Source organism: Lissotriton helveticus, chromosome 4_1 (assembly GCF_964261635.1).
Source record: "Lissotriton helveticus chromosome 4_1, aLisHel1.1, whole genome shotgun sequence".
Lineage (NCBI taxonomy): Eukaryota > Metazoa > Chordata > Amphibia > Caudata > Salamandridae > Lissotriton > Lissotriton helveticus.
This window is the reverse complement of record NC_136063.1, coordinates 974834549-975910203: the sequence shown is the minus strand read 5'-3', so window position 1 is coordinate 975910203 and position 1075655 is coordinate 974834549. Positions and strand designations below refer to the sequence as shown.

Genomic DNA, 1075655 nt, shown 5'->3' with positions numbered 1-1075655 from the left:
ATTGGAACCACTGGTGCTGCCATCGAACCTGGTTCCAAAATAGGGATGGATTTTATGGTTGAAAAATGGGGAGGATGTTCCAAGACCCACTGTTTAGTGTTGGCACGTGCACTTGTTATATGTAGATTAAATAGTAAATATAATTCTTTGTTTAGCTTCCTATTCTGTCAGCACAGCTCAGCTGTTGACGTGAAAGGATTGATAATGGAGAGGCAGTCAAGTGAGGTCCTAACAACTGCATGTGTCAGTTTTTGAAAGTGGATTCAGGCTGGGAAAAAGGATGTACGTGTAGAAATATGTAAACAAGCCTCGACAATGCCAATAGGCCTGGCTTCCAAATAAAAGTGCCTATTCAGTCATTGATGGCCTTAGAGATTCAATAAGGCATTGAACACTCACCAGTTATAGTTATCCCAAGTAACAATAACTTGAGCTGCTGCCGTGAACCATATATTAGATCACTCGTCACATTGATGATGTCACTGATAACATCTAAAAGATCTGATTTATGACAACACTGCGTGGAGGGTGCAGGTTATATTTACTAAATGGAGGCGAATTATAGTTACTATAGTGAAAGCATAGGGGGGTCGAGGGGTGTGCCAAAGCTTGCCGCCTCGGGGGCGTGCCAAAGCTTGGCGCCTCGAGGGGCAGGCCGTGTCAAAGCTTGACACCTTAAGGGGCATGTCAAAGCTTGGCACCTTGAGGGGCATGTCAAAGCTTGGCACCTTGAGGGGCGTGTCAAAGCTCGACGCCACAATGTATCCTCCCATCCAATACATGTAAGATTATAGCTCATGCGTATAAGGTATATACGGAATATGCTCGAAAGAGTAAGGCGGCATGGTCTTGTTTACTGTTGACGATGACCTGAAAAGAAAGTCACGTCCGTCAGAGCCTTCCTAACATCCATTCTTAGAGGTTCAGTGTCCTTAGACTGATAGGCAGCTTCTATACAAGCATTTGCAATGCAATAGGTCTCGCAGTTACGCGAGTTTAAGCTATTGGCATTGTAAATAACAATGCCTTTTAATGGGGTTTTTAAAAAGAAAACAAAAATAAAAAAGCATTGTTATTTGCAAAGTCAATAGCTTAAACGCGTATAACTGCGAGACCTATTGCTTTGCAAATGATTGTTTGTTTAATTTGACTGCTTCCGAGCATGTTTTTTAAAAATAGGCATTTAAGTTTTAAAATAAACGCAGCATAGTAAACAGTGCAAGACCGTTTTACAAACCTATTATTTAAAAGTAAAAACTGAAATGAAGTTGGCTAGTAAAACAATGCAGTTTAACTGCATTGTTATTTAAAAACCTCAGATTGGCCTTGCTCTTATATGGGATACAGCTGTTGCGTATTATTGGCTGTTAGGAACACTTTTTTTTTTAATCATCTTTTATTAAGGATTGCACATATAATGCAGGTCCCGGCACTCCAGAGATCACTGCAGGACTCATAAAACTGCCATACAGAAATCACAATCCATTTTCAAAACAAGCGGTCAAGAAATTATAACAGGAGCAAACATAGAAGGAAACCCCACCCCTCCCTCTCCTCCCTAACCCCCCCCCCGTCGCATGGTCAGCTTTCTTCCTATGCTCGTTCATGTGGTGCAACCAAACCCAAAGTGTGGACACATCAACAATATCTCAATCCTCATTTACCAGGGGATCTCTGTCATCCGGGGGCTCCAGCTCCAGGCCTCTATAATCAGCCCACCTCTTCCAAATTTTGAAGTGTTTCCGTGGACAACCCCGGGCTACAAACACCGGTCCCTCCAGACCCATACAGAAGTCTAGCCCCCTTTTCCATGCTACAATCGTTGGAGCTCGAGTATCCTTCCAGGCTCTGGCCACATCCCGCTTAGCCAGAGTGAGGCCCAACAACAATAAGTGTCGTTTGTAGATGTTCCCTCCCACCCCTTCCATCCAGGAGGCCTAGCTGTGGAGTACGGGGGAGGTCCCATCCCAGGACTTCGGACAGACAATCCCAGATCCCTTTCCAAAATCTAGCCAACACCGGACAGCCCCATACCGTATGCATAAATGTCCCAGGCTCTCACACATCTCAAGCAATCCGGGGAACCTATCAATCCTGCCCGCCACAGCCGATATCTAGTGAAGTATACCCTATAGAGGTATTTGAATTGTATCAACTGGAGGCGCATGGAGATGGGCGCACTCCGGGGCCCGGCCAACGCCTCTCGCCAGTCCTCTTCTTCTAGAGTCCCTACATCTGCCTCCCAGTTGTCCCGCAACTTCTGCAGTGAGGGGGAACAATGCGTGACCAGAGATCGATATATACTGGAAATCTTCTTAGGCCCCAAGTCTCCCATAAAAACTTTGGCTTCCAAGGGGCTAAACTCAGGAAGCGATTCCAAACCTACGAGGCAGGGTGAGATCGCATGACGGAATTGAAGATATTGGAAAAACTGGGTACAGGGCATACAGAATTCTTGACTCAACTCCTGAAAAGACTTCAGTGTCACCCCCGTCAACACATCTCCTAACTTGGAAATACCTATGCTATCCCAACCCCCAAAGCCTCCAAGCGCCGCCAAGCCCGGGAACCTAACATTGCGCCAGAGGGGGGTCTCACCCGTCAGGGTACCCCACCATCCCATCCGCCTCAGGGCCTGTCTCCAGAGCTGGAATATCAATTGCGTGCTAGGCGGCAGGGGCCGCCGCAACCGTGCCGCATATAGGAGAGTATGGAGCGAGTGATCTCCCATTAGGAAACGTTCCAGTGCGTACGCCGGATCACTCCGATCCCCATACCACCAGTCATTAAGAACCAGGAGGTGTGACGCCTGATAGTAGGAGAGTATATACGAAGTCGCCAGCCCCCCACAGTACGTGGACAGGAAGCAGGTACGCACCGCAACCCGTACGGCCCCTGGGGCCCATAGGAACTGACCCAGTGCCGCATTAACCTGCCGGAACCACGAGGCAGAGATTGGATATGGGTGATTTTGCAACTGGTACAATAATCTGGGGAGGGCCACCATTTTGAATATCGCGGACCTGCCATAAATGGTAAGCGATTCAGAAAAGGGGGTGGTGATGGAAAGAGCATCTGAATTAAACAGAACACTCCTACCCAGTCAAAAGATCAGGGCTTGATCCATCACCGTTTTTTAGCTCACTGCACCATCCCAGTTCAGAACCTGGCTTTATGCAAATTAGTCTGGCCCAGTGCAACATGGGAACAGGGCAGACCAAACTACCAAACCAATTCTTTGCTGGAAAGGAAACAAGCTTCCGGGGACCGGTTTCTGGCATTGCAGCCGTCTTCGGCCCGGCTTGCTTGAATCCTGATGGTGCAGTAAGCAAGGGACTCATGTCTGAGCACACCCTGCCACTCCTATAGTGGCCAAAACGATTCAGAAAAAGGGGGTGGTGATGGACAGAGCATCTGAATTAAACAGAACACTCATACCCAGTCAAAAGATCAGGGCTTGATCCATCACCGTTTTTAGGATGGTGCAGTGAGCTAAAAAACGGTGATGGATCAAGCCCTGATCTTTTGACTGGGTAGGAGTGTTCTGCCTAATTCAGATACTCTGTCCGTCACTACCCCCCTTTATGAATCGTTTTGGCCACCACAAGTGTGGAAGGGAATGCTCAGATGTGAGTACCTTGCTCACTGCACCATCAGGATTCAAGCAAGCCGGGCCGAAGACGGCTGCAATGCCAGAAACCGGTCCCCGGAAGCTTGTTTCCTTTCCAGTAAAGAATTGGCTTGGTAGTTTGGTCTGCCCTGTTCCCATGATGCACTGGGCCAGGGACAGACTAATTTGCATGTAGTCCGGGTTCTGAACTGGGATGGTGCAGTGAGCTAAAAAACGGTGATGGATCAAGCCCTGATCTTTTGACTGGGTAGGAGTGTTCTGCTTAATTCAGATACTCTGTCCATCACTACCCCCCTTTATGAATCGTTTTGGCCACCACAAGTGTGGAAGGGTATGCTCAGATGTGAGTCCCTTGCTCACTGCACCATCAGGATTCAAGCAAGACGGCTGCAATGCCAGAAACCGGTCCCCGGAAGCTTGTTTCCTTTCCAGTAAAGAATTGGCTTGGTAGTTTGGTCTGCCCTGTTCCCATGATGCACTGGGCCAGGGACAGACTAATTTGCATGTAGCCGGGTTCTGAACTGGGATGGTGCAGTGAGCTAAAAAACGGTGATGGATCAAGCCCTGATCTTTTGACTGGGTAGGAGTGTTCTGCTTAATTCAGATACTCTGTCCATCACTACCCCCCCTTTATGAATCGTTTTGGCCACCACAAGTGTGGAAGGGTATGCTCAGATGTGAGTCCCTTGCTCACTGCACCATCAGGATTCAAGCAAGCCGGGCCGAAGACGGCTGCAATGCCAGAAACCGGTCCCCGGAAGCTTGTTTCCCTTCCAGTAAAGAATTGGCTTGGTAGTTTGGTCTGCCCTGTTCCCATGATGCACTGGGCCAGGGACAGACTCATTTGCATGTAGTCCGGGTTCTGAACTGGGATGGTGCAGTGAGCTAAAAAACGGTTATGGATCAAGCCCTAATCTTTTGACTGGGTAGGAGTGTTCTGCTTAATTCAGATACTCTGTCCATCACTACCCCCCTTTATGAATCGTTTTGGCCACCACAAGTGTGGAAGGGTATGCTCAGATGTGAGTCCCTTGCTCACTGCACCATCAGGATTCAAGCAAGCCGGGCCGAAGACGGCTGCAATGCCAGAAACCGGTCCCCGGAAGCTTGTTTCCTTTCCAGTAAAGAATTGGCTTGGTAGTTTGGTCTGCCCTGTTCCCATGATGCACTGGGCCAGGGACAGACTAATTTGCATGTAGTCCGGGTTCTGAACTGGGATGGTGCAGTGAGCTAAAAAACGGTGATGGATCAAGCCCTGATCTTTTGACTGGGTAGGAGTGTTCTGCTTAATTCAGATACTCTGTCCATCACTACCCCCCTTTATGAATCGTTTTGGCCACCACAAGTGTGGAAGGGTATGCTCAGATGTGAGTCCCTTGCTCACTGCACCATCAGGATTCAAGCAAGACGGCTGCAATGCCAGAAACCGGTCCCCGGAAGCTTGTTTCCTTTCCAGTAAAGAATTGGCTTGGTAGTTTGGTCTGCCCTGTTCCCATGATGCACTGGGCCAGGGACAGACTAATTTGCATGTAGCCGGGTTCTGAACTGGGATGGTGCAGTGAGCTAAAAAACGGTGATGGATCAAGCCCTGATCTTTTGACTGGGTAGGAGTGTTCTGCTTAATTCAGATACTCTGTCCATCACTACCCCCCCCTTTATGAATCGTTTTGGCCACCACAAGTGTGGAAGGGTATGCTCAGATGTGAGTCCCTTGCTCACTGCACCATCAGGATTCAAGCAAGCCGGGCCGAAGACGGCTGCAATGCCAGAAACCGGTCCCCGGAAGCTTGTTTCCTTTCCAGTAAAGAATTGGCTTGGTAGTTTGGTCTGCCCTGTTCCCATGATGCACTGGGCCAGGGACAGACTCATTTGCATGTAGCCGAGTTCATGGTGCAGTGAGCTAAAAAACGGTGATGGATCAAGCCCTGATCTTTTGACTGGGTAGGAGTGTTCTGCTTAATTCAGATACTCTGTCCATCACTACCCCCCTGAATGAATCGTTTTGGCCACCACAAGTGTGGAAGGGTATGCTCAGATGTGAGCCCATTGTGCTTGTTTTTCGTAGTTTCTGCCCGTCCTCCTTCCTGTTTCCCGCCTTCCTCGCCGCCCCCCGCTTCCCGCCACCACCGCCGACCCCGCCCCTTTTTTCCTTCTGTTCCCTCCCCGCTCCCGCCTCCCAGCTGCTCCGCCCACCCGCGCACTTCGCCTTAAATGGCGACCGTGCGAACGCGCAGCGTTGACGCGCAGCGGGCGCGCCGATTGTGCGCCGAAGGCGCGCCAAAGGTAAGCCCGTCTGCGCCCGTCCGCGCCTGGACCGCGCCCAGTGCCAGGACCCCTGGCCCCCACCGACGGAAGCCGACCCGACGAACCTACAACGCCGCCGATCTCATCGCACTCAACACCGGCCGCATCCCAGGATGTCATCGAGCCGCCCCGAGGCACACCCACGGACCCTTCAGCTGCCACGCCTGCAAGTTCACCTGCATCCGGACTCATCCTGCACCAGCACTCGCCAAGCCGAACATCAGCAGCAACCACCTCAAGTGCATCCTGCTCAACACCCGCTCCGTCCACAGACACGCCGTAGAACTCTGGAACCTCCTCGACACCACCGCCCCTGACGTTGCCTTCCTCACCGAGACCTGGATGAACGCCTCCTCAGCCCCAGACATCGCCATCGCCATCCCGGAGGGCTACAAGATCATCCGGAGGGACCGCACCGCCAACCTGACGGGAGGAGGCATTGCCATCATCCACAGAGACACCATCCGCATCACGACCAACACCGACGACACCCTAACCACCGCTGAACACCTGCACTTCCAGATCCACACCAACCCGAAGACCACCCTCAGAGGCACCCTGATCTACCGACCCCCGGGTCCACGCACACGATTCAGCGAGGACATCGCCGACTTCGTCAGCCCGCATGCCCTCCCCTCCGCCGACTACATCCTCCTGGGGGACCTCAACTTCCACCTGGAGAACAACAGCGACCGCAACACCATCAGCCTGCTCGACAACCTCGCCAACCTCGGACTCAAGCAACTGGTGACCACCCCCACCCAACTCGCCGGACACACACTCGACGCCGTCTTCTCATCCAGCAAAGACGTCACCTTCAGCCACGCAACAGGACTCCACTGGACGGACCACAGCTGCATCCACTTCACCTTCAAAAGAACGACGATCCACCACCACCAGCAACAGGTTGCCCGAAGAAGCTGGAACAAGATCACAGCCGACCAGCTCACCGCTTCCCTGAGCCAGCACCCCCCCGCCAGCTCAACGAACCCCAGCCAGGCCGCCGACAACCTCACGAAGTGGATCAACAACTGCGCGGACGAACTCGCCCCACTGAGAACCCCACCCAACAGACCCTGCAGCAGAAAAACACCATGGTTCACCGACGAACTCAAGAGCTCCAAGAAGAACTGTCGAGCCCTCGAGAAAGCCTGGAGAAGGGAACCAACTACGGACAACATGACCACCCTCAAGCTCGCCACCCGGAAACACCACCAACTGATCCGCGCCACCAAGAAAAATACATACAAAGACCGGCTGGACAACAACGCACACAACTGCAAGGAACTCTTCAACATCGTGAAAGAGCTCTCCAACCCCAACGCCGGAAACAATGACATCACCCCGTCGCAAGACCTCTGCAACTCCCTCGCGTCCTACTTCCACAACAAGATCGCGGACATACACAACAGCTTCAGCAACCAACCAACGCAAGCCACAACCGCAACAACGCCACCCACCACCACCCTCCGCACCTGGACTCCGATCAGCACCGAAGACACCATCCGCACAATGAACTCCATCCACTCCGGATCTCCGACTGACCCCTGCCCTCACCACGTCTTCAACAAGGCCGACGCTGTCATCGCACCCCACCTGCGGGACATCATCAACACCTCCTTCGACACCGCCACCTTCCCTGAGAGCTGGAAGCACGCCGAACTCAGCGCTCTTCTCAAGAAACCCACAGCAGACCCCACCGACCTCAAGAACTACCGTCCCATCTCGCTCCTCCCGTTCCCGGCCAAAGTCATCGAGAAGACCGTCAACAAACAGCTGGCCGCCTTCCTCGAGACGAATGGATCCCTCGACCCCTCACAGTCTGGCTTCCGAGCGAACCACAGCACCGAGACCGCCCTCATCGCTGCCACCGATGACATACGAACTCTGATGGACAACGGAGAAACAGCGGCCCTCATCCTCCTGGACCTCTCCGCGGCTTTCGACACTGTCTGCCACCGCACCCTAGTACAGCGCCTCGGCAAAATCGGAATCCAGGACAAGGCACTGGAATGGATCACCTCCTTCCTCGACGGAAGAACACAGAGAGTCCGCCTACCACCGTACAAATCAGAGGCCACCAAAGTCATCTGCGGCGTCCCTCAAGGATCCTCACTGAGCCCCACCCTCTTCAACGTCTACATGAGCCCCCTCGCGGCCATCGCACGCCAACACAACCTCAACATAATCTCCTACGCCGACGACACCCAGCTGATCCTCTCCCTGACCAACGACCCCGCCACCGCCAGAGCCAACCTGCACGAAGGGATGAGAGATGTAGCCGAATGGATGACGACCAGCCGCCTAAAACTGAACTCGGACAAGACGGAGGTCCTCATCCTGGGCTCCTCGCCCTCCGCCTGGGACGACTCCTGGTGGCCCCCCGCCCTGGGCACCGCACCCAACCCGACGGACCACGCACGCAACCTGGGCTTCATCCTGGACTCCTCCCTCTCCATGACCAGACAAGTAAACGCCGTCTCCTCGTCTTGCTTCAACATCCTGCGCATGCTACGTAAGATCTTCCGGTGGATCCCCACCGAAACGAGGAAGACGGTCACCCAGGCCCTCGTCACCAGCCGACTGGACTACGGCAACGCCCTCTACGCCGGAACCACCGCCAAGCTCCAGAAGAGACTCCAGCGGATCCAGAACGCCTCGGCCAGACTCATCCTCGACATCCCCCGACGCAGCCACATCTCCGGGCACCTGAGAGATCTGCATTGGCTCCCGGTCAACAAGAGAATCACCTTCCGTCTCCTCACCCACGCGCACAAAGCCCTACACGACCAAGGCCCGAGCTACCTCAACAACCGGATCAACTTCTACACCCCCAAGCGCCTCCTCAGATCAACCAACCACGCCCTCGCCGCCGTCCCCCGCATCCGAAGAGCGACAACAGGAGGAAGGTCCTTCTCCTACCTGGCCGCCAAGACCTGGAACTCACTCCCGACCGACCTGCGCCTGACCCAAGACCACCTCTCCTTCAGGAAGAAGCTCAAGACCTGGCTGTTCGAGCAGTAACGGCACCCCCCCCCCCACCCCAGCGCCTTGAGACCCTACGGGTGAGTAGTGCGCTCTATAAATGACCTGATTGATTGATTGAGTCCCTTGCTCACTGCACCATCAGGATTCAAGCAAGCCGGGCTGAAGACGGCTGCAATGCCAGAAACCGGTCCCCGGAAGCTTGTTTCCTTTCCAGTAAATAATTGGCTTGGTAGTTTGGTCTGCCCTGTTCCCATGATGCACTGGGCCAGGGACAGACTAATTTGCATGTAGCCGGGTTCTGAACTGGGATGGTGCAGTGAGCTAAAAAACGGTGATGGATCAAGCCCTGATCTTTTGACTGGGTAGGAGTGTTCTGCTTAATTCAGATACTCTGTCCATCACTACCCCCCTTTATGAATCATAAATGGTAAGCGGCATGCGAGACCATGTTTTAATATCATCCTTGGCGCGGTCCCACACCAGAACAACGTTTCGCTCCCACGGGATCGATGGCACCTCCGTGATGAATACTCCTAGATACTTTATGCCCCCAACTGCCACCCTGAGCTCAGAAGCCCAGGCCCCGGCCCGCGGGCCACTCCCCAGCTCCCATAGTATGGATTTGCCAGGGTTCAAGTACAACCCCGAGGTTTCACCAAATATTTGTATGATCTCAAGTATCCGTGGCCCGGAGCGCTCGATATCCGTTAAAAAGAAGAGGACATAGTCTGCATATAAGGCAATCCTATCGGAAAGGGTTGGAGTCCACTCGAACCCCCGTAGTTGTGCGTCCATACGGACCCACATAGCCAATGGCTCCATGGCCAGGGCAAATAGATAGGGCGAGAGAGGGCAACCCTGCCGGGTGCCCCTCCCAATGATGAACGTACGAGAAGCAACCCCTGCAATCAAACTGATGCCGGTAGTCCCGTGTATAGAAGCCTTATATATGACAAAAAACGGGGACCTAGATTCAGGCGGGGCAAAAGAGCAAAAAGATAGACCCGACTTAGGGAATCAAAGGCCCTGTCCATATCTGGCAACAGGAGGGCCGCATGTACCCACGTGTCCCGGACCGCCGCCACCGCCACATGCGCCCGCCGTATGTTATGTCTGGTCGCCCTCTGGGGCATAAACCCAGCCTGATCCGGGTGGACCAGCTCCGTGATGTAAGGGAGGAGTCGATTGGCCAGTGCCTTAGCTAGGATCTTCGCCTCTACGTTCAAGAGGGAAATAGGGTGATAAGAGGCATGATGCCCTGGCGGACGTCCAGGTGTATGAAAGACAACAACCTCTGCATGTCGCCAGTCGGGAGGAAGGCTACCCCGCTCTCTCGCGTCCTCCACAACTTCCCGATAGAGTTTTCCCAATTGTACATGGTGCTTCTTTAAGAATTCGCTCGGAAACCCATTGGGCCCGGGTGCCTTGCCAGTATTAAGTTCCCCAAGGGCCGTGCCTAGCTCCTCCTCGGTCAAGGGGAGATCCAAGCGGTCCCTCACCTCATCTGTAACAGCATGCGGTGGTATGTCAGCCAGAAATTTGTCTACCACCCCAGCTGGTAAACATTCATGCGGGGCATACAGGTCAGCGTAATATGTGGCGAATCCCTCCGCCAGTACAGCCGGGTCAGTGACCCGTAGGCCCTCCTGATCCGGGGCAACATCTGGGATTGAAATGCGCCCTGACAGAGACGGTGAAGCATAGTCCCCGACTTGTCTCCCCATCGGTAGATCCAGCTTCGGGTGGCCAACCAGATCTGCTTCGCCTCATTCATTAAAAGGGAAGCATAGGACTGCTGCGCAAGCAGGAGCTGTCCCTCCGCACGAGCCCCCCCTTCTGTGCTCACCAACAGTTCCAGTGCCACTATGTTGGCCTCTGCCCGTACCAGGCTTTCTCTGCGCTTCTTCTTCGCCGCCACGCTCCACACTATATCCACTCCCCTGAGCGTCGGTTTCATGGATTCCCACACTGTACTGATCTCTGCCACCGATCCCACATTATCAGTAAGAAAATGGGCTACAGCTTCCCCTATGTGTTTCTGATATTCCGGCTGTTGGAGGTGCCACACAGACAGACGCCACCGGAATGGCCTCCGTTCCTTAATCAGACCAATATCTACCATTATAGGGGAGTGATCGGACAAACCGCAGGGAAGAATATCTGCCGCCTCTATCCTGTGAGTCACCTCACCCTGGACAAACAAGTAATCCAACCTAGAGAAGGAGTTGTGTACTGCCGATAGATATGTGTACCCCCTCGCGCTACCATGCAAATGTCTCCATGTGTCCACCCAATTGAGACCCCGTGTCAAACCCTGAAGTTTAGTAGCCAGGCCCCCTTCCCTACCCTCCTCCCGGGACGACAACCCTCCTCCCGGGACGACAACGATCCATCTGAACATCCATGACATCATTCCAATCCCCACCTATGATCTGTAAACGATCTGACGAGGTGGCCCATACACCAAACAGCTTCTCAACGAAGGACCACTGACGTGGGGGTGGGGCAAATATACTACCAAAAACTATTGGTTCCTCACCAAGCATGCCCCTAACAATGACATAGCGACCATACGTATCTATATGATGAGTGGAATGGACGTAGGGAACCCTACGATGTATTAGGATAGCAACCCCTCTAGAACCTTTCGTGAAGCCCGCATGGAACACCTGATGATACCCATACCTCTGCAAACCGAGCGCCTTCGTACCCATGAGATGCGTTTCTTGGAGCAATAGGACATCTACCCCGGCCCTCTTCGCCTGTTGTAATAGTGCCCCTCTTTTAATCTTGTCCAGGCAACCCCTCACATTCCAGCTCATGATATGAAGGGAGCCCCCCGGCCTACTAGCCCTTTCTCCTGAATCTGGCATTAGGGAACATCAAAGGAAAACGTCCCACTTCTGGGCCCAGCCCGCACACACCCATGCACCATTCTAGCTGCCATGCGACCCCGTGTCCCCTGCTCCGCCCACCCTCCCTTATCCCCAAACTTCAACAACCCCCATCCCGCCCCTCCCCCATACCTCAAAAACAGTGAAGTACCTATCGCGGAATAGCAGGCGCCCGACCCCAAACGTGAGGCCAGCGACCCCCTACCCCAATGGATCCCCAAAAACTCCCAAATGCCCATCGGGCCCCTGCAAGAAACCCTCTCCCCAAAACACCCCCCCGCCCAAGCTCACCTCCCCCCCCCCCCACCCCGCGGCACAGAGCCCCTGCATACTATACTCCAAGCGGGCTTGCTCAAGGTGAACCACCCACTAGACCGGCCGCTTCAAAGTTAAGGAACACATAAGAAGGTAACCAAGTAAAGGCTATCACATAGCAAAGTGAATAAAGTCATCACAATCTGTACTCCGAAAACAGCATAGAGTCCAAATCAAGTTCCATCGACGTGACCGTGGCTGGCTTCTTTCTGACCCTCCGAAGCACTCCCTGAGACTGAGCGCTGCCTGGACCTAGACCGCCAGTTGCCTCTGTGACGAGTCCCCTGGGAGGCCCGCGGCTGCTGCCCCTCCCGATCAGAACCAACATCCAACCCCGGCGGCGTGTGAACCCTGACTGGGACTGTCTCATCGGTCCACCGGAACACTTCCTCTGGGGTTTCAAAGAAATGGGTACGAGACTGGTACACCACCCGCAGGCGGGCCGGGAACAGCAGGGCGTAGGGAAGCTTCAGCTCCCGTAGGCGGGCCTTCGCTGCCATGAAGGATTGCCGCTGCTGCACAAGGCGTGTGTAGTCAGGGAAGATCATGATGCGATGGTTCTCATAGGATTGGTGTCACTACAACGCATGCTTTTACCACGCATGCATTTACAACGCGGTTTTTACCACGCAGTCCATTACAACGCATAATGCTTTTAGGCGCTGGATAGTGAATTATTTAATTTACTATTCCAACTCCAGTCCCCGTGGATAGCAGGGAAGGTGTTGGATAGTATATTAAATACATTCCCTATCCTAGAGCGCCCCCCAGCGCATTGCGTTGTAATGGTTTGCGTGGTAAAAGTTGCGATGTAATGGTAGTGCGTTGTAAAAAATTCGTTGTAACCGTGCTACACCTTCTCATAGTGTAACGAGTCCTTCTCATTTGCCAGTTTAAGGATAGTGTCCCGATCATGGTCGTTCAGGAGCTTGGCAATCACTGGACGCGTCCGCGCTCCCTCTGGGAGTTTCTGCATCAAAGCCCTATGTGCCTGTTCAATTACAAAGCAGCGGGAGAGAGTTCGGGGGAAGCCAGCTCTCCAGCCACCGTGAAAGGAAGCCCTCCATGTCCCCCTTCTCACATCCTTCTGGCAGGCCTACCAAACGCAGGTTGTTCCGCCTAGCGCGCCCTTCTGCATCCTCCACACGAAGCGCTAGACCCTTCTGGGTGGATTCCATGCTAGCCACCTTGCGTTTCAATGTGACAACGTCATCTTCAACCCCGGATATGCGCGTTTCTGCCTCTGTAATACTGGACACAGCATTCCTCAGATCTTGACGTAACAATGTCACATCGGACCCCACCGCTCCAATCTTTGCATCCAGGGCATCTCGAGATTGTGTTATAGCCGCCATCAGTGCTGCGTTGTCGGGACCCGACTCCTGGCGGCCACCAGTCGCCCCTGCGCTACCACCGGGCCCAGTAAATTTGTCAATAGGGCCTTGCTTGGCGGCGGCCCCTTCGCCTCCTCCCCGAGTCATATCCACACGTCGCTCGAGAGGCACCCCCTGAGGAGCTCGGCCACAAGTCTTCTGTCGCTGCCACCGACTCTGTTCCAGTCTGGGCCGGGCACCCGCCCTCCCACAAGGCCTCCGTCCACTTCTATCAGGCCACCAGCCGGGGCCAGGCTAAAGGATCACTGGGAGCGGCTTCTAAGACCCCCTCGTCTCCCACTGCTGCACTACCAAGCCATCGTCCATGAGCCTGAAATGAGGGGCCTCCCCCCTATAGCTGGCTGTGCCGGGGCTCCACCAGGACCGGCACCGCGGCCCCAATAGAACGCCGAACTGCCGCCCTCAGTTGCGCAAGTGTCGATGAACGTGATCCCGCCGCCGCTGCGGCCTCTGCGCCACCACCTCGCCACCCCCCTTCAGGATCGGGGTACCGGCGGAAAAGGATCAACGCCTCCCAGCTGCCTCACTGCCTTCTTCCCGCTATTGTGGGCCTCGGGATACGGAGGGCGTCCAGGCCATGTCGGGGGAACAAGTGTCCTCAAGGTACCGCGCGTCACCACCACTGGGACCCGATCAGGCCGCCGAGACACCTACCCCAGGCCCCGGGGGTCCCGCACCCCTCCTCACCTTCGCCCCGTCTGGCCAGCTATGTCCGGGGCCAAGCACCGCACAGGCCGGTGGGGCACACCAAAATCGAGTCCCTGGCCACGCAGCACGGAGCAGGCCGCGCCGCCCCCTCTCCTCACAGGGCTGGGCTCGCTAATGAGCGCCGCGGCAATGCCCAACTGACTGGTGTAATGGAAGGGCCAGTCCCCACTGCCGGAGCGCCGGGCGTCCCGAGTCGGAGGCAGCACCACTCGCCTCACGTCGCTCGTCCTGGGCCCCAACTGCCGCTGGGCTCACCAAACTCTAGCGCTCCGGCTTCGTCGGCTAAAGCAGGCCGCTCCACTCCGAGACAGGATTCACGGTCTCCAGTGGGTCCCGGAGGCCAAGGACGCACCCGGAGCCTGCCGCCAATGTCCACAGCCGGCCCCGCTCCTCAAAGGTACCGCTGGGTGAGGGGAACCAGGATAATTGAACGGATTAATTAACGGCGGGACGGAGCTCTCTCAGGCTGCGTCCGCCATGTCGGCTCTCTTGGCCACGCCCCCGATATCGTTAGAAACACTTTTTAAATGTATTTATCGTTCAATTTCTAGATTGTGTTAAACCTTTCAACAATTTTAGTTGCTGCTTACCTTTATCATTGATTTATGTGAGAAAGACCGTTATCAGTGATTTTTTTTTTTTTACCTCTGAGTTCTTCATGTCTTCGTTGTTTTGAAGTGTCCTTGTGGTAAGAAGAAACTGAGAAAAGATATTCACAGACCAAGGGTAGGTTCTCTGTGGCCCAATCTGCGTAATTCGGTGTCTCTACACCTGCATTTACAGGGTGTGGGAATACAGGGCCCTGTTTTTCCGAGTGCATTTCCACACCCACGAAAACCACCTGCTGGTCTGCGGAAATGTTCCACCTGCCCAGACTGTAAAGTCCCAGAATTCAAAAACCCAGGTGGAAAAAATCTATGGTCCAGTCCCTGGAATCGGAAGTCTGCCTATTATTCCCTTTTTCAGGGATGTTAACTGCTAATCCCCGGATTCAGGGCTGGAGATACTGGCCAGAATGATTAAATATTGCTGTGGCATTTCCCTCGGCCCCTTGAACTGGGACCTTAGTATTCGTTCTCTTCTGGAAGAAAGACCCCACGTTTTTTAGATGGATACCTACACTGCAAAGAACTCCCATGTGGCGGCATCTTTCGATATCTAAGCCTCTTGCCAAATGATACATCCTCAAGAACAGTAGAAATATCAATATAGGACTAGCTAGGTTGTGTTAGTGAGACTCAGGAGGTACATCTGTGGGCAAACCATTAGGTTTGGTCATGAAGCCCTCACACACCAACCTAGTTGGTGTCATGCTTCATCATCGGGCCCACCACAGTGACACCGAATGTGTCCCGGGTGTGCTGCGACTCCAGATTACTGAGGAGCTGGTATGCTTACTGAGTGTGCAGTGATAGTGAGAATGAACGTGAAAAGTTAAAAGCTATACAGGTGGTCCCAGTTCCCGAGGGTGAAAGGTAAATTTTAATATCTGGGCCCCTGTTAGCAAGATAAAAAGGCTTGTGGACGATGTGGAGTGTATTAAGAGCTCCTACGTCCTTTGTGGTCTACATGTTTCAGCCAGGCCTTTTGGTTAAAACTGGCTTTCCTCAGGACCAATGAGTATGTGTGGGTGACTATAAACTTAGCGAGTGCGACACTTTTTACCACACACTGTCACTTAATATAGTTTATTGTCACCCACACATACTCATTGGTCCTGAGGAAAGCCAGTTTTAACCAAAAGGCCTGGCTGAAACATGTAGACCACAAAGGACGTAGGAGCTCTTAATACACTCCACATCGTCCACAAGCCTTTTTATCTTGCTAACAGGGGCCCAGATATTAAAATTTACCTTTCACCCTCGGGAACTGGGACCACCTGTATAGCTTTTAACTTTTCACGTTCATTCTCACTATCACTGCACACTCAGTAAGCATACCAGCTCCTCAGTAATCTGGAGTCGCAGCACACCCGGGACACATTCGGTGTCACTGTGGTGGGCCCGATGATGAAGCATGACACCAACTAGGTTGGTGTGTGAGGGCTTCATGACCAAACCTAATGGTTTGCCCACAGATGTACCTCCTGAGTCTCACTAACACAACCTAGCTAGTCCTATATTGATATTTCTACATATAATCAGGGGACCCGGACTAGCTTACCTAGTCCTCTCTCTCCCTTTTGATTTGCTGACATCCTCAAGAACCTCATTGTGGAGATAGTTTTCACACGCTTCATTGCCGTCAATAGGAACCAGCATTGACCAGCCAATAGGTCTGGCCTGGGGTGTGTGCTTACACTGTTTTTAAAAAATTTTAATAGCACTTACTACTCCTGATGAGGCGTCAAAGCACTTTTTCGGCGAGTAGCACACTACTCCGGAACCCAAAAAGGATTAGTGGCGATAAGAATTGGGAAATATGAAATTCTTTTGAGTGGTGGACATGTTAGTCTGTTATTTGGATTGAAAAGGATAGTGGAGGGATAGAAAAGGGAAGGGTTTGCATTAACTTTGCGCTTGCTACACCTGATGAGGTGTTGAAACGCTTTTCAGCGAGTAGCACGCTACTCCAGAACCCAAAAAGTATTAGTGTTGAATTAGTATAGGGAAATGTGAAATCATAGTGTAAATACTACATGTGAATACTGTGCTTGTATTGTTCAGTTCAGTTGGTAAACACTGTTGTATAGTGCTACAGGCCTTTTGAGTGTTTGAATACTTTTAATAACTGAAAGTATACACCTGAAACCCACCAGCGGTTATTTACTAGACTGATACTCTACATGACTCACTGTGACTTAATGAATGAATGCTGATAATGATTCATAATTGTTACCATGACACACTTTAAAAGTATAGTATTCTAAATATATTTTTTCTAAGTAGGGAATCGTAGGCACCATGCGTATAATAAGTAGTAAAGAGACCTATAGAAAAACAGAATTGACTTAGCCCATATATCATGAAAGTTAAAAATACCATCATAAAAGTGGAGTAATTATCGTTATGCAGTAAGTTTGAGTCTATGGGGTTGTGTGTTGCAGGGCTTTAAGTGGGGTAGGTCCTTTCCGGTCTCAGACTCGGCAGCAATTAAAACCTGACCTTAAAACATGTCACAATCGGCCCCTATAATAATGTCCCTAGATTTACAGGACTGATCGATTTCTGAACTATAAACCGTTTTGGTGATCCATAACAGCGATGTTGTTCCTGGGGACATTTCACTTAATCTTGCATTCCATTAGGTTGTTTGCTTTTTTCCACCATGTTGGGTTCTAGTATTTTTTTTCTTCATACAGCATATAGTTGCTTCTAGATGTCAGGGGTTAGGTTCAGGTTGTGGGTGGGTGTTTAGAAGGGGCACTCTCGAGTTGAGGCTAATGCAGGGCATGTTTCTCACAGTGTTTTTTCAGTAGGCCATAAAGTGTTCAGCACACATGCTCATGCAATCCTTGGCCTCTCTGGAGTGCACATGAAGCAATAGTCACATGACAGTTATAATTGTCAGTGTATGCAAAAGTGCATGCAGTTGGTACACAGCTGCCAAGAAATTCAGTGGGCTAAAATAAAAGAAAACCACCCTTACAGGAGTGCGAGAGTGTTATCTGTGGATAGTGTAGTGAAGGAAATGTAAGGAAGTGCATGCAGAAGACTGAAAAGAGTGCTGGAGAGGAAAGAGACGAGGAATGAAATATGCAGGTGTAGGATTTCAGAAAGATGTGGGGAATTAAAATTCCCTACGCATATAGTGGGAGGCAAGAAGAGGAGTGATTGAGGCATCCGATGAACACTAACACTTCTACAGGCCTTAGCATTGTTTAATGCACAGTCTCATGTTTTCAGAAGTTCAACCTTTTCAATTCTGATTATTTGGCACAAAATCACTTTACTCATTTATGTTATACTTCTAATAGGCTTTGGTAAAACCAATTAACCTGACCTGTTTTAGGTGTTCTCATGATATGTCCCGATATGTAGTAACACATTGAGGTACCAAAATACTGGCCAAGTGACATGGTGTGGAAAGTAAAAGATTGTAGCTTACATTTTGAATGTTTTTTTTTCCGGCCACGCCTCTTGAAAAGGATTCCTAGTTACCTGCCTTGTGCTTATTAAGCACATCGGAACGAAAATACACATTGTGTTACTAAGTGTTTACCCCAAACTGAGAAAATTTATATACAGAACATCAGAATACATATTTTGTCAGTTTGAGTTAAACACTTTGTAACACAATGCCCAGTGTGTATTTTCGGTTCGATTTGCTTAATAAGCGCAAAAGAAATTGAAGCCCATCTGCTCTCCTTAGGCTGCGACCAACTTCAACATGGCTTTTTATGAATGCAGGTGGTGCTCACTGGGTTTGACTTGCTTCTCCTACAGTTTTAACCAGTTCAATTCAGCTTCCACAACATATTCAGTCTGACAACTTTCAGCAGCTTCTTACATTTTTCATCACTAAGAAACATCCAGCACACTGCATCATACCCATACTAGTCCACCATAGTGTACATTATCCTAAGGTTAAACCACAAAGCACTGAACAGGGGCGGCCAGCACTGCTCGCCAGTGATTGATGGATGGAGGGGTGGGTGGGCGGGCAGGGGTGGCATGGGCTGATTTTAAAAATAAATAAATAAAACGTACCTTGCGGCCACAGTCACCGGGCCGCGTGTCTTCTCTCCTGCTCGCCTGTGTCCGACTCCAGGTCGGAACAGGAAGCAGGCAGCAGGCAGCCTGGCTCCAACCCCTAAGCCAATCACAGTGCTGCAATGCAGCGTTGTGATTAGTCTGTACACCGTGACATGGCGCTCAGCCAGGGTCTGGAGTGGTTGGCATGTTCTCCATGGAGGCTGTAATGCAGCCTGCATGGAGAACAGGGAAGTGTGCATGACTGTTTTGGCAGCCCGAGAGGGCCGACCAAATGGTCATTGCGCACAGGAGTGTTCTACCACTCCTCCCCTGCAGCTCTGCCCTGCCCCCTCATGCACTGCCGCAGGAGGAACAAATAAAATGTTATTATCATTTTTTTTCTTTCTTTGCTGCTCCTGGTCGTGGGGCGACGCTCCTCTGCCTTAGCGGAGGAGCTGTCACTGCCACTGAACAATAGGGGAAGTCGCCCATTACAGTTCAGAGACCATGCTATACACCAGATTACAATTAGTCAGTGGAAAACCTAACCCACAAACGGAACCTTAGAGAGGCTAACAAAACACACTCGCCCACAACACAGTTGTTTATCTCGGGGACACTACACTATACACATTACTTTATTTTAGGGACGTGACCCATCAGAATTTATAGTTGTTGTTGAGAGTATTTTGTCTGTGTTAAAGACAGCATACACCTACCATGGGCACATTGGCAATGAGAAGAAATCTGATAGTCCTTGGTTACGAAGCAAGTTGATTGTATGAACCATTAAATGCCTGTTTAAAGAGTTCTTTATTAGCTTCACAATTCATTTTTTGATGATACATTTTAATTGTAAGTGGTATTTATATAGTTCTTACTACCCCTGATGAGGCATTAAAGTGCTTTGCGCAAGTAGAATGCTACTTCGGAACCACAGATTAGAATTAAAGAGTTGGAAGGTTATTAAAATGTGCTTTTTTCTTTGTGGCTTAATTGAGTTAAGTTTGTGCTCTTGAGTTCTTGTGTATTTAGTCGTTTTTGAGTAGGGCTAGAATGGATTAAAAATGGGTTGGTAGTAAGTTATTGGGAGCAGTAGGCGTGCACCTGTTGGGTGTGTGAATCGGGTAAAAAAGGGGTGAAGTTTGAAAAGGATGTTTGAGAGTTCATAGTAGTCAGAAAGGTTTGGGATAAGTCTGAGGGAAGAGAGGGATGGGACAAAGGTTGAAGGCAGTCGATTTTTTTATACCAATAACTGATATTAATGTATACACATGACATTTAGGAAAGTTTTAGTGCTGTGATATATATATATATATATATATATATATATATCCATATGTACATTGAAGCAGCAATACCTACATGGTCTGATGTACATGCTTATCTTGTGGTGAAGTATGCAAAGTTTTTTTTCTTCAAATAAATGCAATTTACTTACACATACATATTTACCCAACAATTAGTAAAGTTTTAGTCACAGGCACAAACCCTTCTCTATATACACCCATGTGTGCACATAGAAGTATTTACATGGTTTCATATGCTCATGTATAAAGGACCTTGGGAAGGCTGCTAGTCAGAAGAATAGGATGTAGAACTGCATTCTTCATCTGCCTCATAGTATGGTATATTTTAGAAAGGATAAAGTAAAACAAAATTGAAAAATTGCACCACAAAAAAAAATCCTGCAGTCTACTTCACAAAAAACGAGTTAAAAAACAGGTACTTTGCGTACCCTCTGCACGCCCTTTTAACCACTATCTCACCCTGCTCGCCCTTTTTTCTTGGCTACCATAGCTCACTCGCTTCATTACCAGACAACTCACCTTGCCTTTCTCCCTATCTGCAAATCGACTCACTTACCTCCCAGCTGCCCCTTCCTGTTGGCCACCTTATCAGTCAATGCCAGTTCTCTTGACGGCAGTGAGTGCGTGTGTTCTATGACACCTACTCAGGAGTTAAGTCACTCTGGCCTCTTACGAACTGCCTGAAACCCATGATGCTCAAATCGAAGTTGGCTTCACTTCCCAGCAGACTCATTTGCAAATTTGCTGCTGGATGTGAAATGGTGTAGAAAGCTCAATTATATTAAGCTGGAAGCAATCATTTTTGCCCACAAAACCATTTACTGAGCATCGACATGTGCCTAAAGCTTGACGCAGGTTTCCAAAAAGTGTCCACAGTAAAGAACTTTTTTTTTTGTGGAATATTGTTATTGTTTTGTGAAACAGCAGGGCACAAGTCAGTTAAAAGGTGCATACATTGATTGAGGCAGGTCAGAACATGACATTGTTAATACATGACGGAGATGATTAAGATAGTCTATGATAATTTCACTTGGTACATTACTTAAGTCCCTCATTCCCTCCCGTCTCGTACTCCATATCATCCTCTCCATCTTGCATTGGTGGTTCGCACAAATATTCCCTATATTTGTTCCAGGCGCTCCAGATTCTGTCCCATTTCCGAGGGCATCCCCGGTTCAGGTACACCGCCCTCTCCGCCACAATTGCTAAATCCAGATATTTACACCAATCTGTGAGCGCAGGTACCTCTACAGAACCCCAGTACTTGGCTATGTTTCTTTTGGCGTACATTATACCTAAAGTTACCCAGTCCTGTGCTGAGTGAGTTAGATCGTTTGGCTCCCAGATGTTCAGTAAGCAGCGCCGTGGCTCTGGGACGACCGAGTCCTTCACCACCTGTGACATAGTCCTCATGACCTTAGCCCAATATGTCGCCACTTGGGGGCACTGCTATATGGTGTGGAAGAACGTTCCCTCTTCCCCACACTGTTGCAGACAAAGGCGGTGTGTAGCTCTCCCTATCGTGTGTAGGGTGACCCTAGTGTAGAACACTCGGTGTAGTATCTTGAGCTGTACAAGACGGAGTCTGGATGGTATGGCCACTTCTCGGGGGGAAGATAACGCCGTCTGCCAGTCCGCCTCATCAAATTCTCCTAAATCAGTAGACCACGTGTTCTTTAGTTTCAGGGTTGGGTCCAGTAGGTTGTTAATTAGTTTACAGTATACAAAGGAGGTTGCTTTTTTGGGCATGTGTTCAGTTAGTAGCCTGTCTTCTAGCGGGGTGGATTCCAGTACATCCGCACCACGTGGAACAATAGACCCCAGGGCATGGCTGATCTGCAAGTACCGGAATTTCTCAGTGGGCGCTAAATCGTATTGGGTTTGGAGCTGTTCGAATGTCAATATGGCACCTCTTTTCTATAGGTCTCCCAACGTGGAGATACCTATTAAATCCGATGTCCTGAAGCCTTTACTATTGCAAAGTTTACCTAATCGCTACGAAGACCAAAGCGGTGTCATTTGAGTAATAGTGTCTTTACATTTGAGACGGGTCTGAGCTACAAACCAAAGGCTAACTGTGTGTGCTGTTAGACCGATAAGGGCTGAGGCGCCTCTTTTATCATACAGTGCTGCGAATATACCTGCCTCACCCAACTCATACCTGTCTGCCTGGAATGCTGGTTCTGCCTGGGGCGCGTGTAGCCACTGGTCTATTATTTTTAATTGGGACGCCCAGTAGTACAGTTGAATGTCCGGGAGGGCAACCCCTCTGTCGTACCGGCCCTTAATTAACTTTTTCCGCGATATGCGTGCTGGTTTATCACCACAAAGCAGGCCCGAAACCGGTGCAACAATCAATTTGAAATATTTCAGGGGGACAGGGAACGGGGTATTTTCCAATACGTATAACAGTCGGGGGAGTGTCATCATTTTATATAAGGCCGCCTTACCCAGTAGGGTCAGGGGCAGAGTATGCCAATGCTTCACATCATTACGGAACCGCTCAAGAGGGGGCTCCAAATTTTGGCAGAGGAAAGCACTCTGACTAGGCGTCACCCAGACACCCAAGTACTTAAAAGGCTCTTCCGTGACCCTTAGGAGGCAATCAGCCGGGGGGGGGAGGGGGCTTAAGAACAAACAAGACAGATTTGGACCAGTTGATGTTGTAACCGGATACCCGCCCAAAAATTTCGCAAATGTTCAGGAGCACTATGATGGATCGTCTGGGGCAAGTCAAATATAAAAGAATATCGTCCGCATATAGAGATATGCGGTCTTCCCACGTTGCAGTCCAGTATAGACCCCTGATCATATGGTCCCACCGAATCCAGGCTGCCAATGGCTCTAATGCGAACGCAAAAAGCAAAGGGGACAGAAGGCATCCTTGGCGTGTACCGCGACCCAGTGGGAAGTTCCTAGAAATATGGCCATTATCCACGACATGTGCCAGCGGCTGCGAGTATAGTAGTTTTACCCATGCTCAGAATCTGGGTCCAAAGCCGAGATGCCTGAGGACAGCGAACAGACAAGGCCATTCTACCATGTCGAACGCCATTCGAGCATCCAGAGAGAGGATGACTGCTGGCTCATGGAGACTTGGTATTCGTGCCATCACTGCGTGGACCCTTCGTAAATTAAGAGTGGTGTTCCTGTTGGGCATAACCCCAGATTGGTCCGATGTATCAGTGTCTCAAGATGTGAGGTTAGTTGGTTGGCGATCATCTTGGCCAGGATCTTGGCTTCTGCGTTAAGCAAGGATATTAGACGGTACGATGAACACTCGTCTGGGGGTTCACCAGGTTTAGGCACTGCAATTATGGTAGCCATTCGCTGGTCATGGGCAATTCCCCTGTCTCCAAGCTGTTTAGAAACATTGTACGGAGATGTGGGGCTGTTAGGTCAGATGTGTGCTTGTAAAGCTCAATGGGGATCCCGTTAGGTCCCACAGCTTTCCCCGACTGCAGAGGCTGGACGGCGGAAAGGACCTCGTCCGTCATAAAGTCATCTTCTAGAAGTAGGGCATCGTCTTCTGATAGTGACGGCATTTGGATATCTTTAATGTATGTTTGCGCCTCCACTGTTGTCATTTGGGAGTTGGATGTATAAACTTGTTCAAAATAGTCAGCCAGGGTGTCTACTATGTCTTCAGGGGTAGTGAAAACTGCTCCAGCCGGGGTGCGGAGTTGAGCAATCGTCCTCTGTGCCCTTTCCCTCTTGTCTAACCAGGCCAGGAGTTTGCCTGCCTTGTCTCCTACTTTATAAACGGTGTGCCGCGTAGTTTGGAGCCGCAATTTAACTTGTTCCCCTTGGTATTCTCTAAGCACACATTGCCTAAGATGTAGATTTTGGCTGTCTCTGCAGTGGGGTTCTGCTCGTGTTGTGCCTGGAGCACGGCCAATTCAGCCTCAAGCGCATCTAACTCGTCTCTTGCCCCACGTCTATGGCCCGTTATTGAGGCAATAGCCTGTCCTCTTAGCACAGCCTTGTATGCTTCCCATAAGACACCTGGGGATTGTACAGAGTTCACATTATCTTGGAAGTAGTGCTTTGTGACTGTGATTATGTCCTTTCGGATTTTGGGGACCTGTAAGTAGCCAGGGGCAATAGGGTAAATCATTTTTTTCACTTTGATGTGCAACGTATAGGCCATGAAGACAGGTGAGTGGCCGTATATGCCCGAGGACGTATCTCAACCTCAGTCAAGTGAGGAAGGCTGTCTGCGGAGATAAGAAAATAATCAATACGGGAAAGACTATTATGTACTCCTGATTGGAAAGTGTATCTGCGCTCCACAGGGTGTCTGTACCTCCATCCATCTGTGAGGCCCAGGGCATCAAGAAATCCGTTCATACGGGAACTACCCATCCCCACTGTCTTGGAGGGGTAGCGGTCCATTGCCCCATCTACAACTGTATTAAATTCTCCTCCCACAAGAAGTTCTCCTTCCGGTAGGCCCAATACGAATGTGCTAAGCGCCGGGAAGGCCACTGAGTGGAGGGTAGGGAGGATGTACACCGATACAATATTAAATCGTTTACCCTCCCATTGAAATGATATGGCAGCGAACCGCCCCAGTTGCTCCGTCCAAGTACGATGTATGATTAGTGCAAGTTCATAATAATCGCTTTATTGCATGATTAATTAAAACCTTTGCAAACAGATAAAACATATATTCACAGAAAGCAGCTTCAACATTAAATAATGTTAAAAGAAATTGGGGATGTACAGTGGTTCTATAAAATTGGGAGGAATAAAAACTGATAGGGGGGGCAGTTCATCGAAACAATTGTTCTTGTAGTTAGTTACGCCCCGTGAGGAAATGTTTATGGAAAATTTTAAGGTTGATGAACTCGGAGCCGGCACAAGCTGACAGCTGACAGATTGGGGGCCATGGCAGTAGGCTGGATCTGGTCAAAGTCCTGATGGTCGGCGTTGTTGTGCTTGTCTTATAGACCAGATGACATGGCCTGTATGATTAGTGGGAATTGCTTACGCACCAGTATACCAACCCCTCTAGAACCTGTTGAAAACTCAGAATGTGCAACCATCTTGTACCCCCAGCGGTCCATAGCCTTACATGTCGAACCCACCAGATGCATTTCTTGTAATAATGCTACCGCTGGTGCGGAGCGCCGTAGATATTGTAACACCAGCCCTCTTTTGATTTTGTCCCCCAACCCATGCACATTCCAAGTGAGTAAAGTCATGGAAGACACTGGGGTTACAGAAGGGACATCAGTACCAGTGTTGTTGCATGCCGACATTGTTTCTACCGCCATAATTAGTACAGCTTTTCAAACCATCCCCAATGCTGCGCACCCTGTCAGTGATGTGATATGTTCATTTACTTCGAGTCTTCGCCCTGGACATAAAACGTTGAACAAAACGCAAAAACCTTCTTTCCCCACCCTCCCCCCTTCCTGCCTCCCTGCTCTTTCGGCAATCAGAACAATCACCCCTCCAACCCCTTATATCCCCCCAATATCCCTTACCTCCCCCCACCCTGCTCCCCTGCCTGTGGATTTAGAACTACCCACCCCCAAACATGGCAGAGTGCCTCTCTCCCGCCCCGAACAAGCTAGAAACTCTGAGGGCACTGCCCCCCCATCCACTGACATCTTACACTTTAATTAATAACCACAGTCGTTAATGCAGTATGAAAGATTAAGCAATATCATGGCATATCCTTATAGTCAACCGATAAATCACATCATATACCCCGAACATATAAAAAACACAGTATATCTATAAATCAGTAGAATCGCAAGCCCACCTCCCCCGTACTCCCACTACTTGTGCAATATCAGGTCCCCCAGCAGTACACAAAGCTGCATCATTCCTGGTCATCCAATCTACTCGACTCCATCGTGGCCTCCGTTGCCGCCGCTTCCAGTCGAGTATCATTCTGCATCCCAATTCTGTCATGGCGATTTCGGTTCCGGCCGCCCACGGTATTCCAGCCCTCCATCCAGTCCCAGACTGCATCTGGTGATTCAAAGAACCATGTTTTGCCATCCAGTTCTACTCTCAATTTCGCTGGGAAGAGCATTGCGTATTTGACTTCCCTGTCTCTCCATTCCTTTTTCACTGCTTGGAAACTCCTCCTCTGTGCCTGGACCTTGGCCGTGAAGTCAGGAAAGAAAGTCACTTCATAGTTGTCTATCTTCATCGGGGGGGCCGGACCTAGATGTTTGCAATATTATGTCCCTGTCTCGATAGTTAAACACTCTGGAGATCAGCGGCCTTGGGGGCGCGCCAGGCCTAGGCCGTCCGCCCGGAACCCTGTGGGCCCTTTCAATAGAAAAATAACTGGACAGCTTTTTAGGTTTCAGGTGTTTCGTGATTAAATCCTCTACATATAGATCCGCGGCCGGCCCCTCCGTTCGTTCCAGAACGCCTAGGATTCGAATGTTGTTACGGCGGGCCCTTCCTTCATAATCATCCAGTTGTTGCGACATTCTGACCTGCTTTATCTCCATTTCCAACATCTGACGTTGGAGTTCCAAGGTGTCTTCCCGCAATGCATTTGTCACTACTTTCAGCTCTTTCACCTTCTCATCCATTTTTATGAAGTTGGCTCTGAGCAGCGAAACTTCTACTGTGACTGTATCCACCGAGGTGCGCATTCCACCTATTGCTGCCATAACATCCTGGAGAGTTGGCTCTGGTCCAGATGGCGGCGTCGCTCCTGATCCTTCTTTATCCGATCTCGGCGAGTCACCTTTTTCTCCTCCCTTAGTCCAGGCAAATTTCGCCAATTGTTTCTGGGTGTTAGTTTTTGACCCCTGCCGCCCGCCGCCATTTTCAGGGATGCTTTAGGAGTCTCACAGGTGAACGGATGAATCGGCCACCTTTAACACCTTTCGCCTAGGACTGCGACCAATCTGCGTGTGGTCTAGTCTCCTGTCTTACACTCCCCCGTTGATATATCTGCAGTCTCCTTTGGCCGCCCTGTAGTCTTGAAGCACGGCACCCCGATTATCAAATAAGTAGCCGGTCTAATCGTGGCTAAGCACAATATATTCCAGTAGCGTTATCCTCCCCGGGCCACTGGGGAAGTTGCACCAGAGGGCCAGTTAACCTCACAGCCCAGTGTCACGTCCATTCACCAAGGGCTGTACACTGGCCCCTGATGAAGCATCTAGCGCCATCTGCCACATTTACGATTAGAAATGTCTAGTGGGTCCCACAGGCGGGCAGCAAATGCTCACAATTTCTTCCAAGGGGGGGAGGGGGGATCCCAAACAAATGATAGGTAGTCCAGGTCAAATAGTGGCACAGCCCTTTTTGAACATATGAGGAAATGGAGGAATCAGGTAAGCCACTAGGATGTTTGCAACTTTTGTCCAACAGTAACAGCACCAGGTATCATCGCAGGACTTAAACCTCCAGGCTCCAATTTCTCAATGCGTCCTGTAGCTAGTTCCCTTTAATAAGGGAGGAAGGGGGGGCAAGGGGTGAGCGCACTCCAACAGCCCCCCGTTCCCCACTGCACCAAAGGTCTCTGGACTGGCCTCTGAGGTCGGGCCGGGTCCTCCCCAGCACCCAAAGTATCTGATATGGGCCCAAAAACCGGGGCCTCAAGTGTGGCTGTCCCCCGGCTCCACGCCGCCACCAAAATATCTCCGCAATGCAGGGCCCGATATTTCCTCAGCCGGCTCTCCCCTCCTCACCGCCCACTCACCGGTGGTCCGTCACCTGCAGGGGCGATTCGTCGACACTCGAGGCTGCTCAAACCCGCCTCATCTCCCGTGGCCGCCACTCCGACCTCCGCCGCCAGTTTCAGCTAGACCCCAAAACCGGGGCCTCGATTACCTCACTGCCCTGGAGCCGCTACCGCCTCTCACCCGGTGTCTCAGGGAATGGGTCTCCTTGGCGCTCCAGGCCGCATCCGTCAGCTCTCCCGCTCTGCGCTTGAGGTCGTTAGTGCTGCATATAGGGAGCACCGCAAGCGCTAATCCCCCAGAGTCGGCCCGCACCGTGGGCCGATGCCGCCATCTTTACTCCTCCGGCTCTCAGGACTTCGGCGGCGATTTTCTGCCGTCGCGAAGGTGCGGGCCCCTCAAAACACACTCTGCTACTGTGGGGGGTGTATCTGACAACCCTCCGCTCAATTCCGGGCTATGTACTCAGGTTGTATCGGCTGCATCGCATTCAGGGTGCCGTGGATGGGCGAGAGCTCATTCAGGCAGCAGCCATCTCCTCGGCTGCTAGCCACGCCCCCCAGTAAAGAACTTTTTAAGAAGAGCTGGCTAACGATATTTTCATCACATCAACATCAGAGCTGCAATCCTGAGCTGTCCTTTTAACGGTCCAGTCTGAGGCTCCTCTTCAAGTCTGTGTTTTACCAGTGAATGAATGCAGTACTAGCATTAATTTATTCAAAACTGCACAGTCCCGGTGTTAACTCCCTCGGCCTTCTCTGCTATGCTTTGATGAGCAAGCAGCATGTCAAATCGAGAGTGACACAGAATCTATTAAGCAATATGTTATACCTCGGATTTGCTGCTCTTCGCCAATTGCATTTGTTCCAAATGGCCTTGCTGATCATGTGATGTTTCAAGACCGAGAACCTTGTCTTGGCTCCAAAAATGTTATTGGATCTTCCTGTCTCGTGTTAACACTTCTGAGCCACTCCTAATAATAACTTGCAGAATCAGGAAGAGTGTCGGGAATTCCTGGGAAAGTTTATAAAGTTGACATTCTAAGTTAAAAATATTTTATTGAGTTTTATAATAATAGGAAAAATTGACAATACAAAAAAGATCACCAGAAGAGGTACATAGAAGAATACTAAATAATATTGAAGGGAGAAATATATAAGGACATTTGATAAATATATTTGAAAAGAAAAGGACTAAAAAGAAATACCATTGCATGAAAATTTTAGTAGAGCTACTAATTTCAAATACACAGTTCTTAAATAGCAATAAATTATATATATTGTAGTGTAATTTATCTTTAAATGTAGAGCAAAATATTCATCAATCGGTTTCCAAAATAAGTGATACGTTGATGAGTTATGGACTACACCCAACAGAGTCAAATTAGCTCCTCTTCGAGTGGAAATTGACCACCATGCATGAATTGATAGTAATGAAGCATTTGCCAAATGAGTAGTAATTAATTTTAAAGCAGCAAATATCAGAATGTCTAAAAGTTAGTTATTCAAATTATACATTAGTAGACGGTGAAAGAGACTTGCAAATCAACATATCATGAAATATCTAACATTTTTAAGACTTTTGATAACATCCCAAACTTCCTTCCAATACTTGGAGATAAAATTGCATCTGTAAAGCATATGTTTTAACAAGTCTCGAGTCAAATTACAAAATCAACAATTAGGAGACTTTGAAATGTTTGCATTACATAACCTTAAAGAAGCCCACAAACAATTAAATAAAATGAAATAATTTGTTTGCTATAAAGAAACGGACAACCAGCTTGAAATATTAATGAGCCATATTTTCTTCCATAAATAATTAGAGAAAGATATACCTAGTTCCTTATTCCAAAAAAGTAGAGCGAGAGATATATCATCTCCTGTAGAATGCTTCAATTGTTTTTTTTTTATTATAAAACTTTGATACAGCATGTGAGGAAGCAGCTGTCGTTTGAATATGAATCTCCAAATCAGTTGTGACGTTTGAAGCTTTGCACTTTTTAATTTTTTTTATAACTTAGGGGTAGTGTTATTCCAAATAAATTGAGATAAAAGTTTATCCACATCTTTATGAAACTTAGAAAGGAAGTTGTATGGGTACCTTCGAGAGGAGGTAAAATACATTTGGAGCAATGACCATTTTAACAGAATCAACTTTGCCCCACCATGATAGATCTACGGCAGACCACTTATGGCCTTTGTCTTCCATATGGTTAAGAATATATTCACAAATCACAGCAATGGTATGTTTTACTGTTTGAGAAAATAGGATACCAAGATATTTAAGTTTTCCATTTTGCCATATAATCTTATTATAGGGAAACATAGCAGATGTACAATGAACATTCAGAGGAACAATGTCTGTTTTATTAGAATTTAAAGTGTAACCTGTCATCTGAGAGTATTTGTTGATTAAATGTAATAAAGGAGGAATGGAAGAGTCCCGATTACTAATATAATGTAGTGCATCATGAGCATATTCTGGTGTTTTTATAGCAAAATCATTATTATTAAGACTTTCAATTTCAATCGAATTTCTAATGGCATTAATTATTGGCTCATTAGCACGGAGGAAAAGTAAAGGAGATAAAGGACATCCTTGCCTAGTACCTCTAAAAAAGAAAATAAATTCTAGAGATTTGGCCATTAACTCCTTGCATGCGTCGGATGGCCCCCGGCCGTCCAATGCCAGGGTGATCGTGTGCGTCGAACGTCCTGGAGCCGTCCGATTTGCGCACGCGTGAAATTTTCCCCCACGGCGGGAAAATTTCGGCCGCATTCAAGGGGTTAATAAAGATTTTGGCAGACAGATCAGAATAATGTGCTTCGATCATGCAAGAATCACAATGAAATGAAGATAAGGTACTGAATAGATACTGCAGATGAACTTTATCAAAAGTTTTTTCAGCATCTTATGCAAGGACTCCCGAGGGTGTCGGTAAGGAAGAATCAGCTTCAATAACCTGGAATAACAGTCTTTGGTTAATCATAGAATGTCTATGTTTCATGAAACCAGATTGATCAATATAAATTAGAGAGTCCAGCACAGAGGCCAACCTGGTTGCAAAAATGTACGCATACAGTTTACAATCTTGATTAAATAAAGATATAGAGCATTAATTAGAAACAATTGTAGTAAAGTTATTAGGTTTTGGGAGAACCATAATCAAAGCTTCATTGAAGGACCCTGAAGTTGCTCCTACCATACTAAACTGAGTAAAAATCAGAAGTAGAAGGTGAGGGGAAAATTGTTTATAAAATTCAGCAGAAATACCATCTGGACCAGGGGATTTATGCAAGGAAAGGGATTTAATGGCTGACGCAACCTCTTCTATGGAGATTGGTACATCCAATTTTTTTTAACTGATTAAGAAATATCTGAAAGAAACAGTTCGCTATAGATTCCTTACCTTAGAATTACCCCCAGGCGACAGACTGGATCCGGAAAGTTTTTCATCAGCAGTACCCCTGCGCGTTCGTCGGTGGCATCATGGTCGCTGGGATGACATCGCGGTAGCTACGTAGACGCCGCCCTCGCACGCTGATGTCAGTTATTTCTTTTTCCGTGCCAGCCAGCACAGATCTGGAGAGAGTGGTACTCCAGTCACTTTTTGACTGACTTTTTGCCAACTTTTGTCGACATCGTTCTTGAGTCTTTGACTCGTGGTGGACGTCTGGGATGCCCAGCTTCAAGGCTTGCGGTTCCTATATCGCGTGTGCCTCTTCTGCCTGGAACGCGACCACGACCCTAAGTCGTACGCCGACTGCTGGACCATGAATCCGAAGTCTTTGAGGGAGCGGTCCTGAAAGCTACTCAAGGCCCGACAGTCGGCTCCGCATCACTCAAGGTCCCGGTCGCGTAGGACTTTGAGGGACAGGTCACGGAGCCACCACCATTCTTCATCCTAGTCTTCGCACTCAGAGTCAAGTAAGTGAAAGCACAAGAAGAAATCGAAGAAGCATCATCGCTCTTTGACTTTTCCTTGTCTGTTGGCTGACGCGACGAGGGATGTGGGTGGTGCCCCTCCCGCGGCTCCGCATGCAGAGCCCAAAGGGTTGGCTCCGGGTTTCCTTCCTGGGACCGAGAGCACCCCTGCCCAGCTTAGTCAGTTTTGCGAAACGATGCACGTCATCTTTGGGCAGCCCGACTCCACCGACACGCCTTTGTGTCCCATGGACTCGTCCGGAGGCCCTAGGCCTTCGACATCGGCGGCTTCGGCGCCGCAGGGTCCCCTTGGATCAAGGCCTGGATCGTACCTAGTTACACCTCCCCTGGCACCGCTTCCACTGGCACCACGTCCACAGCTGATGCCAGTTGTGTCGCCAGCCAGCGTCAACCCCCAGCCTCCACCTCGAGGTAGACACAGAGCCGGACCGGCTTTGACTGACGCCAAATCCAGCGCCGACGGGTACTTTTGTGCCCCTGTTCTACCTTGGCTCTTTGAGACCAGATTGGCAGCCGGAGGATTGGGAGGGGTCTGGAGACCCTTTAACTGACCAGTTAGGGTATGACCCGGACTGGAGAGAGGAACGGGGGAAGCCAGTGGTCTGGATACCTCACCAGACCTTGGCATGTTGTCTCCTCCTACAGTGGCTACAGAATAGTGAGCGTCTTACGCATTGGTGTTGTGTAGGGCGGCTGAGGCTCAGCCTCGAGCTACCTATGGTGGCAGTCAGGACTAACCTCCTGACAGATGTGCTTCAACCGGCAGCGAGCTCTTCAGAGCCCCTGCTGCTGTTTAATGAAGCCCTGACAGACCTTCTTTTAGGCACCTGGTCCAGGCCCAACACAGGGGCTCCTGAGGATAGAGTGAATGCCCGACACCACCACCCAGCCCCGGGCGACCCCACTGTACTCTCCCAACACCCCACCCCTGGGAGCTTGGTGGTCCAAGCCTACACCACCAACGGCGCATTCCCTACCGCTCCACCTGATAGGAAATCCAGAAAGCTGGACCATCTTGGGAAGAAGATATTTTCATCCTCCAGCTTGGGACTGCGGTTGGTAAACACCGCGTGTCTGTTGGGTCGTTACACCCACTCTGTGTGGGATATGGTTGCGCAAGTGCTGCCTCAGTGCCCGGGCAGTTGCAGACGGGAGAGACGCAGCGAAGTTTACCATCCGCTGTGGTCTAGATACTGCCCACTCACTAGACAGGACGATTTCCACGTCGGTAGCCCTTCAACGCTGCGCCTGGTTGAGGTTGACTGGTTATTCAGGGGTTGTCCAATCCACTCTTATGGACATGCCCTTTATTTATTTTTTTAATTTATTTATTTTGTAAGTTTTATATAGCGCGAACCAGACTTGCGAGTATCAGAGCGCTTTACATGACAAGTAGAAATATATACAGAATGTATTACGATATAGTAAATCATGCAATAAGGAAGTGCTAGATAAGTCTAGAACAAGAAAAGGCAGTGCGATGCAAGTGCAAAATGGCAAAGATAAACAGAAGGACGCATATAAGCGAAGAAAAGCAAGTAATAAAGTACAGTGATTAGATAAAGAGTTCACGTGGATTCTTTGATGGCCGTCGCTTATTTGGTGACAAGGCCGACAACACGCTGGAGTGCTTTAAGGACTCTCGGGCTATAGCCAGGTCCTTCAGCCTCTCCACCACCCGCCCATCGCAGTCTGCCTTTTGCCCCTTTCGTGGCTACGGAAGGGGTGCCCCGCCCAGTTCCACAGGCCGGCGCAAGCTGTTCAGCCTCTGCGCGGCTGGGGATGTGGGAACCAGCTCTGTGGTTCTGTAGGCCGACGGACGGGCCAGTTCACCACAGCCCCCTCTGCAGCAGCCTCCAAACCCTCCTAGTCCTACCTTTCAGGGCCACCAAATTCCAGTGGGCTGCAGGATTCGCCATTACCTCCCCCACTGGTGCACCATCATGTCAGACAGGCGGGTTTTGGGAATATTCCGAAGGGGCTACACCCTCCCCTTTGAGACTACCCCTTTATCCATGCTACTTCAGTACCATCGCAGTTCAGAGGGTCATCTGGCCCTTCTCCAACAGGAAGTTTCGGCACTCTTGGCCAAGGGAGCCATCAAGCACGTTCTTGTCCCAGAAGTAGGTCATAGTTGCTATTCCCACAACGTTCTGGTTGCCAAGAAAGACAAAGGCCTGCGTCCTATCTTGGATCTCAGGAATGTCAACTGCTTCCTCCGGAAGGAGAAGTTCAAAATGTTGACGCTCACTCAGGTCCTGTCTGCCCTCGACCCTGGAGATGGGATGGTTGCGTTGGACTTGCAGGATGCTCACTTTCACATCCCCGTCCTACCGGCCAACCGGCGTTACCTGCAGTTCATGTTAGGCCACAAGCATTTTCAGTTTACCATTCCTCCCTTTGGCCTTACCAGCGCCCCTCGGGTGTTCACGAAAGTTATAGCGGTGGTAGCAGCTCATCTGCGCAGGCAGGGGTTCCAATCTTCCCCTATCTCGATAACTGACTGTTGAAGGCGAGCTCGCCCCATGCTATCGTCTCCCACCTCCAGACCACCTCATACTTTTGCTGGGGTTCTCCATCAACATGCCTAAGTCACACCTGACACCCTCTCAGAAGCTCTTCTTCATCTGAGCAGTTCTGGACACGACTCCGTTTCGGGTTTATCCTCTCGAACAGCGAGTCCGGGATATTCGGGCTATGATTCCGATCTTTCAGCCTCTATCCTGGGTTTCGGTCAGGATGACCCTCCGGCTACTGGGCCTGATGGCCTCCTGCATCCTGCTGGTGGACCATGCCAGATGGCATATGCGGGCTCTGCAGTGGGACCTGATGTTCCAGCGGGCACAACATCAGGGAAACCTGTCCGATTGCGTCCAGTTCTTGGAGGGCAGAGACCTCTGGTGTCCGGCGGAATCTGGTCTCCACATCAACCTTCTGGAGCTTTGGGTGATTCATATTGCACTCAAAGCATTCCTTCCCTCTGTCCGGGAAAGAGTAGGGCAGGTGTTCACGGACAACACCACTGCCATGTGGTACTGCAACAAACAAGGCGGGGTCGGGTAGTGGACCCTATGTCAGGAGGCCCTCCGCCTCTGTACATGGCTGAAACATCTGGGCATATTCCTGGTGATTCAGCACCTGGCAGGTTCACTGAACGCCAGCGTGGACAAACTCAGCCGCAGGTGCATGATGGATCAAAAATGATGTCTTCACTCGTAGGTGGTGCGAGGTCTCTTTCAGTAGTGGGGAGAGCCTTGGTTAGATCTATTCGCCAACGAAGAGAACGCGTAATGTCAGCAATTCTGCACGTTGGAATTTCCAAGGCAGCACTAGCTAGGCGACGCTTTTCATCGCGAGTAGAGTTGCGGTCTTCAATTCACCTTTCCGCCTATACCACTTCTGCCCAGAGTGCTGAAGATCAAGCGTGACCGGGCCCAAGTCATTCTTGTGGCTCTGTATTGGGCACGAAGAGTCTGGTATCCCGAACTGCTACACATCGATCCTCCGATCAGACTGCCTCTTTGGGAGAATCTTCTGTCGCAGCAGCAGGGGACGGTCCTCCACCGAACCTGTCCAGCCTCCACCTCCTTGCGTGGAGATTGAACGGCGGCATTTGACGTCGTTTGACCTGCCTCCCGAAGTCTGTGATGTTATCTTGGCAACCAGGCGTCCCTCCACTAAGACCTTATACGCCTGCAGATGGGACAAATTTGTGGCAACGGTGCACAGCAAAGGCTGTGGATCCCCTTTCCGCCCCTCTTTCTGAGGTTTTCTTGTTCCTCCTTTTGATAGAGCGCGCGAGGTCACCCAGCCAATGATTCCGCCGTTTCCGGCTTCAGGGCCCATATACTTTCAATTTACACTATTCATTGACAGGGCGACTTCACGGGCTGCTACCAATTGTGTGTGTGTTCCCTACTTTTATTACTCAGTGTACCCGACTTACCATCCACCGACACGGGTACCTATGACTTCAATGGATCAGGGGCCTAGCTGTAAAAGGAAAGGCAGCAAATGTAATTTCAAATGACATTCAATACTGTTGTAAATGACCACGGACAACTGGAAGTTTTAAAAATGTTTATCTAAAGTTCGTTATCATCAAGCATTAGACTTACAAGAATAAGGCAATCAATAACCAAGATAATAAAAAGTACATAACTATAGAGAAATAAAGTCAGGGTAACCATTTAAATGCAATTATGAGATAAAGAGAAAATGCTATGTATTCAAGGCAAGGAGTTTTCAGACAGCTTAAGTAAGGCCGTTCTAGACCATATCAGAAAATGACAAACTGCAATGCTAAATATGATTTCCAAGAGGTAGGATACCATAGGAACAATTTAAGAGTATATGCACTTAACTTTATGATTCAATAGTTTGCGGCAAAAGCATGGAAAAATCAACATGTGCAAAGATGTGTCTTTATTGAAGCAAAAGACTGAAATATAGAAAGGTGCAAGTTTAAGGAACTTAGAGCAGTATTTACCTAGACTGGTGTGGAAACCAAACCCTGGCCACGGGTCAGTTAAGGACAGGAAACCCTCAAGGAAGGATACCCCTCAAAGGACAGCAGGTGCAGAATGGACACCCAAGACAGGACAGGATACCCTCAGATTAGGAATCAGGACAGGACCTCAGGACAGGACAGCAAACCCTCAGGACAGGACCGCTCAGGACAGGACCGCACCCGCAGTTTGGAAGCAACGCCTGCGTTCCACCCTCTCTACAGCTATCGATCAAGATCCCAATTGGATCAGCGAACTCCCAGCAAAGTGCTTCGCCAGCACTTTAAGGTTCAATAAAACCTTGGTCTATGGTCAATTTCGGACAGAGTGCTCCGCAGCGCTCTGTATCTTTAGTCACCTATTGAGTACGATGGGTCAGTGACAGGTCAGCTAAACCAGACAAGTCGGACAAATTCCCTAGGTGAACCCAGGGTAGATATACTCTTTTGGGACAGGGTACCACCCCCCAAATGTTGCAAAGTGTCAGAATCCCCAATTTCGATTGGTCCTAAGGTAGGCTTTGGGTAACACACCAATCATAACAGTCTACTTGGATGCTACATTTACATATTTGGGTACCGCCTAGCAAGATTGGGGTTCCCATGAGAAACTGTGCAGAAATACGAGTGACAATTAACATTGTTGCCGAGTTAGGACAACTGGCTCCGCTTTCCTGGGTTTTCAGGTCAGTTCTCAGGAGCTTCTTGCCCATCACTGCCAGCTGGCTAAGTTCCATCAGCCAAAGTTGTCAGGTCCCCGGAAAGTCGCATATGCGCAGAAGGGACCTCCAAGATGGCTCTCGGTACAGACAGACCCACATTTCCCGCAGTACATGAAAAGTAAGCGAGAACAAATTAATACATAGAAATAACATTATGAAAACACATCATTTGGTTTTGAACTTTCAACTTATCACTACAAAATATACTTATGCAGTCTAAATGTTAGCTACATATAACAGGCACAAGAGCAGTGGCACGAGCAGTACCACGTTACAGGCAAAGCTATGTATTACGCATGCGCATAAATTTCCCTCCAATTCTGCAGACACGTCAGGACACGTGAGTGTGACTGACGCATGCGCAGTGACTAAATACAAGCGGCGGCCATATTTTACGGACACGGATTAAATTCATTAGGAATACACATAGGCAAGCTTCATAAACTTTGCTTAAACTAAATATAACGTTAGTAAGACGTACACTTATTACCTTGTTATACATAAATGAGGTTCATGAATACAGCAAGCCGCAAAATATGCGAAGCTTTGCTTCATCAATCCCCTCTTTGATGATATTTACTATCATCACAAAATTTTAATGGAACCAGATGCCAACTTTCCTTTCACACTTTATACAATTCTATCTCTTCTAGCAATCGCTCCAGCTTTTCTCGTTCAGGTTTGGTAGGGTGAGAATTCTTCACCTTTTTATAGATCTGATTATTCATCTCTTCTAATTCGAGCTCATCCACACTCCGTTTCACTCCTCTTGTATGTACTTCTCTTGCATTCACTTCATACTTCTTTGTGTGTTTACGACACTTGCAGCAGACAAATATGGAAAATAGGATGAGACCTATAATTCCAATTGGCATCAGTACTTTGAGCAATAAGCCTTTACCTATACTAGCGAACCAATGACCTACATTTGAGAGACCATCTACCAGTCTCTTCCAAGCACTATCAACCTCGAGTGGTCTGAGTTCCTTTGCCAAATTAGTAATGTTTCTCACATATCTTTTGAGCTGCACACTTTTATCCGGAATATAAGTGCAACAATGTTGCGCCTTCAACATCCGGCAGACTCCGCCCTCTTTCGCCAATAAGGTATCAAGAGCAAGTCGATTCTGCAAAACCATTGATCTGATCGCAACCATTTCGGTGTTGACCAGTAAAAATCCATGAGCTGTCTCAGTAGACAATACATCCACTATAGTGGACAATTTACAAATTCTGTGAGTGTTCAGAACCACTCCCACTCCAGGTATCAGTGCACTGAAAATACTACCCATAATTTCACCTATACTTTCTCTTTTACTACGCACTAAGCCATTAGTATTTTCACTGCTTCCAGCAACTCCATTCACATGGTATATTTTCGGGAAGACAATGCCAAAATAGCAACTTCCATACCAGTGATCCGGCAATTTGAAATAAGCCTTGTCCCCACAAATATAATAAATTCCAGGAAACACAGGCTCTGACCCATTTTTGAAACCCCAACCTCCAATTACCTTGTAATTATGTTCGCATTCACTGGAACCAATGAAAATGTTATTATAATAGCTAGTCTTCTCGCGGTGAAGACATAGCTTGCCTTTCTTTTCAAAATCCAGCAACAGAGCAGGACCCGCCCCACCAGTTGAGGTGCCTTCCATGTTCTCTGCCCATCTTGGCTTTTTCTGACTTTCGTCATTAGCCTTCTTTTGTATTTTAATTCTCCTTTTCTCTGCCATGTTTAGGAACATCTTTTCCTGCTCATGCAAAGAACAAGTCAAGTTATTTCTGTGTGCTTCACCTATGTCAATATCACCAATAGTCAGGAAATAGTCTCCCATATATCGTATCACGTCACTTTTGGTATGTACAGGATTCAAGTTCCCACGTATAGGAAGCTCAGAAAATATCACGTCATTGTTAGAGTAATAGTACTGTAACGGTCCTCTTTTGTAAAATAAACTAGCTAAAATGCTACAGGAGATTCCGTATGTCAGCGGCAAGTGATGGTATGTCACGCCTTCAGCTACAGAGGTAGGTAGCTTCATGCAGACATAGCAATCTTCAATTTCCATAGTCTCTACATAGTGTATTAATAAGTTTGCGAAAACATTTAAGCGTGTCCTGTTTTTAATTCTATGATAATGTAGTTCTTCCTCATCTGATGCTTCTAAGTCTTGTTTTGTTTGTCTCAATGCTCTCTCATGTCTTGCTACACTCTGTGTTGTCAGCTCCTCACTGTCAGTATTTACAATTTCAGTAGGGACAATATTAGTATCTTTGCTTACAGCAAAGGGAATGAAAATTGTTAGTCCTATCCAGAGTAATATCAGGACAACTATACTACAAACACATACCTTGCAGCAAGTTTTACAACCGCTGCGACTAGGTCTACCATTCACGTTTGAATCAGACATTTTGGCTTCAGAAGAAGTTTCTCAACCCCTCTTTGTGTCTCTACACAAGTATCTTACTTTGTGCAAATTCACGGTGGCTCTTCTTCCTCTTCGTCAGAGTACTCAGGGACGGGCTCTCCGTCGCTTACGTCAGTGATATCGAGATCTTCAAGTTCTTCTAACACAAGTGTCCATTCAGGTGACTTGTACTTTTTGTTTTGTCTCTTTATCCGATCACTCCTTCTTTTGGAAGTGTCTTCTGGTTGTTCTGCTATGCGAGCACTTCTCCTTTCTTCTGCACGTTTTTCTTCTACTGTTTTTATTCTCAGTCTTAATTTCTTTATGTATCTAGGCTCAAGATGCTTTCTTTTCTTAAGTCTTTTTGTAGGTACTTGAACTTCGTTCCCTTCTCTTGCCCTTTTGTTCTCATTTACTGTTGGCAATTCTGTTTCAATTTCTTCTTCTTCTATCTGACTAATCACAGGGCTAGCATCTGTTTCTTCTACCTGGGTACTAATCTGGCCTTGTTCAGGTAAATTCTGTGTTTGCTCTTCAAGTGTCTCTGACTCTGTTTCCTGAACACGTTCTTCTAATTCTATCTGATCCTGTTCAAGCACTTCGATCTCTGGACTTTCTTCTGCTCGAACTATTACACTATGTCTAGTCTGTCCCTTCCCGATATCAGGAGTCAGTGGCGGAGTATCAAACACTTGCTCTGTATCCTGCACTTGTTCAGTATCGGGCACTTGTTCAGTCTTATTCACTTGTTCTGTATCAATCACGTGCTCTATCCCTGTCTGACCTTCTCCTTCCTCAGTTTTGATGTGAATCTCAAGAGTCTGAGGTTCTTCGCCTGTGCCTTGCTTCTCCTCACTAGTCCACTCTCTACCTTCCTGTAGTCGCTCACTTGTTCGAATGGGGTCTTCGGTGAGATCAATCAAGGGAATCCACTCTTCTGGCCATATGCTTGGCAGCTCGTCTTCAGCTACTTCTGGCTCAGCTTCTTGGACCCCTTCAGCAGGCTGGACTCTTGGTAGTTCGTCATCAACTATCCTTGGGCCAACGTCTGCTGATTCTGCAGCTCGACTGGTACTGGGCTGTACGTCGTCAGCTACTTCTGGTCTGGCTCCTGCAGAGTCCTCTGCTGGACGTCCTTCTGCTTCAGGCACTTCGTCTGGTGGTACCTTCTGGGTGTGGCTGGCGTGTATCCAACGCGGAACTCCTGCACACTTGACTGCTGTGGTAGTAACCAGAATCACCTGACGTTTTTCTCCCCACCTTGGCTCCAGGCAGCTCTTCCGAGTATGCTTCTTTATCTTCACCCAGTCCCCCGGGACCAGTTTGTGGAGAGGAGTCGTTGGATTGAGGATGGCGTCTTCTCCGATCTGGCGAGAGATAGAACGCACTTGGTCACCCAATCTCTTGCAGTATTCAAGCACCAAATCATCAGTAATACTCAACAGTTTGCTTCCAGGCACCCATGCTTGTCTCATCACTCTTCCCATAATGATTTCATGGGGACTTAGGCCTGTCTTGCGATCAGGAATACTTCTGAGTCCCATCAGGACCAAGGGTAGAGCCTTCACCCAGGTCAGTTTAGTTGCATCACACAGTTTTGCTAGTCTGTTTTTGATAGTTCCATTCATTTGTTCCACTACTCCAGAAGCCTCTGCACGGTAGGCACAGTGAAGCTTTTGTGAAATTCCAAAGGCCTTACAGAGTTCGTCGATCACTGCATTCTGAAAATGTGAGCCTTGGTCTGATTCAATAGTGACTGGAACCCCGAACCTAGGTATCAGTTCTTTTAATAAACACTTAGCTACTGTTTTTGCGTCATTTTGGGGAGTAGGGAAAGCTTCCACCCACTTTGAAAATAAACAGACCATGACAAGGACATATCGTTTCCCTTCACAACGGGGCATAGTGATGAAATCAACCTGTATTCTCACAAAGGGACCCCCGGACCTCCCAATTTTTCCCAGTTCCACCACAGTCCTCTTCCCTGGGTTCATCTTTTGACATGACAGGCACCTCTGGCAGAGGGACTCTGCTACTTTCCTGAACTTTTTACTGTACCAAGTCTGTTGGAACACTAGAATCATGGCGTCCCTACCAATGTGTGATCCTTCATGTATCAACCTCGCCATTGTGCTAAGTAGGTGTCTAGGTAACACAGGCATACCAGTTGGACCTATAATGACACCATCCACACGTCTTGGTCGACACCCATCTTCCTTCCACTTCTCTCTTTCTTGCCAAGGTGCCACCTGCTGCCACTCTTTCACTTCATCCCATGTAGGCACTTCTTCAAACACCTGAAGTTGGCAGCTGGTTCCTGGCCCCCCTCGTTTTGGATTTACGATATACCGATCTCTTGCGCACCATTGGGCCACTCGATCAGCATAATCGTTTCCCAGTGATACCTTGTCCATGCTCTTCTTATGAGCAGCACATTTTACCACTGCCAGTTCCTTTGGTAACTGGATTGCCTCTAAAAGGTCCTGAACAACTTTTCCATTTCGAATAGGGGTACCTGATGAAGTCAGGAACTCCCTCTGTAGCCACAACTGGCCGAAGTCATGCACAACCCCATAACAGTACTGACTGTCAGTATACACTGTTATGCGCAGGTTCTTCCCAATTTGGCAAGCTTTTATCATAGCAATCAATTCGGCTACTTGTGCAGACTTGATATGATATAGGTAACCTGCTTCCTCGATTTTCTCTAAGGATACTACCGCATAGGCAGCACTCAGGCCTCCTCGTTCATGCCTTAGACATGAACCATCCACAAAAAGTTCTTTATCATGCACAGGCAATGGCGTTTCTTTTATGTCTGGGCGTGGCTTAGTGTTGAATTCTGTTAAGTCTATGCAATCATGTTCATCATCCACCCCCCCCTCCATATCCTTTGGGTAGGGAAGTAAGGTGGCTGGGTTCAGAATACTGCACCAAACAATGTTTACATTTGCAGCACCCACAAGAATCCTTTCATATTTAGTCAGCCGACTAGGAGTGAGAGTTTTTGTTCTGGTCAACAAAATTACCACTCCATGTGGGACATACACAGTTACCGGATGTCCCATGACAATGGACTCACTCTGCTCTAAACTTGCGCAGGTAGCAGCTACTGCTTTCAGACAACCTGGTAATCCAGCAGCCACTGGATCCAGGGTGGCAGAGAAATATGCCACAGGCCTTCTCGTTGTGCCATGATCTTGTGTCAGGACCGACAATGCACAATTATCACGAGTGTCACAGAACAGGGCAAATTCTTTGGAATAGTCTGGCATTCCCAATGCAGGGGCTGTACACAGACAATCTCGTAGTTTGGTGAAGGCTGTTAAGCTTTCATCATCCCATTCTACAATCTCTGGTGTTCCTCTTTTGGTCATTTTTATCAAGGGCCTAGCTAGGACTGCAAATCCCAGAATCCACTGCCTGCAGTATCCTATCACACCCAGGAACATTCTGATCTCTTTCTGAGTACGGGGCAACTGCATCTTTTGAATTATTCTCACTCTTTCCGATGTCACTTTTCTGACACCTTTTTCTATCTGGTGTCCCAGATATTTCACCGATTTTGCACAGAACTGTAATTTGTCAGGGGCCACTTTATGTCCCTTCTCACACAGGTGATTCAGTAGGGCAATGGTGTCAATCACACAATCCTTATGACTTTTAGACGCCACCAAGAGGTCGTCTATGTATTGCACTAAGACAGAGTTCCCAGGGAGGACTAAAGTTTCCAAACATTTTTTAAAGATCTGATTAAAGATAGAGGGGCTCTCTGTATACCCTTGAGGGACCCGGTTCCAGCAATACACGTGACCTTCGAAGGCAAATGAGAAAAGAAATTTGCTATCTGGATGCAAGGGAATGGAAAAGAATGCATGACATAGGTCTATCACAGTGAACCACTCAGCATCCCAGGGAATCTGATACAGAATCACTGCTGGGTTCGGGACAATAGGGCAACAGGGAACTACTATCTTGTTGACTTTTCGTAGATCCTGCACTACTCTGTACTTGCCACTAGGCTTCTTGATGCCCATAATCGGGGAGTTACATGGGCTACTCATCACCTCCTGTATGATGTTTCCTTCTAACAATTTCTGTATTTCCACAGTAACACCAGCTTTCACTTCTGCATTCATTCTGTAGGGTTTAGTATTGGGGTACACTGCATTGTCCTTGATTGCTATCTGTATGGGGTCCACATTTTTCATTAACCCTACATCTTTCCCAGTAAAGTCCCACACCTCTGGCTTCACTGCTTCTTGGAGTTCTTTGGGTAAATCCTGCATGGTCATTCGTTTAATTTCCGAGTCAGGTCTGACTAACATTAATTTATAAATGCCGTCTTCATCTGGGGTCTGAATTTCAACACCCTTTGGTGTGCAAAAAATGGTACAGTTCATTTTGCACAGCAAATCACGTCCCAGCAAGTTCACTGGACTGGTGTCGCAAACGACAAATCTATGCATTTCCTTAAAGTTTCCAATTGAGATCTCCATGGGCTTGGTAACAGGAGTACTAATCAATTGATTAGATACACCCACTACTTGGATGGCTTCTCCCGAGAGGGGTAGGTTTGGAACGTCCACTGTTCTCACAGTAGAACGGGTAGCGCCAGTGTCCAACAGAAAGGTGACATCGTTTCCGTCAACCTTTCCTTCAATGTATGGTCCGGACTGGTCTACCGGCAAGGAGGCGCCAAGTACGCACTCCTCGTCCTCCCCTCTCAGGCCCCGTCAGTACTGGTCATCACAAAGGAAGGTATCATTTAGAAGATACTGCGAAGTTGCTGCATTTCTGTTCTCATTACTTTCCCAGACTTCTATCTCATCTCCCTCTGCCTGTTTTCCCCTGTATACTTGCTTTGGTGCTCGGGGCACCTGAACTGTTTTTACCTGTGGTTGAGTCTTTCTTGGTCTCTCTTTCTGCGTCTGTGGAGTTAAATCAGGAATTTTGGGGTTATCTTCCGGCAAGTAAGGACACTCGTTACGCCAGTGTCCAATTTCGCCGCACTGATGGCAGGGAAATTTCTTCATAGCCTCTTCCCTGCTCATTTTGGGCCGGGGCTTTCCTCCTCCCCCTTCCCCAGGGCCTTCGTTCTTAGCATTTTTGACCATGTTACTCAACTGCTTTTCCTGCTGTTCTGCGAGCTTCACCTGAGCCCACATCACTTTTTCCTTGAGAGCCTTTTTCTTTTCTGCCATCTCGTCCTCGCAGTACTTTGCGTACCGCAGGACCTCATCTACCTTTTTGGAGTGCCAACAGATTTTGTTATCTTTTATCCACTGACAAATTTCTGGTCTTAAACCGTTTACAAACCTGTAAATAAAGTGCGTCATATCCTTCATCTCGATGTTATCTATACCACTGTATGTTTTAAACACCTGCAACAGCCTTTCATAATAGGAGTGCACTGTCTCCTCTCTTTCCTGCGTTGTTCTATCTATCCTGGTCCAATCAGTTTCCTTGGCTGGCACCTTTAGTTTCAGATGCTGAATTACTTGCTCATACTTTCTCATGACTTCTTTCGATGGTTCCCCTGTTTCTTTATCTCTTGTGTACTCCTCACTCGGCCAGGCTATGGCTATTTTACACTCGGTCCATAGATCGACCGGGACCACAATGTCGAAAAACCCATCCAGGTCTTTCCACAGGCATTTCTGTACCTTCACGAACCTTTCCACTTGCCGGTACCATTCAACTGGCTTCTCGCGCAGTTTCGGAAAATCGTTAGTAAAGGACACAATATCCTGTCTGGACCATGGAACATGCACATACCTCCCACCTGGTACTTCACGCATGGGGCATAACGTTTCGGGCTTGTCTACTTCTCTCAGAGGGAACTCAGGGGTAGCTTGTCTTGATCGGGCCTCATCTTTCTTACGTGCCCACCTCGTTTTCCACCTTTCCACATCTCCCCATTTTTGCAAAACTGCAAGCAACTCTTTAATCTGCAACTTTCTCCCTGACACATTCAAGTTCTCTAAATCCTTATCTGAGAACTCAGCTCGGTATGGTTTCTGCAAGGGCTTCGATCTGGATATATTTATCCCCATACTAGCTGCAGTGTCGGTCAGTTTTTCGTGGAGCACCCTAGTACTCCGGGTAAGGCTTTTACACATAAACAGCAATTCTTCCTCGGAATAAGTATTCAATCTGTCTAATCCCACATTTCCTGCCATTAATTCTTCTATTTCTACTCTCAGTTTGTAGAGGTCTAAAGGTTTTGTTTGCGGAGCCTGTTTTTCTAATTCACGACTCCAATTTTCAATTTCTTCCGGCGTTACCAAAGAGACACTCCTGGTACCCGTTGCTGATTCTAATTTAATTTCCTTCGTATCGAAAGGATTATGCCTCTTCTGCACTCCCTTCCCTGCTTGTTTGTTTGGCAGGTCCAAGAACACAACTTCGGACTCGCACTCACTGGACTGGTCGTCTATCAGTAGGGGCTCTTGCCTCGGCGGGGCCATTATCGGGTTCATAACTGGAGGGTTCGGACCTCCTTGACTATTCCCGTACAATGGAACCACGGGTCCGATTGTTACCGGAATAGTCAAAGCTTCAGGACTGGTATTTAACTGGGAGATTTTCTGAATTATTTCTGTCCTCTGTCTAGCTAGGGCCTCTTGCTCCCTTTCATCTAGTACTCTTCCTAAGGTTCGGTCAGGTATCATCTGTGGGGTCAGTTGAGGCGTAAAACTCGGGGCAGTAGGATGCGTTTCACTTGGTCCTCCGCCATAATTTGGTTTTGGGAACAAAGTTCCTGTGCCAAATGACCTACGCTCTTCCCCATATGGAGGCTGCAAAAAGGGTACTCCTGAACTTACTGGCTTTTCTTCGTTTTCATACAGAGGTCTGGGAAAAAATGTTCTTTCACGGGAACATTTTTCCTCTGAGCTCTCGGGCATTCTAGGATATATATTGCGTACCTCTGCGGGTCCGGGGTTCTCAAAATAGGGCAACACCTGGCCACCTTCCCCCCTACATAGGGATCTGTCTTCCTCCTTAATAGATGGACGCTGGAGATTCTCTCCTGCACTGGAAGGTCGGGCTCCTTCATTATAAGGGGGCGGACTTCTCGTAAAGATGTCATCTAACAATTCATCGTCTGACTCCCCAAGGGCCCCCCAATGCTTACTTTTTTCTGTCCTTTTCTCTCCCGCAGAAGGGTTACCTGCTGGCATCATGGGAAACAGACCCTCAACAATCATGCTCTGCCTCCACTGTTTCATCCTTTTATCCCTGGTCTCCTGTTTCAGCCTGGGGTACCACTTAGTCAGACCTTTGTCCATTCGGGGTTTCTCTCTTTCAAAAGCCTCAATCTCCCATTCCTCTAATGCCTCATACTGCGTTAGTCTCGGTCTGGGATGTAATTCATTCATGCGGGTTCTCAAATTGAATAAAATCCTACCATTGAAGGTACCGTCTAACGGAAAAGCCAATACTCCGTCATCTTTTGTGTACCTTACCCAATTCTCCAACCATACACAGGTATTGTACCCTCGGTCAAACATCATGAATGAGGCAGGAGTATTCGGTGGCGGGATAGTAACGCCCTCTCTAGATTTAATCGGTTTGTCCGTTTTGAAATAATTCTTTACCCTGCTTACAAGGGACATCTTTCTCTTAGCTCCGTACATAATATCGTATCTATTAGCTTTCCACTGATCCCTTTCAAACCCTTGGTTTCTTGGATCGGGTCTAGTCTCTGGACAATACGAGTGCCACATACAATTTCTACGCTTAACTCTGTTTACAAAGTCACCTCCAATCAGAACGCGTCTTGCAATTCCGTGCAACCAATGAGGTGCGCGCGTTCAAATAATTTCGGCCAATGGGTGCGCGGCCCCTTCGTGAGACTGTCCTCACTCCTCGGCGCTTCACCCCTCCTTTACAATTTCAGCCCCGCTACCCGCCCGCTGCTTCTACCAATCCCAGCGCGGCACGGAGTGACGTCAGAGACGCTTCGCGGCTGACTCCCTCCCTTCACAAGGTAACGGAAACTTTCTTTCTTTCTAAAGTGCTCAGTGCTTGGTTATTTTACAACAAATACACATTCGCCACAGTGCTCAAGTGTCTAGACAGGATAGCTTTGTTTTACTGCAAGTAAACTACTTCCATTTATTTTTCACGCGCTGCGGGTAGATCTCTTCCGCCTACCCTTCACTCTAGCATTGGTGAACCTGTTATTCCCCTAAACTCATCCACTTCTCCGGGATATATCCGAGTCTAAGGTTTCCCAGCGGACCCCTTTGCTTTCACCCAAGCTCCGAGGAACCTGCTACTCTTCCGATGTGACCCTTACTAGGTTACCCCACTATGGGAATTTTGCCAATGACCCCCGTTACTGACATTTATTCACACATGTATTCAGAAAACCCTAGTTAGTGCTTCCCGGTTATCCTAACCTGCACCTAACTTTCCTTAAGCCTGTGACCTCAGGACAATGGATTCTATTCACCACTTGCCCTTTCAATTCCCCGGGGAGTTCGGACAACAAGAAACAATACGGTTTACAAACGCATGGATTAATACATATAACAATATAAGAACAAGAATAATAATGAAAAAACAGTTCATTGATTTCAGCAGCGTATTCACAAGAGAGTGATCAGTCCCCTCGGAACAGCCGCTCTTATAGCAGCATTAATGTACTAGCAGCTCCCGACTTAACTAGTCTAACTAATCCTGCCTAACCTTTAGCTAGTCCCTAACCATCCTCTGATCTACCAGAAAACTGATAGAGCGCGCGAGGTCACCCAGCCAATGATTCCGCCGTTTCCGGCTACAGGGCCCATATACTTTCAATTTACACTATTCATTGACAGGGCGACTTCACGGGCTGCTACCAATTGTGTGTGTGTTCCCTACTGTTATTACTCAGTGTACCCGACTTACCATCCACCGACACGGGTACCTATGACTTCAATGGATATGGGGCCTAGCTGTAAAAGGAAAGGCAGCAAATGTAATTTCAAATGACATTCAATACTGTTGTAAATGACCACGGACAACTGGAAGTTTTAAAAATGTTTATCTAAAGTTCGTTATCATCAAGCATTAGACTTACAAGAATAAGGCAATCAATAACCAAGATAATAAAAAGTACATAACTATAGAGAAATAAAGTCAGGGTAACCATTTAAATGCAATTATGAGATAAAGAGAAAATGCTATGTATTCAAGGCAAGGAGTTTTCAGACAGCTTAAGTAAGGCCGTTCTAGACCATATCAGAAAATGACAAACTGCAATGCTAAATATGATTTCCAAGAGGTAGGATACCATAGGAACAATTTAAGAGTATATGCACTTAACTTTATGATTCAATAGTTTGCGGCAAAAGCTTGGAAAAATCAACATGTGCAAAGATGTGTCTTTATTGAAGCAAAAGACTGAAATATAGAAAGGTGCAAGTTTAAGGAACTTAGAGCAGTATTTACCTAGACTGGTGTGGAAACCAAACCCTGGCCACGGGTCAGTTAAGGACAGGAAACCCTCAAGGAAGGATACCCCTCAAAGGACAGCAGGTGCAGAATGGACACCCAAGACAGGACAGGATACCCTCAGATTAGGAATCAGGACAGGACCTCAGGACAGGACAGCAAACCCTCAGGACAGGACCGCTCAGGACAGGACCGCACCCGCAGTTTGGAAGCAACGCCTGCGTTCCACCCTCTCTGCAGCTATCGATCAAGATCCCGATTGGATCAGCGAACTCCCAGCAAAGTGCTTCGCCAGCACTTTAAGGTTCAATAAAACCTTGGTCTATGGTCAATTTCGGACAGAGTGCTCCGCAGCGCTCTGTATCTTTAGTCACCTATTGAGTACGATGGGTCAGTGACAGGTCAGCTAAACCAGACAAGTCGGACAAATTCCCTAGGTGAACCCAGGGTAGATATACTCTTTTGGGACAGGGTACCACCCCCCAAATGTTGCAAAGTGTCAGAATCCCCAATTTCGATTGGTCCTAAGGTAGGCTTTGGGTAACACACCAATCATAACAGTCTATTTGGATGCTACATTTACATATTTGGGTACCGCCTAGCAAGATTGGGGTTCCTATGAGAAACTGTGCAGAAATACGAGTGACAATTAACATTGTTGCCGAGTTAGGACAACTGGCTCCACTTTCCTGGGTTTTCAGGTCAGTTCTCAGGAGCTTCTTGCCCATCACTGCCAGCTGGCTAAGTTCCATCAGCCAAAGTTGTCAGGTCCCCGGAAAGTCGCATATGCGCAGAAGGGACCTCCAAGATGGCTCTCGGTACAGACAGACCCACATTTCCCGCAGTACATGAAAAGTAAGCGAGAACAAATTAATACATAGGAATAACATTATGAAAACACATCATTTGGTTTTGAACTTTCAACTTATCACTACAAAATATACTTATGCAGTCTAAATGTTAGCTACATATAACAGGCACAAGAGCAGTGGCACGAGCAGTACCACGTTACAGGCAAAGCTATGTATTACGCATGCGCATAAATTTCCCTCCAATTCTGCAGACACGTCAGGACACGTGAGTGTGACTGACGCATGCGCAGTGACTAAATACAAGCGGCGGCCATATTTTACGGACACGGATTAAATTCATTAGGAATACACATAGGCAAGCTTCATAAACTTTGCTTAAACTAAATATAACGTTAGTAAGACGTACACTTATTACCTTGTTATACATAAATGAGGTTCATGAATACAGCAAGCCGCAAAATATGCGAAGCTTTGCTTCATCACTTTCTTTGGCCCAGCAGGGCTCTGCTCTGGGCACTCTAAAGGGATACCTCTCTGCCACTTCAGCATTCTTGGTCAGCCTTCTCTTTTCAAGTCCCCTGTTGTATATCTTTTCCTTAAGGGCTTTACTCATCTTTTTCCTCCTGTTCCCTTCGTAATGCCCCAGTGGGACTTGAACTTGCTTCTTACATATCTTATGTGTGCTCCCTTTGAGCCGTTACATAACTGTCCTGTCAGGCTTCTAACTTTGAAAACTGCCTTCCTGGTGGCCATCACCTCTGCGCGCAGGGTGAGTGAGCTACAAGCTCTTTCTTCCGAGCCTCCCTTTCTGGCTATTCATTCGGACAAGGTCGTCCTCAGAACTAGACATTCATTTCTTCCCAAGGTGGTTACTTCTTTCCACATTGGCCAAATCGTCACTTTGCCCACCTTCTTTCTGCCTCCGCATCCTTCAAAAGAGCAAGAGAGGCTCCACCGTCTGGATCCAAAATGTACGCTTTCCTTCTACTTGGATTGCACCAAACAATTCCAGGTGGACGACCAGTTCTTTGTTGGTTACGTGGGTGCTCAGAAAGGTTGGGCTGTGCACAAACAAACCATCTCCAGGTGCGTTGTTTTGTGCATCAGAGCCTGCTATTCTTTTGTCAAAGAAGTAGCCTCCAGTGGGACTGCGCACCCATTCCATTCCATGCAGCAGCAAGATTGGTTCTCATGCTTCCAAAGAGAGCCTCAGCTAAAAGGGCTTTGGCTCCCCTCCATTGGCTTCCTGTTAGGGAGAGAGTGCAGTTTAAGGCCCTGTGCGTCAGTCATCTAATTTTTACAAAGGAAGGGGCCCTCCTACCTTCATGACTTTTTAACTCCCTATGCACCGACCAGACACTTGAGATCTAGTGGGACAGGAAAGGTGTGTGTCCCTTACATTAAGAGAGCCAGGATGGGTGGCCGCTCTTTTCGTTTTCTGGCTGCACAGCTGTGGAACACACTTCCTCAGAGCCTCCGGTTGGAGTGCTCCGAGTCTATTTTTCATAAAGGTTTGAAGACCCATTTATTTCCTGCTGAATAACTGTAGGCTTGATTTAGTCCATGTGTTGATGCTGTTTTGAGTCTGGTACTTTAGCACGGGGACACACTGGCCCAGTGTAACCAGGCGCTCTATAAATGCAAATATTATTATTATTATGCCACCAGGGCAACTGCAGCTACCACTGCTTTGGGACGGGAAGTCCCCCTTAATCACATCTCTCAGGCAGCTACGTGGGTATCGCTGCACAGGTTCACCAAACACTACTGCCTGGACAGTCATTTCTGGAGAGACAGCTTCTTAAGATGTTCTGTTCTCCAGGACTTTCTGGTGTGAACTTGGTTCGTAGACTCACCTCCGGGGTTGGTATTGATGGGGTATCTATTCTAAGGTATGGAACCTATAACTAACTGTTTCTTTCAGATGAACAAGTTACCGTTGGTAACGATATATCCGACGCCTGAGGGTAATTCCAAGGTAAGGAATCTATAACTAACCTGTGTTGCTTACAGATATATTGTTACTGAAGATACGTAACTTGTTCTTTAGGAAGGCCAGACAAATCTAAATAAAAAAATCAATATGAAGAGTATTAGTAGAAGGAGCATTACTATATGGAGCTGAATAATATTTTAAATATTCATTGACAATATCTTCATGGGATAATGCAATCTTACCGTCTGGACCATGAATTGCAGTAATCTGCAATGCATCTTTTTTATATGAAGATAATTTGCTAAAAGTCTTCCAGACCTATTAGCACTGAAACAAAATTTGGCCTTAATATTAGAAATGCGTATGCCCGCCCTCTTACTAAGTATGGAGTTTAATACGTAACTAAGTTTTTGTAATTGTAGTTTATATTTGATATCACTAGATGTCCTAAAAAGACGTTCATACTTTGCTATCTGCTTAATCAAATATTTAACTTTTGAGTTAAATGACTTATGTGCTATAATGGATATGGTTACACCTCTGATATGTGCCTTAAAAGCATCTCAGCGATTTACAATTGAGGTTGAACCTTTAGGATTGAAAGGAAAAAAATAAATGAATTGCAGTCAAAAGTTTTGATTTGGTTTTTTTCATTGAGGACAGCATTTCTATTCTTACTCCACCTACACTGAGATTGGAGTGTGGAGTTGAGTTGAAAAACACAAGAAATAAGCGCTGATCATAAATATCAACATTCTGAATAATGGGGTCAGAAACTGATTGCTTTAACTGACGAGATACTAGGAAACAATCTATTTGAGAATAGGAATTATGAGGATTGGAAACAAACATAACTTTTTTAAATCTTTTGAGTGGTGTAAGCGCCAAATATCCACCATTTTAGTATTTTTAAAAAAGGTTTTCAAGTAAAAAAAAGTTTTGGGAGGACGATATTTGATTAAAGATATTTTGTCCAACAAAAGGTCATGTATTAGATTAAAATCACCTCCAGTAGTAAGTGGAACATTCCCTAATTTAGGCACTTGTGTAAGAATCGACCAGAAATTATGGTCATCAATTGTTGGACCATAAACATTAATCAAATGCAAAACAGTATTTTTAATTTTAACTATAAGGTAATGACCATCCGCATCAGAACATTTGTTTAGTAATTGAATCTGCAACTTGTTTGTAGAGTATCGAAACTCTATTCTTTTTGTTAACTGCAGGAGAAGAGACAACATCACCAACCCATTTTTTATTCATATAAGTTAAAATTGTATTATCTATATGAGTCTTGTGAAGTGAACAAATATCAACTTTGTCTTGCCAAGTAATCTAACACTTTAACATGCTTAACAGGGTGCCGTAACCTTTTAACATAAAGGGAAACAATTTTAATTTTATTAACCTTATCTATTTTCATAACCGAGCAAAAACAGGAAGAAATAAGAAAAGAGAAAATTGTGAGAATAAAAAAAGTAGCTCCCTAGAATTGACCCAAGAAAGGAAAAAGAAAGAACATAAAAGACAACATGGAAACATAAATAACATTTCTGAATTGCGGACACGCATGTTCAAGAATGACTCATAAAGGTTATGCCCTAGCGTCAAAAATCGTAGGAAAAGGCTCGCTACAGAGAAATATTAGAATAAAAGATTTAGGTATTAGTCTCATTCATATCCATGAAGAGCAGAGCTTGCTGGTCTAAAAAAGCATGAAGATCACCAGGGCAGGAAAAGGACCTCGAAAACCCATCTTTCCATATTCTCACAATGGGCGGGTCAAAAAGGTTGTATTTTAAACCAAAACTACATACTCATGGTTGAAGATCTGTGAAATCTTTACAGATTTTTTTTTTAAAAACAGATTTTGTCGTCAGACTGCACAGGTTATGCAGGGCCCTGTAACACAGGGACGGCTGCAGATCGTAAACATGACAGTATCAAAGGCAATCGACTTTTCACTTTACACGCACAAATTAGCAAGTGGATAACCAAACACTCTTTGAACAACGCCCCCTCCCTCACTCCTCCCACTCCTCCCACCCCTAGCCCCAGACCCCCCCCAACTCCCCCTCCGACCCCAACTACCCCCCACCCCGAGTCGCACAACTACCACCAGGCCCAACCCACTCATATCGAGCAGTATACAGCACAAAAGGTAAAACAGGCACAAGCACACCCACCTCCCCGGCCCCATGTCTCTCAACCCTAAACCACCTGCCCCATCACCCCTCCCGGGGAAGGTCACATACCCCTATAATCTGCCCAGCACTTCCAAATTTTATAATGTTTCCGCGGGCACCCCCTGACCACAAATATCGGCTGCTCCAGCCCCATACAAAAATCTAGCCCCCTCTTCCAGACGGCCACGGACGGGGCCTGTGAGTCCTTCCACCCCTTAGCAATATCTCTTTTGGCTGTCGTAAGGCCTAGTAACATCAGGTGCCTTTTATAGAGATTACCCACCCATTACATGTAGCAGGGCAAACTGTGGCGTACGCGGGAGCACCCATCCCAACACCTCAGACAGACAGGCCAAGACTCCCCTCCAGAACCTATCAAGGGACCCACAACTCCAGAATGTATGCATGAACGGCCCTTCCTCCCTGTTGCAGCGGAGGCAGTCCGGTGAGGCAATCAGTCCCGCCCGCCAGAGCCGAACCCTGGTAAAGTAGGGTCTATGTAAGTATTTAAATTGGATGAGGCGGAGACGCATGGCTATTACGGCACCCCTGGGAGCGGCCAGATCCACCCTCCAGTCCTCCTCCTCCAACTCGCCCACGTTCTCCTCCCATTGCTCCCGGAGCCTCTGCAGCGTAGGGGAACTAGTGTCTGGTAGATGCGGGATATTTTCTTCGTCTCCAAGTTCCCCATGAACACCTTCGCCTCCAGTGGGCTAAATTCAGGGAGGGACTCCAACCCCTCCAGGCTGGGGGATAATGCATGGCAAAATTGGAGGTACCTAAAAAACTGGGACTGAGTCATACCAAATTCCTCCCTAAGATCCTGGAAGGACTTAAGTGTCGTACCCTGCAGTGCATCCCTCAGAGTCGAAATGCCTATGTTGTCCCATCCCCTAATGGCCTGTAGCGTCTCCAGGCCAGGAAACCACCCATTGTGCCACAAGGGGGTCTCCGCTGTCAGGGTATTCCACCACCCCATCCAGCGCAAAGCCTGCAGCCAGATGCGAAACACCACTCGAGTGGCTGCCGGCAGCGCACTCCGTAGCGATGCCGTGTAAAGGATGGTGTGTAGCGTATGGGAACCCATCAAGTCGCGTTCCATGGCATACGCCGGGTCACCCCTGTCGCCATACCTCCACTCGTTCAATACCAAAAGATGGGAGGCCTGATAGTAGGAGAGGATATCTGAGGTCGCCAGTCCCCCACAATAGGTGGAGAGGAAACACGTGCGCAATGCCACGCGAACCGCGCCCCCCCCCCCTCCTCCAGAAAAAATGCCCCAGAGCATAGTTCACCTGATGAAACCAACCCGGTGATATCGGATACGGGTGATTTTGCAGTTGATACAGCAGGCGGGGGAATGCACCATTTTAAAGATCACCGACCTACCATATAAAGTAAGCGGCATACGCGACCAAGTTTTGAAGTCTGCCCGCACACATTCCCAGACCGGCACCAGATTCTGCTCCCAGGACACGGTCGGGACCTCCGACAGGGAAACACCCAGATACTTGAGACCCCCCACCGCAACCTGGAGTGAAGATACCCAGTTACCTACTGCATGTGTCCGTCCCCAGCACCCACAATGTGGACTTGCGAGGTTTCATATAGAGCCTCGATGTCTCACTAAAGATCTGCATTATCCCCAGGAGGCGCGGCCCTGATCTATTAAGATCTGTAAGAAAGAAGAGGACATTGTCCGCGTACAATGCAATCCTGTCGGATGGCCCTTGCGCCCACTCAAACCCACTTAGCTCCGCATCCATGCGTACCCACGCGGCTAAAGGCAAATAGGTAGGGCGAGAGGGGGCACCCCTGCCGGGTACCTCGCTGAATCCGAAATTTGGACGAGACCACTCCTGCCACTCGAACCGAGGCCGTCAAATCAGTATCAAGAAGACTCAGGTAGGACAGAAAATGGGGCCCAAGATTGAGCCGTGGCAGTAACGAGAACAGATAAACCCAGCTTAACGAATCGAATGCTCTGTTCATGTCAGCAAGGAGAAGCGCAGCCCGCTGCCCAGTGCGTCTAACCGCCTCATGTGCCCATCGGATATTGTGCCTAGTCGCCCTATGAGGCATAAAGCCGGCCTGGTCCAGGTGAATAAGCTCCGTAATATGGGGAAGAAGCCGGTTGGCCAATGCCTTGGCCAAGACCTTGGCCTCTACGTTTAAGAGCGAAATCGGGCGATAGGAGGCATGTTGTTCTGGGGGTCAACTCGGCTTGTGGAACACCACCACTTCTGCATGCCTCCAGTCCGAGGGGAGCCTGCCCTGGACCCTGGCCTCCTCCAACGCTGCCCGGTAATGAGGGGCTAAATGTTTATGATATTTCTTGAAAAACTCACTTGGGAATCCATTCGGACCCGGGGCTTTTCCCGAATTGAGCTCTCCCAGGGCCGTGCCCAGTTCCTCATCCGTCAGAGGGAGCTCCAACCGATCTCGCACCTCGTCCGACACCGCTCTAGGAGGCAAGTCAGCTATGAACTTGTCCACCATATATTCCGGCAGGCACTCTTGTGGGGCATATAGGTCTGCATAGAACGCAGCAAAACTCTCCGCCAATTCCCCTGGGTTCGTCAGCGGGACTCCTGCTCCATCCAGGATCCCCGGCAACATCTGCGCATGGAAGGTCCCCTGACGGAGCCCATGCAGCATTTTGCTAGATTTATCTCCCCACTGACAGATTCTGCTGCGCGTAACAAGCCACACCTGCCGCGCCTCATCCAGGAGGAGGGCCGCATAGGACTGTTGCGCCAGAAGGAGCCGCTCACCTCCTGAGTCTCCCCCGTCGACCGTCCCGACGCTCCAACTCCCCTATCTCTGCCTCGACGCGCACCAGAGCTTCCCGCCACTGCTTTCGAGCCGCCCCACAGCAGGCAATATCCACTCCCGGCAGAGTGGGTTTCAGTGCTTCCCATAACGTCCCGGTGCTAGAGACAGAACCAACATTCCTGACTAGATAATCGGATATCGCCTCACGCATATGCCTCCTATAATCAACCTGTTGAAGGTGCCACACTGAGAGGCGCCAGCGGAATGACTGCCTCCCCCTGCCCATCTGGAGCTCTACAAAAATAGCCGAGTGATCTGAAAGGCCACGCAGGAGGATTGCCGCCGATTCCCCTCGTCCAGCCGCTACTCTGGGTACACACATATAGTCCAACCTGGAGAAGGATTTGTGGACGGCAGAGAAAAATGTGTACACCCGTTCCTCCCCATGAAGGCGCCGCCACGTGTCCACCCAGTCCAGCCCCACCACCATATCCCGCAGTTTTGTGGAATGGCCTACACTCGCACCCCGGCCTATAACTATCCTTGGTAATGTCCAGGACATCATTCCAGTCTCCCCCAACCGCCGCAAGCACGTCCGGGATGTCTGCCCAGATCGCGAACAATTTCTCGACCAGTGACCACTGCAATGGCGGTGGGGCATAGACGCAACCCAACACAAGAGGGTTCTCCCCCACCGTACCCCTGACAAACAAATATCTCCCCTGTGTGTCAGCCCATATCTTCGTGTGGATGAAAGGAATGGAGTAGTTCCTGTCCTGTAACTCCAGTTCTGTAGTAGGGGTATCTCTGTTATAGTTATAATCTAGTGAATAGTCCCGCCCATGTGCGTGGACCCCGGCACATCAATTTCCTGGAACTCGGAGCTGTTCACTTGGCACTGAAGGCCTTTCACCCGTCCTTCCAGACCGATTTTCTGCTTGTGCAAACGGACAATACGACCACGATGTATTACCTCAACAAGCAGGGAGGATCGAGGTCACGCACCCTGTCGCAGGAGGCGCAGGCGATCTGGCGCTGGCTTCTGGCTCGAGGACTGACAAAAACGGCTACCCATCTGCCAGGTGTGCAGAATGTTCAGGCAGACGCGCTGAGCAGACTGATTCAGGAAAACCATGAATGGGTCATAAACGACGAAGTACTAGGAGAAGTCTTCGCATGGTGGGGGACTCCAGACGTAGATCTGTTCGCCACCGCCGAAAACAGCAAATGCCGAGGCTTCGCCTCCAGGTACTACCAGCCGTGGACGCTGGGGAACGCGTTATGGATCGACTGGTCGAACAGCTTTCTGTACGCTTTTCCACCCATTCCCCTGATTCCGACGGTTCTCATCAAGCTGTCCCAGTCCAGGGCGCGGATGATACTGATTGCCCCGGAATGGCCCAGACAGTGGTGGTTCACGGACCTGCTTCACCGGTCTCTCCTTCCTCACATTCGGCTGCCGTGCAGGCCGGACCTTCTCACGAAGTTCGGGGGGCTGATGTTGCACCCCAACCTCTCGTCTTTGAGTTTGGCAGCATGGCTCCTGAGTTAGTGAAATATGGTCATCTGAATCTTCTTGCAGATTGTATGGACATACTGAAGGAGTCTAAGAGACCTTTCACAAGGACTTCCTGTGCTTACAAGTGGAAGAGATTTTGTATCTGGTGCAAGTCTAAGAACTATGATCCGACGACTAGTAAGGAAGATGTCATCCTTCCTTATCTTCTACAGTTGGCGCAGTCTGGCCTTAATGTCCATTCTATTAAGGTTCATCTTGCTGCTTTGACTGCCTACAGGAAATGCCCTTCGCAGACTTCCTTGTTCCAGATTCCTGTGATCAAAGATTTCTTGGAAGGCTTGAAGAAAGTGTTCCCTCCTGTCAGGCTTCCTTCGCCTTCATGGGAATTGAATGTGGTGCTGTCCAGGTTGATGAAGGAGCCTTTTGAACCTATTCATAAGGCTTCGTTACAGCACCTGTCCTGGAAGGCGGCGTTCCTCGTGGCCATTACATCGGCCCGCAGGGTGAGTGAAATTCAGGCGTTGTGTTGCCAAGAACCTTATACTGTATTTCATGCTGCTAAGGTTGTTATGCGTATTCACCCTAAATTTCTTCCCAAGGTTATTTCTGATTTTCATGTCAACCAGACCATAACTTTGCCTACGTTTTTTCAGAATCCTTCATCTCCAGCGGAAAGGTCGTTACATTCCCTGGATGTTAGGAGGGTATTGAAATTTTATCTGGATAAGACCAAAGATATTCGTAGGTCTGACCAATTGTTTATCAATTATGGATCTGTCAGGACGGGTCTTGCGACCTCTAAGCAGAATATCTCTAGGTGGATTGTGTCCTGCATACAGTTATGTTACCAAAAAGCTAATAAGACCTTAGGAGGTAAACCTAAGGCTCATTCCACCAGGGGCAAAGCTGCCATGAAGTTCTGTAAAGTTCTCTTAAAGGCACAGTATCCTATTTAAGCCACATAATGGCAGCCTATGGGGCTTGTCTGTCCATGCCTTCCTCTCTATCATTTCTGAGGGTGTTTGCTGTTAAAGCAAGGGAAATCTGGACAGGCTTTGCTGTTTGTAGATTTTTGGTGGAATTTTCTAGTTGAAGTACTGGACAGTGTAGCCTGTGAATATAGGCTGCATTATTTGTCTTTAAATTTTCTCTTAAGTGTCTTTGCAGTTCTGCAATTATCTGACAACTTAAGAGATTATTTTTGATTGCCGGGGTCCACGCACATGGGCGGGACTAGTCACTAGATTATGACTATACACAGAGATCCCCTACTACAGAATCTACGATGTACCAGGATAGCCACACCCCTGGACCCTCTCACAAAGCCTGCATGAAAGACCTGCTGGAAGCCATAGCGTTGCAAGCACAGGGCTTTGGTGCCTAGTAAGTGAGTTTCTTGTAGTAGAAGTATGTCAGCCCCAGCTTATTTCGCATGGCGTAGCACAGCTCCCCTTTTGATTTTGTCTAATACCCCTCGCACGTTCCAGCTAAGAATACGGAGGGTACTGTGAAACCCCGAGGCTTTATCCGTGCAATGTGCCAACAGAAATCGGCCCTGTTCGCCGCACAGACACCGGGGCGTGCGGGCGTGCATAAACCAAATGTGAGGAACCCCCCGTGACTGTGCGACTCAAACCCAACCAGAACAAAACCCTCCCCAAACCACTGGCTCCCCACCCCCTCACCCCATACCTCAAAACAGTTGAAGTACCTGTCGCGGCAAGGATGGCTTCCGACCCCCAACGTGGGGCCCAAAGTCCCCCATGCCAATGGATCCCCACCCTACAGCCCATACTTCCCTGGCCCACCTCCCACCAGTACCAGACCAAAAAGGGGGGAAAACAGCTCATGTCACACCGTCCTCCCTCTAAAGGAATCAAACATAGCTATGGGCCCCCTAAGAGGAACAAGACGACATCACTTAAACCATAGGATACAAGAGTCATGTGTCCACTGTTTGTTGTCCAGGAGCCGGGGACCCCCGGGCCAAGGCCCCCCCCGGATGCAGAGCGCCTTCGGGATCAAGACCACCAGTTTCCCTCACGGCGACACCCCCTGGACGATTTCGATTGGGCCTCGCTCATGGCGGAGTCTGAGTCCAGCCCCGGCGGTGTGTCTGGTTGCACCCTCACCGTCTCATCAGTCCACTTAAAAACCTCCTCTGGAGTATCAAAGAAGTGGGTACGTGATTGGAACACCACCCGTAAGCGGGCCGGGAACAGCAAGGAACGACTGACACTGCTGCTGCACCGGGCGTGTGTAATCCGGAAAAATCATGATGCGACAGTTCTCGTACAGCAGGGGTTCTTTGGCTCTGGCCTGTTTCAGGATTGCGTCGTGGTCATGATAATTCAACAATTTTGCAATCACCGGCCGTAGCCGGGACCCCACCGGAGGTTTCTGGATGAGAGCTCTGTGGGCCCGCTCCACCACAAAGCATCGGGACACAGCATCTGGGGGGGGGAGCCAGCCTTCCAGCCACTGAGTCAGGAACTTATCCATATCGCCTTTCTCACAGCCCTCCGGAAATCCGACGAAGCGCAGGTTATTTCGTCGTGCATGTTCCTCTGCATCTTCAGCCCGCAGTGCCAGGCCTTTTTGGACGCTTTCCATCTTGGCCACCTGACGCTTCAGGGCCGCGACATCATCTTCCACCCCCGAAATCCTAGTCTCAGCCTCCGTAATGCAGGACACGGCGTTCCGTAAGTCTTGCCGCAGGAGCGTGACATCCGCGCCTACAGCGCCGATCTCAGCGTGCAACATGTCCCGGGACTGCGAGATTGCCGCCATCAATGCCGCATTGTCTGGCCTAGGTTCCTGCTGTCCCCCAGCAGCTCCAGTCCCTCCGCCAGGCTCAGTAAATTTATCAATGGGTCCATGGGTTGTGGTGCCACTACTGCCCTTGCCCCTCGTCATGACCAACTGCCTCCAGGCACCCACCGACTTGACTCAAGTCCGGAGCGCTGCCTCCATCAAACCTCGCTTCACAAAGGCGCCCCCAAAGGCAACGCTGGCCGCTATCTACCAGCAGGCTCCCCAGGCTAGGGACCGCTGCCTTCCTGTTGTAGGTCAGCACCCCCTGTATCTCTGCCTGGCTCAGTCCGCTCCCCGGCCCTCCACTAGAGGTCCACCTGCGCCGGGATGGGGACACCACACTGGCCCCTCCTCCACTCTCCTCACCTGTGGGACACGAGCCTGTTACTGCAGGGCTTACTCCAGTCCAGCACCACAAACAAGGCCTTCCCGCGATCACCACTGAGTCCCTCAGTCACCGTCTTGAGCTCTGCGGGCGCCCCGTAGGCCCAGCCAGCCCGCCCGCGATGCTGCTACCACCAGTGCTGCTCTTTCCACCGGTCCCACTGTTCAGCCACTAATGTCCACGGCGGTCGTCACCACTAGGCCCAGCTACTAGGAGACGCTCGGCGGGATCTTTACAGATTTTGACTGTTTCCTTGATGAAGTCTTTTTTTTTTTTAAAACATCTTTTTATTAAACAAAAAGGACATTACACAACTCAAAACTGACCAGAGCGCATTGAGTACTTTCAAATATACATATACAGAACATAGACTTCCAGAGGTAGACAAATAAAGCAAAATATAAAGAATAGGTTTAAGTGTCTTCCAAATCCACACTGGCAGGGTCCACCTCAGATGGTGTGCAAATGTCCCCACGATAAGCGTTCCAGACTCCCCAGATCTTACTCCACTTGCGAGGCCGCCCCCTAGATACATACACAGACCTATCCCGGAACATACACCAGTCGAGGTCCTGCATCCACTTCCCAACCCAAGGTGCCTGAATCGCACCCCAGAGTTGAGCAATATTACGCGTGGCAATTGCACAAGCAAGAGTGACCCAGATCTTGCCATGGCTCGAAAGGTCGGAGGGCTCCCAGACATTCAGCAAAACGCGACGCGCCGCCAACTCGATCCGCACACCCCACACTTCACTCATCTTCAAGTGTATCCGCGTCCAAAAATCACAGACCTTCTCACACTCCCACAGAATATGTAGGAACGTTCCCGGCCCTCCACACCCTCTTCGACAATCCGCAGACACAGCCAACCCCATCCTCAACAATCCAGGACCCGTGGTGTAGGAGCGGTGCAGAATCCTGAGTTGGACCAATCGAAGTCGCAATGGGACCGCCACTATTCTAGGAGATCCCTAATCTCAAATCAAGCCTCTGAGTGCTCCGTTAGTGTTCGAGGTGAGTGCCGGATTGAGCTCCCTGGAGGCTGGTTACATCCCATACTGCCCTCCCACCCCCTCCATGTATTTCATCTTTGCTCATGGCAGGTAAGCTGAAAAGCAATCAAATCATTAAGAGCCCACCCTAATTTGTGAGTTTACCAACTTTAAGACTGCATACATTACCCGCAGAGCACTCCACCGTGGAACACCACACAACCTAGTGCAAAAACTGACAATATCGGCGGTCACTCAGCACGCAGTTGCGAACCAATGTGGCGCCCCTAATTAATAGGGGTGACTCATTGTTTCCCGCTGTTTGATTCCGCATTTTCCAGTATACTTCTTTTTTGTACTCCTTTGGCTCCCTCAAGTGGCTAAGTGGTGCAACAAATATGTAAAAAATCAGTGAGACTCGGTTTAAACCGGTTCAGCTGATTTTCAGTCGGGAGAGTACTGTCGGGTACAGTCGGTTTAGATGTTTGAATTTGTAGTTAAGTTTGGTGCTTTAAATGTAATGAGGAATTATTTTATTCAGAGAGGGCATTTAATGTTTACATAGTTAAGTTTATTAATTGAATATGTTTATTTGAAAACAATTCCTGATACAATGTTTATTCTTTATCTCAGAGATACCCCTGACAAAGGCCGTATCGCCAAAATGCATTGGGTTAAACACAGCATAATAAAAAAACTTTGAACGAAGATGAAAATGGAGTAAGATTGACTACTTTTTGAATTACGATGATTTTTATCATCCCAATGGTGGCTGCGTCTTGGGCTTGATATACCATATCAGCATGTGTAAGGCACCATATTACCATGAATGCGCTTCCCAGAGGGCTGACGCGCGCACTCATGTGCAAACAAGAGCGGCTGCTCCGTGTTTTCACAGTGCAGGCGGCAACTCACCTGCACTTTTAAAGTAGATTTGAGATCCCCTTGCAGGCGGGATGCAGTCACTGCTTCTGTCAGTGACGATCAGCTAGCCAAATATCACGGCGATTTACTCACTTTTCCGGTTGTAAGTATAAACCCGGACATCAGCTTAATATATCCTCAATACAAGGAACAATCTATTGATGCAGACTACTTTGCACCCATGCGGTGAATGACGCATTAATGCGAGTAGTGGACTGACCTGTTTTTGCCACTTTGGACGCTACGTATGGTTGCCTTACTCCTCTCCCAGTAGCGGCTCGCGGAGGGAGTGCTGCGGGGGAGGGGCGGGGTGGAGGTTAGTAAACTCCAGCTCACAGCCGACTGGAGTAATGTAAGTAAGTAAATAAATAAATAAAATGAATTTCATTGCACACACTGAAACGCCAAATGTGTTTCAGCACGCGCAATGTTGGCGTTTCAGTGTGCGCAATGAAATCCGTTTTATTAATTTATTTACTTACTTTACTCAGGTCAGCCGTGAGCTGGAGTTTACTACCCCCCACCCTGCCCCTCTCCCGCCCTGCCCAGCGGCACTCCCTCCACAAGTCACTTCTGACCTCTCCCTTTGTCCTGATGAAGACCCACATGCGGAGTTCTGAATTTACCCTCTTCCACTAAATCGTTTCAAAATGTTGACACCACTTATCCCATGGCCTGAATTATGTTTTGTTAGTCCTCTTTTGTTTTGGATGGTGCATTTTGAGTAGACTAGCACCAATCCTCGAAGCGGACTTGGAAGAATAAGATAAAGCTGATTTGAAGACAAGCCTACGTGCACTGGTTTACAGTTATTAATAATATTCCAGCCAGTGTAATTTGTATAAAATGAGTGAATTATGATTTTCATATCCTTTTCTTTGAAACTTCCCTTTTCTTATTCACTTTGCACACAAGCACCCGTCTTTAGAGCAACCGTTGAATGATATATCTTTGATATTTGTATGTATTATCTACTTTGATATTTTGTGAAATAAGAGAATATAAAGGAGATGTTTTTCTCTGCAAAATACGTTTATTGTGTCTTCCTTCCTCGTGTGCCCAGAATAATTCTCTTTCTCTTGTGTAAACAAATTATTATGTTTGAACAATTTAGTGAGTAACTCAATTTAGTTTAGGAGTCATGGTTTTTTCAAAGAAGGAGCATCAGGACCACCTTGTGTCTTTACCACGTTGTACCCAGGTCCTTTGGCATATCATGGGTTACCCAATTAGTTTGTAATGGTCATCTCTATAATACGGCGCGGGCTCATAGGCAAAGGAATTCCCTCATTTGCATGGAACACGCCCCCATGCAAATGAGGGAACGCCAACTGAAAATAGCGCTGGCACTTTATGTGCGCCAGCGCTATTGGTATTACAGAAGCGGCCCCTCCTGCACTACCAAACACCTGTTGCGCCCCGGGGCATTACGGCCCCAGGACCTGCTCAGAGACTGATGCAAAAACTCAAAATCGCCCAGTTCAAGGCGATAGAAGAACTGTACAAATGATGGTATTGCTGCTCCCAGCATTGCACCTGTGCAAGATAACTTATAGAAATCAAAACGGCTATACGCCGTGGGCCAGAAAGTTCTGCATTGCACCAACCCCTGAGCAATCTGAGCAGGTTTTAAATGCACGTGGGGTGGCAGGAGGGAGGTGCTGAGGGTGCCAGTGGCAAGGAGCTTTTGTGCTAGCAAGACTGGAGGTTTTGGTGGGTTGGTTGAGGTCACCTGGGCTGTGCTGGCTGTCGATTGTTTAGGCGATACCACCCGCCGGATTTTCCATTCGGTGAAATCCACCCCAGTCGTTACTCTGGAAAATCCGGCTGCGAAAACACCTGGCCAGTTAGAATTGGGCGAAGTGGTTACCGCCACGTCCTATTTGTGACTTGATTATGCTCTTTAAACTTTATTGCAGTGCACATTTTGCATAATACAGCCACAAGATGGCAGCATGCGACCTGCAAATAGACGTTGATTCCTATTTAGAGAGATCCTTATTTTCCAATTAAATAAACAGACCAAATAATATAGACATGCCGCATTTATTGTCATTTTTATGCTGTATTGTTGTCACGCATGCTTGATTTTGTTTCTCATAAGTGTCTCAAATCGCTTTACAAAGGTGGCACAGACGGGGTAAATGATCTGCTAACGCTATTACAGCATTTGCTATAGTTACCTTGGACTTTGAAAGGTCAAGTCGAATGGCTTTAAGTAGAAAGCATTGCAGCATTCTCAGCTGCCGCCCTTTGCTGCTGACAGCACCGAGTACGCGAAAACGAAACCCTTCTTTGAGGCCATGATAGGTCTGTACTCTTGTTGCCGATTCAGAAATCTTTTTCCAGCCCTTAGTGAGGCTTGGATCTGGAAAAACGTAATAGTTTGCTCGTGCACGCTTTCTAATTCTGTGAACAACGAATATTTGTGTAGTAAAGCGGGCACCCTTCATAAGTCTTTTTCTTTGAGTAGGTTATTTATTCCTTTTTAAGATGTGAATTACTGTTGGTTATCCAAACCTGATCTGCAAAGAATTGTGTTTCAGGAGTAATCCTGGAAATGCATGCCTTAATGGAGCAAATTATGTTTTAATTGCACCTTGATCTTCAAGAAAAATTCAGATCGAGGCAAGGCGTTAGACATAGTTACTCCTAAACACATATTTGTGATTCAGGCTCAGGTGGTTTTATTCTAATTTGGGGCTGGTGTCCATTTCCACAGGAGTGATAGAAGAGTTAGTCAAGGAAATACAATTGAAATGAGTAGAGTCTATCTTGGTATTTCACACATGACTCTTTTTTAACTAAACATCTTTTGAGCTTCAGAAAGAACCAAATGTAAATGGTGCAGAAGGTGTGGGGTGCGCGCTAATATTTAATGGTATTTTAAAGAAAAGCCGTGTAAATAGTAAATGCAGTTCAAGGAAACCTTTTTTTTAGTTGAAGCCAAGGTTAAATACATATAAAACGGGAAATTCCTCAATCCTATGCATGCATACATTATCTGTGCACTCACCACCCAAAGGCAGAGAAAAAGATGTAATCTAACAACGCCAATAAATAACATGCATTTGTACATGTAATTTGAGCACCTGCAGATCGAAAATGCTTATGAACCATAAACACATTTGACACATAAGGCCATCATAGTGAGAAGGCTGGTAATCTCATAAAGAACAACCTGAACCAGCTAAACATGGAGAGGCATATTTATAAAATTAGTGGCGCAGCCAGTCACCTAGCTGCTCTGCGTCAGTAGGACTGTGCAGGAATGTTCCATATTTATCCAGTAAGAAGCATTCCTTTCCGTTCTCCTTGCGCCAATTTGACAGCCTAGCGCCAATGCAAGTACCCTTGCACCATGGTGCAAGGGTGCCTCGGTTACATGCAGGACTGGTGTTGTGTCAGGATGGGCACCTTCCTCCACAAAAACAATCCTTAGAGGTTTTTCCCTATTTCTGTGTGTGCTATAGGATGCAACAAACTCGGAAAGCGGAAAAAATTAGGAGAAATAAAGATATTACGCCTCGTCTGGGGAGGCGTAAGATTTTGGTGCATTCCCAGATTTATAAGTCCTTGTAAATCTGGAAAAGTGTCAAAAACCATGGCAGTTGCATGGGATTCACCGTCGCCACGCCCATGGAACGTCTGCCTTGCGCATAGCTGCATTGCCTTACTCCAGATTTTGAAGCCACTCAGAGACACGCAAAGTGGCTTTGTGTGGCTACATAAATCTGACTTAGAGGTTGATATCACGTATGTACCACTTTGCATGATGCAAATGTGACGCAAGACTCCCATAAACATGCCCCTGGGCCCGCAGAATGTATGTGACATTTACTTGTTTCGGGATTTGCACTGTTAATGACTTTTTATCCTCCGACTGGGATAATCATAGAAATGGTTGTTCGAGCACTAAATTCCACAGATTTTTTCTTATCCTGAACACTTTTCTTCTGTATAAATGTCATCAGTTTGTGGTATCTGGAAAACCATCTCTCTCCTGGTGGTTCCACCTTCAAATGTGCATAGTTTGAAGTGAGAGAAGGTTCCAAGGGTAGTTGGCTGACAGCTGTTGGCCGAAGGGCCTTTAAATAAACTCTCCTGAACATTTCTCCTGCATCCTGTGATCTCACTGAGCTTAAATCACGGAGTGCTGTGCTCCAGTACCGCGCCACTCTGGCTGCGAGGATGTGATGTGACATCTCAACACACCTGTTTACAATCAATAGTGGAGGCCTTCCCGAGAGTTGCAGGCCAATGTTGTGTCTGTGACATCACTTCTGCTGATTATGGTGTTCCAGTAGCAGCTGAGTGTTAAAATTTTTGCCTTCACTCTTCCATTTTGGCTGAATTGGTTTTCGTTGGACATAGGACTCTGTGCACTGTACCTGTGCTAAAGTGCTTGCTCCATCAAACATAGTAACATTGGCTTATACCCAATTGGCATATTTTAATTTATTTATAAGTCCCTAGTAAAGTGCACTACAAGTTCCTAGAGCCTATAAATCAAATGCTGCTACTGGACCTTCAGCACTGGTTGCGCCTCCACTTAAGTAGCACTTCAGACACGTCTCAGGTCTGCCATTGCAGACTGTGTGTGCAGTTTAACTGCCATGTTGACCTGGTAAAATATACATTTTGCTTGGCTAAAACCTTCTTTTTTAATACACATAAGTCACCCCTAGTGTAGGCGCTGGACAGCCCAGAAAGCAGAGTGCAATGTAATAAAAAAGTAGCACATGTTTTTTTTAAGTTGTACATGTCCTGGTAGTGAAAAACTCTAACTTTTATTTCTCACTGCTGCAGGGCCTACCTAACCCGTAGGATAACACTTACATGACCTTATTACCTTTTATAAGTGTAATTTCCAAATGGGAATAGGTAACTGTTGGAAATTGAGCCCCTTGCTGGCAGAGTTTGCACCCTGTCCAAGTAGGTACCACAATCCTAGTCAGGGTAAGTCAGATACACAACCTAAATTAACCTGTGCTCACTCTCTAGTAGCTTGGCACAGATCAGTCAGGCTTAGCATAAGAGGCAATGTGTAAAGTATTTGTGCACACTTTAATTACAGCAACACAGTGAAAACACCACAATACGACCCACATCAGTTTAGAAAAATAGATAATATTTATCTGAGTAAAACAAGACAACAACAAAAATTCAATAAGTAGAACTTGACATTAACCCTGGGCGTAGTAGTGCTACATGTAGCTACGCAAAGTGCACTTAGCACTACGCAAACTACTTAGTGCGCTGTTCGTGATGAACATATGCACTTTTGGACTGGTTAGCAGTGGTAAAGTGCCCAGAATCCTAAAGTCAGCAAAAATGAAGTCAACCAAGCAGGAGGTCAGAAGTGAGGTTCCGTGAATTCTGAACCCGTTTCATAAAGGTCATGGTTTCGTTACGAATTTGATATTAGCGAACCGTAACTAGTTAGTACGACAAGTATGAGTGTTTTCGTCACGTTAGTCCGATGGATTCACTACTGTTAGAAACGGGACCCCCGGCCGGCCAACGCTCACGCCAAGGTCAGTCAGGGATCGCCATTTCTAAGTTCAGGGCAAGGGAGTTACACACCAAGATAACCCCTGCTCACCCTCTAGGTAACGTGACGCGAGCAGCAAGGCTAATCTCGGAGGCGATGTGTAAAGCATTTGCGCGCGCACCCCAGCGACAGCACCCTAGGCCCACCACAAAGGAAACTCCACACAAGGTTATCAAAAATAGCCTTTGTATTATAATAAAAACACATTAGATAAGACACACACTTTACAATGTGCCAACAGGCACGGGCAAGATTTACATGGGATTATGTACAGGACAGGGCCACCTGGACCACTGTCAGGGGTATGCACTTTTTAGAAATAATACTTGTAGGTATAACACTTAGCACATAAAAATATAATGAATGTAGCACACAAAATAGTTACATGTAGCACACAACCAGGACTTCCTGGTAAAGGGTAAATACCTCCTACGCAACCCTAAACACTGTAGGAAAATCACGCAGGGAACTAGGACCTTATCATCAGGACCTATGGAAGGAAAACCATCACCTAAGCATGTCACATCTAGCAAAGGGAAGGAAACCTAAAACAATCCTCTAAGCAGGTTACTTTTAGCAAAGGGGAAGAACCATAAACAATCACCTAAGCAGGTCACTTTTAGCAAAGGTCATAAAATAAACAATCCTCTAAGCAGGTCACTTTTAGCAAAAGGGATAAAACATAAACATTCCTCTAAGCAGGTCACTTTTAGCAAAGGGGAATAAAAACATAAACAATTACCTAAGCAGGTCACTTTTAGCAAAGGTAATATCAAACAATCCTCTAAGCAGGTCACTTTTAGCAAAGGGGATAAAAACATAAAGGATCACCCAAGCAGGTCACTTTTAGCAAAGGTAATGACATAAACAATCCTCTAAGCAGGTCACTTTTAGCAAAGGGGATAAAACATAAAGAACATGGCAAATGAGGTATAAACACATTCAGAGGTGCAGGTAGAACATTTGCCCAGGAATCACATAAGCAGTAAATCATAAATTGCGCAGGGTGCATGTAGCACAAGACTAGAACTGTCCCTCAGGCCAACTGGCCTCGCCAGGGCTGAAATGCCCTGAATCCAATGTCAGGGAAGGCTGCGCAGGCAGCCAAGAACACAAAGCCTAAACGTAGCAACCGTACACTAAGTGGTGGACAGTTGTAAATCACTGATGGGCAACGTTGGAGCCTCGTGGGCTCAAGAACAAGGGTGAGGGCAAGTACTGCGTGGGAGCCTCGGGGCTCTGACCACACTCGTGTCCCAAGAGCCTCTCTGGGCTCTACATCAACCGAATAGCGATTGAGAGCTTCTATGCTCTAAAACAATAAAAATGGCCCCAGAGCCTCGTAGGCTCTGAAAGCAAATATGGGCGTGGAGCCTCGTGGGCTCAAACAACAAATGCCCCCTCGAGCCTCGGGGCTCGTAAATATGACTAGGGCGGTCGTTGGAGTCCCTCACGGGGGACTCAGGAATCAACTAATGCCCCAAGAGCCTCACGGGGCTCTAACACCAATGGGCCTCTATCAGGCCCGGTCAGCACTCTAAAGGGGAGGGGCGGGCACCGGCAGTGTGCCCCGAAGCCCTCCTCCCTTCACTCGCTCTTCCCGGCCCCACTCACCGGCTCTCTGCTTCCTGGATGGCTCGGCGGGGGCCGTGGGCGGGCTCCTCTTTCTCGAGGGAGCTTCGGACCCGGACGGCTGCTTCCTTCGTCTCCCGCCTGGCCTGGTCTCGCTGCACTCCGCCTGACTTCCGCTAGGGCCGCCAATGGCAGCGCGGCCCTGGGGGTCAGGAGGCGGGACTTCCGGGTCGCACTAGGCAGCGGCCCGGCAACAGTTTTCAATGCTCCCCGGCTGCGGCGGTGATCGCGGGGCAATGCCGGGTGGGCTCGAGCTTTAAATAAAATAACCACGGGGCAATGCCGGGTGGGCACCGGCTCCCAAATTAAATATAAAGCGAGGTAGGCACTCGCTATGCCGAAAATCGGCCAAACACAACGGGCTTCTAGGCGCTCTGGCCAAAAGCAAAGCTCCAGCAGGGTCTGGAGGCAGGCAGGGGAGCAAGGCTGGGCCAGAGCCAGCACACTGGGTCTCCAGGCAGGGAGACAATCCAAGTGGCGGTCCTCCTGGCCCCAGTAGCAGCAGCAGCCCCCTCTGGCAGGATCCAAAAGTAGAACAGAGAACTACTTCTGTGGGGACACAGCCCCTTCTTATACTGTGAAATCCTTTGTTTCAAGGTGCAGGGTGGGGGGAAAACCAGTTGCAGCTGGCTTGGGAGCACTCTTGATGGCCCAACCACCCCTTTCATTCACTGGGGAGGCTAGGGTCATTAGACACACCACAGGGGGGCGGAGCCAGCATTGTGTGGGGAAAACCCAGCCCATCCAGGACACAGGTACACTCCTCCCACACATCACTCATGCTAATCCCGCACTCACCACCGGGCAGACCCATCCAGACTTCCTGGAGCCTGGCATGCCAGCCAGCTCCAGCCAATCACGCTCCAGCACCCTCACTGCACACATACATCAATGTCCAGAAGTAGCACTTCCCTTCTAGACACATACAAGCCGCACATACCATCGCGCAGCATTCATTCTCACGATTTCACACATACCAAACTCGAGCCTGCACTCCCCACACATCAGGAACTAACATGGACACACACATTCCCCATGCATTCCTATGGGAGGGCAGGCCAGCCATACTACACGCACGCACTTTACCCTGGGACACAGGGAAAAAGTGCGCAGAGACCCAAAAATCACTAACACTGGGTCACAAATAAAAGCAAAAATATTAGGGGTGAACCTGCCCTAAGGGCCAAGTCCAACACAACCCCCTTCCAGCCAAAACGCAGGGCAGACCAATCACCACCGTGATGGACTTCCCTGCTTGGGGCGATAAAACACAGATGCGGGCCCGCAACTGCAGGGACACCCTCCTGTTTTACGCCACGGTGAACCCCTAGGGTTCCTTCTAAAACTACTGTAAGGACTAACTGGGGTACCCCACTGGTACTCTCCATCTGCCCTCGGCCAGGACCAGGCCCTAGGCCACCCAGGTGCCACTGGATCCTGCCTACTCACAAAGTGGGGGGTAGTAACCCCTGGCACATAATAGCCATTCTCCACCCTTCCTGTCTGCAAGACAGGGCTAGACTGCCACTGGTTCTCCAGCCTAGGGTCTACAACCTCAGGTGGACCAGGAGTCTCAGGGAAGGCTCTCCTCCCCTTACCTGTTCTCCTAGGGTTCCTCCTCCTCCTGCAAGGGGGCCCCTCTAAACAACATTCTCCCAACCTAGGGTTTAACCCCTCAGGTTGCACCGGGGTCAGAGGTGGGCTCTCCCACCCTCTGCACCCCCTTCCAGAGTCCTGCTCCCTCCCAACCGGGGCGGTACATCTGGATGAAGAACTGGTCAGGACACTGATTACAGTAGTCCCACCCTTCAGGTCAGGCGGATCCTGAACCTGGCCTTCCAACCTCTGGTCTAGAACCTTTGTTGGAACCAATGCCTGGCACTCCAGGACTTCTGGGGACTCACATACTATCCCCCAATCACTCCTTTCGCTGAACTCCTGTACCCTCCCTACCGGAGCGGTACTGCCAGACTCTAGAACCATAGAAGCTCCGCTTACAGAGGCTCCAGGTCCTCTACACACTAGGAGATCTCCCTCAAGTGAACTAACAGGCAAGCCTAGGTTCCCATCCTGGTGCTCCCTAAAGAAACCATCCAGGCTCTGAGGCAGGGCTTCGGGCATCTGGGGACTCTCGGTCTCACACTCACTCCCGCTCCACTGAGACAGGCAGTCAGCCCCTACACCCTCCTCACTATACTGGGACCTAGCTGGGCTACTCTCACCCTCCTCCACCACGCTGGGCTGGAGGACACCTGACCCACTATTGTTGGAATCACTCACTAGTGACTCTAAAGAACCTCTCGCACTGTCCCAGCGCTCTGCTTCCTCTGCAAGGTCCCAAGGACAAAAACATTTCAACTTCAGCAGGTGCTGGCGCAACTCTGGACAAACAACACTGAGCAACTGCTCTTTGAGAATCATATTGACTATTCCGTCCACCTCATTGTCCGAGTTAGCCCTCAGCCAACCCCACATTGCATCAGAACAGTCATCCACAAAATACCCCCACTCCTGGTGAGGTGGTTTCCTAAGGTTCCTGAATTTCACCCTGAACTCCTCTTCTGGGGAAACAGGTACCATACTCGGGGAACTGGGAGTGGGACTGTCTACACTAACATTTAAATAGCTGCCACCACTGGACTCAACCCTCCCCGGGGAATCCAGAAAATCAAAACTGCACTCAGGGGATAACCTACCCTCTAGGGTTACCTTCTCCCTGAACAAGGCCTTTTCAACCTCTAGATTGGCGTGCTCCAACCTGAGCTGTTCCATCGCTAGCTGATGCTCCCGCTCTTCCCTCCTATCCAACCACTCCTCTGGGGACAGGACAAGGGATGGGGTGCTGGTACTGACACTGGACCCAGCAAGGGACTCCCTATCTATGGGGTCCTCACCATCTACTGGTGTCCATTCACTGTCATCCTCATCCACTTCACATTCTTCAGGGCTCCCCACAGACTCACCACCCTCATGGCGTGCGGCCCGGGCCCTCTCTCTCTCTCACTGCGCTCAAGATCCCATTGACCCTTTTGCCATTGGATCAGGCTGTCCCTAAGCTGGGACTGAGTATCCGACTCACTCACCTCCATGCCTCCCTCTTCACAGAATCTGACCAGCTCTGACCTACTGTACCTAAAAAGACCACAGAGATCAAAAACAGGCTCCATTTTGGCGGAGGTTCTCAAGAAGAGTTTGACACAGGGAACCTGGGGGTCTGAGCTTAACAGGAGTACACAATTACAAAAATTCAGCAAGATTCCTATCTCAGAGAACTTGCACTCCTCTATCCAGTGTAACACACCCTCATTCACACCCCCCCCCCTGGTAAGGCAGTTTCTACCACCCCTGATTTCTCAACCTGACCTTAAAGCGACACAGGTACCAATGTGGGAGTAGGGCGGGGAACAAGGTACTGGACAAAAATCACAAAATGACACCTTTCAGGAGAAGCAATACTTAAACTTCACCTAAAAAACAATAACCCCCAAAATGTGTTTATCTAAAATTGCAGAGTTTTGTAGTGTGGCCTGTCGCCACTGTGGTACAGCGCAAACGCAAGTCCAATCCGCACCGCTTGCCACCAATGTTAGAAACGGGACCCCCGGCCGGCCAACGCTCACGCCAAGGTCAGTCAGGGATCGCCATTTCTAAGGTCAGGGCAAGGGAGTTACACACCAAGATAACCCCTGCTCATCCTCTAGGTAACGTGACGCGAGCAGCAAGGCTAATCTCGGAGGCGATGTGTAAAGCGTTTGCGCGCACACCCCAGAGACAACACCCTAGGCCCACCACAAAGGAAACTCCACACAAGGTTATCAAAAATAGCCTTTGTATTATAATAAAAACACATTAGATAAGACACACACTTTACAATGTGCCAACAGGCACGGGCAAGATTTACAAGGGATTATGTACAGGACAGGGCCACCTGGACCACTGTCAGGGGTATGCACTTTTTAGAAATAATACTTGTAGGTATAACACTTAGCACATAAACATATAATGAATGTAGCACACAAAATAGTTACATGTAGCACACAACCAGGACTTCCTGGTAAAGGGTAAATACCTCCTACGCAACCCTAAACACTGTAGGAAAATCACGCAGGGAACTAGGACCTTATCATCAGGACCTATGGAAGGAAAATCATCACCTAAGCATGTCACATCTAGCAAAGGGAAGGAAACCTAAAACAATCCTCTAAGCAGGTTACTTTTAGCAAAGGAGAAGAACCATAAACAATCACCTAAGCAGGTCACTTTTAGCAAAGGTAATAAAATAAACAATCCTCTAAGCAGGTCACTTTTAGCAAAGGGGATAAAACATAAACATTCCTCTAAGCAGGTCACTTTTAGCAAAGGGGAATAAAAACATAAACAATTACCTAAGCAGGTCACTTTTAGCAAAGGTAATATCAAACAATCCTCTAAACAGGTCACTTTTAGCAAAGGGGATAAAAACATAAAGGATCACCTAAGCAGGTTACTTTTAGCAAAGGTAATGACATAAACAATCCTCTAAGCAGGTCACTTTTAGCAAAGGGGATAAAACATAAAGAACATGGCACATGAGGTATAAACACATTCAGAGGTGCAGGTAGAACATGTGCGCAGGAATCACATAAGCAGTAAATCATAAATTGCGCAGGGTGCATGCAGCACAAGATTAGAACTGTCCCTTAGGCCAACTGGCCTCGCCAGGGCTGAAATGCCCTGAATCCAATGTCAGGGAAGGCTGCGCAGGCAGCCAAGAACACAAAGCCTAAACGTAGCAACTGTCCACTAAGTGCTGGACAGTTGTAAATCACTGATGGGCAACGTTGGAGCCTCATGGGCTCAAGAACAAGGGTGAGGGCAAGTACTGCGTGGGAGCCTCGGGGCTCTGACCACACTCTTGTCCCAAGAGCCTCTCTGGGCTCTACATCAACAGAATAGCGATTGAGAGCTTCTATTCTCTTCACTCGCTCTTCCCGGCCCCACTCACCGGCTCTCTGCTTCCTGGACGGCTCGGCGGGGGCCGTGGGTGGGCTCCTCTTCCTCGAGGGAGCTTCGGACCCGGACGGCTGCTTCCTTCGTCTCCCGCCTGGCCTGGTCTCGCTGCACTCCGCCTGACTTCCGCTGGGGCCGCCAATGGCAGCGCGGCCCTGGGGGTCAGGAGGCGGGACTTCTGGGTCGCACTAGGCAGCGGCCCGGCAACAGTTTTTAATGCTCCCCGGCTGCGGCGGTGATCGCGGGGCAATGCCGGGTGGGCACCGGCTCCCAAATTAAATTTAAAGCGAGGTAGGCACTCGCTATACCGAAAATCGGCCAAACACAACGGGCAGACGCCGGGTGGGCACCGGCTGCACACAAAGCGCTCCCAAGCGCTTAGGGGCTGAATAAAGCGTTCCCAGCGCTAGAAATATAAGCAAAGCGCTCCCAGCGCTGAGGGGAGAAATAAAGCGCTTTTAGGCGCTCTGGCCAAAAGCAAAGCTCCAGCAGGGTCTGGAGGCAGGCAGGGGAGCAAGGCTGGGCCAGAGCCAGCACACTGGGTCTCCAGGCAGGGAGACAATCCAAGTGGCGGTCCTCCTGGCCCCAGCAGCAGCCCCCTCTGGCAGGATCCAAAAGTAGAACAGAGAACAACTTCTGTGGGGACACAGCCCCTTCTTATACTGTGAAATCCTTTGTTTCAAGGTGCAGGGTGGGGGGAAAACCAGTTGCAGCTGGCTTGGGAGCACTCTTGATGGCCCAACCACCCCTTTCATTCACTGGGGAGGCTAGGGTCGTTAGACACAACACAGGGGGGCGGAGCCAGCATTGTGTGGGGAAAACCCAGCCCATCCAGGACACAGGTACACTCCTCCCACACATCACTCATGCTAATCCCACACTCACCACCGGGCAGACCCATCCAGACTTCCTGGAGCCTGGCATGCCAGCCAGCTCCAGCCAATCACGCTCCAGCACCCTCACTGCACACATACATCAATGTCCAGAAGTAGCACTTCCCTTCTAGACACATACAAGCCGCACATACCATCGCGCAGCATTCATTCTCACGATTTCACACATACCAAACTCGAGCCTGCACTCCCCACACATCAGGAACTAACATGGACACACACATTCCCCATGCATTCCTATGGGAGGGCAGGCCAGCCATACTACACGCACGCACTTTACCCTGGGACACAGGGAAAAAGTGCGCAGAGACCCAAAAATCACTAACACTGGGTCACAAATAAAAGCAAAAAGATTAGGGGTGAACCTGCCCTAAGGGCCAAGTCCAACAACTACGTATTTAGGGATTTCGTTCTGAACCCTTGGGTTCCATTTTGTGTATGGCAGCCATTTTGTGGTTGCCTTCACATAGGCCGATGACTACGGCCGAACGAGTCTTTAGCACACGTACACTTTAGCTGACTTCTGAATGACCTGAGCGAACTGACCATCTTGCCTGAAGCCAAACTTGTTAAGCCAGTTCCTTTCCCAGTGGCTGATCAAGATTGAGGATCAAAGCGCAGGACATTGTAAATCTTTATTGCACACAAATATGCCTTATCCTACTCACACCTGTTTCTGCTCCTTTCTTTATGGTCTATTTACGATGGGGATGTGCCCTTTTTTATTATGGGTTCGTTCGACCTGTCTTAAGAAGAATGTTGGGTTTGACCGAAAATTGAGATGGGCTGGGCAACTGAAAAGTGGGTTTTACCGTCATGCGATACCTCTGGTGTGAATACATGTGATTGGACAGTTTGTAAATGTAAGGTATTTGTCTGGAATGTGATTTTTGGCATAAAAAGGATGACTGGCTTTGTAAAATTGAGCAGTCTCCTGAGAACTCATACCGTGTTGACTTCTAGGACTTCTGTTACTGGCTGCAGCCAATAAATTTGATCTTTGATGCCACCAAGAAGTTTCCGTGTCTCTGTGTTCTAAGACAGGTGATACCCGAAGACTTTGGGCGTGCCCCTGGCGCCGCCAGGTCTTAAATAACCCGGTTCTTCAGTTGGCGCCCATCGTGGGGCGACTTCAGCGGTACCGGTTCAAGCCTGAAGATCGTGAGGAGCTTCGTGAGGAAATTCTGGAGGACGGCCACCACTTCATCGACCCCGGCATGTCGAATGTGGACTGAAGGTCTTTTCTGCGAGGCTTCCCGCTTTTCTGACAGCTACGAAGGACTGCTGCCCTGACTGTCGCCCTGTCTTGGACCCATTTGTGATGCTTTGTACGGCGAGACGATAGACGGATCTTCTGGTGGGGTGACTGATACCTCAGTTAAGTATAAGTGGGTCGCTCCCAGTCCTTAGTTTTTGGTCCTTAGGTTCTTAGTTTGTTTGGTCCTTAGTTTTGATTTGAAAATTGCAATTTCCAAAGCCGAGGGTCTTGTATATTTACGAGTGTATCGGTAGAGATAATCCCTTGAAGTTTGAAGCTCGATTAGTGAGCGAAGATGCCTAATCGTAGCATATTTGGTACTTTGTTTGGTTGTGGTTGCAACAGGGATTCCCGATTGGAGGATTCGTGTTTGATACCTCCGGTTGGAACTCCGACTTATGAGCTCTATTCTAACCACGGCGTGGGCCCCATTATGTTTAATGAAGTATGGGTTCGCTACACCAGGAAAGATGGTGTTTTACGATGGCCCGAACATGGTAGTTTTGATACTGAGATTTTAGATAATCTAGAAACGAAATTGTTTAAAAAGAAAGCCCGGCCGGCAATGTTTGACTCCTTTCGCCTTTGGCGTAAAGAAGCCAGACAACGAGAAATAAAACAAGCTAAAAGAGATAAGAGAGAAAAGGGGTTGTCAATAATGCAAGCTGCCAGGCAGTTTAAAGAAGACGAAGACGATAAAGCAATTGAGGTGTCAGATAGACAACATAATATGGCTATTGATAAATGTTACCCATCATTGCCACCTATTCTTGAGAATGCAACGAAGGACCCTGAGAAGGATCCTTTGATGTCACATTTGTTGAGATTGCCACCCCTTTATGCACAGAGTGCTATGGCACCTCTGCAACCTCCAGTTGCACAACCTCTTGTTGCTGTTCAGCCACCGGCTCCTGCTCAGCTGGTTCTTCCTCCTACGGCGCAGCCTCCTCTGGGGCCGCCGAATTTGCTATCGGTTTTGTCTGGAACTACTTTGCCTTATTCTCCTGTACCTTCAACTTCTTTTGCTACTAACCCTACGCTTCTATCACCTCAAAATACTTTGTCTCCTGTCCTTATGATAGCTTCTCCTTCTGCTCGACAACGAATGACTGATACTGTTACTGGTCTTGTGTCTCCTTTCTTTGGGTCATTGAGTGTGACCCCTGTTTCTGCACGTAAACAAATGCGTAGTCAGCTGCCTGGTCCCGAAGAACGGGCAGTGTTAGATCTCTTGGCTCGCAGATGGGTTTCGAATGTCTCGAGGTATAACTTAGAGTCAGTTATGGATGTCTTCCAACAGTGGGAGGCACCGAAACAAAGGTATGTTTTTGAAGTTATGTGTACTTTCCTTTGTGAGGAATGGGAAGATAATGATTTGGGTTCAGTCCCCGTAGAATTGCTAAATGTCCAGTCTGAGTTTGCAAAAGGGACGATAGTGGGTCCCGGAATTGAGAATGCAGTTGCGATGGTACTTGTGTTAAGGAACGATTTCCCCTCTCAGCGACTATTTGAGCCTGATTCCGCAGTTAGGAGGAAAGTGAGACAGTATCCGATGAGAGAAGTTCCTCCAGTATGGCGCGACGCGGTAGCTGCTGGTGTGAATAATGTTCCACCAGCTATACCAGCACATTTTCAGCGAGTATGGGTACATGTGCCATGGAAGAGAGCAGAGGTCTTGGCTCTTAAGCAGTCTTTACCTGACCCCCGTAAAAATCCGGCTGGTTATTACAAGGAGTTGTCTCAGACAGTCGACGCATGCATCATGAATTTAGCTGATATAGATATGCTGTTGGGTAACGTGGTACCTCAACCTCTGTGGGCAAAAATTCGTCATGAGGATCATGTGATTGAGTTAGGTGATTCATGGGTCAATATTGCTGCTGCAGATGCTAGACAGGTTGGTGGTGCTAAACCTGAGGCTCTAGTGGCGGATCTACCTGGCAAAATTATAGATCTTATGAAAACAATGATGCCAGCGTTACGAGTCAATTGGGACAAGTTAGCAGCCTGTAAGCAGAAGAAGGACGAAAGTGTGTCTGACTTCTTCACTAGGTTCGAAGAGACGTTTATAGATCATAGTGGTCAGGACATGAGTACGGAGGGTGGACAAAGATTATTTGTGGACAAATTTGTCTTTAATTTGCTTCCTGAACTGTGTAATAAATTGAAAGATTCTGAAAGTTCTTGGGCTGTTTCTTTGTCGGCCCACATATTGGCGACTGCACAGTACTATGAGAATAGGGATAAGGACGAAAAAGATAGGGTAGAGAAAAAGACTAAAGACTTAAAGACAAAGGTCCTTTTGCAGCAGGCGTACCCGCCTCGCTCGAATCAGCAAGAGTCACAGCAACGCCCACAGTTTCAGCAACCTCTGCCATTTCAGAGGCCGCAACAGAACGTTGGGTATTTTCCTCCAAGACCACCCTTGGGCTTGAATCAGTGTGCGTATTGTAAGGAGGAAGGTCATTATAAAAATGAGTGCCCTGTTTTGCGACAACGTGCGAGTGGTATGCCGGCCCCGAGAGGTCGTGGTGGTTTTCAGCAAATGTCATGGGGTAGAGGACGTGGTGCATTTCCTCAGAATGAACGTTCCATTCCTCCACAAAATTCTATGAATTGCTTTGATCAACAGAAAATTGCATCTGGTCGGTCGACTCAGTACTATGCTGATGATTATTATGTTGAGAGTGAGAATGCTGATTATAATGATTGCTAGGACAGCCATAGACAAAGAGAGGGAGTAGTGCTGGTTCCAGTAGATCAGAGTGGGCCTTATGTTGCAGTAGCCACATCGGGTGTAGTAGAGCCTTTTCTTTTGGATACTGGTGCGACGAAGAGTTCTATCATGTACTCTAAACTCCCTGGCGCACCTTTATCTGGCTTAACGAATGTTTCGGTAGGATTCTCTGGCGCCCCAGTTCGTAATCCAGTTTCTAGTCCCTTGTCTCTTTCTATAGGGCCTTGTGAATTGGAAGCACCCCTCATTTTAACGACAGGTTGTGGCGAGAATTTGTTGGGCTTAGATTTGTTGAAAAGGTTGAATGCGACATTGCATTGTTCTCCTTCGGGAGTACAGCTTACATTGGGTAAGAAAGTGATCTCTCCGATGTATTTGTCTAAAGATCAGCTTCCACCGGAATTATGTTCTCTCCCTGATACTCTTTGGGCTACTGGTCCTAATGATGTGGGTCTTTTGGAGATTCCACCTTATGTTGTAACACTTAAAGAAAACGTTAAATTGCCACGCATTCCCCAATATCGGATTTCTAGCGATGGTGAAAGAGCGCTGTTAGCGATCATCTATGACCTGATTGAGAAAGATGTGATTGAAGAGACGAGAGGTAATGTGTGCAACAGTCCTTTTTTGCCTGTCCTGAAATGCACTGACTCTTCTCAGCCACCTGTCTACAGGTTTGTGATCGATCTTAGAGAGGTTAACAAAATCGTCGTGCCACAGTTTCCAGTTGTTCTGGATATTACTGCTTTGTTAACTTTGATTCCTGCTTCACCTGCTTGGTTTTCAGTCATCGACTTGAAAAATGCTTTCTTCAGTATTCCAATTGCTGAGGAGAGTAGAGATATTTTTGGCTTCTCTTTAGGAGGCCGAAGCTTCTGGTTTAAAAGAGCTCCCCAAGGCTATTGCGAAAGTCCTTCTATCTATAGTCAGGCTTTGAAAACCCAACTTGATACTCTTGTGTTGCCTGCTGGTGCTGCTCTTATTCAGTATGTGGATGATCTGTTAGTGGCCGCTGATGATGAGAAAACTTGTAAAGAAGCTACTCTTTCTTTGTTGCGACATTTGTCGGACTTGCATCATAAAGTGTCACCTTCTAAGCTGCAGTATTGTCGACAAGAAGTGACCTACTTGGGTCATCTCTTGTCAAAGGAGGGAAGAAGGTTGACCCCAGAACGAATTCAAGCGATTGCGCGAATGACTGTGCCAAATACGCAGAGAGAGGTGCGCGCTTTCTTGGGTATCACGTCATATTGTAGACAGTGGATACCGAATTTTTCTTTGCTGGCCAAACCTCTGTTGGCATTGACTTGTAAAGATACACTGAATCCTCTCCGGTGGTCTGACGATTGTCAGAAAAGTTTTTCGGAATTACGTGATGCATTGTGTTCGGCTCCTGTGTTGGGTACTCCAGACTATAGCAAGCCTTTCACGTTGTATGTGCACGAGAGAGAGGGATGTGCGTTGTCAGTGTTGACACAATCTTTTGGGGACAAGCAGCGTCCATGTGCGTATTTCTCGTCGACATTGGATGCGGTAGCTAGAGCGTTGCCGAGTTGTTTGAGAGCCACAGCGGCAGCAGCTGTTTCCATTCGACAGTCTGCTGACTTGGTGATGGATAATACGCTGATTGTGATGGTTCCACATGCAGTGGATACCTTGTTAAACAGGACCAAGACACAGCACTTAACTAGTGCTCGATTGTCAGGTTATGAGTTGACACTCTTAGCGAGTCATGTGCACATAAAGAGATGCAATACGTTGAATCCAGCTACGTTGTTGCCGATTTCAGTAAAGACAGATGTTTCTGAACAGCATGATTGTCTTCTTAGGACAGAAGAGGAAACGAAAGGAAGGATAGACCTTAGGGATACTCCTCTTGTGAAGTGTGATGGTACCTTATGGGGGGATGGTTCGTGCTTCAAGCTTCCGAATGGTGATACGACTGCGGCATATGCTGTTACGACTTTGCATACGATCGTTGAAGGTGCTAGTATCCAACATAATTCAGCTCAAGCAGCAGAGTTGATTGCACTTACGAGAGCGTGTGTGTTGTCGAAAGGGAAGAAAGTGAATGTTTATACCGATAGTCAGTATGTGTTTGGTGTTGCTCACAGTTTTGGACGTTTGTGGAGAGAGCGTGGGTTCCTTACTTCTCATGGAACTAAAATCCAGCATGGGCAGTTGGTGAATGAGCTTCTCGAGTCACTTACTTTGCCGAAGCAAGTTGCGATTGTAAAGTGTAGTGCTCACCGGAAGGTTACGGATGATGTTGGCCGTGGTAATGCATTTGCGGATGAAGTTGCGAAGGAAACAGCGAGGGATGTGATGAGTCGAATGTATGTTTCAGGCCCGGCAAGATGGATTGGTGATGTTGGAATGTGTGAGGATACGATAGAAAGTGTGAAGTCTATTCAAGCTGAAGCTACAGAGAAAGAGTTGAGCGTATGGAGAGAGAGTACGAGTAAATTGGATGCGAATGGTTGTTGGGTTGAGTTGTCAGAGCATCAGCGATGGTTGTTGCCTGATGCGTACGTGCTTGCAGTGGTTATGATGGCGCATATCAGTGCGAAAGGGATTTGTAAGTTGTTGGCTCCAGTATGGCAAAATGCTGGAATTCCTAAGTGTGCAGAGAATATGGTCAAGAATTGTATGGTTTGTCTGATGTACAATCCTGGTAAGGGAACTCCAACTCCAGCTGGTCACTTTGCGCCCGGCGTATCTGTTTGAGGTTTTGCAATTAGATTTTATCCATATGGAGAGATGCAACAACCTGAAATATGTACTCGTGGTTGTTTGTGCCTTTTCAAGATGGGTAGAAGCATATCCCCTAAAAGATAATACTGCCTTCTCCACAGCTAAGGCCCTTGTTAAGGAGTTTTTCCCTAGGTATGGTTTGCCGAGAATGGTCTGGAGTGACAATGGGAGTGAATTTGTGGGTCAAGTGATGAAGAGAGTGTGTGATGCTTTAGGAATTTCACGCTGCAAATCACCCCCAATCAGCTGGTCTAGTGGAGTGCTATAATGGCACTCTTAAGTTAAAACTTGCCAAGATACAGGCGAGCTCTGGTCTTAAATGGCCTGATGCTTTGCCATTAGCACTTCTGTCAACTAGGATGACTGTACATTCTCGAGTGGGACTTAGTCCATACGAGATCATTTTTGGTCGCCCGGCTAACATATGGGGAGTACCGAGGCCGACGAAATTCAGCGAGATTGAACACCCTGTATTGCTTGACTATCTGTATGATTTGACGGCTAAATTGCGTGTCTTACACCAACAGGTTCATGACACATTGCCTCAGGCTTCTGAAGATTCAGGAGGACACGCTATCGATCCTGGCTCCTGGGTCTTTGTGAAAAATTTCCAGCGGACAAAGAACGATCAGCCCAGCTGGACCGGACCCTACTTGGTGCTATTATCCACACAATCTGCAGTGCGAGTGCAAGGAAAGAAAAACTGGATCCATGGCGTACATTGTAAGAGGGCTCCTTTGCCTCTGCCGTACGACCGGTGGGTCCAGGAGGGTATTTCTGATTCAGAAACTGACACCGTGCCTCGTTTTCTGCCTTTTAGCGATGCACGTTTAATTGGGACAAGTTCTGAGCGTGAAAGCGACGATCTTCTGCAAGAAGCTGTGCCACCGTCAGTTCGACTGGACACTACTGAGCCTGAACTCTTGTTTCGTGATCAGACATTGCCTGATAAAGACCGTTATAATTTGCGACCAAGAATCGTGGGACAAATAAAGTAAAAATTATTTTCTTTGCTACTTTTGAAAAATTCAGCTCTCCCATCTGAGAAACTGTTTTGACCGATTTTTGTTTTTCGAACCGCCATCCGGGTTCAGCTGTAAGGTCGCGGTGTAAAGACTTGGGAGTGCAAGCCGAAGACACAAGGTCGAGGTTCTGGTTGGTCCTAGGGCATTCCCTGGACTGACAGACGCATTCCTTAGCACAGGAAGAACCAACCGCCACAAACAGCATGGTTAGAGGATTGAGTTTTTCAAGATGGAGAGACCTGTTGAAGAAATGAGTTTTAAGAGCAAAATGTGTCGAATTATGAGTAGAAAATGTTTTCTAATATTATGTCTAATATTATGTCTTTTTATGTTACTTAGCTTGATGATGTTTTTGATGGGATATATTATATTCTCTTTTCAAGTGACGTTTGCACCCACTACACAACCCATACCTTCTTCTACTGTTTCTTCGCATTCTTTTCATCCTCTGCCTGAACATGAATCCATTAGAAGATTGGAATTTGTTAATAACTCCTTTGTTCAGCTTCTGCACCAACACCAGTTAGTAGTGAACACGACTAACTTTTGGGTGTGTGGTCTTATGCCGCATACTACTGATAAAGGTATTCCTTACCTGGTCCTGCCATTCAGCTATAATGGTTCTGTGTGGGCAAACAGAATGATGTTCATCTATGCTCGTGAAGTTTACCCCCTACGTTCTGTGAAGGACAATCCAAAGAATAGTGCTCTAGTTAAGGGTATAGTCAACATGATTAGAGGAGTTAGTTCCTATGAGACGATCCTGAGAGATGAGACACTATCATATATTGGATGGAACGTGACTGGATATGGAGTTAGTCTGAGTGAGAACCAACGAGTGAAAAGATCCTCTCCGATTTGGATCGTACCCCATCAGGGTCATCTTTGTCTGCAAGGTAATGGCAAGAACCGAGAGCTCAGTTAGGGAAGAGTATCTGCACTGAGACGTATGTTTTTGCATCCCAGACTTCCCCATCGTTTCTAGCAGCTAAGGGTACCTATTTTGTCTGTTACGATAGAGCGTACAAATGGTTGCCCCCTGATTTCTCGGGCACATGTTTTGTTTCGTTCCTGTTGCCCCCTACCTATACAGCTGCGGCAGATTACCACAAGACGAGAGTTGTTCGAGGTGTCTTCAATAAGGAAGATACTGCAGGACAAGAATTAGATTTCTTGAAGGGTTTTCTGCCGTTTTGGGGACCTATGGTTAACAGCAGGAACATACGGCAATTGACGAGAGTAGTTGAGTCCACCGTAGTTGAAACTGCCGGTGCACTTAGTAACTTGACTGCTGAGCTCCAGTCGGATCGCCTTATGACTCTCCAGAACAGAGTTGCATTAGATTTCATACTTGCAGATAGAGGAGGGGTATGTAAACTGATTCAATCGAGCTGCTGCGTTTTCATTCCAGACAATGCTCCTACGGTATACCAGGCCATTTCCAAGTTACATAAGATCTCCAAATCTATACATGTGGACAAAGGAGATTGGTCGTTGATTGGATGGTTCTGGGAACTGTTATCCACCTGGGGATGGAAGATTCTGATGATCATTGGGATGGCTTTAGCGATTCTTTTCCTGTTCTGTCTTTGTGTGCAGTGCGCTCCTGCTATATGTGGCCTCTGTGCTACTACGTGTGCAAGGAGACCTGTCCCAAGAGAGGAACTAAGTAATAGGATTATGCTTCAGCAACATCTTGATGATCTGATGAATATAGGCCTGGACTCAGATTGAAGTGAGTGTAGGTTATTGCCTATGTAAGGGCAAAAGGAGGGTCTGAGGTTCCGTGAATTCTGAACCCGTTTCATAAAGGTCATGGTTTCCTTACGAATTTGATATTAGCGAACCGTAACTAGTTAGTACGACAAGTGTTTTCGTCACGTTAGACCGATGGATTCACTACGTATTTAGGAATTTCGTTCTGAACCCTTAGGTTCCATTTTGTGTATGGCAGCCATTTTGTGGTTGCCCTCACATAGGCCGATGACTACGGCCGAACGAGTCTTTAGCACACGTACACTTTAGCTGACTTCTGAATGACCTGAGCGAACTGCACTCGCAGGGGGTGACTCTCTGCATTACTGCTGGGCCTGGTGCAGTGAAAGAGCAATTAGCAGCTCACTGACAAGACAGGGCGCATTTGCATTTCAGAGGCTAACATTTAGAATCGGTAACACCTTGGGTGAAAACACAGACAGCCGCCCATCAGCGCAAGGCAGCACACCAACTCACTGCTAAACAAAGGAAGGAGAAAATGTAGATCAGCTGTGTAAAGACAGGTAGCTTCAGGTCAGATGCAGATCCCCGCGGTCGGTGCATGAACGCACCGAGCTGCTCGACTGGCTGGCTCACCACTCCCCGCTGTGACGCATCCTGGGCGGCTGCGCCTTCTCGCTGCGCCTGGCTCGCACTGACTGCTGTGTACCTGCTCAGGGCGTGGCAGTGCGCAGGTGACTGTGTGATCCCAGCGCCGTCATTCCAACTCTGGAGCCGGCTGCGGCTTGGCGCTGAGGACGTGGCAGCCAGGACCCTAGCGCCTCCTTCCTGCGGTGCCCCAGGAGCCGACCAGATGCTGTCAGAGTGCACAGCTGGGTCCCGCGTCCTCTTTTTATAAGACTTCCACAGAGGGTTGGCGGCGGGCCTACAGTGTGAACGGAGAACCCAAGGAGCCCTGGGAGTCGGAGTGACCGAGCCAGACCAGACTCCACAGAAAGACGCCCTTAGATTGTCGTTTTGTGCCTATTAGTTTCCAACGTAACCATAAAACACAGAAAGAACTTGCACTGATCCGTGTGGGCACCGGTTGGGCTGAATCCAGGTATTAGAGTTTGAGGGCATTGGCTTAAGAAAAAGTCCCATTCTCGGCTATCCAGTTCTGCTTGCATACAAGCAGCCTTGTGTTCGTGTTCGAGGCATTTGTGTAGCGCTTGAGACGGGGTTTCCAAGCGCTTGGCCATCAGCGCTTGCAGCTGGGTGGCAAAACTGTGTGTAGCTTTTGTATATGTATACTGCAGGTGCACAGGAGGCATCAGAAACTGGATGCGGATGGGCGCCTGTCCTCACTCAGCATCTAAGTGCTATGAAGACATAGGTAGGTAGTGAGGGTTAAGAATAAACTGGTGCCCAAAGCGCATCAGTAGGGGGTAACCAGGCAGGATCGGAAGGGGTGCATAATGTGGCACTTTTTTGTTGCAGTATTAATGGACTATTTTGACATTTGTACACACGTTACCTCTTTCTGGGTAGAGTTTTCCCCTCAGTAGTATCAGTGTAATAACTAAATACAACAATCATCAAATGGAAAGTGACCAGATAACCCTTGCAGTAGGCTCGCCATTGCATGGCAACGTGTGGCAGCCTTATTTTTGTTATTAACTTCCCTTTCATTTGAGATGGAGTTTTTTTGCTGGCCTCTACATATTATGCAGTAGATGAATAATTATGTGCAAATACAGTAAATCATTAATTATGTGGATGGCACAACATTTGGTAAATCTCACATTTCCTCTGCAGTAGCTTACGTTTAATTTCCTATGGGACCCCAGCTCCCTGGCACACGTACAAGGTAACTGGGTCCAAGACTATCTGGCCAGGGGTCCTCTTGTACCAATATGGACGCTGTTACCTGATATTTTCATATTGTATGTGCGCCCGGTGTTTGGTCACTCCTGTGTGCAGGCTTGGTCTCGGGTGTCTGTAAAAGAGCCGCCGCATTTCTTATTCACCTGCCATTGTCAAGGTGCTCACATTAGTGCATGTTTTGAAATGTTTATTTTTTGGTATGCGGCCATGCACTGCACACATGGGAAAAATCTGCACGTCTCTGAGTTTTTGTGGTTTTTCAGTTTTGTTTGTCTTGGGGAGAGCAGCGTTGAGGTTTTTTTTAGGTTTCGCACTGCGAACCGATCGCGAAGCAATCGTCGCTGAGAGACTCTATTGTAATAATTTCTGCTTCCAAGGAGTCAAGGGAGACAGGAGACAAGTGATATGCACGCACGCGTAAACGGATCAGGTCACGCGCGCTTCCTGTCTCCCATGGCTACTTGGAAGCAGACACACACGCACGCACACACACACACATACAGACCCCCCCACCGCCGCGCATACACACACTCACACACACACACATACAGAACCCCCCCAACCCCCCGCCCCACTGCCGCCACGCATACACACACACACGCACACACACACATAGAGAACCCCCCCCACCGCCGCGCATACACACACACACACATAGAGAACCCCCCACCCCCCCGCAGCCGCACATACACACATGCATGCACACACACACACACATACATACAGAACCCCCGGCCCCCCGGCGCTTACACACACACATCCCCTACCTCGGCTCGGCGTGTCTTCTCATCACAGCTTGCGCAGAGACAGCCAAAGTGCACGCGCACGGCGACAGCGTCTCCTGCGCTACAACCGTAGTTTCGGTTTCGTGGCCTAACCTTGCCATTGGCTGTACTGCCGCCAACCGGCACTTGATTAGCTGCAGAGCAATTACGCAGCTTTGTCCCTGCTTCTTGAAGAGTTCCCCGAGCGAGCAGTACGGATTCTTCTGGTATGTTGGTGTGTTGGAACCATCTGCGGATGTTAAAATAAACATTCTTTTGTATTGACAAAAAGCAAGGCGTAAATGTTTGAAAGTACTGCATACTTTCATTGTATTGCAGTTTTGTTACTATCCTTTGTTTTCTGTCACTACTGGCACGTTTCTGTACCCGCTCTGTTTGTTTCGTTAATTTGCTATCTAAAGCTGACTGATAAAGTTTAGTGTATGAATTGTAACTGGAAGTAGCTATGGCAAAAGATGGCGCATGCCGGTAGCACACTGCTCCTGCCCCGTATGCCGCTTGTTTACTTCCGGCTCCACTGACAGCTGCTGCCTGACCATGAGCGACATCGTGGGCAAGACTCTGAGTTCTTTACCGGGGCTGCTGGCGCAGGATGCCGGGGCCGGTAAGCTGGCGGGAACCTCCAAGCTGGGCAGCCTGATCCGCAGCATCACTGCGCTCAGCTCCAGGCAGGTGAGGAGAGGAACAATTAGAGTGTAGCATCCTAAAATTCCCCCAGTCATGGTAGGAGGGGCCGCTCGTCTTTACGGGCAAGGGTCAGTGTGGCACAGTCTGGAGCAGTGTCTCCCTCCCACGCAACATTGGAGGGGAGGGCTCAGCCCATTAGGATAGTTTGTTTCATCCTGCTGCTGGTCTGACTGCGAGAGCAGGTTTTGGGGCGGAGTTCTATGTAGTTCTTTCCTAAAAATATGTCAACAAACAGTTGTGTCGCTTCATCTTCACTTCGAGCATCTGGCAACAAGCAGAAGTTGGGCGCGCACAACATAATAAGGTGGGGGGGGTGGGCTCAGACTGTGACATCACACGCCGAAAGGGAGGACGCTTTCTGCTATTATAAAGGATCCTGCATGCTACTACATTTGTATCACTGATCAAATGCAGATGGACATTACTGTCATTATCCCACCTCACAAACTGATATTAGCTGACAAGTGGGTAAATGCATTGGGTGGCCCCTAATGCCAGTCCTGTTCTTTTGGGCAGCAGCGTATTGCATTCTGGGTCTTGTAGTTTCACATTTAACTTTGCAAGTATGGGATTTAACATCCGGTTTTTCAAGAACACTACTACTGGCTATTGTTTTGTTTGTTTAACTGTGTTTGTGCTGCTCTGCCCGTTGGCACCCAGTCCGTTCTGTGACAGATATAGGTATCGTAAGTATAGTAGCCCGACCCATCGACTACTCGTTTCTCTCTGCAATTTGCTCGATCCACTATTACCTGGTCTCAACCTCTCCCTTGGATCACAGCACACCCTCTAGTGTTCCTTCCCTTGTCCTCTCTTCTGCTGAACCTCAAACCTCCAGAGGGAAGCGGGTCCTCTCCTTTGTTCTCGCCCCTCGTCTCAGCCTCCCTCTTTGACGTTACTGTCCCTCTTCTTATGTTGCCGTTCAGACACGCTCGCTGTTACTCCTTCCTTGGAACTAGTTACAAAGCAAAATGCAGTTGTCAGGTGGGAAAATGCAGCACGAGTAAAAGTGGGAGGGGACAAAGAAACAAAAAGCCTGAAATGCTCAGGAGTAATTGAAATTAGGTCAGAATAATTGTGCAGCTACAGATTAAGATGCTCATTTAGGCTCCAATGAAAACAAGCATTTGCAATGCAATAGGTCTCGCATTGACACAAGTCTAAGCTATGACATTGTAAATGACAATGCCCTTTATTTATGTTTTTAAAAAAAATAAACAAATAAAAGGCATTGTTATTTGCAATGTCAATAGCTCAAACTCACGTCAATCCGAAACCTATTGCATTGTAAATGCTGTTTAAAATTATGCAAGCGTGTAGGTCCAAATTTTAGGGCGACATGAAAGTGGCATTATTAATACATGATCTAGGAGCTGAGAACCAGGAAGTTTTGAGTGGTTTGTCTGAACTTAAAAAAGAAATGGCTCGTAGACAATCAATTCGATATATGTGTAAAAAAACTGAACTTACATTGCCTACCAAGGGTTTCTACTATTCTGGAGAGGTATCGTTTAGGGAAACAGAGGCAAGGGTAGCAAAAAGTTGTAGAGGAATATATTAGAGTGTTACAGAAGAGGGTTGCCACATGAAAGTTTGAGCAAGGGACAAATAAAAGAATTTGTGATCAGTTTTTTTAACTGATCCCAGAAAGGGGCATAGGCCATCAGCGTCTTGGACCTTGCCTCTGCATATCACCAGATTATGTTGGATAGAGAGTTTCAAGACTTGACAATATTTATCATGCCATTGGGGCATTCAAACCTCTGTGTATGCCATGCGGTTTAGTGACAGTAGCATCTGTTTTTTAATGAATGATGACAGGTGGCATTCTATCCAGACAAAGGCTTTTATTTATAGGGCATCTTGCAAAGGACACAATTGCAGAGTCAGGGCTATGTTTGCATTGTTTGAAAGTTTCCACCACACTTTCTGTTAGAACTGCCATCCCGGAGTGGTTTCCCCTAACTTTTTGCCTTCTGACCTTGTGTTTTTGACTGCTTTGCGGCCTTAATGTTTGCTGGTTTTAGGACTCTGAGCACTTTACCACTGCTAACCAGTGCTAACATGCAGGTGCTCTTTATCTAAAACATGGTAACATTTGTTTATCCACAACTGGTATATTTAATTTACTTATAAGTCCCTAGTAAAGTGCATGATTTGTGTCCAGGGCCTGTAAATTAAATGCTACTAGTGGGCCTGCTGTACTGATTGTGCCACCCACCTAAATAGCAATTTAAACATGTATCAGGCCTGCCATTGCAGAGCTTGTGTGTACAGTTTTGGACTGCCATGTTGATCTGGAAAGTTAACCTACTTGCCAAGCCCAAATCTTCCTTTTTATTACATATAGGTCACACCAAAGGTAGGCCCTGCACAGACCAGGGGCAGGATGCAGTGTATTTAAAAATTGGGACATGTACTTTTAAGTTTTACATATCCTGGTAGTGAAATTATCTTTTAAATTCGTTTTCCACTACTGCAAGGCCTATCTCTTCCATAGGATAAATATTGAGACTGACTTATTACATTTTATAATTGCAGTTTCAATTTTGGAAAATATAGGAAAACCAAAATTAGTGTCTCTGGAATCACAATTTAAAAATGCAACTTATGGAGAAGTTGATTTTGAAATTGTAGTTCTGAAAGTGCCCCTTTTCAGAAAGTTGGCATTTTCTTACTTAAACCATTTGGCGCTATTCTGCCTGTTTGTAGCATACACGTCTGGGGTGGGTGACAGCTGGCTTTCTGCATTCCTTTTAGAGACAGCTACACACAAAGGAAGGGTATGTGTGACTTCCTAGTCATCTGCATTTTGATGGGTCATCCTAAGCAGGACGATAGGGAGGAGCTGAAACTCTGCACCTCGACGGGAGGGAGGAGCTGAAACTCTGCACCTGAAAGGGATGGGTCCTGTCCCCACACAAAGGACTGCATACCATCCTGGAGTGAGTCTGGAGTCAGGGCAGGAATGGCAGGGTCTTACGCACTTCAAAGCATCATTGTGAAGTGTCCCTACTCCATATGCCAATGGGGTATAAGTACTGGACCTCTGACCACCCCAACTGAGAACACTGCTGAAACTAAGGACATTCTGCGAGGAACATGAGCTGCTGTGCTGTAGGAGAGACTGACACTCTGTTAATTTGCTTTGCTGCATTGGCATGCTGGGCAATAGGACGGACTGCCGCTTTGTTAACTTGCTTTGCTCTGTTGGCCTGCTGCCTTTTGCTTGGGAGTGAGAAGGACTGGACCTTCTCTCTACATCCCTGAACCTAAGTTTTTCCAAGGGCTTGTTGGGTTGCAGCCTGTTGCTGAAGTCTCAGGGATATTAAAGACTTCACCTTTTATCTTTAACCCTACACCTGGACTTTACTTGCTGTAAGTCTTGCTCTGCCAATTCAGTCCAGGGCCCTTGGAAGTGAGTTTAAAGTGCTGCATCTGACAAGAACCTGCACTTCGACATCATGGTGGTGATTAGAGCCAACACATTGCCTGCTGCAAGATCGGGATCAACACTTTGCTGCTGCAAGATCTGGATCTGGTGCATTACACTCAGCACTGCTGCAGTGCCTCCGGAATTGCCGCATTCTGAACTAATGCATCGCCCCCCATAGCATGCAGAAGATCAATCCATCACCTTCAGCATGGAATCAATCCAGCCCATCGCCTTCGGAACAACTGTACTTCAGAATCAATGCTTCCTCCATGGCCTCAACTCATCACCACTACTGCGTGGAGAAATCCAGTGCAACCTCAACTGCATGGGGAGCATCAACGCATGAAATCCCACATTTTGTTGTGCGACATGGGATTAAGGTACTTTGCACACCGGGCCCTGCGTGGATTCTGTAGAAAGCCTGCACTTGATTGCGGGCAGCCTGAACGCTTGACTTTGTCCCGGTCCAGCGCACCCCTGTTTAACCCCTTAATCGCTATTTGCTTCTAAACACTATTTTGACACTTATTTTTTTAAACCTCATATCTTAAATTCTACTTATTGGCATTTTTTTTTTTTGGTCTTGTTTTGTTCAGATTATATTAATCTATTTTTCTAACCTGGTGTGGAGTCTTTTTGTGCCAACCAGAAGCCCAATTTCGAACACCTTCCACCAAGCATTTGCGCTCTACTGACTTAAATTTGTCTGTAGTTCCTCAACCACTTCCTGTCCACCCGGCACTCTGTAGGTTCATTTAATCATATCAGCATATTACAAAAATAACTAAATTAAAATTATTTGTTAACTGCCCATTTCTCAGGGCCATTCTAATTGTTGATCTAACGTTGGGGTCTTTCTTATGTGCTGCTAGTTCAATAGCAAGCATATTCCTTCTTCTTTCTTGGTGCTTGTGAATTGTAGACCTCTGTGCAGTATTGTGGTATACCAGTTTTGCTTTAGGAAACCTAGAATCCTTCTTGTGGATTCCTCTGGAAGGCTGTTGCCATACTTCCACATACAATTAAAAGATCAATCAGCTCCTGAAGTAGGAGAAGCTGCAGAAGCTTTCCTGTCAAAGCTGGTGACTTCTGTAGTCTCCTTAGCAGGGCTTAATTTGAGCCGGAGCTTGCCGGTGCTTAGCACCGGCACTTAATTATCAGTCACGCTGCATTAAGTGCACCTGCCACTGCCGTCAGTAATTGACTTATGAGTCATGCGTGGCACTGGCACTACTGCTGTGGTACTGTAAGTGCTGTGCTGCTGTCATTTAGTTTAAGTTACCGATGCATCATACTGGTTGTTGAGTGGCTGATGTAAATTGTAAACACTTACTGTCTAAATGGTGACGTGACCTGACTGACTCCGATTTTCAATTTCCTCCTCCTCACTCTCTCTTCAAGACTTCCGGCCGCGGATCAGGCCCAGTGGGCGGGACACTGTAGTAGTTGTTATTGGGCAGTGCTTTGCTGCCCTGGGCTGATCTTCTTCTGCGGGGGTTGGGGCAATGCGCGGAAGAGGCAGCGACGCGTGCGCAGATTTGAATGCGCGCCCATTCGCTGCCTTAATTTTGCCTCAGCACGCCCGCCCCAGCATACCCGCACGCCCGCACCACGGGCACCCACCACCACCAACCGTAAGTGTAGCAGCAATTGCCAAACTAACGCTGCTTCTTTCTTTTGTTTTGCGAGTTGGGTGGCGGGAGGTGATGCTATGGTCAAAGTGGTAGCTCCGGTTCCACGTAATGAATCGACGATGCCCGCCCTGTGGGCCCAGGCCTCTGATATGTGCAGTAGAGCAGGCAGGCGCTGACCTAACTTTGCCACTGACAAGCGTGGCAGAGTAAAGTGTGTGTGCGTGCAGCACAGACAAAGCTATTGCTGAATTCACGAGTAAGGGCTCATTTACATTTACTCAGGGTGGTTGGGAGCGGCCTGTGTCAGCACAGGGTTAAATTGCCCCAGAGCCGTGAACCACAGCATAGCCGGGCGAGGGTTCAATGTATTTAAAATGTGCAAAACTGTAAAAAAAAGAAAAAGCACTTGTAGATAGGCAGGGCTCGAGTCGGGGTATCACGCGGGTGGACGGCGTCCCCCCACTTATTTTACCGGGGGGACGCCGTCCCCCCTGCTAAACAGCTGGACATCACTGTTTGGTCTCTCTGGGACGAGATCGGAGCTCACAGCACGAGCTCCGATCGGTAAGGCGGGCACATTCCACGAGCAGATGGGCATTTGAAGGGAGGTGGGGCGGTGTGTAGGAACTGCACATTGTGGACAATCTGCGGAAGGTGGACGCAAGAAGCCACCGGCTGAGCAACAGATACAGGACTGGAGAAGTTAGAAGAATAGAGAGAAGCGGAGGGGGGGAGGAGAAATACGGGGGGAACTAGGGTTAGGGGAGCCAGAAACAGAAAACGGGGGAATGGCAGAGTCCCGTTCTATTCAGTGCGAGGAAGATGCGAATGTGTTCTGAGGAAGGGGCGGAGGGCTTTTAAGTTAGGAATGTGACATCCCCCCTCCCTATGTTCATGCGATCACTGGCACAGCATGGTTGCGCTTATTGGCGTGAGGTGGGGAGGTGTAGGGAGGGGGTGGTTCTATCGGGTTTGGAAACCCACGGGGAGGCAATTAGCTCAATTTTGCGAACCACCTTTCGTGACGTCACTTCCGGTCGTGACGTCACTTCCGGTGACAGCATCCCCCCACTTCTATTTTTAGGACTTGTGCCCTGTAGATAGGGCCTGGCCGGGTTTAATTTAAAGGACCTGCCCGGTACAGGTGACATCAGAACATTCTGGATCTGACTTCCGGTCGGCGGTAACAGAGCACCTAACACTGACAGTGCTATCTTCCGTGGGAGGCTCGCCCTTCCCTTCTGGTCCACTGGGCGAGCGGCCCCCGATGTGAACGAGGCTGCTGCCGGTCTGTTTGGACTCGCACTGTACACAGGCTGGTGCCCCCGACCCAGGGTGCTGTGCTCGGTGGCTCTAGGATCTCATCTGTGTGTGCTCCCACTATTCGCCTGGTGCCTCCACCCTGTGTGCTGACCTAGGTTGCCCGGCCATGTGTTATTCTGTGTACAAGAGATCTTTACTGTGATGTATACAACGAGCGTGTTACAGTGGCGGACAACTGTGTGTGTGCCCCCGCGGTGCCCTGCCAGCCACATGTTGGTTTGTGCACATGTACCTGTGAGCCTCATGTCCTTGTGTTATGTACCCCTCCTGCCCCAGGATACGTTATCTCCGTGGTGTGTATTCAGCTGTGGTTTTGTCAGCTTCCCAGAACCGTAGTAATGAAGCCATGAGCCCGGGTGCAAGCAAGGAAAATTATCCATTGACTGCTGCCAGGTTAGTAAAAATGCAGAAATTATCAAGGTTCGTTGGGCCCTTTAGGAGCCTGGGGCCAGGTGCCACTGCACCTGCTGCACTAATTATAGCTATGCCCCTGTAACCCCCGCCATTTAATACCGCCAACTTGGCATATGCTTCCCCCCCCACTGTGTGCCATCATCATACCGCCAGCTTGGCATATGCATCTAGCTGTGTGCGCCCTTGATATTGCGCCCCCTTCTTGCTCCAGTGCAGTCCCTGTGCCGCTACACTCCCGGCCTGGTGTGCAATATGTATATATGTGTCCCCTCCTGTAATGGAGCCTCATACTCCCAATACATTCACCCGTAGTACAGGCTGCTTGATTTGTGCACCCACTTAGGTGGTAGAGACCTCCCAGCTAAGTAGCACACTTTATGTAGTGTACTCTCTTCCTTTTTACTTCACTTTGTGTGCCCTCCTACCCTACTGGGGCTGTTGTGCTGATTTACACCCGTGGGCCCTTTCTTGGTATCATTTGTATGTTTCCACGTCGGGCTGTGGGCGGCGCCTCTCACATTTTGTGCCTCGGTGATGCTATTGTGAATTCAGAGCATAGGTGGGGGTGCCTGTTGATGCTTTCTGCGTTGCCCATACTCGTGAGCATGGAGTGAGCTACCCATGTACACATGGGTAGGAGCTCAGTTTGTGCTTACTGCCTGCTCTTTCTGACAGTAGGTGTTAAGTGGTTGCTCCTCGTGGGTGAGTGTATGCGGGCTGCTGCCTGTGTTCCCCCCTCACAGCTTGTCTGCTGTGGAGTCCGGCATTGTTCGGCTTGTAACAAATCCCTTGGAGGCGACGTAGGACAACTTCTATGATTATAGGGAACATGTAGAAGAGTGGCCCTCAATAGAAGAGAGGTAGAAAGAAAGGTAGAGCAAGATTGATGAAGGGCAGAAAGAGGAGATGTTGAGAGAAAAGGGGTGAAACAAAAAGACAGAGGTGAGGTAGTGAAAGAGAGCTGAAGGTGAAACAAAACTAGAGAGTGGTTGAGGTAAAGAGGTAGAGAGTAAGAGGTGATATACAAAAAGTTCATAAGGAGAGAGGGAGAAGTAGAGGGATGCCCCTGAGCGTCTTGAAAGTGAGGGAGAGTGGGTTGATACTAGGAAAGGGGCACAGAAAGATGCGAGAGGGACAGAAAAAAAGAGGTAGAGAAGGAGAGGTGTAGTAAGAAAGAAGCAAGTGGAGGAAGTGGGTGGAGCTGGGGGAAAGTAGGTGTGGCCTGTGACAAAAATGTGAGCACCTGTACTTCATATTTTACAAATTAAGCACTGCTCCTTAGCGGAATGAACTTGATACTTGGCAGACAGTATTTCTAACTAGCTTCTGTTGCTGCCCGGCAGCTGCCACACTGTATAAGGTTTATGACAGGGTGCTCTTTGTTGTGGGCAATAAAAGAGAGCCCCCACCCTTTCACATCTGCCTCTGATCTGGGGATGGAATTCTAGACAAGCAAAAGCAACAACCACGCTGAGCTGCTACTGAATTATACATTATTCAGTAGCAGTGGAAGACAGTTCGGTTTTTTAGCACTCCCCCACCTCTTCTTTGTATGCCCAGTGGTGTACAGCACAAGAGTGTGATGAGGGGTCCCCATATTTCCCATGTTTCACAGATACTAATTGGCCTTGTGCTGGTTTGGTTCACCCTAAAGGCTGGTAATCCCTAAAATATTGGAGATCCCCATCCTCGACAGGAGCAGCAGTGGGCTGCATTATGATCGTGTGTGTGTATTTTTCAGAATAGGAGGTGCAGTCTCAAGTGAACTTTGTTGCGTGTGGAGCTCAGGTGAACCTTCACACTAGACCAGTTACTTGACCTCTCCTCGTCCACACAGCACAGCAGATGACAGATACGTGTGGGTAGTAGGAAAACAAATCTATGCTATGCTAACTGGCCCTACAGGGAACTGGCCTTGATGTTAGGCCTGGGCGGTAAATTCTGCTCCGCCCGCGGAATTCATGTAATTTTGGTTGCGGAATTCTGTGTAGCTCGCGGAGATTGTTTATCGTTTCTCTGAACTTTGCGTAACGCGACTATGTAAATTCCGCCCACCCCTACTTGATATTCCCACTGGACCCAGAGCAACCTAGTCATGACAGGCTAACTTGACACATAAGGAAATGGCCTCATGTGCCACCTGATATAGTAGCACACACAAGAACCTTGTGTCAAGCGAATAATAAAAGAGTGCGCAGAGAATCTACCATTGAAATTTCACTCATGTGCCATCTGGCCAGCATTAAATCTGATGGCACTTAGAAATGGCATTACAGGGCAAGATGTATATATACTGGAAACGAAAGTATGTACTACCTATGCATGAAAACAAAATTACATGATATACTAGCTAGGTATAATGGACACAGTGCATGCTGTGAAAACCCGGCCTAATGGCTATTGAATGGGATGTGCTAAGTGGACATAATGGAAATATTCAGTGAGCAGTTATCTGGGCATACAGAAAACTAGCAATGAAGATTACTCCGTTTTGTCTAATGGGATTAGCTCACTGTGCTTTCAAAAGCACCATATGTCAGCAAATGTACTTGCAGGGGGCTTTCACATCCCCGGGAAGATATTATTGAAAGCCTTTGAGTCACTGACCAATGCTTTTGAATAAGTCGTATGCCATTGGATTTTTCAAAAATACATCAGAGTATTTCCAATAAGCCTCTCTGTAAAGCAGTTTTCTCATCCTATCAACAAGTGTGAATGTGCTCTAAAATACAAACACTCCACACATTCTTTAGGATAACAAGTAGGCCTACAACTGGTAAGTTCTAAAAAGAAATTAGACCCCCATGGGCTGTAAAATGCACAATGTTTCCACAATTTCAAGGATGGGAAAACTCATGTGTTGCCGAGAGAGTGTTGGCCGGCTGTGCAAATATCACTGTCATCTTGACTTTGAAAAGTTTACAGGTAATGGCTTACATGAGAAGCAGTTACACTGCTGGTAAGTTACTAACAGTTACACCATTGGTATTGCACTATGAAGACTCAGCTAGTAAGCATAGCAGCACTAGAATTGACACTGATGGTGGTCAGCAATAGCTCAACCTGCGCTGATTTTGAGTAATGGAATACTAAAAATATGTGCGTTTAAAATCATTAATCTTCAGGGAGTGATGTTTTTTTAATGCCAGCTTAATTTGTATATTGGCTTGATGTTCAGGGAACAGCAAAAGGGTCCCTTTCCTTGTATGGGAATGTCCCTTGCAAAGTGTACAGTCCTGTTGCCCTGTGCTGAGTGCCAAGCAGTGAGTATGTGGTGTCCTGGTTTCTGATTTTGGCCCCAGGATCATGCTGATCTAGCATATGCGCGTAAGCCTAGGCATGTTCCTTGGCATGAGTAAGGTCCTTGACCTGCCCACGACCTGGAGGGGTGCAAAAACGTGCCCTCATGTGTTGTAAAGTGGACTACAGTCCCTGTCATGGGATTAGCACATACAGTAGTTGTAGCAGTGTACTGTTTTTTGTGAATCTGTTTATGCTTTTCCAGGTCCTAGTGCTAGCATCCCAGTGCATGTTTGCATGTATGTATGTATGTATGTATGTATGTATGTATGTATGTATGTATGCGTGTTTGTATGTACAAAACAGATGTGAGGTGGTATTCCCAGACAGTGCAAGTGTACTGCAATACTACTGCAGTTTAAGTGAGGCGACCTAGACACTAGAGTGGAAAAAGAGGAGACTGTCTCCCTTTAGAATCTCGATTAAGTCCTTTTGCTGCAAGGACCTGCAAATTAGTCTTCCTGAGCACTGAGGTGAAGATGGTGGGGGTGAAGGTTGGGCCTGCAGTCTCTGTTGTTCAGAGAGTGTGTCGGGTCTTTAGCTAAGGTCAGTCTTTTTTGTCACGTCCTGTTCACTGTAAAAGGATGGTACTGAAACATCTGTTGCTCAGTGTCAAGAGTCTTTTAGGTGAGGCCAACCTTTTGTGTCTGTTCCAGATCACTGTTAAGTGTGGCTGTTGGTAGCCATGTGCAGAATGCACTTACTTCTTTGTACTTTTGTTGTGGGTGCTACAAATTGGAGATGACCCTGCTGTGACAAGCATCTCTCTACAGAACGGAGGAGTGTGGAAAAGAGCCTGGAAAGGACACATGAAACGAGAACAAACACAAGCTGGTTCTGTAGGTGCATGAAGAGCATACACAGCCACTATCTGCGGTACCTGTCTCTGAGTTGGAGCTGTGACCCTACTTGTTGTTCCAGTTCCAAGTTCTCTTGGACCAAGTAAGGGCGTGCTCTGCAGAGTACCCAGTCAACTGGTGTGCAGCCAGAGGCAATGCCCAGTTATAGCCAGCAGAGGTGAGGGGACGTCGCCTTGGGTCTGGTCAGAAAATAAGAGCTATCTCCATGTCCGGAAGCATGTGAAAGCTGACCTACCTGAGGGGCAGAAAGAAGTGGTGAACCAACCCTACAGGGGGAGCTGACCACAAAGGTTAGAAGAAGTAGTGAACTCCGGAGCTGAAGACCATCTACCAGAGTGATCAACATGTTCTTGGATTCGAGGGGTCTCTTTCACCAAAGTGGTTATCCTGTGGCACTGCCCCCAATTGTGCCCAAGTGGTCTGTGCCACTGAATCTCTTAACTTCACTAGCCCAAGGCACTGACTTGAAGTGTGCCTTGTGGCATGCCACCATGACCTGACCAATTGTGTCTCAAAGTGGACTGAGCCACTATAAGTCAGTGGTGTAGTTGGAGCAGGCTGCGCTGGTGTACCTACTGAACAGGTCTGCGTAGGCCAAGCAGCTGGCCCACTATTGTGTGTGTGGAGTTGCTGCCAGGGATTGTGGTAAATAAATAAATAATACCCTATTTTTGACTAAGCATATATCATAGCAGGTAGCTCAATAAATAAGAGTCAAGATTCGAGGTAGTAGGAGTTTCTGCAGGTTTATTACAGCATAAGGACAGGATCGGGACAACCTGCATAGGATGACCCAGCAGCTGCTGGGGCCGGGTCTGGGATGAGCTCGCTAACTTTTAATAACAAAACACAGGCATATATACATAGCGCGAACACATAGCATTACATTGCAGTAGGCGTAGCAGTGGGTGGAGCAGAAGGCGTGACGCGTAGCAGTCGCGAGAGATAACAGTAAAAGTAGGTGTAACTGGGAGTATACATAGACATGTGATGCAAACGTAACAGAATATGTCATGAATGGGGCGGAAACATAGGAGGGGGCTACCTAAGGAGCCGGGACCTCTAACCTAATGGTGCGCGTAAACTGGCAATGACGTGTTACTAGGAGAAGCTGGGGGCTACGAACTCTGTGCTAGGAGCAGAGACTTGAGTCTGGAGGGTCGGAGCGACATGTGCCTGAACCCTATCTGGTATCTGATGTTTAGGGAACATGTTGATATAAACTAGAAGTCATGAGGGGAAAAGCTAACTTGATTCTAAGACTGGACCATGCATTATTCTACATGTAGTGCGTGATGAAGAATATTAAATGACCATTAATACAGTATTTCTCTAAAGTGGAGCCGAATAGGCTAGACAATGACGGAAACTATTGATGCAGTTCAGTAGCTTAGGAATGCAGAGAAGAAGGACTGAACTGATAGCTGGAATCATAACATACTCTTGGCAGACTCAGAGGCAGAGCCAAGCTGCACCGGGCACTGCGAGGCAGGAAGTAAGTGAAGGGTCGAGGATACAGGTGGGGGCTGTATCGCTCCTCAGCGAGGCTTTCAGGAGACAGGAGCTGAATCTGTTGTCCGGGCCCTTTTGAGGCCTGGAAACGGGGACTTTATAATGAAATAACGTGCACACTGAGAAACGTGGCAACGTAGCTTTACATAGGCCTGATATTCGTAGTATTCACGAGGACTGGAAAATGACATACCAGAGGTGGACACAACTGTAATTGCGTCATTAAACAGACATGGGGAATAACATATGCATATTGGTCATGCACACATAACATATGATGGATGAGGCGTAGGGACACAGAACATGGCAAAATTTACTTTTCCACATTCCCTCCTTGTCACTACGTTTCCATCAGGAAACATCAATTTTCATGATACCATCTATCATTTCATACAGTACCATTTGCTCGTCTCGAATTGTCTTGGAACGGGATTTAGAACGGGGCTTGGGACTAGGAATACAAGAGGTAGCACACATGCTGCAAATCGCAGGGCCACATTGTATACAGAGGCAGCAGCTGAATATGATCGCTACTGCAATACCTAGAAAGGACAGGACTTTCCATCCCCATGCGGAAATTATATTCCAGAACCAACCGGACCATGTCCAGGTGCCTGGATCTTGGTGTAACAGATGGGCAATTTTATGGAGTCTGGTTATAGCTGAATAAACAGACGGCGCGTTATTTGGAATGAAAATGCAGCAACTAGATCCGATGACTCTACAGGCCCCGCCCCTATCGGCCAGTATGACGTCAAGGACGAGACGATTTTGCAAAACGACAAATCTCATAGCAGATTGTTCTTCGGTTAGGTTACCTAGAGCAGAGGCAGTCTCATTTACTACAGCTTCAAGGGTTCTTGTTAACCTACGGATCAGTTTACTATTCTGGACAGGTCCTACAAAGAAGAAGAAACCTTTATTGAAATCTGTATACTGTTCTAGAGTAGTTTCAGTATAATCGACAATTGGGGACTCCCTTCTATGTCTAATGTGTACTAGATGTGTGTTTCTGTGATAATCAGATGGGGCTAGGAAAACAGGTGGCAGTAGGAAGGCAATGTAACAGGTTCCCTCCCAATCGAGGGGCAGACGGACATATGCGGTCTGACCACAAATAAAATAAGAATGACGTGAAGCTTTGAAAACAGATTTCCCACTGTCACTATACTGGATAACAGTAGTACATTCACTATGTCCTACATGTACAGAACCATAACTACGGACACATAATTCGCCTTTGACAGGTAGTACTGAAATAGCAGGTAAGCCTGGAGTAGTATCAGACTGAACATTCAGGACCATAAAATTCGACGAATAATTACCTAAATTATATACTTCATTTTCTAGATCTAAACCTGTTCTGTGGGGGAAACCTTGCTTGTCTGAAAAACATGTACTGTTAAGAAAAGACATATCTGTTGAGGATGACGTTAGCGTGGACCATGCTCCACACGAACCATTATGTGAGAATGGATAAGGAAAGAGTGGCAGAACTCCCTTCGGTGTCTGGAAAGGGGGGAGTCGACCACACACCCAACAATTAGTGGCATTGCTGGTCTGGTGTGAGTAATGTAACATACGGATAAATGTGTTGTTGCGCATAGCGAGGCGGTATGAATATTCGTGAGGAGGCAGATCACTAAACGTGTGCTCTACTGTAGCATTAGCAGACATATTTACATGAGGAACTGGAAAATACAGATAGAACGCATAGCTGGTGCAGGAAATCAAGATGCTGATGAATAATACGAAACTCAGAAAAACGATACATTGAATTGAACTTCGACTGACTCTCTCACTATGGGGGTCTATTTTATACATGTCAGAAACAGTCTAACCGTTTCACCTAGGGGAGGACTTATACAATCAAACTGACTGACTTATTAGACCTGAGCTTTTGCTTATACTCCTGCTGCGGAGTTTTCTCTAACCAGGGAGGGGTTGTAGTAATGTCTTTTGCGGGACAGTCCTTTAAAACAATGTTCTGGCAATCTTTCGAATCCTGGGAAATGTTTTTAGAAACGGATTTCAATCCTTTAAAAAGTTTAATATGAGAAAGGTGGATCCATCCTTTTCTGCCTTCCAACTTGACGGCTGTACGGGTGGTGAGGAGGACCTGACGGGGCTCCTTCCAACGAGGCTCCAGCGGACTTGATCGGTCAAAATTCCGGACCATCACTAGGGAACCTGGAACGATTTCATGCGGTGCCACCTCGGTATTGTCTGGAAATGCGGCAGCAACCTGTGAACGACATGAGTTGAGGGCAGACATCAAGGAGGCTAGGTAATCTGTCAGCATATTACATGAAACATCGGTAATACTTCGGGGTCTAGGAGTACCCCACATATTAGGGGGGCGGCCGAATACGACCTCATACGGGGACAGACCTGATCTGGAATGTGCGACCATGCGCATATAAAACAAAGCAACTGGCAGAGCTACTAGCCAGTCCACACCTTTTTCTTTACAAACTTTGGCAATACGGATTTTCAGGGTCTGATTATGTCTCTCGACTAGACCGGCTGCTTCAGGATGGCGTACACAATGAAACTTCCACTGGTACCCTAACAACAGGGAAACGTGCTTCATCAGTTCAGAGGAGAATGGCTGGCCGTTATCAGAATATACGACTCTAGGGAGTCCGTATCTAGGGAAGAATTCACGAACCAACTGCTTGGCAGTGGTCGCGGCTGTGTAATCTGGGACTGGATATGCTTCTGTCCACCTGGACAAAGCGCATACAACTACAAGGACATACTTGAAACCTCGACATCGCTCCATCTGAATATAATCCATCTGGAGGACCTCAAAAGGGTGGTCAGGGGGCTGGAAACCACCTTGTTCCACCGGGACACCTTTACCTGGATTAAACTGACAACATATCATACAGGTACGGACTTTCTGCTTGGCTGCAGCTCGTAAATGCTTGTTGAACCAAATGTTCTGGATACTGTCTAACATAGCTTTTTCTCCTAAATGTGCTGGACTATGTGCGGTATTGATAATGACTTGAACCATAGAATCGGGGAGAAACCATGTGGCTCTACCCTTCGTTAACCATCCTTGATCTGTCTGGACCCCTCCTTGTTCAGACCATTTCTTGATTTCGTCGGGAGTAGCATGTAACTGGATATCTATGACATCTTGTGTAGGGTCCTTAACTGTCATGCATGTAATCGGATCTGGAGTATGTATTATGTTAACTGGAATGTCTGGATTCTGTGCTGTAAGCTTGGCTGTGCGATCTGCTAGATCATTACCTTGGGAAATAATGTCAGTAACTTTCGTATGTGCTTTGCATTTCATGATGGCAATGGATGTCGGTAAATGTATGGCATCTAACAGGGCTTGAATAAGGAGACCATGCTGAATCTTGGTTCCATGAGAAGTCATGAAACCTCTCTCCTGCCAGAGCACTCCGAAGTCGTGTACAATTCCGAATGCGTAACGTGAATCTGTGTAAACATTAACTTTCAGGTTCTTGGCATGTATACAGGCTTGTGTCAGAGCGACTAGCTCTGCTGCTTGAGCGGACAGGGTATCAATACGGTGTGTTTCAATAACTTCAGTGTCAGTAGTCACTGCATACGCGGCGACTAGTTCTCCTGTACTAGTTCTCATACATGAACCATCCACATAAAGTGTCAGGTCGGGGTCTGGTAACGGAATGTCTGTCAGGTCTTGTCTTGGCTTTGTCGTAATGTTAACTACTTCCACACAGTCATGTGTGGCTGGATTTGAATTAACTGATGGTAACAGTGTAGCAGGATTCAGGACGTTGCAGCGTCTAATTTCTATGTGTGGCTGGAACAGTGTCAATTCATAACCTGTTAAACGTGCAATTGTCAAGTGCTGAGTTTGTGTTCGGTTTAAAAGAACTTCTACTGAATGTGGAACTTGTACTGTCAGGGAATGTCCTAAAACTATGGAATCACTTTGTCTGATAGCTAGTGCTGTGGCTGCAACTGACTTGAGGCACGCAGGCAACGCCTGGGCGACTGGATCTAATGTGCTCGAAAAATAAGCACAGGGCTTGTATTGTCCTGCTTGATCTTGTGTGAGAACAGATAATGCTGTACCTTCGCGTTCAGTAACAAAAAGTGTAAAAGGCTTACTGTAGTTCGGTGTAGCTAGAACTGGAGCTTGGCATAAAGCTTTCTTTAACTCGTTGAAACTCAGTGTATGTTCAGATGTCCAAGGGAGGACAGTCGATACGGCTGCCTCCTGTGTCGTTAACTGTATCAGTGACTTGGCTAGAAATGCATACTGGGGAATCCATTGTCTGCAATAAGAAGTAAGGCCGATAAAGGCACGTACCTCCTTCTGGGTTCTGGGCTGGGGAAGACTCGCTATTAACTGGATACGGTCTGGTGTCAACTGCCTACCCCTCTTGGACAGTAAGTGTCCTAAGTATACCACTTGCTGGACACAGAATTGAAGCTTCGAAGGTGACACCTTGTGCCCCATCTCGGCTAGAAAATACAAAACTGTAAGTGATGCTCGCTCGCAGTCACGTTCAGAACGGGCTGTGATCAGTAGATCATCGACATACTGGAGTAGGGCAGTGTCAGTTGGCATGTGAATGTTGTCTAGTTGTCTCTTGAGTGCTTGACTGTAAATACTAGGGCTTTCTGTGAAACCTTGAGGAGCGCGTGTGAACATATAGCTCCTTCCATTTAAACAAAATCCGAAAAGAAACTGGCTGTCTGGATGAATTGGAACACTGAAAAATGCATTCTTGAGGTCTATGACAGTGAAAAACGTGGCTTCGGAATCAATAGCTGTTAACAGGGAAGAAATGTCTGGGACAACTGGGTACTGAGGAATAATACATTTGTTAAGCTCTCGTAAATCAATCACTAATCGATATACTGGAGGTGCATTTGGATCAGTACGTTTCATGACTGGAATGATCGGAGAATTACATACATTGGAGTCAGTTTCTACAACTACTCCCTGAACGATGAGCTCGTCAATAATTTTGGATAAGGCTGCTACAGCCTCAGGTGGCAATCTGTACTGTCTGATTCGGGGTAACACTACACCTGGTTTGAGAGTCACACGATGGGGTGTGATTTGCATGTAACCTACATCAGTTGGACCTTGCGCCCATAAATGCTGCGGAACTTTAGACAATCTTGAATCAAAATCTCGTAATACATAGTGACCCTTGAAGTCACGTAGGAACAGACGTATTCCCTCTGGGGAACAGCAAATAACTGCACCTAATTCTTTCAGTGTCTTAATGCCTAATAGATTTTCTGGACATGACTTCGTAAGTAACAGATCAGTAGTGCGGGACAATGGACCTACTTCTAGAGTGACTGGCTTTGAAATCTCATTAACTATTGGTTTTCCTGAAAATCCAAGGGAAACATTTCTTGAGCCTGAGAGCGGAGCCCCTGGAACTTCGGCGTGACTGATTGTGGTCCTACTTGCCCCTGTATCGATCAAAAACTTTCTGTCTTTCCCTAATACTTGACTGTGAACATAGGGACCTTCTTGATCTACAGGTATCTCGATGAGAGGCAAGCCTACCTCCCTCTCTAGGCTGTTTCATGAATATGGCTGGTACTCTGGATACTCTGTCTGAGCATACTGGTACATCTGCGATGTAACGTGCTGTGTTGCAGCAATGGGCTGCGGTGCGGGAACTGTCTGTTGTGCATTCTGTGGCTGAGGAGTCTGTGAAACTTGTTCTTGTCTAGGCGGACGTGGTCTTTCTTTAGTCTTACCAGTAGCTATATTATGTTTCAGAACTGCACACTCGTTTATAAAATGACCTGGCTGTTTACAATAATTGCAGTTCCCTTTAACGGGAGCTGCAGGATGACTGGCTTGATTCGGACCCCTCTTCTGACTGTCTTGAGGAATAGATTGTGCAACTAGCACTTTCATTTTCGTGTCTTTCATACGTTTTCTTTCGTGTTCTTGCTCTTCCCTGATTCTATTCTGGTGATACTGGAGCATCTGGAGCATCTGGGACGGGGTGTTTGCTTGCCAGGTGCTTTCGACTTTCAGAACTCGGTTTTTAATTTGTGGACTTGAATTCTCGACTAATTTAGTAACGAAAAGGTGAGGGTATGACTCACTACTTGTCTTGAGACCACTGTTAATACTGAAACATTTCTCAAATCTAGAATAAAAATCACTAATATCTTCATCTTGTTTCTGTTTACAGGCTGAGATTGCATCCCAGTCTTCCTTCCTAGTTGTCAATAATCTGGGTAAAACTTGAATCAGTAATTCTGGTAATTCTTTACATTTATCTCCAAGACCGGTACCTGGTACCCGTGCCTTGTCTTCTGCTTCTAGGACTGCCCAATCGATCTTTTTCTCTCCCACCTCCCATTCCTTTTCCTTTAGCTTTTCATACACCCCTGCGGGTAGCAGGACCTTTAACATTTTAACGATATCTGGGTAAGTGTATTCTCCCATACGGAGCATGTCTTTTAATTCTCTATGGAACCCTGCTGGATCTTTGTCATGACAGGGAATTAATTTCTTCATTTCAAGAAGTTCCATCTTTGAAATCGGAGTGTATACAAACACTCGTTGCATTTCGCCACCCGCCCCTTGACTGGGTGGACTTCTCGTAACGGATTCTGTCTGTCTATGTAGAATGATTTGCTTTCTGGGGGTGAAACATGAACAAAATGCGGATTCAGAAACGTTCTATACTTGTGACGCTGTTCTAGAATGACACTAACTAAATCGGTACCTAGACCTCTCCATCTATACTGGAGTAACTCGTTCAGGATATCGTGTAACGGACCTGGATCAGAGTGTTGACCCTCATACAGAGTAATGAGGTACTGGATCATATACATACCCACCAGTCGTTGCTCGGCTGGGGGCAGTTTCAGAAACATTTGTGCCACTATTTCGTCTGGAAAAGTGGTAGAATCAGTAATCCATCGGACTGCTGATCGGGCTAGTTCTTGTTCGTGCATAGTACTTAATTCACTGTAACCAACTCGTGATTTCAGAATGTGATCGGTAGCTTGGAATACTTGTTCTAGAGAACCTTGTTCTGGTGCTGGATGATGAACAATAGACTTGTGTTCTAGACGTAAATGGCGATCTGGAAATCTAGATTTTCCTACATACGCTATTCTGGCGGGATTCTCGTTCTCTTCCTCTTCAGGATCAGAGATACTTTCTTTCTCGCTTACTAGTGCTGCTTTACGCTGTTCGTGTATCTTTATTATTTCTTTACGGATTTTCTTGTACATACTCTCCATAGCACTGACGGTCTTGTGCTTACCCTCGGCTATATTATCACTCCACCTTGTCAGAATTTTCATCTCGGCGGAATCTTTAGACGGGTAATCTTGTTCTCTTATTAGACAATTGATCAGGAACTTTAATATCATGAGCTGGATCTCGGCTTTCCTTTGAGACATAATCTCGCCAATACTTTCTGGATCATCCCCTGTACGGATGAAACGATATATTCTGTCTAGATCTTCTTTCATATTCGGTAAGGTGACTAGGTACTCGGTCACTCTCCTTACACGTAAGGAATATAAAACCATATTATATTCGCCTGGAACTGGATCATAGACACATTCGTTAAGGGTTTGCCTGATTTCTGTAACAGACTGATGTTTAGGCGTGCGCTGTAACGCTTGAGCATGTAATTCGAGTAATGTTAAACGCTTGTGTGGCGGCGGGGTTTGAGGAAGACCTCCTCCTGCGGCCCCTAGACTAGAATCGTCGACTGACATTCTTCGTCCTGGCAGGGTCTTTAATTGTAACGTGGGCTGGACTTGTATGGCGGGCTGGACCGGGGAAGCTGTTAAGGGCACCCCGGTGTCTGGAGGAGCATGAACTACCTGGTTTACAGGGACTGGCGGAGCGCGAACAGGATTTGCATATTCGGGGACTGTGTCGTCCAGATAGGACGAAATAAAAATATCAGCTGCGGTCGGTTTGTGACGTAGCTTGGTCGGAACTAATGGTGGCGGGAAATTACTAGATGCCTCTGGGGTCGCTTTTGGCAAACCTTCGGCAAGAAGAGGATACATACCCTTAATGAGGGCATGCCTCTGTCTGTCTGACTGTTCGGCTTTGACTTGTTCACCTATCTCGATTAATTCTCTTTCTTGGGCTCGTTCCTGGGATTCTCTACTTAACTCTGACTTTCTGACTTCTTTCTCGGTCCTTCTATGGGCTTCCTTACGCCATAACTCGATGGCATCTTTCTGTGACTGTCTGGCTTTCTTTTTCCATAATGCTTCTTCTACTCGCATGATACATTCGGCATCCCATGTACCCGATACGGGCCATCTATACTTTTCGTCTAACTGTTTGGTATACTCTACCCATAAATCTAGATACAATATGGCGCTTATGCCATGTTTCTGATACATAAAATGACCTGGACTGTCCCTGGGCGGGACAGGAACTGCTTCCTCTAATAAACCCTTTCTAGTTTTTAACTGACGTAACTTGGAAAAGAGCGGCATTGTAAACTTGAATCGGAACACAATACAATACACGAAAAACAATAACAATTGGGAAAACAATTCAGGCATACCACGACATTGGAAATACATTGAACAACATTATAAATGACAGGTCGAACAGAATATTACCTGGAATACTGAGAACAGAAACAGAACAGAATTTCTCGAGAACGGAACAGACTAGAGTTACTGGATGCACTGCTATAACAGTACGGAACATACCGGTCCCATAAAGGGACGCATCAAGACCCGTATCCACCTAGGTGAACACTTCGTTTGTGAGTCTGGGCACCACCAACCCACGGACCAGGAGTCAATTTAGATTGGTCCTGTCTAGATACTACCCCAGCAATGGTACTCACCGGGCAGCAAGAACGGAAGGCCTCGGACTGGACTGGACGACGGACGACGAACTTCGGACTTCAGTTACGGGTGGGCCTCCGGATACCTCGGACCTTGGACTCTTGGCTTGGGCTCTGGTCGGGACTCGCCGCGTTCCTCCACCGTCTCGTTCGGATGCTGGACCGCCTCCTCCGTCTCCTCCGTGGGCCTGAGGGATACTTGAGGCAGAAATATCTGCACGTGGCCGGTATGGTTCCGTCACGGCTGCAGAGGGTCAGGGGGTCGGCGTGGCTTCACCGACGCGTGGGGAAAAGGCAAGTCCCTATTCGGGCGCCATTATGTGGTAAATAAATAAATAATACCCTATTTTTGACTAAGCATATATCATAGCAGGTAGCTCAATAAATAAGAGTCAAGATTCGAGGTAGTAGGAGTTTCTGCAGGTTTATTACAGCATAAGGACAGGATCGGGACAACCTGCATAGGATGACCCAGCAGCTGCTGGGGCCGGGTCTGGGATGAGCGCGCTAACTTTTAATAACAAAACACAGGCATATATACATAGCGCGAACACATAGCATTACATTGCAGTAGGCGTAGCAGTGGGTGGAGCAGAAGGCGTGACGCGTAGCAGTCGCGAGAGATAACAGTAAAAGTAGGTGTAACTGGGAGTATACATAGACATGTGATGCAAACGTAACAGAATATGTCATGAATGGGGCGGAAACATAGGAGGGGGCTACCTAAGGAGCCGGGACCTCTAACCTAATGGTGCGCGTAAACTGGCAATGACGTGTTACTAGGAGAAGCTGGGGGCTACGAACTCTGTGCTAGGAGCAGAGACTTGAGTCTGGAGGGTCGGAGCGACATGTGCCTGAACCCTATCTGGTATCTGATGTTTAGGGAACATGTTGATATAAACTAGAAGTCATGAGGGGAAAAGCTAACTTGATTCTAAGACTGGACCATGCATTATTCTACATGTAGTGCGTGATGAAGAATATTAAATGACCATTAATACAGTATTTCTCTAAAGTGGAGCCGAATAGGCTAGACAATGACGGAAACTATTGATGCAGTTCAGTAGCTTAGGAATGCAGAGAAGAAGGACTGAACTGATAGCTGGAATCATAACATACTCTTGGCAGACTCAGAGGCAGAGCCAAGCTGCACCGGGCACTGCGAGGCAGGAAGTAAGTGAAGGGTCGAGGATACAGGTGGGGGCTGTATCGCTCCTCAGCGAGGCTTTCAGGAGACAGGAGCTGAATCTGTTGTCCGGGCCCTTTTGAGGCCTGGAAACGGGGACTTTATAATGAAATAACGTGCACACTGAGAAACGTGGCAACGTAGCTTTACATAGGCCTGATATTCGTAGTATTCACGAGGACTGGAAAATGACATACCAGAGGTGGACACAACTGTAATTGCGTCATTAAACAGACATGGGGAATAACATATGCATATTGGTCATGCACACATAACATATGATGGATGAGGCGTAGGGACACAGAACATGGCAAAATTTACTTTTCCACAGGATGAGCAATAGTGGTCCATCACTTCCGACCCTACTGACTCACCTTGCGTCTGTAAGAGGGCCTGTGAAGCACTGGACACCATGAGTGGCACCAGAGCGTGCAACCAGTCAGCCTTTTTTTTAATCGCACACTTTATTAAGTTTTCCAATTTTAAAACAAAAAACAATTTTCCATATTCACAATAAATCACAATGCAGAACGTGTGGAATGCCATCTCGCACGCAGCTAACACGTTCATTAACAAAGTGCCTGTACAGCATTACAATGTGCGAAGTTCTACAACAACAATACTTCATTGTGTATACATCACTTGACAGCAAGTATTCCAGTCTAAATTTATCTTACATTGTGAACACATCATTATGCTTCAGAAAACAATACAACTAACCTGGATCCCTCCCCCGACCTCCCACCTGCAGTTACCTTAACTGGGGGCACCATCTGCGTCCGCCTTACTGACAGAGTAAAATAGTAACACTACGCAGAAAGACCTGTACAAAATCCATGACTTGGGACATAACTGGGGGCGCTCAGGGACATCATACGAGCAGCCACTGTCCCCATCATATCCTCTCTCAGCTGCAGCCATGCTCACGCTACGTCTACTGGCATTGGCCCCTCGATGGCTCCGTCCATAGCTAATATTTACATGATTGCCTTTGAAACAAAGAATATCTTTAATGAAATGGCCCCTTTCTTCGAGTCTGTTTCCCATTGGTACCGCTACATAGATGATATTTTCTTTGTGTGGACCAATGGGGAACAGACTCTGGAGGAATTCCTCCTGTGGCTGAATGAGGCAGATGTAAACCTAAAGTTTACTGCACATACTAGCAAAGATAGGGTAGAATTCCTTGACATCTTAATCAAAAATGGTGATGGCAGACTACAGGTTGACTTATTTACCAAACCCACTGCCAGGAATACAATGTTGCACTTCAAAAGTTTTCATCCGAAGTGCCAAAAGGATAGTATTCCGTTTTCCCAATTTTTGAGAGTACGACGTAATTGTACAGAGTTAAGGGACTATGATTTACAATCTGAGAACATGAAAATCAAATTCTTACAAAGAGGCTACCCACGCCGCCTAGTACGAGAGGCTTACAAAAGAGCTAGATTCTACGATCGGGATGCACTCCTAAATTCAAACCGAACTAAAAATGCCCCGACCCTGGTTTGTATAACGAAACACTCAACCATAGATGGAAGCATAAGGCAGATTATAAACTCCAATTGGCATTTATTGAACTTGAATAAAACCCAACAAAAAATACCCAAACCTATGTATGCGCATAGGCGCAATAAGAATTTAAAAGATCAAATTGTCCGATCTAGATTCAGCAAAATTTCTGAAAATCCACCATTTGTACAAAGGTCCTTCCATAACAACAACCCAATAAAAGGCACATCAAGCTGTGGCTCATGTAAATCCTGCAATAACATCCTTCTCGGTGAGACAATGACCCTAAATAACGTAGAAATAAAGGCAAAAGACTTGTGGACATGTAACACACAAAATGTGGTGTATCTCATCACATGTCCCTGCCATTTAGGATACGTTGGCGAGACAGGAAGAGCCATAAAAACAAGGCTGACCGAGCATCGGTCAGCAATAAAAACGAAAAAAATATCTGCGCCTCTAGTCAGCCACTTCCTGGACTTTGGACATTCTCCTGATGAAATAAAATGGCGCATTCTAGAAAAAATACAGTTGCCAAATAACACAGGAGGGGAAAAGATCAGGAAGAAGCGAGAACTATATTGGATCTTTACTCTTGATACATATGAACAAGGCCTGAATTTAGATTGTCCTTGGTCAAATGCGATAATATGATGAAATCAATAAATCATGGTTAGAGGGGACAATATCTCAAATACTGTAAGGATGCCATCCATTTGTAATTAGAGAGAACTCGATTTTAATGTAGAGGTCGTTTCCTCCTATTACACTAATTAAGCAACCTTGAAAGATCTTAACTTCTTCATATGAGAAGATAAAGATTTTTAGTGCATGATAAATAAATTACTCATTTGACACAGAAGAACAAAGGGAAACAAATCGTTTTGCGATAAGAATCGGTTGTTTTCACCTTCTCTATGTCTGAAATGAGCCTCAAGGGTAAAACGGTAGTTACAGCTTTAAACATGGGAGGAGCACTTGTTTAATGAGGGGAATAGGTTAGAGTATAAATACCAATAGAACTACGGCTTATGAATCCCTCGGATTCCTGCCGTTACAAGCCGCCTGCTGATTGGACCATCCCCAGAGGGAGAAAGAGCGCGAGTAAGGTGAGTGGAAAAAGAAATGATTCCCCTCGCTCGTAACAGCTTTAAACCATAGCAATAAGATAGCCCATAAACTGATGTAAGTTTGACTTTGAACCTCTCAGGTACTCTACTAAAAGAATAGAGCCCGTCTACAAGTGAACGCGCATTATCAGTCTCAATTGGTCCCCGCAGTGAAAAGGGAACGAACGAGGAAACCCGCCTTTCATGCAGCGCTATCTCTAACAGCGGGAACCCCTAACGGTCCGCGTGTAGGAAACAAGATTCTTTCAAGGTAGGAAGATAGGCCGTTTTTACTAACTCGAGGAGACCTTATTAAAAGCGGGCTGGAAAAATATTTGTCCTAATATATAAACATGTGCGGTATTTCACCTTCTTTGAATAGTTGCCGCTCTACGCTGGAAGCTTGAATTTCCTAGAGAAGGGAACGAACGAGGAAACCCGCCTTTCATGCAGCGCTACCTCTAACAGCGGGAACCCCTAACGGTCCGCATGTAAGAAACAAGATTCTTTCAAGGTATAAAGATAGGCCGTTTTTACTGACCCGAGGAGACTTTATTAAAAGCATGCTGTAAAAATACTTGTCCTAATATATAAACATGTGCGGTATTTCACCTTCTTTAAATAGTTGCCGCTCTACGCTGGAAGCTCGAATTTCCTAAAGGCATTACGGATCTGGGCTGAAAATTACCTAGCAACTGCCCCATGGGTTTTTAATTGCACTTTCGATGCTTCTATTTCACTAATAAGGTGAGGAAAGATGCTACTGTCAGTTGAGCTTTGCATCACTTGAATACTTCTATGACTTATTATGACGAATAGTTGGTTTTATTTATAGTTTCGAGGAAACTCGTTTTAACGAAGATAACCACAGTGTGGTAGAAATACAGCCTGATTGAGATGGAAGCAGTGAACCCTTAAAATTAAGGTAGATAATATACCCAAAAAAAGGATGATGTGAATGAGCAGATGTCGCTCGCTACCATGCCCTATATATAAAATATCGAATAAAAGGGTGTTTAAGAAATATGTAATTATCTCTCTTGCAGGTTACACATGCCGATTTTAGGAAATGATAATAACGGTGCCTCAATCAGTCTGGTTTTAAATTAAGGTTTTGACTGACAAATCTTGAAGAAAGCTCACAGTCAGGTAAAGTTATAGGAAACCTATTATCTCGGTAAAATAAAATAGGGACTCACTTATAAGTAGTTTATATATAAAAATATACTGGTGTGGATAGGGATACAGTACCAGAAACATGAGCTGATAGAAGCTAGGAGACCAGTCTTTAGGTGTGGTCCAAATTAATACCCAAACCCTTATAAGAAATAAATGAATGATCTTTGTTGTTACCTTTTTCTGTAGGTTTCTTTTACTTATCTACTCTTTTCTTAAACTTTAATCTGGGTTCTATTTGCCTACTTGAGATAGAAGGTGGAATATTAAAAAATCATTGTTATCAAATCAAAATGTGAATCAGCTCTCCAATGAATATTAACAGCAAAATAGTTGTAAATCTTAGACAAAACATTCGATATCATGTAAATTGCATTTGTCTAGGCCTTTTCTCCCTACGTTACCTTTAATGTATAAATATATACTATGTGCACTATGCTATGCTATGTATTAAAAAGTACTCAAAGTCAAACAATGAACGCAATCGATATTCCCATGCTAAATTGAAATGAACCAGATATCACAAAATGAAATGGATACTGATCTTTAGGTTCACTACCATCAATCATCAATGTTGATTGTCTAACATGAAACTATAAACTATGACATTGAACTTTTAAACAAATACATAAGAACTAATAGTATTTTGTTCTTTGTAGACATATTGGCTGAACATATAAACTGTCCTGAGGAAGACACCACGACGTGTCGAAACGCGTTGACTCAAACCCAACAGCCACAATAACTGTAGAAAGGATATGTATCAGTGTCTGTCTAACATGTTTTAAATTTATGTTTTCTTTAACTAGGAAATTCATCACTTTTGTATCAATAATCCATTATAATTGTATATTTACATTGTATAAATTTATCTTTGTTTTTATTAAAAAATACTATTTTTGATATCATTATGTTTGTTTGTGTTATGGTTTAAGTTTCTAACTTTGGGAATTATGCAGTCGAATACATAGCTGGTTTTTGTTTAACTGATAGCCTGGGTGTTTACCTTCACATTGTATGTTTTCCCTGACCCAGGATTCTTATCCTTATCAGGGGGCCCTTGTTACTTCACAAAATATTATACCCACGGTTCATCCGTGTGGGGCTTTTCGCTTTTTGAGTCGTATAAATCTGGAGGAAACGTTGGGATTTATCCTTCTATCTCAGTGAATATATCTCTGTGGGATCCTTGACTGTCGCCTATTCTTCTTCTATTTCTCTCACTTTTCTTCATCCTGCCATTTATTATTTGTAGTTTTACGATCAAGCACCTCCAATAACCAATGGCCCATTTCCAAACCTTTGGGTTCTCGGACGAGGACTTTGCCACCCTTGTAGGCACTAGTGCTTCGTTTGGAAACAGCTCTTCAAGTAATTCCCTTAATAATAGCGACACGAACAAGCTGTTAGATCTTCAAAAAAAACTCATAAGGATAGAAGCCCATGGGGAATTCATGCTGAATTATCTTAAGCATGGAATTATCCCCTTGGGACTGAGAGTCAGGGACATTCCTGGACTCTTTGTTGATATCAAGACCTTTCTCAACAAATGGAGCATGATTGCTACTCGCTGCTCCAGAGATTTAATGATCCTGATAATTTCTACAGCAAAAGATCTGGCCGCAGATATACGAAAAGAAATAGAGGAACTTGAAGATAAGCTTAGAAAATCAACAACAGTTGAAGATGCTAATAAACAATTTGACATCGTAAAGCAGGATATTGCTTCTTTTTCAGACTATCTAAGAAAAAGAAAAGAGGAAAAATTTGCCAAGGACAAAAGGTTCTACACCATAGAACGGACCTATCCGTATCTTGTAGAAAGTTTTTTTAAGTCAGATTATCAACATGGGGCACCAAGATACGAAACCCAGCAGAGAATCAATACCTTCTCTGATTCTTCAGATCCCGAATCTGAGGAAGAAGGGGGGATGGGATTCCACGATGATAGACCTTTCGACCCAAGGAATAATCATAGAGGCAACCGTCGACCTTTTTTAGGGAACAGAGGGGGGAGAGGGGGACGGAGAAGAGTGAGATTCCAAAATCCACAGAGAGGGAACTATCAAAATCACCAGTATGCCCAGGAACCTCAACAGTACCTGGAAACCAGAAGCAAGCAATACTGGAGGAACGGGATGTAATCCCGATATTTAATCTCTCCACCTACAACTTAGCACCCTCCGACCTCTCAATTCTATCAAAAGGATTATCCTTTGTCCCCCATACTCAGGTGAATATCTTTGAGTTGTACCGGGATATTCATGCATTTTTCAGAAAAATTAGATTAAAAAGATACTTTGCAGAGAATGACCCTTTAACATTGGATAATATATCCCCTAATATAGTTGCCCTACCATCCACCTTTACACCAACCTTAGACCAGGTAGGTCCAGAGATTGCCATCTTTGAGAAAGCAGTTTTAAGTAAATTAGATCAAACTTTAAAATTTATCCCTAAACCAATCTATAACATCTCAAAAGATGAACATGACTCAATAAACAAATTCAAAACCAACAAATCTGTCACTGTGAAGAGTAGCGACAAAGGTGGAGGAATAGTTTTAATAGACACCTTAAGATATGAAAGCAAAATGTTGGAGATGCTTAACGATCCGACATTCTATAAGAAGATCAAGCTGAACCCCACAAATAAGATAGTGAAAACTATTAATAAGATAACAACTAAAGCTTTAGGAACAGGGATTATAAACAAAAAGGAATTTGACTACCTAAATAAATCTGAAGGAAAAATGTCGTGCATTTATGGACTACCTAAGGTCCACAAAAACCAAGAAGACCCTCCATACCGTCCAATAGTATCAACAATAGGAACGCCTTTGGAGGCTGTCTCGAAATATCTAGACAACATTTTGCGTCCATATATCCCGCTATCGCCCTCCTACATTAAGGACACAGGTGACATTATAAAAAAAGTGGAGAATCTCCAATTTAATCCTCAGAAAGATATTTTAGTGACTCTTGACAACGAGTCACTATATAGCAACATACCACAAATTGGAGCAATAGAGACAACGTTATGGTTCATTGAAGAACATCAGATCCCTTGTTGTAGCAATTTCATTAGGGAATGTCTTACTCTTGTACTTACAGAAAACTGTTTTGAATTTGGTAAACAACTGTTCTTACAAACAAAGGGAGTCAGCATGGGAGCCTCGATGGCTCCGTCCATAGCTAATATTTACATGATTGCCTTTGAAACAAAGAATATCTTTAATGAAATGGCCCCTTTCTTCGAGTCTGTTTCCCATTGGTACCGCTACATAGATGATATTTTCTTTGTGTGGACCAATGGGGAACAGACTCTGGAGGAATTCCTCCTGTGGCTGAATGAGGCAGATGTAAACCTAAAGTTTACTGCACATACTAGCAAAGATAGGGTAGAATTCCTTGACATCTTAATCAAAAATGGTGATGGCAGACTACAGGTTGACTTATTTACCAAACCCACTGCCAGGAATACAATGTTGCACTTCAAAAGTTTTCATCCGAAGTGCCAAAAGGATAGTATTCCGTTTTCCCAATTTTTGAGAGTACGACGTAATTGTACAGAGTTAAGGGACTATGATTTACAATCTGAGAACATGAAAATCAAATTCTTACAAAGAGGCTACCCACGCCGCCTAGTACGAGAGGCTTACAAAAGAGCTAGATTCTACGATCGGGATGCACTCCTAAATTCAAACCGAACTAAAAATGCCCCGACCCTGGTTTGTATAACGAAACACTCAACCATAGATGGAAGCATAAGGCAGATTATAAACTCCAATTGGCATTTATTGAACTTGAATAAAACCCAACAAAAAATACCCAAACCTATGTATGCGCATAGGCGCAATAAGAATTTAAAAGATCAAATTGTCCGATCTAGATTCAGCAAAATTTCTGAAAATCCACCATTTGTACAAAGGTCCTTCCATAACAACAACCCAATAAAAGGCACATCAAGCTGTGGCTCATGTAAATCCTGCAATAACATCCTTCTCGGTGAGACAATGACCCTAAATAACGTAGAAATAAAGGCAAAAGACTTGTGGACATGTAACACACAAAATGTGGTGTATCTCATCACATGTCCCTGCCATTTAGGATACGTTGGCGAGACAGGAAGAGCCATAAAAACAAGGCTGACCGAGCATCGGTCAGCAATAAAAACGAAAAAAAATCTGCGCCTCTAGTCAGCCACTTCCTGGACTTTGGACATTCTCCTGATGAAATAAAATGGCGCATTCTAGAAAAAATACAGTTGCCAAATAACACAGGAGGGGAAAAGATCAGGAAGAAGCGAGAACTATATTGGATCTTTACTCTTGATACATATGAACAAGGCCTGAATTTAGATTGTCCTTGGTCAAATGCGATAATATGATGAAATCAATAAATCATGGTTAGAGGGGACAATATCTCAAATACTGTAAGGATGCCATCCATTTGTAATTAGAGAGAACTCGATTTTAATGTAGAGGTCGTTTCCTCCTATTACACTAATTAAGCAACCTTGAAAGATCTTAACTTCTTCATATGAGAAGATAAAGATTTTTAGTGCATAATAAATAAATTACTCATTTGACACAGAAGAACAAAGGGAAACAAATCGTTTTGCGATAAGAATCGGTTGTTTTCACTTTCTCTATGTCTGAAATGAGCCTCAAGGGTAAAACGGTAGTTACAGCTTTAAACATGGGAGGAGCACTTGTTTAATGAGGGGAATAGGTTAGAGTATAAATACCAATAGAACTACGGCTTATGAATCCCTCGGATTCCTGCCGTTACAAGCCGCCTGCTGATTGGACCATCCCCAGAGGGAGAAAGAGCGCGAGTAAGGTGAGTGGAAAAAGAAATGATTCCCCTCGCTCGTAACAGCTTTAAACCATAGCAATAAGATAGCCCATAAACTGATGTAAGTTTGACTTTGAACCTCTCAGGTACTCTACTAAAAGAATAGAGCCCGTCTACAAGTGAACGCGCATTATCAGTCTCAATTGGTCCCCGCAGTGAAAAGGGAACGAACGAGGAAACCCGCCTTTCATGCAGCGCTATCTCTAACAGCGGGAACCCCTAACGGTCCGCGTGTAGGAAACAAGATTCTTTCAAGGTAGGAAGATAGGCCGTTTTTACTAACTCGAGGAGACCTTATTAAAAGCGGGCTGGAAAAATATTTGTCCTAATATATAAACATGTGCGGTATTTCACCTTCTTTGAATAGTTGCCGCTCTACGCTGGAAGCTTGAATTTCCTAGAGAAGGGAACGAACGAGGAAACCCGCCTTTCATGCAGCGCTACCTCTAACAGCGGGAACCCCTAACGGTCCGCATGTAAGAAACAAGATTCTTTCAAGGTATAAAGATAGGCCGTTTTTACTGACCCGAGGAGACTTTATTAAAAGCATGCTGTAAAAATACTTGTCCTAATATATAAACATGTGCGGTATTTCACCTTCTTTAAATAGTTGCCGCTCTACGCTGGAAGCTCGAATTTCCTAAAGGCATTACGGATCTGGGCTGAAAATTACCTAGCAACTGCCCCATGGGTTTTTAATTGCACTTTCGATGCTTCTATTTCACTAATAAGGTGAGGAAAGATGCTACTGTCAGTTGAGCTTTGCATCACTTGAATACTTCTATGACTTATTATGACGAATAGTTGGTTTTATTTATAGTTTCGAGGAAACTCGTTTTAACGAAGATAACCACAGTGTGGTAGAAATACAGCCTGATTGAGATGGAAGCAGTGAACCCTTAAAATTAAGGTAGATGATATACCCAAAAAAAGGATGATGTGAATGAGCAGATGTCGCTCGCTACCATGCCCTATATATAAAATATCGAATAAAAGGGTGTTTAAGAAATATGTAATTATCTCTCTTGCAGGTTACACATGCCGATTTTAGGAAATGATAATAACGGTGCCTCAATCAGTCTGGTTTTAAATGAAGGTTTTGACTGACAAATCTTGAAGAAAGCTCACAGTCAGGTAAAGTTATAGGAAACCTATTATCTCGGTAAAATAAAATAGGGACTCACTTATAAGTAGTTTATATATAAAAATATACTGGTGTGGATAGGGATACAGTACCAGAAACATGAGCTGATAGAAGCTAGGAGACCAGTCTTTAGGTGTGGTCCAAATTAATACCCAAACCCTTATAAGAAATAAATGAATGATCTTTGTTGTTACCTTTTTCTGTAGGTTTCTTTTACTTATCTACTCTTTTCTTAAACTTTAATCTGGGTTCTATTTGCCTACTTGAGATAGAAGGTGGAATATTAAAAAATCATTGTTATCAAATCAAAATGTGAATCAGCTCTCCAATGAATATTAACAGCAAAATAGTTGTAAATCTTAGACAAAACATTCGATATCATGTAAATTGCATTTGTCTAGGCCTTTTCTCCCTACGTTACCTTTAATGTATAAATATATACTATGTGCACTATGCTATGCTATGTATTAAAAAGTACTCAAAGTCAAACAATGAACGCAATCGATATTCCCATGCTAAATTGAAATGAACCAGATATCACAAAATGAAATGGATACTGATCTTTAGGTTCACTACCATCAATCATCAATGTTGATTGTCTAACATGAAACTATAAACTATGACATTGAACTTTTAAACAAATACATAAGAACTAATAGTATTTTGTTCTTTGTAGACATATTGGCTGAACATATAAACTGTCCTGAGGAAGACACCACGACTTGTCGAAACGCGTTGACTCAAACCCAACAGCCACAATAACTGTAGAAAGGATATGTATCAGTGTCTGTCTAACATGTTTTAAATTTATGTTTTCTTTAACTAGGAAATTCATCACTTTTGTATCAATAATCCATTATAATTGTATATTTACATTGTATAAATTTATCTTTGTTTTTATTAAAAAATACTATTTTTGATATCATTATGTTTGTTTGTGTTATGGTTTAAGTTTCTAACTTTGGGAATTATGCAGTCGAATACATAGCTGGTTTTTGTTTAACTGATAGCCTGGGTGTTTACCTTCACATTGGCCCCAAACAGCACATCCCATGCCATCGCTATTAGAATCTTTCTCAGTCCTCTCTATTCTTCTCTGCGTATCGCAGCACTTTCAGCGAGACTCAATTTTATCACTTCCTCCCTCCAGGATTCTAGGCTGGGCGGTCTAGCTGCCTTCCATCATCTAGTTATTTGCCTCTTCGCTAGTAGGAGCGCAAGGTTGGCATAACGCGCTTGTACCGTAAACCGTTTGTGTTGGCCGTATAGCCCCAGCAAACAGCTCCTCACCTTATTTCAGGTATTATCCCCTATGATATCAGTAAGCACACACGCAATCAGTACCCAATGATGAGATAGCGCTGGATATTACCATAGCATATGTACAAAGCCAGCATCTGCCTCAACGCAGCGCTGGCAATTTGGGGGGGGGGGGGGCGGCAGGGAACATTTTGTGAAAGCTATGTGGAGTGAGGTATGCTCTCTGAAGAATCAAAAATGTAATAAATTTGAACCGCGCATTGCGGGACACAATCTTTGGGTATGCCAGTATTCTTGCCCAGTCTTTGTCCGTCAGTCCCTCTGTTACTTCTGCTTCCCATTTCGTCCAGAGTACCCCGAGGGGCGATGGTACTGCTCCTCTTATGCCCACATAAAGCTATTTTGTTAAATGTCTACCCTTGCCAATTAAATGGAGCATGTGCACTAAGTCATTCACAGGTGGCTCCTGTCCAGTTGGAGCCCAGAGATGTTTCACACAGTGAGATAGTCCTGCATGTAAGAGAAACAAGGTGTCCATCAATCCATTAGTATTGGTGAAGTCTGCGTGCAATACTAATGTACCCTCTTGGAATAATGTTCCCACTGTTGTTATTCCCTCTGCCTCCCAGCCTGCTATCTGCCTCTGTGTGACTATTCCTGATTGGATAGGTAGTCGTATGAAAGGAATATTTGGAGCATATGGTACATGTGAGCGGGTATACCGTTTGGCGCATTTCCAGTATTTCAATGCTATTTGCAGTAGTGGTGAGTCCGTAGTAGCAATTGGGCGCTCGTTGTGTAATTTTGTGTCTAATTTACCTTGCAACAACATCCTGGTCATGTACCCGATCTCCTGCAGGTTACGACCCGCAAGCCAGAATGAAAGCCATTGTAACTGGCTAGCCATGCAATAAGCCCGGAAGTCGGGCGCTCCTACCCCTCCTGCGGTGGGGGGTAGTTGCAACTTCCTAAGCGCCACTCTTCTCCCACCCGTGCCCCACACTAGCTCTATCAGTAAGGAGTCCAGTACCCTAAATATATTCGCCGGGAGAAAAATCGGGATTATCGTGATATAGTACAGCAATCTAGGCAGCACTACCATCTTAGCGATGGCTAGGCGCCCCTTGACTGATAACGGCAGTGTGGTCCAAAATGCTATTTGAGCGCGCAGCATATATATTGCCCTCTGTATATTGCCATCTATTATAGCTTGCTGTGTGCTATGTAGGTGCACACCCAGATATTTAAACGTAACCGAGCCACCTGTAACTCGCTATACCCAAAGCCTACCCTACAGGGGGTCTCCTGATAGTGGAACCAGTCAGCCTTTGAGAAACTTTCCTCTTATCTGCTGCCCACGGGCCGGATGCTGGAGTGATGAAGCACCCACAGCTGGCACGTCTTCCTCCTGGAGGAGGAAGGAGGAAACTGATGCTTGCTGTGAACTGCAAGGAGAGCTCTCATTGGTGAGACAGTTAACACTGGGACTATGCCTGTAGATCTGAACAAACATCCTCTGCATGCTAGGAGTAGCAGTGCATCTGTTTCAGAAACCTATCACACATACTTTACCTTGAGATAGAGGAAGGTTGGGGGGAGCAAAGGAGACCATGAACTCTGGGTACAGTGACCCTGCCCTAGTGATTATTCATAATTGTATTTTGTAACATGGAGAACTTGTCTTCAAGTGTATTAAAGTACTTTCTTTTATATAAAAAAGACAAATGCTGGGTTGGACAATCAGTTATTTTGCTGCTGGGTGATTGATGAGTGCTGAGCTCAATGCACCCCCATGCTACCTCCCTGAAAGTCAGTGACTGCTCGCTATCGCTGCACGGAGAGTCAAGTGCTAAAGGGCCAGTTGGCAGAGGCATAGTAGATGGACAGTGGGACATTAGTGGCAAATGCCCTAAGCCCTCTCAACTGAGGCACAATAACCCTTGCTTGCCCTGCGGCACCTCAAATAGGGTCTGACAGTTATTTGTAGATGGATAATTTTTTTACGTTACGTAACACATTACGATTGTAGTGCTCTCTTGAGACTTGGGAAGTACTTCCAGAATAATTATTACTATTATTTCAGATACATATTTGATCAAATGTATTTTATGTAAATAACTATTCGCTACCTGCATGGCCTAAAATAAGGCCCTGTTGCCCATATTATATAGTTCTTGGCAAATTCAGCCAGTGGCTGAAACTATGCCAGGATTGTCTCCTGGTATTTTGGTGCCAAAGTACAAACTGTTGGCGAAAAGACCTATTGTTTGCTCACATTGGGCTTAGAGCCCTCCCATTACTTGTCATCCTCACTTGATGGCTTTTTATTAATCGGCTTGTGTGGGCTTTACTTGCTCTTCTTGTGTTTGTGCCTCCCCTAAAGCATGGACGCATTACATGTGCCCTTTCACTACTCACATTTGAAGCACTTTTTTTTTTGGTTAAGTACTCGATGAGAGTGCATGTATTTTAAAGCGGTCTACCTTAGATACTGATCTGTTCTCCTCCTCCAAAGTCTGTATTGCCCTCTCTCATCTATGTGCTTCTCACCCACATCCCTCTGTTGTGTTTTCCTGGTGGGCTTCTCCACTTGCATTACTATCTCACTTGTGTGCTTCCCCAACAGTTCCACGTTCCTCTTTATAGCAACTATGTGTAGATAATGTCCCATCTATTTGTTTTCCTTCTGTAAGCCCTTTGAGTCTGCCTCGCTGACCCCATCAGGGGTGACGGTATTTTATTCATGTCTTGATGTAACTGTGACTGACATGACATGTTGTCTTGTGGGGTGATCGAGTATTCTGAGACATTGGTATGAGATATATTGCACTGGACGGGAGGAATGTCCTTTGGTTCTCTTGTGCGTTCGGGTGATTGATCCCATGGACGTTTTTGGGACCATGACTTTGTTAACTCGAGTGATCGTACAGACATGCTTTTCGAATCGGAGGAGTCTTTCGCCGATTTCCTTTGAGAACGTTCCTTTGGGAGTGTCTTGACTGGTAGGTTTATTGAGCCGGTAGTCTGTGATGACATGCTCCTGGAGTCGGAGCCGTCTGCGGGACATTTCTTTGGGTACATCTCTTTAAATGTCTTCTGTGTTATTGCTGTGGAGAGGTTGTTTGCTAACCACGCGTTTACTTCTTTAATTTGGTCCTGGAGCTTTTGGTCTCTGCCCCTCCGTTGTCTCTTCTCCGTTTTCCCATTGTCATGGCTGTCTTGAGTGCACGTGCCTATCTCTTTTCGTCGTCTGAGTGGCTTACCATGCCTCATGTGGTTTGATTCATCTTCTCGTTTGTTGGGTGCACTGACATCTGTGCCATGGGAGTGATGTGTCTTACGGCTTGATCTTTCCTCTGACTCGTCCACGAAATTTGATGAACAAAGAGTTGCTCGGGTGTGGTCGGGTATCGGTTTTCAGGGTTGACATGACTGGCCCCGCTTTCTGTAACTTGTCTTTCCTTCGCACTGGTTGAGCAGGCTGTCATCTGTTCCACTTGTGTGGTCTGTCCCACTTGATACTGCTTCAGAGTAGTTTGTAACATACGTTGACTGACTCCTTGAGGTTATGTCAGATAGACTGTCATAATCCTGGATCGTCCCGGTCTTTTGTTTGCCATCCTCCTTTGTCTGATGTACAGTTGAATCAGAGTGTTTCCTGTCACTTTGTCACTCACGATGTCCTGTCTCTGACTTGCCTTCACCCTCCCACTTTCTAGTGTTCTTGGTTTCTTGGGCTTTATGCTCAGACATGAGAGCTGTTTCCTTTCCTTTGTCTTCCTTTCTTGCATTAAGGCGCAGTTCTCTTGATAATTCTCTCGCTTTGGCCCGTTCTCCGGCTTCGGCCCTCCTGATAATTTCCTTTAGCGAGAACTGCCTTTGAAGGATCTTGCGCTTTGTGTCTGGTTTTGAACATCCCTCAATTATTCGGAGTCGAATTGCTTCCTCATTTGTGAATGTATTGAATTGGCAGTATTGTACCAACTTTCGTAACCTTGTTATGAAGTTTAGTAATGATTCCCCTGGTTCCTGTCGGGTTGCGTTGAAGTTGATACGTTCATGATCTATGTCCTCCTTTGTGTTGAAATGAGCACGTAGCGTCGTTTTGAGTTTTCCATAAGTTTCTGTCTTTTGCTGGGAATGTTCTGACTAGGCGTCGGCCTTCATGACCCACCAGCTGGAGTAGCAATAGTAGACGTTTGCCATCTCTTCGCTCTCCGGTTGTTTCAAGAAAATCATCCAGTGATTCCAACCACCGGATCCATTGGGGACCCAAACTCTGACTGTCGGTCTGCGTCACCGGGGGTGGTACTTCAATGCAGGGACTGGACCGTTGTGTTGCCTTTCCCACCGCCATGAGAGAGGAAAGTTTTAGTATGCTACTGTCACAGGACTGTTCACTATGCTTCCCGTATTATTCGATGACCCTCTGCAGTCGAGGTCTTGTGTATAGTTGTTTTCCTTTGATTTTAGATTTTTTTTTGTTTTTGAACGATTCATTCACCGGTGACCACTGTAATGTGTCAGCCAACTTCACCTTTCCCGTCCACAACCAACCTGGCTTGGTGTCCCCCTTAGCGTGACTGGCTCAGTAGGTTTCAGTGAGTTCAATATGGCCGCCACTCAGCTGCAGCGTGTACGGCTCGTGTCTCAGGAAGTTCCTGCTTTCTTCAATGCCGCGTGATAGCTGCAGGTGTTTTGGTGCTTGTTGCATTTGTAATTGGCATTTGCTTGTGTTTGTTTACATGTGAAACTTGCATTTACTTGTGCTTATTTAGTTCGGTCTTGTCTTGGCTCTTGCTTGTTTCCTTTCTAATTGTCTTTGCTGGTGTCTGTTTGTTCTCACACGTCGTCTTTGCTCGTGGACTTCAGATGAGTGCATTTACTCGTGCTTGTTACTTTGGACCATTGCATTTACTCGTGCTTGTTGATCTCACTCTGTGCACTAGTCTGGGCTTGTGCGTTCTGAATATTGCCTTGACTCGTCACTTGTCTTTGCTTGTGCCTATCTTTGATTTCGCATGTGTCGGTATTTGTTGCGTGTCACCATTGCTTTGGCTCGTGCTTGTTGTCAAAATACATTTGATTCATTGCATCCTTTGTTACTTGCGCTCGTGCTTGTTTTGGTTCAGCTCTTGCATTTGTCAATGCTTGTTGTTCAGCTCAGCTGGCCTGACCTTAAAATGGCCGCTCACAGTCTTCACATAGAGAATGCCTATAGCCGCCTGACTTTAAGATGGCCGCCGCTGTGAGATCTCGTCTTTCACGAGATTTGGCTCTTTCTTCAATGTTGCAGTCACTCGGCCCCACTCGCAACACTCACCGGGTGCAGGGGCTCTTTCCTGGATGCAGAGGCTGCCACTGTTCCTACAACAGCAGCGAATGGCACGGGGATGACCGGGGTGGGCTCCCGATGTCACGTCCTCCCGTCTTAAGACTCACGCTTCGGGGGTGAGCTTCTGGTTCTTTTGCGCGCGACCGCGCTTACTGCTTACTTTGAACGCTCGATTACTGCATACCACGCTCCACGCAGCCTTCACAGCCACGGAGCTTCGGGACAGGCAATACTTCTGGCGGCTCAATCTTCGCCGCGGCGCTCCCTTTGATCGCGGTGGTCGCGAGGGCAAACTTCTCATTCGCACCACCGGGGACAGGGTCATGCAGCGTCACGGGATCAGCGCCGAGTGCACAGTGCGCCCGATCCCACCCTCGTCGCCAGCTGTAGTGTCGTCCTGGCAATAACATGCGGACACTACTTGTATTTCAAAGAGCTTTATTAAACACCTCTGCCCCGTACCTTGTCCCTACTCTAACTGCCCTTGTTCCTGTTCCCTGCTCCTCCCTTTCGTACTCCTCCCACGACTCCACCCCCCGAACACTAGACTGCTATCCCCAATATTACACCTTGCGCTCCATGTTTCTCTCATGCCTGTGATGCTGCCCCCACCCTCCATGTTGCTTCCACCACACGCATTGTTGGTGTTGTGTCTGCCCCTCGTCTTTCTTCACCCCACATTGCTTCCTTCCCCACCCAGCCCCTCTGTGTTTCTTCCCCCCAACCCGCAGACTTCTTTTTGCTTGCCCCCCCACAGGCACCTAAAAAAATCGTGCTACTTTTTATTTTGTATTTAACCGATCCAACATGGATAAGTAAATAAAAATTAAAAAAATTGCATGAGTCGTTTCGTAGGTGCGCGCATAAGTGTGCCTACAAAATGAGGTGGCCAGATGCGTCATCATTACTTTTTTTGTTTACTCTTTACTCATGCTGCACAACATCAGGGATGCTGTCTACTATTGTTAAAACCATTGTCAAAGCCAATAGGTCGAACAATGAGCACTATTGGCTGTGCCACTGCTTGTTTCTTGCCTGCCACTGAAGACCTGATCCCGAACAAACCATTAATGAATATTGGTTGTGTTTGTGGCTCAGCCCCATGATGAGGCACGTGTGTGGACTAGGTATACACCAGGCCTGAGCAGACCCACTCCTCCCATCACCGCGGTTATTCTTTATAACTCTGAAATTAACCTCCCCAAAAAATAATGCAATTGTTCCCAAAACTGCAACTGTATGCGAAGGGAAGTCCATTATGTCTTGTTTTTTTTTTGTTGCACACTTTTTAAAGTGGTAGTGAGTATCATCAGATATTGAAGCTTGGTTATCTTCACCTTTGCAACGACATACTGTAGATGTGATCATAATCAGGAGATCAACAGAAAACTGACAATTTAATTGAATGAAAACTAGGCTAAAAAGGGGAGAGCGAACTTTCTGATAATTGCCCCAGTTGTCCATTCAACAATAAGCAGACGTGACTTTTTTTTATAGCTGTGCACAATGCTTTAACTTTGCTGAGTCATTAGAAATGTTAATACACAAATAATATCTGGGCATATGAAAACGAATATATATGAGAATCATAAAGGTTGCATATGGTTGTATCGCTAGAGTTGTCATCGTGCACTGTAATCAAGGGTCACTGTCGTAAACACAGTGTGTAAAATATTTTTAGGCTGCACAGATCTAGATAGACAGGATCAATATTTTTGTAGACATGGCATGTGTTGGTTGTCTGTTGTGTCGAAGTGGTGCCCTGCCACCAAATTGTGCCCCAGCAGCAATTAGTGTTTTCCCTAGGGCTTGAAACGAGCAGGGGACCCTGTCTGAAGAGCTCTACCTCTGACTTTCTTGGCCTGTGGAGACCTCCAGCGGGCACAGAAATAAACTCTGGCCTCATATTTGAGGTTTTGCCGTAGGGCAGCGCCGCAGGCCTTCCTGCAGAACTGCCCTACCGCAAAAGAAAAGGGCAAGAATGCACATTCCTGTCCTTTTGCCCAGTTCAGGCGCACAATGGGCTGCCATGCATCAATGCAGGCACCTTTGCACCATGGCACAAAAACAATCACAAGAGGCTTTTTCCTCTTTCTATGTGTGCTGTAGCACACTGAGAAAAAGGAAAAACGAGGAGAAATAAAGCTATTTGTCTTCATTGTGCCTCCCTTACGCCTCCCCTCTGGGATAGTACTTTCAAAAGATAATCTCATACAGTATCATACATCAAATTACACACAAATATTAAAAACATTTTTTTTTTAAAACAAACTGGTTAGAACATGTCGACGCGTTTCGGTGGATGTTGCTAGTTCGCACCACCTTCTTCAGGACAATAAAACACAATGATCTTTCTAAACTCCACTCGTGACCCAGATTCAATTGTAGGTCTTCTTTATTAAGCTACGGTGGTATCCTATATTAGACAAGGCTTTCCTATCGGAGGGTATGTCATTATCCGTCTCAGATTAATCATGCTGTGATAAATTCTTTATTGCTGTGGTGTCCCCTGGTCAATTATTTTTCTTGTCTTTCTTAATTCAATTAAGGAGGCTCAAAGGGGTGCTGCTCACTTCACCCTTCTTATAGGATTTCATCAATTGTCCTATATTTAGGTTTCACTTGCGCGGCTGTACTTCTTCTCCTACTGCCCGTCCAAATGAACTTGCATAGATGGACATATACAAGTGTGGGTTTCAGTGGCGGCCAGTAACTTTTGGAGGTAGTAGGGCGGACGGGACACAATCAAACGCACACAAACACATAACACTCACAGCAATGCATTCTCACACACACACACGCACACATGCATGCACACACACACACACACACAAACAAATCCATTTGCAACACTCTTCACAAAACATTAATTCATACATACATGCACACACACACCAAACATTAATTTTTAAAAGAAAAACACAAACTTACTTGCAGCCAGCTCTGCCTCGAAAGGCAGCAGTCCTAACGTCATCTCAGAGTAGGATGGGGTCAGTGAGACTGCTGACTCCACCCCACTCTGTGATGAAGTGTCACTAATTGTGGCGCTCCGGAGGCGCAGTGTGCCGGCCCATATTTCCTAGGCCATGCAAAGCCACCGAGCGTGGCTTTTCATGGCCCTGTAACTATGGAGTATAAAGCATTGCCTTACTCTGTGTGGAAGGGGCGTCCCATGAGTGTTGCTGTGGCTGTTCCCATGCAACACTCATGTTTTTTACACTGTCCCAGATTTACAACATAGCATAAATCTGTAGCAGCGCAGGCGTAATTAGGAGTAATATATATACATTTCAAATTCTTTTCTCTTGCCACATGTGCTGCATTCTGCAGCACACATAGAATTAGGAAAACGCCTCCTTTGATTGCTTTTGTGCAGGAAGGTGTCTCTCCCGCCACAAAAACAATCATTCCAACAACATCGACACCCTTTCGCTATGGTGCAAGGGTGCCTGTGTTGGCGCACGGCTGCAGTTCATGCGCCGTCATAAAGGACAGGAATGTGGTGTTTCTTATAGATACAGCATATTCCTGACCTTTTCTTTTGACGTAGGGCAGCAGAGCTAGAATGTTCGCAGCACTGCCCTATGTCAAAATATTGTAAATATGCCCCAAGGGTTACAATTAGAAATGCTCTCTGCATTGGGTTTGAGGAAGCGGAAGCATTTTATATTCATGGTCATTTGAAAATCAGAACCTTTTCAATGGGTTTGGTTAGCAAAAAAGCGATTTGTGTCTGATAAACAAGGGGTTGCCACGTTCCAAGAAAGCGAACCAGGGCCCACTGGCTACTAAAATGGGCAGGGTTCAAGGTTAGACCCACCAACCATTAAAGTGTCAGTTTTAGCCCTATTCAGGCAGAGAAAGGTTGAATTATTTGGGGTATATATATTTGAGACATTTGGTTATGCTTGGAAGGCTACCCGAACCTTTCATCAGATAGATGAAAAACTTGGTATTGGATACCTACCTATGGAAGTACCAGTCAGATGTTAAACAGTACTGGCCTGAGAGAAGAGCAGTGTTGCATGTATCCTTGCATATTGATTAATCTAAAGAATAGTCCACACCTGTTGCTAAAACAGCATTTTCCGCTTTATGAAATGCTGCAGAGATCAAGAGGTCCATATGGGTGGCTAGTCTACCTTCATGCAGGATGATGAGTCTTTCCATTGATATCAGCTCCAGTGGTTTCTTTTCCCATCTTCAGTTTGATACCGCACTGATGACTATAGAAAAATGAATGGTTCCAGGTTTCTTCTTACAGCCTTGTAGCATATTTTTTCCAAATGTTGCCCAGATTATGTACATTTGAGAATAGTTGTTAGTTTAAAACGTTTTGGTGGTCTGGTTTCAGTTTGTTTTTAGAGAAAGAATCGACCAGAACCTGGTGTAAAAAGCATCAACTTCTACTTCAACTTCTCTTCCCTTGCCTCTCCCAATTTTAACATCTACTAACCTCGGGGTTTCGCTAAACTTCTTGCACTTTACCTGCCCTCACAGTTACCCTCTTAGTAATACACCTCTAATTTCACACTTCTATCCCTCACACCTTAACGCTTTTCCTACATTCTAGTTCTCTACTTCTCTGTTCACTTCTGTTTCACCTTCACTTTCTATATCCATGTCACTGCCTTCATATTCAAGCCAATCTACAATTCCTCTCCTCACATCAACTCGCTTACAGCCACAAGACAGTGAAGACACCTTAGTTCATCATACTTTCACCAAGACTTAGACATTTGAGAAGCACTGGTTCATCGTCTCTACTCACTGTTGCTCTTTTTCCCATTTCCGCTTCCATCATGTGCCTCTCCAAAACTAATAATTTTCAGTCTTGTCTGCTAGAAAAAAGATGATCACCATTGTTAAAATATAGAAAATGTAACCAATATTCCTTCGACTCACACTGCATCTGTTGGACCTGACATCCCTGGCGCGATTTTGCTCAGATTCTTGCCTCCTTTCCTCCTGCTTTTGCTGACTTTATGACTCTGGCACACGTTAAAATGGGAAAAAGTTAACCCCACTCAGATTACTACAGAAGTGATATCAAAGTCCTTCAAATCAATAGAGGCCTGTTTAGACGCTTCCAGCTCGAATCAGGAAATTCTAGCTAGCTTTGAGGTCATCACACGAGAGGTAAAGGATGCTCTTACCATCCAATTGAGAAAGAAAGGAAAACCTAAAGGATGGTTTAACAGGACACGCACCAAAGCCTATTCTGACTTAAAATTATTTCTGAAAAAAACAGTTAGGGACAAAAAAGAAGTAGCACGCCTCAGAAAAGAATATAATAAAGCCATCAAATTAAGGAAAGTATAATTAAAAAAGGAGGCTTGGGAAGGATTACATAAAAGTTGCAAAGAGAAAGATAGTGCAACTTTTTGGAAAATAGTAAGAACCCCTTTCCTAACGGAGAGTAATGATTCCCCAAGGGTAGAAATAGCCATAGATCAACACCTATTGGTAGAACATTTTTCGCGGATGTTTGGGAAAAATTAAAATGACAAAGAGGCTGGCTCCCTAACTCCAGGAAATAGATTAAGCCCAAGTATAAACCCCCCTACCTTCCCCATCGCTTTGAACATCCAACTGCTGGAGGTCGAGCGTGCCCTGAAAGCTAGTAAAGGGGGCAAGGCACCAGGCCCCGACGGAGTTCCAATAGATTTGTTCAAGTTTAACATGGAACTCTGGATTCCAACTCTAACGAGGGTGCTGGAAGCTGCACGTTCAGTAGGCCTCATTGATTCATGGTCTGAATCAATTTTGGTGCCAATATTTAAAAAAGGAGACGGCCAAAGCCCGTCTTGCTACCGTCCTATTTCTTTGTTAGATTCATTAGGAAAGATAGCGGTACGTATTATCCTTGAACGCTTACATCAATAGTCAGAGGACAATAACATCCTGTCTGATCTTCGATTTGGGTTCAGGGAGGGCCTGGGTACTACTGAACAAGCCCTAAACTTGACTCTATTGATGGGGAAGTATAAGAATGCGAAGGGGGGAAACTTTTACATGGCCTACGTAGACCTAACAGCAGCCTTTGACTGCGTGGACCATGCAAAACTATGGGCCATTCTAGAAGAGATGGTTATTGAGCTCCCAATACGTAACTTCATGCGAGAAATGTACTCGAACGCCACGGCTAGATTCCGTTTCGGCATAAGTGGAGAACTTACAACATCTTTTAGAGTGAGGAGAGGGGTCAGACAGGGCTGCGTCCTGTCTCCCTTCCTCTTCTCACTCTATACCAATGGTCTGGAACAAGCTATGCTGAAAGGGAGCCAGGTCCTACCTTGTGTGAAAAATCACCCGGTCCCCGCCTTATTATATACGGACGATGCCGTGATCATAGCACGAACCCCACTAGAACTTCAGCGTGCCATGGTCAGGTATCATAGCTACATTGCAAATCTCGACCTAAAGATCAACATTAAAAAAACTTTTGTCATGTCACTTGAGATGAGTCATAATAAAAAGAGGAGTAACTTCGTAGAACAGTGTAAGCTAGAAAATACTATTACCTACCCATACCTCGGAATTTTAATTGATAATAAATGTTCGTGGAGACAGGCAATAGAAGCCAGAAAACTATTGTTTATAAGGGCCACAACTGCGCTAGTTAATTTTGCACATAGGCTTGGCAAGAGACCGCCTGCAGAGATGATACAAATATACCAAGCCAAATGTGTAAGCATGGTGATATATGGTGCAGGCGGTATGGGGTTATGGAAACGTTGACTCCCTTCAAAAGGTGGAAAACAGCTTTCTTAGGTTCCTTTTAGCGGTCCCAAGAGGCACATCGACTTTTAGTTGTCACATGGAACTGGGTCTTCCATATATTATCGATCTGGTAAAAATTCAACTGATCCTCCTGGGCATCGAATATGGTCTTCACCAAATTTGGCTTTTAATAGAGACGTCCTGAATGATTTCCTCTCACTTGATCATGCGGACAGGATAGGCTGGATCGCATATGTTAAAAAATTCATGTGTGATATGGGCCTGGAAAGATATTTTACCAAACCTCTTTCGATCGAGGAGATCCCAAGGAAAAAGTTAAAGAAATTGTGTATGTCAAATATGGAGGAACTGCGTCTGTCAATAGAGGCAACAAAAAGTTCGGTTCAACAGATACTCCAAGTACAAATCTCCCCGACCATCCAGCCATATCTTACATTCAGTCTGAGTAGTTATGACAGATTGGTGCTTACTCGACGGAGAATGAACACATTTCATCATTTGTTAACCTTTCCTACAACTAACGATTGGTCCCAGCAGCTACCATTGTGTCCTTGTAACGAAATGTCTAGCCAGTCCACGATGCATGTGCTCCTGTTTTGTACATTTTATCGCGAACCGAGGAACCAGTGGGTAAAACCAATATTGAAAATTTTGGGTCTGCGGCATTGCCGCCCAGCGTTCCTCGTGATCCAATACCTAGAGCTGGAGTGTATTGCAAAGAATATTGCCAAATTTTTTACATTTTGTATCAAGCACAGGTCAAATTTGGAATAGTATTGTTGAACCTAACTCAATTAAATCAAATGAATTCTTGTCTACAAACTGATTACATCTGATTTGTTTGTCATGATCCAATCTTGCACTGTATAACTATTTAACCTTGCTCAATGACTTTAAAGATGACATAATAAATAGTTTTTATCTCAATAGTTATTTCTTGTAAAGAGTGTAAATATCATTACCTAGTTTTTAAATTGTATATTTTAAAATGCACTTTTATGGTTTTGTATTCTAAAAACCAAATAAAGTATTTTTTGATTGATTGATTGATTGACTCTGGCACACTTTACCGCTGCTAACCAGTGCTGAACTACTTGTGTACTCTCCTTTAAACATGTTAACATTGGCTTACACCCAATTTGCACATTTAATTTACTTTTAAGCCCCTACTACTGTGGTACTACATGTACACATGGCTTGTACATTAAATGCCTGTAGTGGGCCTCTAGCACTTATTGTGCCACCCACTTATGTAGCCTTTTAAACATGACTCGGGTCTGCCTTGCAGCCTGTGTGTGCAGTTTTATGCTGCCATTTCAACCTGGTAAAATAAACCTTTTGCTAGGCATAAAAGTTCCTTTTTTTAAATGCATATAAGTCAACCCTAGGGTAGGCCCTAAACAGCCCATAGGTCAAGGCACCATGTATTTAAAAAGTTGGACATGTATTTTACATTTTATGTGTCCTGATAGTGAAAAACTCTTAAATTTAATTTTCACTACTGTAAGGCTCTCTCTCCTCTCATAGGATAACATTGGGTTACTTTATTACATTTAATAAGCGATGACGTTTACTTGGGAGCAAGTAGGAATATTGAGTTTGGTGTCTAAGTAATTGTAATTTAAAGCCTTCTTTAATGTTAAAGTGGGATTTTATGTCAAAATTCTGAAAATGCCATTTTAGAAAGTTGGCATTTTATAGTCCCAAACATTTGGTGCCTTCAGCATGTTTTCTGGATCACATGACTTGGTGTAGCTGGCAGTTGGTCTTTGAGTATTGCTCCCAGACAGTGAGACAAAGGGGGAATAGGTGTTGGGCCATCTCAGTCTTGATGAGGGAAAAGAGTTATCATGAATCACACTTGCACACCAGAAAGCTCTCCATGAACACTCAGAAATGGTTTGACACTAGCTCTTTCTGCCCCCAGACAAGCACTGGCAGGGGCAGTGAGGCAGGAAATATGAGACAACTTGGGAGGGGGGGGTGGGGGGGGTGGAAAACTCCACAAACTTCTCTTACTTCAAATCTGGCACCAGGTATAAATATTGTACCCTCAGACCCAACTCTTCAGTACTGCTGGACCTGTGGAAGACTCGGGGACTGCTGTGCTGCCCTGCTGCAAGAAGGACTGCTACTCTGCTGCCCTAGTGCCCTGCTACCTGATTGAGAAGGACTAGACCTGCATCTTGAACACAGGACCACCAGAGTAACTCCAAGGGCTAGTTGGCTGGCCTCCTGATCAGAGCCTCAGGGACAGAAAAGGCTCCAACCACCTTGAACACAGCACCTACACTCTTTCTACGGTGAGTCTTGTGCCCCCCCCCAAGTGGTGCCATCCCAGTTCTGGGCCCTTTGAAGAGGGCTTCAAGGTGTTCTGCCAGCCCAGCTGTGGTCCAAGCAGAACCAATGCAGCGCAACACATCACAGCCCTGCATCTCCTCTGAACTGCTGCTATGTAACTCATCCTCAACACAGAGCCTCGCATCGCAGCCCTGCAGCTCCCCAGAATTACTGCTGTGCGATGCATTCTCAACACAGGACCTCGCATTGCAGCCCTGCAGCTCTCCAGAATTACTGCTGTGTGATGCATCCTCATCACAGGATCTCACATCACTGCTACAGATCATTGGATGTACCATTACATGACACATCCTCCATGCGGGAACTTGCAACACTCTGCAACATGGTTTTAAGGTTCTTTGCACAGTGGGCCTAACTTGGTTCCTAAACCCAACACCCATTCCATCTTGGTTCTGACCTTTCCATCCCCCCCACCTCCACCCCAAACAAGAACCTATTTTCCTACAGCATCCTACTACTCATCCTAAATTGCTGATGTGGTGGAACAACTTAGATCAGGCCTCCTCCTCATTATTAAAAAATACAGGGGCATATTAACAAGATGTGCTTTAAAATACGCACATCGCACATTTCCATATCGCAGGCTATCGCCGGATTTTTTCGCCGTGATAGCGCGTAATTATCAACGCGCATCATGTTGGCGAAATGAAATCCGGTGATTGTCGGCGATATGGAACATTAGCGCATGAAAACAAGCGTTGTTTTCACGCGCTAATGTGTGCCTTGATAATATGGGGGGGGGGGTGGATTCAGCTTTATGATCCACACCCCCATGTTATCTATGCCTTACTCCTGATCAAAGCAGGCGTTGGGAGATCTGCGATAAACTCGTTTATCGCAGGTCTCCTTCTCCCAACGCCTGCCTTGATAATAGGGTGTTAACACCTCCAGCCACATTTTACATGTGGTTGGACGTAGGAACGCCCACACTGCATCCCATTAGCATTATCTATCGCCCCCAGCGCGGGGCGATAGATAACGTCAAGAATACGTCTCTAACTCAGGTTAGAGACGTATTGGTAATAGTGCGATGTGAAAAAAAATGCGTTAGCGACTTTAAAAAGTCACTAACACATTTCTCGCGGGCTTGGTAATATGCCCCACAGTTCCCATCCTCTCCACACTTCCAGGAAAAAAACTCTCAAACGGTTTCTCTGTAATGTAGTCTAACAGACAATACACAATAGGGGGACTTTTGCCAAACTTAATAAATCCTCCCTATGGTGATCAAGAATGTAAAACTCTTTTGAACTCCTTTCCTTTCCTTATCTTGTCAAATCTTTATAGCGCAGCGCATATCCTTTCACCTCATGTACAGGAATTCCTAAACAAGATTACCAATTTGCATAACAATGTGCCAGCCTTTTAATCTCCACGACTTCATACATTCATGCAACCAATACCATGGATACTCTAGACCACTTAACTATTCTCTTTAACATCTTCATGCTTTTACTACCACAGCAATATCAAATTAACATGCACAGCATCCTCACCTGTCCCTTCTATAGCTTCCCATGGCCAACCTAAAATGATCCGACTGGAAAACAACATGACATTCTCATAATTCTCAGTGGCCATTTCTTAACCATACCACAAGATTTGACCCAATTGGAAGTGTGACTCCCACATAAACTAGCCACAATTTAGAAATCGACTCCCACAAACTCTACTTGCACCAGCTTGATAAACTTTAGGATACCCTTTGATCTTCGAGTTTGGTAACAAATGTCAAATTCAAAGATCAAAACACAAAGATCTCATCCTCTTTCTTGAAAAAGAATACCAACTGTGTTATTAATCAATCACAGTCTTTGCTCGCCACCATCAATCACTGTGTGAACGTAATTGTTCAAACGCCTATCCCCACTCCCCAGAATTAGTCACTGACATTTCAAAATATTCAACATCCATGTTGGTACCTCGAATATTTTTTTTTAATCTCACTACCAATCCACATATGGTCAACTTTCCAACCTTTTCTCTCTTGTCGCCATTTGCAATCCTTACCTCGCAAGGCCCTCGTTCTATTTGGATGATCCTATGTTGGCTAGAATCCAGAAAGAAGTGAGTGATGGAGCAGTCTAACCATGCTTTCACATTGATACTACTTCTATACATCAAGCTATGATCCCTTAAAACTGTACAAGTCTACCTTTTATCAAAAAATCTTTACTCAAATCAAATCCTTCAGATCTAAAAAAAAAAAACAACCATCACGTTTCTGTTCCTTTGCAAAATCTGTCAAAAATCAATAGCAACTTAAGAACAGCACTGTTGCACGCAAGCTACTTCACACCTACACATCTGGATAAGCCAGTTATATTGTACTGAAGTAGCAACCTTGATGTTGGTTGGTAATGGTGGCTCTTAATTACTAGGGCTCTTAGGTCTTCCGGCTGCCTTTCATTCTGTTGATCACAACAGTTTTTTCTCAATCTTCAGTCCTACATGGATTGTTAAGGGCTAGTTCTGGATTAGTTCTACACCATCTCTTTAGGGAAGCATTCTAAAAAAATTAAGTCCTTCATCTCCTATGTGGTTCTCCAGAGTTTTACTTTACCACTTGCACTTTTAAACTTTTGAAATGAGTCACAATGAGGCTTGGTGAGAGTGCTATGAGTCAGGATTCTGAAGTATGAATATGAAACCTGCCTAAGCATGAAGGTTACCTCCATTAATGACCCCCTCGAAATAGATATCACCTGGGACTTCATCTGATGATCACTCTGTGCATGCCAAATCAGTTTGATCAATGGCTGACATCTCAACCATTGCAAATGCATCTCTAATATCATGAAAGCCACCGCTTGGCAATTTCTGCTCCTTTATGAACTCCAACCCGTGATCCTCCGACAGTACACCAGCAGCGCAGGGCAGGCCCGTGTTCAAATAGATGGAGGAAGCAAAAGGAATCTGGATGTACACTTCCGACTCTACACTCACAGCTCTAGAGTGTGAACTCTGGGGAAAAATGTATTCCTTACAAGCTCATCTAGATCATTCGTACAGGTGCTGTTTGTAGTAACGTCACTGCTGTTGTCAATGGTAGACTACTAGGGAATATCACTGTGATGTAATTGATGATGTAATTTGTGATGTCAGATGTGAAAGCAGTGCACTTGCGGGGGTTGTGGTCACATAATACACTAAGGCTGGTGAACTTCAGTTTTTTAAAGGTTTTAGTCCTTAACCATAATGTTGCCTCAATGAAATTTTTTAGGAGAATTTTTATGTGCTTTTTTGATTTGACATTGTTTGTTATATTTTAGTTAACAATCACAAGTTCCATATAATAAGGTTTTTTAGTAAATTTCTTTGGCTTTGTTAAGATATTCTTTGGCCCGTACCAAGAGTTTGCACTGGCTGTGCTCCATCCACAACCAATAGCAGAGCTTGCTGACCATGGCGTTGGTCATGCCCAGATGGCTATGACTGTATAGCATGCGTTTTGGCAATGTCATATGCTCAGTTCTCATGTGCCCGGTCACCCAGCTTGATCTGTTGGCTGCTTTGGGGTCCTCTACGGCATATATTCTGATGTGATATTTATGTAAACAATGATGGAATAATTGTTGTCACTTCAGATGCAATTTGCATATGTAAATAATTCAATAAACGTGAAAACGTGTGAATATATATATATATATATATATATATATATATATATATATATATATATATATATATATATATATATATTACCTACTGGCAGTCGCCAGTAGGTATATATAGTTAGGATTTTTTCTCTATGGGATTTTTGAAAATTCTATGTCTAATAACTTTGGCGTTTGTGGACGGAATTGGCTGAAATTTTCAGGAAAATGGAACATTTTGTTTCTGAGCAGCCCCTGAAAATTTGGGGGGGTTCGTCAAGGGGGGGCCGAGAAAAAAGGGGGGTCCCAAAACGCGTTTTTCCCATGTTAATTTCCATAGGGCGGTTGGCCTCACTTTTAGCCCGAACGGCTGAATGGATTTGCACGAAACTTGGCAAAATTGTAGGGACTGTTAGCCCGATGTGCCTTTGCTAGGTCTCAATATATGTGCTCCAGTGAGTTTTGAGAAATTAACGTTCAAAAAAATATATATATCTGTAAGCGCGCTCCGGGCAGCGCCCCGGTTCGCGTACCTGACGCGTAACGGAACTTCGCGAAGCGAAGCTGATTGGCTCTCCGGTGTCTGTCAACATTCTAAACAGTCCGGAGCGGCCGCCATCTTGTCTCTCGGTAGGATCGAGAGACAAGAGGAGGCCAAAACAAAGGGGGAAATGACCATAAGGGGGCATAGTAGATCCTCCCTGACCCCCTAGGTTTGATGTGGAGGCTTTAAAAGGGCCCGCGGGGCAAAAAAAAAAAAAATGTTTTTGTTTTTTTTGCGTGGGGAGCGCCCGGTACGCGCACCGGGAAGCGGTCTGGGGAGCATACTATAAGGAAAAAAGAATGCTAGACTATGATATTTTGAAATATTGTATGTTTATTGATTGTTCTTTTTGTTGTTTTTTTTTTTTTTTTATTTAAGTAGCAGTATTTATGATTATTAAATATAAATTTATTTTTGGGATTGTGCACAGTATACTATAAGTCTGACTTTTAATCAATTTGGTACTAGTTTATGAATTACATATAAAAATGATTAAAGACTCAAACAATTTTTTAATATTAAATATAATTTTATTTTTCTGATTCTTTTTCAAAATTTAATAGAACGTCTAACATTTGACTGTCCGATATGTCTTCTTTTTGACTGAACATAACTTCCCACATTTGACCGTCCTCATATTGAAGTAAGAAATCCACAGATTCTACACATTGTAGAAGATCATGGTCTCGTGATTCATCCATGAATTCCAAGTCAATGGGTTCAATGATTTCCTCATTGTTCATGTCTAGGACAATTTCAAAGGAAACGTTCTGTTCTCCTTCCATTTTTGTGCTGAAATTTGCATAAAAAATAAATATATCAGTAGAGATAGGGCACTGTTGGGTTTAAGTTCAGACGGGTACTTTTTTCTGGCGTGAAGTAGTACTATTAAAAAGTGCTTGTGAAAAAGCCTAAGTAAATTCATAATTATACCACAGAAACCTAAATCAATCCATAATTATAAGAAAGAAGCCTTTCTCAATGTCTAACTCTTACAGAGGGATAGTATATAACTATCTGAAAATGTTTTCAAATTTATAAAATAACATCTTACCTTTTAAAAACAAGTTTAAGTTGTGAGTGAAAATGATCTTGCAATGTAGTTCAGGAAGTAGTAGTCAAAATGGCTGTGTTTCTCTCTCTTTTTTTTATATATATTCAGGTACATAACCAATCAAATGTCAGGTAAAAAAAGTAGAAAATGAAAGTAACATTTTAATTATTTGTCAATTCCAACACTTCAGATGTGTTTTGTGAAGTAATTTACCTCAGGGTATTTAGAGAGGTCTACAGGCTAAATGGCTAAATGGAATTTCAATCAAATTTGTGAAAATGGTAGGGATTGGTATGTAGTATGAGCTAATCTATATTTGGTGAAAGTGTCTCCAGTCGTTTTTCTGTAAATTACTTTCCCACCTTTTTTAATGGAGCGCTTCCCGGTGAGCGCCCCGGTACGCGAACCGGCAGCGTTACGGGAGTCCTCCATTTTGTATTACGGTAGAATTGAGATACAAGATGGAGGGCAAAAAATGTTCAGAATGGGTAGAAGGGGGCACGGTAGACGTATCCTGACCCCCTAGGTTTTCTGAGGGTGGCTGAGGAGGTCCATATGTGCGAAAAAAACACATTTTTTTTTAAATTTTCGCGCGGTTAGCGTCCGGTGCGCGTACCGGGTAGCGCTCCGGGGAGCGTACTTTGGTGAAAATTAGTAAAAAAAAGTTACATTTAAAATTTGTTTATGGTGATCATAGTTAGGGTAGCTCTGAGAAGAGCTTTTGGGTTTATGGTAGATTTAGGTAATTATAAGAAGGTACCAATGCACAGTCTTAAATTCAGAATGAAAATTCTGCTCCCCTCATCTGAGAAGTGAACTCCATCTCCTCTGTAGATATCTTGCATGTAGTAACGCAAGTTATTGTTGTAGATGGAGCCCATTCCATGGTCTCTCATGTAAGCTGAAACAGACTTATTTACATGCTTCCTCGATTTCTCAATTTGTGGACAAAATTGGTTTGACCACCTCCATTTCTGTCTTTGGCATATATTTGAATATACCAAGGCAGTTTGAGGAAAAAGTGCCATCAATTGCTCAAAGGTGTCCTTTAAAAGCATTTCCAGACCTACCCCAGTCAAAGTGCCCAAGTCATTACCTCCACAGTGCACAATTAACAGGTCAGGTTTTGGCAAATGCAAAAAGGTTTTCACCAATGGTATCAATTGGTGACATTTTAATCCTCTGTGGCCAATCCACTTAATTTCCACATTTTGTAAATTGAGGTTAGGTAAAATGTTGTTATCAGCATACCTTTGAGCCCAGTAGATGTAACTATGTCCAACAATCCAGACAGAAAACATGGTGAGAGAAGGTTCTGCTGCAGTCAGATGAAGTCTGGCAATGAAATGGCAGTTGAAAAAATAAGAGTTTAAAATGAAAAAAACTGTGGAGTTTCTGTGTTAATGAAGCAGTAGCAGTGATTGGTGGATTTTGATTGCTGAAAACAGAAAGTTAGGGTGCATGGATGAGTTCTTTGAAAGATGTAATTTGAATGGTCAAGAAAAAATCATTTAATGAAACATTGCACTGGATATGCAGGTGTACTGAGAGTTCAGAGTTCAATTGAAACATTGTTGTGTGAACTTGCAAACATCAGAGGTCTTTCAGGAGGTGGTTGCTATGCAAAAAAGGCAGAAAGGGCAGAGGGGGGAAGGGTGTTGATTTGAAAAAAGTGGGGGAAGAGTTTTGATTGGGTGACATGAGAGATATGTGTGATGAATTACAGCATTTCTGTGCTTTTTATGGCTGCAGCCTCTGGAGTGCATACCTTTTGCTCTGCTAAAGACAAATTGGTGTGTGTTTGAGACTGTTTTGAAAATCATAAAGTATTTGCTAAGGTGAGAAAAGATTCATTTAATTTAGATAGAGAATAGTATGCTTTAGGGAGAAAATTATGAAGAAAGTTGTGTATTTAAAATGTTGCTTTTAGTCAAGTGTTTTACAAATAGATTTTGTTTCTTTGAGTTACATAGCCATGTTAAAAGTGATGCAAAAATAGTGCAAGGGTCTTGCAAAAATACTTTCATGTGTCTTAGGGCATTTTAACTCAGTTCCCTATGAATGTAGGAATATAATTGTTTTATAAGATGTGTTTAAAAACGTTTTTTGAAATCAATTAGGTTTCTTGATATGTACTGCTAGAGTTTCACAGGTTGCTTGGGGCATATTTACAAGGCTTTTGAGTTCTTTTGATGTAAATTATTCTCATTTTATTTTAAGACATTTCCTTGTGGTGCAAGGTCCTTGTAAATACGTCCCCATGTGTGCTTGGCAAATTTAGATTTTGATTCTTTGAGTTACGTAGCCTATGAATGTAGGAATATAATTGTTTTATAAGATGTGTTTAAAAACGTTTTTTGAAATCAATTAGGTTTCTTGATATGTACTGCTAGAGTTTGACAGGTTGCTTGGGGCATATTTACAAGGCTTTTGAGTTCTTTTGATGTAAATTATTCTCATTTTATTTTAAGACATTTCCTTGTGGTGCAAGGTCCTTGTAAATACGTCCCCATGTGTGCTTGGCAAATTTAGATTTTGATTCTTTGAGTTACATAGCCATGTTAAAAGTAACGCAAAAATGATGCAAGGGCCTTAAAAAAACGATTTCATGTGTCATAGGGCATTTTAAGTCATTTCCCGATGAATGTAGGTATATAATTGATTTAGATGAGGTGTTTAAAAACGTTTTTTGAAATCAATTAGGTTTCTTGATATGTAGTGATAGAGTTTCATAGGTTGCTTGGGGTATATTTAAAAAGCATTTGAGTCCCTTTGATGTTATTTTTCCCATTTTAATTTAAGACATTTCCCCGTGGTGGAAGGTCCTTGTAAATACACCCCCATGTGTGCTTGGCAAATTTAGATTTTGATTCTTTGAGTTATATAGCCATGTTCCATACAGTGCTCACCTTCTGCGTAGTCTTTGATATGCTAGACTCCATCTGCACAATGAGATACCTAAGAAAAGGAAACACAGGTGATGTGATTGTGAAATGATGAAAAGAAATTCCACATTTTTCAATTACATCACCTGTGTTTCCTAACTTTACGAATAACATTGTGCAGATGAGGTTTAGGCCTGTACACAGACACAGAAGAGGTCTGGCCTTTGTTCAAGAGTGAAGTGGACATGACTTGCTTCAATGGTAGGCCTGCACATGTATTATCTCCTCTGTACTCTTCAACAAGCTTAAATTTCATCTGCAACCCTGAGTAGGCCTCACCTCAAACAAACCAATGAATAGGCCACACCTTATCGTCATCCTGAATCAATCATTTAAAATGTTAGGGACAGATTTATGATAGCCGTGTGCCTCTTTTGCGCCACTGTGCGTCACTTTTGTGACGCAGCGGCGGTGCAAAAGATTTGCTATGTGGCGACATATTTACAACTTGATGCATCTAGGCAGATGTGTCATGCTGTAAAAAAACGCTTTCATGTGTCTTAGGGCATTTTAGGTCATTTCCCCTTGAATGTAGGTATATGATTGATTTAAATTATGTGTTTAAAAACGTTTTTTGAAATCAATTAGGTTTCTTGATATGTAGTGGTAGAGTTTCATAGGTTGCTTGGGGTATATTTAAAAAGCATTTGAGTCCCTTTGATGTTATTTTTCCCATTTTAATTTAAGACATTTCCCCGTGGTGGAAGGTCCTTGTAAATACACCCCCATGTGTGCTTGGCAAATTTAGATTTTGATTCTTTGAGTTATATAGCCATGTTCCATACAGTGCTCACCTTCTGCGTAGTCTTTGATATGCTAGACTCCATCTGCACAATGAGATACCTAAGCAAAGGAAACACAGGTGATGTGATTGTGAAATGAGGAAAAGAAATTCCACATTTTTCAATTACATCACCTGTGTTTCCTAAGTTTACGAATAACATTGTGCAGATGAGGTTTAGGCCTGTACACAGACACAGAAGAGGTCTGGCCTTTGTTCAAGAGTGAAGTGGACATGACTTGCTTCAATGGTAGGCCTGCACATGTATTATCTCCTCTGTACTCTTCAACAAGCTTAAATTTCATCTGCAACCCTGAGTAGGCCTCACCTCAAACAAACCTCTGAATAGGCCACACCTTATCGTCATCCTGAATCAATCATTTAAAATGTTAGGGACAGATTTATGATAGCCGTGTGCCTCTTTTGCGCCACTGTGCGTCACTTTTGTGACGCAGCGGCGGTGCAAAAGATTTGCTATGTGGCGACATATTTACAACTTGATGCATCTAGGCAGATGTGTCATGCTTTAAAAAAACGCTTTCATGTGTCTTAGGGCATTTTAAGTCATTTCCCCTTGAATGTAGGTATATGATTGATTTAAATGATGTGTTTAAAAACGTTTTTTGAAATCAATTAGGTTTCTTGATATGTAGTGGTAGAGTTTCATAGGTTGCTTGGGGTATATTTAAAAAGCATTTGAGTCCCTTTGATGGTTTTTTTCCCATTTTAATTAAGACATTTCCCCGTGGTGGAAGGTCCTTGTAAATACACCCCCATGTGTGCTTGGCAAATTTAGATTTTGATTCTTTGAGTTATATAGCCATGTTCCATACAGTGCTCACCTTCTGCGTAGTCTTTGATATGCTAGACTCCATCTGCACAATGAGATACCTAAGCAAAGGAAACACAGGTGATGTGATTGTGAAATGAGGAAAAGAAATTCCACATTTTTCAATTACATCACCTGTGTTTCTTAACTTTACGAATAACATTGTGCAGATGAGGTTTAGGCCTGTACACAGACACAGAAGAGGTCTGGCCTTTGTTCAAGAGTGAAGTGGACATGACTTGCTTCAATGGTAGGCCTGCACATGTATTATCTCCTCTGTACTCTTCAACAAGCTTAAATTTCATCTGCAACCCTGAGTAGGCCTCACCTCAAACAAACCTCTGAATAGGCCACACCTTATCGTCATCCTGAATCAATCATTTAAAATGTTAGGGACAGATTAATGATAGCCGTGTGCCTCTTTTGCGCCACTGTGCGTCACTTTTGTGACGCAGCGGCGGTGCAAAAGATTTGCTATGTGGCGACATATTTACAACTTGATGCATCTAGGCAGATGTGTCATGCTGTAAAAAAACGCTTTCATGTGTCTTAGGGCATTTTAAGTCATTTCCCCTTGAATGTAGGTATATGATTGATTTAAATGATGTGTTTAAAAACGTTTTTTGAAATCAATTAGGTTTCTTGATATGTAGTGCTAGAGTTTCATAGGTTGCTTGGGGTATATTTAAAAAGCATTTGAGTCCCTTTGATGTTATTTTTCCCATTTTAATTTAAGACATTTCCCCGTGGTGGAAGGTCCTTGTAAATACACCCCCATGTGTGCTTGGCAAATTTAGATTTTGATTCTTTGAGTTATATAGCCATGTTCCATACAGTGCTCACCTTCTGCGTAGTCTTTGATATGCTAGACTCCATCTGCACAATGAGATACCTAAGCAAAGGAAACACAGGTGATGTGATTGTGAAATGAGGAAAAGAAATTCCACATTTTTCAATTACATCACCTGTGTTTCCTAACTTTACGAATAACATTGTGCAGATGAGGTTTAGGCCTGTACACAGACACAGAAGAGGTCTGGCCTTTGTTCAAGAGTGAAGTGGACATGACTTGCGTCAATGGTAGGCCTGCACATGTATTATCTCCTCTGTACTCTTCAACAAGCTTAAATTTCATCTGCAACCCTGAGTAGGCCTCACCTCAAACAAACCTCTGAATAGGCCACACCTTATCGTCATCCTGAATCAATCATTTAAAATGTTAGAGACAGATTAATGATAGCCGTGTGCCTCTTTTGCGCCACTGTGCGTCACTTTTGTGACGCAGCGGCGGTGCAAAAGATTTGCTATGTGGCGACATATTTACAACTTGATGCATCTAGGCAGATGTGTCATGCTGTAAAGTCCTGTGCCACATGAAACAGATGCAGCAGTGATGCAAAAGATGCACCATGTTGCAAGGCAGGCCTTACTTCATCTCCAACAAGATACCGTCAGTTTAAACTGTAAACATTTAGGACTGTGTAGGGGGCATGGAGAAGCTGAATCTTCTGTAAATGTCAAAATTGTTGTATACAGTGCTCAACTTCTGTGTACTCTTTGATATGCTAGACTCCATCAGCACAATGAGATAACTAAGCAAAGGAAACACAGGTGATGTGATTGTGAAATGAGGAAAAGAAATTCCACATTTTTCAATTACATCACCTGTGTTTCGTAACTTTACGAATCACATTGTGCAGATGAGGTTTAGGCCTGTTCACGGACACAGAAGAGGTCTGACCTTTGTTCAAGAGTGCAGTGGACATGACTCACTTCATTGGTAGGCCTGCACATGCATTATCTCCTCTGTACTCTTCAACAAGCCTAAATTTCATCTGCAACCCTGAGTAGGCCTCACCTCAAACAAACCTCTGGATTGGCCACACCTTATTCCATCCTGAATCAATCATTTAAAATGTTAGGGACAGATTTATGATAGCCGTGTGCCTCTTTTGCGCCGCTGTGAGTCAATTTTGTGACGTAGCGGCGGCGCAAAAGATGCGCTATGTTGCGACATATTTACAACTTGATGCATTTAGGCAGATGTGTAATGCTGTAAAGTCCTGTGCCACATGAAACCTGCGTCAGGTTTCATATAGGCGTTTTGTTGCAGGGTGGGCATTTATTTGCATGAAAGCCCTGTAAAACTAACACAGTGAAATTTAGAAGATTTCACTGAGTCAGCTTTATGGCATTGCTGAATCAAATCCTTACGCCTGTTTGAAACAGGCATAAGGAGTGATGCACCATGCAATGTGTGGCTTGCTCCTGTGCATTGCAGTAGACATGTCGCGCTTACGACGTGATTCCTGCAATGTGCTGCTTTTGCGGCACAGATGCGTGACGCATCTGTGCTGTTTTTACTCAATGGTGCTCCACATTGTAAATGCGGCACACCATGGGTGGCAGAGCAGCGGTGCACATTAACTGGTGCATCCCTGGGGATGCGCCAGTTAACATAAATCTGCCCCTTTACATTTAAGTATGAGCAGGGGACACAGAGTCGGTGAGGCTTATCCAAGGTTAAGAAGAGATGAGTCCTGTTCACTGAAAAATTGGGCATAGGCCTCACCTCCTCAGCATCGCTGGACATGGCTAAATAATAGCTGCAAAATGTTACTCTTGTTAAACAATTTTACTATTATAGTCTCTGAGATTTGTCTCTTACTCTGCAACATCTCATTGTTGTTCACTTTCTTTAAAGATAACGACAACATCAACCATGAGTGATAATGAGCAATCCGTTGATCTCGATCTTATCGTTGAACTTGTCATTGAAACGTCAGTGGAAGTAGATCCCTTAGATGATTTAAATCCTGAGGATGATGAAGAACATGATGAGGATGCCGATTTGTCAGAATTGTATGACATAGGGTGGGAAGCTGACCTGCTTGAGCCTATGGAACTATAAACATTTATTTTTAAAATTTACTGGAAATAAAAAGTAAAAATGTAAACCGTTTCATTTAAAATTAAACACAACTTCAAAAACAGGTTATGTGTAGTGTCTTTAATAAAATAGTATAATATGCTCATAAAATTAGATCAGATTCACATATAAAACAGCACAGGTAAAATGTAGAAGCATTCCATTTCTTTCCTACTATTTGTGAATACTAAATTTGCCAATGCACTAAAAATTATTCTATGTAAAAATGACAAGTAGTGTGTTAAATTTTTGACGACTGTTATTGATTTACTGTTTGGTAATAGTGGTTAATAACATTTTTTATTATATTTTACCACAGATTCAACTGCAGATCATTTCGAAATTAGAGAATGCCGTCTAAGGATAGAATCCGAAAGGCTACAAAACGTCAAAGACAGCAGCTTCATAGATTGTTGCAGCAGTCCTCTACAAAAAAAACTTGTCAAGTCACCAAGAAAGCTCCGAGTAAGACAACGAAATCATTCATAAGAAACATTTGTAGAAAAAAAAGTAGTACTACAGAAAATGTTTTAGTCCAGAAAAAGAGAAGCAATTTAAACGGAAAGGAAAGGCCAATCAAAAATGTTACTGCTAGAGCAGGAGATAACTCTGTGCATGATAGTAGAAGGAAACAACAGTTTAGGGACATTCGTAGACGAATGTTCCGCAACAGGATAATTGGCAATTTGTTAAAAAATATTAAGAAAGGTCAACAGAAAGTGGTTTTTTATAAGAGAAAAAAAAAGTTGAGAAAGTTATTGATCAGGCATTTGAAATTAAGCGAAAGTTATTAATTTTGATAATCAATAGAATTAGGAAGCTAAACAAGGCAATTTATGATTTCAAAAGAAATAGTAGATGGAAGAGAATAGTTAATCGTAGTAATTTTTGTGAAGTTTTTTCTGGAGAATGGATGCATAGTTCAAGTTGTGATTATTTACAACAAGGGGTGGTGATGGACAGAGTCTCTGAATTAAACAGAGTACTCTCACCCAGTCAAGAGATCAGGGCTAGATCCAACACCGTTTTTTAGCTCATTGCACCATCCCAGTTTCAGAACCTGGCTGTATGCAAATTAGTCTGTCCCTGGCCCAGTGCATCATGGGAACAGGGCAGACCAGACTACAAAAGCCAATTCTTACACTGGGAAGGAAACAAGCTTCCGGGGACCGGTTTCTGGCATTTCAGCCGTCTTCGGCCCGGCTTGCTTGAATCCTGATGGTGCAATGAGCAAGGGACTCACATCTGAGTATACCCTTCCACGCTTAGGGTGGACAAAATTATTTACAACAAGGGGTGGTGATGGACAGAGTCTCTGAATTAAGCAGAGTACTCTCACCCAGTCAAGAGATCAGGGCTAGATCCAACACCGTTTTTTAGCTCATTGCACCATCCCAGTTTCAGAACCTGGCTGTATGCAAATTAGTCTGTCCCTGGCCCAGTGCATCATGGGAACAGGGCAGACCAGACTACAAAAGCCAATTCTTACACTGGGAAGGAAACAAGCTTCCGGGGACCGGTTTCTGGCATTTCAGCCGTCTTCGGCCCGGCTTGCTTGAATCCTGATGGTGCAATGAGCAAGGGACTCACATCTGAGTATACCCTTCCACGCTTAGGGTGGACAAAATTATTTACAACAAGGGGTGGTGATGGACAGAGTCTCTGAATTAAGCAGAGTACTCTCACCCAGTCAAGAGATCAGGGCTAGATCCAACACCGTTTTTTAGCTCATTGCACCATCCCAGTTTCAGAACCTGGCTGTATGCAAATTAGTCTGTCCCTGGCCCAGTGCATCATGGGAACAGGGCAGACCAGACAACAAAAGCCAATTCTTACACTGGGAAGGAAACAAGCTTCCGGGGACCGGTTTCTGGCATTTCAGCCGTCTTCGGCCCGGCTTGCTTGAATCCTGATGGTGCAATGAGCAAGGGACTCACATCTGAGTATACCCTTCCACGCTTAGGGTGGACAAAATTATTTACAACAAGGGGTGGTGATGGACAGAGTCTCTGAATTAAGCAGAGTACTCTCACCCAGTCAAGAGATCAGGGCTAGATCCAACACCGTTTTTTAGCTCATTGCACCATCCCAGTTTCAGAACCTGGCTGTATGCAAATTAGTCTGTCCCTGGCCCAGTGCATCATGGGAACAGGGCAGACCAGACTACAAAAGCCAATTCTTACACTGGGAAGGAAACAAGCTTCCGGGGACCGGTTTCTGGCATTTCAGCCGTCTTCGGCCCGGCTTGCTTGAATCCTGATGGTGCAATGAGCAAGGGACTCACATCTGAGTATACCCTTCCACGCTTAGGGTGGACAAAATTATTTACAACAAGGGGTGGTGATGGACAGAGTCTCTGAATTAAGCAGAGTACTCTCACCCAGTCAAGAGATCAGGGCTAGATCCGCCGTTTTTTAGCTCATTGCACCATCCCAGTTTCAGAACCTGGCTGTATGGAAATTAGTCTGTCCCTGGCCCAGTGCATCATGGGAACAGAGTTCAAGTTGTGAGGCATTTTTTAATGAGGAGAGTTATTTCCAGGATAATGATTTGGTGCATGCAGTTGACACCAGTGGTCGAGCTTATGAGGTGAAAGATGGTTGTCCAGTTGAAAAAGAAAAACTTGTGACAACAGAGGCAGAAGAGGTGTTAGGTAATGAGGTTTTAGGAAGACGTCCTAAGGGACCTGTGTACACCTGGAAGTGTAGTAGTATTTGCAGTGTGCGACAGGATTCCATCAATTTGCTTTGTGATTTTGTACGGACATTTAATAAGAGAAGTTTGAAGCAGAAAATGATGTTGTTGCAAGAATTAGATCCTTGCAGAGTGAGAGAAGTGACAGGTTTGCATGGTCATTCACTGGCTTGTCTTTCCAGGAGAGTATGCCAGAGTGTTTTTCATCATTTCAGGATGCTAGCAGTGCATCATAATAAAGTGAGGAAATTAGTTAGAATGTTGTATTATGCTAAGAGTCCAGCAATTATGCTTAAACAATTATGCACTGCTCTTTTGCATGGTTCTGAAATAGATGTGAAGAATATTTGTGAAGAAATTGAGTTTTGTTACTTTGGAAGTAAAGAGGAGAATGTTGAAATTGACCCAGAAGAAGAGGGTAATGTGGAAGATAGTGTACAGGTTTCCAGTACAGATAATTTTCAGAAGGAAATTGCCACGTTTCAGGTGAAATCAAGTGAGAGGCCTAATTTCACTTGTTTGTGTTGTCGACGCACTTATTATAAGAATCAGACTAAGTTAGTGGATTTATATGCAAAAAGTGAAAGGGAAAATAATAGTGAATGGAAGGATTTCGCAACATACTTGATGGTAGAAAATTGTTTTGATTTGGGATCGGATCAACGTGTGTGTACTTATTGTTGTAACAAATTAAATCAAAACCAGATGCCTGCTAGAGCGGTTCATAATAATCTGGAATTGGTTGAGATTCCTTCTGAATTGAAGGATTTAAATACTTATGAATCTATTTTGATTCAAAGTATCCATCCCTTTCAGGCTATTGTAAGAATGGAGCCAAAGACAGGGACATTGCCTCCCTCAGATTTACAGAGAGGATTAAAGGGAAGAGTTGTTTATTTGCCTCTAGATTTGAAGAAAAACATTAATACAATTGGAGTAGAAAAAGTGGAAGAGGAACCTCTGGTTATCTTAGTTAATGGGGTTCCGACAAAGAGTAAGAAAATATGGCAAGATTTAGTGGATGTTAGGAAAGTCAAAAAGGCAACATTGTATTTGAAAAAAAGATAATAAGTACTATAAAGAATGTATATGTTGCAGAAGAGGAAGTAAGTGAAGAAGAGGATAGTGATTTGTGTGCTGGTCAAATTGAGAAAGTAGAACCCTCTAAAAGTGAAGAAATATATGAACATTATAGTGTTCATCCTTTGCATTCCAAGGAAGTCATGGGGAATGCTATTGAGTTGTTTCAAATGAAACAAGCCAAAGGGAGTTCCATCAGTGTTTGGGAGGAAAGTTTGGAAGCTCGGTGTTTCCCACAGCTATTTCCAACAGGTCAAGGAGGAAGATATGATGAGCGACCTCATCAAATTCCTGCTTCTGAATACTTTACGATTGTATGCAGAAGATCCTAGGTTTCGACAATGCATTCCCTATTTGTTTCATCTCCTGTTTGAAAGCGATCTGTCTGGACTGTCATATGCAGTGAACCACATCTTGAAAAGTGGTATACAGATGCAAAACATCTCGGCAAGTGACTTTATGGATAAAGTCAATGTGCAAGACAGTATTTTGGATTCTCACCTGATTAATCTCATGGCGTGTTAGCGTGGTACTAATGAGTACTGGTACCGTCGTCATGGTGATTTAAAATGTATGCTGAGGAACTTAGGAACTCCCACATGGTTCCTCACTCTCAGCTGTGCCGAGTATGGCTGGGAAGACTTACTTGAATTTCTACGAGAGGCAAATGGAAACATTGAAAATATCGAATTCAAGACACCCGGAGAACTGTGCTCTTTGGATCCAGTGAATGTATGCAGGTACTTCAATCATAGATTTGAAGCTATGATGTCTTTCATCATGAATAAGAAGAATCCACCTCTTGGAGAGGTGTTGGATTTCTTCTGGAGAAAGGAGTACCAAGCAAGAGGCGCTCCTCATATACATATGCTGCTGTGGATCAAGGATGCACCTAAATTTGGAACAGATCCAGAAGACTTAGTGATGAGTTTCATAGAACAGTATTCTAATTGTGCTGTTCCAAACGCAAAGGAGAACAAAAGCCTAAGAGAACAAGTTCTACGTTTCCAAAGCCATCGTTGTGGAAAGTACTGTCGTCGTAAATTCAGAAACAAGGACAAGTTCTACACCAAATTTCGTTTCGCCTTTCCACGACCGGTGATTTCTAAAGGAAGAGTAAACAGTTTGATGTCTTCGCTGCGACATAATGTGATGAAGAAATCACCTAAAAACACATACAATTTGAAAAGGAACGAAGAGTCCAAGTACATCAACGACTACAACCCAGTGATTTTGTCCATGTGGAATGCTAACATGGATATACAGTTTGTGGCTGATAACTGTATGGCTGTGGCTCGGTATGTGACATCTTACATCACCAAAAAAGAAAAGACAGAATTGAAGGATATGTGGAAGGACATTTCCCATGAAAAGAGCCTCAGTAAGAAGTTGTACAGTTTCAGTCTGAAGATGTTGTCACATCGAGAAATCGGAGCTTACGAATGTTCTGACCGGTTGTCTTCAGCAAGTCTCTATGCCAAATCCAGGAGTATCGTTTGGGCGAGTCTTGGTCTTGCTGCAACGCGTAATCGAGTTCTGAAACCTGTGCGGGAAATTGAGTATTTGGCGGAAAAGGAGCCAAACAGTACCGATATTTTGAAGACCAACATGTTGGATACATATTATCCAAATAGAAGCAGTCACCTCGAGAATGTTTGTCTGTATGAGGTTCTACAAAATTACATATTCAAGAGGAACATCAAAGAAGATATTGATAAAGGAGTGTATGCTGTAATTGGAAGTGAGGGATGTCTGGTCAAGCAAAGAAAATGCCACTTGGTAAACCATCGAAAATTGAGTGGCGAATCTCCTGAAAAAAAGGAGTTTTTCTATTTAGCACTTTTGCAACTTTTCAAGCCTTGGCGTGCAGAAGAGGAACTGCTTGGAGATTTCCTCTGTTACGAAGACTCTTTCACTGCCGCCAAGGAGACCATAGAATGTCCTGTTATTCCCAAATATCTAGAAATGTTGAATGCGGAAATCGAGCAGGAAGCAACGATTGCAGCCGAGATTGCTAGAGACAGTTCTCAGGACAGTCAGAGTTCTGTTTCATTGAGTCAGGATCCACTAGGAGGACCAGTTATCGAAAATGAAGCTGCCACTGCCATGAATGAAGTGGAAAGAGCCATGGCACATGCTCAGGAGGATGCGGTTAACTTAGAAGACTTGGAAAGACAACTCAACGTTGAGCAGAGGAAAATATATGACGAAGTTACCAACCAAATTGATCATGGATTAAGTCATGAGAAGAAAGAGTGCTCATGTACGTCGTTGAAGCCTGTCCGACTGTACGTGATTGGAGAAGCGGGAACTGGAAAAAGTTTCCTCATTAAAGCAATTTCATGTTATTTGCAGGAAAGGACTGAGTCATCGCTGTCTTGTGTTGTCACCGCTCCAACTGGACTGGCAGCACATAACATTAAAGGTATTACTTTGCATCGTCTACTGATGCTGCCAGTGGAGCATGATAACAAATTACAATACCACAAGTTATCTGGAGATGCTTGTTGTGAAGTTTCAAGAGTCTTGAAGAAAATGAAACTTCTTATCATTGACGAAGTAAGCATGGTTTCCAATCTCATGCTTGCCTTTGTGCATTTGAGAATGCAAGAAGTTCTCAAAACAGAGTATGATGTGTTATTTGGTGGCAAACACATCATTGTTTTCGGTGATCTTCTGCAGCTGACACCAGTAAAAGGACAACCTGTGTTCAAAATGCTCACGCATGAAGACACCAGGAAGTGTCTAGGGAGCATTGGCAACGTTAATATATGGTTAAACTTCAATTATGCTGAACTGCGTGAAAATATGCGTCAGGCGAAGGATGAAGATTACAAGAATATTAGAATCGGAAAAGTCACCGAGCATGGGAAAGAAGCTTTACATGCACGATTACTGTCAAATTTGTATCCAGAACAAGACGTTGTGCCTGAGAATATTTTTCAGAAAATTACTGATAAGAAATCTGGAATATGTTTGATGCCAACTCTTGCAGAATGTGCCATCTTCAACAACAAAATATTGCATTTAGAAAACCAAGAGATTGTGAAACTGGAAGCTATTGACAGAGTAGAGCATATGGGATCAACAATTATTTTGTCTGAGAATTTGAAATCAAAATTGGATTCATTAGAGAAGACTATATCTAAAACTGCAGGTTTTGAAAAGTCTCTGAATGTGTGCTTAAATTGCCGTATAATTTTAAGAAGGAATTTACATGTTGAAAGAGGTCTGGTAAATGGATCAATGGGTAATGTTGTTGATTTTGTGAAATACAGAAATAGAGATGGAATTGAATTTTTAAAAATTAAATTTGATGGCATTGAGGAAGTACAGCTAATTGGTCGTTGTTCTGCTAGGTTTTTGCTTGTAAAAGACTTATATGTTCGCCGTAAGCAGTTTCCTGTTTGCTTGGCATATGCGGTGACAATCCATAAATCGCAAGGTTTAAGTGTAGACAGTGCATTGGTGAATATTGGCAGTTCTGTGTTCAAGGAGGGTATGGCATATGTGGCATTGTCACGAGTTAGAACTTTATCGGGATTGTACTTGATTGAGTGTGATGTCACAAACATTTGTGCGGATCTAGATTGTGTTAAGGAATACAATAGGTTAAGAAGAGAGTATGCGCCACATTTGCCTCAATATCCTTTGTTTGAGAAACGTGTGGTAGGCCGGAAACGAAGAAATGTGACAAATAGTAGGGAGGTTGTAGCAAAAAGACAAAAAGTCGATGAACCTGAAATTATAAGCAGAAAGAAAATGGATTCTGTTGAAGATGTTGTTGGTTTTCAATTTGAAAACAGTTCTGGTGTCAACTGCTATGCTAATGTAGTGGTTAATGTTTTGTTTTCTCTAGAAAATGTAAAAGAAGAGATTGTGGTCAATTCGGATCAAAGATTTTGCAGTTTGTTAAATTCTGTGTTAGAGAAATGTAGCACTGATAGAACAAAAATAGAAAGTGTGTCTGAAATTCGAAATCTGTTAGACAGATGTTCAGGTCAAACACAATTCTCTCAAAATATTCAGCAAGATTGTCAGGAGTTTTTTATGTATATGCTTGATGTATTGCATGCTGAAGGTGTAGATGTAGATCACCTGTTTGGGCTTTCTTATCAATGGCAGCATCACTGCGAGAACTGTAGGGTATCAAGTACTACTAGTGTAGACTCAGAAAGATTTATATATTTAACTTTGCCAGACAGTAAATCAGTGTCCTTTAATAAGCTAGTAAAAGCAGCTGATCACAACATGGAGTGTAGCCAATGTAAATCTGAAATGTTGTCAACATTATTTATACGAACATATGGCCAGTATGTCATTTTAATGTTCCAACGATGTAGGCCTGATGGAACAAAATTGACAACTTTAATTAAAAATTTTGTGGCTTTGCAGTTGTCAATATCAGGAAGGACTTTTGTAACTGCAGCAATTATATATCATGACGGTCCTTCAATAACATCAGGACATTACACAGCTTATTTAAAGTCTAGAAATGGCTGGTCATTCTGCAATGATTCTGTTTTAACTTTCAAAAAAAAATTGCCTTTTGACCTTAAAAATTCTTACCTGGTGTTTTTAAAACCAAAATTTTAGGGAAGGAATCTCGGGATTTGCTCTGAGGAATTTCAAGAGGTTCTAATGGCTCCTACATAATTTGGCCTTGAGGATAAGTGTAGTACAGAGTCAAAAGTTATTTTTGAGTTTTAAATAGTTCCTGGAAAAAAAGAAGGTTTTCTTACAGAAAGTGGTGGGCACGGATTAGTTAAAGGACAACAGAGTATTTCCCAAAGCAAACGGTGTTCTTACCATAACACTTGACGTCATGGAAAAATAACTGCACTTTGAATGAGTTCAGAAAAACTGTTTCTTTTAATAAGCTAATTCAAGCAGCCAATCAAAACATGGAGTAGAGGTAATGTAAGTCTGCAATGCTGTCTAGATTATTTGTCCAAACTTTTGGTTATAATGTCATTTTAAAATTCCAACTATATAAACCTGATGAAAGTAAGTCTTCAACTTTAATTACAAATGTTGTGGCTACACAGTCGTTGATTTTAGGAAGAACATTTGTAACTGCAGCTATTATATGACATGATGGTCCTTTGACAAGATCCGCTTATTACACAGCTTATTGAAAATGTAAAAAAAGCTGCTGTTTCGGAAATGATTCCCATTTGACTACGATACAATGTTGCCTTTTTACTTAAAAATATTCTTACTTTCTGTTTTCAGAAAAGAGAATTTAGGGTAGGTAACTGGCCTATAAGGATTCTAGGGGTTGATATCATTTTATCTACTGTTTTAAATTGCTTTGTGATTAAAAGTGATGTAGAGAATTAAATAATTGTAGTAGTCATAGAGGTAGTGTAAGTCTGCTTCATAGTAAGCAGTATCAGTGTCATAGGAAATGTAGAACATGAGTCAGCAAGAAGGGTAAGATATTACTAGTACATGATTGTGAAAGTGATCTTGAACGTTTTTTTTCTGAAAGTTGCGGAAATACAAAATGACGGGATTTGCTTAGAAGAATTCCAAGAGTTATAAATGGCTCTTACACGATTTGGCCTTGTGGAAAAGTGCGGTAGAGAGCGAGAAGTAATTTATTGTATGTAACATATTTGTCAAAACGATGGAGCTTTTTTTTCAGAAAGTGGCGGGCTGAAAATAATAACAGCACAACAGAGTGTAAGCTGTTCATAGGATATCCTTCGACGTCATGGAAAGTAAGTTACTTTTGAGGAGTTCTGATTTCTGATTGGTTATGTTATATGGGTTTTTTAAACACAATCATTTTGATTGTGTTTTTTTCCCCCCGCTGTTATATGATGAATACCTTCAAGTCACTGTTTTTAGTGAAATTTGATAAATTCTGAGAACAGCAAAAATAAACCATTTAACATGTATAATTAATTCTGTACTTTTTGTATTTATGATATACATTTAGAACTGTGTAGTAGGCAAGGAGAAGCTGATGCTTCTGTAAGTGTCAAAGTTGTTGCATACAGTGCTCACATTCTACGTAGTCTTTCATATGATAGACTACATCTGCACAATGAGATACCTAAGCAAAGGAAACACAGGTGATGTGATTGTGGAATGAGCTTAAAAAATTGCTCGTTTTTCAAATACATTACCTGTGTTTCCTAACATTACACATCACATTGTGTAGATAAGGTTTAGGCCTGTTCCAGGAGACAGAAGAGGTCTGACATTTGTTCAAGAGTGCAGTGCACATGACTCACTTCGTTGGTAGGCCTGCACATGTATTATCTCCTCTGTAGTCTTCAACAAGCCTAAATTTCATCTGCAACCCTGAGTAAGCCTCACCTCAAACAAACCTCTGGATAGGACACACCTTATTGGCATCCTGAAACAATCGTTTAAAATGTTAGGGACAGTTTTATGATGGCTGTGCATCTCTTTTGCGCTGTCATTGCGTCACTTTTGTGAGACAGCAGCAGTGCAAAAGATGCACCATGTTGCAAGATAGGCCTCACTTCATCTCCAGCAAGATACTGTCAGTTTAAAATGTATATAATTAGGACTGTGTAGGGGGCATGCAGAAGCTGAGGCTTCAGTAAGTGTCAAAGTTGTTGCATGCAGTGCTGCACTTCTGCGTACTCTTTCATATGGTGGACTACATCTGCACAATGAGATACCTAACCAAAGGAAACACAAGTGATGTGATTGTGAAATGAGCAAAAGAAATTGCACGTTTTTCAAATACATTACCTGTGTTTCCTAACATTACGAATCACATTGTGCAGATGAGGTTTAGGCCTGTTCCAGGAGACAGAAGAGGTCTGACATTTGTTCAAGAGTGCAGTGCACACGACTCACTTCGTTGGTAGGCCTGCACATGTATTATCTCCTCTGTAGTCTTCAACAAGCCGAAATTTCATCTGCAACCCTGAGTAAGCCTCACCTCAAACAAACCTCTGGATAGGACACACCTTATTGGCATCCTGAAATAATTGTTTAAAATGTTAGGGACAGTTTTATGATGGCTGTGCACCTCTTTTGCGCTGCCATTGCGTCACTTTTGTGAGACAGCAGGAGTGCAAAAGATGCACCATGTTGCAAGATAGGCCTCACTTCATCTCCAGCAAGATACTGTCAGTTTAAAATGTATATAATTAGGACTGTGTAGGGGGCATGCAGAAGCTGAGGCTTCAGTAAGTGTCAAAGTTGTTGCATGCAGTGCTGCACTTCTGCGTACTCTTTCATATGGTGGACTACATCTGCACAATGAGATACCTAACCAAAGGAAACACAAGTGATGTGATTGTGAAATAAGCAAAAGAAATTGCAAGTTTTTCAAATACATTACCTGTGTTTCCTAATATTACGAATCACATTGTGCAGATGAAGTTTAGGCCTGTTCCAGGAGACAGAAGAGGTCTGACATTTGTTCAAGAGTGCAGTGCACACGACTCACTTCGTTGGTAGGCCTGCACATGTATTATCTCCTCTGTAGTCTTCAACAAGCCTACATTTCATCTGCAACCCTGAGTAAGCCTCACCTCAAACAAACCTCTGGATAGGACACACCTTATTGGCATCCTGAAACAATCATTTAAAATGTTAGGGACAGTTTTATGATGGCTGTGCACCTCTTTTGCGCTGCCATTGCGTCACTTTTGTGAGAGAGCAGCAGTGCAAAAGATGCACCATGTTCCAAGATAGGCCTCACTTCATCTGCATCAAGATACTGTTAGTTTAAAATGTATATTTTTAGGACTGTGTAGGGGGCCTGGAGAAGCAGAGGCTTCTGTAAGTGTCAAAGTTGTTGAAAAACTGTTTGTCCTTCAATCTTTTCCCTTGTCTTTTCTAATTTTTAAATACATGTTTTAATATTTTTCAAATGTTTTTTCTCTCTTTCACAGATTGAAAGTATAAAAATAACAAGTGACTAAGTTAACGACAATTATAAGGTAAATGTTTTGTACTCTTTTCGTTACATTTCTATCACATTTAACTTCTATTAGTTCCACTGCTTCATTTCTTTAACCCTCACTTTCCTGCCTTTGCTACTTCCCTCATTCCTTTCTCTATTACTTACTTACTCTACTGCTTCCACTCTTTTTCTCAGTCCCTCTCTTCTCATAGTTCCTCACTCTTGTTCACTCACTCCGTCTCTATTACTCTCACTGTCTCTGACTGATCACTCTTTCACTACTTGTTCATTATGCTTTCTCTGTGTAGTTGAAGCACACTAAGGGGCATATTATCAACACAGCCAATAAAATTATCGCTGCTTTTATCGGCAGAAAACTGCTGCAAAAGCGGCTTTAGCGGCACATTTCTGCCGATAAAAGCTGCAAAACTTTTATCGCCTATGTTGATAATATGCCCCTATGTTATTTACATTTCTTTGCTGTTTCAATCATTCCTTTTCTGTTACTTCTTCTTTTCTGCATTCTGTTTTTTCTCTCTGTTATTCCAATGTTTTAATCTTAATTTGATCATTCAGTCACATTCTCTAAGAAACTCTTGTTTGTTATTCTTCTACTCTCCTTTTTTTCTTTCACTTCCTTATCTATTTTGTTTTTCACAATTATACCCTCTTCCATCTTTTCTTCGGTAAATAGATCTATTAAACAGTATCTCTGGTTTAGTCCCTATAGCTGTCTTTCTTTTAACATTACTCTCTGTTTACTTTCCCTATACTTACTCTTCTTTTTTTAAAATTTTTTTTTGTTGGTTCGCTCCCGGTTCGCGTACCGGCGAGCGAACCGGGAAGCGAACCAAAAGAAATAGAGGTTGCAGAGTGCTAAACATTCTAGCAATTTTTTTAATAAAGGGGAGGTAGTTCTGAAAAGAACTTTTTTTTAAATTATTTTTGTTGTTTTATATTTTTTTTATTATTTTTCTGAACATTTTTTTACTTTTTTTGTATTTTTTGAACGGTTTTATATTTTTTTTGTTTTTTTTGAGGGGGAACAACAAAAAACAGGCATTAGAAAGGGCTCAACAGGAGCAAAAAAAAAAGTTTGTTTTTTGGGGCGTTTTGAGCACTTGTGGTTTTCAAATGCTCTGTTTATCAAATTGATACTCATATTTGCACATGAGAGTAGGTTACCACAATAAAGGCACACTATCTTCATGTGCACAAAATTCTGTTGAATGTTTGGCACTGTTTCCCGTGCCTCTGGCCCCGACAGAGTTACCTGTGCCGATGTACTGGCCACAGGAGTTGGTGGGTTGTCTTGGAGGTGACGCATCTCTGCAACACTGTAATTCAGTGGATGCCACCTCTGCATATGACGGTGCATAGTATAGTTGCCGTAACTATACTTCTTATCTGTGCCTCTAGATAAAACATCTTTACATATGAGGCATGTCACGTGGCGAGCATTCACTTTTTTTTTGCCTTGAGGAAAAGAAAAAAACTGCCAAATAAAACTATCTTTGCGGTGAGATATCCGGGGCTCCTCACGTAAAAACTGTCTTGGCTGTACTTCCTCTTCCTCTTCTTCGTCCTCTTCCTCCTCTGGGTTGGGAAGGAACTGTGGAGGTGGTCCTTCCTTCCTAGGTGGTTGTGGTGGTGGTGGGGGTCCACCAGCTGCAGCTACTACTGAAGCCATTTTTTAGTAAGCAAAATAGGTCTTCCTCTCACAAAGTTGAAAGTCAGAGTGAGCAAAAAGGTGGGGGCTTTCATCATTTTGGAAAAAAAATAGTTCTAAACCAATGAAAAGTGTTATTTTTAGGTCACATGACCTAGCCTTACATCATTAGGAAACCAAAAGTGAAATGAACCAATGAAAAGTTTTATTTACAGGTCACATGACCTGTTACGCTTACGTTACGCGCTGCGGGCCGCGCCCCGGATCGCTTCCGGGGAGCTGCGCTTCGCGCCTCGGTTCACGCTCCGGAGCACTTCCGGGTGCGCTAACGCGGCGCGTCATAAGACGCATTACGCGGCAATGCGATACGTCGCGCTTACGCGACGCGCCCCGGATCGCTTCCGGGGAGCTGCGCTTCACGCCTCGGTTCGCGCTCCGGAACACTTCCGGGTGCGCTAACGCGGCGCGTCATAAGACGCATTACGCGGCAACGCGATAGGTCGCGCTGACGCGACGCGTCACGATGTTGTTTTCTAACGCGGCAGTTGCGCTAACGGAACGTTTACCGGTTCGCGGACCGGGTCGCGGCACCAAACTGAGCTAACTGGAAGCTGCCCAGTTCGCGGACCGGGACCGAATCAAAAAAAATTATGAAAAAAATACATAAAAAAATTGTATTAAAAACATATAAAATATATTTTTCGATTTAAAGAAGAATACATTTTAAAGCTTTTGATATTTGCTATTAAAAAACCATTGAAATTCACTGAAAAAACCATAGGTTATAGACCATATATAGTTAGGAATTAGCATTTACAAAACCTTGAAAATTCACTGAAAAAACCATAGGTTATAGACCATATATAGTTAGGAATTAGCATTTACAAAACCTTATTTTACTCACACAAAACCATTGAAATTCCATATATAGTTAGTTGCACTAACTATATATCGCGCACCCGCAATCCACTGCTGATGATGTCACATATTACATCATTCATGACATGGTCAGTGACATCACTGATGACATCACTGATGACATCTCAAATGACATCACTGATGACATCACTGATGACATCTCAAATGACATCACTGATAACATCTCAAATGACATCACTGATGACATCTCAAATGACATCACTGATGACATCTCATTTGACATCAATGGTCACATCACTGATGATATCATTCATGTGACAATACAATGCATCTCCTCACACTTTAATATAAACTCTGTTACACCCAGTGTTAAATACAGAATATAATTTTTTAAACCATTGACACACCAATACTAGTTACTACATACGCACTCACTGATTCATACGTCTACACACACATTCACTCATTCACCCATACAATCATTCATACATACAATCACTCATCTTTACAACACTATCATATGCACTCATACACCTATACAGACACTCACACTCTGCCACTCCTCCATGGAGTTACTCACACACCTAGTCAGTCATGTAAAGAATCAATCACACTTCCATTTTCTAATCTATACAGTTAAACATAGAGCACCTTACATTTTCAAACATATACTAACACATACTTACTCTCTTATACAATCATTGATACAAGTACACATTGATCTGCACAGAGTCACACACCTCCCAGCCAGCCACACACACACTCAGTCTCCCATACAAATACTTGGGCAATCAATCAATAACCCATATAGTTACTCATATAGCTACTGATCAACACATGCAGCAGTTTACAGAACAACAGACATAATGATGCACAAATTAAGGCAGTTTAGTCACTAACCCATGCACTCAGTGAGACACATTTAATCACTCACTCATACAGTCAGTCACGCACCTACTAAATCCTTCGTCCAGACACTTATACATCTACTCATTCTTCAATATGTAAGACATATTTAAACTTTACAGAAACACACAGTCAATGGATGATGTCATCAGTGATGTCATCAGTGATGTCATTTGAGATGTCATCAGTGATGTCATCAGTGATGTCACTGACCATGTCATGAATGATGTAATATGTGACATCATCAGCAGTGGATTGCGGGTGCGCGATATATAGTTAGTGCAACTAACTATATATGGAATTTCAATGGTTTTGTGTGAGTAAAATAAGGTTTTGTAAATGCTAATTCCTAACTATATATGGTCTATAACCTATGGTTTTTTCAGTGAATATATATATATATATATAGTCACACGTTTTCATTTGATCCATTAACCAAGACTTAAAGCGCGAGGAGAGGAAAATGGACTATTAGAAATGATGTACTCCAAAATATTTAAATACTGTTTTTCTGATATATCAGGTACGCCACTGTTAAACTGATAATGCATATTTTACTTGACGGGCTATAAGCCTCCCTACGTTAAAATTCACTTAATCATCAGTGCTAAACAATTAGAAGTGAACAACTCCTTGCATCATATATAGCACACGAGGCATATATAAATGAGAATTAAATATTTCACTGAAAAAATAAAAAGCACTTTTCAATTTTCTTAACCACTGTTCATTATATTTGGTCATTATACAATATGCAATACATATAAATTTAAATCCATTTTTATCCATAAAATATCCTTTTCAAGTTTTTCATAACATTAATCTCACCCTTTTCAATCATATTACCAAGCATTCACACATTTGCTCAATATCATAGCCTAACATATTATATTTAAATAGAATACTTTTGTCCCCTCTACTTCTTGAAGTAGAATATTAGGCTCTAACCCCACACAAATATTAAATATTTACAAATGTTCTACAAATTCTGCTGCTTAAATACCTTGTCTCGTGTCATATGAAACAAAAGCTTAATATAAAACGGCATTGTTTTCTCCGTTCTGACCAGACACAATTGTTTTACCATTTGTAGGTATGTGTTTTGGAGAATGCAACCTCATGGCAATGAAGCAGACCCTAGACGGGCCTTAACATGAAGACCAACACCAGATTTAAATATAGATTTTTTTGCATTTGAATATTTGTGACGATCCAATGTGTTTTTATACCACACGCATTCTGTTTGAAGGAAAGGCGTCCACAAATAACTGGAAGTATCCATATTGAAACAGCATCAGTTTCATATATGCTTTTTTTTCCAAAAAGCAATGAACTCTCAAGATAAGAAACATAGATGACACTGTGACGTTTCACCTAACGGCATATTAAGTACATTTTTTCTTAACATATAATCAGGACAAAATGGCAAGGGACATTACATGCACTAATACTGAAACAATATGGTTTCCAAGGCACACTGACACACTGGTACTGAAATGGTAAAACTCTAAGAGATTGTATGGCACTTTTTCTTTTGCAGTGCAGACTAGCTAAACAATGAACATAAACTTCAAACAACTTGACTGAAAAAATAAATATTGATTTGAGGGTAGGATGAATGTGGAATTAAAATCAAGGAGCACATTTGGCTATTTTTTATATTTTGCTAATTCCAAGACATACTGTTCATGATAAAAACACAAATATCTTCCCATTTTTAAAACAGTCAGCTTGTGAACTGTGCAACCATGAGAACTGGGCGTGGTTCCGAGTTCAAAAGATCCCATTGGTTTAAAGTGTGGTATAAAAACACGCTACCATGGAACAGTGTAAGCGTGCTAGCGTAAGTGTATCTTACGCATATTTTTCCTGCCACTGACTCAACAGCGTTGTTGCTTCTCAGGGTGCTATTTTAACGTTAACAGAATTTTGAAATGAGCCTTACCATGAGAAGCAGTGCCGAGGTACCCACTGATCATCTCTACTGGAAACTAGCACATGCATCTAAAGAAAACGGCAATTATCTTGCATTATTGACTCATTCCGAATGCCATTATTGCTAGAGTCATTTCCATGAAAGTTGGTTATGGCGTTGTGCATTTCGTTTGCAAGTACAACAGTTGCAGTGGTATCCTGCACTCAACTTCTGCCGATACAAAATGGTGGCTGGTTAGCCCGTCCTCACTAGGCCTCCCACAAGCTCATTGACTTTCAAGACCCAACTATAGCATCACGTGCCTTACGACAGTGTTCATCATCCTCTACGCGAAAGTCAATACACTCCTCACCTTGGCATGTTTGGGCTGGAATGACGCAAAATACTTTGTTTCCAATGAAAGAGAAAAGAATGAACTTCCGGAGGACGTGGTTGAGGTTTCAGTGAAGGAAACTGAAGAAAAAACACAAGGAGGACGGCAGTGCAGCGAATGGCAGCAAAAAGTCAACTAGTGCTTTGGTTGACACGCGTAGCATAGATTGTCCAGTTCTGAAGGGTTCTGTGGGAAGTTTCCAGCAGATGTGACGTACCCATGTCTGCTGTGTTTGAATGGAATAAAAGAGGTTAATGCTTACTTCAAGAGAAGGCCATCAAGGCCCCTAAAATAAAGCATACCCAGTATGCTAAAGAAATTGTCTGAAACCTTGCAAAGTCAAGGGCTCTTGTAAAAAAAAAAAAGAAAGAAAAAAAAACAATAGGCCGAAATAGGAAACAATGCTAAAGTGTCCTCTTGACTGCCACTAAAGAAGGATTTCTGGAACTCACTCTCCCTCTTCCCTCATCTCCACCATGTCAGTCATTTCTTCAGTTTGTGGCATGTCATTCATCGCAGAGCCTTCCCCTTCCACGGCCTGTTCGTTCTCATTTCGTTTCTTCTTCTAAAATGGAAAGGCAAAAGGATGCTGTATTTGAATTTGATAATTCGAAATCAGAGGAAACTTTGTTCAGCACAGCAGGTCTAAGCATGTCATGGATTGTATTACAAAAAGTGAACATGGAGCAAAGCAGGAAATAGCACAGGTTTTCACTACGTGGGGTAGATTTATCAACACTGTGTGCCAGTGCAGTCACCAAAAGAGATACAAATTGGTGCAAAGTGCTGTTTTGTAATTTACTTTCTAGTGCAAAACATTTTTTGCTGTAATGTGTTCTAAAAGTAATACAAATTATATTGTGTGCTACTTTGTAATATTTCGCATCAGTGGTGTGACCAAAGTTGGTACATGGCCTCTCTCACGCTACCACCCATGGTTTTTGATGTAAGTCCTATCTTCTAACAATTGAAGACAATCTTTGCTTGAAAAAAATAAATAATGCCTACTTGAAGCAGGTGTTAACACACCGAGATTTTTAACACCTTGCCTGCGCCGAACGTTCAGCTCCAGTGCTGAACGTTCGAAAAACGGGTGGGGCACCGTCGGCCAACGGACGTTCGCAGCACTACCAAAGTAGTGCATGTGACGACCGTTGACCGACGGCAGCAGCCAAGGGGTTAAACATCACCCATACGCTGTGCTGTACACTACGTATACAATGTTTAACATATTTTAAAGTATATCTTAGCATAGTATTTTTCTACAGAAGGATACTCTTCCAGTACAAAACTTAAGCTAGACATCACACACACATTTGCGCTATGGTGGAAAAATGTGTGCATGATGCTAGGCGAACTAAAAGAGCACCACTGCTGAGGAAGAGAAGAGCAGCAGAACATTTAAGTAGATATGGCACTGTCCTGCTCTCTCCTCCAAGGCCTATGCAGTGCAGCAATTTGTTGCTGTTCTGCTTTGTGCTAGTTTATAGTAAATCTCCCTCAGACCCCAACATAATTTGTGACTGCAGAGAGAATGTCCCATAGTAATAGGGCACCATTTGTACAATTAGAAATATTTAGCCTGATTCATGTACGGGCCGTTTTGCGTGTCCCTAATAGCGATCAATAGCGACTCGCTATTGAGGAAACGCAAAACGGCATTCATGTACTTTTCGGAGAAAAAATAGCGACTCGCATGCGGGCGCTAAAGCCGTTAGCGACCCACAAAAAACGCAGAATAATCGCTATTTCCGGCTACCTGCGATCGGGATTGCGACTCGCAATCCCGATCGCACGAGATTGCGCTCGCAATCCCAATTGCACGGGATTGCGAGTCGCATTCTCGCGGGATCTGGAAAACGGGAAGACGCATTCCGAGCACCGTGATGACATCACAACCAGGAAGCAGCCAAATCCCACCCCCAAACACCACAGTGACGCTATCAGTCGACTGTCCACGACGGAAAGCTGCCACCAACCCGCCGTTTGCGCATCCCGACCCCGCCGAAATAGCGACCGCTATGTCAGACGAACCGCAGCCCGGACCCAGCAACAGCGCTGGCCGCAAGCGCAAATTGAAATTCTCCGAACAGGAGCTGGAGAACCTCATAGAGGGTGTGGTGGCCAACCACGACCAGCTGTTTGGTGCAAACTCCCGGAGGGTCCCAGAGCAGGAGAAGAGGAGGATCTGGGTGGGGATTGCCGCAAGCGTGAACTCTGTGGGCGTTGCGGACAGGTCCCTGGAGGAATTAAAAAAGCGGTGGTACGACCTCCGAGGGCGTGCCAAGGAGAGGGTGGCGGAGCGCCTTGGTGAGGCATCAGGCACCGGAGGTGGTGGACCGACTGTCCCACCCAACACCCCCCTGGAGGACCGGGTAGAGGACACGTTGGAGAGGGAGGCGTGTGTTGGCGTGACCCCTCTGGACTCCTCCCGCCCCACCCAAGACACCCAAGGTAAGTGGCATGCGACTGCGACCCTGTCCCCTATGACCGCCCCTGACCAAATAGGCTCACTCATTGGCCCTTAGTCATGCCGTGCATCAGGAAATGCCCTGAAGCATTGTGGGAGACGTAGTATGTCCACAATGTAGTAGTACCACAATGCGGCCCGAAAGGTTCCAAAGTGCGCAAATACACAGCCACCCAGGGAATGACACCCAGCATGCATGTAACATCTGCACGTCGGACAGTCACATGCACCTAATGAGTATCCACTTACCCTCACAGGTGCGGGAGATAGCAGCGACAGTGAGAGGCTGCTGATCGACGAGGAGGCCCAGGAGGAGGAATCCCTACCTGCTACCCAGCCACCAGCCCCTGCGGCAGCGCCAACACCAGCAGCCAGGCCACCCACCTTGCCTGCTGCATCCGCCTCAGGCCCACCGGCTGCCAAGGCCAGGCCACCCACCTTGCCTGCTGCATCCGCCTCAGGCCCACCGGCTGCCAAGGCCAGGCCACCCACCTTGCCTTCTGCATCCGCCTCAGGCCCACCGGCTGCCAAGGCCAGGCCACCCACCTTGCCTTCTGCATCCGCCTCAGGCCCACCGGCTGCCAAGGCCAGGCCACCCACCACACCTGCCGCACCTGCAACACCAGCTGCTGCAAGACCTGCAGCTCGTCCACCACCATCTGGGCCAGCCACATCCGCTACACAGCGGCCGACCACCAGGAGGGGCAATGGCCATTTCCACGCCTGCATGAGTGTGGAGCGGCGCATGCTGCGTTTACACCAGCGCCAGTCGCAGCAGCAAGGAGCCATCCAGCTCCAGCTGCAGAAGATCGGCCGCAATGTGGCGGGAGTGGGCGAGAGGGTGGACCGCATGACGGCGGCCATTGACCGCATGGCGACGGCTATGGAACACAACACTGCAGCGCTGGTGAAGTACCGAAGTGTTGCTAGCAGGCGCCACCACCAGTTGCTGAGCCGGCTGTCCACCTATAGCCGCTCCAATTATGCCTCGGCAAATGCCACCACCCTGCTTGCGCGGCGCTCGTTAACCCAGCAGCACCAACTCGTCCAGTGCTGCGAGGATATTACCCGGGTGCTGGAGCATTTGACAACCGCCGTCACCGCACTGCACGCACCTGTGATTCCGGCAATTGTGGGGGGTGATGATGCTAGTGAGGGTGCCTCTAGTGTCAGCAGCCACTCTGCCAGGCCCCCCCACCTAGGCGCAGCACAAGGGCTGCCCCAGCTCCAGCTGCCCAGGAAGAGGAAGAGGCTCCCAGGCGCCTGGGAATTGTGCGCCGGAGGCGCCAATGACATTGTGTCAGGGACACAGGCGCAGGCTGAACTTAAGCCTGCCATGGAGCGTCTCATGCAGTATGCATGAATACTGCATTTTGTAAATAGTTGTTACGAAGACCCATTTATTTTTTTGTGATTCAAACAAATACATTTATTTTGGTGCACACATACGCCTTGTGTAATCATTACAGTTTGCATGCAATTGTGATATGTGGGGTGGGGGAAGGGGGTGGGCTAGAAATTGTTAGCTGTGATGTGGTTGCGACGTCTGTGGCCTTCAGCTGGGTTCTCCCCGCGTGCATGGTGCGCATGTGCTGCTGGCCGGTCGTCCCCCTCAGATTCACTGCCTGAGATGTCAACTGGTATCCGGCGCTTGGTTGCAATGTTATGAAGCATTGCACAGACAGCCACAATGCGGCAGCACGCTGCAGGACTGCAATACATGGCCCCACCTGTCTTGTGCAGTATACGGAACCTGCTCTTGAGCAGGCCAAATGTCCTTTCAATACAGTTCCTTGTCCGGATGTGCGCAACATTGTAGCGGCGTTGCTGAGGTGTGGCAGGGTTGAGGTAAGGGGTCAGGAGGTATTCCCGTAGGGCGTAGCCACTGTCACCTGAATGAGAGGAGCAGATGTTGATTGCCTGTGCAGCGCAGTTACTTCATAGCAATGTGACATTGTCGACAAAGTGTACTTACCAAGTAGGTGTCCTTCCCCAAACTCTCCCCTGATCAGTCGTGTGTGGAGTCCGCTGTGCCTGAAGATAAAGGAGTCATGGGTACTCCCTGGGTACTGGGCCACAATGTCAGTGATGATGGTCTTGGCATTGCAGACCATCTGTATGTTGAGGGAGTGGTACGACTTCCTGTTGCGGTACATATACTCCGTGCCAGCTGGTGGGCAGATGGCGACGTGGGTACAGTCTATGCAGCCAAGGACATGGGGAAAATGGGCAACATTATAAAATTGTAGTTTTGTGAGGTCCAAATCCTGTTGGCTCGTGGGAAATGTGATGTGCCGGTGGAGCTGGGTGAGCATGGCGTCAACAAAAGTGTGGAGGCAGCGTGACATGGTGGGCTGGGAAATCCCCCCAGCAGCGGCTACTATGCCCTGGAAACTGCCGGATGCCAGGAGGTGTAGGCTGCACAATACCTGCACATGTGTGGGCACAGAATTGTTTCGCCTTGTTGGGTGCTGCATGATGGGGTCGAGTTCTTGTATCAGCCAGGTGATCATTTCCCCATTCAGCCTGTATTTAGCATAAATCTGTTCTCTGGTTTGCCCCAGCAAGGTGACCCGCTGCCGGTAAATCCTTGCCTGCCTCATGCGTCTCCTCCGTGCTGCTCGCTGTAGCCTTCGCCGCCTCACCACCATGTACATCCCAGGCATTGTGGAACGCCTATTGCTGCTGCTGAATGTCCTTATGTGTGATTGGTCAGGCCTGGACCTGTTGGTGATTGGCTAACAGTTTTTCAAATTTTGGTTAATCATGGCTTTTATGGTTACCACCTGCTTTGAGTTGTCCTTAAATTGCGCCGCGCTAATGTGCGATTTAGCGATTTTTCGCTAATGTATTTCTTTCATGAATGCCGATTGAGACAATATTGCGTTTCGCTATTCAATTCGCAGATTCCGTGGTTGGTCGCTATTTCATTATCGCTAATGCTCGACTTCCCGGAGTCTGCGACTTTTACAGCGTAATCGCTATTCCGCTCGCTATTATTTTTTTGCGATTTCGCTATTTCGTACTTGAATGCCGATTCCGTGTTTTGCACCCGCAATTGCGTTTTCGCAGCCATTGCGGGCGCTATTTCGCTTCATGAATCAGGCTGATTGTGTGTTTAGTTTTAAAAGAATTGTTGCCAGGTACGTGCTAACATTGGGGTGTGTGAAGTAGCCATGATAAGTCTGTAATTTTGTACATGTATGCAACCAGTGACTTCTGAAGTCAATTATTCCACATTTTATGAGCAAGGATTCCCTTAACGTGAGCCCCGCAAATATTTAAGCACTGAAACAAAAGTTGCCCGCATTCTTGGATTGCAACCTTTTGCGAATCATTTCTTTCTAACTGCTGGAGGCCATTTTGTGATGAAAATGGAAACACAAGAGTACTTTTCCCAGATCAGCCTTCAAGTTCTTTTTCAGCCCTTTTCATCCCTTCACCTCTGCTGGTAGCGACCCCCTCAATCTGCTCTCTTCTGTCTAGCTTCTCTCCCCCACTCTTCATGCCACCTGTTTAACTTATCAGCCTACTCACTGTTTAGTCCACTCACCTTGCCTCCCTCCATATCCTCGCATTCAGGTGTGTTCCACTCTTCCTATCTTTTTCCACCCTTAGCCATTTTCATCTGTTTTCCTAAACTCTTCACTTCCGTTTTCTTTTCTACGCTTCAGTTCCACTTCCTCCATCTTCAATTTTACTTGTCTTTTTTCGTCTTCTCAGCCTTGCTACTGTGTTGGCTCTCCACTCACGCTTAAAAAACATAGGTGCATATGTACAAGAACTTAACGTCATAGTAGCGTATATTTTTTGATGTTACGGTGTTTTTTTTTTTAATCGCCGTATTTACAAGTTGCCGCTAATTGTAGTTAGCTGTACTTTTCTGGGGTAAACATGTTTTTTTAACATCGCCACTTCTGTTAGTGTGACTTAACGAAAATGAGATGCAAGGTGGGCATTCCCATGCAAACACTGAAGCTAACCCACCGTCGCCATATTTACAATGAAATTCCCATACGGTGATAACCCACCAAAACTGCTGCTAAGTCCAGTTAGAGGCAGTTTTTTAAGACCAGAAAATAGCTGGTCTTAAAATTGGTGCAAACACTGGGGGCCTCATTTCAGAGGTTTTGGTGCTGGACAGCGCTGCAAAGAATGTTGCTGCGCTGCCCTGCGACAAAACAAAATGGCAGGAATGTGCAGTATCAATAAGATAGGATGCATTCCTGGGCCTCATTCATTAAAAGTGTTGCATCGCTGCGACAAAACAGCATTGCAACACTTTTCACTGCAACCTTCTTGCAATACCATGGATGTGCCATATTCAATGTACGGCGCTCCATTTTGCAATCAATGACAGATACGTCTGGAATACTGACGTAACAGGCAGCACTAAAGTCACGCATTGCTACAGTTGTGTTGCAAGCATGACGCAACTCCAGCAATGCCTGGGGCCAAACTATCCTTATAGCACTGAATCACCTTTATGCCTGCCATGAGGCAGGAGTAAGGTTTTGACGCAGTGGTGCCCTAGAATTGTCACAGTGAAATCTGAGAGACTTCACTGCACCAATCCTACAAGCATTGTTGCGTTGGAACGCCCACCCTGCATTCCTCATACCAGACGTAGGTATAATGTGGCACAGGGCTTCACAAGGTCATGCATATGCCTCGATGCGTCACTTTCTAAGTATGGCGCAACATGGTGCAAGATCCATGCTGCAAGTACGTCAAGAAAATGACGCACCAGCGGCATTAAACTTCCAGAAGGGGCTCAGGATTAAGGCCCCGTCTTTTTGCCTTAGGATGGTGCACAGTGGCTGCCATGCGCCAATGCAGGCACCCTTGCGCCATGGTTGGTGTGTTATATCCTGATCATCTCCTTCCCTGCTGCTCAGCCTGTGTGTGTATGATGTCATTGGAATGTTACTGTGTGCATGATTTGAATGTGTGGTCAGTTTGATTGAGTGGGCTGAGCAGCTGGATGCTGCTCCCGGTGGGGCCTGATTCCTTACTCCTTATTATCTTACTTTTACCTAAATTTAACTAATAAATACCAACTTAAGAATACCAACGTCTACTGGATCTTATTACCTTACAAATTACATTTACTACATTGCAACAATGGCGACGAGGGTGGGATGGAACTACGTGTGCAGGAACTAAATTTACAATATGGAACTACAAGATATGAAGAAAAGTTTATAAATGAAGACAAGCAACGCTTAATGATGCCCCACCGGTGTCATGTCACATCTGACAGCCTACAGGAAACATCAATAAAGGTATGTTTCAAGCGTTGGTCTTTGTGCAGATTATTAAATTTTAAACTAGGAGATTTATTGGCAAGAGCGTCAAAATTTCGAGTTATGACTGTTGTCAGAGAGAAACAGTGGAAAACTTAAATATATTTCGTCAAGATGTTCAGAGCCCAACTTTAATTGACTATCTATTTTTATAAGGGCAAAGATGTGAACTGACTATTTATAATTCAAGGCAAAGATGTGAACTTTTAAGCATTTTATTTGATGCGGCGCGGCTGCTTTCAATTGATCCATAACCTGTGAAGATAATTGTGACAGATATCTGGACTATTTAAAAGTAAATTGCAACTGTGAAACAAATGAGCGCTGCGTTCATAGGAAGACAACTGCCTTTTCAATTCACCATCTACAAGCAAATGTACACGCTGCGATTTTGTTTTCACTCTGTGACTTCCGTTTTCATTAACATTTATAGTTATTTGGAGCAGTGTTTAAGAGGTAATTGGGTGCCAGCGTGATCAACTTAACAGCTGCCAGCGCGCCCAACTTTACGGAGCTGTAAATATTCCTTTCACTAAAATTTCTGACACTCACCGTCCTGTTTGGAGATGACGGTTGAGTTGTCAGTTGATTTACAGCGATCCTTGTCCTTCCCCTACTTCACACTGTGTGATGACGTTTCAGAAGGCTCTGAGGAGTTGGCGAAAGGGAGCTCTCCTCGTGTTCTATTTCCGTGATGTCAGCCTATGACTCACCGCCTTTGTTAAAGCACGTCTTCTCAGCCTATGAGTCATCGTCTTTAATCAAACGCATCTTTACTGTGAACCATCGGGCGAAGACATGACAGCGTGAAAGTTACTGCATGCCATCGTCAAATTTTCAGGCATTTTCCGATGTAAAAGACATTTAATCCGCTGATGTAGTACAGAACGAGCCTTTTCATTCCAACAGCATTTCTGACATGAAGATTTTCTTTCTGGGTGTCTGCCAGCGTTTACATCATCGTGTCACAGCGACTGACACGCTAACTTGTTTTAAACCCTGCTAGTTTCTGGGATGTTTTCGTTTATATTTCAAGAGACAAGGTACTATTTATTTATTTAAGTCTCACAATTCACAACGTCCAGCATGACAACGGTGACTACCTTTATTATTTTAGTTTCTTATTTTCTACAAGTTACTACATAATAATTGTTTTGATGTACATGTTATATTCTGAATAATTTATGGAACTATTAATTGCTGAAATTGATCGATTAATTTATTTATGTTCTGAGTGATGTTCTTATTTACTGTTACTGCAGGAACTGTTATATCCTGTAATTAATGAATTAATTTATGTACACTTTACTTTAAAGGTCGATTTTAATGGTCAAGTTTTAATATGCGGAGTTGTGACAATGTTTGAATTTATTTATGGAAATGAACCACAATTGTGCTCAATTAATTTGAGGTGTTCATTTAGTTGTTGATATTCATTTATACTGATTTTGATGAACCACTTATTTAATAGTGCTCTATTTTAAATAGAGGAGTTCACACTTTACTACGATTAGTTGTGCAGAGTCTACATTTATTGCTGAACTTTGAGGAGTTCAATGTTGGTGTGTATTTTCTTGAACTTTGAGGAGTTCAATGCTAGTATATATTTTGATGTACTTTGAGGAGTTCAATGCTAGTGTGTATTATAGATTTGTTGCGGAGCCACATAGGTGCTCATAGTTTGAGGCGCTCCTGTATTTTCTGAAGTTTAGTTCTCCAGTTTGGAATTTTATGATGCATATGTTGCGGAGCCACATACGTGCTCATGGTTTGAGGTGCTCCATTTCTTTGTGATCAAATTATATGAGGCTGCAGAGTCCTCAGTTAAGTTTATTCATGTTTTATTTTGCTGAACCACGCAAGTGCTCTTTTCAATAAGAGGTGTTCAGTTACAGAGAGTCGTTAGGTAGCCATGTACCCATGCATTAGGTGTTATGCGCTTTGTTCTTTTTACTTTATTTAAGTGTGTTTCGAATAGCGTGGTAACTCCTACATCCTAAATTGGTTATTCTATTGGGACACCATCTTGTTTAGTTTATTTCCCTTTTATTACTTATCGTAACAGTCTGGCCAACTGCCATGATTGGTGATATTTTGGATTTTCTTTGAGATGGGAGATGATTCTATGTGATTACTCTCTGATTTTGTGCGAGAAGATATTATCCCTGAATTTGTGCGAGAAGATATTATTCCTCTTTTCATCTTTCATGATGATATATTACCATTTCATAATATTACTTACAGTTATTCATTTTCTATGTTGACTGCTCATTTCATGATACAGTTACTCATTTTCTATGTTGACTGCTCATTTCATGATATTATTTACAGTTAATCAATTTATATGTACTACTTATTCGTAATCCTGATTTTGTCACCATCAGGACATACTATATTCAGTTTCACTTTCTCTCTTTTATTTTCATTGTTTTAAAAGAGGGAGATATGTTATATCCTGATCATCTCCTTCCCTGCTGCTCAGCCTGTGTGTGTATGATGTCATTGGAATGTTACTGTGTGCATGATTTGAATGTGTGGTCAGTTTGATTGAGTGGGCTGAGCAGCTGGATGCTGCTCCCGGTGGGGCCTGATTCCTTACTCCTTATTATCTTACTTTTACCTAAATTTAACTAATAAATACCAACTTAAGAATACCAACGTCTACTGGATCTTATTACCTTACAAATTACATTTACTACATTGCAACATGGTGCATGGGTGACTGTGTTGCGAAGTTGACTGATGTTGTGGCTCAATCTCTACTCAAGACGTCTGCAGGTGTGTCTGGACTAGCGGAGAGAGGGAGTGAACCAGTTTGCCTTCTTGGATCGTTGTTTGCCTGGTCTTTTCTTGAGGGGTGCCAGGGTGTAGGTGCAGTTGGAGATCTATCGGTGGAGGTTACGCGCTGTGGTACTGGAGTCTGTAAGCATTTGCGGAGTGGTGGTGCTGAGGGAGTTGACAAGATGTTCTTCGCTGGCCTTGATCCAGCTGCGATGGGGGGCGATGATGGCAGTGGTGTACGGTGGGCATGGTGAAGGCGTGACGTATGCAATGATGGTCGGTCCAGGAGAGTTCTGTGATGAGGCTGTAGTTGAAGTTCCCGCTGGTGGAGAAAACGGGCTCGAGCGTGTGTCCAGCTATGTGGGTTGCAGCGATGCCTAGCTGCTTGAGTCCAATGTTGACGAGGATACTCAGGAGGGGGGTGGCGTTCTGGTCACTGGGGTTGTCCAGGTGGAACTTGAGGTCTCCGAGCAGGATGTAGTCCATGGATGGGGGAGCCTGGAGTGCGATGAGGTCTACAATGGTATCGGTGAATGGGGGTTCATGGCCCAGGGGGCCTGTAGATTAGGGTGCAGCGGAGGGTGGTGTTGGGGTAGGTCGGATCTCGAAGTGGAGTAGTTCCATGGTCGCCGTTGGGTCATTAAAGTTTGTGATCAGTTGGATTGTGCTTTTGTAGACGATGGCAATGTTCCTGGATGGTCAGGGTGGTCCTTGCGGGTGATTTTGTAGCCGTCGGGATGGCGATGTCTTGTCCGGAGCAGATGTTGGTCTAGGTTTACATGAAGAAGGCAATGTCTGAGGAGGTGGCATCAAGGATGTCCTAGATTTCTGTGTCATATTTGTGGAGAGACCGCACGTTGAGGATGATGCAGTTGAGCCGGTCAGGTGCGCTGATGTGGCAGGAGTTGTGTTTGCAGTTTTGGCAAGCGCAGGGTGCAAAGGTGTTCTTCTGTGATGCTAGATGGCAGGCGGAGTGGCATCCAGGGTTGAGGGCAAGGAGGATGCTGGCATCACAGCGGTGGAGTGTCTGAGAGGCAGGGTCCCTGGTGTGGGGTAAGTATGGGCGAATTTTGCGTGAAATCAAAAAAATCTGCAAGTTCTCAGAAAAATCTCGCTTATTTTTAGAGTAGAGTAGAGTAGAGTACTTTCTACTGGCTAATCAGTAAGTGCTACCTCGTTGGGTAAATGTATAGTGCTTTTCCTACACTACAGCTGCGTAAAGTGCCAGAAGACCATGTGTGTGTTACTATGCCATCGCGCCGAAGGGCGCAGGGGTCCCTTGGGTGAGCTGTCCATCATAGTGGGTAAATGGCAGGAAGACGGTGCACACAGCTAGTGTGTGGGTGGGGCCAAACGGGCGGGCATCTATGCGAGTTCACATGCCTCTTGTGTGTAAAAAAGGTCAGAGACCGATCAGAGCAGCAGATGAGGAGAAAGAAGCTCCTGGACACAGAACTGCACGGGGATTGCGCTCATGAAAGTGAAGGATTCAGAGGCCTCTATCCAGCATCACAGCTGATTTCCGACGGTAGATATGGGGAGAAAGCACACCTGCCCGGCCTCGACAAAGCTCACGATTGTTTTTGGGCTGATGAATGCGTTACTGAACTTGAGCTTCAACTCAGGTACCTGCTTTATTTATATCTGTAAGTGCTTCCTGTTGAGGTTTAATTTTTGTGACAGGAGCATCGTGCCAGAATGAACCCTGCCCTTCATATTTATCCAAGAAGACGCCATCGTTTTGTGCAATACCTCTACTCAGCTGGAGTACTTTCAACTGGCTAATCAGTAAGTGCTACCTTGTTGGGTGAATGTATAGTGCTTTTCCTACACTACAGCTGCGTAAAGTGCCAGAAGAGTTGTCTCCAATGATCATGTGTGTGTTACTATGCCATCGCCCCGAAGGGCGCAGGGGTCCCTTGAGTGAGCTGGCCATAAAAAAAATCCGCCCGCGCGCGAATTTGTGAATTTTCTGCAATTTCGCAAGATTCGCGGAAAGCGAAATTGCCGAAAATCCGCAAATTTCGCGAGCGTAACAGATTTTTGGCTCATGCTTAGTGCGGGCGTGGTACAGGGCCGGACGGACACAGATGGGCTTGCCTTTGGTGCACCAGTGGCACACACGCAGCGCATGGACATACAGCGTCTGACATTAGGTAGTGCTGCAGAGGGGCTAGACAGCTGTGAGGCGGGAATTGCAAGAAAGGACACTGGAGGGGGCTGGGATGTGGGGAGATCGCAGTGGTAACAAGGGAGAGGCTAGGGAAAAAATTACTGCAAAAAACACTGGAAAAACAAAGCCAAACAAAGCAAAGATCAAAAAAAGACAAAGATAGAAAAATAACGGAGAACAGCAGTAAGATGAACAGGAACAGCAGAAAAGAGGGACAGAAGGGCAGTCAAGCTGTAGAGCAGTGATGCTCTACCACTGGACCACCAGGGATGAGGCGCAGACAGGAGCCTGCGGGTGGAGGAGGGACTCAAACACCTGACCTCCGGGTCAGAGGATCCAGCAGCAGCAGATAGGGACAGTAGCAGCAGCAACCATACGGTGCAGTGCGGTGGGAAGAGGAAGTCCACTAAGGGTTAGTCCCACGTACACCCAAAAGCAAACTAACAGGAGGTAAGGAAAGGCAGCATCACCCACTTGTCTCTTGCGATCTAAGAATGGCAAACAGATTCTGTGTTCTCCAGTTTCCTAGCGAGTAAAAGTGTATCAAGCTGCATACCCAAGGGCCTGGGCCAGAAACCGCCCCTGTGCCCCTGGCACCCACTGCCACCAATAGCTGATCTCAGCAACGTGAGCCAGTTAGTGGAGTCCTCCACCAGTCTTGTGTGGTGCCCTCGGTGAAGTAGGTCAGCCGCAGCGCAGGGATTTCTGAGGGCATGGTGTGCATCACCCACAGGTGCTAGACTTGGGCCCAACCCACCCCCGGGCCTCCTCCGCTACGCGTCCCACCTTCTCCTCACCTGGACGTTGACACTGGGACTCAAACTCTCTCCAAAGCAGGAGCCTCAACCAGGTGGGATTTCACAAGCCTGGGAACAGCAGTCGCCGCCAAGTCCACTGGGGAACCTCCCGATGCAGGTGATGCAACAGTGCCCCCTTAGGTGTGAAGTTGCAGCACTCCCACAACAAAAGTTTGGCGCAGCTCAGGGGCCTCACTCTCCACAGTGTCTGGCCTGCACAGCATCCTCCGGCCTGTGATGCAGAAAGGTGCGGCCCACCATTGGTAATATCCTCCGTAAACCCCGGTGTAGTGGTGGCGCCTGGTATGCAATGCAGACCTCCCTATATTGGTATGCAGGAGCGCCTCTACCGTTCACAGCTCCAAGGTGCGCCAGGCAGTGTTCTCACACAGGTCAGCAACCTGTCTCCATGCGACCTAACAGACTTCACCACCAGGTAAGGGCAATCGCCGACGCCTCATTTTCTACCGCCATGGCCCAACAACTCCACAGCACCTCTGCCTCCCACTCCGGGTCACAGATGCAGGCACAGCGAGGCCTCTGGGCCCCGGGGACTGTCCCCGTTTTAAAGGTTTTCGCTGCCATAGTGTTGCAATGCGGGCGCTATGAAAAGTGATGCATCACTGGTTTTTCCCAGCGATGCACCTCGTTTCATAACTGTAGCACTGAATCTGCAATTCCACTTCCCCTGGGACTCTGTCTGGTTATCCTGGTTGTTGGGGGGTTTGGGGGGGTTGTTGATCTGTGCTGCACTTGGCCTTGGCTGATCCCTTCTGCATACCATTGGTTTTATTTCCTATTTTTCAATGGAGCTGAGCTTATAGGCTATTTTTACTCTAGCGGCAAAAAAAGTCATTTTGGGCTGACTAACTTGAGTTTTTTTGCTGCCAATGGGCCTTTCGTTGCTTTTCTCTCATAAACATCAACATTTTTATCGCCTTGACGATTTCACCGCAGCTAGCTGTTACTATTACCATGTAAATACATCGCTAACAGGGTGATAGTTTTTGATGCCTGGCCACGTTAAGAAAACTGCCGCTCACTAACGCTAACGTTAGTTAGCGGCAGTTCTTGTACATATACCCCATAGTTCTTTTGAACTCATCTCATTTTTGTCACCCACCTCATACATCTCCATTTTCTCACAACAATCCTGTATTCTTCTTTTAACTTTGTTCTTCTCTTTTCCCCACTTTTGTCCGTTACTTCCATCTTACGTACATGCACTGGCCAGGGGCTTTCAAAACTGTGTCACTCTAGTTGACATGCACTCATGCAGTGCATACCAAACTTCACTAGAATACATATACAAATCCAGACGCATTAATCTCAGCGCTAGGATTCTGGGTTCACCATTAGCACCAGAACTTTAGGTGAATGAGCCAGCAGGCTTCCATTCACATGATACAGATAAAGAGGTCTTGTCATACCATAATCACTATAAAAGATGGTATACTGCCACCACCATGCAACAAGTGTGCACCTGTGACACCACCGTGCTACACATGTGAACCTGTGACAGGGACAGTAGACTGCTTGTATCTATGGAGGGAAACAACCTTTACAACGCAGTCATCACATCACACTACATTTACAACGCAGTCATTACATGGCGACATTCTTTACAACGCATTTCACTGCAACGCAACCATTACATTGCATGTCACTACAACGCAGGACACTACAATGCATGATACTACATGCAGGCATTACATTGAATGTCATTACAACGCATAGTACCCCAACACTTACCCTACTGTTGCACCCCCTGGAGTTAAAGTAATAATGTTTACCCCTACACTATCCAACACTTACCCTACTGTTGCACTACCTGGAGTTAGAATAGTAGTTTTTACCCCTACAGTATCCAACATTTACCCTACTGTTGCACCACCTGGAGTTAGAATAGTAATTTTTACCCCTACACTATCCAACACTTACCCTACTGTTGCACCCCTTGGCTTAGAATAGTAATTTTTACCCCTGAACTATCCAACACTTACCTTAAATGCAATGTAATGGTATGCGTTGCAAAGGTATTATGCGATGTAATGGAATGCGTTGTAAATGTAGTTTTAAAACATTTGTTGTAATGGCATTCGATGTAAAGGTATGCGTTGTAAGGGATGTTGCGGTGTAAAAACTGCGTTGTAAAGGTATGCATTGTAAATGTATGCTTTGTAACGTCATACATTCGTCTATGGAGGGTCCACTTGGTGTGATACTCTAGGTACAGGACAGATTCACGACCTTCGTAAATCAAGCACAGATCTAAACCTTCGCGCACAGGCTAGATTAGCATAAGGCTGGTGACCGAATTTGAAAACCATGATACCAGAAAACTTGCAGTCGGACATGCAGGTGACATTGCCCTCCCAACAGGTACAATTACAACCTAAAGTCCAGCTTGTCCGCCACTGACACTGACAGATGAAACAGCACATGATACACTCTTTAAAATGTAGTCTTTGCTGTCGAATTAGGATTACAATAAACGTGTGAAAAATAACTTCAACGGATTTTAGTGGTTGAAAATTGGTTTCCAAATTCCAGAAGTAACAAAGTTGTATTTTCCATTTCTAGTCACTGGAAAATTTGTGTCCAGTGGCATACTGGCCATAAACTAAATCTGGCAAAGTACCTGTGAGTTATCTAAGGCACCCCTACTGGTTCAGGCGCCTTCAATTAAAGTGTTAATTATTAGCTTATTTAAAGGAGCAATGCCCTTTTCCAATCCACGTTACAGCCCACCTTCAGGGCTGCAGTCAGCCCTTGCCTCCCAGTCAGTCACCTCGTAAACAGAGACTGGCCCCTCACAACAGGCACTAACCATTATCAGCTGTTAGGAGCAATGACGGGCCATTCTGCATGTGGCAATGATTGCAGAATTTAAGGTTATACAGGAGCGGTAAGCCAGTCTCTCACACTCTAAAGATTAGAATCAAATGGCCGACAACTGGCCTTAGCTTTCGGGGCTTGGGCAGCATCCACTTACCCACCTTCTGTAGCCCACCGGTTAACAGTTGCTATTTGCAGTCAACATTATACTACAATGAAGGTCCCCACTTCTGCTTTTTCTGTGTTACTAAATGCTTGACTAAGGCCCTAGTTTAACGTTTTCTGGAACTCTTCAACCTGTGCTTGACTGTATATAGCTTTCACTCTAGTGTTCTTCTTTTCTTTAATACAGGGCTCGTTCACTGAAAATCTCAGTAAAAGGTTGCAGATCGTTTGGCCACAGGACACCACCTTGAGCCTCATTACAAATGCCCCGGAACATATTCACCTCCTCTGAATTGCCCTTGCCAAGGATGCAGTTGCGACTGGCGTGTATCAAAGGAGGTGGTTGGGGTGGGGGGGGGGCAACATAAATGTATAATAAAATAGACTTAGCTTTTATCCTGCAGCGCCACCTCTGCCTCCCTCTGGTGTCTTCTCCCCTTACAGAAGCTTTCAATGCAGGAAACTGCACTATCCAATCCTGGCACTGCTTTCAGAGCATAAAAGTATATTACCTTCACGCTGCTTACCTCGCGCCACTGCGCCTCCACCGCGCGGGGATCCGGCCCGATGCTTCCTGCCCCCGCTGTTCTCACCCACAAGCAGATTTCTATCACATGGTATGGCTCTGCTCTGTGATCAGGAGGTATTGAGAGTTGGTAACCGGGGAACTTGCTGAGGTCTTGGGCTGGGAGGTCCCTCTCACTACGTTGAATGTGAATCAGGGCATCTCCGAGGGACTGGACGGCACCAGGGCTGAGAAGCTCTTCCTCAACACTGCCCTGATGGTGGCCATGAGGGACATAGCTGCTCATTGGCTAAATTCAGATCCACCTACGATGGCGCACTGATGTAGGTGAGTGGACTGGTGCGCGGCACAGGAACGGGCCCTATACGCTGCCAGAGGGTGCCCACAAAAGTTTTGTCGAATGGGGCAAATGGGTGGGGGTGGTGGAGGACTAAAGACAGGGGGCTTCTATCATGCGAATGTGGACTGGAGCTGGACCGTCATTACCTTCTCTATGCCTGTCAGCTGTACATGCGGATGTGATGTGTTTTCGTCTAGATTTCGTCTTGCATATTGTGCCCTTGATTGGTGGTGTTATTTTTGCTGCGATTTCATAAAATCAATAAAATTGGTTATAAAAAAACAGCAGCGCCAGTTTTGTATAGAACAGCCTCTCCCAGCGCTCCCTAAGAACACCGGAGGCTTGCGCTTTCTCTAACCCAGCTGTCTAAGACAGCTGGGTTAGAGAAGTTTAAAATGCACGTCTAGCTGGCCAACCAAAGACGGCCGGCCAAAGAGACATGTGCATTTTATAAACACACAGCTCCCTGCTGCTGCCACTTGGCAGCGCTGGCCCCACCCAGTTCTGACACTTAGTTCAGGACAGGCTACAAAAAATAAAACGGTGATCAATGAACTATATTACCGTTTTATTTTTCAGTTCTGGGGCCTGTGGGGCAACGCAAGCTCAAATGGAGGAGCTGCCCCTGCAAGGATGTCAGTAATTCAAGGGGAGTAAGAACACTGTACCCTGAGGGTACTCTCAGAAATGCAAACCTACCTGAGAAATCAGGACTGCCACATCCAATTCAGCCTTTAATTCTCAATTTTCCAAGATTTAACCAGACATTTCGGAAGTTTCACCTAAAGCGTCTTGTTGAAAAACTCACGACCTACAGAGGATATTGTAACTTCAATGGGCAGGAAAGCTCCTAGTACCAGCTCAACCACAATTACCACAGGACTCAAAATGAGGTCCTCAGCATGTGACACTAGCCAGCAGATTTTATGGAATAAATCATGTATTCGTTTTTGTAACCTCATAACAACAACTATCAATCAATCAATCAATCAATCAGTGACACTTATAGAGCGCGCTACATACCCGTAGGGTCTCAAGGCGCTGGGGGGGGGGGGGGGGGGTGCCGCTACTGCTCGAACAGCCAGGTCTTCAGCTTCTTCCTGAAGGAGAGGTGGTCTTGGGTCAGGCGCAGGTCGGTCGGGAGGGAGTTCCAGGTCTTGGCGGCCAGGTAGGAGAAGGACCTTCCTCCTGTAGTCGCTCTTCGGATGCGGGGGACGGCGGCGAGGGCGTGGTTGGCTGATCGGAGGTGGCGTTTGGGAGCGTAGAAGTTGATCCGGCTGTTGAGGTAGCTCGGGCCTTGGTCGTGTAGGGCTTTGTGTGCGTGGGTGAGGAGGCGGAAGGTGATTCTTTTGTTGACGGGGAGCCAGTGAAGGTCTCTCAGATGTCCGATGATGTGGCTGGTTCGTGGGATGTCGAGGATGAGTCTGGCTGAGGCGTTCTGGATCCGCTGGAGTCTCTTCTGGAGCTTGGCGGTGGTACCGGCGTAGAGGGCGTTGCCGTAGTCCAGTCGGCTGGTGACGAGGGCCTGGGTGACGGTCTTCCTGGTCTCGGTGGGGATCCACCGGAAGATCTTCCGTAGCATGCGTAGGATGTTGAAGCACGCCGAGGAGACGTTGTTGACTTGCCTGGTCATGGAGAGGGAGGAGTCCAGGATGAAGCCCAGGTTGCGTGCATGGTCTGTTGGTTTGGGTGCGGTGCCCAGGGCGGGAGGCCACCAGGAGTCGTCCCAGGTGGAGGGGGAAGAGCCCAGGATGAGGACCTCCGTCTTGTCAGAGTTCAGTTTCAGGCGGCTGGTCGTCATCCACTCGGCTACCTCTTTCATCCCTTCGTGCAGGTTGGCTCTGGCGGAGGCGGGGTCGTTGGTCAGGGAGAGGATCAGCTGGGTGTCGTCGGCGTAGGAGATTATGCTGAGGTTGTGTTTGCGTACGATGGCCGCGAGGGGGCTCATGTAGACGTTGAAGAGGGTGGGGCTCAGAGATGATCCTTGAGGGACGCCGCAGATGACTTCGGAGGCCTCTGACTTGTATGGTGGTAGGCGGACTCTCTGTGTTCTTCCGTCGAGGAAGGAGATGATCCATTCCAGCGCCTTGTCCTGGATTCCGACGTTGCTGAGGCGCTGCACTAGGGTGCGGTGGCAGACCGTGTCGAAAGCCGCGGAGAGGTCTAGGAGGATGAGGGCCGCTGTTTCTCCATTGTCCATCAGGGCTCGGATGTCATCGGTGGCGGCGATGAGGGCGGTCTCGGTGCTGTGATTGGCTCGGAAGCCGGACTGTGAGGGGTCGAGGGATCCGTTCGTCTCGAGGAAGGCGGCCATCTGCTTGTTGACGGTCTTCTCTATGACTTTGGCTGGAAACGGGAGGAGCGAGATGGGGCGGTAGTTCTTGAGTTCGGTGGGGTCCGCTGTTGGTTTCTTGAGTAGAGCGCTGAGTTCGGCGTGTTTCCAGCTCTCAGGGAAGGTGGCGGTGTCGAAGGATGTGTTGATGATGTCTCGCAGGTGGGGTGCGATGACAGCGTCGGCCTTGTTGAAGACGTGGTGAGGGCAGGGGTCGGTCGGTGATCCGGAGTGGATGGAGTTCATCGTGCGGATGGTGTCATCGGTGCTGATCGGGGTCCAGGCGTGGAGGGTGGTGGTGGGGGGTGATTGTTCGGTCGTGGTGTGCGTTGGTTGGTTGTTGAAGCTGTTGTGTATGTCCGCGATCTTGTTGTGGAAGTATGAAGCGAGGGAGTTGCAGAGGTCTTGCGATGGGGTGATGTCGTTGTTTCCTGCGCTGGGGTTGGAAAGCTCTTTCACGATGTTGAAGAGTTCCTTGCAGTTGTGTGCGTTGTTGTCCAACCGTTCCTTGAATGCTGTTTTCTTGGCGGCGCGGATCAGCTGGTGGTGCTTCCGGGTGGCAAGCTTGAAGGCGGTCCTGTTGTCCGGTGTAGGTTCCCTTCTCCAGACTTTCTCGAGGGCTCGGCAGTTCTTCTTGGAGCTCTTGAGTTCGTCGGTGAACCACGGGGCTTTCTTGCTGCCGGGTCTGCTGGGCGGGGTCCTCAGCGGGGCGAGCTCGTCCGCGCAGATGCTGATCCACTTCGTGAGGTTGTCGGCGGCCTGGCTGGGGTCCGCTGAGCTGGCAGGAGGGTGCTGGCTCAGGGAGGTGGCGAGCTGGTCTGCTGTGATCTTGTTCCAGCTTCTGCGGGCGGCCTGTTGTTGGTGGTGGTGGGTCGTCGTTCTCTTGAAGGTGAAGTGGACGCAGCTGTGGTCCGTCCATTGAAGCTCTGTGGCGTGGCTGAAGTTGATGTCTGTGCTGGACGAGAAGACTGCGTCGAGTGTGTGTCCGGCGGGGTGGGTCCATAGACTCTGGATGATTTGAATGGTATGCATACAGAAAAGGACACAGCTACGTGCCTGCAACCCAAAGGGCTGGCAGCGATTTCAAAGGTAGCAGGAGTCCGTGTACTAAGCTAAGAAGAGAGAAAAGACAAAAGCAAACACGAAAAAAGAACCGAGAATTACAGTTATAAATTAAAATTCACCAACATAAGAGAGGAATCCTTCCCTCCACCCACCCGTCCCCCAACCCCCTTTTCCCCCGAACCTAGCCTCACTCCCATGTCCTCCAAATGATGTTTATTGCCACCTAAGACTATTGTCCATCACTACTCTGCGTATCCTTTCCCTGGGTAGCTCTAGTCTTGCAGCATTTAGGGTGCTATCTGCCTCCATCTAAGCGAGCGCAAGGGAAAGGTTAGGGGATTGGGGAGACCTAACAATATATAAGCTGGGAAACGCGGAATATCAGTATTGAAGGCTTTGTTTGTATCCTGGAGAATCAAGTCCCAATATCGTACTAATTTGGGACAGTGCCAGAGTAGATGCACCAGTGAGCCCCTCTGCCAAAATCCGTGCCAGCAGGAGGCCGGGCGGTCTCTATTCCAGCAATGTAGTTGGCCTGGTGTTAAGTACCAATAGGACGCAACTTTGAAAGCCACTACTGTGCTCGGGATGTCGTGTGCTGTGTGATGGGTTCTGTTATGAATGTCCTGCCACTCTTTATCTGTGAGTGTTCTGCCCAGTTGTTCCTCCCACCTCAGCTACCCCTTGGACTTCGTACAAAGGTTCTCCACCGAAAGAAAAGTGTCTAATTCTAATAAAATACGTTTATCATTCTTTTTAGTGAATAGGCTTTTTTCAAATTTCGTCAATTTGCGGGAGGCTCCCTCTCTCATCGCCGTTATTGGGGAAGAATAGAGCCCCCATGTCATTTGCTTACGTAGAAGCCAGATCACCCTCCATATATTCGCCCCTGCAATGGTTTGGTCCATAAATAACCAGTATTTCTCAGACAGGGGGCGATCCAATGCCAGGATAAAGTGTAGTTGGGATGCCTAAAAATATCTTGATACCACCCGGACCCCCATGCCCCCTCCCGACTTAGATTTTGTCATCTGTTGATGACTTTGTTTCAGGTGTTTCTCGGCCCATATGAATAAACGGATGGCTCTTTGTAAATTACGTAGGGTAGTCGAGGGTGGGGAATAGTTTGAAAAATATACAGGGCCATAATCATCATCTTGACTGCAGCGATGTGTTCTGCCCACGTGAGGCCCGCTCGACCCCGGGTAGCTAAAGTTTTATTGGTTTGCTCCAGAAGTGGACCATAGTTAGCCGCCAGCGTGCTTTCGGGGGTGCACACCAGAAAGATACCTAGATATGGTATATGTTTGTTAGTCCAGGTAAAAGGAAATTGTTTGCTTAAGGGCGCCACTGTTTTGGGAGTGGCTGAATGATTCAATATTTGCGATTTGGAGTTTACTTTAAACCCAGACACCTTGGTAAAACTCATCCACCAAAGCCTTGAGTGAAATCACGGGGTTCGTCAAGGATAGGACCACGTCGTTAGCGTATAGGCCTATCGTATGTATGTCTTCCCCCAGGCGAATCCCCGATATCGGTGGGTTCTGTCTGATTCTTTGCGCCATTGGTTCCATGTACAGAGTGAATAAAAATGGAGATAGGGGTCATCCCTGTCTTGTGCCTCTGTATATAGGGAAGGATCTGGAGAAAAATCCATTCACTCTTATGGAGGCTCTGGGTTTGTTGTAAATGCATCTTATCCAGTTAAGGAATTTCTCACCAAAACCAAAACGGTGGAGTATGTTGAATAGGAACTGTCAGTGAACCCTATCGAAGACCTTCTCTGTATCCACAAAGAGAAAAAGGTCCTCCTTTTGAGAGCGACTGATAAGGTCTGTGAGGTGTATGAGTCGTTTGGTGTTGTCCCCACATTGTCTCCCCGGGATAAACCTGGACTGGTCTGGGTCAATCAGGCCAGCCATGTATGGATTAATGCGGGTGGGCAGTATGCTCATGAACATTTCGCAACGACATTGAGCAATGAGATCGGGCGATAGGAGGCACATTCTACGAGTTCTTTAGATGGTATTAATATCACCAAAATAGAGGCTTCTGAGAAGGAGTCAGGCAAACACCCTGACTCTATAAATGAATTGAAGAGCGTGTCAGCAAGGGGGTAAGAGTCTGGCAACATTTTTTATAAAATAGCGGGTTAAATCCGCCCGGTCCAGGGGATTTGGAGGTTTTGAGACGGGCTGTTGCTGCCACCACCTCATAGATTTGAATGGGACGGTCAATATGGGATGCGATATTGGGGAGGAGCTTGGTCAGGTTTGTGTCATGGAGATAGACATCGATATCCCCCGTAGGAGCGTCTTCACCCGCGTAAAGCCTGCTATAAAAAGCTCGGAAGGCATCTGCAATTCCTGCATCTGAATATACTATTGCCCCGGAGGGAGCTATAATCGACTGTACTGCTCCTGAGACCTCTCTCTGGTGCAGCCTGTGAGCTAACATGCGATCAGATCTATTCCCACTAACAAAAAACTTATGCCGTAGTCGTAGTAGGGCATGTTTCACTCTCTCAAGGTCCAGGCGACGCAAAAGTAAGCTTTTCTTTTCGAGCTCTCTCCATATGCGAGGAGAGCCTCTACGTTTATGTATGGATTCAAGTTCTGCTACTGCTGCCTTTATCTGGTGTCTGTGTTCCTTTCGGAGCCTATTTTCACCGGTTGAGACCGCTATGAATTCACCACGTATTGCTAATTTGAAAGCTTCCCATATAGAAGAGAGGTAATCGGAGATTGCTTTATGAATTGCCTTTGTCGTCTGGTCAGATTAGAGCATGGCGCCCATAAGATGCCAGCGTGATTGACGTGACTGGAAGGCGCCTAGATTCAGCAATAGTGTGATCAGGGCATGGTCCGAGAGAGAGAAAGGTTCAATTGTTGCTGCAGTTACAAATTCCCTTAAGGCATCAGTGCTTAAAAAGTGGTCTATGTGCGCGTAGGATTTATGTGCCGTGGATAAAGTAAGTGTAGTCTATATCGGAGGGATGCATTTGTCTCCATATGTCCGTGAGGGAACTATTAGTAGGCCACTGATGACCAGCCTGTGAAAGGGTCCCTGCTTGTGTAATTCGTTGCCCAGAGCGATCTAATTCTGTATTCGTTACCAGGTTTAGATCACCCCCTATCTCCACTGCTCGGTTAGGAGTGGTAAGAATCTGTTTGAGATAATTAATCAGGAAGCATTCATGGCGTTCATTTGGTACATAGACTGATGCTACCATGAATTGTGTCTCCTCCCATTGGAACCTGATCCCCAGGGCTCTGCCCCTAAGCTCAGCTACCGTACCAACAACCTTTCCGCTGAACTTCTGGGCAAGCATTATAGCTACCCTATTTTCTTTTGTTGTGTCTGAAGACCAGTACTGTCTGGGGAATCTGGGAGTTTCCATGCATTGGGTGTCTCTTGCTAACAGGTGTGTCTCTTATAATAAGTAGATGTCCCCTCGTGAGTGCTCTAGATAGGAAAGGATTGCCTTGCGCTTCACCGTGCTATTGAGGCCGCGCACATTAACGCTCACTATGCGGATGGTATGTGCCATGCATTCTCTAGTCCCTTTAGGTGCTGATTCGTTTGATCGCAGTCTAAGCTGGCGGGGTGTAAAAGGACGCTGTGCTATGAATTCCCTAGTGCATTTGCGGCCTTCGTGAAGCCTTAGTTGTTGCGGGGGAGCGAGAAGAGAAAGAAGAAAGGTAGATACCCACGTCAAACAAAAAGGATATAACTACTGAAACATCACATGACCAAAGTCTGTCAGATCAAACATGTTGGAGTGAGGTGTGGCCACCCAAAGGATGGCAGTTCCAGCGAGGGGTCTCTGAAGGGACCATGGAATTGTCCCTCGAGCGGACGGCGGACGTAACATCATGAGTATCTTCAGTCCTCTAGCCCCTCTCCCGCTGCCGCAGAATTCACACCAGTCCCTGCGACCCGTGTACAGGGAGTTGTCGTCATACAGTCATGAGGCCGTTGAGAGGGTCGATTCTGCAGACAGGGGCTGCAGGACTGCCTGTCTTTCTTTGCTGATGGTAGCTGGATCAGGACGGGTCCTGTGGCGATTGCCTGTCGCCTTCTGCCATGCTGACCACTGCTGTTTAAGGGGGGTAGGTTGGTCCTCGGCGCCCTTCTGTGCCTCAATGTGTAAGAGCGAATAGGCCTCCTTGAGAGATCTGATGAAGTGTCCCTTCGTAGCGAAAAATAATTTGGAACGGATGACCCATGCATAGGGTATGTTGGCTTTTTGGCAAGAACTCTGTAAAAGTCTTTACTTTTTGCAAGGTAATCCTAGAGAGTTGCTGAGGCTCTGGCTTTCTTAAGGCTGTCCTCATTCATCTGGAAGTTGTGCACACATGCTAGGATGTCTGCTGGGGTGCCCTTTCCGGGCACTTCAGGCCCCACTCTGTTGACCCGATCTAGTTGTATGGTAGAGTCTTCCGGGAGGTCCAGGACATGTCGGAAGAGGTCAGTGACATATCTGTGTATGCTGGAATCTTCCGCTTTAGATTGCACTCCTCTGATCCTGACGTTGTTCCTCCTAGATCTATTCTCCAAGTCCTCATTGTGCGCCTGGAGATCCAACTCTTGTTCTTGGAGCTTGAGGACTTCTTGTTGGAGCCAAGTGATCTCTTCCACCCTCCCAGTTTCTCTGTCTTCCAACTCAGCCACTCTTTCTCCCACCTTGTCTACCTCGAGTCCCATCTCCTGGATTTCCGTTGTGATTTCTGTTTTCATTGTCTGGAAGTCTGCATGCAGGGAGGAGAACAGGGTTTCCAGGAATGACTTAGTCACCGGCCCTTCACCATCTTCTGAATCCGACCTGGCGTCTATCCGTGTGTCTGCATTTTTGTCCTCTACTTGGGAGCCTCCTGGCCTGGTGAACATGTCCTTTAGGGAGCGCTCTTTCTTTGCCCTGTTCCCGGGCATGTTTCAGGGATCAGGCGCGGCGTATGCCCCAGTGCGGCCTCCTCACATTCGCCCTGCATCACGGGCCTAGCCAAGCAGTCCCGGATTTGCCACCGGCCACCACACTTATGAGCCTCCGAAAGAGATGCCATACGCAAATTCCCTGCACCTTCCAATGCTGGTGTCAGCTGCAGGTGTTATGGTGAAGTCATTTAGGGGCTACTGAGCAGTACCCTTAAGGTACTGCTTAGTATGAACTAGGGGACGCAGGGCAAAGCCAGCCCCCCTATCCTCACCGGTGTCACCTGGATCGCTGATTTTGCTCGGCCCAGATTAATGCCGTTCAAATTTCCCGGGGTCCGGTCCAGTCCGGCCCCCACCATTGCATTTTATGGCCTGTTTCTTTGTCCCTGCCTCCCATCCACCACAGTCATGTATGTAGCGCGATTGTCAGGGATCGATGTTTTCAGGAAGGGGGGAGAAAAGGGGGGAGATTGTCCATACAGGCTGCGGCCTCCCCAAAGGCTGCCTGGAGAAACTGGTTAGGGCTTACCTTCTTTTCCCCTGCTCTCGAGTGCTGCAGCCGCGCCCAGACACAGCCACGTCGGAACCACCATCCCACCCACCCCCATAGCCTCCAGGAGCCAAGCAGGATCGCCCACAGTCCGGTGGGTCCCGCAATCCAGGTCCTTGTCTTGGAGCGTCAGCGCTCCTTGTTCCGGGCCGCTAGCTGCACGGGCCAGGGGAAGCCCAGTAATGCCTCCTCATGGCCTCCGCTGAGCTCACAGGCCCCCCGCTCCACTTGACCGATGCAACCGGAGGGGAATCCACTCCTCTGTGTGTTTCAGACCACACGGGCGGCCTGGATGGGAGCTCTTCCCTCAGTCCTTGCCAAATCTCCAGCAGGCTCCGAGGGCTGGCCACAGCCCGCAGGTCTCCGCCGCGCGCTGAAGTCGGCACGCCAATCGATTCACTGGGCGGTGGGGCCCGGGTGTCCCACTTGCCTCGGTGGGGCTCTGATTGTGCTCAGCCTGCTCCGCTAGCTACAGGCACTCCCGGGGACGAGACAGAGGGTCCGGTGAGTTCTTTTCAGGTGCTGTTGGCGGCGGCGGTTTGGAGCGACGAGAAAGCATGTCCTTGCCGTCCACCATCTTGGCCACACCCCCTCATCAGCAGATTTTAAAGGACTATCCGGCAATGTGCACATTCTCAGGTGTGAGTTAGTTGCCTCAGTCTTTTTCCCCGAATGACAGCCAGCCAATTCACAAAGAAAACACAACCATATCTGTCACTGTTGTCGGAATTCTGAGCTGAATGTTCAGTAGTTCATTGTGGTTGATAATATCAAATGCAAGAGTGAGGTTTACACCATTCAATGAGAGATACCATCCAATATCCAAAATGTGACAGGGTATTATGACCAGGAGTTAGCCTTTTCTGAAAGGTGTGACTTGGCCACTTTATGAAGCCCGCGGTTATGTGCCCTGGGTAAGGGAGACACTGAGTGAGGCCAACCAAGCACCAAAAATGCTGGTTAGTCATCAGCTACACAGCTCTTTGATGTCATTTATAACACAGCCATAAAGGAAGCCTCACACAGGGCAGAGGTGAATACTCCTTCTGTTGCTCAGCTGTAACCAGCCATAGATGTAACATTGTGGTCAAAGAGACATAAATGTTTATCCTGAGTCAATAAGATTTTAGTGAAGGTCACTTTTTGTGCAAACAGTAACCAAACCCTGCACGGTGCTAGGCCCGGATGACTGATAATACTCTAATAATAAATAGGAACTGCTGATTGCCGCCTGGACATCTTGGGGCATACTTACAATGAAATGGCTCAGCATGGTGCTACAAACAATTTTACTGCGCTGAGGTGCGTCAATTAAAAAAAACGCAGCGATATGCCGTATTTACAAGAATACGGCGCACCCCTGTGCTCTCTCCTGCGCCGGTGCTAAAACAGCATCCATGCGCCAATGCAGGCACCCTTGTACCATGGTGCAAAGGTGTCTGTGTTGCGGGGGTGATTGTTGATGTGCAGGAAGGGACACCTTCCTGCGCAAAAACAATCATTTATGGCGTTTTGCACCTTCTATGTGTGCTGCAGAATGCAAAAAACGAATAGAAATAAAAGTATTTCTCCTGGTTGTGCCACTTTAACGCCTCCCCTGGGAAGTCATTTGTTTTTGGCACTGGCTCAGATTGACGCATCTTTGTAAATCTGGGGGCAGTGTCAAAAAACCCATGAGCGTTGCGTGAGAACACCCATGACACACCCCTTTGACGCAGAGTACTGCGTGATTGAGGGCCATATACAAGTCCAAGTAAAGCCATGCAAAGTGGCTTTGCATGACCTATTAAATATGGGCTAGCACACTGCGCCACCGGAGCATCAAAAAGAGTGATGCTGCGATGGCGCTAGGGGCTTGTAAATATGCCCCAGTTCCTTCGCCCATTGATGGTTCTTCAGTGCCTTCAAGATCACTTCATTAGAAATCAGTAACCCAAAGCTTTTTAATCAGATTTGGACAACCTCTGGAGAGCTGTGCCCGTCAAACGCTAGGCCCACATTTCCCTGTTTTCCGGCTGCCTTGTATATAGCTCGAAACCAGAATGCACAGAAGCATCTGGGGTGCTACTTACCTCCCACTACATCATCTTTTGACTTTAGTTGCAATCTCTGTCACAGTCATGAGGTTTGCCAGTAGCTTGACTGGCTTACTCCCCCTCATCCATCATAACCTCTATGGAATGAGCTCAGCTGGGAGGCTCCACAACATCATTGTAGTTCTCCTTAATATGTTTAGGAGCGGCCCGTGCAGGTAACAGTGGAGGGGCCAGGTTGGGAGGTGTGGGGGGGGGGGATTTGACAGACGATGCAGAGGGAATATTAAATAAATAATTCATATTCCCTTGTTGTCGTCTGTTGAAATAACCCCCACCCGGCCCCACCGAGCCACCGCTCTTACCTGCATGGGTCACGGTTGAGTATGTTACCAGTATATTGTGACCTAAGTATACACCTTCTATCTACTCAAGGAAAGGCGATGTCTGAGGCAAGCAAACTGGCAGAAAACTGTTAATTATTTGCTTAGACACACACTGAAGACATCTGTCTTCTGATTACGTCATGTCAATGAGCTAACGCATGACCAGCGATGCCACCACCATTGACCAATAAACAACGAATGTCTTTGCAATATAGAAGAATACTTTACATCCTTATTAACATCCTTCTAGGGGTTCCTGATGCCTTACACAAATATCTATAGAACTTTTCAGATACTGGTGCCTCATCAATAATTTTTCTCATAACATGTTTACCTTGTTTTAAAATATTGATTTCTTTTTTTCATTAAGCAAATGATAAACAAGTACAAAGTATGACAAGACCTAAAGATTAGGAATATTAAAGCCAAATGAAGAACTGCAACCATTAGTAACAACATAAAATTGGAAAGAAAGTTTGCGGGGTATTGTTTTCTTACCTGTTTCCGATATACGTAAAAAGCCGCTATTGCGACCATCGTGGATTCTCCTACGAAGCCAGCTAGAAGGGACCCTACTCCTAGAGTGGCTCCATGGACACTAAAATAAACAATTCAATATTCAGCGTGGTGAGCGGAGGAGAAATAGTCTTTTCACTTTCTTCATTGATGTATATGGTTAGGCTTAAAGAAGGATGCCAATTTCCTAACAATTCTTTGGTACATTTAAACATTTTGATTAAATACACATAAACCATTGTTTTCTTCAACATTTGCTTTTAAAAGTGTATGTGGCATAAACTTCTTGATCAACTTATGAATACCTGCAAATGCCCAGAATCCCACATTACACAGTCAAGGGATTGTATAGATAACACATTTAACAGACCCTACTCTCTGTATCTGATGGCACAACCTTCAGTCAGTGTGTAGCACATTTGAGTGTCCATCAGCCTATTCTCTTATTCCAGGTGGGCCAACCTATAATTGTATTTTTGTCTCTTAACTTTACAGAGGTACCACACAAAAAATCCCTCTGCAAGGCTGGTAAAGCCATCCTCAGACATGCTATGAGCATCCACATTTCAATTAACGTTCAGATAACAGCACTTTTATGGATTCTCTTTACTTGACTTTTGTACCCACTAGAAATTAGGATTTTAAATTCTCCATGAAGAGATTTCTTTAACGAGGGTTTACTGAGAAGAAAGTCTTTCCTAAATGATTGTCAGAGCAATTGCATGGAACCCTGGTGGATGATGGGAAAGTATATTTGGAATTACATATTAGTACTGCAAACTGAAGGGATAATCTCAGCTATTAAGGGGCCAAATTACAAAACTACTTATGAGTATGGGAAGGAGTAGTACAGGATTACTCTCTTACATGAGTTTGTGAATCAGACCTGAAATATTTAACTTGCTACTATTAAAAATATACAACGAAGACACTGTCCTTTCTATTTGTATTAACTGTATATGAATAGACACTGGATTTCCCATTTTGTTCTCATTTCGGTTATTTTGGGGCCAAGTCACAAAGACATGTAAGTACTAATTTGCATGCTCCAAAATTGCTTTTGAACATGCCTGTAAATGTTCTAGTTTCCAGATGTCTCGGTCTTTATTCTTAAGTGTACCACTTGCTTATTTTGTGTGAATGGTATATGCCCTGTGGGAGTCAAATTTCATAGTAAAATCACCTGTAATGATCACAAAAGCACATTTATGCAATTTTGAGTTTTGTACTAAGCAATGGAAGAATATTGGCTTCCTCATTATTTGTATCAATAGTTCCAGTCCACAAATTTCAGCTTTTGGAATTTCATATCGTCCGGCTCTTCTATGTTCAGGTAGAAATTACATGTATTCACAATTATTGTCATAACAGAATTGGCCAGCTATATGACGCAGGAGTGTAAATATAACAAGTATTGGCAAAGCCAATATGTCTGGCATTGGCTGCTAGTCTTTTGTCTTTTGTCAGTACTTGTTTTGTTTTGACACTGTCTGAAAGTAAAAATATTTTTTGGGCTCAAAAAGCACACATAGCCATAATAATCACTGTCACTGAATGGAATTACTATGGAGCTGGATGTGTTCCTTATGAAAGTACAGAATGCAGTCACTTATAAGTAAGTTAGCCAGTGACAGTGGCTGACTTTCTGCTTCATGCTGTAGTGTATGGAGAGAAAAATATGAGTGACACAACAACAGCCCTACAAGCAAACAAATTATATATATTTTCAGTAAAATCAAAAGGTACTGGCTGACATCAGACCTAAAAATGAGGATTCCCCTTCCTCCATATATTTAATGTTTACATCAGTAACTTTATTTGGTTTGTTGTGACAGTGCCAATGAGCTTCCCCAGTTTTTACTTGTCCCTTGTTGTTAGCTGGTTATTTATCTCTTTTATGTGGAGAAGTCTAAAGGAAGGAAGTTGAACTTTAAATATGGCGTGACACCTGGGATCAGGTGTGACTTTACTGAAATACTTGTGATAACATATTCAGACAACAGTATGCTGTGACTGTGGTCAGAATTCACCTCAATTTGTCCCTGTTTCCCCTACTACCTGCAGGCACTAGAGCTGCAATTTAGGTTTTCCCAATGCCACCACCACTGTTAAGTGCAGCACCGCACAGGAAGTTTATCATCACCACTCAAACTCCTGCAAGGGATGGTTTAAGACTGACAACCACCACACCGTGCTCAATATTGTAATTGTAAATGGATTTATATAGCACTTGCTACCCCTGATGAGCTGTTGAAATTCTTTACGGTGAGTAGCACGCTACTCCAAATGCCAAGGTTAGTCGTTATTGTTGGTTATTGCGATTATTCAGGTGATCTCCAGAAAAATTGCATGCATTTACTCGAGTTACTTTATGATATATTAATACCAGGTAGGTATAGTCATTAGTGGGGTTCAGGTGAATGGCTGGTGAGAAAGATAGGCTGGTATAGATTAGCTAATAGAGAACAGGGATAGGTTTTTATTGAGGAGAGGTTGTGATCTATGAAATGGCGTATGATCCAACTGTAGAATTTTCAATAAGAAGGATTAAGGCAGGCAGGTAGGCATGAGACTGAGAGGAGGATATTCTCAGAAATGGATGTTATACAGAGAATGGAAGGTAAGAAGCGGGTCACTCTAAAAAAAGGAGAGGAGTCAAGCAGGAGTATGTCAAGGTCAATTTTCCATGCAGGATTTAGGAGTGCAGCGGGTGAAGGCTTTTTGCATTAGCAAGCAATAGAAGAATGTAAGCAGTAAAATAAAACAACATTATACATAGTTCTCCATAACAGAGGCAGAGATGTATGTCAGTTGCTGTGCCAATCACAGAAAGCTAAGAGAGGGACCGTAATACCAGTTGAGTGGTATGCAATGGGAATTAGAGAAATTGTTTACATGCTTCAACCACACCCTTAATTACATAGACCATACCCCTTTTAGAGAACCCCCACTTTTTTCATCCCACTCAAATCCCTGATCCTGGCAGTTAACACTTCCTTGCCTGGAGCAGCAGAGCGGCCCACATCATGTTCGCCACTCTGAGCCAGGAGTAGCTGTTTATCCAATAGCACGCAGCATTCTAAAAACTTGTAGTTTTGCATTAACGATGTAATAAGAACCTCTTGCTGCAGGTGGTTCTGTAGGTAATGATTTATTTCAGTTTGAAATCAGCACACATTAAAAAGATTACTGAGGTCGGTGAAATGACTGGATATACAATCAACAAGTGAAACTTAGCAAAACAAAATCCAAGAAAATAAGAATAATGCTTCTAACTACAGTAAGTGATTTGTGAATATTAACATGAAAAGAAAGCCCACATCCAAAACTTACAGCTAATGATAACACCAGGGAAGAAGGAATTAAAACAACGTTTCCAATCGCTTTAAACACAGATAATCGCGTTTAAATGTATCATTTATTAAAGTACGCATCATATGGGAGAATGTTGGTCATGTGACCTAATTGGTTTCTGAGAACCTAGTGGCCACAGTTCTGATCCTCACTTCTTCACTAAGTCAAATCGTGACATCCTAAACAAACCACTTATTAGACATATATGCCGCCTAGTACAAAGCGCCAAATAACAATATGGAAGCATGCTTGAGCTCCTGGATTAGCTGATAAGACTCAACCAGTTAATGCTCAGTGATCACATCTGCTATGACCAGAGGTCATGAATTTGAATCTTAACGGTCATGAATTTGAACCTTAACAAGGCCAGCTTAACCCTCCATCCTTCCATGGTCAGTAAACTGAGCACCATTACATTGGGTACCATCTGATGTTTAAGGATGCATGAACTGCGAGACAATGTGCTTTGTAAGAAACAAGTTTTTGGGCAGGAAGAGACCAGAATCCATCAGGAGACATGAACCTGTGGTGCCGCATGTGGTACAGTGATTATTACCACGGCCGGTTTCTAATGCATCTGTGGTCTACGTACCATTAAGATAGTCACGTGGCAGACCCTCACGGCATTGTGGTAATCTGGTGCTTACCTTAGGGCAAGGTGCCAGGAAAGGAACCTAAAGGAAATGGAGGAATAGAGATACACTGACCGAAAGCGGAGGACTGTGATGCACCTAAAGAGTGTTAAACGCGTAACCCTCAATCTCCAGCAATTTATTGTGAGAGAATGAAGTGCAAGATTTTAAAGTGGTTAGTTTTAAATTATATTCTGAAAACACCCGCCAACTTCCAGCGGGACGCGGAAGTGAGAGGTGTTAAGAAGGTTGGAAGCTGTGGAGTCACCACCGTCCTTTCATGAAGTTCATTTCCAGTGAAATGTATCAGCTGGTTTAGGTGAGCCACAAAGAAAAGACTGTTGCACATCGGGTGACCTATTCGGGGTTTGAATGCTGACACCATTACAATTTAAAAAAATAATTAAAAAAAAGGTAAACATAAATCTTCCAACTCAGAAGTATGTTATAGACGGACAGTTGTGAAGTTATTATTTTTCAGGATTTGTTCCGAATTTGCTTCTTACACCAGCTTATCAAGTTCCTTATATTTGCAGCATCTATTAACAGAGTGAAATTTCGAGGGGTTTCCGAGCTGAATTTATGTGTAAGAATATATCATGTAATATATATTTTTTTAAAACAAGGGAGTAGCTTTGGGGGATGTATTTTCTGGTAAATAGTTGGGTGCAGGTGCTGTCAGTAGGGTATGATCAGGTGTCTGTCTGATTTCACCACACAGAGAATAACACACACACTCGCTCCCTTTCTCTGTTTCGAAAGTCTTCAAAAAACGTTGGCAAGTTTACAAAATACTGTGTTTCCCTCACTTAGTACCCCTACCAAACCGAATTCCTTTCCCTTTCCACTGCCCCGTAAGCCCCTCTCATATGCCCTGGCCCCGTATAATTTCTTATAACATTATATGCCAGCGTGATTGTTGGAAACTCTGAAGCTTAGACTCCCCCAATCTTACTGACCAAGCTACGCCCGATAAAAATCCTCTTGCTAGACCTGCAGGAAGATGGCCATATGAATATTTAAACTGGAATTTTTAAAACCTTAACTATTATACTGTTTGTATTTCTAAATTTTTAAAAATGACTAAATTATCACTTAATTTGTAAAGTCATCGCCCTTTTACTGTATTACTATAATTGTACTGTATTACTATAATTGAAATGTTATATTGTGCATTCTCTTTTGGTAAAGATTTTAAATAATCAATCAATAAACATTATTATCACTTGAATATATTTCCTTGGATAGGAAACAGTGAATTAGCCCTCAAGCCACCGGAGGTCCATAAAATTACACCAGTATATCGCAGTATAAAACTTCAGGTTTCTAGCTAAAGCTATATAGAACTACAATGTCAATACTGAATTGATTATTTCACTACGGAAAATGTGTTCTTGTCAATGATTGACTAGCCTGGTGATTTCCTTAAAATTATCTACAACAAATATGAGGGAAAGAGGGCACATATGGGGTTATGAAGACTAGAACTTTTTCCTTCAAATAGAGGCCTGAACTGATCTGACTTCAGGAAATCTAGGTGTTTTATTTACAGTGAGGCACACAAATCTAGCAGTGCCATGATGTGCTAATACGGATACAGCTTAGTTCTACCTTTGGATTACTGGAGGAATACCAGAAATGACGAAAAAATTACCAATTTTGATAGAGTATTTACTGAATGTTTAGTTCAAACATTTGCTCAGTGATAACAGCAGCAAAAAAGATGAAGCTGAAATTTCACTGAATTTTGATAATATTGGAAGATTGCAACTCTATAAGGGCAAAAAGAGCCAAAATCCGATTTCTTCACAATTTGCACTCCAGAGCACATCTACTAGAGTGCTCTGAATGGGTCGATGTCTTGTTAAGTGGAAATGATAAGCTATGAGCACATTTAGAGAATGCCCTTGTATTTTGCTTGAACCAATACCCAGGTTTACTACCATTTTACGTGGCAGAGTCACAGCCCAAAATGTACTTCGGTATGTACAAAGCCACGCCAAGCCCAATTTGCATGGGTTTAGGGCTGGTCTAGGGTAGTGCAACCGGTGCCACAGCACTGGGTGCTGACTTCAGGGAGCACTGTGTTTGCCAGGTTTTTATGTTTTAAAAGCATCTGCTGCCACCTTCCTTGCCTCTAGCAATTTCCAGGCAACAATAAAAATGTCAAAATAACCGGTGATTAATGTTTTTCCTGGAGAGTGGAGTTTTGTCTAGTTGAGGTTTTGACTGACCATAAAATAGCACAGAGAATGAACATGCCTGCTGCAAAGAACATGTACCATGCAGATCACAAAGTGCTTGTAATGTAAATAGTTCAGTGGGTTACTTCTTTTCTTAGAGACACCACCTTTTTTTACTTGCAGTTTATAAGCTAAAATCCTACTATAGAACAGTGAATTATTAACTGGGCTCGAAGAACTGTGTGCACACTGCAAAGTATAGATTAATGTTGTAAAAAAGGTTCATTTGGGTAGAAATCGATTCTTATAATTAAAGAGAACCCCCAACTATGGTGTTCCATTTTGAATTCTGACTTTGTGACTCCCAGACCAAGCACTCTTAAACTATATTACCTACCAGTATGGATGACAAGTCACTCCTACACTTGTAGTCCTTGGGCTTATGTAACATTTACTATATGTTGATGTACACATATATGATTGATTTCCTCTGTGTAATGTATGTGTGATGAAAAGTACTCTGACCCCTTACACAGGTATGAGTGGAGCTTTATAACTAATTAAATGCATCTGAAAGAGAGTGGCTATGGAGCCTTGAGGGACGCAGTGTTACAAGGTGGTGGTAAAGGAATCCACAGTGGAGGTAGACACCACCTCCACCATGTATAGGGGCGCCAACAAACATTGTTGCATCGGGCGCCACCGGCGCTAAAGCTGGCCCTGCATGGTTTTGTACAAAAATAAGTAATGCAAAGCAGCGCATGCGTCCACTCATGTATTGTGACACAAATCCTGTCTGTGTGTGTGTGTGTGTATGTGTGAGATCAAAACTCAACTGCTTAAACAAAACATTATTATTATATAATTTAGTGTTATGTTTTTGTTAGCATGCAAAGCGCTTTACAGCTGTCAAAAAGAAGTATGTAAGGCTAATGCAGGGACCCAATGAAATGCAAATAGAAAAAGCAAAATATTCCAAACAGGCTGTCCTACCTATTTGGTTAACTTTAGAGTGAATGCCCCTTGCAAGATTATTTAATTGGGGAATCGGAAAAAATCAGCATTGTGCCAATGCATGTAATTTGTTGTACGTCAAATAAAAGAGGGTTGTATTTAAGTATGTATGTTGCAGGGACAGGTGAAAAAGGATAGAAGGCCAGTCAGGATTGGTATCCAGGAATCTGGAACCAGAATATAGCATTTAAAAAGTGCAATAGGCCATTTTGAATTCCCATAATGATGAAGACAGTTGCAGCCTGCTTTTGAGGACGAAGGTAAGGGAAAAACCACCAACACATGGCAGATCTAAATGTCCAAATGTTTACTAGACAATATAAGGTACCCCAGCTGAAAGAAATGCTTAGTTAGAAGATACCTACAGCTCAGCCATCAGGTCTGTTATGACAATCCACCAAGTGAACTGTGGTAGATGTTCAAGAAAAGGTATTTAGTGTTCCTGACATGCTTGGTCGTGTGCTCAAGCATGTTGGAGTGACTACTATGTGGGTAGTGACACTGTGTCTCCCCTCTCTTGTAGGCATTTTCAGTGTGCACAGGTTCTGGCAAAATGTCCACCATAACTGACTGACATTAGTGGATGTTCTGCTGAAAATAGTCTCTTTAAATGTGTCTCCTCCTATGGTAGATACAGAGAACTGATTGCTGCTCTCGCTGACACTCCTAAAGATGGTGGCTGTTTGAACACCATCCTGGCTTATGGACAATCCACCAACTTTTGAAATTTGACATCTATCAATCTGTTTTTGTCCAGAACCAGGTTGTCTATTGCTACTTTTATTAAAATGTGATGGACCACTGCAGAAAAGAGAAGACAATGGAATATGTATTATTTTGACAATATATAGCTAAATTCTCTACATTGTTTGTTCAACAGAATTTCTTTTAGATTTCCTGGTGCCTCAAGCTCTCAATGTCCGATGGCTGGGTTAGTGAACTTAATAAGCACACTTAGGGGCATATTACCAAGGGTGGCAATAGGCAATTATCGCCGGTTTAGCGGCCGTTTTTGGCCGCTCAGCGGCGATAATTCTATCGCTCTATTAGCAAGCTATCGCTAACTGATGTTAGCGACAGCTTTTAGGCGATAGTGAGCGGTTTGGGGCCCGCTTTGCATGTCAGCGATATTTATCGCTAATGACATGCAAAGTGGGCATACCCAACCTGTTAGCAACTGAAAGCAGTCGCTAACGTCGCTATCGCCTATTAGCAAGGCAGGCGTAGCGATGGAAATATTACCGCTATCGCCAAAAACCAACGCCTGCTCAGACCAGTTCTTAGCCATGTTATCCAATCGGAGGTGGATAACATGGCTAAGAGCATTTCGTCGCTAATGTGTGAATATCACTGTATTCTCAGCGATATTCACGTATTTCGCCGCTATCACTGGATATTTTAGCACAATGGAGAAAAACTTTGCTAATAGCATGTTTTCTCCACTGACATATCCAGCAATAGGCAGCGATAAAAAAATCGTCGCTAAGCTTATTTAGCGATAATTATCGCTACTTGTTGGTAATTTGCCCCAAAGTTCTCTAAAAAAAGTAACTAAAATTTAAAAAAATTGCATTTTTAATCTTCGTATTTCTCCAGATTATAACCAAAATGTTGGGGTCACAAATGTTATGTTAAACCTAGTCGTTGTACTGGAGCAACAGTAAAGACACAGTCAGCTTCTGATAGAATAGGTAGCTGGTTTGTGGACTATTACTGCATTGTGATGCTGTGTTTTTCACAGAAGCTAGTCTTCTGCCCTTTCCTTACTTTGAGCAGGGTTCAGACAGTCTTGAAGAACACATGCCAAAATTGCTTTTTTTGTAGCCGATAGATCTGTGCCCTTAACTCGCTAAAGGTAAAATCTTACCTTTATGTGGGATAATGTACCCCCAAGTGTAAGATACAACAAGGCAGGAGTTCCATGATTATTTACAGGCAGAAAGCTGAATACTTTTTATAATGTAACACGGAATGGAGTAGCTTAAAACATGCGTGTACATTTACATTGGTTATACGCTGTATCTACTACTATGTGAGTGCTCCATCCACTTTGCTCATTGTGTCTAGGCTTCCCTTCCTATCCAAAGTGACTGGTGTGTGGCAAAAGCATTTACTAAGAGGTTATATCTCTGCTTTTGAATCATGGCCTCCTGCCGTTGATGGCATATTTCTGTGCTTTGTCAGGGGCAGCGGTTGGCAGCAGAGGATTTAGGTCCTCTAACCTTGTGTGCAAGCTTGACTGGATCCTATTCGGTGATGGTAACGAGTAAAGCTACAGCTATTCTCTGCATCAACTCATCCAGCCAAGCCTGGGGCCCCTCTAGTTGGGGTGAAAGATAGAAGGAAGAAAAACCCCACAGAAGTTCAAGAGTACAGCATTGACCCTGCCCACTCAAGCTCCAGAAAGTGGACATTTCTTTGGACTTACTGCTTTTTGTGCCTGACAGCCTGTCTCCAATTTTTCTTAATGCACTTTTGAACACGCTATGGCTAGCATACTCCGTTTTGGCATCAATAGTTTACCCCCATCTCTGTTATTTCGACCTCTTTAATTTTCAGAATTATACTACACGGGGATCCATTGATAATGCAGCCCATGCGCTAAACGACAAATAATTTTCTGACCTGTTTTCCAGGTGAGACTTTCAGGTATCCCAGGTTCACCCAACTAATGATTATAATGTATTCCAACAATTAAGTAAAGGTAGCCTGTATTTGACTATGTCTCCATTTTTAGCAGGGCTCTGTTAAGAACACAGAGGAAGATATAAAACAATCACAATTTTTTTAACTCAAGGTGCGGTATGTTTTTGGCTTTCGAAGCAAAATGCATAAAAGATGTTCCCTTTAGTAACTGCGATAATAACACTAGTGTGTTTCTTGGACTAGCAGGCATCCCAGCGAGCCGCCTATAACGATTCTGCCCTAATTGTGAGCGATATAGTCCACATTTCCAGTAAAGCCAAGGCAGCTTACAATTTGAATTGGATACTCGGGGTATGATTATCTCGTTGTGTATGGTCACGACAATATCGCGGTAATACAGGCATATTGGGGACTTTACTGTGTATGTAGATGCAGTATGATTTTTTCAATTTTTTGAATCATACTTCACAATAGGTTGTTGAACAAGACGTCGGAGCCCCCGCGGCTGAATTATACTCCGTTTGGAGATACGCACCTGGCAGGCGTATTCACTCGTCACTGGCACCAGTTTACTAATGGGTAGGTTGGCAATCCCAGCTGGCACAACCCCAGTGGTCACAAGAAGAATGTGAGGTCAGTGAACCACTAATCTCATCCTTATGTGCACACAATGTATTTTCCCAAACAATTAGGAGTTCCAAACTGTTTCATCAGTGATTCATAGTATTTTATTCATTTTTCATTTCATTGGTCAGTAATCATTTACTACTGTTTTTTGCAAGCTTTCGCTCTTATTTTCAGAGCATAACAATATTCCTTATTTTAGATACATCCAATGCATTTCGGGGCCATTTTGCGCCCCTTCATCAGGGATACTGCGATAGAAAAGGAAAAGTACAGTGTAAGTATGGTGAGTGTCAACTCTGTAATGGGGGCGTGGGACAAAAATCAAAGTGTCCGGCTATAGGGTCACCCTTAATAAAGCCAAGGTACCGGTGAAATGTAAGAAAAAGAAGCCGCCTTACGTGTATTCAAAGGTAGCGGTGAAATTAATCTGGGGGGAAAATTACGCTTAGCGAGTTACTTTCAGGTTACAGCAGAAAGCACGTGCACGGTTACATACGGTATTCCGTTCTCGTATATTGAGAAACGGGACTAACCTGTGGGAAAGGTTCTGGGGTTCTGCCAAAGGGGTTCCATTCATCAGCCCTGGTTGCAGCCTGACTGCCGGCTGCGGTGTTCGCTAAGGGTCATGTGTTCGCGCTCACGTGGTCATGAAGAGTGAGGAAAGACTAAGTTGCAGGATAGCGGTGGTGATTCGAGTAATTCGAGTAATGCGTATATGTCTGATGTAGTCATGGGTTGGGAGAAAGAAAAAGGGGGGTGTGGGAAGTTAAATTAAAAGGTGTAAAGTGTTAAACAGTAATAAAAATAGTAATTTGGAAAAAATGGATAATAAACAATAATATACATATATTTCAACGTGGTGGTATCAAAGTGATGCAACACAGTACATTTACACAGGAGACATATTTTTGCTCAGCCGAGCAATTTTTTATAGGTAACAGGAAAGTTCTATTCTGTCGTTAAGCCCAAATGGCTTCTGGGTAGAAAGTCTATAGATCCAGGTGTTCTCACATTGAAGAAGGAATTTGGTGTTGTCCCGTCCTTCAATTTTTGATATTGTTTCAAGGATGATAAATTTGAGCTGTGAAATATTGTGGTTCGCTTCTTGTGATTATTTAACGCCGAGGGACACCTGACGTTACTTGTGTGGCACCAACAAATTCGACGAAACTTTCGTACAAACACTGCTGTGCACCCCAGTACATTGTTTTCAGATTGTTACTCCTTCGTGTCCAAACCAACTGGGTTAGCACGCTAAACATGCAACATAATTATGAAGAAATTGCGAAGAGCACTGAGGCTCGTGCCTCTACTTTTGCATTTAAACCTGACGAAGCTGACTGAATCTATGCACTGATTAGGGAAGAGACCACACAGGAGACTACCACGCGCTCAAAAGAGCAATACATAAGACAACTGATATATCTAAGTAAGAGACGTATTAACCAACAACTACATGCCAGCACACTGGTCAAATACCACCGCAACCAGCGAATACCTAGGGGCCTCAGAATCGCCTTGAAACCATCACTCTGTAAGAACTCTAAAAAATTCCAGGAAAGATGGTATGAAATCTTGAATAAATGCTCTCTGGACTTGATCCTACTAATTATTGAAGAACTCTCCGGAATACTCGAGGAACTCACCACGGAAATTGAAGAAACATCTAATGAACTATCCAAACTGCTATCCGAGGATGAACTAAAGGAAATCCTAGAAGATGTTCAGACACAGATCAAGAAACACTCTAATGAGATCAATGAACGTAAGATACGCAAGTACAAAAGAGATACTACAGACTACAGATTGGGAGAAGTTTACACTTGGGCGGAGATCTACGCTCAAAAAAGGAGAAACAGACCACCAAACTCTCAAACGGAAACTTCATCTTCTGATAGTGATAGCACACAAAGACCGAAGAAGACCACCACAACTCACATGAGCGCCGACACCAATGTAGCGCAGCAACCAACCACAAGTTTCCAAACAGAACCGAACCCTTTTTTAGAACAGGGCCAGGCACAAAAAGGAGACCCCGGAGAGGACAGAATAAAGGAAAAAGAAAAAGAGAAAGAACCACCAATTACGAGAAGCACAACAGGTACCATCAAGGACAAGAAATCCACGAAGAAGACATAAACAGTGAAGAACTTGTCATCAACATCAGTGAATATCGAATGATCAAACATGAAAAGACACTACTACAAAAAGGCACATCTTTTGTGCCTACGACCAACACGACTAACCTGGAACTGGAAGTCAGTCTATTTAAACTGATGCGGAAATTACGTTTACGCCATTTTTTTTTAAAACGTCCTACCGGAACAACCTACCAAAGACCAAGACCAACTGTTAGGGTTAAGACCACACAGCATATTCCAATCACCAGTTAGCCATAAAACCTTGGATTTATTTGAGAACAGAGTCAAGAAGGATCTAGCAAACATCAAACATGGTCAGAAGAGTTCCAGGAACATTACACAAAAAGACAGGGATACTCTCAAAAAATTGTCTCACAATGACCGGATCATATGTACCAAGGCTGACAAAGGGGGAGCGCTAGTTATCATGGATAGAGATATGTATGAACGGAAGACCATGGAACACATCATGGACGCTACAACATACATGAAATTGGATAACAACCCTACAACAGAATACATGAAAACCCTGACGAACATTCTGGAAAGAGCGCACGAAGCAGGCACAATTAATGACAGGACCAAAAACTTCCTGATCAAAACCAACCCCAAGAGCCCCACACTCAGAATGGTACCAAAAATCCATAAAAATCTTAAGGACCCTCCTATGAGACCCATAGTCTCTACGTGTGGAAGTCTACATGAACCGATTGGCCAACTCCTGGATAAATATTTACAGCCAACGGTGCAGTCCATGCGGACATACACCAAGGATACCACACATTTCATTTCAAAGCTCAATGACCTTCAGATCGATCCACAAGACCACCTAATCCTCTGTACTGCTGATGTCCGAGCTTTATACACCTCAATACCTCATTCTCTGGGGATAGAAGCTATTGAGCAAGCGCTCCTCAAAACAGACTTAGGCACTAACTTCCAAACATTCCTGATGGAACTGATGCTCTTTATCCTATACCAGAGCTACTTCAAATATAACGACTGTTGGTACCAACAACTCGTAGGCATGGCAATGGGCAATTCAGCGGCGCCTGTATACGCCAATATCTTTATGCAGCAATATGAGGAAACCCACATTTTCGCCAATGAAGAATGGACAAGAAACCTACTACTCCTAACTAGATATATTGACGATATTTTTATCGTCTGGAAAGCCTCTGAGACTGAACTACAACACCTATTGGAGAAATTCAATCAGATTGACGAACGGATCCAATTGACATGGCAAATTTCTGAAACCACTGTGAATTTTCTCGATGTCAAAATCACCATAAACCAACATAATTTTGAGACTGGTCTCTTCACTAAACCAACGGACCGGAACAATATGTTGCACTTCACGAGTTTCCATGAACCAAACCTCAAGCAACATTTACCATACTCACAAATGGCGCGTGCCAAAAGAATTACATCAGACCCCATTAAATCTAAAAAACGCATTGAGGAGGTGGCCACCAAGTTCCTACAACGGGGATACCCCCAAAACGTTATCGAAGAGTCCAAAGATAAAATTGCCAAAATGGAAAGAACAAAACTCCTACAAACAACTGAGAAGAAGCAACAGACCAGGACAGTGGTAGTCTCAAAATTTTCCACAGCCACCAGGAGATTCAAACTAATTATTAACCAACACTGGCCGTTGTTGAATCTAGAACCAGACTTTGGACAAATCTTTAAAGAACCTCCCTTATTTGCTTTCTCCAGGGCCCAGAACCTGGGTGAACTTATCCGACATAAACCCACCAAAAAACAGAAATTCACAGGCACTAAACCATGCATGAACTGCGGGAACTGTAATTCCATCATCAAAGGCAATGTCATCAACCACCCAATGAGAGGTCACACTATAAAACTAAAGGTGAATGCGACATGCGACTCGAGCAACGTGATCTACGCTGTAAAATGCCCCTGCGGGAAACTGTACATCGGTAAAACTGAGCGCAAAATAAAAACGAGACTTACAGAACACAAATCAAACATCCGATTGAAATCAGTAAAATCATCAATAGCCATGCATTTTTTGGAAGCGAACCACAATATTTCACAGCTCAAATTTATCATCCTTGAAACAATATCAAAAATTGAAGGACGGGACAACACCAAATTCCTTCTTCAATGTGAGAACACCTGGATCTATAGACTTTCTACCCAGAAGCCATTTGGGCTTAACGACAGAATAGAACTTTCCTGTTACCTATAAAAAATTGCTCGGCTGAGCAAAAATATGTCTCCTGTGTAAATGTACTGTGTTGCATCACTTTGATACCACCACGTTGAAATATATGTATATTATTGTTTATTATCCATTTTTTCCAAATTGCTATTTTTATTACTGTTTAACACTTTACACCTTTTAATTTAACTTCCCACACCCCCCTTTTTCTTTCTCCCAACCCATGACTACATCAGACATATACGCATTACTCGAATTACTCGAATCACCACCGCTATCCTGCAACTTAGTCTTTCCTCACTCTTCATGACCACGTGAGCGCGAACACATGACCCTTAGCGAACACCGCAGCCGGCAGTCAGGCTGCAACCAGCGCTGATGAATGGAACGCCTTTGGCAGAACCCCAGAACCTTTCCCACAGGTTAGTGCCGTTTCTCAATATATGAGAACGGAATACCGTATGTAACCGTGCACGTGCTTTCTGCTGTAACCTGAAAGTAACTCGCTATGCGTAATCTTCCCCCCAGATTCATTTCACCGCTACCTTTGAATACACGTAAGGCGGCTTCTTTTTCTTACATTTCACCGGTACCTTGGCTTTATTAAGGGTGACCCTATAACCGGACACTTTGATTTTTGTCCCACGCCCCCATTACAGAGTTGACACTCACCATACTTACACGGTACTTTTCCTTTTCTATCGCAGTATCCCTGATGAAGGGGCGCAAAATGGCCCCGAAATGCATTGGATGTATCTAAAATAAGGAATATTGTTATGCTCTGAAAATAAGAGCGAAAGCTTGCAAAAAACAGTAGTAAATGATTACTGACCAATGAAATGAAAAAGTGAATAAAATACTATGAATCACTGATGAAACAGTTTGGAACTCCTAATTGTTTGGGAAAATACATTGTGTGCACATAAGGATGAGATTAGTGGTTCACTGACCTCACATTCTTCTTGTGATTATTTAACGCCGAGGGACACCTGACGTTACTTGTGTGGCACCAACAAATTCGACGAAACTTTCGTACAAACACTGCTGTGCACCCCAGTACATTGTTTTCAGACAACCCCAGTGGTAGCATTTACGTTAAAGCAAACCTAAGAGAGGTGATTGAAATAGCTCTGGGCCGTCTGTGCATGACCCGTTAATGTTTATGATTTCTTTTATGATCTCCACTTAGGAATACAACCTTAAGTTCTGGGAACCATCAGGATCAAGAATCTATTTTGGTTCATCTCCCTTTGTGTGATAGGTGAGTTCTCACTACACTTTAATGACTCTGGAGGTCACCTCCAATCGCAGTGTTCCACACTCGATATGTCCAGTGGATTGAAGACAACATGTCCTCCCCCTTCCCCTTTTTTAATTATCCACCTGCCTTGTATGTATCAACAAGGTAGCTGTGTACTAAATAATCTTTCAACTGTTTTTTTAGGAGGTTGCCCACCCACAACCATCCCGTCCTGAAGAAGACCCCGTTGTAAGGACTAACATCCTACGCGTCTTGTGGGTCGAAACGTAGACGTTAATATCTTCACCAACTCCTACCCCCAAGCTAGACTAAAGCAGCTGAAGGCGAGCTAGGTGGTCTACACCAATTTTATCGTGGACTCTATAAGAGCACAATATCGTGGACCTTGGATCAAGGAATCACATGAACATTTGTTTTTGAGTTTTGATGAATACTTATCACGAACGAATCTGACCATTTCCCTATTCCTTCTTAAACCTTGGCACTTTCCCTCACTTCACCCCCCTCCTTGTTGTGTATGTGGGCACATATATAAGAATTTTGTATTGTGATGTTGATGAAATTCAACCAATGAATGGTTACAATGCAAATTTGAAATAAATCTTTTTGCATTCATTTATCTGTCTTTTTTGGAAATAATTGTTTAAAATTGTAATTATTAGTTCTCTGTCTGGGACCCCTCTCTTATATACCATGTCTCCAATACACGTCTGGTTGGGTGACAGCTGTACTTTGTGCTTTTCCTCTTGACAGCCACAAACACAGGAAGGTGAGGCTCATCTGTATTCTGAGCAATCATATGCATTCATCTGCATTTTGAGGGGTCTTCCTTGGCAGGGAGGAATAGGATGGGCTGACACACTTCAATAGGTAGTGCACTATCCACACACAAAGCACTGATGTACCCCCCACAGACAGCCTGGCAGACAGGACTGGGTAGTAAGTGATCCTTGTGCACTTTACGGAGCTGCTTTGAATTCACCCACTACATCAAAGGCACTTTTATGTATAAGTACTGGGTCTCTGACCCCTAAAATAAGACACTTCTGGATCTTGAACTAAACCTCTATCAGAAGGACTGCTGGGGTACTTAAAGGACTTGACTAGATTGCTTTTATGGAAGAACTGCTTTTCTGCTTGCTGCAGTTGCACCCTGCCTCTGCTAAAGGAGAGCTGGACTCATTCTGCCCTCCAAGTGATCTCCAAGGGCTTGCCTCCTGTTTTCTGACGTCTCAGGGAAACAAAAGTCTTCCTTATATTTTTGATGGTGCGGCTGGACTCTGCTTTCTGTGAGTCTTACCCTTGCCTGAGGTGCCCTCTCCAAGTTCTGGGCCTCAGAAGTGGATTTTACAGCTATATTGGTACACAACTGATGCATCGTCACCACTCCACCAATCGAAACGATGCATCACCCTTCGACGCAGAGGCTAATGGACGGCTGATGACGATGCTCTGCGTGGCTCGATGATGACACATTGCCTTCACTTCAGCTCTTCAAAGTGTGGTGGTAGCGAGTGGGGCACAGTAGAAGTGAGGATCAACATAATCCAGTGGAGAAGAAATGCAATAAAGAGCATAACTAGCTAGACTTTTATAAGCACGGACATGGAGGCTGCTGGGCTGCAGCAAAAATTTTAGTTCTGTGCTTGGCCCAGCAGTCAACTTAAAGTAAGAGACTCCGCCCCTGAAGGAATTGGAATAAGAAAGCATTGGGAGAGCATCACTGGTGGAAGAGACCTGCGATTTCAATTCCTGTAGCTTTGTCTACAATCCTACCAGGCACAGAAAGACCTTCTGGATGCTGCTCACTCACCCAAGCCGTGTTTAGTTTGCAAATTAATACGATTCTCATTTATGAAATGTGTAGCAGTGCTGTGTGAAAACAGCAATGCAACACCTTTCAGTGCATCCGCCTTGCGACACTATGGATGCACTGGATTTACTGTACGTTACTCCATGTTGCAAGGATTTTAAGATATGTCAGCATTTTTGACATATCTGTAGGCGCAGTAATGACGCATTGCAGGAGTGTGTCGCAAAAGTGCGGTCATTACAAATGGGCAAATCGGATGTACGTCATGACAACGAGGGCTTTTACACCGTGCTGCCATTACGACGCATCCATTACAACGCAAGTCATTACAACGACTTGCGCTGTAGGCGCTGGATTTTGGAATAGTATGATTTACTATTCCAACTCCAGCCTACGCAACAGTAGGGAAGGTGTTGGAATAGTAAATCTACTATTCCTTAGTCTCTAGCACTTCTCAATGGCGGCCGCTGTGCGCCCATGCAAAGCGGACATACCACTCGTGTGCCAAAAGGCCTGCCAAGTATCACGCATCTGGTGTGACGCTCACACATTTCAGTGTGGTGGTCCACATCACCGCACTGAAATGCACTGTCACGCATTCATGCCACTCTGAAACTCTGGCTAGGCAGTGTGCCAGCGCGAGCTGCGCCGGCTCTGCTGTTCCCCGCAGACATGCTGCCAGCTGCAGCTGGGCTCAGTAAGTTAACAGGTAAATCGTCTACTCTCAGCTCTGGAGTGGCTGAGTGTGCTACAATGCAACAAATCTGCCCGGGAGCCAGTCTGTCGTGCTTGGCTGCATATTTCCTGTGCCGGCCCACTGCGCCGCACGACTTTCAGAAAGCACAGCTGAGACTGACTCACACTGCTACAATTATCAAGATGGGGCCCTCAGCAGTGGTTGCTACTGGCTGCGGAAGGCCATGGGGGCCCGGGATTAAATCCGGATGTGACCATAATAATTAGTGCCTCGTCGTGGTCCTGAAGAAAGAGGAAGTGAGGTAGGTCAGAAGCGGCGGGGGACTCAATCTGAGAGTCAACTTCTCGCTGCGCTGCCGACTGTCTCAGTCTGCACATAGAATTAAACCCCCCGGCGTTGCCGTTCGGGCGGGGAGGCCAGATCAAGATGACCAGTGTCAGTGACTGATTCATTTCTGTCACAGTCAGTCTGACACCAGCATGCCGTGCACTCTACTTCAGGCAGGCTTGGGGACGAGTCTGCAGCTATAAGCTGCTACAGGGTGTAACAGAATCCTTATCACTGCTCCTCTGGTAATATTGATGTGCCTACTATAGTGCGCGTGTTTGATTTGAAAAAGCGCAGCACTTCTAGGGAGTGGAAAGTCAGAGCAGCGTATTGCTTTCAATATATAAATGTTATCAGGGGCAAGCAAGGGCGGCGGATTGAGGATTCAAACACTTCCACATTGACACATTGTTGCGGAGGAGCCGTGTCCGGTCGGCGCACATTCTGTGGCAGGATGTTGAATTTCCTGCCTGCCAGCCGGGCCCCAAGGCGCCCAGGAAATCTCCTGCTGCATGGGCCAGAGTTAACCGCATGCGTGCGGCCGCTATTTTCGCGCTGTGCGGCATTTTTTAAAAAGCCGCGTTGCATGACGAGCTGAGCTCGTCATGAGCATGCGAGCGGCACAACTCATGACGAGCTCAGCTCGTCATGAGCACGGAAGGGGTTAAAGGAGGAAGCCGGTCTTCACTTCCTCCTGACCGTGACATGTTCTGTTGCTGTGCCCTGCCCAGGCAGAGCCCAACTTGTGCCCCAGACTCAGCACGCCAGCATGAGTCTCATAGTGAGAGCAGGTGGCACGGACTGAGGCAGGTCAGCATGGCTCGCTCTTTAACTCTCTGAAGAGGAGACAGGCTAGAGATTTACGCGGTGCCAGGCCATCAGCACCTCCCTGTGGATCATTCTGACAGCTGTCAAGAGATTCAGGAAAGTCGGATATTAATTTATTAATCTTCTACTGATGACATTTGGTATGTTTGTTACAAGAATGGGGAGAGGGCAGAGCGCCTTGGAAATGGGCACACTAACGTTGCCTGTCTGTGCTGTAAATGCAGGGCCATCTAAGGTGGAAGTTTTGTCTCAACTAGCAGCTTCTATGATTTATTAGAGCAAAGTTTAATATCCTTGCTTGACAGTGTGGCACAATGAAGCAGCAGCCTTTATTTTCCTAGAGCTGTGAGACTTGTCATGTCAGAGATAAGTCAGGTGATTAATGTTCCGCTGGATAGAGGTCGGGGTTTTATCTAGTGGCACTTTCAGTTTTCACTCTAACTATTAAGTAGCCCAGAGGTTTAATATGCTTACTGCAAAGACAGTCTACCAGCATATTGTATTTTATTGAACTGTATTATATGTGGATAGCTCAGTGGGTTGCAGCTTTTGTCAGAGGGATCCCTTTGTTACATGGGGTCAGCTGCACCTGAAGCTGAGGTTGTGGTGGAGGGTGCTGATTTTTTTAGAAATAAAAAAATAGCTTCGAATTTCTTGTTGCTCAAATGAGTGTGATTTCTGATATTTGTCTATTTCCATGGACTTCATTGCATGATTTTGGTCGTAAGAAAGTGCCACACATTTAGTCATTGAATGATGCTCATAAATCCACTGAATGTATGAAAATGTCACACATAAGCAATCTGAAACATTAGCAGCTATACTCAAGTGGGTGCAATTTTTGCTATCTATACGATTCCCTCATCTTTATTGCTTGATTTTGCTCGTGAGAAAGTGTCACCCATAGTCCCTGAAATGTCACTCACAATTACAACGAAAATATGAAAATGTCACACATAGCAATCTGAAACCGTAGCAGCTATGGCTATGGGTGCAGCCCTAGCTTTTAATACTTTTAATATTGCACCTTACCTCGTTTGAAAAGATATGTGTAATGCATGAAGCATGCGTGTTGCTCTCTTAGAGATTTTGCTAGCCTAATGCATCTTCCTGGGTATTTTTGTTGTCTCTTTGTCTTGTACAGTCCCCCTCTTTTTTAAAGCACAGATTCAATCTGATCTTCTTGAAATAAAGCCTTGGAATATATCACTGGACATCAGTGCTAGAACTGGAAAAGAATTACTCCATAAATCCATAAATTGGGGGACAGAGTGTGGCAGAGGAAAAGAGTGGAGTCACGAGGGGTGGAGCTTAAAACACAGAGTCGATAGTCAAATTATGCATTTATTTAAAAACAAATCTGCTGCAAGAATTCAGCAACAAGGACAAATGTGACAGTGTTCTAGATTACTTAATTGGTCACAAATACCATGCATTATTAATTAGCTTACATGTTTGTGACACCAGCTACTGAGATCATAGTGTACCCAGCAATCTTGAGGGGATTGTATTAGCAGTAAGATAACTCTAGTGGTTAACTCAGGTGTGGGAGCGTTCTCCATTTTCTCCAGTCAGTTTTGACTCATAATGTAACTTAGAGGGTTAATGGGTTTGCTGCAAAACACATCATGTGACATGCAGCTCACAGATTCCATTTTTATATAAATAGGTAAGTGGACCACTGCCTTTGAAACTGAGATCAATTTGTAACTTTGACTTCATAAGTTGCAAGCCTTCTAATATAGCGCAGTGCTCTATCGACGTGAAAGGAGCTTCATGGGAACTTTAAGTCATGGGTTTAGATCCTTTTTGTTTTTTTCAATTTGTTGTTATCCTAAGATTGCAAAGAAAGGTACCTTTGGGAAGTAGTAAGGTTTTATTAGTACAACAACCACAATCACTGTGTTAGGTTTTATATCATGACTTCGTGTTTTTCCCGACCATTCATTCTTGCGGCCAGGTTTCAGGACTGTATGAAGGCAGTCAGCACTTGGATGGAAAGAAGTTGCCTTAAACTGAACTCCTCCATAAGGGAGGTGTTACTTTTTGGCTCCAACACCAACTTTTGGAGCCCTAAGTGGTGGCCGGAAGATATGGGGTCCCCTCCTTCCCCCGCCACGAAGGTGAAGAATTTAGGAGTGCTTATCGATGATCAACTCTCCTTTAAGCCCCAAGTGAAGGCGCTCACCTCTTCCATCCACTGGACTTTGAAAATTATCAGGAAGATTTTCCCCTCCCTTCCCGTAGGGAGCAGAAAGACGGAGGTGTCAGCATTGGTGCTCTCCCGCCTCGATTACTGTAACAGTCTTCTCTTAGAGGCCCAACAGGGGCTGCTTAACAAGCTGCAGGTTTTACAAAATGCGGCTGCCCATCTTATCGTTGGTCTGCCTAAATTTTCATCCGTTTCCAGGGAGCTGGAGAAGCTGCACTGGCTCCCGGTGCGGAAACGGATTATGTTCAAGTCCTTGTGTTTAGTCTATAAGGCGCTTCAGGGAATAGGCCCAACATTTCTCCAGCAGCACTTCCAATGGTACATGCCAGGTAGACAACTAAGGTCGGCCAACAGAGGGCTGATTAAGACTGCCCGTATCAGGAAGGCGTGCTGGGGGGGGGCAGAAGCTTCGTCAGAGGGGCGGCGAATGCTTGGAATGCTCTACCTCTGGCCCTAAAGCAAAGTGCTAACCTGTTGGCATTTCGGAAAAAGCTGAAAACATGGCTGTTCACGAGCTAGACGAGAGGCTTGATACTCAGGGAGCTACCACTTCAGCGCCAGGACACCGGTTGGTAACAGTGCGCTTTATAAATGGTATAAATAAATAAATAAATAAATTCTTAACATGTAATGTCTACAAATATAGAATATATGTGATTCCTACACCTTATAAGTTATGACTCATTGTCTTATGTAACGCTACCTGCACATTGATTTACACATGTGTTTGATTTAATCTGCCACTGTGTGTGATGTGAAGCATTCTGACACCGTACACTGGGATGAGCAGTGATATATTTTTTTTTTAAGTAGATGCTAATTACCTCAATATGTGTGCAATTACTCATACAGACATTAATCTTGCATTCTTACAATCCAAGCATATCTCTTACAGATGGAGTTAAGCTAAGTTAAAAACCTGCCACCAAATCTAAGTTTCTTTTAAGTACTTGTGAAGTGATAACATGTTGTATACCCCTGTTTTCTACCATTGCTTTGGTGTCTAGGTGTTAGGCTCAAGATAGCTCCCATCCAGTATTATGCTCAAACAAAAGGAAGGCTGAGCACTTCAAATCAGGTCTTTGCTTTGCCCCATGCTGGAAATGTGAATAAGAAAGGCTCATGCCGCCTGCACACGGAATGCAGACAAACATGCAGACTCGGCTGCAATGCTTCAGAAAATTACACCAGGACAAATTCAGCAGAAATAGCTTCCAGAACTAGGATCTGGCGTGTTCCCAGTACTTTCCACCGCTGCTGGACATTCTATGGCCTCCCCTACTTCCTTAAGCTTGCATCCGTACAGGTCCCTTCTTTCTGTTGTATAGCGTAAACTCGACCTAAAGGTATCAGGTATCATATCACTTTACACAAGTACCAGTTGTGTTACATAACGACACATTCATTTTTGTTAAGCACAGGGAGATAAAGTGATTTAAACAGAATTACAGGATGTTGCGCGTCCTTGCCAAGACTTGAACCCGGTTCCCCCGATTTGAGGTTGACCGCCCTTGCCGTTAGGCCAACTCTTCTCTTAATTTTTTTGAGTGACTGGAAGATAAATTTTACCTCCAGTTCATTTTAGCCATTTCACCAAGAGTGGTCTCTTCCTGCCCAAGCAGCACCCCTAGATCACCTGAAGTAATGTTGTCTTTGATGAACCAATGAAAAGTGAGGATAAACGTGATGGAACTGGATATCGATTAAAATGGGGAATGGGCAAAGTTAAAGAGCTTTGTTACTAAATAAACAGGAAAGCATTATGTGGCTGCAATTATATTGAGATTCATTTTCAGAGTACCCATAAACACATGACCCTTCTTCTAGAAAATGTATATATTTTTTTTTACTTCTTTTCACTTCTGTATTTTGTAGATACCACAGTGGAATACTTTTACTACCAGTGGGTAAAGGAGGCTCTCAACTCCCATGGCTATCTGCACATGACTGAAAAAATCCCTTCAACGTCTCCGTTAAGAAAATTGTTTTGTTAAATAACAATGCAAATTTCGTAATGTAAAACTTGAAGTTAGTCTCACAGTTCAATACCTGATTCAGACTCTTCCAAGTCTACAACAATAAGTATGGTGGATTGTCCACTGTTGTATGTAGAAAGGTATTATTTACAAAATTGGTGTTACCATTGTAGGGTTTAGGGGTGGCCATCAGGGCCGGACTGGGAACCAAAACCGGCCCTGGCAAAGTGCTCGGCCGCTTTGCCAGGGCCGTTTTTCGGCCGATTTTGTTACAGGGCTGATTTTGCAGCTATGCTGCAAAAACGGCTCTGTAACAAAAACGGCCCCCAGGGCCCAAAACCGGCCCCCACCCTTGCGGCCGACCGGGGGATTGCCCGGTGCACACAACGGCCAGTCCGGGCCTGGTGGCCATTAAAAATGTGGTGAACACACGCAAAGACATATTTTCTTGGATGTTCCCAAATATTGTCCATTACCTTTCATGCCCAATCTTTACATCAATATTTACTGGTAATAGATGCTGGAGAAAGTGTAAATATTGTGTATGAAAGTACCCAGATGGGCAGGTGGACGTTCTCTTTCTTACCGAGACTTGGCTTGCTTAACACTTCGACTCCAGAAATCCTATAAGCTCTCCCCCGGGTATGAAATCAGTAGGATTGACAGGCCAACAGGGAGGGGTGGAGGGATTGCAATAATTTGCAAGCATGAGTTTCAGTGCACCCTGGAGACCGCTGACATTATGGATAGCGAATCAGGGTTTTTCTCAATCTCTGCATCCCATAACCATATCCTAAATGGGTTTTTGGTATACAGACCTCCAGGGCCAGGGGCGCGGTTTGCTGCAAACCTGATTGAGAGCTTAATGCAGCCGGCCCTAAGGTATGAGAGACTTTTACTCTTGGGAGACTTGAACCTCCATTTTGATGAGCCCACCAGTGTGGTGGCGCAGGATATCCGTCGGGAACTAGCAGCAATCCAACTAACTCGGAAATTTGAACTGCCCATCCACTGCCATGGCCATCTTCTCGATCCACTCTTCACAAACTGGGAGATGCTGTCCATTGAACTCCGGACATCCGTGATCTGGTCTGACCACTACATGGTTTCATTTAAGGCAGCGGTACCTGAAATTACAATACAGGGTAAGATGGGAACTAAGAACAGACGCAGGAAATGGGTGAACTTCTCCACAGAGGGGTTTAACAAAGCCCTTGGCCAGGGCGGGACCCCTGGGGGTCTGGGGATAGAATCAGCCTGTGAGGCACTGGACAGGCATATCTCAGAGGCACTGGACAGTATTGCGCCCTGGTCACACAATGTACCATTGAGACAGACCAAACCTGCCCCATGGTTCAATGTTGAACTGCGGGGTAAGAAAGCGGAATGCAAACGTCTAGAGAGGCACTGGAGGAGAAGCTTTTCTGAGAAAGAGAGGAACAAATATGAAGCTGGTCTTAAGGCATATCACGCCTTAATTAGAAAGACCCGGAAATCCTATTACTGCAGTAGGATCGAGGGAGCAGACAACTCGATGAAGGAACTGTTCTTAGTTTATAAAGAGATCTCAGACCTCTCGAGTACTGCGACCCCCATGACAGGGTCGGAGGAATCATGCAATCAGGTGGCAGAGTTCTTTGCTCACAAGGTAGAAATAATCTACTCATCTTTCCCGGATACGGCCAGGAAAGGTTGCAGTAGAGGGGCAACTCCCACCAATCCAGACATGGACTGCCTCAAAACATTTAGGGTTCCACCTAGGGAGGCCTTATGCGGTATTTCAAGCAATATTAAATCATGCTCCCCGAAAGACCCGGAATCGCCCAAAGCACTGAGAGGTAGTATAGAGATCCTAGAACCCTTTATCAGACACTTACTAGAGCTCTCTTTTGTCTCAGGGCAGGTGCCAAAAACTTGGAAGGAGGCAGTGGTGCTCCCCTTGAGGAAAAAGCCTAATATTAGCATGGAGCAACTTGAGAATCTGCGCCCCATCTCACTCCTACCGTATTTCGCAAAGATCACGGAAAAGGCCGTTAATAATCAACTGTCAGCCCATATTGAGGCAAATGGACTGCTCCATCCCACCCAATCGGATTTCCGTGCTCTCCACTCGACCGAGTCAGCACTACTGCTATCTATAGAGACCCTACGGAAATATGCGGACGAAGGCCAAACGGCGGCACTGATTTTGCTCGATCTCAGTGCCGCATTCAACACTGTGGTTCATCACACACTGCTACAGTGTCTGAAAAGGGGAGGAGTGGTGGGTAAAGCATGGGACTGGCTGGAGTCCTTTTTGTCAGATCGTAGTTTTCAAGTGGCACAGGGGCCCTTCCGGTCCAAAGACATCAGCCTAAAGCAAGGAGTGCCACAGGGGTCCAGTCTTAGCCCTACCCTTTTTAATCTATATGTTGCACCTGTAGCAGAGGTAACGGAAAAATTTGGGGTAGAGGTCGTGTCCTATGCAGACGACACGCAACTGATTGTGACCTTGACACAACCGAAGGAGCAGGCTGCCACCAATTTCATCTTGTGTCTGCAGCAACTTGCTGCTTGGATGGCAAATAATTGCCTCAAGCTCAACGGAAACAAGACGGAGGAACTGATTGTGGGGAAGGCTCCATCAGTGTGGACCTCTGCATGGTGGCCTCCAGCGCTGGGCCCCCTACCCATTCCCAGCAATCCAGTGAGAAACCTGGGGGTATGGCTCGATAATCAAATCTCGTTCGAGTAGCAGACTAAACAGTTGGCAAGCACCTGCTTTGGCATTCTGAGAGTCCTTAGGAAAACATTAGATCTACTGCCACTGCCAGCCAGGAAAACCATGGTCCATGCCTTAATCATATCCAGGCTGGACTATGGGAATGTCCTGTATCTGGGGGCCAGTGCGAAGTGCACACAGAGGCTGCAGCGCGTACAGAATGCGGCTGCTCGCCTGATCCTCATGCTGCCCAAGAGGGATTCCTCTAAGAGAGCACTCAAAACATTGCACTGGCTGCCTATTAGGGAGCGTGTGACATTTAAACCCCTCTGTGTAGGCCATCGTATCTTACAAGGGAAAGGACCCACATATCTCCACAAACTGCTGAATCCTTACCACCCTACCCGACAGCTGAGATCAAGCGGGACGGGGCAGGTTCAGGTTCCTAAATTTAGCCGAGTGAGAATGGGAGGGCACTCCTTTCGTGTCATGGCAGCGCAACAGTGGAAAAAACTCCCTCAGAAGCTCCGCATGGTAACGTCAGAGTAGGTATTCCACAAAGAGCTGAAAACCCACCTGTTTCCCAAAGACTAGAACCGGGCTACCGCTTGACCAGCTGTGAAGAACAACATGGAAGGAGTTGAATATGGCTTTTCTATAGCGCGGGGACACACTAGTTAGTGTAACCAGGCGCTTTATAAATTTATTAATAATAATAAAATGCCAGATATTTTTAGTGAGTGTGCAGGAAGGGTATATCCGAACTAAAAATGTATTTATTTTGACAAAGAAAGAGAAATAGAAAAAAGTTGATAACATTTGTACCATAAACCTAACCAGGAAATCTGTACAAATCTTGGGGATTCAGTTAGTTTTAGGCAGAAGATAGCTGTGGATTTTTTAAAATTATGTGGTAAATATCCCTGAGTTTTCTGTTATTTCATTGCTATGTTAATTTTGATTCCAATAATCATCCTTATTTTTATTATTATCATTTCACATTTGATCACACATTTGGACTCTCTCTGTCATCCTTCAAGTATAAAACAGGGCTGTATCTCGTTAGCCTTTATATCACTGTCCTTTGTGAAGGGCGGTTTATTGAAACATAATTCATGGTCGATGTTTCATTCACTGGTATTAGAAATAAAGCGAGGCTTCTGGGTATTTTCTTGCAGTTTATCACCGATTCACTGTAGATGAATCATCTCATTTTATGAGACCGAACTTTCCAAACAATACCAGAAACTTGAACAGACTTCCTACTGTTCGTATCATACATCTTCATATGATCACCTCTCATCTGCTTACAATTATTTTCTGTTCTTTGTTAATAATAGAACCAGGAAGCTACATATATGTGGAACTAAGTACAAAAAGTATCTCTACGTACTTTCCTTTAGATCGTTTGGCCTCAATAGTCTGCTCACAGCATTTTGTTGCATCGAGATTCCGGGTCTCAATATTGTAGGTGAACACCCTGCAAAGGTAAATCAGTGTACTCATGGGGGGATATTTACAGGAAAATGCGGGAGCACTGTGTTACGCCAAATTTGGCAACACCACGCTCCGACATTTTCAAACATCGGAATGCGCAGTATTTACAAAAATACGACGCACCCCTGTGTTTCCCCTAGCGTTGGCACTAAAAAAAGTTGGCAAGAGACAGCGCAGGCACACTGCCCTCATGTTGATAGGGTGCCTGCGCTACAGGAGTGATTGTTTATGTGTCGGAAGGGACACTTTCTTGCACATATAGCGATTTTCTCTTTCTATGTGTGCAGCATACATTGAAAGAGCGGAAAACGAGGAGAAATTAATACATTCTCCTTGTATTGCCATCCTAAATTTTTGGCGCTGCCCCAGCCTTGTAACTCTGGAGCAGTGTCAAGAAGCATTGGGTGTTGCTGTGGAATGCCCATAGCCCAATGCCCTTTAGCTGCAGCGGACTGCTGCAGAAAGGGATATATTTACATGGTTGCTTTAAGCCATGTTAAGTGGCTTAGCGCCACCTTGTAAATATGGAGAATGGCGCAAAGCCACCGGAACGTCAAAACAAGTGACCCTCCGGTAGTGTTAGGGGCGTGTAAATATGCCCCATAATCATTTGCCAATATAGTGCATTGTTAAGTAAATCTGCTCTCAGGGTTTGGGTGTGAACCTGCTAGGGCGGAGTTGTTCTGGCACCTTTACGCACACACAGAAGCTTGTGACTTTGTGGGTTTTCACAAAAACTTTCTCTGCTCATCGCCACTCACAAAATGGTTGGAGATGTACTACTGATAAAGCCAGGCCTAAACCTGTTCCCAGGGTAAGAATCGGCATGGTTCATTTCTAAATTTGACAGGGGAGTACCGAAGAGAGATTTCCAAAGGCAAAATATTTACCCAGTGACAAGAAAAAACAAGCATTGAAAATGCAATAGGTCTCGCAATAGAAGAGTTTAACTTTTTTCGTTTTGCAAATGGATGAGTGGCGTTGCGTGGATGAGTGGCGTTGCGTGGATGAGTGGCGTTGCGTGGATGAGTGGCGTTGCGTGGATGAGTGGAGTGTGAGTGGCGTTGCGTGTGTGAGTGGCGTTGCGTGTGTGAGTGGCGTTGCGTGTGTGAGTGGCGTTGCGTGTGTGAGTGGCGTTGCGTGTGTGAGTGGCGTTGCGTGGGTGAGTGGGGTTGGAATGCAATAGGTTTCGCATTAGAAAAGTTGTAGTTATTGGTCTTGTAAATGACATAATTTATTTATTTTTTCGTTGTTAAAATTGCTAAATTGATGGCTTTGTCATTTACAATGCCAATAGTTATAACTTTTGCGAATGTGACACCTATAGCATTTGGAATGCAACATGTTTTGTATTTACGTGACTTATATGGCAGCTCTGGTCGTTATGCTACATCTCTAGATAGTTTTATCTTTCGCAAATGTGACACCTATTGTAACACAATATGTGTTGTGAGGGTGAGTGAGGGTGAGGGGTTGAGGGTGAGGGGTTGAGGGTGAGGGGTTGAGGGTGAGGGGTTGAGGGTGAGTGAGGGTGAGGGTGAGTGAGGGTGAGGGGTTGAGGGTGAGTGAGGGTGAGGGGTTGAGGGTGAGTGAGGGTGAGGTGTTGAGGGTGAGTGAGGGTGAGGTGTTGAGGGTGAGTGAGGGTGAGGGGTTGAGGGTGAGTGAGGGTGAGGGGTTGAGGGTGAGTGAGGGTGAGGGGTTGAGGGTGAGTGAGGGTGAGGGGTTGAGGGTGAGGGGTTGAGGGTGAGTGAGGGTGAGGGTGGGTGAGGGTGGGTGAGGGTGGGTGAGGGTGAGGGGTTGAGGGTGAGTGAGGGTGAGTGAGGGTGAGGGGTTGAGGGTGAGTGAGGGTGGGTGAGGGTGAGGGGTTGATGGTGAGTGAGGGTGAGTGAGGGTGAGTGAGGGTGAGTGAGGGTGAGTGAGGGTGAGTGAGGGTGAGGGGTTGAGGGTGAGTGAGTGTGAGGGGTTGAGGGTGAGTGAGGGTGAGGGGTTGAGGGTGAGGGGTTGAGGGTGAGTGAGGGTGAGGCTGAGGGGTTGAGGGTGAGTGAGGGTGAGTGAGAGTGAGGGTGAGTGGTGGGTTGAGGGTGAAGGGTTGAGGGTGGGTGAGGGTGAGGGGTTGAGGGTGAGTGAGGGTGAGGGGTTGAGGGTGAGTGAGGGTGAGGCGTTGAGGGTGAGTGAGGGTGAGGGTGAGTGTGGGTGAGGGTGAGGGTGAGGGGTTGAGGGTGAGTGAGGGTGAGGGTGAGTGAGTGTGAGGGGTTGAGGGTGAGTGAGGGTGAGGGGTTGAGGGTGAGGGGTTGAGGGTGAGTGAGGGTGAGGCTGAGGGGTTGAGGGTGAGTGAGGGTGAGTGAGAGTGAGGGTGAGTGGTGGGTTGAGGGTGAAGGGTTGAGGGTGGGTGAGGGTGAGGGGTTGAGGGTGAGTGAGGGTGAGGGGTTGAGGGTGAGTGAGGGTGAGGCGTTGAGGGTGAGTGAGGGTGAGGGTGAGTGTGGGTGAGGGTGAGTGAGGGTGAGGGTGAGTGAGGGTGAGTGAGGGTGAGGGTGAGTGAGGGTGAGGGTGAGTGAGGGTGAGTGAGGAAAGCATGTTAATAAAAATAAAATAAAATACTGGTGGTTGTGAGTGGGAAGCGGTATACAAACGAGGGAGCAAGAAAGCAAATGGTCTCCGACGAAGTGCTGAGAAAAAATTGATATAGAGTAAACACTTGTATAAAATTCAAAATAAGCTATATATAGATTTGTCACAACTACACAAAAACTATAGTTCATCAAAATGTGCTCCAAGTCGCAGCACAGTGCAAGTGAACAAGTATTAGGTGCATGGAGAAAGTTAATTAAAAAGAGAAACAACGTCTCTTTTTTGGCTTCTACAATAAATTATTTGCAAGGGCACCGACTTCACCCAATGTGAAGGCTGCAATGCATAGAATTATTTGCAAACGGTATCAGTGGAAGCATAAGCGTTTTGACCCCTTGCAACACCTTTTCATGTGTCTTCATCAAGACAAACTAAATGTAGCATACTACAATATAAAAAGGTATAGTTATGGGCCCTACCAATGGCAGCTAGAAGACTATGAACTGCTGAGGTAGCTACACATCTTACCTCTACTACAGCAGTCCAACAGTATCCAGAAGATTAAATAAGAAATATGTTTCATAATACACACAAAATGCAAGTGTTAATGATTAAGTGCCAACGGTCACACCAGTAGACTCCTGCTGAAATTAAGCCCCCAGCCCAAGAACGCGCTCATTCTGGGCGCTGCCTACAAAGGTTCTAAGTAGAAGCAGCGCTTACAAACATTATTGTATCTATTAGTTTGAACAGTTCCACCTGTGCCCGTTAAAGGTTTGTTTAGATAAATGAAAACAACTTTTAAATTCAGAAACATGAAAACAGAAAATGAATTTACATCCTTCACATTTACAGGTAACCCGCAATCCACCAGGTGCCAATGTTAATTATTTACAGAGGCAAAAAAAAAGAAGGCCAGAGAGACGTGGAAGTGTGCCTTTGTCACAGTGTGTATCGCAGTTTGTCAAAAGGGAAGTAGTTATAACAACGTGCTCAGCTCACTGTGATACATGTTGGAGTGTTGGATATTTCTATTGCCACCCAATTATTAAAGTAAGTCAGTTATTGCGACCTGCACAGTGAGGGGTACCGAATGTGCTTTATGAATTACACTTTATTATGCGTGAATGTGAGGAGCACAGATAGGCATGAAATTCACCAGTAAAAGAAGCGCGGACACAAAAGTGAAAGCGACCTCGACTGCACTGTGTTAATTAGTGGTAAAATCTTCAACAACAGGGGAGGAATGCAGCTGTGTGCCACTGCTCTCTCCCGAGATCCAAACGCCATGGGAAGGAATGTTTAGAGAGGAGTGAAGGGGGCGGGTGAGGAGCCAGTGAACGGAGATAGATTGCAGTGATAAGAAGCAGTACACAGACTGTTTACTGTAGAGCTGTTTGTTAGAAGTATAGGAGAGGTGCTGGGTCTGCCTCCTATTACAGTGAGGGGGCTGGTGTGCTTCCTGTGTGGGCAGCACAAGAGCACAAATGTTGCCGTGGCCCAGACACCTAGGATGAATAACATAATAAGCAGAACACAGATAACTTACACTTTTGGGTGTTAAAAAACGGAAACAGCATATTCCTTAAGTAATATGTATTACAACATGCCCAGAGTAAGCGCCAGGAATTAAACGCCAATGTGCGCACCGGTAAACCCCGGCTGAAATTAAGCCCTAGCACAAGAACACGCTCAGTATAGGCCCTGTCTACAAAGGTTCGAACTAGAAGCAGCGCTTGCAAACATGATTGTATCCACAGTGAGAACAGTTACAACTGTGCCAGTAAAAGGTTTGTTCAGATAAATGAAAACAAACTTTTAAATTCAGAAACGTCAAATCAGAAACTAAAATTAGATCGCTTCACATTTACAGGTAACCCGCAATACCTCAGATGCTAAATTTTAATTATTTACAGAGACAAATTAAGACGAGGCCAGAGAAAGGTGGGAGCGCGCAATGTACCTTGGACTAGCACTACCCTTCCCTAAGAAATATAATCATAATACGCCCACAATGCAAAAGTAAATGACAAGCTGCGAACAAAGCATCCGAAAGCAGCCTAAAGGGGAGAAAGGAGGGGTGAGTGTAAGCCGAGGTGACAATAAGGGCCGCTGTGGAGGGGGAGGGGCGAGCCAGCAATGCGGAGGAAGATATAACAAACAAGGAAGAGAAAATAAACAAGAGATGTTACCACTGTTGCTGACTGTGGGACTTTTGTGGGGGCTACGGTACAGTACACACAGAAGTTGAGAAAATGGCAGCTTATTTCCACTTTTGGTGATGCAAATGTGTTATTTGCAGATCAGTTGGAACGACAAGTAAGTAATATGCAATGCAGGCGCTGCCACAAGGAAGTACACCGTGGATAACTTACAAAGCCCGAGGAATGCACTTTCCATCTTCATTTGAACACATATAAAGTGCAGCAGAGTGTACAAGGTCGTGCGTGAAAGGGAAATTAATGGCATGTAACGGCGAAATAATAATCGTACCTGCTCTAATTCGTTTTGGCCGCAGGCCTGGATTTTGTGGGGTGGGGCTGGGGTGTTAACCATGCCGGACTGTGCATATCAGAGCAGTGGGCGTGCAGCTGCTACTCTATAAACGCTGGCTCCCGTGAGGCTCCGAGGCCGCCAAAGGAATAGTTGCTCACACTTTTCAAAACCCCAAAATGAAATGATAAAGCGAGGCATATGGGTGAAGGAACGGGTCCTGCTGATGTCAGAGTGCCCCCATCTATGCGCCCATATCACACATGGGAGAAGCTTTGACACGTATGGACCTTGAAACAGCCTGCACCTTAATCGATTGAATTACATTCCTATCCCTTATGAGGTACACATACAATGTTCTACTCTATTGATCATGGCGTACAAGAGTAGAGGCATAGGTTTGACCTTCAACTCACTCAGCGGGGACACTTCTGTCTCCTACTGCTGGCTTAACACTGTCCAATGAAAATAAAGTGTATCAGGTGCAAATCACAGGACCTCCCACACCCCTACCACCGGTACCTGGTGCATATTCTGTGCAAGTGACAAACGCATGTTAGAACAGCAATTTTTGCACATGCGTCTCGCGTGCAGATTCATTTTGTCATTATGAACATGCGTAAAAAGTGCCGCATTTCCGATCTGCGTTAGAGCCTATTGAAAACTACGGCTGTCTGTGGCCTTTTGTGTAAGTCCCTCCTTTTCCATATTCCCCTTTGGAATCATGCCCTTTGTTTTTTGAAGCTGGTGCAGCCATGGCGCACCAGAACTATCTTTTTTTTTTTTTTTTTTTTTCGTATCTGTGTAAACTCCGCTGCTATTTCACACAGCTGCATGCTAATATGGCAGCGGGAACCAAAGCAGTGAACGGCGGGAGGGATAACAGAATCATGGCGCATTTCCTCTACCTGCTCGTAAATCATCTTGGGACAATGTAATGTATTCCGAACTTGACTTTATAAAACTGGCAAGTTATCTCTTTTACAAACAAGATTGAAGCTCGCTCGGGAGAGTAGGTGGAGGAGGGGGGAGGAGAGTAGGAGGAGGAGGGGGAGGAGAGTAGGGGAGGCACGGCGAAGTGAAGAGACAAGACGGAGGGAAGGCAGAGAAGGGGAGGGGGGAGGAGAAATGCGACACGGCGGGCAGGGGAGGGGGAACCAAAGCAGTGAACGGCGGGAGGGATAACAGAATCATGGCGCATTTCCTCTACCTGCTCGTAAATCATCTTGGGACAATGTAATGTATTCCGAACTTGACTTTATAAAACTGGCAAGTTATCTCTTTTACAAACAAGATTGAAGCTCGCTCGGGAGAGTAGGTGGAGGAGGGGGGAGGAGAGTAGGAGGAGGAGGGGGAGGAGAGTAGGGGAGGCACGGCGAAGTGAAGAGACAAGACGGAGGGAAGGCAGAGAAGGGGAGGGGGGAGGAGAAATGCGACACGGCGGGCAGGGGAGGGGGCGGAGCGGGGAGGGGGTGTGAAAACAGCAGGGGCCTGGAGTGCGGCTGAGGGAACTGATGTGCACGCGCTTTTAAGCTCAATGCACATGCGCATTGAGCTTAAAAGTCACGGGCACTGCAAGGAATCGCCACGATTCCTTGCTTCTTAGTTAAACGTTGTTAAAGCCGCAATAGGCTCGCAAGCTCGATGCGCATGCGCATCGACAGGCGAGACCTAAAAATGGTCCAAAAGCACTTAGCTGTATTGAAGATGACATTAAGCATGTGTAAATGCTTATAATTGCTAGTTCTCCTGGAAAGCTGTGAATGTCACAGCACACCCACGCCTAGCCTAGAATTTCTCCCTGAATTCTAAAAATGCACAAATCTGAATTCAAATGTAGGTGTTACCTGCGTCTTTAGATTTCATTTTTTGTAAATATTTCCTCTCTGCTTTGCAGTAGAGACAGATATATTCAGAGCATTTTAATAGAAAGCGAGTTAGTGTAAACAACTCAATAAACGTTTGTTAATATCCCGTGTCAGACTCAACTGCAGCAATAAATGGAAAATGCATTAAGTCTTCTTAACTAGTAGATTATTTGTTCCACTTTTGTTCAGTAGTCATATTAGAAAGCATCCTACTCAATATATGTCTGCCAAGAACCCTCGCCTTACTACGTTGATTGAAATCTATATTAGCTTGCCCTTGATACCTATGGAGGGATCGTTTGGTAAAAGCGATGGTCAGGCACAGATATGTCTATTACATCTAAGGTCTTCTGTGCAATCAATAAACAGAGAGGTTCATGCAGTTTTAAGTACTTAGGCTCATGACTCTCTGGGGCATATTCACAAGGAGTTAGGCCGCGTTAGCAGCACCTTTCAGCCGCTAATGCAGTGATAATTTTATCTCCCTATTACTAAGCTGTCGCTAACAGCTGTTAGCGAAGGTTTTTAGGCATAAACTTCCGTTGTAAAGATCGCTACTTCTGTTAGCGATAATTATATGGAGGATAGGCATTCTCGTGCAAAGACAGCTGCAAACCCCACTACTCCACATTCACAAGGGGATCACTGAAGTTCTGAAGACCCAAAAAACTGTCTCTAACTGCATTTAGAGCCAGTTACTTAAGATCAGAAAATAGCTGATCTTAAAAATGGGGATAACACTTGGGGCCTCATCTCAGCAGGTTTTGGGGCTGGACAGCGCTGCAAGCAATGTTGCAGCGCTGCCCTGCAACAAAACTACAGTGCAGGAATGCGTAACATCAATAGCACACATTCCTGTGCCCCAGTCATGAAAAGTGTTGCAGCGCTGTGACAACACAGTGTTCTAACACTTCTCACTACGCCCTTCTTGCGACAGCATGGATGCGCTGTATTCACTGGAAAGTGCTCCATGACGCAAGTAATGACAGATACGTCAGGAATCCTGACGTATTTGTCTTCACTAAAATCACGCATTGCTGCAGTTGTGTCACAACCATGGTGCAATCCATCAATGCATAGGGCCAACCTATCCCTGTGGCACTGCATCACCCACATGCCTGCCATCAGGCAGGCGGAAGGTACTGACGCAGTGCCGTTCATGAGGGGTGCCCGAATGTCGGCGCTGTTGGAGAACCATCGGTGGTGGTTGTGCGCTTCGGTGTCAACGTTTGGAAGCCTTGGTGGAGTGTTGGTGCGTAGGGATTGATGAGACATTCTTCGGTGGCCTTGATCCAGCTGCGAGGGGGTGCAATGATGGCCGTAGCGTCCGGTGGGCAAGGTGAAGACGTGATGTTACCAATGATGGTCAGCCCAGGAGAGTCCAGAGTTGTGGCTGTAGTTGAAGTTCCCGCTGGAGGAGGTGACGTGCTCGAAGGTGTGTCATGCTATGTGGCTTGTTGATGTGGCTTGCTGCTTGCGTCTGATGTAGGGGACCTTCCCCAGGAGGGGGTGGCATCCAGGGTTGATGTTGAGGAGGGTGCTGGCGTCGTAGCGGTGGAGTGTCTAAGAGGAAGGCTTCATGGTGCTGAGCGCGGTCCAGGGTCAGACGGACGCAAACAACATAGCCTATGGGTTGCCTTTGGCACAGGAGACGACCATTACAACGCAGGCAGTATATCGTTAACAACCCAAATCCGACAACACAGGTGCCTTTACATCGCATGTGATTTCAACGCATTGTGAGGTCAGTAATGGGGCAATTTAACGTTTTTCGTGTGGGTATGGGTTTTGAATGTAAAATATGAAAATTGGGGTGTGTTTTGGGGTAAAATATGGAAATTGGGGTGTGTTTTAGGGTAAAATATGGAAATTGGGGTGTGTTTTGGTGTAAACGATGAAAATTAGGGTTTGTTTTGGGGTAAGATATGGAAATTGGGGTGTGTTTTGGGGTAGACTATGAAAATTTGGGGGGTGTTTTAAGGTAAAATATGGCAATTGGGGTGTGCCTTTGGGTCAAATTTGATTTTTGGGTGTGTTAAGGGGGCTCAAAAGGGGATTCAGGGTTCAAGGTTGGATTTGGGGTGCAAAGGTTAGTTTTGGGTTGCGCTGGAACAGTGATATTATTGTCTCCGCTATGCAACACCTTCTTTACTGTTGCAATGTGCCTAGTATTAGTATTCATTGGAATGGAATGCGATGTTATGACATGCGTTCCAACCACGTATGTGCCTTTGTCACATAGCTGCCAAGGTTTCAGATTGCTTATGTGTGACATTTTCACAATTTCAGTGTAATTATGAGTGACATTCAACTACTATGAGTGACACTTCCTCGCAAGCAAAAATCAAGCGATGAAGACACTAGAAACATATAAATATCAGAAATTACACTCATTGAGCAACAAGAACTCTAAGAACATGCACAACCTACTCACATCCTACATGATTTTACACCTCTTTTGACCACTGCAGCTAAGCTGACTCAGAAGGTCTAAGCACTTGATGAAGGCTAAGTCTGGAGCTCAGTGGATAATCAGGCGGGCAAGCAGCTTAGTTCCTACCATCACCAGCTACCCTTGGATCGCTGGCAAGATAACACTTTACTTGTGCCTAAGTTTAAATACAATTATGCCAATGTTTCTCCAACAACAAGGTGTTGTCTCTGTTTGTGCTCTTGTGTTCTTTTATATGGGTTTTTGTATACATCGGACTGGCACTACAAGTGTGGTCATGGCTGTGGGATATCAGCTCTATGATAGCAGAGCAGGAGTGTCTGCATTTGGAGTGTCGACATGTCAGAGGAGAGAGAATCTGTTACATTATTTACAGATCCTTGCTGTTCCCTCTTAAGTCATGCATAAACATTAAAAAATCTCAAATTACATAAATCACTGGGACAGCTCAGCTTCTTTTACGTTTGCAAAGTGAACATCCTAGCTATAGCGTTCTTTAGCACTCTGGCTCCTACCAGAGTAAACATCTATATATTGTTTCCTCGCCCCTTACCTGCTCTTATATTTCTTGAAACCCCGTAAAATATCTCCACATCTGGCCGTCCCCATAATTAACAGTGAAAGCCCTTCCTGACAGTCCTCGCCCCCTCTGACTGCTGTTCCTGACACACAAACCAGTCTGAGCCACTGGACTCCATGGGTTTTTGACATTTTCCATCAGATGTTTGCTTAAAAGGTCTTACGCCTATATCTCAAGGTTCAGTAGTTTTAAGACAAAACCTCCAATCACAGCCCAGTGCTGCCTATTTGGATAGGCGTTGAAATTATCTCCGACCCCTTCCCAAGAGGCTACCATGGCACGTTCTGAAATGTACCGTGCAGAGTAGAAGGAGGGTAACTGGACAAAATGAGAAATGGAGGGATAGAATGAACAAAAAAAAGAAGAAAAGCAGTAAAAAAAAAAAACGAAAAAAAGCCAGAAAGAGCACGAAAGAGAGCAATAAAGAACGGTTGAATGAATTAGGTTCTGGCTGAGGAGTGCGAGAGTCAGAGATAAGACAGGCAGAAAGGGGGAAGCAAGGCCGAGAGAAGAAGTTGTTTGAAAAGTACAGTCAGGGAGTTGCAGTTTTGCTATTAAGGTTGCATGTGAAATGAAATTAAATTAAATGAAAATTATATTTATATAGCGCATAATCTACCCTGAGGCCTCGCAGCGCTTTGGCTAGAATCAGAGAGGCGACAGGACAAAGGCGCTAACCGGTTATTCCAAACAAATGAGTTTTTAAAAGCTTTCTAAATGCCAGTAAATTGTTGTTCTCTCTGAGGGTAAGAGGGAGGGAGTTCCATATTCTCGCAGCATTGTGTGAGAATGAACGACCACCCCAACGGGCCTTGTTTATCTTAGTGGCGGTGGCCAGGTGTAATGAGCTGGAGCGAAGAGCTCTATGGGGGAGGTAAGGGGTGACTAAAGGATGCATTATAGCTGGACCCGTTCTCCGTATAGCTTTCTGGGTCAGACACATGGCTTTAAACTGTATCCTAGCTGCCACGGGGAGCCAGTGCAGTTTCCTCAAAGCTGGTTTCGCCGACTGCCAGCGTGGAATTTGAAAGAGCAGTCGGGCAGCACAGTTTTGGGTGACCTGGAGCTTGTTGATCACAGCCACCGGAGCTCCCAGGTAGAGAGCATTACCGTAGTCCAGGCGAGAAAGTATCAAAGCCTGAACCATGATTCTTCTCGCCTGGAACAGAAGCAAAGGGAGAACCTTCCGGAGCATTCTCATCAGACCATAACAGGTGGATGAGGTTTTGGTGGCCTGGAATGTAAAATCAAGTGAACTATCCAGCCAAACTCCCAAGCTTTTTATCTGTGGTTTGGGAGAAGGGGGAGGTCCTAGGCACGTGGGCCAGATGGGGGCCAGGATGGTAGGTGAAGGATTGCCCAATAACATGATTTCTGTTTTTTCCCCATTTAGTCTGAGGCAGGAGAGTTCCATCCATCTGGCCACTGCCTCTAAGCAAGGGCTCAGAGTGCTAGACGACCCCTCAGCGTGATTCAGTGAAACCACAAGCTGGGTGTCGTCTGCATAGGGGACAATTCGGACGCCAAATGGATGGACTATCTCCGCCAGGGGCCTCATGTAAGCATTGAAAAGTGTGGGGCTCAGGGCAGAGCCCTGGGGAACCCCACAACTGAGTGGCTGCTTGTTGGATACAACCTCTCCTTCAAAGACCTGAAAGAAGCGCTCGTCCAGGAAGGAGGTAAGCCATGTCAGAGCCGCGCCCGACACTCCCATGCCCTTGAGTCGATGGCATGGTTAACCGTGTCGAACGCGGTGCTGAGATCTAACAATATAATGGCTGCCTTCCCTCCCTGGTCCAGCACCCTTCTTGTTTCCTCGGTCACTACCAGCAGGGCTGTCTCGGTCCTATGTTGGGGACGAAATCCCGTCTGGGAGGCACACAGCAGGTCGTTAGATTCTAAGTATTCCACTAAGATGTTATTAATGTGCTTCTCGACCAGTTTACTCATCCAGGGCAACAGGGAAATAGGGCGAATGTTGGATAAATTATTTTGGTCCAAATTGGGCTTTTTTAAGAGGACCCTAACCATTGCACATTTCCAAGATGTAGGAACTATGCCCGAGATGATTGAGGTGTTAAGAACATCAAGAATGACTGGACGAATTAAGTCAATGACCGAGGTAAGGAATTGTTGCGGTGCTGGGTCCCTAGGGGATCCTGAGGTGACATTGGGAATTATCTTATCCAAGGAAACAGAGTCTAGGAGAGTGAATTTTTCCAGCATGCAGGTGGCCGGGGTGCTGGAACTCGCTGTTATAGCAGCGCTGGTTCCGTTTAATCAGAGGCAAAAGATGCGTAGATAGTCTGAATCTTCTGATATAAAAAGGTTGCTAAGTTGTTACAACGAACAATTGCCCCCTCTCATGGTGCTAGCTCTGGGGGAGGGGAAATCAGTGATTTGGCTATCAGGAAGATTTCCTTAGGAGCGTTTGCAGCTAAATTAATTTTTGTTTCATAAAACTGGGCTGGAACCGCCTTAATTTTGGTTTTATAAAGCCTAATTGCGGCTCTATAATCTTCCTTCCTGTGCTCTGAATGATCTTGTCTCAAGATCCTTTCTAGCTTACGGCATGATTGTTTCATGTCCCTTAGTCTAGGGGTATACCAGGGGGCTACTTTTTGCCTCTTTATGCAGTGCATGGATTCCTTCGGGAGGACTGAGTCAAGGGAGTTTTGGATCCAGTTATCAAAATTACTACTGGCCATGTCAGGATTGGAAGCCTTCAGAGGTTTAAGTTCGACAAGTGCAGATTCCCATTTGATGGAAGAAAGTTTAGACCACTTTCTACCCCAGCGTTTTTTTGGTTCTTGGGCAGGTGAGGAACTCCCAGTTACCCAAGTAAGAGGTATTAAATAATGGTCGGTCCAGGGTAGTGGCAAAGGCGTTTCAGTGTTCAGAGCATCAAGATTGCTGTACACATGATCTAAGAGATGGCCCTTATTATGTGTCGGGAGAAAACCCTTTTGAACCAGATCAATCGCTTGAAAACTCAGCCGAAGGCTATTAGCTGCAGAATCAAGTGGATCATGTAAATGCAGATTTAGATCGCCCAGCACTGTAGTGTGTGGGTTCAGTCAGTGGTAGGCGCATTCAAAGCGATGTTAGGTTACTTTAAAAGCCAGTACTGTCTAGGCAGTCCACATGACATGATCCCAGTCAGTAGCTGTGCTCACTTGCTGTTGTGTGCTTCTCTGCCACACGAGTACACTGCTTTACACTGTAATGTGCCAGGCGACCCTGTTTCCTCTTACGGCCTACCTGGCGCATGGGCGCAAGGACATCTGTATTTGAGGGGACACTGAAAGACTGAATGTGCGCTCTTTTGCATGCCCCATGAACAAACCTGTCTGGAGTGCCCAGGCGCCTTCTAACAAGATATTAAACTGTCATAGTCAGGTGAACACCAGATGGTCCGGATAGAACCCTCCCAGGGTGAGTTATACTGTATGGTCAGCGCAGATTCAGACATTTCTGAGGGGCGGCCGAGTGGGCAGAGTCTCCATTCTGAAAGGTCACAATAGTGGATGTGCTATGCTTAGGAGATGGACAGCTGAGTGGGTGGTCTTTTCGGGGATGTCTGAAATAAAGACGTGATCTCATTGGATTTGCAGGAATAACGGCACGACGACGTTAGGCCATCATATTAGGCTGGTTTATTGACTGCCACGTTGGTGCGAGTGAATTTGAATGTGTCACACCGAGATGTCGCAGGGTGAATGTTATGTTTGTTGACAGCCCAGATTGAGCTGAGTGAATCAGTCCCCTGCTGCAAGCTGCTCAAGGGATCTGCTTTTGTGCGCGCTTCACGTAGGACAATGCGCGCTCAGAGTGAAAGAGGTGCGCGCGCACGTTCGAGGGAACACTGCATAACCATCAGGGCACCAAATCACTTGCAGGTGCGGTTTGTGGCTTTAAATAGACCGTTGTTACTAATTTTGCTTCGGATTATGGACTAAGTAGTTATATGTCATAAAGCTCATTTTCCACAATTTCATTATATCCAATCTTTTGGCCCCGTAGCTCTTGCACTGCATAACTGTCACTGTAATACAACAAATATATTAACTGCAATTTGGGCCTCCTCAAACGAATGTAGTTCAGCTGGTCTGAAAACAATTACAATTTCAATTTTGCACCTAAAAGTTCACCTTTGGTTTAACAACGTGAAATATTTATTTTTTTCAACTCTGACTGAAGAACTTCCACTGATGCTAAAGACAAATTGGCGGTCGCATCACCATAAACATTAACTACCAAGTGTAGCAGTATACTAATCATGATCTCATTCTGGGATTGTTCCACCTAGAGAATTAATGTCCTAGCTCACTCACTATACCTGGTGGTGGTTTCCTCTCTGATTTATCAGTAATGAGTAATTTAGTTTTAGAGCTAAAGTAGGTGTGAAATTTGCTGAAATGTAATTTACCCCATGTAAGGCAACACAATGAGGCTGGTGATGAGGACGATAATTCGCAGCACAGAGCTTGGCGCCAGCACAAACGTCTTCTTCAGTGTCATTAACCAGCCGGTCAAGTGTGCACGAACTGTAACTGTATGGAAAAAAAGGAGGAACAAGGAGTTATCAGAGCAGATTGGCAAAAAATAGATCTCCATTTGAGGTTGAACTATGCTGTTAAAAACATTGCTATTGAGATGAGTAAAGCCATCACAAGTAGTAGTAGTAATATCAAATAAAGTAAATGTCAAAACAGGGTAATAGAATGAAGATACTCTGGAGTGGTAACTAACCACTACTAGCAGTTTAGGAGATTTGGACTCATGTTGGGAGCAGTGATGAATTGATATTATAGGGCAAATGGTACCCTTGTCTGGGTTCTGAGTACTTTCTTTGGTTCAAGTGAATTGCTACCACAGTGTGTCCCACTGGGCAAGTCCTACAATAACATGGTGATGTAAAGAAGCTATGCAAGATTTGTTCTTAGCAATGGCACATAACATTCGGCGTCTCCAAATGAAGTCCATGGTGATCCTGATGAGTTAACGGGGCCACTGGAATCACAACTCCAATGCCATAAACCACTGGTTTCACCTGAAAAATGAGGCTGCTATCTGTGTTATTTCAGATTTCCTCTGGTAATGCATCATTGCTATGGGGTCCTTTAATGTTAATGCCTCCCTTGTAATCTCCGATACGTGTAATGGTAACCTTGCATGGGCAGATTTGACACCCTTTATCAGAAGGTTATAGATCATTGCCATCTCAATTCGAGCTGAATACTCTAAGAGTGATACAATATTGTCCAGATCGTGGAGGACACTATTCTGACACCTTCACTTTTGACCCTTGCAATAAAAGTTACATTCTGGAAACAGGTCTTTGTCAACTAATTTATAAGAACTATTATATCAACTGGATGTAGACCATGCACTACAACACATATATTTCACTGCAAAGATTCAATATATTCTCCAGGTTGCACTATATAGAATTATTGTAAGCATCTGAAGGTAATCTCTATAATTCTGATATACCAAGGATAACAGGAAATTCTCTCCTGTGGGATTATGCATATGAGGTAAATTTAGAATACCATGAAAGTCACAAAGGATATCGTGAATCTTCCCTTTAATCTCCGGCAGTCCAGTTATCTAATAGCGTTTCTGGATCTCATTGTGAAATTGATCATGCTCCTGTGCATAGCCATTTATGAATATGTGAATGTAGTAAGTGCACATATCTGTGTACCTAAATATGATGCATCAGTGCATTTCCACTTAATAATTTTTTTTTTCCTCCACAGAGAAAATATTTGTCTGTATGTTAAAACATCTTCCAATACACCCCAACCAATTTCAGGAGTGTTCTCTGTCCATTCCCACATTTGACAGCAACAGATCTCCAACCGCACCAAGGATGGGAATTTCCCTGTCCAAAGTTTGCGAATGGCAACAAATTTGCAAGTTAATAGATGTTCACCTAGTTAGGCATTTCCACCCACAACCCAGCCCTATGAGCATATTTGCAGGTACATAAAATTATACCATGTGAATGTAATTTTATGTGCGTAAAACCCACAGGGTAAATATACACTTTTGGAAATCGCCGTTGTAAGGTTAGGCTCCCAAATAAAGATATCTGTGCACCAACTTTAAACTTAGGTGTGTAAATACTTTTGTGAATCAAGTCTACAGAATTTATGATATGATGTGCTTGCATTTTTCATTTAACTACAGAACAGTGTAATAGCTTTCACTTTGTATTCAAATTGTAGTTTATTCACGTACACGTTTAATTCTACCTAAAGAACACGTTGACCCATTGGCAGCTTGGCATAAGCTATTCTAATAACATTGGGGCTGAGGAGAGTTTCTAATATTTTCCTGACCAGTTCAAAGTTCGAGAGGTGGTTGAGATCCAATGGCAGGCCACTCCAGAGATGGGGATTTATATCTCAAGAAGGACCGTCTGCAACCTGTAACCCTATGTCCACCAGGGACATAGGGCAACACCAGGTTTGTTAAAAGTAGAAGACCGGTGTGTGGTAAATCTGATACACCATCCTCAAGCAAAAGGCGGAAGGACCAGTAACCCCGCTTTCCCCTGTCTAGCTGTCTAACGTATGCTGTATTTTAACCTTAAGTTAAAAAAAAAATATATATATATATATATATATATATTCCAGCCAAAGTTTCCCCGTTTAAGGAGCCTCAACCTCACAGGGCAGGTGGTGCAGGGGTACGGAGCATCCCCTAAACATCCAGCACAACTTCCTCCACGTTCTTGAAAGGAATGCACCACACACTGGACTGTCCGAAAAACACTTATTTATTCACCATCTATGCCGAGTGCCAGCAAGCAGATAATCTTTTGTAGAAGTCTTGAATCCAAACCTGACGCGTTTCAGCTGTCACAGCAGCCTTGTTCACAGGTAACTTTCACGGGATTTTGCATTTCCTGCGTGATTACGCTAGCATTTTGAAGACTACCGGTCTCCAATGTAGTCTTCAAATACTTCAGTTCCCACAATGCAATGTAACCATTATCGCACATTCAGTCTAATTCTTGAAACTTGCAGTTCATTTTCCCATCATCTAAGTCTTGTTGGGGACATTGCAGTTATATTTAAAGTTCACCAAGTGTGGTTACATGCATATTTTCATTTCAATGTTATTTTGCATTTGCTGCCACCAATAGCACTTAATATCGAACATGTGTTAGTCTTTCAGTCCTTCGTGAACGAAAATGAATTTTCTTTTCTCACTCCCTTGCCTTGCAGATGCCGTTTTTTCAGTCGAAATTAATCGTACCTTCATTTCTTTTGACATGGTGCAGGCGGGTCTGGCTCCTGTTAAATCAATTCCAGACAAAGTTTCCCCGTTTAAGGAGCCTCAACCTCACAGGGCATATATATATACCTGTTTTATAACTAGTCGCATTTTATCATATTGGGCGTCACTGTCCAGCGACCTATCTTATTTGGACTGCGTTTTTGCACAATCAGTATCAATTTTGTGAATCGTTTGGTTTTTATGAGTTGTAAGTCGGCAACTGTTAGTACATCAAACCCCTCTGTATTAATGCTAAGTGTCATCATCGTCTATCATATAAAGGTTTAATCTTTAATGTGCAACAGAAACTGAGAAACACGATTCAGACGACTTTTACTGATTAACTGCTGCAAAACATGCTTCGAAAACTCTTATTCACTGTGCTGACTTGTGGTTTTACTGTGAAATACTTTTAAGGATATTTTTCTTTTATCCAAATAAAGATTTTCTGATACACCATCCATAGTATTTAGAATTACACCAGTTGTTTGACAGAAAACCAGTGCACTGAATGATGCAGTGAACCAAGAGTGTGCAATAACAGATATTCGGAATTTCAGATGAATAAATGTTTTTCGACTGTGATTACACTGATACAAGACGGGTTTCCCCCAAAGCTTTTTGGGGGTTTTGATTAGCGATCAAAAATCAGCTTAGGTTTGCATGCCATTATTATATCTAAATTAAATGTAAACCTCCGCAGGTATATAACAACAAGACTAACCCTCAATATTTCTAATAATTCAAATGATGTAGTAAAAATTGATCAAAACCATTTTTTAAGAAAAGCAACAGTACTTATAACAATGGGAACATGTAATTGGTTTCTTCTAACCTTTGGCTACGGAAGCGTCACTTCTTTAATCATTTACACAAGGTGCTTGGTTAGAAAGGGCTGTAAAGCGGGATTCACACATCATGAAACGAGATTAAAAACGCCCCCGTGTCTGGATAACACTTTATTAAAAGGCACTCAGGAGAAGGCACTGAACGCCTTCAGAAAATCAATTAGATTTCCCTAATCTGTTCTATGTAATCACATTGAGAGAAACCTTGTGTAACCAAGAAAGAGGTGACCGAGTTTACCCGGCCAAATTCCAAGTGCATCATATGCAGGTGTTTTCCAGGTTTGCACACCTAAATTGCCAGTTGTATCATGGAGATTTGACAAAAATGAATAGCTTCCTCACATAACGTGTATTTATAACGTGGACGTTCATCCCATGGCATTTCTTGGTAGCGAATAAAAGGCACTGATTTACAGATCAGGTGACCGTCGCCGTCTGGACCATGGCACACCCTTTATTGGGTTCACCGGTGCTCACCACTGCAGTGTGCCCCATATACAGGAAAACAAATTGCTCTATTGCCCATACTCTGTCTCCCACCCGTCTGTTTTTCAATGTACAAAAATACAGATCTCAAAGATGGAGCTGGGATCCCCCTGCAGGAACGAAAAGTGAGTGGGGATGATGTCAGAGGCCCTAGGACATTTGGCCTTTTCTCCAAGGAGCACCACAACTGTGCAATCAGTGAGCCTCCTGCCCGCTTGCTTGCACTTGCGTCTGTGATACAGCACGACCACCAGGCACTCTCATTTACATTCAGTCACTCTTCATGCAAATCAGGCGGTGGCGTAACGAAAGTTGAGGGGGCCCCTCTGCAAGGTACATGGAGGGGCCCGCCTCTGGATTTAAACTCGGAACTCTTAGGCCGGAGTACTGTGCTGAGGGGGCCCCCTGCAGTTCTCCCCCCCCCCTCACGGCGGGGCTGCAGGGGCCTGTGTTAAGCCTCAGAAATCAGGGGTTCGTCAATTTGAGACCCCGTTTGCACAAATTTTGCACTGCCACTATTCATATTACAGAAGGTGCTGCACAAGCACAGAGAGGGTGCAAAGCAGATATAAATGTCTGTGCGCGCTAGGAGCAATTTGTGTGGTGTCTTGTTCAAAAGTTCTCATTCAGCTGACCTTAGAAGGAACAAGGGCTAAGTGGACTGCTGAGTTTCTTATCTGTATCCATGAGGTGTAGCACGGATTCCACAAGTGTAGGCATTAGTTCACTGACCGACCAGATCCAGCATTGCGAAAGGGATGGGCAGGAAGTGTGACAGACAGAAGGCTCCACATTGAAATCTGCTCTAAACTTACATGTGCAATTTAGAAAACTGCAAATTTACCCTGTGGGTTTAACCCACATAAAACTGCATTAATATTGTATAAATGAATATGTGTTAAATATGCTCATAGGGCTGGGTTGTAGGCGGAAATGTCTAAGAAACTAGGTAAATATATATTAACTTGTAAATTTGTGGGCATTCACAAACTTTGGACATGGAAATGTCTATCCTTGATACACTTGGAGGTCTGTTGCTGTCAGACTTGAGACTTTGGGCCAGATTTATCAAGGCTTTGCTATGGCGCAAAATCACAAAAGGTGATTCAAACTGATGGAATGTTTTGATAAACTATATACCTACCAGGGCAAATCCTGATTTGCTCTGAAAAGTAGCCCAAAAATAAACACAAAGTAGCACTTTACATTACTTTGTGCTACATTGTGTTAAGGAGGTGTCTCATACTGGATACATGGGTGTTTCCATGCAACCACCCATGGTTTTTGACATACATCTCTATCAAATAAAAATAATAGACAGGGCTTTGTGATAAAAAAAATTCAAACCCTAGAGACAGGTGTAAAGTTGAAAGAAAGTTTTCTTTTCTCCAGACTTTTCAAAATGTGTACATGTGCTGTACTGTACAGCACACATACAAACTCGGAAACGTTTTAAACTATTTAAAGAAATAGCCTTTGGTAGAAAAACTAGGCTAGACATCACACACACACCACCTCCCCTTTGCACTAAAGTGCCGTCAGCCTAAGGTGCACCAGTGCCATATTTTAAAAGGTGTGGGCCTGTCCAGCTCTGTTGCTTTTATGCAAAGCAGCACAGCAACTTCAGTTGCCGTGCTATGTCGCATGAGTTCTTAGTAAATTTGCCCCATCAGCTTTTTTTTAGAACCTCATTTCCCCATGGAGTCTGGAGAGCATGATCATGCCCTCTGACTTAAGATCTGGAGTCATTAGGTATATTTTCTACCAAATAGTTTGTGGTAGATGCCGCGTGGACGTAATAAGAAGGTGTGTGCTGAACGGCTCAAGTCTTTGTGGCAGGTATTCTATATTCCACCAATTGTAAAATCATTCATCTCCCATAACTCGCTCCAAACCCACTGATTTCCTCTTTTCCCTGCTCTTGGACTGGCTACTGTTGCTAACCGTGCTATCATCTAAATAACTGCAGGGCTCTCCCTCTCTATCACTATTTGAGTGCAGGTGGTCAGGGATAGGAGAAAACATAAGGGAAGAACCCTGTGCAAAATAAGTCTGATGCCCTTTGCCAAATCTTATGTTCCTTCTTATTTGCTGTTGAGGCACATTACAAAAGTAAATTATCTACAGTTCCACAACATATCATAATTTTAATTGAAATATTCCTTAGTGACAAAAGTTGTTCTCAAACTTCATAACCTATGGAAAGGCATCTATAATACAACAAACAGAATATGTTTTAAATGTGGGTATGACAATGAATGATTTCTTAAGGAAGTAGTTGACTTAAAATTAAGTAGCAAAAGCAGGCTTGTAATATAACAGTATTTTAAATATACACACTTAGTATAGTGCCCTTACCTGGAACTGGGAAGAAAGAGAATACACGCAAAGGTACAACACAGAGCTCAGCAAACGCAAAGTCCACTCCAATGATGTCAATCAAAATCCTCTCGGACGCAGAGGGGGTCCAAAACATCAGAAAACAGAGCTGGGGGGAGAAGCAAAAGGTAACTGGATATAAACAAAGCATCATTTTCGTCTACTGTGCTCATGAAATTGAATCCTTTAGTCTTTCAGAGTTGGGTGCCCTGGCTTGAGCATGACCAAAGCCAAATCTCCCATTTTAAAAGCAGCCATTTATGAAAAGAGAAAAAATTTCAGAAGGGAATTAGTGTGGCATAGAACAGAACAGTGGAATATCTTAATGTCTCCAACAGTCAATACTACACACAAGGATCCAGGACATTATCAGTCGAGATGTCAAAAAACATATATTAAAAACCCTGTAAGTGAATCGTCCTAATTCACAAAGCTTCGTTAATCCAGTCTTTGGGGCCAGATTTACAAATATAAACTTACACTTTTGTGTAAATTTACACTTGCTGTAGTAACTTTACTACTTTTTGCTATTCACAATTTATAAGTGTGATTTTACTGCTGGTAAAAAATTATTAGTAGTAAAATTTAAACTCATACTTTGTCAATACCGAAACAATAGTAAAGTTACTACAGCAAGTGTAAATGTATAGAAAAGTGTACGTTTATATTTGTGAATCCGGCCCCAAAGACAGGATTCACAAACAGTTGTTAATAAGTAGTTGTCTCCTAATCCTATTTTAGATGTGAGGTTCATTTAAATATCCCGGCCTGATTCAAAAAGCATAGCATGAAAGTAATTTTCACGAGAAAGACCTGCTCAAAAAAACCATGAGGGAGCAGGATTTATTCCTGAACATTCATGAGAATATCACACCTCAGGATGGTGTAAGATGTTCCCATTCAAAGAAAAATTGTTTTAAATCAGGCCTGGCTATTCGGGTGTAACTCGACACAAATCAGGTCCCTGGGATTAGGGCAAGATTCCTCGCCTTGTGCTATCGCTCTTACCGGTCAAGAAAGAGCAGCAGGTATACCTTTTCAAGGTACATTTCGAGCTAATTCATGAATATTTTGCTGTGACTTACACTTGGAGTACTCCAAAGGTACACAATACTTCAGAATAAAGGCAGGAGTACTCCAAGTCACCACTACAAACAATAAAATCTCTGTGAATCAGGACTCCCATTTGTCTCCCTCAAGAAGCTTCAGAGTTCCAAACTAGGCTCCACCCAGAAGAGAAGCGTCTTCCCCGTGCCTTCATGGATTAACACTTTCCTAAATCATCCTATAATCCCACTTTAAATTTCATTCACAAGGTTCAAGCAATTCATATACAATAAATGGATCATTGAGATATTAATCAGAAATTCTATGAAATCAAGAGCTAAACAAGAAGCTTTGAGTAGATCCATTTTTAGGTCGAGCATTCGAGACCTCTTGTATATACTTATATGTGTATGTGGGCTCAGGAGATCAGCCCTAGGACTTTTCTGCTTCCGCTTAGAGACATTTTTTTATTTCTGTTCCACTGCCTCTATTTAAAATGACCAGTAGAGGTCAGTAGAATACCAGAATTGCTTTCTGCTTGTTCAACTGCCACTATTTAATTGTCTTGATAGAAAACTACCAGTAGAGGTCAGTAAAATACCAGAATTGCTCTCTGCTGAGGGACTTTCTTTTTTTTCTGGCAACTGCCTCTATTTAACTTTCTTGATAGAAAACGACCAGCAGAGGTCAGTAAAATACCAGAATCACCTTAGTATTCTCTAGAGTCCAGTTCATAGAAATTGTTTTCCACGAGCACCCATATACAATAATATTTGTTTCAAATCTTGTATTTTCAGTGATATGACCACCAAAGGCCCTGATTTTATATTAAAAACAGAGCTGAAAGGCAACATTTCTCTCCATGTGCTCCCATACCTGGCATGGCACGCAGTTTGGTGCTTACTTTAACTCCATGTTAAAGAACAGTTGATGTTTCAGCACCCAGGCTAATGTGATGCATAGCTAAATACATGTAAGGTCCCAAAGGTTAGACCGATTGCATTGCAAATGCTTGTTTTCTTAGACGCTTAGTGGGCTTTGCACATGCCCAGTGCTGCAGAGCATCATGCAGGAAGCCAGCCCCATCACAGGGGGAGCAGCGGGTGCTGTATGCTTGAAGCCATGCGCTCTCCAGGTCCCTTCTCTCTTTCAGCAACCTTTATTTGTAGTATTTCGGTAGCAAGCAAGCATGCCTGCTGCCTGCCTTAATGATGAGACAGCTTACATGGCCAGCCCACTAGATGACACTAGTGTCATTTATTCACTTTCCCTGAAGTGCATGTGTTTTTAACACAACCTGTAAACAGGTGCTTATGCCACAGCGCAGTAATGGAAGAACCACCACAGGGTTCCGCATTAAGGTTTGACACCAGGCTTCGCACTTCTGATAAGCCCCCAGGAGTCCTGTGAATTGCTACAGCATGTGCACATCTTTTGACTTTAAATAGTGATTATTTTAGAAGTTCCACCCTGCAGCACTGCTTTTAGGGACTCTACATGTCTGGCATGTCGGCCGTCAGTACAGCGCCGGCCTCTCCATTAGGGCGGAGGAGCGTCGCCCCCCCTGCTGCCAGCGCAGACCCAAAGGTGAAAAATAAAATGGTAATAAAATACATTTATTACCATTTCATTTCTCCCTTTCCCCAGCAGAGCCGTGTTTGGGGGCGGGGCCACTGCTGCTGACTGGAGATAGGGGAGTGTTGCTCACTGCACATGTAATTTTGTCTGGCTGTCTTGCGACGGCCAGCTGACATGCACAGTGTAAACCTCTCCACCTAGCTATCTAGGACAGCTAGGTGGAAAGCAGGCACAGGCCCTCATTGCTTGGAGAAGCGCCTGCTCCAGCCAATACTGGCATGAAAGCAGAGTTGGGATTTGTGTGGATAATTCCATTGCTTGCATTCAGAGCGCCAAAGGACTCACAAAGAATGGAGAAGGCAAGCCAGTGAAGGAAAGTGCATTTTGATTTTTCATTTTCAATTTTATTTAATTTTCAGCCTTGCCCTCTATGCCACAGCTGTCAGTCGTGGTTGTCAGTAATGGCTTGTTATAAACAGAGTTTCTAACGAGCCATGACGAACAGCCACACGCGGCTAATACGCTAAATATTTGGATGATTGGCTTTCCAAATGTCTGGGGCACCAGCCGCCACTGCATCTATACACTCTGGAGCCCAAAAAATGAGAGTCGAGTTGAGATGGCCTTTCAGTTTGGGCCCTTTTAGGTGTATGTGCACACTCTCAGAAGACACATGACCATGTCACGGGGGGGGGGGGGGGGGGGCGGAGTCTGCAGGATTCACCAGAAAGAGATTTTTCCAAAAAGATGGCAACAAGTAGTTATGAGTCACTAAATACATTTAAAATACCCGCGCTAAGCTTTTGGGAGGGGGTGAAAGTCAACTTGCTAGTGTCCCTAAAGACTGTTTTCTCCACGTTTAATATCCATATGAACAAAATAACTATTCACCCACAAACCACCTGCCCGCTAAGAAATTCTCTAAATATAGAAAGCATGGGCCAGAAATGCGTCCTTGACATATAATTACCCTTAGTATGGCACCCTCTTCCCCCGAAAATTCTCGATAGAGCTTACTGACTACCTTCAAGGCACACAGAATGGGCAGTGCATTAGGAGGAGCACGGGAATGAGCGATTGTGCACACTGCAGTACTTCCTCTTTAAATGTATGTAACGTTTTAAGTAGAAACATCAAGTTAATGACCCGGATAATATGTTTTACAAAATCAAATTACCTCACATCCCTGTATGCTGTGTGATTTTTAAAAAGGGCAAGCTTTGCATGCAGATTACAAGAACATTGAATGTTTCCCCAGTATGACCAGGGTGCATGCCGCTGTTTAATTGAGAAATTCTGAAAATTCCAGGTGTTATTTTTAGATCACCATGTAATGTAAGTTTTAACACACACCCTGTCCACCTATAAACGGGTATCTCAATCTAGTGACCTATACACGACATTGTGTCTTCTCTGTCTTCTTTTTTCTTTCAACTCTATCTATTCAGGAGGTTACTACTGAAATGTGGTGTTGAGAAGACGTATTTATATTATTTCATATATTTATATCATTTTAACAGGTCTCAAATAAAACCACATTGCAGCAAAGGGTTCATATTTGTGTTTCTCGGCAGTAATGGAGCTTTTAGAATTTTAGAATGATGCCAGTTCACCCACCGTGTCAGTATCTTCTGGCTAACAGCTGTAAACGGTGGCAGCTACTTTGGCAAAAAGGATTTGAATAATACAATCTTCAAGGTACGTAGATGTGGAGTTAAGAATACATGGGGCCTCGGAATACATGGGGCCTCATATACAATATTTTGACGCACGGCAGTGCAGCAAACTTCCTCCTGCACTGATGTCTGTCAAAACAAAAGGGTAGGAATGCGTTGAATCTACAATATATGCTGCATTCCTGTCCTTCTCCCCGTGCCGGAGCACAAACAGCAGCCGTGTGCCAGCGCAGACATCCATGCATCATTTTGCAAGGGTGCCTGCACTAAGTGGATGAACGTTGTTGTGCAGGAGGGAACACCTTTCTGCAAAAAAACAATCATTAAAGGCATGAAAGAGGAAAAAACGAGGAGATATAAAAGTATTTCTCCTCGTTGCGCCTCCTTATCCCTCCCCCGGGGAGGTGTAAGATTCTGACGCATTCCCATGTTTACAAAATGTTGTAAATCTGGGAACAGATCCCTGGTTCCATGGATGTTGCGTGGGAACACCCACAGCAACACCCACAAAATGCCCCTTCCGCGGAGGTATGCCTGAAAGGGAAACATATTTACAAGGCCATGAAGAGTCACGCAGAGTGACTTTACATGATCTTGTAAATATGGGGAAGCCCATTGCGCTGCCGGTGCATCAATAAAAGTGACACACTAGAGATGCAATGTGCTTGTAAATAAGCCCCTAAATCTAAACTTCCCTGCTATGTGCTTACCCTTCAATTTTTTGGTTCTCTATATTTTGGCTACGATATTAACGTATCAAGTCAATCCATACTCGATACTCCAGACCGCCATGCTTTAGCCATCAAAAATTGCATATGCCTGTAGATATTCCTACCTTGTCACCTCAAGAGCACACAAGGGAATCAGTAGAGGTAGAAGACTGCAGACGGCATTTTGTGACTTCTTTGTCTTGCATTGAAGACTGTAAAGGGAGGAGGCACCTAAGGCAGGGAGACACAATGAAATGACGCAGCGCAACAGTGCAAACAAATATGCTGCGCCAAGCTGCGTCATTTAAAATGCAGGGATGCACCATATTTACAAGAATATGTCACATCCATGTGTTTTCCCTATTGCTGGTGTTAAAAAAACTGCCTTGAGCCAACAGAGACACCCTGCGCCATAGTGCAAGGGTGCCTACGTTGCAGAGATGCTTTCCTGCAACACGGGTACCGTTGCACCATAATGTAAGGGTGCCTGCATTGCAGGGAATCATTCCTGCAAAGCAGGCACCCTTGCACTATGGGGCAACGATGTCTGCGTTGCAGGTAACAATTGATTATATGCAGGAAGGGACACCTTCCTGCACATAGACAATCTTTAACCCCTTCCATGCTGATGAAGGCCCCCAGCCGTCATGCACTACGGGGCTCGCATGCTGATGACGGCTGGGGGCCGTCATAACCCGCCCGCTCGCGATTCTGCCGCACAGGCGCAGAATCGCGGCCGCACGGAAGGGGTTAAAGGTGTTTTGCTCTTCCAATGTGTGCAGCAGAATGCAGCACACATAGGGCAAAAATTAGGAGAAATACAAGTATTTCTGTTTGTTGCGCTAATCTAACAGCTGCTTTTGAATGTCATTTGTTTTTGGCGCTGCCTCAGATTTACAGATCCTTGTAAATGTGGAGCAGTGTACAAAGCAATGGGTGTTGTGGTGGAACACCCACAGCAACACCCATTGCACGCCCCTTTCACGCAGATCACTGCGTGAAAGGGTACCATATTTACAAAGCAGCGTTAAGCCATGCAAAGTGGCTTACTGTCACTTTGTAAATTTGGAGCAGGGCATTGCACCACCTAAATTTCGGAAAAAGTGACATTCCAGTGGCGCAGTCCCCTTGTAAATATGCCCCTCTGTTGTTATTCTGAATTTTACAAATTTCACAAAAAGATTTTGTGCTTGTTTCAATATCAAGTGCTAAAATGTGAGGCATACGTCTTCCACATGGATGTTGCATGAAACAATAGAGACAAATAGTATTCACAAAAGGCTCTATGTGGGTTGTAAACATTTAAAACGGTGAGAGACATATATGTGTCTTAAAAGATGAGTAACAGTAAAACAAGAAATATACATTGTAAGATCAAACTAAGAAATGCACTGGAATTATACAACACTCAAAGGATAATATGGTAAGGGTTAATTAGTCACCAAAGGAGTGCGGTAGAAAGTTGACATTTTATTTATTTGAAGTAATAGTCCTGAAAATTCACAAGAGTACAACAACAACCCAAACAAATGATGGATGGATGCTGAACACTGTCTAACATTCACCCCCAGTACAGGAATCTGGGCCTACATCCATCGTTTTTTTTGCTCCCCAGGCCATTCCAGTTTGGACTCAGCCATATGTAAATCAGTCTTGACCCTGCACCCAGTGGGACAGTCCAACCCGAACTGCCAGGCCAGGTCCTCCCTGGACCAGAGCAAGCATCCAGCAACAGCTGGTGTGCATCTGCTATTAATAACTACACCTAAAAGCTTTGCATGGCAAATCTAGTTGCACTCACACGTCACATTATCAGTGCAGAACGTGGACAAAACAAAGCTTCCTCTTCGTTTATATTTTTGGTTAGTGAACTTCCTTTTGATGCACCCTTGGAGTCTTACAAAAACTTACATTGGTTTTAGAATCATTAAGCAAAGTTAGAAAAATAAAAGAAACTCGGGCAAAAAAGATTTTCAAAATATATGAAAATGCTGCCAGCCACAAAAGACAGTGGAGCAAGTAAGAGTCAGCAACTGTAAGGAGGAACATGAGACCAGCGAGAATAGCACCTGCCTCCTGTAATCTTCTGTCTCATCATAAGTACAGGATGTCTTTCAAGCTAATCTTCTTAACTTGTGACACACTGGAAGGCACCTGACTGTTTCAGACTGAACTACCCAGTACATTTATTTCAAAGTGAGACACTTTTGATTGCTGATTTGAATCAATCTAAGTTTAAAAAGAGCAGCAATATTGTAAAGTTATGTTCACGATGCTATAGATATGCTAATTTGCCTATGGTCTAAAACACACCGTGAAAGGTGGTTAAAAGGTGGGAGACAGTGTAAGTTCAGAATGAATTGTAAAAGCGTTGTTGAAAGGCCAAACCGCAGCAGAGCTGTGAAATCCATCCAGCGAAAGGCGGGGCCATGGGGAGTGTAGCGTCCTGCTAGGCACGTGCTAGTGTCTCAGCAGGCACTTGTTGTACCAGCCACTACCTCGAGGGAGTGGACACACTCGCACCTCACATCCATCCGCCACAGGCGTCACAAGTGACGTGAGCCTGCAAATAAAAGGGCCCGGATGCACGTGCTCGTGGCCAGTTAATCAAGGATGCATCAGTGTCATACTTTTAGTAGCATATGTGGGCCAGGCGCGCAACACCCATTGGCCTCAAAGGGCTTCAGCATCCCCCCGTCGTGTGTGGCAGCCCGGGTTGAGACACTTCCCGGGCCTGCTCACAGCCGCACCCGAGCACTTCACAGGTCTTTAAAAGACGTTTGCATGTTAATGGGGCTTTGTTGTTGTTTCACTACTTCTAAGAGCCCCTGCAGCTCGACTCTGCCGATTGCCTAAAGATTCAGCCCCCCCGAAATTTTTTCTTAGCTCCCCCCCCCGAAATTTGACTCTAGTTGCGCCTCTGATGTGGGTCAAGTGCCCGCAACACTACAGGGAGGACGGCTGAGGCGGGGTGCCACCGGTGCTGTGCCATCGGAGCGAGACTGATCCACTGAAGAAAACGGACTGCCCTGAAAAACCAGTTGATTTAGGGTCTTGCAAATGCTGAGATGGGACGGCACAAAGACATTTAAAATAGAATAATACGATTTTATTTCACACAAGGTTGGACCAAATTTGAATGTGGTACAGACAAGGTGGGAAGTAGGAGGGATTACAGTCATTATCCACATTACTCGCCCTAATACTCACTATTGAAGTTGTGAGGCCCGAATCGCTCCAGTTGCCCATACCAAGCAACATTTTTCTGTTCCTATGCAGGTATTCCTTCCCCGTTATATATTAAAGGGGAATCCAACACCAACATATCCTGTTTATTTTTGTGCACTCTTGGAGTAACTTTCACATGTTTTTATAGAGCTTGGGCCTGTGGGAATGAAGTGAATATTTTTATAGTGCATTAATTTTCCTCTTTCTGTCACAGTGGTGCTTAGGTAAGTCAGTCTAAGGTTTTGGGTCAAGTGCGTTGAGCCCGCAACAAGGTGGAGCATTGGCCTATTTTATTCGCTTCGGGCACGCTGAGCCCGCAATGGAGAGTCTGCCTTGAATGTATGCCTGTATCTTTCAAGTTAAAGTCCAGGGGTGCTGAGCCTAGAATATTGTCTTCAGACGGTGCCTGAGCCCGCAAGACTAAGCACATGGCTCAGACTCGCACGGCCCGGAGTGTTGGGTATTATAGTTCTTGGGCCCACATCCCTTAGGATTGGAATAGGGTGTGCTAAGCCAGTGATGTCGCATTTGCATGAGTATGGGTCCTCAATTCTATTTTAGTTTTGGTTTGCCAAGACAGCCATTTTTCAGTTATACAATTCATACAGGGTCAAAATGCAAGACACAAAGCTGGAGATGCGGTAGATTTTAAGGTGGAGCAAGGTAATATGTTTTGTTTTCTCCCTCTTCTACAATTTTGACATTCTCATTTATTTACAAACTGGATGCTTTTGTTTTAGGGAAGCCTACCTTATATACTTGAAGCTAGCTCCAAACCAGTCAATTATATGATGACTCCCTCTTTTAGAGGATTACTATTACTCAGCAGGTTTTGCGGTTGTCTGCTCTACTGCCTGGCTGTAATAAAGGGAGAAGGAGATATAGGAATTCATTGGGGTTCTCTTTCTCTGGTAGATAAAGCCCCTTAGGAGCTTGCTCACTTGTGGCAGCAAATCAGGATTGGCAAGCACAGTGAGAAGAAAAGCATCAACCTTCTACTCCCTTTTGGGGAAGACTGACTGATTCAGGTAGGAGGCAGACATTAAGAAGATCAGCTGATGGAGGTCATAGCAAGTCAGAAAACCAGGTTCACTGATGGTCAAGCCTATTTCTGAAGCCTTACATAAACAGCAGCTGTAACAACAAGTCCCCTCCATGAACAGCTTCATTCCAGTTGACCTGCACTTTGTCTTCAGTGTCTTCTTCTGGGTCATCCATGAGTTGTAACACTGACAACAACAAAAGGGGAATTCCTAGAAGAGGAGGAACCAAAAGAATTAGTGTCCAATATTGTCTCTATCTTGCAACTCCCATGAGATGAAGATCAGTCCTCTGCTAGTGGTCTGTGTTTTAGGCAAGTCTGTTGTACCAACATTTACTGTTACATCTGCAGTCTGTGGGTTGTTAAAGAGGGAATGGAAGGACCAAGAGCAAAATCCGTGTCCAGATACCTGGGAGATTGCATCTGTTAGAAAAAGGGAATGTGGAGCTTCCACTGAAGCTATCGATGCTTTGCTCCCTAGTCTTACTGGTCGGACAGCTGATCTTTTGGTGGATGATGTGATCATTGTGAATCTGATGGATAAGGGAGCAACCGCTTCATTTAGGAGGGCATATTTGGGGGTGAATATAATAGGAATGTATCCAGTATATAGGTCTTAAAACCTGGATAAGGATTTCAGTCTTTATCAGCCATCCAGGAGGGCAAGAATGTTTCCACTGCTTCTGTCAGCTACGGAATCCCAGGCAAAATACCTCTGGGATATAACATTTGACTGTCAAATGGCTTCTGTCATGTCAATATGTAGCATTGTGGCTGCAACAAGGCACTTTATTTGCAGAACGGGAAGGTGGATTCATCTAAATAATCTTACATTTTGAAGATGCCATTTTTGTGAGATGATTTGTTTGGGAAGGAGCTGGAAAATGTGCAGCAAAAATCTTTAGAGAGCAGGAAACTCATGCAGCCATCTACTTTCCAGTCCAGAAGCTATAAGAACAAAAAGCCTTATAAGCACTCATGGTGCAGTAGATGTGAGTCATCCTCTAAAAGATACCACATTCAAATCTGGCAGTCAATAAAGATTCCAAGACTTCCCATGGTTCAAAGATTAATAAGCATTTTTGAATATGCTGCATTTGGGGGATCTTTTCAAAACGTTGGAAGTAGATTAGACCTGTTTCACGAGATCTACAAGCAAGAGGTCAATGACAATTGGGCAAATCAGGCAATTTCTCTGTGCTATGATTTAGCGTTTCAGAAGCATCCATCAGAAGATTGTTTTTCAGACTCCTCTACCAACGAACCCTAGAAACAACTGACTTCATCAGAATGTGCTACTGGACAGGGTTGGCGCTCAATGATCTTCAAGGTAAAAACATCATAATAAGAGTACCATCTAATAATGGATTTAAAAGACTTGAATATGTTCCTGTAGGTAATACACCCTAGAAGTAATGCAGTTGGTAGAGGAAATAACCTTTTCAATAGCAATCAATCTTCAGGACGCTTATTTACATGTTCCTAACAGACAAGATCATCAGACGTTTCTGAAATTTGCTGTAGTGGAAAACCACTGGCAGTTTTGGCTTTTGCTGTTTGGGTTGAATGCCTCCAAAAGTGTGTTTACCAAGATTCTAGCCTCAATAATTGCAGTTCTTTACAATAGAACCATTCAGATTCATCTTTATGTGGATGATATGCTGATTATCTGCCAAACCTGCGAAAATCTGATCAAGAATGTACAGGCAGTGGTATGAACATTAAAATAAAAGTGGAATTCTTCTAAGATAAAAAAAAGCGATCGATTCTGTTCTGGAATTATCTCGGAGCCTGGTGTATGTAGGGGCGTAGGTCCCTACAAAAGTGGAGCTGACTGGTCTCCTTTGAAAGATGAAGTTCAAGCTGGTGCAGAGACTCTTTGCTCTCCTACAACAGAGCCTGGTCTCAGAAAGATAGTTCTTGCAAGGTTTGAAAGATATGGAAGTTGTTGATGAATGCACACAAACTGAGTAAGAAATGTTTTACCTTCTTCTGGGTTCTTATTCTCCTTTTCTTTAGAGGCAGCATGCTTGTTTATGGCCTGTTTGACCATTGGTTCTTCACTTTCTGAAATGTTGGGACCCTGTCTCGAAGAATTTCGAAAGCCCGATTCCAGTTTCAAAGAAATTAGGTTTCTGATGAGGTGGTGGTCAATTCCTCTGAAGTTGGAAACTGCAAAGAGTCACTGAAAAGGTCATGACTGGAGAAAGTTGATGACAGTATGGAAGGTCCTTCAGGTTTTTTTCAGGAGGAGATACAAGAAATGCCTGTAGTAGTCAGAGCAGACAATTCACTGGTGGTGTCTTATCTTAACAGGCAGTTTGACATAGGGTCATTATTCCTAAATCATCTTATTGAGATTGTTTGCATTTCAGCAAAACATAATGGTATATTGCACAGGGTCATTCATATAAAGGGGAAGGGAAGTCAAGTGATAGATGCACTAAGCATAGTATTTCCATCATATCAGAATATGAGGTTCTCGATTCGGACCTTTTGAGAGATTTGTTGGTGGTTTGGCAACCTAGAGGTGGACCTGTTTGCACTACAGTACTCTTCTGCCTCAGTTTTCCTCAATGTGCTAAGATCGTCTAATCTTGGGGTTGGATGCAGCAACATGTCAGTAATCACAGTATCTGTTCTCTACCATTACCCAAGTTCCTCACCAGTGATGAAAATTGGGAGGAGGCAAAAGTAATTGTAGTTTGTCTTTATTAAATTCTGCATTTGGTTCTGCTTTTGAAGAAGTTGTTGATGGGTCAAGTGTGGTTTATTCCTCTGAACCCTTATCGTCTGGCCCCTTCACCTCCATTATCTATTCTAGTTTTTCAGCGGTTAAGTCTGGCAGTGTGGAGGTTGAGAGGAAGGGCTTAGAAGATTAAGGCTTTTCGTTTCTGTAGCTAATTTTATTCAAGTCTCAAGGAAAGAGTACACTAGGGAAGCATATAATCATCATTGGGCTTTGTTTTCAAACTGATGAGGGGGTTTTATACCCGTGGGAACATGCTGAAGATTTTACAGGATAGTTTTGACAAACTCTAACTCAATTTTGAATATACAATGGGCCGCCGTTAAGGACTTTTGTCCTAGATGGGCGTCTCTGAGAATGACAATTGGAACTTTAGCCTTTTTAAAAGATTTGAAGTTCTAAGACCTAGGGTTAGAACTATTTTTCCTAACTGGGATATTTTGCTAGTCTAAGTAAACTTATGGAAAGCACCTTTTTAGCCTATGGAGGAAGTTCCCCTTAGGTTCCGGACCTTAAAGGTCATCTTCTCATGGCCATAGTTACGACTAGGCAGATAGGAGAGTTAACTGTGTTGAGGTGCTGTTCTCCTTAACATAGAATGTTCGAGGATTGCATGGTTGTATGGTTGGGGCTGCAATTTGTTCCAAAAGTGAACTTGACATTTCATAGATTGCATGAGATAATTGTTCTAGAATTATCTTCTGACAGTAGGTTAGATCATGAGGAATCCCTCCATGTGGTCAGAGCTTTTCTCTTTGGATTTAACTCTCTAGAACAAACCGACTGAAAAAAGGAGGAAAAGCTCCCCTTTCTCATCTTCAGGCTATTGGCTAAGGAATCAATTTCAATTTGATAATTTATTTTGGGTGTTGAGCTTCTTGTGTAAGTTTAGGATCACTGGACAATAGAAATGGCTGCCTCATGGGCACAGTGGGGTGGTGTCTTTAGCACTCAAATTTGTGAAGCAACAACATGGGCAAGACAATCTACTTTTGTTAAACATTATAGGCTATATTTGACCCAATGTTCTAAATTGCAGTTTGGTGCAGAGGTTCTGAATGCTAGAAATGCATTACTAACTGCTGAATAAATGACAATTTAACATCTATTTGACTAAATTGGTGCGTAGCTTAATTCCCGTTTTGCATGCGTATTTTATTCACAATGGTATTGCTCTGGTACACCTGCAATAGTGAGCAAAAGAACAAGGATTGTAGATGAGGAAGGTAATGACTAGATAACCTATCCGCAATCTTCATTACTTCAACTCCACATTCCTCGTCCCAACACGCTAGGGATTGGACGGGAGGGCTTGTAAAATGAGACTACTTTGGAACTGTATTCCCATTTAAGTGTTAAAGTGGTAGGTATTCCTCTATAGAAACAGAATAAAGTTGCTTGCTAAGGGGGCCTACAGTGCGGTGGGCCCTTCCAACTGCAATAGTGAGGAATGGGAAGATGAACGTGGAATCTGAGTAATGAAGATTACCACTAAGTAATCCAGGCATTCAAAAGTATTGAGTAAAATAAGAATGCCTAATCAGAATAAAATTCAGGCAATCATTATTCCTTCTCTTGATTTGTTACACGACCCTAAAATTTCTATTTCCTTGACAGGTCTCAAATGTTTTGTTCTAGAGCAAGTGCTGTATGATAGTTTTGGAAGTTGATAAACAAGGATTAGCAACATCAACACAACATGTAACTTTAAATATTTTGGACAGAGGAATCAACCACTTTTTCTTATAGGTGTTAAGTTGAATGAAACAAAAACAGATGCAGGAATGTTTGTAAATGACATTGTTAGTTCTGTTACTTCTATATTTTATGTTGATTTCTAATCCTAAAGAAAAGAGCCTTCTACTTACTGTCTACTTAATTTGGGCTGCTCAATCACTTTGTTATCTACAGTGGAGGCGTTGTTTGGACATGATTGCAAGGCTCATGTGCAGTGTACTAGTTCTATAGGGAATATTGCTGCACCTATTTGAAGGCACTGGATCAGACCCAAGCCTGGAAGCTATTGTGGTTGATGTGTGGTGGCTAAATGTGCGTCTTCAGGCTTTTCTGGAGTCAGAGGCCCAAACCTGGTTGCAGCTTTCTGTGATGGGTTGGGTTTCCAGTGAAGTTGATACAGGAAGCTGTCAACTCTGGTGCAATGTTTGGGGAGCAGAAGAGTCAGTGTTTTTTGGCAGAAGAAGTGAGAATTGGGAAATATGGGCTACAAGTGTGTGTTTGATACTCACCTTAGACACCATTCTCACTCTTAAGGAATACATTGCCGAAAAACAAAAATAGCCTGGTACCAGCTCTGCCTTCCAAAGAAAGTGAAACTATATCTTCCATAAGTGACTTCCAAACTACTGTTCAAACCCTCGTACTCTCGTATCTGGATGGTGGTAACACCACACTTTATAGCCTCCAAGACTCCACATTGGCACCCCTTGAAGGGATCCTACATGTGTGTCTCACTCCGGGCCAGAAGAAATATGATCACATGACCCCCATCCTAATGGAGCTCCATTGGCTCCTCTTGCTGGCCAGTACTATCTTCAAATCCAGCTGCATCATATGCAAAGCCGTCACAACCAACACCTCCCTTTCCTTGCAGAAAAGCTCGCCCTCTCGTGATTCCCAGCACATCCAAAGCCGGGATACCATGAGACTGCAGACTAAAAACTGTAAAAAGAAATGACAAGGGAACAAGCCATCTATGCACCCAGGATCCGTAACAAAATGTCTGTATCTGTTAGGATCTCCTCAACACTACTCCAATTTAGGAAAGAGTTAAAGACTCAACTCTTTGAAGAACACGATGCATTTACCGCCCACAACCCAGCTACCTCTCCTGTCACTCATTGAGTCTATGCTTATCTTTGGCTCTGTACAGCACTCTGCTGCCTTTTGGAGCTATACAAATACCATATACATACATAAATGCATGTGTTGAAGTGTTTCCATGAACAAATACCTTGTAATGAGGTGCAAGTGAATGGGTGGCGCTACCTGGGACGGGTATGTCCAATCGCATGCCCCTTGATGTGCATTTAGGGAAGTGAGGCACATAACAAATGTTATGTTTCCGTAGTGAACGTAATAATAGTGCGCAGCAGAGGTTAGAGCTGGACTGGGCAGAAAGGCACCCTGCAACCTTGCTGGTCATGTTCTGGGTTTATCTGGGGCGCGACACTGTGGCTACAGTTGCACATGTTTGACTATGACTGCATGCAGTTATTGAAACTTTTGAAGTACAGGTGATCCATTCATCATTATTAACGGACACAGAGTAAAGAAACCTAAATAAAGCTGGACCTAACAGCCTTTGTCGGCTTCTGAGTGAGGCAAAGATCATAGATACTCAGTCTTCAGTGCAACTAGGTACAAATGCCAAGCACCTTCACAACCCTCACTCAACCTCCCCCTCCCACAAAATATGACATTACTATAGTTAGGTTTTACAGACACAAACTAAAGATTTAAGTTCAGGGTCCATATCATTATCCCACTTTATGTGCAGCGCAGATGCAGAAGAGGAATTTGAGTCACTTTTTCATGTCTTCAGCGCTTACAGTAACTTGAAATATTTCTGAATTAATGCATGAACTGCAGAGAGCACAGCTGTGTGTTTCCGAGTTCGGCTTTCAGAAAAACATGAATTAACATGAAGATTAGATTTAATCTGAGACAGCACGCATGGGCTGTAGGCAAAATCTTTTGTTAAAAAAATTAAATCAGGCTTAGAGCACACCCATTGCTCATCTGTTTTTACCATGGGCTGGCTTCCATGTCACTCACATTTCCTTGCTTCTTATTGGTCACACCTTCTGCTTGCTCCCGGCTGCTCGCCACCTCCTGCTTTTTCCAGGGGTTTCTGTGTGTGCCTGCCATGGAGCATGGACATAGCACATTTTCCTGCTTGTGACCAGTGTCCATCCACTGGCTGCACGTACTTTTAAAAACTGTTTGCCATGCTCTTTATGAGACTTCATTACAATGTAGGGTCTCCCATGCCCCCACCCCACCGGTTGTCCATTGTTGTTTCGCCCTCACGCAACTCCTTTGTGTTGCTTTACCCTGCCTGCTGTCTGTTGTTTCTGTTCCCTCACACCTACCCTGCACCACCCTCATGCTGCTTGGCGCTCCAGTGCTTTATAGACATATTATTGCACAGCAGCAGAGGCTGCTGTGCAACAAGGGTTAAAGTAAAAAAAGCATTACGATGCGGTTGACGCTGGCTGCTTCATAGTGCTTTTTCTTCTTTACTTTAGGCCTTTTTGCACAACAGCCTGCACTGCTGTACAACAGTCTAAACACACATTGACAAAGCCAATAGACCTTGCCTAGGCAAAACCTATTGGCTTGGCCAATGCTTGTTTGAGTTAATATATGAGCTGGAGACGCGATAAAGAAACACACATAATCTTACTGCACCAGCGCAGATGCAGACAACGAGATCATAACACGACCGCAGTAGTGAGAGAGCAAAATCCAGAATGTTTCTTCATATTTATCATGAAGGGAAAGTGAATGCGATTAACAATTAATAGTAAAATTAAAGGAAGGACAACACTCTGTCAATGCCATCGATTGTTCTGAAAATATGCTTTGTATTAAGGACAATAACCGTCTGTGGGACTGACAGGTCGCCCGATCTTACATGCTTCGTTAAATTGTAATTTTTGCCTCCATTCAGTTGCAAGGTTCAAGTTTGAATTCAAAGCACCGGAGTTATCCTAGCCTCTGGCGGATCAGACATGTTACACAACAAGGTTCATCCGGTTCACCGGGGTTCACTGAAACGTGCTCAGTCCAAAAGTCCTAGCACAGTGACTCAGCAGCGCGAGCTGAGCCAACAAGCTGGTGAAGGAATGCTGAAGCAGAGCCCGCTTGACTGAGCAAATATGGCCAGTGACTGGAATTTGCTAATTCTAGGTAACTGAAGTCTGGTTTCCGTCTGCCCACTGCTGAGTACCTGTTACCACCCTGATACAGAGGATGGCTGTGGTAAATGAAAGATGCAAAGTCCACTGTGTAAGTAAGATCCTTATTTGTAAGTTTCTTCTAAGACAAGTTGATGGGTCAAGTTAGGAAGTATAGGTAAAGAAGACCCCACCAGGAGCCAGCTGTTAGCAGCTCAGCCCGAGTTGACCAACTGCCACAGTCAGATAGCAAGAGGCACTGTGAGCCAGAGAGACACCCAGGCATTCTATTATGTCATAGACATCATGGTATAGTCTATCCAGTGAAGAACAGTAGAGAGGACATTTACTACAATGGCATTGCTGTTTTATTTTTTATTCACATCAATGAAATGCTGAAGGGGTTTGGGAACTTCGTGAATAGTCGACTGGAATAGAGAGGGAATGCGAGGCCGGGCTGGCAGCAAAAATCTGAAAAGAAAAAGGCAGGCATGTTGACTGAGCCTAACCATTGTTTGGTGGGATTGAAGGGTTCTTCCCCATAAGAAAGCCGTGCCAACATAAGGACAAATAATGCATTTGGTTTCAGAATTCTCCAAATATTTTGGCTAAACAGTCAGATCACAGAAAACGAACGAAATATTTAGATACATCTAAGTGGCCATGCGAGGAATATGCATGCAGCAGCAGATTACTTATGTGCCAATCAAAACTTTTTAATTGTATGGCCAGTATAAAATATTAGATGCACATGGCATAAATACTGTTGCGTCAAGAGGGGTGCCTATCTGATTGAGCTTACTCCACTGCGAAAATGAACATCGCACACTGTATGCCAGCGGATATGATGCCAGTCCTCAAATAACATGCCCAAACAAAATACCCATCACTGTTTCTGTGTTAGTTATAACCCAATGGAATTGCTGTCCCAGAACATAAAATCCTAATGCAAATATAGTCCAAGACACTGTCATTTTATTCCAAGGTACTCACAATTGGTGATGCATACTTAAGGTGAGATAAGGCAGCAGCATCAGAAACCGCCTCAACGTATTGTCAAATTGCAAGAAAAGTCTAAAAAAATGCCCTTTTTTGATACGAGTACAGGAAGAGGAAGAGCTAGAACTGCAAATGCAATGTCGCCTTCAGCAAAGAAAAGCATTACCAGTGTTGTGAGATCCATTTAGGCCCCACTTAGTTTTTCCTTATTTTAGTCGAACTGCAGGCTGTAGGCTGCTTTGCTTTGCACATGTTACACAGAGTACGTTATTTATGTGCCACAATATAATTTTAGAAATGGAATGCAAATGTTTTTGTTGTTTGGTTATTTTCTCCTGGAATCTGTCTGAAAACTTCGTACAAGGTCAATCAACATCTGGCCCCTGTTTGTCAGTGATCAGTTGGCAATGTAGCCTGGAATTTAGACACAACATGCATCCACATCTGCTGTTTTCGAGTTATATACCTCTTATCATATACTCAAGACTTGCTCTGTGCATACAGAAAGGGGAACAAACTTCTTGCAGAGGTAAAAGTCCTGAGACAAATGCACCAGCTTTGCACAATCTGCTATGCAGATTACCTAATTACTATGCCAGATATGGGGACCGGCTATAACCCCAGAGATCACTGATATATCACTGCGCCCATGTAGCTGGAACAGGTTAGGGCAGATATATCAGTTACAAAGATAGGGCTTCTTATAGTAGTTTACTATTTATGCTAACTACTTTCCTAGCTTGCACATGTTTTCTAGTTGCAGCACAGTTGCTTCATAATAGAAAAAGATAGTTTCAATAAATACTGTCAACTTTCTTTGTATCTTTCTGTTGTTTATTCTGGACATGCATGTGTGAGAAAACAAAAGGTAATGATCTGTTTCCACAAATCCCTGTGGGGACTGAAAAGAGGTTTGTTCTTGGGTGCCAATTCACCTGTTACTCTGGGAAGTTTAGGAGGGCAGGGCAGGAACTATGAGCTAGTCGGATTTGGACTCATAGGTAATGATGTGGTATAGAGACTCAGTCCCTACATTCTAACGTCCTGTGGTCGCAGGCATAGTTATCTTTCTAAGCAAACACAAGGAGATGATGGACAGAGCGCTGAAACTTTTCAGACACTCACCCTCAGTCACAGATCTGAGTTGAATCCATCATCATTCTTTAGCTCAATTTGCCACCCCAGTTCAGACTCAGTCATATGCAAATCAGTCTTGACCCTGTGCCTCATGGGAACACTCCAGCCCTACCTGAATTCCAGGTCTTCCCTGGACCGGAAACAAGCATTCTGGGACCAGTTTCAGGGTACCACCCCTCATCAGCCAGGCTAGCTTGAATCCAGTGGCAAAGTGAGCAAGGGACCCACGTCTGAGCATGCCATGCCAACTTAAGGTGAACAAAGCAAACACAGGAGACATCTCTTTGTGTTTGCATATTTCTGTTTCTAGACAGAATCCCTGCAACACCCGTTCCTGCTTCCAATATGTGTGTGATGTTCCAGTATCATTCATAATGGGAATAGCAGGGTTCTGCTGAAACACAATGTGTGTTGTTTAGAGGAGGTGCAAAGTGCTAATCAATCTGTGGTGCTTCTTAAATCTGCTGGAACCTTCTCAAGGTGGTATGTGTTTTATGTTTGGTCACTGATTGGAAAAAAGGCTACGGCTTCTTATTATGTCATAGAACTGCTCACTCCATGTTCTCTGGGATTGCTGAGTGTACCAGGCCTCCTGCTCAAGGTGATAGGACTGGGGCTGCTTACTCATTTTCTTAAGGACATCAGCTCCACAAACCCAGGCCTAGGGGAGTTACAGAGCTGATAATATATCACGATACATATCAGCATACATTACCATGTCAGTTTCCATGTTGCCACGCCAACCACTTTCAACATTGCACCCATGTAAAGTACCTTTACTGTGGCAGCATTAACAGGGCTCACACATATGTAAAGTCATTAAGCAGAACGACACGCTGGTGTGTAATCCACCAATGTTATGACAGTTTTCACAATTTCAACTCTACCCAAACACCCAAATATATATAGCAGACATTGCCCAAGCAATTTTTGACAATGCCTGATACGTAAGACACCTTTGCTACGGCGCACCTCCTGTCAAGACTCAGTATGCATATTCATCTCCTCATGCCCCCTTCCGGTTATAAACGGCTGTAACATTTTTTATTTAGAGCGCCCTCATTTCGCACTTGGCAGACAAAGGACCATTATTAAGCAACTATTACTTTTCTCAGGCCCTCACTCCTACATTGGCCATACTCAAAGCTGGCCCCATAGCACTGGACATGCTCACTGGCAGTTGGGGCATGGGCCCTCATGAGTGGATGCTAACCAAGGTCTCCCATGTGGGTGGAAATGAAAGTCTATGTGGGTGAGCTGCCCTGGGCAGAAATGAAAGTTCTACTCACCCCTCCTACTTTTCCTGCTGGCGGTTATTAGAGTCTACCATTTGTGAAGGAAAAGTGTCTGCCCTGAATCTATGTGGCTTACCTGCAACACACAACATGAGTGCTGCAGATAAACAAGCAGCTTCCTAAGAAACAGTTCTGATTGCTTTAGCCAGGCCTCTTGTTCCATTAGCATTGTTCTATTTTTAGTGTCTCTGTTTTCCTGTCCCAGTTTCTTCCCTCACTTTACCCCTTCCATGCGCACAACGGCCGCGAGCCGTCGGGCGCTACAGTGCTCGTATGCGCAGGACGGCTCCCCCCATCCCCCCCAAAAAATGCAACAGTCTTTCTGCCCCCCCCCATGGCCAGATGGGGGCAGTAGCCCCTGATCTGCCCCCTGGGGGGCAGAAATCCCACTAGGCACCAGGGATTACATGTAGAGGTGTGGGCTGCCCAGAATAGGCATGCCAATGCCCCCACCACCCCCCAAAAAAATGCCACATTCTTTCTGTCCCCCCAGGAGACAGATGGGGCCCCTGATCTGCCACCCCCGGGGGGGCAGCCAGTCCACTAGGCGCCAGCGATTACGTTGGCTTTTTTATGCGTATGGACATGAATTAGACAGTTAATATCCTATAAATGTACACAAATATAGATTATGCAAATTAGCAAAAATACAATTTATAATTTAAAAGAGAGCATACCAGAATCACCTCCTATAATATAATCAGGCAATGCAATAGCAGTCAATTCTGTGTTAAAAATAAAAATCATGTCAAGCCTGAGGAACAGAACAAAAACCACTTGTTTTAAATACAGAGACCAAATACAATTTTCCAGCCAGCGTGTAGCTCAAGCAACATTAGAAGAGATGCAACAGTTCATTCGGACTGTGTGTTGGAAGACTTATTCCTCATTGAATGTGCAAAATACACCCGTTTGTTTTGTACTGCCCAGGAACCTGCCCCAGATGCATCAACATCAAAAGTCGCCTAAGACTAGGACCTGAAGCAGAGAGTTGTAGGATATAGTTTCCATTATATTCTTGTACATACCTATATAATTGAGAACTATCTTTTTTTGTTATTTTAAAGAAAGGCAAAATAAAATCTCTTTTTCCTTATTGAATATTCTTCAATTTTGGAGTTATACACTATCAATCAAGTATCTTCAACCAAGTTTCAGGAGATAACAGGCCAATTTAAGCCTTCCCCTAGGGCCGAGGCTCATATGCGATCTTCTAAGAGAAGCAAAAGCTTGACCCATTAAGTAAGTTATAAAGACATTTATCCATGCAGATCTAAATAATTCAAAGACTATTTCCAAGCTCCAGGACCAGAACTTCAAAAACAACTGCAGATAAAAGACCAAATTCTGTCCGTAAGTATCTGCTTTTAATTTGGTTGAGATCAAATGGTCCCTCCAAACCTTGGGATTCAGCAGTCTACAGCAAGTTTTGCTTTAAAAGCCTAGAGTAAATGCCTAGCTGGGAGCCTCCATATATTACTTGCTTCTATCTCTCCGTGATGTACAAAAATGATGATTCCTTGTGGCTAGTGCACTTTTTCTATATGTCATCTAAGGTTAGTAATATTTTTTTCTGACTCTTGCTTATATTCATGGTAAGCTTATTAGAGAAGCAGTACACATCTAGCTCAGTTAGCCATGTAATACATCTTAAAATCAGCCTTTTGTGTCCAACATGCAAGGACCAGTACTCTGTACCTTTCTGTAATGGAGGACTCCTGTACTCTGGACCGTACTATCTGCTACATTCACTACACAAAGCATCCACACAGAACAGCTAGGTTGAGGAAACAGTTAAGGAGAAAAAGCAGCTATGCTGAAGTGAAACAGAGGGAAGCGAAAAGTGGGAAGAAAATGTACAGAGAAGACTAAGAAAAAATAGGGGGATGAGGAAACAGAAAATGAGAGAAAAGGGTTGCTTAAACAGTAGAACACCTACATTTTTAAAAACTGTGAATGATGGAAAACTAACCACTTCGCTGCTAGACCTCCGCCCCCCTGTGCTAACCCTTTTTTTGGCTAATTGGGGTATTTTGCGCTTAGGCCCCTGTAATATTTTGACCACATAAGGTATCCACGCCAAATTTGCGTTCTTTTCTTTCAATATCATGGGAATTTTAAAGGTACCCAGGATTTGTTGATTCCCTTGGAGGGGATCCAGAAATTAGCCAAAATACAGCCACATTTTGGGGGGTTTTGGAAAAAGTGGAAAAAAGTGCTGAAGATGAAAGCATCCGTTTTTCTCGCTGCAAATGGTATCAAAAAAGGGTTTGTGGTGATGAAATTACCATCTTCCCTGCTTTCAGGGACAGACTGACTTTTATCAGAAAACCCAAAAATGTTAAACAGTTTTGGCATTTTACTGGGACATAGCCTATTTTTGCTATTTTTTGTGCTTTTAACCTCCTTCCAGTTAATGGTAGAAATGGGTATGAAAGCAATAATGGATCCTGGAAAGCTTTACATTTTGAAAAAGTAGACAACATTCTGAGTTCAGCAAGGCATCATTTATGCAGATCCTTCAAGGTTTTTCCATAGAAACTAACAGTTGAAAATTGGAAAAATTGAAAATAAGTTGAAAAAACACAGCCATTTGTGCCGGTTTCACATGTAACTTCTTCTTAGTATGACAAATTCTTTAAAGGAATATACCGTTATATTTGCTGGACTCTTCTAGTTGTGGGGAAATATAGGACTTGTAGGTTCACCAAGAATCAGACGAACCACGAGCCAATAACTGAGCAGCATCTTGCAATGGTTTTTATTGTGTACCGGGTATATAGCAATTAATTTGGGAAAATATAAACAGTGAAAAATTGGTATGAAAGACACCGATGTATTTCTGAAATGGGAACAAAATATAGAGTTTCGAAACAGTAGCTGTTTGCCAATCTCCAAAATTGTGGATACCCATACTAGCATGTGAATTATAGGAACATTTTCAAAGTGATTTCTTTTTTACACATTGTCTTACATTTGGAAGGCAGAAATGCATCAAAAGTCAATGGGTAATAACAGTTTCCCTACACATCTGTGTTCCCCTAAGACTCCCGATAAAAATGGTACCTCACTTGTGTGGGTAGGCCTGGTGCCTGCGACAGGAAACAGCCCATAACGCAATGTGGAAACTCCACATTTTTACAGTGAAAACTAACCCTTTTTTTTGCAAAGTGCCTAGCTGTAGATTTTGAACTCTAGTTCTGCCGGCACCTAGGGAAACCTAACAAAACTACACCCTTTTAAACACTAGACACACAGGGGAATCCAGGACGAAGTGACTTGTCTGGCTCTCATCAGGTTCTGTTATCCAAAATCCCTTACAATCCTCAAACTTAGTTAAAAAAACACAATTTCCTCACATTACTGTGATGGAATGTTCTGGAATCTGCGTGGTTCCACAAAAATCCTCCCACCCTGCATTCCAAAAGTCTTCCGTGAAAAATGGTACCTCACTTGTGTGGGTAGGCCTAGTGCCCCCGACAGGGAAACGGCCCAATACGCAACGTGGACACACCACATTTTCACAGTGAAAACTGACCCTTTTTTCCGAAGTGCCTAGCTGTAGATTTTGAACCCTAGCTCTGCCGGCACCAAGGGAAACCTAGTAAACCTATACATTTTTTTAAACTAGACACCCAGGGGAATCCAGTATGGGGTGATGTGTGTGGCTTTCACCAGGTTTTCTTACCCAGAATCCCTTGCAAACCTCAAACTTTGTAAGAAAAACACATTTTCCTAGGATTTCTGTGATGGAAAGTTCTGCTATCTGCATGGAGCCACAAAATTCCACCCACCCTGCATTCCCCAAAGTCTTCCGATAAAAGTAATACCTCACTTGTGTGGGTAGGCCTGTGCCCAAAACAGGAAACGGCACAAACACAACATGGACACACCACATTTTTACAGTGAAAACTGACCATCTTTTGCAAAGTGCCTAGCCATTTATTTTGAACCCTAGCTCTGCCAGCATCTAGGGAAACCTCAAAAACCTATACATTTTTAAAAACAAGACACCCAGGGAATACAGGATGGGGTGACTTGTATGGCTCTCACCAGGTTCTCTTACCCAGAATTTCTTGCACATCTCAAACTTTGTAAAAAAAAAACATTTTCCTCATATTTCTGTGATGGCATGTTCTGAAATCTCTGTGGATCCACACTGCATTCCCCAAAGTCTTCCGATAAACATGATACCTCACTTGTGTGGGTAGGCCTAGTATCCGCTACAGGAAACTACCCGAAACGCAACATGGACACACCACATTTTTACAGTGAAAACTGACCCTTTCTTGGCAAAGTGCCTAGCTGTAGATTTTTTTTTTTTTGTAAAATTTTTATTTTGCAGTTTAAGTACAACCAATAACACAAATAAAGGTCATCTAGGCATTACATAGTCCGCCTTGCAAGGGCACTGAATCATGAGCAGTATCCCCACTGATGGCATAACAAGTCCGTGCCACGTGAGCATATCCACAGCACCAACAGTTCGGCGAAGCCAGCAGCAACATCGATCGAGGTGGGTGCCAAGGGGAAGAGTCCCCAATCCTATGCTCTGTACATCACAACCATACAGCTATGGACCCAGCAGTAAGCAGTAAGCACCCAGAAGGACCAGAACAAGAAATTAACAACGTCCCCCCCCTTCCCCCCACCCCCCCCATGGTGGTGGCCCCATCACACATACTCACACATTCTTCCCCCAAACTAAACCTGAAATAGATGCAGCGACCTCAAGGAAGCCGGACACACAGCGGAGGGCAGACCTTTGGATAGGAAGTCAACTAACGGGCCCCATTGGAATTGAACGTTCTCGAATTTACCTAGGAAGATGTCCGCCATCCTCTCCATGCTTAGAAGCTTCCAGAGTCGAGCATGCCACAGAGATATTGCCGGTGCTTCCCTCCGCTTCCAGGCAGCCGCCAGCGTAAGCTTGGCAGCGCCCAGGCATAGCCACAAAATCTTCTTGTCGGCCCGGGTCTGATGTTCCAGGCCAGGTTTACGCAGTCCCAGCAGAACAAAGGCAATATCATCCTCTATGGGATAATGAAGGATGTCCCCGATATGCGATAGAATCTCCTCCCAAAACGGCCTGATCACCGGGCAGTCCCACCAGATGTGGCGGAAGTCCCCAAGTAGCCCACATCCCCTCCAGCATAGGTCAGACGTGGACGGGTAAATGCGGTGAAGCCGAGTCGGGCACATATACCACTGCGTAAGTGTCTTGAGGTGAGCCTCCCGCAAGTGGAGCGAATGATTAAACTTCGACACGTCCCGCCACAAGGCCGACCATTCCGTATCTGAGACGTCTCTCCCCAACAAGTCCTCCCATTGGCTCATGTAGCGATGCCTAGGCGTCCGCGCCGATTTAAGCAGGAGCTGGTATAGGAAGGAGATGGCACCCTTCATGACAGTAGATCGCAATATAAAAGCCTCGAAAGGCGTCGGAGGCCTCGTCGCCGCCTCCATTACCCCAGGTGTAGTGGCCCAGTGATGCAATTGTAAATGATGAAACCGTTCAGCGTTGGTAAGCCCGTAATCCCTCATACAGTTAGCAAAGGTGAGGGGTGCTTGCCCATGAAACAGATGGGTCAATGCCCGGCAGCCTCCCTCCCTCCAGGCATCAAAGACCCCTTCCCGAAGTGCCGGCGGGAAAGCTGGATTGAAGTGTATGGGCGTAAACGGCGATGGGAAGGTAGTCCATCGCTCATCTGCAGCCAAGGAGTCCCAAACCTTCAGTGTGGTACCCGTAGGAGTACTAATGTAGGCGTTCAGCGGACGGTCCTTCCGGGGCTTCCATGCCAAGTCCCAGACCGATCTGCCTGCCACACTCCGGTCCATATGCAGCCAATGTTTCTCAGATGATTACTGCGACCACTCCACCAGCACTCTCAATTGCGCCGCTTTATAGTAAAGCTGCAGATCAGGAAGTCCCAGTCCCCCCTCGGATTTCGGCTGCCGCAGCACCGTAAATGCAAAGCGCGCCCGGCCCCCCTGCCACACAAAGCGCAGTATCTGGGTCCGAAGACGCCGAAAAAAGTCGGTATGGAGAGGGATGGGTAGGGCTTGAAATAAATATAAATATTTGGGGAGGAGAACCATCTTAACAGCATGTATTCTGCCCAGCCAAGATATAAATTTGGGTTTCCACTTCTCCAACTCAATCCGAGTCTTTGCAAACAGCGGCGGGAAATTAGCCGAAAACAGCCCTCCGACCGTCGGGGTTAGGTGAACCCCCAAGTAGACCAGTGAGCCATCCGCCCAAGCCAAAGGGGTCAAGAGTTTCACTCGTTCCACCTCCTCCTGAGAAAGAGTTAGATTCAGGACATGGGACTTGCCATAATTAACTTTGAAGCCCGCTACCGCCTCATAGGCCAGCAGGGCCTCCCGAAGGCACGGCAGTGAGCGCTCCGGCTCCGTTATTGATAATAAAATATCATCCGCGAAGAGCGTGATTTTGTGTTGCTCTCCTGTGAAAGGAATACCCCGAATCCCCTCGTGCTCTCGCACCGCCAACGCCAGAGGTTCAATACTAAGTGCGAACAGGAGCGGGGAAAGGGGGCACCCCTGTCTGGTGCCTCTGGAGTGCGGGAAAAACTCCGACACATGCCCGTTCACTGTTACTCTAGACCTCGGGCCGCTAAAGTTGGCCCGTACCATAGTGATGAATTTGTCAGAAAACCCAAAGGCAGTCAGTGTGTTAAAGAGGAAACCCCAATCAACCCTGTCGAAAGCCTTTTCGGCGTCCAACCCCACTAGCACCGCTGGAATGCAGAACCTGTCGGCCTTTTCTATCAAGTGAACCACTCTGCGAGTATTATCGTGGGTCTGACGCCCCTTAATGAAACCGGATTGATCCGGATGTATGATTGCAGGTAACAGATCCTGCAGTCTACGCGCCAGGATCGCGGAATATAATTTAGCGTCAACATTAAGCAGTGCTATGGGGCGGAACGACGCACACTGGGCGAGATCCTTCCCGGGTTTCGGCAGGACCGTGATAACCGCCTCCGCCAAGGAGCCGACCGAGGAGCCGGATACGGCCATGTCGTTAAAAAGAGAAGTGAGGAAGTCACACAATTCTGAGGCGTAAGACTTATAGAAGACCGCCGCGTAGCCATCCGGCCCAGGCGCTTTGTGCAACTTCAAGCCTTTGATGGCCTCGAGTACTTCCTCCCTGGCAATCGGCGCGTCCAGCAACTCATTCCACTCGGCGGAAATTCGCGGGAGGGGCAATCGCCCCAGGTACTCCCTCTGTTCCTCCGCGGCCAGCCTGTCACCCTTATACAGGCCCGCATAGAAGCGTCCAAAGATAGACGCCTTCACCTCGTCCCTGTGTTGCACCACCCCCGCCTCATCCCGTATTCCCCCAATATACTCGCGCTCCCTCTTATCTCGAAGTTGACGTGCCAAGTGCCGCCCAACCTTATTCCCACCGGAGTAAGATTGCCGCCCCAGTCTCAGCATCGTCAGTTCAGCCCTGTTATTATAATGAGCTCGCAGCTTCCCCCGCACCGCAGTCAATGGTCGGAGGGTTATCCTCGAGGGATTAAGCTTGTGAGCCTGTTCGAGGCGGGACACCTCCTCTTCCAGAGCCTCCCGGTCTTTACGCCGCTCCTTATTAAGACGTGCATTGAGGCCCAAGCACGTGCCCCGAATGGAGGCCTTAAAGGCATCCCAAGTGTTAGCGACCGATGTGTCAGATGCAGGATTAAGCTAAAAAAACTCCCTAATGGCTACCCGCAGGGCTTTATTGGAGGCATCATCCCGGATCACCGAAGCCGGGAAGTACCATTTTCTCTGCCCACCGCCAGTCGACGACCAACGGAGGCTAAGCACCAGCAAGCTGTGGTCCGACACCGAAAGCGGAAGGATGGTGGAGTCTAGGACATCTCCCCTAAGGGCCTGACTAATAAAAATGTGATCCAGGCGTGAGTAGGTGTGATGTACGTGAGAGAAGTAAGTGTAATCCCTGGCAGAGGGGTGATACTCCCCCACTTTCTGCTGCGTAGACTCTGAGAAGACCCCCGCTCCAGCCCTATGAGGCCCCGAGCTATCCACCGTCCTGTCCCACACCAAGTTGAAGTCCCCCAGGAGGAACAAGTGGCCGTCAACAAAGTCCCCCACCTTCTGCAACAATTCTTGGAGAAACTTATTCTGACCTGCATTAGGAAGGTACACCACTACAAAGGAACATAGCTGCCCTTGAACAAGCCCTTTCACCATCAGCCACCGGCCATCCCTATCAGTTCGCACCTCTATGGGCTGGAAGTGCAATGCAGCTCGAAAAAGAAGGGCCACCCCCCTATGTTTCGTTGAAGCAGAAGACCTATATATAAGGGGATACGCCTTATGCTTGAGACGTAGCTCGTCCCTGCGTGCCAAATGCGTCTCCTGAAGCCCCACAACATCCAGCTGGTGATCCAACACATACTTCCACACTTTCTGCCGCTTCTGGGGCGAGTTGAGACCCTTAACGTTCCAAGTTCCTATACTAACAGGCATTTTAAAAAAGAACCCCCAAGCCCTCTATAACCATCGCGCCCGGAGCTCCACCCGCACCCAGACCCCCCCCAAGTTAGAGGCCCAGCCGAGGGTCCGCCCTGTAAATCCCACTGGAAGGCAACGGACGAACCTGGGCCTACCCTCATCCAGTGACCAAACATATCATAATAAAGGCAACTGAGCAGAAACAGCAGCATCAAGGGCCAAATCGACAACCCCCCCTGCAAACCATCCCTCAACCCCCCCTTCAATTCCAAGGGATCCACGCCAAAGGGCCCCACAGCAAATACAGAACCAGAACCTCCGCCGAGCCCAAGAGGAGGCAGCAGCACAGAAGCCAAGGAATAATTCTGCAAGAGGAGGTAACAGGTCACACACCCATCAGACATACCCCACCACCAATCCACCCCACCCCAACTCCCCCCCACACAAAGGGATAACAATAAACAAGGATACCAAAAAACCAGAAGAAGAAGAATAATACTCATCAGTCCAAAGTTCGCGGAGATCCAACCTCTCCGGGGACAGAATAGGGAGACCAACTCGGTTTCTCCCAAGGTCACGATCCGGGGAGTCTCCACCAAAAGTACCTCCATTCTCCCAGACCAGGGGGCCAATGCCCCCTCCAGCGCCGATCCTCCTCACACAATGCGCTGTCACGCCGCTCCCGAACTGGCCTGCGATACCGGTAGCGTCGCTGAGGCTACAGAGGCCACTTCATTTCCCCCTTTCTAGCAGACTGGAATTGCGGTCCGGACGTCCCCGATCTGGGGAGGACCCCACTCTGTGCCAGGATGAGGAGCGACGGCGCCGCCGAGTTGTGGATGCAGTCGCCCCCTGGGACGGTGTAGTATCATTCAGACCCAAGAGATCCTTCGCCTCCTGGAGGGAGCGCATCTGCACCAGTCGATTCTGCCACCTGAAGATGATCCTGAAGGGGTGGCCCCAAGAATATGCGATGTTATTTTCCCGCAGAAAGGCAGTCACCGGGCGAAAATCCCTCCTTTTCTGAAGCGTAGAGGCTGCCAAGTCCTGGAACAACTGAGGGTGATGGCCCCTAAACTGCAATGAGGTGATAGCTCTGGCTTTACGAAGGATGCGCTCCTTCACCTGAAAATCATGGACACAGACAAGGATGTCCGGGGGCGGCCCCCCCCTCTCCTGGGCAAACCAACTCGATGGACTCTATCCATTTGGACGTCCTTCACTTCCTCTTCGTCCAAGATCTGCAGGAACAGTTCCTGTACGTAGCCTCGCAGGTCACCCGCCTCGCCATCCCATGGCACCGCCTTAATGCGGATGTTGTTTCGACGGGATCGGTTTTCAAGATCTTCCGTGTGCGCCTGCAAGTCCAAATTTTGTTCCGTGAGACGGAGAACATCCTGTTGGAGTAAATGGACATCATTGGCCGTGCTTAAATCATGGTCCTCCAGAGTCGCCACTCTCTCGCCAATCCCGTCGACATCCCGCCGTACTTCCCGGAGGTCGGATGCTAGCTGCGCCCGCAGCTCAGAGATATCTTCCTTGATGGAAGCAAAAAGTTCGGACATAAAAGCCTTGGTAGCCGGGGCTTCATCATCGGACATTCTCGGCGAGCCACTGGGACCCGGGGAGGCCGGCTGCTGCGAGGATTTAGACGCTCCGTCCTTCACCACACGCCCCTTGCGAGCTTGGTTAGACATGATGCCGGGCAGCTCTCACAAGTCACTCTCAAAGGCAAGTTGGAGCCCCCAGCCTCCGATGGCAAGTCCCAGAGGGAAGGGTGCAGTGGGGCAACACAGATACCAGCTATCCAGGTGCTGGCGCGAAGCGCTCAAATCGACCAAGAGAGCCAGACAAAATGGCGTCGTCCCGCCCCCGTCCAGATCACCTCCAGACCACCAGGCGTGCACCCCCAGCCTCTCCTCTAGTCCTGCTCCAGATCACCGCCAATGGTCGGGGCCCGCACGATCTAGGCCCCTGGGAGGGGTGCGTGGCCCCACAAGGCCCCCCAGATGCCCATGCACAGTAAGCCGCTGCTCAGTCTCCCCGGGCCCGCACTCCACCCGGGCCCGTGCGGACCGCAACACTCCGGGCTCCTCCGCTCCGTAGGGGGTCAGGTCTGCTCCAAATGCGTTCACCCGGCTCGTGCTGCAGGCACCTCTCACTCTCACTCCCCCCTTCAATGCAGGGTGCAGCACCACGTATCGTGTCCGGGCCACACAGCGCGTCGCAGAAGCTTGCAGCGTCCGGATCCTTCATCACCCCTCCGGGCTGGGACTACGGGTCCCACGTGCCTCTCTGCTTGCAGGCCCTCTCCACACCTCCGGCAGGGAGAGCCAAACCCACCGGAGCCCGGTAGGCTGCACCGCCCTCCGCTGATCGCGGACCTCGCTTCAGGCAGTCGGCGTATGGGACGGACCTCGGGTGAGCCCGGACGAGCCCCTCTCCTCCGCCGCTTCTTACCGAGCTTCCGGCCGGCCCCTCGATCACTCGAGCCCGGGGATTCCCAGGCCTCTCAGCTTCCCCGTGCCAGCAACAGCCACGAGCGGCTCAGCGCTCCGCCGATGGAACAGGACCTCACCGCGTCGCTTCGCAGACCTCCGCTCGTGGTCTGGGGCCAGTTTGCGCCAGTGACACCTTGCAATAAGCCGCTATGTAGGATCGGCGCCGGAGGGACCTGGAGAAGCGTCTTACTCCGACGCCATCTTGGCCACGCCCCAGCTGTAGATTTTTAACCACAGCTCTACCGGCACCTAGGGAAACCTAGCAACCCTACATATTTTTGAAAACTAGATACCCAGAGGAATCTAGGATGGGTTGACTTGTGTAGCTCTAACCAGGTTCTCTTACCCAGAATCCCTTGCAAACCCCAAACCTTGTAAAAAAATACATGTTTCTCACATTTCGTGACGGAAAGTTCTGGAATCTGCGTGGATCCACAAAATTCCACCCATCCTGCATTCCCCAAAATCTTCTGATAAAATTGATACCTCACTTACTCTCTTGTGTGGGTAGGCCTAGTGCCTGCGACAGGAAACGGCGCAAAACGCAACATGGACACACCACATTTTTACTGAAAAAACTGACCCTTTTCTTGCAAAGTACCTAGCTATAGATTTCAAACCCTAGCTCTGGTGGCACATAGGGAAAACTAGCAAACCTATACATTTTTTTTAACTGGACACCCAGGGGAATACAGGATGGGGTGACTTGTGCGACTTTCGCCAGGTTCTCTTCCCCAGAATCCCTTACAAACCTCAAACTTTGTAAAAAAAAATTTAAAAAACCTTTTTCCTCACATTTCTGTGATGGAAGGTTCTGAAATCTGCATGGATCCACAAAACTCTACCCACCCTTCATTCTCCAAAGCCTTCCGATAAAAATTATACCTCACTTGTGTGGGTAGGCCTAGTGCAAGCAACAGGAAACGATCCAAAATGGAACATGGACACACCACATATTTACAGTAAAAACTGACCCTTTCTTGGAAAAAGTGGGTATTTTAAAATATTTATAGCATCTTCTTTCACTATTCGACATCACAACTAGGTTCCTTTTCCCACCCTGTCCCTTCCAGGTAGATTGTCTGCCATCATACTTTATGACTGACACTCGGCTTGGAAGGGGCAGTGTGGAAAAATGAAAAGTTATACAGAATACACAAACTCGGGCTGCAGACAGTTAAGGTAGAACAATACTTAAGGCTCAATAATTAGGTGTGCCACTACAAATCTAACAACCTAGGAATCTAATAGATGTGGCAACAACAATATAGCTTATTAAATAAATATGTATATATAATGGAATGCCTTCATCAATCATGAAATAAAAACCTTTCTAAGAAGACCTCCCCTGGCAACCAAGAAATAACAGCTGTACTTTTCCCAAACTCATCATGAATTGCAACTGTTTTGCCTGGAAATATAATTGTCTTACTTTCTAGAAATATCTGCACTTTATTATCAAATACTGGATTTTCATTTTTGATACAAAACCGTCAAATATCCCAAAATAAGACTACTATTTTCATGAAAAATTATTTAGGCCTGAAATAAACATTTTTTATCTTTATTACATACTACAGATTCAATCTTCGTATATCAGTGTGTCCTACAAGAACAAACACAGCTTTACAGGCATATGTATTACCATTACATGAATGTAATATCCATTGCAAAGCAAGTATTTCAAACCACCACTATTTCAGGATGGGAACTGTCATGCCATGGATGTCTACAATATGCCAAAAATGACCACCAGAATTGCCATGCCAACCAATATGCCAGGGATGTGGGCACTATCATACCCTGGATGCTCACAATAAGCCAAGAGTTACCACTATTACGCAACAATCAGAATTATAACAGGGATAAACACCAAAATGCTATGGATCCACAATGTGCCAACAACTACCACCATTATGCCTGGGGTCGTATTCTGACAGCAGTGGACAGCGCTGTGGCACATGCTATGGATGTCCACAATAAGCCAAAATTACCCCATTATGTCATGTCCCAAAGGGACACAACAGCAAGTTCCAGATACAGGAGATGAGGTTGTCAAGATGAGTTAATGGAGTTAATTTGAGTGGCAAGATAAACACACACTTCTGTCCAATGAAGAGGAATCAGCTGACTCTAAGTCAATGGGATGGACAACTGTTTCTTAGGTAGGTTATTCAAATGTGTCAGAATGGTGATCCTAATACAAATCAACTTCCATGGACTTATTCGATGTAAGATGCTGAACGCCATCTCGAGTGTGGTGACATCCTCCGAGTGAGGTGAGTAGTAAAGAATGGGCACAAGCCACAAGACACAGAACTTTATAGGATTTTTAAATCACTTTAGATGCAGCCACCTCATGTTGGTTTGTCAAGAAATGCACTATCTCACATTTTTTGCCTTGCCTTTCTCTCACTTGATGTTCATTTAACTCTTAATTACCTGCTGTCCTGTCTCTCTTGCTTAATTCAATTTCTCCTCAAGCGGCACAAGTTTTTGGGGGAGGCGGCCAGCACCCCAACGCTCTTACCTGCGGCCGTCGCAAGAATCAGCAGCACCCCCCCCCCCCTTCAATCAACAAACGCAAGGCCCCCACAGGCAGCCTAAGGCCTAGCTACGCCACTGATATGACACCTACACACGTTTTTCTGGCAATATAACTTCTGCAAAAATGTATCTGTGGGTTTGGTTTCGATGCAGAGGCTCACATCCTTTGGTGGACTCCTTGAACATCACAGATATTAAAGGATATTAGAAGACACCCCACCCATGGTTTCATGGTGGCATGCTTCATCTTTTGTGCCTTTTCCTCATCTGAGTAGGGTAGTACGACCCGGTACTACCCTACTCAAACACTGTTGGGAGTGTGGTATAAAATGCTTGTCTCTGTATTGAATCAAGGATTCAGCTGCTTTAAAAATACCTCAAGGTATACCCAGAAGATTTCTCCTTTAATTTAAAGGGTACCCTGGGTAGGGTTAAAAAAATACTGTTTTGGGATGTACAAGAGTCATGTATCTGTTACTATTCTGCCTACATGTTTCAGCAGTTGTACATGCCCATTAGCGTCACTGGCTTTCTACATGGCTGGGGAGGGAACCCTATCTACTTAGTGTAACTCTTTGCACAAAATAAGTGTGGATATGGTTGTCCTACCTTCCCTGGTGGCATATGTAATGACCTATGATGTCAAAAGAACAATTTACATAACATTTTTCCATGAGTAGTTAAAGGATTTTGAATAAATTAATTACATCACCTTCATCACTACAATATTTTACTCTGTTGCACACCTAAAGCACATCTGGTGCTACAGCAATTGTGTAGTTAGAATGGTAAGTGCCCATTACATACAGTAGATAGACAATGTGTTCCTGATTTGAAAGTGTGATAAGGCACTGATCAGAGAACTCAGGAATTGGTTGCATAGCAGAAATGAAACTCTGAAGTTTCATTTGACCATGAGCAGAGAAGAACTGTTCTTCTTAGATCTTGAAATCAGTAGATTCAAATAATCTTTGAAATGCACGACTGTTGGGCCCACCCTCACAGTGCCAGCTGGCAAGCTCAGCCATTAACCCAGGACAGCAATATCTTCCCCGGTTGGCTTGGGGGCCTCCTCCTCGAGGACCCCGTCAACCTCCACCACGCGAACGTCAGGGACCGGCTACACCATGCCTCTTGCCCCTCAACGTAGCAGCTGTCTGGGCCATTGTTCCTGGCTCCAGACATCCTTGACTCCCTTTCCGGGCAGCCATGGCTTGTGTGGTCATACAGATCCACTCAGGCAATACTATAATCTCCAAGTGAGTCCTGAGCTCTCCCTCCCTCCAAGCAGTATGCTTCAGGTCATTGCCTAGCAAACAATCAACAGGCATAGCAGGGCTCTTAGCAACTTTCACGAACAAAGGGATGACCACTGCGCCTTTAACTAGGCCGGGTCACCCCCTTGCCTCCCACGCCTGCCGCCGCCTGCCTCCTGCTTGCTGCCGCTGCTGAACGACCCAGCCGCCGCTGGGCCGCCCGGATCTCCCCCTGCCTCCCACGCTTGACCCAGGGATACAGAACCACCGCCGGACGCCCAGAGGTTCCCGCCCAGAGGTTCCCGCCCAGGGACACAGAACCACCGCTGGACGCCCAGAGGTTCCCGCCGCTGCCTCCCTGCGGCCCCGCCCACCACCAGCCCATTGGCCGCCCCGCTCCCGCCACCCAGCTGACCCGCCCACCCGGCTCCTTACTTAAGGGGTCCTGCGGGGTCAGCCAGGGAGTGACCACTGCGCCTTTAACTAGGCCGGGTCACCCCCTTGCCTCCCACGCCTGCCGCTGCCTGCCTCCTGCTTGCTGCTGCTGCTGAACGACCCAGCCGCCGCTGGGCCGCCCGGATCTCCCCCTGCCTCCCACGCTTGACCCAGGGATACAGAACCACCGCCGGACGCCCAGAGGTTCCCGCCCAGAGGTTCCCGCCCAGGGACACAGAACCACCGCCGGACGCCCAGAGGTTCCCGCCACTGCCTCCCTGTGGCCCCGCCCACCACCAGCCCATTGGCCGCCCCGCTCCCGCCACCCAGCTGACCTGCCCACCCGGCTCCTTACTTATGGGGTCCTGCGGGGTCAGCCAGGGAGTGACCACTGCGCCTTTAACTAGGCCGGGTCACCCCCTTGCCTCCCACGCCTGCCGCCGCCTGCCTCCTGCTTGCTGCCGCTGCTGAACGACCCAGCCGCCGCTGGGCCGCCCAGAACTCCCCCTGCCTCCCACGCTTGACCCAGGGATACAGAACCACCGCCGGACGCCCAGAGGTTCCCGCCCAGAGGTTCCCGCCCAGGGACACAGAACCACCGCCGGACGCCCAGAGGTTCCCGCCGCTGCCTCCCTGCGGCCCCGCCCACCACCAGCCCATTGGCCGCCCCGCTCCCGCCACCCAGCTGACCCGCCCACCCGGCTCCTTACTTATGACGCCCCCAGAGCGACCGCGCAGCGGGAGCACCGATTGAGCGCCGAAGGCGCGCCAAAGGTAAGCCCGTCTGCGCCCGTCCGCGCCTGGACCGCGCCCAGCGCCAGGACCCCTGGCCCCCACCGACGGAAGCCGACCCGACGGACCTACAACGCCACCGAACTCAACGCACTCAACACCGGCCGAATCCCGGGCTGCTACCGAGCCACACCGAGACGCACCCACGGACCCTTCAGCTGCCACTCCTGCAAGTTCACCTGCAACCGGACCCACGCCACACCAACACCCACCAAGCCGACCTCCAGCAGCACCCACCTGAAGTGCATCCTGCTCAACACCCGCTCCGTCCACAGACACGCCGTCGAGCTCTGGAACCTGCTCGACACCACAGACCCAGACGTCGCCTTCCTCACGGAAACCTGGATGAACGCCTCCTCAGCGCCCGACATCGTCATCGCCATCCCAGACGGCTACAAGATCATCCGGAGGGACCGCGTCAACCAGACAGGAGGAGGCATCGCCATCATCCACAGGAACACCATCCGCATCACGACCAACACCGACAACACCCTCGCACCCGCCGAACACCTGCACTTCCAGATCCACGTCAACCCCAAGACCACCCTCAGAGGCACTTTCATCTACAGACCCCCGGGACCACGTACCCAATTCAGCGAGGACATCGCCGACTTCATCAGCCCACACGCCCTCCCCTCGGCCGACTACATCCTCCTCGGGGACCTCAACTTCCACCTGGAGAACAACAACGACCGCAACACCACCACCCTGCTGGACAACCTCGCCAACCTCGGACTCAAGCAACTGGTGACCACCCCCACCCACTACGCCGGACACACTCTCGACCCGATCTTCTCTTCCAGCAAGGACATCGCCTTCAGCCACGCCACAGGGATCCACTGGACGGACCACAGCTGCGTCCACTTCAGCTTCAGTAGGACCACGCTCCACCATCACCAGCAACAGGCTCCCCGCAGAAGCTGGAACAAGATCACTGCAGACCAGCTCGCTACTTCCCTGAACAAGAACCCTCCCACCACCAGCCAAGCAGCCACCAACCTCGCGAAATGGATCAGCGACTGCGCAGACGACCTCGCCCCGCTGAAGACCCCGCCGAGCAGACCCGGCAGCAAGAAAGCCCCATGGTTCAACGACGACCTCAAGAGCTCCAAGAAGAACTGCAGAGCACTCGAGAAAACCTGGCGCAGAGACCCAACACCGGACAACATGACTGCCCTCAAGCTCGCCACCCGAAAACACCACCAGCTGATCCACGCCACCAAGAAAACCGCTTTCAAGGAACGACTGGACAACAACGCACACAACAGCAAGGAACTCTTCAACATCGTGAAAGAGCTCTCCAACCCCAACGCCGGAAACAACGACATCACCCCTTCGCAAGACCTCTGCAACTCCCACGCCTCCTACTTCCACTACAAGATCGCGGACATACACAACAGCTTCAGCACTCAACCGACGCACGCCACGACCGAACCACCGCCCCCCACCACCACCTTCCGCGCCTGGACCCCGATCAGCACCGAAGACATCATCCGCACGATGAACTCCATCCACTCCGGATCTCCGACAGACCCCTGCCCTCACCACGTCTTCAACAAGGCCGACGCTGTCATCGCACCCCACCTGCGGGACATCATCAACACGTCCTTCGACATTGCCACCTTCCCGGAGAGCTGGAAGCACGCCGAACTCAGCGCTCTACTCAAGAAACCATCAGCAGACCCAACCGACCTCAAGAACTACCGCCCCATCTCGCTGCTCCCGTTTCCGGCCAAAGTCATCGAGAAGACCGTCAACAAGCAACTGGCCGCATTCCTCGAGACGAACGGTTCCCTCGACCTCTCGCAGTCTGGCTTCCGGGCCAACCACAGCACCGAGACTGCTCTGATCGCAGCCACCGATGACATCCGAGCCCTGCTCGACAACGGAGAAACAGCGGCCCTCATCCTCCTGGACCTCTCCGCGGCCTTCGACACTGTCTGCCACCGTACCCTAGTACAGCGCCTCAGCAACGTCGGAATCCAGGAGAAGGCACTGGAGTGGATCACCTCCTTCCTCGCCGGTAGGACACAGAGAGTCCGCCTCCCGCCGTTCAGATCGGAAGCCACCGAAGTCACCTGCGGCGTTCCTCAAGGCTCCTCGCTCAGCCCAACACTCTTCAACGTCTACATGAGCCCCCTCGCAGCCATCGCACGCCAGCACAACCTGAACATCATCTCCTACGCCGACGACACCCAGCTGATCCTCTCCCTCACTAACGACCCCGCCACCGCCAGAGCCAACCTACACGAAGGGATGACAGACGTAGCCAAATGGATGTCGCACAGCCGCCTGAAACTGAACTCGGACAAGACTGAAGTCCTCATCCTGGGATCCTCACCCTCCGCCTGGGACGACTCCTGGTGGCCCCCCGCCCTGGGCAGCGCACCCAAACCAACAGACCACGCACGCAACCTGGGCTTCATCCTGGACTCCTCCCTCTCCATGACCAGACAAGTCAACGCCGTCTCCTCGTCATGCTTCAACATCCTGCGTATGCTACGAAAGATCTTCCGATGGATCCCCACCGAGACCAGGAAGACGGTCACCCAGGCCCTCGTCACCAGCCGTCTGGACTACGGCAACACCCTCTACGCTGGAACCACCGCCAAACTCCAGAAGAGACTCCAGCGGATCCAGAACACCTCAGCACGACTCATCCTGGACATCCCCCGCCGCAGCCACATCTCCGGACACCTGAGAGACCTGCACTGGCTCCCGGTCAACAAGAGAATCACCTTCCGGCTCCTCACCCACGCACACAAAGCCCTACACAACCAAGGACCAGGATACCTCAACAGCCGCCTCAACTTCTACGCTCCCAAACGCCAGCTTCGATCGACCAGCCACGCCCTCGCCGCCGTCCCCCGCATCCGAAGAGCCACCACGGGAGGAAGGTCCTTCTCCTACCTGGCTGCCAAGACTTGGAACTCCCTTCCGACCCACCTCCGCCTGACCCAGGACCACCTCGCCTTCAGGAAGCAGCTCAAGACCTGGCTGTTCGAGCAGTAGCGGACCCCCCCCCCCCCCCCAGCGCCTTGAGACCCTCCGGGTGAGTAGTGCGCTATATAAATGCTCTGATTGATTGATTGATTGAAGGACGGGCGTTGGAGCAAATCAAACACTCACCCCCAGTCAACTGATCTGGGTTTAATCCATCATCATTCTTTAGCTCACTCCACCATCCCAGTTCAGACATGGCCATATGCAAATCAGTCTGACCCTGTGCCTCATGGGAACAGTCCAGCCCGAACCGCCAAACTATGTAATCCCTGGACCGGAAACAAGCATCCTGGGACCGGTTTCGGGTTCATAACCCTCATCCGCCAGGCTATCTTGAATCCAGTGGCAGAGTGAGCAAGGGACCCACGTCTGGGCATACCCTGCCAACTTAGGGCGAACAAAGCGATACCAAAGGGGATTTGGTTTGTTCGCCCTAAGTTGGCAGGGTATGCCCAGACGTGGGTCCCTTGCTCACTTTGCCACTGGATTCAAGCTAGCCCGGCTGATGACGGCTGATTAACCAGAAACCGGTCCCAGGATGCTTGTTTCCGGTCCAGGGAAGACATGGCTTGGCAGTTCGGGTTAGACTGTTCCCATGAGGCACAGGGTCAAACTGATTTGCATATGGCCATGTCTGAACTGGGGTGGTGGAGTGAGCTAAAGAATGATGATGGATTAAACCCAGATCAGTTAACTGGGTGTGAGTGTTTGATTTGCTCCAACGTTCCGTCCATCATCCCCTTTGGTATCCCTTTGTTCCCCCTAAGTTGGCAGGGTATGCCCAGACGTGGGTCCCTTGCTCACTTTGCCACTGGATTCAAGCTAGCCTAGCTGATGACGACTGATTAGCCAGAAACTGGTCCCAGGATGCCTTTTTCCGGTCCAGGGAAGAAATGGCTTGGCAGTTCGGCTGGACTGTTCCCATGAGGCACAGGGTCAGACTGATTTGCATATGGCCATGTCTGAACTGGGGTGGTGGAGTGAGCTAAAGAATGATGATGGATTAATCCCAGACCAGTTGACTGGGGGTGAGTGTTTGATTTGCTCCAACGCCCCGTCCATCATCCCTTTGGTATCGCTTTGTTCACCCTAAGTTGGCAGGGTATGCCCAGACGTGGGTCCCTTGCTCACTTTACCACTGGATTCAGGGTAGCCTGGCTGATGACGGCTGATAAGCCAGAAACCGGTCCCAGGATGCTTGTTTCCGGTCCAGGAAAGACATGGCTTGGCAGGTCGGGCTGGACTGTTCCCATGAGGCACAGGGTCAGACTGATTTGCATATGGCCATGTCTGAACTGGGGTGGTGGAGTGAGCTTTAGAATGATGATGGATTAAACCCAGATCAGTTGACTGGGGGTGAGTGTTTGAATTGCTCCAATGCTCCGCCCATCATCCCCTTTGGTATAACTAGCTAAAAGTGGCATCTGCCAAACTGTACTTTAAAATCCAGCCTTACCATAAGTTGTGATTTTAAATTGTGAGTCCAGTGACACCAAATGTGAAAAGTCGATTCTTCACAATTGGGAATTACACTTAAAAGATGCAATAGGGTAATCCCAACTTTATCCTATAGACGTCCCCTGGCATCAAGATCTGCTTCCATAAGGAGGGGATCGAAAATTGCGGGTGAAATAGATGGCAGTACACCCAGTTTGGCTTTAAAATCGCCTTCCAGTATTAGGGTAAAAGGTCTACCGCCTTGGGACTCTCTATCTGAAAAAGAGCCAATCAAAGAAAACAGACCCTCAACTCAAAAAGCAATTTACACCTTTGTGAAAAGACATTGTTGTAGAGGTTCACTACGTAAAACCTTAGCTTATGTGCCCAATTTAGATCAAAGGCTTGTAGCAGGTGTGTTCCAGTTACTATGGGATGAATGTTGCAGCTGATATCAACCTTAAACCTGGCTCCTAATCCCCTTTAGGCCCGACCCACTGGAGAAGGAGTGGCTGAGAAATAAAAACATGAGAATCCATCATACAAAACCTCCGTTGTGGCCCATGTTTCCTGCATGAGCACAATATCATAGCCTTTAACAAAGGATGGCCATCCATCAAGATTAATTTTGGTAGCAAGGCCAGCAACATTCCAACTAAGTAGGTTAATGGTGGATATGCTCAAGCTCGTGCACTCACCCGCGCTACCATCTCTGGATCAATATGAGGCAGCATAGCAGGATCAGAGGCAGATCCCATACACAGGGAGACCTGAGTTGCCATCAGTGGGGAGATCGACACACAACCGTTGGTGCAGTGACACACACAGGTTGGCTCCCAATGAGCTACAACAACTGAGGCGCAAACTCCCTTCCGACCTGTGTGTCAATCATTATCTTCCAAACCTCCAAGACTTCAAACTCTATTTCGATATAATTTTATCAACTTAATTTGCATCTGATTAATAAATGCGAAGACACTATGATACATATGAGACACAGTATAAGAATGCCAAGTATATTTTAAATAATAGAATAATGGGTTCTGATTGGCAATAATAACCCCTCCATTTCTTAATCTTTTGAGTGTCTAGTTTGCGTTCACATTGGTGCTCGGTCAGTAAAAACATTTTAAAAATAAACATAGGCATGCATGTTAACACCTTGAGCAAGGCAGTAGAGCCTTGTGAAACACAACGCTTGTGGAGGGCCGCCCTACGGAGTGCAATCTGGATGAATCTTTATAAATGTGGTTTGATGAATTAAGAATATTCTTGTATCTTATCATCATGTGAGTCTATCTGTGCAGTGATTAGGCAGAGACTAGAACTACAAGGGGTGAGGAAATGACAACTGAATTGTAAGATTACCATCTTATAGAAGAATCATCCATTCAGCCTTATTACAATAACACCAAAAAAAGAGTGGATGAATATTAATTATAATATGTTGAGGGGTGATGGCCAATCAAACTGTCCCTGAAATAATTTCGAAAAAAGGTATTCAGCACCAAACATTAAGTTACAATAAAAATAGGACAGCATTGCAGTAACCTGTATTTAAGCAGGGAGTGCACAGGTTCAAAATATTACTACATATCCCTTAAGTACCTTTCTATGAAGTTTGGAAAGGTGGGGACAGTGACAAGACTAAGATCCATAACTAACAAAGACTTTATCAATCAATTCTGCCTCACAAGAAAACTAAAAAGCATGTGCAGCTTACAGTGTTAACTGATGCAACACTGCTCTAAAATGTTAAACTTTGCCCATGTGACATTGACAAAAAACATAACCCGGCGTACAGTATAATTGTTACCTGGTTTCGTAACTGCTTCCATCAGTCTGTATGACAAGCCGCTTCTCCCCACACTCGCTATTCCTCCCCCAACTTATAAAAGCAACGAAAGCCTCATTACCGTTAAGGACAGAGCCATGCAGACAAAGGTGAATTTCTTGATGTGTGTGCTAGATACTGCACTGCTGCTGCTGTTCTCCAATTTGTTGCTAGGGTTATTCTGGAGAAAGAAGAAACAAGACAGCGAGTTTAAGCATTCAATTGCGTTCTATACTTTGTGGAGCACTGAATTGTGCCTCTTTTTATATCTGTTGAGAGTGTTGGAGCATTCAAATGCTATTTTGTCTGAAGTGCCGAATAAGCATGCACATGGGGAGTCCAAAGAACTCTTGTTATTAGAAGACACTCACCCAACACCGTCTCAATATAATTTTTGTGCAATATGCAAAGTACATTTATTTGAGCACTCAGCCCTTCTTTGGACCAATATCTCTATTTCCCAGTTCCCGTGGGTAAGGATGGGGGATAGAGGCAACTCTCCATGTTAACTATAAATAAAAACAGCGTTGACATGACACCTGTGCTATCTGTCTTACACAGTATAAAATAAAATATAAAAATATTGCCAATTCCAACATATCTGTCAATACCTCTTTCAGAGGGCAACGGAGTAAGAAAGTGCTACTGGGCCCAACCATGGGGGTTGAATCATTTTGCTCCTGATAACCCAGGGCCTCACCTGCTACTAGTCCAGAGAAACCATGCCATGTACTTTCCCTTTCAGTACTTGACTCTCAGTGGTAGCGCCGGTCAGGTAGTCCAGAATTTTTTGAGGGGATGTCAGTGTCAGGCATAAAAATCAAGTTGGGGAGAATGAACCACTTGTCCTGTGTTTCCAGGGTCTATGATAATGCGTGGGGGTCCTTGATAGTAAAAAAACATCATATGCAAGCACTACTCTCAAGCGGTATATCTTGATTCTCCGCTTTTTAGTGTCGCAACAGCATTATCATCGGGTCTTTTCCTTTGTATGTTATGCTGACCTCCACATGGAGGAAGACCGACTGGATTGACAGTAGTGGTCAGAGATGAAAAAGAGGGCGTCTTGGTGTTCCAGTAAATGTGATTTAAAATTCCTTATATCTAGTCTCAAGTGTTTTTATTCTGTAGAGCATAGGTATAGGAAGATAAAAACAGAGGTGTACGTGTTAAGGGCTAGTTACTAGCCTTCCGCACTTATGAAAAAAAGTGTCAGGCATACACAGGCCCAAGACTCAAAGTGGCATCAGTAACTTCAATGAGGTGATTGGCCTGTAAAAGGCTTGCTTTTATTTAATTAATATAAGTACAAAAAGCACAGAGGCAACACACTAAATCATATTTAGTCTCTTACGGTTGGCTCACTAACATCCCTGACAATAAGCCCAGGCCTCACTGACCAGTAACTCTTCCTGGATGCAAACAAACCTTTGATGTACATAGAGGATGCTCTGCTCCCCTTCCTTCAGCGAGTGCTCTGACCCAAGCCCTTAGAAATATCAGCAATGCACATCTCCTGTCTGGGGGATGCACTTGTCACCTCTCTTAGCCACTTCAGGCCTGAGGCCAGAACCCACAGACCTCCATGTTATGTGCCATACACTGGCACACACACATCCCAGCACACATAAATAGGTATCCAGCACAATACTTAATATTTGCCGGTCACGGGCAAATTAAGTACACAACCAGAGAACTTAACATAAATTCTCCAGTAGCCACCAGTCCCATGATACAGGTGAAAAAGCCTGTTCACACTACTGATCACTACGAAACACAAACGTGGTATCCTGCCACCACTATGTTTTTGTCACTTCACTCCTGATAAGGGCGGTAGCCTTCTACCATAATGAGGGTAGAGCTTGATGTACCCCTCCCAGTCCAACAAGAATGCATTACCATGAGACACCCCTAGGTCATGGCACAGATGCATTATAAATGTCCGCACTTGACCAAAGATCATTACCAGGGGTTCAGATATCCCTGCAGCTAGGGAACTCAGGGCTGGGATTCACCTCTGTCACCGTGCAGGGGACTTTTCAGGTCCTAATAACATCTATCGTGTATCGTAATACAAGCTTGTTATACACAGAAGTAGTCACAGGGTCTTTTCATTAATCCATTCATGAGCAATTCTAAAGCATAAATTGACTATAGCAACTCTCTGCATTTGGGTAACCATTCCCAACACACTGTGCCCCTGTATTGACGATATTAGCACTTCTAACAGGCAGCTTATAATAGCTCTAGCCAGGTGCTAAAAAATAGGTACAAAGGATTCTAGAATTCTGAATTCTGATCATTTTATAGGTTTTAAGTGCCATTTTTATAGCCCCAGAATTTTGTTTACATCTCCCTAAAAATTATGTAATTTTTAAGTCTCATTGAATTGCATACATAGTTAAAAGTGAAAGTACAAAAAGAAGACATGGGGTACTTCACAAAACCCAAAAACGCATATTGTTTGAGAGTTTGAGACCTGGAATCAAAGTTACATAGTGTTCCATCCTGCATTCCCATAGAATTCTGAATATCATGATTTAATCAGACTATTTCTTATACATGGTAACAGTGGCTCCATGCCCCATTAATATAGTAAAATACTTTTTCCTGCCCAGCGCTTTTATCTGACATCCACTTGTTACTAATGTGTGATGTAAAGAAACATATGCCTTTACTCAATCAATTTCCATAAACTGCCCTCGATTAAAATAATCCTTATTCCGGTTATGAATTGCTAAATAAACTCCGAATTAAAAAAACTCATGAATTGCCTCATGAATAAAAATATATTTTCGTCAAGAACAACATTTGAATATTCGACTGTAACACACAGACCTGTCCCAGAGTGCTTTGGGTGGATGGGGTGCCTAGGCTAGGACTAAAACTGGCCTGGTGACTCTGACCAGATCTGCCACCCATGGACCCCCCACCCCCCTCCCTCCTCCCCGCACCCCCGGCCACACGTCACTGTGCTTCCGGCTCACTGAAATAAACAAACACTAACTGCCCATTAGGTAATCACACTGACGACTATCCAGCTCTCTAACATTGAACAACAACTTCTTATCTGACCACCAGTCGAACAATAAAACCTACTTATATTTCTTGCATAATGTCAGACGTGAATGATATGTATGTAATTGCAGTTGTGAAGAATTTAAGTTTAGCTCAACTTCCTGTTTCTTTTTGTTGCCACACACTTAAAAGCTGGGGTCTGTGGGATGAGTGCTTTTAGCACCAAGTACATTCTTAAAAAATACAGCCGAAAAGCTGTGTGCATACCCTTGCACGTCTCAAAAGTAAGCAATTGGGGGGATTTTCAAAGCAATGCCCTTTCCCTGATAAGACCATCCTCGTACAATGGCACACGATTCCTTTTTAAAGTTTCAGAGGTTTTACATTTTGTAGTGTAAATCTAGACAATGTACAAAATGCAACAAGTAGGGTTGAAATCAGCTGCGGTCCGTGCAGGTAACAGCGGTGGGTGGTGGGTGGTGGGGCGAGGGGGGATTTCGAGGAACGGCATCGTCCCTCGAAATGCCCCCTCACCGGGCCCACCGCCACACCGCTGTTTACCTGCATGGACCGCGGCTGGTTGAAATGTCCGGCTGCACACAACAGTGGAGACATGGTTGCACCAGTTATAGTTCCACCTCTAGGACCTTGGCTGTCATGCTTGCTGACGTGGCAAGGGTTGGAGCGGTTCTTGGAGGAGAGTCAATGTACTTAATGGACAACTTGCTCCTGGTGGATTGGGGGGCTGGACAGTCACTGAACTCTCTTTTCTATAGTGGCCCACATAAAGTCTTTTTTCCTTCTCTATTGTGATAGCAGAGCTGGTCATTTACGCACAGATAGCCCCAATGCCTCTTTAAGGGGTTTGGAGACCATCCTCAGCCCATCAGACATTGGAAGATATGGGATACGAATTTGGAGTCGTGGTTAGGAGGGCATGCACACTCCACAACTTTTTGGATGAGGCTTTCTGGAAATACTAATAGGTGGGAGAAAGTGATTCATTAGTAGACGACAATTGGGAATCTGCTAAGGTGGTTGAGCAGATAAAAGGGGATTTTAATATCGGACAATAAATGGTGGGAGTGGAAAAATAGCAGGACCATCCTCAAATGTTTGCATTTTGCCTGGAAAACAGAACATCTAGCTAATTCCATGTGGAATGAAGTAAATGATGCCACTCAATTAGATCCACACTTCATTTAGATTACGTAATTTAGAAAAAAATTGCCCTAGCAAGTGTGAAAAGCAAATGAGCTTTCATTTCACACATTACAAGGCTACAAGAGCCGGGGCTGCAACACTTACATATGTTTTATAAGTTTATATAACAAACCTTGTCAAATGCAGGATAGACCGCTCGGATTTCTGTCAACCAGCCATATGGCATGTGTCCGACTGGGTAGGTTGCAGTGAGGATAGCAACAGCCTAAAGAATTAAAAAGAATCAAAGTTAAGGAATGACCATTAAAAATTACTATATGCCCTTTTATCCGGGGTGGGCTGTCCTTATCGGCCTCAAGTTAAGTGTGGAACCAAATTTGAGACAAAATATCACAAAACAAATAATAGCAAAAATAATTCAGGGGGCATTTAAATGATTTGCCTCCAGTGCCACGGATCCCGGATCTGGCAGCTATTATAGAACCGGAAGTGGGATCTGGGCTGGATCCAGTGAAATATGTTGAATTTGCCCCTGTTTAATTTGTCTGCACCAGGGCATATTCAGCAGTGTCTGCATGTTGTCTTCCATTTCAAGCAGCAAAGTGGAAGCGGTGAAGGAGCTTCAGTATTTTCAGTCCCCGCCCAGCCAACAACAAAGGCAGAATTCAAGGGGCAATCACCCCTCTTTTTGTTCGAGCAAGTTCCTAGCTGGGAGCTAGCTGGAGCCTATCACAAAGATGCCAATGAAATGGAGGGACTAAGACACACAGCTTGATATCACTTCATAACTACTTGAGAAACACCAGAAGCAGGTTTCTGACTTTGTTCAGCCCCTGTATATAAGTGCTATGCATATAATGTAAGAACGTCAGATATACCGAACTGTCTGAGTAGTTACACAAATAACAATTTAAATAACACTGATTCGTTTTTTTTTAATGCAATTCTTTGATAGCGCTACTCATCCCAGTGTACGATGTCAGAGCACTTTAAATTACACACACAAATTATACACATTATACATTGAAAATAGATCAAACCTGTGTAAACCAATGTACAGGATACGTTACATAAGATAGTGAGGGTCACAAGGTGTAGGAATCACCGTCTTTACTGGTAGGCAGTATATGTTGAGAGTGCAGGGCTAAGAGAAACCTCAGGATTTAAAACGTAACGCAGTGGCTGAAGTTCTCTGCCCTAATAAGAGTTCACTACTACCTTGAGGAACCCTTTTTAGTAGGTTTAGATTAACGGCTGTTTGAGAAAAAAACAATACGGTTCCCAATCTATCCCTTACTGTTTGCATACAGCTCCTTGATGCCGACTTACAGCTCACTGGGCTATTAGAAAGACTGCAATTTGCGAACTGCACACAATTTGCTTAGCAGGAGACACATTAACCCTCAATGCTACTTTAGGAGTCACAAATATGTGTCTAGACAAACTCTACTCTTGATGACTCCACCCTTCGTTACTCCAGGCCTTTCCAATGTCACTCCTGGAACCACATTGTTGGGTTCTCATAGTATTTTTTTAGGTCTCACCTGAGACATCACATGAGCTGTTGCTTGCAAGGCATTTTTTTAACTAAAAAAACCCTAAAGCGGGCTTTGAGCCCGCCCCTTACTTACCATTGGAAGGCTTTGTCAGTCTCATTTCTATTCTTTTCATTGGTCAGCGGCAGCTGCTTTCAGCTCATGGAGGATTTTGGTTTCGCCTTCTTAAGATTCGTCACACAGACAGAAGCACAATAGGCAATGGGTGGCGCGTGCTTTTACTGCCGCTACAGTTCATTACGAAGATAAGCAGAACTGCCACAACTCTCCTCTGTATGGAAAATAACGTGCTCCTAAAACTGCCCGAGATTTTACAGTAAAACCTCTTGTAATTGTAAACAAACATATTTAGCGCTTTTAACTCTTGCCTTGCCGGCGGATGCTCACCATCCACTTTTCAGCCCATGCCAGGCCAAGCTTACAAGGAAGTCTACTCCTAGAAATATTTGCAACCAGCATCCAAGTACGAATTTTAACTATGCCCTGACTCTTCTGTCTAATACATCTGCAAGGCAATTTCGCAAATATAGATCTGGCTAACTGCTCTTAACGCCAGCACAACCCTAATTGGGCATTGAGGAAAGGAAACATTCTCACTGCCCTCCGGTTTTATGACTAAGGCTTAAAGAGCTTAGCGCCAGGGGCGACTCTAGGCTCATGGCGGCCCTGGGCAGAGAGCGTAGGTAGGGGGTCCCGGAAGAGGGGGTCCGGACGGGGCGGAGCGCGGAGGCCAGTGAAGAGGGCGGAGGGGTCAGGGTGTTTGGGAGTGGAACAGAGCTGGAGGCCGCCAAATCCCTGCCAGGGGCCGCCACGCAAAAATGTTTCCATCCTCAGGGGATTATTATATTAAGAATATATATTGGCGTGGTGGCCCCTGGGGTCTGGTGGCCCTGTGCAGGTGCACAGCTTGCACATGCCTAAGGCCGCCCCTGTTAGCGCGCATGGCACTTTATTCCCCATCGTACTTCCTGAGATAAGAGGCTCCGATAGAAGAGGTTCTGGGCTAGCCCTCAGGGATATTTGAAGCCAGTTAATGACTAAAAACATGTTTTTATAGCTTTTGTTTGGTACTTTGAACAAGCAGCCTTTTAGCGATTCTATTGTAATTTGTTGTTCTCCCCGTTCTTTTAGCTTGAAACTGTGTGAAATGGAGACTGTTTGTAATGGTTTTAATTAACTGCACAATAAAGTTTATTTACTTACTTACTTATTCTTTTCATTGGTCAGCGGCAGCTGCTTTCAGCTCACGGAGGATTTTGGTTTCACACCTTCTTTAGATTCGTCACACACACACACACCGAAGCACTATAAGTAAAATGGGCGGCGCGTGTTTTTACTGCAACTACAGTTCATTACGAAGATAAGCAGAACTGCCACAACTCTCCTCTCTGTATGGAGAAAAACGTGCTCCTAAAACTGCCCGTGATTTTACAGTAAAAACCTCTTGTAAACAAACAGATTTAGCGCTTTTAACTGCTGCCTTGCCGCAATCTGTGCCAGTGCCTCACATGTTCTAGTGTTTATATTTTAAATATTCTGGGTGTATTTTTTTGTATGTATTTCTCTGTTTTCCCTGATAACTCGTTTACTTATGTGACAAAAGAAATCACTGTCTGTATGCCTCAATAATCATTTTAAGATGTGTTAAAGATAGGAGGTGAGACCCAGCGCCCTATCCTTCATTGCTATTAAACAGTTTAAGTGACTCTTTTCCTAGATAATTCACCTTATGTAACAGTCATTGGGGCTTGCCTGGTTGAGCACGCGGCAGTTATTCTAATAATCCAAAAATGTGTTAGTTATGCAGTGATTTCGGGAAAACGCCTTAGAGAGGACATTTTATTAACAATTAGCAACACCGAATTGAAATTGGTGCACAATCGTCCTTCAAGCATGAAAGGCTGACTTCATTTACCGTATCATTCTCGATCCCTCCAAAATGGAATTCCTCCTCTTATCTAGCTCTCTCTCTCCACCTCCTGTTCAATCCTGGATGGATCAATCGAATCTACTCAACAGTAAACCCATCATTGTGGACTGCGCTAAATCCTTAGGTGTCATACTTGACAAAAGACTCAACCTAATCTCACACATCAACTCCATGGCCAAGAGCGCACGTTATCAACTGCACCTTTTATGGGGATTCGCCGGTTCTTCCCAGAGAATGACCTAAAAACCTTGGTCTATTGTACAGTGCTCTGACACCTTCGGGTAAAGTCTGCGCTTTATAAAAATGCATTAAATAAATAAAATAAATAAGTATTCAACCTACAGTCTGCAGGCTGTTGCTTTGGTATGGATGTTTATATGGAGATTACTGCCTTTACGGATGAGTAGCGCGCTGCTCGTGGGAGACCTGTATGAGTCCGAAGGGTTTGCCTTTGCAGGCCTTAACTCGGAGGGCCCCAAGTGGTCCCCAGCTCTCCCCTTCTATGTACTTACCCCCCCACCCCCGACATTCAGTTTAAATTGCTTTCAGTCCTCAAGTTATCCAGACCTTGCTGGTATTCACACGTGCAACCAGACATGTTTTAGTTCTTTCATTTCTATGTTAATTTAATGAAATATATAAGCCCATACTGTACTATAAAATGACAAGCCATACCATGCCATGCTATACTGTTCAATGACATGCCATACCATAGTATACCATACCATAGCAACACATGACAGGCCACACCATACATTACGTTGTCATTTTTACACCTGGTAACAGTTGCCTGGGATAGAGTTCACTTTATTAGTACCAATTAAACACCCAATAATTAATAAGCTACTGAAAGATAACCTGTTAAACGTTGCAAAATCCTTCTGGAGTGCAGGAACTCAAGTTGCTATATTTTATATAACTATTGGTCCGTTTGAGTTAGAAACTATGTTTTCTTAAAACCTTATGCAGCAGGTGATGGGTTATGTGGCAAATCCATAATTATGTGAAAGTCGCTGTGGCTGCAGACTCCCAAAATTCCAGTGGGCCTGCCCATACCACACTATCCAATCAGAGGCCATACCATACCTTACTATCAAATGACACACCATACCATACAAACCACACTATACCATACCATAAGAGACCATAATACGGTACAGCAACAAACCATGCCAGGCCATACAGTACTAGAGAATGACAAGCCAAACCATAACATAAAATAACAGGCCATACCATACCATACTGTACTATATACTTCCAGGCTAAAGCATACCCTACAATGACAAACCATACCATACCACACTATACAATAATAGGACATGTCATACCACACCGTTCTATACAATAACAGGTCTTATCATACATCATAACAAAAAAATGACAAAGCCAATCCAACACGAATAGGCGAGAGCTATTGGCTTTGTCAATGCTTCTTTCTATTCCAGCACTGCACTCAGTGGTGACCCGCGCATATTTACCCACTTTCTTTGGTTTCGAAATGAGGTAAACAATTCCAGTAAGTGCAGCTGTGCAAGGTAAAGAAGGTGTGAACTAGGGCCCACGTTTCTCAGCAACACAGGACATGTTGACCAATGCAAATGGTCAACCAATGGGGAGCGTTCGCATAGACCTGACAAAAGGAGAACGTTTAGCATGGAAAAGGGAAAAGGAGGCGTGTGCAGGACAAAAAAGAATAGCAACGGAAGAGAAAACAGCAACAAAATACGGAGTCTGTACAGCTGGGATTTGGAGGCGGTTCCTGCAGGACAGCGACCCCTCAGCGTAAGAAAAATGTCTTTAAATACAACCTGCAGCTTTGCTGAATCGGCACTTCCATGGGTTATCATGAAAACTGTGAGTGACACAGTCAGTTATTTTCAGCAAAGTAACTCGAACACTCAAAAGCACGGAGTGACGTAAAATTATGCACAAATGCAAAACACAAATAGGGGCTGTGGGAGGCCCCCGGTTTAGATGGAGAGCGTTCCCGACAACATTATTCAGCCAGCGACACTTGAAAACGATAAGCACAATTCTCAAAAGATATCCCCTCGCTGCTGTCTGAAACTTTGAGGTATATATTTTTTCTAGGCATCCCCACAATCTGCATAAACATGCTACAATAATACCATACATAAATGATAAATCGGCAAAGCCAACATAAATATCCTCGGGGAGCTTCGCCATATTGGCCTTTAGACAATGGCAATCTTAAATACTTTCATATTTCCAAACTATCTTTGCCATTATTGCAGTCATATAAAAGGAACCTCGTGCGTTTAGCCGGACGTACTTTTCCCAACAAGGCCTGACGGTCTGACCCACAGAACAGTAAAACGTCAGAACAGAGCAGGCCCTACAGGGATCTAAACTGGAAAGAAAAAGGTTCATAGTGAGAAGGAACGCTCGGGAACGTGAAGTGCAAACGTTTTTTTTATTTTTTTTTTAAATGCGCACTGACGCAGTAACATTAATATGACAGGTGGAATGAATAACAAGCTGTTCTTTCTAATGAGACATTGTTCGATTCCCAGGACCTCGAGCGAACACTGAGGTAAATTCGTTCAATGAGTTAAGAGCTCTGCCTGCACTTGTCTTGCACTTTGCAGGTTCCAGCGTAGCAGGGCTCACTTGAACTTTTATTGTTCCTAGGTCGGAAAAGCGAGTACATTTAACTTGGTTAATATGAACAGCAATTATTTACAGTTCTGTGGAAAAACAAAACGGAGGTGGAACTATATACAAGCATTGAAAATGCAATAGGTCTCGCATCATTAGAGTTAGTGCTTTTAGAATTGTTTATGGGTTTTTTTTGAAAATCTTTAGCATTTTTGTTTCCTGTAGCCAATGCTAAAGAATTACAAATTAAAAAAGCCATAAACATTTCTAAAAGCTCTAACTCAAATGCTGCGAGACCTATTGCACTGTCGGCTGGGGTTTTTTGATGGTGCTGTGCTGGGAGAGAGAGTGGGGAGGGGTTGGAGAAGGGAGGGGGCGAGACCTAAAAAGGCTTTTATAACCAGAAACGTGGATATAGCAGCATGCGTCCTCACCCAGAGTGGTTGGGAAGGGAAGTGCGAGTCTTAGCTCCTGACATACCTTATATTGGAGTGCTGCACAGTTACCACGAGGTGGCACTGTTTGCAGTGTTTGGGGGTGGAAGCTTTAAAAACTCCCCACCTGAAATGTGTAGTCATTCGAATTCATCAGAAGTTATAATCGTTACTGTTTAAAAAGCCTAATGCACGTCTGCCTTGCATGACTGTGACTACCTTCGCAAATAAGAGACCCCAAGAGATGCGTATGGTGCCAGACAAGAATCTCCTGCATTTAAAGTACGAGAGTAAAGCGAAAGGCAGAACAGCTGCGAGGGGGTGGGGGTGGTGGAGGAGACTCGGGCAGCGACTGGGTTTTAAATAAACTCCCCAGTAGCTAGTGGTAAACTCTTTACGAGGCTTTTAGTTGCATCTAGGGGAGTCTTGGACTTACTGTCTTTTATATTTGTTACCATTTTTATTTGCTAGAATTCGAAGCATCCTAATAGGGCTTAACCTAAGACCGGATGTTCCCTCACATGCATTAATTTAGGTTGCATAGAGCAGTGTGTGCACTTTGCTTGACCCATTGAAGTGCCTGGCTAAATGCTCACGGGAGGTGTGTGCTGATGCACGCGATGAAAAACCAAAGCATGCACTTGCTTGATCCAAAACGCTGATGATGTCCCTGTGACAGTGCCACTTTGGCTGAATGCACACGTACTAGAGTTTCTCCTTTACCTGATGGGTAGAGACTAGTTAGTAACGAGACGCACGGAAAACGCGGTGTTCAAGGTACAACATTCACTCATGATCTTCTCTGTCATAATAAACCAGTGACTGCGCGTAAACCGTGTCTTTGTAGTTGTGATCCAGAGTGGAGCTTTCACACGGAGTAGTTCGTTGTCGGTACAGAGATCACACTGTGTTTGTTGTCTTGCACCCCTGTCTGCCTGTTGTTGGTTGGTTTGGTACTCATAAGGAAAAGCAAAAACCCGCAGATTGCGTACCGGCTGCTTAGTTTGTGGTTACTTTGTGTGTTCAGAGTCGCCTCGACAGATCTTTAAACAAATATCCGCTAATGAAAAGCAGAATCCACGCGCTGCAGCTCATGACAAGACCTCAAAATAAGCGCATTAATGCTGCTTTATTATTAGCCTTGTATAACACAATAGCCCGAGTCACGGCAAATATTGGCAGAGCAGTGCTTCAACCCCATAAATGTACAATGTAGAAGGCAGGGTAAATACATTAATTTCAGTTTGTAAACCCGTGTGGGTGTCTCGTAAAGAGCTCGTTTTTTTCTGCTTTTGTAAACGCTCCTATGCGAGTAGGAGGAGGAGGGGGGAGGAGAGTAGGAGGAGGGGGGAGGAGAGTAGGGGAGGCACGGCCTAGCGGCAGTGCAACCAAGAAGTGAGGGGGCGGAGCTGGGGGAGGCTGTGAGAGAGAGAGTGGGGAGGAGAGTAGGAGGAGGAGGGGGGGGAGGAGAGTAGGAGGAGGAGGGGGGCCAAAAGAGACAAGACGGAGGGAAGGCAGAGAAGGGGAGGGGGGAGGAGACGCACGGAAAACGCGGTGTTCAAGGTACAACATTCACTCATGATCTTCTCTGTCATAATAAACCAGTGACTGCGCGTAAACCGTGTCCTTGTAGTTGTGATCCAGAGTAGAGCTTTCACACGGAGTAGTTCGTTGTCGGTACAGAGATCACACTGTGTTTGTTGTCTTGCACCCCTGTCTGCGTATCCTCGCTGGCATGAACTAGCAAAGCGATAAATTGTTTTACCTGCAGGTGCGTATTGAACAGCTGTTTCTATTTAGCGGAGCAGAAATGGGTTGGAAGTTCAAAGCTCTCCGTACTGGATAGAGAAGAGTTAAATTGCCTGTAATCTAGGAACTAGGAAAAATGTGAGAGGTAGTGTTGGGCAGTGTTACAGGCTTCACTTTCATAGGCGTACAAAAGATGAAACCTCGTTTACCTTAAAGCGCACGTGAAACAGACTTCTACTTTTCACGGAGCAGGGAATGATTAATCAAGGTAAAAACTGTGACTCTCCGGGTCGCAATAAAAAGGAGTCAGATTACCGGATGTCTAAAAAATAAAGACAAGAAATGATGTTGAGCAGTGCTACAAGCTCATACATCAAAATGTTACAGGTTAGTGTAGAAAGGAAAGTGAACAATGAAGGAGACACGGCCGGCCGGCCGTGAATAATTAGGGAATGAGCACGCTGAAAAGCTTGTGGGAGGGGGGCTGGGCTACCTTTGATGTGGCAGGCGGCTGGGGGCATGTCACGGCCGGCCGGCCGTGAATAATTAGGGAATGAGCACGCTGATAAGCTTGTGGGAGGGGGGCTGGGCTACCTTTGATGTGGCAGGCGGCTGGGGGCATGTGCACGCGCTTTTAAGCTCAATGCGCATGCGCATTGAGCTTGAATTTCACAGGCACTGCAAGGAATCGCCACGATTCCTTGCAAGTTAGTTAAAGACTGTTTAAGCCCCAATAGTCTCGCAAGCTCGATGCGCATGCGCATCGACAGGCGAGACCTAAAAAACGAACTATGATTAACAATGTATACATATTTCACGAAACTTTGTATGCCTCAAATTTCTTTTTTATTACACTTTCTTTGGCATTCGCGGTGTACTGTCTACCCTCCATAAATGTGCCCTGAATCAGTCCACTTACTATCTGCCCTGGCCTTTTCTCTTCTGGCTAAAGGTGTCCAAAAGACACAATTTGAAGAAAGCGGCATACATTGCCACACATTGGGTTCAGGAGTGATAAACAATTTCATGATGAACGTGACATAGTGAAGCTTGAGCAATATTTCTTATTTATGACTTTAATTATTGCTGCCCCTATGAATTCTGACATCTGTGAAAGGTTCACGAAGAGAGCCTCCTTCCCTTGTATGCACGTGGACTATACACATAAACAGGATGGTACAACGTCATTGCAAAACCTCTCTAGGCCGCACTGCCAGTGCGCCTGAAGCCAGTGGCGCTGGAACAATTTTTAATTTGGGGGCGCTGCCATTAATGTTACATCACTGAACTCATAGGAATTATGATAAACTCAAGCAACCCACAAACGACAAATGCAGAAATTAGCCACGCCCATTCTCCTGGAGAGTGGTAAAGGCGTAGTATGTAGCTGGTGTTGCATTTTGGAGCACACTGTCACAAATATATTACTAGCAGATGCTGAGACAGCCTAGCTTGTATTCACTGATGAGCAAATGCCTTAAGAAGGCAATACTTGGTATTGTTACTATTAGCTAGTATTTATTTAGCGCACAATGTGCCATCATTAATAATTTTGTCATTTTAGTCCCTTTATTTATTTATTTTTATTTATTGAGTTTTTTATAACGCAAACTTGACCCGGGGGTATCCGAGAGCTTTATATGGTTAGCACAGAAGCAGTTACATGAGGTGCAAGTGGCGTACATAAAGAAATAAAATACGTAGCGCGGTAGATATGGAAGCATAGCAGCAGTTACACGAGGTGCAAATGGGGTGAGTAGGAAAGAAAAACATAAAATACATAGTGACACTATATAAAAGAGAATTGCACTTGAACAAGCTCAAACAAAACACATATAAAGTTAGGTATAAAATTATAATGCCTTTTGGGCTTATCTTGACAGCAGCCTCTATTCTGCTGTACGTCAGGTGTGTGCCTCCCTCTAGGTTATTTATGTAATTAGCAACCAATATGTTATTCAAGCACTGTACACCAGAGATCAGAGGAGAATATGGACCTGGCTCGAATTTAACTAAAGGAAAGGTCCTTGGTAGAACACATATACTTGTAGTTTATTCTTCAACATACCTTGTTTGACATTTCCGTTTGGGAGGCTAGGTGAAATCCATTTGGTAGGTTTCACAAAAGGGAAGTATTTGCTGTCTGGGGCAGACATTTGGGTTTTGGTGACCCACCCTGGCAAAAGTCAGTGACAGCACACAGTCAGGTAGGCGTGGCTTCAGTTGTCATGGCAGATGCTTTTAAGTGGCTTGGGTCAATAAACTGAAGTAAAGCCTTTGATACGATGCGGAACTTTTGTACAGTTTAAAAAACACGTCATCCAGGGAAAGTTAACCATCATCTTGCTTCATCTAGTGGTATTAGCCAGGATAGCAGCCTCATCATTTATAAATATGGCAGCTTTGCTTTAAAACATAGAAATAAATATTGCAGCACGAGTTCTGGGCACTTACAAAGCGGTGGGTGGCCTGAGGAAAAATTACGCCCCTGCCCCCGATTTTGACAGGCAGGGCTTCATTTGCATGGGATTACCTCCATGCAAACAACAGTCTGTCACTGCTGTGAGCTTATGCACAAACAACAATTAATGGACAGAATGTTGAACAATGTCAAACATTCACTTCAGTAAAGAGATCTGGATTAAATCCATCGTTTTTTTCCTCTCGATGCCATTCCAGTTTACACCCAGCCATATGCAATTTGGCCTTGACCCTGCTCCCCATGGGAGTGAATATTTGATTTGTTCCACATTTCGTCCATCATTTGTGTGCTGTTTGCTTTCTTGTCCTAAGTGCGCCAGGTATGCCCAGACGTGGGTCCCGGGCTCACTGTGCCACTGGATTCAATCTAGCCTGGCTGATGAGGGGTGAAACCCGAAACCGGTCCTAGGATGCTTGTTTACAGTCCAGGGAGTACCTGGCTTGGCAGTTCGGCTGGACTGTTCGCATGTGGAGCAGGGTCACTACTGATTTGCACATGGCTGGGTCTAAACTGGGGTGGCACTGTGAGCAAAAGAACAGTGGATTTAACCCAGATCTCTTAACTGGGGGTAAGTCTTTGATTTGTTCCACATTCTGTCCATCATTTGTGTGTATTTTGTGAACTAATGACCAAGCAGCTTTAAGTCACCGACAGTGCATATAACACCTAACATTGGATTAGCTCTTGCAGTTATGCAAATGGGATAAGCAGTTTCCCCTGGGACATACCAGCAGGTGTAATTGTCCCCTCCTGGGAAGGAGACGCAGTGGTCCCCTCTCTGTACATGGAAGCGCACAAGTCACTTCTGTTTGCCAAACCTAGAAGGAACTGAGTGGAAAAGACCCGGCAGAGAGAACTGTTCACACGGGCTCTTTAAACAGACAAGGTGGGATTCCATTACGTAATGTTACACTATTCGCAACCATGCTCCATCTGGGCAAAACAGCTGTGTGTTCTGTATTTAGGTAATGGAGGACCAGGTCTTTAAGACATCTTAGTAAGATAGTTTAATAGGCTGAGTTGCTTCTCTGCGATATGCCGTCACAGGTTTCAGTCCAGGCATCGACGGCTCAGACTTTAATCCCTGTGATGTTTATCAAATGACCACTATAAATTAAGTAAAGACAATAACCACAATAATAATTTGTGGGGTTAGAAACGGAGCAGTTTGTTGAGAACTGCACATAAATTGTCCTCACAGATATTTCTTTATGGGTTATACTTCTTGATTTTGATGACCAGGTCAAAGCCATTGTTTGCTCCAAAAACAATCCTGTAAAGTTTTCGCTGTGAAGTTATGTAGCTGTACTCTGTTAATAAGCGTCGTACTCAGAGGTACACTGGTCAGGAAATGCTTAGCACTGCCTAACCCACAAATATTGGAGATATGAATCATACTGTTGTGTATTTCTCAGCCATTAGTGTGAATGACTGGATTCTAAACAGAGCTTGTGGACTACTGGTGCTACGTCATACGTAAATTCCAGGCAGCTCTGTCTGGGCTCTCTCACAGCCTGTCAGAGAGGCTGTGGGGACCAGGAAGCAGAGATCTGAAGGTGAGGGAAGGGAAGGGCACAGGGAGTGGTGGGGTGGGTGGCAGGAGGCCAGGCAGTTGATTTACACTTAGGACAGGGAAGAGAGGTAACTTTATGTAGATTTCTACCTTTATTCCTCTTCAGAAGTGTATTAGTTGTAAGCAGGGGCAGAAGATGTTGGGGGCAAAACATAACATACAATTATAGATGGGTAAAAAGCAAGTCACAGGGATGTATTTCACCTCAGTGTCCTGAGTGACATGTTAGGTAACTTGAGCTCTGCTCTCGTTGTCTATTTGATGTCTAGCAGTGCTTAATTTGTAAGAAAATAGGTGCCAGGGCTCTAATCAAGAGGCCTCTGCAACTTGCAACACCCATTGCCACTGCCAGCGTTGCAAATGACAGTACCTACACAACTACTAACCAGCACACTGCTACAAGTGTGACAATTCAGACTATTCCCGGCCCCCAAAGCTATAAATATAGCTTGGGCAGCAGGTATTGGTTGCTTTTAATGCATACTGAATTATTAAACAATTGCTGTTCTGCTCATTCCTAAATTATACAAACAGTGCCACCATTTGGGAGCTGCAAAAAGAAGAATTGATGGACAGAATGCAGAACAATGTCATACATTCACCCGAGTACAGAGATCTGGGCTGAAATCGAAAACATTTTTGCTCACCATGCTATTCCAGTTTGGACCCAGCCATATGCAAATCAGTCTTAAACCTGCGCACAATGGGAACAGTCCAGACCGAACTGCCGGGCCAGGTCCTCCCTGGACAGGAAACAAGCATCTTAGAACCAGTTTTGGGCTGTCAGCCCTCATCAGCCAGGATAGCTTGACTCCAGTGGCATGGAGAGCACGGGACCCATGTCTGGGCATACCCGTCCCACTCCGGGTGACAAATGCAAAAAGAAGAATTGATGGACAGAATGCAGAACAATGTCATACATTCACCCCAGTACAGAGATCTAGGCCTAGGTCCATCGTTTTTTTGCTCACCATGCCATTCCAGTTTGGACCCAGCCATATGCATATCAGTCTTGACCCTGCATCCAATGGGAGCAGTCCAGCCAGAACTGCCAGGCCAGGTCCTCCCTGGACTGGAAACAAGCTTCTTAGGACCGGTGTAGGGCTTTCAGGCCTCATCAGCCAGGATAGCTGGACTCCACTGGAATGGAGAGCACGGGACCCACGTCTGGGCATAACCGTCCCACTCGGAGTGACAAATGCAAAAAGAATTGATCGACAGAATGCAGGACAATGTCATACATTTACCCCAGTACAGAGATCTGGGCCTAAATCCATCATTTTTTTGCTCACCATGCCATTCCAGTTTGGACCCAGCGATATGAAAATCAGTCTTGACCCTGGGCCCAATGGGAACAGTCCAGCCCGAACTGCCAGACTAGGTCCTCCCTGGACGGGAAACATGCATCTTAGGGCCGGTTTCAGGCTTTCAGCCCTCATCAGCCAGGATAGCTTGACTCCAGTGGCATGGACAGCAGAGGACCCACGTCGGGGCATACCCATCCCACTCGGGGTGACACATGCAAAAATAATTGACGGACAGAATGCAGAAAAATGTCATACATTCACCCCAGTACAGAGATCTGGGCCTAAATCCATCGCTTTTTTGCTCACCATGCCATTCCAGTTTGGACCCATTCATACGCAAATCAGTCTTGACCCTGCGCCCAATGGGAACAGTCCAGCCCGAACTGCCAGGCCAGGTCATCCCTGGACTGGAAACAAGCATCTTAGGACCGGTTTCGGGCTATCAGCCCTCATCAGCCAGGATAGCTTGACTCCAGTGGCATGGACAGCACGGGACCCACGTCTAGGGAATACCCTTCCCACTCGGGGTGACAAATGCAAAAAGAAGAATTGATGGACAGAATGCAGAACAATGTCATACTTTCACCTCAGTACAGAGATCTGGGCCTAAATCCATCTGTTTTTTGCTCACCATGCCATTCCAGTTTGGACCCAGCCATATGGAAATCAGTCTTGACCCTGCCCCCAATTGGAACAGTCCAGCCCAAACTGTCAGGCCAGGATCTCCCTGGACTGGAAACAAGCATCATAGGACCGATTTCGGGCTTTCAGCCCTCATCAGCCAGATTGCTTGACTCCAGTTGTCTGGAGAGCACGGGACCCACGTCTGGGCATACCCGTCCCACTCTTGGGGACAAATGCAAAAAGAAGAATTGATGGACAGAATGCAGAACGATGTCATACATTCACCCCAGTACAGAGATCTGGGCCTAAATCCATCGTATTTTTGCTCACCATGCCATTCCAGTTTGGACCCAGCCATATGCAAATCAGTCTTGACCCTGCGCCCAATGGGAACAGTCCAGCCCGAACTGCCAGGCCAGGTCCTCCCTGGACTGGAAACAAGTATCTTAGGACCGGTTTTGGGCTTTCAGCCCTCATCAGCCAGGATAGCTTAACTCCAGTGGCATGGACAGCACAGGATCCACGTCTGGGCATACCCGTCCCACTTGGGAAGACAAATGCAAAATGTAGAATTGATGGACAGAATGCAGAACAATGTCATACATTCACCCCAGTACAGAGATATGGGCCTAAATCCATCATGTTTTTGCTCACCTTGCCATTCCAGTTTGGATCCAGCCCCAGTCCCTTGCTCACTGTGCCACTGGATTCAAGCTAGCCTAGCTGAAGAAGGGTGACATACCCTGATGCCGGTCCAAGGATGCTTGTTTCCGGTCCAGTGAGGACCTGGCCTGGCAGTTCGGTCTGGACTGTTCCCATGGGGCACAGGGTTAAGACTGATTTTCATATGGCTGGGTCCAAACTGGGGTGGCCTAGTGAACACAAGAACGATAGATTTAACCCAGGTCTTTTCACTGGGGGAGAATGTTGGCATTTTCAGTATTCTGTCCATCATTTGTTTGCTGTAACACTTTTCGCCCTAAGTGGGATGGGTATGCCCAGAGGTGAGTCCCTTGCTCACTGTGCCACTGGATTCAAGCTAGCTAGCTGAAGAATGGTGACATACCCTGAAACCGGTCTCAGTATGCTTGTTTCCAGTCCAGGGAGGAACTGGCCTGGCAGTTTGGTCTGGACTGTTTCCATGGGGCACAGAGTCAAGACTGATTTGCATATGGCTGGGTCCAAACTGGGGTGGCTTAGAGGGCAAAAGAACGATGGATTTAACCCAGATATTTTGACTGGGGAAGAATGTTTGCATTGTCAGCATTCTGTCCATCATTTGTTTGCTACAACCATTTGGAAGCTGTCATAAGTGCAGATGTTGACAGTTAAGTGCTGATTCAGAGCATCAGAAACCACCATCTCAAATTGAGCACTGATAGAAATGCCTATTATGTCACTCAGAACCCTGCGGTGAAAAATCCATCTATAATTCTATATGTTAGGAGTATTAATTAGTGACAGTAATATGAAAAAAAGATTAATTAGGAGAATGGTTGCTAATAATAGCATAATCCCATCACTTAACTTGGGACTTTATTTGTGGACAGAAACATAAACCTGCAGCCAATTTTCTGAAAAAAGCAGCAATTTCTCATTAAGGATCTCACCATTGTTTCCATACTGTCCAGGTTATTGACCATTGCTTATCGGGTAAGAATATTTTCCAATAAATCAGGTGTCTTGCATACTGGGGCACTAGACTGTGGAGTCTGACAGGTGTTCTTAAACTGCCCTACGGATGCTAACTTATTGACCCCTGTCCTTATGATGACCCCAAGATTTATGACCCTGTGTTGAAGCACTGACTGAGGAAAAGCAAACCACTTAAATTAATTTGGTCTAGCTCAGTAGACTCTGTCTCTTTTGGGGCTTTCTCTCAGTAAATTACTGTTCAGTAATGTATCTTTTTTTGTTGTGTTGTTGTTTTCCTGATTATCCAAAGTATCTATAGTGATTCAGATCACTGTGCCATCTACAGCAAAAATACAAATCAACACTTTTGAGAAGTTAGCTCGCAAGGCAACCCAGACTCTCCTCAGTCTGGGTTACCTGGAATAGTTCTCAGTTTAGCTGATCAATGTAATTGACAGCTCTGTCACCTCTGGCTCTCCCTTGGATCCTATTTCTCCCAGGGAGTTTCCGGAATTATCATAACCACTCTTGAATGTGTGCAATAGGTCTTTGTTGCACACTCATGAGCCAGATGTGCGGAAAAAGGCCATTATTGTCCATCTGCTGGAAAAGCGCAATGCCAATTCTCGCTGTTCCTTCCAGCTTTGGGCCAACTTCATTGCTGCCTTTTCCGATAAAAATTCTAGAGAAGCATGTCAACAGACGTATTTCAGATTTCCAAGTGCAACATTGGCTTTTAGATTCCATCCAGTCTGGGTTTTGTCCGAGACACAGAATGGAAACCTCTCTGGTGCTGGTCCTTGATGACCTTAGGATGTCGGCAGATAGAGGGCAGTCTGTGGCCCTGGTGCTATTAGATCTATCCGCTGTATTCATTACGGTCTCACCTTCCATCAATCTGGCTAGACTGGCAGAATTGGTGATCTGTGGGTCTGTGTTGCAATAGTGTAAATCCTATTTTAAGGGCAAATTCCAGACTAACTTTCTGACACCCTTTCAATCAGAATTGAAGGTGGTAAATCAGGGGTCCCTCATGGGTTTGCACTCATCCCCACTCAATGTTGATATGTGTCCATTGGCCAAACTGAAAAGATCGTTTGGCATAAACTGATAAATTACACTGGTGATAACTAGTTGGTTATTTCTATGGCCATGGACGCGATACCCCTTGATACTTTCCATCTTTGCACGATGACAATAACCATCTGGCTAAGGTAAAATGATTTCAAATAAAAATGCAGAGAAAACGGAGATAATGTGGCTAACCAACAACAGGATTGTTAACCCATTTCCCCCATATTTTTGGCCTCCATCTTGGACTAATGCCCCCACCCTTCTGAGGTGATACAGAACCATGGCTTTTTGCTGGATTCAAGCCTTTCCATTTCCAATCATGTTTATCACTACTGCGCCACCTGCTTTTTTCTGCTTTGAGTACTGTTGCCACAGCTCTCATTTTCTGTGCATCTGCTGATGGTTCAGATGACCATTTTGAGTTGGATGGACTACTGCACTGCTCTCTGTCTGGGCTTCCCTACCGGACTCTTGACAAGGCTTCAACATTGGCAGAATGCCGCAGCCCAGTCGGTGTTGGGTCAGCATCATTATGCATCTCCATCTGTCGCACTGGACTTCTTACACTGACTGCTAGTTGCGAAGAGGATCAGCTTCAAATCATTCTAGCTGTTTCAAGCGGAAATTTTCCCATTACTCCTCCAGCAGAAATTTAAGATCCAGAGTATCCTCTTTATTGGTGGTCCCTGGGTTTAAGCAGGAACGCTTAGAAAGCGGACATTTCTGTTACTGCTGGTAAAATGTGGAACTCACTCCCATACCACACTGCGTAAAACGAAAGATCATTTACCTCTCTGAAAGGAGTTAAAATCTATTAACACAACATGGCACTAACATTATCAAAAAATTCTCTTTGCATTGTCTATATGGTCTATTTGTTTCCGACTTTTCATGATCCAGTGTATAAAATAATCGCAATGTGAAATCAAAACAGACAATTGTGTTACCCCAAAAACTATATAATTTAAATGTTTCATTTTAGAATGTATACTTTCCAGAAGATTAGCAACTGCTTAATGTAGAACAAATTCAGCTTGTAAAATGAGTCCAGGTTCCCTTCAGTATCATTTATAACTCTTACTTCGGGTGCAGTTCGGACCCAGAGTGGAGGGAATGGTGGCCGGAGAACATGTTCCCACCTGCAGGTTCATCCCTGGTGGCCAAGAACCTGGGGATTAAGATCGATAATGACCTGACACTGCGATCCCAGATAATCGGTCTTACCGGCACCTGTTTCGGTTTGCTCCGGATGCTTCGCAAGTTTCTTCCCATACTATCGGAAGATCACAGGAAGATAACGCCAACCAGGTTGCGTCGTCTGCCTTCTACAAGCTTAAGATCATTAGAAAAATCCTGCCCTATCTTCCTGAGAGTACTGGGAAAACAGTGGTGAGTTCCTTAGTACTCTCATCACTTGATTACTGTAATGGACTATTTGTAAATGCCCAGGCACGGGTGGTGGCCAAACTGCAGCTTATACAAAATGCTGCCGCAAGGCTACTAGCTGGCATTCCTAAGTTTCAGTCCACCAGGCAAGCTATAAGGAACTACCACTGGTTAACAGTGAGAAATCGCATTAGATTCAAGACCTTGTGTCTCACCTATAAAGCCCTGAAGGGTCTTGGACCAGCATTTCTCAAACAGAAACTTTGCTACTATTTACCAAAAAGATCCTTACGCTCCGAACAGAGACATCTACTGGTAGTGCCACGCACTAGGACGGTGACATGGGGCGATAGAAGCTTTACCAACGCTGCTGCCAAACTTTGGAACACGCTTCCAAAGGAAATAAAATTGGCACCCTCGCTACTTCAATTTAGAAAATTGGTAAAAACCTGGTTATTTGACCAATAAACTGCTCAGGACAATACTTTTTAAGGTAGATACATGTCCAATCTGGGATCTTCAGCAAAGTTATAGCGCCAAGACACCCACGGGTATACGCTGCGCTTTATAAATTTTTAAAATAAATAAATAAATAAATAACGGTGCAGGCTATAATCGGTTCGAGAATGGATTATTCTAACATTCTGTATCTCGGCCTGCCGGAGTATCTGCTACAACGGCTGCAGGTGGTCCAGAATTCGGCAGCACGGGCCATTTTTGGATTATCAGGCCGTGCTAGAACCTCGGGTCTCCTGCAGTCACTTCATTGGCTCCCCATCCGGAAGCCGATAATTTTTAAAGCCCTAACTTTGGCTCATAAAGCCCTTTATGCTTCAGGAGCAAAATACCTACAAAAAAGGGTAGTTTTTTACCACCCCTCAAGACCCTTGAGGTCCGGATCTTTGTTCCTGGCCGCGGTTCCTCGTATTAAAAGGGCACGCATAGGAGGCCGATCTTTCAGACTGTTGGCTCCGCAGCTCTGGAACTCTTTGCCAGTGACTTTGCGCATCACTCCTAATTTACTGATGTTCAGGAAGGGTCTTAAAACCTGGCTTTTTACCTCCTAGATATTAGTTTTTTTGGGATAGTTCGGATTTCTCTCCTCTTTTTTCTGCTTTTTCTTTCTGTTGTGTTGTGATACAGGTGTGCATTAAAGCGCCGGGACACTCTTTGAGTAGCCGTGCGCTATACAAGACAGATATAACATAACATAACATAACATAACTGCATAGTATCCGATGTTTCATCTAGTACACAGGGAAGCTCTTTCTTCCTATACCTTGAATCCTGGAGACCCATACACACCTCTGTGGCTGCACTGCTGCCGCCCAGGTCCCGGGAGACAAAAAGGTTTACAATCGGCCGACTGATCCGCTGCGTTGCTAAGATTAACGCCAGAGGCCACCAGAAACTCAGCATCTTCTTGATTGTAGCATCTCCCTGCACAGTAAAGAGACACACATTGGTTTCAAACTGTGACAAATAGAGCAAGACACTTTGCACTTGGTAACTGACGGTTCACCTTTCACATGCCAATCAATCAATCAAGGTATAAAAGACAATTCTTACAGAGCAGAAATGTAGATATTTCACTGTGAAACTAGCATGCCACTCTGATCTAACCACCAGCAGAACATCAAGCAAATAATGTGGTGATGGACATTTTTACATCACACGCGCTCAACGTATGGTACAGCTCATGGCTACAAGGATTTTTTTTTCCAGCTCAGCTTGCTTCCGTTAATGGCCAGTCAGATTGACTTAGATCTCAATATGCTCTTGTAGAAATAACAATAATTATAATTTTATGCAACTCAGTCCATTATATTAGCACACATACTACAGGTTGGAAAGGATATTCTGGTCAATTTTCTGATTAGTTTCTTGTTTGCAGAGTTTCAGCAAATGTCTTTTGGTTCTCTCACCCATGAATCAGAATAACACGTACCCCCATTTCAGGCCCGCTGTGGTCAGGGATGAGGTCATGAATATTCTTGTAGTAGCCTAGACACAATGTGGTGCACCGCACGAGTGCCCCCATGTACAAGGACAGGATAGGGATAAGAAGAGGCTCCACACATTCGAGGTGACTGTGAAGCAGGATGGCCACAAACACCACCTGAAAAGCAATGCGAGAAAAAAAGGACGTGAAGCAGAAGAATCTTAGAAGCAGTCGCACCAATCTGCAGCAAATTTATACAGTAAATCTGATAATTCAAGTACAACTAAAGCAGGGATCTCAACCTTTTTATAATAAGAGCTACGTATGTTCAATTAAAATCTAATTTATACAGTAGGGTTGATAACTGAAGTACAACTAAAGCAGGGATCTCAACCTTTTTCATAACAAGAGCCAGGTATGTTTAATTAAAATTAAATTTATACTTCAAAATTTATAACTCAAGTCCATCTAAAGCAGGGATCTCAACCTTTTTTATAATAAGAGTTACGTATGTTCGATTAAAATCACATTTATACAATAAAGTTGATAACTCAAGTTTCAACTAAAGCAGGGATCGCAACCTTTTTCATATTAAGAGCTACGCATGTTCAATTAAAATCAAAATTATACTGTAAAGTTGATATCTCAAGTGCAACTAAATCAGGGATTTCCAACACTTTTTGTAATAAGAGCTAGGTATGTTCAATTAAAATCATCCTGAGTATTAACATAAATTATCAGTGCTACATCCCTGGCCACTTGAGACAATATTTAATACGTGCCATTGCATGCAGGATTACTAGCACTGGCCACTTTAGTGCATCAAGGAAGGTCAGTAGTAATAATGGAATGAAAAATCGTTATCAATTTTTATTTTGAGAACCTCTACATTAAATATAATTAATACACGCAAACCCCCAGTCAACTACTTCAGTAATAAGGATCCCCACCACAGCATAAATTAGCATTTAACTAACAGCCTTAAATATATTTTTTCTCAAAACATCAGCTTATCATTTCTGAAAATATACATATTTCACTTTTAAAATACATCCTTTTCAGTTATGAGAACATACCTAATTCATCCAAACAAAAGGTTTTTATTTACTAAGTCGGCTGCACATAGTTGAGCTACTTACAGGTAGATAGAGAGCTACCATTGACTCCTGAGCTACTCATTGCAGAACCTTGTGCTAAAGCTTCTACAACAGGTTTTTAAAAGTACAAAGTCAAAAGTTAATATTGCCTTACTGTCTGACGTAGTGTGCTCTACAAGCCATTAAAGGCCCGCTCCAATATTAAAGGTCCGAGCCGAAGGCGAGGGTCTTTAACAAAGGAGCGGGCCTTTAATGGCCGGTAGAGCACACTACGGGGGCCTCTAAGGCTATTAGAATATTCCGCCCGTTGAAAGCAGAATGTTCTAATGTGTAAAACAAAGGCGTCATGGATTCCGAAGGGGTTGAAATCCCCTCGGACTCCGTGAGGCCTTTGTTCACAGCAACAACTGTGAAAAAACATTGGCATTGTTGCTGCCCCGGGCTTCTACCAGCCATTAGATGCCGGAGCACTCAGTTGTCCTCAATGGAGAACTCAACATTCCAATGCTTTAATTAGTAACTCTTTAATTTCCAGCTAAATTAATTATGGGCTCAGCATAGCACGGTTGTTTTCACTCACTTTGTACTTGAAATGATATCTAGATAATGTGCTTGACACCTACAAAGCGTAATAACAGTTCCAGAAGGTTATCACATTAAGAGCAATACCAAGTGGACAATGGTATAATATGTAGGGGTTTGCGAAGTTCATAACCTGGCGGTTCACGATTCAGCACATTTTTAAAACCGTATGGAGCTACACAGTTTGGTTGACTATCTGTACTTAAAAATAAAATGAATGGTAGTTTTTGCAGCCCTTTCTGGCAATTGCAGAGTGCTTCATCTACTGTTCTAGCTGCTGTAGGGGTCTAACAGTGCAACTGGGGACACCATGGCAGATGTCTAACTCATCTCCTCAACTGAGCCATATCCCATCTGGCCGGGCCCGGCCCACCCGCCTATCCACACATGGAGCTTACTGGCCTGGTCCACCTGAACCCCATAGAACATCCAACCCACCATCATGTTTCATGATACACACTGCTACAATGGCCCAGATATCATACCTAGGAAACTAACATTGAACATGCGAGGATGCAGCCTTAAATACGGAAATATTTCTGCTAAGATCCCACACAAATTGTCTTTGAAGGCATGCCTAATTATGTATCACGTGGTTAGAAAAAAATTCATAAACAATTGCTATTCCCAGTACATAGAAATCTGAAAGTCAGGTATATTGGTTTGGCCATGAGTCATGAGAGACCCCCCCCCCCCCTTTCCTAACAATGGCAACAAACTATTAAACTATGGGCATCTGCATCTGCATGCATAGTTTATGCTACTACATTTTTCAGTAAAAAAAAACAGATAATCATTTGATAGCTAAATATATTGACCAAAGATAAGCAAACTAGAGTCCACATTGGTCTTCTATGTTTACTAGAGAAATCATTAAAGTATTTGGTCACCTTGTCGACACCGTTAAGAGCTTGTAAAGTTAGGTTTTTGGATTTCAAATGCATTCTTTGCAATTTAAGATTGCTGCCAAATGACCACCTCTTGGGGTCTTACAATTAATTCAATAACATAACGTGCATTCTGAAGTCATCCTAAGTGTGACATTTCTCATTGTAATGTTATACTAAAGTGACATTTGGAATTCTACATCTAAGACTGCTACAGCAATGCAAGATGTAATTTTTATGTGTTTTTACATTTTGTGTTTGGTAGCTCTGACCTATGCAGAGACACAGAATTCTGTTCATCACATTCTGTGTTTCGCTTTTGGAATAAAATTCAATGTAAATGCCTTGCTTTCATGTGAGAAAGTGTTGGCAATATTAGTGTATCTAAATGCAATTTCCACATTCGATATGCTCAAGACATGCAGCCAAGCCAATTGTTATATTAGTGTCTCTTGTTGGGTGAGGTTGGTAAGCCTGTGCCGGCTCTGGAAGCACACTGTTCCTTTTAAATTTGTAATGCTCTCAGTGACACTATTAAACTTCCTCCTGTCCGTATGATGACCCATTGATTGACATCAAAGGGTTGAAATGTCAACTTTATGCAGGAGGTGCTAAAATTGTACGGTTCCCATCATAGACCTTCCTTTGGCATAATACTTAGGGCCTTATTACGAGTACGGCCGCACTCGCAGTGGCGGTCTGACCACTGCCACCACTGCGGGTCTGCCTGCAGTATTCAGAATGTGGCAGTCAACCACCACAGGACCGCTGCATCTGCTTGGAATCCAGGATCCCATGACTTTCACGTAGCGGAGGGCGCAGCAATATGCTGGTAGTGCCGCTGCGGCACCGCTGTGCATATTATGAGTTGCCTGTCCACTGCCCCTTTCATGGCGGTGAGCCTGCCATGAAAATGGTGGTGAAGAGGCAACTAATAGGGACTAACAGGGCCCACTGCCGCTCCTGGGCCGGTGATGCATGCGGGGGGGGCACATGTTGTGCAGGAACGTGTGGCGTCTGCAGTTCAGGTTCAACTATAAGCCTTATACAGCTCCACCGTGAGACCCCTGCAGCACTGCCTGCCATCATGGATTACAGTTGTAATCTGGTGGATGCTCGACAGGCTTGTCGATCTTCTTGTCGGCTTGGCATTGGAGGACTGACAGAAGGACCACCAAACTAGTAATAAGGCCCTTAGACTCTTTGGGCTGACAAATTGGATGTCTTGACATTAGTTTTGTGACAGGGCCATAATCTACTAATATAAAAAGATGGCTCTATTTACTAATTGTAGCATTTGTGTTATTCACGCTCAGTCGTAGGCCATATCCACACCAACTATGACACACTTTTGAAATCTGTCTATTTTCAATAATGTAGTGATTTATTTGTGCACTTTGAGAGTGTTGGTGATTTGTAAATCGCATAAACAGTGTGATACATGCATATGTCCACAAGTGAAATCCCCTTTTTTATATACAAAAATATATGTGTAGAATGTATTGCAAGTCAAACTGTCTTGTTTTAATGACTATATTGAAAATCACTGTGATCTAAAAAAAATACTAATATTGTTTATGCTTCTTGTACCTCAGTGGGTACCAGGGAAACAACTAATAATGGTCCGATTTATCACCACAAATTTAAATCAAATTACAAACTACAGCATGTATATTTTGTTACTTTTGTATCACGGTATAAAAAACCTCATCAAACTAGGAGCAATACCACACATGCTTTATGACTGTGTAATATAAAATAGGGGCAATTCATTTTTACAATTTTGCAGCTTGTGAAATTGATTTTGCTTCTATCCCTGTGACAAAAAGACTTGCACCAAAGCAAAAATGGAAGAAAATAATCATGGATACATATGAAACATGTCTAATGCTTGCAAATTATCGTAGATGAGTAAAATCAGTCATAAGAAAAAACACTGACTATGAATAACATTTTAAAAATAAAAATAGAACAAGGTGACTTTCACTGTTTTTCCACTTTTGCATAAAAAATGTAACTAATTTTATTTTATAGTCTCATATTTTACACTTGAAACGTTAGAACAGTGCATTTTCTCCATGTATACACAGCAATTTTCATGTTGAATTCTTTTCTAGGGTGCAGCATAAGGCAATAGTTACTATTTAGCACCTAGCTATGTCTTAGTTTATGGCCATCGGCAAGGGTAAGTAATGCTCACGACTTTTTCTTACATAAGTGTCATAAGTGAGATCATAAACAGCTCATTAGAGGGTTATGATTAAATAAGTCATCACAACTGGCTAATTCCAGTGGTTTTATGTTTTAGATCATAACCACGAGGTCCTTTCCATTTCCATTTCATTTCCTTTTAAATATTAGACATTGCAAACCGTCAAATAGAACCATAAGTTCCCCTAACAAACATTTACTAGTTTTGGTATGTTACATTGCTTGCGCTCCCTTTTTATGCCCATGCTATTCATCACAAATTATCTTTTTTCATACACTGATGCCATCAATGCATCAGGTAAGCGGTATGAGATCAAATCTTGTGCTAATATTGATCATGTGGATCAAATCTTGTGCTAATATTGATCATGTGGATCAAATCTTGTGCTAAAATTGATCGCGTGGACTGAGTATTTCAAACTCCCAACGAAACTGCTGCTGATCCAGTTTAAATTACAAATCCCATAAATCCCACTGCATGTGGCAATGTAAGAGCACTAATGTGCTGAGAAGACATTACAAACATAGGGCTCTGGTATCAGGAGAGGAAGTCATGGTTGTTCTCAGGGTGACACCTGTTTTGGGAAACTGGAGAATGGAGACAAAGAGCGCAGTGCATTTCGTTTGGTGGGAACAGAGGGACGGGCCATGGAAGGTCCCAGTCTGTCCTGCTTGAACCCGTGAGGGAGGGTTGGTAATACTCCCTTGAGAAAGAGCATACAACTCATATCACAATTATGGGTTTATCTCAGCACTAGCATGACTGATCAACCAGGTCCAAATAGACCTCTGTTTCTAGGGCTTGCAATGTGGTGCTGAATGATCTAAAAATATCTTGGTGTATCCCACCTACATACACTGTGGATGGAGCAGAGAAATATAAAGTGCAAACTTTGTTCCATATGGAGCCCATGGAGTTATTTTCAGTGCAATACATATGTAATGAGTGGTTTTTAAATTCGGACAGCGTGTGCCTATATGACTCTAAATTTCCTGATGTTTCTGTTGCTCCTTTTAGGGAGGCCCATGTAGAACATGTTGCGAAAGATCGAACAGGCCAATACTGATCATCGGGTGGATTAAATGAGTGGGAGCACCTTTCTAAGCATGCTGAGTAAAAACACTACCCTTAAAAATATCATTGTGAGGGCAAAGGAACAGTTGGAGTAGAACAAGATGCCCAAAAGTTTGACAGTGTGTTTCAGGGAGACACCTAATTCCTCCAAGTAGGCAAGCCGTAAAGACATGCTGCTACTGTTTAGATCTCCAACCACAAGGGCCTGTGTCTTGGCACCATTCAGGACAGGGAAATTATTTGTCACTGAAAAGCAGATATGATTTAGATTCGCAGGCATGTCATCCTGACTCTCTGTTCCCCTCTCTAGTTGAATGTGGATCTGGGTGTCTAATCTGCATACATCTGGAACTGGGAGTGATGATGCAGATCATCAGTCCCCATGTGACAATGATAAGGACATTCCTTAAAGGGTAGGTGATACTCATTATGGATAGTGAAGAGTCCTATAAATGGGCTGACTGTGATTAAAATGAAAGCATCAAATCTACTTGAGTGACTGAGAACGGTCTGAATGTCTTCCATGTTGGATGTAACAGAGATGTTGAAATGGTTCATGATTGCTGGCTGATCTAGGGTGATAGTAGAAAACTCTCTTGAAAATGGCTGGAATTGAATTATGCTACAGCAACCACACAATAGCTTTTTGAGTTCAGATCGCCGGTTTTGAAGTAGTCTTTGAGAAATACTCCTGACAAACTACAGCTCCCAATGTATTTTATGGCGTAATTCCAGGAAACACAGACACCCTTGTACCTATGCAAAATGTGAGCCTTTGGTAAACTTAGGTTCTTCGACCAAAAAATAGAGTGATTGAAACCAGAGCTTAATTTGAGGCAGTGTTTGCTGGTGCTGGAACCAGCATGGAAAACGTATTGACTGGAGTTCGTTTCCAACTGATAGTGACAAAGGCCTCCAGATTTTACAGTACTAACGGTTAATCTCTCATTCCTGGGGTTACATGGCAATGAAAGCCAACAGTTTAGGAATTCCTGCAGCTTTGTGAATTATCTTACTTTATGTGCATTATCCTGTCAAACGGTATAAAAACAGCATTGTTTTAGATGTGTGATACACTTAATTAAGCATCAACAGAAGGGCCGACCAGAAAGCAACACTCAATTTCCAAAGGATGAAAAGTAAAACATGTAGAAATAGATGCAGTGCTTAATTCGTGCAGGGGCTTACAGTTGCTCTGACAGTCGTAGGGATGAAAATAATCTGCATGAGTGAGATAAGGAGGCACGAAGTGAAGGGTGATGAAAGAAAGAGGCATGACGTGGAATTAAGAGTAAGACTAGGCAGTCGCAGTATTCCACAAACCTGCCATTGAGCAGCGCCGGTGGCATGCTCCCGAGTAAACTCAGTGTCCCCTACACTTATGATTTCTACAAATTAGCACTGATTAGCAGATATGTAAAAAGTATACATCATTATCAAGGTATACGATGTGTAGTTAAGACACTGCATATTCTGAAATTGAGAAATCATAGCGAAAGTGCTTCGCTTACACAAAGGGTCCAACTTTGATGACCTTAGACACACGAAATGTTTATGACAACGTAGGCTTCTTATTCTATGATCCTACCATTATAGTTTGGAGTGGGTAACAATAGGACATCTGTTTCAATTCGAATTCCAGCCTGGGAGTGGACACTACAATAGGAAGCTGAGACCTTGGTAGAAAATAAACACTTCAGAGCTATACCAAAGTCCTACAAAATAAGAGGAAATACAGGAATTGGAGGTTTGTGCAAGAATTGAGGAATTCCGAGTTGTTAGAAATTGGGTTTCTGGTTTGCAGAAGTATGCACCCTGTCCAAGCAGGAGTCACAATCCTAGTCAGGGTAAGTGAGATATACACCCTCTGGAAGGTTGCACGTTTCACACAGTAACACAGTGAAGCATCACAAAAATACTCCACACACTTTATAAAAATAGTTTATGATTTTATAAATAAAACAAGAAAAAAGGCAAAAATGCAACCAGTATAAGTCGAGATATGAATTATTGAAGATTAAATGTACAATAGAGTTTAGAAGAAAATAGTGCTCAAATGGTTAATTGAGCACGATGGACTGGAACAAAGTCAAGAGTTCGGGCCGCCCACAATGGAAAGCAGGCGGGCTACAGGTCCCACGCAGGGCCCCAAAGAGCAAAAGTACCTTAATCCTTGTTACAGCATGAGATGTGCCGATGAGCCCCATGCAGTTGGAGTGTTGCACCGGATTTCTCCACGCAACTGTGATAATGCGTCTGCTCCATTGAGCAAATCGCTGGTTCCAAGTGTGGCGTTACAAAATCAATGGGATGGGTTAATCCACGCTGGAGGGGCTCAGCGTTGATATAGAGATTTGTTGGTTCCGAAGGAATAGTTTCGGGGCACTGCGGCGGTTCTGAGTTTGATGCGCTGATTCTGCTCCTTCAACTACAACGATGCGTCAGTTTTGCTTCCGGCATACAGAAGATGCGTCAGTTCGACTGGAGCAAGCACCTTGATCCACTTCAATGGACCAGGCACAGCAGCAACTGGTACAACTTTGATGTCCCTGAGTCTCAGAAACATGAGGCAAGCCAACAGGTCCTTGGAGATCACTCTGAGTTTAAGCAGAGTCCACTTCTTTCACAGTAGGTGGCAGCATAGCGGAAAATCAGTTCTTCCAGAGCAGCAGTCCAGCAGAGTGACAGTCCTTGAAGCAGCACAGCAGTCCATCCTCCTGGCAGAGTTTATTTACAGGTCCAGAAGTGTCTGATTTGGTGGGGCCAGACTCCCTGTCCTTATACTCAGTTATGCCATTGAAGTTCTTCTCAATCAGGAATTACAGCTTATAAGTGTAATAAGGAATTCCCAATGTTAATGTATGAGAGGAGTAGGCCTCACAGGAGTAAAAAAAAAAAGTATGTTTTTTTCACTACTAGGACATGCGCAACTTAAAAGTGCATGTTCTACATTTTACATACACATCACCCTGCCCTATGGGCTACCTAGATCCTACCCTGGGGGTGACGTATGTGGAAAAAAGAGGAGTTTAAGGCTTGACAAGGGATTTTAAATGCTAAGTCAACATTGCAGTGTACATTGCTCTCACTGTCTCTGCAGTGGGAAGCCTGGGGAATGTTTAAAGTGCTAGTTGTGTGGGTTGCGCAATCAGTGCCGCATCTGCTATTAGCATTTAATTTACAGGTCCTGTGCACATGTAGTGACTTACAGGTAAATTAAATGTGCCAATTGTGGATAAAACAATGTTACCATGTTTAGGGGAGAAGCACATGCACTTTAGCACTGGTCAGCAGTGGTAAAGGGCTCAGAGCACTCACTAAGGCCAATAAAAAGTATCAGCAAAAAGTGGAGGTAAGCAGGCAACACGTTTAGGGGAAGAATAACCTAAGGCTGACAGGTCTAACACAAGTTTTGCAGTAAATACCACTCTTCTGCATTTTCCCAGTAACACATTTCTGCAGGCTAAGCCTGCCAAAATGTAACACGTGGGACAGGTTTGTGTAAAAAACAAGTTTGACGAGTTATTTTCCATTTGGCCTCAAAAGCACAAAATAGGAGATAATTATGGTAACTAGTAATAACTCACCCAAGACTAACAGTATTTACTAGGTGTAGTAAATATCACAAACTATTTTGACCTACTCGCAGTCATGGCTGGATTGATTATCTAGAGCACTGGTCACTTTGCACAGTGGGAGAATATGATGAATGTAAGGTGTACCCCGGCACTTGGTGAGATATTTCTCTGCTGTCTCCACCCACCAGCACAGGAGAGTTACTGCTGGGGAACAAATTTGCTGCACCAGTCTATTTCCTGGGAGGATATTGTTAGCCCCTTCGACGCTGATGACGAGCTGGGCTCGTCATGAGGTAGCCTCCTCGCACGCTCATGACGAGCCCAGCTCGTCACGTAACATGCGCTTTACAAAATCTCAGCGTACGAGCGGAATTCCGCCCGCACGCATGCGGTTAAGGGAAGGATTCTGCAGGAAGATGCATCTATCAGAAGAATTGGGAGGCCCACCAACGTCTACAGAAATAGGAAAATTAGGAATAACGATGGACTCAGCTCTCTCTATGAATCCTCAAGTTAACCAAGTAATAAAATCTACATTTCACATCATGTGTGTGCTATTGCATATATTTCCTTCATTCGACATTCACATAGAAGATCAAAGCAAGTGCTTCTCTTGCTATATCATTATATATCATGACTGGATTATGCAAATAGTCTACATCATGGGATATCAGTCTCACATTTGAAATGCTTTCATTGAATCCAGAAAACAATGACAAGACAACTTATACATGTAAACCTATGAGACCATAACTACCCTGTTCCAAAGGTGCTTCACTGACAGCCTGTCCCAAGGAGAACTACTTTTATGATGCTGTGCACTACACACAAGCCAGTCAATGGCAACAGATCAATATTCCTACAAGAAAACATAAAAGGTTGTTAGACTTGGCCCTTCATGCAGGGTCGTCCACAAACTTGAGCCTTCACCCACCCGTTTTTTTTACCCGTTTTGTTGGCTTTTCGGAGTTTGCACACTATACCACTGATGAACAGCGCAAAAGTGCTTGTGCTCTCTCCTTTAAACATGGTGATATTGGCTTACACCTAATTGGCACATTTAATTTACTTGCAAGTCCCTAGTAAAGTGGTTCTACATGTACCAAGGGCCTGTAAATTAAATGTTACTGGTGGGCCTTCATCACAAATTGTGCCACCCACTTCAGTAGACTTTTTCAACATGGTCAATGAGAGAGAGGGGCCCCTGTAAGTAGTGATATAGGGCAGACAGGCAGGGGGAAAACAGATACTTCAAAATACAAAACATGTCTGCTCCCTATGTTTGATCTAGTGGCTCGACTGGAGTCCTATATTTACAATCAACAATTACAATTCAACATGTCTCAAGCCTGGCTTTGCAACCTATGTGTGTGCAGTTTTAAACTACAGTTCCAACCTGGCAAATATACATTTTGCCAGGCAAAATCCTTCCTTTTCAATTCATATAAGTCACCCCTAAGGTCTGCCCTACACAGTCCATCAGGCAGGGTGCAGCACATCTAAAAACTTAAACATGTACTTTTATCTTTTACATGTCCTGATAGTGAAAAACTCTTAAACTCGTTTTTTACTTCTGCAAGTAGTCCTACCTCTCCCATTGGATAACACCAGGTGACTTACAGCAGTGGTTCCCAAACTTTTGACTCTTGAGGACCCCCATTGAGTCACCACTGGAAGCCGGGGACCCCCAAGCAATTTGTAGGATTTAAATTTCAAAAATGAAAACAGTAATTCGAAAAAAAATGAACACACGTCTGCACACAAAACAAATACTCGAATTACTAATGATTTTAGGGGAATATTTAGAAGCCCCTATCACCATGGAAAATCACTTTTTGCAACGTTCCCGTGGCGATAGGGGCTTCGCCTTATTTACAAGGCAGCGTTAAGCCACTTAACGTGGCTTAACGCTGCCTTGTAAATAAGACCCCCTTTCACCCAATGCTTAGTGTTAAAGGGGTGGGCAGTGGGTGTTGCGGTGGGCGTTTCCCCTGCAACACCCATTGATTTTGACGCTGCCCCCTATTTACAAGGGCAGCGTAAATGGGAGGCAGCGCCAAAATTAAGACCAGGGACAACCAGGTCTCAACTTGGCGAAACAAGGAGAAATGCTTCATTTCTACTCGTTTTTGCAAAACGCCTTGGATTGTTTATCGTCAGGAAGGTGACCATTCCTGAACCTCAACAATCTTTTTTTTTTTTAAATGCCATTTTATAACTTTCATGTGTGCTGCATTAAGCAGCACACATAGAAGTGACAAAACGACACTTCAAGACTGTTTATGTGCAGGAAGGGGGATCTTCCTGTACATAAACAACCTTCCCCTGTTAAGTGTAGCGCCAGCGCAGGGGAAATGCAGGGCTGCACCATATTCTTGTAAATATGGTGCAGCCCTGCGTTTCTGAAGTGCCGGAGTGTGTTGTTAAGCCAAGGAGGCTAGCGACACTCTTCGCCACTTCTGTTGTATTTTATATTGAAAGAATTAGCAAGAAAACAAAAAAAGTTAATGGGAAGGTTGGTGCTGCGTCTCCGTGACTAACTTTTCAATGGTTAGCTTTATTTCGCAGTACGAGGCTCCTGCTCCTGCCAGGGCCAGACTGGAAACCCAAAACAGCCCTGGCAAATGATTTCAGACCAGTCCCCATTCGGTGCACACTGAGTGCAGTGAGTGAGCCTGACCACTACAAAGGGGACTTTGGGTGGCTTTTCCCCCAATGAATTTAGGAAACAATAGTGCAGTCTACAACACATATCATTATATATTGAATTGTAGTAGCTTTTAAAGAATAGTAAATGAAGACCTGATTATGCACCAGAATACGACAATCTTTCTGGGGGTTCTTCAATGATTCCCCCACTATCACCCTCCACTGTGCTTCTCATCTCTCCATAGACCCGCTCTTTCATTTTTTATAGCATCTCTCGTACCATTGTAGGATGTCAGAGCACTTTACATCACACACATATAGAGACAGTGAATCATACATGTAAATAAGTGTATAGAAACTGTTACATAAGGCAAAGGGGACTACTAGGTGTAGAATTCACGTCATTCATACTGGTAGGCATTTTTAAAGAGTGCTTGTTCTGGAGAAGCACAAACCCAGGATTCAGAAAATAACACAGTGGTTAGCATTGACTTTAACAATAAAAATGTATTTCCACCCAAATAAACCTTTTTAGCAGCATCAGGATAATGAAAGACTGGGAAAAAACATAAGTTACTAACTTGTACCTTACAGTTTGCAAGCAGCTCTTTGATGACAGTTTATAGGTCTATTTGCTAGATTACGACTGTCACTTATGAACTGCAGAGTAACAAAAGAATCCCTGTGACAAAAGCAGTAACCCACTGACCTATGCACTTAAAATACTTTTTCTTAAAATTCATGGTACACTTCCTTGCAGTAGGCATATTAACCCTCTGTGCTACATTGGATAAGTCAAAGCTGCCACCAGACAAAACTCTCATCTCTCTCCAGCAGGGACATTAATCACTGGCGTTATCTCAACACTTTTATTGTTCTTTGAAAACTGCAAATTAAACAAAATACTTTGCAGTGCTTTTAAAACTGCTGCCTGCGGACCCCCTGGGAATGTGTCAGGGACCCCTGGGGGTCCGCGGACCACAGTTTGGGAAACACTGCCTTACAGCATTTAATTAGTGATAACTTTCAATTGGGAGTAGATACGAATATCGAGTTTGGTGTATAAACAATTGTAATTTAAAATACTCTTTAATGGTAAATTAGGACTCTAAGTCACAATTCTGAAAATACTACTTTTAAAAAGTGGGTATTTTCTTGTCCTTAACCATTAGGTGCCTGCAACCTGTGCAGTAGGCCACATGACTAGGTGTGGCTGTCAGTAAGTCTTTTTGAATTGCTCTCATACAGCAGAACAAAGGGGGAATAGGTGTTGGGAAGGTAGGCCGTCTCTGACAAGGGACTGAAGAACAAGCTCTTTCAATCAACTTATCAACATGTGCTCTTTAAAGAGAAGCACATGCTGACAAAAATGAGGAAAAGAAAATGTTACTTACCCCTTATCCATCTGTTTGCAGTGTTTAGTGCCGTAGATTCACATGCTCTGCATTCCTAACATTCATAACATACCCTAAGTGTTGTCATAATGACCAAGTTCAGACTGTATGATTTGTGTTTTACTTCCTTTCAGTGACTTCAAGTGGCTGCTCCACTAATCAACTGCTTTCCTTTTGTTCTGTTCTCCAGGTTCACTTCTCAATGTCTGTAAATGACCTGCATATTTCACTGTTATGTTATGGTATGCAGATTTGTAAAGCGCACTGTCGCTAGGGAGGGTATCTTGGAGATGAGCAGGTTTGGGTCTAGGTACACCTAGGGCAAGGTTCTCAGTTTCTTGCGGATTTGAAGACGTGAGGAGAAGGCTCTTATGAATAGAGGCAGATCATTCCATGCTTTAGGAGAGAGGCAGGACAAGGATCAATGGCCAAATCTGTTTTTCCATATGTGTGGGATTTGTGCAAGTAGGAGTCCAGGTGAGCAGAGGTGTCTGGAAGGTTTGTGAAAACAGATGTGATTTTTGAAGTATGCTGGGCTAGTGCTATGTAGTGTAGTGGAAGTGTGGGGGAAGGGTTTGAATTGTGTTTGTGAATGGGGAGCCAGTGGAGCTCCTTCAGGTGTGGTGTGATGTGAGCAAGGCATGGGAGGATGAGAGTGATTTTGGCCACTGAGGTCTGAATGGTCTGCAGCCTTCTGGTGAGTTTTTTTGTTGAACCCTGATTAGAGAGTGCTCTCAAAGTCCAGTATGCTTGTGACCATGGCATGAGTGGCATTGTTCCGGGTGCTGATTGAGAGCTATTTGAAAATCTTTCTCAGCATCTTCAGGTTATGAAAGCATGAGGCAGTGACGGCATTGACTTGGGTGGTCATGTCGAGTTTGCTGCCGATGATGATTCCGAGGTTCTTGGCTTGGATGGTGGGGGTGGGTGTCCGTACTAGCTCTGTTGGCCAACAGACGGATTCCCATAGTAATGTGCTCATTCTGAAGATCACAATTTCGGTCTTGTCGGTGCTCAGCTTTAGACAGTTGGTCTTCATCCAGTGGGTGATTTCAGTCATGCAGGCATTGAACTTAATCTAGGTACTCACCGTTTTGGTCCGTAAGGGCGAGAATGAATTGTGTGTCATTGGCATAGGGCGGAACGGAGGATTCTGGCTAGAGGAATCATGTATGTGTTGAAGAGGGTCAGGCTCAGGGAGGATCCTTGCGGAACTCTGCAGATGAGGTCAGGGTGTCTGAGGTAAAGCAGCATAATTTAGGTTCAAACCTTCCACGTCACAGAAGTGCAATTATATATATGCACTGACATTGTATTTACTGTGTGCCTTAATAATATTAATGTGTGTGACACGATTAAATGCATTACTGAAATGTATTCACTGTAGAAATTAAAGATTTATAAACGTGTGCACTAACGTTCAGTTTAACATGATTCATGTATTTTTTATTTACACTTACACTTCACTATAATTGCATATGTAAAGATGAGGGAACATCCTTTACAACGCAACTTTTACCACGCAGTGCCTTTACGACGCAACTATTACAACGCATGTCATTACAACGCATTGCGCTGGGGGGCGCTCTAGGATAGGGAATAGATTTAATTTACTATCCAACACCTTCCCTACTATCCATGGGGACTGGAGTTGGAATAGTAAATTAAACTATTCACTATCCAGCACCCCTTAGCGCTATGCGTTGTAACAGCATGCTTTGTAAAAACTGCGATGTAAAGGCATGCGTGGTAAAAGCATGCGTTGTAATGTCATACATCCGTAAACATGTATTCTGTTAGCCTGACTAAAGGCCGTGCTTCTGAAATGAACTTTGCTTGGTTAGCGTGTTCTTTCTTTTGCAGGTTCATTCTCAAGGTTTTATTGGCTAGAGAAAGGAGAATTGTTGTTTGTATTAGCTTCTTGATAGTAAAGTCTGTTAAGAGAAATCTTGGCAACAAACATGAAGGCCTAATGAGCAGATGAAGCTTCCTATTCATCGCATATCAGGAACGGAAGGATGTTCAATATTGTAGTAACTGTCCAAGTTCTATGGGATGGAAAAGCCTGGTAATGTTGCATGTGCATAACATGAGGAATTAAATGATTATTATTATTATTTGTGATTTTATAAAGCGCACAGCTACCAAAAAAGGAGTTCTCAGTGCTAAGAAAAGAGAGTGAAACCAGATTTGCAGCTTGAAACAGCCAGGTGTTCTGCCCTATATGGAATGCAAGAAGAGAAGAGCAATTTCTTAGGGTCTTAGGAAGGGAGTTCCACAGTTTCAGACCCAAGACTGCAATAGAACGCCCTCCCATATGGGCTAAACAAAGCCTAGACACGGTACTTAAGGCCTGGTTCAAAGATCTCAGCAAACGTGTAGGCAGATAAGGTACCAGCAGATCCTGAATGTAGTGTGGGCTTACCCTATCTTCGGCCTCGAACATATAGCACGGAGCCTTGAAATGAATATGTTTGGTAACTGTAAGCCAATGAAGCTCTTGAAAGAGATGAGAAATTGAAGCATGCTTCTTGAGTCGAAACAAAAGTCTTGCAGCTGAGTTTTGGATCGTCTGAAGATGTAGAATGGATGCCTAATCTATTCCCAGGTAAAAGATTTTACCATAGTCCAGTCTAGATAAGATCACAGCCTGGATCACTGTCCTCTGGGCTGTTTGGAGACTCATCCAGATGATCTTTTCCATCCACTTAAGCACAGCAACAGAGGTGGAGGTAACCTTCACCACCTGAGGCTTCATGGAAAGATTCTTATCCAAGACAAAGCCCAAGTTCTTAACCTAGGGAGGAAGATCAGGGAGAGTCCCTAAATTTCCTTGCCAATGTTAGTGACCCCAGTTCATTCTCAAGGTTTTATTGGCTAGAGAAAGGAGAATTGTTGTTTGTATTAGCTTCTTGATAGTAAAGTCTGTTAAGAGAAATCTTGGCAACAAACATGAAGGCCTAATGAGCAGATGAAGCTTCCTATTCATCGCATATCAGGAACGGAAGGATGTTCAATATTGTAGTAACTGTCCAAGTTCTATGGGATGGAAAAGCCTGGTAATGTTGCATGTGCATAACATGAGGAATTAAATGATTATTATTATTATTTGTGATTTTATAAAGCGCACAGCTACCAAAAAAGGAGTTCTCAGTGCTAAGAAAAGAGAGTGAAACCAGATTTGCAGCTTGAAACAGCCAGGTGTTCTGCCCTATATGGAATGCAAGAAGAGAAGAGCAATTTCTTAGGGTCTTAGGAAGGGAGTTCCACAGTTTCAGACCCAAGACTGCAATAGAACGCCCTCCCATATGGGCTAAACAAAGCCTAGACACGGTACTTAAGGCCTGGTTCAAAGATCTCAGCAAACGTGTAGGCAGATAAGGTACCAGCAGATCCTGAATGTAGTGTGGGCTTACCCTATCTTCGGCCTCGAACATATAGCACGGAGCCTTGAAATGAATATGTTTGGTAACTGTAAGCCAATGAAGCTCTTGAAAGAGATGAGAAATTGAAGCATGCTTCTTGAGTCGAAACAAAAGTCTTGCAGCTGAGTTTTGGATCGTCTGAAGATGTAGAATGGATGCCTAATCTATTCCCAGGTAAAAGATTTTACCATAGTCCAGTCTAGATAAGATCACAGCCTGGATCACTGTCCTCTGGGCTGTTTGGAGACTCATCCAGATGATCTTTTCCATCCACTTAAGCACAGCAACAGAGGTGGAGGTAACCTTCACCACCTGAGGCTTCATGGAAAGATTCTTATCCAAGACAAAGCCCAAGTTCTTAACCTAGGGAGGAAGATCAGGGAGAGTCCCTAAATTTCCTTGCCAATGTTAGTGACCCCAGTGTGGGGGTTCTTTCTCAGGGCCATGGCCTCTGTCTTATCAGCATAGAGCTTGAGAGAATTGGTGTTCATCCAAGTGGTGGCTCGACTAAAGCCCAGGTTAAGATCAGACAGTCCATGATCCTGTGAAGATGACAGAGAAAAAATAATTTGGGGTGTCATCCACATTAGAAAAAAGAGTCAAACCGAAATCTCCACTACGTCAGCCAAAGGGCAGATGTAGCTATTGAATAACAATGGGCTTAACACCAGCTGCGGTCCGTGCAGGTAACATCGGTGAGGCCAAGGGCCCAGGTGCGGGAGTGATTTCTAGAGCCGATGCAGAGAGAAAATTAAATAAATAATTAATTTCCCCTCTGCATCATCCCTTAATATCCCCCCCAACGCGGCCCCACCGCCCCACCTGCACGGACCGCGGCTGCTTAACACTGAGCCCTGAGGGACTTTAGAGGTTACAGCCCACATCTCAGATCTGACATTAGCCAAAAAGACCTCACATGTACGTTCCTTTAAATAAGATGTTAACCAGGCCATGGCTGTACCCTTGAGACTCAATGTTGCCAGTCTTTCGAGACAGATGGAATGAGATGTAGTATAAAAGGCAGTGCTAAGATCTAATCAAATAAACACTGCATTCCACCCCAAACAGGAGTCGTTCGAAATGATCAGTAACTTCCAGGAGGGCAGGTTCACCAAATGTGTCCGGCACTAAAACCGGACTGTGAAGGATGTACAAGGTTTTGGGCCTCCGTTTAGGTGTAAGCAATGTGTTCACATGTTTCTTGAAAATTCAACCAATTAGTTGGATCAAGGTTAGGTTTTTTTAAGCGCGGAAGAACCATGGCATGCTACCCGCTCTGTGGGACATAACCCTCCTGTACAGAGGAGTCAACACCACCTGCAATAGTGCAGGATCCCACAAGTGTGCTGTCTTTATGCTCTTGTTGTGTGTAACTTATCATGCGACGAACAACAGCCGAGTCAAGAGATTGTATTTTACCCTTAAGGTCCTTAGACAAAAGCAGATAGAGATCTGCCACCTTTTAGATGAAAAACATGGCAAGCTCCTCGCACTGTGTTTGAGAAAGCGAAGGAGCTGGAGTTCACGTACCACATTGAAGAGCATCTTAAGACAGTTATGAGCATTAACTATTTTGTCCAAGTAGAATAAAGCATGTGCTGTTATAGCTTTTTATCGGTATTCTTTACTTATTGTTGGACTCCTTGTGATAAGACTTCCTCCAGAGTATTTCCAGGCTTTTACAACTTTTTGCTTTCTAGCCGACACATTTCATTAAACCAGAGAGCCAGGGGGTGGGATCTAGCTGAGTAAAAAGGTGAGTCTGGTAGAATAACCTCCAAAATGTCAGTGATTCAACTATCTATCAGCCCCTGATTATGATCAACTCTTTGTTCTAGAGCAGGTTTGGTGCTCCAAAGATGCAAATTCAGGGCAGAAACATTCAGGTTAGACCAATGCCTGGACTTAATTGTTCACTTGTTCAGCTCTGTTAAAGGACTAGCCAGGATACTAATAGCAAAATGTATTGCTAGATGATCTGACCAGAGTAACAGTATTGGAGCCTCTGTACACAGATTCTTCATGTTGTAAAAAATAGGCTCAAAAGGTGGCCGGCCTCATGAGTAGGAAGCGAGTTACAGAGGCTAGATTCAGGACACCTATAACCTCCATAAGAGTGATTCCCTGACTACCCTTGGGGGCTACCAAATGGATATTCAAATCTACGAGCAGCGAAGTTAGAAAATGTCAGAATATACGGGGCCAATAAGTCGGGGATGGTGGCACACCAATTCCCACCATGACTTGGCGGCCAGTAAATCAGAGCCCCAGACAAAGTGAATTTGTGTGTAAGGGTGAGAGTAAAATGCAAAGCCTCACAAGAAGCGCATGGGAGTTCTTTACAAGGGTTAAAATGATTGGTTCTTGGAGGGGTGGGAGAAGATATGACGGTTGATGACGTCTCTGTTGTTTTAATTAATGCATGCACTTTTAGGAGTTAGATCAGATTTCCTCAGCGTTTGAGAGGTACTGACCTCTCTGCTTCCTTTATTCCTGCATGGGTGAAGCTTAATGCTACACACTTATTCCAATTCTGGAAGGCTTCTACTGGAGTCTTCACTATGTTGACACCCTCTCAAATTTCCGAATTTCCTGGAGACCCCACTTTAGAAACCATCCTTTTTATAAACCTAGAACCTTGATTAGATGATTTTAGAACTTATTCATGTTTAGGAGAGAGAACTGGAATTTCTTTAAGGAACACCCATTTCTAATTCTCAGTCTTTGAATTGCTGTGGCTGTAATCAATTTGTTGTCTCTACAGAGAGTCACAGTTCCTAAGAAGGAAGTAAGACAAGAGAGAATGTAGGATAGTCGTTCCTATGGGAAGGTCAGAAGGACCTTTACTTGATGCCCTCACACACCCGAAGGATGTCATGCTTCAACATGGGATGGTGCTCCTCGTTGGGCTGGCGCTGCAATGCCCTACGGGTCTCCTGATGGGTCACTTTATCAGAGATCCTTTTAGGAATCGCCCTGTATGGTGTGTGGGGTCTGCGTGCAAAGGTACATGAAGTGTAGATGTTAAAAGGTCACTGGAGGGGTTGAGGCAAAAACATTTAATTAAAAAAAACCTCTGTCATCAATAAAAAAACAAAAGATTGTGTGCTGCTCGAGAGTGGTAATTGCCCTCGGTAGCTAGACAACTGCAAAGTCTTTTGTAGACGGGGATAGGGTCGACATGTTTCGCGCTGTGCTTTTATTTCAAGAGGAGATCATGTGATCTTCTTCAGGACCTAGAGGCAGTGAAATAAGGGGGGGGTGGTTGTTTGGGGGTCTAGTTGGATATCGTAGTACCACTCAATGAACCTGTGAAGTGGTCCTATCTAGAATGACAAATACAAATGGAAAAGAGGTACAACTAGTTAATTGAATGTAAAGCAAAGGTCCCCCTGCGGCTATATTGTCATATAAACACCCACAGAGTATCCAGTAATACTAGTTGAGCGTGAAAGTAAAAATTATCAGGGGAAGGGGTGGAAAAACAAACAGTTGAACATGTTATCAAGAGAGGTAAGGTTGCTATGCCAAGCAATCATAGTGAGTACATAAATGTAGGGCGCTCAATACATTTCGTAGTGCGATCAATGTGCTTGCTAAGTGGTTTAAATGGTTAGGAAAGACCGTAGTAATCTAAAAAGTGTTGTATCAGGCTTGGGGGTTGTATCCATTGATGCAAAACCTCTTGAATCACACTGTGACGATTATGGTAAGAGAGGTAACAGGTCACCTAATCGTTATGAGTGTATAATCCCATGAGTAGCGGCAGAGGTGACCACCATCGCAATCTGTTAAAAAAAGTAAGTATTATTCATTGCTAGTTAGCTATAAACAAAGTGCAATCATGCAGGCGCGGTGGTTGGTCCGTACTTACAGTTACGACGTGAACTATAGGTTCATTGACCTACTCCACCTCTCACCGGCTCGTGAAGTGTTCTGTTGCCGAAACAAGGTACTTGTGTGCTCTGAGTGGCGAGGGGTCGTGGCTGGGCACCTCCGATCGTTACTGCATGGTCACGTGTATTCCTGCCGCTAATGGGCTGGGAGAGGCTAGAAACACGGCGGCATTTCTTGGAGTTATGGTTGGGTTATACATAAAGGGTGATGTACAGCTACTATGCAATAATGAGCCATAAGGGCTGCAATGTTGTAATGGATCATGTTTACTGCCTGCTAAGTAGTAGGCACTGTTAATAGTTACGGTAAAGGGTGTAGCTAGTCTAATAGCTACAAGATCTTGGTACATGTGGAATGAGTAGTGGCTTCGAGGATAAGTGAGTCAAATCTTACAGAGATATACAGTAACTGAGTTAAAGGCCAAACGCTAAGGTTGGACTAAGAGTGTGGAAGGTGTTGTTATTACGGATCATTGAAAGATGGTTCCTCTAAAGAGGGTGTGTGTGGAAATGTATATACTGATAGGAGGCTGGTCCGAGCTAGTCACAACTGTAAGTGACAAACTAGGGTACTAATAGTGTGTACAGTATATTTGGATTAGCTTTGCAGCTCTACCCAAGGCATCTCATCATTAAGCCCATTGATATTGGAGTATAGACGGAACACCCAGCTCTGTTCTTTCCGAAATAGAGCGATGGTGCTCCAGGAGGCGTTAGCTTCCAAGATGGTCCATGCACATTGGTCAGTAGTGTGATTTTTTTCAATGAAATGGTTGCACATTTTTGTAGGGCTGCAGCCACAGCGGATACTACTTTTGTGTTCACTGATACGGACTTTAACTTGTCTGTTGTCATTCCTAAATAGTACATGTTACAAGGGCATCTGATAAGGTAGACACAGATTTTTGTGTTGCAATTGATATGTTGTCGTTGAGTCCAAGTAATATTGCCTATCCGGAGGTCCTAATTGTGGCTAGTGGAAGTACATGCGCTGCAGTTGCCACACGGGTAGTGACTTTTAACTGTTGAAAGATCCCATTGAATGGTCTGGTTGGTTATGGTTCTTTTCTGTGGCTGAGTGTAGAACAGCATGTCCCAGAGGTTGTGTTTTTTTTAAGGCAAACCTGGGCCTTTCTACTTTGAGGTCACCACTGTTAATAATATTCCAGTGTTTAAGAATAATGTTTTTGACTTGGTTGGTTGCAGGAGTTAATGTCGTGACACAGGTCATGATGTCTTCTTGTGTTTTTTGCACGGTTTCCAGGAGTGCTTCACAATGGTTATTGCAAGCTCTCTTCCTTGCATTTCTGATAACCTTTTTAGGGTAGCTAATGTGGAAGAAGTTGTTGCTTGTACCTCGAAATCGCTGGTTTCACTGCATTCCTTCTGAGTCTTAAGAATTGTCCATATGGTATGTCCATATGGTGGTGGCTGTTGAAGGGAAGGTAGCTATTGCATTCAGTGGGTTTTTTGTATGTCTTTGTTTTGAGGGTACCCTGATCAAGTGAGATGAGGAGGTCCAAGAAGGGGAGCTCCATGTTGGATTTGGAAAGGGTGAACTGAAGTTAAAGTTCTCTGGCATTGATCCACAGATGGAATTCCTCACATCGCTCCACCGTACCTGCCCAGAATATCAGAATGTCATCGATAGAACATTTCCATTTGATGATATCTGACAGGTAAGGATTGGTGTTGGCAAGTAGTTGTGAGGATTCAAAGTCAGCCATATAGAGGCATCACTGGCTAGGCGCAAAGGTGCTGCCCATGGATGTACCATGTATCCCTTAACTTCAATTACTGATTCCTGGTGCTAATTGTGAAGCCAAATGAGCTTCACAAAGAGTGATTGGTTTTATTATTGTTAACTCTTTTGTTGTCTCAATCAACTGTAAAAACAAATCCATCAGAGAGATTGGAAATCATGCACCTGCATGCTCTCAAAGATGTATGGTGCCAGGCTGACTGGATCCACTCAGTCAGAAAGGATCAGATCCATCTGATTGCTTGTCCTTGGATTCCATGTAAGCATTGGATGAGGATGGGGTGAGAGACTGTGTAAAATGGTGCTGAGAGGTCCAAGAGGATGGTGGCCATTGTGTCTCCTCTGTCCAGAGTTATGCGAATGTCATCCATGGCAGAAATGAGGGAAATCCTGTGCTGCGGTTAGGTCTGAAACCAGATTGAGTGGTGTCAAGTAGTTAGTGGTCATTCGGTGAAGTATCTGCTGTTGAATTTCTCTAAGACCTCGGCCAGGAATGGTAATAGGAAGATTGGTCTGTAGTTGGCGAGCGTCGAAGGATCAGCATGAGGCTTTGTTAGAAAAGGGAGGACAGCTGTGTGTTTCCAAGCATCTGGGAAGGTTGCGGAAGCGGTGGAAGCATTCAGAATGGGAGTGAACATGGTGTTGATGGGTTGCTGTTTTCTGGAGCAGGCGAGGGCAGGGGTGATGAGGCTGCTGAGTGGAGGGAACTCATGGTGGCAGCAGTTTCTTCTGGGGTGATATAGGGCTAAGTGGTTAGCATTGGTTCTTTGGTTAAGATTGGGAGGCATTTGTCGAGATCTTTTGGGTTCGTTTACGAGCTGAAATTGCTGTAAATGGCAGAGGCACTGAACATCTATTCTTTTCCTTGATAGAAAGTTCATTTACCTATCTCTGTGCCTTAATACATATATGTGAATTACGTAAATGTCAATGGTCATGTGTGTATTAACGTGTACAGTTACATTTCACTATTAAATTGTTATGTTGTTTTTATACCAGCTTAAAGACCACTTTATATGTTTTTTATGTACCGCAGGCATTTAATTTCATGTTATACAGTTGCACATTTACTGTTCTGTGTAAGTAAGGCGTATACTAGTTCTGAGGTTGGCACGACGAAGCAAGGATTTGACAAAATGGTGAGACCAGCTGTTTGTGCTTCTTGTATCAGGTTGTCAAGACAGAGGAGAAGATCTGGCTATCAGTTACTTTGATTTTTTGTCACGTGTTCTTGTTTCCGTTCACTTGTATTGACAAAAATGAAATAAAAAGAATAAAAGAATATACAGATTTTAGCATTGGCAACTTATTAAAGGCGGAAGCTTTGGTCCGTTGAAAAAGGAAACTGCCTTGCATTATTTTTCTTGCAAGCTGGGTGTTTTGGACTGAAAGCATGTTGCACTGTAAAGGCTGCCCAGAGTATTGTGCTTTTTTACTCTAGTAACCTGTAATTTTTGTTCTCCAAACCACTATCTCCTTCCTATCAAATGTAGTGAGTTCTCTGTTTTGCTGTACACCGAACACCGAATTCCCGTTTCCCGCTTGCAGTAGCCCCCGCCCCTACGCCATGCGCCAGTGTCAGAGCCAGCACCAGCGCACCAGCGCCGACTAGGAGAACGTGAGAACGACAAGGGGAGCAGAGTGGAGTTGGCTGGTAGTGGAAAAACGCAAGGAAAACGCCAGACAGCTGAACGGCTAAATGCTCGGCGGCTTCGCGGACATGGATACAGGCACGGTACGGGTAAACGGCATGCACAACAGAGATAAGTGTCGGAGTCCACGATTTTGTGTGAGCCTATGGAATAACGGACTGTGTGACGGACTGCTGGAAGGATTGTTAGTTGCTCTCCCTGAGCCTTTAAAGAGCTAGGACCTAACCTGGGAGTACGAAGAGTTTGTAATCCCAGAGTCGAGCATCGGGGATGGCCCCCAAGAAAAACAAAAGTTCCCATCGAGCATAAACTGAGGTCAAGAGCAATCTCAGTGGATTCGAGAGCCTCTGGAGAAAGTGGAGGGAGCCCAGAGCTGAGACCAGAGAAGGGAACAAAGAAAAAAGCAAAGAGAAGCATGGCCATAAGCAAAAAACGGGGTGGTACTGCCTCAAATTTAGTAAAAGAATTAGTGGGGAAAGACTTAAAAAAAGTTTTTTCACCAGCGAAGGCCGTTGACATAGAGATAATAGAGGCCCCGCCGCAGAATGAGAATGAGAGTAGGAGTGGGACTGGGAATATCTCTCTACCCCTTGAGGAGCATACAACTGAGTCACTAGTCTTGACCAATCAGTCTCTAAAGCTCTTATTGGACCAAAAGGGACTATCATGACCACGGTTGTCCTCTTCACCACGTGGTCTGTTTACTTATGATCCGGAGATAGGATTCCGGGATTGCCCGATCTCCAATGAGGATAGAAGGATAGAAGAAGAGGGTACACCTGGTAGAGAGTTAAGGCCGAAAATAAATGAAAATCAAAATCAGCTTGATAACCAGAAAACAGTGGCAGAACAAAGCGTGGAACTGAACTTAACCCCTGGGTCAAATCTGGAACTTTCTGCAACGCCCGCTTCTTCAATGTTGGACCTTATGTTAATATTACAGAGAACTCTACAAGAGCTTCTAGAAGTTACGCTGTCAAACAATGACATTTTAAAAGTACAAAAAAAGTATCTAGCCAAGATAGAGGGTGAGCTACAGGGGATTAGATGTCAAATGCCATCTATGGTAAGACCAGTCCCAGACCTTAAAGCCCTTAGTAGAGGAACACGCTGAAACAGTTGACTCACCTAAAGAAATACATGTGGTTTACATTTCAAGATGGCCAATAAGAGTAACAAGAGGCGAGGTCCCCAGATTTGGGCTAGCAAACAGAGTGGGACGAGTAGGAAGGAAACCACAAAAAAGGGGAGTGACAAGATAGTGAAAAGATCAAGGGTTGTTGAGGCGAGAGGTGGGGATAGGGTGCAAGAATCAAAGTCACTCAACCCCATTAGGGGAATAACGAGGACGAAAATCCCAAAGAAGCAAGATAAAAGCACGCAATTAGATAGTAACTCATGTACGCAGGAGAAACAAGTAAGGTACATAATTTAACAAGCATTTACAATGCAATGGTTTCGCCTTTGGAAAAGTTAGAGCTATTGGCATTGTAAATGACAAATTTTGTATTTATGTGTTGGTTTTGAAAACAGATAAATAAATGGCATTGTCATTTACATTGCCATTAGCTTAATCTCTCGCAAATGTGAGACCTATTGTACCCTACGGACGAGCTCAGTAGACAGCAATTACTACCACACACACACACACCCAGAGCCACACACACACACCCAGAGCCACACACACACACACACACCCAGAGCCAGCCACACACCCAGAGCCACACACACACACACAGAGCCACACCCACACACCCAGAGCCACACCCACACACCCAGAGCCACACACACACACACACCCAGAGCCACACACACACACACGCACACACCCAGAGCCACACACACACACACACACCCAGAGACACACACACACACCCAGAGGCACACACACACACACCCAAAGCCACACACACACACCCAGAGCCACACACACACACACACACACACACACACACCCAGAGCCACACACACACCCAGAGCCACACACACAGCCAGAGCCACACACACACACACACCCAGAGCCACACACACACACACACACCCAGAGCCACACACACCCACCCACCCAGAGCTACACACACCCACCCACACCCACCCAGAGCCACACACACCCACCCAGAGCCACACACACTCACCCAGAGCCACACACACCCACTTTGCTTTTCTGAAATGTTGGCATGTATGGTAGTGAGCTGTGTGTGGTGAGCTGTGTGTGGTGAGTGTGTCTCGTGAGCAGTGTGTGGTGAGCTGTGTGTGATGAGCTGTGTCTCGTGATCCATCAGTGTGTTGTGAGCTGTGTGGGGTGAGCTGTATGTGGTGTGTGGGAGGCCCGGGTTAAATACACAGTGGTACAGTTTGTACCACCCGGGTTAAATACACAGCAACAAAACCGGCAAGAGGTGCAATATTTACACGTCTGCTTCACTGCTTGCATAACAGATAAATGTTACAAAACGAACTTCTCCGTGCATTAAAAACAATTCCCAAGGACTCATCTACAGTTTGGAGGGGTCTTAAAATCCTTTCATTTCTGAAAGAAAATCTAAATGCGGAGTAGGAGCACCCGGAATAATTTCCTCTTCTGCTTGGATAGCAGGAAAATACACCTGATCGTTGTACCCCGAATTAAGACTGTCCTCCAGAACTTGGGGTATGTCTAGTTCCCGCCAAACTCTAAATGAAGACCATCGAGACGAGTAGTGCTCAAGCACCCGTTAGCATTAGCGATAAGTGTAACTAACACAGCACAGGCATAATCAGACTGACTGTGAAACCTGTTTACCGGTAGACTCAGTGAAATCAGTCTAGTAAAGTAGCTTTACCCTGAACATTCATGTTCTAACTCATTTTCTTCTATTAAGACTTTCAGTCTAGTTTATGCATTTATAAACTTAGAAACACAGCGCATTTTGGGATTGACAAGTGCGAACTGCAAGCCCCAGAACTGAACGCAACACGTGGACTCCATATTCTTATCACATATTAACCTGGGGAACCTGAAAATGCAGTAAACACCTCGGCCACATCCTCGCGGCGCCCCGGCGGAGGGCGCGGGCAGCACTTCCGCACTCACTACCGTCGGCTCAGCACTTTCAACCAGCGCTCAATGCCGAGCAGACATTTTCAGCCTCATGAAAAAATACTCTTGTAAAATAAAAAAGGCATGCTTTCTTTTATGGCGCACGACCAAATAAAACATTGCGGTTTACCTCCAGATGATAATGTATAGACTTCAAATGCGAAACGAACTGTCAGAGGAGCTTAGGGGAGAACCCTTAGTCTGAATTGACAACTGAAAACACGTGAAAAGTGAAAAAAGACTCAACCCACCTCTCCGGTGATGTCGACGACGTCGCCCACTTTAAGTTCCAACTCGTCCTCGTTCTGCGGACCATAGTCGAAGAGAACTCTACACTGCCGGACCTTGGCTTCTGGGGAGAACGACACGGTAAAGATACAAGCCGAGGTGCCTTGACAGCGGGAGGGGGGGCGGGAACGGGCACACGAACAGCGGGAGGGGGGCGGGAACGGGCCCACGGACAGCGGGAGGGGGGCGGGAACGGGCACTCGCTGGTTCAAGACGGCACTGCGGAGCTTCTCAAGTAAGCTACTGCCCGGCCGCCATCTTCGGACAAATGACCAAAACAAACCTTTAAAAAAAAAAACACCGCCCACCGCCGCAATGACGTTCTAAAAGGGGCGGGATGAGTAAAAATCGCCGGAACGCCCACGAATCTGCTCGGGCAATGACTGATGCATCTCTGTTCCAATGGCTAGCCTCCATTTATGGAGCTAGCCAATGGAACAGAGAGGCGGGACAAAGCCCCATACTGATTCTCAAAAGATTTCGCCTGCGCGAACGTTGCTGCGCAGCGAACGCCAGGCGAAACCTAAAAAGGAGTAAGGAAGGAGGGTAAAGAGAATAAGTGGCTATATTTTGAACCAATCCCAGTAGGTAAAGAAGTTAAGGAAGAGGTTGCCGCTAAATAGGTCACAACTTCTGCAAGCATTTGCCCAGTGCCCAAACTTGAATGGTATAGGGTCAAATGACATAAGGCAAGTGGGATTTAAGAAAAATAAGGAAGGAAAGGATGTGACCAGAGTATTGATGTACTCGGATCTGGTAAAGAATATGATTGAAAAAGTGGTGATAGAGGTACATAAGGAAGGGATACGGATAATACCAGAAGAAGAAGTGGAAATAGAAGTAGAAGGGAAGGAGTTGCAAAGAAAGAATCTTCTAAGGTGCCACAGTAAGGATAATTGACCTGGAAGAAGATGAAGGAGTAACCTTGGGAAATTTTAAAATAGTAGCAAATAATTCAGATGTGGAAAATTGGTGGGGAAACTGGAGCCAGGGAACAAGCCACATAGGCCCCTCAAATAGGCAAACTGAGGTGCTTGGGGAGGAAGGATTCTTAGATGACGTTGTATAGGTAGAGGGGACGCCGCATGGCATAAGGATAGCTTCCTGGAACATAAATGGCCTCGGAGATCAATCTAAACAAGAAAATATAAGGGAATTAGGAAAAAATACCGAGATCATCTGTGTCCAGGAAACCTAGCTATGTGGCAAGACCGCGACATTCGATGGTTTCCGCCAGTTCAATCGCTTAGCAAAGAAGCAAAGATTTGGGCACCCAGTGGGGGTAATAATGACATTGTTGTCAACTAAAATAGTGAAAAAGGTGACCGAATTAAATGTAAAATGTAAATGGTTGCTTGCATGTAGGGTAACATTATCTGCCACCGACAAAAAGAATACAATACTGATTCTTTTAAATGTGTATATGCAATGGGGTAGTACAGAGGAATATTTATTTATTTATTTATTTATTTACAGTTTTCTATAGCGCGAACATGACCCGTGGGTATCAGAGCGCTTAACATCCTATGGTATGGGTTACAAACACAATATATATAAAGCAACAAGATTGTAAAAGTCTGATATAGGGGAAAACAATAAACGGGAAGGTATTAATTGAGACTTAAGTTACAATGTTCTGAGGTAGTATTTCTTTGAGGTTGAGTCAAATTCTACTCCTATATTGGGTATACGGTCATACAATCAGCGGCATGTCTTCGGTAGAGTTTGTCCTGTTATGGGAGGAACTTGCTCATAAGAAAGTTCTTGATTTCTTTCTTGAATGTTATAGTGTTTGTAATTTTTCTGATGTTTGCAGGAAGGGAGTTCCATATCTTGGGAGCTACGCCTGAGAATGTTCTCTCATATGTTTTTTTCTTCTTAAAGATAGGTGGTTTCAGGAGTAGATAATTGGCACTCCTGACAAGTCTGTTTCTTCCTGAGATTTCTATTTTGTGGGCTAGATATTTAGGTGTGTTGTGATGAATCGCTTTATGGGTGATACATGCCACTTTCATCTGTACTCTGGCTCCGTACGGTAACCAGTATAAGGCCTTCAGGTGAGGCGAGATATGATCAAATTTCCTTGATCCAGTAATAAGCCTTGCCGCTGAATTGAGGCAAGATTTTAGAGGTGCTGTTGAGATTTTTGGAAGGCCAGCAAGTGTAGTACACCCATATTCTATCCTAGAGACAACCAGTGATTGCACAGCTAGTTTCAAGTCTGTCTCCGTTAAAAAGGATTTCATCTTCCTCAGATAGTTCAAATGGAAACAGGCGTTTTTTGCCATAGATTTAATGTGTGTTTTCATGTCAAGGTTCTCATCCAGTGTGATTCCGAGAGATTTCGCCGAATCTACTAGAGTTGGGATGCAATTTAATGCAGTAATCATTTTGGACCATTCTTTCACTAAGGCCTGTTTTTTTTGTGTTGTGATGATTAAGAATTCAGTTTTGTTAGCGTTGAGCTTGAGATGATCGTTAGTTAACCATTTTAACGATATTTTGAGGGCATCGTTCATTGTGGTTATGTCTTCCAGGCTAGCAATCTTGATGTAAAGTTGCGTGTCATCTGCGTACATGTGGTAGGATATTTTCGAATTCCGCAGAATTTCTGTGAGAGGTTCGATGTATAAGTCAAACAGTGAAGGAGATAGGGTTGATCCTTGCGGTACTCCGAGTGTGTTAGGGCATGATGGCGATAGTGCTTGGTTTACTAGGAATCTCTGAGTTCTGTTCTTTAAGAATGATTCAAACCATTTCAGCACCGTGCCAGAGATTCCCATCCTGTCGTGAAGTCTGTTTAGTAATTTTTCGTGGTTAACTGTGTCAAATGCTGCTGACAAGTCTAGGAGGATGAGTAGACAGGATTGGTTGTGATCAAGAGCTTGAAGGGCATCATCGACAATGTGTAGGATTGCTGTTTCCGTGCTATGATTTGCTCTGAATCCCGATTGACAGTCATCTAGCAGTGAGAAGTTGTCGATATGTTTGCTCAGCTGATTCTGTACACATTTCTCTATGAGTTTAGCCAGAAAAGGGATGTTGGTCACTGGGCGATAGTTGTTTGGATCTGTTGGGTCCACTGTGGGTTTTTTGATGATCGGGACTACTTGTCCAGTCTTCAGGCTTTCTGGCAGGCACCCCTGTGATAGTGAGGCGTTTATGATATCTGTCCATATTGGGATCATAGTATGGCTGGTTTCTTTCAGGCATTTCGATGGTAGTGAGTCATTGTAATGGTTGTTGGGTTTCGTGGTCGCAAGTGTGTTAGCAAGTTCCTTATGGTCTAATAAATTGAAAGTGTTCCAGTGTGCATTGTTTTTAGTCAATTTGTTTGCATAATTCGGGTCAGATAGTGCTGGTGGCGTGTTGTCTTTAATGTTATCTGCGGCGGTCTTAGGTTCTTCTTCCAACTTATTGGCTTTGTTAATGAAGAATGTAGAGAATTCATCGCAACTTAGTTGTGTTTTAGTGACCTCTTATATATAATATGCCACTGGAATGGGATATTTTAAAGAAGACATGGACCTAATATGTGAAAAGTATGGCATTGATTTGACCATATTAATGGGGGCTTTTAATCATAAACTGCACCCAAATAAAGTAGATTTCTGGCTCCAAGAATTGTTGGAGGCTTATGATATAACACAAGCAACTTTCCCAGATTGTGTGTCCACATCCAATGATACTCAGCTGGGAAAGTATTTGGGGACTAAAAGCCTCTTTTGCCTAAATGGAAGATCAACCCTGAACTGTGTGTGTCTGAGTCTGATTTCTTTCAGACATTCCTCTGGTTCTGGACTTCCTTTGTCCTAACTTGCTGTGGGCCTTTCTATCTATTAACTGTAAGTAGCTCTCCTGTGTGCAGCCATGCCTACCAAGTTAGAAGCTTTTGCTTCCATGAATCTATACCAAAATTGAGAGTGTGTATTCAACATAAATGCGAGTATTTTTAGATAACTCATGTGGTAGGGGGTGAGATTATTAGATCAGTACTAGGAGCATTGCATCTTTTTCTGCTATTACCCATGTAGACATATTAAAAAAAAAAACATGTTTACATCACGCCTTGCAACTCTGCCTGATACACTATGGTAATCACTGCTGGTAATCTAGCGTATAGTGGCCACTAATGTAAACTGGTCTAATGTGGTCTCTCTTACAACACTAGCTCAGCATGATTTTCATTGAACATATGTAGCTCTTCTCAAGGAAAAGATTGGAGACCCCTGGCCTAGGATGTATTTGTTACCTCTTATTTTTAATAGAGCACAGAATAAATTGAGCCATAGTTCCTAGTATGTATCACATTACCGTAATGTGGTGGACATTATTGGAATTGCCCTTTCAAACCTTAAAGAACTCAAGGTTGTTTCGAACTGACATCCTCCATATGTGCACTGAGCAGCCACTCTGCTGCAAGACAGTAAACAAACCCTGCATTGCAACCAAACTACTGCATGGAGTGCAGGGCAATATCCATGGTAACATGCATTGGAGCTGAGTCATACACGTATTTAGATTTTTAACCCATAGGTGAAGAATTATGGTGCTGAGATGCTTATATATTCAAATCATTCTGCTGATTAAGCTCTGGGCATATCAGCACCACCCAAATTCACAGGTTTCCCCGCGGGAAATGGTGTGTCTTCTAAGAGCTTTATAAAACACTTAACTTCCCGCCAGGCCGCAGACAAGTGTGGGCGACTAACCACTAATTTGTAGTTCCATCCCACTCAGGACAGTTACGGTTTTAACAGAAAATTCCCCTTTTAAAACGAATCATATTTGAATGAGCTAAGCTTCCATTTTTGACACTTCCCAAACGTCACGCCCTCTCCGCTCCAGAGGGGCACAGTGTTAAAAGTTACTACATTGATAATCTTTCGAGGGCTGCTGTAAAAACCTGAGGCGGGTCGGGGGCAATCGATATTTGCCCGGCGGTATTGCCTCTGTGACCCTCTAGTTATTTAATCAATGAAGAGGCAGGCGCTGGAGACTGGAAAGCAGGAAACAAGGTTTTTATTCTCTCCGGAGGAGAACACAACGAAACGGACAGAAGGTATCGTTCTGAGGTGCTCTAACTGCATCCCTGAGGCCTGGCCTCTTATACACAAGTTTATCTTTTTATTGCATGTAACATATTCTCGTCGATACTTTGATGTACAGAAAGACATCCTCAGATCCCCCTTTGGGCCCGTTCCCACACACATTTACAGTTGAAGTCCCCACCCTAGTCACAACAGGTGATGAGTATCACGCAGCTGGATATTCCGCCGATTCACGGAATGTGGGGGGTTTGATCGGATCTCATGGAGTGGGGGCTTTGATCAACCCGGGGATCCTTTGATGGGGGAAGCTTTCTATTGTACGGGGAGGGGCAAGGAATGGTATCGGCAGAGCTGGGTGTCGGCCTGGGAACGGGGAAGACAAAACGGGCACACAGGGAAAAAGGGGGGTTTGCATCTTAGGGCCGGAGATCATGAAAGGGAAGCAGGGAGGTGTCGCGCTGGGAACAGGATGAGGGCCTGGGGCAGAGCAGCGCCGAAGAGGGGTTTATGACTCAAGGCAGGTGCAAGCAGGGGGTGGTCAGCGTGCAGGCTTAGTGAAGGCGAAGGGCTATGTCAGGGGCCAGCAGCATGCAAAAGGGTTCGCTCTGATCGGGGCATCTTAAAAAAATGGCGGGCGCGCACGACAAAAGTGTGGCATCAGGGGAAGAGGCAAGATGGCGCAGATAATGTTCACCAAAACGTACTAATTTTCAACAGTCCTCCCTTTAACATTTTCAAGACATCTTGCTGGCTCATTTTCTACTCGGTTCTATTGTGGTGGGCATGAGAAAGAAAACGGTAGGAACCCTAGATGAAAAGAGTGTAAACAATACATTTTAACATTTCTAGTTTTTAGGAGGTGAGCCTATTTGATAAACTTTGATCAATTTGTTTAGCAGGAAAGTCATAGGAATGTAATACAAAAACGATTCTGTAGCGAGAGCAGCAGGGATATTTCATACTGGCAGGTTATTACATGTATATCAGGTTCGGATTGGAGCATGATCAATACAATGGCGGCTGGGAGAGAAATGAGGTCTTAGCAGGAACGGCGATTGGGGATGTCAAATGTTCGAAGATTAACGAGTTCTCATCATTCTTTGTTGCCTTTCGTTGGCGCTGTTGAGCACCGGCGGTGGAGCTACAAGTCCAGCTCTGTTCTAAGTTCTGCGTTGCAGGGCACGACCCTTTCCTCGCGTTTCTGGTCGGAAAGGTCCTTTTCGCCCTGTGTCCTTTGAGGTGATTGTCAGAAAGTTCAGATGGAAGAAGAGCGCACAAAACAGTCCATAGGGTAGGTCAGAGGAAAAGGGGGATGGAGCAAGGCCAAATTAGGAACAAACTAGGGGAACGAGAGACTTCAAATAGGCGGGCGTGTGACCGAACTCAGAGAGCGGGGACTTGTCGACAGACACTGGACATCGAGCAGGGGCATCAGGTCGACCCTTTCTTCTCATGTTGTCGAAAACAGTGCCTCGTCCTGCAGCTCTTTTCTGTCGTGGTCTCGCCTTGGCTAATGTCGCAGGTGTTCCTTAGTCTGCAGTCAGGCCTCGTGCTCCCACATCCGGTCCTTCTCTCCTCCAACAGCAGTACCCTTAAACAAGTTTGAAAAGACAGTCTTTAGAGAATTTGCAGATGAAGATAATCAAAAAGTCTATTTCTCTCCCAGCTCCAGGCAAAGAATGAAAAAAATGCCCGTTATATTAGTATTCACAACTGGCATATGAATGACCGGTGACGGGCCTGTTGGATTTACTATGACTTTCCTTTACAATTATTTATCACAGTCACGACAGTTCATCTGATAGTGACCCACCTTTGTGAGACGAACCTGGCAAAGATATGCCGTTCTCTAGAGTTTTACATTTACAAAGGGTACTGTGAGTCGTCAACATAGTACTACACAGGTATTTTGTTGAGAGACGAACATGGCTAAACATTTCCTTTCTATCGATGCATCCTGCCTTTCAACTACTACGGGGTTCATTTCGATGATTTCTTTACCTTGGACTAGTCTGTTAACCTTGTAAAACATCACTCTGGATCCTACGTAACCTTTTACAGCCCGATTACTTAATTAGGAGGGACAGGGGTTTTATGGGGAACAACCAGGGACATAGGAAACTTGTGGTAAGGGCATAAATCGACCCATCTCTCACAACCGGAAATGAGGGGTAGTTTCATAATTCCAGTTTTTGGGCGGCTGATATAGGGGGGGTAACAGGGGTGATCATTTTTCTGGTTTGGGTATTGCGACAATTCGGGGAGGGGAGGGTCGCGTATTCTGAGGTCCTTGTTTTATACCATAGGAGCCGTCGACATGTAGTTCCCTTATTTCGGGCCAGATTAGGGAACCTCTGTCGTCTTACCTGTCCTTTCCCTTACTGCCCAACCTCGGTTCATTGACTTCTAGCGGAAAAGGAGAGGTAATGACGCGGCCTCAGGGTGATTGTATTAAAGACAAGTTTGTGTGCAAATACTGACGGTATTTGAAGCCAATTAGGTGGTGTGCTAGGGGTGGCAATCTGCCAATTTCGGGGCTAATCACTCGGAAGAGTGGGAGTGCAAAAATAGAGGGAGAGAGAGAGAGAGAGAGAGAGAGAGAGAGAGAGAGAGAGAGAGAGAGAGAGAGAGAGAGAGAGAGAGAGAGAGAGAGAGAGAGAGAGAGTGCAACGGCAGGCTAAATAGTACACGTGCAACAGAGAGGGTGGCGGTGTATTCAAGAAAGGCTATTTAGTGCATTACACAGTAAAGGGCATTCACGGGTCTGCGTTAGAATCTTGTAATCATGCAGTTTGAGCATTAGACAGGGTAGAGGGGACGTGCCTTGAGAAAAAGGAAAGAAGAAAGGAGGTACCATTTTGTCGCACTTCTCGCATTCTCGGTCCTTCGACCAGTTGGGTCGACGCCTCAGTCACACACACACATTCCCTCATAGTTTCGCATCATACGTGACATGGGTTCATTCGTCCGGTCTGGTTTAAGGGTGATCACTTTTTATCAGGTTGTGCTAATTTTTTCGGGTTTGTTCGATACGTGAGTAGTTTGCAGGCGCGCTTAGACACCACCTTGCGGCGCTAGTCCGCTTCGTGTATTAGACATGGCAAGGCTTCAGATCTTCGCCACACCTCGGCTGTAATCTCTGATGTAACCTGCAGAGGGAGGGAAAAAGGGGGGTGGGGGAGACAGCATTCGCGCATATTCAAATACATGGATTCATAAGTCCTTTACTTACCTCTTACTCGTCTTTCCTCCTCGGGGCAGGGTCCCCGGGGATATGGTTTCTGGAGTCGAGGGGGGTAGTGTGTCCATATAGGTCGTGTGCAGGGAAAAGTAAAAAGGAAACCAGAGGTGCTTAGTGCGAGGTATCTAGTCAAAGGATGTATCTCACTATCGGGATCCTTAAAACCTCTTTCAACGCTGTGGCGTTCTAAGGTTCTTCGGTTCTTGGGTCAGCTCCGTTCCCTGATACTTCGGAACGTTGTACTTTATCACATTTACATTATTTCATTTCACCCTCCTTTTACATTCCCTCATTTACACCGTTCGTTTTACCCATCCTTGGAAGTCAAGGTCTTCCTCTACGCGAGAGTTCATGAGTCAGTCGCGTACTTTGAAGGCGGAGTGTCGTGTTGTCAATCCGATCCGTCCTCCAGGGCTGGGCAACCATCTTCCTATAACCTTAAAGAGAGAGCAGAGTAGGGTGCACAGAAAAGAACTTTCCCACCGATCCCACATTTTTAAAATAAAGCATGCAATACCCGTTCATAGTTTCAAAAACTTTATTTTGCAAAATCATTTCAGAGTTTGGATTGTGAGGGTGCGGTCGTATTTGGCCGGTCGTGGCAATGGCTAAAGTGCGTACAGTGGGGGGTGTCGTTTGCAGCAATAAAAACATCGGAAAGTTTTACTTATTCATTTGTAAGAGACTAAAACGTCTATTAATTGGCTGGGGGTTCGGGGGCATTTATTTTCATAATTTAGAAGCATAATCATAATAGTTGTAATCAGATTTCCTATATGCATACCGTACGTGTGCGTCACAAATGAGGTTTACATCAGTTATAAAAATATAATACATTGTACATTTGTAATCAACATTTGTAACGGGGATCCTTTCATACTGTTCGTAGAGTGAGTTCTCCTTGTCTTTTCTAGCCAAGTGTACAAAGGATCATATAAAGTCTCAGAACATCAGGTTTATATTAGTGCGAAGGAACACCCCGAGGTGTTCGTAAGTTCCGATTGATACCAGCGCCATTTTGGGCGGGGCCGGCTCAGTCCGGAAGCAGCATCAGGGGGAAATGTTTCCCATTACTGGCAGTTTGGACCAGAGTCCTTTTCGGCAGTTCTAGAATTCATGCTAACAGAAGGAGTGGCAATGTCATGTTTGTTTCGTTGGCGATCAAGGCAGCCGTCCCTTACCGGAAGCCTGCAAAGGCCGAAGGTTCCGCCGGGGACCTTTGCAGGATCTTCAAGGCTGCGGAGATGCTGTCGGAGATGGGGGCTCGTGCTCCAAGGGGCAAATGTTCGAGTTATATTGCTGGTCAAAGTTACTCTAGTGGCCGGGGCCCGCCTTCCAGCGGACCCAGACGCCATTTTGAGGCCCTACAGGGGCCACTCTCGTCGAGTTTGCAAGAGTGGGAGAGATCCTTCGGAGTGAACGGAAGAGGTCCCTGTTGTGTGAAAGCGGGACGTTCAGCTGGGGTGCAGCTGTGATGCCCCCACCTGGGGGGGGGCGAGGGAGACTCGTTCGCATCGTCTCCTTCTCCCGGTGCACTCCATGCCGCTCCTTTTCATCGCCCCGCATGAAGGTCTCTCCACATCCGGCGTTCCCCAAGTCCTGTGCTCAGTGCTGTGGGAGCATGGCCACCTGTGGCGCGCATTCGGCGCGGCACGAGTATCAGTGCAGTCATTGCAGGTTCGGTGTTCCGAAAATATGGTCACCATTGCACGTTCGGTGCTGCGCAAGTACTGGGGTGCCACCATGGTGTGTTCGGTGCTGTGGAAGTATTGGCACCATCGCCTGACTGGGGGTGTTCGGCGTCGGGCCGGGGGCTGGGAGACCTCCTATCGGTGGAGGTGGGAGAGGCTCGTCCGCGTCGCCTCTCCCTCCCAGCCCAACTTGGACAAATTGTTGTGGAGGTACGTGCAGGACATCCCGCCGTCCAGAGCTGCTGCGGCTGTTACGGAAGAGAAAAGGAAAAAAGGTGCCTCGTTCTCCTCTGGACATGTGGCGGGACTACTTAAGTCTATCCAGGCCCGTTGCGGCTGGCTGAGGAGACATGTGGCGGGACTACCTACAACTGCCCCGGCTGCTGGCTCCTGCCTCTCCTCCGGCTCCCCCATACGTTAAGATTTCCTGACCAAGAGTTGGCGGCCGGGCCCGCCTTATATGGGTTGCCGTTGGTTGGGCGTAGCCGTAACCCTGCCCTACTTTGGAAGGTTCCAGAATGAGGGGGGGGGGGGGGGGGCGAATGTTCTGTTTGACTTTCATTTTCTACAGTTTACCGTTATTATTCCTTGTTTGTTGTGTTAAATTAAAAGTTCAAGTTCATTAATGGTCTACGGATTTTGTTTTACCATTTCTTTCTTTTCAGGTTGTTTTTATGCTAAGTTTCTGCTAACAGAGGTTGAGTAACACGGAAACACGTTTAGAGGGATGACGCAGATTTGTACATTACATACACACAAACTCAGACGGGGGGACAGTACAAGTACGACATACAAGGACCCAAGACGAATATAAAACAGTTATTGGTCATAATTATCTCTTTCCGTCTGTGAATTTGAAACGAGGCTGGGTTCCCGTCTTGACGTTGCCCGACCTAGGAGAACTTGAGCATGCCGCTGAAATTGTCCTGGCGAAATCTGTGCCATCGGGCATAATCAAACGTGGTGGTTCTGTCTGGTCTGTCTATGTAAGTCGGGTTCTTCTTTGTCTCGCGCTTTTTCTTGTACTGCCGGTCTGTCGTTCCTGTCGGCCCTTTGCCTTTACTCACGCTCAGTAGAGTCGGGCATTGGGCTTTCCAGTGTCCGACATACCTACAAAAAGCGCATTGGGCTGGCCCTAAGTCTGGTCGTCTTTTGCATAGTGTCGGGGGATAAGTTGTGGGTAGCGATGTCCTGGGGTTGTCCTGTCGGTATATTTCTCTATTTGGTTTGTCCTCGTCTTTTCTCTGTCGTTGCATAGCCTCTCTGCGCCACATACCGAGACTGTCGAGCATAATTGGCGTTGTCTTATTATTTCGAAGGGCTATTTCTAACGTTTCTATTTTATCAAGGTCAAAGGATCCTGCCAGTGGCCACTGTTTGTCTTGACTATCTTCGGTATACCTGTGCCACAATTTATTATAGGCTATGGTGACTAATCCATAGTTTATGAACATGTCCTTATTAGGGGTGCCTTCTAGTGGAGCTATATGGTCCACCTCTAATACACGGTCCGGGCTAAACAGGCTATTAATCAGTGGGGAGAAGACAGACATGACGGCTCGTAACGAGGGACTAAAAAGTCAGCACTGCCTATCTTATCACTAGGTGCAAAGACCGGACAGAATATTTCTATTCAACGTTGTTTGCAGGCAGTGAATACCTCATGGATCAAAAATAATAAAAAGACCAATAAATAACAATGGGGAGAATGAGTAGGTCCGCAAAGATCTGCGTTACCTACCCTTTTCACTATCTGCAAAAAGGGTGGTCTCTTCCCTGTTTGCAGACAGGGAATCTCCAGGAAACAATAGTTTTGCGAACAACAGTTCAGTTTCAAGTAATTATTGAGTGGGGGAGAAAAAATAAGCACGGCTGCTGCCCTACCTATCCTCCACTGCTTGCAAAGAGAGAGCCCGTTGTTTCTCCGTTTGTAGACAGTGAATCTCCAAATAAATAAAAAGAGCAATACTAGTATTTTTAAACAATCAAGCAATCAAGCAATCATTTCGCAACTTGTCGTGATTACACGACCTTACCCGGACCATGTGGACGGTTTCTTGTCTTCCGAATCCAGCGCCCGATCGTCCTCTTTTTCTCGTATTTCTCACGGCACTCCTGATGGTCCCCAGTCAGGACCGTAGATCACTCGAGAGAGGTCTGTTCGGAACTAGTGAAGTTCGGATGATCGGCTGCCAGACGAGGGTCTATTGGGCAAGAGCTCTCCCGATCGTTGCAGTCGTTCACTCTGTCGTCGGGACCTCTCCCACTGGATCCACGAGTCGCTGATGGGCCCCACGCTTGGGACGCCAATTGTAAAAACCTGAGGCGGGTCGGGGGCAATCGATATTTGCCCGGCGGTATTGCCTCTGTGACCCTCTAGTTATTTAATCAATGAAGAGGCAGGCGCTGGAGACTGGAAAGCAGGAAACAAGGTTTTTATTCTCTCCGGAGGAGAACACAACGAAACGGACAGAAGGTATCGTTCTGAGGTGCTCTAACTGCATCCCTGAGGCCTGGCCTCTTATACACAAGTTTATCTTTTTATTGCATGTAACATATTCTCGTCGATACTTTGATGTACAGAAAGACATCCTCAGATCCCCCTTTGGGCCCGTTCCCACACACATTTACAGTTGAAGTCCCCACCCTAGTCACAACAGGTGATGAGTATCACGCAGCTGGATATTCCGCCGATTCACGGAATGTGGGGGGTTTGATCGGATCTCATGGAGTGGGGGCTTTGATCAACCCGGGGATCCTTTGATGGGGGAAGCTTTCTATTGTACGGGGAGGGGCAAGGAATGGTATCGGCAGAGCTGGGTGTCGGCCTGGGAACGGGGAAGACAAAACGGGCACACAGGGAAAAAGGGGGGTTTGCATCTTAGGGCCGGAGATCATGAAAGGGAAGCAGGGAGGTGTCGCGCTGGGAACAGGATGAGGGCCTGGGGCAGAGCAGCGCCGAAGAGGGGTTTATGACTCAAGGCAGGTGCAAGCAGGGGGTGGTCAGCGTGCAGGCTTAGTGAAGGCGAAGGGCTATGTCAGGGGCCAGCAGCATGCAAAAGGGTTCGCTCTGATCGGGGCATCTTAAAAAAATGGCGGGCGCGCACGACAAAAGTGTGGCATCAGGGGAAGAGGCAAGATGGCGCAGATAATGTTCACCAAAACGTACTAATTTTCAACACTGCACTATTTTAAAGGGAGGGGAGAGGTTGTTTACCAGGGCCTTCAACTGGAGAGATGACTCGATGTTACTTTAATTAGCTCTTTATTTAGTTTTTTATGTAGTTGCACAGCAGTTCCATAAATTGTGGTAGTTTTGTAGCAATCCTCCGTACAATAATTCACTGTCGCAATGCTAGCCATCTGTTCCATCAGCTTTATAATAGCAAAACAAAAACAGAACAAAATAACTGCATAAAATCAATTGCCCCATACATGTCAATGACCATTATTACTAAAGAATCCTGAGCTATACATACAGAATCTGATACCAACCATAGCCTGGCTAGTTGCCATTGTGCTTCTGCCAAGTGCTGTCTACAATGCCCGCCGCCTCTTTGGTATACCCCACCTGATCTCGGGCTCACAACCACAGCAGTTACCTGCCCCCCTGGGCGGGAGGTGAGTCCCACCACCCTCCAAGAAATATCTTGCCAATTTTACGCTCAGTGGCAGAATAAGTCCCTCAACCAACATGCCTTTCATTGATTTAAGGCTATGAGACATGCTTAGAGTTTGATGTTCCTGTGTCTTTAAGTTTTTCTAGTTTGAGAATTATTTGTGTGGTATCTGCAAAGCTGTAGCAGATGAGTCCTAAACTGTGGTTAAGTTTTAGTAGTAGCTTCATGTATATATTAAAAACAGAGGTGAGAGAGTAACTTTTTACCAGCGCAAAATGCTGCATTTTATGACGTAATATGGAAGGCAGATGATGTGTTGCTGCTGTAATACTATTTTGTTTCTATGGGGGTTATCCGGTTGTGCTGGACCAGGGCAAAGTGAAGAGTTAAGCCCGACTGCGATAGAGCATGGGCCAGATACAAGAGCAACGCAAGGCGCACTGAACAAAGTATCTTGATCCTAGTCACAACAGATGAATGCAGGGTGCAAACGAGCAAAGCGTTCATGTCGAACCCGCAGTTGCTGAGATGTTTTGATTTTCTTCACATGGTGGTGGCCATGTGCAGGTTCTTAAGACGATGCGCAGACCCAAGAGATGTTGGTTCCGTAGACAATGCACCGGGTTTCTCCACGTAGTCAAGGAGATGCATCGATCGGCCCACACAGCAGTGGATGCCATTCACATGCGTCGGTTCTTTAGATGAGATGCGCCCATTCTGCTCCTGCAACAGCGATAGGGACGATGCGCTTAGAAGCAAATAGCACTCAAATAGTTAATTGATCGCGCTGGACTGGGACAAAGTCAAGAGTTCAGGCCACCCAGGATGGAGCAAAGCCTGGCTACATGATACACACAGAGCCGGTTGAGCAACAGTACCTTAATCCTTGTCACAGCATGAGATTTGTCAATGATACCCACGCAGTTCGGGTGTTGCATCGGATTTAGCCACACATCCGTTCCGTTGAGCAAAGTGCTGGTTCCAGTGGCGGTTTTGAAGGCAATGTGCCGGGTTCATTCACCCTGGAGGGGCGATGTGTCGATTTTCTCCATACAGTGGTGGCGTTCCGAAGCAGTGGTTCTGGAGGGATGCAGAGGTTTTGAGTGTGATGCGCCGATTCTGCTCCCGCAGCGATGCATCAGTTAAGCTTCCCCCAGACAGGAGATGCATTGGTTCAACTGGAGAAAGCACCTGGGTCCACTTCTGATGGACCAGGCACAGGAGCCATTGGTGAGACTTTCATATCCCTGAGACTGCCAAAATAGGAGGCATGTCAACAAGCCCTTGGAGATCACTCTAGGTTCAAACAGAGATCCAGTACTTATACCCAGTTGTGTCTTTGAAGTAGGGGTGACTTCAAAGAAGGGTCTTTGAAGTGCAAAGAGGTAATTTCTTCCTAGCCCTGACTCCAGACTCAATACAGGGGGGTAATCAGCCCTTTGTGTGGGGACAGAACACTGCCCATTCAGGTGTACGTGCCAGCTCCTCCCTCCAATCCTTACCAGGATGAGCCATCAGGATGCAGATGGGCACTCAGGCACACTTGACCTTCCTTTGTGTGTGGCTGTCTAGAGGGAATGCACAAAATCAAGCTGTCTCCCTTTTCAGACAGGCTGCAGGCACACAGAGCTCTAGGAGCAAGAAAATGCCAACTTTCTAAACGTGCAAAAGAAACAATTGATGGACGGAATGCTGGACAATGCAAGCATTCACCCCAGTCACAAGGATATGGGTAAATCCATCATTCATTTGCTCACCACACCACCCCAGTTTGGACCCAGCCATATGCAAATCAATCTTGACCATGTTCTTGGTAGGAACAGTTCAGCCCGAACTGCCAAGCCAGGTCCTCCCTGGATCAGAAACAAGCATCCAGGTACCGGTTTCAGGGCATCACCCTTCACCAGCCAGGCTAGCTTGAATCCAGTGGTGTAGTGAGCACGGGAAAGTGGCATTTTTAAAATAGTATGGTGAAAGTCAATTTTGCCAGCAAAGTTGATTTATCCTCACCAATCCAATGATATGAAACATGATAGATCTACTCCTTCTCAATCAGGAATCATATCTTAAAGTGTTTTTAGGAATTCCCAATGTTAACCTATGAGAGAAATAGGCCTCACAGTAGTGGAATACAAATGTAGGTGTTTTTCACTACCAGCAAAACTTAAAAGTATATGTCCTACCTTTTTACTTACACAGCACCCTGTCTACCTAGGGCCTACCTTAGGGGAGACGTAGGTGTAATAAAAGGGGAGTTTAAGGCTTGGCAAGGGGTTTTAAATGCCAAGTTGACTTAGCTGAAATTGCAATAAAACTGCACACACAGGTTCCGTAGTGGGAGGCCTGAGACATGTTTGAAGGGCTACTGGTGTGGGTGGTACAATCAGTGCTGCAGGCCCACTAGTAGCCATTGATTTTACAAGCCCTAGGCACAGGTAGTGCACTCTACTAGGGACTTACGGATACATGCAATAATCCAATTGTGGATAGACCAATGTAACAATGTTCACGGGAGAAGCACATTAACTTTAGCACTGTTCAGCAGTATTGAGGTACTCAATGTCCTATGGCTAACAAAAAGAATCAGCAAAAAGAGGAGGTAAGCAGGTAAATAGTCTGGGAGAAGACCACCCTAAGGATGACAGGTCTAAAAATGTCAAAGGACTAAAATGCAAAAAATCAATAACTACTCCCAACCCAGGAATCACATTCCAGACTGGAACCAGGTTTAATAACTGGAAGAAAATCACTAGTGGCACTACCTTCTTCAGTCAAGCAGCAAAACTATAGAATTCCATATCTGCAAAGATCAGAGCCTCTGAGAATCACTTAGAGTTCAGAAGAATGAGTGAGACCTGTTATTCCCAATGTGATCAAACAGACAATCTAAATAATCTCTAAAACTAGCCTCTCTCACTACAGCCAGATGCCCCTACATCACTCACTAAGATCTAGGAAGAACAAATCGGCAATATCCCTTTATAACCAACCCTATACATATATAATCACAGAAAATCACAACCTCCCCACTAAAAAAAAACATGCCGACCATATATCTGTCTCAAACAAATATGAACAATGCAAATCCCAGAATTTGCGGAATTCTCCATATTTTAAGAGAGAAACCTAAAGAAACAGCAGCCAGTTCAACATCATGAAAAGCCAATGGAACAGCCGAAGACCCAACAACATATATCACCTGCCCAAAGCTAACCACTGTCAACCTTTCTATTCTACTTCTTATACATCCTCAGATTGCAACCTATCTCAAAACTCCTAACACCACCATATTACTAAAACAGTGCATGCAAATTTACCTTGATTTTTCCTTCCAATTGAATGAGCCTCTCCTTACACTCCATCCTCTGCATACCTTTGCTGCTTCCGAATGTAGGCTACTACGTTTCATGCCTGCATCTCTACTATATATCTGCAAACTTATCTATTCCCACATTATACAAACACTTCCTGGAGCAAAGACTTTCGAATCAAGTCCCATAACTACGTATCAGGAGGTGCCAGTTTTTCCGGGGATGCGTGTGAGGAAGAAAAGTAGGGGTCACCCAGAGCAGGTCTACAGTGTCTGCCTGTCTGTGGATAGCAGGGCCCGACAAGAGTTTTCCCCATTCAGTCATGACAGAGCCCAAAACAGCCGCATTGAATGGAAGTTACGGCTCTGCCACTAAGAACGAGGTTTACATGATGTTGGACTTGGCCCTTTTTGCAGGGTTTACCTTCAGAGTTTGCTTTCTGCTGCTGAACCTATTATTTAGGGTATTAGGATTCTATGCACTTTTTCCCAGCTGATTAGTAGTAAAGTACCTGTGCTGACTCTTCAAAACATGGTACAACTGGCCCTATTCCGACTAACCCTAGTGAATGACACTAATGCACCCAGGGCATCTAAACTAAATGATACTAGTGGGCCTGCAGCACTCACTGTGCCACCAACTAAAGTAGCACTGTAAAACTTGTCTCAGGTCTGCAATTGCAAAATTAAACTGCCATTTTGGCCTGTCAAAATACACCTTTTGCTAGGCCTAAACCTTCCTTTTTAATTCATATATATCAATCCTGGCATAAGCCCTAAAGGGTTATTAGGGAAGGGTGCATTGTATGTAAAACATAGGACATCTGGGTTTGCGTTTTACATGCCCTGGTACTTAAAAACTCAGAAACGTGTTTTTCACTACTGTAAGGCCTTTTTCTCCCATTGGATAACATTGGGTTACCTTATTATATTTAGTAAGTGCTAACGTTTAATTGGGAGAAGGTAGAAATATTAGTATTAGACTCAAACAAATTGTAATTTAAAATCCTCTTCAACAGTAAGGTTGGATTTTAAGTCACAATTCTGAAAATGCTACTTTCAAAAAGTTTGTTTTCAACAAGGGGGAGAGAGAGAGGGCAATTCCCACTCGCCAGGAGTGGTAGGTCCAGCTACAGCGTGTGCCCTGACAGAGAAATGAATACAAAGAGAGCTGAGTTGTTCCTTAAGTGAGAGAAGGAATGTCCGTGTCACCCTAGTGCCCAAGTGCTGTTGGTCTCAGTGAGTCCTACAGTTGGGCATCCATTTTGTTGGATGTAATGCCCTCACACACACTTTCAGGTGTCATGCTTCATCATCTGGGCTGCTCCTCGTTGGGTCGGCGGTGCAATACCCAACGGGCTCACCTTAAAGAGGGGCACTTTACCGGAGATCTTCTATCCAACAGCCGTTAAGTGAAGTGCGGGTATGGGGCCAATAGAGTGTAGACGTGAGAGTGAATTAAAATAAAGCTGGGAGTACCAGTATCGAGTTTATTCTGGGGGTCTCCTGCTCTAGTTAAAATCAAAGAACTAGCTGGTACTCCATGGAATTCAATGTTTCCTACAAGAGACTAAGCTAGTATGTGCTCGTGATGGTCGACATGTTTCTCGCGTTCATGTTTAGTAACTCGCGATTCTTCAGGACCTTAGGGAGAAAAGATTATTACTTTTACAAAAAATGTGTCTACACTAAACGAGGATCTACATAAGTATCCAGTGTAATTGCTAAGATAACACAAAGAAAGTGTGCTTCCTGTGTCTATGCACCTGTGTTGCGCTGGATCCACTTATAGAGGAGACATAAGGGCATATCACAAATTGTACATAAGTGAGGCAAAACATGTTGGTGACTTTGGACATTCTTGGAAATGCGCTAGTCATTTTGTGGTTATACAGTGTGTGACTAGCGTGCGAATTAAAAACCATTAAAACCAATGTGAATATAAACCCTCTGTGGGAAACAATCAAATGTGGGTAAAAGCAGCAGTATAGATGGTGGTTGTATCCTAGGGCTTACCTATTGTGTCTGATTCCCAGGCACCAACAGTACCCGGCGGTCTCCACAACAAGTTGACACTTCCATAAAGTATGGCTGTATATGAAGGGACAGTGTTAACCATTTGATAGTCGCTAAAGTCATGGCATAGTAAATCTCAGATCAATGTTAATCAATTGAATTGTCTAATCGTTGTCATCTCTTCCAAAAGATATTGGATTATAAAATTAAAGAAAAGTTATGTGGTGTACAACAGATGTTGCTTACATTAGCTTGGTGTGTATCATGCTAATGTACTGTGTTGTACATTGTAAGCGTCATATGGCAGTTATGACCGATTGTCAAAACTGGTTATATGAAGGCAAACATGCTTAGTGTGTAAACTAAAGTGTAATGAAATTCCAAGTCCCCCCTGGTTAATGCGGTATTATAAAGCAGGTCGGGATCGAGTAAAGTGGCCACAGGGATGCAAATCCGATCCTGTCGTGGCGTATGCTGCATCGGATCAGTGCGGAGCTCTAAAATACGCGGGTCTGTAATTTGACGAGAGACCCACGTGTTTGTAGACTGGCTCCGAGTTATAGCTGTGTTGGATACTGCGAAGCTACATGTCGGGTCCACAAGGAGAACGGAGTACTCAGAGGCAAAATCTAAAGTTTTACAAAAGAGGTATAAAAGCGAACTAAATAAGCCACGACTTAGCCGCAAAAACTATAAAGAATGTGGCGTTTCTCGTGTCTCTATCATACGCTGCTTAAAGGTAGCCCCTCTGATGGAAAGCGGGAGCGGATGATGACGGCAAGTTACCATCAGCTCTTCAGTGAAGGGACCCCTTTACCTTTTTACCTTTTTGATATCTAGAGAAACTCGTAGTTACACTCAGGTGCTTTGAACGGTGTATTACTCGCGCTACCCATAGTAAAAGTTAAAGTTAAAGTTTAAAGTTAAAAGTGAGTAACAAGGTCCCCGTAGCGCTTACTTATGGTCTGTCTGTTGTGTGTCCTTCCTCTAGACCTACCCACACCGCCTGTTCCGGGAGGTACTGACTCACCGGGTGGCCATTGTTTTCAGCTATCGGTAGAGGCACGTGACTAGGGGGTGTGGCCTACTCTCAGGTCATGTGGAAAGCAGTGTAAAAGCGGCGGCCATCGCGGAATGGAGTAGTATGCATTTTGCCAGCCACCTCAAGCATGGATACTATCTCTCATAGGGGGCATCTAAAGTGGAAGTCTGACTTCAATGCGGGGGTGGTTGTTTTGTATGTTGTTTAAAGTGCGAGGTCGCTCAAATAGGTTAAAAGATGTAAGGTGTTAAACGTAAAGTCTAGAAGGTGCTATATATCCCCTAGTGCATTGACCTTATATTACATGAATCATTATTGGCGTAGCAGGCTTTCTGTACAAATTGGTCAAGTCATCCCAAAAGTGGTCATGTAGATGCGTAGAATCATCATTTCAGCCTGGATAATAAGGAGAATTAACCCAATCCCGAAGGGTAACAATCAGGGATAATAATGTTGTATATGCGATCTGTGCCAGGTTACTCCCACGCTAGATGACGGTGTCTGAGTTGGGGGTATCTGGCTATAACTCACTCCACGGAATCTCTTCGTTCAAGCCAGTACTGTCTGAGGCTAGACGGTGTACCGACCTCTGTTCTTTGTAAAAGAGACTCTGTTTAGATGTTTTTGGGTCTGCCTCAAGCACTAACCAACTCAGGGAGTCTGCTGTGTGGTTGCGTTCTAAGTAGTGTTTACACATTTTTGTATTAGTCTTCTTACAGCGGAAGTTGCTACGGTGTTCTGAAATGCGTATCTTGATGGGGCATGTAGTCATGCCCACATAGTATAGATCACATGGACAGGTCAATAGATAAATGCAGTTTGTGCTGTTGCAATTTGTATGCCCCCTCATTTCCCAGGTGAAGGAGTCATTTAGCCTAATGTTTTTTTGTGCGGTAGTAAAGGGACAGGCACTGCACATCCCACAGGGGTAGTGTCCCTTTACTGCGGGTAAATGCCATAAGGTTGTCTGTCTGGTTGGAGTCTTTTTCTTTGGCCTCGTTTGGACCAGGACGTCCTTAATGTTCTTGGAACGTTTGAATGCGAACCGTGGTGGTTCAAACTTAAGAACGCCTGTGTTGAGAATCTCCCAGTGTCTCTTCAGGATCTTCTTGAGGTCATTTGAAGCAGGTGTGAAGGTAGTCACATATGTCATGGGTTAATTGTCAGTGGGGCTCACAATTTTCTGTTCGAGGAGGCTCTCCCTGTGGTTGTTACGAGCTTGTTTCCTAGCTAGGGCAACAGCCCTGTTTAAGTAGCCTCTGTCTGTAAGATATCTAGAGAGGATTTGGGATTGTGATTTGTAGCTCTCGGTACTGCTGCAATTTCTCCGCACCCTTAAGAATTGCTCAAAGGGCAGGTTGGTTCTCAATGCTTTAGGGTGATGACTGGTGAAGTGTAAGAGACTGTTCCGATCAGTACTCTTCCTGAACATTGTTGTAGTCAGGTGGTCCCCTTCAATCATGATTGTTAAGTCCAAAAAAGCTATTTGGGAAGGGGATGCCGTGATAGTGAAATTGAGGTATGGATTCAATGTGTTAATCCAACTGAAAAATTCATTGTATGACTCACTACTGCCAGCCCAGAAGATCAGGATATCCTCAATAATACGTTTCCATAATCTGATGTTTTTCTGGCATGGGTTGGTGTGATGAAGAATGTGTTTCCCTTCGAATTCCGCCATATAAAGGCAGGCCACACTAGGGGTAAATGTGCTCCCCATTGATGTGCCTTGCGTTTGGTGGTTATATTGGCCCTTGAATTTGAAGTAATTCTCTGTGAGTGCTAGGGTTGCACAGTCCATGACAAATGCAGGTGGTGTTGGCGACTGCCATGGGGTGGTGTTGAATACCTCCTCGATCACCCATAGTGTAGCCCTCTGAGGGATGCTAGTATAGAGGGCCTCCACGTCGAGGGTGATGAGGAAGTCAATCTGTTCGGTATTTTCAAACTCATCCAGCAGATATAAAACGTCCGTCATGTCCTGGATGTAAGAGGGGATGAGCTTTACCAGTGGTTGTAAAAAGAAAAATGATCGCAGAATTGCTCAGCTCAGCTCTCTATGTATTCATTCACTTTTAGAAAGTTGCCATGTTCCTGTCCTAGCCATTTGTTCCTCTGCCAGTGTCCGGGGTTATATGATTGTGATGGCTCTGTTGTTGGGCTTTGTGTATTCCTCCCAGACAGTGAGAGAATAGGGGACTAGGTGAGGGCCGGATGGACCATTCTGGTAGGATGGCTGGGAGCAGAGCTGTTCCCTGTCCCACTTGCTCTTCAACTGCCTTTGCCTCCAACACACGCAAAGGGACCTGACACTGGTCTTTTGTCTTGAAAGGGAAGGGAAGAACTTTCCAGATCCAGATGTGGGGATAGTATAGGGAAGTCCCCTACTTCAAAGGCTGGACCCTCAGAACACCTCTTCAGTACACGTGTTAACCGTCAGACATTACAAAAGAATGATTGCCTTGTTCCCCTTAGGACTGCTCTGTAGCCATCAGAGGACTGTCCTTCTGCTTGAAGAGTGCTTCATCTCAAAGGGGGCTACCTTGCTGCTTGAGGCCTGCCCTGCTCTTTGAGAAAGATGACTGGACCTGCTCCTATCCTCCCAGACTGCCTGAGTGACTCCAACAGTCAGTTGGCTGAGCCGCCTAAGCTAAAAATACACAAAAAGTACCGGAGGCTTCCCTACAACTGACCAGCTGACTTGCTGCACTAAAATCTTATGTCCGCGCTCATGCACAGAAATATCTAAATTTTGGTGGCAGTGGTGAAACAGTGCCACAAAATAACCCAAGCATGTGACAACCATTGGAACTATTGTTGCTCAGGTGTGAAGTCCGCTTGTCTGAATAGCCGGCACAGGTTGTTATATTTCAAACACATTAACAGGGTGTACTATACACCAGCTCATCTCTGCCAGTATGGTTTATGCGATAATTTGTGCTAACTCCAATGTGGTGAAAAGGAAGTGGGGTTCGCCCATGTAGCTTAGTTTTGCCTGGGAGTGCAGAGGTTTTGGGAGGCAGTGCTGGAAGACCTTAGGGAGATAACGGGAGAACACATTGAGTTGATCTTCTTATTAGCGTTACTGGGATATGATAGGGATGTCCCTAAGAGTTCCAGGTGACTAGTGACCATTGGACTGCTGCTGGTGAGGCACAGAATAGCATTGCGCTGGACTCGGGAAGTACTTCTGGCGCTGAAGGACTGGCATGTGGACATGGCATAGTATAACACGGAGTCGGATTCTAATCATGAACTTCTGCTAGTCTTCAGCCATCGGAAGGATATATGGGGGCCCTATCAGGCTTTCCTGGCTCAGCCTAGTGTGGCAGTGACTGATGGCAGAAGAGAAGGTAAGCTAGCTGGCTTGCGGGGAGTTCACACCGGCTGACGAAGAACATTAAAGTTGCTTAGCGTGCATATTGTTCAGTAGGTTGTGTAGTTTGTCGAGGAGTTGGGAATGACTGGCTGTGAATGCTGCTCCACTGTATTAGGTTGGGAACAGTGTATTTACACCCCTTGGGGAGGTGTGATGAACCCTGCGGGTACTGTACAGGAGAATGTTTATGCCATCTTTAATGTGATGCTCATTGACTGTCTTCTTGTACCCCTTACTTTATGCTTTGAAACTCAATCACCTGTACTGTACTGTCTGTGCATGTCCAGTCTGTGCCCATACCTGAAAGTCACGTGCCATTATTCTCTGTATGGTTATTTAAAAAATCAAAATAAAGTTACAAAATGTAAACAAGGATATACCCCAAGCACTCTGGACATTTTGAGCTTGAGAATCTTTGGGTGAGGGTACTTGGTTGTATCTTTAGTCCCTCACCAGACCCCTGCCGTTCTGCCCCTTTTTGACTCAGCACCACCCTCTTTGCCCTTTGCCCTTTGCCCTGAGGATCCCTGGTAATGTATGGGTGTGTCCATTTTTTGTGTAGCGTCCCTTGGACTACAATGCTTCTGAAGGGGTGCATAGAAGACCTCTGAGGCTCCATCATTGGGTTTCGATATATTGCTCGCTGCACTGGAATCCTCTTCCCCCTTCCATGATTGATTCATGAAGTGGTCCACCTTGGTGTGCATCCATTGGACAACTACGCAAATGCAAACGAGCAGGCAGGGTTGCCAGTATACTCAGCTACAATGAAGAAGATACAGCATTTGGGCAGAGTGGAGGAACGGAGTGGAATTATCTTGTAAGCATCTCAGTGTGATAATTCACATGTAAGGAAAAATATTTACCAGGATCCTGTAATTGTTACTATACAAATCCCTGGCGTATACCAAAGTATGCTAATTTTCATGCGTAGTCATATATGCTTTATTGTAATTGCATTTATACATAACATCGCTTACTACCCCTGACAAGCTTTTATGTGCCATTAAAATATTTCTTCTTTTTCAAAGAAAAGATACCGGCTAGGAACTGAGGTATTCATTTTGATGGTGCACGCTAAGCTCTGAGTGTATTGCCCTAATGGACCCATGACCCCAATGCACTTTAGATTACTTGGCCTAGCTTATTTGAGCTTTAATTGCTACAGGGGTGTCCTTGGCCCTCAATTTTGGGTTGAACAGTAAGGTCAGCATAACTAAAAATTCCCAATTGAAACATTTGAAGCTAAGTAAAACCTGTTTGCTCTATGACCCCAACTCTGCCCCCAAAAGAATTTTCCCCACAGTTGAAAAATACATTACCAGTGCAGCCTGGTAGATGGATTTACTTACAAGAGGATTTCCATGTGAGCAAATTATTACTTTTATTTCCACTTATAGAGCGCATAAATCCTTCTGGTTACGGACTGGGCATTCCAGGGCAGGAATTTCTTTCAAGTTTGCCAAAATGCATATGTGGAAAGGGAAAGGAAACAGCACCCAAAATTGGATTCAGAATAGGCAAAGGGTTTTCTCCAAAGGGATAAAAATGTAATTCACAAACCTCTTCCAGGATTACGTTTGGAAAGGTGAGACTGGAGCAGGTGGTACAAAAGGGGGTGGTGATGGACGGAGCATCTGAACCAATCAAACACTCACACCCAGTCAAAAGATCTGGGTTTAATTCATCACCGTTCTTTAGCCCACTCTGCCACCCCAGTTCAGACATGGCTATATGCAAATCAGCCTGACCCTGTGCCTCATGGGAACAGTCCAGCCCGAACTGCCAAGCCATGTCTTCCCTGGACCGGAAACAAGCTTCCGAGGACCGGTTTCTGGCATTACAGCCGTCTTTAGCCCGGCTTGCTTGAATCCAGTGGCAAAGTGATCAAGGGACTCACGTCTGAGCATACCCTGCCACACTTATGGCAGCCAAAAGCGGTACAAAAGGGGGTGGTGATGGACGGAGCATCTGAACCAATCAAACACTCACACCCAGTCAAAAGATCTGGGTTTAATCCATCACCGTTCTTTAGCCCACTCTGCCACCCCAGTTCAGACATGGCTATATGCAAATCAGTCTTACCCTGTGCCTCATGAGAACAGTCCAGCCCGAACTGCCAAGCCATGTCTTCCCTGGACCGGAAACAAGCTTCCGAGGAACGGTTTCTGGCATTACAGCCGTCTTCAGCCCGGCTTGCTTGAATCCAGTGGCAAAGTGAGCAAGGGACTCACGTCTGAGCATACCCTGCCACACTTATGGCGGCCAAAAGCGGTACAAAAGGGGGTGGTGATGGACCTTTTGTACCGAGACTGGAGCAGGTGCCCATGTATGATCAGGAAGAGTTTACTGAATTCCATGAACCAGTAAAATATATACCTGTTTGAGGTTAGGATTTACTTGTTTCTTTAAGAATGTGGAACAATATTTTTACTTGTACAAAAATTCTTTTTTTCAACCAGTGTTCTTTTACTAGAAATAACAAAAGAAAAATCCATATAAAGTGTTAAATTCCCAAGTTAGGCCCATGAAGGGAGGCAGCTTATTCCTTACATTGTCCTAGAAAATAACATTTCAGTGGTGACCTTTTGCACACACTTGCATGCATGACAATGTTGGATTAGTTTCTCTGAAACTACTTTGTTTACACATCCAGCTTCGCACAACATTATCACGATGCCTTGAACATCACTATCACGATGCCTTGAACATCATGTACTAGGACTCTCTATGCACTAGCTTCAAAAGCCGTCCTATCTTCATCCACATGGCGACAGCGTAATCTACATATCCATAACATCACTAATCTAGCTTGCACAACGCGAAGGCTGCTTTTTATTATAAACAATAGGGATCCCGATAGATTGGTAGAGGAGGCACTTCTGCTGACACCGAAGGTCCCTGCCTGCTGAGAAATCACCACACAAGGGTCTGACATTCCGTGAGGGGTGTCCAACTCAAGACCAAGACGGGGTCCTTCACTCTCTCCCATCAGTTAATGGAGTTGGGTCGTCCTTAGGGGGGATTCTTGGCTCTACAACTACACACACTCTAGGTACCCTTAAAGTAGGGTTTGCAGCGTAGGAGTATGTTAGATTACCATATTGCATATATGCCTGCATATATTCATTGCTTCAGCACCATGTTAGAAAAGTATGTACTGTTGACTGTTTTCATGCTTGTAATCTCCTCTATTTGCTTCTGTCTCCTAATCATTGCAGCACATGTACTTTATGCAAGAATAACATTGGTGCAATAAATATTATTGAGAATGTTCCACCGTGTATTCTCTGCTAGAGTTCTCTGAGAACAACTGAGAACGAGTGACTGAGCGAAAGGTCCTGTACTGTTTCCGCGATTCCTAAAGAATCAGGCTTGTCATGTTCAATGGTTGCCAGAAACTACTTGCTCCCTGGTAGGTTAGGGGAGCTTACAGTGACACTGTGAGCTAGCTGGTCTATAGCCCAACATATCTTGCGGGAGTGTCCGGAATCAGTCTTGACACCAAGCCCTTAGTTTATGTTGTCCAAACAATGCGCAGATCCTATGGATCAGTAGGAACTACACAACAAAAGGTCCTCTTGTTTTCCCTAATAATATCTACTTTTGCCAGGCTCACTCCAGAAGAATTCACCACAGCAATGGCAAACTGAGATCCTGAACTTACCTTTGTTTATTTTAATCACAAAATGTGCTGTGCCACATATTAATTTCTGGCTGAGTAGTCATTTGAATTGTTTGCCCGTGGCTATTCCTTTGGCACTGCTGTGGGAAGTAACACCAACTTATTTTGGGTGTCATATATGCTTTCTCAGCATGAATCATGCACACGCCAACACACACACCAATGTGCGTAAACTACTTTTGTAAAAAAAAAATGTAATAGTGTGTATGTTCATCGGCCCTGGTGGCTAATTGTACTCTGTGGATGATATCGATGCTTCAATTCTGTGCTGGTGATTGCAAGTTGTGGTCACCGCTGCTCATTTGTGAGGTCCAGGACTCAGTGGCGGCTGCTAAAGAACAGGGATGGTACGGCGGGAGGGATACAAAAAAATCACGTACCTGGTTAAGGCCGCGGCCTCTCTTCTGTCCTCATGACTCCTGGAAGCAGGAAGCTCTAGGCTCCCCTAATCCAATCACAACACTGCTGTCACAAGATGTCAAGCAGTGTAGTAATTGGTCTGAGCAACCTGTTTGTCTGCTTAGGTAGTGCCTTGAAGCCATGGGACAGTTCTCCACCTCAGCACTGGCTGTCACCCACTGTATGTTCTCATCAGGATCCGACTGGGACAGAAAATAAGCCCAGGAACCAGAATAAAAGTGGCCCCCATTAGTGAAACAGAAAGCTAAAAGAGTGAACCATTTTTGCAAATGGGGCCACTTTTGAAATTGTAAAGACAAGCAGTATAAGTAGCTGGTAGTCTACATGGATTTGAGCTTGCTGTGGGCAATGTTTGTTTTAATATTAGAGAAATGAACAGTAAACCCTGGCCCACCAGACCATAAAACAGGTCCACACAATGCCGAAAAACACAGCCTACAGTAACCTATCAGATATTACGTTGGGAAGTGCCTGGTTGCCCTATATGCCCATCCGACCCTGGCCTTCATCCACACTGTGCTCTTAAACCTGTTCAGCTTTCTCATCCTGTGCACTAGGAACTTAAGATCTCCCATAATGCAATCTTCGTTCCATACCTGCACTTCCCTATCCTATCTTCTTTAGCATGTACTGTGAAGCATGGCGAACAGTTTAACTCTACAACGGCCAAAGCTATTTGTAGTATCTTGATATTCTCTATGCTATCCTTCTCTACCTCTATTGGAATGTTCATGTGATGCATCTATCAGAATGTTGGTGATCTGCCTGAGAGTTTACAGTTGGCTGGGCTGTTCTCCGTTGCTGTTTTTAGCTTTTTGTTTTCCGTTAAAAAGAGAGGATAATGTAGTATCTTGGTATTCTCTATGCTATCCTTCTCTACCTCTATTGGAATGTTCATGTGATGCACCTTTCAGAATGTTGGTGATCTGCCTGAGATTTTACAGTTGGCTGGGCTGAGCACCATGATGGATGCTCCTGGTGGGGTCTCTCTGTACATCTTGGATTAAAGCATCTCTTAAATACTACATCACTTGTGGACTTCCCATCATTACATTTATGGCGACGATCTTAAGAAAGAACCTACACCTGTCAAGTCTGGAAGTACTTCAAACCGTTTCAAATTAAGAAAGGAAACTACAAACCATGAAAGGACCTCCTGCAACAAGAAAAGCTACCCCAACTGCCAGCATGACCCCACCAGTGACCTACAACCGGTCGCCCACAGCAGTCTGGCAGTCGTCCTTTGTAACAGTGAGTCTACAAATTTTAACTTGGAGCTGTGCCCTGACGCTGGGTAAGCCAGTTTGTTTTGACTTTGGGACTCACGCTGTATCCTCACATGAGGGTAAGCATTCCACTTGCCAACTTTGCCTGTTGTCCTATTTACAAGGAGAGCCTACTATATGCTGTGTTAGAGCTGTGCCCTCAAGAGTAAACCCAAATATCTACAATTTTTGGCTCATCCTGTGCTGTGCCTTCACGTGAGAGTAAGCATTAATCTCTCTGGAAAGATGTGTGACTGTTCAACTATGGATACATTTGGCAGTCGCCATAAATGTAATGATGGGAAGTCCACAAGTGATGTAGTATTTAAGAGATGCTTTAATCCAAGATGTACAGAGAGACCCCACCAGGAGCATCCATCATAGTGCTCAGCCCAGCCAACTGTAAACTCTCAGGCAGATCACCAACATTCTGATAGATGCATCACATGAACATTCCAATAGAGGTAGAGAAGGATAGCATAGAGAATACCAAGATACTACACTATTGCCTGTGTCAATGCTTATTTACTCTGTAGGTTATAAACAATATTTCCATTTTAAAGGCCATATACCGATTTCGATTACACGCGGGCAATGTAACTTACCGACTAGTGAAAATGTAGCAAGAAAAGTACACTACTGAGAAATATTCAACTACCATGTTAGAAAAAGTGAAATGATTACAAATATTTACATACGTAGCTTTCTTTGGAAAACGGCAGCCCATTTATATTCATATTATGACTCTGGGAGTGACAAAACAAAAAAGTGCAAACAGAGATTTGTGCCAAATGCCCTCTGCTCACGCTTGTCAATAGCTTGTTGCGTACTTACTCGCGCTCTGTCCTTGGCGCCTAACCATAGAAAATAGCACAGTCCAGATCTGCTAAAACGTATTTATTCTAAAATAAGTTTTATGTCTTACTTACATGATGAGCATTGGCAAAACCAAAAGGTCTCGCCTATCTATGTGTGATTGCCTTTGTAATGTGTTTTAGACATGTTGAACACCAGCTTGGCTGCTGTTCAGCATAGCTAAACGTTAGTGGCATAGAGGAGAGTAGCGTGGCATACAGTGGATTAGAGTGAAGTGCTGTGAATTTGAGTGGACTGTTGTGGAGCGGAGTGCTGTAGAGTGGAGTGCTGTGGAATAGAGCGGAGTGGTGTGAGTGAAGTGACATAGAGTGGAGTAGAGTATGGTAGAGTGGGGTAAATGGGCGTAGACAGGCATAGAATGGAGTGGAGTAAAGTGTAGTAGAGCAGAATAAAGTGTTGTAGAGTGAAGTGCAGTGGGTTAGAGTGTTGTAGAGTGGAAGGGGATAGAGTAGAGGGGCAAAGAGTGGAGCAGCGTGGAGTAGCGTGGAGTGTCATGTCGTAGAGTGGAGTGGAGTAGAGTTGCATAGATAGGAGTAGAGTGGTGGAGCATGGAGTGGTGAAGAGTGGAGTAGAGTGTCAGAGTGGGGTGATGTAGAGTCAATGTGTGTGGAGTGGCGTAACATAAAGTAAAGTGTCATTGTGGTGTAAATTATCGTAGAGCGGAGTAAAGTGGAGTGGAGTGCTGCAGAGTGGAGTTGAGTAGAGAGGCACAGCATAGAGTGTAGTAAAGTGTCATAGAGTGGAGTGACATAGCGTAAAGTGGCTTAGAGTGGAGTAACATAGCGTAAAGTGTCTTAGAGTGGAATAAAGGGGCGTAGAGTGTCATAAATCAGATTGGGGTAGAGTGTCGTAGAATGGAGTGTCAATGAAAGGAGGAGAGTGTCATGAGTGCCATGGAGTGGGGTGTTGCAGAGTAGACTGTCATAGAGTACAACAAAATGTTGAGGAGGTTTGTAGAGTGGAGGGTCGAGGAGTATCGTAGAGAGGAGTGGAATCGAGTGGAGTAGAGTGGAGTAGAGTTGAGTGGTGTAGAGTGGCTTAGAGTGGACTGGAGTAGAGTGTCATAGAGGGGAGTGGAGGAGAGTGGAGTAGAGTGACCTCAAGTGAAATGGCATAGAGTGGCGCAGAATGGCGTGGCACAGAGTGCAGTAGAGTGCTGTAGAGTGGAATGTAGTAGATTGTAGTAGAGTTAGAGAACCCTAGACAGGAGTGGCATAGAACAGAGTGGCGTAGAGTGGAGCATAGACTGAATTGGAATTTCATAGAGTGTTGTATCGTAGAGTGTCAGGCCATACAGATGAGGGGTACAAAGTGGAAGGGGCACAGAGTATAGGGGAGTGGCGGAGAGTGGAGTATAGTGCGTGGAGGGGAGTGGGGTAGAGTGCCATAGAGTGGAGTGATGTTGAATGGAGGGCTGGAGAGTGTCGAAGCAGAGAGTGGAGTAAAGTGTCATAGAGTGGAGTGCCATAGAGAAGAGTAGAGTGACATATAGTGAAGTGGAGAGGAGTGGAGTGGCACGGCGTAGAGTCGAGGAAAGTGTCATAGAGTAGAGTTGTGTAGACTGGAGTACAGTGGCATAGAGTGTTGTAGAGGGGAGTGGCGTAGAGTGCCATTGAGTGTTGTAGAGTGAAGTGTTGTATAGTGGCACAGAGTGGAGAAGAGTCTCATAGAGCAGAGTGGCATAAAGTGGAGTAGAGTATCATACGGTGTCATAGAGTGGCATAGAGTGGAATGGAGTAGAGTGTCAGGGTGTAGTATCGTGGAGTGGAATGTAGCGGAGTAAAGTGGCGAGTGTTGGTGGAGTGTAGTAGAGTGTCATAGAGTGGAGTGGCGAAGGAGGAGTAGCGTAGAGTGGCGTAGAGTGGATTGGTGTAGAGTGTAGTAGTGTAGAGTAGTGTGGAATAGAGAAGAGTGGTGTAGAGTGGAGTTGTGTCGTAGAGTGAAGTGGAGTAGAGTGGCACAGAGAAGAGCAGTGTACAGTGGTGCAGAGTAGAGTGTTTTGGAGTGTAGTGGCTTTGAATGGCATGGAGTGTTGTAGAGTGGAGTGGTGGAAAGTGTCATACAGTGGAGTGGCGTAGAGTGGAGTGGCGCTGCATAGATGCGACTAGAGTGCTGTAGTGTATTGAGGAGTAGAGTGCCTCTGCACCTCTCTTGACTATCCACATTCAGGTCTCTGTAGATCCCTGCAGCCACCAATCACTAACCTTCCACAACTGCCTCTCTCTGTGCTGATATATTCATCATACGCTCCCCTGCTGACTGCTATCCACACCTCCCCTACACTAGGCGTGTATCAAAATTGCTTTGCCCTTACTCAATGCATAACCAATCCCCTATTATTCCTTATCCAAATGCAACTATATACCTTCCCTTACCACTTAAGTTGGTTGGTTGGTCCTTGCCACTTAAGTTGGTTGGTTGCCCCTTGCCACTTAAGTTGACAACTAGTCCTTTTCCGTCGGCCCTTCCATCAAAACGTTATGTGCCCATTTTACAAGGCTTAAGTCAGATGTGATAATACTTTACTATTAGACTTAAAAGTGGCACATCCAACAGTTTGTCGCACCTTTTTATAAGAAAAACAATTTCATTGAAGCAGCTAACCAATCTGTGGCGGCCCTTCACTATATTTCTCACGGTGACCTCAAGGGAAGCAGTGTCTCCAAATATTACAATACAAATTCCTTGTGAAAAGAACACCATCCATCTGGTGGAACACAAAGATTCATGTCCTGTGGGTGTAACTAAACACCCACGCTGACCTGTTGCGCCTCCCCCCCACTGGTTGACCTTACCTGTGCTATGACATCAGTGATGGACGCGCAACCCACCAGGAAACTGTACTTGTGCTTGAGCAGGATGCCGGCATGGGTCCACGCCTGAAAGAAATAGACATTTGAGGATAAGAAAAAATTTGAAATTTTGTAATTTGGAATTGTATTTATATAGCGCTTACTACCCATGACGAGGGGTTGATGCCATTTTTGACCAGTAGCACGCAAATCCGGGACCCAAAAGGATTATTGGGGTGTTAGTATAGGGAAATATGAGTTAATGTGAGCGATGGACATGTGAGTCTGTTAGTTGGATGACGTTCTTTATGATGTCATTTGTGGCCCCCTTCTAGAAGCGTGCTGTACATATAGTTCAAAAAAGAAATATCAATGCCAAGCAAGGAACTGACCAAATGCATTCGATGGAACTTTTGAAGCACTTTTGTGAATTGATCAATATAACTTTGATACAAATGTTTTATTTGAGAAGCGCGCAAGCTGTTACTTCGATTGCTTGCTGCTGTTAAAACGTGCATACAATACATTCCATATATTTTGGCTTTGCTTTTTCAATGAATTAAAAGAATTAATTAGAAACAAACTAAGCATGTGTCCACTGCTTAGTTCACTTAAACATCCTCTATCCAGAGTAACATGACAGAGGCATTAATCATCCCCAAGAAACCTAAATCTGCAACAAGTGTGTTTTTTCGGTGGTGGGTGATGTTAGTAGTTGACACATTTTTCATGTGTTCAGAGCACAAAAGTATTTGTTTTGGTGGGTGGTTTGTATTAGTCAGGGGCGAAATTTAAATTCTGCGTACACAATTCAGTTAGTTTCATGCATTTCTCGTTAAACCTCACGCAATGAAGTCACTACACCACAATAAATGAAATTAGTTTTTATATAGCACACTACTGACCGGGGGCGTCTAGGCGCTGCCAACTGCCAACTGCCAAAAAGAAAATATGGACTAAAAAGGGGTTAAAAAGAAATCTATTGCTTAAAAAGCCAGGTCTTCAGGGCTTTCCTAAGAGGGTGAAGAACTGTACAATTCTTCAGAGAAAGAGGAACAGAATTCCATATTTTTGCTGTACAGTAAATAAAAATTCTGCCTCCCCGACTAGGAGCCATATGTATCATTCAAAATTGCGATCGTAATTTAGCTAAGTGGTATGTATGAAATCAAAACAGCCTCGCAAAATAAGGAATCGCAAATTTGCGATTCCCTATTTTGCAATTGCATTTAAGGAATCGCAAATTGCGATTCCTTAAATGCAATGTATGAGGCCCAGAAAAAGTGCAATTTGGCCATAAGGATAGCAATTTCTTTAAAAAATTCACTTTTTTGCATTTCTCAAAGTGCCATGCGGCGCACATACATGCCCTTAGGGCATGTATGTGTGCCACATGTGCACACATGCACATTTCTGGGGTGCGGCACCCTTGAAATTTCATTCTCAATTTGTGATTCTCTAATTGACAATCGCAAATTAAAAATTTCTTCCCATTCATTCCTATGGGCCTCTAGGCCCATAGGAATGAATGAGGAGGTATTCCTTAATTGCGAATTGCAATTTGCGAATCGCAATTAAGGAATATGTAGGATTCGCAAAATTATTTGCAAATCCTACATACATAGCATTTTGCGATTCTCAAATAGTGATTCTCTAAAAATCGCTATTTGAGAATCGCAAAACGTAAGTTTCATACATATGGCCCTATATCTCTATATTTTAGGAACCGTCACATTAAAGGCTGAGGCAGACTGCAAAGTTCTAGAAGGACGGTACCGGTTACATTTCTGTTTCAAATATTCTGGGCCTAGGCCATTCAGAGCTTTAAAACCAATACAAAGGGCTTTAACATCAAAACGCTTTCAAATAGGCCGCCAATGGAGCTGTAGAGAGTCGGATGATACTTGGCAAGTCTCAGGCACGCATGCAGGTCTTGTAATTTATTTATTCTTTTTTGCTGTAAATTAACATATAATCAATCCACAGCAGTCTAATTTTTACAGCTCAAGTGCAGTAACCACCAATTCCTGCATATCTTGAGGAAGAAATGGAAACATTTTCCTCAACATTTTAAGATAGAACAATGAGGATGTCAGCGCATTGATGTGTACGTCAAATGACAATTTGTCATGAAAGATAATACCCAAGTTTCTAGCTTTAGAAACCGGTTTAGTTAGTGCTCCCAAGACACTTGCTGTTTGCTGGCTGGAGGCGGGAGAGCCCTCTGCGTGTTGTTCTGCCCTCCAAGACTGCTCCTTTTTTCCTCCTGCTCCTTTTCCTCCTGGAGACCTCGCGGTACCCGCTGCGCGGGTCCCGCTTCGCCAGTGTGCCTGGGCGGCTGCTTCGCTTTCCTGTGGATTTACACTCTGGACTGGAGGCGGACAACGGGGCTGCGAGCGCCAGGTGAGGTACAGGGACTCCATTGCCCAGGAGTCCCTGCGCTGTCATCACCTGCACCTGGTCGCTCTCCCTGTTTGTCCCGCCCCTGAGCGCCGAGTCAAAGGTGCCTGCGGATCATCGTTCTGCGGGAGACACTTGCTGTTTGCTGGCTGGAGGCGGGAGAGCCCTCTGCGTGTTGTTCTGCCCTCCAAGACTGCTCCTTCTTTCCTGGAGACCTCGCGGTACCCGCTGCGCGGGTCCCGCTTCGCCCGTGTGCCTGGGCGGCTGCTTCGCTTTCCTGTGGATTTACACTCTGGACTGGAGGCGGACAACAGGGCTGCGAGCGCCAGGTGAGGTACAGGGACTCCATTGCCCAGGAGTCCCTGCGCTGTCATCACCTGCACCTGGTCGCTCTCCCTGTTTGTCCCGCCCCTGAGCTCCTCCTCCCCATAATAGGAGTGGTAGGAGCCGCTGCGCGGGAGCGCGCGGGAGCGTGCCCGGGAGAAGCCCGGGACAAGGGCGGGACCGTCTAAGGCCGTCATAGGCCGGAGTAGGCCGGGCTGGGCCTACTCTCTTGATTTGGTTATTTGAACCCTGGTCCAATTTGCTGTCATAGCCCCTTACTGACTACTATTAAACATCTGTTGATATGCCGTCCCCGGTAAGGGAGGGTACCCCTGTGAAGCAGGGAGGAGCAAAAAATAGGACCTTAGAGAACTATTTTCCCCGGGCTGTGGGGGAGGGGGACAAGGAGGGCACCTTAACCCGGCTAAGGGCAGAGCGGAGACGCTCTATAGATAACCTGAAAAACAGACCCCTTGGAGAATATCCAACCACGCCTAGTGAGGAGTTGACCTCAATAGATGATGTCCCATTCTTGTTGAGGGATGGTACGATCTCCCCATCTGTTCCACCCACGAGTCTAACTCCAGCCACCAGCCCAAGCCCTAGTAGGGTGACTATTGATCTAGTCTCTCAACCCCCCCTAGCTCTGAAAGCTAGGATAGCTAAATCTAAGCCAGCCAACGTACAAGGAGCACAAGTAGTACATGGGCCCCCCCCAAACAAACGTAGGAGAAAGTCGAAGGGAGCCCAGGGCAAAAATAAACCCAAAATCCCTCATTCTGATTTTGGGAGGTCATTAAAACCCTTAATACCGACTGTGAGGCTAGTGGATGAACTACATCCCAAACCTACTGTACAGGAAGGCTTGGCCCCTGCTCTGATAAATGACCCAGGAAATAATATTGCTAATGTCCCCCTCTCGGTTGCCCCACTTGGCAACCTGGAATTCCTGCTTAGGTCATTATTATTACCAATTAGTGAGAGTATCAAAAAGGTCGAGATCAGACTTACCATCCTGGAGGCTACATTAAGTAGCATTAAAATCTCGGCTGGCCATCAAGGAAGATCACCGGAGCTCATTCCCACTCCACTGGCCCCCCACCAACCTCCAAATAGTGCAATGAGCCCAGCCCCCCTACAGGTCGCGAATGCTGCGGCCCCTCCACAACCCTCGAGGACTAATTATGCATCAACTAAGCCCTTTAATTCTAAAAGGCCTATTCCCCCTGTAGACCCCGTCCCCCTGGCACAGCCCGTAGACAACACTATACTGCCTCCCCTAATGCAGCTTCCACCTAGATCACGTAGACCAAATTTACCCCCAGAGTCAAATGATTTTACTGTAGTTATGGCGGGCGTCCCTCCACTTGAAGTAGGTGAACCTGAGGACTTTTGTTCCCTAAAAAGCAGGGTAATCAAGTGGCTTAACATAAACAGACCCCTCCCGGTACACCTAAATAACAAAATTATAATGGTCAGAAGGGTGCCATGGGTGGGGAGAACATATAAATCTATAATAGGGGATTGCATATTGGTGAGCTTCAGGGATGCCGGTACTGTCTCTCACATATGCCAAGGAAAGAATAGATCTAGGGACTCTACCATTCAAACCCTTCATGTGTCTTTCTTCTTTCCCCCTTATCCCTGCTTCTGTACATCCGTTCCAAACCTATGACAACTGGGAGAGGGTTGGTCAGAGGGGGAGACATCACGAATTTAACCCCAGGCCACTGTTTGGCCGCCCAGAGCCATCCTTTCATTCTTTTAACCGGTTTAACTGTCTGAATGGCCTTGAGGGGGTGGATTGACAAACGGATAATGTTCCTCAGGGAGACGGAGAAAAAGGAGCTCTGGCAGAGGAGATGGAGGAGCACAGTCCCCTGGCACAGCAAATCCCATCAAGTTGTGTCGGGAAGTCTGTGCTAGATGGACCTAGGGCGGTAGATATTGAATATATAGGAGGGGGAACTGGGCTGGACTCGCATGAGTTAGAGTGGGAGCCACAAACGAGGCCTCATGGGGGACTAGAACAGAGTGGTGAGGCATTGAGAATGATCTCTTGGAATACAGCAGGTTTGGCAGGCAAATTTAACAACAAAGAGTGGCTGGATTACATTAGAAAATTCCATGTAATCTGCGTGCAGGAGACATGGGCCCCGGTGAATAACTATCACTTACAGGGGTATAAGTGTTTCTTTGTACCCGCGCAAAAATCCAGATCAGGGAGAGCCATGGGTGGACTATCTATTTATATAGATCTAGACCTGCCGGGTAGCTGGTCTTCCCCAGATTGGAACTCCCATGGGATCCAGGTAGTTCGGTTCCTCGGGAAGGGGCTAAGATTTACTGTTTTTAACATCTATAATAACGAGATAGCGGGAAACCATACTACATTAGTAGCTGAGCTGGATTATAGGCTGGGTCAGGAAATAACAGTCCAGAAAAAGGGGCAATCACACGCGCTGCTAGTCATGGGGGATTTCAACTGCCATCTTTGTCCGGCACTGGTCCAAACAAACACAGACTGGTCCCAATGTCCCATGGAGAAGGGGCCGCATTTTTCCCATACGCCGACAGGGTCAGCTTTTAGTACGCTCCGGCTCAAGTATGATCTTGAGCACACTATTAACATGATAGGCACACAGAAGGATGGTACACTCCCACCTACATTTAAGGGTAGGGGATGCACAACCATCATAGACTATATCTTGGCCTCGAGATCCCTGCTAAATAAGATAATTAGTGTAGGGATAGAATGGAGCAGTTTTAGCGACCATAACCCACTTGTTCTGGAGCTAATGTATAGGGCGGGCTCTAGAACTAGAGATCACCGCACAATTACGGAGAGGGTAACAGATCAAGGCAGGAGATTAAAATGGTCCAAAATAGATGGGGAAAAGTTTTACAAAGCCCTGGTAGTCAAGGGCAAATCTGCCATCAATGACTGTCTAGACACAGAAGTCCACGGGTTAAGGTTACTGGAAGCATTCGGTGAGATTGCTAACCTGATCGATGGCCTACTTAAAACTAGCGCGCCCACAAGGAACCACGATAACCCTCGGTGGTTTGATAAAGACTGCTCCAAAGCACTGAGGGAGTTGAAAAGCTGCCTTAAATCTAAACCAAGGGAGCCTCAAAAAATTAAGGTGTGTAGGGAAAAATACAAAAAAGAGACCAAGAGGAGGAAACTTGCCTTGCAGGCAGAAGCATGGGCAGAATTAAGGGAAGTAGGGGAAAGAAAGGATCTAGTGGGTTTCTGGAGAATTATCAACAAACCGACCTTCCAGGAAAACGATACCCCTGAGATAGGGTCCAACATCCTCCCAGAACAGTGGGTCACTCATTATAGGGGTCTATATAACCACGAGCAGGGTACCTCTGCAGAGTTATCTGTAACTCCAACTCAGGCTTCATTGGTTGTATTTACCATTAAGGAGATTACTGCTGGGATAGAGGGTCTGACTAAAAACAAAGCCCCGAGCCCTGATGGAATTCCTCCCGACCTGTTTCTGAGCAGCATAGAACTATGGGCCCCTTTAATGACCAGGGTCATAAATACTGCAATCACTTGTGGTCTCCCACCGTCCTGGTCCAAAGCGATCATTGTGCTGATTTTCAAGAAGGGTAATAGGGACGACCCTAAGTGCTATCGCCCCATCTCCCTGATTGATGTATCGGCCAAACTTTTGGGCAGGGCGATCCTCAACAGACTAACTGAGTGGACCGATGAAAATAACATCTTCTCGGACACCCAATACGGATTCAGGACAGGGAGGTCCACTAGCGATCAATGCCTGAATCTGTATATGCTGACTGCCAAATATACCCTGGCCAGTGATGAATCGATCTACATGGGATTTATGGATTTGGCAGCAGCATTTGACCACGTCAACAGGGAGAAACTGTGGGACATGATGTAAAGCATGGGGATCGAGAGCGGTTTAATTGATATTCTAAGGGAACTGCATAGTGACACCACGGCTAAGGTTCGATTTAACAGGGAGGGGGGATTGACCGACTCTTTTCCCTGTATGAGTGGAGTCCGACAAGGCTGCATTCTCGCCCCTTTTTTGTTCTCCCTTTACATTAATAATTTGGAGCAGTTTCTGTTGGGTCTAAAGGCAGACTCTCCAAGGGTGGGGCCGCGTCATATTCCTGTTCTGCTTTACGCAGATGACGCGGTCCTGATTGCACGCACACCCAGGAGCTTACAAATCCTGATTGATGGATTTGTTAAGTTCATGGGTGCCCTTGATCTCTCTGTTAACCTGGGTAAACCGTATGTGCTCCTGGCTAGCAAAAAAACTTCCTCTAAATTTACCTACACAATAGGCAGTCACACAGTAGAAGAGGTTAAAACATTTTCTTATCTTGATGTAACCTTTGATGGCGCCTTACAGTTTAATTCCCTGGTGGAGGAGCGCTGTAGTAAAATGATTGCCTCTAACGAGGCAATAGCTAGCTACGGCAGGAGACTAGGCAGATGGAGCCCGGAACAGGTGATGAATTTGTACAGCTCCGTATCATGCTCCAAAGTAATTTACGGGGCAGAAGTATGGGGCTTTGCGAACATCACAAGAATCCAACGGGAAGAAAACAAATATCTGAAATCCATCTTGAGGGCACCCCCAAGTACTGCTGGAATTGTAGCACATAGAGAATTAGGGAGGCCATACCTACATGACCTGGTAAAACTTAGGCCAATTGTGGCCTGGTTAAAAATCTGGGCTAATCCTGATGCGTCTCTTAGCAGAGAAATCCTATTGGACTGTTTAGAGAGGGATAAATGTATGCGCATTCCCTGGCTCAATTTTGTTAAGAATACCCTAGAGGAACTAGGCTTTGGGAATCTCTTCACTAACCCTGCAACAATTGTAGCCCAGCATAAGATGCAAGTAAGGAAAACCTTTCTAGAGCGGAAAAGCCAACGTAGAGCTGAGGCTGAAGGGTTTAAACAGACAGTGAGGGCCCACAACTTGGTGAAGAGCGTGGAGGGTATGGAGCCTTATCTATACCTTATGCATAATGCACAGGATAGATTCCTGATGTGCCGTTTCAGACTGAACTTACTCCCATTTATGTTGGCATCACCAGCAGGATTTACACCTTCAATTGAGCAGAAGGGACCCTGCGGCTGCGACAACAGGTCTCCGCAGGATTCCCTTCACTTTGTTTTACTCTGTCCTTTTTTTACAATGCCCAGGCGTAGATTTCTTGTAAATATTTTTAAAAAAGCTAAACAGGAACATGCCAGGGAGGCACTAGTCTTTTTACAAAAAGCATCGGACCCCTTAACCTTGTGCTGTATAATGAATTTTATTAAGGTAGCAGTCCGTTTAAGGCTAACCAGGGGAGACGAATGAAATGTCTTTGATTTTATATTTTTAAAATTGTTATATTTTTTCTGTTGGTGTTTCATGTTAACACTAATATTCTGTATAAGGATCTTGAAAATGTTTAATGACTTTTTATTCATGTATATATGTGTGTGCTTTTATGGTGTTTTTTAATCACCGAATAAAGATTCTTTGAATTGAATTGAATAGTGCTCCCAATTCCTGTGGCCACCAAGAAGGTGACCAAAATGAGATATTGCTGCCCAACATGAGCACCTCGGTTTTACCAGACCTTTGCGTAATTACGCACCATTCTCAATAAAAATTTACAGCAAACACGCCATTCGTGGTAAAAATGTACCACAAATGGACCAACAGAATGGTAGAAGCTGTTATTTGCTGTGCTTTGGGTTTTTTGCACAATTGTTTTAGAGCAAAATACATTCTCACATCAAAAATAGACAAAAGGGCACATTTCGGCCTAAAATATAGCGTTAAATAACGGATTTTCATTTTGCATAATTTCACATAATGTTGTCGAAATGTTGTGTAAAAGCAAATTGTGTGTATTTAACACACCCCTAATCTATACATGACACCATGAATGACATGATTTTAAGGGCCAGATTTACAAGCCCCCTGCGCCACCAATATGTCACTTTTCGTGACGTATGGGTGGCCCAGGGGTCTCCTCCATACTTACAAGGACAGGAAAAGCCACCCTGCGTGACTTTTCCTCTCCTTGTAAATACGGCCCCTTCACACGCAGCACTTTGCATTGAAGGGGCGTTCCATGGGTGTTGCTGTGGGTGTTCCCACCCAACACCAAAGGAACAAGAAACATCTCCAGATTTACGAGAAATTGTAAATCTGGAGATGCGTCTGAATGCGACGCCACCCTAGAGGTGGCGTAGGGAGGCGCAACGAGGAGAAATGTTTTCATTTCTCCTCATTTTTTACTCTTTCAATGCCTGCTGCATTCTACAGCACGCATTGAAAGAGCAAAAAAAGCCTTTAGTGATTGTGTTTGTGCAGGAAGGGGTACCTTCCTGCACAAAAACAATCTCCACATGACGCAGGCATCCTTGCATCATGGTGCTAGGGTGCCTGCGCCGGCGCTTGGCAGCTGTTTGTGCGCCAGCGCAGGAGAGAGCTCAGGAATGCGACATATTCTTGTAAATATGTTGCATTCCTGTGCTCTGAATGTCCCGCTGCGTGGCGCAGCCAAAGGGCTTACATTGCCACGCTGCAGCACTTTCTTGTAGATCTGCCCCTAATTCTTTAGCCATGGGTTCCATTATAAGTGCCTACATAATTTAATTGCGGTATGCAACAGAAAGTTACCCGTCTCACCTGAATTACAAGGTTCGTGGGAATGCATCAGTCACTGTGTATTTCACTTGGAAGCTGACAGCAGCTAAACTCTCCAAGTGGATTACTGAGTGCAAAATGAGGAATTACATATTATTCCAATAATTCCTTGTTTCTTAGAGAACTCTCGACATCTCAGCATGCAATACCCAGTAAACACTTCCCGGAAGTTACCCATGCCTTGGTATAGGTGACGCTGAGGGAGTGAAGTGGTACCCCGCTACTGGGTACTACACCAGGCCACTCGAAACAACACCTCATATCAGTAAGCACACCACAGATGTGCCAAATGCAATAAAAACTTGAACTTTCACCATTAGGTCATGGGGTTGGTAGAAAGCCAGTTGGCCAGAGTTTTCAGTGATTTAGGGAAGTAGAAAAAAGGCTGGATCTAGCTGGTGGATTATGTTAGCATATTAGAATAGCTAAATTGCATGAGGGAATGCACGCAGGATGTTTTTGTTCAAATTCCGATTTGCAGGAAAAAAGCCTCTTCTTTTTGCAGTTTTTAATATATATATAGGCATCTATTATGTCAGAACGCTTCAGACAGAGAGGCTACACCAACAAATGTATCTCTAAAGCTTTAGCTACAGTGAACAACAGGAATCGATCTAGTCTACTTGAAGGTAAAGAGAAGGACTATGAGTCAGAATCCAGTATGATCAGTAGATTCATTACGGATTTCCACTCCCAACCCAAGGAAGTACGAAAGGCATTGGGAACATTTTGGAATGTGCTGAAACTGGATAAGGATCTAGCACCAGGAATCTCTGAATATCCTCAAATCACATTTAGGAGACTCAAGTCCCTTAAGGACCTTCTCTGTACTACACTGATATCAGAGCAATCTAACCGTAGAAATCAGGTGCAAGGATTCTACGTTTGCGGCAGATGTAAAGCTTGCCGCAACAGTAAGAATCAAAAAGAAGTTGAACTGTCGAAAGACACGGACAAATTAAAGATCCTTAAACATGTGACATGTTTGACAGACCACGCGATATATGCACTCAAATGTCCGTGTCAGCTTTATTACATCGGGAGCACTAAACACTCGGCCAAAAAGAGAGTCCTGGAACACATGCGGGCTATTACCAACGGGGATAAACAATACCCAATAGCAAGGCATTTTGCGTTACTTCATAAAAGCAACGCTAATTTACTGTCATTCTGTGTTTTAGAAACTGTTCCGAGCAGGGAAAGAGGAGGTGACAGAATCAAGGAAATGAGGAGACTGGAATCAAGACTCATAATGAAATACAGAACCACACAGCCAGGTGGTCATAATTTGCATGAGGAACTGACCGCACATCTAGGATAGTCCTTGTATGTGGGTCATATAGATTGCCGCCGTCATGTTGTTGCTGTTTTTAATTCAGTTTAATGAAACTGTTTTTAATCTAATTCATGATCACTGTACTCTAGTCACCATCTGATATTATTTTTTTATGTTTACAGAACTTTGTGATGACACATTATGGGAATCTGTTCGGCATTTTGAGAGGGACTGCACATTTGAAAGAACCGTATGACTGTGAAACCCATGCTGATTTTGAAGCATGATAAAATTACGTTTTGGCATTTGGACATGCCGTCTACCGCCATGAGGGGCACTCTACTTTATGAGGTGTCTATTTATTGCCCACTGGGGCAGGATCCATTGGACTGTGATTCATGAGTAACATGATTAATTTTGCCCACAGGGGCATTATGTTAGATGCATGAACATAAGATAGACTCAGGTATATAGCCCACAGGGGCAGTACTAGCCTTGTTTACTTTAATATGTGACATTGCAACAACGTTACTTGCTGTGCGCCACACAATACAGCACGCTTTTCTCTGTAGCGAACGGAGGAAGTTTATTGTTTTTTTACACGAACAATGAGGGCAGGCACTGAATACACCGGTGCCCTTCCACTCAGGAATGTACTCATGTTTACATGTATACAGCAATTTGCAATTTAAAATTTAAACGTAATGCGCACAATATTGTTTAGATTCTTTGCATGTTGTGTTCCAATTTGAAATAGCAATTTGTTTTGGAAAAAGCATCTCTGTTTCCAAACGCAAAAAGCAGTGCTTCAAAACGAACTCAGCCCATTTGTTCATCGGTGAGCCTTTTGTTGATTACCATAGGTATGACGTCAATACCAGGTGACTTTGTATATATTGATTGTAATGCAGTTCACTCGTTCTCGTGAAAAAGCAGGTTTCACCTGCGAAACGCATCGAGAGAAAGCCTTCTGAATTAAACTCGCTTTGCAACTCTAAAGTGGCCCGGACTTCTTTCTTTTAAGGAGGAGAGTGTTTGGCTGAATATATATATATATATATATATATATTTTTTTTTATATATTGCCTACTGGCGGTCGCCAGTAGGTATATATAGTTAGGACCTAGTTACCATAGGAAATTCCGAACATTCTATTGGGAATAACTTTGGCGCCGATTGAGGGATCTGCCTGTAAATTTCCTTAAATTTGCCTTGCTGCGCTCTGCTCCTTCCCTGAAAGTTTCGGGGGGATTCGTCAAGCGGGGGCCGATAAAAAAGGGGGGTCCCAAAACGTGTTTTCCCCATGTTAATTTCCATAGGGACATTCTGACAAGGCTACAGCTCGAACGGCTGAACGGAATTACACCAAACTTGGCAAAATGGTAGGGCCTGGTATGCAGATGTGCCTTTGCTATGTTTGGTGAAAATCCCTCCAGTAGTTCTTGAGAAAATTGAATTTGAAATTTTTCAAATGGCATTTTCTATGGGACCTTTAGACACGGCTACAGCCCGAACGGCTGAACGGAATTACACCAAACTTGGCAAAATGGTAGGGACAGGTATGCAGTAGTGCCTTTTCTATATTTGGTGAAAATTCCTCCAGTAGTTGTTGAGAATTTGAATTTGAGCAAATTATATATCTATATGCGCTCAACATTATATTGGGAATAACTTTGGCGCCGATTGAGGAATCTGTGTGTAATTTTCCAGAATTTTGGCTAGCTCCGCTCCACTCCTTCCCTGAAAGTTTTGGGGGGATTCGTCAAGCGGGGGCCGAAAGGGGGGTCCCAAAACATGTTTTCCCCATGTTAATTTCCATAGGGACCTTTAGACACGGCTACAGCCCAAACGGCTGAATGGAATTACACCAAACTTTGCAAAATGGTAGGGCCTGGTATGCATATGTACCTTTGCTATGTTTGGTGAAAATCCCTCTAGTAGTTCTTGAGAAAATTGAATTTCACATTTTTCAAATGGCATTTTCTATGGGACCTTTAGACACGGCTACAGCCCGAACGGCTGAACGGAATTACACCAAACTTGGCAAAATGGTAGGGACAGGTATGCAGTAGTGCCTTTTCTATATTTGGTGAAAATCCCTCCAGTAGTTGTTGAGAAAATTGAATTTGAGGAAATTATATATCTATATGCACTCACCGTACACGTACGGTACGCGTACGTGCGCGTACCCTTACGTGCCCGAGCGAGTATCCGATTGGCTGGCAGTCGACTGTCAACATTCCAAACTGTCCAAACCAGGAAGTGTTGGCCACCATCTTGTTTTTCAGGAGAACTGAGGCACAAGAGAACCCAAAACAAGAGTGGAAAACACGAAAAGGGGGCAGGGTAGAGACCCCCCAACCCTCTAGCCCTTCTCAAGGGGTCCCAAAAGGACCCCTAAGGGCAAAAAGAAAAAAAAAGAATTAGCGGGGTACGCGCACCGTACCGTGCGCGTACCCCGCGATATAAAAAAAATATACTTTTTTTTGCACTTGGTGGTCCTTCTGGGACCCCCTGAGAAGGGCAAGGGGGTCAGGGGATCTCAACCCTGCCCCCTTTTCGTGTTTTCCACTCTTGTTTTCTGCTTTTTTGTGCCTCACTTCTCCTGAGAAACAAGATGGCTGCTCAGGTGGTCCCAGAAGGATAATAACTTATATAAACGTTATCGGCTAATAGAATTAGCATTTACAAAACTTTTGAAATTTATTGAAAAAAAATATAGGTTTCACGCCTGATATAGTTAGGAATTAGCATTTGAAAAACCTTGCAAATTCACTGAAAAAACCATAGGTTTCAAGCCTTATATAGTTAGGAATTAGCATTTAAAAAATCTTGCAAATTCACTTAAAAAACCATAGGTTTCAGGCCTTATATAGTTAAGAATTAGCATTTAAAAAACCTTGCGAATTCACTTAAAAAACCATAGGTTTCAGGACTTATATAGTTAGGAATTAGCATTTTAAAAACCTTGCAAATTCACTTAAAAAACCATAGGTTTCAGTCCTTATATAGTTAGGAATTAGCATTTAAAAAACCATTGAAATTGCTCCTATATAGTTAGTTGTACTAACTATATTTCGCGCACCCGCAATCCACTGCTGATGATATGACATATTACATCATTCATGACATGGTCAGTGACATCACTGATGACATCTCAAATGACATCACTGATGACATCTCATTTGACATCACTGATCACATCACTGATGATATCATTCATGTGATAATACGATGCACCTCCTCACACTCTAATATAACCTTTGATACACCCAGTGTTAAATACAGACTACCATTCTTGAAACCATTGACACACCAATACCAGTTACTACATACGCACTCACTGATTCCTAGGTCTACACACACATTCACTCATTCACCCATAGAATCACTCATACATACAGTCACTCATCAATACAACACTATCATATGCACTCATACACCTATACAGACACTCACACGCTGCCACTCATCCATGGAGTTACTCACACACCTAGTCAGTCATGCAAAGAATCAATCACACTTCCATTTCCTCAACTATACAGTTATACACACAACACCTTACTTATTCAAACATATACTAACACATACTTACTCTCTTATACAATCACTGATACAAGTACACAATGATCCATACAGCCACTCGCACATTCACTGGCTCTCATGTATAGTCATTTATATATGCCAACTCTCACATGTACTGTGTTTTACATATGTACTTACTTGGACATGTAGCACTGAGATATCCATTCACTCACCAACACACCCATGCAAACAGTCAACCGCCCATATAGCTGTTTCCACATGCACTCTTGAACTCATACACTTAGTGAATCAACTGCTCACACATCTATGCACAGAGTCACACACCTCCCAGCCACTCACACACACACACTCAGTCTCCCATTCAAATACTTGGGCAACCAATCAATAACCCATATAGCCACTCATATAGCTACTGATCAACACATGCAGCAGCTTACACAACAGACATACTGATGCACACATTCAGACAGTTTAGTCACTAACCCATGCATTTAGTAAGACACATTTAATCACTCACTCGTACAGTCAGTCACGCACCTACTAAATCCTTCATCCAGACACTTATACATCCACTCATTCTTCAATATGTAAAACATATTTAAACTTTATAGAAACACACAGTCACTGGATGATGTCATCAGTGATGTCATCAGTGATGTCAAATGAGATGTCATCAGTGATGTCATTTGAGATGTCATCAGTGATGTCATCAGTGATGTCACTGACCATGTCATGAATGATGTAATATGTGACATCATCAGCAGTGAAATCCGGGTGCGCGAAATATAGTTAGTACAACTAACTATATAGGAGCAATTTCAATGGTTTTTTAAATGCTAATTCCTAACTATATAAGGCCTGAAACCTATGGTTTTTTAAGTGAATATATATATGTGGTACCACAGAGGAAGGCGTATGCCGAAACGCGTCTGGTGCGTTTAAAAGTCGAATAAAGATCTTATGACTTTCCCCCCGCGAGTGCTGTGTCTCTTTTGGTGAAGGAAAGGGGACGAGGAGCGTTATATATATATATATATATATATATATATATGTATATATTCCACACTAAATGCATCCGCAGGGAGCATGGACCTCTTCGGGGCGGTCACAGCGCTGGGGGCGGACAACCTCCATTCATATCCAAACAAACCTCCAATTCAGAGAACAGAAGTGCGCCAGACCAGATTTCAAACAACTTGCACTTTTATTTATCGAAGGACAGCCTTTTGTATTCCTTACGCGTTTCAGCCACATTGGTAGCCTTGATCACAGGTGAGCTGCATTAACTGATTTGCGGCGTGACTACATTTTTATACGCCTTCGTCAGACTCTCACATGTCCACGTGAAACTGACCTCCTACAAATCCCAACATGCATTTTGAATGCACAGTCTCTTAATCTTTAAAGTTCACTGTTACACTTTTTTCTTTCCGTTTTATTTTCATAAATATAATAGTGCAGTGTGTCAAATATTGAGTCAATTCAAAATACAACGGCTTGCTCAAATCGTTAGGCTGTAACTTGTTAATAATTCACGATAGTACCTGGAGTCCTTGAAATCCAAACGTGAAGGACGAGTGTACTTCACTTTCCCTTGCCACACGATGTCATCCAATTTTGCAGAGTACCATGAAAAATCCTCACATATGATGTGACAAGACAAAATCTGAAGAAGGAATTATTGGCCTGGAAAAGGGAAGGGGTGATTTCGTTGGAAGAATTCATGTTTTTAAACATTGAACATCCGGTTTTGGCAAAACTTTATTTCATCCCGAAAGGCCACAGAAAAACTACACCAGTTCCAGTAAGGCCCAATATATCGTCCATCAACAGTGTAGGAGAAAATGTCACACAATATGTGGACTTTTTCCTTCAGGAGATCGTCAAGAAATTGCCCAGTTATGTGAAAGATACTGGTGATTTTTTACGAAAGGTACAAGGCATTGAATAGTCAGAGAATTTGCTTTTTATCACATTAGACATTGAATCCTTGTACACCAGTATTGAGCACTCCACAGGATTGTCAGCCATCAAGCACTTTTTAGATATGAGACCTATTGAATTTTATCAACATAATAAGATGCTTTTAAGTCTGATCTCATGGTGTTTGCACAATAATTATTTTTTATTTGGCAATGATATCTATTTACAGAAAAGAGGAGTCGCAATGGGGGCTTGCTTCTCCCCCAGCTACGCATGCTTGCATGTAGGCTGGTGGGAGGAGCAGGTCCTCAAAGTGATGTATGCTAACGTTTTTAATGACAATGTTTTATATTGGATGCGTTACATTGATGATGTTTTTATAGTCTGGCGAGGCAGTGAATTGAGTGCATCTGAATTCATTAGTCAGATCAATGTCAATACTGTTAACCTCAAGTTTACTTCCAACATCAGTAAAGATAGCAATAATTTTTTGGACGTTATGACAATGAGGTGGATCTGAACAGTTGCACAGATGAGGCCTATCTAAGATTTAAACAAAGGGGCTATAGCGATGGTATCCTCAAAAAGGCCATTAATAAAACTAATGAAAGATCTAGGGAATCATTGATTAAAAGTAAGGATGAGAAACCTACTGACGACAACTCTGCCCCTAGGCTTATCACCGCCTTCAGCAAACAAGAAAGAAAAGTGCGGGCAATTGTCAAGCGTCATTGGCTAATTGTGTTAACTGATGGAGTTTTGTCTACTCGATTACCATCTCAACCTACTGTCACATAAAGGAAGGGCATTTCCATGCGCACACAAATTGGAAAGGTGTGCCCTGAATTGGCGGTGGCCAAAACTTGGCTGCAGACTAAAAATGGCTTTTCTAAATGCTCTACTTGTGGAGCGTGTAAATTTGGGAAGAATACAACATATTATTCAACACCATTCAGCCCAAATGAAATAGCCATCCGGGGCAATTTTTCATGCAGGACGGAATATGCTGTTTATGTCCTAACACGCACCTGTGGTCTAAGGTACATGGGAAGTACTAAGCTGCAGGTGCATGTCAGGATCCTATAGCACCTGCGTGCCATAGTAAACAGCGACCTCTCATATCCAGTAGCTTGCCACTTCAAGCAAACTCACAATAAAGATCTGAGCTGCTTGAGGTATTTTGTAACAGCAGCTATCCCTAAACAGCGTCGCGGAGGGGATCCTGAAAAAGCACCCAGACAGCTCGAGACAAAAATGATTTTAGAGCTCGATACTAAATTTCCGTATGGTCTGAAAAACACGGAAGACCTGCACAATTTCCTGTAAAAATAAATTTTATCCTTTGCAGTATGGTACAGTCCACAGGAGTGGGGTTTCCTTCTTGCATGGGACATAACTAAGTTAGTTTGCCATGAATATGATGATCTTTTCCGTTGAATATAGATGTTTAGCTGAGCAGCAACCTAGGATTTTTGGATACACTCTGGATTGGATTTTATTCAGTTTGGGGTGTATTCCATGTTCAAGGGCCTATTCTCTCTTTTTTTACAAACGTTTTTAGTAATATAGATGAAATATATAGGTTAGAACACTAGGTCACCATAATGGCCGAATTCGGCCGTTACCGACCGGTATTTGGTGATTGAGATGTAGGGGCCATTATTTTACAGAATCGGTAAATTTACCGAATCGGTAAATTTACTGATTCGGTAAAATACCGAATCGGTAATTTTACCGATTCGGTAAATCCCAGGCCTTCAGAATTCGGTATTTTATCACCCAATACAATTGGGTGGTAAAATACCGAATACAGGTGTACGTGCACATCTGTGCATGTACACCTGTGCCATGTGACACACAGACATGCCCTTAGGGCATGCCTGTGTGCTACATGGCACACAAGCCTGGAATTGGGGTGCTACAGGGTGTCAAAGTGACACCCCGTTCACCCTAGCAGGATTCGGTATTTACCGATTCGGTAAATACCGAATCGGTATTTCCCATTGATTCCTATGGGCTTCAAGGCCCATAGGAATCAATAGGAAATACCGATTCGGTATTTACCAAATCGGTAAATACCGAATCTTACAGGTTCGGTAATTCTAAAATAAGATTTACCTACATCTGCCCCCTTCCTATTTACCTACTCTTAAATACCGATTCGGTATGATTCGGTATTTAAGAGTAGGTAAATAGGAATTACCTACATCGGGCCCTTAGAGCTTTGGCACTTTAAGAATATTGCGGATTTGCACATCTATATGAAGTTTTTGGTTGCACTTTCGGCTTAGTCTGAGTATAAGTATGGTTGTAGTTTCTAGTGTTGGATATGAAACAATAGATACGTCCTAATAAGGGTGTGACTGATAGTGCATTTAAGCAGGAATGGCAGTGATATAATAGGAGACCCATTTGATTTACTTATGAAGCTCATATATAAGTAAATTGGGATACATGTATATTCATCCCATAGATGAAGTAGTTAGATTCAGATAAAGTGATAGCATGAGATACAAGGACATCAGATTGCGTATTTATATACTGCAATGTATTTATGAACACATTTTAGGATATTTATATATTTTATAGTTATGTGTATCATACTTTCCCCTTTGTTTTTTGATATTACAGATGGAAATAAAAACATGAATTGTACCCCAGTATTTAAACAGTTAAAGCACTTATTATGGACCCACTACCTATTCAAAGGATACATTTATTGTTATAAATTGACCTACAATGGATTAAGGACACTAGATGGAATGTGACAAAGTAAACCACGGGAAAGAGAAAATAAGAAGCAAAAAAGAAATAAAAAAGAAATAAATATAAGAACAAAGAAAGACTGTATGCCGAATGATGGACACATACATTAGTGTTTTTTCTATGTTTAGCACTGGTGTTCTGTCACGAGGTCTAGCATCACATATAAAAAAATGGCGTTTGTTAACCTTTATACATGTGAACAAAGGCAAGTGGTGCCCGAAACGCGTCAGGAGGAAAACAGCAGTCAATAAAGAACTTGCCTGACGTTCCTTTGTTGGTCGAAGCAGCGTGTACGACGCTGGGAAGCAGACGGAGGTTCCATTGTGATGTACATATATATATAAATATATATAAATATATATATATATATATATATATATATATATATATATATATATATATATATATATATGGCGGTCGCCAGTAGATAGTTATAGTTAGGACCTATTATCCATAGGAAAATCGCAACATTCTATTCCCAATAACTTTGGCGCCGATTGACGAATCTTCGCAGAATTTTCAAAACTCGAGGCCCGTTCCGTTACGCTTCTATCTTAAAAGTTCGGTGCGATTCATCAAGCGGGGGCCGAAAAAAAAGGGGGGTCCCAAAACGTGTTTTCCCAAAGCAATTTCCCATAGGAAACTTTAGACACGGCTACAGCCCGAACTGCTGAACGGAATTACACCAAATTTGGCAAAAAGGTAGCCCTTGGTTCCAATAGAACCCTTTTTGTTAAATGGTGTAAATCCGTTCAGTAGTTGTTGAGAATATGAAAATTAAAAAAGTTTAGATATCCATGGCCGCGCAGGATCCGCGCACCCTCCCGATCACGAGCTGAATGCTAATTGGCTGTCAACACTCCAAAGCAGGAAGTGTTGGCAGCCATCTTGTGCCTCGGTAGAACCGAGGCAGAAGAAATAAGTCAAACAAATGCGAAAAAAGAGGAAAGGGGGCAGGGTAGAAATACCCTGACCCCCTACGCCTCCTTAGGGGGTCCCACTAGGACCCCAGGGCCCAAAAAGTTTAAAAAAAATAAAATAAAATCGGAAAATGCGTAACGGATCCGCGGATCTGGCCGCGTAATAAAATAAAATGAAGCGTGTGCTCCCGCACTTCGCTACTATTTAGCCCCGGGGTGGGCCAAGTCCTGGGGCAATATTTTAATTGTAATGCTGGGCCCAGAGGCACCCCAGCCCAGGGGACCGCCACCCCCCGGGGCTTTTAAAGAATATGTGTGGGGGGCTCACACCCCCCGGGGCTTAGAAACTACATGGGTGGGGGGGCTCAAAGGCCGCCCCAAGCCCCGTGGACCGCCACCCCCCCAGGGCTTTAAGAAAATATTTGCAGAGGGGCTCACGGCCCCCCCGCAGCCCTGGGGCCCGCCACCCACCGGGGTTTGTGTTTTTAAATAAAAAAAAAATAAGTAACCTGTGTGGGGGGGCTCGAGCCCCCCCACATGCCCCGGGGACCGCCATCTCCAAAGAGCTCTAAATATAAAAATTGGGGTGTCTGTGACGGACCCCCCCCTGCCCCGGGGACCACCACCTTCCCGGGGCTTTCGTAATGTTGGGAGGGGGGCCGAGCGGCCCCACTCCTGGAGCTCTGTCATGGCTCTGGGGACCGGCACCCCCCAGGGCCGGCTCCTGCAGTGTCCCGGGGTGCCCACCCCTGGGACACTGCGGTTTGCTATGGCAGGGCGGGAGCCTCGCGGCTCCTGACCTGCCATAGCAAACTCTGCTTTGGTTTGGTACAGGGGGCCGATATTGCAGCACTGCTGTAAAACCGGCCCAGTGTACCAAAAACGGCCCTCCAGTCCAAAAACTGCCCCCACACTTCTGACCCACTGGGAAAATGCCCAGTGCCTGCTACGTCAAATCTGGTCCTGCTTTACACAAACCAGAAGTTACAATTTTTTTTCCTTGCAGCAGGAAGGTTAAGGGATTTCTCTGTTATCACAGGATATTGAGCCGAGGTCAGGATTCAAACCTGGCTCCTCAGTTCAGTCAACAGCTGTAGCAACAGGCCACAGACCCATGCGTAGTTTGCACTTTACATTGATCAACGGCTATTTTTCACTTGACCTTGATGTGATTTTACTTTTGTGTAGTGAGTTGCACCACTTTATTGTTAACTATGCAGCCACATTAAGGGCCTGATTTAAATCTTGGTGGACGGGCAACTCCTTCACAACGGATGTCCCGTCCACCGAAATATAAATTCCATTATATCCTATGGGATTTATACTTCAGTGGATGGGATATCCATCAACGTTGTGACGGAGTATCCGGTCCGCCAAGAGGTAAATCAGTCCCTAAGTTAGGGAACACAAAGAAAACATTGCTATCTAAACAAATGCATTGAGAAATATTCTAGCTTGGTGCCAGAATTTAAGGTTGAAATAAATGCTTTCAATACATAGCTGCCAAGGTTTCAGATTGCAATGTGTGACATTTTTGATAATTTCAGTGTAATTTTGAGTGGCCTTTCAACGGCTGTGAGTGACAATTTCTCGCAAGCAAAATCAAGCAATGAAGACGAGGGAATTATAGAAATATCAAAAATTACACCCACGCGCTCACCTAAAAGTAAATTAAATGGGTGACACATCTTTGCAGACTGCAGACAGACTAGTAACTGCTGAGTTTGGTGTACCCTCGAGCTCTGTCTGGCTTAGAGCACTGCAGGCATCAGCTCTCAGCCCTGTGTGCAGCAGACCTCAAACTGTCCAGCAGCCATTGTGCTGCCTTTTGGCAGCAGGCCTTACTGTCTGTGTATTATAGACTGCAGGTTCGTTCTGTGTTCAGCAGTGGGCATCACAGAGTCTGCAGCCGTGTGATGCTTTGTGCTTGCAGGAGGCGTGAGTCTGTGTCACAGTGTAGCAGTGCGGGATGCTGTATGGGTGCAGGAGGCTGGCGTCTGTATGCACAGTGTAGTTGAGTGCTATGCTGTATGGGTGCAGGAGGCTGGCGTCTGTATGCACAGTGTAGTTGAGTGCTATGCTGTATGGGTGCAGGAGGCTTGTGTCTGTTTGCACTGTGTAGCTGTGTGCGATGCTGTATGCGTGCAGGAGTCTTGCATCTGTTTGCACGGTATAGCAGGGTGAAGCAGACTTTAGATAGCATGCCTCAGCCTCATCTCTCAGACTCGTCCTACATGCGGCTGGATGTCTGTGTGTAGCAAGCTTCAGTCTCCTTACAGTGCGCCCAGGCCTCAAACTCTGTGTGCAACACGCCTCAGATTTGGCATCAAACCCCATGAATCAGACTCTGCATGCACAAGACCCCTGTTTGACTGTTAGATCCAATTTAAGGCTTTCGCTGCTCATCAGGCCTCAGGCTATCTAGTGAAGCAGGCCTCATGGTGTTTAAGTTTAGCATTCTGAGGTTTGGTCTCCAAATTACATGTTTATTTATCTTTTGCCTTTTTCTATAGCGCAAACAAGACCCTAATCAGAGCGCTATATATAACCCTAGGCACCCACTTCATTTCAAATTAATTTTCAGTAACGGCCGTGCCGATGGCCAGCACAAGAGCAGCTGCATTCCCGCACACATGACGCCGGCATCCTCGGCATCATGTGTAATAAATAGATGTATCTCGTCCCTCTATTCAATACATGCTGAATTAAATTGTCTTTCAATGTCCACAGATGGCATATCATTTCAACTTAATAAATTCAGGAAAGCACGCCTCTTAAGACCATTACAAGAGCAGACAATTCCAATTGTCACAAGTTTCCTCATTGTCGTGAAGCCTAAGGTCATTCCTCAGGAGAAAGATCATTGTCGTTAGCACTGGAACAGAATTGGAATCAATCGGGAGTAAGTGTGGAACCAACTTGGGCAGGGGATTGAGGAATGATGAAAGATCACCGGGCTGGCTCACCTGTCTATGGTGAAAACGGTCTCCGTCGGCAAACGAGTTCACCGGGGGGAGGGGTGGGGGATTCATTGATTTTAATTGCAGGTCAGGTGTCAGCTGAGCATGTCGCGGCGGCCGGTGAGGGTAATGCAAATCTGGACTGCATGTACCATGATGCAAAGGAGCAAACTTTTCTGGGCCATGATGTCACACCCTTTTCCTTGCCCACATGGATTTTCATGACCTCCTCTACCATTTATCACAAGTTCATAATGTTCCTTTTTGTAAAAAATTGTATTCCAGCCCATTGATTACACTTCATTTGGCCTGACCCGGAGAGTACGGATGGAGCAGGAGCGTGCGGCCCGGATGTGGAGAGTACGGTTCAGGTGCGGAGATTCTGGCCCGACTGCAGATGTAAAGATACGACTTGTAAATGACCTCTATGAATATCTTAAAAGTCATAAAATTAGACTTTTGTCTTAGATTGGCTTTGTGAATCGGGCCCTACGACTTTTAATGCCTGAAGAACAATTATAGTATACCTCATGCACCATCTTCAGGCGGAAAAGGTGATCACATTAGCAAAAATTCAGAACAGCCTGCTCATGAACATAAATAATACAATCTTTTGCTCTTCTCTACATCTGTCTGTTGTCGAAAAAACATCTTGTGGGCCATACCAAAACTTACAGCAGGTTTTGAGCCTGTAATTCTCATTTGATTGTTATTTATTCAAATGCTTTCCTTCTCCGTATTGTGTTTGTAACTCTCTAGGAGTAAACTGTCAGTAGTACATGCTCCCATAGGAAAACAGGAGGTGGTTTTAATCCCTCTACCCCGTGGCATGCATCTCAAGGTGGAGGGATTACCTCGGCCTCCAACCAGAGGGCGTGCACTCAAGGGTCCCCTGCTAGGGGCCCACAAACACGCTTTCCAAGAGGGTTTCCATGTTGGAAAGGCCGGCATGGCAACCCTACTGGAAACCGCAATTCGTAATCCCAAGGGCGGAAAGACCGTCCTTTGGGATTACTGTCAGACCTCTAACTGGCTGACGGACTCCTTGAGCCTATCGGCAGCCAGCCAGAATAACCGGCCGGTTTCATTTCCAAGCTGCTGATTCATAATCTGCCGGTTGGAATTGAAACCAGCGATGGCGGATTTCTAGATCTGACCATTATGCTTATTATGATTGTCTTCAAACGAAGGTAAAACAAAACATTCTATGAACCAGAATAACCAGAAGAATTAGAGGCTCTTGTGGTATCTGCAGCAGACACTTCACAACTAAACAAGAGTGGAAGAAATACTGAAAAACATCCCACCAATAAAGAGAGATGTCCTATTATCAAAGCTGACCTACTAGTTTCAGAACAAGAAAGGCTGGAATCAGTCACAAACAAAATGTGTTGACAAAGACCGGTCTGGAGAGGGATAGGCTCAGAGAGAAAGAGACAAATCCAGATCACCTATAAAATTGCACAAAACACAGTACATACAAGGCGAGAATAGTGCAACATGAACTCTTTATTCAGGGACTTGCTGAAAGATATGTGCTACCATGCTGAATTAAAGAACCAGTAGCAGGGGACACTACAACTTTCTGCTTTTAGAGCAGCAAGTATTCATTTTGCCCATTACACATTTACAACAGTCCTCCATTTTAAAAATGAGTGTGACACTGGTTTGATTCAACTGCTAGGTTGACACTCAGCCTGAAAGTGATTCAAGATTTGAAGGGCGTCCTACAATGATAAGTTATGATACATAAACAATATTTGCAAACAAAGCCCCATGCTAATTGTTAATCTTGACTATTCCTATGGGAAGAGCAAAGTAACAAGACTTGGAAGATGAGTCTTTCTGTTGGAGAAGTGTAAAATCAATCCCACCTCACGAGAGGTGTTAGGAGTGCATTATAGCCAAATCTAGTCCGCACTCATATGTATTCTGTGTGACTAATGTTAAAGATGACATTGGGGGTGTTGCATATTTAAAATGTCCTCACAAACTAATGAAGTCTATGTGTATTTAGAGATGTAACTGATGGAGTTGTGGTGTTTACGTATTAATATTTCATGACACATATTTGCAAACGTTCGTTTACTAAAGGATGAATCATGTTACTACTGTATTCATTACTAAAGTACATGTTGAAATTTTGATTTATTTATGTGTATGATAGTGCGCATAAATTAAACCTGTGCACTTGTTAACTTAGCCTAACATGTGGGCCAGAGATGCATTTGGATGGGAAACAACCTTTACAACGCAACTTTTACAACAAACTAGCATTACAACGAAATTTTTACAACGCAAAAACTTTTACAACGCATACCATTACAACGCAGGATTTTACAACGCAAGTACCTTTACAACGCATACCATTACAACGTAAGTATTGGTAAGTATATAATTATTTTTAAAATATTATATGCTTGTGTTCAGGGTCAGTTTTGGGTTTTTGGGTATGGGGTATTTTTAGGGTTCAGGGTCAGTTTTGGGTTTTTGGGTAAAGGGGTATTTTTAGGGTTCAGGGTCAGTTTTCAGTTTTTGGGTAAAGGGGTATTTTTAGGGTTCAGGGTCAGTTTTCAGTTTTTGGGTAAAGGGGTATTTTTAGGGTTAAGGGTCAGTTTTCAGTTTTTGGGTAAAGGGGTATTTTTAGGGTTCAGGGTCAGTTTTCAGTTTTTGGGGTACAGGGTTAATTTGTAAAAATAAATTAAAAATATTTTTAAATTAAATTAATTAAATAAAATTAAATAAAATTTAATTATATTTTAATAATTAAAATTAATTTATATTAAAAAAAATATTTTTAGGGTTCAGGGTCAGTTTTGGGTTTTTGGATTACAGGGTTAATTTGTAAAAATAAATTTAAATTATATTTAAATTAAATTAATTAAATTAAATTACATTACTTTAATTATATTTTAATAATTTAAATTAATTTATATTAAAAAAAAATTATATACTTACCAATATTTACGTTGTAATGGTATGCGTTGTAAAGGTACTTGCGTTGTAAAATCCTGCATTGTAATTGTATGCGTTGTAAAAGTTTTTGCGTTGTAAAAAATGCGTTGTAATGGTAGTCGTTGTAAAAGTATGCGTTGTAACGTCATACATCCATTTGGATTCAAGCTCACGTTTCAGTTTAACATTTTAATTAGTCTTTTCCCTTGCAGAAGAAATGTTGCATGTATTTTGTGCTCCCACTGCAGGTGGACAAGACGTCACTAGTAGAGAGAACAGGGTCTTTGTTCTTATTAGATAGGGAGGCATGTGAAGTACCAACTGGGATGAGGAGAGCGTTAACAAGATGGAAGGTGAGTTCTCATGGGAGAAGGAGACGAGACCAAGGATGGCTGAAATAATGCATGGGAAAGGCAAGGTGGTGTGAAGAAGCCAATGTGTGCTGATAGTATGGAGATTTACTGAGTACAATTTGTGGGACGTCCTTTAGATGTAACTGATGTAATGAAGGATTGTGGTGAGACACAGAAAGCTGGAAATGATTTTATTCAAAGATTACTATTAATCCCTTCATCAGTCGCCACTTTTATAGCACAAGAAGAACTGGGGTTGGAGTATACTGCGGCTCTTTCACCCCTAGCTCATTGGTTCACAATTTGGTCAAGTGCTGAGCAAGGGCTGAACCAAGCTATCCTAACAGATTGTAATTCCTTGGATAAAGGTCATTCTATCCCGTGGATCACTGTAGACTGGCTAGAAAAACTGGGGTGTCTGGAGTTATATTGGGCACCGGAGAGGATTACCAAAAAGATCAGTCCAGGATTAAAAGGTAATTTATGACAAGAGTTAAAGCAGATAGAGAACTAAGAAAAGTTTTAAAACCCAAGTTAGAGCCCATATACTCCTAAAAAGAAATGTTTTTTCATGGAACCCTATCACCACTTTCTTTTAAACCGTTTTAGATGGAATCTTTTGCACTAGCTTTTAGCAGATCCCCAAGGGCAGCATAAGGTGGAAGACCAAGGGCCCTGCTCATGTGATAACTTTTCGGTCTGAGATACAATGCACCTTATATTTTTTTTCTGATCATTACCAGACCCTAAGGCAATGTTATATTTTAGAGGTGCTCAGAGGGAAGGGATTTTTTCAGGTAACACCAACCCTGGCCCACCTTCAAATGGTACAATTCCCCGATATTTGCTTTAATGTGGCAAGTTTTTTAGTGGGTGCTTTCAGAAGTAAGAAAAAACTTTGAGCAGCTGAAATTATGCAAAGGCGTTTTTAAATTAAATCCTTTTATAGTATTTAAATATTGAAGATATGTATTTATGATGAAATGTACTTTTTATCTATATTTTTAGGGATGTGATGCAATTTTGTGTTTTTCATTTAACCAAATGAAGTATCTTTCCATTGATTGAACTGATGTTATGATGCCACGTAGTGAGGGATAGTTAGCATTCAGATTTAGGGTATCCTGAGGTACAGACCTCTGCTTTGGTTAGAGTGGCTTTATGCTACTTGACCCATTCTGGAGCTCCTTTTATAGAGTGCTCTGACGGCTGATACCTTTCTTATTTTCTTTCTTACGTAATTCTTGCTCGAGTTAAGGGTTGCCGAGTTAAGGATTGCGGTGAGTAGGCGGCTGCCTGACCCCCCAACACCCTCTGTGATTACCACTCGTGCACAGCATACTTTTAAACATTGGTGGCATTATTTCAGTTAGAAAAACGTACAGAATTGCTAGTAAATGTTTTAAAATGATTTAAAATGAATGACGATTTTTAACTTCATTTAAAACTTGATTTTAAACTTGTTATTTGCACACTTACATTTCTACCGCTTGGCTCCCGCCTCGTTCCCCGCAGCTGTCTGCTGTTTGAGTGGAGGGCGTGGAGACCTGCACCTGAAGGCGCAGGGCGGTTCCGGCACCACATGGGGCGGAGCTGATTGCAAGCTCCGCTCTGTATTTAAGCTTGATTACTTCACTGTTCACCGAGGATTGCGGTGAGTAGGCGGCTGCCTGACCCCCCAACACCCTCTGTGATTACCACTCGTGCACAGCATACTTTTAAACATTGGTGGCATTATTTCAGTTAGAAAAACGTACAGAATTGCTAGTAAATGTTTTAAAATGATTTAAAATGAATGACGATTTTTAACTTCATTTAAAACTTGATTTTAAACTTGTTATTTGCACACTTACATTTCTACCGCTTGGCTCCCGCCTCGTTCCCCGCAGCTGTCTGCTGTTTGAGTGGAGGGCGTGGAGACCTGCACCTGAAGGCGCAGGGCGGTTCCGGCACCACATGGGGCGGAGCTGATTGCAAACTCCGCTTCCTATATATCCAATGTGTCAGAGACCGCGCCGAAGGCGCGCCGAAGGCAAGCCCGTCTGCGCCCGTCCGCGCCCGGCCAGCGCCCAGCGCCGGTCACTATGCCCAAAATGACCCAACGATACGCCGGAGCTGGTCTAGAGAAAGTCTCCTAGATCTCAGACCCGTATCATTTGATAACCACCCGAGGTACAACCCAACGCTAATGCTGTATAGCTACACGTGTCCTAACTGCCACTTTGCCCTGCAACCGGCGATCACCAATTCATGTAAGATTTCCAGCGAGAGTTGCCACAGCCCCCTTCTGCGTGAAGTAAAGGCCTGTTTAGTCAACTGCCGCTCCTTGCCTAAACACGCTAGTGACATCTGGCTCTCCCTCTCCACGAATGCCTGGGACTTGCTGTTCCTCACGGAAACTTGGACCAAAGAGCATTCGCACCCGATATCGCCCTAGCTGTCCCTCCGAACTATCAATTTTCGGGGCTTGATAGATCGGGTTCTAAGACTGGAGGAGGAATAGCTATTATTCTCAGAGCCCACTGGACAATCTCCTCTAGGAAACTAGACAACCTGGGTCCCATTGAAGCTATGTATTTTTGCATTTCCGAGGCAGCTCTCCTCATCTGTGCAGGGGTACTTATCTACAACCCCCCGAACACCCCCCCGACTCATATTACCGAATTAATGTCAAGACTAGCTGACCTCTCATTAAAACACTCGCATTTTACTGTCTTGGGGGATTTTAATCTACACGTAGATGACAGTAACTGCACAAAGGCATGTTCCTTGGTAGAGACCTTGGAGGGTTACAACCTTCTGCAGAAAGTTGTTGGCCCCACACACTCTGCAGGGCACACGTTAGATCTGATCTTCACCAACCTACCTGGCCTCTCTACTGGTACCCCTCTCCCTGTGACTTGGTCGGACCATTTTACTATCCCTTTTAACCTAAAACTCGCCACGAATCTGACCTCAGTTTGTAGGCCAGTGAGGACGGATAGAAAGTGGTTTAAAGTAACTCTTGAGGAGCTCGAGCCCGCCTTAGCTAAACTTGAATGGCAACCCTCCGCCAATATCAATGAGGATGTGGCTAATCTAAATCAATACATCACCTCGGCCATTGATAATATCGCCCCCCTCACCACCCTTTCTTCAGCCAGAACCAAGCCCTCTGCTCCCTGGTTCTCTCAGCTGTTGCGGGAAGAAAAAAGCAAATGCAAAAAGCTTGAACGCCTCTGGCGTCGTGCCTATGATCCAGGCGCCAAAATAACGTACAGAGGGGCACTAAAAAATTTCCATAAACTTAAGCAAACTGCCATGAGGGAATACTTTGCTAGTAAAATCAAAGCGGCAGATAACAGCGCCAAGGCACTCTTCCAAGTTGTAAAAAGCTTCACTAATCCCTCTGCCCGTCTACAAAAGACAGAGCCCTGTCAAGAACTCTGCGACAATTTATCCAATTTCTTTTATGAGAAAATCTCTCTCATCTATGCTACTTTTAATACAGTACTTAAACCAGATACGGTTGCCACCCCCCTCTATGACGTTAGCCCCTAGGACAAGAGGCTCATGGCGTTCAAACCCATCACCTTAGAGTCTGCACTGCGCAAACTCCATCTATGCAAATCAGGCTCCCCCCTAGATCCGATGCCTGCTCAAGTTTTCTCCACAGTTGCTCCTGCAATTGTGCAACCCCTGCTATCAATATGGAATTCCTCCCTTGGATCAGGACAATTTCCGGACAGTTGGAAGCAGGCAATTCTCATCCCCCTCTTAAAGAAATCCGATGCAGACCCTGCTGTTCTCAGTAATTACCGTCCGATATCCCTGCTACCAAAACCTGCCAAAATTTTGGAAAAAATAGTACAGGAACAACTAGCGGACTATATTGAAAACCATGACCTGCTGCACGACTCACAATCCGGTTTTAGGACCGGCTACAGCACGGAGACGGCACTACTAGAGGTGGCGGAGACCGTGCGGGAGACTGTGGACAGGGGAGAGGTTGCTATGTTAGTGCTCCTTGACCTGTCTGCAGCCTTCGACACGGTCTCCCATGCCATCCTCCTGGGGAGACTCCGTGAGATGGGGATTCATGGCACCCCTTTGGCCTGGATCTCTTCCTTTCTCACAGGCCGCACACAACAAGTCTGGTGCCGCCCTTTCTGGTCCAAGGACAGGAAACCACTTGACTGCGGGGTCCCCCAGGGTTCTGCTCTTAGCCCCCTCTTTTTCAACATCTATGTTGCACCCCTAGCAAAGGCAATTGAGTCTTTGGGGGTAAGAGTGATATCGTACGCTGACGACACTCAGCTTATCTTTTCTTTTAAAGATCACTCACCTTCCGGCTTCGACAACTTTAGAAGCTGTCTTTCCAATATCGTGGCTTGGATGACCTTAAACACCCTAAAATTAAATACGGATAAGACTGAGGTGTTATTTTTTAATCAGACAACCCCCCTACCCCCCTCTACATGGTGGCCTGTGGAACTCAACCCTCCTCCTGCCCCGGTGAGGGTGGCCCGCAATCTCGGAGTTCAATTTGACAACGACCTATCTTTTAAGACTCAGATTCAGAAAGTCACCTCAGCCTGCTTCGGGAAACTCCATATGATAAGAAAAATTTCCCCCTTTCTTCCCAAGGAAGCTCTGAAAACAGTGACACATGCTCTAATTACGTCACATTTAGACTACGCAAATAGTCTATACGTGGGTCTTCCCGCCTACCTGCTTCACAGACTGCAAATTGTGCAGAATGCTGCTGCCAGGCTGATTTGCAAAGTCCCTTATCGTCACTCAATCTCCCCCCACTTGAAGAAATTGCACTGGCTACCGATCACTGCTCGCGTTAAATTCAAGGCCCTGATACTAGCCTTTAGAGCTCTTAATGGAAAAGGCCCTAAATACCTGAGCCACAGACTAAAACCAGTGCACTCCACTCTCAACCTTAGATCGAACCACCTTCACCTGCTGTCAACTCCCCGATTCCGTTTTGCGAGAAAGGGTGGTAGAGCCTTCACAGTGGCAGTATCCAAATTGTGGAACTCTCTGCCCTTCAGTCTCAGGATGACTGACACTGAATCTCAGTTCAGGGGCAAACTGAAAACCTTCTTATTTTCAGCCAACTAAATTAATATTATAAACTAGCAACTGCCACTCCTCCCTGCATTCCTCAGCGCCGGGACACACCTGTTGGGGGTAGCCGTGCGCTCAATAAATATCAAATATCAAATATCAAATATCACTATAAAATTGGTTAGAGCAAGGACAGATAGAGGGATCAGATGCAATCTGATGCAAAGTTTTATTTCCTTATTACTTACATGGCAATAATCAAATCAGTTGTTTTCTTTTTGTTATATAGAGTGAATCGCTTTCATAGATTTGGCTTCATACTATTTGTATTGTATTTCTATACAATAATGATTAGACTAGTTTATATTGATCTGTTTTTGAATTTGAATATGGAATACAACTTAATAACTCGAGATTTGGTGTTGAACTGAGTTATTGTGTGGCCAGATGACTACACTGTATTTGGAAATTGAAAAGAAGTGTTTCCCTTACCTCTCATGTCGCACAAAAAGATAGTCAACTAAATGTTATGGTGTAAGTGGGCCCAGACTCCATCACTATCCAATGTTTAAATTAGTGATAAATACACAGAACACCATTTATTTAGCCTTACTGTTGATTTCATTTCAGTTGATATGTGAAACTGTCAAAGTGCCCTTAATTTTTGATGGTACATTATTTTTCTCCCCTCTGCCTTTTTCCTTCTCCGTTCTCCTTTTCCACAGTTGCCGACTGGGCTCCTTCATTCTACGATTCAAAGAAAACACCCATCATTCATTTGTGGAGGTAGGGTGACCTACTGGAACTACCACTCCTCTTTTCAGATACGAGAGTGTTACCAACCAGCCCACCCAAACTGTGGGTATTCGCCTTTGATGAAGTTCCAGCCCTTATTTTTTCATATAGTATGGCATCACAGGACAAACCTATACCTCTCATTTTACTTTCACTGAATGTAAATGGCATGAGCCACTATAAGAAGCACAAGACAGTCCTATCATATTTAATTATGAAATCGCCACAAATTACGCTGACTCAGGTAACACATCTATCAGCTGTTGAATCAGAAAAGCAAAAGAGGGACTTGGTCCGAAGTGTCGTCAGCTGAAGAATATCTCGACCCAACAACCTCAACAATGCTTCTGCAACTCCTCTCTTCTCTTAAAGGTGCAGATAGGCAATGCTGTTCCAGAAGATTTTATAGTATACGATCTTGAGAATATGGGTAAATCTGGAGAGATATGTTTTTGATAAAAATGGATACTTTTGGTGCCAAACTCATTATAGGATTGATATACACACATAACACTACCAAATCTCAGTTTCTGTAGTCAATCTCCAGAGCAGTCACTGAATTTGGCCACATGAGGTGGTAATGGACAGGGATTGGAATCTTGAATTAGACCTCATGCCAAATAAGTCTGATCCCATGGACAGAGTTAATGCCAATGATAGGGTCCTGTTGCGAGATGTCATGGAAAATCTCCTGGATTTATGGCATGTAGAACATTCTAGAGACAAAGAATACAACTTTTTATCATGGGCACAAGGCTCCTGTTCTAGGATTGAGTAATACCTTACTGCGAACTGAGCACCAGCAGTAAGAGCCCACTGGTAACATAACGTGTATTTCTAAAGCGACGTTATCCCAAATCATGGAGCCTCTTGTTACTGAAGTAGCAGATACATGTTGTTTAACAATACAATGCTACTCGTTTCATGGCCCTTGGAAGGACGAGTGGCTGAGCGGACCCGCCCAGGATCCAAACCTGTGACCATGAGATCAGACACATATCCCCAGACTAGATCCTTTCTAGATGCAGAGATTTCAGAACATAAACCCGTAAATTCAATTGGGGCTGAAATTGGGTCATGTGGTGCCACCATCTAAACGACAGAGGACAATTACAACTAGAAACAAATCACAGAGACTCTTCTCTAAAAGAATATCCATACACATAGCTTGTCTTAAACAATGTCTCAGTGTCTTCAATGTTGACCCTGTGGGCAGCCGGAACGGCAGCCATAGAGGGAAACCTCCTGACAGTCTCAGATGTGAAGTAATGCAAAATGAAAAAGAGACACAGGCCACCACAGAAAGGGAGTTCAAGAAGGCTCTGGACCATTCTAATATATTTCAACCTCCATATGTTTAGATACTATTAGAATGGGAATTTTTGTTATCGCAATGCACTGTTCACAGCAAAAAGAAGAACACACTGTAAGCCATCTGAGATAGTGCTACTATGAACAAGGCACGTAGATGGGTCATCTTTTAGTGCCACAACTTAAACAAAGGGAATCAGTCTGCCATCTCTGCCATTCTTGACAATGCTCATAAATCAGTCACTCACTCTGTCAAAATCACAAAAATGTTTGCATCCTACTTTTGTCAACTGTAACTTTCTAACCATGTTTACACATCACGGATGGTGGAGTATGTCTAAGGGACTGGGCTCCCTGTGCTTTCTACCGGGGGTAATAAATGCTGGCAAATACCCACGGAAGAGATATTGGAAGTTACATTTGATCTACCAATTAGCAAGGCACTGGGTGACAGTAGACTAGCTAGCAAGTTTTACATGATCATCAAAACTCTGATTGCCCCAGTAAAGCATGCAACATTTAAAGAAGACAAAACCACTGGTAGATTATGCAGAGAATTTATTAATACATTTATAAGGGTCACTCAGAACCCTGCAAACTAAATATGAACCTCATTCATGACTGTCAAGTAGGATTTGTTCCTGAATGTGCATTTAGAAATCATTTGAATCCGGATATGCTGAATCAATTGAGTATTGAACTAGCACTGTGGCCGTCACCTTTACTGTTAGGTGGGGATTTTAACCTACATCTGGACGGGAAAGACGACATTTCAAGCAATTACATGTATGGGGGTAGGAAGAAAAATGTGTTTAAGGCCACCAAAGGGATCATCGATGAATTCGGGTTGGTAGATGTAGTATTTTTAAAGGGAGGAAGTGCTCCTGGGAGTACTTTCTATTCTGCTCCGCACCAGAAACACTTTCGTCTAGATAATTTTTTTGTTACGGCTGGATTTATCAACACTGCCAAAAAACTCAGATTTGAAATCATCCCTAATATAATCTCTGACCACAACCCCATTATTCTTGATTTAGATATTAATCTTAAACAACCCCCAAAGCACTGGTCTTTTGAACGGAAGTTACTTTCTGACCCTCTTTATATTGAGTATATGGGGAAGTGGATACCCGAGTTTTTTTAATTTAATCAAGGCTCAGCGTCAATTGAGATTGTATGGGATGCTTTTAAATCAGGGGTTCGGGGAGAAACGTTAAGCTATTCAATAAACAAACAGCGTGAAATTAGGAAGGTAGATGAGATGGAAATGGCCAAATTGCGAGATATTGAAATTCAGCTGATGACGGCTTACAATAGAGGGGTTAGTACTGAGTTAATTAAAAAAAAATAGTCATACAGAAAGCCAAGATCTACCAGACTTTTGCCACGAAACTGGCTTAACAAATTACCACTTTTAGATCAGAGATGTATGAGGTGGGGGAAAACTCGGGTAAGATTACGGCAGAAGGTGGTATCCGCAAATATCGATAAAATCATGGATAACTCAGGGCAGCTACAGGACAATCCATCGGATATATTGGGGGTTTTTCGTGAATTTTATTCCGAGTTATATATGGAAGAGAATACCAGAGATATTGAAGGAAGGGTAGCAGATTTTATGGATTCCTTACCTAACATTACTCTATCAGCAGAAGAGTCTGAACAATTGGACACCCCTATTACTTGGGAAGAAATAGAATCAGCCTTAATCTCATTAGCTTCTGGTAAGGCTGTGGGCCTGGATGCTATACCTCTTGAGTTTTTCCGGACGTTTATAAATATTCTTAAAGAAGAAATGACTATACTTTTTATGGAGGCCCAAAGAGGTAAGGCTACACCTTCTTGGCAAAGTTCAGTAATTACTGTCTTCCTTAAAAAAGATAAATCCCCATTACCCCCTTCATCATTCCGCCCCATCTCATTGATCAATGCGGATAGCAAAGTCTACTCCAAGATCCTAGCCTCACGCATTTCTAGAATTATTACACCTCTTGTTTCAAAATTCCAACATGGGTTTATTCCCGCACGTGACACAGCTGATCATATCCATTGTGTGATTACATTCTTGGATTGGGCTCAGGCAACAGGCTCTTCTATCAGTCTCACCCTGTTGGATGCTGAGAAAGCATTTGACAGGGTTGCCTGGGCATATATGTGGGATATCTTCACTAAAAAGGGATTTGATCCTGGCATCTTAACAGCTTTAAAAACTATGTACTGCTCCCCGTCTGCTTCGATTCGCCTTAATGGTCAAATATCTACTCCATTTTTAATTACTCGTGGTACGCGGAAAGGGTGCCCGTGCTCACCCTTACTTTTCTCTATATATATTGATCCTTTTGTAAACCGTTTAAATTCTGCTGAGAATATAAAACCAATTCATTTAGCTCATATAAACTATCGAGCCCTAGCTTATGCAGACGATATTGTAGTAGTCACAACCGATGTCGAAACCGCTCTCCCAGCTATTAATGATTTAGCAGCACAGTTCGGGTCTTTTTCAGGATATAAGTTGAATTTATCCAAAATGCAGATTTTGCATGTTGGGGGTTCCCCGCCCATTAATATACCAACAGTGCCAGAAGTTACATATTTGGGAATTAAGATCGCCCTCCGCGTTGCTAATATTCCAGAGCTAAATATAAATCCTGTAGTGGCAAAAGTCAATGCGACACTAGAAAGATTAGACCATCTTCATTTGTCGTTATATGGCAGAGCTAACATATTGAAGATGCTGATCTTACCTACATTTTTATATATGTTTCGTACAATACCAGTCGAATTCCCTCTTGCTTGTTATAAAAAATTAGAGAGGGTTACTTCCAGATTTTTGTGGGGATACAAACGGCAACGTAAATCCTATAAAAAGATGATTCTTCCTAAAGAGTATGGTGGATGGAACATTCCGTATTTCCTATTTTATTATATTGCCGCATCTTTACAACCCATTAGCCCACTCATAATTGGCGACAAAGCCCTAATTACTTTGTGTAATACCCCCTCAATCTATGAGTTAGCTCTGGGAGAAAGGATGAAAGGATGTCTTGTAAGGATAATCGAACCTAGTTACTTTAAAAAGACTGAATTTAAGATTTTAAAAGCTGCTTTTGCAGTGTGGAAAGTAGTTAGGCGACACTTGGGTATACCAAAATTAAATGTATATACGCCTTTTGCTGCATCTGATTTATTAACCTATATTTTTCGGGATCAAGTTGCTATTAGGTGGGGGCCAAAGGAATTTGTTGTCTAGGGGATTTCTTTAAGGATGGTCAATTAGTTTCATTCAATGATTTACAAGCTAACTTTGTTTTATCAAAAAATGACTTTTTTAAATACTTAAAAATGCGCAGTTTTTTGCAGAATGCTCGCCCAGTAATAGAACATCAAATGAATAAAATCCCCCTAATTGAATTTATGGCAAAAAGACACCTATTGGGCAATTTTACTCTAGTCTGATTCATGAATTCCCGGATGACTTGGAAAATTGTCAATTAAAGTAGGTAAACATGCTCGGGATACCTCAAATCAATATCCTTGAATCTATTATCTTAGCCAACCGAGTGTTAATAACGGGGATGATGAAGTCACAACATTTTATGTCTATACATGATCTATACTATACCCCTAGGAAGGTATCTAAATGGAGTATGACAATAGGGTCGAAATGCAATAGGTGTGGTCAATTTGCCGCTGATGCCGTTCATATGTTTTTTCAATGCCCTATACTTTCTGAGTTCTTTTTGCATATTGAACATTTTTTGGCTGTAATTCTAGGACGCACAATTACCTTAACTGCTGAGATGGTATTAGTGGGTTGTAGCTCGGGAATGGCTGATCAACCAATATCAAAAGCTATGACATGTTTTCTTTTTATTTGTATAGCTGTGGCTCGAGTTTCTATTACAAAAGACTGGATTAATCCCAAATCCCCTTCTTTTTTCAGTTGGCGTGAAAGACTATTGACAATATACAATTTTGAAATGGCTATTTATAAACCTAAAGGGGCAAAGAGTAGGGCTATGGGAGTAAAGACATGGGCACCCATCACTGATTGGATTTAGGATAATGAAAAGTGTACAAGATGTATCCTCTTTTTTCTTTTTTTTTCCTTTACCACAAGACTCCTTTTGATGAATGTAAATAATTATGTTGCACTACTGTGAAATAATTGATTTGTATTTGCTGTTTTTTTTCCTTGCATGAAATAAAAAAAGCCTTATAAATAAAAAAAAATAAAAAAAATAGAAATCATTGGTGATTACTTTCTAACATAGCCTGTCATGTCAACAATGTTTTAGAGGTCTAACAAAGAAAACCTTTGACTGTTGTTAGAAATGGGATCCCTGGCTGGCCAGGGCTTGCGCCAAAGTCAGTCAGAGACCACCACTCCTAAGTCAGGGCAAGCGAGTTACACGCCAAGATAACCCCTGCTCACCCTCTAGGTAACGTGGCGCGAGCAGCAAGGCTAAACTTGGAGGCGATGTGAGTTAAGTATTTGCGCACGCACCCCAGCAACTGTGATGTATTCCTATAGGTTCTGAATCGATCCCCCTATTCCTGACCCTATTCTGGTTAGCAAACTAACAAGTTAACTAAGTAGTCAGCCCATGAGGCAGAAAATCCCCATGATGCAGATACCGTTATCTGACGCAGTCACACTACGGCACAGGAACGTGTTATCTGATTAGGTCATAACGCTTGCGATCTAATTAGACAAGCGATATTCCTCCAGCCCCTGATAAGGCATACGGAGTTCTCATAACAAATCAAACCTATGACAACCTGGGCAAAACCCTGCGGCCATTGTTTTGATTTCACCGAGAACTTCAGCAAAAGAATGTGCTAACGAGCAAGTCGTATGACATCCTTATTGACGTATCTATGTCCATCCTTACGTCAATCTCGGCACCTTAAAGGTATAAATATTACCGATATTGCCCTATGCAAACACACGCGTGGTGACGAGACGGAGCAGCCATACTTGCCGAAGCGAAGAGCAGAGCAGACCCCGCTGGCGCAGCCCCGCCTTCCTGACGCGCTGAGAGAAGCTGATTTCTCCTGCCGAGAGATCCAGCACCGGCGTTTCCGGGTAGCCCTCGCAAGCAGCCTGGAATATCGAGACCAGAGACGAGAGATACCATCCCTCATTCAACCTAGATTCCAGGTACAGAACTGAATAACCCCTCACAGAGAATTCTTTAGTTATTCACTTGGCAAAAACAAACTTAACTTAAACTGTAACTTTCTATTCCCGCCCACGTATTAGACTTAGGTCAGGTACACGGGGTAGGCGTATTTAGAAACACCAGTTGAGTACGTTTAGTCAAATGTATATGTGTATGTAATATATTTTATTCATTTTAAAACATCTTATGGCTTAGAAACCATATCAATGTTTTTACAGTATTATTTTATACTATTGCTTTTAATGTATGCACTTTACTTAACTATAAGTATTGCAATAATATCGATCCATTTCTCTTGTATGAGAAAAGAGACTGATCAATAAATAACACCTTTTTATTGAACACGCCCGTCTCTTCCTTTTCTCTACATTCTGATGAGACTAAGAATGCACGTACTGACTGAGTAAAATAAATTGCCTTTTGTTCACACGACTCTCGAGATATACTCTTGATTAGGGGAGAGCAAAGTTGTCATGTTCTATGGTTGTCAGAAACTAAATCCCTTCTTGTCTAATCAGGGAAGTTAAGTCCTCCTTGAACATTCGAGAAAGTTTCTAGTGAACTCTGAGCTAAGCTGGCAAACCCAAAACTTTAAGTCTAGTATCGACAGTAGTAGACCTAGTTAACGTCTGGTCTAGGCCTTTACTGCTGTAGGTATTATTCCAATGCGCAGAGCCTATTGGGATGATAGGAACTACACTACATGGCGCCCAACGCGTTTGGAAAGGGCGATAAAACTAACGTAAGACATTTAGAGTAACTCAGTCGTGCTTTCTCATTCAGACCCCTTTTCCCAAATACTCCAAAAACGTCTGGAGTGGGTGAAAGGTTATATCCGCCAGATATTGCAGGAGGGAACTCCTATGTATGATTCTTGGTACAAGTCAACGTTGAAGGATACACGGTTCCAAAATATTGTGCATCTAATCTTTGTTTCCATAAGAAACCTGATCTGCAAACAAAAGAAAAAACCTTTGGGACAGTAAAATGTCAGACAATGAGGATGAAAGAGAGGCAGTTAGATTAGCAACTGAACTCGCAGCAGCTGATGCTACCATGCAGGCAGCAGACGAGGATATAATACTCATCCCGGTCATCAAAAGGAAATCTATAACCATAAAACTTATAGAAAATGGACTGACACCTAGAGGTGGTACAGTCATATTCGTAATTGAGGCACACGAATATCGGCAGACAGAGGTGTACTATTCATGGATAAATTTTCCAGCAGCAAATCCTGTAACAAAGTACTTCCACTATTACAAAATAGAGGAACCTCCTGAAACGTACACTCCTTTCGAGGAGGTGGAAGTACCACTCAAATTTCAAGAGCATTTGCTCTTATTTGATGGCGCCCTAAAACATAATAATCACATCACCAGGCTCGGTCCTTTAGGTAGACCAGGAGCAACGTGGCCGGTCCTAGCCGGATACACACCACATCCAGACATCGATGGGATGTCTGCACCAAACCTTTTAACACAGCTAAAACAGCTAATAAAAATACACAGACAATTAGTCCAATATGTGATGCGGACTTCAACAATTCAGCCAGCGATTAAACTCCCACAGCTGACCCCTCACCAGGGGAACACAAATAAAATTACACCACAGAACATCCAGTCCTGCCTAGGTAAAGTACCGGCTAAACGGGAACAAATACCATTCTGGCTAGCGCAGAAAATCACCCAAATAGAGGCGGTGTTTCCAGACACCACCCCGCTAGAAAAGCACAGGATTCTGACTATCTGTCTTCCAATGGGAATCGCACCACACATTGAGGACTGTGACACTTGGGGTACAGTCTTTGCTTCCATCTACACAAAAACGCACGGTGTTCCATCCATTTCGGTAATACCAGATGTGCTAAAACAAATTCAAGATGAATATGGTCCTGAACCCGCTTTAACTCTTGGTATGAAATTACTAAAAGACTTCAAGCAGGTCTCGGCTATACTATTAGCCAACATAAAAGGAGAAGCAGCAAACGTGGCGATCCGCCAGAGGTTAAAAGAGACAGATATAGCAGACCAACCAGCTGAAATTGCCAGAATCATAGAAAAATCCTATGAGGAACTAGGTAGAGATAGTTTAGGTGGAATACCAGTAAAACCGCAACTAATTGAAAGTCCTGAAAAAATATTATTTAATAATAATTCTACATCACCAAAAAAGAACTGGGATGGAAACAAACAATCCAATCCTAAAGAAAAGAAATTCCAGTCCCGAGGAAGGTCTCCTAGGCGAAGAGAAAAATCTCCGAACCAAAGACACAGGTCACCTCAGAGTGACCCCTCTGGGAAAAGATATAACCTTAGAAATAGGGATAATATTAAAAAGCCTGATAGATATCAAGACATTGATACACGTCCGTCTCAATCTTTTCAGACTTCCTCGCAGAAATCGGAAAGAAGAGGACGATCAGAACAAAGAGAAGAGCACACCAAGTCCAAAGACAAGGAACCTGCTCAGCTAAAAAAGAAATTACAATTTCCAAAAAAGAAGGTAGCCAGTATCAAGGTAGTTAACAATGCCGAGAATACTGAGGACACAACTGAAAAACGGAGAATGGGCTCAGACAATGCTAGACAGCGCAGCAGAAGTGAGCATAGCTCGCAAAGTCCTTATGAATCATCTGGAGACAGTGGACACAAATGAATATCTTCAAGTGGAAACTGCGGACACCAGAGTTAGCAAACCTCACAAAATATACAAAATAACATTGCGTATAGAGGGAGATAAGACTAGGAAAATAAGGGGACTATTTTGGGATAATCTCTCCAAGGGCTATGATATCCTTCTAGCTGAAAAAGACTGGCCACCAGAGTTTGTCAGGGAGTGCCCTCATGGCGAAGAAGTAATTATGCCTGCCTTCTCAAATCAAATTCCTATTCATAAAAAATACACACTTGCCAGAAAGTGGGCAGTGGCTCTAGCTCCTGCTTTATATAAAAATCACGTGGGATGGGATGAGGACTCTCCTCCTCACAAAATCCAGTTAAAATCACAACCTACTGCACAAAGGCAGTACCCAATTAAGCAAGAAGCTAAAAAACAGGTAAATGAAATATTAGATCAGCTAGAATACCAGGGGGTGATTGAAACTTGCACCTCACAAATGAACAACCCTTTGTTTCCGGTCTCCAAACCAGACAATTCATACCGTCTAGTTTTGGATTACCGACACCTTAACACATGTTGCAAAACTTTTGCAGTGCAAAACTCACATAGTGCTGCACTAATGAATAACATAGTGCGCAAAAAATACAAAACAACATTAGACATCTCTAATGGCTTCTTTTGTCAAAACATAGCACCAGAGAGCAGATATTTAACTGCATTCTCAATAAATGGCACTCGAAAACAATTCTGTCGGTTAGCCCAGGGGTACAAGAACAGCCCGGGAGTATTCTCAGCGAGAGTAACAGAATTACTACAAATATATGATGATGAAGCATTATCTTATGTCGATGACATTTACTTAACAGATGATGACTTGGAGACTCACTTGAAAAGAGTGAACACCATAATACTTGGGTTCGCTGCAGAGGGTTACAAATTCAACTTTAAAAAATCCAGAATTGCCCATCTGACAGTCCTGTTCTTAGGATATGAATTATCAAGTGAAGGCAAAAGCCTGGCTGACAATTTCCTAGAGAAATGTGCCGTAATCCAAGCACCTAGAACACTAAAAAACCTACAGTCGATTCTAGGCTTCCTAAATTTCGGAAGAACATACATTGCAAATTACGCAGAAAGGGTCAAACCCCTTTATGATCTGATAAAACCAGATTTTAAAAGATCCAATTGGACTCAAATACACACAGAAATTTTGAGATCCCAACAAACAGACATGCTAATTAAAACAAAATTAGAAACACGTGATAACACACGCAATCTTGTGATTCGAGTCATCCCAGGGAGATGCGGATTCACATACCTGACCTCTAATGAGGGAGAAAAGGTACCAATTGCATTCAAATCACACTTGTACACTAAGGCTGAAATGAAATTCAGCCCAACGGAAAAAATTCTTACCGCAACACAGACAGCTATAGCAAAAGAACGAGCCCTGGCACAAGGTAAACGAATAATAATCGTGACACCAATACCAGCCCTAGAGGCGGTAACAAAGGCAAGCATTCCAAATGCTAAAGCACTCCATCCGAGATGGATACAATGGGCTAATTCTCTTGCTGCAACAGACGTGGCGTACGAATTTGATCCTTACTTAAAAACACAAGAATTTCTCCAATATGAATTTGAATGTCCTCCGCCGACCGAAATTCTGCCTCTAGACCAGTACGGCTGTATAATATATACAGACGGATCAGCACAACCCGCAGTGGGGGGTAAGCAAGCTTACAGTGCTGCGTGCGCGATCGTTAAAGGTCGCTGGCACGAAGGAAAGTTTAAACCAGCAATCACTAAAACACAATCTTTAGGAGATTGTACAGCTCAGCGAGCTGAACTACTGGCGTTCAAGATGGCGCTTGAAAATACCGATCGAGAATTCCCCACACTCATAGTGTGCGATTCGTATTATTGCGTTCAGTCTTATAATGAATACTTGCAGATCTGGCTTCAGAATGGTTTCAAGGATGCGAAAGGTGGCACAATCAAGCATAAAATGCTCTGGGAACAAGTAGTTCTTTTACAAAAAGAACTACCAAAGACTCACGTGATACATACGCTGAGTCATCAACGTGATGGCGTTCACGTTGCAGGGAATTCATTGGCTGATGAGGCCGCGAAGGCAGCTGTGCAAACGGCTTCCGTAGCTGCCATCACCCGGTCAAAAACAAAAATAGACAGCGAAATATTACAAGCTGTCAGCGCTTCAGAAAAGGATCCGATAGAAACACTCCCGAAAGGCTTTCCAGTAAAATACTCATACATAACTGATGCAAACAATGTTCCTTTTGCTCGAATCCCTGGAGTGGGGGATAGGGCAATTCCAAACATGGAACATAGGTTAGGACTAATAATAGCGGCACACGAAGGGCTTGCTTCTATCCATGCTGGCGTCTCAGCCACAGTATCATTATTAAAACAGAGATACTGGTGGCCACAAATGAGAAGACAAACAAGGAACTATGTTCTAGAATGTGAAATATGTCAAAAAATGAAAGTATCAACGGTGAGACGTCCAGCGCAGACGCTCCTTCTAATCTCGGATAAACCATTAGCCTGTGTTTATCTAGATCACTGCGGTCCCTTACAAAGGGACGGTAACTATAAATATATCTTGGTCGCAGTGGATTCATGCACGAGATTCATATGGATGTGGCCCCAGCGAACGGCTGACGCCAGAACTGTTATAAAAGATTTGCGAGTCTTTATCGGCACATACGCAATTGGCATGCTGCATTCGGACCACGGTCCTGCTTTTAGCTCTAGAGCTTATAAGGAGGCCATGGTCAGCATGGGCGTGGCATTGCGGTACTCTTGTCCATTTCACCCTGAGGGGAACGGAATTGTTGAAAGAAAAAACCGTGACATAAAGCAATCTATAACGGCAAAGGTATTAGGTTCGGGAGCTGGGTGGGTCAAACATCTAATAAGTGTCCAACGTAGTCTAAATAACTTGCCAAGAAATTCTCTGAAGGGATTCAGTGCGTACGAATTATTATTTGGAACTAGGATGTTGATCTCTGACATTGATAGTCAGACTTCAGTGGTAGAAGAAAAAAGCTTTGATATCAAAGACCGTTTGGCGATTTTGCAGGACTTAAACAAAACAAGAAAAGACCTGAGCAACATAAAGTTGAAACAACAGCCAACAACCACTGAAGAACCACCACCTGTCCCAGCAAGACCTGTCTGGATTCCAAAAGTCGGGGATCTAGTCAGGGAAAAGATCGCGGTAAAGAAGGAATTTGGGCCTTCTTACAGAAAAGCAGTTCCTGTCTTGTCTGTCAACGGGACAAGATCTGTTGTACTACCGCCACTTGCTGGTAAAAAGGAGAACCGAGTTGTATCCATCGACCTGGTAAAACCACAACATGTGGCCGATAACAAACCGTAGGCCAAGTGGACTCCCAATAAGTAGCAGAACACCAAGGTTTGCTACCAGTACAGAGGTCCTAACGAAGAGGCTCATCACATTCGAAACGCCTACAGAAGAACAACAAGGACTATGCAGCAATGCAATAGAACTCAGACCTCTGAAAACCCAAATAAAAACATTTAGCAGAGACACACCAATCTATAATGAAGTACCAAGTGAAAATGCAAGAAACAGAAATCCTGAACCAATTGGAACAATTGACAGAACTGCATCCGGCTACTTCATAAACTTCGATGATTCCTCTGAAGGCTTCAGTGAATCAAAGACACAGCCATCATCAAAAACCTTTAAAGATAAAGCTAAAGAACTTTTGAAACAACTGAAAGAAACATATCTGATTTCCCCATGGATTGAATTTTGGGTGGGTTTTGGTGCATTTATCCTCATACTTTGGCTCATCATGGTACTTACTTTGGGACGCTTCATTGAGGGAAAATATGCTAAAATGGACACAGCAAGTCAGAAAATCAACTTGATCCTCAAACCACACACATCTTCACACATCGAGAAAAGAGAACTTTCTTCAGTCAACTTCACAGCCAATCCGATACCGGGTGGGGTAGCCTGGGACAACACTGACTATGAAATTTATGGTCCGGTCGAAATCCTGAAATATCCACACCAAATTAAGATCTCCTTGAGTGACTTTGCAAAACAAAGCTCATTTGCTGATGAGTGGGACTTCGAAAGCATTAATAATATGATGTCTGACTTAGTAATGTCTGCTAAATTTACCAAACATGAATATTTGCAGGGTTCTACAAATTATGATAGTATGTACTGTTATAACCACTATGGTAACCATTTTTTACATAGATCTGCACAACCTAGAAATGTTTTAAATTATAATCAATGGGAACATTGTGCAACCCCTACAAAAGGAAGCTCAAGGACCTTCTATGACAAATATTCATACTTTTCAGGTTTTAACACAAGTAATGCTGAAACATTTTATTTCAAATTGTCAAATAAGACAGGGACAAAGACCATGATAACAAACACAAAATTGATATATTCGGACTCATTCTTTGAACAAATGAATACTTTTGGTTTTGATTATTGGGACAAAAATGTTGAATTGAAAAGTGTTTGGGGTACAAAAGAATGGCAAGTGCAGGGTATAGAATCTTTGTTTAGAGCCTGCATGATCCCAGAACAAATGATATTTTTAAATGACACTGTTCAACAAACTACCTGTCTTGGCCTAGCCAAAATCAAAGACTTAAATAAACCGTCTATTCCAAAGTCTACAGATGAAGAGATAGACGTAAATTATGTATTAAACCAAAACAGAACACATCCTGATTGGAAACAATGGTTGATCTGGCCCACAGATACTAATAACTGTCAAGACAGATTCCTGAAGAAAACACAGGGGTTCAAAATGACCCGGCCAGACCCTAGATATCCCCAAAGACATCACCCCGGGATAATAACCACCTACAGTGTGGGCAAATTATGCCTTCAGTGGCTACAAACTTCCACACTGGCAGAAATTAAACAACACCTAACTTTACTTACTGATGGTGCTGACTTGCGTGATTTCATAATGGGACCGCGCAAACAGCGTCAAAAACGTTTCATAGCAGCCTCTGTATATGCAGCATACAATGAGGCCTGGAAGGTTACTCAAATTGAAACAGCAGAAAGAATACGGGAAATTGACCGTATTAATTTGGAAAAATCACTTTCTGTAGTGGACAATGGGTTAATGACTCTGTCCTCCAGAATTTTTTCTTTGGACAGCATTGTGTCTTCAGCAATCGACATATTGTCGCAAGACTTACTGTTATTACAACACGGTCAGTCACAATTGCGCTCTATTGTACAGCTTGGCTGGACGTTGCAAAATCTGCGTTCAGGCTATGTGCCTTGGCGTTTAATCAACACAACGTCACTATTCCAAATCTTTAACCTTACTGATAGACAAATCAGTATGGCACAAAAGGGTGCTGATTATACAATCTTGAGCATTGAAAAACTCGAAAGATTACCAGTGACAATGTCAGAACGACCTGTCAGTGAATGGATAATACATGGGATAATAAATATTCCAATCTCAACCTTCAGGTTTCAATACTGCCAAAAATATATACAGGCTGGCATGTACGAGAAATTGGGAAAGGGGTACCTTAAAACAACATGGAACCTGCCCTATTCACATGCATGTGTCAGTAATAAAGGACAGAAAGTGTTTCTTAGTGGCAACAATTGTGCGATGTCACTATGTGGCACACTTCTGTGTAACGGAATTAGTTTGCATGGAGCCTGTGAAGGGAATTCATACAACCTTTCATGTCACCAGCAAGGCACACCTGCAACATAAATAGAACCATTCTTTCAAAGACTCTATAATGGGAGTTACATTCTAATTGTAGACCGCAGATGTTGTAGTCTTATGCCCGGGACTCCTTATCTAGTAACTACGACTGCGAAGGTCAAGTGCTGTGGACGCTCATTGTTCCCCAGCTCCTTTCCAGACAGGGAGGCAAGGGCATGGCCCAATTTGAAAATTACTTCTATTCGAATAGATACTTTAAGCAGAATGAAAACAGTGCTTCTTCAGACGCCTACAAGGCTCACGTCATCAAAAGAAACGTATGATCTACAAGTCGCAAGGACGACTGCAGAGATACATTCATTGTTATCAACTAATTCCCCCATACATTTCGCGGAAATTCTAAACGAAATCTTAAATATTTCTGATACCAATGGGGTCTCAAAGGTATTTAAGACAGTATTTTCGATGGCATTAACACCATTCAAAGCCATACTGGGTATTTTTCCAGATTTCGTCCATTCGATTTTTGGCGGACTTCCCCTGATCTTGGGACTAATTGCAGGAATCCTATTCTTAGTCCTTATTTTTCGTTATGGCAACCCATGTCACAGAAAAAACTCTTGCGACAAGGGAAGAAACAATCCTAGCCATTGGATACCGGGACCGGATATCAAAAATCCTGGGACTCTCCCGGCTTAGAGACCTGAACATGACTTGGTTTCTATCATTTCGACCAATGTGGCAAAGATGTGTTTTACCTGTATTAAGGTGTCTGCTATGCGGAGAAGAATGTGTGTTAGACACCTGTCTGACGCTACAATCGGATGCGCCAATGGATGCAGAAACATTGTTGAGCCCGATCAAGGTTCATGCTTTGTGCTGCCCTCAAAGGCTACCAATCCTGATGACAGCATTCGTGGAAGCTTCACCACTACGATTGATGGGTAGTGAAGTTCAAGATGAAAGCAGCATCGATCAGGTACGACCTTCTGTCAGCAATGCGAATCAGAATGTCAATGGAGAAAATCATGCGCACGAATGCATGATTACACCAATATCCGAGTTAGTGGAACTTTCCCAGGAAGCTGTTGACAGTTTTTTCGAAAGCCTAAATGATATGATGTTCTCACCAGAGCAGAAATAGAGACTTTTGAACAAGCTCGCACACGGCGTTCCCTGAATTCGGCCTTCAACTTTAAAAATAAAGTCACATGAACAATTTTCCCTCCAGTTCACGGACAGCAATTTTTCAGCAGCCCCAAAATATTTTTGCATATTTTTCGGGACACTATCTTCTGCTTAAAGTAAGAACTATTCTTAGAGAACTAAGGTTGCTAAATTTTAGATAGCTTATAGACATAGCTTATAGACATTAGCTGCCCGCTGGTATGTTCATAAATATTTTAAATATTTTATTCTGTGATGGAATGGTCTCGAACTTTTTTTTCTGTATTAAGAGCCATTTCATGTGTAATTCTCATATACAAAATAGCAATAATGTATACAAATGCGATTACTTTGGCATTATTCTACAGCTTGAGTGCATACAATACATATGACTGCAATTTTTCCGTATATTTGAAAATTTCAAAATGCATTTATGTATTTTGGGGTGGTAAGGTATACACTATACTCTATAGTATGTTGTACTATGTTATACTATGCATAGATTAGTAAATATGACCATAGTTAGCGTGGAGTGGGTGTGATGTATTCCTATAGGTTCTGAATCGATCCCCCTATTCCTGACCCTATTCTGGTTAGCAAACTAACAAGTTAACTAAGTAGTAGTAGTAGAAAAAGCTTTTATTCGACATTTATGTCATTAAGCCAACATACATATAATACACATACTTTTTCATGAATAAGAATTTGTTACAATGAATAAAAACTTTAAAAATATTCATATTGTACAAAAGCGCTGTTTAGACAAAGTGCAATTCAGGGCATATTCATTAATCATGGATTTTAGGGGATATACATACCAGGGTATCATACTCGACCAGTTCAATCAATTTTTTTGTGTCTCTTTAAAACGATTATATACAATAGTAAAAATGTTAAAAGACTAATATTAAAATCAATTAATCCTAAAATGGTAATCCAAGCTTCTTTCTAATTATACAAACACCATGGAGAAACCTACTCAGACCAAACACTAATAGCCTACTGTTAGAGGATCTGAGTATTCTTTCTGCCTCTTTGAATGAACGTGTCCCCATATTTTTACATAGAGGCATGATCCATTTTTTTCGAAGTTTAACATATAATGGACAAAAGAAGAGGATATGAGCCTCATCTTCTTTCTGGTTTAATACACATGAAATACAATGAGGATCTTTGCTTGCTCCTCCCCACCGGCAGGAATTTAATTTAATCTGTAACACTCCATATCTAAATTTGAGGAAGACAGATTTAGCCAGGGGTGGCTCAATTTCGTCCATAAAAAGTTCAAATGATGGAAGATCCTTGAATTGCAAGAATGTGGACGTTAATTTTCCAGTGGCACGTTCATATATGTGATTATTCACATAGTTCCAGTAGGCAGATTTTACCTGGATCTTACAACTATTAGGCAAGGTGATAGATACAGCTGGTGTTTCCCAGTAATGTGATAGGCCTATTACTGTAAACCAGTAGGATACATGTCTCAGCCACTTAATTGTGTTGTATAAATCTATTTCCATAATTTCCAATAAGCCTGCTCTATAGTTACTTAGTTCTGGGGTAGACCATAATCGCACCCAATAAAGCAATGGTCGCAAAAAACACAAGAAATCAGTACGCTTTACATCAATGTCTAAGTAGAGTGACGCCAAGGGTGTTCTTAGGGGCAGTCTAAGTAGGCGTCTGAAGAACTTGTTTTCTACAACATCAAAAGTTTTTTTAGAATAAGGCCCCCAAATTTCGGCCCCATACAGGGCGGCGGATTGGGCTTTTGCTTGGAACACATCGATCGCAGGTGTAATAGCTTTAGATATACTCCCACCATGAATCTTTAAGATGGGCAATGAATTCTGTGTAAGTATTAACCTGCTTTTGTCGAGTTGGTTCGCCCAAGACATTCTGCTGTCCAGCCTAATGCCCAGATAGTCAAAAGACTCCACATATTCAAGTTTGTTATTATTTAGGACCAAGTTCTTCTTAAAAGATTTGGAGGGATTAATTGCCATATATTTCGTTTTGGTTGAATTTATTTCTAACCCCTTCATTACACAATAACTGTTAAATGTATTTATTAAATTTTGCAAGCCTTTCGGAGTTTGAGATATGAGGATGGTGTCATCAGCGAATAGTAATGCAGTGACTGCCTCTCTGCACAATTTGGGCGAATCATGATTGCATTGAGCTAAGTAGTGGGGGATATCATTTACGAACAATGAAAAGAGGGTTGGTGCTAGAACGCACCCTTGTCTCACACCTCTTTTCACTGGGATGGATCGGGTAAGTTCTCCATTTCTGCCCCACCTTACTTTAGCAAAATTATCTGTATGCAATTTTATAAGATTACCTAACAAATCGTCCGGGACACCCATCTTTTTTAGGCACTCCCATAATAAGTGGCGGGGGACAAGATCGAACGCAGAGCGTAGGTCCATAAATGCAACATATATGCTACTCTTCTTAATATTAACATACTTCCAACATATACACATAAATCTATACACTTGGTCCACAGTGCTAGTCTTGGATCTGAACCCTGCTTGATAGTTAGATAGGATTTCAGAGTCATTAATCCATATTAAAAGCCGATTTAAAATGTGTCTAGAAAAATTTTTCTGTAAAATATCGATTAAACTAATCGGTCTATAGTTCCCTGGATTGTAACGATCCCCTTTTTTATAAATAGTTATAATTTCCGCCCCTTTCCATGTTTCAGGGATCGGGGTGCCCAATAGAATTGAATTGCACAAGAAATTTATGTACGGGCTCCATACCTCCAAATTATGGGTAAACAAGTCGCCAGGTAACTTGTCCGGGCCTGGAGCTTTCCCTGCCTTAACTGCTTTTATAGCACAGAGCGTTTCTTTAATAGTAAATTGCACCGAAATTGTGCACTGAGTAAGAAATCCGGGGTCATTATATACACCAGAAGACCCTACTTGATCATACAAACCCACAAAATGGTCAAACCAAACTTTTTCGTCCAGGAAGAAATCCCTATTAGAACAGCCTTTTTTGTTATTTTTGGCTATTAAATTCCAGAAAGTGCTTTGATCATGTCTCCTAGCTGCACTCAAAAGGTCTTCCCAGTTTTGATCGTCCCATTCCCTTTTTGCATTAAACATAAGGGTTTTATAAGCTTTCCTACACTCTCTAACCCTCATCTGGTCTTTAGATTTCACTGCAGATATTAGGTTCGATTTTGCTATACTGCATTGTTCGTTGTACCAGGGCGTTTCTAGTTCCAGTTGCCTATTTACATTGACTTTTTTAGTAGTGCAACATTTGCTCAGGAGGGGAGTTAGAGATTCCACTAGGTGATTGTGCATTTCCAAGACCTCGTGGGATCCCAGCCTTGTGTTTGCATATTGGGGGACGATATCTGAGAAGATGTTGTAAATTCCCATGAGTGTCTCTTCTTTTGCCAGAATGTGCGGCCATTTGATTGCCTTCCTATTGTTAGAAAGAGCAACCTCAGCTACCCCGCTCTCATTTTCCGTCCCGCAGTCTTGTATCAGAAAAGGGTCAGATAATAATCCTAGCTGTAAGGGGAAGTGGTCACTTTCGGGTCTGTTCACAACCTTGAAGGCCAACAATAGATACCAGAGGTTTATTGAAATTAGCATAAAATCAATCAGGGATTTAGACAAACCTTTACTAAAAGTAAAATTGGCCGGTTTATCTGGGTTTAATCGGCCATTACATGCCCGCAATCCATGCGATACAGTCAATTCATAAATTTGCATAGCAGCCACTGAACATTTTACATATTTTATATTATCTAAGGGGGGGATGTCAAGCGCTCTATCTTCTATTTCTAGTAGTTTTTCGAGCCCCACTATGGGTTCGAACTGGCAGTTGAAGTCCCCACTTATGTATATTTTGGAATCCGACTCTATGTTAGCTAAGTAAGAAGTAAGTTGTTCAATAACCAATGATGCCTTATTTCGTGGGGAAGGTCTATTGTAAACATTTATCATATATACATCACCCATATTTTTCGTGGTTATCTTAACACCTAGTAAATCTTTAGAGGGAAAGTACAGTGGTGATACGACAACGTCCAGGGAGATACTTGTCCATATTATTAGACCCCCAGAAGGTCTACCTCTTGATGATGAAATTGCCCCCTTGAAGAACGTTTTGAAACCAAGTCTGTGTATAATGTTGGTGGCCCATGTTTCCTGCATAAATATGATGTCATGCTCCTCAATAAAGGAGCTCCAGTCTCTGTCGCACAAGTTCCTGGACAACCCAGCAATGTTCCATGACAAGATCTTTAAGTCACGCTTTGGCTTACAGGGTTCGAGACCAATGGCTTCTCGATCAATTAAGTGGCTTGTAGCCGAGAGATCGCTCTCCTTTGGGACCTCCGGAGTTGTCAGTGCAACTGCCTGAGACCGATGAACTTGGTTGTGCAAGGGACGTGGAAGGGAATCGTGGCCCCCAGTGCTACCTTCAACGATAGCGGCTTTCCCTACCTGCAGATCCTTATAGAATGGGTGGGCAGGCGGACCTTTGGTAGCAACCTCTTTGTTTGTTTGTCAATAACCCCACCATGACCAGTTCTTATCTGACCCTACGATTAACGGTGGTATTCTTTCAAGTGGTGTCGGAGGGTCAAAAAAGGAATATTTGTTAGTCGTCATCCCATGGTGAAGTGGAACTCTGCTAATCTGTTCCCCTTGCATCGGGTAAAAATAACTAAGGTCGCAGGTCCCAATTCCTCTATTGTTACTGCATGGCTGTTGGCTAAGACGAGTCGGGCAACAGAGGGATCTTTAAAGTTCACCAGGATGCAATCTCCTTCAATGTCTTTTAATCTTGTTCCCACCCAACTGACTCTTCGGACGTGGATAACCTGGCAATTTACTGTGTGGGGCAGAGGTCTATTTTCTTTTAGCCAGTATAAGGTCTTGTTTTTTAGCTCGTCATATGACTCCCTTTTATTTGATGTTAATTGAGGAACCCCGGTGAGAACTACCACATACGGTTGGCATCCTGGTGGAAGATGTGCATTGTAAGCCCTTTTGGGCTTATGCGGGACAGTGCTACGGTCTGATGTTTGGGCATTGATGTTATTGCAAGTGGCTGCAGCTTGCGTTCCCTTTGTTGGATTAACAGGTGCCTTAGTTTCCAGGGTGGTAGACTTTGGTATTTGTTTAGTTTTACGTGGAGCCGGTATTGGTGGATCAGCCGGTTTCGGTCTATCACTGATTATTGCGTTTTTCGGGGACTCTATGCCTGGTCCTTCCTGCACAGTGTTTGACCTACTCGAGGCCACCTGCTTTTTTGAGTTCATAGCCCTGTCTTTCGTAGCTAGACCAGGTTGCTGTGCTGGTCTAGGTGATATTGAACTTTTTTCCGATCTTACGGATTCTTGATCAATCTTTGAGTGAAGTTTTACCAGCGTTTTCAGGGCAAAAAAATTATCCAAAGATGTTTGTTCAAATTTGTCCAAACGGTCCATTAGCCTTTCCAGTTTTACTGTTACTGGCTGTAGTTGTGATATCATGAGTGAAAGAATGTCTTCCATCAGCTTCCCTGATGCCGGTTTTTCTACAGAGTTGTTGGCTGATTCTATAGTAACAGCTGTGTCAGCGTACTCTCTTGTTTTATTATGCTCCATGGATTCTCCATGCTCATTCCCGTTGTTCATTGGATGGTTTGCTATTTTTTGGCGCTTGGCACCTACATTCATAAAGTTCTTACGTATTCTTTTTAGAGTTTTTAATCTATACGCTTTACGAGGGGTGACCAATCTTTTCCTTTTAGCAGCTGTTCGCCCTATCCTCTTATGAGGTGATTTGAGGGGGTGGACTGATGGAGCATCATGTATCATTACTAAGGGTAAGGACAATGGTGCTGAAGTTTGAGTGTTGTTTATTTGAACGTTCGTAGGAGATTTTTGTAAGGGAACCTGGTCAGATGTAATTTCATAAAAGTCACTAGCCCGTCGTGTGTCAATGACACATGGTTGTGTATCACTGGGAATGGCAGCAGGGTTAGTGTCGACTGGTATGAGGCTATTTGGGGGTGATTTAGCCTGTGCGAGAGACCCCATAGAGGATCGTCTGTGAGCCAGGTATTCCCGTGACAGTCTGCGTTCCGCAAGTATGATCTCCTTTTCTACCACTGATACCGCACGGGTTATGAAATTGTCCATAGTCCCTAACGTGGTGTTTCCCCCCTTACGTGAGCATCTGCCTGAGCGTGTTGCCATTGGTGAAAATGCAGACATGAGCAACTCGTTTTATGATGTACAGGAGGCTTACCGGAGTTGTTAGGGGGGTAGCCCGTCCCGGCCCCTGCTGGCCCCGGACGGCCACAGACAGCCCGCCCTTTGCCCGGGCTTCGCCCGGCGTCCCGCCTGCGTCCCGCAGAGCGTGCTTCCCCTGGTATTGTAGGAAGGGCGGCGTGGGGCGGGGCACGCAGGGGGGCGCAGACCAGATGTCACGTGGTCAGCAGGGACTCCTGGGATAGTGAGTCCCTGCCGCGCTACCCCTGCAGCCTCCACAGATGTTAGCCCGGCTCACAGCTCTTCCGGGAATCAGGCTCAAGAAGTCGGCGTCGGCGTTGGTGGGTCCTCCCACGAAGCGGCTCCCGCGAAGCGGGAGCGGCGAGCAGCGCAGGACAGGCACAAACGGAACAGGTGAGCAGGCAAGCTCCCACAGCGTGTCCAAACTCCAAGTACAGGGTTAACTAAGTAGTCAGCCCATGAGGCAGAAAACCCCCATGATGCAGATACCGTTATCTGACGCAGTCACACTACGGCACAGGAACGTGTTATCTGATTAGGTCATAACGCTTGCGATCTAATTAGACAAGCGATATTCCTCCAGCCCCTGATAAGGCATACGGAGTTCTCATAACAAATCAAACCTATGACAACCTGGGCAAAACCCTGCGGCCATTGTTTTGATTTCACCGAGAACTTCAGCAAAAGAATGTGCTAACGAGCAAGTCGTATGACATCCTTATTGACGTATCTATGTCCATCCTTACGTCAATCTCGGCACCTTAAAGGTATAAATATTACCGATATTGCCCTATGCAAACACACGCGTGGTGACGAGACGGAGCAGCCATACTTGCCGAAGCGAAGAGCAGAGCAGACCCCGCTGGCGCAGCCCCGCCTTCCTGACGCGCTGAGAGAAGCTGATTTCTCCTGCCGAGAGATCCAGCACCGGCGTTTCCGGGTAGACCTCGCAGGCAGCCTGGAATATCGAGACCAGAGACGAGAGATACCATCCCTCATTCAACCTAGATTCCAGGTACAGAACTGAATAACCCCTCACAGAGAATTCTTTAGTTATTCACTTGGCAAAAACAAACTTAACTTAAACTGTAACTTTCTATTCCCGCCCACGTATTAGACTTAGGTCAGGTACACGGGGTAGGCGTATTTAGAAACACCAGTTGAGTACGTTTAGTCAAATGTATATGTGTATGTAATATATTTTATTCATTTTAAAACATCTTATGGCTTAGAAACCATATCAATGTTTTTACAGTATTATTTTATACTATTGCTTTTAATGTATGCACTTTACTTAACTATAAGTATTGCAATAATATCGATCCATTTCTCTTGTATGAGAAAAGAGACTGATCAATAAATAACACCTTTTTATTGAACACGCCCGTCTCTTCCTTTTCTCTACATTCTGATGAGACTAAGAATGCACGTACTGACTGAGTAAAATAAATTGCCTTTTGTTCACACGACTCTCGAGATATACTCTTGATTAGGGGAGAGCAAAGTTGTCATGTTCTATGGTTGTCAGAAACTAAATCCCTTCTTGTCTAATCAGGGAAGTTAAGTCCTCCTTGAACATTCGAGAAAGTTTCTAGTGAACTCTGAGCTAAGCTGGCAAACCCAAAACTTTAAGTCTAGTATCGACAGTAGTAGACCTAGTTAACGTCTGGTCTAGGCCTTTACTGCTGTAGGTATTATTCCAATGCGCAGAGCCTATTGGGATGATAGGAACTACACTACACAACAACACCCAGGCCCACCACAAAGGAAACTCCACACAAGGTTATATGTAAAAATAGCCTTTGTATTACACCAAAACACATTAGATGAAAACACACACTTTACAATGTGCCAACAGGCACGGGCAGAAATTACAGGGGATATGTACAAGACAGGGCCACCTGGACCACTGTTAGGAATCAGCACTTTTAGAAGTAACACTTTTAGAACATAGCACATAGAATGTAAAATCACTGTAGTACACAACCAGTAACTACTGGTAATCAGGACCTCACTAGCACCACCTGCACTAGGAGAAAAACAACCACCTAAGTATCACAATACCTGTAGGGGTGTAAGCACATAACACATGATGCATCACATACATTCAGCGGTGTAAGGAAGGAAAACACATGATGCATCAACAATACATTCAGAGGTGTAAGAACAAGGCACATGACACATAAAAACACATTCAGAGGTGCAGCAAAAGAACAATTGCGCCAAACTCACATAAGTCACCACCTGTGACTGTCCCTAGGCCAACTGGCCTTGTTGGGGCTAGGACGCCCTGTGTCCCAAAGTCAGGGCCTAAACGTAGCAACTGCCCACGAAGTGCTGGGCAGTTGAAGTAGACAAGATGGGGCCACGTGGGAGCCTCGCAGGCTCTGAACAATACACTGTCCCCCTGAGCCTCTCTGGGCTCGAGCAAATGTGGCACCAACATTGGAGTCCCCCCTCTGGGGACTCGAAATCAATGAATGCCCCTTGAGCCTCTCTGGGCTCCTGCAAGAATGCGGGGTCGCTGGAGCCCCCCTCTGGGGCTCGAGATTGCCGAGATGGCCCCCTGAGCCTCTCCTAGGCTCTTAATGCAGAGAAATGGCGCCACGAGCCTCTCGGGCTCTGAAAACAAATGCTGCCCTGAGCCTCGCAGGCTCTAAGCAAACAGAATAGCCCTCCCGAGCCTCTCAGGGCTTGTAAAACAATTGTGCCCTCTTTGAGCCTCTCAGGGCTCACAAGAAAATGCGGCCGGTTGTTGGAGTCCCTCACGGGGGACTAACTCACACTGGCCCCAGGAAATGTCGGCAACGTAGGAGCCCCGCTCGGGGGCTCGAGCACAGAGATATGCCCCCTGAGCCTCAACAGGCTCTACACACCAGAGGGGGGGGGGGCGCGGGCACCGGCAATGTGCCCCGACGGCCCCCCTTTTCCCTCTGAGCTGCACTCACCGGTTCTCTTCGGGAAGGTGCTGCAGCTCCTCTGTGTGGCTGAGATGGTGCGGCGGCTCCTCTCGAGAGCTCCCGCTCCTCGGGGGCTCTCCAATGCTGCGGCCGGACTCCTCTCTCCCCGGGGCTCTCTCGTCACATAGGAGCCCCGGCAGGCAGCTTCCACTTCCTCTTCTTCCGGGCTGACCTGCGGGGGGCGGGACTTCCGGTCCTGGCCCCTAGAGCTTCCGGGTCGCCGCGGGCAGTGCGGCGGCCCTTTTCAGGCAGGCAGGCAGGGGGGATGAATTTACCGAGGGGTGGGCTCCCTCGAAGGTAAATTAAAAATCAGAAACAGCGGCAAGGGCGCGGGACAAATGCCGGGTGGGCACCGGCTCGGTCAATCAATTAATCCCGCATAACACGCAGGGTGGGCACCTGCTATTCCCCACGCAAAATGCGGGGCGGGGGAGCGCGGAGATTATAGCAAAGAGCGCTCCCAAGTGCTATGAGTCAAATAAAGAGCTCCCAGGCGCCTGTGGGGACAAAATACAGCGCTCCCAGCGCTAGGGGCCAACAAGCCCAGCAAAAGTCCTTCTAGGCAGGCAGGGGGGGGGGGGCAAGGCTGTGCCCAGAGCCAGCTCACTGGGTCTCCAGGCAGGAAGACAATCCAAGTGGCGGTCCTCCTGGCGCCCAGCACAGCAACAGCCCCCCTCAGGCAGGATCCTGGAACAGAACAACTTCTGTGGGGACACAGCCCCATTTTTATACACCACATTCCTTTGTCTGTAGGTGCAGGGTGGGGGAGAAACCAGTCGCAGCTGGTTTTGGAGCACCCTTGATGGCCCAACCACCCCTTTCTTTCACTGGGGAGGCTAGGGTCGTTAGACGCACCACAGGGGGAGGAGCCAGTGTTGTGTGGGGGAAACCCAGCCCCATTCAAGACACAGGGGCACTCCTCCCCAGCCATCAGCATGCTAATCTCCACACTCACCACCGGGCAGACCCATCATTACTCAAGGAGCCTGGCATCCCAGCCAGCTCCAGCCAATCACACGCCAGCACCTTCACAGCACACACATATCAATGTCTAGAAGTGGCACTTCCACACTAGACACATACATGCTGCATACATCATCTCGCAGCATTCAATCACACGAGTCCACACATACCAGACTCGAGCCTGTACACCCCAAGCATCAGGAACTACCAGGGACACATACATTCCCCATGCATTCCTATGGGAGGGCAGGCCTATCTCACCACATGCACTCACAGTGCGCATGCACTTTCCACTGGGACACAGTGCGCAGAACCCAAAAATCACCATCACCATTAAAAGCAAAAAGTTTAGGGGTGAACCTGCCAGAAAGGCCAAGTCCAACAACTGTTCTCTGGGGATTCCCTTTCAGGATAGTGGAAAGATCAGACATTGGCCCAAACTTTATAGCCAAGGTGAAATGGCAATGAATTGGTCCATCTGCTCAACCTGAATGCATGGGTTTCAGACACTTTTCCTATCTACATGTACAAAAGGCCCAGTTGTCCCTTTTCCCAGGTCCTATTTGTTCTTGCCCTCGAACCCCCATAGTAGCCATCATATGAGAAGCTGAGAACCTCAAGAGGACAGACACTGCAGGGTGTTGCTCTAACATTATGCTGTGTGCAGATGACATTCTTACTCTAAAGGAACTAAGGCCTCCTACCCTCAACCTAATACCAATATTTGACGGCTTCAAGTCCTTTTCAGGATATATGAGTAATTGGGAATAGAGTGAGGCTCCTCTCCTATCCAGATGCATCATGATGGAGGCGGTCACAGAGGGGTATGGGTTCACAGGACTATTGTCAAACTAAAATGTATTGGTCCCTTAATCAACAGAGAACTGGTGTACATGATTGTCAATAACCTGCAGCCTCCTATTGAAAAACCTATGAGGACTTTGCAAGGTGGCCCTCCATGCAATTATCTCTGTAGATACGAATACAAAGTGTAAAGATGTTAGTGGTGCCAAGGTAATACTATCTGCTGTTCATGCTGCCTCTCCCATTTCTCAAGCTACTATAATGACCACATATAGGAGTATTAAGGACTTTAAACAGGCAGGCAGGAAACCCAGGCTTTCACTTGTCAAATATATTCTGACAAGGTCCTAGGTGGGTGTCTTTTTTCTTCATAATGTGGACCACTAAAACCTTTACAGCTAATTTCCTTGCCCCCCAGATTGCCTAGATCTTCCAAAGTAGACCACTATCGATATGATCTAGACATTGCACGGAACACAGTGCAGATAACCATGGCGAACACTGGGCAGCAAGCTCCAAACTTATGGAAATGATTTATTACATGGTAGACTACATATACCGAATCCAGCTTCTAAAGCCTAGGATGGTTGTTGGATAAAAGTGCACACTCATATGAGATCTGGTGTTCTCCACCTTTCAGATTCCCCTCTGTTCCACTGTTCCCCCTTCTCACCCCTGACACCCGCCCCACTCATGCCCTGTAGGGACCATATTGTATTGACTCTCATCATAAATACTAGTATCACTCACAATCATGGGTCTTTCAAATGTTTTTTTTAGGCATTTTGGTAATTTAACAATGCTCATTCAACTAATGTGACACGACTTCTCTTCATGCTCTTCATGCATCCACTGGTTACAAAACAACTTTGCTCTGTTGTTGTTTCATTACTTTTGCTATGTTACAGGAAGTTCTCTCGATCACCCTGGAACTAGGAAGGGGGTTACTAGGCACGGAAAGCACTTCATGGGTGAGACAGGTGAAGAATAACATATGCGCACAATGCCAGCGGCTATCAGCATGCCTAGCGGCTCTGGGAGTGTTCAGAGGAACAGGAGACAGGAGTTAATGCATCAATTACCTGTAATTGCATTACTCTGAGTCCTACTCCCTCGCTTCTATTCATTACACATACAAGGCATCCCTGCCCAACCCCCCTCCAGCCTCCTGTAATACCACATAATCTGAAATCATACCAAAAGGTTGGCCTGGACTACCAGGGATATAGGGATGTAATGAATAGAAGCGAGGGAGTAGGACACAGAGTAATGCAATTACAGGTAAGTAATTGATGCATTACCTCCTCGTCCCCCCTTGCTTCCCTTCATTACACATACGAGATGTATAAAGCCAAACAGCCTAACCAAATCAGATATGCACAAAACAGATTGATTTTAAAACACAGCCAACAAAGGAAACCCTGCTTTTCAGGAACCATAGCGTAAAGAATCCTGGAAGCAAAAAACTCAGAACCGGCAACCTCATGGCCAATCGGGTAATGAAAGGCAAAAGTCAAAGGTGAAGCCCAGGTGGCAGGTCGACAAATCTCAAGAAATAGAAGCCCCCTGGATCTCTGCACAGGATGTCACCATGGACCTAGTGGAACAACCCTGCACCCCTATGGGAGAAATGTGCCCAGCAGACTTGTAAGCCAGAGAAATCAGAAACCAAACCCACCAACTCATGGAAGAAGTGGAAGGACGCAACTCCCGATTTACCGACCCAAAATTCACAAAAAGGGAATCAGAATGAAGAGAGGAAGTGGCACATTCCATATAGATCAGCAGAGCCCTCTTGACAGCCAACAAGTGCAACCGCACTTCAGGTTCCGAGGAAGTAGACTCAAAAAAGGAAGGCATGATCAATTCCTGGTCCCAATGGAACTGGGAATCCACCTTAGGACGAAAGGAAAAGGGTAGATCTCAAAATACTCCTGTCATCAAAAAGCTTACAAAAGCGAAGCTTGAAAGACAAAGCGTCTAGTTCATTTAAACATCAAGCAGAAGAAATCGCCATCAAAAAGAAGGTCTTAAACGACAAGAAACGTAAATCCACAGAATCCAGAGGCTCAAACGGAGGCTAAATCAAGGCCTTCAAAACCAAAGACAGATGCCAAGATGGGAAGTGCTTCCGAGGGGCAGGGAGAACATTATGCAACCCCTTGAAAAGCCATCCAATCAAACCATCAGAATAAGAGAGATTGTCCTAAGATCTCCAGAAAGCCTTAATCGCAGCCCACTGAAGACGAAGGGAAGCAACCTTCAATCCCAAAGAAGCCCCATCCTGGAGAAATAACATTACCTCAAATAAGATAGAGGAAGCAGGATCCAAACTTGGCACCACCTACTGAAAGAACACCAGTGCCTTAAGTAAGATTTGTTGGTAGAAGAGCGCCTAGTCGCCTGCAGAGTCGAGGTCAAACCTGCAGGAACCCCCTTATGCAGCAGCCCTAAGGGTTTGGCCTCCTGGACAGAACATCCTGCTGTAACATAGGGAACAGCAAAGGCGAGGGAGTCAGGGGCAGTAACCACTTCAACTCTGATCTCAGTTCCACTAGAAGAGGTAACCAAGAGGCCTGAGGCCAAGCTGGGGCATTCTTGACTACCGACGCCCCCAAAGACCGGACCAGAAGAAGGAACTGGAGAATCAGCGGAATGGGAGGGAATGCGTACCTCAGACCTGAGGCCATGGGCAGGAGAGAGTGTCCACAGCCCAAGCTCAACTCTCCTAAAATCTGGACACCTTGGTATTGTCCACACTTGCAAAAAGGTCTACCACTGAAACACACGCACAGTCAGCTCCACAAACAACTCCTGATGGAGGCTAAAATCCACAGGCAATGGGATGGCTCAGCTGAGAGCATCCGCCAGAGAATTGGACACCCCTTAAATATGAGTCACAGAGATTGTCATCAGACAGGACTCCTCCCAACAGAACAACTTTTCCTACACCAGAGCCAGAGAAGGGGACCTGGTTCCCCCTGTCTGTTCACATATGCCATGGTTGTGATGTTGTCTGTCCTTACCAGGACAACCAAATCCCTCAGCAACCGTGAGATGGCCTGCAGCGCCAAACAAACAGCCTACAACTCCCTCCAATTCGAATACCTCCCGCTCTGAGATTGGGACCTGAACCCCCACAATGCCCACCACCCTGTGAGGCTGGTGTCTGTGGTGACCACTCAAGGCGCAGGAGGGGGGAGACACCCCCCCCACAGTAGATTATCCCGAACCAGCCACCAACCCAGATCCTCCCTGATTTGAGAGGACATCGTTATCGGAGAAGAAAGGGGGAGACAATGGGTAGACCATTGTGCCAGAATGTGTGCCATCAGCTTGTGTAAATAAAACCGGACCTATGGAACCAGAAATACAGTGGCCGCCAGATCCCCTTCAAACTGGAGCCAGCGAGTCACCAGCTATTTCCTGTCCTGTTTGGAAAATAGAGCCAGAATGTGATACTGGATCCTGGACACCCGCACCTCTGGCAACGTGACCACCATCAAATCTGTACGAAATCTTGCCCCAAAAAGAGACGGTCCTGGGATGCAACAAGGCATGATATCCCCCCTGTGCTTCTGCAAAACGTCCGCTGACTGTGAGCCAAAGCCACCAACGGAGCCAACAGCTCGGTGAAGAATAGGGGAACGGACTTCAGCCCGAATGGCAACACCACAAACAGGAAGTGACAGTCCCCTATCGCAAAACGCAGACATTTTTGATGCTCCTGTGCCATGGGAACATGTAGTCAAGTGACCTGTAGGTCTATGGAAGTCATTAGGTCCCAGACCCCTACCAACAGCATTATGGACTGTAAAGTCACCATCTTGAAGTGAATGGTCCTGACCCACCGCTTCACTCGTATTAGGTCCAGAACAGGCCTGAACCCCCTGACACTTTTTAAGCAAGAAAAAGAATGGAATAGCACCCCATTCCCTGCTCCTCCAGGGGGACAGTAACAATCGCCCTCTTGTCCAGTAGAGCCTGAACCTCATCCAGAAGAGCCCGCATCTTCCCCAGTTTCCCGGGGAAAGGAGTACAGATGATGCCCCAGCTGGGAGGCAGAGTGACAAAGTTTATACAATAACTGCTCCTGACAACATTCAAAGCCCAATTATCCCTCACATCTCGACTCCAAGCCTCTAGAAAAATATAACAGCCTCCCGCCCACAGGCCTTGAGGCTGCCCAGCAATTGTTGTCAGGACTTCCGCTTGAAGGAATCAGGGTGACCCGTGGTGCCTGCCAAGGAAGAGGCCTTCTTGGGCTGGAACTTTCGCCTAAGGTCTGAAAAGGGCTTGGATGACTGATGGGAGTAGTGAAAGGAAGATAAGAAAGTAGAAGGATTCCAAATGTTAAGGGTGTAGGAAGACGATGAAGTCTTCCCCTAGTAGGGAAGAGCATGGTTTCGATCTTTGAAAGCTTTGGCAATCATGCTCTGCAGTTGCTCTCCAAACAGCATATTACCCTCAAACAGAATTTTTAGGAGAGAAGACTTTTGGGAGAAATCTGCCTTCCAGTCTTGCATCCACAGATTCCTCTGAGCCAGAATCATGAAACCAGAAGCTATGGCAGAAGATTTAATGACATTCGAAGAGATGTCTGCCAATTATTTTGCCCCTTGCTCCATATGAACCAGTTGGTCAGAGCAATCAGTCTCCCCCTGAATAGCCATAGCTAGTTTCTTAAAATCCGATACAAAGGACAGAGCAGCATGACTCTGAGCAGAGTAGATACCTGCCTTCAAAGTCAAATTCTCCGCAGAGAAAGCCTTCTTCAGAGCCCCATCAACCTTCTTTTCTGTAGCATCTGAAGGACAGCAATCCTCCGGATTGATCGCCGTATGACCAATGAGAGTGACCATCATGGCGTTCTCCTTTACAGACTGAGGAAGAGAGTCATCTTCCTCCTCCAAAGAATACAGCTTCTTTAAAAGGCGTGGAAAGAATATCTTTCCAGGTCACGCCATTCTCCAGCTATCAAGTCTTTGATGCAATCATGAAACTGCATAGCAAAAGCAGGGGGTTTAACATATTGGGGAAAAATGCCCTCCATCCCCTCAGAAAAAAAAGGTGAAAATCCCAAGTTCTCCTGGACATCCTGGAGAATATCCGGAACCTCATCGCTACACACAAATTTCCCTGTAGAGGTAGAAGGATGGCTACTTCCAGAAGCCGAAGAGTCTTCAGAGGGTGAATCCACCGGACCCACCGTAGAATGAGAGCCCCTGCTTTTGGACAAAACCCTGGACTCCAGAGCACGAGCCACAGCAGCCTCACTCATAGCCTGCACCTTAGACGCTGAGCGTAAGGTAGAAGAATGCACTGGGCCCCGGGATATACTCCGGTGAGCAGGAATGGGTTCATGATCGTCAAAAGAAGAGGACATGACATGCTTGTGCTTGGATTTACGTTTCTCCAACATAATGGCATACAACCAAGAAACCAGCAGAGAGACACCTAGATATAGGCATAACCCCCTACACAAAGAACCAACCAGAACAGCAGAAATAAACTGGGAGGAAACCACAGTCTCCAAAACCCAACGTGAAAAAACAAACATCCAATCACAAAATAACACGAAGTATTGTTAAATTGATTTTAAAAAACGGCCTCTTTTGAGGCCATTACTGTGCCCAGTATTCCAGAAACGGGCAGCCAAGGAGCCGCGCTGTCCCATCTGCTGCCACGTCTCCATTCTGCCTATTTTTCAACCCGGAAGTACAGCCCCAGCCACGCTGAGCCGGTGACTCCGTCATTCGGACTCAGCCCTCCCTGCCCAACAGCACACCTCAACCCCTTACCCGGCAAGAGAAGGCACTCTGATGATCAGGCCGGCCTCGTCACGCCCAAACAACAATGTAGGAAGAAAGTTCCTGGCAACACCGTAAACACCAGAAGAAGAGAAGTCCAGAAACAACCGCAACACTGCAGTTGGCCGGCGCGTGGTACTTGCGCCTCACGTCAGGTGAGACAACGGAAAACCAGGAGGCTGGGGTGGAGGGGGGGCTTTATATATAAAAAAAATACATCACTTGGCAAGGGTGTTTGGTGAGGCAGCAGGGCAAAAGTCCTAAAAAAAGAAGTGGGGGGGACTCTGACGTCACAACAGGAAGTGATGTCACGAAAGGTGGCTTGCACCATCAGACTCATTGCCTCCCTCAGATAGCCGCCCCTTGGGGGGGGGGGGTTGCTGGGGAAAAAGGACGGTGAGCACTTGAAAGATTAACAATCTACACTGCCCTATGCTGTCAACATAGCTGAACCAAATTTCTACCCACTTCTAAGTATGGGCAAATTTTGTGAATCAGCGGTCCGCGAATTCCCGCAAAATCGCAAAAAATTCAGATAATTCGTGGATTTTCCTACGAAATCGCAGATTTTTTTGCAATTTGCACCATACTTAACTGGAGTACTTTCTACTGGCTAAACAGTAAGTGCTGCCTCGTTGGGTAAATGTATCGTGCTTTTCCTACACTACAGCTGCGTAAAGGCCTAGAAGAGTTGTCTCCAGTGACACCGTGTGTCTGTAACTTTGCCACCGCGCCCATAGGCACCGAGGTCCCTCGAGTGAGCTCGCAATCACAGTGGGGGAAAGGGCGGGAAGAGGTTGCATAGCCTAGTGTGTGTGGGCTGGGGCCAGGCTTCTGTGCGAGTTCACATGCCTCTCGTTTATAAAGGTTCAGAGACCGATCAGAGCAGCAAATGAGGAGAAAGCAGTAAGTGCTACCTCGTTGGGTAAATGTATCGTGCTTTTCCTGCACTACAGCTGTGTAAAGGCCCAGAAGAGTCGTCTCCAGTGACCCCGTGTGTCTGTAACTTTGCCACCGCGCCCATAGGCGCCGAGGTCCCTCGAGTGAGCTGCCCATCACAGTGGGGGAAAGGGCGGGAAGAGGTTGCATAGCCTAGTGTGTGTGGGGCCGGGCTTCTGTGCGAGTTCACATGCCTCTTGTTTATAAAGGTCAGAGGATGATCAGCACAGCAGATGAGGAGAAATCAGCCTCCTGGTCACTGGAAGTACAAGGGGATTGCGCTCGAGAAACTCGTGGATGCCTAGACCCCCATCACGGATTAAAGCTAATTGTAGACGGTAGATCTGGGGAGAAAGCACACCTGCCTAGCATCGACCGTGCTCACTAGATTCTTGGGCTGAATATAATGCGTTACTGAATTTGAGCTTCAACTCGGGCACCTGTTATCTGTAAGTGCTTCCTGCTGAGGTTTAATTTTAGTGACAGGAGCCTCATTGCCTAATTGTAACTATTCTCTGACCCTGCTTCGAGGCCCAGAGCAGGGTCAGAGATTAGTTGCAAGTAGGCAACGAGACGCCGCTCAGGAAGCACTTACAGGGTTACAGCAGGTGCTCAAGTTGAAGTTAATTTCTTTGTAACCATTTTGTAAATGGTTACAAAGAAATTAGCTTCAACTTGGGCACCTGCTTTAACCCTGTAAGTGCTTCCTGAGCAAAATTCGTCCCGCCTGCGGATTCGCGGATTTTGCCGCGATTCCGCGCGATTCGCGGGTCGCGAAATTGCGGAAAATCCGAACGAATTTTACGCCCATGCTTACCCACTTCAGAAACACAAGGCTAATCAAAGAGTTCAAACAAGAATTCTATTAGAACAACATCATCTCTGTGACCATAATGAAACACAACTGTAATCTCTTTTGTATGATGTCATGCTAACTAATAAACCTTATTCTAAAAGGCGGCATCTGCACTGAAGGCTTAAAACAGGTCAGATCAATCATTTACTAGAAAAGTCAGCGTCAGATCTGAATGGACTTGAAACTGGTCAACCTGTCACCAACCTCTTATGAGGGGCAAAGTGATTGAAACACTTAACATATTAATGAAAAATAATCTTATCTTAGTACCATATCAATCTGGATTCCACAAGGTGCAGCACAGAATGTTCCACCTGGAAAATATTTGGTGACATGCACTTGATCTTGGACAAAGGTGGCTGTTTTCTCCTCATTCTTTTCAACCTCTGTATGGCTTTTAATTCTGTTGATTGTGAGGAACACACATGGGGTTCATGGTGTGGGTACTAAGAAGGTTTACCTCATTCCTTTTTGACCTTAAACAGCTGGTTAGAATAGGGAACTCCTTCTCTTACCCTACCCACATCAATTCTGTGTCTGACTGGATTCTAGCTTAACCGCATGCGTGCGGCGGCTTTTCCTGCTGTATGCGGCATTTTAAAAATTACCGCGATACATGACGAGCTCAGCTCGTCATCAGCACACGGCAGGTAACGCTGATGACGAGCTGAGCTCGTCATCAGCATGGAAGGGGTTAACTTCCTAAATGTTCGGCTTGCATATAGAACTCCTGAGAATTGTGATAGAAGAATCAAGCAGCTCCATTCACCTAAACAACACACCAATTTACTAGCAAGCGTCCTCCGTTAAAAATATCAATAAAGCACGAACATGACTTCAAATTCTTTAAAACTAGAACTTGCAGTACTAGTTATTACATTGATGCTTTTCAAGGAAAGAACGAGAGTGCAGTACACTTTTCCTCTCCCTACACAAGCTGGTGCAGCAACCAGTAATGGAAGCACTGAGCACTGCACCATCATTCTGCATGCAGAGGAGTGTGTAAGACCATAGACAGATAAAGAACAACTCCAGTCATTTTAAGCTGAAGCCAATCTTGTTTTCTAACTTAAACAGTGTTTTTCTCTTTTGCAGAGTAGGAGATTCTCCTGCGCATTGCAAATGCCACTGGACAAGTGATTGAGAGCATCAACATGCTCTGTGAAGAACCCACCTCAATGAAGGAAAAATCTTAAAACTCCCTCTGTTCAATCTGGAATTGGAATTATGAAAAATCATACAAACCACAGGTCTTATGGTCCATGCCCTCACAGTGCATGCTGCATAAAGACACCTCACCTTGTAGTTGATGGGGTTTAGGTTCCAGGAAAGCAGTCGTGGTCACTGTTTCTCCACTGCAAAGCGCCCTGAGACCTTACGGTGATTTGTGCGCTATAAAAAAGCATCTGACTTATGACTTATGACTTTACTTGGCCAATTTCTACACCATGTGGCTTTCATGGAGTTTAAAACCAGGTGAAAATACATTTAATGTACCATAATATAATGTAAAATACAACAACATACTATACATACTACTACATGGGAGAGGATGTAGCCTAACAACTAAAGCAGTCGACCTCGAAACTGGGCAACTGGGCTTCGAGTATCGGCAAGGGACACAAAACATCATGTGATACTGAGCAAATCGCTTAATCTCCCTGTGCCTAATAAAATGAATGTGTCCTTCTGTAATGCAACTTGTGCTCATGTAAAGCACTCTGATACCTTCCGGTCAAGTATGAGCTATATACAACTCCCAAAAATAAATAAATAAATAAATGAATAAAATATAACTCAAAGTAACATAGAGCAACTTTGGTGCCCAGAGTTGAGAGGTTGAGGAGTGCTCCAACTGCATACTGATGCCATATTTGCACACAGAGCCCAGATGTCGAGCCAAATGAGTGTAATGTAAAGTGACCTTTTAAACCTGTTATCTAATGCAGACTTGTATAGTGGAATTTGGCTGCATCTGAACAAGTAGACTCAGTCCACAGCTTTCTTTCAATTAAATTACCAAAAACTAAGTCCTGCATTTGTGTGCACCGAAAGCAGGTGAGAAGGAGTGCAGGCTAGGCGCGGGCGGCGGTCGCGCGTCACTGAAGGCCCGTTGCGGCCACCTTTATAATGTATTTGGGGACACTGCGTGCGTTCCCAAATAAATTATAAAGGCCGCCACGGCCGCAACGGGCCTTCAGTGACGCGTGGACGCCTCAAAAATGGTGCCGCCTGGGGCAGACCGCCCTCCCTCCGCACCCTCCTAACTACGCCACTGTCTGAATGAGCTCCGATCTCGCCGAAGAGAGGCCAAAGAGTGAATGTGTGGCTCCATTTGCTCTAGTTATCTAGCTCCCGTTAAAATAAGTGGGGGGGACCCTGTCCACCCGCGTGGTACCCCGACTCGAGCCCTGGGAGGCAGGGATACATTGTATGTGTAATGAAGGGAAGCAAGGGAGGGACGAGAAGGTATTGAGGATTACCTCAAGTTAACGTTAACAATGAGAGCCCTGGACTTTTATCAAACCCTTTTTATTTAAACACAATCTATAACTGCTTTGTGTCGTATCTTCTGTCATGAGCATGACTTGGTTCTATATGCATGTCATGTTCATGTAATGTGCGATGGTATATTTTAACTTGAGCAACATAAGCGGAGCTGCAAAAAATAGAAGGAACATTGGCAGAGCTTAATTTTGCTTTTGGCATTCCACAACAATACTGAACATTTCTCCAAATGCAATCTAACAGCTTGGACCCGAAATTGAAAGACAGATCTTCCTGTTTATGTGCTAAAATAGCTTATTTAATGTCATTTGCTCTTGTTAATTCAGAACATTTGTATGGCAACAAACACTGTGACTGAGGATGCTGGAGTGCGTGCCCCAGGAGATGGTGAAGCCAGCAGCACTAGAGGCAATGACGACATTGGTCTAGCCAATGAAAGAAGCGCAATACTCACCATAGCGTCCATAAATGGGAAGGCTGCGAGGTACAGAAAGGCCTTCCGCGTTTTGCTTCCCACTGATTCGTCAACGTGGTGCAGCTTATTAATAATGTAGTATCCCAACTCGCTGTATGCTGCAGAGAAAAAAGGTTCACAGGTAAGCGAAGGCATACAGGGGCGGGTGTGCAGATTCACCCCTGCACAAAATAAAAGGCAAGCAAGAATAAACGTTTCTACATCTGTGGGCAAATTATCAGTCACGTTTTAATTTCCTGAAAAGGAAAAACATCTTGAACGTGTGCAATAGTTTTCTTTTTAATTCAACCACTTTAATATGATGTAAAATATACCGATCAAATTATTAGGAACAGTAAACAAAATACATTTCTATTATGCCTACCTTGCATCTTTATATCAAGTTAATTAGTTAAAAAGGAGCTCTGCGTATCAAATTCAGTATAGTGGGGTCACAAGGCAATCCAAATAGAAGTGAAAACACAATGTGAGCATTAAAGTGAGGAAACCTGCTCTAAGGTTTTAAAGAGTGCTGTTAGACCTGTCAGTCTTAGGGTAGTTTTGTGACAAAATTGTTGCCTCCTTACCTACATGTTTGCTTTGTGTTAGAAGGTGGTCCGGACACTCTGGGCCGCCGGAATTATTTGCTTTTTGAGCACCTATTTGTTGAGCTTTTACTGTGGGAGAGCCTCATAAGTTGGGACTCACCCACAGTGAACTCATGATGAGAGAGACTGCATGTGGATTTTACTGGTGTCGCCCAAACTTGACTAGGCCGCTGTGCTGCAGCTGGAGTAAGGGGCACCGGGCTGGTTACATGCATACACATGTGTACATGCGTGTGCACAAGTGTACGGGTTGCACAGGAGAGATTCCTAGCATGCGCAGCCCAGGAGCAGCTACAAATTGAATGGTGTGGCAGGGCTTATGCAGAATTGGGTGGTGGCATCGAATAGGCTTTATACAGTGGGAAGAAACATGACAGGCAAAGTCAGTGTGTTTTACTGTTTTCACTTCATTATTCTCCTATGGGGATGTGGAGCCCATGTGCTAGTTTCACTTTCCTAGGGCATACAAATTCCAGACACGCACCAAAGTCCACTGTAACTTGTGTGAGAAGAAGTATTCTGCAGAGTCCAAAGTCATATTTATACTGCTTTTGGGTCATCCAGAAAGGTTATATTTCTCTGAGTCAGCTCATAACCAGGGCCTGCCTGGGGGCTCACCCCAGCAGCCTGGATTGATGACCTTCCCTCCCCGGAGAGAAGATGGGTGGAGCTACAGGCTAATCCATCGGAAGATGTCACTGGGTGTCAGGCACCAAGTTGCATCAGAGAAAAGGCAGCCCTGGGGGGGGGAAGGGGCTCTCAGAGTCGATGTGGCGGGAAACCTGGATGACGCCATCTTAAACTAACCCAGACGTCTGGGCAGGAAGGAGGAAGCAGGGGCAGAGAAGTGATGTGTCGCTGTGTGATAGGGCAAACCGAGACTTCCTGCAAGCCCCCCTCCCCCAATTCTTTAAAAGTGTTTGCACAGGAAGAGAAGCTCTCTCGGGTGTGTCTGCTGAGGCAGAGGGTGCTGGAGCATGGCGCAATGGGCAGTTGGAAGGAGGAACCCCCTGACTGTCCCAGGATCCTGAACAGCGCCAGGAGAAGAGACCAGGGCCAGTGCGCAGAAGCAGGGGCCTCTGCGCAGGGAGAAGAGAAGCCCAGGAGAAGAACCAGGCGAAAAGCTGGCGCAGAGAGCCAGTGAAGACAGCTCCCTGCTAAATCCACCCTCCAGTTGACCGGGAGGGCTAAATAAAGAGCTCCCAATGGCTAGGGTGCGCCACCAGGAGCAAGAAGAGTCCCAGATCACCAAAATCGACTGCCTGGGGGCCGAGATATGCTCCCCAGAAGGTAGGCAACCTTTGACCTCTCGACGACGAAGGGCGTGGGGCTCCACCGCTGGTCCATGATGTGCCCCCGGGGTGGGTCAGGTCTCGGGGGCCGCCCCCAAGAGAAGTAAAGTCTGGGTGAACTGTTGAACACCCCGTGAAGGTACCCCCACAGGGTGCCAGGAGTCCACCCCGGCCCCCGCCAAACATGATGCAGGGGAGCGCCATCGCACTCCCCATGAAGATGTGTAGGGGGAGGGGCCCGGGATCCCAACTCTGGGCCCCGTGTGCAGGGGAGGAGGCGGGGAGTGCCGTCGTGTCCCCCCCCCACGAAAAGGAGGAGGCGGGGAGCGCCATTGCCCGCCCCGCGAAGAGGTCTCCAGGTGCCCGGGACCCCATCTCCGGGCCCTGAAGCAAAGTCAGGTGATGATGACCCCAAGCGGGGTACCAGGAGGCCATCCTGGCCCCCACCAACATTGGATGGAGGGGAGCGCCGTCGTGCTCCCCTCGGAGTTGTTGCTCGGGGGCCCTGGACCCCAACCCCAGGCCCCGGTGTCAGAGGAAAGGAGGGGGGAGTGCCTCCGCTCTCCCCCACTGTAGCTGGAGGAAGGCAGGGGAGTGCCGTCGCACTCCCCCGAGGTACGGCAGAAGCCAGGCAAACCAAAAGAGATGTGCCGGCTCCCGCGGCAGCACGCAAGGGTGCTGGCCTGGCAGGGAGCCGGCAGGGGCAGCCGTGTGTGGGCTCCCCGGGCTGCTCTCCACCGCGTAGGCATGCAGGGGTCCCGGGTGGGACCGGGACTCCGAAAAGGATTGAAAGGAGGTGCGAGGGGTCCAGGTCGGACAGGCCCCCGAAAAACACCAAGAGTGGCCGGGAGTGGGCTCCCCGAACCTAAACACTCACCTGGGAGTCTGGGTGGGGCCGGACCCACCAACGAGAGAAGGCAGCGGCCGGAGGCACACATCGTGGCTCTCCACGATGCAGCAGGAGAGCTGCTGTTATAATATTCACTGAAAACCAGGAGTCACCCATAATGCCTTGCAGGTCTGAACCGGCCTGCAAGGGGAAAACCGCTGTTTCTTTGTTTGTGGTGGCCCCAGGAGAACGGGGTCACCACCAAGTGAGTGCCAAGGTGCAGGGGGAGCTGATGGAGAAGTGCAGCCTCCCTGAGCACGAAAATGGAAGTCCCTCCCTAAGTCTCATGGAGACTTGAAAAGGATAACCTCAAGGGCTCAGCCAGCATTTCAACACCTCTTGCGCTGGAACTTTTGTTCCACAGCTGGGGGTGCATTGAGAAGTGCATCAAGGGATGAAGAGCTGAGTGGGAGATGTCTGGAGAAGGACATCTCCTGGAGGCGAAGAATTGTAATTACACCCATAGTGCATCTACTAATGTTATTACTTTCAGAGGAACTGAAAGTCACATGTGTCATGTGAGTTACCTGTGTAAGGTGATGTCATAAGCAAAGTGGGGTTATGTTGCCAGACATTCCTGCTAGGGTATCTGGCTGTATATGCTTAATCCTGTGATTTCATCTGTGATGCCTTTCTAATGTCCAACAAATGTGAAGAGTACTGACATTCTAAAGTGATGCTTAAACATGTGTTCTTGCTGCTGCGCTTAGGTGAAGAACCCAGACTGGTAGCCCTTAAGATGTAGAGGTGTATACTTCATAATCAGTAGGAAATGCGCCGTCAGGGTTGTGTGTCACCAGGGCAGGTGTCCCTATTTTAAATGCTTGTTGAGGTAATGGGGTGGGTCGCCGCTAGGATGATACCAGTGCGCAGGGCCCTCGCTCCAGGTTAGGTTCAACTAACTCCATTGGGGGCAAGATGATGTGCATACATGGGAGTAGTTGTACTAGACCCCACCCCCCCCTGCGGGAGAGGTGGAGATGTTATGCAATGTCACAAAGTAATTCCAACAGCTTATGTATATTTGTAAATTGGTGCATAGTATTGAGTAGTGTGTGTGTTTAATAAATTTACTCTTACTTTTAGAAAGTTAAGTACAGACTGGACAATCAATTATTGAGTGTTATTGCAGCGCACCTGTAATGGTGATTACTAGCCCACATCACCTCCCTTGAGTAAGCCTCAGACTGCTCTGCAACGCTACCCTCTGAGGGTCAGGCGCTACAATTGGGTGTTTGGTTCCCAGTGAAGGACAAATGTAGTCATGTTATTTGTGCAGGCCTCACAGATACTGCCTCATTTTCCAACACTCTGTAAATCGTTTTTGTTGGTCGTAGGACTTTGTGCACTTTACCACTGCTAACCAAAGTGCTCACTCCCCTAAACATGGATTGATTGGCCAACTCTGATTGGCATATTTAATTTACTTATAAGTCCCTTGTAGAGTGGTAAACCATATACCTATGGCCTGTAAATTAAATGATACTAGTGGGCCTGCAGCACTTATTGTGCCACCCACTTATGTAGCCCCTTAAAACATGCCCCGGGCCTGCCACTGCAGCCGGAATACAGTTTTAAACTGACAAATCGAGTTGGCATTTTTGCCAAGCCCTAAAATCTCCTTTTATTGCATATAAGTCACTCTCAAGGTAGGCCCTAGTTAGCCCATATGGCATGGTGCATTACGATTAAAAGGTTTGACATGTCCTTTTTAGATTTTACATGTTCAAGCGGATGGAATCTGAGAGGACTGCCTGCTGCTGTGACTTGCTGTACACTCTACAAGACTGCTTTGCTGTACCTAGAAGAAATGCTTTGCTGTCTGGAGCATGCCTTGAACACTCAGCCCTGCTGTTTAGTCCTGCAACTTCACCTGAATCCATGACAACCAGAGTGACTCCAAGAGCTAGTTTGATGGTGTCCTGTTCAGAGCCACGGGTACACCCAAGGCTCACACTATTTTGAACTCACACCAGGACCCAGCCAGAGTGAGTCCTGAACTCCCAAGTGGTGTCCCATCAGTCTAGGACCCTTGGTTGAGGTGCTAGGTGGCCAAAACCCAAAACTGAGGACTTAAAAAACTGCTCTGAGAATCAGGAGGAGACCGAAACCAACCTGCTTGTCTATCCTCCCAAGGTGCATCCCCAGTCGGACTGACTTCACGGCTTCTCACGCTATGTTCTTTCCTGCAGCAGCAAATACTGTTCAACGGCCCTTCGCCAAAGGTGTATCTGAGCCCCTGGAAATGTCTTTGGCTACAGCCTTCTGCCTTATTCAGCTTGAGGTTTTCTACTCCCATAAAAATGACTAAGTCCGAAAGTAGGAATCTTCACTGTAGTTTCAACCCATGGCCCCCTGACGAAAACACTCCCTTCTCGGACACCGCCTGCAGCCCGGGCCACTGAACTTTATCTTCTTAGGACATTTTTCTCAACATTTCTTTTAAGTCTGTAGGGAAGCACTGACCGGGCCCAATCCACTTTGTGTTTCAGAATTGCACTCCATAATGGTCGGCCATATTTGTCGACTTTGACCCGGTCTCACGCAACGAGATATCCGTGATTGGTGCTTTGATCTTTTAGGTGTTAGGTTTTACTAAAAATATAATAATCATAACTCCATTTCTACTGATAGTACGTTTGTTGTTTTGGGGTAAACTAATTTATTACAATTTACTCTATTTTTCTAAATTGGTCTGGGATTTTTCTTGACTGGTGTTTTCATTTGGCTACTTTTTGTGTGCTGCATAAATACTTTACACCTTGCTTTTAAATTAAGCCTAACTACTTTTTGTGCCAAGCCTACCAATGTTAAGCCCAGGTTAATTAAGTGACTTTTAGTGATTCACCCTGCAAGGAATTGTGTCTCTTGCTTGATCAGGGCTCACACCCCAGCCACCCAACAACCCACTTCCTCACAAGTGCAAATTTTGTGTCTTTGTTAGCCAAACTCTCCAACCTATCGAACGCATCATCAGTTTACTGGACTGTGGAGAAGTGTGGCTCAGGGGTTAGAGGCAGCAGACCCTGAAGCGGAGATCGGTCCTGAACAAGGGTTCAATTCCCCGCCACGGCGGGTCTTGGGCTAAAAATTCCATGGACTTGATAATTCTTGCCCCGGTGTCTCCTCGACTCACGGGTTCACACTCTGCGACTCTGGGCAATAGCTTGCTTAATCTCCACAACGGCCCCTTGTGGTGGGATTCCTGACTTTCACCTTGTGGATACCCTGCTATCTCACAGGAGAATACCAGGAAGGGTTCCCTAAGCAAGCGCCGGGAAACCCACTGCGGGTAGCTGTGCGCTATATAAGCTCAACTACATTTACATTTACTTCCCACCAATATCATGCAGGTGCCAAAAAAGGGCATAAACGTTCCTCTCACAGGCCTAAAGAAGCACCTTCTAAAATACATAAACTCTAACCTTCCTTTTACAGAGACTCCTAACCACACAGTGAACACACACCCTCAGGTGAGTGAAGATGAATGAAGGTTCATGAATATACATCACAGTTCTACTGCCTTTTCCTCAAGTTTCATATTTTGCAAGTCTGCCAACCACAATGTCTGACAAGATGCAGGCAGCAGGGAGCATTTCCTGGCCCCATGAACAGTATTACCCACTTTATTCCTCCAGACTTTCTGCCATTTAGCATCATTTTATGGGCTTGGATGTCAGTGGTAGGACAAGTGTAACAGTGCTTAATTTGAGCCTGTGGTTATTGGTGCTCGGCACCGGCACTTAATTTTCAACACTGGCACGTACAACAGTCTGCCACAAAGTGGCGCTGTTTGCCTAATTCAGAGATGAGCACATCAATAGTATTTTAATTCAATACGCTTTAAAAATAACTATTACCTGGTGTCCAAGCCATTCTTACAGCTTTGAGTGCCTGGAATAATCTGATCTGTCACATTTGTAGCAGTGTGATGGTTATCAGTTTTGCTGATACTGCCAGCGGCAGAACCTGCAGGTGCAAGCTGCAGTGTCCTCCTGACAATGGACCTGCTACTCATTCTTTTTACAAATTAAGCACTGCAAGAGACTTCAAACGGCTGTTGACACCTGGAAATTACCCTACATGTGAATGGTGAGCATCTAAATGGAGAGCAGAGGCATTATGACCCAAGTTCCAATGAAGAACATGTGGCAGATGGGAACATTGCTGCAAGCCTTGATATACATTTGCTCTTATTGACCCTAGCGCAAGCAGTGTGAGACATGTACTTCCACAAAGAATACAGTATTAGTCTTCCATGGATGGAAAACATTACCCACATATGGATGTGATATGCTGGGATCCACCATCAGGCGTACTATCTTGTGCCATTGCCAGGCCACGCAACTCAAATCTACCAAAATTCAGAAGAGGGATTTGGGAGAGTGATAGGGGTTGAAGGGTGCAGTACCCATGGGAGACCTCTTTTGGCCACATATGGTACTGCACCCTGCAACATGGCCAGGAGAAGAATTATTTGCAAGGCAATAGGTCTTGCATTTGTTAAGGTTAGAGCTGTTAGCGTTAAATGACAGTGTTTTTTACTTTTGCTTTTTTATACCAATGGCAATAGTGCTAAAATTACTCAACTGCAAATGAAAAAACGAAAGTAAAAAACATTGACATTTTCAATGCCAACAGCTCTAATGCGAGACCTATTGCATTGAAAATGCTTGTTATGAATAAGCAGATCTGTGGTGCTGGTTTGATGAGGGTTTGGAGAGTGTTGGCTTTATAAGATCAGTATTAGGAGTGTTGGAAACAGTTTCAGTTTTTTGCCATTTTATGTTAAAGATCAAAGAGTCCATCCTTCACGAACACCCTGGGCAGGTGTAAAGATATTTCCAGGGGGCGAGCGGGAAAGTGGGAGTGCCTCGAACGGCAAAGTGGGAAACATGGGATACTCTTGTACACAAATGCTTGACATTGGTCAAACCCAAAGCAGACCATGGCTGTGCTAATGCTCACAACCTCAAGATTGTCCAGTTACTTTGTGTTCCTGAAATATCCAATAGTATCCACCTGGAAGATATTTACACCAGGTTGTGTCTGGTCCGTCAGGACTGTGTCTAGCGTTCCCAGATGAGTGTCGATGGAGGACAAGGACCCCTTCATGTTTAGACCTCCATATCAAGACTTGCTTGTTAAAGATCAACCACAGGGAAGCCCTTGCCCAAGCCAATTCCACACACACAAAGGCTTTGTCACTCGGCCACCTTACTGCTTACTCAGGCAACGGTTTATTCTTGGTAGGCTACCACATGGAGGTTGGTGATGGTAGACACACTTAGATTTTTTTGTGGTTAGGGTACGGCTTCTGTGTGTATTGTGTGCTTTGCATCTTTCATGTGGTGTTACTAAAAATTGTAGTGTGTTCCTGTATCCTCCTGAGCTTTGCTGATGCTACGTTAGACACGGTTCCAGTGTTTAAATTTTTTATTTTATTTTAAAATTGTGCAGCGTGTGTGTCTGGGCACACATCTTGTTAATGTGGTGTATGTGATTCTGTCTCTGAACCCCTGTACAACTTCCTGCTGAGGTAAGACAGCAGTACATTAGGAGCATTCGAGAGATGCCGCCAAGATCTGTGTAGCTTCTGTAGTTTCCCACCCTGCTCACTGAACTTCATTTCAGGTAGTTGGCAATTATATTAGACCGCAGGATGGGTCAGTGAGTTGAACACTCACTGCTGAAACATGCAGTGCTCTGCAACTCAGACGTTTGTGTCCCAGTGTATGCTAAATTGAGTGGCAAAAAGGAAAATTTAGGCACCTGTTACTTTCAGGGTTTAGAAATGGCAGACCCATTATAGAGTGCTGTACACAATTCAATTATATTGTAGTGGCACTGTCATGGCACATAATTCAACAAGATGATTTGTTTCTGAATTCACTCCCCTAGAATGCCTCATTGTAATCTTATTTAACCATGCAACTAGTTCTGATGTTGCTTTATGAAAGGTTATACCCTCCCAACTAGGATCGTTTGGTAATTTTTTAATAGATCTATTTAAAACATTACTAATATTAACATCTAGATAATACATTTGCACATGTGGGAAAGTCTACCTTTTTATTCATCTCTAAACATGAAATGTTCATTTTCCCTTTGTATTATTCCTTTATCATCTGAAAACAAATATACTGGATGTGGCATGACTAACACAGGAAAGCAGTTTCCTGCCTCCCACAGCCATAGGGTGGGACTATGGGTAGACAGAGCGAGGGGAAAGGCAGAGTAAATGCTTGCTCAAAGCTCAGCTGTGAGGATTGGGCCACACTGTGTCATTAACAGCAGACATACAATGCTTAAGATACTGCTTCATGTCTGAGCAGGAGTCTGTGGTGCAGACAGGGGGTGTTTTACTAAGAAACAAAGAAAAATATGCTGCCTGAAGGAAAAAAACAAATAACATTACGTTTGTGACTGGATACCACTTTAGCCAATACCAAAGCAGTGGGTAAAAAAATCAGCAGGGCTTGTTTTAGAGCCTTTACGGTAATCCTGCTTAAAGTATTCCAGAGAAACACGCTCCTATCATATAGAAGCCACCACCCCATACCCTATGGGACGGATTACCCTTTGGCCAATTTCTGCGCTTGCACAGAAATTGTACTCATAAGGAAGATTATATATTGGAGGCAGATACACTGAAAGCTAAACTACTGGAAAGAGGCTACCTCACAAGATTAGTGAGAAAATCTATGAAACGCGTCTGGTTCTGCCCAAGGGAAGAATTGCTAACCACCAGAGAAAAACCTACATTAGACAGACTGATTTGTGTTACTACATTTGGTGTACACACCAACAAAATTCGGAAGCTGATAACCAAAAATTGGGACATAATCAAAAGTATCGACCCTGAGATTGCCCCCCTTTGTTTGCATTTAAACGCAGTAAGAACATCAAAGAACACCTAGTTAGATCATCTACAGAGGTCACTTTGCGTAAAAGCAATACATTACAACCCACATGGGGCCTATCGGAAATCCAAGGACACCACAAGTGTGGGAATTGTGTTTCCAGCAACTTTACATCAAACACTAACGTATTTGAACATGGAAGTTTGAAGCACACATTGGAATTATTTTCCAATTGTAATACACGAAACTTGGTACACTGCATATGGCTCCCCTGTGGGTTACCATACATTGGCCTAACACAACAGCCAGTAAAGGCGCGCATTGGACAACATCACAGCAGGATAAGACACTCTGTTGCCAATGCAATGTTGCACTCTAACACCCCTTTGGTGTCCCATTTTGATGAAAAAAATCATACTGCAGAGGACATTAGATGGCAAGTGATCGACGTCGCTGTTGTCCCTCAAAGAGAGGAGGTGATATCTCACAAATTTTACAATGATTAGAATGTAGCTGGAGAGAGAGAAATAACTCTATCAATGATGGCCTGCACTCCGCCGAAGAATGGCGGGGATTTATGACCACACGAATCCACTGATGTGACCATATCTTTATCAGATTTCCTGTCTATAACTGCAGCTTGTAAACTTGTCAATGCATATCTGTAGTCATTAAGCATTATTTTCTCCTATTGTTGTTTACAATGTATGTAGATTGTGAAACAGTAACAAAAGGACATACCTCTATGCTATATATTATATTTCAAAAACAACAGTTGATGGACAGAATGCAGAACAATGTCATACATTCACCCCAGTACAGAGATCTGGGCCTAAATCCATCGTTTTTTTGCTCACCACACCACCCCAGTTCAGACATTGCCATATGCAAATCAGCCTTGACCCTGTGCCTCATGGGAACAGTCCAGCCCGAACTGCCAAGCCATGTTTCCCTGGACCGGAATCAACCATCCTAGGACCGGTTTCTGGCTATCAGCCGCCTTCAGCCAGGATAGCTTGACTCCAGTGACATGGAGAGCACGGGACTCACGTCTGAGAATACCCGTCCCACTATATATATATATTATATTTCAGCACAATAGCATTTCTTCAAATGTCTACCTTTTGAATGCCGGGTAAAATAGGTCCTTCTTACCAATGTCACAGTTGAAGCTGAGTGTGGCTGCAGAATATAGACTATTATATAATATAGGATGTCATCAACAACAGAGAATGTATAATTACGTATGCGCCTCCTTGGACACACTATTTCATGTAATATGCCAACTGTGAGAGAGCCGCTTTATATGCACTACACTAATATACATAGCGCATTAACACTAATAATGCCTTCCTACGCGCATTTTTGGTGCAAATCACAACTGTATTAACATGATGACGTAATTAATCATGAAGTACTAATCCTTATAATAACCACTCATCATTTACTTTCTGTAAAAAGCACACGATAATCTCTATAGGTTATAGAAATTGTGAATTATGTCTTTGCGCAATATTAAAATTCACTACATATAAATGTATTAGTGGAAACACACACGCATCACACATGTTATGAAAACAAACCAAGTGGATAAACTAGGACTTGAAAATGCCCTCCCATATGTCCCTTTTGTTACAATTCCCTCACATGGTTGCTGGTTGCAGCATGGGATACTCATCACTTTTTCAACCGCTTTTGCATCCGTTTTTTTACATAAACTCTGAAAGGACAAGTATCCATTATTTAAAATGCCCCCTTTTCTGTGTAGCAGCCGTTTTTTGCCACAGTGTAATCCTATCCTTTACCCTGCATTTACCTTCTCTTTACTTTTTTACCTTTCAATCTCCAGTCTTTATTTACGGTCTACTTTTTCTACCGAAAAAAGGAGGACACATGTTGCAGCACTCAACTGTGATGCCTGCCAGTCATTCCAGTTTTTGGCGGGAGATTGTGTACTTAAAAGCAGAGTCAGCACATGCTCACTGTCATTTGGCCAACAGCAGACAGATTGACATTGTCGTGCTGCCCACATAGTGGATCGTCACATGCTTTGAGGACTGCTATTATTGAAGGTAAGAATCTGATGATGCTGCGCCAAAAGAGGAACTCTAGTAGCTTCACTCTTCCTGTTGCCTCACTAATCTGTCCCCCCTGCTATTCTCAGGTACAGACCACCATATTGAACATTCGTGATTCACAGGTCAGCGCGACAGCACCGCTTGTGATTAACACCAACTCCAGGTAAAATCAGTCCCCAGAGGTACTCACTTTATAGAGCCACACCTTAAGTGCGCAGGCCCTAATTTTCCCCCCATTATTAACAGAGTTCCTCATCACCGTCTTCATACACGTCCCTGTGTATCATTAACACAGTAAGAGTGCTCAGCTACCCATAGAGTACCAGCCTTCACTTTCACTTGGGGTAAGGTTTCCGTACTATGTATTATCATTAGTACATATAACCCTTACAGCACCTCTACCATATTGCCTGCCGTCCCTATACTTAATATTCTTCTTTTGTTTTTCTTCACACATAATCAATACCCGGCTGGGTGTCCTTGTGAGTATCTCGTTTTCCTTTTCCTCTTTCACCCACTGTTGGCATGTACACCTCACGCAGCTGCACATTCTACCCGTCAGGTACTTTTTGATTTTATAACCTTTTATCCAAATGGTCGCATTTGTGCTGGTACATGGGCCATATGCTTATTTAAGTATTTTTTTCTTTTCCTAGATGTCCCTAAATCCATAGGTCCTGATGAGACCCTAGATCCCGTATAGGATCGAAACGTCATCGACGACAAAAGAGAGCGAACAATTAACAGCTCATATTATTGTATATAGCGGCTGTATCTTATGTATTGAATTGCTAAATAGTTGACTTTTTTGAATACCTTGGAAACCTTGTAATATACTGTCACAATTATGTCACCAATATTTTAGGTTCCTGTTTCTCACTGGGGGCATTACGCACATTTTTCTTTTTCATTGTATATAGAATTTTGTTTGTAAAATATAAAATATGAATGTATCAAACTAAAACCATAGGTGTATGGGGTTTCTTCGCCCTCCTACATAATTTTAACCCGTCTAATGCGATTGTACACCTTATTATCTATATTGATTCTATTATTCCACAGGAACCACTGTTTCTGACAATATTAATTAAAGGTAAAGCAAAGCCTCGGGAATGCTGGCTTGAAGTGCTCTGTGTGTCTTTGGGCGTGTCTGACAAAACCATTAAAGAAAATAGTGCTCTGAGGCTGTAATTAAAACCTACAGAGTAACAACACACGTAACAGGGAGTGTCCTCATAGGAGGTTACAATTAGACAAAAGACCGTACTAAGTAGGGAACTACAAAGCATTTTGTCCAAAGCCATCATTTACAAGGGACAGTGACAGGAGCCAAGTAAAAAGATGGGCAGTGTAGGAGGAGCTTCATGACCATAACCTGAATACAGCATGTTTCGAAGAGACAGCTCAAGCGCTGATTAGGCGAGACCTAAAAATGACCATGAAATTTCCCAAGGAACGTTACAACCACTGAGGCATAGACACACTCAAGGACGGCCCATTTTCCCCAAAGCTAACAGCTTTATACTACTTTTCTTTCCAAACCCCAAACTTCCAAGGGAGAAAATGACCAATCAAATCAATCAATCAATCAATCAATCAAGTCACTTATAGAGCACACTAAATACCCGTGTGGGTCTCAAGGTGCAATTGGAAACCTATATCAGTGACTGAGGAACTAAGAAAGGAAGACTAGGCAGCCAATACATGGTAAATCCAGGCCCCTAAAATATACACAATGAATATTAAAATCTACACTCGGGATATATATTCTGGTGCGACTCCAAATCTCAGTTGTGATTAGCAGGTGTAACAGATACCCCTCTTAAAAGTCTTCTCTACATTAGGAAGCACCTTAACAGCTTCCCACAACAGCAGAAACTCTGTGCTCATCTGATCTAAGGCTTGAGGAATGGCTGCAAAGTGTGCTAGTTCCCGATACACTGAACATCTACACACAACTTTGCATTGCATTGTATCATCATTATTATGAGAAAAACTAATTTCCTGATTTGTTAATGGAGCGTAGTAATAAGATGTGTTCAATAGAATCTTTACCTTATTGGGAATATGAATGATTAGGCATTTTCACTGTCTCTGGAAGGATCCAAGTCAGAGAATTTAACGTATATAGATTACCATGGTGGTTGTAGGCAGGGAGGTGATACTGTGAGCTTCCACTTTGTTTATTGAATGGGGGCTTGACATACACAGCCATTTTGCAATTGCCAACCCTGCGCACCAAATCCATTTTAGAGTTCAGAAAAGTCCTTCTGACTTGCAAAATTGGTTTTGCGATGAATTCTGAGTCACAATTAGGAGGGGGCATGAAAGGGGCATGCCCTTCTAACTGCAAGTTTTAATTGTATGTATGAATGGCTTGCGACTGCAAACCATTGATCAGTTATTGATACCACAGAGGATGCGATAACTGATTCACAAAGGGGGTTACCTAGGGCAGAGGAGGCAGTAGTCCAGGAGACCACTGCTTACTCCTCCCGATGTATTCCCAGATGGGGAACTTTTGTTTTTTTAACACAGCAACGGGCAATTGAGGAGCAAGCGCTGGTTTTAAAAAAAAGTATTCCCTTTCGGACCTCAAACAGGGGGATGTTTGTCAGCTGTTTCTTGCAGGCCACCATTCCTGTGTTTGTATGCAGATAGTGACTTGCCTAAAATAATTAGGCATGGGGTTCTGTAGCCCCCTCCGACTGAAGATTTTGCAACGTGACCTATCAGTACACACATCACATCGCAAATTCAGAGCCAGGTCACAAAAACTCCTGCACAATTTGGGACCAGTACATTGGGCAAAGAGTTTGCTTTTCTCTTGAGCAAGTGCTCCTAAAGAGGATCTACTTGTGCTGTTATAGTGAGTGCATCATACCAGAGTTGAAATATACTAAAATATAACACAATGCAGCCTAGAAACTAAGATGGTGGGCTGTGTTGCATCAATGGGAGAATGAAAAACAGCACCAATTTTACTAAAATATGACACTGTTTTTCTTTCCCCCAGCCCTGGCACACTTAAGGATGTCAAGCGCCAATGCACACAGCCATGAACTATGTGCTAGGCTATGTGCATTCTGTTAAGCATAGGCTTTTTACTAAAAAGGGGAGCCTTCCGGTACAAAAGCCATGCTTTAATATTTTTCCCTCTTTTTATGTGTGCTCTACAATGCAGCACACATGCAATGTTTGAAAAGTATGGAAAAATTAAAATACTTCCATTGGAAAGTAAATTTCGCCACAAACCTGTGCACAGGGTATGTGTTACATCTGGAATGTAAACCTGGCACAATGTATTGGTAAATCTGTGTCTTTATGTGTAATGCTAAGCTCTTTCCCAAAGAGTTAAGGTTTGATTTTGCTCCCACACATTGCTACCTGGGGAATGGAATATATTATCTGGCAAGTACTCTCCTTTACAGTGCTTACATAAAATGTGGGAAGAGGAAGCCAAGAAATCACAAAATTCGAAATGTATCACATTTAAGAATACCTGAATACTTCCATAGTGGCAAACTTTGGCTGGTTAACTTTCCCCTATTTTTCTATTATTTAAGTCTGAGAACTAAAAATAAGAAAGAACATTCAGGGTCAGATTCCCAAAGGGCCTCCGCACTCGTGGCGGGACCTCCATACTGCAGTTACCCATTGAGAAGGTCCCGCCAGGACTGTAGGCCCTCTGCCACGAGTGCGGAGGCCCTGAATGTTATTTCTTCTTTTGAGTTCTCAGACTTTTAGATTTGTAAGAGTTTCAACCAGTGCTTTATTTGTAAAAAACAAAAGTTCCAGGGTACTCATCAGGAGGCCACCACAGCTGCACCACCTATTATCCCTGTCCGCGCTGCCATCACAGTCCCCACCCATCTACTAATTGTCACACTGCTACACGTGTGACAATTCAGACTGTTCGAGGCCCCCAAAGCTATAAGAATGGCTTGGGCAGCAGGTATTAGTTGTTGTTAACGTATATTGAAACAATAAAACAACAGTTGTTCTGCATATCTCTAAATCACACAAACAGCGCCACCATGTGGCAGCTGTCATAAGTGCCAGTGTTGACAATTAGGTGCTGTTGCAGAGAACCGGAAACCACTGGTTCAAATTAAGCACTGGTTTCAAATTGAGTATGGCTACTGTGGGGGGGGGGGGGGGGGTGGATTCAGGAAGTTTTCTTAATCTGGTAGACAACCATTGTACCCTTCAGAAGGGTAAAATGGCTGCCAGACAGATTAGCAAAATGTCAGAAGCTCCTTGTCTGGAAGTGTTTTTATAGCAGTTGTTTTGATATTTCTCGGAAGAAAAAAACATTAAAGTGAGATTTTGAACACACTATAATCTACGGAGGATTTTGACTCAATGCCATCTATTTTTTGAAGTTTTTGATATTTTTCCTGGCCTTAAAAACTCCATAAGGATAAGCCAATATCTCCAGCTTTGCACCATTGCCTCTTGGGACTAAAGAACTCAGTGTACTTCACTTTTAATCCTCAAATTGAATTCATCAGCTTTCCACAAAGGAACAGTTCAATTGTTCGTCATCATTTAATTGAAAACAACACTTAACATCAATTTACACGTCAAGACTTTTTTCAGCACTAACAAAGAACCCTGAGTCAAAGCTGTAAGTATTTTTTGACAGCCAGAAAGTAAACTATTCAAATTATGTTTCAAATAAAAAAATTAAAAGAATCTTATGAGGTGCCAAATGTCTACCCGCAATGACCCATGACCTATGAAATTATTGCCTCTCTGCTTGGCTGTTGTTTATAGGCTCTCAAGTGACTCTAGCCAAAACAACATGCAAAGTAACATGCATTCCCCAGCCTACCATTCACACTTCTTCAATAGACCCCACAGGCACAGCCTTCCCTCTCGTTCCTCCCAAACTGAAAACAAAATTACCTGTAACCCTGCCACCCACTCCACTATGCTCTGTGCTCTCCTGATCCACTCAGCCAAAAGCTGAGCTGCACTCCCTTCTCTCACACTGAGCGTGGAGAGCCGCCACAGCGCCGGCTATGGCTCTATGATCATTGTGAGCTTATTTATTTATTTATTATTTATTGAATTTATAAGGCGCAACAGCTACCCAAAAAGGATTTCCCGGCGCCTGGACGGAACTGGAAGCAAAAGAGAGGAGGTGGGAAGAAGTTACTGATTAAATAACCAGGTCTTCAAAGATCCGCGAAAACAGGTGTAAACGGTTTCTTTACGGATAACGAGAGGGAGACTATTCCAAAGATTCGGGTCAAGATATGAGAAAGACCGACCACCCATCCTAGCAAGTTTAAACCTGGGCACTGTGAATTTTTCAAGAGTTGCGGCACGAAGATGGCAGGTAGGGACATAAGGGCAAACAAGAGAATGCAGGTATTGTGGTGCTGAACCTCGTTTGATCTATCTTAAACATGTAGCTCAGGGCTTTGAATTTTATACGGTTTTCCACCCTGAGCCAATGTAGGTCACGGAGATAGCCAGAGATGGGAGTAATTCTGGGAACTCTGCAAAGAAGTCTTGCTGCAGAGTTCTGAACCAGCTGCAGTCTACGGTCACAGCCTTGTTCGCACCCAGAAAAAGGACACTCCCGTAATCCAGCCGTGAGGTGATAAGGGCATGGACCACTGTTTTCTGGGTTGTATTAGGTAGCATCCAAAAGATCTTCCTAAGCCATTTTAAGATAGTAAAACAAATGGCTGGGACCTTGACTGCTTGATGGACAAAGAGTCATCAATATGGATGCCCAGATTACAGACATGGCTGGAAGGCTGGGGAAGAGCATCCACCTCGGCAGGCCAGTGTAGAGGGCCCCAAAGATCTTTCTCTCAAGGATTAAGACATCGGTTTTATCACCGTTTAGTTTCAGATAGTTCTGGTTCATCCATGTTGCAATTCGCCTGAGACCTGACTGAAGGCAGGATGTGGAGCAGGGGTCAGACCGTGAGAGTGAAAAGATGATCTGAGAATCTTCAGCGTGGGTAAAAAGGGTCAGACCGGCCTGTTCGGCAATGTCAGCTAGAGGCCTGACATACACATTAAAAAGCGTGGGGCTCAGTATGGAGCCCTGGGATACCCCATAAGGTAATGGGTGGGTATTGGAACTATCTGTAGCAGAAGAAATCTGAAATGTACAGCTATCCAGAAAAGAGACAAATGCCAAAGGACCTCAGTGTGTTGACTAGTATGGGGTGGGAGATAGCATCGAACGCCGCGCTAAGATCAAACAGTATGAGCACGACAGTGTCTCCAACATCCAGATGACGGTGGTTTCTGCGGAAAACCCTGTTCTAAACCCAGATTGAGAAGGGTGGAGGATTTTGTTGGTCTCAATAAACTGGGAAAGATGAAGATGGATGTGCCTTTCCAGGATTTTGGAAAAAACAGGCAAAAGGGAGATCGGTCGGTAATTTGCAGGGATATTAGGGTCAGCAGTGGGTTCTTTAAAAGAGGAGTCACCATAGCGTGTTTCCAATGTGAGGGAACTTTAGATTCAAGAAGAGAAGCGTTTAAAACATTCAAGATAACATGCATATGGGAAGGATCAAGTTGCTTAACAATTGAAATTGGTAATGGATCATCAGGAGAGCCAAACTTTACTTTGTCTAAAATAATAGTAAGAGAGTCCAAATTAAGAAGGGGCCAGGATTCTAGAAGGGGAGAGGTAGTGTAGAGCTCCGTAACGAGTTCTAAATGTGATGTGACAGCAGTCAAACTAGGAGAAGGTAGTGTAAGGTTAGTGGTTGAAGAATGTGGTTGCAAGGGCCTGTTCAAAGGAGAGTTGGCAATTTCAAGGTAGATCTTCTCAATTTTATGTGTAAAGAATTGGGCAAGATCTTCGCACTGATTATTGTTTAATGGTGGAGGATTTCCTATGGTTTCTGATCCAGCAAGCTGTTTTACTAGACCGAAAAGTGTTTTTGAACAATTAGTGGCATTAGTGATGGTTTTGGAAACAAAATTGGCCCTAGCAGTATTGCAGAGGTTATGGTATATTTTGTTAGCCTTTTTATAGGCATCTTTGAGATCAGGCGTGTAATCTCTTCACCATTTACGTTCTAATACTTTACATTTAGATTTCTCAACGTTTAAAGTGTCATTGAACCATGGGGCGGGGGGGGGCAATGGTGTGTAAATTTTGTATTGGTCGGGGGAAGACAGGAATCTATGGCGTTAAAAAGCCAGGTGTGAACATTTTTAGAAAGCACGTCAACCTGTGAGTCAGGTGTAGGTACATTAGAGCATACAAGATTGTTAAAAGCATAGACGTCAAATTTTTTCCAATCTCTTTTTGAAGTCATAAGATAAGGGAATGAAGACATCAAGGTGAGAGGGAGAGTGATTTTAAACTTTAATAGAAAATGATCGGACCAGTGAATCAGTACTGCTGGAGCACAGTGAACATAGGGAAGGGTAGAAAAAATGGGATCAAGAAGGTGTCCTGCTTTATGCGTATGGCATGAATTACAGAGGTTGAAATTCATGGCAGCGAGATCAGAAATAAAATTAGTGCATGTGGAATTGGCAAGATCATCTAAATGTAAATTTAGATCCCCAAGTAGTGAGACGTTTTTGGAGCTCACAATTAGAGGGGATAAAATACCAGGCAGAGATGCAACCCAAGAGTTGGGAGGGCCAGGCGGGCGATAGACCAATATGCCAGAAAAGGTGAATTTAGGGTTAAGTGCAATTTTAAACAAGGCGGCTTCACAGTTATGGAAATCCACTGAATCAAGTTTACATTGGAGGTGTTTCTTATAAATGATGGCTATTCCCCCGCCTGTTCGTGTGACTCTACCCATTCTGACAATGGCGTAGTTAGATGGTAGAGCTATTGCGACATCAGGGCCAGCGCTCTCATTTAGCCAAGTCTCTGTGAGGAAGAAAGCATCGGGTAATTCCTCCAGGAGAAGGTCAAAGATATCCCTTTTATGATTGGGGAGAGAGCGACAATTTAAGCTGAGGAACGTAAACTCTTTTGTGGGGGAGACATTAGAAGGTGTGTTTGACCTATTTCCCATGGACGCAGGGTGACATAACTGAGAGGTGGCAAGAGAGCAACTGCAGCCAGGACAGGCTTCTTTAGCTAAGTTATTAAATAAAAGCAGAATGCAGTCAGGTTTAATTGCAGGGCGAAGGGCTAGAAGTTGTTTAGACGAAAATGCGAGTCTATTGGCGAGCTCTGGACCAGAGGTCGTGGCCCCTGGTCCTGGCCGGGCATGGACGGGCGCAGCCGTGCTTGCCTTTGGCACACCTTCAGCGCCCCAGTGGCGCGCCCGCTGCGTGCTTCCACTGCGAGTCAGCTCCATACTGAGATTAAATACATTACAAGTAAGAGCCACTAGAGCGTCACTCTCCCACAATGAGCACTCAGAGTGGCCAAAACCGGAAGTAAAGAAAAACCACCTATAGCGGTAATATGCAAAGAAGGGCATCTCCCTCCACACAATCAGCACGGGTATGCTGCGGTGGACCGGGGAGCATGAAGCCTGAAGTGCGGTGGTTGTGCTTGGCCTGTGTTTGGCTCTGGAATCAATATGCAACAATGGATTTAATCATACGCAGCCCTCAGTATTGGCTGTAATCTTTTGAATATCACACACAAATGTCCACTGAAAATATTGTTAAATCTTTCCTTTATTTAAATACCAGTTAGCTTAATATTTACCAAAACTTTCTGATACTGCCATTCACATAGGAGAACATCTGTTGCCCTATGGATAAATGCGGCCATTATGAGGTAACAGCTAGAGTAGGGCTCAAGACAAGAAAGGTCATACAGTATAAATGATTATATGCAAAAGGCCCTTAATCTGAGACAATATGCCCAGGATGCCCATACATTCCCCTTAAGGCCCTATTCGCATCATTGCACCCTCTGAAACTTTTTGTCCATGCACCACCAAAAGCAAAGCAAGTGGCGGATGGCAAGCGCTGCTCAATTAGAAGACACCAAAGAAGAGTGACAACACTGCAAACAAATGGAAAGTAATGGGCTGGTTCCAACCCCCATTAGAGAACACAAGAGTCTCGCAAACAAGAGCACAGGCTCATGCAGGCGAAAACTAAAAACGGCTTCCAATGGCTCCAGTGCGTCCAGGGAATTGCCAGATGAGGAATATGGAAAGTCTTGCCTTGGGCAGCTGGAGTGTCTAATTTTACAATAATATGTCTACCACATTTTTACTGCCTAAATAAACATGACCCTAATTGTATCTCAAACCAAGAGGTATTCAGTGTAATTTAAAGTGGGAGAAAAAAGATGTGGCATGTAGTGTTAAAAGGGAGAAGGTGTAAGGGACATTTTCAGCTACGTTAGTACTTTGAGTTAAGGTAACTTATCCCTTTATGCATCATGGCACTCATAGGTAGCTGTTGACCAGGGTACCCCAGGGCCGTTTCTAAACTGTGAGGTGGGCAACTATGTGAGAGAAGTCAATTTAAGAGAAAATGTAACGAAGGATAACCAAGCTGCATAACATTTGGCAATTACACAGGCACAATACTGTCTTCCGGTTTCCTAGACCACACTATCAGCAAAATGCTGGTGCAACATGAGGTTTTCTTTGAAATGCTGCGCAGTAAATAGCTGCGGTTCCTTCTACTAGTAAAGATAGGCCTGACCTTCTAGCAGTAATCCTCTAGATTTGTGCTCGGCAGCTATGGAACAAGGTCCTGTTGTATTAATAACGCCTCAATCTATGCAGCAGAATCCATAGAATATGCAGGAGCTGGACACTCAAGCAGCAGCTGTGTAATAATTATGCAGCAACTATACATGCACGAGTTCATTAGTAAATTTGACATCTGTGCCTTCTGCACTGTCAACACTGACCAGCACTGCTTGCTCAGCTAAGATTTTTGAGGAGTGTTGTGAATTGTCTGTGTAATTTGCATAATTAGGATCCACTGAAGAAATGAAAAACTGAAACAAAATCATAGCTCCGTAATTAATATCATAGTATGCCGAACTTAAATGTTTTTTTTTGTTTTTAAATGCAGTTGTACATTTGTTAGAAGGGATGATCTCAGGGGGGACAGAGGATGTTCTCCTGACAACCCTGGGACCCACCTCTCCCAGGAGCGCTGCAGAGCACAGGAGTAAGACCCTCACAGGAGGGGACTTCTCATTCAAGATCGTACGCGCAGAGCTTCCACCGCTCTATACATGGACACCACACAGTTGTGTATTGAGTAACAAGTTCTTTATCAAGCAGTAGTTATTACGTTCTTTCAGGACCAAAGGTCATATATTTACACTTAGTTCAAGGGTTCGTAAGTTCCTGGTTGCGGGGGTGTGGGGAGCGGGACAGTCACAGTACTAGGGCCAGTACAAGCCTATCTGGCGCACAGCTCTCAATCCTCGAGCCAGGGGATACGGGGCTGCTGTAGATGTTGATCGTACTGAGTGTTCCACTCGCCCTCCTTGAGCTCCGTTGTTTCAGTAGTGCCGTCGGTCCAGCCGGACCAGAGTACCCTCGAGCCGCGACCAGGTCAGCAGGGCTCAAGCCAGGATGGTTACAGGGAGCCGCAACCACGTCAGTAGGGCTCAGCAAAGATGGTTACAGGGAGCCGCGACCACATCAGCAGGGCTCAGGCAAAGATGGTAACAGGGAGCCGCGACCACGTCAGCAGGGCTCAGGCAAAGATGGATACAGGGAGCCGTGACCACGTCAGCAGGGCTCAGGCAAAGATGGTTATAGGGAGCCGCGACCACGTCAGCAGGGCTCAGGCAAAGGTTCCAAAGTTCGGGTAGCGTTCTTCTTCGAGTTGGTTGCGCCGCGACCGGGTCAGCAGGGCTCTCTTCGTCCAGGATTCAACTGCCCGCTAGTTCCAGAGCGGGCCTTGTTATAGTCCTTTTTTCCTTTGAAGTCCGGGCCCTCGCAGGAGGTTATCTGGGGCCCGGGGCTGATTGTCGGGGTTTCCTGCTAGCCGGCCTTTTGATCCCTTGAAGATAGGTCCGGGGGTTTTCAGACACCCAGCAGGGAGTGGGGCCAGCTCTCAGGGAGGCCGGAGGTGTGATCGAAACCAGTCTCCAGGGGGAGGCCGGAGGTGTGATCGAGACTACTTGGCCCTATCTCACTCAGGGGAAACCCTCTACCCCCCAGCCAGGCATGGCGCGTCTGGAGCCTAGGTTTCGCTGGGGCTGGAGTCCGGGATCTTAGGGAAGGATGATAGCTAGCGGAGGCCCTCTGGGGTGATGCGGGCTCTGGGCGTCCGGTACCGGGAGGATAGATGGCGGGGGTGGCCGCCCGTTTGGTAGGGTCATGTAGGGAGCGGGGCGGACAGGGGACGGGACGACCGAGGGTTTCTGCTGCGCAGGGGTAACTGTTGGGGTGCTGAGGGTCGGGGGGAACCACGCCACGAGGCCAGGTCCAACAACATTAATAGAAAGAAGAACCGCTATAACACTGTAATGTGAGAAATTGTTATGAATTCAAGGAGTGCATAAAATAATGTTTAATCTTTTAAAATCGTAGATTTTTGGTAACTGCCTGCAGCGGGAAACTGTTTAGAACTGATACAAACTGAAACGTAATCGGTGTGACGTTGAAAGAGATTATGAGAGGAATAGGTTGTAACATAAGCGTCAATTACACGCTCATATCGGGGCACTAATAGTCTATGTTATTGATGCCCTACCCAAAGAACCTTCAGAATATACCATTTCATTCATGTTTTCAAATTATAGTAATCTGGCCTTTTCAAACAAACACATTTTGAACAATAAAGTGGGCCAAAAGTGCACTGTTATGTACCTTGTATACAAATAACTCCCATAATAATTGGTTGCCACACATTACCTACTTTGACTTATGTATTGCAAAGGAAATGCTTTGAAGTGTGATTTTTCACTACATTTGCTGCAAATATTATTTTTGGCAAGATTTGCTGCATTCAAAGAACAGGTGTCTCCAAAATGTAATTGTTCAGGCCAACAAACTGCATAAACTCATAAATAGATGTATGAACAAATAAATAAAACCTAGTCAGGAGAATATTTCTCTGCCCACCCTCCCCAACCCCCTCGCCCCTCGGTCACCCTTGTGATGTTTAAGGAGACACGCAGAGATCACAGTGCCACCCACTTTTGAGCTTTTAATGCTGCTCTGTGGCACCTGGTATAGTAGCCCATCAGTTACTGTTGGACATCATGGAAGGAGAGATGGGCGCCATAAGTAAGCAGGTGAACCATTACGCTCCATAGGCATTAAAGGCCTTTCCTTACTGCTGGTCCTGAAAGGATTCACTTCTGGGAATTGGGCCGAAGCCAGCTTTCTTACACCCACACATGGATTCTGGCTCGGACTGGGGCAGAAAATAGGCCAAGGAACTAAAATAAAAGTGGCCCACAGTTTATTAGACAGCTAAAAAAAAGTGGCCCATGTTTGCAAATAGGGGCAGTTTTGAACTTGTAAAGGCACTCTGTATAAGTATTTTGCAAGGTATGGAACAGTGCATACTTTTGAGCTTTGCTAGGTATGGAACAGTGTATAATGTTGAGCTTGCTGCAGGCAATGCTTGTTTTGATGTCAAGCAAATTAACTAAAAAAAAAGTTTCAGCAGCCCATTAAAATAGACCCACAAACTGCCAAAAAACGCCCTATACCGACCTGTCAGACCGTCCCTTCTGGCACTGCCAGATTCCCCCGTAGGCCAGTCCGATCGTGATTGGATTTCTAATTTCAGAAATGTATATTTGAAATTCAAATAGTAACTCAGGTACAGGCAGCAGAGACAGTTACTATCACTGTAAAGAAAGACTCAATAAAATTTAGCACTAATAGAAGAGAATAGTTGACCTTAGATAAATGGCACAGACAACTTAGTACTTAGAGAATTGCGGATGTGATAAATGTAATCGATACTTTGCACCATTACACATGCCACTTATTCATTTTAGAATATATAAAGAGAGAAAACAGAAGATATAGGGAAAACAAACATTGGCATAGCCAATAAGACACAGCTGTTTGACCTTATAAGTGTTTGGCCATGCAGCACATCATCCTGAGTGATGTGCAGCCAGGGATTGAAGGGCTATACAATAACTACACACTGGGTCATGCAGTGTGATTCAGGAATACGTGCTTGTCTCAGGAAACATTTATAGACACATTCCAAGACTTTTGAACACAGACAGAAAGACAAGTGCCTCGATGCAAGTTAACAGCACTATAATATTCTGTGTCCAACTGCACCACTAGAGTATTGAACAGCCTGTGAAAAAAGTAATAACATGTAAAGTGCTCCAACACCTTTGGGTCACTCAAGTTCACATTATATAATAAAAAATGTCTCACAGTCCCTGGGGAGCTGCCGTGAATGAGCTTTGAAATTAGAACTCTGAGAGGAGGTGGATGAAAAGAAAAGGCAGCATCGCGGGCACGCAGCGACATGGAAGGAGGTAGAAGGGACGAATGCTGGTCCTTATCTGTCAGGTAGAGGAAAAATAATGAATAAACAGGATTGTGTTGGCATCACTAAATATATTCGCGCACCTAAAAACAAAAAAAGTAACTTGAACTTCTGTAGTGTAACTGGCACTCATGTAAAGCGCTCCTACACCTTCGGGTTGTAAGAATTCCCATTATATAAACAGGCGTTGGATAAATTGTGAAGGGAGTTACCCAAGCCCTGTCCTTAATTGTGATGCAAGGTTGGGCTGCTGAAGGTCTGTTGACCGAGACTTGCTAAAGCAACAAGCAGCAAAGTGAGATGGGTTTTGGGAAAATCCTCGCACTTTGAAGTCATAGAAAATGAAAGAGGCAATTTCAAAAACAGTGTCTGAAGCGTCTGACATTTCACCTCAGCATTTGAACTGGATGGGAAGATTAAGTGACTGGCGCCAAAACTGAACCACCGAAGACAGGCAAAACAGTGACATGAGCAGGAATCAAAGAAAAATTGTCACCCAAATGAACAGACAAACACAGAAGCATGATGTGAACCGTAATTGGGCAGTGCTCTGTGGGAGGAAGCCAAAACCAAAAAGGAGGGACAAAGAGGAAGGATTAAGCACCAGGAAGCAAGCATTTCTGAACGGCAATCAAAGGGAGGAATAAAAAGGCAAAGAGCAGGCTGAAAGCCCACATAGTGAATACAGCAGGTCTGGAAGAGACAGTGTATGCACTGGCTAAGCTCGACCTAAAAACAGTAAGACTAGAGGGGTAAGGGGAAGGGTAGAAAGAAAACAGAGACTAGAGCTGGTGGTAATGGAGTATGTCAATAAACTCAGCTTAGAACAGATTAGTGCTTGAAACAGTTTGAAAATCTTTCTTTAGTCTGAGTCATTTGTGTGTCATGGGTGCATGACTTCAACAGTTAGGCCCTTGTGGCTATGAAGACTAGAGGTGGTTTAATATGTAGATATTAAAGCTAATGAGCATAGACATGATCCCTACACCCCATGCTATTTGTAGGTGTGTCATGCGGTAAACACCCTTTACAACGCAACTGTTACAACAAAGTACCTTTACGACGCAACCATTACAACGCAACTTTTACAACGACTTGCGCTGGGGGTGCTCTAGGATAGGGAATAGTTTCCAACACCTTCCCTACTATCCACGGGGACTGGAGTTGGAATAGTAACTTAAACTATTCACTATCCAGCGCCCCCCAACGCAAGTCGTTGTAAAAGTTGCATTGTAAAACTTCCGTCGTAAAGGCATGCGTTGTAATAGCATGCGTTGTAATGTCATACATCCGTGTCATGCTGTTTTTGAAGGGCACTTCCAACCAGAAATAAGTTAAATACGTCTACAGCTTGGATCTGATCCTGGGTAGAAATGTCTGCTCCTACGGCTGAATCCTGCAGTAAAGCGTGAAGGTCTACTCTGTCAAGACCAAGCACTAATGCCTTCCCCTTGTCTATCCTTTACGAGGATATCCCAAAGGACCAGTGGCCTGTTCGATTCTACGATGGAGAACTTGACATTAAAATTATTCTGATGCTGAGAAACAACCATTATTTTATCTGACCTTTATCAGTTTAAGGTTTAAGGTGGATCTTTCACAAACAACAGCTTACTTTAAGAATGCTAACCGAATGCTCCCTTCTAGTGACCAATTGGTTATGTTAAAATAATGTCTGCACGATTCTTAGGACATTTGACTTCTGTATGGGTTGGAATGTGAGGGTTTGCTGGGGATTTATTTTTTAGAATGCACTCAATGCCTTTTGCATGTACAACAAGGAATAAGAATGTCAGCAAGTGATGCTAAAACTAGGGGTGAGGAAGGTCCTACAGCACACACATAAAAGTATGAATGGAGAATGAAAAATAAAGGGATCCATCAAATGTTTTTTTTTCTAGTGGCAGAATTTGTCACATTTTCCTGATGCCTTTAGTGCAATACAGTTATTACCCAGTACCCATTCAAAGAATTGATCGAGCACCACCTATGTTGGCACCTTGCGTGCTGTCCATGCAAAGGAATTAGTATTTGGCTCGCCACTGTGTCACTTTATAAAGGCAATCTGATGTGTATCGACGTGTGCATAAAGGTAGAATATATGACATGGTCTTTGGCTCACCAGAGAGGTTGGGAAAATACAACATCTGCTGCACTCTAAAGTCTGCTCATCTGCTCACCTTAAATGGCTGTTTCTTTAGCAATGCTGAGCTGTAAAATGACAAAAGTTTGGAAGGTATTTTACCAATCCAAACTGTAATACTGTGCTTGGAGTGGATAAAAGGCTTTGATCACTGTGCTAATCCTATGCTTGAGAACTTTACTAGAAAAACAAACATTAAGGTAGAGGCGCAGAAGAATAAACTCACTACTACATTGTCTAGGGATCTGAGTGGTGGCAATAGTATTTTGATAGGAAAGGATGTCTCTAAGAGACCTCAAGTCACTTTCTGGAGAGGCAAATGTATGAGCGACACACTAGTAAGGAGCAATGTCAGAACGGAGAGAAGGACATAGGTCAAATCCAAAGATGGCTATACTAGATGTACGATATGTAAAGCTTGCAAAAACGGTGAAAACATAACTGAATTCAACATGTTGGCGTGGATGTCCACAAGATCAAGCGTCAAATTACATGTAAAAGTGAATATGTGGTTTATATGCTGAAGTGCACTTGCCCCAAAATCTATGTTGGCTGTACCGCCATACATGTACACAAGATGATCTTGCAGCATTTGAGCGCTATTTAAAACTTTGATACTTCTTATCCCGGAGTTAGGCACTTCCACTTTCTACATGACATTACTGTGTAATTGATGGTATCCCCAAGGGGGGAGAAATGGGGAAACAGAGAGAAGAAAATGAGAATAATGGAATCAAGATACATATTAGCACTAGACAGTTATTAACCAAAGGTGTTGAACCATGATGAGGAATTATATCTGTATTTATAACAGGTTGAAGATTACTATGATGGGGAAACACAGTGATATTATCTTATTTATTATGTATCCGCACTGGATATTACTATTAGAGCACGCTTTCTGCTGCCTACTGTTAAAGAAAGCTGCATTGCTTGATTTTAACCCACTTTTTATGTGTGCTTTTTTACAGAGTTTGCACTGGAGGAACAGGAACTTCATGAAAGTGATGGAGCTAAATATATCCAGGACAGCCCCCTTGTGTGCTATAAGAACGTACGCTATTAAGCCCTGTGGCACAGCCATCCCTGACTTGTGGTAAATTGGGTAGTTTTTCATTGTTTTTTTTTTATAGTTTATGGGCTGCACTGATCTTCTCATTTTAGAGGGACTCCCATAAGGTCGTCCGCAGCTATTGGATATTTTGGCCTGTATGTGAGGGCTGGCATGCTCCTGCGCACAGTGAGCATGGGTTCATGGACGAGTGGTTGCCACATTTTTAGGAATCCACTTGGGCGAAAAATGTAACTATATAAGTTTCTTGCAGTATGATATGAGGAAGAGAATCTTATTGTGGCCTCACTGTACTGAGACTCAGATTGTCTATTTTGTTGTCTATACTTGAAGTCGTCCCCAGCCCACTGTGGTTTAATATTTGGATCCATTTCGCTGCCAGGAGCAACTCACTCGAGTTTGAAAAACAATGAACTACTTTTACCAGAATGCCTGGGGGGCGCACCCACGCCCTTAAGACATGAGGTCAGAAGTGAGAGAAAAAAAGAATCCATGCTGTGAGTAGCTGACCAAGATTGCCTCTGAAGAAATGCGCTATGCGCATGAAACGCGTCAGGCTTTGTTAATTTTGGAGACATTTCTGCACAGCGTTTCTGTAGCTCTCTTCAAATAAAACACTGAATTTGAACCTACCTGAAGTGGCTTCTCTGAATTGGGGGCAACTAAGTTTTGGATGTACTAACGGCCGGTCCCGGTCGTAGAGAAGCCCAACCATGGCCCCGTGCAGCGTCAGGCGATGTAGCACAGCAAAGGGCAGGAAGGTCGTGATGGAGAAAGCATCATTGTACAGACCGCTGGTGTTTGAAGTCGTCCCCAGCCCACTGTGGTTTATTATTTGGATCCATTTCGCTGCCAGGAGCAACTCACTCGAGTTTGAAAAACAATGAACTACTTTTACCAGAATGCCTGGGGGGCGCGCCCACGCCCTTAAGACACCAGGTCAGAAGTGAGAGAAAAAAATAATCCATGCTGTGAGTAGCTGACCAAGATTGCCTCTGAAGAAATGCGCTATGCGCATGAAACGCGTCAGGCTTTGTTAATTTTGGAGACATTTCTGCACAGCGTTTCTGTAGCTCTCTTCAAATAAAACACTGAATTTGAACCTACCTGAAGTGGCTTCTCTGAATTGGTGGCAACTAAGTTTAGGATGTACTAACGGCCGGTCCCGGTCGTAGAGAAGCCCAACCATGGCCCCATGGACCCGTGCAGTGTCAGGCGATGTAGCACAGCAAAGGGCAGGAAGGTCGTGATGGAGAAAGCATCATTGTATAGACCGCTGGTGTTTGAAGTCGTCCCCAGCCCACTGTGGTTTATTATTTGGATCCATTTCGCTGCCAGGAGCAACTCACTCGAGTTTGAAAAACAATGAACTACTTTTACCAGAATGCCTGGGGGGCGCGCCCACGCCCTTAAGACACGAGGTCAGAAGTGAGAGAAAAAAAGAATCCATGCTGTGAGTAGCTGACCAAGATTGCCTCTGAAGAAATGCGCTATGCGCATGAAACGCGTCAGGCTTTGTTAATTTTGGAGACATTTCTGCACAGCGTTTCTGTAGCTCTCTTCAAATAAAACACTGAATTTGAACCTACCTGAAGTGGCTTCTCTGAATTGGGGGCAACTAAGTTTTGGATGTACTAACGGCCGGTCCCGGTCATAGAGAAGCCCAACCATGGCCCCATGGACCCGTGCAGCGTCAGGCGATGTAGCACAGCAAAGGGCAGGAAGGTCGTGATGGAGAAAGCATCATTGTACAGACTGCTGGTGTTTGAAGTCGTCCCCAGCCCACTGTGGTATTATTTGGATCCATTTCGCTGCCAGGAGCAACTCACTCGAGTTTGAAAAACAATGAACTACTTTTACCAGAATGCCTGGGGGGCGCGCCCACGCCCTTAAGACACGAGGTCAGAAGTGAGAGAAAAAAAGAATCCATGCTGTGAGTAGCTGACCAAGATTGCCTCTGAAGAAATGCGCTATGCGCATGAAACGCGTCAGGCTTTGTTAATTTTGGAGACATTTCTGCACAGCGTTTCTGTAGCTCTCTTCAAATAAAACACTGAATTTGAACCTACCTGAAGTGGCTTCTCTGAATTGGGGGCAACTAAGTTTTGGATGTACTAACGGCCGGTCCCGGTCGTAGAGAAGCCCAACCATGGCCCCATGGACCCGTGCAGCGTCAGGCGATGTAGCACAGCAAAGGGCAGGAAGGTCGTGATGGAGAAAGCATCATTGTACAGACCGCTGGTGTTTGAAGTCGTCCCCAGCCCACTGTGGTTCATTATTTGGATCCATTTCGCTGCCAGGAGCAACTCACTCGAGCTTGAAAAACAATGAACTACTTTTACCAGAATGCCTGGGGGGCGCGCCCACGCCCTTAAGACACGAGGTCAGAAGTGAGAGAAAAAAAAAACTCCATGCTGTGAGTAGCTGACCAAGATTGCCTCTGAAGAAATGCGCTATGCGCATGAAACGCGTCAGGCTTTGTTAATTTTGGAGACATTTCTGCACAGCGTTTCTGTAGCTCTCTTCAAATAAAACACTGATTTTGAACCTACCTGAAGTGGCTTCTCTGATTTGGGGGCAACTAAGTTTTGGATGTACTAACGGCCGGTCCCGGTCGTAGAGAAGCCCAACCATGGCCCCATGGACCCGTGCAGCGTCAGGCGATGTAGCACAGCAAAGGGCAGGAAGGTCGTGATGGAGAAAGCATCATTGTACAGACCGCTGGTGTTTGAAGTCGTCCCCAGCCCACTGTGGTTTATTATTTGGATCCATTTCGCTGCCAGGAGCAACTCACTCGAGTTTGAAAAACAATGAACTACTTTTACCAGAATGCCTGGGGGGCGCGCCCACGCCCTTAAGACACGAGGTCAGAAGTGAGAGAAAAAAAGAATCCATGCTGTGAGTAGCTGACCAAGATTGCCTCTGAAGAAATGCGCTATGCGCATGAAACGCGTCAGGCTTTGTTAATTTTGGAGACATTTCTGCACAGCGTTTCTGTAGCTCTCTTCAAATAAAACACTGAATTTGAACCTACCTGAAGTGGCTTCTCTGAATTGGTGGCAACTAAGTTTTGGATGTACTAACGGCCGGTCCCGGTCGTAGAGAAGCCCAACCATGGCCCCGTGGACCCGTGCCGCGTCAGGCGATGTAGCACAGCAAAGGGCAGGAAGGTCGTGATGGAGAAAGCATCATTGTACAGACCGCTGGTGTTTGAAGTCGTCCCCAGCCCACTGTGGTTTATTATTTGGATCCATTTCGCTGCCAGGAGCAACTCACTCGAGTTTGAAAAACAATGAACTACTTTTACCAGAATGCCTGGGGGGCGCGCCCACGCCCTTAAGACACGAGGTCAGAAGTGAGAGAAAAAAAGAATCCATGCTGTGAGTAGCTGACCAAGATTGCCTCTGAAGAAATGCGCTATGCGCATGAAACGCGTCAGGCTTTGTTAATTTTGGAGACATTTCTGCAAAGCGTTTCTGTAGCTCTCTTCAAATAAAACACTGAATTTGAACCTACCTGAAGTGGCTTCTCTGAGTTGGTGGCAACTAAGTTTTGGATGTACTAACGGCCGGTCCCGGTCGTAGAGAAGCCCAACCATGGCCCCGTGGACCCGTGCCGCGTCAGGCGATGTAGCACAGCAAAGGGCAGGAAGGTCGTGATGGAGAAAGCATCATTGTACAGACCGCTGGTGTTTGAAGTCGTCCCCAGCCCACTGTGGTTTATTATTTGGATCCATTTCGCTGCCAGGAGCAACTCACTCGAGTTTGAAAAACAATGAACTACTTTTACCAGAATGCCTGGGGGGCGCGCCCACGCCCTTAAGACACGAGGTCAGAAGTGAGAGAAAAAAAGAATCCATGCTGTGAGTAGCTGACCAAGATTGCCTCTGAAGAAATGCGCTATGCGCATGAAACGCGTCAGGCTTTGTTAATTTTGGAGACATTTCTGCACAGCGTTTCTGTAGTTCTCTTCAAATAAAACACTGAATTTGAACCTACCTGAAGTGGCTTCTCTGAATTGGGGGCAACTAAGTTTTGGATGTACTAACGGCCGGTCCCGGTCGTAGAGAAGCCCAACCATGGCCCCATGGACCCGTGCAGCGTCAGGCGATGTAGCACAGCAAAGGGCAGGAAGGTCGTGATGGAGAAAGCATCATTGTACAGACCGCTGGTGTTTGAAGTCGTCCCCAGCCCACTGTGGTTCATTATTTGGATCCATTTCGCTGCCAGGAGCAACTCACTCGAGCTTGAAAAACAATGAACTACTTTTACCAGAATGCCTGGGGGGCGCGCCCACGCCCTTAAGACACGAGGTCAGAAGTGAGAGAAAAAAAGAATCCATGCTGTGAGTAGCTGACCAAGATTGCCTCTGAAGAAATGCGCTATGCGCATGAAACGCGTCAGGCTTTGTTAATTTTGGAGACATTTCTGCACAGCGTTTCTGTAGTTCTCTTCAAATAAAACACTGAATTTGAACCTACCTGAAGTGGCTTCTCTGAATTGGGGGCAACTAAGTTTTGGATGTACTAACGGCCGGTCCCGGTCGTAGAGAAGCCCAACCATGGCCCCATGGACCCGTGCAGCGTCAGGCGATGTAGCACAGCAAAGGGCAGGAAGGTCGTGATGGAGAAAGCATCATTGTACAGACCGCTGGTGTTTGAAGTCGTCCCCAGCCCACTGTGGTTTATTATTTGGATCCATTTCGCTGCCAGGAGCAACTCACTCGAGTTTGAAAAACAATGAACTACTCTTACCAGAATGCCTGGGGGGCGCGCCCACGCCCTTAAGACACGAGGTCAGAAGTGAGAGAAAAAAAGAATCCATGCTGTGAGTAGCTGACCAAGATTGCCTCTGAAGAAATGCGCTATGCGCATGAAACGCGTCAGGCTTTGTTAATTTTGGAGACATTTCTGCACAGCGTTTCTGTAGCTCTCTTCAAATAAAACACTGATTTTGAACCTACCTGAAGTGGCTTCTCTGATTTGGGGGCAACTAAGTTTTGGATGTACTAACGGCCGGTCCCGGTCGTAGAGAAGCCCAACCATGGCCCCATGGACCCGTGCAGCGTCAGGCGATGTAGCACAGCAAAGGGCAGGAAGGTCGTGATGGAGAAAGCATCATTGCACAGACCGCTGGTGTTTGAAGTCGTCCCCAGCCCACTGTGGTTTATTATTTGGATCCATTTCGCTGCCAGGAGCAACTCACTCGAGTTTGAAAAACAATGAACTACTTTTACCAGAATGCCTGGGGGGCGCGCCCACGCCCTTAAGACACGAGGTCAGAAGTGAGAGAAAAAAAGAATCCATGCTGTGAGTAGCTGACCAAGATTGCCTCTGAAGAAATGCGCTATGCGCATGAAACGCGTCAGGCTTTGTTAATTTTGGAGACATTTCTGCACAGCGTTTCTGTAGCTCTCTTCAAATAAAACACTGAATTTGAACCTACCTGAAGTGGCTTCTCTGAATTGGGGGCAACTAAGTTTTGGATATATATATATCTATATATATATATATATATCTACACACACACATGTGTGATATCATGTAAGTGGATGAGTTTGAGTTGTACCTCCAGTTTAGTAGAGTTGTGTAGAATGTGCAGAGTAACCCAGGTACCTCATTTTACTGAGATGTCTTTACTGAGTTTCAAAGTAGGTCACTGCAGTTAAAGTTTCCTGGATTGCTCATGTGGAGAAGATGCTTTTGGACATCAGTCTCAATGACCTGTGGTAAGATCCATAATTTGTTTTAAAGTCTGTACTAGAGGTGTGTGATCTTCCATTCTTTGCACTTGCGTAATTACATGAAATTTCTGAAGAATTGTGCATAACTATGCATAATTACACAAAATAAAAAAACACCATTCAGCACTATATTTAGCCGCAAAATGCATCGACGGGCCTAAACAGCATTTGTCACTATATTTAAGTATGAAATGTGTCCATTTTGGATGTGAGAATGTATTTTGTACTAAAGAAAATTAGCAAAAAAGCACAAGTGCAGCAAACAGGTGCTCCTCATTTTCTGGGCATTCCTTGTCCCCATGTTCTCAGTCTAAATCTTTGCCACGAATGAGGTGTAATTATGCGTCATTGTATAATAACGTACTTTGGGAAATTTTTGGTAAAATTTCTGAAATTCCACGAGGTTGCACGAGCGTAAAGCAAATTTCGCTTGGGCCTAACCAGAACCCAACTATTTAAAACATAATTAATGGGAACACTGGCTTTTGAAGAACTGAAACTACATCTACTTGACTTTTTGGGTCCAGATTACTTGTGCTATCTAGGTCCACCATCCGTTCGGGATTTTAAAACTAGATGGTCATCAGAAAAACTTATTAACTACTTTCTTCTCTGGTGTGTTTCAATGAAGCACATTTTCTCTTTTAAGGCTGCGAAAAATCCAGCTGAAAATGTTCTTAGATAAATTAATACTATGCAAAGAAGAGATGCACTTTATTTCTGCAAGAAAGAAGATATTCCATTTATTCAACTATGTTCTGCAAATGTGATATTTACAGCAAGATTAGATGGGAAGAAAATTGCTTTGGTTAGTGCCAGTATGCTATAAACTGCTCTAAATTTGTTAAGACTGATATTTTATGTATACACATTAATATGTTATAATTTATCTTCATATGGGTTATTGATCAAGAATGCCGAGCACTTACTGTATAAAGATGTTTATATTAATTTGCGTTTCTTTCTTTGACACTTGTCTATCTGTACTGAGAGGTTTTCCTTTTCTACTTCAATGCCAAGTTATGTCTCTTTATAGTGTGTTTGAGTTTGATTTGTAATTTCCTCTTGGATCTATGGTGATCTATTTTAGTCTAAGAATTTCACAACATCCTTTAATCCTGATGGGGCTACCATGACTTTTTATCAAGACACTGATAGTGTAGACCTTTATTAGCAAAATTATGTATTTTATCTTCTGTGTATTTCACTTCCTGAGTTACATGTGCTAATCAATCAAGCAAAAAATGAATATGTGTGATTGATAGAATTCACAATTAGTTTAAACTATTGTGTTCTGCAATGTGATAAATAATGCTTGAACGGACTTGCAGTATTTAAGTGATGGTTCTTCTGTTTTAAACTACTTGTCATTGATTTCTGAATAGTTTCTGGAATGGTTGATAAGTATGAGTCTTATTTATTGTTGTTGTTCAAAAGAACACAGAATGCAGAATGAAAATAGGTAAAAAGAGAATCACGCCACTCTCTGTTAATTGTTTATTATGAGAGGTTTAACAACAGTGAAATAAGGTTATAAAAGACGAGCACAAAGAGTGAGGGGTTAAAGAGGAGACCTTCACACCAGGCAACAGTGGGACATTCCATTCAAAATCATATCACCAATTCTATCTGAAGGCAACTGGGGAGGAACTTGACCTTCACCTTTTCACTGGTTGAACTTATCAGTGCAGCTGGCTTTGCATGACAAGAACAGAAGGCCATTATCGAATAGAAGTACACTTGTTCAAACAGGTATGTGGGTATGAACCACTTCTGAAAATCAACAGAGGTTTTTATTTTCTGATGTGCTAGAATTAAACTACCACAGAGAAGTAGCAGAGTGGGGGTAACATTGCTATAAATATATAACAGCAATCATGTTGGGGTATTTCCGCTTTTTCACACTTTTGGTTAACTTTGCTATTGCCACAATATTTGTCTTCACTATAGGTACAATTCATATTGTGTGCACTAGAGTAGGTTTTTGATTTTAAAATAAATCTTTAAAACGTATCCCTCGTGTACTAGTGTTCGCGAGTATGTTATTCCTTAATGAAAGAGGGTTAGGGTTTCCACTAACTATCCCTATGATGTTTCCTGGGATTGAGAATTACTATACATATCTGACTCAAATATTGCTCAGTGGGTTCTGGGGTGGTTGTAGTACAGCTGGTTTGTGGGATTTAGTTAGTCACAACTGAATCTTTGGTGTCAGGGTGTCTTGAAAATCGCACTCTGAATTTGCAGAAAAATCTAGACAACATATCACATAATTGTAGCATCAATTCACTGCTATCTATTTTACATTTCCAATAATGCACAACATTTTCACTATACAAATACCTGTCTGTATACATTTAATCATACAAATCACTCTTTCAATATCAACTGGAACAATCCTAATAAAACAACTAAAGCGAAATTAAAATAGGGACTATCCTAGCTTACCACCACCCCTATTCCACCCCTATTCCAATCTGATTTCAGACAAGTAATTATCTGGCATAATACAAAGTACCAAACCTTTGAAATTATTTTTGTTCAACATATTTTCACTGTTGGGTCACAACCATACAGTGAATTTCCACACTAACTGAGAGGGCACATGTTTAAATATCCACATTCAGCCCCAAAATGGAGGATGTAGAAAACTGATGATGTCGTTCAGCAGGCTCAGTCTCCATACTACACTATTGCATTCGTCTTTTATTAATCTTGGCCCTAATTACAATTGTGCTGCAAATTGATTTTCGAATGCAAACTCTAATTTGTGCTCAAAACTGTATTACAAGTCGGACGCAAAGTGTGCCCAACATTGTTGTTTGCCCTGCTAGTTTGCAAAAGCAAAAACCAGGGAAAGGAGAAAATTGTTGAAAATTATGATTTGCGAACCCAGAAACTATTGAATTCCTGCTTAATTTGCCTGAAAGTCCCTGTTCCAAGTTGTCAAACTCAGAACTGCATTCAGTCTTTTCACCAACTAACTGATTACCAAACCTTTGCTGTTGATCGGATTGTGATCCATGCCTTGATGCTTCAATTTGTAGAAAAAAGTTTTTCCACTTTACATTTTCCGCAGCTAGTGGTGTATTATAATTCAAAGTTGATGAGTTTTCACTACGTTTTTATGAAATGATTTTCAGACTGACAATGTATTTACCTGCTAACAATATCTTGAATTTCTTATTAAGTCCTCAAGTGAGACTATTGACTTATTGTGGATGGACAAGAAATATTTATACTAGAACTCGAGTCCGGTTGTCTCCTGGCTCAACCCATACACGATTACCATTTACCTTGACATCACGTTCAAAGGTTAGTGGTCAAATCACAAGCACAGTCATCAGTTCTAACATGCTGGAGTATTCTAATGCATCATTGTGATTTACAACTGTACTCTATGGGTAATGGGCAATGTAGTCACATGTAATTTAGGCATGCCATAAATTTGCCACATAAGGCCATGGAAAAGACAAAATTCCCTGAGATGTATCTGTTTTCCTGTGCACACTTAAATGTATCTCCACACGTACACAATCTGCATCTAAGTTATACATACATTTGACGGAACAAGTCACACTTCATCAAAGAAAAAGCGCTGTGATTTGGACCTCAACTTTACTGAAAACAGATCACAGTTGTTTGACCGCACACCAAAAGTGCTAGGTGTTGCCTATACTGGGTTTTACAATTGCTTATTTCCTATTTCATTGTAAATAAATTATCGTGTACTATAGTTCACTTTCAACATGTTTTTCATTTTACTTCTGACCTAGCAATTGTTCTGAATTATATGTACCGTTATTTCTGCCTCCCCTCTGAACTGTAAGCTGTGTTGTACTGTGCTGCTGCGATTAAAGAACTTTATTTTTGTAAAACCTTTGGCATCTAGATTTAACATAAGTTCCTCAAGGAGGAAGAGGGAGAGGAAACAAAAGGGGGGGGGTGTAACAGACACATCAAAGCTTAGCCTGGTTCCACATAATAAGCTTGATGAAAAAGGTCTTCAAGGGCTTGCAGAATTTTCTGTAGTCTGTCTTCAGATGATATGTCATGGGCAGGGAGTTCCAGTGGGCGGAGCCTTGTGACTGTGGTCACGTTCCCTGTAGCATCAAAAGGAAGGACTTGTTAGACTGACTATAAAAGCATTAAATATGAGTCCGCTCTCATGGGTGAGGGAGATGAGGTGCTATCATTAGTGCATACGCTTCAGTGACACTGGACCTCCGGGGCGTAAAGGTACAGCGGCACCTCCATTGTGGCTGTCTATTTCTACGAAAACAAGGGGTGAAGGGTCTCATTTCCATTGTTTGTACTAGGTCCTCTGACACCCTTACTATACAATTGAGGAGAAATAAATGTCACTTCATCTGCAGCGAGAAAACGCTTGCACAAGATTGAGCAGAGAACATCATTTTCCTTCATGATATAACAATTAGCACTGGCAATGTACGATGGCAATCAACTTGAAGTCCTAGCTAGTGCTAAAACCTTGAGTTGCACAGAGAGCACTTAGACTTGCAACCCCACCTTCTCACTATCTTATCCACAGCATTCTACACACACTTGACTCCTCAGACCGAAACCAAACTCCCGGATTCACCAACGTAAATTGTTCACATTGCATCATTCAGGTGAAGAGGCCTGAAGACATGGTAATCAATCCATCATGGTCGCATGGGCAAAATGAGTCAAAAGCACAGCCTAGTGCATGTATACACTTACCTATAAGAGTATGGAATACAGCTGCCACAGCACCAGCCACCATCATGCACAGAACTGCTTTTCTTCGATCCCGCTTGCTGTTTACAAACACTAGACCCACATTCTTGAAGTCGCTCATCGGACCCGTAAAGAACTTCATGAGGGAGTAGGCCAGTCCGTAGCTGGCCAGCATCTCAATTGCATCCTCCTTGACCGCTGCAATACCCCGATTCAAGGCCTGGTGAAAAAAACCAAAAAACAATGTAAAAAACAGAATCAACCACCAACTAAAAAGCAGAGACACTCCTAATTTTGCTTGTCAGTCAACCACTAACTTCCTTAGACTACCCTTGCATCCGGAGTTTTTACCACTACTCTGACCTAGCAGTCTCAAAGAAGTATTGGAAGATTTCCACCATTAAATCCACTTGTCTCATCCATGCACCAGTCTGACTCCTTTATAACCCCACTGCTCCCTCACACCTGCTATCAGTAGCATATAGCCCGGGCCGTCTTAACAGCATTATATGCCTCCGTGCAGAGCAGTTCACTAGGTCCTGCCTTCACAACAGTAATAAAAATGTTAAGCAGAAAATTAGTGTTAAATTCTGGTCTGCATGGGGCCCCTATGCAACTGCCCAGCGTGCCCATGCATTAAGACGGCACTGTATATAGCACTTTACAAAACCACAAAACAAGTAACAAAATAAACATTAAAGAAAATGTACTGAAAAGAAACACAGTACCCGAGGACTAATCAGATTGAATCTGCTCATGTATGCTTTCCTAAAACAGCAGCTGTCAATCAGTGGAGTTAAAGCAACATATGGGTTCTGTCAATGAATGGTGGGACAGCCGCTTTAGGAACTTATCAATTACAATAAACCCGCTTTTTAAAAGGTCATTTGGGGATTATACTTGGAAGATTTGATCAGTTACATCTGCATACATTGCACCAAATCTAAAATGAGTAAGACAGGCATAATGGATGGGATTTAAGGCCTAATTAAAATCTTGGCATAGAGGGAACTCCATCACAAAGGCAATTAAGTTCCCTCTCCGTCAACATTACAGTTAACCCGTCTGATTTAAATTTATGCAGACCATAGTTTCATGACAGTGGAGACTACTCTGTCCCAGCCATTGTTAACCTCCTCTAACGCGACAATGAAGTAAGGCCAGTTAGAGGTTTGGCTATATGTCCATTTGCCTAATTAGATAGGCGGACATATAGCTGTTTTTCAATGCCCGTCACAGCCAGGAAAAACCTGTTGGTAAGGGGCATTGAAAAGTGCAGAATGCACTGCAAACCATGGGGGCATTTTCTTTATTTTCAAAAAGAAAATCACCTTTTAGAATTTTCTTTTTTTAAATAAAAAAAGTTGCAAGTTTCATGTATGGCTGTTTAATGTTAACAGAGCCGTCCGTCAAACGTACAATGCATTGGCAGGAACCACAGTAACAGTGGTTCCTGTCAATGCTAGAAATGCCCGCCGGGTAAACAGACATTTCTAAATCTGGTGGGAGGCACCTCCAGCAGGATGACAGGGTAATTTACTCCGTCGCCCAGGAGAGGGACAGGCCGCCTGCCAAGAGTTACATGAGGTCATTAGCCACTAATGCATAGCCAGTACACTAGTACATTTTTTAAGTCCCTCCGGGGGCAAATCATAAGAGAGAACATGAGGAAGGTTTGGGGAAATCAAACAAAAAAGTATTAACAAACACTCAGTCTGTATTTAGTGATGATCCACAAACATTTGTAAATGTATTCTAAATACTTTTAAGCACATCTAACTTATACCTGGATGTGAAACAGGCAAGCAGATGTGAATTATGACAGTGCTTGTCTTTGTGGTTTTTGCCCCTGGTGTCTGAAACTGGCTAAAACCCTGATGCAATATGTTATGTTTTGGGGATGGACTCCGAAGTGTTGAGATGCCATGAAGGCGTGTTTGTAACACGGACCTCATAAGTGTGAGTCCGATGGTGATGGGTGTGATTTAATAAATACGGCCAGGAAGTGCCCAAGGAGGTCTTCTGAGTGGCCTGTAACACACTTCCACTGTGACGGGCCCATTCTTTCTTTCTGCTGCGGCAACACACCACAAAAGCATATATGACTTGTTGCAGAGACAGGAGGCCAGACCCTCTCCTGGAACACCGGGAAAAGGGAGATGCTCATGAAGGATGACTTCTACACCCGGAAGTAGATCACCAAAGCCCAGAAACACCAGGAGACAGAGGTCAACTACATCACAGTGGACTCCTGGACAGATGACAGCAAAATGGAGGACGATGATGACCCCCAACCGACCCCATAGAAGCTGTCAGACTAGACCTGAAGAGGCTGCACCAGATAGTCAGTGAAGCACCAGATGCTGGAGCAGAAGAGGAAGATGATGAGGAAGTGGGACAAGACGAGTGGGTTGAAGTCCCAGAAGCCACAGTGGAGATCTCCATTGAGATTCCAGAGACATCCCCACCAGTGACAGAGGGCCTACAGGCGGTTCAGCACCCAGCGGTCTAGTAAACCCCCACAGGAAGGTTCAGAAACCGGACACTGACTGCTGGCGCTGAGAAAATGGCTATATCATTGTTAACCCTAAATCTCAGGAGTGTGAAGGATCAGGTTATGCAGGTTGGCACTTTGCGCTTCCTGCCTGCTCAGAATCGAGATATCTACTTTCTGTAGGAGTGTGGGATTCCGTACGCCCAGTCGTACTGCCAGCTTGAATGGCAGTAGACACACGAGCCATCTTTTTGGTCTGAAGGTAACAATTGCACAATTGCAAATCATGTGGAGAGGCCATTCTAATCGGGGAGGCAGTTCACCTTGGACAAGGTCACCAAGCAGGTCAACGGCAGAGTGCTGGTCGTGGACGGCTCATGGACCAGTGAGCCCATTAGGCTCATCAATGTCTATGCCCCCGAAGAGAAGAATGAACAACTCGAGATGTTCAGGCTGCTCAGGATGCAACTCATGACCTGCAGAGCCATTCTGATGGGTGGTGATTTCAACTGCATAGTAGAGTTGGATGGACGCACTGGGTCAGGCTCCGCAGGGATGGATGTGATGTCAGGCTGTTGGTGGAGCGGTGGAGATGATAGGTTAGGCGTCACTTCAGGATGGCTTTGGGAGCATGAGGCCGAATGCCAGGAATTTTTCCTGGAATAGGCCGGACGGATCTGTGCGTTCACGGATCGACTTCCTATTCACCTTCCCAACAGTAAAGCCTGGGCGAAGCTCCATGGTCGCTGTCCTCTTCTCTGACCACAGAGCAGTCAGTTTCAAGGGGGAACTGAAAGCGAAGTTCCCCGCTGACCCAGGATCGTGGAAGCTGAACTGCTCTTTGTTGGAAAATGAGGAGTTAGTGGCGAACCTCAGAACCGTGTATGTAGTGTGGAGGGACATGATTTACCTCTTTCACTCCGCCAGCGTGTGGTGGGAATGGGTGAAGGACAGGTTCCAGAGCTTCTTCCAGGATGCAAGCAGAGCTGCTGCACAGGAAAAGAAGAAGTTGTTTAAGAGACTGCAGGGCAAACTGCAGCAATTGTACAAACTTGAGCTCAGGGGATGGGACGTGGATGACAAATTAGAGGAAACCCGAAAAGGGCTCACAGACCACTTTAGGGAAGAATCTCAGAAAATCATCTTCCGGACCAGAACCGAGAAACTTGAGAAGGATGAGAAATGCAACTTGTTCTTCTTTAAGAAACTTCACTCATCCCACACACCGCTGGTAGAGCTTCGGGACCCGGAAGGCAACCTCCAAAGTGAGAAAGAGGAAGTCATGAGAGTTGTAACCGACTTTTACGGCGGCCTCTACTCACCAAAGTTGTCAGAGAGAGCCCAGGCAGATAGTTTCCTGCAGGGCATCTCAAAGACACTGGGTCCGGAAGAGAGAGAGGGACTGAACGCGCCCTTCACTCTGGAAGAGCTGTACTTGGCTGCCAGGACCTCCAAGAGAGGCAAGACACCCGGGAATGACAGTCTCCCACTTGAACTTTACGTCGAACTGTGGGACCTGATCAGGCCAGACTTGCTGGACCTCTACGAGGAAATGGTGGGCAAGGGCAGTATGCTGCAATTCCTGCCAGAGGGTATGATAACACTCTTGTACAAACAGAAGGGAAAGAGAGAAGACCTAAAGAACTGGGGGCCCATCTCTCTCCTCAATGTGCACTACAAGATTCTCGTGAAGAAAGTGATAGGGAAGATAGTCCACCGTGACCAGTCCTATGGGATACCAGGTCGGCAATTCGCGGACAACCTGGCACCGGTCTGGGACACAACCGAGTACATCAAGGGCCGCAAGGTCCCGACAGCCTTGGTCAGCCTGGACCATGAAAAGGCATTCAACAGCGTTTCCCATGATTTCATGGACCGGACACTCAGAGCACTGGGATTGGGAGACTTCTTGGTGGGGACCACAATGTATAGAGACATCTCCAGCACGGTATTGGTAAGTGGCTGGAGAACTGACCCATTCCCAGTCCTGTCTGGGGTGAGGCAGGGCTGCCTGCTTTCCCCCCTCCTGTTCATCTGCGTGATTGAGTTCCTCACTGAATGCATCAGGCAGAACAAGAACATCAGAGGAGTGAAGGCACCAGAAAGCAGGGGACAAGGTGAAGTGAAGTGCTCCCTCTAAATGGATGACGTCTTACTCTTCTGCACGGACGGATCATCTGTGAAAAAGCTGGAGAGGATCTGATTCAAGTTTGGGAAAGCATTAGGAGTCAAGATCAACAGCGCCAAGACGGAAACCCTACTCTTCGGACACTGGACCCCCACCCGAGACCCACTGCCATTCCCCATCAAGCAGGACTTCCTGAAGATCCTTGGAGTCTGGTTCAGAGGAGACAGTGCAGCGGAGACACATGGGAATAAAGACTGGCGAAGACGAGGCAGAAGCTGGGACTCTGGAGCATCCAGAAGCTGACGATCAAAGGGAAGTCTTTGGTCCTGTGGAACGAGACCCTGCAGGGCTCCAGTACGTCGCTCAAGTGTGGCCTGTGCATACCAGAACGTCAAAGGCCCTCACGAGAATGATCTAAAACTTCACCTGGAGCTCAAAGATGGACAGAATGTAGAGGGCGGTGATGTTCAAGACCCACAACAAGGGAGGCAAGGGAGTGCCGGACATCGCAACCATCCTAGGGTGAATCTTCGTGTGCCACTGCATGAGGAACACCCTAAGGACCGCAGATGAGAGCCATGTTGGCTTTCTAATGGCACGCTTCTTCCTGTTGCCAAAGTGGAGGCGCCTAGGATGGGCAGAGTAGATGAGCACTGTCCTGTACAACTGGGAGACTCTGTGGTTCTACAAGGAAGTGGTGGCGTTCGTGAAGGAGTTCCGGTTGGAGGCTGTCGCCCCCGCCACATGGGCCCGAAGCTTGTCCAAAGCCAGATACGTGCAAGGGACATCAGCGAGCCGATCAGCACCCTCCTCTCAGCCACAGCGGACCACATGTGGGGAAACGTCGCATCCAAACGCCTGACGAACCAGCACAAAGACATCGCCTGGAAGGCCATTCAAGGAGGACTTGCTGTGAGAGCCTTCATGCACGCAAGAGGACTCAATCGATACAAGTCCTACCCAAGGTGGTGGACGAGATGACATACCATCTCTTCTGGGACTGCATGCATGCATAGGACCTCCTGAAGACCCTAGGCACGGAGCTTAGGGCCTGGATTCCTACTTCATGCATCACCACAGACTCTGTGATGTATGGTTTGTTCCCAGGGACACATGCACTAGGTGACCTCCAGGGCTGCTGGAGGCTCCTGTGCTGTTTTAAAGGTGTTCTTCTGTTTTCCAGAAATCGCCTGGTAGTAGGGAGGAAGGAGACATCTACCCTGGTGTGCCGTAAGATCATCCACAGCCTCCTGCGTGACTACGCTGCACTGGACGGATCAGATGATGATGATGACGACTGAGGACCCAAAGGGGTCCCCTTGTACCCTTACATGGGGGGGGGGCCTGGAGGGACCACTAACCTGTTTTTGCCTTTTTTTTTCTTTAACCCAGGAACAAATTGGCGACAGAGGAGAGGGGAAGGCGGATGAAGACAGGTGGAGTATATGTAGTTATTTACTTATGTATTTGACTAACGTGACCTTTTCCCTTCACAGGGAAAAGGTCAATGGGATTGTTGCCAAGTTTATTACGACTGGTTTTTGTGGAAGGTGACAATTGATGTATCTGAACCAGAAAAGACGCCCTGACAAGAGGGAAAAAAATGGTTGCAGAGGGGATGGGGGAGATAAACCAAACCATTCCCGGCATAAAAAAATGCATCTGTTGCAATGCAATCTTAAAAAAAAAAAAATTATTCAAATTGTTTCCTCAGGTAAAAGCATTCAGAGCATTTTGTATCAAAACGAAATTCTACCCACACAACGCTGACAAATGAAGGAATTGGTTTCTGAAATTTCAACAGGCAAGTGGTTGTTGTAGCTGTACCAACACAAACCATCACGTATGAGAAGCTCCTTTGGGATTTCATTCAATATTCTGAAGAAATTCACACCGAGTGAGGTCTAGGCACATTGATTAAAAGAGACAGTGTACTGATGGATATTTTCCCTTATCACCTCGTGCTCTCCGTCCTCTCTTTAAAGAGGAAATGAGCTGCAAAATCACAGAGGAGGGAATATGGCGTCCCTTCATGGAGGAAGATAATGTACTGTTCGGAACCACAAGACTCATTTGCATATATATAAATGGAAAAACTGTGTATAAATAAGCATCATGCATTAGCTGAGAGGGGGGAAGAGGATGGCTTTCGAATGGCATTCGGTGAAAAAAGCCAAAAGGCTTAGAAATTGAAGTTTGGTCTTTTGAGGGATATCTAATAATTTCCTAGTTCTATCCTTTTTTGTAAGTGCAGAGAACGATTTATGGTGAGATAAGAATTCCTTAAACGTTTCTCGGTTTTTAATAACAAAGTATATGGGGTGAACGTCACCCGAACCCCAAGATTGACGTTACAGGTTCGGCATTTTTTGATTGGGCAAATGTTTATTGTAACTAGAATGTAAAATACTGGATTATACTGTTTGGCAACAGAAAAGAGAAAAAACATTCATGAAGTTAAGAATGTGCAATCTTAGAAAAAACACACTCCGCACATTCTATCAGTAAAAAAAGAGAGTGAGACTGGTAAAACGTTTCTCTTCAAGGGGCAGTTTACAAGGGGCACATGGTTTGTTCCATCTTTCATGAAATAGAGTGAGGCTGAAACAATTAATGAGCAATTGTCAGATCCTATGGAATTGTGTCATTCTGAAGCTGGTGCGTTTACGCACCAATAAGCATTTGCTGCACGTGCCATATAATTTGCTGTATAATTTGTAGATTTCAAGCAAAAATTATATTATAAGTTCCAGTGGATCAAAGTAATGCGGTCAGGGAACGTTCGGCATAAGTTGCCTTTTCCTGAGACATAATTTTTAAAACCCTGCTGCTTAATTTGGTCCTCGATTGCCTCTCAATCTTAATGGTCCTGACAGCTGTAAAAGGCTCTGGAGGTTTGAGGGCTGCCATCAGGATGATAAAACACATGTTTTCCAGACTCATGTGAAAAGGTTTTCCTATTTCAGGGGTCCATTTGAAATATGGGCCTTTTGAGCAATAAAAGCACCCAAACATGAGGTATAGCTGGATAGATAGATTTTTTTAAAAACATATTTTATTGGTGAACATCACCTGAAGGTGGATAGTGATCACATAATACAGTAGCAGCAGTCAAGACCTCGCAGGAGGCAATAAACGGGCAGAACAGAATCAATAAACCATTATGTAAGCTACAACTATGTAGACATTAGTTGCACCAACTTCTCAACTGACACCACAATACAAGTTTGACTATAGTATAAGCTAAAACTTGAAGATATACAATATACAACTTGTCATAGAGAAGTCACTAATCCAGGATACCATGTCCTCCAGGAAAGGGAGGGGGAAAGAAAAGAAAACAAAAATATCAGACCTCAAATTGTTATAAACCCTGGAAGGGATCGCTCAAATCCATCAGGGCAGAGGCATTGTAGACAATCGGGAGGGGGATAGGTCTAGTGTGGCCATCACCATCTGGTGCAGGGGAGGTTCCTCCATAGCGGAGGTACCATGTCGAGGTGTGGGGGTTAAAGGTGGACAGTGTAGCGTGAACCGTCCTGTTACTGAGGTGAGATGTGTCTCCAAAGAACCCAGCCCTAATTCAGATTGATGCATGTTCTCCGCCACAATTGTGATCCCCAAGGTAAGGCACCTGTCCTTATCAGATACGCTCTCCTGGTCATCAGATCCCTCAACGAAGTCCCCATCTGGATGTTCCCAAGTGTCCAAGTACTTAGTCCACAACCCCGCTACTGGACGTTTCTGGCATCCCCGGGCCTCCTTCTGAATCAGTGCCCTCTCCTCAGCACTGGCCATTGGGTAACATTTTACACCCAAGTCCCCACTTCTGGTCCCACCCTGGACTTCCAGGCCATTGCAGTTCACCTCTTAGCTAGCACTAGAGCGAGGTCCAGGAACCTGGTGCTCACCTTAAGTTTGGGTGGTCTACTGAACAGCCCCAGCAAACTGACCTCCAGAGAAGGCTCAAGGTAGCAACCTAAAGTGGTGTCAATTGTATCTATAACCGTGTCGCAGAAAGCGCGCATCCCAGGGCAGTCCCAGGTCATGTGTAGGAGATCAGCATCTAAATGACAGCATCTGGGGCACCTACGTGGTTCGCCAAGATAGATAGATAGATAGATAGATAGATAGATAGATAGATAGATAGATAGATAGATAGATAGATAGATAGATAGATAGATAGATAGATAGATAGATAGATAGATAGATAGATAGATAGATAGATAGATAGATAGATAGATAGATAGATAGATAGATAGATAGATAGATAGATAGATAGATAGATAGATAGATAGATAGATAGATAGATAGATAGATATTCAATTACAGGAAACACAGTTCAAGTGCTCCTGTGGTTTATGATTACAAACCGAAGACACACTGAAATTCACAATTTATGTTTAGATCGACCCTCTATAGCTCGCACAAGAGCCAATCAATCATAACTCATTAATCAAATGCAATCCTTGTGACCGCATCATTGATGTGATAGATGCAATTAAAAATGTCATGGATAACCTTACAGGGAAAATTATGTACCACCTTACCATTAGCACCTTGAAAGAGAAGACTATGAATGTAGTACGTTATACTGGTTTGAGTACATGTTCTTATTTAATAATGTTGCGCTTCAGGTATCCCTACATATTTGTACAAATGTAGTGAGTCCATACGCATTGCATTGATGTGAAAGTTATGGTTTGGATGAATTTCAGTTGCTTTTCCGTTTTTATTGAATACATAAGTGTACTTTAACTGTTTATTATAAGACAATAGCTAAAGAATGTAGTCTTTTTTTTAACATATATTAAGGTGTAGCTAACCGTAAGGTAACTTTAATATTTGTTCAGTGAATTTAATGCTTATTGTTGATCATATGATCATATACAAAATCCAACAGTTTAGAGCAGAACCTGGGTCCAACCCACCATGGATGGCCAATTCCAAGAGCCCACAGTCTTAGGATGGGTATGCATAGGCTAGCCACGCTTTCTTAGGATTTGATGCCCCATGTGGCAGGGTTTATAAACCCATACAGACTCTACGACTCCTATTTGAGCTCCTGTGGGGTTTCTGAACTCAGTATTGGATCCATTAGGCATCGTGACTTCACCAGAGGTCCAACAAGGGTTCAAGAACCTGGGTCACAGAGTTCCCAGGCCCCAAGGCAGTGTTCTCAAATTTTCTGGGCTTCAGTGCGGGCCAAAAACCTTGCCTCGGGATCCAGAAACCCCATGGCAAAATGATTTTTTTTCTACATTTTAGTCTCGTGGAAGGGGTCCTTCCCCCTCACCCCCCCCCCCCCCCCCAATTCCCTACTGGGTCAGGAGATACTGTTTCTGTCCTTTTTGGCTCCTTTTCTTTTTCCAGGATGCATGGACCAGGCCTTGCACCCTGTAATAGTGGCCACAGCAAAATGGTTTCTGTTGTTGCCTGTCAACCAGAAAATTTGGGACGGCAGACCCAGCTTTATATTGGCAGACCTGCCATGGACAATGAGTAAAAAGCTCTTCCATACAATCAGATTTTTTGTCTTTTTAAACTTTGTCAACAGATGGTCTGCAAAATTAGGTTAATGAATTTACATTATTATTTTTTAATAAGTAAACAAATGAGCGCCATTAGATTTTCACATATAACAAAAAACACATTCTCTCAATATACATTTATATATATATATATATATATATAAAACATTAGCAACTTATGTAGTTATGGCTAGTTTAGAGTTTGGTTGAAAAGCCATGTTATTACTTTCCTAATACCTTTCGTGTTGCTAGACAGATCTGCATGATACTTTTAAATTCAGTCGCTTTGGATTTGGCATGGCAAATTTTGGGTAGATCTATGAAGGATGAAGGAGTGCCCCAAAAAAGTGACATTTCACATTGTAACTCCCAGAGGACTTTTTGCTCTTGGCAAAGAAAAAAACACTGAACGGAATTACAACAAACTTTGCCTGCTTGGGTTGGTGTAAATAGGTTTAGTAGTTTTCAAGTAATTAGTGATTACAATGGTTGGAGATTAGCATGGGAGGATTACAAAGTTAGAGATATGTGGTCTGTTAGTCAACGGACTATAGATAATGTTAAGTAAAGCATTATAAGTGAAATGGGAGCCCAATATAACAACTTGTCTGTGTTAGAGCTTCCCATACCCTACTTCCTGATTGTCTCCCTTTTTTCATGTATATATTCAACATCCCCTTCTCATAACAAATCCAGTATCCCATTCCTGACAGGTGTATATTTTTTATTTTTTATTGTAAAACTATGGGCCTGATTATGAGTTTGGCGGTTGGGGTATTCCGTCACAAACGTGACTGATATCCCGTCTGCCGTATTACAAGGTCCATAGGATATAATGGAATTGGAATTTGGCAGATGGAATATCTGTAACATTTGTGACCGAGTAACCCTATCCGCCAAACTCGTAATCAGGCCCTTTATGAGGTCATAACATTATTGTCCCTGACCCTGTATTCAATGAATAGTGAGAAGACATACTGCCCCAATCCAATGATTAAAGTTATGGCATTCTCTGGCATTTCCACACTATAATGAGATAGGGATGTCTCCGCTTTTCTACTCTCTCCACACATGCTTCTGGTCCTTTTTTTCAAGAACAGGCGCCGGAATGCAACCAGCATGCATTTCAAATGTCGAGACTTGGTCCTTCTCCCACTTACACTCTTCCCCTTTTCTAAAACGTATTCTTTAATTAAAGAAACTGCACATGGACAACTTCATACATTCTCTTTTTCACAACCCATAGATTAGGTACAGCTCCCTCTTTTCTTCTTAGTTGAAATATATTTTTGAATGGAGGAATGAATGATGCTATCACATTATCTGCTAACGTGTGTGTGTGTGTGTGTGTGTGTGCATGCATGTATATGCGCGTGTGCGCGCATGCGTGTGTGTGATAGTGAGAGAGAGCACCAATTCTTTTTTACAAGACAGAAAAGGTGTTTTGGAAGGAATGTTTTTCTGCAAATGCATTTTTCCACATTTACTAACCATAAACATGTATTCTAGGCAGTGCACAATATACATACAAGCTGGGTTATAAAGCAAGTTGGAGTGTGTTTTGCTTGCAAGTGCCACCCCTTTATACCTGTTTCTTCTGTCAGGCCTACCTTAGTTATCCATTTGTGAGTAAGAAAGTTTCGTGACTTAAACAAATAGTGAGTTTACAACCACATAAAAGATGTATCTTACACATGGCATTTGTGAAACATGTTTTATAAATTGGGTTATGGCAGGCCTTATCCCAAACCAGTCTGAAGAATAAAACAAAATAACAAGTAAAACTCTGTGCCGGGATGTCTAGTGGCCCAAGGTTTCAAAGCTAACTGTCCAGCCTGAAGGTAGGATGTAGAGGGATGACCTGACTTTTTTGTGATGATTGGAGTGGATTTGGGGCATAACCTCTGTCAGCTTTCATTGATGCAGTAAAAGGTAGAAAAAAAGCGGGTGCCATGGAAGAGCAGCGAAAGCCAATAACCATTGGGAGATTGAGATGCAACCTACACTACTTATCCAGACTTAATTACAACATCAGGATCAAGCAGGCGAGAAGATAACGAGTTTAGTTCCAGTGAGAGGTTATTTCTCTTGTGGTTAGCAATATGTGCATCCAACTGGCAAATCTACCTCACACGTTTATCACCGCCAGATGGAGATGACCTAATTTTATGGAGGTTAATTGGACTTTATGCAGCTAAAAAGATATCAACCCAATGTAGGAGCGCTGCAGTAGTTTTACAAGAAAATGTGTACAAAATTACATGAATCCCGCAAATAAATTAGCATTTCTGTTAAAGCAATGTGGTCATATGAAATGATGTGTTCAGGTGGTAAAGCTATATGAATTACTAATTTGTTTGGAAAAGCACAGAGTTATGAACTACTCATTCTACAATCCCATCAACTACACAAGGGCCAAATAATGCAACACTGGGAAAGCAGAATAGTCAGACCTGCCACTACATGGTAGTCACGTGATCTTCTTCCATCTGCACAGACAGGATGAGAAGAAACATTTTAAGTCCTCAATTCACGAAAGCTGGATTGGTACCGATGGGACAGGGCTGGATATCTGCTTCTTTACATGCGCAACATGCAAAAAACGCAAGCATGCAAAATGCCTAATGTATCACTGGCATATATGGATGCATATGGAGGCAGGTGTGGGCGCAGGGGACCCCTTAACTTTGACACCCCAAAATTTACCTTAACAAAACATCCACAATTCAATGAATGGGAGAAAGTGCTGAATATCAGTTTCATGAGGCAATATGTCTCCGAGGTAAGGCATCCTTCAGTACATCAAAAATATCAGAAACATAGTCAATTAGGTAAAAGGGTGCACTCATTACCTGAGGCCAATGTCAACAGAGCTCTTTAAATGATTTATTGCAAACATTGAAAAGTGCAATACAGATTATTTGCCATAAAGGCTCCCAGCAACTAGAGCATTATAGGGAAGTGCAAAATCAAAAATGTGTAAGTCCCAAGTGAGCAGCAAAATCAAGAGAGAAACAGACAGCATCCCTAGTAGCAAAGGAAAGGCCTCTGGTTCCCAACCAAAATGAAGGGTGGGTATACATTACTTTTGCACATGAAATTCCTATCAAATGTGTTACATTTTCAGCAAATCATAGCACAGTTTCATTATCCGTCATATTGCCTTAACACCACAGCACTATCCCACTACATGACTATTGATTCTGCCCACTCTATGCTAACGCCATCGGGAGAGGGTAGACAAACTAGATATCCGAGAAACAGGCAGCTATTATGAATGAATAGGGTACAGTGAGCTAGTGGGAAGACCTTGAATAGTTGCAGTTTTGTGATGGAGCCAGGGAAGAATAATCAAGAACAGCATGAATAATGAAAATGGAGATTAACAGAATTCTGCTTGATTGCGTACTGCAGAAATAACCAACAGTGAAATGTGCTGGGGCAAGAGAAACATCCATTTTGAACAATGTGGCTGCTAGGCCCAAACTGAGGCCTAGTTGACAAGGGTCAGAAAACACACTTCTACACATTATAAGAAATGTGGTTTAAAAACAACAGCACTACATCAACATGTACATGGAAAATCAAGTGTAAAACGAGTTTCTGCACATTTTTAATAATGCACAAACTCAGGCATTAGCCCGTGCAGTGCACAACCAACCCCGCCACCATTTCACAGGCAAGTACTAAATGTGTATGCAGGGTGATAGTGAATGGACTGTGGTGAAAAAAACGTACACAGATTTCATTTAAGAAAGCTTTGCTCAGCAAAAATCAGAGCAAATGGATTGTGGTGCAAATGCATAGGAAGAAGTGGGCAGGGTATTTTGGGAACGGGATCCCAAGCTTTACTTACTTCATAGGAAAAAAGATAAAAGGGTTTCTGAGTGCTCAATACATCATTATTGGGGGTTATTATAGCACAACAGGTATTAAGCACTGTGGAGCACAGACTATAAGTTCAAGAAAGTGTGGTGGAGTCCAACCAAATGTGGGACATGACTCTAATATTCCCCAAGAAGGATGCTTGGTATTAATTGCAGACCAAAATTGATTCCAAGTCTTGAGCAAAACACTGTTCTGAAAAGTTGAGTTTTAAAGAGTTTTTTCGAAAACTGACGAGATTGAGTACTACCCTCAGGATGGAATTTAAGAAATCTCGTTTATTGATTCCCTTGGAATCCTAGCACTGGCCTGCCCAATGCTTTTTTGTGAGAAGAAAGTAATTGCTGAACATAATTCAAGAAACCCCTTTTCTGATTGTATGGTTCCTGAAAAAACGTGTAAGTTAGAAATGGGGACCAGCAATGCTAAAAGCGGCCCAGGAGACACCTATGTGGCTGCCATTGATGGCCATCAACCGCTAATGAGAATTACCACCAAAATATTACCTTTTATAGCACGTTACGTTTACCAATTCAGCTTTCCTAACCTTTGATTCAGAGTCACTGAAACATTTATAATCTCAGTTACCCAGTTATAAGAGGTAAAGTACAATACGTAAAATGACTTTTAAATATTCTTGTCACATTTCTGTGTCAGGATATCTAGTTTTTTTGTATAGGCCTCACACTTCCAAGAGACGGATACCGAGCACTAATAAAAGTGAAATTTACGAAAATTGTTTCTGATAAAAAGGATATTTTGAACTGCATGAAAACAGAGCAACTGCAAAGAGGGCTGCAGGATCTGCTGCAGTAATGAGTTATTTTCCCTGTTTTTTATTCGCCAATAAAAATACCATGTTCACAAACTTCTGAGATACTTGGATGTAAAGTCACGCTGATGTCCTTTGGAACAATTTTATTAATGTATTTGATGAGATACGCCATCATTGATTCCCGACTACAAATGGTTGCAGTATAGAGTTGCATGCCTTCATCAAACAATTCTTTAATTTCTTAGTTTGTGTCATATTCCATGACTGGAATGATTCAAAATGTATGGAACCATGCATTTTTTTGTGAATGGAGATTAGCGCATCATCTCGATCACTGCTCGATAGTGATAGGCAAACAAATATCTATCTGTGTGCCTATCTATATATATCTCTGTGTCATATACCCCACTGAGTCTAATCTGAACAAGCAACCCTCAGAGATGTGAGTGCAACAAATTGGCCACTTGTTCCAATCATAGTGAGATAGACCAGTGGTTCCACACAACTACTGCAGAGATCTGGGTATGACCTCTTCATCCCATTTCCAACCTAGCGAGGTAGCTCCCTCCCAGCAATGCACCAACAAGGGGAACATTCGGTTACCGGTGGTTAAAAACTGCAAGCTTCCCCCATTTTTGTGGGTATGTTTAAATGTATAAAATATCCTTTAGAAGTTAAATAATAGCATGTTTAACTATAAGTTAAGGGTGTATTATGAAAAAATATGAATTTATCTGTACTTAAATGTCTAACACAATATGTACAGTGTATTTTGATCATTTTGACAATGCCTCTGCCCCCCACATCTATAGGTTCCACCTCCAGGGCCAATCGGGATTGGCCCAAGGAACATAGTTGCTGTACTTGTTTCTTTCTTTTTTTTACACTTCAACAACTTTGTGAATATGGTGTTAAATGGAATCATGTTATTTAGCAACCACCACAATGAAGGAAAGGTTGAGGGGGATCTCTGATTGCAAACAAAAACATTTTTGCCTTGTGGAGGTTAAAGGAGACTCTTCCCTCATTATGGGCCCTTACTTCACCCCCAATAATCGGATACAGTGAAGGGAACAGTAACGAAGTTGTTCACAACAAAAAAAGATTCTGGCCTTGCTGCCTTGTCCTATGCGTTTTCCATAGGAGCCAGCCACCAGTGTCAATGGATACTTGTGTTGCCAAATACCAAGGCTGCCTAGTCTTCTTTCCGGGGGCTTTTTCTGGCACTCTTACTGTCTCTTTACCTCACTCTTGAAGGTTATCTTTTTTATTCCCACTTTCTCTTTTCGTTAATGCTTTTCTATATATTTCTCCCCTGTTCTACCATCTGCTTCTCTCTCTCGCTCAGGGTCAAAGTCTTATGATGAACAATATAAACTGGTCACCAAAAGTGAATGCCGGGGTCCCCACTGGCACCCACCCACCTTCACCAATTAAGTACTGCACTGGCATATAATAGTCTATTGTTTTCCATGAAAGAGACTCATTGTGCTTTCCAGTGCGCTCATCGAGAGCCCAAAATTAATAAACCTTCAATCCTCAAAGTATCATTAGTTCTTTGACTTCTAGAGATTTTTGCATTCCGTCTACCTGTGCCAACAGGGGGAAAGTGCTGAATCACGAAGCCCTTTCGAGGGAGCGTCACATGTCTTCGCCGGAAGCGTGCGGCGTGGTATTTTCCATCACAGTTGGGGAGCGTCAAATGTCTTCGCCGGAAGCGTGCGGCGTGGTATTTTCCATCCCATGTGTCAAAGTCTGAACTCCGCTCCCTGTCAATATAAAGAGCGCCCCGTTCCTCCGGTATTTCTACAGCTGCTGTATACAAGTTACAAGTCGGACTGACCTACATTCGATAAAGTTTTGTTTCGGCACACATATTTTTTATTTACTTTGAATTGTTCGGCTAAAGTGTCACGTCTACATTACAATGAAATCACTTTTGACACACTTGGTCTTGCATAGTGTGCACCTGTTGCTTTAAATTTCCAAATGTTCTATTACGTGGTGCAGGCGTGAAATTACAGGCCACACGCGGCAGCGTTTATACATTTTTAGCTTGCAAATCTCAAACTGCTAGTTTGGAATTCAGTTCCGGATTAGTAGCACCCCAAGGGTCCCAAGGGCCCTACTGTTAATATAACAACACTTCTGATCCTCGGTTAGATAATAAAAAAACATCTATATGTGCACTGCATTGGGCCTGTAGAGTCCTAGCATGAACACGGTCTAGTGTTCAAGAGTGTTTGTATTACACTTGACACCCACCCACCACAGACGTCATGGTGTCACATGACGCTGGCAATAAAAGGGGCCGAGCGCACGTGCTCGTGGCCATTCCCACTACCCCTAACTGGTGTCTGTGTCAGGTTATTGCTGCTAGCTACCATGCGGGCCTAGAGCCCTCCCCAACACTACAATGGCGACGAGGCCGGTAGTGCAGCCCATGCGTGCCACTACCCACTGCTCATCTACATGAAAAAGGGGAAGAGAGCTGCCCGCCTAGAGGGCATCCCCTGCAGCGAGGCGCAACGCGCCGAGAAGCCGGTGGGCACATCCAAGCCCCACAGCAAGCCGACCGGAGCCCACCCGCGTCGACCGCCACCACCGAGTGCCACCAAGCAACAGCGGACCGCCCAGAGCCCACCCGCGACGGCCGCGAGGCTGAAGACCCCCACCGGAGAGGTGCACGGGCCGGGCGGAGCCCACCCGCCGCGACCGCAACCAAGCATCTGGCCCGCCGGCCGAAGGTGAGCCCCAGGGGCGAAGTGCCCGCCATGAACTGTGCCAATAAATAAGCAGGACCAGCGGAGCCCACCCGCGGCCTGCCCGAGTCGTCCCCTGCCCCCGCCGCGTGTGTGCTTAGAAGCGGGGCACAGAGACTGAAGATGGCGTAGATAAAGTGCGGCCGGACCCGCAATCACCAACAGCAACGAGGGGGAGGGAGCGGAGTAGCTAACCGCCTCCCGACCCCCCTCGCAATGTGATCCGGGCCAGCGGAGCCCACCCGTGGCCCGCCGGTAGCGCCCCCCCCAAAGGAAGACTCTGCAGCGCCAGCGGAGCCCACCCGCGGCCTGCCGACGGCACCCCCGAGAGGATAAGAACTGCAGAGCCAACGGAGCCTACCCGCGGCCTGCGACGTCCGTGACAGGTCTCCGCCGCGCAGCGTGTGGAATGCGAAGCTGCTGCGGCGGGAGACCGGAGCCTAATTCAGCATTGAAAAGGCAGAGCCGGCGGAGCCTACCCGCGGCCTGCCTCAAGCACCCCCCGCCCAGGGAAGAGCGACCGAGCATCAACACCCCCCCCCCGCGCGAGGACTGCCGAGGCTGCAGCGGGCGGGGAGGGGAAAGAAGGAAGCGCCTACACGCGGCCAGCGCCGCCGCAGATCAGAGGAGCCTCCACCTCGTGGGCTCCATGGAAAGCAGAACAATAGTAAAGCGCCTGGAAGCGGCCAGCGCCGCGGAAATAAACTGCAACTGTGCCCCAGAGACAGCGCTGAACTGAACTGCAACCGTGCCCCAGAGACACTGGCTGCCAGGTGCCTCACATACCGGAGAAAGTGAAAGTGCCGGCAAGAATCATAACATTTAACCCCCCTGACCAACACTCTGCAGTGCCTCACTTACATGCACCGGCACTCCTATGTGCCCCCACCCTGTGAGCAAACACAGAGATGCAAATAAAAGAGACTCACCAGCTCCCAGCAGCAGCAGCTCCAGCCCCCTGTGCACCGAGAGAGCACAGACAATAGAGTGCTCCATCAGCGAAGAAGGTATCAAGCAAGGCAGGCTGCTGACACAGTAAACACTGCCACCCAGTGGCCAAAAGTCAAAGCGCACCTGCATTTCAAAAAAAAAAAAGAAACAAGCATTGCACAAACCCACAAGGGGTCAACAGCATCAAGGGGCAACAGACTGAGTAGCGCCCCCAGGGAAAGCATCTAAACTCCCGCAGCAAGCAAGCATCTGAACTCCCGCAGCAAGAAAGTGCGCAACAGCGCAGAAGACACCCACACACACCAGCAAGGAGTCGGCAGCTGCCACTTCCGACGCGACGTGGGGAGAGGCACCAATGCCTCACTAATCATCCAAGCACTCACAGGACGTCTGGAGGAAACGACTGCCAAGCACCTGAAGAACGTCCAGGGAAAAGACTGCCGCGATCAAAGGACGGAGAGAGCAGCGACGCCTTGTGGCCACAGGCGCTCACCGCAGCATCAACTACTCCCGCCAACGGTCCGAAGCATCAAGTACCTGACGGCAGCCAAAGCAGCAAGTACCCAACGTCACGCAACAGGCGTCCAAGAACCCTGAACCGTAAGTGCGCAACCAACGCGCCACGTGGCGACGCACAGCCACCGCAAGCGAAAGAAGAGCGCAGGCAGCGCCATCGCGCAGAACAATTATCACGCACGACCACACGACGTGGCGCCTCCCAGGAGCCGATCCGCAGAATGATCGCCCATCAAGTGCTGACCCACAACGGGTCCCTAGGAACTGTTGTAGCGCAAAGTCCGACAGGACGACCGAAAGCAACCTGCCCGGCATCGGCAGAAGTGGACCACCAACCGGTCCAGGACGTTCACCCATGAAAAGGTCTACGGACGTGAACCCCCGAACGTCACCAACAAGCATCAAGAAAAGAAAGCATCAAGAAAAGAAGGTTCGCGACACCAACTCTGGCTGCTGAGGAAGAAGGAGAAAGTGTCCCCGACGGGGACAAGACCAGGGGTACACCTGCAGGGTGCGCGCACTGCATGGAGGACCCAGGTCAGAAGAGAAGACACAAGATCGGTCCAAGTGATGTCGCGATGCAGGAGGAAGAAAAGGAGAGACCCGAGTGGCACGTCTGCCACCGCGAAAAGGAAGGAAGAAAAGAAGAGATCTGAGTGGCACGTCTGCCACCGCGAAAAGGAAGGAAGAAAAGAAGTGATCCGAGTGGCACGTCTGCCACTGCGAAAAGGAAGGAAGAAAAGGAGAGATCTGAGTGGCACGTTTGCCACCGTGAAAAGAAAGAAAGTATATCCATGTGGCCTGTTGCCACAGTTAAGAGTAGAAGGAGAAGTCAGTGCGAAGCAACGTCCCCACAGGGAAACAACTAACGAAAGAGAGAGAAGTGCAGGAAGACCACTCACTCCCGAAGAGAAGGAAGGCGACAAGTGCCAGGACAACGGTGCGAGGAACACGAGGCCGGAAGAACACCAGTGGCAAAGAAGACCAGCTGACAGACGATGTTTCCGCACACCCAGGATCTGCGGAGAGGAGCAAGCGAGACCGTTGGTGACATCCACCTTTGGGGTCACACGGACACTGGACACATGCCAGCCGTGGTGGCTCAGGGGCAGAGGCCTCCGGGACGCAGTCCCCGCGACGAGAGACGGTCCTCCGACGCCCATCCGAAAGGTCCGGGGAGGGCGAAGACATCGCAAGCAAAGACAGAAACCAACAGCTACCTCGGGACGAGGCTGCGGAATCTGAGGTGAGGCACATGGTCTGCCCCATACCCCCACTGACGGCGGCGCAGGAGCAACCTGATGTGGCACATCCAGCCCAGCGCAAATCCGAGAGAGAGGACCTCAAGGATATCCCGTGGCAGGGGAACACCGACGAGAGGGGTCATCCTAGTGAGAGGGATACCTTGCAACGGATCTGCCTTTTGCCAAGTAGGACACAGACTACAAGTGAAGCTAAGGCCGAGACCGGAAATCGTGCATCATTCCCCGGCGAACGACAAGAACTCTAATTGCACCCATCGCCATGGAAGTGAGCAAAAGAAGGACTGTGAGGACAATCTGGTCGCAGAGTCGTCAATAGACTGGTTCCATCGAGCACCCCCAAACCGGTGCCACTGTAAACTGAAGTTCCCCGCAGCAGATTGAACACTATCTGTGATGCCAAGCAGTGGCGGATAAAAGGACTCAGCGGAAGTTGAACACCTTACTGCATCCTGATACAGTTTGTTTTTCCCACAGGTTGATTTTCTGTAAGTGGGTTTTTGCGATTAAAAAATGGGAGGGATGTAGAGTCCTAGCATGAACACGGTCTAGTGTTCAAGAGTGTTTGTATTACACTTGACACCCACCCACCACAGACGTCATGGTGTCACATGACGCTGGCAATAAAAGGGGCCGAGCGCACGTGCTCGTGGCCATTCCCACTACCCCTAACTGGTGTCTGTGTCAGGTTATTGCTGCTAGCTACCATGCGGGCCTAGAGCCCTCCCCAACACTACAGGGCCCAGTCCCCTGGTGCCACTGCACCCCAGCAACCTACACCCCTTGTCCGGATCACATATACTCAGTCAGGGCTACTGCAAGAAACCAAGACGGACCACATTATTTGCGAGGGCTGACTAAACCATGCAGCAAGAAAAGCCAACTTATGAGTCATAATTAGGCACATTCTTTTGCAGCATTATCTTTTTTTTGTTATTTTAATATATTGATAAAAGAGGGATAGTGATCGGGTGCAAAATACAGAGGTTTCTTAGGGAACAAAAGTATACACTGTCACTAAATTCAATTGATGTTATTTAGGATTAAATAAGGACAGTGTCTTCTAGAACCCCATTTTATTAAACCTGACCCTTCTAACTACCAAAGAAAAATAATTTGCGTGAAACATGCACCGTTGTTCTCAGCAGAAAAAAAGCTCACGAATGCACACTTCTTGTAATAAAAGGTATACCTCTTTTATTCCAACCTTCCTAATTATGGGTCTTTAATGCTGTACTCATATGATGGGCATCTGGACTAGAAGCAACTCTTTCCATTAGATTCAAGACATCAGACCGAGGTCGGGTGGCGACCTCGTTCTCATTAAGTGTAGTTAGGGAGAGCCATCTTTAGTGCTTTGACAGCACAGAGAACTGCCCAAGTTTCACCCTTTCATATCTTATCAAAGAGGACAAAAACGAAGCACGCTTTATTTGTCCAATACAAACAGCATTTTGAAAACATACATATCAAGTACTAAGCATCTACCAAGTACTAAGCGTTATTATAAAAATATCACTTTTATCCATTTTTAAGCTCATTGACATGTTTATGAGAAATAAAAATGCATATAATTTACAAAAAAGGAACATGACATCTAAGATGATCTTTTATCACTTTTAAGTGTTATATTTATTTTACTTGTTTTCTGTATATATTTAATGAAGTGTGGAAAAGCACTCAATGGGATGTACTTAACATAGGTCTTGTGCGCCTTATGACATTTTAAGTGTTTCAAAAATAATTATATTTTGCTTCATATGTCATTAGTGATGCTAACCCAACGAGTCCGACATGCAAACAATAACACCTGAATAGTTCACAATGTTAAGACCGCATCTGCAGTACTTAACTTACATTTAATTGCATAACAAGTATTGATATTTCATGCTATGCAAATGAATAAATAATTAATTATGCATACATGCGTGGTTCCTTACATAAATGTGAACTTAAGCACTGCATACAAATCTCAGATCTAGCATTGATATGCATAGATGTTAATAGACATTAACGTGACGATAGGAATTTCTATATTACATAAATATATGTTTATTAACTGTTGTTTGTTCAGCCACACATACACACAATTCAATTTGGGTCCTATTCACCAGGGCATTTTAGAGCGCCTAAAGTAGTACTCCTGCAGTACTATTTTACGTACTGATACATGCCTTTGTGAAGAGGGCTCAAACATCTAAAATTGTAATAAAATGGGAATAATCAGGGGATAATCATGTACAGTTCTACAAACAGAAACAACTGTGCTTTATTAGCACTTTTACACACTGTGGGGAAGATTCATAATTGTTTCACGCAGCGCAACACAGCAAGTCACCTTGCTGTGCTGCGTGAACGAGAAAGGGCAAGAATGCGCAATGTTTACAATTATACGGCGAATTACTGTCCTCTCCTAGTGCTAGCGGATTTTTTGCTGCCTAGTGCCAATGCAGGTACCCCTGCGTCATGTTGTAAGGGTGCCTGCACAAAAACAATTCTGAGAGGCATTTTCCTCTTTCTGTGTTCGCTGCAGAATGCAACATGCATGGAAAGAGGAAAAAAGAGGAGAAATAAAGATATTTCTCCTCGTTACGCCTCACCTCAACATTTTGACACATTCCCAGGTCTACCACTAATGGCAAATCTGGAAATGCACAAAAGTCTTAGAGTGGACGTGTGAGAACACCATGGAATGCCTCCCTGCTGCAGAGTAACGCAACGCAAACAAATGATGTACGGAAATCTGAATAAATCATACATTCACCCCCAGTCAAGAGATCTGGGTTAAATCCATTGTTCTTTTGCTCAACATGCCACCCCAGTTTAGACCCAGCCATATGCAAATCCGTTTTGACCCTGTGCCTCATGGGAACAGTCCAAACTGTACTGCCAAGCCAGGTCCTCCCTGGACCGGAAACAAGCATCCTGGGACCAGTTTCTGGGTATTACCCTTCATCAGCCAGGCTTGCTTGAATCCAGTGGCACAGTGAGCAAGGGACCCACGTCTGGGCATACCCATCCCACTTAGGGTGAAAAGTACTACGCAAGCAAATGATGGACGGAATGCTGAATAAATCATACATCCACCCCCAGTCAAGAGATCTGGGTTAAATCCAACGTTCTTTTGCTCACCATGCAACCCCAGTTTAGACCCAGCCCTATGAAAATCAGTCTTGACCCTGTTTCCCATGGGAACTGTCAAGCCCGAACTGCGAGGCCAGGTCCTCTCTGGACTGGAAACAAGCATCCTGGGACCGGTTACGGGGTATCACCCCTCATCAGGCAGGCTAGCTTGACTCCAGTGGCATGGAGAGCGCGGGGCCGACGTCTGGGCATACTCGTCCCACTTGGGGTGACAAATGCAAAAAGAACAATTGATGGACAGAATGCTGCACAATGTCAAACATTCACCCCAGTACAGAGATCTGGGCCTAAATCCATCGTTTTTTTGCTCCCCTTGCTATACCATTACAGTTCAGACCCAGCTATATGCATATCAGTCGTCATCCTGTTCCCCATGGGAACGGTCGAGCCCGAACTGCCAGGCCAGGTCCTCCCCGTACTGAAAACAAGCATCCTAGGACCTGTTTCAGGACATCACCCCTCAAGCCAGTGGCATGGAGAGCACAGGACTGACGTCTGGGCATGCCTGTCCTACTAAGGGTGACAAATGCAAAAAACAACAAAAATAGACTGACACTAAGACACTATTCCTAAGACAGAAACACTGCCACTCATACATGTGGCCAAGTTGACAGACGAAAATAGGGCTGAATGCAAGCGAGCAAAATGTTACTATTGTTGGATCCCCACTGACACCAGAACAGAGTCAGGTGCAATTGGCACACATCACGTAACACCATACCCACAATGCAAGCTAGAATACAAGGGGGCCAATAGTCTCAGAAGTTGGCAAGTCACTGAAAGGAAGAAAAAGGTGGGAGAAGAAAACAAAGATAAATAAAGGTAAAAAGCAGAGAAGAAAAACAATCTATAGGAGTGAGAAAAAGTGACAGGAATTGTATGGTGGTGGAATAAAGAGGGATGTGGTAGTTAAAAGTGGTCAGTCTTGGTAATTGGATACAGCATGTTGGTTGCATTTGGGCAGTGTGTAAAAGACGTGGGGCCTCATTTATGAAAAGTGACGCATCGCTGCGTGAAAACAGAGATGCGTCACTTTTCACTGCGCCCTCCTTGCGACACCAATGATGCATCATATTTACAGTATGACGCATCATGGCGCAAGGAGTTACAGATACGTCAGGTTTTCTGACGTATCTGTATGGCGCAAAAGTGATGCATTGCTGGAGTGTGTCTCAGAAGTGATGCAACTCCAGCAATGTGTCCTTTCACATGGGGCAAGCCCCATGTGAAAGGGCCTGCGTCAGTCTTATGCCTGCTGTGAGGCAGGCGTAAGAAATTGACGCATCTGTGTCCTAGAAGTGGTGCACTGAAATCTTATAGATTTTACTGCGTCACTTCTATGACCCTGTCTTGCGTCAGAACGCCCCCCCTGCATACATTATACCTTGCGTAGGTATAATGTAGCGCAGGGGTTTACAAAGTGAAGCATCTACCTAGATGCGTCACTTTGTAAATATGGTGCAACAAGGCACATTTTTTATGCTGCTGGTGCGTCACAAAAAGTGACGCACCGGCGGCGTAAAAGTGACGCACGGCCTCATAAATGAGGCCCGTGATTTTTATCCTGACCATTTGTTGTGGTGTGACTAAGGCTCTCCTGAGTATCTTAAATTGCAGTAATTTGTGTCTGTGATTGCATGAAACTAGTTTAACTTGTTTGCAGCACCCTTTCCAGATGTCGTCTGTGAGTGGTTGTTGAATATCCACCGCCCAGGCATCCCTGACCTTGCTGTTGTGTTGTGGCATCAATGCAAGGCTGGTTTTGTATAATCTAGAAGTTATATGTTCTCCACTGGTGTCTGAGATTACCAACGTGAGCGGGCTGAACTAAGCCGGATCTAATGGATAGGTTGATACCGTACTTCTAAGTGCGCTCTGTAAGCAGATCAGTACAAAATGGTCCATAAGCGCGGAGGACGAAAAACGAGGGTCCTCAGATTGGGAAAATGCGTGACCTCCAGCAAAGAGGTCTCTGATAGTGTCAAGTCCTAATTGCGAGAACATGCATTTGCTCCCAGCGTTCACTGTAGGGGGAAGCCAGGGATTCGCTGGCAGTGGCAACACCGGGGAGTATAGTATAGAGCCCCCCGTTTTCATAAGCAGTTTTTTCCAAGCCCAGCAAATGGTGGATAATGGCTGTATATCATGAGGGTCCCAAGGGATTCCCACAGGCAGTATAGCATTTAATGGCTTGGGGTCCGCTAGATCCCTCTCTGGTTTAGCGTAAGGTATGCGGCCATCAGGGTGAAACCACTGGTATGCAAACCCACACTGCACTACCAGAAAATAAAGCTGCATGTCCGGAACTCCGAATCCTCCTTTCTCATACGGGAGAGTAAGGGTGTCCCATTTTTTTTGGGTTGTTGCCCTCCCCTTACCAGCTTTATGAGGTGGGTGCGGAGTTGCGTAAAGAAGTAATTGGTCAGCAGGATAGGGATATTTGTAAATAGATAAAGAAAGTGGGGTAATATCACCATCTTTATGATGGTAGTTTAATCCACTGCTCTACTTGGGTCTGTAAGCGACTCAGTGCCGGCCCGTAGTTTAATCGCAGCACTGTTCTCGGTCTCTATGTAGAAATATTCCCAAATATGTTGTTTCCGCTGCACGCCATTGGACCGGATATTCCCCGCACTCGCAGTTCCATATATCCATCAAGGGGAATAACTCTGATTTACCCCAATTAATCTTGAGACCGGACAAGGCTCAGAAGCATTCTATTTTAACTAATATTGGGCTCAAATTGTCATCCGGCTGTCTAACATATAATGCCATATCATCTTCATATAATGTCACTAATAAGGGCCTGTGTTTAAATTGTAGACCTCTAAACAGATGGTCCTCTGAAAATAACGTATGAGGGGATCCATTGCAATGATGAAAAGTAGTGGGGATATGGGGCAGCCCTGCCGGGTGCCCCTGGATACTGTGATTGAGTCTGTTCTTGTACCATTAAAGTGGATACTTGCTGAGGGGCCTGTATAAAGTAATTTCACCAGATCTGTGAAACTCTTGGGAATTCCCATCTTGGCGAGAACTGCATGTAGAAAGGGCCACTCCACTGACTCAAACACCTTTTTGGCATCCAAAAAGGCAGCTACTGCAGGAGTTGGGGGATTTATTCTGTTGACTACTGAAAAGAATGTTCATAAATTGAGCACAGTAGACTTATATTTCACGAACCCCGTTTGAGCAGGGGCTATAATTTGCTCCATTAAAAGAGATGGACGAGTCGCCATCATCTTGGCTAGGATTTTGTAATCGAAGTCCAAGAGAGATAGTGGGCGATACGATCCACATTTTATTTTATTTATTTATTTTGAAGGTTTTATATAGTGCGAACAAGACTCTTGCGAGTATCAGAGCGCTTTACAGGTCATAATTAGAAGGCAAGATAAATATACAAAGAACAACATAATAGGAAAAAAGAATTACGATGGATAGACAGAGTTCAAGTGAATTTACCCATGAGAATTTTGTTTATTTTTAAAGTTTTATATAGCGCAAACTTGATTTCGAAGGATATCAGAGCGCTCTACAATTTGAGTCAATTAAATAACTTCCCACCCTATTTCCCTATAAACCCACATCCCACTATGGAACTAAAAATGCAAAATTAGAACAAAAACATCAGATAAAGCACAGACACCAGCGACAAAACCAATATGGATGGCCACCACAGCAAACCCGGGCATCCATGCCCCAACGTCCAGACACGCATGCCAATCAGGCCATCCAACACAGCCGCCATTTTGAAACAGGCAAAAAGCCCCACCAAAAATATCCATCCCACAAAAAACGATGTCATACCACACAGCCCTCCAACACATAGACTCGATTCAACAACAAGCAAACCAACCAGACACAGCAAATACGACGCCATGTGGGCCCGCAGCGACATGTGCCCGGCCCAAGCAGCGAGCCCCAGAAAAGACACCCATCGCAATCAACAAAAACAGACACAGATCACAACAGGTGCGCCACCCCAAAGAACCCGGCAAGCCATCACCCATGACCGAAAAAGAACAAAAGGAGAGTGGACATAGCAAAAAGAGACAAAAGCCAGACAGAAGACCACGAGCACAACAGCAGTCATTCACATCCCAAAAACGGCAATCAAGCTGCAGACAGGTACAACTCCAGCCGATCCACATGGGACCGCATCAACAGCCCCATCAACGTGCACACCCACTGGAACCCTGATGCTGACATGCAACCAGCACCCAGACACCACGTTTAGCCGTCAACCCATGCCCTCCACACATTCCCAGAGGAAGCAATGCATTTCCCCATCCCTGCCACACCCCCTGTCCAACACAGCGGAGCCCACATATCCAACGTGCCTCGCCCCCCCTGAGGGCCAACTCCCCACTTCCCCCCCTCGGGCCAGCCGGCACGCGATCAATGCCCACAAACCACAGTCCACTGTCACCTGGTTGGCTCCCCTGCACACGAAATGCCATAGGGTATCCACGGCCACCACTGCGCATCACACGCAAGTGACCCTGCACTCCCAACCCGAGCGGTCCCACAGTGCTGCCCACACAGATCCGCCGCATGGGCAGCCCGGGATGCACGCGACACACCCAGCACCACAACTGATCAAATAAATGCTCAATGCAACCCGGCCAGTGTTCAAACCGAAGGACCTGGTTCCATCCCTCCCCACCACACAGACGTCGCAATTCTCACAGGCAAAAAAACCCTTGGTTCAATGCGACAGCCAAGCCGCCGTCCCTGGCGTGGTGATGTAGCTGGGGCATAACAAGTCATTGCTCTGGATCTTTACCGGGCTTGGGAGCAGTACCAGTACCGCCTCCCTGAACGAGGGTGGGAGAATGCCGGTTTCAAGCGCACACTTCTAGGAGATGAGGAGCAAGAAGTGTTTTATACGTTTTGTAGAAAATCCCTGGAAACCCATCTAATCCGGGCACTTCAGATCTATCCATTGCGGCCATGGCTTGCTCTATGTCGTCGACTGAGTACGGTTCGCTCAGAAACTTTCTGTGGGAGTCGGGCAGCCATACTTTTGCTCTCTCGCCCAAGTACTTCCTGATCTCAGTGCTGTTAGCCTCTGACCTTGCCATATATAAATCTGTATAGTACGCAAGCAGTGTACGCCCGATGGCAGTATTTCCCTGGCCTTCCTCATTGAGCAACTTAGTGATGTCGTTATTTGTATACCGGGGCTTGAGCAACCTCGTCAATGTGCGCCCTGGCCTTTCCCCCTCCCCATACTTGTGGGCTGTAGCATATTTCCCTGGGTAGAGCGCTTCTTGCCTGGCTTCGTTTGTGTATTCCGCTAAATGCTCCATTCTATGGAGCATGTATGTCGCACTGTCTCGGGAGTTGTTTGCTCACACTGTCTAGCAAATGTAGGTCCTCCTCTAAACGAGCTAGCCGTCTCCTCAGGTCTCTCAGTACTCCTGTGTGGGTGGAGATGCATACCCCCCAATGCATTCCTTGAAGGCCTCTCAAAGAACTGCCTGCGTAGAGATAGATCTAATATTATTCGTGAAGTAGTCTATTATTGCTGTGCGTATCTCCTCTTTGAAGACTGAGTCTTTTAGTGCCATACATGGAAACCTCCATTGCCTCTCAAACCCTCCTTCTGCAGGGAAATGTAAAGAGGAATGTACCGGAGAGTGATCGAGGAATGTACCGGGAAGAGCCCACCTTTTTGACCCATGCTATAGTCGGTCTAGTGACCAGCCAGTAATCCAACCTCGTCCATGTACAATGCTGCTGTGCATAATGAGTGTATTCAATGTCAGTGGGATTCAAGTATCTCCATGGGTCCACTAAATCTTGATCTTGACATATAACTCGGAGCACCATGACAGAGCGGGGCTTAGTAGCTGGTGACTTTGCATTACTATCAAGAAGCGGGTCTAATAGTATGTTTAAATCTCCTCCCAACACTATGTGGTCTGATGATCATTTGTCTATGTGCGCCTGTAACTGCACATAAAATGCAAAATCATCGGTGTTAGGGGCATACACATTAACCAAAGTTACTTTTTGTCCTGCTAGTGGTCCTGTGATTATCAAGAACAGCCCCCCCCCAAGTCTGCTATTGTGTCTATGGGTATGAAGGGGACCGTGTGTTTGATCAGGATAGCCACCCCTAGGGAATAGGAACTGTAACTGGAAAAATATCGATGCGTTCCCCATGTAGAAGTGAACTTGGATGGGGAGGGGGGTATAAATGTGTTTCTTGCAGAAATATTATATCTGCTGCATGCTAGCGCATATACTGAAATACTAATCTAACAATTCAGGCCCGAATGTTCCAGGTCAGTAGGGTAATGTCAACGCTGTGTCGTATTGCTATCTTGTGGGCCATATCAAGAATCCTGTTTGTTCGTGCTGCACATACATCTTGAATTATATACAGTTCTAACCCCTTCACCCTCCTCCTTCCTCACATGGTGGATGCCCACCAGGCGATATCCCAAACTCCCAACTAATAAAGTGTTGCGATACAAAACGCCAACATGACAACTTTTCCCAGTTCAGTGTCAGTGTCATAGTGAACCCACTGAGGGGGTGGCAATGCCACGCGGGGACCCCGCGCACCAAATATTGGATTTAACATTTACCCTGTATTAATAAAGTCAATGTATAAGACCAAATTATGGGAATAACAGCTAAAGTCTAAGTCCAAATTCGATACCATCAGAACTGGGCTGGCGAAGTCCGCTGCTACACAGGTGTTCATCTGAGCAGCCGTGGGGCCTAACCAGCTGAAAATAAGTCTGCACTCATCCCCGACAGTGCCTCCTGGGAGGCTCTCCCGGGGGACGACCGACCCTTTGCGCCGTAAGTCCCAACATAATGTTTGCAGAAATTCTGCACCTCCTCAGGATTGTCAAAGATTCTCGCCTTACCGTAAACATCAGTTCTGAGCTGTGCAGGATACAACATGCCATTGCGGAGACCCAGCTTCCTAACTGCTGCTTTAGCCCCAACAAATGTACGCCTGGCCTCCTGTACCAGTGCCGTGAAATCCGGGTAAAATGAGACGCTGGTACCCTGCCATTTCAATATCCTCACTTCCCTAGCAAGTCGGAGAACTGTGTCTCTATCCTTGAAGTTTAGCAGGCGTGCTATGATTGGTCTGGCGGAAGACCTGGATTAGGACGGGGGCCGAGTGCTCTATGAACTCGCTCCACAGTGAAGGTGGTCATGAAGTGTTCTGTCCCAAATAGATCTGTCAAGAAAGAATTCCCTATTGGGTATAATACTCTATCACAACACTTCATTCATACTGGAGTAAAAAGGAAAAAGAAATTCTAAACTAAAAATAAATCCCGACAGTTTATTTTCTTCAATACAATTACAAATTATTTACTTCTTGTCATCAGATACAAATTAAAAATTATTCAATAACAGATTATACATAAAATTAATACATTAAAAATTCATAACAATAGACATGTGGGAAATAAAGATAAAGGAAACACTAAATCCTATTCGCATGAGCCAAGTAAGATAGCATATATGTATTCCGACTCCGATATCCAATTAGTAGTTTAATCAGAGTTGCTGTTACAGATACTTAAACAACTCCAGCTCATTGATGCGTTTCGGTGGGCATATTCTTTAGAAGCCAGCACCTTCTTCAGGATATTTGGATACAATCGCACAATAACAATTAAAATGTCTCATAGAGGGACAAGAAGTTGTCTCAGGTAACACTTGTTCTTTAAAGCATACAGAGTGCCATAAAGATAGCTGTCTTTCACTCTGTATTCGGTCCATTACATCTCTATCGTATTATTCCAATACAGCAAAATTCCACAATGGTCACTCTCGATTTGTGGCGGTTCCTGGGAATTATATTATGGTTCCCCTTATAGCTCTCGTTATGCCAATTTGCCGATTATATGTATATTCAAATTAAATGCAGGTTTAAAATCTTCCCCTCCTGGCATAAGGATATTGAGTAATCTCAGTTGCCGTTACTCTCCGAGGTCGGAGAAGGAAATACGGAGTACGGGCACACGCCTCTTTTTCATCAATCAAATTGATCTGTCAGCAGTCGCTCCACAAATTGGCCCAGTCTTCCGGTGTTGGTCGATTTGGGAATGCCCGTGATGGGTAGGTTATTGCGCCGGCTTCTTGCTTCCAAATCTTCATTCTTTGCGGCTACCGTTTTTTGTATACGTCTCAGTCGCTCAACTCGCTAGGTGGTTTGTGCCGCTCCATCTTCTAGGTCTGACGTGCGGCCCTCAACTGTAGTCAGCCTAGCATCATGGCGATCTATCCTCTCTCCCATTCCGTCTAGGCGCCGATGTAGAGCATCAAATTTGGTGTCTAGTGCCTTGCACCCAGAACACAGCTCCAACATCAGGGCCGAAGCACCTGGAATGTCAGTGCCACGGGGGAGCCAGAAGCTCTCTCAGTAGCCATCTCCGCGGGTTGCTGTTGTTTTCCTTTGCAAGAACCTCGAAGGACAGTGTTTTCTGCTTTAGATTCTTACACACCATTCCCAACTGAAGCAGGATGCTTCAGCCAGTCCGCCGCGCAGCCCTGGGTATTACTCAAGCGAGCTGCCAGATTTCCCTTCACAGATTCTCTCACTTTGCATACACAGGTAAATGGTGTACCTGTGCTTTGATCTGATATTTGCTCACGAAGGTAGGCGCATACTCATTGACTGCATAGGCTCAGTCTAATAATGTCCTGACTCTCCCGCAAGCTAGGCAGGCCTTTGACAAACTTTCCCCGACTTCTCACGAGGTCCGGGCCCTCCTAGTGTCTTGCTTGCAGAGAAGGGGAGGAGGGCACTCACCATCTCGTGTTGCGACGTGTGAATACTGCATGTCTGTGCTCCTGTGGCCAGTAACTGTTGGCTCCTGTATGTTGATCACACTGTTCACTGCAGGCACAGCTCTCAGACGTGGAGGGTCTCGCCCGCGCTTCTCCTGCCAGATCAGTGCCTGCTATCCATTTGTCCAGGTGCAGGAACCCAAGCAATAGGGAGGCAGAGGGCCAGGAAAATTGTTCCTGTTTATTTTGCACTTACCGAAGCGTCAACGTGCAGTGCTGTGCTGGCAAAAAGACCCCCAAGCCTCTCATGCGCTGATTCAGGCCAGGTAGTACACAGTGGTTTATCTTTTCAGGGGGCCCAGTATATGCGGGGACGGCGGCGTAGGTGCTCCATATGAGGCTGGAGCCTCAGCTCATATCATGCAGGAGCCGCATTCGGGCCGTACCACCGCGCCCGGTCCAGATCCTCAAGGACAGGCCCCGATTTTTAGAGCATTGACGAGGCTGGGGTGCCTTCAGTTCTCAGGTAGGGCGAACCCACTGTAGCTGCCCCGGGGTCCGCACTGGTGCCAGGGTCACTTCAGTGAGGCCAGGCAAATTCTGAGTCAACAGCAGCCGGGATCTCGATCCACCGGCACCATTCTGTCCCTCGAGCTCCGGATCGCATCACAGCTGATTTTTGGCTTATTTGACGGAGTTAGGCAGCGATCCGGAGCTCCTCCTCACCAGCACACATTCCGATCTTGGATTTCCCATTTCCATCGAGATTGAAGTAGTGTGTACTGTTCTCTAGGCCATGGTGCGTTGAGTCCACACGAGGCTTCAGCTTCAGGCAGCCATTCCGGTTGCCGAGCCGGCCACACCCCCAACTGGAGTGGTGATTTTGATTTGAATACAGGTTCTTGCAGTTCTTTTTATAATGCAAAGCGGCCCAACCTGTAACAAAATGCACTGTGAATATGTAAGTAGTTAATTTAAAATATTGTATTATGCATAGTATAAGATAGATCCATGGATTAATAAATGCGCTATTCACATGATAAGTTAGGCAGCATTCAGTATAAAATAGGCTTCTGCAAAATGTATCATTGCATCCCTCCATCTGACAGAAAGGCTCTGGTACAAGCACTGATCACTTCTAGAATGGACTAAAGTTACCCACTACTGAAACATGTGATCCAACGCCTACTTCTCTTCTGGATGCTGCTGCCAGAGTGATTTTTGGTCTAGAGCCAGATCCTTCCACCTCATCTGCAACAAAGTAAATTGCCCTGGCAGACAGTAAATAAGAACTATTATTTCAAAGCTTTGTGCTATAAGCCTGAGTATGACACTTGCCAGCCCGTCTACATGGCCTCTCTTTTTTTAGGTTTCGCCTGGCGTCCACTGCGCAGCAGTGTTCGCGCAGGCGAAATCTTTTGTTAAGCAGTACGGGGCTTTGTCCCGCCTGTCTCTTCCATTGGCTAGCTCCATAAATGGAGGCTAGCCATTGGAAGAGAGATGCGTCAGTCATTGTGGGAGCAAATTCGTGGGCGTTCCGGTGATTTTTTCGCTCTCCGCCTCTTTTCGTACGTCATGCGGCGGTGGGCGGTTGTTTTTTTTAAATTTTGTCTCGGCATGTTTTTGTCATTTCCAACGTGTGCTTTGCAGGGGTGGGCTGCGCGATTTCACTTTCCTTGATTTGCTAGCAGGTAAGCGGCATTTTGTACTTCTTTTTTTAATGTATTGACTTTGTATGTCTATCTCATTTCCTGTTATCTCCGTGTACCGTCCTCTGGGTGTACCGTCGTCTCTGTGTATCGTCGTCCGTGGCTTGTTTTTGTCATCTGGGTGTCCTGTGGTCTCGGTTTGTTGTCGTGCGTGGCCCCCCTTCCCTCTGCCCGCAGCTCTCCTCCCCGCAGCTCTTCTCAGTCTCTTCTACATCCCGCTCTCGCTTCGCCTCCCTCCCCCTACCTCCCCTTCTCTCTGCCGCAGCCCTTCTCCACCCGGTGCGCGATTTAATTATTAAACAACTAAATAACAGGAGCCCGGTATGCTTTTTGCTCACGAGAGACCCTGGCACTGCAGGCCAGTTGATCCAAAGTTGCAGACTTGCAGTAGGTGTCAGTTTTCTGTCCAAGCGTCGTAGCGACATTCTTTACGGTTTTTTAACTCTGGCTGTGGCAGCAGCACTGGTTATGCGTTGATCATCATGCTTTCTGTTTCATCCTGCTTGAAAGTTTAATCTTGCTCCTTATCTGCGTTTCTGAGTAGGCAGAGGCTTCATGACCTCTCCCAGTATTCCAGTAGGGATCTCCGGCCAGCTGTTGCACAAATATTTGATCTCAAAATTGTGCAGCCCAGGATCTCTTTTGAAACCTACTAGTGACTAGTGTGCTTGCTTCCCTGCCCCCTCGCTGTGCTTGCTTCCCTGCCCCCTCGCTGTGCTTGCTTCCCTGCCCCCTCGCTGCGCTTGCTTCCCTGCCCCCTAGCTGTGCTTGCTTCCCTGCCCCCCTCGCTGTGCTTGCTCTCCTGGGTGTGTGTGTGGGTCGTGGTGGGTGTGTGTGGCTCTGGGTGCGTGTGTGTGGCTCTGGGTGGGTGTGTGTGGCTCTGGGTGTGCGTGTGTGTATGTGGCTCTGCGTGTGTGTGTGTGGCTCTGGGTGTGTGTGTGTGGCTCTGGGTGTGTGTGGCTCTGGGTGTGTGTGGCTCTGGGTGTGTGTGTGTGGCTCTGGGTGTGTGTGTGTGACTCTGGGTGTGTTTGTGTGTGTGGCTCTGGGTGTGTGTGGCTCTGGGTGTGTGTGGCTCTGGGTGTGTGTGTGTGGCTCTGGGTGTGTGTGTGTGGCTCTGGGTGTGTTTGTGTGTGTGGCTCTGGGTGTGTGTGGCTCTGGGTGTGTGTGTGTGGCTCTGGGTGTGTGTGTGTGGCTCTGGGTGTGTGTGTGTGGCTGTGTGTGTGTGTTTGGCTCTGGGTGTGTGTGTGTGTGTGTGTGTGTGGCTCTGGGTGTGTGTGTGTGTGGCTCTGGGTGTGTGTGGCTGGCTGTGTGTGTGTGGCTCTGGGTGTCTGTGGTTCTGGGTGTGTGTGTGGTTGTAATTGCTGTCTGCTGAGCTCGTCCAGTAGGGTAAAATAGGTCTCACATTTGCGAGAGATTAAGCTATTGGCAATGTAAATGACAATGCCATTTATTTATCTGTTTTCAAAACCAACACATAAATATAAATGTTGTCATTTACAATGCCAATAGCTCTAACTTTTGAAAAGGCGAAACCGTTGCATTGTAAATGCTTGTTGTATAGATGACTTCAATCGCTCCTCTAGACATGGCTGTATAGACAAGCTTACGCGTAAGCTTCCAGGAATCCGGCACCTCTTAGAGCAGCGCCATGAAACCAATCCGGTGTACGTGCGCTATACAAGAACGTGTTAACATAACATAATAATCGTTAAATCAAAATGTGCAAATAGCATCAGTGTTTGAGTGCTCCAAGTGCTCCAAAAGTTGGATTTTTATTAAAAGGCAGGCTCTACCTAAACCAAAACTTTCTTATATGTTGCCATGAAAAGTAGAGATGGGTCCAGAATGAGTAAAAGACTTACATTAGCTCTCAAAAACAATAAATCTTTATCACCATGATTCTTCAAATTGTTCTATCAATGAAAGCCTATGAGGGTTCGCAAGCAGTCTTGGATTAGTTGATTAACCTATCACACCTTTTTATTGTCTTTTAGGTAGAAGTCAGACACCCTGACCAGAAGGCTTGTTTCTGCTTTAGCTCTCTGTCCCTCGCCTCCCCTTTACAGTGGATGAGACCCCCTCCTTCATTCTTCGCCAGTGGCCACTCAAGATCCGCATTAACCATATAGAAAGGTTATGTTTTTTGTAAAGTATGGGAGCTGTTTCTGGAAAATTAAAAAAGCTGAGTGTCGTTCCCAATAGATTCTGCCAACGTTGACCCCTGGGTGGGCCCCTAAAAACACTTTGTGTTCCTGTACTTATGCTTTTTGCAAATTTAGCACTGAGTGTGCAGTTTGAGAAACAAAAAGAACACAACACGTGCACCTGCAATTACAACAACAGTGCATTTGCCTTTAAAAGAAAGCTTTTTTGAATGGACATTTTGTCAGGTTCATTCTTCAACAACTTTCTGGAGGCATTTACCTCATATTTACTCAAAGAAGGCCTCTCGCAGCTAAAGTCCAGAGCCCTCTTTCAGTTAAACCTCAGACTCTAGTTACCATAGAATATAGATTCACGTACATCAATACTGTTCATTGGATGCTTGTCGATAAAAAAGCTCCTGTTGAGACTTTCAAGGTCACCCTGAAGCCAGAAGGTCAATAACTTGACTGAAGCAAGTCTCAGCTGACTTCCTTTGAGAGAATACCATATAGGATTAAGAAGCAGGGCCCATTAAAGGACCTGATTTGGAAGAGGCACCTAGGGCCGCATTAAAAGGTCTCGGGAATTCGGCCTGGAAATTCTGCCATACACTAGCGTAACCAATGCTAACCTGGGAGCAGATTTACTGGAAATTCTGTCACTTGTAGAAATGAGGCATTACCAGTTTGATAGTAGCGCTGCATCCTATTCTAGGTAATTCCCCATTTCTCCCTGGTTTTTCAGCAGTCACAATCTCTGGTTGACCATTGAAATGTACTGGAACTAAGGTGTTCTTGCAGATTTTGTAATCATGATGGGGCGGGTAAATTCCTATACCAGCCCCATCGGAATAGTATGAGGGTTACATAAAGAGGCCCTTAAAATCTATATAAAGACTGACTGGGAAGCGTGTGTGGCTCCAGTCTATTCTTAGGTATTTCATTTAACTCAGCGTTATACTATTTTGCCACATTAACGGTATCAACATGTATTAAGTGTGCTTATTTTGACTTTTGACAGTACAACTTATTTTGCTCATGATTTTATTGAAAAATATCCAGTGCATGTTTCAAAATCACTAAAAAGAAAAAGTGTCAATTTCTGATGCTAAGACTATGTGGCATGTTAGAGGTTAACGGCCGCGGTCGGTAGTGGTAGTACCTGAGGGGCGGTGACGTGGAGAGGGGGAGGGGCAGGGTGGGGGGTAGTAAACTATGGATTACGGAGGTTTAAAGGCAAGTAAACATATAAATACATAAAATGAATTTCGTTGAGCGCACTGCATCACATTTGGGGATGCAGTGCATGCAACAAGATTCGTTTTATTTATTTATATGTTTATTTACCTGTAAACCTCCGTAATCCATAGTTTACTACCCCCCACCCTGTCCCTCCCCTCCCCACGTCATCGCCCGGCAGGTGTTATGAAGTTAGCAGGCTAGTGGTTGTGGGTGGAGTCGAGGGGTGGACAGGAAGAGGCGGGGACGGACAAGGGAAGGGGCAGTTAGAGTAGGGACAGGGAAGGTAATAGAAGCATACAATAAAGCTCCAGTAAAACAATAAGCAGAGTCTGTATTTATTTGTAGCACGATGCTACAACTGACGACGAGGGTGGGATACTAAACACCCTGCCTGCAACACCCTGTCCCAAGCAGCGTCGAGAAAAACGCTGCCGAGTGGGGCCACGCTGCCGCCTGAAGGACGAGGCCAGCAGCTGCTGAAACTGCCCCTCCAGAGTCTGTGAGGGAGCTGAGAAGGGCCACAGAAACGAGCGCTGAATCGCTCGAGAGACAAGAAGCCAATCGCGTTAAAACGCGTCTCACGCCGGAAGCGTGTGCTCTGGGTAAGCTGCCCGTGTACAGAGATCGGGAGCCCAATCCGACCCTGTGTTGAGCCCAGAAAACGAAGAAGAAGTGCCCCAGAGCAGCGGACATCGTCCGCGACGTGCTGCCATCAAGCGCCGCTGAGCGCACTACAATTCGAGCCCGGGTGCCGTCGGAGGTCGGAAAACCTCACGCCCGATGTGTGAGGTTTGGCATGCTGTCGGCGCAGGAGAGCGGGAACTGCGAAAGTGAGCTGGGAGCCCACCCCAATCTCACCTGATGACTGCAGTGGCCGAAGAGAAGTGAATTCTGGCGTGGTCTGCCCCTGAAGCCAACCGCCGGTGAGTCCTGAGTGACCTGGGGTGAATGAGCCTGGAGAGCAAGCCTCGTGTGTGCCTGCAGTAACGGCGGCCATCTTGAAGTCAGGCAGTGGGAAAGGACACCCCTGTGTAATGTGAAGGCGGCCATCTTGGAGTCAGGCAAGGGCAAAGAAACAAGCATTGACACCTAAAGTTAAACAAGCATTGGCAACCAAATAAGTATTGGCCAAGAAACAAGCATTGATACCAGAAACTGAAAAAAAAAACAGAAAAAAAAAACAAGCATTGACAAAGAAAAGCATCGACGACTAAATAAGCAGTGGCAAACAAACATATCATTGAGGCAAATAGGAAGCGGGACACCCATCGGACAACATGGTGTCTGACGATGAAGCCAATCCACCGCAACAAGGCGATGTCAAGCCCAAGGTTGCGGGTGGGTCGCACCGACGAGCGCCCGAGCCTCTCAAAGTGACCACTGGGGGAAGCATGGGTCCCAGATGGCAAGAATGGCTGGAAGAATTTGAAGACTACATCGAAGGATCGGAAGTGACTGTGGACAAGAAGAAGTTGATTGCCCTGCGCAACCTGGCGGGGCGGGAAATAGTCAAAATAATCAAAGACCTTCCTGCTGCTGAGGCGGACACCTATGACAAAGTGCGTGACGCACTGAACAAAATATTTCTTCACAAGAAAAATGTGGACTACGAACGCCATACGTTCCACTCGGCTCGTCAAGGGAAAGAAGAACCCATGAGTGCCTTCATGATGCGCCTGCGGAAACTAGCCAAGCATTGTGAATTTGATAACTTCTCAACAGATGCTGCAATTAAGTCACAAATAATAGATGGATGTCTCTCCGATCAACTGAGGAGGCGACTATTGAGAAAAGAACATAGCCTAGACGACATAGAGGAGATGACACGAGTCTATGACCAGGCGGAGGAGTATGCCGCTGATATCGAAACGGGACACAAAGGGAGTCACGAACAAGTGCGACGAGTCCACGCAAAAAGTGACAGTCGACGGAGTTCGAGAGACAGACAATGGAGGTCACGCCCGCCCTCCCGTCAAGACCAGTCAAGATACCAGCGGCGAGAGCCATGGAAGAAAGAGAGAAAATCAGAGAGAGTGAGAAAATGTTACAGATGTGGGTATGATTATCCCCATGTGGATAGCTGCCCTGCCATGGGCCAGAAGTGTCGGAAGTGCGGTCGAACTAATCATTTCGAAGCGATGTGTGGGGAATACAACAAGGAGAGACGAAGTAGTGCAACCAGGACATCTCAGTCTGACACACGAAACAGCACTTCGAGAGTATCCCGGTCCGACACTCGAAGACACCATGCGCGAGCTGTCCAAGAACTGACTGAGCAGTCCTCCGGGTCGTCACACTCCAGCAGAGAGTCACGGCGGTCCAGGTTGGAACGGAGGTCACCATCCAAAGAATCGAGACCCTCATCCAGAGACTCAGCATACACCATCGAATACCAGAACCTAGCTGCAGATCCGGACCAACTGAAAACATATCCTCGTCTGGACATCACAGTTGGCAATCATGACACAAAGTTCGTACTGGACTCCGGTGCATCCTTGAATTATATTCCGGTCACCGAATATGAAAGAATGAGTCCACGTCCTCCTCTGACATTTGCACCAGTGAGAGTCTTCACGTGGATGGCAAAGAAGCCACTCCCCTGCCTTGGGAAGTTTTCGACGACCCTCAAGCACGAGGACACAACCATATCAGCGGTCATCCATGTCATCAAGGGCCCAGAAGCAGACTGCCTGCTGAGCCTTCCGACAGCTGAACGTCTTCACCTAGTGGAAATCCTTTTCAAAGTTAGCGGCAACCAAGATGTGACCCGTCAATTTCCCAGACTATTTCAAGGACTAGGCAAATTGAAAGACTGCCAAGTGCGATTACATATCAAAGAACAAGTCAGACCCATCGCTCAACATCCGCGAAGGGTACCGTTCCATCTTCAGACTGCTGTTGAGGAAGAACTCCAGGATCTGTTAGCTGCTGACATCATCGAGCGCACGGATGGTCCAACACCGTGGGTATCCCCAGTAGTTATAGTACCCAAGAAGGGCACGGCCAACAAAGCCAGACTCTGTGTGGACATGCTCCTGCCCAATACTGCAATCGAAAGAGAACGACATCCGGGACCCCATCTGAGCGATATGATCTCCGCCCTCAATGGTGCAACAGTGTTTTCCAAGTTGGATTTAAATAAAGGTTACCATCAGCTAGAACTAGATGTAAAGTCAAGATACATCACCACATTCGCAACCCATCTGGGGTTGTTCAGATAAAAGAGACTGAGTTTTGGAGTTTCCTCTGCAGCCGAAATATTTCAGGAAGCAATTCGGCAAGTTATCCAAAACATTCCCAACACGCTTAACTATAGCGATGACATCCTTGTATATGGTTCTGATCTACGAGAACACGATATTGCACTCAATCGTGTTTGTCATGCGTTATTGGAGGCCAACCTGACTCTAAACAAAGAGAAATGTGAGTTTCACCAGAACACACTGAAATTCTTTGGCCATATTTTCTCAAGCGCTGGCATGAAACCTGATCCTGACAAGATCATGACCCTGAACAACACCAAGAGTCCCCAGGACGTCAGTGAACTCAGATCGTTCTTAGGCATGGCTAGTTACTGTGCTCGCTACATCAGGGACTATGCGATGATCAGTCATCCCCTCCGCATCTTGACCAAACAAGGTCAACCGTTTGAGTGGACTCCTCAATGTGAACAATCCTTCAAGGAAATCAAGAAGGCGGTGGAGTCTGCGGATCACTTGTCATATTTCCACCCGCAAAGAAAGACTGAGATAACTGTGGATGCCAGCCCTGTCGGGCTCGGAGCCATCCTGGCCCAGTATAACAATGACTCAGATCAACGTCGTATCATTGCTTATGCGAGCCGCAGCCTGACGGACCCGGAGAGGGCTTACTCGCAGCCCGAGAAGGAAAGTCTTGCCGTTGTGTGGGCATGTGAACATTTTCATGTCTTCATATACGGCAAACATTTCACTTTGATCACAGACCATCAGGCCCTTGTCACCATTTACGGAAACCCACGATCGAAAATGCCCCCAAGGATTGAAAGATGGGGCTTAAGGCTACAGGAGTACACATTCACCATAATCCACAAGCATGGCAAATCGGAAAACCCGGCTGATTATATGTCCCGGCACCCACTTGCATCGTCAGTCTCCAAGTCATCCATCGCGGAAGAGTACATACATTTTGTGACTGACCAAGCCCTACCCCCAGCTATCCCCATGGATACCATCCGGGAGAGTACGTCTCAAGACATCGTCCTGCAGAAAGTCCTTCGCAGGGTTCGAAACAACCGGTGGAGACATGATCCTCAGGATGAAGAGACTGATCCCATTATCAAACGAGAAATGCAAGCCTTCCGGCATGTCTGTGGTGAACTGTCAGCCACCACTGATGGCATACTACTGCGAGACCAGCGAATCGTGATCCCCACTCAACTAAGGCAAGGAGTGGTTGCCCTTGCACATGAAGGACATCGGGGGATTGTGTCGACTAAACGTGCGCTACGGGAACGAGTATGGTTTCCGTATCTGGATCAACTGGTAGAAGATACCTTGAAGGACTGTCACCTCTGTCAGCTCACCAGCAAGAGTGATCCTCCCGCACCACTGCACATGACCACTTTGCCACCTGGAGTATGGCAAGAGATCGCCATTGATTTCTATGGACCCCTGTCATCTGGCAAATATGTGCTAGCCATCATTAATGAGCATTCTCGCTATCCCATGGCATACTTTGTACCATCCACAAATGCCTCTAGTACCATCAAAGTCCTTGATGAAGTCTTTGCCACATGGGGTGTTCCCACGAAGGTGTAAACGGACAATGGACCCCCTTTCAATGGGCAAGACTTTGCAGCCTTTGCGAAACACCTGGATTTTCATCATCGCAGGATCACACCTCTCTGGCCACAAGCTAATGGAACAATTGAGAGATTCATGGCCACACTCAAGAAGACTTTTCAACATGCTACCACGGAGGGTAAAGATCTGCAACTGGCTCTCAACGAGGTCCTCCGAGCTTACAGGACAACCCCTCACGCAACGACTGGGCAGTCCCCGGCGACACTCATGCTAGGACGTCCCATGAGGAATCGCATTCCAACGTGGGAAGGGGCCTTGCGAACATCATCGCCCGCGCGAGACCATCAAGAGATGGTGATAACGGACAAACGCAATAAGGACAGAATGAAGTCATATGCAGACCGCCGGAGAAGAGCGAGATCACTGTCCTTACATGAAGGGGACCATGTTCTCGTCATGCAAGAACAGCAAAGGAAGACCGACTGCCTGTTCAAGGATGAACCTTTGCTAGTCACGAAAAAGAAAGGAACGATGCTGACTGCGGAATCGGAGCATCGGCGAGTCACGAGAAACATCTCGCATTTCAAGAAGTTATCACGAGACACCACCGGAACCGTGGTGAGTGAAATGGACACTCCCAGTTCGGATGAACCACGTTCAGATGGTCGCGATAACACTGGTCCAGTCACTGAGACACGGAACAATACTAGTCCGAGAGCCCGGCCACCACGACCTCATCGCGACACACGTCCACCCAAAAGACTTATTGAAGAAATGGACTGAGAAGTCAGTATGTTTGTCTGTTTGTTACAAAGGGGGGAGATGTTATGAAGTTAGCAGGCTAGTGGTTGTGGGTGGAGTCGAGGGGTGGACAGGAAGAGGAGGGGACGGACAAGGGAAGGGGCAGTTAGAGTAGGGACAGGGAAGGTAATAGAAGCATACAATAAAGCTCCAGTAAAACAGTAAGCAGAGTCTGTATTTCTTTGTAGCACGATGCTACAGCAGGTACTCCCACTACCGACCGCGGCTGGAGGTTAATTGAGGTCGTGGGGATGTCTGAAAGTAAAGAAAATAATACAGCTATGATGCAGTCAACGCTGGCTGTATCATAGCTCTTTTTTCTTTACTTTAAGCCATTTTATATGCAGCCCATGCTGGTGTGCAACATGTCTAAAAAAAATGGACAAGTTTATAGATCTCACATAGGCGAAACCTATTGGCTTTGCCAATGTTTGTTATTTTTTCTATTGTCTTTTGTAAAAAGAAAAAGTCAACAGGTTTGCAATACGTGTGGCCCATAACTTTGATCTGCAGTGTACACTGGTCAAAAATGAAGAACATTCTTGCCCGAAGACAGTTTAGAGGGCCCCTCCAAAGCCTCCCTCTTTCAGCTGTCCCCAGCCACCAGGAAGTGGAGGTGTGGAGGGAGAGTGGAAAGGAGGAAGGCGGAGAGTGGAAAGGAGGAAGGCAGAGAGTGATACCGGTGGCAATGAGGACCCAAGCCCCAGGCAACACCGAGTCACTTGCCTCAGTCTCTCTTCTGTGTGTACACAGAAGTGGGCCATGGACAAGGATATTATTTGTATATGAGGGGTCTATTCCAGGAAAAAATGGTAACTTGCTGCCAGAGATCCACAGAAAAGAACTTCTCTCCCAGAGTCCCTGAGAAAGGAAGTGGTGCTATGGGGTGTAGTGTTAAGTGCAGCAGCAGGTGACAGGGTGTGCATCTGCTGTTGCATGGTAGACCGGTATCCTCTGCCACATACAGATCTTGCCTGATCGAGTGCCTTAGAGCTCTCTGGTTACCAAGGCTAGCCACTTTGTGAAAACCCCAGTCAGCTCCTTTTAAGCTGGTTTTCTGCTGCTAATGCTAATGCTGAGCTCTATAGAAGGGCTGGCTGAGCCTGTGTGGAGGTGAAAAAAGAAAAAAGGCATGTGCAAGGCAAAGGTGTGCATGGCAGTTCAGTTTAACTAGAATAAATAGTGCTATAATGCAGCTAGCGTTGACCCTGTCATACCAATGTTTTTCTACTACTATTAATTCACCACATGAGGGTTAGGGGGAGAAAAAACAATAGCCAGTGGGAGTAGGACATGGGTGGGGTGAAGCAGCACGAGGGAGCTGCGGGCGAAGAGGGAGGGAGAAGCAGCAATATACAGCAGAAGGAGGGTGGTAGGTGGGGAGACCCTATAATGCCATGCACTCTTAAAGAGTGCATGGCACAAAGTAAAAAGAAGTACCTGGAGCAGCTTGCGGCCAATGGAAGGATTCTGGCTTCAAACAGGAAGCCCTGAGAGGTCCATTCTCCATGGCAGGGACAAAAGCCCCAGGAAGGATGAAGGAGGTGTGGCCAATAAAAAGACAGAAATAGATTGATGTGGGGGCCAACCAATGATAAGTATTGATAAGTAATCGGTGGGCTCTAGGCCGTTTTTTAAGCTATTTTCTTTTTTTATGTTATGTTATGTTATATGTTATATTGAGTTTATAAAGCGCACAGCTACTGAAAGTGTCCCGGCGCTAGCTCCTAAAAGAAAGAAGTGTCCGATTGTCTAAATTAAAACAGCAAAGTCTTGAGTTTCTTTTTAAAAATCAATGGTTCTTGAATGGACCGCAAGGATAAGGGCAGCAAATTCCAGGCCATACCAGCCTTGCGCACAAAGGAATTGCCGCCGAGACGCTGACGTTTGAACTTCGGGGTCTGCATCAACCACTGGGCGGAAGACCGAAGCAGTCGGCCAGGCACATAGAAAGCGAATCTCTTTTGTAGGTATAAAGGGCCCGTGCCATACAAAGCCCGGTGGGCGATAGTCAGCATTTTAAATTTCAGGCGAGATTCAACTGGTAGCCAGTGAAGGGCGCGCAAATGAGACCGTACACTATCTCTGGGAGAAAGCCCCAAAAGGAGTCTGGCCGCAGAGTTCTGCACCTCCTGCAATTTTTTGATCAGGGACTCCGAGCATCCAACCAGGAGGGCATTGGTGTAGTCCAAGCGGGACAAAATTAGCGCACGGACCACTGTTTCTCTGGATGTGCTCGGCAAAAGGGGGAGAAACTTCCTCAAGCTCTTAAGAATGCCGAAACACGTGCCGGCCAATTTCTTAACCTGCGACACAAAGTTAAGGCTTTGATCGAACCAGACGGCAAGATTTTTCACTGCGCCAGATCTTGCAGAGGGCAGAGGAAAACCCGGCGGCCAAAGCCTCTCTCTGAAATCAGAAGGAAAGGAGCCAAACAACAGCACCTCAGACTTCCCTTCATTGCATTTCAGTTGAGCATTGGCCAGCCAGTGAACGACATAGGATAAACAGTGCTGGGCCAAAATAGCTTTTGTTGACAGATAATGCACCCTGTAGGCAAAACCTAACAAAAGGCAACCTTTTCACCCTCATCTCCAATATCAACAGGTAACACCTTTTTTCTTGAAAAACTTGTAAAAACGTTTAATTGGTGGATGCTCCTAGGTAACTCCCCTACTCTTAACATCAATTCCATCTGGTCTTCTTGCCTGGGACCTGCCCCACACCCAAGGACACAATCAAGAGCCTAGGCATCTGGCTGGACAAGGCCCTTAACCTTAACTGCCAAGAAATCACACTCTCAGCCACCTGCTTCGGTTTTCTTAGGCTCACCCGGAAAACTCTTCCCCTATTACCTTTTCACGCAAGGCAGATCATGATCCAGGGTCTAATTCTGTAACGTCTGGATTTTGGGAATGCCCTCTACCTAGGGTCCCCTCAGGCTACCCTGCGTAAGCTTCAGGTTATCCAGAACTGTGCAGCGTGAACCCTCCTCCAAATCCCCCATCAACTTCCTGTCAAAACTGGACTGAAGAATCTCCACTGGCTCCCAGTCAGAGAAAGAATTCAGTTCAACGAGCCTTCTGGAAAACGGGCGCTTGCATCAATCATTCCCTGATTACCCCCTATCTCCCTAACAGACAGCTCAGATTGTCCTCTCCCTATTTTGTTGTAGTACCCAGAATAAAGAGAGCCTGATGTGGGGGTCGCTCGTTCTCCTATAACCCGGCGAAACTCTGGAACTCTCTTCCCCTCCATCTGTGATCAGAACCCAATCTACTTTCCTTCCGCAAACAGCTAAAAACCCTGCTTTTCAATAAATTAGACTAACAGCCAGTTGTTCCTCCAGAGGCCTGTCCGTAGCGCCAGGACGCCTCAGGGTAGCTACCGCGCTTTACAAATTATCTTGTCATTTCCTTTCAGGGAAGACATTTATATGGCTGCAAATGAAAGCCATCATTGGCATTTGTCAATGTTTTAACATTATCACTTGCACCTACATTTGTTTTGCTCTTTGAAAACTGCCCTTTTTAAATGTAGTAAGCCAGCTTACCCCTAATTTGTTTGAAATCTTGTAAATTTGTATCATTTAAAATCTGAACTACCTCGTAATATGTTCAAAAGATACAAGTAGTTTCACAACAGTTAAGCATCATGTGGCATGCCTGCTTTACGCAGATGTCCTACTTATAATAAATATGACGCAAATTGACATGTAGCGAAAATTAACTGTAATTGAAAGATACATTGAGGACTAACAGCTCTTTGCAAATATGGAAAAAAACAGAATTTTGTTTTTTGGGAAAGAAAGAAAGATTTTAAATGGTTCCTTCGGAAAAAAGCTAGACAAACTGGCTATGTATCGTAATTTGGGCATACATTTTACACCAAAGTTAATTTGGAGGACACATTTGGAGGGAATTAAAGTGAATGCCCTGCCAACAGTCATGGGATTAATTCTATTTCTATTTAAAACATGTATAGAGCGCGACAGCTGCCCCAGCCAAGGGGCGCCCCGGCGCTAACAGCAGAAACGGCAGCATTGCCACAGACAGCAGCCTACTTAGTAGGAAAAAGAAAAGTTTTAATAGCTTTCCTAAAATCAGTGAGATTGTTGAGGCCACGAATATGGGAGGGCAGAGAGTTCCAAAGAATCGCCTCTCTGTATCAGAAAGAACGACCTCCGGCCCGAGTTTTCCTAACTCGAGGGACCAACAACAAATGTTGGCCCATGGAGCGGAGCTGACGGGAAGGAACATAAAAAGAAAGCAGATCTGTCAAGGCGCTGGGGAATCCGAGCTTCAGAATTTTAAAGGCTGTACAGAGGGCCTTAAACTCGATCCGTTGAACCACAGGCAGCCAATGAAGGCGGCGAATAGTACTAGACACCAAATAAACTCTACGCAATCCCAGAAGGGCTCTAACTGCTGCATTCCGTACTCTCTGTAACCTTTGAATTTCTTCCTTGTTTGCCCCTAAGTACAGGGAGTTCACCTAATCAAGTCTGGATATAATTAATGCTTGAATAATGAGCTGTCTGGTCGGGCGTCAAAGAAGCCTAGAATGGGTTTAAGCCCGAATAGTAGACCGCAACAGGTGCCCGCTACCTTCTTCGTTTGTGTCTGGAAACTGTTCCTGGGCCACCAATGCTAAGTAAATGCAGGAAAGAGTTTGGGGGACCTAAGTTAGACAGCGTATAAAACACAAGTCCAGACAAAATGGTTATATGGTTATATGGTGCAGAAATTGTGTAGTTAAGCCGGAAGAGTAGTTGAGATAAAATTGAAAGGCAGTGTCTAAAAAGGATATTGTATCTTCCCAAATCCACTATGATTCAGGCCATAAGGCTGGAAACAGGATTACTATCAAGGTCCTGTCTTTGCAAAGGAGTGATACTGACATTTTGGGATAAACTAATGGTGGCCAATGTTGTAAAGATATCATTGAGGGAATAGAAATGGGCAGTTAGCGTTATTGAGGAAAACATCTATATTAGTTGGACCACCCCATGTGTAATTGTCCAATATACTTGTCCAAAATGGAACTAGATGCCAAAACTTAATCTATCTCCAGAGCCATCGATATTACATATGTTAGTAAGAAGAAGTCTACCTCTCTATGTTGGGTTGCCTAGCAGGATTGTGTTTCTTTCCCCTATCTTGTAGTATTAGCAAATACAACCATGAAACAGGAAATGTTTAAAATTCGAATTGGGATCAATCCTTTGTGTTCTTATCATGTTGCGCCTAGGAGGTTAAAGAAATCTAATGGCTTTTGTAATTTTGGGTTAGGAATGAAATGTTCAATTGTTTATTTTGTAAATCGGAGTGACGTAATGTTTTAAAACCGGTTTAATTGAAATATGGCATGATGGAGCATTAAAAGGCTCTGACATTTTTATCTAGGATGTCGTTTTTTTATGTTACCCACTCATTAGGATGGTTTCTAAAGGCAATCAATGAAAACCTGATAATTGCTGAGATTGTATAGTTTTATTATAGGAAGAAATGTGGGTTAATGTAATTTATTGAAGGGCAGTAGTATTTGAGATAAATAAGAGGCCATTATGTACTTTATAATTATGATTATAGAATTATTATGAAACATTGTTTTTAATTTTTTTATGTACTACAGCCTGAATTAACATATTTTATGAACAGAACTACCTCGTAAAATGCTCAATAGATACAAGTAGTTTTACAACAGCTAAGTGTACTTTTTAAAAAAATGTTTACATACTGCTGTTCACGAGAATGCCTTATTAAGAGCAGTAATAAAAACGTAACATGATCACAATGTTCTGAAATCCATGAGTTGAAAATTGCACTACTGAGCTATAGCACAGTCCCCAAGCCTATTATGGCCCTGGGGACCCCATCTCCCAGGGCCGGGCATATTTTAAAAGGGAGTGGGCAGCATAGCCCCCTCCCTTTTACAGCCCTAGGGACCCCATCCAATAGGGCAATTTTTTTTCTTTTAAAGGGGAGAGGGCCGCAGGGCCCCACAGTCCGAGCCTAATATAGCCCTGGGGGCACCATCCTTCAGAGTCATATCTATTTCAAAATGGGAAGGGGGTTGCATGACCCCCCTCCCTGAGCCTCTTTAGACACTGGACACCCATCCCCAGAGGCTTTTTTGAAAGGGGTGCAGGCTGCAGGATTCCCTCACTAAGCCATTATAGGCCCTGCGGCCAAAACTTACAAAAAAGGGGAGGGGCGCATGACACCCCTCCCCAAGCCTTAAAAAGGCCTTGAGGGCCCCATCCCCCAGGTCGTCTTCTTTTTGTGGGGGAAGGGGACTGCACGGCCACCCTCTCTCTGAGCCTCTTTAGGCATGGGGTACCCCATCCCCCAGGGCCTCTTTTTATTAAAGGGGAGGGGGCTGCAGGACCCCTCCAGAGCCTTTAAAAGGCCCTGGGGAACCCATCCCTAGGGCCACTAGTTATCTTAAAGGCGAGGGTGCAAACAAGGTGTTTTCAGGGCACTTACCATGCACTTATTGGGGGCGGTGGGGGGAGCTCCAGGTCCTCCTCTGCCCCAGTAGGCTACCCCCAAGCTGGCATTGCTCCAGACCACAGGGAGTAGCTATTTATACTACTCCCTTCGTTCTGGAGCAATCTCTTGATCTGTTTTCCTGCCTGCATCAGTGCGGTCAGGTAATAGATCAAAAGTCAACTGCCAGTCAGCGGGAGCATTTTAAAGTTCCCGCCCACTGAGAGCAGACTTTGTGTTTGCTCCAGCATGGCGGTAGATTAGCAAGCACAAGTTTCCCTGCGCTGGAGCGGGCTGGAAACCTACTGTGTCCCCCCGGTGGGCCCCTGGGACACAGTATGTGAGCAAGCCCTGAGCCATGGAAGGCTCAGGTAGGGGGGCTGCGCGACACCCCTCCTCTTTTATTTTATTTATCGCCCCTGGGGTAGCCTCCACAGGGCATTCAATAGGTTGGGAGGGAGGCTGCGATGCCCCCTTCTTTGGAAATTGAATATATTGGCCCCAGGGGATGTGGTCACCATGTTCTTTGAAGGCTCGGGGAGGGGGTCTGGCTTCAATCCCTGAAAATTAATTATATAAGCCCTGGGGAGGGGGTCCCCAGGTCCTTTGAAGGCTCATTGAGGGGGGCCCTTTCTCTTTTTTGGCATTTTGGCCCTAGGAGGACCTCCATGGGGCTTGTAATGGGTCAGGAAGAGGTGCCGCGTGTCCTGAGGGCCCCACCTGGCTTCCCCCATGGGGCCTATGTGGGCAGGGTATTCCTATCCTGCCCCTTATATATATTTTTAATTTACTTCAGGACAGGGAACATGATATATATATATATATATATATATATATACACCAACACTCCCTTGAGGCACCGTGTGAACAGCACTCCGAAGAAGAAAAACGGACACCAATCCGGTAATCTGTGCAGCAAAGTTTTTCTTTTATTATATCATTTGCAGTGTCAAGGGTGCCGCGATCCGACGCGTTTCGGCGATCCTGTCGCCTTGCTCACCAGATGAAAACGTTTATTGGTGCAAACATTTTAAATTAAACATAACCAATCCCTGCACATATATATATATATATATATATATATATATATATATATAATTTTATTTTTTCTCCGCTCCAACAACACCAGCCTGCCGCACTCTCAAGCGGGTGCCTGCTTGACGGGGGTGTACCCGTCACATATACACAGCTCCAAAAATCCTACAGGACTCCGCCTGTTACAGATCAGCAGCACTCACGGGGGTGGTTTTTTCAAAAAAGATTTATTCGAAAAACCTTAACACATCAAAGACGCATTTCGTCGCTTAGCCTTCATCAATTTGTTTCACAGTTGGCGCCACGGCCATTCGTATATTTATACATCACATGGTACAGACATGTACATAGAAAGAGGACTTATAGTTTCTCTTCCAACACACCTCCATATTGTAGTGTGCAAATTACCTTATGAGACACGATAGACATCGCAAACCTTAACGATCTCAAAAGTATCCCATATTATAAATGCGGTCTGTCTTTTGTAATCCCACATTTCCACATAATACAGCCCTGGATGGGCAAAATACTAGTTCATTCGTTCATCACGGCCTACATAATCACGCCCTGGATGGGCTCACACTCATACTGTTACACATTACATGCACATAAGTACCACAATTCATGATTTCAGTGCTAGTTCAAGTTACTTCCCCTAATTCAATATATCATAATCCTATGAACATATTTTTTACTTTTCCAATATAAAAACCCAGACGAGTAATGGGAGAGAAACCATTAGTTACAGAATCATACTCTTCACAACCTTAGCCTAGATGTACTGCCAATTCTTCATGCATATTAAGACCATTAGGCACCTTGCTCTGTAAATCAATGATATAACGTGATTCTAACCGTCTCACTTTCTGCAGTCGATCACCTCCTCTAACACTTACGGGGACATCATGTGACCTTTGAGTCTGCTTCGTCTGAAGAAGTGATGCCACATAACCTTAATCCTGATGACATCACAATAATTAATATTGCTGAAGTTACATAATTGCTTAATTAATAGTATATATTCTTCTAGAGGAGAACACATGGAGGAGGGTTCTCTTCCATGAGAATTTGGTTTTGCATTTCATAAAATATGCCACTGCCAGAATGTTCCTAATACTGCTTCTCTTGCACTATGGAGGTCCCTTATGTCAAAGGTTATGTCTAATATGTCATGGACCACATTTTGTCATAGATGGCCTCATGACCTTGCCACACTTGTCTTCTCATATGCCAAGAATGTCCTCCTATGTGTCATTAGAAGCAATTTGCCATGGGTGACAACTTTGCCAAGAAGTTCCTCCCGGAGGCCAGTGCTGATATTCGTTCATTGGTGCTCCATGCCAAAATATACCTACTGAGTGCCAGCAGTAGCATTTTGTCGAGGGTATCCCATATGCAAGTATTGCCTCCAGTATTCCAATGCCAACATTATGTCAAGAGTGCTTCTATAAGCCAAGAAGCATGCCAGGTCCAACAGTGGATCTGCAAGCATAACAACACTTGCTCACTTCATTCACTTATTCACACTCATTCTATCATTAGCACTGACTTACACTCATTCATTTTCCCTTACTCTTGTGCACTCACTATCACCCTGATCCACTCATTTACACTCTCTCACTCACTCATACTCTGACTCACGTATCCCTACTCACTCATTTTGACACGCACGCACATCCACGATCCCATAAATAAACATACATGCTCACACATATACACACTTTCTCACCCAAACTCACTCTCAACCACATGCACACACACAACATACATTGAAACCATTTAATTTTTCTTATCTAAGATGCTAGTGAAGGTCCAGATCTTGCTGGTCCACTTTTTATTACACTAGTATTTAATGATAATTTATTATTCACTATAAATGCAATAATTATTAGCAGAAAATAAGGTTAGAGCCTGACTCTGATAATGCAAGAGACCCTTGTTTTCAAGGCACTGATTTTGCCACCTCTGAGGCCAGGGGTCGCAAAGACAGTGCCAGGGGTAGCAATGGGCAAGCTAGGGGCTGCAACTGCGACTCCTGGCGACACCTAAATGACATCCATGATTTCTCCCATGGGCACAAATGAGGCAAATCACAGTACAGAATAGAGCTTTAGCACACAAAGGGACCACATAAAGTGAGCACCGGCGCTTTCAATTTAAGACACAGTCTCTGTCACTCTTTTGGGCTGACTAGTGTATTAAATAGTTTAATATGTGGAGCTGCACTCTTTTACCACCTAAGACAGTGGTAAATGGTTGCTAGTCACGGGAACTTTGAAGGCATGTACTGATTTTGGCTGGAAATGTAGAGGCAGTTGTTTATACACATAAAGTAAACCACAGAACAAAACACAGTAACATACTCAAAACAGCATATCAATACAGTTAAAAACAGGGCACAATCTAACCAATAACTCAAAACAGAACACAACATCACTGTACAGCACTGCAACATCACATATGGTAATATGTCACAAAATCATAGCAGCACAAAAACAACAGAATGTATCACCACCACAACATATTTTCACGCAAAGAATATACACAAGCATTCTTGACATACATACATGACCACCTGCAGAATCCTGATTTCATAATAGGGTCGTAAAAGGTGTTTGTATCAATCACTGCCTCATTTTACTGCCAAGGACATGAAATAGCACCAGTCAAAATTGTTTTGTGTATCTCCCCGTGGAGTTATTTTCTTAAACATACATTATGGCAAATCAAGTAGCACCAACTGTCCGACAGCATCCTTGGACAGCACGTGCAACATGTTCCCTACCCGTATGTCCACGAGAATGGAAAGAAACATCCATGGCATAGTCTGAGTCTAGGGAACTCACAGCATAGCAGCAACCAGTGTAGACAGGGCTCAGGTGAAGCCCACATATGAGCCCAGGTGCTCTAACACAACTTGTACCAAAGACTGCTTGCTACCTCCTGAGATTGACTATTTTTGGGGGGACAAGAAAAGCAGTGACTGATTTGCACAGGACACATTTCTTTGTGGAAGGTCACAAGCAAGGTGAATGCAGTAGAATTAAATGGATCCAGGTAATTTCTGCTGGTGAAGATTGATATATAAATGCAAGTACAGTAAAATGCAAAACAATACAATATAACCTTTTACATGCATCGGTAATTTGCATTCTTGTGAAACTTGTCCACGTTTTGTTGACTACAAGGCTCCATGAAAGATACTCCTGTTGGCTTGTTGTCAAGACTAGTTAGGATGTCTCAGGCAGTGACGTTTAGAGTACAAAGACAAATATCACTGGCTCTCCATTTTACTGTTTTCTGTTTTACAATATTTATTGTACATATAACTATACTAGTCTTCTGTAAATAATATGACACTGCATAAGCACTTCAAATCAAGTAACCAAATACATTGCCTGTGAGTGGAATTCAAACTGGAAGAAAGTCTTCAGGGCAAAATGCAAGGCAATTAAATGGTTTGCAAAATGTAACAGAAATATAGAGAAAAGTGAACAGGTACTTCTACAACACTCGATCCCAAGAGTCCTTTCAAGATTAGACCATTGTAATAGACTATATCAAAATTTGCTAAAAGAGATCCATGAACACCCTACAAATTATGCAGAATACTGCAGCACAGGTGCTACTAAATATTACCAGATTTTCAATCAGTAGCCCTGGCCTTAAGTGAGCTACATTGGCTTCCTATCACGCAGCGCATCACCTTTAAGGCCCTTTTCATAGCATTCACAGCTCGCCACGGTATGGGCCCCGACTATTTAAAGAACAACTTCAAATGGTACTCTCCAATGAGATTTCTACGATCTAGCTCCGCCAGAAATCTGGTTGTTCCCCCACAGATGAGTTTTTCCCGAGGAGGAAAGAGCTTTATTAAATGTACTGTTCAGTAATGGAACTGTCTTCCTCAGTCTTTGAAGGCTGTTACTAGCCTATTGGTATTCAGGAAGTCGTTACAAACCTGGCCATATTCCAACTAACCGGGCCTCTGTTAATATGGTCACAGGCAGAGTCAAGATGCCCCCAGGTATTCGAGTGCTCTATACATTTTATAATCATCATCATTCAATCATTTTTAAACAATTCAGTTGGATGGTCTCTCAGAAAGTTGTGGCAGCTTCAGCTTGCCCAGGCAGAAATATTTTGTACCCTATTACGACTAACTAAATAAAGCACACTTTCGTTGGCCCCCAGTAGGGTGATCAGCTTGTGAAAAACAAAAACTGGTAAATTCCACGAACATAGAAGTAGGACAGCAATTTAGCTTCGACCTGGGATGCAGAATGACTTAAATGACCGCACTTCCCAGCTTAGAAATTGAGATATAGGGGCACTATGAGGAATTAAATGTAACTTTTACACAGTTCCATCTGTGTTGATAAATTGCTTTCTGCTAGGGGCTGCTAATTAATACTGCACTGGAACACCTGAAAACATGCGACCATCTGTGTTCAGGTGACTCTCCCTGAACACGGCTTGGCAGTTCGGGCTGGACTGTTCCCATGAGGCACAGGGTCAGACTGATTTGCATGTGGCCATGTCTGAACTGGGGTGGCAGAGTGGGCTAAAGAACGGTGATGGATTAAACCCAGATCAGTTGACTGGGGGTGAATGCTTGCAATGTTCAACACTCCGCCCATCATCCCCTTTGGTTTTGCTTTGACTCTCCCTGAACACCAGCATAGGGGCTAAACCTACTGCCAGGACAGATGTTGAAAAAAGTGACCATCCTAGCATACCAGAGAACCCTGGTCATACACCCCAGTGCAATAAAGGTGTTTCGGAGATTTTGTTGGCGACGGTAGCTGGGCTCACATCCAAGAAGAAGCGCAGTCTCAAGGTCCAAAACACAACCTTGAGGCACCAGAACAGGGATTTAGGTTCAAGTTGAATTCAAAGATGTCAGCGGAGTATTACCCTGGTCAGTGTTACCCCTTCCTCCTCTTTTTAATGCACAGTGCTTAATTTGAGCCAGTGGTTGCAGGTGGTGCCCACCGCACACATTACTTGGGACGTTTATTTTTCCTCATCCCATTCTGACTCAGAGCATGCATGAGAAAAACAGAAAAGGGGAAACAAGGAGGAAGAGGAAGGCAGAAAACAATGACAAAGAAGAAAAGCATGTATTGCATGCTATCCTGTGCTGCTACTCTAGTTTGAACCATTTTCTTCATCCTTTTAGTAGAGTCGCAAAGCTATGCCGAAGGCTTCGAGAAACGTCACGCATTTATATGAGCATTTTCATGAAGAAATAACATTTTTATGTTACCGAATGAATATATTCTTATTTTACGGTGATTTATGAATCTGGATGGTGCTTAATTTATTTCTTAAAAAATTTGGATCGTATTGGATAATTAACTAATATCCAGTAGCCTTGTGCTTGGAACTGGTAGCTTTAAGAAGTCACTGTCCTTCCCTGTCAGTGACTATCATTGACACTTTTGACAAGGAATTTGGATTCACAGTGAAGCGAGGCGTGGACTAAAACTCAACCACTTGGTAATTATTCTGGCTGCAATTCAGTCCATTGTCTTTTTTTTGCTCACCATGCCACCTCAGACAGGAACCAGCCATATGCAAATAAGCACTGGCCCTGCTCTAACAGGAATGGTCCAAATAGAACTGCCAGGCCCCCTCCGAGCGAGAACACAAAGAACACCCAGACCGGTTTTGGCCTACTTGGGTCAGTTCAGTGGGATGCAGCTTGAGATCCTACGGCACACACAGCACGAGAGCCACGTTTGGACATACCCATCATTAATATTGCATTGCACTGAGGAAAACAAAAATGTGATTGGTCGATTGTTTTAGTTAATCTCAGCCATTAGTAGTTACATTAGGCCTCAATGTAGTCCATCATTTCTTTGCCCACCAAGCCACCTCAAGACAGAAACCATCCATATGCAAGCCAGCCTTGGTCCTGCTCCATTAGGACCAGTGTAGCCTGAACTGCCAGGCCATTTCCCCTTTGAGAGAGGACGAAAGCAACCTCAGTCCAGTGTTTGGCCTATTTGAGCTCCTTCAGTAGAATGTAGCTTGAGTCTTATGCATATGACAGGTCCATGTCTAGAAAGGCATAGTGGGTGAAAAAAAGATGGACTGGAATTTAGCCCCAAATGATTGTCAGCGGATAAGATTAATGTAAGCATTTCTCTCACCAATTTGTTGTTTGCTGCAGCTGACACCAAAAGAAAGAAGGATATGCCCAGATGTGGGCACCCTGCTCTCTTCCCTGCAGGACTCAAGCTGTATGTCACTGACAAGGCCTAAGTTGGTCCAAGGCGGAGTTGCTTGTGTTCTCATCTGGAGGGGACCTGGACTGGCAGTAAATGTAAATGTAAATGTATTTGAGCTTGTAAAGCGCACTGCTACCCGTCCGTAGGTTTCCTGGCGCTGTATAACTCTGGGGAACCAGTCCTGGCTTTCCCTGTGGGATGGTCCCTGCTGGGAGTCCCCAAGGTGGAGCCAGGCATCCCCGGAATTGATGGGGCCGTTGTGGAGATTAGGCAAGCTAATGCCCAGAGTTGCCGAGTGGAACCCCTGATTAGAGTAAGCACCGAAGCGAGAATTATTGAGTCCGCTGACCCAAGTCCACGACCCTGCCGCGTCAGGAATTGATGACTTCTGCTCCCGGGTCTGCCGCCTCTAACCAGTGAGCCACACCACTCCACGGCAGTTGGGACTGGTCTGTTTCGGTAAACAGTCAAAATATCGAGTCCAAAATATTGATTGGACATAATATCGAGTTTTTAATATAGTTTGGACTAAATATCGAATGGACAGAATATAGACAGCAAAAATATCGTTTTTAAGGTAAGTAATGTAATATCGAATGTTTAAAATATAGACAGTTAAAATATCAAAGGATATAATATAGGTTATTAAAATTATCGAATTTTTAATAATATCGAATTTTCTATAGTGTTTTTTATGTTATTATATGTGTGAAAAGTGTGTATTTATGTTATAATTAATTTTAAAATAATGAATTTTGTGTTTTTTAATTTTTGTGTAATTTAATTCTGTAGCGGGTTGTGGGTTTATAGGGGAATAGGGTGGGAAGTAATTTAATTATAATTAATTAAATATGTAAATTTATTTATTGGTATTCATTTTTAATTATTTGTTATTTAATTTATATTTGGTAATTAATTAAATTTTAATTGGCAATTCATTTTAATTAATTGATTAATTGCTAATTATGTTAATTTTACTAATTTATTTTCTGTAGCGGGTTGTGGGTTTATAGAGGAATGGGGTGGGAAGTAAATTAATTATAATTAATTAAATATGTAAAATTAATTATTGGTGTTTATTTAGAATTAAATGTTAATTAAGTTTTTATGTGTAATTAATAAAATTTTAATTGCCAATTAATTTAATTTAATTGAATAATTGCTAATTATGTTAATTTTTACTAATTTATTTTCTGTAGGGGGTTGTGGGTTTATAGGGGAATAGGGTGGGAAGTAATTTATTTATAATTAATTAAATAATTACATTTATTTAATTGTATTTAATTTGAATTAATTGTTAATTAATTTTTAATTGTTAAATAATTATTTGTTAATTAGTAATTAATTTACATTAATAGGTAACTAATTGTGATAATTTTTAATTAGTAATTTTAATAGGTTAATTATTATATTATATTAAATTGGTAATAACTTTTAATTAATTTTTTATAGATATTTATTTATATTTTTTTAAATAATATATGAAGTATTTACTTTCCCTACTGTTGCACTCTCGGGAGTGGGAATAGTAATTTTAACCCCTACGCTATCCAATGCTTTCCTTACTGTTGCACTCTTTGGAGTGGGAATAGTAATTTTTACCCCTACGCTATCCAACGCTTTCCCTACTGTTGCACTCACTGGAGTGGGAATATTAATTTTTACCCCTACGCTATCCAACGCTTTCCCTACTGTTGCACTCACTGGAGTGGGAATAGTAATTTTTACCTCTACGCTATCCAACGCTTTCCCTACTGTTGCACTCACTGGAGTGGGAATAGTAATTTTTACCCCTACGCTATCCAACGCTTTCCCTACTGTTGCACTCACTGGAGTGGGAATAGTAATTTTTACCTCTACGCTATCCAACGCTTTCCCTACTGTTGCACTCATTGGAGTTGGAATAGTAATTTTTACACCTGCGCTATCCAACGCTTTCCCTACTGTTGCTCCCACTGGAGTGGGAATAGTAATTTTTACCCCTACGCTATCCAACGCTTTCCCTACTGTTGCACTCTTTGGAGTGAGAATAGTAATTTCAACCCCTACGCTATCCAACGCTTTCCCTCCTGTTGCACTATTTGGAATGGGAATAGTCATTTTTACCCCTACGCTATCCAACGCTTTCCCTACTGTTGCACTCTTTGGAGTGGGAATAGTAATTTTTACCCCTACGCTATCCAACGCTTTCCCTACTGTTGCACTCACTGGAGTGGGAATAGTAATTTTTACCCCTACGCTATCCAACTCTTTCCCTACTGTTGCACTCACTGGAGTGGGAATAGTAATGTTTACCCTTACGCTATCCAACGCTTTCCCTACTGTTGCACCCACTGGAGTGGGAATAGTAATTTTTACTCCTACGCTATCCAACGCTTTCCCTACTGTTGCACCCACTGGAGTCGGAATAGTAATTTTTACCTCTACGCTATCCAACGCTTTCCCTACTGTTGCACTCATTGGAGTTGGAATAGTAATTTTTACACCTACGCTATTCAACGCTTTCCCTACTGTTGCTCCCACTGGAGTGGGAATAGTAATTTTTACCCCTACGCTATCCAACGCTTTCCCTACTGTTGCACTCTTTGGAGTGGGAATAGTAATTTTAACCCTACGCTATCCAACGCTTTCCCTACTGTTGCACTATTTGAGTGGGAATAGTAATTTTTACCCCTACGCTATCCAACGCTTTCCCTACTGTTGCACTCTTTGGAGTTGGAATAGTAATTTTTACCTCTACGCTATCCAATGCTTTCCCTACTGTTGCACTCACTGGAGTGGGAATAGTAATTTTTATCCCTATGCTATCCAACGCTTTCCCTACTGTTGCACTCTCTGGAGTGGGAATAGTAATTTTTACACTTACGCTATTGTACGGTAATAATATAGGATATTATTTAATTATATTATGTTACTATATATATATGTTTTAACAAATATGATGTAAAAATTTGTTTTTATAACTTTCATTAATTATTTAATTATTATAAGTTAATTTAAGTATTTTTAAGTATATTTCAGTAATTAATTTTTAATATTAATTTAATTTAACATTGTTTTTAATAAAGTCGATATTTTTACAAACTATATTTTAGTAAACGATGTTTTTAACTCGATATTTTTGTACTTACCTGTTTGTAGATACAAACTCGATATTCTGTCTGTAGATATTTTGGCAACGATATTCTTGATAGTCGATATTATGTCCCTCGATATTATGTCAGTGATCCGTCTGTTTCTATTGGAGCAGGACAAATACTGATTTGCATATCGCAGGTCTCTGTCTAGAAAGACACAGTTGGAAACAATGGACTGGAATGTGGCCAGAGTGATCACCAATGGCAGAGTTTAACTCAAGCATACCTTCTATCACTTTGTTGCTTGTTGCAGTGGACACCCTAAGATCAACGCATATGCCTAGATGCAGGTTCTGTCACGGTTTCATTTTTAAAGTTAAGAGTAGTAGGGCCCAAAGGTTTGCTCCGAGGCCTGTGGCCGGTGTTATTGAATGTCATGGGTGCCAAATACCAAGGTGCATCACCTCGAGTCCACTTCATGCCTCTGTCATCCCTCACGAGACACTCCCTGCCCCTTTAGCTCACTCTTTCACGTTTTTTTCCATTCTTGCTTTCTTTTTTTGTCACTGTTCTTCTATCTTTCTCTTCCTTGTTCCTTACACCTTTTGTGTTTTTTTCCCTCTTGCTCTGGGACCCAAAAATGAGTGGTGGTGGGCTGTACCTGCAAGCACCAGCTCAAATTAAGTACCGGGTCTTGTGCTCACTGTCCCATATGACTCAAGCTATACCTCTTCGACAAGACATGAGTAGATAGAAGCTGGTCTGGGGTTGCTTGTGTTTTCACCTGGAGAGAGACGATCCCATTGGAGCAGGACCAAGATTGATTTGCATATGGCAGGTCTCTGTCTAGAATGTCAAAGGGGGCAAAAAAAGATGAACTGGCATTCAGCTCTGAGTGATCACCAGCGGCTGAGATTAATTCAAACATTCCTTTCATAACTTTGTTGTTTGCCGCAGGGGCGAATGGCATGGAAATATCATCACCCTGAATACATGTATTTAAGGAGCTTCTGAGGCGTACAGAGATGTAAAAAAGACAAGGGACACTCATCCAATTTTATCGGATCTGTGTGGCGTTTCCATCAAGGACATTGCCACACCGTTCTCTCAATATTAACATTGCTGAGAAGCAAATATCCCATGCAGCACTAGCTTTCCATTGTATATGGTTTTCCCAGCATATCAGGTACCGACGGCAGCACCCTTCTGTCTCCCTTGTAGAATCCCTGGTGGTAGATCTCACTGCAGAAGACCAGCAGCAAGGAGAAGGATGGTCCAATGGCAGTCACCTTAACGCTCTGGCCCCAATGTCCAGGACTCTTCAGATAGGAGAAGAGCCATCGCAGGCAAGATCGCTCACTGAATGAAATGCTTACTACTGCCATGTGGTATGTCCTGCAGGTCAAAGTCCACTTCACCCTTCCGCCATTTTGAAGGCCGTAATATGAGTACCATTAGGTTGTGTGGTAGTAACACCTGTTATTTACAAAGATTAGAGATGGCACAAATTCCGGTATGAAACACTACATTAAAACATTGTGTTATTTGCTTCAAGGCACTCTTCCCAAAACTAGTGGCAGTATCAATTTGACACTAACCAAGTAGGTGCAATGGAGGAATTTGCATTTCACCAGCTTTGTTCAAATTGATTCTAAAACTGCCTCCTCGTGATCATCGGCCTACTGCCACCAGCGGACACACGTTGTGCCTCAGTACTGACATCCGACCCAATGGGCATGCGGGTATGGGGCCCTACTCATGAATATTCATGAGTAGGCCAGCTGTGCTTTGTTGTAGTGGCATTTACTGCTAGCTTCCTGACAGTGCACACTAACTGTTTGTCTTGTTTTGTACAGTAATTGCATTTTTTAGCACTTACTGCCCTGACAAGACATTGAGGCACTTTGGAAACAAGGTCAATTTTCTGCTATGCACAACTCGCAAACTATGTTAATGATGTGTGGTGGGAGTGGGTAGAGAGTGCGTGTGTATTTGAGTGTCAGAGCTCCACAACACCTGGTATTTCATCAGCAGTACTACACATTTGCCCTGCACTGCTTTTCAAAAAGCTAGGTTATCCCTCTTTGGTTATTTCGTGACTCAACAGTAAAATTGCCCCTCTAGAGTTATGTGAACCATATCAAAGGTGTATGACTTTCTCCTGATTTCTTGGCTTACTCAGCCTGTAATTAAGGGCCTTCGCCATCCACGATGAAAGGGGCCACACAAAGCCCAGTTTGTCTCGCACATATTTTCTGTGCTGGAAATTGCAGTGTCGGCACATTAGCTTATGTCTTCATCATCATATGAGCGAGCTACAGTGAGGTTAGCCGCGCTCTGCAACATGAAGTATGGATTTGATGTTCCCTGGGCTGGAAACCTTTCACACTTTCAGGCATGCCTCGTTACAAAGGGAATTTTGCCTGGAATCGACTCAATCAATCAGGTCAATCAATCAGGTGTTTGTTAAGCGCGACTACTCACCCATAAGGTCTCAAGGCGCTGGTGGGTGGTCGCAGGTTCCAGTCCATCAAGGAGGGGGGTCTGTCGAAGAGCCAGGTTTTGAGGTTTCTTGCAAAGATGGGGAGCGATGTTGTCTGTCTGAGGTGGAGTGTAAGGTTGTTCCAGGCTCTGGTCGCTCGGAAGGAGAAGGAGCGGCCTTCCGATCTGGTCCTTCTGGTGTGTGGGACCATGGCGTAGGAGAGCTGGGCTGATCTTAGGGTCCTTTGGGGTGCGTGGAATTTTAGTCGGCTGTTCAGGTATGCGGGTCCTTTAAAGCTGGAGTGGGACTTTAATGGCCAGTATAGCCAGTTACCGTGGGCTATAAAGCTATTTTAAATGTTTGCATTAACATGACATTAACATGACATTAACATGACACAACATGCAACTGGTATTATAGAGAGAAATTATGTTTATTCACATTTAGCTAATAGAGATAATGTATGCATGAATTTTAAAATGGCAAACATTGTTTTACATCTTGCTTTGTAACATGTGAACATTTCATTTTTAGACACGCCGGAGTTCTAATTAACAAAAGCAATGCTCTTTTTCCTTCTTTCTCATTTGAAGAAATGCTTTCTTTGTGATTATCATGGGATTTATTAATGAATAATGCATTTAAGAAGACACCTGAAGTGTGCATACTAGTTTTGGTATCTCATTCTGTTACAGATAGTGTAAGTTTGAAGGACAAGGAGAGAAGCTTGTATTCTGAGAAATCTAACCTGATTTTGCTTTCTGTAAACCATTAGCGTTTAATAAACTTTCATGGTTTGATACTAAAACATTCTCTGTCCTTTCTGTGAAGCCTAATGCGCTTCACATATTATCAAATGTAATAATTTGTTGACCAGACTCAGGAGGGGGAGCACCAAAATCTTTAGGGGATTAACAATGCTCCCGGTCCATTTAATAGCGGTTTATATTACCTAAATTGGTCACAAAGAAACGCGCTAACATTTGCATCATGGTATTAGGTAAGACAAAGTGGAAAAACCATGATCCAGGATGTAGCTCTGTGTATCCCCTCCTTCTGTATTAGGCACTATAAAAACCAACTTGGGCGTACTATCGAACTAGTGTTGTAAATACTTTGGGGAGTAAATTGAAAAGAAAGTGCAGCACAGGGTTTTCACTGTGACATTACCCTGTACATTTCCCCAGCTGCACAGTACCAAATATCCTTTTGACATTGTCAAAGGGTCTCAATGTTATGAAGCAACGGTGTTGGATGGACTTAGACCCACACCGCCGCACTGCTGTGCCGTAGGGTATGGCCTAACTATCTGTGTATCTGAAAGGGGGGGCATTAACCCTAAAATAAATATGATAACTGAATACACTCCCTTTTCGTTGCTCCAATATGGAGTCCATTCCTAGCTGCAGTATGACGTTCAGGCAAGTATTTCAGGTCAAATAAATTACAGTTCATTAGTGAATATTGGGTTCATAATAAATTACCTAATAAGACCAGATTGCACACAGTGCTGATTTGTTACACAAGGGGGCACTATGTCATATTTTTAGATCTGGGCTTGGAGATAACTTTAGCTGTTTCACTAGACTATTGCTTCTCTAACACATGTATACATAATATACATACATAGAGAGGCTTTTTATCAGCCGGCCTAATCCATTGGGTGGTTAACCTGTAATTCACATTTTGCTTCCACTCACCTCAGCATACAGCATGGTGCTACTTGGCCCACTGGTTTCCTTCACTTTGAGTGACTGCATAAAGCCTTTGCACAGGGTTCACAGGCGCCTAAAAATAGTTCCTTTCTCTTCAGTGACACAGCTGGTTCAAAGTGTGTTTTTAACTTACATGAAATACTATCTCCTTAATCGTGCCTGCATTGTGGCTGCCATGCAGATTTATTTTCTGTTGCTGTTAAATAGTGTGCTAGTGACATTGTCATATAGTAGCTATCTGCTATTTGAGAGCTTGGCTAGGTTATTGTTTATCCTTGTCCACATCACAATAAATAATACTGAAAATTGCATGGGGCAGCTGGTAGGCTAGTCATTTAAATGCATTATTAGTAAAGCAGCAACACCCCTGAATGTCCCTAAATTCACTATGTATGGTGCAAGTATAAGGCAGCTATGAAAGACTTATTTTCCTTTTTTCCTACTTCATTTTTTAGGCATATGCTTGCAGTAATTAAAAAAAGAAACATCCTACCTGCCACAGCCAGACTCATTGGCTTTGCCAATGTTTGCTTGTGAATGTCACTAATTTGCGGCTGTGAAAAAGACTGAAATTGTGCTAAATTCATACATTCCCATATCACCTACTTAGAATGTAAATCATGGTATGATTATGAGAAATGTAAGCAGCCACCATTGACAAATGATAAATATTGATGCCTAGTGATGTAAAAATATTGCACATAATTTGGTTTCAGATGCCGGCCCTCTTTTTATTTAAGTCATGGCAAAGGTAGATCGAACATGCAGTATCTACTGAGGAACCGGATCTATTTCTGTTGTTGAAAAACCTCTGCTGAGACTACCTAAATTACAAAGACCTGGTTATGTATCCACCTAATTTATTATGCTTGATCAACAAGTGAATTTATACATACGTCACTAGGATATTGGTACTTCGGGGCATATGTTCAAGGAAGTGGCGGAGTGAGGCATTAGCCGTCATGGATTAACGCCTCACTCCGCCACTTCAGAAGCGCAAGGCTGACCATATTTACAATGATATTGTGCAGCCTTGCGTTCCCCCAGTGTAGCGCCAATTCAGGCACCCTTGCACCCTTGTGCAAGGGTGTCTGCCTGCAGGGGAAAGATTGTTTATGTACAGGAAATTTCCCCTTCCTGTACATAATCAATATTTAAATGCCATTTTGTCACTTCTCTGTGTGCTGCTCAATGCAACACGCATGAAAACCACAAAATGGCATTTTTTTCTTCAAATTGTTTATGTACAGGAAAGGGGACCTTCTTGTAGATAAACAATCCAATGCATTTTGCTTTTTCCATGTGTGCTGCACAAGTAGGCACGAGGAGAAATAATGCATTTCTCCTCATTTCGCCAACTTAAGACCAGGTTTTAGCAGCTTGACTTGTAAATAAGGCTATGCCCCTATCGCCATCACAACGTCGTAAAAAAGTGGCCTTCCTTTGGCGATAGGGGTTTGTACATATCCCCCTTCGTGCGCCCAAAAATAGATGAAAGCCTGAAGGGACTGGAGTGAGTGAATGATCCCCTTTAAAGTAGGGGCAAATACCATCCTCGAATGGTTTAGTCGGTGCTAGTTGTCATGCAATAGCTTCGTTTAACTATTACTTAGGTTTAGTAACGATGAGGTAACCCAGTATCCCTCCGAACCTGGGCAGTTATACAAAAGATACACAATTGGCTCAGTGATTCACTGAATCACTGAGCACAAAATGTCACCATTTTGCACACTATATTTTTTACATATGTTGTTTTGACAGCCTTATGAAAAATTTATTTTGGATATTTATGAATGATGCAATTTATAAAAGCTCATATAATACCATCTATGGTTTTTGTTTGTGTTGTTATGATTAATTGATCTCTCTAATGAACAGACTCTTGATCAAGTTAATTATTTGAAGAAATAATAATTACCCGACAGAACCAATTGTGTATTTTTTGTGTAACTATTACTTAGAGCGGACATTATAAACAGCCATTAACCTCTTCGCTGTGGCGCAAATTCCGTCGCAGTGCGGCGGAATTTGACTCACACGCCCACCGTGAAGTCGAACGGCGGGGGCCAACCGACGCATGGAAGAGGTTAAGAATCTGGACAAAGTTATGACGCTTTCACAATGTGGAAGTGGCACTGACGTAGCAGATACCCAGGTAATGCTGGCCTAAATCCTAGTGATTGGAAAGCTAGGCATTCACCCCTCCAGTAAGTCTTCCATCTTAGATCATCCTTCCGTGCATAGGAGTCCTTTGGACGTAAGAGAAAACAGTTTCAAAGTTCCTCTGTTCAAAGGGAAAAAAAATAGGCAAGGAAAAAAGACTCGTCTTATTAATATTCAAATGGCAGGTGTCCTGCTTCCCAGGCGCCAGTCTGCACAGTCCAATCTCCTGCTTCTACCCCACACTGTACAAAATGTACACTGGTGTGGAACACGCATTCCCATCCACGCTATTCACGTCTTTAAGTTTACAGGCAAAAATACTGATAGACTTCTGAACAATGACTGTAAAACCTCTTGCCTAAAGCAAGTCCCTAACACTGTCCCTGTTTACATTACACGTGTTTAATTTCATTTTGCTTTCCATAAGATTATTTGCTTTCCCAGATGCTGTCTTTGTTTTTCAGCAGCACGTCACTCTCATGTAGAACTGACTTGCCTCCAGCTGTAGGAATGACTTCAGGATGTTGGCTGGTGATTATGACAGCACACTATGGAGAGCTCTGCAGCTGAGGCTGAATGCAGTGTGCTTGTCAGTAGATCATAAAGATATTTGGGCTACAATCCGTGGACTCTGTCAAGTGCACAGAGCCAGGGGTGTAGCAGTAATAGGTGCAGTAGCTGCAGTGGCAGCCTGGCTCACAGCCCTTAGGGGTCCATTGAACCCTGTTAATTGCTGTATTTTATTACCCCAACAGCAGTCAAAGAGGTCATTTTCCTTGCTTGCACCAGGCCCATGGCATCCTTGCTCCACTACTGCACAGATTAATGGCCATTTTTGTAAATTAAATCCTATGGTAAAGAGCCTGAAGGAGGCACACAGCTGTCAAAATACTGGCAGCAGCAAACAACAAAGAAAATGCAGTGCTTACAGGTGAGTGGATGGGTTGTGTATGTGTAGGGCTGGTGACGGTTATTTGATGCAAGGAAGACATGCAGAAGGGCAGAGTAAAAACTGTTATGAAGGGAAAGGGGATGATGAGAGATGCATATGGAGGATTGCGGAAAGATGCATGGGGAAAAAGGATGTGTCTACCAGAGTGACAGACTGCATAGTGGTGAGAGAGCATGAATGGGAGTGATTGACAGAGCCCAAAGACTGCTTGCCCGTCCACAGACCTTAATAATATTTAATTCACAGTTTCCTATTTTTCATATCTTCAGAACTGAAACATTTTCAGTTCTAATTATTAACAGCCAAATCCTAGTTGGTGCTGCTCTGTCTGATGCTGCTAATAAACGCTTCTGGCTTGTTGTAGGCGTATGCTCATTGGATGTCTGGATGCAGTAACAGAAAACTTACTGAGAAACACCCTAATACTGGCCATGTGGCTTGCTGTATCAAACAGATGTTTTACATGTTTTTAATCTCACCTTAATCATAGAGGCCACACCTCTTGGAAAGGATTCCTAGTTCCACTTCTTTCAGAGATCCCAGATCCACCATTTGCATTCCAATTAAAACACTGTACTCTGCATCCTTTCCTCAAAACCACTGTGCTGGATCCCAGGGCAACAGCAGGCTCTCTTTCAAGCTACTGAGATCATCTTAGGGCTACTGCTGGCTTTGGGATTCTGCGTCTATGGGCCCATGTACTGTTGCCTTGTCATATTGCCTTGTCGAGAAAGCCCTAAGCAGCACATAATGGCAGTGGCTGACACCAGTAGACAGATGACACCGGCAAGGAAGGCCACAAGCAGCACACTGCTATGAAACTTTGTGGACCATAACATTTATTTATTTTATTATTTTTTGTTCCCAAATTAAGCACCGCTGAAGTTTATATTTTACATCAGCTCATGGTTATACATTATTTCTCTGCAAACCCAAGGCCTGATCTGGAAGAAAATAGTAAACAAAGGAACTGACATAAAAACATCCACCACTGTTCCATTTTTTTGTAGCAGTTATGTGGACTCAGAATGCCAGGACGTTGGATCACCTGCAACAGTAAAACAATCCAGCCTGCACATTTACCAGGAAATGGGTAATGGAGTGTTACACTGAAAGTCTATCAAGGCATCTGAGCAACATGAAGAAGCAGTTTGATTAAAATGAACTGCTTTGTACGTTTTTTTTTACTTGTCTCTGTAACCTAGCATCTTGAAATCAAAGTCTGTTTGATTCTAGGCAACCGAAATAAGAGATGCTACAATGAATGACCAACATAAAGAAGCACTGTTCCCTGATCTAAAAACTAACTACTACTTAGGCAATCAAGACATGCAATCTCTGCCTTCATTAAATAATCATGCCATTGGGTTGTCAAAGAACCTACATTTTTCAACAGGAAATGCGCTGTTGCGTACTGAGCTTAATACATATATATATATATATATATATATATATATATATATATATACACACACACACACACACACACGCACACACTCACATATATATATATATATATATATATATATATATATATATATATATATATATATATATATATTTATTTATTTATTTAGTGGAATCCAGCAGTGGCACTCCCTCGCCTATGGTACTGAAGCTCTTAGCGGTTGTTGGTTCGTGCTCACTAATGTCTCTTACACTTCCTTTCCCAACACCAGCACTCTGGTAGGGTTCCTGCAATTTTGTTTATTGGGCCACACAGTATAGATGGGAGAGGAACTATATATCTAAATATATGTATAAATATATCTTTCTTTATATCTATCTATATATACATATCAATATCTATCTATCTACCTATCTATCTATCTATCTATCTATCTATCTATCTATCTATCTATCTATCTATCTATCTATCTATCTATCTATCTATCTATCAATCTACATTTATATATCTATATATATGCCATGACAAAGCCCATGTGTGGGTGGAACACAGAGCCAATGAAACATCCTTGGGTCTATGTCTTTGACTCTGGCTTTGCTTCAAGATTATTACGGGACCTGCACCCATAGGAAAAGCGTTTTTTGTTTTGCTGATAATGTTCCAGCCCGCTGGGAGCAGACTTTTCATCAGTTTCCCTGCCCACACTGAAGTGGGCAGGGAAACTGATTAAAGAATTGCTCCTGCCCACATGGAGCAGCATTTTGTAGCTGCTCTCTGTGTGTAGGAGCAATGCTGGCTCCTGCTGGGGGCGGGGAGCTGGCTGGGACCACAGGGGCATTGGGGCTTCACCTGTGGTCCCAAACAAAGATGCAGTGGATGCACAGGGTGGGCTCTATGAAACCCACTCTTTATTAGGAGGACCCCTGGGGTGGGGTCCCTGAGACTGTAATCAGCCAGAGAGGGGGGCTGTGTGACCCCTTTCCCTTTATAATATGGCCGGGCCCCAGGGCATGGTGTCCCCGGCTGAAATCGGCCGGGGAAGGGAAGCAGCGTGTCCTCCTCCCCCATAAGTTTAGTTGTGGGCCCTGGGACCAAAAATGGCCCAGGGATGAGGCCATGTACCCCCACCCCTCAAAGAATGTTGCAGGCCCCGGGGACTAGGATCCCTTGAGCCAAAATCGGCCAGAGGAGAGGGGCTTGGGTTGGCTGCCTTTGGAGGGTTGGCCACAGTGCCTGGCTGTGTGGAGCATGGGGTTGGCTACATGTGGGGGTTGACCTCAGGGCCTGGCCACAGATCAGGCCCTGCAGCCAACTCCCCACCACGCAGGACCAATGGCCTTGCACAGCAGTGGTTGGATTAACGTATGGTCATTAAACATTACTCTACATTTTAAAAACCTAGAAATTCACGAAAAACACAAAGGTTACAGTGACTTTATAGTTAGGAAATAGAACTAAAAAAACTTCAGAAATTCACAAAAAATTCAAAGTTACAGGAACATTATAGTTAGGGTCAGATTTTACACACACAAAACCAGACAAATTCAGCAGTTATAGGTATGTCAAGTAACTATTACTTGCGCCCTAAGGTAACTATAACTCGCGCCCTCACCATGCACTGCTAATTACTCTAGATATTCCAACACTCATGACACCTTCTATAACATTATTAATAAAATCAGTGCAACATTTACTGTAGAATTATTGATGAGTAAACTGTGTACGGCGGGGGCAGAGTTATAGTTACCTAAGGGCTAGAGTTATAGTTACTTGAAATAAATATAATCGCTGAATTTGTATGTTTTTGTATGCATGTTAAATATGAACCTAACTATAACGTCCATGTAACATTTGTTTTTTTAGTTAATAAATATATTTATATATTTATATTATACAGTAAGCAATGGTGCCTGTCTAGTCATGGGTAGATAAGTCTTTCTACAGAAAAGTAAATTTTTATTTTACTAATAACTTTGGTGCCGCTTTGAGCTTTTCAAGGAAAATATTCTGCAGATCCTTGATACTAGAACATGGGGCAAAAAAGGAGGGATCTCAAAAGTGACAATTTCCATTTGAACTACGATAGGATTCTTTGCTCCTCAATACAGAAAAAACGGCTGAAGGGAATTATTGTTGAATCCACCCTTACCCAAAATGGTGCGCTGAGTATCATGCTTGGAGAAATAAAGACAAAAAAGGCATGGGAGGCATAATGAGGCTACCTTTGACCTTGATCCTGACCTTGACCACCACAGACAATCTGGAAGGGCTCCAAATCACCCACCCACCCCTGGCATTATTCCTATTCCTACTGTGGTATTCGCAAATCCTGTTCTGGATTTTTGAACCCTAGACTATACCTGGGTCCCGTGGACCTTCTTGAGGTCTCAGGACCTATTAATCCCATACAGGACTTGGGAATTCTGGAAAAAAAATTGTGCAGTATAGCTGTGCCTTCAACTGTGTGTAGTGGAGGTTGACTGCCCATGGTGATTTGAGTGCTGAGCCTGACTAAAGACAGGGTGCAGCAGGGGTTGCTTGCCCTGGCAGGGGGTTGTCATAGGCCGTATCTGTCTTTTGCCTGATATGGCCATAGTCTGTTATGGATTGTACTTCTAACCATAACTTGTGAATCTCTATTATTTGGTTTTAATTAATAACCATTTCAGCACTTCACCAGTGTTTGTTTAATTGGTTAAAAATGGCAGCCACTAAATAACTCTGCATTTCTTTAATGAGAACAATATTATATTTTCTGAATGATTGCAGTTTAAACATGGGTTGAAACAAGACGAATCTAACCAAAGCCCATAAAGATAGGAATTCCTGTGTCTCTTGTGCATGTCAGTGTTGCAGATACAGTATTGACCCGTAGGCAGGCACACACAAACTGGATGGAATTAAATCCTGTGACAGGTGGTCTGAAACCACCACCTTCCCTAATGACTAGAAACTCGCAGAGATTCATCCCCTGCTGGAAAAGCCAGCCACTGACTCAACAGACTTCAGGGAACATCAGACCCATCGCCCTTCTCCCCTTCCCAGCGAAGGTCATCGAAAAGGCCATCAACACCCAACTCTTATCGAAGCAAACCATGTCCTGGACATCTCTCAATTTGCCTTCCGTAGCAACCACAGCATCGAGACCACACTCCTAGCCTTCAACGACGACATCCGCTCTCTCCTTGACTGGGGCAAAACTGCACCCCTCATCCTTCTGGACCTGTCCCACACCTTCGATGCTGTCACCCACCACACCCTAATCATGAGACTCCATGTTGCTGGAATCCGGGACAAGCCCTTGGACTGGATCCACTCCATTCTCACCGGTCGAACACAGGGAGTCAAAACCACTTCCATTCCTCTCAGAATCCATAAAGATCAGCTGTGGAATGCCCCAGGGCTCCTCCATGAACCCACCCTCTTCAATGTCTACATGTCCCTTCTCACAGCCATCATGAGGAACCACGGACTCAACAGCATCCCCACCAAATCCAGAAAGACATTTACCCACACACTCATCAGCCATACACTCAACTGCGGCAACGCGTTCGACGCAGGCATCACCCAGAAACTCCTCAGGAAACTACAGAATGTTCAAAATGCTGCATTCAGACTTGTCCTCAACATCCCCTGCCAGAGCCACATCATTGAACACCTTCGAGAACTACACGGGCTCCCAGTCAACAAAAGAATCACTTTCAAGCTCCTCACACATGTCTACAAAGCCCTCCACGACGCATAACCTGCATATCTGAACTACCGCCTCTCATTCCACATACCCGCCACACACCTCTGCTCTGAGCAACGGGCCCTGGTCACCGTCCCACGGATTCACAAGACTAGAGCCAGAGGAAAATCCTTCTCCCACCTCACCACCAAGACCTGGAACACCCTGCGTCTCCACCTCAGGCAATATCAGTTGCTAACATAATTCAGCAATGATCTCAAGACGTGGCTCTTCAACTGAACCCCAGTGCCCAGGCAATTCAGCAGCCACACTCAGCACCTTGAGACCCTCATGGGTGAGTAGTAGCACTTTATAAACCCTTGAATAATTGATTGATGACGATTGTTTAACAATTGAGTCGATTATACACACTTTACAGAATGATGGTTCGGCAACGAATAATGAAGAATAGCCACTTTTGATCTAAACTACTCCACAATGCCAAAGCGGAAAGAGCTCATTTTGAAAACCCATCTAGAGTGTAAAATTTGAGCAGGAGGGCATCTGAAAGGGGTCAAGAAAGTCCCACACCTCAAAAGAATACAACCCAAAATGTCCACCCATGTGCACTTTTTTTTGTTGCTCTTAGGCCCTTATTACAAGTCTCACTGTAAACCCGATGAGGCAATTAACATGAACTACCAGCCCCATCAGGATTGCATGATCAGAGGTTACTCCATGGGGTCCAGCAGTTTCCCTGGGAAAGTAAGTGAATTGTCCATGGGAAAATTCTGAAGAAAATGGGGAATCACCAGAGGAATTCTGCCTTGTGTTCCTGATTGCCCATATGATTTCAACTTTTAATAGGGGGCAATACCTCCCCTAATTACTGATATGCACAATGTCGCCAAGGGGGGTTATAACCCCATGGCAAAAATGTGTGGGATTAAGCCATCTTCTAGTCTACTCACCCTTAAGGGCATGATGCATTAGAGACTGCAGAAATGAAAGACAGAATAAACATGTCAGTAGAGTGTCTCAGAATCTGAGTGTCAAAGTGCCTCATCATGATAAAATCTACTATAGTCCAAAGGAATGGACACGTCATAACACATCCCAGCAGAATAAAGGCCTTTTATCTATACCTCAACAAAATATTGTAAGAAAAACATGTTATTAATGTTTATGATTGACAATCCGTGACCACATTCAGCCCTCCAAGTCTCCAGTGGATGGTCGGGGGAGCACAGGAGCAGCATGTGCTACACCTGCCAGGTAATTAAATGTTTTTTTATAACTTTGCCACAGAACATGCACACAAAGGCTTTGGCATTTGGAATCCCACAACGGGTCTGAACATCCATCCAACAAACTCCAAAAAAGGGGTGAAGCCCTAATGAGTATATAGGGAGGCTGTATAACAACTTACATCTAAGATCTGCCCTCCACAGCAGACTTGCAATCTTCACACACACAGCCCAGAGAGGAGCTGATTTGGGATTTAGGATAAATCTCATTGTGGAAAAGCAGTGGGCATCTGAAGAGCTGAGGAAGCTGTTACAGTAATTTTTTTTTTTTTTTTTTTATTTCAACAGATTTTATTAGCAAATTTTTCATATATACATACAGTACAGTATAGTCCGCTGCCGAGGGCTATTTCAGTTGTAACAGGCCCTGATCCCAAGTTATAGGCCCAAGCCGCAGGAGACGGCATATAACAAGGGCGAGGACTTTTAACAAACTGGTAAATCCTGAGGCACAAGGGCTTTAGGCTATTAGAACATTTGACTCACTGAGGATAGAATGTTTTAAATTAAAGAGGGAGAAACAGAACCCAAACATCAGACGGTTGGAGCAGAATGATTATACCAGCCACTGTAAGCCTGGAGCCATTCCATTGTCTTCAATGGAACTCTGAGTATTCTATAGTTCTAATACGTTTTGTGATGTATTCCTATAGGTTCTGAATCGATCCCCCTATTCCTGACCCTATTCTGGTTAAACAAACCAACAAGTTAACTAACAGTCAGCCCATGAGGCAGAAAACCCCCATGATGCAGATACCGTTATCTGACGCAGTCACACTACGGCACAGGAACGTGTTATCTGATTAGGTCATAACGCTTGCGATCTAATTAGACAAGCGATATTCCTCCAGCCCCTGATAAGGCATACGGAGTTCTCATAACAAATCAAACCTATGACAACCTGGGCAAAACCCTGTGGCCATTGTTTTGATTTCACCGAGAACTTCAGCAAAAGAATGTGCTAACGAGCAAGTCGTATGACATCCTTATTGACGTATCTATGTCCATCCTTACGTCAATCTCGGCACCTTAAAGGTATAAATATTACCGATATTGCCCTATGCAAACACACGCGGTGGTGACGAGACGGAGCAGCCATACTTGCCGAAGCCCAGAGCAGAGCAGACCCCGCTGGCACAGCCCCGCCTTCCTGATGCGCTGAGAACGAGACGCGCTGATTTCTCCTGCCGAGAGATCCAGCACCGGCGCTTCCGGGTAGCCCTCGCAGGCAGCCTGGAATATCGAGACCAGAGAGAGAGATACCATCCCTCATTCAACCTAGATTCCAGGTACAGAACTGAATAACCCCTCACAGAGAATTCTTTAGTTATTTACTTGGCAAAAACAAACTTAACTTAAACTGTAACTTTCTATTCCTGCCCACGTATTAGGCTTAGGTCAGGTACACGGGGTAGGCGTATTTAGAAACACCAGTTGAGTACGTTTAGTCAAATGTATATGTGTATGTAATATATTTTATTCATTTTAAAACATCTTATGGCTTAGAAACCATATCAATGTTTTTACAGTATTATTTTATACTATTGCTTTTAATGTATGCACTTTACTTAGCTATAAGTATTGCAATAATATCGATCCATTTCTCTTGTATGAGAAAAGAGACTGATCAATAAATAACACCTTTTTATTGAACACGCCCGTCTCTTCCTTTTCTCTACAATCTGATGAGACTAAGAATGCACGTACTGACTGAGTAAAATAAATTGCCTTTTGTTCACACGACTCTCGAGATATACTCTTGATTAGGGGAGAGCAAAGTTGTCATGTTCTATGGTTGTCAGAAACTAAATCCCTTCTTGTCTAATCAGGGAAGTTAAGTCCTTCCTGAACATTCGAGAAAGTTTCTAGTGAACTCTGAGCTAGCTGGCAAAACCCAAAACTTTAAGTCTAGTATCGACAGTAGTAGACCTAGTTAACGTCTGGCCTAGGCCTTTACTGCTGTAGGTATTATTCCAATGCGCAGAGCCTATTGGGATGATAGGAACTACACTACATGGCGCCCAACGCGTTTGGAAAGGGCGATAAAACGAACGTAAGACATTTAGAGTAACTCAGTCGTGCTTTCTCACTCAGACCCCTTTTCACATAATACTCCAAAGACGTCTGGAGTGGGTGAAAGGTTATATCCGCCAGATCTCGCAGGAGGGAACTCCTATGTATGGTTCTTGGTATAGTCAACGTTGAAGGATACACTGTTCCAAAATATTGTGCATCTAATCTTTGTTTCCATAAGAAACCTGATCTGCAAGCAAACAAAAAAATAACCATCCTGTCAGTAAAATGGGAGACAGTGATGAAGAAAGAGAGGCAGTTAGATTAGCAACTGAACTCGCAGCAGCTGATGCTACCATGCAAGACGCAGACCCGGATATAATACTCATTCCGGTCATCAAAAGGAAATCTATAACCATAAAACTTATAGAAAATGGACTGACACCTAGAGGTGGTACAGTCATATTCGTAATTGAGGCACACGAATATCGGCAGACAGAGGTATACTATTCATGGATAAATTTTCCAGCAGCAAATCCTGTAACAAAGTACTTCCACTATTACAAAATAGAGGAACCTCCTGAAAATTACACTCCTTTCGAGGAGGTGGAAGTACCACTCAAATTTCAAGAGCATTTGCTCTTATTTGATGGCGCCCTAAAACATAATAATCACATCACCAGGCTCGGTCCTTTAGGTAGACCAGGAGCAACGTGGCCGGTCCTAGCCGGATACACACCAAATCCAGACATCGACGGGATGTCTGCAGCTAACTTGCTAACACAGCTAAAACAATTAATAAAAATACATAGACAATTAGTCCAGTATGTGATGCGGACTTCAACAATTCAGCCAGCGATTAAACTCCCACAGCTGACCCCTCACCAGGGGAACACAAATAAAATTACACCACAGAACATCCAGTCCTGCCTAGGTAAAGTACCGGCTAAACGGGAACAAATACCATTCTGGCTAGCGCAGAAAATAACCCAAATAGAGGCGGTGTTTCCAGACACTACCCCGCTAGAAAAGCACAGGATTCTGACTATCTGTCTTCCAATGGGAATCGCACCACACATTGAGGACTGTGACACTTGGGGTGCAGTCTTTGCTTCCATCTACACAAAAACGCACGGTGTTCCATCCATTTCGGTAATACCAGATGTGCTAAAACAAATTCAAGATGAATATGGTCCAGAACCCGCTTTAACTCTTGGTATGAAATTACTGAAAGACTTCAAGCAGGTCTCGGCTATATTATTAGCCAACATAAAGGGAGAAGCAGCAAACGTGGCGATCCGCCAGAGGTTAAAGGAGACAGATATAGCAGACCAACCAGCTGAAATTGCCAGAATCATAGAAAAATCCTATGAGGAACTAGGTAGAGATAGTTTAGGTGGAATACCAGTAAAACCACAACTAATTGAAAGTCCTGAAAAAATATTTTTTAATAATAATTCTACATCACCAAAAAAGAACTGGGATGGAAACAAACAATCCAATCCTAAAGAAAAGAAATTCCAGTCCAGAGGAAGGTCTCCTAGGCGAAGAGAAAAATCTCCGAACCAAAGACACAGGTCACCTCAGAGTGACCCCTCTGGGAAAAGATATAACCTTAGGAATAGGGATAATATAAAAAAGCCTGATAGATATCAAGACATTGATACACGTCCCTCTCAATCTTTTCAGACTTCCTCGCAGAAATCGGAAAGAAGAGGACGATCAGAACAAAGAGAAGAGCACGCCAAGTCCAAAGACAAGGAACCTGCTCAGCTAAAAAAGAAATTACAATTTCCAAAAAAGAAGGTAGCCAGCATTAAAATAGTTAACAATGCCGAGAATACTGAGGACACAACTGAAAAACGGAGAATGGGCTCAGACAATGCTAGACAGCGCAGCAGAAGTGAGCATAGCTCGCAAAGTCCTTATGAATCATCTGGAGACAGTGGACACGAATGAATATCTTCAAGTGGAAACTGCGGACACCAGAGTTAGCAAACCTCACAAAATATACGAAATAACATTGCGTATAGAGGGGGATAAGACTAGAAAAATAAGGGGACTATTTTGGGATAATCTCTCCAAGGGCTATGATATCCTTCTAGCTGAAAAAGACTGGCCACCAGAGTTTGTCAGGGAGTGCCCTCATGGCGAAGAAATAATTATGCCTGCCTTCTCGAATCAAATTCCTATTCATAAAAAATACACACTTGCTAGAAAGTGGGCAGTGGCTCTAGCTCCTGCTTTATATAAAAATCACGCGGGATGGGATGAGGACTCCCCTCCTCACAAAATCCAGTTAAAATCACAACCAACTGCTCAAAGGCAGTACCCAATTAAGCAAGAAACTAAAAAACAGGTAAATGAAATACTAGATCAGCTAGAATACCAGGGGGTGATTGAAACTTGCACCTCACAAATGAACAACCCTTTGTTTCCGGTCTCCAAACCAGACAATTCATACCGTCTAGTTTTGGATTACCGACACCTTAACACATGTTGCAAAACCTTTGCAGTGCAAAACTCACATAGTGCTGCGCTAATGAATAACATAGTGCGCAAAAAATACAAAACAACATTAGACATCTCTAATGGATTCTTTTGTCAAAACATAGCACCAGAGAGCAGATATTTAACTGCATTCTCAATAAATGGCACTCAAAAACAATTCTGTCGGTTAGCCCAGGGGTACAAGAACAGCCCGGGGGTATTCTCAGCGAGAGTAACAGAATTACTACAACTATATGATGATGAAGCATTATCTTATGTCGATGACATATACTTAACAGATGATGACTTGGAGACTCACTTGAAAAGAGTGAACACCATAATACTTGGGTTCGCAGCAGAGGGTTACAAATTCAACTTTAAAAAATCCAGAATTGCCCATCTGACAATCCTGTTCTTAGGATATGAATTATCAAGCGAAGGCAAAAGCCTGGCTGACAATTTCCTAGAGAAATGTGCCGTACTCCAAGCACCGAGAACACTAAAAAATTTACAGTCAATCCTAGGCTTCCTAAATTTCGGAAGAACATACATTGCAAATTACGCAGAAAGGGTCAAACCCCTTTATGATCTGAGAAAACCCGATTTTAAAAGATCCAATTGGACTCAAATACACACAGAAATTTTGGGATCCCTACAAACAGACATGCTAATTAAAACAAAATTAGAAACACGTGATAACACACGCAATCTTGTGATTCGAGTCATCCCAGGGAGATGCGGATTCACATACCTGACCTCTAATGAGGGAGAAAAGGTACCAATTGCATTCAAATCACACTTGTACACAGAAGCTGAACAAAATTTCAGCAACAAAGAAAAAATTGTTCATGCAGTTCAAACCGCAATAGCTAGAGAAAAAGATCAAGCTGACGGTAGACATATCACAGTCAGAACAGCTGAATCAGCCTTTGAGGCACTAACAACACAGTGTAATTTACCAACAACAACATTGAATCCGGAATGGATACAATGGGTGAATTCAATCACAACGGACAAAGTATACTATTACTTTGATCCAGAACTAGAAGAATTAAAAAATCTAGAATATGAAAGAACATTCCCTCTGCCAATCGACATTCTGCCTTTACGACATTACGCCTGTGTAATTTATACAGACGGACATGCTCAACCCCCCGTTTGGGGAGAACAGGCATACAACCCCACATGTGGGATTACAAAAGAAGTGTGGCGCGGAGGTAAACTAAAACCTCTATTAACAAAAACACACTCAGTAGAAACTAATTCAGAACAACAAACTGAAATACTAGCATTGAAAATGGCGCTAGATAATGCGGATCGCGAATTCCCGACACTTATAGTGTCAGATTCCTATTACTGCGTCAAATCATATAACAATGATTTGCAGACATGGACTCAAAACGACTACAAAGATGACACAGATGCACCAATAAAGCAGAAACTGCTCTGGGAACAAATAGCTCTTTTACAAAAAGAGCTACCAAAGACTCACGTGACACACTCACTGAGTCATCAGCGTGATGGCGTTCACGTTGCAGGGAATTCATTGGCTGAGACAGCCACAGCGGCAGCCACTAAATCGGCTCCCGTAGTTCGAAAAAAGCGTACATTAAAATACATTGACGGTGAAACAGTACTGGCAGTGAAAACGTCATCAAAAGGCGACTGGTCAGCGTTACCGATCAACTATCCACTCAATTATACATACATAATCGATGCAAACTCCGTCCCTTTTGCTCGAATCCCTGGAGTGGGGGATAGGGTGATTCCAAACATGGACAGGAGAAACTTGTTAATCGCAGACGCACATATGGGCGAGGGTCTCAGACACCTAACACTAAAAAATTCTCTGGAAGAATTACAATCACGGTACTGGTGGCCAGGCATGAGCCTGCGTCACACCGTGTTTGTAAGAAACTGCCCAAACTGCAACAGAGATCGCAGTGGGGAGAGAAACAGTTTAATACCTCGTCGGTTTACTCCAGAAAAGATCAAGAGTAAAAAAGAAGGCTTGCGATTAACATATACAGGCTAGTTTACACTTATAATGTAGATCACCAGCACTCGGCTGACGTCTGGACTGTTATACAAAGATTTGCGAGTCTAAATGGCATATACGCTAAGAGCATGCTACGTTTGACCATTGTTTTCACTCTAGCCCTCCAGCCTGATGGGAAACATGGCCAAATGAGCATAGCACAGCGGGAATCTTCTCACTTCCTTCCTGAGGGATACGGGATGGTGTAAAGAAAAAACCAAGGCATAAAGCAATCTATAACGGAAAGGATATTAGGTTCGGGAGCTGGGTGGGTCAAACATCTAATAAGTGTCCAACGTAGTCTAAATAACTTGCCAAGAAATTCTCTGAAGGGATTCAGTGCGTACAAATTATTATTTGGAACTAGGATGTTGATCTCTGACATTGATAGTCAGACTTCAGTGGTGAAAGAAAAAAAGCTTTGATATCAAAGACCGTTTGGCTATTTTGCAGGACTTAAACAAAACAAGAAAAGACCTGAGCAACATAAAATTGAAAGAACAGCCAACAACCACTGAAGAACCACCACCTGTCCCAGCAAGACCTGTCTGGATTCCAAAAGTCGGGGATCTAGTCAGGGAAAGATCGCGGTAAAGAAGGAATTTGGGCCTTCTTACAGAAAAGCAGTTCCTGTCTTGTCTGTCAACGGGACAAGATCAGTTGTACTACCGCCACTTGCTGGAAAAAAGGAGAACCGAGTTGTATCCATCGACCTGGTAAAACCACAACATGTGGCCGATAACAAACAGTAGGCCAAGTGGACTCCCAATAAGTAGCAGAACACCAAGGTTTGCTACCAGTACAGAGGTCCTAACGAAGAGGCTCATCACATTCGAAACGCCTACAGAAAAACAACAAGGACTATGCAACAATGCAATAGAACTCAGACCTCTGAAAACCCAAATAAAACCATTTAGCAGAGACACACCAATCTATAATGAAGTACCAAGTGAAAATGCAAGAAACAGAAATCCTAAACCAATTGGAACAATTGACAGAACTGCATCCGGCTACTTCATAAACTTCAATGATTCCTCTGAAGGGTTCAGTGAATCAAAGACACAGCCATCATCAAAAACCTTTAAAGATAAAGCTAAAGAACTTTTGAAACAATTGAAAGAAACATATCTGATTTCTCCATGGATTGAATTTTGGGTGGGTTTTGGTGCATTTATCCTCATACTTTGGCTCATCATGATACTAACTCTGGGACGCTTCATTGAGGGAAAATATGCAAAAATGGACACAGCAAGTCAGAAAATCAACTTGATCCTCAAACCACACACATCTTCACACATCGAGAAAAGAGAACTTTCTTCAGTCAACTTCACAGCCAATCCGATACCTGGTGGGGTAGCCTGGGACAACACTGACTATGAAATTTATGGTCCGGTCGAAATCCTGAAATATCCACACCAAATTAAGATCTCATTGAGTGACTTTGCAAAACCAAGCTCATTTGCTGATGATTGGGACTTCGAAAGCATTAATAATATGATGTCTGACTTAGTAATGTCTGCTAAATTTACCAAACATGATTATTTGCAGGGTTCTACAAATTATGATAGTATGTACTGTTATAACCACTATGGTAACTATTTTTTACATAGATCTGCACAACCTAGAAATGTTTTAAATTATAATCAATGGGAACATTGTGCAACCCCTCCAAAAGGAAGCTCAAGGACCTTCTATGACAAATATTCATACTTTTCAGGTTTTAACACAAGTAATGCTGAAGCATTCTATTTTAAATTGTCAAACAAGACAGGGACAAAGACCATGATAACCAACACAAAATTGATATATTCAGACTCATTCTTTGAAAAAATGAATACTTTTGGTTTTGATTATTGGGACAAGAATGTTGAATTGAAAAGTGTTTGGGGTACAAAAGAATGGCAAGTACAGGGTATAGAATCTATGTTTAGAGCCTGCATGATCCCAGAACAAATGATATTTTTAAATGACACTGTTCAACAATCCACCTGTCTTGGCCTAGCCAAAATCAAAGACTTAAATAAACCGTCTATTCCAAAGCCAACAATGTTCAGCAATAGCTCTACAGATGAAGAGATAGACGTAAATTATGTATTAAACCAAAACAGAACACTTCCTGATTGGAAACAGTGGTTGATCTGGCCCACAGATACAAATAACTGTCAAGATAGATTCCTGAACAAAACACAGGGGTTCAAAATGACCAGGCCAGACCCTAGATATCCCCAAAGACATCACCCAGGGATAATAACCACCTACAGTGTGGGCAAATTATGCCTTCAATGGCTACAAACTTCCACACTGGCAGAAATAAAACAACACCTAACTTTACTTACTGATGGTGCTGACTTGCGTGATTTCATTATGGGACCGCGCAAACAGCGTCAAAAACGTTTCAGAGCAGCCTCTGTATATGCAGCATACAATGAGGCCTGGAAGGTTACTCAAATTGAAACAGCAGAGAGAATACGGGAAATTGACCGTATTAATTTGGAAAAATCACTTTCTGTAGTGGACAATGGGTTAATGACTCTGTCCTCCAGAATTTTTTCTTTGGACAGCATTGTGTCTTCAGCAATCGACATATTGTCGCAAGACTTACTGTTATTACAACATGGTCAGTCACAATTGCGCTCTATTGTACAGCTTGGCTGGACGTTACAAAATCTGCGTTCAGGCTATGTGCCTTGGCGTTTAATCAACACAACGTCACTATTCCAAATCTTTAACCTTACTGATAGACAAATCAGTATGGCACAAAAGGGTGCTGATTATACAATCTTGAGCATTGAAAAACTCGAAAGATTACCAGTGACAATGTCAGAACGACCTGTCAGTGAATGGATAATACATGGGATAATAAATATTCCAATCTCAACCTTCAGGTTTCAATACTGCCAAAAATATATACAGGCTGGCATGTACGAGAAATTGGGAAAGGGGTACATTAAAACATCATGGAACCTGCCCTATTCACATGCATGTGTCAGTAATAAAGGACAGAAAGTGTTTCTAAGTGGCAATAATTGTGCGATGTCACTAAGCGGCACGCTTCTGTGTAACGGAATTAGTTTGCATGGAGCCTGTGAAGGGAATTCATACAACCTTTCATGTCACCAGCAAGGCGCACCTGCAACAGAAATAGAACCATTCTTTCAAAGACTCTATAATGGGAGTTACATTCTAATTGTAGACCGCAGATGTTGTAGTCTTATGCCCGGGACTCCTTATCTAGTAACTACGACTGCGAAGGTCAAGTGCTGTGGACGCTCATTGTTCCCCAGCTCCTTTCCAGACAGGGAGGCAAGGGCATGGCCCAATTTGAAAATTACTTCTATTCGAATAGATACTTTAAGCAGAATGAAAACAGTGCTTCTTCAGACGCCTACAAGGCTCACGTCATCAAAAGAAACGTATGATCTACAAGTCGCAAGGACGACTGCAGAGATACATTCATTGTTATCAACTAATTCCCCCATACATTTCGCAGAAATACTACACAAAATCTTAAATATTTCTGATACCAATGGGGTCTCAAAGGTATTTAAGACAGTATTTTCGATGGCATTAACACCATTCAAAGCCATACTGGGTATTTTTCCAGATTTCGTCCATTCGATTTTTGGCGGACTTCCCCTGATCTTGGGACTAATTGCAGGAATCCTATTCTTGGTCCTTATTTTTCGGTATGGCAACCCATGTCACAGACAAAACTCTTGCGACAAGGGAAGAAACAATCCTAGCCATTGGATACCGGGACCGGATATCAAAAATCCTGGGACTCTCCCGGCTTAGAGACCTGAACATGACTTGGTTTCTATCATTTCGACCAATGTGGCAAAGATGTGTTTTACCTGTATTAAGGTGTCTGCTATGCGGAGAAGAATGCGTGTTAGACACCTGTCTGACGCTACAATCGGATGCGCCAATGGATGCAGAAACATTGTTGAGCCCGATCAAGGTTCATGCTTTGTGCTGCCCTCAAAGGCTACCAATCCTGATGACGGCATTCGTGGAAGCTTCACCACTACGATTGATGGGTAGTGAAGTTCAAGATGAAAGCAGCATCGATCAGGTACGACCTTCTGTCAGCAATGCAAATCAGAATGTCAATGGAAACAATCATGCGCACGAATGCATGATTACACCTATTTCCGAGTTAGTGGAACTTTCCCAGGAAGCTGTTGACAGTTTTTTCGAAAGCCTAAATGATATGATGTTCTCACCAGAGCAGAAATAGAGACTTTTGAACAAGCTCGCACACGGCGTTCCCTGAATTCGGCCTTCAACTTTAAAAATAAAGTCACATGAACAATTTTCCCTCCAGTTCACGGACAGCGATTTTTCAGCAGCCCCAAATTATTTTTTCATATTTTTCGGGACACTATCTTCTGCTTAAAGTAAGAACTATTCTTAAAGAACTAAGGTTTCTAAATTTTAGATAGCTTATAGACATAGCTTATAGACATTAGCTGCCCGCTGGTATGTTCATAAATATTTTAAATATTTTATTCTGTGATGGAATGGTCTCAAACTTTTTTCTGTATTAAGAGCCATTTCATGTGTATATTCTCATATTCCAAATAAGCAATAATGTATACAAATGCGTGATTACCTTAGCATTATTATACAGCTTGAGTGCATACAATACATATGATTGCAACTTTTCAGTATATTTGAAAATTTCAAAATGCATTTATGTATTTTGGGGTGGTAAGGTATACACAATACTCTATAGTATGTTGTACTATGTTTTACTATGCATAGATTAGTAAATATGACCATAGTTAGCGTGGAGTGGGTGTGATGTATTCCTATAGGTTCTGAATCGATCCCCCGATTCCTGACCCTATTCTGGTTAAACAAACCAACAAGTTAACTAACAGTCAGCCCATGAGGCAGAAAACCCCCATGATGCAGATACCGTTATCTGACGCAGTCACACTACGGCACAGGAACGTGTTATCTGATTAGGTCATAACGCTTGCGATCTAATTAGACAAGCGATATTCCTCCAGCCCCTGATAAGGCATACGGAGTTCTCATAACAAATCAAACCTATGACAACCTGGGCAAAACCCTGCGGCCATTGTTTTGATTTCACCGAGAACTTCAGCAAAAGAATGTGCTAACGAGCAAGTCGTATGACATCCTTATTGACGTATCTATGTCCATCCTTACGTCAATCTCGGCACCTTAAAGGTATAAATATTACCAATATTGCCCTATGCAAACACACGCGGTGGTGACGAGACGGAGCAGCCATACTTGCCGAAGCCCAGAGCAGAGCAGACCCCGCTGGCACAGCCCCGCCTTCCTGACGCGCTGAGAACGAGACGCGCTGATTTCTCCTGCCGAGAGATCCAGCACCGGCGCTTCCGGGTAGCCCTCACAGGCAGCCTGGAATATCGAGACCAGAGAGAGAGATACCATCCCTCATTCAACCTAGATTCCAGGTACAGAACTGAATAACCCCTCACAGAGAATTCTTTAGTTATTTACTTGGCAAAAACAAACTTAACTTAAACTGTAACTTTCTATTCCCGCCCACGTATTAGGCTTAGGTCAGGTACACGGGGTAGGCGTATTTAGAAACACCAGTTGAGTACGTTTAGTCAAATGTATATGTGTATGTAATATATTTTATTCATTTTAAAACATCTTATGGCTTAGAAACCATATCAATGTTTTTACAGTATTATTTTATACTATTGCTTTTAATGTATGCACTTTACTTAGCTATAAGTATTGCAATAATATCGATCCATTTCTCTTGTATGAGAAAAGAGACTGATCAATAAATAACACCTTTTTATTGAACACGCCCGTCTCTTCCTTTTCTCTACAATCTGATGAGACTAAGAATGCACGTACTGACTGAGTAAAATAAATTGCCTTTTGTTCACACGACTCTCGAGATATACTCTTGATTAGGGGAGAGCAAAGTTGTCATGTTCTATGGTTGTCAGAAACTAAATCCCTTCTTGTCTAATCAGGGAAGTTAAGTCCTTCCTGAACATTCGAGAAAGTTTCTAGTGAACTCTGAGCTAGCTGGCAAAACCCAAAACTTTAAGTCTAGTATCGACAGTAGTAGACCTAGTTAACGTCTGGCCTAGGCCTTTACTGCTGTAGGTATTATTCCAATGCGCAGAGCCTATTGGGATGATAGGAACTACACTACAGTTTTATTGAGCAGTATTGGCAAAATAGGAGCAGGCGCTAGCGTCCCTAAAAATATTGTAGAAGAAAGCCAAGCTATAATGTCCTATTACTTACCGGTAATCTTCATTACTCCGGGTCCCGTAGTCCTCGACACCTTCATACTAAACAAGTGGAGATGACCATCTCCCGACAGAAAAAAACAAGAGGAATGCTGGGACACTATTACTGCCCCTCCCCCCGGGAGTACATAAGCAGCACTTACCCAGCAGACCTCCTGTACTAACAAGCCCAGACAGGAAGGCCGGCCGCCCGGGAGGGAGGGAGGGGCGTATGAAGGTGTCGAGGACTACGGGACCCGGAGTAATGAAGATTACCGGTAAGTAATAGGACATTACCCCCAGGTCCCTCCGTCCTCGACACCTTCATACTAAACAAGTGGAGAATACCAAAGCAGAAACCCGGCCTACCGCACACACAAGCACACCCAGGAAACCACAACAAAAGCAGCCACCCAAGGGAGCACCGAGAAGGAGGAAAGGAAGACCGCAGGAAACACCCGGCCCGCAACCCAGAACAGGACAGCAGGGACAAGGGCCAGAGAGAAAGAAAACCCAGGGCTCCAAACAAATGAGGCCGCCAACCCGAGCAACCGGCAACCGGGACCCGGACCAGAACAACAAGACCAGCCAAAACAACCCACCGGAGAAGACCCCCAGGCCAAAACCAGCAGGAAGGGACACAGGGCCAGGCAGACCCACCAGGAAGACGAGACAACCCGGAAGAAAGCCAAAGAAGAAAAAGGCCAACAGAGCGCAGGCACAAGCACCCAGCCCAAAAAGGAAGGAGAAGCACAGGCCAGAAACACGGCCAAACTCCCAAAATAAAGGACCCGAGCACAAGAGACCCGAGGAGGTAACCCCGCCGAGGAGGCCCAGGAAGCAACAAGCACCCAGGAGCCGAACAGGACCGAGAACCCGACCCAAAAGACAGGGACGGGGAACAACCCCAGAACCCAGCCGAACGCCCACCAAACAAGGAGAGGCCAACAAGACCGGAAACCAGCCACAAAGAAAATATCAACCAGGGCGGAAACAGAGAAAGCCCAGAAAACCCCAACCCCAAAGGGAAGGAACACAAGGCAGGAGGGTAGCACAGAGCAACCCGGAAACCCCAGCAGCCGCCCAACGAGGCACAGAGGGCAGCACAAAGAAGGCGCCCAAAAAACACAGGACCGCCCAGGAACCCCACACCCAGGCCAGGCAAGCAGCAAGGGCAGGAGCAGCGGAAAAAAAGAAAGCCCAGGGAGCACAGCCCCCAGACCACAACCACAAGGCCCCAACACAGTAACACCGGAGAGGAGCCAAGCAAACTCCCAAAAAAGAGGCCAACAAACCCCAACAGAACCGGGAAGCCAGGACCAGAGCCAAGCAACCCGACCACGCAGGAGGAACAGCAGGCCCAAGCAAACCCCAGAAGAAGAGCAGAGGACCAAGCAGCAGGAAACCACAGACAACCCGCAGCCAGGAGGGAGGGACCCGCAGATGCACGAGCACCATAGAACAGCACCCCAACCACAGCAGGAGGGGCAACCAAACAGACCCACACCGAGAACAAAGCCCGGGAAAGCAAGGGAGGAAGGAGCGAGCCAGGACCACAGAACCAGGAAGAACCCGGAAAAGGCCGGCAACAAACCCCCAGAACAGGCCAAAAAGGGACAGCACAGCCCGAAAACCCAGAAGGCACAGCCCGCAGCCACACACAACCAGCAAGAAGCCGGCAGAACCGGAGCCACAGAACCCCACACAGGCCCACAACACCGGGAAAACAAGCCCGGGAAGAGAACCAACAGCAGGAGAAGGCCCAGAAGGAACCACCAGGAAGCGGCCCCAACGCAGAACACCCCGCCAGGACCCAAAGGGACACCAGCTGGGAAGCAGAGCCCAAAAAGGACCCCAACAAGCAGGAGCGACACGCCCCAGCCAAAACCTCAGCCAGGCACCCACCAAGGGAACCAGACGAGACCAGAACAAGACAGGGAGCAAACACCCCCAACAGGAGACGGACCCGTAAGCCAAACGCCCCCAGCAGCCCCAGAAGGCCAGGCAGGGACCAACCCTGCCCGACCAAGCCAACACAGAGCCGACAGCGGAGCACGGGGACAGCACACCAACCCGGAGAACAGGAGGCATGACAGGAACCGGCAGCAGCCCGGAGGCCCCAAACAGGAACAAACCAGGCAGGCACCCCGGCAGAAACAGGAGGGGCAGACGGCCAAAAGCCAGCCCAGGGGGAGCCAGCGCATAAGCAGCCAGGCCAAGCACACAGAAAAGCCTCCGGACAACACCAGAAGCCCCAAGCGGGAGCGAGGGAAGCCCACACCAACAGGAAGACCCAGGCAGGCACCACAAACAGGCACCAAGCAGGGAACAGACGAGGACAGGAGCAGGCAGAGCTGAAACAGAACAGCCGCACCCAAGGCAGCACAAGCCACCCAAGCGCGGGCAGAGGGGACAGACCACCCCAAAGAGACCCCGGCAAGACACAGGCAAGCACCAGGAGCGGAACCAGGCACAGCCCAAGGGACGGAAGGAACAGGACCAGGAACCAGGAGCCCCAAAGGCGACCAACCACACAGAGGCCAGGACGCCAAGAACCAGGACACCCAAGCAGAGCAGAGGCACCACACCCCCGCAGCGGTCCGAGGAGCCGGAACACCGGCTCACCACCAGGCGGGGCAGGCAGCCCGAAGAAGAGGGGGAACAGAACACACCCCACACAGGCCGTTGCTGAAGAAGAGAGGAACGCCCTGCAGAAGAGAGCAAGGCGCAAGCAAGCACACAGGGAAAAACCCCAATAACACAGGGAACCCCAGGAGCAAGCAAAGGCAGAGCCAGCGAAAAGGAACCAGCCACATAAGAGGCGACAGGATCCCACGCCAACCCCATGCAGGCCACAAGCGAAAGCCAACAGCACAGAGAACCAGCAAACAACACACTGGAGAGGAAACCCCTCAACAGAGCCCGAAAGGAACCCACAGGTACGAGAGGTCAAGAGCAGGGGCACCACCCAAGAAGCGCACCAAACGGAGAAGACCCCGGCAAGCCCCAACCCAGAAAACAGACGAGAGCCGGGGCAAGCGGCAAGGCAGCAGGCCCGGAACAGAAACACGAACCACACAGACCAAGAAGAGAAGCACAGGAACCACAGCGCCCGACCCCCCAGCACCAACCAGACACCCCCGCAACACAGGTGGGGAGGGTGCCGACAGGGAGCCCCAGAGTGCACCAGGACGACCGAGCGACCATAGGCACACAGAAGCACCCGCTACCCATCCCACACAGGAAGCAAGCAGCGCGGGGCACCCAGAGGCAGCAGGACACCCCCAAGGAAGAAGGGACGAAGCACAGTGTGAACACATGCACCCCAAGTAAGAGGCCCCAGCACAAACCTCGGCACCCTCAGGAGGCACCAGAAGCAGGAACAAGGCATGGAACAGAAGGTCCGCCCGACACCACTCCAGGACAGACACCAGCAGGCCAACAGGGTCCTCCTAGAAGAAAGAAGGGGGTGAAAACAAGCAGAGCAGGGGCCAAACAGCTCAACAAGGCCCCCACTGCAACCTGGAGGGAAAAAACAATACAGACACCACAGACCCCAAGAGACACTGCAGGAAAGAAACAGGGCACCCAGCGCACGAGACCACAGCAGCACGCCAGAAAAAAAGAAGAAACATCATGTCACCAAAACATATGTAACGCCAAAAAGCAATGTCAACTGCAGTGCAGAAAGTGGACAGGAGCAGAGAATATACATGAAACACCACTCGACGCCACCAGCATTTCGACAGCTGGATAGATTAGCAGCTGAATACAGCACAAAGGACTCCTGCAACAGAAGACCAAGGAGGCACCGAAGAAGGGAGCGCAATGAGCAAGCCAAACCCATTCCGGTACATATGGAGGCAATTCCACTCCCAGGACGTTAACAAATAGCAAACAAAGAATACATGAGGAGCACAGATTCCTAAAGAACAACATCAAAAAGGAATTCCATCAAGCATGCTGGAAGATTATGCACGTATGCGCTCACCACCTACAGCAGAAACTGGGAGCAACCGTGACAGCCAGCCCTCTTCACACAACGTTGAAGAAGACCTCCACAATCTCTGTTGCAAAGATCACAGGCACCAAACTCAGAACAGAGGCATGGCAGCAGAAGACACAGCACAGCGAAGCCTCCGGGGCAGGAAGAGAAGCGCTGCGAGCAGCGAGCCCAAGAAGCGAGGCCAGGCGCCTGCAGCTGTCAAAGCAAAGTATTTCACCGTTCCGAGCCTAAACAAAGCGTAAAGAAAAAAACGTGTCAAACTCCGTGAGCAAACAACAAGGAAGCAGACAGAATCAGCACAGGAGCCACCGAGAATGTGCAGTTGGAAAACAGGATGAAACACACCCACGGACAAACAGAACCAAACGTCACTCCAGGGCCCCTGAATCACGAGTGCCAGGCAGAAGAAGAAAAAAAGGGATCCCGAAATCGGGACTCACCAGGAGTGGGGGCCAACCCCAGGAACAAGGCCCCCACAGCACCGCCCAGCAGACGACCATCAGGAGCCCATCCAGCAAGGCACGGCTCCCCGGCCAGGCTCGGGAAGCCGAGCCCGCGACCCGGAAGCAATTTTCTTCCAGGAACGTCCGCACCAGCCACAAAGGGCCGGCAGAAGCAGGCATCACACAGCAAAGCCGGGAACACCGGAAACCAAACACCGGCTCCAGAGAAAGACTGACTCCAAGCAAGCCCGGCAGGCCAGGAGGCAGTCCAGGGAACCCCACGCCCACACAGCCAGGCAGCAGGGCGAGGGGAGAATAGAAGCACCGCCACTCAAGCCCAGCAGGAGCAGCACCAGCACACCATCAACTCTGTCGACAGACAGAAAAAAAGAACAGGAGGTCTGCTGGGTAAGTGCTGCTTATGTACTCCCGGGGGGAGGGGCAGTAATAGTGTCCCAGCATTCCTCTTGTTTTTTTCTGTCGGGAGATGGTCATCTCCACTTGTTTAGTATGAAGGTGTCGAGGACGGAGGGACCTGGGGGTAATGGGCAGCAGCCTAAGATATTTAAGCAACACTCATACGCACTTTTGGATTTACACTAACACATGATGACACTACCCTGGCCAGGAGAACAGCTATTCGAAGTGCAGCGGGTGCAGTGGCACCCGGGCCTAGAAGCGAGCGTTCCCCAACGTAGTCTGAACCAGCAGCAGTTTTTTTAATGGGTTGCTCCACCCCTTAAAATATGTTTTAGACTGCCTCCTAGGGCCTGGCTCTCTGTTGACAATTTGGGGATGGGGTGGTTGCCACAGAGAGCGAGAGACAAACTCCAGGCAGGCATTAGCAAATATAAAAAGAAAAGGCTAAAATAGATCAGGGACCTAGTATTTGAAGTCTGTACAAAGGGCTCATTAAAAAGAAAGGTGTCTGAGGAGAAAAAAAGAGTAAATGTGACAAAGAAGCTAGAGGAGGAAAAGATACAATTAAGGCAGTGGAGGCAAAGTAAAGGAGAATATCAGATAGAAGAAAGGCAGGAGGGACAAAAGCAAATACATCAGGAGGAAGTGTAAACAGGAGGGGAGCTTGGCAAGTGACCGATAAGTGAGGGAGGAGGCCTAAAGGAAAAAGTAAGGCGGTAATAGGGATTGTGTGAAAATGGACAAGGGGGATGCAAAGGAGAGACTTTAATGGAAGAGCAGAGACATGGAGAAAAATTCGACAAATTACATTGGAAATATAGAAGTGAACTCTGGAGAAACGAGGGAAAAGGAGAAAAAAATTAACAAGGGCTGAGAAAATTGAAATAAAAGAGAAAGTAGCGAAAGAAGAATGTTATGGAGAAAAGACAGGAGGGCAAATAATAGAAAAAGATTGGAAGTGACAGGGACAGGGGAGATATAGAGGAGAAACAGCAAGGTAGAGGGGTTATTTGACTGCAGAGACAGAAATGGAGGAAAGCAATGTAGAATGCAGAGAGAAATAAAAAAGAAAGTTGGGTGAGAAGAGAAAAGAAAACATTATAAGGACAGAGAGAAAATAAAGAAAATGGATTGTAAGGAAAGGAGAAAAAAATAGGACTGAAAGAAATATGGGGAAAATACACTGATAGAAGGGAGGGCCTAAACGTAGAGTGAATGCAGTGGAAGAAAATGAGAATACGCACAGAAAATTAAACCATTGAGCTAAAAAACTATGTTCTCATGTAGGTGCTGTGGGAAACATCCTTTACAACGCAACTTTTACCACGCAGTGCCTTTACGACGCAACTTTTACAACGCAAACCATTACAACGCATTGCGCTGGGGGGCGCTCTAGGATAGGGAATAGGTTTAATGTACTATCCAACACCTTCCCTACTATCCACGGGGACTGGAGTTGGAATAGTAAATTAAACTATTCACTATCCAGCGCCCCAAAGCACTATGCGTTGTAATGGTATGCGTTGTAAAACTTGCGATGTAAAGGTAGGCGTTGTAAAAGTATGCGTTGTAATGTCGTACATCCAGGTGCTGTAGCCTGGATAATCCCCCTTGGAACAATTTCTGCCCTTCAACGAGGCCCTGATCGACACCATCATGGGCACTTGGTATAACCCCTGCTCTTTCCTACCAGTAAATGGAACTGTTGGCATGTTGTCACAGACCTGCTCCTGAGGACCCTGCTTTTTTGACGCAGCATCCTTTTCCTGTCAGCCTGATAATACAGGCCACAACCAGTTGGGCTAATCACAAGTCTTTACTCACCAAACAGTGTCAAGATGAATTGAGGCATTTAGAAAGAGAATGTTTCTTCTGCTAGCCTCGCCCTTAGGCGTGCCAATGCCAGCCACTTGCTAGGCAGGTATTCCCATGTCTGATATCTGATGGGACTCAGTCACTGAAATACTATCAGCAGTCTAGAGGAGTTCTGCCCAAAATTGGCGCAGACCATTTAAATTCGCCAGGCCTGCCTGGAAGAGCTGTTTATACCAGCGTTAAGCTCAGGTGTCACTCATGGTTGAGATCCACGGGATTTTCAGGTGACATTCAGACATCACTCATTTGATATGTCTTATGAATGGTCTCGTCTCTTTGGCAAGAAGACCAACTCCATAGAGAGGGTCCCAGCCTTAGAGATCTGAACTGGGTCCTACTCCTGATATTTCCTTGAGCCACAGAACAGCAGAAGCCTCAGCCCCATTTTAGACCTTCAACCCCTTAACTTATTCCTGCGGAAGGACACATTCAAGATGCTCATGGTAGCCCGGTGTCTACATGCCATGGATCCAGGAGACTGGATGGTGGCATTGGACCTGCAGAACACAGATTTCCATAACCCTGTCCTGCCGGCCCACATGTGCTCCCTGCAGTTCAAGGTTCAACATGTTCAGTTTGCTGTGTTCCCTTTTGGCCTTACCAGTGCCCGTTGGGTGCTCACAACGGTGATGGCGGTTGAAGACGGTCTCACCACAGTCATTCATAGACCACATCCAGACAACAGTAAACTCCCTTACTTCCTTAGGATTCATGATTAACCTACCAATGCCACACCTGACTGCTTAATTGGAGCAAATCTGGATATGGTGAATTTTCGGGGCTACCCTCAAGTTCAACAAGTCCAGGACATTTGGGCTATTATCCCAATGTTTGAACCTCTTTCTGGGTCTCAGTGAGGATGGGTCTGTGGCCTCTTGGTCTACTGGCCTCCTGCATCCTGCTTGTTGGCCATGCCATGTGGCTTATGCAAGCTCCGCAAAGGTCCTTGAGGCCCTCCCCTCAGTGACGAGGGGTAGCGTCACTGATTGCCTCGCACCTGGACGCTTCAGTTTTGAGCCCTGAAGCGCCCAGGGTAGAGTGCCAATCAGTGACACTTCATCACAGAGTAGGGTGAGATCAGCAGTCTCACTGACTCCATCCCACTCTGTGATGGCGTTGGGACCGCTGCCTTCCCTCAGCAGGAGTCCCAAGCCTCCTGGAACCTCCGAGGCAGAGCTGGCTGCAGGTAAGTGTCTTTTGTTTTCTTTCAAATTAATGTATGGTGCATGCGTGTGTGTATGAATGTTTGGTGAGTGTTGTGAATTGATGTGTTTGTGTGTGTGTGGGCGCGTGTGTGAATGCCTGGCTGTGAGTGTTATGTGAATGTGCGCATGTGCGTGTGTCCTGCCTGCCTCCTCCGTCCAAAACTTACTGGCCACCACTGGTTTATTACAAGGCAAACATAGGTGTAAAGTCATTTTTATAAGCAGGGGAACTGTTAGAAGCCTCCCAATACTGTGGAAGTCTTTCTGCCAACTATCATTCTGCCTTTTGTTTTCAGTCTTCACACAGTGTGCGCGCAGATACCTTTCCCTCTCTGTGATGAATCCGAGGAACTATAGAACGAACAACTATGGAAACTGAAGGTTAAAGACACTGTGCAGGGCCCTAGCAGCAATTGGTGCAGCAGGTGCAGGTTGCACTGGGGCCCAGAAATAAGCAGTCCATCAAACCCTGACAATTGCTGTGTTTTACTATATCATCAGCTGACAAAGTATGCTCTGAGTTGAGATGCATGGAAAATGCTAATTTATACCCTAGAATAAATATCCATTCTGGCAAGCGAGTTGGGAAAGACAAAACACTACCAATCTCAAAGGCATGTGTGATTTTAAGTGGCAGCTGGCATGACTCCGTGTGGCGGGGCAGGCATGGGAGAATCGCTTGGAGGGTTCGGGTGGGGGTCACGCATGGTGAAAATATTTTTTAAAAAAAACCTTACCTTGCCCGCCGGGTCCTGCATCTCTGCTTCTGCTCTCTTCTTGTAACTCGAGGAACAGGAAGCAGGCCCCACTGACCAATCACAACACTGCAATGCAGCTTTGTGATTGGTTTTGAGCAACCTGGTTCGATGCTCAACCAGGGAATGGGGGCCTGGGTGTGTTCTCCATGCAGGCTGTAATGCAAGCCTGCATGGAGAACAGGGAAAGTGCGCATGACTGTTTTGGCTGGCCCGGGAGGGCCGACCAAACAGTTATTGCGCACTTAGGAGTGGGCAAACCACTTCACCCCTGCTCTGTGCCAAAAGCAGAGCAGCCCTTTTCACACACCCACCCGCAAGGCATTACTCAAAGCTATTATCATTTTATGTTTCTGCTTCGCACTGCTTAAAAGCAGTGGTGCAACGTTTCTCCGCCATAGCGGAGGAGCCGCTTAGGTCTTTAAAAAGAACAAGGGCAATCCATCATTCTTGGTATATCTGCTCATCATACTGCAGCTATGGAGGGGTTGGGCTGTGTAAACTGATGCACAAACAACATCAGCCATCTTAATAGAGCTGCTTGTCAACTAGCGTAGACCTTGCCAGTCTACAGCAACTTTACAGACTGAGTACCTGCGTTTGAAGCAGTCAGTCAATTGCAAATGTCCACTGGCTATTATTGTGACATACCCAGCTTCACTTTATGGTGTTTGCCAGACCCTTTAACGTGCAACGTGTAAATCGGTACTTTATGTCACAGCCTGAAGCAGCTACTACGTTTGATCGGTAGATAGACTTTTTTTTACATTACATCATTGCATATTTGGTTGAAAGAATCTAGAATGAAAGGCAACGCAAGCTGTTTTGCCACTAGCAAATGAGCAATCTATTATTGTAAAACCCTTAGTTATACAATGCTCTGGATTATACTTTTGTATGATCTGCATTTTACCGTGGTGCTTGCTGCAAACATTCAAATGACAAGATATCACATACCCAGGCCATGGACATAATTTGACCCCTGGCTAATCCTGGCCCTGCCTTTGAGACCCAGGTCTCAGAGGTGGCAAAATCAGTGCCAGGAACACAGGGGCAGCTCGTCCTTATGGGCTTCATTTAAGACTGGACACTCTTTATATTCTCTCACTTATATTATTACTCTAATAGTGGAATACATATATAAATATATATATATATATACTCTGAAGAGGAAATGGCTTGGTTTCTGGGAGAATAATTAATTCGCATACCAAATCACATAATCATCGAATTGACAGTTAACATTGCCTCTATTTAAGAACTCTTACTGACAGATCCTTGGCTGTTTCTATTTGCTTTGTTCTGGTTTGGGATAATATGTATAATACTGAGTCTGACTATCCCCTAAAGTTTTTTTAACGTTCACTCATTTGCACTTGTTTTTAATGAATGAAGAACAAAAGTCACATCTAGTCTTATGGTTGGTGGTGAACTTTTTGCACGATTATTAATGAGCCTTGGGCATTTTCTTTGCAGAATGGGATAAAATAAACCCGGTGAAATATAAAATTGAATAATGGGTAAAGGAACCTACCTCATGAAAATAAGAACATTGAAAGACATTTATGTGGACTTTACGTGAAAAATTGGTTGGAACACAGAAACACAGAAACTCTCGTGACAGTAACCCACTTGGGCATGATGTTTATTTTATTTATTTTTGTACTTAACTCTAGAAATATATTTTCTATTTTGCAATTTACGATGAGTTTTTCTCACTTATAAATGGACCTATTAATTATGGTCGACTAGATATTGGAAATTGGCAGCATAAGTCTAGTCCCTGTTTCCAGCCTATCAGATCAAGTGACTAGTGTAGCTGCACCGCTTTAGCCCACAGAATTATGATTGAGATGTGTATATACCATAGTATATAAGTTAAAGAAATATAGGTCCCACCCCCACAGACTTTGTCTGGAATTAACCCACTTGGGAATTGGTTATCGAACATGTATTATGCCCAAACTGCTAGTAGCAAATCATTGATTGTCAGAATCCATAGTTCATGAATTGCAATTCACCCCAACCTGTTCTAAGATGGCTGACTCCTAAAAGAAACTTTGTTAGTCCACCCTTTATGTTTTTTGTTGTTGTGTGTAATCACGTGCACCTATTATAATCAATGGCCACACAGCAAGGCTTTACCCGTGAGCAAGGCGGTTACCCGCCGAAACGCGTAGGGTTTTCGTAATTTTGGCTTATGGTTTAATAGCATTAAAAAACCATGTTGACGAGACAGACGGAGTACTGAGCGTTATTGTCTGTGTGGAGTGCGAGGTACTGGTGAAGTACGAGGACGTGCATATATATATATATATATATAACCTCGCAACTTGCCTCGTCGCAGGGGGAGCACTCAGGAGCTGGTGCCATCAGCGGGATCAAGGCAGTGTCCCGTTTCTGTATTCACACAAGTTCGAAATTCGAAAATGACGGCACTCCACTCGGGAAACTTTTCAACAGCATTTTATTTTACAGCTGCGATCACCTACGCGTTGCGAACGTATTGTTCTTGATCACGGTAAATATTCAAACAGTGAGTCCCTTTTCACTTTTACATTATATACACATGTGACACGCAATGCATTATGGGCATTGTAGTTGAATTAATATCATTCAACCAAGATGTGTTTTACAACCAATTTCTGTGTTATTTAACTTTATATATTGGTTGTTTTGACCTGGGTGCCTCATTTTTGGTTTAAAGTCAAAATGATCAACATTTTTTGGACTGAGGGCCCTCTACTGCCATGCATGTAATGTCTATGTTAAAATAATATGTGTCAGTGAGAGTCATTACTTCCAGGTTTATTGTGGTGCAGCGGTGTTGAGCATACCCTATATGCTTATTTATATGTGCAATGTTGTACTGTGAATAAGTGCACTTTTTATAACCCAACTATTGCAGTGTAGCTCAGTGGGTATGGCTCCATGTTTCCTGGGCTGAGTGCCCTTGCCACCGCTAATAGTTACCCCAAATAATGGAAGTGTAGTGCTGTGTACATTTCAATTCTTGTTACTAGTTAAGGTAATATAACTGCATCGATTTTTACAAACATTCCAGTCAATTCAGTTAAAGATGCACATGTAATTCAGCATCTGTATTGAGGCCCATCGGTTGTATAGTTTTAAATCTCATGATTAGTTTTGACTCGAGTCGCCTTATTTCAATCTCCTGTCCCCCCCACACTCATGTGGAGGTATAGCAGCCAGACCTGAGTACGACATATTTGTCCATGTATATCCTGGATGGCTTGACATATGTTTTGCCATGGCATAAGAGAAGTCTTTTTTCTGTATTGCCCGTGTGTGCATTAGGATACGTTTTTTTAAAGGGCACGTCGTACTTCCAATATATCTTTTGCCACATTGGCATTGGAGTAAGTAAACAACAAATGGAGTTTCACACGTTATTTGTTGTTTTATTTCAAATTTCTTTTCAGATGGATCCCACAAATTCTTTAAATTCTTTCTAATTTTGCAAGCCTTGCATACTAGGCATTTAGTAAATCCTGTTTGTTTCGTTCCTAGCCATGGTTGTCCTTTTCGTAGTTCAAAGTGGCTATGCACCAGGTGGTCTGACAAATTGGGGGCTCTTTTATATGTGATCGATGGTCTCTCTCCTATCTCATTTCCAATGTCAATGTCTTTTCTCAGGACATGCCAGTATTTTGTCATGATTTTTTGTATTTTGAAGCTCTTCTTCGTGTATCTGATTATCATTCTCGGTTGTTCCTCCATTGCTGATTCTTCCATCTCACTTATGTTTGGTATCATTTGTTCATTAGTGTTCTTTCTCTTGCCAAGTAAGGATTTTTTGTTTGAAGTTAACATCGCATGTCTGTTTCTGTTTCTCGCCGCTACTTCCCCTCTTATTATGTCAGTTTTTTTATATCCTCTCTGTTGGAAGCGAGTTTTTGTTTCTTCAAATTTACGCTCCATTTCACTCTCTTCAGAGCAATTCCTCTTCATCCTTAGTAATTCTCCGTAAGGAATGCTTTTCTTTAGACTGGTTGGATGAAAGCTCTGTCCATGAAGGAGACTGTTAGTTGCTGTCTTTTTGCGATGAACAGTTGTCTCCAGTTTGTTATCTTTCACGTATACTCTGGTATCCAGAAATTCAATTTCTCTTGGGCTGATGTTATAGGTACATTTCAGTCCCACTGCGTTGTTATTTAGAATTTCAAAGAAATTTTTAAATTCTTGTTCTGTGCCTTTCCAGAGCAAAAAGAGGTCGTCCATGAAGCGGAGCCACAACGCTATGTTCGCCATATATTGGTCGTTTTCTTCTCCCCAAGCCACACACCTCTCCCACCACCCCATCATGAGATTAGCGTAGCTTGGGGAGAAGGAAACTCCCATAGCAGTTCCGCAGCGCTGTGCATATATCTTTTTGTTGAAGATGAAAATATTATTATACAGACAGAGTGTTATCATCTGTATGAGCATTTTAGAATGTTCATATAAATTGATTGGTCTTTGTTGGAGAAAGTATTGGATTGCCTTGAGGCCAATTTCGTGGTTGATGGAAGTGTATAACGAAACGACATCGATCGTTATAAGTAGATAGTTAGGTTGCCATTCAGTATTAGATAGGATTCGCAAGAAATCCCCTGTGTCCTTTATAAAATATGTTAGTGTGGGCACAATGGGAGCAATGAAATTATTCACATATAGTGACAGGTTCTCATACAGACTCCCGCAGCTTGAAATTATCGGCCTCCCTGGTGGTTTGTTAAGTGTTTTATGTACTTTCGGAAGAAAGTATATGGTTGGTACAGTTGGATTGTCAACCATCAGGTATCTTCTTTCATGTTCAGTTATCAGGCCAGCTTTTTTCCAACTTTCTAGTTTGTTTCTCAGATCAGTTGTTAGTTCTTTTATCGGATTTTTTTCAATCATGGTATATTTGGAAGTATCTTCTAATTGTCTCATTGCCTCTTCGATGTAATCTTGTTTTTCTAGAATGACAATGTTTCCCCCTTTATCGGCGGGTTTGATTTCGATGGTGTTGTTCAATTTTAAGGATTGTATGGCCAGTCGTTCTTTTTTTGTGAGATTTTCAATTCCATTGTGGTTTACATTGGTCATCTTGTCAATTTCTCCCAATACTAAGTCCTGATAGATATCTATCTTGTTGCCCGGATAGAGAGTTGGACAAAATTTGGATAGAGCCTTGAACATTGTCATTCAAGAAAAACAAGATTACATCGAAGAGGCAATGAGACAATTAGAAGATACTTCCAAATATACCATGCTTGAAAAAAATCCGATAAAAGAACTAACAACTGATCTGAGAAACAAACTAGAAAGTTGGAAAAAAGCTGGCCTGATAACTGAACATGAAAGAAGATACCTGATGGTTGACAATCCAACTGTACCAACCATATACTTTCTTCCGAAAGTACATAAAACACTTAACAAACCACCAGGGAGGCAGATACTTTCATGCTGCGGAAGTCTGTATGAGAACCTGTCACTATATGTGGATAATTTCATTGCTCCCATTGTGCCCACACTAACATCTTTTATAAATGACACAGGGGATTTCTTGCGAATCCTATCTAATACTGAATGGCAACCTAACTATCTACTTATAACGATCAATGTCGTTTCGTTATACACTTTCATCAACAACGAAATTGGCCTCAAGGCAATCCAATACTTTCTCCAACAAAGACCAATCAATTTATATGAACATTCTAAAATGCTCATACAGATGATAACACTCTGTCTGTATAATAATATTTTCATCTTCAACAAAAAGATATATGCACAGCGCTGCGGAACTGCTATGGGAGTTTCCTTCTCCCCAAGCTATGCTAATCTCATGATGGGGTGGTGGGAGAGGTGTGTGGCTTGGGGAGAAGAAAACGACCAATATATGGCGAACGTAGCGTTGTGGCTCCGCTTCATAGACAACCTCTTTTTGCTCTGGAAAGGCACAGAACAAGAATTTAAAAATCTCTTTGAAATTCTAAATAACAACGCAGTGGGACTGAAATGTACCTATAACATCAGCCCAAGAGAAATTGAATTTCTGGATACCAGAGTATACGTGAAAGATAACAAACTGGAGACAACTGTTCATCGCAAAAAGACAGCAACTAACAGTCTCCTTCATGGACAGAGCTTTCATCCAACCAGTCTAAAGAAAAGCATTCCTTACGGATAATTACTAAGGATGAAGAGGAATTGCTCTGAAGAGAGTGAAATGGAGCGTAAATTTGAAGAAACAAAAACTCGCTTCCAACAGAGAGGATATAAAAAAACTGACATATTAAGAGGGAAAGTAGCGGCGAGAAACAGAAACAGACATGAGATGTTAACTCCAACCAAAAAATCCTTACTTGGCAAGAGAAAGAACACTAATGAACAAATGATACCAAACATAAGTGAGATGGAAGAATCAGCAATGGAGGAACAACCGAGAATGATAATCAGATACACGAAGGAGAGCTTCAAAATACAAAAAATCATGACAAAATACTGGCATGTCCTGAGAAAAGACATTGACATTGGAAATGAGATAGGAGAGAGACCATCGATCACATATAAAAGAGCCCCCAATTTGTCAGACCACCTGGTGCATAGCCACTTTGAACTACGAAAAGAACAACCATGGCTAGGAACGAAACAAACAGGATTTACTAAATGCCTAGTATGCAAGGCTTGCAAAATTGGAAAGAATTTAAAGAATTTGTGGGATCCATCTGAAAAGAAATTTGAAATAAAACAACAAATAACGTGTGAAACTCCATTTGTTGTTTACTTACTCCAATGCCAATGTGGCAAAAGATATATTGGAAGTACTACGTGCCCTTTAAAAAAACGTATCCTAGAGCACACACGGGCAATACAGAAAAAAGACTTCTCTTATGCCATGGCAAAACATATGTCAAGCCATCCAGGATATACATGGACAAATATGTCGTACTCAGGTCTGGCTGCTATACCTCCACATGAGCGTGGGGGGGGGACAGGAGATTGAAATTGAGGCGACTCGAGTCAAAACTAATCATGAGATTTAAAACTATACAACCGATGGGACTCAATACAGATGCTGAATTACATGTGCATCTTTAACTGAATTGACTGGAATGTTTGTAAAAATCGATGCAGTTATATTACCTTAACTAGTAACAAGAATTGAAATGTGCACAGCACTACACTTCCATTATTTGTGGTAACTATTAGCGGTGGCAAGGGCACTCAGCCCAGGAAACATGGAGCCATACCCACTGAGCTACACTGCAATAGTTGGGTTATAAAAAGTGAACTTATTCACAGTACAACATTGCACATATAAATAAGCATATAGGGTATGCTCAACACCGCTGCACCACAATAAACCTGGAAGTAATGACTCTCACTGACACATATTATTTTAACATAGACATTACATGCATGGCAGTAGAGGGCACTCAGTCTGAAAAATGTTGATCATTTTGACTTTAAACCAAAAATGACGCACCCAGGTCAAAACAACCAATATATAAAGTTAAATAACACAGAAATTGGTTGTAAAACACATCTTGGTTGAATGACATTAATTCAACTACAATGCCCATAATGCATTGCGTGTCACATGTGAATATAATGTAAAAGTGAAAAGGGACTCACTGTTTGAATATTTACCGTGATCAAGAACGATACCTTCGAAACGCGTAGGTGATCGCAGCTGTAAAATAAAACGCTGTTGAAAAGTTTCCCGAGTGGAGTGCCGTCATTTTCGAATTTCGAACTTGTGTGAATATATATATATATATATATATATATATATATATATATAAAACTCCAAAATCCTGCGTTCATTCAAAAAAACAAAGAAAACCGCACTCGTGAGGTAACGCTAAAGGCAAACTTTGAATTGCTTATCTTTGCCAAGCAGACAGACGCGTTTCGGCGTGTAGCCTTCTTGGGTGTCAGAATATATATATATATATGTAACCAAAAATGCCCAGAAGCTTGAGGCCGCACAGCACTGCAGGTGAGTAACAACTCTATTTAAACCAAGCAGGCAGCTTAACATCCCTTTGAAGTCCATGGCCTGACCCGTTTCGATGCCGCTGTTTGCATCTCCTCAGAGGCCGTGTCAGCGAAGGTGATTAGTGGCTACCGCATCTCCCCTGCGTGTTTCCGTAATAGGGGGCTTTCAGTGCTCCTCCTTTGGTGGCAGTTCATTTTTAAAAAGAATTGTCCATAATTAGCTGCAGCGGAGGTAACCTACTAGAGGGCATTAATTGGCAAAATGAGACCTCAAATCCCAGCGTGCATTTTATATATATATATATATATATATATATATATATATATATATATATATATATATATATATATATATATATATATATATATATATATATATTTATTTATTTGTGTGTGTGTGTGTATTTATAATATTTTTCACTATTTGTGTTGTAAAAATGGAGTTCAATTAGCTGAAATATGACCCTCTCTGACAGCTGAGATAAAAAAAAGTGATTTTAAATGTATGTTGTGTGTGTGCTTGCGGGTGACAGTGTGTTTATGTGAGAGTGTATGTGTATGCGTGAATGTGTGTATATGTAAGCATGTGTTTATGAAAGAAAGTGATGGTGAAGGGCGTGTGATGTCACTTCCTCTTCCCCTGCCATTTTGATGAATTGATGTGAATGACCCTGGCATGAAAAACTACTTAAAACAACTGTTTCTCTAATTCCTCTTCCACACATTGGTGACAGAGAGCTCAGCATGTTGATCCACAAGGTCGGCCGGATGGCCTTCTCATTCAGTTTGTTGTATTTATCATGTATAAGCTGCAGAATACTAATACTACAGGACTATCTAGTGCCCTCTTTTTGAGTGCCGCAGGTATGGCCAGGTAGGAAATAAAACCCTGCGGCAGATTGTGGGATTCACAGTTGTGATGTAATTTTGCAACCTCCTAGTAAAGTTAGAACTTCATTCCACTTTCTCCACAGTACAGGGTTCCATGTGGAGGCCATGTAATTTTAGTCCTTCATTATCATATGGCAGGTTATGTTTTTTAACACCCCTTTAGCCCCTTCCTTGCCCTCCCTTCTTCACCCGCTGACCCCTGCTGGCCCACATCAACAAAACCATCATCTGCGTGAGGCAGCTGGGCTAACAGTGAATTAGATGAGCTGGGGGGGTCGGGATGTTTGTGTTCAGGGGCCAGTCCCTGCTCATCCCGTCACTGACCAGTAAACACCAAAGGGACCCCCTGTTGCCTCATTTAAATTTACTACCATCTGCAAGGGCGCCAAATTTAGGGTGACCAGAATTTTAAAGCCAAAAGATGGGACATTTCCCAAAAATAGAAGAAGGACTACAATTTTACTTCAACCCAGCGCACAGAATAACAGTGATCCATAGCAGAGAATTACAGAAGAGGCAGTCAGAACATTCATAAAAAGCCATGTTTAGAGCTGGTAGCATGCCTCTTAATTAAAGAGCTTCCTTATAACAGCTGCTAACTAACTTTGCTTTGCCAGCTCTAAAAAGACACCCCCCGCCGTTTTTAGTTAGTTTTTAGCAAAGACTGGCACTGCGTGTCAGAGTCAAACATTCACAAGGTTAGCCCGCGACGTGATTGGGGTGATGCACCGAGCAACCGTCGATTTTACCTCAGAGAACAGTCAAATTACAAAGGCCAAGAGGCGTATCCTTCTCAATCTGCAGAAAATCGATTGAAACACAGCTTGTGTAATCAGTGTTTTTTTTTCAATTTTGGTAGCTACAAAGGTGTGGGTGGAATGCGGCTTTTCAATATCTATTTACAAAAACACTTGTGCTGATAAAGGGTGTTTGCTGTCGCCATTCTGCACCGCCCCTTACCCCCGATTATTCAACATGTAGGCAGCAGTTGCAAGGCGACTGGGCTACTGATGCACACAGGTAATGTTTACCACCTGTTCAAAAAAGCAAAAACAAACGCCACAAAAATAGAGCATTGAAAACAAACCAAAGGGACCTCAAAATTAATGCAAACTACCAAGATATGATAATGTGGTTGTGGTGGGATCAATAAAAAGCGAAAAAATCGACATATTTATGTGTGGCCTTGCCTCGCTGTGAGATTTGGACCCAACATTCAATGTTGGTGAATGTCACCCAGGGTTTTGATTTGTATGCATTCTGTTTTTATATGTCTCTTGAGTTGTGAGTTTACGTGTGTTTAGAAGGACACAGAAGAGTCATATATCTGAAGATCATAGCGAAGCACCCTGCCTGGATTCACAGATATAAACGAGATTACCATTCTACAGACTTCACAGTGAATATTTGGTTCGTATTATTCTGAAAGGATTTCTAGAAGGTAAACAATTTTTGTGATTCCAGTGACAAGTCATCATCTGGAATATACATGAGGAACCGATTTTGTTATAAATAATGGCATCAGGGCAGAGGTCCTAAAAAACAGAGGTGGGGGGGTCGGGGGGGGTGGACTAACCTAATAAATCAGTATGCAAGTGGCATCACGGCGCATGGAATCACAAGAAGTGACATCAGAACTTAAGCCCTCACATATATGTTTAGCAGGCCTGTCATGAGTACATTTGAGCACATTTCGAGTATACTTGCAAACCCTCCTGATTTAGGCAGAAGATTCACACTTTTGTAAGCTTCACATAAACCAACGTTGCCTTTTGTCATTGTAAAGCTTCTTGTACCCATAGTGCTTTAAGAGAAAAATAGTGATATTTAAATTGTTACAACACCTCCTCAGGGGTAGTAAGCGCTATATAAATAGTATTTAGTTTGTGCAAATACTGGGAAAGATCAACACATCTGACATTCTTCCAGTGCATGCATATCTCCTAAACAGAGCCTGAACAAAGTGAAAAGCTGCCTCTCTAAAGTATGTGTGAAGTGCTAACAAGGTGCGAGGTCAGCCTTTGTTTCCCTGCTGCTGGATTTGATTCTAGGTGTGAGGCTCCTGACTGCTGCCAGCCAGAAGACTGATGAGGCCTGATGACCCCTCAAATTCGGCCATTGTTATGGGCCCAGCAGGAGTCCGAAATAAGAGAGCCCCATCCCGTCCTCGCCCTGCCTGCACCTTGTTGCCCCTTGAAAGCAGATATCAACGTGCAGGCTCTGCTGAAAGTGTCCCAGTGTTTGGAAATTACACCGGGACGAATTCAGCAAAGGCCGAACTTCTTGGCAGGGTGGACGGCGTCCACCCTGTGGAAAAAGTGGGTAGTGTTATCTACCGCTTTGCCTTCAACAATTTATACAGTCTCATGTCTATTGGTCATGTACTTTTCTACTATGATTTTAACTGAATGTTGTGATATTGAAAAACAATTATAAGAAAAGAAAACAAAACAGAATAGAAAAACAGAAAAAGAATACAAATATTTGTACCTTTAAAGAAATGATGAATATATATATTATATACCAATAAAATCAAATGTGAAATATTCATTGTTTGAGGTTTTCTGTATACAGTTGGACTTTATATTTAGGTTAGATTAACTAGGAACTTTATATAATCAGAAAATTGCTTGTTGATTGTGTCACTTGGCTATAGACCTTCTCTAAACTCAAAAAAGTGGGTGGATGCTGTCCACCCACGTGTACCCCTCCCCTCCCGACTCGTGCCCTGAATGGCATGATAAATGAATGTATCCGTCTGTAACGCAACTGGTGCTCATGAAAAGCGCTCTAATACCTTTGGGGTGAGTTCACGCTATATAAAACTCCATTTAAAAAATGCTATGGAATTTAGGACTCTTCAGGAGAGAGTCACAGCCAGGACTGGAGACCAGCCAGAACGAGCAAGGGCGAGCAGGACATTCCAGATCAGGACAGAGCAAAGATAGCTCTCCCAGAAGTAGAGAAATAAACGTGATAGCGAGGCCATGCCTAGTAAAGAATACTTTAGCCCCCGTACCTGCCTCTCACTCCTATCATCACCCTGTGCAGAGGGCATTACAGAAACTGTTAAGGTGGTCTAGAGAGAATACAATGATTCCTCAAATGAAGCAACATGCATTCGACAAGACCAGTCAGTGGAAAGATCCAGGTTTCAATCGGTGGAGAATAAAGATAAAGTTAAATTAACTTTTCAAAATGTAACCACTCAGATTAACTTATGGCTTCTGTTTTCTTTCTTCTGCTACAGTACTGACACATAGACAGCTCAATGACCTGGTATCAGTGGTAGGCAGCAAAGAGGTGCTTGGTTTGTGATATTATAATGCACAAAGATTGTATCAGGAACTTCTGGCCAGAGCTAAAGAATGCAAGGTTGCAGAACAACAAGCCTACTCCAGGCACTATTGAGAGTTTGGCAGACAGGGTACTCCTTTAAACAAGCATTTAAATATACAATACAATACAATAAACAATATAAGCATTTAAAATATTATCGCCTGCAACACGAAATACTTTTAAATCATTTATTTGAAACCTAATTGACTGCATACACTCGCACACACTAGCTGAACGCTTATATTGTGTTACCAGCCTCATTGCAGGTCGCTACCTTGCGCTTCCTCCAGTGCCCTGATTCAGAAAGGGTGGGAGGACACCACTTCCTGTTGGCCACCGCTTAGCGGTTAGCGCTCTACCGGTTGAGTTGCTCGGGGCTATTTAGCCCTCGCCTCCTTCCGTACGCGCAGCGGGAGCGCGCAGCGGGGCCGAAGCTACGCCGAAGAGTAGCCAAAGAGTGGCCTGTCTGCGCCCGTCCGCGACGGTACGGGGCTAGGGGCTACTTACTCTGCCCTTTTCAATATGGAACATTCAAAAGGCTCCCGGATCAGGTACACCACTCAAACATTATTAGATCTACAACCTCAGGGGGTACAGAGTTGTGTCCGCGATTATTGGCCATGTCCCGAGGGACCCTTTTCCTGTGCTACATGTAGGTTTCAGGCAACACCAACAACTATTATCGCCGGGTGCTTTAGGGAAAACATACCAGTGGCCAAAGGCTGGAAAAGCTTTCTCCTCAACGTTCGATCATTGCCGAAACACCACTCCGAGATATGGGACCTTATCAATAGTCTCACACCAGAGGTTTGCTTCCTAACGGAAACATGGTTAAAGCCACACACCACCCCGTCTATCACTCTGGGGATCCCGATGGGATATAAAATCTTAAGACAGGACCGTCCTGATAAAATTGGTGGTGGAATCGCCATTATACATAAAGAAAATCTTAAAATATCTGTAATAGAGCAGATCAGTCAATCTTCAATGGAAGTTATGATTTTTAAAATCAAGATAGGACCTAAGGAACACTGGAAAGGTGCCCTGGTGTACCGCCCCCCTGGACCCAATGCTGGCTTTACTCTGTCCTTAACAGAACTGCTAGCACAACACATGAAAGCCAGAGAGAACTTCATCTTACTTGGAGACTTTAATTTTCATGTAGATATCCTGGAACACTCTGAAACAAAGACTCTGTTGGCCGATCTTGCCCTCTTAGGTCTTAACTTACAGAATAGTGGACCCACTCACAGAGGTGGCCATACTCTGGATTTAATTTTCGCTAACTTTTCTACGTTACATTGCCACCCCCCTAAACTTGTAAACTGGTCAGACCATAGCATGTTAGAATTTTCTTTCATGGGCTTGGACAAACCTAATAAACCTCCTATTGCCCTGACTATCAAGCGAAGATCTTGGCATAAGATTACTTCGGATGCATTTGAGAAAGTCTGGAAAGAGCCAGTAATACTAGACTCAGATGATGCGGAGTCAGCTCTGTCCAAACTCAATGCCGCCCTCCTGGATACAATTAACCTTCTGGCCCCACAAAAAATAACTAAACATCCCCCGGTGGTCAAGAGAGAGATATGGTATACCGAATCGCTAAAATTAGAAAAACAAGGGTGTAGGAAATTGGAAAAACTCTGGAGAAAAACTCACACCAGCGACAGTAAGGCAAACTACAGAAAGGCCATGTCCATCTACTATGAAAACATCAAGAAAGCAAGAAAGAATAGTCTTACATTACAATTAGCTGAAGCTGGCAACTCTACTAGAGAGCTGTATAAAATCTTGCAGACTTTTACAAAACCATTGGCATGTGAAAGTCCAGATGAATTTTCCCAAATTCTGTGTAATAATATCTCCCTATTTTTTGAGGACAAAATTGAAACCATTTACAAGAAAATTACTTCAGCTAAATGCCCTAAGGACACTGAGGCCCCCAGTATAATCCACTTTGAGACACAAGGGGACACCCTACTTGCTTTTCCTGAAGCCAGCCATAGTGATATTCTGTCACTAATAAATAATATGAAAACGGGTTCTCCCCTAGATCTGATCCCAGCCAAACTGACTGCCACACTGAGCAAGACACTTTGTCCAATGATTCATAAGATTCTGAACCTCTCCTTTAAAGAGGGGAAACTTCCTCAACAATGGAAGGAGGCAGTTGTGAATCCCATACGGAAAAACTCGGCACTGCCATGGACAGAACTTTCCAACCTCCGTCCCATCTCCTTGCTGCCTTTCCTGAGCAAGCTGGCCGAGAAGCATGTAAACATCCATGTTTCCAGTTTCATAGAGGCGACAGGGGGTCGGGACCCATCACAATCTGGGTTCAGGCCCAACTACAGCACCGAATCTGCACTACTCTCCGTGACCTATAACATCAAGATGTCACAGGAGAGAGGAGGGTCGATGATTCTGGTGCTGTTAGACCTGTCTGCCGCCTTTGATACTGTGTCTCATGACATTTTTCTTGGCCGTTTGCAGAAGATGGGTATTGGAGGTGTGGCACTGTCCTGGCTAGAGAGCTTCCTCTCCGGCCGCTCACAATCTGTCAGCTTGGGCCCCTATCGCTCCAACTCTAGTTTGCTCACTAAGATGGTGCCACAGGGCTCATGCCTAAGCCCCACATTATTTAATGTGTACGTGGCCCCCCTCGCTGAGATTGTGAGAGAGTATGGGTTCACACCGGTGTCATACGCCGATGACACTCAACTCCTCTTTCCTTTCCACTCTATTACTTCTGACGTTAAGAACAACTTTGCCGAGGGCATGAGAGCAGTGTCCAACTGGATGGCTTCCAACTGCCTCCAGTGCAATGTCGGGAAGACCGAGGTAATGCTTTTTGGGAAAGCCAGTATACTCTGGTCTCCCGACTGGTGGCCCTTAGATCTAGGACCTGTACCTTGCCCAAAGCCGTCAGTCAAAAACCTGGGAGTGAAGCTCGACCAGAATCTAACCCTAAAGGAGCATGCACATTTTATTACAGGAGCATGTTTTCGTACAGTTGGTCTGTTGAGGCGAGTCTTCCCTCTTCTACCTGACATCTACAGAAAGACCCTAGTACAGGCCTTGGTGATAAGCCGGTTAGATTACTGCAACGGCCTTTTAATATCAGCTAATGAGGATGCATTGAACCGATTGCAGGTGGTCCAAAACACGGCGGCTAGATTCATTCTTAATGCCCCCACAAGAACTCCGTCTAAACCCCTCCTGAGGGAGCTCCATTGGCTACCAATACGGCAATGTATTAAATTTAAAATTTGTTGTACAGTGCATAAATGCCTCTTTGGAGATGGCCCCAAATATCTTGCTCAAAAATTTCATTTATACAAACCGGATCGTCTTCTACGATCAAGCAACCAACTTCTACTGGAAACTCCATTAATTAAGAAGACCAGACAAGGAGGTCGTGCCCTATCATTTATAGGACCGACTCTGTGGAACAAACTTCCCATCAGTCTTAGACAAATCACCAACCACCTCTCCTTTAGGAAAACCTTAAAAACACTTCTGTTTCAAGAAATATAATTCCTCTATAGCTTTCCCGCAGAAGCACTGAAGTCTGTTATCCACGGCGAACAAAGCGCGGATATACCCCTTACGGGGTCGAGTCCTGCGCGATACAAGAAATTAAATAAATAAAAATAAATTGGCATAGCCAATATGTCTCGCTTTTGGGACCTTATAAGTGTTTAGCCATGCAACAGTTGATGCTGGTGCACCATGCATATTGTGCTTCTTAACTAAATACATATAAGGTCCCAAAAGCGAGACCTGTTGGCTATGCCAATGCTTGTTCATACTAGTAATAGTCTTTAATTTTGATTGCTGGCCTAGTGCAGTGGATTTCAGTACTCAGAGCATATGTGCCGTCTCCTGCAAGATGTGGTGACACTGCACAGAGTGTCCAAGAGTACAGAGCGGTTCTAAATATGCCATTTACATACGAGCCCTCTTGTGGGAAATTAGATGTGTGCAGAGTGTTTAATGTGCTGCGTCAGAATGTGCGTGAATTGTGGGATCCAGCGAGCATAATCAGCACAGGTGTTTGTGCCCAGATTCGCATCAGACGTTAGGTGGAAATTGATGTAATACCCTATCCTCTGGCATACTTCTTTCCTAATCCTCCCACATACTCTACTCTGTTTTTTTTCTATGCTTTAATTTTGAACCTGAACATAAAGGCTGCATCTTGGTTTCCTCTGTGCTACATATTGTGTTGGACTCCGAAAGTGGCTTAGGACAATGCATGAGGTAAATGTGTAAAGGTCAATGGCCTGGACCGTGTTGGAAAAACCACACATTTAGGTTGCTGCTGTAAAGTAGACATTGGGATATTCATTCAAGTAACGTTATGACAGCTGCCTGCTGAATTTCAGCTAAAGTTATTAGCACATAAGCCAGGCAACAGTGCCCTTTCAGTGGGCCTATAAACCAGAGTCCAAGTGTGCATCGTTTTCAGGCTGTTTAGTGACACTGCTGTATTGGATGGCTGTATAAGTGAGTATTTTGGAAGATTCATTTATTTACATAGACAAGCAACATAAGTACTATTTTGCAGCAGTCAGCTCTCTCCAAGATGGCATTCAAATGTGGACTATAACCTTATCTTCTCTACATCAAGGGATGCACATATCCATGCACAATTCTCCACTGCCTCAGTCTTGTATGATGTAATCCTAGACAACTTTTAAAAGCATCAAAGACTGACAATTTTTGGATTTTTCTTTCTTTTAATCAAACGGTGTCAAAGACATCAATGAGCGTCAGCTTGTTTGTATTAATAGGCAGTACTGAAGTGCTTATCCTATGATTCTGCAATGGAAGGGGTTGGCCATCCTCCTCACAGTTTGATAAAAAGGTAGTAGGCTGTTGGTGAGACTTCGCCAATAAAATGATCTTTTTCGACCAGCATATTTGCAAAAGAAGCTGGTTCAATTCAAGGATATTTAACAAGTTTTCCACTCTCATAAAGAGATCTAATCCGGAGCCACCAAAGCTTATGATACTCGATAAAAATACATGACTGTACCCAGTGCTCGTATAATAAGTTTCCTCCTCAGCTAGTCTTCCACAGAGCAACAGCAGTCATGGAAATTTAAGAAGGAACATTAAATAGGATTCCTCTCACCTCTGCCTCCATACACTGGAATATAGCATATGCCAAGGCATGATTTAGAGGTTTATACTCATTCCATGGGGCATGATAGCAAATTAAACCTCCATATTAAAACACAATACGATTAGCTTTGTCAATGGTTGTTAGCTGCATAAAATAAATAAGCAACAACCGTCACGGCACCCGCGCTTTACTTTTAATGTTGAAAGTAAAGCACGGGTGCCGCGAGTATAGCAAAAGTAAAGAAATAGAAAAAAAATCTAATTCTTTACTTTTGCTATAATCGCGTCACCCACCCTTTACTTTTAACATTAAAAGTGAAGCGCGGGTGCCGCGATTATAGCAAAAGTAAAGAAATAGATGTTTTTTGCTATTTCTTTTCTTTTGCTATAATCTCGGCACCCGCGCTTTACTTTTAATGTTAAAAGTAAAGCGCGTGTGCCGCGATTATAGCAAAAGTAAAGAAATAGAAAAAAACATCGATTTCTTTACTTTTTCCATAATCGCGGCACCCGCGCTTTACTTTTAACGTTAAAAGTAAAGCACGAGTGCCGCGATTATAGCAAAAGTAAAGAAATAGAAAAAAAGCAATTTCTTTACTTTTGCTATAATCGCGGCACCCACACTTTTCTTTTAATGTTAAAAGTAAAGCGCAGGAGCCACGATTATAGCAAAAGTAAAGAAATAGAAAAACATCTATTTCTTTACTTTTGATACAATCGCGGCACCTGCGCTTTACCTAAAGGTAAAGCGCCGGTGCCACGATTGTAGCAAAAGTAAAGAACAAGCAAATGGTGCGCGTGATAGTGATCATGAGCAAGGCGGCCAGGAGAAAAGAAAATTGGAGGCTGCGCGCGTGCACGCTTGAGGCCACCAAAAGCCTGTGGTAGCACTGTGAAAACCTGCTTACAAAATGTCTCTCCGTGCAACACATGCGCTGGCTCAGGCGAGACCTAAAAATGTGGAGTATGTCAGACCGCTGAATTACAAGTACATTATATCCACTGGCGTTCTAAATGAGGTGGACAGGACACCCGCTACATTTGTATGGAGTACTCTGACTTCCAACTGTAAACCAGGCCCTTAGGCCTAAATTCTGACTCATTGTGCCACTTTCTTTCATCTTCTTACACTTCCTGTCCCGTTATCTCACACTGAAGATTTCTTTATCACCCCAGCTTTTAGGCCTGGCCAGAAGCACTTTCCAACTAGATGTGTGACAAAAAATAATAATAATAATACATACATGCATACATATGTACACGGGCTATTCGCCAGCCTACTTCATCCACTGATTTTTCAAGTGTCATTCATAATGTGCTTCTACCTACATACAGCATGGGGCAATCCTTCAGTGCACTTTATTCACTGGATGTCTTGCACTGTGAGTCAAGATATTTTTCCTGATCAAATACGCACAACTGCCTGACAAGAAGTAGTTTCACTGCCAGGGCTGCTGGTCACTCCTAGATTTTTCAGCTTTTTGCATGTTTCCTATCATTTCAAGCCACATTTTTCTGTTTTTCATTCTTCTTTCTCTGGGTCAAAGTCTACTGATAAAAAATAATCCCTGGCCCTTTACACTAATGGGCTGCACTGGCTCAGCCAGGGGTCAAAAGTTCAAACATATCACTCAGATTTGTAATGCGAACTTTACACAGAAAAAGCCGGAAACAAGAAGCAGAAATTGCTTATGTTTGAACTTTAGACACCTCACACCCTAAAAAACAAGTGCTCAGCTCTGGGCAGAGTCAGGGCAGGCAATCATGATTAGGCCCCTGGTCTACTAACCTGAAAGGCAGTGCCTCCAGCTGCACAAATGTAGTACTGCAACCAGGTTACTTGCACCAGAAGTCTTATAAACTACAAACACACATGAAGGTAACATTGCTTGGGGAAAGTTTGGTGCTGGAAATATCTGTGTGCGACCTCTTGTCCACGCATTTGAATCCCATCAGGGCCCTCTCAGCCCTTAATCATTCTGATAACAACAAAATGAGTAACTCTGGGCAATGTCACCTGTTATTTACATTACAATGTAGCTGCAAGACTGTGTCAGCACAGCTACACAGGAAACACACTATCATGGTCAGGGCCTGACTGGGAACGCAAACTGGCCCTTGCAACTGTGTATAAACAGAAGAATTTATGAAGTACTTATGGACAGACACCCGCTCATTAACAGAAGTGTTCATGGCATCAACGTTTTTCAAGTCTTCTAGTTTATTTGGGAGACTGAAGAGTTTTCTTAAGGGTGTAATCATAAAGCCTCTGCTCATTGAGCCACACGAGCCAATTCGTGCTCCAGTATCTTGAAAAATGTCAGTTTCCAGAACTTTGAAAAGGTGACCATTGAAGGTGCTGTCACTTGCAACTGCCTTTGAAGTCCACTGTCCAAAGGATATGTTATAAGTCCTCTATACGATGGAAATCCTGAAGCAGCCATAACTGCTACTTCTCACTAGACATCATTTTTAGTTAATGTGCTGCCAGAATTGATCAGTTTAGGCATGTCTGTGATTTGTTTTTGTTTTTGATTTCAACATATTTTTATTGATTTTTCACTTATAGTCAACTGCGCTTTGGTATTACATGGTGGCAGCCCAAACTGGCTGTGTTTGTTGAGGTTACAGTTCCACAGTAAATATGTTAGGCTATAAATAGATGCTTCCTTAATCTGATGAAATGTACAAATGAAGACTCTCTGTCCATGCATAAGTGGTTCTGTAAGGGCTTGATTTATACTGATGAGCAGCTCACTGCTTCCTTTACTTAACTCACTGTATGGCATTTCAAAGAGAAATATTTTAAAGATCTGGAGACTTATGTCCCTGGGGCCCACACCATGTATCCAAAATCTTGCTTGGGAGGCTTCTACTGGATATGTTTTATATATGTGGGCAACAACAGCTGAACCACTCCCCACTTCATGTGTTCTGTTCCATTTATATAACGCTTTACGAGCAAGGCAACTTACATCTTTTAGATTCTTATACAGTATAAGAAACAGAATCATTGATCATCATTTATACTATCAAATAAATATGTGATCTCAACAGAAAGTCCCTGCATTTGTAAATATACTACAATAGGCGGCAATGTAAAAAAAGGTTTATTCTCACAGTAATTCTTGCACCAGTTCTTAATTTGAGCCGGTGGTTTCCGGTGCTTGGCATGGGCACTTAATTGTCAACACCGGCACTTATGACAGTCTGTCAAAAGGTGGCGCTGTTTGTAGAATTAGAGATAAGCGCGACAACAGCTGCTTATTCACACAATATATAATAAAAATGACTAATACCTGTCACCTAAGTGATTCCTATAGCTGTGAGTACCAGGAATAGTTTGAATTGCCACACTTATAGGAGTGTGATGGTGAGTAGTTGTGCTGGTACTGTCACTGACAGAGCTGGCAAAGGGCATGGGGGTGCAAGCTGCAGTAGCCTCTTGAACAGGGCACTGGCACATATTTTGTTACAAATTAAGCACTGTTAACTTTCACCCATTATCTGTTCCTTTGCAAACATTTTGGGTTCTTTCACGGCTCTTCTGCTCCACTAGCAACCAGGTCATTCAAGTGGCCAATTGTGGTGATGCCTAAGGGAACAGCCAGCAGTTGCCTAAATGTGGTGGCGATCCTGACCTTAATGTATAAAAAAACCTCTTCTTACAACTGCATATTCAGTGCTGTGCTGCATAATTCTATCCTAAGTACCCTTGAGGGTCCAGACTGGGCAGAGATTGTCTATTTCAATCCCAATCCCCAAGGTAAGGCATTCCATGGCTTTATTGTTTCTTATGGCTAAATGATTAGATTGATTTAGTACACTGGGGTTAAAGTTTCTGGTTCAGAATGTTTTGAACACTTGTGCACTGTTTTTGAAGATAGTGCTGTCTTTTGGCAGCGCACCCTTGTTGGATAGTTTACTTTCACCTCTTCCAGAGCTGATGGAGAATGTATTCTATGTTATAAAAACTAAGATGACATTTCGGTTTTAAGATGTGTATAGATTACTTTAGAAGCCGTACATCCTGGTTTTTATTATGTGATATGTCGCTTACTGATATAGTTTGATGGTTGTAATAGACCGAATAAAGTTTTATCGAACTGAACTACTCTCTAAGAAGCAGCCATCACTAATGCACACATGCTTTTGGCTCCTTCCAGGTTACTGACTGACAAAAGCTGTACTGAAATATTTCCACCTTTGTCATCAGCGGGTGTAAATGATGAACTAGCCCTCCTCTGCATATAATGCTGCAATCCTGCATCAAACAATGACCACGAAAGCTGAGTGGCATATCAAATTGAAGTGCCCCCACATAAGCAGCCTCGTACTTTGTTATCCCTAAGCAGAATTTAAGAGTGCTTTACTTGGTCGGATAGCATGGGAGGCTTTCTTTATAGTCATGTGCCTGTTTACTATATTGAACGAAGAACAGATGGTAAGTAAGCCTTCCTTAAAATCCCCTTTTTCTTTCTGTGCCCTAGAAGTAAAAACTGGAGTATAATGAAGGCTTCCTTGTTATCAGACCTGTGCTATGTCCTAGTTTCTCTATTGCAAAAGTTAACATTTCTCACTCTTTGCAAATTCTATTTCTCGTGGAATGGACTCCCGTATTTTGTTTGTCCATTTCTCTTCAACATTTTATGATTTGCCTAATAATTTTCCTGCTGTTTTGTCCACATCTCTTCTATTAGAGTTGTTAAAAATGTAGTCTCCTTTGGCCTTTTCTGGACCACCTCCTCCAATTCTAACAGCAAGTGCACACGGATTACAAGTTTTCCAGAAAACCACTTACTGGAATACAGTGCAGCCAATGCACTTGTGCATTGAGCAAATACTGCAGTGATTGTCATAAAAGCTCGCATGACATGACTATTTTGTGAGTTTCACTAACAGTAAGACTCGAAACATCACCATTCACAGGTTAGAGATTGTCTTCGATCCAATGTTTCAATAGACTCTGTACATGTCAGTCTTTGGTCACATATAATTGCATTATGTTAAAAACATCACTGAGTTAAGCAGTGTTCGTGGTTTACACAGTCCATTTGTTCATGATGAAAACAAATTGAATGGAAAACAAGCACTGTCAAAGCCAATAGGCCTGGTTTGTATGTGGTAATACATGCAAAGACCATCCAATACCATACCATAGCACACTCCAGCCAGTACTATTGGCTTTTGTCAATATTTGTAATATACATGTAAACGTTAATACACGGAAGCGTGTTGAATTAGGCACAGTGGAACGGTACTAGATGTTTTACTAATTATTGTTACCATTTATATAGGACACTGATTGTGTAGTGAACACAATCGATTTTTTTGAACTGAGAACTACATGAAGCGTTTATGCGGACGCGACATTTGGCACTCGACACCTGTTTTAGAACAGTTGCGCTACCTGTCCTGACAGATGAACATATCGCCTCAGCTCTGATTCATGCACCAGCATGAACGCTCACCCTGCACTACGCTACCTCAAGCACAGTGTATGTCGACGTCACCACGTAAACAGATCGTTGCCCTATTTTCGTATTCTTAAAATCCAAGTCGCATCTTTTATAAACCAACAAAATGTCCACTTCAGCTACCTCTACAGGTAGCTTTTAAATGCAGCCCCAGGGGAAGTAAGGTCGGCAGACCAGTCTTCCCCTGGGGTGTTCGCGCGAGGCTAGGACAAGGTGGTGTAGATAGGGGTTAGGGTTTAAGGGGTGGGCTTAGGGGTGGGGTTAGAGTTAGGGTTATAAGGGGCAGGAGAGGAAGTCCCATCCTCTTCCTGCCCCCAGCGCCGTTAGGAAAGGGTGTAGTCAGTTTGGACCACCCTACATGTTTTTCAGGAGTGAGAACAAGTATGTACCCAGAATAGCGTGCCAGTTTAGGACAGGTTGAGAGTGGTGTGAGCAGTTCATTGGAGGGGTAGGGAGTCCATGACGGGCAAAATCACCCTTCCACAGGTGTATGATGGGGGTGTGGCATGCAAGAGTGCGATGGCTGAAGATGCTGGAGGAGGGTGAAAGATAAGTGAGGAAGGAAACGGAAGAAGGAAAGAGGTTGCTGAGTGAATTGGGAGAGAGTAACAGAGTGTGTAAGTGGCAGAGGGGTGAAAGATCTGAGTTTGGGGATTGGGATATGTTTATTGATGTTTGGTTAAAGCATTGTTGTTAACCTTGTCCTAATAAAAATGGCCTTTTACGCTAAAACACAGCGCGGAGTGTTTATTGCACGAAAAAGTTTTCTAACAGCTCTTAATCTATAATTTGCACTTAGTAGTGTATGGGTGCTGTACATGCCTTGACAGGTTCATCGTGACTAGAAAGCAGTGGAAGCACGACATTGGCGTCCTCGATGACGTCGACAACAAACTCCCTCATGCGCGTGGTCATACTGATGAAAACAGCGAGGTTAATAGTGAAATAATATGAAAGAAACGGCATACCGAGCGGCCCTTCGTGTAGCGATTTAGCAGCACACTGTCTGTGGAAAAGTACGGCAGATAAAAGAAAACCCACAGAGATAATCCAAAATATGGGGTCGATTATGATGGCGGACAGACCTGCGTCCGTCCGCCACCCCCGATGTGGAGGGACCGTCCGCAGGGGCAGCAGCGTTCCCTCCGTTGTAATTAGGATGTGACTGCCACCCTGGCGGTCACATCCCGTATCTTTAACATTGCGGCAGCACCCGCCGCAAAGTTAAAAATGCATGCTGTGCATTTACATGCACAAAGCGGCAGGCACCGCGTGGTGCCTGCTGCATTGTGCATGCAACTGCAGGGGGGTACCATAGGTACCCCCCATGTGCACCCCCCACCCCACCTTCACCCTGGGGGCCCGAAACGGGCCCCCAAAGCAAGGACCGTATGCCTTTACGTAGCGGCATTGCCGCCACGGAAATGCATAGCCCCCACCACATCCTAATATGGCTGGCGGTGTCTGGTAGACACCGCCAAATGCGGCGGACGGTCTTCAGGTCCGCCACGGTCCCCCCGCCATTGTAATATGGCGGGGGGAAATAGGTGGCGGACGGGCAAGGATGGCGGACGGATCGCCACCGCCTGCATGGCGGTGGCGATCCGTCCGCCATCCTAATTGACCCCAGAGTCAGACGTGAGAAGAGAGCTATTCGTGAAGGGGGTGGGAATCTGCACAACACACACGATAGTCTCAAGCAAATATTTTCACCTCAAATAATTGTTTTTTATTGTTTTTCAGACAGGCTAATGCAGGATGAGCTTTTTCTAAGAACTAAATGGCCTCTAATATCCAGTCGCTCTCTGCCGGAGGCACCCTCTGCATACCTTCTCTGAGCATGAGGAAATCTTGCATAACTGCTGAACCTCCTGCAAGTGAGGGGCATTTTTTCTTGTGTGTGATGTGGGAGATAGCAGTTCTGATGCACGTCAAAACTCATAACAGCTCTTCTTCTGTGACGAACGCTGCACTGCTGCATTCCAAGCCACACCTGACAGGTGTGTTGAGAAAGTTAACACTGCTGCTGCCAGCCTGCACTTTTTCGCGCGTGTGCGTGTTTTGCTGATTGCTGCACCAGTTTTGTGTCTGTTGAGAATACAACATCGCTGCCGTATACATTGCATATGTTAACTGGGTAGCGGTGCTTGCCCAGGTCTTTTTTAAGTGAGAGCAGCAAACCCGTTGGCTCTGTCAATGTTTGTTTTAAGCTGAGTGTCTGAAAAAATAGTACAGAACACATATCAGAAAGTCCAAAACTAGCTGTGGAAACATTATTTGCACACAACATGTTACAGTTTACAGTTCACAGTGAGCCAAAACGGAAGCATTTCACCCTTAATTCAGATTAATGTTTGGACATGCTTTCGTACAACTGACAAAAACATAACATTTTGCAATTATTTTAAATATATTTCATTCAGCCGTTCAACATGTTCAATGCCAACTGGAAGGATTACATAGCGATAAATGAGGCTGTAAGAGCTGTCCAAATCAGAAACAGTAGTTCCCTCCGACATGAACAAGGAAGACAAAACAAAGGCGACATGTCTGATGGTGACAAAGTAAAATGATTGTTACCAGTCGGTCGGCCTAGAATAATTCAAACATACACAAGAATGTGAAGCTGCCACTAATTATGATATTTCTTATGGTGTATGTCTGCGTCACATCAGTGCTTAATTTGTAAGAGGCCACTGCAGCTTACACCACACACTGCCCCTCCTAAAGCTGGCAATGATAGTAACGACATGACTACTAATCATCACACTCCTACATGCGTGACAATTCGGACTATTTCAGGCCCCCAAATATATAAGAATGGCTTGGGCGGAAGGTACTAGTCATTTTTAATCTACATTGAATTATTACTTAACTGTTGCTGTGGTCATCTCTAAATTAGCCCGACAGCGCCACCTTTTGACAAACTGTCAGGCGCCAGTTTTGACAAGTAAGTGCCGGTGGGGGCACCGGAAGCCACCAGCTCAAATTAAGCGCTGCCTTACATATGCACTGTTCATACCGTACCCCAGCAGAGTGGTTGCAGATGCTAATATGAGGAAAGTTAACGCGTTGCGTCCATTTTTAGCACACACTGCGCTGTTTGCTTAAGAAATAAGGTGAGGGTGGCAGTTCTGCGAAATTATTGTGAGAACTGCTGATTATGAACTTAAATATGTTTTACTGCTGTGTGGCATGCTACTGTGTGGAATTCTACTTGGTGTTGCGACATGGTATATCTGTTTTAGGGGTAAGTACACTACTACTGTCTGGTTGTGGTCCCAGATTATCTTGTGATGTACATATGTCCTACATACAAAAAAAGCCCCATTTAAGTTAAGAATGAAAAATGTTTACGCAATGGGACAGTATTCTTCCAAACGATATTTAGGACAATATGTTTATGTTAGGCCATGTTTCTGCATACGATGTTGTAGCATACAAACCTGTTTATCAACGTTCTTATATTATTAACTCTTTTTTTACACATTCTGATGCTAACACAACTAGACTTGCAGTTGCCAATGTTATTAAGACCAGAATTCATTCTGCCTTAGATCTGATAACTGTTTGCGTCAGCCGGTGCTCTTCACTGTTCTATGAGATGCTGAACTCTTGAAATGCCTTCTCCATTAAGGCCTTTGATGTCTACTGGCGCAACCTTTACTGTTTCTCCACAACAAAGGTCTCAGAGAGGTGTTATCACTTCTTCTTGAGGTTTTGCTGAGAACTGCTCTGACTTCCCATCTAGGCCACCACAAAACTCAAGACCTACAACATAACATCCATGGCCGCCAGAAAGAAAAACCCTACATCTCTGGCCCAGAAGCTAGTCATCCTGGGTGGACAGCACAACACTCAATGCCAAGACATCTGCAGACTGAAAAACAGAAAATACACAAAAAAGCAGAACACAAACTTAGGCCTTCTCACTGGGGTCACCCAAGATCTGTAACAACATACCAGCCAACATCAGACCAGCTCTTACTCCCCCAATAATCCTGAAGGAAACTTAAGACACCCATTCACAGACCATTTTGCCCTCACTTTCCATCTACTACTTGTTAATATTCAAAAACATACTTTAGACTCTCACCTTCTGTTTAGTGTCATGTTGATACCCAGATAGGTTTGCTCTATGCAAGTACCCTCTACATGCATACATACACATTGAAATCAACAGTCACTGCGACCATATGTCACCAAAACACTCTTAAGCACATGCAGATGTGCCTGTTGGATATCTCTGAGAAAAAAGTGTTCTGCCTGAAACTAAACACAGACAAGACAGAAGTACTGATCTTTGGCAACAACAGCAATCCCATGAATGACTCCTACTGGCCCCCAGGCCTGGGACCCTCAGACCTCGTTAGAAACCTCAGAATCATCATTAATAACAAGCTCACAATGAAGTAACAGATCAACAGCGTTGCCTCCGCCTGTTTCCTCACTCTGCGCATTCTACGAAAGATCTTCAAGTGGTTACCTCTGCACAAGAGACGCAGTGTGGCACAGGCCCTCATCACCAGCTAACTAGACTATGACAACGCTCTTTACATGGGCAACACTACACACCTCATACAGAGACATCAATCCATAAAGAACACTGCAGGCAGGCTCGTCCTCGACCTCTTTTGATGAACCCACATCACCCCTCACATCAGGCAACTGCACTGGCTCCCCATACAAAAGAGATGCCAATTCAAGCTGCTGACCCATGCACACAAAGCTCTACAAAACCAAGGACCTGCCTACATTGACCACAGCCCTGAACTTCCATTACCGTCAAGTAGAATATGCTGAGCCTCCCTATCACTTGCCCACACGCTCGCATCCACCGAAACAGAAATGGAGGACACTCCTCCTACAAAGCAGCAAAGACTTGGAACAGACAGCTCATGCAACTCCAGACCATCACCTCTCTTCCGGAATTCTGAAGGGTCCTCAAGACCAGGTAGTTCGAATGAGCCTCTGGGACCTGCCAGCGCTGGATACCCTATTGGGTGATTAGCAGCACTATATATAAATCCTTATTGATTGTCCTGGATATCATCCTAAGCCATCGGAATGATTTTTGACAAAATACTTTTGCTTGGCTAAAGTGGTACTCAGAACCCAAGATGATTCATTTTTTTAGCCCAGAGTAAGGTACAGCATTTGAAGAGGAGTCAAAGTTTCTTTTTGGACCTGCTCTGAGCCCTAAAAGATACTAATCAGAGATTTCCACGAAAATGGATAACCCCAACGGGACTGAAGAAACACAAACATTAATCTCCAAAAGTGCTTTCCACTAACTTGTTGGATTCACTGGGTCTACGTCCTCACAAACATTTTAGAAACCCAACTAAGGCACTTATGAAATGTAGTATAGGGCTACCACAACTATGTTTACCATTAAACTTTAGAAATTCGAGTTAGCTTTGCCATTTCTGTATACTTTTCTACAGTGGTATTACCCTCCAATCCTGGTTTCTCATTATATTTATACTCTCACATCTCCTCACTCTGAGCTCATTTTTACATTTATTTTCCAAAGACCATATGCATCCATAATCACTTGCCCATTTTAGGTCACAGAAGCACTGGACATCCAACCAGTAATACATTAAATAATTCAGCCAATACCGGACTGCTTTTCTTACAGAATTTTATACCATTTGTTACTTTTTCTACCCTCTTTGAGAGATTATTCCACATGATTAGGCATGAAACCTACTCCACCTGATTGTCAGGCATCCATGATCTCTGATTCTCTGGCGATTTTCAGGTTGTTATCACAGATTAAAAGGCCCCATTTATAACTACCGCCAAGTTCCAGATTTTCTTTGTACAGCCTTCTTAAAGATTCCTGAAAACCTCCCCAATGGATTCTCCCTGTACAGTAATGTGATTGTTACTTTTTCCCTAAGTTTAGTGATATTATTCACAGATATGGTTACTCCACTCTCCCAAGCTAGCAGTTTCCCGATCTTATCCTTCCTTTCCAACACCTTTTCTGCGTGTGTCGGGTAATTAACTGTTTTAGTGGACTTGATTGCTGTCTCCAAGTCAGATCCCAGCCTGTCCAGATGAATTTTTCCTTCCACCAATAAATTCTGCATAGGAGTGGTTTGTTGGCCAAGCAACATAGAGCATACATTTTCAACCTGGCTCTCTTTACACCTCCTTATTATAGGTTGCTGGGAAACATCCGAACCCCGTAAATATTCTTTTAATATTTCTTATACTAAATGTTGGAGCTGATTCTTCAGGGACAATACACATTTTGTATCTCTGTTATAAGATTCAACAAGAGTATCATAATATACTGAGGAGTCCAGCAAGCAATCAGTTCTACCATTATCATACTGGCAGACGGGTGTCCCCGATGTAGTGCAACCCCAACTAATTTTCTTCATGGGGCATGGGGCTGCCTCAAACTCAAGGCCTACTGGGCTGGGGTGGTGTGGACACTCCGAAGGGACTTCGGTGCTAGGATAGAGCTGATGGCTCCCCACTACCTCCTTGACATTCTGACGGGCCCCAAACAGGGGAGGAAGATGAGGTCTAAATTTGCTTTACTGCGACTGGTGTTAGCTCGGTGCCACCTTGCAACTCACTGGATTAGTCCATAGTATAGAATGGGTGGCGGACTTGCAGGAAAGAACTGTAGGAAAGGAGTGTGGACTCAAAAGAGTGCAGACTGACAAGAACACAGAGCGTGACCTGGAGATATGGGGAGAGATGGTGAAGCAATTGGTGAGGGAGGAAGCGAAGGATGGAGGTCCACTGGGAGTGCGGAAGCGAAGCAGAGTCCCCTTAAGAGGATAGAAGTACTCGGTAGCAGCCTGGAGGTTGCCGGCAGAGCACCCTCCCTCCTTCCACCCCCAGGGCAGACTCTGGAAATAGCTAATAGAGTAGGTCAGCTAGAAGTGTGGTCTTGACTGTGTTAATGTTACGTGTAAAAGATAGGAATGGCCTGGATGAGCACCACATCCTTGTGCCCCCTCCGGTCTGAGCATATTGTGGACTGTATATTGCAAAAGTGTATTGGTGATCATGCTGCAATATTAAACTCTTGTTGTAGTTTAACCTCTTTGTCTCGTCGTGTAAAATGACAATAAAGAAAATTACCATTATCATACTGTGATCTGAAAAGCTTTTGTTTTTATTTCAGCCATAAAAATATTACAGCTCCCCTAAACAAAGAGAGTCTCTTTTAGACCTACTTCAAAAGATTTGTCTATAAAAAGTACAGTCTAAAACACCTCAAATCTGCCAATGGACTTCAGGAAAAAGCTTGGTTTCCAATCCTGGCACATTTCCTTGACGACCACAGAGACCATCTTTCCAGACAGCATATACGTTTTGCTGCTGATTTGTCAAAATGTATCGTATTTCCTGCTACAGTCAACTTAAATCTGGAAAACAGGCCTAAAAAAGCCCTAGGTCAAGAAGACACATTTGGAGAACCTGGATTGCTGATGCTCTGCACACCTACAATAAGCTATGTACCTCAAACATTATGTTATAATAAAATGCCTAGAACAAAATAATCTACAGCCTATTGCTGTGTCGTAGTAAATCGAGACGTGTGACAACAATTACAAGATAGTTTGTTGAACTCTAAACCTATTAATTATCTTCAGACCTGTCAATGAATAAAATATCTTTTTATGCAATATATTTGAAAAATGCTGCTATACAATTAAACAATGGTCCCATTTTAAAAAATTATTTCTTGTGGGAGAACCCTCTTGTTTGCTTGCTGAGTGCAATATGTGACTACAATTGAAACATTTTCCTCCGATGAATTGTGCTCCCAGGTCATCCTTGGTACTAGGAACTGCATTGCTCTGGGTAAAAGAAGGCTAATAAAAGGAGCTAATGGTCTGTTTCCTGCAGAGCAAAATATTGTCCAAGTGTGCCAGGACAGAATAATCAGGAACTCTTAAGAGGCAATGACCTGCAAGATAGTTCATGGAGGACAACTCATGCAAGCCGTCCAATTGAGGTCCGGAGTCCGCTGGGATGTTTGCTCGCTGCTTTTCTCTTCCTGCTGGCCACAGGCTAGATCATGAAGACATCCATAGCAAGGAGAAGAAATAGAATACAATGGACACTTTGGATGTAGCATGAAAACCTGGACTTTGCAGACAACCTGGCCCTACTCCCAAACCCATCTGCAGATGCTAAAGAAGACCAACAATGTGGCAGCCACATCAGCACAACTAAGCCTCAACATTCACAGGGAAAAAAACAAGATCCTGAAGGCTAACATGGCCAGCACAACAGCTGTCACTATTGCAGGCGATGCACTGGTAGATCTTGAGGTTTTCATCTACATGAGCATGGTCTTAGACAAGCAGGGCAGCACAGAAGCCACCATCAAGGAAAGAATACAATTGATTTGTGCATTATTTGGGTAGGTCTTTTGTCACTTGGCATCTTTACCTAGAGTTGGCAATTCTTTGTCGCCTTTTAATAACGGTGTATTGTCTGCCATTGCATTCCTAATGCTCACCTGCATTTAAATGTTTTTCTGTGACACTAATTGCTTTTGATCTATAAGAGCAATTAAACATGAATGTCTTTATGTGAAGGGTTCAAATAATATGCAATAAGAAAACGTGGATGTGTGAACGTGGGTTTATTGTTATTGTCTTGTCTGCGTGTGGTGCAACAATTCATCTTATAATGAGTGTTCAGTTATTGAATAGGTTATAGGCTACAAATAATAAGCTTGCCTCTCTGTGAAATTTAAGACATCTATCCTGCTAGGCTATATCTTGGTTCTCTTGTCAAGGCAGGATTTGTCAAGGCAAGGGCTACCTTGCTACCTTCATTCAGCTAAAGAAGACATGGAGCTCCAAGGACCTAACGCTGCAAACTAAGATCAGGCTTTTTAACAGCAATGTGAAATCGGCCCTTCAGTATGGACCAGAAACCTATGAGGACAACAGTGACCTTCACCAACAAAGTCCATTCATGCATCAACTCCTGCCTGGGGAAAATCCTCCAAATCTGCTGGCCAAAAACTAGCAGCAACAACGACCTATAGCAGCAGACTCCCTGCTTATGAAGAAATCATGAAAAGATGCTGGGGCTGGATAGTTCACACCCTCTGCAAGCCCACATTAAACACCACCAGGCAAGCCCTCAAGCAGAGCCCTCAAGGGAAAAGGAAATTAGGAAGACCAAGAAATGCCTGGAACTGAGGCCTTGAGGCTGCCTGAAAGGAGATGGGTTATACCTTGTGTCAGATTAACAGAAATGTCCAAAACAGAGGTGACTGGAGAGTTCTGGTTGATGGGCTATACCCCAGGAGGAGGAAGAGGAGGCATAGGAAAGTATGCCCGGACTCTGAAAATGGAACAGTTTACATAGCACCATTACCCTGGCTCATCAGCAATAAAACACTTAACAGGGTAAATTAAAAGTAATCGGTCCTTGACTACTTGGAAAGTAGGGTATACATATGGGATAACCTGGTTATTCAACTGGAATGAAATATAGACCCTCGGGCACTAATGGTAAACAACAGTATCCACATTGTTGCTTCACCTCCTCTGCCACCATGTTGCTTTGCAGTTGTAGGGTGCAATAGGCAGACAGGCATGGCAATTTTTTTCCCCACTAGCCAAGGACAAACAAATAGGGTTCTGGCTGAATATCCATTTTCTTAGGTCTGGCATATAGACTGTCTCACCAGCCTTATTTAATAAAAGAAAATGATTTATGAAAACTCCGCATTCATACAAATATATAGAGGCTGCTGGGACAGGAACATCTGTGACCTCGAAAAGAGCACTGAATATGCCCTCATAGTTGGCACTGAACTCCTGTCCATACCCTGAGTGCATCGAATAACGCAGTAGTGGCAGAATATTGTTTTTGGGGATAAGTAGTATGACCAACTTTTATTTCTGTCAAGAAGAGGCGAGAGTACTAGCCACTCTTCTATTATGTGAATCTGAGAACCTTGTACTGACATTCAGTGTGCGTGCGGATTGTGTGTACGTGCAGTGAATGTGTAGCACATGTTTGGATTTAGGACTCTGTATGCTGTGAGTATGAGTACTAGGAACTGAGAGATCCATTTAGGATGCCCGTGATTTAGCATGGCACAAAATGGAGGAAAAGGACAGCTTCTCTCAGACAGTGGAAGTGTAGTGCATGCAAATTGTGGCTGGATGGTGGAGACACAGACAGTGAAGTGAGGGACGATGGGGGTAGGGCTTCCCTTATGAATACTTATGATACAATGAGGAGACCTTATTAGCAAAGGGCTGCAAACAATGGTCGACAAGGGGCATGAGTTAGCCCTCCTCATCCATTGGCGAGGTTAAGCGTTACTTCACATTTTTGCTTCTGACCACTACAGTATAAAGGGCTCCCAGACACTGACTCTGTTGCACTGTGAGTGATGGTGGTTAAGATTATACACAATTGCTATTTTAGAAATGTAATATTTTTATTGCATGCACATGGTTCCAAGTCCAGACAGGAGCGTGGTTTCTTTTTCATTTTTTTGCATGTGCTTTCAATAAAAATAAAAATAAAATAACTATCTCATCAGCTTGGCCAGATCTATTGGCTTTGCCAAGTGCTTTGCGAGGGCTCAGCCTTGGTCGGTTGAGGTCAGATTAGAGCAATGGCCTGCAGCATCTTACTGCTTCTTTCCACACCTCCTTTCTCGGAAAGCAAACCATATATTCATATTTAATGAATTCAGCACAGTCAATATTAGCTGTCTCCTTTTCCTCACAAGAGGCACAAAAACACACACTTTTGCTAACAGAAACGCGCACAAACACTAGCCTTGATAAACATTGCACATTGACGCAACAGGGTTGATGCAGCCTAGCAGATCTTTCTTGTGTTTCATGTGTGGACTCATTTTATGTATATAAACTGTAGATGCCCTATACCAGACTTTGCGACTGTTCCCATGGCTCTTCCACCAACACACTAAGCTCACAAACAGTGTGCTTCAAAGTAATGAGATTCCCCTGTATTTTCTTGCAATAAACCCTCGCTGAAATCCTTTTCTATATTTCCTTCCTCGGGACGCATTCTGCTGAGTTTACTTTGTGTTTTCAAATTTCCTGTGGCGTGCCACTCAAATGAAAACAGTATGATGTGCTGGATGTCAAACATATTTTGTATTGCTGGTGCCTGGTTACCATGGATTCCAGATGGTGATTGTCAGTGTCTTGCATGAGGCACAATCAGCACATGGACAGCTCCTGAGAAACAGATCTAGAGACCGGTGATGGCCAGGGGCTCCGAGGAGAATTCAGGTACAGTGGCAATGAGGTCAAGCGTTGGGACCATGGTGGGCCCATTGAAATCAGCATAAAAAATATCCAGGAAAACAGAAAGAACGTGATTGACAAACACCCTTCTGTTACTTCCAATTGTACTTCTCCTGGCATACTCCTGAGTTCAAAGAGTAAGCCAGATGTACTTCAGGAGAAAGTCACACCTACTGTTCTACAAAATCTTTATGAGCTGGGCCTAAAGCTTCATGCTTTTACTAGTCACCCCAGTGGTGGCTGGGGAGACTAGTGGGAGGGGTGTGGGCGCGCAGACTAAAATAAAAAAGAATAAAAACTTCCCCAAACCAGTGGTCGAGGTAGGGTAAAAAAGTAGGGGAACTGTGGGCGGAGAATCAGAGGGCGGGAAAAACCGGAGAATCGTGTCAGTGGGAGGAGTCAGAGGTGTGGCCAGAAAGAGCACAACATCCCAATTTTAGTGAACAGTTACAGCTTATTACGTTATTTATTTCAACCAATAGATACACATATGTATTTAAGGTTTAAAATGAGTTATTGACATTAAAATATATTCACAAAGTGGGATACGTTTCTAATCACAGAATGTCCCAATTACACTTAAAAGTGAAATCACAAGCTATTTGTCTCCGAGTCATTGATTTTCTGTCACCAGCACTTCTCCTCCCTTTTTCCACAATAGCAGTTCAAATATGAATGGCAAAATAATATACGTTTGCAAATGTTTTCCACATAATTATGGCTCTGTCATAAATGCCACATAATACATAATCTGCTGAATATTCTGATGATTTCACCGACTAAATTGTTTGAGTTTAAATGGATCAAAAGTTACTAAAACATTTGAATTGTGTTGCAGCTAAGTGGAGTACAAAGAAAGACTAATGAGTTTGGGTGTGAATAAAACCAATCTGGCCACTTTGCAACCACTCTGTCTTGCTTTATTTAGGTATTTATTTATTATTCATATTTTGAACCTTTTATTTCTCTCCATCTCGAGCCTGAATTTAGGAATAAAAAAAAATCTGAAAAAGACGCCATTTGCAGTAAAAGTGTTTTTTTTCTCCTTTGGGTCAATTTCAAAGGGGAACAAATGAGGGAAAGGAGAGAAAAGAGAGGGTAAAGGCCATTTCTTGTATCACATTTTTTATTCAGCAAGTGAGGAGGAACGAGACAGAGAGGGAATAAGAGGAAGAAAGAGAGGAGGGGGCTGCCAGCGGCAGAGCAGGAGAAATAGACACAGTCCTTGTCTTCTTTGGGCAAGAAGGAAAGGACAGAGCCATTTTTCTTCTCTGGCCACCCGCCAGTCCCCGAACGGCCAGGAACACTGAGCCTTATCTGTAGGCATTGGCTATTTCTGCCGTCCTGGGACGCATTTTTAAATAAAAAAAGTAGGAAAACGGATTCTATTAAATTTAAAAAGTTGGGGAACTCCATGCCTTCCCAATCCCACTCACATCGACCAATGACCTAAACACGACGCAACGTCCTCCTGGTCCTTCTTATCACCGGAACTAGAGGCAGCAACTTCCTTGACCAATCATGGTGCTGCTCTCATTCAGCATGAGGGCTACGCCCTGATTGGAGGGAGCGGTCTCACTCTGTGCTTCACAGGGCTCTGGAGGCTTTTGCTTGCTCTAATTCAGCTGTCTTCAGACAAATGAGTTAGAGCTGTTTAACATCCACATACCGACGGTCGGCCAAAAAGACGTGCACTTTATACAGTGTACGTCCAGCCTCCCCTCCTCCCTGCTGAGTGACATGCTGCTGTCACTTAGCAGCAATCCCGCCCCGTCCCGATGCTTTGTATGGGACGGGGAAGAAAAATCAAATGGTACTAAATTACCATTTTATTTTTCAGGGGTTTGGGGGGATTTTAAGTGGGGCGATGCTCCGTCACCCTAACGAAGGATCCGCTCCTGGTCGCCCCTTTATTGTTTTACCAGAGTAACAATGCATGCGACACAAACACTTCTCAGGTCAGCTTTAAGTTGTCTGTTTATGCTAAACTGCTTGTGAACTAAACCAAAAACCTACAGTGGGCTTAAATCTAGTCCACCACTTACCATTGGCAGGCTTGCTTGTCACTCTCACCTGCTTGCTTCTTGTTCAATGGCTCTCCTTCCTCTTCCTGCATCTGTCCATCCCCTGGAGCCTAACTTCTTTACACCCTTTCAGATTGGATGACATGCATCATTCCAATCCTCACATTCATGGAACTACAATTTTTATTTCAACACTCCATGATAGGGCATCTGTTTTCCTCTCCCTCATGTGATGTTTTTCCTTGCTGCTACCTCATCCCACCCAGGCCTGTCTATTGTTTTCGCCACTCTTTGTTGGCTTACCTCTTTATCCCCCCCCCATAGTTCCAGCCTAAAGTGTCTCCATTGCTCTCTTGCCCTCTGCCCACTCCCCATTGCTTCACCTACGTGCTCCCACCCAACCAGTACTCCATTGTTTATCCATCCCACAGTCCTTTCAATAAAACTTTTTCCTTTTCCTTTTTGGGTGAGTCTAGCAGCTGCCATTTGCCTCAAGGCCACTGTGCATTACAAGACACTCTTTTACGCTTGTAAATTTAGATTATTTTTATTTACTTATCCAAGTGGTATCTGCCATCTTGTATCAGTAAATAAAAACAAAAAGAAAATGGAACCTTGACAATAAAAACGTCATCCGCATTGAGCCTGAGTTCCAAGTTAAATAAAGCTTGAAATATAAAGCAACAGCCTCAATTGGACATTACAGTTATCAGGAACTCGTCTTGTCACATTGTTTCTAGAGATACATGTAATATTATATAAACTGAGTGACTCTTCCATCTTTAGAAAACTGTAGTATTTCATCAGTGAGATGCAGTAACAACAAATCGATTGATGTTGATTCACCTAAATGCCTGGAGTAGCAGAAGTGACATCACACATTCTTTCACCTTAATCACATCACAGGAAGAGATATTATATCACCTGTGATCCTGAATCTTCCCAGGACGAAAAGAATGAATGAATGAACCAATTTATAGAGCACACTGCTAATCCAAGGGAGTGTCCCAGTGCTATTCTGCATGAATCAGAAAAGCAACTCACAGTAGGTCGAATAATCTTCACATGATGCAGGTCCCCAAATTCACTAAAGCTCGATGTGGAGCCAGCTCCACATCAGTACTTACAGACCGACTATGGAATGCTCTGGCGCTCAAGCTCTGCTGCCTGGCTGATGAGGGTTATGAACACGAAACCGGTCCGAGGATGCTTGTTGCCGGTCCAGGGAAGACATGGCTTGGCAGTTCGGGCTGGACTGTTCCCATGAGGCACAGGGTCAGATTGATTTGCATATGGCCATGTCTGAACTGGGGTGGTGGAGTGAGCTAAAGAATGATGATGGATTAAACCCAGATAAGTTGACTGGGGGTGAGTGTTTGATTTGTTCAAGCGCTCCGTCCATCATCCCCTTTGGTATCGCTCAAGCTCTGCAGGGCATGGTCAGTTGACAATATTAAAAGAGACTCTGAATAACTCTCAAGGTGGCTTTTGTTTGGTATCAGTCTTCCTCTCTTTTGAGTGCCGGTATGCTTCAGTTGGAGCAGCCACGCGCTATACAAAATGTCATTGATTAATTGATTGATTGAGTGACTGAGCAGGTTAGATGAAAAGAGGTGTGTTTTTAGTTCCTTCCCGAAGGGTGCTTCATTCTGAATAGCTTGCAAAGAGAGTAGAAGCTTGTTTCATGCTTTGCCTGCCAACACTGGAAAGGAACGACTTCCAGATCTTGCCAAACAAACCTTAGGAATTTTCCCAAACAGAGGTGAAGCCAATCGAAGAGCTCTGGGTGGAGTATAATGGATAATTCTTCCAATCAGGTAGGGAGGGCCTCGATTATAGAAGTCTCAATGGAAGAAAATTAAGGCTTTAAACAAGACCCTATTCTCAATGGGTAACCAGTGCAATTCACACAGATAAGAAGAGACTGAAGCCCTCCTCAAGAGGCCCAAATTGTGCTAGGCCGCAATGTTTTGGACTGTCTGAAATGTTCTGATCTTGTAATCGGGCGGCACAATGTAAAGGCAATTAGAGTAGTCTAGCCTAGATGTGATCAGAGGATGGAATACTGCATGTGGGATTCAACTTGTAACAAGTGCAAGGATTTCATAATGGATCGTAGAGGCCAGGTACTGAGCTAATCTGGGTGTCAATGGATAGCTTTTCAGCTATTCTTACCCCCAAATATTTAGCTGTCATGGCCAGAGAGAGGAGAGAAGGAATATCCTGAGGCCAGTTAAGATTGGTCCTGACGTCTCTTGTTTACCAAACCTGGAAAAATGTGGTTTGTTATCATTGCATTGGAGGAACCTCTTTTGCATCTAGTGCAAGACATCCAGCAGACAGGAAGCATAAGAAGTGATTTTAGGAGAGGCTGAATGATCAAAGGTGAGAAGCAGTAGGGGGTTTGTCTGCATATGATATGGGATTTAATGAGATTCGTGAGAATCAATTAGCGTTGCAAATGGATCATGTAAATATTAAACAGGGTGGGGCTTAAGGAGGAGCCCAGTGACACACCCAAAGCAAGCCTCTTCTGCGGTAAAGAATATAGTGTGAACCAGATCTCTTGTGTTCTCCCTTCAAGGAAGGCATTAATCCAAAGCCATGCCAAACCCCAAATGCCTTTATCTGCCAGTATCTGAAAGAGCAATGGATGGGATACCATGTCAAAGGCCGCAGATAGATAGAGCAGAATGAGGGTGATACTCTTCCCCTCATTCAGTGCAAATGTAATGGTTTCAGACACTTCAAGGAGGGCCGAAACCGTGCTGTGATGAGGTTGAAAAACTGTTTGGGGGAGATGGAGAAGCCTGTTAGTTTCTAAATAGTTGGATAATTGGCTGTTAACCATTTTCATTATTATTTTCGTAACCACAGGCAGCAGTGAAAGAGGCCGGTAGTTGGAGAGAATGCTTGGATCATCAGAAGGCCTTTTTAGGAGTGGGTCAATTTAGCCCTTTTCCAGCATGCAGGAACAGCAGCTGCCTCCAGGGAATCATTGTCACATGACCTGAACCATGATACTAAACAAACTGGACCATTCTTCTCTTGCACTTATTGTGGATCTTCTCAATACCTCCCTTAAAGCAGCTTCAGTACCCTCTGCATGGAAACATGCAATGATATTGCCCCTGTTAAAAAAGACTAATGCAGACCCTAGCATTCCATCTAATTTTCGCCCAATCTCACTTCTTCCGGTGCTTTATAAAATCATGGAAAAACACATCAATTCCCAACTGTCAACTCATGTTGAAGCAAGTGGATTATTACATCCATCTCAATCCGGGTCTAGACGTGGCTTCTCGACTGAATCCACTCTGCTAGGGGTCTCCGAAAACATCCGGTGCCGAGTTGATAAGGGGGAAACCGTGGCACTCATTTTACTTGATCTGAGTGCCGCATTTGATACGGTTTCCCATCCCTTCCTTATCAATGCCCTCAGATCATCTGGCATTATCGGCACAGCTCTCAACTGGTTTGTTAGCTTTCTTTCAGATCGCACCTTTCAAGTTTTCTCCTCGTCCTCTGCTTCTCAAACCTTCACATCGGCGTACGGTGTGCCGCAGAGTTCCATCTTGAGCCCCTTGCTATTCAATTTGTACGTCAGACCTTTGGCTACTATTGCAGAGCAAGCTGGGCTCACTATTTACTCGTACGCCGATGATACCCAGGTTATCTACTCCCTTTCCTCTGACTCTCACTCCTCCTCCTCTTCCCTCTGTACAGGACTGAGTAACATCGCAGCCTGGATGTTGGACAATAAACTGCAACTAAACGGGGGAAAAACAGAGGTTCTTCTGTTCGGTCACAACACCACCTTATGGGGACCTCGGCAATGGCCTTCTCAAATGGGCCCTTTACCTACCCCATCCAAAACAGCTCGCAACCTTGGTGTCATTTTTGACGACCAACTATCTATGAAGAACCATGTGGTCAAAACTTCATCCACTTCCATCACTATCATTAAGTGGTTGCGAAAAATCATTTGGATGCTTCCCTTGGACACTCAGAAAACCGTGGTCCAGGCCCTTATCAGCTCGAGACTGGACTACGGGAACATCCTTTTTCTGGGAGCCAGTAAAGAGGTGACGCGTAAATTGCAGACAGTCCAGAACATGGCCGCGAGACTCCTCTGCAAATTACCTAATACTTCCCCTACCTCCAATGCCCTTCGCTCCCTGCACTGGCTCCGAATTGAAAACCGGACAAAATTTAAGGCCCTCTGCATCATTCACAGAATAAATTCTGGTCTAGCTCCACCTTATCTCAACCCCTTGGCACAACTATACCATCCCCCTCGTAATTTACGATCTTCTAACCAACACTTACTTTCAGTTCCTAAAATTAAAAAAGCCAGAATGGGTGGCCGTTCTTTTGCCTGGCTGGCCCCCTCACTCTGGAACTCTCTCCCCCTTCAGATACGAACTGAACCCAACTACCTTAGGTTCCGCAGACAGGTAAAAACCTGGCTATTCAACATCTAATAGTTCTCTTCTGACTTTCCCCCCTCACCTTTTGGTTTTAGCGCCGGAAAACCTACGGGTAGCTGAGCGCTTTAGAAACTTAATTATAATAATAATAATAATAATAATAATAATGAAGGGCTCAGGTATAGTGCTGCCTAAATTGAAGCTAGTGAGTGAAGCGAGTGAGCCACACCTCTTTTAGAGGGGGCATCAGGCAGGTTTCCCTCCCTGAGAAAGTTTTTTTTTTTTTAATGTGGTCAAATAGTGCATTTTAAAGAACAATTTTCAAATAAATTCTCTAGAACGCCATAGGCTCTGAAAGGACACTAAGTAAATATTCAAATCCGTTCATGTCGCGACAGGACAATGAAACCACTCAAAATGTGCTATTTGTGCCCCCTACACGTCAACAATTACCTTCATGGTGCCTGGGCCAGCATTTTATCGTTCCTGCCCTCTTATACCAATAATGCCAGTGCCACCATTTTGTCATTGATGCTGTTGATCCTTATGTCAAAAATGACCTCAATATTTCAGGGCCTCCATTTTGCCATGGTTGCGCACCTCCCATATGACACTTTTAGCCTCCCTCATTCCAAGAATGTTCTTGTGTATGCTAGCATTTTCCCACCTCTACCCCATATTCCAGCATGAGTATTTTACCATGGGTACCAATTGAGTCGGGAATTACTTCCAGTTGGCTTGCGCCAATGTTTTACCATGGTTGTCTATATAAGACAGGAATTACTTCCAGTATGCAAGGGCCAACAGCAGACTTGGAAACATAACACCACATTCTCATTCACACTCGCTTACATTCACCCACTCACACTCATTCTCATTATTTACACTCACTAGTCATTTGCATTCACTCATTAATTCTCACTCTTTCTCTTGCACTTAGAGCCTGATTTAGGTCTTGGCAGACAGGTTACTCCGTCAAAATGGTGACAGATATCCCATGTACCGAAATATAAAACCCATTACAGGATTTATATTTTGGCGGACGGAATATCTGTCACTGTTGTTAAGGAGTTAACCATCCGCCAAGATCTAAATAAGGCCCTTAGTCTTACTCCCACTCACTAATGCTTCCTCATTTGCACTCACTCATTCAACCTTTCTTACTGAGACTCATTCATATTTTTTCACTCAGTTGCATCACAATTAACTCACTCCCTCACTCTCACTCAGGCTCACTTATTCTCACTCACTGTGACCCACTCATTTTCACTCATTGATTCATGCTCACTCTCAGTCATATTTCACTTACTCCTACGTACTCATACGTTTTTCAGTCACACTCACTCATTCTCACTATCTTTAACTCGCTCATTCTCACTCAGTTATACTAACTCACTGTCACTCACTAATTTCCCCACACACTCAAACACTCCCTCACATTCAATCTTATTCATTCACTTATGGTGACTCTAACTCACTCATCCTCACATGAAACATATAAAAAAATTTTTTTTTTACTTACTTCATTTGCCACTGAATATCCTGCTCCAGGTAATTGTGCTCTATTTTTTTACATTAATCAAAATAATAGAGTACTATTTACTACTTATCCATGCTTCAGTTCGCCAAAACACAGGGATGAATCACAAAACAGTGTTCGCTGGTGTTATTTCATGTCCTTGATGGTAAGTGAAGGCAGTGCTTGGTGCAAGCACCTTTTACCACCATATTACGAAAGCAGGTTTCTGGAGGTGCTACTCTGTAACAAGAACGTTTGTACAAATTTGTTGAGTGGCATTTTGTTCTGATGTGTTTTTTTGCTTTTTATGCTGTATTTTTGTAATATGATGCTGTGCTGTATTATGGCTGTTGTATTTTATTGTATTTTGATTGTTTTGTTGTGCTGTGCCCGGTTAGGCTTTAATTGGGCTTTGATGCTTTGAAACTGTTAATTTTAATTTGTTATGGTCTGCTGTTTACTTCATGCATGCCACCAAAAGCAGCATATGCGTTAAATGTTCCTGTGACAAGCAACAATTAACTACTGCCTAAGGTGGTAAAACACCACTGCTCTAGCTTTTTCATTTTTCAATTCATCGATCAGTGAAAGACCGGGCACCATATCACATACAGTGGCAATGGAATTGCCAATGATAAAATAGTGGTAGCACTTCTCGGCATTAGGACTAAAATAGGCACAACTACAATTTTCAGCCATTTAAAAACTAAAGGCTAAATGCAGTAGGGGTTGCAAATAACTATTTTACAATATACAGTGGGTCTCAGTAGCTTTGCTATTTGCTAGTGTGTCATGGGCTCTAGTGCACGGAAGGAAGTGGCCCCCTGGCTGCTGTGTGAATTATAAAAAAAAAATCAATAATCAGGGTTCACTGGGCCCCTACAGGACTCTGAGTCCGGTGCATCTGCACCTGCTGCACCAATAGTAGCTACGCCCCTGGTTGGCCTATAGTAAAGCGTGTAAGCAGGTTCCTCTACGATGCTGTTACTGTGACTTCTGCAGCTTCCGCAGCTGTTCGAGTAATCGGGATTTCCATGCGCAAAAGAATCACACCCATGGCGCGCAACAACTAGTGCTTAATTTGTGCCACGGTGATATTGGTGAACATTTTTGGCGACTGAGATTTAATTTTCATTAGATACTGACCCACAAAAAGGGAGAAAGAAAGCGGAAGAGAAGGATAGGAAAACAATGAAAAAAGGGAGAAAGTATAGATTAAAAAAAAAGAACCATGCAAACGTGAGAGAAAGAGACAGGCAGTGTAGGGTGCAGTAAGAAAGATGCATAGGGTGGAATCAAGACTCAGCCAGTCTCTGCACTTATATATTACAAATTAAGCACAGGATAATACACTCAGAGCTTTCAATACTATGCTAAAGTCCTCGTCATGCCAACAGTACTTGGGAAAACACCATCTGCTTGGAACACCTCAAGGTAGCGCGAGCTGCACATCGGCTTGCCAAGGCCTTAGCAACATGTTGCTTACTAGGCCCTGGCAGCAGGAAGCACTTGGCGTCTGGTTACCCTCAGAGTAATTAAGAAAATTGGGGATGATGAGAGGAAGGAAAAATGAAAATAGTAAAAAAAAATAAAGAATGACCGTCGCTTGTTTGAACACACGAGTAGTCACAGAGCAGAGCCTTACAAACAGAAGATCCATGGTTTGTGTGGTCAGGATGTCGAGAGACCAAAACATGGGTGGAGTCCATGAGAGCATCTCTGGGATATTGTGGCATGTGAATTAGCACTCTAAATTTAAAACGTTGAAGAGGGACAAACACAACATGAGTTCCTGCAGTCTGGACTTACGACATTTCTGTTGTTTTTGCCAGTTGCTGAGCTGGAATGATCTCTGGGCAAGAGCATATCTATGGACTTGGGGAGTTTGTGACTGAAAGTTTATGGTCTTCCAATCAGGACTAAGCAGGCTTATGTGATAATCACCATCGCCAGCTCAAGAGGAACTGGAGACAGTTCTCTTTAAAAATGTCCAGTGCATGTTGTGTGTGCGGCTTATGCATTTTTTGAACATGTCATCTAACATGATTTAACACCACTGGTGTTTAAAAATGCCATGACTACTTACCAAATAAGCTTATTTACTCTGAGTCCTAGTCTTGCTCGTCACAGCCCTAACAAAGACAATCGTTAATAGGTCCGACTCGCATAGTATGAGTTTGAAAAGACAACAATATACTGAGGCGCGGCCGACACAGTTAACTGCGGCGGGGCACGGCGGGTGGTGGGGGGAGTGATCAGACGACGGGATAGTGAAAGTAAAATAAACTAATAAAAAAAAACAATTACCGTGCGCTCGCCTGCAAGCGCCAAGTCGACAATGCGGCAAGCACAAGGTAAGTGGATTTTTATTTTTTTTTATTTTACTTTCACTATCCCCTTGTCTGTCCACTCCCGCCCTTTCGCCCTGCCCAGGCCCCACCGTGGTTACCTGTGCCGGCCTTGCCTGAGTATACTCCAGAGGACTTCCTCCTCCATTTTGAGTAATTTCAGGGTTTATGTGAATCACAACAAATCGCAGAAGTGCTCCTGGAAACCAATTATTTTCTGAAATATTGGAAATTTGCTAAATTTACTCATTCAAAGCTTGCATAAGTAAATGATGTGGAATTTTTTTTTAATGTTGTAGCTTTTCGATTATTTTTCTTGTTGTGGAAAAATGGTTTACCCAGTGGAGAAAGTCATTTCCTTACATTTTCCTTTAAAATGGGGGCATTGTTCTCTCCCTCTGAAAAGGCACACATTCATGACTTTGAGAGAATTTTAATTCATTTTAAAGGAGCTTTCAACATTCAAAGCAGCCTTTCATATAGATAGTACTAAAATCAAATATGTATAAAAAAATGTTGTCAAAGAAATTAATAGGTTAAACACATTTACAAATGAAAATTACATGTAAAGTACTTCCCGAGTTCTTCCTCGGTCTCTGTACATATAGATATTTATGTGGATATTATTTTCATCCTGGGCTTTATTTTTTAACCTGTTGGACTTGCCCCTCTCTGCAGGGTCACCCCTGAAATCTTTGCCTTCACCCCTCCAGTTTTTGGAACCGTTTTTTTGTTATGGTTTAGAACTCTATGCACTTTTTTTGCCACTGTTAACTAGCGCTAAAGGGCTTGCCCTCTCTTCTTTTAAACATGATAAAATTGGCGTACACCATATTGGCACATTTACATATAGGCACCTTGTAAAGCGGTAATACCGGTATCCAGGGCCTGTAAAATAAATGCTACTAGTGGGCCTGCAGCACTGATTGTTCCTCCCACTTAAGTAGTCTTTTTAAATGTGTCTCAGGCTTGCCATTGTGGCCTGTGTGTGCAGTTTTAAACTGTCATTTTGACCTGTCAAAATAAACCTTTTCCCAGGCCCAAACCTTCCTCTTCAGCATATGTCACCCATAGGATAGGCCCAAAATAGTCCATGTGGCAGGGTGCAGTGTATTTAAAAAGTGGTGCTTTACTTTCAAGTTTTACATGTCCTGGTTGTGAAAAACTCTTAAATTTGTTTTTCACTACTGGAAGTCCTACTTCTCTAATAGGATAACAATGGGTTATCGTCCTACATTTAATAAGTTGTAACTTTTAATTGGAAACAGATAGGAATATTGAGTTTAGAATCTAAAGAATTGTAATTCAACCTCATTTTAATGCTAAAGTTGGATTTTAAGTCACAGTTTTGAAAATGCCACTTTAGAAAGTTGGCATTTTCTTGCCCAAACCACTTGGTGACCAGCATGCTGCCTCCTGTGTTACATGACTAGGTGTAGCTGGCAGTTGGTGTTTGTGTATTACTCCCAGACAGTAAGACAAAGGAGGAATAGATGTTGCGGGGATGGGCCATCTCTGTCAGGATGAGGGGGGGACCTGTCACCTACCACACTTGCACATCATAAGGACTCTGCCTCAGCACACTCACAAAGGGTTGTACACTAGTCTTTTTTGCCCCTTGTCAAGCTGGGGCTATGACAGGGAGAAAGCAAATTCTAGCTTGAGGTCTTCCTCCTCCTTCAGCCAGCCAATCATCTTGCGATGCTCTCATAGGAACAGGATCACTCCTTGTCCACTAAATGAAAATATGATAGGTTCTACATAACAGCTTTCAATGCTGCTTACCTCTTGTCGACTAGTGGTTACATCTTGTCTATTCGTAATGCATTTTCTTGGTTTAAACTACTGTCTCATGAAGAATTTTCAAAGCCTTTGATTGCCAGATCATCAATGTTTGCCTTCAAGACTTCGGTGCACAGATTGTGTGTAGTGAGAAAAGTAAGGGCACAAATGAACAATCATTTACTAAGGTGGTCATCTTGTTACACTTGACCTTTGATGTTGTATTTCAAGCCAGCATTTCTATCAAAGATAAAATTGACGTATCTAGCCCCCAAATCATTCAGCTTTTTCCATAGCTTTTGCCGAGGCATTAGGTCAAAGACTTATGTGTGGTCCAGATACGCTACACAAATTGACATTTTCTTTACTGTACTGTATTTGTGAATAATATGCAGAATAGTCAAAATTTGGTCCACTGATAAAGGCTTTCCAAGAATCCCTCTTGAATTATAGATATTATTTTTCATTTCAGACACATTCCTCGAGAGCCCTGAGTATACATTTGCAAAAGAGTTTGCAGTTAATTTCAATTGGGCAATAAGATTTGGGTAGTTTTCAGGGCCTTTTTGTGTACAGGTACAATACTGCAGTTGTACCAACATTCTGGGTAGATATGTCTTGCAGTAATTTCAGTGACAATTCAGTTAGTATTGGTTACCACCAATTTTTGGTTTGTTTAAAGGCCTCTCTGGGTGTCATGTTTGACCCTGGCGCCTTACCTTTTGTCAATTCATTTATTGCTGATGTTATATTTTCCTGTGTGAAGATATGCCTTTTACGGGGGACATTTGCATGCCTTTCCAATGCGGAAAATTATCTGCTAAATATTTGCGAACAATGACAATTTTATTCTTTTGTGATTGTTCACTGTGACTGGCCAAGAAACCTAGATAGCTCCCTTCCTCACTCTAATGCAAAATGTATGCCAGCCAAAGCTCTGCAGGACTGATGGATTACCCACCATTGCAAATACAATTTAAGACTGTAAAATTCAACAAATCTTTATGTGGCTCAGGATTGCTTTTCTTCCTGGCACCTCAGCAATATCTGGGTGGCATAAACGTTTTCGAATTAGGAACCATATGTATACAGTGCATGGATACAAATCATGGAGGACTTAAACCTTCTGCCTAATCTTCTTCCAAAAGAATGGCCATGTGCCTGCAGTGCGTCTATATTGCTCCTCCACTGGCAGAATGTAGGTTATGCTGCATTGGTACGCTTATAGGATCAGTTAGATGTTCATCGTTCAACACTGCTGTGCTGATACTAAGTTACAAACTCAACAGGTAACTGAACCCTCAAACAACCGTCACCAACAAGCTCTATCTAAAGGAGCCTATGCTTCTTTCTGTCTTTCCCACAATGGCGCAAGGTAAATCGGTACTATACGAAATGCATTTTATTTGTATTTGTTGATGTTGACATCAGTGATGTCATTTGAGATGTCATCAGTGATGTCATGAGAGATGTCACTGACCATGTCATGAGTGATGTAATATGTGACGTCATCAGTATTGCATTGCGGGAGCGTGAGTTATAGTTAGCTGAACTAACTATAACGGGGGAATTTCAATGATTTTGTACGAGTGAAATGTCCAGCTAACTATAACGCCACCTTTGGTTTTTTCAGTGAATTTGAAAGATTTTTTAAATGCTAATTTCTAACCATAATGTGCCTGAAACCTGTAGTTTTTTCAGTGAATATCAAAGGTTTTTTAAATGCTAGTTTCTAACTATGCCTACAGAGGTAGGACATGTGAAGAAAGAAGAAAAAACACACCGAAAGAAGCAAAAGAAATGCAGAAAAAAAGCAACAGAAGTCCTCAAAGACGAAGAAAAGTGCAGGAAGAAGAAAGACGTGCTGAAAGAACAAACAGAGGAGCAGAAAGAGGCCATGTTGCAAAATCGTCCTGTACCCTCAACTTTTTCTGATGGGTACTGGTGGTAACTGACTCTAACTAATCAGTTCTCGAGCCAGTGCTATGCTAAAAGACACATAGAATACAGTGAAAACACCTACATAGACTAGGGAACACGATGCGTTGCGGTACCCCTTTGATTACCATGGCCTCCTCTGTAAGCCCCTAGTACATAATAGGGCATACATAATAGGGCAGGAGGATTAAAACTACCTCTTAAAACACGCCACAGTACGCGTTTGCATAATGTTGAAGCGCAATGGTGCTTACTGGAACCACCTGGTGGGCTAGTTGGCCCCCAGCGGCTCTCAGGATTGAAGGGGAATTATTTCCCCAACTTAAAACACGCCACAGGGCGTGTTTGCACACGTCACCTCAGGCCCAGTCCCCCCTTTCCCCCTGTGTAAACGCGCCCCGTGTCCGTTTAAGTTGTTAGAGTAAGTCCCCTTAAATCCTGAGGGCCCCCAGGGCCTGAGATCACGTCGCCAGTCGGACGCCACCCTTCCCCCCCTGGACAGTCCCCCACTTTTACCTGCACCGGGGTGGCAAACTTAGGGGCAACCCTGGGTGCCAGTACATCTAGCTACGCCACTGCTTTCTCACTCTCAATAAGAGTCAAAAAGAGAGTCTTCATATTATTCATGAACGGTCTACATTTTGTCACTCTTGTTTTTAATCATGTGGTAAGGAGGCATGAATGAAATAATGTATTCTACCTTTACACATATTTAATGGTCTTATGGTGTCATTTTTTATTTGGAAAGTAGTCTAGCTTTACTTTCATATCCACATTATGGCACATCAAAATTGTTTATTGGGAAAATAGTGTGACCACTAGCACAAACATAGAGCACCAGGGGCTGTATTACACTAAATGCAAATTTTCATTGTTTGCTACGGCGCACCTTTTAAATGGTGTGCCCTGCGCAAACAATGAAAATGCACCGTATTACCATGAATGCTCTGCCCAAGGGCAGCTGGGAACTCGCGCTGCCCTAGGGGCAGCGCATTCCTTTGAAAAATGGAGAGGCTGCTTTGAAGCCGTTCCATGTTTTCATAGTGCAGGCTGCAACCCGCCGGCACTTTGAAAGGGGATTAGAGATCCCCTTGCAGGCGGATGCAGTCAGAGACTGCACCCGCCAGCAAGGGGATGTCAGTGGGTCCATAGGACACTATTTCCCCCCTCCAGTGGGCTGTTCTCAGGAGGCGCATTAACAGTGCATCATCTTTCAGGTGGCGCACTGTCAGTTGAGCCTCCTGAGAGTGTCTTTGCCTCTGCACCAGTATCTGTTGTACAGCATGGGGGCAGAGGCAAAGGGATTTCCTCATTTGCATAGGCCAGGCCTCCATGCAAATGAGGGAATGCCCTCTGAAAGTAGCGCTGGCGCTTTAAGTGCACCAGCGCAATCAGTATTACAGAAGGGGACACACAAGCGTCTGCGGCCTACTGTAATACCAAAGTGCCCTGGGGGCACGCAAAATGGGCACAAACGCCTGTTGTGCTCCCGGGGCACTTCCATAATACGGTCTTGATGGATAAAACACACAGGAATAATGCCAATAAAAAACCTTTCAACATTTGTCCGTAATGTTCAACAGAGAATTCTATGATGAAGCATGCCACATTCTGTGGATGAGAGGGGCAGACATAACACAAAACGGAGATGTAAGCAGTGCCGTCTTACAGCATGGGCACGCTGGGCAGTTGCCCGGGGCACCCACAAGCATAGGGCCCCGATGCTAATCTATGCAACAATTGTATTCCTGTGAAGGGTTCTGTAGGCAGGGCCCAGTGCACTGCTTTGCCCGGAGGCCTACAATGTTGTTAAGACGGCCCTGGATGTAAAAAGGAAAAGGACTTTCAATAAACTGATGTGGGATACCAAACAGTGGTATTATAACCATTCACAGGTTGACACATCTTCGTGCACTGGCGTAACGAAACTTGAGGGCCCCCCTGCAAGGCAAGTGGAGGGCCCCCCTCCAGACTCAATCGGGAGATCTCCGGCCAGAGTACTGTGCTGAGGGGTTCCCTCAGAGTTTGGGCCCCATCCCACTGCAGGGGCTGCGGGTACCTGTGTTACTTCACTGTCTTCGTATATAAGAAAATTGAGGCACCGGTTAAAAAACACACAAGAATGGTATGTACAATAATTTGTGCGCTGTTACATGATAAGATGTGCAATTTACAAACAGCACAGGTTTTCCTTCATTTCGAGGGCAGCTCCTTGGCTCAATAAAATCTCTCAGATGAAGCTTCTTCACAACTCCCAAAATAAATCAAAGTAAATCAATTCTCCCTTGAAAGGAAACTCCCCATGTGCTGAAAATTGGCAAGTGGTTACAAGGTATTCACCAATAGGTATAATTTAGCATTTTGAACCTGACAAGGACAGTGACTTATCGGGGAAAATATGAAAAATGGGTCTGGTGGTCTGATTCTGGCTCCTGCTTCTTGTTTGATACCTTATTCCCTATTTGCTAGTCCACTTCCACCAACCTACACCCACCTCTTTTAGTACATCAGGAAATAATTGTCATGTACTCTAAAGGTATGGAATGTCCTCCGAACAAACACCTAGAGTGACAGAACTAAAAATATATATGTATTTCCTATTTGTATGGCTCTGTCATGCTTCCAGGATAGGAAAACCAGTTTTCACATTCGCATGCGGTAATTCTGCGCCTCCAGAGCCGAGTTAGCCCAGTCACAGGAATGTAGGGCATTTAGCAATCTGCAAGCCAAAGACACTTTCAGAACTAATTCCCTCCTTCTCAGACTCTGCCAGAAAGTTCTCTAGTCATTGTAAATTTGTTACATATGCTTATATTTTTGCTGTACATCCTGTGCTTGCTGTGTTTGAAATTGTTTTCCTTTTGCCTGCGTTGTTTTGATTCTATGGGCTGCTATTGCTCGCCAGGAAGTTCTTTAGTCATTGTAAAATTTGTCATATTTATTCTTACTTTTGCTTGTACACTCTGTTCCTGCTATTTTTGTTTGTTTTATTCCTGCAACAGTCCTCTCATGTAACGTAACTGGTTCTATTGTACAGTGCTCTGACACCTTCGGGTAAAGTCCGCGCTTTATAAAAATGCATTAAATAAATAAATAAAGGAACAAGTTATTGTAACTCTCTTTCATTTCCAGAATGAAGGGACCCGGAGGAGCGACTGGTGTAGCCGGTCTCCCCCTGGGCATTCGTGGGATGGAACAGGCCACAGGGAAAAACGCAGGGGATAGGGCGAGAGGGGTAGGTAGGGGTGGGTGTAGGAAAGGTATTTAAGGACCTGGGTGACGAAAGTGCAGCCTTTTTGCTGATTCCTTCACCCAGGCAGTTAGGGAGAGAAAAGTGAGACACCCACCCACCCAGCTGTATCGGGGTTGGGGAGTGCGGGGTCCCGGCTATGCCACAGTGGGACAGGGATGTTCTGAAAGGGGATAGGGGGGTCGGGATTGGTGGTGAGTCAGATGTGGGAGCATCCACCCCTTGGAGGGAGGGAGAGGGGAACCGGGGGAGGGGAAGACAAGGTTTTGGGCTTTGGATCAGGACAAGAAGGCTACGTTGGAGGGGTGATGGGTAGAGTGAGAGAGAGACTTGGGGATGCGAGCGGGACAGTGAATGGAAGTTGAAGAGTGAGACCGGTGTATGGGGACTTGGTTTGGGAATGCTTGGTACAGCCGAAGAAGGGAGTATGTTGAAAGGGGTTTGTGCAATTAGTTGATGTATTGATCAACGTGATAATATGTTTAGTGTTGCGTTTAATTTACAATCAAGTAGTTAATACAAATCTGTCCTAATAAAGTGGCCTTTTATGCTTCTAGTTTGAGTGTGTGTGTGATTATTTCACGATGTTTCCAGTGAAGCTTTTCTTTAACTGTAGCGTCATGGTGAAAATCAGCTGTGTCATGCTTTGACAAAGACTGCAGACACAGGAGCCGAGGGGCTTAAGATGTGCAGTGAAGCCTGAGGCAGGATGACACACACACACCGCGCGGGAGGACTGCCCGGACTGTAATCCGATGTAGTTCTGACATGCATTTGCCCGCAGCTGTGAGCTTAGTGTAGGGAGATGTAGTTTAGAATAAAACAGCCTCACTGTTAAACGCCTACATTGCCGTTCCCCTTAGCATTGCAACTGCTCCAGGCCTGATTTCTTCTTCACATTGTGGGACTGGAAATGTTGCTCGTTCCATTATTATGCATGGCTTCTATAGGAAGCCTCTATCTTTCATAGCAGATTCTATGTCTGCTATCTCACTGCTATGACCTAGCAACCGTTGATAACAAAACTTGTTAATCACTGATGCTGCGTCATCAAGTGCTTCAGAACAGGCTGACAGGACACTCTGTGAGCCTCTAAGCACTGGCTGCTTGTAAGCAGAAATCACAGCTGCAGGAGGGGGAAGAAAGGCAGGGAAGGTGGCAGTGGTTGGTTGAGGATGGCAGGTTTGCCTCACAGGTACCCACTATGTAAGTGGAGAAAGCGGTACATTGACATGTGGATGCCGCAATGTAAATATGTATATGACAAAGGTACATGATGTGATGTGGTGCAGTGGTGCAATGCTATTAATAAAAACAGTTTAAAAAAAAAAGATGGCAGGAAAGGCATTTTTTTAATCACATTTGGGTGGGGGGAGGTGCCACGTTATGTATGGCACCCGGCCCTTGCGTAGCAATGAAAAGCAGGGGCGGGTCATTTTGGAGGCGTTATACAACATAAAATTACAGATGGGTAAAAAGTGAATTATGGTGATTTTTTTCATCTCGGGTTTCAGAGTAACATAGACAACTTGAGCTTCACTCTCATTATCTATTGATGTTACTCAGAATCCATCAGTGAAACACATTCCTGTAATTTACTGTTTGCCATCTATAATTTTATATATAAAGCCATGGCCAGAAGCCTGAGGTGGGGCAGATAGTAATGCATTGTCCTGGGAAACCTGGCATTGTTGGTGTTGCCTGTCAGAGGACCTGGCTTAGAGTCTGTTGATAATTGAAAACCCCCTAACTTCCAGAGGTGGATTATTCTCCCAGAACTTACCAAGAAGCTTTCAATTGGCTTAAGTGACAATTCAATATTTTCAAGTGCTTCTGGCAAAGGTGGTGCTTTTGAAACGGTATAATGGCTCCAGTCTTTGAGCTTCAGGAGTACTTTGACCCCTTCTTGAATCACTGATGTGATTCCATCAGCTTGACTACAAAAACAGTCCAAACTGTTTCCCTTTGCGCCTTTTACAATCAAAAAGAGCAGACTACACTGAAGCGGCAAATCCTTTGCATGCAAAACACACTATATTTATGGATTTATTTCTCAATATCAAGGACAGAAATAAATCCTCCATTATATTGGCTCAACCATCTTGACTAATGCTATTACATTGTGGTAAGTATATTTAATAAAGTAGCACAGATTTACTATTCTAGCCTCACGTCTTCTTATCTTGATGACATAGTACAAATCACATTTTTGTAGTTGATATTAGTGCATCTCTATATTAGAAACTTAATATTGTGACTCCCACCTAAGTGCATCACATGATAAGCGAGAAAGGGCAAGAGCCAAAGCATGCCACCATGATGGTAAATGGCAATAAACGAATAACGGTCAGAAATAACCTTGCCGCTAGATGTACAAAAAATGCTACGGACTTAACGCCCATGAAAGAAGAGACTGAGGCCCAAATGATCGGACATACAGTGACCTGTTCCTAACGCAATTTTAAACTCCGCCTCAATGGTGACCTTTGACTCGTTTGTTGCAATACATTCAATTTTATCTTCACTAATGAAGTACAAAGTTTTTATTTCTCAAATCACAATAAGGTGCATGGTGAATAATCATTTTGCGATCTAATGTTCTTCAACTGATGTCTGAGATAGCTCGTATTGCCACGATCTCACAGCATCGCCGGTTCTTCTCCCAGTGGATAGCATGGTGGAGTACAAGAGGTGGTTCTTCTTCAATAACCCTTGAGATATCTCTCAGCAAAGGATCCTCCAACATTCCCACTTCTTGAAACATGACAGATCTTGGGTGCTTCGTACATTACTCGGACTGCATGCTTCTTACATTACTTGGACTGCATGAGCTTTTCTCAATAATTAGACTGTAAAATCATTCAGGAAACATGGGTGTAAATCAGAATTCTGTGAAGGGTTTTGGGGTATCTGTTGAACATGCTATTAAGAATGTGGCGTGGTGAACCAAAAGAAGGTCTGACACCTGTTTCAATGGCTTCGAAAGTTGATAAGAAAGAGGCCCACATGGGTAAGTAATTTTCTTTTGTAGTATGTGATGCAGAAGAGGGTAAACTTGCTAGATTTGGTTATTCTGTACTTTCCCAAAGTAGTTCTGTGTGATAAACTACTGTTAAAAGAAACTAGACGTTTGATAATGGAATCACACATTTGGAAATTTCAGAGCCTGATCCTGTCAGGGGGTTGGAAGGCAGATGCAGAACAGTTGTTTTTTAACACAGTCAAGAGGCATCCTTGAAGGCCCTAGAACAGACACTTGATCAACAAGATAGTGATAAACAATTGGGGGGGTCTTGTAGGGAGATGGAAGTCTAGAATTTATTCTAGATGAAAGTAGAGTTCAAGGGGGTGCATATGTTTATTTACAAGTAACTTTACACCTAGAACAAGCCAGGACTATTGGCTTTGTCAAAGGTTGTAAGTTGGATAAGATGAATATACTACATACATAGATGGAACTATGACTTCGCTGTATATAATACTGAAAATGTTTTAGTTCTTGCGTGATCGGTTGTGGCGTAAAGGCTAGAGCTGCCAACTATGGAGCTGAGGAAGCAGGTTTTAGTCTCAGCCTCGGCTCAACATCCTGTGTACTGGGCAAATCACTTAATCGCACGTGCCTACCAAAATATAAATGAATATGTCCTTATTGGTACTCATGTAAATACATGAAAATAAAAGTTACATCAAAAACAGTGAACTGCTGTAGAGTTTAAAAAAAATTCCATCCTGAGAGTGAGGACGAAAATGGAGAGCCCGATAGCGACCCGTTTCAGCACCTGCTTTTAAGAACTCCCGGTGCTGAGCACCGGCAGGGCTGGCCCACAATACAATGCTGTTGATTTACAGGAAGCCTGAGTTCAACCAATCAGTGCCCATGTCGGCTGCAGAGTCCCTTGGCATCAGTAGCCGCTCCTGGAGGGACTGCTGCGTTGCAGCGCGCGCAATTTAATTCGTTTTATTAATTAATTTTTTTACCTAACTCAGATCGGTCGTATGCTGGGGTTTGCTACCCCCCACCCTGCCCCTCCCCCGCCCGCCCCACCGCACTCCCTCCAGGAGCCGCTACTGCTTGGCATGCAGTCTTGTGCCGAGAGGCCTGAATCGAAACTGCCATTTCATCAGCTGGTTAAATAGGACTGATGACGAATCCTTGCTGATGATCACTGAAAAGATGTCTGAAAGGTACAGCATTGTATTTCAACCTCCTTCTATTTCCGTCAAAACAAGTCATCAAAACTGCCTTCGAGACCCTTCACTTCATCTGGTCATCTACGAATAATGTGGCTTGTGCTCACTTGCAGCCATGGCTTCCGTGAGAAAAAATATTGTGGCTCAAAGTGTCATATGTGCGTGCAGGCAGCTAGTGTTTCTTGAAACACTGAATAATTAAATGTAAACTGTGAGGAAATGAACTTAAGGGAGAGGTCTGAGGCACACTGGCACTGCTCACTGGTGCTTGAACATCTTAAAAATATAGCAGTGTTGCTCAAAATTACGGCTGCTACTTTGTATTAAATGTTCCAGAAATAGCAAATGCAAACCAAAACGTTCAATGTTTAATTAATTTGCTGAATTGACCATATTCTCATCCTATCTGTCATAATGAGTACTTGTATTTCTGTTTTTTTAAATGGTATCCTTGTAATTATGTGTTTCTTATATATAGGAACAGGACTAGTTGTGAACCATTGGGCATGATTCTGAAGCCTTCTGAAATGACTGAACTTTAAAGAAAATAAGCACTGACGCTCTCTTACAAACTGCTGCAGGTGTGCCCCGCTGCAAATTCTGCCCTGTCCTCAAAACCCTAACTGATGGTGGGTTTATCCAGTGCCTCGATGCTCTATAGCTCCTCTCCCTCCTTCAACTGCTGTTCTTTCTTCCCCTCTGGCCCTATTTTCAGTGAGTCATCTGAAAAGTGTATATATATAATATATATATACACAGTACGGATGGCCCCGCTGCGCTAAGGAGTCTCGGAGTGTAAACTGGCGCCCAAGCTGCTTGCAGCTTCATAACTGCATCGAGGAATCGATAATCTCCGACGACCGCCAGATGACACAGGCCACTGATGGGAAAAGCAAGGTATTTTACTTTGGAGGAGCGATATAGCCCGCATTGGCTGCCCCGACCCATCACCTTGCCTGGGTTGTTCTGGCTGCAGCGGTACAAAGGGGACCAAGGACTGCGGCTGGTGACCTTTTCTCACTTCAGGGCATTGAACCTATCACCACCTACCTGATAGCCAGCCGGGACCTACTGTCTGCCTCACTCCCCCACGCCATCGACCCAATTGTGCCGGTACCGTGCCTTCTGGGAGTTGGAGTCCGGCATTGTAACGAACTCCAGCAGGATGTGCCGACTGCATTAGGGGGAGGAGCGTCTGGTGCTGGAACAATGATTTAAGCAGGAAGGAGCATTGCGTGACAGGACATGCTGCTATGTTGGGCGCTGAAGAAGGCAATAAATGCCGAAATGCATTCGCCGCCATTGCAGAAGTGAGGAATAAAACCAGCTGTTGCCCTGAAATCCCCTTGGCCTCTGCGTTCTTCTTTTAGAGGGACGGTTTGTTGATATTTTCTGTGCCCGCCAGAGACACAGTACGGATGGCCCCGCTGCGCTAAGGAGTCTCGGAGTGTAAACTGGCGCCCAAGCTGCTTGCAGCTTCATAACTGCATCGAGGAATCGATAATCTCCGACGACCGCCAGATGACACAGGCCACTGATGGGAAAAGCAAGGTATTTTACTTTGGAGGAGCGATATAGCCCGCATTGGCTGCCCCGACCCATCACCTTGCCTGGGTTGTTCTGGCTGCAGCGGTACAAAGGGGACCAAGGACTGCGGCTGGTGACCTTTTCTCACTTCAGGGCATTGAACCTATCACCACCTACCTGATAGCCAGCCGGGACCTACTGTCTGCCTCACTCCCCCACGCCATCGACCCAATTGTGCCGGTACAGTGCCTTCTGGGAGTTGGAGTCCGGCATTGTAACGAACTCCAGCAGGATGTGCCGACTGCATTAGGGGGAGGAGCGTCTGGTGCTGGAACAATGATTTAAGCAGGAAGGAGCATTGCGTGACAGGACATGCTGCTATGTTGGGCGCTGAAGAAGGCAATAAATGCCGAAATGCATTCGCCGCCATTGCAGAAGTGAGGGATTAAAACCAGCTGTTGCCCTGAAATCCCCTTGGCCTCTGCGTTCTTCTTTTAGAGGGACGGTTTGTTGATATTTTCTGTGCCCGCCAGAGACACAGTACGGATGGCCCCGCTGCGCTAAGGAGTCTCGGAGTGTAAACTGGCGCCCAAGCTGCTTGCAGCTTCATAACTGCATCGAGGAATCGATAATCTCCGACGACCGCCAGATGACACAGGCCACTGATGGGAAAAGCAAGGTATTTTACTTTGGAGGAGCGATATAGCCCGCATTGGCTGCCCCGACCCATCACCTTGCCTGGGTTGTTCTGGCTGCAGCGGTACAAAGGGGACCAAGGACTGCGGCTGGTGACCTTTTCTCACTTCAGGGCATTGAACCTATCACCACCTACCTGATAGCCAGCCGGGACCTACTGTCTGCCTCACTCCCCCACGCCATCGACCCAATTGTGCCGGTACAGTGCCTTCTGGGAGTTGGAGTCCGGCATTGTAACGAACTCCAGCAGGATGTGCCGACTGCATTAGGGGGAGGAGCGTCTGGTGCTGGAACAATGATTTAAGCAGGAAGGAGCATTGCGTGACAGGACATGCTGCTATGTTGGGCGCTGAAGAAGGCAATAAATGCCGAAATGCATTCGCCGCCATTGCAGAAGTGAGGAATAAAACCAGCTGTTGCCCTGAAATCCCCTTGGCCTCTGCGTTCTTCTTTTAGAGGGACGGTTTGTTGATATTTTCTGTGCCCGCCAGAGACACAGTACGGATGGCCCCGCTGCGCTAAGGAGTCTCGGAGTGTAAACTGGCGCCCAAGCTGCTTGCAGCTTCATAACTGCATCGAGGAATCGATAATCTCCGACGACCGCCAGATGACACAGGCCACTGATGGGAAAAGCAAGGTATTTTACTTTGGAGGAGCGATATAGCCCGCATTGGCTGCCCCGACCCATCACCTTGCCTGGGTTGTTCTGGCTGCAGCGGTACAAAGGGGACCAAGGACTGCGGCTGGTGACCTTTTCTCACTTCAGGGCATTGAACCTATCACCACCTACCTGATAGCCAGCCGGGACCTACTGTCTGCCTCACTCCCCCACGCCATCGACCCAATTGTGCCGGTACAGTGCCTTCTGGGAGTTGGAGTCCGGCATTGTAACGAACTCCAGCAGGATGTGCCGACTGCATTAGGGGGAGGAGCGTCTGGTGCTGGAACAATGATTTAAGCAGGAAGGAGCATTGCGTGACAGGACATGCTGCTATGTTGGGCGCTGAAGAAGGCAATAAATGCCGAAATGCATTCGCCGCCATTGCAGAAGTGAGGAATAAAACCAGCTGTTGCCCTGAAATCCCCTTGGCCTCTGCGTTCTTCTTTTAGAGGGACGGTTTGTTGATATATATATATATATATATATATATATATATATATATATATATATATATATGGGCGAAATTGCGATTATTGTTCCACATTATCAACATTGTTCTACATGATCTACATTGTATCAGATTTATATGCCCACTGGGGCAAGATGTAATTCTAAACTTAATTTGTTTTTTGTAGGCATGCCACATACAAATAATTTTTGAATGAAATTGAATTCTTAAACTCACTTAGTTAGTGAGTATGAGTAACATGAATGCGTGTGTATAGAGTAACATTGTAGTTATATCACACGGGCATGCCCTGTATTACAAACTGTTTGTTTACACTTATTTACAAATCTGATTTGGTGTTAGAAAATACGTACGAACAGAAACATTGTTGCCTAAATAGTGTGTCTTTTATGTTCATCACACGTGGTGCATGACTGAATGTACCCGTTTCACTTTAAAAGAATGGCGCATTTATATGTACTCCACCCGTGAGCAAGAGGTAGGCTTACCTCGAAACGCGTAGGGGCTGTTTTTTCGCCAATAAACCTGAGCACTGAAAGATTGATATGGGCCTCGACTCTGGTGTCTTTACATACAAGGATTACGCCAGGATTTGAACATTTGAAGGTTTGGCAACCCTGCTGAGCGCCCGCTGTGGAAGCGGCAGAAGCACGCCATCTGTGTGTTTTTGATTTAAAATTGAATGCGTCTGCCCGCCTTGAACGAAATTGCCGAAATACTGGAGGTACGTTTCTTGTTGAAGTAAGAGCGGTAATGAACTTGGTAACCGCAGTCTGTGGATATTTGAATACGGGGCGGAAAAGATTGACATTTTGACTTCGTGACTCCACCCCAGAAGTAAACGTGATCTTACAATTACCTCACAAGCCGAGAGTTGAATCGGCGGCTTTGCGTTGGGCGATACAGAAGTAATTTCAGTGCTCACAGCGATACGCCGGGGGGCACGCTGTATAGGATATAATGGCTAATGTCAGGAATAGCAGGAGAAGGGAGGCGGCTGACAAGTTGTTTACTCATGCTGGGACCAGCAAGGAGGACACAACAAGTGAAAATGTACCACCAGGTAAAACTGTGGACGAACTAAAATAATTATGGGATATGTTATGGAAGGCTTTAAAGCGTGAGCAGTCCAAATGGTGGGAAGCGGCAGCTCTCACGAAATACCTGGAGTGCAATCGGATACCACAGGGCTTGCACATATTTATCATACCTACCTTCCAGAAGCCGGATCCAGAACTAATAAATGAGTGGATGGAAAATAACAACGCATGTTCAACAAATATGTTGAAAATATTGATAAAACATGCAGCGAAAGAGTGTGCTAAACTTGGCGAAGAAATTGAAGCATTAACATGTAAATTAAAGGAGAAATATTCTGAAGACGATTTTTCAATTGAAATGGCAAAAATTAACAAACGTTTAGAAAAAATTGAACAAGAAATACAAGAGAAAAAACAAAGAAAATTCCACCGTGACGAGGTCGATTATAAGAAAGGACAAATTCTGACCTTTGCGAAAAGATTTGATGCCCTAAGAGACTCTACCAAAATGAAACGCAAAACAAAACAAGTTACAAAAAATACTGTGGGTTTGGATGCGACCGCAGAGATAGAGGACGAAGTTGCACCAATAGAAACTGAGAGTGAATCTGGTGAGAGCGATATCTCTGAGGTGTCAGAGTCGGTCCAACCAAAAGACCGAATTTTAAACGAATTTGCCTTAATGGTGAAAGGTCGCCAAATGGGCACGCCCCCAAGGAATCGTGGAAGAGGCGGCAGAGGAGGAAGCAAGGCCAGGGGAGGAGGAAACGTGAAAAGTGTGGCCAGCCCAGTGGGAATGCGCACAAGAGGCAAATCTGCGAAGAAATGATGACAAAAACTGTGGTAAATTTATCTAAACGCACTTTAACATCTGATCAATTGGAGGTATTATCACGTGGCCTATCCTTCTGTCCTACAGCAAGATTTAACTTTACTAACTCGCGCATTGACTTATTCAGGTTTACTCGTAAACTTAAGCTAAAAAAATGGTTTGCAAGCAAAATACGTTTAAAAAAAGACCACATTGACGATAAACCTAGTATGTTGACTTTAAATGATGCAGAAACATTACAGGCTTTTCAAGAATTAGCAGGCTGTGATAATGTAAATGTTGATCCTTTGCTTAACATGGTTGAATCAGAAAGAGTTGACATGTGTAGCAGGAGCGGTTTTAAACCTAAGTCAGTCTTTGTACCCAATATTATGAACAGTTATATTGACAGTTTTGAACAGGGTATGTTGGAGGAAATGCGTAAAATTGACAGAAGGAGACCAAAACTTAATATGAACCTCAGTAGGAAACAATTTCTTGCTTTAAAAGATATGGAAAGTTGGGCGGATGTGGTCATCAAAAATAGTGACAAAGGGGGAAACGTGGTCATCTGGCCAATTGACATGTATCTAAAGGAGGGACAGGCAATTGAGTGATCGTGAGAATTATGTTACGGCTACTAAACATGAGTATAACAGCATGAAGCAAATGTATTTTGACAAATTGTTTGACTGGAAAGAAAAGGGCACAATTGAAGATGAGGAATACAAATACCTCTTGTGTAAATATCCCCTTATACCAGCACTGTACTTATTACCTAAGTTACATAAAAACATGGAAGAGCCACTGGGGAGACCTATCGTTTCCTCGGTAGGGAGTTTACTAGAAAACACATCTAGATACATTGATCACTTCCTGCAGCCTTTAGTACAGGCCTTACCATCTTATGTAAGGGATACATCTGCTTTTTTGAGATTAATCGACAATTTCACATGGAAACCAGATTATTGGTTGATCAGTTTCGATGTGACCAGCTTATATACAAGCATACCACAAGATTTGGGAATAGATGCATGTATATATTTTCTCAAGAATCGGTCTATCTCCCATTTGGTACATACCAACATGTTACTGGAGATGATGCAGATATGCCTCACGAATAACTTTTTCATATTTGATAAAAATATGTACAAACAGATCCGAGGGACGGCGATGGGTACATGCTTCGCCCCCAGCTTCGCCGGGTTGTACCTGGGCTGGTGGGAGGAGCATGTGGTGAAAAACATCTCCCACTTCAGTACCCACGCCGTCCTTTGGATACGGTACATAGACGACATTTTTTGTGTCTGGAATGGCACACGGGATCAAGCAAAGGAATTTGAGACAATTATCAACAATAATGGTCTCAATTTACAATTCACTTGTGAAATGAGTCAAACACAGCTTGAATTTTTGGATGTAAGCCTGGTGGTCAAGGAGGGGGCTCTTACAAGCTCTTTATTCCGTAAAACAACTGCTGGGAATAGTCTCCTACATGCTGATAGTTGTCATCCAACCACACTTATACGCAGTATACCGCTGGGAGAACTAATCAGGGCCAAGCGGAACTGTAGTACAGTTGACAACTACGAGAGAGAAAAACAACTTATGAAGAAAAGATTTTTGGAAAGAGGATACTCAAATAAAATTATAAGGCAGGCTGAAACAAGAGTAGCCCAGAGTGTCAGGGGGGACCTCCTGATCCCAAAAGAACGTCAGAGAGACGACAAAATGTGTTTTATAACGAATTATGACAGCCAGTCATGGGAGATAAGACGTGGGCTGTACAAATTCTGGGATGTTCTTAGACTGGACAAAGACCTGCGTGAGGTAATACATGACACACCGTCACTGACATACAAAAAAGCTAAATCACTTAGAGACACTTTAAGTACTACATTAATTAAAGAATGTCCTAAACCTAATGCCATACAGGGTTTTTTTCCTTGTAAAAGATGTAAGGCGTGTAAAACCAGCAAAAATTGTAAATCATTAAAAATCTCTCAAGACCAGGAGGCACACAAAATTACCAAACATTTAAGTTGTACCACCGAATACGCTATATATGCGTTACAATGTCCCTGCGACAAATTTTATATTGGTTGCACCACCAAACAAGCGAAACTTCGAGTCCTGGAACACCTTAGGGCCATAAAAAATCTCAACCACCAATATCCTGTGGCTAGACACTTTGCCGCAGTACATAACCAAAACCCTAATTTGTTACAATTTACGGTATTGGACTGTGTGGAAAATAAAGAAAGAGGGGGCAATCGGTGGCTTGACTTAAGGAAACTGGAGTCCAAGTACATAATTAAATATAACACAATCCAACCCGTTGGGCATAACCTCGGGGAGGAATTAGCAGTCCACCTTCATGAGTAATTCCAACAACTGATGTTTTATTGTGTGTTAGTTCGGTACATTAACTTGAAAATTGGTAACTTGTTGTCGCATCTCTGTAGAACACTGAAAACTTTTAGAGGAATCTGATTTTAATATGCACTGGTATAACTACGTTTTTTAGGACACACAGGCTCAAACTTTATTGTTTCTTGTTACAGGTACTGGACTTCATGCCCACTTGGGCGAAATTGCGATTATTGTTCCACATTATCAACATTGTTCTACATGATCTACATTGTATCAGATTTATATGCCCACTGGGGCAAGATGTAATTCTAAACTTAATTTGTTTTTTGTAGGCATGCCACATACAAATAATTTTTGAATGAAATTGAATTCTTAAACTCACTTAGTTAGTGAGTATGTGTAACATGCATGCGTGTGTATAGAGTAACATTCTAGTTATATCACACGGGCATGCTCCGTATTACAAACTGTTTGTTTACACTTTTTTACAAATCTGATTTGGTGTTAGAAAATACGTACGAACAGAAACATTGTTGCCTAAATAGTGTGTCTTTTATGTTCATCACACGTGGTGCATGACTGAATGTACCCGTTTCACTTTAAAAGAATGGCGCATTTATATGTACTCCACCCGTGAGCAAGAGGTAGGCTTACCTCGAAACGTGTAGGGGCTGTTTTTTCGCCAATAAACCTGAGCACTGAAAGATTGATATGGGCCCCGACTCTGGTGTCTTTACATACAAGGATTACGCCAGGATTTGAACATATATATATATACACATTACCTACTGGCGGTCGCCAGTAGGTATATATAGTTAGGATTTTTTCCCTATGGGATTTTTGAAAATTCTATGTCTAATAACTTTGGCGTTTGTGGACGGAATTGGCTGAAATTTTCTGGAAAATGGAACATTTTGTTTCTGAGCAGCCCCTGAAAATTTGGGGGGGGGTTCGTCCAGGGGGGGCCGAGAAAAAAGGGGGGTCCCAAAACGTGTTTTTAACATTGATTTTTCCATAGGGCGGTTAGCCTCATTTTTAGCCCGAACGGCTGAATGGATTTGCACGAAACTTGGCAAAATTGTAGGGACTGGTAGCCCGATGTGCCTTTTGTAGGTCTCAATATATGTGCTCCAGTGGATTTTGAGAAATTACCGTTTAAAAAAAGATATATATCTGTAACAGCGGACCGGGCAGCTCCCCGGTTCGCGGACCGGGGAGCGTACCAGAACTTCGCGTAGCGAAGCTGATTGGCTTTCCGGTGTCTGTCAACATTCTAAACAGTCCGGAGCGGCCGCCATCTTGTCTCTCGGTAGGATTGAGAGACAAGAGGAGGCCAAAACAAAGGGGGAAATAACCATAAGGGGGCATAGTAGATCCTCCGTGACCCCCTAGGTTTAATGTGGAGGCTTTAAAAGGGCCCCACGGGGCAAAAAAAATAAAAAAAAAATTGTTTTTTTTCGTGGGTAGCGCCCGGTCCGCGAACCGGGAAGCGTTCTGGGCAGCGTACTGCAATGAAAAATGAATGAGAGACTTTTCAAATGCAGTATGTTAATTGATTGTTGGTTTTGTTGATTATTTTTTATTTTTTTAACTTTTTTAAGCAATTATTTATTATTGTGATTGTGGTTGAATATTTAATAACATTTCTAACATTTAACTAGTTTATTAATTACATATAAAAATGATTAAAGACTCAAACAATTTTTTAATATTACATACAATTTTATTTTTCGGATTGTTTTTCAAAATTTATTAGTACGTCTAGCATTTGACTGTCCGATATGTCCTCTTGTTGAGTGAACATAAGTTCCCACATTTGACCGTCATCATAATGAAGTAAATGATCCACAGATTCTACGCATTGAACTAATTCATGGTCCCGTGATTCATCCATGAAATCAGAGTCATCATTGTCCTCAATATCTTTTTCTGTGTTGTTCTCCAGAACAATTTCAAAGGAAACATTCTGCTCACCTTCCATTTTCTTGCTGTAATTTGCATAAAAAATAAATATATCAGTAGAGATAGGGCACTGTTGGGTTTAAGTTCAGACAGGTACTTGTGAGTTTATAACAGAGAAGTAATCTATGGGCACTGTATGGTTTCAGGCGTGAAGTAGTACTATTAAAAAGTGCCTGTGAAGAAGCCTAAGTAAATTCATAATTATACCACAGAAACCTAAATCAATCCATAATTATAATAAAGAAGCCTTTCTCAATGTCTAACTCTTACAGAGGGATAGTATATAACTATCTGAAAATGTTTTCAAATTTATAAAATAATATCTCACCTTCTAAAATCAAGTTTAAGTTGTGGGTGAAAATGATCTTGCAATGTAGTTCAGGAAGTAGTAGTCAAAAATGGCTGTGTTTCTCTCTCTTCCTTTATATATATTCAGGTACATAACCAATCAAATGTCAGGTAAAAAAAGTAGAAAATGAAAGTAACATTTTCATTGGTTGTCAATTCCAACACTTCAGATGTGTTTTGTGAAGTAATTTACCTCAGGGTATTTAGAGAGGTCTACAGGCTAAATGGCTAAATGGAATTCCAATCAAATTTGTGAAAATGGTAGGGATTGGTATGTAGTATGAGCTAATCTATATTTGGTGAAATTGTCTCCAGTGGCTTTTCTGTGAACTACTTTCCCGCCTTTTTTGATGGTGCGCTTCCCAGGGAGCGACCCGGTACGCGAACCGTTGAGCGCCCCGGTTCGCGAACCTTAAGCGTTCCGGGAGTCCACCATTTTGTGTTTCGGTCGAATTAAGATACAAGATGGAGGGCAAATAATGTTCAGAATGGGTAGAAGGGGGCACGGTAGAGTTATCTTGACCCCCTAGGTTTTCTGAGGGTGGCTGAGGAGGCTTATATGTGCGAAAAAAAAACATTTTTAAAAAAAATTTCGCGAGGTTAGCTCCCGGTTCGCGTACCGGGTAGCGGCCCCGGTAGCGTACTTTGTTGAAAATTAGTGAAAAATGTTAGAGTTAAATAATTATTGTGAGTGATCAGATGTAGGGTAGCTCTGAGAAGAGCTTTTGGGTTTATGGTACATTTAGGTACTTATAAGTAGGTACCAATGCACATTCTTAAATTCAGAGTGAAAATTCTGTTGCCCTCATCTGAGAAGTGAACTCCATCTCCTCTGTAGATATCTTGCATGTAGTAACGCAAGTTATTGTTGTACAGGGAGCCCATTCCATGGTCTCTCATGTAAGCTGAAACAGATTTGTTTACATGCTTCCTCGACTTCTCAATTTGTGGACAAAATTGGTTTGACCACCTCCATTTCTGTCTTTGGCATATATTTGAATATACCAAGGCAGTCTGAGGAAAAAGTGCCATTAATTGCTCAAAGATGTCCTTTAAAAGCATTTCCAGACCTACACCAGTCAAAGTGCCCAAGTCATTACCTCCACAGTGCACAATTAACAGGTCAGGTTTTGGCAAATGCATAAAGGTTTTCACCAATGGTATCAATTGGTGACATTTTAATCCTCTGTGGCCAAACCACTTAATTTCCACATCTTGTAAATTGAGGTTAGGTAAATTCCTGCTTTCAACGTACCTTTGAGCCCAGTGAATATAACTATGTCCAACAATCCAGACAGAAAACATGGTGAGAGAAGGTTCTCCTGCAGTCAGATGAAGTGTGGCAATGAAATGGCAGTTGAAAAAATGAGAGTGTAAAATGAAAAAAAAACTGTGGAGTTTCTGTGTTCATGAAGCAGTAACAGTGATTGGTGGATTTTGATTGATGAAAACAGAAAGTTAGGGTGCACGGATGTGTTCTTTGAAAGATGTATTTTGAATGGTCAATAAAAAATCATTAAATGAAAGAATGCACTGGATATGCAGGTGCACTGAGAGTTCAGAGTTCAATTGCAACAAAGTTGTGTGAACTTGCAAACACCAGAAGTCTTCCAAGAGGTGGTTGCTATGCAAAATAGGCAGAAAGGGCAGAGGGGGGAAGGGTTTTCATTTGAAAAAAAGTGAGGGAAGAGTTTTGATTGGGTGACATGAGAAATATGTGTGAAGAATTACAGCATTTCTGTGCTTTTGATAGCTGCAGACTCTGGAGTGCATACCTTTTGCTCTGCTGAAGACAAATTGGTGTGTTTCTGAGACTGTTTTCAAACTCAAAGTATTTGCTAAGGTGAGAAAATATTTCTTTAATTTAGATAGAGAATAGTGTGCTTTAAGGAGAAAATTATGAATTATGTGGCGCAAATTGCTTGTAAATATGATCCCACATGTGCATGGAAAATTTAGATTTTGAATGTTTGTGTTACATAGCCATGTTAAAAGTGACCCAACCATGCTGGAAAGGCAATCAAAAAATGCTTTCATGTGTTTTAATGACATTTTAAGTCATTTTCCCATGTGCAGTGTTTTGAAATTATGATTTGAAAATCGTTTTTGGGGAAAAGGAATTGTTTTTAAATTCATGACAAGGACATAATGGTGTATGCTTCTTTATAAGGCAATTGACTGTCCCTGATGTTATTTTTCTCATTTTAGTGTAAGACCTTTCTCTGTGGCGCAAATTGCTTGTAAATATGCTCCCACATGTGCATGGAAAATTTTGATTTTGAATGTTTGTGTTACATAGCCATGTTAAAAGTGACCCAACCATGCTGGAAAGGCAATCAAAAAACGCTTTCATGTGTTTTAATGACATTTTAAGTCATTTTCCCATGTGCAGTGTTTTGAAATTATGATTTGAAAATCGTTTTTGGGGAAAAGGAATTGTTTTTAAATTCATGACAAGGACATAATGGTGTATGCTTCTTTATAAGGCAATTGACTGTCCCTGGTGTTATTTTTCTCATTTTAGTGTAAGACCTTTCTCTGTGGCGCAAATTGCTTGTAAATATGCTCCCACATGTGCATGGAAAATTTTGTTTTTGAATGTTTGTGTTACATAGCCATGTTAAAAGTGACCCTACCATGCAAGAAAGCCAATCAAAAAACGCTTTTATGTGTCTTAAGGACATTTTAAGTAATTTTCCCATGTGTAGTGTTTTGAAGTTATGATTTGAAAATCGTTTTTGAGGTAAAGGAATGTTGTTAAAAATTATGTGCGCCATATGCCCCCAAATTTCTTTTTTAGGGGTGCAGCAGGGTGTTCTTGAGACACCCCTGCACCTTTGGAAAAAATTCCTAATTTGTGATGAGCAAATTGTTAATCGCAAATTGCACCTTCATTTATATGAGCCTCCTAGCCCATGGAAATGAATGGGTAATTTGCAATTAGCAATTTTCTCATCGCAAATTTGGAATGGTAAAAAATCGCTATTTATTCCTTAAAATTCGCTTTTTTGGAAATGCAAAATAGTTATATGATACATATGGCGGTTGATGTCTAACAAGATAAGAAGCTTATGGATTCATTTATGCTGACTGGCGCAATGAAGTAGACATCACTTACTTCATTGGTAGAGCTTTACATGTATTATCTCCTCTGTATTCTTCATCAAGCGTAACCTTAATCTGCAATCCTGAGTAGGCCTCACCTTAAACAAACCTTTGGATAGGCCACACCTTATTGTCATCCTGGATTAATCATTTAAAATGCTAGGGACAGATTTATGATAGGTGTATGCCTCTTTTCTGCCACTGTGCGTCACTTTTTTGATGCAGCGGCGGTGAAAAAGATTTGCTATGAGGCGACATTACAAATTGATGCATTTAGGCAGATAAGTCATGGTGTAAAAAAAACATACCACATGAAACCGATGCAGCAGTGATGCAAAAGATGCACCATGTCGCAAGACAGGCCTCACTTGGGGCCATATGTATCAAGCTAATTAGCATTCGCAAAGATCAAAATTCTACGAATTTTGGCCTTTGCGAATGTTAATTAGACAAATGGTATGTATCAAACAAGTTTGATGCAAAATAAGGAGTAGCAAAATTTGCTATTCCTTATTTTGCAATTGCACTGAAGGATTTGCAAATTTTGTGACTACTTAAATGCAATGTATCAAACAAAAACTATGTAAAAAATGACATTAAGGATTTGGAAACTATTGTGGTAAATTGGTGGTAATTTGTGAATTCTTTTCCAAAAGCTTTTTTTCAAAAAAACAAAAGGTGCCATATGACGCCAACACATGCCCTTAGGGCATGTATGTGTGCCATATGCCCCCAAATTTCTTTTTCAGGGGTGCAGCAGGGTGTTCTTGAGACACCCCTGCACCCTTGGAAAAATTCCTAATTTGTGATGAGCAAATTGCTAATCGCAAATTAAACCTTCATTCCTATGAGCCTCCTAGCCCATGGAAATGAATGGGTAACTTGCAATTAGCAATTTGCTCATCGCAAATTAGGAATGGTAAAGAATCGCTATTTATTCCTTAAAATTCGCTATTTAGGAAATGCAAAATAGTTTGAGGATACATATGGCAGTTCATCTCTAACAAGATAAGAAGCTTAGGGATAGATTTATGATGACTGGCGCATCACCAGGGATGTGCCAGTCATCCTGCGCCGCTGTTCCGCCACCCATGGTGTGCTGCATTTACAATGCGGCGCAGCATGGGGCAAAAACGGCACAGATGTGTGACGCATCTGTGCCGTAAAGGTGGCGCATTGCTGGAGTTGTATCGCAAGTGCGATGCAGCTCCAGCAAGGCTCAGGGGTGCCCCATCTCCACAATGCTGCGTCAAGACCTATGCCAGCTTCAAGCAGGCGCAGGGTTTTGACGCAGCTTTCTCCTATCTGATTGTAAATGCGGCACACCATGGGTGGCAGAGCAGTGGTGCACGTTAACTGGTGCATGCCTGGGGATGTGCTATTTAACATAAATCTGCCCCTTTACATTTAAGTATGTGCAGGGGACACAGAGTCGGTGAGGCTTATCCAAGGTTAAGAAGAGATGAGTCCTGTTCAGTGAAAAATTAGACATAGGCTTCAACTGCTCAGCATCGCTGGACATGGCTAAATAATAGCTGCAAAATGTTAATCTTGTTAAACAATTTTACTATTATAATCTCTGAGATTTGTCTCTTACCTTGCAACATCTCATTGTTGTTATCTTTCTTTAAAGATAAAGACAACCTCAACATGAGCGACAATCTGCAATCAGTTGATTTTGACCTCATCATTGAACTTGTAATTGAAACATCAGTGGATGTTGATCCTTTGGATGATTTAAATCCTGAGGATGAAGAAGAGCGTGATGAGGATGCAGATTTGTCCGAACTATATGATATAGGATGGGAAGCTGACCTGCTTGAGCCTTTGGAAATATAAACATTTATTTTTAAAATTTATAATTAATAAAAAGTAAAAAGGTAAACTGTTTAATTTAAAAATAAAGACACCTTCAAAAACAGGTTATGTGTAGTGTCTTCAATAAAATATTAAAATATGCTCATAAAATTAGATCAGATTCACATATAAAATAGCATAGGTAACATAAATATAAATGTCATTTCTTTTCTGGTATTTCTGTATTGTAAATTTGCCAACAACTAAAAAATCTTCTAATTAAAATGTCAAGTAGTGTGTTAAGTTTTTGATCACTGTTACTGATTTACTGTTTGGTAATAATGGTTAATAACATTTTTTATTATATTTTTCCACAGATTCAACTGCAGATCATTTCAAGATTTCACCATGCCTACAATAGAAAGACAGATAAAGGCTGCAAAACGTCAAAGACAGCAGGTGAAAAAAAAAACGCAGCAGTCCTCTAACAAAAAGATTTCTCAAGCCACGAAGAAAGCACCGGGTAAGAGCTCTAAATATTTCATAAGAAATATTTGTAGTAAAAAAAATATTACTACAGAAAATGTTTCAGTCCATAAAACGAGAAGGAAATCAAATGGAAAGGAAAGGACAATGAAAAATGTTACTGCTAGAGCAAGAGATAAATCTGTGCATGATAGTAGAAGGAAACAACAGTTTAGGGAGATTCGTAAACGAATGTTCCGGAACAGGATAATTGGCAATTTGTTAAAAAATATTAAGAAAGGTCAACAGAAACTAGTTTTTTATAAGAGAAAAAAAAAATTTGAGAAAGTTATTGATCAGGCATTTGAAATTAAACGTAAGTTATTTATTTTGATAATCAATAGAATTAGGAAGCTAAACAAGGCAATTTTTGATTTCAAAAGAAATAGTAGATGGAAGAGAATAGTTAATCGTAGTAATTTTTGTGAAGTTTTTTCTGGAGAATGGATGCATAGTTCAAGCTGTGAGGCATTTTTTAATGAGGAGAGTTATTTCCAGGATAATGATTTGGTGCATGCAGTTGACACCAGTGGTCGTGCTTATGAAGTGAAAGATGGTTGTCCAGTTGAAAAAGAAAAACTTGTGACAACAGAGGCAGAAGAGGTGTTAGGTAATGAGGTTTTAGGAAGACGTGGTAAGGGTCCTGTGTACACCTGGAAGTGTAGTAGTATTTGCAGTGTGCGACAGGATTCCATCAATTTGCTTTGTGATTTTGTACGGTCATTTAATAAAAAAAGTTTGAAGCAGAAAATGATGTTGTTGCAAGAATTAGATCCTTGCAGAGTAAGAGAAGTGACAGGTTTGCATGGTCATTCACTGGCTTGTCTTTCCAGGAGAGTATGCCAGAGTGTTTTTCATCATTTCAGGATGCTAGCAGTGCATCATAACAAAGTGAGGAAATTAGTTAGAATGTTGTATTATGCTAAGAGTCCAGCAATTATGCTGAAACAATTATGCGCTGCTCTTTTGCATGGTTCTGAAATAGATGTGAAGAATATATGTGAAGAAATTGAGTTTTGTTACTTTGGAAGTAAAGAGGAGAATGTTGAAATTGAGCAAGAAGAAGAGGGTCATGTGGAAGATAGTGTACAGGTTTCCAGTACAGATAATTTCCAGAGGGAAATTGCGACGTTTGAGGTGAAATCAAGTGAGAGGCCTAATTTCACTTGTGTGTGTTGTCGACGCACTTATTATAAGAATCAGACTAAGTTAGTGGATTTATATGCAAAAAGTGAAAGGGAAAATAATAGTGAATGGAAGGATTTTGCAACATACTTGATGGTAGAAAATTGTTTTGATTTGGGATTGGATCAACGTGTGTGTACTTATTGTTGTTGCAAATTAAATCAAAACCAGATGCCTGCTAGAGCAGTTCATAATAATCTGGAATTGGTTGAGATTCCTTCTGAATTGAAGGATTTAAATACTTATGAATCTATTTTGATTCAAAGTATCCATCCCTTTCAGGCTATTGTAAGAATGGAGCCAAAGACAGGGAAATTGCCTCCATCAGATTTACAGAGAGGATTAAAGGGAAGAGTTGTTTATTTGCCTCTAGATTTGAAGAAAAACATTAACACAATTGGAGTAGAAAAAGTGGAAGAGGAACCTCTGGTTATCTTAGTTAATGGGGTTCCGACAAAGAATAAGAAAATATGGCAAGATTTAGTAGATGTTAGGAAAGTCAAAAAGGCAACATTGTATTTGAAAAAAAATAATAAATACTATAAGAATGTATATGTTGCAGAAGAGGAAGTAAGTGAGGAAGAGGATAGCGATTTGTGTGCTGGTCAAATTGAGAAAGTAGAACCCTCTACTAGTGAAGAAATATATGAACATTATAGTGTTCATCCTTTGCATTCCAAGGAAGTCATGGGGAATGCTATTGAGTTGTTTCAAATGAAACAAGCCAAAGGGAGTCCCATTAGTGTTTGGGAGGAAAGTTTGGAAGCTCGGTGTTTCCCACAGCTTTTTCCAACAGGTCAGGGAGGAAGATATGATGAGCGACCTCATCAAATTCCTGCTTCTGAATACCGGACTTTGCGATTGTATGCAGGAGATGCTAGGTTTCGACAATGCATTCCTTATTTGTTTCATCTCCTGTTTGAAAGCGATCTGTCTGGACTGTCATATGCAGTGAACCACATCTTGAAAAGTGGTATACACATGCAAAACATCTCGGCAAGTGACTTTATGGATAAAGTCAATGTCCAAGATAGTATTTTGGATTCTCACCTGATTAATCTCATGGCGTGTCAGCGTGGTACTAATGAGTACTGGTACCGTCGTCATGGTGATTTAAAATGTATGCTGAGGAACTTAGGTACTCCCACATGGTTCCTCACTCTGAGCTGTGCCGAGTATGGCTGGGAAGACTTACTTGAATTTCTACGAGAGGCAAATGCTAACGTAGATAACATCGAATTCAAGACACCCGGAGAACTGTGCTCTTTGGATCCAGTCAATGTATGTAGGTACTTCAATCATAGATTTGAAGCTATGATGTCTTTCATCATGAATAAGAAGAATCCACCTCTTGGAGAGGTGTTGGATTTCTTCTGGAGAAAGGAGTACCAAGCAAGAGGTGCTCCTCATATACATATGTTGCTGTGGATCAAGGATGCACCTAAATTTGGAACGGATCCAGAAGACTCAGTGATGAGTTTCATCCAACAGTATTCTACGTGTGCTGTTCCAAACGCAAAGGAGAAGAAAAGCCTAAGAGAAAAAGTTCTGCGTTTCCAAAGCCATCGATGTGGAAAGTACTGCCGTCGTAAATTCCGAAACAAAGACAAGTTCTACACTAAATGTCGTTTCGGCTTTCCACGACCGGTGATTTCTAAAGGAAGAGTAAACAGTTTGATGTCTTCGCTGCGACACAATGTCATGAAGAAATCACCTAAAAACACTTACAATTTGAAGAGGAACGAAGAGTCCAAGTACATCAACGACTACAACCCGGTGATTTTGTCCATGTGGAATGCTAACATGGATATACAGTTTGTGGCTGATAACTGTATGGCTGTGGCTCGGTATGTGACGTCTTACATCACCAAAAAAGAGAAGACAGAATTGAAGGATATGTGGGAGGACATTTCCCATGAAAAGAGCCTCAGCAAGAAGTTGTACAGTTTCAGTCTGAAGATGTTGTCGCATCGAGAAATCGGAGCGTACGAATGTTCTGACCGGTTGTCTTCAGCAAGTCTCTATGCCAAGTCCAGGAGTATCGTTTGGGCGAGTCTTGGTCTTGCTGCAACGCGTAATCGAGTTCTCAAACCTGTGCGGGAAATTGAGTATTTGGCGGAAAAGGAGCCAAACAGTACCGACATTTTGAAGACAAACATGTTGGATACATATTATCCAAATCGAAGCAGTCACCTCGAGAATGTTTGTCTGTATGAGGTTCTGCAAAATTACATATTCAAGAGGAACATCAAAGAAGATACTGAGAAAGGAGTGTATGCTGTAATAGGAAGTGAGGGATGTCTGGTCAAGCAAAGAAAATGCCACTTGGTAAACCATCGAAAATTGAGTGGCGAATCTCCTGAAAAAAAGGAGTTTTTCTATTTAGCACTTTTGCAACTTTTCAAGCCTTGGCGTGCAGAAGAGGAACTGCTTGGAGATTTCCTCTGTTACGAAGACTCTTTCAATGCCGCCAAGGAGACCATAGAATGTCCTGCTTTTCCCAAATATGTAGAAATGTTGAATGCGGAAATTGAGCAGGAAGCAACGATTGCAGCCGAGATTGCCAGAGACAGTTCTCAGGACAGTCAGAGTTCTGCTTCATTGAGTCAGGATCCACTAGGAGGACCTGTTATCGAAAATGAAGCTGCCACTGCTATGAATGAAGTGGAAAGAGCCATGGCACATGCTCAAGAGGATGCGGTTAACTTAGAAGAGTTGGAAAGACAACTCAACGTTGAGCAGAGGAAAATATATGACGAAGTTACCATGCAAATTGATCATGGATTAAGTCATGATAAGAAAGAGTGCTCATGTACGTCGTTGAAGCCTGTCCGACTGTACGTGAGTGGAGAAGCGGGAACTGGAAAAAGTTTCCTCATTAAAGCAATTTCATGCTATTTGCAGGAAAGGACAGAGTCATCGCTGTCTTGTGTTGTCACTGCTCCAACTGGACTGGCAGCACATAATATTAAAGGGATTACTTTACATCGTTTACTGATGCTGCCAGTGGAGCATGACAACAAATTACAATATCACAAGCTATCTGGAGATGCTTGTTTTGAAGTTTCAAGAATCTTGAGGAAAATGAAACTTCTTATCATTGACGAAGTAAGCATGGTTTCCAATGTCATGCTTGCCTTTGTGCATTTGAGAATGCAAGAAGTTCTCAAAACAGAGTATGATGTGTTATTTGGTGGCAAACACATCATTGTTTTCGGAGATCTTCTGCAGCTGACACCAGTGAAAGGGCAACCTGTGTTCAAAATGCTCACGCATGAAGATACCAGGAAGTGCCTAGGCAGCATTGGCAACGTCAATATATGGTTAAACTTCAATTATGCTGAACTGCATGAAAATATGCGTCAGGCGAAGGATGAAGTTTACAAGACTATTCTACAAGATGTTAGAATTGGAAAAGTGACCGAGCATGGGAAAGAAGCTTTACATGCACGATTACTGTCAAATTTATATCCAGAACAAGATGTTGTGCCTGAGAATATTTTTCAGAAAATTACTGAGAAGAAATCTGGAATATGTTTGATGCCAACTCTTGCAGAATGTGCCAAATTTAACAACAAAATGTTGCATTTAGAAAAGCAAGAGATTGTGAAACTGGAAGCTATTGATAGAGTAGAGCATATGGGATCAACAATTATTTTGTCTGAGAATCTGAAAACAAAATTGGATTCATTAGAGAAGAGTATATCTAAAACTGCAGGTTTTGAAAAGACTCTGAATGTGTGCTTGAACTGCTGTATAATTTTAAGAAGGAATTTACATGTTGAAAGAGGTCTGGTAAATGGATCAATGGGTAATGTTGTTGATTTTGTAAAATACAGAAATAGAGATGGAATTGAATTTTTAAAAATTAAATTTGATGGCATTGAGGAAGTACAGCTAATTGCTCGTTGTTCTGCTAGATTTTTGCTTGTAAAAGACTTATATGTTCGCCGTAAGCAGTTTCCTGTTTGCTTGGCATATGCAGTGACAATCCATAAATCGCAAGGTTTAAGTGTAGACAGTGCATTGGTGAATATTGGCAGTTCTGTGTTCAAGGAGGGTATGGCATATGTGGCATTGTCACGAGTTAGAACTTTATCGGGATTGTACTTGATTGAGTGTGATGTCACAAACATTTGTGCGGATCTAGATTGTGTTAAGGAATACAATAGGTTAAGAAGAGAGTATGCGCCACATTTGCCTCAGTATCCTTTGTTTGAGAAACGTGTGGTAGGCCGGAAATGAAGAAATGAGAACAATACTGGGGAGGTTGTAGCAAAAAGACAAAAAGTCAATGAACCTAAAATTACAAGCAGAAACAAAAAGGATTCTGTTGAAGATGTTGTTGGTTTTCAGTTTGAAAACAGTTCTGGTGTCAACTGCTATGCTAATGTAGTGATTAATGTTTTGTTTTCTCTAAAAAATGTAAAAGAAGAGATTGTGGTCAATTCTGATCAAAGATTTTGCAGTTTGTTAAATTATGTGTTAGAGAAATGTACCACTGATAGAAGAAACATAGAAAGTGTGTCTGAAATTCGAAATCTGTTAGACAGATGTTCAGGCCAAACACAATTCTCTCAAAATATTCAGCAAGATTGTCAGGAGTTTTTAATGTATATGCTTGATGTATTACATGCTGAAGGTGTAGATGTAGATCAGCTGTTTGGGCTTTCTTATCAATGGCAGCATGACTGCGAGAACTGTATGGTATCAAGTACTACTAGTGTAGACTCAGAAAGATTTATATATTTAACTTTGCCAGACAGTAAATCAGTCTCCTTTAATAAGCTAGTAAAAGCAGCTGATCACAACATGGAGTGTAGCCAATGTAAATCTGAAATGACGTCCACATTATTTATACGAACATATGGCCAGTACGTCATTTTAATGTTCCAACGATGTAGGCCTGATGGAACAAAATTGACAACTTTAATTAAAAATTTTGTAGCTTCGCAGTTGTCAATATCAGGAAGGACTTTTGTAACTGCAGCAATTATACATCATGACGGCCCTTCAATAACATCAGGACATTACACAGCTTATTTAAAGTCTAGAAATGGCTGGTCATTCTGCAATGATTCTGTTTTAATTTTCACCAAAAAATTGCCGTATGACCTTAAAATCTCTTACCTGGTGTTTTTAAAACCAAAATTTTAGGGAAATAATCTCGGGATGTGCTCTGTGGAATTTCAAGAAGTTCTAATGGCTCCTACACTATTTGGCCTTGAGGATAAGTGTAGTTCAGAGACATAACTTCTAACCATAAGACTGGACATCATGGAGAAATAAGTGCACTTTGAATGAGTTCAGAAAAACTGTTTCTTTTTATAAGCTAATTGAAGCAGCCAATCAAAACATGGAGTAGAGGGAATGTAAGTCTGCAATGCTGTCTACTGTTTTACATTGCTTTGTGATTAAAAGTGATGTAGAGAATTAAATAATTGTAGTAGTCATAGAGGTAGTGTAAGTCTGCTTGTAGCAGTGTCATAGGAAAAGTAGAACATGACTGAGCAAGAAGGGGAAGATATTACTATTCCAGGATTGTGAAAATGATCTTCAACATTTTAATTCTGAAAGTTGCGGAAATGCGAAAAGACCGGATTGGCTAACAAGAAATCCAAGAGTTATACATGGCTCTGACAAGATTTGGCCTTGTGGAATCTTGTGGTAGAGAGCAAGAAGTCATTTATTGTATGTAACATGTTTTTAAAAACGATGGAGATTTTCTTTCAGAAAGTGGCGGGCTGAAAGTAATAACAGCACAAAAGAGTGTAAGCTGTTCATAGGACATCCTTGGACGTCATGGAAAGTAAGTTAACTTTAAGGAGTTCTGAATTTTGATTTCTGATGTTGTATGGGTTTTTTAAACACAATCATTTTGATTGTGTTTTTTTTTCCCCGCTGTTACATGATGAATACCTTCAAGTCACTGTTTTTAGTGAATTTTGATACATTCTGAGAACAGCAAAAATAAACCATTTAACATGTATAATTAATTCTGTACTGTTTGCATTTATGATGTATATGTAGAACTGTGTAGGAGGCATGGAGAAGGTGAGGCTTCTGTAAGTGTCAAAGTTGTTGCATGCAGTGCTGCACTTCTGCGTATTCTTTCATATGCTAGACTACATCTGCACAATGAGATACCTAAGCAAAGGAAACACAAGTGATGTGATTGTGAAATGAGCAAAATAAATTGCATGTATTTCAATTACATCACCTGTGTTTCCTATCATTACGAATCACATTGTGCAGATCAAGTTTAGGTCTGTCCAGGGAAACATAGGAGGTTTGGACTTTGTTGAAGATTGCAGTGGACATGACTCACTTCATTGGTAGACCTTCACATGTATTATGTCCTCTATTCTCTTCAACAACTCGAAATTTCATCTGCAACCCTGAGTAGGCCTCACCTGAAACAAAACTCTGGATAGTAGACATCTTATTGGCATCCTGAAGCAATTATTTAAAATTTTAGTGTCTTGCAACACTTTTCTGAAACAACAGCAATGCAAAATATGCACCATGTTTTAAGATAGGCCTCACTTCATCTGCATCAAGATAGTGTTAGTTTAAAATGTATATCTTTAGGACTGTGTAGCTTCTGTAAGTGTCAAAGTTGTTGAAAAACTGTTTGTCCTTCAATCTTTGCCCTTGTCTTTTGTAATTTTTTAATACATGTTTTTATATTTTTCAAATGTTTGTTCTCTCTTTCACAGATGAAAGTATAAAAACAAAAAGTGAGTAATTTAACGACAATTATAAGGTAAATATTTTGTACTCTTTTCGTTACATTTCTATCACATTGAACTACTATTAGTTCCACAGCTTCATTTCTTTAATCCTCAGTTTCCTGCCTTTGCTACTTCCCTCATTCCTTTCTCTATTACCTACTTACTCAACTCCTTCCACTCTTTTTCTCAGTCCCTCTCTTCTCATAGTTCCTCACTCTTGTTCACTCACTCCGTCTCTATTACTCTTAGTGTCTTTGACTGATCACTGTATCACTATTTGTTCATAATGCTTTCTCTGTGTAGTTGAAGCACACTAAGTGGCATATTATGAATACAGCCAATAAAATTATTGCTCTTTTTATTGGCAGAAAACTGGTGCAAAAGCGGCTTTAGCGGCAGTTTTCTGCCGCAAAAGCAGCTTTAGCGACACATTTCTGCCGATAAAAGCTGCAAAACTTTTATTGCCTATGTTGATAATATGCCCCTATGTTATTTACATTAGGGCTATATTGTCCAGTATAACAATCAAAATTGCTCTCCAAAGACACCAGGCAAAGCAGACGCTCCCTCAAACAGATCACCAAGCGCAATTTACCCTACTTACAGCCTAGCCTGTTCTCTGTCGAGACTTTAGCAATCTTTAGAGCACAAGATAAGATCTTTTCACATGGAAGAGTCAGACGTATTGCAATTCTACTTAAGAAACAAGCATTGGCATAGACAATAGGTCTCGCCTTTGGGACCTTATACGTGTTTAGCCATGCAACAGTTGATGTTGCTGCACCAAGGATATTATGCTGCATAACTAAATACTTAGAAGGTCCCAAAGGCGAGACCTATTGGCTATGCCAATGCTTGTTTTTCTTTCACTTCGTTATCTATTTTGTTTTTCACAATTATACCCTCTTCTGTCTTTTCTTCGGTAAATAGATCTATTAAACAGTATCTCTTCTTTACTCCCTATAGCTGTCTTTCTTTTAACATCACTCTCTGTTTACTTTCCTTATACTTACACTTTTTTTTTTTTGTTTAATTTTTTTTGGTTAGCTCCCGGTCCGCGTACCGGGAAGCTAACCCGGGAGCGAACCAAAAGAAATAGAGCTTGCCAGAGTGCTAAACATTGTAGCAATTTTTTTTGAAAGGGAAGGTAGTTCTGAAAAGAACTTTTTTTTAATATTTTTGTTGTTTTATATTTTTGTTGTATTTTTTTTGTATTTTTTGTTTTTTTTGTATTTTTTGAACGATTTTATATATTTTTTGGTTTTTTTGGGGGGGGGGAACAACAAAAAACAGGCGTTGAAAAGGGCTCAACAGGAGCAAAAAAAAATTACTGGGGGCGGTTAGGGCAATCATGGTGTTCATATGCAAGGTTGAGTGCATTGATGCTCATGTTGCCACAAGCTAATAATGCACGACAGTGCATACATAAATGTATCATATGCCCAAAATTTGGTTGGATATTTGGCACAGTTTCCCGTGCCTCCTCTGGTGTTAAAGAAACCGATGTTGTTGGTCTCGCCACAGGAGTTGGTCTAGGATTGTCCATCATATCCCTTAATTCCGCCCGGCTGTAATTTAGGGGATGTTTCCTCGTCATGTGCCTATGCATGGTGTGATTACCATAACTGTATTTTTTGTCCGTCCCTCTGGACAATTGTTCCTTGCATATGAGGCATGTTGCGTACCTGGCATTGACCTTTTTTTGGCCAGGAGGGATGGAAAAAAACTGCCAGATGAAACTGGCTTTCTTTCTTGAAACCCGGGGCAACTCTTCCAGGAATTGTGGTTGTTCTCCCTCCTCATCCATTTCTTCATCTTCCTCCTCAGTGTTGGTAACCACCTGGGGAGGTGGTCCTCTCTTCCCATGAGGAGGTGGAGGTGGTGGTGGGGGTGCACCAGCTGCAGCAATCAATGAAGCCATTTTCACACAAGCAAAATAGGTCTTCCAAGAAGCAAAATAGGTCTTCCTCTCACAATAATGAAAGTCAGAGTGAGGAAAGAAGGAGTGGTTTTCATCATTTGGAAAAAACAATACTTCTCAACCAATGAAAAGTGTTATTTTTAGGTCACCTGACCTAGCCTTCCATAATTATGAAACTAAAAGTGAAATGAACCAATGAAAAGTTTTATTAACAAGTCACATGACCTCTAACGCTCATGTTACGCGCTGCGGAACGCTCCCCGGTTAGCTTCCGGTTCGCTGCGCTTCGCGCCTCGGTCCGCGCCCCGGGACACTTCCGGGTGCGCTAACGCGATACGTCACAAGACGCATTTCGTGGCAACGCGATACGTCGCGCTTTCGCGCCGCGGATCGCTTCCGGGGAGTTGCGTTTCGCGCCTCGGTCCGCGCCCCGGGGCACTTCCGGGTGCGCTAACGCAGTACGTCATAAGACGCATTACGCGGCAACGCGATACCGTCACTATGTTGATTTCTTACCAGTTCGCGGACCGGATCGCGGAATCAAATTGAGCTAACGGGAAGCTTCCCGGTTCGCGGACCGGGAGCGAAACAAAAAAAATATTTAAAAAAAATTATTAATAAACATATAAAATATATTTTTGGATTTAAAGAAGAATAAATTTTACAGCTATAGATATTAGCTTTTAAAAAACCAATGAAATTCATTGAAAAAACCATAGGTTATAGACCATATATAGTTAGGAATTAGCATTTACAAAACCTTGAAAATTCACTGAAAAAACCATAGGTTATACACCATATATAGTTAGGAATTAGCATTTAAAAAACCTTATTTTACTCACACAAAACCATTGAAATTCCATATATAGTTAGTTGTACTAACTATATATCGCGCACCCGCAATCCACTGCTGATCATGTCACATATTACATCATTCATGACATGGTCAGTGACATCACTGATGACATCACTGATGACATCTCAAATGACATCACTGATGACATCACTGATGACATCTCAAATGACATCACTGATGACATCACTGATGACATCTCATTTGACATTACTGATCACATCACTGATGACATCATTCATGTGATAATACGATGAAGCTCTTCAGGCTCTAATATAACCTTAGATACAGTAAGTGTAAACAGACACTCACAGACTGTCACTCATCCATAGAGTTACACACACACCTAGTCAGTCATGCAAAGAATCAATCACACCTCCATTTTCTCAACTATACAGTTATACACACCTTACTTATTCAAACATATACTAACACATATTTACTCTCTTATACAATCCCTGATACAAGTTCACAATGATCCATACAGCCACTCACACATTCACTGGCTCTTATGCACAGTTATTTATATATGTCAACTCTCACATGTACTGTGTTTTACATATGTACTTACTTTGACATGTAGCACTGAGATATCCATTCACTCAGCAATACACTCATGCACACAGTCAACCGCCCATACAGCTGTTTCCACATGCACTTTTGAACCCATACATCTAGTGAATCAACTGCTCACACATCTATGCACAGAGTCATACACCTCCCAGCCACCCACACACACACTCAGTCTCCCATACAAATACTTGGGCAACCAATCAATAACCCATATAGTTAATCATATTGCTAATGATTAACACATGCTGCAGTTTACAGAACAACAGACATAATGATGCACAAATTAAGACAGTTTAGTCACTAACCCATGCACTCAGTGAGACACATTTAATCACTCACTCATACAGTCAGTCATGCACCTACTAAATCCTTCATCCAGACATTTATACATCCACTCATTCTTAAATATGTAAGACATATTTTAACTTTACAGAAAAATACAGTCACTGGATGTTGTCATCAGTGATGTAATTTGAGATGTCATCAGTGATGTCATCAGTGATGTCATTTGAGATGTCATCAGTGATGTCATCAGTGATGTCATTTGAGATGTCATCAGTGATGTCATCAGTGATGTCACTGACCATGTCATGAATGATGTAATATGTGACATGATCAGCAGTGGATTGCGGGTGCGCGATATATAGTTAGTACAACTAACTATATATGGAATTTCAATGGTTTTGTGTGAGTAAAATAAGGTTTTTTAAATGCTAATTCCTAACTATATATGGTGTATAACCTATGGTTTTTTCAGTGAATATATATATATATATATGTGTGTGTGTGTGTGTGTGTGTGTGTGTGTGTGTGAGTGCGTGTGTGTGTGTGTACAGAAAACGCTGCACTCAGTGAATTTGTTATTTTTAACCACTCCTCCACCAACGCGTTTCTACCGCACAGGGTCTTTCTCACCTGTGTGGTCGAAATGCATTGGTGGAGGAGTGGTGTTCGCCATTAAATCAATATAATGAATTCACTGAGTGCGCGTTTTCTGCACCAAAGGAGTATTCGTCTCTAAGCTTCAGCCCATCGCCAGCACCCGCAGTTGAGCGCGCCAGGCTTGAACTTAATAGCAGTGGAATATATATATCTATATCTATATATTGACCCCTCTCTCCGCACTATTACTGCAGCTGAAAACTACAAAATGGAATGGAGGTGTATCGAGAGCATTTCCTGTTGTGCTACTCTTTTGATGTCAGGCTCCCTTGACCAATGAGACAATGATAGCCACACCCCGGTGGAAATGTAAAAATTAGTCCTGTTGGTGGGGCCGGGCCCAGGGCTGTGTAAGTGCAGGAAACCTATTGCAGGGCTGTGGATACAGGAGTTCCTTGTGCGGCTGAATGTAAGGGAAATAGGCTCTGCTGCTGTTCCTAGTCCACTACTGCCTACCTTGTACCTGTGCTTTGTATAATGAAAACGAGAACTATGGTGTCTGCCCTGTCTGTCTTCTATGAACAAGTGAAGCTTGAACTATTGCTGTATGTATTGCATTTGTACTACTTCTTGTGGAAGATTATACTGCTACTGCCTTTTTGTACCCGATGTGCATATGGAAAGCTTGCATTACCTGTAACATTTCTATGTAATTGCCTGACTTATTCTTGGACGAGGCATATGACTCAGGATTTCCTTTCATCTCAAATCTCTGCCAGGCTTCCAATCCAAAAACAGTGCACGCTCAAAACATTATGGTTTTCTTATAAAACGCCCCATGCTCTTTGTCTCCTTATGTGAGATCTGGGTGTCCGTTTCCAGTAAAAGTGAGGACTCTTTGTTCCAGTTCTGCCTCTCTTCTGGAAGTCTTGGGGTTCAGAAGATCTTATCTGAGTGTCCGTTCCTTATGAGCAAGGCCTCTGGAATTATGTGATTCTGCTGTGATTTTCGCATACTTGTAGCTGTGCTGCATTTGCCATTTGCCACACAATCCCACATCTGATGCATAATCTACAGGTTTGAACAATAAAATAAGTTTCTAGCTCAAACATTACAAAAATATGGTGCTCTAGTTTGGTTCCTGCGCACCACAAGGCTTTTTGCAAAGGTTGACTAGTCCTCTTTTAGTTGCTATTTGCTGTATTTGGGTGATACATTGGTACTAATAAGTTGAACTATTTTCCCAGACCCTATTACCAAGTGAATAATAATAATGGAGTATCGCAAATTGTGCCGCATTATGCCGCATAATTCGACTTTTATTGCCGCATAATTTAGTCAGCCATGACGCATAATTTAGTCTCCTCTACCACATAATTCCAGTGGTCTGTTTATGGGTCATCATGGCTGAATCTTAAAACACTTTTCCTTTCAGTCTTTAGTCCATTATCTCTCAGTTATACCAACTTCTGAAAAACACATTTTTGCTTCTTAAGCTGCAGCTCCTCCTTGCTTCACCCTATCATTGCCCGGACACCCACTTCTTGATTATTAATGCACGTTACAACATTTTTAGTCAATTTCTACATATGTCTGTCCATCCATACCCTTGTTTAAGGTTAATGAAACACCCTCACCCAGTGATTATCCAGGCACTCAGTCACTCATCCATATCCCGCTTGATTCATTCTTACATTCTACCACACAGCCATCCCGACAGCAACAAGCACAAACATGGCAATAAGTAATTAAGCTTCTCTACGTATGAAATAGCTAGTTTCTTGGTTTTGGTTGTGCTAGAATTGTTTTGCTTTTTCTATCTTACACTTACAGGTGCTTTTGGTCTGCCCTCTTTTACCTTTGGTCTGTTCAATAGCAATTGCATGTTGCTTCTGCCTACCATAAAATGCTTAATTTGTAAAAAATAAGTGCCAGGGCTCTCCTCAGGAAGCCACTGCCTGCAGCTTGCACCACACATTGCCCTTTCCAGCCCTGGCAATGTTAGTACCAACACAACTATTAACCATCACACTCCTACAAGTTTGACAATTCGGACTATCTCAGGCCCTCAAAGCAATAAGAATGGCTTTTGTGGCAGATAATAGTAATTTTTAATGTATACTGAATTAATAATTAACTGTGGCAGACTGTCACCAAGCGTCGGTGTTGACAATTAAGTGCCGGTGCTAAGCAACAGAAACTACCAGCTCAAATTAAGCACTGCCACCGTAGCATCAAGTGGTGGGCAGCGGGTCAGTGCATTTCATCCATTGACTCTCTTCATCATGAGCAGCTGCATTTTACTTGTGCACATCTGGCTAATGAAGCAGTGAATTTCAGACACAGGGCAGGTAGTCAATCTCTACTTTGTTTGCTTGCTTGTTTTTATTATTTTTAACTTGTTTTGGGCAGCGTTAACACAGCTTTTAGACAGCAGAATATTTACTTTTTATTACTTCAAAACTTTTAATACTTTTTATATAATTGAGAAAAAAAGGAAAAACATGCTAGCTTCCAAAGGCAGACTTTGGCTTTGCCAATGCTTGTTTTTTTAAGTTTGAGACTGCTCTTGCTTATCAGTTATATATTATATTTACACATAGTGGCACACATTTATTGCACATTGTTGCAAACTTTGTTTTATTGCAAGGGCCAGAGGTTGATGTGAGTGGGGTTGCACATAAACTGAGTCTCATCACTTTCATTTTTTCGTTAAATAATTTGACTACACCCATTTACCCGCTTCAATTCTTTTTATTTATTTTTTACAGAAAAACCTTTGTTTTTATTTTACAACTGTACCTGACAGTTGCTACTCTTGCAACTGTGCTGCTCTTCCTGCACTCATGTTGCTTTACTATAAATGAAAAATGGCACAATGGGAAGAGAAAAGATTGCCCAGCACCACTCTGTGTTACAGTCACAAGCAATAGGGTGCAAAGCGTGGGGCAGGCTGCCTTATCTAACAGCGAAGCGAATGCACATGATGTGTGCGTGAGCCTCCTTGTCTCTCTGACGCCTTTGCAATATATTCAAGAGATCTGAATCCTGCTTACCTAGCCTTTTTGAGGTGACTTCGAACCAACATCTAGTGAGCCCCAGCAGCAAATGTGGTGGCATTTAATCATACCATCAGTCTTGTGTGATTGGCAGCCCTTGAACCTCTTGTAATGCTAAAAAAAAGGATCAGCTTTTTGAAAGGCAGGTTCTGGTACAAGTCATACTATCAGAAATCCAAGCACCCTGGCAACGCAGAGCAATGTGGACAATGTGGACAATCCAATGTTTATAGTGGATTTTCAGCTCGTTTTCCCTGCCACTGTGTGATTTCGACTCCTCACCGGGTGACCGTGTGAAGGGAGTGAAAATAGTTTGACATACGGTAGCACCGTGTGATTTGGCAGGTCTGTTTAGAGCCTTCCTTTTCTCAGTCCTCGGCACGATAGACCATGGGTTTCCAGTGTAGGTTCAGGAGAGCCGGATCCATCCCTGGTTGTCAGGTTAACACAGATAAGAAATGCACATGCCAAGGGTCTATGTCATTCACCCTGAACCCTGGCATGGCACTGACCTTCCTGAGCCACACTGGAAACTCTTGAGTAACATTTATGTTCAGTAGAGTGTGGGGTGTTGTTGTGCTCCTTTGTAGTTATTTGTTGACCTGCAGGAGCAAGCTGGTGTCCTTAGCGCCTCCGTGGACGCAAACTGCAGCTGGAATTGTTTACCCAGCTGCACACGGTGTGCTTCCCAACCAATAGCTGGCTTATGGTTCTCTCTGTGTACAGTGCCTCCTAAAACACAAAAGTCACCTTTTCACTCAATGGGGCTGCTGCAGCACACAGACCAACAGGGCACACAACACACCTACACCTGTTTGTGAACACCTTTCGCAGTGTGTATTTGTCATCGGTTCGCTGCAGGAATGAAATTTGCACCACAAAGTAGTGTGGTTTAGGCGCAAAAACCCATGGGCGTGAAAGGGCTTCAAACCCCCTCCACCCACACCGTCGTGTGTCTCAGCCCGGGCTGCTGCAGCTTGAGCTGCTGTGGGCTCCGCTGGGCAGTGTCTGGAGTCTTATCTACGGCACACCCAAGTGTTTCACAGGTTTTTAAAGATCATTTGCATATTTACATACCTTTGTAAAGTGGTCACCAAGGCTTAGGATTTTTTCTGTTTCCAGTACCCTCTGGGCCCCCACTCTGCCTATTCCTTACATTTGCTTCCATAGTGTTAGAATGCATTTAATGAAAAGGAATATAAAGTTGGGTTGCCAAAAGAAAAATGCCAGCCATGTGTTGATTAAACAGCCTGCAAAGATCTCTTCTTGACACTAGATAGGGTTATAAATAAAAATATATGTATTCATTTGGGTTGTATGTGATAACAACTAGTTTCTTTACAACGCCTACCTGAACACCAGCTGATACTTTCCCTCACCAAAGACCCCAACACCGCCAAGGACAACCTTCACGAAGGTATGAAAGAAGTAGCCGAATGGATGAAACAGAGCCGCCTAAAACTCAACTCAGACAAAACTGAGGTGCTCATCCTTGGATCCTCCCCCTCAGCGTGGGACGACTCTTGGTGGCCTTCCGCTTTGGGATCAGCGCCCACACCCACTGACCATGCACGTAACCTTGGCTTCATTCTAGACTCCTCTCTCTCAATGTCCAGACAAGTCAACGCCGTATCGTCCTCCTGCTTCAACGTCCTTCGCATTCTCAAAAAGATCTTCCGCTGGATGCCCCTCGAAACAAGAAAGACTGTCACCCATGCACTGGTCACGAGTCGACTGGACTATGGCAACACTCTCTATGCCGGAATTACAACAAAATTGCAGAAAAAGCTCCAGCGCATCCAAAACGCATCAGCGAGACTCATATTAGACATCCCGCGCCAAGAGCACATCACCGGTCACTTAAAAAACCTCCACTGGCTTCCCGTCAACAAAAGAATTACTTTCCGCCTTCTTACTCACGCACACAAGGCCCTTTATAATCTAGGACCAGAATGCCTCAACTCCTGACTGTCCTTCTACTATCCCACCCGCCAACTAAGATCATCCATTCAAGCCCTCGCCGCAGTCCCGCGCATCCGAAAAACCACCATGGGCGGCAGATCCTTCTCCTTCCTGGCTGCCAAGACCTGGAACTCACTCCCCACCCACCTCCGCCTTACTCAGAATCACATCTCCTTCAGAAAAGAATTGAAAACTTGGCTATTCGATAAACAATGAACCCCTCCCTCTAGCGCCTTGAGACCCTCTGGGTGAGTAGTGCGCTTTATAAATGCCTGAACTTGAACTTGAACTTGAACAACGTAGTCTGTACTACGACCATGTCTTAACCACGACTAGCTCTACAACACATTCCTTTACCACAATTTTTCATGGTAAAGTCATGCATGGTAAACAGCTATCCATGTCTTAGTTTACCAACCCCCTCCTTCTCCCTCTGAGCACTAAATACACCCCAACCTCCTTAAAACTACCCCAAACCCCGCCACCCCCTAAAAACTAACCCGAACCCCCACCTTCTAAAAACTAACTCAAACTCCATCCCACCCACAAAAACTAACACAAACCCTCCCCCTAAAAACTACCCCTTAAAACTACCCCAAACCTCTCCCACCCCCTAAAAATTAACCAGATCCCCTGCCCCTCAAAACTAACCCGCACCCCCACCCCCTAAAAACTAACACAAACCCTCCCACCCCCTAAAAACTACTCCTTAAAACTACCCAAACCCCTCCCACCCCCTAAAAACTAACCTGAACTCCCACCCCCCAAAAACTAACTCAAACCCCCACCCCCCAAAATCTAGCACAAACCCTCCCACCCCTTACAACCCTTAAAACTAACCCAAACTCCTCCCACCCCCTAAAGATGAACGCAAACCCTCCCCACCCCCTCAAAACTAACTCAAACCCTCCCACCCCCTAAAACCTAACCTGAATCCCCCAGCCCCTAAAAACTAACCCAACCCCTCCCACCCCCTAAAAACTAACACAAACCCCCCTTCCACCCCGAACTCCTTTTACCTGTTCATGTCGAATGCTCCTCTGAACTCTGCCCTGCCCGAACACTAGACTGACTTATCCTTAACCACTCATATGCGTGGTTAAGGCTAAGTCGTTGTTTGCGGGCAAGTCATTGTTCAGCTTGCGTGACTCTGTAACTCGTTATTCCGGAGTCATTGTTGAGGATGTTCCCCATTCATTGGCAATCTGACTTTTCTCTCTTTGTTACCTTTAATTATCAGTCATGGATCTTTCAAGCAAACCTAGAACATAATTAAAAGAGCTTTCAAGTTATATTTGCTGTTCCAAGTATGCACAGATAAGTGCTGAAAATAGGCTTTAGGTGACTGCTTATTTTTGTAATGTCTGGAACTTTAATATATGACCTGGCAACCCTAATCACAAGACTGGAAGTTTGTTGCAGGATGAGCACAATATTTATCTCCTCCACCCTCGATACCTGAACAGGGCCAGACTGGGAACGCAAAGCGGCCTTGGCAATTGAGTCTGACTGGCCGGGTGGAGGGAGTGGGGCCTGTGGGGTGGCGGGGTGTGTGTGGAAAACACTGCAGCAGCTTTTGGTACAGGGGGGCGATATTGCAGCTCTGCTGCAAAACGGGCCCCCTGTATCAATAACGGCCTCCACTCTTCCTGCCCACCGAAAAAAGTGCCTGGTGCCCTCTATGGCCAGTCTGGCCCTGTCCCTGAATAATGCCATAATAGCAATAGTTTAACTTATATCTGAAACCCTACGCCAGCCTTCAATAACATGCAGAGTTAGTTTAAGTGTCTGGGAATGCACCCTGTATTCAGACAACTCACCCTCATTCTCAACCTTCACTTTCACACTCAACCTGCGCTCACAGCAATCACAATGCACTCACAGTGATCACCATGCACTCACACTATTCACCCTGCACTCACAATGACGACACAGCACTTATGCCAAGCTCTGTGAACTCACACTGTTCTCCCTCCACTTACCCTACCGCTCCCTCTGCACTCACAGTGATCACTCTGCCCTCAAAATGCACTTGCGCTGTTCACTCTGCAGTCACTCAAGCACACTACTCACCCTGCACTCATGGGACACTTCACTCATCTGTCCGTCTCAGTGTTCGCTCTGCAATCTCATTCAAAAAGCCCACCACTAACCATACATTCTTTCGTTACACTCTGCACTTACATCCACACCCAAATTCATATGGTCACCTCAATAACCCTGCAGTCACTCCTCTCACTCTACTCTCACACTGTTGCATCACTCACCGTGCACATGGGCACCCCTGTCACCCACACAGCGCAGAGGGTTAATCTGCCTGCTACAAAGAACGCGTACAAAGCAGATCACAGAACCGAGTGTGAGTGAACGACGAGTAGCCCTATAAAAAAAATGAAATGTTTGTCAGAAAAGGGCTATAGAGAGATGAGGAGCATTGTTGGCGGGTGGTAGTGAAGGAATTCATGGAGAAGAAGTAAATGGGGGAGGGGCACCAAAAAAGACTGTTGCACCGTGTACGACCAGTGCTAGGGCAAACCCTGGCTGTTAGTCATAGGGCTCCCCCCTCCCCACGAACAATGGGTGAAAAATATACTGCAGAAGGAAACACGTGCCTAAGCAGACATGCAGCAAAGGAAGAACAGTGCACTCATGGGGAAGAAACACCTACAGCATACACAAAATTCTCTCCAGATGCATGATTTGTCAAACCACACACCACTGCGCGTCCTGCTCCCAACTGGCTGCATAGTAAAGTGTGCAAAATGGAAAACACACTGACAGCAGGTTGTGTGTAGACGCCATCCTTTCACACCCGCATTCTTAGACCCCCACAGCTGCACTCAGGGCCTGATTGGCCATAAGGCACCAGGGCATTTTCCCGGCGGGAGTTGAAGCTTAGGAGGGGCTTCCTCTAAAACCAAGGTGGGCTTACATCATCCAACCACGCTCTCGGTGCTCCATTCTGGTCATGACTCCTGTAGTGTGTGCGCTGGTCTGGACCATTTTTCCTGGGCTGATTTTGATATTAAGTCCGACCCTGCTACTCGCCTGGCAAAGCACACCTGTATAAGTGTGGACGCAGCTTGACAGTTGTCACAGCAAGAAGCCATCAGAAGTACAATGTTTACGGCCCAAGAAGATCAAAGGACTAAGCCATGGCCATTCCTGACCCGAAGTGAGACTCACGCAGGCTCGTTGATAATTGAACAACAACTTTGTAGCCGCTCCCTTAAGAGAAACTCAGATTGTGCGTTATCACTTGCTCTGCATAGCACACGATACATTTGCAGTCATAAAGTGTGATGATAACAAGCCAAAGCATTTTTTTTTTACAATGCATTGCATGTTTTTACAGAAATCACAGGGTCACGCCTGGAATCACAATGTGTCACACTAAAATACCTTCCTGTCATAAAGTTGATAACACTGTAAAAGATGAGCCATGCACACAAAGCAAACAAGTTCCTCCTTACAGAGCAGTCCTGAATGACACAGCATTTCTAGTGAGGCAGGCTTCTGAATGGGGCAACGGGTGAGGGCAAACTATTAAAAAGTGTTCATTTTACATACCTTGATAAAAAGCTGTTCAGGGCCCAGAGGCTGGCAAGAGTGACATGGGTGGTAGAGCAAGCAATGAAAATAGACCCCCTAGCCACTATTATATAAAAAAAAACATTGTAACAATCTAGGTTCAGTGCCCCCTTCAGGCATGTGGGCCCAGTGCAACTGAACCTGCTGCACCACTGAAAGTTATGCCCCTGTCAGGGCCTGATTTTACTTGTGCTTCCGGTTTCACTTGGGTTCCACTAACTGTTGTGTTTCTGACTCTGGTGTGGGAACTAATCAGTGCTGAAATCATGATTTTAAAACATAAAGCTAATTCACTGTAAAGGTGGGTGCTTATTGTGAAGGTTTGGGTGCGTAATGACCTACCTTTCCTTTTTATGCATTACAATTTCCCCTGGGCCGGACTGTGTACTGACCTCATTGGGTCTGCCCAGGCTGGGGCCCAGGTCAGTGCACATCATGTACACTAGGCCATTCTGGGGAGCTCAGCGGATTAGAGGAAATCCAAAACAAGGCTGCCTAGATTGTATAGGGTCTCATATGTTGGTATAGAGTTGGTATCAAAGCAGTACATCATTAGAACACACAATACAGCATGTCCCAATCAGATAAAATAAATTACCATTTCAAGAGTGCGTCACGTTCCAGCTAGGCCAAAACAGTTGAGTCATATAATGACATCATTTGTTGTGCACTTGGGTGGAAAGAACAGATCTACGCTTCACCTTACAAGTGACTGTACAGGAGTATGTATTGGTGTGCTTTGTTTTGGATGTCTACATTTAAAGTAAATCTTGTCAATCCTTCAGCGATAATTTGGGGCTCATTTACAGTTTGGCGGTTGCAGACTTTTCAACGAAAAGCGGTGGATGTCTTGCCCAGCAAACTCACCGATCCTCCACCCTGTATGAAGCAGGGGAAGTACCATGTTTCCAACAGTGGAGCTTACACCAAAGCAAGCCTTTGACCGATGGCCCATGTGCACCAGCCCATTCGCCTGATTTATAGATTTTCCCTGTTAGCGACTACCTCATTGAGAAACGGAACTCAAAGACATTACCCCTGTACACTAAAAGAAAACTCCCAGCACGCTAGGGTGATATCTTGTTCTGTTTTTCAGTAACAAGTCCTGTTTGGAAGTTTGTTTCTAAAAAAGTTAATACTTTGCAGAACTAATGCGTCCAACATGGTGCCGGCTCAGCAGAGCTCCAATCTCTTCCACAAAGTTGCTGTGGATCTGCTAAATACACAAACACCACTCTGTGCCTGACAGGGATCTTCTAGTATGGAGGGTGGCCTTATGTGAAGGGAGCAGAGGACATCCCTCTGTTGAGATGGTGGGGCGGCGGCATCTTCTAGTATGGTGGCTGATCTTATGTCAGGGGAGCAGGGGAAATCCCTCTTCTGAGCTGGTGGGGCGCCGGCATCTTCTAGAATGGCGGGTGGTCTTATGTCAGGGGAGCAGGGGAAATCCCTCTTCTGAGCTGGTGGGGCAGCGGCATCTTCTAGTATGGTGGGAGGCTTTATGTCAAGTGAGCAGAGGACATACCTCTGCTAAGCGGTTGGGGCGTTGGGATATTCTAGTATGGCGGCTGGTCTTATGTCAGGGGAACAGGTGAAATCCCTCTTCTGAGCTGGTGGGGTGGCGGCATCTTCTAGTATGGCGGGTGGCTTTATGTCAAGGGAGCAGAGGACATTCCTCTGCTGAGCGGTTGGGGCGGGGGGATCTTCTAGTATGGCGGCTGGTCTTATGTCAGGGGAACAGGTGAAATCCCTCTTCTGAGCTGGTGGGGTGGCGGCATCTTCTAGTATGGCGGCTGGTCTTATGTCAGGGGAGCAGGGAAAATTCCTCTTCTGAGCTGGTGGGACAGCAGCCAGCCAGCCAACCTCTAAAGAATCCCTGATGTCCAAAAACAGAAAGAGTGAGCGAGTGAGCAAAATATGGTGTTGTTGGGTTTGTTTGCTCCACATGTAAAATGAGATCCGGCTGAACTCACTTTTCCATAAATTATGGTCCAATCTAAACTTTACAGCGGTCTGTTTGCATTAGTCCTCAGTGAGCAGTGCTTCCAGCTTTCCCACAATCATAAAATGGATGGTATTCACAGACTTTATGCAGGGCCTATGAAATGTCAGGAATGGGGCAGAATGCAATATAAAAATATAATTGTGATATGCACAACTGCAAACTGTCATGTGGCCGATCCAGACCAATCATATGGCATGATAAGAGGCATTATAAAATATAAATACATAAGTACATAAGTCTAAGAAATCTAAAATAAATATGCAAGATATTCAAAAGTCTCATAGGAGAGGCCAGTGGAAAATACAATAATTTAGGTTGAGAATGATACTAGCATGAAGTTTTTGGTGAACTGTTGGTGAAAAATGCACGATACTCCCTACCCTTTTTTGACAATGAAAAAAATTCTCAAGATTTTATCCTTGGTTAGAGCGAGCCTTCTTAAACCACAAACTCAGATTGTTTATAGGGCCGGGGCCAGGGTTTTTGGGCTCAGAGCGGAAGAGATGGGGTGTGATCTTTACCACACATCCCTTTAACAATCATGCCTTTATCATGAAACTATCACGAAACTGTGTGGTAAAGGCATGGGTGGTAAAGGAATGCGTTGTTCAGACACATTCGTTGTTAGGGCTGCGCTGTAGAGGCAAGCGTGGTTTAGCGGAGCCTGCCTCTGCCATACAACCGTCGTGCAGACATTCAAAGGGTGTGAAGCCCTCTCCTGTTCCCTGAGTCATCCATATCACAGGTGTACAACAATGTCTAGATGGGTCTTTATAGTGTTGACATTCATAAGTTGCCACTAGTGTGTTAGTGAGGGTGAGTTTGAGCTTTCACTTCAATATAAACCGGAAAAAGCAGAACACCATTCATTGAAGGAGAAATAAAGAGAAGGGCGCTCTCTCTTTAATGAAAAATCTGTAAAGGCTCGGTCTCAAAAACAATAAACGAGCTCTGGAAAGATAAGTGTGAACACATAGGCTGCTGCACTGATGTTAGGATTCACGTTCTTTAATCTTTGCTATGTTTTGAGGTTTTCTGTTTCTCAGTTGCATTGTGCAAACATCTTAATAGGAGTGTTTTTCCGTTGTGAAAGCCGCTGTTTCTTAAATCTGAATTTGGTAAATGAATGGGTCCCAAAGGATTCCCATATGTTTTCAGATTCTTTGTCTACTTAAATGCAAGCAAATATTTAAGTGCCTTCTGTTGAACGACGCCCATAATACATATGTTAACATGCAGCCCTGCGGGGCTGCTGCTTCGGTATGAGAAATGAAGTCTTTTCAGTAGACTCACAGTGTGAACATAGAATAAATCACACAGGCACATCATCCAACATAGCTGAAAGGATAAGGACGTGCGCCTTTCATTTCATGACGGTTTATGTTCTGCTGAGTAAAACGTTGTATGTGACCTACACAAATAATTGACACCTAGTGACGCAGAAGAAATATGTAAGACGCAACACAATCATGATTTATTGACGAAACATATTTAATGTATTTCTTAATGTATTGAATCTGTGTTTTACTAATATGTAACAGATCCAGTTAGAGTTTAGCTAGTAGAATTATTGTCAGATTGTGTGGTAGAAGGAAGTCCTTGTCCACGCTGTTGGTGGAGATTGCACCTCAATTTTTATAATCCTCTTGGGAAACTCTGCCAATGTTGGGTAATGCAATTTTTCACCACCACTAGTGTCTCTAGAAATGAATGCCCAAAGTTGGGGTGTGTTGTCCATACCAACATAATCATGTCTCCTTAACACGTTTAGGGGGTTGGCCTGTTATATACAGAACATTCACCTTTCAGTGAAATTCCACCAAGCTTCTCATGGTGCTCTTTCACAATGCTTACTTTGCTAAACATGCAGAAGGGTTGGGAAGACATACCAGTATCTCTAGTGACACGTGAGCACCATAGTGAAGATGGCAACGTCTCTGTCAGCGAGTTGCCTTCCAAGTAGGAAACTTCTAATACTGTTGCTTGCCTGCCAGAGGCGAGAATGGATTACCTACCATTTTTGGAGGACCCTCCGTTACTATTGTCTTATGATGTAGACCCTAACTGTGTCACCATCCTAAATTAAAGCGCCTATTACTTTGCTTTTAGTTGCGCAAAAAAGCAGAAATATTATTTTTTCTGTTGCAGATGTTTGCAAGTTATGCAACATAAGTGATAAGTCGTGTACTGCTGCATGATTCTATCGGCCCTGTGAATAAATCTTGTCAAAACAGACATTTCCACAGAAAAATACCTGTGACAGCATGTTTTCATCTGCATTAAACGGATTACAGAGTTACAGCAAGAAGCCTTGAAGCATTTATTACTATCGACTTCAATGCGATGAGGCTACTATATATATATATTTTTTTTTAAATACGTTCTGTCACACTGGCCAGAATTAAACAGGATGCCTTACCTAATTAAATGTTAGTGTGTGTGGAGTATTTTGTGGTCATTCAGCAGGTAAAGTATACTCAAGTACACAAAGTACTAGGTCCACAGTAATGCAATTCTAAGGGGTAGGCTTGGGCCGACCAGATGCAAACATGGCACGATACCTATAGGGAGGAGTTGGCAAAATGTCTCTAGTCTGTCGCGACAAAAGTCCTTACACTGTATCCACCACTAAACTAGTTAATTTCCTCATTCACTTTACTGATGTAAAGTGCACCCCCACCCCCCTCCCCCGCCCAAAACTAATCTTCTCAGCAACACAGATCTTGGAATCCAGGATGCCCCTTCGGGTAAGAGGGGTTAATGGAGGGCGGATTTGGCCCGTTTGTGAATTGGGCCCTTAGAGTACAGTATCTGGGCGCACGTAAAGTTCAACTAATTTACGTACTCAAAAATGTTTTGGTGAATAGGGTCCACTGATTTTAAACAAGAAACTAAATGTATCATGTAGTTGAGTGCTTGAGCATGTTTTGGGAGCTTTTCAAGGTATGATCCATTTACAAAATCTGTAATTTGTAGAGCACATGACGAAATGTCTTAACCGTTAGAGGGGTCTATTGCAAAGCACTCGTTGATGCAAACCTGTTTTTTAAACAAAAAACAGAGCATCACTCGTGAACAGTCAGAAAAAGTTACCCGGTAGGTGAAACAAAAAGTGATAAAACAATGTTCAATTAAAATGTTTGGCTCTATTAATAAAATCTTGAAAAAAAAATGTTTGGCTCTGATGCAACAGTGTAATTCGTTTACAAAAGCTCGCGAATAAGTTCTTTGATAAGTAAAGGATTAAACACTGGTTGAGGATGTGACGGAACAAATGGCTTGGAAATTAGCAGAATAAAGTTCAACGAGTTTTCACATGTAAAAGTGGTAGCAAATATCTCTGAGAGACCGTGGCTGGTATGAACATTTAAAGAAAACACTATTGTAAGCTAAAGCATCGCACTCAAAGAGTCACCCGACTCATCTGGGATGCTCTGCACACAATATGTAGAACTGGTAGGTAGCAAAGAATGTGTGCCTGTATAAACATAATCATGCTCTCCATCACACAAGATGGCGTCGCAACACTGTTCATAACAACAGAGATCAAGAAATAATTGTGTTCTGTCATAATAAAGCTGTAAAACAAGAACAAGGAGCAACAGAACTAAGCAAAAGCCAAACATGAGTCTTGCAAAGCTATGTAAGTTGTATTAAAACTCCAAATGGGTAGCAGTAACAGGCTAGAAAGGTATACATACAATTATAAATTACTTCAAAAATGGCGACTTTTAAACCAATTATACTCTCTGCAACGACATCCCATGAAAAACATCACCAACAGTTGGCCCCGTTTTGCCGTCACTTGTGCTCCCCAGTGCCACGGCCCTCCAATGTGCACTGCTCGTATGCCCTGTTGAAGCATTTACTCACTGTCCTGGTAGATTCCAAGCCTAGGTTTCACCCTTACTACAAACCAATTGTTTAATTTGTTAAAAAACAAGTGCCACTGCCAGGTATTGCTTACGAGACCACTGCAGCTTACGCTACCACCTGCTCCTACAAATGAGGCAGTTTCAGTTTCAATACTTTGATTTCATGTATGTATGTATTGTATTGTATATAGCTTTATTTCGAAATATTTCATTTCATAAAAGCATTACAGTAAAACAAATACAGAATAAAAACAATTGTTGAGGTTTAAAATCACAAAAAAGAAATCATTTAAAAAGTGCAATATACAACAGTGCTAAAAAACGTCCATTTTAGGACGATCATAGGGACACATACTTAGTCGACCTTGGGGAATGGAATGGGACACACAGTAGGTAACTAAGCCGCTGAATTCAAAAGAATGAAGCCATTTACTGGAGGATCATCATCCTTGCGGATCTTATCCTCCAGGCCCACCCCAGATATTTCGCCAGGCCGCATGCGAACAAGGGTTGGGGGTCTGATCTTAACAAATGTAGTGCCTCCACATATGACCGTGTACCCAGCCTCAGACAAAGTGGTTTCAACCACCTGCGGCGAGGGCTAGAATATGCGGGACACACAAACATTAAGTGGGAGATGGATTCGACACTGCTTACACAGAAAGGGCAAGTTGATACCGTTTGCCAGGGGGGTTTCCAATTTGCTGTCCATGATCCCAGGGGCAGAACACCAACCCTGAATTTAAAATACAACGCCCTATCCGTTGGGCTAGAAATCACATCCAAATAGTGCTCTCTGTAGGGACGACCTTTAAATGACAAAAACTCCACCGCAGATCTACATAGGTTGGTTTGATTAGATCTCTCGTTATCCACCCACGCCCAGAATAATTTCTTTAGTAATTGTTTTGGAGGTGAAGATCTGTTGGCCCAGGCGTCGTCCAGGCCAAGTTCACAGAGCAGACGCTTTACTTCCAAGAGCCAACCGATCTTATACCAACCCGAGGTGGAGAGAAGCTCGCGGAGGGCATCTGCATAGCTCGCGAGTTCAGGCACATTCCATATGCGAGCCCACAGGAGAAGGGGGCGTAACTTCGCCTGCTCAGCTATGGAACGTGTACCAGTGTCAAATAAAAGAGGGAGAGTTGGGGAGCTGTGAGGGAGCCTCATTAGATCTTTATGGAATTTGTTCTCAAGATGGAATAGAGTGTCAAATTTCTGGGTACCCCACAACTCCGCCCCATACAGAGCCGCACTCACAGCCTTTGCCCTATAAATGTCAAGTATCACCCCAATAGGCTTGAGCGAGGAGGCACGATGTTCTTTTAGTAGGGCGCCCGTGACCCTCCTATGAGCCAGAATAATCTTTTGGCGGTGTGCCTTCCAGGTCATAGAGTCACAAAGGCGGATTCCCAAATAATCAAATTCCCTTACCCTTTCTAAGGGAACTGAATCCAGGGATGGAGGATGGACTGTCTTTCTAGGGGGATTCAACACCAGGAACTTGGTTTTGCTGATGTTGATAGCCAAGCCCCTGGTGTCACAGAAGCCCTGGAACCTAGTTAGCAAGGTTTGAAGGCCCGCCGGGGTTTTTGAAATTAGCAGGGTATCATCTGCAAACAGGAGTGTTGGTATCTTCCTGCCTGCCAGGGAAGGTGCGTCTGCTGGTAGCTGGAGCAGATGCTCCACCACTCCGTTTAGATATAATGAAAACAGAGTGGGGGCTAGCACACACCCCTGGCGGACCCCCCTGTCTACAGAGATGCGAGATGTTTTTTCGCCCTGCACACCCCATCTAATTCTGGCAAAATTTTCCTCATGGAATTTAATAATTAATGCCAGCAAATAGGCGGGCATACCTAACCCCTCAAGAACAGCCCACAGTTGGTTACGTGGGACTAGGTCAAAGGCAGTCCGCAGATCTATAAAAGCAAGATACAGACTGCCCTTGCCCAGTTTGACCACTTTCCAATACAACATAAGGAAGCGGAATGTCTGCTCAATTGTGCCGGTACCAGATCTAAAGCCGGCCTGAAAGTCAGACAATACCTTCGCTTCCTCCGCCCATTGGAGAAGCCTCCCTAAAACCACCTTCCCTGCTACCTTCTGGGTGGAATCAAGCAGACTTATGGGACGGTAGTTAGCAGGGTCATCCCTACACCCTTTTTTAAAAATTGGGACAACCTCTGCGCCCCTCCAAGAGTCTGGAAATCCACCGCCCTCCAAGGCCTCATTTAGGAGTTTGGCAATAAGTAGGCTCCACTCCTCTATATTTATGCGCAGCAGGTCACCAGGAACTCCATCTGGGCCCGCTGCCTTATTGGGCACAATACACCTAATTGCTACTTCTACCTCCTTGGCTGAAAAGGTAGAGTCAGAGTGTGAGCTGTTGGTCGGTATTATGTGACTTTCGCCCCTATAGTGACCCCTATCCCCCATAGAATTAGTGTAAAGTTTTGAGAAGTGGGCCAGCCAAGCATCCCCTGTAATGTTGCAAGTCAACAGTGAGTCAACCGGCCTGTCCCTAGCTCTAAACAAGGCCCAAAAGGCCCTTGAGTCCTTCCTGGATCCCGCATCCATTAATTCATTCCAGAAATTAGTTTCGTGAGTTGCCCTAGCCACCTCTTGGGCTTTTCTGTATTCCTTCCTAGCAGAGGAAATCGACCCGGGATCTTTCAGGCCTACTGCTCGAATAAGGTTGCTTTTGGCCAGTCGGCAGGCAGGTGAATACCATTGATCTCTGCCCCTTAGTACAGTTCTCCGCCTAGCCCCGCCCCTTCCCAGGGGAACTAAGAACAGGTTGCCAAGAGAAGCAATAATCTCCGTGAAGGTAGTTAGAACTGCTTCATCGGGGTCCAACATACTCAAGGTACCCTTGGCTTCCAGCATTATGGTTCTTGCTTGGGCCATTCTTGATTCATCCAAAGCAACTTTGGCCCATTTCAGCCGTCTACCACAGTTAGATGGGACGACTTCATTGGATGATTTCCAAGTGGGTCGAGGCGATACTAGATCGCCTGCTTCCCATGGGAGAGCAAGTGATAAAACCAAGGGATTGTGATCACTGTCCGCTGTTTGTTGTACCTCCATATCAAGAAAATGCTCCCACAAATTGTGGTTCAACAATATTCTAGAGGTGTGGCCCACCCTATTATAGGTGTGCACACCCCTAGTGTCTGATTTGGAGCGGCCGTTTGTGGCTCTTAGGGCATATTCCAAGCAGAGAGAGTTGATATCGATAGCATTCTGAGACCATTTTTTGATGGGGTCGAGATTAAGCAAAGGGATACCTCTTTTGGCATCATCCTCCCAAGTGTCCAGAATATCTTCACAGTCCAGCGGTTCGAAGCAACAATTAAAATCACCAGCCAATAGGATAAAGGAGTCAATCTCGCAACCCCGAAGCTCTTCTTCAACTCCAGAGGAGAGTAGAGGAGAAGAGTCCCCCCCCCGACCCCCCCTGACATACAGGTTAAACAATTCCAAAGTCCTACCCCCCGAGCACCGAATGGAAAGTCTCAGCAGGTCTGGCGACTGGATGTTGATTTGTTTTATGGTGAGCCCCAGAGAGATACTGACCCAAACAAGAAGGCCACCAGACGGGCGTCCTTTACTGCCTTTTGGCCTGGAGGCCGGCACATGGTATGTCGTGAAACCAACCCTGTGCACGGGCTCCAGGCACCAGGTTTCCTGTAGGAGACAGATCCCAAAAGGCTCCACAAAAGAATTCCAGTCAGGTTTATTCAAATTGCGCACTAGCCCCGCCACATTCCAACTTAAGATTTTGAACGAGGAACTGCCTACCGGGCTAATGCAAGGTTGGGCGGCAGTAGCCGGGTACACAGCATCGAGACCGTCGGGCTCGAGATGCTGCGAGTGGACCTCAATTTCCAGCAAGTCCTGGGCTAGCAAGATCGCTGCTGAGGAAGAACTAGCATTGCCATCGAGCGGGGGAAGGTGCGGCAAACCCCGAGCAGTGGTGGCCAGGGGCGTGACCTGGGTCAAAGGACCAATGCCCCCCGTGTCCAAGATAGTGTACAGTGGTGGTGAGTCAACCTCCACCTGCGGGATATTAGGTTTGAGAAGTGAAGCCGGCGCAGGGGGTGTTGTAAGTCAATCCACATCTTCAAGGCTGGCAAACCTGTTAAAGGTTGTGATACCAGGCCAGCCACTGTCTGGATTTTGTGCCCTGGGGGCGAACCCCCAGCTGGGCTGCCGGGGAACCAGAGTCCAACTGCCCCTCTGAGGGGGCGCCACCCGGGGTGGATAAAAGAATGACAAGGGCCTCGGGGCAATAGAAGAGCCCTCATTCTGGCTCACCCAGGAGCAGATGTAATTGGCCGTATACACATCATCAAAGGTTACGACTATGCAGTCCCCAGGGATTGATTTCGTGGTTGTTCCCACCCACGGAGCTCTGCGAACCATTGTGACTCTACTCTTCCTACCATTAGGGATGGGTCTGTAGGAATTGAGCCAATGCATAACTTTATTATGGAGGGATTGCTGATGTTCGAAGAGGCCGTTCTGTAGCTCAGGCACCCCCGTCAATACTGCCACATAATCATTGGCTTCAGGTGGAAGATCAATATATCCCCCTCGGAAGTTGCTCTTAGCACTAGGACCCCCCCAAGAACGAGTGCTAAATTTGTTTTGGGAGGTGTGCGCAGAACGAGAACTAGACCTAGTGGGATTCTGTGTTCTCGCGTTGACCGGGTCGGCACGAACATGTGATTGAGTAGTAGGGGCGTTTGAGATGTTGGCCCTAGGCTGTGGGGCCGGGGTTGCAATGTCAACTCTCTTGGTCCGTGGTTTGGGAATGGGCTGAGTGGAACAAGGCACAGTGAGATTAGGCTGAGAACCTGAAGTGACCGTGGGGGGGGGGGATAGCTGCCTGGACAACTCTATTATTATCTATCAGACCCTGGTGTTCAAGGCCTCTCAGGCCAAGAGTGGCCAAAGCAATAATGCTTTTCTCCATCTCTAGGAGGTTGTTCTCTATTCGAGAGAGCCTTAAATCCAGGGGAGACAATAGGCTTTTTAGGGTGTCCCAGACTACTCCTATAAATTCTGTTTCCCTCCCTTCTTGATCATTTGGGGCAGAGTCCAATCCCCTGCTAGGCGAGGAACCACCAGATACCACAGAAGCAGTCCCCTCATTAGCAGCACACCAAGCGGTCTGTGGGGCAATGGGGGGCGTCCCTGTGCTACCATTAGCTGCTGTGTTACCCATGTTACCCATATCAGACAAATTACCTCCCCTCTTTAGGATCTTTTTGTGTGGGGGGGATATGCTGGGTGAGCGTTTTCTTTTATTGGTGTTGCCAGGGATGCTATCTAGTCCTCCATAGGTGGTGGAGGCAAAAGAAGAATCTGACGTATTTAGGATAGAGGTAGAAGCAACAGAAAGACTACCCATAACCGTTGTTTGACCCTCGGGCAGAACAAATGGACACAAAGGGGAAAGGGGAGTAGGTGAAACTGGGATATTATGGACATCCACCTTGATTTCAGTTCCCCCTATATTATGAGCCCGGGTAGGAGTAATGGCAGATGCAATATGCCCAAGGGAAGATTTTTTAAGGGTGGCAAATTCCAGAGACAATTTTCTAGCGGCTTCTAAGTCCAGAGACACTCTTGATTGTAATTTAATAATTTCATGGTCTATGGCAATGTTCGTTCGCGTGATGAAGTCATCCATAGGTCCATTCGAAGCTGGCCCCGCCTTGGCCGCCCTGTTGCGGGTTACACGAGTACACATGTGGGCTAATAGTGTCGACCCAGTAGGACCCTGCTAAAAACAATCCCAAATACCAACAGCAACCGGATGGTGAAATATGGGTGTCAGAGGAGGGGTCCAGACCAGACCGCTCAGACCTCGAACGGCCTCAAACGGGCCGCTCTTAGCCCGGTCTTCGCTCCGGGCTGCGTCCCGCGCTGCGGGAGGAGTTGCCCCGGATATAGCAAAGACTGAGAGCGGTGGGCGGGCCGGCAGGGAGAGCGGACCGGAAGTGGTCAGCGGTCACTCAGGGACTCCTGGGATTTGGAGTCCCTGATACGCTCGCAGCCCTGCAGCCCTCTGGTGGTGTTAGGCTCCCACTCCTCCTCACTTGTCGGCGAAGCGGCACCCGCGGAGCGGGTGCGGCGAGTTGCTGGCTGAAAGTCCTCCACGCAGTAAGCAGCCAAAGGTGAGCGCGTCCCAGCAAGCGCTAAGCAGAAAGGTTTCCCAAGAGTCTATGCAGCTGGTGGGGCTTTAACGAACCCTCAGGTGGGCGGTGGGCGGGCCGGCAGGGAGAGCGGACCGGAAGTGGTCAGCGGTCACTCAGGGACTCCTGGGATTTGGAGTCCCTGATACGCTCGCAGCCCTGCAGCCCTCTGGTGGTGTTAGGCTCCCACTCCTCCTCACTTGTCGGCGAGTTGCTGGCTGAAAGTCCTCCACGCAGTAAGCAGCCAAAGGTGAGCGCGTCCCAGCAAGCGCTAAGCAGAAAGGTTTCCCAAAAGTCTATGCAGCTGGTGGGGCTTTAACGAACCCTCAGGTGGGCGGTGGGCGGGCCGGCAGGGAGAGCGGACCGGAAGTGGTCAGCGGTCACTCAGGGACTCCTGGGATTTGGAGTCCCTGATACGCTCGCAGCCCTGCAGCCCTCTGGTGGTGTTAGGCTCCCACTCCTCCTCACTTGTCGGCGAAGCGGCACCCGCGGAGCGGGTGCGGCAAGTTGCTGGCTGAAAGTCCTCCACGCAGTAAGCAGCCAAAGGTGAGCGCGTCCCAGCAAGCGCTAAGCAGAAAGGTTTCCCCCTTTGATTTCATGATAAAATCATTAAAGTGGAGTGCATTACATTGTAAAATCTTAATAAATTGAAACTGACAGTTTAGTCAATTTCAGGCCACTCAATGCTGTAAGAATGGTTATGACGTGGGAGAATAACTTTTTTGATGTATACTTAATTGTTAAATGTATTTGCTCTCCTCAAAATTAAACAGACAGCGCCACTATGCAGTGGCCTCTCCAAAATAAGAGCTGGTATTAAGAATTACACTTTGCTGCTGAGCACCAGCAGCCACCGGCACAAATTAGGCAATGCTCAGACTAGTGAATGCAGGTTTGACTGATAGTTGAAAAGAGGAGTCAGATTATGAATGGACCAGGACGAAGAAGATGGTATGGCATTAATATAACACCCTTGTTCGTAATCCTCCATTCCTCGACTGACCCTGCCGGGACACAAAAAAGGTGATACCTCAGCAGGAGGGATAGTGAGATTAAGAGTCTCTTATACCACTGGGCATTTCCCCGGTGGGCTGGAGCACTTGGAGGCGGGTTTTGAAAGCAGGGGGCTGGTAATGGTGCCTCTGTCACTTTCCCCTCAAAGGCACAGTGAGGCTTCAAGAGAGGGAGAAAAATAGAGAGGGGCATGGGGAAGACAGACAGCAAGCAATCAGATAGGGAAAAGAGAGAGGAGAGAAGGAAAAGATGAAATGATGTATGTATGTATGGATGTATGTATGTATGGATGGGTGGGTGGGTGGCAGGGTGGCTGGTAGGGTGGATGGATGGTAAGAGAGAGACTGTGCGAGGAAACAAAGAGAGCAGGGCTGGTTTGAACACTTTTGCCAGGGCTGCTTTTAGTTCCCCATTCCGGCGCTGTACAGAGTGAACTAGCTTAATTTATCTGAGGAGCTCATACTGATGAAATTCTATTGTGTAAGTCGGAGATTTGGGTATGATAGAGGACAGGCCCCCAACAACAGATAATATAATGTAAAGTAAAAAAAATAAATAACTTCTGTCAATTCCCAAGGACAGCCTATAAGCCCTGGTTAAAGTAAACTGAGTGATAGCCGAGCAGTGCTCACCTGCTGAAAAAGCACAATTTCCCCAAAAATGGGCCACATTCTCCCTTAATCTCATTCACGAATGTCCAAAAGAACTAGTTTCACCTCAGTGTAACTTTGTAAAGAAATACAAAATCTTGATAGATGCCCCCAGCAATTTGTTTCTGGTCAGACTGATTTGCATATGGCCATGTCTGAACTGGTGTGGCGGAGTGAGCTAAAGAATGATGATGGATTAAATCCAGATCAGTTGACTGGGGATGAGTGCTTGCAATGTTGAACACTCCGTCCATCATCCCCTTTTGATTTGCATTGTTCGCCCTAAGTTGCCAGGGTATGCCCAGACGTGGGTCCCTTGCTCACTTTGCCATTGGATTCAAGCTAGCCTGGCTGATGACAGCTGATTAGCCAGAAACCTGTTCCAGGATGCGTGTTTCCTGTCCAGGGAAGACATGGCTTGGCAGTTCTGGCTGGACTGTTCCCATGAGGCACAGGGTCAGACTGAATTGCATATGGCCATGTCTGAACTGGGGTGGCAGAGTGAGCTGAAGAATGATTATGGATTAAACCCAGATCAGTTGACTGGGGGTGAGTGCTTGCAATGTTCAACACTCTGCCCATGATCCCCTTTGGTTTAGCATTTTACACTTCCAGTCCTACAAATGAAAAACACAATCAAAGATGTCTGTTTGGATCGCAGCAGTCACTTATGAATGGGCTCTGGAGAAGTTAAAGCACATTTGCGGAAGAATGTCTTTGGTGGTTTGTAACTGATCAAGACTGATAAAACATCCTTGCTAGACCATAGGATAGGATAGGATATACAGTCACAAAGCGCTTGAATGCTGTGGCGTCTTGGCGCTGGTGTATGTGGAAGTAGTGCAGCCTACGCTACAGGAGCTATATTGAGGCAAACTGCCAGGTCTTCAGATCTTTCCTAAAAGATTGTCTGTTAGACTGAAATCGCATGGCTGTTGGCATTTTATTCCGCAACTTTAATGCACAATTAGAGAAAGTCCTTCCACCCCATCTCACTCTCTTAATCCTATCAATGTGGAGAAGGCCTAACTTACTGGATCTTAGGGCACTAGCTGGGGTATAGGACCTGAACATTTTTGGATGTCTTTAGCTCCTCCCCCTTAAAATGCTTTATGGACCAGGCACAATGCTTTGAATTCCACAGGTTGCTGTACGGGAAGCCAGTGAAGTGCTCTAACTCCAGCAGAGGTTAGTTGGCCTCTAGGATTATTTAGAAGCAGCTTCGCGGAAGAGAAAGCAAGTCTTCCTGCTGGCAAGATTTTAATATTTTTTATACTTGGCTCTGAACATAAAATGGATCCACACCAGAGACCTTTTATGTCCAAGCCGGGGGCAATAAAAAGAAGATCAGCACCCCATTATGTTTTTCTGGAGCTGATACAATCTCCTAAGAAAGCCTCTAATTCTGACAACTTGCTTACTTCTGGAGAGGGAGTAAGTCAGCATCTGTCTGCACCTGTTTTCTGTGATTGGGGAAGTTGGCTGAATGATAGGCAGATGGGTCGATAAATGATCCATCAGTAAATAAGAAGACATAATGTGATTTTGCTACGCATTAAGACATAATCTAATAGGCACCTGTCACAGTGTATGCATGTGATCAGATATGGGCTAAGTACTACAGGGGGTTTTTGATTGAAAATCAGCAAATGTTTTATAGGATAAGCCAAAACTGAAACTAAGGGGTTGCAATGGATTCATCATGTGTACCCAAATTTTGCAAAAGAAAGCCGGGCAAATAAAAACCTGTCTTTTGAGCGCCAACCTACCGCTACTATAAAATTATGTTACTGAATATTAACTAGTGCCTCTTTTTGGTGAACTGAGGTTGGAAGCCTGGTAATAATACCTCTATTACCTCTCATACTTAGACTACTGCTGGGCCTTCCTTCCTTGACTTTCAGGCGCTTCTGAATAAGCCATAACGTTTACAAAATAAAGGCGATGAGCAAATCTTTAGTCATAACCGTGGGAACCATACAACCCAGTTCTTGGGTGCGGGCAGGGGGTATGGGTTGTCATTCAACCAGAGATTTGTAGAGCGCACTAATCCCCCCGAGGGGTATCCAGGCGTTTCCGCGAGGTGGAGCTACTCGAACAGCCAGGTCTTGAGTCTACTCCTGAATTCAGTGAGGGAGGTAGAGGTTCGGAGGTGCATCGGGAGGTCGTTCCAGGCTCACTGGAATGTAATTTCGATTAAAAGATGGCCTGTTCTCTTTTATAGATTTATTTATTTGACAGAATTATACAGTGCATGTTTACAAATGGTACTAATGCGCATAGTAACATAAACTGTGGCGTAAAGTTTTACATAAAACCAGTCAAAGTGCAGGTGTGGAGTAAGTGCGACTAGATATAAGAAGAATGTTGGGGAGAGCACAAGGGATGAATTGATAGGATAAGGAAGAAGGAGCAATGGGGTATACTTAACTTTTTTGAAACTTTTCTTCAAAACTCTTTATTTTTCAGTGCTAGTAAAAAATGCAAAGAAAGTATATATGCATGGTACATGTTTAGCAGGTAACCAGTGACTCATTTCGAAGCCTTCCTTGAATGTGTAGCCTATGTATGCCTAACTCGAGCATATCAATAATCGTCCTGATGTGTAATGCGGGCTTAGCATCACTCCATTAGTGTCGTCCTTTAAGCTACGGATGTATGTTGTTGCTTTGTAGGGTGAAGAAGGTCAATGGGGATATCTGATCTCAGAGGTAGACATTCACCCCTTCTTTGGGTGAGTTGGTGTTCCCGGTTTCTTACTCCTTATTTAAATCTTGTGTCTACTCGAGATGTGTTGGCAATTTATCTCTTAGAGTCCTCCAGAAATGCATTTAAGGTTGTCATCTTTAATCACATTCCTGAAAGATTGCACTTTTTCTTCCAATCCAAGTGTGCTGTCTCTGTTACCCTTCCCTTTAGATTTCTGACCAAAGAACCTCCCTAGATTTCAGGCCAAACACCCACTCGTTGCCAGAAGCCATGGTCCCTTGGTGACTACCATACATCTTTTGGCGATAACCAGTACCAGATCCATGAATCTGTTCACTCGCATCTTGCCTTTAGGTCTGGTAGGCAAGCACAACAGGCATGTTTCAAGTTTGAAGACGCCAGTTCTGTTCAGTGTTTCCTCTAATGGGATTGCAAAGTTTGTCCAATAGTAAGTTATTACTTGGTACCCCCAGACATGTGGTAAAAGTCCATCTCCCATTATTTGCATCTGGGGCAAGTCAATGCCACCATTGACAGTGGCGTAACAATAGCACCAGAAATCCTGCGGTGCGGGGGCGCCCCGAACTCCAGGGGGGGCCCCTCCGGGACTGTGCACGGGTGGGCCATAGAGGTCCTGACTGGGTATAGTGCATGGCGGCCCTCACATGCATTTTGCAGGGTAGCCCTCTCAAGTTTCGTTATGAAACTGACTATTGGATGTATTCTGAACAGTCACTCACAGGAGTCAAATATATCCTACGCAACAAAATTGAATTGTAGTTTTAGTCTTGGGTTCCTGTGTAGGTCTGATCAGAAATAAAAATGATTCAAGCCAGTTAACATGCGGTTCTCAAACATGTCTGAAGCTCTTGCACAGCTTGGTCAAGGGCTTTGTTTCCCCTCTGCTTATGCACCATTACATACCCATAGGTAGGTAAATATATATAGTGGTCTATATCTCCCACAGTAGGACACGCCACATTGTTCCTTGAAGGATCACACATTGCTACATTTCTAGTCGAGGAGTGGATCAGTGTATCATTGACTAGGGTGCCAAAATTACATATCCCAGTTTTAGCTACTCTCTGCTCTCCTACCTTCTCAAGTCAGTCCTTAGGACCTGATTTAGGGTTTGGTGAACAGGGTACTCTGTCAGAAAATATGTAAGTGTTCTCTAATAATCTCTTAGTGCGCCTTAACTCTTTCCATCCCCAAAACCTTACAAAAACACCTAATGCTACCCCCACTGAACCCTGAAAGCCCTAACTACCCCTTAATGCTACCAATCCCTGAACCTTACCAACCATTTAATTCCTCTTAACGCGATCCTTCCCTGAATCCTAAAAACAAGTATGTAGCTCGCACATAGTACTTCCAAGCTCACTGTAAATGCTCCTATCTACTTTAGTAGGAGAACGCCTTCTTGCCGCTGCTGCCAGTATGCTTACCTTTGCCCTATAAGGCACAACATTTTTCGATGTGTTTGTAGCCACTGTAGAAATTTTTCATTATATTTTTGCAGTATACTACACTTTTAACACAAATTTCTCTCAATCTGCATTTTTCCTCGTGATATTTTTACTGAAAACCCAAAAAAGGTGTCCTGCCAACTCTGATCAACTATAATAGGCCCCCAGTGGCTGCAATAACTGACGAGACAGAATGTGTTCTTCGGCTATGCAATTGACCGAGGAACCTAAATATCTAGGTTATAATCCCAATATTTTGACCATTCACGAACATGTAATTAAATTAGGTCTAATCCCCCTCGTCGCTAGTTTGCACAGTCATTCTGCAGCCCGTGACTTTTTTAACCTTTTTAGGTCTCGGGACTAGCGTACACTGCACAGCAGTGTCGCGCATCAAGAGTCCTTTTATCGGGGTTTTGAAAATGGACCTAGGAATTCCACGCAGCTCGTGCGTGTTATTTCCTAGGTCCATTTTCATTGGCCTTTGCGTGCGTGTACTTTTAAAACAGAACACGCAATAGGCCATGGGCAGTCGCGTAGCTCCGCCCATGGCCTATTGGTGTCTGTTACGCGCACCAGAGGCCATATATCTTCAATTAGAAGACACATGCTCGCAGTGGCGTGCACGCGCACCACTAGCGGGCTTTTTTTTTACAAGAGAATCGCTTTCGCGATCGCTTGTTTTTTAGGCAATCCAAATGCAGGTATTGTGAAGAAACCCATCCTTCAAATGCAAAAGTAAGTTGGGATTTCTGTAGGGAACTCTTGTAACCATCTAAAGTATATTTGAGGTCTGAATCCTTCCTTAACAGCACCTTATTTAAACATTGTGGACATAGCCTCTTCTTCTCCCTGATGAAGATTGGCCTTGTTAATTCTGATATGATCTGTAACTCCTGCTAAGGCACAGATGGAATTAATTCTCTGTCCTATCTCATTCGCTTGACCTTCCTTTCTCCCTTACAAGGACCCTGCCCTGGTATCCCGCTAGCCGGGCCTCACCGGCTTTTTTGGAGTAACCCCTGGCCTGTGCCGCCCCTTGTGTCCAGCCCGAGCTCGCATTGAAGCCCGTTGCCCTAAGGAGCAAAGCCGCCCTGCACAACAAACCCATGCCGGTTACGGGCATGGAGAGCAGGGATGCAGCGCTGGGGAAGCACGTCACTTCCGGTTACGTAGCACGCAGCGGCACGCTGGCATTGTAGTTAACCACTGCTCTCGTGGCATCGAGGGTGCTGACTTCCCACGCTACCTCTCCCCGTCGGACGGATGTCGTGGCCTGTTTGCACAGAAACTACACGCCCCATGATGCACCTCGAAGAAGAGTAAGATGGTAGAAGATAGAGGGAGCAGGGGCTGAGGCACAGCGAGAAGTTCAGCCGCAGGACAAGGACGATCGGAGGGACACTTTCCTGTTCCCGACACGGACGCCGCTGCCAGTGAGTTTAATTCCACCCTTAAAGGTTTTTACTGCGCTCGTGTCATGGGATCGTTGCACGGTGTTTGGCTGACAGTGGCGTCACTGTAAAATGTAGAGTGAAAGTGAGGATATGGTAAAGTTTATAAAGAGCAATCATGTGGTGACTGTTGGGGACAGTGGCGTCATTGTAAGATCTGTCGATATTCCTGACGTCACATGGCAGTTTTTTTGAGTGCAGGTATAGTAATAAGATAGCATGGGTACAGGATATAACGCTAGGGGAAAAAAACGGTTATCCAATCCACTGGGGAAGCAGGGATAGCTCAAAATTAAGCAACAAATTAATTGTTAAAGCACTATACCCAATACTAAAATGCCTAAGCGATAGTCCAACCCATGAGGAAGTCTTAACCGCGTTCCAAAATATTACTGAGGTGGTCAGAACCACTCTATTTAAAGACTCTAAGGGTACCCATAACACAAAAAAAGGATGGTTCAACAAAAACTGTACCAGTAGTTATGGCAGGTTGAAGAAGGCACTACACAGCGAGGTTAGAGATATGCCCGTGATAAGGGAGTGTAGAAAATTGTACCAGGAAGCTCGAAAAAATAGGCTATTGGAGCTGAAGGACAAAGCCTGGAAGGACCTTACTGAGGCCGCTGAGTCTAAAGATAGTATGAAGTTCTGGGCCACTGTAAACGCACCTTTCTTCGCGAATAAAATAGATGAACCCACCATTGAACTGACAATAGAAGAACAGGCCTGGATAAACTTTTTTTCTGAAGTCTATGCAAGACAGAAATCAAATGAGGATACAGCTGAGAGATCAGACATAAAGACCACACAACAGCCCTTTTTACCCATTAAACTTGACATTACACTAAATGATGTTGTTATGGCAGTTAAAGCAAGTAAAAGCGGTAAAGCAGCTGGTCCTGACGGGATACCGATTGACTTATATATATCAAATTTGGAGGTATGGGGTCCCGTTTTAGCAAGAGTTTTACAAGCTTATTGCGAAAAAGGTTTTATTATTACATGAACCGAATCCATCATTGTACCCATTTTTAAAAAGGGCGACCGCGAGAACCCTGCGTCTTACCGCCAGATATCCATGTTGGACTCTTTGATGAAGGTGTCGGGCAGGATTGTTCTTGAAAAATAACAGGGATGGACCGAAGAAAACAATATTTTAAGTGACGTCCATTATGGCTTTAGAGCCGGTCCAGGTATAAATGAGCAGATTTTGAATTTAAGTATTTTAATCGATAAATATACTAAAGTAAAAGGAGAACATTTGTATTTGGCCTTTGTAGACCTTTCAGCGTTTTTTGATTATGTGGTTCAAGAGAAACTATGGGGGATTTTAAACGAACTGAAAGTCGACCCTGTTTTAATTCAGTTTTTAAGACAACTGTATACAGGAGCTACCGCGAAGGTCCGGTATGGTATTGAGGGTGAGTGCACCGCCTCATTTAAAGTCGAACGAGGCGTCAGGCAGGGATGCATGTTGGCACCACTCCTGTTCTCTCTATACACAAATGCCTTAGAACAGGAGTTAGTGTCAAACACAAGGGATCCTCCATTAGTGAATTTCCGCCCTATCGCTTCCCTCCTATACGCAGACGATGCAGTCCTCATGTCCCAAACCCAAATAGGACTACAGAGGGCCCTTTCTTTTTATACAAGTTTTATGGACAGCCTTGGTCTAAAATTAAATGCCAAAAAGAGTTTTGTGATGTCATGTGGTTGGAGTAGAAATAAGACCAGAAGTTTTTAGGCGGGGAAACAAGGTTGAAACTACCCCTGCATTTAGTTATCTGGGAGTGCTCTTTGATAGATCTGGTTCTTAGGCTCCAGCAGTAAAGGCTAGGTCCCTACTCTTCATGAAGTCCATCGCAGTACTTTTTAATTTTTCTAGAAAACTGGGGAAAAGGCCACCAGAAATTTTATTAATAATATACCAAGCAAGGTTCGTGAGCATAGCGATCTACGGGGCAGGAATCTGGGGGTACCAAGATTGTAACATAATTCAATGCATTGAAAACACCTTTTTGAGATCCCTTTTATGTATTCCTAATAGTGCCCCTGTTTTTAACTGTCACTCAGAATTGGGGGTTGTATACATTACCGATTTGATCAAGGTACAGCCAGTATTTCTATGGCACAGAATTTGGACCACAGAGAACGCAAGATTAAATAGAGAAATAATCAGGGACTCTATGAGATTAGACAAGGTTTGCAAAAACTTATAGTTGAAATATGTTAAAAGTTTTATGCAGGACATTGGCCATCCAGAGTATTACACCAAGTCTGATTGTATGAACTTTATAAAACGCATAGATTTAAAAAATATGGTTATGTCCCATTTAGAGGAAAACAGATTAGCATCAGAGTTGAGTAAACCTATGGTGATTAGTCACCAATTGACCCTTACGACTGTATCTAGTCAACCCTATTTGCTTTGTGTTCAGGGTGGTTATGACAGATATCTTTTGACCAGATTTAGGTTTGGGACTTTTCATCATCTAATCACATACCCAATTGTAAATGACTGGTCAAGAGAACTGTGCCAATGCCCCTGCGATAATGTATCTAGACAAAGTACTATGCATGTGGTTTTATTCTGTTGTATAATAAGGAGAGGAGAAGATTGTTAATACCTCTATTACATCAGGGCAGATGGAGAAAGTGTTGCCCCGCTTTTATACATTTACAGATGCTTGAACATCACTTCTGTATTGGGTCTATGGTGGGCTTTCTAAAGAATGATACGAGGACAAGGAAAGCAGTTAACAACTGAACTGTGGGAGATACATTCTGGAACGCTTATCGAAAGGAAGAATGAAATCCCTCCAACTACTAGTCTAACTCTTTTAGAAGTTTTTATAATGATGGCTGTCCACAAACGATTATTTTTATGAAATGAGTATTCTTATGCTATGTATGATGATGTATTGTTGGATAATGTGTACGCTTTTATGATTTTAATCTTTTAAAATCGAATAAAGCTCATTTTGATTGATTGAGTGCAGGTATGACGTCACTACATGGACTTCAGGCATCAGAGATACACTACCATGGGAAGACAGTAAAACAAGACCTTTGATAAAGAGTGCAGCCAGCATTTTGTTCAAGCTGTAATGGTATTATGGGACCTGAAGAATTCCAAACAATTGCCAAAGAATAAAAACTTGAAGACATTCAGAGTCCTTCTGCTGAAAGGGCAATCAATACACGTTCAAGAGGCGCTAGACAAGGGTGAAGATTGGTGGTAAAAGTTATGGTCGTCATACTAATGACAAAAAAGCAAACTGCAGCACCGTGTGATGGCGGAGTAATATGTTCCAGTGTATTATAGTCGGGCAGATTATTTAGAATATGTCCAGGTGGGCCCATCATAGCACACCACAGTGCTCAAAGTCTGCACTCCCTGCAAACCGCTTCCAGAGCTCTTTGAGTATAGGCTGGTGTTACCATCCACTAAATCGCACCCCGTCGGCAGTTCTTGACGTCCACCCATGGTTCTGCAATTTGGCTGAAGCAATAACAGAATCCTACCCCTAAATCCGCACGAGATGCAAGGCATCATCCCATCTAGGGGTCTGCCTTTGATTGATTGGTTCCTTCCTGCACTATATATTGTAAGGTGATGACAAGTCCTCTCCTGCTAAATTGCCATGCTATGATGGCAGGCAGGGTATCGTGATCATGTTCTCTAAAGTCAACTTAGATGTACTCTTTCATAGTTACCAAGAATTCTCCTTTATTAGATTTCTGTAACCCAATCTTAAATTTTTAGCCAGCATCACTTTGTTTAGTAATTTTAAATCCCAACACGTAGTGTTAAAAGTGAAAGTGCTCGCCTCAAAATGCTGGTACGGCCTACTTAGTTTTGTGAAAGAAGCTTGCCCAATAGATCTGTACGCGGTGGGATTGAGTGGTGCTGTAGGCGTTGCGGGATGAGTCGTGCTGTAGGTGGTGGGGATTGAGTGGTGCTGTAGGTGTTGCCGGTTTAGTGGTGATGTAGGCGTTGCGGGTTGAGTGGTGTTGTAGGTGTTGCGGGTGGAGTGGTGTTGTAGGCGTTGCGGGTTGAGTGGTGCTGTAGGCATTGCAGGTTGAGTGGTGCTGTAGGTGGTGGGGATTGAGTGGTGCTGTAGGCGTTTCAGGTTGAGTGGTGATGTAGGTGTTGCGGGTTGAGTGGTGATGTAGGTGTTGCGGGTTGAGTGGTTCTGTAGGCGTTGCGGGTTGAGTGGTGCTGTAGGTGTTGCGGGTTGAGTGGTGCTGTAGGCGGTGGGGATTGAGTGATGCTGTAGGCGGTGGGGATTCAGGGGTGATGTAGGCATTGCGGGTTGAGTGGTGCTGTAGCCATTGCAGGTTGAGTGGTGCTGTAGGTGTTGCGGGTTGAGTGGTGCTGTAGGCGTTGCGGGTTGAGTGGTGCTGTAGGCGGTGGGGATTGAGTGGTGCTGTAGGCGGTGGGGATTGAGTGGTGATGTAGGCGTTGCGGGTTGAGTGGTGCTGTAGGCGTTGTGGGTTGAGTGGTGCTGTAGGCATTGCGGGTTGAGTGGTGATGCATGCGTTGCGGGTTGAGTGGTGATGTAGGCGTTGCAGGTTGAGTGGTGCTGTAGGCGTTGCGGGTTGAGTGGTGCTGTAGGCGTTGCGGGTTGAGTGGTGCTGTAGGCGGTGGGGGTTGAGTGGTGCTGTAGGCGGTGGGGGTTGAGTGGTGCTGTAGGCGTTGCCGGTTGAGTGGTGATGAAGGCGTTGCAGGTTGAGTGGTGCTGTACGCAGTGGGATTGAGTCGTGCTGTAGGCGTTGCGGGTTGAGTGGTGCTGTAGGCGGTGGGGATTGAGTGGGGCTGTAGGCGTTGCGGGTTGAGTGGTGCTGTAGGTAATGCGGGTTGAGTGGTGCTGTAGGCGTTGCAGGTTGAGTGGTGCTGATTGAGTGGGTCTGTAGGCATTGCGGGTTGAGTGGTGCTGTAGGCGGTGGGGATTGAGTGGTGCTGTAGGCGTTGCCGGTTGAGTGGTGATGTAGGCGTTGCAGGTTGAGTGGTGATGTAGGCGTTGCGGGCTGAGTGGTGATGTAGGCGTTGCGGGTTGAATGGTGCTGTAGGTGGTGGGGGTTAAGTGGTGCTGTAGGCGTTGCTGGTTGAGTGGTGATGTAGGCGTTTTGGGTTGAGTGGTGCTGTAGGCGGTGGGATTGAGTGGTGCTGCAGGCGGTGGGGATTGAATCGTGATGTAGGTGTTGCGGGTTGAGTGGTGCTGAAGCCGTTGCGGGTTGAGTGGTAATGTAGGCGTTGCGGGTTGAGTATTGCTGTAGGCGTTGCGGATTGAGTGGTGCTGTAGGCGTTGCGGGTTGAGTGGTGCTGTAGGCGGTGGGGGTTGAGTGGTGCTGTAGGCGTTGCCGGTCGAGTGGTGATGTAGGTGTTGCGGGTTGAGTGGTGCTGTGCGCGGTGGGATTGAGTGGTGCTGTAGGCGTTGCGGTGTGAGTGATGCTGTAGGCGGTGGGGAATGAGGGGTGCTGTATGCGTTGCGGGTTGAGTGGTGCTGTAGGTGTTGCGGGTTGAGTGGTGCTGTAGGCGTAACGGGTTGAGTAGTGCTGTAGGCGTTGCGGGTTGAGTGGTGCTGTAGGCGGTGGTGATTAAGTGGTGCTGTAGGCGGTGGGGATTGAGTGGTGATGTAGGCATTGCGGGTTGAGTGGTGCTGTAGGCATTGCGGGTTGAGTGGTGCTGTAGGCGGTAGGGATTGAGTGGTGCTGTAGGCGTTGCAGGTTGACTGGTGATGTAGGCGTTGCAGGTTGAGTAGTGATGTAGGCGTTGCGGGTTGAGTGGTGCTGTAGGCGTTACGGGTTGAGTGGTGCTGTAGACGGTGGGGGTTGAGTGGTGCTGTAGGCGGTGGGGGTTGAGTGGTGCTGTAGGCGTTGCCGGTTGAGTGGTGATGTAGGCGTTTTGGGTTGAGTGGTGCTGTACGCGGTAGGATTGAGTCGTGCTGTAGGCTTTGCGGGTTGAGTGGTGCTGTAGGCGGTGAGGATTGAGTGGTGCTGTAGGCGTTGCCGGTTGAGTGGTGATATAGGTGTTGTGGGTTGAGTGGTGCTGTACGCAGTGGGGATTGAGTGGCGCTGTAGGCATTGCTTGTTGAGTGGTGATGTAGGCGTTGCGGGTTGAGTGGTGCTGTACGCGGTGGGGGTTGAGCGGTGCTGTAGGCGTTGGAAGTTGAGCGGTGCTGTACGCGGTGGGGGTTGAGTGGTGATGTAGGCGTTGGGGGTTGAGTGGTGCTGTAGGCGGTGCACGTTTTCAGCAGGAACACTCCTCCAGCCGTCAGTGCACACTTTCACCAGGCACACACTACTATCCGTCACTGCACGCTTTCACTAGACATACACACCAGTTGTCAGTACACGCTTTCACCGGGCACAAATACCACAGCCGTCAGTGTACGCTTTCACCGGGCACAAACACCACCACACGTCAGTGCACAGTACCACCAGGCACACACCACCAGACGTCAGTGCACGCTTTCACCAGGCACACACACACCACCAGCCGTCCGTGCATGCTTTCAGCTGGCACACACACCACCAGCCGTCAGTGCACGCTTTCACCAGGCACACACACCACCAGCCGTCAGTGCACGCTTCCACCAGGCACACACACCACCAGCCGGCAGTGCACACTTCCACCAGGCACACACACCGTCAGCCATCAGTGCACAATTTCTACAGGCACACACACCACCAGCCATCAGTGCACACATCATTTGTTAATGCATCCACAATTAACTATTGTAGCAATCGCAGTATGGCGCACTTTACTTTTAAACCTATTCATCTAAAGCTCAGCATGCGACCATTGCTACAAAAATAAATACACATTTTTATGGCCTACAATTTATAGACTTTTGTTGCAATTGGTGTTGCAATATTAAGCAATGCCAATAACTCAAACTTAATTAATGCGAGATCTATTGCATTGCACTGGGTGAACTCTCCCCTGCCTTTAGGACTGTAACTACTTGATAATCAGATATCCACACCTGGATGGACTTTTTGACTAAACTGCTTCTACAAATTGCACTTCATCAAAATTGTGGACGCAGATGCCATACTGAAATGGTTTGTACGCAATTAACCAATTTCACGCCACACAATTCCACAACTAACAATTCCAATCCAACCCACATAATTCCACTACACACCACATGCATACACTCCATAACACATGGCTAAATGACATTGCCATTTACAATGCCATTAGCTCTAACTCAAATAAATCCGAGACCTATTGCATTTCCAATGCTTGTTCTACAGTGTTTCTGGTTCAAATGCTTTACTCGCATCAACTGTCATAGGAGTCAGCAGCAACCTCTAAATTGATGTGGTAGAGGTCAGCTTCTAGCTGCTGTATTGGATGTCAACCCCCAGAATGTGCAAATGAAATCTTCAGCCGCTGGAATGTTAACTGTCTGAGCGTCTTCAAGGTTTAATGGGAACGCTATGAACGAACATGCAGACTTCCGTTCTGAACCGGTAGCAATAACTTTAATTGCACGCATGTTTATTTTTACAAAAACACAGTTGCCTTTTCAAGGCTTAGAGGATCTCAGACTTCAGTCATAACAAAACATTTGCTGAAGTGAACCTAAAACTGTGGGGCACTGTTCCAGCTCCTGGAACAAATATAGTTGAGCAGACTGTGGCTGAAAGCATAAACAATAATCATAGCAGGTAAAGGGACCAGACATGCAGAGATGTTTTAAGGCGTGGCCAAAGTGGGCCACTGCCAAGGGCCCCCTCCTTCAAGGGTAATTGTAATGTGAGCGGGACTGCCAAGCACACTGACAGAAGCTTAGGGCCAGTTTTATTAAGGGTCTTCACCGGGGTAAAGGTACAAAAGTAGCACAAGATCTTGCAAAGGTATTAATTTTCCAGTGTAAAAAGTATTTCTAAGAGCAGATACCTCTTTGAGCCGCTGTGTGGCACTTTGGTTCGTATGGGCATTACTCAAGGGTAACTTGGGCAGATAAGCACAAGCACCCACAGTTTGTGATTCAAAGATTGATCTATTAAAATAACGAGGCCGGGCTTTTCTTAAAACAAATAATGCCTTTTTGAAGTAGGCGCTAGCATGGTGAAATGTTTTCATTCCTCCAAACATTGCACACATTACATGTCTACTGCACTGTACAGTGCACATACGATGTGAGGAATGTGTAAGAATGTGTCTAGATTGAGGAATTTATACTAGAATGGTATGCTTCCAATCCAAATCTTATATTAGACAGCACATTCAAACGTCTACGCTACAGTGCGAAGATTTTGTGTGCTTAGAGGCAGACTGTTTGTGCACTAGCACAGGGGTAAAAAGCAGCAGCAAGCCTGTTCTTGGCAACTGCATCAATATTAAAACATTATAAAGAATCATGATAAAACAAAACAAGCATTGACAAAGTTACAAGGTTGTCAACAAACCCAGACCCATTGTTTGGCTATTGTTTGTTCTTCCATGTCTGTCTGAATCCTTCCCATTGTTGCCCTTCTGCACAACTCTCTACTTACCCTGGTGAACTAATGTTCTTAAACCACTACAAAGCATCAAGTTGAAAGCAATACCATTAAGACAAAGTTTTAACAATTCATTTACTTTTAAGGAAGGAAAGGTAAGTTGAAATGCATTACAATGCATTTTTTAAGGAGAAATGTTTAGAAATGACTAGTGTATAGGGGTAATAAGAGGTTATTTAGTGTTCGGGGATGGCTAGTGTGTAGGAGGAATCATGCATTTTTAGAGCACAGGGGTAGGTGTTGCAGAGGGGCAGTAATAGGTTTTAAGACCTCAGGAACAGATAGTGTATAATGGTAGTAAAGGGTTTTTAGGGGTCAGGGATGGGTGGTGCTAAGAGGAAGTAAGTGTTTTTTAGGATTTGGAGATGGGTTCTGTTAAGGAATCGTATGGAGATTTTAGGGCTCAGGTATGGTGGTCATTGGGTAGTAAGGAGTTTTTAGAGTTCAGGGATGAGTGGTGCATAAAGATAATAGAGAGCATTTAGGGCTCAGGGATTGGTGGTGCACAGGGAAAGTATGTTGTTTTTATGGTGAGGGATGAGAGGTGTGCAGAGACAGTAAGAGGTTTTTGGGTTCAGTGATTGGTGTGCTGAAGCGTAATAAATGATGTCTTGTCTAGGCCAGGGCAGTGTTTTTTTACAGAGTTTTATACAACACAAACTTGACTTGGTATCGGGTATCAGAGCGCTTTACATAGCACCAGTTGTGTTACATAAGGACACATTCATTTTTGTTAGGCACGGGCATATTAAGTGATTTGCCCAGAATCACAGGATGTTCAGGGTCCTTGCCAAGACTCTAACCCGATTCCCCAGATTCGAGGTTGACTGCCCTAGCCGTTAGGCCAACTCCTCTCCTCTCTGTTGAATGGTAGTAAGGATATTTGAGGGTTTATGGGTGTGTCATGTTCATGGTTAGTATGGATTATTTGTTTTAATAGATTGGCCTTCTATTCACAACTTTAGATTCACTTAATTATTCAGGCACTGAAAATTAATTTCCTGTGGTGGGATTAGATATGAAAAAATATGTCAGTCGCCCTGAAGTACAAAAAGATGCCAGAGACATTGGGTTGAAAACGTCAGTAGCATTGTTCTTTCCATCAATCTGTTCTAAAAAGTATAATGAGCATTATGTGTTTCAGTACAACAATGTGTATATTCCAGTTTTCAAAATGGAAGTACCAGTATAATTCCCTACTTACTGCTCCATGCCAAATCCTACTCCTTGGTGAGTGTGTGTGCCCTAACAGAATTTTCCTTGGGTAGGCTAACAAAAACACTTTTCTCTATTATTTTCTCTGTGGGAGAGGTCTGACCCTGAAGAGTATTTTGCTTCTTCTGTAAAGCTTATAGCTCCCTTGTCCTTTTCCACATATGTGGAGCAGCCACGGCCCGTGGAGGGAGTTACGGTGGGGCAGGAAGGCGGGGTGGGGGAGGGGCAGGGTGGGGGATGCTAAAAACCGGAATATGGATAATTGGAGGTAAGTAATCAATTTAATTAATAAAACGAATTTCGTAGCGCGCACTGCATCGCATTTTGCAAACATGCATGGCCCTGTTAGTTACTTGTTTTCACCCTAGTCCCGCCACCTGAAGTAACTGAAGCTGGGTCTGGCGGCTTAGTAGACTATTACATTCCTCTCGAAAAAGAACCCCGGGAGTACTTGAAATAATATAATGCATGCATGCTTCTTTTCTAAGGGGAGTATGTGCATGAAATCCAAGGGTGCATCGGTGTTCACCAGTTCTCTTTCACCGTCCTAAAATGACTTGCAAAGTCGCGAACAGAATGAAAACTGTGAGCGTCTATCAGGCACGCAAAGCCCATTGAGATGAAAGGGCTCCAGCCCTCCCCCGCCCCCCCGTCGTGTGAGTCAGCCCGGGCTAAGACAGCTTCCCGGGCACACACACAGCTGCACCTGAGTACTTCACAGGTCTTTAAAAGACCATTAACTTGCTAACAAGGCTTTGTTGCTTTTCACCCCTTCTTAGAGACCCTGCCATCTTCACTCTGGCTATGGCTGGAAGAATAAGCCCCCCGCCGAAATTTTTAGTAGCCCCCAAAAATGTGGCATTAGTTGCGCCTCTGGCATCTATATCAGTCCATACCCATACTATTACATGCTTACATATACACTACAGTGTGTCAGGAGGAAGATCACATGTTGCACCATACTGCTTTTGCTTTTTTTTAATATTAACCGTCAAAGGGATTTATCCTTTCATACCTAGAGCTCTTTTAGGAACCCTTTATTATTGGAACAAATAATATTAAACAACAAGCATTTGCAATGCAGTAGGTCTTGAATTTTCAAAACTTTTACCTATTGGTATTGTAAATGACAATGCCTTTTATTATTGCAGGTTTTTTTAAACACATAAATAAAAGGCATTGTCATTTACAATGCCAATAGCTCAAAATCTCATGGATGCGAGACCTATTGCATTGCAAATGCTTGCTTCTTATCCTTTTAATTGGATGGTTTGTTACCTTCCATTGCTGACATTCAGAGAACTACTTTTTTCTTTTTCATTCAGCACTCAATGAGAGCGCATGTTTTTTCTTGTTTTCTCCCTTGTGCGATACTTCTGCCCCGCTCAAATACCCCAACTCACACTCTTGGTCTTGCCCTATACTCCTCCCAGTTTGTCTGTAAAAGCCCAACTACAGGTATAATTTTGCCATATATGACCAGAGGAGAATATAAGGGTTGTTTTGTTTTATATTCTGCACATATTGCCAAAAGGACAGACGGGCCTTGGTATATAAAGAACTTTATGGTGCTTGGCAAAGGGCTGGCTTGTGTCCTCACTCAGCTGAGGCACAAGGTGTAATTGTTATGACTGCAGAGGACCAAATGGCTGGAGCATGTTTCAGTTCTCAGTCCTGTGGAAAGTAAATTAGGCATTGGTAACATTTTCCTTTAAATTCTTACACTTCTTTAGTCTTTTTAATTTCTGTTCAGAGTTTCCTGCGTGAAACGTATTTGAGAAATAAACCTTAAAGATTGAAAATATTGAATTCAGTGTATTGTTTTGAGGTATCTTAAGATATGGTTTTGATCATCAGCCAGTATTTTTAATGTTGTTTCCTTTCACGTCTTTAAAAAATAATTTACAAAAAAAAGCATTGGCAAAAAAAACAATAGCTTGGCACTCATATTCTAAAGATGAAACCTATTGCCTTTGTAATTGCTTTATTTTGTTTCTCTGGTGTGCTGCAGCTCCATAGGGAGAAAACATCCGATTTGCAAATGTGTAGCAGGAAGTCTTTCCCTCCATGCATTTCAATACCTCCTATAGACAGAAGTCACCAGGGATGACATGAAAGAGGCAGGGAGAGGGAATACGGATGAACTCTCTATGTAAAAGATTCACCAAGGAACGATTGGTGTGTATTTGTCTTAATCCACTTCAGTGCTTTGTTCTGAATCGCACTTGCTTTCTTTTCCAACCTAATGCTGTTTGCAAAGAGTGGGAGATGGAGAGGTTCAAACTCCCACAGTTTCCCAAGACATAACAGGGATGTTTGTACTAAAGACTGTGAAGACACACATGGTGTTTTGCGTTATGCTAGCTATTGCTTTTCAAGACTCAGCCACTGCCGGCTGCTGCACAGATCAGTGCTACTGCCAAAATCGACATGCAATGAAAGCCTATATTAATTAGTTGACATGTTTAAATTCGATTAACAGCCACTGGAAACGAAAGCCCAGAGACAGGTGGAACAGGTGAGGTGCTAAGAGGAATGGAGGTGAATGCATAGGAAAGGCGGGGCTTGAGAAGGGGGACTGGCCAAGAGGAATAAGGGCGCGGTCCATGGGAAGAGGTGGGCCTTAAAACATGGAGGGGAAGATGAGGAGACTGGGGGAGGTCAAGAGAATGTGGAAGATCAGGAGAGAAGGTTCTAAGTGAAGGAGATGATGGGGAAGAGGCACAACCATGAGAGAAGAGGCGTAAAAATAGCCCCTGCTGCACCTGCAGTGCAGGGGACCCTAGCTCCAGGGGGCGCCCTCCAGAACAGTGCATGGGTGGTGGGGCCCCTAGCCCTAAAGCTCCTGACTGGGGCCGGAGCATGGGGGGCCCCCTCCGTGAACTTTGCAGGGGAGCCACTCAAGTTTTGTTATGCCTCTACATGAGGGGAGCATAATACAGAGGGAAAGGGTAAGAGGTAGGTGAGGCTGGGTTTAGGGTGCCTTAGGACAGTTTAGGACATTTTGTTTTAGCAATCCCTTATTGCAGAAGATGCTGTGCTTCAGTTCTACAGCCTCCTTGGCCTTGCCCTAGTTCAGTTGAGCAGCGCTGATCAGCTCCTGTAAGTTAGGGTAGAGGTTCATGGCAGAGCTGGCTCACTTTTTCAACAGTTGGGTGACATGCTCGTGTTATCTGGGACCCACATATTACAATCCTTAGTTCTTTAGTTGCAAGCGTAATTCATTTCAGGAGCTGCAGACGCAGACCACTTGAATGCGAAGACACCTAAAAACAATGGTTTATAAAATAACGCATCTGAAGTAGATTGTACTTACTGACATGTACAATACAATAATTCCCTCAGGACTGCAGATCAAGATTAAGGCACGCTGACAGAGCTGCTGGACAGGGCCACGTATTATCATTCATTTGTCATTGTATCCTGTATCGTGTAGCAGGATTTCAGGTGGGGGAGCTAACTCCTGAGTTGCATAGGATGTAATTTCCTGTGATTACATCACGGTGGTAATGGTCCTACGAGGTTCTTTCTGATGACAATATCTAGTTTGGAAAACCTGAAAAACCCCACATCTTATTATTCAAATATATCACAATATTGACATGTATGGACTCGTAGCAATCGAGTGTGCGTCCCTGGCTTCTCTGGAAAGGGCAGGCATCTGTGAAGATTTGTGGTGGCCCAGGAAATATCAGTTTTACTCCCTAATTCTTGGCAAAGCTCGAGAGATGTCCAGGGTAAAGGAGTGGGCAGCCTAGCATGCAGGCTGCGTCTCCATGTCACAGACCTGGCCATGGAGCTTGTGATAATCCCTCCCCATTGCAGCAGGCTCTGGTTGGAAAAGGACTGGGTACAGGGAATAGCTAAGGCCAAAGGCCAGACCCTGCATCCAGGGATCATGTCGAGGTTCAGGTGAATGCCATGCGCACTGGAATTTGTTGGATAGGGGGTAGGCACAAGACACAGATAAAGGCCATGACCAGAGAGCACAGAGAGAGGCATTAAACAATGGGTTCATTCTATTTCCACAGTAAAAGTACATTATAAAAAAGCACTCAAAAGACAATTTAATGGCAATTGAGGGGCTTTACCCAAATCAGAAAATATCATATTGTTATAAAAAAATAACCTAGAAATTCTTCCAAAAATATTTCAGTTGAAGGGACATTATGGTTACATTAAAAAAATATATATCACTTAAAGTCTCCAAAAAAGGTAAACTAAAAATTTAACTCACACTAATGTTCTGCTCAAGACCTTATAATGAATAGTATTACATGACAAATAATATCATATGTTTTTGATTTGGTGCAAATAAGTTCAGTAGTTTTTCAAAATTAAAAAGTGCAAAATTCCAAAATTAGATATATATAATGCTGAGCTGGTGAAGCAGCTTTTTAAACCCAACTTAATGGCAAATTGGTTGAAACTCACTGCAGTTTGAAAACTGGTATGGGTAGCTTATAAGCTCAAAGGCCTTGATCGGCTGAAAGAAGGATGCCGTTTTCTGAGATGGACACCACTAAAGGGTTTGTGAATAACTCCTGATTGTTTGCAAACCATGCTGTATGCTGGGAAATCAGATGTTGTTAGATGCGTATGAAATCTGCATATTAATTTTTGCTCTCTGTTAGAGCAATGACTGCTAAACAGATATTCACTATTTTTGGCTTGGAGATAGAGTTCGCATCAGAATAGATCTATTTTGACATTTGATGCAAATCAGCTAATTTATTTTTTAGTTATTAAAAAACTATATAAAACAGATTCAGAAAAAAGAAGCACACCTATAGAGTTATGTTCACAGAGTGGTTTGGATACGTTTAAATTTGAATGGCGGAGCTGACTTCAAGGACACAAACTCACAGGATCAGCACAAAAACCAAACTTCTGCTGGGTGGAAAAGAAAAAAATAGATATTTCTTTCAATCCACAATCATGTGGTTCACAGACCAGGAACTAATGCTAGCTAACTGGCTCCTGCAAAAACCTATTGGAGCACCCACATCAGAGCAAGATGGCCACAGGTTCACTCTAGGGGGTTGAAGACACACTCAAGAGGGGTGAGCAAGCCGTCGTTCCTCAATAAAAAGCATCAGAAAATTGATACATCTTCACAAAATGCATCCTTGGTTAGAGAAGCAATGCTGATAATTTTGGACGGGTCAAATAAAATACAAATCAGAAGGTACGGTTTCCCAAACCAGATTGTGACTGCAAAGACATTAGCGTTACAACCAGAAACTCAAGTTCCTAAGCAAACCGTCTCATTACATTGATTGAAATCAGTTGAAGTTGTCCTATTGCTAGACATGGCTAGACATGGTTTGCAAACTTCGATAAAATTAAGGGAACACTATTGTGATAGCAAAACTGCACCAAATGTCAGGGAAAAAATGTATAAAGGGCTCTACGGTTTAGATATAAAAGCTAAAAAAAATAATGAAAACGGTGTGCTATGGTTATCCACACAGTTAAGACCACAAAATACAGGGACATATCTTAGAGATTTAAATTGAGGGGAGATAAATCTGAGATCACTTTACAATATTGGTGGTTCAGCAGTGTATCCAATTAAAAAACAATATTTTGAGCACAGAAGGGTAAACCGTTTAACAACAGGTATTCCAGAAGAAGTGGATCAGAGGTTTTAAGGTGCCATTGGGAGTAGAAGGGTTAGTATTCTGTAAAGTAAACATCTGTAAAGCTCCTCAGTAGTTAGGTAAGGTTACCAGATGGTAAAGGACACAATGCTACCATCCAGGGCTTTCCTGTTACTCAGTACCGCCATATGCCTAACTCAAATTAACATGCCACAGAAACTGTGCCACTTGTAGGTTTCAGGTTCTAGCCCCAAATAGATAGTCCAAGGGGGTTGAGTGTATGCTTCTGTGGTCAATAGGTAACCTTTGGGTCAAAAGTTTCAGTTAGGGGAGAGAATGTGATTTAATGGCTTTGGCGGTCGACCTTGGAGCAGGGGAACCAGGTTAGAATCTTGGCAGGGACGCTCACCATTCTATGATTCTGGGCAAATCACGTAATCTCCCCGTGCCTAACAAAAAATGAATAAGTCCGTATGTAACATAACTGGTGCTCATGTAAAGCGCTCTGATACCTCTGGGTCTAGTAAGTGCTACATAAAACTCCACAAAAAGAAAAGGGTGGGTGGAACTCGCACAGCAATCAGTAGCCTGAGCAGCTAAGAAAAATCGGCATTAGGTGCGCAAGAGCGCGCAGCCAATTGAGTTGATATTGCTGCCACTTGAGTTGAAAATCTATTTGAGCGGCAGCAAATCCACTCGAGAAGCAGCCTAGTCACTGCGACCGAATGCAACTGCCCACAATAGAAAATGGTGCTAGGGAAAGCCAAATCTCTATTTCATTTTGGAGCCTCACAGTAAAAAATTCTACCACGCGGCAATTGGCGGAATTTGGCCAGAACTCCACGTCACAAGAGTAACATGGGGTTGCCAAATTCCGTCAATTCCGCTGGCGGAATGAAACACTCTCCCAACCCTTGTTTAAATGCAAGAGAGCTAATAATGGTCTCAAAATATAATAACCTCTCCTTTGTTTATCCATGCCCTGTGTAATGCAGATTGGTGTAGGGTTGGTTTGAATGAGCTCTTCACAGGTTCATGGAAACATATGCATGTGTTTTGAAGGATACTCACTCCTTGGCAAACCTGCAAACACCACAACTGCACTTGACTGGAAGTCTGTGGTCACAACTACCAAATCCTGAATGTATGTGGTGGTGGAGGTGAATATCCAAGCATCTCCCCTACCTGAACCTACGACCCAATTACATACCCAAGAAAGAATAAAATAATTATTGAACTAAATCAATGGTCTCCTCTAGTTTAAGTGTTATCTTCATGTCAATTTGGAGTAATTGTATAAAGCAGTTTTCGCTGTATCATAGAACACAAAGAACTATGGGAGTCTTAATTTAGATTGCAACTTTTAGGATCTCCACTTCAACCCTTGCCTTACTGACCAGGTTGCATGACAGAATTAATCTGTATATATTTGGCAAATGCTGCCAAAGTCATGAGCTACCACAAATGCTTTTGTTATGGACTAACCATCGTCACCATAAATAGTGTTACTCACCCTGGCTTAGCAATGTATGTACATATATAATTTATATACATACAGAGATATCAATTGATAACAATTTGCTTTTATATAGTACTTAAATATATGCAAGTAGCAGGTATTAGTATTACTCTATTTTATTGTACTCAATTTAGAGACCTTGGAAGATTGAAAGGCTGAGTTGCCTCTATTGAGATTCAAACTGATGATGTGCAGCTCACACCAGATAATAGTACAAAGCCCTAATCTCGCTGTGTCGTCTGTCCAGATAATACAAATATAGTGGAAACATCCTGTACAATGCAGTTTAACCACGTAATGCCTTTACCCCGCAGCTTTTACCACACATTCATTTTTGGTGCTTTTAAATGCATACCTTTACCATGCATGGTAAGTCTAGTTAAGGTAAGTATATATGTGTGTGTGTGTGTGTATATATATATATATATATATATATATATATATATATATATATGTATATATATATATATATATATATATATACATTTACATATAAAATACATTTAATGGTTTAGGGGTGGGTAGGGCTAAAGGGTGGTAAGGGTATTTTTAGGGTTCAGGTCAACATAAGGGTATTGGGTGGCAAGGGTATTTTTAGGGTTTACGGGTGGACAAGGGTATTGGGTTGTAAGGAGTTTTTTAGGGTTGGGGTGGGCAAGGGTATTAGGTTGTTAGGGTATATTTAGAGCTTAGGGGAGAGTAAGGGTATTGGGTCGTAAGGGAGTTTTTAGGGTTTAAGGGTGTGTAAGGATTTTGAGTGGAAAGGGTATTTTAGGGTTTATGGAGTGGGAGAGGGTATTGGGTTTTAAGGGTGTTTTTAGGGTTTAGGAGTGGGTAGGGATATAGGGTGGCAAATGTATTTTAGTGTTTATGGTTGGGTATGGGCATAGGGTGGTAAAGGTATTTTTAGGGTGTAGTGGTTAGGGGTATAGGGTAGAATGAGTATTTTTTAGGTTTAGGCAAATGCTTAATTTTTAATCAATTAAGTGCCAGGGTCCTTCTCGGAAGGCCACTACAGCCTGCACCACGTATTGCCACTGCCAGCCATGCCGATGACAGTACCAACATAACACCAAACCATCACACTCCTGAAAATCTGACAATTCAGACTATTTCATGCCATGCAAAGCTGTAATAAAGGTTTGAGAGACTGGTATTATTAATGTTCAATGTGATTTGACTTAATAAACACAGTTGCTGTGCTCAGCTCAAAATTAAACAGACAGTGCCACCATGTCGTGGACAATCATTAGAGCCAGTTCGGGCAATCAACTGCTTGTGCCGAGCACAGGAAATCCCCGGCTCAAATTTAGCACTGGGTTTACGGGCTGGTAGGGGTATAGGGTGGTAAGGTTATTTTGGGGTTTTGGGGTGGGTAGGGGCATATGATAAAAAGTGTAACTAATAAAGGGGGGGGTGGGTTTGTTCCCCCCCGAAAAATAAAATGGGTAGTTGGGGTTTACACCCAAAAAATAAACAAAATTATATATAATATATATACATAAAATAAGAAGAGAACTCTGGGTAGTTCCCACGTTTAGGTGGAAGCAGCTCCTATATAGATAGAGCACCGTGAACACCAGCAACTCTCTAGATATGCTCACCTCAAATGTCTGCTTTTCTATAAAAGTCTTTAAGCTAAGGATTAGCACAGTGCCATCCGCGCCAAGATGGAAAGGGACAAAGTATTTTGCCATTCCTACAGCAAAGTATTTAAGCATAGGACTAGCACAGTGCTGTCCATGACAGGCTGTAAAATAACAAAAACCTTTAACCACTCCACGCACATTATTACAGCTTTGAATTGGTAAAATACCAACCAAGCCAACCTGAAATTAATAAAAGCAACCCTTGACATGTGTTTTGCTCTCATTAGAGCACTTCAGAGAGGTATAGCTTTGTCCAGACACAAGGGATCACCAGTATAAGTCAAAGCAATACCCTTTCAGGCATAGAGTGATGCATAAGTTATGGAACAAAAGAAGGAGAGAACCATGGGTAGTTCTCAAGCTTAGGTAGAAAGCAGCTCCTGCATAGAGCACCCTCAACACCAGCAACACTCTAGATCTGCTCACCTCAAATGTCTGCTTTTTTATCAAAGTATTTAAGCAATGGATTAGCACATTGATCACATGTGATCAAGACCATGGCTATACAAAACAAACCTTTGTTTTAAATGCCATTTTGTAAATTACATGTGTGCTGCATGAAGCAGCACACATGTACTTTACAAACTGGCATTTAAGGTTTGTTTATGTGCAGTAAGGGACACCTTCCTACACATAAACAAACCTCCCTGCTTGCAGCTTGCAGACACCCTTGCACTCGGGTGCAGGGGTGCCTGCATGGAGCTAAATTGTGAAACTTAGCGCCATGGCAGGGGGAAACGCGAGGCTGCACCATATCCTTGAGAATAAGGTGCAGCCTCGCGTTTCCGAAGTGGCGGAGAGAGGTGGTGAGCCAAGAAGGCTAACGCCTCTCTCCGCTACTTCCTTGAAAATATGGCCCTGAGTGTTTTGGTGAGATGGGAGGCAGATGGCATTTCATCAGTGCACTTACGTGTTCCAGGATGTTTTAGGAACTTGAAGTAATAGTAATGACAAGATGTACCACGCCCTCTCCTGTGTTGTTCTATATAAATCCTTTAAAGCTGAATGACTACCGATGACACCCATACCACGGCTTTAGTATGCACACCTGTTAATAAAACCATAAAGCATTCTGCAAATGACTGCCCTAAGAGAATTCTGACTCTCCTGCCGTGTCTAACTAAGGCTGTAGTATTAATTATCAGTACAGTACCTAACGTTCAAGGGGTGCATGTACAATGGGGTGAACAGTACATTTATGAAAAGATACTATAATAAAGAGGCAATTCTAAATCGTCAAAAACACAAAGCTTAATTAACACTATTTGGACTGGAATCTGGACTATTCTTTAACAAAATGTCTGGTGAAGAAAATGTATGTGTGCATCTTCACGCATACTAACCCTGCCTTTACACTAATTCTAAACCTTAGCATAACTATTTTTTACCTACCCCTGACCTAACCCTGATCCTAACTCTATCGCAATCAGGAACCGTTAATTTTTTTAACATCATTACCTGCTGTTTTAATGTCACTATGCTTTTTGCTATTTTAGTTTTCGTCATAGCTCCCTAATGTGGTATAGCGCATACACAGCTTTAAATGAGGTATCTGAATACATAAATAGTAGAATCCACTCATGAGATATGGAAGAAGAGCTGCAGCTATGGTGGGTGGAAAGAGGGGTAAAGCATCACAGCTTTTTCTGCTAGTAAAAGAGTATTCAAGACTCTGCACAGCATACATTCATTAGGTCTGCAATAGACTATGTGCAATGTATACAATTGGGACTTGCTGATTACTTTTTTCAGATTACTTTTTTTTACAATTCAAAAGTAACCTTTATTTGCAGTTTGCACAAACCATACCTTACTTTAAATATAAATGATAAGGTACTCTCATTATTCAATCAATTATAGCATTCCTAAATACTTGCTACTTTTCATAAAGGTTTATAGTACTATCCCTCTGTTATTTAGAACTGGGGCGACGGAATACAAATCAAATATTTTATTCCTAGAAGCTGCACCGGACATGAACACTAATGAACCATGATCAAAATATATGATGGTAATACCATACGTCTAAAATTATTTATTTGCAGATAAGCTCTTAAGTGTTGCCCTTGTATTCATTGATAGTGTTTTCACTCAATTGTATCTCTTATAATTAAAATGGGGTGTGGTTACTGTAAATACTTGCATCTCGGCCACCAGGATAAGGTCTGCCACTCATTATATTTTAAAAACAGGCTCTAGGGCCCAGATTAATAGGCGGAAGATAGACCCCATGTGCCACTGAAATGTTGAGGTGTGTTACAAATGTTCTTAAAATATTTAACCTTTGTGCTATTAGCTGCCTCACAAGTCAACCTGGAAACAAATTGCAAACATAACTATTTGTATTTGATAACAAAGTCCAAACCTCCGTAGATGTACCTTATAACAAGAGCAATTTCAGTGCCATTGTTGTACCTTATTTGCTCGAACAAGAAGTCACTGCTTGCATTTTGTTAAGATTAATCTATAAATCATTCTAAGGTGGGGTATGTATTAGATGTATAGCGATTCGTTGAAGTCTGATCAAGAATCATCAAGTCACCAGCAATAAACCTTGATCTTTGGCTGGGTCAGGCTTTCAGAGGAAATTATTTGAAGCAGGTACAAAGGGGTCACAATGACTCAAGAATGTATTGAATAATGTAAGATTTAGTATGCAACCTTGACATACAGCGAAGTTAATTAGTGTATAAAGTTATGAGCCTGAAAAACAGTCCAGCTTTCACTGTTGAGATGACTTACAATAGTAGCTAGTGACAATAAAAGTCTAGTTTTATCAGCTTGCTCATCAGTAATCCGAGCTCAATGGGGTCAAATGCCTTAGTTAAATCTACATACACCCAATGGGGCAGTACTCAACCCTATCTGGAAATCAAAATGCCTCTTCATATGCATCAGGGACTGCCCTTTCCAAAAATTCATTTGTGTCAAATGAACAACATTTCCAGATCAGTTGAGAGAAATAGCTCATAGAATAGTCCCCAAGATTTGAGTGGTGCCTCTTTTAAGGTCTAGCTTGACAAAGGCAGTTGTCGGCAAGATAATATCACAAATTCTATCATCACCCAACTTAAGTCTGGGAATAAGTCATAAGGAGCTAGCTGTATCATGGAAAGTGCCCGGGGGTACAACAGGCATGTGCGCCTGCGTAGACGGCCCCTGGGGCACTTTGGTATTACAGAAGGGGCAGCTGACTCTTGTGCAGCACATTTTGTGTAACAGAGAGCGCTGGTGCACATACAGCACCAGTACTATCACCAGAGAGCGTTGCCTCATTTGAATGGGTCAGAAAAGGGGGTGGGGCAGTGAGCTAAATAACGGTGATGGATCAAGCCCTGATCTTTGGACTGGGTAAGAGTGGTCTGCTTAATTCAGACACTCTGTTCATCACCACCCCCTTTTCTGAATCGTTTTTGGCCACTATAGGTGTGGCAGGGTATACTCAGACATGAGTCCCTTGCTCACTGCTCCATCAGGATTCAAGCAAGCCGGGCCGACGAGGCTGAAATGCCAGAAACCGGTCCCCGGTAGCTTGTATCCTTTCTGGTGAAGAATTGGCTTGGTAGTTTGGTCTGCCCTGTTCCAATGATGCACTGGGCCAGGGACAGACTAATTTGCATATGGCCAGGTTCTGAGCTGGGATGGGGCAGTGAGCTAAATAACGGTGATGGATCAAGCCCTGATCTTTGGACTGGGTAAGAGTGGTCTGCTTAATTCAGATACTCTGTTCATCACCACCCCCTTTTCTGAATCGTTTTTGGCCACTATAGGTGTGGCAGGGTATACTCAGACATGAGTCCCTTGCTCACTGCTCCATCAGGATTCAAGCATGCCGGGCCGACGAGGCTGAAATGCCAGAAACCGGTCCCCGGTAGCTTGTATCCTTTCTGGTGAAGAATTGGCTTGGTAGTTTGGTCTGCCCTGTTCCCATGATGCACTGGGCCAGGGACAGACTAATTTGCATATAGCCAGGTTCTGAGCTGGGATGGGGCAGTGAGCTAAATAACGGTGATGGATCAAGCCCTGATCTTTGGACTGGGTAAGAGTGGTCTGCTTAATTCAGACACTCTGTTCATCACCACCCCCTTTTCTGAATCGTTTTTGGCCACTATAGGTGTGGCAGGGTATACTCAGACATGAGTCCCTTGCTCACTGCTCCATCAGGATTCAAGCAAGCCGGGCCGACGAGGCTGAAATGCCAGAAACCGGTCCCCGGTAGCTTGTATCCTTTCTGGTGAAGAATTGGCTTGGTAGTTTGGTCTGCCCTGTTCCCATGATGCACTGGGCCAGGGACAGACTAATTTGCATATAGCCAGGTTCTGAGCTGGGATGGGGCAGTGAGCTAAATAACGGTGATGGATCAAGCCCTGATCTTTGGACTGGGTAAGAGTGGTCTGCTTAATTCAGACACTCTGTTCATCACCACCCCCTTTTCTGAATCATTTGAATGGGGGCATGGCCCCTATCAAATGATGGAATCCTTTTGCCTCTGCGCCTGCGCCGTATTATAGACACGGGCGCAAAGGCAGTGAAACACAGTGCGGCTGCTTCAAAGCTGCTCCGTATTTCACTTGTGCACGCTCCTTCTTAGCGCCGGGCGCACCCACCTTGCAAAAGGCGAGCCCAGTGCTAACAAGGAAAATGTCCTGCATTCCATATGGTATTAAAGTTACCTGCCCAATTACACTGACTCCCAGAACGTGGTAAAAACATCCTACTATGGATATGGCTCATCCAATAAATGAAAGGGTTCTCTGCCTCTTTCCCTTGTGGTATATATATAGATGTAATAACAATTGATGGGATAAACAGGCACATTTAATGGCAGACATATAAATTATACTTGCTGCTGCAAAGTTGGATGAATAAATGACAGTGAACTGGTATACCGTAACGATAGATTTTAGATAGCTTGACCTCGGAGTGCTCGACCATACATGCCTGTACTAGATTGGGAACAAAATATTTTCAATGAATAATTTTAAAGGTGTCAATCGTCCATGTTTCCTGACCCATTCCTCTGTCAAAACTTTCAAGAAACTCCAAAAATGTGTTATATTGTTACATTCTAGTGGTTTTCTTAATCCTGGGATGTTCAAGGAGACCAACACCAAATGTACTTTCTTAAATAAATCAGGATCAGATTATTTTTTATATGCAAATGTTGTTCTAGTTAGGACCAATCAGACTCTGGTTCACAAACAGAGCAGTTCCAAAGTTCACTGTAATGTGCTCTGTTTGTATCCTGACTGTAATATTCCAGTACACATTTTCAGCCTAGGAGTTGCACCAAAAGCGAATAACAGTTGAAGTGCAGTTTTTTGCTGGGAAGAACATCCTCGAAGATTAGTGAACTTTGATCTGTGACACACTTGTGTCCACTGCTATTACCAATTACCATTGACTGCTATTACCAATCACCATTGGAGGTATGGTTCTGATAATAGAGGCTGTGGTTTACATGGAATCTAGTGGCTACCATATAATATGCTTCAAACTGAGGAAAGTATCAGAGTCAGCAAATTTTACAGGAAAAAACACAGACTATAGGAGGGTTTCCACCTACACAGAGGTTATTTTAAATATATATAGGGCCCAATTAGAAGTGAAGGGACTTGATGGAATGGAGGATGTGTGAACAAAAATAAAAGAATCTGTTCTGGAAGCTTTATGCTAGTCAAGAGAAAAAATGCAAGGATGAAATCTTATTATCACATCTAAAAGAAGTAGAAAAAACAGATATAGAAAAATGACTCAGCAATTCAGAAGTACAATGAATCATGGAAGTGGTATACCTTTTGTATCACTATTGCACACACACACCAATCAGACACACACAAATTATTCGAAAACGTCATTCTAGCTGTTGAAAAAAATCCAGAATCTTACACTTACCTACACTTCACAATGATGCAAACACAAATGAAAGTCATGCAAATGTAAATTTGTGGTCATTGCACTAGACAAATACTAATCTGGGTTCCCCCTCTGGATTTGGCATGATGAGAGCAGCTGTTTATTCATGGAATCCTAGATCCTGCAGAAGCATGCCTCTTTGTACTTCTGAATCATTTGGCAGCCTTTAACACGGTCGGCTGCGTTAGGTTGCTCCACACCTTAGAGGTCCATGTGGGACTAACTGGCCAAATTCTGTTCTGATTTTCATATCAAATCGGGCCACTGGCACAATATTGTGGTGAACAATATCGTTCACAACAATATCATGTCAAAAATATTGTTTTCCACAATATTGTGCTCCTATACTTATAATGGTCAGTTAAAAAATATCTGGAAAAAAATATTGTTGACACTAATATCAAAAAATTGACAGAAATACCTATTTTTTTAATATAAATTCAGGTTAAAGTATTAAAGTAGTAAATTATACATAATCTATAGATACATTTAATATAATGAAAAATAAATATATCCCACTAATATTTAGCATAACAATTGATACAAAATATTTACTTCACATCATATTTTAATATTTTAAATGCACTACTATGAAATTATATATAATATAATGAAATAAAAATGTTTTTTCATTATATTATACTGTATAAATATGAAGTATATATATTCATTGCAATGAATGGAAAATATTAATAAAATTAATATTATGTAAAATAAATATTATGCTAATATATATAGATATATATTCGCCAAATGTTTGCAGGAACGTTATAGTTTAAGAAATAGATTTAAAGAAACCTTAGAAATTCACTGAAAAAAACGAAGTTTACAGGGACATTATAGTTAGGCTCAGATTTCACTTGTACAAGAACATAGAAATTTAGCAGTTATAGTTACCTGAGCTATTATTATTCATTAGTTGTGCACCTAGTGTAATAATTTAACTTTTGTAGTAGCTTAGTATATATGTTTAACAATCCTAAACTCTTAGAAAATACTTACACTCACCAGTGATGTCATTTGATACGCCATCAGTGATGTCATCAGTGATGTCAGTGACCATGTCATGAGTGATGTAATATGTGATGTCATAAGCAGTGCATTGCGGAGGCGTAAGTTATACTTAGCTCATGTAACTATAACTGCTGAATCTCTAAGTTTGTGCAAGAAACATCTGAGCCTAACTATAACATCCCTGTATCCTTTTTTTCAGTGAATTTCTAAGGTTTTTTCATTCTGCTTCTTAACTATAACATCCCTGTAACCTTTGTTTTTTTCAATGAATTCCTACAGGTTTTTACATTTTATTTCCTAACTATAACTCCCTGTAACCTTTCTTTTTTTAAGTGAGTTTCCAAGGTTTTTACATTGTATTTCCTAACTATAGCCTGTAACCTTTGAGACTTGGTGTGTGAGTGAGTGTCTCAATGGGTGTGTGAGTGTTTGAGTGGGCCCGGGAGTGGATGCATAAATGTATCACTGGGTGTGTGATTGGGTTTGTGATTGTCTGAGTAGCTCTATGAGTGGGTGTGTAAGTGTCTTCGAGGGTGTCTGAGTGGGTGCATAAGTGTGTGAGTCAGCCTGAGAGTGGGTAAATGTGTGTCTGAGTCGGTCTGTGGTGGCTCTTGAACCAAAAGTTTATTTGGCTTGCTTCAACACAAAAGAAGCGTTTTGGTGACTGCCTTTGTCAATTTCCTGTATATATATATATATATATTCAAAGCTCCAAAGTTGCCCGCAGGCAAGGTCGCATACTCCTGCAGCTTGTCACAAGCATATTCCTCACAGCAACTTTTCAGGGTAAAAGCAGCATTCCGTCCTTCTGTGATTACAATCCTTGTGTCGCATAATGAAGCCTGACACGTTTCTGGGCTAATGCCCTCATCAGAGGCTCAACAGGAGATTCGTGGAGTAGACACACCCACACCTTTTGTATTTAACCGCCCTCAGATGGGCTTCCTATGATGCCTCGTGACTCCCTAGATATCTTCCATGACCGCATCACAGAAGAATTAAGGATTCTTCATCGCAAAACACTGAACAGCCAACGACAAGTGAAAAAAGTAAAGATCAACAATATTTCCGTTTGATGGAAAAACTGAAAAACAACAATTCATTTGTTGTCAACAACTCTGACAAAGGAGGTAATCTTGTATTATGGGACAAAACAGCCTACAAAGAAGAGGCTTACAGGCACTTAAACAACAAGGAATGTTACGACCTTACCAATGGGGCTGCAGTCAACAAAGTCCACAAGGACTACAAAGAACAATTGACCAAGTGGAAGAGAGAGGGCCTCATTACAAAAGATGAATTTGGCTTTCTCCATAAAGAATTTCCCGTATTACCAACTTTTTATCTAATCCCCAAAGTGCACAAACAAATAACACCTGTCCCGGGACGTCCAATAATCTCAGCCAGAGACAGTGTCTTTGAAAACACTTCACGATACGTCGATCACTATCTACAAGAACATGTGACCACACTTCCAACGTATTTAAGAGACTCAAAGGACTTCCTAAACAACTTGAGTACCATCCAATGGTCCAGTGACTATTTGCTCATGACATTAGACATAACATCGCTCTATACGAGCATTAGACACAATGAAGGGCTAGTGACGACTGAATATTTCCTGTCCAACAGATGTATTTCTATGTACAAACATAATGCCATGTTATTGGATATGATGTGGTGGTGCCTTCATAATAATTTTTTCCTATTTGAAGGAAAGGTATTCAAACAACAGCAGGGTGTTACCATGGGTGCATGCTTCTCCCTCAGCTACGCGTGTCTGCACGTTGGCTGGTGGGAGAAGCATGTACTCATGGAAGAGCACAGAGAGTTGATGTCTCACCATGTAATGCACATATGGAGGTACATTGACGACATTTTTGTCGTCTGGAAGGGTACCGAACATCAAGCCCGTCAATTTGTTAACACCATTAACAACAATCTGTCAAATTTGCAGTTCACTGCTCACATTGATTCCAGTTCAGTGAACTTTTTAGATATCAATGTATACATAGAGGACAACAGAGTTGAAACTCGGTTGTATCGCAAGCCGACAGCGGGCAATATGCTGTTGCATGCGAGTAGCTTTCATCCTCAACATACGGGTTTACCGTATGGTGAATTCTTGAGGATCCGTAGGGCCTGCAGTACACCAGAGGCACTAGCAGCAGCACAACAGTTGGCCCGAGACAGGTTGTTGCAAAGAGGATACAGAGCCAAATCATTGGACTCTGCCCTTAGCAAAGCCAACGCACGTGATAGGTCAGAGCTACTACAAACATCAGCCACACAGATTCCAAAAGATATGGACCTTAAGGAGAGTTTGTCGCAGGACGATGCTCCTTCACCAAATGCATCCATCACATGTAGGTTTATTTCTACTTACAGTAGGCAAGCTAATTCCATCAAAGGCATTATCAATGCACAATGGCCTATAGTACAAACAGATTCAGTCTTAGTGCCATTATTACCAGCAAGGCCGAACTTTACCTACAGAAAAGCGCGCTCTATGCGTAGTGAGCTAGTATGAACTAGCCCAGAATCCGATCTCAAAAGTGGGTGGCTTAGTGCAAGTAAAGGTTTTTATAAATGCAGTACTTGCCGAGCTTGTAAATTCGGCAAGAATATGAAAACCTACACAAGTCCGTTTTCAGACATGCCTATCAGTCTGAAGGGTCACTACACCTGTCGCACCGACCACACTGTCTATATTCTTCAATGTGTCTGCGGGCTCCGTTATGTTGGGAGCACTAAACTGCCAGCATATCAGAGAATCCTTCAGCACCTGCGTGCAACTGTCAATTCTGACCCCACCTATCCGGTGGCCCGTCATATCAAAACTGAGCATGCAAACAACCTGAATGTTCTGACATACTTCGTTATCGATAGCGTCCCCCCCAATAAGCGAGTAGGAAATCGCGAAAGACAACTTAGACAGCTAGAAACTAAGTATATAATTGAGCTAGATACCAAGTCCCCTAAAGGTTTGAATATATGCGAGGATTTGCATCATTATCTGTAACTAGTTCACAGTCAGCACTTGATTTCTCTATCTGCACATATTCAAGAGGATGATAAGTATATTTTAACCTTACCATTCCAGTTGTTTCCTATACTGATGCCTTTATTTATGTGCCATAAACTTCTTTTCATTGGCATGCCTGGCCATTCTAACTACTGTTCCTGATTATGCATATAGACGACTATCATACAGCAACAAAGTTTTGATTTCCTGTAGTTATCCTGTGGTTAACCATGGCAAGGGCTGTCATTGCTCATTTCTATGAGTATATATGTTATTCACCAAAGAATTACGCATAGGTTTCAAAAGAGGGGTTTTTTATGGTACTCGTTTTGAAGCCGTCCTCCCTGCTCCTATAGGAGAATTAGTTTATGTCAGTCTGACACACTTTTATCTTCACGTACTAGTCACATTTTTAACACTACCACCACTACCACATATCAGGCTGTACATCCGACAATTATGACTTAGGCATATAAGTATTGCTGGCATAGGGGAAGAAAATAGAATTTCTTTATTCAGCTTCTCATGTAATATACTTCAGGGGCATCAATTGTTTATTCGTATGTATTAAGGAATGTGTAAAATTGTCCAGGTTAAAGATCGGATGTATAAATATCTTGGATTTTATCTGTTCAGTGTTATATTTTGAAAATGCTAGACATATTCACTAGAGTAACTTATATAGCCCAACTATAATTTGAAGTAGCCGAGCTCATGGATATTTTAAGTTTGGAATCAGGAATTTTTACAGCATTTGAGCAGATATCTGAGTATATTAATATCTATCATTGGGATAATATGAATTGCCCCTACTTTTTCATTAGATTGTATCTAATTTGTTTGAAGTACTGATATGTATTTGTACCTTTGTATAACCCTTCCTTCCCTTTTCTGTTCTTGCGACACATTAATTGCATTATTGCTTCTTGTATTAATGTCAGCATCTATGAAATATTATTCTATGTCACAACGTAGAAATGTACTTGTTAGGAGATTTACCCTGTTAGTTATATCGTGCATTGAGCACAAGATCCAATAACTGTCAAAATTAATTTTGTGTAGTTTTCAGTTGGTAGTGTTTTTTCACTTTCTATCGGTATTGTAGTTTCACTAGCACGTGATGGTCACACATGTGTATATAATCATGTATTTTCAGCAATGCGAGTATGTGAGCAAGGCCACCCCGTTGGCCAAAACACGTCATCTCGTGCTTCTTTTGCGCTGATGAAGAATTTAAAATAAAGAATTACTGCAGTCAGCAGTGAATTGAATTGCAAAGTGTCAGTTTTCTCTTTGTGGTGGATCTCAGCACCTGGAGCGGTAATTGGATATATATATATATATATATATATATATATATATATATATATTCCCCCCCCAGCTCCCAAGTACATCAGTACAGCATTCTCGAGAAACTCTTGAACCAAAAGTTTATTTGGCTTGCTTCAATTAGAGGTGGCAGACCCGGAAGCAGAGAACGGTCCAGGACCAGGGTTCAATTCCCGACGCGGCAGGGTCGTGGACCAGGGTAATTCTCGCCTCGGTGCCTACTCTAACCAGGGATCACACTCGGCAACTCTGGGCATTAAGCTTGCCTCATCTCTACAACGGCCCCCCACAGACGCCGGGGATGCCTGGTTTCACCTTGGAGATACCCAGAAGGGACCATCTCACAGGGAAAGCCAGGACGTGTTCCCCAGCGGTCTTCAGCACCAGGATGCTTACGGGCAGCAGTGCGCTTTACAAGTCCCACACATTTACATTTACATTTCAACACAAAAGAAGCGTTTCGGCGACTGCCTTTGTCAATTTCCTGTATATATATATATTCAAAGCTCCAAAGTTGCCCGCAGGCAAGGTCGCATACTCCTGCAGCTTGTCACAAGCATATTCCTCGCAGCAACTTTTCAGGGTAAAAGCAGCACTCCGTCCTTCTGCGATTACAATCGTTGTGTCGCATCATGAAGCCTGACACGTTTCTGGGCTAATGCCCTCATCAGAGGCTCGACAGGAGATTCGTGGAGTAGACACACCCACACCTTTTGTATTTAACCGCCCTCAGATGGGCTTCTCTCAGGTGAATAACCGCAATGGCTTATGGGCTATGCAGTGCGAGTCCGCCACAATAATTAAACTGTATTAGGTGCCCTGAAAATTTGCTGCGAGGAATATGCTTGTGACAAGCTGCTGGAGTATATATATATATATATATATATATATATATATATGAATATATTCGCCAACTGTATTAAATTGAGGAGCCAGCACACGTTGTTGTGGGGGTTCTCTCGTTTATTGCGTTGGTTACAGCATACACAAGAACAGGGATGCGTTTTAGCAGTCAAGCTGCCTATATATATAGTATTTAAAAGGGGAGTAGCCACGTGGCTCCCCCTCCCTGGGCCGATTCCAGAGACTTCATCACCTGGGACGCTGCCAAAAGTTAATGGAGGAAAGGAAGAGGCCACATGGTTTCCTTTCCCGGACCGATTCCAGCCCTGTGGACCCCATCCCCTGGGGTGCAACTAAAATACAATGGGAGATGGGGGTTGCGCAGCCCCCTTCTCAGGGCCAATTTAATCCATGGGCACCCATCCCCAGGGGTCCAGCCATGTGTTCCTGGGTACCCTGGTCCCAGCTAGGGCACCAAGTGAGCAGTATGTGGACTACAGGGGAGCCTCAAGGTCCCGCTGGAACCAGCCAGCTCCCCACCTACTGCGGGAGCTGGCATTGCTCCTGCAGGTAGGGAGCTGCTGAAAATGCAGATCCCTGCATGTGAGAGCAATAGTTTCATCTCTTTCCCTGTCCAAATGTTTGCAGGCAGGGAAACAGATGAAACCTCTGCTTCCAGCAAGTGGTAGCACTTCAACAGCTCACACCCCCTGGAACCGGAGTGTTTTCTTTTGCTTGGTGTGATCTGTCAGCTCCCACCAAGCAAAGGCAAACAACAGTGCCCCCGGGGTGGGCACCCTGGGACATAGCAGGAGTGGGCCCTGGGGGGTGGCGGTCCTCCTATATCTAAAATAACGCCCTGGGAGGTGGTGGTCCCCTAGCTCAAAGAGCCTCAGGAAGGTGAGCCCTTATAACCCTCCTACTTTTATTATAGAAGGCCCCTGGGACCTGTTCCACCTGGGAGCGTCTTGAAAAACAAGTGTGGGAGAGCACACTTATTTTTTTATTTTCACAAAGATACTTGTGAATATTTAACGAAAATCGCAGTGAAAAAAAATATGCTTTTTACCCTGCCGGGATCCCTTTGAGACCCGTCCAAGGATTGGAGGTCAGGGTATTTTTCGTGTTTTTGAAGCCAAGTCTCACTATGGCTACCAACCCTTCCGAGTTGAAGGGTTGGCAGCCAATCAGAGATCTGTAGATCTGTGCTCGAGCTAGTCATTATTTGCAAAGGCTTTGCAATCTTAGGTATACAAATCTGGGTTTTCTTCAATGTCTCTCAAACTACTGAAGGGATTTAAAGCAAATAACAAAAAGTACAATCTGCGGACCAAACACTAGTTTTCTGACATATTTGGTGTAATTCCGTCCAGCGGTTTGGGCTGCAGGTGTGTTGTAAGAGTGTACAGGAATTAACATGGGAAATACACTTTTTTTTGCATCCCCCTCCCATTTCTCAGCCCTCGCTTGATGGATTACCCTGAAAATTTCCATTTGCAACTAGAATTACCAGCTCATTTTTTTTGAAAATTTCACAAAGATTCGTCAAACGTCACCAAAGTTACAGGCAAGTCAAAAAATGCTTCTCCTATGGCAATGTGGTCCTAACTATAACTACCTTCTGGCGACCACCAGTTGGTAATATATACATCATCACAATGAAGTCAAGGTATAGCAGCATGCACTTTCAGCCGGTGCCAGTATGGGAGATGGACCCAGCCTCCCTATATTTTCTCTATCAACAAAATCTGCTGAGCTTAGGAAACAAAGATTCACAACTTTTTATTGCATTTCCAAGGTTCTTGTTGGAAATGCAATAAAACGTTGTGAATCTGTGCTTCCTGAGATTTTGTTGAAAGAAAATATATATATATATATATATATATATATACAAACAATACATACAAGATAAAACCATAAAAAACATAAAACATTGAATGAGAAAAAATATATAAGTTTGTTTAGACAATAAATAACACATTAAAAATTGAATCAATAAAACCACATTCACACAAAAACACATTTACACAAAAATATTATAAAAATTACAATCAATGCTATAAAATCTATTTAACCAACATTGTGAAAACAATTGGAATCTAAGAATATTGCCACTCTAGTTTATGCAAAATTAGGGAAAGAGTTGGACTATGGAGGGGTTAGATTTGCTATTCTACTCCAGTCATTGTAATAATAAGGAAAGTGTTGGACTTTGAAGGAGGTAGATTTACTATTCCTAACCCAGCCAAAGCAACACTAGGGAAAGCGTTGGACTTTAGAGGGGTGAAATGTACTATTTCCATTCCAAACACGGCAACAGTAGGGATAGCATTAGATTTCGGAGAGGTAAGGTTGACTATTCCTACTCCAAACAGTGCAACAGTAGGGAAAGTGTTAACAGAGAAGAGGTTAATTTTACTATTCCTACTGTAGTCTAAGCAAGAGTAGGGAAAATACTACACTTCAGACAACATACATATGAGTAACCCTGTGAATATAGAAAAAATATAGTCTTAATAAAAAAGAATATATTAATTAACATAATATATATGTATTAAAACAATTAATCAGTTTACATACCTACTATTCAATTAAAAAATGATCAATAATAAATAATTGTTATATAATTATTAATTAATTAACTTACCATTTGTAACCCTACAAATTTAATAGCCCACACATAAAATATAACTCCAAAAATACATATTCCATAACTTACATATATAAAATTAATGAAATGATAACAAAATAATAATTGATTGGTAATTCATTATTACTTACTTAACTTCCCACCCTAGACCCCTACAAACCTAGCATCTGGTAACTAAAATAAAATTAAATAAGTATTCCACAATTTACATCTTAAAAATTCAATAAAATACATAGTTTACATATAATAATTAGTAGTTAATTTATTATGACCTAATTTACTTCCCATCAAATACCCCTACAAACATATCATCCCACAACTAACGTATCAGTAAAATAAATCAGTATTCCATAATTTACATAACCAAAAGTGAATTACATAACTAATTAACAATTAATAATAAATTGTTAATTATTATTAAATTAACTTCCCACCCTACAACCCTACACATCTAGCAGTCCAAAACAGCAATATAAGTAAAATGAATAAGTATTCCATTATTTACCTCAGTAAAAATCAATTAAGAAATTAACAATTAATACTTAGTTGCTAATTCATTATTATTTAATTAACTTCCCACCCTATACCCCTGCAAACTAACAGCCCATAAATAACATATAAGGAAAATAATGCAGAATTACATAATGAATATCAATCATATTATTAAATAATATTTAATAAGTGATTCTTAATTATGAATTACATAATAAACTTTCCACCGTATCCCTCTACAAGCCCTACAACCCACTACAACAGTATAAATTACTATTAAAAATGCATTAAAAAATCGAAATCACTTATAATTACAAGCTATATTAATATATATATATAATTTATATAAACAGTAATTGCATATAAAATTAATTTCGCAACTAAAACACATGAAAATTATCAAAAACGATAGTTTTATCCACTATATTAGTGAAATCGATATTGAAACTGATATTATTTACAACCATATTTCTTACCTCAAAAAACAATATTCATGTCAATGATATTTGTGCATCAAGATATTTGTGTGCCAAGATATTTAATTTCTGATCTTTCTGTCTTCCGATATTTTAGAATTGATATCTTGTCCAAACATCTAACAAATTGTGAAAGATCAAAAAGCCCATCTCCAACAAGATTTCAGCGCTGGACGGAGACCCCTAAGACTCCATCCTAAGAGCCTATCATTGGCAATCTATACCTTGAACCTCTAAGATTAATTCTTGAGGAATCAGATGCATCTATCGACCAGAATGCTAATGATAGACAAATGTACATCAAAACACCTCCATGTCATTCATATCCTCAGCCCAGTACCTGTTAAAATCAAACCTGGGTGCCTAACAGGGCCGGACTGACTACCAGGCAGTTTGGAATGCTGCCGAGCTGGGGGCTGATTTAATTTCAGTGGGGGCTGATTTCATTCATGGAGACCTGCGTGTGCTTCGGAATAATTAAAGCAAAACTAATTTTGTTTAGCACAAGCAGGTCTCCATGAACGAAATCAGCCCCCAGCTCAGCAGCATTCCACACTGCCCAGTAGCCAGTGTGGCCCTGGTGCCTAATAACTCCTCCAAAACTGAAGTGATATTGTTTTCACATAGACACAGAAATAACCTGCACTTCAATTTAACTAATGAGTACAAACTAGAAATAGTCAGTCTATGTTTAACTCAGTAATGCCCCTGTTTTCTGCACTTGACCATTCCCTATCCCTTATGCCACATATAAACAGTGATGCCATTTCCACATTCTTCAACTTTCAAAAAAAATCAAAAAGGACTCTCTCCACCCCCGTTAAACACCGCAGGGCACAGACTCAATTTATCATGCTTAGATTGTGAAAGTGTGATTCTATGGGAGGTCCCGAAGTCATCAAGGGTCCTCAAAAAAGTGGTCCATCTCTCTATGGCATGTTGCCTATCCAACACTAGAAAATTCAGACGCATAACACCTGCACTTCGAGAGCTTCACTAGCTTCCAATAGAAGCTAAGATTACATTGAAAAATAGATGCCTGGTGTAAAAACAATGTACATGCCCCACCCTTCCTAACTCACCAATCTACTCATAGTATCAGGGGGTGAAAAAAAGTGTAAGAAGCGAGAGCTACCTAGTCTCGGAAACACCTAGCAGGCATTGCTTGAAGCTTAACTTGAGTTAAACCGAGGTAGTGCTTTTTGGAAACCTTTCTCCCCTTTGGTACCCAGTTTGGTGGCCAAGTACATTGGGCCCCCTTCCTACACCAGTAGTAAAGGCAAAAAATGTGGGGGTCATAATAGATGAGAAGCTTAATTTTAAATCGCAGGTTTCTAAGGTGGTGTTGTCCGCGTTCTTGACCATTAGAACTGTGTGTAAAATTCTTCCATTTATTCCGAAAAACACAAGGAAAATTGTTTTAACCTCCTTGGTTTTATCTAAGTTGGACTACTGTAATGCTTTATATACAAACCTACAGTCTAATCAACGTAGATTAGAAGATTACAATCGGTACAGAATGCTGCTGCCAGATTGGTGCTAGATGTCCCTAAACCTCAGTCCATTAGGGACGGGATACGAGAGCTACACTGGCTGCCAGTCACCCAACGAGTGAAATTTAAGGCACTTTGTATCGCACACGAGGCACTTTACAGAGAAGGCCCACAATTTCTATGGCATTCTTTGCGTTGGTACTCCCCCAGCAGACTATTACGTTCGGCCAATGCCTTTCTGATGCCCACCTCCAGAGTCAGGACGTTGAACTAGGGGGGGGGAGGAGCTTCAGACATAGCACCATTAGGATATGGAATTCTCTTACGCTTGCTCTTAGGAAGATATCTTCTCTGCTTGAGTTCAGGAAAAATCTTAAAATATGGCTTTTCAGAAACTAGTTTCCCTCTACAGTATGCGGTCCGTAAGCGCCTAGACACCTGAGGGTATTAATGCGATATAAAAATTGTTATAACATTACATAACCTAGATACAAAACTTCAAGCTTTGAGCCAACTATGCTTTGGAGCCATCTTGCCATTCTAGAGCTCTCTACCACTAATATCCGGAATGGCTCCCAAACTGTAGCCATCAGGAAAACACTAAAAAGCTACCTGTTTCGTCTTCATCGGAATATCTAGGGATCAATTTCTCCTCAATAGACACTAAATCTCAAATATGAAGTTAGCTCTGAAGTATCTTCCTGTTAAATACTATTACACAACTCTTCTTCATTTTTTTGAATTATGAATTACTATTTCCGGCTGTTGATAGCTTCTCACTGTGAGGGAGAGCTATAGGAAGCTGACAAATAAATTGTGTGTGTGCATCCCCCAAAAATGTGAGTTACAGAATAGAGAGCTAGACTTCAGATTCCCTCTCAGAGTCTAGTGGGAGTGTCAGCCACCTTAGCAGAGAAGCCCACCATTTCCAAGAGGTGGTTAGTTGGAGGGATATATTCGGGGCCTTCGATACTGCTACGTGCCTACTTCTGGGGGATTTCAAAAGGCCTTAAGAAGATCAGGAATAGTCACTGAAGTTGCTGCCCTGTGCTCCTGGTTGGTTGGATCATCCTAGTCCCTACAGAATGTTACTGACATACAAGAGCAAAGACATGCGCTGGAATAGCGGGCTTCCTTAATTTGGGCACGGAGGCAGCACACCAAGACTACCATCTTATTCGGTACTAGAGAAGGGTCTTTGGGAAATTAATGTGTAAATGGCTCCTAAAGTGCTGATTTATGTGCCACAGCATATGCATGTAAGAAAACTACACACGTCCCTTGAAGCACTACGTCAGGTACTGTGAGGACTCTCCACTCTAATTAATATTATCATAGTTTCATTCCATCTGTCTTTATAACCAAAAAGTTCCAATTTTTCGGAGTCATTCATTTTATTAGTATTTCGTTTCCACAGTGTGACAAACGTTCAGGTGTGTAACCGCTTCATTCCTGATATCCCATCATTAACAGATGGCTTTACAATTCCGTGCTCCCCCATCCCTAAAGTATTTCAGGCCTGGGAGGCCTTTTGTCAGAGGTAAAGTGTACTAAAATAAAAAATACAAATAACACAATTAACTATCTTAGATGTTGTACATTTTAGCAATATTTTCCAATCGTAAATTTACATTAGCGCTTAACAAATTAAATAATCAAAATCCACTATTTATATAAAAAATGTGCATATTTCTTGCATATCAGTATTATTCCTAATCAACAATTTAAATCACTCCGACACAAATCAATATTTACGTAAATACAAGTGCTATCCTGCACCCATGTGTAGAGAGTGGTACCCACTCAGTACAGCAATTTTGATTAACTATTTATAAATTTCCAGTACATTGATGAGTGTGCTGGTTTTCGTCTAATTACGTGCCACAGCAACAGATTAGTAAAAATTATGCACCCCCCCCTCCCCCTCCCCCCCCCCCGCTAACCCTCATAATAAGAGGATGGGGGCCTGAGACTCCATTAGCTCACATGTTAATAAGCCTTAAGCTGAATTGGGCACTTCTGTAGGTGTTTGCCCCACCCCGACACCTCATGGGATGCAGGGGGCTAAACACCCAACTGACAGGGCATGTACACTTTTCAGGGTAGCGCTTATACACAGTACTCGCATGCACTGAACATGTTATTTTTACTCGCATAGTTATGAAATACTACAAAGACGCTGCCAGATTGGGCTGATAAACTCACATATAACTTCTACTATTCAAACAGCATCAAATGTATAATAAGACACCCTCGTCATTAAAATGACTATGCATGTTCTTATTTACGTGAATCATGCAAATATGAGCCCTACAAAAACAAAGGGGTTGGGCACAGCAGGCCACCGTAGGACAAAAGGTCCCCCGACCTGGTGAACTTGATAGAGCATTCTCTGACAGCGCATCTGACCTACAGTACCATTCTCTACAGTGCCCTTTTTGTGCCCTCGTTGCTCTGTCATTATACAGCAGAAATCACCCCACACCCGGTGACAATGGGATCCGTGTCACTGTTGTTTACTTTGCTTGTGGTAACCATGGTGTTTTTCTTCCTTTTTTTGATCTGGGTGCTATCAGCATCCCCCGTCATGGTTGCTCGAGCCAGGTGCTGAAATGAAAGCTATATTCTCATGACTGATTTGGGGAATTTTTGTATCACAGAATGAAAATTAATAATAAGGAACAAGGGCAAGACCTGTGCTCACGAATGCCCAAACTCCGCCTCGGTGACGCTCTAGTGTAGTGCCAAAATCACACTAGGAACTGTTTCTTGCTATATGGAGGGGCTGACGTTGCTTGACACTGCAAGGGAGGATGAGAAAATGAAACTGTGCACATTCGGGAGCTGGCAACAAAGAGGCAACTGTGGGAACGGAAGCCAGGGAGCAGCAGGCAGTCGGCAACCTCTCGCCCCATCATTCAGCACATTATCATTACATCGAGTGCAAAGAATGAGCGGCGGCGGTACCAGCCTGCATGTTGTCACGGTCGTGAGGCAAATGATACATAAACCATGTGCTTTGTTTTAAGGCAGCGTCGGAGGCAATAGTTTATTTTTGAATTTGCTAGGTTGCTGCGTGAACATCTGCATTAAAGCACCGATGGTAGTGCGGGGTATTTAATGTACAGCGCCCCGAAACCGCAGAGCAGGTGCTTTATAAAAGTAAATTATTGTGAGAGTTATTACTATGCCTTTTAATACTTTTATTATATGTGTTATCACTTCTAGATGTGGAGTCAGTAGTAGAGGTATGAATATTAATAGAGGTAGTAGTGATAGTCAGGGGGGTGTATTGGGTGGCAGCAGTGCTGAATTTGTTATTAACAATAACAGTTATCGTGCTGTCGGTAGTAGTTACAGTTATGACGGTAGTAGGGATGTTGGTAGCAGCAGCAGTAAAAGTAGTAGTGTGGTTTTAGTGGTAATGGTGATGCAGTAGTTATGGGGTGATAATGGCTGTAATTATGGCACTGATAGTGTTAAAGAAAGTGTTGGCTGTGATTGCAGTAGTTGCAGTGGTGGCGTTGAAGTAGTGGAAGTCACCATGCTAGTGATGATGGTGGTACTAGTGGGGGGGGGGGGGGTTGTTGGGATGCGGTGCCGGTGGTAATAGTGGGGATGTAGTGGTACTACTAATAGTATAAGGGAGCACCGCAGTGGTACCATTCTTTGGAAACATGAGTAAGCATTCCACTTCAAAAGTAGTCAAGAAGAACAGTAATCCCGGTAATTAACATACTCCATTCAGCTTTCCCATGCAAATAACACGTAATGCGTTGAAAAAGAATGCTGTGCTCATAGTTCCCGCCTTTTTTTCTGACAGAACTATCATTCTGTGTGGAAAAAGAAGATACGCCGGATGGCGCTTTAAGTGTGACCTCTGGCCTGCTGCCTTTGTTATCTGTGAGATCCGCCGCCGCGCCTCGGCGGGGGAGGGTAGCGCCTCAGGGGTGTTCCACTGCCTCGACAAGGCCACGTAAGCCGCCGCGGCCTCCGTCCAGCAGTCACTGTCACTGTATGAGCTTGAAGCAGCACTGGATGCGCGCAAGAGACAAGGTGGCACATCAACCACGAACTGTTATCAACATTTCACCATGCATGGCACATTTACCGTGTTACTAAAACACCAGGGCAAGCTAGGCAAGATGATGCAAATGTCTTCAACTGAAATGACGCCCACTTCCAAGAGGTCTGCATTATTGATTTCTTTAAGAATAAATTATGAAGATGGCCCCCCATCTGCTACAACACTTTTAATTATGGAAGTCTAGCAGGTAGCAAAGACAGCACCGGTCAACTGGCTGCCAAGTCTAAAATAATCAAACACCGGTCCTTAAAGGGGGCTGCTAATGCCGGTGTAAGACACGTGGTTATTAAACGGGCCATGGGATTGGCTGCCGAGCCGGGGGAAGTTGGTGGTTCTGGGTGGACTACTAATGTCTATCGCACCCCAGCGCAAGCGTCAGTGTCAGACCAGCCTTAATGACAGGGGGTGTAGCCAGGTTATGACAACTAGGGTTGCCCATTGCACAGATTCTCGACCACCTTCTATGTGTGTATGCCAAAATATAATGCCTTTTTATTACCATCAGATTGGCAACTTGTGCTAAAAATGAAAGCCATGATATCTACGCCCCCAAACTCCATCACTTTCACTCGTACGCCCCCAAACATACATTTTGAAGCATGACAGTGCTATACCAGTCATTCGACTAATGCCAACCTCATCCTTCAGCAATCCCAAATCCAAGAATGGGCCGGCTTTTGTTCGGGCAGGTGCTCTGCACTATTTGTACTACTTTGGCTTGATCATGCACGTGGATGAATGATTTATTATAACGCCAATACTTTTAATAAAGCAGTATATTTAGAAAAGTTCCTGTGTTGAAGTGTAGTGCCATTTGATATAAGAAAGCAACATTCTCGGGGGGAGCACGAGCATGTAGTTACGTAAATAAGCAAACTGATGGATGAATGGGTAGATGAAAGGCAGTGTAGAATATATGTTATAAATTCGTGCCCAATTCAGCATAAGCAGCAGTCTCTCCTCTGCTACCCTTCAGGTAAATGGAAGGTGTATCCCCCCACCCATGCCCCTAGATATTGTAACGGATTGATTACAGCCAAAGGAAGGATGTGACAGAACAGAAGGGTCCACTCTCGCTGTACATTACCTGCTCCCCGAAGTCGATGGCGATATTGGTGATACCCAGCGGCACCAGGAAGCGGATGAGGGGCAAGTAGGGCGTGAGGGCTGTGAACTGCACCATCGCTCACGGCAGGCTTCTCCTCGGGGTCTCCCGGCACTGGCGCACAGCGAGGAGGAAGAGGAGGCCGGCGGGTGCGCTGCGCCTCGGCCAGGCAGGAATAACGGTGCTCCCCGGCGCCTGCCCTCCTTTAGCGGGGAAGCCCAGAGCTCCGGCCCGGCCCCGCTGCCCTCCCACACAGCAGTGACCCGCAGGAGGGGCACGGGGCAGCCGTGACGCCAGAAATTTCTGCTGACAGCTTTTCCATTGTGAGCCCGGGAGAAGGGGGTTGGGGGAGCGCTGGTAAGGTGAAATCACCGACAACAACACATGGCTGGCACAGGGAGGGCGGCGGAGGAAGGCAGCGGCCGGGGCTGGGGTAGAAATAATTGAGGATCGCCGCTGTTTTCAGTGCCTCTGCGGGCAGGATGTGCGCCGCGCAATGGAAGAGGATGAGGAGGAGGAAGAGATGCCGCTTGGCGCTGCAGACAGACGGCTGCGGTGAGACACCAGCCCCCACCCACAGCCAACCACCGAATGTGAGCCCTGCCGTTGCTGACACGTGGGGTCGCACACAAACATACAGCGACTGTATGCACAGAGGCAAGGAGAAGGTTGCAGCCGCGAGGAAGATGACACTGCTCCCTCTAAAGCCTCTTCCGAGGATTGCAGCCTGTCATTACTAATCTTACTCCGAGTCCAATGACTAGGAGACTTCAATGCAAACAATCTTGGACAGGATGGAATACTCACCCTCAATGCACACCCTTACGGTTATTTTTTATTGACCCAGAGTACGTTGAGATGTGCCATAAGATATGCTGATTAGTATGCCACATGATTGGCCCATTATTGTGCCACAGATTGTGGCCCTCACAGCGCTACATTGTACACCCTCCACTGCCACACAGAGCAAACTCACCATTGCGCCACATAGATGCCAATACAGCCTGAATTCGTAGCTTGAAATACAATGCCAGTTTGGTCGCCGAGCAGTGGATGGAAGGCCACAGTAACGACCATGCCTCACTGTGAAGCAATGTGACAATGGTGTTGAGTGCACAATTGAGAGAATCCGTGTGCGCAGCCCAGGGACATCTTAAGGATTTTGGGGGCCCTGGGCCAAACATGTTTTGGGGGCCCCTGTTCAGAACAGCTTTGAATTTATGATTCAATTTGAGCCAGTTTTCCATGCCGTTTTCACTTCCTCAGCTACGTTAGTGATCCAGTTTGCATCATAGGCTTTAGCCTATATATTGCCGATGTAAACGGATGCGCGCAGCTGACAGCGGTAGTGTTTAGTGTTTCCTGCCCTGCTACTAGGTTTTTAATACTTTTTAAATTGTCTATGTGTGACTGAATTACTCTGTGCTTTTTACAATTTCTCCTACCTACGCGCACTTGCACTTTACTTTATTCTGCTTACCTACACCTCCTTAGCTGCTCCGATGAGCATCTCGCTTTTCCTCCTGTCCTGGTACGCCACTGCTGATACACCGATTGTGCGGAGGGCTGGGGCTACTATCAGGCTCCTCACTTCCACCAACAAAGCATATTAAAAGTAATTAAGAAAAGTAGGCAAGACAGCGCCCCAGTCCCAAACGGCGTTCCGCAAGCTATTTACAAGGAGGACCCAGAGTATTGGGCTAGCAAATTCAATTCATTGTTCCGAACAGTAAGCAACACGGGTGGTATCCCAGAGAGCTGGAGGGGGGCGATCATAACTCCAATCTATAAAAGTGGAGACCGTAAAGATCAAAATAACTACCGTCTGATCACCCTCATTGACGCCGAAGCAAAATACTATGCGTCAATGACATTAGCAGACCTGGATCGATGGTCAGAAATGAATAACAAAATACCACTGAATCAGACTGGGTTTCGCCGTGGTATGGGAACAATGACGAACGCGATGGCCCTATGCCTGATTGCAGAGAAAAGCCTTCAGAACTGCCAGGAGCTTTACACCTGTTTTGTGGACTTTAAGGCGGCGTTTGACCGCGTCAACAGGCAAATGCTATGGGCAAAACTAAAACATCAGGGCCTACCAGACTCAATTCTTCTGCCCATTATTGACCTGTACACTGACACCTGGATGCAGGTAAAAATCGACAATGGGCATCGCTTGACCCGGAAGATCAATACCGTCGATGGCCTAAAGCAAGGCTGCGCCTTGGCCCCACACTTATTTAATCTATTTATGGGTGACCTGGCAGAAAGTTTAGACAAGGTCAATGCACATCCGCCCCGGTTAGGTAACCTCCGTGTAACGCATTTATCGTATGCGGATGACGTGGTACTGTTGAGCCAGACAAGAATCGGCCTACAACGCCTGCTGCATGACATGTCTGGTTATACAAAAAAGAACTTGCTAACAATAAACATCAGGAAAACAAAGATAATGCTCATAACGCGGTGACATAAAACTCCACCAACCTTCCGAATAAACAATGACCAGCTTGAAACTGTAAATAGCTTTAAATACTTGGGGGTACATCTAGACAAGCGCCTTAACTTCCAAGCGCACTTTAAGGACATGGAAAAAAAGGGGTCCACTTTATTGTATGCCTTCACTAGTTTGGCAACTGAGCAAAAAGGGCCTCTTGTCTCCCCCTTGCTAACTGCAATGAAAGCAAAATTATTACCCACAATAGCATACGGGAGTGTACTACATCACGGGAAAAGCGAAACTCTCATAGACAAAATACAAACTAAAGTCTACAAACAGGTTTTCTTCTTACCAAACAGTTCTTCACCAGCGCAAGTAAGACTTGAATTCGGATTACAATCTCAAGTACTACTGAAAAAATATGAGGCCATCAAATTCTGGTACAACGTTTGGAGGAACAAGGAGAACAAAATAAATGGGTCATTGTGGGAAGTAATCCACACAAGCCCGAACTCCGAGTATGCAAAGTACCTAAAACACTCACTAGATACAACTGAGCTGGGAACATTGTGGGAATCAAAATTGCCGGTTTCCTCGTTCAAACAGGTGGTTAAGAGGATTGCTAAGAAACACTCGTTCCTCAACGACAAAATAACTTTAAGCGCCCGAACCCACGCTTGGATGACTATCAAATCGTACATAAAGCCCACACCAGCAGCTTACTTAGACATTGCATTCTCGTTGTTCATCAAACGTACATTTCTCCATCTAAGACTGGGCAATCTTCCCACAAGATTGGACCAGCCAAAATGGAGACCACAAGAAACAACAGAATGCGACCTTTGTGGTGCAGGCAAACAAGACATTATTCACATAGTTTGCATCTGCCCAGCCATGGCTCAAGGTCGGCGGCATTGGCTAAAGGATAAGCTCAACGAGCAAGGAGTACGCACCTGCCAGACTGCGATACTCCAAATCCTATGTTCAGCGGACCCACAACTGATTTGTAGATCAGTTAAATTCCTGAACAGCTTTGTGGAAAAACGAGGTCAATTGTCATAGGCACGACCTTCATTTGACTTAAGAACCCTGCTATTAAAGACAATTTTGTGCTTTGAACAAGTTTACTGAAATTTACGACATACTCTTGGCCACACAGACTTTACACTTTTTTTATTGTGGCATTAAAAGCTTGTTTTAAATATGTGTAATATTATATATTGTAATGGTTTTGATTAACCGAACAATAAAGAATTACTTACACTTCCACCCACGCAGTTTCCGCTTCCTCAGCTGCGTTAGCGATTCAGTTTACATCATAGGCATTAGCCTATATATTGCTGATGCAAACGGACATGCGCAGCGGGCACGCCACTGGCGCACCAAAGGCAAGCCCGTCTGCGCCCGTCAGCGTCCCGGAGGCATATAGCGCCGGCCATGCTGCCCAGTTCCCCTCCAGTGAGTTTCTTTCACTATATTACCATAGGGAAAAACTGCTTAGCCGTAGGTGGCTACCATTATGTCAGTGTACTGTGGCTGATCCGAGTTTGGAGGTAGACGTTCAATGCAATAAGTGCAACTGATCTCTCCTCCAGCCAGGAAACTGGCACCCAAAATTACCCCCACGCAACAATAAGTGGAAAAACAATAAGAAAACAGAGGACTTAAAGGCCACCCTTTTAAATTGTCACTCTATGCAAAAGCATGAACCACACATTTATGTTCTTCTTTTAGACAAACAGCCTGATCTTTTATTTCTCACTGAGACCTGGCTGTCTGAAGCCTCCAACCCTACTATCTCCTCGGCTATCCCTACGGGTTATAAAATCCATAGGAGGGACTGACCTAGTGGGAAGGGGGCGGGTCACCATAATTTACATTAAAAACCTAGACTGCTCTCCCATCCCAATGGAAAACATCGAGGGCGCAAAGTCCTTAGGCTTCCACTGTACCTTATCCCCCCATCATAGCATAGCTGGTTTTCTGGTTTACAGACCTCCCGGTGAAATTGGAAATGTTATTACGACGCTTAATACAGCCACCATATTCCTGGCCTTAAAATACAACAACTACACCCACTTTGCCTCTCTTTTACTTCCTCATCTTTTATCACTTTATAAATATTTTGTAAAAGAAGGTTCCTCTTAAGGTTTTTTTCAAGAGGCCATGATCTGGTTAATCCCCAAAGAAAATAAAGATCCTTCTTTCTGTAAAAATTATCGTCCGATCTCCTTAGTTAATTTAGATTACAAAATGTTTGCAAAAATTCTTGCTCTTCGTATTGATTCTATCCTACCAAACATCATTGCTCCGGAGCAATCCGGCTTTGTCAAAGGTCGATTGTCTTTCGACAATTCTAGAGTTTTCTTTAGTATTTTAAGTAAAGCTTCTTCCCTTGATTATCCAATTGCTGCCATAGCACTAGATGCCGAAAAAGCATTTGATAGAATAGGATGGGACTTCATGTTCCAAGCTCTTAAATGGATTGGCTTTCCTGCTAAATTAATCTCTCTCATTTCTTTATTATATTCTAACCCCAGAGCCTCTATTTTTGTTAATCGGAAATCTTCTGAATATTTCTCTCTTTCTAGAGGGGTTCACTAAGGATGTTCTTTATCTCCTCTTTTATTTATAATTGCATTGAAACCTTTTTTAACGAAAATTCGGCTTAACAAAAAGTTTCTGGTTTTAAACTTGACACTACCCATGTTAAAATGTCTGTTTAGGCTGATGACATTCTTCTATACTGTTCCAACACTTCTCTTCCAGCTTTTCTATCTCAAGTGGATATTTTTTCTCAGTTATCCGGATATCGCCTTAATTCAGATAAATGTGAAGTTCTCCCTTTAAATATTCTTTGTTTAAAACAAGATTTTATTTCCTCTGGTTTCTCCTGGAAAACTTCTAAAATCAAATACTTGGGTTTATGATTTACTCCTTCTATTCCGGAAACTCTAAAAGAAAATTTTGATAATCTTTCCAAATCCTTGTCTGCATCTATTGACCGATGGCATCCACTTTTTCTCTCCTGGTGGGGTCACTTAGACTCAATTAAAATGTTGCTCTCTCCGCTTGTTCTATATCTTTTATCTATGATTCCAATCCACATTCCTGGTTTTTATTTTAAGAAAATTGATTCTATATACTCAATAAATTCCTCTAGAAAAATAAATCTCCTCGTATAGCTCTTAAAGCTCTCAAAGCTGATAAAGTCTCTGGTGGCCTTAAAATCCCTGATTTCAAATCATATCATCATGCTTTTTCTTTGAGACAATCCTCTCGCTGGCTGGATCAAGCTCATTTTATCCATCCTCCTCTTTGGCTGAACATTGAGAAGCATTTTATAGCTCCCTTGCATTTTTGTGAATCTATGGCCTTTACTAACAATAGTTCTTCTTTTCGTCCTCAAGTGATTTCTCATACACGTAAAATATTGATACCTCTTCTCCCGTCCTCATATCCTGCTCTTTCATCACTTATTTGGCATAATCATTTACTACGTATCAAAGGTCGCACCATCTACTGGAAAAAGTGGAGACTCAAAGGTTTATTCTGGATTTCGCAACTAGTGTCTAATTCCCTTCCCCTCTCTTTCTTAGAACTTCAATCTAATTTCTCCTTACCCTCTTCTTGTAAATCTCAATAATATTCACTTCTTCCTTCCCTTCATCAATATCTTCTTTCTTTACCTCATAACCCCAATATCCCTTCCAGAACGTTTTTTTTTTTTTTTTTTGAGGTTCAACACTGCTTTATTACATGATATAAACCAGAGTACACAGCCGTTCGTGCCTACAACCCGGAGGCTGGCAGCGTAGTAGAAGAATGTGAACACAGCCTTGAGGTCGGCATCCCTGAGGCCCGACGGCAATGTATATAAGCAAGTAAGATAATAGTAGACTAGCTGGCGTTGTAGGGCTGTTAGAGGATGAGCAGCAGCAGAACAGTGTTATTCATTTCAACAGATATTGAGAGAACAGTAGTAAAAAACTTCCCAACATAGAAGAACCTAAGAGGCATTTCAATCTTCCTTGAAGGATAAAAGAGGATATAAGAACTGACAAATCAGTGAGGTAGTGCAGGTGAGCGATGTAGTGTAAAGTCTAATGGTTATAATTCCATACTTAGACAGGGTCCCTAGTGGGTCCGGAAATTATGATATGGGCCATGTGTCATATGTAATGCATCAAGGTGAAGGATGGGTCCACAGGCCTGCACGGCATGGCGTGGAGGGCAATTGCGTGTCTCAAGGAGGAGATAGGGGAGGGGAGAGGGGAGACACCAGCCATATAGGGGGGGGGAGCCTCAGTGGTATGTGTAGGGGCATCAGATACGATAGTTGACTATTCCAGTCCATCCATAGTAGGAGAAGCATGGCCCGTTCCAGCCTCTGTGACATGTGGATGTTGTAGTCAGAGTACAATTCTGTTCCAAGGCCGTACAGCGTGGCCTCAGGGAGGGTCAGTGTCCCTCTCAGGTACGTCTTCAGCAGTCGATCGTTGGAGCATGTAGCATACCAGGGGACCCCATATGTCTCTAGGTTTACAGGATGTAGGCAATAAGTCAGCAAACGTGTTGTATTGATCTTGACAGTAAGTCAAGTCTGCTAGCCAGTTCTTAAATTTGGGCGCCCTGCCCCGGCCCCATCGACAGGCCACTTGACGTTTGGCCAACAGCAGCGCAATGTCCACAAATTTTCGGCAAGAGCTAGGGATCTGTTGTGTGTATCCGAGTATCGTTACCAAGGGGTCCACGGGCACCGTGGTGCTCGTCATGTCTGTAAGGGCATCCGTCACTTGCTGCCAGTATTGTGCCACCTGCGGGCATTCCCATGCTAAGTGTAGGACATCCGCATGGCTTGCATGGCAGCGCATGCACCGGTCGTCGTCCGCCAAGCCAAATCTGAGTTTGCGCACGGGCGTATAGTACATTCGTTGTAGGTATTTGTAATGTATGATTTTGAATCTGCTGCTAGCAGACAGGCGAGAGGTGAGCGCACTGCAATATTGCCACTGTTCATCAGTAATGTCCGCATCCAATTCAGCCGCCCAGCGCGCTCGAGCAGTGGAGTCCAGCATTTGCGTAGCGTTCCTGAGCTGTCGGTAGAGGCCAGAGACCAAATGTGTCCCATCTCGGGAGTTCAGCAGAAAGTGGAGCGGGGGCAAAATCTCAGGTTCGTCCGGAAAGTTGGGGAGTATGTCCCGCATCCCTGCACGGAGACGCACATAGTAAAAAAGGTCTAGTGGGGTATAGGCGTGAGACTGAAAGAAAAGGTCCTTCGTTTTAAACTGACCATTGAGAAACAAGTCGCCCCAGCAGGAAATACGTAGTGTAGCGCACAACATACGGAATCCCTGCTCCTGCAGTAACGTGAGTTCCGGATGGTAGGTAAGCGGTAATTTCGGCGAATAAGGTAATTGGCATGCTAAGCTCTTGGCTATTCGCCGCCACGCATCCATCGTGCACGAGACAGATGTATTCGGCGTGGTTATGGATGACTCCGGGCAGTGAAGTAGTCCCGACAGCGGGAGGGGTCGTACTATCCAATCCTCAACTGCTATATGCGGCATGTAAGGTGTAGGAGCCATCCAGTGGTAGGCAAAGTGTGCCTGAGCGCACTGGTAATATTTCTCGAAGTCCGGTATATCGAAACCCCCTTTGTCATAGGGCAAGGTTAGTGTGGTCCATTGAAGCCGTGATTGCTTGCCTCCCCAAAAAAGTCTGCGCAGTTCAGCCCTTAGCGTCTTAAAGAAGAATGCGCCGGGAAAATAGGGGATGTTGATAAAAAGGTAGAGGAATCGGGGAAGGATGACCATTTTAATTAGGGATGCCCTACCGGCCATAGAGAGCGGCAGGGTGAGCCAGCGGTCCACGGTGGCGGTTAGGTTCGTGATAGCGACTCCGTAATTGGCTCGCAACGTCTCTTCCCTGTCTCGGGAAATGCGGATCCCCAGGTAGCAGAGATCCGTCCGGCACCATTCCAGTGGATAATCTAGAGGAAAGTCGCCCACTGCCTCAGTTAGGGGGAAAAATTGGGACTTGGACCAGTTGATGTGCACGCCTGTCATGCTGCCAAATACGATGAACTCTCTGAGCAAAGGATTGAGATTCATCTCAGGGTGCTTGACATATAGTGTGATGTCATCCGCATAGAGGGACACATCAATTTGTCGCTGCAGGCATTGGACCGCGCCGTCCCGATGAAGCTGACGTAAACGGCAGGCCAGTGGCTCAACAGCTATGGCAAATAATAAGGGCGAGAGCGGGCACCCTTGGCGTGTGCCTCTAGTGATGTCAATGGACTGCGATAAGTGACCATTGATCAGCACTCGCGCCGTAGGCCGGGTGTAGAGCAGGTGTATCCAGGACATGAACAAGGGTGGGAAACCCATGCGCGTCAGGACAGAGAATAAATAGGGCCATTCAACTGAGTCAAACGCTTTGGTCGCGTCGAGGAAGATCGCTGCGACTGGCGTTTCGGGGTGCACGGTTCGCAGAAGAGAGAACAGGGTGCGGAGGTTGTGCGATGTAGATCGACCGGCAACGAATCCAGACTGATCAGGTAGGACAATTCTGGTCATTAGCAGCGATAGCCAAGTGGCCAGGACTTTAGCGAGTATCTTTACATCGCAGTTTAGGAGGGAAAGTGGGCGATATGAATTGCAGGAGCTGGGATCTTTATTAGGTTTCAGTAGGGATGTGATTACAACCTCCCGCATAGAGCAGGGCAGAACACCTTCGTCGAGGGACTCTGTGTAAACCTCACGCAAAACAGGGGCCATGATATCAATGTATGCTTTATAAAATTCGGCAGGAATGCCATCTAGGCCGGGGGCCTTACCATTCTGTAGAGACATGATGGCATCCCGGACCTCATCGAGCTTGAAAGGTGCAGCTAGAAAGGCCCTATCTCCATCGCTAAGCCAACACAATGCCACATCCTTCAGGTAGTCAGTGTAAGATGGTGTGGTCCCCACAGTAGTAGTGTATAATGAAAGATAGTGTGCCGTGAAAGAAGTGAGTATGTCATCCGAGTTTCTAAGAGTGGTGGCATTAGTGTCTGTAAGTTCAAATATGATTTTGCGATCGCGTGTTGGCCGAGTGAGTGCAGCCAGTACCTTCCCAGGCCTGTCCCCCTCACAGTATTTTCGGGCCTGCCAGTATTTGCCACGGAACTGAGACTTTCTAGCAGCCTCTTCCTCAAATTTGGACAGCGTGTCCCTAAAGGTAGCATGCAGTTCCGGGTCGGGGTTATCCACCATGCAGCGTTCTAGAACGCTCAGCTCATTCTCCAGCTTGCTAATAGTGCGACGGATATGACGTAGGACCCCACAGCTCTTGGATATACAATAGCCCCTTATAGTGACTTTGAACGCCTCCCAAACATTTTCCACTGAATCCACAGATCCCTTATTTCTGGGGAAAAAAGCAGCTATCTCCTCCCCCAGTTCAGTTCGAAACAGAGCGTCCAGTAGAATTTCAGGGCGAAGTCTCCAATGAGGTCGTTGGTTATCCCACCAAGGAACTCGAAAGTGAAGGACAACGGGGCTGTGATCAGAATGCGTCCTAGGCAGGTGAGACACCCCCTCCAGCTCCGCGGCAACCCCCCTGGTAATCAGGAAAAAGTCCAAACGCGCCCATGTCCCCGTGTGTGAGGTGAAATGTGTGCCCTCTCTCCCCACTGGATGCACGTGCCTCCAAGCATCCAGAAGGCTCCCCTCGGCAATCACTCCCTCTAGCGCCTCACGAGCCCTAGGTTTATAGGAGCACACCCCGTCAGCTCTATCTAAGTGTGGTACCAGTGCCAGATTGAAATCACCTCCCCAAATGATGTGTCGGGAGCCCGCAGCCAGGATTTTGCCCCATAGTGTGGTAAAAAAAGTAGGTGTGTCTACATTCGGCGCATAGACCACAACAAATGTGTAAGTGTCTCGGCCCAGTCTTCCCCACAAGAGTGCATATCGGCCCTCCTTATCAGCAAGGTCCCCATATCTATGAAACGGCACATTCCGGGCCACAAGGATAGCTACCCCCCTCGCATATGTGGAGTAGGAAGAAAAAACACGGGTCCCAGCCCATCTACTGGCAAAGGTGTCCCTATCTCGTGGCGGCAAATGGGTTTCCTGTAACATAACCACCTGAGCGTGGTGCCTATCTAGATAGGCAATAACATTGCGACATTTTCTAGCATCATTCAGCCCCCGGACATTCCAGGACAAGCAATTTAAATGTGCATTAGCAGTTGGTAGAGTCATTGTTCGATTTAAAGCAAAAATAGTAGTAGCAGCCAGAGCATGAAGCCCGGGTCTGCAGCGACTCTCCGCCATTGATTCTTCGCCAGGTCCATGCATAACCTCGTACAATCTGCCTGCAAAGTTCAAGGAAGTATAGCCTCAACAGTAAACAATCCAACCCCCCTCCCACCCCAGCATCCCAATCATGCCAGTAGCCAATGAGTCCCACCCAGCTTTTCCCACCCTTCCCTGTCACATCTAACCCATGTAGTGACCAAACAATTAGCAATAACTCAAGGGGGAGTACCCTGAGGGGGTAAAACATAGAGTGCGCACAGCCAACTCTCGGCTCATAGCTCCTGGTCGTGCCGCCCTTGGTGGAGCCTAGAGCTAAGAGAGTGGGCCTTGGTGTACATTACCACAGGCGTGCAGATGCCATGCGACGTCGGTGTCTGTGTCCAATGCAGGCGCCGCAGACCATATGATGAGTGAATTTCCAACAATGCAGGGCAAGTGGCCTACAGAACCCCCGGGGACAAGCGTCATTCGTCCTGTTCCGGTGGCAAATCATCACGTTCCAGCTCTTCTGCAGCATTCTGTTCCCCCTGTCGCGCCCTTCGGAGTGATTTCAGGAAGTCCTCTACCTTTTGCGGGTTGGTGAAGAATCTCTGCCGTCCCTGATGAGTGATGCGCAGTTTCGCTGGGTATAAAAGAGCATAGTCCACTTGGGCTTCTCGCAGTTTTTTCTTCACGGGTAGGAATTTACGGCGCTCTTCCTGCACCATCGGCGTGAAGTCCGGATAAATGGAAAAAGTGATGCCGTTGTACTGTAAGTTACGTTGAGTTCGGGCTGCTCTCAATGCTGCATCGCGGTCGCGATAATTCAACAGTTTGGCAATAATAGGCCGAGGCGGCAATCCGGGCTTGGGTACAGGCGCAAGGGAGCGATGCACTCGTTCCACGATGAACTGGGCAGAAAAGACACCTTCTCCGATTGTCTCCTTAAGCAATTTCTCAATAAACAGTTCCATCCTGCCCGTGTTTGTAGATTCCGGTACATTCGTGACGCGTATATTGTTGCGATGGCTGCGAGCCTCCAAGTCCTCATTTTTTGCCGCTATGATTCGGAGTAAATTGTCCATTCGTGCCAATTGTGTCGTGTGCGATGCGGCAGTATCCTCGGTAGTAGAGATTCGCTGTTCTGCAGCCGTGAGTCTCTCCTCATGACGATCCACCTTATGGACCAAGGCGTCCAGACGAGCAGTGACTCCATCAACCTTTTCAACCACTGTCGTAAACCCCTGTCTCATTTCCTGAAATAGAGCTTGAAGATCAAGGTCCACAGTGGGGGGTGCAGTGGCCGTCGGAGGTGTCCCACTGGGTCCAGGGCCGTTAGGTACCGATTTTGCACCCTTTTTGGCTCCGTCAAAGCTTAGCTTCGCCTGCCGTCCATCGAGGCGCCCCATGGCTGTGGAGGAGGGCAGTCCGTCGACACTGCGCGCCTGAGAAGCTGGATGAGTCTCCGGAGGGCGCGAGCGGGCCGTCGGGCAGTGGGGGACACGGTCAGCCACGGTAGCCCCCGGTGTGGTACCTGTAGACAGGATCATATGTCGCAGTGTCTAGCAGGAGCAGGGTGCACGTCCGGCGCAGTCTCCGCGGGTCCAAGTATGTCTGCACCAGTGGAAGATGAACAAGGGTATGGTGAGGCCCTATAGCCCAGACGATGACGCAGGATCACAGGAATCACAGTGCAGGCAGATCAACACCCATGCCGCAGCACATTCACTAGGATAAGGCACAGAGCAGTCCCGTACTCCCCATGGGGTGGTGTTCAATGTGTGCCAGCACTGGCCCCGGGGTCGATATTGTCCGGTGGGGGTACAACGTGAGAGGGGTGCCAGCACAGAGCTCTCTACACGTTATGCGCGGGGCCCATGGGAGCGACGACGTCCTCCTGCGTGTTGCTCCCCACCGCTCAGGGCCTCAGGCCAGATTCGATGCACTGAGCCAGCCCCAGCAGGATGGTGAGTCGGCCTTCTCCCCAGGCGACCCCCGGCCGTCACATCTCCTCCCCACTCACCGGGCCTATCAAGGAGGTCTCACCGTTGGCCCCGGAGTCGAGGACCCGTGTCAGCGGGGGGGGGGGGGGTCGGCACCAGCAGCGGATCGATCGTATCACTCCTCCGGCAGGGCGGCCCAGCCCCTCGTGGCCAACCGCGGCCTCGCGTAGGCCGTCCCCCCCACGCTCCTCGCCTGTCGGCTCCAGTGCAAGTCTCGGCAGTCACGGTGGTCGTGATATCTCCGGCCCCGGAACCAGCAGCAGCCCCAAACTTGGAACGGAGGCAGAGGGTGTTATCCTGCAGGCAGCGACGGGCTTAATTGGCGGTCTGCACCCTGTAGTGGAGGATTGTAAGAAGGATAATTCACCAAGGCGCGGGAGCTACTTGTTCAAGCGGCCATTCCGCTCGTGCGCCCTCTAGCGCCCCCATCCCTTCCAGAACTTCAAATCTCTTTCCTCTCCTATCTATTAATACATCGGCCTCTTCTCTTTACAAAAGTCTATTTTTCACCCTTGATAGATCCAAGGGAAAATCTGAATTGGCCTGGGAAAAAGATCTTGTAGAATGTTGGTCTATTCCTTTTTGGGACAAATTATGGTTAAAAATTCATAAAACATCAAGAGCAGCTAATACCTCTCAGACCCTATATTTCATTTACAAACGCCTTCTTTTTACTCCAATGAAATTGGCTTCTTTCTCCACAGACCTCTCCCCAGCCTGTTGGTCGTGTAATAACACCTCAGCTGATTTAAAACATATGCTTTTTGATTCTCCTTCCCTCTCTCGTTTTTGTCTTTTAGTTTTGGCCCAAATAAATAACATTTTCAAAACCCAGATTCCCTTTTCCATTTCCAATATCTTTCTAGGCTCCTTATCACCCTCCTGGCCTCATCCTACCCCCACTCCCTCATTAATTGACTTGTTATTAGCGATAGCCCTACATTTAATAACTTCTAATTGGAAACAGGCTGATAAACTTACTTTCAGAGCCTGGTGGAATGCTGTTTGTTTTCATCATAGATTGGACACACACAATGTCACCCCTTTATCTTTACGTATTAAAAGAGATCTTTTATGGCTTCCTCTATCTTCCTACTTAACAGATTTAGCCTCAACCTCTGCTACCACAGTTAATACTCCAGATGAAGTTAGGAAACCTCCATAAATTTGCTATTGTCTCCTCTCCTTATACTCCAGTTGTTTTCTTGTATGATAATACTCCTTTTTTCCCTTTCAATTATTCTATTTCAATGTGTATATTGTATAATATTCTTAACTACATTTTTCATTGGTAATTTAGAAGTAAGATTCAGGTAATGCTTTTACTTATAATGTTATATATGATACTCCCCCCCTCGTTCTTTCTTTTTCTCTCTCCTTCTCTCTGCACCCCTCTTAACCCCTTACTAGATATGGATTATAATTTACTATGTAATGTACATCTCCATTGTAATTTTTCTTATATGCTATTTCTTACTATATTTGTAATGATTTTCTCTGTCAATAAACTTTAAACTTAAAAAAAATACAACTGCCTTATTCTGGTAGATTTCAGTATACATATGGACAGTGGAAAAGACCGTCAAATAATTTCCTTGTTGGAGACGCTGCAGGCCTGCAACATGTTTCCATCTATTTCTTTGGCTACCCTGAGAAGGGCCATACCCTAGATCAAATCTTTCACAACTTTGACATATCAGTAAGCCTACCTCTTCCCATTACCTGGTCTGACCATATCCTATTAAAATTCATCATTCCCAACTATGCCACATCCCCTCGGGCAAAAATAGGACAGAGGGTCCCTAATTACAGAACGTTCCATAAAATATCCATCCCGATGTTAGGAGATGCCCTCGGTTATTCCTCACCAGAGGTGTCTGGCTGCTCCAACTCGGGTGCCCTCTCAATTGATTCATGGCTCCAACCCAACATTGATGCAGCGGTACAGGTTGTTTCCCGCTTCTCAAAGAGGTCGGCCCCACTAGCTCCATGGTTTAACAATTCCCTTAGATCTAGCAAAAGAAATTGGAGAAAAATGGAACGGAAATGGCGTAAATCCTTTCTACCTGAGGACATGAAGGTGTATAAAGACACCTTAGAAGCTCATTACATACTCGTGAAGGCAACCAAGAAAAACTTCTTTCAAACCAAGATAGAAAATTCTCAAAATAAGAGTAAGGAAATCTTTAGCATAGTTAAATCCTTTTCTGCCCGAAAGCCGGCACAAAGGAAGGGCCATGCACCGAAGAATGTCCTAAGCAAATAGCTCAATTCTTCCATAAAAATATCTCTGTGGTCAAACATGCCTCCACTAACATCTAGGAGGAAGAACTGTCCTTCTATTTTAGTTCTAATAGCAAATTTCACCTCTTGGATCCTCCATCCATACCAGCTTTCCCTGAGTTTCAGCTTGAAGAGTCACTCACCCTACTCCAAAGCATTGAGTCTGGCTCTCCTACCAACCCAGGTCCAGAAAATATCCTGAACCTATTAGCTCCCACCATAAACCCCACGGTAAACCAGCACTTTCATGCTTCCCTCTCCTCAGGCAACATGCCAAAATTATGGAAGAATGCTAAGATTCTTCCACTGATAAAAAAAGTCTAACGCAAAACCGACGGACCTGTCCAACTACAGGCCAATCTCCCTTCTTCCGGCCCTCTTCAAAGTATTAGAGAAGCATGTAAACAAGGCCCTCCAAAAACACATTGAAGATGGGAAGCTCCTTCATGAATCCCAATACGGTTTTAGGGCTAACTACAGTACGGAGTCCGCTCTGCTGGAAGTGACTGAATTTCTCAAGAGTAAGCTGGCTCATGAAGGCAAGGCTGTTCTGATACTGCTCGATCTGTCGACGGCCTTCGATACAGTCCCACATGAGAGGGTCCTGGAGAGACTTGCTAACATCGGCTTGGGGGGACCGCCTTAACATGGATGTCATCCTTCTTGGCAAATAGATCTCAGGACATCTGGCTTACCCCTTTCTCATCCCCGGTTCCGGCCATGAATGTAGGTGTCCCTCAGGGCTCCATTCTCCGTCCTACCCTTTTTAATATCTATCTATCTCCCCTTGCATCTCTGGTAGAGGAAGAGGGCGCCAGAATTGTTTCATATGCTGATGACACTCAGCTTATTTTTACATGTGAAAAAGGAACCAACTTTGACTGGGCAATGATTAGGTCTTGCCTCAAAAAGGTTTTTAACTAGCTTAAGATCAATCAGCTGAAGTACAATCCTGACAAAACTGAAGTTGTTTTCTGTGGTAATCCAGAAATGCCTGACTAGAGCTCTTGGTGGCCTAAAGATCTGCCGCACCTGCCCGCAGAAAAGGAGAAAGTCAAAAACTTAGGAATTGTCAAGACACTCTCCATGTGCTTTCAAATCCAAAATCTAACTGGTGCTTGCTTTGGCATATTCCGGATGCAAAAAAAAATCCTGCCACTGTTTGAGAGCAGAAAGATCGTGGCGCAGGCTCTGGTGACATCAAAGCTTGACTATGTCAACAGCTTGTACCTCGGTCTTCCCAAATCCCTTATCCAGCACCTACAAGTGGTACAAAACGCAGTGGCCAGAGCCATCCTGAGACCTAAACCCAGATCTAGTATGACCCCTATTCTTAAGTCTCTACACTGGCACCGCATAAAAGAATAGATCGACTTTAAAGCGATGACCATCTTCTTTAAAGAATTCCACGGCTTAGGAACCAGCTACCTAAATACGCTTGTTACTTGCTACACAACATGTAGACCCCTAAGATCTTCCAATGCCAACCTGGCCATTGTGCCTAAAATATTCTGTGCCTGCACTGGAGGTAGATCCCTGGCTTTCTAGGTGCAAAATTGTGGAATTGACTCCCAGAGTCTCTGAGACTAACCACAGACCTACTCACTTTTAGGAAGAACTTAAAAACCTGGCTTTTTAATAACTGATGGGTCTTTCACGCATGTTTTCCTCCCGCTGTCACGCGCCAGGACACTCTTGTCTGAGTAGGTGCACGCTTTATTAAATACACTATTTATTTTCATTTTATTAGGTCCCTGACAGTGCAAAGGAACAACTTATTTATGAGGCCTTGCTTCACTTTTATGCCGCCGGTGCGTCACTTTTTTTGACGCACTGGCAGCATAAAAAATGTGTCAAGCTCCGCCCTAGTTGCAAAGTGACGCCACTTTGTAAACACCTACACCACATTATACCTGCTCCAGGTATAATGTATGCAGGGTGGGTGTTCCCCCGCAAAAAACCTTGTAGAACTGGCAAATTGAAATCTATGAGAACTTAGTACGCCACTTCTAGGATGCCATTGCGTCAATATCTTACACCTGCCTCACAGCAGGTGTAAGACTCATGCAGGCCCTTTCACATGGGGCTTGCCCCTTGTGAGAGGACATATTGCTTGAGTTGCGTCTATTTTCAGACACACCCCAGCAATGCATCACTTTTGCGCCTACAGATACATAGAAATACTGACGTATCTATAACTCCTTGCGACATGATGCGTCATACAGTAAATATGACGTATCCATCATGTACCAAGGAGGGTGCACTAAGAAGTGACGCATCCCTGTTTTCACACAGCGATGCATCACTTCTCATAAATAAGGCCCTAAATGTGTTTACATCTAATATTCAGGGATAGTTATGAGTGTTTTCAATATTGTAACACAGCAGCAGCTCACAAATATTACTGCACATAATCTCTGTGACATCCTCCCATTTCTTATATGTTAGGCCTTGTTTTGATCTAAAAGAAACTTATTTTATGTATATTGCATGAAACATAAACACAACATTTCTCTGCAAAATGGCTGTACTAGACTCTCACACATCCGGTACATAAAAAATAAATGAAAGGAAAACAGTATTTAAAAGAATCTGTTTAAGAAATATTCAAGGTCATTAGGGCAAAACTGTGGATAACGGAGCTGACTCTGTCAGGGGGCCCCCTGAAAGGCTGGGGCCCTGGGCCAGAGCCCACTTTGCCCATGCATTAAAACATCTCATCATCAACAAGCAGAGCTATGCCCAGTGGTGGTCTCGGTGTAGTGTAATTGTGCATTTGGGTATGGGGGGGGTGGAGGTTAACGGTGCGGATGGATCATGTAGGAGTAACTACCTGCAAGCCGTAGAGGTTTGGTCTCGGGTTTAGTCTATGTCCAAGATCCTGTCACCAGCGTCCCGTCCGCAAGTGAAGTACCGCTAGTATTGAGTGATTGTCGAATAAGTGACAGCGACGCAGAGTCACACCGTAGGTATATGTGTGTGTTATTGCCATCTATAGTGGTCTAGTCCTGGCTGGCACAGGTGTACTATGCGTTTCCGAGCAAGGGGAATGGGGTCCCTGACGGGGTTTTTGGAGGTCCATAAGTATGGCGTCCCAGACGGATGCCAGGGGAATTTTGCCCAGTTCCAGAGCATCTCCCATCTCAGCGCCAGTCATGCTTTCTGCTTAAGCCCAATTTATGAAAGAACGGAGCCAGTCCTCCCATGTTGGGGGTTCAGGGTTTTTCCACTGCCTGGTGACTAGTTTTTTGGCGACAATCAAGCCCAAGTCTATGAAGTGCGATGCCGCCTTGCGCCTTTTGGACCTTTGGAATAGGACTGGGATACACACCTCCCAAATGTTTGCCACTGTGCGCCCAGTACTGTTTGTGAGGTGAGTGGTGATCACTCACAAGTAGGTAGCCAGAGCAGTGCAGCTCCAAAAGGTATTGATGAGGTCAGCATTCACTGACTGACAGCTGGGGCATTGAGCATCTGTGCAGTGAAAGTATTTATTTATGTTTTCTGGTGTGAGATACGCCCTGTGTGTTATGTGAAGTTGAATGAGGCAGAACCTTACATTCCTGGGTACATAAACCAGCCTTTCCCACTCCTGGTCAGTGCTGGGGTGCTGTAGGGCAGCATCCCAATGCCCTTTAAGTGAAGTCAGATGATGCGCTGTGTGTGTTCTCACACAGAGAAGAATTTAATAATATGCCTCCCCGTGCCCATGGTGTGAAGTATTGGAAGGTGTAATGCGTTGCAAGTTCCTGTGATAAATCACCCAACTGCGCCCTCAGCTCCGCAATCAGGAAGGCATGAAGCAGAAACTGTCCTTGTGGCAGCCCATCATCTTAAACAAGTTCTATGAATGGCATCAGTTGCCCATCTTTGTAACGATTGCCTAAAGTTTGAAGTCCCACTTCTTCCCAGGCGGGAGGATCCGCACTTGTAATGCAGTCCTGTCCTCTTGGTGTGCCTAGGATGGTCAAAGCAGGTGCCCACGGGGTAAGTCCCTACTGAGAAATAATGCATGTTTAAAACACCTATGGGCTACCAACTACATCAGGTGCTCAGGGGTCTTGTCCTAACTCCCAGGGTGGAATAGCCGTGGAATGGACAGGCACGACCAGGTGTGGTTGTGTCCTCTATGTGTTGCCCACCCATCCATCTGGCCACCCATTGGAGATGTGCTGCCAGGTAATTATAATCCATGTGAAGCACTGCTAAGCCTCCCTGGTCTACCGACAAATACAGCTTAGACAGCCCGACCTGGCAGTGAGTGCCGTTCCAGATGAAGTCGCGCATCGTGCACTCCAAAGAGGGGGGGGCGAATGTTAAGTAGCAATTTCGCAAAGAAGTATAGGAGCCTGGGCAGCACTACCATTTTCAGTAGGGCAATACAGTCCATGACTATCAAGGGAAGGCTCCTCCAGAAGGACATCTGTGACCATATGGCAGACACCGCATGCGTGATATTGCCATCCAATAGGTAATCAGGTTGGTGGTAGATCCTGATTCCGAGACAGCGAAAGGTGGCGGAATGCCATCAAACACTCTGCCCAGCGATGGTTAGCTCTGGGTCGGTAGCAGATGGATCAAATGGGTACAAGCATGATTTTTCCCAGTTGACTCTGAGGCCGGATATTGACACAAATTCAGTGAGTGTTTCAGTAATATCGTCCCGGGTGCCCTGATGTTCCTGACATAAAGTAGGAGGTAATCGACATAGAGCGATAATGAATGCATTCCGATACCAAGCTGTGTCCCCCACGCTGCACCTCAGTGTCTGAGGGCCACCGCTAATGGTTCAATGGCTAAAGAAAACAGGAGGAGGGATGGGGGCAACCTTGCCTGGGACCACCCTCAATGGACACTGGGCTCGACAAGTAGGGCCCTGTTTTCACTCTTGCCTTTTGTAAGGTGTATAAAAGTTTTACCAGGCAAAGGTAACAGTCGTCTGGGCCGTATCTGGAGAGGACAGCAAGTAAATAATCCCATTCTAAAGCATCAAAAGCTTTCTCTAAATCGAGAAGCATGCACCCCGAGTGTGGCCATTCTTTCGTGAATACCTGGCCACTCGAAAGAAGCAGCGCAGATTTAGAGTCGTACTGCGAGATGGAACAAATCCATTTTGGTCTATGTGGACCAAAGTAGGGACCAGAGGGGCCAAGTGTTATGTCAATATTTTGGAGAGGATTTTGTAGTCTGTAGGAGAGTAGGGTCTGCAATCCTATGATCACCCAGATTTTTGCTTTTTGCTGCACTGGTTTACGACTTTCCCTGGCTGTGGGCCTGCTAATCAGACCCACAGCCTAGCTGTTCTCTCTATCCAAATTGTACTCAGGTACTGAATTGGCACTGGGCCCTCTCCAAGTCCCTGTACCCAGGGCTGAGGTGCACCCAGAAGTCTCCCAGGGGCTGAAGCATGTATTATGCCACCCCTGGATTGACTAACTAAAACTGACACAACTGGCTGCACGACAGCTGGGGCAAGGTGGTGTACTCACCCTTTGCTTTAGATATAGTATACCTATATCTAACCCTAAAAATGGACACACAGATCTCCTATCAGTCACTCCTATAGCAGGCCTTAACAATCCTGAAGGCAGAGTGCTTGGAATCGTGTGAGATGGTGCTCTAGCATGAGCTGAGCCTGTCTGCGGCTTTCGGGATCCATCCCTTAGCCGTTTCCATGATATCGCATACCATATACTCTTAAGTGCATTATAATCCTCGCGGTTATGTGCCAACTCTGGTATCGCTTTATCAAAACATGTCGAGTAAGGTGTCATACGAATTGGAATACTAACCCCTCGCCAATTCTGGCGACGGGGTTAGCATTCCACCCTTCTAGAGGGACACGACATGCCTGTAACCTATAACCCGGTTAAAAGTCAGACAGAGCCTTAGCATCCCCAAAATGGATGCTGCCACCGAGACACAAGTCTGCCCTCCTGCTGCTGGGAGTCCTCCCAGAGCAGGAGATAAGGACAAAGGGTTTCCTGCCAGGGGCGGTGCCAGCACCGTCCCAGACAGGGTTTTGTGTATTGTAGGTAGGCAGGGCTTTAGAGGAAGGTGACTGCACGTGGCACCCCGGTGCTCACTGTGCATAGGCTGGCTGGAACCAGTTCCAGGGTCACTCCAGACCCTGTGCTGGGGAAAAGCCCGCCAAGGAAGTGGGTGTAACCACCCCCCTCCTAGTCCCACCCATAGGGCAGGACTTAGTCGCGTGCCAGCCCCTTTTTACAGGATAGAGGTAGAGACTGGCCCCCTTCCAAATCAGATCATCTTTGAATCCTGAAACTACTTTCTGCGAAAGGAACTCAAGACTTCTTCCTAAGATTTCTCCCTTGTGACTAAGGAGTAGTCACCCTGCATCCGCAGGCACCATCTAAGAACACTGCGGTCTGCTGCAAGTCCTTCCTCCGGAATCCGACTGCCCAGCTCGACGAGAACCGGCTTCCCTGGCACCTCTGACCTCTACCCACCTCTACAGCCCAGCTGAGAACCGTGGGTGCGACGAGACCTCAAGGGACCGGCCATCTGCAAGACTGCACGACTTCTTTCCAGCAAGCCCGCCGAGTAATCTACTGGTGAGTGCTTTGGGGTCCGAGAAGCCCCGACTCTGAGCAGCTCCAGCTCCGAAGTGCAGCCCCCCAGCATCTCCACGATCTGCGTGGGGCCCTTCTGCTTTCCGCTGCTCACCGCGTTGTTTGGCTACTAGCCCGTTGGCTTGTGGCCTTCCTGACGACGCCCGACGACATTTCTGCTGCTGGTCTGGTTGCTCCAGACTGGCCCTTGCTCCCTTCCAGAAGAGGAGCACCCCGGACCCTCCTGGTCCACTCAAGACGCCATTTTGAGTCCACCGCGTGGGCTTGAATTAGCCAAGGCTTGTTGCCCAATCCTGGGTAACTTCGACGCCAACGACTTCATCCTTCGTGGGACAGCTCGCACCTCCATCCTGGTCGCCGACAACGCCTCCTGGTCCGAGAGACTGCAGAGCCCAGCAGCGCCCACTCACCTGACTGCGGTGACTTCGCCCGGTGCCATCCTGGTGCCCACTTAATCACTGGCTAGTGATTCAAGAACTTGGTCCCCTCTGCTTTCAGGTTTTCTTCTTCCTTGATCCAGGCTTGGATCCATCGAACTTTCCTTCACTGGTCGCCTGCCAGCAACTTCTTCCTTCCAGGCTCCTGGTCCGGCAACGAGATCCCCGACGTCTTTTCAGACCTATGCAGCTGCAGCCCCTGGGCTAGGTAACTTCGGCACTCCGGTGTCCCAGCATAGCCTCACTATCCAAGGGTCAGGATCCACTGTCGTTTTCTCCCTACCAGGTCGGGTTCGCCCGTGAACACTAACTTTGTGAATTCTAGCGTCCATAGACTTTGTCCCGCATCCCGCGTGAGAGTGCACACTCTGCACCCGAGTCCCCTGGGCCTCCTAGTAGTAATCTAACGATTCCCTAGTCCAGTCCTAGCGATTCCAAAGCCTATTAGAACTGTTACTTACCTGCTAGTAATTCGCATTCCACTTTTAGCGTATATGGTTTTTCGTGCCCCTCGGGCATTTGTGTAACGTGCTAACTTAAAAGTATTTTCGTAAGAGTTTTGTTGTGTGCTTAGCTCCCTGTCTCATAAAGAGCCAGGGTAGTCTTGTTATAAATAAATACACTGTTTATTTTCATAACAACTTGTGTGGTGTCCTTTCACTGGGTGTTCAAGGGGTAATGTGATGGTAAAACAGCTGGCTTAACACGCCCTCTAGAGTCTTAGCCTTAGACTGCTCGTATCCATGCTACTAGGATAGCTGGTCTATAAGGTTGACTTACAACCAATCATCAATAAGGGTTGTTTGGACTGATATATAGTGATCACTAGAATAGTGAGCACTGCACATCAGGCCAACTTCTCACATTGGTGAGCAGCGGTTGGGATTTGAGCTTGCTGTTGTTTTACCACACATATCCTAAGAATATCTTGTGAAAGATCACATAAGTACTAAAGGTACATATAACTTAGCTTAGAATACTCTGAGTTCTACTGAACCAGCTGTTGTAGCTCCTAGGGCCTAGCACACCCTAAACTACAACTCTAGCAAGGGATCAGTAGGTAAACATATAGTGTAGGTAAGTGCACCACTTACACCTCACTAGAAAAGCATGTCGACTCAGGAGGACTCTACTGAGACTCCCCTGGTCAGTGTTGACCCTCCACAGGTCACTTCAAGATATGCAGCTCTCAGTTTCCATGAGATGAGACAGATCTGTGTCTCCAGGAAACTGAAGCAGGGGTCTAACCCCACCACTTCCTTTCTGATAGGTCTCTTAGAGACATATGATGCCAGAAAGCTTTCTCAGTTACATGAGAACATGCCAGCCTTAGAGGGAACCTCTGGGGATCCAGATCTCCACAACACTGATTCAGCAGTTGAGGAGGAGGATCAGGAGGTACTCTCTGGGGATGAGGTAGACAAGGGTCTTGAGGTAGTCAGAAGGCTAACTAGGACCAACTTAGACTTACTTGGGCTAGGATCTGGGGGCCCCCCAGTACTAACCCGAAGTGGGCCTAACCTTGGAGTTAGGAGAGATAGATCTCTTTCTAGGGACTCCAATAGATCTCTGCACTCTAATGCCTCTTCTCAGGGGAGAAGGAATCCTCCACAGAGGAGATTTACTTCCCCTCAGAGAAAGGAGCATGAAGCTAGGATGAGACAAGCTGAACTGAGGATTGAAAGGGAAGAAATTGCCCTGGCCAAAGAGAAGCTTGCCCTGGCAAGAGAGCAGCAGATGAGTGGGCTAGCTCCCACTGGTGGCAGCAATCTCCCAAGAGATAGAGAGAAGGGTTTAGATACTAAACACCTGACGAAAATAGTGCCCCCCTTTAAGCAAGGGGATGACATCCAGAAATGGATGGCTGCTCTGGAGAGGGCCTGCACTGTGCAGAACATTCCCCAGAGTCAGTGGGCAGCTATACTGTGGCTCTCCTTTGATGGTAAAGGTAGAGATAAGCTCCTCACTACAAGAGTGGAGGATGCTAACAATTACCAGGTCCTGAAGAATACACTGGTTGATGGGTTTGGTTTAACCACTGAGCAGTACAGGTTGCTGTTCAGAGACACCCAGAAAACTCAGTCTCAGGACTGGTCTGATTTTGTGGATTGTGCCACTAAGGCTTTGGAGGGCTGGTTGCTGGGTAGCAAGGTTACAGATTACACAGGATTGTATAATCTAATGATGAGAGAACAAATTTTGAACAATTGTCAGAACCAGTTGCTGCACCAGCACCTTGTTGATTCAGATCTGACCTCTCCCCAAGAATTGGGAAAGAAGGCAGACAAATGGGTCAGGACAAGGATCAAGCAGAACCAGAACCAGAACCAGGGTGGCCAGAAGAAAGCAGACCAGAAGGGTAATGTTAAGAATGAGCAAAATGACCAGAAGTCTTCACCAGGTCCCCAACAAACCAAAGAGGGTGGGGGTCAGGCTTCCCAGAAGAAGAAGACTCAAGAAGGCCAGTCAAAAAGGTGGTGCCAGTACTGCAAAAGTAAATCTCACTGGTTTAGTGAGTGCACCAAAAGAGGAGGACAAACTCCTGCCACTACAGCTCCTAAAGCAACTGCACCCCCTAGTACAGTCAGTAGTGGTAGTGTCACTCCCAAGGCATTAGTTGGGTTAACCTTGGGTACTGAGGGGTCTGACAACTTAGTTGGCACACTCACTCAGGCTGTCCTTGTCTGTACAGGGGATATGGATATGTCCCCTGAAATAAGTCCCAATACTTTGGGCAAATACAGGCAGACACCTTTGATTAATGGCAAGATGGCTCAGGCCTATAGGGACACTTGTGCCAGTGTCACCATGGTGACACCTAACTTTGTGGACCCTGGACAGATCATGCCAGGTACTGATTTCCTGGTGACCAATGCCAGCAATGTCACTACTAGTCATAGTGTGGCAATTGTAGCTTTCTCCTGGGGTGGAGTGAAGGGACAAAAGAAAGTTGTAGTCAGTTCAGACCTCCCAGTTGATTGTTTGTTGGGCAATGATTTGGAGTCATCACAATGGTCAGAAGTGGAGCAGAGGACTCACATGGAGATGTTAGGCTTGCCAGCACATGTGCTTGCTGTGACTAGGTCACAGGCCAGAAGATGCCCCACTGAACAGGTGCTGGATCCTGAAATTATGGACCAGACACCTTCCAAGAAGAAGAGCAGTAAGGGTAAGGCTTTGCCTTCCCCCTTGCCCCAGGTTGAGGATCAAGTCTCTGAGGAGGCTGATCTAGAAGAGCTGAGGGAAACTGAGCCTAAAGAGCTTGAACTTGATCAAGTTGAGTTTCTGGGCTCAGGGGGACCCTCCAGAGCAGACCTGGGGAAGGAACAGTTGAGCTGCCCTTCCCTTGAACCCCTCAGACAGCAGGCTGCTGCTGAGGCTGCAGGGAATGCCACAGGTGCCCACAGGGTATACTGGGAAGATGGACTCCTGTACTCTGAGTCAAGAGACCCCCAAGCCTGGTGCAACCAGGAGGCTGGTCATCCCCTTGTCTCTGAGAGGTTTCCTTCTCACCTTGGCCCATGAGATTCCCCTTGCAGGTCATTTAGGTCAGACAAAGACTTGGGACAGGCTTGTCTCACACTTTCACTGGCCCCATATGAATGAGAATACCAAGGAGTTTTGTCGCTCATGTGTCACTTGCCAAGCCAGTGGTAAGTCAGGTGGCACAACAAAGGCCCCCCTCATACCACTACCTGTGGTGGGGGTTCCCTTTGAAAGAGTGGGGATTGACATTGTTGGTCCAATGGAACCCCAGACAGCATCAGGACACAAGTTTATACTGGTGGTGGTGGACCATGCCACCAGGTATCCTGAGGCTATTCCCCTTAGGACCACTACAGCCCCTGTAGTGGCAAGAGCCCTAGTTGGAGTGTTCTCCAGAGTGGGTTTCCCTAAGGAGGTCGTTTCTGACAGAGGTACAAACTTCATGTCAGGATATCTGACTGCCATGTGGAAAGAGTGTGGTGTGAACTACAAGTTCACCACACCCTATCATCCACAATGCAATGGGCTTGTTGAGAGATTCAACAGGACCCTGAAAGGGATGATTCATGGACTACCTGAAACTCTTAGGAGAAGATGGGATGTCCTGATCCCCTGCCTCTTGTTTGCTTACAGAGAGGTCCCACAGAAGGGGGTTGGCTACAGCCCTTTTGAGCTTCTGTATGGGCATCCTGTAAGAGGACCCCTGTGTTTGGTGAAGGAAGGATGGGAGAGACCTCTCAAAAAGCCTGCAACCAACATAGTGGACTATGTACTTGGTCTCCGCTCCAGGATGGCTGAGTATATGGAGAAGGCATCTAAAAACCTTGAGGCCAGCCAGGAACTTCAAAAAGCTTGGCATGACCAAAAGGCTGTACTGACTGTGTACCAGCCAGGACAGAAGGTGTGGGTGCTGGAGCCAGTGGCCCCAGCAGCTCTGAAAGACAAATGGTCTGGGCCCCACACCATCATTGAGCAAAAGGGAGAGGTTACCTACTTGGTGGACCTTGGAACTCCCAGGAGCCCTCTCAGAGTGCTCCATGTTAACAGGCTCAAGGCATATGTTGACAGGAAGGACATGAGCTTGCTCATGGCCACAGATGAGGGACAGGAGGAAGAGAGTGACCCTCTCCCAGACCTGCTCACTCAGAATCCTGATGATGGGTCAGTTGATGGTGTTGTCTTTTGTGGCAGCCTCACTGAACATCAGCAACAGGATTGCAGGCAAGTTCTGCAATCCTTTCGACATATGTTCTCTCTGACACCCAGCCAAACTGATTGGTGTACCCATGATGTTGACACTGGAGACAGTCTGCCTGTCAAGAGTAAAATCTACAGACAGCCTGATCATGTTAGAGACTGCATCAAAACTGAAGTGCAGAAAATGTTGGAACTGGGAGTCATTGAGCCCTCAGATAGCCCTTGGGCTAGCCCAGTAGTTCTAGTGCCAAAGCCTCACACCCAGGGTGGTAAGAGAGAGATGAGGTTTTGCGTAGACTACAGAGGCCTCAATGCAGTCACTAAGACTGATGCCCACCCAATACCAAGAGCAGATGAGCTTATAGATAGATTGGCTTCTGCCAACTTCTTAAGCACATTTGATTTGACAGCTGGGTATTGGCAAATCAGGTTAGCTGAGGAAGCCAAACCTAAAACAGCATTTTCTACCCCTGGAGGGCATTATCAATTTGTGGTAATGCCCTTTGGACTGAAAAATGCACCTGCCACCTTCCAAAGGTTGGTGAATCAAGTCCTCACTGGGCTGGATGACTTCTGTGCAGCTTATCTTGACGATATTGCTGTCTTTAGCTCCACCTGGGAGGATCACCTGGTCCACCTGAGGAAAGTGTTAAAGGCCCTGCAAAAGGCAGGCCTCACTATCAAGGCCACCAAGTGCCAGATAGGGCAGTCACAGGTTGTATACCTGGGCCACCTTGTAGGTGGAGGCCAGGTTCAGCCACTGGAGAGTAAGATACAGGCCATCAAGGACTGGACTCCTCCAATCACCCAGACTCAGGTTCGAGCTTTCTTGGGCCTGACTGGGTACTATAGGAAGTTTGTCAGAAATTATGGGTCCATAGTGACCCCCCTTAATGACCTGACAAGCAAGAAGATGCCAAAGAAAGTTCAGTGGACAGCAAGCTGTCAGAAAGCATTCAATGACCTAAAGCAGGCCATGTGCACAGCACCTATCCTCAAGAGTCCAGACTACTCCAAGCCATTCATTGTCCAAACAGATGCTTCTGAGTTGGGTGTGGGAGCTGTTCTGTCTCAACTGAATTTTGATGGTAATGATCAGCCTATTGCTTTCATTAGTAGAAGGTTGACACCCCGAGAGAAAAATTGGTCAGCTATTGAGAGGGAGGCCTTTGCTGTGGTCTGGGCCCTGAAGAAGCTGAGGGCCTACTTGTTTGGCACTCACTTCACCATTCAGACAGACCATAAGCCCCTCTTGTGGCTAAATCAGATGAAGGGTGAAAACCCCAAACTGCTTAGGTGGTCCATTTCCCTACAGGGGATGGATTTTACAGTGGAGCATAGACCTGGGACTGATCACAGCAATGCTGATGGGCTCTCCAGGTATTTCCACTTAGAGCAAGAAGACTCACCTGGTCAAGGTTAGCTTATTGTCCCAAAGTTTGGGGGGGGGTCATGTAGGAGAGTAGGGTCTGCAATCCTATGATCACCCAGATTTTTGCTTTTTGCTGCACTGGTTTACGACTTTCCCTGGCTGTGGGCCTGCTAATCAGACCCACAGCCTAGCTGTTCTCTCTATCCAAATTGTACTCAGGTACTGAATTGGCACTGGGCCCTCTCCAAGTCCCTGTACCCAGGGCTGAGGTGCACCCAGAAGTCTCCCAGGGGCTGAAGCATGTATTATGCCACCCCTGGATTGACTAACTAAAACTGACACAACTGGCTGCACGACAGCTGGGGCAAGGTGGTGTACTCACCCTTTGCTTTAGATATAGTATACCTATATCTAACCCTAAAAATGGACACACAGATCTCCTATCAGTCACTCCTATAGCAGGCCTTAACAATCCTGAAGGCAGAGTGCTTGGAATCGTGTGAGATGGTGCTCTAGCATGAGCTGAGCCTGTCTGCGGCTTTCGGGATCCATCCCTTAGCCGTTTCCATGATATCGCATACCATATACTCTTAAGTGCATTATAATCCTCGCGGTTATGTGCCAACTCTGGTATCGCTTTATCAAAACATGTCGAGTAAGGTGTCATACGAATTGGAATACTAACCCCTCGCCAATTCTGGCGACGGGGTTAGCATTCCACCCTTCTAGAGGGACACGACATGCCTGTAACCTATAACCCGGTTAAAAGTCAGACAGAGCCTTAGCATCCCCAAAATGGATGCTGCCACCGAGACACAAGTCTGCCCTCCTGCTGCTGGGAGTCCTCCCAGAGCAGGAGATAAGGACAAAGGGTTTCCTGCCAGGGGCGGTGCCAGCACCGTCCCAGACAGGGTTTTGTGTATTGTAGGTAGGCAGGGCTTTAGAGGAAGGTGACTGCACGTGGCACCCCGGTGCTCACTGTGCATAGGCTGGCTGGAACCAGTTCCAGGGTCACTCCAGACCCTGTGCTGGGGAAAAGCCCGCCAAGGAAGTGGGTGTAACCACCCCCCTCCTAGTCCCACCCATAGGGCAGGACTTGTCGCGTGCCAGCCCCTTTTTACAGGATAAAGGTAGAGACTGGCCCCCTTCCAAATCAGATCATCTTTGAATCCTGAAACTACTTTCTGCGAAAGGAACTCAAGACTTCTTCCTAAGATTTCTCCCTTGTGACTAAGGAGTAGTCACCCTGCATCCGCAGGCACCATCTAAGAACACTGCGGTCTGCTGCAAGTCCTTCCTCCGGAATCCGACTGCCCAGCTCGACGAGAACCGGCTTCCCTGGCACCTCTGACCTCTACCCACCTCTACAGCCCAGCTGAGAACCGTGGGTGCGACGAGACCTCAAGGGACCGGCCATCTGCAAGACTGCACGACTTCTTTCCAGCAAGCCCGCCGAGTAATCTACTGGTGAGTGCTTTGGGGTCCGAGAAGCCCCGACTCTGAGCAGCTCCAGCTCCGAAGTGCAGCCCCCCAGCATCTCCACGATCTGCGTGGGGCCCTTCTGCTTTCCGCTGCTCACCGCGTTGTTTGGCTACTAGCCCGTTGGCTTGTGGCCTTCCTGACGACGCCCGACGACATTTCTGCTGCTGGTCTGGTTGCTCCAGACTGGCCCTTGCTCCCTTCCAGAAGAGGAGCACCCCGGACCCTCCTGGTCCACTCAAGACGCCATTTTGAGTCCACCGCGTGGGCTTGAATTAGCCAAGGCTTGTTGCCCAATCCTGGGTAACTTCGACGCCAACGACTTCATCCTTCGTGGGACAGCTCGCACCTCCATCCTGGTCGCCGACAACGCCTCCTGGTCCGAGAGACTGCAGAGCCCAGCAGCGCCCACTCACCTGACTGCGGTGACTTCGCCCGGTGCCATCCTGGTGCCCACTTAATCACTGGCTAGTGATTCAAGAACTTGGTCCCCTCTGCTTTCAGGTTTTCTTCTTCCTTGATCCAGGCTTGGATCCATCGAACTTTCCTTCACTGGTCGCCTGCCAGCAACTTCTTCCTTCCAGGCTCCTGGTCCGGCAACGAGATCCCCGACGTCTTTTCAGACCTATGCAGCTGCAGCCCCTGGGCTAGGTAACTTCGGCACTCCGGTGTCCCAGCATAGCCTCACTATCCAAGGGTCAGGATCCACTGTCGTTTTCTCCCTACCAGGTCGGGTTCGCCCGTGAACACTAACTTTGTGAATTCTAGCGTCCATAGACTTTGTCCCGCATCCCGCGTGAGAGTGCACACTCTGCACCCGAGTCCCCTGGGCCTCCTAGTAGTAATCTAACGATTCCCTAGTCCAGTCCTAGCGATTCCAAAGCCTATTAGAACTGTTACTTACCTGCTAGTAATTCGCATTCCACTTTTAGCGTATATGGTTTTTCGTGCCCCTCGGGCATTTGTGTAACGTGCTAACTTAAAAGTATTTTCGTAAGAGTTTTGTTGTGTGCTTAGCTCCCTGTCTCATAAAGAGCCAGGGTAGTCTTGTTATAAATAAATACACTGTTTATTTTCATAACAACTTGTGTGGTGTCCTTTCACTGGGTGTTCAAGGGGTAATGTGATGGTAAAACAGCTGGCTTAACACGCCCTCTAGAGTCTTAGCCTTAGACTGCTCGTATCCATGCTACTAGGATAGCTGGTCTATAAGGTTGACTTACAACCAATCATCAATAAGGGTTGTTTGGACTGATATATAGTGATCACTAGAATAGTGAGCACTGCACATCAGGCCAACTTCTCACATAGTCTGTGTTAAGAAGCACTAGGAGGCGATATGGTCCCAATAGTTCCAGGTCTCTATCTGGTTTTGGCAGGGAGACCAGAAGGAATTCCTATAGTGACGGCGGCAATCTAGACGCCTCCTGCGAGGCCTCATAGGCGGCTAATAAATGGGGGCCAGGTCTGCGGCATAAGCCTTGTAGTACTCCGCAGACAGACCATCTGAGCCAGGAGCTTTCGCAGTGACCAGTGCTTTAATGGCCTCCTGCACTTTGAAGAGTGTGATTGGTTCATTTAGCTCGGCTTGTTGTTGCGGTGTGACAGTGGGCAGAGGGAGGGGGAAACTCCTCCAATGTGTGTGGGTCTGCAGCAGTGAGGGAGCCATACAATGCTGTGTAGTGCTAAAAAAACTCAGGGTGGAGTTCCATTTGATTATGAAGTAGTTTGCCAATTCTTGATCACAGCACAAGGACTGGCCGGTGTGGTTATTCAAGTCTGATTAGCCATGCTAGCAAGCAGCCGGCCCGTCTGTAGAGCAGTGAGTGCGGGCTGAGTGGGCGGTGTAATTTAGGCATCAAAGATTCTCAAGCAGCTCAGCATGCTTGTGCCTTGCAATGGATAAGTGTTGGGCACCCATGGGATCAGATATCGAAGAGGATTGAAAGAGGAGAATCATTCAATTTGTGTCACTTCCTTGTCCAACTGTTTAGGGATGCCCCAGCTGAGGCCCAGACATTGGCCACGAATTACCGCCTTATGAGCCTCCCATTCCGACTCTGCATCTGTACTTAGGCCCGTGTTAATGTTAAAAAGGTGCGTATGGCATCCCCCAGAGCCATGAGGTAAGGTGGATCTTCCATAGCCGCCGGTTGGGGTGCCATGAGCGCGTAGTTTGGCCAGCCAGTAGCCACCTGATCTTGAGAAGATGTGGTTTGTGGTCTGAATGTGACTGTCCCAGGTGATCTATGTGGTGGCATCCAGGAAGCAATGCTGCTCAGCCTACAAAGCAGTCAATGCGGACATACAAGTTGTGCTGTACGGAATAAAAGGAGTATATTTTAGTCTTGGGATGTTGTGTGCGCCCGATATCTGTTAGGTGCCAGTCCCCTAGTGACTGAGCATTAGACATTGCTGTCATGCGCGATAGAGGGCGGAAGGACTTGTCCAAGGAAGTGTCAAGTACTGCATTGAAATCCCCTTATATAAGCCAGGGGAGGGAACTCCAGTGTGCCAGAACGCCCAACAGTGAGTGCCAATCTGCTGCCTGCTTGGTGTTAGGAGTGCATATCACCCCTATTATCATATGCCGCCCATCAAAATGGCCACGCACGAAGACATATCGCCCATCCGTGTTGGCCAGTGATTCCTCAGCTTGGAGGGGGGTTCCTGGGCCCACCCTTATCAGCACCCCTCTGGCGTGTGATGAATATCCAGTGGTGTATACATGTCTGCGCCACTTGGGCTGAAAACGGTATGCCTCTGGCAGTGGGAGGTGTGTTTCCTATAGCAACAATATGTGTACTGACTGACGTTTGAGGTAAGTGTATGTATCATAACTTAGGAGGGGGTGGGCGCACACTGCCTCACACTCCAGCACTCAGTTCGCCCCAATGCATCATAATAAATGCAGTGCATGATAACACTTTCTTCAGTGTTAGGCTTAGTTTTTCACCCTTGTTGGTGCTGCCAGTGCTGTGTATCTCTAGACACGTGTTTTAGAATAATTGTCCTTCTTCAGTAGAGAGCAACACTTTTTTTGGGGGGGTGCTGGAGATGCTGCTCAAAGTCTTCTCAGGTCTCAGTACCACTCGCTGGGCACAGGTGCATCAACCAGAGCTCGTCAGTATCATAATGTCTTGAAGGGGAGTGCATCCCCCTCACGTGCTAAGACACTATGTTAATAGATGACATGAGTGACGGGGGCAAGCCTGGGTGTAAGCGTGGCCCGCATTTGGAAAGGGCAGAGTTGGTGGACAGGGGAGCAGGCAAGCAACTGCACCAACTGACGTTTGTACCGTTTGAGCATGGGCAATGTCGTGTTGCAGGTTTTAGAACGAGTGTTGCAAACAGGAGGAGAGGGCAAAAGGGGAGAATGAAAGGGAGAAAATGGGTAAGCAAAACATGGGGTAACAGTCTTAGAGCAGAAGGGCAATGTATCTACCCAAACTGTGGGGTTAACGTCCCACTACACCAACCGGCTGATTCTGCCGAAGGGGTAGGCGATGAAGTGTGTTAAAGGTGTTGGGGCACTTTACATGCGCTTGTGCTGTAGGCCTCCATGTGGCATTGTGCTGTTAGTTCCATCAGCAGGGACTTGGAGGTGGGCTGGGAAAAGGAGGGAGTACGGGATGTCCAGCTTGCGTTGTTGCCTTTTTACTTCTAGGAAGGAACCCTTCTTCCTCTGCACTCCCACGACGTAGTCAGGGAAGAAAAGGACAGCAGCGTTGTCAACCCGAATCCCCACCAGCCTGCGGATCTCACGTAGCAGAGCATCATGATCCTTGTAGTTGAGGAGGCAAAAGAAAAATGATCTAGGCCTTGAGCCGGGTGGTGGGCACCTGGCCGGAACACGGTGCACCCTTTCAACTGCAAAAAAGGGGGAGAGCAACCCCAGCGGAAGCAGGGTGTGTAACCATTTCTTGGGTGAATTCCACAGCATCACAGCCCTCCGTTCCTTTAGGCAGGCCAATGACTCGCACATTATTTCTGCGAGAGTCCCCCTCCGCATCCTCAGCTTGGCGTTCTAGGAGGTGGACTCGTCTAGACAGGGCATGCACCATGGCGGTTGCATCTGCGACAGGCTCCAAGTCTCACCTATGTCCGCGAGCTTGCGGTGATCATCGTGCAACAGGGTGAGGTCCACAGTGATTTTATCAATGCAGTCTTTGAGGTAGGTGCGAGTCTGAGCTAAGGAGGTGTCCAGTCTCTCTACAGCTTAAAGCACTGAGTCTAGTTTTGTGTCTAATGCCTAGGAGGACACTGCATCTGGAATGTGCTCCTCCCACTCAGGGTGTGTGGTCAGTGTGTCTAATTGCGAGTGGGTTGAGGTCACTCCACCACGCTGCCGGCCCATCCTTTAATGGTGTGGTGCAATGCTGGGCGTGGAGGATATTAGGTGTGATCCATGACCAAATGGTGCCAGACCTGGTGCGGTCTACAGGGCCGTAGTGGAGTAACAGTGAGAGAGGTATGAAAAAGCATTGTAACTACTTAAGAAGGTGTATGGTCGTGACTACATTCACCGTGTCATGTCCAATAGCAAAGTACCCGCATGGAGCACAGCACCCCAGCTGTTGGGGTCCATCTTTCAGGGAGAGGGGGGCAAGGTGGGAGTTGGATGCACAGCAGGGAGCGCCTGCTGCAAGATATTGCCACCATTCCATCTGAATAACCCACTGAACTTGTGTCGTGGTGTGACCCAAGTGGGTGTGAGAAATGAAGGCCAAGCTCCATAACACAGTTAGGCCTGGGCCAGATAAGACCCCCGGTTCAGCAATACACTCTCTTCCCCCCCGCCCATCAGAGTCACCAGATGGGAGCAAGAATGTTTGGTAGGCTGGTAAAGAATATCAGGAGGAAGACCATAGAGAAGGGGCATGTGGCCTTGTTGGTATTTTCAGCACAAGCCAATCTCGCACAGGAGGCTCTAGTGGGACTCTTGGTGAGTGGGGGATTGGGTTGGGACCTGACACTGTCCCCTTACCCGGCAACAGGCACTCACGGCCAGACCCCCACTCGGGCCACAGAGTACAGGAGGAATGCCTCATCATCCTGGGCGGGCGTAGAACTCGGCAATCGAATACAGTCACCAATGTGGGCCTGGGCCCTGATATGGTCCCCAGGCCCAGCAGGATCTCCCCCCTTACCCCGGTCACCCACCCAGTTGCAGAATGAATGCAGGGTTCAGAGCGGACGACCAGGTCATGCCCGGGGAGGGGGCCTCCAGGAGAAGAGAGGCAGAGTATGTAGGACTCGCCACGCAGGTCAGGCGTGCAGAAGGAGTTCCAGCAGGGCACTCGGGTAGTATGGGCCTAACCCGACACAAACTGCAGACCCAGTAGCTCCTCTCAGTCCCGCTAGAGCTCCCCAGGTCACTGAGTGCAAGCGGACCAGCATACAGGTGTGCATTGGGGAAGACTCCACACCCTACATGGGCACCCAACTCTCCAAGATTCACGCCTGAGATGGCATCACCGCCGTGGTGTCCAGCCTCCACATGATATAGGACCTCACAGTGACATAGTACCGGTGTAGTCTGAGCAAGGCAAGCAACTTCCACCTGCTGGCAGTTCTGGGCAGCGTGAGAAACCTGGCCCCTTGGTGCAGTATATTGCAGGTTCCTGGAGTGAGGTGTACCTCCTGGGACACCTCGTTGTAAGGATGTTGATTTAGCAAGGCTGCAGGAGTGTTGGGCCCATGCTGCACGCATGCAAAGCTGCCGGTCCCGTCCTGCTGCTCGTAGGTGCAGCGATGCAGTTCATTAGAAGCTCTGGGTGATCCACATAGTTTAATGTGCCTTAAAAGTCAGCCGAGGCACACAATGACAGTGTTAGAATATTAATGTGGTTGGATTGATGGGACCAGAGTGCGGAGTGCTCTCAGAACGCATCTACCATGTTAGCCAGTTGGTCATGCCCCCTCCTCCTTTGGCTCCTTTGAACCACTTTTCCACTTAGCACACTCTCTCACTCATACTTTGCACTGCTTTGACTTTGGCCTCGTCCACTTTTTCCACCTTTCACTCTGCTCTACATTGACCCCAGTGGCTTTCTCTTTACATCTTTTTGCCCTTTGCGTTTTCACCTTTTTGTCTCTTCTGCCTGATTTTCACCTCTTTACCACCATTTGCGCTGCACTCTTACCCGCTCCTTCCCACCTCCTGCATTTCCTTCCACCCACTCCTGGGCCTCTCATCCTTGTACACAGCCCTTAAGACCTCCTTCCCCTGCCGTATTTTTTCAGTGGCAGTTGCAGCATAGACACACAGCAGACATGAGCAGAGGGCACTGCAAATCTAATCTCCGCCTGTCAGAGCCCTGCCCGCTCCCAGTGCCAGGACCCGTGGTCTCCCACCTTGTCCTTGCAACCTGAGACACTACTCAGCCACAGCCCTCTGCATCATGAACTTAGGACCACCATCCCACTGCTGTACCATAACCTCCCCCGCCAGCACTAATTGTGCTTCTCCAGGGTCTCGCGCTGCCTGTCCTGCACATTTTCGCATCAAAATCACTACTATATGCAGCAACTTCACGCCCCAGCTGGACCCTGCCAGGCTTGCCTATCTCTATCCTGATGAGCAGCACACTCAAACTTCTCTGATGTGCTATCTAATCATCACTCCTCAGGAAACCACCACCATGATGCATAGCATCTTCTCAGAGACACACTGAGAGCATTGCCCCCATTTTATCTTCCTCAAATGGCTCAACCCCATCTGCTAGGCCCTCAAGCTGAGACTCACAGATTTTGTCACCACAGTCATCTTCCCGGCCTCATGGAAATACACCACCATCTTATCGCTCCTAAAAACTCTCAGTGAACCTTTAGACTCTGGCAAACTACAGACCCATTTCTCGCCACCCCTATCTGGCAAAAGTCTTGGAAAACTCATCAACAAGCAATTGGCTAACCATCTCAATGCCAACCATCTCCTGGACCACTCCCAATCAGGATTCAGAGTGAGACCAAGCACTGAAACTGCCCTCATCATTGTCATGGATGACAAGTGTCTTATCATGCTCAGAGAGGACAAGGCAGCACTCATCCTACTCGACCTCTCAGCCCCCTTTGAGACTGTCTCCCACCCCATCCTCCTCCAGCACCTCTGTGACACCAGAACATTAGGAATCGGTGTCTGCTGCATCAGCTCCTTTCTCACAGGTCGCACAGTTACACCTAACCTAATAATGGTTTTCGACCTCCAACCGGATATGCGGCATTCCTGAAGGCTCTTGCTCAGCTTATTGCTCTTCAATGTATGGCCCTACTCGCCAGTATCATCATGTCCCATGGACTCGAAATCATGTTCTTCTCCAATTGCACCCAGATCATCCTCTCATCCCCAAAGACAGCTCCAACACCCAGATAAGGTTTACCAGCTTGTTGGCCTGAAGTAGTAAACTGGATGGGGACCAACTGCCTATAGTTCAACATTGACTTGACAGAAGTGGTCATCTTCAGGAAAGACACCTCCCTCATGGCCCCTACCCACCTCGTTGAATCCTGCAAGGAATCTATGGATCATGATCAATAATCAAATCTCAATGTCTAAGCATATTAACATGGTTGCTTCCGTCTGCTTCCACATTCTCAAACTTCTCAAGAAAGTCTCCTACTAAGCGCCCAAGATTCATTACTCAAGGACTGATCATCAGCCAACTGGACAGTGGTTGCAGAGGTAACTTGTGACCATTTTTTATGCACGTACACGCCTCACTTGACTCCTGACTGCAAACGTAAATTACATCCACACACAGAACTCTCACAAAAGGCCTTATTTTCACTTGAAAATCCAGTGTGCTTGGAACTTAGCAACATTGAAATATGTTTTTTATTTTTTTGAGAAAACCATGAGGTAGGGAAAATAAATCTTTGAAACTTCACACACCTCTACTTAAAATCTGACGTTGTACACAGTGTGTTTACGAAAGCTTCAGAAACAGATGTTTGGGCACTCGCCAGTGACTAAATAAGATATCCATCCTTGGAAGCATTGTCTACCAAGTGTACAGTTTGTATACATCGATATGTGTACCTGGTATTTTGGGCCCAAAACAGCTGTAATCATGTGTGTGAGAGCCCACTTACACGTGTAGGTTTTAATGAATAATCACAGAAAATGTTCCTTTGTTTAGCAAGTCAGATAAATAATCCACAACTTCAAAATATTATTCTGGATGGCTTCATATAAAAATAACTACGAATTTTAACATTCTTCAAAATCAAGAACGAATTAGAGTTTAAGAACTGACTCCCCATTGTAGAAGGCAACAACAGTCTTTTATATGCATGATGAATACACAGCCTATCTAACCCAATTAGAAACTGTTTGTCAGTATATTAGAAAACTTTTCAATTAAACTGTGTTAAACTATGCCAGCCAATAATTTCTTTAATGGCCTGAGAGAAGAAGCTGAAGTGTGAAAACTAAACTGGCAATTTTAGAATGTATGCACCTGGCTTCCAATCCAGAAACTCTTGTGATTCAGGGAAAATCCTTATCTCCCTGTGCTTAAAAATGAAATTACTGCCATTGTGAAATGTGACTGTGAAATTCAAAAATGTAAGCTTCAACTTTATGTACAGGACCTTGTATTGTCTCCCAGCACCCACTATCTAGGTTGGTGCTACGTAAATATTAATACACATTCATACATTATAGGAACCTCAGGGTTTTGAAAGGTCAGTTCTTCAGTGATGCAAACATTTTTAACTTGAAATGGATATGAGGGTCATAGAACTGAAAGAAAATGGAAGGATAAGCAGATGTCTGTGAATCAACTATTAATAAGAGTCCAAAGTCAAATTGTAAACTTGTCTGACCCATGCCTGTGAAATAGGTATATAAATGGTAGACAGTGTGTGTCACAACTATATGAAGTGCTTCACGCATGGGGTGGGGCTTGACCACTGCAAAAAATGGCCACTTGTGAACTTCATGCCGCGGCAGTATTCTACCTGTCAGGATGCCATCCATTCCATCATAATTGCCCTGCAATTAGGTGATTTTGGCTTAGGAAGGTCTCAAGACCAACAGGGGGCCCTTCTTATCTTTCCTAAATGCCCCATTCCACTGTGGGCATACAATGGTCATATTTTCTCCTCACAGAGTGGTGTGGCCACCATCTTAATTTTATCCAGCGCTCTTGAGTGGATGTTTTTTCTCCTCATAACAACACTAAAATTATTTTGTAGGTACAGCACATAACTTGTACTTTTAATGGCTCTGGTTACTTTTCCTAAAGAGAGCATATGGTCCATTTTTCTTCATATAATAAGAATCCTCAAAATTGCAGTTCTTTCACAAACTATACATTTCTTGGAATTGCTTAAGTGGCTTTTTACTTTTCACTACTACATTACTTGCCATTGGTTGTTAATTGAACAACGGCCTTCAATGTGGAAGTCTAGAAACCTTAAATTATATTCTCTGACGTCTGTGCACCCCATAAGCAACTAATCTCAGTCTAAGCAAATGCCATCTACCGTTCCTAAATCCACCATAACTTCACCTACTTTGAAAACACAAACTCTTCCTTCCACTCATAAAAGAATAAAAGTAGACCCTACTTCTCTGATAAAGTCACAGTCACCAATTTCATTGGAACTCTTGCTTGATGAAATCAGAGCATTACATATCTTTGTAGAAGAAACTAATTCTCGCATACATTACTTTAGATTACAAATGGTCCAATATTGAGGCAAGGGCCTTGATGATGAAGCAACGCATTAGCGAAGTACAGGGTGAAACCCATAAAACAACTACTTTGGAGAAGGAGGTGGTTAATCTCAAATTTTAGATTGAGGATTTGGAAAACAGGAATAGGTGGAACATTCAGCACCTTTATTGCCCTCTGGAAGGCATTGAAGGCACAAATCTGGTACCTTTCTACTCATCCCTTATATCTCAACTAGTGGACTTTCACAACGTTCTCACATGGCACATCTAATTAGGCCAAGAGCAGTCATCTCTTTTTTTCTGAAATTTACTGACCTTCTGAAAGTTCTTAATGCTGCAAAAATGAAAAAAACTAATATTTTGGTCAGGAAATAAACCCTTCTCTACCCAGGATGTAACCAGAGTTACATGTTTCAGAAGAAAGGACTTCCTTGACCTTCGCCCACAACTACGAGCCATGGGTGCCAGATATGGCTTGCTCCAGCCATATCTCTGTAAAGTCACCATTCAAGATAACACTATTACTTGTGAAAATCCTGAAGACCTTAAACTTTCTAAAACATGTTTCTCCTGATACTATGGATATTTCAGTTCCTTATAGGAATTAATATTATGTTTTTATTTTATGAACGGCTGCTGTCTCCATCTCCCCTATTGTAGTTTATTTGCATTTTAAATAGTATTATACTTGTTGTGTTCAGTCTTGTTATGCCTTTCTACTGAATTCCAATATATTTGTCTTCACTGCAGGTTTCCTATTTGTCCTTGTCTTTTCAAATTTGTTGCCATTTGTTGTTGCATCGTGTTTCCCTGCTGTACCATCCTCACCCTTATGCTGTTACCACCCCATCCTTATTTATGTCCCACTATCAAGGTTTGTTTCAGTCGCCATTGTTTTGACATGTACTACCTCTATTTCTCAGACCCTGTTTCCCTTCTTTTCCTTCTTCTCCATCTCTTCATTGTTTACTTTTTTCCTCTGCATTCTCCTCTCTACTGCTTCCTTGTGTAGGACCTCCTTTTCCTCAACTTCTTTTTGGACATTTTTATGCTTTATTACTCGTGAAGACCTAACAAATTTGTATTATGTTATTGTTTATAACATTTACATCACTCACATGAAATGTCAAAGGATTTATTAATCCTATAAAGAGAAAGAGATTTTTGTCTTATCTGGCCAAATTTGATCTGAATTTGGTTCTCCTTGAAGAAACTCGCCTCTCAGAACTTGAAGTTTTAAAACTCAAGCCTTGGTGGGTACAATTTTAACATCACCATATTCCCATAAACGAAATGGTGTAAATTATTTATAACTATATATTTGTTATATCACAAAACGTTGAATGTTACGATTGTATCTTAAGCAACAGATACTAACAATAACTGGATCATGGTGAAATTCCTTATTAATAATGTCCTCTTAACAGTTTTTAATGCTTATGGACCCAAACAAACAGACTTCAATTTTTGGCTGGATATATCTAAGCATTATTTACAGTACAATGATGATTACTTCATTTAAGGAGGTGATTGCAAGCAGATTAAAGATACTTTTCTTGACCATCTAGCCACTATAAAATTATACCTTCTAAAATGCATAAACAAATACACTCAGGTATTACTCAACCACATCTGATTGATTAATGGAGAATTTAAAATCGCACTTCACAAACTATAACTCCTATTCCATGGCACATGGTGCTCTCTCTGGTCTTGGCCATATCTTTATTAGTAAATCTCTATTCCAAAATATGAAAAGATCTTTCCTAGGTCCTATTTTAATCTCTGACCATGCTCAGGTGATTACAGGCTTTGATTTTTCCCACTCTCACCTAAACCGAGTAGATGGCGATTTAATAATTCTCTCCTGTAAGACCCCAACTTTGCTTTGTATTTACACAACTTTGCTGGGGAATTCTTTACTATTCATGACGATCCCAAGATCTCCCCTCGACATCTTTGGGACACTCATGGTTTTAATATTGATTTTGTGGCTAAAAAGAAGAGACATCTGGATAAAGAGCATAAGTACCTTTTATCCACTACTAAAAGAATAGAACATCAATACTATACAACAAAATCTGACAATGCCCTAAAAGACCTCATCAGAGCCAAAATACATTTCAATCAACGTTCTACAAATAATACTCCTTTGATTTTCCGTAAAATAGCGCTTGTTACTATGGTGGTAATAACAAAGTTGGCAAACAATTCGCTGATTATCTTCAGATCAAAAAACAACACAATCATATTGAATCTATATGTGATTAACAGGGCTCTTATTTATTTAAAGATAATGACATACTGAAAGAATGTGCTGCATACGTACTCTAGAAGCTCTCCCACTTTCTTCCAGTATTGACTATTACTTAGATACTATTCCTAAAACTGCTCACACTAATCATGATTTTTTTCTACTTGAGACAGATATCTCTTTACAAGAAGTCTCTAGCGCTCTTAGTACACTTCAGAAAGGAAAGACCCTTGGTGCTGATCGTTTCACAGAATTCTTTTTATTTCCAAGATTATTACAATTATTTAACATTTTCTCCACGACTGGCTTGACCCTATGCACATTTCAGGAAGTCACCATTTGGCTTGTTCATAACAAAGGGAAAGACCCTTATACTGTAAAAACTATAGACTGATATCTCTTGTAAATGTAGATTACAAACTTCTTTGGTAAACTTCTAACTATACTCATAGAACAATTTCTTCCCACATTTATTGGCAAAGAACAGTCAGCCTTTATATAGGGATAACTTGCTTGGGGAACACTAGATACTACTTTAATGCCCTTAATAAAGCTTCCATTCTCCCTTATCCATTAGCAGTTATAACAGTAGATGCAGAAAAAAACTTTGATAGTGTTGATTGGAATTTTATGCTCAAAATCAAATCAAATCAAATCGGATCAAATCGCGACTACTCACCCGTAAGAGTCTCAAGGCGCTGGGGGGTGTACGCAGGTTCAAGTCCATCAAGGAGGGGGGTCTGTCAAAGAGCCAGGTTTTGAGGTTTCTTGCGAAGATGGGGAGTGATGTTATCTGTCTGAGGTGGAGCGGAAGTTCGTTCCAGGCTCTGGCCGCCCAGAAGAAGAAGGAGCGGCCTCCCGATCTGGTCTTTCTGGTGCGGGGGACCATGGCGTAGGAGAGCTGGGCTGATGGTAGGGTCCTTTGGGGGTGCGTGGAATTTGAGTCGGCTGTTCAGGTATGCTGGTTTGTTGTCGTGGACGGCCTTGTGAGCGTGGGTTAGCAACTTGTTCATGTCTTTAGTTTAGCTTGGCCTTGGCCCCAATATTATATCCCTTATCTCTCTACTATATGATTCCCAAAAAGCCTCAGTTTTAGCAGTGGGGCAGCCTGCCCTTACTCCTCTCTCTAAAGAGTGGTACAACAGGGTTGCCCTTTATCCCATTACTATTTTACTCTAGCCCTTGAACTCTTTTTCTCCCATGTAAAAATAATTACTCAGTTATTGGTTTTCAATATGGGACTAACCAATTAAAATTATCAGTTTATGCTGTTGAAATCCTTTTCTTCATCTTGAATCCTGATTCTTCCATACCAGCTTTACTCACAGCAATTTCTTTTTTTGCCTCGGCGTCAATTTACCAAACAAATTCAGATAAAACTGACATTGTTCCCCTCAAATAATTATCTTTCAAACATGCATTTGAATCCTCTGGATTTCATTAGAACTCATTGAGGGGTAAATGTCAGAGACTTTGGTTTGCCTAATCTCTTAGTGATTCAATTAACCTTAATCTCAAGGAACGTTTACCTAATGTTCAATTGTTACTATCCTCCTGGAAAACTTTGTTTCTTTCTTGGTGGGGACGTCTTGGCTCTATTAAAATGATGGTTAAACACATGTTATTATATATCTTATCTATGATTCCTGTACACATACCTTCCTTTTATTTCAAGAAAATAGTTTCTCTTCTCTCAAAATGTTCATGGAGACAGAAAGAAAACATGTTCACGTTTTGTAAAACGGAACCAATCTAAGAGAAGCGGGGTATACCTTTTCCATACCTACATCTATCATAGAGCCTCTTTATTTATGACAAACCTCCTTGTAGATTTCTAAAGTTCCTTACACATTTCTTCCCTTTTGGCCTGATATTGAAACATCATTTAGTCACCCATTTTCCATCCAAGAGGCCATTTCTTTTTCATATATGATTTCTATTTCCCTTTTTAAACACACTTCCTGGTTGTTGAAACTTTGCTATTTTCTGATTGTCCCACATCATACCACATTTCCTAACTAATCTCTATGATAGTATACATTTCTTACAGTGAGTAACATACCACTTTATTGGCGATCTTGAAAAAGAAAGGTATTACCTGGATAGCAGATTTATTTCTTGAAGATGCTCCTATTTCTTTCTCACTCTTCCCAAAAATATGTAATTGCCCAAACGACTTCCGAAGGAACTTCTCTCCTCTATTAAGTATTGTATTAGATATTTTTACTCATTAACAGAATTGACCTTTGCCTGCACCACCTTCCTCAGCACATTTATGTATATTAGGATCCTCACCTAAAATCTCCCGCATATATAAATCGTATTTCTGTACCTCTCTTTCTCGTTTTCAATCCAAGTGGAACTTCTGTGGGAATCTGACCTGAATTGCTCCTGGTCTGTTGCGCTCTGGGACAAGCTATGGTTTAGGCTTCACAAAGTGTCCCAAAATGCTAGCACCACACAACCATTACTTTTCCTTTATATTAGGATTTATATCACTCCCTCCCTTACTGCTCAATTCTGTTTAGATAGTACTAGTAAATGTTGGTCTTGTCAATACCCTAACAGTAACATTATGGACGTATTATTTTAGTACCCGAACACACTTGCTTTTTTGACTTAAAAGTTGGCCCCAAATTACAAAGATTCTTCATATTCAAAGCCCTTTCTCCATTTTACACTTAATTCTAGGGAGTCTGCTTGATAATGCTTGCACTAATATTAATAAAACTACGCTATTAAGTTTATTGTTGCCTTTAGCTTTTAAGCAAACCGCACTAATTTGAAATGTTCTTCAAATATTTCATGTAAAGCTTAATAGTTTAATGTTTGTCATCATTGTACACTTGATACAGTCTTTGTGTCTCAGTCTCTTTCACTAAGAAATAGAGATTTATTTTGGCTTCCGTTGAAGCATTTCCTGGATAAGTGCTGTATAAACCTTTTAAATACGATTTCTAGAACATCAGAACATTTTAAACTGCTATGAAATGTTGAATTTACTATCCTTAAACATGTATGCATTATTTGTATCTTGCTGTAGAAGAGTTAATATGCTTTCAAATGTTTAAGTTTACTGGCCTTCATTTTCATTGATACCGTCAATACATTACACTTCGTTTAGCCCTATCTCCCCTTTCGGGCTTACGGTTCCCTTCTTAAAGGAAAATGGTTAAAGGGTTATCTGGCAGATGCATCAACGTAGCCTTTTGCTATTCCTAACTAGCGATTCCTAAACATTCCTTAACTGCTACTCGCAAATTGCTAGTCGCAATTAAGGAATGCTGTACCATTCATTCCTATTGGCCTACAGGCCCATTAGAATGAATTGGAGATTGCATGAGCAATTTGCGAGTACCAGTAGGTACTCGCAAATTGCTCATGCAATTTCAAGGGTGCAATGGTGTCAAAATGACACCCTGTTGCACCCCTGAAATTGATCTCTTCACATATGTTGCACACAACATGAACATTTGAAAAATGCACAAAAGTGCTTTTTTCAAAGTTTTAGCAAATTACTATGAAGTTCAACTTCACGGTAATTTGCTACTCCTATTAGCAAATTCGCTATTTTTTTTACTTTCATGCATTGCATTTAAGGTATCTCAATTTGGGATTCCTTAAATGCAATCGCAGTTTAAGGAATCTCAATTTAGAGATTCCTTAAATTGCAATTTTTGCATTTGGGCTGATGCAGCCCAAATGCAAAAATACCGGTCGCGAATCTGCCCATTTGCGACCGGTATTTACTTTGATGTATATGCCTGTATGTTCTTTATGTTACATTTTTCGCATTATTATTTAAATGTTGTCCTTTTTATTCACCCATCACGATGCCACTGTTGTTGTTTTTTTGGCAGGACATTTTATACTGTATTTTGTGATGTTTATAATGTCTGTTGATCAATGAAGCTTATTATACTAAAATAAAAATGTTTCACTCACAAGCCATAATACTTCTGCTTTGTTAAAGGTCACTGAAGCTGTCACACTTCGCAATCAACAGTGTTTTGATGGAGGGCGTTTTGAAATCGTTAAGGACTAATGTGTTTTCACCTCCGCTGTGAACTAAAAAACACCTACTTGTTCAAATATGATAACTATTTTTGGAACTCATTATAAATGTGAATAGCTCTGTCGGTTTGGTAACCACCCAGTATTTGCAGCCCGTTAAGCCCCTGCTCTTTGTCCTCAACAATACTGAAATTAAATTACAATTTTACTTGCATTGTTCTAAAGTATTTCAGAAAATCCTTTTAACTCCTAGTAAAATAGCAGGCATGCATTGTTGGGAGCACAGAAAACCAAATGGTATCTAAAAGTTCACCAAGTTACACATACCTAAAAGGGGTTGTTTTAGACTATTCACTTTGGTCTAATATATTTTTTCCCTACGGCTTATAATATTATAGCTATTTGCTGATCAACATTTCATTTTATTTTGTTATGCAGACTAATTGCTTGATCATGAATTCCCCTTTAATTCTGAAGGGAGTTTCCATCCTCATCAGAATTGCGAGATCCACTGTCATTCTACAAACCCTGCCTTCCACCAGATTTCATTTGCTTAAAGCAGCTGTAATCTATAGTTGAAATAGTGGGTTGAAATGGGGATTTATTGTGGAATCTTCGTCGGAATTATACATTGCCTTCATAATTTCTTATTTCTAAGTGGCCCTCAGAATCCTAAAGGCAATCCTTGGAAACTCAGAGTTACGATGCACTAGGTTCGATAACTCTCAGTCGCAGGTTGTTACGCCTGGCATTTCTTGGAGTGATTACCCCTGACTTTTTGCTTCTACCTCCTCTATGTTTGGTACTGTGATGGATATAGTGTTGCCAACTTAGATCTTTTGGACACTTTGCCACTGCTAAACAGTTTCAAAGTGCAAGCGCTCCCTGGGTACAGTGCAATGGTAATTGGTTGTCCAAAATTGGTATGTTGTATTACTAGTGAAGACCCTAGTAAAATGCACTATGTGTGCCAGGGCTAGTAATGCAAATGCTACTTGTGGGCCGGCAGCACTTATTGAGCCACCCACTCAAGTAGCCTTGAAAAGGGAACTCAGGCCTGCCATTGCGGGACCTGCGCGCAGTTTGTGAAACTGCCATGTTGTTCTGTCAAGTGCACTCACTTGCCAGACCTTAACCTTCCCTTTCTGTGCACCTAAAACACCCCTATGGTAGGTCTAGGGTCCCCCCTGGACAGGGTGTAGTGCATGTGAAAGGTAGGACATGGACTAAGGTGTGTGTCATGTCCTGTCAGTTAAATAATCACCATTTTGTTTTCCCTTTTGAAAGGCCATCTTGCTTATTAGAGTAGAATGGGAAGACTGTGTAATATGTTTTCCAGCCTATCTTCCCAAAGGCATAAGATGGAAAGGTGAATTTTAGTATGCCTGAACTCACCCTGCAATAACACATCTTTTTATGACAATGATTTTTGCATTATGAGTTTGTAAGCCACTCTTTTAGAAGTGGCTGGGCTTTTGTGTGTTAAACATTTCTGTGTGTCTCTGCCTGGTTGTGGATTGACTGGCTGGATTTGAAAGCGATAGGATCTGGGGAATGTCTTGACCCTGGGGAGGAAGTGAGACAGCACAGGCTGACCTGCTTCTGGAGTGTAGGAGGAGGAGAAGCCCCTAGAGGTGAAGAGGCCTGGGTTGCTGCTATAAAACAATGGTCCCATCTCCTGCTGAGTGATTGAGAATCCAGACCTCCACTAATCAAAGGAAGAAAGGTGACACTGGTAGGGAGGCACGCAGAACTGGTTTGAGCAGGGGTCAGTGCCCCCTGTAACTCAAAGACTTCAAAACCATTGAGGAGTATAACTATGCGAGCTATAGCCTCTGAACGTTGGAGAATGGCTTGATCAAGTGTGAACAAGATTGGAGCTACTTCATAGTCAAGAGGACCTTTGCCAAGGAAGAAACAACTGAATAGACTGATGGATAGGACTGCTCTTGCTGTGTGATCTGGGGCTGGTCTGCAGTTTGCTCTTTCAACCAGGCTTAAGGGGGTTTGCTGTGTGTTGTGTTCCCCTGCTTGAAGGACTTTACAGTGTGCTGTGTCCTGAAGTAACTGTCCCCAAGGGCCTGAGGTGAGCTGGCTCCCTGTTTGGAAACACAGGAAGATAAAAGTTTCCAAAGAAGACTCTCAGAGACGATGTGTGTGTGTGCTCTGTCTAGCCTGAGACCTTTGTAAGTTGTGTCCTGGGCACGTGGAGTTCCAAACGAGACTCAGAGACGCAGTGTTCGTGTGCTTGGTGCAGCCTGAGTCCTTCGAGAGGATCGTCCTGTGAACATGTGCACCGGGAAGCCAAGTAAGTCACAACGACGCAGTGTGCGTGTACTTGGTGCAGCCCGAGAGTTTCCCGTGGATTGGCCTGTGATCGTGCACACCACAAGGGCAAGTGTCTCTCAGTGTCAAGACCTACTAACCTTCAGAAGACTCCTCAAATCCTGGCTTTTCAAACAGTAGCAGCATTCCCCACCCCCCAGCGCCTTCAGACCCTCCCGGGTAAGTAGCGCGCATTACAAATGCCATGATTGATTGATTGATTGATTGATTGAGTGTGCGTGTACTGTTTGCATGTTTTAGGAAGATTAGGGGCCCCTGCCTTAAAGGATAAACCCTGGCAAGGAGAAACTGTTTTTGAAAATCACGAAGTTAGCACCGAGCTTTGTGCATATTTTTAGACATCATATAGACGCATATCTTTAACTAATTTGATTCAAATGACACTTATACTTCTGATTCAACTTTCTTTTTATTACATTCTTTTTTTTCCTTTTTTTCACTTATATTATTTTTTCTTCATTAAATAGGGAATCACTTCCTGCCTTTTATAACATATATATATATAATGAATTAATTTATATACAAATTTTTATGATTACTCATACAGGTTCATTGATAATACAAAATTCATAAAATACAATACTGTTGTCCATGATCGTATACAGATAAAATTCCATTCAACGTGTTTCGGCAATGCCTTCCTCAGGAATTCTGTATATTTCTCATGAATGATAACTATAAAATGAGAAATTGTGTCAATTAGTTCATTGATTCTTTACAAGTTATCAGCGTCTAATAGATTGCTATCATTTATATCTATACTATTTGTACTTCATTATCCCACAAGACAATAAACACATTATTGGGGCTAGGAATGGTCACTTTCTCACGATTAGTGATGCACCCTTGTTCCTCATTCATTACTATACAATAACATTCTAAACATGTACATATTATATTTACAATTCCTTTCATATTTGCGGTAGAATACCATATTTTCTAATATTTTACAATATATATTCCAACACAAATCATGTTTTCCTATTCATTCTATTTCCTTCTTTTGTACACTATATACAAACATTTCTAACACTGTATATATTTACAATTGAACATCTGAATTGGCATCGTACATACTTCCGGAGAGCATATTATTACCGCTAAACAAGCTTATACAACATTGTTGCTAGCTAGTATCTAATATACTCATAAGGGTTTATTTAAGCCACTATTTTTTCCTTTGTCCTTGTCCTAGATCTTATCTTGTATTCCCTGTTGTGAGTTTTCCTATTTCTAGACATATAATATAGATACGTTTTTTTCCATTTATAACCGATCCCGCAGGTCAGAGAGCTATGTCTGTCCTTCTCTCATCTTTGCCTCTTATTTAACACAAGACTTGGCTCTTCTATAAATTAGTATCAATTCCTAACCTTTATATTCATGGATCTGGGGTACTGCAATAGGTGGGCCCATTACTATATGAGACCTAAGTAATTTATTGATGACGTCACTATCGTTTAACCTATTTATTACTTCACATTAGATTACCTGTTTGAGATTACGGAACACCGGACCCAAAAATATGTTGATATACAGACGTGATATGTCTTTGTGCATCGCTCAATCTTCTTCCATCTAGGTCCACAAACGAGGTAAACCCATAACAAGATCTAATAAGTAAGGCACAAAAGATCCTATTGAAATGGGACCATTTAAAATGCCATAAAGATTAAGTTCTTTCCATAACCTACTCTGTACATACCTATTATTTGTTAATGTAGATACATCTACGTGACGTTAGAATTATGTGTAAGGACAGGTATCTCAAGTCTCCTGTTTCTTTTGATCCATTATTTTATCTATGGGACAAGATAGATTACAATATTAATCAGGGGTATACTAATAATTTAAGCTCTTTCCTGTGCCCTCATGTTGATTTTACATCATACCTGTTAGTATCTGCAGCAAAGGCCAACATTCCAAAGGTGTGTTGCTGTCCTGAGGTCAAAGCGTGCCACTATAAAGTTGTGCCCTTCACCTGTAAAATATATAATATGCACATGCTATAACGCCTATGTCCAATTCTATATAATGGCGATGTCTTAAACGCGCGCTCATCTTCTCTACACTCTTTATTTGGAGCGGCAAAACTGCGTATGTCCTCTCGATGGTACCCATAGGTATGCCCCATATTAACATCTATTTATCCGAGACCCCTAAATCCTACATGGGTAATTATAGTGGTACATGAGGACCCGCCCGTAATTGGCTCCCCTTCCCCGATCTAAAGACTACATCGCAATATGTTCATGTAATTTATTACTAGATATGCCTGATTACGCATTGTATTGTATCAGATTACGACATAGTTTGCTCTATAAATGTACGCTGAATAAGGTCCCACACTCCTATACGGTTGGTTCTAATAGTGCCAGAAATACCGCTTTAATCCAATGTCCTTGATTTAATTAACCCATGGAGACACTTATGTGTAAACTAAAGCAGTACCTGAACTGATTCCGTGCATGATCGCCAGTTTAAACGCACGTCAATCCCCGACGGTAAAAGGCCCTGGCAATCCTAACCACTTCAGTTCCAGAAAAAATCTACCCTACTTACTTCATTCTCAGCAATATACGTCCCGTTATTTCCCAACGTGATCCCGCCTCAATTATGGCGTTCTTATCAGGTCGATCTTTTTAAAGGCGATCATTTTCGCGCCACTACATCGAAATCTCGCGATATCTTCTGGAGCCCTGTTACCTAGTAAAGATTTAATGCGGATAAGCCTAATGGCGCCGCCATCTTAAGAAGGGGCATACATAGTAGTCTAAACCATAGTTTCCCTATTGATTTCTTATATCTTGTATTCTTTACGTCTAGATAAAGACTTTCGGTGCAGATTATTTAGTTTCCTCGTATCCTCAATTGTGTCTTAAAGAGCCTATCACAAAGTGAAAATTCATATTTCTGTGAAAATAAGACTATTGAGATTTTCTCTCGTTCACTAGCACTACTTATCTGAAAATGGAATGGTTATATGAGAAATAAATGTCAGGAGCCCAATTGGGTCATAACGTGTATCTAGGAGCCTCATTGCTTGTGTTAAATAATTTATTAAGGCAACTGTTGACTACCTGTTATGTGCTATTATTGGTTATATAGTGCTTTACTATGAAGGAGGGACATAGCTGTAATATGTTACATGGTTATTATTTTGCCATATATTAATTTAAGATACCCTCGGACTAATGGGGGAAGCATCTATGGGTTAAATTATTGCCTGGTTCCATGGAATTTCCATATTCAGGCCACACACTGCTGTACCCAGAACAAATATCCAGTAAACTTCACGCATCTTTCTAATTTTTTCTTGGTCTAGTCCTGTTTTATGATGTATCCGTTCTAAAATATACCAAGTCATATCTTATGGTGTGTGATTTAGTTCTGTAAAGTGGCAGACCAAAGGGGCTGTCATTTTGCATGTCCTAATGGCTGAACGATGTTCGGTCAGTCTGACATTCATTGCCCTTCCTGTTTGACCTACATAACCTTTGTGACAAGGGCAAATGATCAAATATATGACATTAGTACTTTTGCAATTGTTCAAGTTCTTGGGTTTAATTGTCTGATTATTAAATTCCAGTGACGGGCCCTGTATTGCAGTATCACATGATTTACAGTTCAGACATTTATATGTGCCTAACACTGGCTGTGCGCTAGTAAGCGTTTGTTGGACAGACATCATTTTTTGAGTCATTTTAGATCTAACAATATGATCTTTTAAAGATTTATTTCGCCGATACGCAAACATGGGCTTAGGCAACCGGGTTTCTCTGGGCGTATTTACATTAAGTATATGCCAATTTGCACATACAGTCTGTCTAATTCTTTCATTTAGGACTGAATGTTTAGTAATGAAAACCAAACCTGGATCTTTCTTGTCATTAGTGGGTTACAGAAGGTGCTGCCGATTATAGAAGCGGGCCCCCTTGTATGAATCGCGCACTAATTGTTTCAGAAAGTTCAGCCATGGCAAAGTTACCTACATTCGGATTTTCAGATGAGCAATTTGCTAGCATGGTTGCTAGCACAGTTACCTTTGGTGAATCAACTTTAGGACAAGACAAGAATGAGGACCTTAATACTTTGTTAGTATTCAGAAAAAAATGTAAACGCTTTGAGCAACATGGACACTTCATGTTGCAATATTTGAAGGCTGGAATAATACCCCAGGGATTGAGAGTAAGGAATATACCGGGGTTATTCACCCACATCAAGGAATTTCTGGAGCGCTGGGCATTAATATCAAACCGATGCTTCAGAGATTACATGAGGTTAATAGTAGAGACATCTAAAGACATGCTACAACAACTGGCGAGGGAAATTGCAGACCTAGAAGAAAAAATAAAGAGTTCAGGAATATGTAAAAAAAAAGTTGGATGACATAGAAAAGGATCTGAACTCTTATTCAGATTACCTGATTAAGAGGAAGACAGAGAAACTACAAAGGGACATTAAGTTCTATAGAAAAGAAACCACATATCCATATTTATCAGATAGTTGTTATAAAAATGCGGATAATACAACCGATACTTGGGGGCAAGAATCGATGAAATATGGTAAAAAGGTTAACACTTTTTCTAAGTCATCAGATTCTAGCGGCGAAGGGACCTATTATGACAGTGGGTATCAAAACTCTAGAACGAACTCATGTTATCAAGATAGGCAGCCTTTTTTAGGGCGCCGCCAGATGAGGCGAGGCAACTGGAGACCGCAATACCACCCGCGTTTCCAGAATGCACCACATCAGGAGTACAACCAATTCCCGGAAAATCCACCGATGACGTACAACCAGTACTTGGAAACACGCAACAACCGGTACTGGAGAAATTAGATACCTTATCCATATTTAACCTCAGCAAATCGAATTTATCGGAGGATACTATTTCTGTCTTATCAAAAGGTTTGACGTTTGCTCCGCATTCTGGTCTGAATAAATTCGACTTATTTAGGGATCTGCAGTCCTTCTTCCGTAAAATTAGGTTAAAATTCTTTTTTCAGGGCCAGGAAGAAATAATACAAGAAGCTAATTTATCTGCCTTAAAACCTAAATCACTATTTACTCCTATGGCAGATCAACTCCCACCTTAGGTGGCCATATTTGAACAAGTGTTGGTAGATAAACTGACTAATATTACATCCCATGTACCTAAGACTCCATTTAACTTAAATCAAGTGGAATACAAAGCCTTAAACCAAAGTAAAGCTGATAAAAATCTAGTGGCAAAGGCATGTGATAAAGGTGGAGAAATTGTAGTATATGATACTGCGAACTACATTACAAAAATGGAAGAAATGCTAGATGACACAAGGTTTTACTTACCCATTATCAGAGATACTACATCCCAAACGTCGATTAAAATTAAGAAATTGACAGACAAGGCATTAAGAGATGGTGAAAACTGTAAAAAAAGAACATGAGTATCTAAATGTAAAAAATCCCAAGTTAGCGAGTATTTATGGGATACCCAAAGTTCACAAAAATACCCAAAATCCACCTTTGAGGCCTATAGTTACAACAATAGGCTCTGTAACTGAACCTTTGGCCAAATATATAGATGCTATTCTTTGTCCACACATCTCACGGACACCAGGACATGTCAAAGATACCAGGCATATTATACATTTAGTAGAAAATGTCAGTTTCTGTGCTACCTCACAGTTATTAAAGACAATGGACATAGAGGCCCTATATAGTAATATTCCAATAATGGGGGCCCTAGAGGCGGTCCATTGGTTTATGCATGAATACAACATAACATGTCCTTCAGTATTTGTTCTTGAATGCCTGAAAATTGTTCTGTGTGACAATATATGTGAGTTCAACGGTAAATTATTTAAACAGCAACAGGGAGTAAGTATGGGAGCATCGTGTGCACCTACGATTGCAAATATTTATATGTCCCAGTTTCAGAACTTTCTTATTTTCAATGAAGTGGCACCGTTCTATGAATCAGTGACCAAATGGTCACGATACATAGACGATGTATTCTTCATTTGGAATGACAACATAGACAACCTCCACCAATTTATTGAATGGATACATTTATATGATGTAAATATTAAATTTACTAATCACATTGATGACAAGGAAGTGGAGTTTTTAGATGTCATTATTAAACATCAGAATGGTACCCTCGCAGTGGGCTTATTTGTTTAGCTCACAGCGAGAAATACATTGCTGCATTATGACAGCTTTCACCCCACAGTCCAGAAAATTAGCGTTCCATTCGGGGAGTTTTTGCGACTGCAACGCAACTGCACGAGTATTTGTGATTATGATGAAAAATCAATGATGATGAAAGCAAAATTCCTTACACGAGGATATCCGAAAAAAATAGTGCGCGATTCATACAAGCGGGCCCGCTTCTATGATCGGCAGCACCTTCTGCAACCCACTAATGACAAGAAAGATCCAGGCTTGGTTTTCATTACTAAACATTTAGTCCTAAATAAAAGAATTAGACAGACTGTATGCGCAAATTGGCATATACTTAATGTAAATACGCCCAGAGAAACCCGGTTGCCTAAGCCCATATTTGCGTATCGGCGAAATAAATCTTTAAAAGATCATATTTTTAGATCTAAAATGACTCAAAAAATGAGGTCTGTCCAACAAACGCTTACTAGCGCACAGCCAGTGTTAGGCTCATATAAATGTCTGAACTGTAAATCGTGTGATACTGCAATACAGGGCCTGTCACTGGAATTTAATAATCAGACAATTAAACCCAATGACTTGAACAAGTGCAAAAGTACTATGTCATATATTTGATCATTTGCCCTTGTCACAAAGGTTATGTAGGTCAAACAGGAAGGGCAATGAATGTCAGACTGACCAAACATCGTTCAGCCATTAGGACATGCAAAATGACAGCCCCTTTGGTCTGCCACTTTACAGAACTAAACCACGCACCAGAAGATATGACTTGGTATATTTTAGAACGGATACATCATAAAAAAGGACTAGACCAAGAAATAATTAGAAAGATGCGTGAAGTTTACTGGATATTTGTTCTGGGTACAGCAGTCAGTGGCCTGAATATGTAAATTCCATGGAACCAGGCAATAATTTAACCCATAGATGCTTCCCCCATTAGTCCGAGGGTATCTTAAATTAATATATGGCTAAAGTAGTAACCATGTAACATATTACAGCTATGTCCCTCCTTCATAGTAAAGCACTATATAACCAATAATAGCACATAACAGGTAGTCAACAGTTGCCTTAATAAATTATTTAACACAAGCAATGAGGCTCCTAGATACACGTTATGACCCAATTGGGCTCCTGACATTTATTTCTCATATAACCATTCCATTTTTAGATACGTAGCGCTAGTGAACGAGAGAAGATCACAATAGTCTTATTTTCACAGAAATATGAATTTTCACTTTGTGATATGCTCTTTAAGACACAATTGAGGATACGAGGAAACAAAATAATCTGCACCGAAAGTCTTTATCTAGACGTAAAGAATACAAGATATAAGAAATCAATAGGAAAACTATGGTTTAGACTACTATGTATACCCCTTCTTAAGATGGCGGAGCCATTAGGCTTATCCGCATTAAATCTTTACTAGGTATCAGGGCTCCAGAAGATATCGCGAGATTTCGATGTAGTGGCGCGAAAATGATCGCCTTTAAAAAGATCGACCTGATAAGAACGCCATAATTGAGGCGGGATCATGTTGGGAAATAACGGTACGCATATTGCTGAGAATGAAGTAAGTAGGGTAGATTTTTTTCTGGAACTGAAGTGGTTAGGATTGCCAGGGCCTTTTACCGTCGGGGATTGACGTGCGTTTAAACTGGCGATCATGCACGGAATCAGTTCAGGTACTGCTTTAGTTTACACATAAGTGTCTCCATGGGTTATTTAAATCAAGGACATTGGATTAAAGCGGTATTTCTGGCACTATTGGAACCAACCGTATAGGAGTGTTTGGCCTTATTCAGCGTACATTTATAGAGCAAACTATGTCGTAATCTGATGCGATACAATGCATAATCAGGCATATATAGTAATAAATTACATTAACGTATTGCGATGTAGTCTTTAGATCGGGGAAAGGGAGCCAATTACGGGCAGGACCTTATGTACCACTATAATTACCCATGTAGGAGTTAGGGGTCTTGGATAAATAGATGTTAATATGGGGCATACCTATGGGTACAATCAAGAGGACATACGCAGTTTTGCCGTTCCAAATAAAGAGTGTAGAGAAGATGAGCGCGCGTTTAAGACATTGCCATTATATAGAATTGGACATAGGCGTTATAGCATGTGTATATTATATATTTTACAGGTGAAGGGCACAACTTTATAGTGGCACGCTTTGACCTTAGGACAGCAACACACCTTTGGATTGTTGGCCTTTGCTGCAGATACTAACAGGTATGATGTTAAATCAACATGAGGGCACAGGAAAGAGCTTAAATTATTAGTATGCCCCTGATTAATATTGTAATCTATCTTGTCTCATAGATAAAATAATGGATCAAAAGAAACAGGAGACTTGAGATACCTGTCCCTACACATAATTCTAACGTCACGTAGATGTATCTACATTAACAAATAATAGGTATGTACAGAGTAGGTTATGGAAAGAACTTAATCTTTATGGCATTTTAAATGGTCACATTTCAATAGGATCTTTTGTGCCTTACTTATTAGATCTTGTTATGGGTTTACCTCGTTTGTGGACCTAGATGGAAGAAGATTGAGCGTTGCACAAAGACATATCACGTCTGTATATCAAACTATTTTTGGGTCCGGTGTTCCGTAATCTCAAACAAGTAATCTAATGTGAAGTAATAAATAGGTTAAACGATAGTGACGTCATCAATAAATTAGTTAGGTCTCATATAGTAATGGGCCCACCTATTGCAGTACCCCAGATCCATGAATATAAAGGTTAGGAATTGATACTAATTTATAGAAGAGCCAAGTCTTGTGTTAAATAAGAAGCAAAGATGAGAGAAGGACAGACATAGCTCTCTGACCTGCGGGATCGGTTATAAATGGAAAAACATTTCTCTATATTATATGTCTAGAAATAGGAAAACTCACAACAGGGAATACAAGATAAGATCTAGGACATGGACAAAGGAAAAATTAGTGGTTTAAAAAACCCCTTATGAGTATATTAGATACTAGCTAGCAACGATGTTGTATAAGCTTGTTTAGCGGTAATAATAGGCTCTCCAGAAGTATGTACGATGCCAATTCAGATGTTCAATTGTAAATATATACAGTGTTAGAAATGTTTGTATATAGTGTACAAAAGAAGGAAATAGAATGAATAGGAAAACATGATTTGTGTTGGAATATATACTGTAAAATATTAGAAAATATGGTATTCTACCGCAAATATGAAAGGAATTGTAAATATAATATGTACATGTTTAGAATGTTATTGTATAGTAATGAATGAGGAACAATAGTGCATTACTAATCGTGAGAAAGTGACCACTCCTAGCCCCAATAATGTGCTTATTGTCTTGTGGGATAATGAAGTACAAATAGTATGGATGTAAATGATAGCAGTCTAGTAGACGCTGATAACTTGTAAAGAAGCAATGAACTAATTGACACAATTTCTCATTTTATAGTTATCATTCATGAGAAATATACAGAATTCCTGAGGAAGGCATTGCCGAAACGCGTTGAATGGAATTTTTACTGTATACGATCATGGACAACAGTATTGTATTTTATGAATTTTGTATTATCAATGAACCTGTATGAGTAATCATAAAAATTTGTATATAAATAATTCATTGTATATATATATATATGTTATAAAAGGCAGAAAGTGATTCCCTATTTAATGAAGAAAAAAAGGAAAAAAAGAATGTAAGAAAAAGAAAATTGAATCAGAAGTATAAGTGTCATTTAAATCAAATTAGTTAAAGAGGTGTGCTGTTTGCAGCCTGAGACCCTCACGAGAGATTCCCTGTGATTGGGGGCACTCGAAGATTAAGTGTGTCTCAAACGACGCTGTGTGCGTGTGCTTTCTGCAGTCTTAGACCTGCCACATGTGCCCTGTGATCGGGGGCGCTGGAAGATAAAGTGGGTCTCCGCGACGCGGAGTGTGTGGGCTTTCTACCGCCGGAGACCTGAGCAAGTTGTGCCCTGTGATCATGTGCACCAGAAAATCAAGTGTGTCTCAGCGACGCTGCGTGCGTCTGTGTCGTGTGCAGCCTGAGAGGAGTTGTCTGGTTATCGTGCTCCCAGAGTCCAGTGAGTCTCATTGACTCTGAGTGCAGGTGTAGTGTGCAGCCTGGGATCTTCTCATTGCCCGGAAATTCGGAGAGATTGCATCGGAGGCCCAAGTCGCTGAACGAGGAGAGTGGGTTTGCACCCCCCAAGTAATGTGTGTCGATTCCTGGGGCGGGGCGCGGGCTCGGAGGGAGACGCTCTTGGCCTCTTTCTCTGTCCTGCAGCGCGAGCCTCTGCTTCGGCTCGGATCTCGGCCTGTGTGCCAAGGGAGTGGCAGCACCAGGGCCATAGTTCAAAGCTGTATTTACTGTGTTATATCTTACCCATGTGGGGGGGCAACTGTGGCTGGAGACTAACCACAAGCCAGCACGAACGGCGGCGAGTCTGCCAGAGGCACTGTGAATGGTGCTGGAGTAAATTAAGTATTGCATTATTATTGCATAAAGGAGTATCTGGCGATTGTATGACACATTGCCTTAGTTCTGCACAACTAACTGCCTGTTGGTCGCATTGCCCATTGCATTAGGTTTGCATAACAGACTGCCTGATAGGTGTGTTACGCACTGCACTGGGTTTGCATAACGAACTGCCTGATAGATGTGTTACGCCTTGTCTTAGTCCTGCATCACAAACTGCTGGATTGTCGTATTACACATTGCATTAGTATTGCATACCGAACTGCACGATATATGTGTTCCGCATTGCATTAGTTTCGCATAACGAACTGCCTGAAAACTGTATTACACGTTGCTTTGCTTTTTCCTAACAGAGTATCTGAAGGGGACCGTACGCATTGCAATACGGGGGCATAACAGTTTACAACGTTGTTGCATTACACACTGCATTACAGTAACAGTACAAATCGCCAGCTAGCCGTATTACGATCTGCATTATTCTTATGATGTGAAATACCTGATTGTTGCATAACAAACTGCATATTACGACATTAGGATTACATAGGATTGTTTAGTTTAGCTCAATAGTAATCGGCCAGGAGCAGCTTTACATCGACGCATAGGTTGGTTCAGTATTGTGTGGTCGCATCGTATATCTTTTTACAAACATATACTTGTTTTTCTATGAAACCCATGTGGAGTCTATTTGTGGCATCATCATTGGGTTGCTGTGAGCGTAATTGCAAATACTTTACACATTGGCCTTGAAAATAAGCCTGGCTGCTCGTGCCAAGCTACCAAGGGGGTGGAGCGGGGGTTATCTCTAGAGGCAACCTGTCTTTCCCTAACATTGGGGGCTTGTGGGTCCCTGTTTGGCCTGCGGTACCTACCTCAGCCATCCAGGGATCTGGGGATTCTAACACAGACCTACCTACCTGGGTCTTTCAGAGGCCTCGTAATGAGTTCACAAGTGAAAAGTAGAATTTGGCATCTCAGTGTTAACAGGGACAAGGGCCCAAATCTGGTATATGTTCCAATGTTGTGAATTTTATATCCAGGGGTTTCGAAAGCCAAACAAGACAACCTACTAATTTTCAAGATCCAAGGAGCCAGATGTAAAATTAACTCTATAATTTGCATGATTAGAAAATCAGTATACCTTTGATAAACTTTAAAAGTCAGATTCTACACCCCAAAAATGGGGCACTTCCAGAGACTTGATTTCCAGGACCAAGCAGGATGTTGCATAATTCAGAAGCCATGAACCAATAAGCAATGTCACCAGTTTGTGAAAACAATAGACCCTCTGATCAGGAAGCAGATCCATGTGTCCGGAAGAGCCCTCATTTTGGTACAGTATTAAGGTTTACTGTCAAGTCCTACATTGTAATGTGTAGGTAGTGTTGCTGTAGACAGTCCCAGACATAAAGCTTTAAAAATGCCCAGACCAACACTCAACACCACAGATTTAGCTTTGGCTATGTAGCTGTCTATGCCATCTCTTCATCCCAATGCACAGGAAGTGTTGTAGTAGGAATTAAAGTCTCAGACAATTTTGAATACCTTTATACATGTGAACATGACTGGACTTGGTTTTGAGAACAGTACAGAGCTTTTTTATGGCTGGTGATTCTGTGACTCTTAGAAAATATGAAATAAATGGTATGTAATACAAATGTAATCTACATATGTTCATGTGTGTATGTGCATGAATGTTTCAGAGGACATCATCACTGCTTTTCAGCCTGAGAAGCAGTAGGATTTGTGTGGACTTTTGCTGCGTTGGGAGCTGGTACCTTTGGGTCATTGTCCTGGCTAGTCTGCACTTGCCTGCCCATGGCCCCTGCCCGCATGTCATTGTGACCCGTGCGGGAGTAATATATACCTTTACTATGCATGCTTGACATTGCATGCCATTACAATGCGGTTGTTACAATGACCGCGTTGTTACAACACAAACCATTATATCACAAGTCATTTCAACGACTTGCCTTAGGGGGCACGCTGGATTTAGGAATAGTATAATTACTATTCTTACTCCAGTTTGTGCAACATCAGGGCTGCCCCCTACAGCAAGTCATTGTAACAACTTGCGACATAACGGTTCGCGTTGTAGCAATGCCGTCATTGTAACAACCGCTTTGTAAAGGCATACAATGTAAAGCATGTGATCTAAAGGCTGTTTCCCGTACGGGAGCAATCCTGCCAAAATTCAAGAAGACAAGTTTTGGACTGGTGAACTTCTTCTCTATTATGATTCCCTTTCCCTAAATGGGCACGCTTATCAGCAAGAATTTGCAGCACTACTAGAGGAGCATTATATATTTGTTCCAGAGGATAATGATGAAGATGACTAACAGCCTGGTGTCTGTGCCATTGAAGGATGAAAGCATTCAGAGAGATTGTGCTGGCAAGAACTTACACCCCCACAATCTTTTACAGGCCGGGAGCAGAGAAGATCAAGGAATAAGCCAGACATGTCTAGCCTCATTCGCAGCTCCCTGCATGTGGCAAAAGGGTTGGCCAGTATGCCCTTATAACCTGGAGAGGCTAAAATAATGAGCGTGGTGTGTGGTATGGGACAAAGATTATCACAAGGTATAATATTAATAAAGATGCAGCATCAGAAGCAGGCTGCAAAATAGATAGAGTTTAAGAAGAACATGAGAAACATGGTTGGCTCGTTTTGATCTATGGGCTACATCAATTAAGCTCATTTTAGTACAAATGGAGACTTGGGGCTTTCAAATGTGAAAAGAACAATTGATGGACAGAATGCTGAACAATATGAAAACCTCACCCCAGTACAGAGATCTGGGTCTAAATACATCATTTTTTTCCTCAGCAACTCATTCCAGTTTGGACCCAGGCATATGCAAAACAGTCGTGACCCTGCTCACCATGGAAATAGTCCAGCCCGAACTGCCAGACTAGGTCCTCCCCAGACCGGAAGCAAGCATCCTAGAACCGATTTTGTGGTATCACCCCAAATCAGCTAGGATAGCTTGACTCCAGTGGCACGGCCAGTAATGGTGGGGTTAATAATGGCTTTAAAAATACAATATATTTGTTCTTTAAAGGGCTGTTCTCCACAGCTTAGACACGGCTTGCAATTGTACTATTTCTAACAGAATGGAGACACTGTTCCCTTAATGTCGTTTTCCATTCTTTATAACAAGTTCCCTTATGCAAAACATTAGGTCATATAAATGCCCAAAGTACTTTCAGGCACATGCATCAAAGCCTTTAAGGATTGCAAACGGTGCGATTTGCAAAAATTAATTGTGAGTTCTCAAATTGTGATTGCGTTTAAGGAATCGCATTTTGCGATTCCTTAAATGCAATGTATGAAAGTAAAAAAATCTGCGATTTCGCTAATAGGGGGAGCAAATTACCATTAAGTTGAACTTCATGGTAATTTGCAAAAACTTTGAAAAATGCACTTTTGTGCATTTTTTAAAGTTTCATGTTGCACACACACATGCCCTTAGGGCATGTGTGTGCGTAACATATGTGCACAGATCAATTTCAGGGATGCAACAGGGTGTCATTTTGACACCCTGGCACCCTTGAAATTGCATTCTCAATTTGGGATTCTCTAATTGAGAATCACAAATTGAGAATGTCTTCCCATTCATTCCTATGGGCCTCTAGGACCATAGGAATGAATGGGGAGGTATTCCTTATTCGCGAGTCCCAATTTGCGAGTCGTAATTAAGGAATGTTTAGAAATCATTATTTTTAAGTGATTTCTACATTCATAGGCTTTTGCGATTCCTTAATTGCGATTCCTTAAAATGCAAAATCCAACATTGATGCATGTGCCTGTATGTACCGTAGCATGGTACACTTCAATTGCTGACTAAACATATTCCCACTAAGTCTATTACTAAAACCTTTCCGTACAGACATGATGGCATATCTCAAATCTCCTTTCCAACTTGTTGTATTGCTGATGAAAACTGATCCAAAATACTTAATTTGTTTCATGTTTAATCTTACTAGCTCAAATGTTGTAAATGAATCCACACTATTTATCTCCAAAGACCAAACCCATGGTCGGATTAACTTGAACATATTACAATACTTCTCTAAAGTTACACACATACAGAGACACTCATTAGATGCAAAAGGATGGGGGCCAAGATACACCACCTTTTGTGTCTGCACACATTGTAATATTAGTAACATGCACAAGATTCGACTGAGGCCTTTGGGTGCAGGTCCTAAAAACTGCATCTAAGAAAATTAAAACGTCAATATTTTTGTGAAGGCAATCAGAAGAATGTCTGTTAAAATGTAATGGGAAGTGTGTTCCAAATGTCAAGACTTTAAAAAAGGATAGGGACTAACACGTAGTTGTCAGTGTAAAGTAGCTGGTAATTACTTTTATGTTTCAACTTAAGGTTACAGGGCAGTGAATAAATAGAAAGTATTTTTAGCTAAGTTAACAAAAGTTGATTTAGACCTCCGAAAACATAATTTCAATTTAAGAATAAATCTTTCTACGAGAAGGAAAAAGTATAACTATATCCTGGCACTTCTCACATATTATCTCCTCCTTAGGTCTACAGCCAATCATACCAAAGAATTCTGTGCCCTTTGTAGTCTTTTCATTTGCATTTGATAATCTGCTTAACGAATGAATCATCATTAGGTAACTAAGATAAGAATTGACATTAGCCCCAACCACCAAGCTCTTCAATGGACCAGACTAGAAAGAGAACATGTTTGAGGACGATGAAATAATTGTTACCTGCTGCATTTATCTAGAGGCAGAGAGTGCAACAGTAAAGGCAACATGTACTCATAATCCTATACTCTTCTCAGCTCATGGAAAAATTTGATTAAGGTGCTCGGTGAGATAGCTGTACAAGGTTTTCTCTATTTTTTTAGCCAATGACAATAGAGTGAGCTTTTGTACTGTTAAGCATCTATAAATGTTATTCCATCCATAATTTAATCTTATTAAGCATGGTTCAAACCCTGACCAAGGGTCTATTTTTGTGGGACAAAAATACAAACTTTTATATCATGAGATTATAGTGGAACAAATGCGTGGTCACATTAACAAGCAAAATCTAGTTGTTAGACGTGTCAGCCTTAGGGTGGTCTTCCACAAAAGACTTTTAGACTTCGCCCCTCCTATTTTTCTGAATTATTTTTTTTTGGCCTTAGGACTCTCTGCACTTTACCAGTCCTAAAGTCCTTGTGCTCATTCCTTAAAACATAGTAAAATCGGCTTACACCTGATTGGCATATATCATTTTCTTATAAGTCCCTAGTAAAGTGGTAAACCATATACCCAGGACTTTCAAAATGAATGCTACCAATAGGCCTGCAGCACTTTTTGTCCTTCCCACCTATGTAGCCCTTTTAAACAGTCTCGGGCATGCCAGTGCAGTCTTTCAGCATTATAAAACTATTAATCTGAGTTGACAAAATAGCCATTTTGCCAAATATGAGAAATTGAGTAGTTGGTTGACTGGGGTGTGAGCCCTGGTCAAGCAACAGCCACAATCCCTCACAGGGTGAACCACAAAAGGTCACTAAATTAACGTCCTTAACCCTGGGTAGCTTGTCACAAAAAGCAGTCAGGCTTAACTCAGAAACAATGTGTAAAGTATTTATACAAAACAACCCAATATTAGCTAGGGAATGCTATACTGCACCACCTGTAGTTTGCACAAAGTATTTTCACTTGCTGCCCACCTCTATAGACCAGCTACCAAATTACCCAACATAGAGAGAATTTTTATGTAATAGAAAGGCAACACACAAAATGAAGTTTTGAAGAATATAATGCATCAATCAAGTTCACAATGATAGTCAGAATGTTTTCTTATATTTTGAATTCTTTATTCTTCTTCATACATTAACAAAAGTGCAGCCAATGCGTTTCGCCTGACGTAGAGCTTCATCAGGGATGCCGTCTGTAAAAAAAATATAGAATAAGACAAACAATAGTTTCTACTTTTTAAGATATGATACTGCACTCAAAATTAAAAATAAACAACACAAATATCATAATGCTGACGTTCACACTACTGCACAGGAATCTTTCAATCATTAACATCTGTAGACCTTTATGGTGGGCAAAGGAACAATCTCTAAGCAAATGTGGTAGAAGCAATCACAAATGGATGTGCAACATACCTGATTCACCAAGATAATTCAAGCCAGCTCAAAGATAAATATGACCACATTCAATATAGGCTAAGGCATAATGGTGACAATGTTGAAAGCCATCTTGGATATGCAAATAAGAGGATGCAGCTAGAGACAATCTGGTAATTGAAGGGAAAAATAACAATAAGAGAAAATTGGGTAAAAAGCACACTAAAATTGAAAAATGAACAGAAAAGAAAAAGGGAAACGTCCAACTAGACATCCCGTGCCACGCACCCCTTCAATGCAAACACGGTGGGAAAAATGATCACACATTATCACAAATTATCTTAGCATGATCTCTATGAATTGTCCACTTCATTGAAAATTCCAGATAGGATAATTGTAGTAGGTTCAAATAGAAACAGCAACCATCCATTAGGAGCACCACAAGATGTTAAATGATAACAATAAACAAGTAGTAAACAAAATCTCCACATAACATAATAAATAAAAAGACAACAAAAGTGCATTAACCAGCACCTACTACAAACCCAGCACCAAAGACAAAGTAAAAAGTGATCAGTCTTCATCAACATACTGTCTCTAATTAAAAGTGCACCCCATCACCAAGTAAAGTGATGCAGATTGTTGTTGATGATATTCAACATAAGAAGACTCAATAAGTTACCTTGTAAAATGTATGGACCCTGAGATATCTGATATACGTGTTCATTATGATTTATGAAAATGATGCTAGCAGCACCTAAGTATTCCAATTTACGAGAAGTTTGGTAGTCTCAGCTAAAACAATCAAAAATAAACACAAAGTCAACAATGGAGTCCAATGAGTTGGGGGCCGTTACGAGCGGCTGAGCGGCAGCATAGCAAAGGGCTCCGGTCTCAACCGAAAACACCGTGTGTACCTCATAGAGTGCATAAAGACTTTCTTTTCTTAAAAACCCTCCGTGAATCCCCTTCTGGACAAGCAAAGCAAAGAGAAAGGGAAAAAAACCTGAGGTGGTGCGGATGGAAGTTATGTTTCGTCTGTCATCAGACCTGCTACGAGTGATTGCTGAGCTGTGTCCCCGCAGCTCCGCAGTAACTCTCGGCAGCAGCAGCACACCAATCAGAGCCAGCGGAGCCAGCGGAGCCAGCGGAGCCAGCGGAGCCAGCGGAGCGGGCGGAGCAGGCGGAGTTCGGGCTGCGGGAAGGCGTAGTAGACCTAGAGGTGTCGGAGCTGCAGGAGTGAAGCTCGCGGTCAGGATCAAGGCGGAGATCACGGGCTGGGTAACTGCAGGGCGGCAGCGGCGTGGTACGGTGGAGAAAGTAGAGAAGGGGCGGCAGCACAAGATGCCTCCAAAGTGTAATAATGTCGGGAAAACTACCAAAAAAAAAGCGATAGAGGATATCAGTCCCGGCCCCAAAGAACAAACAAACTTTGGCAATGCTCAATCCGAAGTGTGCTTAAAGGGGAAGCAAAGAATGCAGGAATCAACAAAGGAAGCTTCAAAGGAAATGAAGCCGCCGGCGGCGAGGACCAGGCTAGCAGAGGCCAACCTGAGCATTGTAGAAATGTTTAGTCGTGCTGGCAAGGAGAAGGAGACTAAAACCCCAGGAGGGGAGTTGGATATCAATCTGGTCACTGAGTCTGAGCCTGACAAACGAGGTGAGGCTGTACTACAGGCTGTACTACAGGAAGCTGGGGTGAGTTCTAAGATGACTGGTGATTCTGAGTGTATGGCCGAAAGTATTACTCAGGGCCAAATTTCTATTCTAGTCTCAGGCACCCGCGGTATGACAGGAAGCAATGAGTTTGACCAGGACGAAAAGACAGAAGGCGATGCTAAGAGCTTAACAGGGGATGTTGGCAATGGTTTTTTAGCTAATAAAGATATGTGCTGCATGGGGGAGAGCCATGATAGTGTACAGCTTGGAACCACGCAATCAAGCGATACCCCCCAGACCAACATTAATATGAGTCAGGAGCAAGAAAGGGTGGAGGAGAAGACACCAAGTGAGGGCTTCGTCTCAGTACCAGAAGAAGCTGACTGGTCAGAGGACGAAGAGGAACAAAGCTCTGATATAGATGGTAGTAACCCAGAGACAGAGAGTGACCCAGAGGGTAGTCAGGTTACTACTGCGGTCAAGATGCTGGCACCTTCAAAAAAACATATGAAAATGGCCTGGGATCACTCGCCATCCACTTTGCTACAAGGAAACTCAATTCGAGAAAATAACTTCGATGATTCTCAAGAAGCTACTCAGCGATCAATGCTGGAGGCAATCCATCAGGAGATTATCGCGCATCGAGAAGAGACCAGGCAGGATAGTCTGAAAGCACAAGCAACCATGAGGAAAATGAAGAGTGTGGTCAGGAAGGTGCCCAAGGCCACCGTGAATGTCGGCGATAGAGTTTCAAACTTAGAGGAAAGAGTGGTTGCCACTGAGACTGAGGTTACGCAAGCAGTTGCTAAGGTGGAATCATTTGGAGCCCAAGCACAGGATGTCCAGTGGAAGCTGGAAGACTTGGAGAATAGGCTGAGGAGAAATAATCTTAGAGTCCTTGGCATTCCTGAAGGTCGGGAAGGGAGTGATGTTAAAGCTTACATAGTAAATCTATTTGAGAAAGCTTTCCCGGAATTGGATAGCTGGAACTGGGCCCTAGAAATCCAGAGGGTGCATCGGACACCATTTAGGATACGCCAGAACAAGAAAGAAGGTGACAAGCCTAGAGCAATTCTGGTATTCTTTGGGAATTTTATTTTGAGACAATTTGTGGCAGAGAAAGCAAGGCCGGATGCCAGGAGAACAGGAGAGGGGGTCACTTTTTTCGTTAGACCTGACTTCTGTCACTCCACTGTGGAGCGACGGTGGAGACTGCGACAACTTATTAAACCCTTTCAAGACAAAAAAATTCAGGTTTATCTCGTAAATCCGGCTCAACTGAAAGTGATTCATTCGGGCAAAACAATGTACTTTTCCTCAGAGGTTAAAGCCCAAGAGTATCTTGATTCTGTATAACTGTATTACTAAGGGACTATAAGTGAAAGAGAGGCATTCTAATTATATGCTTCTATACTTGTGGTGTTTGTGTAGTGGAGGAAGTGTCTAGGAGGCTGAAATCACAGGTTAAGTATGGGTTTGAGTTGAGTTTTGAGCCGGGTTATGGTGAAACAAGAAGAAACAGATATAAATCACGTAATTATTTGGGTATTTGTTCTATGGGTTCTACGGGTTTCGGAGGTATACACAAGTAAGCTGGTCTATTGAGTCTATTTGCTGTGCCGCACCCATCACATGCACAGACTCTGTCTGGGCGCCTTGCCGGGGAGAGAGTGGGGGGGGCCAAGAAGGTGGGTGGGGAAGGGAAGGGGGGATGTCGGGAGGCTGGGTGGTGGGCGAGGGGGGAGAAAACAAAAAAATTAAGAGAGTTCTTACTGATAATGTGATCATAAATGCAAAAGTAAATTTGAAACAAAGGATATATCTCCATCATGTATGTACTAGTTACTTGGACAGGTTGATGAGTTGGCAATGTTTGATATTTAGTTATGCCTAAGCTAAGGATTGGATCTCTTAATATAGGAGGATTAAATGATTGGAAAAAGAGGGGGAAGTTTGAACAGTACCTTAATGTGGTGAGCCTAGATATAATATGTTTACAAGAGACCCATCTACCCTGGAAGAAAAAACATTGGTTAAACTTTAAAGGTTATGAACTGCTGTCATGCTCATCCCAGACCTCCATGATAAGAGGGGTGGCCATCATCAGTAAAATTGGGCTAGGGGGGGCCAAAAGGTGTAAGGCGGATCCATTGGGTAGATGGGCCATTTGTGAAATGAACTTGGGTATTACTATATGTTCGGTATACGGGTCTAACACAGATGAGCCTGAGGTCTTTAGTCGTATTGAAAATGAATTAATTGACTGGCCAACCCCCATAATAATATGTGGGGATTTTAATATCTCAGCCAATTTCTTGGACGATAGTTCCTACGTAGGTAGGAAGCCGAGGGTGTTTAGGGCGGTAACATCAATGATGCAGTCACATGGTTTAGCGGATGTGTGGGGAAATTTAGTGATAGGTGATCCAGGGTTTACTTACTTCTAGTATCCCTTCAACAAATACTCGAAACTGGATTACTTCATGGTCTCGACCACCCAGTTAAATAGTGTCCAAATAATTAAGCTTCCTAAAGTCCTGTCAGACCATAATCCTCTAGTTTTAACCATGGACATTAATAAACCGTACAAAGCCCCTAGGCCGTGGACCTTTGATAAAAAACTATTAGCAGATATAGATTATATTAAATATATGAAAATATGGTCCCAGGCCTTTTTTGATGCTAATAGGTACAGTGCATCTAGGGGAGTGGTTTGGGGCAGCTTCAAGGCAGGATTAAGAGGTGAGACCATAAGTTATACTACTCGGGTTTGGAAAAAGTTCAACCGGGAAAAGGAAGTACTGATGGGAAAGTTGAGTGAGGCTGAGACACAACACAGACAAGATATAATTTTAGGGGTTCATTCTACGGAGAGTCTACAAAGAGTAAATTCCTTAAAAGCAGAGATCCAGAAACAGCTAGCTATAAAGGCGGCAGCTAATTATCAGTCGCAGAGATCAAGGCTATACGAAACAGGGGAGCAAGCAGGAAGAGCACTGGCTTTACGAATCAGACAGGTGGCGTCTAAGAATATAGTGACAGAAATAGAATACGAGGGCCAAAAATATGATAAATCAGATGAAATTCTAGAGGCCTTCAGAAAATTCTATCAAGAACTGTATCAGGAGGAGGTGGGTGCAGAGGTTCTAAATACAAGTTGGCCAGACATGGGTAGCAAATTAAAACAGGCCCATGTCGATTCCTTGGAACAAGACATCACCATGTCTGAATTATTAGAAGCCCTGCAGGATTTGGCAAACGGGAAGGCTGCGGGTCCGGATGCTATACCGCTTGAGATGTATAAAAGTTTAAGAGATGAAACAACACCGATGCTTTTAGATCTGTTTAAGGGTGTCATGAATACAGGCATAATACCCGAGACCTGGAAAGAAACCAACATAGTGATCTTTCATAAAAAAGGAAAACCAAAGACTAACCCTGGTTCCTATAGACCAATATCTTTGATCAATAGTGATAATAAGCTGTATGCAAAAATCATGGCCGTACGCATGGGGAGGATCGTTGCGTCCTTGGTTTCCCCCTGGCAGCATGGGTTTATCCCAGGAAGGGGTACCACTGACCATATTAGGAGAGCTATTACCCTATTTGATATCGGCGCTGCTAGGGGAGAGGAGGTCGCATTGATCCTCCTCAACGCAGAGAAGGCATTTGATCGCGTCAGATGGGGCTTTCTCTGGAAGGTCCTGGAGGCAAGGGGGTTTGGCCCAAGATTCTGCCAAGCTATCCAGGCTATGTACTCATCACCTATGGCAAGAATCCAACTAATGGGAGAAAGATCTGGTAAGATCAATATAACAAGGGGTACGAGACAGGGCTGTCCATGTTCACCAATTCTGTTTGCGCTTTATATAGATCCTTTAATTATACAAATGATGAATAGTGCGGCCATTAAACCAGTAGTCACTAATGGGTATCAGACTAAACTTCTCGCATATGCGGATGACTTAGCCGTTATTACCAAAGACCCAGAGTCAGCTATGAGGGAAGTAGTTAAGATAACCGGGCAGTTCGGAGGTGTGTCGGGTTACCGATTAAATGTGGACAAAACACAAGTATTATGCTCCAAAAAAATAGCTAAGCAGGATGTTAGATATGTGGACTCTGTAGTCTATTTGGGTATAATAATAAACACAGAACCTGGAAAAATAATTAACGATAACTTTATACCACTCATGCATTCAATGGAAACAGATCTAAAAAGAATGGACTCACTCCAGCTGTCATTAATCGGGAGGGCTAACGTCATAAAAATGACAATGTTTCCCAAGGTTCTTTATAAACTTAGGTCAATTCCATTTAAAATTGATGAGAAGGTTATTAAGCAGATCGAGGCCATATTTATGAAATTCCTGTGGCAGTATGGCAAAATAAGGCGATCAAATAGATATATGTCATTGCCACAAGAAAGAGGAGGGTTGGGACTCCCAGATTTAAAGAGTTATCATTTTGCATGTCTTCTTATAGATATGGCAATTCTGTTTCATCCAGGGGGCCCAACCCTCAGGCAGGCGGGGATACCATCAATTTTTCAGCTACTATTGGGTAGTGAAGCAGTAGGGGTGTTATTGAGGAGAACCCAGACGGGCTATTATAAGAAATACGGGTATAGGTCACTTGAAGATGTATGGCATATGTGGGCAATTGTTAAAAAAACCCTAGCTATACCCAGTTTTCATCATCTCACACCACTCTGGAATTCAACGTTATTCCCAAACCTTAGTAGGGATGGATCATGGCGCCACTGGGAGAATCAGGGCATCGTCACGTTGGGGCAAATAATGATTAGGGACGAGTGTAGATCCCTGGAAGAACTTACGCAGCATTACTCGCTACAAGGTTATCAAGAGTTTAAATACCTACAGCTTGTCAACAGAATTAAATCAATAAGGCCTCGTATCACTTTGACAAGGAGATGTGAACTATTGGAGTATTTAAAGTCGGGGGGTCATAGAATTAAGGATATATATAAAATATTTAGTGATGCATCAATGGATGATATGGGTAAAATTGAAGCAGCCTGGTGTATAAAATTGGGGGATCCGGAAGTAGATCTTGATAAGGCCCTAGCGATGGATAAAAGATTTCTGCGTTCCTCGAATCTCAGGGCACAACACTATAAAACTTTATTTAATCTATACTGCACGACGGCAAAATTATTCTCCTGGGGGAAAGTGGCCGATAGCAATTGTCCCAGCTGTGGAAATGGTCCAGCTGACATTATACATATGTTCTATGGTTGTGAAAAATTAAATAGTATTAAAACTGAAATAGAGCGGTTTTTAGAGGGGCTGCTAGATGTTAAAATTAACCTATCCCCAACTGTGATAATAACTGGATGTGATGTGAAACTAAATATGAGCACTGAGGTTGAAGCTTTAGTTTTTATCTTTGTAGCAATCTTTAGGATTTTAATCAGTGCAGCATGGAAGGATACAGAAGCACCTACGTTTCAAATGTGGATGTGTAGAATGTTGGGTATTCACAACATTGAGGAAGCACTGTATGAACTAAATGGAGCCAAGACAAGGGAAATGGGTATGCGACTTTGGGCCCCAGTAGCTGCCTGGAGAGTAGTAAGAGTTTAAAATGATTCTGTGGTATAGTAGCTTTTCAATCTGTTTTTTATATTTTTAAGGATGGTATATTTGTATGTATGTATTTATGATGGGAAAGAATTGGCTTTTACTATGTATCTGTAATCTATCTTGTATGAACTCTCAATAAATATTAAAAAAAAAGATAGTCAGAATGTTTTCTTATATTTTGAATTCTTTATTCTTCTTCATACATGAACAAAAGTGCAGCCAATGCGTTTCGCCTGACATAGAGCTTCATCAGGGATGCTATCTGTAAAAAAATATAGAATAAGACAAACAATAGTTTCTACTTGTTAAGATATGATACTGCACTCAAAATTAAAAATAAACAACACAAATATCATAATGCTGACGTTCACACTACTGCACAGGAATCTTTCAATCATTAACATCTGTAGACCTTTATGGTGGGCAAAGGAACAATCTCTAAGCAAATGTGGTAGAAGCAATCACAAATGGATGTGCAACATACCTGATTCACCAAGATAATTCAAGCCAGCTCAAAGATAAATATGACCACATTCAATATAGGCTAAGGCATAATGGTGACAATGTTGAAAGCCATCTTGGATATGCAAATAAGAGGATGCAGCTAGAGACAATCTGGTAATTGAAGGGAAAAATAACAATAAGAGAAAATTGGGTAAAAAGCACACTAAAATTGAAAAATGAACAGAAAAGAAAAAGGGAAACGTCCAACTAGACATCCCGTGCCACGCACCCCTTCTATGCAAACACGGTGGGAAAAATGATCACACATTATCACAAATTATCTTAGCATGATCTCTATGAATTGTCCACTTCATTGAAAATTCCAGATAGGATAATTGTAGTAGGTTCAAATAAAAACAGCAACCATCCATTAGGAGCACCACAAGATGTTAAATGATAACAATAAACAAGTAGTAAACAAAATCTCCACATAACATAATAAATAAAAAGACAACAAAAGTGCATTAACCAGCACCTACTACAAACCCAGCACCAAATACAAAGTAAAAAGTGATCAGTCTTCATCAACATACTGTCTCTAATAAAAAGTGCACCCCCTCACCAAGTAAAGTGATGCAGATTGTTGTTGATGATATTCAACATAAGAAGACTCAATAAGTTACCTTGTAAAATGTATGGACCCTGAGATATCCGATATACGTGTTCATTATGATTTATGAAAATGATGCTAGCAGCACCTAAGTATTCCAATTTACGAGAAGTTTGGTAGTCTCAGCTAAAACAATCAAAAATAAACACAAAGTCAACAATGGAGTCCAATGAGTTGGGGGCAATACTAAAGGTTTTCTCTTTTTTGCTAGTACTTGTGGTAACCCGTTTCACACTCATATCACATGGTGAAAAGAATCGCAATGGGGTTATACCATAATGTTCAAGCATTGCAGTTATGTCCTCATATTTAAGTGCAAAAAGAAGGTACCGTATATCCATAACACATAATACAAGACAATTCAATACGAGGGTCAGGACCACCAAATGAAGCTATATGGCAAAGATGACATAGTGTGGTAGAGTGCCCACACTCTGTGCAGGTGGAGGTACAGTAGAAACCCTCACTGCATGACCAAATCACATGGTCAGGTAAAAGAAATGCAATTATGGTCCTTACTGTAACCCTTTTCATACTCATATCGAGCGTAAAAGAACAAATGTGCAGTATGTTGATTCAGAGCAAGTTAGTAAACTCATATAACAAGGCACGCACCGTGTATCCATAACACGTAATGCAGGACAATTCAAAATGTTGGTCAGGACCATCAAAAGATGTTATCCCGCAAGGTTAAAACAATGCAGTAATGTCCTCATATTTTCGTGAAAGCAGAAGGTACAATACATCCCTACTGCACACCCATATTACATGGTCTGAGTAAAAAGAAATTCAATTATGGGACCTCCAAAAAAGCATAACAATGCAAAAGTTCAAATATGCACTTTGTTTCTCATGTATACATGTAGAACATCAAACAACATGTTAGTGTTCTAGATTAATCTTAATTAGTCGTTGTAAAGCCACTGGATATGCAAAAGACAAGACACAGTCCTGAATACAAACACAAATACCTTGGCTAGTGTGCTCCCTCAACTTAATATGAATTCAACACTAACATAAACCAAAAGAGTAGTTTCAGCAGTAGCACACACTTACCTTTGTTCGGCAGAGTGTCTGCATCAAAAATCAAAATACAGAGTAGCAGTCAAACGGGTGTATAGTCCTGTCTTGATTTTTATATACATTAACCACTCAATTCATTCATTTACTTTATTCAGTTTCACTTAGGAGAAAACCATAAAAATATATACATATCAAATTAATACATTTTTCCATAAAAAAACTGGAGTTATTTCTTAAAAATACAGTATAATAAGTACAAAATAGGATGAGCATTCAAAAATTGATGTTTAAAAATGAATACAGCAAAGTATTAAAGTGCATCAATCTTCAATTATAAGTTAGTTCTGTGACAAATACAAAATTTTAAGAACCTAGCTATATTTAAAGCTAGAAAATCAGACTCTAGGAGTTGGAGAACCATAAAAGCGGGGCGACATTGGCGTAGCCCCAAAGTTTTTAGAATTGGAACTAGCCAACGCCTTCTAGGTTCAATGTAAAATTTACAAAAAAGGGTCAGATGTAATAGTGACTGGGGAGATATACCATCACAAGGACATTGGCATAGCAGCTTTGACCAATCATTGACAGTTGGAAATGTAACACATCGATGAAAGGTATTGAGCCTGAATCGAGTCAGCAAGTATCTGTCATAGCTGCTTAAATTCCAAGTTAAATATAAAGATTAACCACTCTCTCATGTGGAATGTAAAACCACTTCAAGGAGCATTAAAACTGTGATTATACATTTACTAAGCAAGAGAGGGAAATCCCTCTTTAAAGCTACTCATAGCTAGACCACCATCTTGGTACTGTGGAACCCGCAACAAAAACAGTATTCATACATATTAAAAATCAAAAAAGGTTCAAACGTAAATGGCCAAAGGGGGAAAAACATCTCTTAATAAATGTTCAACCATAGCTAAATAATATATAAATGCAATAGTAAGCTTTTGTATGATTGTTAATCACCTACTCCTGTGTCTCTAAACAAACAGAGGGAATTCCCTCTTTGTAGCTACTCATAGCATGGTTTAAGTATAGCAAAAGTTTAAAACAATGAATGAATTATACTATCTTAGGAATTCATGTATTGCTGGAACTATGACTGATACTTGTTTCCTTTCATGTAGATATAATACCTATAATGTGGAAAAAAGTGACCCTTAAATAATTCTTGTCCTGAAGAAGGTGGTTCCTTGTAACAAGCAGTTATACCACCGAAATGCGCCAACGCTTTTATCTACCAAGAATCCAAGAAAAACAAGGGACATTTAAATAAGAAAAAATCCTTTTTACTAAACGCTCCCCATGTATAATGTATTTTGGGGCACAAAATCCTCTGCGGACCCACCAAAGACCCACCGCCACATTAAGATGGCTGGTGGGTCCTGGTTTCAGTCCGCTGCTTTTCCACCGCGGTTGGCTTACAACCGCGGCGGAAAAGGCCTAATATGGTGGCGGTGTCTCTCAGACACCGCCAGCCATATTAGGATGTCTGGAGTTCTATGCCTTTACACGGCGGCATTTCCGCCGCGCAAAAGCATACAGATTTTTGTTTGGGGGCCCGTTGCGGGCCCCCAGGGGTGAAGGGGGCGTGGGGGGGTGCACATGGGGGGGTACCCATGGTACCCCCCTGCATTTGCGTGCACAGAGCGGCAGGCACCGCGCGGTGCCTGCCGCTTTGTGCATGCAAATGCACAGCTTTCATTTTTAACATTGCGGTGGGTGCTGCTTCAAGCAGCACCCGCCGCAATGTTAAAAATAGAGGATGTGACCGCCAGGGTGGCGGCCACATCCTAATTGCACATGAGGGAACGCCGCAGCACATGCGGACGTTCCCTCCTACTCAGGGCTCGCGGACGGACGCAAGTCCATCCGCGATCGTAATGGGCCCCTATGTTTGGATCATATGGATGTTCAACAGATTATAAAAACTGTATTTCAGGGGTCTTTGTCTTTTGAAATTGTGTTTTAATGTGTTTATAGAAGATATTGTATTGTACAAATTATTATTTTCAATTGGCATTTATTGCTTTGTGTATATTTATTGGATTCTTGTGATTTTTTAACAGATATATGGATTGAGGCAAAAAAAGTTTCTTTTTGCTATTTTTTTTAAATAAAAACTGTGCTAGCTCTACATTTCAGTTTGGGATTTAATTTGTATGCCATTATATAGGGGGACACTGAGTAGAACTGGCTGGGTTATTTGGAACAGTGGTGATATAGAGGTACTTAAGTGTATGAAACAAGAGTGGAAGTGTATGTGATTTTACCTCCAGGGAAATTTGTTCTCTGCTTATTGGCTGCTCATAGCATGGCCACCATCTGGACAGTGTTGAAGCCTACAACGAAAACAGGATTCATGGATCATGCACTCAACACACAGATACTAACATTAATTGACAAAAGAATAGTGATTCCTTGTTGAAAGTGGGGGTCCTTTTCCCTCACAGTCGCCACCTAATGCTGGAGGCGGGAGTCCCTGACACCTCGTTTTATTGTTAGGTTAGGTAAGTACACCATCTGAGATAGCCCTGCTCACCCCCTTAGTAGCTTGGCTCAAGCTGCCAGGCTTATCACCAAGGCACGAGTGTACAGTATGTGCAACCACACTCACTGCAACCCAATGATGTCACCACAAATAGACTCCACACGAGTTTTTATAAAATAAGTATAATCTTTATATAAGAAGTTATACGATATGACCACACAATACAAAACTAACATATTAGAATGGGTAATATTCCCTTGCGGTGGGTTGGTAGGTTGTAATCCCAACCACCGCTTCTAACCAACAGATAAGTTCACTTCTAACCATTTCCAAAAGGTTAGGCAAGTCATATTGCTAGAATCACACATGTTGCAAAAGAAAAGAAATACTGCAATGTGTAATGATATTCTCTTGTACTGTGCAACAGAGAAACAATGTCATACGTAGCGCCACAGTCATGTACTTTGCAATGAAGGAATAATGCAATGCGTATCACTACCAGCATGCCCTATACCAGGAAGAAACAAAGCAATGCGTCACGCTACAACCATGTACTCTGCAATGAAGAAATAATGCACTGTGTCACGTTATAATCAGGTACTGTGCGATGAAGAAATAATGCAATGCGCCATGTTACAATAATGTACTCTGCAAGGGAAAAATAACGCAGTGCGTAGTGCACTAAGCATGTAGTTCGTCAGGCACAAATGAAGTCAGGCATCATACTACAGTTCGATAGTTTGTTAGCAGCAATAATGCAAAGTTTAATACGCCAGTTTAGTTGATCCGTTAACAGTGCCCCCAATATGGATCAATGATGACACAAAAGTACAGCTTCTCACTCCCGCCCCAGTACTGCCCCTCCTTGGGCCAGCACGGGCCTAGATCCAAACCGAAGCAACAGACTTGCACAGCTGACAGAAGCGAAAGGCTGAGAGAGTGTCCCTCCAGGCCCCCACCCCACCCCAGGTGGTGATCTATGTTACCTGGGGGGGAGCGACCCCACTCTCCTCTCCTCCTTCAGCGACTTGGGTCTTGATCCAGAACGTCAATGAGTACAGTGAGCTCGGGCTGTGGCTCAGCTCCTCCGAGGCTGCCAGTCCGGCCCGCTGCTGTTTCACTCTGAGGGCCCTCCTTGCTGCGGTCTCAGTGAACACCGAGACCCGCCCTCAGCACTGTGGAGACTTACTTTGAATTCGGTGCACACACTGCCCAGGCACTCCTCACCAGGGCGTCTGGTTGCACCTCGACACGCACTCTGCGTGTCCAAGACTCGCGTCTTCTCTGGTGTTCACGATGACCCGGCGCTCTTCACCAATGCCTCTGCTTGCACCTTGACATGCACCCTGCGCGTTTGATTCTCCCCTTTTCTCCCAGTGCACACGATGACCAGGTGATCCTCACCAATGCCTGGCTGCACCACGACATGCACTGTGCGCGTCTGAGACTCACTTCTTCACTCGGTGCACACCACGACCAGGCGCTCTTCACCAACACCTTGGCTGCACCACGACACGCAGCCTGCGCGTCCGAGTCTCACCTCTTCTCCCAATGCACACGATGACCAGGCTCTCTTCACCAACGCCCTGGCTGCACCACAACACGCACTCTGCACGTCTGAGTCTCACCTCCTCTCCCGGTCCACACAATGATCAGGCGCTCCTCACCAACGCCCTGGCTGCACCACGACACGCACTCTGTGTGTCCGAGACTCACTTCTTCGTTCGGTGCACACAACGACCAGGCGCTCCTCACCAGCACACTGGCTGCACCACAACACGCACTCTGCCCGTCCGAGTCTCACCTCGTCTCCCTGTGCACACAACGATCCAGCGCTTCTCACCAACACCTTGGCCTGCACCACGACACCTACCCTGCACGTCCGAGACTCAGATTACTCCAGCGTACCCACGATCGCAAGTCACAACTTCTGAGGGTCTCAAGCTGCAAAAGCACACTAACACCGCTTTGCTTGGGACTTTTCCAGAAACTTTTATGTTCCTGTGTTTACAAACAGGGAGCCAGCTCACCTTGGGCCCTTGGGGTAACAAGACACAGCACGAAGCACAGTCTTCTTCAAGCAGGGGGACCCAGCACCTCCAAGCACAGTCTCAACAGCCTCTCTCTTAGTTAGAACAGCAAAATGCAGACCAGTCCCAGATCACAAAGCAAGGACTGGTCTTTCCACAGCAGTCTCTTCAGTAGCTCCTTCTTTAACAAAGGTTCCTCTTGACCACAAAATGGGTCCAAGCCTTTTCAGTCTCAATCCATGTATATTTCATTCCAAGGCGCAGGGGTTTCAGCTCTCATAGTTATACCCCTAATGTATTTGAAGTTTGTTTGTGCTCAGGAGTCCCTGACCCCTCCCTAAAACAGTTCTGGGTGTCTCTCTCCCAGTTTCTCCTTTCTCCCTTTGATACTGGGGGTCTGGATCCTTAATCACTCAGCAGGAGTTGGGCCAATTGGTTTATAGCACCAGCCCAAGCCTTTTTACCCCCCGGGATTCTCCTCCCCCACCTCTCCAGGTGCAGGGCAGCCTGGTGCCATCTCAATCCCTCCCTGGGTCAAGGCCTCTCCCAGCTCCTCTCACCTCTCAGATCCAGACAGTCAATCCACATTTCAGCAGAGACACACAGAAATGCTTAAAGCACAAAACTCAGGCACTTTCTAAAAGAGTGGTTTCTGAACACACAGTGACTAAAACCATCTTCACAGAAAGATGCTTTATGACACTGTGAGTTCAGACATAGTAAACTTCAGCTCCCCATTATAAACTTACAGGAAACTAGGCTAACAAACACAAAACCCAGCCTTCCTACATTCTGTCCTATGGGCAGGATGGCCTTTCAGCAGTGAAAAACAAAATGGAGTGTTTTTCACTGTCAGGACATAACACACACCTTAGTATATGTCCTGCCTTTTACCTACACCGCACCCTGTCCAGGGATCACCTGGAACCTACCACAGGGGTACCCAATGTGCATGCAAAAGGGAAAGTAAGGCCTGACAAGTGGTTGCACTTGCCAGGACAACATGCTAACTTAGCAAACTACGCGCAGGCCTACAATGCAGGCCTGAGTTCCCTTCTCCGCGCACCTTTGCATTACTAGCCCTGGCACTCACACTGAAAATCACTAGGGACTTTACTAGTAAGGCAAACATACCAATCATGGCCAACCAATTCCCATTACACTTTATATAGAGAACACTTGTACTTTGACAATGATCAGCAGTGGCAAAGTACTCCAAGCATCTAAATTGGCAACTCAATGTCAGGAAAACCATTTAGGGGGAAAGCAAAAAGTTTAGGGAACTTTAGCCAAAAAGGCCAAGTCTTACATTCCTTCTAATGAATGCCTGGCCATTTTTATGTATAGCGGAATCACAATAATAAGAATGTTTTACCTGTCAAACAGCTGCCCATTTAACAACAAGTACTGTTCTACTTCAAACTCTGTGAATGCCCATAAAAGAATCAAAACAACAACTGTAAAACTGTAACAATAATTGAGGAGCAAGGGGAAATTCCTCTTATAACTATTCAAGTGAACAGCTGCCTTCTTAAAGGCGTGTAATCAGAATAAATACAAATGTAAGTGAATTTCTCATTAGGGTTAACCAACCTTCATAAAAGAGTAGTGGAACGACCAAAAGAGACTACACTTTAAAAGCTCACATCAAAAGCAGACATATTTATGAAGCGAAACATTTCAATATAGTGCTCCCTTTGCAAGCCTGTAGATCAGTACAATCCCGAAATGGAGAAACATACTGGATCTCCAATTCTCAGGGTGGACATGTTAAGAGAATAGAGAACCAAAATTGAAAAATTGGACATAAACATGGTGAAAATGGAAACATTTAACAAAGGGAAAGAGCAAGAAGTGGAAAAAAACACATATTCTCAGGAAATTACCTGTTAGGGAAAATTATGTAATTCACTATCAGAGTTAAGCTCCTTGTTCACAACTTTTAACCTGGATATACATTTGGCTTCCAATTGTCATAGACGTAACTCTCTGTCACCTGCCCTTTGTTCCAATATTGCTAGATCTTTTCTGTGAAACTTGAAATTGGCCCTGCATTCTTAAGACAATCATGTGTGATGTGTGGGTAAGTGGCATCAAAGTGAAGGCAAGCTGTTACACCCGGCATAGCTTGGCGTGATCACCACTGAATTTTTGCCTTTGCCTCCTGTGAAGTTAGATGCTGCAGGTACTTGCCACTGCTAATCAGTGTGCAAGTACAGATGTTCCCTGTATACATTGTAGTGGTGATTGGTTGTCTCTGGTTGGTATGTTTGCCTTACTAGCAAGATTCCTAAGTGTTGTGCACTATGTGTGCCAGGGCTAGTACTAAAGAAATGCGCAGAAAGGGAACATAGGTCTTCAGTGTAGGGCGTGCGCGCATTATGCTAAATTAGCATGTTGTCCTGACATGTGCTACCACTTGTAAGGCCTGACTTTCCCTTTTGCATACACATGGGGCAACCCTATAGGACATCCTGGGTAACTCCTAGGCAGGGTGCAGTGTCAGTAAAAGGCAGGACCGGTGCCAGTGTTGGTGCTAGGCCCTGACCGTGGAAAATACTCCATTTAATTTTCCCTGGTGAAAGACCATCCTGCCCATAGGACAGAATGGGGGAGGCTGGGTGTAGTATTGTTAGCCTAGTTTCCCAAGAATTGGAAATGGACCAGTGAAGTTTGGTATGTCTGAACTCACAGCGTCATAATGCATCTTTCTGGGTAGATGGTTTTGTCGCTGTGTGTCCAGAAAACGCTGTTTGAGAAAATGGCAGAGTTTGTGCTTAAGACCTTTTTGTGTGTCTCAGCAGAATGTGAATTGCCTGCCTGGATCTGGGAGAGGTGAGAAAAGCTGAGGGAGGTCGTGCCCCAGGGGAGGGGTGGAGACGGCACCAGGCTGCCATGCACCTGGAGCGGGGAGATGGAGAGGCTTTGCAAGGTGAAGAGGCCTGGATCAGAGCCATAAAAGAATAGACCCATCTCCCTCTGAGTGATTAAAGATCCAGGCCCCCATTGTCAAAGAGAGGACGGTGACACTGGGGGGGGGGAGATACGCAAGACTGATTTAGGGAGGGGTCGGGACCCCTGAGCACAAGGAAACTTCGAAGACAATGAGGGGTATAACTGAAGGAACTGTAACCCCAAGACTTGGGTTATGTTGATGATGTTGTCAAGAATGATCTCGGTATTGTCAGCGAAGTGTTGGGAGCGCTTTGAAGACGCTGTGGACTAGTCGAGTTTCTGGCAGCTTTGACCTGTCCGCGATCGGGAAGAAAAACTCTGCCTCAGAAAGAGTTGCTGAATAGGCTGCAGGAGACACTTGACCTTTCCTTCATGATCTGGGGCTTGTGGGCAGTTTGTAGCTCTTGACCAAGGAGAGACTGAAGGGGCACTGCAGTGGGTTGTGTCCCCCCTTCTTTCTAAGCAGGACTTTGCTGTGTGCTGCTTCCTGTACCCCAAGGGCCTGAGGTGAGCTGGCTCCCTGTTCAGAAACACAGGAACATAAAAGTTTCCAGGAAGTATTAAGTGGCGCGGTGGTGGTACCGTGTCGTAGCAGCCTGAGACCTCCAAAGGGGTGCCTAAGGTGATCATGAGCACCCGGAGCTAATCAAGACTCTGACGCGCAGGGTGCGTGTCTTGATGTGGCTGTGGATTGTGGGCATCATGGAAGAGAGCCGAGATTCGGGACACGCAGAGGGTGTGTGTTGCAGTGCAGTCCAGGCACTATTGAAGAGTGCCGGGACATCGTGGGCACTAAGAAGGAGTGAGTGTCCGACACACAGGTCAGCATGTGGTGGTGCAGACAGGGCGTTAGTGGAGAGCGCCTGGTACCTTGTGTGCACCAGGGGGAGATGTGAGACTCAGACGCACATTGTGCGTGTCATGGTACAAACCGGGCATTAGCGAAGAGCGCCTGGATTATTGTGTGCACCAAGAAACAAGGTGGGTCTCCAGCATGCAGGGTGCATGTGGGGGTGCAGTTGAGCACTAGAGGAGAGTGCCTGAAGATTGTGTGCACCCTTAGACGTAGCAAGACTCGGACGCACATGGTGCATGTCAAGGTGGCAGCCGAGGTGTAGTGAGGTGCGCCTGGTCATCAGAGGCTGGAGGAGTGAGTCTCGGATACACCGGGGGTATGTGTCGAAGGTGCCACCGGAGGTGCTGGTGAGGAGTACCGTGGAGCCCTAACAGCGCTGGAGAGGAGGGCCAAGTGATCGGGCACTTGAAGGCAACGGGGTGGCACCAGTGTTGGGTGAAAGGCTTCGTGGAAAGAGTTTGGGCTGAATGTTGGCGGCCCGGCCTGGAGCTGAACTACCAGCCCAAGCGCGCCTTGCCCGTAGTGACAAGGTTATGGAGTGAGGCCAATCTGCTGCTGCAAGAGAGGAGAGTGGGGTCATGCCCCCCAGGTAAAGTGGATCACCACCTGGGGCGGGGTGCAGGCTCAGAGGGACACTCTCTCAGCCTCTCGCTGCTGGCAGCTGTGTGCACCTGTTGCTCCAGCCCAGATCTCGGCCAGTGCTGGTACCGGACGGGGCAATACAGGGGCCAAGGCCCGGAGTGGAACTTGGGTGTCATCGTTGATCCATAACTTCTAAAAACAGTCGTATAACACTTTGCATATTTGCTGCTAACGAACTATCAAACTATTGGACAACGTCTGACACTAGTGGTGCTTAACAAACTCACGGGCTAGTGCTAATGATGGGCCGCAAATTCCGCTCTGCTTGCGGAACTTGGGAAATTGTGAAATTTCCGCGTTCCAAAATATCAAAACTTCCGCGATTCGCAGCGGAACGGAATTCGGGGGCATGAGGTTTAATTAAACCTCACCAGGAAGCACTTACAGATATGGAGCCCGAGTTGAAGCATTGCTGTTACCCTACAAGGGCGCACTGGTGTCAGTTATGGCCCAGAACCTCCTGGCAACTAGTGCTCATTTCGGCTACTGTTGCTAATACCACTGTTAATAAGTACCCTTGGTGGGGTCCAATCTTGTCTCTGGATCTATCTGTTGCATCCCAACCTATTAAGAAGGGTTACATTACTGCAATTATAGCATTAATCACTCATTGGCAGCAACGCTCACCTCTTTTTGGCGATATTTAATTGCTAGCTTCAATCTCGCCAGATCATTCCTGTTCTGCTCCTCTATCAAATTGTTATCATCCCTGTAATCAAGAATTATTTCCAGTTCTCTAGAACTCCTTGTCAGAACCTTCTAAGCGGCTCCCTGCTCGGGCGCACCACGTGACCGCCTGAGTGGCGCGAGCCCAGTCCAGGCTTGTAGTTAACAGAAGTATTTGTACACTGAGGGGCATGGGGAAGCCTGCCTCTCCTGTCGCAGGGATCCTGCTCTCACACAGAACTGTGCATAGAGACTTGGAACCTCAGTGAATTAGGTGTGCCAAAACTCACCTTAGTACCCAACATCCCCTACCAGACTAGCAATCAGTGTCTCATTGGTTCTTACAACTACCAATGTTTAGACAACCCAGAACATGGACTTAGAACACCTCAGGTAACGTGGAACACATGAACACTTTTTTGTTATACTATCAAACCAGTCCAAAACGAGGAGTGAATGAAGACACGTGCAGGTTTGAAATGTTTATTTCTAATGCAGTGTTCTCAAGCGCAGCATCTTAGATAATACAAGCAAACATATTATAAACAACAAGGTTATCAGCATAGTTACTAGTCCATAAAATACAAAGGGAGAAAGCATGTTAAAATGCTAAAGGGAAGAAGGCTAAATGGCACCTAAGTCTTACCCTCCCTTGCTAGTATATTATATTATATCTAAAGAAGGTCTCTCTGGGTTTTAGAAGGGCGGCCCCATACCTCTGATCCTAGAGGAAAGGGATCACATCATCTTCCACCAGCTCTCTGCATGCGAATATTCATCAAGTGTGTTTGCATGCTCTGCGCAGTGCAATATTAAACGCTCCTAAAGCCAGAGTTGGCTGCAGCTGCATATGTGTTATGTCTAGAACGTGCGCAGATCAGACCTCACAACAACCACTGTGTTGAAATAACCTTGAAGGCCTCGGCACTCACTGTTCAGACATGGCTTACCAAGCAAAGCTGATACAATAGCAAAACATATTATTCTCGTGTGAAGCAAAATATTCTACTAGGCTCAAAGCTCTAATAACAATATGTGCCGTGTGCAGAAGCAGCAGAAAGGTAAAATGGCGTTTAAACTTCTAATAAGCTCACGCTAACTTAACACAGTGTGCAGGCAAAGCATATCTATATGACACCCTCTCTTGATCCGAGCACGGAGAAGATAAGATAAGAGAAGATAAGGTAAGGGGCAAATCTATGGAATGCAGAGTTCAAGAACGACAGTCAGCTCAAATTTGCACAAATGAAAAAATTTAAAAAATTGTCTTTCAAAATTCTTATAGTCAAGCAAATTTAGTCATAGGCCGTAGCAAAGTCAATAGGCCTGGGGCAGAGAAAAAATGTTCGATGTCCAATAAATGACGATGACACACCTCATTCTAACAGTGAATATGCCAAATATGCAGCAACAGCTTAAAATAGGAAGTCACTGTTCTCATCCGAAAATAGTTCAGCCATCCAATTTAATAGCGGGAAAGAACATACATGCTCTTCAATTACCGGAGCCTGTAGCACCATCAGAGGACAACTCTGTGGGTTTTCAATGAAGCTGTGCCAAGAAATCTTGCGCCGCTGCGAATACATTCCAACGACCCGGTATTCCATGCATCGCTGCAAAGGCCATACTCCCTCCGTCAGAACAAACCAATTCATGAGCAACTAAGGGGCTCATAAGCTGGTTATAATCCACATCGGGAGACACCATATTGCAGAGATATTCCAGAGACACAAATCCAGGGCCCAGTCGAAATCGCAACTCAGGCAATGAAAGACAGGCTGGACACATGTAAAATAGGAAAACCGAAACGATAATCCATAAGCTGCACTTAAGGTTGCAAGAGGCAGCGCTCCATAGTATTCAAGCATTCTGTTGCGAAACAGTGCCAGACGTGACAGCTTGTCTTGAAATACAGGATGTGCATCCATTTTGAATGAAGCAAAACAGCAAAAGAACGCCGGCAGCCAGCGCCAGTAGAATGGGAAATCCACCAAATAGGCTGGAAAAGATTGAATGAAAGAAAGCAGGAAAGACCCCGAATATAGTTTGAAATAAAGTCACAATCCCGCTGCTAACCACTTTAAAAAAGTGCGCAAGCCCCGTTGTGGATGGTGCATTAAAGATTGTGTGAATTAATTCACCGATTTGCAAGGGCAAGTCAGTATTTAATAAAGCATGCACCTCTGTGTGGGTGTTAGCCACGTGAAGGACAAATGTTTCACGAGCAGATGTGAGGGCAACTTCTTTTTGGGACAATAGAGCTCTTATGCGACTCATCTTATTGAACTCCGCTTTCAAGGTTCGAATCTTGGGCCAGATGGAAACATCAAGTTTTTTGCGGGGGTGGATACATTACATTCTTACAGCAAACCACACGCTCACTGACGGTAACAACATAAGCAATTCCTTTTATTAACCCACAGCAATCTTCATTATTTAATAGTAAATAACTCCCATTTGCCAGTAATGTGAATGTGGGAACGATAGCAAAATACAGGCTAAATTCGGATCGTTCTGATTACAGGAGCCGTGTAATTGGATATGTCTACACATTAATGAGTGATCCGGTGTTTCAGTGCATTCTTCACCATTCAAATAAACTTCCTTGCCCTCCCTAAGGCATCTATATGTAAAAGGAAGTGACCAGGCTTCATGGAGATAAGAACTTCCAAGAGGCTCGTATCTACCAATGACAAAGTACTTCATACAGCCTTTGAACTCAAACAGAGGAAACGGGAGAGTTATCAATCCGTGGATAAGCCACGTTGCAGTATTGGCCTCTGCCACATAAACGGTAAAGGCTCCAACCTCTCAATGTATAACATGGAAAAAGAGGCATCCTTCATTAACAGTAAACGCTGCTTTTCAGTCAAATTAAACGGGGCAAACAGGGAAGAGGTATTCATGTAATGCCATGGCACTTTCCCTGCCTTAAGTGTCTGCAGGGTCCAAGCAAACTGCATAATCGAACGCAATTGATTTTCACCATGGTACAATACAGACACTTCATCTTGCACAATATCAACAACAGATGACACAATATTATCCAACGTGTAAATGTGGTAATAAAGCGTGTTAATGCTATTATCTACAACTGCTAGCACTTTTTCTAAATTAGCTTGATCTATAGCCCTAAGGCGGGTAGCTGCCTCAATCTGGGATGTTTTCCAGAATTCATTATAAACAGCATAGATCCATCTTTTAGATCTACCTTTAGCCGGGCCTTTTATGAAATCATTCAGATCAACATCGTCAGTCAGTTTAGATAAATGCTGTTTAACTGACGTCAAGGTAGAATGTTTGAGCCAATTATGACATAATTTGCCTACAGAATAGGTAGTCACAGAATGGTCACTTTCAAAATGGGGATCCACCCTGACCTGTGTAAAGCCTTCAGTTAAACCCAGAAAACGATGCTGGCACGAGTCAGCACTTCTGTGCCAGAGCAACCAGCCATTGGGATCCAAACTGGATATGTTAAAAGAAGAATTTAGCAACAGAGTTTGCAACTCTCTAATCAAAACTTTTGTAGTATTACCCCAAACTGAATATTCTTCTAAGTCAGGGAAAGAAGGAGCATTTCATTTTTTAGTGGTAGCCAATCCAAAGCATGTCGTCTGTGAAATTGTAGAATTCAAAATCAACATATGATTCGGGATGAGACATGCACGGTGCAAAGCCTCAGTGCCTTGCACTTGTCAACTTTTAGAACCCCAAACCGATTTAAGGTCAACTGTTTCCTTCCACAACTCGTAGCCCCCAACAGCTTACTGGTCCAGAAAGGACTTCGAGTACAATAATTTAGTATCAGTAAGTCTAACTTTGGATGTGGACTTTTCGGTCATTTTAAAATAAAATGCATTGGGATTTGACTGATTAAAATCTGTAAAATAAGTAACCCTTTTCAAAAAGGAAGCAGAACTGCCTTGTATAGGAGGTGGACAGTGTTCCCACTGGGTATAATTGACCGTGAGCCTCCTAGTATTTGTCTTATGCAGGTAGTGATTGCCAAAATGTTGATAACAATACAAATCACCGTAATTGGCAGACTCCAAATACAAGTCTTCAGCATCAAAGGCAGAATTATATTTCAAATCTGAAAACAATGATTCTACGGCCTGAACGTCCCAATCATCAGAACGTATATTCTGTTTAATTACATCCCCCATAGAAACTCTAAGCACATTAGGGACATTTATAACCTCAGTGGGGCCATGGATTTGAAATTTAACAGCATCCCACACAATCCCATCTAGGACAGGCCAAGCAGCGATGTTAACAAAAGCCAAGTCTCTCTTTAATCTGTGTGATGAGGAATGGGGTGCCAATGTTCCATTGATATGTCGAATGCATCTTCTCTCCTTGACATAGTGTCCATTGATGAGACAGAAAAAATAAAACACAAAACCAATTGACATAAAAAGTTACATCGAAAAAAGCACCAGCCAAATATAGGTCCAAGGGGGAATTAAAAAATGTTTTTTAAACAGTCTTACATAAACAGTAATCCTTGAAGGCTTTCTTGATGTGTGTGAAACAGTGTCAAAAGAAAATCTGGATTCTGTGGCCAAGCGAGTTTGTAAATCAGGCATCGATAAGTCAGTTGGGTAAGTGTAGTCAGTTTCATCAAGTTGAGTACCAGGCAGTGTACTCAATAAAGGACTAGAAATTGCAGGAATCTCAAGGGCAACATCAGGCACAGGATTTGAAGCCGGGGCCAAAACAGAATTTCTCAAAATCGAAGGACATGAGACCGCCGGTGTCATACTAAGAAGAATCAGCCACTCTGTGTATCTTGACATTGTCAATGGAGATATACCTGTTTTCCTTACGACCTGGAAGTGGTGGTAAAATGACTGTTCTTGTGCCCTTCACACCAAGCACTGGAACTGGAGCTCGATAAGAGGGACCAAATTCTTTCTTGTTTTCGATCTTCTCCCGAAGCAGTTCTCTAACTTGGGGTATCCAGCCAACTACCGGGATCTGCAACGCATCATCCGAGGTGGAGGGCAAATGTTCCTTTGCAAGACTGTCTATTGTCTCTTGTAGATTCTGTAAAACATTGCAATGTTCATCTACGTCAAAGGAGGCAGCAACAGCCACTGAGTCTAGACCGTCAAGGTCCGGTACGAACATCTTGATACCAAAGAGCATCTCGTATGGGGTCCGCCCACCCAGAGAGCTTCTAGGGAGATTATTAAGAGCACGCTGCCCGCTATTGAGGTGGGCCAGCCAGTTCCTGCCTGTGCCTATAACTCGAGCTGTCAAAGACTGCTTTAAATCACGGCTCATCCGTTCTACAACACTATTACCTTCAGGCCTGTATGGAGACGAAACCTTGACTTGGACCCCCAACGAAGTCATGGCATCCTTATATGCTTTAGAGGCGAAAGCCGGACCCTGATCTGAATGGAAGGTACCACAGGCAAAAATCCCTACAAAGACATGCAAGTCTATTATGACAGTTCGTGAATCAGCGCTGCGGTGAGGCCAAACCCACACAAAGCGTGTGCATGAATCAACTGCTACTAAGATGTACTTATACGCAGTATCAGAAGAAAAAGGACCGCAGTGATCTAAGTAAACACAACCAAGTGGTTTATTAGAAATGTACAACTGTGTCTGGGGCGGACGCGCAGCAGTTGAAGGCTTAATCTGCTGGCAAATGTCACATTGAAGGACATAATCACGCGTCTGTTTGTACAGTCCCCGCGACCATAAACGCTGTTGTAACTGAGCCACAGTAGCCAAAATGCCCCCATGCGCAGACGCAACTCTATCATGGGCCGCTGTGAGCAATGTGTGCCTGCGATCCGCGTTGGGAATCAACCTCTCACGAACGTCAGGTATTTTCACATAAGGAACTTTATCAGGACTTAAGTGGTATGAATACTTCGAAGGGAACCCCTTAGGATATTTACTTCCCTTCTCAGTCGCAGCAACAGCTGCCAAGATATCGTCATCAATCTTACTTTTGGAACGTGTAACTGCTGCAACCAAATATGACGATACTGCTGATTTCGCGGCCTCATCGGCCAATGAATTGCCAACAACGTGGACTCCTACGCGCTGATGACCTAGAGTATGAATTACAAACACAAGTGGCAACTGCTCTTTAAGCTCAGCCACTCGGACCCAGATCATTTTATGTTTTATTGTGCTACTGTCATATAGTTACTGCTTATCTATATATTGTGTTAAGTTAGCGTGGGATTATTAAATGTTTAAACGCCATTTTTCCTTTTGCTGCTTCTGCACACGACACTTAATTGTTGATTTAGCTTTCAACCTACAAGAGCGTTGTGATTTACATGAGAATAATATGTTATTGCTCTGATATCAGCTTTGCTTAGTAAACTATGTCTGTACAGAGAGTGCTGAAGCTTCAAGGATAACTCGACACAGAATTGTTGTGAAGTCTGATCTCCGCACCTTCATAGATATAACATAAGTGCAGCTCCTGCCAAATTCTGGCTTTAGGCGCGTTTTATATTGCTTTGCTTAGAGCACACATACGCACTTGATGCGGTTCGCATGCAGAGAGCTGGTGGAAGCAGATGTGATCTCTTCATACTAGGATCTTGAGGTATGGGCCCGCCCTGCTAAAACCCAAAGAGACCTTCTTATATATTAATATAATATACTAGTTAGGGAGGGTGAGAACTAGGTGTGGTTAGCACTTATTCATTTCAGCATAATAGCATGCTGTCACCTTTTGCTTTCTATGGACTAGTAACTATGCTGATAACTTTGCTTCTGATAATATGCTTCCTTGTATTATCTAAGATACTGCGTTTGAGAAAATGGCATTAGTAAATAAATATTTCAAATGTGCACGTGTCCTCATTTACTCCACGTTCTGGGTTGAAATGATTGTATAACGAAAGAGTGTTCATGTGTTCCACGTAACCTGAGGTATTGTAAGTTCATGTTCTGGTTTGTCTAAACATTGGGAGTGTTGTTATGACCAATGAGACACTGTAGCTAGCTCGGTAAGGGGATTTCGGGTACTGAGGTGAGTTTTGGGTCACCCTAATTCGCAGAGGTTCCAAATCTCTATGCACAGTTCTGTGGGAGAACGGAAACCCTGCTACATGGCGCCCGTACGTTGGTGGTCTTATATCATGACACTCGAGTAGTATATCATTCAAACCTTAACCACTTCACTGTCGTTTCCGGAAAACTGTGGTGTCGGACAAACCTATCTATTTTTGAAATAGGTCTTTTCAAGCTTGAATCTTTCTAAAACGGTTTCTTTGAATTACTACCTAGTTGTGCTACAAAGTTTACTTTGTTTTTCTACGTTCCTGTGTTATCATGGCACAGCCTGTGGACATTCGCAGCATAGTCGCATTGCAGTGTGCAACCATTTACAGACTTTCCAAGTCCCATTGGAAGGCTTGGCTGTGATTTTGGTGGTGACTGCGGATGCAGCTTACCCATACGAACTGTTTTATTCGTGGGTGACGTTTCCGGCTGTGGACGTTAATTCTGGTGTGTTCCACAACTACACTGCCTCACCTGTACCGAATGAATATACTCCGTACAGGGCACTGGAAATACCTATTGATCATTGGCAGCATCGCGTTTGGTTTGGTGGCGCTCTACCCCATTCGTTGACCGCACCGAGGTTAGGTCCTTTATCCATTACAGGCGCAAATTGGCATGTTTTGGCTGGATTTACCCCTCATCCTCAACACGGCAATTGTACCCTAGCGGAGGTACGTAGGCTACATGTTGTCTCCATTGCCGTGATTCGTGCATTAGTGCAATACATAGGTCATCATCTCCTGGGTGGACCCCCGGGGGGTCCGGCTCTTGCAGCGGAACATGGCGGATTGAAGCTCAATCCGGTTATGGTCAATGCAGTGTTTGGTAAGCGACCAGAGGATAAGGATGACTTTCCTTTTTGGCTTGCCGAGAAATTTGACCAACTGGAAGCAGTATTTCCTAACACGACTCCTGGTGAAAAACATAGAATCTTGACGATTAGTTTACCTAAAGATTTAGCTCCCGAACTCGTTGACTGTGAGAGCTGGGGGAGAACTTTTGCGGCGGTTTATGCGAGGTGTTTCGGCACCCCATCTATGGCTGTCCTGCCTACGATCATTAAACGTGTTCAGGACGATCACGGACCGGAAGCAGCTGTTGAATTGGGTATGCGCCTGTGTGGCTCATTTGAAATAGTTTGCGATCTCGTACTTGCTAATGTCAAGGGAGACGCTGTGAACTTTCAGGTGTTTAACGCATTGGCAGCTATTCCCGATGCTGAAAAACCCCGCCAGTTAGCGAAGATTGTAGTGGCTGCTTATAAAACAGTGGGTCGCACAAGTAAGGGTCTAAAGTATTTTTCTGACAAAGAGAAAAAACAACCGCAGGGGCAGTCTGCTGAGGCAGTTGTCCAGCCCAAGTCCAAAAAACAAAATTGGCCTAAGAAACAGAATCAGGGGAAGCAGAAACAGCAGACTCAAGAATCTTATCTTGCGGCTCAGGTGCCTGCGCCGACAGAGCGAGACGATTAAATAACCTGATCGATTTCAGGTTTCTGATCAACGCTCTCCTCGTTCCTTTCAGGACTCATCGGCTCCGAGGACCGGTGGTGGAGGAGGCGGAAGGGGACAGGGTGGTCAACAAGGACGTGACCAGCCCCGCAAGACAGAAGGCACGGGTCAGCAGGACGGTTCAACGCCGAAGAGACCACAGTTTGCCAAGAAAAAAGTCGCAGCTTTAACAGCGCATCGATATGCCACAGATAGTGAGAACGCGGCTTCGGAATCTGACATGGGCTCTGACCTTGCTGGACAGCGCGGCAGAGATTACCATTGTGAGAGAGGCCCTGCGTCCACTACTGAGGGTGACAGTGACTGATGTTTACGTTGTGATAGAAACAGCCGATACAAGAGTTGCTCCCCCTGATAGACTTTATGAAATTGTCCTGTTAATAGAAGGTGACATACAACGTACCATCAGAGGGTTATTTTGGGAAAATCTTTCATCTACGTATGACATTTTGCTTTCGGAGGCTGACTGCCCCCCACCTTTTGTGCTCGCGGCGCCGCGAGGGGAGGAGGTAATCCTCCCGAGTTTCGCGAACACTGTCTCGAAAGAGCATGCGCAACATTTTGCAGAAGAGTGGGCTAGGGCTCTAGAGCCGGCTCTGTACCGCAACCAATGTGGTTGGGATAAATTGTCCCCATGCCACGAGATTCCTTTGCGGTCTCAGCCGCAGCCTCAACCTCAATATCCCATTCGACGTGAAGCCAAGGCTTCCGTCGCGGCAATCCTTGAACAATTGGAATATCAGGGAGTTATTGAAACATGTGTATCACCGATGAATAACCCTCTTTTTACTGTGACCAAGCCTGACGGATCGTATCGTTTGGTATTGGATTACCGGCATTTAAACTCGCATTGCCGTAACTGTGCAGTACAGAATACTCACGGCTCTGCCCTAGTGGATAGTCTAGTGCGTAAGCATTTTAAAACGATGCTTGACATTTCCAACGGTTTCTATGCCCACAGATTGGATAGCTTTAGCTCCCAATGGACCAGTTTTACAAGCGCTGGAGTCCAAAAACAATTTTGGCGTCTCCCAATGGGCTATAAGAATAGTCCTGGTATTTTTACCGCCCACATAGTCTCTCTTTTAGAGAGGATCGACCCTGATGCTTGCTCGTATGTGGATGACATATATCTCACAGATGACGAAATTTGGGAGCATCTGTGTCGTGTGAATTCGATAATTTGTAACTTTGCAGACATGGGTTAAAAATTTAACTTTGCAAAATCGCACATTGCTGAGTACACAGTGTTGTTCCTGGGCTATGAGCTCAACAATGAAGGTAGAGGTTTGGCTCCTCACTTTTTGGAGAAATGCGCACAGTTGCGCGCTCCTACAACACTGAAAAAATTACAGTCTTTACTGGGCTTTTTAAATTTCGGGAGGACATACATTCCGGAATATGCCCAGCGTATCAAGCCTTTGTATGCTTTGATACAACCAACTTTTTACAAATCATGCTGGCTGCCTGAGCACTCTGCCATCTTGCAATCCTTGCAGGCTGATCTGCTCGCTTCAAAATTTTTACTGACTCGTGATAACCACACCAACCTGGTGATAAGAATTATTCCTGGGACGGAGGGTTTCACGTACCTCACTTTTAATGAAGGAGACACAGTACCTATTGCTTACAAGTCGCACTTGTACACTTCAGCTGAAATGCGATTTTCCACTGTGGAGAAAGTTTTAACGGCTGTGCAGATGGTGATTCTTAAGGAACGTGCTCTGTCACAGGGAAAACTCATGTTTGCTGTTACACCCTGTCCTCATTTGGAGGCAGTTACAAAAGCCAGTGTACCGAATTCTAAAGCTTTGCACCCTCGTTGGATTCAATGGGCTGCATCCTTGACGTCCACGGATGTCACGTTTATTGTTGACGCCTCATTACGGTCGCAAGAGTACTTGCAGTATGAATTCGTTCATCCTGCTCCTCTAGCTATGCGTCCTTTGGAGGACTTCCATTGCATCATTTACACTGATGGTTCGGCGCAGGTTGCGCATGGCTCTAAACACGCCTACGTTTCCGCATGCGCCATTGTGGTCGGTGCCATGGTGAACGATGAGTTCAAGTCCAGGACAGTACACACGCAGACTCTAGGGGACTGCACCGCACAATTGGCAGAGCTTCGTGCTCTCTTACTAGCGTTGGAGTACGCTGATCCTAGTGTGACTACTCTTATTGTGAGTGATTCTTACTACTGTGTCCAGTCTTACAATGAAAACTTGTTCTTTTGGATTCAGAATGAATTTCGTGATTCCAAGGGTAGCACAATAAAACACAAGATGATCTGGGTTCGAGTGGCTGAGCTTAAGGCTACGTTGCCACTCGTTTTTGTAATTCATACTCTCGGCCATCAGCGTGTAGGAGTCCACGCTGTCGGTAACTCGCTTGCTGATGAAGCAGCGAAATCAGCGGTGTCTACATACTTGGTTGCAGCGGTTACTCGGTCCAAAAGTAAGATTGATGATGACATCTTGGCGGCTGTTGCTGCCACTGAGAAGGGAGGTAAACATCCTACGGGGTTCCCTTCGAAGTACACATGCCACTTAAGTCCCGACAAGGTTCCTTTTGTGAAAATTCCTGAAGTTGGAGAACGTTTGATTCCCAACTCGGATCGCAGGGCTACGTTGATTACAGCGGCACATGAAGGTGTGGCGTCTGCGCATGCGGGCGTCTCGGCCACTGTAATTCAATTACAACAACGTTTCTGGTGGCGGGGACTGTACAGACAGACGCGAGATTATGTCCTTCAATGTGACATTTGCCAGCAGATTAAACCTTCTACTGCTGCGCGTCCGCCACAGACACAGTTGTACATTTCTAATAAACCACTAGGTTGTGTTTATTTAGATCACTGCGGTCCTTTTTCCTCTGATACTGCGTATAAGTACATCTTAGTAGCAGTGGATTCATGCACACGCTTTGTATGGGTCTGGCCCCATCGCAGCGCTGATTCACGGACTGTCATTAGAGATTTGCGTGTCTTTGTAGGGATTTTTGCCTGTGGTACCTTCTAAGCATGGGCGTAAAATCCGCTCCGATCGCGGATTTTTCGGATTTTCGGCAAATTCGCAATCCGCGAACTCTCGTGAATTTGTCGAAAATCCGTGAATCCGCTCGCGGCGGATTTTTTGCTTGGTTGCGGCGCGCGGCGTGGTGCACGGCGTTCACTTTCCGTCATTTAGCGTTTGCCGAGTTGTTTTTCTTTGCCAGTGCCGCGCCATTTTGGATCTTGCTGCGTGATCCCGCGGGAGTTTGGCGCCCGCGAATACGTAATCGCGGCTTGCCACCTTGCACAACACACCTCGCGAGAGTTCGCAATTGCGAACACGTAGTTGCGGCGGAAAGGAACAATCTCGCACTCGCGAAATAGAGCTTTTGCAATTCTGCACAAGAAAATCACCAGCAAACAGGATAAACCTTCAGAAAATTATGATTTTTATCAGAATCACTCCTCAGGTTGACATTTGCATGGCCTTTTTTTTTGCAAGGAGTCCATTTTTGGGGGGGGGGAGGAAGGAAGTGCCCCACAGTCTCCAACTTCCTGTTCCTGTCCAGCAGGCTCCTCCCAGTGCTTTGTCCATCTCCTGGTCACTTTCATTTGGATCTGGAGCTGGAAGGATTACTTTTTGTGGGTGCTGCTGGATATTTGGATTTGAGGCCTTTTTGACTGTCTTTGGATCACTTTTGGATTAGAAATCAACTTTCACAAGTAAGTTTGTTTGGGGCATTACAGTTGATGCAAGTAAAATTTTGGAACTTTTTCAGAACATTAAATAAATTATATTGTGGGTAGCCACAGTATCCAGTAGGACCAGGGTTGGTTAGGGGTGCATGATACAACTGTTTTGTTGAATTTAAACACCATTGAGGCCATGGATGGGCTGGGATTGTGCTGGTTTTTGTCCTTTTTTTGGGCCTGCTGGTGTGGCCCTTTGCCCGGGGGTGGTGAGTGTTGCATGGGCCTAGTCTTTCTGTGGGGTGTCTTCTTGAATTTAAACATAATTGAGGCCATGTATGGGCTGGGATTGTGCTTATTTTATTGTTTTTTGTCGTTTTTGGGGGGCTGCTGGTGTGGCCTTTTGCCCAGGGGTGGTGGTGCATGGACTGAGTGTGCCTGTGGTGTGGTCTCACTCTCTTTAATGTAAACATCATGGATGGCATTGGATTGTGGTGATTTCTGCCTGTTTTTCTGTTTTTTGGGGGTGTACTGTTGATGTGGACTGGCCATGTGGGTGGTGGTGGTGGTGGCCATCTTGAGTGCTGGCTGGTACAGGCAACATGTGCTTGGGGTGTAAGGGGCCATTTTGAGGAGAGGCAGTGTCTGAGGCCTGCACTTATTTTGCCTACTTTTCATCCATTATGCCCAGGGGTAGTGAGTGTTGCATGGGCCTAGTGTTTCTGAGGGGTGTCTTCTTGAATTTAAACACCATTGAGGCCATGGATGGGCAGGGATTGTGCTGATTTTATTGTTTTTTGTCGTTTTTTTGGGCCTGCTGGTGTGGCCCTTTGCCCAGGGGTGGTGAATGTTGCATGGGCCTAGTCTTTCTGTGGGGTGTCTTCTTGAATTTAAACATAATTGAGGCCATGTATGGGCTGGGATTGTGCTTATTTTATTGTTTTTTGTCGTTTTTGGGGGGCTGCTGGTGTGGCCTTTTGCCCAGGGGTGGTGGTGCATGGACTGAGTGTGCCTGTGGTGTGGTCTCACTCTCTTTAATGTAAACATCATGGATGGCATTGGATTGTGGTGATTTCTGGCTGTTTTTCTGTTTTTTGGGGGTGTACTGTTGATGTGGACTGGCCATGTGGGTGGTGGTGGTGGTGGCCATCTTGAGTGCTGGCTGGTATAGGCAACATGTGCTTGGGGTGTAAGGGGCCATTTTGAGGAGAGGCAGTGTCTGAGGCCTGCACTTATTTTGCCTACTTTTCATCCATTATGCCCAGGGGTAGTGAGTGTTGCATGGGCCTAGTGTTTCTGAGGGGTGTCTTCTTGAATTTAAACACCATTGAGGCCATGGATGGGCTGGGATTGTGCTGATTTTATTGTTTTTTGTCGTTTTTTTGGGCCTGCTGGTGGGGCCCTTTGCCCAGGGGTGGTGAGTGTTGCATGGGCCTAGTCTTTCTGTGGGGTGTCTTCTTGAATTTAAACATAATTGAGGCCATGGATGGGCTGGGATTGTGCTTATTTTATTGTTTTTTGTCGTTTTTGGGGGGCTGCTGGTGTGGCCTTTTGCCCAGGGGTGGTGGTGCATGGACTGAGTGTGCCTGTGGTGTGGTCTCACTCTCTTTAATGTAAACATCATGGATGGCATTGGATTGTGGTGATTTCTGGCTGTTTTTCTGTTTTTTGGGGGTGTACTGTTGATGTGGACTGGCCATGTGGGTGGTGGTGGTGGTGGCCATCTTGAGTGCTGGCTGGTACAGGCAACATGTGCTTGGGGTGTAAGGGGCAATTTTGAGGAGAGGCAGTGTCTGAGGCCTGCACTTATTTTGCCTACTTTTCATCCATTATGCCCAGGGGTAGTGAGTGTTGCATGGGCCTAGTGTTTCTGAGGGGTGTCTTCTTGAATTTAAACACCATTGAGGCCATGGATGGGCTGGGATTGTGCTGATTTTATTGTTTTTTGTCGTTTTTTTGGGCCTGCTGGTGGGGCCCTTTGCCCAGGGGTGGTGAGTGTTGCATGGGCCTAGTCTTTCTGTGGGGTGTCTTCTTGAATTTAAACATCATTGAGGCCATGGATGGGCTGGGATTGTGCTTATTTTATTGTTATTTGTCGTTTTTGGGGGGCTGCTGGTGTGGCCTTTTGCCCAGGGGTGGTGGTGCATGGACTGAGTGTGCCTGTGGTGTGGTCTGGTCTCACTCTCTTTAATGTAAACATCATGGATGGCATTGGATTGTGGTGATTTCTGGCTGTTTTTCTGTTTTTTGGGGGTGTACTGTTGATGTGGACTGGCCATGTGGGTGGTGGTGGTGGCCATCTTGAGTGCTGGCTGGTACAGGCAACATGTGCTTGGGGTGTAAGGGGCCATTTTGAAGAGAGGCAGTGTCTGAGGCATGCACTTATTTTGCCTACTTTTCATCCATTATGCCCAGGGGTAGTGAGTGTTGCATACTTGCATGTCCCTAGTCTTTCTGTGGGGTGTCTTCAATGTAAACATCATGGATGGCATGGGATTGTGCTCATTTTTCTGTGTTTTGTCGATTTTTTGGGGTGTATAACTGAACTGATGTTCCTCTGTCTTCCATTGCTTTTAGGTGCACAAGAAGACTCAAGAGAACCACCAGTGCCAGGAAGAAGTCCTGCAGCGGTGTGTGTGTGCAGCATAACGTCACGCGACGTCACGTCTGGACACAGAACCCTCTGCAACTCGTGCAACTGCTGCCTGCTGACCTGCTCTGAAGAAGATGGCCCCAAAAAAAGTAACCCGTAGCTCCTCTAGCAAGAAAGGTGCCAGTAAGGAGCAGAAGAAGCAAGTTACCAAGGACACTGGTGTGCCGCCCGCCCCTTTTTTTGGGAGTAAAAAAAAAAGTATGCCTGCAGCAGCAGCAGCGGGATCTGCTGGGGACCAAGCTGGCAGCAGCACCCCCGCTCCATTGGGCTCAGTGCCACCACCACCACCACGCCAACTTAAGTCCAAGCCCTTGAGTGCTGCAGAGGCAGCCAGTATAGTTCTTCAATCACCATCGACCAGTGATGTTGGCTCATCGCAAGAAAGCAGCAGCAATGTCCCTCAATCAACACAGGTTGTTGTAGCTCATCTGACGAGTGTTGAACAACCACAGCCGCAACAACAATCACATGTGCAAGTACAAGCCCAAGTACATGTGGAAGGAGAGGCAGCGCAAGGAGATGCGCAAGCAGAGGTGCATGGAGGGTCACAAGTGCCCACAATAGTTGTTCCTCCCGAAGTAGGGGCACATCAGGAAATCGACAATCAAGGCGAGGTATCATTTGAGGAAGCCACTCCTCCTGATGATCCTTCATTGTCTTCCACACCCCTAGCAAGGAAGAGATCAAGGGTGGTGTCTACATCCTCTTCAAGCACACCTCCTTCTGATGATACGGATCAAACTTGGGAACCAGCACCACAGCCGTCTGAGAGTGAGGCACACCATGATCCAACAAAGGTAGTTAAGCGTAAAAGGAAGCTCGTCCAAAGTCTCAGAGTTATGGAGTGTGATGAGGCTCAACAAGAAGTGGCGGATACTGCTGCTGATGAAGACTCTGCCAACGACGACCCAGTCATCATAAAGGTCACTGCAGCCCCAGCGGGCATGCAGCAAACAGACATTTTGACCCTAGCCCGAAGAGCTGCTGAGCGTGATGATGATGATGATGTTGTCGATGAGGAGGCAGTGGAAACACCACAATCATTGGAGTTAAGTAGTACACCAACTCGTCCCGCTTCCATATTTCTTTCTGGCAAGAAGAGACCTCCGTCAACCTCGACCTTAATTAGTGGCGGTGAAAGTGCAAAACGTACAAAAGTTGGGCAATCCAGATCCTCCACTTCATCTGGCATTAGCTTCATGACCACCACCACCAGTATCGCCGCCTCCTCCAGGTCCCACAGACACTTCAAGTCCCCAGTTTGGGACTTCTTTACTGTTTGTCCCAAAAATCCAAAGTTTGCCATTTGTACCATTTGTAAGCAAGCAGTTAGTCGTGGTAAGCCAGGTACCAACTATGGTACCGGAGGCCAGAGAGGTCATCTTAGGAGACAGCACACTGTCAAATGGTTTGCGCACCTAGATGCGATCAAGAAAGGCCAAATTCAAGGAAACGTTGATGTTTCATCTGATGATGACGAGGAGGAAGAAGACGTGTCAAACACTTCCCTTACACCCAGTACCCCTGTCAGCAGCACACCCAATGTGAGGCACACTAAGAGTGTTGGAGCGACTGAGACACCAATGCACAAAAGTTCACCAGCGAGCAAAATTGGGTCAACAAAGTCATTATCAGCCCGTAAATGCTTGGTCCAGGGCAACATTAGAACAATGCTTACTTCAGACGTGCCATATGAACGCAACCACCCACTGACGCGTCTGTATAACACTAAGCTGGCTAAAATGCTAGCTGTGGACCTTCTCCCTTTTTCTTTTGTAGAAGCAGTAGGTTTTCTAGAATTAGTGGCAACGCTCTGCCCTAAATGGAAGGTTCCTAGCCGGTTCTATTTTGCCAGAGTTGCGGTTCCAGCACTACATGAAGATGTGCTGGAGGCGATTGGGGCAGCTTTGCAGAAGAGTGCTGTTCACACAATACATCTGACAACAGACATGTGGACCAGTGGCGCAGGCGCTGATTACATGTGCATCACTGCACACTGGGTCTCTTTTTCAGGTGTTAAAGCAAAGCTAAAGGCAGGTGTTGACCCGGACAAAGTTTTAAAAGCTGCTCGGAAACATGCAACACTAGCCATGTTTGGCTTGGAGAAAAGTCACACAGCAGAAAACCTTTTGGAAGAGTTTGACAAAAAGGTCTTGAAAATGCTATCCCCCCAAAAACGCAAGATTGGTTATGTTTCCACAGATAATGGCGCCAATGTAGTTAAGGCCATGTTGCAGGGTGACTATTTTAGAGTGCCGTGTTTGGCGCACTGCATCAACCTGGTAGTTCAAAAATTCTTGAGTGATAAACACAGTCCAGCGTTCGAGGTAATGGCCACCTGCCGCAAAATGTGCAACCATTTCAGCCATTCTTTTAAGGCCCGGAAGCATCTGAGGAGACTGCTACTTGAACGTCAAATGCCAGTGAAAGCACTCATCCAGGAGGTGGCAACACGTTGGAACTCAACCTTCTACATGCTTGAGCGTCTGTATGAGCAGTATACGGTACTCGATCACTATTTCTTCACAGAGGGTACATCTCAGAAGGAGGACATGCGGTTGGGTGCGGCGCAATGGGACATAGTTAAAAGCCTGACAGACATGCTTCGTCCTTTTGAGTTCTTCACGCGTGCAGTCAGCCAGGAGGACTGTAATTTGGGAAAAGCTATCCCATTGTTGTGCATGCTGGAGCACCAACTGATGGCGGTGTCTTCTGAGTTTGAAAAAGATGAAAAAAAAAGACCATTTTATTTTGTCTGAGAAATTATTAGAGCGCCTACGTGGTGATGAACGTCTTAAAAACATCAAGTCAGAACAGCATTACATTTGTGCTACTATTCTGGATCCACGTTACAAAAAGGCGCTGGCAGGCGAAGCATTCTTTCCTTTTGCTGATGCAGATGTTCAAAAGTACAAACATTGGTTAGCCTTGTCAGCCAAGAGGTTTGAAAAAGAACGGCAGGTTATTGAAGGAGAAGACAGTACATCAGCATCAGCATCAGCAGGCCATCCCCAGTCACAAGAATCCACTTCTGCACCTGTGGCTGGGGCACAAGTGACCTCTCAGCCGTTAAAGGCAACTGGATCATCTGCACCACACACAACAGTAACAGTGGCTGTTGTAGAGGATTGGCTAAGTTTGCTTGGGTATGGTTCTCGAAAAAATGTCAAAGGCACAGCAAAAAGTAAGCAAAGTGGAGGAACCGTTGATGACCTTGAGTCGATGGTGCAGGACTATATGAATGACTCAACAGAGGTCTTTCTTAATGATGAGCCATTGCAGTATTGGCATGGCAAAAAACAATTGTGGCCACAGCTCTCCAACCTGGCTATAAACTATTTGTCTTGCCCACTCGCAAGTGTGTCTTCTGAACGTGTTTTCAGTGCTGCTGGTGGCATTGTAACTCCCAAACGGAGCCGCCTCTCGCCCAAAAATGTGGAGCGGCTGACAATGATCAAGATGAATCAGCACCTCATACCACCAGATTACAAAGTACGAGAAAGCACGCCGCATGAAGACGAGGAGGACGGCAACGTAGATGAGGGGATTTGTTCTCTGTTCGGTGGCACTGACCTCATCCTGCCTGAATTCGCAGAGTATGATGACGAAATCTTCTTCTTATTCCCTGACACCGAGCCCTGAAAATGAGACAATGAATCAAGAACTTTCTTTTTCGTCCTTATTCACTTTTATTCCTGTTTGTCTCTCTTTCTTTGGTTTGCACAGTTAATTTAATTCAAACTTTAATCACCTAATCCCAAAAACAAGACCATCAGCAGAACTGTCTTCACTTGTTTGCTTATTGATTTGAAGGTGCCGCAGTCTACATTCCTCAGGTTCACAAGTTCTGAAGAACATGCTCCTCTATCCTCCTCCTCCAGACTGCGATTTCCCTCAAAGCAGAGTGCTGGATTACGCCCAATGAAGAAAGACTCAGCACTTGTGGGGGTGTTGTACTTCTTTGCGGGTGAGTTGACGGATTTGGGCCCATTGCTGTGAAGCTCTAATAATGGACAAAAGTGTTTTGGACCAAATATGAGGTGGAAATTTCTTGCCGTTTTTGCTGACTTGCTTGCCTTTGGGGTGCTCTTTGGCGGGGTTCCGGGTGTTTGTGGGTGATTTTTGGTGTCTGGGAGCACTGCTGCGACAGTCTAATCTTGATTGCATTTGCTTTTCAGGAAATCCGTGGTGGAAAACAGGAGTTATGATGATTGATGATGATGACCTAGCTGCACAGCGCCGCGTTTGGACCGAAGGCCGAGAGATATTGTAAGTATGAGATTTAGCTTTTTCGCTGTTTGGGGGTGTTGTCGGGTGGTTTTTTCCGGGTGGGTTGGCGGGTCTTGCCTGGGGCATTCCTGGGAAGGTCTAATACCGGATAGAAGTGTTTTGGACAAAATCCTTAAGGAACAGCCTTTTTTTTGCTATTTCTTCTGTCATCTTGCTCAATGTAGCGTTTTGGGGGGCTTCCTGCTGTTCGTGGGTGGGTTGCGGCCGGGGTCTCTGTCGAAGCACTGCTGCGACAATCTAATCTTGATTGCATTTGCTTTTCAGGAAATCCGTGGTGGAAAACAGGAGTTATGATGATTGATGATGATGATGACCTAGCTGCACAGCGCCGCGTTTGGACCGAAGGCCGAGAGATATTGTAAGTATGAGATTTAGCTTTTTCGCTGCTTGGGGGTGTTGTCGGGTGGTTTTTTCCGGGTGGGTTGGCGGGTCTTGCCTGGGGCATTCCTGGGAAGGTCTAATACCGGATAGAAGTGTTTTTGACAAAATCCTTAAGGAACAGCCTTTTTTTTGCTATTTCTTCTGTCATCTTGCTCAATGTAGCGTTTTGGGGGGCTTCCTGCTGTTCGTGGGTGGGTTGCGGCCGGGGTCTCTGTCGAAGCACTGCTGCGACAATCTAATCTTGATTGCATTTGCTTTTCAGGAAATCCGTGGTGGAAAACAGGAGTTATGATGATTGATGATGATGACCTAGCTGCACAGCGCCGCGTTTGGACCGAAGGCCGAGAGATATTGTAAGTATGAGATTTAGCTTTTTCGCTGTTTGGGGGTGTTGTCGGGTGGTTTTTTCCGGTTGGGTTGGCGGGTCTTGCCTGGGGCATTCCTGGGAAGGTCTAATACCGGATAGAAGTGTTTTGGACAAAATCCTTAAGGAACAGCCTTTTTTTGCTATTTCTTCTGTCATCTTGCTCAATGTAGCGTTTTGGGGGGCTTCCTGCTGTTCGTGGGTGGGTTGCGGCCGGGGTCTCTGTCGAAGCACTGCTGCGACAATCTAATCTTGATTGCATTTGCTTTTCAGGAAATCCGTGGTGGAAAACAGGAGTTATGATGATTGATGATGATGACCTAGCTGCACAGCGCCGCGTTTGGACCGAAGGCCGAGAGGTATTGTAAGTATGAGATTTAGCTTTTTCGCTGTTTGGGGGTGTTGTCGGGTGGTTTTTTCCGGGTGGGTTGGCGGGTCTTGCCTGGGGCATTCCTGGGAAGGTCTAATACCGGATAGAAGTGTTTTGGACAAAATCCTTAAGGAACAGCCTTTTTTTTGCTATTTCTTCTGTCATCTTGCTCAATGTAGCGTTTTGGGGGGCTTCCTGCTGTTCGTGGGTGGGTTGCGGCCGGGGTCTCTGTCGAAGCACTGCTGCGACAATCTAATCGTGATTGCATTTGCTTTTCAGGAAATCCGTGGTGGAAAACAGGAGTTATGATGATTGATGATGATGACCTAGCTGCACAGCGCCGCGTTTGGACCGAAGGCCGAGAGATATTGTAAGTATGAGATTTAGCTTTTTCGCTGTTTGGGGGTGTTGTCGGGTGGTTTTTTCCGGGTGGGTTGGCGGGTCTTGCCTGGGGCATTCCTGGGAAGGTCTAATACCGGATAGAAGTGTTTTGGACAAAATCCTTAAGGAACAGCCTTTTTTTTGCTATTTCTTCTGTCATCTTGCTCAATGTAGCGTTTTGGGGGGCTTCCTGCTGTTCGTGGGTGGGTTGCGGCCGGGGTCTCTGTCGAAGCACTGCTGCGACAATCTAATCTTGATTGCATTTGCTTTTCAGGAAATCCGTGGTGGAAAACAGGAGTTATGATGATTGATGATGATGACCTAGCTGCACAGCGCCGCGTTTGGACCGAAGGCCGAGAGATATTGTAAGTATGAGATTTAGCTTTTTCGCTGTTTGGGGGTGTTGTCGGGTGGTTTTTTCCGGGTGGGTTGGCGGGTCTTGCCTGGGGCATTCCTGGGAAGGTCTAATACCGGATAGAAGTGTTTTGGACAAAATCCATAAGGAAACACCAGTTTTGGCACTTTTTGTAAGTTAGGGTTCGTTAGGGTTAGCCCTAGCAGCAGGATTGCATGTGTTTCGGGGGGTTCTATTGCAACGCAGTTCTGGTGTTGTAGAGCACTGTTGGAGCGATGCTGGCTATGGATACTTTTGCTTGCTTGCAAGTGGTTTGAATACAATCCACGGTCTGTATTTGGGCCTACTGTTACTTTCAAAGTACGTTTTGTAACCATTTTTCTGCTAGGCATCGTTTTTGGAGATCTGATTGGGGTTCTTCTACATTTTTGCGACTGGCTTTAGTAAGGGTCTTGGTGGGAGCATTGCTGGGAAGGTCAAATTTTGTTCTAAAACACAGTTTACAGTACACCTACCTTGAGGGGAAAGATCCGCTATAATATTTTGGCCATACTTATTTATCCTTAAAAAGGTGACTCAGACAGAGCACGCAATTTCAAAAATATTGTACTGTCTATTAGGGAAATCAAAGTGTCACTTTTTGAACCACACAGCGTACATACCTTTTATTTATTTATCAGTGGTATTGTAATAGCACCTCCTGTTTTCCGTTCAATAATTACAGGCCGGGTTTCAGTCAACATCCGCCAGGCAGGCAGTGGACAGGGTGTCTTCTGTCAGTGGTCACCAACATTTATGGACGAAGCGTCAGCTGGAATGGAGGAGTGCCGCCAATAAGAGGAATTGTTTGCTGCATGCAACTTACTTACCAAATTCAACAGGACAACTCCAACAACATACGCAATACAGATACAGTATCCATAGTTTTATTCTATGAGTGTGACTGCATGTGCTTAGCTTTAGTTTGTAACCAAAGATTGTCTTTATCTTCAATTATTGTTTGTCCATGCTCTGCTTTTTTTTTCTTCTCTCAACAAAACCTACCCAAAAAGAAACCCCCATTCCCATCCATTTTACAAACCCTAACCCTCTTCCCCCGGGCTGTGTTGTTTTGCTTGATGTCTGACTAAAATGACATCAATAATTCCACACAGTTGCTGGGGAGGATAAGGTCATAGCAACAGGCTGGTGAAGGAATACGAGGATATCTTCTAGACTTACTCAGCTTCAGTACTATATCTTCTAGTAGTAGTAGCCAATGTCAAATAAATTCAACGCAAGTACTAGTTATACTTGCAAGCAAATACTTTACCATTTGTTAGGCTACATTATGGCACTGTTCTAGTGTACTGTCACCTGCTATATTCTCGATCGTACCGTAACCGTTGTAATGCTACAGTAAGGACAAACAAGGTTTCGTTTTCTTTTTTTCCATAGGCATGCAACTGCCACTGTGTCACACCACTAGTACCACCGCAATGAGGAAATGTCACCCGCCCAGGATTGACAACGTTAATCCCCATTTCACGTGGAGCCAGCCCTGGGCCTAGCCCTAATTTCTAACACTAATTACAGGTAAGATAAGCGTTTGGTGGGAGGTAGTATAATGGAGTATTATTTCGGAGTAGACAAGAGATTGACGGTTGTACTACTAAAGTCCTACGACTGTTCAGGAAAACAAAGTTACTGTTACACCCCCGTCCCCCACCCACCAGACTGAAAAGCAGTAAAAAACAGGTATGGTCAGATAAAGTTTAAAAATGTATATTTATGTAGCCCTAACAAAATAATCTCCCTCAAGACCCACCCTAACCCCAACGATTGTCTTTGAAACGTCCCAAAACGATCCCAACTCCCAAATCCCACCCCCCAAAAGTCTATAAAAAAAGGGCAAGGGACACTCCACTACTGGAGGGTGCTGGTGCTGGTGCATTTTGCGGCATGGGCATCATACTCCTTGCGGAGGGTGGCAAGCTCGGAGCGGAGGCCCTTCACCAAGTTCTTATACTTCTGGACCTCCTGCTCCAGGTTGGACATTCGGACTCGTAGGCGGCGTTGGCGTTCCTTGCAGCTCCTGTGGGGGGCAGCTGGTTTTTCTGTTGCTTGGCGGTGGCGGTTGGCTTTGTTAGCCCGGCTCGGTCCCGCTGGAGCACTGCGCATGCTGGCGTCCCGTGGGGTCACGGAGGAGGATGCAGCGGTCCCAGCCGAGGATGTTGTTGTTGCACCGCTCGACTGCGTGTCCTCCTCCTCCTCCAGGGCCACCAGCCGCCGATATTCGGCGACAGTGGCCTCCAGCCTCCGTTGCCGTGCCATTCTAGCCTGCTCCCTCCGTGTTGTTGATTTGGAAGGAGCAACTATATGAAGAAAGAAAGACATAGTCTGTAACCAATGCTCCTTAGCATTAATAACAGAAAGTGATTGAGCCGAAAGTTGGGTCCCAGTACAAGTAGCAAATTGAAAGCACAGTACATAACTATAGAGGACAGTATCTATGTAACCTCCCACTTCTGCATCCTTGCTCTAACATTAGTGGTACTTTAATGAACAAATTCTACGACCACTATGGACTTCCATTACAGTCGACTATGACAGTACACCAGTCTTATTCTTCTTCTTCTCTCTTGTTTAGGAAAATTGGTACGTTATCTTATGCAAGCCGGCAGAATGACATGGACAGCACAGTGAACTTGCACCCGAGAAAAAAAGTTGCACACCATGATGAGTGAGACAGACTTGCGTTACTGTACCGGTCCAGTACATGCAGGTGGTGAAGCTATTACTTTTCTATTACGGGTGGCACTGAGAATACTCTGTTACAAGGGCTACTGCTTAATTAATTTACCTTTCACCCTACAGTGCAAATGAGTACTAGAAAAGGAAAATGAAGAAGCTAACTAATTTGATTATCTATCACTTCACATGGGACGTATTTGATGACATATGGGATGACTTTAGGTGCTTTGCTTAATATTGAGTGAACAGTGATACACCCACACATGAATGACGTACTACAAGCAAACTAAAGTTATTAAGAGAGGTACGGAGTGTCCACCGTAATAACCAGATATATGCTGTGATTGCAGACGCAATACAAAGTACTGCTACTATTCATGGTAGTATTGGACACATTTACAATTCCTTTTCCTTTCCTTCCCTGCACTGGAACGGACATGCGGGTGCGGTGGTACATGCTCTTCAAGGTAACACTTAGTACATCTGGCGACCATCTACTCTCTCTAGATACACATGTGCTATCTAAGAGTCAGAGAATACCATGCTCCAGGCATCCATTCAGTCAAAGTATACGCACAAATACAGTTTCTGTTTCACCCACCCAGGCTGCTGTCCTTCCACCCATCCTTGCTTCATCATTGACCCAGCCATGCACCATACCATATTCTTTCCTTCCAAGCCACCTCGGGGGCCAAGCAAACACATATCGTTCTTCTTTGCCAGCCATCATACAATTTCGTGTCCCACTTACTTACACCCTTCTTTCGCTTTTCGTTCATCCCATCCATCACGTTCGTCTAAGAACTTATTGGGATTCTTCTCACCAAAAACTTCACAGCTAAGTCGAAGTACATTTCGAGGAGGCTACTACCTGGTTGATTTGTAATACACCCGTGCAGAAAGCACACTATGCAGTCTTCAATCTCAATAAGTAAGGAATATATAGCTTACCTGTTTCCGCCACCACCGTTTGAACCCCCACAGGACCGTCCGCCGGCTCTTGCACCGCCTCCTCCCCAGAGTCCTCCGAGTCCTCGCCCAACACAGCCACCTCCGCGCTGGCCCCGTCACCAGATGTTACACCTACAAAGTACATTTAAGAATGTTAGAATACACCACTCACTACTATATAATATTTGGTCTAGGAGAAATGTTAAAAAAACTGAATACAATGTAATAATTTGTGACTGTCTACTCCAAAGTAAAAATGTCCCTTTTTCCAGGGAAGGCTGTTGTCTTGCTGCACTTTTATGCACAACTGATGAATGCTTGCTTTTTATTTTTAACACGCACCACTTTTTCTCCTAACAGACAGAAGCTTGACTCCTAAGAACACGACCAGGATCAAGTTCAAACCAGGTGAGAGCTCGGCTCGACCACAAGAAATGTGTCCAATTAATCGTCAGCACTAACCACTTTTCCGTTTTCAGTTAAATAGTTTTATGACAAAGTAGATTTTAATAAATGTGTTTACTTTTAATAAAGCTTTTAAACTTAAATAGACTCTGTGGTTTTTGGTCCTCCAGACTAGAGTGGATGAGCTAAAGGTTTTGGAATTTTTGCAAGCATGAGTGCCTCTGACACTTCTTGACTGTGCTGTGACTCCGTACTCTCTTGTCCTGCGTACGATAATCTAGAGATCATTGGGGATCAATAATCAGTGACTTCGGGAGCTGAATGACTCTGCCACACTATCTAGTCAGTAAGGAGACAGTGCATAGAGCTATTGCTGAATAGAATGGTAGTCCAATGGAATTGCCAAATGTCCAATCTTAGTTAGCTACACAGACAGACTAATAAGAATAATCTAGTAATACCACAGGGAGTCATATTAGAGCCAGGATAAGAATGTATATCCAGTCTACAAGAAGATCAAAGACGATTTAGAAAAAATCGAATGAGGAACGCTAGGAAAAAATAGGTACTCTTTATTACAATTAAAACTTACTGGGGCCAGCAAAGGAGCCCTCGCCTGCCCGATCCTGGCCTGCATCCTGAGCACCCTCCTCCTCCTGTGTCCTCTTGCCCTTGGGGGGAGCTGATGTACAACATGAAAGAAAGAAAGACCAGAAAACATGGATGAGATTTGTCAACCAAATCAACCATTTCAAAAGAACAATAACAACATTTTTTGGAGAAATAGCAAATAGATAGACAACTATTCCACGGGATCTATCTCATGTGGTATACTACGTTATTCGTATTGCCTGATTTGCGGAACGTTGACTTAGAAAGTTCCTATGTAACTCAATAAACAGACTACTAAAGAGGTTTGCCTAGGCCTGGCACTGCAGGCAGCAGTCCGCAGCACGCGAAGTGACAGACAAAGTCCATCCTGCTTGCAGATCAGTGAATACTCAAACTATCAATCCACCCACCACCACCACTATTTCTTCTTATAGCCATGTGTCTAAAGGAAGGAGTGGACTTCAGTCTGTTGGGGCTGATTTAGAAGTCCCTTGCGGCTCATTTTCCTCCATTGTTGCGTGACTTTTGTGACGCTGCGGCAGAACAAAAGACTCGCCATGGTGTTGGTGCGGCGTATATATTAAAAAAAAAGAAATTATGGGCGATGCATCACGTTGTAAAGCCCTGCGCCATCAGGGGGCGTTCCGGCGCAAGGGAGGGCGTACCTGCGCAGGGACGAATCCTAAAAGTGGCTGAGGGAAATCTACAAGATGTCAATCAGTCACTTTTAAGACAATGATGCATGAGTCAAACCCTGCGCGCTTGAAGCCGACGTACGGCTTGATGCAGCATTGGGGAGATAGGGTACCCCAGAGCATTGCTGGAGCTGCGCCATCGTTGGCACGCAACTCCAGCAATGCGCCGCCTTTACGGCACAGATGCGTAAGGCTTCTGTGACGTTTTGGGCCAATGGGTGGTGGTGGTGGCATGGCACACAATTACTGCCGCATCCCTGCTACTTTGCAGGGATGCGCCGTTAATTGAAAATATGACCCTTAGTGTCTAGCATTACGCAGTTCTTATCTTTACACTACACTCATACATAATTTCTCAGGCCAATGAAATGAACACAATGTACAAAACAAATAAGCATAGTAGCAAGCAAGGCTACTGAGAAGGAGAGCAGTGCACCTGAAATGCATAGAAGATTTTGAAATATAATTTACCTACAATGTAATCGGCAGCATTATTGCTCTTGGTAAAGAACAAAGATTTGCAAATAACAGAGCCGGATAAAACAGAGTAGTGATGAATAGCTAATACTACTCACCAAGCCCGGGGACCTCTACGCCGAGCGCGTCCAGCAAGTCCCGTTCCCGGTCCATGACATCGGTCCAGCGGTGGGTGGCCTGGTTATATGTGCGCCGGACCCCAGAGAGCTTATACATGGCCCGGCACACCTTCTCCCACCGCTTCCGGCGCTCCCGGATGCCATAGCCAGTCGCGATCTTGCCGCCTCCCAGGATCGTCTTGGGGAGGCGGCGCTGGACGTGGAAGATGAGTGCCGCCACTTCCTCCGCGCTGAAGATCTCCCGCGGCACCACTTGCTCCCCCCTCAAACGCCCGCACGGGAGCCGGGCACGGGGTGCGGGACCCTTCCCCTTCTCAGGGTGCTTCCTGGCTCCCTTTACCATGGTCTGGGCAGAAATAAACTTAAATGATAAAGAAGAAATAGAATAGTGAAGAAGAAAAGAAAAGAGTTTAAAAAAGTAGTTTAAAAGTAACTAAAAGTAGCAGAAAACACAAAAATATACAGCTAGAAAAATAGAGGGATAGATAATAAGTAAAATAGATTAAATAAACTTCAAACAAGCAAAGGATGGCAGAGATTCAGAGAGGATACAGAAAGCATGCCCAGAACCATAGCAATGAATGAGAAACAAGATGGCCGCGCCCGTTCACAACCGCGTGGGTAAGTTCGCGCGAGATTTTCCTCGCGAGCACGCGCGAAATTGTACTAGCGAGCAGCACAGTTTGCGAGATTACACATAGCGGCCGGAAACGGAATTACGTCACGCAAACAAGATGGCCACGCCCGTGTACGACCGCTAGGGTAACTTGGCAAACGTATAGCTACAAGCGCCTCGCGAACACGCGCAAAAGCCCGCGAACATACACGTCGCAAAAAAAAAAAAAATGTATTCGCAAGCATTCGCGGCTCCCGAAATCGATCTCGCACGGATTCGCGCCCCAAAAAACGCGCGAAATTGCAGAAAAAACGGTTTTTGCTAAACTGAAAGCAATGAGCAGGTGCAAAAGTTCAAACTTAACATTTGTAACATTCACTGTAGTGCTTCCTGAGGGGCCCCTCCAGAGTTTGCAACTATTCTATGACCCTGCTATTGACCCAAACAGCAGGCTCATAGAATAGCTACAAGTAGACCATAAAGGTCCTGTGAAAAAAAATTTCACTGCAACAGAAAGCAAATTACAGATAAGGAAGGAAGCAGGTGCCAGCCAGACTGGAACTTTCTAAATAACTGACACATTAATCAACCCCCAATTAATTCATGGCAGTTGAAGTAGGGGAGGTGTGCTTGCTTTTTTCACCCCCCATAAACTACAGTGATAAACAAACCTAATGGGTGGCAGTGAGGATGTACCAGAGGGTGGCATGGGTGTCCCAGAGGGTGGCAGTGGTGAAGCAGAGGGTGCTGTGAACCTGTGATGATAAACCAGACGTAGAAACAACATAGTCGCGGCCGTTGCGTGCCGAAAAGTAAGTTCGCAATTGCGAAATTGTCCCCAAATCGTCGCGAACGCGCGCCAACACAAAAAACGGGAAAATCCGCAAATCCGCTAGAGTTCGCGTATCTTCGCGGATTGCGAATCCGTAAATCCGCAATTTCGCGTACGCGAGATCCGCTAGATCCGCCCATGCTTAGTACCTTCCATTCGGATCAGGGTCCGGCTTTCGCCTCTAAGGTGTATAAGGATGCCATGACTTCGATGGGGGTCCAAGTCAAGTTTTCGTCTCCCTACAGACCTGAGGGTAATAGTGTAGTGGAGCGAATGAACCGTGATTTAAAGCAAACTTTGACAGCTCGAGTTATAGGCACTGGCAGAAACTGGCTGGCTCACCTCAATGGCATGCAGCGTGCTCTTAATAATCTCCCTAGAAGGTCTCTGGGTGGGCGGACCCCATACGAAATGCTCTTTGGCATCAAGATGTACGTCCCTGACCTTGACCGTCTAGACTGCGTGGCTCGCGCCTCAACCTTTGACGTAGATGAACATTGCAATGTTTTACAGGATCTACAAGAGACCAGAGACAGTCTTGCAAAGGAACATTTGCCCTCCACATCGGATGTTGAGTTGCAGATCCCGGTAGTCGGCTGGCTACCCCAGGTTGGAGAACTGGTTCGAGAGAAGATCGATAACAAGAAAGAATTTGGTCCTTCCTATCGAGCTCCGGTTCCCGTCCTTGGAGTGAAGGGCACAAGAACAGTCATTTTACACCGCTTCCTGGTCGTAAGGAAAACAGGTTTATCTCAATTGACAATGTCAAGATACACAGAGTGGCCGATTCTTCTTAGTATGACGCCGGCAGTCTCCTGTCCTTCCATTGTGAGAAATTCAGTTTTGGCCACTGCTTCTAATCATGACACTGGAGTGGCCATCGAATTGCTGCCTGCTATTTCCAGTAATTTATTAAGTACTTTGCCTGGTACTGACCATGATGAAATAGACTACACTTACCCCACTGACTTATCCATGCCTGACCTGCAAGCACGTTTGGCCACAGAATCCAGATTTTCATTTGACACTGTTTCCATTGCCTCAAAAAGACCCTCACGGTTTGCAGTTTATGCCAGCTTATTTAAAAAACATTTTTTTTTTTTTAAATCTTTTTATTATTATAACACAAGAGGAAAAATATACATATCGGGTGTCATTAAACGAAATACAGCACAGCTGTGGACGGGCAATTGAAGTGACGAAATAATGTACAGTCATAAGCAGCAGAAAAATCACATGCAGCGTGAACCAGAAGCAAAACAATTGGATAGCAATGACCGCAGGCACCCATCAACAGCACCCGCCCAACAGGAGTACAGGATGTACGGAGCAAACATGTGACACCCGGATACGTTTAGGCAAGAATCAGGAGAATACGCCACAGCTCTTGTGAAGAAAGGAAAGGGGAAATAGAATGGTCATAGAAAATAACAAAGGAAAAATAAACCCCCCCCCCCACAACCCCCCACCCTACACCCCTGCAGATGGCTACGACCTAACCCCACTAGCAGCGTGCCTGTCGCCCCCTAAACTACACCCCAAGGAAGGGAAAAAGTTGGAGGAGGAGAATATAACAAATCAATACGAGCTCCCGGACTCCCATCCCCCCGCCAAAAGCAGACACCCCGTACCGTAATGTTAAGCAAGTTATAGCAAATCAAGAGACATTTCGTAGGGGAGTCGCAAGCAGAAAAAGGACCATCCCGCCCGATCCCCGGCACCATAGAGGCAGCAAATCCCGTCCCGAACACATCAGACACACAAATATCAAACACTCAGAACCACGTCTGGCCCTCGCTCCCACAGATATAACCCAGCAAAGACAAAAGAAACATTGCATCAAAGTCCAGTCCAGTTCAGCCCAAACCCTCACGTTCCATCACGAAGACCCCGTCCAGTACAAATGAATTGTTGCGATTTTTCACACGGGTTCTATCCATCCGAACCGCCAGCATCACAAAAATAACCGAAAACAGTAGAGTGTCAAAGTCAATTCGAAAGAAGGGAAAACAGGATAGACGTACACAGAGTCTAAAAATCAAAGCAGGTCCACCGCTCACCATCGACAAATCTGCAAAGCGGTTTTGATCACTCACGAAAAGAGGCAAAGGGTTAATCCTACAGACGCTAGAGAAGACACAATGGCTAACAATCCAGGACATGACCTCAACCCTGTCCCGTTCAATCCAAAACGTCAGCAGAGATCAACCGGCCAGCCGCCGTGTTAGTCGACATGGGCAACAAAGGCAACCAGGACAGATCGGTGGGCTGTCCCCCCAAGCCAGCCGTAAGCAACAGCAGTTCACAACATCCAACGGAGATTGTCCGACAAAATGTCCAAAGCACCTGCACAAAGTTCAAAGACAATAAGTCTGACATCGGCCCCTGTGATCCCTGGGGGACCCCCAAGAGACATTCTTCAGATCGCCAAGCCCTGCTTACACAATTACTGTGCTCATGGTGAACAAGACCGTGGGAAGATGTAGGGGGGAACATGTCCAGTTGCGTCTGAACCACGTCGTCAACAAGCACACAGGGCATTACTAGCCGGGGCTCTTCCCCCTCGTCGGCCCCGGCGGGAACAGCTCTTGTCGGGTGGAGCGCAATGAATCCTGAATCCAGAGCAGTGGTCAGCGTTGCGAACTGCTTATCCAGAGAGACTCGGACGTCAGCTATGGCCGCCATGATGTCTTGCATCGTAACCGCCATCTTGGGGATGGGGGGGTCATCGGGCGTTCCAAGCATTAGCTCCCAGCCTGCAGGTAAATACTCCCGGAGACCAATGGACCACACAAAAGACAGGTCAAGTCACACATCGGAGGAATGTCTCTCTCCACACTGCCAAGTCAATCCTGCCCGTGTAATGAACACACAGCTCAGTTTCGGGTCCCACCACGTAGCGCCAGCAATGGGGGCACCTCAGTATCCCAGAAACAGTCTCATCTCCGGCAGGATCTGCAGAGCCGGTCGTGTGCCCGTGGGAGCAGCGATCGTCCTCGCCCCGAGCGGCGCCAGCCGAGAATTCGGGAGCGGCCCGCGAAAACCGGGCCGAATCCTAAACAGCGTCGGGGTCGTCAGAGTATGTGCTCCGCAGACATAGAATGTATCCAACAGGCCAGCGCTTCGGGGGGTGCTACATCGCCACATTGCCGGTCAATTAAGGCGTCCGCGGCAACAACCTGACCGATGGCCACTACGCACTAGTAGACCGACTCCGCCCCTGTACAGATGGCCGCTGTTGTTGCTTCTTCGCCCGGCCATGCTCAGCAACCTACGTCCCGGCTCAAGAGACTTTAGGGCCGCTAACTACCGCTGCGGATTTCTCCGATTTCGGGGCCGGCAGGGAGCCGGGAATCGCGCCATCAATTTCAGCACTCCTTCCCCAATACAGAATATAGCGCGATAACAGGATGATATGCAGGATAGTTGTGCGGGGCTCGGAGGGTCACGGAGCCGGGAGCCTACGCGTCCGTCCTGGTCGCCATCTTGGCTCCTCCCCCTAAAAAAAAACATTTTTTGATTCCCCCTTGGACATATATTTGGCTGGTGCTTTTTTCAATTTACCTTTTTATGTCAGTAGGTTTTGTGTTTTATTTTTTTTGAATTGTCAATGGACACTATGTCGAGGAAAGAACATGCATTCGACATCTCAATGGAACTTTGGCCCCTCTTTCATCGTCGCATTCTGCACACAGACTGAAGAGAGACTTGACGTTTGTTAACATCACTGCTTGGCCTGTCCTGGATGGAATTGTGTGGGATGCCATTAGATTTCAAATTCATGGCCCTACAGAGGTTGTTAATGTCCCTAATGTGCTTAGAGTGAACATGGGGGATGTAGTGAAACAAAACATACGTTCTGATGATTGGGATGTTCAGGCCGTAGAAGCTTTGTTTTCTGATTTAAAATACTATGCTGCCTTTGATGCTTGCTAAAGATTTGTACTTGGAATCTGCTAATTATGGTGATTTGTTTTGTTTTGAACATTTTGGCAATCACTTCTTGCATAAAACGACTTCAAGAAGGAGTACTGTAAATTATACACAATGGGAGCATTGCCCAGCTCCTAAACAAGGCAGTTCTAGTACTTTTTTTAAAAAGTACACATATTTTACTGACTTCAATCAGTCCAATCCCGAGTCCTTTTATTTTAAAATGACACAGATGCCTATGTCCAAGGTTAGACTTACCGATACCAAATTATTGTACTCAAAGTCCTTTCTTGATCAGCTGGCTGTTGGCGGCTATGAATTATGGAAGGAAATAGTAGACCTTAAATCTGTTTGGGGTTCTAAAAGCTGACAGGTACAAGGCACAGAGGCTTTGCACTGAGCATGCCTCATCCCAAACCAAATGTTGTTTTTGAATTCCTCTATTTCGCAGACAACATGCTTTGGATTGGCTACTTCTAAAAAATTAAATGCTCCTACAATCCCTGAGTTAGAAGAATATTCTGGCTGGAGTAATTACACTCAGTTTTCAATGAGGGACTTGCAGACCCTTTTGCTTAATTCATTCTTTAACATATCCAGTTTGGATTCAAAAGGTTGGCTGGTGTGGCACAGAAGTGCTGATTCATGCCAGCGCAGTTTTCTGGGTTTGTCAGATGGCTTTAAGCAGGTCAGACCTGATCCACGGTTTGACACTGAACATTCTGTCACGACTTACTCTGTGGGAAAATTATGTCAAAATTGGCTGAAACATTCTAAATTGGCTGCTGTTAAATTACATCTTGCGAAGCTGAATGAAGATGTAGATTTAAATGATTTCATTAAAGGCCCGGCTAATGGTAGATCAAAAAGATGGATATATGCAATTTACAATGAAATCTGGAAGACATCACAGATTGAGGCGGCAACACGCCTTAGAGCTATTGATCAAGCGAATCTGGAAAAAGTGCTTGCTGTGGTTGATAATAGTATTAACATGCTTTCTTCCCGCATTTACACGTTAGATAATATTGTGTCCTCTATAGTGGATATTGTACAGGATGACGTATCTGTATTGTACCATGGTCAAAATCAAGTGCGTTCTATCATGCACTTTGCGTGGACCTTGCAGACGTTGAAATCTGGCAAGGTGCCATGGCCCTACATGAATGTCTCCTCTCTCTTTGCCCCTTTTAATTTAACTGACAAGCAGCGCTTGCTTTCCATGCGAGATGCATCCTTTTCTATGTTACATATTGAGAGGTTAGAGTCCTTGCCTTTTTCTGTGGCAGAGGCCACCGCTGCAACGTGGCTTATCCACGGTTTGATAACATTACCTTTTGCTTTGTATAAATTTACAAATTGTATGCGATATGTTGTCATAGGTCGATATGAACCATTAGGTAGTGCGTTTCTCCATGAAGTCTGGTCCCTTCCTTTTACTTATAGATGTTTGAAAGACGGACAGGAGGTTTATCTGAATGGGGAGGAGTGTACAGAAACACCAGATCACTCATTAATGTGTAGGCACATACAATTGCACGGTTCTTGTAACCAGGACCGGCCAAACTTAGCCTGTGTTTTAAAAGGGACTCCAGTTCCAGCAATCATCCCAACTTTTACCTTACTGGGGAACGGAAGTTATTTACTTTTAAATAATGAAGATTGTTGCGGGTTAATTAAAGGTGTTGCTTATGTGGTAACGGTAACTGAACGTGTGGTTTGCTGCAAAAATGTGCTGTACCCACCCACGCATGGGAACGGGGATGTTTCCATCTGGCCGCGCATCCCAACCTTGAAAGCGGAGTTCAATGGCATGCGCAGAATAAGAGCTCTATTGTCCCAAAAAGAAGTGGCCTTGAGTTCGGCTCGAGAAACATTCGTGCTTCACATAGCTACCACCCGTACAGAGGTTCAGGCCCTTTTAAATATTGATTTACCGTTGCATTTCAGTGAACTGGTTCATTCAATCTTTAACGCGTCCTCGACGACGGGGCTGGCGCACTTTTTTAAAATAGTTAGCAGCGGTCTCGTGACTTCATTTGAGAAAATATTTGGAGTCATTCCTGCTTTCTTTCATTCCATTTTTTCAAGTCTGTTTGGTGGATTCCTGGTTTTACTGGCACTAGCGGCAGGCGTTCTGGTGATTTTTTGTTTCATTAAATATGGATGCCCTTCATGTGCAAGAAGCCGCGCAGCCCCTCCTGGCACTGTTTCGCAACAGGATGCTTGAATATTATGGCACACTGCCGCTTGCGACTTTAAGCACGGCGTTTGGATTATCGTTTCGATTTTCCTATTTCACCTGTGTCCAGCCTGTATTTCATTGCCTGAGCTGTGATTTTGACTGGGCCATTGATTTGTGTCTCTGCAAGACAGTTTCTCCTGACGTCGATTTTAATCAGCTGATGTGTCCCGTCGTGGCTCACGAGTCGGTTTGTTCTGGCGATAGGATTATGGCCTTGGCATTGATGCATGGACTAATGGGTCCTTGGAACATACTCGCAGCAGCGCAAGATTTCTTGGCTCAGAGCTTTCTTGAAAACCCACCGAGTTGTCCTCTGATGGTGATAGAGGCTCCGGTACTAGAAGAGCACGTATGTTCTTTCCCACTTTTGAATTGGATGGCTGAACTGTTTTCGGATGAAGACGGTGATTTCATGTTGGAGGCTGTTGCTGCATATTTTGCATATTCGGTCTTGCCCTAAATACTTTCTTGGTTTCTGATCATGACACTTTTTTTCTTTGCATTTTTTCACCTCCCAGACCTATTGACTTGAGTGCTATAGAACACAGTATTGACATTTTGAATTTTTGAATTGGTACATGGAATTTTTTTCCATCGATTTTTATATTATAACATTGCTCATCGTTCTTGAACTCTGTTTTCATGAAGAGGCCCTTATCTTATCTTATCTTGTCCGTGCTCGGATCATGGGGGGTGTCATATAGTTACTGCTTATCTATATATTGTGTTAAGTTAGCGAGGGCTTATTAAATGTTTAAACGCCATTTTTCCTTTTGCTGCTTCTGCACACGACACTTAATTGTTGATTTAGCTTTCAACCTACAAGAGCGTTGTGATTTACATGAGAATAATATGTTATTGCTCTGATATCAGCTTTGCTTAGTAAACTATGTCTGTACAGAGAGTGCTGAAGCTTCAAGGATAACTCGACACAGAATTGTTGTGAAGTCTGATCTCCGCACCTTCATAGACATAACATAAGTGCAGCTCCTGCCAAATTCTGGCTTTAGACGCGTTTTATATTGCTTTGCTTAGAGCACACATATGCACTTGATGCGGTTTGCATGCAGAGAGCTGGTGGAAGCAGATGTGATCTCTTCATACTAGGATCTTGAGGTATGGGCCCGCCCTGCTAAAACCCAAAGAGACCTTCTTATATATTAATATAATATACAAGTTAGGGAGGGTGAGAACTAGGTGTGGTTAGCACTTATTCATTTTAGCATAATAGCATGCTGTCACCTTTTGCTTTCTATGGACTAGTAACTATGCTGATAACTTTGCTTCTGATAATATGCTTCCTTGTATTATCTAAGATACTGCGTTTGAGAAAACGGCATTAGTAAATAAATATTTCAAATGTGCACGTGTCCTCATTTACTCCACGTTCTGGGTTGAAATGATTGTATAACGAAAGAGTGTTCATGTGTTCCACGTAACCTGAGGTATTGTAAGTTCATGCTCTGGTTTGTCTAAACATTGGGAGTGTTGTTATGACCAATGAGACACTGTAGCTAGCTCGGTAAGGGGATTTCAGGTACTGAGGTGAGTTTTGGGTCACCCTAATTCGCCGAGGTTCCAAATCTCTATGCACAGTTCTGTGGGAGAACGGAAACCCTGATACACTACCCTTGGAATCACGAAAATCATTCTGAATCCAAAAGAACAGGTTTTCATTGTAAGACTGGACACAGTAGTAAGAATCACTCACAATAAGAGTTGTCACACTAGGATCAGCGTACTCCAATGCAAGCATCAGAGCACGAAGACCTGCCAATTGTGCGGTGCAGTCCCCTAAAGTCTGCGTGTGCACCACTCTGGACTTGAACTCATCATTCACCATGGCACCTACCACAATGGCGCAAGCTGAAACGTATGCGTGCTTAGACCCATGCGCAACTTGTGCTGAACGATCAGTGTAAATGATACAATGGAAATCCTCCAAAGGCCGCATAGCCGAAGGTGCAGGATGAACAAATTCATATTGCAAAAACTCCTGCGACTGTAGGGAGGCATCAAAAATAAATATGACATCTTGAGACATCAAAGATGCTGCCCATTGTATCCACCGTGGGTGCAAAGCTTTCGAATTTGGTACACTGGCTTTTGTAACTGCCTCTAATGCAGGATACGGGGTAACAACCAACATGCGTTTTCCCTGCGACAGCGCACGTTCCTTAAGAATCGCCATCTGCACTGCTCTCAAAACTTTTTCCACAGAGGAAAACCGCATTTCAGCCGAAGTGTACAAGTGTGACTTGTAAGCAATAGGTACTGTGTCTCCTTCATTAAAAGTAAGGTAAAGTGAAACCCACCGCCCCAGGGATAATTCTTATCACCAGGTTGGTGTGGTTATCACGAGTCAGTAAGAATTTAGATTCTTTCTAGAAGATCAGCCTGCAAAGATTGCAAAATAGCTGAGTGTTCTGGCAGCCAGCACGATTTGGTAAAAGTAGGTTGTATCAAAGCATACCAAGGCTTGATATGCTGGGCATATTCAGGAATGTATGTACGCCTGAAATTAAAAAATCCCAGCAAGGATTGTAATTTTGTAGTTGTAGGACCGCGCAATTGTGCGCATTTCTCCAAGAAGTGAGGAGCCAATCCTCTACCTTAATTGTTGAGCTCATAGCCCAGGAACAACACTGTGTACTCAGCAATGTGAGACTTTGCAAAGTGGAATTTGTAACCGAAGTCCGCAAAGTTACAAATTATTTGGTCAACGCGACACAGATGCGCCCAAAGCTCGTCATCTGTGAGATAGATGTCATCTACATACGAACATGCATCCGTGTCCACTCTCTCTAAGAGAGAGACAATGCTGGCAGCAAACACGCCTGGACTATTCTTATAGCCCATCGGTAAACGTTTGTATTGGCGCTGTTTGCCACCACTGGTAAAACTGGTCCATTGGGAACATAGACCATCTAAATTGTGGGCAAAAAAAACATTGGAAATGTCAAGTGTGGTTTTAAACCGTCTCCTCACAAGACCATCCACTAAAGCAGAGCCGTGGGTATTCTGTACTGCACAGGTACGACAATGCGAGTTAAGATGCCGGTAATCCAATACCAAACAGAACGAGCCTTCTGGCTTGGTCACAGTAAAAAGAGGGTTATTCATCGGTGACACACAAGGTTCAATTACACCTTGATATTCCAATTGTTCAAGGATTTCCACAACGGAAGCCTTAGCTTGGCGTCTGATGGGATATTGAGGTTGAGGCTGTGGCATAGACCATAAGGGAATCTCGTGGTGTGGGGAAAATGTATCCCAACCACACTGTTTATGGTAGAGAGCCGGCGCAAGGGCTTTAGCCCACTCTTCTGCAAAATTCAGTGCATGCTCCTTCGAGACAGTGTGCGCGAAACAAGGGAGGATCAATCAATCAATCAATCATTACATTTATAAAGCGTGCTACACACCCATGAGGGTCTCAAGGCGCTGGGGGGCGCTACTGATCGAAGAGCCAGGTCTTGAGGAGTCTTCTGAAGACCAGTAGGTCCTGAGTCTGTGATAGGTTGGTTGGGAGAGTGGTCCAGGTCTTGGGGGCGAGGTAGGAGAAGGATCTTCCGCCGGCTATGGTTTTCCGGATCCGAGGGACTGTGGCGAGGGCGAGGTTGGCTGAGCGGAGGCTTCGGGTGGGGGTGTGGTAGCTGAGTCGGTTGCTGAGGTAGGTGGGTCCGGTGTTGTGTAGTGCTTTGTGTGCATGGATGAGGAGTTTGAAGGTGATCCTCTTGTTGACCACCATTGGTCTGTAATTGTGTGGAAATAGCTCTGCCTTTACTTCGACTGTGCCCCGGTTTCGTTTTGACTCTGTTAGCCACCATTTTGTTGTTGTTGTCATCTCTCCTGGCCCGCCTCTACCTCCCCGCGACCGCCTCCCAGCTGCCCCTCCCACCCACGAATAGCAGACTCGCCTCCTCCCTTGTGCAGCTGTGACCGCCTGGACTCGCTCCTGCACGGTCGCTCCCCACGCTCCCTTGGCCCTGGAACGAGTACTGGTATCGTTAGCTGCTTGCATTGATTCCATACAGTGCTGCTTGCATTGATTTCATACAGCGCTCTTGCACAGAACTGTTACCTTTGTAATTTGCTGCCTGAATACTGGTTTCGCATTCTGCACATATTGAAATAACATCGCGCTTCTGCACGCAACTCGTTTCTGCAATTACTTGTGAGCTGCTTGTCATTTGTTTACATAGCGCTTCTGGCCGGACCCACCATTGGTCTGTAATTGTGTGGAAATAGCTCTGCCTTTACTTTGACTGTGCCCCGGTTTCGTTTTGACTCTGTTAGCCACCATTTTGTTGTTGTTGTCATCTCTCCTGGCCCGCCTCTACCTCCCCGCGACCGCCTCCCAGCTGCCCCTCCCACCCACGAATAGCAGACTCGCCTCCTCCCTTGTGCAGCTGTGACTGCCTGGACTCGCTCCTGCACGGTCGCTCCCCACGCTCCCTTGGCCCTGGAACGAGTACTGGTATCGTTAGCTGCTTGCATTGATTCCATACAGCGCTGCTTGCATTGATTTCATACAGCGCTCTTGCACAGAACTGTTACCTTTGTAATTTGCTGCCTGAATACTGGTTTCGCATTCTGCACATATTGAAATAACATCGCGCTTCTGCACGCAACTCGTTTCTGCAATTACTTGTGAGCTGCTTGTCATTTGTTTACATAGCGCTTCTGGGCGGACCCACCATTGGTCTGTAATTGTGTGGAAATAGCTCTGCCTTTACTTCGACTGTGCCCCGGTTTCGTTTTGACTCTGTTAGCCACCATTTTGTTGTTGTTGTCATCTCTCCTGGCCCGCCTCTACCTCCCCGTGACCGCCTCCCAGCTGCCCCTCCCACGCTCCGCCCCCTCCACTATCCATTTAAGGCAGATGTCCCAACGCGCAGCGTCCACGCGCTGCGGCCGCGCCGAAGGTGTGCCAAAGGTAAGCCCGTCTACGCTCGTCCGCGCCAAGACCGCGCCCAGCGCCAGACCCCCTGGCTCCCGTACCACCCACCCCACCCGCATTACATACAACGCCTCCACCCTCTTAGCACTTAACCCCGGCCGATTCCCTAACTGCGCCCAAGCAGCACCGGGACACACCCACGGACCCTTCACCTGTCACTCCTGCAAATTCAGCTGCATTAAGACCCACACCAAACCCTCAAACATCAAACAAAGATCCAATACCAACCACCTCAAATGCATCCTTCTCAACACCCGCTCGGTTCACAAACACGCCATCGACCTTTGGAATCTACTCGACACCATTTCTCTGGACATCGCCTTCCTAACAGAAACTTGGATGAATGCCTCTTCAGCTCCAGACATCACCATAGCCATCCCAGACGGCTACAAGATCATCCGTAAGGACCGCACCATTCGAACAGGAGGAGGCATCGCCATCGTCCACAAGAACACCATCTGCGTCTCAACCAGCTCAGAAGACAAACTAGCTATCGCCAAACACCTTCACTTCCAGATCCACACCGACCCCAAGACCACACTCAGAGGCACCCTCCTCTACAGGCCACCAGGACCCCGCACTAGATTCAGCAAAGACATCACTGACTTCATCACCCCACACGCCCTCCCCTCGGAAGAATACATTCTACTGGGAGACCTCAATTTCCACCTGGAAAAGAGCAACAACAGTAACACTACCACCCTCCTGGACAACCTCGCCAATCTCGGACTCAAACAACTTGTTAACACCCCCACACACTATGCAGGACACAAACTGGACCCTATCTTCACTTCCAGCAAGCATATCTCCTTCACGCACACCACACCCCTCCACTGGATGGACCACAGTTGCATCCACTTCTCTTACAATAAGACCACAATCCACAACCTCCCTCAACCAACTCTGCGAAGAAATTGGAACAAAATCACCATCGACCAGATCTCCACATCGCTTCTTCAAAAACCCCCGGCCTACTCAACGAACCCTAACCAGGCCGCCATCAACTTCACACAATGGTTAACCCAAACCGCCGACAAACTAGCTCCGTTGAAAAAACATCAAACCAAACAAGGCAGCAAGAACGCCCCCTGGTTCAACGATGACCTTAAAAAATCCAAGAAGCTCTGTCGTTCCCTCGAGGAAACCTGGAAAAAAGACCCAAACACTATCACCCAAGCCGCCTTCAAAAACGCAACCCGCAAACATCACCAACTAATCCGGACAGCCAAGAAATCATCACTCAAAGACCGACTAGACAACAACGCCCGCAACAGCAAAGAACTTTTCAACATCATTAAAGAATTCTCCAACCCCACCGCCAGCTCAAACGACATCACCCCCTCTCAAGTCCTCTGCGACTCCCTAGCCTCATTCTTCCATGACAAAATCGCCGACATTCATAACAGCTTTGACAACCAACCCGTAAACCAGTCAACCTCACTTACCTCCGAACCTGTAACTCCTCCGAATAACCTTTTCGACTGGAACCCAATCACCACAGAAGACACCATCCGCCTAATGAACTCCATCCACTCAGGATCCCCTACAGACCCATGCCCCCATCACATCTTCAACAAAGCAAACTCCATTATCGCACCCCATCTCCGAGACGTCATCAACTGCTCCCTGAGCTCCGCCACATTCCCAGAAAGCTGGAAACACGCCAAACTCAGCGCCCTTCTGAAAAAGCCCACAGCTGACCCCACCGAACTCAAAAATTACCGCCCCATCTCGCTCCTCCCATTCCCTGCCAAAGTCATTGAGAAAGCCATCAACAATCAGCTCGCTGCCTTCCTCGAAACCAACAAATCACTCGACTCCTCTCAGTCTGGATTCCGAGCCAAACACAGCACCGAGACCGCCCTCATCGCAGCAACAGACGACATTCGAACACTACTGGACAACGGAGAAACAGTCGCCCTCATCCTCCTTGACCTCTCTGCAGCCTTCGACACAGTCTGCCATAACACCCTGATACAACGCCTCAGAGACATCGGAATTCAAGGAAAAGCATTAGACTGGATCATCTCGTTCCTCGCTGGAAGAACTCAGAGAGTCCGCCTCCCCCCTTTTAAGTCAGAGGCCACCGAAGTCACCTGCGGCGTCCCGCAAGGATCATCACTCAGCCCCACCCTCTTCAACGTCTACATGAGCCCCCTCGCAACCATCGCACGTCAACACAACCTCAACATCATCTCCTACGCTGATGACACTCAGCTGATCCTCTCACTCACCAAAGACCCAATCTCCGCCAAAACCAACCTACATGAAGGGATGAAAGAAGTAGCCGAGTGGATGAAGCACAGCCGTCTGAAACTAAACTCGGACAAAACTGAAGTCCTTATCTTAGGCGCACCCCCTTCCGCCTGGGACGACTCTTGGTGGCCAACGGCACTAGGAAAAGCCCCCATACCAACGGATCCCGCACGGAACCTAGGTATCATCCTGGACTCCTCACTCTCGATGACCAAACAAGTCAACGCCGTCTCATCATCATGCTTCAACATCCTACGCATGCTCAAAAAAACATTTCGCTGGATCCCCACCGAAACAAGAAAAACGGTCACCCACGCACTGGTTACAAGCCGTCTGGACTACGGAAACACCCTTTACGCCGGTACCACCGCAAAACTGCAGAAAAAACTCCAACGCATCCAAAATGCTTCAGCCAGACTCATACTAGACATCCCCCGCACAGACCACATTTCCGCTCACCTGAAAGACCTCCACTGGCTCCCCATCAACAAGAGGATAACGTTCCGTCTACTCACCCACGCACACAAAGCCCTATACGAACTTGGACCTGATTGCCTCAACACGCGCCTTTCCTTTTACACCCCCACCCGCCAGCTGCGTTCGTCCAACCAAGTCCTCGCCGCTGTGCCGCGCATCCACAAAGCCACCATGGGGGGAAGATCCTTCTCCTACTTAGCGGCCAAGACCTGGAACTCCCTTCCCACCCACCTACGCCTTACTCAAAACCACCTAGCCTTCAGAAAACAGCTTAAAACCTGGATATTCGATAAATAAACCTACCCCCTTCCTCAAGCGCCTTGAGACCCTCTGGGTATGTAGTGCGCTATATAAATTCCGACTTGACTGGACGGGAAGCCAGTGCAGGCCTCTCAGGTGGGGTGTGATGTGGCTGCGGCGGGGGACGTCGAGGATCAGTCGAGCCGAGGCGTTCTGGATTCGTTGTATTCGTCTCAGGAGCTTGTTTGTAGTACCTGAGTAGAGGGCGTTCCCGTAGTCTAGTCTGCTGGTGATGAGGGCCAGGGTGACAGTTTTTCTAGTGTCGGTAGGGATCCATTTGAAGATTCTGAGGAGCATTTGGAGGGTGTTGAAGCAGGACGCGGAGACGGCGTTGACTTGCCTGGTCATGGAGAGGGTGGAGTCGAGGATGACCCCCAGGTTGCGTGCGTGGTCCGTGGGTTCTGGGGCTGTGCCAAGCGAGGTGGGCCACCAGGAGTCATCCCAGGCTGATGGGGCGGGTCCGAGGATGAGGACCTCCATCTTGTCTGAGTTCAGCTTCAGTCTGCTGTCCTTCATCCAGTCGGCTACTGCCCTCATTCCTCTGTGGAGGTTGGCTTTGGCGGTGTGGGGGTCTTTGGTGAGGGATATGATCAGCTGGGTGTCGTCGGCATAGGAGATGATGTTGAGGTTATGTTGTCATGCAACGTGGGCGAGAGGAGCCATGTAGATATTGAACAGCATCGGGCTGAGGGAGGATCCCTGTGGGACGCCGCATTTGATCTCTGTCGTTTTCGAGCAGAAAGGTGGGAGGCGGACGCTCTGGGTTCTGCCGGAGAGGAAGGATGTGGTCCAGGCCAGGGACTTCTCTTGAATACCGGCGTCATGGAGACGTGCTGATAGGGTGCGGTGGCAGACTGTGTCAAAGGATGCTGATAGGTCCAGGAGGATGAGGGTAGCTGTTTCTCCTTTGTCCATCAGGGTCCTGATGTCGTCAGTGACAGCGATGAGGGCGTTTTCGGTGCTGTGGTTGCTGCGAAAGCCGGATTGGGAAGTGTCCGGGATATTTTTGTCTTCAAGGTAGCGGGTTAGCTGTTTGTTGACAATCTTCTCTGTCACTTTTGCTGGGAACGGGAGCACGGATATGGGCCGGAAGTTCTTGAGGTCCTTGGGGTCTGCCTTGGGTTTCTTCAGAAGGGCGTTGTTCTCGGCGTGCTTCCAGCTTTCCAGGAAGGTGGATGTCTCGAAGGAGCAGTTGATAGTTTTACGGAGGTGGGGCGCAATGGTTGTGCTGGCCTTGTTGAAGACGTGGTGAGGGCAGGGGTCCGATGGGAATCCGGAGTGGATTGAGTTCATGGTTTTGATGGTGTCTTCGTCGCTGACACTGGACCAGGTGGTCAGGCGGCTGGTGCGGGTGGTAGTCGCGGGGGTGGAGGACTCGGTGGTGGGTGCGGGGGGGGGGGTTTGGAGTTGAAGCTGTCGTGGATGTCGGTGATCTTGCGGTGGAAGAAGGCGGTACAAAAGGGGGTGGTGATGGACGGAGCATCTGTACCAATCAAACACTCACACCCAGTCAACAGATCTGGGTTTAATCCATCACCGTACTTTAGCCCACTCTGCCACCCCAGTTCAGACATGGCCAAATGCAAATCAGTCTGACCCTGTGCCTCATGGGAACAGTCCAGCCCGAACTGCCAAGCCATGCCTTCCCTGGACCGGATTCAAGCTTCCTAGGACCGGTTTCTAGCGTAACAGCCGTCTTCAGCCAGGCTTGCTTGAATCCAGTGGCAAAGTGAGCAAGGGACTCATGCCTGAGCATACCCTGCCAACTTATGGTGAACAAAGCGGTACAAAAGGGGGTGGTGATGGACGGAGCATCTGAACCAATGAAACACTCACACCCAGTCAACAGATCTGGGTTTAATCCATCACCGTTCTTTAGCCCACTCTGCCACCCCAGTTCAGACATGGCCATATGCAAATCAGTCTGACCCTGTGCCTCATGGGAACAGTCCAGTCTGAACTGCCAAGCCATGCCTTCCCTGGACCGGATTCAAGCTTCCTAGGACCGGTTTCTGGCATTACAGCTGTCTTCAGCCAGGCTTGCTTGAAACCAGTGGCAAAGTGAGCAAGGGACTCACGTCTGAGCATACCCTGCCAACTTATGGCAAACAAAGCGGTACAAAAGAAGGGTGGTGATGGACGGAGCATCTGAACCAATCAAACACTCACACCCAGTCAACAGATCTGGGTTTAATCCATCACTGTTCTTTAGCCCACTCTCCCACCCCAGTTCAGACATGGCCATATGCAAATCAGTCTGACCCTGTGCCTCATGGGAACAGTCCAACCATAACAGCCAAGCCATGCCTTCCCTGGACCGGATTCAAGCTTCCTAGGACTGGTTTCTGGCATTACAGCAGTCTTCAGCCAGGCTTGCTTGAATCCAGTGGCAACGTGAGCAAGGGACTCACGTCTGAGCATACGCTGCCAACTTATGGCGAACAAAGCGGTACAGAAGGGGGTGGTGGTGGACAGAGCATCTGAACCAATCAAACACTCACACCCAGTCAACAGATCTGGGTTTAATCCATCACCGTTCTTTAGCCCACTCTGCCACCCCAGTTCAGACATGGCCATATGCAAATCAGTCTTACCCTGTGCCTCATGGGAACAGTCCAGCCCGAACTGCCAAGCCATGCCTTCCCTGGACCGGATTCAAGCTTCCTAAGACCAGTTTCTGGCATTACAGCCATCTTCAGCCAGGCTTGCTTGAATCCAGTGGCAAAGTGAGCAAGGGACTCATGTTTGAGCATACCCTGCCAACTTATGGCGATCAAAGCGATACAAAAGGGGATGGTGATGGACGGAGCATCTGAATCAATCAAACACTCACACCCAGTCAACAGATCTGGGTTTAATCCATCACCGTTCTTTAGCCCACTCTGCCACCCCAGTTCAGACATGGCCATATGCAAATCAGTCTGACCCTGTGCCTCATGGGAACAATCCAGCCTAAACTGCCAAGCCATGCCTTCCCTCGATCAGATTCAAGCTTCCCAGGACCGGTTTCTGGCATTACAGCCGTCTTCAGCCAGCCTTGCTTGAATCCAGTGGCAAAGTGAGCAAGGGACTCACGTCTGAGCATACCCTGCCAACTTATGGTGAACAAAGCGGTACAAAAGGGGGTGGTGATGGACGGAGCATTTGAACCAATCAAACACTCACACCCAGTCAACAGATCTGGGTTTAATCCATCACCGTTCTTTAGCCCACTCTGCCACCCCAGGTCAGACATGGCCATATCCAAATCAGTCTGACCCTGTGCCTCATGGGAACAGTCCAGCCCGAACTGCCAAGCCATGCCTTCCCTGGACCGGATTCAAGCTTCCTAGGACCGGTTTCTGGCATTACAGCCGTCTTCAGCCAGGCTTGCTTGAATCCAGTGCCAAAGTGAGCAAGGGACTCACGTCTGAGCATACCCTGCCAACTTATGGCGAACAAAGCGGTACAAAAGAGGGTGGTGATGGACGGAGCATCTGAACCAATCAAACACTCACACCCAGTCAACAGATCTGGGTTTAATCCATCATCATTCTTTAGCCCACTCTGCCACCCCAGTTCAGACATAGCCATATGCAAATCAGTCTGACCCAGTGCCTCATGGGAACAGTCCAGCCCGAACTGCCAAGCCATGCCTTCCCTGGACCAGATTCAAGCTTCCTAGAACCCGTTTCTGGCATTACAGCCGTCTTCAGCCAGGCTTGCTTGAATCCAGTGGCAAATTGAGCAAGGGACTCACGTCTGAGCATACCCTGCCAACTTATGGCGAACAAAGCGGTACAAAAGGGGGTGGTGATGGACGGAGCATCTGAACCAATCAAACACTCACACCCAGTCAACAGATCTGGGTTGGATCCATCACCGTTCTTTAGCCCACTCTGCCACCCCAGTTCAGACATGGCCATATGCAAATTAGTCTGACCTGTGCCTCATGGGAACAGTCCAGCCCGAACTGCCAAGCCATGCCTTTCCTGGACCGGATTCAAGCTTCCTAGGACCGGTTTCTGGCATTACAGCCATCTTCATCCAGGCTTGCTTGAATTCCGTGGCAAAGTAAGCAAGGGACTCACTTCTGAGCATACCCTGCCAACTTATGGCGAACAAAGCGGTACAAAAGATGGTGGTGATGGACGGAGCATCTTAACCAATCAAACACTCACACCCAGTCAACAGATCTGGGTTTAATCCATCACCGATCTTTAGCCCACTCTGCCACCCCAGTTCAGACATGGCCATATACAAATCATTCTGACCCTGTGCCTCATGGGAACAGTCCAGCCTGACCTGCCAAGCCATGCCTTCCCTGGACCGGATTCAAGTTTCCTAGGACCGGATTCTGGCATTACAGCCGTCTTCAGCCTGGCTTGCTTGAATCCAGTGGCAAAGTGAGCAAGGGACTTACGTCTGAGCATACCCTGCCAACTTATGGTGAGCAAAGCGGTACAAAAGGGGCTGATGATGGACGGAGCATCTGAACCAATCGAACACTCACACCCAGTCAACAGATCTGGGTTTAATCCATCACCGTTCTTTAGCCCACTCTGCCATCCCAGTTCAGACATGGCCATATGCAAATAAGTCTGACCCTGTGCCTCATGGGAACAGTCCAGCCTGAACTGCCAAGCCATGTCTTCCCTGGACCAGATTCAAGCTTCCTAGGACCGGTTTCTGGCATTACAGCCGTCTTCAGCCAGGCTTGCTTGAATCCAGTGGCAAAGTGAGCAAGGGACTTACGTCTGAGCATACCCTGCCAACTTATGGCGAGCAAAGCGGTACAAAAGGGGGTGGTGATGGACAGAGCATCTGAACCAATCAAACACTCACACCCAGTCAACAGATCTCGGTTTAATCTATCACCGTTCTGTAGCCCACTCTGCCACCCCAGTCCAGACATGGCCATATGCAAATCAGTCTGACCCTGTGCCTCATGGGAACAGTCCAGCCCGAACTGCCAAGCCATGCCTTCCCTGGACCGGATTCAAGCTTCCTAGGACCGGGTTCTGGCATTACAGCCGTCTTCAGCCAGGCTTGCTTCAATCCAGTGGCAAAGTGAGCAAGGGACTCACGTCTGAGCATACCCTGCCAACTTATGGCGAACAAAGCGGTACAAAAGGGGGTGGTGATGGCCGAAGCATCTGAACCAATCAAACACTCACACCCAGTCAACAGATCTGGGTTTAATCCATCACCGTTCTTTAGCCCACTCTGCCACCCCAGTTCACACATGGCCATATGCAAATCAGTCTGACCCTGTGCCTCATGGGAACAGTCCAGCCCGAACTGCCAATCCATGCCTTCCCTGGACCAGATTCAAGCTTCCTAGGACCGGTTTCTGGCATTACAGCAGATGACGGCCAATTTTGCTTCTTAGCCTTGGGCTGTTCGTCAGTTTCTGACTTCCGCCCTTGGGGTTGTTTTTTCTCTTTTGTTGAGAAAGGCTTGACTCACAAACTATTACGGCCTACGGTTTTATAAGTCACCACAATAATTCTTGGCAACTGTCGGGGTTTGTCGGCATCAGGTACAGCCTGCAAAGCATTAGACACCTGAAAGTTCACTGCATCTCCCTTGACATTCGCAAGTACGAGATCGGAAATTACGTCAAAGCTGCCGCATAGGCGCATACCCAATTCAACCGCTGTCTCAGGTCCGTGCTCATCTTGAACACGCTTAAGGACCGTTGGAAGGACAGTCATTGACGGTGTGCCGAATCACCTCATATACTCTTCCGCAAAGATCTTACCCCAAGACTCACAGTCACCAGCTTCCGGGACCAAGTCTTTTGGCATGCTAATTGTCAGAATCCTGTGTTTTTAACCAGGAGTCGTGTTAGGAAATACTGCTTCCAGCTGGTCAAACTTCTCGGCAAGCCAGAAAGGAAAATCATCCTTATTCTGGGGGCGCTTGCCCATTACTGCGTTCACCATCACAGGACTGAGCTTCATTCCGCCCTGTCCGGCTGGAAGCGCCGCTACACCTGGGGCCCCGCCCGGGAGATTGCGGGTAATGTACTGCACTAATGACCTAATCACGCTAATTGCGACTACATGTAGTCGTCTTAAATCTGCAAGGGGACACGCCCCTTGTTGAGGATGGGGTGTAAATCCAGCCAAAACAGGCCAAGTTGCGCCAGGAATGGACAAAGGACCTAACCTCGGAGTTAACAAACAGTGGGGTAGGGTGCCATTATACCAAACTCGGTGCTGCCAAGCATTAATAGGAACTTCCTGTGTCCTATAGGGAACATATCCCTGTGGCATGGCAGTGGGAGTGTACTTATCGAACACATTAGTATTTGCATTCACAGCGGGGAAGGTCACCCTTGAGTAAAAAATTTCATATGGGTGAGCTACTTCCGCACTCACCACCATGATCAAAGCCATGCCATCCACGGGGACATCATAAGTCTACAAATGGTTGCGAACCACAATCCGACTATGCTGCAGAATATCAACGGCATTAGCCATAGGGACACAGTAAGAAAGAGGTACAATAAAAACTATGTAGCACAACTGGGTAGTAAATCAAAAGGAAACCGTTTGAAAAGATTCAAGCTTGAAAAGACCTATGTAACTATAGGTAGGTTTGTCCGACACCACCTTCTTCCGGAAACAATAGTGAAGGGTGTTAAGGACTGACAGAATCACTACTCAAGTGTCATGTAATAAGTCCACCAACGGTTGGGCACCATGTCGTAGGGATCCTGCTCTCACCCAGAACTGTGCATAGACACTTGGAACCTCAGTGAATTAGGGTGTGCCAAAACTCACCTTAGTACCCAAAATCCCCTACCAGACTAGCAATCAGTGTCTCACTGGTCCTTACAAACTCCCAATGTTTAGACGACCCAGAACATGGACTTAGAACACTTCAGGTAACGTGGAACACATGAACACTCTTTCGTTATACTATCATACCAGTCCAAAACGAGGAGTGAAGGAAGACACGTGCAGGTTTGAAATGTTTATTTCTAATGCAGTGTTCTCAAGCGCAGTATCTTAGCTAATAAAAGCAAACATATTATAAACAACAAGGTTATTAGCATAGTTACTAGTCCATAATATACAAGTGGAGAAAGCATGTTAAAATGTTAAAGGGAAGAAGGCTAAATGGCACCTAAGTCTTACCCTCCCTTGCTAGTATATTATATTATATCTAAAGAAGGTCTCTTTGGGTTTTAGAAGGGCGGCCCCATACCTCTGATCCTAGTGGAAAGGGATCACCTCATCTTCCACCAGCTCTCTGCATGCGAATATTCATCAAGTGTGTTTGCATGCTCTGCGCAGTGCAATATTAAACGCGCCTAAAGCTAGAGTTGGCCGCAGCTGCATATATGTTATGTCTAGAACATGCGCAGATCAGACCTCACAACAACCACTGTGTTGAAATAACCTTGAAGGCCTCGGCACTCACTGTTCAGACATAGCTTACCAAGCAAAGCTGATACAATAGCAAAACATATTATTCTTGTGTGAAGCAAAAAATTCTACTAGGCTCAAAGCTCTAATACCAATATGTGCCGTGTGCAGAAGCAGCACAAAGGTAAAATGGTGTTTAAACTTCTAATAAGCTCATGCTAACTTAACACAGTGTGAAGGCAAAGCATATCTATATGACACTCCCCTTGGACCTAGCTGAGGCTTCCTAGTATTTAACCCTCAAAGCGCACTGAATCTCAGCAGGTCCACCTAAGGTACACCCCGGGCGAGGCATGGATCAGTCACAGTGCCTGGCGAGACAGGCATCCACCCACCCTGGGTGCAGTGCCAGCAGGCGTATCACTGTATGCCGGCAGAATGCCATCAAGCTCATTACTGTGCCTTGGCACGGTGCTTTTCTGCATATTGGCACAGGGCATAACATTTCCTCTGGGCGCATACTGCTATGAGACCAGACAGTGCACCACTAAGCCATGGCACAATGCCAGCCTGTGCTTCAGAGAAACTTGCAATAAAATCATCCAGCAAACACTTGCATAATACCAACAGATCAGTGTACACGGGCACAATGTCTGTACATCTCACTGTCTGGCAGAAAACCATCTAATATACCCTGGCACACTACCATTCAAAAACCATTAGGCGGCGTAAGCGCGTGTCATCTGTGTCGCTCTTTGATTTCACTTCATTCAGTTGACACTGCAAAAGTGATGCCAAGTAGGTGATATGATTAGTGATTGATGAAAGCGCATATATGCCTATTGGAGGTCTTGGCCTACTTAGCTTTGGATTGTACTAAATAAATCTCCTCTCATAAAGCAAACATGGAAGAATGTAGCAGTTTCCATTAGATGCTTTGTCACTGATGCCGCAATCCATCGCATTGAAAAGCAGCATTGGATATTTATTTTTTATTTATTTCTTTATTTTGGCCGGTTGGCCATAAAAGACACATATTTATACATAGTAAAACAGAGGATCATAACAATATACATACACCAATACTTTAAAACATTCAAATTGTTAAAATACGATACCAAATTAATTTTCAACATCCTCATTTAAACACATTTCATTTAACAGCTGGAGTTTTGGGCTTGTACAAAGGTCCTACTCAAAGCAACTGACCAAGTTTCCTGCGAGCAATATACACAGAATGGAGGAACCTACTGATACTGAATACAATAAACTGGGCTGTATTAGTTTTTATAATCCTATATGCTGTAAAACAGGATCTAGTTCCTAGGAGAGTGCACATGGGTTTAAGCCATCTCATTCGAGCCTTCGAATACGCTTTACATATAAATAGCATGTGAACCTCATTCTCTGTACAAGAATCTGAGCACATAGAACATTTCCCATTTTTGCCATTCAGGCATCCCAATTTTTTCTTTGACCAGCGTTCTATATTGGAGTTCAACATAAGGGTTCCATACCTAAATTTCAAAAAAAGAGACTTCGCAATAGGTGGCTCTATTTCATCCAAAAAGGATTCAAAACGGGGTTCATCTTTGAAGGATAAAAAATCTTGAATTAAGGACCCAGTTCTACTTTCATATACAAGCCTATAAGTCATATAGGACCAAAATGCTCGTTTTACTATGGATTTAGCAAAGGCCGGTAGATTATCTGGATTCTCCCACAGCGAGTACAAGCCCAGAATTGAGAACCACTTTTTAATGTGCACAAGCCATTGGATAGAATGAAGAGAATCAAGATCCAGTAATTCTCGAAGACCATTTCTATATTCGAGCAATTCTGGAGTAGACCATACCCTAATCCAAAAGATTAATGGTCTTATAATGGTAAAGTAATCAGTTCTTTTGAAATTCAAATCAAGCTGAAGGGGAGTCAGGGGTGTACTGTTAGGGACCCTTACAATAGCTCTCATAAATTTATTGTCCAGGCCCTGGAAACTATCCCTGGCCCAAGGTCCCCATATCCCAGCCCCGTACAAGGCGGCAGATTCAATTTTAAATTTAAAAAGTTCGAGAACAGGGGTTACACTCTTGCTTGTACTAGCATTCAGTCTACTGATAATTGGTTTGACGTTGTGAGCATATGACACCTTACTTTTCTCGATTTGGGCCTTCCATGCTAATTTAGAATCGAGTACTACCCCCAGGTAGGAAAAGTTTTCCACAGTTCCTAATGTCTGGCCATTCAGAGTCAAGTTCCCTCTGTCCGGTTTACTGGGGTTCAGTGCCATACACTTAGTTTTATCAACGTTTATTTCTAATCCCTTGGTCACACAATAGCAGCTAAAGGAGTTTAAGAGTGCCTGGAGGCCCTTCTTGGTTTGGGATATTAAGATGGTATCATCCGCGAAGAGCAACGCAGGCACCCTCTCTCCATTAAGCTGTGGGGAATCATTAATACAACCGTTCAAATAATCAGGCACATCATTGACAAATAAGGAAAATAAGGTGGGGGCCAAGACGCATCCTTGCCGAACACCACGCTCAATGGGAATGTTACTCGTCAGTTCACCATTTGGACCCCACCTGATGTTTGCGTGATTTCTAGCATGCAACTCAATTATTTGGACCAAAAGACACCCTGGCAGACCAGCTTCACTCAGGGACCTCCAGAGCAGGTTGCGAGGGACAAGGTCGAATGCCGCTCTCAGGTCTACGAAAGCTACATACAAATGACCTTTCCTAATGTGCACGTATTTCCAAATTATACAGCAGAATCTGAAGATCTGATCTATGGTACTGGTCTTACTCCTAAAGCCTGCTTGAAATTTAGAGAGTATTGCTGATTCCTCCAGCCAATCATTAATCCGAAATAGTAAATGTTTGGCGTAGAGTTTTTGCAGGGTGTCCATTAAGCTAATTGGTCTGTAATTTGAAGGTACAGATCTATTCCCCTTTTTAAAAATTAAAACAACTTCTGCTGCACGCCAACTATCTGGAAATTGACAACTTTTAGACAAAACATTGAACAAGCGATTTATGTAAGGAGCCCAAACTTCAATATCATGTTTATATAAATCTCCTGGTATTTTATCAGGGCCAGGAGCTTTACTGTTTTTTAGTTCATTAATTGCCCTTTTTGTTTCCTCCAGTGTAAAGTCAAGACATTCAATAGGTGGAGGGAGCCATGGTATCTCGTCGACACCACTATTATATTGTTTATAAAGTGATGTGAAGTGTGTCACCCAAGTCAATTCATCTAAAAACGTGTCCTTCACAGCTCTACCTGCATGCCCCTCATTTGCAACCAGCCTCCAAAAACCAACATTGTCATTTAATTTTGCAGCAACTAACATCTCGGCCCAGATCGATTCTTCCCATAGTTTTTTTGCAGTTTTTTGGGCACGCTTATACTCCTCCCTTGCTGATTTAACTTCTTCCTTTGATTTACTTTTAATAGCAAGCAAAAGCTGTCTCTTAGCCAACCTACATGAGTGATCATACCATAGTTTACCATGGCATCCTACTCGTACATTTTGTTGCTTTTTCTTAGGCATTTTTGACAAACAAGTTTTTAGTTCATTGAAAAAAACATTGTGTAGTTCGAAAAAGTGATCAAATTGGTCAGGTAAAAAAGGTTGTCCAGCTATAGGTCCAAACATTGTCCCAAAGAGCGAATATACCGATGCTAAGGCCTTACCATCAGACAAGATATAGGGCCATTTTAGTGCACATCTATTATTATTAATGTGTACCTGTTCACACGGATTACCAGTCATAATCTCGTTCGATGTAATAGTTGAGTTGGCAGGGATGTCACTAATCAGATGCGCATCGATATAAAGTTCTAGGGGATAATGATCACTTTCCTCTCTACTTGCCACTTTTAGGTCAACCAAATAATGCCAAATACTTAGTGAAACAAGTATAAAGTCCAAGTTACTTTTTGATTTTGCAAAAGTTGGTTTTTTTGTCAGGTCGGATGGGAGGCGGCCATTGCATGCTCTGAGACCATGATCCGCAGTTAGCCTCAATAGTTGGACGGCCAGAGTAGAGCATTTAACGCAATTTGAAGTGTCAAGCTGGGGAATTTTATACGCTTGATCTTCATCCTCAAAGACATCAATAATCCCAAGAACCGGTTCAAAATTGCAGTTTAAGTCGCCTCCCAAGATTACCGGAGCATCACCAACCACCTTTTTCAAAAAGTGGTCCAATGTTTCCAGAGTAGGTGAGACCTTGGAGTGGCCAAGGGGTCTATTATAGACATTAACAATGTAGCATTCATTCCCCTTTGAAGTTACAAGTTTTAAAGCCAGAATATCAGGAGATCCTATGTCAATGGTTTCAACCCTTACAGTCAGGGTAACTTTAAGCCATGTGATCAATCCCCCTGACGGCCTCCCCCTGTCGGGCCTGACTGCCTCAATACCAAAGGTTTTATATCCGATCCTATGCGGAATATCCATTGCCCATGTTTCTTGCAATAAACAAAAATCACTGGAATCAACATAATCAGCCCATTCTGGGTCTTTCAGATTTTTGCCGACACCAGCAATGTTCCATGACAAAATAAGCAGCTGTGGGATTGGTCCGCTACTAGAACAGGTGTAGTCATCAATGGGCGGCACGGGTACCGACTGTGAATTTACACTATATAGCTGTATGTCAGCAGTTTGGTTCTCCGCTTCGGTGGACACAATCCTTACTACAATATTCGTTTCCTCATCAAGACAACCCTCATCCAGGGATGGTAAATTCGCTACTGAGAGTCTTTCCTTATTATGATGGCCCCATATTCTGCTATTACTCTTGACTCCCGCTTCCTTGCTCTGTGATAACTTACTTTTATTAGTTCTGGGATAGATATTCCCATCACCAAGTATACAGTAAGTGTCATATAGCTTAGGGATACAGTTTGGCATAGACTCAAGTCAGTCAACAGCATCTAAGCAACTGAACCTATTAAAGGTGGGAATACCATTCCACATATTTCGGTCAGCCTGTCTGGCCAGATTTGGTACATAACCTTGGTGCTGTTTAACAGTATTCCAGTTGAACCCATAGTTTAAAGGCCTAGGTGGTGGATAAAAAACCGATAAAGGCCTAGCTTCAATAGGTGATGTATCTCCATATGATTTCCATGTGCAAATCTGATCGGCACTATGGGGTTCCTCAAATGAAATAACTATACAGTCACCCGGAATTGATTTAGCTATAGGTCCTACCCATGGAACCCTGCGAACCATAAGGATTTTGCTTTTCATATGGTTTGGAATCGGTTTATTTGAATTTAACCAATAGACCACCTTGTTTTTTAAAGATTGAAAGTTCTCTTCATATTGGTTTCCCAATTCAGGTACCCCGGTGAGAAAAATTACAAAAGGACTGGCATCAGGAGGCAGATCAATATACCCTCCTTTAAAGTTGTTGAAAGCATGACCTGATTGATAATTAGGCGTGTTTGTTATGTTGGCAAAGGATCTATCAGCCAGAGATTTGTTAAGGCCAAAAGTAGTATGGGTATTAGCATGTATATTGGATGAGGATTTTTGCAGAACGGGAGTATTGGGAACAGAGGAATGGGTAACAGCAACATTAGCCAACTGTGACTTTTTACTTTGTACAGGACCCTTCAACGAGCGTTTACTAGTGATGTTTACAGATGGCGGGTTCAAAGGTGTAGGATTAGATTTTATTAAGGTACTCGTTGCCAAATTTGCACTTGTGTTTTTTACTGCTCCCTCTTTTTGCTGCTGTACACTAGATGGATTTAGATTCAGGTGTACCACAGGGGCCGAAGTTGAAGCCTGCATGGGAATTGCAGGTGTATCACTACAATTAAGACTTAGGCTAGATAGGGTTATAACACTTTTCTCCACCTCAAGTAGCTGGTTCTCAATGCCAGTTAACCTGACTTCTAACGGCCTGAGAAGTTTCTTAAGCGTCTCCCATACTAGTTTTAGAAACTCTTCCCTTTCCCCTTCTTGGTCAGCCATGGATATGGAAGTTTTCTCACCCTCATTAACAGAGTGGTCAACCCTTAAGTCCGAGTTTAGTGCCTCTATATTGTCATTACTACTTTGTATAGTTGGAAGCATGTGATCAGACCCAATCATAGGAATAGTTGCAATAGTTCTTTGTGGAGCCCCCCTGTAACGCATTGACTTGAAGCTACCTTTGCCTTTTTCCTAGCGTACACGGATAGATATTTCCGTTTTCTCTTTTGTTTGGGTATTGCCTTGACGACTCCCTGGTTCTTATTTGAATCCGCTTCCCCCAACACCTTATCATCCTCAACATTTTTCGCACCCTCAACATTCTCTATCAGTGGATCCGAAGATGGAATACTTTCAGATACAACACTGACAGATAGCTTCGAGGGGATTAAATCATGATCAGCAGAGGGAGCTGTTTCCTCAGAGATAGAATGAACCTCGGCCAAGGTGATGATTGGTGTGGGACCAGTAGTGCGCTCTGGAGTTTTTGAGAAGGCAATGTTACCTAGCGAAGATTTTTCCCTTAGTGCTAATTCAGTTGAGAGCCTTCTTGCAGACTCTAGCTCCATGGACACTCTGTGCTGGAGTTTGGTGATTTCACTATCGATCGACAAGCTAGTCCGTGTAATGAAATCGTCCAGGGTCCCAGTAGCCTTTTTCACAGACTTAGTGGCCTTACTCCGAGTTGCGCGAACAGACATAATTAAATAGTAGGTAGGGGTCTATGAGACACAGGTGAATCTGGATACCGTGATGAATACAGCCTAGGGAGATGGCCCGGTCCGGTCTTACGCGGTCTGGAACGGCCTGAAACGGCCCGGTCTTTGCCCAGTCTTCGCCCGGGCTGCGTCCCGCGCTGCGGGAATTAGAGGTTGTAATATAGGGGGCGTGATGGGCGGGGGGCGGGCCAGCAGGGAGAGCGGACCGGAAGCTAGCCGTCGGTCTTGCAGGGACTTCTGGGTATTGAAGTCCCCGCACGCTCGCAGCCCCGCTGTAGCCTCACACCCGGTGCCGCCTTACCGCCTCAGACAGTGCTCCTCGATGAAGTTGCCCCGTCACCCACAAAGCGAAGCGGCACCCGCGGAGCGGGTGCGGCGAGGGGTGGGCTGGTGCGCTGATGCGCTGGATAAAATGCTGCTATGCCTCACTGGTTGGAACCAAGATCCTCCTGTGGAAAAGTAAATTTTGCCATGTTCTGTGTCCCTACGTGTCCTCCATCTTATGTTATGTGTGCATGATTAATATGCATATGTATTCCCCCTGTTCGATTTAAGATGCAATTATAGTTGTGTCCATCTCTAGTATGCCAGTTTCCAGTTCTCGTGAATACTATGAATATCAGGCCTATGTAAAGTTACGTTGCCACGTTTTTCAGTGTGCACGTTATTTCATTGAAAAGTCCCCGTTTCTAGGCCTCAAAAGGGCCCGGACACCAGATTCAGCTCCTGTCTCCTGAACCCTCGCTGAGGAGCGATACAGCCCCCACCTGTATCCTCGACCCTTCACTTACTTCCTGCCTCACAGTGCCCGGCTCGGCCTGGCTCTGCCTGCTAGTCTGCCAAGAGTATGTTATGATTCTAGTTATCAGTCCAGCCCTCCTTTTCTGCATTCCTAAGCTACTGAATCGCATCAATAGTTTCCGTCATTGTCTAGCCTTTACGTCTCCATGTAGGAGAAATACTGTATTTAATGGTCATTTAATATTCCTCAACACGCACTACATGTAGAATAATGCATGCTCCAGTCTTAGAGTCTGTTAGCCTCTCCCCTCCTGACTCTTAGTTTATATCAACATGTTCTCTAAACATTAGATACTAGATAGGGTTTAGGTACATGTCGCCCTGACTCTCCAGACTTCAGTCTCTACTCCTAGCACAGAGTTCATAGCCCCCAGCTTCTCCTAGTAACACGTCATTGTCAGTTTGTGCGCACCATTAGGTTAGAGGTCCCGGCTCCTTGGGTAGCCCCCTCCATGTTTCCGCCCCATTTATGACATATTCTGTTACGTTTACATCACATGTCTATGTATACGCCTCTTGTTACACCTACTTTCACCCTTATCTTTCGCGACTGCTATTGACCACACCCACTGCTCCGCCTATTGTATGTATTGCAATTGCAACTGTTTTAGTATATATGTTTGTGTACTGTTATTAAAGTTAGCGCGCTCATCCCATATCCAGCCCCGGCAGCTGTCGGGCCTTGCCAGCTCATTCCCTGTCCCCCCTGCAGGGCCCTGTCATCCTATTCCTGTGCAGGTTGTCCTGTTCCTGTCCTTTATGCTGTATTAAACCTGCAAACTCCTACTACCTCGAATCTTGACTCTTATTTATTGAGCTATCTGTTATTACTATGTCCAGTAAAACCTAGATCCGGTATTATTTATTTATATACCACATAATGGCGCCCGAATAGGGACTTGCCCTTTCCCCACGCGCCGGCGAAGCCACGCCGGCCCCCTGACCCTCTGCAGCCGTGACGGAACTCTTCTGCGCACCGGCAGATATTTCTGCTTCAAGTATCCCTCAGGCCCACGGATGAGACGGAGGTGGCGGTCCAGCATCCAGACGAGGCGGTGGAGGAACGCGGCGAGTCCCGACCAGAGCCCAAGCCGAGAGTCCAAGGTCCGAGGTATCCGGAGGCCCACCCGTAACTGAAGTCCGAAGTTCGTCCGTCCGGCGTCGAAGCAGTCCAGTCCAGTCCGAGGCCTTCCGTTCTTGCTGCCCGGTGAGTACCATTGCTGGGGTAGTATCTAGACAGGGTCAATCTAATTGACTCTGGTCCGTGGGTTGGTGGTACACAGACCCAAAACGAAGTGTCCACTTTGGTGGATGCGGGTCCTAACGTGTCTCTTTATGAGACCGGTGAGTTTCGTACTGTTTTAGCAGTACATCTAGTTTCTGTTCTAGTCAGTTCTGTTTCTCGAGAAAATTCATGTATTCTGTTTCCAGTATTCCAGGTAGTATTCTGTTCGAACTGTTATTTTAAATGTTCTTCATGTATTTTAATGTCGTGGTATGAGAGTGGTGTAATTATCGTGTTCATTGTGTATTGTATTGTGTCCAGATTACAGTTCAGTCATGCCGTTATTTTCCAGACTACGTCAGTTAAGAACTAGAAAAGGTCTGCTAGAAGCAGCAGTTCCTGTCCCGCCTAGGGACAGTCCAGGTCATTTTATGTATCAAAAGCATGGCATAAGTGCCATATTATATCTAGATTTGTGGGTGGAGTATACCAAACAGTTAGAGGAAAAGTATAGATGGCCCGTATCGGGTACATGGGATGCCGAGTGCATCATGCGAGTAGAAGAAGCATTATGGAAAAAGAAAGCCAGACAGTCACAGAAAGATGCCATCGAGTTATGGCGCAAAGAATCTCATAAGAGAACCGAAAAAGAAATCAGAAAGTCAGAATTAAGTAGAGAATCTTTAGAACGAGCCCAAGAAAGGGAATTAATCGAGATAGGTGAACGAGTCAAAACCGAACAGTCAGACAGACAGAGGCATGCCCTTATTAAGGGTATGTATCCTCTTCTTGCCGAGGGCTTGCCAAAAGCAACCCCGGAGGCATCCAGTAATTTTCCGCCACCATTAGTTCCGACTAAGCTACGTCACAAACCGACCGCAGCTGATATTTTCATCTCGTCCTATTTGGACGACACAGTCCCGGAATATGCAAATCCTGTTCCGCCAGTCCCTGTAAATCAGGCAATTCCTGCTCCCCCAGACACCGGGGCACCCTTTGCAGTACCTGCTACGGTACCCCCGGTCCAGCCTACATTACAATTTCCCACTCTGCCAGCACGAAGAGTGTCAGTCGACGATTCCAGTTTAGGGGCCGCAGGAGGAGGTCCTCCTGGTACCCCGCCACCACACCAACGTAGAACGTTGGCCGAGTTACATGAATGTGCGTTACAACGTACGCCCAAATTTAAGTCCGTTGCAGATATCCGACGAGCTCTTACTGAATGCCGCTATGATCCGGTTGCAGGTGATGATAGTACAGTAATATATTCCATCCGTGTAAGACGGGTGACCGGGTATTTAGACACCCTACCAGATATGAAAGGAGATCTAGACAGAATATATCGTTTCATCCGTACAGGGGATGATCCAGAAAGTATTGGCGAAGCCATGTCTCAAAGGAAAGCTGAGATCCAGCTCATGATATTAAAGTTTCTGATTAATTGTCTAATAAGAGAACAAGACTACCCGACTAAAGATCCGGCCGAAATGAGAATCCTGACAAGGTGGAGTGATAATATAGCCGAGGGTAAGCACAAGACTATCAGTAGTATAGAGAGTATGTACAAGAAAATTCGTAAAGAAATACTAAAGTTACACGAACAACGTAAAGCAGCACAAGTAAGCGAGAAAGAAAATGACTCTACCGAAGAGGTAGACGACGAGAATCCCACTAGAATAGCGTATGTAGGAAAATCTAGATTTCCAGATCGCCATTTATGTCTAGAACACAAGACAGTTTTTCATCATCCAGCACCAGAACAAGGTTCTCTAGAACAAGTATTTCAAGCTACCGATCATATTCTGAAATCACGAATCGGTTACAGTGAGTTAAGTACTATGCATGAACAAGAACTAGTCCGATCAGCAGTCCGATGGATTACTGATTCTACCACTTTTCCAGACGAAATAGTGGCACAAATGTTTCTGAAATTGCCCCCAGCCGAGCAGCGACTGGTGGGTATGTATATGATCCAGCACCTCATTACTCTGTATGAGGGTCAACATTCAGATCCAGGTCCGTTACATGATGTCCTGAACGAGTTACTCCAGTATAGATGGAAAGGTTTAGGTACCGATTTAATTAGCGTCATTCTAGAACAGCGCCACAAATATAGAACGTTCTTGAACCCGCATTTTGTTCATGTCTCACCCCCAGAAAGTAAACCCTTTTACATAGATAGACAGAACCCGTTACGAGAAGTACACCCAGTCAGGACAACAGATGGTGAAATGCAACGAGTGTTTGTTTACACCCCGATTACAAAGATGGAACTCTTAGAGATGAAGAAATTAATTCCTTGTCACGACAAAGATCCAGCAGGGTTCCACCGAGAATTAAAAGACATGCTCCGTATGGGAGAATACACGTATCCAGATATAATTAAAATGCTAAAAGTCTTATTGCCCGCAGGGGTATACGAGAAACTCAAGGAAAAAGATTGGGAGGTGGGAGAGAAAAAGATCGATTGGGCAGTTCTAGAAGCTGAAGATAAGATACGAGTACCAGGTACCGGTCTTGGAGATAAATGTAAAGAATTACCAGAATTGTTAATACAAGTTTTGCCAAGATTATTAGCCACTAAAAAGGAAGACTGGGATGCAATCTCAGCCTGTAAACAGAAACAAGACGAAGACACTAGTGATTTTTATTCTAGATTTGAGAAATGTTTTATCATAAACAGTGGCCTCAAGACAAGTAGCGAGTCATACCCTCATCTTTTTGTTACTAAATTAGTCGAGAATTCAAGTCCACAAGTTAAGAATCGAGTTTTGAAAGTCGAAAGTACATGGCAAGCTAATACCCCGTCCCAGATGTTACAGATGCTTCAGTATCACCAGAATAGAATCAGAGAAGAGCAAGATCATGAAAGAAAACGTATGAAAGACACGAAAATGAAAGTACTAGTTGCACAATCTGTTCCTCAAGACAGTCAGAAGAGGGGTACGAATCAAGCCAGTCATCCTGCAGTTCCCGTCAAAGGGACCTGCAATTATTGTAAACAGCCAGGTCATTTTATAAACGAGTGTGCAGTTCTGAAACACAATATAGCCACTGGTAAAACTAAAGAAAGACCACGTCCGCCTAGACAAGAACAAGTTTCACAGACTTCTCAGCCACAGAATGCACAACAGACAGTTCCAGTACCGCAGCCTATTGCTGCAACACAGCATGTTACACAACAGATGTACCAGTATGCACAGTCCGAGTATCCAGAGTATCAGCCATATTCATGAAACAGCCTAGAGAGGGAGGTAGGCTTGCCTCTCATCGAGATACCTGTAGATCAAGAGGGTCCCTATGTTCATAGTCAAGTACTAGGGAAAGACAGAAAGTTTCTGATTGATACAGGGGCAAGTAGGACCACCATCAGTCACGCCGAAGTTCCAGGGGCTCCGCTCTCAGGCTCTAGAAATGTTTCCCTTGGATTTTCAGGAAAGCCTATTGTAAACGAGATATCTAAGCCAGTTACTCTAGAAGTAGGTCCATTGTCCCGCACTACTGATCTGTTACTTACTAAGTCATGTCCAGAAAATTTATTAGGCATTAAAACACTGAAAGAATTAGGTGCAGTTATTTGCTGCTCCCCAGAGGGAATACGACTGTTTCTACGTGACTTCAAGGGTCACTATGTATTACGAGATTTTGATCCGAGATTGTCTAATGTTCCGCAGCATCTATGGGCGCAAGGTCCAACTGATGTAGGTTATATGCAAATCACACCCCATCGTGTGACTCTCAAACCAGGTGTAGTGTTACCACGAATCAGACAGTACAGATTGCCACCTGAGGCTGTAACAGCCTTATCCAAAATTATTGACGAGCTCATCGCTCAAGGAGTAGTTGTAGAAACTGACTCCAATGTATGTAATTCTCCGATCATTCCAGTCATGAAACGTACTGATCCAAATGCACCCCCAGTATATCGATTAGTGATTGACCTACGAGAACTCAATAAATGTATAATTCCCCAGTATCCAGTTGTCCCAGATATCTCTTCCCTATTGACAGCCATTGATTCCGAAGCCTCATTTTTTACAGTCATAGACCTCAAGAACGCATTTTTTAGTGTCCCCATTCATCCAGACAGCCAGTTTCTTTTCGGATTTTGTTTAAATGGAAGGAGCTATATGTTCACACGAGCTCCTCAAGGTTTCACAGATAGTCCTAGTATTTACAGTCAAGCACTTAAAAGACAACTAGACAACATTCACATGCCAACTGACACTGCCCTGCTCCAGTATGTCGATGATCTACTGATCACAGCCCGTTCTGAACGTGCTTGCGAGCAAGCATCACTTACAGTCTTGTACTTCCTAGCCGAGATGGGGCACAAGGTGTCCCCTTCGAAGCTTCAATTCTGTGTCCAGCAAGTGATCTATTTAGGCCACTTACTGTCCAAGAGGGGTAGGCAGTTGACACCAGACCGTATCCAGTTAATAGCGAGTCTTCCTCAGCCCAAGACCCAGAAGGAGGTACGTGCTTTTATCGGCCTTACTTCTTACTGCAGACAATGGATTCCTCAGTATGCATTTCTAGCTAAGCCACTGATACAGTTAACGACACAGGAGGCAGCCGTATCGACTGTCCTCCCTTGGACATCTGTACATACACTTAGTTTCAATGAGTTAAAGAAAGCTTTATGCCAAGCTCCTGTTCTAGCTACACCGAACTACAGTAAGCCTTTTACACTTTTCGTCACAGAACGCGAAGGTACAGCATTATCTGTTCTCACACAAGATCAAGCAGGACAATACAAGCCCTGTGCTTATTTTTCGAGCACACTAGATCCTGTAGCCCAGGCTCTGCCTGCGTGCCTCAAGTCAGTTGCAGCCACAGCACTAGCTATCAGACAAAGTGATTCCATAGTATTAGGACATTCCTTGACAGTACAAGTTCCACACTCCGTGGAAGTTCTTTTAAACCGAACACAGACTCAGCACTTGACAATTGCACGTTTAACAGGTTATGAATTGACACTGTTCCAGCCACACATAGAAATCAGACGCTGCAACGTTCTAAATCCTGCTACACTGTTACCGTCAGTTAATTCAAATCCTGCCACACACGACTGTGTGGAAGTAGTTAACATTATGACAAAGCCAAGACAAGATCTGACAGATATTCCATTACCAGATCCCGACCTGACACTTTATGTGGATGGTTCATGTATGAGAACGAGTACAGGAGAACTAGTAGCCGCTTATGCAGTGACTACTGACACTGAAGTTATTGAAACACACCGTATTGACACCCTGTCTGCTCAAGCAGCAGAGCTAGTTGCTCTGACACAAGCCTGCATACACGCTAAGAACCTGAAAGTTAATGTTTACACAGATTCACGCTACGCATTTGGAGTCGTACACGACTTTGGAGTGCTCTGGCAGGAGAGAGGTTTCATGACTTCTCATGGAACCAAAATTCAGCATGGTCTCCTTATTCAGGCTCTGTTAGATGCCATACACTTACCGACATCTATTGCTATCATGAAGTGCAAAGCACATACGAAAGTTACTGACACTATTTCTCAAGGTAATGATCTAGCAGATCGCACAGCCAAGCTTACAGCACAGACTCCAGACATTCCAGTTAATCCGACACAGACACATACTCCAGCTCCGACTACATGCATGACAGTTAAGGACCCTACTCAAGATGTCATAAATATTCAGTTACATGCTACTCCCGATGAAATCAAGAAATGGTCCGAACAAGGAGGGGTCCAGACAGATCAGGGATGGGTAACGAAGGGAAGAGCCACATGGTTTCTCCCCGACTCTATGGTTCAAGTCATTATCAATACCGCACATAGTCCAGCCCATTTAGGAGAAAAAGCTATGTTAGACAGTATCCAGAACATTTGGTTCAACAAGCATTTACGAGCTGCAGCCAAGCAGAAAGTCCGTACCTGTATGATATGTTGCCAGTTTAATCCAGGTAAAAGTGTCCCGGTGGAACAAGGTGGATTCCAGCCCCCTGACCGCCCTTTTGAAGTCCTCCAGATGGATTATATTCAGATGGAGCGATGTCGAGGTTTCAAGTATGTCCTTGTAGTTGTATGCGCTTTGTCCAGGTGGACAGAGGCATATCCAGTCCCAGATTACACAGCCACGACCACTGCCAAACAGTTGGTTCGTGAGTTCTTCCCCCGTTATGGACTCCCTAGAGTCGTATATTCTGATAACGGCCAGCCATTCTCATCCGAGTTGATGAAACATGTTTCCCTTTTGTTAGGGTACCAGTGGAAGTTCCATTGTGTACGCCATCCTGAAGCAGCTGGTCTAGTAGAGAGACATAATCAGACCCTGAAAATCCGTATTGCCAAGATTTGTAAAGAGAAAGGTGTGGACTGGCTAGTAGCTCTGCCAGTCGCTTTATTTTATATGCGCATGGTTGCACATTCCAGATCAGGTCTGTCCCCGTATGAGGTCGTATTCGGCCGCCCCCCTAATATGTGGGGTACACCTAGACCCCGAAGTATTACCGATGTTTCAAGTAATATGCTGACAGATTACCTAGCTTCCTTGATGTCTGCCCTACACTCTTGTCGTTCACAGGTTGCCGCCGCATTTCCAGACAATACCGAGGTGGCACCGCATGACATCGTTCCCGGATGCATGGTTCTTGTCCGGAACTTTGATCGTTCAAGTCCGCTGGAGCCTCGCTGGAAGGAACCCCGACAGGTCCTCCTGACCACCCGTACTGCCGTCAAGCTGGAAGGCAGGAAGGGCTGGGTCCATCTGTCACATGTGAAAAGATTTTTTGGACTAAAGCCTGTTTCTAAGAACATTTCCGAGGATCTTAAAGACTGCCAAAGTACTATTCTTAAGGACTGTCCCGCAAAAGACAATGATATTGAACCCCCCCCCGTTAGAGAAAACTCTGCAACAGGAGTATAAGCTCAAATTAAGGTCTAGTAAAATAAGTCAGCCAGTTTGATTGTCTAAGTCCTCCCCTAGGTGAAACGGTTAGACCGGTTTCTGACATGTATAAAATAGACCCCCATAGTGAGAGAGTTAGTCAAAACTCAATCCGATGTATCGTTTTTCTAAGTTTCATATTGTTTTTCAGCCTTATGACTACCTGCACAGGTTATGCTTTTTATTTGTATTTTCCAGTTTCTCATGTAAATAAGTCTGCTAATGCTACAGTAGAACACACGTTTAGTGATCTGCCTCCTCATGAACTCTCATATCGTCTCGCTATGCGAAATAATTCTTTTATCCGCATGTTACATTATTCACACCAGACCAGCAATGCCACTAATTGTTGGGTGTGTGGTCGACTCCCCCCTTTCCAGACACCGAAGGGAGTTCTGCCACTCTTTCCTTATCCATTTTCACATAATGGTTCGTGTGGAGCATGGTCCACGTTAACGTCATCCTCAACAGATATGTCTTTTCTTAACAGTACATGTTTTCCAGACAAGCAAGGTCTTCCCCACAGAACAGGGTTAGATCTAGAAAATGAAGTTTATAATTTAGGTAATTATTCTTCGAATTTTATGGTCCTGAATGTTCAGTCTGATACTACTCCAGACTTCCCTGCTATATCAGTACTACCAGTCAAAGGCGAATTATGTGTCCGAAAGAATGGTTCCGTACATGTAGGCCATAGTGATTGTACTACTATTGTCAAGTATAGTGACAGTAGGAAATCTATTTTTAAAGCTTCACGTCATTCTTATTTTGTTTGTGGTCAGACCGCATATGTTCGTTTGCCCCTCGATTGGGAGGGAACCTGTTACCTTGCCTTCCTACTGCCACCAGTTTTTCTAGCCCCACCTGACTATCATAGGAATTCCCACCTAGTACATACTAGACACAAAAGAGACCTCCCGATTGTCGATTATACTGAAACTGCTCTAGAACAATATATAGATATCAATAAAGGTGTTTTCCCCTACTTAGGCACTGTTGTAAATAGTAAACTGATACGTAGATTAACCAGAACCCTCGAAGCAGTAGTGATTGAGACTACTTCTGCTCTAGGTAACTTAACCGAGGAGCAATCCTTTATGAGAATTGTCGTGCTCCAGAATCGTCTCGTCCTTGACGTCATACTGGCCGATAGGGGCGGGGCCTGTAGAGTCATCGGATCTAGTTGCTGCATTTTCATTCCTAATAACGCGCCGTCTGTTTATTCAGCTATAACCAGACTCCATAAAATTGCCCATATGTTACACCAAGATCCAGGCACCTGGACATGGTCCGGTTGGTTCTGGAATATAATTTCCGCCTGGGGATGGAAAGTATTGTCATTTCTAGGTATTGCAGTAGCGATCATATTCAGTTGCTGCCTCTGTATACAATGTGGCCCTGCGATTTGCGGCATTTGTGCTACCTCTTGTATTCCTAGTCCCAAGTCCCGTTCTAAATCCCGTTCCAAGAAAATTCGAGACGAGCAAATGATACTGTATGAAATGATAGATGGTATCATGAATATTGATGTTTCCTGATGGAAACGTAGTGACAAGGAGGGAATGTGGAAAAGTAAATTTTGCCATGTTCTGTGTCCCTACGTGTCCTCCATCTTATGTTATGTGTGCATGATTAATATGCATATGTATTCCCCCTGTTCGATTTAAGATGCAATTATAGTTGTGTCCATCTCTAGTATGCCAGTTTCCAGTTCTCGTGAATACTATGAATATCAGGCCTATGTAAAGTTACGTTGCCACGTTTTTCAGTGTGCACGTTATTTCATTGAAAAGTCCCCGTTTCTAGGCCTCAAAAGGGCCCGGACACCAGATTCAGCTCCTGTCTCCTGAACCCTCGCTGAGGAGCGATACAGCCCCCACCTGTATCCTCGACCCTTCACTTACTTCCTGCCTCACAGTGCCCGGCTCGGCCTGGCTCTGCCTGCTAGTCTGCCAAGAGTATGTTATGATTCTAGTTATCAGTCCAGCCCTCCTTTTCTGCATTCCTAAGCTACTGAATCGCATCAATAGTTTCCGTCATTGTCTAGCCTTTACGTCTCCATGTAGGAGAAATACTGTATTTAATGGTCATTTAATATTCCTCAACACGCACTACATGTAGAATAATGCATGCTCCAGTCTTAGAGTCTGTTAGCCTCTCCCCTCCTGACTCTTAGTTTATATCAACATGTTCTCTAAACATTAGATACTAGATAGGGTTTAGGTACATGTCGCCCTGACTCTCCAGACTTCAGTCTCTACTCCTAGCACAGAGTTCATAGCCCCCAGCTTCTCCTAGTAACACGTCATTGTCAGTTTGTGCGCACCATTAGGTTAGAGGTCTCGGCTCCTTGGGTAGCCCCCTCCATGTTTCCGCCCCATTTATGACATATTCTGTTACGTTTACATCACATGTCTATGTATACGCCTCTTGTTACACCTACTTTCACCCTTATCTTTCGCGACTGCTATTGACCACACCCACTGCTCCGCCTATTGTATGTATTGCAATTGCAACTGTTTTAGTATATATGTTTGTGTACTGTTATTAAAGTTAGCGCGCTCATCCCATATCCAGCCCCGGCAGCTGTCGGGCCTTGCCAGCTCATTCCCTGTCCCCCCTGCAGGGCCCTGTCATCCTATTCCTGTGCAGGTTGTCCTGTTCCTGTCCTTTATGCTGTATTAAACCTGCAAACTCCTACTACCTCGAATCTTGACTCTTATTTATTGAGCTATCTGTTATTACTATGTCCAGTAAAACCTAGATCCGGTATTATTTATTTATATACCACACTCCGTTGAGCAAACGAGTAAGTGACCCACACGTTGAGAGTCAGAAACACTTTTAAAAGCCTCAGAAGGGCGGGGGGCGGGCCAGCAGGGAGAGCGGACCGGAAGCTAGCCGTCGGTCTTGCAGGGACTTCTGGGTATTGAAGTCCCCGCACGCTCGCAGCCTTGCTGTAGCCTCACACCCGGTGCCGCCTTACCGCCTCAGACAGTGCTCCTCGATGAAGTTGCCCCGTCACCCACAAAGCGAAGCGGCACCCGCGGAGCGGGTGCGGCGAGGGGTGGGCTGGTGCGCTGATGCGCTGGATAAAATGCTGCTATGCCTCACTGGTTGGAACCAAGATCCTCCGTTGAGCAAACGAGTAAGTCGATATTTGATGGAGAGGTTGCTTAGTTGAAAGGCCATGAGGAAGGGGTCTTCGCTGGACAGCGTGATCAGCGAGGGGCTTGCCAGAACCCTGTAGATGTTTAATCTGGAACTGGAGTGGCGGAGGCTGTCCACATCAGATTCGGAGACCCATTCCACGCAGTTACAACGCACCTTGTGAGGCCGGGCACAGAGACACCTTACTGGACAAGATGTGCGGCTGGGGAGGCAGGGCGTGAATGTGTGTGCATGAGGTGTGCATGAGTGCATGTGTGCGTGTGTGCATGGGGTGTGTGGGCCAGGACCGGCGCGGACGACAACAGCCCCCGAGCCACAACGCTGTTGCACCATTGGTGTGTGTGGGGGGGGCCTATCTCCTTAGCCCCCTCACTCTCATCTCCCCTGAGACCCTGCATAACGGACGCAACAAGAAATCTCCGCGAGCATGCAAAATTCCGCGTTCTCGTGGAGATTTCTTGCCGTTTCGTGGAATTTTGCGGAGGGCAACTCAGCAAATTCCGCCCACCCCTAGTTAGTGCGCTACGCACTAAGTTATGTTTCTCTTGCAGGATACAGGATCCTAGCGTAGCGCACTGCATTGGTTGATGACTGCACTGTACTGAATTGCACTGTGACGCATTACCTTATTCCTTCCTTGAACAGGACATACTGGTAGCGAACCGAGTTGCATTATCTGGTGTTGACTCAGTACATGATTGTGACGCTACACATTGATTGTTTCACTGTGGCACTGTACAGGAACCCATCGTTAAGTAGTGCAGTATTTCTTGTATTTTGCAATGTGTGTAATTCTAGTGATATGACAAGTAGTGCAGTATTTCTTGTATTTTGCAATGTGTGTAATTCTAGTGATACAACGTACCTAACCTGTTGAGAATGGTTAAAAGTCAGCGTAACTGTTGGTTAGAAGCGGTGGTTGGGGATTAGAACCGCCCAACCCACCGGAACAATATTACCCATTGTATATGTGTGGAAGTTGTATCGTGTGGTCATTTTGTATATCTTTCTATATAAAGTATTGAATTGTCTTGTATTACGTATTATGGATAATGGTGAGTGCCTTGTTAAATGAGTGAACTAACTTGTTCCAAATCAACATATCGCACACTTGTTCTTCTGCACGTGATATGTATATGAAACTGGTCACCTTAAGAGCCTGAATTGCAGTTCTTTTACCCAAACCATGTGATTTGGGTGTGCGGTGAAGGTTTCTTCTGTACAGCAAAAAAGAGGACATTTTTTGTATTGCCCCAACGCATTGGGTACCATCCTTGCCTTTGTGTTTATTGTTGATTGTCTTAGCTTGGACTACCAAACTTCATTTGCTGAAATCGGCAAACGTAAACGTTACTAGCATCATTTTTATAAAACATAACAAATGTATGATATCGGTCCATATTTTTCAAAGCAACTTATTGCGTCTTTCGTGTGTTGAAGATCATCAACAACAATCTGTATCACTTTACTTGATGATGGGTTGCAATTTTAATTAACAAGGTGGGGAAATTGCCTGTGCTACAGTATGTTGATTGTTATTGTTATTGTTAATATGTGCTTGTATAGCGCCAACTCACCGACAGGTCTCAAGGCACTTTGACCATAAAAACATAACAGCCTAATCAACATTCTGGAGGGAGGAGCAGACTAAACTAAATTCAACGCTGCCTTAAACAGAATGGTTTTTAGAGTTTTCCTGAAGTGAAGCCTGTTACCATCCCTGCGCAGGGCTTCAGGTAATTCATTCCAGATTTTTGGCAGCAAAACTGAAAATGCTCTGCCTCCTTTTGTGGCTAGTTTGAACCGAGGGCATACTAGCAGTTGTGCTTCCGCCGATCTCAGTCTTCTTTCAGGTCGATAGATCTCCAACCTTTCCTTAACATATGCAGGGGCTTGACCATAGATGGATTTGCAGAGACTTTTGAAGATGGACCTTTGTATCACTGGCAACCAGTGCAGGTTCTGTAGCAGCGGAGAGGCATGGGAGTTCCGCGGCAATTTAAAAATGAGTCGTGCTGCATCATTTTGAACCACCTGCAGTCTATTAGTTAATGTCTTTGGTAGGCCCAGGTAAAGAACATTCCCGTAATCGAGTCTCGAGAGTATGGTAGCCGAGACTACGGTACGGAGCATGGATTGGGACAAAAGTGGGACTAGTTTACGCAACTGTCTCAAAAGGCCATTGCAGACTCCTACCACAGTAGAGACATGGCACTTCATTGATAGGGCACTATCTATCTTGATGCCAAGGCTTTTTACCGAGTCGGCTGGTTTAGGGGTGGAGCCCAGTTCCTGTGGCCAATACAGGTCGCTCCAAGGCGAACAAGTGGATGAGACGATCAACACCTCGGTTTTCTCGGGGTTGATCTTGAGGAGGTTACTTGACATCCATTTGACTGTATATCGAAGTACCTCCTGTGCTTGTAGCTGGGCTCGTTCTGTGTCCGCCATACTTAAAAGTAGCCGAGTATCATCCGCGTAATTAGATACGCGACAACCCATCTCAGTCAGAGTTTTTATTAAGGGTTGTAGATACAGATTGAATAGGAGGGGGGACAATGCAGAGCCTTGAGGGACCCCGCAGGTAAGTTCTCCCACTCCTGAAATCATATCTCCCAGCTGAATTCTCTGGGTTCTCCCCAGCAGGAAGGATTCCAGCCAGTCATATACTGAGTCTCTGAACCCGAAGCCAGCCAGCCTGTCCAAGAGTAGGGGATGGCTGATGAAGACTAATCTCTTATTACTTTGTCTTCACTTGGGAACATGGTGATTATTTTTTCAGTGAGGTGACCACTTTGCTTTGGGCCCATACACATGTGGTCAGTGCTGGTTTATGCACTTTTTTTTATTTTTAGTTTTTTTTTTCCTATCTTATGTTATGTGGAGATTTTGTTTACTATTTATTTATTGTTATAATTTAATATCTCGTATTGGTCCTAATGGTTGATTACTGTTTTTGTTTGAACACACTGGAATTTTCCATGAAACAGACCATTTGTGGAGATCATGGTAAGATCATTTGTGATAATATGAGATCATTTTTCCCACCATGTTTGCATAAATGGATTACTTGGAACGGGTTGTCTATTCAGACATTTTCCTTTTTCTTTTCTATTTATCTGTTAATTTTAGTGTGCATTTTCCCTAATTTTCTTTTATTATTATTTTTCCCATCAATTAACAGATTGTCTCTAGCTGCATCCTCTAATCTGCATATCCAAGATGACTTTCAACGATGTCACCTTTATCTCTTTGCCTATAATGAATGTGATCATATTTTTCTTTGAGCTGACATGGATTATCTTGGTGATCCAGGTATAGGATATTGCGCATCAGTTTGTGATTGCTTGAATCACATTTACTTGGGGATTGTTCCTTTGCCAAAGAGAACGATCTACAGATGGTAATGATTGTAAGATTCCTGTGTAATAGTGTGAATTTCAGCATTATTAGAGTCTGTATCTGTGGGTTCTGTGTCCTCTTTGGTACGGAACACATACAAGGGTCTCTGCCTGCTCAGTGGCGATTCTGATCTGTATTGACAGGGTGATGGTTTGATACATATTGATAGGGACGGAGATGCCATTGTTGCACAGCAGTAAACAATACAGAGACATTGACATTATCAGTGGGGTGTCTTTTGAATATAATATTCCCTTTATACTGGGGCATACTTAAAGATGGCCTCCGAGCCCAGCACTGTAACAGTATGAGAAATAACACGAATACATCTAATACCACCCTACAGCATGACTGCATATAACAGATACATCAAGAGTGGATTTTCCAGTTGTGACCATGGGAACATGACTTCTGTAAGTAAATATATACTGATCTTGAGAAAGAGCATGTGTGCTTAATGGGGATATAATGTCTATTTTTTCCTGGTACTCGCGTTATGACCAAGTATTGTTTGGGGCTTCATGGTGTACTATCAGCTGGGCACGACGAGGGCACAGGAGGGCATATGAGCTCGTCTTAAGGCTCCTGTCCGTGTAGGTTCACCAGCTTAAGATGGCCGCCACGTTTTGACGGCAGGATCTCGTGACATGAATACATGGGCGTTTACCGCCGGCAGTTGCTATATTGTTGAGCCCGGACTTCGGAGAGGTGAGGCTGAGGAAAAGCACCTACGTTTCTGTAGTACGGTGAGGAGGGGTTATTAGAAACGTGTGGATACGCGAGCCGAGATGGGGCTCAGGGTCCTTTGGGTGTTGCTGCCTTAGTAATAGTAATTTTAATCATGAGCGGTAGACGGGGAAAAGAGCCCTCTGGTCATGGCACGAACAATCAGTGACAGGTTTGGCTGTTGCCATACGGTAACTCGAGACGTACAAGCGATAAGATGCGTACAAGGGGGATAGAGTGCACGGTGTGTGGACAGCACGATCACTATGTAAATGCGTGCGCGGCCCCCCCCCCCCCTCTTTCCCCCCCCTGTGTAATACCTTCCTGACACGGCTAAATGGGGATGGTTGGAGTATATAGAACGTTTAACATGAGGCTCAACCACTTTAATGTCGTCTTTTTACATTTTTACACTATGACAAGACGGATGTTTGGGCGTTGATTTACTAATGTTGTGCAAACATGAAATGTGTTTTTTAATAGAAAGCTTAAGGATAAGCTGAGGTGATAGCTCACGATTGGAGCACCCTGACATCTTTTCAAGCCCTGAGCAGCTGGTATGCCCAACTTGGCTGTCTCTGGGTAATAGCAGTTGTTTTCCTTTGTCACATACAGATTGCTAACACCTGTTTCACATGATTTTAATGAGTTGTTTCTTCGCCTGTTTCTCCTTTGACAGCATACACTGAACTAGTGTCCAAAAGTGGAGTGGTGGCACAAGAGTGCAGCCCTGATGAAACTGCTTAACGAACTATAGCAGTGAAACATGTCGGCACTGGCAATATGGTAATGGTAGGCAGTAATAGCTACCAGCCTTTTTAGACACCATAGCATAAGTTACTCCCCATAAATAAAGTTGGTTAAGGGGACTTTACGCTTGGTTTTTAAGCACTTTTTTATGTTGTGTGTTTGTCACTAGCAGATATCACTGCTATCCACTGTTTGTCACAATTTCTGTTGTTTGTTGTGGACACTCCTTTTCTTTCTTCTTCTTTTTCTTTGAGAGACAAGTGACGACCGATGATGAGACAGGGGCCTTTCTGGAAATTTCATACCAGTTACCCCGTTGGTGGTGTTTCCGTGAGGTGTCACTTGTCTCACACACATTTTTTCTAAGGAGAATTTAGTCCAACACAAATGTGTGGACACGTGTGACCAACATAGGGAGGCCACGAGTGTTGTTGTTCGGTGCTGCTGTTAAGGTGAACAGGCGGAGAATTTGTTTAACGTGGGCGGGAGTGCAGTGCAATATCTCCTTATAAAATGTATAAGAGATTGGGAGGTAGCAGTATATACTAACTGCCCTACTTTATAGTCACTGACATATTGTGACGCCTAAGGACTGGGTCTTTTTGTTGTTTGACATTTCCTGAGTGGAGGGCGACCCTTTCCTTTTTCCCTCTGAGCTCCTATTGTGTTTTTGAGTGTTGATGTACGGCGGATCAGCTGTGAGAGCGTAGTATCCCCCTGTGTGGAGGATGATAAGATTTTTATTCTGTGCAAACAGAGTGTGTTGGCAATTAGCCTTTTCTCCTGTCTTGAGATTTGGCGTATGTGATCAAGGTTGTGAGATATCAGTGGTTTAGCTACAAGAGCTGTGTTGTGTGTGCCCCATACCAATGGACAAAAACTGCCTTGCATTCACGGAGGAGCAGATAGCAGCTATCCTAGCGGGCCCCTCACTTTTACCTGACACCCCCCTACTGGGCACCACCACAGTGAGGGAAGAATGGGAGAAACTGAGTACCCTTAAAAAAAGACAGGTCAGGATTGCCCTTCACGGGGCGCTTATGACCGAATATTACACTGCAGGAGCAGCTCCAGCCAGCCTGTTGGTGAGAATAGAACCCCGTATCTTCCTAGACGATAGTAGGTTTAGACGTGACTGGAGCTTTATCGCGAATAAATGCACCAGGGATTGGTTGATTCTAATCATTAGCACGGCAAAAAGATTAAGCGAAGATCTGCTGAAAGAGATCCTTGAATTGGAGGACTCAATAGAAAGGGATAATACCTTGCTTGACACCAAGGATCAACTTAAAAGGATCCAGGACGACTTGTCTGAATATAGAAATTATATGGTCACACAGAAACTCAAGGGCCTTACTCGTAACCTAGAGAGGTTCACCCATGAATGGGCGTTTCCTTATGTGATGGACGAGTACTACCAGACGCCACAGGAACCCCAGGGTTTCGGGGGGGGACAGAGAGGTCGTGGGGCACGACAGCAAACAAGAAGGACCCCAAATCACTGGACTTTTGATAACACCTCTAGTGAGGAAGAAGAAGAGACACCACAAGGCAATCGTGTAAGATTCCAGCAACAGAATCAGAGCAACGAGGACCTGGGCGCCCTGTTGAGGTCTTTTTCGTCCCAAGGCCAAAGGAACAACCATCGTGGGGGAGGTCAGGCCGGGGGAAGAGGCAGAGGAAACCAACCCAATCAAACGAACCAGCAACGCCCACAATGGCAAACATTCTCACCCAGGTTGACCCGCAGCAGAGGCAGAGTTCAGAAATAACAGCTAACATTGTAGTTAACCTGTCTGACCATGTCCTTACAGTAAATGAAGAAAGAGTACTCAATAAGGGCCTTGGATTCATTCCCACCCCCATTCACGATGCTTTTAAATGTAGGGTGGAATTCCACGAAACTATGAGAAGAATTAAGTTAAAGAAATTTTTCAAGAATAAGGAACTATTGGAGAGTACTTCTTACAATACCAACTTAAGAAATCCCTCCACCTTTTGTCCCCCTGCCTCATCGACTGGCCCTGAAATAGTTGTGTTTGAGTCACGTGTCTTGCAAGATATAGACAGAATAGAGCAAAGTCAGAATCAATTTGTACATAAAAATATGTCGAGGGAAGATTGGGAGGCGGTTAAAGGCCTCCAAAACAACCATAACCTGACGATAAAGTCAGCAGACAAGGGCGGGGCAATCGTCCTGCTCAATACAGCTGACTATGAGGCAGAAGTGATGCGATTGTTGAATGTAAGGACCAACTACCAGCCTCTCAATAAAGACCCCCTGGAAGACCTACAAAAAACTATTCAGGAGATGGTAGGAACAGCCAAGGAAAAGAAGTGGATTTCTGTAAAAGAGGCGGAGTTCCTGGTGAATACCAACCCCAGGACTCCGGCCTTTTACATACTTCCAAAAATCCACAAACCCACACGTCCGCCTCCCGGACGTCCTATTGTCGCAGGGATTCAATCTGTGCTCGAACCACTGTCCCAATATGCGGACTTCTTCTTGAGAGAATCAGTTGTAAACCAAAGATCATACGTTAAAGATACTTCTGATATCTTGAATGTTCTGGAGTATTTCCAGTATGACCCCGCTAAGGAATTCTTTGTCACGATCAACATTGAATCATTATACACCTGTATACCCCAGCACGCGGCGCTGGTGGCAGCAGCCCGCGCCCTGGGGCAACAAGAATGGTTTTACGACACCACGCAGGCATTCGTACTTCAATGTGTAGAGTTGGCCCTCACAAGAAATTACTTTGGCTACAAAAACCAGCTGTACCTTCAGGTGTCGGGGACATCTATGGGGGCCACTATGGCCCCCAGTATAGCCTGCATTTACGTCGGGCAGTTTGAGGAGCACGTCATCTATCATGATAACAACCCCTTCCAGAGTCATCTCCGGCTCTGCAAGAGATATATAGATGACGTGCTCTGCATCTGGTCAGGCAGTGAGGAACTTTTGCTTGAATTCCTTACGTGGCTGAATGTGCAGGATGTTAATCTCAAGTTCACCTGGACTTATGACAGACATAAGGCAGTGTATCTGGATCTTGATATTGAGTACAGTAATGATAAGATTAACACGTGTGTGCATCAGAAACCTACCGATAGGAACTCTCTCCTTTCCTATAATTCTTTCCACCCTAGGGCACTGAGAGATAATTTGCCCGTAGGGCAATTTCTGAGGTACAGACGCAATTGTTCCTCTACCAATACTTTCCTTGAACAATCGGAAGATTTGGCTTCTAAACTCACCAACAGGAATTACCCCGCAAAGACGTTGAAGCAAGCTAAAAAAAGAGCGCTTAATACTCCTAGGAGCGCGCTGCTGGAGAAAGTGGTCAAACCCAGGGTAGAATGTGTACCAGTCGTGATGACATATGACCCTATGGCAACCAAAATCAGACAGTCGATTCGGAAACATTGGTCCTTGTTGTCCAATAATGACTTCAAAATGCCCCCTCCTAGATTTGCCTTTAAGAGGGCGGGCAATCTAAAGGACAAACTCGTTCATTCTCGAGCTCCCACTGACAGAACTAATTCGACTTCCACTGTTCCAAATGGCCATTATCCATGTGGGATGTGCTCAGTGTGTCCGCTAACTAAGAAGAGCACGAGTGTGACACTTTCATCCGGTAGAGAATGGTTCTTGAACCAGTTTAGAAATTGCAATTCAACACAAGTAGTGTACAGATTGACTTGTCAATGTGGTTTACACTACATTGGTCTCACATCTAGAAAAATCAAGGTGAGGGTCCAGGAACACCTCAGCACCATTAGAGCTGGCAAATTAACTACTAAGCTGGTACAGCACTGTTTTACAGAAAAACACACCTTTAACTGGACAGTGTTAGAAAAAGTCAAGGGTACCCCCCAGAATATTGAAGGCATCCTACTTGCTAAGGAATCCCGCTGGATTTACAATGAGAAAACTGACCAAATTGGGCTCAATTAAATTATAGAATGGAACAAGGTCAAATTGTGAGCTGCCTATCTGTATCTGTGGGTTCTATGTCCTCTTTGGTATGGAACACATACAAGGGTCTCTGTCTGCTCAGTGGCGATTCTGATCTGTATTGACAGGGTGATGGTTTGATACATATTGATAGGGACGGAGATGCCATTGTTGCACAGCAGTAAACAATACCGAGACATTGACATTATCAGTGGGGTGTCTTTTGAATATAATATTCCCTTTATACTGGGGCATACTTAAAGATGGCCTCCGAGCCCAGCACTGTAACAGTATGAGAAATAACACGAATACATCTAATACCACCCTACAGCATGACTGCATATAACAGATACATCAAGAGTGGATTTTCCAGTTGTGACCATTGGGAACATGACTTCTGTAAGTAAATATATACTGATCTTGAGAAAGAGCATGTGTGCTTAATGGGGATATAATGTCTATTTTTTCCTGGTACTCGCGTTATGACCGAGTATTGTTTGGGGCTTCATGGTGTACTATCAGCTGGGCACGACGAGGGCACAGGAGGGTATATGAGCTCGTCTTAAGGCTCCTGTCCGTGTAGGTTCACCAGCTTAAGATGGCCGCCACGTTTTGACGGCAGGATCTCGTGACATGAATACATGGGCGTTTACCGCCGGCAGTTGCTATATTGTTGAGCCCGGACTTCGGAGAGGTGAGGCTGAGGAAAAGCACCTACGTTTCGGTAGTACGGTAAGGAGGGGTGATTAGAAACGTGTGGATACGCGAGCCGAGATGGGGCTCAGGGTCCTTTGGGTGTTGCTGCCTTAGTAATAGTAATTTTAATCATGAGCGGTAGACGGGGAAAAGAGCCCTCTGGTCATGGCACGAACAATCAGTGACAGGTTTGGCTGTTGCCATACGGTAACTCGAGACGTACAAGCGATAAGATGCGTACAAGGGGGATAGAGTGCACGGTGTGTGGACAGCACGATCACTATGTAAATGCGTGCGCGCCCCCCCCCCTCTTTCCCCCCCTGTGTAATACCTTCCTGACACGGCTAAATGGGGATGGTTGGAGTATATAGAACGTTTAACATGAGGCTCAACCACTTTAATGTCGTCTTTTTACATTTTTACACTATGACAAGACGGATGTTTGGGCGTTGATTTACTAATGTTGTGCAAACATGAAATGTGTTTTTTAATAGAAAGCTTAAGGATAAGCTGAGGTGATAGCTCACGATTGGAGCACCCTGACATCTTTTCAAGCCCTGAGCAGCTGGTATGCGCAACTTGGCTGTCTCTGGGTAATAGCAGTTGTTTTCCTTTGTCACATACAGATTGCTAACACCTGTTTCACATGATTTTAATGAGTTGTTTCTTCGCCTGTTTCTCCTTTGACAGCATACACTGAACTAGTGTCCAAAAGTGGAGTGGTGGCACAAGAGTGCAGCCCTGATGAAACTGCTTAACGAACTATAGCAGTGAAACATGTCGGCACTGGCAATATGGTAATGGTAGGCAGTAATAGCTACCAGCCTTTTTAGACACCATAGCATAAGTTACTCCCCATAAATAAAGTTGGTTAAGGGGACTTTACGCTTGGTTTTTAAGCACTTTTTTATGTTGTGTGTTTGTCACTAGCAGATATCACTGCTATCCACTGTTTGTCACAATTTCTGTTGTTTGTTGTGGACACTCCTTTTCTTTCTTCTTCTTTTTCTTTGAGAGACAAGTGACGACCGATGATGAGACAGGGGCCTGTCTGGAAATTTCATACCAGTTACCCCGTTGGTGGTGTTTCCGTGAGGTGTCACTTGTCTCACACACATTTTTTCTAAGGAGAATTTAGTCCAACACAAATGTGTGGACACGTGTGACCAACATAGGGAGGCCACGAGTGTTGTTGTTCGGTGCTGCTGTTAAGGTGAACAGGCGGAGAATTTGTTTAACGTGGGCGGGAGTGCAGTGCAATATCTCCTTATAAAATGTATAAGAGATTGGGAGGTAGCAGTATATACTAACTGCCCTACTTTATAGTCACTGACATATTGTGACGCCTAAGGACTGGGTCTTTTTGTTGTTTGACATAGGATATTGCGCATCAGTTTGTGATTGCTTGAATCACATTTACTTGGGGATTGTTCCTTTGCCAAAGAGAACGATCTACAGATGGTAATGATTGTAAGATTCCTGTGTAATAGTGTGAATTTCAGCATTATTATATGTTTGTAGTTCATGTGTACTTTTGAGTAGTGTAATTTGAGCAACCTTTTACTGTGCAAGTACTTTGTTTGTCTTTACGATGCTGCATCCAGCAGTTTATCTTGAAAAGTAGGAGTTATTGTATGTCTTATTCGTGCCTTCATTCCATAATTTATTTTTTTACATATTGCAGCCCTGATGAGGCTCTATTTCGGGTGAAACATGTTGACTGTGCTTTTGTTCATATATGAAGAAAAATAAAGAATTCAAAGGATAAGGAAGCTTTCTGACTATCGCTGTGAACTTGATTAAAGTATTTCTGCAGCACACAAACAGAAAACACAACACAAATAAAATACGGTACCAATTTAGAAAAATAGAGTAAATTTGAATAAATTATTTGATACCAAAACACAAAAATCCAATCAGTAGAACCGGAATTATGAATTTTAAACGTTTTTTGTGGTGCCTAAAAGATCAAAGCCCAAAACGCAGACATCTAGTCGCACAACACCAGGTCAAAGTAAAAACATATGGCAGACTGAGATGAAGCATGGTTCGGATACAAGAAGTGGATTGGGTTCGGTCAGCACTTATCTTTGGACTTCGATGAAATTCTGAGAAAATGTTTCTATGAAGGTAAAGTTCAGTATCGCATGGCTGTAGGAAGTGTCTGAAGAGGGAACGTCATTGTCAGATAGACTTGGGTCAAAGCCACCGTGAAGATTTCTATGTTCAGACTAAGTCTCTGAAATGGAAGCTCAAAAATCTCTAGCGGGACGAGAAATAGTGCTGTAGCTGAAGATAGTTCAACGAGGATGGCTACCCCTTTGCCGAAGGACCTCTACAAATGATTTTCTACTGTAGGAAAGAATGTAGCGAGAGAAGAAACAAAGTCAATCTGACAGGCAATGCAACTCACGCAGATAAGCAAGCAGGTTGGTCCCGCTCTCCCCCTGAATCTCAGAGCAGTTTTTGCCCAAAAATGTTCTAAGTCCTCAGTTTAGAGATTTGGCCATCTGGATATCTTTAGCACCACAACCAAGGTTCTAGGACAGATGGGAACCTCTTGGGGTTCAGGACTCATTCAGGCTGGATTCAGGTATGGGTTCAAGATGGTGGGAGCCTTTTGTGTCCCTGTAGCTCTGAAAAGGAAAGTCAGCAAACTAGCCCTTGGAGTCACTCTGTTAGTCCTAGGCTCAGATGACGAAGCAGGGCTCAACAGCAGGGCTGGCCTCTGAGGTTTCAAGGCAGGCTCCAGGTAGCAAATCAATCCTTCCAGGTACTGCAATTCTATGGTATGGATCAATTTAAGTTATTGGAGCAATGTTGAGAAGTACAGCAGATCTGCTAAGAAGTGTTGTTATGGTTCGATTTAAGTTGTAGCAGAATTGTTGACAAGTATACCACAGTTTTGCCAATAAGTATTGTGATGGCTTGATTTTAGCTGTAGCAGGAATTTTTAGAAAGTATTGCTCTGTCCCATTCATAGCGCTGGATACCTGTAAGAGTCCTATTACGGCAACATCAGACCCCTTGAGATTAAGAAGGAGCTTTCACGCTTACTGCCAATGTTTCTGGCATTACAGTGGGGTTGCCAGTGCACATTGGGGCATAATGGTGGACATATAATGTGCCACAATTATTGGTGAACATTGTAGCACAATGATTGGTATCAGTGCTCTGTAGCACTGTGGTGGACATATTCGGCATAACAAAGGTAATATTTTGAGGCACAATGATGGCCGGGTTGCGTGGCCCCAAGAAGGTCTGATTATGTGCAGTGGTAGCTCCTCCATATGGGCGTGGGGGCGTCACCCCACTGCTTTCTCGCAGTGCTTTAGAAGCAGAAACATAAAGTGGTAAAAACTACCTACGAGAAAGCAGAAGTACATGGAGCACCTGGTTGTGGGAGGGCAGGTGGACGGTGCTGCTCGCGGGCAGGGGAGAGTGGCTTACCCATTGTTGTGGGTAGTGACGGTTTGGTCGGCCCCTGGGCCGAACAAAGCAGTCATGCGCACTCTGCCTTTTTCTCTGTGTAGGCTGCATGAAAATGACCCGGCTGGGGCACTCTCTGCTGTGCCTCACCAATCATAACGCTGCCATTGCAGTGTTGTGATTTGCTTGCCTTAGGGGAGGGAGGCTGCTTCGGTGAAATGTAGGCAATGCCGGGAGGCGGGAGCAGCAGGAGCCGGAGCGGGAGCTCAGAAAACGCGAGACCCAGGAAAGGTGAGTTAAGTTTTATTGAAGGGTATCTCATCTGAGCAAGTTGTTTGTAGTGATACATCCCATTGCCAGTTTCCACAGAACCGGTCGTCAGAGAGGTGAGAACGCGGGCTGGAAAGAGCGGAAGGGGCTTGGGCTTGTTAGGGAGGAGTTCGGGGTTGGGTGCGCGCGCTGAGCAGATGCAGGCCTGGACCACGGAAGCTGCACAGAGTAAATAATTTAGTTGCACGAGTTATTAACAAGGCAGCGCGGTTTGTTTGTTGTGCTTTCTTTAATAATGGCAAGGCTAGAGGTTGTTCTGAGGTGTGGTTATGGGTGAAAAGGGATGCCAGGGAAATGGCATGGACTGCTTGTATCCTCCATTTAGCCGTCGATTACGTACCTTGGAAACCAATTTGTAAACGGGTTCTGTATCTTTTAAATCTGCCTTTTGTGTAGATTATACGCATTCCCTAATATACATGTTGAGTATAGCAGGTGACCCTATACTCAGTGTAGCCACAAAGGGTCACAGCCACACCTGTTTGTAGGATACAAAGTAGACGTTGGCATTTGGCCATTGTTTATTTGCAGTGCGCACACAGGCATGTCCTGTGCTACAGTGTGGCACAGAGCACGCATCTATGATGTGCACACATAATCAAAAACACAATGGGGCATGGTCTGTGATGGTGATGTCATAAGTGATGCGTGTGACCCTGACATTTGTGATATGATGAGCAGTATATCGGTGGGGCATTTCAGTGCGTTTAGGTTGAAGATTGCAAACACATTTCGTTAGCATATATTTTATGGTCTTTTTTACCCAAAGTTAAAATAGGAAATTGAAAGGTAGCAAGTGAGGTCCTTGTTTTGAGATTTATCTTGGGTTTAGAGAGGATTAATTTTTCACTCTTGGACTTTCTACAACTGCTGAGTACAGCTAAATAGAAAATTCTTTTTGGATATAAACCCCAGTTTTCTCCTGAAATTGGATTCCAAATTGGGCAGTGATTGCCCACGTGCTATTTCACATTGCAAATTATGTACCCCACCCTTTCTGTCCATAAGAACCTAGCAGGTAAAACATGGCGAGGATCTTGATGGCAAAGGAAAATGGGTGCAAAATTCTGATTTGTGTATCAATGAAAATTGTACCAGTCTGTGTGGATCGTAATGTTATGCTATCTTCCCGCAAGATTCTTGCCAGGTTTTACCTGTTGAAAGCCCGTGGGAAAATAGCAAGGGTTACTCAGTTTACAAATAGGCAAATGACACACATGCAATTAGTAGGTGGGTAAATACTGCTCAACTTGGAATTACATTTCAGGTGCAAACAAGAATATCCTTCCGAAACAAAACGCGCAGTGCGACGATCATATTACGTCCACCACTTTTGAATGTCACCAGCCGCCACTGATTATTGTAACCCTTGTTCATTCAATAAACAAAATACGAATAAAAATATTTAAGCAAAAAAAAAACAAAAGGAGGCAAAGGAGGAGTGAGAGGAGAGTGGAGATGAGAAAACATGGAGATAAGAGGAAAAAAGTGCACAGGGCAAGTGTAGTTGAAGCAGGAAAAATGGAATAGAGAGCAAAATTGGTGAGACACGTACAAGAGGTAAAAAGTGAAAAGTAAAGGGAAAAAGAGTAAGAGAAAATGAGCTAAAAAGAGTGAGGAAAGAGGGAAAAAAGACACAAGGCTAGGGGCCTTAAACTGATGTAGCCTAGTGAAAGTGGGGTCTGAAGGAGCTGGGTCAGGGCCATAAAAAGGCAGCAGGTCAGGTGGCCAGGAAGGGACAGGCACTGACATATTAATCCGGGCCAAAATGCCTCCGCGATGCATCAAAGAGAATGCCAAACAGGTTATCAAGTCTGTTAGTTACTATATCGATTAATAAAAAAATATTTGTATTGTATGCTTTAAGTTATGTAGGTTAAGAGCTGTTCATATGTTTTTGGGTTGCAGATTCTAAAACTCAGCTTCTGCGATTTTTAATAACGATTTTCTAGTCCAAAACAATTGTTCTGCTTGCGAATCACAAGTTCATGGTTAGAGGTTCAATGTAAATCAATATTTAGTTAATTTTACCGTGTCAGATTAGAGAGAGAGAGAGAGACACACTCCTTCTCCTCTTCCCATGCGGTGTCTCTCACCCTCCCCTCCTCTTTCCCGCCCTCATTTTCTGTCTACTTCCCAAGCTCCTACCCCCATTCCCCTAAATCTCTCCCCTTCCCTGTTTTCCCCCTTACGTATTCGTGCTTATTCTTTATCTCAACCTTACAAGTAAACTATGTTGCCATGCTCTAATAACTGTGTAACCTTTGTAACAATGTAACCTGTAACTATGATCTGATACTCATGTAAAGCGCTCTGATACCTCCGGGTCGAGCCAGCGCTAGGTCCCAGTATAGCGAGAGGGGTGTAGGGGCTTACGACCTGTCTCAGTGGAGCAGGAGTGAGTGTGTGACTGAGAATCCCCAGATGCCCGAAGCCCTATCTCAGGACCTGGGTGGTTTCTTTAGGGAACACCAGGTTGGGGACCTAGGCTGTCCTGTTAGTCCATTTGAGGAAGATCACCTAGTGTCTAGGGAACCTGGAGCATCTGTAAATAGAGTTCTAGGGGTTCCAGTTTCCGGCAGTGCTACTCCAGTTGGGAGGGCACAGGAGTCCGAAGTGAGGAGTGATTGGGGGATGAGTTCCCCAGTGGAAGCACCAGTGGACCAGGGACTAGTCAGTTGGGCTAGATTCCCTTGGCGGGACCCGGGTGACACCACTTCTGTTCTGGGGGATCTTTGCGCACAGTCAGATGGACAGGGGAGGGGAGATCTGCGCCAGACAGACAGTCACACGACAAATGAGTCATGTGTCAGCCTCAGGGGGATGGTGTGTGAATCCCCAGAAGTCCTGGAGTGCCAGGCAATTATTCCACTAAAGGTTCTAGACCAGAGGTTGGAAGGCCAGGTTCAGGATCTGCCTGACCTGAAGGGTAGGACGTCTGTAACCAGCGTCCTGACCGGTTCATCTTCCAGGGGTATCACTCCAGTTAGGAGGGTGCAGACCTCTGGAAGGGGGTGCAGAGGGTGGGAGAGCCCGCCTCTGACCCTGGTGCAACCTGAGGGGTTAAACCCTAGGTTGGGAGAATGGTGTTCTAAGGGTATTCCTTTGCAGGAGGTGGAGGAACCCTAGAAGGAGAGGTAGGGGGAGGAGAGCCTCCCCTGTGACTCCTGGTCTGCCGGAGGGTGTAGACCATAGGCTGGAGAACCAGTGGCAGTCTAGCCCTGTCCTACAGACAGGAAGAGCGGAGAATGGCTACTATGTACCAGGGGCTCCTACACCCCACTCTGCGAATCGGCAAGGACCAGTGGCACCTGGATGGCCTAGGGACTGGTCCTGGCCGCGGACAGCTTGGGAGTACCAGTGGGGTAGCCCAGTTGTTCCAGACAGTGGTTTTAGAAAGAATCCCATGGGTTCACCGTGGCGTAAAACAGGAGGGTGTCCCTGCAGGTGCGGGCCCACGTCCGTGTTCTATCGCCCCAAGCAGGGAAGCCCATCACGGTGGTGATTGGTCTACCCAGTGTTTTGGCTGGAAGGGGGTCATGTTGGACTTGGCCCTTCTGGCAGGTTCACCCCTGAACTTTTTGCTTTTAATGGTGACCTGGTGTTAGTGATTTTTGGCTTCTGCGCACTTTACCACTGTGTCCCAGGGTAAAGTGTGTGCATGTGGTAAGGTTGGCCTGCCCTCCCATAGGAATGCATGGGGAATGTATGTGTCCATGTTTGTTCCTGATGCGTGGGGAGTGCAGAAGCGAGTTTGATATGTGCAGACTCGTGTGATTGAATGCTGCGCAATGATGCGTGATTGTGTCTAGTGTGGAAGTGCCACTTCTAGAAGTGGGCATGTTTGTGTCATTTATGTGAATTGGCTGTCTGGCTTGTGGTTGGCTGGAGCTGGCTGGTTAGCCTGGCTCCAGGAGTCAGGATGGGTCTGCCCCGGTGGTGAATGGGAGATCTGCATGAGTGATGTGAGGGAGGAGTGCACCTGGGACCTGAATAGGGCTGGGCTTTCCCCACACAATGCTGGCTCCGCCCCCTGTAGTGCGACTGATGACCCTACCCATCCTGTGAATAGGCAGAGGGGCTGAGCAAAACAAAGTGCTCAGGAACCAGTTGTATCTGGTTCGCCCCTTGCCTGCACCTTTAGACAAAGGAATGGTGTGTATAAAAAAAGGGATCACTGACATAATATAGAATGCCAAAATATCGACCTACCAAAATATCGAGGTAAAAATATAGAATACCAAAATATCGACCTCCTATCTCCAAACAGGTAAGTACAAAAATATTGAATCAAAAATATTGATGTAAAAAATATAGTTAGTCAAAATATCGAATTTTTTAAAATGCTTTAAATTAATTAAAAATAATGAAATAATAAATATAATTAACTTAAACATACTTAAATAACTTTAAAATGAATAAATAATTAATGTAAGTAAAAAAAAATACAAATTGATTTGTTAATACAAATATATATATAAACACAATATTAATAAAAAATGTACAATATTTTTACAATAGGATATCGGAAAGGGTAAAATTTACTATAACCACTCCAGTGAGTGCAACAGTAGGGAAAGCGTTAGATAGCGTAGGGGTAAAAAATACTATTCCCACTCCAGAGAGTGCAACAGTAGGGAAAGCGTTGGATAGCATAGGGGTAAAAATTACTATTCCCACTCTAGAGAATGCAACAGTAGGGAAAGCGTTGGATGGCGTAGGGGTAAAAATTACTATTCCCACTCCAGTGAGTGCAACAGTAGGGAAAGCGCTGGATAGCGTAGGGGTAAAAATTACTATTCCCACTCCAGAGAATGCAACAGTAGGGAAATTGTTGGATAGCGTAGGGGTAAAAATTACTATTCCCACTCCAGTGAATGCAACAGTAGGGAAAGCATTGGATAGCGTAGGGGTAAAAATTACTATTCCCAATCCAGAAAGTGCAACAGTAGGGAAAGCGTTGGATAGCGGGAGAGTTAAAATTACTATTCCCACTCCAAAGAGTGCATCAGTAGGGAAAGCATTGGATAGCGTAGAGGTAAAAATTACTATTCCCAATCCAGAAAGTGCAACAGTAAGGAAAGCATTGGATAGCGGGAGGGTTACAATTACTATTCCCACTCCAGAGAGTGCAACAGTAGGGAAAGTGTTGGATAGGGTAGGGGTATAAATTACTATTCCCACTCCAAAGAGTGCAACAGTAGGGAAAGCGTTGGATAGCGGCAGGGTAAAATTTACTATTCCTACTCCAAAGAGTGCAACAGTAGGGAAAGCGTTGGATAGTGTAGGGGTAAAAATTACTATTCCCACTCCAGAGAATGCAACAGTAGGGAAAGCGTTGGATAGCGTAGGGGTAAAAATTACTATTCCCACTCCAGTGAGTGCAACAGTAGGGAAAGCGTTGGATAGCGTAGGCGTAAAAATTACTATTCCCACTCCAGAGAATGCAACAGTAGGGAAAGCGTAGGATAGCGTAGGGGTAAAAATTACTTTTCCCACTCCAGTGAGTGCAACAGTAGGGCAAGCGTTGGATAGCAAACAGGTAAAAACTACTATTCCCACTCCAGAGAGTGCAACAGTAGGGAAAGCGTTTGATAGCGTAGGGGTTAAAATTACTATTCCCAATCCAAAGAGTGCAACAGTATGGAAAGCATTGGATAGCGTAGGGGTTAAAATTACTATTCCCAATCCAGAAAGTGCAATAGTAGGGAAAGCGTTGGATAGCGGGAGAGTTAAAATTACTATTCCCACTCCAAAGAGTGCAACAGTAGGGAAAACATTGGATAGCGTAGGGGTAAAAATTACTATTCCCAATCCAGAAAGTGCGACAGTAAGGAAAGCGTTGGATAGCGGGAGGGTTAAAATTACTATTCCCACTCCAGAGAGTGCAACAGTAGGGAAAGTGTTGGATAGCGTAGGGGTAAAAATTACTATTCCCACTCTAGAGAATGCAACAGTAGGGAAAGCGTTGGATGGCGTAGGGGTAAAAATTACTATTCCCACTCCAGTGAGTGCAACAGTAGGGAAAGCGCTGGATAGCGTAGGGGTAAAAATTACTATTCCCACTCCAGAGAATGCAACAGTAGGGAAATTGTTGGATAGCGTAGGGGTAAAAATTACTATTCCCACTCCAGTGAATGCAACAGTAGGGAAAGCATTGGATAGCGTAGGGGTAAAAATTACTATTCCCAATCCAGAAAGTGCAACAGTAGGGAAAGCGTTGGATAGCGGGAGAGTTAAAATTACTATTCCCACTCCAAAGAGTGCATCAGTAGGGAAAGCATTGGATAGAGTAGAGGTAAAAATTACTATTCCCAATCCAGAAAGTGCAACAGTAAGGAAAGCATTGGATAGCGGGAGGGTTACAATTACTATTCCCACTCCAGAGAGTGCAACAGTAGGGAAAGTGTTGGATAGGGTAGGGGTAAAAATTACTATTCCCACTCCAAAGAGTGCAACAGTAGGGAAAGCGTTGGATAGCGGCAGGGTAAAATTTACTATTCCTACTCCAAGGAGTGCAACAGTAGGGAAAGCGTTGGATAGTGTAGGGGTAAAAATTACTATTCCCACTCCAGAGAATGCAACAGTAGGGAAAGCGTTGGATAGCGTAGGGGTAAAAATTACTATTCCCACTCCAGTGAGTGCAACAGTAGGGAAAGCGTTGGATAGCGTAGGGGTAAAAATTACTATTCCCACTCCAGAGAATGCAACAGTAGGGAAAGCGTTGGATAGCGTAGGGGTAAAAATTACTTTTCCCACTCCAGTGAGTGCAACAGTAGGGCAAGCGTTGGATAGCAAAGGGGTAAAAACTACTATTCCCACTCCAGAGAGTGCAACAGTAGGGAAAGCGTTTGATAGCGGGAGAGTTAAAATTACTATTCCCACTCCAAAGAGTGCAACAGTATGGAAAGCATTGGATAGCGTAGGGGTAAAAATTACTATTCCCAATCCAGAAAGTGCAATAGTAGGGAAAGCGTTGGATAGCGGGAGAGTTAAAATTACTATTCCCACTCCAAAGAGTGCAACAGTAGGGAAAGCATTGGATAGCATAGGGGTAAAAATTACTATTCCCAATCCAGAAAGTGCGACAGTAAGGAAAGCGTTGGATAGCGGGAGGGTTAAAATTACTATTCCCACTCCAGAGAGTGCAACAGTAGGGAAAGTGTTGGATAGCGTAGGGGTAAAAATTACTATTCCCACTCCAAAGAGTGCAACAGTAGGGAAAGCGTTGGATAGCGTAGGGGTAAAAATAACTATTCCCGCTCCAAAGAGTGCAACAGTAGGGAAAGCGTCAGATAGCGTAGGGGTGAAAATTACTATTCCCACTCCAGAGAGTGCAACAGTAGGGAAAGTAAATACTTCATATATGAATAAAAATAAATTAAATATTAATACCAAATACAAATTAATTAAAAGTAATTAACAGTTTTATATAATATAATAATTAATAAATTCAAAATACCAAAAAAATGATTACAAATAATTACCTATTAATACAAATTATTTACCAATTACCAATTAATTAACAATTAAAAAATTATTAAAAATTACAACAAAACAAAACCAATAAATACATAACAATATTTAATTACTTACAATTAAATTACTTCCCACCCTATTCCCCTATAAACCCACAACCCACTACAGAAAATGCATTAATAAAATGTACATAATAATCAATTAATCAATTAATTAATATTAGTTACCAATTATATTTTAATTAATTACCAATTAAAAATTTAAATATCAATGAATTCAAAATAAATACCAATAAATACATTTAAAAATTTAAATAATTATATTTAAATTTCTTCCCACCCTATTCCCCTATAAACCCACTACCCTCTACAGAAAATAAATTAATAAAGTTAACATAATTAACATAATTATCAATTAATCAATTAATTAAACTATTTACCAATTAAATTTTTATTAATTACCAATTAATTATTAATTGACAATTAATTCAAAATAAATACCAAAATATAAATTAGCATATTTAAATAATTATAATTAAAATACTTCCCACCCTATTCCCCTATAAACCCACAACCGCTACTGAAAGTACATTAATAAAATTAACATATTTATCAATTAATCAATTAATTGAAATATTTACCAATTATATTTTAATTAATTACCAATTAATTATTATTTAACAATTAATTCAAAATAAATACCAATAAATAAATTAACATATTTAATTAATTATAATTAAATTAATTCCCACCCTATTCCCCTATAAACCCACAACCCGCTACAGAATTATATTACACAAAAATTAAATACCATAAAATTAATTAATTAAAATAAATTATAAAATAAATATACACTTTTCACACATATACTAACATAAAAAATACTTAAAAAAATTAATATTAACCTACTTACCTCAAATTCGATATTTTTGTTGTCTATATTCTGTCCATTCTATATTTTTGTTGTCTATATTCTGTCATTCTATATTTTTGTGGTCTATATTCTGTCATTCTATAATTTTGTTGTCTATATTCTGTCCATTCGATATTATGTCCATTCTATATTTTTTGATTCGATATTAATGCTATCCTATTTGATATTTTTGTAGTCTATATTCTGTCCAGTCGATATTGTGTCCATTCTATATTTTTTAATCAATATTAATGCATATCGATATTAAAAACTCGATATTTTGACTCTATACCTAAAAAGAGGCTGTGACCTCTTGAAAAATGTTCTCTTCCTGATCCTAATTTGAGGGGGGCCTGCTGCTGCTGCTGGGTGCCAGGAGGACTGCCACTGGGACTGCCTCCCTGCCTGGAGGACCCTGTGAGCTGGCCCCTGGGCCCAGTCTTTGCCCCCCCGCCTTCCATCTTGCTTCAGGATTTGGTCCCTGGACTCTTGGGGGACTTCTGGGGCCTGCCAGCGCCTGAGGAGCGCTGGTCTCCCCCTCTGAAAATTGTGCGTTGTGACCCCTACCTCAAGGGATTCCCCAGCGTGGGGATCCCCCATTGTGCCCTTTAAAGAAGCAGGTGCCCACCCTGCATTTTGCCCGCATTAGGAGCCGATTTCGGCACGGGTGCCACCCCGCACATTTATACTTTCTTTTAACCCCTGGCGAGTGCCCACGCCGCCAGGTGCTCTACACTTAATTATACCGGGAGCCTACCCCGGATTGCCCGAGAAAGATCACCGCGCTGCCCTCAGCAGCGCGCCCCGGAGTCTAGAGGTTCGCCCAAGGGGTCACGCTGCCATTGGCTGCCCAAACCGGAAGTCAGGCAAGCTGCGGCGTGACGGGGCCATGCCCGCCACAAACAGGAAGCGGACGGGAGCCCACCCCGCGCTCCTGTGCTGAGGAAGCCGGAAGCAGCCTGCTGTGTCCTGCCCGGGGCTCCCGAGTGCAAGGGAGAGCCCCGGACTTCTTGACAGTACCGAGGGAGGACGGGAGCCCACCTTGCCTCCCAGGACGTCCCGGCAGCTGGCGAGCCCCGCCCGCTGCCAGTGAAGGACACCCGGCCACAGGAGCAGGACCGGGTGAGACAGAGAGTCCTGTGGTGCCCCGCAGGAAAGGCCCAGAGCACGGGACCGGCCAGAGGAGTCCAGCCGAACCGGTGAGTGGGGCCCTTGTGTGCATTTTAAGGAAGGAGGGCGTCGGGGCACATTGCCGGTGCCCGCCCCTCCGGCCTGTGCTATCTTTGTTTTGGGGCCACATTAACGGGGCATTACTGAATTTAGTGCCAGAGAGGCTCCGACCTCAGGGGGCACAGTATTTTAGTCGTCCTCGAGCCCACAGGAGGCTCACAGGGGCATTTCCGTTTTAAAGCCCACGAGGCTCCACCGGGCATTGTGTTTCTCGAGCCCAGGAGGCTCCAGCGACCCCAGGGGCATTTCTGGCGGTAGAGCGCCCCCAGCTGGCAGCGGGCCTCTCCCCCAGTGGTGGAATATTTCTTCAGAGCCCACGAGGCTCCAACGACGGGGGCATTCGGTGTCTAGAGCCCGCAAGGCTGCCACATCGTTTTTGGCTCCTACCATTCTCTAGAGCCCAGAGGAGAGCCTCAGCTGCCCAGCACTTAGTGGGAAGCTGCTACGTTTAGGCTGAGAACTATTGCGCAATCTACTTTGGCTGCCTGCGCAGCCTGCCCTGATATTTGGGACACAGGGCGTTTCAGCCCCTGAGAGGCCAGTTGGCCTGGGGACAGTTCTGTTGTTGTGCCCTTGCATGGGGTACATGTTTCCGGCCCTTTGTGATTTTTGCGCAATTGTGATTTACCTGCCTAATGTGATTTCTGCATCATGTGTAATGTTTTATACCTCTGAATGTTTGTGAAGCTTAGGAGGTTGTTTTTCCTAATATAGGTCCTACTAGTGAGTTCATGATTCCCTGCGTGATACATGCCTAAGGTGGTTAGGGTTGCATAGGTGGTACTTACCTTTTACCAGTGGTTACTGGTTGTGGGCTACATTTGCTATTTGGTGCTACAGTTATTATATGTGCTAAGTGTTAATTCTAACAAGTATTCGAGTTCTAAAAGTGCTTATTCCTGGCAGTGGTCCATGTGGCCCTGTCCTGTACATATATCCCCTGTAAATTCTGCCCGTGCCTGTTGGCACATTGTAAAGTGTGTGTTTTTATCTAATGTGTTTGGTATAATACAAAGGCTATTTTTATATATAACCTTGTGTGGAGTTTCCTTTGTGGTGGGCCTTGGGTGTTGTTGCTGGGTGCGTGCTCAAATACTTAACTTACATTGCCTCCGGGATAAGCCTTACTGCTCGCGTCACTTTGGCGCAAGCCTTAGCCAACTGGAAATCCCATTTCTAACATAGTCTTTATCATGCCACCTAAATATGTGTTATTTGTACCTTCAACACTGCTAAATGACGAGTTGGAATTACCTCTCATGGTGGCTGATTCACAGAACTAATCTGAGATAAAATCCTCGACATACTACTTTTGGTATTCACAGAAGGTATTTAGTAGTAGTAAAGTTAGGACTCCTAACTTTACTACTAATAAATACCTTCTGTGAATACCAAAAGTAGTAAGTTTAGAATTGTATCTCAGTTTAGTAGTAGTAAAATTAGGAGTCCTAACTTTACTACTACTAAATGCCTTCTGTGAATACCAAAAGTAGTAAGTTTAGGATTTTATCTCAGCTTAGTTCTGTGAATTGGCCCGTATGTTACTCTTCATTACTAGCTCTCAGTATTAAAAGCTTTGCGATATGGTTTTCATTCAAGAGAATTGCATATTTATCAGATGATCAACAGTATCTATGTAATCGGGAACCAATCAAGTTAAATATTCTTTAGAATCACATAACGTTTGTTCTCAAGAGCTCATCAATTTCTTTCACATTGGGGTCCTTTTTTTATGTAAAGCTGGGTTGAATCCCCTGAGCTCATGACCCATGGTTCATGGGTGGGGTGCGGGCGCTGGGTCGTGCAGGATGAGGGGGGGGACGGGTGAGTGGTCGCAAGGGAAGGGGCGGTCACGAGGGAGGGGGGTTTAAATAATTAAAAAATACAACTTAATTTTCATGGGTCCTGCATTTTCTCATCTCCAGCTCCGGCTCTTGCTTTCCTGCCTTCACATGAACAGGAAGCAGGCAGTCTCCCTCCCCTCCCCTCCCCTAAGCCAATCACAATGCTGCAATGCTGCATGCAGCCTACATGGAGGAAAGAGAGAGTGAGTATGACTGGTTTGGCCGACTAAACAGTCAGGGCCCACAGCATTGGGCAAGCCATTGCCTCTTCTGCACTCAAGAAGACCTGCCCAACCCCACCCTAAACCAAACCCTTTTGCTTTCTCGCAGTGCGAGTAGCAGAAACATAAAATAATATTTATAATTCCATTTTATGTTTCTGCCTCTCGCACTGCGAGAAAGCAGTGGGGCGATGCCCCTCCGCCCACATGGAGGCACCGCCCCTGAAGGTCACCCAATGCTGGCAACTGCTTTGCTGCAGTTCTAGTATTGTCTTCTTGTAAAAGGTCCAAGTCTTTAGACTGAAGCAGTTTCAATATAATGACCATTCTTTCTAGCACTTGTTTACAACAATTAACATATTTTCAAATCTTCACCCGCTTCCTAAGTCACATATCTTCTGTATACTCACTTCTCTTTTTATACTGCTGTGTAATGGTAATGTTTGGCTTCCTGACACTGATGCAGTAAAAGTGGAGAGCAAGCAGCACATCATGTCTTGACACCCAATCTGTTGGGCATACCCTGGTCAGTGGTGAATTTGGGAGCAGGAATGCGTTTTTGCTACTTTCAGTAACTCCCACAGATTGGTGCTTTGACAGAAGAAATATATACTTCCTGTGCAAATCATAAAGTTTCCCTAATTTAAGAACATTGATGCAAGCATCACTCATCTCTAAATTTAAATTATGAGTAGTGCAATGTACAGAGAATGCACAGGAAAAGTTCTATTTGCTCATCATGGTATCTACCCTCACTGTGATGGAGCATTAACCTCCTTGACCGTCCTCATTTTTCACGCATGAAACGTTTGATCTCTGTCAATTTCACAAGATCTATAGCTTTCCCCTCAGCCTGATATTTTTTTATTTTACTTAAACCTACAAAGCTGTCATTAATAGTTAGAATCTAAAATGGACTGTATTCATCTTTATGATGTATTTCTATGTACCAAAAACCTGGCTTAATTAGTCGTCTTTTCTAAAATCTTATGCTATGTCTATTGTAAGTGGATGAAATTGGTTATCATTTATTTCATGCTGTACTGGAACGCATTTTAAATTACATTGTTTTGCGTTACCGGGCTAACAAATGTTACTCTAGTGCATTTTTCCAATTAGAAACGTTCAAGTTTCACAGTATTTGGCCATAAGGGCCATCGTTGACAATTGGTGTTCACTGTCATTCTCCTAAAATTTGCCACTGTTACCTCATACAGGCGGCTAGATTTCAAGTCACCTATACGTGAGTACAATTGATGAGCCTTCTTAGAAAGCGTATTTCAAAACTCACCTGTTCTCTGTAGTCTGGTTCTAGTTGTGGGTCAGTGGCCTCATGTGCACCAATATTTCATGGAGAACTGGAGCTGATGTATGTTAGCACATCATTTAATGGTCTTAAAGTTTTTGAGACATGTATGTATTTAAATATGAGGTATTTGTAGTGTGAGACCCTAAATAAAGGCAGCCGAGTGATGTACAGGATGAAAGGCAAGAATAAAGTCAACAAGTGATTTGACAGGTAGCTAGTTTGTTGATTGTTACTGCATCATGATATAACGTTCTTTAGAGAGGAGCATATCAAATCCTTGCGGACCAGATCGATGAAGTTCAGATGGAAATGAGGACGTTGTTCCAGATCCTGAGAGCACAGATGGAACAGGCTGTAGGAGAGTAGGGTCTGCTATCCTATGGTCACCCCAAATTTTTGCTTTTTGCTTCACTGGTTTATGACTTAATGTGGCTGTGGGCCTGCTAATCAGACCCACAGCCTGCTGTTCTCTCTCTAAATTGTAACCCATGCACTTTAGGTGCATAACGAAATTGGAACTGGTTCACCTTATTGGCCCCTGTAACAGTGTACCCAGGTACCCAGGGCATAGGTGCTTCCAAGGCCTACCAGGGGCTGCAGCATGTATTGTGCCACCCCTGGCCTGGCCTCCATATTTGACACAACTGGCTGATCACTCAGCTGGGGTAAGTCGGTGTAACCACCCCTTACTTAGGTGTAGTATGCCTATACCTAACCTAAGATGGACACATATGTTCCTATCAGTCACTCCTATGGAAGGCCTCATCAATCCTGGAGGCAGAGTGCTTGGAAATATGTGAGATGGTGCTCTGGCATGAGCTGAGCCTATCTGCAGCTTTCGGAACCATGTCCTTTAGCTGTTTCATGATACTGCCATACCATATACTCTTAAGTGCATTATAATCCTCGCGGTTAAATGCTATCTTAGGTTTGGCTTTATCAAAACATGTCGAGTAAGGTGTCATACGAATTGGAATACTACCCCCTCGCCAGTTCTGGCGATGGGGGTAGCATTCCACCCTTCTAGAGGGACACGACATGTACCTAGCCTGAACCCCGGTTAAAGTTAAACAGAGCCTCAGCATCACAAAATGGATGCTGCCACCACAGACACAAGTCTGACCTCCTGCTGCTGGGAGTCCTTCCAGCGAGGGCAGCTTGGACAAAGGGTTTCCTGCCTTGGGAGGTGCTAGCACCTCCCCAGACAGGATTTTGTGTATTGGGTAGGACAGGGCTGAATAGAATCAGACATGCCTGGGGCACACAAGGTGTCCCTGTGCATAGGCCAGTTCAAACCGGTGCTGGGGCCTTCCAGCCCCAGTCCTGGTGCGAAACTGGACAAAGGAAAGGGGGTGTAACCACTCCCCTTCCTGGTTCCACCCAGAGGAGGGACCTAGTACGTGATCCGGCCCCCCAGATTCGAATAAGAGTGGGAGCTGTGTCCTGAGACTTCAGATCATCCTGAATCAACTTGAAATACAGAAGAAGACTGGACTTCGACATTCTGCTGCACAGAAGACGGAAGAGAATCTCCCTTGTGGCCAAGGAGTGACCACCCTGTGAACACAGGCACCAACCAGCAACTCGACGTCTGCTTTGCCGCAGCCTCCCGCCGGAGCCCGAGCCCAGAGCCTGACAAGACCCAGACTTCCAGACTTCTCACCGCCCGATCCACAGTCCCTGCAAAGAAGGGATCCGTGGAGGCACCGAGAGACGTGGGACCGGACATCTTGGAAGACCCCCGAAACGCTGACTGCGCAGCATCAGAGGCACCCTCGACGCTATGCTTTGGGATTTGAGAAGCCCTAACCTCGAGCAGCCTTTGCACCAAAGATCAGCCCCCCAGCATCTCCACGACCTGCGTGGGGCCCTTTTGCACCGTGCCACTCGACGCGCCATCCCGGCCACTTGCCACGTGGCTAGCGGCCACCTTGGCAACGAAACGTACAACTTTTACTGCGGGTCTGGTTGCTCCAGACTTGCCCTTGCTCCTGTAAAAAGGAGTACCTGCTCTGACCTTGCTGGTCCGAGTAACAAGCCTTTTTCACTTCCTACGTGGCTTGCATTAGCCAAGGCCTGTTTGCTTTTATCCAGTTGCCGACACCGCCAACAGCGAGAAGCCTACGTGGGACAGCTCCTGACCGACTCCTGGACGTCTTCGACCCCTCGTGTCCACGTGGCTGCAGAGAGAAGCTACACCTCAACGCCTGTTTGCACCCGACATCGCCTGGTTCCACTCTGGTTCCACGGTAGTCACTGGCTAGTGACTTTGAACATTGTCCTCTCTGCTTTCAGGTCTTCACCTCTTCAAATCCACCCTTGGATCCACTGGAACTCTTCACCTCGAGCCGCCTGCAGCATCTTCAGCTCCAAGCACCAACGACCAGCGTGACGAAACCCGACACTACTTCGACCCTGTGCACCCGCTTCCTGTGGGTGAGGTAACTCAGCTCCGCCGGTGTTCCCACACTGGTACACACCTCTAGGGCCTGTGTCTAAAGTTTCAGCTTTCTAGGTCACTCGGAAGGTTCCTTTCTAACTAACTTTGTACTTTTTACGCACCATAGACTTTGCATAGGTGAGTGCTTGCACTTTAAACACTGCACCCGAGTCCCGCGGGCCTTTCCCGACTTCATCACTGTTAGTCTCGAACAGCTCCAGCGATTCCCCAGGCCCTAGGCCTCTTCACTTTCCCCATAGTGGTTCTTATACCACTATTTTAGTATATGGTTTAGGTGGCCCCTAGGGCTCATCCATATTCGTGCAACTTTTGTGTATTTTAACTGTGTTTTGTTTTAACGCTTGTGCTTCTGTGCTCATAAAGAGTATCAGGGTTACTTGTAGTAATAAATCCATATATATTTTCAATATATATCTGTGTGGTGTCCTTTCATTTGGTATTCAAGGGATTGTGTATGGTAAAACAGCTTGCTTCACATGCCTTTACAGAGTTTAGCCTAAGACTGCTTAGTCCATGCTACCCCTAGGATAGCTTGTCTATAAGGTTGACTTTACAACCTGCACCATAAGGGTTGCTTGGCATGGTACAAGGTGATCACTAGAACTAGTGAGCATCATATACCAGGCCAACTTCTCACATTGGTGAGCAGCGGATTGGGATTTGAGCTTGCTGTTGTTTTACCATTACAATCTTTGAAAATATAATTTGAAAGATCATACAGGTACCTGATAGGTACACTAAAACAAGACTAGATATACTTAAGTTCTACTGAACTTAGTTGTTGTAGAGGATAGGGAGTAGCACACCCTGACTACAACTACTAGATAGGTTTTGTAGGAAAACACAAGTGTAGGTAGATTGCAACACATCCACCACACTAGAGCAATGTCTGGAGCAGAGGGATCCACTGGACCCATCTCTGTTGAGAGTGACCCTCCAAGGGCACCATCCAAATTTGCTATCTTTCCATTTAAGGAACTGAGGCAACTGTGTTCCATGAGAGGAATCAAAACAGGTCCTACTCCTACAGCAGGACACCTCAGAGAGCTATTAGACCAGTCTGAAGCTCTCAAGAACCCCAAACCAGGCCCCTCAGGGACTGGTGAGGAGGTTTCTCCTTCTGAAGATGATAACCCTGATGCCCCTGCCCCTGTCATCCAGATAGATGAGGAAGACCAGACCCCTGGGAATACTCAGCCTGAGGAAGAGGAGGAGGAGGAGGAGGAAGACAGTGATTCTGATGATGGTAGAAATAGCCAGGTGTTAGTCAGCAGGCTTAACCAGGCTAACTTGAGCTTATTTGGGACTGAAGGTGGGTCCAACCCATTCAGACCCCCAAATGGACTTAACCAGGAGCATAGGAGGAGGAGGAATCACTCAGGTGAATCCAATACCTCCCATGTTTCTAAAGGTTCTCATGGCAACTCCAGAAGGGAGTTGACTAGCCCTCAGAGAAGGGAACATGAGGCCAAAATGAGAGAGGCTGAACTTAGGATCCAGAGACAAGAATTAGAAGTTGCCCTGGCCAAAGAGAAACTTGCTAGAGCAAGGCAGCCTAGAGAGAGTTGGTTAGAACCCACTGGTGGCAGCAATATCCCTAAGGATAAAGACAGGTCCTATGACAATAGAAACCTGAGTAAGATTGTGCCCCCTACAAGGTAGGGGATGATATCCACAAGTGGATGACTGCACTTGAGAGAGCTTGCAAAGTACAGCAGGTCCCTCAGGAGCAGTGGGCAGCAATCTTGTGGCTCTCCTTTGAAGGTAGAGGCCGAGACAGACTCCTCACAGTTAGTGATGGGGATTCTAGAAACTACCTGGTCCTGAAGAGTGCTCTGATTGATGGGTTAGGCTTAACCACTGAACAGTACAGGTTAATGTTCAGAGATACCCAGAAGACACAGACTCAGGACTGGTCTGAATTTGTTGAATGTGCCACTAAGGCTCTGGAGGGCTGGTTGCTGGGAAGTAAGGTTACAGACTATGAAGGATTGTACAATTTGCTTATGAGAGAACAGATTTTAAATAACTGTCAGAACCAGCAGTTGCATCAACATTTGGTTGACTCAGATCTAACCTCTCCCCAAGAATTGGGAAAGAGGGCAGACAAATGGGTTAGAACCAGAGTTAAGCAAAAGAACCAGAACCAGAACCAGGGTGGTGACCAAAAGAAAACAGACCAGAAGGGTGGGGAGCAGAAAGCTAAAGACCAGAAGTCTTCAACAGGGCCCCAAACTAATACTGAGGGTGGGTCCCAAACTTCCAAGAAGAAGAAGAAAGAAGGTCAAAGAAAACCCTGGTGTAGCTTTTGCAAAAACACCACTCACTGGACAAGTGATTGTAAAAAGGGTGGAGCCCCCAACACTGCAGCCCCTAAGGCACCTGCACCCACTAGTACAGTTGGCAGTGTTGGTCCACAGACTAAGGGGGTAGTGGGTATCACCTTGGGAACTGATGGAGATTCTGACCTAGTCAGAGTCCCCACAGAGGCTGTTCTGATTTGTGATGGGGAGATTGATTTTTCCCCTACTATAAGTCCCAATAACTTGGGCAAGTACAGACAGACACCTCTAATTAATGAAAAAGTGGCTCAAGCATACATGGACACATGTGCCAGTGTCACCATGGTGACACCTAGCTTTGTGGACCCTGGACAATACATACCAGGTGATAATTACCTGGTGACCAACGCCAGCAATGTCACTACTACCCATAGTGTGGCAATTGTTAACTTTTCCTGGGGAGGGGTAACTGGCCTAAAAAGAGTTGTGGTTAGTGCTGATATCCCAGTAGAGTGTTTGTTGGGCAATGACCTGGAGAGCTCTCTATGGTCAGAAGTTGAGTACAGGACTCATGCAGAGATGTTAGGGATATCATCACATGTCCTTGCTGTGACCAGGTCACAGGCCAAAAAGTGCCTCTCTGAACCTCAGGTCTTGGATCCTGGAACAATGGACCAAGTACCTTCCAAGACAAGGAACAGGAGGGTAAAGGCTGTGCCTTCCCAAATGCCTACAAGTGAGGATCAGCCTTCACAGGAAGATGATTCTGAGACCCCTGAAGGAACTGTCCCTATAGAGCTTGAACCTGATCAGTTTGAGTTTCTGGGGACATGGGGACCTTCTAGGGCAGACTTGGGGCAGGCTCAGTTATCCTGTCCTTCTCTTGAACCCCTCAGACATCAGGCTGCTGCTGAGGCTGCTGGGAATGCTCAAGGTACCCATAAGGTCTATTGGGATGATGGGCTCCTTTATTCAGAGGGTCGAGACCCCAAGCCTGGTGCAACCAGGAGGTTGGTCATACCTCTGCAATTTAGGGGCTTCCTGCTTACCTTGGCACATGATATTCCCTTAGCAGGACACCTAGGCCAGAACAAAACATGGGACAGACTTGTCTGTCACTTTCACTGGCCTCACATGTCAGAAGATACAAAGGAGTTTTGTCGCTCCTGTGTAACCTGCCAAGCAAGTGGCAAAGCAGGTGGTACCACAAAGGCCCCCCTAATACCACTACCTGTGGTGGGGGTACCCTTTGAAAGAGTGGGGATTGACATTGTTGGTCCAATCGATCCCCCTACAGCATCTGGGCACAGATTCATACTGGTGGAGGTGGACCATGCCACCAGGTACCCAGAGGCAATTCCACTTAGGACCACAACAGCTCCTGTTGTGGCCAGGGCCTTACTTGGAGTTTTCTCCAGAGTGGGGTTTCCTAAGGAGGTAGTATCTGATAGAGGTGCAAACTTCATGTCAGGTTACTTGACAGCTATGTGGAAGGAGTGTGGTGTTAACTATAAGTTCACCACCCCCTATCATCCACAATGCAATGGGCTTGTTGAGAGATTCAACAAGACCCTAAAGGGCATGATCAAAGGATTACCTGAGAAGCTCAGGCGAAGATGGGATATCCTTCTGCCCTGCCTTCTGTTTGCTTACAGAGAGGTCCCACAAAAAGGAGTTGGCTTCAGCCCCTTTGAATTGTTGTTTGGACATCCTGTAAGAGGACCCCTATGTCTGGTGAGGGAAGGATGGGAGTTACCTCTCAAAAAGCCCAAGCAAGACATAGTGGACTATGTACTTGGTCTCCGCTCCAGGATGGCTGAGTATATGGAGAAGGCCTCCAAAAACCTTGAGGCTAGCCAGGCCTTACAGAAAGCCTGGCATGACCAAAAGGCTGTCCTGACTGAGTACCAGCCTGGACAGAAGGTATGGGTGCTGGAGCCAGTGGCCCCAGCAGCACTCCAAGACAGATGGTCTGGACCCCATACAATCATGGAGAAAAAGGGAGAGGTCACCTACTTGGTGGACCTTGGAACTCCCAGAAGCCCCCACAGGGTGCTCCATGTTAACAGGCTGAAAGCATATGTTGACAGGGCAGACATGGGCTTGCTCATGGCTACAGATGAGGGGCAGGAGGAAGAGAGTGACCCTCTCCCAGACCTGCTGACTCAGAACCCTGAGGATGGCTCAGTTGATGGTGTGGCCTTAGATGGCAGCCTCACTGAACATCAGCAACATGACTGTAGACAGGTTTTGCAGTCATTTCGACATATGTTCTCCCTGACACCCAGCCAGACTAACTGGTGTACCCATGTGGTGGACACTGGTGATAGTCTCCCTGTAAAGAACAAAATTTACAGGCAGCCTGACCATGTCAGAGACTGTATCAAGGCTGAGGTGCAAAAGATGCTGGAATTAGGTGTCATTGAGCCTTCAGAGAGCCCCTGGGCTAGCCCAGTGGTTCTGGTCCCCAAACCTCACACCAAAGATGGAAAGAGAGAGATGAGGTTCTGTGTGGATTACAGAGGACTCAATGCTGTCACCAGGACAGATGCACACCCTATTCCAAGGGCAGATGAGCTCATAGACAAATTGGCTTCTGCCAAGTATTTGAGCACATTTGACTTGACAGCTGGCTACTGGCAAATCAGGTTAGCTGAGGAGTCTAAAGCCAAGACAGCATTTTCTACCCCCAGTGGACATTATCAGTTTGTGGTGATGCCCTTTGGTTTGAAAAATGCACCTGCCACCTTCCAAAGGTTGGTGAATCAAGTCCTTACTGGGTTGGATAACTTTTGTGCTGCATATCTGGACGATATTGCTGTCTTTAGTTCCACCTGGGAGGATCACCTGGTCCACCTGAAGGAAGTGCTAGAGGCTCTGCAAAAGGCAGGCCTCACTATCAAGGCAACCAAGTGCCAGATAGGGCAGAGTAAGGTTGTGTACTTGGGCCACCTTGTGGGTGGAGGCCAAGTTCAACCTCTGGAGAGTAAGATCCAGACCATAAAGGACTGGACTCCTCCAACTACCCAGACTCAGGTCAGAGCTTTCTTGGGCCTGACTGGGTACTACAGGAAGTTTGTTAAGAACTATGGGTCCATTGTGACTCCTCTTAATGATCTGACATCCAAGAAGATGCCCAAAAAGGTTCAGTGGACAGAATACTGTCAAAAGGCATTTGATGACCTGAAGAAGGCCATGTGCTCTGCACCTATCCTGAAGAGTCCTGACTACTCAAGAGAGTTTATTGTCCAAACAGATGCTTCTGAGTTGGGAGTGGGAGCTGTGCTTTCACAACTTAATGTAGATGGTCAAGACCAGCCCATTGCTTTCATTAGCAGAAGGCTGACCCCCAGAGAGAAACGTTGGTCAGCCATTGAGAGGGAGGCCTTTGCTGTGGTGTGGGCCCTGAAGAAGTTGAGACCATATTTGTTTGGCACTCACTTCAAGATTCAGACCGACCATAAGCCCCTCTTATGGCTTAATCAGATGAAGGGTGAAAACCCCAAACTGCTCAGGTGGTCCATTTCCCTACAGGGGATGGACTTTACAGTGGAGCACCGCCCAGGGACTGACCATGGCAACGCAGATGGTCTCTCCAGGTACTTCCACTTAGAACATGAAGACACAACTGGTAAAGGTTAGTCTAATGTCCCTGTGTTTGGGGGGGGGGTTGTCTAGGAGAGTAGGGTCTGCTATCCTATGGTCACCCCAAATTTTTGCTTTTTGCTTCACTGGTTTATGACTTAATGTGGCTGTGGGCCTGCTAATCAGACCCACAGCCTGCTGTTCTCTCTCTAAATTGTAACCCATGCACTTTAGGTACATAACGAAATTGGAACTGGTTCACCTTATTGGCCCCTGTAACAGTGTACCCAGGTACCCAGGGCATAGGTGCTTCCAAGGCCTACCAGGGGCTGCAGCATGTATTGTGCCACCCCTGGCCTGGCCTCCATATTTGACACAACTGGCTGATCACTCAGCTGGGGTAAGTCGGTGTAACCACCCCTTACTTAGGTGTAGTATGCCTATACCTAACCTAAGATGGACACATATGTTCCTATCAGTCACTCCTATGGAAGGCCTCATCAATCCTGGAGGCAGAGTGCTTGGAAATATGTGAGATGGTGCTCTGGCATGAGCTGAGCCTATCTGCAGCTTTCGGAACCATGTCCTTTAGCTGTTTCATGATACTGCCATACCATATACTCTTAAGTGCATTATAATCCTCGCGGTTAAATGCTATCTTAGGTTTGGCTTTATCAAAACATGTCGAGTAAGGTGTCATACGAATTGGAATACTACCCCCTCGCCAGTTCTGGCGACGGGGGTAGCATTCCACCCTTCTAGAGGGACACGACATGTACCTAGCCTGAACCCCGGTTAAAGTTAAACAGAGCCTCAGCATCACAAAATGGATGCTGCCACCACAGACACAAGTCTGACCTCCTGCTGCTGGGAGTCCTTCCAGCTAGGGCAGCTTGGACAAAGGGTTTCCTGCCTTGGGAGGTGCTAGCACCACCCCAGACAGGATTTTGTGTATTGGGTAGGACAGGGCTGAATAGAATCAGACATGCCTGGGGCACACAAGGTGTCCCTGTGCATAGGCCAGTTCAAACCGGTGCTGGGGCCTTCCAGCCCCAGTCCTGGCGCGAAACTGGACAAAGGAAAGGGGGTGTAACCACTCCCCTTCCTGGTTCCACCCAGAGGAGGGACCTAGTAGGTGATCCGGCCCCCCAGATTCGAATAAGAGTGGGAGCTGTGTCCTGAGACTTCAGATCATCCTGAATCAACTTGAAATACAGAAGAAGACTGGACTTCGACATTCTGCTGCACAGAAGACGGAAGAGAATCTCCCTTGTGGCCAAGGAGTGACCACCCTGTGAACACAGGCACCAACCAGCAACTCGACGTCTGCTTTGCCGCCGCCTCCCGCCGGAGCCCGAGCCCAGAGCCTGACAAGACCCAGACTCCCAGACTTCTCACCGCCCGATCCACAGTCCCTGCAAAGAAGGGATCCGTGGAGGCACCGAGAGACGTGGGACCGGACATCTTGGAAGACCCCCAAAATGCTGACTGCGCAGCATCAGAGGCACCCTCGATGCTGTGCTTGGGGTTTGAGAAGCCCTAACCTCGAGCAGCCTTTGCACCAAAGATCAGCCCCCCAGCATCTCCACGACCTGCGTGGGGCCCTTTTGCACCGTGCCACTTGACACGCCATCCCGGCCACTTGCCACGTGGCTAGCGGCCATCTTGGCGACGAAACGTACAACTTTCACTGCGGGTCTGGTTGCTCCAGACTTGCCCTTGCTCCTGTAAAAAGGAGTACCTGCTCTGACCTTGCTGGTCCGAGTAACAAGCCTTTTTCACTTCCTACGTGGCTTGCATTAGCCAAGGCCTGTTTGCTTCTATCCAGTCGCCGACACCGCCAACAGCGAGAAGCCTGCGTGGGACAGCTCCTGACCGACTCCTGGATGTCTTCAACCCCTCGTGTCCACGTGGCTGCAGAGAGAAGCTACACCTGGACGCCTGTTTGCACCCGACATCGCCTGGTTCCACTCTGGTTCCACGGTAGTCACTGGCTAGTGACTTTGAACATTGTCCCCTCTGCTTTCAGGTCTTCACCTCTTCAAATCCACCCTTGGATCCACCGGAACTCTTCACCTCGAGCCGCCTGCAGCATCTTCAGCTCCAAGCACCAACGACCAGCGTGACGAAACCCGACACTACTTCGACCCTGTGCACCCGCTTCCTGTGGGTGAGGTAACTCAGCTCCGCCGGTGTTCCCACACTGGTACACACCTCTAGGGCCTGTGTCTAAAGTTTCAGCTTTCTAGGTCACTCGGAAGGTTCCTTTCTAACTAACTTTGTACTTTTTACGCACCATAGACTTTGCATTGGTGAGTGCGTGCACTTTAAACACTGCACCCGAGTCCCGCGGGCCTTTCCCGACTTCATCACTGTTAGTCTCGAACAGCTCCAGCGATTACCCAGGCCCTAGGCATCTTCACTTTCCCCATAGTGGTTCTTATACCACTATTTTAGTATATGGTTTAGGTGGCCCCTAGGGCTCATCCATATTCGTGCAACTTTTGTGTATTTTAACTGTGTTTTGTTTTAACGCTTGTGCTTCTGTGCTCATAAAGAGTATCAGGGTTACTTGTAGTAATAAATCCATATATATTTTCAATATATATCTGTGTGGTGTCCTTTCATTTGGTATTCAAGGGATTGTGTATGGTAAAACAGCTTGCTTCACATGCCTTTACAGAGTTTAGCCTAAGACTGCTTAGTCCATGCTACCCCTAGGATAGCTTGTCTATAAGGTTGACTTTACAACCTGCACCATAAGGGTTGCTTGGCATGGTACAAGGTGATCACTAGAACTAGTGAGCATCATATACCAGTCCAACTTCTCACACAGGCCTGTTGCCCCGGATTGGCGGAGTTGAGTTTGTGACGACTTTATAAATGATGCCACTAATTTTGAAGATGATGCAGTCTGGCAATGGGAGAAAGTGGAGTTCCATCAGGAAGGGTGTGATGTGATCATATCTCTTTTGGTCCAAGATGAGACGTGCTGTCGCATGCAAGATGCTTTCAAATGGAGAGGTGGCGTGAGTCTCTACAGGCCAATCAGCAGGATGTTTCTACCATCCTAATCAAAGAGTTCAAAGTCTTTAACGTCAATTCTGAAGTCGATTTCTGGGAGGAACAATGTGTTTTTCTTTTGCACAGAGATCTGGAATCCAGCAGACTTTGATATATTGGTCATGTGCTCTGGTGAGGTTGGTGTCCAAGTTAAATCCAAGTGACTTGGCAATGGGTGAAACTTTGAGTTTGAAGCTGTTAAGGTTCATTTCATTGAGCAAGGTTATTACTACTTTTTGCTAGTTGTTCTTGGCAAATAACAGGATTTTTGTCTTTGTGTGGTTGAGATTTAGATCAATGCAGCATCATGTTCTGAATGAGATGCAGACAGAGTCTGAGCCATGATATAGTTTCTCTTAAATCAACTGGCAGTGCTAACTGATACGATGCACATTTTCAATCTCTAAGAAGCCAACATGGCTCTCAATATACCAACTGCTTTTAAAGAGTAGCACAACCACAGAGGTGAAATCGGATCTACTGTTGTATTGCTTTGAAATAGTATGCTGTTAGTTTTAATCTTGTGGGAAGGGTCCATGAGGCAGGGACCACATTAATAGCAAACCTCTCGAATGCTGTCTCACACCCAGGGTTCCATAGATGGATTTCTCAAAGGGGTATTTTCTTGCTTGTAGCTCGTAATTGTAGATTTACCTTTTCAGTCATACTTCTTCACTTTCTTCTCCAACGACTGGAATAGTGACATAACAATCAGAATTGTATTGACATCCATTTATTGGTTTCAGCAGTGCTGACATATATGGACTGTAACATGAAGAGCTGAACTCATAGCTGAACAATTCAGTTCTGCACAGTTCAAGTACTTTATTCGGTTTTAGAAACACACCAAATAAAATACATACAATTCAGCTCATCTCGTAATACAAGTCCGAATAAACTGCTTTAGTACATATACAATAAAACATCTCACAAAACATTTCACTTAAATGGTATTAAAATAGGCCAGCGTCAAATAATTCATATTTCTTTCCCAACTAATTTCCTGTGTTTCAACAGCAATTAATCTATATACAGTTATACAAACCTGATCAGTCTAGAGCAATTGTAGCTACTCACCTGCACCTCTTTGCACTTTCTAATGTTTAAAATCCTCTTAAGGGGCTGTGGGATCCACATTTTCTGTTATTTATAATGCTCACAGAATAAAATAGCATGTACATTTGAGATTGGGACGTAACTGAATTGTACGGGCATGGAGCCACATATTTCTCAGTAAAAATATTGGAAGGGTAAGGCAACAAAAAGTGGGCCAGACCAGGTCTAAACTTTAACAGAGGAAATCTCTGGTGACGGCGCACCTTCAGCAGATGTGGCTCTATGATAGATGTAGTGCACAAAGGAAAATACATCCTCACCAAACCCTTCTTCTGCTCACCCTCCCACCTTCCTTTGGCTATCAGATGCAGCAGCTCTCTTTTTACAAGTAATATGGTCTGGCGATCGATGGACATTGGATCAGGAAACAACTCTATCCTTCTTATCGTTCATAACTCGTTCTTCACATAGATCAGCCACTTGATCTTGTAGGCCCCCGATAAATGTTAGCAATCATTGACTGTGTTAGTGCTGCCTCAGATCTGGACCAAATTGAAAGCCAAATTAACGTAGGTGCCATCCTTACTTTGCCCCCCAAATACTGCAATCCTAATTACTTGTGCGTCATTGATGAGGGAATGCTGCTAGGGAGGGACAAAACCCTACGCAAAAAATTGTTTCTGCTGATCTGTAATGTTGAATAGTGTGTTATTCCCTATCAACGAGCTCCATAAGTGGCTATTGCTATGGGCTTAGCCTTATAGATGGTGAGTGCTCATCCAAAGCCATAGACCCTACTTTAGAGCCAAATTTAAAAAGGGATGCAAGAGCCTGCCCAAACTGTGTAATCCTTACACTTTTCAAGTGGACTCACTTACTCAAATTGAACCTCCAAGTATTAGAACATGGGAGCACATTTAAGCATGGTATCACCGATATGAAATGGAGTTAGCCTACTTCGTGGATGCCCATAAACCATAGTGTAATCTTTGGATTTGTTTGTTGAAAGCCCTAGGTCAGAGATAAACCATACAAAACAGCCCTGTAGTTTCTAGAGTCCTGTGGCGTAACATAAGTTGAGGGGTTCCTCCTGCAAAGTACATGGACTGACCTCCTCCAGACTCACTGCAGAGCTCTCAGGCCAGGTTACTGTGCTGAGAGGGCCCCTGGAGCTCTGGGTCTCAAAACACTGTGGGAGTTGCGGGGGCTGCAGGGTCCTTTGTTACACCACTGCTCCTCCTCTGGGCCATAAGCACACAGTCTGCAGCGCACATAAGGACAGGTAGCTGTTGTGTCCCTATTCTGGGGGATCTGCTTCTACTTTTGCCAGGTATTTTTCTAGCTCATTAATATAGAAGCTAAAAAGTAAAGGGGCCAACACGCAGCCTTGCCTAACTCCCTTTCTACTCTTTATGCGAGAGGTACACTCCCCATGTGGCCTGGACCTAATCCTTGTTTCTACATCATCATGCAAAAGGAGAAGAAGGTAAACAATTTTGGGATTGGCCCCTTTACTTAATAGAATGGACCACAATTTCTCCCTTAAGACATTGTTAAATGCTGCACTTAGATCCATGAACGCCAAGAGGAGACAACCCTCCTTGATGGCCACGTATTTAATAAGTACCAAATGAAGATTCAGACATTGATCTTCCAACCTTAGATCTTGTCTGGAACTATACTCTGCTGGTGACAAAATCAGATTTTCATTTGCCCAGGTTTCCAAATGATCCAACAGTACTCGGCACAATATCTTCACTGTCGAGCCAATTAATGATATAGGGCGATAACAATGAGGATCAGTTCTGTCCCCCTTTTTGAAGATAGGGGAAATTGTTACCCGTGACCAAGATTTAGGGGGAGCATCAATAATCACACTCCTGAGAACATTCATCAAAACTGGTACCCATAAAACAAATTGCCCTTAAAAAGATTCGTCCGGAACTCCATCAGGTCCTGTTTTTTTGTGGCTTAGGCATCTATTTACCGCAGAGATTACATCGCCAAGATAGATTGTGAAATCTTCTGAGCTTGCCAGACTCCCTAGGTCTGTATTCGTGCAGCATTTTGTGGGCACTTACTCACTGTGAATGTATATCTCAGTAAAATATTCAACTCATTTGTGTTTGAGGATAAATACCTCAGTACCGATGCTAGGGAGGTTTGAGAAAAAAGTATCATTAACTATCTTCCAGAATTGGGCGGTGTCTTTCCTGGGAGAAGCACTAACCAGCTGCTGCCATCCCTTCTCTCTGATTTCTTATTTCCCACGCCCAATTGCTGCTTCATAAAGCACCCTTCAGTTCAGAACACTTGTTTTTTTTGCATTTGAGGTCTCTAAAGCTATTAAATGCGGAGAAGTGTAATCTTGATTCCATCAGAGATAATGTAGGAGTGCATCATACTCAAGCATAGCCAGCACTCAAATATCCTCTCTTGTGATTAATGTACTTAAAGGAGTGTAGTATTTCATACCAAAATTACTTCATCCATAATAATATAATAAAGAGAGAGCCCAAACCGTTCAGGCGGGTATGCTCCGGAACCACAGCGCCAACCGGAATACCCAATACAGTGTTGGAAAGGAGAGTATCAGCAGATGGACATAGGCTATACACCAGCCCAACATGTACATTAGAAGGGAAAAAGAACGTTTGGGAAAAAGTAGTCCGTTAAGGGCGTGTGCGTTCTGCTGTAAAGCGATGGGCGTGTGCATACAGCGATGGGCGTGTGCATTGGGCAAAAGCCTGCGGTATTATACAGCTTGCGATAAGCGTTCTGTGTGGGACTAGCGTTCTAACACGAGTGGGCGTGCCCTTCGGCATTGTTGTGGGCGTGTGCCATCGGAGACGCCGGAAGCATTCAGAAGCAGGAGTTGTGGCGTTTGCCGTTGACGCGATGTGGGGCGTCTAAGTGCACTGCTCCGTGTTTGGGGAGTGCGTGCATTTTGCGGCGATCGGGGCATCGGCTGGAGCGGACACACACGTTTGTATATTGCGGCAAGGACTACAAACAGAAGAGCACACGCTCACCTTCAGCGGTACCGAACGAGGGCTTCTGAGCAGACGCACAGGCTAGTTTTGAAATAAATTTGCCTTGCCTATTACAACCATTGCAGACTTTCTATTTCATCCCCGGAAAACGTCGGGGCGGGCCGCAAGTTCTAAATATAGGTGTTTAGAACGTGAGTAACAAAGTTACATGCCAATTTACACATTAATGTGACAGGAGAAATTAACTTGAAATGGCTTATTGTGAGAATTTAACTAGGATGTGTGCAAATAGCATTTGACAAGTTCACATGTATAATCCAAAATAATCATGTTTAGGTATAAATATAATGTCACTTTTGCAGTTTGTTGCATTATATTTATGGTTTGAAGAAGCTGAAATCCAGTGCACTAGCCAAAGTCGACAGTTGTTAACTTAATTTCATATGTTATTTCATCTTAGCTTAATGGTCTGTTTCAGTGCAAGCTCACGTTGTAGTTTCATGTTTTGTTTGTGGTTAGCCTTCGCTATGGAATGTTTTGGCTCATTTTGTTTCTACTGCAGGTGTGGATAAGCCTAATTAATTAGAATAATGGAGTTTTGTCTTAATAGATAGCAAAGCCTGAGAAGAAGGAGTCAGCAGAGGACATTGCAGTAACACGCGAGGAGAGGAGTTCTCATAGGAGAGGAGAGGAATGATCAAGGACGAGAAGAAATTGTGTCTTATCTAGGTGAGAAAGTTGATGAAAATATACAGTTGTGCGAGAGGTATGGAAAGTTTCCAAAGAAGAAGGCACGTGGGAGTGTCAATTTGGCTGCAGTTGATAGTATATACTGTGCTTAATAAGGGAGAGTGTCCATCTTAGGTTTCCTCAGAGAGCAGACCTATACTTTTGCTTGGGTGGCTTTACGCTACTTGACCCATTGTCGAAGTGCTTTTGACTGAAGACTCCGATGGCTGACATCTTTCTTTCTTTCCTGATTATGCCCTTACCCAAATGTTATAGTTAGGTTACCCTTGTTACTGTAGTGTAGGGAAAGATAGTTTGCTCATGCTTGTTAAAGAAAATCATCTGATGCTGCTTAACCCTCATTTCTTCTTCCTGATCGTCTGTGTCATTATCTTGGAATTAGTCATTTGCTTTGTACTATATAGGGTACATCTCTTAAGGAGATTTTGACATATTTTGATCTTTCTGTACTTTGTTATGATTTTGCTGAGATTGACCTACATCAATTAGTTTCTAAATGTATAATTAAAATCTATTAAACTCAGATCAAAAAGTCGAGTGGATTAATGTGTGGCCACATTGGTTGCACTGTATTGAGATGGAAATTTGTAATTTTTCCCTTTCACCGCTCACTCTTCTAGAATGACCAGTCCCCTCTGAAGAAATTGTGTAGATGGGCCTAGACTTTAACATACATAACTCTGAATTTCCCTACATTGATGCATGGAATGCAGACACACTATTTTGAAAACAACAAGCAGAGATTGCCTCTCTGCTTCCAAAATGTTCTTTCTAAAGTTCAAGCATTAACTCTGAGACATTCCAGTTTATAAATATGAGGTTTAGAGACTTAAAAACACAAAAACAGGTGCCGGGCCCCACGCCCAGTCAGTGAGTTTTCATGATGCTGCCCCTGTGTACTCAGTTTCTACTTTTCATTATATCAGTGGCACTGTTGACACACATGGGACAGTTTCTGCACATCATTCAGTTATTATTAGTAGTGCTAATACAAACGCGTTTCGTTGTTCTCACTTCCTTAAGCTACCCCCATTAGTCATAACACAACAGCTGTTCCCACAACAGTGGAAGGTGCTAGTGTGAGCACAACTAGTATACTTCCTTCACTTCCTTCACGGGTCAGCTGTCGTGCTGGCATGATTGATTCTCCAGGTTTTCACGGGACACTCATTGGTTAACCAGAGAACAGAGACTGGTATTATTGTGGGACGAACTGTGACTGTGACAATCTTGCTTATCCTAGTGTCAATATTCGTGTGACTAAAAGCTACATAAGCTTCTGATAGTGATGATACTCCGCAACAGTTTAGCCTAAGCATAGTCTTTTTTCTGAATTAAAACTGTTATTTTCCAGTGGAATTTGGTCAATAGCTTGTCCAGAATGTCTTAGACAGTCAATCATTTGAGGATAAAACCTACTCCTTGTTAAACTATCTTTAGTGGAAAACCTTTCCACCAAAATAACAGTTAGCAGAACTAGGCCTTGTGACACTCAGGTGCCAATTTTGTAAGTTGAAATATATGTTAGTTGGATGAAAGTAAAGCAACCTTAGGCCAGTTGTTTGTGCGTGACGTGGAATTAGTTTGAAAAATGCTTTTTAGTTGTAAATGTGCTGTGACACTGAAGACAGATGTTGACACTTTATTGGGCGGCTGCTGCTGCATCTCAGGAAGCTGCAGAACAGGTATGAAGCCTCAAGAATCGAAATTTGCCTAGCATTTGTAACGGTAAGTTTCAATTCTATTAAGGACACGGAGGCGAGGATTATGCTTTTCTTTCTTCGCATTTATTACAAATTTGAAAACACAGCAGCCTTAGAAAAGCTCATAATGCAGAAAAAATGCTTAAAACCAACAATAAAGCATTTTGACCATATAACTCAAGAAAAAAATGTCTCTGGGACTACAACTCCCATCATAACAATATAACAGTCCAAACGGAGTCCTTCCTCTATGTCCACAATCCATAGATAGGCAGTCCCTTCTCCATGTTCCTCCTCTTTCTTCGCGCAAATTACGCCGTCAGTTCATGGATCCTGCTTGGAACCATCATTTCCTAATGGAAGAAATAGAACTGCGTCAGCGCCGTAACGGAAGATTCAGGAATTTACAATCAAATCAACCTGCAAGGCTCATAATCAACCATGAGGAGAAACTTTAAAACCTGGCTACTTACCGCCATACGGGTGGGTGTCGATTGACGATATACCGGGTGGGATAATCCTCGCCTCCGTGTCCTTAATAGAATTGAAACTTACCGTTACAAATGCTAGGCAAATTTCGATTCTATGGCAGGACCGGAGGCTCAGATTATGCTAGTTCAAAGCTTACTTACCACCAAACTTGCAATATCCACCACCGGCTTAAAGTAAAACCTCTTAAAGGTGGAATCGGAGGACCAGTCCGCGGCCCGCATCAAATCTTCCAAACGAGCTCCTGCAGAGAAAGCCTTAGAGGCCATGGCCCCCCTGGCCGAATGAGCTCCGAAACGTTTAGTATCAATACCTGCCTCTTGCATGACCCAACGCACCCACCTGGCTATGGTGGGGGAAGAGACTGCATGGTGTGGCTTTCGCAAGGCAATCAACAATTGTCTCTCGCCCGGAGGGCGAATGTCCCAAGTCAATTCTTCATAAGCTTTCAAACACTGAACAACACATAGTTTCGGGACATCTACGAAGGCCGGATACGAAATCGTTCTAGAAGCCGACTTTGTGCGGCGACCAATTGTGAAAGTGACACCATCTGGTGAAAACACGCGTGCTGATACATCTAGAGCCCGCACGTCCGACACTCTCCGGCAGGACACCAAGCAAAGAAGCATAGCCAGCTTCGCCGAGAGTTCCTTGACCGATAGATACCTGTTAGGTTGCCAGGACAGGAAAAGGTTCAGGACCAAATTGACGTCCCAAAGGACTGAGTACCGGGGCTCTGGTGGTAACGACAAACGGACGCCCCGCAAAAGTCGGCACACAAAAGGGTGTACACCGATCGGAGCCCCGTCAACCGGGTGGTGCGCCGCAGATATAGCCGAACGCACAGCATTAATCGTGCGGTAAGCAAAGCCCCCCACGGCCAATTCCGTCAAATAGTTCAACACGGGAACGAGTCCCGCGACCAAGGGATCCAAACTCCGTCGAAGACACCAACGCACCCACTTAGACCAAGCGGATTTGTAGCGCTTCGACGTACTGGCAGCCCAGGCTTTGGATAACAGACCTTCAGCTGATCTCGAAAGGCCCGGGAGCGACCAACGTCTCCTGAAAGCCTCCATGCCAGGAGGCGGAGAGAGTTCTGAACGATGAGAGGGTGCGGATCTCGATCCGGATTGAGGAGCAGGTGAGGAAGCCGGGGGAGTAGGATTGGAGAATCCCAGGAAAGTTCCAGAAGAACTGGAAACCAGACTTGGTACCTCCAGAGCGGTGTCACCAACACCAGCTCCACTCCCTGCCGGCGAACCTGCGCCGCCGTACGCATCACCATCGAAAAAGGCGGAAACGCAAAGGGCTTCTCCTTGCTCCAGTCCTGGAGAAACGCGTCCGTGGCTTCCGCCAGCGGATCCGGCCTCCAACTGAAGAACCTCGGAAGTTGGTGATCCAAACGGGACGCAAACAGGTCCAGTGAGAAAGGGCCCCACAGCCCGTTGAGCCAGCGAAAAACCTGGCCATCCAACATCCACAGACTGGAATCCCGGAGGTACCTGGAGTGCCAGTCTGCGACCTGGTTGGCCTGACCCGGCAGGTACTCCGCCGTCACCGATACCTGGTGCTCTAGACAGTAATCCCAGAACTGTTTCGCCAAATTCGCCAGTGCACGGGACCTCGCGCCCCCTAGGTGGTTCACATACCGCACCGCCGATACATTGTCCATTTTCAACAGGACGCACGACTTCACTGAGTCCCTGGTCCAGCAGCGTACTGCAAAGGAACCCGCCAGAAGCTCTAGACAGTTGATATGTAACTTCTGTTCCTCCAAGGACCAAGTGCCGCCTGTGGAAAAATCCCCACATCGCGCACCCCAACCGACTCTGCTGGCGTCGGATTCGATGACGAGGTCCGGGGAAGATCCGAAAATTGCCCGACCATTCCAGGCCTCCATGTGGGTAAGCCACCACAACATTTCCTCCTTGACCTCCTCCGATAGAGGAACCATCTGGTCGTAGGCCACGCCCCTGCGTAGATGATAAGCTTTGAGACGTTGGAGAGCCCTGTAATGCAGAGGGCCCGGAAAGATGGCCTGAATCGATGACGATAGCAGGCCCACCACTCTGGCAACTTGACGTAACGATGTGTGGGACCTTGCAACTGTCTGACGTAAGACGTGCTTGATCTTGGACATCTTCCGAGACGGAAGACTCAGGGAAGCGTCGACGGAGTCTATGACAAACCCCAAAAATTCTACTTTCTGAGAGGGTACAAGAACCGACTTGTCTCCATTGATGACAAAACCGAGCTCCTGGAGAAGGTCGACCGTCTGGTCCAGTTGAGAAAGCAGACTGTGTGGGCATTGCGCCATCAATAAAATGTCGTCTAGATAGACGATTAGGCGAATCCCTTGCGCTCGCAAAAATTCCACCACAGGGTGTAGCACTTTGGTGAAACACCACGGGGCTGAGGACAGACCGAACGGGAGGGCCGTGAATTCGAACACCTGTTCCCGCCAGAGAAACTGGAGGAAGCGACGATGAGGAGGGAAGATTGGAACCACAAGATAAGCATCCTTGAGATCCAACCGAACGAACCAATCCCGTGGAAGTAGAATATCTCGAAGGAGATGAATTCCCTCCATTTTGAAATGATGGTAGACCAACCATCCGTTGAATTCTTTGAGGTTGATCACTGGACGACGGCCTCCGCCGGGCTTGTCCACTAGGAAAAGATTGCTGAGGAAGCCTGACGGGTGTCGAGTTGATTGACGAATGGCCCTTTTGCGGAGAAGTTCCGCGACCTCTTCGTCTATCAACTGGGCATCGGTCGCTGAAAAGGTTATAGGGCGCGGGGCGCACGCCTGGAAAGGGTGATCGTAGAATTCGATATGAAACCCGCGGATAGTTTGCAATACCCAAGCATCCGCCGTAAGGTCTACCCACGCCCTCCGAAAAGCCGCTAGTCGGCCGCCAATCTGAACCTGTTCTGCGGGGATAACACTCACCGTGTGTGTTGGAAGCGTTGGAGTTCTTTCTGAAGCCTCGACCTCCGAAACGTTGCCCTCTTGTAGGGTAGAAAGAGTTGAAGTTGGCTGAGGTGTTGTACTGTCCTCGCCCGGAGCCTTGCCCTCTGTTGCCGGCATTCTGGCCGCCACGGCCGGTCCCGCGGCCCCTACCGCGACCGGCCCCTTGGGAGAAACGCTGATGGAATACGCGTTTAATACTGGACTGAGCTCTGTCCAGGGACGTAAAGGTAGCCACGAACTTCCCTAACTCTTTGATGAACGGTTCTCCGAAGAGACCACCTTGGGCAACCGCTCCTGCCTCTGAAGAGGCTAAGTCTCCTAACTTAGGATCCAGCTTAATTAGGAAAGACCTCCGCCGTTCGGTGGAGAGGGCGCAGTTGGCGTTGCCCAAGAAAACAATCACCCTCTGCGCCCAATTCGACAAAACGTCGGGGTCAATGGCGGAACCAGTAGCTTTAGCCTCCTCCGCCATGTCTAGGATCTTAGTAATGGGTCCTACTGCGTCGAGCATTTTGTCCTGACACGATCGCCAGGATCTGTCAATGCCCTTACGTGGGTCCTTCATAAACTTCGCTAGAAACGTTGCCATCTTTGAATCTAAATCCGGAGTCATGGCAACTTTCCCCTCTAAGGTGGGCCTAGGGCATTCCCCACGGAGGCATCCCCTGGCCTCCTGCTCCAGAGGCTTACGCAACCGACTAGCCACGAACTTTGCCACCTTGTCACCCGGGGCCCAGGCTGCGGAGCGCGGATGCATTATTTCATCCGGATCCAGCATACCTGAGCTGTCCCGCGGTAACTCAGTGGCCGAGCTCGAAGGTCGCCAGGAACGCACTGATTCCTCATCACCGTCCGAATTCGGGGAGTCCCCCGGGGACGAAGGGGCAGTCTCAGTAGCTACCACCGAGGCGGGGGCCGCAGGCTGGTCAGGCGGGGACTCAGTCGCCTTAGCTAAAAAAGCGTCACGCAGACGCTCAAAGGCACCCTTGTCCACCCCCTGAGCACCCTCCGACAACCCCCCCTTGCAGGGCTTCTTAGGAGCAGAGGGGCCCTCACCTGATGGACCTGGGAGGTTATAAGGGATTCCTGACTGCGCCTGAGCTAGTTTGGCGCACTCCTCAACTATGCGCGCCGAAAGACGCTCCTCCATAGGGGTTACCACTTCTGTGACACAGCGGTAGATAGAGCTGTCCACAGCTTGGTAAAACTCATCATCTTGTAAATATGATTGGGGGTCACCCTCATAATACTCGTCCTCCATGCTGCCCAAAGGTAGCTTAAGGGATTGACACTCTACTCAACAGTCTGGGTAGTATTTAGAATTAGGGCAGACCGGAGGACTGCAAGAGTTTAGGTTGCCAGGGACTGGCAAAAATTAGGGCGCACTCACAACCCCCAGCGCGCAGACCCACCCCAGGGGGACCAGGTCAGCTGTCTCACTGCGCGCTGCCACACCATACAACACGAGTGCTGAAATCTGCCAGGTCGGCGTTAACGCGGCTGCACACCGCAATACAGACCCCTGTTGGGGCGTTCAAAATATGGGGCAAAAACGATACAGACCCGATAAACGGGCGTTTGTGAGACAGGCTCGAGGGCTCGGCTCCGCGGCGGTTGGTCTCCTCAGCGCGGTTCCTCTGTGAGGAGAAACTCGCGCCGGAGACCAACGAGACGCGGCCGCGCCCCCTAGCGGGCGACTGCGCACCGCAACAATACACCGGGCACAGTCGCGAAGGAAGCGAAACGGCGCTTCCGCGACTCAAATGGGGCTCTGAAACAAAGAAATCACCAGAGACCCACAGCCCCAAGTAAAAGTGAAGCAAAACAGTGCACAAAGCAGTATAAATACCCAACAATCACATTCTGAGAGCGGGAGAGAAAAAACACTTAACTGGCTGCGGAAGCAGCGAAGAAAGAGGAGGAACATGGAGAAGGGACTGCCTATCTATGGATTGTGGACATAGAGGAAGGACTCCGTTTGGACTGTTATATTGTTATGATGGGAGTTGTAGTCCCAGAGACATTTTTTTCTTGAGTTATATGGTCAAAATGCTTTATTGTTGGTTTTAAGCATTTTTTCTGCATTATGAGCTTTTCTAAGGCTGCTGTGTTTTCAAATTTGTAATAAATGCGAAGAAAGAAAAGCATAATCTGAGCCTCCGGTCCTGCCATAGAATCACCCAGATTGTGAACAGTGTCTGTGTTGGCAAGCAATTTCTTCCCCACTGAGGACTCATTTACTTGACGAATTTCTCCAACAGTTTTAGGGTTATTCTTTTTCACTGTGGCTGCCTCACTAGAGCTTGAACTTCCTTGTCCTTGCCCCTCCACCTGCCCTTTTGTCACCCTCTGCTCTCCTCGATGCATCACAGTTCCCTAATATCCACAACGTCCCCTTGAACTGTCCCTCTTGTGGCTATCAAAACTACCAGCTATGACAGTGCTAATGCAATCTAAAAGTGCAGTTGCTGACACTGCTCTTCTAAGAATTGTGGCACTTTGACCCATCCGTTGTTTTCTTTGACATGTCCTGGGGACTGCGAAAAACAAATTCAGTCTAGCCCCAGTCACTGTCCAACTTGGTGGGTTGGCCATCTGCAGAGATTCCTTGTTGAAGGTCGCATTGAGTGGCTGTGAGATGCAGCCGCCCTCAACAGTTTGCAGGTGAACTGCACACACAGTGTCTGACATTCTGTGGTTCTCCAGTTTTAGGTAATACAATTTTAAATTATGCTAATCCACTTCACTTCTAGAGAAAGTAATGGCAACTATCTATAGCTACAAACATAATTAACGTATCCTTAAATGCTTTGCCCCTCTGGCAGTCAATATGATTCCTTGTATACCATTAGACTTGCGTTGCACTTTCAGGTCTGTGCGGGTTCTTACAAAATGTACTTCCTCATCTTTATAGACTTCTCTCTATATGATAATGTCCAAAATAATCTAAACTGATCCTTTAGAAATCAGATTAATCATGAAAAAATCATCATATCATACTAAAAGTGCCAAAGATGGTCCCTCCATTTAGATCTCTCATAATATTGTCACCAACCGTCTCACTTACCTTTCACTTGTGCACATTCATGATGGCAATTCTTATAACAACTTCATAACAATTAAAACCTTATGGTTATTATAGATGCACTCTTGTCTGTTCCCGTAAAGTTACACTACCTTATGCATTCTTAGTGGTAAAACAACTATAATACTATCTCTCCATCCAAGATCTTATACTAAATGACATTTTTCATTTGTTGACTATTACCAAGCATAGGCAGTTGGAGCGATATGTGTTTGTGAGCTGTATGTTTGCAGTAATCTTTTTAAAAGTCATATTTTGAATTGTGTACGTTGGATTTTTGTTGTTTTGGTCTTGTTTGGTTTAAATAAAGATACTTTATTTTTCTAAACTGGGGTGGTGTCCATTTGTAGTGTTTTCACTGTAGTACTGTGTGTCTGGGTGCAAATACTTTACACATTGCCTTTGGGACAAGCCCAACCCAAGCTACCAAGAGGGTGAGCAGGGAATATATAAAGTGTATAACTCCCTTATCCGAACTAGAAGCAAGGGTCCCCTTCTTAGTCAAGGTACATACCCCAGCCAACTGTAGACCCCCATTTCTAACAACATCCTAGATGGCCTTCAGCAAACTGGGGTCTGTTTCCCACCCTTTAATTTTGTGCCAAAGTAATTGTATCAAATGCCATGCACAAGTAAATGTAAATTGATACTTGTATAGCGCACTACTCACCCGCAAGGGTCTCAAGGCGCTTGTACGAATACCGCTGTGGAACCCATCCTGGCTTTCCCTGTGAGGTGTCCACTCCTGGGCACCCCCAAGGTGGAGGCCAGGCATCCTTAGCGTTGTGGGGGCCGTTGTGGAGATTAAGCAAGCTATTGCCCAGAGTTGCAGAGTGGGACTCCATGATTGGAATAGGCACCGAGGCGAGAATTATCAGGTCCGTGGAATTTTGGAGCCCACCGAGGCGGGGAATTGAACCCTGGTCCCGGGCTAGACCTCTGCATCAGGGTCTGCCGCTCTAACCATTGAGCCACACTTCTCCACAAGTCCATAAAACAGGCATAGAGATCTACTCTAGAAGGTGTATGATGGTTCCTTACAAGCATTGACAGAGTCATGATATTGTCTATTTTGCCAAAAGTATCTCAAAAGACTGCTTGATTCCATGGAATCATTGTCTGTTCCTAGTACCATGTCTGTAAATCATTCACAAGAAGATCAATCTGGAAAATCGCCGTTTCCTGCACGTTTGTGGAAGGAATCAACATTTCCAGTTTCAAACTCTGCCCTTTCGAATGGCAACCTCTCCCAGAGTGTTCAAAGAGGCATTAACCCCTATCATTGGATACCTTCAATTAAGAGGTGTTACTGCCTTCCCATATCTTGATCATTATTTTCTGTTTGCTACTTCTCTCCTCAAGTTGATCAAAGATGTGGAGATGGTGACAATAAGACTAGAGAACCTGAGTTTTCGCATCAATTACAAGAAATTCCATCTGCAACAATCCCAGAACAAGCTATTCATTGGTGCCCATTTCAGTACCCAACTGAGACAGGTGTTTATTCCCCAAGCAAGAATTGTGCCAATTCAGCACAGTCAGAGACACCTTCTCTGCCAATCCATGAGTCTGGTGAGGGCCTGGTTGAGGGTACTAAGGTTTATGGCTGTGTCAACATCACTTCTCTCATGGGCACATTACCATCTGAAGTGTTAGACAATCATATATTGATGGATTGGTCCCCAGGTTTACAACAATACATCACCTAATCACAGTTCCTAGTAACAACTCAGATAAAACCGGTGTTGGGGTTGTAGTTAATGGAATGGAATTGATCAAAGTGTGTCTCCCTAACCTATTCTGCACCAGTTCAGCAGACCAGTGGTTCCCAAACTCTTGACTCCTGAGGACCCCCATTGAGTCACCACTGGAAGCCGGGGACCGCCAAGCAATTTGTATGAGTTAAATTTCAAATATTAAAACAAATTCGAAAAAAACACGTGTGCACACAAAACAAATACTCAAAGTACTAAGGATTTTGGGGCCAGATGTACGACCAATTAATTTAGCGCCTCGCAATTGGCGACCCATTGCGAGTAGGAAATTGCGAGTCGCTAAATGAAATGTACAGCAGTGTGTTTAACACTGTTTGGGATTCCCAATGGGGTCGGAAATTGCGAAGCTCATTAATATTAATGAGCCTCCAGCAATTTCGAGCCAATTGGAAATGCCAGCCCTCCCAGGGATGTTAAAACACACAAGATGATGGACGGAATGTTGCACAATGGCAAAACATTTACCACCAGTCACAGATCTGGGTTTAATGCATCGTTATTTTGCTCACCAAGCCACCCCAGTTCAGACATGGCCATTTGCAAATCAGTCTTGACCCTGTGCCTCATGGGAACAGTCCAGCACGAACTGCCAAGCCATGTCTTCCCTGGACCGGAATAAAGCATCCTAGGACCGGTTTCTGGCTATCAGCCGTCTTCAGCCAGGATAGCTTGACTCCAGTGGCTTAGTGAGCACGGGACCCACGTCTGGGCATACCCTTCCCACATAGGGTGAACAGCAAAACACACAAGATGATGGACGGAATGTTGCACAATGGCAAAACATTCACCCCCAGTCACAGATCTGGGTTTAATCCATCGTTATTTTGCTCACCAAGCCACCCCAGTTCAGACATGGCCATTTGCAAATCAGTCTTGACCCTGTTCCTCATGGGAACAGTCCAGACCGAACTGCCAAGCCATGTCTTCCCTGGACCGGAATAAAGCATCCTAGGACCGGTTTCTGGCTATCAGCCGTCTTCAGCCAGGATAGCTTGACTCCAGTGGCTTAGTGAGCACGGGACCCACGTCTGGGCATACCCTTCCCACATAGGGTGAACAGCAAAACACACAAGATGATGGACGGAATGTTGCACAATGGCAAAACATTCACCCCCAGTCACAGATCTGGGTTTAATCCATCGTTATTTTGCTCACCAAGCCACCCCAGTTCAGACATGGCCATTTGCAAATCAGTCTTGACCCTGTGCCTCATGGGAACAGTCCAGCCCGAACTGCCAAGCCATGTCTTCCCTGGACCGGAATAAAGCATCCTAGGACCGGTTTCTGGCTATCAGCCATCTTCAGCCAGGACAGCTTGACTCTAGTGGCTTAGTGAGCACAGGACCCACGTCTGGGCATACCCTTCTCACATAGGGTGAACAGCAAAACACACAAGATGATGGACGGAATATTGCACAATGGCAAAACATTCACCCCCAGTCACAGATCTGGGTTTAATCCATCGTTATTTTGCTCACCAAGCCTCCCCAGTTCAGACATGGCCATTTGCAAATAAGTCTTGACCCTGTGCCTCATGGGAACAGTCCAGCCCGAACTGCCAAGCCATGTCTTCCCTGGACCGGAATAAAGCATCCTAGGACCGGTTTCTGGCTATCAGCCGTCTTCAGCCAGGATAGCTTGACTCCAGTGGCTTAGTGAGCACGGGACCCACGTCTGGGCATACCCTTCCCACATAGGGTGGACAGCAAAACACACAAGATGATGGATGGAATGTTGCACAATGGCAAAACATTCACCCCCAGTCACAGATCTGGGTTTAATCCATCGTTATTTTGCTCACCAAGCCACCCCAGTTCAGACATGGCCATTTGCAAATCAGTCTTGACCCTGTGCCTCATGGGAACAGTCCAGCCCGAACTGCCAAGCCATGTCTTTCCTGGAGCGGAATAAAGCATCCTAGGACCGGTTTCTGGCTATCAGCCGTCTTCAGCCAGGATAGCTTGACTCCAGTGGCTTAGTGAGCACGGGACCCACGTCTGGGCATACCCTTCCCACATAGGATGAACAGCAAAACACACAAGATGATGGACGGAATGTTGCACAATGGCAAAACATTCACCCCCAGTCACAGATCTGAGTTTAATCCATCGTTATTTTGCTCACCAAGCCACCCCAGTTCAGACATGGCCATTTGCAAATCAGTCTTGACCCTGTGCCTCATGGGAACAGTCCAGCCCGAACTGCCAAGCCATGTCTTCCCTGGACCGGAATAAAGCATCCTAGGACCGGTTTCTGGCTATCAGCCGTCTTCAGCCAGGATAGATTGACTCCAGTGGCTTAGTGAGCACGGGACCCACGTGAGTCCCGTGCTCTCCATACGACTGGAATCAAGCTATCCAGGCTGATGAGGGCTGAAAGCCTGAAACCGGTCCTTGGATGCTTGTTTCCAGTCCAGGGAGGACTTGGCTTGGCAGTTCGGGCTGGACTGTTCCCATGGGGCACAGGGTCAAGACTGATTTGAATATGGCTGGGTTCAAACTGGAAAGGCATGGTGAGCAAAAAAAGTATGGATTTAGGCCCAGATCTCTGTACTGGGGTGAATGTATGACATTGTTCTGCATTCTGTCCATCACTTGTTGTTTTTGCTTTTTCCACCCCGAGTGGGACGGGTATGCTCAGACGTGAGTCCCGTGCTCTCCATGCCACTGGAATCAAGCTATCCAGGCTGATGAGGGCTGAAAGCCCGAAACCGGTCCTTGGATGCTTGTTTCCAGTCCAGGGAGGACCTGGCTTGGCAGTTCGGGCTGGACTGTTCCCATGGGGCACAGGGTCAAGACTGATTTGCATATGGCTGGGTTCAAACTGGAAAGGCATGGTGAGCAAAAAAATTATGGATTTAGGCCCAGATCTCTGTACTGGGGGGAATGTATGACATTGTTCTGCATTCTGTCCATCACTTGTTGTTTTTGCTTTTTACACCCCGAGTGGGACGGGTATGCTCAGACGTGAGTCCCGTGCTCTCCATGCCACTGGAATCAAGCTATCCAGGCTGATGAGGGCTGAAAGCACGAAACCGGTCCTTGGATGCTTGTTTCCAGTCCAGGGAGGACCTGGCTTGGCAGTTCGGGCTGGACTGTTCCCATGGGGCACAGGGTCAAGACTGATTTGCATATGGCTGGGTTCAAACTGGAAAGGCATGGTGAGCAAAAAAATTATGGATTTAGGCCCAGATCTCTGTACTGGGGGGAATGTATGACATTGTTCTGCATTCTGTCCATCACTTGTTGTTTTTGCTTTTTACACCCCGAGTGGGACGGGTATGCTCAGACGTGAGTCCCGTGCTCTCCATGCCACTGGAATCAAGCTATCCAGGCTGATGAGGGCTGAAAGCACGAAACCGGTCCTTGGATGCTTGTTTCCAGTCCAGGGAGGACCTGGCTTGGCAGTTCGGGCTGGACTGTTCCCATGGGGCACAAGGTCAAGACTGATTTGCATATGGCTGGGTTCAAACTGGAAAGGCATGGTGAGCAAAAAAATGATGGATTTAGGCCCAGATCTCTGTACTGTGGTGAATGTATGACATTGTTCTGCATTCTGTCCATCACTTGTTGTTTTTGCTTTTTTCACCCCGAGTGGGACGGGTATGCTCAGACATGAGTCCCGTGCTCTCCATGCCACTGGAATCAAGCTATCCAGGCTGATGAGGGCTGAAAGCCCGAAACCGGTCCTTGGATGCTTGTTTCCAGTCCAGGGAGGACCTGGCTTGGCAGTTCGGGTTGGACTGTTCCCATGGGGCACAGGGTCAAGACTGATTTGCATATGGCTGGGTTCAAACTAGAAAGGCATGGTGAGCAAAAAAAATGATGGATTTAGGCCCAGATCTCTGTACTGGGGTGAATGTATGACATTGTTCTGCATTCTGTCCGTCACTTGTTGTTTTTGCTTTTTTCTCCCAGGGATGTTGGCCTGCTGGGCTCAGCAGACCACCATGTCTGGGACTGCTTTGAAATAAAGCAGTTGAAAAAAAAATGCATCCCGTTTTCCATGCATAAAAAAAAAAAAAGAAAGAAAATGAAACGTTTTTGTTTCATTTTTTTAAGGGTAACTGCCTTCCCTTAAAAAATAATTTTGCATGCATTTGCAAAGGGGAAGGGATCCCTCCCGTTTGCGAATGCATTACTATCTACTTGAAGTAGGTGGTAATTGCAAGTCTTTTGCGACCGCAATTGCAGTCGCAAAACATTTGTACATGGTTTTGAGACTTGCTATTTGGAAGGGAATGCCCCTTCCAAATAGCAAGTTGCAAAACCTATTTAGCGAGTCGCAAAAAAATTGTGACTCACGAAATAGGCTATATACATGGCCCAATAGGTTTTTGTATGCGCAAACGGGTTTCATTTGTTTTATAGCATCTCTCATACCATTGTAGGATGTCAGAGCACTTTACATCACACACATTTAGAGACAATGAATCATACATGTAAATCAGTGTATACAAAGTCTTACATAAGGTAAAGGGGACTACACGGTGCAGTACTCACATGTCATTCATACTGGTAGATATTTTTAAAGAGTGCTTGGTCTAGAAAAGCACAAACTCAGGATTCAGAACAAAACACAATGGCTAGCACTGACTTTAACATTAAAAATGTATTTCCACCCAATAAATCTTTTTAGCAGCATCGGGATAATGAATGACTAGGAAAAAGCATAAGTTACTAACTGGTACCATGCAGTTTGCAAGCAGCTCTTTGATGACCGTTTATAGGTCCCTCTGCTAGATTACAATTGTTACCTATGAAGTGCACAGTACCAAAGACTCTCTATTACAAAAGCAGTAACCACGGACCTATGCACATAAAATATTGCTTTTTAAAATGCATGTTACACGTTCTTTGCAGTAGGCACATTAACCCTCTGTGCTACATTACTTAAGTCAAAGCGCCACTAAACAAAACTCTCTTCTCTCCAGCAGGTACATTAATCACTGGCATTATCTTGACACTTTTATTGTTGCTGGAAAGCTGCTAATTATACAAGAAACTTTGCTGTGTATTAAAACTGCTGCCTGCGGACCCCCTGGGAATGTGTCACGGACCCCTGGGGGTCCGCGAACCACAGTTTGGGAAACACTGCAGCAGACCACAGATTCCAGTTTTGGGCTTAGGGGCTACATCTGATGGATTAGGAAATGAGGGGTGCCTGATTACAGGAAGTGGAGGAGCATTCATTCATCTGGAGTGAGTTAAAATTCATGCGGAATGCTTTCTGCTCTTTCACCACTTAGTTGGAAGCAAGAACGTCATATCAGGTAAGAAGATGTTATCTTAAACATCGGAATAACACAAAGAGCAGGGATATCTAAATATTGTGGCAAAAAGATCTTTGCCTGGCAGGTTCTACCCTTACTAGCATTAATAGCACTGTATATTCAGGGAAGGTTGAATCTCCAGACTTGCAGCCTCAGCTGCAATCTGCTGTCATCAGTGAGCTACCACCTGGCTGTCCAGGAATTCAACTGGCACATGAGTTCATTCCAGCTTTAGAACCCCCTGAATATATATATTCTCATCTCCCCAAAATGCAAAATTGCCAATATTCTATATGGAACAATGGTGTCCACGAGCTTAGGCAATAGATTCCATAACAATACATTGGCTCCAGGGGCTACTGTACTCCTTCCCACCAATTCTTCTCTCTTAAGGGTGTTTGGGAAGATTTTTAAGGAGAGGATCTCTGTGATAGTGGTAGCACCATTTTGGCCCTGGTGCATTTGGTTATCCCTACTTATAAGCCTTTTTAGGGGAGAATACGTTTATCTCCTCCTCCAATCTCCACTTCCCATGACAGCAATGAATCCAGTTTCAGCACCTCAAATTGATGGCCTGGAACTTGAGAGTGTAAGCTTAGAAAGGATAGGGTCTTCTTCACAAGCTTAGAAGTAGTCTTCAGCTCTAGGTGCATACAAGAATAATTGGGTTACATTTAGAAAATGGTGTATGGCTAAAGGGTTTAATTCTTTGCAAGCTGACCCATTTAAGACACTTGAGTTCTTAAGGGATGAGTTTTTTAAAGCGTTATCTCCAGCAGCCTTATCTATTCAGTGGGTGGAAATTAAAGCCCTTAGACTATACAGAAGAAGACTCCTTGAGAACCTATCAGTTAGTTTACACGTAATAAGAAGTTTTAGACTCAAGAAACCTGAGGTTCTGAATCCTAAAAATGCCTGTCTCCTGTTCGGTGAGTCTTTCAACAGCAACCTTTTGAGCCTTTGGAACAGGCAGATTAGCTGTGTTTTTCACTGCTATCAAGTCAGCAAGACAGTTAGGCAAATCGGGTGTACTGGTGACATCTTACCAATAATTGAGTTTCTTCCAGACCTGGATAACCTTAAACCAGATCCCAAGTATGTTCTGAAAATCCATTTGCATTTCCATCTAGCCCATGAGATCATTCTTCCAGTTCACCAATCAGAAGGCAATGCTAAAATTCCAACCACATTGGATCTCAGTATAAGCCTGACAATTTGTTTTGAATGTACAAAAGAGTTCAGGTCTCTGCTATTTTCCTACAAATCTGCACATAGAGGAAAAAATGTAACAACTCAACTCTTGAGTCGGTAATCTCCCAGTCAAATAGATAAATGTGAGAATTGATTCACTCTAGTAAACAATAAAATTTCACTAGAGCACAGAATCAAAAGGTACTCTGTACAAGAAATATGTAGGGGCTGCTACTTAGCCATTGTTAGACTTGTCAGCCTTAAAGTGGTCTTCCCTCAAACTTTTTGCCTTCACCCCTCCTATTTTGTTTACTTCATTTTTATTGGTCTTAGGTCTCTTTGCACTTTACCACTGCTAACCACTGCTAAAATTCTTGTACTCTTTCCCTACAACTGATCGGCATATTTAATATACTTATAAGAGTGATGGGGACATACACCACCATATATGACGCTTATCATGATGTGTATCCCTGGACAGGCACTGTGCTATCTTGGAAGATGTGCTCTGCATAAACCCACATTTATAGCTTATATGCATCTATGTGGTGTATCTATGTGCTTTCCCGTGGGCCCGTGTTTATACAATCAGGAAGTGAGTCACCCAAAACACTCATGGTATGAGCCTGATGAATAACCAATCAGGAAATGAGTCACCCAGACTGAGCCTGGTGATCATGCAATCAGAAAATGGGTCGCCCAGACTGGACCTTATGATTATACAATAAGGAAATGAGGCACCCGAACACTCATAATATGAGCCTGGTGATTATAATTACCAGGAAATAAGTCACCCACTCAGTAGCCATCTTAATTGTACTGGGACTATATAAGCACTCCCTGCCCTCACCCGTTTGCCAGGCAATCAGGCGTCTGTGCGGTCTCGGTCACATCTTCAGAGCAGCTCCGGTGGCCATTGGGCATCATGATAATGGCATCTAGTGGATGCTGAGTCATGAGCCTGCAGAGGACATCAGTGCATCATTCTGTGTCACGAGTCTGCAGTGGACATCGTCATCCTGTGTCGCATGTCTGCAGTGGGCGTCAGCAAGTCAACACGTGTCACGGACCTACAGCGACATCGGTGCATCTGAAACTGTACAGTAAATCATGCTGCCAGTCGTGCACTCCGAAAGGGGCATCTTTACGCCTCACTATAAAATCTCATTGCAGCAGCTCTTGGCAAAGGTAACAAGTCAGTACATACAAGACTACAACTACTAGCTCATATGACACTGGCCTCAGCATCTCATGTCCAGCCTGCTGCAATGTTTAGGGATAGCCACCAGGGATAGTTGGAGGGTGAAGTAACCAGAAGGTTTACCTGGTTCAGGTTTGGACGGTTCATTATTGTGGGGCACATGTGTAAGGTGCCTTATAGCACTTTCGGGTTGGAGCAGGGCTCCACTCCTTCAGGTGATTTTTCAGTGACTTAACTGAAGGCAACAGCTTGCCGTCCTCCTGAGCCAATATTCTAGGGTACCTGCTGAACTGTTGACGTGAAAAGGTTATACAGATACTAAAGTGAGTGTGGTGGGATGCGCAGGGGAGTGCTTGCGTTTGGCAGTGCACCACATCCTCCATGCCAACCTGGTATTATGTCAAGGGTGACGCCTATCTGGCAACCACAGACGAGGATGTTCCGTGAACCAACTGACCAGATCTTGTTTCTTTGTTATTTTGTCCCATTCCCTTCATTGTGATACAGGACAGCAGAAATGCAGTTCACGTCGCAGTGAGAGGCGTGGTAGGACAAGCACGAACATCGGTCCAGCTGGGTTCAGGATAGCTCAGGTTAGTGCATCTGACAATAAATCCCTAATAAAGTGCTAGACCCTATAAAAGTAAAACAAATGCTACTGTTGAGCCAACAACACTTATTGTGCAGTGCATTACAATAGCCCCTTAAAACATTTCCAAGGCCTTTCATTGCAGCCTGATGGCAGTTTTAAACCGCCAATTTGCCTTTGCAAAATAACCCCTTTCTCAATCCTAAAAATGTGGCCTAATGGCTAGGGCGGTCGTCCTCAGAGATGGGGGGCCGAGTTCGAGTCTCAGTAGGGACGCTCAACATTCTGTGATTCAGGGCAATTCACCTAATCTCCCTGTGCCTAACAAAAATGAATGTGTTCTTCTGTAATGTAACTGGTGCTCATGTAAAGCACTCTGATACCTTTGGGTCTAGTTCGAGCTATATAAAACTCCACAAAAAAAAGAGGTCCCCCTAAAGTAGGCCCCAGACCGCCGATAGTGCAGGGTGCATTATAATTAAAAAGTTGGACATGTAATTTTACATTTTACAATGTCCATGTAGTAAAAAACTCACGCATTCGTTTTTCGGTACTGTGAGACCTGCCCCTCCCACAGGATAACATTGGATTACCTTATCACATTTAATGAGTGATAACTTTGGATTGAGAGCAGGTAGGTAAGTCACATTTGGTGTCTGAGGAATTGTAATTCAAAATCCTCTTTAATGGGAGAGTTGGATTTTAACTCACAATTCTGAAAATGCCACTTTTAGAGATTTGGCATTCTCTTGTCCTAACCATTTGGTGCCTGCAGCCTGTTCCTGAGTCACATGACTAGGTGTAATTGGCAGTTGATCTTTGTTTATTCCTTCTAGACAATATCACAATAGAGGTTCTGGGAGTTGGCAGGAGTGCCATATCTGGCAGGATAGGGGCGGAGCTGTCACCTACCACATTTATACTTCAAAGACTGGCCCATTCCAAACACAACAGACTTCATACTTTACAATAGCCTATTGTGTCCTGACAGACTGAGAACAGGACAGGGAGGCAGGAAATTCCAGAACCCTCTGTAGGGAGTAACTACAGAAGCTTCTCCCACTTCAAAGTGGGCACCAGGTGTAAAAAGAGGGCCATCAGACCCACTCATCATATTACTTCTGGACCTGTGGAACACTCAGAAGAAGGACTGGTCTGCTGCCCTGCTACCAAGGAAGAATTTCGGGCTCTGCACCTTGAACCCATGACCACCAGAGTAGCTCTAAAAGCTAGTTGGCTGACCTCCTGTTCTGGGTTAAATTGACTGAGCATTTGTAGCTCCTCATCAGAACTGATGCAGAGTGACACAACGTGACACCGATGTCTCATCCCTCGCAGCTCCTCATTGGAACAGATGCGGCATGACTTATACTCACACACCGCTCATTAGAACTGACGGTGCGCAAAGCATATCAATACAGGACCCTGCATTGCTCATCAGAACCAACTCTTTGGGGAGCAGTACCCTGTATCAAGGATGTAAGGTATAATTCTGTCCTGATTTGGCATCACTAGATAACCACAGTGTAAGCACTATTTTTACCTAAACCTTTAAAATTGGATATCTCCAGTTCTCTATTTTACTAAATCGTTTTGAATTTTTAAGTTAAACTTGACTGCTTTTGTGCCAAGCTATGAGAGGGTTAAGCACAGGTTAATATGGTGTATTGTGGTTCACCCTAAAGAAGTATTATGGCTTTTGCTTGAGTAGAGTTTCACCCCCTCACCCAACAACCCAATTTCTCATTGATTTGTCATCAATCAACACCTTGTGAAACATTATCGTTGTATATAGTACTCTGTTCAATGTAATTTTCCATCTACTGTAATAATGTCAGCAATGAAGTAATTGATTATGTAAATAAATACGTTTTCAGCATCACTTCATGTCAGCATGAGAATATTTCAGCTTATTATATCCTCAAAAGGTAAAGACTGGGACGATGAGAAATAGATGAGAGGGTGATGCTTCAATTACTAACATATAATCTTCATTACCCCGATTTGTAATCCTCCTCCCGAATCCACGTCCCTCTCTGCCTTCAATTTGGTAACACCAATAATTTGGACTTGGTATGTAGAGGAGAAAGGACTGGGGGAGAGGCATCTTATTGTGCTATAGCAATAGAGCTAGAAAATACACTATACAACTTGGATCTTAGTCTGGAGGCATGGTAAACCTCTGTCGGAGGTGGAAATGCCTGATGCGGTAAAGACTTGGACGAGGCGGATTGAAGCATTATTTTTATCTTTAAGAGTGCCCCAGACTGGTTATTTAAAAAAAATCTTAATCACATGCTGATTGGCTCCTTATTAATACTTGGAAATTCAAGACACTTTTATGCTATGGTGCTGGATAAGGAATAATTGCATTGTCACAAAAGATGAGGAACACATGCACATCATTTACAATAAGTAAAACAAAGTTATCACATGTGCAACTGCATGTATTTTTTGATTTTGTGAAGCACATATGCAGCCAGGAAACCATTTAAGAGAGATGCTAAAACCTACACTTGAACACAAATGTTAAGTACCATGTCACATTTCATAACTTTCCACAAATATTTTCCTTTGGCTTTATATTTATGTATTTGATTGTAGAGTTGTATACAGCATGAACTTGACCTGAAGACATCAAGGAGCTTCACAGTGTTACAGAGTAGTAATTATGTGATATACAAAAAACATATTGGGGTAGACATATGGGCAAAACTGTAAGTACATAAGTGAAATATATGACAGTTGTTAGAATCATTAGCTGTTCTATTTTTGTTCTATTTTGAGCCGCTTCCAGTCCTGACCCGACGCCGTGTGGGTAGGTTTGGACTGCGGTGACCGCGCACCACACAGGTTCATATTCCATAAGGGACCTGTTCCACGGAAGCGGACTGCTGGGGTACCCTAGGGATTTACTTAGGGTCGCAACACTTAGGGCAGGACCTTTGGCCTGCACATATACTTACCACAAGAAATAAGGTTGTATATTGTTTCACACTGTGTGTAGTACAGTTTCACTTAAGGTCCTGACGAATTGCTTACTATGCAAGAACCATGTTGACCTAATCAGAGGGTCGTAGTTATTCCACTGTATCATTGCACCAGTGCATATCTCCCCTCACACTTTTTAACCAAGATAGCCAACCGCACCATTAAAAGTTCCCAGTGGATTGACTAATCTTTTTTAATCTCACACTCACACCACGACTACACAATCACTTGCGATAACTTTTCCCCTCTTACCCGCATGCAACATATGGCAGGAACAAAAGATCTCCGGTAAAGAGCCCCTTCGCGGGTGCCTGTCAGACATTGCAGCGACAGTCTGGAGAGGAGCAGAACCCATATGATGAAGCATGACACCTAGCTTGCTAGGTGTGTGAGGGTTTTAGTTCCGAAAAGGGAATCCCCCCTTTTCTCCCGTTGCTTCCACGCTAGTCTTACACCACTTCCCCTCTTCACATTTCCTTGGGGAACTTTGTACCCTTCTTGTGTTTGAGCTGTTCTGGGCTTGTACACTGGACCCCATTAATAATTGCCCTGTTATGGTTCCCTTCTTTGTTGATACTATTTTTGAGGTAGACATAACTTATCAATATAGAAATTGTTTTAGCAGCGCATAATGCAGCACCTATTGGGGTAGGTATAAAGACATAAATAGCAGTACGTAAGCGAAAAATCTAAGGTGTTTTGAGGAAGAGACAGCTTATATGCATAGATATTGTTTTAATAGGGCATAGCATCAGTAACTATTTGGGTAGGCAAAACAACGTGATGGCAGCACGTAAGTGAAATGAAAGAAAGCATTTGGCTCAGTGGCTGACACATTATTTAGGTAGAAACAGCATAAATGTATATATAAAGTTTTTAGCAATGTAAAGATACATGTGTGCAGGGTTACAGGAGGAGTAAGTAAAAAATACAATAGAACTAAAGATTAACAGTGTTCTGCGGCATGCCTAAGCGAAATTCATGAAGGCATTAGGATCAGTAGCCAATACAATATTGGGGTATAAGCAACATCTCTCTCTCTGTTTTTTATATATATATATATATATATATATATATATGTATATAGTCACTGAAAAAAGGTTTCACACGATATAGTTAGCTGGACATTTCACTCATACAAAACCATTGAAATTCCCTTATAGTTAGTTCAGCTAACTATAACTCGCGCGCCCGCAATGCACTGCTGATGACGTCACATATTACATCACACATGACATGGTCAGTGACATCACTCATGACATCACTGATGACATCTCAAATGACATCACTGATGACATCACTGATAACATTTATTTATTTATTTATAAAATAACTACTCTTCCTTGTGAAAGAGTAGCAGACCTCCTCTCACCCTAATATAACCTTTGATACACACATTCAAAAATAGAAAATAAAGCTTTCCAAAAAATGGAGATACCAATACCTGTACTCTGTCAAGTTTTCCCCACCTCGCCCCATTGCCCCACCGCTCCAACCTGCACGGTCGCTTCTGATATATTTACATATCAAAGATAGTATCTCCGTTTTGGTATAAAGATAGTATCTCCATTATAATATGCCTATTCCTTTTAATATAAGGTGCATGACAGATGTGATGAGTTATGACATCACTTCTTGTGACATCATGTCATTCTGCAAATCACTTATTAAAGGTTAGGGCATATTTACAACAGAATGGAAAAGCACGGTGTTAAGCAAAAATGACTAATGCCACACTTCTCTATTCTGAAAATGCAGGGATGCACTGTCTTCACAAGAATGTGGCGCACCCCTGAGTTTCCCCTGGCGCTGGCGCTGAATTCAGCTTCCTATCACCAATGCAGGCCCATTTGCACCATAGTGAAAGGGTGTCTGCGTTGGGGGAAATTATTGTTTACATGCAGGAAGGTCTCCCTTCGTGCACATAAACAATCATTCATTGAGTTTTGAAACTTCTAATTGTGCTGCTTAATGCAGCACACATAGATGCTGCAAAACTTCATTTTTTTGGGGGCATTGTTTATGTGCAGGAAGGATCAATTTCTGGCACATAAATAATCTATGGCAATTTGCTGTTTCTAGTGTGCTGCACAAAGCAGCACACATGGAAACAGAAAAAACAGGAGAAATAAAGCATTTGTCCTCCTTTAGCCTGTTTAAAACAAGGTTTTCCCTCGCCTTAATTTTTGTGCGGCCTCCTATTTACGTCAGCTTTGTAAATAGGGGGCAGTGTCAACAGTGGGTGTTGCGGTGGAACGCCCACCGCAACACCCATTGCCCCCCCTTTCACGCTAAGTACAGCGTGAAAGGGTGCCTTATTTACAAAGCAGCATTAAGCCACGTTAAGCGGCTTAACACTGTCTTGTAAATAAGGTGAAGCCCCTATCGCCAACACAACGTCACTAAATGTAATATGACCCTTAGTTACCCAAATTACAATCTATTAGAATAAGTCTTACCTATTTTCCCTGACATAGGAGATCGAAGACCTGTGCATGCAGGGCCTTAATTTATACTTTGTAGTTCATCATCCACTCCAATGCAATTCAATTAATTTCCATGATATTAAAAAAAGCTTCCTCTTCCTTGTTCACAAATGTTGCCATGTATTTTCTTACTTATGAAAGGCTGTTACATCTTGCTCATGCTTTACATTTCCCTTACTTAATTTCCCCATTGCTTAGCCACTGCATGTAATAGAATGTCTGATGTCATACTAGAATGTTAAGTACCTGACTGCTCTAGGTAGGGACAGTTGATGGCAGACAGGCTGAGCGAGAGAAGATCTGCTCCTGGTGGCACTTTTATCATCATATCTATTGATCTTATAATTTGGATTAATCAACAATAAATCATATCTATTTATACTTACTGGATTCAAGAACATTATTTGATACAAAATGGCGACGAGGGACAGAACTGAAATTATGCGTAGAAGGAAGACGGATTTAATGTATTACTACTGCAACTAAGGAACCTTTTAAAGCTGAAAAGAAAAGGTAAATTCATTGAAACGCCCTGGTTAGCCCCACCAGTGTCCCCAGTCATCTGGACAGCCTCCCATCCCAGGGTGTTTGACTTCAGACTGCGTGACTTGGCCTGAGAACAGCCTGCCATCCCAGAATATATGATTTCAGACTGCGTAATTTGTTGACAGCATTCAAAAGAATCTCTAAACAGCTGCAATTTAATTTCGTTTAAACAACGTTTTTATTTCAATCTGAAAGACAGCACGAAGGCAAGCTGCAGTGAAGTGTAGAGTTAAATGATCACTAATTAATGCGCTCTGCATATGGACTTTCTGGATGAGCGCCCCAGTACTTATAGTTTTGCCACGTTTGGGAAATGAACAGTATTTGAGAAATCGGAAAATGACATTTTATTTTGCCATGGCCCCCGAAGGCGATATTCTGTCATTACTGAACAGATTACTGACTGCGGTGTCTGAAGGAACATCGGAAATTCGACTGCTATGGTATATAGAAGCCGAAGTTTTCTGGCACAGTTTTGATGCTTCTTTTATACATACTTGCTACTTTTCAACTCTTGGGAAAATTTTTAAAACTAAGAAAAACGACAGCTTACATGTGCAATGCTTCATGCGCTCACAACGGTCTTTGAGCGTGATCATCACCTTGACAACGCAGAGTTTGTTTGTCTTCTCTCCGTCCATGGAAGCTGCGTACGCAATGAAACGTACGCGACCCAACGCAACGTTATTATGTCATCGGCAATTTCATTTCACTTTGTCCTTAAACCGGAAGTTATTTCCTGTTCCGATAACTTGATATTACTAAAGTCCGAAGGTATTTGGATGATGTTTTCTTCTCTTTTGTTGATCTTTGCAGTATGGTAGACTCCATTGAGGAACCCTGGTCCATTAAACTCAACGGACGAATTACTGTTTTGCACACATGTATTTTCGTCAATTTTGGAGCCGCTTTTGCAGTGTTAATTGACATAATGAACTATTGTCAACTGTGAAGAAAGTCGAATGGGTGATGCTTTTGAAGTTTTCAGCTGGGAATATCCGGGTACTTCATTCATAACCTTTACACTGTTTTCAAGGAGGAAATTTCAACGTATTTCTTAATACTGCAAATCTTTATACTTGTTTAAAGGAAGCCATTCTGAGATGTCCTCGGGTGATAAATCGTTCACCGGTGTTTCTGGAAATTAAGATTTTTATTATAACTCGTTTTCAGAGGGAAGGTTCATTTATGTATTTATTGGGATGACACCACTTCATTTTAAATTGCAATGTAATTCTTCTCATGTATTTTGAATGTGGGAGCCATGTTTATGCTCAACGGATGTTGAGGTGCCCTATCAATTTTATTCAAATTTCTGATTTAGTTATTTATAGAATAAGCCATTATTATACTCTACTTTTAGTTGCAGAGCTAATTTTTTTTTTTTTAATTCTCGTGTTATTTGCTGATAATTTTGATTCTGATATGCTGATGTGAACCACTATGTGCTTTAATTATTATGAAGTTTTCATTTTAGGAAATTAGTTGTCCCAATGTTGGATTTATTGAATATGAAATTTTGCTGGAGCCACTTCGGTGCTCATGTTTGAGGCACTCCATTATAAATATGTACTTTCTGGGAAGCCACTTCGGTGCTCAATTTGAGGTGCTCCATTATCCTAACTTTAGGCTGTGAAGAGCGGTAGGTTGCTCTATTTTCTTGATATAAACTCTGAGGAGTTTGGTTTTATTGTATGTGTAGTTTGCGGAGCCACATCTGTGCTCATTATGAGGTGCTCCATTTGTTTGATATGAACTTTGAGGAGTTCAATTGTTCTATTGTTATGGAGAGCAATAAATTGCTCAAATTGTTTGTATGGACTCTGAGGGGTTCAATTACTGATATTTAGAAGAGCCGCAGTTGCTCAAATTTATTGTTATGGACTTTGAGGAGTTCCATTTTGCAATGTTGTTAAAGCCACAAGTTATTCTATTGGCCATTATGAACCACACAAGTGCTCTATATTAAGAGGTGTTCATATTGTATTTATTTTGTTGTGAAAAGCCGCAGTTTACACTATCTGGCTTTTATGTTTTTAATTATCTAACCCATCCATCTCATTCTTATGGATGTTATTGTATTTTTATTCCACATTTTCCATTATAGTGGATTTAATTAAGTTATACCATCCATCTCATTCTTATGGATGTTATTGTGTTGTTATTCCACATTTTCCATCCTAGTGGATTTTATTAAATTATAATTGTGATCCATATTTTCATTCTACTGGATACATTTTTTCTCTTTGGTAAGGAGATGGGGCCTTTAGATTTGAAAGGTCATTAAATATGAAAATGAAATCCTTCTTACATTTCAACTGTTAATTGAGAATCCAATGTAATGTGTTCCTTTGATCATTACATCTTATATTTCAATGGTTATATTTTTATGAATACAATGCAAATTAATTCTAATATATTTATTTATTGTTTTATAAGGAAGGGGGATGTGTTACATCTTGCTCATGCTTTACATTTCCCTTACTTAATTTCCCCATTGCTTAGCCACTGCATGTAATAGAATGTCTGATGTCATACTAGAATGTTAAGTACCTGACTGCTCTAGGTAGGGACAGTTGATGGCAGACAGGCTGAGCGAGAGAAGATCTGCTCCTGGTGGCACTTTTATCATCATATCTATTGATCTTATAATTTGGATTAATCAACAATAAATCATATCTATTTATACTTACTGGATTCAAGAACATTATTTGATACAAAGGCCTTTACTCATTTTGATCCAGAGGTTGCGGGTGGTCAAAATGGACACTTTTTTAGGCCACTGGAGCGTATTATTCTTATCAGACTGTGTCCCTCATCAGGAGAGAGAATGGCAGACAAGAGGGAAAGAGGAGAAGGAGAAAAATAGGAAAACAGCGACAAAAGGGAGAAAACAGAGAAGAAAAAGAACCTGCCGGAGGGAAATAAAGAGGCAAGGAAATGGATCCCAAAACATTCTAGATGGCGTTATTCCATGACCATGCTGATTAATTAGGGAAGTGTTTTGGCAGGCAACTTTCACAACTACATTATGAAAGCAGCTTGTTGGAGGTGGCAACGGGCGACAACATATTTTGAGGAGTGCTTTTTTAAACTTGCATGATGGAGGTTTTAAAAAATGCATATATACACCTGCAACTTTTGCCGGGCAAGGAAATATTGACGTGCCACTGCTTTTGTTTTATTCCATAATTGCAGTTATCTTTGTTCCGTTGAAGCAAGAGGCCGTGAAGAGTAGTTCTAAACATTATACTGGCTACAATCAGGCATTCACACAGCGCCAAGAAACCGTATGGTGTATGTAGCGCAATATAAATATTTTAAATTCAAATTCATTCAGGTTGCTGCACCGGGTCACTAATTACTAGCAGCTGATGGAAATAAGAGCATTTTGCAACAATTAAAAAGCATGCCTCCACTAAGTCTAAAACAAAGTCCCACAACACGTCTTAAATAGCACTGCAAGTGCTCAGCTTTGTGTAATCCGACCCAGGAAGTATAAGGTGGTGGAAGAAAGAGGCATGAGGTGGAATAAAGTCTAGACAACCTTGGCATTCGGCGACCCTGGTTTTTGGCACATATGGTAAGAAAACCCAATTTCCTGCACACATTTATTTATTTTCATGAATTAAACACGGTGATGTTGACACCGAAATTCAGCGTTACTTGAATAATAATACAGTGACAAAAATGGAACTCACAATAATGGTTAAACTCGGACAATTCACTTATTTCTTACTTTAAGATGAGCACTTGAGTAAAAAAATGCAATCATTTCTTTGCGTGAGTTAGTTTAAAATACATTGCGAGCTAAAGAACGAAAGATTCATGTAAAAAAACATTTAGGGAAAGTCGTCTATGGCTTCATCTTCAAATTGGAATCACCACCCCATATGTGGGAGGCAGGAAGCTGAGGATGTGGTGCGAGAAGGAGGATAGGGCGAGGTGTTTTGACGTCATAAGAGGTGGTGCATTAGTTCAACTCAGTTCTGTTCCAGTCTGTTTATTATGCAGTCTTTGTTACCTCTTTTTCCTAGTGACTCACTCAACTTCCTTTCCCGCATCGTGATTTTTTCTTTGCAGTGCCTCATGTCTGAATGAATAAACCACCAGACACAAGAGTCCAATTTTCCAATGGAGCGCATGGTCTACCTTTTAAGGGCAGTGCAGAATATAGTTGGGAAGCTTCCGGTGCTCATTTGCACACAAATGAATGAAAACAATCTTTCATGCAAGAGTCTGCCTTTAGCAGAACCACGCCAAGTAGCTGGGACTTCAAGTACCACAGTTGTACCCTACAGTAGGAAATGGTCTATAAACATCCCAATTGTGGTTTTACATCCTTCATCCAGACTTGCCGCATTTTCAGGAAACTTGGTTTGGTCGTGCTTCAATGATTGTTTTTAATGTAGTTTATTTTTCAACGCAAACCAATTTTATATAAAAAATAATGAAAACCACATTAAATCAAATATTTTTTCTTCCTTTCTGGTCATGCAAATTGCCATGCTGAGTGCATAGGCCACATTGTACTTTGTGGCTGTCACAGCAAAACAGTTTATGTCTACAGCAGCGGAAGGAAAGAAAACAGTGACATGCGAACTCGTTTAATGAGCACAGGCAATGTCAAGAAGTCTGGCTTGTTATATAAGTTGTAATTGCTAATTTTGTTAAACTACAATGTTGAAAGAGATGGATATTGTGTTATGTTTTTGTTTAGGTATGCATTATATTTGAATTATAAATAATAAAATGCAAATGTAAAACTTATAAAAAGGAATTCAAATCAAAATTAGGTTTATTTTTTAAATCAAGTATTGGTTCGCTTAGTATATTGGTGCAAATATTTTCAATGTACAGGAGTGGAAAGAATGGTGAACTAGCATTAGTAGAAATGCTTTAGCTTTTTTCTTATATATATATATGTTATTGTTTTTTTGCAGTGGATGTGGAGTGCTAGTAGGTGTTGAATTTGATAGAACTTCTGATTACCTTCTTTACTACTACTGTTGTAGAGAGAGGTTGTTGTGAGTGTTTGTTATTTTATGTTATTGTGAAGTTTATTGTGAGTATTAGTAATGTCTTATGCCTGCTGCTTGTTAGTTTGCATTGTGTTGAATCAGTATTTAACAAGTATTGGCAATGCCAATAGGTCAGGCTTTAAACTAATTATGTATCTAGTAAATAGCATGCGAATGTACTTTTATTTGTGTGAAATCAAAGAACTATAGAATAATATTGTTGTAGGACAAATGCTCAGGTGACTGATGCACTGTCAAGCAAGACCTAAAAATCCATGCAGTTTAATGACTGTACTCCTCCAATCTTTGTTGATGTCAAAGAAAAACTTCATAAATGAACTAGTTATATAAAACATTCAAGCTCAGGCAACTGGATAGATAAGATAAGTTATTACAGCTGGGTGGAGGACAAGCACTTTTTTGCAGAAGCACACAACTTCTGTCTAATAAAAATATGGATTCCTGGACCTCAACATGTGGGCGAAACCTATTTATTTATTATTTATTAGAGAGTTTTATATAGCGCGAACGTGACCCTTGGGTATCCGAGCGCTTCACAGATAGATATACATGAGGTAGGTTAGAGGTACAACTCGCCTAACATAACCATATAGTGAATGAGGTAGGTAAGTATAGAGCTACATAGTAAACGTTTTACACTGATATGAGGTAGGTTAGGTATACGTCTATAAGGTATATATCCTAAAATATGTACATTGGTGTGGTAAAGTTAGTCTAGTACTTGACATCGGGATTAAATATTTCTATACAATTTCAGTCTGCGTCTATCTCCCAGGTTATCATATAAGTTATTCTACTTGCCTACTGTATTGTATATTGTATTCCTGTACAAATAGTTCCGAATTGTCTTTATCTGTGCATTCTTCCTCCAGGTTCTGGGTAGGCATAGCACCGCTAGGTTGTCCCCCGTCTACCTAGAGACTTTCTCTTTCTTCCATTCGATGTTCCATTTTGGCACATCTATGACGCGGTGGCGGTGAAGCCCTTTCTTGACTATGTAAGGAACTTACTCATTAGGAAGATCTTAGCTTCCCTTTTGAATGTTGCCATGTTTGTAATTTTCCTGATATTTGGAGGGAGTGAGTTCCATATTCTGGTGGCTGCCCCAGACAAAGCTCTGTCGTATGTTTTCTTCTTCCGGAAGATGGGTGGCTTCAGGAGCAGCTCCTTGGCACTCCTGGCTGGTCTGCCTCCTCCAGATAGCTCAATCTTCTGGGCCAGGTATCTTGGTGTTTTGTAGTGGCGCGCTTTGTGGGTGATACATGCCATTTTAAGTTGGATTCTGGCTTCGTATGGTAGCCAGTTTAGCAATTTTAGGTGTGGCGAGATATGGTTGAATTTCCTCGATCCGGTAATGAGCCTTGCTTCTGCATTGAGGCATGCTTTTAGTGGTGCAGTGGAAGTTTTTGGTAGACCTGCTAAGGTTGTACATCCGTATTCAATCCTTGAGATAACTAATGATTGTACTGCCAGTTTGAGATCTGCCGAAGAGATGAACGGTTTCACTTTCCTAATGTAGTTCAAGTGAAAGCGGGCATTTTTTGCCATTGATTTGATGTGGGCTTTCATGTCTAGATTCTTATCCAATGGGATTCCTAATGATTTCGCTGAGTCCACTAGCGTAGGGGTGCAGTTTAGTGCTGTGATCAATTTGGTCCATTCCTTCGCATCTGTGTGGTTCTTTGGTGGTGAGATTAATAGGAATTCAGTTTTTTGTGCATTTAGCTTCAGGTGATTACTGGTTAACCAGCTTAATGTCACTTTTAAGGCCTCATTCATTAACTTGATGTCTTCCAGAGATGCGACCTTGATGTAAATTTGCGTGTCGTCCGCGTACATGTGATAGGATATGTTTGCGTCTCGGAGAATTTCTGTCAGAGGTTCGACGTATAGGTTAAAAAGTGAAGGGGATAGTGTAGATCCTTGAGGGACTCCCATCGAATTCGGACATGATGGGGATAGTGTCTGGCTGACCAAAAATCTTTGAGATCTGTTCTGAAGGAAGGATTCAAACCATTTCAGCACATTTCCCGATATTCCCATCCTGTTGTGCAGTCTAGCCAGTAACTTTTCATGATTTACAGTGTCAAATGCAGATGACAGGTCAAGAAGGACTAGTAGACATGTTCTATTGAGATCTAGGGCCTGTATTGCATCATCGCCGATATGTAGGATCGCTGTTTCCGTGCTGTGGCCTGTTCTGAATCCCGATTGGCAGTCGTCCAATAGCATGAAATTAGCGATGTGTTGGCTCAGTTGGTTTTGTACACATTTCTCGATTAGTCTGGCCAGTAATGGAATATTGGTAACTGGGCGAAAGTTATTAGGATCTGCTGGGTCCGCTGTTGGTTTCTTGATGATGGGGACAACTTGGCCTGTTTTTAAGCATGCTGGAAGGATCCCTCGTGATAGCGAGGCATTTATTATTTTTGTCCATATTGGGATGATGATGTGGTTGATTTTTTGTAGACATTTGGCGGGGAGTGGATCATTATAGTGGTTATTCGGTTTGAGATCCGCTAGTGTTTTGGCGATAGTATTCTGATCATATAGCTTGAAGGTATCCCAATGCACTTTGTTTTTTGCTTCATCGATGTTGTTTGTCAGAGTGGTATTGTTCAGTCTGTGTGGTTGGTTTGGCTGGTTGTCCGCTGCCATCTTGAGCTCTATTTCCAAAGTGTTGGCCTTGTCGGTGAAGAAATTTGAGAATTCTTCACAGCGCAGCTGAGTTTTAGTGGTTTCTTGGGCCGATTTTGCCAATTTGTTGGATTGTTGCTTTAAAATCTCAAATAGTTTCCTATATATCTTGGGGTTTAGAATGGGAGACAAGGGTGAAAGCGATCACCGCCCCCAGGAATGCCATATAATAACAAAGACGCCAACCGCAATCAGGCCAGACACAACGCTGGGGTTGACCTATTCCATGAATCAAAAAAGGATTAAATGTACGCCAGCTAACTCGACCACTCTGGCTGAAGCTGCACTCCAACTCTACAACAGCCAAAAATCAACTGCTGCTGGGCACATTATCTATTGGGAGCACTTTATGGGAACACTGCGAAAAGAACTTGCAGTTAATGTTGCCCCAAAAGCTAATCCTCACAAAAAACATAGCAAACACAATCCAAAGAAAGTACAGAGAGTACAACTAAAGATATATAAAAGAGCAGTAAACCTGTCACTACGGAAGCTGAGATCAGACCCAACAATATCAGCCTACGAGCAGAGCTGAAACATCAAAGGGCTGTGCTTAATTGAACAAAACGGAATATTAAAAAAGACGTCGAAAATGAGGTCTGGGCAAAACTCTTATATGATATAAAAACTAACAACAGCGCCCGCTTCTGGCAATCAGTGAATGGGATCATGCGCCCACAGCACAAGGAACTAGGATCTCATATCACGGAAGAGATTTGGATCAAATACCTATCCAGCCACTTCCACGACCACACAGGGTCATGCAGGAGCGCAAAAAAGGGCCAATAAGAGCATAGAGTCAAACTGTGAAATCCATACGATTGAGACATTGGGTCAGGCCTCTCAAGGCACAATCACCAACTCCCAAGATACCTCGAGAATCCAGCAGACAGCCGTAATCAAAAACAGATAGCCAAAGGCAGGAAAGAAGGCGCCCGGGACCAAATGGCATTCCACCTGCCCTTTTCAAAGCAAAAAACACAGAGTGGGTGGACATCATGCAAACCTTATTCATGGAAATCAGGCTACTAAACAGAATCCCAGAATCCTGGAGGGGGTCGATGATCGTCCCTATTTATAAAAAAGGAGACTAGATGGACCCAAATAACTATCGTTTAGTAGCCCTCCTTGACAACGAGGTGAAATATTTCGCCGGTACCATTCTAGAGGATATCGCACTTTGGGCTGAGTCAAACATGATCATACCGCTGAACCAGACCGGCTTTCGGAAAAAGACCGGTACAGCAACAAACATCCTTGCCATCTCATTAATTATCGATGCAGCAAAAACCACAAAGCTCCCGCTGCATCTGTGTTATATTGATTTCAGCGCTGCATTCGATAATATCGAGAGAGGCAGACTATGGGGGAAACTGGCACAATGGGGCATACCGCAGCCGACTTTAAACATGCTGAAGCTCCTTCACACTGACACCTGGGTGCAGGTGAAACTAGGAAGCGGCACCCATCTGTCCCCAAAGGTTCGGACCACCAAAGGACTTTAACAAGGGTGTGTGCTTGCCCCAATATTGTTCAACCTCTTTATGGCGGATCTACCAAGACTACTCGACGCCTGCAACTCCCACTCCCCGTCGTTGGGAGGGAAAACTTTGAGGAGTCTTCTGTATGCAGATGACGTTGTGCTACTCAGCCACACCTACATTGGTCTTCAACGTCTTCTGACGGAAATGCACAAATACGCAATGGAAAACTCCCTAAAAATAAATCTCAGCAAGACTCGCACAATGTCAATCAACACCAATAAAAAACAACAGAGGAACTGGTCTCTTGGTGGTCTAAAGATCGAGTCAGCTTGTGAGTATAAATACCTGGGAGTCATTTTTGATAAAGAAGGCTCATTTGCGCAGCAGAAGCAGGAATCAAGAAGGAGAGGAGCACTGATCGCCGTGATGATGAAAAATCTAGCTACCCAATTGATGTGACCGACCTTGACCCCTTACCTGAAAGTCATCCAGGCGAAGCTACTTCCCTCGATTACCTATGGCAGCGAGGCCTTGCGGGGAAGAGATTCCAAAAATTTGGACATACAGGTCAAAGCTTAAAGAACAATGTTTTCGCTTCCGCTCCATACTTCCCCGGCTCAAATAAGACTGGAGTTCGGCCTGCAAAAGCAAGATCTAGCCAGGTACGGAGCATATATCATCTGCTGGCATAAACTTAGAACCGCCACTACAGACACACTAAAATCCCTGCTATGGCAGGACATACAAGGCAGGGACGCTTCCCAGGCAAGAACCTACTTGCAGGCAGCGTTGGAAGCGACTAAACTCCCTGGGCCTTGGGATATGCAACTTGGGCACAGCACTTTTAAAAAAAGAGCCTGGAAAAATGTCAAATCACTTTCCTTACTAGAGGATAAGGCTCTCTTCTCCAAAAGATCTCATGCATGGATGACCCTCAACTCATACAAATCTCTTTAACCACAAATATACTTTAACCAGGGTTACCCAAAAGCCACAAAAATGAAGTTCCTGAAATATAGATTAGGGATTCTGCCAAGCACAGAGCATCTTCCGCCATGGCTTAGGACAGAGGGCAACGAGGCCTGCCTGCTTTGTAACTCTAAAAAGGGGGACATTCTCCATGTCACCTGTCTCTGTGAAGAACTACAACAAGCACGCCAACTGCTCCTCAAAGATCAGTTTAAGCAAAAAGGGATTAGCACCAGAAGGCAAGCGGTGCTCGCCTGCTTGAACTCATCAAACACTAAACTAAATTGTAGATACGTGAAATTTCTCGCATCGGTCGAACAAAGAATTCCAAGACTGTTAAAACCGGGGATCAATGTCACAGACACAGGCCAATAAGCAGACGGACTGAAGGCCGCAAGGAAACTCAATGTTTTATCCTATGGAAAAAGGCGCTTGGACAGTCATACTGTACTTTTCAATCTGATGTTCATTTTTAACGGTTTTAAATTATGATATTTTACGAACTTTTTCTTGTAACATGTTTTGCACTGGTTTTAATTAACTATGCATAGTAAACTTTACCTTACCAAATAGTTTCCGTGTCCTGTTTTTGGCATTATCCAGTTCTGATCTAATATATTCTTTTTTGGACTTGAGGATCTTTTTGTTGTACTCGTTTCTGATTTTTCTGAGTGATTTCAGCTCTGGTGTTGCAGGGAGTTGTCTCCATTTTCTTTCGGCCAGTCTTAGTTTCCACCTATCATCATTCAGTGTCCCATTAAACCAAGGGTTTTTGTCCTTTTCTGTGACTCTTTTCAGTTTTAGTGGCATGGTGGTGTTAACTATGTTTGTTACTGTCGTAGTGTAGTGATCCGTTAGATCACTCACATTCTGCAGGTTGTTAGGTGGATTCAGATCTTTCTCACAACTTACTACTAACCGTTCAATATTCTAGTATTTAATGTCCCGGGTCCACTTTTTGAGTTTTAATAGGCTGCGAGATCTTATTCCTTTTCAGGGTTGGTATTAGGAAGGTTATGGCATGGTGATCTGACCAGTCACACGGAACAACTGAGTGGATCACTATGTTCTTGTTTCTTGATAATATCCAGTCTAGTGTTGCTCCTTTTGAGTGTGTTGGCTGTGTGCAGGCTTGGGTAAGATTTAGCTCAGTCAAGAAGTCTTTAAGAGCGTTGATCTGTTTGTCCTTCCTGTCGTCCCACTGTAAGTTGAAGTCGCCCAGGAATATGTCACTAGAGTGAGTGCTAGAGTTATCCGTAATAATCTCCATTAACTGGTCTATGAAAGTAGCATTATTTACTGGAGGATGGTACAGGGCATGCAGGTTGCATCTTTGATTGTCTACTGACCATATATTAAGACCAAGGTATTCACAGGATTCCAGAGGGTCGGATTGTATTTGGTTGATTTCTATGTCCGATCGGTGAATGCAGGCTATCCCACCTCCTATCTTTTTTGGTCTATCCAGTCTCACTATGTTATATTGAGGGGACACTAACAGATCCATGCATGGAGATGATGATTCCAAAAGCCATGTTTCTGTTAGGATTGCTAGGTCAATTTCCTGGTTAATGATAAGTACAGCGATGTCTGACGCATGTTTTACTGCGGACCGACAGTTGAGCAATAGGCATTTCAGAGGCTTTCTTGCGTTACTGGGTCCCGCTCAAGCAGGTTGGTGGATAGCTGGACTTGTTGTAAGTTGTTAAGGTTTGGTTTCCTTTCCTTATGTCTGGAGGTTCTATTAGCATCAATCGGTACTGTTCTAATTTCCTCCCCTCTACTGTGTTCTGTGGGCTCGTACACCTGGAGTAAGGATAGTGTTTCTTCTTCTGTTATGTACCTAAGATTCCTATCTGGCCGATTGTGCCTATCTGTTAATGGCATGGCCATTTCATTCCTTTTTCCTAGAGACTTCTGCACTAATTCTTGGATGTGCTCAACTTTGGAATGTGTGCCTACAGTGATTTCCAGGATCTTTTCCATTGTTTTCAGTGTGTTTAGGATGTCCTGTGACATATTGTCAATTTGTGTCTGGATTCCTCTAATATCTCTCCGGGTCTGAGGCGATGTCTTAGGAGTGTTCATCCTCTCAGTTCGGTATTCACAGTTTGTGTTCCCATGTTTAAGAGCTTTTAATTTTCTCGAATACCTTTCCTTTGTGCCCTTAGTTCTGTTGTCCATGCCTCCACTATGTGAGAAGTGCGATGCACTATCTGTGTCGTGTGATCTTTCTACCACTTTTGGGTGACAAGCATTTCGTGTGTTCCTATCTGACCTTTGTGTTGTACATGGGGAGTTAGATGGAGGGGTGGCATCTTCCATATCACTCATTTCTAGATTCCTACTGAGTGGCCTATTTATAGGCGAAGTCACCTCCTGGGAGAGCAGGGTTGATTCTTCCCTCCGTGTTTGCTTCGGGCGGTATTACCAGGAATTATAGGTATTTCTTTTCTCTCTGTAGCCTCTTCATCCAGCCTATCTTCACTCCCTGTTAAGTCTCCTGGTTTCGTTGAGTGCTGTGGAACCACCTCCTGAGGGGGCAACGATGATTCTTCCCTCTGTACTTGTGCCGGAGCGGTATTAGCAAATAGTATAGGTGTTTCTGTGCTCTCTGTATCCTCTCCATCCAAACTGTCTTCTGTCTCAGTTGTGTCTCCTAGTGGCGTTGGGTGTTGAGGATGCTGAGGCTCTCTGGGTAGAAAGATGTCTGTGTCACCTAGTGGCTTTGCGTGCTGTGGATCCTGCGGTTCTCTAGGTAATATGCTGCCTGTGGTGGTAGAGTAGATGGAGTCTAGGATATCTACTTGTGCGGTCCGAAGTTGATGTTGATCCCTTGGGTTCTCTACACATTCTTTTAAGGTAGAGAATATGTTGTTAAATTTCTCTAATTCGTTATTGGCCGCTTGTATAAGCACTATTCCATTCTTGTACAACGTTATGCAAAGGTCTGCTCTGAATCTTGGTGACGGTATGATCAATAGTTTTATGCCATGTGGTATATTGCTAACAGTTTTTATGTTGAGCTTCTCTGTAATGACAGTGCACCATTTAACCGTTCTTCTGGTGAAAAATATCAGGTCATTTACGATAATGCCTTTGTCTAGGTTAAAGGAGGGGTCAGAGATCAATGTGTCCGGGTTTTTCCTCCTTAGATTGTGCTTGAATTTTTTGGCTGCCGTCTTGGATAGATAAGTTGGATATTTTATGACATGTGCGTTTATGCCTGCCGCTTCTAAGTTGTTATCGGCCATCTTTGCTAGTTAATGTCACGTACTATGGTTTTAAGGTCTCTTAGAGTGGTGTGCGCTCTTTAAAATGTCACCAACTATCTCCGGCTGTTTTCAGGTTTAGTTGATTCTTGTGGTGTTTCTCCTTTCCTTAGTTGCTAATTCTCTTGTTTGCTGTATTCTCTTGCTCCCCTGTCTTCCAGTGGGTTCCGCTGTTATTTATGTTTTCTTCCTGTATCTAATGTTGTGATCCTTTATGTGTTCCCCTTCTCTAGCCTATATTTGTTTGCTTTCTCTGTAAAATTATTTTTCATGCACCTATGTGTCTTTTCTTATCTCCAACTTAAATTGCTTTCTCTGTAAAATTATTATTATTATTATTTATTTTTTCCTTTGTGCACCAATGTGTCTCTTCTTTATCTCCAACCTAAATTCCAAATTAATGCAAATCCTTCTCTTTTGTGTATTTCATCAGCAGTATAACCTTGGTTTGAGTATTGGCCAATTTGTTCATGTATTGTTAGAGTGGTGTTTTATTTCGATCAGGCCGCCGCCATTTTAGGGTCAGGAGGGGCGGGGTCCTGTTTTCCCAGCTAGCTGTGCTTGCTTGTAGTTATATTCTGCTCATGATGTCTGTAGCGGCCGACATTTTAGTGTCAGGCGGGGCGGGTCCTGTTTTCAGCTTGCGTGCGGTGTTCCAAATGAAGCCCCCGTTTTGTAGTTCTGCTTCTGTCACAGCAAAGATGGGGATAAGGGTCAGCAGCAACCCTCGATTTGCAACTTGCTGCAATTACGAATATTTGTCCGCGACGGCCGCCATTTTAAAGTCAGGCGGGGCGGATCCTGCCTTCCTAATTTGCCGCTCACCGTTTGCCCAGATTGTTCATTCACCGGCGGGGGGGAGAGATAGAGGGTTGCGGCGGCCCGCTTGTGGGTATTATTTGTCCCACATGAGGTTCCGTGAAAATCGTTACGACGTTTTCGGCATCGCCGAATATGGACGAGTGTGGTATCTATGAACCGTAAATGACGAGTTTAGTAAGTGTACGCGGTTTCGTCATGCAACCCAGAAGAGTACGTCTCATTTACAGGTTTCTCCAATGAACCCTCGGGTTCCATTTTAGATACGGCATCCACTTTGTTCCTTACCCTCACGTAGTCAGCGAACAAGCAACTGCCCGCATCTTGACCCTCTAGTTCCCAAGCTTTACGGTAGAAGCATATTCCTTTCATGCGTTTTTATGACTAGGGGGAGGACACTGCTGAGGCAGCTGCCTCCGCTCGAAGGTGATTCTGCCGTGCCGATCTATTGTTTCAGCCTCGCACATGCTGGGATCAAGCCCTTTTAAGTTACGATTACGCATCCAATATTATCCTCACACTCTCTCTTCACTGTTGTCTGACTTCCTTGCAGCTGTTCTTGTCTTTTCCTCTTGCTTATTTACAACTCAAGTGGAATGTACCTAATGGTGGGAAGATGTGCTTTTACAGTTGGAACTGGTGATGTTAATGTAATTATGTTCCGGGGTTCTGAATACATGAAAGCGATCCTTTTGAATTTTAGTGTGGGAACTGAGCTGTAACCTTTTGCTTACATATTGTGCAATGACAAGATCTTGTATAAAAGAGAGCGACCCACAAATACAATTTGAAGCAGACTCTTGGAACCTACACTCTGTTGTACTTCCCATGACTTTTGCATCCCTGCAGTAATAAACGCTGATCTTTGACGCCGAAGGAAGTCTCCCGTGTCTCTGTCTTTAGTGCGCCAGAACAGGTATCCCACGAAGGTTTTAGGTGTTGTTCCCTGGCACCGCTGGGCCTTAAATAGTCCAGTCCTTCAGTTGGCGCCCAACGCGGGGCGACATCGGCGGTATCGGTCCAAAGCCTGACGATTGTGAGGAACTTCGTGTGAAATCTCCGAGGAAAAGGTGCACCCCGCTTCATCGATCCCGTTGTCGAAATAAGTGGTCCGAAGATTTTTCCCGCGAAGATTCCCGCCTCCTGACGGCTGCGACGGACCGATGCCCTGACTGTCGACCTGTTTTTGACGCCCGGCGTAGACCTTTCGTACAAGCGAGACGATAGACGGGCCTTCCGGGTGACGCCATTGTATTTTCAGTTAAGTATTTGTGGGTCGCTCCCAGTCCTTAGTTGTTGTCGAGCTTTTTTAAGCTTTGTTGTATGCATGGTTCCATTGCATTTGTGGTTCTTAGTTGTTGGTCCTTAGTTTTTATTTGACAATTGCAATTGCCAAAAACCGAGGGTTTTGTGTTTCACGAAGAATTAGTGCTTCGGTAACCCTTGAAGTTTGATACTAGGTTAGTGTGCACGATGCCTAGCCATAGTGATTTTCTTGGTTTCTTTAAATGTTGCAACAAGGATTCCCGGTTGGAGGACTCGTGCCCGATACCTCCAGTTGGAACTCCAATATATGAGCTCTATAGTCGACATGGTGTGGGTCCTATTATTTATAATAAATATTGGGTCCGTTACACGAAAAAAGATGGTGTCCTTAGTTGGCCACCGCATGGAAGTTTTGAACTTACGATTTTAGATAATCTTGAAGCTAAATTATTTAAAAAGAAAGCTAGGCCAGCTATGCTTGATTCTTTTCGGTTGTGGCGTAAAGAGGCCAAGCAGAAAGAAATCAAACAGCTTAAAAAGGATCGAAGAGAAGGTTTCGTTCCGATAATGCAAGTTGTACAGCAATGTCAGCGAGATAAAGAAGAAAAAGAAATAGAAGTTTCCACTAGACTACATCATATGAGGATAGACAAATGTTATCCGGTTTTACCAACTAGTCAGGATAAGAAAGAAGAGGATTCGAAGGAGGATCCCCTGTTAGCGTATTTGATGAAATCGCCACCCCCTTATGCACAGGGTGCTACGGCCCCTGTAGTTCCTCCTATAGTTCCGCCTGTTGTTCCTCCTGTTGTCCCTCCTGTTGTTCCGGCGGCTGCGGGTCAGCCCGTTATTGGTCCCACGTTTGTCGCACCACCTGTCTCTATTCCTACTGCTCCTTTGCCTGTACCCTCTCTGCCTCTTGTCCCTGCCACCCCGACTACCTTGCCTGCTTCTGCTGTGTCTGCCTTCACTTCAAACGTTGTGGCTCCTGCTCTTCTTTCTCCTTCTGTTCGTAATCGTATCCCTAACACTGTTGCTACCCTTTATTCACCACTTTCTGGTCAGTTATTTCCATCCGATACTTCTGAAACTCCCCAAAGACGGAGTCAGATCCCTAGTGGAAGGGAGAAAGAGACGTTAATGACAATGGCACGTAGGTGGATAAGACATCCTGCCAACTACCCCCCACGCATGGTTTTCGAGACGTTTTCTCAGTTTAATGAGCCGACACAGAGATTCGTGTTCGAAGAAATGTGTAACCTTTTGAGGGAACAATGGTATAATGACAATTTAGATAACGTACCGCCCGATATAATTGAACTTCAGAGTCAATTTTCGAGCGGTACGATTGTAGGTAGCGATGTACGACGTGCCTTAGAGCGATTGTTATCGTTTAGATCCACAGTGCCTTCTAGCGTGTCATTTAATGATGACGACTTAGAAACTTGGAAAACGGCTCCTGGTCAGTATCCTATGAGGGAGGTTCCGCCAGTATGGATGCCAGGTGATCCTGGTGCTGCCCCTCCGATCCTTCCGCATTTCCAAAGAGTTTGGATACACCTCCCATGGAAGCGATCAGAAGTCTTACAAGTCAAACAGTCCTTACCTGATCCACGCAAGAATCCGGCGGGTTACTACAAGGAGTTGTCTCAATTAGTAGATGTTACTATTATGAACCTTGCCGACATCGACATGCTGTTCGGTAATGTTGTACCACAGCCCGTTTGGGCGAAAATTCGTCAGGAAAATCATGCGAATGAGTTAGGCGGTGATTGGGCTGCAATAATAGCGGCTGATGGCCGACAAGTTGGTGGGGCTAAGCCAGAGCAGGTAATTTCGGATCTGCCCCAGAGAATAATTACGTTCATGAAAACACTTATGCCGGCGATGAGGGTAAACTGGGATAAATTAGCAGCTTGTAAGCAGAAGAAGGACGAGAGTGTCTCTGATTTCTTTACTAGATTCGAAGAGGCATTTGTCGATCATAGTGGTCAGGATATGGGCACTGAGGGAGGCCAACGGTTGTTGACAAATTCGTGTTGAATTTGTTGCCAGAACTATGCAACAAATTGAAAAATTCAGAAAGTGCATGGGCTGTTTCAACCACGGTACAGATATTAGCGACGGCTCAATATTATGAGAATAGGGAAAAAGAAGAAAGTGATCGTGTAGATAAGAAAATGAAGGAGCTGAAAACGAAGGTTTTGTTGCAGCAAGCGTATCCTCCGCGTTCAAATCACACTGATTTACAACAGCAATATAGACCACAATCACAATCCTCCAGAATACAGTCACGTCCTGACTCCTCTGACTTTAGATCTATGCTTGGGTATAACCAATGTGCATATTGTAGAAGAGAGGGACATATAAAATACGACTGTCCCGCTTTGCGTGACCGTCTTAATGGTGTATCATCACGAGGAAGCCGTGGTGGTCCTCAGCAGGCATCTCGAGGTAGAGGCCGCGGTACCATTCACAATCAGAATGATCGCCCTCAGAATTCATCAGATACGAATAATTGTTTTGACCAGCGAAATGCGGGGTCAGTTAGATCTACACAATATCATGTGGACGATTACTACGTTGAACATGAGACTATTGCAAACGATCATTACTAGGACAGCCACCGACAAAGAGAGGGAGTAGTATCAGTTCCGGTTGATCAGAGTGGGCCTTACGTCACAGTAGCTACTTCTGGCGTAGTTGAGCCTTTTCTGTTAGACACTGGTGCGACGAAAAGTTCCATCATGCATTCGAAACTCCCTGGCGCACCTTTGTCTGGCTTAACAAATGTTTCCGTTGGATTCTCTGGCGCCCCTGTTAGCAATCCTGTTTCCAGCCCTTTGCCACTTACGATTGGCCCTCGTGAGCTAGAGGCTCCATTGATTCTATCTACTGGTTGTGGTGAGAATCTTTTGGGCTTGGATTTGTTAAAACGGTTATATGCGACTTTGTATTGCTCCCCTGAAGGAGTGGAGCTTACATTAGGTCAAAGAGTAATCTCTCCTATGTACTTGTCGATCGATAAATTCCCACCGGAATTGAGCTCCCTTCCTGCGTCTCTATGGGCCACAGGTCCCAATGACGTGGGTCTCTTGGACATCCCACCTTATATGATCAAGCTGAAACCAAATGTGCGACTGCCACGTATACCACAGTATCGTATCTCCATTGAGGGAGAACGGGCGCTATTAGCGATTGTACACGACCTGATCAAAAAGGATGTCGTTGAAGAAACTCAAGGAAATGTGTGTAATAGTCCTGTACTACCAATTTTAAAACGCACTGATCCATCTAAACCTCCTGTGTACCGTTTCATAATCGATTTGAGAGAGGTGAATAAAATCGTGATTCCACAATTTCCCGTGGTCCCTGATATCACCGCTTTGCTGACCCTGATTCCAGCTTCTGCCTCCTGGTTCACGGTGATTGACCTAAAGAATGCTTTCTTTAGTATCCCGATCGCTGAGGAAAGCAGAGACCTATTCGGATTTTCATTAGGTGGTCGCAGTTTCAGACTAAAACGCGCACCACAGGGCTATTGTGAAAGTCCGTCGATCTATAGCCAGGCACTTAAAAGTCAACTGGATGCATTTGTGTTACCGACGGGTGCGGCTTTGATTCAATACGTTGACGACCTATTAGTGGCAGCTGATACGGAGGCTATTTGCAAAACGGCTACAGTATCACTATTGCGCTATCTACATGACTTACATCACAAGGTGTCACCTTCGAAGCTGCAATATTGTTGCCAAGAAGTAACCTACTTAGGTCACTTATTGTCAAAAGAAGGGAGAAGGTTGACCCCAGAGAGAATTGCAGCGATTTCTCGGATGACTGTGCCTAAAACTCAGAGAGATGTACGTGCCTTTCTAGGTATTACGTCATACTGCAGACAATGGATCCCAAATTTTTCACTATTGGCGAAACCATTGTTAGCTCTCACGTGCAAGGATGTTCCGACTCTTTTGCCATGGACTGAAGAGTGTCAGAAAAGTTTCTCTGAATTACGTGATGCGTTGTGTTCGGCTCCTGTGTTAGGTACTCCTGATTACAGTAAGCCGTTTACACTGTACGTTCACGAGAGGGATGGTTGTGCGTTGAGTGTTCTGGCGCAACAATTTGGTGACAAACAGCGCCCATGCGCATATTTTTCTTCGACCTTAGACCCAGTAGCTAGAGCTTTGCCGAGTTGTTTAAGAGCAACAGCGGCAGCCGCGGCGTCCATTCGACAGTCCGCAGGTCTGGTCATGGATAATATGCTTACGGTGATGGTTCCGCATGCAGTTGACACTCTCTTGAACCGAACGAAAACTCAACATTTGACGAGCGCAAGGTTGTCTGGGTATGAGTTGACGTTACTGGCTAGTCACATACGCATAAAACGGTGTAATGTGTTGAACCCAGCAACATTGTTGCCGATCAACATGGAGTCAAGTGGTGAAGCACCACATGACTGTTATCTGAGAACTGAGGAGGAAACAAAGGGTCGTATTGACCTGAAAGATACTCCATTGGTAGATCCCGATGGTACTTTGTATGTGGATGGTTCCTGTTTTAAGTTGCCGAATGGTGATGTGACGACCGCGTATGCTGTAGTGACATTGAGTACGATTGTGGAAACTGCGAGATTGAGTCAGAATTCGGCTCAGGCAGCTGAGTTGATTGCCTTGACGAGAGCGTGTGTGTTGTCTAGAGGAAAACGGGTGAATGTGTTTACAGACAGTCAGTATGCTTTTGGTGTGGCGCATAGTTTTGGGCGATTGTGGAAAGAAAGAGGATTTTTTACGTCGCATGGTACGAAGATTCAGCATGGACAGCTTGTGAATGACCTTTTAGATGCACTCACGTTGCCTAAGCAGGTGGCCATAATTAAATGTAGTGCGCATCGAAAGGTGACAGATGATGTTGGTCATGGTAATGCGTTTGCAGACGAAACTGCTAAAGAGACAGCTAGAGATCTGACAAATCGAATGTACGTTGCGAATTCAGTAAGATGGCCAGCAGAGACTAGCATGTGTGAGGACATAGTTGAAAGTGTGAAGGAAATACAGAATGAGGCCACTGAAATGGAAAAGACTAAGTGGAAAGAAAGCACGGGAAAATTAGATGAGGATGGATGTTGGGTTGATTTGTCAGAGAAACAGAGATGGATGTTACCGGATGCATACGTGCTTGCTGTTGTTACAATGGCTCATGGTACAGCACATATTAGCTCGAAGGGCTTATGCAAGTTGTTGTCTCCTGTATGGAAGAATGATGGGATTACTAAATGTGCAGAGAGAGTGGTTAAGAATTGCATGGTATGTTTGATGCATAATCCCGGCAAGGGCACCCCCACTCCACCTGGTCATTTTGCCCCTCCTACATGTCCTTTCGAAGTTATCCAATTGGACTTCATCCATATGGAGAGATGCAACAATTTGAAGTATGTTTTAGTCGTGGTTTGTGCATTCTCCAGATGGATTGAAGCTTACCCTCTTAAGGATAATACTGCCCTATCCACAGCTAAAATTCTGCTCAAAGAGTATTTCCCCAGGTACGGCATGCCTCGGATTGTATGGTCGGACAACGGAAGTGAGTTTGTGGGAAGTGTGATGAAGAGTGTGTGTCGTGGTCTGGGTATAGTACAGAAATTCCATAGTGCTAATCATCCTCAGTCAGCGGGTTTGGTGGAAGGATACAATGGCACCCTGAAACTAAAACTTGCTAAAATTCAGGCAACAACTGGTTTATCATGGCCCGACGCTCTGCCTCTAGCTCTCTTATTGACCAGGGCTACTGTACACTCTCGAGTAGGGCTTAGCCCATATGAGATTGTGTTCGGCCGTCCTGCGAACATTTGGGGGGTTCCAAGGCCTAAAGAATTGAACAGACTTGAATATCCAATGTTAATCGATTATCTATATGACCTGACTGCTAAATTGAGTTTGATTCATCAACAGGTCTTTGAGGCTCTGCCGTCACAAACAGAGGGTCCTGGTCATCGGCTCCAACCAGGGGACTGGGTCCTCACTAGAAATTTCGGACGAAAACGCCATCTTGAGCCGAGATTTGTGGGACCCTTCCAGGTGCTACTAGCAACGAGGACGGCGGTTCGCTGGAGGGATGGAAACACTGGGTGCATGCCACCCACACCAAGAAGGTTCCGCTTCCTCTGCCGGCAGACACATGGATACGTAAAGGCTTTTCCTCGTCTGAAACTGACGTTCCCCAGCGCTTTGTCCCATTTAGCGAAGCACAGACCATAGGGAACACTTCAGTGTTATCTGACACCCCTGTTGATTCCCCTCAGACAATTTCCTTTCCTTCAACATTGGGGAATACAAGTACTGAACAATTGCCTGGACAATCGAGCACTTTTTCGCCATCCAATCCACTGTTTGAAGATCAGACTCAACCCGGGAGAAGTCAATACTTTCTTCGACCGCGCGTTAAGGACAAATAAAAGAGTTCTGTTTTTATTTTTTTTATTCCCTTTTTGAATTTACAGTACCCCTTACTGTTGTCATGAACACTGTGGACATTATATAGTGTGTATACCTTTTCTTTTCATGCAGCAAAGAGACTATTATTGAATTTGATTCTAATTCATTTAACCTATCATCTGGGTTGACCGTAGGGCCGTGCGGGTACTTCCTTCTGTTTAGCAGCTATCGACAATAGGTCGGTTTCTTTTGTCGATTTCTGGGAACTCCTGGGAATTGGCAATCGCTACTCAGAACGAAGTGCGTCAAGAACGTCACGGACGGTTTTTTAGAGGATGGATTTCTCGAAGCTGTCGGAAAAAGAGAGAATGTTGGCGCAAAGATCAGAAGTGTTTCGTACAAAGTGTTTTCTATTTCAGATCTTTATGTTGTTCCTAACCGTTTCAATGCTACTGGTGGGTGGAGTATATTTTGGGAATTATTATTACCTTCCATTTCACCTACTCCTCCTTTCTATAACCTGAATTTCGCTTCCACCGTTTCTCCACATTCCTTTCATCTCCTGCCCCAACATGAACAAGTCAGACGTGCAGAATTTAGAAACAATTCCTTTGTGCAACTTTTGCATCAGCATCAGTTGGTGGTAAATACTACAAACTGTTGGGTGTGTGGGCTAATGCCGCATACCATGGACAGGGGTATTCCATATTTGGTTCTTCCGTACAGCCCCCAAGGGTCAGCTCGGGCATTCCAAATCATGTTCCGTAGTGCACTAGATTCCTACCCCCATCGAGAACCACGCTCAGCAAGCTTTGGTCCTGGCCCGTATCATAAGTCTCTGGCGACAGCGATTGCTGATCTAGATAGAGACATTTTTGATGCTCCGCTCATCCCAGAGGAGGAAGTGCAGGCCTACAAGTACCTTAGTGAGGCTGAGTATAGTATATCAGTGGGTGATAGACAGCTTAAAAGCTCATCTCCAATCTGGATTGTACCTCACCTAGGCCACTTTTGTCTGCAAGGTCGTGGCCGAAATCCAAGAGCCCAGCTTGGGAAGAGTGCTTGTGTGGATACTTACGTTCTACCGATGCTCTCTTCCCCTGTCCTTCTGACTGCCAAGGGTACCTATTTTGTATGTTATGACCGAGCATATACGTGGTTACCACACGACTTCTCAGGTACCTGCTATATTGCAAATCTCTTGCCCCCGACTTTCACTGTTGCCGCCGACTATCACAAAAGCAGAGTTGTGAGAGGTGTCATTAGTAAAGAGGATACTTCCGCTCAAGAAGCAGGAGACTTCTTCAAGGGTTTCCTACCGTTTTGGGGCCCTATGATCAATAGCAGAAATCTGAGACAGTTAACTCGTGTAGTAGAGTCAACTGCTAACATAACTGCAAGTGCCCTTGGTAATCTGACAGCAGAGCTTCAAGCGGATAGGCTCATGACGTTACAGAACCGTATGGTTCTAGACGTTGTTCTAGCGGATAGAGGTGGTGTGTGTAAGGTCATCCATTCGAGCTGCTGCATATTCATACCTGATAACGCTCCAACGGTTTATCAAGCCATCTCCCAGTTGCACAAAATCTCGGAGTCCATACACGTGGACGAGGGAGATTGGACGCTTCTAGGATGGTTTTGGGGTCTAATGTCAACTTGGGGTTGGAAGATTCTGATGATTATAGGGGTTGTCATGACATTTCTGTTCACGTGTTGTCTTTGTGTACAGTGTGGTCCTGCCTTATGTGGCCTTTGTGCTACAACGTGTATAAGAAGGCCACCCGTTTCCAAGGAAACATTGATGGATAGAATCATGTTCCAACAACATCTGAATGATCTGATGAGAATCGAGATTGACTCCGACTTCGACTAGTTCTTGCCTACATGAGGGCAAAAGGAGCGTCTGAGGTTCCGTGAAAATCGTTACGACGTTTTCGGCATCGCCGAATATGGACGAGTGTGGTATCTATGAACCGTAAATGACGAGTTTAGTAAGTGTACGCGGTTTCGTCATGCAACCCAGAAGAGTACGTCTCATTTACAGGTTTCTCCAATGAACCCTCGGGTTCCATTTTAGATACGGCATCCATTTTGTTCCTTGCCCTCACGTAGTCAGCGAACAAGCAACTGCCCGCATCTTGACCCTCTAGTTCCCAAGCTTTATGGTAGAAGCATATTCCTTTCATGCGTTTTTATGACTAGGGGGAGGACACTGCTGAGGCAGCTGCCTCCGCTCGAAGGTGATTCTGCCGTGCCGATCTATTGTTTCAGCCTCGCACATGCTGGGATCAAGCCCTTTTAAGTTACGATTACGCATCCAATATTATCCTCACACTCTCTCTTCACTGTTGTCTGACTTCCTTGCAGCTGTTCTTGTCTTTTCCTCTTGCTTATTTACAACTCAAGTGGAATGTACCTAATGGTGGGAAGATGTGCTTTTACAGTTGGAACTGGTGATGTTAATGTAATTATGTTCCGGGGTTCTGAATACATGAAAGCGATCCTTTTGAATTTTAGTGTGGGAACTGAGCTGTAACCTTTTGCTTACATATTGTGCAATGACAAGATCTTGTATAAAAGAGAGCGACCCACAAATACAATTTGAAGCAGACTCTTGGAACCTACACTCTGTTGTACTTCCCATGACTTTTGCATCCCTGCAGTAATAAACGCTGATCTTTGACGCCGAAGGAAGTCTCCCGTGTCTCTGTCTTTAGTGCGCCAGAACAGGTATCCCACGAAGGTTTTAGGTGTTGTTCCCTGGCACCGCTGGGCCTTAAATAGTCCAGTCCTTCACACAGGACCTCCGATCATCAACACCCGATGTCCCCGGCACTGCTCCGTCCTCCCCGGTGCCCGTGGTGGTTTCCCAGATCGTTTCCCACTACCTCTGGGCGCTCTGATGGCACCTCTGATGACAGCGGTCCGACGGCACCTCCCTCCGCCTGCCGTGCCCCGTCTCCGCTCGTAATCACAGTGATGCAGTCAACGATGCAGCCGTCTTCTCCTGATGCGGGCCGAGGCAGCGCAGCTCAGGGGGCATCGAGTCAACTGAGGGCGATGCCGAGCGATCCTCCGTGCCCACCGCAAGGCCAGTGTACCCTGCAGTCCGGCGAGGAGAGGCTGTCGTGCTGGGTCGGTGCAGATCCTCGCAGGTAAGCAGTTTTCCTTCCCGAGCTGATCCTTTTCCGTTCACAGCTATGTTCACATTCAGGTGGCCGGTAGCTTGCTGGAGGGGTTATTTCAGGGATTTAGCCCATTTGGTGATCCCTAACCCAGGAGCTCTTGCATAGAGCTCCTACTTGGTGGCCTAAAGTCCACTCTCTAGTGATGCTTACATAATTTCCTAGCAACAGCTGCACTGCCAGTCAGACCATAAACACACACTTTCTTGACCCTTTGTGAGGACTGACACACTTTTCTGGGTGGTCCGGTTTCATTGTTTATACTGTGCTTCTTAACCGTGGTTAAGTCATGAATCATTCTGATATTTATCAGGTTACTGGGCAAGTTTGTGGTGTGGCCCATGTGAGACATGTTGGGCAAGGGGTATGAGGTTTAATGGCCTACTGGCACACAGTGTGCTAGATTTTTCTCTGCTTCAGCAAGGATGTTGCAGAGAATGGAAGAATAAACATAGTTTTATGTGTAGGTACTTAACAGTTTAGAGTTGGCAGTTGATGTGCATTGGGGGTTATTATGGTATATGGAGCTCACTCAGTACCATCTGATGACCCAAACCATTGTAAACACTGTTAAAACACATGGTAGTATTTTATAGGGTCTGCCTATGAACGATGGGGAGCAACAGAGGAGCTATCCAGTTGATGCACCTTTGTTCCACCAGCAGAGTGACGTATGGCATTCACCTAGATGCGACAGAAGAGAAATCCATTGGCTTTTGTAAGATGTTGTGTGAATGTTAGTTTGTGTTATAGTGCAAAAGGTTAGCATGTGGGTAGTATGTTATTAGTGTTTGTGGGTTGTTCGTTTAATCATAGGATGTCATAATTTTTAGGATTCAGCACTTGCAAGAAGTTATTTCAAATTTAATCGGGATAGGTTGATTCATGGTTGTCAAATCCAACTCATACATAACTTGTCTCCTTCTTTTACCAAACTGCCACTTTACTCTATGTATGATAGGGGGTAGGGTATTGTCTAATTAAGGTATGGTATGTTTAGGTAGGATATGGTAGGTTAGGTAGGATATGGGAGGGCATGGGAGTGTTGAGATGGTGTTACGAATAGTCCTCAGGATCGGTTTGTTGAAAGGTAAGCCCACCTCTAAATCTAGCCAACACCTGGATAGCCTTTATGGCACAGAGTGTTGACAGGATTAAGTGAGGGGAAAATATGAAAGATCAAGGAAGGAAAGGATGGGGACAGCAGGGAGGGAGATCTGAAAGACATAAACAGAACACAGGCATAAGACTGAATCCCTACACTGTAAATGGTTAGATTCTACAACTGTTGCTATGAGGGTTCATACCTGTAAAAGAAAAGACAAAGCCTTGTGGATGTGTAGAGGCAACGTAGGGTTGGATATGATGTAACTATAAGGATACAGAACATACAGAAACATAAGTAATCTAGAAGAACATATAACACAGTGCTTGCTACAACCCAACTGTTCCTGCTCTATGCACCTACCTAGATAAGACTCCGCTAAACCTCACAGGGGTAGAGTGTGTTCCACACCTCCTAAGCCCCTGTTAAATACAAAAGTCAAATATCAAGTTACACATATGTACATATATAATCCGTGATACCCCTTCCACACACAGTGTTTTCCTTTGTCACACAAAGCTCCTCTGGAGATCCCAAGATGGAATCCCCAACTAATGCCTCTTAGCTGGGTTCCAGGAATAGTCTTATGTACAACAACAAAAGAAGCACCCAAAAGGAGTAACCATCCAATGTTCGATAGTTACAACAGTAACACCGCCGTTGGCCGAAAATACCAACCGGGACAAATCCAATGAAATCCCCAAAGCAAAAACAAAACCAGAACTAGAAAAGGTCTCCAAAATATGACATCATAGTCAGAGGTGGGTAGGATACCAACCGCCGCTGAGTACAAGGCTCACAGCGTCGCGGTAACAATACTCTTACCACACCGTGCAGACAGAACACCGAGGTCGAGAACAGCTACAGGTCCGGAATCACCGACACCGCTCCCTGGTCGCCATTCCCCCTTTGTACAGTATCGTGGGAGCGCGATGCGCTGCAAAGGATGCCGGGAGTGGTAGTTCTTTCCCGGAGGATGCCGGGAATTGTAGTTCGCGGTGCTTCCGCGATCGTAACAATACATCCCTCTCTCAGCCGCGGGGACAGGGGCCCGGCTTCAATGGACATCTCATATGGAATGCAGACACCAACCTCGGGGCATGGACACCCAGAGCAGGTTCCCATGAGTTCTCTTCCGGCCCGTACCCTTTCCAGGACACCAGATACCACAACTTACTCCTCCTGAAACGGGAGTCCAGAATACGATGAACCACATACTCCTCCTCGCCATGCACCAATACAGGAGGAGGACGGTACTGGCCCTTCGACAATGATGGTTTCAGCAAAAAAACGTGAAACACCGGATGTATGCGGAGGTGAGAAGGGATTTTAAGCTTCACTGCCACCGGATTTACCCGTTTCAGCACCCTATAAGGTCCAATGTATCTAGGGTTGAACACACTGTGCTTTCTGAAGCGCAAATTCCTGGTGGACAACCACACCTCGTCCCCTACACAGTATAGAGGTCCTTGCCTCCGGTGTTTGTCCGCCGCAACCTTATACTTGCTTTTCACAGCTCGCAGATGTTCCTGTGCCTTGACCAACGTCTCCTTAATATGTGCCACCCTATTAACCACACCAGGAAGCAAAGAGTCAGTTTTAGGTTGCACGAAGGGAAGGAATCTGGGTGTCTGCCGTACAAACAGTAGAACGGAGAGATGTTGGTGGAACCATGTGTGGCATTATTGTAAGCCACCTCCGCCAACCACAAGTAGTCCACCCAATTCTCCTTGTCATTGTCCACGTAACATCTTAGATACTGCTTAAGGGTCTGGTTCAACCGCTCAGTCTGTCCATCAGTTTGCGGGTGGAAACTGGTGGAAAGGGCGGACTCTATATGCAACGAAGAACACCATGTCTTCCAAAACTGGGCTGTGAACTGTGACCCTCTGTCAGATACAATGACGCTCGGCAATCCATGCAACCTCACCACGTTGACCATCAGCAGGATTGCCAGCTGACCCGCTGAAGGTACTTGTTTACAAGCCACAAAGTGCCCCATCTTGGACAGGTAATCGACCACCACCATAATGGCCGTACAACCTTTGTCAGCGGGAAGGCCGACGATGAAGTCCACTGAGATCCGATCCCAAGGAATCGTTAGAGTAGGGAGAGGCTGCAACAACCCCTGCGGACAGCCATGGTCCGATTTCATCCTAGCACATTGAGCACAGGCTGCCACCCAGCGCCCCACATCAGGTCTCACCGAAGGCCACCAGAACTGTCTCAATACACGCTCCAATGTCTTGGCCACCCCAAGATGTCCTGCACTAGGTGATTCATGGCATCAGATGTATACATGCCTTCTCAGAGCCCGTGTAGGCACCAGCAACCGGTTATGGAACATCGGCAGGCCCCCATGCATTCTCCATTCCCGATGACAACCCAACCACGTCTTCCAGACAAAGGAGTTCACTCCCTGCCGAACATCTCTCAAGAAAGTATCTGGCTGCAACACACACACCACTTTCTCTGGAGCCACAATGCTCGCCTCAGCCTTTTCCTCATTCGGATTGCATGTTGACTGGCGCGTGAGAGCGTCCGCCTTCCTATTGTCCGCACCCGGGCGGAAGGTTATGATGAAATTGAATCCGGAGAAAAACATCATCCACCGGAGCTGTCTGGGAGATAGATGACGTGCAGCAGACATAAACTGCAGATTCCGATGGTCGGAATAAACAGTGACCACATGACTAGCACCCATGAGAAAGTGACGTCATTCCTGAAAAGAGTCACGTATGGCCAGCAACTCCTTTTCTGCTATGTGGTAGTTTAATTCTGCTGGATTCAACTTACGTGACATGTATGCCACGGGGTGTAACTGACCCGTATCAGAATTGCGTTGAGACAAGACCGCCCCTATCGCCACCTCCGAAGCGTCCGCCTCCACAATATAGGGCTTTCCCGGGTCAGGATGCGATAACACAGGGGCTGTTACAAATGCTTCTTTAAGGGACGAAAAGGCGGATTGTGCCTCTTCCGTCCACACAAACCCTTTTCCTTTCTTCAGCAGATGAGTGATAGGCGCCACCAACCGCGAGAACTGATTGATGAAACGCCTATAGAAGTTGGCGAAACCCATGAAGCATTGTATGTCCCGCACACTAGTTGGAACAGGCCAGTCCCGTACCGCAGCCACCTTCCTTTCCGCCATTTCCTGACCCTCCGGACTCAGCATTACTCCCAAAAATTACACCACATGAACATGGAAATCGCACTTGCTGATCTTGCAGTATAGATGGTTAGCCTGCAAAATAGTGAGCACGCTGGTGACATGTTGGAAATGTAGTTCCTCCGATTCTGAATACACCAGTATGTCGTCAATATAGACGATTACGTAGCGGTCCAAGATGTCATGGAACACATCATTTAAGAAGTATTGGAAGGCCGCAGGGGCGTTACAGAGCCCGAATGGCATTACTCTGTACTCAAACAAACCATATCTGGTTTTGAATGCCGTCTTCCATTCATCCCCGCTACGCATGCGGACCAGATGATAAGCCCCCTTTAGATCTAGTTTCGTGAATATCGTAGCCTTCTTCAGTTGTTCCAATAACACACTGATCAAGGGCAAAGGGTACCTGTTCTTGATAGAAATGGCGTTTAACGCGCGAAAGTCCACACATGCACGCAGCTCTCCATTGGCTTTAGGAATGAAAAAGAGAGGCGATGCGGCTGGGGATTTGGATGGGCGTATAAAACCCAAGGCTAACAACTTGTCCAGATATTCCCGAAGATGCAGGTTTTCGGGTTCTGTTAGAGCATAAATCCTACCACACGGAATTGAGGCACCTGGAACCAGATCGATTTGACAGTCATACTGTCTATGCGGCGGTAACCCCTCAGCTTGTTCCTCATTAAATACCTGACCAAACGACTGATATGCAACAGGGAGTTGCACACATTTTTCGGCTGCGGTGGCGATACAGGACCCTCCTAGCAAACCCTGAGCCGGTATCATAGTTCCCTGGAAACAATGAAGCAAACAATACTCAGAACTCATATGCACCTTTCTCGAGTCCCAGTCTATCTTGGGGTTATGTTTCTCCAACCAGGGCAGTCCAAAAATGATGCCATATTGAGGAGCCCTGATCACACCAAAAGTAAGCATCTCCGCATGCTTGTCCTCCAACCTCACCTCAATTGCTTCAGTTTCATAACTGATAGGACCCATGCTCAGCTTCCTACCCTCCACAGCATATACCTCTTCTGGCCTTGCTCTAGGAACCAAAACTATTCCTAGGCGTTTAGCTTCTTGATAATCAATGAACATGCCCGTTGCCCCAGAATCCACCATAGCTGAGGTTTCTATCGCTTTCCCAGCCAACATTAGTACAATGGACATGTATAGATGATTTGTCACATACTGTTCTTTGTTACTCAATGAAGGGACATATTGAGGACTCCAAGAAACCCCTTCCTGTTTCCTAGAGTCTACTAGTTTTCCGATGCCTTTTCTGCATCTGCAGCAGCCACTCGGTTACCCCTGAATCGGTTAGATTTAGGCTTCACAGGGCATTCCCTGACATAGTGGCCCTTCTTGCCACCATATAAACAAAGGCCCTGTTTACGCCTTGATTCCCTTTCGGCTGGTGTCAAGGCTGTTCTCACAGCCCCTATTTCCATAGTCTCGGATGAAGGAGCGGCACTAGCTTCCTTAGAGGCATGTGTCTCTGCTACTGGTTTTCTTCGGTTATCCCCTTTCCTCTCACCCAGTCTATGGTCTAAACGTAGGGCCAAGTTAATCAAACCCTCACAAGTGGTAGGCTGGGGGTCTATTTGTGCGATCACATCTTTGAGTTCATCATTCAAACCCTGATGAAACAAAGATGCCTGTTTGTTTTCGGGCCATGTGGTTTCCGTTACCAAGCATCTGAAGGCATTCAAATATGTTACAAGATCCTTTTTTCCTTGCCTTAGTTCTAATAATTCTCTGTCGGCAGTATAGGAATCTGCCCTTCTGTCGAACACCCTCAAAAATTCCGTTTTGAAGGCCTCCCAATCATGCAACAAAGGATCGTTACGATTTACCAGGGGGACAGCCCACTGTGCAGCATTGCCCGCTAAATAAGAAATCAGAAAAGCCACCTTCGCCTGATTTGTGGGAAAAGATCTAGGCTTACAGGAATAGTGCAACGCTATCTGTGTGAGAAACACCTGCACCTTATCCGAATCCCCACAAAACCTTTCAGGTGAAGCCAATGGGACTGATACTGGCATCTCTACCACAACTGGTTGAGGCGGAGGCGTACCCCCTGCATCAAAGGGATTGCGTTGGACCCCATCAACACGTGCCCTCAAATCTGCTGTTTCTAACCTAGAGGCAGCTACCTCTAACTGTAATGCGCCCAGAGCCTCCATCACATCCTCTAACGTGGCCATACCTGCACAACCCGATCGGGAGGACAAGAATTTGTGGGTCGGTGATTCTGTTACGAATAGTCCTCAGGATCGGTTTGTTGAAAGGTAAGCCCACCTCTAAATCTAGCCAACACCTGGATAGCCTTTATGGCACAGAGTGTTGACAGGATTAAGTGAGGGGAAAATATGAAAGATCAAGGAAGGAAAGGATGGGGACAGCAGGGAGGGAGATCTGAAAGACATAAACAGAACACAGGCATAAGACTGAATCCCTACACTGTAAATGGTTAGATTCTACAACTGTTGCTATGAGGGTTCATACCTGGAAAAGAAAAGACAAAGTCTTGTGGATGTGTAGAGGCAACGTAGGGTTGGATATGATGTAACTATAAGGATACAGAACATACAGAAACATAAGTAATCTAGAAGAACATATAACACAGTGCTTGCTACAACCCAACTGTTCCTGCTCTATGCACCTACCTAGATAAGACCCCGCTAAACCTCACAGGGGTAGAGTGTGTTCCACACCTCCTAAGCCCCTGTTAAATACAAAAGTCAAATATCAAGTTACACATATGTACATATATAATCCGTGATACCCCTTCCACACACAGTGTTTTCCTTTGTCACACAAAGCTCCTCTGGAGATCCCAAGATGGAATCCCCAACTAATGCCTCTTAGCTGGGTTCCAGGAATAGTCTTATGTACAACAACAAAAGAAGCACCCAAAAGGAGTAACCATCCAATGTTCGATAGTTACAACAGTAACACCGCCGTTGGCCGAAAATACCAACCGGGACAAATCCAATGAAATCCCCAAAGCAAAAACAAAACCAGAACTAGAAAAGGTCTCCAAAATATGACATCATAGTCAGAGGTGGGTAGGATACCAACCGCCGCTGAGTACAAGGCTCACAGCGTCGCGGTAACAATACTCTTACCACACCGTGCAGACAGAACACCGAGGTCGAGAACAGCTACAGGTCCGGAATCACCGACACCGCTCCCTGGCCGCCATTCCCCCTTTGTACAGTATCGCGGGAGCGCGATGCGCCGCAAAGGATGCCGGGAGTGGTAGTTCTTTCCCGGAGGATGCCGGGAATTGTAGTTCGCGGTGCTTCCGCGGTTGTAACAGATGGGCAGGGGTAGGTTGGGAAGGCTAGGAGACTGTTGGGTAGAGTAAGGGAGCTTTGATGGGGAGATTGGGTTGGGGCTGATTTGGCTAAGAATGGCTGGGTAGGTAGACCAAAGATGCCACTAGCCAAAGCGGGACAAATCAAAGCTCCTTTCTGAAAACTGTTGTGCGGTGTGCTGTGTGCTGCTTTGTTTAGTGATACAAAAGGGGATGATGGACGGACAGTTTGAGCATATCAAACACTCACCCCCAGTCAAATGATCTGGATTTAATCCATCACCATTCTTTAGCTCACTCCCCACCCCAGTTCAGACATGGCCATATGCAAATCAGTCTGACCCTGCGCCTCATGGGAACAGTCCAGCCCGAACTGCCAAAGCCATGTCTTCCCTGGACTGGAAACAAGCATCCTGGGACCGGTTTCTGGCATTGCAGCGGTCATCAGCCATGGCTAGCTTGAATCCAGTGGCAAAGCGAGCAAGCGACTCACGTCTGAGCATACCCTGCCAAATTAGGGCGAACAAAGCGATACAAAAGGGGATGATGGACGGAGCGTTTGAGCAAATCAAACACTCACCCCCAGTCAAATGATCTGGGTTTGATCCGTCACCATTCTTTAGCTCACTCCACTAACCCAGTTCAGACATGGCCATATGCAAATCAGTCTGACCCTGCACCTCATGGGAACAGTCCAGCCCAAACTGCCAAAGCCATGTCTTCCCTGGACCAGAAACAAGCATCCTGGGACCGGTTTCTGGCACTGCAGCCGTCGTCAGCCAGGCTAGCTTGAATCCAGTGGCAAAGTGAGAAAGGGAATCACGTCTGAGCATACCCTGCCAACTTATGGCGAACGAAGCGATACAAAAGGGGATGATGGACGGAGCGTTTGAGCAAATCAAACACTCACCCCCAGTCAACTGATCTGGGTTTAATCCATCACCATTCTTTAGCTCACTCTGCCACCCCACTTCAGACATGGCCATATGCAAATCAGTCTGACCCTGCGCCTCATGGGAACAGTCCAGCCCGAACTGCCAAAGCCATGTCTTTCCTGGACCGGAAACAAGTATCCTGGGACCGGTTTCTGGCATTGCAGCCAACATCAGCCAGGCTAGCTTGAATTCAGTGGCAAAGTGAACAAGGGACTCACGTCTGAGCATACCCTGCCAACTTAGGGCAAACAAAGAGATACAAAAGGGGAAGATGGACGGAGAGTTTGAGCAAATCAAACACTCACCCCCAGTCAACTGATCTGGGTTTAATCCATCCCCATTCTTTATCTCACTCCGCCACCCCAGTTCAGACATGGCCATATGCAAATCAGTCTGACCCTGCGCCTCATGGGAACAGTGCAGCCCGAACTGCCAAAGCCATGTCTTCCCTGGACCGGAAACACGCATCCTTGTTTTGTTGTACTCAGCACTGCAGGCTAGGTATCATCCACGCTGTGAGTATCCATTCCAGTAATAAATTCAGGGAAGAGATGACAACAGCAGTATTTCACGAGCAGTTTTTGTACTGGCAGGTAACAGGAATACTGAAGTTGAGAAGCCAGGAAGGATATAATCAGAAGGACAACCAAAGGGAGCAACCAAAACAATAAAGGTGAAAATTTAGGGTGAGCTGGGTGTGAACTGGTAGGAGAGCGGAGAAACTCAACAAAATGCACAGTCATCAGCCAAAGAGAACGTAATTTTGCTGGGTATAATACTGTCCCTTGCCCTGGAAGTGTTAGTATCTGCCATCTTGGTTTGTGAAGGCTATGTACCCCAGGCTGGCAACAGATACCCTGATTGACCATGAGGTTTATAGATAGCGTTACAGGTCTTCAGTGTCTCCATGTTTTTCTTGCCTGTTGTTTGCACATGTGGAATTTAGTAAGCTTCTTGCGAATAGATTGCATCGCACAGTGGTGAGATTGCCTTACATTCCTAACACAGTGGCATCAGAACATGTGCTTTGGTTGGTGTGAGAAGTTGGCCTGGTATATGCTGTCCACTAATCAAAGTGGGCACCCTGTACCAGTCCAAACAGCCCTTATGGTGATTTAAGAGGTCAAAGATAACCTTAGAATGTTATCCAAGTGGTAGCTGTGGAGAGCAGCCTTCAGGCTTAGTCTTGAAGGAATGTTAAGCAGCTTGTTTTACCGGAAAAGAGAACCACACAGTAGTTATAGACATATGTGGGAGAAAATGGCTCTATATATACACTGGGCCAGAATAAGGTACAGTGTGTATAGAGTCCACCAACCCCAGAGGTATAACAGAGGTTAAAGCCAGGTGTGACCTTACTCTCTAAAGTGGTAGCTTGGTCGAGCAGTAAGGCAGTACCAGAGGGCAGTGTGAAGCATTTGTTGTACACACTCAGTCAGCAAAAGGTTTCAAACACTCAAAGACCGAGCTCCAGGCCAATTGTTTTTATATCAAAATATATAGTTGTTTTATTTCTAGAACCAACAGGCATAAAAAATATACTGTTCTCAATATGAGAGGTCTGAGATGAGTACTTTGCAGGAAGGCAATAAACTTTGTGAAGACAATAAGTACAGGGGTTGCAGTAGGCAACACAATTCTACACACAATTTAGTATTGAGGTCAATGGATTCCCTTATATAAACACAGGTGATTACTTTGTAGATTACTTTGGTAATTCCAGGACTGGCTCCTAGGTTCAGTCCTGAGGTCTAAGCTGGAAACAGTTTAGCAAAAACGTTTTAGTATTTCGCATGATTTTTAAAGAATATTTCTAGTTTTCAAAAGTAGACACGAAGACATTTCATAGAAAAGCAGACAATGGATTCCTATGGAGAAAATACAAGTTACTAGTAAACCTGCTAGTGATTACTTTTGCGTTTCACCACTGGGTTACAAGGCACAGTACTGGCTCCTCTCCTGATCACAGGTGAGTATTTCGGAATTCGGAATTCGAATGATTTTATATGAATATTTCAAGTTTTCAAAAGTAGACACAAGATTTTTCGAGTCAAACCAGTCAATGTTATTCAATGGCAGGTGAGTGAGTTACCGGTTTCCTGGTGAGTACTCAACTGGTGAAGTTGTGGTTTTGGGCATTGACTCAGGGGTCCCCATGGTCAGGTAGGTACAGTTGGTTCACCCTCAGCGGCGCAGGGGCGGGTGCAGAGGTAGTTAGGCCCAATGTTATCCAATGAGGGACGGGGGGCCTCCGGTTGGTGGCTGCTGGCTAGCAGGCCACGCGGCTGTGGGAGCTGAGCTCCTGGTCACTTGCTCAGGGCAAAGGGGGAAGCAGGATAGGACAAAAGTGGCACAGCCAGCAGTACTCGGGCGGCTGGGTGCAGTGTGCTTTTGAGCCATCGGGCGCTCAATGTTATCCAAAGGAAAAGGTCAAAAGGGAACAAAGGCTGCAGGCTCGGGGCGGAGACTCTCCAGGGGTGACCAGGACGTCGAGAGGTACGTTGGGATCTTGGAACATAGGTATGTACCCCAAAGGGAGGCACAGGGGGCTGTAGGGCGCCGGGTGCAGGGGTGTCTTTGGGTGTCGGAAAAGCTTACCCTCAGCTGGTCGCGGTTGGGGGGGCCCTGGTTCTGAGTCTGCAGGCCGCGTCTGGTTCGTCAAGGCGGGTCTTTGGGCACTGGAGTTCGGGTCCCAGTTGCCGGGGGGGACGTCCTCGTGGTCTTGGATCACTCGGTCCGGAGCTTCCTGGCTGGCCCAGGGGGGTTGTTGCAGCAGAGCCTCTGCTGATGGGAGTCCCAGTCTTTAAGAGGGTCAAGGCAGGCAGGTCCTCTGGGTGTCCCAAGGTTGCTGTCTGTAGGAGTCGCCGGGATTTAGGCAGGAGCAGGTTCCAGGATCGACAGGACGGTAGGGCTGGGGCCAAGTCAGTTGTTGTCGTCCTGTTGTTAGCAGCTGCGTGGCGGGTCTTTTTCTTCTTGATCCTCTTTATTCTTTTGGTATCGGGATCTGAGGAAGGAAGGTTCAGGGAGCCCCTAAATGCTGAAATTAGGGCGTTACAGGTAGGGCAAGGGCAGGGACCAATAGGTCCCTGTCCTGGGGTGGGTACACCCCCTAGCCTGCTCCTCTCCTTTGGGAGGGGTGCAGGAGCCTAGCTGGGATTGGGCAGGGCTCCCCATCTTCAAGATGGCTGGAGCCCGGGGTCGTGCTTCACCTCGTCTGCCCCACCTGAGGAGTGGGGTTGGCACAGGCTGGCACACACCCCTTCCTGACATAGTTTTTCCCACCAGTCTTCCCGCCAGAGTGGGAATCAGAACTGGTGGGGGCCAGTTGCTGGGTACAGCAAATGGTCTGGAGAAGCTCACAGAGGCGGCATGCCTTTGAAGCTTCCCCCTGCCCATCCTGGGGAGGAGACCTAGCACCTCGCCCAGGATGTGCATTGTTGCAGGCCCAGGAGAGCGAAGGGGCTCTCCACCCAGGGGTCCAGTAACACGTCTGCTGTGTGGTAGCTTCTGCAGCCACTCAGCCCAGATGTGGATTGTAGGTTAGGTTTTCAGAGGGCATCTCTAAGATGCCCTCGGGTGCATTTTACATTAAATCCCACACTGGCATCAGTGCGGGTTTAATGTGATGAGAGGTTTGGCACCAAATACTCTTAATGGCATCATTGCACTTACAGTGCCCAGGAATAGCCCGGGTATTGTAGGGGCACAGGGCTCGTGCACCTGTGCCCACACCTCTGGCATAGGGCACCCAGCTAGTGGGGTGACTGAAGTATGCCAGGGCAGTGGGTTCTGTGGGCATGGCACACAGGGTTGTGTGCCATGTCGACTTTTGGTTTAGCTCTGTACCTAGACATTCAGCCTGCAAAGGCAGTGTGTGGGTGTCAGGGTACAGGGCCCCTGGGGGTGGCACAATAAGTGCTGCAGTCCTCAGGGGTCTTCTTTGGTCACCATGCCCTGGGTACCTAGGATACCATTTACCAGGGGCTGACAGGTGGGCAGAGATGCCAATTGGGTTTTGTTTCAACAAAGCTTTTAGGGAAGGAACACAGGCCCTGGGTACCTGGTTGGCAGGGACCCAGGGCACACTCCGTCAAAGCACATCAGCAGTTCAGAAAAAAGTGGGGGCATACCAGTGCAAGAAAGATGGCACTTTCTCACAATATGTATTTATTATTATGGAGAACAGCCATAACAACGCGGGGATTACCCCGCACTGCCATTACAATGCGGGGATTACAACGAAAGTCGGGGCGTTGTTGGATAGGGAATAGTTTAATTTTCTATCCAACACCTTCCCTACTGTCAACGTGGGCTGGAGTTGGAAATGAAAATTAAACTATTCCACTATCCAGGGCCCACCAGCGAAAGTCGTAACGACTTTCGTTGTAATCCCCGCGTCGTAATGACATGCGGGGTAAAAGCCCGCGTTGTATTGATATACAACTATTATTATACCACACTCTAAATACCTCACAGTAATTGCTACATGCAGATAAACATAAAGTACACATACTGTTACTGTAGCACAGAAACAATTGTAAGTAGCACTAATACACAATGGGCTCCAGGGGGAGACTAAACCATATACTAAAACAGTGGTATAGGAACCACGTCTCGAGTCAAGAAAGTGTCTAGAGGATATAGAATCGCTGGGACCCCAAGCAACCACCCAAGTTGAGTAAGTAGGGACGAAAAAAAAAAGAAAATCCACCCTTTTTTTAAGGAAAATATTGTCCTTCCAATGATTGTTCTAAAGTGTCTATAAGAGAACTATAGGGTTCCCTGAGTATGTGTGTGAAAACAAGGTGTGATCTTAAAATAACCCTTACCCACCAAAAGGTCCCTTGGTGGCATGCTTCATCTTCAGGTTCTTCTTGCCCCGCTGTGGGACGGGGCGTGCTACGACCAACGGAGATGCGGGAGCACTTAGCAGTAGTGAGGTGATACTATGTGCTTGATGTGAGAGTAGAAGGGTCAGAAAAAAGGATATGAGTTAAAACACCTGGCTGCATGGAAACTAAGCTTTAATACTCCCTGTAGCTGGTATTAGTAAAAAGTGGGCCAAAGGAGGACACTATGCTGAAATGAGGTGTTCCCTCTCTGCTCAACATGCTTCAAAGCTTACCCCTAGGCTTCTCTTCAGGACCAAAGCTGTTGATCCCTGGTGCCACTCTAGAAATAACTTATGTGGTCTGCCTGATTAAAGTCAAGGACTAATATGCATATTATAAACATGCATTCACACAATACCTACTTGGTATTTTCCTGTAAAAAACAATCTGAAAGGATAGCGTAAAAATATAGTTATCATTCATGATATATACTCTTGTAAACAAAACCACATCACCACACTCGTGGAAGGTCAATTTGTGATATATTTTCACTTAGTGCACAACTGCTCATTGTTAATTTCACGCGAGTGCCCTGGTTGTCATGACGTACAAGATATTACAAAACAAATACTCTATATTAGTTGTCATCTGTAAGAGATTGGTGCTGTCTTTTATGCATATATAATGTTACCGGTTGCTGTCTATGTGAGAGAAAAAGACATAGTGTGACAGTACTTTCGAAAACACCTTCATGAGATCTTTAAGAAAGTCATAAAATAGTTAATATACATTTTAGGTGCCTTACTGAGGCCCCATGAGCTTGAACACAGGAGGGGAGTAGCGCTTGCAGTCAAACACTGTGGGAAAGTATGTTTAAGTCAAATATTTGAGAAAACCGGAGAAACTTGTTGCCCAGGGTGCCAGCTATGCCGTACTTACAACATCAATGCTGCTCTTTCACCCATGCACTGCCTGCCCGTAGCTCAAATGCCACGATTGTTTGTGGAATGCCAATATAACTATCTGGTTGCTTCCGCACAGAGCGTGCGTGTGCATCTCAGTGCTAGAATGCTGACCGCCCAAGATGGCCGCCTCTCTATGGCATAGATGCCCTCCTGTGATAGTGGTAACCTCAACATGTGATGCATATGCGCACAGGCGACTAGAATGTCCAGACGGTCAAAGTTCAGTGGTCTCTGGTTCACAATCTTGTCCACATTGAATCTAGGGTCCCACAGCCAGCTAATCCCTTTTGTAGCCACGGAAGAGGGTTAGACAGATTCAGGGGGCCCTCCCAGGGGAGGGTCAGGACAGTGGGGAGGATACTCCCATGTCCTTTGTCCAGTTTCACGCCAGAGCAGGAGCCTACTGCTCCCAGGACTGGTTTGAACTGTACTATGCACAGGTACACCAAATGTGCCCCTCATGCAGACTTTTGATCGCTTGCAAGCGCACCCACCGAAGCAGTCGCATAATGCCACTCTATATGTCGTAAATGGCTGTAGCACTAACAAGCCAGAATAATGTACTCCGTAGTCTGCAGGGGTGTCCTGCTCATGCAGTGGCACCCTCTCACTTAGAACCAGGCACCCTGCCTTTAGGATTGTCATAGCCTGATTTTGGGTGACTTATAGGTTTTAAGTGTAGTGACTCTTAGATATAGTAAACCTGTATCTTAAGTAAGTGGTTCATGCACCAACTTACACAGGCTGCAATGGCAGACCTGTAGATCCATTTTGCATGGCCTCTCATGGGTGGCATAATACATGCTTCAGCCCATGGGAGGCTTCTGGGGTACCTATGGCCTGGGTACATGGGTACCATATACTAGGGACTGACAAGGGTACCCCAGTATCCAATCTGGAGTGTACCTAAGTGTTGTGCCCTGTATTATAACACTAAGTACATGACATTTCATTTTAGGGAGAAAGCAGATTGAATGGGCTCACAGTCAGACTAGTCAAAAAAAAATGTGTAACATGAAGCAAAAAGTGGGTGTTACCATAAGAAGCAGATCCTACTTTTCTACAGGTGGGAGATCTGGGGGTCTCTAGTTGGCAATGGTTATCACCCTTGTCCTAATAGGGACCCTTATTTCTAAGTCAGGATAAGGGGATAACACCTCTTAATAACTCCTGCTCACCCCCTTGGTAGCTTGGCACGAGCTTATCTCAGGGTCAGTGTGTTAAGCATTTGTGAATATACACAGTAATACAATGATAACACTACAGATGGACACAACACAGGTTTTTATAAAAATGAGTATTCTTTATATAGACTTAAACACAAGACCACAAACGACAAAAATCCACAATACTACACTTAAGATTACTTAAAAGATGATTAAATTCTCTTAGTTCAAGTTGATGGTAGATGCGACAAAGTTCTCAAGAAAGTACCTGGATGCGTAACGCAAAGTAAACAAAGGACTCGCAGAAGGGGAGATGCGTCGGTTCCATGACCCGGGGGAACGGTTGCGTCCTTCCTCAATGCTTGCACAGAGTAGGGGACTCGTGGTGAGCCTTACCGGTGCGGAGGTGATGCGTAGATTCTCGACCTGTTGTGGTGTGCAAGATGGCGCCTTGATGCGATGACGATGCGATGATCCAGTTGTGATGCGAGAAGATTGCGCCCTTGATGCGGCGATGCGATGACGATGCGATGACGCCCTGGCAACCTTGCGACGACTCTGTACTTTGGAGCCGCGACAGGCCCTGCGACGCGCTTCTCCGGCGATGCGATGGCTCTCGATGGCGTCACACTTCTCCGGTGATGCGACAGCAGGCAGCTTCTATGAACACACGCTTCCAGAGAGATGCGACGAAGGCTCGCTTCTCCGGCGTTGCGACGATTTCAGCTGCGGCGGTGACACGGTTCATTCTCGACGCGTCGCGCTTCCAGCTCCCGGCAGCACACAAGTGACTGGAGTCAGAATTCCCAGCAAGGAAATTCGGGAGGGAGCTGGAGGTGAAGTCTTTTGGCCGTGAGATTTCAGCAGGAGGCAAGCACAGTTCAAGCCCTTGGAGAATATTCTGTAGTTGAAAGTCCTTACAACGTTTCTTGTCCTTTCCCTTGGCAATGAAGCAACCACTGCAGGCCAATCCAGCAAACAGCACACTGGCAGAGGGGCAGTCCAACTCCTGCAGCTTCCTTGGTTCTTCTCCTTGGCAGAAAGGTTTCTTGTTCCAGAAGTGATCTTAAGTCTGTGAGACTGGGTCCCAATATTTATACCCCAAAATCCTTTGTTCTCTGAAGGCAGAGAGGCCTCTGCCTAGTTCAAACCAGTTCCTGAGCACTTTGTTGACATGACTCTCCTCTTCCTTTCACTGTGCAGGGCAGAGACATCAGCTGCCCCACAGGAGGTGGAGCCAGCACAGGGAAGGGAAGATACAGCTCTGGAGCACTCTGTTGACAGGATTCCTCTTCTCGTTTCATTGTGCAGGGCAGAGACATCAGACAAGCCACAGGGGGTGGACCCAGCATTGTAGAGGGAAGGCCCAGCCCTTTTCAGGTCCCAGGTGCACTCTCCCCCTCCCATCTGGATGTAAATCTCTCTATTCACCAGTGGGCTGTCCCAGCCTGTCTCCTGGAATTTCCCCAGCCCTGTCACACACAAACCCAGACAAGGAATACACAAACCAGCAGAGGCAGGCTCAAATGGTTCGGCAAGCAAATACCTGCTTTCTAATAGTGGTATTTGCAAACACAGAATATTAAAATAAACTTTACTAAAGGATGTATTTTATTATTCTGAGTTCAGGCATACTATATTTGAATTTCTACCATGTTACCTGAGTCAGTTAGGATTATAAGAATGTAATAATCTTCACTGCCCATTCTGGCCTATGAGAACAGGTAGCCTTCAATAGTGAAAAACAAAAATGGCTGTATTTCACTATTAGAACACGCTACACACATCAGAGCATGTCCTACCTTATACTTACAATGCACCCTGCCCTTGGGCCTCCCATAGGGGTGTCTAATATGAAGCAAAGGGAAGGTTTAGGGACTGGCAAGTGGGTGCACTTGGCCAAGTCGACATGGCAGTGCTAGACTGCACACAGGCCTTGCAATGGCAGGCCTGAGACACACTTTACAGGCTGCTTCTGTGGGTGGCACAACCAGTGCTGCAAGCCCACTAGCAGCATTTGATCTACAAGCCCTGGGCACACATGGTGCACTGTACTAGGGGCTGACAGTAAATCAAATAACCCAATTGTGGAATAACCAATCAGTACATCAATTTAACATAGGGAGCACTTGCACTGTGGCACTGATTAGCAGTGGCACAGTGCCCAAAGCATAAATCCAGCAAAAACATATCAAAACAGAGGAGGCAATCCGTCAAAAATGGAAGGGAGACTCACGCCAATGATGTCAGGTCTAACATAGCATGAAAACTTTCATCACAATGTCAAAGTTGCCAATCTACTGCCCCAAAACAGATTATCAAATACATTCTGATTCTTGCCCACAAATGAATCAATTCGTACCTTGACCTAGACTCCAAGGTCTCTGCTATGAGAGCCCCTCCTCAATTGGTCTAAACCCAAGGGTTGCCCACAACTTTAGCCCCAAAATATTTTGCCTCAAGCAAATGGACATCCAGTTCCTTTGACTTTGCTTCCACCAAACTGGCATGCAGATCCTTCACCTGACCCCAAGAATTTGTACTCTCCTATCTGCATCATCAGTTCATTCCTCCACTTTTACCACCCTGTTCAAAGCCTTTTTCACCTACCTCATTGTCAATTTAGCAAATGCAGTTCCTTCCTTTAGGTTTCTATGCAAGGAATAACTTGGTTGAAGCAGTGTCCTTTCTCCCTGCAACATAGATCCAAACACAGTAACTGTCACGATTTGCATAGCACGGTCTTCCCCGATACTGTGCAAACAGTCAACATCTAAAAAAAACCTCCACTTTCCCATGCATCCAGCACTGCCTGATGTTGGAAATATGTATAATGAGGTATGCTTCATGTTGGTAGATCTGACTGTAGGGGTTCATGTATAGTGATTTATGTTTATTTCATATGCACTGTTGTGTGACTCGGATCCAACATCAAGTTACTGTTAGCACTATGTAATGATATCTTTGTCGTAATATTTGTGAATGGACCATTGTTGCTCCATTCAATATTTAGTTTACTCTGTTTGATACTTTGTTCTGACCCGCTAAATAAGTGCACCCAGAAAATGCTACAGACAAAACTGAATTGCCAGGTGCACTCAGTAAAGGCAAGACGCTTCATTTTCAGTGCTCGCAGTAAAAGCCGGTACATGAAATCGAATTTACTGCAAGTGACGTTCACTTCATACGCGAACAAATTAACAGCCTTCTTGGGTGTGGTCTTGCTATTCCAGAAGGTGCTTAGCCTTCTTTCTGCCTTTGTGAAAGGACCTGCATCAAAGTTTTCTTACCTGAAAAGACGACAAAGTTCTGGTTTTCTTGAATCTTCCTGAAGTCTTCTAGGAATTCTCAGCGACCACGGTACCTGCAAAAGAGAGGAGAAAATAAAGCTAATTATAATGATTTCTCAGTAGGCGCCCATCGCAAGACAGAGTTAGCTCTATCATTATTTGAAAGACAATTTTTGGACCCTTTTTTCAAGAAAGAAAAAAGAACAAACAGAAGAGAACCTTTTGAAATCTTTTGGACATTTTAGAATTTTGACATTTAGAATTTTGAAACATTTTAAAAATAACTTTATATATTCTGTGTTGTTGGGATGTTTCTCTCTACTATTTCATTTTAGAAAGGAAGGACAAATCTGAGAAGATTTGAAGATTCTAAAAAAGTAAGCTGAAGGTTAGATGTTTATAGAAGAGAAGTTTAGTCTTTTGAATATTGTAAAAATAACTTATATTTCAATGTCTGTATTTTTTATCCAATAAGATGATATCACTTCAGAAGCAACACTTCAACTAGATACATCCTTCTGCTCGTCCCGCGCTTAAAAAACTGAGCAGCACAAAGACATACTAGGACGTTCCTCATGCCAGCTCCAGATCGCAGGTAAGAATTTGCATACAAGGGGGAACTGGTGTAGAAGATAGTAAAGTCTTTATTGCAGTGTGCAGACTAAGTACTTACGAGACGTTTACCTTGTTGCCTCGTAGGTCGACAACAAGAGCCAACCCAAAGTCCAGTATCGGGCCATCCACCCTGATCTCTCTTTTTTAAATTAAGTGGCTCATTAATCACTGATTACTGCATAGGGGACTGGGAAGTAAGTGGGTCTCTGCGAGCCACACTACGCACAAGATAAGGTAAGAGTGCATAGTTGCTTGACCGAAGGCTAAGCCCACGTATAATGGATCGCCCAGATGCAATGGATCCATCCCAGTACATTTCATAACAAGATATAGCCTCAATTTTAGCTGACATAAAAGCTGAAAATGCAGCATTGCGTAGGGATTTGTCAACTACAAGATACCATACGCAAACCTATTTTGAAGATTCCTAGTTTTCAGCCTAGTTTCCAGTCCATGACACAAACATACCCAAATTCAAGTCATAACACCAGTTTCAGTGCCTTTAGCACCACCTGAAGAATTCTATGGAGATAGCAATAAATTCACAATTTTCCTAAACCAATGTCATTTACATTTTATCGCCAAACCAACAGCGTTCCCAGATGATACCTCAAAAATAGCTTTTGTCCTATCTTACTTGGGAGGGGATGCAGCTTTATGGTAAGTCCCTTTGGTTGTACATGATGACCCTGTATTATATGACTTCAGACGTTTAAAAATACTATGAAGATATTAATTTCCAAACATGTGTTTGTGCAATCCGCAGACAATGAGCCGCTCAACTTAAAACAAGGATCATCTGATTTATTACATTACATTTCTCTTTTTAATAGACTAGTTACAAAAGCAGAATGGCCTGAGGAAAAGAAAGTGTCATTATTTTATAGAGGTCTTCGTGATGAACTTAAGGACATGGTGACCTAAATTTTGAATCCCCCAGAAGATTGCAGTAAATTTATCGACTTAGTTGTAAAACTATATCATTGTTTATTAGAGCGAAAAGGGGAACGTGGTAAAAATGATCATAGACTATTTGTGTTTAAAGAAAAGAACAGCCCTAAAAGTAAGGCACAAACCAAACAGACCTAGGAGAACGAATGCAGATTGGTACAGTCAGAGGACTCCTCACCAAAGAAGAAAAGGAGAAACTCCAAAAATTTAACCAGTGTCTTTATTGCGTAAAACTGGACATTTTGTTAAGGAATGTACTATGCGTCCCAGTAAAAATAAATGAAAACCATCTGAGGTAGCCATTGTCCAGCAAAAACTCGGAAAACTTGAGCACTCAATGAAAGATGAGGTCAGTTTATCGAGTACCTTTTTTAATTTGGCCTCCACAATTCCTAGAGTATCTTTTCAACAATCTTTTTAGTATTCAGTCACCTTACAGGCTGCAGAGAATATGACACATATTTGGACCATATATGCTTTAATTGATTCTGGAACTACTGGAAATTTTATTGACACACAATTCTTTCAAAAGTTAAATTTGCATACTGTACCAAAATCTCAACCAGAAATAGGACTGGCAGTGGATGGAAAAGAGTTAACGTCAGGTTCAGTAGCGGCCCGTGGAGAGAGTGCCGCGGGGCGGTGGGGCAGGGTGGGGGTGGGCTAGGGTGAGTGGTAGTAAACTCCGGCTCACGGCTGACCGGTGTAATGTAAAGAAAGAAACAAACAAAATTAATTTCATTGTGGCGCTAAAATGCATTTGGCGTCTCAGCGCGCGCAAAGAAAGTTGTTTTATTTAGTTTTTTCTTTACATTACTCTGGCCAGCCATGAGCCAGAGTTTACTACCCCCCACACTGCCCCTCCCCCACAACGCTCCACCGCACCACAGCACTCCCTCCACTGGCCGCTACTGGTCAGGTTTAATACAGAATCATACAGAAAATCTGATAATGAGGTGTTCCTCCACACATAGTAAAGAAATCATGTTTGACATTATAGATGTACCTCAATTTTATCTTCTCTTAGGAATCCCCTGGCTGACTCAACACAACCCTAGGATTGATTGGGTAAAGAAAACTGTATTATTCAATTCTTCCCATTGTCGTACTGTGTGTTTTCAGCAGAAAACTGATGAAGATTGTATTCAAGGTTACGATTTTCCTAAAGAGTCAAAGAGTGTTTTATTAATTGATGGAGTGCCTAATGATTATGCTGATCTTTTGGTTGTTTTTGATAAGCAAAAGACAAACACCCTACCACCTCATAGAGATTTTGACTGTCGTATAGACTCGGTCCAGGGGCAGTGCTACCTTGTAGCCGTACATATGCCCTTACTGATAAAGAAAATTAATAGTTAAGAATTTATTTAGATGATTATTTAGCGAATGGATTCATTAGACATCCTAAATCTCCTCTTTTCTTTATTCCAAAGAAGGGGGGAGAATTACGCTTGTGTATTGATTACCGCTCTTCTAAGCAATTCTGGGAATATATAGCCAAACTAGAGAATGAAAAGATATATCATCAGACAATAGTAACAGTGGAAGCATGGCAAGCAGATGTAGCAGACATATATACAACTAATTCAAGCGCAAGGGGCCAGGGAGACCCTGTTGGCAATTAGCATATTGGCAGGCAAAAGACAAATGATGGTAAGGCACAGAAACAGCATGCAGTTGAAAAAATTATAATAAAGATAAGAAGAGATGGGGCACCAGGGCCCAAACGCCTCTCAGGTGATATGTTCGAAGATAGCAAGGATTACTGGGCAGAGACATCATGTACTCTTTATATGGGGGCAAAAGCAGATGTAGTAGATTTCTGAAGAGGCTCCTTGTTGCAACCGATATACAAGAAAGATAACAAAATTGATCCAAAGAACTACAGGCTAATAGCCCTGTGGGGCATAGAAGGGAAAGCATGCACCAGCTCTCTTTTAAATGAGATAAATGACTGGATCAAGGAAAATGACATTCTACCAAACAGGGTTTCGATAGGGTGGTTCAATGATTGATAACATAGTAGCATTATCACACTTGTCATAGCAGGTGAACACCGTAAGCAATTTGCTAGTGTTCACCTGCTTTGTGGACAACTCAGAGGTGTTTGATGGTGTCTTCAGAACAAAGCTGCTGAAAAAAATGGAGTGCTGGCATTTCCAAAATAAACTTCTAAAGGCTATCATCTCACTATATAGTAACACCTGGTTGAGGATAAAACTGACCAGTGACCAGCTGCGGCCGGTCCAATAGGGCTGAGGGGCCATGCTCCCTCACGAACAGTGTCTGTCAGGCTGAGCAAAGATCGACCTGTCGGACACTGTCCATTTTTAGGTCAGGCAACCAGGAGCTAATCATGCGCTAAATGCACAGTCTCCTGGCTGCCTGGGCTGAACTTTGCTGGGCTGAGAATGTCACAGCTCCTGCGAGTGTGACCTCCTAAGCTCAGTAAAGGTCATTGAGGCCCTCCCCTAAGTGACAAAGGGTAGCATCACTCATTGCCTTGCACCTGGGTGCTTCAGTTTTAAGCCCTGAAGCGCCCAGGATCGAGTGTCAATCAGTGACAGTTCGTCACAGAGTAGGGTGGGGTCAGCAATGTCATTGACCCCATCCATGGCCGGCTTTAGCGCTGGTGGTGCTCAGTGTGAGAATGTTAGTTGGCGCCCCCCTAATGACCACTTCGACCACTGATTCTCTCACTAGCACCCTTTAACAGTGACCAAGTCTACATAACCACTCACTCTCAGATGCATTGAATTAGTTGTATAGCGCCACTCATACCAGTAAAGGATGTCAGAGCACTTTGCCTCACATACACATTACAAAGAGACAATCAAACATATGTGTGTAAATAGCTTATAGGAAATGTTACACATGCCATAGGACTAATAGTGTAGGAGTCATAAGTCATCCATACTGGTAGGCCATATAGTTTAGGAGTGCTTGGTGTGGGGAAGAACAAACTCAGAGTAGAAAAAAAAAGAAACAGCATAGTTGGGAGTTTTCTTTAATAATAAGAATCAATTTCTACCAAAATTAACCCTTTTCAACATTAATCTATGCTCTAATGTATACTTTGCAGTGTGAATGCAGTTCTAGGATGAAAGTTAATACCTCATTGTTCTATATCAGGACTTTAAGTAATAAATTGCAAGTAAGAAAGGGATGTCTCTTTTAAAAGCAGTAACCTGCTGATGTATTTACATTAAATGCACTCTGTATTCTACAACTTTGCAGCAGGCATATTAACCCTCTGCACTAACTTCACATAAGTCAACTATACAAAACTCCAATCTCTCTCCAGGAAGAACATTTATCACAGGAGTTAATTTGACTTTTTTGTGAGGCCTGCTAATTGCCGGAGGAAAGGAACCCGGCAGCAGGGGCTTTAAAAACATAAACTTGCAAACACGGCGCCCCCAGGAAGCCAGTACCCGGTACGGTGGCACTGGTCGCACCGCTCTAGAGATGGCCCTGATCCCCATCCCAATATGTGAAGACGTAAGGACTACTGCCTTCCCTCATTGGTAGACCATGGGTCAGCCAATGAGGGAAGGCAGAAGGCCCAAACCTCCTGGGACCTCCGAGGAAGAGCTGCAGGTAAGGGTGATTTTTTCTAATCAATTTTTGGTACGTGTGTCTGTTTGAAAATTTAGTAATTAGTGTTGTGTGCGCATGTGTATGCATGATTGTGAATCTCTATGAGTATGTGTGCATGTGTTTGTGTATCCCATCTGCCCCCTCCCTCTTACAATTACCGGCCGCCACTGCTGGGGAAACACTCTACAAAAGTTTGTACACGGATCAGGACCTGAAACAGGGCTGCATCCTAGCCCCAACGCTTTCTAACTTTTATACAGACGATCTAGGCAAGGCCCTTCAAGGTGCCACGTTGGTTACCCCAAAAATAGGGGCTCATAAAGTGCACCTACTTCAGTACGCAGACAACCTGATAATTTTTTATCATACCAGAGTAGGTTTACAGGGATTACAGGAATTGGACCTACCATCAGGGTGGCTTTTAGTGGGGTGGGGTAGATTTGCCACGGTAAAGTCAAAGCACAAGACACTTTATATATGATCATCCGAATGCATGATGAGGTTTTAGAAGGCAGATTTATTTTTGCTCTTGTTTCATTGCAACAAATATTGATCAATTCTGTCGCATGTGCCTCATAAAATGCAGTCCTCGTGTTGCTTCTGCATATGAACCTTTATTATTCAACTTGCACCAAAGAAGATGTATGCCTTCAGGCATTGCACTTCGCACTTTTTTATGGCCTGCTTCAACACCTAGCATGATTCTGAGTTGTTTTTGTACATGCATTGCTCCTTTTTACAGACGTTTGCAGTTTACAAGCTGTACACCCTTTGCTACTGCCCTTTGCACATTAATGTCGTGGCCCACGGCATTTCAGACGCTGCTATCTTTGCATGACCTGAGCCACTACACACATATTAGTACACATTACTAACCTTCAATACGTTTTTTTAAAAAGGCAGGCGGTTTGCCCAAGACAACAAAAATGCTCACACTTTTATAAGTTTGTAATCATTTTATCGCACTTGCAAAGTATCTACCCATATAGGAAATGTTATTTTTTAAGGGTTTTTAATACAGTGTTCTTATGCAATGGTCGTACTTTATGTAACTTGTATGTTTTTAAGTAATCACACAGTAAACGTTGACGTGACTTGACTTTCTATTGATATCTTCAATGTACAAACATATGTGGAACAAGAATTTACTTTGCACAGAGCTCTCAAGCTATATTTATTATCATGTTTACCTTTAATTGCACTACCTATGTCCCCACTGGATTCCTGTGACTTTAACTGAGTACATTTCCTGCAGGTGTGATTCCCACCCAAAATAGCAGATCTGAAGCCTAAGACTCCACTTGCTACCTCCACTATTCAGACTGAGATAACAAGGGTGTTGGACATTTTCTTGCTGTCGTGGGCAATCAGTAATTACTCTGTAGTTCTAGTTTTTAATACTACTGCTTACCTTAAGTCTCCAGCACTATTACATTACTCTGCAATTAGAGAGTTACCCCCTTCCTACTTTTGAATTTGCAAAGGCAGTAAGGTAAAGCAGGCAAGCTTTACTCTAGAAAGCAGTACCAAGTATGGACTGTAATAACGAAAGTACAGGTGATATTTGGGTTCAAGTAAGAGGTCTTTATTAAACAACCTCATCCAGCATAACAGGAATAACTGCCACCACAAGAACACTCACAAGGTTCCCCAAAGGAACATTCCCCTGACTTGGTTCTAAGTCAGAACATTCAGCATAGAACCAAGAGACATCATCACACTCCTTCCCCTTTACATTTCACAAGTTCAAACTGTAAAAATGATAAGATGAAAAGGCAATGATAACAAAATAGAAACAAGACATACATTTGAAGGAAACCTTTCTTTAACAAATATCCCACATCCCCCTTCCTATAAAAAAACATTGAAACAAAACTCCCAAAGTAGAAAAGTTGTTACACATAATCATTCAGATAAGCAGGAGCTTTAGTAAACCTGCAGGATCTTCGGAAGACATCAACTCTTTTACCAGAATTAGACCCACTATTTTCAGAAGGAACAGATGGTAACAAAACATCTTCTGAAAATTGTACAGGCACATGTGCGACACGATTTAGGTTCCAAATGCGCCCATCATTAGTCTTCACAGCATTTTTGAACATTTTTACAACTCTCTTCACATCTGTAAACTTAGACCATCTTTTACAACCCACAGGAACTCTAATTTTTACCAAGTCACCAATTTTAAAATTTCGAACCAACACCTTTTTCTTCTCATCATAGTACATTTTCCTTTTTCTCTGTAAAAGCAATTCTTTTTCCCTCCATTGTCCAATACTGTTATCTTTTAAACCTTTACCTTGTATCATCCAACCCGGACATAAATTTGTGTTGGAAGATCTTCCCCTAAACAACTCAAAGGGTGTTCTCCCAGTTGTGAAGTGAGGTGTGAAGCGATATGCAGAAATTCCATTCTGCAATTCAACCCTTCAATCCAAAGAATTCACTCTAGCCAACTGAATTCCCTCTTTTAACGTTTTGTTTAACCTTTCCAACGAACCATTTGATTTGGGATGATACAACGATATCTTTTGGTGAACAATGCCACAAGTTGACAAATAATTTTCAAACTCAACTGAACAAAATTGAGGCCCATTGTCCGAAAGTAATGACTTAGGAAAACTTTCCCTCTTGAATAATGAATCAAGAAATGAAATCACACAACGAGAGGTTACCTCTCTCACAGCACTAACTTCAACCCACCGAGAATATAGATCCATCAACACCAAAAGATAAGGAGTATTTTGCTCACCATGTAAAGGACCAACAATATCTATAGCAACTTCATCCCAAGGACACAATGGTAATTTTCTGCAAACCATAGGTGAACACCTTGGCTTAAGTACTTTGTCACTCACTTGGCACGCCACACAGTCACGATCAGCTCTCTCCACCATCAAATCCAGCCCAGGCCACCAAAAGTCTTGCCTAATAAGCTCCTTTGTTTTTAAAATGCCCAAATGACCAACATGGGCCATTTTGATGATATTGTTCCTCAAGCTCACTGGAGGAAATAATCTAGTTCCTCTTGCTAGAATCCCATTCACCACAGCCAGCTCATGAGAAATTAACGACCAAGGTTTTGCCAATTTCCCAAAAGAATTTTCAGAAACATTGCTCATGACTTCAACCAATTCACTATCCTTGCCCAATTCTTCCTTCCACTCATCCTCTTTTATCGCACCCAAAGTGACATCACAAACTCTGATCTCACACTCCTCATTTCCGTCACTGACACTCACCTCATTTTCCAAATCTATCACAGGATTTACCAAACGCGACAAACAATCAGCAGAAACATTTGTACAGCCAGGAATATATTCAAATTTAAAATCAAACTCCTGAAGAGCAATCACCCATCTCCTAATTCTAGCAGAAACAGCGTCAAGACCTTTCTTTTCCAAAATCTCTCTTAAAGGCTTGTGGTCAGACCTCACTACAAATGGAAAACCCCAAACAAATTTTCTAAACTTATTAATAGCCCAAAAAATGGCAAGCGCTTCTTTCTCTATCACCGAGTAATTAAGTTCAGCACCCTTCAAACACCTAGATGCACAAGCAATGAGATTTTCACCACCATCCCTAACCTGAAATAACAAAGCACCAAGCCCTTTACAACTCGCATCTGTTACAATGAAAGTTGGATCACCAGGTCTGAAAGTTTGTAAATTCGGTGCAAGTTTGAGTTCTTTTTTAATTTGTACGAATTCTTTATTGCACTCATCATTCCACACAAACTCACATTTCTTGCACATCATGCCTCTTAATTTCTCTGTCTTGTCTGCAAAGTTCTTAATGAATTTATTGTAAAATTCAGCCATGCCCAAAAAAGACGAGAGTTCCTCTTTTGTACAAGGTTCCTTTAGTTGTTCAATAGTTTTTACCAATTCTTCTTTGGGCCTTACCCCAAAACCAGAAATATGATGACCTAAATAATCCAGTTCCGTCACACCAAACTTACATTTGTCCCGTCTAAGAGTTAGTCCAGCATTCAACATTTTCTTAAGAACACACTTCAATCTACTATCATGTTCTTCCTTTGTACTCCCACAAATTAGCACATCGTCCTGATAACATTTCACATCATATACATCCTTAAACAAGTCATTCATGATACGCTGAAACACAGAGGCTGCAGAAATTAAGCCAAACGGCATTCTTTTAAATTTATATGAACCAAAAGGAGTTATGAAAGCTGTTAACTCTTGTGATTCGACTGACAATTGAACCTGATGATATGCCGAGGCCATATGTAATGTAAAGTAACACGCCCCGTCCAACGTTGCAACCAACTCTTCAATGTTCGGAAGAGGAAATGTATCTACAATTACCTCCTTATTCAAAGCACGAAGGTCCACACAGAGACGAATCTCAATATTGGGTTTTCTCGCAACGACAATAGGGGCCAACCATTCAGTCGCTTCCACTGCTTCAATCACCCCAGTTTTTAGTAATCTATCAATTTCATCCTTTACAGCTTCTTGCATGCAAATTGGAACACGTCTAACTTTTGCTGCAACAGGGATCGCACCAGTTTTCAACTTGATCTTGTGTTTGTAACCTCTCAAACATCCTAGTTTTTCACTGAACAAATCTTTAAAACTTCTTACTATTTCCTCACTGTCATTTTCTACTGTTTGCACTTGAATTGATGGATTAGCATTAGGATTGAGCACCACACCCAAATTTGCTTGATGTGACCAGCTGATTAAGCTATCACCTTTTTCCGCAACATAAATTTTCCCCACAACATATCTCTCATTGTATTCAATATTCTCTATGAAGTAACCTAACATTTTTATTGGGTCTTTTCCATAACCTGTTGGTCTCACATCAGATTTCTTCAACACAAATTTTCCTTTAAAATATTTTAAATAGTCTTCTTTAGAAATAAAAGTTGTGTGAGCAAGAATCGAACTTCATCATAACCTTAACCCCACCTACACTAACCCAGTCAGATGGATGATCTAAGATGTCATCATTAATTTCAAATGTAACTTCTTTAGTTTCGACTCTGGTGTCTCTTCTAAATCTTAGTCAACAACTTTTGCCTAGGTGACCCTTCTTCCCACACACATTACAGACAACTTTCAAAATTGGACAATTTTTATCATTAGCCATATGTCCCAATTTTCCACATCTGTAGCAATTTCCCTGAAAAGTATTCCCACTTTTCTTTTCCAACACATTTCTCCCTGCATGACTATCACTAACGCCAGCTTTGGTATCTAACAAATCTTTCTTCTTTTTTTCTTCTAGATTTTTCACTTCATGAACTTGTACTTCTTCTATCTTTTCATTACCACTCATATTCTTCCCAGCCTTGCTCAACTCACCCACACACTTAACCATGTGTTCTACCCGCTTAGCAATAATCATCACCTCATCCAAAGGTGGTTCATCTTTCATCCAAAGCTCTTCTCTTATTTTGTCATTGGTACATCTCAGCACAAATTGATCTCGAATCATCTCTTCTGTTAACTCACCAAACTTACAGCTAGATGCTAATTTTCTTAAGACAGTTACAAACTGTTCAACTGTTTCTTCCTTTCCCTGCTCTCTCAATCCAAAATAATATCTCTCCATTATGGTGCTTACCTTTGGCAGGAAATGTAAGTCTAACTGTTTTATACAAATTTCGTACTCATTAAGTCCCCTTTGTTCAGCTTGACTCAACGTAGGTAAATTTTCCAGCACTTCCTGCCCTTCCCCTCCTATGCAATGCATCAAGAGAGCATGTTTCCTTTCCGCACTTAGATTCGTGCCACAAACCCTAGCATAATTTTCAAACATTTTTTTCCACTTCTTCCACCTAATCGGTGGATCACCTGGATCAGAAAGAAAGAACGGTGGCGATGTAACATTCTGCATTTTCAGAGACACTTTCTACTTATCTTCACTACAGTGTGATGTTATAATAGTATTTATCTTAACTCAATTAAAATTAATCACAAACTTTACCACATCACACGGAGTGTTCTCAAAACCAAATCAAACTATAGTGTTAACCTTATACACACAGAAAAGTCAAGTCTTATGTACTTATCACTCTAAGCACAAATTCTTTTCTTTATCCACAAATTGCCACTCTTTTTTGATTTTTTTAAAAAATACTTCACTAAAGATATCCTCTTCTTTCGATGTCAATGAAGCACAGTATTGTTTACTTCTTAAGCAGCTTCCAAAAAAACAGTGTCTTTAAAACGTTATCGAGGCTTTCCACAGATAGTCTTTCTTCTTTCCTTCACTTTGCCAGCAATAAAATCTGTGCTGCGTGTTATAAATTGTCCTGATCGAGGCTTTCCACAGATAGTCTTTCTACTTTCCTTCACTTTGCCAGCAATAATACCCGTGCTGTGTGTTATAAATTGCCTAAATGTGACGTTATTTTAAATCCGAGATTCCTTTACGATAATAAACACATTTCAAGTGTCATTTTTCATACTCAAGATGGCTGCCAGTTTTCGTCACACACCCATTTGGTTGCTTTCTACAGGCAATCGGGCACACTTTCCAGCATAAGGATATTTTCCGTGGGGAGTTCTGCTGGTTTCTCCAAACTCACGACGTCAGTGGAACGCAGACCGTCTTCTATGCGTTCCACCTTGAGACAGCTCCGCCGAACAATCTGCAGAAACGCCGCACCTCCTCGAAGTACTTCTCCTTCAGCGATCCTGCTCACAGACTTCAATCGTAAGTCTCCGCTTTCCGCTTTCCGGCATGTCAGCTACACTCCAAGCTGATTTACACTGCCTTATACTTCTTAATACCTTCGTTGTTGAGGTTGTAGACCGCTTCAAACTTCTGTTCACCACACCACCGATCGTCGCCAGTGTAATAACGAAAGTACAGGTGATATTTGGGTTCAAGTAAGAGGTCTTTATTAAACAACCTCATCCAGCATAACAGGAATAACTGCCACCACAAGAACACTCACAAGGTTCCCCAAAGGAACATTCCCCTGACTTGGTTCTAAGTCGGAACATTCAGCATAGAACCAAGAGACATCATCACATGGACCTCTGATACAAATTGACACAGTGCTTACACAGTGCTTACTCTCAGTAAATTCAATGTTCAACCAGTTATAGTCTTATTTAAGGGAAGGTAAAGCAGGTAAGTAAGATGAAGAACAACACAAAATACCCAGAGAGCTCTAATGCCTGCACGACCGTTTTATACCGCTTATGTGGTAAGATGCTACATTTCAAATGACATGGGCATCTACTGACAATGTTATTTTATGGCTGATCATGGAGAACATAAGCCCATGGCAATCTCTGTAGCTACTTGAATCTCAGGCATTTACTGTGAGTTTGTTAACAGTCTCCAGAGAATGAAGTTAAAGATTTAAGGCAGAATGCTTCAAAGCATTTCTCATTTTGTCCTTGTGATATAGCTGCTCTATCTGGAGTGAAGGAAAGTCTACAGGTTTTGGCACACGTGTCAAAGAATCTGGCAAAACGTCCAAGCACTCAGTAGAAAAAATACATATCACCCCATAAATGAACTGAGATTCCCAAACCAATCTAAAAATAGTCTTTAAATTCGGCGAAGAGGAAATGGACACAGTTCACTGGAAGATTAGTTACAGCTCCACTTGGGTTTTAAAGTGAGTATTCTATTCAGAGTGCTAAGGGTGAAGGCAGTGAGTTAGCATCCTTAGCAGATCCACCGAGGTACCAAACTGGAGGATCAAATATCTGGCAAATGGATGGGTCAATGGCTCCAGCTCCTTTGTCTGAAGTGTCTGTGTGCACTGGAAAGGGCTGGTCATAGTCAGGAACATTCAGTACAATACTTTACACACTGCCCATTTTATGGCTGGAAAGGCCTTATGCCACTCAGCTGTCCATATGGCAACTTTGAGATTCTGGTTTGAGGTCTGATCTGTTGGTGCAACTCTTGGGCGTGGTTATGTTATGTCCTGCTAGTGCCATCTTTGTTCCCCAGCAAGCTGCTGAGAGGACACCACAGGACAACTTCAGTGTATCTGTGTACGATGTGTACTGAAGTGTATTGGAGTGCATGAAATGAATATGAATGTGGGAATGTGTGATGAGAGACTAGTAGAATGTCTGTGATGATGAATGGAAGATGAATGGGAAACTTGGGGGCTTTATTTAAAGTCCATGTGATTGAATTATTGTTATTTATGTATATTTATTTATGGTATTACACTTTTTATATACCTTGTGAAAAATATCTACCAAAAATAAAATGATATATTTTTTCACTTTGTGTCTGAGTCACAGTAAGCTGTATTGATTGACAGTGAGTTCAAAGTTGTGTTGACCTAACAAATGTTTCTGGACTCCTTTTGAGCCTTTAAATGAAATATATAGGGCAGACTCATTTTTCCTGATTCGTGGTGCAACTCTTTCACCCATAGTTTGCCTTGTTCCTTAACAATTTCATGGAAGAGGGAAGTGAGGGTTTCACACTCTATCTTGACATCCTGAATGGTTACACAGATAACTGTGCTGTACTTCTTCTGGTGATAAGGAACGAGCCAGTTAACACTGGTTTCCTGACAGCTCAGTGTCAATCAAATAGGGGCCAGAACTGATTTTCTCACGTGTAGCATAAAGGCCACAACATATATACTTTACTATCAGAGGACTTATTCACTTGCAGTTCAGAGGAAAAATTCACAGACAGTTCAGATCTAACCAACCTGCCTGCAAACAAGTAAGGGATATAGGGGCATATGTAGGAAGGCGTTTGCGATTATCAAATGCCGGAATTCACAGAATTCCGGCGTTTGCGAATCGCAAATGGCCTTTTGGTATGTAGGTGCCACATTTCAAAATAAGGAATCGCAAAAATTGCGATTGCTTATTTTGCTCAAGCATTTAAGGAATCGCAATTTTGTGATTGCTTAAATGCTATGTAGGAGTGCCGTTGACATTGAGAATATGTCCTAAGGAATCGCAAAATACCACCTACCCCAAGTAGATGGTATTTTGCGATTTCCTTTCAAAATGATTTTTTTTTTAATTCAAGGTGCCAAGTGGCGCACAGACATGACCTTAGGGCATGTATGTGCACCACATTTACTTACAGGCACATTCCAGGGTTGCAACAGGTGTCCTTTGGACACCCTGGCACCCTTGGAATTGCGATTCTCGAATTGCGATTTTCTCATAGAAAATAGCAATTTGAGAATGTATCCCCATTCATTCCTATGGGCCTCTTGGCCCATAGGAATGAATGGGACACTCATTCCTTAATTGCGATTCGCAATTTGCTAATCGCAATTAAGGAATTTTAGAGATTCGCAATAAAATTGCGAATTTTTACCTACATTCCATTTTGCAATTCTCAAATAGCGATTTCTTTAAAATCGCTATTTGAGAATCGCAAAATGTGATTTACCTACATATGCCCCTATAGTTTGCCATACTATTCATTCAGTATTTCCCTGCTCACCCAAATAATATATTTTGCAATGTACTTCAGTTGAGCAATCTCGTATGGCCCAAAACTTTCAGTGTTTTCTACCTGTTACTCGACAAAAATGATTCCACGAGAAATAGAAATGCAATACGAAGTTCTGGCTTCCTATCTAGACTCTACATTTAAAATTGTAACAATGATAACGTAAACATATTGTATGTATAAAGGATGAAACAATGCCCATGGGAAACAAGTGTTTACAAGTGCGGTGAAGCACATGCAGGAAAAACATAGTAATGTCACTTCACCGGCTGTTGGCAGCCTTCAGCCTTAGAAAAACCATAAAGGACAATGTTTATAATTTTTTATTTATCTTGAGGAAACTATACAAGCTTTGCAAGAGCTATAATCACCACGGGCTTCCCTCCAGTCTGGGTTCTGCTGCCACACATTGTTATACTGCGCGGGCGGGAGTGTGGTCTCGCGGTCAGGACGCTAAATTTGAAGCTAGGTAGACGCGTGTCCCGCCCTATTGGGACCAGTTAATTTGTTTTTCTGAATTTCAGTCTACTCGATTGTAACAGGGAAAGGAACGCTGTTTTAATAATCTTCTTGGGAGCCCCTGCTCAAACTTTCGTTCCCTGTGCCTCGGTCACATACAATAAGTAGCTTTAAGTTTACTCTAATATAATAACGCTATTTCATTATTTCTAAAAAAATGAAATGGCCACATGCCTGTAGGAAGAAAAAGTCCTTATATTGCCATTTTGGCTTTATAGCTCACCTGGTGGTGGAGGAAGAGTTAGGCCTCCACATAGGGTCTGCCCTGCAGTGACCCAGTCATGCCTCCTAACTAGAGGAGCCTCAGATATCTCCCAACCTTGCTTTTCACCGAGGTGCACTCATACATCTAGTATTCTCTCTGGTTTCCTGTTTCCGGGAAGGGTGGATGGAGTTTGCAGGAGTGGTGGGGTGAGTATTGCGTCTACTAAGGCCGAGTTCTAAGTAAAGGTCTCAGTGTGTGGTTTATGATGATTATTAGTCCACACGGCCTCCCCTGAGTAGGCCTTGGACTGCTCTGCTTCGCTACTCTGAGTGAGTCAAGCACTACAATGGGGCGGTTGATTCCTCGCAAGGAGATCATTCTAGACCTATCACTTGTGAAGGCCTCACATCCTGCACAACTAATATAGGGGGGCGCATTTTTTGTGCGACATCTCCAGAACGTCCTGATGTTTGTGCTAATAGCACTTTCTATTCTTGGGCTTCTTGCTTCTCTTTTGTACTCATAAATATGAGGTAAAAAAAAAACGAGCTTTCGAGGTGATTCGTAGAGATTTTGGTTAAATTGTTCAGACTGGCCAAAGATGCCGGACAGTGGTATGATTGTCACCCTTCTATGACAACTATACCTGTCGCTATTCTGGAAGGGCCAAGAGCTGGTAGGTGAATAAGAATTTGTTTAAACTACTCAGTATTCTTGTTGAACTGGCAATGATTTATCTTCCTGCTTTAATATCATATTGAAATAATTAAGACAGCTTTCAACTACTTTTTAACGTGTTTTCTTCATGTGTTTTCTGTTTTAGTTTGATATTTCAAAAGAGAAAGATTCACTGAGATTAGCATTTTCTAATGGTATTAATATGAGAATTTTAGCCAGGCTGGTAAAATACATTCCAGGTGAAAAACCAAAACAGGCGTCAACCTCCCAGCTGAACACAGGTTTATTCTCTCCGTTTCATTCCCCAAGCTGTACAGTTGTGCAGCTTGGCCACAGGGATCTTTTGTGCAGCTCTCCTACCCGTACCAGAGCAAAGTCAACATGCTTTGTAATCCCGATTCAATTTGAGGCCTATTGATCGCCATGGTACCGTGATGTGACATAATCAGTTGTTTGAGTTGTATGTCCCTTCATTTCCCACTGTGAGATACCCAATGTAAATCTAAAATCTTCTCATGTTTCACTTTCAGGGGCAATGTTTGTAGGAATTTGTCATTTTAGTCACATTATCTCATCGGTGGGTAAGAAGCAAATCTAACATGAAGTTTACTTATTGGGAACAATGCATAATTATTTGTCCACTAAGATCTTTCTTGATGAGAGGATGTGTGTGTTGTGAGTGGCGCTGAGAGAGGGTGGAGTTCCAAACTCAAAGCAACTCAATGAATATATGCAAAATCATCTGTCAGCCACTGACTGCTTGAAATGTGATTATTGTAAATGTCTTTGAGCACCTGGGGGGAACACAAGCATATCCTTCAGCTGTCCTTTGGTATTTGTGCCCACCAGGCGCGCAATGCCCATTTGGGCTGAAAGGGTTTCAGTTTCCCCCCCCCGGCGTGTGTCTCAGACCGGGACGTTTTAGGGATCTTGAGGTCAGTAGCCAATGGTCTAGTGATCTTAGGGTGACTACACCATTGGTGTGTTCACCCCACTTGGGGGAGTGGGCACAATCCTCAATCCTGATTGGAAAGTGCCTGCCATCTGCAAGATGGCGGGTCCTGAAGAGTGGGTTTCACCTCGCCTACCCCACCTGAGGGGTGGGACTGGCAGAGGTTGGCACACCTTCTGAGTTGTGCTAATTGTTCCTCTTGTCTTGCCGCCGAAAAGGAGGGGAGACAGGGAGGGGGCCTGCTCCTGATAGCAGGAGAGGCTGGGGGTTGTGTTACAAAGGAGGCAAGACCTTTGAAGCTCCCCTGCCACAGATGGCTATTCCTGGCCTGGGGAGGCGTGACAACCTCTGCCCAGGAACGGCTTTGTTTCTGGGCTCAGAGAGCGAAGATTCCCATCCCAGGGGTCCAGAAACCTGTCTCATGGTGGCAGGCTGGTGTGTACCAGTAAGGGAACCCACCAGAGGCTAGTTGTTTTTCAGGGGACATTTCTAAGATGCCCTCTGAGTGCATTTTATACTAAATCCCACACTGGCATCAGTGTGGCTTTATTATGCTGAGAAGGTTGCTATCAAACTTCCCAGAATTCAGTAATGCGATTATGGTGCTGTGGAGTTATTAATGACATACTCACAGACCATATACACTTCATGGCTTTACTGCACTTACAATGTCTAAAAAATTATTTAGACACTGTAGGGGTACAGTGTTCATGCAACTGTACCCTCACCAGTGGTAGTGTGCACCCAGCTAGAAGGGTGTCTTACTTATACCATAGGTAGTGGGTTGCTGGCATGGCACACAGGAGTGTGTGCCATGTCGACTATTCACTTTTCTCTGCACCACAAAAATGCAGCCTGCAATTGCAGTGTGTGTGTGTGTGTTAAGGTACGAACCTCTAAGGGTGACACAATATGTGGTGCAGCTCTTAGAGGCCTTCCCTGGTCCCAGTACCCTTGGTACCCATGGTACCTTTTACAGGGGACTTACATGTGGCCAGAGAGGTGCCAATTGGGGTTACAAAGGTACAGTTTTGGGGAAAGATCACAGGCCGGGATCCAGGGAACATCAAGTCAAAGTGCATTAGAAATCTAGCAAAAAGTGTGCGGGTTACTGCAACAGAAACCCAGCTTCCTCCACTCCCCAATTTTGTCATCCCACTTAAAGCTCTGCATAATAGCAATAGTTTAACTTATATCTGAAACTCTATACCACCGTCAATAGCATGCAGAGTTACTTCAAGTGTCTGGAAATGCACACTGCATTCACACAAGTCACTCTTCATTCTCGTCCTCCACTTTCATGCTCACCCTGCAATCACAGTGATCACAATGCACTCACATTGATCACCATTCACTTACACCATTCACCCGCTCACCCTGCACTCACATTCTGCACTAACAGTGCACTTGTGCTGTTCACCCTGTACCTCACCCTGTAGTCAAACAAACATACTACTCACCCGCACTCATGTGACACTTCACCCACCTGTCCCCCTCACTACTCAATCTGCAATCACTCAAACAAGCCCATCACTAACCATGCATTCATTCGTCCCACTCTGCACTTACATCTGCACCATATGGTCACCTCACTCACCCTGCAGTTACTCCTCTCACCCTGCTCTCACACTGTCGCATCTCACACCATGCACTCGCAAGGGCACTGCTACCATCCACACAGTGCAGAGGATTAATGTGCCTGCTACAAAGAACGTGAACCATGCAGATCACAGAAATGAGTGTGAGTGTACCATGAGTAGCGTTATAAAAAATGAAATCTTTGTCAGAAAGGTGTTATAGAGAGATGAGGTGCATTGTTGGTGAGTGGTACTGACGAAATTCATGGGAAAGGAGGAAATGGGGGAGGGAGCGCCCCCCCCCCAAAAAAAGTTACACCGTGTGTGACTAGTGCTAGTGCCAGCCCTGGCTGGGAGTGTTAGCCCCCCCCCCGAAGTTCGGGTCTAGTTGCGCCCCTGGTGCCCGCTAATGTGAGACTTCAGATTGTGGGATAGATTTACAAACATTTTGCACCAGGTTTGAGTCACAAAAGTGATGCAAATTGGGGCAAAATATTTTTTGGGGGATTTTACTTACCAGAGCAGAGCTTGTTTTGCGTGGGAACATCCACTCAAAGTAATGCAAAGTAGCACTTTGCTCTGCTTTGTGTTATGCTGAATTTAGGGGGCTTTCTATCGGTGGTACATGGGCGTTACCAAGCATCCACCCATGGTTTTGGACGCAAAACGTAATCTACTAAAAATAGTAGACAGGGTTTTGCACCGAAAATAAACACCACTTTGAAGCAGGCATTAAAAAGGGAAATGCTTTTATTTCTTCTAACTTTTCTCGGTTTGCATGTGTACAGAACAGAACAACACCCATCCGAAGTGGAAAAAGTTTTCAAGTCTTTCTAGGTGTTGTATTTTGTGCTGGAAGGGTGTCATTCCAGTACAAAACCTATGCTAGACATCATGCACACACACTTGAACTATGATGTGAAGGTGTGTGGCGCTCAGCAGCATAATTATTCACTACTGCTAGATATAGAGAAGGATAGTGCCATATCTTTGTAAATATGGTGCTTCCCTGCTCTCTCCCTGTCACACAACACAACACAGCAACTTTTGGTGCTACGCTGCATTCTGTGACTTGTTTCTAAAGCCAAGCCTGTATTTATGATTTAACATCTACTTAATGTTACTTGTAGTGGCCCCAACATCATAGGACATCACTCTCGTAGTCATCAGGCCTAAAGGTCACATAATGTCACTTCTGCTACCCTGTGCATTTTGGTGAATTTCCATCCATGACTGCAGTCTGTGGCTCTGATTCATAAAGGTAAACTTGCACTGTTGTGAAAGTATACGATTTTTTGCAATTCACAAAGCAATTTTATGAGCAGTATCTGCACTACTGTCTATCTTTTTATGTTTGGATTCTCCGCCACGATTACGGAAATGCTGTAACAGTCATAACATGGTAACAATCATGCTATTTTTATATAATACTGTGATTCGCATGTGGGCCTTATTGATTCGACCTAAAGTCTGACTTCAGCTTTTAAAGATGTGGCTTTTACCTCCTTGTCGGCAATTCCCTGCGCCATTACCATGTCTTGTTTCAATAAAGTACATCCTAATTCACATGAAACCATTTCTTGAATCCGTTGTTTGACTTCTTTTCCCCACAAACAAATGATTTTCGTGTATACATGGATGACTCAGTTTTGTGGAGTACCAAGTTCATCCAGTTTGTATCTCTTTTAAACTCGTTTCACCCTGGGCTGATGTCTTGCAAAGTAGCTGTTAGCAGACGAGAACTTCCTATTTTGTTAAAACCTACTGTTGAAAGAATGTTGGCATAAAATTACACACTGTTGGTTTTGGCTACTTCTGGCTGGCCAGCAAAGTTAAGCAACTCTCACAATAATTAAAGAAGCACAGACATCTAGGGGCAAATAAAAAACACACAGTAAATCTATACCTGTAAAAGGGCATCTGTGGACAAGTGTGAATCAATAGTTTTTTGCAATTCACAAACATTCTCAGTAGTGCGCATGGAAAGCTGCACCCGGCACACTTCTAACGGTACAACTGGGAAAGTCAAGCGCCATTTTCCCAGGGCTCTAATGTTCCACACACCTTATTCTGTCTACATACCATACAAATACGCTCAGGGGTAATAGATGCAAAGTGTGAATGCACTTTTTCCCATTTTTCTCCCTGTTTAACAAACTCTATCCATATACGCCTACCAATTCTGGATGGAAATCTATTCCTCCATCAGTTGGGGAACTGGAGTTACAGCAAACCTTTTCTGGAGTAAGTCTTCAACCATTTCTATGGAGGGAATGGGGCCGATTTGAGTTTGTGAGGGTTCTGGAATGAACGAGTTGACAAACTTAAAAGGCAAACCTCGTTTTGCTCCCCCATTTTACCTGGGAAGTAGTACTGCGCATTTCCCGCACTTGTGGCAGACAAATTTGCAGTAGAACCCACCCATTTTTGCATGCCAGGGTTATTTTTGTGAATTCCTGGCAGATGTAATTGAAGGTAGGTCAATCTGTAAACATGCATTTCATGATCAAAATTCCTTTGTGAATCCGGTGCATTATGGAAAGAAAATCGACGAGGTGCTCTTAAAACGATTGTGCATTGCCCTTTGCTTGTCCTGTGTCTACGGTTCTGTGTTATTAGCTGCAATTCTTCGAGCCCTGTTCCTCTTCATATGGCCAGGGACTGCCGGAGGACCCCCACCCTTCCGTTAACCAACATAACATTATTAACAGGACGTGAGAGGGCTTTCTTTGGAAGGCAGGGGATCTTTCAACCCCCCGGCTGTATTTATTAAAATATACAAAATAAATCAAAAATTGAAATAAACAATATTTACACAATTACGCAAAAAATGTTACAATTGATATATACAGGTATTCAGATGGCTAACCTTAACATATTTCTAGTACAATGTATTTCCTATCCGAAACTAACATATCAATTCACATTATACAATAGTTGATTTTTTGCGTACCTATTTGGGCCTACGGCAAGGTCAATAACTGGTGCAGCTCCTTATCACTAAACCACGCCCTCCAGAAGGAGTGCGCGTGCGCAGGAGGGCCCGTTTACCGTGGGGGCATATCCCCTCCCCGGCTACCCCTGATTAAACCACACCCTTCTGTCGAAGTGCGCATGCGCAGAGGGCCCGCTTACCGTGAGGGTACTTTGTTCCCCCGGTTACCCTGTACGCTCCATTAACTCCATTAAAGGGGGCCCTTGCATCTCTGCGCCGTTTACTGGCATCATTGTGCACGTGCGGGGTGGCCAAAGAGCTTAGAGAAAGCCTGACTGTCACCCCTGCGCCCATGTACCCAACAGGCTGTACCTGCCCCTGGAGTTCTATGAGAGACCACTTGTCTCTCCCTTTGGGCGACCCCACCTTTGCATGCGTTCAAGTCATTGGTCGCACTCGTATTATTTCCATTGGGTTTTGGGTCATTGAGGGCCGGTACTTGAAGTCCAGGGCTGCCGCTGGCCCCTCTCAGCTTCTCTAAGCCCCCCCCCCCACAGTTCCATTGCAACAGACCGGCAGAGCGCTGGCTTCGGCAGAGTGAAAAAGAAAGGGAAAATCATAAAGGGAGAAGAGAAAACATGATTGAATGAATTAATGCAGAAATGGATAAAGAGTGACATGGAGAAAGGGAGCAGGGGTGGTTTGAACATTTTTGCCATGACTGCTGTTGGTTCCCAATTCGGCCCTACCTATTGTCAACAAAGCCACATGCGAGCCACACTGTACTTACATCAGTAACCACTCTTGCCCGGCACACACTGACTTGGTACATGACACATAACTTTTCTGCTGTTGTGGATATGTTTGTCCTTGCAGTGCTGTCCCCTGAAACAATCACACACCAGTGCTGCCTGTATTTTTGTAACTGGAATCTCAAAGGGTGAGTCCTAAGCCCGGTGTATTAGGTGATTTTTATGTTGTTTTTTTTTTTAATTAATTTTTTATGGGTGGTGTAGTATATTGCACGACCAATATTTACCAATTGTGGTATTCAGGTACACTGATTATTTCTTGGTCTTATTTATCACCCGTCCAAAGTGTTTTTGTGGCCATCTGTAATGCGGTGTTTTGTTAAACATCTAGCAGTAAATTGGATTTTCCTCCAGTGGTATTCCTACCGCTATTCTATAATAAGGCTAAGATTTAGAAAAGCGTGGTAATGAAGAATCCACCAAGAAAGAGGTTCGCTTCCTGCACCTCCAAAAATGAAATTCTTCTTGATGGGGATATCAAGGTTGAGGTGTAACACCACCACCACCAAAACTGTTAACGCGGGATTTCTGGTCTAAGGTTATAAATCCAGATCCCAAATCAAGTCGAATGAATCGTTGGTACCTGTCATTGAGTAAAAGGCAATCCACTACTAGGTTAATCAAGAAAGAACTTACACCACTCTAAAGAACCACTGACTACAAGTAAGTTTAAAGATTTATTATAAAGCCAAAAGTATCTGAAGATACAAACATCTCAGAATAAGATTCAAAAGATATACAGGTATCAATATAAAAAGAAATTCTCTGAATGCTCTTAAGCGGCAAAAGGAAATTATCAAAAATATCTCAAATATCATGAGTGTTGCAAGAATCGCTATGAGTTGCAATTTGAGAGTCATTTACAGAAAGGAAAAAGTTCAGATTAGTCTGTCCCTACACTAGACTAAGTGACATCCCTACTTAACAAGATCTTTACCTAAAAAGGTGTCAGCCGTGGTGACTTCCAAAGAAGATCACGCACTTCTCTTAGTCTTCTTGGTGAATCGCTCTCTTGTGTTCAATCTATCTGCCTACCCATCCACTCTCTTAGACTTCTCAGACCCTCTGCCCTGTCTCCTCCCCGGGGTGCTGTCCCTAATACAAAATCACATTTCCACTAGGAACGCCCCTGGAGACGCCCCTCACGTGGTATCGGTTCTGGCGGTAAATTCCATGCTGGTGCTCCTCTGGACCCTTCGTTAAAGTTGACCTTGCTTCCCAGGCTTCTTCTCCGCTGGTCGGTACCCCCCAGGAAATTCCTGAAGCCTCCTCCAGGCCTGTGCCAGGCGTCTCTGAACAAAGCCCATTCATCACCAAACTGATTAGGGCTCCTCGCACCTGCAAATAGACAGTTCTACTGTGGGCCCCAAATTCCGGCCTCCACCATATCTTTAAGTCGTAAACTATGTCTTCGTTTGTGCTCTGTGCGACCTCTCCTTAACAAGCACATGCAGATCAAAGAAGCGACTTTATCTATTCAGGCCTACTAAATTACATGAAACAGGCCTCTGCACTCTGCACATTTAATTTCTTTGTTTAAACAGCATTCTAACTAACACACATTACTATAATGTAACACCTCTATATAAAACATATATTTCAATTCTATGCTTAATAATACTTTGCAGAAAAATGACATTAGTATCCAAGTTACTTAAAAGTGTAGCAGCATCTTTCGTTTCTTGTGAAATGCCATGTGGCCTACACATTTCCATGGTTTGCAGAGTTACATTTCTTTTCACACAGTCACATAACGTGAGACTCCAACATCATTCTAACATTTCTACAAACTTCTACATTAGTTTTCACACAGATATATGTATCCCTATTCTAGTTAAACACTCTTATATTTTCACTCTATGAGTATACCACTCTGGTGCAATCTATATTTAAACTAATACTACGTGCTTGTAAATATGGTGCACTTATACATTTTTCAGATTTGCGCTCTCTCAATCCCCCCTTTGATGACTTCCAGTAGTCATCATCATCGCAACACTCTCCTTTAGGTATAGATTGTCAAACTGAAGTTGTCGCAACATTCCCTCGTTTCATCTCCTCTAGAGCCCTCAGACTCCTGTACTGATTCTCCTGCATCGCAGCTAATCTTCTCCCCTGCTCTCGCATGGATCTCTGCAACTTGTTTGCTCTATACCATTTCTACAGTCGCACCAATCCCCACAAAGTGATTACACAAATCACTATTATGATGATAGGTTTCAGTATGTACCAAACGAAACCCTTTCCCAGGTTGGCAAACCAACCTCCAACTTTTCCCATTCCTTGTCCTACTTTTTCCCACACATTTACCCGCGTCAAATCCTCAACCTCACGATGAATTGAAGTAATGTTTCGTATGTACTTCTCTAGAGGTTTTGAATTGTCTGGAATGTAAGTGCAACATTCCTGGACCTTCAAAGCCTTACAGACTCCGCCCTCTTTGGCTAACAGAACTTCTAGAGCAAGTCGATTCTGAAGAACCATTGCCCTTATCGATTGCATCTCCCTCTACCAGCATTAAAGATCTAGCAGTACTGGCAGATAATGTATCTACGACTGTTGCCAATTTTCTAATCTTGATGTCCTTCAGTATGATTCCCAATAGAGGAAATGCAGCTCCAAATACATCTCCAATTACTTCAGAGCTTGCATCTCTCCTCCCTCTTGCTTGAGCTCCTCCCTTTTTAGACTCTAATTCTTCACCATGATATATTTTCGGGAAGACAATCGCCAAATAACATGATCCATACCAATTATCTGGTAGTTTCACATATGCATTTCTTCCACAAACAAAATATACATTGGGGATCACCTGCATCTCCTTCAAGAAGTCTTTGGAGTAATACTCCAATTGGAAAGCATGTTCACAACTGACTTCTCCTACAAACACATTCTCGTAATAGGTTTGACCCCTATGTATACATAGTTTCCCTTTCTTCTCTCGATCTAATGCTATTGGACCACTGCTACCCTTGCTTTTGTGTGCTCTTTCTTCTTCAGTCCAATCTGTTTTCCATTGACCTGAAGCCTTTAGAACCTTTTGTCTCCTGTATCGAGTATCCACCTGCCCTATAAACTTTTTCTCAATTTCTGACACGGAGCAAGTCAAATTATTCCTTCGGGCATGTGAAGTGTCTAATGTTCTCCATGGTAGGAAAAATTTCTGTAATCTGTCTTCACTCTTGTAATAATCCCACTTATTGAGATGTTTATAATTTGGCACCTCTGGCAACACAGAATCGAAGTTCGAGAAGTAATACTCAAACCCATCCCGTTCATAAAATATGCTCAGCAACAAACTACATGTGATTCCATAAGTCAATGGAAGATGATGGTATCTGATGCCTTCATCTACAGAGGCTGGTAATTGCATACAGACGTAGCAATCCTTCGCCTCCATGACATCAATGTATTCATAAAGCAATTTGGCATAAGCATTTGACTTAAAGTTCCCCTTAGATTCATCTGTATGTAATCTGCGAATCTCAGATGCTAACAAAGCTTTCTCTTTCTCTGTATTGTCCCCCCTTAGACCAACAGTGACAGGTGTCTGTGTTGGTACTCTCTTTTCTTCTTTTGTCGCCTTTGCTTCATTCTCATGTCCCACTACATATGATACAGTAACCACTATCACTATAAGAGAAATCACTACCCCTAAAAGTGTACCTACTATGCATTTTGCCCTGCGGTTCGAGTTGCCAGCCTCCATGATCTCAAAACAGTGTAGCTCTAGTTTTCTTTCTCAGCCAAAGTCTCTTACTGGACTCCAATGTCTCTTTTCTTTGCACAATGTCTCTCTTTGAGTCCACACCTGGAAGCTGATAATTCCCTCCGCAAGAACAGTCTTTGAGTTCTGTAGCAACAGACAACCCTAGCCCCTCTCCATCCACTAAAATGGAAGTCCCTAGTTTCTTTCTTCTTCCACTCGGCGCTAGGTTATCTTTCAATCGGTATTTACAAAGTTCTTCACAAAGTCTTTAGTAGTCCGAAATTATGCGTGTTCCAAGAATTTCCACCACTCGCTCAAATATTTCCATACGAAGAAGGATTCCTTCAAGTATTGGACACCTTGAACAGCAACACGGAAATTCAACTGTGTTTAGGATCAAGTCTCTTATTCCGCTCAGGAGAGGAGGATAGACGATGTTGAGTGTCAGCAGTCTTTCGACCTCCACTCCTGGTACCAGGAACTTTACTTCCACTGTGATGATTGGGTCAGTTCTGGTCAGGGTCACTTCCCTCACCCTCCCAGTTCTGCGTCCCTCGGACATCTGCAGCGAGGTAGGTCCACTCAGGAGTAGCGTATCTTCTGCAAGGCACTCGCACCCTCCTTGATCTTCTCGGACCTTCCTGTTCCTGCTCTTGTGCACTTTCTTCTGGATCTGAATCTTCGGATATAGGAGCAAGAGTTCTTTCTGAAGTCAGCTTTAAGTTCGGCCTTTGTTTTCTTTCGGGCCAACTAACTTCTCCACGTCTTGTTCTCCTACTTCTTGTCCTCACACTCTGTTCTTGATCACTCTGGTACTGGTCTGTGTCTGAGCCGTTTTCATAGCAGCTTTCTCCTTCTGAGGCAACTTCGGTTTCACTGCCTCCCTGCCTTTCTTCTTCTAGATCTGTTGCACTCCCAACTTCTTCAGACACCCCCACAGCTTGACTGATCCCCTCTTGTGATTCTTCTTCCACAATTAGATTTTCGTCTGTGAGAGGAGCTGTTTCTTCCAGGGGTGCTGGAACTTTTCGAGTATGGGATGCGTGGATCCAATTAGGCAGCCCTCCACACTTCACAGCAGTGTTCGTTACTAAGATTACTTGATAGGGTCCCTTCCAGCGCACGTCTAAACAATTCTTCCGGACGTGCTTCTTCACCAGGACCCAATCTCCTGGGCACAGGTCGTGGCATAAGTTTCTTGAAGACGGAACTTCTGCAGCCTGTACCTGAAGAGACACAGAATGAATGGCGTCAGACAACCCTTTGCAATAATCCAGGATCAGGTCATCTGTAATGTTCAACAATGCCGGGACAGAAGGAAGTCTCATTGCCCTCCCCATCAGCACCTCGTGTGGAGAGAGACCTGTCCTCCTGTCGGGTGTGCAACGCATACTCATAAGGACCAAAGGAAGAGCATCAGGCCAACTCAAGGAAGTTGATGAACACACTTTAGCTATTCGGCATTTTAGTGTCCCATTTATCTGTTCCACGATACCCGAAGCCTCTGGTCGATAGCTACAATGCAATTTCTGATCAATGTTCAATGCAGAGCAAAGCATCTTCACAATTTCGCTGTTAAAATGAGTTCCTCTGTCCGATTCCAGAGAGGCAGGCACCCCGAAGCGCGGTATAAACTCTCTAAGCAACAACTTTGCTACTGTGAGTGTATCGCACCTACGTGTAGGGTATGCTTCAACCCATCTGGAAAATATGCAAACAATCACCAGAACATACCTAAGGCGGTTGACTTTTGGCATCTCAATAAAATCCAATTGCATTCTGTTGAAAGGCCCCCCAGACCTCCCAATGTGACTCAGTGTAACTGGTGTTCTTTTCCCTATGTTCAACTGCTGACAAGTAACGCATCGTTTACACACTGCTTCTGCTGCTATCCTAAACTTAGGGCAATACCAAGTTTGCCTGAATACCCTCAACATGGCATCCCTTCCCAAATGTACTGGACCATGTATCTGTTGTGCCATTGGACTCGCTAACTCCTCAGGTAGCACTGCCCTTCCATCTGCTGAAACCCAAAAATCCATTTCGCTTCTCACACAACCTGCTGTTTCCCATGCCCGTTTCTCTGATTCAGGTGCATTCTCTTGCATTACTCTTAGATCTTCCCAAGTGTCTACTGTTTCTAACATCATATCCAGTTCTGTTTTCTCCTGAGCCCCATCTATTTCCACCTTCGTGAAAGAATATCCATGCTCCGCACAATAGCGGGCAACTTCATCTGCATATCTATTTCCCTGTGACACAAAATCTGTATTTTTTTGTATGGGCTACACATTTCACAATTGCAATAGCGGCTGGACCCTGTAATGCTTCCAACAACAGCCGCACAAATTCTCCATTTCGAATTGGCGAACCAGAGGAGGTCATGTAACCTCTCTGAGACCACAATTGCCCGAAATCATGAACAACACCGAAACCATATTGGCTATCAGTATATATGGTGACTCTATTCTTATTTCCTGCTATACAGGCACGGGTTAATGCAATGATTTCTGCTACCTGTGCGGAGTGTACTCCTTCCAGGCAAGCGGCTTCCACAACTCCAGTAATGGTGCAAACAGCATAAGCTGCTCTCAACCGACCAGTATCGTCTCTTGAACATGAGCCATCAACAAAGTAAATTTCATCGGGGTATGTCAATGGCTCATCCACAATATCTGGTCTGGGCTTCGTGCATAGTTCAGTCACATCAAGGCAATCGTGATCTTCACATTCTTCGCCTTCTATATCATTAGGAAGTGGCATCAACGTAGCAGGATTCAAGACAGAGCACCTCTTAAGGGTCACGTTCTCAGCAGCAAGAATAACTTGCTCATAGCGCGTGAGCCTACTATTGGTCAAGTGCTGTGTCTTGGTCCGGGTCATTAACAACTCCACAGAATGAGGTACATACACCACTAACGGGTGTCCCATCACTATGCTTTCACAACGCTCAATGCTGACACCTGTTGCAGCAACGGATTTGAGACATCCGGGCAACGCTGCGGCTACCGGATCTAATGTAGCCGAAAAATATGCAACTGGTCTACGGCCATTTCCATGAACTTGCACAAGAACTGACAAAGCACATCCCTCTCTCTCACAGCAGTAAAGTGAAAATGATTTTTCATAGTCTGGCATCCCTAGAGCCGGAGCACGACATAAGTCATCTCTCAACTGTAGGAACGCCATCAAGCACTCATTGTCCCATGGTACCGGATCACTCACCTCCTTGTGCGTCAGTTTCTGTAAGGGTTTTGCTTTCAGTGAAAAGTTAGCTATCCACTGTCGGCAATAATCAACCATTCCTAGAAACATCCTGACTTCTCTCTGCGTCGTAGGCGCACTCATTTTCATTATCGCCTCTATTCTGTCTGGTGACACCTTGCGCTTTCCTTTTTCCAACCTGTGACCCAAGTACTGTACTTCTGTCAGACAGTACTGCAATTTGCTCGGAGATACCTTATGCCCATTTTCAGCTAAATGATTCAGTAGGGCGATGGAATCTGTCTTACACGCTTCCTCTGTTTCTGACGCAACAAGTAGGTCGTCTATGTACTGGACCAGAACCGAGTTCTGTGGCAGTACTAGACTTTCAAGATTCTTCTTCAACAGCTGGTTGAAGATTGAAGGACTATCTGTGAACCCCTGTGGGATTCTACACCATGTTAGGACGCGATCTTCCATTTTAAAGGCGAAAAGGTACTGACTTTCTTCATCTAATGGGATTGAAAAGAAGGCCTGACAAAGATCTATCACTGTGAACCATTCAGCTTGGAATGGTATGTGAAACAGTATCACTGATGGATTCGGTACCACTGGACAACATGAAACAACTATCTCATTGATTTTTCGAAGATCTTGAACTATTCTGAACTTCCCACTTGGTTTCTGCAAACCCATAATCGGGGAGTTGCATGGACTACCCACGATTTCCTTCAGAATTCCCTGTTGAATCATAGAATCGATCACAGGTTTTATTCCTGCAATCGACTCTTGGGACAGTTTGTATTGAGGCGTTCTTGGGTAATTGACATTTGGTTTCACCATGATCTTCACTGGCTCTACCCCTTTGACCAATCCTATCTCTTCTCCTGTAAAATCCCATACTTCTGATGATACTGCCTCGCGTAAGTCCCAAGGAAGTTCCTCCACAGTCAGAGTAGGATACAGTTCTATGCATGTTCTAGAATTAACAACTTTAAAAGTCGCATCATCGTCTGTAGTCTGTACCTCCACTCCCTGAGGCGTGCAATATATGGTGCAATTCAATTTGCACAATAAGTCCCTTCCTAAAAGACACACAGGACTAGAATCACATACTACAAACTGATGTTCATTCATGTAGTTTCCAATTCTCACTGACACTGGTTCTGTCAAAGGGCTAGTCATTCTTTTGTTTGCGACTCCAACCACCTGAATTGTTTCCCCCGACATTGGTAGATCAGGAACTACTGCAGATCTCAGAGTTGATCGAGTAGCTCCAGTATCCACCAAGAATGTTGTGGGACACCCTGCTACCTCTGCCTCAACAAATGGCCCTCTCTGATCTACTTCTAGAACTGCCCCGAGGGTACAGTCTTCTTCTTTGCTTACACGTTGTCCCGTCAAAGGGTCAATGTAGTAACACTTTTCTTCATCTATGAAAAGAGGCATTTGTCTAAAGACTTTTCCCCCTGTCGCAATCTTAGGTGGCTGCGGAAACTGAGCTCGTGGAGCCGAAGTCCCCCCCTTGGCCACCTTGTTCCTTGGCACTGTCACCCCTTGAACTGGAACCTCTTGAACTTCCTCCTCTACCTCTATTTCTCCGTTTTCAGGGTTATAGGGACACTCGCGTCTCCAATGTCCCACCTGGTGACACTGATGGCACTTTGTCGTCTTCTTCAATGTGGCAAAGTCTATTCTAGGTCTCGAGTTATCCTCACTGTCCTTATTCTGATTACTCGATTTCCGTCCCATTGTCCCCTGTTGCTGCTGTCCGCCCTTTCCAGCTGACTGCATCTGCACTACCATTAGTTTTTCCTTTAGCTTCTTTGACTTAGAATCTATTTCATCACTACAGTACCTCGCATACCTCAAAATCTCATCCAGTGGTCTGTTCTGCCAGCAAATTAAATGTTGCTGAATCATTAAACAAATATCAGGTCTCAACCCCAAAACGAACTTTGATACAAACTGTCCTATCTCTTTGGGGTCCATTACATCGAGTCCACTGCATTGTTTGAATGTTTTCAGCAATCTCTCATAAAACTCATGAACTGTCTCCTTGGGTTCCTGTCTTGTTCGGTCTATTTTTACCCAATCTATGTCTTGTGGTGGGACCTTATCCTTCAGCCAAGTTATTACCCTTTCATACTTTTGCATTACAATTTCAGACGGTCCATTTGTAGCAGCATTCCTTTCTGGTTCTGCATTTGGCCACTCGACACTAGTTTTGCATGCTGTCCACAAATCTCCTGGGACCACAATGTCAAACAAGGTGTTCAAATCAATCCACAATACCTTTGAGATTTTCATAAACCTTTCTACCTGCTTGTACCACTCAACAGGATTGTCCCTCAACTTCGGACATGAGTTGGTAAATGCAGCCAAATCTCCTCTACTCCAGGGCACATGTACATAATTCCCATTCGATATTTCCCTCAAAGGAAATGCCTCCATCTGCATTACCCTTCCTTCCGGAACCATCACACTCGTGCTCCGTCTGACAGTATCCCCTTTGGCCCACCGCTCTTCCCATTTGTCCAAATCTCTCCACGCTCTTATTCCCGTTATCAGCTCCCTTATGTGTGTTTTTAATCCTGTAGTTCTCTTCTCGTCTAAGTCTTGGTCTGAATACTGCAACCTATGGTTACTCTGTAATGTTTTGGTTCTGGACAAATCTACCATATACTTCTCTGCCAGTTCAGACAATTTCTCATGAATTGCTCTTGCCTTTCGGGTAATGTCCTTTGCTATAAACAGCAACTCATCTTGTTCGTACAAATCAATCCTTTCTAAGGCCAACGTACCATCTATGATCTCATCCACATCTGATTTTAAGCTGGTAACATCGAGTCTTTTGGCCTTTACTGCAGCTTTCAGTATGCTAGCTCTAGGGGGTCCATTCACATCTCTCCCATCCCAGCTCCGAGTCCTACGTCTGGGCTCAGGCGAGTTACGGGGAGTCCTCCCATGCTCCCACCCCTCCAGGTCCCATGCAGTTCCGTCCTCTCTGGGTGGATGATGAAACACTCCATTGGGCCTCACGGTCCTACATTCCCCATCCTGCCTGGTTTCTCTGGGTGCATGGCAAGACATTCCATTACTCCCCCTTTCCCCACAGTTTGCCTGTGATCTCTGACTACTCGATGTATGGCGAGATCTTTCACTGTTCCCTCTATTCCAGTGCTGTACATCCTCTCCAAGTGCGTGATGAGCGCACCTAAACCTATCTCTGTATGCTAGTACCATTTGGTCTCCACCCTTTTCAAAGAGACGAGACATCTCTTCGCACTCCGTGCTTCTACCATTTCGCTCCTGCTGGTCCCTACCATCCATAGGACGTATAACTCCTCTGTTCTCCTGACTTTGACCCTCACGCTCCTGACTGCTTTCGCTAGCCCCGCAGTGAGATACCGTCCCGTTGCCTCGACTTCCCCATTCAGCTTCTGCTCTTGACCTGTTGCTCGGTGCTTCTGTGGACCCATCCCATTCTCTCAAGTCAGCTTTTAACTCTTTAAAGGATTTCGGCCGTGGTCCCCTTAGGTCCATCGGTCCTCTTTGACCCTCCTGTCCTGTTGTGGGACCCACTGCTGAATCCAATGGGGTGTTCCACGTTACTGGTCCTGGCAATTGCCTCCAGGCATTTGTCGTGTTGTTCCTCCTTTCCATGTCAACTCTCTCTCTGTCTAACCGTGTCTGTTCTTCCTCTCTGTCTCTCTCAGGGTTGTAAATCGATACTATAGGACCTATGGTAACGGGTACTTGTAGAGCGTCTGGCAATCCATAAGACTCAACCTTCTCAGTGGTTGGTTTCTTCTGTACCACAAACCTTCCGACTACACTCTGTGCTGTATTACGTTGAGGTGTCTCCTCGCCTCTGGTAGGTGTCCATTCCGATATAGGAAGTGGTACATACCCCTCTATGGCAGCCCCATCTTCCCTTGCGAGTCCTCTACTTTCAATCCCCCCAACTGTCGGAGGTGGTCTATCTATCAGCAATCTATTTATCAAATTGTCCTCCGACTCGCTCTCCTCATCCTCTTCCATGAGGCTCTTTTCTCCTGCCACCTCTCTCACTGTGTACAACTTATCCACCTCAATAGCCTGTACCCTCCATCTCTTGGCGTCCGCATCCCATTGGGCATCTCGCACTGCTCTTACCGATCGCTTCAGCCTTTCTTGGCGCCTATTCAGATTCCTGTCGTACGCCGCCCCAATCCATGCGTTAAGGGCCTCAAACTGTGTTGGTCTAGGCGAAGGGTTCAATGAGGACATGATTGCTTTCAGCCGATGTAACGCCTCTAACCTGAACGTTCCATACCTAGGAAACGTCAGTTCCTCATTCCCTTCTGAAATCTTGCTCCATTCACTAATCCACAGTATAGTATGCAACCCAACATTCGTTGCCATATAGTAAGCTGGTGTACCCTCTGGCGGTGCCTCTTCCCCATAGTAAGAATCCCTTCTTTTTCTCTTAAAAATCCCTCTCAAACATTTAAAACACTTCATGTTCAAAACCTACAGAATTTCTATTTTTCTCCGCGTTTGCTTACTTCCTGATGACAATCCACCAATCTCAGCGCGGTTCTCGCTAACTGGCCTATCAGAGCGCGACTTCTCGCTGACGTCACACCAACCGCCCTATCACAGCGCGGCTCTAGCCAACGTCACACCAACCGCCCTATCACAGCGTGGCTCTAGTCGACGTCACTCGTCCCCCTTTGCAGCAGTTCCCCTCCTTTCTCAGCTCATCTCCGCGGTCATGCATGCGTCCCATTCATACTCTGAAAAATGATTACTTCCGTCCAAGCGATCACTTTTCTTGACTGTACGCCCACAGTCTACCTGTAGTTGTCACCTTAACTGACGAAATGTCTTTCCGTTTACGTTTAGACAATCGCCTTCTCCGATAGGTTACTTACACACAGTAACTTTCGACCAGCGTCCGTTACTCACACACTCACTCTTACACTCCCCCTATCTCGGTCCTGCGGCGGTCAATGGTACCTCATGACCTCCTTACTCTGGTCGACAACTACTCTGGATGTTCGATACACCCGAACCACTTAAGCTCTACCTCGAACTTAAGATTTTCACCAGTTCACTCGTTTACCAGGTTACCAGTTTACCAGGTTGCGCACGCTCACAACCCTCTCTCAATCACACTACAGGCATTCAACTCCGCAAGACATTACAATACAGATACAACACAAAACACCGCAATCTGTTCACGCATGACCCTTGTTATACTCACTCTCTTCCGACACTGCTGCTTCTCTCGCACCGTCAGCACCTTCTTCGGCACTCGATTCTTCCGCTGCTCATCTCTCGATCTCTAGGGGCCTTGGGATAATCTAACCTAGTCTAGATTACCTTCCTCAAGAAGATAACCATCCTCACTCTGCTACCAACTGTTAACGCGGGATTTCTGGTCTAAGGTTATAAATCCAGATCCCAAATCAAGTCGAATGAATCGTTGGTACCTGTCATTGAGTAAAAGGCAATCCACTACTAGGTTAATCAAGAAAGAACTTACACCACTCTAAAGAACCACTGACTACAAGTAAGTTTAAAGATTTATTATAAAGCCAAAAGTATCTGAAGATACAAACATCTCAGAATAAGATTCAAAAGATATATAGGTATCAATATAAAAAGAAATTCTCTGAATGCTCTTAAGCGGCAAAAGGAAATTATCAAAAATATCTCAAATATCATGAGTGTTGCAAGAATCGCTATGAGTTGCAATTTGAGAGTCATTTACAGAAAGGAAAAAGTTCAGATTAGTCTGTCCCTACACTAGACTAAGTGACATCCCTACTTAACAAGATCTTTACCTAAAAAGGTGTCAGCCGTGGTGACTTCCAAAGAAGATCACGCACTTCTCTTAGTCTTCTTGGTGAATCGCTCTCTTGTGTTCAATCTATCTGCCTACCCATCCACTCTCTTAGACTTCTCAGACCCTCTGCCCTGTCTCCTCCCCGGGGTGCTGTCCCTAATACAAAATCACATTTCCACTAGGAACGCCCCTGGAGACGCCCCTCACGTGGTATCGGTTCTGGCGGTAAATTCCATGCTGGTGCTCCTCTGGACCCTTCGTTAAAGTTGACCTTGCTTCCCAGGCTTCTTCTCCGCTGGTCGGTACCCCCCAGGAAATTCCTGAAGCCTCCTCCAGGCCTGTGCCAGGCGTCTCTGAACAAAGCCCATTCATCACCAAACTGATTAGGGCTCCTCGCACCTGCAAATAGACAGTTCTACTGTGGGCCCCAAATTCCGGCCTCCACCATATCTTTAAGTCGTAAACTATGTCTTCGTTTGTGCTCTGTGCGACCTCTCCTTAACGAGCACATGCAGATCAAAGAAGCGACTTTATCTATTCAGGCCTACTAAATTACATGAAACAGGCCTCTGCACTCTGCACATTTAATTTCTTTGTTTAAACAGCATTCTAACTAACACACATTACTATAATGTAACACCTCTATATAAAACATATATTTCAATTCTATGCTTAATAATACTTTGCAGAAAAATGACATTAGTATCCAAGTTACTTAAAAGTGTAGCAGCATCTTTCGTTTCTTGTGAAATGCCATGTGGCCTACACATTTCCATGGTGTGCAGAGTTACATTTCTTTTCACACAGTCACATAACGTGAGACTCCAACATCATTCTAACATTTCTACAAACTTCTACATTAGTTTTCACACAGATATATGTATCCCTATTCTAGTTAAACACTCTTATATGTTCACTCTATGAGTATAACACTCTGGTGCAATCTATATTTAAACTAATACTACGTGCTTGTAAATATGGTGCACTTATACATTTTTCAGATTTGCGCTCTCTCAATGATGATGGATCAACTATTTCAGTTAGTTTCTTTGGCCCACCATCATGCTTCATGGGATCAGCACCAGGGAATGATGCTCCTTAAAGGGAGATTTGTGGGGCCTAACACTGAAAGGCAAGCTGTATGTCCCTGCATAGTAGGAAACAACCCCCAATGTTGGGGAGGAGAAAGAAAAGTGGGAACTGGCAATGTAACCCTCTTACTGGGGGGAGTATTTCTTCAAAGGAGAGACTTACAGTGATCACTGTTCCTCCTTGTACCCACTCGGAGTCATCATGTAGAGCTGGCCCTAGTTCTATGGTAAACTTAGAATACATGCAAAAACATGATTTCGTGGAATAACTTAAAATGTTTAAAAATTCGGATTATTTCCTAGAGCGGAGTGACCTGCTCAGGCTCTTTGGCCCGATATCCGATTGGAAGTAGTTGCCCGGAGAACACTACTGTCTATTAGAATCTTCACTTCACTACACAAGAAGGGGTGAGTAAAGCACATGCAACAAAATCCTTCATTTATCGACTAATGCCAACTTCCCTCCACTCTGAAGGTGACCACCGTGGCATAGCAACCCGTGGAGAGGCCGAGAGGCCTGTCAGTTTTTCTACAGAATTTGCTTTGTCATTCATTGTTCGAGAACATTTTTGTATCCACTATCCCGTCTCAATCAACTGACATCTTTGTCATAGGTCACTCTGAGTACAGTTCGAGATGTCATCTGATGCTCTGACGAATGCTCGGAAAATGTGCACTTTAGTGGTGCAACCAGTTTCCAAGCATATTTAAAGGAAACATATATTAACGAGGCCCTTTGTCACTCCTGTCTGCGCTGAGTCATCCTCGTCAGGCATCAATCTTGACGTTAATTATGCCTGCCTTTCTGTTTGCATAAAGTGGAAAAACGGTGATGTTTCCATTTTGCTAAAAGCAGCGCAATTACCACTCTTTCACCCGCACACTCTGTTCCTCTGGCTGAAATTATGACGGAAAAGGATATTATCAATCAGTTATCTTACAAACAATCACTTTTCATTTGCAGGGATCATTTTAAGCATGTTCTTATGTGAGGGTTTTGGTTATTGTGAACATCACACTTTCAAGCCTTTAATTTGCATCACAAATATTGCAGAGACTCCAGTTTCATTTGTAAAAATATAAGTCCCAGGGCCCGTAGTCTGCCACTGCAGCTGGCATTAACCACAGCCTCTCCAAATCCCATGTATGCATCATCACTTAAAGAAGCTGACATTTTGTACAATTCCAGGTCACCCTTAAGTGCAAGTTGTATTTATGTTTTTATAGTACATTGCATTATTTAATACAATCTACTGACGTGTTTTGCTCAAAAATAGACGGCGTCGCCTTGGGGTGTACTGTTCTAAATATTTGCCGGTATTTAGAAACAAACAACGGTGCCGATCATTGGCAAACACTGGCACAAATTATCTAATAACAGTGGCTCAAAACACGTCAGAGGATCCTAGAGCAACCTGTGGCAACCACCGCCACCAGTCGCTACTACTTCCAGTCAAAATGACTGCCGCTGCTGGAGCAACTCTCTGCTGCTGCCATCCCCAGCCAAATGCTACAGATGGAGCTACCCATTGAGATCAACAGCAGTCTCATAGCGCAGTAGTAATCAGACGAAGATGTAAGCCCGTTACACACAAATAAGTCATGAACATATTATGAACCAATGAATAACAAAAGACACAAATGAATTTATTGACAACTTCCAAACTATAATCAGAGCTTACTAAAGTGTGGAATGTGTTATAACCTATATATATATATTTAGGTCCTGTTTCCAGTCACCCCTTCCTCTCTACCTTCAGTAGTCCCTCTCATAGAACCTTGAGAGAGAGGTCATGTAGAATGTTGGTTTGTGGTGTTTGACAGAGCTGCCCAGGCAAGCTGGAGATGTCTATTGCTTACAACGTAAATAACGTTTTTGGACTTGCCTTCTGCGTCAGGGCCGGACTAGCTATAGTGGGAACCGGGCATTTCCCCCGTGGGCCGGTGGAGTGGGCGCTGGTTTTGTGCCTGCGGGGAGCTCTTTTGTCACTGGGGGATGGTTTTGTAGCAGTGCTGCAATATCAGCCCCCTGGAAGAAAAGCGGAATCGGTGCTTTTTGCTTGCACCCCCACTCCCCACCCTCTGCTCCCAGGGCTGGTCGAGCAGCAACTTGCCAGGGCTGGTTTCTGTTCCCAGTCTGGCCCTGTTCTGCATCTTTGTTACTTCATTTTGGTGATGAGGATGGGATGCTGTGTAAGGGACAGCGCAACATCTTCACCCTGTTGAAATTATTCTTGCCAGAGGCATACATTTGAAGATGAGCTCGTGGGGGAGTCTGCTTCTTTGGACACATAAAGGGATTTTTCCCCATCCTTGGTTGGAGTGCGCAGTTAACACTTGGCGTGATTTCCAGGGATCTCTGGAGTGAGTGTGATTTTAGGGGCTGGCTAAGGTTCAGCCTTGACTGCAGACCCGGACTGGCCATAGCGGGCATCGGGCAATCCCCCGGTGCGCCGCACGGGTGGGCGCCGGTTTTGGGCCCCTGGGGGCTGTTTTTGTTACAGGGCCGTTTTTGCTGCTTAGCTGCAAAATCGTCCCTGGCCCAAAATTGTCCAAAAACTGGCCCAGGCAAAGAGCTTGGCGGCACCTCCCCCCCTCAGTGTGTGGGGGGGGGGGAGGGGGGCGGCCGAGCACTTTGCCAGGGCCGGTTGTTGTTCCCAGTCCGCCTCTGCTTGCCTTGGATAAATTAATGTGTTTCTGATTGGACTATCTCCACCCGCGTGGCCTCTCAGGACTGTGTTACACAGCAACTGTCCTTGAAGTGAAACTATTTCTGCAAATTCTCCCCAATGGTAGAGTTCTGAAGGTAGCCCGTTCCTCAGGGTGTCTGGAGCTTTTGGCGGTCTGTGGTGGCTCCACGCTGGAAATCTTAGTGATTTCACGATATCAAGCACACATCATGCCTGCACTTTCCTAGTGAGGCTTTTCTTCCTTTTACGCGCAGAGAAAGAGAGCCCCAGATATTTTCGAATTACCCTGCTGTCACTTGGAGACTTCGTGCTCCGAGCAACGCGGGGTGAGGAGAGGTCTCCACACTCCTGTTGTTCTCTGTGGTGCTTGACAAGCAGCTCTTCCTCCAGAGGCAGGGTGCTCTGAACTGCGCTCAGAAGAAGGATCTCTGTTGAGGAGGCCGCTTGTCTTCCGGAGGCAGTGTGCGCTGAACCATGCTGAAAGGAAGGATCTATGCCCACATACTGTTTTGTTGTCATGTTGAGGAGGTGGTTCCAGGGATTACCCTTTGACAGACAGCAGCATGGAAGAACATGGAGGACGAAAGAGGACTGTTCCTTCACCATTAAGGGGAATGCTTGTACTATAATATTTCTGTGAGGAAACTATAGTGTTTTTTGTTGTTCTTTCTTTACAGGTACTGAGCTTAATCAACTGTCAAATAAGTTTACTATTTCAATATTTGGTCTATATCTGCTACATATTGATATACTTAAATTCCATTTGTTAGGAATTGTACTGGTAACTGGCTGCTTGTAATTTCATCATGGCTGCAGACAGTATGAACCATAATCTTATGAGTCATGGGGTCATTGAAGAAATAGAAAGCTCTGAATGGTTGGCACCCATCGTATTCAAAACAAATGATGGTGGAAAGAACATTAGGCTTTGTGTGGATTTGAGGGATCTTAATGCAAATATTTGGGCGATAGACATCCCCTCCCGATGATACATTAAATGCTAAGCACTATTCAAGATGCCAGTTATTTTAGTGATACAGAAAAGGGGGTGGTGATGAACAGAGTGTCTGAATTAAGCAGACCACTCTTACCCAGTCCAAAGATCAGGGCTTGATCCATCACCGTTATTTATCTCACTGCCCCATCCCAGCTCAGAACCTGGCTATATGCAAATTAGTCTGTCCCTGGCCCAGTGCATCATGGGAACAGGGCAGACCAAACTACCAAGCCAATTCTTCACCAGAAAGGAGACAAGCTACCGGGGACCGGTTTCTGGCATTTCAGCCTCTTCGGCCCGGCTTGCTTGAATCCTGATGGAGCAGTGAGAAAGGGACTCATGTCTGAGTATACCCTGCCACACCTATAGTGGCCAAAAACGATACAGAAAAGGGGGTGGTGATGAACAGAGTGTCTGAATTAAGCAGACCACTCTTACCCAGTCCAAAGATCAGGGCTTGATCCATCACCGTTATTTATCTCACTGCCCCATCCCAGCTCAGAACCTGGCTATATGCAAATTAGTCTGTCCCTGGCCCAGTACATCATGGGAACAGGGCAGACCAAACTACCAAGCCAATTCTTCACCAGAAAGGAGACAAGCTACCGGGGACCGGTTTCTGGCATTTCAGCCTCTTCGGCCCGGCTTGCTTGAATCCTGATGGAGCAGTGAGAAAGGGACTCATGTCTGAGTATACCCTGCCACACCTATAGTGGCCAAAAACGATACAGAAAAGGGGGTGGTGATGAAAAGAGTGTCTGAATTAAGCAGACCACTCTTACCCAGTCCAAAGATCAGGGCTTGATCCATCACCGTTATTTATCTCACTGCCCCATCCCAGCTCAGAACCTGGCTATATGCAAATTAGTCTGTCCCTGGCCCAGTGCATCATGGGAACAGGGCAGACCAAACTACCAAGCCAATTCTTCACCAGAAAGGAGACAAGCTACCGGGGACCGGTTTCTGGCATTTCAGCCTCTTCGGCCCGGCTTGCTTGAATCCTGATGGAGCAGTGAGAAAGGGACTCATGTCTGAGTATACCCTGCCACACCTATAGTGGCCAAAAACGATACAGAAAAGGGGGTGGTGATGAACAGAGTGTCTGAATTAAGCAGACCACTCTTACCCAGTCCAAAGATCAGGGCTTGATCCATCACCGTTATTTATCTCACTGCCCCATCCCAGCTCAGAACCTGGCTATATGCAAATTAGTCTGTCCCTGGCCCAGTGCATCATGGGAACAGGGCAGACCAAACTACCAAGCCAATTCTTCACCAGAAAGGAGACAAGCTACCGGGGACCGGTTTCTGGCATTTCAGCCTCTTCGGCCCGGCTTGCTTGAATCCTGATGGAGCAGTGAGAAAGGGACTCATGTCTGAGTATACCCTGCCACACCTATAGTGGCCAAAAACGATACAGAAAAGGGGGTGGTGATGAACAGAGTGTCTGAATTAAGCAGACCACTCTTACCCAGTCCAAAGATCAGGGCTTGATCCATCACCGTTATTTATCTCACTGCCCCATCCCAGCTCAGAACCTGGCTATATGCAAATTAGTCTGTCCCTGGCCCAGTGCATCATGGGAACAGGGCAGACCAAACTACCAAGCCAATTCTTCACCAGAAAGGAGACAAGCTACCGGGGACCGGTTTCTGGCATTTCAGCCTCTTCGGCCCGGCTTGCTTGAATCCTGATGGAGCAGTGAGAAAGGGACTCATGTCTGAGTATACCCTGCCACACCTATAGTGGCCAAAAACGATACAGAAAAGGGGGTGGTGATGAACAGAGTGTCTGAATTAAGCAGACCACTCTTACCCAGTCCAAAGATCAGGGCTTGATCCATCACCGTTATTTATCTCACTGCCCCATCCCAGCTCAGAACCTGGCTATATGCAAATTAGTCTGTCCCTGGCCCAGTGCATCATGGGAACAGGGCAGACCAAACTACCAAGCCAATTCTTCACCAGAAAGGAGACAAGCTACCGGGGACCGGTTTCTGGCATTTCAGCCTCTTCGGCCCGGCTTGCTTGAATCCTGATGGAGCAGTGAGAAAGGGACTCATGTCTGAGTATACCCTGCCACACCTATAGTGGCCAAAAACGATACAGAAAAGGGGGTGGTGATGAACAGAGTGTCTGAATTAAGCAGACCACTCTTACCCAGTCCAAAGATCAGGGCTTTTAGTGTACATGCCTTATCCTCGGCCTATCGCCATGTTATTTTCCATCTTGAGTCATACATTTTAAAAGCTTTCACACCCCCTTTTGGTAATTTCAAGTTCTTATAAATGCCTTTTGGGCTAGCTTCGGCGACTGAGGCCTATTAAAGGATCATGCAACACATATTAAAAGACCGCGAGAAGAAAATGTGCTTTTAAGATGTCATTTTAATATATGCTTCTAGTGAGGAGGAACACAATTGTAGAGTGAGAGATGTTTTGGGCAAGCTAAAAAGTGCAGTTTTCACCACAAGAGGAAGTAAATGTAAACTAGGAGTCACATCAGTAGATTACTTGGGGCAAACAACATTAGAAGATGGTATCAAACCTAAAATAGATTTGGTAGAGTCAGTACGCAAGGCTCCCTCACCTAATTTAAAAGAGGAGGTCAACCCGTTCTTAGGTTTGGTAGAGTACATGGCCAAATACATAGGAAATCTTTCAGTTTTGGTTAAAAACCTTAGCAACTTATTGAAAAAAGGTACACCTTTCCTGTGGGTGGGCGAGCATGGTGCAACATTTACAGAGATAAAGAAAGCTATTGTAAATGCACTTCATATAGGGAATTTTCCTGTTGATAGAGAAACCATACTGACAACAGATGCAAGTAATAGAGGCTTAGGAGCTACCCTTTCACAGAGAGAGCAGAATCAAGAGACAATTGTGGCATTCACCTCCAGGACCCTGGTAGGCTCTGAAGTCAATTATTCAGCAGTAGAGAAGGAGGCGATGGCATGCTACTGGGCTATTAATCATTTTACATTTTATTTATGGGGATTACCATTTGAACTAAGGACCGATCACAAACCGTTACTAGCCTTGTTTTCGAAGAAAGAAATGGAAAATACCACTCCTAATATAGCTAAGTGGGTGTTGGGACTCCAGGGTTTCAACTACAAAGTTGTATTTGTTCCAGATATCAAGAACGGTGCAGCAGATTTCCTGTCACAATCCTAAGTGGGATAATTAGAACAGGGCTGTGAGAAGTTGGCCTGGCATATGCTGTCCACTATTCTATTGGGCACCTTGCACCAGTCCAAATGGCCCTATTGATGGTAGACTTAAAGACAACATATATATAAAGCTATCCTAGTGGTAGCTGTGGAGAGCAGCCTTCAGGCTAAGTCTTGAAGGAATGTAAAGCAGCTTGTTTTACCAGTCTATATTCTCACGAATGACCAAATGAAAGGAGAACCGCACCAGATATATATATATATATATATAAAATATATGTATTTATTCTAAACACATCCCTCTAGTCTCTTTATGAGGATAGAGGCTAAAGTACATTCAGTAAACTTATTTAGCACACAGTAAATTAGCACAATATATGTTGAGCCTAGGGGCGTACCAAACCATATATTAAGTAAGTGGTATAAGAACCATGACTGACATAGATACAAGGCCTAGAGCCTTTAGAATGGCAGGGGCCACCCGGAATCACCCAAAGTACTGACACAGGGGACCCACGGGGGACGCATGCAGTGTCTGAACACTACCGCAAATCACCATTAACTTCTATGGCAAAAGTCGTGATTGGAAAATTACAGATTAAGGACACTTAGAAGGGGGCTTGGAGAAAATCCCTTTAGAACTAGGGAGTTCTAGAGTCAACACCCACGGAAGCACCGGAGTACTCGAGTTACCTCACCCAGGGAAGCCGGGTGCGTAGGTGTCTTTTCGTATCGTGTTTCGTTGTCGATTTCAATGGCTAGCTGCTGTCAAGTGCTGCTGGCGACCAAGTGAAAAGTGTCCGGTCGAATCCAAGGGTGGATCGGAGATGTGAAGAACCTGAAAGCAGAGGGGACAGAGTCTGGGTCACTTGCCAGTGACCAGGAAGGCGATGAAAAGATGCCAACCGATGTCTGGTGATTTCAGGTAAAGAAGGTGAAGCTTGACTCTTCAGCCACGAGGACCAGGAGGCATTGAGGACAACCAGGAGATAGAATCTAGCTATCCCACAAAGGATGTCGAGTGCTGCGGTGTCGTTTTCCAGATTAGACCCAACAAGCCTGGGCAACAGCAACCCATACAGAAAACAGAGATTGGCTGCGGTGCAAACCAGCAAGGTCTGAGGGACTCACCCTTTGGAGAGAAGTCAGGGTACATCTGGAGCAACCAGGGAAGTCCAAGGAAAAGAAGAGTTACCTTCGTGGGGACCCACCAGTTGACGGACCAGGGGTCGCGAAGGGCCCTTGAACAGAAATGCTAGAAACAGGCTCATGGAACACTCGTGGCGTGTAGGCCAAAATCTTCAGTGCAGATGGTGCTCGGGGCTTGGACTACAGGTAACCCAATGCACAACTTTGGAAAAGCTGTGGAATAGATGCACTAGCAAATGTGCACAGTGTCCAGGAGTTCCGGTCCCACATTACTCGTGAGGGCTGCGGGTCCCAGCTTTGCTGGGATCTCGTGTCGGCCTCTGAGAAGTCTGGAAGTCCATGTCCTGAGTCGCAAATACTTCGGGGTCCGGCGGGAGCCTCAGAAATGCAGACCGTAAAGATGCTTTTTTGGTGCCTGTTTGGAAAGGGGAGTCACTCCTTGACACCAAGGGAGATGCTTCCGTCTTCTAGTCGATATAGAATGTCAAAGTTCCAGTATATATGTTGCAGAGTTTTGTCCAGGTGTAATCTGAAGTCCTAAGGACTGGGGCCCCATACATATACTAAGTTAAGGGGTTGGACATAGTCTGGGGACCAACCTATGGAAGGAGCTAGGGAGGGGGGTGGCAAAACCCCTTTCCCTTTGTCCAGTTTTTTTCCCGAGCAAGGGCTGAGTGCCCCTGCAACCGGTTTGAACTGGGATATGCACATGGACACCAAGTGTGCCCCCAGCACTGTCAGAAAAGCACTCAATGAATGCACCCACCCACCCAGCCCCAATACACTAAAGCTTGTCTGTTAGGTGGTTACACCTCCCTGTGACAGGAAACCTGTTGTCCAGGCCTCCCCTGCCTGAGTTTCATCCAGCAGCAGGAGGTCAGACTCGTGTCTGTGGCTGCAGCATCCATTTTGTGATGCTGGGGCTCTTTTAAACTATTACCGGATAGGTCAGTGTGTCTTCTCCCTCTAGAAGGGTGGACTTCTACCCCCGCCACCAGGACTGGCAGGGGGGCGATAGGATTCCAAAGTGTTTGATATCAAACACAACATGTTTCCATGCAGCCATTCCAAAGTTAGCATTTACCGCAAAGTTATAATGCACTTAAGAGTATATGGTCTGGCTGCATCACAGAACAGCTACAGAGAATGGATTCCGAAAGCTGCAGAGGGGTCGTGCTCATGCATGGGCACCCTCTCACACAAAACCAAGCACTCGGCCTTCAGGATTGATAAGGCCTGCCATAGGAGTGACTTATAGGTTTATATGTGTCAGTGATTAATGGTAGATATTGGAAACCTATATCTTAGTAAGGGGTGCATGCACCACCTTACCCCGGCAGCAGTAGCAGACCTGTGGTGCCATTTTGGAAGGCGTCCCAGGGGTGGCATAATACATGCTCCAGCCCCTGGTAGGCCTCTGGGGTACCTATGCCCTTAGTACCTAAGGTACCATATACTAGGGACTCTCAAGGGTAACCCAGTAACCAATCTGGAGTGTACCTAAAGTACATGCAATCATTTTAGAGCGGAAGCAGCTAGGATGGGGTCCTGGTTGGCAGGGCCCCAGCCAGACTAAAGTCGAGAAACAGTGAAACACCAGCAAACAGTGGGGGTAACCATAGTAAGCAGATCCTACTCCCCTTTAGAGGCCAGAGAAAATGAGGGTGCAATAATGGAAGTCAGTGTTCCAGCAATTATAAAAACTGAGTTGGAAGCACAAACAGCTCGAGATCTTATTCTCAAAGCTGTTAGAGAGTCCAATGTGGGGGATGGCCCTCCAGGTATAAAAAAACCTTTTTGGAATGTAAGAGCAGAATTACCTCTAGAAGGGAACATAATCGCAAGATCAGGAAAAATTGTACCACCTATTGGGCTACTGGAACAAATTATTAATTTAGCCCATGAGGGACATTTGGGGAGTAATCTCACCAAATCTAAGCTAAGAGCAGACTATTGGTTTCCTTACATGGATCACTTAGTAGTGGAAAAAGTCAAAGAGTGACATGCCTGCAGTTTAAGTGATAACACAAAAAGTCTAAGACAGACTCCCCTTATTTCTGTTGAGGTACCCACTGTCCAGTGGAATAAGTTAGGCTTGGATACTGCATGACCCATCGAGGTTCTAGGCATACAGGAGAAATACATATTAGTTCTCATTGATTGCTATTCCCACTGGATAGCCTCTAAGTTGGTTAACATGGTCCCTACCAAGACTCTCACACATTTCTTGACAGAGGTGTTTTCCACCAGGGAATGGATTCCAGCTACTTTCATCACAGAAAATGGGGTTCAGTTTGTTTTGGAGGAAATGAGGAACTTCCTTAAGGGATTATCTTTACACATGTTTGCACGCCTTTGTATTGTCCTAAGGTGAATGGTAAGGTCGAAAGGGCCAATACAATGATTAAAGAATCTATCCAGTTGGTGGTAGCCTATGGTAAACCCATAGAAGAGACCGTGAGGAACATGTGGTCTTATCGCACAACTCATAATGGGATAATGGGTCTGTCCCCATTTGAGATGCTGAGTTGCAGAAAAGCAAGTTTCAAATTGTCTCCACGTTGGCTATTTGAAAGCGAAGGTATTTCAATCACGACACAAGTGGTTGGAGAAACAGTGAAAACACACAAGCCTTGTATAAAAACAGGTATGACAAGAAATGGGGAACTGGGTGTAAGAAGTGCAAAGTAAGGCAATGGGTTCTAATCAGAACCCTACAAGGTATGTGTAAAAGGGGAACCATTTTACAAACATGAGAAAATCAAAGTAGTCAAAAACAATGTTGCAATCCTTGAAAATGGGAAAATGTGGAGCATGAATAGACTTACCAGCTGTCCTATCAACATGATTCCTTTGGAGGTACCCGAGATGGTTGTAGGTAAAGCTCCATGTAGTGTCAGTCCTAGAACAAGAGAACAAAGACAACCACATCCCCCAGGTTGGCACAAAGGTTTCATGCTGATTTAGTTTTGCTAATCACTGTATATTTCTTCTGTTCTTAGTAGTTTTTGCAGGGGGTATCTTTCCCAGCCCCCTGCACCTTTTCCCCCATTCTTCCTCCTCTTTTTACACTAACATGGTTTTCCTCCTCTTACTATTCTCTTTTCCCACTGCTTTTCCTTAATGGGGGGGAGAAGTGTTATAACCTATGTATATAGCTCCTGTTCCCAGTCACCCCCATCCTCTCTAGCTTCATTGGTCCCTCCCATGGAACCTTGAGAGAGAGGCCACTTAGAATGTTGGTCTGCTTTGTTTGACAGAGCTGCAATGGTAATCTGGAGATGCCCATTGCTCACAATGTAAATAAAGCTTTTGGACTTAGCATTCTGTGTATTTGTTACTTCAGAATTATACAGAAAATCATAAAGTGGTTCGATTATAAGCTTGATGATCAGCCCTCTCCCTCAGTGGTATACAAAACATCGCTCACATTTGAAGCATGCCATACTCCTGGCTCCTTCCTAACCCTTTTGAGAAGTCTATTGCTCCATTGATGTCAATGGGATCCCTCTCCAAAATATCTAACTTCGCACTGTTCAAAGCAATATGTATGGTTCTTAAGGCCCTTTTTCGCCACAGTCTGGTGGGGGGGGGGATTAAAGATATGTTTCACTGGCATATTCCAGGTAGAAACCTCTGATTGGCACACAATAACCAGCTTACTGTGCAGAGGACCCAAAAGATGAAATGGGAAGATAAAGCTTTTTTGATTGCTGCAAGCAGACTCTGGAACTTTCTTCCGCAAAGCATGAGGGCTATCCCAGATTTGTTGACTTTTAGAAAAACACTCAAAATCTGGCTCTAAACTCTATAGGCTGCATTTCTTTTTCTATGGTGGACTTATAGATAGGGTTTATAAATGGCTATAACGCCTTGATGCCCTTGGGTAATTCCAACACTCTATAAAATAAAAAATCACTCCTTGGACACAAATGTTAGTGTTAAGTTTAGCTTAACAAAATGCTTTGTAACTTGAATATTTTGCAATTGAAATGATAATGCTGTGATATATAGGACTATGTTTTTCTAGCACAGGTAGAACTAGGCCTTAATTAGGACTACACTCCATTTTGGATTTAAAAGCAGGCATATTTTCTTCATGGTATTATTGCTCATTGGCACTGCAGGCAGCAAAATCTTTCCATTTATGCTTTTTGTTCACAGGCTGTTCTTGGAGAGCCACAGAGGAAGTTCTTTAGTAACATTGTTGCACTCCAAGGTCTTTTCATGCTTAGTTTACTGTATCTATTCATTTGTAAGATTTCCATTGTCTATATAATATAGATTTGTTCTGACAAGTCTAATGACATTAGGTCACAAGTGACTCATTATTATTCATTTAGGAGGATAGTGGTACTCTTTGACATTTTCATAATGCTGTTCTGATTTGATGATATGGTGATACATCGCTCACCTTTGGCGGATTGTGTGATTTCAATTGCTTTCAATGGTGAATTTGTTATAAAAGGATATGTTTTTGGGGGTGAGCCCGATGTTTTTAGCTCCCACAGCTACTAGGGATGCTGTCCAATTTTATATTGATGTGCTGCATTTTCTGGACAATTTTTCCATATTTTGCTCATGATTAGGCTTGGGTGGAAAAATTCACTCCGCTCTCAGAGTTGGTGGAATTTGGGAGCTGAGCACTACGCCTGTGATGTGGAGTTTCTGATAAATTCTGCAATCCGGCGCGTGGCACAATTTGTTTTCCTTTAGCAAATGCAGAACTCATGGTGCATTCTGGCAAATGTGACAAGGCTCACCGGCTGCTTTTAAGTGCGCACAAGATTTGCCGGTTACTAGCGCTGCTTCTGGCATCTTTTTGTGACACTGGCAAGAGCGAGTGACCGCAGCTGCACCTCAAGCAGATTTTCTACTCAAGAAGCAGCTAAATCTACTCAAAAAGAGGTTTACAAGTTAATATTCTAATCCAACAGACCATTCAAGCAGTTTTTTTGTGCGCAAAGCCTTTTTGTTTTTCAACAAGAAGGAAGTGCCCCAGAGGGATGTATGACACTACAACGCATGCATTTACATCGCATGCCTTTACAACGCAAGTATTACAACGCAGTCCATCACAACGCATAGTGCTTTTGGGCGCTGGATAGTGAATAGTTTAATTTACTATTCCAACTCCAGTCCCCGTGGACACTAGGGAAGGTATTGGATAGTAAATTAACCTATTCCCTATCCTAGAGCGCCCCCCCCAGCGCAATGCGTTGTAATAGTTTGCGTTGTAATGACTGCGTTGTAATGGTAGTGCGTTGTAAAAGTTTCGTTGTAAAGGTTGTTCACCGCCCCGGAGACTCCAACTTCCTGTCCAGAAGGCTCCTCCCAGTGCTTTGCCCATCTCCTGGTCACTTTTCATTTAGATTTGTAGGTGGAAGGATCACTCTCTTTGTCTGCTACGTTTATACCATTGGACTTTGTTTCTGTAATATCACAAGTAATTTCAAAAACTGTTGTATAAAGGTGCTTATTGTTTAATAGAGGGCATGCACCCGAATGTATTTGTGCTTTTATTTTATTTTTAAAATGTATTGTGGTGGGGGCATGGCTTGAAGCCAGAAGAAGATAGCTGCTTTCCACTGATCGTTCGCTGCTATAATTATTTACTGTGCAACATATTTTATCTCACACCAAGCTACAAATTTTCATCAAATACCTTCATTCATATTTTCTTCTGAGTAAGAGCTGTATGTGTATGGGGAGGACAAGACCAGTGATGCGTTCTACACAAGGGTCTATATCATATCATCGCCAAGACTATAACCCATTCAATATTCTCCAATCCACCATGGAACAAAATCCTAGCAAAATCCTAGCAATACTGTACCTCTTCCAGCGAATACTTCTTCGTCTTCATCTTATATTCCCCTCCCAACTACAAAATATTTACTCAAACCATCGCTTTCCTCCACTCTCTCATCTGCCAAATGTGTCAAAAAATACCCACCATCTCCTACTACTTCTCCTCCTCTCACATCTTTTTACTTACTTTTGGAGGAAATTCCTGCTCTTCGCTCTCATATGGAAGAGGTAAATAATCGCTTAAAGCTTTGGAGGATAAATGGTCACACATGAAAAACAAAGTGGTGCAAGTAAAGCAACGTGTTGATTCTCTTCTGGTTGTGACAGACCAGATTCCTATGATGCAAACAGAAATTACCTCTCTTAAAAAACAGATTGAAAATCTTGAAAATAGCAATAGACGCAACAATCTACATCTCTATCGTCTGTTGGAGGGACAGGAAGGTTCTGATCCTATATCATTCTTCAAATCCTTTCTACCAAAAGTCCTGGGTATCCCTGAGTCTCCTAGTCTCAATATCAGAGAGCGCATCGCCTGGCACACAATCCACATTCTCCTTCTGCAAAGCCAAGAGGTGTTATTATATATAAGCTCCCGGACTCCTGGGCGGGCGCTGAGGTCGTCCCCATTTTTAAAAAGGGATGCCCTTTAGTTCCATCAAACTACAGGCCGATTAGTCTTCTGGATACTACCCAGAAACTAATGGGCCGGATTCTCATGGACAGATTATTGGGATGGATGGAGGAGTTTGAAATATTAACCACCCTCCAGGCCAGTTTTAGATCTGGAATCTCGACCCTGGACCAAATTTTTAGGCTGCAGGTCCTCTTTTTGGAAGACAGTAAAAGTAGAGGGTGGCAGCCTCTACCCTGTCTTCGTAGACCTGCGGGCCGCTATCGACCTTGTGCCCAGGGAGAGTCTATGGAGGGTCTTGAAAGAACTTGGCCCCCCGCCCTATCTACTAGATGTCCTGAAGCGCTTCCATGCAGGGAACTATGCCCAGGTGAGGTGTGGGAAGAACGGAAAATTATCAGCCCGTTTCCCCGTAACTAGAGGTGTACGACAGGGCTGCGCCCTGGCCCCTACGCTCTTCAGTCTTTACATCAATGGTTTGGTGGGGGAATTAGCTAGTGTCAGGGATAGTGATGCCCCGTGGCTGGCCACAGGTTGGGTGCCCGCTCTGATGTTCGCAGACGATTCTCTGTTGTTGTCGCGAACATCAACGGGAATCCAGCGGGTTCTGGATGGGTTTGTTTCTTTTTGCGCCTCGAGGGGCCTGGAGATACAACTTGGAGAAGCCCAAATTCATGATCTTCGGTCCCCCGAGGCTCACCCGCCCGGGCCCGTGCTAAATGGTACCCCGCTTGAACTGGTGAGAACCTTTGTTTACCTGGGCATCACCCTGACTGAAGATTTTGGTTTGGGTCCACAGGTATCTAAATCCACCCTGAGGCTTTCGCAGATCGTAGGGGGTATAGGCAAGTTTAAAAAAACAACCCAATTCAAGCCAGTTCCCCTCGAGATCTATGGTGCCCAAGCTAGGCCAACTGTGATGTATGCCGCAGAACTCTGGGGTTATACGAACACGCAAAGCCTCCTCAAGGTGGAGCAGGCCTTCATGAGGAACTTGGTGGGTCTTACCCAGAGTACCCCGCTCGTACCCCGCTCGTACCCCTGAGATTAGACCTAGGTCTAGAGCCCATTACAGAACTGATAGCCGCTCGACCTCTCCTGTATTGGAGAAGGCTCTGGACTCTGGACAGTACCGGAGCTAGTGGATTATAGAGCCGAATTTTCTGTAGTTTGGGAGCGGTTGAAGAGCAAGAATACACCTTGGTTATTACACATTAAAGCCCTTGCATACAACATTGGCCTGCCCTAACTATGGGAGACCCCGGAGGTGAGCTGCCCAGCGGTACAGAGAAAAGAGCTGTTGGCCTCTTTGAGACATTACAACCTAAGTTTGCTATACAGCTCGACAACCATGGGCAGGCTGACTATAGAATTTCTGCAGGTAAAACTCGCACCCAAGAGGGAGGAATTTTTGGACCTAATACAGCCTTTACTAGCAAGAAAATTGTACACTCAATTAAGACATGGCTGTCTGCCTATTGGGGGATTGACTTGTACATGGGCCGGACGAGAAGATGGAATCTGCCCAGCTTGTAAAAGCAGTAAAGAAGACATTGTCCATGTTTTGTTCTACTGCCCAGCATATAGTAAAATACGGAGATGCTGGTTGGCACCACTGTGCAGAAATTTGGGACTAAAACAATGTGCACAAGCCTGCAGAATCTTAAGACATGGCACCTCCCCCCTTATTGTGTTCTCGGTTTCCCGCTTCCTACATGGTATGTGGCGCAGAAGGTCTACCCTGATTAACTGTGATAAACTCTGTTGATAGCTACCTCATTTCTTTTTTGATAACTTACTGTTTAATAATTTTTTAACTCAATGTTCTTAACTATTTATGCATTTTATCTTAGCGAATGTATGTATTTTATCTGCACTTTTATGGTCTATGACCGAAATAAAGTTATCAAATGAAATGAAATGAAATGTTATTATGTACTTTTTGGAATATACAGACTAGTTGAGAGTATTGCAAGCAGCTAAGTGTAAAGGTCGAATATCCTGGCTAGGTTCAGTTCTTTTCTTCTCCCAGGACTATGCAAAAGAAACAGCAGACAAAAGAAAGAAGTTTTTGGACATGAGACCTGCATTGCGATCTCTAAATGTGAGATTTGGCCCATTTCATCCTTGTCTATTTAAAGTAACTTACAAAAACAAGACAACAAACTTTCAAGATCCAGCTTTGTTGCAATGTTTCATTGACAATTGTAGAGTGGAGGACATGACGTTTTCAGAAATTCCAGCATCTGGTGTTATACTTAAATATCTACCTTTCCTTTTTTAATGATGTTTACTGTTTTTTCCCCCTCTATTTTGGTGTTCTGAGTATACAAGTTATAATAGTTTTTTCATAGTTCTTTATTCTTCTGCTCTTCTTTTAATCATCTGGTTGCAGTGTCCTGTTTTACTAGACCTTGTGATTACCGAGTTTTGTTTGGATGGAGTATCTTTCCCGCCGACCTTGCCCTGAGGTGTCTGGTTCGTTGTGCCATCTTCCTTATGTGGTTTCACCACCCTCCTCTTTGGTATGTCTTTTATAATGTTTTTGTTTGGTTAAATGTTTATTTAGTATTTGTTTCTGCTTTTTCCTCCTTTTCATTATCTTTCCCTCTTTCTCTTCATTGCTTACCTTTCTTTCTTTCGATTTTTCTTTCATTTTTTATATCATGGATCTTTCTTATTTCTCTCCTCTTTACTTTTCGCTTCACTAATGTTGTTCTTTACAAATGCACCTCATTTCTTTTTATTTTATATATATTCCAGTTTTTTCCTACCTTTTCGAAACTTTATCATGTATGTATTTTCATTTTCCATCATCTTTCTCATTTCAAATTTCTATTTCTCATGTTTATTTATATTAATATGTTTATTCCTATATAGATGACTTTATGAATTATCTCATGGAATGTTAAAGGTTTAGGTTCACCTATAAAACGTCACAGAGTTTTAACTTATCTTTCTGACTCAAAATGTGATATTGATTTTCTTCAAGAAACACATATTGTGGATAAAGAAGTTGCAAACTTAAACGTCAATGGGTAAACCATGTTTTTGCTTCCCCAGGTAAAGGTAAGCGTAATGGCGTGGTTATTCTATGTCACAAATGTTTAGATGTTTAAGTGTTAGCCGACAAACATTATGGGCTAAATTAAAGCAACAGGGCCTGCCGGACACGATCTTAAACCCAATCATGGACCTTTATACCAACACTTGGATGCAGGTTAAGATCGATAACGGTCGAAGGCTTACAAGGAAGATTGCAACCAGCAAAGGATTAAAGCAAGGCTGCGTTTTGGCCCCCCATCTGTTCAACCTATTCATGGCCGATTTGATACCAAGGCTAGATGGGGTCAACGCACATCCGCCACGGCTAGGGACATTGCCCCTTACGCACCTATCTTATGCAGATGATGTTGTCCTTTTTAGTCAAACAAGAATAGGATTGCAACGTCTAATCCATGAGTTGGCTGAATTCTCCAAAACTAACCTGATGGAAATAAATAGCAAAAAAACAAAGGTCATGATTATAACGCAACGTCGCCCCAAACAGCCGAAATTCACAATCAACAATATAAATCTGGAAGTGGTGGACAGCTACAAATATTTGGGGATACATCTGGGTAGAAGGCTTACATTCTCCGCGCATTTTGATACTATTGAAAAGAAGGGAACTGCTTTATTGCATGAATTCTGCATAATATCTAAACGGCTAAAAGGTCCCTTGTTTACACCCCTTCTCGCAGTCATTAAAGCTAAGCTACTTCCAACGATAGTCTATGGCAGTGTGGTTCATAATGGAAGAAGTGCACCGATGTTAGATACAATTCAAACAAGAGTATACAAGCGAGTATTTTGTTTACCATGCAATGCTTCACCAGCACAGGTACGTCTCGAGTTTGGATTGCAGCACCAACTATTGCATAAAAGACACAAGCCCATTAAATTCTGGTATAATATCTGGCACAACAGCGACGCAGAAATTAACTCGGCCATCTGGGCAGCCTTGCAAAACAACCCTAAATCTTACTATGCGAAGTACCTAAACGCCTCCCTGAAAATCACTAAAATGACAGATGTTTGGCAAAGGAAATTACCAGTATCAGCATTTAAGCAGATCTTGAAAAAAGCAGCTAACTTGCACTCGTTGACCGGATATAAAACAACTTTAAGACGACGTGCCCACGCTTGGATGGTTTTACAATCCTATACAAGGCCGATGCCAGCTGCTTACCTAGGCCTTGCTTTTCCTCCCCACCTAAAGCTAAAGTACTTGAAGTTACGCATGGGGAAACTGCCCACAAATGCCGACCAACCCGACTGGGGGACCCCGGGCCCTAAGGATTGTAACCTATGTGGGGCAGCAGTTCAAGATTTCATACATCTGATTTGTATCTGCCCGGTGTTAGAGTGTGATCGCTGGAGTCTACTCAGGAGAAAGTTTAACGAAAAAGGCATTCACACCTGCCGTTCAGCAATATTAAATGTCTTGGACTCAGAAGACCCACAATTAATCTGTCTAATAATTAAATTTGTAACCAATTTTGAAAATTTAATGAAAGGATAACATAAGTCAGAGATCTGATTTTGTGATTTATTTTGGTTTTGATTCACAATTCATTCGTCAAATAATTAATCAAGATTGAGAATTCATGTAACGGACAATAAGATCAAATTTATGACCCACCAAGTTCGACACGGTTTCACAAAAATTTTGCACACGTTTTTAAAAAAATTTGGTTTTAATACTTTGTATTTAATGTATAATAGTACGCAAAGGAATAGTATTTTATTAATTGGAATATTGTAACGGTTTTATTAAGTATACAATAAAGAATTTATATATATAGATGTTCAAGTGCTCTCGCAATATTCTGCTGATCTAGGAAGATGGGTATCTGTTTCTAGTTAATAAAATACCTATTACTCTTTTGATCTTTATGCCCCTTCTTCTCCCAATAATGCTTTGTGGCCCAAAATCCTGTCTAATTGATGGCTTTTAAAGATGACTATCTATTGGGGGGGTGATTGTAGCATGGTTGTTGACCCTATACTAGATTGAAATTCTAGACCCAAATTTATCCCTTCTCTTATGCACTCTCAATTCAACTCTACCATTATACAATGTTCCCTAGTAGGTGCATGGAGACTGCAACCCTACATTTTTAGAATATACTTTATTTTCCTTGGTTCACTGTTCGCAATCCAGATTAGATTACTTCTTCCTTTCCCACTCCCTAGCACAACATATTACTCACTCAAGTATTGGTCCTATACTTATTTCAGATCATGCTCAGGGTACTCGGAGATGGAGATTTAACAATTCTCTTTTATTAGACCAGAACTTTACCCCAAATTTTGAATCTTTTACTAATACCTTTTTTCTTGAAAATGAAACTTAGAATATATCTCCACAGATTGTATGGGGTACGTTTAAAGCTGCCTCAAGAGATTTTATTATTTCTTATGTATCACGCAAGAAGAAATCCTCTCTAGCTACTTTGAAATCTCTCATTACTCCTGATAAACAATTAGAGCATTCCTATTACCACAAAACTCTAAATCTTCTTTGGAAGATTTTATTAAACTAAAATTCATTTTTAATAAATTGTCCACAGATAATGCAACCTCCTTTCTACTTAAAGCATCTGCAAAATATTACGGAGATCAAAATAAATCGGGAAAACTTTTGGCTAATTATTTTAAAATAAAAAAAGAACACTCTAAATTAAATCGATCCTTACTTCATCTAATCATATACTTTATAAAGATGATGACATTTTAGCTGAGTTTACAAACTTTTATCAAGAACTTTACACATCTGATTCTCCTATTTCGCAGAATATAATTTCTCAACACTTGTCTTTCATTAAACCTCCTTCTCATCTTATTATAGACTTTTCTTCATTGGATAAAGAAATTCAAATACAGGATATTATACATGCAATCCGTAGTATTAAGCAAGGTAAGTCACCAGGTCCAGATGGGTTTACCATTGTATTTTATTCTAATTTTTCTTGATTACTTATTCCTAAATGACATCAACTCTTTCTTTTCTTCATATGCTATGCAATGCGATTTTATATAGCGCACAGCTGCCCTAGCAAAAGGGCGTCCCAGCGCTGAACAGAAAACAGCGAAACAGTAGACAACAAATAACAATTTACAAGGAAGGAAAGAGGTGTATTGATTGCCTTACGAAAGGCCAGGTAGTTGTCCATACTACGAATAGCAACGGAGAGCGCATTCCAAAGTCTGGCTGCCAGTACCCCAAAGGAGCGACCACCAGCACGAACCTTCCTCACCCGAGTCTCTTCCTTCCCTAACTAATCTCACAACTCCCTATTCAGCATGATTCTAACCCCTAAGTATTCTTATTACAGCTAGAAATAGAAAATCGTCGTCCTGCTCCTTATCTGCCCTAAGACTCAGCTTTCCTGAACCTCGTAGACGCCTAGTGCGTATTTACCCCAACAGGTAAAAAACGAATCCCTTGATTCCATTACCTACCTATAGAGATTATGTATACGCCGTATCTATATAGAGGAAGACAGGATGACCAGTTGCCTTGAGAGAATGTACTGTTAGCCCTCGACTCTCTTTCCCCCCCTCCATACTTAAACAGAGTTTAATCCCTGCCTAGGAACGACCCTCATGAGACGAGCATACTACTTTCCTCCTCTCGATCAACCTACAATCTGCCGCAGCCCAGCCGCCTGAGGCAGTCCTAGTGAATATATCAGAGAAACGTCTAAACTGTGGAAGAACGCCCAAGTCCTCATGAACATACTAATAAATGATCTCTAAGCTGTAGGACATTGTTGGGATTCCGTATCTACACTACCAAATACTCGCTATTGCTCTGTGTTGCTCCCCTCCCCACGGTACCTCCTGGCCCTGATGAAGGTGTGGCCCGACTTGGCCGCTGCACCGAAACGCGCGTAGACGTCTAATGTGTTGAAGACCGTGATCCCTAACCATCTGTTGGATCAGCCCCTTTTTCTATCTGGCTTTACAGTGAATGTTACCTCTTTATAGTCTAAGTGCAATTCCATCTGACCTTCTATTCAGGCACGATGTACCAAGATGTGGTTTTTAACTTGAGTCTTAAGCATGAATGAGATAGTATGATTGCGTTTTGAATGAGGATTGTCAAGGTATGTGTGGTTTTGTGCGGGACTACACAGTAAAGATGAAATGTTTATGAATTGTTATCCTGTTTGATCAAATTGTTTAATCTATACAGCCAAGTTCTTATGAACTGCATCCTGTATGAGCCAAAACTATAAAAATAAAAATGAAAAAATAAAGAGAAAAACAGACCCTATGTTGTAATTGTCTAAATTGCCGCTGCTTTCTGGTCCGAAATAGGTATTAAATACACACGGGATCCTAATGCTGGACTCTTGTATCCACGGCAGGGTTTTTTCTTCTTTTTTGGTATCTGTCGAAGTTTTAAGATCCTTTACTATGGAGAAGTCGCTTTTAAAAGGGTTGCTACTGTTTCTGATCACATCTGAGTAGTAGGCTGCCCACTCAGATTGGATCGCATTATGATATTTCTTAATTGCTAACTGGTAGCATCTCTTTAGCAATGGATCGTAATCTCTTCTCCAGGCACGTTCCAACTTTTTACAACCTCTCCGCAGGGATGCCAACCTGCCATTGTACCATGCATTAGCCTTAGTGCCACGACACTTAGACCACCTGGCAGGAACCAGGGAGTCCAGAGTATGGACAATCCAGTTTGAAAAAGCTCTATCACCCAGCACAGGGTCAGGTGGCATCTTGGGCGTGGTGGTAGAAAGGAGCTCTTTAAATTGAGTAATATCAAATTTATGCCATGGACGCCTAAAGGAGAGTTTTTCCGCAACCCTCTTGACCGGCTCGACATCAGCTAGTGTCATAGACACCAGAAAATGATCAGACCAGCATACTGGGGATGGGGCATGGACCGTGAGGGAGGATAGGTTAGAGATGACTGGGTATAATAAGTGGCCAGCAGAGTGCGTCGAGCCCTGGACCCATTGGGACAGCTGGCAATCTACCATATCAGCCAAAAAGTCGGTGATTTCTACATCATGAGTATTATCCAGATGTAAATTCAGGTTGCAACCGATACTGAAATTAGAAGCTCTCATCGCTAAAGGAGTTGAAACTTCGACGAGAGCGGCTCTAAACTCCTTAGAGGGTCCTGGCGGGCGGTCGATTAACAGCCCAGTCAAAGTATAGTTAGCGTGAAATGAAATTCGAAAAAATCCACATTCACACCCCTCCACAGACTCCATTACCAGGGAACACATGTATCGTGACTTAAATATAAGCGCTATACCACCCCCCCTAGAGCCTCTGTTTAGAGTCAAGATGCTATATCACTGGGGGAGAGCCAGGCCAGGTTCAACCACTGTGTCCTCGGTTAACCACGTCTCGGTCAAAAAAAGGACATCCGGGGAATCAGTGTGAAGTAGGCCAAAAACATCCAAGTGATGTTTAACTAATGAGCAGCAATTTAGGCTCAGAAGTTTCATCTCAGATCTGTGGTCAGTATGGGGCTGATGGGGTGCAACCAGTGGCCAGGACTTATAGCCACAGGATAAACAACAAAAAGGGCCCTCATATTGGCTGCAAGGTTGGCAACCACACGGGCTAATATCCCTCCTAATCTCAAGGAGGTGAACCCCAGAGTACCGGACTGTGTCTTTAGAAAAACCGGCAGCAAACCTGGGGTCTGACGATGTCCTGGCACGGACGGGCGCAGACAGGCTTGCCTTAGGCGCGCCTTTGGCCCGCCAGCAGGGCGCCCACTGCACACGTCCGCTGCGTGCCTGCCACGGCATGGGCTTATCAAGACAAATCAAGCCGGAAATGCCGATCACGAGAGTCAGGGAGCGACAACCACACCCACCGCTCAATCAGCACGTCAGCCGTGGCGGTACGGGCGGGAGTGTTACAAACTTGTAGACTGGCCTGAAGTGCAAAGCACAAGTAAGTGTCCACAATTAAAACAAAGTTTAAAAGTTTAGCAGCAGTAGAGAATTTAAAACAACTTTCCATAAGCCCCCTAAAGCAGCCCACAGAAGCAGCAGCACAGTACAATAGACAGCTGACCTTAACTCGGTCTAAATCTTCCGTTGGTTCTTTTCAAGATGCTTTAATTTGTCTTCTTCCCAAAGAAAGCAAAGATCCCTTATTGTGTAAAAATTGTAGACCCATTTCTTTAATCAATTTAGATGATAAAATCTTTGCAAAAATATTAGCTCTTCATTTGGAAGCCTTATTACCTCAATTACTTGGTGGGGAATTATGTGGGTTTATTAAAGGTTGTCCTATTGCGGATGATATTAGATTGGTTTCAATGTTCTTAGTAAATCCAAATCTTATAAATATTCTCTGGCAGCTATATCCCTAGAAGCTGAAAAAGCTTTTGATCGAGTGAGTTGGTTTTTTCTTTTCTCTAGTCTTTCCTGGTTTAGTTTTGGTAAACCTTATTATGTTTCTCTTTTATACTCGTCTCCAACATCATCTATTTTGTCAATGGTCTTCTTGTGGTAAATAAATAATTAATTACTGGTACTATTTTTGAATACATTAATGAAAACAGATAGCTCAATAAATAAGAGGCAGGATCCGGGGAATCTGAGTTGAACAGGCTTTAATCAGGCATAAGGGAAGGGACAGGATCGGAACAGCCTGAAATAGAATGACACGAGTGGCAGCTGCAACGTCTCATTAACAGTACATAGTATATATAGGAAAACATTATAATTGCATTGAATACAGTAGGCGTAACAAGTGACAAACGTAAGATAAGAGTACATGGGCGTAAAAAGAAGGCGTGTACAAAGACATGTGATGAGAACGTCACAGAAGTGTCATGAAGTGGGTGGATACATGGAGGGGGCTACCTGGGCAGCTGGAACCTTTAACCTAGTGGTGCGCGCAAACGGACCATGACGTGTAACTGGGAGAGCTGGGGGCTCTGACTTCTGCACTAGAAGAGGAGACTAAAGTCTGAGATGTCAGGACGACATGTACCTATAGCATATCTGGTATCTGGTGTTTGGAGTACATGTTGATAGAATCTAAAAGTTATCAGGGTAAAGGCTACTTGACACTAAGGCTGGTGCATGCATATATTCTACATGTATTGCGTGTGCTATGAATCTTCTATGGATATTAATTCAGTAATTCTCTTGCATGGAGACAGAAAGACTAGACTATAGCTGAAGCTGTTTATGCGGTTCGTTAGCTTAGGAATGTGAAGACGAAGAGCTGAACTGATAACTAGAGGCATAACATATTCTTGGCAGACAGGCAGGCAGAGCCAGGCCGGGCACCGCGCTGCGCGGCAGGAAGTAAGTGAAGGGTCAGGGATGCAGGTGGGGGCTGCATCGCTCCTCGGAGTGAATTCAGGAGACTGGAGCTTGAATCTGGTGTTCAGGCCCTTTGAGGCCTAGAAAACGGGGACAATGCGGTGAATATAACGTGCACAATGTAAAACGTTGGCAACATAGGCCTAATACTCGTTGCTTTCACGAGAACTGGAAACTGGCATACTAACGTTGGACACAACTATAAATGCGTCCTTAATCGATCATAGGGGAACATATGCATATCGATCATGCACATATAACATAGGATGGGGAACACGTAGGCACACATGACAAGGCAAAATTCAATTTTCCTCATTCCCTCCTTGTGCCCTACGTTTCCATCAGGAAACATCAATATTCATGATACCATCTATCTGTTCATAGAGCATCATTTGCTCATCTCGAATTGTCTTGGAACGGGACTTTGGACTTGGAATACAAGAGGTAGCGCACAAGCCGCAAATCGCAGGGCCACATTGTAAACATAGGCAACAACTGAATATGATCATTACTACTATACCCAGGAATGACAATACTTTCCATCCCCAGGCAGATATTATACTCCAGAGCCAACCGGACCATGTCCAGGTGCCTGGATTCTGGTGTAACTGATGGGCAATTTTATGAAGTCTGGTTATAGCTGAATAAACAGACGGCGCGTTATTAGGAATGAAAATGCAGCAACTAGATCCGATGACTCTACAAGCTCCTCCCCTATCGGCCAGTATGACGTCAAGGACGAGACGATTTTGAAGCACGACAAAACTCATAGCAGATTGCTCTTCAGTTAAGTTACCTAGAGCGGAAGTAGTCTCATTCACTACTGCTTCAAGGGTTCTGGTTAGCCTACGTATTAACTTACTATTCTGGACAGGACCTATGAAGAAGAAGAAACCTTTATTGAAGTCTTGATATTGTTCTAAGGCAGTTTCAGTCTGATCGACAATTGGGGACTCAGTCTCCCTTCTATGTCTAACGTGTACTAGATGTGTGTTTCTGTGATAATCGGATGGGGCTAGGAAAACTGGTGGCAGTAGGAAGGCAATGTAACATGTTCCATCCCAATCTAGGGGCAGACGTACATATGCGGTCTGACCACATACAAAATAAGAATGACGTGAGGCTTTGAAAGTAGATTTCCCACTGTCACTATACTCGACCATAGTAGTACAATCACTATGTCCCACATGTATTGTACCATTCTTCCTGATACATAATTCGCCTTTCACTGGTAGAACTGTAATAGCAGGCAAGTCTGGAGTAGTCTCGGACTGAACATTCAAAACCATGAAATTCGAGGAATAATTACCTAAATCATATACTTAATTTTCTAGATCTAATGGGAAAGACCTTCCTTGTCTGGGAAACATGTTCTATTCAGAAGGGACATATCATTGGAGGATGACGTTAACGTGGACCATGCTCCACACGAACCATTGTGTGAAAACGGATAAGGAAAGAGTGGTAGGACTCCCTTCGGTGTCTGGAAAGGGGGGAGTCGACCACACACCCAACAATTAGTGGCATTGCTGGTCTGGTGTGAATAGTGTAACATATGGATAAAAGTATTATTGCGCATGGCAAGACGATAGGATAACTCGTGAGGAGGCAGTTCACTAAATGTGTGCTCTACTGTAACATTAGAAAACATATGTACATGTGAATCAACAGGAGTAAAATATATATATAAAACATAACTTATGCCTGTAATCGTAAAACTCAGAAATAACAAAAGTAATAGAGTAATAATGCATCGACTTCGAAGATTCTTTCGATAACGTATTCTCTTAGAGTTTCGGCTAACTCTCTCACTATGCGGGTCTATCTCATACATGTCAGGAACCTGTCTAACCGTTTCACCCGAGAGGGACTTAGACAATTAAACTGGCTGACTTACTAGACCTCAGTTTTTCTTTATACTCCTGCTGCGGAGTTTTCTCTAACAGGGGAAGTTTAGATTCAGTGTCTGGGCAGTCCTTGAAAACGGGGCAGTCCTTGAAAAATGTTTTTGGTCTGAGTCCATGAAATCGCTTCACATGACTGGAGTGCAACCACCCCTTCCGACCTTCAACCTTGATTGCCTTCCTTGTTGTTAGCAGAACGAGTCTTGGTTCTTTCCAGCGGGGCTCCAGCGGACTTGAACGATCGAAATTTCGAACCAGAACTAGGTCGCCTGGCATGACCTCGTGCGGTTTCACTTGGGTGTTGTCTGGAAAAGCAGCGGCAACCTGTGAACGACAAGAGAGTAGTGCAGACATCAAGGAAGCCATGTAATCTGTCAGCATATTACTGTCAACATCTGTAATTGTACGTGGTCTAGGTGTACCCCACATGTTTGGGGGACGACCGAAAACTACCTCATACGGAGACAGACCTGAACGGGAGTGAGCGACCATTCTCATGTAGAAAAGGGCGACTGGCAGTGCTACCATCCAATCTACGCCTTTCTCTGCACATACTTTGGCAATGCGGATTTTCAGGGTCTGATTATGTCTCTCTACGAGACCAGCTGCTTCAGAATGTCGTACACAATGGAACTTCCACTGGTACCCTAACAGAAGGGATACTTGTTTTATGAGTTCGGATGAGAATGGCTGGCCGTTATCTGAATACACGACCCTTGGTAATCCATAACGGGGGAAAAACTCACGAACCAACTGCCTGGCAGTGGTCGCGGCAGTGTAATCTGGGACTGGATATGCTTCTGTCCATCTGGACAAAGCGCATACAACTACGAGGACATACTTGAAACCTCGACATCGCTCCATCTGAATATAATCCATCTGGAGGACTTCAAAAGGGTGGTCAGGAGGATGGAATCCACCTTGTTCCACCGGGACACCTTTACCTGGATTGAACTGACAACAGATCATGCAGGTACGCACTTTCTGCTTGGCTGCTGCTCGTAAATGCTTGTTAAACCAAAGGTTCTGAATACTATCTAACATGGCTTTTTCTCCTAAGTGTGCTGGACTATGTGCGGTGTTAATAATGACTTGAACCATAGAGTCGGGGAGAAACCATGTGGCTTTTCCCTTCGTTAACCATCCCTGATCTGTCTGGACCCCTCCTTGTTCAGACCATTTCTTGATTTCGTCTGGGGTAGCATGTAACTGTACATCTAGTACGTCTTGTGTAGGGTCCTTAATTGTCATACAAGTCGTCTGAACTGGAACGTCTGTCTGTGTCTTGTTAACTGTAATGTCTGGAGTCTGAGCTGTAAGCTTGGCTGTTCGATCTGCCAGGTCGTTACCCTGGGAAATGATGTCAGTGACTTTCGTATGTGCCTTGCACTTCATGATAGCGATAGCTGTCGGTAAATGTATTGCATCTAACAGAGCTTGAATGAGGGGGCCATGCTGAATCTTGGTTCCATGAGAAGTCATAAAACCTCTTTCTTGCCAGAGTACTCCAAAGTCGTGTACGAAACCATGTGGCTTTTCCCTTCGTTAACCATCCCTGATCTGTCTGGACCCCTCCTTGTTCAGACCATTTCTTGATTTCGTCTGGGGTAGCATGTAACTGTACATCTAGTACGTCTTGTGTAGGGTCCTTAATTGTCATACAAGTCGTCTGAACTGGAACGTCTGTCTGTGTCTTGTTAACTGTAATGTCTGGAGTCTGAGCTGTAAGCTTGGCTGTTCGATCTGCCAGGTCGTTACCCTGGGAAATGATGTCAGTGACTTTCGTATGTGCCTTGCACTTCATGATAGCGATAGCTGTCGGTAAATGTATTGCATCTAACAGAGCTTGAATGAGGGGGCCATGCTGAATCTTGGTTCCATGAGAAGTCATAAAACCTCTTTCTTGCCAGAGTACTCCAAAGTCGTGTACGACTCCGAATGCATAACGTGAATCTGTGTATATATTTACTTTCAGGTTCTTAGCTCGTATGCAGGCTTGGGTCAGATCGACGAGCTCTGCTGCTTGAGCAGACAGGGTGTCAATACGATGTGTTTCTATAACTTCAGTGTCAGTAGTCACTGCATACGCGGCTACTAGTTCTCCTGTACTTGTCCTCATACATGAACCATCCACATAAAGTGTCAGGTCGGGATCAGGTAATGCAATGTCTGTCAAGTCTTGTCTTGGCTTTGTCATGGTGTTAACAACTTCCACACAGTCATGTGTGGCAGGATTCGAAGAAACTGAGGGTAACAGTGTAGCAGGATTTAAAATATTGCAGCGTCTGATTTCTATGTGTGGCTGAAACAATGTCCGTTCATATCCTGTTAAACGTGCAATTGTCAAGTGCTGTGTCTGTGTTCGGTTTAAAAGAACTTCCACGGAGTGTGGAACTTGTACTGTCAAGGAGTGTCCTAACACTATGGAATCACTTTGTCTGATAGCTAGAGCTGTGGCTGCAACGGACTTGAGGCACGCAGGCAGAGCCTGGGCCACCGGATCTAATGTGCTAGAGAAATAAGCACAGGGCTTGTATTGTCCTGCTTGATCTTGTGTGAGAACAGATAATGCAGTACCATCACGTTCAGTGACAAAAAGTGTAAAAGGCTTACTGTAGTTCGGTGTCGCTAGTACAGGTGCTTGGCATAAAGCTTTCTTTAACTCGTTGAAAACAAGTGTATGTTCCTGGGTCCAAGGGAGGACAGTCGATGTGGCTGCCTCCTGTGTCGTTAACTGTATCAGTGGCTTGGCTAGATATGCGTACTGAGGAATCCATTGTCTGCAGTAAGAAGTGAGGCCGATAAAAGCTCGTACCTCCTTCTGTGTCTTGGGCTGTGGAAGATGTGCTATTAACTGGATACGGTCTGGTGTCAACTGCCTACCCCACTTGGACAGTAAGTGTCCAAGGTAGACCACTTGCTGGACACAGAATTGCAGTTTCGAAGGGGACACCTTGTGCCCCATCTCGGCTAGAAAATACAAGACTGTAAGTGACGCACGTTCGCAGTCACGTTCAGAACGGGCTGTGATCAATAGATCATCGACATACTGGAGCAGAGCAGTGTCAGTTGGCATGTGAATATTGTCTAGTTGTCTTTTAAGTGCTTGACTGTAAATGCTAGGACTTTCTGTGAAACCTTGAGGAGCTCGTGTGAATTTATAGCTTCTTCCATTTAAACAGAATCCGAAAAGGAATTGGCTATCTGGATGAATGGGGACACTAAAGAATGCGTTCTTGAGATCAATAACAGTAAAGAACGTGGCTTCGGAATCAATGGCAGTCAATAGGGAAGAAATATCTGGCACCACTGGGTACTGGGGGATGATACATTTATTAAGTTCTCGAAGGTCAATCACTAATCGATAAACTGGAGGTGCTTTTGGATCTGTACATTTTAGAATTGGAATGATAGGAGAATTACATACATTGGAGTCAGTTTCTACAACCACTCCTTGAGCAATGAGCTCGTCAATAATTTTCGATAAGGCTGCTACAGCCTCAGGTGGCAATTTGTACTGTCGGATTCGTGGCAATACAACACCTTGCTTCAGAGTGACACGATGGGGTATAATGTGCATACAACCTACATCAGTTGGACCTTGCGCCCATAAATGCTGAGGTACATTCAATAATCGTGGATCAAAATCACGTAACACATAATGACCTTTAAAGTCTCTTAAAAACAATCTCACTCCTTCTGGGGAGCAGCATATGACTGCTCCTAATTCTTTCAGAGTCTTAATACCTAATAAGTTCTCTGGACATGATTTCGTGAGTAACAAGTCTGTAGTTCGGGACAATGGACCAACTTCTAGAGTAACTGGTTTCGATATTTCATTAACAATAGGCTTTCCTGAAAATCCAAGGGAAACATTTCTAGAGCCTGAGAGTGGAGCCCCTGGAACCTCGTCATGACTGATGGTAGTCCTACTTGCCCCTGTATCAATCAGAAACTTTCTGTCTTTCCCTAATACTTGACTGTGTACATAGGGACCCTCTTGATCTACAGGAATCTCGATGAGAGGCAAGCCACCCTCCCTCTCTAGGCTGTTTCATGAATACGGCTGATAATCTGGATACTCTGACTGTGCATACTGGTACATCTGCTGGGTAACGTGTTGTGTGGCAGCGATAGGCTGCGGTACTGTAACTGTCTGTTGTGCGTTCTGCGGTGGCTGGGAAGTCTGTGAAACTTGTTCTTGTCTAGGCGGACGTGGTCTCTCTTTCGTTTTACCAGTAGCTATGTTGTGTTTCAGAACTGCACATTCGTTTATATAATGACCTGGCTGTTTACAGTAATTGCAGGTCCCTTTAACGGGAGCTGTAGGATGACTAGCTTGACTTGGACCCCTCTTCTGACTGTCTTGTGGAACAGACTGTGCAACTAGTACTTTCATTTTCGTGTCTTTCATACGTCTCCTTTCATGTTCCTGCTCCTCCCTGATTCTGTTCTGGTGGTATTGTAGCATCTGGAGCATCTGTGACGGAGTATTAGCTTGCCAGGTACTTTCGACTTTCAATACTCGATTTTTAACTTGTGGACTTGAATTCTCAACTAGTTTGGTAACAAAAATATGTGGATACGATTCACTACTTGTTTTCAGACCACTATTAATAATGAAACATTTCTCAAATCTAGAATAAAAATCACTAGTATCTTTGTCTTGTTTCTGTTTACAGGCTGAGATGGCATCCCAGTCTTCCTTTTTCGTGGCTAGTAATCTTGGCAAGACTTGTATTAACAATTCGGGCAATGCTTTAGCTTTATCCCCAAGACCGGTACCTGGAACTCGTGTGTTATCTTCAGTCTCTAATGCGGTCCAATCTATCTTTTTCTCTCCCACCTCCCATTCTTTTTCTTTGAGTTTTTCATATATGCCCGCAGGCAACAGGACCTTTAACATTTTAATGATATCAGGATACGTGTATTCTCCCATACGGAGCATGTCCTTTAATTCACGATGGAACCCTGCTGGATCTTTATCGTGACAGGGTATTAACTTTTTCATTTCTAGAAGTTCTATTTTTGTGATAGGGGTGTAAACAAATACTCGTTCTAGATCACCCCCCTCTCCCTTAACTGGATGTACTTCTCGCAACGGATTCTGTCTGTCTATGTAGAATGATTTTCTTTCTGGGGGTGGAACAGGAACAAAATGTGGATTCAGGAACGTTCTGTATTTGTGGCGCTGTTCTAGAATAACACTAATTAAATCGGTACCTAGACCTTTCCATCTGTTTAGAAGTAACTCGTTCAGTACATCATACAAAGGACCTGGATCAGAATGCTGATCCTCATACAGTGTAATGAGGTGCTGGATCATATACATACCCACCAGACGCTGCTCGGCTGGGGGCAGTTTCAGAAACGTTTGGGCCACTATTTCATCTGGAAATGTGGCAGAATCACTAGTCCATCGGACTGCTGATCGGGCTAGTTCTTGTTCATGCATGGTACTAAGTTCACTATAACCTATTCGTAGTTTCAGAATTTTATCAGTAACCTGGAATACTTGTTCAAGAGAACACTGTTCTGGTACTGGAGGAGGAAAAACTTTCTTGTAATCTAAACGTGAATGTCGGTCGGAAAGTCTAGTTCTACCTACATACGCTATTCTGTCGGGATTCTCGTTGTCTACCTCTTCACTTGAAGAGTCATTCTCTTTCTCGGTTGCTCTTTTTGCTTCCTCCTTCTGGTGTATACTTATGATTTCTTTACGAATTTTCCTGTACATATTTTCTACACTACCTTGTGTCTTATGTTTTCCCTCAGCTATATTGTCACTCCACCTAGTCAGGGCTTTCATCTCGTCTTTGTCTTTATCAGGATAATCTTGTTCTCTTATTAAGCAGTTAATCAAGAACTGTAAAATCATATTTTGAATCTCGGCTTTTCTATGTGCCATAGCTTCGTGAATACTTCCTGGATTCTCCCCTGTACGGATAAAATGATATATTCTGTCTAGATGTTCTTTCATGTCAGGCAGGGAGACCAAAAAGTTGGCAACCCGTCTTAAACGTACTGAATATAACATCATGTGATCTTCGCCTGGAACTGAATCATATATGCAGTCAGTAAGGTGTCGCCTGAGGTCTGCGTATGTAGTCACTTTTGGCGTACGCTGTAACGCTGCGTCTCTCAGCGTCATTCGTTTTACTTGAGGCGGGGTGGTAGGAGCACCTCCCCCCGCTGCTCCTGAACTGGAATCGTCAGTTAATACTGAACGTGCTGGTAAAGTAACTGGCAAAACACGCGGTGTGGACTGGTCCGGGGGTACTGGCACATTAACGGGATCCCCAGGACCAGTGGCTGGAGGAACAGGAATTACATTATTAACAGGGTGCTGAGGGTGAGCAGGCGGAATAGGATTTGCATATTCTGGGACTGTATCGTCCAAATAGGACGAAAGAAAAATTTCAGCTGCAGTCGGTTTATGACGTAGCTTAATCGGGACCAATGGTGGCGGTAAATTACAGGGTGCTTCCGGGGTTGCCTTCGGCAAACCCTCGGCGAGAAGAGGATACATACCTTTAATAAGGGCATTTCTCTGTCTGTCTGACTGTTCTGCTCTAACTCGTTCGCCTTCTTCTAGAAGTTCCCTTTCTTGGGCTTTTTCTGAGGATTCCCTACTTAATTCAGCTTTTCTGAATTCTTTTTCGGTTCTTCTGTGAGATTCTTTGCGCCATAACTCGATGGCATCTTTCTGAGACTGTCTGGCTTTCTTTTTCCATAATGCTTCTTCTACTCGCATGATGCACTCGGCATCCCATGTACCTGATACAGGCCATCTATATTTCTCTTCAAGATCCTTCGTGTAATCCGCCCATAAGTCTAGATATAATATGGCATCTAAGCCATGCTTGTGATACATAAAGTGTCCAGGACTGTCCCTAGGAGGGACAGGAACTGCTTCTTCGAGTAACCCTTTTCTAGTTTTTATCTGACGTAATTTCGAAAACAGAGGCATTTTGGAGTCGTACTTGGGCTAAACACAATACACAATAATCACAGTAATGAAATGGCAAACAAATCACTCATACCACGACATAGAAATACATTAATAACAGTTCGAACAGAATACTACCTGATACACTGAAAACATAACACTTGAATTTCTCGAGAACGGACTTACTAGAATTACTGGATGTACTGCTAAAACAGTACAGAACATACCGGTCTCATAAAGAGACACGTCATACCGTATCCACCTAGATGAATACTTCGGACTGGATCTGTGTACCCAAACCCATCGGACCAGGGACAAACTAATGAACCTGTCTAGATACTTCCCCCGCAACGGTACTTACCGGGAAGCAGAAACTGAAGGCCTCGGACTGGACTGGACTGCAACGACGTCTGGTTACTACGCATGCGCTTCGAACTTCGGACTTCAGAAACAGGTGGGCCTCCGGATACCTCGGACCTTGCTCTCTCGGCTTGGGCTCTGGTCGGGACGAACCGCATTCCTCACCGCCTCGTCTGGATGCCGGACCGCAGTCTCCGTCTCCTCCGTGGGCCTGAGGGAGACTTGAAGCAGAAATATCTGCCGGTGCGCAGTAGAGTTCCGTCACGGCTGTAGAAGGGTCAGGGGGCCTGCGTTACATCGCCGGCGCGTGGGGAAGGGGCTCGTCCCTATTCGGGCGCCATTATGTGGTAAATAAATAATTAATTACCGATACTATTTTTGAATACATTAATGAAAACAGATAGCTCAATAAATAAGAGGCAGGATCCGGGGAATCTGAGTTGTACAGGCTTTAATCAGGCATAAGGGAAGGGACAGGATCGGAACAGCCTGAAATAGAATGACACGAGTGGCAGCTGCAACGTCTCATTAACAGTACATAGTATATATAGGAAAACATTATAATTGAATTGAATACAGTAGGCGTAACAAGTGACAAACGTAAGATAAGAGTACATGGGCGTAAAAAGAAGGCGTGTACAAAGACATGTGATGAGAACGTCACAGAAGTGTCATGAAGTGGGTGGATACATGGAGGGGGCTACCTGGGCAGCTGGAACCTTTAACCTAGTGGTGCGCGCAAACGGACCATGACGTGTAACTGGGAGAGCTGGGGGCTCTGACTTCTGCACTAGAAGAGGAGACTAAAGTCTGAGATGTCAGGACGACATGTACCTATAGCATATCTGGTATCTGGTGTTTGGAGTACATGTTGATAGAATCTAAAAGTTATCAGGGTAAAGGCTACTTGACACTAAGGCTGGTGCATGCATATATTCTACATGTATTGCGTGTGCTATGAATCTTCTATGGATATTAATTCAGTAATTCTCTTGCATGGAGACAGAAAGACTAGACTATAGCTGAAGCTGTTTATGCGGTTCGTTAGCTTAGGAATGTGAAGACGAAGAGCTGAACTGATAACTAGAGGCATAACATATTCTTGGCAGACAGGCAGGCAGAGCCAGGCCGGGCACCGCGCTGCGCGGCAGGAAGTAAGTGAAGGGTCAGGGATGCAGGTGGGGGCTGCATCGCTCCTCGGAGTGAATTCAGGAGACTGGAGCTTGAATCTGGTGTTCAGGCCCTTTGAGGCCTAGAAAACGGGGACAATGCGGTGAATATAACGTGCACAATGTAAAACGTTGGCAACATAGGCCTAATACTCGTTGCTTTCACGAGAACTGGAAACTGGCATACTAACGTTGGACACAACTATAATTGCGTCTTTAATCGATCATAGGGGAACATATGCATATCGATCATGCACATATAACATAGGATGGGGAACACGTAGGCACACCTGACAAGGCAATATTCAATTTTCCTCATTCTCTCTCCCTCATTTCCCTTATATCGGGGTGTTAGACAAGGATGCCACCTTTCTCCTCTTCTTTTTATTCTCGCTCTTGAATTGTTTCTCATGAAGATTCGTATTAGTCCCCGAATCTCTGGCTTTCAGTATGGTGAACACTTTCTAAAGGTTTCTGCCTATGCTGATGATATTCTACTCTTCCTTTCCCATCCACAGACATCTCTCCCAATGTTCCAAGAGGAAGTAAATAGTTTTGCTTCAGTTTCGGGTTATAAATTAAATTGTGTGAAATTCTCCCTCAAAATAAACTATGTTTTTATTCTGATTCTGCCTCTTCAAATTTTCGTTGGAAGCCGGACAAAATTAAATATCTTGGTTTATGGTTCATGCCTACTATTAAAGAAACTGTATCCTTGAATCTAAAAGAATTGCAACTAACTTGAAAAATCTTACCACCAGTTGGGATCCTTTGTTCTTGTCCTAGTGGGGTCGTTTTGATGTGATAAAAATGATGCTAGTCCCAGTATGTAGGAGAGTAGGGTCTGCTATCCTAAGGTCACCCCAATTTTTGCTTTTTGCTTCACTGGTTTTCGACTTAATGTGGCTGTGGGCCTGCTAATCAGACCCACAGCCTGCTGTTCTCTCTCTAAATTCACATACATGTACTATAGGTACATCACCAATTTGGTATTGGACACCTTGTCAGCCCCTGTACCATGCACTATAGGTGCTCAGGGCATAGGTGCATCCAAGGCCTACCAGGGGCTGCAGCATATCTTTTGCCACCCCTGGCTGGTACTTAAATCGACACAACTGGCTGATCACTCAGCTGGGGCAAGGTGGTGTAATCACCCCTTGCTTAGATATAGTATACCTATATCTAAACCTATATCTGGACACATATATACCTATCAGTCACTCCTATGGCAGGCCTTAACAATCCTGGAGGCAGAGTGCTTGGTTTTATGTGAGATGGTGCTCTAGCATGAGCTGAGCCTGTCTGCAGAGGTCGGAACCATTTCCGTACTGCTGTTCCAGTGATACTGCCATACCATATACTCTTAAGTGCATTATAATCCTCGCGGTTATTGCTAACTTTGGTTTGGCTTTATCAAAACATGTCGTGTTTGGTGTCATACACTTTGAAATACTACCCCCTCGCCAGTTCTGGCGACGGGGGTAGCATTCCACCCTTCTAGAGGGAGAAGACATGTTACTTTACTTAAAACGCGGTTAATCCTAACCAGAGCCTCAGCATCGCAAAATGGATGCTGCTGCCACAGACACAAGTCTGACCTCCTGCTGCTGACCGAAACTTGGCAGGGGAGGCCTGGACAAAAGGTTTCCTGTCACAGGGAGGTGCTGCACCTCCCCAGACAGGAGGTAGTGTATTGGGGCAGGGTGGGTTGAAAGAAACTAGACACTGCCTGGGGCACACAAGGTGTCCCAAGCAAATTCCAGTCAAACCGGTTCTGGGGCAGTCCAGCCCCAGTCCTGGCGCGAAACTGGACAAAGGAAAAGGGGTGTAACCACCTCCTTCCTGGGTCCCACCCATAGGAGGGACCTAGCAGGTAATCCAGCCCCTTGATTTGGAATAAAGGTAGGAGCTGTGCCAATGCACATCAGATTATCCTGACTGAAACTTATGAAACAAAACTCTGGACCCTTCGACATCCTACTCGACGTAGAAGACTGAAGAATCTCCCTTGTGGTCAAGGAGTGACCACCCTGTGCAAACAGGTACCATCCAGCACCTCAATGTTTGCTTTGTTGCAGTTCCCGCCGGAACTCGAGCGACAGAGATCAACAAGACCCAGCTTTCCTACCTTCCAACAGCCCGATCCACAGTCTATGCAAAGCTGAGACCCATGGAGGAGACGTGAAGCGTGGGGCCGGCCATCTTGGAAAAACTACGAAGCGCTGACCGTGCAGCTCCCGAGGCTCCCTTGAAGCTGTGCATTGGAGTTTGAGAATCTCTAGCCCCGAGCAGCTTTTGCACTGAAGCTCACCCCTCCACACTCATCAAGTGCTGCATGGGGCCCTTTTGCATTTTCCTGCTCGATGAGTTGGTCCAGTCGCTTGCCCGTTGGCTAGTGGCCCCAGTACCAATGAACCAAAGAATTTACACTGCTAGTCTGGTTGCTCCAGATTGGCCCTCGCTCCCCTGAAAAGGAGCACCCGCTCTGACCTTGCTGGTCCGAGTAAGAAGCGATCTTCGAATCCTGCATGGGTTGCCCTTGCCAAGGTTTGTTAACTCCGATCCGGAAGCCGACACCGCCGCCAGCGAGAGCCTTTGTGGGACAGCTCGTGTTCTACTCCAGGACATCCTCGGTGCCCCAGAGTCCACGTGGCAGCGGAGACAAGCTTCACAACAAGCACCTGATTGCGCCCGACATCGCCTGGTTCCTTCCTGGTTCCTTCCTGGTCACTGGCTAGTGACCCAGACTCTGTCCCCTCTGCTTTCAGGTTCTCTACATCTTCGATCCACCCTTGGATCACACCGGACACTTCTCTTCTGGACGCCTGCAGCATCTTCATCTCCAGGCACCCTAGATCTTCACGACGAAACCCGACACGCTTTTGCACCTGTGCACCTCTGCACCTGCTTCCTGTGAGTGAGGTAACTCTTGAACGCCGGTGCTCCTGTAGTGGTTTACACCTCTAGTGTCTAAGTCTAAAGTTTTGTCCTTCTAGTCCAGTCGGAAGACTCCTAAAACTGTAACTCGATAACTTTTACGCACCATTGACTTTGCATTGGTGCATGCGTGTGCTTTAAGCACGTCTGATGTACTCCATCCACTCAGGTTCACCAACTGACCCATGCCCCCACCACATCTTCAACAAAGCAGACTCCATCATCGCACCCCATCTCCGCGATGTCATCAACTGCTCCTTCAACTCCGCTACCTTCCCAGAAAGCTGGAAACATGCCGAACTCAGCGCACTTCTGACGAAACCCACAGCAGACCCCTCTGAACTTAAGAACTACCGCCCCATCTCGCTCCTCCCCTTCCCGGCCAAAGTCATCGAGAAAGCCGTCAATAATCAGCTCGCCGCCTTCCTTGAATCCAACAATTCACTTGACCCTTCACAGTCCGGCTTTCGAACCAAACACAGCACAGAAACCGCCCTCATCGCCGCTACAGACGACATCCGAGCGCTACTAGACAACGGAGAAACAGTTGCCCTCATCCTACTTGACCTCTCCGACGCCTTCGACACAGTCTGTCATAACACCCTCATACAACGCCTCAACAACGTTGGAATTCAAGGAAAAGCATTGGACTGGATCATCTCGTTCCTCGCTGGAAGAACCCAGAGAGTCTGCCTCCCCCCCTTCAAATCAGAGACCACCGAGATCATCTGCGGCGTACCACAAGGATCTTCACTCAGCCCCACCCTCTTCAACGTGTACATGAGTCCCCTCGCATCCATCGCACGCCAACACAACCTCAACATCATCTCCTATGCTGACGACACCCAGCTAATCCTCTCCCTCACCAAAGACACTAACACCGCCAAAACCAACCTACACGAAGGAATGAAAGAAGTAGCCGAATGGATGAAGAACAGTCGCTTAAAACTAAACTCGGACAAAACGGAAGTCCTCATCTTAGGATCATCCCCCTCTGCATGGGATGACTCATGGTGACCACCATCTCTGGGCACAGCTCCCACACCTACGGACTATGCACGTAACCTGGGCTTCATCCTGGACTCCTCCCTATCGATGACCAGACAAGTCAACGCCGTCTCATCATCTTGCTGCAACATCCTACGCATGCTCAAAAAAATCTTCCGCTGGATCCCCACCGAAACAAGAAAGACAGTCACCCACGCACTTGTCACTAGCCGACTAGATTATGGAAACACCCTTTACGTCGGAACCACAGCCAAACTACAGAAAAAACTCCAACGCATTCAAAACGCCTCAGCCAGACTCATACTTGACATACCCCGTCAAGCTCATATTTTCGGTCACCTGAAAGATCTCCACTGGCTCCCCGTCAATAAGAGAATAACGTTCCGTCTCCTCACCCACGCACACAAGCCCCTCTACGACCTTGGACCCGAATGCCTCAACAAACGACTGTCCTTCTACACACCCACCTGCCAACTTCGGGCATCCAATCAAGCCCTCGCCGTAACTCCGCGCATCAATAGATCCACCATGGGAGGAAGATCTTTTTCCTACTTAGCGGCCAAAACCTGGAACTCTCTCCCCACTCACCTACGCCTCACACAGAACCACCTCTCCTTCAGAAAGCAGCTGAAAACCTGGCTATTCGATAAGTAATGCACCCACCCTCCCTCAAGCGCCTTGAGACCCTCTGGGTGAGTAGTGCGCTATACAAATTTATGAACTTGAACTTGAACTTAAGTGCTGCACCCGAATCCCGCGGGCTACTCCCGTCCTAACTGCTGTTAGTCCAGTGTAGTCCCAGCGATTCCCAAGGCCCTAGGCCTTACCACTGATCGATTAGTGATACTTATACCACTTTTTTGATATATGGTTTGAGTGGCCACTGGCCCTATCCATAATTGTGCCACTTTCATATGTTATATTGTGCTTTTGTTTAAACGCTTGTGCTTCTTTACCCATAAAGAGTATTGGGGATTATTCTGAGAATAAATACATATATTTTTATAATATATAACTTGTGTGGTGTCCTTTCATTTGATATTACAGGATTGCATATGGTAAAACAGCTGGCTTCACATGCCCTCTTGAGTTAAGCCTTTAAGGCTGCTTAGTCCATGCTACCCCTAGGATAGCTTGTCTATAAGGTTGACTTACAACCACCACCATAAGGGATTGTTTGGACTGATACAAGGTGCCCACAGAACTGTGGACATCATACATCAGGCCAACTTCTCACATTGGTGTGCAGCGGTGCGGATTTGAGCTTGCTGTTGTTTTACCATTGCAATCTTTTTATCAAATTGAAAGATCACATTAAGTACCTTAGGTACATATAAACAACGCTTACATATTTAAGTTCTACTGAACCTAGTAGTTGTAGATCAAAGGGCTTAGCACACCCTGCCTACAACTCACTAGCAAGGTACAGTAGGAAAACGCTTAGTGAAGGTAAGTGCATCACTTACACCTCACTAGAGTCATGTCTGGCACAGGTGAAGCTCCAAGCTCTCTACCTGTGTTGGTTGACCTTACGAAGGCACCCTCCAGCTATGACAAACTCAGCCATAAGGACTTGAGTACCTTGTGTACTGCAAGAGGACTGAGAAAGGGTCACAACCATACCATTCCCATCCTGATAGCCATCCTGCAGAAGGATGATTTTGAGAAAGCTAGTGTAGTTCCCGCAGGGTCAGGAGAAGGAGTGAATCCCCCAGACACTGAGAATACCACCCCAGAGGTAGACGATGAGGAGGCAGACCCAGAGTCAGAAGACCATGATTCAGATCATGATCAAATGGATAACCAGGTACCAGTTGGGAGGCTTAGCCAAGTCAACTTGGACCTACTTGGAAATGGAGAGGGCCAGCACCTCCCCAGAGTACATAACAGAATACTTCCTGGCAATAGAAGGGAGAGATCTCCTTCCAGGGATTCTCACCTTTCTAGTGCCTCAAGCGAATCTCAAAGGATGACTGCTCTGGAGCGAGCCTGCATGGTACAGCAGGTTCCTCAAGAACAGTGGGTAGCTATCTTATGGTACTCCTTTTCTGAGAAAGGGAGAGACAAGCTCCTCACAGTTAGACCTGAGGATGCTAAAAACGACTCTGTCCTGAAGAGTGCTCTTATTGATGGGTTTGGCTTAACCACTGAGCAATACAGGTTGTTGTTCAGAGATACCCAAAAAGCTCAGACTCAGGACTGGACTGATTTTGTTGATTGTGCCACTAAGGCTCTGGAGGGTTGGTTGCAGGGAAGTAAAGTCTCAGACTATACAGGATTGTACAATCTTATAATGAGAGAGCAGATCCTTAATAACTGTCCTAACCAGCTTTTGCATCAACACCTTGTAGACTCTGATTTGACCTCTCCCCAAGGATTGGGAAAGAAGGCAGACAAATGGGTCAGAACAAGGGTTAAGCAGAAACCCCAGAACCAAGGAGGTGATCAGAAGAAAGCAGACCAGAAGGGTGGAGATAAGAAAGATAAAGACCAGAAGTCTTCTTCAGGCCCCCAAAATAATCCTAATAAGGAGGGTGGTTCCCAGGGTGGAAACAAGAAGAAGAAGAATGATGGCCCAAAGAAACCTTGGTGCAATACTTGTAAGTCCACTTCCCACTGGGGGAGTGAATGTACCAAGAAAAATCCAGTTCCTACCACTGCAGCCCCTAAGGCACCTGCACCCCCTAGTACAGTCAGCAGTGGTGGTACACAACCCAAGGCTATGGTGGGGTTAACCCTGGGTACTGAGATGGAGTCTGGCTTAGTCAGAATCCCTACTCAGGCAGTTCTGCTATATGATGTGGACATATCTGTGTCCACACCTATGAGTCCCAATACTTTGGGCAAATATAGACAGACACCTTTAATCAATGAGAAACTGACTCAGGCCTACAGGGACACATGTGCCAGTGTCACTATGGTGACACCAAACGTTGTGGACCCTGGACAAATCATACTAGGTGAGAACTACCTAGTGACCAATGCTAGCAATGCCACTACTACACATATTGTGGCTGTTGTTTAATTCTCCTGGGGAGGGGTAACTGGCCTCAAGAAAGTTGTTGTGAGTGCAGACCTCCCAGTACACTGTCTTTTGGGCAATGATCTAGAGGAATCATTATGGTCAGAAGTAGAGTACAGGACTCATGCAGAAATGCTAGGGATTTCAGCCTATGTCCTTGCTGTAACCAGGTCCCAGGCCAAGCAGTGCCTACCTGAACCTGTGGTGGATCTTGAAACAATAAACCATCCACAACCCAAGAGAAGGAGCAAGAGGGTCAAGGCAGTGCCTTCCCACTTGCCCCTGTTGAGGATTAGACCTCACAGGAGGATGATTCTGTGATCCAAGAGGAGACAGTCCTGGAAGAACTTGAACCTGATCAGGTTGAGTTTCTGGGGACATGGGGACCCTCAAGGGCAGACCTGGGGCAGGCTCAGTTGACTTGCCCTTCACTTGAACCCCTCAGACAGCAAGCTGCTGCTGAGGCTGCTGGGAATGCCCAAGGTACCCATAGAGTGTATTGGGATGATGGGCTCCTTTATTCAGAGGCTAGAGACCCCAAGCCTGGTGCTACGAGGAGGTTGGTTATACCTCTGCAATTTATGGGCTTCCTTCTCACCTTGGCCCATGATATTCCCCTTGCAGGACACCTAGGCCAGAACAAGACTTGGGACAGGCTTGTTCCTCACTTTCACTGGCCTCACATGCCAGAAGATACCACGGAGTTTTGTCGCTCCTGTGTCACCTGCAAAGCCAGTGACAAATCAGGTGGCACCACAAAGGCCCCCCTTATACCTCTACCTGTGGTGGGGGTGCCCTTTGAGAGAGTTGGGATTGACATTGTTGGACCAATGGATCCCCAAACAGCATCTGGGCACAGATTTATCCTGGTGGTAGTGGATCATGCCACTAGGTACCCAGATTAAATACCCCTGAGGACCACAACAGCTCCTGTTGTGGCAAGGGCCCTACTTGGAGTTTTCTCCAGAGTGGGCTTTCCAAAGGAGGTCCTTTCAGACAGAGGTACCAACGTTATGTCTGGATACTTAAAGGCAATGTGGAAAGAGTGTGGAGTAAACTATAAGTTTACCACACCCTACCTTCCACACTGCAATGGGCTTGTTGAAAGGTTCAACAAGACCCTAAAGGGAATGATAAAAGGGTTACCTGAACAGCTTAGGCGAAGATTACAGAGAGGTCCCACAGAAGGGGGTTGGCTACAGCCCTTTTGAACTTTTGTTTGGCCACCCTGTGAGGGGTCCATTGTGTCTTGTGAAGGAAGGATGGGAGTTACCTCTCAAAAAGCCCAAGCTTGATATTGTGGACTATGTACTTGGTCTCCGCTCCAGGATGGCTGAGTACATGGAGAGAGCATCCAAAAACCTGGAGGCCAGCCAAGAATTACAGAAAGCTTGGCATGACCAAAAGGCTGTTCTGACTGAGTACCAGCCAGGGCAGAAGGTGTGGGTGTTGGAGCCAGTGGCCCCAGCAGTTCTCCAAGACAAATGGTCTGGACCCTACACCATACTTGAAAAGAAGGGAGAGGTCACCTACTTGGTGGACCTTGGCACCCCTAGGAGCCCCCACAGGGTGCTCAATGTAAACAGATTGAAAGCATTTGTGGACAGGGAAGACATGGGTTTACTCATGGCTACAGATGGGGAACAGGAGGAAGAGAGTGACCCTCTCCCAAACCTGCTTTCCCAAAACCCTGATGATGGCTCAGTGGATGGAGTAGCCTTGGCAGGCTGCCTCACTGACCAGCAACAGATGGACTGCAGACAGGTGTTGCAGGCCCATAGACATATGTTTTCTATCACACCCAGTCAAACTAACTGGTGCACCCATGAGGTGGACACTGGTGACAGTCTGCCTGTGAAGAATAACATCTACAGGCAACCTGACCATGTCAGGGATTGTATAAAGGCTGAGGTGCAGAAAATGCTTGAACTTGGAGTGATGGAGCCATCAGAGAGCCCCTGGGCCAGCCCAGTAGTCCTTGTGCCAAAACCTCATACCCAAGATGGAAAGAGAGAAATTAGATTTTGTGTGGACTATAGAGGTCTCAATGCTGTCCCTAGGACAGATGCTCATCCCATTCCAAGGGCAGATGAGCTCATAGATAAGTTGGCTTCTGCCAAATTTCTGAGCACATTTGATTTGACAGCTGGCTATTGGCAAATCAGGTTAGCTGAAGAGTCTAAAGCCAAAACAGCATTCTCTACCCCCAGTGGACATTATCAGTTTGTGGTGATGCCCTTTGGTTGAAAGAATGCACCTGCCACCTTCCAAAGGTTGGTGAACCAAGTCCTTGCTGGGTTGGATGACATTTGTGCAGCATATCTAGATGATATTGCTGTATTCAGCTCCACCTGGGAGGATCACCTGATCCACCTGAAGAAGGTTCTGGGGGCCCTGCAAAAGGCAGGCCTGACTATCAAGGCTACGCAGTGCCAGATAGGGCAGAGCAAGGTTGTGTACCTGGGCCACCTAGTAGGTGGGGGTCAGGTTCAACCATTGGAGAGCAAAATCCATGCCATACAGGACTGGGCTCCTCCAACTACGCAGACACAAGTCAGAGCCTTCTTGGGCCTGACTGGGTATTACAGGAAATTTGTAAAGAATTATGGATCCATTGTGACTCCATTAAATGATCTGACATCCAAGAAGATGCCCAAAAAGGTTCAGTGGACAGTTAGCTGTCAAAAGGCATTTGAAGACCTGAAGAAGGCCATGCGCTCTACACCTATCCTGAAGAGTCCCGACTACTCCAAAGAGTTCATTGTCCAAACAGATGCTTCTGAGTTGGGGGTGGGAGCTGTGCTTTCACAACTTAATGTAGATGGTCAAGACCAGCCCATTGCTTTTATTAGCAGAAGGCTGTCCCCTAGAGAGAAACGTTGGTCAGCCATTGAGAGGGAGTCCTTTGCTGTGGTTTGGGCCCTGAAGAAGTTGAGACCATACTTGTTTGGCACTCACTTCCTAATTCAGACAGACCATAAGCCCCTCTTGTGGCTTAATCAGATGAAGGGTGAAAATCCCAAACTGCTCAGGTGGTCCATTTCCCTACAGGGGATGGACTTTACAGTGGAGCACAGACCAGGGACTGACCATGGCAATGCAGATGGTCTCTCCAGGTATTTCCACTTAGAACATGAAGACTTATCTGGTCAAGGTTAAGTTTAATGTCCCTGCGTTTGGAGGGGGGGTTATGTAGGAGAGTAGGGTCTGCTATCCTATGGTCACCCCCATTTTTGCTTTTTGCTTCACTGGTTTTCGACTTAATGTGGCTGTGGGCCTGCTAATCAGACCCACAGCCTGCTGTTCTCTCTCTAAATTCACATACATGTACTATAGGTACATCACCAATTTGGTACTGGACACCTTGTCAGCCCCTGTACCATGCACTATAGGTGCTCAGGGCGTAGGTGCATCCAAGGCCTACCAGGGGCTGCAGCATATCTTTTGCCACCCGTGGCTGGTACTTAAATCGACACAACTGGCTGATCACTCAGCTGGGGCAAGGTGATGTAATCACCCCTTGCTTAGATATGGTATACCTATATCTAAACCTATATCTGGACACATATATACCTATCAGTCACTCCTATGGCAGGCCTTAACAATCCTGGAGGCAGAGTGCTTGGTTTTATGTGAGATGGTGCTCTAGCATGAGCTGAGCCTGTCTGCAGAGGTCGGAACCATTTCCGTACTGCTGTTCCAGTGATACTGCCATACCATATACTCTTAAGTGCATTATAATCCTCGCGGTTATTGCTAACTTTGGTTTGGCTTTATCAAAACATGTCGTGTTTGGTGTCATACACTTTGAAATACTACCCCCTTTCCAGTTCTGGCGACGGGGGTAGCATTCCACCCTTCTAGAGGGAGAAGACATGTTACTTTACTTAAAACGCGGTTAATCCTAACCAGAGCCTCAGCATCACAAAATGGATGCTGCTGCCACAGACACGAGTCTGACCTCCTGCTGCTGACCGAAACTTGGCAGGGGAGGCCTGGACAAAAGGTTTCCTGTCACAGGGAGGTGCTACACCTCCCCAGACAGGAGATAGTGTATTGGGTCAGGGTGGGTTGAAAGAAACTAGACACTGCCTGGGGCACACAAGGTGTCCCAAGCAAATTCCAGTCAAACCGGTTCTGGGGCACTCCAGCCCCAGTCCTGGTGCGAAACTGGACAAAGGAAAAGGGGTGTAACCACCCCCTTCATGGGGCCCACCCATAGGAGGGACATAGCAGGTAATCCAGTCCCGTGATTTGGAATAAAGGTAGGAGCTGTGCCAATGCACATCAGATTATCCTGACTGAAACTTATGAAACGAAACTCTGGACCCTTCGACATCCTACTCGGCGTAGAAGACTGAAGAATCTCCCTCGTGGTCAAGGAGTGACCACTCTGTGCAAACAGGTACCATCCAGCACCTCAATGTTTGCTTTGTTGCAGTTTCCGCTGGAACTCGAGTGACAGAGATCAACAAGACCCAGCTCTCCTGCCTTCCAACAGCCTGATCCACAGTCTATGCAAAGCTGAGACCCGTGGAGATGACCTGAAGTGTGGGGCCGGCCATCTTGGAAAAACTACGAAGCGCTGACCGTGCAGCTCCCGAGGCTTCCTCGAAGCTGTGCATTGGAGTTTGAGGAGCTCCAGCCACGAGCAGCATTTGTACTGAAGCTCACCCCTCCACACTCATCGAGTGCTGTGTGGTGCCCTTTTGCATTTTCCTGCTCGACGCATTGGTCTGGTCGCTTGCCCGTTGGCTAGTGGCCCCAGTACCGATGAACCAAAGAATTTACACTGCTAGTCTGGTTGCTCCAGACTGGCCCTCGCTCCCCTGAAAAGGAGCACCCACTCTGACCTTGCTGTTCCGAGTAAGAAGCGATCTTTGAATCCCGCGTGGGTTGCCCTTGCCAATGCTTGTTAACTCCGATTCGGAAGCCGACACCGCCGACAGCGAGAACCTTTATGGGACAGCTCGTGTTCCACTCCAGGACATCCTCGGTGCCCTAGAGTCCACGTGGCAGCGGAGACAAGCTTCATGACAAGCACCTGATTGCGCCCGACATCGCCTGGTTCCTTCCTGGTCACTGGCTAGTGACCCAAAATCTGTCCCCTCTGCTTTCAGGTTCTCTACATCTTCGATCCACCCTTGGATCACACCGGACACTTCTCTTCTGGACGCCTGCAGCATCTTCATCTCCAAGCACCCTAGATCTTCACGACGAAACCCGACACGCTTTTGCACCTGTGCACCCGCTACCTGTGGGTGAGGTAACTCTTGAACGCCGGTGCTCCTGTAGTGGTTTTCACCTCTAGTGTCTAAGTCTAAAGTTTTGTCCTTCTAGTCCAGTCAGAAGACTCCTAAAACTGTAACTCGATAACTTTTACGCACCATTGACTTTGCATTGGTGCATGCGTGTGCTTTAAGCGCTGCACCCGAATCCCGTGGGCTACTCCCATCCTAACAGATGTTAGTCCAGTGTATTCCCAGCGATTCCCAAGGCCCTAGGCCTTACCACTGATCGATTAGTGATACTTATACCACTTTTTTGATATATGGTTTGAGTGGCCACCGGCCCTATCCATAATTGTGCAACTTTCATATTTTATATTGTGCTTTTGTTTAAACGCTTGTGCTTCTTTACTCATAAAGAGTATTGGGGATTATTCTGAGAATAAATACATATATTTATATAATATATACCTTGTGCAGTGTCCTTTCATTTGATATTACAGGATTACATATGGTAAAACAGCTGGCTTCACATGCCCTCTTGAGTTAAGCCTTTAAGGCTGCTTAGTCCATGCTACCCCTAGGATAGCTTGTCTATAAGGTTGACTTACAACCACCACCATAAGGGATTGTTTGGACTGATACAAGGTGCCCACAGAACTGTGGACATCATACATCAGGCCAACTTCTCACACAGTAATTCTTTTTTATATATCCAATCTTCCTATAAGTATTCCTCTTTCCCAATATAAATGAATGTATTCCATTTTATCTAAATTTCTATGGAATAATAAAAAAACACGCATGTCTCTTCAGAAACCTAAAAGATCCAAGTGTATGGGGGGTGTTAACTTTCAAGATGTTCACTCCTATTATAGGGCTTTTTCCCTCAAGCAATCTGCTTTCCTT

General features: G+C 44.7%; 1 protein-coding gene across 2 annotated transcripts; it reads right to left on the bottom strand.

The window, feature by feature from the left end:
• Positions 1-165635: 165635 nt before the first annotated feature.
• Positions 165636-728725, bottom strand: ANKH (ANKH inorganic pyrophosphate transport regulator). Of its 2 annotated transcripts, none has more exons than XM_078687590.1 (12): positions 727953-728725; positions 481027-481243; positions 442193-442311; positions 372648-372731; positions 312688-312858; positions 312045-312179; positions 292543-292635; positions 288271-288369; positions 245496-245625; positions 238940-239063; positions 196429-196528; positions 165636-167798 (listed from the first exon to the last, which is right to left on the bottom strand). In XM_078687590.1, exons 1-12 carry the CDS (start codon positions 728046-728048, stop codon positions 167682-167684), a joined length of 1485 nt encoding a protein of 494 aa, XP_078543716.1. In that variant the 5' UTR covers positions 728049-728725; the 3' UTR covers positions 165636-167681. The 2 variants fall into 2 exon arrangements, with proteins under 2 accessions (XP_078543716.1, XP_078543717.1); XM_078687591.1 differs by lacking the exon at positions 727953-728725 and adding an exon at positions 497427-497577.
• Between the last annotated feature and the right edge of the window lie 346930 nt (positions 728726-1075655).

What these genes read in the sequence shown, in the direction of transcription:
- ANKH (XM_078687590.1), bottom strand. Translation starts at nt 728,048, where the DNA reads ATGGTGCAGTTCACAGCCCTCACGCCCTACTTGCCCCTCATCCGCTTC. An exon ending in TCCCATTTATGGACGCTATG is followed by an intron (nt 372,732 to 442,192) that starts GTGAGTATTGCG and finishes TATTTCTTTCAG; the next exon opens with GCGTGGACCCATGCCGGCAT. An exon ending in ATTGTGTTGCCTTACATGGG is followed by an intron (nt 196,529 to 238,939) that starts GTAAATTACATT and finishes TGTTTATTTTAG; the next exon opens with TGTCCATGGAGCCACTCTAG.